The sequence below is a fragment of the Pan paniscus genome, chromosome 1, assembly GCF_029289425.2.
Source record: "Pan paniscus chromosome 1, NHGRI_mPanPan1-v2.0_pri, whole genome shotgun sequence".
Taxonomy (NCBI): Eukaryota; Metazoa; Chordata; class Mammalia; order Primates; family Hominidae; genus Pan; species Pan paniscus.
The window spans coordinates 221,749,540-222,893,721 of record NC_073249.2 but is presented as its reverse complement, the minus strand read 5'-3'; the positions used below and the strand labels follow the sequence as shown (position 1 = coordinate 222,893,721).

The 1,144,182-nt window shown below is 51.7% G+C and overlaps 15 protein-coding genes, 1 long non-coding RNA gene and 1 other non-coding gene across 72 annotated transcripts in view; 6 read left to right on the top strand and 11 right to left on the bottom strand.

Annotated features, from left to right (window-relative positions):
* Positions 1 to 81,837: 81,837 nt before the first annotated feature.
* Positions 81,838 to 121,543, bottom strand: LOC100973443 (neuroblastoma breakpoint family member 15). 12 transcript variants are annotated; one of them, XM_063602031.1, is made up of 20 exons: positions 117,189 to 117,245; positions 111,348 to 111,518; positions 103,313 to 104,055; positions 102,974 to 103,043; positions 100,555 to 100,709; positions 100,243 to 100,452; positions 98,358 to 98,463; positions 97,308 to 97,522; positions 96,194 to 96,266; positions 95,524 to 95,729; positions 94,190 to 94,241; positions 90,140 to 90,303; positions 89,046 to 89,097; positions 88,262 to 88,434; positions 87,491 to 87,542; positions 86,722 to 86,894; positions 85,961 to 86,012; positions 85,148 to 85,320; positions 84,325 to 84,433; positions 81,838 to 83,704 (listed from the first exon to the last, which is right to left on the bottom strand). In XM_063602031.1, the coding sequence occupies exons 6-20, from the start codon at positions 100,415 to 100,417 to the stop codon at positions 83,461 to 83,463; spliced, it is 2,019 nt and encodes a 672-aa protein (XP_063458101.1). In that variant the 5' UTR covers positions 100,418 to 100,452; positions 100,555 to 100,709; positions 102,974 to 103,043; positions 103,313 to 104,055; positions 111,348 to 111,518; positions 117,189 to 117,245; the 3' UTR covers positions 81,838 to 83,460. The 12 variants fall into 12 exon arrangements, with proteins under 12 accessions (XP_063458101.1, XP_054954793.2, XP_054954796.2 ...); XM_055098818.2 differs by lacking the exon at positions 102,974 to 103,043 and having other exon boundaries at positions 115,938 to 117,245; XM_055098821.2 differs by lacking the exon at positions 102,974 to 103,043 and having other exon boundaries at positions 117,189 to 117,242.
* Positions 121,544 to 220,926: 99,383 nt separating this feature from the next.
* LOC129394006 (uncharacterized) lies at positions 220,927 to 405,137 on the bottom strand. 4 transcript variants are annotated; one of them, XR_008621182.2, is made up of 6 exons: positions 404,927 to 405,137; positions 404,124 to 404,238; positions 329,941 to 330,063; positions 239,626 to 239,731; positions 222,944 to 223,129; positions 220,927 to 222,033 (listed from the first exon to the last, which is right to left on the bottom strand). It is a non-coding gene; the product is annotated as an uncharacterized LOC129394006 (long non-coding RNA). The 4 variants fall into 4 exon arrangements; XR_010111358.1 differs by having other exon boundaries at positions 239,662 to 239,731; XR_010111359.1 differs by lacking the exon at positions 329,941 to 330,063 and having other exon boundaries at positions 404,927 to 405,136.
* LOC112438509 (small nucleolar RNA SNORD66) lies at positions 341,355 to 341,429 on the top strand. Its single transcript, XR_003026929.1, has one exon. It is a non-coding gene; the product is annotated as a small nucleolar RNA SNORD66 (small nucleolar RNA).
* Positions 405,138 to 523,352: 118,215 nt separating the features above from the next.
* NPHP4 (nephrocystin 4) lies at positions 523,353 to 659,265 on the bottom strand. Of its 10 annotated transcripts, XM_055098769.2 has the most exons (31): positions 657,792 to 658,037; positions 656,402 to 656,537; positions 651,774 to 651,946; positions 643,682 to 643,825; positions 633,408 to 633,580; positions 631,619 to 631,683; positions 625,553 to 625,708; positions 616,223 to 616,359; positions 611,548 to 611,729; positions 610,583 to 610,709; positions 596,632 to 596,814; positions 587,799 to 587,937; positions 569,310 to 569,371; positions 567,271 to 567,378; positions 565,788 to 565,936; positions 565,448 to 565,639; positions 564,773 to 564,960; positions 551,024 to 551,184; positions 547,448 to 547,628; positions 540,744 to 540,869; positions 537,757 to 537,962; positions 535,543 to 535,769; positions 535,142 to 535,328; positions 533,926 to 534,009; positions 528,535 to 528,691; positions 527,825 to 527,910; positions 527,168 to 527,253; positions 525,644 to 525,815; positions 524,880 to 525,059; positions 524,432 to 524,575; positions 523,353 to 523,947 (listed from the first exon to the last, which is right to left on the bottom strand). In XM_055098769.2, exons 3-31 carry the CDS (start codon positions 651,906 to 651,908, stop codon positions 523,807 to 523,809), a joined length of 4,278 nt encoding a protein of 1,425 aa, XP_054954744.2. In that variant the 5' UTR covers positions 651,909 to 651,946; positions 656,402 to 656,537; positions 657,792 to 658,037; the 3' UTR covers positions 523,353 to 523,806. The 10 variants fall into 10 exon arrangements, 8 of the variants coding, with proteins under 8 accessions (XP_054954744.2, XP_034809933.3, XP_003822208.4 ...); XM_034954042.3 differs by lacking the exons at positions 656,402 to 656,537; positions 657,792 to 658,037 and adding an exon at positions 659,064 to 659,265 and having other exon boundaries at positions 565,788 to 565,939; XM_003822160.6 differs by lacking the exon at positions 656,402 to 656,537 and having other exon boundaries at positions 565,788 to 565,939; positions 657,792 to 657,973.
* KCNAB2 (potassium voltage-gated channel subfamily A regulatory beta subunit 2) lies at positions 658,198 to 770,111 on the top strand. Of its 8 annotated transcripts, XM_008975727.5 has the most exons (17): positions 658,198 to 658,336; positions 708,450 to 708,578; positions 709,764 to 709,805; positions 741,528 to 741,571; positions 742,483 to 742,520; positions 750,954 to 751,033; positions 753,976 to 754,020; positions 756,350 to 756,394; positions 757,872 to 757,915; positions 759,257 to 759,343; positions 760,130 to 760,174; positions 763,267 to 763,352; positions 764,190 to 764,310; positions 764,397 to 764,491; positions 765,531 to 765,651; positions 766,164 to 766,252; positions 767,380 to 770,111. In XM_008975727.5, exons 2-17 carry the CDS (start codon positions 708,502 to 708,504, stop codon positions 767,467 to 767,469), a joined length of 1,149 nt encoding a protein of 382 aa, XP_008973975.1. In that variant the 5' UTR covers positions 658,198 to 658,336; positions 708,450 to 708,501; the 3' UTR covers positions 767,470 to 770,111. The 8 variants fall into 8 exon arrangements, with proteins under 8 accessions (XP_008973975.1, XP_008973976.1, XP_063458205.1 ...); XM_008975728.5 differs by lacking the exon at positions 760,130 to 760,174; XM_063602135.1 differs by having other exon boundaries at positions 766,164 to 767,453.
* A 605-nt stretch (positions 770,112 to 770,716) lies between these two features.
* Positions 770,717 to 850,317, bottom strand: CHD5 (chromodomain helicase DNA binding protein 5). Of its 5 annotated transcripts, XM_034953986.3 has the most exons (42): positions 850,102 to 850,316; positions 838,041 to 838,168; positions 829,287 to 829,466; positions 825,215 to 825,333; positions 824,356 to 824,594; positions 822,089 to 822,213; positions 820,716 to 820,839; positions 818,978 to 819,144; positions 818,583 to 818,807; positions 816,397 to 816,603; positions 815,944 to 816,155; positions 813,756 to 813,887; positions 813,555 to 813,663; positions 812,148 to 812,339; positions 811,862 to 812,062; positions 806,482 to 806,619; positions 806,271 to 806,392; positions 804,991 to 805,164; positions 804,479 to 804,620; positions 803,889 to 804,020; positions 801,403 to 801,520; positions 799,955 to 800,079; positions 798,589 to 798,820; positions 798,250 to 798,360; positions 797,797 to 797,969; positions 796,244 to 796,418; positions 795,546 to 795,638; positions 795,304 to 795,392; positions 794,880 to 795,013; positions 794,296 to 794,440; positions 793,727 to 793,886; positions 791,276 to 791,355; positions 790,887 to 791,019; positions 782,739 to 782,828; positions 781,971 to 782,108; positions 781,606 to 781,714; positions 780,229 to 780,361; positions 779,629 to 779,824; positions 775,537 to 775,700; positions 775,316 to 775,430; positions 775,155 to 775,208; positions 770,717 to 774,349 (listed from the first exon to the last, which is right to left on the bottom strand). In XM_034953986.3, exons 1-41 carry the CDS (start codon positions 850,178 to 850,180, stop codon positions 775,201 to 775,203), a joined length of 5,868 nt encoding a protein of 1,955 aa, XP_034809877.3. In that variant the 5' UTR covers positions 850,181 to 850,316; the 3' UTR covers positions 770,717 to 774,349; positions 775,155 to 775,200. The 5 variants fall into 5 exon arrangements, with proteins under 5 accessions (XP_034809877.3, XP_034809888.3, XP_008973967.3 ...); XM_034953997.3 differs by lacking the exon at positions 775,316 to 775,430; XM_008975719.5 differs by lacking the exons at positions 825,215 to 825,333; positions 829,287 to 829,466; positions 838,041 to 838,168; positions 850,102 to 850,316 and having other exon boundaries at positions 818,609 to 818,807; positions 824,356 to 824,496.
* A 4,858-nt stretch (positions 850,318 to 855,175) lies between these two features.
* RPL22 (ribosomal protein L22) lies at positions 855,176 to 869,931 on the bottom strand. Its single transcript, XM_008975711.5, has 4 exons — positions 869,684 to 869,931; positions 867,774 to 867,878; positions 863,047 to 863,171; positions 855,176 to 856,971 (listed from the first exon to the last, which is right to left on the bottom strand). The coding sequence occupies exons 1-4, from the start codon at positions 869,693 to 869,695 to the stop codon at positions 856,827 to 856,829; spliced, it is 387 nt and encodes a 128-aa protein (XP_008973959.1). The 5' UTR covers positions 869,696 to 869,931; the 3' UTR covers positions 855,176 to 856,826.
* A 6,355-nt stretch (positions 869,932 to 876,286) lies between these two features.
* On the top strand, positions 876,287 to 890,557 carry RNF207 (ring finger protein 207). Its single transcript, XM_063602182.1, has 18 exons — positions 876,287 to 876,404; positions 876,638 to 876,828; positions 877,481 to 877,613; positions 878,987 to 879,131; positions 879,221 to 879,302; positions 879,374 to 879,449; positions 879,520 to 879,645; positions 880,030 to 880,076; positions 880,329 to 880,401; positions 880,473 to 880,541; positions 880,972 to 881,040; positions 881,123 to 881,220; positions 881,969 to 882,155; positions 882,330 to 882,515; positions 882,781 to 882,832; positions 883,169 to 883,286; positions 887,550 to 887,630; positions 888,497 to 890,557. Exons 2-18 carry the CDS (start codon positions 876,638 to 876,640, stop codon positions 888,666 to 888,668), a joined length of 1,905 nt encoding a protein of 634 aa, XP_063458252.1. The 5' UTR covers positions 876,287 to 876,404; the 3' UTR covers positions 888,669 to 890,557.
* Positions 890,558 to 892,723: 2,166 nt separating this feature from the next.
* On the bottom strand, positions 892,724 to 905,656 carry ICMT (isoprenylcysteine carboxyl methyltransferase). Its single transcript, XM_034954140.3, has 5 exons — positions 905,331 to 905,656; positions 904,499 to 904,587; positions 903,087 to 903,256; positions 901,489 to 901,706; positions 892,724 to 894,537 (listed from the first exon to the last, which is right to left on the bottom strand). Exons 1-5 carry the CDS (start codon positions 905,523 to 905,525, stop codon positions 894,355 to 894,357), a joined length of 855 nt encoding a protein of 284 aa, XP_034810031.1. The 5' UTR covers positions 905,526 to 905,656; the 3' UTR covers positions 892,724 to 894,354.
* Positions 905,657 to 911,763: 6,107 nt separating this feature from the next.
* HES3 (hes family bHLH transcription factor 3) lies at positions 911,764 to 916,248 on the top strand. 2 transcript variants are annotated; one of them, XM_008975707.6, is made up of 4 exons: positions 911,764 to 912,402; positions 913,967 to 914,062; positions 914,167 to 914,248; positions 914,784 to 916,248. In XM_008975707.6, the coding sequence occupies exons 1-4, from the start codon at positions 912,151 to 912,153 to the stop codon at positions 915,155 to 915,157; spliced, it is 804 nt and encodes a 267-aa protein (XP_008973955.2). In that variant the 5' UTR covers positions 911,764 to 912,150; the 3' UTR covers positions 915,158 to 916,248. The 2 variants fall into 2 exon arrangements, with proteins under 2 accessions (XP_008973955.2, XP_008973954.1); XM_008975706.6 differs by lacking the exon at positions 911,764 to 912,402 and adding an exon at positions 913,692 to 913,857.
* Positions 916,249 to 917,029: 781 nt separating this feature from the next.
* On the bottom strand, positions 917,030 to 930,710 carry GPR153 (G protein-coupled receptor 153). 2 transcript variants are annotated; one of them, XM_063602132.1, is made up of 6 exons: positions 930,436 to 930,710; positions 924,227 to 924,799; positions 923,395 to 923,824; positions 921,001 to 921,193; positions 920,111 to 920,295; positions 917,030 to 919,674 (listed from the first exon to the last, which is right to left on the bottom strand). In XM_063602132.1, exons 2-6 carry the CDS (start codon positions 924,580 to 924,582, stop codon positions 919,009 to 919,011), a joined length of 1,830 nt encoding a protein of 609 aa, XP_063458202.1. In that variant the 5' UTR covers positions 924,583 to 924,799; positions 930,436 to 930,710; the 3' UTR covers positions 917,030 to 919,008. The 2 variants fall into 2 exon arrangements, with proteins under 2 accessions (XP_063458202.1, XP_034810060.3); XM_034954169.4 differs by having other exon boundaries at positions 924,227 to 924,691.
* Positions 930,711 to 933,867: 3,157 nt separating this feature from the next.
* On the bottom strand, positions 933,868 to 1,059,601 carry ACOT7 (acyl-CoA thioesterase 7). Of its 3 annotated transcripts, none has more exons than XM_034954197.4 (9): positions 1,058,478 to 1,059,601; positions 1,019,065 to 1,019,182; positions 1,008,803 to 1,008,959; positions 1,002,863 to 1,002,954; positions 996,704 to 996,818; positions 988,041 to 988,127; positions 964,974 to 965,090; positions 951,202 to 951,386; positions 933,868 to 934,287 (listed from the first exon to the last, which is right to left on the bottom strand). In XM_034954197.4, exons 1-9 carry the CDS (start codon positions 1,058,606 to 1,058,608, stop codon positions 934,189 to 934,191), a joined length of 1,101 nt encoding a protein of 366 aa, XP_034810088.1. In that variant the 5' UTR covers positions 1,058,609 to 1,059,601; the 3' UTR covers positions 933,868 to 934,188. The 3 variants fall into 3 exon arrangements, with proteins under 3 accessions (XP_034810088.1, XP_003822201.1, XP_003822202.1); XM_003822153.6 differs by lacking the exon at positions 1,058,478 to 1,059,601 and adding an exon at positions 1,050,711 to 1,051,066; XM_003822154.5 differs by lacking the exon at positions 1,058,478 to 1,059,601 and adding an exon at positions 1,028,369 to 1,028,508.
* On the top strand, positions 985,031 to 985,638 carry LOC100978613 (dynein light chain 1, cytoplasmic-like). Its single transcript, XM_003822156.6, has one exon. The coding sequence runs from the start codon at positions 985,151 to 985,153 to the stop codon at positions 985,418 to 985,420; it is 270 nt and encodes an 89-aa protein (XP_003822204.3). The 5' UTR covers positions 985,031 to 985,150; the 3' UTR covers positions 985,421 to 985,638.
* Positions 1,059,602 to 1,079,216: 19,615 nt separating the features above from the next.
* HES2 (hes family bHLH transcription factor 2) lies at positions 1,079,217 to 1,084,874 on the bottom strand. Of its 2 annotated transcripts, XM_003822152.4 has the most exons (5): positions 1,084,054 to 1,084,874; positions 1,083,819 to 1,083,886; positions 1,083,650 to 1,083,745; positions 1,083,284 to 1,083,383; positions 1,079,217 to 1,083,196 (listed from the first exon to the last, which is right to left on the bottom strand). In XM_003822152.4, exons 1-5 carry the CDS (start codon positions 1,084,307 to 1,084,309, stop codon positions 1,082,916 to 1,082,918), a joined length of 801 nt encoding a protein of 266 aa, XP_003822200.4. In that variant the 5' UTR covers positions 1,084,310 to 1,084,874; the 3' UTR covers positions 1,079,217 to 1,082,915. The 2 variants fall into 2 exon arrangements, with proteins under 2 accessions (XP_003822200.4, XP_063458085.1); XM_063602015.1 differs by lacking the exon at positions 1,084,054 to 1,084,874 and having other exon boundaries at positions 1,083,819 to 1,083,962.
* A 3,962-nt stretch (positions 1,084,875 to 1,088,836) lies between these two features.
* ESPN (espin) lies at positions 1,088,837 to 1,126,769 on the top strand. Of its 9 annotated transcripts, XM_034954252.4 has the most exons (15): positions 1,088,837 to 1,089,310; positions 1,092,289 to 1,092,482; positions 1,106,071 to 1,106,257; positions 1,106,444 to 1,106,626; positions 1,106,752 to 1,106,883; positions 1,110,302 to 1,110,503; positions 1,111,487 to 1,111,758; positions 1,114,488 to 1,114,649; positions 1,114,740 to 1,114,938; positions 1,116,290 to 1,116,316; positions 1,117,438 to 1,117,583; positions 1,117,668 to 1,117,931; positions 1,123,036 to 1,123,115; positions 1,123,213 to 1,123,224; positions 1,125,823 to 1,126,769. In XM_034954252.4, the coding sequence occupies exons 1-15, from the start codon at positions 1,089,017 to 1,089,019 to the stop codon at positions 1,125,968 to 1,125,970; spliced, it is 2,502 nt and encodes an 833-aa protein (XP_034810143.1). In that variant the 5' UTR covers positions 1,088,837 to 1,089,016; the 3' UTR covers positions 1,125,971 to 1,126,769. The 9 variants fall into 9 exon arrangements, with proteins under 9 accessions (XP_034810143.1, XP_034810151.1, XP_034810135.1 ...); XM_034954260.4 differs by lacking the exon at positions 1,116,290 to 1,116,316; XM_034954244.4 differs by lacking the exon at positions 1,116,290 to 1,116,316 and having other exon boundaries at positions 1,114,488 to 1,114,938.
* Positions 1,126,770 to 1,126,975: 206 nt separating this feature from the next.
* Positions 1,126,976 to 1,132,827, bottom strand: TNFRSF25 (TNF receptor superfamily member 25). Of its 3 annotated transcripts, none has more exons than XM_003822149.5 (10): positions 1,131,906 to 1,132,827; positions 1,131,278 to 1,131,398; positions 1,130,926 to 1,131,060; positions 1,130,390 to 1,130,557; positions 1,130,213 to 1,130,291; positions 1,128,909 to 1,128,991; positions 1,128,707 to 1,128,814; positions 1,128,473 to 1,128,510; positions 1,127,838 to 1,128,018; positions 1,126,976 to 1,127,606 (listed from the first exon to the last, which is right to left on the bottom strand). In XM_003822149.5, exons 1-10 carry the CDS (start codon positions 1,131,942 to 1,131,944, stop codon positions 1,127,278 to 1,127,280), a joined length of 1,281 nt encoding a protein of 426 aa, XP_003822197.2. In that variant the 5' UTR covers positions 1,131,945 to 1,132,827; the 3' UTR covers positions 1,126,976 to 1,127,277. The 3 variants fall into 3 exon arrangements, with proteins under 3 accessions (XP_003822197.2, XP_003822196.2, XP_008973951.2); XM_003822148.5 differs by having other exon boundaries at positions 1,128,916 to 1,128,971; XM_008975703.4 differs by having other exon boundaries at positions 1,128,473 to 1,128,507; positions 1,128,916 to 1,128,971.
* A 148-nt stretch (positions 1,132,828 to 1,132,975) lies between these two features.
* Positions 1,132,976 to 1,144,182, bottom strand: part of PLEKHG5 (pleckstrin homology and RhoGEF domain containing G5) — a 53,143-nt gene continuing 41,936 nt past the window's right edge. For 5 of the 7 annotated variants that reach the window (XM_063601990.1, XM_034954304.3, XM_008975696.6 and 2 more), the window contains 20 exons: positions 1,143,332 to 1,143,461; positions 1,141,734 to 1,141,839; positions 1,141,265 to 1,141,325; positions 1,140,899 to 1,140,990; positions 1,140,303 to 1,140,439; positions 1,139,865 to 1,140,010; positions 1,139,102 to 1,139,305; positions 1,138,837 to 1,139,025; positions 1,138,376 to 1,138,471; positions 1,137,607 to 1,137,657; positions 1,137,337 to 1,137,486; positions 1,136,839 to 1,136,949; positions 1,136,586 to 1,136,735; positions 1,136,357 to 1,136,494; positions 1,136,087 to 1,136,206; positions 1,135,395 to 1,135,527; positions 1,135,186 to 1,135,301; positions 1,134,896 to 1,135,092; positions 1,133,679 to 1,134,440; positions 1,132,976 to 1,133,426 (listed from right to left, as the gene is read on the bottom strand). In XM_063601990.1, coding sequence (XP_063458060.1) covers positions 1,133,417 to 1,133,426; positions 1,133,679 to 1,134,440; positions 1,134,896 to 1,135,092; positions 1,135,186 to 1,135,301; positions 1,135,395 to 1,135,527; positions 1,136,087 to 1,136,206; positions 1,136,357 to 1,136,494; positions 1,136,586 to 1,136,735; positions 1,136,839 to 1,136,949; positions 1,137,337 to 1,137,486; positions 1,137,607 to 1,137,657; positions 1,138,376 to 1,138,471; positions 1,138,837 to 1,139,025; positions 1,139,102 to 1,139,305; positions 1,139,865 to 1,140,010; positions 1,140,303 to 1,140,439; positions 1,140,899 to 1,140,990; positions 1,141,265 to 1,141,325; positions 1,141,734 to 1,141,839; positions 1,143,332 to 1,143,461 — 3,099 coding nt within the window. In that variant the 3' untranslated portion in view covers positions 1,132,976 to 1,133,416. Of the gene's footprint in view, positions 1,133,427 to 1,133,674; positions 1,134,441 to 1,134,895; positions 1,135,093 to 1,135,185; positions 1,135,302 to 1,135,394; positions 1,135,528 to 1,136,086; positions 1,136,207 to 1,136,356; positions 1,136,495 to 1,136,585; positions 1,136,736 to 1,136,838; positions 1,136,950 to 1,137,336; positions 1,137,487 to 1,137,606; positions 1,137,658 to 1,138,375; positions 1,138,472 to 1,138,836; positions 1,139,026 to 1,139,101; positions 1,139,306 to 1,139,864; positions 1,140,011 to 1,140,302; positions 1,140,440 to 1,140,898; positions 1,140,991 to 1,141,264; positions 1,141,326 to 1,141,733; positions 1,141,840 to 1,143,331; positions 1,143,462 to 1,144,182 lie in introns of those variants that run through there. The other 2 variants (XM_063601991.1, XM_008975695.4) reach the window with 1 other exon arrangement.

Genomic DNA, 1,144,182 nt, shown 5'->3' with positions numbered 1-1,144,182 from the left:
TGAGTTTCTAAGCTGAAGAAACCAATTGAGAACCCAGAAAAAGGAGTGAAAAAGACCCACGCACACACCAGGGCACTCAGTGATAGATGTGCAGAGTGAGGGATTAAGAGATGACACTAAAAGCTCCCAGAAGGCAAGAGCGGGTTGCATCAAAACGGTGTTGCATCTCTCCTAGGATTTTGCAAGAATACCTTGAAAATTCAGAAGGAAAATCTCTAGGCTAGATCACACCCAACTAAGCTATGAATCAAGCCCGAGGGTGCAATGTGAGTATTTCAGACTTGAGCCATCTCAAACTATTCAGCTCCCATAAGGTCCTTCAAACCTGGGTGCAAATCATCAAAGAAGACAGTTTCCCAGGGCGGTGAGGACGTTCCCGGGATGCCGGTGTCTGTGCAGCAGCTCTAGAGAACAACAGGTCCGTTGTGGAGGAGGAGGAAGGAGAAGTCAGGGGGCATATGGCTCAGAAAGAGAAACGTGGGCCGGCGAGACTAGCTGAGGCTTTGCTCCATAAAGCCAGTGACATTGCAGCTCTGGCTATAATCTCAGGGGGCAGTAGTGGAAGCTGCCTACAAACCTTGCAAAGGAAAGTCCTGTGGTTATTCTTCCTAGGGAAAACGCAAAGTTGATCAGGAAAGGAAATGTAATCATAGAACTACTTTGTGGCTCAGCTGTGAATAATAATTACATAATTATGTAAATCTTGAATATTGATCTAACCACAAATTATGATACTGGGAGGAGCGGGGCAGAGAGCTGCACGTGTGTGTGTCTGTGTGTGTGTCTCTGTGTCTGTGTATCTCTGTGTGTCTGTGTGTGTCTCTGTGTCTGTCTTTCTGTGTGTGTCTATGTGTGAATCTGTGTGTGTCTCTGTGTCTACGTGTGTGTCTGTGTGTATTTCTCTATGTCTGTGTATGTGTGTCTGTGTGTGTCTATGTCTGTGTGTGCCTGTATCTGTGTGTCTCTGTGTGTGTCTATGTCTGTGTGTATGTCTCTGTGTCTTGTCCCCATGTGTCTGTGTGTGCCTGTGTGTCTCTACGTGTGTGTCTGTGTGTATGTCTCTGTGTCTTGTCTCTGTGTGTGTCTCTATGTGTGTCTGTGTGCATTTCTCTATGTCTGTGTATGTGTGTCTGTGTGTGTCTATGTCTGTGTGTGCCTGTATCTGTGTGTCTCTGTGTGTGTCTATGTCTGTGTGTATGTCTCTGTCTTGTCCCCATGTGTCTCTGTGTGCCTGTGTGTATCTGTGTGTCTCTATGTGTGTGTCTGTGTCTGTGTGTATGTCTCTGTGTCTTGTCTCCGTTGTGTCTGTGTGTGTGTCTGTGTGTGTCTCTGTGTCTGTGTGTGTCTCTATGTCTTCTCTGTGTGTATCTCTGTGTCTGTGTGTCTGTCTCTATGTGTGTGTGTCTCTTGTGTCTGTCTCTATGTGTGTCTATGTGTATCACTGCGTCTGTGTCTGTGTCTGTGTCTCTTTGTGTGTCTGTCTCTATGTCTGTGTGTGTGTCTGCCTGTGTGTCTGTCCCTGCATGTGTATGTGTATCTCTGTGTCTGTGTGTGTGTCTGTGTGTGTGTCTGTGTGTGTCTTTGTGTCTGTCTCTATGTCTGTGTGTGTGTCTCTATGTGTTTATCTTTGTGTATTTGTGTGTGTCTCTGTGTCTTGTCTCTGTTTGTATCTCTGTGTGTGTCTCTGTGTCACTTTAACTTGATTATATCTGCAATTTCCAAATAAGTTGCCATGCACCGGTACTGGCAGTTAGGACTTCAACGCACCCATAACAGACTCAAATCCGAGTGCTAGGAGTTTGGAAATAAATTCTAACACATTCTGCTCTTGGAAACTCACAAAGCTCACAGGGCTCTGGGAAGTTCTAAGTCCTGCTCAATTTCGTTTTCTCCAGAGAACCCCCAAACATGTCGGTAGTTTGGTCCTTCTTCCCGTGACACCCCTGGATCCCCGGAAGAGCTCAAGGCACCCGATGTGCTGGTGCCCTTGATTCTATGGAAGGAGAGGAGCGAGGCTTCGGAGGCCAGGAGGGTTCTTGGAACAAGGAACAGACAGGAACGTGGATATTTAGGCACAGACATGCGGAGGACTCCCCTCCCTTCCTCAGCCAGGAGCCTAACACACTTGTTCTGCTCACTCTCTCTTTGCCAGAGAAGCTCTGAAGCCAAAGGCTTTGGTCAACAACCCAGCCACGGCCACTTCGGGATTTTTGCTGATAAATCCAGCACTTCTAGGAAACCAGCAAACTCCTAAGGAAAATACAGAAGCCCAGAGCCAACTTCCCCGGCCTGGCTAAATGGTTCTCCCAAAATGGAGTCTTTTCTGACGGCACTTCCTCACAAGTTGGGCAATCCGTCATTTCTTTGCTGTGATCTCACCTGTGAATGCTCCCTGGAGCCCATTTCTGCAGATCCATAGATCAACAGATGGACCAGCACCTCCAGTGCGGCACTGGCTCCTTGGAAGATTTACTGGAGCGCCAGGAGAAGAGCCATCAAGCCAAAGAATTACCCACTGAGTTAGTAAGATGGCTTCTTAAAGAGAGGTGTCTGTTTAATGCGTCTTCCCCCAATGCATTCCATCCCGTCCTTACAGAACGGATTAGTGTTTCTCGGCGATCCTACAGGCTCCCCAGGGACAGCCTTCAAGGGAATGGAGGAAGGATCGCTCCCTTCTCCTGGTCATCAGTCTGCACCTTCAGCTGAGGAGGCTGGCGTCATCCTGCAGGCATGGGAAGGACATGTAAGGAGGGGAAATGATGATTAGGGGAGGTGGCTGCTCATTCCCTTGAATCATGCTGTAAGCCTTCTAAAGCAATTTTCTTAAGTTTGGTGTAAAATTTTGATGGAAAAATACCTGCTTCCTGGTATTTTTCTTCTCAACTCTCTCTCAAGAACTTTCTAGTTATTTCCAAAGCCAATGCCTTTCAGACATAGAGAAGATAGTCTCTCGGTAGAAGCTGTTTTTTTATTACCTGCTATTTCAGATATTTTTACCTTCTCTCTTGCTTTGCCTCAAAGACAGGAAATGGGTTTTGTTGTTGGGTGGGGTTTTTGGTTTGGTTTTTTTAAACCCATCTTTTTACAATGTAGCTTTCATCTGTGACTCATATCTTGTGGCCAAAAAGGTGGCTAAAGGAACGAAGAGTACTTCTTTTCAAAGAAAAGGAAATTAAAATGAACTACAGACTGGAAGAGCGGTGTGTACGGTCTAGAATCCCCAGCGCGGCAGGGAGAGGACGTGCTGGCATTGCCAACCAGCACACGCGTGAAGTCCTCGCTGTCCCCTGGCCCACAGGAGGTGGGGGCTGCGAACAAAATGTTTGTGAAAAGGGACCCTCCACCCTCTTCAGCATGCAGATGTGTTCACAAAGAGCTCTGTTCCTAACCGTCACCCACCAGGCACAGATCGTGTGTAACAGCTCCCGAACTTACTCTCAATTGAATAAACCACTATTTTAGGAAATGTCAGTATTTCTCCAAAAAATAAATAAAAGCCCCTTACTGTGAGCAGCTCTGATTTCAGGCAATCTGACTGGCAGACCGGTGCTTCAGGACACACACAGCTAGTTCCTTTAATGGCCCAGTCACGCGCACCCGGAATTCTGAGTTGGCTGAATGGGATCAGTCATCCCTGGACGCCATGTGGAAGTTGGGTCTGTGGAGCTCATGCTCGTTGGCTCACAAGTTCACTGCATGGATGCCTTGGTCAGGGTGAACTTGGAGGCTTGGTGGCTCTGAACTGAGGAGGGACCCTGGGTTCCTCTCTGCTGCAATTCTAGTATGGATAATGGTGATGAGAACATGGCAAGCATGGGAAAATGGTGGCTGCTCACACCTGCCAGTGTAGGGACTGCCTTGGGCTCGCTGTCCAGGGTTACAGATCCCCCCACTTCCACTGGGTCAAGCCAGTCCAGCCTGAAGACCCTACTGGAGCCCAACACTTTAACCTGAAGTTGGGACATGGTGACAACCCTGGTGGCCCCTCCTTGGGGTGGGATGAGACCTATTTCCTGCCCCGCCCCCCCCCACCGCTGGGTCAGAGGATCCCCCCCAGCCACAGCCCTGCCTCCGCACTGTGCTCTGGCTACGATGTCCTAGCGAATGTCGTGCTCAACTCCAGAAATCCCCAGGGAATGACCAAGGCTCTTGGACACAGAGGCTTTGTCTGGAGCTGTGTCACCCTTTGGGTGTGGTGGGGGCAGCCAGACATTACTAAGCATCTAGGAAAAGGCAATCATCTAAAATCAGAAAAGAACCCCTCTTTTCAGAAGTCAAAATTTTTGCAAGCCAGGACTGTATTTCCCAAAAGCACAATTCAACAAATGGTTTGATATCAACTCTTATGTATATCAGCAACTCTAGAAAATAGGTCTTGGACCCTCAGTTGCAGATCTCTGAGTGTGTGCTAATTTTGGTGGGGGTTGGTAACATGATAGATCCTGAAGTTGAAATTACTCCAGATCACTTGGGGTCCAGAGCCAGGGAGCTAGGTCTTTCACTCCCATCTCTCAGTGAAGCATTTGCAGTGGGTTCATCTGTTCATGTCTTAAATGTGCAAGAATCAGACATATGGGAGTGACTCAGCTCAGCCCAGACCCCAAGCACCTGAGGCCCAGCAGCTGCCCTGGAGGAGTGATTCTGTGATTAGCAGAAGAAAGCTGATGTGCCGCTTCTGGCTGTGGGTGACTATGCTGGGCTCAGGCAGTTGTAGACAGCTGGAAGAAAATATGTTTCCCTACCCTGGGCAGGAAAGACTCTGGAAGCCTCCTTGCAGGGACGCTGCAGCCATGTGTTGGTTCTGACTGGTACTGGGGTGGGAGAGAGACGGCTGGATCAGGGGCTTCAAGCCATTCTTCTCCTTCAAGGCAAACAGACAGACGCTTGACGGCAGGGCACCCTCTGGGCTGGGCAGCCTCAAATTTAGGGCCGGGGTGGGACTGTTTTGAGAAGCAGGATCCTGCAGAGGCATGGAGGAGGGGTATGTGATGGGATGGGGTGGGTTCCCTGCGAGGATGCGGAGGGATGCTGCTTCATCGTGCACCTGCGCGGGGCTCAGGGGAGCAGTGCTGATTGAATCTGGCCGTGGTGCTGCCTCTTTGGTAGGAAATGCATAGCTCTGAGCTTTATTTAGCAACGGACCATTGTGCAGAGATAAAGAGCATGCCAGACACGTCAGTGCAATGGTGTCTCCTTCGCTGACCACAGGGAACAAGCCCCTGATAAGCCGATCAGTCTTCTGATGGTGACTCCCTGTATCCTCAGCAACGGAGCCAGACACCTAGGTTATCATGCTTCTTCCCCTTGAGGCAGCGTGAGGGCGACATCCTCAGCCTCCGTTGAGGAGGCAAGGGGGCCAGGCATGGGTAACCAGCTTCTCTTTGTCTCCGGGGTTTAAAGGGAGTCTAAGCATCCCTGGTGTGAACCCACCATTGGCACCATCACCCTGGGCCCCTTTACCATCCTTGAGGGCTGTGGCCACAGACCTGGAGCCCATGGGGTTGGAGCCCAGAGAGGACATGGTTAAGGGGGTCTGCACCTTTCTTACTGTATGGCCAGGTTCATTCCCCTCACAAATACAGTCTGCACACAGTGTGCACAAACATATGCACTCCCACACCCACGCGCGAGTGCACAGGGGCACACGTGCATACTCACGTATACGTAGCCTGTATACACATAAATGCAAATATACACATACGTGCATACACCTACAAATGTGCACATACAGAGACACACGCATGTGCACACACTTATGTGTGTACATACATGAACACACCTGCGCACACCCACATGTGTGTGCACACAGACATGTATGCATGCACCTCTGCATCACAGCGCATGCACACACACACACACACGGCTCATGATGTCTGAGCAGTTGGGCTCCAGAGTCCAGCTCCTGAGTCTCCCCCTGGTTCTGCCCTGGTGCATCTTTCTGGCAGGTTCCTTCACGTCTGTACATCTGTGTTTTATTCTTTAAAATAGCAAAAATCATCCTAGGTACCTGAAAGGATTGCCATAAGGATAAGATGCGTAGGGGCATTTGGAGCCTTAAAACACCCCCTGGCACACAGTAGGTACTCTAGAAATGCCAGCTAGTGCCAGTTCTCATGCGGAGGGAAACGCATTCTCAGATGTGGTCTCCCAATCCCCACGCTCTCCTGTGAAGCCACACCAGATATGCCCACCTTCCCGAAGATGCAGGATGTGCCCCCTTTTCTGAAAATGTCAGATGCCCCCACCTTTCTGAAGATTCTGGCTTCCTACCTGGCGCCTCCCTCTGTTCCATTCCCGTCTTCAGCCTCAGGGACGCCAGCAAGAGAATGAATTGGAAGCTTATGGGGGTGGACGGACGCTCCTTTGACAAGCTGCAAACCCCAGGCCTGAGGGTTCTCCAGAGCCCGGCTTCACCAATTACCCAAGGGGAAGGAGCTCTCTGCCACAGACCAACACTCCTTAAAATCTTTTTGAAAACATTAATCCCTAGATAAGTGAAATACAAGTCCGCATACAAGTAGGCATACAAAAGATAACCTCCAGTTTTTATTATTGGATTCAAAGGCACTCACTGCCAAATGGCTATAAGAGTTTCTAGACGCTTCCTCGGTTTCTGTGCTCATCTCCTCAGAGGCCAGTCATACATGGCCCCAGGAGGGCTTGGACCTCCGACCTCATCATGGAGTGAGGGCATCATTCACTCTCTTCATTAGCCAAGCAAAAACTGAGCACATGTGGGGACCTGCCCAGGGCCTCACGACAGGACCAGTCATAAGGATTGAGGGGAGAGAGCCTGTCCCAGCGCTGCTGGTCATCATTTGGGGCAGGAAGGGGAAGGGCAGCCAGGTGGAGGTCAGGGTGGATCCCATGCTGGAGTTCAGGCTGTTGAAGAGAAAACACAATCGGACCCAGTAAGGAGAGATTTGATTGCAGGGGATTCTTGCAAGCCGGGCAGAAATGATCAGAGTAAGGAATGACTTGACTGGGGGGATTCTTGCAAACGGGGTGGACAGGATCGCAGTAAGGAGAAACTTGACTGGGGGGATTCTTGCAAGCGGGGTGGGGACCATCACAGTAAGGAGAGACTTGATTGGAGGGGATTCTTACAAGTGGGGCGGGGATGATAGCAGCAGGGAGAGTGGTGTAATCCCAAGGCCTCTCAGGAGCTAGGCAAGAAGGGTTTTTCTTTCACAGGGAGGAGTAAGCAAGGCTAGGAAGAAAGGGTGTGGGAGGTGAGATCATGGGTCAAGAATGCTGGACCCTGAGTCCAGCTGGTCTTCGAGGGGCTGTCTGCTGGCTCAGGCCATGGGTAGGCCTGGGGCAAGGAGAGATGCGGAGCCTTAACCAGTTCCTCATATAACCTTAACCAATGCTTAGTAACAAGTTTGGCTAATAAGCATTTGCTCCTATGGTTCTGTGGGGACAGCCTGCTCAGCTCAACAATGATGAGGCAAAAAAAAAAAATTTTTTAAGGGAATTTGGAGGAGCTGTATCTGGCCGTGTCCCAGGTACAGAAGTCATTATCTGTGAGTCTCATCTAAGGCAAATCAGGCTCGACCATCTTTGCAGAGATGCTTTCTGAGGAACACAAAGGGCTGTTCTTAACTGTCACTATTTCCGGGGATCACACGGTGCACATAACATTCCACATTGCCAGATCCACCTCCCCCTCATCCAGGTTCAAATCCCAGCACTGCTTGCTACCGGTAATATGCCCTGGAGCAGGCACGTGGCTCTCTAATTTTAGATGCCTGGTCTGTTGCTAGGTTGTCAGGAGAGTACGATGAGACGGTGTGTGTAAAGCACAGGCCACCTGGCCTGGGAGTCCTCAGTCAATACCAGCTCTGTTGTCCTACCTCCAACTAGCTGATCAGGAAGTCTGGTGGGAAAACTGTGGGAGGAAATGAAAGGTCATCTGTGAAAGGAATATTTGCCTTTGTATGTATTTCTCTTTTGCAGAGGTCTTCCAGGGTCCCCCAAAATACCTTTGCATAAGGGAGACAGTTTGGCCCAGGCCCCTTCAGCTGCAGGACGGAAAGGATGTGATCAGAGCTATGTCAGGAGGCAGGATGTCATCAGAGAGGGAGCTGGTGGGCAGGGACTCCTAGAGGAAGGAACCCGAGGCAGTCCTGGGTCGTCCCCCTCCAGCATCACCCAGAAGACCAGAGACTCTTAATACTCCATTTCAGAAGACCAAACGCAGGCACCGCTTTCTTACCCTGCAACTAGAGGGCACCACAGCCTCGCTGCCCTTGCACCAACCCTAGTACTCCAAGCAAAGGCCATTGGAACTCCCCATAGCATGAGAGTGTATTGATCCCACTGACAGAAACAGGTACCTGGAACAGGAGCATTTCAGGTGAATCCAGTCACCAGACGCTGACTGTGATCTGACTGCCCTTGCATTTTGACCATGGCAAAAGCTACTGAGCTTTCCAGTGCAAAATGGCTGTGCTGGTCCCCATGAACATTGTAGTTTTAATTATAGAGTTTGCATTCACGTGAGTTATCAGTCTCTTGGGTTTGATCAATCCATGGGCAAAGAGAGAGAGAAGAGGGAGAGGAAGAGAGAGAGGGAAAGATAGAAGGATGGAAGGAAAGAAGGAAGGAGGGAGGGAAAGAAGGGAGAGAGGAAGGAAAGGAAGGAAGGAAGGAAAGAAGGAAGGAAGGAAAGGAGGGTGGGAGGAAGGGAGGGAGGGATGGACGGAGAGAGGGAGGGAGGGAGATATAAAAGAAAGGGAGGAAGGAAGGAAGATGTGGGGAGCCTTGGCTCCAGCTCTGCAACCCCAGCACGTGGCAACCATTCCTGCCAGGTGAATGCTTCCAGAACACACAGTGACATCCTTCTTTCCCCTTAACCTACCATGTCACCATCTCACTCAGGGGCCTCCAGTGGAGAGAAAGTTTCTTGCAAATAATGAAGTAACTTTGGTACCAAATACACAAGCAATAAACTTTAAAAAGACATGACCACCCAAGCCCTATATCCTATCATTATCTAGAATGGGCCTGCCAGATTCCTATGGAAGCTTGGTGGCCATTTGACCGTGGCCAGCTCCTGCTCCTGACAGCGCTTCATCCAGCAGGAAACACCTTCTGCAGGCCCTCACAACTCTCAAATGCACCATTCTCTGTAATCATAATTATATAATAGTAATTGACATTGAGCCATTTCTTATTTCATGCTAATTGAAAATTACTGAATTTCCTCCCGCAAATCGTTCTTCATGTCAATTACAAAGTGTGGTGTGCACCATTTTTTAATGAACCACACTCCACAGCTTCCTTTAAATCTAGTTGACTAGTTTATCTTGTCACAATTACAGTAAGTAATGACCAAGATCTCTAAAAAGGATATTTCATTGTTAATTGCAAGGATTGTAGAATGGGACTTGGAGAAGGGTTTGGTTTGCATTTCTTTGCTGTCTCCAGCAAGTGCTGAGTGAGCGCCCTTGCCTTTGGCTCTCCAGGACCCACTCATACCCTTGTGGCTGAGCCTTGGCCTCTGTTTTTGCCTCGTTCTCCAGCAGGGTTGCTTCCAAATGTCATCTCGGTTCTCTGAACTAGGTCTTGACTTTCTCCTCCTAGTCTTCCCAGGGTCTATACTTCAAATACTATGCATACCCAGGCTTACTGTGTACCAGATTTAATTAGATACTCAATTGAGTCCAGTACTAGAATATATTCCACCTAAGACCAGAAGCTATGTGTTTCTTACTGATGCCAGGTTTGAGCTTTAAGCCTTTAGTATGCATTTATCCAATGGATATGTATTAGTCAGCTAAGCTGTGTAACAAACCACCTCAGAACAAACTAGCTTCAAACAAGGATTTATTTAGTTCACAAGTCTATAGGTCACCTGGGAAATTCTTTCAGTCTGGACAGGGCTAGGTTGATCTCGGTTGATCTCATCTGGTCTCATGCACACACATGTGGTAAGAGAATTGATCAACAAGAGGCTGATTAAGAATGGTCCCACCTGGATAGTTCTCTCCCAAGTGGCCTCATGTGTCTAGGCAGGATATCCCAGGCTCATTCTCATGATGGCAAGTTTCCATTTTCTCAGCCCCCTTTGCATCTTGCACTGACCAGTTTTTGGTTTCTGGGTAATCCAGGTGCCACCAGATTCACCTCATGTCCATCACTGTGGAAAGGGATGGAGTGAGGAGCAGAAAGCACAGAGCCAATGCCAATGGTGGGGAGCCCTGCTAGATGTGCATAGGCCTAGTGTCCTACATAGAGCCCATGTCATCCCTAGCTCCACTGGCCAAGACTAGACCCACCTTCATGGGCTCTGAGATCTCTATGGTGTCTGCACTCCACTGAAAGCCTTGGGTCTTATGCAGAGCACCCCCATGAAAGGGTGTGGCAAAGAGCATCTGTACTGTGTGTGCACACATGTTTGTATGGGTATGTCTGAGCCCATGGAAAAACTCCCACATACAGCCACTATGCACTGAACCAAACCAGATTTTTTAAATGTATCAGTAATCCAGTTTAAGTGTACGGTTAATTCAAAGTATGGGAGGCACCTGTGCGGTTGGGCTGCAAAGGAGACTGGATTAGATGTTAAGACACTCCAAATGTAGGACTTAATGCACCGTCAATATGCACTGTGGCTTTAGTGAAGTCCCTTAACTGTGTCTTAGTTACCATTTTTACGTGGGAATTCTCAGGCTACTCTGGCAGGGTTGCCATGGTGATCACAGAAGACCGAAAATACAAATATAAGTGAAAAGAACATGGCGTTGTATAAATATAGACCATTATTATTATTACTGTTTGTGCTATAAACCAACTGGGAATGATCTTGGTCCAAATTTTTCAGGAAGACTCAGAAATTAGCCTTCCGCCTTGCAGAGATGCATTCCACATTGCTCTAGTGCATGAGTAAAGGGGCACATTGATATTCATTCATTCAAGCCATTGTTACTAAATGCTTGCTATGTGCACAGCACTGTTATGGACACTAGGGACCAGGCCATTGGAAAAATAATTCAGAATATTTATACAAATGGAATTTGCATTTGGGTGGGGAAGATGAAAAATAAGTAATAAACAATGATTTCAGATGCTCTTAAGTATTATGAAAAAATCACAGAGAGTGATTCAATAGAGAAAAGCTGGTTGGATGCCCTTCCCTGTGTAAGTAGGATGGTTCTAGAAGCCCTATCCAAGGAGGTGACATTTAAGCTTTGTCCCAATGGATGAGAAGGGAATGGACACCAAGGCTCAGAGACACAAAACCACCTGCCCTGGGTCACATAGCTGGTTGGTAACATGTATCCATGACTCCAATGTCTCAATTTCCATTCACTCCCTCCCCTCCTTCTTATCTGAGACCAGATGATGCAAGCTCGGTTCACTCTGACATTGACCAGAGGAGTAAAGGCCTTTCGAATTCCCAATCCCTCCACCTTGGAAATAAGGCTTGATTTATTTGGTTACAATCTAGTGATTTCGGCTGTTAATCCTCTGTTCCTTGAAAGCCATCACAACAGCATTGAGACCATTTACAACACCCCCACACTTGAATCCCCTTCTTCCCAACTGGGCACAGAGCCGAAGGCCCCTGGGAAAGCAAAGACAATGCACTCTCCATCCCAATGGAGAGCCAATGGCACCCAAATTCTCTCTGAGTCACAGGCATAAGCCATGGCTTTTGAGGGACTTCATAAACCCCTCTGCTCTGGTCAGATTCAACCGGCTCAGTGAGCTGGTATTTACATGCCCAAAAAAGCTGAGACTCCCTTCCTCCTCATTCTAAGGCTTTGTTTTCTAGGGGGCTGCAGAGTGTGAATGAAAGTGGAAATAATATCCTGTTCCTAGGAGGCTGAGACAATTCAGCCAGGAGGAAAGAGGTATGACCAAGCTGGGAACAACCTAAGAGGTACTAAAATAATCTGTCTAATGAGAATATTGGGCAAAACTTTAAGGTCAATTTAGCATGATTTAAATATTTCCCACTCATTAGCAATAATTTAGAATGAATTTCCTTTTCTCACCCCAAACTAGAAGTTTTATTTTAATAGCTCTATGATTTTGGACCAGATCATTAAAATTAATGATATTCCAAATGTTCTAGTATGCCTGGTAAAGTCTGATCAGTGTTTCTTCCCTTTATAGATCATCAGTAATAGAACACTTTAATGACCCTAATAGAAGGGCACTCTCTCTCTGTGTTAATGAATAATTCCCATAGCCAGATATGGAACCCCCTAAAGAAAGGGGAAGCATATTTCATTAGGCACGTCAATGCCAGACCCTAAATAATTCAGTCCCCCAGATTAAAATACTTGATGCTCTTTCAGTGTCCTAATGGGAAATAATGAAATGTCCCCAAATGCTGCCATCTTAAAATTAACATCCTTTGAAATTCTGAAATCAATCAATGGTGATGACGAGAGCGGGGTCTAATCCTTTATTGATTTGTGCAGCCAAGAAAGAGAAAATGGAGCCTTGCTTAGCCCTGTCCTTCAGGCTGGCTGGTTGTTAGCCAGCACTATTATTCATTCCATCTTTGTCCTGGAGGACTGAAAATGCCAGCTGGTTAGTCCCCAGCTTGTGAATGAAAGGCAGCACTGCTCGGCCTCAAATGCCCAGCTCTGGGTTATCACTCGAGGGGTAGGTTGTGACTGCCCCTGTTCTCCACACCCACTTGAAGACACTGTTCACTCTTGGGTGGGAGCATGGTTTGAGTCATCTATTGGCCCAGGCTTTAGGTGGCCCTTTTATTGAAAAAAGCAATCTACTCTTCCAATCAGCACCCCTCTGTCCCATTACTCAGTTTTATTTTCCACAGAAGTTATCACCATCTAAAATTGTCTTGGTTACTTTGGAGAGGTCTCATGTCCTTTGGACTCCATCCTCTGTCCTCTTGTTAGCTAATCTTACCTGTCTTGCCCACCAAGATGAAAGCTCTATGAGAATAGAGACTGTTTATATACTACTATACTCAGAGTACCTGAAAGAATACCTAGTATAAAAGGAATCATGGATGAATGAAAGTTTGGATGGGTGAATGGGTAGATAGATGAACAAGTAGATGGATGGATGAATAGATGGATGGGTGGATGGTCAGATGGATGGATGGATGGATTGATGGATAGATGGATGGATGGATGGATGGAAGAATGGATGGGTATGGATGAATAGATGCATGGATGGATGGGTGGAAGGATGGATGAATGGGCAGATGAGAAGGTGGATGTGTGGATGGATGGATGGATGGATGGATGGATGGATGGATGGATAAATGAATGGATGGATGGGTGAATGGATGGATGAATGAGTGGAAGGATGGGGATGGATGGGTGGATGGATAGATGGATGAATGGGTGGATGGATGAATGGATGGCTACCTCAGATAGATAGATGTGTAGATGGATGGATAGATGGATGAGTGGATGTTTGGATAGATGGATGGTGGGTAGATGTGTCTCTTTCTGTGCTCTCAGCACAGAAAACAATGTCCAGCATGTATTTGCTAAGTGGATGAACCAATCTCAAAATCCAACAACACTGATCATTTTCCATCTCCAAGTGCTTGCTATTACCCGTGCTCTAGCCAGAATTACCCTTCACAGAGTCACATTGACCTGTTGGTCCATGATGTTTATATAAATGATCTTAGATCATGTGAGTGTTCTCTGGCCTCACTGACTGTGAGCTTCACACAGGGCAAAGCTATATTTCCTTCGCTTCTCCCCTCAAGGTTATCTGTACTTGACACACAGTAGGTGATCAGTTTACCATGTAAGTCACACTTCTAGTAATAAACCACCTGGACCAACACAAAGGGAATAATAAAGGAGGCCCTTGAATAATTCAACAAACAGCCTGTGGAATCCAGGTGCCTCACACAAAAGTTATACAACTCCTGTTGGCTGAAACTCAAAGGAAACACAGAAAATGGAAAACCACAAAATGTCTCTGCATGAAGATTAAAATCTCCTGGTGATAAAGCAGCCTCATGTATCAGAGTCAGAGTCAAGAGGAAATAAGAAAATCAAGCAAGTAAATTGGAATTAGGTCAGAAGGAATGGGGTGGAATCACAGTGAAAATACTAGTCCACAAGAAGAAAATAGAAAGATAGCAGCAAGTCAGAAGGAAGCTGATTGCATGTTCCCTAGGAAATGGGATCGAAGCTTTCCTGGCCTTACCTTTAGGAGTCATGCAGTATTTGTGGTAGAGAGGAAGCCTTTGGCAGGGCTCAAAGCAAGGAGACCCCCACTGAAGAGGACCAGTAGTAAAGAATGGCCTATAAGCCCCAGGACACACATTTGTGTTGGTGGTGCTCTTTGTTTATACACTCTTCAGTGGGGCCATCACTCGGCTCCCAGACCCTCTCTCTTTGAAGTCCAGACATTCCCATCCATGTGTGAAACAGAATGATATAACTGTCCCCATGTGTCTCTGGGGTCCTTGGCCCAGTGCTGTGTAAGCAGCGATATCCACCTGACCTGTCCCCAGTAGGGTGCAGCTATCCTCTCTTTGCATGCCTACTTGATCTCGGTCAATCCCAGAATCCAGGCTGCAAGGTGGTTCATGGGGTAGTTTGCTTAAGCGAGAAAGAACCCTAAGCCAAGGAGAAAGGTGCCATTTCCTTTTCTGGATACTGTAATAGTCTGTTCTCACCAGGCTAATAAAGACACACCCAAGACTGAGTAATTTATAAAGAAATAAGAGATTTAATGGACTCACAGTTCCACATGGCTGGGGAGGCCTCATAATCATGGAGGAAGGTGGAAGGCATGGCTTACATGGCAGCAGGCAAGAGAAGAAGTGCCAGCAGGAGAAATGCCAGACAATGCTTATAAAACCATCAGCTCTCATGAGAACTCATTCACTATTACTGCTCTCATGACAACAGTGTGGGGAACCACCCCCATGATTCAATGATCTGTACCTGGCCCAGACCTTGACACAGAGGATCATTGTAATTCAAGGTGAGATTTGGGTGGGCACACAGAGCCAAACCATATCAGATGCTTTGCCTAAATGTTGAAGTGCCCTCAGGTTTGACCCCAGAGGTCCTTCCTGGCTCAACCAAACCTTCTTTCTGTGAGATCCAATCCAGCCCTCTAGGCCACTAACCCCCACTGTAACCTGTGGGCTCCATACCTCTCCTGAGCCCCAGAGTTATAGTCAACTCTCTCCTCCCGCAGCCACTCGGGTACCTGCTATGAAGTTTATATTTTTATTTTATTTACCTATTTGTTTTAATTTTAACTTTTATTTTACACACAGGGGCTGCTTGTACAGATTTGCTACCTGGGAATATTGCATGAGGCTGGGGTTTGGAGTACGGAATTCCGACTAGACCAAAGCCGAGGCCCCCAGTTCCCGCCTGCCCCGTGGACTCCTTCCCCATCTCCCTCGCCATGGCTCAAGCAAGTCCACAATGGTTCAAGCAAGAACCCTGGGGGCCATCCTGGAGAAATCTCTTCTCTCTCTCCATCCCCCATACGTGATAAGGCTTTCAAAGTCCATCTAAATCTCTCTCCTCTCCCCAAGTGCAAACCCCCTTCCTGAAACCCCACCCTCTTCGGGATTCTGGCAATGGCTCCTGTCCCCTGGATGCTTATTTAGCCCTCAACTGGGCTGGGGGGCAGCAGTGAGTAAAAGAGAAGCCCCTATCCTTGGGGCCCCAACCTTACAGCAGGGAGGCCAGCCATGAACAAACATTTAAGCCCATGTGCTGTGGTGATAACAAAGACTCTCTGCTTGTGCAAATTCTAGCCAGGTCCCTAAACCCTCTCCTAGGCCCATCTGTGCACTTCCTTGTAAAATCCAGTTTCTTGTACAAGAACTAAGGTCTGTTGCTAAAAGAACCTCCCCTCATCCTCACCCCATCCTTCCCCCACTCCCCCATCTCCCCATCCTCACTCTATTCTCAACCCATCCTCACCCCAGCCCCATCCTATCTTCACCCCATCCCCTGGGCTTATTCTTTCTCAACATTCAGGTCTTGGCTCAAATGTCCCTTCTTCAGAGAGGTTCCTTGACCTCTACCACCTCCACTTCCACCATCATGAAGCCCCATTTTATTTTTTTCACAATATCTGTCACTGCCGGCCACTTTTCTTATTGACTTCTCTGTTTAGATGTTCATTTTCTGCACCTACACCCCTGCCCCCCTGCCCTGGCCCACTGCAATGAGAACAGAGCTACCAGGACACAGCTGTTCCCTCTCAGGTTTGCCCATTTGTCCAGCATCTGGAATACGGCCTAGGCAACTGACGGGCACTTGTAAATACTTGTTAAATAAGAATGCTTGAAAACGAGTAAGTGGCCATATCTCCAGAGAACACCACTGGCTCTGAGAGACTGCTTAGGCCAATTGCAGTTTCTATTTGCCAGCGTGTGATTTTCTGAAAAGCAAGAGAGTCCAGATGGCAGGTAAAGTAAAAACCAATACCTTCCTGCTGGTCAGAAATGAAGGCGCTCCACTGATCAGCAGGGCACACACACGGCATCAACAGAGATGCCAAAATCAAAATAAGTTGCCCGGGAAATGCAAGCTTGGCTGCCTGTGGCCAGAGGGGAGCTGGGGGAACCCACATAAGTCTCCTCACCTGGCACCCGTCCTCTGGTCTGCTGCTGGATCACTAGGCTGCAGCCGTTCCTTGGGACAGCTCTCCAAAGCTCTCAGGGAAAAACAATATTGGCCACAGAAGAGCAACTCATCCTGGCCTGCTCTGAGAGCCTTGATAACGTGTCTCTGTCCAGGGGCTGCCCTGGACAGCTTCTAAGACAAAGAGTCCCAAGGAAGGAGGACCAGGCTTGAGCCCTGGCATAGCTACAAAAAAAAAAAAAAGTATCTAACGAGCAGAACCAGACAGTGCCCTTGGTGGCTGCAGGACGGGGATGGTGAAAGCTCTCGACCGACCTCCGTGCACTTCTCCCACTGGGGTGGTATAATAGCTTGGGGGCCATAGCAAAAAGGCCAGACTGAGCGGCTAAATACAGGCCGGAGACCAGAAGTCCAGGTCGAAGGGATATTGGGACCAGTGTCTAGTGAGGCATCTCCCTTTGGTTTGCAGATGGCTGCTTTCTCTGTGACCTCACATGGCAGACAGAGGGGATCTCTGGTGTCTCTTTCTCTTATTAGGATCCTAGTCCCATCAGATCAAGGCCCCATCCCATGACCTCTTCTAACCTTAATTATCTAAAGGCCCTACCTCCAAAAACAGTCTCACTGGGAATTAGGGCTTCTATGGGAATTTGCAGGAGACACAGTTCAGTCCATAGCAGGTAGCTCCCTGTATCACCCATGGGCACTCTGATTCTTAGTTATTTATTTTCTAGCGAGCAGACCCTTCTCCCCAGTGTCCAAAGAAAAGTCCCCCACTCACATGAGGAAACAGAGGCCTGAGAAGAAGAGGCCAAATGAATTGAGGGCTCAAGTGATGTTGAAGGGTTGACAGTGTAGGTAGGAGGAAGGGCGCCAGACGCAGATAGTGATGTCACTCATGGATTGGTGACACTCTGTGCTGGGAGCTGTGCAAAACCCAAGGGCTGCAAATGGGACCAGGATGCTGCCGCCGCCCTGAGGCGCTTACTGCTTGAGAGGGAGGCCAATCACAAGGGCCCATCCAGACATCTCCCAGCCCAGTGTTGCCCAGAGACACAGAGGAATCTCCCAGGGTCTGGTCCAAGGCCATGAGACCCCTTAGGAGTAAGTGGGTTGGTTGTACATCTGTTCACTCGGGAAGAGAAGCCAGGAGTCCTCATGTGAATCCCTGAACATGGCAATGGGAGGCCAGCATCCTCCCGTGGGAAACGAGAGACAGAACACAGCCTGAGCAGGGGAGGCCATGGTCCTACGCGCTTTGAAGAAAACTCATGGGAGCAGCCGGAGAGCAGCAGCTCAGACACTTCAGGGCTCCCAGCACCAGCAGCAGCAGCCCTGCCTCTCAGGTTGTCCCCTCTCACCCCTCTGGACACCTTGCACACCGCCCAAAGCACAGCCCCACTCCCCAGTGCAAAGGCCAGTCTGCCCAGGTGTGCTGCCAGTCAAGGTCAGGGAGGAAGGGCAGGGCGGGGCCTCCTGAGCCAGGCTTGAAGGCTGATATCCTCAACCAGAAGCCACTTGCCAGCACGGGCACTGGGCAGCTGTAGCCCACAGTTGGCCAGGCCCGGGTTGAGAGGGTCCTCCGGGACCACGCAGATCAGGCTGGGCTGAAGGGCCCACCTGCTTCCTCTCCCCTCTGGAGTGGGCTGTCGCCTGTCCCTGCACCCATTCCCTCTCCAGGCATCAGGCTGGAGCCCCTGTAGTAACGGTGACAGACCACAACTTTCCTCGGAAAAGCTCTGTCCAAGATGCCTCCACAACTGCCAGCAAATGCTGGCCAGGGTCTCTCCAGGAGACGTCGGCTCCTCCAAATGAAGACCCCCACACTGCCTCAGGCTTTCAAGCCCCCAAACCCAATTTTATTCTACCTCCTGAGACTCCCAAGAAGCTGAGGGAACAACACACACTGTCCTACTGCATCACCCCCTAGGGACCACATTCCACCCTGGTCACCCCCCTACCAGGGACCACATTCCACCCTGGTCACCCCCCGACCAGGGACCACATTCCACCCCGGTTACTCCACGGGGACTACATTCCAACCTGGTCACACCCCCAAGGACCACATTCTAACCTGGTCACCCCCCTGGGCCACATTCTAACCTGGTCACCATCCCCCACCCAGGGACCACATTCCACCCCAGTCACCTCCATGGGACCACATTCTAACCTGGTCACCCCCCTGGGATCACATTCTAACCTGGTCACACATTCCACCCTGGTCACCCCCCTGGGCCACATTCTAACCTGGCCACCACCCCAGGGACCACATTCCAACCTGGTCACCTCCCAGGGACCACATTCCAACTCGGTCACCTCCCTGGGACCACATTCTAACCTGGTCAGCCCCCAAGGGACCACATTCCACCCTGGCCACCCCCGGGGACTATATTCTAACCTGGTCACCCTCCAAAACCTCATCCCTCCTCAATCACCACCCCCCCCCAACCAGGAGCCCACCTCACACTGGTCATCCCCATTAAAGCCCCCATCCCACCACAGTCACCCCCTCCTTAGTCCCCACCCAGACTCTGAGTTGGGTGGTCCCTCTGCCTGATCTCTGCCCACGCTCCCTTTCCTTCCTATTCCTCTAATTCTCGTTATTCCTCAACCTCACTGAGACTTCTAGGCCTGGCCCCCCATTACCTCCCAATTGCCCCCTGTCTTCAATCTCCACTCAGCCCAGCCTAAACTTCATGGAACTTCACTTCAATCTCTTTCTCACCCACACTGAACTCCTATGTGCACCTGTGATGATTTATTTACGTGTCATCTTGACTGGATTACGGGATACCTGGGTAGCTGGCGAAGCATGATTTCTGGGTGTGTCTGTGAGGGTGGTTCCAGGAGAGATTAGCATTTGCATCAGTGGCCTGAATAAGGAAGACCCACCTCCACCCATGTAAGTGGGCAGCAGTCAATGGACAAAGGTCCCAGAGAGAACAAAGTGGTAGAGGAAAGGAGAATTTGCTCTCTTTCTTATGGAGCTGGGACGGTTTTTTCTCCCTGCCTTTGGACATCAAAACACCAGGCTCTTCAGCCTTTGGACTCTGGGACTTGCACCAGCTCCCCTCAGCCCCACTGTGTTCTCAGGCGTTCTGTCTTGTACAGAGAATTACAGCATCAGCTTCCCTGGCTCTGAGGCTTGCAGACTCAGACTGAGCCACACTACAGGCTTCTGTGGCTCTCCAGCATGCAGACGACCTGTGGTGAGACTTCTCAGCCTCCATGATCACATGTGCCAATTCTCCTAGTAAACCCCTCTCATCTATCTACAGATAGGGTCGGCCCTCCATATCTGTGGGTTCTGCATCCATGGACTTAATCAACGGCAGATTGAAAATATTTTTAAAAATCGTGTCTGTACTGAAGATGTACAGACTTTTTATCTTGTCATTTTGTTCTAAACAATATAGGATACCAACTATTTACATAGTATTTACATTGCATTAGGTATTATAAGTAACCTAGAGATTATTTAAAGTATACAGGAGGATGTGCATAGGTTATACACAAATACTATGCCATTTTATATCAGTCACTTAAACATCTAGGAGTTTTTGTATCTGCAGGAGGTCCTAGAACCAATCCCCTTCAGAAACCAGGGGACAACCAGATAGATAGATAAATGGATAGATATAGATAGATAGATAGATAGATAGATAGATAGATAGATAGATAATGGGTGGATGGATCTATAGATGATAGATAGATAGATTGGATAGATAGATAGATAGATAGATAGATAGATAGATAGATAGATGATAGGTAGATTAGATAGATAGATAGATAGATAGATAGATAGATAGATAGATAGATAGACAGACAGACAGACAACAGGTAGGTAGATGATAGATAGATAGATAGATAGATAGATAGATAGATAGACAATGAATAGATAGATAATAGATGATAGATAATAGATGGGTAGATAGATAATAGATGGATAGATAGATAGGATAATAGATAATAGATGATAGATAGTTAATGGATAGATAGATAATGATAGATAACGGATGGATAGATAGAAGACAATAGATAATAGACAGATGATAGATAGATAATGGGTAGCTTGATAATGGATAGAGAGATAGAGAGAGAATAGATAGATAATGGATAGAGAGAGATAGATAATGAATAAATAGATAATGGATAGATAGATGATAACAGATAATAGACAGATAATGGTAGATAGATAGATAGATAATAGATGATAGATGATGTATAGACAGATAATAGATAAATAGATGATAGATAAAGATAGATGATAGATGGGTAATAGATCAACAGGTGACAGATAATAGGATATAATAGATGATAGATCAATAATAGATAGATACATAGATGATAAATAGATATAGATTCTATTGGTTCTGTTTCTCTAGAGGACCCTGATGAATACAGCACCATTAGACCCTCTCTGCAAAACTCCAGCTTGGGTCGGAACTGCACTTCCGCCCTCCTGATGCCTCACTGGCTGCTGAGCACTAGGCATTGGTCCAAGGACCCGCTTGAGTCCCATCTCTTGAGGCCTTCTACGTTCCCATGCCTCTGTGCTTTGGGCTGCTCTCTCTCCCATTCCAACACTGGTTCTAATCTCCAGTCCCCTAAGTTCCTTTTTGGAGTCTGAATCCAAGTTTCCAGGAACATAAAAAATAATCTCAAACTAACCAAGCATCCTAGAGGTGGCCTGCTCCCAGGAAACAAGAAGCCTCTAATGAAATAAAGGAAACTTTTCAAAGTGAAAAGAGTTGGAATGTACTTAATGTGCAGATGGTAGACATCCGATAGGAAAACAATGTCAGGGCTAATGATAAGCGGAGGAGGAAGCACTATGCAAATCCTGGTTATTAAAGCCCCTCATTAATCTCAGTGTTATGCACACCCCTTGCAAGCCGTGTGTCTGAACTCCGTCAGAAAAATGCACACACGAGCAGTATGGTTTCTGCTGGGATTCTCTTTGGAAAATCAAGGAAAGGTCAAGTTCCAAGCTGGAAGCTATTAGTTATTAGACTTTTGCTTTTCTTTTGGAGGGGATTGATCAATACTGCCTGTTTTTGCAAGGCCTTAGACACGTGGCAAAGCTTCCCATTATCACAAGCATATGGGTTGGACCTCATGTCACAGGTGTGGCATGCGGGGCTGGGTTCTTGACATTCTGATTCAGGAGATGAGCAACCTACAGAAAGGGAAGTGAGTTGTGTAAGATCAAACAGCTGGTTCACCTGAAGGCAAGCCTAGGATGGGGCAGCGTCCACTGATTCTCTAAAGTCCTCTCTCCAGATAAGAATACTGGTGACAACACCCCAAGGTGCCTGACACCTCCTCTGGGGCCTGCCAAACACTACCCAGGGTTTCTCCATCCCCACACTGTTGACAGTGTGGACCGGATGGTCCTGCATTGTGGGGCTGGCCTGTGCACTATTGGCAATCCTGGCCTCTACCTACTAAGTGCTCATATTCCTCCACTCCCTAGGTGTTGTGACAACCAAAAGTGTCTCCAGACATGGCCAAATGTCCCCTCAGGGGAGTTCTTGCCACTGAGAAATGCCACTTTACCTGTAAGCCCATTTTGATCATAACCCCTCATTACTCTTTTCATGAGAACAAAACTGCCCTGAGACACGAAGAAATATACTCAGAGAAGTATCCTTGATTTCTGTGGGCAGACTTCTCTGAATTTGATAATGAACTTGAATCAGTGGAAAAGTGGGGTAGGGAAAAGGGATAAATTCAGAACCATAGCTCAATGGTGACAATCAGAAACGGCCACGGGAACTTTCTCCACATCCCACCCAACAAGACAGACCAGCAGATGAGCAATACTGAGTGCATCACTCAGCATCACCCAGACCTGAGGGAATGGCCCAGCCCAGGGCCTCAGCTGATGGTCTTCAGTACTTCAAGCAGAACAAGGGCACCATTCCTCCTGCCCTCTCCCAGCAGCTGTGCCTGGCTGTGCCTGGAGCCAGCGGCTGGATGGGACAGAGCCCTGGCTGGGACCCAGCAGTGCCTTCCTCTAGGACACAAGCTTGTAGCAGGAGGGTGCATGGAGGGCACATGGGTGCATGGTGGGTGCTCAGTGAGGCCCCTGAAGCAGAAGCCAAAAAGAGTCCTACCACCATATTCCCTCATGGAAAGTGTGGAAGGCCAGCTGCCTTCCCTTATGGGAAAGCATGTGTGTTTGTGTGTGTGAGTACTCCCTTGATATGGTCTGCCTTTGTGTACCCACCGAAATCTCATCTTGAATTGTAATCCCACAATCCCCATGTGTCATGGGAGGGACCCAGTTGGAGGTAATTGAATCATGGGGGTGGTTTCCCCCTTGCTGTTCTCATGATAGTGAGTGAGTTCTCATGAGATCTGATGGTTTCGTAAGCGTCTGGCATTTCACCAATGAGTGGCATTGGCACTCATTCTCTCTCCTGCTGCACTGTGAAGAGGTGCCTGTTGCCAAGAGTATAAGTTTCCTGAGGCCTCCCAGGCCATCCAGAACTGTGAGTCAATTAAACCTCTTTTCTTTATAAATTACCCAGTCTGGGTATTTTTTCATAGCAGCATGAGTACAGACTAATACATCCCCCATCCAGAAGTTAGCTTTGCATTTCCAGAAACCAAAACTTCCAGGAAGCACTCACTGCTTCATTTGCCAAACTTCTGGACAGGTTGTTCTCTACATCTTGTGCTCAGGCCAGCCATGCAAAGATAAACAGCATATGGCCTCTGTTTTCCAGGATGCCATGGTCCAGTGCGAGAACACATGTCCAAAAGTTGTCTTTTCTTCTGCACGTGGGTGACGGGAGGCATGCGGGAGGTATGCATGCACACTTGGAGAACAGCGTTGTGCTGCCATTTGCTGCCACCCACCAGACCGCATCCTTGAGTCAGACCAATCTTATTGCCCTCTCAGGCCACTCTGTCTTCTCTGTTGCTAAAATGCAGAAGGAATTCTCCTGCTTCAGCTGTCACAACATTCACAACATTGCAGGCATGGCCAACCTAATCCACAGGAACCACCAGAGAATGAAATTCCATGGCCATTCAAACGGATTCCAGAGCTCAGCATCATTGCTCCTGTCAGTGTCCCTGCAAAGGGGTTTCTTACCAGGCCTTGAAAAGCAGCCACTGTGAGAAGAGGAGCACGATGTGCTGGGAGCATGTCCATCCTTCACAGACAGCAGGGGAGGGGCCTTGAGGGGTCCCCTGACCCAGCCCCACTGCTGTCCCTACCTGGGTGTCTCAGGGTACCTGCTACCCTTCACCAGATGTTTATTCCACATACAAGTCCTGGTCCCATGATGCTCCAGGGGCTATGCCAAGACTCCAAAATTAATAAGACAGAGTCCTCCTCTGACCTCACTACTGCCCTGGGTGGTGCCCCCCGGCTTCCAAGCAATCATCATGAGAGATGATCGTTTTCCCATTGCGTTGAGTATTTTCTTTCCCCCTCTTCCCACCTAAACTCCCAGCTCGGTGAGATAAGGGACCCTCCCTGTAACCCTAACTCCTATCACAGGGCATGTGGGGCTTAATCACTGTTAATCAAATGAATAAGTGATATATTGTCATCCTTCTCACTGAATTATCAAGTCAAACAAGCAGATGTCTAAAATAATTGTGTAAACGGCCTTGTAACCGGGGCTCTGCAGGGAAGAGCAGGACTCAGTGAGGATGTATAACAGGGATCTACACCTGCCTGGGTCTGGGAGAGGTTTGTCTGAGAGAGCAGCCTTCACTGGAGCCATACGGAAAGTGTAGGAGTTCACTGGAGGAAGCCACATGGGCTGGGGACAGGATGGAGAGAGCAGTCCAGGACAAGAGAATGCATGAAAGAGATTTGATTCCATCTGAAAAGTGGTGGAAAGCCATCGAGAGACTCTGAAACAAGGAGGGCCCTGGGAGACTCAGAACCATGTGTCCTCTTGCCTTGGGAGGTGGGTGTCTCTCCCTGCAGGCTACCCCAGTCCAGGCAGACGGGGCAGAACTGGAAGAATCAGCTTCACTCAGCATGCACCCCTGTGCCCCACTACCTGTGCTTCCCAGGTGTCATATCAAGCCAGCTGGTTGTGAAATGTCCTAGGTCAGGCAGAGTGACAATTTCACCCCAACTGAGTCCCCTCCAAAGCAGTCAGGACAGCCAATCTGCTTTCTCAATCACCACCCTGAGGCTCTGTAAGAAAGAGGCCAGCTTCTCAGCTTGCTGGTTCTTGCCTTTTAATTGCTTTTACTTCATCTGGCCGCCCTACCCTGAACATACCTTTAAAAGGTGTCAAAGCCTCTACTCCTAACCTGCTCATGTACACAATGCCCCGGCTCTCAACCTCCAGCTGCACAAGGTATGTGCATTATCTTCAGCACCTGTCACTTTCACAGGGACATGAGCCATTGAAGGATTGATTTGGAAACCAAAATCAGCTTGGGGCAAGGGCAATTAAACTGTGGATGACGGTTTGTTGCATGTTTTCTTGCACCTGTGGATTTGGTATAGCTTCACTCGATCCACAAATTTGAGAGTGCAAAGAGAGACTGTGCTCATTCAGACCTTAGCATTTTGATCTGAATGAAACCAACGTGATGCAGGGAAAAAACCCTCATGGGTCAAACCTAGCTAGTGAAGAAACTGCCCAGTTATGCTTTTTCAGTGGCCAACCAAAGGGACAGTAGAGAAGAGCCCACTCCAGGAACCAGCTGGGGAACTCTGTCCTCCCAGCTGTTTCCCCAGGTAGGTTTTCGCATAGCTGTCTTGAGTCTGGTGGCTACTGTTGGCTAAAAATTAAGGATAAACTTTAAAACACAGGAGTGTTACACTTTACGGTACTGATTGTGTTGGGGTGGAGCTAGAAGTGGTCCAGATACCCAAGAATTAATAGCATAGTATGAATTCTGGATTCTTATCCCAACAAGGGTCTCTTTTCACCCATGCAGAAGGTGTTGCTCTTTGAGTAGCTCTCTTCCTGCACGAGGCTCACTTATCTAAAGACATGGCTTCCTGGTGGCCACAGAAAGGACAGAAAGAGTTGAAGAGTGAAGTAGCACTTGTACTGCCTCAGCTCAGAAGTGACACACATCCCAGTCCTCTGGTTACTTGCACGGCCCCACCTAACTGTAAGGGGCTAGGAAGTTGGTCTTCCCTGTACCCAGGAAGTCAAGGAGTACGGGAGATGGTTAACACTGTGAAGGACTGCAACGGTATCGAGAGGCTGACTCACAGAGTCAACATGCTCTTAAAAATACACATCAGGTACCTACTACTGCATAACAAACCACCCACAAATTTGGTTGTTTAGAGCAACAGCCATTTCTCAAATTCACAGTTCTGCAAATTAGCAATTTAGCTCAATGAGCCGGTTCTGGTTTTGCCTGGGCTGCTTCCTGCATCTGCAGTTAGCTGCAGATCAGCTAGATGGTTCTGCTGCTGGCATTGGCTGGCTGTTGGCTATGGTGATGGGAATGACTGGGCCACTTGTCTTACCTGCTCCTGCTCTCGTAGTGAAGGCAGGGATCCCTGAGGGAGAGCAGAAACACACAAGCCTCCTTAAGGCCTAGGTTCAGAAGTAGCATGCCATCACTTCCACCATTTTCTATTGGCCAAGGCAAGTCATAAGATCAGCCCAGATTCATAGACTCCATCTGCTGATGGGAAGAGGTGCAAAGGCACATTGCAAAGTTCCTGGACACAGTGAGGCCATTAACTGGGGCTGTCAATGCAATCTACTATGGCATAGGATTCCAAAACAGTCTTCTGTGATCAGGGAACCGTGGACCGCTCAGGACAGCTGAAGCACAATTGTGAGAGGTCGTGCAGTGAAAATCAAGACTGAAGAGTGAGGCTGTGACTGACACAGGGAGGGCCTTCTGTGCTTCACCAGTTCAAGATTTTCACCTGCATTGTCCCTTCTTCCCAAGGCTCCCTGTAACACCATCGCTGATTGCCATTTGATGGTCTGCTTGAAGCCATTTCTCCTTTCATCACCCATTTGACCCAATAAGACCTAAGACCACTTCTAGTTGGCTCTGAACAGAGATGGGTCATCCTCCTAGAAACAGTCACTAGGACAATGCATTGTCACTTGTCCCTCTCATGAAATAACACTGTTTTCAGTGTTGGCCTTAAAATCCAGAAGTGGGCCAGGCACCAGAGCTCACACCTGTAATCCCAGCACTTTGAAAGGCCGAGGCCCGAGGATCACCTAAGGTCAGGAGTTCGAGACCAGCCTGGCCAACACGGTGAAACCCCATCTCTACTAAAAATACAAAAATTATCTGGGCATGGTGGCACTCCTGTAATCCCAGCTACTCGGGAGGCTGAGACAGGAGAATCATTTGAACCCAGGAGGCAGGGTTTGCAGTGAGCTAAGATTGTGCCACTGCACTCCAGCCTGGGCAATAGAGCAAGATTCTGTCTCAGAAAAAAAAAAAAAAAAGCCAGAAGTGACGCTAGAAACTCTCTTATCCAATTGCTTTCCTTCACAAGGAAGGAAACTGAGTCCTCGAGAGGGGAACTAACCCACCCAAAGTCACAAGGCCCCCTCACCTGGATCTTCTGTCTTGTTACCCACAGCCTTTTCCACACCCCTGCTTGGCCCAGAAAGAAACATTCTGCTGTCTGCCTGACATCTTGGAAGTGAATGCCCCAGCCAGCCCCATTACTCAGTGCCGGAGCATGCTCTTCAGCATGAGCTGTCTGCAAACTGTTCACCCTCTATTCCCACAGCAAACCCTGTCATTCTGCTAATGCTAGATGATCAAAACCACAGGCTCTGCTGCTCTGACTGACAGGCTGGAGACGAGCCATGAGCAATGCAGCCTGTCGGGGTCATGGCCCATACAGCCCATCGGCCAGGCAGCGGGTGTTCAGGCCAAAACTCCACAACCTTCTGTCTCCGTGCAGCCGAATCTCAGCCAGTGTTTATCCAGGCTCAAGCTAGGGAGGCCAGTCTCCAGACAAGGGGATCCTGGTTCAGGAGGCTATGGAGTCTTGCTGTACCTCCATCCAAAAGTCCCTGCTTCCTGAGTATCGATGCCTCTGAGCAGCACCCACTGTACCTGGCCATTTATGATACTGAGCAGTATCTCCAGCATCCTGGGAATCTGTGATGCTCAATGTTACTCCCCAGCATCTTGGGCATCTATGATGTTGAGTGGTACCCCCTCCAGCACCCTGAACATTTATCATGCTGAGTGGCACCCCCATTATCATGGGCATCCTGAACATTTGTAGTGCTGAATTGTAGCCCATCCAGCATCCTGGGCATCTATGATGTTGAGTGGCAAACCCACAATCCTGGGCATCTGATGCTGAGTGGTACCCCCTCCAGCATCCTGAACATTTATGATGCTGAGTAGCACCCCCACTATCCTGGGCATCTATGATGCTGAGTGGTACCACCTTCAGCATCCTGAATGTTCATAATGCTGAGTTATACCCCCTCCAGCATCCTGGGCATCTGTGATGATGAGTGGTACCTCCCTGAGCATCCTGGGCATCTATGATGCTGATTGATGTCCCCAGCATCCCGGGCATCTATGATGCTGAGTTGTACCCCCACTATCCTGGCCATTCACAATGCTGAGTGTTACCCCCAGCCTGTGGGGTACTTGTGACACTGCTGCATATCTACACATTTGTGTGTCTGTGTTCTCACTGGGCCATGAGCTCCCTGACAAAAGAAACTGTTGGACTCCTCCTCGTATCATCAGTGCCAAAACCATGCATCCCTTTGGCAGACGCACACTGAAGGCACGGCGCATGAATGAATGCATGCATGCATTATGCTTGAAGAGCTAAGCTGGAGATCACGGTGTCCTCAGGCCCAGTGTTTACATCCAGCTTCTTCCCTCATGGGAGAGAAGCATAAGGATTGGAACTAGTTCCCAAATCTGGCTCTATATCTGAGCTCGTTGGAGGGCTTTGTAAAATAGTTTTCCAGAAACTTCCCGAAACTTACAGAATCAGATCTGTAGGAGTGCAGACCCCAGAAGTTGTAGTTTGAGAAGATTCCCCAGGGAGATATTCTCAGGCAGGGCCACGGAGTGGCCTTTGGGAAGCCTGGGGACAGCATTGAGCATGCTCCTGCCGCAGCTCAAGCAAGAGAAAACTGGGCTTGGGTCAATGAGAGGCCAGCCATCCCCTGGGGCAATGGCTCCCAGCCGTGGCTCCACAGACCCTGTGGTGAGCATTATAGTATAGACAGACAGACAGACAGACAGCACCTGCACTGGGCTGCGTCTGACTCCTAAGGCAGGTCTTGTTTTCTCCATCGAGCACTCAACAACATCCAGCAGTGAGAGGAATCAGACCACAGGCCTCACAGTTGCAAACGGCACCATGACCAGTAGAAGCAGACCTCTCTTTGAGCACAGCTAAATTTGAAAATACATCTCCACGGCAGAAGGAATTCAGTCTATGATGGAGGCTTGGCCTGGGAGGTCGAGTCACACAGTAGCTGAGAGTACGGAGCTTTAGAATCAAACCTCCCTGATTCCAAGTCCCGGCACGACTGTTTACCAGCCCTGTGACCTTGAGCAAGTCACACAGCCCAGGGCAAGTCACAGGACCTCTCTCAAACTCGGTTTCCTCCTCTATAAAATGAAGCTAATGCTCAGCCCCACAGCCTGGGCTGCTGTGAGGACAGGAAGGGAAGAACCCACAGGGCACAGCAGCAGGGGGCTAACAGCATCTTCCCACACACGGAGCACTTAAAACAGGGGCATGTGCACGCGTGGAGTTTGCAAGAACACATCTGCTGTGTATACTGACACACAGTCGTGTGCACTGTGTGTGGTGGAGAGCGTGCCCCGCAGCCAGGAGCCCAGCACACACAATCGCCAAGCAGCCTCAAATTCACCAACCAGATTCCAAACCAGCCAGGAAAGAAAAGGGGTTCTGAATGGGCTCAAATGCATGGTCCATCCGCGGCATCAGACAAAGGCCCGGCGTGATCTTGGCTCTGCCAACTCTGTTTGTGCCACTGACTCGCCCTCCTCTGTCTTCTTTGGGCCAGAGTCCCTCTCCATGGTGACCAGTTCCCTGGGGGAAGTTTCAGGCCCACCTTTTGTTCTCCTCCTCCTGTTTCTGGCTCACACAATGAGCTCACCTCCAGCATGAAGGGAGTACCTCAAGCTGCCCTGACAAATCTCCCTCTGCAAGCCAGCCTGGCTCCAAACATCATCCCCACACTCCCGCTTCCTTCAAAGCCAGTGCAGTTGCTCTGCAGATGATCCCAGCTCCAAAGACAGATCTGGGCAGAACTACACAGGAAGGAGAGATGGAGAAGGTTCTGGATACCAAGGCCTGGCAAAAGCTCTGGGACAGCTTCGCAGCTCAAAAATGCCTTCCTTCCTTTCTTCCTTCCTTCCTTCCTTTCTTCCTTCCTTCCTTCCTTTCCTTTCTTTCTTTCTTTTTCTTTCTTTCTTCCTTCCTTCCTTCTTTCCTTTTCTTTTTGAGACAAGGTCTTTCTATGCTGTCCAGGCTGTTCTCAAACTCCCAGGCTCAAGCAATCCTCCTGCCCACCCTCCCAAGTAGCTGCGATTATAAGCATGCACCACTGCACCCAGCTTTCAGAAACACATTTCTAGCCAGGCACTGTGGCTGATGCCTGTAATCCCAACACTTTGGGAGGCTAAGGTGGTTGGATCACTCGAGCTCAGGAGTTTGAGACCAGCCTGAATAACGTAGGGAGTCCCCATCTCTATAAATGATTTTAAAATTGGCCAGGCATGGTGGCACATGCCTGTGGTCCCAGCTACTTGGAGACTGTGGCAGGAGGATCACCTGAGCCCATGAGATTGAGGCTGCAGTAAGACATGATCACACCAGTACACTCCAGCCTGGATGACAGAGTGAGACCCTGTCTCAAGAAAAAAATACATTTCTGGCAACCTGCACATTAGCAACACCGTGTGGTGAGCCTGAGTCTGCCCTCTTACCTCTGCCAGATTATGCACTGGTACAGGATGCTGTATGATGGCTGTGGGTACATGCTGGGCTACAGGTCACTAACCGGCTACAGAGAAGCCAGGATGTTTGTCAGGAAGCACCCTTACCTTCAGTAGCTGGTGTCAAGGAGACAGCTGCACTTCTGTTCTAGGTTGGTGCAAAAGTAATTGCAGTTATTGCCATTATTTTCAATGGCAAAAACAGCAATTACTTTTGCACCAACCTAATAGCAGACTCCAGCACAGACAGAGTCTTGGGGGCTGCCGGTTGGCCTGGCTAACCTGACGGTGCCAAGGTCTGATGGGGGCTGCTGCTCTGCTGCTCACTCATCCTTGCATTTCTGCCTCAGGAAATACCCAGGAGTAGGGAATAGAAACTTTGTCTGGAGTCCCACACCTGCCTCCTCACCCCGCCTCAGGCTTTGGTTCCTTTTTCCATGGTCCACCATCAAGCTCACTCAACAAACACAGGGTACTTAGGAAATCATTGACAATGGTGGTTTTGGTCTTGCTTTCTGGGAGTAACAGCAGCAGCCTCTACGGTGAAGTATCTCCTGCGATCATGCGAAGATCCTCCTAGGGTCATGCTAAGAGGTCACACTAAGTCCTCATTCCACCTGCAGATATTATTTATTACTGGCCAGGCATGTGGCTCATGCCTGTAATCTCAGCACTTTGGGAGGCTGAGGCAGGCAGATCACCTGAAGTCAGGAGTTCAAGACCAGCCTGACCAACATGGCGAAACCCCATCTCTACTAAAATACAAAAATTAGCCAGGCGTGATGGCATGCACCTGTAGTCCCAGCTATTTGGGAGGCTGAGGCAGGAGGATCACTTGAACCCGGGAGGCGGAGGTTGCAGTGAGCCAAAATTGCACCACTGTATTCCAGACTGGGTGGCAGAACAAGACTCTGTCTCCAAAAAAAAAAAAAAAAAAAAGATATTATTTATTACTTATTTTATCAGAAAGAAAACTGAGGCTCCAAGAGGTCACTGAAGTCAAACCACCCCAAAATTTAGAGTCTTAAACATCCATGTTTATTAGCTCATGATTCTTGGCTTGGCCCCCTTGGCTTTTCCTCAATTCACCAGGGCTGTAAATGGCTGAGCACAAACTTGAACCACGAACCCCAAAGCCCATGCCCCTCTCCCCTACCCCATCCCACTTCCTAAGTCCTCCTCTTCAAGACTGAAAGAGCCTTATCCCACCCATTCATTTTCTACCTGAGGGGCCCGTGGCCCAGTGAGATGATGCACAGGATGTCTCAAGTTTGCACCTAAATCTGGGTTTGAAATGACAACGACACCCCTTGGCCCATGTCCTTCCCCTGGTCATCGCATCTTTATTTGTCAATGTATTACCCTGATGGGCCTTTGTGCTCTGACACCGCCACCATCTTCCCCAGTGGCAGGGAGATCCAGGAGCCAACGACAGGTCCTTTAAAGACCCTGGTGTGAAGACAATTGATCCCTGGACCATCTGTTTCCTTCTGTGACTAAACTCACCACCAGTGCACCGGATTGAGTGCTGTGGATCTGTGCAGAGAAGGGTTCTCAGAGGTGAACGGGATTGGCTGGGAGGAGAGACAGAGAATCCTGGCATGTGGCACAGAGCCCGAAATGAACACCATGTCAACATCAAAGGTTCTCAATAAAACACTTCCTGGGCTCCTTGGTCACGGGGCACTTCCATGGGGTTCAGAAGTAACTCTTCCTTCTCAGTATGTGGAGCTGCCTACCACAACCCCCCACCTCCAATCGCCTCCTTCTCCCATCTCCTCTGGCAAGCCAGCCTGAAAAGTGCTGAGGAGAACCTCAGCTCCTATGTCCTCCAATTAGCCCCCTCTGCTTGGCCCGTGTCATCTGTCCAGCTCAGAGTTCGGGGGACACCTGACACAGGCCACTCTGTGCCAGCCTTCATGCACTTAGCTGCCCTCTCCACTGGCCTGGTCCACCCCACACTGTCACTCAGCTGCCTCCACAGTGACCGTTTCCTAGGGAGAATAACAGGTTCTCTTTCATTCTTGTCCTTACTTGTCTTACTATTTATGGATGCACAATGACTCTCTCCAGCAAGAAGGACCCCCCTGTGGGTGCTTCAGCTTCTTCTGAATGTTCCCTTTTTCCGTGCTTTACCTGCATATGTGTTGCACGTGCTTCTTCCAAGGAGCTATGTGTGGTCCAAAGAGGGGAACAGTTGGATCCATGTCTGTTCTGTTTGCCTTCATGCCACATTCTCCGAAGTTGACTTCTGAATCTGAAGAGTCTGCACTTTTGAAGATTCTTTTTGGGGAAGGGTTTGACACAACACCCGCTCTTTGTCCCATGCAATATAAAAAAAAGAAAGTGCGCCATGCAGAGATGACCATGTGATCCCAAATCCTAGAATTCTTGTCCATTTTATCAGCAAAAGATTGGGGAACCTGCCCTGGTTGGTCACAAGGCACTAACTGCCTGAAACTCTGAGCTGAGATGTGTTTCATGTGACTGTTTACTTCTCAAGCATGTGAGTTCAATGTTGTATCCATACGAGTGGCCAGCCTTCCCTGCGTGGTGACAGGCAGACCCAGGCTGCCTTCCTCTGTAGATTCACCATTCTCAGGACCTTGGAACTCCTCCCTCCAGCTTAGGGGAGAACAAGGAGAGTGGAAACACCCAAAGCTGTTTTGAATAGCCTTGACCTGGAAAGGAGAAACATCCTACTCAGGGTCAACTGAAAAGAATTAGTTTCCCAGGCACAAGGGACCAAGGAGGCCTAAGGAAGGTGTCTTCAGATGAGATGGCTACTTCCCAGGGCCAATTCAGCACTGGGGAAGGGAGAGAGAGGACACGCATTTTTGTGGTCTCTGCCACAGAGTTACCTGCAAATCTTGCTTACAATACAGAGTGGAAATATGGTCTGGGACCTTCCCAGTGCAAACCACAGATCTTGATTTTCATGGAGTTACAACTGGACCCTGTGCAGCCCATTGACTGGGTGCTGCCCAGTGAGGACTCACCTGCCTGACCTAGAAGCCCACTGGGGTTCATCGCCCAGGGCCTGCCTCAGTAAGGATCCTGCCCACCCTCATTTACCTGGTGCCAGGCTGGTCCAAGGCACACCCAGGCCTGGCTGGGCATATGCACTCCCTGGAGGCCTCCGCAGCCTCGTGCTCAGTGACCACAAGCTCCAGATGGCACTGCTGAAATCCAGCCTTTGATTCCCTGATTCAAGTTCATGGCCTGACCCAGGCCCAGGAAGAATCCACCTGACCCTTCCCCTTCTGCCCTTCCTCAGGGTCCCATCATCTCACCTTTCTGGTGCCTTGTCCTTTTTGTTTGTCATTTGGTCACACTCTCCTCTCACACATTCCCCCAAAATATCAAGCATCATGTGGAAAATCTGAAAGGCGTATCCTCATCGAGAACCTCCCAGCCTCGAGGTTGTGTTCTTGGCCAGAGCACCTCAGTTTCCTCCCTCCTTGGGGCAGGCTCCCGACACCTTGTCCCCACCCTCTTTGTACCCACATAACTTCATGCAGAACATTCTGGCTGTGTTGGGAATGAGAAGCAAATGGCTAAAGTAAGACAGTCGGTGGAAGACTGCACCCAAGTTCTTCCTTTGCTTAATAAAGCTTATTTTTTTCCTTGCTTGAGCAATAATTGTGTATTGACTAAAGTTTTTCACATGCAGAAAAGTAGGTTACAAAATAAAAAATATATATATTAACTCTAATCCCACCATGAACATGTTGATACACTTACTTCTTTACCTTTTGTCTTTTTGGTATGGGTGGCTTTGTTTTAATGTACTGGAAATCATAATGCTGGTAGGATTTTAAAGCATATTACACTTAATATTGTGCTGTGGGCGTGTTACATTCGGTTCTATCATCCTTGGCCACTTATTTTGAGGGATTTCATAATATTCTATGGAGTGGGATTCTATGACTTAGCTACATCTGTCCAGGTTCAGTCAAGAAAACAGAGAAGCCACTCCAGGTATTCCAGCAGGAGGGTTTTCATACAGGAAATTTGGGGCTAAAATAACTGTTGGAGGGGCTGAAGGTGGAAGGTCAGGGAGACCACCACCCCTCTTGGCTTCCTGCAGCAGGGAAGTGGATGGTTTGTGGGGGCCCTCTGGGAAGCCCCTGCAGACCTCACATTCACTGTCTGCCAGCAGCTACTGCTGAGGGCGGAGCCTCCTGCATCTCATGTGGGTGCCTCTCCTGGGCAGTTGGTAATCCAGGACCATGGAGGAGGGGGTGCCAGGAAACGCAGCTCCAGGCTATCCCCGCGAGGGTGCAGAGGAGCATGTGGACAGGATGGCAGCAGAGCCCAGTTGACCAATGCCCCTCCTTCATGTGGCCCATTCTCTACTGTTGGACTTGTTGTTTCCTAATGTTCGCTGAATTTCTCTCTCCCACAACACCATCAGGAGTATTTCTCTGGGGGGAGTCCCGGTCTCCTTGGTGAGCTTCCATCACTGGAATGCATGCCTCCTTATCATGGAGGATTCCCAGAGGAACCCCTGTTTTCTCTGGTCCTCAGGGAGCCAGCATTCTTGTTCCTGGTGTAGGTGTGCCTAGCAGGTGGGTCCTTAGAGGCAGATCCCAGGAGCACAAAAAGTGACAGGTCCAGGAACCCAAAAGTGTGAATAGCGCCCTCTCTCCCTTCCCTATTTCCCACATCCATAGAAAGCCCATCTGAGGTCAGAGAAAAGACATCCTTGCATGACAGGCAGCGTGGGAGAAGCAGCTGCAGGTTTCTTGGATGCTATTGCCTGGGACTGGCAGTCCGTTCAGCTTGGGATGTTCAGGGTCTCTGCAAACACAGAAAACTCACTGTGAATCGCTGCTCCATAGATGAATGCAGCAGCCCACAGAAGAGCATTTTCGGGGCTCTTCATTCAACTGTTTAAGTTCATTGCAAAGAAGGGAGAGAAGGTGAAGTTGCAGGAGAGGAAAAAGGCTGACCAGGGCTGGGCAGGTCTACAGTGCAGGTTGCACGGTGTCCTTCCCACAAGGTGTCTACCGTACGGCCCAATCTGACCAGTGGGCAGAAAAGTCTATGAGGGCTGAATAGTCTCAGTATTCACCAGTCTTCAAAGGCTGCACTTTGCTCTGAGAATTAAATCAAAACTCCAGACTCCAAGGCTCTGCGTGAACTGGCTCCTGCCCAGCTCACCCACCTTGTCTCCTGCCACTTTTCCTGGGATCTAGACGCTCTGGCATGTCCCCAGTTCCTCAGACCCATGGATTCATTGGCACTGTCTCCCACAGATGCTCCTCCTTCAGCCTGGACCGTCTTCTACCGGTCACTTCATCGCTGTCCTTGGCACTGTCTGCCAAGTCTCTGCAGTAAGGTGCCTTCTCTCATGGCCTTCCCCTCCAACCCTGTCTCAAGCAACCTCCACCCCCAGCAATTTCCTCTTTTGCCACCTCTGTGTTTCCTTTGTTCACAAAATGGGTAATTCCTCTGCTTTTCTAACTTCCCTTTGGGTTGTGTGTCTGTCTTCCCTGCCTGACCGTAAGCTGCAGGAGAGCTCAGGTCTTGCTTGTTCTGTTTTTTTTGGACTCTCTAGCTCTCAACCATCCCCAGCTCAGAAAACATCCTTACACACAAAGGATGGAGCTGTGTTTGCCCCCTAGGCAGCAGCCAGCACAAGATATGCCGTCTGATTCAAAACATAAGAGGTGAAGTATTTGGGGTTCTGCTTCCTGGGGTGAGCCTGGTGTGCTCAAGGTTAACAGAATGACTTAGCCACTGGTGTGGATTGAATTGTGTCCCCTCGGGGAAAAAAAATATCATATGTCAAGGTCCTAATTCCCAGCACTTCAAAACGTGACTTTATTTGGAAATAGAGTCATTGCAATGTAATTAGTTAAAACGAAGTTGTTTTGGAGTAGGGTGAGCCCTGATCCAATATGACCAGCATCTTTATAAAAAGGGGAAATTCAGACACAGACACGCAAACCTGGAGAACACCATGTGAACATCGAGGCGAGATTCGAGCAATGTGTCCACAACCGAGGAACACCAAGGACTGCCAGCGACCCCCCGAGCTGGAGAGAGGCTTAGAACGGAGCCTGCCTCACAGCCTCAGAAGGAAACGACCCCTGCCCACACCTTGATCTTGGACTTCTAGCCTCCAGAACTGTGAGCAATAAACTGTTAATTAACCACCTCCCCGCACCCCCGCTGTTTGTGTTACTTTGTAAGGCAGCCCTTGCAAACTCACATAACCCTGTTATTCCCGACATCCGGGACCACATCAGCTCTGGGCAGCTCCGCTCTGGATCCAAGGTCAGGACTCCCCGTCACAGCCCAGGCCTTATGGAGAGAGGTCAGGACTCCTGTGAGGCAGCACACCGGTGCTGCCCTGCCACCTGCCCTACCCTCTTACCCTCTCCACAAACTGGATCCTGTTGCCAGGCTGTCTCCCACCTGCCACTCCAGAAATGCAGAGAATCAAGAGTGACAGCCTCAAGGCAATCCCAGCCCTAGGTTCCAGAGTAGGGGTGAGCAGAAAGGAAAACAGGGCTGGGTCTCTGAGTGGGAGGCGGGGCTCACCAAGAGGTCCAGCCTTGGCGCTACGCCAGGTCCTCAGCCCATTTTCATCCATCTACATTATCTCTGGCATGGAGAGAGACCGGGCTGCCTCCCAGACCACGGACAGAAGCTGCTGACTCCTGTAACCTCGCCCACTTCCTGTGCAAACTGCTAACGGCAGCACATGGTGCCGGCAATCGTCCCTGCTGTGCCTGTCGAGGCTGCCCCCCAGCAGATGCTGCTTTCATTCTGGCTGGAAGTGACCGTCTGGCTTGAGTGGGGCATCTCTCCAAGCCATAACCCCATTCCAGAAATGTGATCACATCTCTAAAAGTGGGGCCTGGCAACTGGAGAAGGTGAAGTGAAAAGGAAGGGCAACATTTAGTGCCATGAGGTGTGGACGTGTGAGGAAGGCTTTCCCCAGCTGGGGTGGGAGTGGGCTGGGGGCAGCCAGGGCTGGGGTCTGCAAGTCTCTTTCCAAGTCCTGTTCAGAGGTGGAATCTGGGCAGGATGTCCAGGTGTCGTCAGCAAGGTCAGAGGCCCTGGCTCTCATTCCTTCCAATGTTATGGGAAACCAGTTTCCTACATGAGCAGGGATGGAGGTCAAGAGCCACAAGTGCCTTTAACATAAGAAGCAGTGCCGAGGGTGTAATAAGCTCTGGGAACATGACCCAGTACAGCACCCATGTCCTCCTCACCCCGGAAGCCCATGTGAGCCTCTCCCGGATGCTTGGCAGGAAGACCCTCACTCCCTGGCACTCCTGGCCCTCACCTGGGTATATCCTACGGCCCTCTCCTAATTCCACCATGATACCAGGAGCCACAGGACAATGACAGCCACAATGGTGATAACCATGATACTTAATCCATCAACAAAAATTGCCAGAGTGCCTAATAAACACCGGACTTCACTCAAAGCCCGGGGATGCAGCAATGGATGGGACAGACATGCTTCCTGTTCTCCCATAGGTAATATTCTAATAGAACTGAGGATAATATCAATAACAGTTGGCTTTCTGGAGCCCTTGCTGTGTGTGAGGCATTGTATTTATAAGTACTTTAACTGCATGATCTCTGTTAATTTTCAAAACCACCTTATGAAGTGAGGGGTACGATTATCACCCCCATTTTACAAGTGAGGAAGTTGGCACACAGAAGTTAGGAGATTGGCCCCAGGTGGTACACCAAGGATAGCTGGGAGAGAAAAAGGCTAGAATCCCAATTAATTGTTGGGTTAGCATCTCTACCAACTGGTAACATGTCATTCTCCTCGCAGCCTCTATCCCACCTTCACAGAGAGAGGTTTTGGGCATGTTTAGAGAATCAACAGCAGTCCTCACCCTGGCCGTGGGTTTCGGTGTAAGTGTCTGGGGCTGGCACAGCCCCTCCTGAGGGGAGAGTAGCCCACTGGCTTCCCACCCGAGGATCAGGGCTAAGGCCCAGCCTAGCTATAGAAGCAGAGAAGGCTGGCATTGGGGCTACAGCAGAGATCCATACTCCGTAAGCATTTTACACATTCCCTCTGAGGAGCTTCTACAGACATTTGGGCTGATAAACCTGAAATCTCTAGAAAGCATCTAATTAATGCGTCTTCCCAAGTAGAATGTTTTAGTAATTGCTGTTCAAGCAACAGAAAAGTTGAGAAAGCTTTTATTACAAGTGCTGCAGGGACAGATAGAGATCCACACGGCTGCTTCTCCCAGGCACTGGCTCTCTCTCCCGCAACCTATTGACATCCATTAACATTCTTCCAGCTATAAAAAAATGCATCTTATTCTAACACTCTCCGTAGGCAGGAAGCTGGGCATTGAATTACTGAGCCTGAGTAATTGCCCGTAGGCATTGTGATGGAAAATGGCAGAAATCGCAATGAGTCACAGGGTGTTGGAAAGGTAACTGTTTGGTGACGATAATTCTGCAAGGATAATTTCATTAATGGAAGTGGGAGACAAGGTGTGTGCCAGTGAATACTGTATATGTATATATACATATCCACGGACATACATCTAGTGTTTAAAAACGGCTGCATGTAAACGGGTATGTATGTGTCTGCCTTTTTAATGAATGCCCGAACGCTGAATGGTAAAGCACCATTCAGAAGTGATTTGTGATAATCACACGGGGGAGAAATCCTTTAAGTAAAAGGAAATGGGAACAAGGATATTTCAAGCGTAGATGTGAAAAGCTTCTATTTGATTCGGGGCCACAAAGGATTCAAAAGACATCAAAGCATTGACAGACTGAATAGCTTCCACCAAAGGAAGAAGTTCCCCGCACTGGAATTTAACACGAGATAAACCAAGTACAAATCCCCGTGCTGGAGAAGGTTATTGAGGGAAGACACTGGGTGCCGGTGGGACTGCAAGGGAATCCCAAATCCTGCTCTGCCTTGCCCAGGCTACCCTCAGGTTAGATCCTCTGCATCTGAACCAAAACAGGCTTCTGCTTTGCAAAATGAACAGAGTTGTGTGCTTTGAATGAGGCAGCTACTCTGTGTACCACATCCGATGTGTTGGGATAAAAAAAAAATCAGACTGGACATTTATTTAGGACTAAACTTTGTCCACCTGAAGAGTGTCTTCCCCTTCTCCACAGGTGCACCCCACCTTCCCCAGCGCTCTGCCCTCTCCTCCCAATCAACACAAATGACACAGGGTAGGAAATGACAGTGTCCTTTGCAACATGAGGCTTCAGAATTAGAGTCTGGGCAGTGTTTTCATTGACAACCCTGATAGATTTTTTTGTTTTTGTGGGAGCCAGTCCCAGAGCCAACCCAGCCCAGAAATAGAGAGATGGCTTTCACACTGAACTGCACCAGTTCCTATTATACTCCATGTTTTTAAATTGAGGTAAACTTCACATAACATAAAATTAACAATGAACCTACATATGTTATAAGTTCAGCTTTTATTCTAGATTTGAGGGTACATATGCAGGTTTGTTACATGGGTATATTGTGTGATGCTGAGGTTTGGGGTACCATGGATCCCATCACCCAGGCAGTGAGCTAGTTTTTCAGCACTTTCCCCTTCCTTCCCTCCCTGCTTTTGGGCGAAAGTCTAGTATCCAGAATCCATAAGGAACTTAAACAAATCAACAAGCAAAAAGCAAATAATCTCATTAAAAAGTGGGCAAAAGATATGAGCAGACACTTCTCCAATAAGATGTACAATGAACCATTTTAAAACATACAATTTGGTGGCCTTTAGTGCGTTCTTTGTGTTATGTAACCATCAACTCTGTCTTGTTCTTTTTTTCTTTTCTTCTTTTTTTTTTTTTTTTTTTTTTTTTTTGAGACGGAGTGTCACTGTGTTGCCCAGGCCGGAGTGCTATCGTGTGATCTTGGCTCACTGCGAACTCTGCCTCCTGGATTCAAGTGATTCTCCTGCCTCAGCCTGCTGAGTAACCGGGATTACAGTCATGTGCCAATAGCTGGGATTACAGTCATGTGCCAACATGCTCAACTAATTTTTGTGTTTTAAGTAGAGACAGGATCTCACTATGTTGGTCAGACTGGTCTCGAACTCCCGACCCCAGGTGATCCACCCGCCTCGGCCTCCCAAAGTGCTGGGATTACAGGTGTGAGCCACCCCACCCGGCCAACTCTGTCTTGTTCTAAGACATTAATGTCATCCCAAAAGGAAACTGTGCACCCATTAAGCAAAATCACTCCCAACTACCAGCGCCCACGACCACCAAATTGCTTTTGTCTCTGCGGATTTACGTATTCTGCATGTGCCATGTAAGTGAAATCATGCAATACGGGAACGTTTCCATTTGACTGTTGTCAGCTGGCGGCACGTTTTCAAGGTTCGCCCGTGTTATAGCAGGTATAGCACTTCATTCATTCTGTGACTGAATAACACTCTATTATACAGTGTGGATAGACTGCACTTTGCTTCTCCATCCAGCCATTTATGGACACTTGGGTTGCTTCCACCTTTTGGCTATTCTGAGTGATGCTGCTGTGAATGTGGGCAGACACGTATCTGAGTCTCTGCTGTCCATTCTTCCAGGTGCGTCCCAGAAGCAGAATTGTTGGATTGTGTGGTCACTCCATGTTCGACTTTTGAGGAACCTGAGCAGAACTTGGACCACTGCCCTCCCACTGGGTTTACTGGTGGTTTCTCTGTTCCCCTCCCCCATCCTCGTTCTGGTGTACTCCGAATGTCCCTTGCACTCACCTCCACGGCCACACACTAAATTCAGGGAACATCTCAATGGCCGCATCTGGTCACAAGACATGCACCCATTGACCCCAGCTCCAACTGTCTCTCTGGGATCTCAGGTTTGTGCAGTGTGAACATATGGCCAAGAGAGAGCAGGCAGAGGCACCAGACCCCCACTTGGTGCTGGTGAGCTGGTCCTCGCTGGATCAGCTGCCCAGCCTGCTGGGCCCAGGCATCCTTGTCCCCTTTAACAGGTGAGGACTGAGTGAGACACAGCTGAGTAAAAACCACTGACCTGCCATCTACACATTGAGGTCATTGGAATGATGGCCACATGTCAAGGTTTTTCAGGCCCTTCTGTGTCTCAACAGCTTCTGGAGGTGCTGGCTGAACTAAGGCCAAGCTTAGAAAAGACAGCCCCAGTCTCTGATTCCGATAACCCACCAACCTTTCCTAGTCCCGACCTGCAGGCTCCAGTCCCTGGGTCCTGCTGTGTTCTGAGGTTCCAACTGCCTTGTGCAGGGGCCTGGAACCCTGAGCCTTTCCCAGATTCCTCTCTAAGCCGAGGACCAGATCACCAGAGCCTTGAGTCACCTGGACCTCTCGAGCATTTTCTGTGGAAGGAATCTTTGGCTCCAGCAAGAAGCAGAACAGTTGATTAAAACGTTTATTTTCCTGCGAGGAAAGAGAAAGGAGAGTCTTCGGTTTCTCCTACCTGATACCCTGACTGTGGCTCCTGTCCCCACTGTGCCTGCTCAGGATGTGTCTCTGCTGTGTTGTTACCACGGCCCCCTGCCCATCTGCAGCAAATAAGGTTATTCCCTTGCATTTGTGCAAGGCAACCAAGGAAACTAAAACTTTAAGGGGGAAAGAAATGAGAGATGATAACAGATTAGCAATTTGCAAATTATCCTAAGGAAAAATGTCCTATTAAGAAAAAAATGATGAGCACATGCTATTGAAGGGGGGTGGGGGACCATGGCTAGGGAGAAGAATGGACTCTAGCTCGCTGAAATTACAGTATTGTCCCGTCTCCAACTAATAGGCTCTGTTCCCTGACAATACACTAAATATATCGTTTATTAAGCCCATTATCCTGCAGACCGCAGTTAGTCACATCTCAAACATTGCCACATTTATGAAAGACAGTTACAGTCATTTGCAAGATAATTACCATTTTAATCTCAAACCAGCCTGCAGGAGCAAATTGCTTTATAAGTAACCAGGTTTTCAGCATATCATGACGGAATGCTGTGCAAGCCCTCAGACACTTCGGGCTTGTTTTGCAGTTTTCTACAGTGTGGGAAAACCTGCCCTCCTGGGGCTGGGTAGAGATGGGAGACAGCCTCCTGTTCTGCGCCTGAGGGTGGATACTCATAGTGTCATGCTTCCATATGTCTGCTTCCAGCTCTCATTAACACAGATGGGCGAGAGAAAAAGGGAGGGAGGGAAAGAGTGGGGAATAAAGAGGAGAAACAAGAAGAGAGAGAGGCAGGGAGAGAGAAACAGAAATGGAAGAAGGGAAAGAGCAAGAGGGAGAGAGAGGAAAAGAGAGACAGATAGAGAGGAAGAGAGGGAGGGAGACAGAGGAAGGGAGGGAGAGAGGGGGGAGGAGGAAAGAGAGAGAGAGAGAGAGAGAGAAGCTCTCATTAACACAGGAGGAAGAGAGAGAGAAGGAAAGATGAGAACAGGGAGGGAGGGAAGGAAACAAATAACAGAATTACCCTGCTTGAAGCTGGCCTAAAACAGATTCAGGGCATAAGATAGGGACATCAACAGAAGCAATAAGACCCCTGAAAAAAGGTGAGGACATTGGCATCAAGACTAGTTGACACATCCATAACTTCAGCCCCAAATGCAGAACTTTCCTTGAAAAATGGGAGGACCTTTGTATCTGATGAAACAGCTACAGTCAGTATATTGCAAGGAACCATCCATTTGGGGAAGGAAAAACTGATCTGGAACTGAAGAGGATCAGAAGCTCCTGAGCAGGGGAAGCAACGGAGCAGGGAGGGGCTGAGCAGGGGTTACTGGGAACCACATGCAAGTTGGATGAGCAGATGAGATCAGACCGGGTGGAACCAAGGCCCCTGCTGTGGGGGTACGTCGGGCAGCCCTTTACCTCAGCAAAGCTAAGGCAGGCCACCATTACCTGGGCACCTGTCACAAGGTGCAGAAAGGACAGGTGCGGGATTGCATTATCATGAGTGGTCGTGAAGAATGTAAAGGCAAGAGCTGGCAGCCAGTCACTTCCTGATTGGGAGATAATTGAAACTACTAGAATCCAACCACCCATCCACGGTTTAATATCCTCTGAAATAATCCCACGGAATGAGCATCCAGCTTTAGTCACCTTGACCTGACGGTGCCTGAAATTATCTGAATGTGGGGAGAAAAGAGACCAGTCCCGGGATAGGAGGAGGAAAAACAAAAGGGGCAGGGGGTCTGCTGAGGCCGAGCCAGGAGGTGCATCCCAGAGCACAGGGTGGAGGCGGTCACCTGGGGACAGCGGTGATTCTGGCCAAGGCGGCTTCCCAGGAGCGGTTGGAGAGAGGTGGAAAAGCCAAACTCAAGTGAGCCAGGGGCTAAACCCTGGGTGAAGATTACAGCAAGTGTAGAGCCAGCCCTTCCCAGCTCGGGCATCTTCTCCTGGAGACGCAGAGTTGGGAACAGAGAAAAGAGAAGTGCAGGTACCGTAATTCCCCTCACTGCAGCTAGCAATTCTGTGTTTCAGAATCTGCAGATTTTCAGCTTCATTTCCCTGAAACCCATGTCTTCTCTGGAGCTTCCTATCTCTGTTCAAGGGGCCAGTCCCTCCATGTATACAACCTGCATTCCATGGTCTCCTCATTCATCTCACCTCCTACTTCATCTCCCTGAGGCCCCCTCCCCCTCAAAGCTTTTACCACACTCCCCTCCAAAGCATCTGACGCCCACTTGGCTCTCCACTCTCAGTGCTGACTGTATCCGCTCCCTGTTCTGCATAACACATCACCCCAAATTTACCTGCTGGCAAGAAGGCTGACTCAGAGGGCTGGCAGGTGGAGTTTGGCTTCCATTCCCCTCCAGGCAGCCTCTCACCCTCCCAGGTCTCTCTCCTCCAGGTGACCTCTCACCCTCCTGGGTGTCTCTCCTCCAGGTGGCCTCTCACCCTCCTGGGTCTCTCTTCTCCAGGTGGCCTCTCACCCTCCTGGGTCTCTCTTCTCCAGCAGCATGGCCTAGACTTCTTCCTGTGGCCGCTGATCTCCCAGAAGGAGAGACAACAAGAAAGCAAGTCGCCCCCAAGACGGAAGTGGCAGTTTGTACAACCTCATTTCAGAAGGGTCTGCTGTGCACTGTGGTCTCACACACCAACCTGGAGCTATAGGAGAGAGGACTGCACACACAGTGAATGCCAGGCGAGAAGCGGGTTATTGGTTCACTGGGGGGAGGACTGCACTCACAGTGAACACCAGGCGAGAAGCGGGTTGTTGGTTCATTGGGGGCCTTCTTGGAGGCCAGCCACGGCACTTCCTGATTCTCAATGTAGGTGGTATGAACTTGTACTGCAGCTCTGAAGAAGCAGGGGCTGAGGCGTCCTCATTTTGTACCTTCCAAGATTCCTAGTGTGAGGTCAGAGTGCAAGTAGATGCTCAGCAAACACTTGTTGGAATATAGAGTTTTGAATTCCATGCGAGCAAAACTCACCAGAGGTCTAATGTGCCTGGTGCAGGTCCCCACCATCCCCCCACACCTGCCGATGATCCTGTCTTAGGGCATTTTCTGCCCATTACTTCCTTCTTTCCTCTCCCCGCAGGTGTTATGAAGATGAAAGTAGGCGACAGCTGGCAGAGATTGTGTTGACACACTCAAGGTCATGGACTGTCCTCTCATTTGAGCATTATTTACCTAACACAAAGAGACAGACACAAAGATAATGCCATGATAATTTAACGGCTCACCCCTTTTGTAAAACTGCCATCGCTGGTGTTTCTGTGTGAAGGAAGACAAAAGATCCAGGGGGGGCCCACAAGGACTCTCTCTTTTCTTCTCTGATTAATTCCTGCCTCCCTACCCAGGCTGCTGTTCCCTCCCACACCCACATTTCCAATAACAGGCTGAGGTTATTGCTAGCTTTTCAGTTTTAATACAAATATGAAAGGGAATCAATGAAACTGATATTGTGAGACAATATATTTCCCATCAGACAATTACAGGGGGATTTTTCATTCAGATTTTCACTATTCAAAATGAAACTCAGAGATTATTTTTTCCGTGGCACATCCTGAAACTCCAATCTCTCTGTCAGTAATGCAGCTCCTGAGGCTGCGTTGTAAAGGGACTTGCTAAAGTAGACTTCTTGACATTAATATAGCAACATGTCAAATAAAAACTCAGACTAAAAGAGATGAACTTCCCCTTAATATACCGTGATCGCCGCCGAGAGTCTGAGGGGGACTCCCGAGTGGCTTGGAAATCCTCTGCTTGGGATTTCACTCTACTGACAGCAACATGTCAGAGTCCATTAATGCAGGACCAGGACCAGAGGCAAATATATTTTGAACGTGGAACAAAAAGAAGCTGCCAAGAAAACATGGATTTCCCTGCAACCCTGACCCTGCACCCATCTGCATCTGCGAAAAAGGGTGCACAGTTCCCTCCACCTGAGCTCCTGCTGCAACTACCTGAGCAGTCAGAAAGCTCTCAGAGGACATGGTCACTGGGTCTGGCCCCCTGGCCTGCAGAGAGGCCCTGGCACATACAGGGAAAATGCAGCTGCACCCCGACCTTGCATGCTTTCCTGTGATTTTTGTTTTACACCGTCTGTTTTCAGCCTGCTCCTGCACTCTGGGCTGAAATGACTGAATTTGGTCCCCCAAGTTCAACTGATGGCTGCAGGCTCCAGGATCCCTGAGTTGGGTCTGGAGATCCAGGAAACCCTTAATGTTGGATGGCTGTTTTGCATGTGTGGTCTTTCTACCAGGAAGGGGCGTCTCCGCTCACCCCGCTCACCCTCCAGCTCTGCTCTCTGCTTTCGCACTTGTCCCTGGAGATATAAACCCAGACACTGTCCTGCTTGACCACAGGCAGCTGACTGGTGGCCTGCACACCCTACAAGGGTCCAACAGCCAGACCTTCCTTGCTCTGGACCCACTCCTCTGTACCACCCTGGGCCAGCCAGCCTGCCCACCCCAGGGACTGAGCTAAATCCTGGTGCCTTGTGCTCATGGGACAGGAAGGAGAACAGGCATTAAGGGTCCCCCAGGGCTGTCTGTGGAGGCTGACCATTGCTGGAAAAGCAAGCAACTCTACTTCCTTGCAGGATCCCTCACTCCACCTCCTTCCCTGGCCAGCAGAGCTTACCAGGTCAGCCAAGAGTCCCATCAACACTCACGGGAGGTGGGTGGCGGTCTCAGGCAGCATCTCAGGACAGCAGCTGGGGCTCGGGCACAGGACACTCAGGTGGGATGTTCCAAATGCCCAGAGATGAGGGGGAGCCTGGGCTGCAAAGCACTTGCTCATCAGACCTGCTGAGTTGATACCATCAAGGCAGGTTCATCTCCCATGGACTTCATGCTGACCGTCCCTGTAAAGACTCTTCAAGAAACAAAAACCACTGCAGAGAACAAATGGCCCAGCCAACCATCTGCAGAGCCCCTCTTTGGACTCATCCCACCAACAACGAAAGTCCAGGAGGTAGAACCTATATCTGCCATGTTCGGTATTGCCCCTCCCCAGTCCCCAGCCTGGCTCAGGGCCTCATATAGAGGAAATGTACTACACAAGGTTATTGACAGAATGAATGAGTGAACACACCTCACATTTGCCTAGTGCTTCCTTTGTGCACTCCTCACATGGGCCACACGGAGTCAGCTCTATTATTGTTATTGTCCCCCTTTGAAAAGATGAGGAAACTGAGGCACAGAATATTTTTTAAAGCTGCACCCGCCCAAGGCCCCATGGGTATAGGGTTGGCAGATTTAACTGATAAAAATACGGGACGCCCAGTTACATTTGAATTTCAGACCAATAATGAATAACATTTAGTATAAGTATATCCCCAATATTGCATGAAATATACCAAAATATCATTCATCATTTCCCTGGAATTCTAATTTAGATGAGCATCCTGTGTATTACTGTATGATCCTCTGTGCAGCAAGGGGAGGGAACCCAGGTCTGAGTCCAGGTTGAGAGGCTCTGAGCCTGTGTTCTCCCTGGAGATGTCCAGGAGCTTCAGCGGAGGCTGCACTGCATGCAGGCATTTGCTCTGGGAGTCCCTCTGGAGGAAACAGAGGGTCCACAGGGAAAAGAACCCATCTCCTTGGCTGTGGCTAAGTCTTCTCTGCTAGGCCAGCCAAAGTAAAAGGATAAGTGGGGAAGGGGGGGTCCAGTTTATATGACCCATGGCTGTAATTAGATTCATTACAAAGCAGGAAAAAGTGACCTCAGAGGAGATCCTTCTGGGTCCAGTCATGGAGAAGAGTACCTGGCTGGGGAGTTGGACTTTTGTCTGTATTACTTAGCTGGTGCCCAGAAAGCTGTATGTGTGTGTGTGTGAATATGTCTGTATGAGTGTGCAAGGGACACTTCTTGAAAATGTTCCTGGCAGGACCATTTCCCAGGTGACAGTGCTCCCGGAGGGCAGGGTGCTGGCTCAGCAAGACCCCCAAAGCTCTGTGCTCCTGAGGCTCCAACAACTTCAGATGGAGATGAACTGAGACATCTTTCAAACCTGTCATCAGGTTCCACGACTGAACAGTAAATTCTCCCAGACCTCAACCCCACCAGCTCCTATCTCCATAACTCTGTTTATTTGATCATCTGTTCACTTTTATATAAAGTTTATTATGCTCTTCTGTATTGAAAAAAAAACAGGGCCCTTTAATAGCTGCAGTGATAAAAAATGACTTCCGCTTCTCCAGCTCTGCAGGAATGAAATTAGTCCAATTACATTTTCCTCTCCTGTTAAATTCTCAGCCTCCACTATCTGCAGATCAGCTGAGATGCAGAGTGGTTAAACATGTCCAATTAATCAAAGCAGTGTAAGAGTCATCAGAACATTCTAGAGTTCCTCATTGCTGATGACCGGGGTAATTAAAAAAAGAAGGTTTAAAAAATTGACCACTCTTTGAGAACATTCTGACCCTGAAGCAAGGTTAAGGAGGCTTTGGCCAGAAATTTGGAGCAGCTATCAGAAAAAGAACTTCTGGAACATTCTGGTATTCCTTTAATGCCGCTCACCAAGGGTTGCGTGCAGTCTTGCATTATTTGTTAGATGTTCACTCTGTTGTAGGGCATGTCGGGGAATGGCAATATGGACAGGTGGACATAGGGTTCCAGTGTACTGGGCCAAATGTGATGGCCAGCCCAGTACACAGCCAGTGACTTTGTCCTGATGTTGAATATACAACTTCCTTTCTCTTCACCCCCAGTTCAAAGCCAACCTCTTCCAGACCCTCTTTCCAGATGGCTTCAACCATTCTCCAATCTCCCAAAATAATCCTGACCACGACCACCTTTTCAGAAACAAGAAGCATTTTAAATCTGGAAACATGCAAACATAAATCACTACAGGTAGAAAACAAAGGTCTTCTATTAAATTCTCCCAGGACTTGCTTTATTTTTCTCTGGACTCCATCCTGCACCACAGACTTGGTTAAGTTATTTACTCAATGTGTTCTGTCCCTTAATGGAAGCTCCAGGAGGGCAGGGGATTTGAATTAACAAATAGTCACTAATATTTGATTCACTAAGTTATCTTCCATGCCCAGATCTTTGCCTGCCACATTACAGGTGTGCATTAGGTAATGCTCAGGTGAGGGGATTGTCAGAAGCAAAATCCTTTACTGAATTCATTCATTTACTCATGCATGCATTTGCCCCTTCATTTATTCAGCCTGAACTCACAGGGCACTCCCTGTAGCCAGACGCTGCTTTTACTGCCCTTTCTGCAGGAGGTGGCATATAATAGGATTTGCAGGCTGGGGAACCAAGAGAAGCTTCACAGAAGATTTAGCCGGATCTGGGCAGAGGGCAGGATATTCCAGGTAAAGGGTAGCCTGACCTCTAAAAGGCAGAATGACATTTAAGAAAAGAGACTCCCATGGGGATCCTAAATACAACCTATTGTGTAAAGGGGAAAGGCTGCTCGTTCTGTGCTTGCAGAAGCGAGCCAAGTACAGAAGTCTTGTAGGAGCTTCCCTCTGGAAGGACCACAGAGACCACGAATATGGCCCCAGCACACAGAGGAGAAAACAGAAGCTCAGAGTTGGTGCAGCCTTGCCCAAGCTCACAACATTGGTCAGTGGCAGGTCCAGACCCAGACTCTCTCTAGACACAGCCCTATGTTCTTCCTCTTTTCTCATCAATTACTGCATCTCGCATTGCCCCAGGGGAGCCGCTGTCAGGGTGGACATGTGGATGGATGGCTCCGATGTGTGTCAGCCCTGGGAGGAGAAAGTGGGGATTAGCTGACTTTCAAACAAGACACACACAAGGGAATATCTCATGGTGGGGAGGGGGTGGGGGGTAGCCATGCCAAAGAAGGAGGAGAAGGTGCCGGAGGAGGAGGAGGCAGGGATGGTTGTGAGTTTGTGCACAAGGATGCAGTGTCTGTGTGCCTGATGCTCAGAATCCATCTCACAGTCCTTGCCTGGAGGGGGTAACCCTACAAAATTCTTCCAACAAAAAAGCTAGAAACACATCCCTTTCCAGCCAGGACAATAGTCCCATCAGCCAGAGGTCTGGCTCAGGCCACCACAGCTCTCCCGAAGCAGAAAAGATACCAAAGGGGAGCTGCTGGAAGCTTTAGCCTCCTGCTGCAAAGAAAATCATTCTCTCCCTTCTACCATACCTCACTCATCATCAACATTAAATTCTGAAAATGTGATCCAGGATGGAACTAATGCAGACATGGGCACATCCAGCTGGAAGGCAGCCAGCTTTTCCCTGTGGCTTGTCCTGTTAGAGACTCTAACTCCAGCCCTGATCCCACCAAGAGTCTGTTACATTCATAAGCTTCTCAATCTGGGATAAAGAGAAATCGGAGACATTTGTCCACCTTAGCTTTAAGAAGAAATATCTCAAGTGCACACGCAGCATAAGAGATATTCTCAGTGACAGTCAAGGTTCCTGCAGAGTTGGCTGGGTGCAGTGGCTCACGCCTGTAATCCCAGCTTTTTGGGAGGCCAAAGCCAAAGTGGGAGGACTGCATGAATCCAGGAGTTCGAGACTAGCAGCATAGTGAAACCTCATATCTACTAAAAGAATCAAAAATAAATATTAACATAAATAAATAAAATATAATAAAATAAAATAATAAAAAATATTAAAAGATTCCTGCAGAGTTAACCATCCCACCGCTCTCCTGGCCCCCTTGCACCTGTGGAGTGTGACATCAAAGACCCGAGAACCGTGTGCCCCAATTGTGCCCATCGCAGGTGGAAGGGTCCCAGTCCCATCTGTTAGCCCAGGTCCTTCCACATCAAACTCCTGAAACTTCCTACCTGTAGATTCCACAGACATGATGAGAAGAACTCTTCCTGATCTGGACACAGGCAGGGTGCACACTCCTGAGCCATCAGCCACCTCAGTCTCTGAGGGAGTTTCTCAGCTCTCTAGCCATTGCCAAGCATTCACAAGTAGCCCTGCTCTCTGAGTGCGCCAGTCTCCAGCTGAGTGCTCCCACTCTGCCCTGCAAGTACTCCTGCTCTGCTCTCTGAGTGCTGCCACTCTGCTCTATGAAAGCTTCCTCCCTGCTCTCAGAGGGCTTTTCCCTGTTAGGAGTGCTCTTCCCTGCTCTCTAGTGCTCCTCCCTGCTAAGTGCCCCCATCCTGCTCTTAAAGTGCTCTCTACTTGCTCTGAGTGCTCTTTCCTGCTCTCTGAGTGCTCCTCCCTACTATCTGAATATTCCCCCTCTGCCCTTTGAGTGTTGCCATCCTGCACTCATGGTGCTCCCACTCTGCTGACTGAGCACTCTGCAGCTGTTGTTCTGGGAGTGAAGATCAAAACCAGCAGGAGAAAGGACTCCTGCCACTTCATCAAGCTGTGTACAGGAGCCCAGACGTTTTCTAACAGCTGAGGGAAAGCTTTCATTAGCACCCCACTCTGCTCTGAAAGAAAAGCACCTACTTTATGGTGTATTGAATGGTGTCTCCTAAAATACATCCACATCATTACCTCAAACCTGTGAATGTGACCTTATTTAGAGAAAGGGTCTTTGCAGATGTAATTAAGGACCTTGAAGAGAGCTCATACTAGATGTACTAGTCTGTTTTCACACTGCAGATGAAGACATATCTGAGACTGGGTAATTTATGCAGGACAAAGAGTTTAATGGACTTACAGTTCCACATGGCTAGGGAACCTCACAATCATGGCAGAAGGCAAGGAGGAGCAAGTCACATCTTACGTGGATGGCAGCAGGCAGAGAGAGAACTTGTGCAGGGAAACTCCCTCTTATAGAACCATCAGATCTCATGAGACTTATTCACTATCACAAGAACAGCACGGGAAAGACCTGACCCCATGATTCAATTACCTCCCACTGGGTCCCTCCCACAACACATGGGAATTCAAGATGAGATTTTGGTGGGGACACAGCCAAACCACATCATTCCACCCCTGGACCCTCCCAAATCTCATGTCCCTTTCACATTTCAAAATCAATCATGCCTTCCCAACAGTCCCCCAACGTATTAATTGATTTCAGCATTAACTCAAAAGTCTAAGACCAACATGACATCTAAGACAAGGCAAGTCCCTCTGCCTGTGAGCCTGTAAAATAAAGAAACAAGTTAGTTACTTCCTAGATAGAATGAGAGTACAGGCATTGGGTAAATACAGCCACTCCAAATGGGAGAATTTGGCCAAAACAAAGTGGCTACAGGCCCCATGTGAGTCCAAAATCCAGTAGGACACTTAAACCTCCAAAATTATCTCCTGTGACTTCATGTCTCACATCCAGGTCACACTGATACAAGGGGTGGGTTCCCATGGTCTTGGGAAACTTCACCCCATGGCTTTGCAGGGTACAGCCTCCCTCCCAGCTGCTTTCACAGGCTGGCATTGGAGGTCTCTGGCTTTTCCAGGCACACAATGCAAGCTGTCAGTGGATCTACCATTCTGGGTTCTGGAGAACAGTGGCCCTCTTCTCACAGCTCCACTGGGTTGTGGCCCAGTAGGGCTTCTGTGTGGGATCTCCAACCCCATATTTCCCTTTGACACTGTCCTAGCAGAGGTTCTCCATGAGGACTCCGCCCTCACAGCAAACTTCTGCCTAGGCATCCAGGTGTTCCCATACATATTCTGAAATCAAGGCAGAGATTCCCAAACCCCAATTCTTGGCTTCTGTGCACTGGCAAGCTCAACACCATGTGGAAGCTGCCAAGGCTTGGGGCTTGCACCCTCTGAAGGCACAGCCCAAGCCCTATGTTGGCCCCTTTCAGTCATGGCTGGAGTGACTGGGACTCAGGGCACCAAGTCCCTAGGCTGCACACAGCACAGGGACCCTGGGCCGGGCCCATGAAACCCCTTTTTCCTCCTAGGCCTCTGAGCCTGTGATAGGAGGGGCTGCTGTGAAGACCTCTGACACGCCCTGGAGACATTTTCCCCATTGTCTTGGGGATTAACATTTGGCTCCTTGTTACTTATGCAAATTTCTGCAGCTGGCTTGAATTTCTCCTCAGAAAATGGGATTTTCTTTTCTATTACATTGTCAGTTTGCAAATTTTCCAAACTTTTATGCTCTGCTTCCCTTATAAAACTGAACGCCTTTAACAGTACCCAAGTCACCTCTTGAATGCTTTGCTGCTTAGAAATTTCTTCCACCAGATACCCTAAATCATATCTCTCAAGTTTAAAGTTCCACAAATCTCTAGGGCAGGGGCAAAATGCTGCCAGTCTCTTTGCTAAAATGTTAAAAGTGTCACCTGTGCTCATCTCTCTCAAGTTCAACATTCCACAAATTTCTAGGACAGGGGCAAAATGCTGCCAGTTTCTTTGCTAAAACATAACAAGAGTCACTTTTGCTCCATTTTCTAACAAGTTCCTCATCTCCATCTGAGACCACCTCAGCCTGGATCTCATTGTCCATATCATTATCAGCACTGTGATCAAAGCCATTCAACAAGACTCTAGGAAGTTCCCAATTTTCCCACATTTTCCTGTCTGTTCCAACCTCTGCCTGTTACCCAGTTCCAAAGTCACTTCCACATTTTTGGGTATCTTTCCAGCAGTACCCCACTCTACTGGTACCAATTTTCTGTATTAGTCTGTTTTCACACTGCTGATAAAGACATACCCGAGACTGGGTAATTTATGCAGGAAAAAGGGTTTAACGAACTTACAGTTCCACATGGCTGGGGAGGCCTCACAGTCATGGCAGTAGGCAAGGAGGAGAAGTCACATCTTACATGGATGGCAGCAAGCAAAGAGAGAGAGCTTGTGAAGGGAAACTCCCCCTTATAGAACCTCAGATCTCATGAGACTTATTCACTATCATGAGAACAGCTTGGGAAAGACCTGCCCTCATGATTCAGTTACTTCCCACCAAGTCCCTCCCACAGCACATGGGAATTCAAGATGAGATTTGGATAGAGACACAACCAAACGATGTCACTGGATTATCTGGATGACCCCTAAATTTAATGACAGGTGTCCTTCTAAGAGAAGAAAGAGGAGAGACCTGGAGAGAAGAGAGAAAAGGCTACATGAAGACAGAGGTAGATATTGCAGTGATGCTGCCACAAGCCAAGGGACACATGTAGCCACCAGAAACTAGAAGGGGCAAGGAAGGGTCCTCCCCTAGAGCCTTCAGAGAGCATGGCCCTGACAACACATTGAGAATGGACTTCTGTCCTCCAGAACTGTGAGCCAATCCATTTCTATTAAGTCTCCAGTTTTTGGTCATTTGTTTTGACAGCCACAAGAAGTTCATGTGTGCTCCATGGCTGTCCATCACAACCACACAGAGGCCTTCCCAGGGTGGGGATGGCAGGTCATCTCATGCTCTGCTCCTGCCCCTCATCTTGCTAATGTGGTACGGCAAAGTGCCCTGGGCTACATCCAGTGCACTTTCACCCCCGCACCTGCCTCTGGGCAGCTCACCTGCTTGATGCCCTGCTCATTTGATCTTGTGGGTTGTCAACACTCATGTAAAGGAATGGAGCAAAGGGAGAGAGGGATTTGAGACAGGGAGGCCACCCTCTAGACCCAAGTCCCCTCACCTTGACTCAATAGGGTGAATAGTGAGAGCGGGGTTAACAGTCCCTGCAGGTGAAGAACCCATCATTTGCTGTGCAATGCTGGCCTGTGGGCCTGCTGTGAGTCCAGCTGAAATACTGTGCTCTCAGTGAGGCTGGCACAGCACTGGGGGGTCTTCTCCTTGAAACTGCTTTCTTTTCTTTTCTTTTTTAGCTTTATTGAGGTATAGCTGATATACAAAAGAATTGCACACGTTTAATTTGTGCATGCTGTTGAGTTGGACATAGGCATACACTTGTTTTACCATCACTACAACCAAGATACTAAATATCTCCAGCACGTCCACAAATGTCCTTATGTTCTTTTGTAAGCTTGTGTGGGAGAAAAAATGAGAAGGACATTTAACATGAGGTCTACCCTTTTTATGTATTTTACAGCACACAGTACCATATTGTTAACTATAGTTACCCTGTCATAGAGCAGATCTCTATAACTTTTTTATCTTGCATTATACAAACTTTGTACTCGTTGAAAAATGATTCCACACTGGGTGCACTGGCTTACGCCTGCAATCCCAACACTTTGGGAGGTTGAGGGTGACAGATTGCTTGAGTCCAGAATTTCAAGACCAGCCTGGGCAACATGGAAAAACCTCATCTCTACAAAAACATACAAACAAAATTAGCTGGGCATGGTGGCACACACCTGTGATCCTAGCTACTCTGGAGGCTGAGGTGGGAGGATCACTTGAGCCCAGGAGGTCAAGGCTGCTGTGAGCCCAGATTTCACCAATGCACTCCAGCCTGGGTGACAGAGGAAGACCCTGTCTCAAAAAAGGAAAAGAAAAAAAGAAAGAGGAAAGAAAAATGATTCCCCATTTCCCCTTCCCCCCAGCCCTGGCAAGCATCATTCTACTCTCTGCTTCTGTGAGTTTGACTATCTTGGATAACTCTCTGTAAGTGGAATAACGCAGTATCTGTCCTGTGACTGCCTTATTTCATGTAGCAGAATGTCCTCCACATTCATTCATGTTGTTGCAAATGGCAAGATTTCCCTCTTTTTTATTTTCTTTGCACCAATTCATTTAGGACAGGGGCCAGCCAGGAGCCAGGGGCTCAGGAGCTGGAACTTGCAGGAGACTCAGCAGCAGCCCTGGTGGAGCCTGCAGACCCTCAAATACCAGGTGTCTGGGGATGGAAGGCCCCGACCCAGCCCTTGAGTTGCTAAAAGAGGAGACAGAACTGAGGCCTGGGACTTCATGGGGCATCCAGCCTGCCCACGATAGGGGGTGGAGGACACCGGAAGCGTCATCTCTGCTCCTGGCCCCTCCTCCCCTCCTGCATCTCCTGCCCTTCCCCTTCCTCCAGGCCTCACATTGCAGCAGGAAGCCCCTCCCCTGTGGCCTCAGGGTGCTCTTGTTGTCCTCAGTGAAGTACTTAAGGGGCATAAAACTCATAAGCTCAGCATCCCCTGATGTCGTTCCCCACTCCCCCGTCTGGAAACTGAAGCTAAGAAAGGTGGAGCTGGGAGAGAACAGAGCCAGATTAAGACTCTTGCCCAGCCAGCCTCCAAAGCCTACTGTCCTGACACCTGCTGTGGCCACTCTCCTGCCCACCCACCCCCACTTCCCCACCATGCGGTGCCTTTTTTCTCTGGACCCCCAGAGCCCTGGAAGACCTGATGGAGGGAGGGAGGAAGACCCCACACGAGAGGGCTGCCTCTACAGGGCCCAGGGACCCCACGTGAAAACACGGAAGAACCCCATTTGAAATCATGCAGAGTAGCCATGAGGCTGTAGCATTCACGGAAAGTCCCAAGGTAAAATAAATAATCTGTCCCAGTGCCTGTGTGGGCAGAATGCCCACCCCCTATCCCCGCCAAAAAATAAAATGTCCATGTCCTGATCCCTGAATCCTAGAATATGTTACGTTACATGGCAACAGAAAATTCAGGCTGCTAATCAGCTGACCTTCACACAAGCAGATGATCCTGCATTATCCAGGTAGGTCCTAAATGGAGAAGGACCTGTGTGTAATCATGAGGGTCCCTACACGGAGAAGAGGGAGGCAGGAGAGGAGCTCAGAGCACATGATGTGAGAAGAGTTCAGTGGCCACTCCTGGCTTTAAAGATGGAGGAGGGGTCGTGGGCCAAGGAAGATCACAGATTCCCCATGAGTGCCTCCAGAAGGAGCACAGCCCTGAGACACATTTCATGAGACCCCCTGAGACCAGCATTGGACTTCTGGACTCCAGAACTGCAAAATGAAAAATTTGCATTGTTTTAAGCCACTAAGTTTGAGGTCATTTATTCCAATAGCAATAGAAACTCAGGCAGGGTCAAGCAGTGCATCACTTAAGACCAGGAGAACTTGTTTAGCTTGGAAAACACAGCCCCATAAGCACAGGGAACTCCGGATAATGGCAGCTGCAACTCCACCCAAGGATCCTGAGCATGATCTGTCTGCAAATCTGGAGTCAGATACACCCAGGTTCTAATCCTGCTTGGCCACTTCCTGGTATTGTGATACTGGGCCATTTTCTTCACTTCTCCGAGGCTCCGTGTCTGCAAAATGAGAACACTGAGAACCCAAGCAGAGCTGCTGTGCACAGTCTAAATAACGTGTGTGTGTGATTGTCAATGTTATGTGTCAACTGGACTGGGCTATGGGGTACCCAGTCATTTGGTTAAACATTATTTTGGGTGTTTTTGTAAGTGTGTTTCTGGATGAGATTAACATTTAAATCAATTGACTGAATAAAGCAGATGGCCGTTTATACTGGGGTGAGCCTCATTCCATCAGCTGGAGGAACAAGAAGTCTGACCCTCCTCAGAATAAGAGAGAATTCCTCCCGCCTGTCTGCCTTTGAACTGGGCTGTCAGCATTTTCCTGCCTTTGGACTTGAATGAAAACATCAGTGCTTCCTGGCTCTCAGGGCTGCCAGTTTTCAGGCTGGAGCCACACCGCTGGGTCTCCTGGCTCCCCAGCCTGCCCTCTGCAGATCTCCAACTCCTCAGCCTCCGGAAGCATGGAGCCAATTCCTTATAATAAATCTCTGTCTATATGCATGCATCTTGTTAATTCTATTGTCTGGAAAATCCTGACTAACATGATGTGCAGCGTGTCCAGTGCAGTGCCAGGCACAGAGACTTGCTCAGTCACTGGTGCAGGAGACACTGGGGGCTGGATTCTGTGCCCTGCCCACGACCACCGCTGATCAGAATGCCTGACCCACAGGAAGATCCCAAGGCGGCCAGCACATCAAGATGCGGGCACACTGTCCAGTTACTGCCTAGCATGAAGGCTGTTTTACTCCTTGCTCCTCTCACCAGTAAGAGAGGAGGCAACAGAAGCATGGCCGTCTGGGGTGCCCAGAGCTCTAGACAACTGAGCTGGGTGTTCGGTGACCCCACAATGCGTCCCTGATGACCATGGTGCATGAAGGTGTGCAGAGTCAGGATCAGGGCTGGACAGGCAGGACTCTTCTCACTGGTCTTTCAACCAGGCTTCCTCTGTCCCTGGACTTCTAACTTTGAGTTTCACATATGTGTCTCCCTTCAGGCTCTAGGGGAAGTTGTGCTGATTCAGCTCTAGCTGGACAAGGTCACTGGGGTTTTTTCTCTGGCACTTCCCTGCCATGACCCTACACAGCATCCACGCAGGACAGAGCCTCCCTGACTCACTAACGTCTACCCAGGCTGCAGCCTCCCTCCAGAAGCTTGTTGCACTCCCATCCTCCCCAGGAGCCTCTTGAATTTCTGCTTTTGATGGCATTTCAAAATTGCCAGGCCACTAACTAGGGGAGTAATTAAAAGGAAGAAAGAAAAAGAAAAGCAAAAAGAACAATTGTAGTTGCTCCCACAGCCATAGGGTTGTGTGCAGGGGGAACCAATCCACAGATGTGCATTAACATACTGGGAAAATAGCATAAAGTACAGCCACCCGCCTGCCCGCCCAGGGTGCTTGGAATAAACCATATTTTTCCTGCTTCCTTCCATGTCAGAAGATAAATTGGAAGGGAAATGTTGGTGCAAAAGGACAGCTCAGAATTTAGCACCAAGCAGATTGTACCCTCAAGGAGGCTGCCAGCCTTCCCCATCCTCAGCTGACAGCTCCTGGGCATCCTGCACTTTGGCAATTTTCAAGGCCACCTGCCCCAGAAAGCCTGCTTGGACTGCTCCACCATGCGACAGAGGCTGGGCATGCACCTGCTCCCGACCCAGGACTGGCTCTGGGGTACCCAGGCGTGTTTTGTTTGGCTCACTGTGGCCAGACAGCAATTGCATTTGGTTCAGATCCACTCCACATGTTTCGCTTCCTTCTGAGACCAGTGGGGCCTGGGGCACATGCTAATGACACACATAGAAATGCCACACGTAGAAATGCCACACGTAGAAATCTTGTGCCAATGCCACATGTAGAAATTCGCTCCACCAGCTTTCTCTGTCCAAACCCTTGACATGGCTCTGACTTCACTCCTGCAGAAAAGTTGCAAGGACCACGCAAGAAAGTCCCATGGGTCCTTCACCCAGATTGGCTGGTGGCTCATCTTTAGTCTCATTTGCTTTGTCATTGCCCCTACCCCGCCATTTTTTCTGAGTACAAAAATATTACCTTGCAGAGCCGTGGCCTAATTATAAAAACATGAAATCAATATCGTTACACTACAGGGATTGAATCTGTAGGACAAAATCGCATGTCATCTCTGTGTCCAGCCTCAGATCCAGGACCACACATTTCCTTGAGTTTCCCTGTCTTTCTAAGTTTCTTCAATCTAAAGTAGTTTCTTAGAATTGTTTCTCTTTTTCTTTAGACAATATCTCATTTTCATTATGGTAAGACCACAAACTGAGATAAACCCACTTAACAAATGTTTAAGTGTACAATACATTATTGTTGGCTATAGGTACAATGATGTTTTATAGAGCTTATGCAGTTTTATAGAGCTTATTCATCTTTCTTTTTTAAAAATGCATAATGAGCAGAATGTATTTCCCCATCATTCTGAAGGCTGGGAAGTTCAGTACGAAGGTGCCAGCATCTGGCGGGGGCCTTCTTGCTGTATTGTCCCTGGGCAGAAAGCAACAGGGCCAGAGAACAGAGCAAGAGGGGCCTGAACTTGCCCTTTTATAATGACACCAATCCTACCAATGAGAGTGGAGTCCTTATGGTTTAATCGCCTCCTAAAGGTCACACCTTTTAATACTGTACCAAAGGCAATAAATTTCAACATGAGTTTTGGAGGGCACAAACATTCAAACCATAGCAATGCATCATCAGCATGGGAATTAATGTCCAGCAAACTATAAGAAGCAGCCAATTGAGACCTGGAAATAATTCCTTCCTAGGAGTAAAGAAAGATCAAGAAAAAAACATACTCAGCATCTACTCCATATAGAATCAACTGAAAATCGCCCAAGATATCACGCTTGAGGGGTGGGGAGTATCCATCCCCTCAGAATTTTCTCTTTCTCGATCTTGACATTTTGGAGTGTCAAGGCCAATTACTTTTGGAGTAAGCCGCAGTGTCTGCGTGTTTGTGTTTTCCCATCACCAGGCTCCGGTTGCGCCTGTCCATCAGGGATGCCCAGGACAATGCCAGGACAATGCTGCCCACTCCCCGTTGCCTGGGATTGGGAGGCGCGCTCCATCCCACACAGACAGAGCTTTGATCTCCTGGTTAACGTTGCATCTGCCAGTCCCCTCCACTCTGAAGTTACTCTTTGTCTTTCCATCATTCATAAATAATTTGCAGAGATTTATTTTAATTCTCTATAAATACCATGTTCATGGCCAAACTTTCACCCACTGGTTTCAGCCACTATATTAGTCCATTCCCACTCTGCTATAAAGACATACCTGAGACTGGGTAATTTATAAAGAAAGAGTTTTAATTGGCTCACAGTTATACAGGCTATACAGGAAGCGTGGCTGAGGGAGGCTTTGGGAAACTTACAATCACGGTGGAAGGGAAAGAAGAAGTCAGCACATCCCACATCATTGGAGCAGGAGGAAGAGAGCAAAGGGGGAGGTGCTACACACTTTCCAAACAAGCAGATCTTGTGAGAACTCACTATTATGAGAACAGCAAGGGGAACTCCACCCCATGATCCAGTCACCTCTCACCATGTCCCTCCTCCAACACAGGGGATCACAATTCAACATGAGATTTGGGTGGGGACACAGAGCCAAACTATATCAAGTGCCCATTAATGACGTCCTGCAACCTTTCTTTTCTGTTAGGTGAGATCTTAATGTAAAGAGAGCTTCTCCTTCTCCTCAGTGTGTTTACATATTCATTCATTTATTTATATCAATGTGGATTCATTGGTTTTATTTTATTCATTGGGCTATAATCCATTCCAACTGTTACTTATTTTGATGCTCAATTTGTCCCATATTTGGCCAGTGGCAGTCCCCCACAGGCCAGTTCCTATGTCCTTATCTTTTGACAGCTGATCATTCTTCGAGCACTTCTTTACTTTCGAATGCAGTAAGAGATTTCAGTTCACTTTATGCTTGCCTGCCTCAGCCCTGGAATCAGCACACAGACGCAGCAGTGTGCACACCAACCATTGGCAGGACAGAGGGGGTCGACTGACCTTGCTGGCCCGTAGCAAGCTCCAGGTTGAGAGGGGTCCTGCTACGGTATGGGCTCTCTGGAGGGAGCGTTGCCTGGTTTAAATGCGGCTGTAAGGGGATCAATCAATGATATCCTAGGCCCTGCCAGCTCTGACATTTGAAAGAAGTTGGTCTGTCAGTACAAAAAGCCCTTTAAAGATTCATAGCTCTTTGTAGATGTCAGGGCTTATTGTGGGGCCCGGAAAGTCAGCACCCCAGTTTGCACTGCTCCTCCAGGCTGTCATTAGAAAGGGTTCTAGACACCCTGTTGTGTGTTATAAATGGATGGCCGAGGCCAGGAGGGGCGGGAAGATGCAGCGAGGCTCTTCCTCCACTTCTTCTTCATCTCCAAGATGAAGGAGAAGGTTTGAACTCACAGATCTTGGCTGTGGGTGGAGGAACCAAGAAACTGCATGAATTGCTCTTTCTTCCCACTCTCTGGTTACCATCTGCTGGCTGAGGGTCTCAGTGCAAATCCCAAGTCCCACTGAACTGGAAATGATTTGTTACATAATGCAATATTAAGGCCATAAATCTTCCCAGGAGCAGAACCCATAAACCCTGGTTTTTATTATCCAGTGACTGAACAGACCCTGACTGTTCTTTCATTGCAGCACAATTATCCTACAATTACTGTTACATTGTTAAGTAAATAGTGTGCCGGGAGCGGCAATTCCAGGGCTCATCAGTATATCAACAAACACAGGAGCGAGGGAGGCCCAGAGCTCAGGGAAGGGACAGGACAGGGGTGCAGGTGGCCAGAGCCTGGATGCTGAAATTCATCAGGATCCATGCCTGTCTGCTGTGCAGAGGAACCCCCTTGGTGGCCAGCCCCTCTCATAGCAGCAGGGTGGACGAAGCTGTGGGTGGCAGAAGGAGGGAGAATCAGGACCCAGGCCAGCTCTGCAACCAGAACAACACAGAGCATGTGGGGCTCCCCATAGACACAGGGGCACGAGGCTGTCATTCCCATGGATATGGCTGGGGCCCCTCTCATGAGCTGGTGAGCACATGCATGAGGTGCAGAGAGCCATGCAAACTCTTGTGGCTTTTTTTTTTTTAACACAAATGTTCATAGCATCTTTATTTATAACAGCCCCAACCTGGAAATAGCCCAGAAGTCCATCCACAGGAGAATGGATAAACCAACTGCAGTGTGTTCATAAAATGGAACCAACTAATGATGCCCCCACTGGCATAGGGGAATCTCAAACCCACGACGATGGCCCCAAGAAGCCAGAACAAGAGTGCAGCCTGGAGGGGTCCAGTTCAATGAAGTTCCACAACAAGCTAAATGAATCTCTAATTTTAAAAATTCAGGCCACGGGTTCCCTGGGGGATTGAGGAGACAGGAGCAGGAGGGGCTCTCTGGAGTCCTGGCAATGTCCTATGTCTTGATAGCAGTGCCAGTTGCACATTGTCAAAACTCACTAAAGGGCATCTCCTGGATTCAAGTTTCAAAAATGAAGCCGCTGGGGCAATGGAGCAGAGACTGCGTGGCCTCATCTCCAGAATGTTCCCCTCTTGGGCAGTGTCATGAGGCCAAAAGCCTGGAAATGCACCTGTGGGTCCTCGTCCACACCAAGGCACAACTGAAGAATCAGGGCAGCCTCCTACAGGGTGAAGGCCAGTTCTTCTCTAAAATGGTCACTCATCCAACATCGCCACCCGAGGGTGGGATTTGGCACGGCAGATGGGAACAGGTGTTTCCAGACCTGTTAGCTTACCCCTGCTGAGTGCAAGTTGGAAGTTGGGCTTTGGGAGCAATGCACTAAAATGACTCGATGTCAGACACACCAGGAACAAGACCATGTTTTATTTGATAGCATTTGTTCTCTGTGAAATATTTGCACATCTCCTTTCTTGTTTTGTTTTCCTCCAGGGTGGCACCGTGGGACAGCTGGGGCAAAGAACTTCATGGCTGTGGATGCAGCAGGAACCTGCAGCTCAGCAGAGCTGAGTGAGCCCAGCCCAGGGCTGACCCAGGAGGTAGCAAGAAGCTGAGACCCAACCACAGGCTCCCTGGGCTCCAGCTTCTTCCGTTCCTCTTTTCTTAAAAATGGAAAGATAGAAATGAAAAAGCAAGCTAGATAGAAGCACATTCATATGTTCAAAGGCAAAATGTGCTCTCCATCTGTGGCAGGCAGGATAATAGCCCCCACAGATGCCCACGTCCTAATCCCTAGGACCCGTGAAGGTGTCTGGTTCCATGGCAAAGGGGAATTCAGCTTCCTCATCAGCTGACCTTGAGCTGGGGAGATGATCCTGGATTATCCGGGTGGGCTTAGCACAAGGGTCCTTAAAGGTAGAAGAGGGAGGTGGGAGAGTCAGAGCCAGAGACATGGCAGTGTGAGAAGGACGCAGCTGGTGGTTGCTGGCTTTGCAGATGCAGGAAGGGGCTGCAAGCCCAGGGATGCAGGCGGCCTCTGGAAGCTGGAACAGGTGAGGAAATGGCTTCTCCCTTAGTGGCTTCAGGAGGAACACAGCCCCACCAACAGCGTGCTTACAACCCAGCCATACCCATTTTGAACTTCTGATCTCCAGAAGTATACAGTAATAAATGTGCGTAGTTTAAGTGACTATAGCTGTGATGTTCATTACAGCTGTCATTGGAAAATTTAATACTGCACACCCTCCAAAACCTCACAGAGAACCCAGAGCCCCTCTACTCCCCAATAACAGGATGCTCTGAGGTGTGATGCTTCTGGGCTCCTTCTCCATGGGATGTTCTGTCCCCTATTCAGCCAAAGACCCTGGCATCCCTGGCCTGAGTCCGGAGAGTCCCACCCCATTCCTGACAAAGTCCAGGGAGCTGCAGGGATACCTCCCAGCTCCGCCTCTAAGGAAGTCGCTCATAAGACCTCCTGCCTAAAGGACTTTCTCCTCTCTGACCCCGTGTTCTTGCAGAGAGTTGGAAGCCAGACACCCTGTGGTGTCTGCTTACAATTAATGAAATGATTTCCAAGCACAGATTGCACGAACAACAATATTGCTTCTTATAATAACATCTTCTACCAGTCTACGTTGCAATGCATCTGTTTGTGCCCACTGTTTAAATTGAACATACGCTTTTTAAAAATTCTATTTGCATTATCTTATCGAGCAATCATTCCCTGGAACATCATAAAACAAACATCAATTAGGACTCCAATTGGTGCAATCTCCTCAAAAGCTCTCAGCCATACCACAGGCCATTCCATCTTTGGGACTCTCATTTTAAGAAAGTCGGTAACTCTCAGAGCCAATATCTCCAAGGCAGATCGCAAATGCTCTTCAGTGTCTTTGGTGAACAGAGGACCGAGAGGATGGGTACCAAGGGTGCTGAGGAATGCCCAAATATATAGACAAGGCCTGGCAATGGTTAAGAACAAAACCAGCCATGTGGCAAGAGTATGGGGCGCTTGGCCATGTGACCACCTCCACACACCTGCCACCTACTTCCCAGCCTAACACACCTATGGCCTTGTGCCCAGACCTCTGTCTTGATTCAAAGAATACCCATTGTCCTGATACTCACAAGGTGATGTCTAGTCCCCTCAGCCAAGGGACACTGGAAGGAGCACAAGTTTGAGAGTCAGATAGCTGGGGACTTCTCTGACCATCTGTTTCTTCATCTGTAAGAGTAATCAGGAATTTCATGGAGCGACCACCTCAGCCTGGTTTGCCCAGCAGTTCCTGGCTCGCCTGTTTGCAGCCAGCTCTCCCAATAGGTCTCAGCCCCCATAAATGACAACACAAATCTGGGGGCTAGAGCCATCCGCCAGCTTCTCTGGGGTCTCTGGGAGTGCATCAGAGTCACTTGTTCAATGCCACTGAAGAATTCAGATAAACCCAAACGGACCATCTTCAGAGCGTGCTGCGGGGCACATTTCTTTGGCAGATGAGTTCATGTTGACCTGGGATCATTGTAAAGGATTGCTGAGGGCACAGCATGGGGGTGTTGGGGAGGGAAAATGACACCTGATCCCAACCTGCCCCGAGGGTCAGACAGCACAGCCCAGGGGCAGCATGTGCGTCCGGGCCAGAAGAAAAGCCTCAGGTTTCCAGAAGACACCAAGGACAGTTAAGAGAACAGGGGTCCAGGCCCAGCAGCTCCTTTGCCCATGGGTGATGCAATCCTACTGAGACAGCCAGGTCTAAAGGGGTCCCCGGAGAACCTCCAAACAGCCTGTGTGCTGGGCGGAGTGCATGCCGTTTGCAGTGGGGAGGAGCCTGGCCTCGCCTGTTCGGGGTTTGTCACTGGAGATTCAATCTGTGAGGCGGGAAGCCAGCTAGCAGGACCCTTGCTTTGCTGGGACTCCCTGTTTCCTTTTTTTTCCTTTTCACCCAGTACATTTCATGTTTCTCACCCTTCAAAGTGTCTGCAAGCTAATCCTTCCTGGTGTGTGACAAGGACCCTAAGGGGAAAGCCCTACAACACTAGGTGGACGGCTTTCATGGGGACTGGGGTCCGAGCTGAGAGGCCACTTTTCAGTGAATCTCCTGATATTTAAACCTAAACCTACCACTTTGGATGACCCTGGCCACACACTCCGCCCTTGCTCTCTTTACCCATGAGTCCCTACAAAACCCGAGTTCTTTAAAATGTGTATTTTTACTTGAAGGATGCTTGGCTGTTCCGTGGATGCATTTCAGATAGGAGTGGGCGGTGGGGGGCTTTCTGCTGCCCCTCAGCCCTGCCTTCCTTCCCTGCTGCCTGTGCCTGGTGTCAGAGTGAGACAGCCAGTTTAAAGGAGCCCCCGGAGAACCTGTGACCGGCCTGCACACCTGGAGGAGCGCACACTGGGGTGGAACCTCCGGAAGTTCGAGCCATTTGCGACGGGAGGAGCCAAGCCCCTCCTCTTCCTGGGTAGCACCCGGGATTCAATCTGCGAGGCGGAACCAGCTAGCAGGACTCTGGCTTTGCTGAGACTCCCTCTTTCCCTTGTTTTTACTTTTTGCACAATAAATTCCATTTTTATCACCCAGTAATGTGTCTGTGAGCCTAATATTTAACAGCTATGTGACAAGAACCTGGCTTTTACCTGAACTAAGGAGAAAGTCCTACAGCAAGAGAACTATCTATAAGTCATTCTCTCTCTCTCCCTCTCCCTTTCTCTCTCCCTCTCTCTCCCCCGCCCCCCGCCCCCCGCCATTGACGAAAAGGGTCAAACTGTAAAATATTTGAAGAGATTTATTCTGAGCCAAATATAAGTGACCACGGCCTGTGACACAGCCCTCAGGAGGTCCTGGGAACAGGTGCCCAAGGTGGTCTGGGTGCTGCTTGGTTTTATACATTTTAGGGAGACATGAGACTTCAATCAAATACATTTAAAAAAATACGTAGGTTTGGCCCAGAAAGGCGGGACAACTCAAAGCGGGGGCTTCCGGCTTATAGGTAGATTTTAAAATTTTCTGGTTGACAATTAGTTGAGCTTCTCTAGAGAAACTCAATAGAAAGTAATGTCCAGGTTAAGATAAAGGCTTGAGAGATGCAAGTTGTTATTTGCAGAGGGAACCTTCAAGTACTAGGCTTCAGAGAAAATAGGCTGTAAAGTTTCTTATCAGACTTAAAGTCTGTATCGGTGTTCACGCCAGAGAGGTATCATGAGGCATGTTCAACCTCCACTTGCTGTTATGGCCTGAAACAGTCGCTCAGGTTAAATTTTATAAGAGCCCTGGCTAAGGAGGAAGTCCATTCAGATGGAATTTTATTTTATTTTATTCCTCTCTCTCTCTCTCTCTTCCTCATAAAGAGGCCTGTGTGAGTCTGGGCTAGAGCGGCCAACCATTACGATTTGCCTGGGACTAAGGGGTTTCCTGGCATGTGGGACTGGCATTGCCAAAACCTAGATAATTCTCAGTGAACCAGCATGAAGGGTCACTGGCTTTAGGGACGGACTCCCAATAGGCCTTCAGGAAAACAGATCCAAGGGACATTAGCCCTTCATTAAACATGAGAAGAGAAATTTTGAGAGCTAGTTCTCTTGATATTTCTGGAAACAGAATAATTATAATAATATCTGTTTAATCACCTCTCAACTTGAAGGTCTAATGAAACCCCGGTGCAGAGCAGCTGAGCTCCCTCTGAAGGGCAGCTGGAAATGCCAGGAGGAAGCACAGATCACCTGGAAGCCCTCAGGGTCACAGAAGCGGAGAAGCTGCTACGTCCCCTCTCCTCAAGGAAGCTCTGTAAATAAATCCTGGGAATGGATTGCAGTCAATGTGGAGCTCTCCACGTTGTGGAGCTGGAAGGAAAACAAATCTTAAACTTTCTCCTGCTAAGTTAAACATTTCATCCTTTTGTTTCTCAATCATCACTGTACATCTCTCCCAAGTTTACAAAATAATAATAATCATCATAATGCAATCCTTCTACCAAAGTCTTCCCCAGGTGGTGGGAAAATTACAAGTAGCCCCTTCCACGTCACAACCACTTCTTAACACATCGCGCCCATCAGCTGAGTTATTTTCATTGCATTATACAGTTTTTTTTTTAAAAAAAAAGAGAAGCTGTCACCAGATGGGTAATTGTCCTTGCATGTAATCCTGTCTCGGACAGAGCCAAGCGGCCCTCACTTCATTAAGTGCAAAGCCTCTGCCTGAGAAAATCAATCGCAGCCTAAATCAGAAAGACAAAAATCAATCCCGGCTATGCATTCCAGGCCTCTGCGCACAGGAGTGCATTCAGGGGACCCCAGGGCTGACTTCAGAGGGGCCCAGCCCTGCGTCCACCAGGGGCCAAGAGTATGGGCACACGCAGGAAGCAGAGGGCCAGGACAGGGCTTTTAAAAATCAAATCAGCAAAAGCCACGCTAATGGAAGGGGAACCATGTGGTGCCCTTCAAGTAGAACGTGAAAGGCATAAAGCAACATCCATTTATTCAGACATTTATTAAGCAACTACTATAGCCTAACCCAGGAAAAGCCCAGGGATTCAAGCTAAACAATCCAGTGTCTGTCTTCTAGTTCTCTAGGGGCTTTCAGTGCAGTGGGGAATACAAGCCTGTGGGGACTAAACTTGGCCTGAGCGGGGTTGGGAAATGCAGAGGGCCTCATGGTTGGGGGTGGAGGGAAGGGGCAATTTGATTTGGGTCTTGAAAAATGAATAGGAGTTTGCTAGAAAAATATTTGCCTTAATAAGGGGCAATGTAGCAAGGAAGGACTAAATCCCTTTATTGTATGATGCCTGACAAGTTTGCATTCCCCTGAGCTGACACGGAAAACATTGTGGCCAAAACCTAGTTGTCTTTTCTAGAGAGCTCTTAAAGTCAGACTGTTTTCCTACCTCAGGAAAGTGACTGAGTCAAACCAGAAAGAAGCATGAAAGTCCCCTTTACATATTTCCCTTCATCCTTGAGTTGAATGAGCCGAGTGGCTGGCTCTGGCCTCTTCTCTTCTGGATGCTGCTTGATGAACCCCAAAAGTCCTGGGGCCCCGGTCCTAGTGGTGGTTTCATTCCCCCCTCCCCATTTCTCTACTTCCCTAAACTAAGTGCCTCTGGGAAATTCATCCCTTCACTCATTCTTATTTTGGGCAACATTCCCTGAGTGCCAGGTGCTTTGACAGACGCTAAGGATACAGACCCTCAGGAAAGACCTGCAGGAGCCCAACCATTCAGCAGGCACAGGGGAAGGAGACCCGGTGCGTCCCAGGGGCATGGGGCAGGCTTTCCCCAAAGGTGACTCCTGAGGTCTTTCCTGAGTCTGGGCTTGCCTGGGTAGGCACAGGTGGTGGGCAGGGCATAAGGTGACTCCTGAGGTCCTTCCTGAGTCTGGACTTGCCTGGGTAGGCACGGGTGGTGGGCAGGGCATAAGGTGACTCCTGAGGTCCTTCCTGAGTCTGGGCTTGCCTGGGTAGGCGCGGGTGGTGGGCAGGGCATAAGGTGACTCCTGAGGTCCTTCCTGAGTCTGGGCTCGCCTGGGTAGGTGCGGGTAGTGGGCAGGGCATTCAAGGCAGGTTTCTGACACCTGGCAAGGCTTACACCCAGGCCCGTAACGCAGTGCCCACCACATCATCTCCATTTTTCCATTTCATCCCTGAGGCGCCCCTGAGAGATGAACAGCAGGGGCATTTCACGAATAAAGACACTGGCTTAGAAAAGTCAAGTACTTTTTCCAGACCTACCCCGTGTTGGCAAAGTCAGGACGGACACCAGAGGCAGGTGCACCTCCGGGGAATGAAGAGGAGCAGTGGGAACAGGCGGGGACCAGGGATGGGAGGACCAACACTGACTGAGCCTCCGCGATCTCCACCAGGGGACAGCATCCTCATTCCCAGATGGCCAGCTCCCATCCACCCTCACACCCAGAGCCTGGATCTGCTCTGCTCGCCTCTGAAAGAGGCACTCCTGCCACTGGCTGCCAGGTTACACAGGCACGTACCCAGGCATCCCACAAACATTTTTTGGGCACCGACTCGGTGCTGGCTCTCTTCCAGGTCCCAGGGTCACAGAAAGGGAGATGCACACTGATGGCCCTGATGGATCCAGCCCCGGCCTCTCAGTGTGGGGTCCCTGAGCCAGCACAGGCATCAGCCAGGAATGCATGTTAATTAGCTTGCCTTAGTCATCCCTCAGTAGATGCATATAGCAAAGCGTCACGTTGTACGCCATAAATATATACAATGTTTATTTGTTGATTTAAAAAATAAAACAAGTAGTATTGTAAAAAGAAAATGCAGAATCCCTGTCAAACAGTTCCAGTCACTGAAAGGAAACAGCTTATAATGTGTGTTGAAGAAAGCGTGTTTACATTTGCGTTTTAAAGCTCTATATGTAAACCTGTTTAATATGAACCAATGCAGAAAGAAACATGTTGTAAAAACTCATTCTCAACATTTGTTCCCAAAGGTGTTTCTCTGTAAAATCCTTCCCACTGAAGTAAAACAGCTTCTGTGCACATTTAAGGGAAAAAGAGGGGAGCGCTCAGTGCTTCCTGCGCTGGGAACCTTTAATAACCAGTGGAGCAAACCCGGTCCTCCCAGGGTCTCACTCCTGCTGAGCAAATTCACACCCAAGAAACAGTTAAGTCAGTTAAGTCGTGGTAAAGACTGTGGGGCATTAAGGAATACAGATGACCGTAAGAAAAGGAAGCAGAAAGGGCTGTTCTGCAAGCTCCCAGGTTATGGGCTGTTCTGATTGTCAAGCTGGAGAAAGTGTAATTAGCAGCAACATACAGCTCCTCGTGCTAGATGGAGACTTGAACCTGGGTCTTTGAGTCCCCAAACCTGCACCCTTCCAGCTTCACAGCAGCAAAGGACCTGAGCACATTTCACTGGATGATGTGTGCCCATCCTCCTGCTCTGCCCCTTCCCAGGAGAACATCAGCTCTGAGGGCTGGGACTGTGTGCTCCGCTTACTGCCGTATCTCCACAGACCATAGCAGGCACTCATCAAATACATGTCAAATACACAAATAGATAAGATAGCAAAGCAGCCAGAGGTGACGTCATCACCTCAGCGAAGCTCAAGCCCCATCTACGGGCAGGTGCAGACGCCCGTGGAGGAAGCAGTGGGGGTGACCAGCAGGGTCACGTCGGGCCACTGGCTTGAACTTGATTTCTGTCTCCTGCTCTCTTTGCTAAATGGGAAAACAAAATGCCCTGCTCACTTGGCAGGGAAAGTCCTTATGGTGTGAATTGACTCACCCTATCAAGAGGCATAAATGGGTTAGGATGAATAATGAACGGTCAATACCTGGACTTGGCGTGAAAAGCACATCATCAAGTCTGCGTGGCCTGGTGACAAGGACAGCCCTGCCTCTCCCCTGGGTCCCGATCCCTAGGAAGCCAACCCCAGTGGGAAGTTATTTGCCTGTCTGGGGTAATTAGCAGCAGAGGCAGACGGAGCCACGCAGTCAGGCGTGGCCCTCTTTCCAGCTTGCTGTGTTCTCCTGTGGCAGGTGGCCACACTCCTGGGCTTCAGTTTCCCTGTTTAAGCAGTTAGACTCACCCTCCCTTCCATCACTCATTTTGTTCTTGTATAGAGGGACCCTGATGAAAGGAACGTCCCTGACCTCTGTTTTCCTTCTCAGGCTCCCCTGTCTCTCCAGGCAAAGGGGGAGTGACTCAGCTGATGGGTGAGTTTTAGTTTTAGTTTCTTTTTTTTCTTTTTATTTACTTATTTATTTATTTATTTATTTATTTATTATGCTTTAAGTTTTAGGGTACATGTGCACAATGTGCAGGTTAGTTACATATGTATACATGTGTCATGCTGGTGTGCTGCACCCACCAACTCATCTAGCGTTGGGTATATCTCCCAATGCTATCCCTCCCCCCTCCCCCCACCCCACAACAGTCCCCAGAGTGTGATGTTCCCCTTCCTGTGTCCATGTGTTCTCATTGTTCAATTCCCACCTATGAGTGAGAATATGCGGTGTTTGGTTTTTTGTTCTTGTGATAGTTTACTGAGAATGATGATTTCCAATTTCATCCATGTCCCTACAAAGGACATGAACTCATCATTTTTTATGGCTGCATTTAGTTTCTTACTGTCACTGAAACAAATGACTGCAAATGTCACAGCTTAAGACAACACCAATTGATTGATTGATTGATATTTATTTTTTGAGACAGGGTCTTGCTCTGTTGCCCAGGCTGAAGTGCAGTGGTATGATGATGGCTCACTGCAGCCTCAGCCTCCTGGGCTCAAGCAACCCTCCTGCCTCAGCCTTCCAATGTGCTGGGATTCCAGGCGTGAGCCACAACACCTGGCCATAATAATGCCATGGAGCTGGCTCCGGGCCTGGGCATGACCCAGTGTCTGGGACATTAGAAAGTCCATCTGGCAGTACCTTGGTCATCTCTCTCCCAACAGCCTTGTCTAAAATGAAGACGATTGCCTTTTATGCTTTATTTACTTGATTCTTGTGTCCATTTGCCAAACTTGGGAGGGGAGGGTGTCCTATGTCAACCCACTGAAATTCTCATGGTGACGCCTGTTGCACTTCCAGGAACATAGGAAACACTAAGAATGGGATCTGGGAACACAGAAATGATAGAGATTGAGGTTTCTGGAGTCCTCTAAGCCCGTGGCTTGAGGCCCTGGCACCACCCCACCCTTGTGGGTTTCTAACTTTGTGAAAAGTCAGTGGTGCTCTATGACCAGGGTTCCAGGGGCACCTGGGTTTTCTGGGTGCAGCCTGGGAGGGCCATGCTGGGGCTGGGACCTGAGTGCACTTGGGCTCTGCTGGATCTTGACCTTGGAGGGTCACTGCGGCTTATGGAGGCTTTAACCATAGGCTAGGGGCTATTTTGCAGCAAGGGCAGACCTTAGCAGTTCCAGGTGGAATAGCATGGTGAAGGCACAGCTTTGATGATAGCATCTGTGGGTATACAGATTTTAAGGCATTAGGGGATGAAACTTTTTTTTTTTTTTTGCTGCTTTTAACTGTGGTGCTCAGTCAGACTGGCAGGCGAGGGAGCCAGGATTTACAACTGTAAAAGTGTCTGGTTTCTGCTGGCATCAGGAGCAGGCAAGAGGCTCCAGCTTCGAGCGAGCCATCAGAGCTGAGTCCGCAAGCAGGATTGAATCTGCCGGCCACTATTATTCCCCTCCCTTCCTCCTTCTCTCCCTCCTGCCTTCCCTCTTCCCTCTCTCCTTCCTCCCTTCCCTCCTTCCCTCCCTCCTTCTTTCTTTCCTTCCTTTCTTCCTGTTCTTCCTTCCTTCCCTCTCTCCTCCCTTCCCTCCTCCCTTCTCTCCCTCCTTCTTTCTTTCTTTCCTTCTTCCTTCTTTCATTTCCTTCCTTCCTTCCCTCTCTTCTTCCTTCCCTTTCTCCTTCTTTTCTCCTTCCTTCCTCCACAGAAGACAGAACTGGCTAGAGGCCGACTGAGACACCATAAGCGACCTTCCTAGGAAGAGGGTGGGGAGGAGACCCCCCCTGCAAACCCATGGTCTGGGAAGACAGTGACTGCATGGCGGAGCCCGCACCTTCTGTTTCTGGGAACCAGGTTTGCTCAGAGGGACCCAGGAGGCAAGGGGGTGGCCTGAGAACACGTCTCAGAATTACTCTCAGAAGAGCAGCTGGGCTGTGAGGAAGGCAAAAGAAGCATGACATGGATTCCAGATGCAGAGCAGAGGCATTTCCACTCCAGGAAGGTGGAGATCTCAGAAAATGTACCAGGCAGATGCAATGGGGAAACTGAGGCTCTGGAGGCCTATCTGCTCTTAAAGAAGCAGGGAAATGGACAATGCAAGGCCCAAGCATATTAAACCAGTATTAAAGAGGAAAGTTGAATTCAGGTCAAAGAGCTCCAAGGGACAAGAGGAGGTGTCTTGGTTCCTACCGATTGGAGAAGTCGAATCACAGAGGGTGAAGGGCATGACTCCCGGCAGGAGCATGAGCCAGGACCTGTTTCAAGCTACAGGTGAGAGTTACAGCAAAGGTGACTGGGAGTCATTTCCTCTGAAGACAGTGGCAGCTGCAGGAGGCAGTCGCAGGAAATCTGGGCAGCTCACTGAGCAGAAGGCAAGGAGGTAACTTTCAGGTTGATGAAAGAAAAACTTCAGCCGAATTAAATTTAAAAGAGTCTAATCGAGCAAGGAATGAGTCCCGAATTGGGCAGCCCTCAGAATCACAGCAGACTCCAGGGGTGCCTCGTGGTCAGAACACATTTATAGACAAAAAAGGTAAAGTGATCTACAAGAATCGGAAGTGAGGTACAGAAACAGTGTGATTGGTCACAGCTTGGCAGGTGCCTTATTTGAACACAGTTTGAACGCTCAGCAGTCTATGAGTGGTTGAAGTATGGCGGCTGGGATTGGCCAACACTCAGCCATTAGTACAGGTGCATACTATTAAGTTGGGTTTTCAATTTTGTATATTAAGCTAGGTGACAGTTCATCCACAAGGACTCAAATACAGAAGTATGGAGTCCTTCTCAGGCTTTATTTGGTTTGCTTTAACAAGGTAGATATCCTCACCATAAGTATTGGTGCAGCCAGGGTCTGATAGGGAAATTTAGGGATGGGGGCCCAGGAAGAAATCCAGCAGAAGAGAAGCAGTGAGTCAGGGAGGGTCTGGGCATACCTCTGTCGCACAGCCTAGGTTCAAATCCTGGCTCTGTCACCTAGCGCTCTGCAGCCTTGGGCAAGACACTTCTGGCCTCCAGAACTATGAGATAAGAAGTCCACATTACACTCGTGCTAACTTGTTACAGCAGCAACAGGGCACTCATACAGCACCACTTACACAATATGTGCCTCATAAATACCGGAAAGATGAACAAACAAATGAACGAGTGAATGAATGGCAACGAATACCACAGAGGTCTTGAACACACAAAATCGGAGGAAATGCAGTCTTTTAGGAGCACTGGGAAGAGGCTCAGCAGCATGGCTTTCCCGGCCCCCATGGCGGCTCAGCTCAGCAACTTGCTGAGGGCAACCCTGCTGCTGAGTAACCATGGGAAGGAGACAGGAACTATCCCCAGAAGACACAGCCTCAGGCCCAAAGGATTTCATCTCAAGAGACAACAGGAACAGGAAGGATGACCTTTCCCAGAGGACACTGCAGGGGCTTTGTGGAGAGACCGAGTTGAAACTCAGCCTGTCATTGAGGCACCCAGAACCCAAGACAAAGCAGTTTTAAGCATGTGGGACAAGAAAAACTCATCTCACATGAGGCATGGTAAGTGGGGCTTCCAGCAGACTTAGCCAGACCATGGCATCCTCCCACGGACAGCTCTCTGAAAGACAAGACAGCATCCTGTGGGGAGTTCTCGCCCAATTTGACAAACATCACTAACTTCTTAGGGGGAGATTTTGCCCAGGTGAGTGCAAGTTCTCAGGTCCTGCACTTGGTGCAATGGACAAAACTGAAAGCAGCGGGATTTTCTCTGTCTTCATTCAATACCAGAGTCTGCCCTGTGTTTTGGGGGCACTAAGCACTGAGCTCTAGGAACAGAGCTTTGCCTTGGACAACTGCTTCAGGGCTGGGGATGACCTTGTTCTCTAAATACATCAGGGAAAATACCACCATATTATTGTGTATCTTGGAAACTCTTCACACTCACTCAAACCAAGGCACACGGGAGCCTAATTCAACTTCTGAGGTTCTGAAGAAGACATCCTCATCTCCCAAGACACGCCAAACAGCAACTGCTACAGAAACTCAGGTCTGGGAGCCCACAAGACCGGGGCCTGAGTAGGGTAAGACATTGTGGGAGCCAGCTTCCAAGATGCCCCCTGAGGATCCTCACTTCCTGGTATCCAGACCCACAGTGAGTAGGGCTGAGCTGGGTCAACAATAGGACATTGTGGAAATGACAGAGCATGACTTCCAAAGCCAAGTCATAAAAGTTATTGCAATTGTGGCCTTGCTCTCTCTTGAATATTTCATTCTCGGGGAAGCCATCTGCCACATCAGAAGGACATAGTGGCCCTTTAAAGAGACCCATGTGGTGAGAAACTGAGGCTGCCTGCTGAGAGCCAGCACTACCTTGGTGGCATGAATGCAGCCATCTTGGAAGCACAGCCTCCAGCCCCAGTCAAGCCTTCAGATGATGGCAGCCCCAGCAGACATCTGACCACGGCCTCAGGAGAGACCACAAGCCAGCCCTCCTAGGTAAGCCGCTGCAGAGTGTCAGACCCACAAACACTGAGAATAATCAATGTTTATGGATGTTTCCAGCTGCTTCATTTTGAGACCTTCTAATGAGCTCATTAGGATGATGTGGCTGGACATAATTTGGGATGTAGCCTAGAAGAGAGAAGATATTTTCAGCCTTGGAAACAGAGCAGTCTCAGAGTTAATTTCATTCATGTACTCTGTGCCTTCTGGAGAAAATTTTGCACTGCCCCCCTGCAGTCCCAGGAGATTCCCCAAAGGAGTAACTGTTTGTATAAGTTACCACGTGAAGGTGAGAAAGGTGGCCTTGGAAGATAGTTCTTGTCATTTAAAGAGGAAGCTACACCCCTGGCTCATTGTAAGCTTATTGATTAAGGAAACAGTCAGCTTTGGAAGGTCACTTGTGATGTTTCCACACAGAAGGACCTTCACTGGGTCACACTCCAGCCTCTCTAGCCACCTTGTCACCCCTGAGCTCAAGGAGAAAGCCCTGGGTGTGAGCAGAGCCTCTTCTGCCTGCCCTTCAGCCTCCTCCTGCCTGCTGAGCAGATGGACTCTGGCTACTTGGCTCTGTGATGTGCAAAGTGTGCTCAGGTAGGCTGTGGTCTCAAGGCATAACCAGGAGCATAGCAGGTAAGTTTCATTAGTAGGGGAGATGTACGTTATCAAGACCACCTGGACATCCTCAAGGCACATACGACAAGCAGCTTCCTTAGTGATACAGAGATATGTATTTTCACCTTCCTGTCACCTGCATCTCTTTCAGTTGGTTCCAAGCCTGTGGGGGACAAAGAAGATGTTACATAATGAGCATCCTTAAATCAGCATGGAGGGCTCAGACCACCTGGGCAATGGCAGCTCACTGGGAATCCCCAGGAAGAGAAGAGTGCTGTGGACTGTGCCCCCCACCCGCCAAATTCATATGTTGAAACCTCAATCTCCAATGCAATGGTATTTGGAGATGGGGTCTTTGGGAGGTAATTAGGTCATAAGGGTGGAGCTCCCATGATGGGATTAGCGCCCTTGTAAGAAGAGCCAGGAGGGGTCTCACTCTCCCTATTTCTTCTCTCTCTCTCTCTCTCTCTCCCCTACCACCCTACCCACATGAGGACACAGTAAGAAGGCAGTGTCTGCAATCCAGGAAACAGACTATATTAGTCTGTTTTCACACTGCTGATTAAGACATACCTGAGACTGGGAAGGAAAAACAGGTTTAATTGGACTTACAGTACCACATGGCTGGGGAAGCCTCAGAATCACGGCAGGAGGTGAAAGGCACTTCTTACATGACATCGGCAAGAGAAAATGAGGAAGATACAAAAGTGAAAACCCCTGATAAAGCCATCAGATCTAGTTCACTACAAGAACAGTATAGGGGAAACCGACCCCATGATTCAAATTATCTCGCACCAGGTGGGAATTATGGGAGTACAATTCATGATAAGATTTGGGTTTGGGGACACAGAGCTAAACCATATCACAGGCCCTCACCAGAAACCAAATCTGCCAGCACCTTGATCTTGGACTTCCAGCCTCCAGACCTGTGAGAAATAAATGTCTACATTTAAAGCACTCTGTCTATGATATTTTTGTTATAGCAGCTTGAACTAAGACAAAAAGTTAGCAGTGGACAAGTTGAGGGTCGCGGGTGTGGCCACAAGTGGAGGTCCCTGTTCTCGCCTAATAGGGGAGGCCCAGCTCAATTTCACCCTGAGTGCCTTGCTGGAACTGTGGTCTCTGCACTGATGGCGAAGCCGTCTGCTAGTTATGTAAGAAAGCCCTCGACGGGCAGTTAGTGATGTGCCTGCCTCATGAATTACTGAGGCCCATCCATTTTCTACAGAGGCTGAGCTGAACTCGGAGACCTTTCATAATTTAACATTTGATTACATTTCCGGCCTGTGGAGTTCGGTGTTTAAATATTTCAGGCAGAAGTCTAAGCTGCTGGCACGCCGCCCTCCTGCTTTGTGCAGCAAAGCTTCCCTGCCTTATTCATCAGCATGAAAGGAAGAAGGGGTCTGGGAAAAGTGGCAGGACTGCAGTTACAGGCTTGTTCAATGCCTTCCACCGCCTGCAGGGAAAGGAGCCGTCCCACCGCCACTAGTGCCATTACGATGCAGTGAAGTTGAATTCGAGGCAATTCACAGCTCCTCTGTAGGCAATGAGTTGTCCAGGTTGGAGTGTCTGGGCCTTTTGTGGTGAGAGACTCAAATTGTTCACTCCACTCCACGCTGAGAAGCATCCTTCACCCACCACTCCTGCAGGAGAGCACCCGCCTCTTTTGGGGAAAAAGCTCTCACTTAAGAAACCCTCCTCTCCCCTTAGGTGTATTGGGCTGATTCTATTTTCCATGAACACATTGAATGTTGTCAGACATGGCTCAGAGCCCCTGAAACAGCTGGGTCTGCTCTCCTGGAGTGCAGCTGCGCCTCCCTTCCAGCTTTCTGTTGGCCACCACCTCAGGAGCTCCTTTGCTCTGGGGTTGGGGTGCCCTTGCTCTGAACCCAAAAGATCGATGTGATAAATTATCACCAAAGCAGTGCCAGCTGTCAGATCAGTCCTTTGTGTTTTAAACATTCATTCAGGTACCCAGTGACTGCTACCACATGGCCCATTAGAGAGGTTCTGTGCTGGGGGCCAGAGCACATAGGCTACAAGGAACAAGTCTGTTTTGTGTTTCCCAAAAAAAATTCATGTTGAAGCTGTAACCCCCAAGGACTCAGAATGTGATTATGTTTGGAGATAAGATCTTTGCAGAGGTGATTAAGTTAAAATGAGGTCATTAGGGTGGGCCCTAATCCAAGAGGACTGATATCCTTATAGAAAGAGGGGATTAGAACACAGACATGCAGAGAGGGAAGATGATAAGACACAAGGAGAAGACGGCATCTTCAAGCCAAGGACGGGGCCTCAGGAGCCACCAACCGTGCCAACACTTTGATCTTGAACTTTCAGCCTGGAAGACTATGGGAAAATAAATCCCTCTTGTTCAAGACCCCGAGTCTGTGGGGCTTTGTTATGTCAGCCCTAGAAAATTTTAAAGCAAAGTCCTTGCTGTCAAAGTGGTTGTGATCTTGAGGGTGAGGCAGACAAGTAACCAGTTGACTTAAAAGTTGATCAGGATAAGTCAATGATGCAGGTAAGGATGGGAGCAGAGGAGGCACAGAGGAGGGGAGCCCACTCAAGACCCAGGGAGTGAGGGCAGGCCATGGGCTCCGTGGCAGACACAGGGGAGGCTCAGGATTAGGGAAAGATGAAACAATTGCTAAACAGCCCTCAAGAGGATACCATTTGTATCAATGGGAACAATACAGAAACAATATACTATAGAAAACAGGTATTGCAAAACAAAAAACTGCAGTAGTCAAAGAGGACTTCCTGGAGGAGGGGGCATGCAAACCGGATTTTGGAGAATGGGTTGCATTTAGGTCTCAGGACTCAGAAAGTGTACACATGCCCTCTGCTCAAATGTTCCATTGGGCTGACCTTTGTCACATGACCACATCCAGCTACAAGGGAGGTGGGAGATGTACTCTGAAGCCAGATAGCCAGGGGCACAGCAGGTATGTGGAGTTCTACTAATAGCAAGGAAAAAGGCAGAACTGTTATCAGATGATTGATTTTCGATTTTCCTCCATCACATACTTGGTGATTTGTTGAGGTTCATGGGGGGAAAAGAACATCTTCTGGCCTAGGCTATGGCCCCCTCCAGAGGGGAAATTGGGAAAAATCAAGAGACCAGTGGGGTGCATGCCAAACCATAGCCAGATGGATGGTTTTGCTTATCAGGGTCTCTTTATTGTCTGTGGTGCAGGATTGTCTCACCCTGTGGTGGAGGGAAGAGGAAATGAGCATCAGGTTGTGGTGTGGTTTGAATGTACGTGTCCCTCCAAAATTCATGTTGGAACTTAAACCCCAAAGTGATGGTATTCAGAGGTGGAGCTTTCAGGGAAGTTACTAAATGATGAGAACTCCCCCCTCATGAATGGCTTTCTGCTCTCATCAAAGAGGTTGTAGCAAGCACCCTAGTCCCTTTTGCCTTCCATCTTGTCTGCCATGTAAGGACACAGCGTTCATCCCCTCTGGCCCCACACACATTCTAGCTGTGTGCATGGCTCTCTGGCTTCAGACTGTATCTCCCACCCTCCCTTGCTGCTAGATGTGGTCATGTGACAAAGCTCAGCCCACTGGAACACGAGCAGAGGGGATGCATACAACTTCTGAGTTGTGTCCCTGAAGAAGCTCCCATAGAGTCTTTCAGTCCCTGCCCTTTGGGGAGAGTGACAACAAATTGGAGGAACCATGGAAATTAACAACAAATTAAGGGTGACCCAGCCATCTGCCAGCCCCATGTGAGGACACAGCAAAAATGAGCCATGTTAAAAGAGAGAGTAGCCCTGCCCAGACGCTGAATGTGCCAGCCCCATGATTGTGGACTTCCCAGCCTCCAGAGATAAATAAGAGAAGTAAGCGTCTGTTGTTTATAGGCCACTCAGTCTGTGGTATTTTGTGGTAGCCGCCCAGATAGACTCAGACTGATTGGCTCCTGGTAGATCTGGACACCGACTCCACCTCCACCTCCACATTGCTCTGTGACTTCAGGAAAGTTACTCTACACCTCTGGTGCTCAGTTTCATTGAGAATATTCAGGCAGAAATGGCAGCACGGAGCCAGGGAGATTTGGTATTGGAAGCTCAATAAAGCACCAAATATGTGATCGAGAAAAATTGAAAATCAATCTTCTGATATCAGTGATGCCTTTTTTCCTTTTCAAACTGAGTAGAACCCCATACACATTCTGGCTGTGCACGTGGTCTGGCTTCAGACTGCATAACCCACCCTCCCTTGCAGCTCCGTGTGGTCATGTAATAACAAGTTAAAGGTGACCCAGCCACCTTCCAGCCCTGGTTTTTCACCCCTGGATGGTAAAATGAGAGAGTGAAAAGATCTGCGTTATCAAAATCACTATGGTTGGGTCTCTTTATTTTAGCAGCTTAGCTTCTACCCTAACAGATACAGAAACTAGTGCCAGAAGTGGGGTGCTACCAAAACGAAGAACTAAAATGTACACCACTGGCGTAGCAGTTGGTGCGGGAGGTGAGGGTCTAGACGCTGCAGGTTTGGAAGCTGTTCACCCTTGCTGTGTTTTGCAAATTTTGGTAGACCTGTCCCCTGGGATAACTTGGAAAGCAGACCACTTTCCTATCCACCTTCTCGACTTTATCTCACCAGGAATCTGCTGGAAAAACTCAGAGTGTTGGCTGCTCTTTGTTGCTTTTAGCAAAATACAAAAGAGAGAAATTCAGGTGAGAACCCATGGCTTTGTAAACAGGTATAGAAGAAAATTGACTTCAGTTAAGAGAAGCTTACAAGCTGAGACCTGCAATCTAAATTGATTTAAAATCCAGAAGTCTGGATTCTCACAAGATTAGAAAAGCCATCTGCTCCTGTATCTCAGGCAGCAGTAGGTGCAAGGGTCTCTAGGTGCCTCCTTAGCTTCCATGAGCTGAGCAAGGGTGCTGCCTCCCTACCAAGCCTACTGTTTCGGAAGGCCTTGGGGAGACATCATGAAATAAAAAGAGAGAGGGTGCACCAAGTTAAATAGTGTAGCCTTGTAATTAATGTCCACCTGGAACTTGTGAATGTAAACTTATTTTTTAAAAAAGGGGTCTTTGCAGTTGTAATCAGGCTGTAATGAATTAGGATGGACTCTAAATCCAATAGGACTGGTGTCCTTATAAAAAGGAAGAAACTTGGACACCAAAACAAGAAAGAAAGCCATGCGAAGATGAAGGTGGAGATTTCAAGGATGCTGGCAGGAGCCAAGGAACATCAAGACTGCTAGAAACCAGCAGAGGCTGGATGAGCAAGGAGCGGATTGTCCTCTACAGCCTTTGAGGGCACATGGCCCTGCCAACACTTTGATTTCTGACTTGTAGCCTCCAGAACTATAAGAGGATCACTTCCTGTTGTTTTAAGTCACCTAGTTTGTGGCACTTTGTTACAGCAGCTCTTGAGAACTAGTGCAGAAGCGTAGACCTGGTCAACCAAGAAATCCTGGAAACAGAAAAGGAGACTTGGTCCATTTAAGATCATGACTTTAAGCAGATACAACCCTTCCTAAATGCCAAAGGCACACACAGACACACACACACACACACACACACACTCACGAAGAATACAAATGACTAGAACCAAGAAATGTAAATACATTCTGCTATGTATGGTAAACACAGCCTACAATGTGGAAGAGATTAGAAAATAAACATGGAAATGAAATGTTTTTATTAATTCGCATCAGTACCCACCAAAACCAATCAGCATAATCAAATATTATAACACTGAATGTAAAAAACAATCCAAAAGTCCAGAGTGATAGGCAAAAGGTTTTAATTGTATAGATTAAAATTAACTTCGGACAAAAATTAAAACTTAGGCAGAGAATGTTTTCTTCTTTTTGCAACAGCAGACACTAGTAAAAACAAAGGCACAGTAAAAGTTGAGACCCAAAATTTCCAGTGTAGAGATATGAATATAATAATAGACACAGGAAGGGAGGATTAATAAATGATAAAATGTTTAGAGGATGATCATTAGAATACAGGATATTGATACTCTTGAAAACCGCTTTCCCAAGTACTTCATTATAAGTAAGGTGTCTCTAAAAGGGACAGATCTCCTAGACCCCTCCTTAACCAAGTAACCAGTCCTGATATCATAATGGTGATGGACAAACTAGACCTTCTCTGCCCGCAGATGGGCTGAGGTTGGAAATTCACAGCATTGTCTCTGCAGTGTTCCTGGCAAAACGTTTAGGCTGAATTTAATCATGAAGACATTTTCAGACAACTTCAGAATGTAGATCATTGAGCCAGACAGCTGATCTGTCCTCTATAAACAAGTCCATGTCACCACCATCCATGACAACAACAAAAAGATGAGGAAATATTTGGGGTTCAAAATAACTAAAGAAATGCAGCTACATTATCTTTTTACTTTTCTTGAACCCAAAATATCTCTTCGCCTTTTTGCTGTGTGATTTGTGGTGATATGGACTATGTGAAGGAGACAGGTCGGTTGTCCTGCTCAGTGTTCTACATTCTGCAGTTGTCTGGTGATTACCTCCTATGAAACTCAGGCTAAGCGTTTTCTGCAAGAACATGGCATTGTTCATATTCTGCACCGGCCGAGTCCTGGGTGACATGCTGTCTCCTGCCAGCGGTTCCTGACTCCTGTTCTCTACAGGATGGAATTGAGAGGAGCAGGGCTAAGGCCTCCCAATGCTGTTTGTCCATCTAGCTGTGGTCTTCCTAAGTACTGACACCAATTGGAGGCTGAAGGACTGTGGCTTCTCTAACCAAAGGAGCCTAGCGGGTTAACAATTGTCAAGAGCAGTTGGTGGTTCTGAAATACAATCCTCAGCCAAGGATCCCTCCTGTGTTACAGATGGATCAGCTAAAACAAGCCAACACTGAAGACACAAAGAATGAGGTTAGGTTCATTGAAACCAGGGTAACACCTTTGGATGAGCTAAACACAAAGATGACACTGACCTTGAGCAGGTATAGAAGCTCAGAGACATGCCTGCAAAATGAAATCCCTGAGGAACTTTGTAGCTACCCAGAGATACGTGGCTCAAATTAAAATGTCTGACTGATCACTCCCAGCATGTGCTGCACAGTTATGTGAACGTGTCACACCTAACTTGGGTCCATTGTCTTCAGACTGAGCACAGGTTGCCACTGGCATGGTCTGAGAATAGGAATAGAGCCATGCCCACTGACCCATCCTATGTCTGGGCTTCCAAATGGAACTATAGTTTCATTCAAATCTTCATGTGCCTATAGGTCCTGCCTGCAGGAATGACATCTCTCTGCTTAGTAAGGGCTGCTTATTGTGGGAATATGACTCCCATCTGGAAGACCAGGTGGAGCCTTGTCACCGTCAAAGTAAAAAACCTATTGTCCACGTAAAGGGCGAAGCTGATGTGCTGTTCCTCAAATGAGTAAAACACAATTCTGTAGTGCTGGAATAAGTCAGGTAGTTCAAAGTAGATTGATGGAGTCGAATAACATCTATCCAGTGAGTCCTGTAAGACTTCAGGCTCTTCCACTTCCATCAGCATGCTGTTGAGCCTGGAAAACGAGACAAAACTAAAGAAGCAGCCAGGGAAAATGAGACACCACAGAGCCCCACTAGATTTCAGAAGTAACATAAGGAAGTGGTTAGAAAAGAAAAAGGATAGATCCACTAATGAGGTAAAAAAAAAAAAAATTATTGCCTTTATGTTGAGATAGAACAGGGCCAGGTAGAAAACAATGAAAGAGAAAGACAGAGAGAGAGAGACAGAGACAGAGACAGAGACAGAGAGAAAGTGAGCTAGTGAATTGGCCAGGTGACATACTGGTAAGGGAGTCAAAGGACACTCTGAGTTAGTGCCCTCATGACACACAGCAAACTGTGATCATGAAAAGAGTGAGCTCAATAGTTTTCCATAAAATATGCTCAAAATTCGATGCAGTGGCCATGAGAGTACAGCTTTTGAAGTATGGTCATCCTATGGTACGTTAGTAAATGATAAGGGGAGGAAGAAATGGAAACCTAAACATCTACTGCAATGAAAACCAACAGCAATGACAGTAGGAGTCATTCAGCCTTCGTTGAAATCATGAAATCAAACACACTCTGGTTTCCCTGAATCTGTTGCCTCCAGGTGTTAACACAGAATTAAGCATCCACAATTGCTGAAAGTTACCTGGGGCGTGGTGGGTTTTGATCTTCTTCCCCTTCTTTTCTTCCCCTTCTTCTTTTCTTCTTTGATCTTCTTCCCCTTCTTTTCTTCCCCTTCCCCTTCTTTTCAATTTCTGCAATAAATTCAGACATAGACAGACACATTAAGCTGATTCCCCTATACACATAACAATCCACTCTCTAATCCTCACACAGGGACCTCAGGCTCCTCACCATAAGAATAGGACACTGTGAGAGATATATTTCAGGAGGCCTGAAGGCTGGTCGTGATAGAAATTCCTCGGTTTTTCTCCCAGAAACTCTGGGTAAAATGTCCCTATTCTAGTAGATCGTTATCCCAATATCATTTGTCCCAAGTTTGTGCAAACAGTTATGCCATATTTTTTCAATCAATTTAAAGCAAATACCCTCAAATGATTTCTAGGAGAAAAACTGCGATATTTAGCCCTGTCTCATCAAATACTCAGATTGTTCATGGTTGTGAGGACTTCAGACACTGAAATTAGAGTGAAAAAGGAAATCTACAAACCCTTGAGTCAAAATCACAGTTCTCTGAATTTGTCACATCTGCCCAGGTCCAATGTCATGAGAGTAGAATCAGAGTGCCACAGGCATGGCCTGAGACTAGGAAGAGAGCCATGCTCACTGACCCATCCCATGTCTGGGCTTCCAGGTAGAACTAGAGTTTCATTCAACCTATATGTGCCTATAGATCCCCACTGCAGCAATGACATCTCTCAGCTCAGTAATGGCCACTTGGAGCAGGAATATGATCTTTATATGGAAGACTCAGTGGATCCTTATCACCTTCATGGAAACGTACTCACCTCTCACGTCAAGAGAAAAGCCAACATGTTTTTCCTCCAATGCATAAAAGGAACTTCCATAGGGCTGGCAGGAGTCAGGCTGTTCAAGACAACTGGAAGGAGTTGAATAACATCTATCCAGTGAGTCCTGCAAGACTTCAGGCTCTGCTACCTCCAGCAGCTCCCTGCTGAGCCTGGAAAAGGAGGAAAAAGTAAAGAATAAGCCAGGGGAAATCAGACACAACAGAGCCCCAACTAGGTTTCATGGGTAGCATAAGGAAGTGGTTAAAAAAGTAAAAGGATAGATCCATTAATGAGGTAACAAATTATTGCCTTCATGTTGGGACAGAACAGGGCCAAATGGAAAAGAATGAAAGAGAAAGACAGATAGACACACACACACACACACACACACACACAGAGAGAGAGAGAGAGAGACAGACAGAAAGAGCTCAGTGAATTGTCCAGGTGACACACTGATGAGGGAGTAACAGGACACTCTGAGTTAGTGCCCTCAGGACACACAGCATACAGTGATCATGAAAAGACTGTGCTCAATAATTTTCCATAAAATGTGCTCAAGTTTCCATGCAGTCACCATGAGAATACAGTTTTTGAAGTCTGGTCCACCTACAGTAGGTTAGTAAATGATAAGGGGAGGAAGAAATGGAAACCTAAATATCTACTGCAATGAAAACCAACAGCAATGTTAGTAGGAATAATTCAGGCTTGGTTGAAAAGATGTAATCGATAATGTCAGCCCGCTCTGTTTTCCCTGAACCAGGAGTCTCCAGATGTCAACACAGAAGTAGCTGTTCACAATTGCTCAGTTACCTGGGGCATGGTGGGCCTTGGTCTTCTTCCTCTTCTTGGTCCTTTTTAATTCCTGCAATACATTCAGACAGGGACAGACAAAATAAGCCAATTCACCTACACCCATAACAGTCCACTGTCTAATCCCCACACAGGGATCTCAGGCTCCTCAGCATGAGAACAGGACAATGTGAGAGATATACTTCAGGAGGCCTGAAAGCCGGTCATGATATTCTTTGGTTTGCATCTCAGAACCAAGGGTGAAATATCCCTATTCTGGTAGATCGTTATCCCAAAATCATTTATCCCAAGTTTGTGCAAACAGTTATGCCTTATTGTTCCCATCAGTTCAAAGAAAATGCCCCAGATGATTTCTAGGAGGAAAACTGCAGTATTCAGCCCTGTCTCATCAAATGCCCAGCTCGTTCACGGATGCAAGAATTTTAGACACTGAAATTAGAATGAAGGAGGAAATCTACAAACCCTTGAGTCCAAATCATAGTTCTGTGAATTTTTTATATCTGCCTGGGTCCAATGTGCTGAGAGTGGGCTCAGGTTGCCACAGGCATGGCTGGAGACTAGGAATAGAGCCTTGCTCACTGACCCATTTCATGTCTAGGCTTCCAGCTGAGACTACAGTTTCATTACAACCTATATGCGCCCATAGGTCCTGCCTGCGGCAATGACGTCTCTCGGGTCAGTAAGGGCCACTTGGAACAGGAATATCACCCCTATCTGGAAGACCAGGTGGAGGCTTATCACCTTCATAGTAAGGTACTCACTGTCCACGTCAAGAGCCAAGCCAAGGTACTGTTCCTCCAATGAGTAAACAGCACTGCTGTAGGGCTGGCCTAAGTCAGGCAGTTCAAGATAACCTGAAGGAGTTGAATAACATCTATCCAGTGAGTCCTGCCAGACTTCAGGCTCTTTCTCATCCAGCAGCTCCCTGCTGAGCCTGGAAAAGTAGGAAAAAGTAAAGAATAAGCCAGGGGGAATCAGAAACCACACAGCCCCAGCTAGATTTCATGGCTAACATAAGGAACTGTTTAAAAAGAAAAAGGACAGATCCATTAATGAGGTAATGAATTATTGCCTTTATGTTGGGATAGACCAGGGCCAGGTAGAAAAGAATGAAAGAGAAAGACAGGGAGAGGGAGAGAGAGAGAGAGGAGAAAGTGAGCTCAGCGAATTGGCCGGTTGACACACTGATGAAAGGGTCAAAGGACACTCTGAGTTAGTGCCCTCGGGACACACAGCGAACAGTGATCATGAAAAGAGTGGGCTCAATAATTTTCCATAAACTTGCTCAAGATTCCATGCAGTTGCCATACAGCCTTTGAGGTATGGTCAACCTATAGTAAGTTAGTAAATGATAAGGGGAGGAAGAAATGGAAACCTAAACATCTACTGCAATGAAAACCAACAGCAATGTCAGTAGGAGTAATTCAACCTTCGTTGAAAACATGAAATTGAACACACTCTTGTTTTCCCTGGACCTGGCATCTCCAGGTGTCAACACAGAATTAAGCATCCATAATTGCTCAAAGTTACCTGGGGCATGATGGGTCTTGGTCTTCTTCCACTTCTTGGTACTTTTCAATTTCTGCAATAAGTTCAGACATGGACAGACATATTAAGGTGGTTCTCCTACACACATAACAATCCACTGTCTAATCCTCACACAGGGACTTCAGGCTCCTCAGCATGAGAATAGGACACTGTGAGAGATATTCTTCAGGAGGCCTGAAGGCTGATCATGATAGAGATTCCTTGGTTTTTGTCCCAGAAGCTGTGGGTAAAATTCCCTATTCTGGTAGATCGTTATCCCAATATCATTTGTCCCAAGTTTGTGCAAATGGTTATGCCATATTTTTCCAATCGATTTAAAGCAAATGCCCCCAAATGGTTGCTAGGAGAAAAACTGCACTATTCAGCCCTGTCTCATCAAATACTCAGATTGTTCATGGTAGCAAGGAATTTAGACGCTGAAATTAGAGTGAAGGATGAAATCTACAAGATCTACAAAATTGAGACAAAATCAGAGTTGTGTGAATTTGTCACATCTGCCCAGATCCAACATCTTGAGAGTAGGATTAGGGCGCCACAGGCATGGCCTGAGACTAGGAAGAGAGCCTTGCTCACTGGCCCATCCCTTGTCTGGGCTTCCAAGTGGAACTAGAGTTTCATTCAACCTACATGTGCCTATAGGTCCTCCCTGTGGCAATGACATCTCTCAGCTCAGTAAGGGCCACTTGCAGTAGGAATATGACCCTAACCAGAAGACTCAGTGGATCCTTATCACCTTCATAGAAAGGTACTCACCATCCATGTCAACAGCCAAGCCAACACGCTGTTGCTCCAATACGTAAAAGGCACTTCTGTAGGGCTGGCATGAGTCAGTCAGTCCAAGATAAACTGAAGGAGTTGAATAACATCTATCCAGTGAGTCCTGCAAGACTTCAGGCTCTTTCTTATCCAGCAGCTCTCTGCTGAGCCTGGAAAAGTGGGAAAAAGTAAAGAATAAGCCAGGGGGAATCAGAAACCACACAGCCCCAGCTAGATTTCATGGCTAACATAAGGAAGAGTTTGAAAAGAAAAAGGACAGATCCATTAATGAGGTAACAAATTATTGCCTTTATGTTGGGATAGACTAGGGCCAGGTAGAAAAGGATGAAAGAGAAAGACACACACACACACACACACACACACACACAGAGTGAGCTCAGTGAATTTGTCAGGTGACACACTGATGAGGGAGTCAAATGACACTCTTTATTTGTGCTCTCAGGACACACAGTGAACAGTGATCATGAAAAGCATGTCCTCAATAATTTTGCATAAAATGTGCTCAAGTTTCCCTGCAGTTACCATGAGAATACAGCTTTTGAGGTATGGTCAACCTTCACTAGGTTAGTAAATGATAAGGGTAGGAAGAAATGGAAACCTAAACATTTACTCTAATGAGAACCAAAAAGCAATGAAGTAGGCATAATTCAGACTTGTCTGACAAGACAAAATCATTATTTTCAGCATGTACTGTTTTCCCTGGACTTGGCATCTCCAGGTGTCAACATCAAATTAACTGTCCACAATTTCTCAGACTCACCTGGGACCTGTTGCCTCTTGGTCCTCCTTTTTCACTTGATCCCACCGATGTCCTGCAAACAAATTCAGATGGGCCCTCTTACATTAAGCAGTTCTTCCTTGCACACAGAAACATTCCTCTGTCCAATCCTAACACAGGGACATCAGTCTTGTCAGTGTGAGAACAGGAGACTTTGAGAGAAATATTCCAGTAGGCCTGAGGTCAAGTCTTGAGAAAACTGGCTTGGGTTCTTTCATGAGCCTTGGGCAAAGTTCCCCTGTTTTGGAATGTTATCTTCCCTATGTGCTCTGTCCTAGGTTTATGTACACAAATGAGCAATTTTTTCCCCAATAAATTGTAGGCAAATAGTTCTAACACCTCATAGGAGAGATACTTCAATATTAAGCTTTCTCTCATTAAATACCCAGAATTTGATAGTTTATGAGATTGTGGACACAGAGATTTGATGAAGGGGTGCAATGTACCAGCTCTTGAGTCAAAATGAAACTTGGTTCTACACAGAAGCATCAGCTATTATGGCTTTTGTGGGTGAAAAGTCAGCCATTTATCTAGAAAACATACCAGGAACATGATGGACAGATGAGCTAAAACAAGCGAACTTAGAAGACACAGAAAATGGGACTAAATTCAGTGAAACCTGGGTCACATCTTTCACTGAGAGGTAAACAAGGGTGACACTGGCCTTGGGCAGGTAAAGAACCACACAGACATGCTTTGGGAACAAAACTCATAAGGAATTTTGTAGCTGGCAAGAGACATTTAATTCAGATGAGCTGATCTGACAGACAACTCCTGGGCATGTGCTGCATAGTTTGGTGTGAGTTTGCCACACCTGCCTTGAGTTCAATGTCGTGACAGTCAGTCCAGGTTGGCACGGGCATGGCCTGAGACTAGGAAGAGAGCAAAGCTCACTGACCCACCCCATGCCTGTGCTTCAGACTCGACTCCAGAGTGATTGAAATCTACATTGATATATAGGTTCAGCCCACGGTGATGGCAAATATCAGCCCAACAAGGGGCACAAGGCCCAAAGATTATGGGGTCTACCTGGGCCATGAACTGGAGCTTTATCACCTTCACAATGGAGTACTCACTGCCTATGTCAACAGCCATGCAGACTTGCTGTTCCTCTAATGAGTGAAATGTGCTGCTGTAAGACTGGTACGAGGCCAACATTTCAGGAGGAATTGAGAGAGTCGAATAACCTTCATCCCAGGACTCCTGGGGGACTTCCTCCTCTTCAGACTCCTGCAGATTCCTGATGAGCCAGGCAGGACAGGGATGATAGAAGATTTAACCAACAGACATTAGACAACAAAACCTCCCAGATGATCTGATGGGAGACAGAATGGAGTGGTCACAGAAACCAAAGGCATTTTTCCTTCAAGAGAAATAAAACTATCCTTCTAAATACAGGGTGGAGAGTGACTGCTCTGGGGACAGAGCAAAAATGGGCAGCATGTGCTCAGTACATTTGCCACAGATGAGCCAACTCAGGGCACCCAGACTCTCCCTGTAAACTACCATCATGACTTGCAGCACAGAGAACTGACACAGGGCTTCAACTACTTTGCATAAATTGGGTTGAATTTTACATGCAGCATTCAAGTGAAGAGAGTTCTTGACGCAGTGCAGACACAGATCTTGTGTATTAAGGGCCCCATTTTCCCAATATTTTGATATAATATATTTACTTTTTCAATTTCTTTTCTTGCAAAAATACTAGCCAACATACTACCAACAAATAGGAAGAAAGCATATATATACACCTCTCCCTGGATTTAAACACATGGGAGAGAATAGGCAACACCAAGAAATCCCTGTTTGAGGGTCTGGAGTGGACTTCCAGCAAACTCCAACAGACCTGAAGCTGAGAGACCTGACTGTTAGAAGGAAAACTAACACACAGAAAGGAATAGCATCAACATCAACAAAAAAGACATCCACCCCAAAACCCCATCTGTAGGTCGCCATCATCAAAGACCAAGGGTAGATAAAAGAAACCAGAGCACAAAAGCTGAAAATTCCAAAAACCTGACATCCCTTCTCCTCCAAAGGATCGCAGCTCCTCGCCAGCAATGGAACAAAGCAGGATGGAGAATGACTTTGATGAGCTGACAGAAGTAGGCTTCAGAAAGTCAGTAATAACAAACTTCTCTGAGCTAAAGGAGGATGTGCGAACTCATCTCAAGGAAGCTAAAAACCTTGAAAAAAGATTAGACGAATGGCTAACCAGAATGAACAATGTAGAGAAGACCTTAAATGACCTGATGGAGCTGAAAACCATGGCACGAGAACTACGTGATGCATGCACAAGCTTCAGTAGCCAATTCGATCAAGTGCAAGAAACGGTATCAGTGATTCAAGATCAAATTAGTGAAATGAAGCGAGAAGAGAAGTTTAGAGAAAAAAGAGTAAAAAGAAATGAACAAGCCTCCAATAAATATGGGACTATGTGGAAAGACCAAATCTACGTTTGATTGGTGTACTGAAAGTGACGGGGAGAATGGAACCAAGCTGGGAAACACTCTTCAGGATATTATCCAGGAGGACTTCCCCAACCTAGCAAGGAAGGCCAACATTCAAATTCAGGAAACACAGAGAACACCATAAAGATACTCCTCGAGAAGAGCAACCCCAAAACTCGTAATTGTCAGATTCACCAAGGTTGAAATGAAGGAAAAAATGCTAAGGGCAGCCAGAGAGAAAGGTCGGATTACCCACAAAGGGAAGCCCATCAGACTAGCAGCAGATCTCTTGGCACAAACCCTACAAGCCAGAAGAGAGTGGGAGCAATATTCAACATTCTTTTTTTTTCCATATGTATAGTTTTCCTTTATTATTTTTTGTGTGTATGTATATATATATTTTTTTTAATACTTTAAGTCTTAGGGTACATGTGCACAACGTGCAGGTTAGTTACATATGTATACATGTCCACACTGGTGTGCTTCACCCATTAACTCATCATTTAACATTAGGTATATCTCCTAATGATACCCCTCCTCCCTCCCCCCACCCTACAACAGGCCCCAGTGTATGATGTTCCCCTTTCTGTGTCCATGTGTTCTCATTGTTCAATTCCCACCTGTGAGTAAGAACATGCGGTATTTGGTTTTTTGTCCTTGTGATAGTTTGCTGAGAATGATGGTTTCCAGCTTCATCCATGCCCCTACAAAGGACATGAACTCATCATTTTTTATAGCTGCATAGTATTCCATGGTGTATATGTGCCACATTTTCTTAATCCTGTCTATCATTGCTGGATATTTGGCTTGGTTCCAAGTCTTTGCTATTGTGAATAGTGCCGCAATAAACATATGTGTGCATGTGTCTTTACAGCAGCATGATTTATAATCCTTTGGGTATACACCCAGTAAAGGGATGGCTGGGTCAAATGGTATTTCTAGTTCTAGATCCCTGAGGAATTGCCACACTGCCTTCCACAATCATTGAACTAGTTTACAGTCCCACCAACAGTGTAAAAGTGTTCCTATTTCTCCACATCCTCTCCAGCATCTTCAACATTCTTAAAGAAAAGAATTTTCAACCCAGAATTTCATATCCAGCCAAACAAAGCTTCATAAGTGAAGGAGAAATAAATCCTTTACAGAGAAGCAAATGCTGAGAGATTTTGTCACCACCAGGAGTGCCTTACAAGAGCTCCTAAAGGAAGCACTAAACATGGAAAGGAACAACCGGTACCAGCCACTGCAAAAACATGCCAAACTGTAAAGACCATTGACGCTAGGAAGAAACTGCATCAACTAACGGGCAAAATAACCAGCTAACATCATAACGACAGGATCAAATTCACACATAACAATATTAACCTTAAATGTAAATGGGCTAAATGCCCCAGTTAAAAAAACACAGAATGGCAAATTGGATAAAGAGTCAAGACCCATCAGTGTGCTGTACTCAGGAAACCCATCTCACATGCAGAGACACACATAGGCTCAAAATAAAGGGATGGAGGAAGATCTACCAAGCAAATGGAAAACAAAAAAAGGCAGGGGTTGCAATCCTAGTCTCTGATAAAACAGACTTTAAACCAACAAAGATCAAAAGAGACAAAGAAGGCCACTACATAATGGTAAAGGGATCAATTCAACAAGAAGAGTTAACTATCCTAAATATATATGCACCCTATACAGGAGCACCCAGATTCATAAAGCAAGTCCTGAGAGACCTACAAAGAGATTTAGACTCCACACAATCATAATGGGAGACTTTAACACCCCACTGTCAATATTAGACAGATCAATGAGACAGAAGCTTAACAAGGATATCCAGGACTTGAACTCAGCTCTCCACCAAGCAGACCTAAAAGACATCTACAGAACTCTCCACCCCAAATCAACAGAATATATATTCTTCTCAGCACCACATCACACTTACTCCAAAATTGACCACATAGTTGGAGGTAAAGCACTTGTCAGCAAATGTAAAAGAATGGAAATCACAACAAACTGTCAGACCACAGTGCAATCAAATTAGAACTCAGGATTAAGAAACTCACTCAAAACCGCACAACTACATGGAAACTGAACAACCTGCTCCTGAATGACTACTGGGTACAAAACGAAATGAAGGCAGAAATAAAGATGTTCTTTGAAACCAATGAGAACAAAGACACAACATACCAGAATCTCTGGGACACATTTAAAGCAATGTGTAGAGGGAAAATTATAGCACTAAATGCCCACAAGAGAAAGCAGAAAAGATCTAAAATTGACACCCTAACATCACAATTAAAATAACTAGAGAAGCAAAGCAAACAAATTCAAAAGCTAGCAGAAGACAAGAAGTAACTAAGATCAGAGCAGAACTAAAGGAGATAGAGACACAAAAAACCCTTCAAAAAATCAATGAATCCAAGGCTGGTTTTTTGAAAAGATCAACAAGAAAACCCTGTTTGGCTAGTTCACCTGGCTCATCTGATGGCAAGTTCCTATCTTGAGAGGACTATGAAATTAAAACCAATACAAGTGCCACAAATAACATACAACATTGTAAATCAGCACAATTTGTAGCTGGGTGAATGGAAGAAATAGTTCTATTCATCACTTCCTCATTTTCCCTAAATCTACAATCTCCAGATGTCACTACTGAATTAACAGCCAACAATTCCACAACATTACCTGGGAGACACTGGCCCTTTTTCTTCCTCTTCCTCATCATCACTTTCATTTTCTGTAAATAAATTCAGAGAAGCAGGTCACATTAAGCAATTCATACTTCACATATGAACAAATCACTGTCCAGTCATAGCACAAGGACATAACTATTCTCAGTGCAAGAATAAGGATTCTGACAGGAATATTCTAGGGTGTCCTAGATTAACTTTGGTGAGAATTAGATGACCCTGCTTTCCAGACCCACAGGCCAAAATCTCCCTCTACGTGTAGACCATGATGCCATATTCCCTGCCTGAGTCAAAGTTAAACAAAATTTTTTCCCCAAAAAAATCTCCAAAAATTGGTCAAACAATTTTCTAAGAGTGTTGCTGCAATACGGACTTATATCACCAGGTAACATGGACATTAAATGTTTACAGGCATCTATACATGAAACACGACTGATAGATAAATTTGAACAACTCTTGCTTTAAAAAGAATCTGTGATTTGGGAGGCCAAGACAGGTGAATCATTTGAGGTCATGAGTTCAGGACTACCCTGGCCAATATGGGGAAACCCTGTCTCTACTAAAAATACAAAAATTAGCCAGATGTGATGTTGTGCACCTGTGGTCCCAGCAACTCAGGAGGCTGAGGCAGGAGAATCACTTGAATCTAGGAGGCAGAGGTTGCACCAAGCCAAGATGGTGCCACTGCACTCCAGCCTGGGTGACAGAGCAAGACTCCATCACAAAAAAAAAAAAAAAAAACCACGATGCTACAAAGAAACATTGGATCAGCCATTGCATTGACAGGGTAGAAAACCAGGGTCCAGCCTTGCTTTATGGAAATATATCAGCAAAGTAAAGAAGAAAAGTTTCCGTCCTGATTTCAGGGTGACCGTGCAGCTAAGCAAGCTGACTTAAAGGAGATCCAGATGAAAGCTGAGAGCAGTGAAGCCTGGGGAACAATATTTCCAAATACAAAGGCAAGGCTGCCAGCTTCCTTAAACAGGCATAGAAACTCCATGGACATTGCTCAGGGACAGATGACTTAATCACAGATGACAAGAGATACTGAATCGAAGCTAGGAGGCCTGACAGATACTGCCTGTGCACCTCCTGCACTCAGGTGACTATGAGATTGTCACACTTGCCTGGGGTTGAGTAACTTGATACTGGGGACTGGCAGACAAAGGCATGACATTAGCTGAGAAGGACAAAAAAACTCCCTGATATCTGTTTAGAAACCCATCATAGTTTTTTATTCAAATGAATTTGTGTTTATAGAGCCTGTCTTCAGAGTTTATCTTCCTCAGCCTAGAGAGAGGTATGAGACACAAGGAAAACAGAGGCTACCTGGAATAATGTGTACAGCATCCTCCCATTCAACATGAGAGGATGAGCCAATGAGAGTTGAGTCAACTTTGTCTTCCTCAAATGTGATTTTGGTTTTCCTATGTGGCTGGTTAGAGTCATAAGGGCCATGGCTATTTGAACAAGTGATGGCACATTCCTCCAGTGAGTCCTCAGGGACTTCCTTTTCTTCAGCCTTCTGCATCTCCCTGATGAGCCAGGTGGGACAGAGATGACAGAAGATTAAACACAGAGGGATTGGACCCCAGGGAGTCCTAGCTGGTTTTGACAGGCGGCATTAAGAGAGTGGTCCCAGAAAGCAAAATGGAGGTTCCCATTAAGAGGGAACATGCAATCCTGTTCTCTCTGCAACAGAGCATGGCTGCCATGGGAACCAGAGAGGAAGAGAGCAGCTGGTGTTCATTGCACTGGACAGATAGGAGCTGAGGAGGATGAAGACTCAGCTATCCCTGTACGGTGCAGATATGACACTCGGCACACATAGAGAAACATGACAGCTGCTGCACCCTGTGTCTAAGCTGGGTTATATTTCACATACTGTGGCCAAGCGAATGCGGGTTTTTGGCCCATCAGAGATGCCAGAGAGGGTGTGCCTCCTAGATATTCCTCATATGTTACCATCCATTAATTGTTCCTGAGTATTCAGTGTTACCTGGGGGCAGACGATTTCTGCACTTTCTCAGCCACCTCAACTTGAACATCTTCATCGTCATCGTTGTCATTTTCTGTAAATACAGAGGTGTTCATTCAGATATTTCCCACTTCACAGTCTGCAAGCACAGTCAGCCCAATGTGCAACAGAGACATGAACATCTAGGCATGGGTCACTGTTCAACTGAAAACTCTCATGTTTTATCTTTAACAGAATGCCCTGGCATAGTTTCCTGATCCATCAGGCAATGCATTTCTTATCTGGAGGGCCACCGTCAAGATGTGGCCAAATATTGAAAAGACCTTTTGCTTCCCATATCACTGGAGGCTTGTGCAGCCTCTCTCTGGACGTTGGCAGCTGTCTCCCCAATCCTGCCAGATCTGATTCCCAGGCACAGGCTTGGTGTCCTGTCACAGTTCGCATTTCAAACCTCATTCTTTCTCTTAGAAGAGGACAAACTTGTCCCACAGTCCTCTATGCATCAGAAGATTTCAAGCCTCCAAGTGGCTTCTGCTGTGTTATTCAGGGACATTCTATCCATGGGGAGTGCTCCAGTCTGAAGCACTTCCTACCACAAAACGCCCCCACATAAAGTGCCTTCTCCAACATCACACGGCGAGGGGCTTCATCTCATTTTGGAAAGCAGTTGTAAGTGTTCCCACATTTGAATGCTTCAGACCCTTGCAAGGGACAATTTGTCTGCCATGGAGAGAGAGAAACTCAGGAAGGACAAGTCATTCACTCTCTGACAGTTACTAAGAACATTGCCGAAAAGACAGCCTGGGAACCTTCATTCTTAGTCCAGAGCTCTTTTCACTCTAACAAGCCTGCTCCCATCGCAGCCTCCTTCCTGTCCTTTAAAACTAGACAGATGCTGCCTCTTACTACAAAGACCACCTTCCATCAAGGGAGGAGGGACACTTGCAATACTGTGACCTCCAACCCCATGGGTTTCCCATCTCCGTTCTTACCCAAGAAGTCCTGGTCATGTCATGGCCACATAAGCTTAGTGGAAAAAAACCCCGCTGATACAACTGTCATTGTGAAAGTATGGAGGTCTGGAGTCTCTCATAAGCCTGGGGGTTTGGGTCATCAGGGCCTATGGCCACCTTACCTGGGCTGAGCTTTTGGACGAAGTGCTGTGCCAGTCTACACCCCTCAGCCAGCTGTTCTTGGAGGTCCTGCCCCTGGGACTTGTCCGGCTCATCCGGAGTGAGGAGGGCCTGGAGATGCTGATTCAATGAGCGGGAGGCATCTCTCCCTTCCCGTAACTTTTCCCTTAACTGGGTCAGCTCTCGTTCCTGAGAGTGAACCAGGACTTTATATTGCCTAAGGTGAGACGGTAGAGAAAATTTAAGAGTAGAAAGGGTTGAGTGATCCGTTCAAATATTGCAACAGAGACTTCTGAGACAATGTCCTCAAGGAGACCTTCAAGCAGAAGGTCAGCACATGTTGAAAGGAATGTCTGTGGCCAAGAGAAAGAATAGAAAATGGTTTACAGGCTTCCTCTGTATCAGAGAGGGCTCCTGCAAGATCCTCGATGATGTTCCATTCATCTTTCCCTTCTGTAAACAAAAGTAGGTGTCTTCCTAATTCCGTTTCAAAAAGACATCCTTTCAGTTCCTCACTCTGGCCATGGACATTTCCATGTGAAAATACACATAGTGCATCTTGCGGCCACTAGATACAAAGCCATGTACAGAAATGAGGCCAGATGCAGATGGGGCGAATTGAAAAGACGAAAGAAGAAAAGAATGACAGGGTCGAGAAGGTAACATTGATTGAGTGAAAGAATGAGAAGCCGCAGTCAGTCAGGAGGTGATTCTCACTAAAGGTAAGTGGGGTGGTGATGGCACACCATTTTGAGTATACTGAATGCTGCTGTGTGGTTCACACTCCTTTGGTTAATTTTGTGTTATGTAAATTTCACATCAACAATTACTTGTTTGAAAAAGAGAAAACAAGGCTCTGAGAAACAACTGCAACCCATACATTTTTATTATACTTCTTCTCTGCTTGATAAATACTTGTGTGTTGCGAGCCTGCCATGGCAATTCCTGCCCTTCCCCTGGCCCAGCTTCGTTCTTACTTCTCCCTGCCGAGCTGTTGTACTTCAGAGATTTACACACCTGCCCCCCTGCCTGCCCCCATGGGGTCCCCTCACCTGAGCTCCTCAGCTTGCTTGAGCTGCTCCACAAGCTTCTCCTCCTTGAACTGTCGTCGCTCATTCCTCAGCATAGATTTTATGAGGTCTTCGCACTCTTCATATTCTGAGAAAAGACAGACACGCCTGCCTCAGTGGAAGGCTGGACATGCTGCTGTGGTCATCGCCTACAGGGCAGGAGCCAGGTCCATCCCAAGGACAAAACTCTCCCCAGTACCAGGTTCTAGACAGGGATTTCCACATCTTTACTCTTCAGTCTCCTGACTTTCTGGCATCTGATCCTCCAAAATTTAGAGATGAAGAAAGAGAACCTCAAGGGCACATCAAGGAAGTTGACAAGATGATTCAACCACAACGAAGTGGAGTCGGAATTCACAGTCCCTGAGGTCTGACTCTGAATGCGGGGCCACTTTCCCAAGCCTTGCAGCCTCTCCTCTAAAACACTGCACTGGGGCATGAAGTAGTGATTTCTTGTACAGTCGGGAAGGCCCCTAGGACTATGGGACTGATGGTTTCCCTTTTACTGGGAATTTCAAGGACAAGTATGCGAAAGATTTTTAAAATCTTTGATTTTTAAATCATATCTTCAGTTATGATTTTAAGAATCATATCTGAAGCATAAAGAGTGACACATAACACCATAAGGCCATGAAGGAAATATGCCCAAATGCTAATAAAGTTTGTGTTAATTTAGAAACAGCAGAATGAAGAACTAATAGATAGTGTTTACTCTGTGCCAATAAATGTTCTAGGAGATTGACAAGAAATAGCTCATGTAATTCACTGCAGCAATTTACAGAGGTAGGTATTATTGTAGTACCCTCTGAACAGGTGAGGAAACTGAAGGACAGACAAGACAAGCAACTTGGATGGAGCCCAGGAGACAGGCCCACGGTCCCTGCTCTGTACACTGCACTGCTATCTCCACACATTCTCGGGTGCGATCTTTCTTCCTCTTTAGCAACAAGACTCTGTGCCCCAGGAAGCAGGACTTCACTCTCACCAAGCTACTCTCTGCTTTTTATTCTTATTTTTATTTATCATTATTATTATTTTTTTTTTAACAGTCTTGCCCTGTCGCCCAGGCTGGAGTGCAATGGCAAAATCTTGGCTCACTGCAACCTCAGCCTCCTGGGTTCAAAGGATTCTCCTGCCTCAGCCTCCTGAGCAGGGGTGATTACAGTCACCTGCCACCATGCCCATCTACTTTTTGTATTTTTAGTGGAGATGGGGTTTCTCCATGTTGCCCAGGCTGGTCTCAAACTCCTGACCTCATGATCTGCCCGCCTCAGCCTCCCAAAGTGCTGGGATTACAGGAGTGAGCCACCATGCACGGCCCCTACTCCCTGCTCTTGATGCTGTCACTTATAGACAGCACAGGTTCTATTAGGAGTAGACTCCTCTTGAAGCCCCTCAGAGCAGGTACTGGCTACTATCACCAAGTTTCCCTCAGAGTCACTAGAACGGAGCTTTGCCTGTTGGGCCTCAACAGAAACTTGAACTGAATAAAAGTTCACTAGTCTCAGACATTTAGAACAACAGACTAGATGTTATTTGTCTGCAGGATCTTATATGGTACAGAGAGGATTCTTGAAAACACGATTGAGCCTCTTGGAGAAAACAGGTCATTCTGTGCCTGTGTCAGAAATCAATAAATGGCAGTTTAACTCTAGTCCCACCCCCACCTGATTGCAAACATGGAAAGTTGCTAAATACTTTGGTACCTCTGTCTTCCAACTTTAACAAAATGTTAAAATACCCATTTCTGTTTTCCTAGAAGTACAGGAAGAATGAAATTATTTTTGATGGAGAGAGCATTTAGTGTCTCAGAGAGAAGACAGGACATCATTCATCACTTTCGTGATGGTGAGCCTATAGATCTTACTGTATTTCTTCTGTCCGTTGGCCAGGAAGCCGGCCAGTTGAGTTACAAAACATTTCTCTTTGAGGCTTCTGAACTGCTGTTTCTTCTCTGCCAGCTGGGGGCGCAATTTCTGGTTGATTTCTAGAATGTTCATCTCTGCCTTCTCGCTGGACAAAGGGCCGGCTGATACCACCATGCTGACGTTTGTGGCAGAAGAGGTGGAGTCAGGGACTGGGGAGAAGAAACCCAAACATATGATGGGTTAAAAACTGGTGAAATCAAATAGGTTTAATCAGGACTGAGGGATGTCAGTAACTGAAATTCTTAACTTACTGTTGTGAAAAATGTGATCACTCCCCACAGCACTTTAGGATCCTTCACCGCAAAAACAAGGTTCGAGGTGCCTGAACTCAGAGCTGAAAGCACTGCCAGTAGCTCAGACTCTGATAAGAGTGAGGTAGAATGTGGCCAGCGTGCCAGGTAACCGTCTGCAATTGCAATAACAGAATTAGAAGGTGGGGGTGTCATGGAATCTTAGGAGCCCTGCATTCCAATTGCCCAGGCTTTGCTGAAACACAGTCACCCTAGTCTCACCTGAGGGTCACCACCAATGGGGATCATTCCTTCAGCATTCACTCTCAGTATTCGTGTACCCTTGTGACAATGCCACAGACCCGTGTCTTTCCCAATACATCTAAGCATATTCCTCACTGTTTATCTCTTGTCTGTACAACATCATCAAGGCAGAAACAGTTTCCCAACAGGTTATACTTTCTTAATGGTAGTCATGAAGTCACCCCACCTGCTCTCAGTTAAAACAGAGCTTAAGGCTTTTCCACAGGTGTAAGATATCAAACTTTTAGCCTGCCCTGATATCCTCCGGGTCTTCTGCAGTTTTTTCTGTATCCACTAGAAAGTGAATGAATAATTCATTTTTTTTAAATGTTTTCTTTCCTGTCTCAGTATTCTTGCTGCTGCATCCCATTGTTAGACTGATTTCTTCTTTCTTACTGGGGCACCTTCTTGGGTTTTCATTACATTCTAGACCAGTTTGACATCCCTACGTCCAAAGCTCTTCCTCTATGTGGGTTGATTTGTTTTTTAATGTCACTGAGCACTACATTTTATACTTGTCACTTATAGATGTCATTCTAGTGCCACAAGACCTCTTTTCAAGGTATCAAGTGATCAAAGTCATTTATATAGAGGTCTCCTGAAAACATGTGTGACCATCTATCTTGGGAAGTTTTGTAAACCTGATGCTATTTTGTTGTTTCCATTTTGTTTTCCCATATACTGAAAAGAACAGGGCCACGAGCAGTTCTTATGTAATATGGTTTGATATATATTTTGTTGAGATGACCTAACACCATTGATTTTGGGTTGCATTCCACTAACAGAACATGGCAAGATCAAGGTTATGGTCAGGGTTGGTTGGCGATCCTCAGTGTTGCTGTGCAGTAGAAGGTGAGTTTGAGGTGAGAGGAACAAGTAGGAAAGAGTGATCCCCTGAACCACCTCTTCGCTTTCTCAGCTTTCATCCCCACCTAGGTTTTGTGAGCCTGGAACTTGAGAGACTGTTCTGTAGCCCAGGTCTCCTAAGATTGGCTGCTGGACTTGCCTGAGTTGAGGGTGCAGTGGGTTGACCCTGGGCTGCCCAGCATTCATGTGGAAGTGAAGGAAGGAGGACTGGTTAATCCCATTTGAAAGCATCCCTCTCTGCAGCCCGCACCATCTTCCAGTGACACTGTAAGGATACTGCTTTGAGATGTATCAAAGGCTTTAAGTCAATGTATTTTCTAGGGTCTGGGAGACCTGACATTCTGTGTCAGAATGAAAATCTGTCAAGTTTCTAAATGAAAAAACTGCAGGTTCACAAAGTGTCATGGGTTACTTGAGGTCACAAAGGGATGAGTTTTCAGCACTGCCAATAAAAGCAATCACAATAATTATTCAGTAATTATTCATAGGATCCATACAATCCAGTAAATATTCACATATTTAGTAATTATTCATTGACCAATTCGTACAAGGCATTTTGCTCAAAACTGTGTTTATATTTGGACATTGTATCTTCATCATAATCCTTAAGGTAATGCTATTATCTATAAGTAACAGATAAGAAACCTGAAGATGAGGGACAGCTAATCATGTATTTGGCCATATTTCCATTTTTTGGTTTTTGTGATGCTGGAAGAATGACCAGAATGGGTCACGGGAAGAGTATTCGTTCCTGTATTATTTTCCAGGACAGAGGTGTGCCCTTCTAGAGTACTGGGACCAAAATTCAGAAGTGTCTGAAACCTTGCTTTAACAGTATGGGAAATAACCTCTATCACCTGGAATTTCCCTGGAACTTTGGAATATACAAGAGAAGTATGAGACGTGGGTCTTCCCTTGGCTGTGTTTAATTCACTCTTCTATGGAATACCAATGATTCTCACTAAGACTTTTGCCTTTTTATAACCACAATGTATGTCTTATGGAGAAGATTTTACACTTTGCTCTATTTAGAAAGAATAAATATGAGCAATAGTTTTAGGTTTTATGCCCTGGACTTCATATTTTTCTGATTTCTGTTTTGAGATTAAATTCTCATGTAAATAGAAAAATACTTATTATTTCTCATCAGGCCAAGTTTGTTATCAGCTTGAGTTTTTGAAGATGAAGCACAAACTTTTGATTTTATCTTTGTCCCCATCAGCGCCACTCATTGTCTCTCAGTATGACCTGGACTTGCCCCTGCATTTACCCTCATCCTGCTGAGCCATCTCCATGCACTGTCCAATTCCATCAGTGATTCGGGGTCCTCCCAAGGCTCCCTGAAATGTGCACAGGGATCAGGACGTCAGACACATTCCAGACACAAAGGCAACCCATACTGTAGAGTGAGCAGCTGTGTTCCTACTTCCCTAATGTTCCAGTGATGTCCTCAAACTGAAAGGAACACTTTCCCTTTTTAAGGGTCTGTTCTTCATGTCTCAATGCCTCTGATCTAGTGAACACAACTGTCCTGAAAGTGAAAGAACCTGCTAAATTTCGGGTTTCTGGTTAGGTGGCTAGAATAGGTTTATAAGACTTCCTTACTTACCTATGACTGCTGAAGTTTGAATTCTTAGCAGTATGATTCCTTTTCTTGTAAGCTGAGCAGCTTAGGAAAGATTGGCCATGTTGCTGTGCAAAAAGAGGTAAATTTAATTTCTACTCAAAGCATGCTTGAATTTGAAACCAGGGCTTCCACTCTTCCAAAGTTGGACTGTCACTACCTCAGGTATGTGTCCCAAAGGGCTCATGTCTCTGTTGTACTCAAAGTTCAAATGGAGCCCAGCAAGCCAGATCTCCTTTACTTCTAGGTTCCCTCAACAGTTTCTCCTCTGCTTTAGAGACTGCCTTGAAAATATTCTTGTCCTGCTGTTGTGTTTTGGCTTTGGAATGATGTGATGCAGCTCAATGGGTCCTACCCCCAAGTTGATCAGAGTAAGAAACAGCTGGGAAAGTCAGTGCAAATACAAGTTCATCGTCCTCCTTGCAGGGATTCTGATTCAGAGGGCCCAGGTGAGGCCTGGAATGTGTTTGTTAACATGACTCAGATGTGCAGTCAGTTTGGGGACCCGCTGATACCACGACCTTACAGTTTATGGGATGATTCGTTCTGTTTTGCTGATGAAGAAACTGAGACATAGAGAGTCTGTAACTTGCCCAAGTTCCCCTTGCTGTAAGTCCTGGAGCCGGATCTCAGGTGGAGCAGCCTCTTCCCCATCTCCTTCCCACATTTTCCAATTCAGCTGGGTCAATTCTTTCCAAGTACGTGTTTCTCTCCCCTATAAGTCATTTCTGAAAAGAGGAGAACTGGAATTTAACTTCTTTCATCTAATACATTTCCTCACAACATGCTGCCAGCATCATATTCTGGCCTCTTACTATTAAAGTGAGATGCCTTTTTTTTTTTTTTTTTTTTTTTTTTTTTTTTTTTTGAGACAGGGTCTTGTTCTGTCACCCAGGCTGGAGTGCAGTGGTGATTATAGATCACTGCAACCTTGAACTCCTAGGCTCAAGCGATCCTCCTGCCTCAGCTTTCCAAGTAGTTGGAACTCTAGGCACACATCACCATTTCTGGCTAATTTTTTATTTCTCATGGAGACAAGGTCTTGCTATGTTGCTCAGGCTGGTTTTGAACTTCTGGCCTCAAGCGATCCTCCCACCTAGGCCTCCAAAAGTGCTGGGATTACAGGAGTAAACCACTGAGCCTGGCCCTGAAATGCTTTTTTTTTTTTTTTTTTTTAATGAAAATACAAGGCATGGAGATGTGGAAAGACACCTTGCTTTATTACTGTTATTATTATTTCTATAGTATAATTCATATATCACAAAAATCACCATTTTAAGCATATATTTCAGTGTCTTTTACCATATTCCAAAAGTTCTGCAACCATCACCACTACCTAATTCCAGAATATTTTCATAATGCCAAAAAGCATGCCTGTACCTATGGGCAGTCACTCTCCAATTCCCCCCTTCTTGCAGTCTCTGACAACCACTAATCTACTTTCTCTATATAAAAATGTAATTGTTCTGGGCACTTCCTCTATATGGGATAACAAAGTGTGGCATTTTGCATCTGCTTCTCAGCATTTTGTTCTCAAGTTTCATCCTTTTTAGCCTGCATCAATACTTCAACTTTTTTATGGCCAAATGATATTCCACCATATGAGTATACCACATTTTATTTATTCATCAACTGATGGTGGTTTAAGATGTTTCCACTTTTTAACTATTATGAATAATGCTGCTATGAACAGCTTTGTACATGTTTTTGAGTGAACATCTGTTTTTCATTTTCTTGGTTATAAACCTAGGAGTGCAATTGCTGCATCATGTCACTTTATGTTTAACTTTCTTTTATGTTTAACTTTTTGAGGAACTTACACGCTGTTTACCAACTTCAGTGGCTATGCCATTTTACATTCCCACTAGTAATATATGAGAATTCCATATTCTCCATAACTTTCCAAACATGTGTTGTCTTTATTTTTTCTTAAGTCATACTAGTGGGTGTGAAGTGGTATCTCATTTTGATTTAAATTTACATTTTCCTAATGATGAAAAACATCGAACATCTTTGCATGTGCTTCTTGGCCATTTGTGTGTTTGCTTTAGAGAAACCTCTACTCACAGATTTTTTCCCATTGTTAAATTTGGTTGTTTGTCGTTTATTGCTCAGTTATATGAATTCCTTATATACTCTAGGTACTAGACCCATGTCAAATATATAATTTGGAAATAGTTCTCCCATTATGTGGATTATCTCTTCACTTCCTTGACATTATCCTTTGAAGCATATAAGTTTTTTATTTTAGTGAAGTCCATTTATCTATTTTTGGGTTGTTTGTGCCTACTTAAAAAATGTCTAATCCAAAGTCACAAAGATTTGTACCTATGTTTTCTTCAAGACATAGTTTTTTGAATGAGAACTTTCCTGGGTTTTACTGGAGGGCGGACATTGTTTATTTATGCCTCTTGTCCATTACCGATGTTTCTCCTGATTGTTATTCATATGCTCACCACCCCTCCATGGAGCATGCCATGGCCTGTGACAGAGCTCTGGGGACTGATATCCTTCCACTGACTTTGGCGCCGGTGAGAGCCCTGGTCATATGGTTCAGCTTGGCCTTAACCCGACCCAGTTGCACATATTTCTCAGGGCCTTTAGAGTTGAAGTCGAGAGCCTCTCTGAGAACGCTTGCCAGCCCATGCTGTTCTAAGGCTGGAGCAAACTTCCTCAGTCTATTCCAGAGAGAGGGGACTGCAGGGGTGGGACTCATTCAAGACATCTCTGGTGTTAGAAAGTAGACCTGTTTCAGGGTTTGGGGACGATTGTTCAAAATGAACTAGGTTCTCTCTATTTTTACTGTATGTGTGACTTCTTTCTAGAAACAAAGGAAGAATATTTATGTTAGAACATTTTGTCTATTCTTTGTCAATTGTTGTTTGTCTACAATTTTAATGGATAAAGGAGAGCTCAGTGTAAATATATTCTTAACAATTATGGTTCATGTCCACTGCCATGCAATCATATTTAAATCTATGAACTGGCCAGACGCGGTGGCTCACGCCTGTAATCCCAGCACTTCGGGAGGCCGAGGCGGGTGGATCATGAGGTCAGGAGATCGAGACCATCCTGGCTAACACGGTGAAACCCCATCTCTACTAAAAATACAAAAAATTAGCTGGGTGTGGTGGCAGGCGCCTGTAGTCCCAGCTACTCAGGAGGCTGAGGCAGGAGAATGGCGTGAACCCAGGAGGCAGAGCTTGCAGTGAGCCGAGATTGAGCCACTGCACTCCAGCCTGGGTGACAGAGCGAGACTCCATCTCAAAAAAAAAAAAATCTATGAACTATGCTGTTACTTAGGTATTATCCTGCTCCTGATGAGAAAACAAACTCAGAAAGATTGCAAAATTTCCCTAAGTCACAAAACTAGTGAGGAGAGGAATAAGAATTAGATACCAGTTCCTTTTGGCCTTCAAAGCTAACCGTGTACCATTAGATCAAACTGATTTACATACTTTTGCTGGAATTAGTCTCAGAGTTTGTGGTTCTCACTTGATTTTCCCAAGGAAACTGTGTGCCACTTTAATATCATTTCAAACTTTGAAATTTAAAACTTTTTTATTATACTTTTTTGTCTTTGTAGAATTGATCAAGCAGAAGAAAAAATTAGAAGCCGTCATCTGAGGATAATGTGTGGTCATGACCCCTTCGGCCAGGACAGTTTTTGTGTCCTCTTTTTTTCTTTTCCTCCAGTGTCTGTTTCTCTCTGACACTAAGCTTTCCTGAAAACTGTTTAGTGTTTCTAATTCAGCCAAATTTTCACGTTGTATTTTTCTTTCTCATCTGCTGCAGTTTTCATCTTTAAACTAGCCAGATCGGTAGATGGAAGAAACAATGAGGTACCTCCAAAATTGAGTTAGATCAATGTAACCAACAGAAAATGATGAGATTAGATAAACACAAGTGACCTGAGCCAGTGGAATATAACTTAACAATTAAAAAACTCAATGATATCTATAAGGCAGACATTATGACAGGGAATGTCGTTATGATATTACAATTGTTCATCTCTCTATGATCTCTCACATCAGAAGGTCAACTTTCTCCAGTTTTTTTTTTTTTCATAATTGCTTCAGCCTAAGGCACTAAATTCTAGGACAACTCTATATTTTTCTTGAATTATAGATTACTTGTCTTCCTTTAAATATTTTTTAGAAATTTACTTATCCAATAGTCAAAGAGGATTCTTCTTTACATTTTTATTAATTCTGTTGACATAATTTTATTGTGTCTAGTCAGGTCCTATACGTATTCTGGGATGGATGAGATTCTCAGTTTTATAGATAAGTAATAGATAGGGAAAATAACAACAACTAGACAGAGAATAACCTGGAGTCTCTGGAAGGTTTCAGAGACATGAGAAGAAAACAATTAAGACCAAAAGTAAAAGAATAGCATAATTTCAAAAAATCTTTACTTAAAAATAAAAATTATTTAAAATCTGTTTTGTACTCTCAAAAAAAAGGTTAAAGAAAACATGGACTCTATAAAACAATAGATGAAACACAAGATAATAAGGTACTAGACTGAATTGTAAAAGGAGCTGGCAGAGTTAAGAAACAGTGCCACAGCAGAATTTAAGAATAAAGAGCAGAATTAGCAATACATAATACCAAATCAATTTTGTAAAGAATCAATATCAGAAATTCTCCCAAATGCCAAAAGAAAGGACAAAGAGATGAAAATTATCCAAGAAGAAATAACAGATATGGAGGAAAGACAATAAAAATCCAATACATAGATATCAATGCTCCTGAAGAAAAGTCAGGACAAGTGAACCATAAGCTCTAAAGATACAATAGAAGGAAATTTTCTTGAGCTGATAAAAGACCTGACATTGCAAATTGGAAGGGACTCATCATGCACCAGAAAAAATCTAGATAAATTTTGATTTGCAAGTATAAAGACATAATTCTATAATTTAGAAATGTAATGGAACAACCCCTGCGATGGTTTTTGTACCACTGTTTAACAACTATGTTTTCACATTCTTGTCTGCTTGTGAACAGAGAGTAGGATCATACCTCTCTCAATAGGAGGTGAGGCTTCCTTGAAGATAATAGATATTTCAAATGTCAACTGCTGAAAAGAGAAAGATTCTAAGATGAGAAAAGAGAATTTGGAAGGTGGGCCTTAAACAGGAACAAGAGGGAATTCCTTTCTCTGAGCCTCATTCTCTTGAGCCTGCAATCCAAAGAGTCATAATATGCTCACTAGTACTTCCAAAAAAAGAAGGGATAATGGCATCTGCCATATGGAGGCAAGCTAGGAACTAAGTTGGGGAGTTAATGAGTTAATACAAGTCAAGATCTTAAAACAGTACCTGGCACATAATAAGCACTCCACAAATATTAGCTATCATCACCTTCATAATTATTATTATATGTGATATGATTACCGTAATTTAGCATAGCCTTATTATTATTATTATTATAATTATTGAGACAGTCTTGCTCTGTCACCCATGCTGGAGTCCAGTGACACAATCTCAGCTCACTGCAATCTCCACCTCCCGAGTTCAAGCAATTCTCCTGCCTCAGCCTCCAGAGTAGCTGATACTACAGGCGCATGCCACCACGCCTGGCTAATTTTTGTATTTTTAGCAGAGACGGGGTTTCACTATGTTGGCCAGGCTGGTCTCAGACTCCTGACCTCGTGATCCACCCACCTCGGCTTCCCAAAGTGTTGGGGTTACAGGCAGGAGCCACCACGCCCAGCCTAGTCTTATTGGAGGAAAGACAATAAAAATGCACTTTAGACTCAGCTTTGATAGAGATTTAAGAAAAGGGTTTATATGGTCTGGAGGGTAAAGGAGAGAGATTCCTCCTCTCCCTCAGAGGCCACTGTTGGTCATAGGGATGAATAATAGCTCAAAAGGAAAAGGAAGCTGGAGTGAGCATAAGGAACCAAAAACTCTCAGTTTCAGCCAACCCTCTCAGGGTGGCGCTTGTCCTTCCAGTGCCAACTGTGGATGAAAAGAGTGTTTATCAAGTTACTTACAAAGGAAAAAAAATCAGGCTGGCATCATACTTCTGCATAACACATTAAATTTCAGAAAAGATTATCCACAGAATATTGCAGATGAAAAACTTCAGCTGAAAACTCCACAACAAGCCAAATTTCATTCATGTGTGATGCCAATTGAAAGGCACTCTCAATTATGCAAAAGCTCAAAATACCTGCAAACCCTTTTTTAAAGAAAAATTTATTTCATAACCCACTCAAGCCAAGAGAGAAATATTTTTTGTTTTTTGTTGTTGTTGTTTTGTTTTGTTTTGTTTTTTGTTTTTTGAGATGGACTTTCACTCTTGTTGCCCAGGCTAGAATGCAATGGTGCTATCTTGGCTCATTCAACCACCACCTCCCAGGTTCAACCAATTCTCATGCCTCAGCCTCACGAGTAGCTGGGATTAGAGGCGTGCGCCACCATGCCTGGCTAATTTTTGTATTATTAGTAGAGACAGGGTTTCACCATGTTGGCCAGGCTGGTCTCGAACTCCTGACCTCGGGTGAGACACCCGCCTCAGCCTCCCAAACTGCTGGGATTACAGGTATTAGCCACCGCGTCCACCCAAGAGAAATATTTTTTAAAAGAATTCAAGGCCAGGCATAGTGGCTTATACCTGTAATCTCAACATTTTGAGAGGCAAAGGTGGGAAGACCACTTGAGTCCAGGAGTTTGAGACTAGCCTGGGCACATTGTGAGACCCTGTCCCTATGAAAATTTAAAAATTAGCCAGGCATGATGGCGCACGCCTATAGTCCCAGCTACTTGAGAAGCTGAGGTGGGAGGATCACTTGAGCCCAGGAACTACAGTGAGCTGTGATCATGCCACTGCACTCCAGCCTGAACAACAAAGTGAGATGCTGTCTCAGGAAAAAAAAAAAAAAGAAGAAATCAAAAAGGCAAAGTATGAAAGAGGCTGATGATGAATACTGAAGACATTTAAGCATAAAATGAATTAAATGTAACTATTTTAAGTATAGTTACAACACAGAATACAAATATCATAAATAATCCTTAACAAAAATATATTTTTAAAGTAAGGTTTAAAATCCCAGATTACACCAACATAAACTTGGGTATTGTCTGGGATGAAGGGAGTAACAAAGAAGGAGAAATGTGAGAAAGTAGAAGTGTCCTGGTATTCTCAACGTACAAAGATACTATTTTATTCTCTATGTTAGTAATAAAAAAATATAAAGTTGTGTGTGTTATTTTAAAACAAAATGCATGCCTTCCAGATTACTAGGAAACAAAACAAGAAACAAGGACTACAAAATCCATATAGCAAAAAGAAGAAAAAACAGAAAAAAGGCAAAAATAAAGACCAAACACAGAAAATACAAGAGCAGAATCATTAAACCAAACCAAAATATTGGTCTTTATTAATATAAAATATAATATGCAACAAAGACACACTATGAATCATTTTGCACTGAAAAATAAGGCACTGGACTGTATGAAGCTCTCAGAAAAAATGGAGATATGGACAGAAAAATAGTAGCAATAAAAGACTTCAGTCCTTGACGAATTGATAGAAGACAAAAATAGAGAGGACCTAAATGTAATTTACAAGTCTGATTTAATGGATATGTAATGAAATGTTAAACAAAATACTTCCTATGTCTTGGAGTTTCAGTAAGGCTACATAACCAAGGACAATAAATGCTCAATGTCTACACTTTCTAAAAAGTGGTACAAAGCACAATCTAGAATTCCTTAAAAAAAAAAAAGTAGCCCCTAAATGGTCTTGCAACTCCTAGCTCACAATCCACCTCTGGGTTATTTAAGAGAAAGATAAGGGTTAACTGATAGGAGCAGTGTTTGAAGAGAGTTGTCAGACTAGAAGAAAGAGCTGTGGTGTTTCTCATCCCCTTCTCTCATTCCCCTCCAAGTGAGGGGCTCAAGGAAAACCTCTGAGACTTTCTGGGAAGCACTTGCTGGGAGGGAGGCCTGACCTCTTTGTCACTAGTCATTAGTGGCCTATTAGTCTGCAGAAGTTCACAGGCTCACCTCTGGCTGCCACAGTAGCCAAGCTTGCAGGAGCTTGATGTGTGTCCTCAGAATTTGCTGGGACATAGACACGGTGACCTTCCCTTGCCCAGGGAAAATTGTAGGCTTGAATAAGTGTTTCTTGTGGGCCAAATTCTTCACCATCGTATTATTTTATTATAGTAAACACCACTAAAAAAAATCCAAAAGGTAGATTGGTTAAGTTACAAATGACATAACCATATGATGGAATGTTATTGAGTCAATAAAAATGTTATAAAGTATTTGGCACAAGAAAATATTCATAATATACATTTTTTTGAGACAGGGTCTCACTCTGTTGCCCAGGCGGGAATGCGGTGGTACAATCACAGATTCTTACAGCCTCAACCTCCTAGGCTCAAGCAATCCCCACACTTCAGCCTCCAGAGTAGCTGGGATTACAGGTGCGCACCACCATGCCTGGCTAATTTTTTTTTTTTTTTTGGTAGAGACAGGATCTCCCAATGTAACCCGGGTTGGTTTCAAACTCCTGGGCTCAAGTGATCCTCTCACCTCGGACTCCCAAAATGCTGGGATTACAAGTTTTAGCCACCATGCCTGGCCTATAATACTATAAAATATTTCTTTTTTTTTTTTTTTTTGAGATGAAGTCTCACTCTGTCACCCAGGCTGGAGTGTGGTGGCACAATCTCAGCTCACTGAAACCTCCGCCTACCAGGTTCAAGTGATTCTCCTGCCTCAGCTTCCTGAGTAGGTGGGATTACAGGCATGTGCCACCATGCCCAGCTAATTTTTGTATTTTTAGTAGAGACGGGGTTTCACCATGTTGGCCAGGCTGGTCTCAAACTCCTGACCTGAAGTGATCCGCCCATCTCGGCCTCCCAAAGTGCCGGGACTATAGGCGTGAGCCACCATGCCCAGCCCCATAAAATATTTCTAAAATGAAATATAATGAAAAATATATAACAACATAGTATACTCATTGTCTTAGTTCATGCTATTATAACAAGATACCGAACATTAGGTGGCTTAAACAACAAAGTTTTTAAATTTTTTTATTCTTAAGTTTTTTGGGTGCATAGTAGGTGTATATATTTAACAGCCATTTATTTCTCACAGTTCCAGATGCCAGAAGTCCAAGATCAGGGTGCCAGCATGGTCACTTCTTGGTGAGGGCCCTCCTTCTGGTTCACAGACAGCTGCCTTCTCACCATATACTCACCTGTCAGAAAGAGAGCGTGCTGGTTCCTTCATCTCCTTGGAAGGGCACAAATCCCATCATGGGGCTTCACTCTCATGACCTCGTCTAAATCTAATCAGCTCCCAAAGGCCCTCCTCCAAATACTATCACATCGGGAACCAGGGCTTCAACATATGCATTTTGCGGGTACACAAACAGGATCCCTTTTTTCAATATTGGATCACTAGGAGTCCATAGCACTCCTCCAATTTTGGGAATCCAAAATTGTGATCCAATTTTGGGAAAATCAAAAGGTATATGTGCATTGGTGTGGGTATGCATCACGTTAACCAAGAATAAGAATGAATATCCCAGACTTTGGAAATATGCCAGTGTTGTACTCCTTTGCAACTGTCTTAACATTATGGTGGCAAATCTCAATCCAGTGGTAAAGATGGGGACTTCTTTAAAATAAGCAAATGTCCCTGCTGGTAGTTATCCCAAGAAGAGGTCAGTCCTGGAGCAAGAAGTGGTGGGGCAGTAGGGAGAGCTTTCTGCTCTGCCTGAGCACAGACAGCAGGGGACCAGAAGTTTGGAACAGTTCATACAATAAGAATATGAACATCCTTTACTTTGAACTTCAACTAATATATTCCATTTTAAATTTAATCTCTACATATTCTTCCCCTTTGTTCACAAAATATATGGATCAAATTCATTCTGCATGATAATTATATCAACAGAGAATCCCAAAATTAGTTTTAATAAATGGAAAAAGTTGGTGTTATATATTTCAAATAATGCCACTGAATCTTTCCAAATTTGAGAGCTCTACGATCATCAGTCTTTTCAGTATAATTTGAATAATTGACAACCAAAACTTTTAAATATACATTTATAAATATTAATAAATAAATATACATTGAAACTAATGATGAAGGAAAACTGAATGTAAACTCATAATAATAATAATGGGTAAAAATTGTTGCATACTTACTATAAAGTGCTTATTTTCCTGAGGGCTTTATGTATATTACTTAATGTTCATAATAACCTTATGAGATAAGATACTATTACTATCTCTATTTTTTAGACGAGGAAACTGAAGTACAGAGAGTTTAGTAACTTGCATAAAACCACACAACTATTTAATCTTCTTTCCTCAGGAACACGACCTCAAGAACAACCAAGCACTTGATACAGAGTTGACTCTAACTCATATGAACCAGTCAAGGCCCTGGACAGGGCGGTGCATACCAAGTCAGCACCAAGGTCAATATATCCAAAATGAGATTGTATAAGAGGAAAGGACTGGAATGCACCTCCAAGAAGGTCTGGAAAAGTGAGAACCAACTAGGGAAGAGGTTCAAAGTAGACTCAAGGAAGATGAAGGGGAATTCTTGAGCCAAAGCGCAAGTGATTGGAAAAGATCTTTAGGCTTCCTGAGGCTATAGAGTGAGCATATCTAGAGAAAGGGTGCGGGAGTGGAAAAAAGCAAAGAGCAAAGCTAGCACCACTCTGGCCCTCAGTCCCCTTTCTCTAGACAAATCGGAGCTGGCATTTTCCTAGTGTGAAGGCGCTAACTCACTCTAGGAAAGTTTTGAGATGGGGAGCAGAGTCTCACAACCAGTCCCCAGTCAGTATGCATAAGAATCTCCTGGGATGCCGTTACAAATGCAGATTCCTTCTTTAAAAAAAATTGAACTCACAAAAGCAGAGAGTAGAGTGGTGATTACCAGGGGCTGGGGGGGGATAGTCGGGTGGGGTTGGAGAGATGTTGGTCAAAGGATACAAAATTTCAGTTAGATAAGAGGAGTAAGTTCAAGAGATCTATTGTACAATATGGTGACTGTAACTAATAAAAATGTATTGCATTTTTGAAAATCTCTGAGAGTAGATTTTAAGTATTCTCACCACAAAAATAAATATCTGAAGTAATACATATGCTAATTACCTTGCTTTAGCCATTCCACAATGTATACATATTTCAAGATATCATTTTATGCATGATAAATATATATAATTTTTACTTATTAATTAATTGACTCCTAGATTCCTCCTGGGAGTCACTTTCAGAAATCCCAAGTCCACTGGTCTACATTAGGACTTATGAATCTACATTTTAAATAAGCTCCCCAAGTCATGAGAGAACCACACTTTGAGAAAACTGCACTTATATATTTTCTAGGTATCAAGCATAGATACTGCCCATGGGACCATTGGGAAATAAACACTTTTCCTCTGAATACTTGGGGTTTCCTGTCCAGCTTACACTGGTGACTTAGTGGGGCACACAGGGGAGTTCAGAGACTCAGTGAACCTGGCACAGTGGGCAAAACTACAAGATAGGTTGTCTATCCATGAAGGGAGACAGCTGGAGTAGGATGCCACGGAATTGGTGATACCATATGTCTCAAACGATCCCAGACTTACAACTGCATGTGAATCTACAACTATGTCACAATAAGTAAAAAGTTTCAAAAGAAAATCCCTAACAGAGATCATCCAGCCACTGGCATGGGCAGGTGCTATGTATGTGCACGGAGAAGAGGTACTAGGGTGTTTCCCAGGGATCTAATGTTAGTGTCAACTCCTGGGCCCAGTCCTTTGCATTAATTTGGAGGAAGGGGATGAAGTAGTTAGCTGTCAGTATGTGGATGGTGCTGGGAAGTGTGAGAGTACCGTAGGTATGAACACTGCAGTTGCTATGAAAAAGGACAGTAAAGTGGTGTGAGCAAACACTCATCCAAAGGACACAGACTGATCATCTTGTCAGTCGACTCTTTGTAGCACATCTATGGGACTGGCTGTCAATCTCTGGATGAGTGGCAAACAATGGCTACTAGTTATGAACATGACATATTTTGAAAAGCTCCCTTGGAAAAAGCACAAACTGGGGACTCAGAGCCCAGATGGTGTGACTGTCCATGGAGGCAGAACCAAAAGATCCCACTATTCTAAGAGGATGGCAGCAGCTAGAGTGGATCGGGAGAATATTACCAGCGGTAGAGATGGGAGGACAAGCCATTTTAGTGTCAGAGTCCACCACCAGCAGTAGAGACTTGCTTTGAAAGGAGAGTCAATTGGATACTAAATGCAGTGCAAAGGTTTCCAAAGACATTCCTCAATCAAAATCAGGGGATAAAGCAGTCGCTTGAATCACCTAGGCCTGTCCTTTACCTGGACACAAGTGGTACAGTAGGGAGAATTCTGAATAGTGTCACCCAAAGCTTTGCATAGGCCTTAGGCCAGCAGGTATTGCACACCTTTCTCTGCTATTCCTCGTTACTGCTATTCTGATCCCCACTGTGCACCCCAGTAAGCCACCAAGGTAAACTGCTTGCCTTGATAGTCTCTTTCAGCACTCTGCACTCTACACACTCTTGAATGTCAGTTAGGTGCTGTTATGTGGGAATCTACCTGCTTACCTAATAGATATAGCCTGGACACAAAGTTCTCTGGTTTATGACACTCCCATTGTACAGCTGCCTCCACAGCTCCTTGAAATTCTGGATCAGGGATTGGACATCTGACAGGCAGTTTTGACTGCTTGGTATCACAGAGTTCAATCCAACAAAAGGAAGACATGTTCCCTTGTGTGTAATGAATCTGCAGGTCACTTATTCAAACTATAGTAGTCTGAACTCAGATGCTGGATGTCAGGTCCCCTCAGGATTGTCTTCCTGCGTCTTGACTGCAGCCACTCCTACACAGGGTGATTTCCTGGGCTGGAGCCAGTTTGCAGGACTATGAGACTATATAGACTACAAAGCCTAGCTAGGCCCCAGGTCGGCGGCAGAGTAAGCCCCACAGCAATGCGTTAAGCCTTCACGAAATGAGTGTTGAATGAATGAGGTAGTGATTCAGTGTATATTTGATCCACTGCAACAGGTGGGAAGGGGGCAGAGGCAGCTACTTCCTAAAATAACCCTTCTTCAGACTCTTAAAGAACTGATCCTTGTTTTGAATTAAAATCTATCTTCATTTAACTTCCAGTCCTTTGCCCTACAGATAATTCGTAGCGCCACATCAGTTCTACCCATTCTTTCACATGAAGACAGATGTCATGTTCTGAGTCATCTTTCTTCGCCTCCTTCCAGCAGCCCTTATCTGGTGGCTCACATTTGAGCGAGCTCCAATATGTCTCTGTATAATCTCTCTCTTCTTTTTTCTTTTCTTTTTTTTTTTTTTTTTTTTTGAGATGGAGTTTCGCTCTTGTTGCCCAGGCTGGAGTGCAATGGCGCGATCTCGGCTCACCGCAACCTCCCCTCCCGGGTTCAAGCGATTCTCCTGCCTCAGCCTCCCTAGTAGTTGGGATTACAGGCATGCACCACCACGCCCGGCTAATTTTGTATTTTTAGTAGAGACAGGGTTTCTCGATGCTTGTCAGGCTGGTTTTGAACTTGCGACCTCAGGTGATCCGCCCGCCTTGGTCTCCCCAGGTGCTGGGATTACAGGCGTGAGCCGGCCCGGCCTGTAAAATCTCTTCAATGTGTGGTACATGGAGTGCAGTACTCCACCTGTGGCCTGACTGATATGCAGTACAATATTATCACTAAATTGCTACAGACAGCGTAAAAGTTATAACATTTAGGACACAGTGCCCGACTTACTATAATTACCATTATTATCTTATGATCATTACAAAACGGAATTACCACTTAGCTCTCAGGCCCTACCTCCTTCAGCCTCAGAAACGTTAACGCTACCTTGCATTGCTGCTTTTAGCACCGCCCCTAATAAGCCCCGCCCCTGGGGCCTCCGCGGCGGAAGCCTAGCGTCCGCCCCACCCACCCCGAGCCCGAGGCGGGGCTGTGGATGTAGCCGCTGATTGGCTGACTGGGGCGCAGCTTGATGGCGTCGGGCTGGAGAGCCGCAGTCCCGGCTGCAGCACCTGGGAGAAGGCAGACAGTGTGAGGGGGCCTGTGGCCCCAGCCTGCTGTGGCCTCCGGGAGTGGGAAGTGGAGGCAGGAGCCTTCCTTACACTTCGCCATGAGTTTCCTGATCGACTCCAGCATCATGATTACCTCCCAGGTGAGTCACCGCCTCCCGCCCCGACACCCGTCCTCCTCCCTTTACCTAATCGCCCTCTCCGGTCCTCCGCGGTGCGGGCTGGTCCGGGGTCTTGCTCCTCTCTTACGCGGCCTGCGCCGGTCACTCTGGCACCCAGAGAGGGTGTGCGATTTGCTGCGGCCGGTTCCCTCAGCCCCGGCTGTCAGGAGGCTGGCCTGCGGCCGTCCGCGTCCCCACCCGGCATCCATCCCCGGAATTTCGGTCCACTTTTGGAAGCGGTCCGCCGACCTCCAGGCTAAGAGCCGGCGCCGCCAGCTAAGGCGGCGGTTCTAGGAGCTCCTCGAAGCTTCCGGGCTGCGCCACTGATCCTGGACTGGGGAAGCCTGTGTGGTTCTGGGCGCGGGGTGTGCGGCGCGCCAATACTGGATACTGAGGACACGTCAGTGCAGGCTTTGCTGTTAGATGTCAAATCCTGAATCCGGGTGTGGAGAAATTTGCTGCTTCAAAGTATCAGTATAAGGTAATACCTATGCTTGAAAGTATAAGGTTTCGTTTTTGCACTGACACCTCGTCCTTTATCCTCTGCTTAGTTACCCACCTTTTCCGGATGTTTTTCTGACCCTCATGTCTTCTCCATTGGCCACCTTCATTTGTTTGTACAGTCAACAAACATTTATCGACCATTATATAAAGCTCTGAGCGTAAAAACATGTAAGACACTGTCTCTGCTCAATAGAAGTTTCGTCTAGTTAGCCTCTTGCTTTTACCATGTAATCTATTGTTAATTATTGTTTCTTCCTAGCATTCATCATAGCACTGGCATCATTTATGTGTGTGTTTCTGATTTTGTTTTTTGAGATCCTGCCTTGTTCATAGCTGTATCCCCACTTCCAAGTGCAGGCATTCAATAAATAATTGTTGGCCAATATTTGTGAAGCTCAGACTGCCTGTTGACCTTCTTCCCCTCATCTTTCCAATAAAGATTTTGTGTGTGTGTGGTTGTTTTTACTTGTTCTTTCTCTCAAACGGCAAATAACAGAAACAGTTACCTTTTGGGGCTTAAAGTGAACTAAATTTGTGTTCTTTGATTCAGTTTTTGTATTGCTTCATCCTAATACTCGTCTCCGTAGAGCGGAGCATTGTCCTTTTCTCTTCAAAAACTTGTTTACAATATTTAAGAAAATAAGAAAGAAGGAAAAGCCATCCATAATCCTACCACTCTAATGCAATAGTTTTTTCATTTTTAAAATTTACCACCTTTTCTATAGTTTTCATAAGTATTGTTTTTATTGGCTGCATAGTATTCAAATGTATTAATGTAAAAAAACCTAGACATGTAACTCTTCTGCTTAAAACCTTTCTAAGACTACCCAGTGCCCTTGGTGACAACTCAGGGTTATTTTTAGCCTTAGTACCAATTTGAGAAAAATAACAATATTTAATTAGCTTTTCTTTTCACTTAGAATAAAGATAAGAATGTTTGTAGAAAATTGGCTTTGCATTGCAGCCTCTACGATTTTTAGCATGGATATAATTGATACGTTGAACCAAGGAAGTGGCTTTCTAATTTTGTATGCCTTATAATCATAGACTTTCACTTCACACATGCATCCACATGCAGTAATTAATTGTTAAACCTGGTTTTTACAAATGTGGAAGAAAGACCCAAAGATTCCTTTGCATGGAATGTTCTCTGTTCAGATATTTATGTGGCTACTTTATCATCCTTTCGGTATTAATAAAAATGTCGCTTTAGGAAGGTTTTACCTGACACCCTGCCCACAACCAAAGTAGCTTTCCATTTCGGCTGCCTTCTTTCTCATTTCCATGTTTTATTTTCTTCTTGGCATTTATTACTATGGTTCATTTGTATATTCATGTGTTTGTTATCTGTCCGTGAAGTCCAAGATACTGTCTGTCTTGTTCTCTCCTGTATTCACCAGCATCTAGATCAGTTGCGGGCACATAGTAGAGTTGTAGTGAATATTTGTTTAATAAAAAGCACCTCTCTAGAGAGGTGTGGTTACCTTGGAAACACCACCATTGCCCCCTGCGCCCCTCCCTGCTCATTTTTTCTGTTTTGTATTAACTGAAAGGTTTATTTGAAATGAAATCTGAAATCAGAGGTCACGTATTGAATCTTGCTCACCACGGCACAGGATGAAGTTCAAACTCCTTTACATGGCTTTTCCGGTCCCTTATTGATGGGACCCTGGCTCTTCTCTCTTCAGCTGTGGCTCCAATTTATTCTTTAGACTTCCTGAACTTCTTTTAGTTCCCTAACCTGGCCATGCTATGGTGCCTCCAGATTTCCACACAGTGTGTTTTCTGTTTCCGGGCCTTTTCCTCATATCCCTCCCCTTCTTTAAGCCTTCAGATCTGAAGTTGAACATCCAAGAAGCTTCCCCTAGACTGGACTAGATGTCCCTATACCTACTGCCATAGTACCCCTCACCTACTTCCCCTGTAACAACACTACCACATTGTTTTGTAATTACTTGTTTATCTCCTCTATAGATTATAAACTCCTTGAGAGTAGCATTCATGCTCTCATTTGCCATTCTATCCCTTGGACCTGGCACATATTAGGCACTAATAAATATTTGTTAAATGATTAAAAGGGTGAATAAATGATCCAAAAAAGGTGTCTTTTATAGTTAATTCTTTAATAACTGTCCTGCTGATGGCCATCTTTTTTTTTTTTAACAGTAGCTAATTTTCAACCCAGAAGTCACTTTTTTAAAAGCAACTGTTAACTAACTCATGTTTTGAGCCCTCTATACCGTCATAAGACTTATCAGTTCCAGAGTACACTCTTAAGTCCTAAGGTCAAGACTCTGTACAATTCTGAAAGTATTAAGTCTCATTTTTAATAAGAAGCTATACGCCTTCCATTTTATTTGCAAAGCTATTTGAAATTGCATTTTGCTTCTGCTTTCTTTTTGGATCCTCTATAATCTTGCCAGAATTTGTGTTTACTTGGATGTAAATGAATTCTCCAGCTACTTGTGTGTGTGTGTGTGTAGTTTAAGTCTTTTTTTTTTTCAACTTTTATTTTATTTTAGATTTGGTACTTGTGCTGGGTATATTGTGGGAGCTGAGGTTTGGGGTACAAATGATCCGGTCACCCAGGTACTGAGCGTAGTACTCAATAATTAGTTTTTCAACCCTTCCCCCTTCTCCCCTCCCCTGCCCCCAAGTAGTCTCCAGTTTATGTTTTTGCCATCTTTATGTTGGTGAGTACCCAATATTTAGCTCCCACTTAGAAGTGAGAACATGTGGTATTTGGTTTTCTGTTCTTGCGTTAATTTGCTTAGGATGATGGCCTCTAGCTGCATCTATGTTGCTGCAAAGGACATAATTTTGTTCTGAAAGTCTTTTTAAGCTTTCGTTTTCAATGTGAAAGGAGGCCACAATGAAATATTAATGGTATATATCTGTTTCTCTTTTCTTCCATTCCCCTCCCCACCACATAAACTTAAAATTTTTGCTTGTTTTCTCTTCTTTATCTAAAGTTCCGTTTCATAGCAATCTTGGTGATTTTTTTTTTAATCATCCATTTCCACTATACATACCACCCTCAGTCCTAACTGCCCAACTTCTCTGTCTTCAGTCGTGGCTTCATAAGTCATATAAATATGGTCTCTAAACTCTGAATTTACATCTGTCTCCACCGGTAAATATTTATAATAGCCAAAGGATATCCTGGACATTTTCTCCTAATCTGTTTGACCCTTTCCTTTTCTGCTTGATCTAGATGCTTGGATCCAACTTACTTTCTTACACCCTCTTGTTCATTTACCTTCATGTATATATAAGTCCACACTTGGATCACTGCTATAGTTTGTTTACTACTAATACAGAGGCCTGAAGGCTACTATAGAAAATCACATAGCTGTGTAGTTTGCCAACGCCAGGAGTTTAACCCTCAGCTCACTGAATTATCCCTTTTCTTGACCTTAATCAGCTACTTGTTTCATTCCCCTCAAAGTTTCTCCGAATCTTTGTCACTCTCCTCAAAGCTCCCTTTTCTAACTCACCTCTCTTACTCTTAGCAGATAACCTTGCCTCGTACTTACTCAACAAAAGTGAAGCCAAAAGGTATGATCTCCTACTATGAATACTTTCTGCATTTTAATCTAAAAGGTTATCTGTGTTCACAACCATTCTTACCTCCTTTCCTCCCATTTCAGAAAACGGGGTTCCCCTACTCCGGTTTAAAGCCATTCTACCTACCTTTGATCTTAGAGTAGCGTATTTTGAAGTGGTTAAAAGCACAGATTTTCTAAACAGACAGACTCAATAAGAGCTGAAAAAATAGTATTTAAAAAAAAGCACAGATTTTGGAGTCAAACAAGCTTGAGTTCAATCTTGATTCTGACACTTACTATAAATTGATTAACTTCTCTAAACCTCATCTTTCTCTGTGAAAATAGGATAATCAAACCACTGTACTGAGTTTTTAATGATTTTTATAAGATTATAATGCTAAGTACTACTTAGAGAGCCTGGAGTATAGTAAATGCTCAATAAAAGTTACCTAATAATATTAATAATAGTATTATCAGTTCATCCTCTAGTATTCCACCATCCTTCTCATCTTCTTCTCCTTACTTGACTGCTTTCTTTCCCCCTGGCCAATAAACTTTCCCTTTATTCCACGTTCTTCTCTAGCCTATTATCTAATGTTTTCTTTTTTTCTCATTCCTGGCTCTCCCTAGAGTAATTTGCATTTACTGTCCCCACTGCTTTAGCTCCCATTCATTCTGACCTGCTACACTCTGGTTCCTGCCTCTACCTCACCATTCAAAATTGTTTTCCTTATCCTCTAGTGTTTTCTTCTTGGCACATTGCTCTCCTTACTCTAGATACTATTCCCAGGTGATCTCATGTACTTTGGTGGTTTCAACTCATAGGTATATCTTAGAGCTGCCTTCACAATCTGTCTTTTATTCCAGATACTTGCTGGATATCTTGACCCATCTTGCTGGCTGTCCCTCAGGCCCTTAGTGTGTTCAAAAATGAGCTCATCATTTTCCCCATCCTCTGCCCCCTTTCCTAAACCTCTTCTTTCTCCAGTATTCTTTATATAAATTGGGTAGCTTCACTCTTCATCCTGTATTCCAAACTAGTCATCCTTGACTTCTCCCTGTTGATTTTACCTTCTAAATAGTTCTCAAATCTGTTTTCTCCTCTTCTGTCACCAAATGTCTTAATTCAGGGCTTTATCATCTTTCATCTGAATTCCCATAACACATTTCTATAATGTTTCTCTTTCTACACTGTCGTTTCCTTCAAGTGTGTCTTCCACACAGCCACCATACCGCTCTATATAATATAAAACAAATCAGACCATGCCATTTCCCTGCTTAAATAACCCTCACCACCTACAGACTATAATCTAAGCTCCTTAGGGTGGCCTTCAAAGCTCTCAGTGATTGGACATCCACTCCTCTTGTCTAGCCTCATTTTTAACCTCTTCCTTCTTTGAATTTCATCTTCTAGCAGCACCAAACCATGTGTAGTTCCCGGCATATACCATGCTATTCACTCTGCGCCTTTACTCATGCCCTTTGCTATCTGGAAAGCCCTGTCCTCCTACCCCTACCACCTGTTTTTACCCTACCTGATTCGTTTTTTGTTTGTTTGTTTTGTTTTGAGACAGGGTTTCGCTCTGTCACCCAGGCTGGAATGCAGTGACATGCTCACAGCTCACTATAACGTCTACCTGCCAGGCTCAAGTGGCCCTTCCACTTCAGCCTCCCCATAAGCTGGAACTACAGGCACGTACCACCATACCTAGCTAATTTTTGTATTTTTTGTAGAGATGGGGTTTCACCACGTTGCCCAAGCTGGTCTCGAACTCCTGGGCTCAAGCGATCTACCCAAAGTGCTGGGATTACAGACGTGAGCCACCATGTCCAGCCTCCCTACTTGATTCTTATTCATCCTTTGAGAGGATGGTTTTTATGTTAGGGGTGGTGGAAACCTTTGACTGTGTGATGAATACCTTGAAACCACTCTAGAAAAATGCACATAACCCCAAAATGTGCATACAATATCAGGTTTTAACCCCAAATTAAAACTTCCTTCGGCTCGGGCATTATCTTCTCCAGAAAATCTGTCCTAACCCCCTACAGATTGGTTTGGTCTCCCTCTTTCATATTGTTTTACAATATCATGTATGTATTTCTATCATCGCACATCCATATTATGTTATAATTATTTATGTACTGTCTTCACTATATTGTGAGCTCCTAGAGGGTAGTAACCATCCTATTCATCTTTGTATCCTCAGCACTTAGCATAGCACATAGGAGTTATTACAGAAAATTTAAGATTGAATGCTGAAGAATAAACCATCTTTTATGTAGACCACTTAGCCATTCAGCAAGCACTTATGGAGAGCCTGCTACGTACCAGGCTTTGTGCTGGATGCCAAGGATACAAAGATTACAAGACAAACATGGTTTTTGTCCTCATAGAGCTTATAATCTAATGTCAAAAAATATTTAAATCACACATTACAAAACTGTATGGTAAGCACTTTGATGAGGGAAGTACAATGTAAAACAGGATTATATAAAAAGAGCAATTTATCTGCATTTGGGAGGGCAGAGAGGGCCTTCCAGGGGGAGTAAATAGCATAACTGGGAGAGGGCTAGAGAGAAGTTCCTTTCAGAGGACATCTACACAGGTCTCGATGTGAAAGAATATGGATCTAAAGAACCAAAGAAGTTCCAGGGGGCTGAACACATGAGTTTGCTAGGCAGCAGGGGCATGATAAGAAGCTAAAGTAGTCTGTGCTAAACTACTGAGTTTACACTTGCTCAGTAAAGTAGTCCTAGAAAGACATAAAATCATTTTATTCATAAAGGTCCTAGCCAGTTTAAGAAGTAAAGAGTAGTTGTGTCAGTGTGTATGTATAGAAAGTTCTGTTTACTACAGACCAGCTTTGTCAGCTGTCATGTGGCTACGGTCTCTGCCAGTTTGAAACAAAACTGACGAAAGAGGGATCCTGCAATCTCTCGGCTTTACACTGAGATGAAAACCACTTTTATGTAGATTAGGCAGGATGGTGGAGAAGCTAAGAAAACTCTCTGAAGGAAACAGATATAAAAAATATTAGGCTTTCTACTACTCCTCTAATTTTGGTCTCAACTCCTCTCCCCTGAAGTTTTTATTTTTAAAATTAATTTATTTTTATTTATTTTTTGAGACAGGGTCTCACTCTGTTGCCCAGGCTGGAGCGCAGTGGTGCAATCATGGCTCACTGCAGCCTCAACTTCCTAGGCTCAGGTGATCTTCCCACCTCAGCCTCCCAGGTGGCTGGGACTACAGGCACACCCCACCACCCCCAGCTAATTTTTATATGTGTGTGTTTTTTGTAGAGACGGGTTTTCACCATGTTGGCCAGGCTGGTATTATTTTTAAATACTTGCAATCAGGGATCATCCATAAGAAGCAAGTCTCACTCTGACACCTTTTCTTTTTTTTTTCGAGACCTAGTCTCACTCTATCACCCAGGCTGGAATGCAGTGGCACGATATTGGCTCTCTGCAACCTCTGCCTCCCAGATTCAAGTGATTCTCATGCCTCAGCCTTTAGAGTAGCTGGGAATACAGGTGCCCACACCCAGCTAATTTTTGTATTTTCAGTAGAGACGGGGCTTTGCCATGTTGGCCAGACTGGTCTTGAACTCCTGGCTTCAGGTGATCTGCCCACCTTGTCCTCCCAAAGTGCTGGGATTACAAGTGTGAGGCACCGTGCCTGGCCACTGACTCCTTTTCTATTTGCAAACTTCTCTGGCTCATATAATGATTATCATAAGATTATGGCAAAATATGTACTTCCATTTTTGTCTTAAAGCATACTCTGTAACATGGATAACTTCAAAACTCCAAGGGCATTTAAAAATTTATTTCCAATGTCATGAGCTTTAATAAGTAGGTCTTATAAGAGTGGATCTTATCTTTAATCCCTGAAATAAGTTAACCGTCTAGTTAGCAGACCCTTTATCATAAAAGAGTTTCTATAAAACATTTCTCAAAAGAAAATATGTATTGACATTCTATCTTCTTTCTCCTCCAGATACTATTTTTTGGATTTGGGTGGCTTTTCTTCATGCGCCAATTGTTTAAAGACTATGAGGTGAGAAGAAATCATTTTGTCATACTTACACTATATGAATTTAGATTGACAAGAAAAATGTCTCCATTAAAGAAACATTATGTTCATTTCCAAGATAGGAAGCTTTTACCAAATAAGTACTATATAACTATTAGATTGGAGAATATAAGTAGAATTAATTGATTTAAAAGGGGGGAAAAAAGGCAAATCAAATATAGGCCAGAAGTTAGGAGCAAGGATTATGTCTTAGTCATATCAGGATATGTACCAATAGCAAATAGTTATTCTGTAGGAGAGAATTTAATTCATAATGTCTCACAAATGTTCCCTTTCATTTGTCTATCTGGCCCTGAATTGCAAGCCTTATATTATAAGTTAATACCAAAATCCCAAGGCTATCAGGGGAACCAGTCCCCAATATTTCAACATAGGTTCTTTCTGTTTTCCTTAAGTGTCGGCCGGTCTGAGAAATAAAGAGAAAGAGTACAAAGAGAGAAATTTTACAGCTGGGCCTCCAGGAGTGCCATCACATATTGGTAGGACCGTGATGGTGACTCCGAGCCACAAAACCAGCAAGTTTTTATTAGGGATTTCAAAAGGGGAGGGAGTGTACGAATAGGGAGTGGGTCACAGAGATCACATGCTGCAAAGGGCAGTAAAATCACAAAGCAGAGGCAAAAATTAGAATTACTGATGAGGGTCTGTGTCCCACTGTGCACACATTGTCTTTATAAACATTTTAACAGGAAATAGGGTTCGAGAGCAGACAACCAGTCTGACTAGAATTTACCAGGCTGGAATTTCCCAATCCTAGTAAGTCTGAGGGCACTGTAGGAGACCAGGGTGTATTTCAGTCCTATCTCAACCGCATGAGACAGACACTCCCAGAGTGGCCATTCATAGACCTCCCTCCCAGAATGCATTCCTTCCCCAGGGTTATTCCTTGCTGGAAAAAGAATTCAGCAGTATTTCTCCTACTCGCTTTCTGCAAGAAGAAGAATATGACTCTATTCTGCCCAACCCCGCAAGCAGTCAGACCTTATGGTTATCTTTCCATGTTCCCTGAAAATTGCTGTTATTCTGTTCTTTTTCAGGGTGCACTAATTTCATATTGTTCAAACACACATGTTTTGCAAACAATTTGTACAGTTAACGCAATCATCACAGGGTACTGAGGTGACATACATCCTCAGTTTACAAAGATGACGGGATTAAGAGATTAAAGTAAGACAGGCATAAGAAATTTTAAAAGTATTAATTTGGGGAACTAATAAATGTCCATGAAATCTTCACAATTTATGTTCAGAGATTGCAGTCAAGACAGGCGTAAGAAATTATAAAAGTATTAATTTTGGGAACTAATAAATGTCCATGAAACAATTTATGTTCTTCTGCTGCGGCTTCAGCCAGTCCCTCCATTCGGGGTCCCTGACTTCCCGCAACACAAGACTGCTAGAAACCAGCAGAGGCTGGATGAGCAAGGAGCGGGTTGTCCCCTACAGCCTTTGAGGGCATATGGCCCTGCCAACACTTTGATTTCTGACTTGTAGCCTCCAGAACTATAAGAGGATCACTTCCTGTTGTTTTAAGTCACCTAGTTTGTGGCACTTTGTTATAGCAGCTCTTGAGAACTAGTGCAGAAGCGTAGACCTGGTCAACCAAGAAATCCTGGAAACAGAAAAGGAGACTTGGTCTGTTTAAGATCATGACTGTAAGCAGATTGAGGGGATGGTTACTTGCACATGGAACAGACAGGAAGCAAATACATTTTGAGGGGCTGTTACTGTCCAAAAATGTGCCACAAGTGGGGCCTACAAAAGCCTGTGATGGTCTTCAAAACATATCTGGAGAAGATGGCTGCAAAATCTGTGTATTGCCCAAGGAGTGTAGCATCCTACGCTTGCTTCAGATGAGCCATGAGGGGTGCTGCACAAGGAAGGGCCTTCCAGGGCACAAAGCCAGGGGACACGGGATGACAAGCCCGGGAAGTGCTTCAGAGAGCAGGGCCAGGGCTGCCTGTGGGGTCACCAAGGAGCTCACCCTGCTGCCAGGGTGGGGAGTCTTTGTGATAATTCCTGCTCGGAAGGATTTTAAAGGGAGACTTGGGGCATCATGAACTGCTCTGTTTCTCTCATTCCCTCTTGAAGTTGGGTCTTTATGCAGCACCCTCTGCCAGCCCAAGCCCTGCACAGTGGCGATGTATCTGGAGAGGTGTTCAGATGACTGTCCATTGGATGCTTGATGTGATTATTGAGTGTCAACTTGATTGAATTGAAGGATGAAAAGTATTGTTTCTGGGTGTGTCTGTGAGGGTGTTGCCAGAGGAGATAAACACTGGGGTCAGTGGACTGGGAGAGGCGGACCCATCCTCAATCTGCGTGGGCACCATCCAATGGGCTGCCAGCGCAGCTTAAAAAATGTAGGTGGAAGAAAGTGGAAGAAGCTGGCTTACTGAGTCTTCTGGCTTTCATCTTTCCTCCCACGTGGGATGCTTCCTGCCCTTGAACATCAGACTCCAGGTTCTTCAGCTTTTGCACTCTTGGACTTACACCAGTGGCTTGCTGGGGGCTCTTGGGCCTTTGGCCACAGACTGAAGGCTGCACTGTTGGCTTCCCTGCTTTTGAGGTTTTGGGACCTGGACTGATCCACCACTGGCTTCCTTGCTCCTCTGCCTGCAGACGGCCTATCGTGGGACTTCGCCTTGTGATCCTGTGAGTCAATTCTCCTTAATAAACTCCCTTTCGTATATACATAGATCCTATTAGTTCTGTTCCTCTAGAGAACCCTGACTAATACAGCCACCTACCTCTGGGCTTTTGTTATAAGAGAAAGAAATAAGCCCCAATTTTGTTTAATCCACTGCTTAATGAGATTTTTTGTGTGTGTGAATCTCAGCCAAACAGCACTTTACCTGGTGCAGACCCCCAGCAGGGAGGCCAGCAGCTGAGGGAGGCCAGCAACTGAGGGAGGCCAGCAGCTGAGGGAGGCCAGCAGCCAAGGCTGGCTCAGCACCAGGGTGCCCAGAGAGCAATGGCAGATGAGGCCAGGATCAACAACTTCCCCTGTTCACTCTTCTCAGCAAACTTTCCACTTGAGTCCCAACCCTTAGTGCACTGCCTGACTCGGGGCCACCCTCTGGGAAGCCCTGGGTGGCATGTGCTAGGGTGCTTGCCGCAGCGCTGAGCTGAAAAGTCCAGGTGTCTCTGGGGGCGGGGCACACACTTTCCCAAGACAAGACATCACTGTGGTCCTGCTGGGGCTTCAGCCAGGCTCTGGGATCTGAAGCCCTCCTAGTTCCCCTAGACTGAGAGCCCCCAGTCACGTGCATTTCCCATCACTGCTTTGGACAGGGCTCCAAGGTCCTGTATGGCATGGGACCTATGTGTCACAGTGGCCACACTACCCCTATAAGCCACCCACAGTTATAGCTTTAGAAAATGATCTGTTCCAAAGCCTCTTGCCAATGGGTTCTCCGATGGGTGCTGCTGGAGCATACTGAACCTGAACTCCACCTGAACATCAGCCGTCTGCTTCCCATGCATATACTGGGCCCTTGTTAGTGTTTTCCAGGTCTCTGTCCTCCTCTTTTTGCCCATCAGTGGCCTCTCCCTGGCTTTAGTATGTAGCAGAGGCTTTGCAAGCCTGGTTCTACAGGACACAGGTGGGGTAGTAGCTGGTAAGTCATGATGCGGAGGAATAAGGTTGGTTAATTTAATCAGCTCTCATATATTCACACCTACACTGTGCCTAGCTTCATGCCAAGCATGTTACAGGGATCATCTCATTGCACGTTCCCCACCAGCCTGGGCAGGTGGACAGCACCCTCAGCCCTACCTCACAGATGAGGGAACGAAGGCTCAGATCGGTTAAGAGGGTTGTTGTAGTCACCAGCAGACACGCGGCTGGACCAGGATTTGAGGCAAGCTGCAGCATTTCCTCCTGGTGCTGTTAGTGGTCTTCCCAGTAAGGAGTCTACAAGGGGCTGGGAAGTAATGTATTCATTACAACAATATTAATACATGTCTATTATAGACAACGCAGAAAACACATATATACAAAACACAAAGACCCAGAATAAAATGACGGTAAAATGTCAGTCAAATCCTTCCAATTACAAACATGCACGCACACACACACAAACACACACAAACACGAATTCATGCAAAGCCAAAGTAAGAACATGCTACATACAGTTTTGCCATCTGCTTTTTCTTCAAATTCATAATATTTCATGTTCATCTTGCCACATCATTAAATACTCTTTTAAGTATAATTTTTATGGTTAGATCATAAAATTTGGTTTATGGCTAGTACCATAGTTTGTATATATTTCTTTAGAAATAAATTAGGTTCTTTCCTCTTTTTTGACCATGACAAACACAGCCAAATTTCAATGTTTGTACACATCAACAATTATTTTCTTAGAACAAATTTCCATAAGTGAATATCACAAGTAAATGGTTTCGTGGGCTCTGTAAAGGTTGTGTATCTGTTGTGCCAAATTATCTTCCCCAAAAGGTTTATCAATCTGCATCCCCCACAGCAGTGTCCGAAATTGCTCTTTTATTCCCTCTGATGGAAGCTACATTTTTTCTGTTTGAATTGCAATCTCCAAACGTGAAGCAAAACTGTGTCTACTTGGGGATTTATTTTTCCTTATCCTGCTCAAGGTGTTGCTTTTCCCATCTGCCTCATGCTTTTCATCAGTTCTGGAACGTTCTCAGCCCTGGTGGCTTTAAATATTGCCTCTTCTGAGTTGCTCCAGGCTCTCCTCCAGGACCTCCTGTCTGGTAGACATTGAATGTGCTCCTCCTTTTGTCTGAGCCTTGAAGCCCCTCTGTCTGATTCCTGAATGGTTTCTTCAAATCACTAATTCCAGTTGGCGGTCACCGTGTCCGCTTCGTTTCATTTCGTTTCATTTCTGCGGTTCTACTTTCTTCCCTTTCAGACCCCCCTGCTGTATTTTTCCCATAATGTCGTGTTCTTGCTTTGTGGTGTCTTTTCTTCCCTTTATCTCTTGAAATACTTTAAACACACTTATTTTAACGTTCCTTTGAAGTTGTCCTATTTTCTGTGCTTCCCGGAGTGTAATTGATCCCTTTCATTACTTCTGCTATTTCTTCCATGGGGCCTGAGTCTCGGCTCTCCCCATGGCGTAGGCCAAGCCTGAACCCAGGCCCTGCTCATTGGCCCAGCGACCCCAGGAGCCCCCGGCTTCTAGTGCCCTCACGGCTCCGGTTTCCTCTTGCTTTCTGGGACCCTGGAATTTTGCTTTCTTGCTTTTAGCCTTGGCACATGTATGTGCACGGTGGTGTGTGTGAGCTTGCACGTGTGTATGTGTGTGTGTGCACTTTATGGTGTATGCTGTGTGGTGAAGGGGGCTCTCTGTGCCAGCTCTGCCTCCCATCTTAAAGTCTCACTCAAAAATTACTTACTCATCAACTAATAATAGTAGCAATGATAGTAATTCAATGTGTCTCTGAGGTTCCAGGAGACTTTATAGCCCTCATCACAGCCACAGCTCACACTAGTGGGTGTTTAAATAGCACATGTGATCTTATTTAATTCTTTGAATAACCTTTGTCATTATCCCCATTTTACAGATAAGTAAACTGTGGAAGGATGGGAAAAATGAATTGGCACTGCTGGAGATTATGCAGAGGGCTGGTGAGAGGGGCAGGCTTCGAAACCCGACCCTGCTCTCTGCCCGAGCGTCCACTCAAGTCCTGGAGTGGGAGGCTCTGAGGTGGGCACCTCCAGCTTCTGCAGTGCTGAGGGGAGCCTTGTTCTTCTTCCTTCTCAGGACGGGAGGCCAAGGGGCTGGGATGGCAGGTGCCGTGAACAGCGAGCGCCCAGAGTTGGCCAAAAGCACAGCGGAGGTGCAAATCCAGGTATGTCTGGTTCCACCACCCCCCAACTGCCTCCCAAATGCACAGATGCATCTGTGCTCAAACACACACATTTACAAACACACACAGGTTGCCCCACGGTGAGAGCTGCTCACCTAAGGGAACTGGAGAAAAGCTGTGCTGGTCTCACAACATTGCCGGCCTGTGGTCCTGTGCCTGTCCCAGAGCCTGGGCTGTGGGCGTGAAGACAGAAGGCATCCCGACCCTAGTACAAAGCATCCTCACACCTCAGTCCCCGGGCTAAGCAGGGCACACACTGCTCTCTAACCAGAACATCGCCAAGCAAAGGGCTGCCCCAGCTGCTCCGAGAAGCCGCACGCACAAAGCTGCAGTAAGCCCAAACCCAAGGCGGGAAAGCCCCTCACCCCACGAAGGTGTCTGCCTGGTTTCCACGGGCAATGTTGCACAAGGCCATTTTTTACTGGAGAAGTGTTGAGGCTCCATATTCTTAAGTTCTAATCATGAAAGGAACCAGGACAAGGCAGCAGGGAGCAGCAAAAGATTGGTGTGCCCTGCCCCAGGAGAAGGTGTGTGCTGTGGTCTGAATGTTCGCGCACCCCCTGCCAAAATTTATGCATTGAAATCTTTTTATTTTTGAAACAGAGTCTCACTCTTGTTGCCCAGGCTGGAGTGTAGGGGCACCGTCTCGGCTCATTGCAACCTCCGCCTCCTGATTTTAAACAATTCTCCTGCCTCAGCCTCCCAAGTAGCTGGGACTACAGGCACGTGCCACCACGCCCAGCTAATTTTGTATTTTTAGTAGAGACAGTGTTTCACCATGTTGGCCAGGCTGGTCTCGAACTCCTGACCTCATGTGATCCACCCGCCTCGGCCTCCCAAAGTGCTGGGATTACAGGCATGAGCCACTGCGCCTGGCCATACATTGAAATCTGAACCCCGAGGGAATGGTATGACGAAGTGGGCCCTTTGGGAGGTGATGAGGTCATGGGGGTGGAGCCTCATGAATGGGACAAGTGTCCATAGAAAAGAGCCCCGAGAGAGACCCCTGACCCCTTCCACCACATGAGGACACAAAGAGAAGTCACCGTCTGTGAACGAGGAAAGGGGTCCTCGCCAGACCCTGAATTTGCCCGAGCTTTGACCCTGGACTTCAGAGGCTCCAGGATTGTGAGAAAGAAATTTCTGCTGTTGGCAAGCCACCAGTCTGTGGTATTTTGTTACAGCAGCCTGACTGGGCCATAACTGTGGCTGGTGATGATGGCAGGTATGCGTCCTGCAACAGTAGAAGGTGAGAGAGGCAGGTATACCGAGGTCTTGGAGGAACACAGCCAGCTATCAACTTCAGTCCTCACTCTGTGGCTGCCAACACAGTCTTTGAGGTCAGTAGAAAGAATCTAACACACACTCCGTGGCTTTTCTTCCCAGAAACCTCCTTCTTTCAGCCCTGTCCCCCTAATGCCCAGGCATTCCTGTGGCCTCCCTCTCCCTGACTTTTGTTTAGAGATCGTGGTCCTTTGGGATCAACCCTGATGAGGCCTGGGTTGCCCTGACCAGTGCTAGATTTAGGGAATCTTTTATCATACCTCACTTTGGGGTCAGCTTGGGATTCAAAGAACCAAAAGGTAGCAGAGGGATTTGAGAAATGCTTAAGGAGTGAAACTGTCATGACTTGGTGATGATGAAAGTTGGGGAGGCACCAGTGGGAAGAAGACTTTGGCTTGGTCTTTGTCTTGGCTAACCACTGCCCCTGGGTGAATTCTGGTGACATTGAAGGCTTTACCTGCCCATGGTCATAGCCGAAGGCCACAGGGCCAAGGTCTTCCTTTGATGCCCCTCCACACCCTCTGGTTCCCTCAGAGAGAAAGTTTCTTCCTCTGGCTTCCCATGAGAACTGGGCCCTTTCTCCGGCCCCAACCGGGCAGCGGGAGCTGATTCCCACATTCCAGCCTTAGGCTAAGGTCCTTCTGATATTGCAAAGATATCCCAGAACTGTGGGATCCCGAGCTGCAAATACCCCAGATGGCTGAAGCGCTCTTAACTGTACTACATTTAACAAATTCACTGGACTGCCCCCCTGCAGACCACACCACCACCCTGTGCTCGCCCTGGCCTTCCAGTGGCCGGCTGCTTGGCAGACAGCCTGTGCCCTTCTGCTCCCACTGGAATGTGCAGCTCATCATGAAGAGTTGAATAAGACATGGGTCTCATTCAAAAGACCCCTCCAAAAAGATACAGTGAGCTCCTAACCCCTGGAACCTATAAATGGGACCGTATTTGGAAATAGGGTCTTTACAGATGCAAACAAGTTAAGAAGGGTCCTGCTGGATTAGAGCAGACCTTAATCCAATATATATGACTGGTGTCCTTGTAAGAAGAGGAGAAGACACGCAGAGACAGCTGCACGGCACTGTGCATGGTAGTGTCTGCATGACAGTGTGTGAGCTTGCGTGTGTGTGTGTGCACTTTATGGGGTATGCTGTGTTGTGAGGGGGGCTCTCTGTGGTGTGACTGGTGTCCTTATATGACTGGTGTCCTTATAAGAAGAGGGGAAGACACACAGAGACAGCCGCACACAAGGAGAAGGCCATGTGAGGGTGGAGATGGAGACCGGGGTGATGTTTTTACAGCCAAGAAACAGAAAGAATTGTGGTAGACGGACATGGAACAGATTGGAGCCTCCGGACGGAACCAACCCAGCAGTCCAGGGAACCTCTTCACTTGGACTTCTGGCATCTAGAACAAATATCTGTTGCTCTAAGCCTCCTGGTTAGTGGTACCTGTTAGGGCAGCCCCAGGAAGCTAATGCACCAACCCAGAGTCCTCTGTGTTTTGTTCCCAAACCTGCTTATACCAGTTGCCTTTGTTATTGTAATGAGGTAATTGAGTTAAACGTTCCATAAGCCCATCGCTCTAAGTATGAAAAGAGAGCTGCAGCTCTGAAAACCGCATCAACTGCTTTGGAAAGAATAGATAAAGGTAAGTTCTTAAATCTATTGCAGTTGAATTAGGTTGGGCAAGTCAACCATGAAAGATTGGAAAATAAATCATATGAATCTAAAAGGATTCTAACCTCAGATTATTTTATATGTGACTTCAAGTTCTCAGTCCACCCCAAAGAAACCTAAACTAGAAATGAAAGATTGAATATTACAAGTGTGTTTTATGAGAGGGAGAGAGAGATTGGAATTCCAATCAGGGGAACTGTGCTCAAAGAAAAGGGCTTTGCCTTATAGCAAATGACTAACAAAATGACATCGTGTTATATGTTTCATGTTAAAACGAAAATATGTATGGCACCCATGTTGCATTTTTTTATCTTTCCCCACTTTGTCCAACTTTCACTTAACCAAATAACCCAGTTATGTCAGTTTGGAGGGTTTTTCTCAACATCCAAGCTCTTTCTCCAAAGTCTGGCTGTGCTTTGAAAAAAATCCTAAGCAAATGGAAGAGGGAAAAAAGATCTTAGATTCTTGGCGTCTGTGTATTTGGCCACACTTGTGAGCACCCCATAGCTGTCCTCCAAATTCTACTTGCTATTATTATTTAATGATTCATTCACCTGTTACTGTCATTTCCTGGCTATGGAGATTTCCTCCTCAGCTGCCAGTTCCCTGAAGGCAGGGCCCTATCGCATAGCTTGTTCACATAAGAGTCCTTCCCTGCACGGTGTTTGTAAACATAAGCTGACGGTTTTAGGCACCGTCTCCATAGCTTGTTCACATAAGACTCCTTCCCTGCACGGTGTTTGTAAACATAAGCTGACGCTTTCAGGCACCGTCTCAGGTTCCATCGACCACCTTCATCTCCCCTCTCTCTTGATTAGTTTCCCCAGCCCACTAAGTTGTCCCTCCAAGATAAAACTTGGATAAAATGTCACAATACACAGTGATGGGTGGGTCTGGCTTCCCCTATAGCTGCTGGAGGAGCAATGACAGCATTCAAGCGATCATGGAAATTAGCTCCCAGTGGAAAATAGGAGGCCAGAGGGACAGATAGGTCCCCACCCCTCCTCCTCTTCACAGACATCCCCAAGGTACCATCTCCCTTTGCGAATCTTCCAGAGAAGGCCCATGTGCTGAGCAAACACACCCGTTGGCTTCTTCACGGCTCTTTCTCATGCCTGCTAGTTTCTTTGCGGCTCTTTGTGGAAGACGGAAGAGCAAGGTCACGCACCCCAGCACCAGCTCTGTACTTGCTCTTGCCTGGCCTCCATCTACCCCTCACTCACCACCTTGGGCTTGCACCTTCCAAATCCAGGATCTGCATCGAACCCTTGCTTCAGGCTCTGCTTTCCAGGTGATGCAAAGACTCATGTAAATGGTTTGATGGATGTTGCAGAGACAAATGCAAGTGCTCAGCCAGGTCTCCAGCTCAAGAAACATCTCAGGAAGGAGTGAAAAGAGGTCACTGTGAGAGCAAATCCAGCTGGTGGTTATGAGAATGTGGAATGTGGGGGTGATGGAGCTCCGCTTCTACTGACTCTTCAGAAGGTTCCCAGGAATCCACGGAGTCCCAGAGTCTTTAGGAAAAGAAGGATCTTGTGAGGTCATGTTGTCCAGTTCTCATCTGACAGAAAGAATCCATTCCACCATCCTAGAAACCCAAATACTCATCATGATCAAAAGCACTCCTGAAATCCAGGCATCTCCACCCTACGGCATCTTTCTTTCTGTTGTGATTGAAGTTCTCCCCACTGTCCTCCTGACTCAGTCCCTCCTTATACGTTAAAGCCATGGTCACCGGCCTGTCCTTGGTTTCCATTACCTGGCACACCATGGCAAAGCCACTGCTCGTGGCCACCAGACAGGTCGAGGCAGGCACTGGGGCCAATCCCATTCCTTGCTATGCCTGATGCCCTTCCGTGCCTGATGCCCCTCTGTCATCTCTTTGTTTGCACAGCTGTGACCTGCATTGTCTCCACTAACGACAGCATCCTTAACCCGGACAGTGACCCAGCAAGTGGCAGCCCACGCTCGCCGGCCGGGTCCAAGTTTTAAGTAAAGAAGCCATTTGTTCCCAGGCTCATTTTTATCAAGGCTCGTCTGTCTTTCCAAATTAGGGCTGAGTCATTTATAAAGCATGTGAGTGTTTGGATGTTAGCAGCAAACATTCATCCATTTTAGAATAAATGATTAAAAGGCACTCATTAAATTCCTCTGTTGACTGATGCCAAGGCCCCGAGAACGGATTGGCCTGTTGGCTTCTGGCTGGCCTGACTGCCATACCACCTACTGAGAACTCACGTAGACTCTGGAGAGAAAATTCCTGCTCGAGGGGCACCCTGATGGAAGATAACAGGAAGGATGGCACTCAGGCCTGTTCCCCCAATATTACAGCACAGTTATCTACCTTCAGAGTGGCCGCACCCAACAGACTCTTGGTGAGTGGGAGGACAACCCCTTCTCCCCTCCAAAGATCTAGGGACAATGTGTGCCATTCCTTCCCATGGGCATGGGGAATGTTTAACTCAAAAGTCAGGGGAATAATTCCATAATGACTGAAAACTAAGTATTTCCAGTCCTGATAAGAATGGCGCTCTGTGCCCACTCCAGGAATACAAGAATTGGCAAGACTCTCCTGTGGCCCCTGCCCTGGAAGGTAGAAGGTAAAAGATCATACACAGACAGGTAAACCAACTCCCGAACAGAACTGGGAGCCTCGGACCACAGGCTCTGACCCTTTGCTGGCCAGCAGGTGCAGAGGAAAGGAGCTTCTGCTGTCCTTGCCCCCAGCAAATGTCCATCCTCACCACAAGGGAACAAACCATGCCCAATGCCTCGTTGGGGGCACTGGCGCCCCTTGAATGTATCCTCTCTAGGATCCTCGGCCCCACCCACCTGTTTGCCATCTCCAAAGGTCCTTTCTTAATGTCTTTAATTTGGACGGCTCTGACAGCTCCCCACGGCTGGCCTGAGAAAATCGCACACTCCTCTGCATGCCATTTATCAGGTCACAGCGTGAGTTTCCCGGGCCCTCCTTCCGCTAAAAAAACATTAAAACATATATATTACAATGGCATTGGTAAACAGGAACCTATTGATTTATATACTGAAAACATTTTTCCTCAACCTAAAAGTTCATGTGTTTCGTTTTGATTTTAAAAGCAATTAAAACATTTCGTGAGTCCTGAAATCACTGTGGGCCCGAGGCACTGAGCCACCATACCCGATACTGAAGGGGGTCTAGGTCAGTCCTCTCTGCAGCCGTCCAGCCGCAGGTTCCCCCTGGGAGCTGCCCTTCCAGGCCTCCCTGCCTGTGCTGCTGCTGCTGCTGCTGCTCCTGCACCCTCAATGCTGCCTCATCCTTCTCTGCCACGAAACGTCCTACAAAGGTGTTAAGCCCTGGACCTAGTGTGATGCTCCCAGGCCCTGGAGGCAGCATCTGTGCATCTTCTTTGCCCTCTGCCACCACTCTGACCCCCTGCAAGCCCAGACAGACAACGGTGTCTTCCTGACCAGGTGACAGGATCCTGCATTCATCCCACAAACGCCTCCTGGGCACTGCCTGTGGGGATGCAGGAAGGATCTAATAAATGGCCTGGCCGATGCTTTGTACGTTCTGGAGACTGAAGTATTTTGTATATGCTGTTTCGGTTCATCCTACACTGTAAAACCCCGATGAGGTCCTTCTGATCGGACATGAGTCACCACCAGGTACCTCAGTGGGTAATGACATCGCTGAGATGCCCACACAGGCATTCTAGGTCCAGGGTGGGTGCTCTGGCCCCTGCCCCGTCCTGCCTCTCACAACTATCCTCTAAGATAGGAAGTATCACTCCCATTTTGGAAACAGGGAGATTAGGCTGATGAAGATCACACATTCACCTAGCAGTGGAGCTGGGTTCAAGCCCAGGACAGTCGGAGGCCGGGCGAGCACGGTGGGTTCTGCTCAAGCAGTGATGAGTAGGCACTGTCGCATAGCGAGATGTCCCAACGTGCGACACGACCTGGCTGCCTCTCCCACACTTTAGGCTTTGGAGGCCTCGGGTCAGAGCCAGAGATCCATGTTCTTTGTGAGCACAGATAGTGGCCGTGAGGACCAGGCTGGCCTCAGACACTAATGGGACTAGACAGTCAATTCAGCGCTGCACCCGGAGGCCCCGCCAGGAAGCTCTGCTGGGCACCTGCCTCGGGACGCTGAGCAAACATTATCTTTCCAACTGTGGTTCTGCTCACATGCTTGAGATGTCACCCTTATTGGTTCTCTGGGCGACGGCCTCCACCAAATGGGAGCTGACGGGCAGTTGGTGGGGCTGGAAGACGCCAAGAGGCCCGCTGGCCCTGGTTCCGTGCCTCCCTCGCAGCAGCTGCTCTCCTGCTAGGATTGCTCCCAGCCATTCCAATCTGATTCATTGAAATGAAACCATTTCCACAGAATTTAATTTAAAGACTCGCCTGAAAACATTAGGGTTGATGCTGATGGAAGGTTTTTAGCCGAACGCTGACATGAGATGGGAGAGGGAAACCAGAAATTCTCATTATTGGCTAATGTTCCTGGGGTCCCTGGGGTGAAGGAAGGCAGGGGGGCTTCCCCGGGGCCGTTGCAGGGTGTTCCTCTTAAAAGATGAAACCAGAGCGAGCACAGAAGTCTCGCTGCAAGTGCGGGCTCTGGTCACACGGCCATTTGCCAGCTGTGTCCTCGGCAAGGCCCTCCTGCTCGCTGAGCCTCAATTTCTTCTTCTCTGCTAAGTTAACATGTCCTTATTCCCAGGATGAGACGAGAGGGTGCTTGCCAGGCACAAAGCACAGTGCTAGCCCAGAAAGTCCTCCCTGGAGTCAGTTCTTCTTTGTATTATTATTCCAAGTCCCAACATAGTTTAAGCTCAACATCACCCTTAAAAGAATCACTGGTTTTTAGCTTAGATTTTTAACACAAACCCAGCGACTGCTCCTTGCAAGGATAAAGTGACTTATGCAAGGCAAGGCAGAGGGTAAGTGTCCCGGAGCCCGGCTCGTTATTAAGCAGGGAGCTCTCACCGTCCGGAGGTGCAGAGGGCTGTGGATGCTGCCCTGGCTGCCCTGTGCCGAGCCAACTCTGCATCAGGAGGCAGGTGCCGTTATCATCCCATTATTTACAGATGGGGAAACTGAGGCTCGGTGAAAGGTTGTAATTTTCCAAGTCCATAGCATTCGTAAAAGTTGGATCCAGAACTTAAAACTGGACAGTTTGACCCCAGTGAGCCTGCTTTTACCACCTCCATTCTCCTGCGTGGCTCCTTCACCACAGCACTGCCGGCATTTGTGGTTGGGTCATTCTTAGTCACGGGGACTGTCTTGTGCACCAGAACCATCGGACTTGGTCTGTAACCAACAGGCGTGGTCTACAGCTAGCAGACACTGTCTGTAACCAGTGGGCTTGGTTTGCAGCCATTTATACAGTTTTCCCTCACTCCAGTCATGATTCAAAGCACTGGGCAGGGAGAGCTTGATCCAGTGACTGTAGGTTCCGTGGTTGTACCTAGATGATGTGAGAGACCAGATCTTTGTATTATTATTCCAAGTGCCAACATAGTTTAAGTTTAAGTGGAAACTTCCAGGGCCCCTTTCAGCCTCCACTGCAGGAGGGCAGGGCTGCACACACACAGGGAAATAATTCCCATGGGGGGATTGTATTGTTTGCCTACAGTTTTGCCCTCCCTCCCCTCCCTGGCCACAGCTCTCCTGGGGATGGATACTCTGTCCATCCCACCCTTGTGGGCTTGGCTTTGTGACTTGCTTTGGTCCATGAAATGGTGGCAGAACTAACCAAGTGCCAGTTCTAAGCTGAGTCCTTCAGAGGCATTGCATGAGGCCACTTGTCCCTCTAACACCTCTGCCACCTGCCATGAAAGTGTCCTGCTCCAAAGTGCACTGAACCCAGAAGGACAGCCACATGGAGCCAACTCGAGCCTGACCCACACCTCCAGCCGAGCCACCTGCAGACCACGAACAAGAAAATTCCGTGTTCACTGTTGTAAGCCTTTGAGATTTGGGGGGGTTTGTTAAGCAGCTTTATTACAAAAATAGCTGACTATCCCTCCCCAGGGGAAATTTAGAAGAGGAAGAGAAGCTTCCCAGACAGAATCTCCCACACACGTCCTCTGCCCTCACAACTCACCGTCCCCAGAAGGTATTGCTGGTAACTATCATCAAAAAGAGTCACATGGTGCAAAGCTCTTCATGCCCCTTCGATTCTCCACAACGCTTCTGGCGGTGGCTTTGAGTGCTGCCGGCATTGTGACAGTGAATAAATGAAACCAAAACCTGTGCCCTTTCCTCTGCAAGCAGCTCCCTCTGTTGGCCTCAGCCACCCTGGCCCGGAGCCACTTATCTTGTTCATGCTCCCTGGACACTGCTTGATGCTGAGGGAATGCAACAGGCAAGGCTGAGTTCCACGGGAGATGAGAGGCCAGGCAGGTGCAGAGCAGAGGGCTTTGGAGCTGTGTGGCCACCGACAGTGCAGAAGGGGAGGGTGGGCCCCTGCCTGTTCACTCTCCCTGAGCAGGCATCACAGGGAGGGGTACCAAGGAGGAGGAGAAGCCGGTTCTGTCATCCCAGAGCCTCCAGGCTGCTTGAGGAAACAGCCCCACAACAGCAGAGCCCTCCAGGGTCTGCTCCTCTCAACACTCACTGCTGTAGGGTGGGCAGAATCCCCATGTGCCCTACCCCCACCTCAGGAGAGGTTCCCATGGGTGTGCCTGAATGGACAACTGGGAGCATGCGTCTCCAGGATGGGTGCAGACAGGCACCTCTGCAAGCCTCGATTCCAGGAGCAATGGAGAGGCAGAGTAGGTGCATTTACAGCATGTGATATGGTTTGGCTTTGTATCCCCAACCCAAATCTCCTCTCTAATTGTAATTCCCATGTGTTGAGGGAGGGAGGTGATTGGATCATGGGGGCAGTTTCCCCCGTGCTGTTCTCATGTTAGTGAGTGAGATCTCATGAGATCTGATAGTTTTATAAGAGGCTCTTGCCACTTTGCTTTCTCCTCTCTCTCCTGCTGCCATGTAAGGCGTGCCTGCTTCACCTTCTGCTATGATTGTAAGTTTCCTGAGGCCTCTCAGCCACACGGAACTGTGAGCTAATTAAACCTCTTTCCTTTAAATTACCCAGTCCCAGGTATTTCTTTATAGCAGTGTGAGAACAAACTAATACCCCGTGTATCCAAAGATTCTAGGGAAGAAGCCTTCCTTATCCATTCCTAGCTCCAGTGACTCTGGCAGTCCTTGGCTTGTGGCTGCATCACTCCCGTCTCTGCCTCCATCTTCCCACAGCCATCCCCCCTCTGTCTGTGCCTCTTCTTCTCTTCTCATAAGGACACTGACCCTATCTGAATGGAGCCCATCTTAATGCAGTGTGACCTCATCTTAACAAAGCACATCTGCAATGACTCTATTCTTAAATAAGGTATACTCTGAAGTTCTGGATGGACATGAATTTCAGAAGGACATGATTCAACCTAGTGCAGTGACCAACGGAACCAACAGGGGCTCCACTATTTGCAACTCAAAACAGCGTTATGGAGCCTCCAATTTAGCCCGAAATCACCTGCCAAAAGAGGCCCCAGCCACCTCGTTATTCTTCTTCCTGCATCCCTGGCCAACCGTGTTGCCCTGGGACTGCCTGGGACTTCGCTGGGTTGGGGTACAGCAGTCCCTGGAGGCGGAGGCTTGTCGACTTTGCACTTTGAGTTGGAGAAATGGGCAGAGATATTTCCTGCCATTTATTCATCACAGAGGACTTGGGCAGGGTTTGTTTATCTCCAGAAAAGATGGATTGGAGAGTCTCTGTCCTCCACAGACTGAGGCAGGCAGTTTATCGCCAAGGAAAATGTCTGAGAAGCAAGGAGCTCGGGCCTTGGGGAGTTCCCTGATGTCATTCTCATGCCGGATAAGGTGCTCCTGTGTCCACCCTCCTACCTTGGTCCTTACTTACATGAGCCCAACTGGGAATGTGCTCCGTGATTCAGGTCCACTTAATTTCTAGAATGCTCAGGTAGAAACTAATCATTAAAAACATGTAAATTAATTTACCCCAGGAGCTTAATAGATTAGCCATCGACTTTTTTCCTCCTCTTGGATTCTAACCTTTAACGGAAATTAATCACAAAGGGCTCAAAATAGCCATCAAGGATTAACATGCTCTGTTCAGTCTTGGTGAGTGGGAACTCAGGCCCAGCCCCTCAGAGAGAAGGAAGGATCCCCCATCTTCACATTCCGTTTTCCCCTCCCAGCAGTCCTCCTGTTGGATTCGATACAGCCACCCTGGGAGTGGCTGGAAGCCCCTGGCCACCTGACTCTTCCTGCACAGCAGCTACCCAGGAGAAGGGAAAAAAAGGTCTGCCACTTGTGACATTGTCAGCCCGCACCCCACTGGGTGGAAAGGTCAGCCACACACACTGCAAAGAGGAGGGCCTTCTAGGGCACACAGAGACATCCCTGCACATTCTTTCATTCATGTATTCACTCTTGGAGCACTTATTGAGCACCTACAATATACCAGGACCTGCATGGGTGCTGAGCACATCTAGATCAACGAGATCCAGTCCCTGCCCTCAGGGGACAAACACGGAATCACAGGATCTCATCAGTGTGGCTGGAGCAACCACAGAGCATCCTGGGAGCCTGAGAAGGGAGGTGTGAAAACTGCCTGGAGCAGGCCTGGAGGGCTCCATGGGGGAAGGGACACTTTGAGCTTTTTCTTAAGCACTAGCAAGCATTTGCCAAGGGGAGGAGATGCTCTCCAGGAGGAATGGAGCACAAATATCATGGCGGCTACAGGGACCCTGGGGCCAGCAGACCCGGGTTCAAAGCCAGATGCAGCCTCTGACCAGCTGTGTGATGACACTGTCATTGGGCAAGTCACTTGCCAATGTTGACGGAGGGTGGATTGTGGATTGTGCAGTAAGTGGAGCTCTTAAGGCTGCAGAAATGAACACACTGGGTGAGGAACGGTGGGCAGAGAGATAAATGAATGAATTAATTAAAAAATGGATAGAAGGATGAGTCGGCTGCCTGGTGAGGAGTTCTGCCCTAGGAGTAGTCACAGGACATGGGAGGGATGTTGGCTGTAGACCGTGCTCAGATTTGCGGCTTAGAACTGCGTCCCCAGCAGCAGCCCTGAGGGGCTGAGTTGCCGCAGGACAGAGCTGCAGAGCCCTGACCACTTTTCTTCTCTGGGTTGGTGCCTTGGTCCACGGCTCTGCTGGGTGTGGTCTTCTGTCTTTGATCTGAGGCCCTTATGGCAGTGGTCCCCAGGTCTGCCCTCACAAAACTGACATCTGCCTGTGGACACTTTGGCTCCTGGATTCGTTTCCTTTGGCTGACATAACCCATCACCACACAGCGCTCCTGCAGAGGACACGTGCTGAGCATTTCCAGAAGAGAGGAGAATCACCAGCAAGAACCATGGGTGTGCAGCACAGCCAGTAAGGGGTCACGAATGGTTTTATTTTGGAAATTAAAGGAAAGGGCAACTCTGGGACAAGTGTGATAGACAAGTTCCAGGTTCAAATCTGTTTGCAAGTTCCTTCCATGACGGGACTGCAGCTGTACTTCTTTCACACACACCTTGCAGCCAGCCCTCACCTGTCCAGCCAGCCCTCACCTGTGCAGCCAGCCCTCACCTGTCCAGCCAGCCCTCACCTGTGCATCTAGTCCTTATCTGTGCAGCCAGCCCTCACCTGTCCAGTCAGCCCTCACCTGTGCATCTAGTCCTTATCTGTGCAGCCAGCCCTCACCTGTGCAGCCAGCCCTCACCTGTCCAGCCAGCCCTCATCGGTCCAGTCAGCCCTCACCTGTGCAGCTAGTCCTTATCTGTGCAGCCAGCCCTCACCTGTCCAGCCAGCCCTCACCTGTGCAGCCAGCCTTCACCTGTCCAGTCAGCCCTCACCTGTGCAGCTAGTCCTTATCTGTGCAGTCAGACCTCATCTGTACAGTCAGCCCTCACCTGTCCAGCCAGAACTCACCTGTGCAGGTAGTCCTCACCTGTCCAGCCAGACCTCACCTGTCCAGCCAGCCCTCACCTGTCCAGTCAGCCTTCGCCTGCGCAGCTAGTCCTTATCGTGCAGTCAGACCCCATCTGTACAGTCAGCCCTCACCTGTGCAGCCAGCCCTCACCTCTCCAGCCAGCCCTCACCTGTCCAGCCAGCCCTCACCTGTGCAGCAGTCCTCACCTGTGCAGCTAGTCCTCACCTGTCCAGCCAGCCCTCACCTGTCCAGCCAGCCATCACCTGTGCAGCTAGTCCTCACCTGTCCAGCCAGCCCTCACCTGTGCAGCCAGCCCTCACCTGTCCAGCCAGCCCTCACCTGTGCAGCCAGCCCTCACCTGTCCAGCCAGCCCTCACCTGTGCAGCCAGCCCTCACCTGTCCAGCCAGCCCTCACCTGTCTAGTCAGCCCTCACCTGTGCATCTAGTCCTTATCTGTGCATCCAGCCCTCACCTGTCCAGCCAGCCCTCACCTGTCCAGCCAGCCCTCACCTGTCTAGTCAGCCCTCACCTGTGCATCTAGTCCTTATCTGTGCATCCAGCCCTCACCTGTCCAGCCAGCCCTCACCTGTCCAGCCAGCCCTCACCTGTGCAGCCAGTCCTCACCTGTCCAGTCAGCCCTCACCTGTGCAGCTAGTCCTTATCTGTGCAGTCAGACCTCATCTGTACAGTCAGCCCTCACCTGTCCAGCCAGAACCCACCTGTGCAGCTAGTCCTCACCTGTGCAGCTAGTCCTCACCTGTCCAGCCAGACCTCACCTGTCCAGTCAGTCTTCACCTGTGCAGCTAGTCCTTATCGTGCAGTCAGACCCTATCTGTACAGTCAGCCCTCACCTGTGCAGCCAGCCCTCACCTCTCCAGCCAGCCCTCACCTGTCCAGCCAGACCTCACCTGTGCAGCTAGTCCTCACCTGTCCAGTCAGCACTCACCTGTGCAGCTAGTCCTTATCTGTGCAGTCAGACCCCATCTGTACAGTCAGCCCTCACCTGTCCAGCCAGACCTCACCTGCGCAGCTAGTCCTCACCTGTGCAGCTAGTCCTCACCTGTCCAGCCAACCCACACCTGTGCAGCCAGTTCTCACCTGTGTAGCCAGCCCTCACCTGTCCAGCCAGCCCTCATCTGTCCAGTCAGCCTTCACCTGTGCAGCTAGTCCTCACCTGTGCAGCCAGTCCTCACCTGTACAGTCAGCCCTCACCATCCATCCAGACCTCACCTGTGCAGCCAGCCCTCACCTGTGTAGCCAGCCCTCACCTGTCCAGCCAGCCCTCATCTGTCCAGTCAGCCTTCACCTGTGCAGCTAGTCCTTATCTCTGCATTCAGAGCTCATCTGTCCAGCCAGCCCTCACCTGCGCAGCTAGTCCTCACCTGTCCAGTCAGCCCTCACCTGTGCAGCTAGTCCTTATCTGTGCAGTCAGACCTCATCTGTACAGTCAGCTCTCACCTGTCCAGCCAGACCTCACCTGTCCAGCCAGACCTCACCTGTGCAGCTAGTCCTCACCTGTGCAGCTAGTCCTCACCTGTCCAGCCAGACATCACCTGTCCAGCCAACCCACACCTGTGCAGGCAGTTTTCACCTGTGTAGCCAGCCCTCACCTGTCCAGTCAGCCTTCACCTGTGCAGCTAGTCCTTATCTCTGCATTCAGAGCTCATCTGTACAGTCAGCCCTCACCTGTCCAGCCAGACCTCACCTGTGCAGCTAGACCTCACCTGTGCAGCCAGCCCTTACCTGTCCAAGCAGCCCTCAGCTGTCCAGCCAACCCTCACCTGTGCGGTCAGTCCTCACCTGTCCATCCAGTTCTCACCTGTGCAGTCAGCCCTCACCTGTCCAGCCAGCCCTCACCTGTCTAGTCAGCCCCCACCTGTCCAGCCAGCACATTGTCAGTGCTGGGCTCAGACCCAGGCTTAAATTGGCAGCTGTTGACATTACAAGCCTCAAAGTTGAGAGGAGCAGGCAGAGGAACGGGGCTTCTTTCTTCTCTCTGGGCACCTAAACAGGTTACCTGCAGAGGCCTTAGACCAGGTGATGGCAAGAAGCCCACTCTCCGCAGCCTGGGGCTGTCTGCCTCCAGGCCTCTGCACCATGACTTTGCAGGAGCCGTGCAAACAGCAGCTGCGTCTGGCAAGCGCGCAGAGAGTCGGGGCAATGCCAATTTGAGGCAGACGTCTGAAGAAGCTATTTCTAAAACAGCAATTACCAGAAAGGGGAACAAATTACTACTTACTTCAGAGACTTTCACACATGGAGAATCAGGGCCCTACAAAGTAATCAGGGCAATGTGTTTGCAAAACTGCATTATTTATATTGAAATATTTCATGGAGAAAGGTCAGGAACAAAAATTGAAGGTTAGCAAGGAATAAAATACCAGGGTCACCGTATCTCCGCAAATTCTGCATGGGGCCCTGATTATGGCCGCATTAGGCACATTTGAAAACTATTACAGAAACCTAGGCTGGTGTCCAACATCAGATTTCTAGGAAAAATGAACTCGGTTGTCCAAACCCAAAGGCAGCCCCATGCCTACAACCCACGGAGGGTCAGGCCAGGCCCTGTGGGTGTCAGGCCTGGGTGCCACTAGAGAACCCGTCCATTCATCAGACACTTGGCGCCCATCTTACTTTGTTGCCAGCCAGTCAACCAGATCCTCTGGAGCTCTACCCGGGCACACCAGGACACTGATCGCTGATCAGGTACTGGGCAAGGAGGCAAGGTAGCCAGGGCCAGGGCCAGCAGAACAACCAGGCAGGACCCTGGATTTGGGATCTGTGAGAGATGTCAGTAGCTGACTTCCCCAAGAAGGGTGAGGCCATAGGAGCAGGGCCTCCTTCCTCCACTACACCCTCACCCTGCCTGCACCACCAGCCCTCCAGGGCTCAGTGCCTCAGGTTCTCCCTCCTGTCCCCCTGGGCAAAATGCGCTCCCAGGAGAAGACCACCGCTGATGACCATGTGAGTATTGCCCTAGGAATGTGTGTGCACCCCTATTATCTAAGTTGATCCTTGCAGCGCCCTGGCAAGGCTGGGAGGAAGAGGATCCTCGATCTTAGTGGGGCTGCTTTCCAGCCTTGCCTGGGAAGCTCCAGGCCTCTGTGGTGGGTGTTCAGCCTGCTGGGGCTGCAGACATTTCCCTCCGTGTCCTCACTTTAGGCACAAGCCCCAGGTCTCTGCAACACTGTCCAGCGCTCCGCTTCTGAGACTCCAAACTGTCCTCATTCATCCTGCACCCAGGCAGGCAAGTCCACCCCCAGCTCTTATTATCCTACAGCTTATCCTGGTCAAGAGCTGCCCACCCCACCCCAACCCTGCATGAAGCCTTCTTGCCCGCACAACGGCCCCCACCTCACTCCTCTTCTCCGAATGCCCATGACTCTCAGAGCTTCTCTCACACCAGGCTGTGCCCAGTAGCACACGGCCTGGTTACAAGTGTTGCTTTCATGCCTAACTTAGGTGAAATCTTCCTGGGGCAGACACCATGGAGCATTTGCTAGTTTGCTAATTCATTCATTCTCTAGGCACACTTATGCTCCTCAGGGGCAGGGGTTTTGTTTGTTCTGTTCTCTGATGCATCCTCTGCACCTTGAACAGTGTCTGCCACAGAGAAGGCACTCAATGAATATATGAGAGATTTATCCTTCCATCTGTCCACTCATCCACCACCCATTCACCATCCTTCCATCCAAACATCCACCATCTTTCCATTCATTCGTGCGTTCATCCATCCATCCATCCATCCATCCATTAATCCACCATCTGTCCTTCTACCCATTCATCTATCTACCATCCCTCTATTCATCCATCCACACATCCATCCACCCATTTACCACCTAGTCACCATTCTTCCATCCAGCCATCCATCCATCCATCTTTCCACCTATGATCCATCCATCCATCCAATCATCAATAAATCCACCATCTGTCTTTCCATCCATCTATCCAGCTATCCATCCATTCATCGACCATCCTTCAACTATCCATTCATCCATACATCCACCATGTATCTATCCAGTCATCCATCCATCATCTTTACATCCATCCCTCCACACATGCATACATACATACATACATGCACCAAGAGTTCCTGAGTAACTCTGGGGCAGATTCTGGCAGAAAGGTCTACAGAAAGGAGACCCTGGTCATCTGTCTCTTAGAAGCTTCTATGTGGTATGTGGGGCTTTGTATAGGGCTGAGAACGAGCTCAGCCTCAAAGAAACATATGAGAAAAGGCAAGAGGAAGAGGAGTTACTGAGGCCCAGCTGAGGACAACTCCCATCTGCAGCCTCAGCCCCAGAACCGCAGAACAGGAAGGTGTGACCACTGCTAGCTCCATCGTTGGCAAGGCCCAGTGCAAAAAAGTGCCATTCAAGGTCCTAGCATTGCATAGCAAATGAAAATCATCCTGACAAGTTGAGAGAAAAGCAGTGGAAGAAAGGCATTTTTACATAGCAAATAAAAATAATCTCAATAAGATGATGATATGCATTTGCTACATAATCCCATAATAAGTAAAGAAAAATTTTACTTGTAAGTCCTTAGTGTGGATTTTACCATTCACCTTTATCCTGTGCAATGCCAGCTTTAAATGCAAATGTTAAGAGCATTTATCTCATGGATGGAATCACCAAAATTGCACAATTCCTATGGTGCAGCTTGTACATGTATTCCTTTCTTACTAGAACAGTGGAGATGCTGTACTAAGCCAACTTAGCTGTTTTCATTTCCCTTCTTGATCAGGTACATTTACCCTCACTCCCTGCCTTGGGCTTCCTGATGAGCACGGAAGGATGGAAAGGAAAAGGAGCTTGGGCTGCCTCTCTCCCTTTCCTTTTATGTCATATTTTCAGCATAACTGGTTGGCTACACAGGGAGCAACATGAATTAGGACAGATACAACAGGGCTCCTTGGTTGTTTTTGTTTCTTAGGATGCCAGGGCATTCTTTCTGCTTTTGAAGCAAGTTCTAGTTCAAGTGGAGAGAGTAGCTCTCAGAGCTGTCAAGAGCCTACTTTGTTGCAGACGTAGCACGCTGACCTTGCACCCAGTTTGAGTCTTGCTGAGCTCCCACGTATTCTAGAATTCTGCATTTATGGGGCCTCATGAATGCTGCATGCCTGTAGAGTGGCAAGAAACAGTGGACACGTGTCACAGCATCTGCTCTGTCCACGGTCATCCTCCAGGGTCTCTTAGGATGCAGCCCACAAAACACAAATTCAAAAATAAAAAAAATTATTAAGAATGCGGCCAAAAATTATATGAAAAAAAATCTCAACATCACAATCATTAGAGAAATGCAAATCAAAGCCACAGTGAGATACTATCTCACACCGGTTAGAATGACTATAATTGAAAAGTCAAAAAATAACAGATGCTGGCAAGGATGTGGAGAAAAAAGAACACTTACACACTGTTGGTGGGAGTGTAAATTAGTTCAACCATTGTGGAAGACTGCATGGCAATTCCTCAAAGACCTAAAAACAGAGCTACCATTCAAACCAGCAACCCCGTCACTAGACCTATTCCCAAAGGAATATAAATCATTCTGTTATAAAGACACATACACGCCTATGTTCACTGCACCATGAATCACAATAGCAAAGACATGGAATCAACCTAAATGCCCATCAATGGTAGACTGGATTTTTTAAATGTGGTACCTATACACCGTGGAATATTATGCAGCCATAAAGAAGAAGGACATCATGACCTTTGCAGGAACATGCATGGAGCTGGAGGCCATCATCCTTAGCAAACTAACGGCAGGAACAGAAAACCAAATACCACGTGTTCTCACTGAAAGTGGGAGCTAAATGATGAGAGCACATGGAGACGTGAAGGGGAACAACACACGCTGGGGCCTATGAGAGGGTGGAGGGTGGGAGGAGGGACAGGATCAAGAAAAGTAACTAATCAGTACTCGGCTTAATACCTGGGTAATGAAATAATCTATACAACAAACCCCCATGACACAAGTTTACCCATATAACAAACCTGCACATGTACCCCTGAACTTAAAATAAAACTTAAAAAATTTTTTTTAAAAAAGTGAATTTCAAGATGGCCATAGCGAAGCATTAAACCGTGCCAGAGGCCCTTCTAGGGGCCTTGTGCAATTGCACGGCTTGTACGTCCATCACGTTAGCCAGTGTAACACCGGTGGTTTGATCACAGGTCCTGGAGGAGTCCAAGCCTTTTCTCAGCAGGAAGGACTTGCCTGAGCTTCTAGGTGGCTTGTTCCCCGTTGCCAAATCTGGCTTGGGCCACAAAGTGAAGGCAGGATCCACTTGAAAGCAAGGGAATGGGGTGCTGAGAACAAGTCCCTCAGTTGACTCAGCTCACACACACACACTCACAGACACAAACACACTCACACACACGTACACAGCACATCAGGCTGACCCGAGGCCTGCGGCCCCTTTGCTGTCTTTGTACAACAAGATAGCAAACGAAGCGACAAGTCAGTGCAACAGGAAAAGCGACTGCTGCCAGAAGCTTGCATTTCCATTTCTGAAACACCCAGCCCTGACCCCGGAGGCAGACAAGCATGCTTCAGCAGGACCAAATGTTTCCAGTACGCAGCCGGGCTGAAGGCAGCAAATTGAGTGGAACTGTCTGTTGTATCTTGCTTTCAGCTTCTCGAGCTGTTTTTAAAATCCCTTTTGGGCACAGGAATCGTTTCACTCTATGATCTGCAGAAGAAAGCTCTTTTGTCAGGACCTCGCTAGTCCCTGCACCCCCAAACACACAGGCATGAGTATACCCACACATGCCCTCACTCACACCTTGCATTAAATGCTGGTGTATGCAGAGCGATGTGACAGAATCCCGGCTGCTTTGTCCACAAAATGCCAGAACCTCTGCCTCACAGTGGATGACGTCGGGTTGAATATCTTCACAGCCATAGCAGGCTGAATGTCCTCTTTGGAAGCTGCCTTAGAGCCAGGCACATTATTCTGAAGAGCCTCAAATGTGAATCGTCTTCATCCTCTGAGGTTGGGCACAGCTGTTGGAAGCAGCCGCAGGTGTGTGTGTCCCCCAGGGCAATCGGCAGAGCCTCCTATGGTGACATGAGGTGACCTCATGTCTGCCTGGCTTTAACCCCAAGCTCCACGTGTGTGTTACCTGTGTGACCTTGGGTGCCACGCCTCTGTGCTTGGTAACCTCTGCTTGTAGAGTTTGGATTCTTAGAAGGGTGCTAACTTCAGAGACTCCTTCTGAGGATTAAATAAGATAAAGTTTGTGAAGTACAGAACTAAGACGTTTCTGGCATATGTGGTGCACAAGTAGTAAATATTCACTATTTCCATCCCCACTGCTAAAGAAAGTGATACTCTCTTGTGTGACTCACAGAAGGGCCCAGAGAGCACCAGCTCTGGGGGCTGTAGGACTCCCCACAAAGTCTAGTTGCCCAGTCTCCTGTCTTTTCACCTCCAAGATCCCTCTAGAGCAGCACTGTCCAACAGAACATTCTAGAATGATGAGAACATACTGTCCATTTCAGTAGCCACCAGCCACATGTGGGTACCGAGCACCTGAAATGTGGCTACTATGTGACCAACGAAGTGACTTTTACATTTCAGCTCATTTCACTTCACTTAAATTTACAAAGCCACGTGTAGCTAGTGTCCACCATAGTGGACAGAACGGCTCCAGACAATCATTTCCAGAGTTTCTCAGATTGAGAGAATAAAAGGCTCTTTACTCACGCCAAGAGTGAGAATCATGGATTGCTATTTCCCCCTCCTGAAGCGCTTGAATGCCAGTGAACGAAATAAAGGCTCTGAGAAGTCCTGCAGCATGAACAGACTCTGTTTATCCTCATGTTTTCTAAACTTATTTGACCACAGAACCTCCTTGATGTGCAGATATATAAAATGTCCATGGACACCCTACAGAATAGAAGGAAGGGGCTGTGTCCACTAGAGCAACGCACATCATTTTGGCTTTGAAAAAGCTCAAGAAGAGCCGGGCGCAGTGGCTCACGCCTGTAATCCCAGCACTTTGGGAGGCTGAGGCGGGCAGATCACAAGGTCAGGAGATCGAGACCATCCTGGCTATCACCGTGAAACCCCGTCTCTACTAACAACACAAAAAAATTAACCGGGCGTGGTGGCGGGCACCTGTAGTCCCAGCTACTCAGGAAGCTGAGGCAGCAGAATTGCTTGAACCTGGGTCAGAGGTTGCAGTGAACCAAGATCACACCACTGCACTCCAGCCTGGGCAACAGAGAGAGACTCCATCTCAAAAAAAAAAAAAGAAAGAAAGAAAGAAATAGAAAAGAGAATTATTTTAGATCTATTTTTTGTCAGTGCTAATGACTCAGAAACCAGGAGTCAGTACTAAGTCCCTTATGTATGCATTCAACAAACAGGTGAAGTGCGTGCTTACCACATGCCAGAGTTTGTGCCTTACCCACCCCCAAACAATCACTGTCTCCTTCTGTACCAGGCAAGAGGGCAGTGTCCTCTGACGGTCCCCAGACAGAGCAGCCTGGGATTGGCTGTGTTTGTGATGCACAGTCCTGGCTTCCCCTCTGAAGGACCCAGGTCTTTAAAGCTCCCATTGTGATGTCACTCAGGGGCAGGAGAGGAACTGGCAGCTGGGAGAAAGCAAGGGCTGGTGGACCTTCCCCACATTCCAGTTCAGGCCAGAATGGGCCTCGCTCCCCACAGCCAGTGCTGCTCTGTTTGAGCAGAGAAGCCAGCTCCAGCCCACTGAAAACAGACTGGACCCAAAGGAAGAGGAGACAAACCCTATTGTCGGCCTGCCCCAGGCCTTTTCGCAGATGGGTGAGCACCTGCCCTGAAGGCATAGGAGGAAGTGAGCGTGGGGCTCAGGGACCAGGCCTGCCCTCCCAGTTAGTGCCAAGGACACAGAAACAGAGGGGAGTGCCCATCAACCTCTGCCCAACACAGAGCCCCTTAATGACTTTTAGATTAAAAAGCCAAGACACGGCCATATCCTTAAGATGCCTAATAAAGCAATTGGCCCATCAGCCAGTCCAGCCGCCCGCATGAAGCCCCAAATGTAGAAACTCAGCCAGCCTTGCCAGACCTGCTTAACGCAAAATTGGTAATGTCATTTACAAGCCTCTCACACGCAGGCCTATGAATAAAAGAATAATGCTGAAAAGCAAGGCTCTCCAATTTCTTTGCATTGCAAACAGCTCTGAGCAGTTCCTTCTTGTGCACTTGGCACAGACCTTCCGCCCTGCCAGGGCTCGCCTTGAAGATAGAGTGCCCCAATCCTGGAGGCACAGTGGCTGGAATTGCTGCAAAGTACCAGGAGGCAGGAAGCTTTACCTCCCTGGCCCTGGAGCTCCTTCCAGCCACACAACTCCAGGGAGGCTCAGAGGCCAGCCCTCGGACCCCAAGGCCAGAAGACATGTAAACAGTAACATAAATGCACCCCAACCGCCTCTGTCAAGCATCTTGTAATGCTTCTCCACTCCTGCTGCAAAGGCTGCTGGGATTTTCTGCCTCTACTGCCCCCATTAAATCAGCTGCCCGCGGAAAACATGTCCATCCTGTGGAGGCCAGGCTCAGAGCCACCCCTGCATCCCCGGCACACTGTAGAGAACCCTTGCTCCAGGGCTGGCCCCGAGCACAGACTCTCCCCCAAGGCATTTCTGCAGCACATTAAAGAAAGAACAAAGGAGAGAAAGGAGGGAAAAGCCAGTCTCTCCGGATTCCAAATGAGAAGATGATGAAGTGTTCAGAAGGGAGAGAGCCTTTTCAAAGGACTTTTCATCCAGCGCCAGCACGGTGTGAGAGAATCAAAACAGAGGAGTTATGTGTCAATAGGACGGATCCCTCCAAGGCTGCCAGTATGTTGGAGTCCTGGAAGAGAGAGATGAGCCAGGGCAGTGCGCTCCACAAACCCTGAAAGACCAGGTTGAAAGTTCTCCCACAATGAAGGCTGCTTTTGGAGCACAGGTGGCAGCCTGCACAGGCTCGGGGGCAGGAGCAATTGCTGTGCCAGGGGTCTCTGGATCACAGCCTCTCTTGGGCCGTACTGTGTTGGGGGAAGATCCTCAAATTCCCTTATGATTAAGGGTGCTGTACTGGATGAATTCCCGGGTCTTTTTTAGTTCCAGCTCTCTGGGGTGGTAACCTTTCTTATTTGAAATGCAAAAATATGTACTAACAAATATTTATCAAGCCTCTAGCACAGCCATCCACACAAAGGAGGTTATTCATAAATATTGGACAGTTTATTAATTGATTGTTATTACTGCCGCCTTACAGCTGCTCTAAGGAGCCGTCTGCCACATTTTGTCCTAATAAAGCAATTGGAACTAAATAAAGCTAAGCCTGCCCAGTACACTCTGTTCTTGTCCTATAAAGAAGGGGCTCTCCAAAGGAGATGTGGCTTCCGCAGGTGACTTCTTAGGACAACATTTATCCAACAAAGTAATTAAATAATCCCGTGTGGCCTCCCAACCCAGAGTTGCTCCAGCTGCCTTAAGCCTGGTCGTGTTTCCTGAAACTTGACAAGTCTTCTAAGTTCTTTAAACTTTTCGTTCAAGGCCCACATTGGAGGGGAGCCGGGGGTGGAAAGTCAATATAAAAGCAAAGATCAAACTCTTTCAAAAGAGTGTTAGCAACTTTTAATGATATTCGTCTGTCACAGGGTGCCAGAGGGCAAAAGCTGCATCTGTATCTTAACTGTAATAACTACATATTGAGCAGCCTGAGACTTGATTTATTAACAATGAGATTTTACAAACAAGCCACTATTGACAAATGGCAGCAATTTTCGGCACCCCAGATCAATACCCTTTAATCGAGTCAAATCTCAGCAAATTAAATTAAAGCCAGATTCCAAAATAGCCCCAAACTAAACAAATGAATTTGTGTAAAATTCCCCCACATGGTTGGATGACATGCCAGTGGCTGTCTTGAGTTGGTGGCAGTATTTTTATTTATCTATTTGGAAGCAAGATGCCTGCCAAGGGCACTGTTGTTCATCTGTCATGCTTGCAGTCCTCCCGAGCCCCGTGGTTGGACACCAGCGAGGGAAGGGGAGGTGGGCACAGACACGTCCAGGCCCCAGTCCAGGGCCGCTTTGGGAATAAATTATTTCCCTACCTGTTCGACACCTCCTGGCGCGTTCCTTCCAGCGAGGAGACGATCGGATCTTACGGCTCATGGCAAAGATCAAACCCAGAGCCCAACTCTGCCCCAGGTGATTCAGGGGATCTTAGATAAATCAGACCTACCTGTTTTCACATGCAAAATAAGAATGATGACCATCATTGTCACCTCCAAAGTTTCCATGACATTAAACAAAATAACAAATTTCAAAGACAAGGTCCGGATCTGGCACAGAAGGAGCACTCAGAGGTTAGCTAAAGCAGGCACTTAGCTGAGGCATGAGGAATGGGGCCGCCTCCCCCTTGCAACGCCAGCACACGCGGCCACCCTATCCCCAGAGCAAACGCATTCTCCCTGGGCACTGGGGAAACAGGGTCCCCACAAGGCCGGAGGATGGCCAGGTACCTGGGATCACAGTATGTCCCCTAGCTCTACAGGAAGGCTCAGAAGCATTTCTCTCATTGGGAAGCTTTTACTTTAGAAACTCTTTGACCCCTTGGATTCTCCCTTGTCTCTGGGGAACCCTTGTTTCATAGATTTCAAGAATGAATCATGGCCCCATCTGTAGAAGCTTAAGGAAACGCTCAGGGAGCCGGCTGTTCTGGGCCAACAGTGAAGGACAGGATACATCTTCCAGGCTGCTATATCCACTCTACAAGGAGCAGGTCAGAGACTCAGGAGACAGCCCAGGGCTCGGACAGGGAGCCTGGCTTGATTTAGGTCAGTCTTAAAACATCGCTGGAATTGAATGACAACGTCCAGCTGCAGCCTCTGTTGCTGGTTAGAAGGTTATTCACCCAGGGCGGATGGGCAGCGCCACTCGGGGTGAGGCACTGGGGTACCCGTGCTCCTCTGTGTCCCCCCAGCTGGAGGTTAGCAATGACCTGGAGAGCAGCTAATGCATCACAGTGATGCTGTTTGTGGGGCTCTCTGTGCCAGACCAAGTGTGTTTTGTAAGTATCTGCTCATCCTGTGCTTGTCACTGACTCCTAACCCAGCAAAAGTTGGGGGAAGAGCAAACATTTCTTGAAGCACCCACTGAGCTCTGGTAGAGCAGATGGGAGAGGGATCTACCTTCAGCCCGGGTCTTTGTTTTTCATGCACTGTGTTTATCCACAGGCACCTGAAGTTGGAGTCCCTCTCCTTCACCCGGGCCCTACCCCAGCTAGATGAAGGGCTTCTCACTCCACTCCCAGGCACCTGCAAGTCTCCTGTGTCACTTTATTCTAACTGTATTTGAATCCTATGGTTGCCATAACAAAGGACCACAAACTCAGTGACTTAAAACAACAGACATTTATTCTCTCAGTTCTGGAGGATGGAAGTCTGGCATCAAGGGGTGGTCAGCACTGTGCTCCCGCTAAGGGCCCTAGAAGGTCCTTCTTCCCCTCTTCCAGCCTCTGGGGGCTCCAGTTGTTCTTGGCTTGTGGCTGCATCACTCCAATCTCTGCCTCTGTCTTCACACAGCATCTCCTCTCTGTCCATATCTGGTCTCTCTGCCTTTTTCTCATAAAGACACTTGGCATGGGATTGGGACCCACCAGGATTACTCAGGATGATCTCATCTCATGATCCTTAATAACAACTTCAAAAACCCTCTTTCAGGATAAGGTCACATTCACGGATTCTGGAGACTGGGATGTGGACATGTCTCTTTGAGAGGCCATTATTATAGAGTCTGCCTTCTCCCCATCACAGATGTCCAATTGATATCTGCAGACTAAATGAATGAGTGAATGAACAGGCAGCTTCTTCCACTGATGCAGGTCAGCCCCTCATCCTTCAAGGGCCACAACCCTTCAATATTCCTGGGGATTCTTGCCCACACTGGCTTCAAGACTCTCCTCTTGCTATTAGAATTATTACAACCCCTGCCAACACCTGGCCTCATCTCAGACACTTGGAGATGCGTGGAAATGCTAAGATTCTCAGACACCTCAGAATACTGTTTAGGGGCAGTCCTCCAGTAACTATGAAATAAGACCCAACCTCCGGGACTCACCACAGCAGCCCTTGCTCCTGCCTCCAAAGACCCGGTGAGGCCAGGAGGGTATCTGCCTCACCCCAGCCTCCTTGGACATCCTCAAACATCCCCTGCCTGGCAAACAGTCAGAAGGCAGGAAGCTGGACACCTTCAGCCTCAGCATGGATTCAGGGGCAGAGACAAAGGCCACGTCCTGAACAGCCTCTGCCTAGCGGTGCAGGCACCATCTACCTGCAGCTCCAGGGTCAGGCTGCAGATACTCGAGGAGCAAGCCCAGGTCCAACTCTGCCTCCTCAAACCAAGCAGCAAACTGGCACCAGGACCCCTTCCTGTTAAGCCCCTGAGCCCCTGGCCCCAAGCCAGCTGGCTGTAGTGCTGAGCTGGGGCACCAGACTCCAGCCAAACCTCAGTGCCCTTCCTCCATCACTGGAGAGAATGCTGCTTAGCAAGCATGGGCAATATGTGTGTGTGCAAGTGTGCACATGCCTGTACTTCTGTGCATGTGTGTGCATATGTGTGCATCTGTGCAGGTGTGTGCTTACCCATGCATGAGTGTGCAGATGTATGTTTGTGTGCAGGCATGTGTGAAGTATGCAGTTGTGTGCAGGCATCTGCAGGTGTGTGTTGTGCATATGGGTTTGTCTTTGCATATTTAAGTGGGTGTGTTTGTTGCTAATGGAGCCTGTATACAAGTGGACCTGTCTTGAGGATGCTGAGGGAACCTCCTTTAAGAAAAGGATTGTCGGCTCAGAGGCAAGCATCAAGGAACCTCTCCCCTGGCTTTCAGGGTGTCCCCCACATTCCCTCCCCATGCTAGGGTCTCCCAGTGTCTAAGGCGTTCGGGGAGGGGACTAGGAAGGAACTTGCAGTGTCTGAGCGTCTGTCAGGTGCCAGACAAGGTGGCACCTTCCTCCAGGGCTGTGCTCCTTTCTCCTCTGAACACATGAGAACATAAGGCTCGGCCAAGCAAAGGCATTTGTCCAAGCCACACAGCTGGTCCCCAGGAAGCCAAACCAGTATCTTCACTCAGGGCTGGGACCTCAGACCCACGTGTGTTCCAGGGCAGAGGTTCCCACCCTGTGGGATGAGAGCCACCTGGTCCAGGGGGTGAGAGGGGGAGGGTGGAGGGTGTGAAGCTTTTGTGGAGCAACTGACACCCAGGACTCCCTGAATCCTGGTGGGGCTGGATCTGGGATCTTCATCTTTAATAAGCCTCCTGGTAATTCAGGAACAGATAGTCCCCCAACAGCCCACTGAATATGCTGCTGATGGGGCTTGCAAGTGGGGCGGGCAGCCAGGGCAGCAGGTTTTTTTCCTAGCCAACCTGTCAAGACTGACCCCAGAGGGGCTGTGCTCAGAGGCAAAGGGCCCAGTACCTGCTCTCTCTCACCTATTCGAGGCCTGAGATGGGGCATCAAAGTGACCCCGGAGCCCCCAAAACAAGGAAGACTCAGACTTCCTAGCAAACAGAGGGCACCAGAGGAAACCAGGAACAGGGCGGGACCTCTGTCTTCCCCAGAAGAGCCACATGCAGAAGCTGCTGAAGCAGGAAGATAATTCGTCCTCCAGCCATGTCCAAGTGGTGACTCTCAGGGGACAGTCTGCAGAATCCATTGGGGGGAACAGGTTTCCCTAACAAGTCCTAAGGCATTAGCAGAGTGTCGGTAGCACAGATAGGATTTTGCCTTCTATTATAGAAGGCCCTAGGTTCTCTGATCAGGTAATTGTTGGGATAAAGAACATGCTTTGAATAGGGTGATACATAGATGCATAGATAAATGATGGATAGTGGATGGATGGATAGATAGACAGACAGAGAGACAGGTAGATTAAAAAATAGATGATAGATAGAAGATAGATACATAGATAATGGATAGATAGATATATAGATAGATGATGGATAGATGATAGATGAGTGATTGATAGAAGATTAGATAGATGATATAGATAGATTGATAGATAATAGATCTAGATAGATAGATAATAGATCTAGATAGATAGATAGAAGATAGATGACAGATAGATGATAGATATATAGTAGATAGAAGATAGATAAAGATAGAAGATAGATAACGATAGATGATAGATACATAGATAGATAGAAGATAGGTAGATAGATAGATAGATAGATAGATAGATAGATAGATAGATAGACAGACAGACAGACAGAATAGATAGATAATCTTCCCAGACATGAGTGTGCTGGGAAGCAAGGTTTGCAGATAAGTGTGTCAGATTGTCAAGGGCAGCGAAAGCCACACAGGGGACTTGTGATCTTACCTGTAGATTCATTCTTTTGTTTATTCATTTAACACGCATTCAGGGAGCACCCACTATGCACCAGGCACTATGTTAGGCGCTAGGATGTAGCGGTGAATAAAAAGGCATTCTCCCCACCTGTCCAAGAGCAGAGCTGGGAGGTTAAACAAGCAAGTAAGGCAGTAAGTGAAGGACCCAGGGCCTGTGGGAGCCACAGCAGGGCCTCCGCCCCAGGCAAGTGTAACAGGGGCAGCCTTTCAGGTGCAGTGACCAAAGGCATTTGGGAGTAATCCACACAGCAACCCCTGAGGTCCACATGGTGGTAGTGTGGGGAAGAGAGCTGAGCTGCAATGGCCAGTAACTTTCACCCTTAAAAATGGTGTCCCCTGGCCTGGCGTGGTGGCTCACGCCTGTAATCCCAGCACTTTGGGAGGCCAAGGCGGGCGGATCATGAGGTCAGGAGATTGAGACCATCCTGGCTAACACGGTGAAACTCTGTCTCTACTAAAAAATACAAAAAATTAGCCAGGCATGGTGGCAGATGCCTGTAGTCCCAGCTACTTGGGAGGCTGAGGCAGGAGAATGGCATGAACCCAGAGGAGGAGCTTGCAGTAAGCTGAGATCGCGCCACTGCACTCCAGCCTGGGCGACAGAGTGAGACTCCGTCTCAAAAAAAAAAAAAAAGTGGTGTCCCCTGCTGGGCTGGGCACAAGGAACATTCACACCAGCCGCCAGGTGGTAGAAAGTTCTGTTTTAGATGGAAGAGCCTTGTCCCGTCACCGTGTGTGCGCGCGTGTGTGTGTGCGTGTGTGTGCGCGTGTGTGTGCATGCATGTGCGTGTGCGTGCATGTGTGTGTGCCTGTGTGTGCGTGCATGTGTGCACGCGTGCATGTGTGTGCATGCGTGTGTGTGTGTAGCTACTTACACATCTATCTGTCTAGGCATCTATCTAGGTGTCTGTGCACCTGCCTTCCTCTATATACCCATCTGTTTATCCATTATCTATTTAGCTATGCATCTATCCAGGCATCTATGCACTCATCTATCATCTGTCTATGCAATTATCCATGCATGCAAGTATATTTATGTATGCAAGTATATGTATAATAGACATAGATATGAACATAACATATGGAAAGAGAAGCTGTGGTTAGGCTCTTGGTCACATTTGGATCCCTGTAGTTATTTCTCCAGAGCAGAAAATATTTTGCCTAATTTTATTCTGCTGAAACTGTTTTTTTTTTTTTTTTTTTTAAATCTTGCAGATGCTTCCTCCAGAATAGCATGTTTTCCCCAAAAATAACTGGGCCAGGGTTATCCTAATTAACTGAGTATTCCGGAAGTTACCTTTGGAAATGATACTATGTATAATGTCAAAATTTTCCAAAAATTGGCCCTGGAGCACAGTGTAAGCCACCCGTCCATTACAGCGCCGAGGCCCCAGCACCCCTGATGTCCAGCGGTCCCGGCTGCCGCCCAGCCTCTAGCAGAAGTCAAGCCTCCATTCCAAGCCTGCTCTTGTTTCAGAGGAGTTAACTGGGATTTACAATAAGAGGCTGACTTGGCAAGCTGCGAAAATGGGTGTTTGAGGCTTCATTTCCCCCCTTTCTTGAGCAACACCTTTTCTGAAGAATTTCTCTGTGCCTTGTCCCTCCTCCCATGGCCTCAATCTATTTTTAATGACATTTCTGTCAGCCTTATATTTCCCTTCTCCCCTGTTAATATCCAGGTTTTTCATTATTCACGGTGCCATCTGTCTTCCTCCGACCCCACCACTTCCCCCACCCTTCACGTCATTCGGCAGGTGCTGCCTTACTGTCTCTGTCTCCGAGGCTGACATCCTCATTCTCAGTCCTTTAAACAAGCCGGGACCTATTTACCCAGCCACATGAACCCTCTCCTTCCTGGAAGCCAGCCCTGCCTTCCTGAGCAGGCTGTACATGGAAGCAATTGCTCCAACACAGACAGGGACACCGTGGTGCGTCTCTCGGCCCCATCACGACGGCCTGCACCACATCCCAAATCGGAATCCAGCTCATGCGTGCGGGGTTGGCCCTAGAAAGTGCCAGGAGGCATCCAACCCTGGGCCTGGCCTCATCCTGGACATTTTCTTGTTTCAGGCATGAAATATGTGGCATGGAGGTTTAGAACATGGGCCTCGGAGTCACAATAACTACGGTTCAAATCCCTGATTCTCTCAAGCAGGGTGACCTTGGACACTTGACCGTTGCTAAACCTTGCTGTCCTCACCTCTGAAATGGAAGTGACTATCCCGATTACGGAGAGTTCCAGTGGGGATGAATGGAGATACTCCGCAGATCCCTGTTGGAGACATAGGAAGCCCACAGCCAATGGGAGATCCAGAAAGATCACAGTGTGTCCCAAAAGGGAAAGAAAAGAGCAAATGTGTTGTATGCAACTAGGAGCCTAAGTAAGACTACAGAATGCGCTGAGGCGTCTCAGACCCAAATCCATCTCCTTCAATTTAGCCGTGTTTGAAATATGAAAGTCACCATTGCCAGCAAGCCCACACTCACAGCGTTCCTGCCGCCGAGTATTTATGGAGACATCCCACCAGTCAAGGGAGACTTATGAGCTCCATAAATACAAAGGATAATCTGGCGAATTCCGAGTTGCACTAAAGGGCTACAAATCAGTGTTTGGGCTGGGCTCCAGATACAAAGAGAAAGTGTGATTAAGTGTGACTTTTTTAAAGTTTTGTTTGGATTTATTCCTAAAAGCTCCTTCACCCAAAGACGCAGATTTCTTGTTGGCACAGATGGCTGCCCTGTCGTGAATCAGAGGCAGAGAATTTGAGCAGTGCCCAAAAGAAGCCTAGAAAAAAGAAAGCACAAAAAGCAGAACGACTTGTAACTTTGGTGCAGAACTAAGATCTGTTCCCACCTGTCAGTGACACTGAGGGTGCTCTGCACTCTGGGGGGGTGGGAGCCCTGGGGTGCAATCCCTTGAATGCTTGCTGGGACCTCCTGCTCTGCAACCACCTCCACACTGGCCATAACTAGGCAGAGGCCTTCACAGGCATCTCTCCAGCCCAGGGCTGTGCAGGTGGCCGCAGGCAGGATGTCTGGCCTGAGCCAGCACAGTGGACTTGTACAGAATAAATAAAAGGACAAATGGCAAAGTGACATCAGGAGAGACACAGGACCAAGGGCTTGTTCAGCCAAGACAGCGCTGTGGTCAGAGCTGCAGTTCATCCCAGGGCAGAGGTTTGTACCTGAGAAAAGCGTTCTACCACACAGCATCCTGCCCGGGTGGACCAGGGCAGAAGCACTGAGGTCAGCTCCCCTGGGAAGATGGTGTCTCAGGGTCTTCCTGAGTTGCTCTGAGCTGGGGACCTTGGGCAGTTCCTTCCTGACCTTCCTTGTCTACAAATTGAGACTCATCGCCTTCCTCGCCGAATTAGCATGCAGGTTCAAAGAAGGGCCTGGAGGCTCCTACACGACCAGCCAACAAACTCTAATTTCAAGACAGTGGCTTCCCCCTGTTCCTCCTGATAACAGCAGCTGTAAGAGGGTTCAAACCCCAGCACACTCATGGCTTCTTCTTGCTCTGCACTCACTCTGGTAGATTAGGAAAAATTGTACTAACCGTGAAGTTTAATTTTCTGTGTTCAATTCTGACACTTTGACTTCTAGTGCCTTGCTGACCCTGGAGGGACGGCCCTTCCCAGGGCTGGCCGATTCCTACAGATAGTAAAGGACTGCGCTGGGAGCCCACCTTTAATACCAACCCACCCAGATCCCACACCCCACGACCTCCTCTACCAGATTCTCCCCCCGGGGCCACCATCCACCTGCCCTAGTCACCCCTGGCTAGGTGCCAGACACCTAGGGGCAGCCTCTCTGCCCCAGAGCCCACAGAAATTATCCACACGAGCCTATCCTTCCTGCAGAAACCACTATAAAGGCTCTGCCCACGTTGCCCCCGGCTCCCTCTGCCTCCTGATGGATGCCCTGCTTTCCCATGTGGCCCTGTGTGACGTGGCCTGCCCCCTCCTCATGGGATCTGTGAGTAACAAATCCTTAAACAGGCAGCTGCCTGCTGATCTGCTGGCCTCACCATGGCTGCATATTAATAAAACCCACGATGGAAAGCAGGAATAAAATAACCAGCCCTGCTCAGCATAGCTCCACCAATCTTTGCCATTGCCTTGTCCCAAAGGAGACTGTGGGGAGCTGCCTGGGGTCAGCCCTGGGACTGGGGCAGGTCTGGCCAGTGCTGGGTCTGGAATGAGCTGGTGCACTCAGCCAGCACACCTGAGGCACATTCCCACCTGGCCTCGCATGGAGGGGATGTCCTCCCCACTCTTAGTTATATTTCCCAGCCCTTTCAGAACTTGAGCAGCAACACGGTGTTTTCTCTTTCCTTCAGTGGAGCCCTCACCATTGGGGGGCAAAGCTTCACACTGCCCCACATTCTCTCCCAGTGACATAGAGAAGCTTCTGGCAGCAGCTCAGAAATGCTCCCAGGAATCCAGGTCTTGGCTCTCCGGTGGCTACAGCCGACCCAGCCCATCCCCTGGAGCCAACAAGGACCAACGTCCCCAGGCCCTGAGCTTGCCACTCAGCCAGCAGCTGAAGCAAGCACTCTTCTTCTGGGGCTGCTCATGCCAGGGGAGTGATCTCATCCCCCTGGGTCTGAGATTGGGGAAGGTTCTGGGTGACTAAGAGCCGCTGCATATGAAACCCTCTGAAAGGCCAAATCCCAGCTAGAGCTCCTGTTTGGAGATTAAAACTGGAACATCAGTACCCCCGAAGCTGTGAACTAACGTTCAGGGGGATTCCCAGTCCAGTCACTGTGACCTCTTTTCCTGTAGGAGGCAGCTGTCAGCAACAGGTTCGTCTCCCAGACACACACACCACAACACGCAGCTTGCACTTCCCCGGCCCCTTGAAACAAGAAATGGCCATGCAACGGTCTTTGGCCGATGAAATGAGTGCCACTTCCGGGCAGAGGCATCAAATGGCTGGAGTGAGACCATCCAGAACTTCCTTCTCCTGCCTTGGTAATTGAGAAAGTGCCTGTTTACAAGGAGGTACAACTCGTAGCCATCACGAGGCCCGCCATGCCATATTCTGAGTATTTGTATCTGTGCCCCCAACTCTGCTGTTGAAATCCTAGCCCCAACAGCGATGGTATTAGGACGTGAAGCCTTTGGGAGGCGAACAGGTCATGGGGGTGAAGACTTTGTGTGAGAACACAGTGAGAAGGGGCCATCTGTGAACCAGGAAGCTGGCACCGAACCAGAAACCAAAGCTGCCAGCACCTTGATCTTGGACTTCCCAGCCCCCGAAGTGTGAGAAGTGAACTCATCATTTTCTAAGCTACATAGTAGCCTATGGTATTTCCCTACATCAGCCTGGATGGACTAAGACACAGGGTCACCCTGAAGAGTGCTCAGCCTTGCAGTGACCCCTGCAGAAGGGAGGAACAGAATGTTGTTGGTAGCTCTGAGATGGGCGCTGTTTGTTACTGCACCATAACCCAGCCCACCCTGACTAACATGGGCAGGCAGAGGAGCCCGTCGGCACCCAGGGACTCCTGGCTGGTGGCCCCCGAGAGGACAGGGCCTTGGGTGGTACCAGACATCTGCAAACCAAGCCAAAAGTCTCCAACAGGGAAAAAAAAAAACAAAAGTGACAGAGAGCATTTCACATGGCTGTATCTGACAGAGAGAGTCAGATTCTAAATATCTGTTATCAAAATTGCCCGAGGAGAGAACGTTTATGAAGAGTTTTCCACAAGCATTCCCCAGCTCTTTAATCACAGGGTGTTTTTTTTCTTTCCCGTAACATCTTCAGCACATTTACTGCTTTTGCATAAAGGACTTTTGCTTCTAATCACATTGATTTTATTATAATTAATTTTTAATGTATTTTCCAGGGTGTTTCGTATGTACAGACTAAGATATTTTATCATATATTAACATAGCCATTTCCACTTTTAAAGTGGGTTATTAAATGAGGGTTAATTTATTATTGCTTAAGATGTTACAATGTTAACCCAATTATCATTTGGGTTTTGTCGTGTGCACTCTGGAGTGTGATAGGATATTGATAATAGACCCAGTAGGATGAAATTTACTAAATCAAATCCTTAGGACTCTTGCTGAATTCTAATAATAGCTTGATTAGCTAGCAGACACCCATGCTGTCATCCGGGCGGCTCTCATCTGAGGGCAAAGCAGCCCGCATCGCGGGGCCTGGACCTGGGGTCAGCAGGGGTCAGGCCTGTAGGCCAGGCTTCTTTCCAAGACCTGGGGCTCATGTTTACTTCCACATCCTGCGCCAGTGGACTCAGATTCCAGGCTCTGTCCTCTTGGCCAAGGATCTGGTAATGCACAGGGAAGGTTGAGGACGTGGGTCTGTCAGACTCCCCCAGGTTCAATCGGGGAGACTTTGCCCCATGGCTCGGTGTGTTTGAGAAGAACCACAGGGGATACTGGGTGTGAGCACCTCTCGTGCCCACCAGGTCCAGGATGGGAGCATCAGCCATGGGATGGATCTGGACCAGCATCCTCTATTCATTCCACAAACACTCCCCCAGCCCGAAGCTTTAGGCCCATGCCTGCCACAGAGCCAGGAGGATCAGGGCCCGGCCCTGCCCACACACAGCACCTATGCTGGCCAGAGAAATGCAGCAACCACCAGCATGAACCAAGAGAGAGGAGGGCAGGGCAGGAGGTGGCGTCCTAGGCTTGCTGACCACGTTGCTTGTGGTGCAAGAGGGAGCTCCAAGTGTCTGGCCTCCAAGGAGCCTTGGGAATGGGTGGATAGCGGAAGGTGAGATCGGTGGGGAGGAGGGAGCAAGTCTCACCTGAGAGAGACACTTCTGCTTCCAGAGCACCGAGACGGCTTGTGCTGTAAGGAATCGCCCCCACACCCAAAGCGGGGCCGAGTGCTGAAGAGAGCTGCCTCCCCCACCCTGGCTAAGGTGACCAGCTTGTCCCGCAACACCACCAAGGACAACAAGCCCCATCCCCGGGCAGAGCCCAGCCCCCGTGACACAGGGAGATGGCAAATGAGGGACTCAGACGACTTGGGTACTCGCAGGGTCCCTGTGTTGTCAGGAATCTGCTCATCATTCACTCTCCCCTCTGGAAAGAAAGAATCGCACTTTTCTCCTGACAAGCCAGGCACTGTGCCACCTAATTTAAGGGGCAGGAAGAACCACGATAGCACTCAGCACTCGGTGCTCGTCACCAGAGATGTATTGTAGCTGGGAGCATAAAAAACACCTCATTAAATCATCTCTTTCCCTTCATTAGGATAACATCACTTAAACCTGCTGTCTCCAACCTCAGCAAAAGCTGCCCCCTCCTTCTGAAAGCTCAGAGCTGGGGTGGGACGGATGCCAGGCCGAGAGGGTCTGCACACACGCCCCCAGGAGTGTGCGTCCCTCGGTGGCTAATTCACTCGCATTGACGGATGGATTGCACGGTGTGCTTATTTATAATATTTACACTTAGGGTGAGAGGAACGTTCTGGCATGGAGCCATTTATCTCATTCTTTTTGGAAGCTCTTCCTCTTTTTCGCTAATGGGAGTATCACTCACTAGATAATACCCAGCCTCGCTTGGCCGGCTCAGCAACTTTCTGCGAAGAAGGCTCACGTGCTCCACCTAAGCCCGTGCCGCACCAGCCCAGAGTGCGGGGCAGGCGTGGCATCTGTCAGGCAGAACTTGCTGCCCACACCCCACTGCAGGCTCCATGTGGGGTCTGGGTGGCCCCGGTCTCTCACCAGCTCTGGTGGGAGAGTGTTCCGAGCCTGACATTGGGCAGCCCATCCACTCTCTCCACCGTGGGCTTCCCGGGGTTCCATGCCATCATGGTAACTGGTGTTGTCAAGTATTTGTCCCTGCCGGAATCCATGTTAAAATGTAATCCCCAATGTTGGAGATGGGGCCTGGTGGGAGGTGTTTGGTCATGGAGGTGGATCCCTCCTGAATGGCTTGGTGCCGTCCTCATGGTAGTGAGATCTCCCGAGATCTGGTTGTTTGTCAGTGTGCGGTAGCCAGGTGCAGTGGCTCACTCCTGTAATCCCAGCACTTGGGAGGCCAAGACAGGTGGATCACTTGAGCCCAGGAATTTGAGAACAGCCTGGGCACCATGGCAAAACCCCGTCTCCACCAAAAAAAAAAAATACAAAAATACAAAAATTAGCCAAGCATGGTGGTGCATGCCTGTAGTCCCAGCTACTGGGGAGGCTGAGGTGGAAGGATCACTCACTTGAGCCCAGGAGGTGGAGGCTGCAGTGAGCCATGGTCATGCCACTACACTCCAGCCCAGGTGACAGAGCAGCACTCTATATCAAAAAAAAATAAGTGTCTGGCACCTCCCCAGCTGGCTCTTGTTCTCACTATGTGAGACTCCTGCTCCCCCTTCACCTTCTGCCATGAGTAAAAGCTTCCCGATGCCTCCCGAGAAGCCAAACAGATGCCGGCGTCATGCTTCCTGTGAAGCCTGCAGAACTGGGAGCCAATTTAAACCTCCCTTCTTGGTAAATTCCCCAGCCCCAGGCATTTCTTTATAACAATGCAAGAACGGCCTAACCCAGGAACAAAGGGGACCCTGAGGCCACTGGACAGAACCTGGCCAAGGTGGTGGACAAAGTCAGGGTCAACCTGGGACCACACAGTGGATCTTAGGCTCACTTGCCTCAGGCTTTGATGTCCTGCCTGAATCCTATCTGGGGAACGTGGCCTTGACCTTTGCCTTGTGTGTATTCTGAGACGGGGGCTGGGCAAGGTGCAGTTGGAGGACACAGCAGGACACTCCTTGGATGCCCCCACCTCCCCACCCCTGAGCCCTGCTCCCTGTCCGTTTAGGGTCCTGGCATGGCCATGCACACAGGTGCACCCCTGCCCAAACCACGCCCAAGGTGCCTCAGCACCAACCCAAGACCCTGCCCCAAGAGGGCTGACTCTGCCTGTGACCCAAGGGTATCTGTTTCTCTCCTGGGGCTTCAGTTTCCCCCAGATGAAAGGGGTGAGCTACTTAGTGATTCCCAACCTTGGCTGCACACTGGAATTTCCTGACAAGCTTTTAAAATTCCTGGTGCCTGACCACGCCACTGACGGCGGCATTGCCTCCCCAGGTGGGGACCCAGACCTCTGCATGTTCGTGTCTCTCCGGGTGACTCCAACCCCAGCCAGAGGTGAGATCCAGCAACCTGTATCAGCGGTTCTCGGCGTGGGATCCTGGGGCAGCAACAGCAGCCAGGTTGACAGGCCAACTCTGCAGCCTCCGCCCCACACCTGCTGAATCAGAAACTCTGGCTGTGGGTGCAGCAGTCTGGGATTTTACCGGCCCTGTGAGGGATTCAGCCTCCAGCATCCCGGTGCGCTTTCAGCTGTGACCCACCTGAGTGCCGTGCAGACAGTGCTGGGCAGATCCTGGCTCCAGGGCCCACTAAGCTTCACTTGACCCTTAGAGGCCCTGCTCTTCATCTGTGAAGCCCCTAAAGAGGCTCTTTCCCAGGCACCTTGTAAGGAAATAAACAAGGTCAAGTCCACCAAGTGCTAAGCATCCCAGGCCTTAGCAGAATCTTTCTCCATGGGTTGACCTTGGTGTTGACAATGTCATCAGGCACCGAACAGGCAGTCACAACTCAGAACCCTGCCCTCTTTTGCTTCTGGAGAAAGATGGAAGGAAAGGAAAGGGTTTTATCAAAGGGAAACAGAGACCAAGGACGAGTGTGTGGTGTCCGACAGGCAGGAGGATGAGGCCAGGAGGGGTGTCTTGGAGACTCCAGCGCATCTGGGCTGCCCCGAAGAGGGGACCTGGAGCGAAGCGACCAGGGGGATTGAGGACAGGGGGAGACAACCTGGGGATGGCAGAAGCTCCTGGAGGTGGGCACCCTGGACGGAGGAGGGAGGAGGGTCCACCTGCCTGCCGGCCTGGGGCTCCCTGGGCACGGGACTCTCCTGCACCAGCTCACTGGTGGCACAGACACGCATGGGAAGGGACCCATCCCCAATTCACTGTGATGAGTGCCCCTAAAACGACCCAGCCCGTGCGGATCTGCGGGGTCACAGGTACAGCCTCCTGGGGTCCCCCAGGACAGGGGAGCCTGCAGTGTGCAGAACCGGCCACCAGGTGGCAGCAACACCGCCTCCCCAGGGGTTACTTTGTTACAACTTGGGGAGGATGGAAGGGAGCAGGTGGTTGCAAGGAAGCAGCCCCAGAGAGCTGGAAGGAGGGTACTCTGCCCTGTGAACCACATTGGGGGACGTCCAGTGAATCCCAGCAGACCCAGAAGCCAGACCCCCAAGTATGCCTGTCCAATCTCTGCCCTACAGCCCAGCATTTTCCCCCGACCCGTTTCTCTCCCCAACCAGGTCTAAGGAAGCTTTGCAAATTCCTCAGGACCTGCAAGTTTCTGAGAACTAAATTTTGTGTTTTTATTCAACGAGTCTAAAATACGTTCTGCCAGCTCTAGAGGCAAAAACTTTCGCAGAGGTCATTTACCAGGGAAAACGATCTTCCTCAATAAAGGCCTTTGCTTAATCATTACTCCATAAACTGAACTCTGAGGGCTTCAGAGATATTCTCCAGGGTTCAAGAGGAATGGTTTCCTCCAGAGAGATCCATGCATGTACCCAGGTTTGATAAACATTGGGAAAAAGGCAATCGTCATCATAGCTACCTTTTACTCAGTGCTCACCACGTGGCAGGCTCTCTTCTCCACGGAACCCTCAGAAAGAGCCCGGGAGGTGGGTGCCGGTATCACCTCCACTCTGCAGACGAGCAGACTGAGGAAGGAGAAGCCAGCAATGGCAGGGTGGGGATTTGGGCAGGGCGGCCTGACCCATAGCTCCTTCTTAACCTTGGGACCATACTTCTTCCCTCTGGCATCCTGGGACTCCTGTTCTCACCTTTCTCATCCCCTCCTTCCTCCTCACAAGTGGAACTGGGGTGAGGAGCTCCCTCACTGCACAGATTTCCTTATGGAGAGGCAAGACCTGACTCCAGCCTTGTGCTTACGACTGACCATGGCTTAAAGGGCTCTCCCTGCTGGGGACGCGTTTCCTTTCCCTGCTTGGCAGTAGCCATGCAGGGCTGATTAGAGCCTCTGCCAAGGGACCACAGCTAACATGGACATTTGATCTCGCTTCCTCCGGAACATAGAGCAAGCCCACAGCAAGGGTCAGTCATCCTGGCTCCCGAGGAAATGTGCACAGAACAGCTCCTTGGCCAGTGTGCTGCCCAGGACTCCAGAGCACCTGGGAGGTGTCCCTGGCCCAGAGGGGATGGGAAAAGGTGGAGAGAGGGGTGGGACGGAGGGGTCCAGGAGCCTGCAAGCTGAGCACCCTAAAGCCTGGCACACCTGGCTGATGTCGAGGGCCCTGATTTTCATACGGGACTGGCTCCTCCGTGACTCAGGCAGCCTATGAGACCCCATAAATGTGCCGTGTGTGGAATCCAGGACATAATAATTGAGCGTCTTAGGCAAACAGGGAGAGCTGAGAGACAGGAAACACGGAGCTGATGGGCCACAGAAGGGAAATGAACAGAGAGAATCAACCCAGCTTGAAACAAAAACACATTCCCAAGAGCGAATCTGCAGACTGGTGTCGCAGTGCAAGGCTGGGTGTTGCCCTTGTGTGCCCACACATCACCCTCCTTCAGGAGTGGCAAAAGCACATGAGGCAGAGGCTGTGTGTGTGCGTGTGTGTGTGAGAGAGAGAGAGGGAGAGAGAGAAATGGAGGGAGGGAGAGAGAGAAAGGAAGATCATCTCTTCAAGCCAGGCTCTTAGAAAAAGAGCATCAAAAATATTTTGTGAGGAATTTCCTGAGTTCCACATCTTTAACTCTTGGAATAGAGGGAGAAGGAGATTGTAATTAAAATTGGTAGTGGGGCGGGGGAAGCATCATTATATACAGAGTTTCTAAATGCCTGGAAGTGATCTTACGAAGACAAATTGGTTTTCCAACCCCACCCCAGCTATAAAAAGTTATAACTTTGAGTCATCAGCACCCTGCTGAACTAGGAGTCTGGATCGTTTTTAGGTAGATGAATGAACTTGAGAAAATTCTTCTCTCCAGGCCTCAATTTCCCTTAGTTTTCAAACTGCATCCTAAAGAGTGCGGGGCTTCAGCTGAGAAGCCTCATGGATGGTGGTCTGTCCCCACTCCCCCACTCCCGCCATTCAGGCAGGAGGCTCCCCACACCTTCTCTGTAACCCCCAGCTTCAAGCCAAGCTGCTCTTCTTAAAAAAAAATGTCGTATATCTCCTGAAGGAGGTTTCTTTTGAAAACACTGGAACTTAATAACTTCTAAAGTCCCTTCCAGCTCTGATGCCAGGCAGAAGTGTCTGAAATCAGGTGGGGGCCATGAAAACTGCCCTGCACAGCAAAGCAGGCCCAGAAGCTTCCACCATTCAGCTGAGCCCCATAGTGAGTCCATCCTCCTGTGGTCACTCATCCTGCCTCCTCTCTGCAGGTGCCAGCTGGGCCACATGCTGGACTCAAGACTTCTGCCATTGTTCAGAGCACTTGTCATCTCCAGAGGGCCCTCCATTCTCTCTTCCACCATCCCAGTGCCCAACTATGCACCCTGTAAAGACAGGACTATGCTTTTCAGCATGGCATGAACTTGGCATGCAGTAGATGCTCAATAAATATTTGCACAATAAATAAGCAAATGCTGCCTCCAGGGTCATGCTCTACATTTGTGGTAGACATAATTCTGTCCCCCTAAGGATGTCCCCACCTTCTGAACCTGTGAATATGGTACAGCACATGGCAAAAGGGACTTGGCAGGTATAATTAAGGATACGAGCTTTAAAACAGATTATCCCAGATGAGCTGGGTGGACTCAAGTTCATCTCACAGGACCGTAAAAGCAGAGAACTTTCTCTGGCTGGAGCAGGAGAAGGGAAGCAGAAGGGAAGGTTAGAAAGATTCAAAGAGTGTCAAGGACTCAACTTGCTATTGCTGGCTGTAAGGACGGAGAAGGGGGCTGTGATCTGGGGAATGCAAGAGGCCTCTAGAAGCTGAGAACAAGCCTGTCTACAACCAACCAGGAGCCAGACCTCAGTCCTACAGCCACCAGGAATTGAATTCCACCGACAACCCTCATGAGCAAGGAAACAGAACCTCCCTCAGAGCCTCCAGATAGGAGCCCAGGCTGGCCAATGACTTGATGTTGGCCTCCTAGGACCTGGAGCAGAGAAGCCAGTCATGGCCCCAAGCCCCACCCTAGACACTTGCCCCTCCCTTTACCCTGCATGTCTCATCTCAGCTTGGTGTCAGCTTCTCAGAGGACCCAACTGACATAGAGCTTGCCCCGCCAACCCCTGAGGATGAGACACACAAGCGGTCAGGATCCAGGTGGGCTCTGGGTCCCTGCAAGGTGCAAGGACAAGGCTGAAGCTGTCCTGGGCTGTCTGGCACCAGCTGCTCCAAGAGCCCTGCTCTTATGATGTCTGGCCCCCTCTGTGAGCATCCCTGCTGATCGGCTGGAGGTGCAGGATGGTTGGGGGCTGGCCCCTGCTGGAAAGGGTCCCATCTGCCTGGGGTGGCCTTGTCCCCATTGTCGCTCTTGTCCCTGTGGCACTTCTTCTCACGGTTCATTTCCATATTGGAGCTGTAAGACCACAAAGGGCAGGGTGTGGACCTGGGGATGAGGCCAAGGAAGTACGATCTTCACTCGGGCCCCAGTGCAGGGAATGGTGCACCAAGACCAATTCAGCTCACCAACGGCAGCCTCAGGCCTCAACCACTGGCCGGTGCAGCCCATGCCATCCAGAGGCTGTTGGAGGGGGAGGCTGTGTCTGCAGCTCCATGGTGGCCATAAGGGGTATGTGACAGTGAGCAGTCTTTTCCTGCAGGTCCAGTGACCTGACTGCCCTCACAGCACCCAAGGGTCACAGTTTCAGGATACTGAGCAAACTTTTTGTCTGACAGAGAGTATGCCACCCCTTCCAAAATTTCAGTCCTCCTAAGAGGCTTCTGTTTACACACCACAAGAAAGCAGCCGCTCCTCTTAGGCCTGACACTTCTCTTTTTCAAACATTAACCAAAAGCCTGGCAGGCTTTGTGTTTAGAACATAAGGGACACACCCTCCCCCAACCCCTCCCAGTCTCCCTGCCTCCTCCGAGCACCTGCACAGCCAGTCTGCTTCTCCCCTACCCTTCCCGCATCGAATCCTGCACCTGCCATTCCACATCTAGGTTTTCTCTCCATCCACCCCTCCCTCTCCACCACAGCGGCCACCCTAGCCCAAAGCCATCTGCTGCAGCCTCCTATAGGATTCCCTCTTCCGCCTCCCCCTCTACCATCCATCCTCTGCAGAGCAGGCCATGCAGAATTCTCAAAGCAACGAGTGTCAGGTCACAACTGGGCTTAAAGCCAAAAATGACTTCCCTCTGTGGGTGGATTTAAACAGGGACTCCTCTCCTCTCAGTCCTCCTTTGCACCTCTGTTCCTCCTGCTCTTGTCCTCCCACTGCTTGGACCTCTGGCTGGTCCTTGGACAAGCCTGCTCTGTTCCCTTTATGATCCCTGGAATGTATGTTCCATGGAGAAGGGCTGTTGTCTGTTTCACCAACAGAGTTCCATCACCAAGACCCTGAAGCACGAAACCCATCCATAGTTGTTGAATGAAAGAATGAGTGAGTGAAGCGAGTAAGAAATAGTAACTGGGTTTAAAAGCTAGAGGAGAGATAGTCAAGTTACACAAATGCTAGATGAATATAAATGATCTCAGTGCAGTCCTGCAGAGCTGGTGCCTATCAGGTGCAGTGCCTGCAATTCCACTAATGGCCACCGGGGGCGCAGCGAGGCGGCAGAGCTGCCAGGCCCCCAGGCCGACCTTGCAGGAGGCTGGGCTCACAAAGCCAGATTTCAGCGTCTACTCCGGTCTCGTGTGCTTTTTCTGTAACAGTGTAACTTTTGATTAAAATAACGATATGCATTATTCATGTCATTACTATAAATATTGTCTATTATAAAGAGATTAGTAAAACCACAGGTACAAGTTACATCTGTTTCCGAAATAGACTTAACTGTTTGTCAATGAGGAAGTAAGCTCTGAGCTTACATCCAAAGCCCAGAGCCTGGCCTGAGTCCCTTCCTGGAGTCAAAAACCTCCTGGACCATTCCTGCACCAAGCACGATGTCTTAGTCCGTTTGTATTTCTATAAAGGAATACCTGAGGCTGAGTAATTTATTTAAAAAAAAAAAAAAAGTTTATTTGACTTACGATTCTGCTGGTGGCAAGATTGGGCATCTGGTGAGAGCCTCAGGCTGCTTCCACTCATGGCGGAAGGTAAAATGGAGCCAGGTGTGCAGGGGCCACAAGGGGAGAGAAGACACAAGAGAGACAGGGGAAGTTTGCCCGCTCTTTCTTACAACCGGCTCTCATGGGAACTAGTAGAGGGAGAACTCACTCATTACCTTGAGGACAACACCAAAACCTTCATGAGGGACCCGCTCCCATGACCCAAACACCTCCCACCGGGCCTCGCCTCCAACAGTGGAGATCAAATTTCAACAAGAGCTTTGGGGGACAAATACTCAGACCACAGCACAGGACTTCACTTGTTACAACAGCTCACCTGTGCTTTGCATGACCAATTTGCTTTCTCTGAAGAGAATGTCTCAATAGAGCCTCCTTGGCCCTCTAACTGGCTCTATGACAATTCTACTTGATCCCTTTGATGGCCCAAAGGGCACACCCTGAACCTTCGGGGGTGGCCACTGGCCCACCAGGCATCTCATGGCAGCTCACCCTCAAGAGCGGCTACACGCCCCAGCCTGTGTTCATGGAGCCCTGGATCCTTTGGCTCTCAGTCGTCTATCTTTAGCCCAGTTGCTGGCCTCGGTCTGCTGGCTGTGCCCTGGAAGCTGACCTCTGTTCCTTTGTGTCTTCACGTCCATAGATGCTCTTCCTGAACCAAGACCATGCCCTTCCTACAAACTCTGAATTGACCTGTCTGCTCCCTGTTATCAGGAACTCTCTACCCTATCCCAGTCTGTAAACACCCATCTAATCTCTGGCAAATTCCTGGACCAAACAGAAGCCCACCCCCACCACCTGTGTGGGACTGGGTTATACTTTCAGTAAGACAGAGAACAGCTGAAAAGATGCATACTTACTCAAAAACAAAAGCCAATCTTTCCCCTCAAGCCACCTCCCTACTCTCACCTGAGTTGTTTCGTGGCTGGGCCATTTACTAGCTGTGTGAGCTTAGCAACCTCTCCAGGCCTCAGTCCCCCAACCTGTAAAGTGGAGGGTAATTAAACCTCCCACACCATAGGGTTGTTGCAGGGATTAAAGACGGTGATTGCAGGTGCCTTAGTACTTGACAAGTAATGAGAGGCTGGGAAATGCTCACTATCTTGTCTGATCTTTGGTATAAAAGTTAGTTATTCTGCAAAAGTAAACTGGTCTTGTAAACTCTAGTGGATTAAATTTTGTTTGTTTACATATAACAGTGGTTGTTTTGTAACAAAGCACTGCATTTGTTTCTTCAAAAGATCTAGATTTATGTTCTTTTTACAAACACAGTTTATAAAAAATTATTTAATGTCTCCTCACTTAGTTGGATTAGACACGGCCTCGCCTCTCCCCCACAACACACACACACACACACACACACACACACACACACACGAATGGATACAGAAGCCTGAGTCTGTGGTCCACAGTGGTTAAAAGCCAGGAGCCAGCATCCTCCATCTGGCTCCCATTAGAATCACCCCAAGAGATGCTGCCAGGCCCCCTCTGTAAGCCACAGTCATCAGGGTCTCAGGGTGGGGGCTGGGTGTCATGGTTTTAAACCTCTCCACGCATCTCCAATGCACAGCCAGGTGAAAAATGCCACGTTAAGGTCATCGGAGTGGCAACTGAGATGAACCAATCAGGGACAAGGTTCTATGAGATTTTGCTAATGTACCAGGGCCCCTGCCCTGAAATAGGTGATCACAGCCAAGCTGGTGACATGACAAGCCAGGTTCATGATGGACGGTCATTATGCAATTTTGGATCATCAAAGATTCCTTGTCACCCATAGCATTGTAAAGGGCTCAGCACAGCGGGCAGGGGCGGGGGAGGCTGAGAAGGGGAGGGCTGTCTTCTCCTCCCTCAAGGAGGTTGCCCTTTGGTAATAATCAAACGATGTTCCTAGGGGAGGAAAGTTCACCAGTAGCTTGGGCTAAAATTCTTCAGACTAAGGAATTGTGGTTAAAATATTTGGGTTAGGATACTGATTCCCTAGCTGTTTCAAGAAACCTTCACCACCTTTAGAGATACATGCTCCAATATTGTTGGATGAAATGACACAAAGCCTGGGATTCATTTCACAATGATCCCAGGGAGGAGCCAGAAGTAGGTGGGGGTTCAGGGAAAACAGGGCTGTCCATTCATACATTGATGATGTTTGTAGCTGGTGATGAGCACATCAGGGCTTATGTTTGAAATTGTCTACAATAAAACACTTTGTATCCTAATATATATAAGATACAAAGTCTCAGTTAGACTGGAGGACTAAGTTTTAGAGATCTATTGCACCGCATGGTGACTATGGTTGATAATAACATACTGCATATTTCAGAATTACTAAAAGAATAGATTAACGTTCTCAACACAAAAAAATAAGTTGGTGAAAGTGATGACTATGTTAATTAGCTTGATTGAATCTTTCTACAACATACACACAGATTAAAACATCATAGCGTACCCCATAATATACAAATTATTTGTAACAATAAATTTTAAAAGATTTTTTAAAGAGATATAAATATAGAAAAGTATAGAGAACCTATATGCCAAACACCAGTATCCACCACCCAGAATTAACTATTGTTCACAGTAGGTCATTATGTTTCTTTGGTTTGTAATAAAGAAACATAATATTTACCCACAAAAAATGTTTTCAAGAAAAATGGGGCTAAGACCCCAGGACTGCACTCTTCTTCTGGGCGTGGTCAGAATCCCTTTCTGCACATCCTCATCTTTCATAAGGTGCCTCCTCACTCTCGAACCTCCCTTCCATTTGTGACTGCTTCCTCCACCTGCCAACCCCCAAGAATCATCAACTAAACAGATGTCACATAAGTGGATTGACAATTGCATTATTCCAGATTAGCGTATGACAGATGGGGGTTCCCAGCCACAGAGGCTCCTCTCCCAGGACCCCCTCCCTGTGGCTGTGAAAGTTTCCTCTGTGTATTCCTCAGCTTGGGCTGAATAGCAAAGTATCATAGACAGGGCAGGTTAAACAAAAGAGGTTTGTTTTCTCACAGTTCTGAACTCTGTGTGGAGTATGAATTAGGGAAAAGGCTCACGCTGGCAGAATCAAGGGAAAGCAAAAAGAGAAAGCAGATAAGCCATACATCTGCCTTTCCATGGTCCAGAACACGTAGCCCTTCTGCACAAATAACTCACAATCTTCCTGCGCCCAGCTATCACTAGACACACCTGCAAGTCAGCTCACTGCAAACTTGGTGTTATTAGTACCACGCAAAGCCCTCTTCAACAGACAGCGTGAACACTATTCTATACAATCTCCAGCAAGCCTTTGTTTCTTTGCAGTCAGCATCTGCTGACTTGCCCATTGTCTCTCTGGCAATGCATTTTCCTACTTTCTCTAAAAAATCTACCTTCCTTGACCTACAATTGTCTTGGTAAATTCTTTTACCGGCCCCTCCCCCCACAGCCCCCCCCCCAACCCCCACCCACAAACACACCAATCATCCTTCCCCCATGCCACTCTGGAAGTCCAAAATTAAAGTGTGGGCAGGGCTGGTGTATTAGTCCATTCTCGTATTCCTATGAAGAAATACCCAAGACTGGGTAATTTATAAAGAAAAAGAAGTTTAATGGACTCACAGTTCCACATGGCTGGAGAGGCCTCACAATCACGGCAGATGGCAAATTAGGAACAAAGGCACATCTTACATGGTGGCAGGCAAGAAAGCATGTGCAGGGGAACTATCCTCTATAAAACCATCAGCTCTTGTGAGACTTATTCACTATCACAAGAACAGCATGGGAAAGACCCACCCCCACGATTCAATTACCTCCTACCAAGTCTCTTCCACAACACATGGGGATTATGGAAGCCACAATTCAAGATGAGATTTGGGTGGGGACACAGTCAAATCATATCATTCTACACCTGGCCCCACCCAAATCTCATGTCTTCACATTTCAAAACCAATCATGCCTTCCCAACAGTCCCCCAAAGTCTTAACTCATTTCAGCATTAACTCAAAAGCCCACAGTCTAAAGTCTCATCTGAGACAAGGCAAGTCCCTTCTGCCTATGAGCCTGTAAAATCAAAAGCAAGTTAGTTACTTCCTAGATACAATGAGGGTACAGGCATTGGGTAAATACACTCATTATGAATGGGAGAAATTGGCCAAAACAAAGGGACTACAGGTCCTATGCAAGTCGGAAATCCAGTAGATTAGTCATATCTTAAAGCTCCAAAATGATCTCCCTTGACTCCAGGTCTCGCATCTAGGTCATGCTGATACAAGAAGTGGGCTCCCATGGCCTTGGGCAGCTCCATCCCTGTGGCTTTGCAGGGTACAGCCCCGCTCCTGGCTGCTTTCATGGGCTGGCATTGAGTGTCTGCAGCTTTTCCAGATGCACGGTGCAAGCTGTGAGTGGATCTACCATTGTGGGGTCTGGAAGACAGTGGCCCTCTTCTCACAGCTCCACTAGGCAGTGCCCCAGTGGGAAATCTGTGTGGGGGTTCTGACCCTGCATTTTCCTTCTGCACTGCTCTAGCAGAGGTTCTCTATGAGGGTTCCACCCCTGCAGCACACCTCTGCCTGGACATCCAGGCATTTCTATACTTCCTCTGAAATCTGGATAGAGGTTCTCAAAACTCAATTCTTGACTTCTGTGCACCTGTAGGCCCAACACCACATATAAGTTGCCAAGGCTTGAGGCTTGCATGCCCTGAAGCAATAGCCTGAGCTGTATGTTGGCCCCTTTTAGCCACAACTGGGATGCAAAGCACCACGTTCCAAGACTACACAAAGCAGCAAGGCCCTGGGCCTGGCTCACGAAACCATTTTTTCCCCCAGGCTTCCCAGCTTGTGATGGGAGGGGCTGCCTTGAAGACCTCTAACATGGCCTGGAGGCATTTTCCCCAGTGTCTCTGCTGCGATTTACATCGGGTTCCGCGATTTACATCGGGTTCCTCGTTACTTTTGCAAGTTTCTGCAGCTGGCTTGAATTTCTCCTCAGAAAATGGGTTTTTCTTTTCTATCACATTGTCAGGCTGTGAATGTTCTGAACTTTTATGCTATGCCTCCCTTTTAAACATACGTTACAATTCCAAACCACATCTTTGTAAATGAATAAAAATGAATGCTCTTAAGAGCAGGGTCACATTTTGAATGGCTTGCAGCTTAGAAATTTCTTCCACCAGATACCCTAAATCATCTCTCTCAAGTTCAAAGCTCCAAAGGTCTCTAGGGTAGGGACAAAATGCCGCCAGTCTCTTTGCTAAAGCATAGCAAGAATCACCTTTGCTCCAGTTCCCAGAAAGTTCCTCATCTTCATCTGAGACCACTTCAGCCTGGGCTTTTTGGTCAAAACCACTCAACAAGTCTCTAGGAAGCTTCAAACTTTCCCACATCTTCCTGTCTTCTTCTGAGCCCTCCAAACTCTTCCAACCTCTGCCTGTTACCCAGTTCCAAAGTCACTTCCACATTTTCAGGTATCTTAATAGCAGTATCCCACTCCACTGGTACCAATTTACTGTATTAGTCTGTCCTCACACTGCTAAAAAAGACCTACCCGAGACTGGGTAATTTGTAAAGAAAAAGAGGTTTAATGGACTCACAGTTCCACATGACCAAGGAGGCCTCGCAATCACGGCAGAAGGCGAAGGAGGAGCAAAGGCACGTCTTACGTGGTGGCAGGCAAGAGAGTGTGTGCAGGGGAACTACTCTTTATAAAACCATCAGATCTCATGAGACTTATTCACTATCATGAGAACAGCACAGGAAAAACCCATCCCCATGATTCAATTACCTCCCACTGGGTCCCTCCCAAGACACACGGGGATTATGGGAGCTACAATTCAAGATGAGATTTGGGTGGGGACACAGCCAATCTATATCAGATGGATCCTCCTGAGGGCTCTCTCTTTGGCTTGTAGATACTGTCTCCTCCCTGCGTCCTCATATGGTCATCCCATTGTATGTGTCTGTGTCCAAATCTCCTCTTCTTATAAGGACACCCACCCTATTGGATTAGGGTACCCCTTCAATGCCCTGTTTTAACTTTAATCACCTTTTCAAAGGCCCCATCTCCAAATATACCACATACTGTAGTACTGGAGGTTGGAACTTCAACAGATAAATTGGAGAGGAAATAATTCAGTCCCTGATGCTCTGCTATCCCCAGATGCCACACAGCACGCTTTTTATCCAGAATAATTGCCACACACATTATCCACCAGGTGAGTGACATTTCCTCTTTCAGTCACTTCTCAAGAGATCATTTTTTGCAAAGCCTTTTCTTTTTAGGAGATTTAAGGTAGAAAAAGAGAAAAACAAACCAACATAAGCCTCTGAGTTTGAATACAATAAATCTCATTAATTTGGGCTTACTGTAGGAAAACATTCTAGGATAGTAAAGGCTTTCAATTGATTACTTCAGAAGATTTCTTTTAACTGGTTGCTCTATCCTTGACGAGCTGAGGAAACCCATCTTAATAAACAGACAAGAATCACTTCCAATTAATAGTATCGTTTGGGTGCAAAGAGTGTGCTAATGATCTTGACTAATTATTCCCCTGATCAGTTAACCATTAACCCTTTCTTTTCTTTCTTTCTTTTTTTTTTTTCTTGAGACAAAATCTCACTGTGTAGCCCAGACTGCAGTGCAGTGGTGTGATCTCGGCTCACTGCAACCTTTGCCTCCTGGGTTCAAGTGATTCTCCTGCCTCAGCCTCCCGAGTAGCTGGGATTTCACATGCCTGCCACCATACTGGGCTAATTTTTTGTATTCTTAGTAGAGACGGAGTTTCACCATGTTGGTCAGGCTGGTCTTGAACTCCTGACCTCGAGATCCACCCACCTAGGCCTCCCACAGTGCTGGGATTACAGGTGTGAGCCACAGCGCCCAGCCAACTGTTTCTTTTCATATGCATTCCTTGTGGTGCTAAATTTAGTACACCTTGTGAACAAAGGTAAACCTCAAGTCTAACCTACAATCAAAAGGAAACCTTGATAGACAGAAACCCAGACACTGCAGTTTCCTTTTCTCTCTGGGACGCAGTCCTATCAGCTTCAAGGGAAACGGGAGAGCCAGGAAACACTGGCTCCAGGTAACACGTTATATGGAAGCCTAGATTAAAAAACAGATTGTGTAGTAATCAATTCATCACTTCCCTTTGAGGTAAAATAAAGGGAAGTACAATCAGGCAACAGTAACTCAGAAAATATTTTTGTCTTTAAAGTTAATGGGACCCACGGTTTTAAATGGAGCCATATTCAATTCTCCCAAGGTTTTCCTTGCTTTTAAATGAGGTTATCAACTCCCCGTGCAGCAATTAAATGTGTCAGCAAAGCTCCTACTTAGTGCTACTGAAGCACTTAATTTTCATTAAAAAGATGACATTGAGAGCAATTATCAAGGACAATCCACATTCGTGGGTATCTATATTCATAAGGACAGATTGTAACACAGAGATGCATAAATTACCTAGATCTGCTTCTGTGCTTCCTCCTAAGCTAGGCTGCAAACTGGTCGGCTCTAATCGCTTGTTCCCAGTCTCTCCACGACGGCCAGCGTGCAGGACTGTTCTCCGTGCGTTCACACCACCCCCGTCCCTGGAGGCTGAGATGAGTCCCTGGGGTCTGATACTGATGATTTTCCATCATGCACTCATTTCCTCCATCATAACCCGTTTAACACATCCCTTAATTGAAAGAGGCAGCTTGATTCTGTGCTCTGTTCCCCTTCACCCTCTCCAGTCCCATGCCTGTGAGGGTTCAAGGCTACTGACAACAACAGCTGTGGCTGTCTGGGGCCCCTAGAGCAAGTCAGGCACTCTACAGAGAGCACGGCCCAACCTCCTTGTCGTGGCACCCCTTCAGTGCAGGAGTTACCACCCTATGGACGATGGCTAAACAGAGGGTCAGAGGTGGACAAATATCATTTTCTCCAAGGTCACTTGCCTAGAAAGTGACTGAGTCAGGATTTGAACCCAAGTCCAGCCCTGCTCAAAGCTCCTTGCCATTTCTCTGCTGTGCCAGGAGAGCTTCCCAAATTGTATACTTAACGATTGGATCTCAATATTTATTTTAATCTAACACTATTGAAAAATTATTTTGCCAGATACAGTGGCCCATGCCTGTAATCCCAGCACTTTGGGAGTCCAAGGCGGGTGGATCAGGAGGTCAGGAGTTCAAGACCAGCCTGGCCAATATGATGAAACCTTGTCTGTACTAAAAGTACAAAAATAAACTGGGTGTGGTGGTGCGCACCTGTAATCCCAGCTACTCGGGAGGCTGAGGCAGAAAAATCACTTGAACCCGGGAGGTGGAGGTTGCAGTGAGCCAAGATCGCACCACTATACTCCAGCCTGGGTGACAGAGCCAGACTCTGTCCCAAAAAAAAAAAAAAAAAAAAAAAAAGGAGAGTTTTGATGGCTAGATAATATTCCCTTTTCTGGGTCTGCCATGGAGTTGATATAATTTCCATGACTTGAGCCCCTCTGTGGGTTGTCCTAGGTAAGCTGTTTCTCATTCATCCTGTGTGCATTTATGGGGCACCTACGAATGCCCCGCTGGGAGCAAGGACTCTGCAGTCTGATGAGCTCAGCCCTATCTGGTGCCCCCTCCCTCCAGCCACCCCCTGAATCTCTGGAGTTGGTCTTCAGGTCACACGGCATCCACTGGAAGCTTCCAGGTGCTTGTCCTGCCCTGCCCTGTTGGGGTGCAGAGAGGGGGCTGTCAAGGGAGAAGGTTAAATGGATTCCACATGTCCAGAGGCTTCTAGGGTTCGGGGGAAATAGGTTTTGGGGGAGGGAGGACAGTACAGTGTGACTCTCCAGTCAGACACTCCTGGGGTCGGCCCCGACCTGCCCTTCACCACCGTTCTGTATCCTTGGACAACCCTCTACCCTCCATCTTCTCATCTGTGGGGTATCCCGCAAAAATGAATGACGTTTGCACTCCATGCCAAGTCTACACAGCATCCTGAGCAGAGGAAGGTGTCACAGTGCCTGTTTCTCAGAGTTCTCAGAGTGAGAGGTGGACCCCACAAAAGATGAGGGAAGCGTGGCTTGGTACTGTCAAGACAGTCAACTTCTGATAAAAATGGAATATTCAATATGTCTCTGCCATGGACACAAATGCATTGCCTGGAGCTATGGCAGCTATCTTGGGATCACAAGGCAACAAGCCTGAGGAGAACACTAAAATCAAGGAAACATCATGCTAAGACAGGCTGAGTGGAGGCTAGACCGATCCTAGGGCTGTGCTGAAATAACTGAGCACCAGAACAGACTCCAGCCACCACCAACCTCCGGATCTCTCGTTACAGAAGAAAAATGAATGGTGGTTATTAAGCCACTGTGGCTTGTGCTCTCTGATATCTGTCGCAGGAGTGTTCCTAGCTATTTCCATGTCACTGTTTGCCCTCAGCTTGTTCTCTCCTGGGTCTCAGAGGAAGAGGAACCCCTGGGAAATTGGTGGGCTGAGTGAGGGAGTGGACTCATGCCTTTTAGGACCATCTCAATACAGCAGCCAAGCCTGTGTCATCCAGAGAAAGACCTACCCCATGCCCCACTCCACCCCCGCACGGCCACCCAAATGCTCCCAGTGCCAGAGACTGAGAAGCACAGAGGAAAACTGAAAGCTTTATCCATATTCAGCCTTGATTCCACAGCTCCGCGGTGTCAGGCTCCATGCCAAGTCATGGGATCCTCACAGCAACCATTGCACAGATGAGAAGACGGAGGGCAAAGGGTTGTCCAAGGATACAGAACGGTGGTGAAGGGCAGCTCGGGGCCGACCCCAGGAGTGTCTGACTCCAGGGTCACACTGTGCTGTCCTCCCTCCCCCAAAACCTATTTCCCCGAAACCCTAGAAGCCTCTGGGCATGTGGAATCCATTGCTCCTTCTCCCTCGAAGGCCCGCTCTCTGCACCCCAACAGGGTAGGGCAGGAAGCACCTGGAAGCTTCCAGTGGATGCCGTGTGACCTGAAGACCAACTGCAGAGATTCAGGAGGTGGCTGGAGGGAGGGGGCACCAGATAGGGCTGAGCTCATCAGACTGCAGAGTCCTTACTCCCAGCGGGGCATTCATAGGTGCCCCATAAACGCACACAGGATTGAATGAGAAACAGCTTATCACTGCCCATGTGACCTCCTAGGACAACCCACAGGGGGGCTCAAGTCATGGAAATTATATATACTCCATGGGAGACCCAGAAAAGGGTTATCTAGCCATCAAAACTCTCCTATTTTCAAAGAGCATTTTAAGATACAGGAAAAATAATTTTTCAATAGTGTTAGATTAAAATAAAAATTGAGATCCAATCGTAAGTATACAATATTATTCCAATTTTGTGCTACTTAGACTTAATATATATAGAAAAGGGTGCAAAAGATAAAAAAAGAAAATCTTAACTGCAGCCATCTTTTGAGATAGGATCAAGGACCAATTTTGATTGCATTTTTATATTCCTTTGTATTTCTCTGAATTTTCCAAACTCTCTGTCATGAGCATGGAGTACTTTAAATTAGAAAAAAATGCTTGTTGTAATATAACCGCGAGGGGAAGGGGAGCTTGGCGCGGCCGCATGGCTGGTGCCGCCTCACTTTCCTGACAATGCGTTCACTTAGGAACCCGTTCTTAACCCACCTTGCCTTTCCTTCATCCTAGGCTGCAGGACAGACAGACGGACCTGCCCAGCATGCAGTTTCCCAGGGGCAGCCGTGTGTGTGCGTTAGGACCCATTGTTTCAATACATGCCCTAGGGTGTTCTGGAATTCCATAGCTGTGCCTTAGGACCTGACGCTTCAAAGAACAATTTTAATTGAAATGGTAATGATGAAATTTCTTCTCCCTGAAGATGGCCTGTGCATTGTAAACACCGCGACCCCTTCTCTGGAAGCTGCCCCGTAGGAAACGGTTGGACACAAATCCTTGCTAATGAGAGCTGGCCCCTGCCTGGGACCCTCCGGCTCCCGTCTGCAGACACCAAGCTGCCGCCAGAACCAAAGGCCTTGCCAAGGTGCCTTTTTCTGGACACGCCGGCAAGGTATTGTCACCCTGGCTGCACCCAGAAGTGACCCTCGCATCTGAGTACCAGCGAGGAAGCCATTCTCCACGCAACCTGGCACCATCCGCTCGCCTCCAAGAAACCCAGCCAAGATATTTTTACGGTGGGGATGCGGTTGAAGGCATTTGTAGTTTTCCCACTGGGAAATCTGTGGTCGGTGCCGCCTCTTGAGGGGCCTCAGAGCCTCAGGGCCGAAAGGACAGACAGGAAAAGAAGATCCCAGGCCCAGTCCTCTGCCTCCAGGGCCTCCCGGGCAGGAGGAGTCCACAACAGAGGCTCCTTCACTGCTTCAAAGGGTAAGAATTCAGGGCAAGGAAACTAAAGCAGAGAGAGGCTAGTAGGAGGGCCATATGCCCCCAGGGGATGTCCCAACAGCGATTAGAGACCTCCCTTCGAAAAATCTCACTGCTCCTCTGAGATGTGTGAGCTCCGGGCCCTGCCTGCACTTTCCTGGGAGAGGGAGCATGGGTGCAGTGGACAAACGGCTCCGGCCTTTAGCTTCTGCTTAGAATCATCCCCTGCAGAGAGCCGCCCTCAGAGGGGACCAGGGAATATCCCTGAGTGGGCACCCAGGGTGGGAACAGGTCTGTCCTCCAGGGACATCTGAACTTAACCCAATAAGACGTCTTCCCAGGAAGCCTTCTGTGCTTCTCTACAAAATTAAACTCCCAAGTCACTCCTACACTCAACCATTCCTAGAAGAAAACTTTCACACCCCCCCATGCTGCCAGGCGTCCCAGGGCTGATGGGGCTGAGCCTGCTGCCCTGATAAGAAAGAAGACTCCAGCGATCCCTGGCAGCCTGTGGGAAAGGAGGGGGCCCATCAGGTCCCAAAGGTAGTTTTTGGCCACATTGGTACCACACAGGTAACAAGTCCTGTCCTATGACTCAGTTTCCCCACTGGGCATTTAAAGCTCCTGTAGTGGACCTGGCCTGTAGGAAGCATTCAATAGACAGAAGCCTCAAGGATGGCTGTCACCAGCCTAAGGCCACGCACCCTCCAGCACCGTGCGTCACACACCTACTCCAGGCAGTCGTCCACGCTTGCATGTATTCATTCAACAAACAAGTGGCGGACTCATTCCGTGCCTGGCTCTGTGCCAGGGGACAGTAGTGAGAAAGAGCAGATGAGGTCTGGCTTCCACAATGGGACCCTGAAGCCCCGGCTCCCATCTTCTCCAGCACCGCCGTTCCCTCTGTGGCTCCTTCCTGTCTTCCTGCATCCTAAGAACCCCACTCAGAGCCCAGGGGCAGGACGGCAGTGCAGGAAGACTCCTCTGTCTCTAGGTTCTAACCCACGGGATTCCTGAAGGGGGCCATTGGCACAGTGACAGGTCACTGAAGGAGGAACGCTCATGGGCAAGGGGATGTGTCAGTGCCCCTGAGAGAAACCATGGGAGCAGCCGCCTGGTGCGGGTCAGGAGACAGAGCTCTAGTCCTGACATCGCTGACGATTAGACTTGAGGCCCTCATCATGCCCCTTCTCTGAGCCTCAGTTTTACCACCTATAAAGTGAGAGACGGTGCTGGACAGACGGACACTCAGCCCCTTCCAGGCCAGACCCTCTGAAAGCCAGACAGGCAGGTGGGGGCAGGGGTTTCTCCCAGGAGTTCAAGGAGAAACACTCCAAAAAAGTAAGCCACCAAGAGCGGTGTCCAAGATTTATTTCTTAAGCAGAATCCCTTTTAATTCCTCTGTGAAGATGAGTGGCTCTCTGCATTCCAGGCTGTGCCAGGCTGTCCTATCCATCAGCCGGCTGTGCTGCACCAGTGCGACCCAGCACTAATTCACAGGAGGGGAGCTTAGGGCAGCCGCTCTGCAGGGTGATCCATCAAGGTTCCCTCCTGTACCAGAGCTCTTAGCAGCCGGCGGGCACCACAGCAGTGGCAGGAGGCCCAAGTGATGAATGGCCCACAGACCACACCCCACACCCCCCTACCCCACTTAGAGCTGGGCTTGACAGGACCCCATCCCACCTGTGGCTTTCCAGCTGTCCCCAACACTGAGGACTGGGCTGTGGACTCCAGGCCTGCACAGAGCCAGGTGGGAACACACCTGCACATCCACAGGGCTGTCAGGAAGCAGCTGAGGCTGGAGCCGAGAGCACAGGAAACATCAGGAGAGGAAGGAAGAGAAGACAGAGTGCATCATGGCAGGCCTGCCAGGCCCTTAGAAGGATCTGGCTTTTGGTCCTAGGGAGATGGGACACCACTGGAGGCTTCTGAGCTGAGGAATGACGTGATCTGATTGATATTTTAGAGGGTAGCTCTGAGCCCTGCACAGAACACACCCCTGCTGGGAGGCCAGGGAGGAGTCGGTGCAGAATCCACATGAGAGGTAGGATGGTGTAGACAAGGAGGCAGCACTACTTTTTGGAGGCAGCGTTGGTCAGGTGTACTGAATGACAGGCCATGGGGTACCCGAGAAATAGGGACAGGGTGGCTCCCAGGTGCTGGCCTAAGGAGAAAGGTGGCATTTGTTGTAATGGAAAAGGCATGAGAGAACGGGTATGAAAGAGAATGTCAAGTATGATTGATATGGTTTGGATCTGTGTCCTCACCAAATCTCACATCGAATTATAATCTCCAGTGTTGGAGGTGGGGCCAGGTGGGAGGTGATTGGATCATGGAGGCAGAAGTCTCATGAATGGTTTAGCACCATCCCCTTGGTGCTGTTCTCGTGATAGAGTTATCATGAGATCTGGTTGTTTAAAAGCGTGTAGCACCTACTCCCCTCTCTCTTGCTCCTCCTCTGGTCGTGTAAGATGAGCCTGCTTCCCTTTAGCCTTCCGCCATGATTGTAAGTTTCCTGAGGCCTTCCAAGAAGCTGAGCAGATGCTAGCATCATGCTTCCTGTATAGCCTGTAGAACCATCATCTAATTAAACCTCTCTTCTTTATAAATTACCAGTCTCAGGTATTTCTTTATAGCAGAATGAGAATGGACTAATATAGAAAATTGGTACCAGGAATGGGGCATTGCTATAAAGATACCCAAATATGTGGAAGCAGCTTTGGAACTGGGTAACAGACAAACAGACAGAGGTTGGAAGAATGTGGAGAGATCAGAAAAAGATAGGAAGATGAGGGAAAATTTGGAATTTTCTAGATAATTATTTAATGATTGTGACCAAAATGCTGATAGTGATATGGAAAGTGAAGTCCAGACTGAGGAGGTCTCAGATGGAAATTAGGAACTTATTGGGAACTAGAGTAAAGGTCACTTTTGCTATGCTTTAGCAAAGAGCCTGGCTGCATTATGCACCTGCTCGAGGTATCTGTAGAACTTTGAACTTGAGAGTGACTATTTAGGGTATCTGATGAAAGAAATGTCTAAGCAGCAAAGAGTTCAAGATATATCCTGGCTGCTTCTAACAGCCTATGTTCATTTGCTTGAGCAAAGAAATGACCTAACCCTGGAACATATTTTTAAAAGAGAAGCAAAGCATAAAAGTTTGGAAAATTTGCAGCCTGGCCATGTGGTAGAAAAGAAAAACTTGTTTTCAAAGGAGGAACTCCAGCAGGCTGCAGAAATTTGCCTAAGTAAAAAGAAGACAAGGGCTGATAGCCAAGACAATGGGGGAAGGGCCTCGAAGCCACTTCAGAGACCTTCATGGCTCACCCTGTGCAGCCTTGGGACACTGCTTTCTGAATTCCAGATACTCCAGCTCCAGCTATGGCTAAAAGGGGCCCAGGTACAGCTCATGTTGCTGCTTCAGATGATGCAAACTGTAGGCCCTGGCAGCTTTGACATGGTGTTAAACCTGCAGTTGCACAGAGTGCAAGAGTTGAATCTTGGGAACCTCCACCAAGATTTCAGAGATGTATGGAAAAGCCTGGATGCCCAGACAGAAGCCTGCTGCAGGGGTAGAACCCTCATAGAGAACCTCTCCTAGGGCAGTGCAGAGGGGAAGTGTACAGTTACAGGCCCCACACAGAGTCTCCACTAGGGCACAGCCTAGTGGAACTGCAGGAAGGGGAGATACCATCCTCCAGACCCCAGAATGGTAGAGCCACCAACAGCTTGCACCATGCACCTAGAAAAGCTGTAGGCACTCAACGCTAGCCCTTGAGGGCAGCTGCAGTGGCTAAATCCTGCAAAGCCACAGAGGTGAAGCTGCCCAAGGCCTTGGGAGCCCATCCCTTGCATCGATGTGGCCTGGATGTGAGACACTGAGTCAAATGAGATTATTTTGGAGCTTTAAGGTTTAATGACTGCCCTGCTGGGTTTCAGACTTGATTGGGGCCTGTAGTCCCTCTCTTTTGGCTGATTTCTTCCTTTTGGAATGAGAATATTTACCCAATGTCTGTACCCCACCCCCCTCATTGTATATTGGGAGTAACTAACTTGTTTTTTTTATTTTACAGGCTCGTAGGTGGCAGGGACTAGTCTTGTCTCAGATGAGATTTTGGACTTTGGACTTTTGAGTTAATGCTGGAATGAGTTAAGACTTTGGGGAAGGCATTATTGTATTTTGCAATGTGAGAAGGTCATGAGATTTGGAATGGGTCAGGAGTGGAATTATATGGTTTGAATCTGTGTCCCCACAAAATCTCATGTCCAACTGTAATATCCAATGTTGGGGGTGGAGCGTGGTGGGAGTGATTGGGTCATGGGGCTGCATCTTTCATGAATGGTTTAGCACCATCACCTTGGTGCTGTTCTCATGTTAGAGTTATCACACTATCTAGTTATTTAAAAGTGTGTAGCACCTGCCTTCTCTCTCTCTTGCTCCTGCTCCAGCCATATCAGACAAGCCTGCTTCCCCTTCATCTTCCTCCCTGATTGTAAGTCTCCTGAGGACTCCCTAGAAATCAAGTATATACCAGCATCATGTTTCCTGTACAGCCTGTGAAACCATAAGCCAATTAAACCTATTTTCTTTATAAATTACCGAGCCCCAGGTATTTCTTCACAGAAGCATGAGAATGGAATAATACAGTAGGTTTGTGCACACGCTGATTTGAGTATATGATTTGAAACTCTGCTGCAGGGTAATAATGAGAAGCATACCGACTCTTAGCTCACATTATTATTATTACTTAAAAATTTCTACAGACAAAACATCAATTGTGGCCTCTGCCCTAGCAAGATTATTCCCACCTCTTTTCCCCTGGGGTGTCACTGCTGTGAGGTCTCTGGTAGCCTGTGGAGCACATGGTTGGGTAGCCAAGTCAAAGTTCAAGAGAGTTCTGGGCTGGACGTTTCATTTAGGTGTCATTCCACATAGATGCTATTTGGAACCATAAATCAATATCATAACCAAGTGCTCAAGTGTAAATAGAGACCCAAGGAGTGAGCCCAGGGGTCTGGAAAATTAGGATGAACAGCATAGGGGACTGAGAAGGAGTCAATAAAGTGAGAGGAAACCCAGAAAAGCTTGACGTCTAAGCGGTATTGCGAGTGACCAAATAGCTCATATGAACCTTCATAGTCCTATGAACAGTGGAAAATAATAATTGGATACATAGCATCATGGGTGTCAGTAGTGGTCTTCAGAAGTCTGTTCTGGTGACATTGTAGGGACAAAAGTCTGATTTGAGATGACTAAAGAGAGAATAGGAAAGAAACAGGAGACATCAAGTCTGGACAACAAAGAGCAGATAATTGGAGTTGAAGTCGGAGAGGGATGCGTGGTCAGATATTTCTGTTTCTAAGGTGAGAGATACTTAGCACAATGGTTTATTACAGGGAAAAATTGATGAACAGGAGAGAGAAGATGGGACCATTGAAGCAACAGTCTTGAGTAGGCAAGAAAGGATAAGATTTGTGGATACATTGAGAGGTTGCCCTTAGTAGGCACACGAAGAAGGGAAAGAAGTGGAGTGATGAAGCACAGATGCAGGAAGATGGGGTGAGCTGGCAGCTCAGAGAGCTCCCTTCTTTTTGCTGCTGCTCATAGGCAAAGAGACTGTCTGCACAGTGATGGGGAGGTATTAAAGGTTTGCAGAGGAGACAGGATGAATCTAGGAGATGCTAGAAAGCATGGATTAAATGAGTATAGTGTGACTATGGGCAGAAGCAAGAGGCCATGGGAAGTTAGTGCTCATGAACTTCAAATAGGACTAATCAGCATACAAGTGGGTGAGTTATTCTTCAGCCATGGTCAGCTGTGCAGGTAAAGGCTTGGAGACAGGGAGAGAGGGAGAGCTGGATTTAACCAGCACTGAGGTGGAGAGGGCCAGAACAGCAAGATGAAGTGAAGAGCATTACAGAATTTGAGTACACATGCAGGGGAGCTGTTATAACAAAGGACCCTGAGTAAGGAGGCAAGAAAAAGCACAGGTAAGGGAGGTGAGTGTACAGGTGGAAGCACTAATGCACTGCAGGTCCTGGTGGGGCTGAAGATGGTTGGAGTCCAGGTATGAGAGGGGTCAGCTGGATAGACCAGAGTTTGTAGTTGGAGTGTGAGAGTGCTTGAACTCTATGTTATGGGGAGACATTGCAATTATTGGTAAGATAAGGTCCAGGGCTTCAAAATGGGAGTAACTGTTTGAGGTATCGTTCCATTTATCTATTGCTGTATAACAAGCCACTCCAAAACTTAGTAGCTTAAAAACAACAAGTCATTATTGTATTTCACAATTCTGTGAGTTGACTGGCCTGACGAGGCTGTTCTCACCTGGGGTCTCTCGGCCGATTGCAGCATATAATGATGGGGGCTGAAGTCAACCAGAGGCCAACATGTTGGCATCCAAGAGGCTCACTCCTATGGCTGGCAGTTGATGGTGGCTGGCAGTTAGGGGCTCAGCTGGAGCCACTTAGTGATGTGCCTGCACTTGACCTCTCCATGAGGCCTGGGCTTCTCAGGAAATAGCAGCAAGTTTCTGAGGAGAGTGCATTCCAGAAGACCCAAGCAGAAGTTTCTAGGCTTCTTATGGCCTATCTGTGAAGGTCTCAGAACACCACTTCCACCATTTTCTCTTAACCAAGAAAGTCACTGAGATCATTCCAGATTCAAGGGAGCAGGATTAGGCTCCAGTTCTTCATGCAAAGAGCATGCAATAGAAGGAATGAGTGGTGGTCATCGTTGAAGACCACACGGTTTTCCTCTGACCCTCCCTTCCTTGTGCTGAGAGTCAAGGTGCTGTATAACAATGCCCTTACTATTCTTAGAAGCTATCTGAGAAGGTCTATGAGGCATGCCTTTAAATATTTCTGAGGTTTTGACAAAAGGCCACACTCTTGGCTTACCTTGAAGCCATTTCTTATTTTAAGAATCTTCCTTTGAGAGTCTTGCCAGCTAGAAAGAATGTTCATCTCTCTGTACTAGTACCTTACTAGATGTGGCAAAAATAAACCAGTTTTCACTTTCAACATTCTATCTGGAGTCTCCTAAGCCATGTCAACCTAAAATAATCAAAAGGTCAGAATCTAGTTTAAACAACATTTTTTCAAAAACAAAGTATGTGGATGGCCCATACAGGAAGCACAGATTCTTAAGAATGAAAGTCAGTGTTCTGAAGTGTAGATGTTTGGGATCATTTATATACACAAAGTTTAGGGAAGCTTAACAGAATTTCAACATCTTTCTAAATAAGGCTTCATGCATGGTTGCAAAGATCTCATTTGCCAAGGTGGTCTTTTTCTTTCAGGAAAGCTATATTTATCACTCCACACTGACGATGTAACAGTCATGGGGTCTTTCACACCATCTGGTCTGAGCTAGATACAGGACAATAAAGAGGCAGTTAATCTATAACAAAGATCAGTGATTGGAATGGGAGCTGGAGGGAGGTCTGGTCTCTAGTCTCTCCTAGTCATTTACAGAACAAGAACAATGAGGAAGACAATTAAGCTATAGTCTAAGAAATAAAATTGCAAATATGCTACTCAGTCTCCAGAGCTTACCTTTCCCCTTGGCATAATAAATTTAGAGGGTCCTGAAATTTTGTTTTATTTTACAGCCAAGTCCATCAGTTCATTATGTATATTTTCTATTTTTCAGGTGACAATGTCAAACTTTTCAGCAGTACATGGCAGTGGTCTCCTTCTGCAGCCTCTGATAACAACTCCCTCACTGTTTTGCAAGCCTTTCCTCACAGTTCCTCGGGCTCTCTCCAGCTTCTACCTGCTGGAGGCATTAAAGGTTTGTGGAGACAATGGGATGAATCTAGAAGGGTACTAGAAAGACTGGACTAAAGTATAGTATGATTGTGAGCAGAAGATTCCCAAACCCGGTTCCACATGTTTTAGGGTTTTGTTCCAGCAGCACTCCATTTCCAGGTGCCAACTTCTGTTCTGATTTTCTATTGCTGAATGACAAACCAAGGAAAAATTTAGTGGCTTAAAACTACTTATTATTATCTTTCACATTTCTATGGGTTGACTAGGCTCAACTGGGTGATTCTTGCTTAGGGTTTCTCATATGCTAGTGGTCAGATAGCAACTGGGATTGGTTTCATATGAAGGCTCAACTATGTTGGATGACCCACATGGCAGCCATAGATACTGCTGGCTGGGAGCCCAGCTGGAGATGCAACAGAAGGTCCTCACTTGGTCTCTCCATGTGGCTTGAGCTTCTCCCAGAATGGAGGCTGCCTTCTGAGAAGAGTCATCCTGCTTTTTATTCATCAAGCAAATCACTGGGACTAGGATTCAAGGGGCAGGGAATTCAACTTCATCTCCTGATGTGAGGGGCAGCATGCTCATCCAGGGAGAGAAGCAATGGATGGTGGCATCTGTGGAGACTATGTCCCAGATAGGATGGAGGAAAGGTCATTAGATGAGTGGAGCCCAAGGAACTGAGAGGCTGGGGTGTTGAAAGGAATATCTACATGGATATTGAATACAAGAAAAATGAAGAGAAGCAGTGGTGTTGGTGAGAGCAGAGAGCACATCCTTAAAGGATATATGGAGTGGCCTTGGGGTTGGTAGATCTCTGCAACAAGGACTGGGAGGGCCAGATGAGTGTCAAAGCTGAAAGCTTAGGTGAGGAGGGAGAAGGATGATCAGGAGAAGAGAATGCCTGCCTCCAGGCCTGTGTCCTGTGGCAGAGGAAAGAGTTTCCATTTGTGGGAGAGACAGGGGAAGGCTAGGGCTAGGTTTTGGTTAGTAAATACAATTAGGAGAGCATTACAAGAAGTGACTGAGGACACAGGAACTTTGCCAACAATTGACCTTGGGTTCTGTCAATGGAAGGATGTCAGGCATTGGAGAAAAGTGGGAAAAGGCATCAGGGCAGGGATAGACAGGAGATTCCTGACCTTCCTGTAGTCATGGGCATGAGCAGGGATAAGGAGCAGGGTGAGATTAGTCTCTTGGTTTCAGGGAAAATGATGGTGGAGAGATGGTGAGTGTTGAGAGGGAAGGAGAGGCAGAGTTTTGTTCAGAAGACTGGGCCCTTCTTTGCTCTTTTGGAGGGTGGCATAAATCCAGGGAAGAGGCGGCCTTATGCAGGAGCTTTCTCTCCTCTTGCTCAACAATGCTATCTTGTGTTATTCCATTGTGGCCCATGCTTGCTTGTCTCAGCTGCCCAGTGAGATATTAAGCTTCCCCTGCCATCCTCATAATGACCAGATGAATATCCTGCATGGAGCAGGCACTGCAGAAAAATCAGCTGGATGGATGTGTCCCTGGGATGCCCTCAGTGAGTTCCGCTGGGGAGCAGACCTCTTTGTGAACTACAGGACGTTCCAGGGAACAGAAGCCTGTGCCAATGTTGAAAAATGGAATCCACTGAAAGAAAGACCAACCAATCTTATTAATAATCCCATTCAGAGGCAGGCATTCTGCAAGTCTCTTTGCTCTCTGGTTCCAAAGCTCATGGGCTTTGGAGAAAAGAAAACTCACTCTATGAGAATGATGGCAGCAGCTGGGCACACTGGATGTTTGGCATAGTTCAGGACAACTTCTAGACGTTTCTCCCACCCCGGGATGCTTCATAATGTTTAAAGGATTGAATCCATGGTGCCACCAAATTCTCTGTAAACTCCCATCTCTAGAGAAGGACACATGGGGGTAGAGCAACTTGTTAACCATAAAGGATGGTTTGTCCTTGTGGTCAGGAGCACAGACTCCCTGAGTCAGTCCCAGCCCAGTGCCATTTCACATGTGTGTGACTTTGGATCAGGACCTTAGCATCCGTGCCTCAGTTTATTCACCTGAAGAATGGGGATGTGATGGTAGCACCAGCCCCAAGGTTCTTGTAAGTGAATATTTGTCAAATGTTTAGCATCAGAGTGTTATAGACGGAATATTTATATCTCCCCAAAATTCACATGTTGAAGCTGCACCCCCTCAATGTGATAGTATTAGGAGGTGGAGTCTTTGGGAGGTAAATAGTTAATGAGGTAATTGGATGATGTTGTGAGGATGGAGCCCCCAAGATGAGATTAGTGCCCTTATAAGATGATAAAAAGTCTAGAGCTTGCTCTCCACCACATGAGAACACAGAAAAAAGGCAGCCGTCTGAAAGCCAGGAAGAAAGCCCTCACCAGGAACTAAATCCGCTGGCAATTTAATCTTGGACTTGCAGTCTCAAAACTGTAAGAAGGAAATATATGTTGTTTAAGCCACCCAGGGTGTGGTATTTTGTTGTTTTGGCAGCCAGAACAGACGACAGAAAGGTTTGTGACTGTAACTAGCTGAGAAACTGAGCCAAGTAAGGTCAGATTTTATAGGGGAGGGGACCCAGGATTGTTTGGGCTTGCGGCTGACCTTGAAACAGGGACACAACCTGCAGGGGGGTGTTGTGAGAGTTCTTGAGACAGTCCTCAGGCATCTGGTCTGGCGGGATCTGCACCAGCATTCCTGCATCCACCTGCTGCAGAAATTGCCAAAGGATCCCCCAAGATCTATGTTCTTGGATCTTAGCTGATGCACGTTCTTTCTTTAGGAAATAAATTCAGGAAGAATTTCTCCTTGTTTTTGGACTTGTCAAAATCAGGGATGACTCCACTCTTTGACCTAGGACTTTCTTTGGTTTATTTGTTTTAATCACACAGCAAAAGCCATCCATTCAACAGATGGTTATTGAGTGACTGCTATGCACCAGGCACTTTTGCAGGCTTGAAGATACAGCCCAAGACAGCAGGACAAGCTCCCTCCCCGCGGAAGAGAAACAGAAAATTAAGGCATAAACAAACGATTGCCTTCAGCCACTTCAGGAAAAGGTCCCCATTGGGAAGAGACAAGGCTGAGTTGGAGAAAGGAGCTGGCTGGAAGGGCCCCTTTCTATAAGAGGCTGAGACAAGTCTCTGAGAAGAGGGGGCTTCTGCAAAGGGTTGGGGGAAGAGTGTTTTAGGCAGAGGGAACTACCAGTCATTGCACCTTTACTGTGACTTTATTGACTCCCAAGATGACACTGGATAGCACTGGGATATTCCCTACTCTGCCTCCACGCTCCTCCAAAGGGAGTCTTGACATGTAAGCAAGCCTGGAGCTGCTCCCTGAAACAAAGCAACTGAAGAGTGGGTTTCCTGCCACGCAAAGTCCCACCCCCCAACCCCAAGCATGATGGGACCCCGCTTCTAGGAAGGTGGTCATCTGTGCCTGACATCTTGCTGTCACTCACTCAGATGCCAAGGGGCAATGTGGCCTCTGTCCTGGAATAGAAACAGAACCACATCAAGCAGGAGTCCCTACGGTCCAGCAATCTCATTGCTGGTTATATATCCAAAGAAAATAATATCAATCTGTCAAAGAGTTATCTCCACTTCCATGTTTATTGCAGCATTATTCATAATAGCCAAGATATAGAATCAACCTAAGTGTCCACCAATGAATGAATGAAGAAAATGTGGTATATTTACACAATGGAATAAAATTTAGCCATAAAAAAGCATAAAATCCTGTCATTTGTGGCAACATGGATGAACCTGGAGGACATCATGTTAAGTGAAATAAGCCAGGCACAGAAAGATAAACACCACGTGATCTCACTCATAGGTGAAATCTGAAAAAGTTGATTTCATAGAGAGTAAAATAGGCATTAGCAGGGGCTGGGAGGAGTAGGAGGGAGGGGTCAAAAGGTACAAAGTTACAGTGAGATAGGAGGAATAAATTCTAGTGTTCCATTGCACAGTAGGATGACAATAGCTAACAAAAATATATTATATATTTCAAAATAGATAGAACAGAAGATTTTGAATGTTTTTACTAATTCAGGGCAGGCAAGCCCCAAAGTGGGGCTTAGCCCATGAGGATTCTTGGCTTTGCCTAGGAAAGAATTCGAGGGCAAGCTGGCGGTAGAAGAAAACAACTTTACTGAAGAGGTGTTACTGCCCTGGCAGTATTACAGCTCTGTGACTGCTCCATCAGACTAAGCCTGTCCCATAGGATAGGCAGTGTGCTGAAAGTCGCAGCTAGGGCAGTTTTGCAGTCATATTTATACCTACTTTTATTTTGTTTTATTTTTATTTTTTGAGACAGTGTCTCACTCTGTCAGCCAGGCTGGAGTACAGTGGCATGATCACAGCTCACTGCAGCTTTGACTTCCCAGGCTCAAGTGACCATCCCACCTCAGCCTCTTAAGTAGCTGGGACTACAGGCGCATACCACCATGCCCAGTTCATTTTTTATATTTTTTATAGAGAAGGGGTTTCACCATGTTGCCCAGGCTGGTCTCAAACTCTTGGACTCAAGCAATCTGCCTGCCTCTGCCTCCAAAGTGCTGGGATTACAAGCATGAGCCACCACAAATGGCCCTACTTTTAACTGCTTGTAGATTAAGGGGAGGTTTAAGCAAAAATTTATAGGGAAGGAGTAGTAACTTTTGGGTCATTGGGTCATTGCCATGGAAAGGGGTGGTAACTTCCAGGGGTTGCCATGGCAATGGTAAACTGACATGGCACACTGATGGACATGGCTTATGAAAAGATGCTTCCACCTTATCCCAGTTCTGGCTAGTCCTCAGTTTGGTCCAGTACCCAAGCCTCACCTCTGGATTCAAGTTCTGCCTCCTACCTCATTACCACTAAGAAATGATAAAATTTGAAGTGATGCATATGCTAATTACCCTAATTTGATCATTGCATAATGTATACATGTATCAAAACATCATACCCTATCCCTTAAACAAGTACAATTATTGTGTGTCAATTAAAAATCAAATAAAACTGTTTTAAAAGTTTAAGACAGAAAATATGTATATATTTTTAAAATCAAGTGTCCTAACCAAAAGGGAGAAAGCAGGAGTTTGGGGGAGCATTGGCCTTTGTCTCCCTACAGGAGCTTATTGTCGAGAGAAGGCTCAAAGTACTTGCTGTGATGCATCTCAGAGCCTATCAATTCCACCCAGAACTCAACAAATGAAAAAACTGTCACATGGTGTGTATGTCAGAGTCCAAGGACCCACAGGGGATTTGATTCAGTGCTCACCAGATCAAACATTGAAGCAGGCACCTCACTAGTCTTTGGCGAAACGAGTTGGCTCAGCTCATAGATTCTTGCCCAAAGGGGTCATCTTAAATTGTTTTCTTGATATGCATGTGTTGAACCATCCTTGCATCCCTGGGATGAATCCCACTTTATCATGGTAAATGACCTTTTTAATGTACTATTGGATTCAGTTTGCTAGTATTTTGTTGAGAATTTTTGCATCTATGTTCATTACAAAGATTGGCTGGTGATTTTCTCTTTTTATTGTGACCTTGTCTGGTTTTGGTGGCAGGGTAATGCTGGCCTTAAAGAATGAGTTAGGAAGAATTCCTTCCTCTTCAAACTTTTTGGAATAGTATGAGAAAAATTGGTTTTAGTTCTTTAAAAGTTTGGCAGAATTCAGCAGTGAAGGCATCTGGTCCTGGGATTTTCTTTGTCAGGAGACTTTTTGTTATTGATTCCATCTGATTACTTGATATTGGTCTGTTCAGATTTTCTGTTTCTCCTTAGTTCAATCTTGGTAGGTTATACGTGTCCAGAAGTGGATCCATTTCCTTTATGTTTTTCAATTTGTTGGCCTATAGCTGTTCATTATACACTCTTATGATCTCCTGTACTTCTGGGATGTCAGTTGTAATGTCTCCATTTTTGTTTCTGACTTTATTTATTTGGATCCTCTTTTTTTCTTAGTCTAGCTAAAGTTTTGTTGATTTTGTTCATCTTTTCAAAGAGTCAACTTTTCATTTCGTTGATCTTTTATATTGCTTTTTAGTCTCAATTTTGTTTAGCTTGGCCATGATTTTAGTTTTTTTTCCTCTACTAATTTGGGATTTAGTTTGTTCTTGCTTTTCTGGTTTTTAAGGTGCGTCACTGTGTTGTTAATTTGAAGATTTTCTACTTTTCTGATGTAGGCACTTATTGCTATAAACTTTCTTCTCAGCACTGCTTTCACTATATCTCATAGGTTTTTGTATGTTGTGTTTCTATTTTCACTTGTTTCAAGAAATTTTTTTACTTCCTTCTTAATTTTTTCATTCACCCAATGGTTGATCAGGAGCATGTTGTTTAATTTCCATGTATTTATAGGGTTTCCAAAGTTCCATTTATTATTGTTTTCTAGTTTTATTTCATTATCATCTTAAAAGATATTTGATATGATTTTTCTTTTTTTTAGAATTTGTTGAGAATTGTGTTGTGGTGTAATATATGGTCTATTCTGGAGAATGTTCCATGTGCTAATGAGAAAAATGTATATTCTGCGGCTGTTGGATTAAATGTTCTATAAATATCTGTTAGGTCTGTTTGATCTACGGTGAAGTTTAAGTCTGATGTTTCTTTGTTGATTTTCAGTTTAGGTGATCTGCCCAATGCTGAGAGTGGGGTAAACTCCCCTAACATTATCGTATTTTGGTCTATTTCTTTCTTCAGCTCTAATCATGTTTGCTTTACATGTCTGGTTGCTCCAGTGTTGGGTGCATATATATTTACAATTGTTACATTCTCTTGCTGAGTTGATCCCTTTATCATAATGTAATGACCTTCTTTGTCTCTGTGTTTTTAGACTTATAGTCTATTTTATCTGATATAAATATAGCTATTCCTGCTTGCTTTGGCCTTCTATTTGCATGGAATATCTTTTCTTCATCCCTTCACTTTCAGTCTATGTGTATCTTTACAGGTGAAGTGAGTTTCTACAATGAAAAGTACAAAACATTGATGAAAGAAAATACCAAAAAATGGAAAGACATCTTGTTTTCATGGATTGAAAGAATTAATATTGTTAAAATGACCGTACCCAAAGTGATCTACAGACTCAATACAATTTCTATTGAAATACCAATGACACTCTTCACAGAACTAGAAAAACAGTTCTAAAATTCATACGGAGCCACAAAAGACCACAAATAGCCAAAAAAATTCTGAGCAAAAAGAACAAAGCTGGAGACATCACACTACGTGACTTCAAAATATACTACAATGCCATAGTAACTGAAACAGCATGGTACTGGTATAAAAACAGAGACATAGTCCAACTGAACAAAATAGAGAACCCAGAAACAAACCCACATATTTGTAGCCAACTGATTTTCAACAAAGTCACCAAGAACATGCACTGGAGACAGGACATCTTCTTCAATAAATGGTTCTGGTAAAACCATACATACATATGTAGAAGAATGAAACTAGACCCCTATCTCTCATCATATACAAACATTGACTCAAAATGGAATAAAGACATAAATGTAAGTATAAAATTAATAAAAGAAAACCTGAAAAACACATTGGTCTATGCAACGATTTTATAGGTAAGACTTCAAAAGTATAGGCAACAAAAGCAGAAAAAGACAAATAGGATTATATCAAACTAAAAAGCTTCTGCACAGCAAAGGAAGCAAACAACAGAGGGAAGAGACAACCTACAGAATGGGAGAACATGTTTACAAACTATTCATCCAACAAGGGATTAATATCCAAAATATATAAGGAACTCAACTCAACAGCACAAAAAGCAAATAATCAGATTTTTAAATGGGCAAAGGATCTGAATAGATATTTCTCAGAAGAAGACATACAAATGATCAACAGCATATTTTTTAAATGCTCAATATCACTGATCATCAGGGAAATGCAAATCAAAACCACAATAAAATATTATCTCACCCTAGTTAGAATGGCTATTATAGAAAGGACAAAAAATAACAAATGTTGGCAAAAATGTGGAGAAAAGGGAATTCTTATACACTGTTGGTGGAAATGCAAATTAGTACAGCCATTATGGAAAACAGTATGGAGGTTTCTCAAAAAACTAAAAATAGAATTACTGTATGATCCAACAATACCACTACTAGGTATTTCCCTAAAAGGAAGGAAACTAGTATATCAAGGACATATCTGCACCCCCATGTTTATTGCAGCACTATTCACAATAGCCAAGATATGATATCAACATAAGTATCCATCAACAAATGAATGGATAAAGAAAATGTGGTGTATACATACACAATGGATTACCATTCAGCCATAACAAAGAATGAAACCCTGCTGTTTCCAGCAACATGTATGAACCTGGAGGACGTTATGTTAAGTGAAATAAGTCAGGCACAGAAAGATAAGGACCACATGTTCTCACTCATATGTGAGAAATAAAGTTCATAGAAGCAGAGAGTAGAACTGTGGTTATTAGGGGCTAGGAAAGGTAGGGGAAAGGAGAGGATAGAAAGAGGTTTGTTAATGGATGCAAAATTACAGCTAGATGGGAGAAATAACTTCCAGCTTTCTATAGCACTGTAGGGTGACTACAGTTAACAATAATTTATTGTATATTTTTGAATAGCGAGAAGAGAGGATTTTAAATCATCCCAACACAAAGAAATAGTAAGTATTTGAGGTGATGGATGTGCTAATTACCCAATTTGATTATTTTACATTATATATATGTACCAAAATATCACTCTGTACCCCATAAATATGTACAATTATTATGCATCAATTAAAAATAAAAAAATTTAAATTGCTTTATTAATTAACATATAACTGATTTCTCTCAGCCCCTGTTGATCACCTTCAGGATTTTGCAACAAAAGCAATAGGAAAGAGACTTTGGAAATACGACAAAGTAGGAAGCACCAGGAATCTCTCTCCCCACCCAGACAACAATTGCACTGACAGAATCAGTCTGATGTAACTATTTTGGAACTCCAGCATCTATTGAAGGCTTGCAATTTTCAGGGGAAGGCTTGCAGGGTACATTGCAGTTAATTTCAGTCCATTTCAGTTTGTAGAGCAGTAGCAGCTACCCACCCTTCATCACCAGCCCGGTGGTTGCAGGTATGCATGTGTTCCTGGAACGGCTTGTACACAGCTAGTGGAAGACAGAGTGAGCAAAAAGGACTCTAAAAATATCAGGAATCTGTGCTCCGATTCCTGATTTCTGCTTCCGATCACAGAGTGCAAAGAGGCCGTGGTCATTGTTGTTGCACCTCCCCTGATTAATGTAAGTCCCTCCCGCTCTGGCTGACGTGACCTCCAGGGGATTTAAAGGACTGGCACCCTTTTCTCCCTTAGTTTTCTCTTTTTCCCCTTTTGGGAGCCAGATATTACAGATTAAGTTATTTAAAAACAACTGCATATACAGGATAATTAGAAAGTGACCATGCATTCAGGTAAAGGCGATGGCTCTGCAAAGATCTGAGAAGACCCTAAGTTTACACCTCAGGCTAATCCTTGGCACAGAGACAGCCACCAACAGTAAAAAAATAAAATAAAATAAAATAAAAAAATAATAACAACAAAACACCAAACCATGGGGAAGGGAGAGAATCTGATTTCCAGACTTGCCACATTACTATGCTCAAATGTCCAGTTTTCAACCAAAAAAAAATCAGAGGTTATATAAAGAAACAGGAAAGTATGGTCCACTCAAAGGAAAAAATAAATCGACAGATACTGCCCTTCCCTGAAAAAGAACTGAGTGCAAATCTACCAGACCATCTTTAAGAACTGTCTTAAACATACTCAAAGAATTAAAAGATGTGGAGAAAGTAAAGAAAATGATGTATGAGAGGAAATATCAATAGAGATAGGAAACCTATGCAGCCATAAAAAAGGATGAGTTCATGTCCTTTGCAGGGACATGGATGAAGCTGGAAACCATCATTCTCAACAAACTATCACAAGGACAGAAAACCAAACACCGCATGTTCTCACTCATAGGTGGGAATTGACATGTTCTCACTCATAGGTGGGCATTGAACAATGAGAACACTTGTACACAGGGCAGGGAACATCACACACTGGGGCCTGTCAGGGGGTAGGGGGCTGGGGGAGGGATAGCATTAGGAGAAATACCTAACGCAAATGACAAGTTGATGGTTGCAGCAAACCAACGTGGCACATGTATACCTATGTAACAAACACATACGCTACAACTTAAAGAACAATAATAACATAAAAAATTTAACAAGAAAAAAAAGGAAACCTAAAAAGAAGCCAAAAAGAAGTTCTGGAGCTGAAAATGCTCAAGACAGTCATGCAAAGTGAAAGGAAAATACACTAAACAGTAACTCAAAGCCACATAAAGAAATAACTACTTCAATGAAGGTAAATACATATGCAATTATAAGAGACAGTATTACTGTAACAATGTTTTGTAACTCCACTTTCTGTTTTCTATGTAACTTAAGAGACTAATACATGTTTTAAAAATTATTAGTCTAAAAGCTAGTTTATTGTAACTTTAGTTTGTAACTCTGTTTTGTTCCCTACATAAGTTAAGGGATTAAGGCATTTAAATTAATGATTAGCTTATATTTTTAGGCACACAATGTATATAGATGTAATATTGTAACATCAACAACCAAAAGGGGTGGAGATAGATCTGTAAGGGCAGAGTTTTTGTATGTTACTGAAGTTAAACAAATAAAAGTTCAAATTAGACTATGATAACTTTAGTACGTAAAATACAATCTTTACAGTATCCACAGAAAAAAACAACTGTATACACAAAGGGAAGTGAAAAAGGAATTTAAACACTTTCCTGCAAAAAAACTCAACTAAACACAAAAGAAGATAGTGATACAGAAGAAGGGACAAAACAGCTATAAGTCATATAGAAAACTAATAGCAAAATGACATAAATAAATCCTTTCTTATCAGGAATTACTTCAAGTGTAAATGAATTAAACCCTCCAATAAAAAGACCACAGAATAGTAAAATGGATAAAAATACATCATTGAACTATATGCTGTTTACAAGAGACTTGCTTTATATCTAAAGATACAAATAGGTAGAAAGTAAAAGGATGAAAAAGATATTTCATCAAATAATAACCAAGAGAAAGCAGGAGTGGCTATAATATCAGACAAAATATACTTTAAATAAAAAAAATTACAAAAGACACAGAAGGACCTCATATATTAATTAAATGTTTAATGCAGCATGTAAATATAACAATCATAAACAATGATTAACCTAATAGCAGACCACCAAAATATATAAGGCAAAAACAAATGGAATTGAAGGGAAAATAGACAGTTCTACAGTAACAGTTGGAGACTTCAATACCTTACTCACAATAATGAATAGAATAATAAGTAGGATGGAAGGTAAGTAAGGAAACTTACTTAAGGGGCTTCAACAACAAAATACCAATTAGATCTAACGGACTTATACAGAACGTACTATCCAACAACAACAGCCTACACATTCTTTTCAAGTGCATATGGGACATTTTCCAGGGCAGGCCATATATCAGGTCAACAAAGTAAGTCTCAATAGATTTTAACAGATAAATATCATACAAAGTATTTTCTCCACCACAATGAGATGAAGTTAGAAATCATAATAGAAGTAAAACTGGAAAACTCACAAATATGTGGAAAAGTAACACACCCCTCAACAACTAATGGATCAAAGAAAAAGTACAAGGTAAGTTAGAAAACACTTAGAAAAAAACATGAAAATGAAAACACAATATACCAAAACTTGTGGGACACAGCAAAAGCAGTATGAAGGGGAAAATTTGTAGTTATAAATGCTTATATTAAAAACAAGAATGATCTCAAATCAACAACCTAACTTTACAACTTAAGGAATTAGAAAAATAAAAACAAAGTAAAGTCAAAGCTAGCAGAAGGAAGGAAATAAGATTAGAACGAAGCTAAATGGAATAGAGACTAGAAAAATAGATAAAAATCAATGAAACCACAAGATCAACAAAACTGACAAAACTTTAACTAGACAGATTAAGAAAACAAAGAGAGAAGGCTCAAATTACTAAAATCAGAAATGAAAGTGGGGACATTACTACTCAATCTACAGAAATAAAAAAGATTATAAGAGAGTACTATGAACAACTGTATGCCAACAAATTGGATACTCTGGATGAAATGAACAGATTCCTAGAAATACACAACCTACAAAGACCAAATAATGAAGAAATTGAAAATCTGAATAGATCTAAAACTAGCAAGAAAATTGAGACAGTAATCAAAATTCTCCTGACAAAGAAAAGCCCTGGAGTTGATGGCTTCACTGGTGAATTCTACCAGACATTTGAAGAAGAGTGAATACCAATTCTTCTCAAACATTTTCAAAAAATTGGAGAGGAGGGAATGCCTCTTAACTCATTCTACAGCCAGCATTACTGAAACTGGAAGTTCTAGCCAGAGAAATTAGGCATGAAAAGAAATCAAAGCCATCCAAATTGGAAAGAAAAAATAAAGTTATCTTTTTGGGGGGATGATATAATCTTATATGTAGAAAACCTGCAAAGATTCCACAAAAATCTGTTAGAAGTAATAGATGAATTCAGCAAACTTTCAGGGTACAAAGTCAACACACACAAAAATATCAGTTGCATTCCTTTATTTCAGCAACGAACAACCCGAAAAGAATTTTTTAAATCCCGTTTACAATAGCATCAAAAAGAATAAAATATTTAGGAATTAAGGAGGTGAAAGACTTGTACAATAAAAACTACAAATGCATTGCTGAAAGAAATTGAAGAAGACATAAATACAGTTGAGCTTTGAACAACACAGGTTTGAACCGTACGGGGTCACTTTTATACAGGAATTTTCAAAAACAAGTACGTCAGAAAATTTGTTGAAGATTTGTGATAGTTTGAAAACACAGACAAACCACATAGCCTAGAAATATTGAAAAATACTGAAAAATTAATTAGGTATGTTATGAATGAATAAAATACATGTAGCTACTAGTCTATTTTATCATTTACTACCATAAAATATACATAAATTTATTACAAAAAGTTAAAATTTATTAAAATTTACACATACAAACAGACTTATATGGTATTTACATGGTGCTATTCACAGTTGAGAAATGTAAACAAATGTAAAGATGTAATATTCAATCATGACTGCATAAAATTAACTATAATAATACTGTACTATTGTGATAGTTTTGTAGCCACCTCCTGTTGCTTTTGCAGTGAACTCAAGAGTATCCATCCACTTAAAATGTTATGTGACATTATTCATCTCTGTATGAGCAGTTTCTCTCTCCAGTAAATTGCCCATCTCAGGAAAGTGTGATCATTTGTGGTTCTTACTTGTTTTTCATCTCATTTAGTGCAATACTGTAAACCTTGAATAACACGATGGGACCCATACAACGTGCCACTATGTTAGAAGTGTTCCCAAGAAGCAGAGAAAAGTCATGACGTTACAGGAAAATGTTGAATTGCTTGGTATGTACTGTAGATTAAGCTCTGCAGCTACCGTTGCCCTCAATTTCAAGATAAATGAATTCAGTATAAGGACCATTGTAAATAAAGAAAAAGAAATTCATGGAGCCATCACTGCAGCTAGGCTAGAAGGAATGAAAATCTTGCACTTTTTGCAAAATACCTTTTTATCCTATTTTGAAAATGTAGCTTTTATCTGGGTGCAGGATTGCTATAAGAAAGGTATATCTATACACTATCATGAGTCAAAAAAATGAAGCCATTATACGACAACTTAAAGCAAAAAGAAGGTGGAGGATCTAAACCTGCAGAATTTAATGCCAGAAAAGGATGGTTTGATAATTTTAGAAAGAGGTTTGGCTTTGAAAATGTCAAGATAACAGGAGAAGCAGTTTCTGCCAACCAAGAAGCAGCAGACAAGTTCCCAAACACCATTAAGAAAATCACTGAGGAGTAAGAATATATGCCTGAACCGATTTTTAATGCAGACAAAAGTGCCCTGTTCTGGAAAAAAAAATTGCCACAAAGGACATTCATTAATAAGGAAGAGAAGTGAGTGGGAGGATTTAAGACAGGAAGGGATAGGCCATCTCTACTGTTTTGTACAAATGAAGTTGGATTTATGACCAGGTCTGCCCTTATCTATAAAGCTGCCAATCCCCCAGCCTTGAAGGGAAACATTAAACACCAGCTGCCAGTCTTTTGGTTGTACAACAAGAAGGACTGGAAAATGAGAACATTTTTTCCTGGATTGGCTTCACTGATGCTTTGTCCCTGAAGTCAGGAAATACCTTGCCAGTAGGAGACTGCCTTATAAAGTTATTTTGATATTGAACAATGCCCCTGGCCACCCAGAATCCCAGGAGTTCAACACTGAAGGCACTGGAGTGGTGTACTGCCCCCAAACAAAGTGCCTCCCCTTCAGCCTCTAGATCAGGAGGTCATAAGGATCTGTAAGCTCATTACACACAGTACTTATGGAAAGGATTATCAATGCTACAGAAAAGAATACTAATAGAGGGAACATCATGAAGGTCTGGAAGGATTGCACCATTGAAGAGGCCAACATTGTTATACAAAAAGTTGTGAAAACTATCAAGCCTAAAACAATGAATTCTTACTGGAGACAACTGTGTCCAGATGTTGTGCCTGACATCACAAGATTCACAAGAGAGTCAATCAGGGAAATTAAGAGATTGTGGATATGGCAAAAAAAAAAAAAAGTAGGTGTAAAGGGTTTCAAGATATAGACTTGGAGAAATTCAAGAGCTAATAGACATCATGCCAGAGGAATTAACAGAAGTCAACTTGAAGGAGATGAGCGCTTCTGAACCAGTGCCAGACCATGCAGAAGATAATGTAGAAGAAGTAGTGCCAAGAAACAAATTAACATTGGACGATCTGGCAGAAGGGTTCTGATTGTTCAAGACTGCTTCTGTTTTTTGTGTGTTTTTTTTTTAAGACCTGAGCCCTTCTATGATACAGGCACTAAAACTAAAGCATACGGTGGGAAAAGGATTGGTACCATACAGAAACATTTTTAAAGACATGAAAAAGCAAAAGAGTCAGATAGAAATTACAACGTATTTCCATAAAGTTACACCAAGTGTGCCTGTCTTTCTTCTCTTGCCTCCTCTTCCATCTCTTCCATATCTGAGATAGCAAGACCACCCTATCCTCTTCCTCCAGCTCCTCAGCCTACTCAACATGAAGACAAGGATGAAGACCTTTATGATAATCCTCTTCCACTTAGTGAATAGTAAACACATTTCCTCTTCCTTATGATTTTCTTAGTAACATTTTCTTTTCTCTAACAGCTTACTTTATTGTAAGAGTGCATAATGCATACCACCTACAAAATTTGTGTTAGTTGAATGTTTATGTTATCAGTAAGGCTTCCACTCAGTAGTTGGGTATTAGTGGCTAAGTCTTTGGGGAGTAAAAAGTTATGCATGGATTTTTGACTGCATGGGAGGTCAGCACCCCAACTCTAATGTTGTTCAAGAGTCAATTGTAAATGGAACACATCTCGTATTTATGGATTTGAAGTCTTAACATTGTTAAGATGTCAGTACTACCCAAAGTGACCTACAGATTCAACATAATCCCTATCAGCGTCTAGATGATGCTTTCCACAGAAATAGAAAACCCCATCCTAAAATTAAAATGGAATCTCTAGGGACCCTGAATAGCCAAAATAATCTTGAAAAATAAGAGAAAGCTGGAGGACTTACATTTCCTGTTTTCAAAACCTATTACAAAGCTACAGTCATCAAAATAATGTGGTACTGGCATAAAGACAGACATATAGACAAATAGAATAGACAGCCCAGAAATAAACGCTCACATATATGATGAAATGATATTTTACAAGGATGCCAAGACCATCCAATGGGGAAAGGATGGTCTATTCAACAAATGGTGTTGGTAAAACTGGATATTCACATGCGAAAGAATGAAGTTGGACCCTTACCTATAACCATATACAAACAATAGCTTAAAATGGTCTAAGACCTAAATGTAAGACCTGAAAATACAAAACTCTTAGAAGGAAACAGGGGAAAAGCTTCACAACATTGGATTTGGCAGTGATTTCTTGGATATGACACCAAAGGCACAGGCAACAAAAGAAAAAAAATAGACAAATTGAACTTCATAAAAAATTTTGTACATCAAACGACAGTATCAACAAAGTAAAAAAAAACAACTCATAGAATGGGAGAAAATATTTGAAAATCATATATCTGATAAAGGATCAATATACAGAATATAGAGAGCTCCTAAAACTCAACAAAAACACAACAACAAAAACAAAAAAACCTAACTCAAAAATGAGCTAAGGACTTGAGTAAACATTTATCCAAAGAAGATATACAAATGGCCAATAAACACATAAATATGCTCAACATCCCTAATCATTAGGGAAATGCAAATTCAATGAGATACATCTCACACCCATTAGGATGGTTACCATCTAAAAAGCAGAACATGAGAAGTGTTGATGAGGATGTGGAGAAATCGGAACTCTTGTGCGCTGTTGGTGGGAATATAAAATGTTATAGCCACTATGAAAAACAGTATGATGGTTCCTCAAAAAATTAAAAATGGAAATAACATATAATCCAGAAATTCCGTTTTTTATTACTTATTCAAAAGAAGTAAAAACAGAGCCTCTAACAGATATTTGACACCCATGTTTATAACCGCATTATTCATGATAGTGGAAGCAAAACGAATGTCCATGCACAGATGAATGAATAAGCCCAATGTGGTGTGTACATGCAATGGAATATTATTCAGTCTTAAAAAGGGAAGGAAAGGCTGACACATGGTACAGCCTGGATGAACCTTCAAGACATTATGCTAAGTGAAATAAAACAGTCATAGGAGGAGAAATTCCATTTATATGATATCTCTAGAGTGCTCAAATTCATAGACATGAAAATCCAGCTACCTGTCAGCCCCAGAGGAGTGAGGGCCAACCTTAGTGCCCCAGGGCTCTGGTGTTTTCCCTAATCAGTACCTCAGGGCTTTCCAAGAGCTGTTATAGAAAATGCCTCTGGAGGTCTCAAGAACAAACCCCCTCCAGGATCAGAAAAGCCTGGGGGGGTACTCCCCACAGGGCCATTGTCTGGCTGTGCGACAGTAGGGAGGTGACTAACCCACTCTGTGCCTCAACTTCCTCAGCCGATAACAGTTTGGTAACAGCACCTGCCTCCTGCCACGCTGAGGACACTGAGATGAGCAAGTGCAGTGCTTGGTCACCGCCCCATCAGTGTGACTTTTTGTCATCATCCACCCTCATCTCCTGGCAGGCAGGGACCCCAAGGGTGGAGAATTACCTTGCTGACACAGGAACAAACATTCCCTGCATCTGTGACTTTGCAAACATATCAGGAACCACAAGGACCTGGAATTGTTCCAAGTGCTACAGTGAGCGAGTCATAAAAAGCAGACATAATTCTCCTAACACCTGCCTGCTGTGTGCTCTGCACATGCCAGGAGGGGCTGGAGGAAGAGGAGTGTCTACTCACCAAGGAAGGGCCAGTGTCTCTCTGTTTCATGAGCTGGGAGTTTTGAAGGCTGAGATTGCAGAGGAGGCGGGAAACAGTGTCAAAAAAGGAAAATGGACATTATAGTAAAGTGCTGGACAGTTTCCAAGGCTTTTCACGTGCTTGTTCTCCTTGATCCTCACCACATGCTCAAGAGAGGAACAGCATGGGTGTCCTCATTTTGCAGAAGGGGAAACTAGGGCTCAGAGACTACCAGAACAAAGCCAACTGGTGCTGGGCTCCTTCCATGCTCCATGACACTTTGATGGGCCTTCATCTTTCTATCAATAGTTGGCCTCTAACAGCGCCAACTGTTAATAGAAAGGGCTGAGCTAGATGGAAATTTGCTCTGCTCAGTGGTACACATTCAGATGGACTCTGCAGGCTCAGAGATTGGACCAAGAAATGGGGAGTGGGGGTCTGGAGGTGCTACCCCATCCATCACTGTTCCCAAAGCAGTATGTTCCAGAATCTTCTGCTTGGCCCAGCCACTTGCCAGGCACCTCTCTGAGTCCTAACTGAAAGGTACTGGGTCTTCCTGTCCCCAGAACAGGGAGGCAGGGATGGGATGTTTTCTGTTCTGAAACTCAAATCCTTGGCCCTTTACACTCAGTTGGTTACTGATACAACTGCTTCGCCAAGCCAAGCAACCAGCTGAGCCTTCACCCCATTCAGAGGTTGGGAAGCTGGCTCTGAGTCACCTGAAGGTTCAGAAATCATCTGGGAGGAGGGGATGTTGTGGGTTCATTCTCTAGAAACAGGCCCTGAGATAAAGGGTCTGTGTGCTTTCAGGAGAATGTGGTCTGGAAATAAAGGTGGAGAGGGGAAGCAGGGTAGGAAGAAGTGCTGGTCCAGCATGGTGCCATCTCAGGCACAGCCCCAATATCAGCAGATCATGCAAGGAAGTTTGGAGTGGAAGTTATACCTCAAGAGGTTGTTACAGCTCAAGATGAGGGAACTGGGCAGGTCTCCCCCTCCAGCTGTTGGCCACTGGAATAGGGCCACCCTGGGGAACATGTCCTTCCCGGTGTCTCAGGCTTCTACACCTGTGGCAAGGGGCTCCCAGGGCCCAGGTGGAGAGGAGAGCCCAGAGCAGGTACATGGAGCCAGGGACACCCACACTAGAAGAGTGAGGGTATCTGAGGGCCCTGGGATGAGCAGACTCTACCTCCCCTCCCCAGCTGCGCTGATTGGGACCTGTTCTCCAGGGGCAGGGTTGTTCTAGAGTCCCTTGATCCAGAAAAAGTAAATGACAACACCCAGTTGCAAAGAAGGAAGGGACAGCCCACGCTCACACTTGAAGACAGAGACTGAGGAAGGATTGGACCAACAACAAGTGACCAGACTTTCTCCTCCACCCCAGCTTCACAATCTTCAACAAGCCTGGTTAAGAGACCAAAATGTGAGTGAAAACCAAACCCACCCATTTAGTCTCATAATAACTCATTCCATCAATATCACCAGACACTCACTATGTGTGTAATGTCAGGGCATCATGACAGATACAATGCAGCTATCTGTAAAGGAAAAAAATAGTTTTAAAATGTTTTTAAAGTACATTTTAAAATAAGTGAAAGGGTGCCATAAGATTGTTTGTAACTCAAAAGACAAATGCTTGAGGGAAGGGATACCCCAATCTCTATGATGTGTTTATTTCACATTGCACATCTGTATCAAAATATCTCATGTACCTCATAAATATATACACCTACTACATGCTGACAAAAGTTTAAAATTAATAATTTTTTACAGAGAAAAATAAAATATCCTAAAAATAAAATCAATGTTTTAAAATGTTTGTTCTTGGTTTAAGAAGTAGCATGCTCGTATCAGTCCATTTTCATACTGCTATGAAGAAATACCTGAGATTGGGTAAGTTATAAAAAAAAAGAGGTTTAATGGACTCACAGTTCCACATGGCTGGGGAGGCCTCACAATCATGGCAGAAGGTGAAGGAGAAGCAAAGGCACATCTTACATGGCGCCAGGCAAGAGAAGTGCTGAGCAAAAGGGGGGAAAGTCCCCTATAAAACCATCAGATATTGTGAGAACTCACTATCATGAGAACAGCAGCATGGGGGTAACCACCCACATGATTCAGTTATTTCCCACTGTGTCTCTCCCACAACATGTGGGGATTATGGGAGCTATAACTCAAGATGAGATTTGGGTGGGGACACAACCAAACTATATCAATGCTAGACTGAATTTGTATCATTCTACAATTCTACTGACCCAGAGCAAAATCAGAACACCATCCTGTTATCCAAATGGAAAAAAACCTTTAGCCTTTTGGGACCCTTGGGTCAAGCCTGTGAATTCAGACTCCATCCCTGCAAAGTGCCTCTACTCGCCAGAGTCCAGCACCCAGGAGGTAATGCAGGTGGTAGGCACACACCCTCCACAGCATGGGGCCTGAGTCAGCAGCAGGAAACACGAGCTCCTACCAAGGACAGAGGTCTGGCCCTGCCCTCTGGGCACTCATTGAGAGAAAGGGCACAGAAGGAACAAGCCGGAGGAGAACCAGAATTCTGGAGCGAAGGGGTCCCTGTGGGCAGTGGAAGTCAGTGGAGGATTCCTGGGAAGACAGGCCTCAGAGGGGCTGGAGGGTTGAAGAAAACCTAAATAAAGGTCGGGATAGGGTGATGTATTGATTTCTAGTGGCTGCTGTAACCATTTACCACAAACTTGGTGATTTAGAACAACCCAAATGTATCACCTCACTGTTCTGGAAATCAGAAGTCCCAAATGGGCCCCACGGGACTAAAAACCAAGTTGTCACAGGGCTATGCTCTTTTGGGGAGAACCCATTTCCTTTGTAGTTTATTTTATTTCAGCTAGGTTTTTTTTTTTTTAACTATCTACCGACCTAGAATGACTATAAGTCCTATTTATTATTTCAGAAGTATTCTTCTTCGCTTGATTCTTTTGAGCATTCTAGCACTCTAGTTTAGCCCCTACTCCAGAATTAGGAGAACATTGACCCCCAACAGGCATTTCCCCCCTCAACCCATTTCCTTGGTTTTTCCATCTTCCAGAGACCACCACCTTCCCTGGTTCATGGCCCCTCCTCTATCTGCAAAGCCGGCAATGACCGGTCAAGTCCTTCTCACATTGCATCACTCTGACCTTCTCTCCTGCCCCACTCTTCTCCATTTAAGAACTCTAATGACTGTATTGGGCCCACCTGGATAATCCAGCATCCTCTCCCCAGCTCAGGATCAGCTGATGAACAACCTGAATTTTAACTGCAACATCAATTCTTCTTTGCTACATTAGCCAGGTTCTCCAAGAGACAGCATGAGTAGGATGTACATAGATACATAAATGATTTATTATGGGAGTTGGCCCATGCAATTATGGAGGCTGAGAAGTCTCATGTTATGCCATCTGCAAGCTGGAGCACAGGAAACCGGGTGGGGTTGTCCAATCTGAGTCTGAAGAGCTGAGAACCAGGAGGGCACTAGTGTAAGTCCCGGAGCGTGAAGGCCCAAGAACCAGGATCCCTGATTTCCAAGGGCAATGGAGGATGGACATCCTGGCCCAAAAAGCGACAACGAGAGAATTTACCCTTCCTCTGCCTTTTTGTGCTATTCAGGCCCTTGACAGATTGGATGACACCTGTTCCCATGGGTGAAGGCAGATCTTTTTTACTCATTCTACCCATTCAAATGCTTGTCTCTTCCCAAAACACCCTCAGAGACACACCCAGAAATAATGCTCTACCAGCTATCTGGGTATCCCTTAACCCAGTCAAGTGGGAGGTGATGCATAAAATTAACCGTCACACCGTGTAAGGTGATATTATTTACAGGCTCTGGGGATCAGGTCATAGACATATGATGGGCATTATTCTGCTAACCACAGGTTGCCAGTAAAGAGGAAGACATCCAGCCCAGGAAGAAGAGGAAGCTGGGCAAAGGAGTGAGGATCTGTTCCAACTATTGCTTCTGAGTTGAACTCAATATACACATTCTATAAGTGGGTCTGAGAAATTGTCCAAAGCAAAGAGAATACCATAAAAAGGAGGAAGATCATAATCTAGCATCCTAATCAAGAGTGGGCTTCAGAATATATCACTTTACATGTGTACAATTAAAGGTAACAACACTAATAATAAGGACGGACCCTGTGCCAGGCACTGTCCCCGCATTTTGCCTGGCCATGGCCAGTGAACCTTTAGGTGATATCAGAGTGGACAGCCACCAGTGGAGGCTTATGATGCCTCCAGAAAGGACAATCAAATAAAAAATTTTCCTCGCAAAACTAGACTCAGCCAGCAGACAGAAGCTTGGGAGAGATTGATGGGGATGAAACATTTGCGTTCAACTAATGCGATCGGATGAAGTTCAATCTTTCCACAAAGGGGTAACAGGGTGTTCAAACAGCCGTACTTGGGCACTGATTTACTGCATTTCATAAAAGCTGGCAAACCATAAAAGGTGCTATCTGTATTGAATTTCACTTCCATAAAGAGATATAAAACTGATACCTGTCTTTACTGGCACCCAAGATAAAATGTTGTTAATGCACTAATTTTGTTTCCTTGAGATTACGAGAGGTTGAATACCGAACAAACATCACCGCATGACCTGCCTTCCTCTCAGGATTCAGAACAAACCCACTGGTTCCTTCAGATGCTGGGAGCCATGGGGCAGGCAACTGGTGGTAGGTAGCCTCTCTGGGGTGACGGTGAATGCAACACACAGATTTTCACCCAGGTATCATCCTGCATCTAGGCAGGGGTCTACAGCCCCACCTGCAAAAGGCTCAGGTGCCCCAGGTTCATGAAAGGAAGTCAAGAGACAGTCCTCCCATTTCCCCTCCCCCAATTAACAACAGCTGGCATTTAGGAGCATCTACCTTGCGCAAGCAATTACACTATTCATTTAATCCTCTCAGTGACACGGCAACATAGGGACCCTGATGATTGCCATCTCTGTTTCATCTAAGGTGAAACCAAGACTCAAACAGATGCAGCTAAGATTTGATCTCAAATTTTTCTGTCTGCTGAATTCAAGTTCTGCTGATAATCCTGACTTGGTTGAAGGGTGCAGCTGCCTGGCGTAGCACTTCTTAATTACGATGTTTCAATGTGTTTGCTAAGTGATGTTTGCAGAGGAAATGTGTGCCCGTTCTACTCAATAAATATATGTTGCACCCCCACTATGTGTAGCCATGCATCCTTCTAGGTTCTGGGTCAGAATGGCAAATAGGACAGACATTTGCAATCATGAGCCTTTCATACAAAATTATGCCACCTAACATTTGTCTCTCAGTGGGTCCTTTTGCTGTACCCCTTTTACATGGTCGTCAGTTCAGTTCAGTATGCCACTGAATACTTATGAAGTGGCATTTGTGAAGCACTTGCCATTGGCCAGGCATTGGCTATGATTAGCATGATGACTCTTGTCTTCATTTTCTGGATCAAGGAAATAGTAAAGTGGATTTCCTAAGGTCATACAGCCAGTCATACAGCCAGTTAGTGTGGAAGCTAACAACCTCTATGGCTAGGTATCATTTCTCAAGGATGTGCTATGTACTACTATGATAGTACTTTATACCTCTGATCCTTTCAATAATCCTTAAGGTAAATGTTACTGACCCATTTTACAGGTGCAGAATTGGACTCTGTGGCATGGTGGGGCTTGCAAGGCCATACAACCAGGGAGTGGCAGAGCCTGGGATGGCATTAAAACACAGCTTGCCTAACTTCTACTTCTACCCTTGATGGAGAAACCAGGCTAGACATGGCCTACAGTCATACAACCAGGAAACACAACAAAACGTATAAAACAACGGTTATCAGACACTGGACAATAAGCAGAGCAGACTATGGTTCCCAAAAGAAAGAAAACAAATAAGGTGAGCCCTGTGGTTGCCTAACTTTCTATTTTTTTTTTTTTTGAGACAGAGTCTCACTGTTGCCCAGGCTGGAGTGCAGTGGCACAATCTCGGCTCACTGCAAGCTCTGCCTCCCGGGTTCACGCAATTCTCCTGCCTCAGCCTCCCGAGTAGCTGGGACTACAGGTGCCCGCCACCTCGCCTGGCTGATATTTTTTTTTTTTTTTGTATTTTTAGTAGAGATGGGGTTTCACTGTGTTAGCCAGGATGGTCTCGATCTCCTGACCTTGTGATCCACCCACCTCAGCCTCCCAAAGTGCTGGGATTACAGGCGTGAGCCACTGCACCCAGCTGCCTAACTTTCTTTTTAGCTTTATGGAGGTACAACTTACTTAAAGGAGGGTCCAGACAGAGCACAGTGAGTTTCCTTAGCTCAAAAAGTGGAGATTGGAGCTCAGGGAGATGGACGTGGCTGGGCTTTGCTGGGTAAAGTAGTGGAGAGTCATGAAGAGGAGGGTTCCAGAAATCTGCATAAGAACCTCCTTAAGTGTTTAAAGTTAGAACTAAATTCTGTGCATGGAATGAAATTCCACAAGGATAGGAGCTGTTAGATGAATGATTCTCAGAGCCCACACAGGGCTGAGAGACTGTAAAGCTCCAATTAGTAAGAGTATAGAGACCTTGGAGAGGACCTAGAGCACTCTGTAGAGAACCACAGAGGGCCACACCTTTGTAGTGGGGCTGAACTAGCCACATAGTAAAAGGTACTCTAGACGCCTTCTGCCCTCAACACTAACAAAACTTAAAAATAAGCCGTTCAAGGATCAAGCTGATCTGCAAACAACTATCTACCAAGCAAAATTATACATTCTTTAAATGAAGATAGCAAAATCCAGACACCCAAAAATGTAACATGCAAACAATAAAAATTATAAGATATGAAAAGAAGAATTAAAATGTGAATCATAATCAAGAGAAATATCAGCCAATAAAAACAGACACAGGAATAACAGAGATGTTGGAATTAGAAGACAAGGACATTAAAATAGCCATTGTGAATACATTAAAGAACTCAAAGCAAAACTAAAACATGATGATGAGAGAAATGAAACTCTAAAAATGTACTAAAAGGAAGTTCTAAGGATAATATATACAATGTCTGAAAAAAAGAAATTACCTGAACAGACTGAGATACTTAAAAAAACATCAGATCAGTGACTAGACATTCAGGGGTCTATGGGAAAATAGCAAGCAGTCTAATATATGTGTAACTGGAGATTACAGACTGGGGAGGATAAAATATATTTGAAGAAATATTGGCTGTAATTTTCCTAAATTTGATGAAAACTGTGAAGTCACAGACCACAATGGTCAAAACTTGAAGCAGAATAAATACCAAAAAGAAAAACAACAACAACTACAACACAAGTCATTTTATAATCAAATTTCTGGACTACAATTCAACACTGGGGACTATGGTGAAGGATAAAATCATAAAAGCAGTAAGAGAAAAAAGAAGATTAAACAAAGAACTTCTGCTGACTTCTCAGAAACAATGTAAGCCAGAAGACAATGACATGGCATTTTTCAAGCGTTCTAAATTCAAAGGTGGGGAAAAAAAGTCTCCCAAGCCAGAATGCTATATCTATTATAACAAAAACATGACAAAAGCAAAATAAAGACATTTTTATTTTCATTACATACAAAAACTTGGATCTGTACAAATTAATATAAAGCATGTGGAATAATAAATATTTGGCTAAACATAAAAACATTCTCATTTTTAATTTCTTTAGATGATAATTGATCATCTAAAGAAAACATAATATTGATGATTTGCATGGCCTACAATATATATAACCATTCATGGTATGGTAACAATTGCTCAAAGGAATTTAGCAAGATCATAAGATACAAGATCAATATACAAATATCAATATATTTCTATATACTGGCAGTGAATCATTGGGAAATGAATTTTTAAAAATATAATTTACAATAGCATCAAAAATCATTAAGTACTTTCAGATGAATTGTTTTAGTTTCTTTTTCTTAGCTTTATTGTGGTATGACTCGTATGAAATAAAACCCGTCTACAATTTGTTGAGTTTTGATGGACGTACATGGTCATGGGAGCACCATGACAATGAAGACACAGAATGCTTCCTTCACCACAGAATATTCTTTGGGCCCCTGTGTAGTCAACTCACTTGCTCCCAACTGTTGACCTGTGAATACCAGTGACTTGTTTTCTATCACAATTGTTTTGCCTTTTTACAATGCTGTATAAATAGAATCATATATTAGAAGTCTCTGGGTCTTGCATCTCCCACTTCACATGATGATGTTAAGATTCATCCGTGTTGCTGCGTGTATCACTAGTCCCTTTGTATTGATGATGAGTGGCATTCCATTATGTGAATGTAGCATAATCTGTTCATCCATTCATGTGTTGAATGATATTTGGGGTTTTTTTTCTGGTTTTGGCAACTGTAAGTAAAGCTGCTATAAATGCTTGCATACAAATCCTAGATATATGTTTTCATTTCTTGTATTAAAACCCAGGAGTACAATAGCTGGATTATATAACTATAGCCAAACAGTTATCTGGATAACTGTATTTCAATATCATTTAAAAAACTGTAAAACCATCCTTCAGGTATCTGTATCATTTTGCATTCCCACCAACAATTCCAAACCACATGGGGAAAAAAACGTATATATGAAAAAACACTTTTATCTAAAATATATAAAGAACTATTGCAACTTAATAATAAGGAAAAAATGACCCAATTTAAAAACAGGTGAATGATTTGAACAGTCACTTAGGAAAATAATATTTATAATATTATTGTATATATTCATAAAATAGAAGTGTAACTTCATAAACAAATGGACAATAAGTGCAAAAAAAGGTGTGCAACACTGTCAGTCATCAGGGAAATGCAAATTAAACCACAGAAAGATGCCACAACACATTCACTAGAAAGGTTAAAATTAAAAATACTTAGAATACTAAGTGCTGGTGAAGATGCGGAGTACATGGTACTCTCATACATTGCTAGTTGAAGTGTTAAATATTACAGCCACTTTGAAAAACACTATGGAGGTTATCATAAAGTTAAAAATACCCTTATCATTGGGCCTAGCAATTACTTTCCATGATGGTTTTCCAAGAGAAACCAACTCCACAGAAATATGTATATACAAATGTTTATAGCAGCATTGTTAAAAATATTCTAAAATTTAAAACCACTTAAAGTCTATAAAAGGAAATAGATAATCAAATTGTGGCATATTCATACAGTGAAATATTACTTAGATGAATCTCAAAAGCATGATGCTAAGCAAAAAAAAAACCCAGACACACACAGGAAGTCTATATGGTTCTCTTCATGTGAAAGTCTAGAACAGACAAAACTAACCAACAGTGAGAAATTTTTGTGTAAGTATCAATTCTTTCTAATCAGGTACTGAGGTCTCTCTCTTGAGAGTGGCTATAAAATCTAGCCCTGACCACAAAAGAAGTTAGGTTCAAGTGTGTCAGTCGAGTGACACACAGGAGGCAGCACAAAACATGAAATAACAGAAGCATTTTATAACTTACAGACTACGAAGAGAAGAGGGTAGCACACCTGGCAGGGCCAACGGGAAGGGGAAGCTGTCTGGGACACTCATGCTCAACCAGTGGATGAGGAGCAAGAGAGTTAGAGAGAGACCTGTAATCCAGAGCCTTTACTGAGATTCAGAGCATTACCTAAGCAGATTTCCCACAGAGAGCTGTAGTTGGTGGGTTTAAAGCAAGCAGATGTGAGTTTCATGGGTCATGCTGTACTGAGAGGGAGTCATTGTAGCATACCTGTAAAGTCCCTGTGGGCTTTAGGGAGCAAGAGAGGCAAATCATATGGGTTGTGTCTTAGCCCATTCTTGCACTGCTATAAAGAAACACCTGAGACTGGATAGTTTATAAGAAAAGAGGTTTAATTGGCTCACAGTTCTACAGGCTGTACAGGAAGTATAGCAGCTTCTGCATCTGGGGGTCCTCAGGAAACTTACAATCATGGTGGAAGGTGAAGGGGAAGCAAGTGCTTCTTACATGGCTGGAGTAGGAGAATGGTGGTGGTGGTGGTGGTGGTGGTGGTAGGTGGGGAGGTGCCACATACTTTTAAACAACCAGATCTTGTGAGAACTCTATCATGAGAATAGCACAGAGGAGACGGTCCTAATGCATTGATGAGAATTTCGCCCTCATGATCTAATTATCTCCCATCAGTCCCCATCTCCAACACTGGGGACTACAATTTAACATGAGATTTGGGTGAGGACACAGATCTAAACCATATTATTTCACCCCTGACCCCTCCAAATCTCATGTCCTCCTCACATTGCAAAAGTACAATCATGACTTCCCAATAATTCACAGTCTTAACTCATTACAGCATTAACTCAAAACTCCAAAGTCCAAAGTCTCATCTCAGACAAGGGAAAAGTCTCTTCACCTATGAGCCTGTAAAATCAAAAACAAGTTTGTTTCTTCCAAGATACAATGAAAGTATAGGCATTGGGTAAATACTCCTGTGCCAAAAGAAAGATACCAGCCAGAAAGGAGCTACAGGCCCCAATCAATTCTGAAACCCAGCAGGGCAGTAATTAAACCCTAAAGCTCTAATCTCATTTGACTCCATGTCTCATATCCAGGCCACACTGATGCAAAGGGTAAGCTCCCAAGGCCTTGGGCACCTCCACCTCTGTGGCTTTGCAGGATTTAGCCCCTGCAGCTGCCCTCAAGGGCTAGCATTGAGTGCCTACAGCTTTTCCAGGTGCGTGGTGCAAGCTGTTGGTGGCTCTACCATTCTGGGGTCTGGAGGATGGTGGCCCTCTTCTCCCAGTTCCACTAGGCAGTGCCCCAGTGGGGACTCCGTGTGGGGGGCTCCAACCCCACACTTCCCCTCTGCACTGCCCTAGTAGAAATTCTCTGTGAAGGCTCTGCCCCTGCAGCAGGCTTCTGCCTGGACATCCAGGTTTTCCATACATCCTCTGAAATCTAGGCAGAGGCTCCCAAGCCTCATCTCTTGCATTCTGCATGCCTGTAGGCTTAACACCGCATGGAAGCCACCAAGGCTCATGGCTTGCTCCCTCTGAAGCAGTGAACCAAGCTGTACCTGGGCCTCTGAGCCATGGCTGGTGCTGTAGTGGCTGGGACACAGGGAGCAGAGTCCTGAGGCTGCACAGGATGGCAGGGCCCTAGGCCTGACCCACGAAACCAATCTTCCCTCCTACACCTCCAGGACTGTGATGGAGGTGGCTGCTGCAAAGGTTTCTGAAATGCCTTTGAGACCTTTTCCCCATTGTCCTGGCTATTAGCACTTGGCTCCTTTTTACTTATGCAAATTTCTGCAGCCTGCTTCGATTCTTACCTTGAAAATGGGGTTTTCTTTTCCACCACATGGGTGGGCTGCAAATTTTTCAAACTTTTACACTCTGCTTCCCCTTTAAATATAAATTTCAGGTTCTGGTCATTTCTTGAACCCGGGACGCAGAGGTTGCTGTGAGCCGAGATCACGCCACTGCACTCCAGCCTGGGCAACAGAGTGAGACTCCATCTCAAAAAAAAAAAGAAAGAAAGAAAGGCATAATAGAATTTTGGGGGGATGATGGAAATGTTCTAAACTTAATTGTGGTAGTTACATAATATATACATTTATTTTAAAAACTTCGTCAAACTATACACTTAAATTTAGTGCATTTTCTTGCATATAAATGAATTCTTAATAAAGATGATTTTTAAAAAACAACTCAGTTTGCCCAGTTCCTAGGCCCCTTCTGCATCCAGTGGCCCACTGCACCAGCAGCAGGGGCTACCGGTCTAGGCTGCCACTGCCCGATAGTTTGAGCCACTGCTCTCATCACTTCCTATTCTGGGGAACACAGGTGCCCACTCATTGCTGGTGAAGACACTGGTCCCCTTTTCACTGGGTTTCTTAGCAGAAAGATCCTTTCAAGAAAAATACAGATCTGTTCTTCCAGTTCCCATTTCCCCAACATTCATCTCAGTCTCTCCTAGGAAAAATGTTCACAACGCCTCTTTCTTCCCCAGAAGGGATTCCAAGTGGAATCAGGATGCCTGGGATATGTGGCTCCAGCCCCAGGTTGAGGGGTGGGTCTCTTGGGCTTTGGGACCCAGGTGTGGCCCCTCAGTCGGGGTCAGATGCTGGGGACCCTCTCAGGCTTCTTAGTGGGATGGGGTGGGGGTAGGATCATCCACAAACACCAAGGTTTGGCAGAGCAAACGCCTCCTGTTCACAGGAAAACAACCAGGTGGGCTTCCCGGAAGGCAGAACACCCAGCCCCAGCATCCAGGGCTCACCTACCACATTTGTGACCTTCCTTCCATTCACGCAGGAGGCAGGGGCAATGCCTGTGACCACCACGCTGGACCAGGCATTACCAGACACCACACTCTTTCCTTGCTGGAGTCCCAGTATTTTCTTACCATAATACCCTTATCATGATTTTTAGATGAAAGCTGAACCATCTCTATCATGAATCAGACCCAGATGGTTACACATGGCTTTAAGATCCCCAAGAGAACGGGGCCGTCCTCCTTCAAGTTTTTCCCATTGCGCTCCTCCTGTCTGTCCCTCTCAGTGCCTCCTTGTCTGTCGAGATCCCCTTTCCAGGTTACTCAGTTACGCGTGGGGCCATCATTTCTTGTGCCCATCAGACACTGGTGCTCCCTCTGGGGCCAGGTACCTTCCCCCTTTACTTCAGGGATCCCTGATGGAATCCGAATGTGTAGGCGAGTGTGGGGGGCCTGGGGAGCTTTAGGAAAACTGGAGGGAATGACGGAGGAGGAGACAGGGAGGGAACTCCCGGGAAGGAGGTGCCGCTAGAGCTGCTCTCCACCTCCTGCTCTTGTTCTCCACCCCTCAGCCGCTGTCCTTCACCAGGGCCTCCTTCCAGCCACTGTGCTTGGGCTGCTTAAGTCAGGAGGTCAGAGGAAGCTCAGGCCTGTGTCCCCTAACCCATGTCATGAGGAGCCGTCCTTGCAGGCAAAGCATGGAAGACACTGGTTGGTACCAATTTCTCTCTTTTCCTACAGCATTGCAATCACTATTCAGAGAACACTGGGCTCAGAGAGGTTAGGAGACTGAACCAACGTCACAAAGCAAGCAACTGCTGAGCAGAGCCTCCCTACAAAGCCCATGCTGTTTGTGATGATATTGCAATAACCACAAGCCAGCTGAGTTCTCCCGGTGAGACTGAGGCCCACAGCTGGGACATCCCCAGTCCACACCCCCCATACCCCATGCATGCTCCCAATGCGAGGCCACCTGGGAGAATGACAGGGTGACTCTGGGCTGCACCGGAAGCTGCATGTGGGGTTCCTCACTACCAAGGAGAGAAAGTCAGTTTTCTGGGGACCTCTGGTGACCATCAAAAGCGTTAATGAAATTACTGGCAACAACCCCCTAAAACCATGACCGAAACATAACCACCTAAGGCACATTCAATCTGAATCGTTTCCATGACTCCATAACAAGAGGAGACAGCAAGAACATAGCTTCCACTGCCCCCAGCTCTGGGTTCCCCTCATGGTCATCCCCCCTCTTTACTGGTGACACTCACCCTGCTCTGGGGAGCCAGGAAGGAGCCTGCATGGATTTCTCTTTTAACATTTCTACCTGGCCTGTCTGTCTCAGGTCACCATCCAGCCACCATCAAGTTCCAATTAACTTTTTGCCCCAAATTAGACAGGGAGACTCAGTGAATGAGCACCGACTGCAGATGATGCACGGAGACACTCAGGGCCATTGAGGAGAGCGCTGCCCTGGTTAACTACACTTGCTGATTGCTATTTAATTGCCCAGATGCGTCAGGAAGGCACCACGCTTCCCTCATTTAGTCCTGACATCTGTGAGCAAGATGTAACGGTGTGAGATTCAATCAACAACGAGACATAGAAGCTTCTCCTTTTTCCCAACTTCACCAGCTGATCCTTGCCTGCTTCCTGCCTCTGGGTCGTCTCTGAAAGGGACTAAGGGATTAAAAAACTAAGAGGGACAAGGGGGCATTTCCATTGTCTCCCAGCTCTGTCGTCTCCCTGCATCTCCTAACCACGCATGCCAGATTAGGGAGCAACACCTGGGCACCGATGGCAGTAGCTGTTGCTACTTAAATCCACACAGATGCTGAGTTCAAGCTTCTGCATGCGGCACCTCAATTTGTTCTTACAGGAGGCTCCAGATGAGGCATTAGGAGTGTCCCTCGTTTACACCTTGGTAAACTGAGGCTCAGAGAGGGGTAGTGACCTCTCCAGGGCCACGAGCTAGAAACTGGGAGTGCCACAATTTAAACCCAGTCTCTGTGGCTCTGAAGCTCAGATTCTTCCAATAATCTCCTACCCTGACCCCATCCCATAATGAAAATAAATATTTGGGGACTTTATACTTATTAGACCTGCACACACATTATCTCATCTAACCTCATGACAGCCCTGTGACAGGGGTACCATTGCTGTGGGCACTTCACAAAGGTAGAGGTTGAGAATTAGACAGGCTACACATACCAGCCCAAAGTCACACAGCCGAGAGGGGGCAGAGCCAGGATCAGAACCAGGTAAGGGATTCTGAATTCTGCTGAATCTGCAGAGGCAGCATGTCTTAGTCACCCACCAGGCCAGCATAATGTTTAAATACACAGAAGTTTAATGCCCAGGAACTGTCTAATCAGCTTACAGAGAATATGGAACTGTACGGAGCTGATTTCAAGTCTCAGATTCCCCCTTAGATGTAGGTAATTTTAATCTCTCTGGGCCTCGGTGTCATTATTTGTAGGATGGGGACAATTGTATTCACTCGGTGTGAAGATACATTGAGAAAACATGTATGGAGAATATGTGCACAGTGCCTGGCAAGATACAAACTCAAAAAATATAGCTCATACTTTCTAAGGAAAAAAAAAAAAAACAGAAAATCTAGGTTCTATTCAGAAAAAAAAAAATGATCCCCAAATCTAAGTCCACCTGTTGCAATATTCAGCTCTCTTGCCATAAATAAAGTGAGCTTGGTTTTGAGACTGTGGTTCAGAAACCATCCTACAAGGCAGTACCCAGAGGGCACATATTTTCAGAAGCCTGGCCCAGGGCTTTGGGCAGCCGGGCCTTGGCTCAGAGGTACCAGGTTTCAGGCAGGGCCCTGTGCTGACCTACAGGACTAGGGGTCAGACCCTGCAGGGCTGAGGGCCAAGGGTTGCATGGGGATGCCAGGGTAAACCTAGACTCAGGCTGGAGACCCTCAAGGGAGGCCAAGCCAGCACCCCCTGTTAGGCCAGAAGAGACATACAGGTCCCTGCAGGCGTGGCAAATGCAGCCTCCGGAGCTTTCTGAGCCTGGATTACATCCCACCTTTGGCAGGAAAAGTCCTACTCCTCTGCCAGGCAATGGGTTTGTAGCAGTTTACCATCCGAGCAGGCTCCAGCCTGACCATCTCCAGCCTCCTGCCATACCATATCTGAACCTGAGCAGTGAGGCTGATGCCCAGGCTCCAGGCAGCTGGAAGGAGGCCCTCAAGCTTTCTTCAGGATAGAGAGAGCCCAGGATCCAAGGGAGGCAGCAAACCTAGTGTGGCATCAGCATCCCCTAGTCACCAACCTGCCCTGCAGGTCCTCATCCCAAAGCACAGATGATGGAATCTTCCAGAATGAACAAGAGGGTCAAATGGGATAATGTGCCACCCATGACCACATGCCCAACAGTGGGGATATGGTTTGATTATATTGCAATCATAAAATAAAATGCTCTCCAGCACCCAATATAAGCTTGGAGGAGAATAATGTCCATAATAAATATATTTTTATTTTTAGTATTTTTCTATTATGAGATATATCATACATGCAACTAGACTGAATTTTATGTTAATCTCTCCCTTTTTCTCTTGTGGTTTTTCCACATTAAGTGTGTAATCCTGAACAATATGTTCTTTCATTTTCTCAGCTTCCAACTTAATATAAATGGATTATATTTATGTTCTCCTGACTTGCCTTTGCAGACCAATATTGTTTCTAAGAGTCATGCATCCTTCATTAAGTATCGATATTGGATCTGTGTCTCCACCAAATCTCATGTCGAATTGTAATCCCCAGTGTTGGAGGTGGAGCCTGGTAGGAGGTGATCATGGGGGCAGATTTCTAGTGTATGGTTTAGCACAACCCTGCTTGGCACTGTCTTTGCAACAGTGAGAGAGTTCTCATGAGATCTGGTCTTTTAAATGTGTGTGGCACCTTGCTCTCTCTTGCTCCTGCTCCAACCATGTAAGAAGCCTGTTCCCACTTCACCTTCCATCATGATTGTAAGTTTACTGAGGCCTCCCCAGAAGCAGAAACCACTATGCTTCCTGTACAGCCTATAGAACCATGAGACAATTAAACCTCTTCTCTTTATAGATTACCCAGCCTCCTGTGTTTCTTTATAGCAATGTGAGAACAGACTAATACAAGTATGCAGTCTAGTTCCATCACCTCTGCACTGGGTGTCCCTGTGTGTTTATGCATCTCGATTTCTTTTGCCATGCTATTGAGGGTGGCATTTAAGTTATTTCCTTTATTTATTTTTTCTCTTAAAAATAAGACTGATGTTAAAGTACATGTATCCTGGAGTTCCTCTGGGGTGACATATGAGGACGTGGAGTTGATGGCTTGTAAAGTATGTGCATCTTCAAATGTATCAGATGGCACATTGTTTTCCAAAGGGCTTGTACCCATCTACACTCCCACCAGCAATAAATGAAGCCTGTTTGTTTCATTGCCTCCTCAATTTCTGGAGTCACTGTCAGACGTATTAGTGAGGGTTCCAGCAGGAAGCAAGTTGTTCCACAAAGAGGCCTTGATGAAGAGACTACTTCCAAAAACAGCACCAGATTACCAGACAAACCAGAGGTGGTGAGAGATTCTGGTACCATCCCTGGGGTGAAGGGAGAAGGGAGTGTGGGTATTGCCAGAGACCAGAGGAGGACTGCTCTGTAAAAGCTGCAGAAGTGGAGAGAAGCAGACACACAGGAGGGGCCAGGGGAGGACTCTGAGCTCTCTCTTCCCACCGCATAATCTGTGCTAATCAGAAACCAGCAGGCATGAGACCCAGGTAACTTAGCCCGTGGAGGGTAGTGTAAAGCACACAGAGTGGGGAAGGGAAGCTTGGGGGACAGAGAATAGCCAGTCCATCAGATGTTTATGTTTGTACCTACATGTCGGGGGTGAGATGATTTCTTGTTTTTATTTTAATTTGCATTTCCACAGTTACCAGTAAGAGTGGGCACCTTTTCATAGATTTTATTGGATATTCATAACTCTCTCTATGAAATGCCCACTTGTGTCATTTGCCCATTTATTGACTTGCAGGATATCTTTGCGTCTTCTAGATACAATTACTTATGAGTTACATGGGCAGTAAATAACTTCTCCAGTTGGTGGTGTGACTTTTGCCCTCTTTATGGTGTCTTTAGATATGTAGACATATTTAAATATTGTCAACTCTATCAATGTTTGCCTTTATGATTTATTTTATGGTATGTATGTGGGTGTCGGTTGGTTAGGGATGTGGTTTCTCCTAAGCCTTGTTTAGGAAACCATTCCCTCCCTGAAGTCATAACATTCATACCTTCTATGTGCTCTTCTAAAAGTATTAAAGTTTTGCTTTTCATTTTAAGTGCTTGATCCAACATCATCAATGAATGTGATGAGAGAGGGGAGCATGTAATTTTATTTTTCCACAAGTATAATTATTTCAACATTTTTGATTGATTGATTACCCTTCCTTGTCTTCTCTTATCCATAAATATGCAATATATCTAAATTTATTTAAGTATTTAAAGATGTCTTCAATAAAGTTTTATAATATTCAGTACAAATACCTTGCATACCTTTCATTAGATTTATTCTCAGTTTACTTTTATTGTCATTGCTCTTTGTAAATTGTATTTGTTTAAATTAACTGTTAAGTTGATCATTGCTGTTGTATAGAAGTACAATTAACTTGTATATTGTCTTATGTCTACATAAGGTCATATAAGATCAATATAACCTTTAGTAAAGCTTAATAACTTTACTCAACTCTCTACTTATTTCTATAGTTTGTCTCTAGATTCTTTTGAATTTTTCTAAGACAGGCATATTATTCTGCACATAATGACAGTTTTATTCCTTCCTTCTGATTTATGTATCTTTTATTTATTTTTCTTGTCTTATTGCACTGTTTAGTTCCTCCAATACAATGTTAAATAGCAGTGGCTTGAAGAAATGCTTTAAGTATTTCGCCATTGAGTATGACATTTGCTACAGGCTTTTAGAATCTAAATGGCTGTTTTACAGTTTGAGTAAGAAAAGTTTCTGTCATAAATGAACATTGATTTAAGTAAAGCTTTCTCTTTTTCTATTTATCTGCTCACAGCTTTTTGTTCATTAAGCTGTTAATGTGGAAGAAATAAATTTAGATATTTTCTATTTTTGCTTTCTGGAATAAAACCAACTTAGTAACAACAGGTTATCTGTTTTATACCTTGCTGCTATATTTGGCTAACATCTTTTTGAGATTTTGCTGTCCATGTTAATGTTTGAGATTAGCCCATAATTTCCCTTTCTCAAATTTGTTTTGATATTAAAATTATATACTTCTTATACATTGATTTTGTAAAACTATTCTCTGAAAAAAAATGTGCAGGAATAATATTGTCTATTCCTTGAATAGTAAAACCTGAATTTAAAACTCACTCGTACTAGTGTATTCTTTATAGGAATATTTTAAATTCAATTCAATTTCTGTAACAGTCATAGGAATATTCAGGTTTCTCTTCAGTCAGTTTTGGTACTTCATACTTTCCAAAGATTTTGTTCATTTTGTCTAAGTTTTCAAATTCACTGGTTTAAAATTGTTCACAGTGTTCTCTTATGATCCGTGCCTATGCTGTATCTAACCTTTCCATGATGTGGTATGGAAGAAAGTAAGTCAAAACGTAGCCTATAAAATACCAAGTTACACAGTAAAAGTGTAAGACTGTTTATTGCCATGTAATTATTTTTGAATTATTAATGATATTTGTTTCCTTCTTTATCCTTGTGTACATTTTTTTAATTTTCTAAAATAAGCATGTATAGCTTTTAAAACCAGGGAAGAGACATACATATCATTTGATTCCAAAAAAGATAAAAATACTTCAGAAAAATAAAGCTGAGACTATTATTAAACAGCATTTGCTCAGCCTTCCTCTCTGTTTTTAACTCTCCACCACAGACCATGCCTGTCCTCTGGACATTTTTCTTCCTTCTCCAATCCAGACTCTTCTGTTGGCTGTCCCATTCTCCTGGACTCCCTGAATGATTCACAGAAACTTCACATTGAACAAACGAACGACTTCCTTCTCCCTCCCAGCCTATGAGGCAGGCTCCTTCCCTCCCCTTCATGAAATCTCCAGGGAGCTCCAGACCTGGCCTGTTCATTCTCAGAAAACAAAAAATCTTCCAATCACATTTGGTCACAAAAAACCTGTCAATTCAGAAATTAAAATGTCCAGTGTGACTTCCTAGTCAAAACTCCAAACATCATTTATGTTAAGGACTTCCACCCTGCCATTAGACAAGCTTGAGGCTGGAGGGCGGAGCAGAGGGAGGGGCATGGCAGCCTCTTCGGGCACCGCCCCATCCCCCCGAGTCCTGGCTGTGCCTTTAGACCTAACACTCCTCTAATTGGAGCAGAGACTTGGGTGACACCAATGCCCCCAAGCCTTGATCTCCTCTGGCCGTGAATAGCCTCCAAAATGATAGAGAACAGCTGGGATCCCTGCTAAGCCCCACCCTTAAGCCTGGACCCACAGCCCTAAGTCAAAATAGCTGACTCCATTTTTCCACCCAAATGTTGCCTTTTTGGCCTGCCCTCCCACCCCCATCCTGTGCCCATAAAAGACTTCAGCTGGCAGAGCAACACCAGCAGCTGAGCTGTGAGCCAAGAAGCAACTGAGCATTGGAGACCACAGATAGACATGGCTACTTCAGACAGTGTGGCTTTGGAGAGGGGCCCAGCCGGAGACGCCAGGCTTCAGGGAAAGATCACCTTCCCATCCCCTTTCCAGCCTCCCTTTCTGCGGAGAGCCACCCACCACTCAATCAAGTCTTCCGCATGCATCAACTTCCAAACAGTTCATGTGACCTGATTCTTCCTGGACGCCAGACAAGAACTCGGGTGCCAAGAGGGCAGGGGCTGCCATCCTGATCCTCCATTGAGCTGATTGGCATTGGCCATCCCCAGACAGCAGAGCTGAAAAAGCACTGGTTGTAACATGCTTGGACACTGCTGTGGGGCCCACACAGAGCCTGCTCCAGCCAGAGAGGAGTGACTGGCCAGTTCCCGCGTTCATTTGCTCCAGTTCCCACACTCACTCGCTCGCATGCTCCCTACTGTGAGGAGAAGCCAGCGTCTGGCTGAGTGAAACAAGCCACTCCATCCCCCACCCCCTGACAAAGGGGATCAAGGGAACTATCCCATCTCAGGATCATCAGAACCAGTGCCCACTATTGGGATACACTGTGGGTCCTTCATGTGCCATCAGGGGAACAGATACTAATGTGATTCATGGAATTTACGTAGTTCAGAAAATGTATTTTCCTCTCTCTGGCCACTTCATTTTCTCCTCCATCCCTGAGAATCTGACTGTCCACCCCATCTTCAGCTTTCCCTGCATCTCCAGGAAGTTGTCTTGGGCAGTGATATGGTTTGAATCTGTGTCCCCACTCAAATCTCATGTCAAATTGTAATCTCCAATGTTGGGGGTGGGGCCTGGTGGGAGGTGATTGGATCATGGGGGTGGATTTCCCCCTTTGCTGCTGTTCTCATGATAGAGTTCTCATGAGATCTGGTTGTTTAAAAGTGTGTGACACCTCCCCTTGCCATTCCAGCCATGTAAGACATGCCTGCTTCTCCTTCCGCTTCTGCCATGATTGTAAGTTTCCTGAGGCTTCCCCAGGAGCCGAGCAGATTCCAGCATCATGCTTTCCGTACAGCCTGCAGAACTGTGAGCCAATTAGACCTTTTTCTTTATAAATTACCCAGTCTCTGGTATTTTTTTATAGCAGTGCCAAAACGGATTAATACAGGTGACATTTTCAGCATCTCCAGCCTGGCTCTCTCTGCAGTGTCTGCATGGAGTCTTGGAGAAATACTGACATGTCAATTCCCAGGTTGTGGTAGTTGGTGTTGTGGTGGCCCTCCTGCCCCTAAGGTCCAGGGCACTTGCCAAGCTCTTTAAGTGGTCTTCTTGAAGCCCTGTCACTACATGCAAACTGAGGACTAAGAGCCGTGCCACCCCCACTTCCTGGGGTTTGACAGCACCGACAATTTTGGGTATCTTTACACATTAAAAACTCAACTTGTACAAAATGAAGCCCATATCTTTGCTGACAAATACCAGCTCTATGCATAGCCTGCCCCTTCTCAATTGACCATGTGCCTTCTCACTTGGGGTAGGTTTTTTTTTTGTTTTTTGTTTTTGTTTTTTTGAGACAGTCTCACTCTGTCACCCAGGCTGGAGTGCAGTGGAGTGATCTCAGCTCACTGCAACCTCCACCTCCTGGGTTCAAGTGATTCTCCTGCCTCAGCCTCCCAAGTAGCTGGGATTACAGGCACCCAGCACCACACCTGGCTAATTTTTGTATTTTTAGTAGAGATGGGGTTTCTGCATATTGGCCAGGCTGGTCTTGAACTCCTGACCTCAAGCGACCCCCCCACCTCAGCCTCCCAAACTGCTGGTATTACAGGTGTGAGCCACCGTGCCCGGCCTTGAGTAGACTTTGGAGTTGAAGGGGTGGACTGCCCCTCCACACCTGTGGGTATATCTCATCACATGGGACGAGAGACTGAGAAAAGAAATAAGACAAAGTATAGAAAAAGAAAAGCAGGCCCAGGGGACCAGCGCTCAGCATACCAAGGACCTGCACTGGCACTGGTCTCTGAGTTCCCTCAGTTTTTATTGATTATTATTTTCACTATCTCAGCAAGAAGAATGAGGTAGGAGAGCAGGGTGATAATAGGGAGAAGGTCAGCAAGAAAACATGTGAGCAAAAGAATCTGTGTCATAATTAAGTTCAAGGGGAGGTACTATGCCTGGATATGCAGGTAGGCAAGATTTATGTTTCTCTCCGCCCAAACATCTCAGTGGAGTAAAGAATAACAAAGCAGCATTGCTGCCAACATGTCTCGCCTCCCGCCATAGGGCAGTTTTCTCCTATCTCAGAATTGAACAAATGTACAATCGAGTTTCATACTGAGACATTCAGTTCCCAGGGGCAGGCAGGAGACAGTGGCCTTCCTCTATCTCAGCTGCAAGAGGCTTTCCTCTATTACTAATCCACCTCAGCACAGACCCTTTACAGGTGTCGGGCTGGGGTACGGTCAGGTCTTTCTCATCCCATGGAGGCCATATTTCAGACTATCACATGGGGAGAAACCTTGGACAATACCCTGCTTTCAAGGGCAGAGGTCCCTGCGGCTTTCCACAGTGCATTGTGCCCCTGGTTTATTGAGACTAGAAAATGACTTTTACCAAGCATACTGCTTGTAAACATTTTGTTAACAAGGCAAGTCCTGCACAGCCCTAGATCCCTTAAACCTTGATTCCATATAACACATGTTTTTGTGAGCTCAAAGTTGGGGCAAAGTGGCTGGGGCAAAGTTACAAATTAACAGCATCTCAGCAAAGCAATTGTTCAAGGTACAGGTCAAAATGGAATTTCTTATGTCTTCCCTTTCTACATAGACACAGTAACAGTCTGATCTCTCTTTCTTTTCCCTACATGGAGTCATCCTTGACCCCTCTCTGTGCCTCACAATCTCACTTGCTAGGAAGCCAAGCCTCAGACCACGTCTGGAATCTCCCCCACACCTCTCCTATCCATGGCTGCCACCCGGCCCAGGCCACCTGGACTCTCATATGTTGACTGGGCTCCATGTTTCTGTCTTTCCTGCAACTATTCATGCACAGTGCTCGGGGTCCCCAGTGCCAGCTCTTCAGGGCTCTCTGACTCAAGCCTGATAATGGTTCCCCATTGCATTATGCAGGGGAAAAGCCAGGACCTGCAGTGGCTCCCAAGCTCTCCTTGTGTGACCCCCTCCCCAAGAGCTTTTTTGTCCTCACTTTCCTCTGCTCCACCTATGGCAGTCCCACTGACTCCTCGTCCTCCCTTGACTTTGCCAGGCCTACTCCCAGCTGGGGGCATTTGCATGTGATGCTCTCAGCCTGGAGCAGCCTTGCTCAAACAACTACAGGGCCAGTTTTCTCACTTCCTTTGTGTCTTCCTGGAATCATCACCTTCTCAGAAACTTGCATCCTTCTCCTCACCCACACACACGTGCACACACACCAGCCCTCCCTAACTCTTTTACCCCAGCCCTTCCTGCATCCTCACACACCAGGCCATCTGCCTTCTCATCATGCTCATCATTAGTTACCATCCTCTCCCCCTGTGGAATGTGGGTCCCAAGAGGCAGGGACCTTTGTCTGCTCTTCTCACAAATGAATTCCTGGTACACACAATGCCTGGCTCATGGCAGACACCCCATTCATGTTGGAATCAATGACCTCTCCCCAGAGAAGGCTTTGGAGTTCCCATCAGCCAAGGGCTGAATACAGGTCCTCAGGGCTTCCCCTGCATGTCCCACTCAGTGTCAGCTGTCACCCGCTTTGTGATGTGGCCATGTTTGGCAGCACCATTGCAGTTTGGGGCCTCCACTAAACTCAGCCAGGAAGAGTCTCTGGGATGGGAGGAGGCTGGCTGTGGATGCTGTTTCTGTACAGAAGCAAAGCCATGCACCAGCCAGGAAGCTGAGGCTGAGGAGCGGCAGCTACCACCAGGGCAGAAGTTGCAGATGAAGCCCCTCTGTTGGTCTTCCTCTTTTTTCCTCCAGGTTCCTTGTCTTCTTCCCCACCTCTGTCCCCATGCACAGGGGCATTGCCTTCCAACACAGTCTTGCAGAAAGCCACGCCAGGGCTCCAGCTTCAAAAACGCCTGTGGGCTCAGGAGATCTTAGCCCCGAGAGAGGAGGAGTTTGGAAGTTTCCCACCACTTACCTGCAGTTGTGGGGCCTCTGCCAGGCATCTCTTCCCCAGATTGGAAGAAGATGCACCATTCCCCTTCCAGGCGTAACTGTGTCATCAAACTTGTTGATAGAAAGCCGACTCCCACCCAGGCTGATTCAAGGCTTGCTTGACGAGTCGCTGCTTCTTGGAAATAAATCTCAGTGATGGATCTGCAGCAGGGCTGGGCATGCCTTCCTGAGAAACATTGGCTCAGATGTCGTTCATCCAAGTCCCCTTAATCCCCAGCCCCAAACTGCCTCTCGCACCTGCTTCTGACCAATGCAGGGTCATCAGTGCCATCACCCAGTGGTCACCCCCAAGGCTTCCTGGTGGGACAGAGCCTATGTCCAGGCAGGAGGATGAGCTCCTGGAGCACCTAGACCCTGAACAGTCAAGGATGTTCCAGGAACTGACCAATCTCTCCAGAGAGAAATCACAGCCTTTGTCTTACCTTTGCTGAGTCAATCAGGAGAAAGGATCCCACCCTAAGGCTTTCCCACCCCTTCCTGGAGCTCCTAACCCAGAGGAGGCCCTGCTAGGCTGGGGAGTGAGGAATGAGGGGGGCTTGGATCGAAGCCACTGGGGAGAAAGGAGCCGTGAAGAGCAGAGCAAGAGAGCTGTGCAAAGAAGAGCTCACAGTCCACTGCCTTGGTCTGAATCCCAGCTGCACCACTCCTGCTGGGTGACCCCCTTCCCAATCTGCAGTTTTCTCATCTATTCAATGGGATAACACAATACCTAGCTTATAAGGCTGTTGTGAGAAATAATTAAGATACTCCATCTGAACAAATTAAGGTCTACTGGTGGCAAAATATGATATCTGATTCTGGCCAACATGAGCACATATTGGGAAGACACAGAGTCACTCATCCTTATAAAATGAGAGGAAAAAGAGAAGCATGAGATTTCAGAAAGTACAGGGACCAGATGGGTTCCAGGCACCTGCACCGCAGAAACGGTCGGTCTCCTGAGGGCATCCATAAATATCTTCCATTTCTATGCAAATCACATTTCTAGGGAGTCGATTGTCTGAGCCTGGGTCACATGTGTAGCCCTGTACAGGTGAGGGAGGAGCCTCTTGATTGACAGATCCACCAGCCTGCATGCAAGTCCAGTGGAATTGTCCCCCAAAGCAAAGTTAAATTTACTGGAACTTAGGGCAATGGACGCTTGGGGGGAAATGGAGGCAGCACCTATACCTCTCAGAGGTGAAGCTCTTTCCATGGTGACCAGAGCTTTGTGAGCAGTCGACGCAGGTGAGCAAATCTTATTGCACATGCCAAGCTTTTAAGCCAGGCTTTGGCAAAACAAGACAGACTAGGGGAGAGGGAAGGGTCAGGGTATGAGCCATCTCTGTGTTCGGCAGCAAATCTACCAAGAAACTTTGAACAACTGCCCACATCACCCCTGAGAGGTGAGACCAATAGACCAGCATCCTAATTCTGTCTTCCCACTGTGCACCCCTCTGACTTCTCAGAGCTTGTTTGCATCATTGTTTCCTGTGATTCTCTTCCATTCCCTCCCTTCCACTGCTCCTGCACCCACGGAGATAACCCAGAATCTCAGTCAGTCCAGCCCAGGAGCTGTTATCCCCATCTATGTATGAGAAAGTCCAAAGCCTCATGTCTGGCACAGAGAAAATACTCAACAAATGGTTTGGGCTTTTCTTGCTGTGCAAAGTAAGGCTCTGAAGAATAAGTGGCTTGCATTAAGAAGCAAAGCAAGATTCCGGGTGGGCGCAGTGAGGGGGCGGGAGTAGACGACCTTGAATCCTGACTTGGTAAAACTGCCCATTCCCCCCAGCTGTCACTCTAGGTCTTGCCCTAGTTTTTTGAGCCAGTCAGGTGGGCTGTAGAGTTAGGAGCTGTATTAGGCCATTCTTGCATTTCTATAAAGAAATACCTGAGACTGGGTATTTAAGAAAAGAGGTTTAATTGGCTCACGGTTCTGCAGGCTGTACAGGGAGTATAGCGGCATCTGCTCCTGGGGAGGGCCCAGGAAGTTTCCAATCATGGCAGAAGATGAAGGGGGAGCAGGCAGGTCACATGGTGAGAACAGGGGCAAGAGAGAGAGCTGGGGAGAAAATCCGGGGAGAGGAGGTGCCACACACTTTTAAATGACCAGATCTTGTGGGAACTCACTATCATGAAAACAGCATCAAGCCATGAGAGGTCCGCCCCCATGACCAGACACCTCCTACCAGGCCACACCTCCAGCACTGGGGGTTACAAGTCAACATGAGATTTGGGCAGAGACAAATATTCAAACTATATCATTCCACCTCTGGCCCTTCTCAAATATCATGTCCTTCTCCCCTTGCAAAATACAATCATTCCTTCTCAACAGTTCGCCAAAGTCTTAACTCATTTCAGCATTAACTCAAAAGCCCAAAGTCCAAAGTTTCATCTGAGACAAGGCAAGTCCCTTCCACCTATGAGCCTGTAAAACCAAAAACAAGTTATTTGCTCCCAAGATACAAGGGGGGTATAGACATTGGGTAAACTTTCCTGCTCCAAAAGGGAGAAATTGGCCAAAAGAAAGAGTAGCAGGCCTCAGGCAACTCAGAAACCCAGCAGGACAGTCTTAAACCTTAAAACTCCAAAATTACCTCCTTTGACCGCATGTCCCACATCCAGGGCACACTGGTACAAGGGATGGGTTCCCAAGGCCTTGGGCAGCTCCACCTGTGTGACTTTGCAGGGTGCAGCCCCCCATCCAGCTACTTTCACAGGATGGCATTGAGTGCCCGCCGCTTTTCCAGGCACAGGGTGCAAGCTGTCGGTGGCTCTACCATTCTTGGGTCTAGAGGATGGTGGCTCCCTTCTCACAGTTCCACTAGGCAGTGCCCCATTGGGGACTCTGTGTGGGGGCTCCAATCCCACATTTCCCCTTCAGCACTGCCCTAGTAGAGGTTCTTTGTGTGGGCTCTGCCCCTGCAGCAGGCTTCTGCCTGGCTAGCCAGGCTTTCTCAGCAGGTAAGTAGAGTTGTCACCCCTGGGGCCATTTGCTGCCTGAAGCCTATTCTCTGTCTCTGTGTGTGTGTGTGTGTGTGTGTGTGTGTGTGTGTGTGTGTGTGTGTATGTATGTATGTGTGTGTGTGTCTGTCTCCCTCTCTCATCTCGCTCTCTGTCTCGCTGTCTCTCTATCTGTCTGTCTGTCTCTCTCTCTCTCTGTCTCCCTATTTAATCTCTCTCTGGCTCTTGCTCCCCACTCCTGTCTCACTCATCTCTCTCTCTGTCTGTCTTCCTTTCTAATCTCTCTCTCTGTCTCTCTCTCCCCCCTCCTGTCTCTGTCTCTCTCTGTCTGTCTCTCTGTCTCTCTCTCCCCCCTCCTGTCTCTCTGTCTATCTGTCTGTCTCTCTCTCTCTGTCTCTCTCCTTGCTTTTCTTCTCCTCTCCTCTTCTCTCCTTTCTCCCCTTTCTGGCTTTCCATCTCTCTATTTTTCTCCCACCCTCTCTCTCCCCCTCCCACTGTCTCCATTCTGTCTCTCTCTTTCTCCCCTTTTATTTATCTCTCTTTTCCTCCCTTCCTCCCACTCATCAACATTCACACCACACAGCAGCCCAAGTTTGCCCCTGGATTTAGTGAAGGGAAAACCTTTAGAAGAAGCAAAACGATGCCTGCCAGCAGAACCTAAGCCATTTAGGTGACTCTTACACTCCCATTAGCACATAATGGAAGAAACAGAACATCCCCCGGATCCAGGAGGGTCATGGCAACATCAGGTCAGATTTGCTTTCAAGGGAAGAGAAAATCTCATGGAACTCGAGGTTGGAGGCTAGGTTGTTTTTGGTAGAGTTGATGCCACGGAAGAACAAACGTCCCCTTCCTGGTGCCTGCTGAAGTATCCCTTAGGATTTTACCTCAGCGGGAGGGCTGCTTGAAATCCATTCATCTACTCTATATTAGTCTGTTCTCATGCTGTTAATAAAGACGTATCCGAGACTGAGTGATTTATAAAGGAAAGTGGTTTAATTGACTCACGGTTCTGCATGGCTGGAGAGGCCTCAGGAAACTTACAATCATGGTGGAAGGTGAAGAGGAAGTGTATTCGTCCATTTTCATGCTGCTGACTAAGACATGCCTGAGACTGAGAAGAAAAAGAGGTTTAATTGGACTTACAGTTCCACATGGCTGGGGAGGCCTCAGAAACATGGTACTTCTTACATGGCAGCAGCAAGAGAAAATGAGGAAGAAGCCAAAGTGGAAAGCCCTGATAAGCCCATCAGATCTCATGAGACTTAGTCACTATCACAAGAATAGCACGGGAAAGACCAGCCCCATAATTCAATTACCTCCCCCTGGGTCCCTCCCACGCTCCCTTGCTCATTCTGCGTTCCAGATCTAGACTTTAATTTATTCATTTATGTATTGATATCAGTTTACAAATCAAGTAGGCTTCACCGGGCAGCCCTTTGATTTTCATTCCAAGAAACTCATGATCAGTTAATAGCACCAAAGACCTCAATTAGCAAGCTGATCATGATTCTTAATGTATGGCCACTCCCTCACTTTCTCTGGCTGTTAAGAGTGGCCACCCAGTCTCTATTTCTCTGGGATTCCTTTCTGAATTCTGGGAATTCTGGGAGATACAATTTAAATTGAGATTTGGGTGGGTGCACAGCCAAACCATATCAGGAAGCAAGGCACCTTCTTCACAAGGTGGCAGGAGGAGGTGCTGAGCGAAGGGGGAAGAGCCCCTTATAAAACCATCAGATCTCATGAGAACCCACTCACTACAGGAGAACAGCATGGGGGAAACTGCCCTCATGATTCAATTACCTCCACTTGGTCTATCCCTTGATACGTGGCAATTATGGGGATTATAGGGATTACAATTCAAGGTGAGGTTTGGGTGGGGACACAAAGCCTAACCATATCATCCCCTTTTAGGAGTTAAGCATGATCTCAGGTGCTAGACTCAGACCACCTGGGCTTAAATTCCAGCCTGATTAGCTGTGGGAACTTGGGCTGTCTTTTAAATGTCCTAAGCCTCCATTTTCTCATCTGTAAAGTGGGAATGATAATAGTGCCTCCCTTGGAGACATGTTATAAGGATTAAATGAAATAATGAGTGTACAGTGTCAGCTTTCACCAAATACTGGCTCTCACAGCGATGGTGGGAGTTATGGATGGATGTGATGAGTGTCACCTTGATGGCCTCCTTCAGGTCTCTGGTTGTCATGCCCCACCCCCCACCCCCCACCCCCACCCCACCGAAGGCTTCCTAGATGCACTTGCTTTTGCCTTGCTACTTGGATGTGAAGATGAAGGCTGGGGCTCTCACACTAGTCCACCCTTGCCTTAGAGCCCAGATTCCATGGCTCTTTGTGATTCCTCTGTCAAGATGAGCCATAAGGAGATCCCATCTCTTGCTGAGGATACCAAGTGTTCACCCTGGAGCTGGGGAAATAACCAGTAAGTGGACTCAGGATTGAGCGTACAGAGGGGCTAAAAGATCTCACCAGGTCACCACACCACCACTTGACTCCATTTCAACTAGGGGACCATGGGGATGTGTGAGCCCAGAGCCAGTGCCCAAGAGTCCACATTGCAGGTACTTCCCCTTCCTCTGTGCACAGTAAAGCTATGAACAGCATGGATCCCTTGGGAAAAGCTGGGGGAAAGGTCCCTACTGTCCACCTAGGGCTCCTTCCCTCTTCCTTCCAGGACCCCAGATCCCCCTTCAGAGGGCTTTGAGTCTGAGAACTAACTCAGGTGTGGAAATTCTCAGGGCTCATGACTCTACCATGGAATTTTACAGTCATGATTCTGTTTTCGAGATCTAGATGTTAATTTATTCATTTATGTATCGATATCAGTTTACACATCAAATAGGCTTTGCCGGGCAGCCCTTTGATTTTCATTCCAAGAAACTCATGATCAATTAACAGCATTAAAGACCTCTGATTAGCAAGCTGATCGTTATTCTTAATGTATGGCCACTCCCCCTCTTTCTTTGACTGTTAAGAGTGGCCACCCAGCCTCTGTTTCTCTGGGATTCCTTTCTGACTTCCACTGTTGTCAGAATTTTACAAACACAGCGAACGTAAGTTCAGTTTCTACTGGTGCTTCCCTCTCCATCATATGTGTCAAGATCTTGGTAAAAGGAGTGTGGCATTGGCCCTCTCAGGGACATGGCGTGGGTGTGCATGCATGTGTGAATGTGTGTGTGCGTGTGCGTGCATGCATGCATGTGTGTGTGCGTGTGGTTGACTGGGTGTTAGTAACATGAAATGAGCATCATAGATCCACTCCGTATCTCTACCTCCTTTAGTCTTTAAATCCATCCTGTAACATGCCAAGAATTTTGTACCTCATGTTCATTTATGGAGGGATATTTTTGAGCCAAGGCTTGCATTAACCAGCAAGAAAATGATTTGATCCCCTTTTGGCTGTCAGGCTGCCATCTTACATTACATCTATATTGTGTTGGGCTTTACCCCCAAATAAGATGTGTCCCCGTTGTCTGTGAATGTGACCTTATTTGGAAATAAGATGTTGTGGATGTGATAAAGTTAAACTGAAGTTCTACTGGAGTGTAGAGGACCCTAACCCAGTAACTGTTGTCCTTATAAAAAGAGGAAACGTGGGGGCAGAATGCCAGGGAGAACAGGACCACACAGAGAGATTGTCATGTGACAAAGAGAAAGAGTTTGCAGCGATACGTCTGCAAGCATGGAACACTAAGCTGTGATGGCGACCACCGAGCCAGCAAGAAGAGAAGGAAGCTTCTCTAGAGCCTCTGGCATGCGTGGGCCTGCCTGCAGCTTGATGATGGACTTCTAAGCACCAAGAACTACCACCAGAAAAGTACCTGTTGTTGAAGGCACCCAGGGTCATGGCACTTTATTACAGCAGTCCCAGGAAACAAACACAACATCTAAAGCTCACGATCCCCACACCTTTGTATTCACAAATTATACCCAACACCCAACGTGAACTGTGTTCCTCCTCCCTAAACAGGCTTTCCCACACACATGCCCCCAGGTATTTTGTGATGAAAATTAGCAAAAGCCTGCAGCTCTTTCATAGCACAAAGTCTTCTGCTGCCTTTTCATTTTGCAGTTGGTGCCCTAGGATGTGCCAAGGTCCGACTCTAGTTACCAGCCTGAAGACAATGCAGGCAGGCAATGAGGGAATTCATCTTCTCTTACAAAGAAGCTTGCTTTAGCTAGGGAGGAATGTTGCCCTCAAGGAGGACTGGACTAGCTGCCTCAAACAAGGATGGAGCCTGCCTCCTCAGTTTAGTTCCAAGGCAGGAGCATTAACAAGAGGAATGCAAATTCTCCCACATATTTCTACTTTGATTTTTAGGTTTCCATTCTTTCTTGATCAGTGTCCTCTATTTTACATACAAGACTTGGTAAACCTGTAAATTCAACTGATAGTGTAATTCAGCATTGGAAAGATAAAACTTAGAGGGTTCTGTGACTACTGTATTTTTTGTTTGTTTGTTTGTTTGTTTTGCTATTTCTGCCAGCTGAACGGTAAGAGATTGTTCAGCATGGTCATAGAGCAATGTCCTTGAGCTTTATACTATGCCTCAAGCTGAGTATTTGGAGTTTTAAAGTTGGCATTCTCTTGCCTGTAGTTATTTCATATAGCAGAAATGGCCGATTCACCACTAGAGTCTAAATTGTTCATAGGTGCTATGGTTTAAATGCATCCTTCAAAGTTCATGTGTTGGAATCTTAATCCCCAGCGCAACAGTGTTGAGAATGGGATCTTTGGGATCTTTAGGAGGTGATTAGGTCATGAGGGGTCTGCCCTCGTGAATGGATTAACACAGTTATCTTGGGAGTGGACTTCGTAAAAAGGATGAGTTAGACTCCTGTCCCTCCTCTCTGTCTCTCTGTCTCTCTCTCTCTCTCTCTCTCTCTCTCTGACTTGCCTTCCCGCCTTCCACCATAGGATGATGCAGAAAGAAAGCCCTTGCCAGATTCAGGCCCCTCAACTTTGGACTTTCAGCTTCCACAATTGTAAAAAAATAAATCTCTGTTCTTTATAAATTACCCAGTCTCAAGTATGCTGTTATAGCAGCACAAAATGGACTAAATCAATATGTCACACTGCTTTATGGTGGCACCAGCATGGTTCCTCCCTCTCCACATCTTTGCTGCACTGAGTACTGGACTCCAGGTCATAATAGGCAATGATTTAGTTAGCTCCATGCTAAGGGCCACTACAATTCCATCCCAGAATATTAATTGCACCTTCCCCGCCTTTCATCCCATCCTGCAGCTGTGATCACAAATGGCCCCAGCTATTCAGTCTCTTCTTGTGATATTAGAATGCCCCCACCCCATGACAGGAAAGCACAGGGCTGACCTGCTGGAGATCGACTTCCCAGCCTCCATGGTGGCTAAACGTGGCAATGTGACTGAGCCCATGGGATGTCAGCAAACGCGATGTATGCGACTTCCCAGTCACGTGCCCCAAAGGAAAGATGACTTTCCTCTAGTTCTTCTTCCCAATGTTTTGGAAATATGTCAGTTTCTAGGTAACGGCCGCTCACAGAGAACAGCACCGTCTTCCCAATACTCAGACTATTGTGCGAGAAAGAAACAAACATTTACCTTGGTTTAGCCACTCCCACTGGGATCTCTTTGTTATAGCATCTTAGAGCCTCTCCCTTTACTGATACAAATCCCCAAATCCTCCCTCTATCCTTGAGTGTCTCTTGTCTCCACTCTGTGCCTGGCATCAATTTGTGCATTAGAATTCTTGGTTGTATGCAAAGAAACTGGCTCTAGATAAATTCAGTACATACAAACACACACACACATACCAGAAAGATATAAAGTGCTTTACCCATGTATAAAAAGGGAGGCCGGGCACGGTGGCTCATGCCTGTAATCCCAGCATTTTGGGAGGCCGAGGCAGGCAGATCACAAGGTCAGGAGATTGAGACCATCCTGGCCAACACGGTGAAACCCCGTCTCTACTAAAAATACAAAAATTAGCTGGGCATAGTGGTATGCGCCTATAATCCCAGCTACTTGGGAGGCTGAGGCAGGAGAATTGCTTGAACCGGGAGTTGGTGGTTGCAGTGAGCCAAGATCACCGTGCCACTGCACTCCAGCCCGGCGACAGAGTGAGAGTCTGTCTCAAAAAAAAAAAAAAACGGTGGGTGGGGTGGGGTGGGGAAGGACCAGGCTTTAAAATGGATGGGAACCAAAGGAATTATGGAGGAGTAGGCAAGAAAATTCATGAATCGCAGTTACTTGACCCACATGCCCACCATGGCCTCTGCTGAAATGAACACTGAATTCTCCCTGCAAGCCGCATCATTCCCTACAGATTCACAAATCTGTGGAAGAGCATCTGAGGTATTGAGTGTAGGCCACACTGCATCTGCCGGCTGACTGTGTGGGGCAGGGAGGGGACTGCTTCCCATTCAAACCACATTCAGTGGGGAACCCACAACAGAGGAAAAACAGGGTTTGTATCAGTCTGTATATCACACTGCTATAAAGAAATACCTGAGACTGGATAATTTATTTTCTAAAAGAGGTTTAATTGGCTCACAGTTGTGATGGCTATACAGGAAGCATAGCTAGGGAGGCCTCAGGAAACTTACAAGCATGGCAGAAGGTGAAGAAGAAGAAGGCACTTCTTCACATGGACAGAAGAGGAGGAAGAGAGAGAGGGGGAAGGTGCTACACACTTTTAAGCAACCAGATCTCATGAGCATTCACTCACCATCACTACAGCATACCCAAGGGAAACCCAGCCCCATGATCCAATCACCTCCCACCATGCCCCACCTCCAACACTGGGGATTACAATTCAACACAAGATTTGGATGGGGACACAGATCCAAACCATATTAGGGTCCCACGGAGAAGGTCATATCTACACACATTATTATTTATTTATTTATTTTAGATGGAGTCTCACTCTGTCACCCAGGCTGGAGTGCTGTGGTACCATCTCGGCTCACTGCAAACTCCAACTCCCAGGTTCAAGCAATTCTCCTGCCTCAGCCTCCGGAGCAGCTGGGATTAGAGACGCCTGCCACCATGTCCAGCTAATTTTTGTGTTTTTAGTAGAGACGGTTTCACCATGTTGGCCAGCTGGTCTCAAACTCCTGACCTAAGGTGATCTGCCCACCTCAGCCTCCCAAAATGCTGGGATTCCAGGCTTGAGCCACTGCACCTGGCCTTATATCTACACAGTTTAGAGATGTGTCTACTCCAGCACCCAGGACTTCATTTCATACCTGAGATCCTGGGTGACTTTGGGAAACACAAAGCCTTGCTTTAGAAAAGTAGGAAATGTTGAAACCTCACAAATTCGAACCGTTATATTAAAAATTCAGAAGAAGAAAAGTTTGAGGTCTCAGCAAAACAGCCATTCTGAGAGGAGCCTGCTGTCAGGAGCAAGCCCCGTAGCCTCTTTCCCAAGAACTTCCCTAGGAAACTGTCATCATCTCAGACAGTGCACTGGACCTGTGGTCTTCTTTCCCAGCCAGCAAGCTAAGAAACAAAGAGCATGTCCGTCTTGCCACTGTTTGCCCTCGTTTATAAAGCTGGCGAGCTTGTTGTATAGACCGTTAACACCCACGTATTGATTTGCAGGGAGAAATACACAGGCATTGGAATCAGAGGACTGGCATATGCAGAGCCGGTCCATTCTCCCCCCTGGAGGAAGACTGACAGAGGGGGCCAATTACAATCAGAATGCTGTTTGGTGAGCATGGAATCAGAACAAGGACAAATATTTAACTTGGGAGAACCTGATGTGTACATCTCATTGCAGAGATGGTCCTTCCAAGGCCCTGGAATATACAAAATCCACTGTGGCTCCCTCTCCCCTGGACAAGACAGGGCATAAGACAATTCAGTTATAGAAAATAATTTCGAGGGCCTACCATGTGCTACACTGTATTAGCCCTAGGGATCAAGTGATGTGTTCAAGAGACATAAAGGAACCTGTGTGATAGGCACACATCGAGATAGTAGCAGAACAGTCAGTGCGGTGGGTGAGACAGAGGGAGGCTAGGGCCTGCGTGGCCTTTATGCCCAAGGAAGTAGGTTTGAAATTCACTCTAAGTGAAATAGGATCCCACTGTATTTGATTTACATGTCAATAGTTTGAGGGAAGGAAAAGCAGGAAGTTCCACTGGAAACAATTGCAGTAATGCCAAAATGCTGGGTCCGCCTATAGAGGAGGCCATAAACGTGAAGAGAAAAAGGGAAGTTTGAGACAAATTTGTGGGGAGGAGCTGGCAGGACATCTGACAGATTGGATATAGGATGAAGAGAAGAAGTACTGGAGGGCGGCTGGCATTTCAGACTTGAACCACAGGTGGACGATGGTGCTGTTGCCCCAGATGAGAAACGTTGGGGTCTCTCTCACCTGAGTTTCAACTTATTGAGAACTAAGACTGAGAAAGGGCAGATGGAGGCCAAAACATCACCTCTGATGGAGGACACATCACAGAACTGTGTCCTTGAGGGCCGAGGGCTTCCGTCAGGAAGGAAGGGGGTTGCTGAGTGGGTACCATGCTGAGTTTTTTTCCAGATAAGTTACTCCCCCTGCCCTGAGATCAGATCAAGTGAAGGAGGAGAGTTAGGAAGTGTCTGGTCAGCAGAGCTTCCCCCACCTGGAGGGAAACCCCAGGACTGGAGAAGGAGCACCAACCCCAACAAGGAAGACTGAGTAAGGAAAATAGGTCTGAAGAACATGAGTCCGATGTTGGTCAGACATCCAAGCACAGCCATCAGGAAGTGGGTGGTGTTAGTTGGAGGAGACGTCTGGGAAGGAGCTACAAATCTGGACTCATGCATGCACCTGTGTTGCTCCAAGCTGTGAAACCAAACGAGATCACCAGAGGAGAGATGCCCAGGGAGAGAAGAAGATGGCCCAGGACCAAGGGGCTGGTGAGGGGCAGAGGCTGGGAGTGAGGGTCTTGCCTCGTGTTCCCTTCCATGAAGAGTATCCCCCATGGTGTGTTCTCTGCCTTTCTCGGCTTCCCTCCTGGCTCCTCCCTAAGGGAAAAAGAGTACCTTGTGTGTGAGTCTGCAAAGAAGAACAAACATGTGCTTGCTATGGTCTGAATGTGTCCTCCAATATTTGTATGTTGAAAGCTAACATGATGGTATTAAGAGGTGGGCCCTTTAGGAGGTGATTAAGTCCTAAGGGTGGAGCGCTCATGGATGGGATTAGAGTCTTATAAAAGGGTTTGAGGGAGTTCAATTCTCTTACACTATTCCACCTTGTAAGGACAGAGTGTTCATCCCTTTTGTCCGTTCTACCCCTTCTGCCATGTGAGGATGTGGCAAGAAGGCCCTCACCAGATACCAAATTCCAGTGTCTTGATCTTGGACTTCCCAGTCTCCAGAACTGTAAGAAATAAATTATTGTTTTCTTCATAAATTACCCAGTCTCAGGCATTTTGTTATAGCAGCACAAATGAGCTGAGACAGTGTTGTACAGTCCTTCTCTTTTCTACGTTTGTTCCCTCTTCTCTTGGAAGCAAGTCCCCTACTTCCAGGAACATGCATTCTCTCCTGCTCCTCTGCTCCTCCAGGTAGTCAGTCTTGCAAAGAGTCTGCCCCGCACGGGAAGACTTCAGGGGTCAAAATAGCCTGGGACACCCAGAAAAGATAATCTGTTTGATTCTGGGGCATCCAATCCAGAAAAAAATCAGGTGGCTGTGATATCAGCCACATCCTCCAGGGACTAGCTATATCCATAACAGAGACAACTTGGGATTTTCATCTGCTTTATTCAAAAAGCCTTATTTCTCAGTTGATCCATTACGAAGGCAGAGAGGAGTGCTGCTGTTTATTGGGCCAACTTAAATTCAAACACAAGCCCTGATGAAAAGCACCCTGAGACAGGTGCAGCCCCACTGACCCCTGTGAATCTCCTTTCAGTGCTTCTGTGGCTGATAAGCCCCAATACTGACCAGCTCTGTATTTTTAAAATTCAATCCATCAAACTCAGGTTAGAGGACAGTGTAGGGGCTGGGATCCATTCTGTTTCTTCAGCCACTTGCATATTTTAATCCATTGTTTAACATTAAAGATAAAGTCTTATGTCCACGTTTCTGTGGGGATGCCTCCCTTTGCCTTGAAGTATCAACTCTCACGCTTATCTGGAACTTGGATTAATTATCATAAGGACTAGGCAGGCATTTCTTCTGTCTCCAGCAAACCACAGCAAAGTAATACCATTGACAGACATGTAAGTGGATCCTGATAGGTCTTAAGGCTGGTCTATTAAATGTCACGGAAGTGAACTCTGACATCCACAGAAAGAGCCAATTACAAATAAGTATTATATCCAGTAGCACAGTTTGAGTTGCTGCACATACTTGGAAATAATAATTTTTTTAATTGGTTAATTTAAGAAAAAAGACATTCTACACTAGAATTTTATTAATGTCCCTTGCTCTGTTTCCCATCAAGTAGCCCAAATTGGTGAAGTCAGCTATGCACCCTATATATATATAACATATATTAATATGTATTGAGTGCATGGGCAAATTGTTCTCTGCTTCATGAAAGGATTCACTTTAGAACAAGCCTGGTGTAATTATGGACTTGTTTACACCCTGATAAACTTTCAGTCAAAATGTATCATAAGAGAAAAAGAGAGTCACTGTATAATGATAAAGGAGTCAATTCATCAAGAGAATATAACAATTGTAAATATATACGCACCCAAAATTGGAACACCTAAATATATTGAGCAAATATTAACAGAACTGAAAGGAGAAATAGATGAAATACAATAATAGTAAGAGACTGCAATACCTCACTTTCAACAATGGAGAATCATCAGACAGAAAATCAGTAAGGAACTAGCAGACTTGAATAACACTATAGACCAAATAAACCTCACAGACATAAACAGAACATTCCATCCAACAGCAGTAGATTGTACATTTTTCTCAAGTGCACATGGAACATTCTCCAGGATGAATGATACTTTAGGCCACGAAACAAGTCTTAACAAATTTAAGAAGATTGAAATCATATCAAGTATCTTTTCTGACCACTGAGATATGAAGCTTGAAATCAATAATAGAAGGAAAATTGGAAAATTCACAAATATGTGGAAATTAAACAACATGCTCCTGAACAACCAATGGATTATAGAAAAAAATCAAAAGAAAAATTCAAAATATCTTTAGACAAGTGAAAATGGAAACGAAGCATACCAAAACTCATGGGATTCAGCAAAAGCAGTTCTAAAAGAGAAATATAGAGAGAAAAATGTCTTGATTAAGAAAAAAGAAATATCTCAAATAACCTAACTTTATACCTCAAGGAAATAGAAAAGTAATAAACTAAGCCCAAAGTTAGCAGAAGGAAGCAAATAATAAAGATTACAGCAGAAATAAATGAAACAGAGCCTAGAAAGACAATAGAAAAGATCAAGAAAACTAAGAGTTGTTTTTTTGAAAAGATAAAGTCAACAAACCTTTAGCTGGACTAACCAAGGAAAAAGAGAGGACTCAAATAAATAAAATTATAATGGAAAAGGAGACATTACAACTGATACCACGAAGTACAAAGGATCATTAAAGAGTATTATAAATAATTATATACCAACCAACTGGATAACCTCAAAGAAATGAATAAATTCCTAGAAGCATACAATCTACAAAGACTGAATCAATGAAGAAATAGAAAATCTGAACAGACCAATAACAAGTAAGGAGATTAAATCAGTAATAAAAAAAAATCTTCCAACCAACCAAGAAAAGCCCAGGACCAGAATGTTACATGGGTCAATTCTACCAAGCTTTTAAAGAAGAATTAACATCAATCCTCAAACGGTTCCAAAAAATTGAAAAGCAAGAAACACTTCCAACTACAAAATTAGACAAGGCTACTATAAGAAAAAGAAAATTACAGGACAATATCCCTGATAAACATAGATGCAAAAATCCTCAACAAATACTGGCAAACCAAATTCAACAGTACATTGAAAGGATCATTCGCCATAATCAAGTTGGATTTATCTCTGGGATGCAAGAATGGTTCAACATACACAGATCAATAAATGTGATACACCACATTGACAGAATAAAGGTAAAAATTGTGATTAATTCAGCAGATGCAGAAAAGGCGTTAGACAAAATCCAACATCACTTCTTGATAAAAACTCTCAACAAATTAGGTATAGAGGGAATGTGCTCAACTCAATAAAGGCCATGTATGCCAAGCCCACAGCTAACATCATTCTCAACAGTGGAAAGCTGAAAACTTTTTGTATAAGATCAGAAACAAGATGAAGTTGTCACTTCTATTAACACAGTATTGGAAGTTCTATTGACTCCGAGCAATTAGACAAGAAAAATAAAAGACATCCAAATCAGAAAAGAATTTAAATTGCCTCTATTTGCAGATAATATGATCTTATATATAGAAAACCTTAAAGACTTCTCAAAAAAAATGTTAGAAATAATCAATGAATTCAGTAAAGTTGCAGGACACAAAACCAACATACAAAAATAAGTTGTATTTCTATGCACTAACAAGAAACTACCCAAAAAATTAAGAAAACAATCCAAATTACAACACATGAAAAAGAATAAATTAGAAATAAATATAACCAATGAAGTGAAAGATCTGTACACTGAAAGCTATAAAACATTGATGAAATAAATTGAAAAACACACAAATAAATAAATATATTCCATGTTTATGGAATGGAAGAATTAATATTGTTAACATGTCCACATTTCCCAAAGCAATTTATGGATTGAATGAAATCTAAATTGCAATGGCAACAGCCATTCCAATGGCACTTTTTCACAGCAATCAAAATTCCAATGGAAATTTTACAGAAATGAAAAACATTCTAAAAATTTTGTGGAACCACAAAAGACCCAGCCAAAGCAACCTTGAGAAAAAAGAACAAAGCTGTAGGCATCATACTTCCTGATTTTAAACTACATTACAAAGCTATAGTAATCAAAACAGCATGGCACTGGCATAAAAACAGACACAGAATGGAACAGAATAGAGAGCTCAGAAATTAACCTACATATACACAGTCAACTAATCTTCATCAAGGGCACTAAGAATACACAATGGGGAAAAGATCATCTCTTCAATAAATGATGTTGGGAAAACTGGATATTCATATATAGATGAATGAAACTGGACGCTTATCTTACACCACATACAAAAGTTAACTCAAGTGGACTAAAGACTTAAATGATACTTTCTGATCAGAACTTCATGCTTGTGAAGCTGTCATTCATGAGCACCTTTCCCGTAGGTAAGCATCCAATAAACTAAAACCTGTACCTCCTTCATCCTGGAACATTCTCTTACCCTCTTGTGGGCTGGCATTATCCCCTCAGCTACCTTGTAACCTTCTTGCTCAGAAGTTTTGCCTTTTATTTCTCCTGCATTTCTAGCAACACCTGAGGTTGCTGAGAGATAATTAGTATCTAGCATTGATTTCTTTTTTTCCTTTTCCTGCTTTTGAGACAGAGTCTCACTCTGTTGCCCAGGCTGGGGTGTAATGGCAAGATCTTGGCTCACTGCAACCTCCGCCTCCCAGGTTCAAGTGATTCTCCTGCCTCAGTCTCTCAAGTAGCTGGGATTACAGGCACGTGCCACCATGCCCAGCTAATTTTGTATTTTTAGTAGAGATGGGGTTTCACCATGTTGGCCAGGCTGGTCTCGAACTCCTGACCTCAGGTGATCCACCCGCCTCAGCCTCCCAAATTGCTTTAAATTACAGGTGTGAGCCACCGCATCCAGCCTGTAGCATTGATTTCTATTAGTTGCTTCCTTGGAAAAGTCCAGAGAAAATGTTTTGGAGCCTGGACTCTGGAGCCAACACCTGGGTTGAGAATCTTGGTCTCACACTTACCACCTAGATGTCCTTGGGGAAGTTGCTCTGATTGTCTATGCCACAGTTTCACCACTTATTAAAGATAAAAGAATAATGGTGTCTATTATTACAGAACATATTATTATAGATTTATAAAGATACACATACGTATCTATACAGACAGATATGCACCCCACATGTATACACACACACATATACATATATACACACACATACACACACACACACATACACACACACACATATGGTAGACAAAATCATGCTCTCTGTACCCAACCCACCCCCACCCCTGCAACAGATGTCCACATCCTAACCCTGGGAAACTGTGATTAGGTAACTTCACACAGCAAGAAGGTACTGTGCAGATGTCACTAACAAGGATCATGAGATGGGAGAGAATCCTGGATGATCTGATGGGCCCCACGTGATCACATGGGTTCTTATAAGAGGGAGACGGGAGGATCAGAGTCAGAGGAGGATACGGGAGAATGGAAGCAGAGGTCAGAGAGACTTGAAGATGCTGTGTTGCTGACTTTTGAAGATGGAGTAAGGGGCCACAAGCCAAGGAGTGTGGGCAGCCTCTAGAATCTGGAACCAGTGAGAAACAGACTCTCCCTTAGAGCCTCCAGAAGAGAGCACAGCCCTGTCAACTTCTTTTTTCTTCTTCCTTTTTTTTTTTTTTTTCTTGATGGACTTTTGCTCTTGTTGCCCAAGCTGGAGTGCAGTGGTGTGATCTCAGCTCACTGCAACCTTCGCCTCCCGGGTTCAAGCGATTCTCCTGCCTCAGCCTCCCAAGTAGCTGGAATTACAGGTGTGTGCCACCACGCCCAGCTAATTTTTGTATTTTTAGTAGATACAGGGTTTCACCATGTTGGTCAGGCTAGTCTCAAACTCCTGACCTCGGGTGATCCGCCCACCTTGGCCTCCCAAAGTGCTAGGATTACAGGCATGACCCACCATGCCCAGCCTGCCAACTTCTTAATTTTGGGAATTTTAACCTCCAGAACTGCAAGGTTGTGTTGTTAAGCCACTGCGTTTGCGGTAATGTGTCATGGCAACCATAGAAAACTAACATAGATTTTGATGCCTGCAAGCACAGCGGCAATAGGAACTGATGCAGTGTTATTATAAACGACCCAGAACAGGACCAAGAGCACCGTCAGCACCACGCAGGTCTTCATAAGTGACCAACAGAAAGTCCTTCTGAGCTGAGGGTGAAACACAGCTTCCTGAGTTGCTGGAGCATGAAGCTGGCCTGTGGCTCCCGGGGCGATGAGCATGGCAGCTGCCCAGAGCAGCTGATGAGGAGCCAGAGAGGCTGAAGTTCCCCCGAGAAAACACAGCACCAAGCAGTTAGAATGGACGCACACACATGCTGACCGAGCCGCAGTGCGTTCCTGACAGTCTCCAAATTCCCTCCCCAAAGGACACCAAGATGGCTCTACCTGTGTGGCTGAGGGAATAATTCCAGTCCAGTTCTGGGCTTCTAAGGTTCTGGATCCTCCCTTGTGCATGCCACACAGGATATTTTCCACCCAGTTTTGCGTGGGGAACCTCTCCAGCTGCCAGAGCAGAGATCTGGGATTGCTGCATAGGCACCTGCTCACGGTTTGCTCTTTAAAGAGGGATTCTCTCTCTCTCTCCCTCTCTCTCTCTCCCTCCCCCACCACCCACCCTTCCCCAACTTGTCGTGTGTCCCCCCATGACATTCCCCACCTTCGTCTCCCCTTAAGCCAGAGCATCACATGCGTGGAGAGGTGTCTCTTTACATTTCAGTCGGTTTAGACGGGCTGGTATGATGAGCATGTCTCTAGGTCTCTGGGTGGAACAGAATAAATAGGATGGTGGCAGGCACAGGCTGCAAGTGCAGCTGTTAAACATGAAGGGGTGGGGGCTGGAGCACTGTGGTTCTGGGAGAATGGGGAGAGGGACCTGGGGATCCATCTCATGAGGATGACCAGGACAAAGGAGCAACAAATGACCTTAAAATGCCAGTCTCTCCAGTCTCAGTGAACGCAAGCGGCATCCTAAAAGGGGCCAGCGTGGACGGAATATTTAGAAAACCTTAGTTTGGTAGAGAAAGGAGGAAGAACAAGAGAGAGTGGGAGGGAGGAAAAATAGAAGCAAGTGATGATCCCCTGTTACTGTTATAAATGGGTGCTGTTTGCAGTGACAGAGACAAAAGTGTCCACAATTCACTCCTGGCCTTCACAAAGTGGAATGGGGAGGAAAAGGCAGCAACCACAGCCACAGAATTCACTCCAACCAGAGCAAGCCCAGTGCACAAAGCCCAGCTCGGAGGCCCCTAAAACTGCCCTTAGGGAGTCGGCCCCCCAGAAAGAATGATCCTAAACTCTTCTTCCCAGGAGTGTGGGGTCACATGCTCAGATCCACTCCCTCCACTTCACAGCCCTCATTCTGCAATGACGGCCTCGCCTGGGGCCCAACTGTATTTACGACTTTCACATGGTGTCAGGGAGCTGCCCTCCCCCAAAGAGTAAGGTTTACTCAGCAAGAACAGGTGCCCAAAAACCCCTGTGTGCCTGAACCCATGAGCAGCCTGCAGGACCCCTGCCCTACATGCCCGTGACTCAAATCCCACCCCTGCCAGGGAACAGACCCCAATCAGAACAGAACCTGGCGTGAGAGAGGGTGATTTTCATGGAACCCCCCCACACACACACAGAAAACACTCCCCGTCCTACCACCCAGGGAGTAAACCGCCTCCCCTCAAAAAAGCATCCTCCTCTTTCTCCTCTCCTCCAGCTCCAGCTCATCAGAAAGCACCCACAGCAGACGGTGACACAAAAGCAAAGAGCAGGTCCCACGGCTCCTCGAAAGGTGCAGAAATGCGATATCGTCAAGCATGCTTGATCTCGGTGGTGGGGACAATGGCAACTGAGGCGAGGCTGAGACCGAACAGGACACCATGGGCATTTGCCAAGGGTTCACCGTGTGCCCCGCACTGTGCGTTTTCTCGTTTATCCCAGCAACAGCCCTGTGAGGTGGGATGATGGTGATCTTCAACTGACATCTGAGGAAACGGGGTTGGGGGACCCTATATGACTCCCCCAGGCCCCACCAGGGAGGGGCAGAGCTGGGATTCCAGGCTGGCTGGGGCTGCAGAGCCAGGCTCTACGCTGGCATGGCCCCGTCTCTCTCCACCATGACACCATTGGACAAGTTGGCTTAGAAAAACTAAGACAAAAGTTTTTGAGGAAGGAACGTTCAAACCAGAATGTTTGCATCCAGGACTCAAGATACTCAGACAGAAGAGTCTTGAGGACTGTTGAGAGCAACCCCTCATTTTGCAGAGAAGACACATGGCCTTGTGTGGTCAAAGCTCACTCAGCTTCATGGCAAGGCGATGATGACCACTTTGATAATGGCTGTGGGCTTTCTCATCTCAGAAACCTACAAATGTTACCTTATGATGCAAAAGGGACTTTGCAGATACAATTCAGTGAAGAATCCTCCAGCCTGGGTAACATGGCAAAACTCCAACTCTACCAAAAATACATAAATAAATAAATAAATACAAAAATTAGCCAGGCGTGGTTGCATACACCTATAGTCCCAGCTCCTTGGGAGGCTGAGATGGGAGGATTGTTTGAGACCAGGAGGTTGAGGCTGCAGTGAGCTATGATTGTGCCACTGCACTCCAGCCTGAGCAACAGGCTGAGACCCTGTCACAAAAAAAAAAAAAAAAAAAAAAAAGGGAAGAATCCTGAACTTGGGAGATTATCCTAGATTAACCAGGTGGGCTCTAAATGCAAGCACAAGCGTCCTTATAAGAGGCAGACAGAGGAATACTTGACACAGAAGCAGAGAGATCTATGTGACCACAGAGACAGAGACCGGAATGATGCAGCGATGTGGCATCAGGCCAGGAAACACCAGGAGCCACCAGAAGCTGGAAGAACCCGGGAACAGAGTCTCCCCTGGAGCCTCCAGAAGGACCCAGCCCGGCCGACACCTTGACTTTATCCCCTTCAGACTGAATGGAGATGTCTGTCCTCCACAACTGTTTTCCACCACCAGGTTTGGGATCATTTGTTACAGCAGCTAGGGAAAAGCAGCCATGACCGAACTGGGCTGGAACCCTTGTCTCCAGACCCTGTCTTCAGGGGCCAACAAAACCCACAGACACAAGAAAGCGCATTTCCAGACACAACCTTGCTCATGTAGGTAGAGAAGCGAGTCCGCATGGAACTGGATGGAGCCTGGAATGCACCAATGGGCAGCTCTCCCACCTTCACGGATGCAGCAAAGGCGATGGACGGGAGGGGTTGCCGTCCGAAGGGAGACAGCGGAAGGCCTGCGGCTTTGCAGGGAAGTTACTTGCTGATATATCATCGATTTAATTGTTTCTTTTTCCCCAGAGAGCTCCCCCAGCAGGATTTTGCACACATTTCATCCCTTAAAAAACTCACAGAGGCCAAGGGCCGTGGGTCACGCCTGTCATCCCAGCAGTTTGAGAGGCTGAGGCAGGTGGATCATGAGGTCAGGAGATTGAGACCATCCTGGCTAACATGGCGAAACCCCATCTCTGGTGAAAAAAATTACAAAAATAAGCTGGGCATGGTGGCGGACGCCTGTAGTCCCAGCTACTCCAGAGGCTGATGCAGGAGAATGGCACGAACCCGGGAGGCAGAGCTTGCAGTGAGCCGAGATAGCACCACTGCACTCCAGCCTGGGCAACAGAGTGAGACTCCCTCTCAAAAAAAAAAAAAAAAAAACTCACCGACAGGCATTTTCTTGCCCTCCCCACACGGCTTTTCCTGTTAGTTAAGGAAACAAAGAATGGACGCCCTGGGCTGACCCCACACCACATCCAGCCCAGGGGCTGGGTCTCCAAAATCAAGATCCAGAGATGATATGGAAGGGTGATCTTTCGGACAATTACTGGTTTCTCATTCGAGGTCAGCTGATTGAAATATTAGCATTTGTAAAGCAGGAAATTGGATAAGGCGACCCTCCTGCCGGCTGGGGACTCTCTAGTGGAGTCCATGTGTGGAGACCAGTGAGCAGGTGCCCCACATGCCCTGAACCCCAAACTCAAGCCGGGTCCATCACGAGGGCCTGGGCAGGGCTGGTGCCTGATGTCCCCTGGGAGCAGGTGCGGTGGAGCAGGGGCAGCCCCCTCAGTGGAAAGGAGGTTGGGCAGACAGAGCTGAGCCTGCTGCAATCCTAGACCATCCCTGCTGGAGGAAGCCCTGCGCCAGCACACTGGGCCATGAGACAGGCCCCAGGTCCCTGTTAGTCTGCTGGGCCTACCATAATGAAATACCACAGACTGGGCGGTTAAACAACCGACATTTATTTTTACCTATTTGTGATCTTAAAGTAAAAGATCAAGGCGTTCGTGGCTATGGTGTCTCCTGGGCTTGCAGGTGGTCCCCTTCCCACTGTGGCTTCACATGGCCTTTCTTCTGCATGAGAGCATCCTTGCTGTCTCTTCCTCTCCTTATAAGGATATCAGTCCAATCGGACAAGGGTCCCACCCTTATGACACTGTTTAACCTTCAATCTCCTGAAAGGTCCTGTCTCCAAATACAGTGACATTGAGGGTGAGGGCTTCAACCTATGAATTAGTGGAGAGGAGGCACAACGGAGCCTGTAACAGTGCCCCGGCCAGTTTGTCTAGGCAGCGCACCCAGCCCGGGGAGCCCTGGAAGCATTCTTTTCCCTACATCCACTTGCAAGCTTCTACTTGACATGTGTTTTCTCTCACGCTGTTATCTTTCAGAAGAAGGGAAAAGAAAACAGAAACAGACATGAAAGCAGAGTGGAAATTCAATCACCCAGGATCCAGCTAGCAACACTCTTCAATTACCTGGGAATGGTTTCCCCATCCTGCTCTGGGGAGAGAGAGGCCGCTGACAAGAAAGGCTGACTCATGCCAGAGGGCTTGTTTGAGAAATGAAAGAGTTTGAAGGGTTCATCCTGGGGCCAGAAGAGAAGCCGCGCAGCGCCCCGCACCTTGCACACCATCCCTGGAGAACCAGGTGCTGCGTGCGGAATGCAGGCTTGACAACTGCCCCCGCCGCCCCCAGGCTCCATCTTGGGCCTGCATGGGCTTCCCAAGGCAAGGAGGGGAAACCAGGACTCGGTGATTTTCCACAACAAATTCTGCAAAACAGAGATTTTTCGTCTCCCCCCATTAACCCTGAAGTGCCCAGAAAATTAATGAAGCAGAAATCCCTGCTCCCTGGACATTCCAGGGACCAGAAGCCAGACTCTAATATGGCGAGAGATAATAGGAGGGCCACGGATTAGCTGTGCCTCTTGATTTAGCTCCCCCGGGCACCCTTTGATGCTGCTCTTCAATTCTTCTCGGCACAGCTCCTGACTCAGGCCCCAGCCTCTGTCTATCTTGCTGGCATCTCTCTTCAGAGTGAAGCCAAGGATTAGCTAATATTTGCAGATAGAAAGGGCTCCCTACAGAATAAACATGAATACCATTATGGCTGGGTCTCTGGCCGGTCTCAGATCTAATTGCAAAACCTTGTTGCCCTTTCAGGCACAGCCAAGAATAACAGAGAAGGCAGAGAAGGAACTCTGGTTCCAACTCCAGAGCCAGCGCACACAGACGTCTCTGCACAGCACAGGGAATGGGCGTTCATCCTGAAACCAGTCCTCAGTGCAGAGCCTCCCACGGGTGAGAGACCAAGCCCAGCGAATGGTTTTCAAAGTTCAACCAGGCAAAGATGAAACCACCCTGGAAGGTGTCACCCTTGAGCCTCCTCCTGCCGTGTGACCCTGAGGGGAAGTTCAGGGGCAGAGGGGAGACATCTGGATTTGGGGTTGGTAGGTTCCCAAAACTGGACACTGACCTGGCTTATGCTCAGATGCACAGGGCTGCAGTTGCCAGCTGTAAGTCCCAAGTCCCAGAAAAGGAAGAGAAGGTGTCTCATGCATGTTCATTTCATTCCTTCAGTCACCTGGCAAGCATGAGGCCCGCACCTAGCATTGGCAGGCCTAGGGCAGGAGCCCCCTGGAGGCCCATATATAAATCACACTAACAAACCACTCAATAAAACACATTCTATCCTCTGACCTTGACAAATATACTTCCTGATGACCCAGAAGGCAAGTCTAAATTTAGAATTCTCCAACTCCGTAAAGTTAAGCATCAGAATACACGTGGCAGCAGGAATTGTGATGCTTAAGAGTGGGTCCACGCTCTGGCTCTGCCCCAGCTCTCCTCACCCCATCTCTATCCTGCACAAGGACACACCCTGTCCTGGCGGGAGTACCCGAGGCCATACGAGCCCAGACCCAGCACTGTCCGCATCCTCCACTAACAGCCCCTTTGCCACTGGTTTGTCCCAGGAAGGTGGATTCAAGTAGGCCCTAAAAACAGCTCAAGATTTAGATCTGGGAATCCTGGGGCTGCAGATACCGGAGCATGAGCTAAAGAGAGGGACAGTCACGGACTCTAGATTAACAGGTCCCCTGGTCATGCAGACTCCCGCTCAGATGCAGGAGGTCAGGGTGGGTCTTCAGGGCCCAGCCACTCTGAGGCTGGACACAGCGCTGGGCCCAGCACAGATGCCATCCCCCACCAGTCTCCTCTGCTGATGGCCACTAAGCCAAGAGGGACAGGGAGGCAGCCACCTCAACTCCCCACAGCAAACCCTTTGGGTACAAAGTGAGATGTAAACAAATTAATAATGAGAGTAATGGAAGTGACACCACCACATCTCCTTTGTTCTAAGACACTCATTCTCGTTTCTCCGTTTAGCTTGTCTGGAATTGGGACATATTTTATAATTATGATGAATGCTAAATATAATGGGGTTTCACTTGCTCTCCCTGGGTGCTGTTGTTAAGTCGATGTTGCCCCCTACAGGAAAAGGCATTTTAGAATTGGGGGCTCTAGGAGATCGCAGTGGGAGCCTGGTCTTTGTTCTCACTCAGCAGGGCGGAGATCTTCCGTGAGTCCGGGAACCAGAGGTGTCAAGTGGTGGCCCACTGTGGGCCGTGCAGGAGTTCGGGAGCTGAGGACTGGGGGGCATGGGCTGGAGGGTCAGGGTAGGGCTCCCTCCTTCCTCACCTGGGTGCAGAAAGCTTCTTACCTGGAGCAGGGCACCTGCAACAGATGGGGAATCCTGAATCCTGGGCTTCAACCCCAACCTTCCCTCCCACTGAGTAAGTAATGGAGCCTCAGGTCTTGCCAAAGCCACACATTTTACCCACATTTCCCTGCATTGATAGCACAGACATGGAGGGGAACGCTGAGGCCCGGGCTCTGCTAGCTCAGCTCAGCACCGCTTCTCCACCAAAGGTGACTTCTGGCAATCGCTCCTCACTCCAGCCATTAAATATTCTAGAAAGAGAAGAAGTTCATTTCCTCAGAAGCAGGCAGGAGCCGCGACTCGACCTTTCAATCAATAACTGATTATCTTGCTTGCAAATCCAATTCACTGCCTGAAACCAGTCTCTCCTGATGGATCCTGACAAGTGCAATTGTTTTAGCAGAGTCTGTCAAAGAAAGAGGCCTCCCAGGGCGGGCAGATTCCATTCTGGTCCAGGCTTTTCAGGGAGGGGGAGAGGAGTCACCTGCTCCATGTCATTCATCTTCCAGGATCCGCCAACCGTGAGCCCCCATCTCTGGAAAGCAGTGGAGCGTGGGAATTGCTTTATCTAAACTCACCCCTCTGCTCAAAAGCATGGGCTGCGGGTGGGGGAGCCCCTGGTGCCCCCAACAGAAGAGGGGATGACAAACGAACCTCTCACGTATGTGGGTTCCTCTAAGCACTTAAGCAGGAAAGGATGCATGAGGTTTGCAGGTGACAGATTATGCTGGCTGGCTTTCCAAAGCCAAGCTCCGGGCAATGTGGGTGACAGGACCAACTCCCTTCCCTGACAGGGCTGCAATGTTACAATGGCACCAGGAGACAAAGAGTCTTTTCTATTCATTCATTTATTCATTCATTCACTTATTCGCTACCATCGCCCAGGTTTCATGCTGAGTCCTCTGGACACCACGGAATGACAGTTCCTTGTCCTTGAGGGGGACCATACATTCATTCAGTTCATTCTCCACGTATTAAGCCTCAACAATGGCCCCAAACTTTTTAAGCCCTACTTAAGAACACAACTCAGTCTCTACATCCAGAATAACTCCTGACTCCTAGCCATAATACAAAGCAGAATGAGATTAGGGTCTTCAGAGACACACAGCATGAGATTTCAGACCATGTAGCCCAGAACCCCTCAGAATTTGTTCAAGGATTCCAAAAATGATTCTACAAAATTTCACTGTAATTAAATTTAAACTATTTTTAGAGGTAATGAAAAATCAACACATTCCCAAAGGTGTTAAAGGAAAAGTTTCACACGTCACAGACCAGCAGGCTGTTTCCTGACTGACAGGCCACCTCCTTCCTAGGGCGAACCTGGAACCAAGGCTCTGGCACTCTTCCTGAGGATTCGGGATTGATTAAGTGTGTCATGGATAAGGAGGGCTGAAGGTACACTCTGGCAGCACTCACACACTGGGCTCCGTTAATGCTGGGCAACAGTCAGGCTCAAGTGCATAAAGCTCATTCTCATTACAAGGGAGAAACCAGCAAGCATGGGGTGTGGAGACACAGCGTGGGGTGTGGGAGATGCAGATGTGGTGTGGAGACGCAGTATGGGGTGCAGGAACGCAGCATGGGGTGCGGGGATGCAGTATGCGGTGTGGAGACACAGCATGGGGTGTGGGAGACGCAGCATGGGGTGTGGAGACGCGGCATGGGGTGTGGAGACGCGGCATGGGGTGTGGGAGACGCGGCATGGGGTGTGGAGACGCGGCATGGGGTGTGGAGACCCGGCATGGGGTGTGGGGACGCGGCATGGGATGTGGAGATGCGGCATGGGGTGTGGGAGACACAGCAGGAGATGCAGGAGATTCTGTCACTCTGGAATCAGTTTAAATGGTTACTTAAAACCTGAAGGATTCCTATCGAACTTTCATCTTAATCATAAGGAGCATAAATCTGTCTTCCAAGCTTGGTACCAATTTAATTGGAAAGAATCTTGGGATTGCAAGGTGGACTTTTTAAAGATTGTTTTTCTTTGTAGCTACATTCCTAGGAGAATCGAGACCTTCCTGGCATGTTTCAACTGAAAAAAAGCTTTGGAAATAAGGTGGGTGCTGAAATGTCTTTCATAATCCCGAATTTTAAAATGTCACTTGCATCAAAATAGCTTCATCGTTTTGGTGTGATAAGTAGATGCTATGCATCTGAACTATTAAGACTAAATTGGATGCCAATACAATACTGATTTAATCTCCCTTAATTACTTTTTCTTATGTTTGCTGTGAAAACCTTCAAACATACAGCAGAGTACAGGGAAGAGTATAATGATCTCCCACATGCCCACAGTCCTGGGTTTAACCCCCTGTGTATGTGCTCGCAGTGAGACCAGACTGCATGGATTATGTTCACCAACATATCCCCAGCAGTTTAAGTTCACAATGAGTACTTGCTTAATGAGTGAATGCGCTTATTACCAATGTATGAGGGAAAGTTCTTGTATTGGTCTGTTCTCACACTGCAATGAAGAAATACCCGAGACTGGGTAATTTATAAAGAAAAGAGGTTTAACTGACTCACAGTTCTGCATGGCTAGGGAGGCCTCAGGAAACTTACAATCATGATGGAAGTCACCTCTTCACAGGGCGGCAGGAGAAAGAATGAGTGCCAGCAGGGGAAATGCCAGATGCTTATAAAACTATCAGATTTCATGAGAACTCACTCACTATCAGGAGAACAGCATGGGGGAAACCACCTCCATGATTCAATTACCTCCCACCGGGTCCCTCCCACAACATGTGGAGATTATGGGATTACAATTCAAGATGAGATTTGCATGGGGACACAGGCAAACTATATCAGTGCTGTCATGGCCACAAACCAGGCTGGCAGGGTTCAGATCCTGCCTCTGCTGCTTGTTGGCTGTGTGACCCAGGGCAAGCTCCCTAACTTCTCTAATGGCTCCGTCCATTGATAATCTTTGCCTGAATCCATTACTCCAGTCAGGGCTTAAAAAAATGTATTTTCTAACAATCCTTTCCCATTTATTAGCTAAGATTCTTCTCTTAAGCACTATCCCACATCAACCCGGGCTATATATTTCTGATCAGTAAAGAATAATTGGCTAATTCTTTCCCTTTGTTTTTAACAGTAAGAATTTTGTGTTTCCAAGGGCTGTCAATGGATTATTCTTTTCCTCTCTCTCTCCCTCTCTCTCTCTCATATCTATCTCTTTCTCTCATCTCTCTCCCATCTATCTCTTTCTCTCATCTCTCTCCCATCTTTCTCTCTCTCTCATCTCTATCTCTTTCTCTCTCATCTCTCTTCCATCTATACCTTTCTCTCTCTCATCTCTATCTCTTTCTCTCATCTCTCTCCCATCTCTTTTTTTCGCTCTATCTCTTTCTCTCATCTCTCTCCCATCTTTCTCTCTCTCATCTCTATCTCTTTCTCTCTCATCTCTCTCCCATCTCTGTCTCTCTCATCTCTATCTCCTTCTCTCTCATCTCTCTCTCATCTCTCACTCATCTCTATCTCTTTTTCTCTCTCATCTCTCTCCCATCTCTATCTCTCTCTCATCTCTATCTCTTTCTCTCTCTCATCTCTCTCCCATCTCTCTCTTTCTCTCTCTCATCTCTATCTCTTTCTCTCTCTCATCTCTCTCCCATCTCTATCTCTTTCTCTCATCTCTGTCTCTTTCTGTCTCTTATCTCTCTCCCATCTCTCGCTGATCTCTTTCTCTCTCTCATCTCTGTCTCTTTCTTCTCATCTCTCTCCCATCTCTATTTCTTTCTCTCTCTCATCTCTCTCCCATCTTTCTCTCTCTCGTCTCTCTTACATCTCTATCTCTTTCTCTCTCTCTCATCTCTATCTCCTTCTCTCTCTCCCTCTCTCTCTCCCTCTCTCTCATCTCTATCTCTTTCTCTCTCATCTCTATCTCTCTATCTCTCTCCCATCTTTCTCTCTCCCATCTCTCTTACATCTCTATCTCTTTTTCTCATCTCTATCTCTATCTCTCATCTCTCTTTCATCTCTCTCCCATCTCTATCTCTTTCTCTCATCTCTGTCTCTTTCTGTCTCTCTCATCTCTCTCCCATCTTTCTGTCTGTCATCTCTCTTTCTCTCTCTCTCTTCTCTCTCCCATCTCTTTCTTTCTCTCTCATCTCTTTCTTTCTCTCTGATCTCTATCTCTTTCTCTCTCTCATCTCTATCTCTTTCTCTATTATCTTTGTCTCATCTCTCTCTTTCTCTCTCATCTCTTTCTCTCTCTCATCTCTCTCCCATCTCTCTCTCTGTCTCTCTCTCTCTCTCTCATCTCTATCTCTTGCTTTCTCTCTCTCTTATCTCTGTCTCTTTCTCTCACACTCACCCCACTTTGTCCTACTCTGTTTTCCTTTTTTGGAATATCATTATGAATTTATGGGGTTTTCCAAATCCCATGTGTTGTAGTCATTATTTTTTATGCTTAAACTGTCCCGTTTGAATAATGGGTATCTTGTCACATCGGTTCCTGTTCTCTTTTGATAAAACTCCAATGGCCTTTGGTAGCTTCCTAGCTTTTGAGGAACAAGATGTTTTAGGCAAGCACACCTTGTATATTTCCTACTCAGGCCTGGAATCAGAATTTTTTTATCCCCAGAGTTCCCTGGTTCCTTTTCATGATGAATGAAATTTGGAGATGCCAATCTGGGTGCCAAGAACACTTTTTGCTTCTGGGCATTTTTAGTGAGCACCACCAGCACCTGCATTTATTCAAAACACAAAGATATCATGAGATAGTACTGACATTCCCAGTTCAAACTTACCTTTATATGGATTTTATTTTATTTCTTTGGTTTTATAATGGTATCTCTCTTTTTACACTAAAAATCTGACAGCTTAGCGATATACACATAATTAATGAACTTGCTTATTTTCTATATTAGACTTTTAAAATGTAATAAGACTTTCAAACAAAATTTAAGATTGCTTTGCATCACTATTTGTGCTTTGAATGTGTTGATGAAGGATAGTCAGTGAAATAATTCTATTCACTATGTAATCACCTCACTTTGTTTTCAACTATCATTTATCTCGGGATTTTTAAATTTTACTTTTTTATTTATAAACTTAATTTTATAATTTACATGATGCCAAAGTAAAAACTGTAGAAAGAGATAAATCAGAAAAGTGTTGCTTTCATCCTGTTTCTTGCTCTGTCTTCCTTCTAGTCCTTTAGGGTTTTTTATTCTCATCAAAAAGTAACAAACTAAATACACAAACACTCCTTCATTGGGTCCATTTAACAATATATTCTGGAGACCACTGGGTTTTTTGTTTGTTTGGTTTTTGTTTTTGTTCGTTTGTTTTTGAGACAAAGTCTTGCTCTGTCGCCCAGGCTGGAGTGCAATGGGGCCATATCGGCTCACTGCAACCTCCACCTCCTGGGTTCAAGGGATTCTCCTACCTCAGCCTCCCAAGTAGCTGGGATTACAGGCACCCACAACCACGCCTGGCTAATTTTTGTATTTTTAGTAGAGATGGGGTTTCCCCATGTTGGCCAGGCTGGTCTCGAACTCCTGACCTCAAGCGATTCACCACCTCAGCCTCCCAAAGTGCTGAGATTACAGGCCTGAGGCACTGCGCCCAGCCTACTTTCTGTTTGTGAACAGATATCCCTCTCATGCTTTTTAATTGAGGAAAACTTTGAATTCAGTAGTTTGCACAGATCTTAAGTGTAAAATTCAATAACTTCTGACAAATATACGTACAGAGTTGACTCTTGAATTATGTAGGGGTTAAAGGCACACAGCCCCTGCACAGTCAAAAATCTGCACATAAATTTTGACTCCCCAAAAACTTAACTACTAATACCCTATTGTCAACCAAAAGCACAGTGGTTTGACACATATGTAGTATGTTCTATGTATTATATACTGTATTCTTACAATAAAGTAAGCTAGAGAAAAGAAAATGTTATCAAGAACTCATGGGAAAGAGAACATATATTGACCATTCATTAAGTGGAAGTGGATCATCATAAAGGTGTTCCTCATCATCATCTTCACGTTGATTATGCTGAGGAGGAGGGAGAGGAGGGGTTGATCCTGCTGTCTCAGGGGTAGCAGAGGTGAAGGAAAATCCATGTATAAGTGGACTCATGTAGTTCAAACCCCTCAAACCCATGTTGTTTGAGGGTCAACCGTGTATATATATTTTATTGGGATATATATATATATATATATATATATATATATATATATATATCTCCCAGTGAATTTGGGAATATATATATATATATATATATATCCCAATGAAACTAACACTTCAATCAAGACATACATTTATTACAAGATATCAATCAAGATGAACATTTAGATCATCTCAGAGTATTCTCTTCTGCCTCTAAGTCAGTCTCTACAGGCAACTACAGGTATGAATTCTATCACTACAAATTATTTTTGTCAACTTTGGGACTTCATATAAAATTAAAAATCAGGGTGAGCTCTTGATCAGCATGTTTTTGAGGTTCAAAACATGTTGTTTCATGTATCACTAATTTATTCTTTTTTTATTGCTGAAAGGATTTCCAATATATGGATATACCACAATTTACTCATTTATCTATTAATGAATACTTAACCTACTTCCAATTTGGGGGTGTTATTAATGGAACTGAAATTGACATTCTTGTGCATATCTTTTGTGGACATATATTTTCATTTCTCTTTGGTAAATGCCAAGGAGTGGAATTGCTGGGTCATATAGTAAGTTTATATTTAACTTTATGATAAGCTACCAAAACGTTTTCCAAAGTGTCTGTAACATTTTGCATTCCTACCAGTAATGGATGAGAATTCCAGTGGCTCTACCTCCCTGCTAACACTTGGTATTGTCAATATTTTTTTCTTTTTACTCATTCTAAAAGATATATAGTGGTATCTCACTATAGCTTTAAATTGCAGCTCCATAGTTATTAGTGATGTTTCTCCACATGTATTTTTTAATAAAATGTCTGCCCAAATATATTGCCCATTTTTAACTGAGTTGTTTACTTTTTACTGAGTTTGAGAACTCTTTAGGTATTGTGAACGCAAGCCATTTGTCAGATATGTGATTCACAAATGTTATCTCCCAGTCTGTGGCCTGTCTTTCCATTCTTGTGAAAGAGCCTTTCACAGAGCAGAAATTTTTAATTTTGATAAAGCCCAAATTATCCATATCTTTCCTCATGCAGATCATGCTTTTAGTGTCATATTTGAGTAATATTTTCTTAACCAAGGTTACAAAATTTTTTCCTGTATTTTCTTCTCAAACTGCATTGTCTAAGATGCTAGCCACTAACTACATGTGACTATTTAAATTTAGATTAATGAAACTTAAATGAAATATAAAACTCATTTCTTCAATCACACTAGCCACATTTCAAGTGCTCAGCAGCCAGATGTGCCCAGTGTCTCCCATACTGGAAAGCACGGATCGAACATGCCTGTCATTACAGATGGGTATGTTCTGTGGAAGAGCATTTTTGTAGAAGTTTTACAATTTTAGGCTTTCCATTTAGAAATCATAAGGAGTAAGTATGGGTTGAGGTTATATATTTATTTATTGGTTTGTTTGCTTAAGTATATCAATGTTCAATTGTTCCAGCATCATTTTTAAAAAGAATCTGCTTTTTCCATTCAGTTGCTTTTGTACCTTTGTTAAGACCAATTGACCATATATTTCTTGGGCTTATTTCTAGACTCTGTATTCTACTGTATTCTTTTACCAACACCATGCTATACTAACCATGGTAGATTTATAGCAAATCTTGAAATCAAGTCATGTGAATCTAAGTTGGGAAATGTTTTCTCTGCTTTTATTTTCTGGAAAAGTTTGTACAGAACTACTGTTACTTGCGTGTTAAAATATATTGTAGAATTTACCAGTCAAGCCCACGATGGCCGGAGTTTTATAGAAAGGTTTTTAACTACAAATTCAACATCTTTAAAAGGCATAAGACTATTCAGGCTATCTATTTCCTCCTGAGTGAACTTGGGCAGTTTGTGTCTCTCAAGGAATTGATCCATTTTCCTCTAAATTGTCAAATGTATAAACACAAAGTGGTTTGAAATATGCCCTTATTATCTTTTGATGATTGTAGTATCTGTATCAATGTCCTCTTTTACATTCAAGATAATAGCTGTTTGGGTCTTTTTTGTTCTTGCTCAGTCTGACTTGAATTTTATCAATTTTATTGATCTTTTTAATAAAAAGCAGCTTTTGGTTTTACTGCTTCTTGCCATTATTTTCCTATTTTCAATTTCATTGTTTTGAGCTCTTTATTCTTTCCTTCCACCTGCTTGTTTTCCTTTTAATTTGCTCTCTTTTTCTATTTTCTTATGGAAAATAGAAAATAAGGATACAACATATTAGAATCTGTGTGATGCAGCCAAGTAGAACTTAGAGGGAAATTTCAAGCATTAAGTGTTTACATTAGAAAAAAGAAAGGCTGCACATCAACTTTTTTTCTAATATAGACATTAAAATGCTTGAAACTTGCCTCTAAGTTCTACTTGGCCGCATCACACAAATTTTGATATGTTGTTTTCGTATTTTCACTCAATTCAAAATATTTTTTAAGTTTCCTTTTGGCTTCCTCTTTGCCCCAAGGGTTATTTAGAAGTGCAACATTTAATTTTCAAGATTTTCTAGCTATCTCTCTGTTATCAATTTCTAGTTTAAATCTTATATAATCAGAGAACATACTTTTCATGATTTCAATTCTTTAAAATTTTTGAAATATTTTAATGTTTTCCATGTGTCCCAGAATTTGGATTATTTTGATGAATCCTCCTTCTGAATGTTCCATGTGAATTCTGGTTTTTAGTAGAATGTTCTATAAATGTCAATTAGGTCATATTCATTTAAAGTGTTGCTCAGGTATTCTGTATTCTTACTGATTTTCTATTTGTTCTATTGATTACTGACAGAGGAGTGTTGAAGTCTCCAAGTAGAATTGTGAGTTTGTCTGTTTCTCCTTCAATTCCCGTTTTTGCTTCACATATTTTGAGGCTCTACTGTCATGTGAACAGTGACATGGGATTGTTAGGTCTTCTTGGCTAAGTGACCACTTAAAATTACTCACTGTCTCTCTTTTTTTTCTGGAAGTGTTACTTGCTTTGAAGTTTACTTTGTCAGATTAGTATAGCCACTTCAGCTTTCTTTTTCTTGGTTTTTGCATGAAATATGTTTTTCTATCCTTTACTTTTTACACACACACACACACACATATTTAAGCAGATTTTTCATACATAGTACATACATATATTTTTATCCAATCTGACAATCTGTGCTGATTTGGTATATTTAGACCATTTACATTTAAAGTGATTACCCATATGGTTGAATATAGGTGAACTACATTTTCATTTATTTTCTATTTGTCCCCTTTATTTCTTGTTCATTTCTTCCCCATCCTTGCCTTCTTTGGTCCTAGTTAAATGCTTTTAGGACTCCATTTTAATTTTTCTTTTGGATTTTTGGCTGTATCTCTTTGTATTATTCTTTAGAACTTGCTCAAAGGACTACAGTATCATACCTAACCTATCATCACATACCTGGAGTTAATATATGCATGTAAGCCAACATGGCACATGTATACATATGTAACAAACCTGCACGTTGTGCACATGTATCCTAGAACTTAAAGTATAATAATAATTTTAAAAAAATTTTTAAATAGATATGCATGTAAGAGCTGCTCCTCCTCCTCACCAACATTTGGTATGATCAGTCCTTTACATTTTAACCAGTCTGGTAGATGTATAGTGGTATTTCATAGCAATTTTAGTTTTCCTTTTTGTGTCTTATGATGTTGAACATCTTCTCATGCATTTGTTATTGGAATAACATCTTTCAGAAAGTGCTGTTCAAATCTTTTGCCCATTTGTATTGAGTTGTTCATTACTACTGAGTTTTAATAATTCAGCCTAGTGCAATGGCACATGCATGTAATCCCAGCACTTTAGGAGGCTGAGGCAGGCAGGTCACCTGAGGTCAGCAATTTGAGACCAAACTGGCCAACATGGTGAAACCCTGTCTCTACCAAAAATACAAAAATTAGCCAGGCATGGTGGTACTTGCCTGTAATCCCAGCTACTCAGGAGGCTGAGGCTGGAGAATTGCTGGAACCCAGGAGGTGGAGGTTGCATTGAGTCAAGATTGCATCACTGCACTCCAACCTGAGCAACAGAGCAAGACTCCATCTCAAAAAAAAAAATCATTATATATTCTGGGTGTACAATCTTTAGCAGACATACTCTCATAATATCTTATTATCTATCTAATGTTTGAAATATCTGTAGAGTTGTTCCTATTCCCTTTTTCATTTCTGTTGTTGGTAATGAGTTCTTTTTTTTGTTCTTGATGAGTTTTATTAGGAGTCTGTCAATTGTATTGATCTTCTCAAATAATCTACTTTTGGGGTTCTTGTTTTTCTCTATTGCATGCTTGCTTTCTATGGCATTTGTTTTTGCATTGGTCATCATTTCTTTCCTTTTATATTTTTGAAGTTGGCTTGGTTTTCTTTTTCTTGCTTCTTGAAATGAAAGCTTAAGACATTTATTTTTAGCCTTTCTTCTTTTTTATATATAAGGCTATAAATTTCTCTCTAAGCACTACTTTAACATACTAGTATGATATGGTGTACCTTCATTATCGTTTAAAATATTTTCTAATTTCCAAGTTTCCCATGTGATTTCCTTTTTGAACCACAGGTTACTTAGAAGTGTGTGGTGTGTGGCTTAATTAATAATCAGCTGGAGATTTTCAATTATCTTTTCGTTATTGATTTCTAGCTTAATTGCACTGTGGTCAGAGAACATACTCTGAATTATTTCAATCCTTTGAAAATTGTTAAGGCTGCTCTACAGGATACTATATGGTCAATTTTGGCAAATGTCCCATGTTCAATTACTCAGGTGGAAAAAAGGTGCATTCTGTCTTTGTTGGGTGCAGTGTTTTATATGCCCATTAGGTCAATTTGATCTATTGTATTGTTCAGATCTTCTATATCCTGTATGATTATCCTGTCTGCTTGTTCTATAAACTATTGAGAAACATGTCTTGACATCTCCTAGCAAGATGGTTATGTCTTTGCAACTTTCCTATTTTTATATTTTCTGAATTTTTGTCCTGTATTTTAAGTATAAACTTATAGTGTCATCCTGACCAGGAGTCTACTTTTTGATCTGCTTTAGACATTGGAGTAGCTGACGAAATATTGAATTTGCGGGGGAAATCCCACTTCTGATAAGGAAAAATGTGTGAAAATTGGCAGAGAGGAGTTCAAGAGAGGAAACACTGTTGGGTACACCCTGATGGACACTCTGCAGCCTAATAATCAGGAAGAATAGTGTAAAGCCCTCCGTGCCTTTAACTAGCTCTCCCCTCTAACATGCCAGCCCTTGAGAAACATTCCATTGACACACCCAAGACTTTGAGCTAGAAGCCTTTCCCAAGCTGCTGAACTGGGAATTAAGATACAGATGAGTCACACACTAAGCTGACTTTCAGTTAGTTGAAATCAAGATAGAAACCTAAGCAGTCTGGAAAGACACATAGAGTTCCAAGGACCAGAGCAGGGAAGAAAAAGCTGCCAAAGGCAAAGGAGCATGACAGCGTTACATTTCCCATGAGCTTTGGAAGAACGGGGACATGCAGGGTGGAGGATCAGTGGTTCTCCTGTACTTGCAATGCTCTCCCTAGGGTTCGCCCAGACTCCTGTATGTGGTCTTCGGGTCTTCATGCAGATAGACACTCCCTCTTAAAGAGATGGACTTCTCTGTGTAAAAGCAGCCCTGACTCACGGTCATTATGGGTAAGTGACACCATGGCTCAGTGACTCACATGAGGAAACAAGTTACATGCTTTTGTATATAGCTGTCCCCAAGGGGCAGGGTGATGGCCAAGGATGTCTCCTCTTCAGTGTGACTGTGAGTCAGATTATCAAAGGTGTCCTGGGCACAAACCACATGTCCGCACCACAGGAGCTGCAGGAAAAGGGCTCCATGGCCCCTGCCCTGGAGGAACTTGCAAGCCAAGTGAAAATGTGACTGAAAACCACCTGAGAACACAGCAAGGTGACTCATGGAGACTCAAGAATCAAACTCTTGGTGACCCATGGAGACTCAAGAACCAAACTCCTGGTTGCTATAGAAGTTCAGGGAAGTAAGGGCTCAGGGAGGACTAAAATCACCCAGAAAGACTTTAAGAAAGCAGTGGGGCTTGACTAGACCTTAGGGCAATGGTCAGGACACAGGAAGTATAAGAAGGGACCATTCAGCAGCAGGAACAGTGTGATTAGGGCACCAAGGGAGATGAAAGAGGCTGTGGACCCTAGTCAAAGCAGCAGCCAGGGCAGGCTTAAGCCAGCCCTGGGGATGCCAGGCAGAAATCCACAAAGAAAACATTCCTATGCTTGGATGTTCAAGTATCATTCTTAAACAGCTTCATTGAGATATAATTTATACACCATGTAATTCACCCATTTGAATTGTACAATTCAATGTTTTTAGTGAATATACTAATATGTATTAGTATATATGACCAGTACCACCATTAATTTTACATTTTCATCCCCCCAAAAAGAAACTTCATATGCATTAGCAATCCCTCTCCTTTTCCCACCAATATCCCTAGCTCTAGGCAACCACTAATCTACTTTCTGTCTCTATAGATTTGCATATCCTGGGCATTTCATAAAAATAACATGTGTTATGGGTGGAATGCATTCCCCCCCTCATCAAATACATATGTAAAGGTCCTAATCCCCAGTATCTTAGAATGTGGCACTGTTTGGAACTAGGATCATTGCAGATGTAATTAGTTAAAATGAGGTCAGCCTGAAGTAAGATCATCCCCTAATCCTATATGACTGATGTCTTTATAAAAAGAGGACATTTGAACATAGAGATAGATGCATGCAGAGGGAAGATGATGTGAAGGCACAGGGAGAAGGCAGACACCTATGAGCCAAGGAATACCAACGGTTGCTAGCAAACCACCCTAGCCCAGGGAAGAAGCTGGGAGCAGATTCTTTCTCACAGCCCTCAGAAGGAAGCAACCCTGGACAACACCTTGATTTTGGACTTCTGGCCTCCTGAGCTATGAGAGGACAAAGTTCTGATGTTGAAGCCACCTGGCTTGTGGCACTTAGTTACAGAAGTCCTAGCAAATTAACACAGAATCATACACTTGGTGGTCTTTTGTGACTCCCCCTTCACAGAGGGCCATGCCTGATGCAGTGTATGTTGGTACTTCTTTCCTTTTGATGGCTGAATAATATTCCATTGCAGGGACAGACCATATTTTGCTCATTCACTTACCAGCTATTGGGCATTTGGGCTGTTTCCACTTCGAGGTTATTATGAATAATGCTGATATGAACATTTGTGTGCAAGTTTTTGTATGGACATGTGTTTTTATTTCTTACAGGTACATATCCAGAGGTGAAATCTCTGGGTCACAAGATGATGCTATGTTTAACATGTTGGGGAACTGCCAGGCTGTTTTCTGCAGCAGATGCACCATCTTCCATTCCCACCAGCAGCCTATGAGGATTGCAATTGCTCCATATCCTCACCAACACTTGTTATTGTCTTTTTTTATTGTAGCCATCTTTATGGGTAGGAAATAGTATTCAATAATCTGTTTTTAGTCTTTTTGTAGCCAGGCGACACATAAACAGCCATGATTTTTAAGATAAACCATGCTATTTGCAAGCATAAAAGGAATGTCCCTTCTTATCAATGCTACTTTTTTCAAACTCTAAGATCCTCTCCATCCTATCTGAAGACCAACCAACGTGACACAGCATCTTTGTCACCTTGCCTGGGAGTTCCCAGGCCTGCCCCCCAGCAATTAATTAGGGGTGTGGTGGGACAGCACAGACCTCACCAGCTGAGCCTCACATCCTTTCTCCTGTACAGTTACTATGGAGACCGTCGTGGCCACAGGCTCCCTTTTGCCTTCTCAATGTTAATAAACAGCCTCATTATTTCGCAGAAATCACTTCGGAAAATCAGCAGCTCCACAGTTTCATGCGGTCCAAATTAATGAGGAAAGAGTATGGGGATTTTTTTTATTGCCTATGAAAGGAAGAAGAGTTATGGCTCATTTGTGCACTTTTGCTGTATTTATGTTTTATGCATTAGAAAGCGATTTCCACCTCCATTACACATCACTAATGTCCTCGTTACATTAAAGGTACAGACCAGGAATCCTTTTTGCCCATCAAACCACCAAATAAATTGTGGCAAAAGATGTGACGATGGAGAATGCCTAAAAATCAGCTGGGCTGGGCTGGGCTGCAAAGGGGGAGACAGACCTGTTTCTCAGTCAAATGTCATTGAGGGCTGGGCACAGTAGCTCAAGCCTGTAATCTCAGCACTTTGGGAGGCTGAGGTGGGCAGATCACCTGAGGTCAGGAGTACAAGACCAGCTTGGCCAATATGGAGAAACCCCATCTCCCCTAAAAATGCAAAAATTAGCAGGGTGTGGTGGCACGAACCTATGGTCCCAGCTACTCAGGAGGCTGAGGCAGGAGAATCGCTTAAACCCAGGAGGCAGAGGTTGCAGTGAGCTGAGATCGCACCACTACACTCCAGCCTGGGTGACAAAGTGAGACTCCATCTCAAAAACAAAAACAAAAACAAACAAAAAAATCATTGAAAAGAGAAAGGTCTAGCAGCTTCTTTGTAAACAGGGAATCATGCAGGGGCATGGCAGCCTCACAGACTGAACTTTAAATCTGAACAAGGTCACAAAATAGCTGTGAAACACTGGCCCCAACTTACTTACCAGTGAGTTGAGACCAATACTAGAAGGTAAAAGGTAGCATGCGCTAAATATTAGTGAGCCTCTCTCTCTGCCAGGGAATAGCAGGATGAAGGTGAGAGAAAAGACCCCCGTTTTAGGGAGCTTACAATCAGCTGCCACATCATAGGGTCACTGTGGGGACTGAGTGAGGTGACAGGCTTCAAGCTTCTGCCACCCAGAAGGTGCTGAGCAAATGGTCGGTAGTTCCCTTCGGCAACCAAAACACCGCAGCCCCAGAGGGTAGAGACAGGGAGCTGGGGGCAGGACCTGACTAGCTATTACCTCTCTCTGCAAAAGGTGGGGAAGGAAGAAAGGATCAGAAGAACAGGAGAGGGTGGCCCAGTGACAGACCACACATGAAAGATACAATGGCTGCAGGCCAGGGACCCAGACCACCCGGGTCCAAGTCACAGCTCCACCACTCCAAGCAGGTTCCTAACCTCGCTCCTTCTCAGTTTCAATATCAACTCAGTGAGAAAATCAATGCACAGAGCTTGCACATGATGACTGCATGGACATCTAAAAAGGGCTAAGGAGCAGTGTTAGCAGGGGTCCACAGGTGGCTTTCAAGACAAAAGAAACGAAAGCTGAGTGTCAATCATATCTGCAGCAGTTGAGAGATTGCCACGAAAAGCTGGTGCTTCCACTGAAGGCCGGGACAACAGGTGCCACCGTATCTCTGACAGCTCCGGGAGTTGAAGATGCCTTGTGTGAGAGAGGGCATCTTTATGCTCTGTCCTCAGCTCTCATGTTCCTAATCCTGGGATCCTGACATTTGCAGGACACAGTGCTTTCCAGACCTGCTAGCCTGGAAACATTGTGTGATTAAGGCACCAAGAGAGCTGAAAGAGGCTATAGGCCCTGGCCAAAGCGGCGGCCAGGACAGGCTTGAGCCAGCCCTGGGGCTGCCAGGCAGAAATCCACAAAGAAAACATTTCTATGCTTGGATGTTCAAGAGTCATTCTTGAACAGCTTTATTGAGATATAATTTATCTCAATGTAGATACAGTGAAAGAAAAATGAGCAATCAGTATGTATATACAGTGAGAGAAAATGAAGGAACTAAGTTTCCAAAGGGGAGCAGGGAGATTGCGGGAGGATTGCTCCCACACCTGCTAAAGGTCGAGCCACAGAATGTTCCCATAGACTTGAACAACAGCTGAAGTCAGCGTCCACCAGCCTTCAGCATCTCCCATCCGGGAGTACCCTCACGAGCTGACCAATCAGAACGGGTTTGTCATTTAGGATTTCTGCCTGACCAATGACGGCCTCCGAAAACAACTTTTTGCAGATATCTCCAATGAGAAAAACTCTCCGGCACTGGCTGTTAGGACCCTCTTCGGGGCTGCCCTGATCCAGTGTACCCGAATTGCAATGATTTGTTTTCCGGATAAAAACCATTTCCTTTAACCTCCATGCGAACCTCGTCTTAGGTAACAATATCCAGCCTAAAAATGTTCCTATGTTTTCATCCAACTTCAACAAACTGCTTCCTAGATATTCCCTCCTGGCGTCGCACAACAGCCGCTGGAGGGTGGAGCTGCACAAGTGGGTGGGAGTCTGGGGGGGAAGCACTCAGAGGCTCCTTACCAAGGACTGCTGGCGTCAGCGGCCACCCTGAAGAGTCGACGATAAGGAGGTGGTGCTGGAAAAGAGGAAACCAATTCAAAGGTGAAGGCCAGCCAGAAGAACCAAGATGTTGGAAACCATTAGATGTAGCAGTAAGCAAAAGGGAAGATTCCAGAAAGATTCTAACTTCCAGCCTGGGTACTGTGGGGGTCCATTCACCAAGATCAGGGGAAATAGCAGCAGGGAGGCTGAGTCAAGCCGAGGCATCCTGAGATTGAGCGGCTTGTGGGGAATCCCAGGGAACAGGCCGACTTGGAAGTGGATTCTGTGGACTCGGCTCTCAGGGCTGGGCCCCAGGATGGTTTCAGAGGAGGAACACAGAGGCTGATGCACGGTAAGGTGAGAACGTCTGAGCCAGGCGGCCCTTGCAGGGAGCTGGGAATGAGTGGCCATCGAGAAAGGAATCGAGTCACAGCCAACAGAGTAAGCTGTGTCACGTGATCCCAGAACATCAACCGCAAACAAGAAGACAGAATTTTTCCATTGATTTTGGCAACAACGTAACAGTTATTTGTGTCTCCAGCTGAAGAGTCTCCGGGATGGGAGAGGAGCCCACAGGGAATCGTGGGGCAGCCTGAGCAGAAGGCAGGGCCAGGAGACCAAGAGGAGACACAGCCCTGTGTCTATGCTGAAGAGGAAGAACCAAGATTGTGGAAGATTGAAGAGGCCCTGAAGGACAGGTGCACAGTGGAGGGTGGGTCAGGGCCCCCAGCCATCGCCTCAGGGAGGCGCCCCTAGAAGGAGTGTGATTGGAGTCCCAGAGAGAGTTAGAAATGGGTTACAGTCCACGTCCGCCAGGGGCCTTGGGAGGCTGTCCACGTGTGGCTTGACCCACTGCAAGACAAGGACAAGATACCAGGAATGGGGCTGAGGCCGTCTGCATGGCTTGCAGCCACTCAGCACAGCTGCAGGGAACCGACCCCCAAGACATCCTCCCTGGGAAACCACAGGGGTCAGACACAGCATAGTTACAGATCAGCTAATGGAAGAGAGGGGTCCCACGGGGTGGAAAACGGCCAGACGCTGGGACAGAGTCTCTGTCCCACACCCCTGCCCACCAGCAGCGCCTTCCCCAGAGTCTCTAGCAAGCGTCCACTTGGTCTTCTCTGCCCACCCCACCTCTCCCACCCCCTGCCCCCCCGGGGGCACACTAATGAGCAGTGATACGGTCAATAAAGACCCCAGCAGGGGGGAAGCAAGCCCGAGCAGTCCACAAACCAGCCAACCATCCTGACTGTCGTGGGAAATTGCTGCGACACGCTCTCTTTCTACTCCACCGCCTTTTTGTCACAAGCAAGAGAAGGATCTAACAGCTGTTTCTACGCGTAGGCTTTTTTCCCCTTTTTTCTTTTCCTCAGTGGCTTCCTTAACCCCGCCAGGCGCCAGCCCGAATTGGTGCTGGCCTTGATGTGACGCGGTGTGCTGGGAGACGTTCCGCATAGGAGCAAACACCCTGTAAAGCTGTTCATTTGTGAAAACAGCGACAAATACAATCATAAATTTCTGTGGTGGCAGCTACCCTGGTGCCATCTAAGTAGGAAGAGAGAGACTGACAGAAGGCAGAATTAGCAGCCTCGGTGAGGTATTAAAGTGGGTAAATCCTGAGCCACCGGGCACAGAACTAACATCAGGCCCCAGGAAACCCTCAACTGTACATGTTCTCTCTGACTGGAGACTTCTAGTCTTTTAGTCTATTTTTATAAGCATATAGACATAATAGGTGTATAATGCATTAATAATCTGTGTACACAAACTCCTTCTATATATAGATATATTAAAAATGCATGCAATTGACATGCATAAATACTGCTCCTAAAATGTTTGCATGGTTATCGTGTGAGCCCCAAAGACCAGAGGCCGCCTTCCTTGAGACGGAAGCTGCACCCTGATTGCCATTAGGGTTGATCTACCTCTCGGGGCCTGGTGCGGGCCCGGGAGCATGTGGGGGTGAGCCTGTCCAGAGCAGGAGAAAGCCATCCTTTCCTTCATTCAGTGAACCTCTCCTGTGCTTCACATACACCAGGGGAGCAGCGCAGATGGCCTGCCCCAGCAGACACAGCCAACAACAGAAGAGGTCTCATGTCAGATGCTTTGGGAAATAAATTAATTATAGTAAGGAGGCCAAGAGAGAGAGAAATTTTGAATGGGGCAGTCAGGGTAGCGTGCCTGAGAAGGCACCTTCTGTGCAGAGACTGAAGCAGGATGAAGAAGTGAGCATCTCAGACATCCAGGTCATGAGGGTGCAGGCTGAGGAGCTGTCCCTCCAAAGGCCCTGATGGGGAGGGGGTCCAGAAGGCTTGAGAGGCAAGGGAGGGGTCAGTAGGGCAGAAGTTGGGCTGAGCAGGGAGGGTTATGAGAGGTGACTCCAAGAGCCGCAGGAGAAGCGGGGTGCTGTGTGGGGTCTTGAGGCCCTTGGAAGGTTTGGGCTTTTCTCTAAGTCAATTGGAGATTTATAAGTTTCCTGGGAATACTGTAACAAATTGCCACAAACCAGATGGCTTAAAATAACAGCAATGTACTGTCATTGTTGTGGAGGCCAGAGGTCCAAACTAAAGTACCAGAAGGCCATGCCCCCCAGGTGGACCTGGGGAAGAATCTTTCTCTGCCTCTGCCAGCTCTGGTGGTTCCAGCAACTCTTGGCCTTCCTGGGCTTGTAGACATCTCACTCCAGCTTCAGCCTTCCTCTTCACGTGGCCTTCTCTCTGTGTCTGTGTCTTCTAAAGACGCCAGTTATTAGATTTTGGGCCCACCCTAATCCAGTGTGTTTGTATCTCAATCATGAACTAATTGCATCTATAATGCCCTTATGTCCAAATAAAGTCATATGCTGAGGTTCTATGTAGGGTTAAAAAATTCTTCCATGACACTTGTTAAAGTACAGTAAGAAAGAGTTCATTGAGGACCATTGAGATAGGCACAGGGATCACAGCAATGGGATTTGCAGTGGGAGAAAGAGATTGGGCTCCACTCTGAACACAGCCCAGGCAGGGGAGGATTTATAGCCAAAGAGCAGGGCGGGGTCCATGGATGGAAAACTGCTAAGAGGAAACATTAGAGGTAAGGGGGATTCTGGCTAAACCCACCTAATAGGATTCTTGCTGAAGGCAGGCCAGGGTGACCAGATATTGCTGGGGCATAATGGAGAATGAGGAACTCCATCAGACATAGTCGAGGTGGTCAGATATCAAGGTGTAGGGGGCTTTCGTTAAACTGACAGAGCATGGTTCTTTGCTAAAACTGGATTTTACAAGAAAGTGCACAGAGGGGCCTAGGAGATGGTTCCGGGACCTGGCTAAAGTTTGTTCAAGCAAAGAATCTATGTCGGTGGACATGAATTTGGGAGGGACATTACATTAATCCACTACAGGGAGCCACAGGAGAGCTTTGGGGACAGGCAGGACATGAGCTGACCTGGGTTTTAGAAGGATCCCTCTGGCTGCTGCAGAACAAGCATGGAAGCAGAGAGGCAGAAGTTCAGACACTGCTGCAGTGAGCCAGACAAGGGAGGGTGCAGCCTGGGCGGGGCGCTCGCCGTGGAAGTGGGAGAAACAGTTGGATTCTAGCACAATCTTGAAGGCAGAACCAAGAAGGCTTGCTAATGTGCGGGACTCCTTCACCTGCTAGCCAGGCTCCCCCAGACCCTCCCCCAGACCCATTTCTGTGCTTTAGTTTCAAATTATCCCCCGCTGCAGCCTGGCCCTCCTCCATGCATATTGCAATGCCCTTAGCCCTGACCCATCTTCAGGCTGCTGTGGCCTGGGAGAGCTATTTCCAGCCACAACGGCCTGTGGCCCACATGGCCCCAACCCCTCACTCTCTTTGGGGTGTGTGTGGTGGTGGCGGGGTGGGGGACAGCTTCTATTGGTCAGGCCAAGGCAAAAAAATAAAAGCGGATGTGAATCTTGAGACTAGATTGAAGTGCTGGTCCCTGAGCCCAGGCCACTGTTGCCTTTTCTGGCATGGTGCAGAGAACAGTCAGTCATAGGTGCACATGGTAGCCCCCTGGTGGGGACAGTGGTCCCTCTGCATCTTCTAAGCCCCCATGGTAGCTTCATTCCTGATACTTCATGTCCCCTAAAGAGTCATGGGGCATAGGGCAGAAAATATTGCATAAAAACGCCTTCCTCTGGGCCCCTTCAAGTGTCGCAAACTGTGGAAGACGTGTTCATTAGAGGCCACTAAGGAGCCCTGAATAAGCATAGTTCCTGCCCCACTGCAGAGGGTTTTGATCAGGAGCTGCACCTGGTAAGGAACAGAACGTCCTCTTGAGAAAAACACTGGATTTATTTTAAGGAAAATCAACTTTAAAGCAATCACTGACACCATGGAGACCATCTGTGTTCCAGAGGTAGGCATAGAGTGATTAGGGGGAGACATAACAGGCAGGACCCCCTGAGAAAGGCAGCTTCCTAAATATGCAATCCCGGGGTTCAGGTGAGGACTAGGGAGAGCCTGTTTCATTCCTTCTATTTTGCATGTCTCTCCAGGGTAGACTGAGCCAGTCTACCCTCAATGCTGGGAGCTGACCAGCATGCAGTCAGTGCTGAGGCTGAATTCATTTGATCTGAGCCCAATGTCAAAGCAAGGGGAGAGGGGGCAGCCTTTGGGAGCTGCACTCCCTCTGCTGGGCCACCTAGGGAAATTCAGGAAGGGCCCTCCCACCTCCAACCAACCTCCAACAGTGAAAATTCTCTTGTGATTTTCAAGACTCTCAATTAGAACTGAATTTCCTACTTCTAGCCCAGATGTGAGGGCTGAGTGAGGGTGTCTGGAAAACGGGCATCTGAACCTCATCACTCACAGGCTGACCAGGGAGCAGCTCCAGAGACTCAAGAAGTAGCCCCAAGCCAGGCAAGGTGGCTCACGCCTGTAATCCCAGCACTTTGGGCGGCCGAGGTGGGCAGATCACCTGAGGTCAGGAGTTCAAGACCAGCCTGACCAACATGGTCAAACCTCGTCTCTACTAAAAATACAAAAATTAACCGGGCATGGTGGCACCCACCTGTAATCCCAGCTACTCAGGAGGCTGAGGCAGGAAAATCACTTGAACCCAGAAGGTGGAGGTTGCAGTGAGCCAAGATCACGTCACTGCACGTCACTGCACTCCAGCTATATGACTGGAAGAAGAAGTAGCCTTGGGAGAGGATCCTGCAGCAGGTCTCCTGCTATCTTCCACTCTAACGGGAGTGGGGCCACACTTGCTGCCAGGTGGCCTGGCCAAGAATTAGATGCCCTGGCCGAACCCGCTGGGTGTGGGGCATTATGAGCCTCTTCTCTCTGGTACAGCATCCATGGGCATCGCTGGGCAGGGGCCAGCTTCCTCTGCAGGTTCTTGGTGATGTATGTATGGGCACAGGCCCTGTTCACCACAAGAACCCAGAGTAGAGATGTCTGTGGTTTCTCATCTCAGCAGACAATGAATTTCAAACCCTGTCTTCACGTCCAGGTCTCTAGGGGAGGAAAAGGACGCCCAGAATCCTCTCATTGCTGTGGACAGTCAAGACCTCACCTAAAAGAATGATACCGCCTTTTCCCACATGCTACTTGGGAAGGAAGGGAACAATCATGGTTTTTTGTTTAGTATTTTTTCAGATGTCTGTGACTATATACATATTTGTACCATTTGTCTTAAATTCCTTTTGGAACAAGACTGGGTTTAAATAAATAGCAAAATAATAATATATGCATATAGTTAGAATCATAGGCTACTTATATTTTAATCCTCCTTTCACGTAACATTGTAGCATAAGTGTTTCCCCACATTGTTGTAGATTCCCAAGTCTCATTTTTAATAACCGTTATGTTTTTTCAAGGACGGTAATTTACCAAAGTTTTTTTCTGTAGTTGGTCACTTATTTCCAGTGTTCCTGGGTTGTAAATGTTTCAGGGAACATATGGACCAAATTAGTAATCGTCAAAGCACTCACATTTCCTGTTAGTACAGCCTTGTGCAACAGGGCTTGCAGAATGAGGAGCTGGCATCATCGCTGTCCTTGAGGAATTTGCTATTTATGGGGTGGAGAGAGAGGGTGATACATATTAAACAATGATGGGGCAATGTAACAGCACATATAAATACAGGGAAAGGCGGTGGTGCTAGAAAAGACTTTAAACATACAAATAAAAATATTTTAAATGGTAGTGCCAACCGTAAGTCAAAGCGCGCGCGTGTGTGTGTGTGTTCCAGAGAAAAAATGTGTGTGTGTATGTGTGTGTGTTTTCCAGAGAAAAATCGAGAGAAATTGACTTGTCGTAAACGTTAGTAACAATAGAGCCACTGAAAAGACATTCCTGACCACACTTTGTGGCGTTGCGAGGAACTGGATCCAAGATGTGCTGTTTGTGTTAAGCTTCTGGCAGCCAGGAAGGCCTGGAAGAGACAGAGGAAGATCAGGTGTGGTCCCATGGAGAGAGAACAGCCAGAAAAACCAAGGCTCTCTCTGCACCTGTGTCTGATCCCCTAAGAAGTTGTCTGGCCCGGTGAAGATGGTGGAGGTGTTTATCAGCAGATACAGACTCGCTCCCCTCATGGGGTCCCCACAGTGCAGGAGCTGGTCCATATCTGCAAGCAGTGCTCCTGTTCCCAGATGCCGAGCGGGTTAATGCACACGATGCGGGACAGGTTGCCCTCCTGGCTGTTAAGTTCCACAGCTGTAGATGGAACACAACAGGCTGTGAAATGCCAATAAATCTGGAGTTGCCTCTCAATTTCACCAATAAAAATTAGCAAATTAAAATGGAAATGTCACCATAAACCCATAAAAATTCTTAAGTGCAGCCTGGAAAACTCTCTCAGGAGCAGAAATGGTTTTAGCCCATGCAAGACCCAGGGCACACGTGCTGTCAGATGTTCCTCAGGACAGCCATCGCTCCCAGAGAGCCCAGCTCAGGGCTGATTAATCACAGGGCCGCTGTCTTTACATGTCAGCAAGCTAACACAACTGTGTAATCAAGCCTGCTTTATGGGGCCTGAAATATGTGGGCAGGGGACAGAAGTCATCGCTCTAACAAGGCAGAGGGGAGAGGAAAGCACGCCAGCCGCACCCCGACTTCTCCATGGCCGGCACCCTGGCTGCTGTGCAACCATTTGGCCAAACGAAGGGAGGATTGGGAAATTATGAGCAAATTGTGTAGCATCTGGCTTGCATTTCAGAGAGCTGGAACCAGGGAATGTCCACCTGGCACAGCAGACCCTAATCGTGGAAATCCACTCAACAGCCAACCAATGCTCTGCTCCTGAAGGCCAGTGATTTCCCCTCATGGTGGCCATGAGTCCCCCCACAAGAAAACCCAACCTGTGAAAACCCAAACTTCCTGAATCAATGAACGATGGAGAAATGATCTATGTTGCACAAAATGATTCTTTGTATCCATACAGATTGATATATTTGGCACTCCCTCTTCTGAGCAAGATGGAAGGACAGGGACCAGATTTATCCCCCAGCCGGAAGCAAACAAGTATCTCTATTCTTCAGAGATTTCCAGAGACACAGAACCAATATGATGCATATATCAATATATACTTATGTAGAAAGAGATTTATTATAAGGAATTGGCTCACGGGATTATGGAGGCCAAGTCCTAAGATCAGTAGAATGTGTCAACAAGGACCCAGGGGAGCCAATGTGTTGGTTCAAATTTTTTAAAGGGACCAAATAAAAATGGCCAAGACATGTTTGGACATCAGGCAATGAAGATCAGTGACCCCCCTGAGAGATGGGAAACAAAAGAAGCAAGCCCCAAGATCGCCCCATCTGACCACCTCCCATTGCCTACTGTGGCACAGACAGAGCACAGAGGATGGCCTCAGCTGAGGAGGCTTAGCTGAGTCTTGGGAGACCAAGGCAGCAAGAGTTTGCAAGACTGGGGACCACGGAAGAGAGCTGCATAGAGACAGAGAGGGCTCTGGAGATTTGCAGGTGGCCCCCTTGAGTATTCAGCTGAGAAGTGACTGGCACATGCTTGGGAGAAGATGACTCAAGTCTATAGAAAGACTCACCCCAGGATTAGAGAGAACAGAGCCCACTGGTGGGGATGCTGCCTGTTAACACCAACTAGACTGGAAAACCTCATCATCTGTGGGACTTTGAGTCGACTACCCAGAAGAGTCTTGCTTCAGTCATGGGGAATAATCAGTCCTGGACTGAGTGCCGTCAACAACTTCAGCTTCCACCTTAAGAAACTAGAAAAAGAAGAGAAATCGAAACCCAAAGTAAATAGAAGAGAGGAAATTATAAGGATCAGAGCAGAAATCAGTAACACAGGAGAAAAGTGGGGAAAAAATCAATGAAATCCAAAGTTGGTCTTTGAGAAAACCAATTAAATTGATCAACCCGATCTGAATAGCCAGACTTATCAGAATAGAAAACAGAAAGTACACAAGTTACCAAAATCAGGAATGAGACAGATTCTACAGATGAGTGAGTTTAGCAAGGCTGCATAACACAAGATCAATAGACAAAATTTAATTGTACAAACAAAAAAAATGAACAATACACAATTGTGTGTCCCAACACAATTGGAACAACAAACAATTGGAAACTGAAATTTAAAAAATAAAACCATATATAATAGCATCAAAAATAAAATATTTAAAGATAAATATTATAAAAATGAATATTTAGGGATAAATCTAATAAAAGATGTGAAATATCTGTACACCGAAAACTACAAAACATTGCTAAGAGAAATTAAAGAAGACTTCAATAAATGGAAATATATACTGTGTCCATGGATGACAAGATGAATTATAGTTAAGATGACAGGTCAGGTGTGGTGGCTCACACCTGTAATCCCAGAACTTTGGGAGGCCAAGGTGGGTGGATCACTTTAGGTCAGGAGTTCAAGACCAGCCTGGCCAACATGGTGAAACCCCGTCTCTACTAAAACAATGCAAAAATTAGTCAGGCATGGTGGCACATGCCTGTAATCCTAGCTACTTGGGAGGCCGAGGCACAGGAATCACTTGAACCCAGGAGGTGGAGGTTCCAGTGAGCCAAGATTGCACCACTGCACTCCAGCCTGGGCAACAGAGTGAGACTCTGTCTCAAAAAAAATTAAAAAGGTGACAGCTTTCCCCAGGGGTTCTATAGATTCAAGGCAATCCCATTCAAAATGACAGCAAGCTTTTTATGTAGAAATTGACAAACTGATTCTAAAATTCATATGGAAATGCGTGCTAAGGACCAAAATAGCCAAAACCGTGTTGAAAAAGAACTAGCTGATGTCAAGACTTATTGTAAAGCTATGGCAATCTTGACAGTATAGCATTGATATCAGCATCAATAAATGATCAATGGAATAAAAGAGAGTTCAGAAATAGACCCACACATATATGGATAACTGTTGTGGTTTTTTTTTTTACAAAGGTGCAAAGACAATTTAATAGATAAAGGATAATCTTTTCAACAAATGATACTGAAACGATTGCTTACCCACATGCAAGACAAAATAAACTTCAATTCATACCTTGCACAGCCTATAAAAATTAACTCAAAATAGGTCTCAGTTCTAAATATAAAACCTAAAAGCATAAAACCATAAAATTCCTAGCAAGAAGGCTTTGTGACCTTAAGGTGGGCAAATATTTTTTGATTTGACACCAAAATCACAATTCATAAAGAAACAAATTGATAAATTGGATTTCACCAAAATGTAAAGCTTCTGTTCTTTGAAAGATGCTGTGAATAAAATGAAAAGACGAGCCGCGGTCTAAGAAAATTACAGTTGCAATGTGTCAAAGACCTCGTTAGATAGGTCAGATATTAGACACAGGCCTTGTCTCCAGAATATATAAGAAGAATATACTTTCAAAAATAAATGACCCAACTTTTTAAAACTGGAACAATATTTGAAGTGATACTTCACCAAAAAAGATGTCCCAATGGCAAATAAGCACGTGAAAAGATGCTGGAGCATCATTAGTCACTAGAGAAATGCAAATTAAAACCACAAGGAGATGCTACTACACATTGATTGGAATGTCTGAAATTGAAAAGATTGATCATAGCAAGCATTTGTGCATATGTAGAGGCACTAGAACTCTCATACGGCGCTGGTAGAAATATAAAATGGCACCACTGCTTGGGAAAAAGGTTTAGAGATTCTTAAAAAGTTAACTCTACACCTACCATGCGATTTAGCCATTCCACACCCACATACGTACATTTACCCAAGAGGAAATAAGTCTTGGGTGCACATGAAGACTTGTGTACAAATATTCCTAACAGCTTTATTTATATTGGTCGCAAATTGGAAACAATCAGATCGCCCATCGTCAGGTGAAGTGATAATAAATCCTGGCATATCTGGAATACTACTCAGTAATAAAAATTGAACTACCGATACATGCCGCAACATGAATGAATGTCAGAATAATTAAGTTTAATGAAAGAAGCAAGACCTACCCCCAATAAAAGAGTGCATCCTGTATGGTTCCACTTCTATAAAATTCTACAAAATACTAACTAATCCATAGTGACTGAAAGCAGATCAGTGGTGGTGCCCAGGAAGAGTGAGGGAAGGGAACATGGGAGGGGCTACAAATGACCAGGAGGAAGTTTGCAGGGATAACAAACATGTTCATTATTATTATCATTGCAGTAGTGTATTTGTTCACAAGGGCTGCCATAACAAAGTACCTCAGACTGAATGGCTTCGACAACACAGATTTATTTTCTCAGTCTTGAAGGCTAGAAGCTCAGAATCAAAGTGTCAGCAGGGTTGGTTCCTTCCGAGGCCTCTGTTTCTGGTGTATAGGTGGTTGTCTTCTCCCATGCCTTCTCATCTTCCCTCTGTGTGTGTCTGTGCCCTAATCTCCTCTTCTATGAGGACATCAGTCATATGGGAAAAGAGTTCTACCCAATAACCTCATTTTAACTTACTTGCCTCTTTAAAGACCCTATCTCCAAATACAGTCACACTCTCAGGTACTAAGAGAGTACCTGAGACTCTCTTTTTGTCTCAACAGATGTCCAGGTGGGAGGACACAGTTCAGCCATTGTACACCTTGAATATGTGTAGTTTATTCTATGCTAATTACACCTCAATAAAGCTTTTTTTAAATTAAAAAAAGATTACTTTCTAATTGTTTTATTGTGTTTGTTTAATAAGGAACTCTTTCATTGCATGGGATTTGGTTCATCAAATTATGGTTTGAACATAGTTGTTAAGGAATGAAATTGCTTCATATAAAAGCCTGTCTGTATCTTTTCCCCATTTCTTTGTAACTTCTCATGCTTTGTTGTACTATCTTAACCCTTGGAGACTGAACGGCGTTCTGTTGCATATAGAAGACGAGGATGGTCAGAACTCTCTGTGGTCCTGAAAAAGAAGAGATGGAGGAGGAAGGAAGCTGTTTCTGCACTCAACTTGGGCTGGCAGGGCTGTCTCTTGCTAAGGCCTCAGCTTTGCTTCTCAGATGCCATGGTAGCTAAACAATCTCCCTGAGAGTCTTCACTGGCCCAAATCAAGGATGTATAACTCCCCTGCTAGTGATATATGATTCCTAGAAAGGAGAGCTAAGCTCACCATCATCCTTAATTGTCATCTAAAAATGCCCACCTTCAATCTGTCTACAAATGTCCAGAGGTGCCTGACATCACAATCATTTTCAAGAAGACTGGAAAAGGTGTTTTGCAGAGTTTGCCTCCTCTATCAGTCCTTCCCTGAAGAAGTCTCTGCTTTCTGGTTTGCCTCAGGAAACACAGGGCATTTAAGGACCTCCTTTCAGGTGGTGCTAGGTCTCAGAAAAATGAGTGGGCCTGGGGAAGAAGGGCACCATCAAATTCAGATGGGTAAGTCAACAAGGACAGCCCTTTCTGCAGCAGCCCCTACCCTGTGGCTCCATCTCATTATGTTGTTCATTTCCTACGTGACATGTAGCAAAATATGCCAGTGTCACTTGCTGGAATCTAAGCCCTATAAAAACAGGGACCTTGTTTTTCTCATCTGTTGGTGTATCCCAAATACCTAGCAAAACCTGACATATGGCAGACACTCCATAAATGTTTGTTAAATGAGTAAATTGGGCTGTAAACTCTTATGGGAAGCCCTGAACCACTGGTATGCTGCAGCCTGGACAGAGTCCATTTGTTGTTTCCCCTTTACTTACAGCAGGAGGCTTAAAATTTGCTTTAGAAGATGCCTGGGATGTCCAGGGGTGGATACATGGGCCCTTGACCCATAACTCATTTCTCCCTGTTTCATAGATGGCAGTTCCATGAAATTTTTTGTCTCAAAGAAGGTATATCACTATTTTTGAAATATCTACAACCCACCAATCTGAACTTGAGAAAGAAATCATACCCTTTTAGATTGTATTTACTTGCAAAGCTAAAGTGACGGCAACCTTCAAGATGGTATTCTCTTCAAGATACTCACAAATGCAGTCTAAAAACATTCTCAGTATTACTCCACGTTAAGGAAGTTTTACAAACCAATGGATTTCTTGACTCTAGAGTCTGAGGTAGGAGGTTGGATGAGACGGTCTCCAAGTTCTTAAATTTGTTTGTTTTTTTTCTTATTTCATGGGAACCTCACTCACCTCCTCTGCTTTCATCAAAGGCTGTGTGAGACAATTATAATGCTGCCCAGATATAAAGCTAATGAGAACAAAAGAGGTGGCAGAGGCAGCTGAAAGGAAACGTGGCTGCCTGCAGAGAATGGGATGGGTGGAAGTTGGCAGTGATGACAAGGTAGGTGCATGGTGCTACAGAGCCAGGAATCCATGAATACAGAGAACAGGGAGAGACAGCTGGCTTCATGTTCCAAATGCAAGTGGCTCCTTGTTTTCCCATGCCTCTCCTCTGTAATGAGCAATTTGAAATTTTCCCAAGAGCCCATTTCATCTCGTAACAGCTCAGATCATGTCTCCTTTCTGGTTAATAAAATCCAAGGCTACTGCACGATGTGGCATCTTTCATGGGACACACTACTCATCCAATATCTCTGTGATGATGGAGTGGAGCTGGGCTACGCTTCTCTCTCTCCCACTCAGTCCTGCTGCAGGGCGGTACATGTTTGTGGGACAAGGTGCCCCCAACACAATACACAGGACAAGATTCTAGCATTGGCTCCTGGACCCTCTAAACATTTGAAAAGTAGAATATTCGGTGCTGACAATTGGGCATGAGCAGCCCTCTGAGATGGGCCAAGTCCCCACCATAAAGGCAAGGGTTGTTGTGTCCAGATGGGAGCTTTATCTCTGCAAAGATAAGATCTAGTCTTCCAGTAGAGAATGACTGGCTGACTGCTGAGTTTTATCGCCCCACGAGCATTAATCTTTGTAGTCCCAGTAAAATGAGAGAGGCCAGTAATTACCAGCAGGCAGAGAGGCACATGCAAGATTCCTGTTGGGAAAATGCTGAAAGGCTGCCCTTGAAAACCCTCCCTGAAGAGCTATTCTGGTGCCAACCCTCCTAAGACCTCAGATCTTTCAACACAACTTGAGTACTATTTGATCTCATCCCCTCCACCCCATCCCAGACCCATCTGCATGAGTTCTGCCTAGGCTGACCCAGCCTCTACTGGGACAGGCCTTGTTGGGTGGCCTATTCCTACTTTGAACTGTTCAGACTTTGAGAAATCCCTTCCTTTTGACAGATGGAGGTCTACTTCTCTGAAACCTCTAAGGTCACACATAGAAATGGTTTATTTCCTGTCTGTAAAAATATACACCCAACATTCAAACAATCCTACTCTTCTGTTGCAAGATAAACATGTCTTGCTGCTTCATCCCTTTTTAGAACCTAATCAGCTTTATAAATGACATAGTTAAATGTGGTATTAAACACTCAACAGGTCACAAGTATGTCTGACCCATATGAAATACAGTGAGACCACACATTCCCAGGTTCTGGATGCTCCAATTCAAGTGCTTTTTGGCCTGTCATTTCCAGAATCTGTTTTTTTCTCTGATTTGAAATTGAAATATTCTCTCTCTCTCTCTCTCTCTCTCTGTTTTTTTCTAAGTTCTGGGGTACATGTGCAGGTTTGTTACATAGGTAAATGTGTGCCATGGTGGTTTGCTGCACCTATCAACCCATCACTTAGGTATAAAGCTCAGCATGCGTTAGCTATTTTTCCAAATTCTCTCCCTTCTCCAGTCCCTCAACAGGGTCCAGTGTGAGTTGTTCCCCTCCCTGCGTCCATGTGTTCTCATTGTTCAGCTCCCACTTATAAGTGAGAACAGGCAGCGTTTGGTTTTCTGTTCCTGCATTAGTTTGCTGAGGATAATGGCTTCCAGCTTCATTTGTATCCCTGCAAAAGACATGATCTCATTCATTTTTATGGCTGCATAGAATCCCATGGTGTATATGTACCACATTTTCTTTATCCAGTCTGTCATTGATGGGCATTTGGGTTGATTCCATGTCTTTGCTATTGTGAATAGTGCTGCAATGAACATATGAGTGAATGTATTTTTATAATAGAATGATTTATATTCCTTTGGGTATATACCCAGTAATAGGACTGGTAGGTCAAGTGGTATTTCTGGTTCTAGATCTTTGAGGAATTGCCACACTGTATTCCACAATGTTTGAAACCCAAAACTATAAAAACTCTGGAAGAAAATCTAGGCAATACCATTCAGGACATAGGCACAGGTAAAGATTTCATGATGAAATTGCCAAAAGCAATTGCAACAAAAGCAAAAATTGACAAACAGGATCTAATTAAACTAGAGAGCTTCTGCACAGCAAAAAAAAAAAAAAAAAAATCAGAGTGAATAGGCAACCTACAGAGTGGGAGAAAACTTTTGCAATCTATCCATCTGAAAAAGGTCTAATATCCAGAGTCTACAAGAAACATACACAAATTTACAAGAAAAAAACAAACAACCCCATTAAAAAGTGGGCAAAGGACATGAGCAGACACTTCTCAAAATAAGACATTCATGCAGCCAACAAACATATGGAAAAAAGCTCAATATCACTGATCATTAGAGAAATGCAAATGCAAATCAAAACCACAATGAGATACTATCTCATGCCAATCAGAATGGCGGTTATTTAAAAAGTCAAGAAACAACAGATGCTGGTGAGGTTGTGAAGAAACAGGAATGCTTCTACATTGTTGGTGGGAATGTAAGTTAGTTCAACCACTATGAAACATTTTCTTATCTCTATTTTTCTGGAACCTCTATTATTCCATGATTCCTCAGATCTCGAGTGCTGTCTATAATTAAACTGCAGCCTCTGTGCTCTAATGTGACTGGCTGAGAACTCAGAGGCATAAATTGACCCAAGCAAAGCACTCAGGTGTTCTTTCTCCTGCTTAAGTCAAGCATCATGCATAGGTTCTTTTTACTTTCAAATGAAATTCATCAGGACGAACTTTCTACTCACCCATTTCACTGATGATACTTTTATGTCCCCTTTCAGAATGGCTGTAAAGAAAACAAGACATAAAATGCCTCCCCTGTATAATTTGCTGGTTTATAGGTGGTTTCATCACTTTTTAAATGGCTACCCAAAGTGCTCTTTACAGTCCCCTTATGACTGGGAATGAAAGCTCCAGGAAGAGCCCAGAGAGCCCAGGAAATAAGGAGGCTCCCACTCCCTGCTGCCCTGTGGCCAGGCGGCGGTGAGGGGCTGCAGGGTTGGCCCCGTCCTCAGGGCATGCAGTTCTGCTCACCCTGCATGCTGCCTGCAGTTCTGCTCACCCTGCATGCTGCCTGCAGCTTCTAATATACGGTCCTAGGGTTCAATCCGTTCCCATCCCACAAACCCCCAAAGGAAAGACAAATGAAGCACCCTCAAAGGTGAATTTAGACCTGAAAGGCTGTACACGTGTGAAGATGCACATCTATAAATACAGCAAGGCTGATAAAGAGATGGTGGTGGAGGCGGCACACACTCCATCCTGTGTCACCTTGGCTTCCTCCTCCTTCCTGACGCTCCGTGATGTGCCTCTTAGCACCTACACGAAGCCACCATCGTTTTGCTGATTTGGTGCTTGTGTAGTTATTTTTTATATATATAAATAGGGATGGAAATCATTGAAAAATTTTACTAGTAAGTAATTTAAATATTTAGGCCACTGGCAAGGATTTGTCATTATTTTTATGTTTATATTCATTTATTACTATATTAGATTTAACTTATTTTAATAGCAATTCAATTCAATTAATACTAATGTCTTGTGTCCCCAGATATATTAAATGGTAAACTATTAAATTACTTTTACATTTGAAAAAAGGGTCGGCTCATGGGAAGTTGCCAAAATAGCAGAGAGGTTCCAAGTCCCCTTCCCCCAGCTTTTCCAGCGGTTTCACTGTTGATCATTATAATCCAAAGCTCAGCACAGGAAACTAACACAGGTGCCATCTGCAGACCCTTACGAAGATCTCACCATTTTCTCCATACACTCTTGTGTGTGCATGTGTGTCTATGTGCACATGTGCATACATGCGTATATCTGTGTGTGCAGGTGTCTGTATGTGTCTGTGTGCATGTGTGTGTCTATGTGCTTGTGCACACGTCTCTGTATCTGTAGTCATGTGTGTACATGTGTGTCTGTGTCTGTGTTTGCATGTGTATGTCTGTGTGTACTTGTGTGCAGATGTCTATGTGTATATCTGTATTCACGTGTGTACATGTGTGTCTGTATTTGTTTCTGTGTTTGCATGTGTGTGTCTGTGTGTGCTTGTGTGCAGCTGTCTATGTGTATATCTGTATTCATGTGTGTACCAGTGTGTCTCTATGTGTCTCTGTGTGCATGTGTGTGTCTGTGTGTGCATGTGTGTGCCTGTATGTGCTTGTGTGCACATGTCTATGTGTATATCTATTCATGTGTGTGGACATGTGTGTCTATGTGTGTGTACGTCTCTGTGTCTCTCTATGTACACGTGTGTATATCTGTGTCAGCATGTCTGTGTATATGTGCTTATGTGTCTATGTGTCTTTGTGTGTATGCACACACATGCATATCTCTGTGTTTGTACATGTGTGCCTCTATGTGTATCTGTGTATGTGTGTGTGTGTGCATGTTTTTATCTATGTGTGTATGTCTGAATGTGCATGTGTCCGTCTTTACATATGTGTCTCTGTGTGTCTACATGTGTCTCTGTGTGTATATGCATGTGCCTGCATGTGTCTCCATGCATGTTCACATGTGTCTGTGTGTTCATGTATGTATTTCTATACAATTTCATCACATGTGTAGACTGCTAGAACTGTCCCAGTGCAGCTACAGATGGTTTCATCACTCTAAGACTCCTCCTGAGACATCTGGCTATACTTTGTGTGTTTGTTCACTCAGATGCCCTTAAGGACCCGCTCACCTGCCTACTCATACCACATGGCCAGCACTCATGTGGCGCTTCCGCAGGGCAGGGCCCACCATGTTTGTTGAATGAATGATCCTCTACTTAGACATGGACAATCTGAAGGTAACACTGTGAATGACAAGCCAGGTTCCTCCCAAGGCTGGTGCATAGTGTGAGGCAAGGTGAGGGTGGATACTGGACTCCCTGACCTCAGAGCAGCCCCCCAAGGCCCACCCACTCCACCTCATCCCACCCCCATACAGGATACGACAAGAGGGACATTTCATGATTGGGGGACAATTTCCCAGGGCCAACTAACTCTCAGGTACAGAACATTATGATGACTTCCAAGTAACCCATCCCTCTGGGGGCCTCTGGGCTTCCGAAGAGTGATGAGGAGGAAGAAGTGCAGAGCCCTGCAGACAGCCTGTGCTCTGTTCCTAATAACCGCCCATCTCCACACTCCCAATCAAGCAGCCCCTGGGGAATGTCTTCAGAGCTGCTCTAGGTGGGGGTCCCATCAAAGCAGCACCACTTGGACCATAGTGTTGGAACCCCCAGACAAACATCACCCCTCCGGGCCTTTACCCAGATCATCTGTAAGGGGTCATAGCCCTCTTATCAGGGTCCTGGACCAGAATCCCTAGACATGGCCTGACCCTCTCAGTTCCGTTTCCCCCCTTTTCCTCCTTCTCCAGCCTGCCTACTACCCTGACTCCTGTCCCACTATGGCCTGGGCTTTCTCCAGCACCCAGAGACTGGGGTACATGGCTTTTCCCTGTGGCTCTCAAACCTGTTGATGGTTTTCAGATCTCCATGGCCATCGTGTCCATGGCAACAGCAGCTTTCAGCTCTCCCACCTCAGTGGTTCTTTCTGATAATGGTTTCCAAAAGGTGCAAAGACCACTGGCCTTTTCTGGGCCTCAAATGCCCCCTGAGATCACAGCTGGGCCAGGCAAGCAGAGGCTACCCTTAGAGACACCATCCAGCCTGGGACCCTAAAATGCACCAAAGCTTGCCAGAAAAAATGCCAGTCTCCAGGGTGGGGCAGTGCAGTGGGGGCTCCATCAGTGGGCAGGGGCTGGCTATTGGGACTTCCTCACTCCTGGTGGGAGGGAACAGATCTGGTCCTGATGGTCACTTCTAGGGTGGCCTCTTTGACTCTCGCTGCAGATGCCAGAGCTGAGAAAGAGCTAGACCCAAAGTGCCAAAAACATCAGTGAGGGTTCCAGTAAGTTCCACCCCTAGAGGAGGTCAGGGGCGATCTCTGATCTGCAGCCCACAGCTCTCTGCCCAACCCCAACAATGGCACCTGACACCTGAAGCTTCGTGAGTGCTGAGACCACGTTCTGTTTGTGTTTGCACCCTTGTCACCCAGCCCCTCGTCTGATATTCACAACATTCAGAAAACTAGTTGTTGAATGGATGAAAGCATTAATGAGTCAACCAATTAGTGAATGAATTCACAGAACATTGGGACTAAAATGACCCCTGTGGATATTAAGTGGACATTGAGGCTGTCCCCCTACCCTCCACATCTCCCCTCCCCCGGACCCTTCACAAGAATTCCCAAGAACTTGATCTTTGCTATGTGGGAATCTCCAATCTCTGCAGGAGGGATTTGCTGCCTTCCTGTGACACTCACTCCATCCTGGGGACACTAAGCATTATAAAGCTATTCTTTATGCTAAGCCCAATCTAATGCATTCAGACTCAAAGCCACTGAAGTTCAGGGAAGACATAATTGTGTCGTTTGATTTGTTCACCAAAGAGCAGGTCAGATGGAAAGGTTACAGTCCTCTTAAAAATATTCTGACAACAAATTTTTTTAAATTTTAATGTTATCATTTTGCCTTTTCGGAGAAAGGGTTTCTATTTATCAGCGATGATTAAACACTTCTGAAATCTGGGATTACTGACTTTGACCTTTTCTTTATCGGCAGGTAATAAAACAAATGGGCAGATGACAGAAATGTAATTTGAGGATTACAAAATTTATGAGGAGGCAGCACACTGGGGAGGAAAGTGACTATGATTTGAGTGCTAGCGAGGGATGTGGAGAAAGGGAAGATTTAACTAAAATTGTTTCCTTGGACTCTCAGCTTTAGAAATGAAGATGTCAGTGTTTGTGCCCCATCCACTTCCCGGCGCAGGAAAGAAGAGCTCACTGGATGTTTGTGAATAAGGAAGGGGAGAGGGGAATGACCCCACTGTAGGGCAACAATGGAGAATAAATGAGATGATCCCCATAAAACATTGAGTTCAGACCCGACATGGATCCAGCATTCAGCAAATATTGGCTATTATTATTTTTATCACATCATCTCGTGAGTCTCATCATCTCATGAAATAGTGCATGAGAACAGGAATACTGTATGTAAACCATATGCGTGGTGCTGCTTCACATTCATCCTTTTGGTTCAAAACTGCAGATCCCTGATGCGAAGCTGGGCCCCTCTCTTATTCCTAATTTTGCATCCATCAGTGTTGTGGGTTACGTTGGGTCCCCCGAATGATGCGTTCAAGTCCTGACTCCTGGTAGCTGTGAATCTAATCTTATTAAGAAATAGGGCCCTGACAAATGTAATCAAGTGAAGATGAGGTCACATTACAGCGGGGTGGGCCCTAATCCAATGACTGTGGTCCTTATAAGAAAAGAAAAATTTGGACATAGGCGTAGAGACACGGAGGGGAGAAAGCCATGCAGAGAAAGCAGCAGAGATTGGAGAGATGTGGCCATAAGCCAAGGTATGCCAGGGGCTGCCAGCAGATGGCAGAAGTGGCAGAGGCAAGAAAGGATCTTCTTCTGGAGCAGCAGTCCTCAATCTTTTGGGCACTAGGGACTGGTTTTGTGAAAGACAGTTTTTCCACAGAGAGGTGAGGAGGGGTTGATCTTGAGATGATTCAAGCACATTACATTTCTTGTGCACTTTATTTCTATTATTCTTACTTTCTAATACATAAGGAAGTAATTCTATAACTCACCATAGTGTACAATCAGTGGGAGCCTTGAGTTTGCTTTCCTGCAACTAGACAGTCCCATCTGGGGCTGATGGGAGACAGTGACAGATCATCAGGCATTACATTCTCATAAAGAGAGGTGTAACCTAGATCCCTCATATGCACACTTCACAGTAGGGTTCTTGCTCCTATGAGAATCTAATGCCGCTGCTGATCTGACAGGAGGTAGAGCTCAGGCTGGTAATGTGAGCCATGGGGAGCGGCTGTAAATAAGATGAAACTTCGCTTGCTCACCCACTACTCCCCTCCTGCTGCGCAGCCCAGTTCCTAACAGCCCATGGACTGATGATACCTGTCCATGGCCTAGGGGTTGGGGACCGCTGCCCTAGAGCCTGCAGAAGCAGCACAGCTGTGCAGACACTCTGATTTTTGACTTCTGGCCTCCAGAACTGTGAGACAATAATTTCTGCTGTTTTAAGCCCCCCCAGTTTATGGTTATTTGTTAGGACAGCCCTAAGAAATGAATACAACAGGTGCATTTGGCCCACAGGTATTGGTGTTTCCTATGTGCAGGTGCTCCGATAAGCAGGACGCATACAGTCCCTGCCCTTGTGCTCATGTGTTGCCATGTGCCAGGCATACAGGGTCTCCCGATGGACACAAGAGACAAGGCCTCAGACATCACAGACCCCACAGCAGAGGGCAGGAAACCAGCACAAAACCCACGTGATTTGGGAAAAGTCCTGCCAGTGAGAAGCACAGCTGAGCTGTGATTGTGTCAGAGGCCATGACTTAGAGGGGGATTCCATTAAGGAAACAGACCTGACTCTCAGCTGATGGAAGATGGGTGGGGCACATGGAGTTTATTCAGCTTGGTCAATAGGAAGATCTTGTGTTATGGGAAAGTCCATTTTTTTATTCCTTATAGTAAATTAGGGAAAGTAAGGCTCAACAAAGTCCCGTTAGCTTGTACAGAAATAAAAGATAGCAGGATTTTCCCCAGGGGCCTGGCACCAGGAGAGGGTCTCTCAGCAGGATGCTCCACGCAGGTAATGAGGCATTTATGTTTTCCAAAGTTGTAAACAACTTTGAGAAATACTGTTCACTTAGGGCTGCAGTTGGAGCTGCATGGAAGCAGGCTGGCAACAGGGCGAGTGCTGTCCTTGTCCATTCGTAGAGAAACCAGGAGCTCTGAGAACCTGTGTCCAGCACAAAATGACTGACAGCTGGTCTCTCCAATCAGAAGATGGCTTCCCCACCCCCAGCACCTCCTGGGTCTCAGGGCGATTTCAGAGATGAACCTTTCTACCTTCTACCAGGTGGGTGCGTCAATGTGAAAGGGGCAACAGTTTTTAATTTGTAGGGTGAAGGTCAATATTAAAAACATGTTTTGCTGGCCATGCAAGGCTCTCCAAATATTATCTAACTTCGGGACCTGATCAGAGAAATACCAGAAAGTCACCACTACTCTTGTGGAAAGCAGAAGGAGGCTACCAGAGCGGGGACTATAGGAGCACTGACTTCGGGCCACCCTCTCCCGCAGCAGCTCTTCTGGAACACAAGGCTGGGAGCCTTGGCTGCACTGTCCTTGGTGAGCCGGGAAGTCCTGCTCCACGGGCCCCATCTGCTTTCTGGGTGAGCTTCTCATCACTGTTGTCACAGGATTCATAAAGCACACAGCTCAAAGGTTTCCAATATGTAACACAATTTCTCCAGGCTCATTTAAATATTTCAAATCAGAAGGAGTTGGCTGTTACATTTCACCTCCCAAAGCTTAGTGAAACACATGGCCAGGCTCGTGACCATGCTGTCTTTGGCTACAGTGGCTCTGTTTCCAAGCAGATTTCTCTTATTCTTAGCCAGGAACCAGTGTCTCATGGGTTCAGGGCAGTAGACTCTGCTCCCAAGACCAGCCCAGGCAGGGGTCTCAGGTCATGGGGAAGTTGTGTGACCCTCAATCAGGACGGGGAGGGGAGGTAGGGACAAGATGGCATTGCTCAGGGGCGTGCATGATTGACTCTACAGAGTGTTTGAGCACCTACTATGTGCTGGGCATGCCTTTGGGTGCTGCAGATGGAACAGTGAACAAAGCGAAGCCAGCCGGGCACAGTGGCTCATGCCTGTAATCCCAACACTTTGGGAGGCCGAGGCTGGCGGATCACTTGAGGCCAGGAGTTTGAGACCAGCCTGGTCAACATGGAGAAACCTCGTCTCTACTAAAAATTAGCCGGCATGGTGGCACGCACCTGTAATCCCAGCTACTCGGGAGGCTGAGGCACAAGAATCACTTGAACCTGGGAGGCAGAGGTTGCAGTGAGCTAAGATTGTGCCACTGCATTCCAGCCTGGGAGACAGAACAAATGAGACTCTGGTTCAAAAAGGAAATGAAAAGTCCCTGTCCTCATGAAGCTTACCCTGGAGGATCAGTATCCTTGACATGGGAGCCATTTTAAATTAATGTAAAGGAAATCAATCTATATTACCCACCACAGAGCAGAAGGCATACCACATGATTTCTGCTGCTAAGACTAATGAGGGGTGAGCTTCAACCTCAAAAGCATTTCAAAATATTTGGAATGAGGGAGGGAATTATCTTTCTGTTTCTCACAAAGAAGCATGGATGGGTGGGTTGGTCTTATTGTCTACTTTGAATGGGCCATGCATGCATAAGGGACACGTGGCAATGGAACTGAAGGGAAATATGAAGAGGGAGCTCCTTGTGTGTTATTCTAGAGACAGACTGTGCCTCTGTAAGCCTGTATGCCTATGTGTGTGTCCCTCTTCAACACAAAAGGGGCCTGCCACAGGACACAGCATCTGTGAAGACTGTACTGGATTCATGTGTCTGGAGCTTCCTGTCTTTGCAGGCGGCAGAGTGAACCACCACAAGAATGGCAGGTAATGGATGGATCCAGCCCTCTTGTATTCATCCGTTCTCACACTGCTATAAAGAAATGCTTCCTGTGACCAGGCGCGGTGGCTCATGCCTGTAATCCCAGCAATTTGGGAGGCCAAGGAGGGCAGATCTCCTGAGGTCAGGAGTTCGAGACCAGCCTGGTAAACATGGGGAAACCCCGTTGTCTCTACTGAAAATACAAAAATTAGCTGGGCGTGGTGGCATATGCTTGTTGTCCCAGCTACTTAGGAGGCTGAGGCAAGAGAATCACTAGAACCCAGGAGGCGGAGGTTGCAGTGAGCCGAGATCACTCCACTGCACTCCAGCCTTGAGGACAGAGCAAGACTCCATCTCAAAATGAATAAATAAATAATAAAAGAAATGCCTCCTGAGACTGGGTCATTTATAAAGAAAAGAGGTTTAATTGGCTCACGGTTCCACAGGCTGTACAGGAAGCATGACTGGGGAGGCCTCAAGAAACTGTCAATCATGGCGGAAGGCAAAGGGGAAGCAGACAGGTCTCACATGGCTGAAGCAGGAGGAAGACGGGGCAAGGAGGTGCTGCACACTTGTAAACCACCATCTCTCATGAGAACTCTATCACAAGACGTCACTGGGGGAGATTAAACCATCAGAAACCGCCCCCATGATCCGGTCACCTCCCACCATGCCACTTATCCAACATTGGGGATTACAACTCCACATGAGATTGGGTGGGGACTCAGATGCAAACCATATCACCGCCACTGGTGGACATCTGGATCTTTCTATGTTCTGCTACCCTGAGCGATGCTCCCGCAGGTGCTCCAGCAGGTGCGCCTGTCTCTGTGCGCACGCACAAATCATCTGTATGATCAGCTCCTAGGTGCAGACTTGCTTAAACAAAGGGTGTGTGCGTTCTTACATTTGGACAGATCTCAGCAAATTGTCCTCCCCCGAAAAAAGTTATTCCAATTTACCTTCCCACCAGAAGAAGAATTATTTTCTTACTGTCTTTGTCAATCTGATGGATCGAAAAAGTGCTCATCACAGAGGCCTCAGAAATAACGCCACACATCTACAACCATCTGATCTTTGACAAACCTGACAAAAACAAGCAATGGGGGAGGATTCCCTATTTAATAAATGGTGCTGGGAAAACTGGCTAGCCATATGCAGAAAGCTGAAACTGGATCCCTTCCTTATACCTTATACAAAAATTAACTCAAGATGGATTAAAGACTTAAACATAAGACCTAAAACCATAAAAACCCTAGAAGAAAACCTAGGCATTACCATTCAGGCCGTTGGCATGAGCAAAGACTTCATGACTAAAATACCAAAAGCAATGGCAACGAAAGCCAAAATAGACAATTGGGATCTGATTAAACTAAAGAGCTTCTGTACAGCAAAAGAAACTATCATTAGAGTGAACAGGCAATCTACAAAATGGGAGAAAAATTTTGCAATCTAGCCATCTGACAAAGAGCTAATATCCAGAATCTACAAAGAACTTAAACAGATTTACAGGAAAAAAACAAACAACCCCATCAAAAACTGCGCGAAGGATATAAACAGACACTTCTCAAAGGAAGACATTTATGCAGCCAACAAACATGAAAAAAAGCTCATCATCACTGGTCATCAGAGAAATGCAAATCAAAACCACAATGAGATACCATCTCACACCAGTTAGAATGGCGATCATTAAAAAGCCAGGAAACAACAGATCCTGGAGAGGATGCGGAGAAATAGGAACATTTTTACACCGTTGGTGGGAGCGTAAATTAGTTCAACCATTGTGGGAAACAGTGTGGCGATTCCTCAAGGATCTAGAACTAGAAATACCATTTGACCCAGCCATCCCATTACTGGGTATATACCCAAAGGATTATAAATCATTCTACTATGAAGACAAATGCACATCTATGTTTATTGAGGCACTGTTCACAATAGCAAAGACTTGGAACCAACCCAAATGCCCATCAATGATAGACTCAATTAAGAAAATGTGGCACATATACACCATGGAATACCATGCAGCCATTGGAAAAAAAGGATGAGTTCATGTCCTTTGCAAGGACATGGATGATGCTAGAAACCATCATCCTCAGCAAACTAACACAAAAACGGAAAAACAAACACTGCATGTTCTCACTCATAAGTGGGAGTTGAACAATGAGAACACATGGACACAGGGAGGGGAACATCACACACCGGGGCCTGTCAAGTGTTGGGGGGCTAGGGGAGGGATAGCATTAGGATAAATACTTAATGTAGATGAGGGGTTGATGGGCACAGCAAACCACTATGACACGTGTATACTTATGTAACAAACCTACATGTTCTGCACATGTATCCCAGAACTTAAAGTATTAAAAAGAAAAAAAAAGAAAAAAAAAAGCATATTGTGTATGCCAAGATAAGCCTTTGAAAAACACTGGGCTACAACAATGAATTAGATATCGGCCCTCAAAGCACATAAACCACAAACATTTGCTGGACGCATACGATGTGCAGAGTAAGTTAATCCAAAAGAGGGAATGATCATTTGAATTTCAATATGAAAAAAAGAAAAACACTGATTGCAAAGGCGTAGTATGATAAAAAGAATGTAAAAATCTCATTACATGCTGAAATGATTAAGTTTTGGATACGTCAAGTTAAATAACATCGTTAAAATTAATTTCATCTGTTTTTTATCCTTTAAAAAATCCTAAAAAAAATAACATCATTAAAATTAAAAAAAAAAAGAAAGAGAAAGTGCTCATCATTAGGGCAAATAGCTAATGCCTGTGGGGCTTAAAATCTAAATGCAGGTTAATAGGTGCAGCAAACCAGCATTGCACACGTGTGTACCTATGTAACAAATCTGCACGTTCTGCATGTGTATCCCAGAACTTAAAGTAAAATAAAAATAAAATTTCAAAAAAGAAAAAGTGCTCATTTCAGGCAGGATTTCATATGAAGGGTGAGATCTCCCTCCCATAGGTTTAAGGGCCCTGCTATTTCCTTTTCCTTGACTTGTGGGTTTGTGACCTTGGACAAGGTGTAAGGAAGCTGAGAATACCAGTCTGATCTCCCTCCTCCGGCCGCCACCACAGTTCTCGATTCAGGTTTGTGGGCCAGCCCAGTAGCTACTGACTGCCCTCCTGTGTCCAGAAACCAAGGGGCACGTTTAAAAAGTAAATTGGAAGAGATTCTGCTGTGATGATTTTGTGCCCTCCTCAAGACAGCTGATAGCCCATTGGCATCTTTCAAGACCAGGGTTTGAACCAAAAGGTCTGGAAACCTCACAGAGCTGGAAGAGGAAGGGCGGAGGCACAGGGCACTGACCGAGGAGCAGCCCCTGCCTGCCACACTCTGATGGCTGCTCCCCCAGCCTGCCCCGCGAGCTCATGGTTGGCTCATGAGCTGCGTGTCCCTGGGCCCACAGCTGTGCATCGCTAGCAGAGTGCTGAGCCATCTGCCGTGCAGGTAGGAGCCCTGAGCCTCGGAACCAGAATGAGAACTTCTGTGGGCTGCTGGGCCTGCCACAGAGAGCCCAGACTCAGGCTGGATGGAAGCCCCAAAGGTGGCGAGTCTTCTGCACCCTGGCCCAGTCACAGACAGCACCCCACCCTACTGGGTGGATGCAGAGAAGTGTTTCCGAATGCCCCACCAGGAAGGCATTGGGGGTGGAAAATGGCTTCTCTCCCCACTGCACACAGCCCTGAGTTTGTGTTTCAGCACCAGTCCTGTCCTGCTCCTGGGGTGAAGATGAAAAGACCCAGGAAACTACAACACAAAGCAGGAACCCTAGCGTACACCCTCCTTTCAGGCTTTTGTTAGTTACAATGTATCAAAATTGGTTCCTCAGCTGTGATAAATTCACGCCCTAATGCAGGATGGTGACAGCAGAGGAAGCTGGGAAAGGGCAACTTTTCTGTAAACCTAAAACTGCACTAAAACAATAAAGTCTAAAAGGTGCTGACCCAAGACCTAAGACAGGTTTTCGGCTCCTATCTGGCATTTGTGGCATCATGGAGGCTGTGTCGGGGCACTTAGGCCCTCCTTTGGGGCACTGGAGAAATTTATTTGGGGATGGAGCAGAAGCTGGGATTCTGAAGACAAGAACTCTCAGGACCATGTGCCAAGCAGGAGCAGACTGAGCAGAATTAGCTCAGAGTGGGGTAGAAGCAAGGAGACATAGGAGTCCAGATGGAGCTCAGGAGCTCAGACCTAAACCAGCCACCTGGCGGAGAAGCAACACTAAAAAGGGCCCAGGAGGGCTATGGGGTTGACACCTGGCACCCAGAGCCCCTGTTCCCATGTCTGCTCAGTCACTCAGAAGGGACAAAGGCCAGCTCCTCTGCCAGCCACCACCTCCATCTCTCCCATCCCATCACCCATCAGGCAAGCCTGGATCCAGGACCTCACAGGCATTCGGAAGGAAGGGGCTTTGGAGCAGGGCTCAGCTGCTTCTCTGGGGCTCTGGTTACCCCTTTCCCTCATCCATTCTGCAATGGCTGTCGGGTGCCCAGGATGCACCAGGGGGCCCGGTGCTGTGTCCCTGCTTAGTGGCATTCAGAATCCATGGCTTTGAGCAAGGGATCTGTCAAAATGACCCCATCTGATGGCAAAGGTGGGTAAGAAAAGGCCTCAGCCAAAGGTGTCAGCAGCCTCCTGAGGATTCCCACTGGGATTCCCGCTGGGCAGGTGATGACAGACACTGTGTTGGGTCCTGCCCCCATGAGGCCTGAGCACCCTGCCTTCCGGGAGCCTGAGAAGTAGGCGGGAAACAGAGGAGACCTTGAAACCTGAGCCAGAGGACAGGCAAGAGGCCTCACGACCTTGTCTTGAGGATGTCCACCCAGGGATGGAGGGGAGGGCCCAAAGTGGAGACACCTTAGCATCCAGGTGGCACTCACTCTCATCCTGTGGGATCAGAGAGTCTTCATCCCAAAGGGCAGGGAGTGGGGAGGGCGCTTCACTATTCAAGGTCATCCCAATTCAGCTTTCCATTTTGAAATGGTTTGGCTTTGTCCCCACCCAAATCTCATCTCGAATTGTAGTTCCCTTAATCTCCATGTGTCGTGTGAGGGACTCGATGGGAGGTAATTGAATCATGAGGGTGGTTACCCTCATGCTGTTCTTGTGATATGAGTTCTCACAAGATCTGATGGTTTTATAAGGGGCTTCCCCCTACCCTACTTTGCTCTTATTCTTCTCCTTCCTGCTGCCATGTGAAGAAGGACAAGTTTGCTTCCCCTTCTGCCATGATTGTAAGTTTTCTGAGGCCTCCCCAACACTGCAGAACTGTGAGCCAATGAAACCTTCTTTCTTTATAAATTATCCAGTCTGAAGTATGTCTTTATTGGCAGGTGAGAACAGGCTAATACACAGCTGCCACAGGAAATGCCCCCTTCCCACCCCCACATGCCCCAAATTCTACCTGTCCCCAAGCTTTATTTGGGAACAGACAGCAAAATCTGTAGCCAAGAATGACAGCTGCCCAGAAGAGTCTCATGGGCAGCCTCAACCTCCAGTAGCGCCCACTGGGAGCCAGAGACTGGGGAGGAGGAAGGGAGTAAAGGTTTCGATGGGGAAGGGGAGACATGACTGCAAATGGAATGTCCCAGGTGGCTAGAGCCAGCACCTGTCACAGCCATGGGAGCCCACCCAGTCCCCTGTCTGTCAGCCACACTGACACTGCCTTCTGCTGCCTCCTGGAACTTGTTAACTCAGGCTCAACCACACGTGGACACTCCAGGTCTCCCTCCCCTGCCAGGGACCAGAGGCTTCTTTTAGGTAGGGAGAGAGCAGCGTCCACTTCCAGAGAGGAGTTTCAGGGGCTTCCAGCAGAAACAGCACGGCTGGGCGCCTGCTAAGACATCCAGCTGCTGCCCCCAGCTCACCTGGGCACCACTGGCCATGCCTTGCCTTTGGTTCCCACAGCATCTGGCTTAATCTCTACAGAGCTCTTCACCTTACCCCACCTTACTGGGACCCCTCAGAACCAGGACCCGGTTCTAGCCGCCTGCACCCCAACAGTGCTCAAATCCTCTGCACAATGAACTGCATCTGAAGGATTCTCCTAGTCCAAAGCCCTCCCGTAGTCAAGCTAAAGCCCCTGTTTTCGACGGCTTAGGTCATCACTTCCCCACCGAGGTAATGTCACATGTTTACGCTCTTGATGACTCATCCAGCCCTTGCTGGCCCCTACTCTGTGTTGGGATCCCTTCCAAGCCCCTGAGAAACTGAAGTGAGCAAAAGAGTGATTGCCCTGCCCTCCAGGAACATCTAGTCTCGCTCAGGGCTGCCCACCTTCCCTGGAGGACTCAATGCAGGTGCCCTTGGTCTCCAGTGCAGCTGAGATGACTTGCAAAGGCTAAATGGGCCACAGACCTGGCAGGAGAGAATGTGTGGGAAAGGAAGGGCAGCTCAGCCAAGACAGGGAGCCTGGCAGGAAGGCTGGTCAGGCAGCTGGGAAAGTGTGGTGAATGTGGCCAGGAAGGCTGGACTGGGGCCCTTGGCCCAGGGAGGGGTTGGTACAGTATTTCAGGCAATGAGATGGGATGGCCCAGTGGAACACCAGGGTTTATAAGATGGACGTGGGGAGCAGGAGGAGGATTACGCAGTCACAGGTTGAAGCAGCTATCAGGCAGGAGGAGGTGACGGCACTGGTTATCCAAATCTGGGAGAACCTCCAGGGAAAGGCTGGACCAGGAGAAGGATAAATGCAAAGGCCCTGAGACAGACGCTGTACTGGGTTTGGAAGGTAGGAAGTGTGTGTCCTCAGAGTGTAGTCTTGCCTAAGGAGAGGTCTGGCCTCTGCCCTTGGCTCCTCAGAGGTGATCTTTAAACTTTGGAATGTCCTGCCTGATAAGAGGGTCTTTGTTTATGTGGGGGCCTTGGGCCACACTCGATCAGGTCACAGTGTGATTTAGGGTGGGGGCTTTGGGTCACATAGCATCAACGCGACCTCAGAGGGGCTGGAGACTGAGGTCAGCCACATGAGCAGTCAGCCACGTCTGTGTCAAAGGGCCCAGTGAAGCCTGGACACTCAGGCCCGGTGAGCTCCCTGGTTGGCAGTGCCGTCACACACACATGCTGCGGGGAGAAGTTAGCACTCCTGCAGCTCACACAGGGAGCATGGTTGGAATTCCTGCCTGTAGAACTCCCCTGGACTCTGCCCCACACTTCTCTTCGCTCAGCTGATTTTAATGTGTGTCTTTTCATGGTAATAAACCCTAACAGTGAGCATCACAGATTTGGGGGAGTTCTGTGAGTCCTTCTTGCGAATTATCAACCCCGAGGGTGGCCTTGGGGACGGTTCTCCAACCTTACAGCATGGAAAACGAAGTGAGTTCCAAACTTGGGAAGCCAGAGGATGCTCACTGACAAAGAATAGCAAATACAGTGGCAGCGACTTCCATTTGGGACATGATGATGAGTTTGAAACACCTGTGGAACATTCTAGAAAAGATAGCTAGGAGGGGATGATGAGCCATTCATTCATTCTCTGTCGGTCCATCCAAAATCTGTGGGAAAAACAAGATGTATCTTCGAGATCCATGCCACACACAGGACTGATGTGGGAATAAAATGTACATGGCGAGTTCTCTGTAAGCATATGAACAGGCAGGCTCAAAGGTGCACTTGGAAAGAGAGGGGACGAAGGAACAGGATGGGGCTTGATAAGAGAGAACAATAAGCAGGGCTAGTACCCGCTGGGGTGGCAGATACCGATGGCATCTTAGAGAAACGGGCATTTGAACTGAGAGCAGAGCTAGCCAGGGGAGGAGCAGGCTCAGAGACCTCCAGGCCTCTGATGAAAGGGTGGCCATGAAGGTCCTGGGGCAAGGGGTGCTCATGTCTTCACAGTGTGGAAGATCAGTATTCTTGGGCCTCATAAACAAGTGTTTCCAGAAAAGGCCAGAGAGTCAGTATTTTAGGCTTTTCAAGCATGCGGTTTCTGATGCCATGAGTCAGCTCTGCAGCTGTAGCATGAAAACGGCCAAGACAACATATAAACAATGGACATGACTGTGTGCCAATAAAACTTTATTTACAAAAGCAGTCACATGGCCAGGTCTGGCCTGAGAGCCATTGTTTGCAAACCCCTGGTCTAAGTTCAAAGCTGATGAGTAGCTTTCCTGGAACCGTCCCTGTGAGTTTTACCCAGGGGTCCTGACCCTATTTCCTCCCCAGGGAGTTTTGAAACCACAGCTGGCACTACCTTGCCTTCCATTCTTTAGGCTGACACCTGCTGGTTCCTCTCTACTGGCTGGAGTGAAACTGCATTGGACAGAGGCCAGTGGTTAGCTTATACTGAGGCCTGTACCAGCCCCAAAATGCCGCATAGCCTCCATCTCATAAGTGTTGATTCAGGGACCCAAGCTCCGGACCTTACATTTTTCCCTGTTAAATTCCATCCTGCTAGAATTGATCTTATCACTTGAGAGTGCCAGGGCTGTTCTCAATCCTGACTCTGTCACCTGAAATTATTTCCCCATCTCGAGCTATCACAGGAGGCTGTGTGACAGAGGGGTGTGGAATGTGGACTCAGGCAAGACCGCCTAACTCAGTTGTGGTATATGACGAGTGTCATGACCTTACATGAGTCACAGGGCCCCTCTGGGCCTCAGTTTCCTCAGCACGCAGGTGGATGTTAACAGAACCTCCCTCACATGATTGATTGTGAGAGCATTCAATAAGGAACTACATCTAGAGGACTTACACCAGGGCTTGGCTCTTAGAAAGTGTCCTCTAAGGACTAACACTGATACTGGCATCCAAAAAGCCTGAGTCTATGCCTGCACCCAAGACACTGAAGAAAAACAACTCTCAAAACAAGGCTGAAGGTAGAGCCCCGGGGGACCTCACTAGAGACCCCCTGCCCAGGATTCCAAGCAACCTGCTCACACTCCCTGGACACCACCAGCCATGACCCTATTTCCGGCCAGTAAGGACTCCATCTGAGTAGGGCCCTCGCAAAGAAGGCAAGGAAAGGAGGGCAGGAGAAAAACAGAGGACAAACTTTGAGCAAGATTACTGGGGAAGGACCCCACCTACAACTGTGACACTGATGATGCCCCGAATCCTTGAATTCCACGGGTTAGGCCTGGCCTCTCCTTCTGGCCTCTTTAGAAGGCAAACACACGGTAAGCCTCCAGGAGCTTCACTCAGCTAACGCGAGCGCACGCTCACCGCTGACTTTACATGCCAGGCACAGGTCAAGCGCTTGGCTCACGTGAATTCACTTAACTCACTGCTCTCCAGGAGCTAGGTCCCACTCATGCCTCCACATTCAGAACCTCAGTTCCCCCATCTGTAGAGTGGGGACGATGCAATTCCTTCCTCCCAAGGGTCTCATGAGGGTAAACTGAGTAAACACAAATCAAGTACCCAGAGGATGGCATCTCACAGCACAAGTACCACCTGTTACCCCACATTGCAACTGCAGAGGCCTTGGCACCTCGGAGAGGCAAGGGGGACTTCCAAGATTTCCCCACTGGTTGGGGCGGAGCAGGGATTTGACCAGGAAGCTCAGCCCTGACCCCGCATTTCACCACTGCACCCTCCTGCCTCTCATGAGCAAGAGGGTCCCTCTGAAGACCCCCTTCCCTGATGCTGAGGTCACCACATTTCTGGTGGGCTGCAGTGCTGGGACGAGGAGCTGGTCCTGTGACCCAGACTCCATGGCCACCTCCTCACTTTGATCCAGGCTGAAGCAGCATCTCCGGTCCAAATGAATCAGATAATCAATACACTCTCTAGAGTATCCAGGCAGTAAAAAACCAAAAAACGTCTTTATGTCTAGAGAACTCAGTAATTAACCCAAGCCTGAAGGCTGGGGTTTGTTTGTCCGGGCATAATTGGCTTTCGGAAGGAGAGGTGGAAGGACTGATGGATGTCCCCAGCTCTGCCAGCCCGGGTGGGGAGAGAGGTCTGTGCGAGGCCCAAACAATCAGAGCCCCCCATCTTCTGCAGGTCTGAGGTGCCCGAAGCCTGGGAGATGGACTTCGTCCCTGCTGCAGCAGGCACCAGCTGTGCTGGATGAGTGATCCGCCTAGCGCTCTGCACACACACCATTAATCTAGCAGCTAGCAGGGCCTGGGGGAAGATGGGGAGGCTCAGGACAGCTCAGTCACCTTTCCCATCACAGAATGCTCAGCCAGCCTGGGCGGCTGCCACACACACCAGGCCACCTCTGGTTGAAGGTCAAAGAGAACACAACACGTATGAGAGCAGGATGGGCCCTGAGGGTGCAAAACTGGATCCCCGCTGGGTCTAAGAAGGAGAAAGGGCAGGAGTCGTTTCAGCTGGAGATCCGGCCTTCCTCGCCCCAAGCCCACCCTAGGCCTGAGGACAGAATGGGAGGGTGGAGAACACCAAGGGTAGGGACTCCCCCTCGGCCCCCACCGGCAGAAGGGAGGCACGACAGGGTGAGTGAGGTCAGGCTGCAGGGTGGGCCAGGAAAGCCCCCAGCTAACCTTATGAGTGGCGATGACCTTGGAGTCAAACAGACCTGAGTTCCAATCCAGACCCTGAGCTCGCTAGCTGGACAGAACAGTGGACTCCCATCCCCAGGTTCCTCTTTGATAAAGTCGGGCAAGGAGAGAGTAACAGTGACCCTGACACAGGGCAGGGCTATGGGAACGGAGTAGCACGGTGCAGTGGTCTGGTGCTTCAGCGGCCCCTACCCTTCCCCCAGTGCAGCCCCTCTGCACATTGCCCTGTTCTGGGCACACAGGGAAGGAGGAAGGAGAAGCAGGAGGGTAGTTGCCCACATGACCCAGCAAGGGAGCTTTCTAGACAGAGCGGGCACAGGCTGGGTCTTATAGGAAAATGCAGAATTCGAGTTGACATAGGGGCTTAGGTAGGGCGTGCTCAGCCAGACACCTGTGCCTGCAAGGGTGCAGAGGTGTGCACAGGCTGACATACACCCACTTGGTGGAGAAACCAGCCAGGATAACCCCAGGGGCTCCACCTGATGGGCTGGGCCACTGAGGAACCAGAGCTGGAGGAAGGAGCTGCCAGTCACAAAGAGCCATAAAAGCCGGAATGACTTCAGAGTCAGAAAGTTCCTTACAGGTGTAAGACTCAGTTTCCCCAACGGTCTCCAGAGAAAAGGACTCAGGCATCAGGTTCATGCAAGGAGGCTGGCTCTAGGAGCTGGGGAAATGTCCGTGGGAATCAGGACTGGGATTCAGATGTCAAAGTCGGGTGTGACCCCGGAACACCCACAGAGGTGGTGTGGGTGATCTCTGCAGAGGGGCGCCTTCCACGTGGGCACAGTGATGGGGCACCTTCATGAAGGTAGCCACCTTTTCTTGCGTGTTGACTGTCGGGCCCCAGGATGAGTGTTTTCTGGCCGTGACAGCAACCTTGCAGGCAGGCACAATTATCCTTGTTTTGCATGTAATAAAACAAGTTCAGAGAAGTTTAGTCACTTGTCCCAGGTCACTCAACTGTTAAGTGGCTAGGCAGAGTTTGAACCCATGGCATCTGACCCCAAATATCACAGAGGGTTTGCAGCCAGGCAGGTCCTTCTCTTCCCAGGGCATCCTGGCCCTCTGCTCTTCTCTAGGACACTGACAACAACTAGGCAGAGGCCTCGCCCCATACCTGAGACCCATGAGAGCAGTCACTTCTGGCTCCTGTGAAGAGGGCTGACTGAGAGCCAAAGATCAGTGTCGTCACCTCCCAGTATTGTATCATTTCCTTCTCATAACAGCCCTAAAACTCTAAGCATCCACAGCTAGCAGATGAGGAAACTGAGTCTACGTGTGAGGGCACCCTCCCTGCCCATGTCCCCAGGGGATGAGTCCACAAGAAGGCAGGAAAACTGAGCTCCCTCCTCCTGGAGCGCCCAAGCCTCCAGGTCCTGTACTCACAGAGGCAGGAACCAGCAAGAGCTGACACGCTGTGGGAAAATGATTAATGCATCCAAGGCTATGGAGATAAGGTGAATAATGCACTGTCTGAACACCCTGTACCCTGCTGGCTGCAGGGGCACATCCAGGCCACAGGACACCAGGGATGCGCCCCACTCCTCGGGTCCCCACAGCTCCTCACAGCTTGTCTGGGTTCTGGACAGTGCCAGCCCCGCTTCTGCCAAGATAATCACCACAGTGGGGACTTGCTCCGGAGAGGCAAGAGTGCCCTGCAGAGGGAGGCTGCTGGAAAGCGTTGCTAGGAGACAGGAGGGGGCAAGGGCATTGGGACCACGGGGCTCCCAGCGCATCGGCAGGCAGCGAGGCGGCTTCCAAGGGGCCGGAGGATAAAGGAGACGGACGCCAGTCTCTGGATACCCTGTATCCTACCTAACGTTGACAGAGGGCTCAAGGGGTAATTTGAAATCTAATTGCTGAGTGTTTTCATTTGGCATTAGGGACATTCCGCTTGGTAAATATCAAGGAGCTGGAAGCCTTCCCTGATCCTCTGGGCAAAGTTTATTGGTGCTGCCCTGGCCATGAATGAAGAACTTGCAAAAGCCAGAGGAGAAAGAGAGAGAGAGTGAGACAGAGGGCGAGAGAGAGAGAGAGAGAGAGACTGCACTCCCTGGAAGCAGGGAGGGGCAGGTGCAGGAGGGGAAGGAAGTCACTGGGCCAAGCCCCTCCAGGGTGCCTTGTCTGCAGTAGCTGCCTTCTATGTCCCATATGGGAAAGGAATATTCCAACAGCCTGGCTTTCCTGGTGATCTCTGCATCAGCCCCGCTCTCTGCTGACCCCAACTCTGCATCCTAGAGCCCACCGCCCAGACAGAAGGACAGGGAAGACCCTGCTGAGGGTGAATGTGTCACTTCATGGGCAGCTAAGAGTGTGAGGGTGGAGACGGAGCGAAAGCAGCAGTGGTGGGGTCAGCTTTATGCCCTGGTAACATGGGGGCTAGGTGGCGGGAGAGGCAATGTGTCAAGATGTGTAGTGGGAAGTAGCTCTAAATATAAATGTTCCTGAAAAAAAAAAAGAAGGGTGGAGCCTTACCTCCACCTTATACCAAAAGAAATACCCGATGGGCCAAAGATTTAAATGGAAAGAAATAAAGAGGAAAACCAAGGGAGAGAGGAAGGCAAAGAAAGCAAAACCATTCAAATATTTGATGAAATCCTGACAAAAAAAAAAAAAAGAGGGAATAATCTCAGGGTGGGGAAAGGCCCTTCTAACAAAGATACAAAATCTAGGAGCCACAAAAAGATAAATGTTAAACCACATTTATGTTTAACATTTAAAATGTTAAACCACATTTATGTTTAACATTTAAAATGTTAAAGATAAATGTTAAGAAGATGAAATTTTCTTCCGGGTAAAAGCAACCATAAACAGAACTTTCTGTTTTGTTTTGTTTTATTTTGTTTCGTTTCCCTAAGCATACACCACAAAGACATCTGCAATTTCTATCATATACATAGACTTAATTTCTCTATTAAATAAAGAGCTCCTACAAAAATCAGTAAGAAAAAAGCACAATAGCCTTAAAGAACAAGAGAGTTCACAGAAAAGGAACGGAATGGCTCAGTAGATGAAAACATGACCAACCTTGTCATAAGAAGAGAAGAAATCTGGCCATCAGAGAAATGCAAATCAAAACCAAAATGAGATACCATCTCACACCAGTTAGAATGGCGATCATTAAAAAGTCAGGAAACAACAGGTGCTGGAGAGGATGTGGAGAAATAGGAATACTTTTACAGTGTTGGTGGGACTGTAAACTAGTTCAACCATTGTGGAAGTCAGTGTGGCACTTCCTCAGGGATCTAGAACTAGAAATACCATTTGACCCAGCAATCCCATTACTGGGTATATACCAAAGGATTATAAATCATGCTGCTATAAAGACACATGCACACGTATGTTTATTGTGGCACTATTCACAATAGCAAAGACTTGGAACCAACCCAAATGTCCATCAGTGAGGATTAAGAAAATGTGGCACATATACACCATGGAATACTATGCAGCCATAAAAAATGATGAGTTCATGTCCTTTGTAGGGACATGGATGAAGCTGGAAACCATCATTCTCAGCAAACTATCGCAAGGACAAAAAACCAAACACCTCATGTTCTCACTCATAGGTGGGAATTGAACAATGAGAACACAGGGACACAGGAAGGGGAACATCACACACCGGGGCCTGTTGTGGGGTGGGGGAGGGGGGAGGGATAGCATTAGGAGATATACCTAATGTTAAATGACAAGTTAATGGGTGCAGCACACCAACATGGCACATGTATACATATGTAGCTAACCAGCACGTTGTGCACATGTACCCTAAAACTTAAAGTATAATAAAAAATAAATAAATAAAAAATAAACAAAACAAAACTACAACAACATAACATTTCCACCCACCAGATGTGCAAAGACCAAGTTTGGTAAAGCACTGCCAGTGAAGTTGTGGAGTTTGAAGTGGTATTCACATCTTGTTACTGGGATTATAAATTGGTACAAACTTTATCAATTGTGATTAAACAACATCTACCAAAATTATAAGTGGAAATACTCTCTGATTCAGCGATTTCATTTCCAGAAATTTACCAGGAATTATGTATGTATTTCATTTCCAGAAATTTCCAGGAATTATGTATGAATGGGAGAAAGTATTATACCACCTTTTTAATTAACAAAAGTATGGAAATCACTTTAATGTTTATCAATCACATTAATTATTATCACTTTACTGTTTATTGAAATTATGGTTATTCATATGATAGAATACTATGCAGCTACTTAAAAAAATAAATTTTAAAAGGATGCTCAAAAATGATGTCCAAGGTATGTTATAAAGTAAAAACCCTGGGTGCAGAGCCATGTGTCTGAGCCATGTGTCTGATATGCCTCCATTCCTATAAAATCAGGGTGTGTATAAATGCATAGAGTATCTCTATTAACTGGTAACTGTTACAAAATTCAAAGTTAATGCAGGCAAGACCTCTCTTTTTTAATGCTAAAACTCCAAGGAACTGCACAACATTTGAGGATTTCCAACACATGCCAATCTACCTTTGAGCCTACAGATTTTAGGAAATGAGGCTCATGAAAAATCAAGCATTAATATTCCTAGCTACAGTTGTTTGGGACATAATTAGAATGATCATTCTTTGAAAGTTTGTAAAATTTGCTCATGAAACCATCTAGGCCTAGTCCTTCCTTTGTGAAAGATTTTATTTTACTAGAGATTTTATTTTCTTCATGTTATATTACTTCTTAGGTTTTCTATTTCTTCTTGATTCTTGAGTCAACTTTGGTACCACTTAGTACCCCACAGGGTGCTTGGGCTCAGAACACATCAGTCAAAGAAAGAGAGAAGAAAGGAAGGCAGGAGGGCAGTGAGAAAGGAAGGAAGGAAGGAAAGAAGGAAGGAAGGGAGGGAACAAAGAAGGGAAGAGAGAGAAGGAAGAATGGAGGTAGAGAAAGATGGAAAGAGAGAGAGAAAGAAGAAGAGAAGGAAGGAAGGAGAGAGAGAGAAAGAAAGAGAAAGTAAGAAGGAAAGAAACAAGGAAGGAGGGATAGAGAGAAAGAGGAAGGGAGAGGAAGGAAGGAAGGAGAGTGGGAGGGAAGGGAGGAGAGAAGGAGGGAGAGAGGGAGGGAGGAGAGAGAGGGAAGGAAGGAAGGGAGAGAGGGAGGGAGGGAGGGAAAGAGAGAATGAGAGAAAGGTGAAAGGTGGGAACAGGAAGGGAAGAGGAGCCAGCCATAGGCTGCAGGCTGTTTGTTCACTCTTTTACTTGACCCAGGCAGTTCTGCCTTTTAAATATTCCACCTTCTGCCATGAGTTACACTGTTCAATATTCATTTCTCAGAGCATTCAAAGGTCTATGTGTGCCCTGCCATGATAGACCATGGCTTCAGCTCTCAAACACAACTCTCAGCCAAAATATTCATGACTGGTCCTTCCCATATACTCATCAATCTCCCATGCTATGATCTGCATGTGTCCCCCAGAGCTCACGTGTTGGAAACTTAATCCTCTATGTGACAGTGTTGAGAGGTGGGCCTAATAAGAGTGATTGGGTTATGAGATTCTGCCCCCATGCATGGATTAATGTCATTATCTCAGGAGTGGGTTCATTATCTTGGGGGTGGGTTAGTTATCTTGGGAGTGGGCGTGTATTAAAAGCAAGTTCAGCCCCTTTTTCTCTCTTTCTTTCTCAAACTCTTGCTCTTCTGCCTTCAGCCATGAGATGACACAGCAAGAAGGCCCTCACCAGATGCAGACCCCTCATCCTTGGACTTCCTAGCCTCCAGAACTCTAAGAAATAAATTTATTTTCTTTATAGATTCCCTAGTCTATGATATTCTGTTATAGCAGCACAAAATGGGTTAAGATGCCCCATTACATGGAGAGTGCTGACCCACAGGGTTGAGATCATTGACTTAGGGCTTGGAGTCTTATACAACATCCCTACGGGAGTTGGCCTCCATATTCCCTAACTTCCAGGAATCTCAAATGATGACCTCAGACCAAAATATAGCCCAGATATTTTGCCTTTGGCAATATTGCCCACTTTTCCACAACTTTATCATGGCAAGTTTGATGTGCTCACTTTTATGATCCCTGAAAGGATATGACTTAAAGATCCTGCAAGGTTACAATCCAAGGATAGAAGATTGACTTGGAATAGGAAGTTGGATGAATCTTTGGTAATCTTTCATTTCAGGATTTATCTTCAATCTTGGGCTATGAAGGGGGCACCTCTGGTCTTCAATTTTGTTCAGCTTGTAAGAGAAGTGCCAAGGCTGATTGGCACACACAAATGTCTTTTCAGTTTACAAAAACCGTCCTCCTTTTCAATGCGTCCCAAAGGGTGTTAAGGGAGATGCGGACCAGGCAGTGGGTTCAGCAGAAGTCACAACAGAACAGTTCCTAAGGGGACCTGTGGAGAACCTACATGTGGGACAAACCCACGTGGAGACCTAGGAAAGAGAAGGCAGAGACAGACAGTACAGACAAGAGTGGCCATGAAGGTGAATCAAAGTCCACATGGCAGAGCTGCTTTTTCATCCCCAGTAAAGGCAGTGCTGGGTTTTTTGAAACCTCAAAATGTTATGGTTGAGTAAATGACTGTAGGACCAAGTGACCTGGGTTCAATGCTGTCTGGGCCCCTGCCTAGCCAGAGAAACTTGAGCAAATCATAGGACTTCTCCATGCCTCACTCTGCTCATCTGGAAATGGGACAATAGCACACCAAGCCAGTGCTCCACAGGCATAAACTTGTGGAATCCTCACAGCACACCTGTGAGACGGGAGCCATCATTGGCACCAGCTTCCAGATGAGGAAACTGAAGAAAGAGAGGAAGTGAGTTTTACAAAGTCACAGAGCCCAGAAGAGGCAGCATGTTGGCTCACGCAATCTGGTGCCAGGGTCTCTGTTCCTCCACCAAGCTGCTTCCCCTTGGCACAAGGATTAAACAAAATAAACATTTAGGACCAGGCCTGGCACACACGGAGACCCCCAAAATGAATGGCAATCATTACCTTTTTTTATTGCAACAGAGTCTGCCCTCTGCCCTTCAGGGGAAATTCTTTTTCTTCTGTCTCCACCCCTTCAGGATCCTGAAGGGGGTATAGGAGCCTTCAATGGGCTGATGCACAGAGCAACTGCCAACTCAGAAGACCCAGAGGGCCCTAAAGAGGCCTGCTTGGTAAGAGGTGCATGCAATTACCCAAGGAGATAGCATTGATTAACACATTAATAAATAACATGGCTATTAAAGTCAGTCGCAGAGGCGGGAGATAATTGCCTTGGACAGGAATGGCGTCAGCCTCTTCTATGAGCTGCCTTCCCCACCTCCTTCTCCCAGTAAATCTTCACTGAAGGTGCTCTTTGGCCCAGTGCTGGGCCTGAGCCTGGGAGGCAGGAGCCCTGAGCCAGGCCTGTAATGACAACCACAGGACCAAGGGGCGGCTGACTCCCAGGGGATAACCTGGCAACCTGACGCCAAACCCTGCAAGAGGAGCTTCAGGCATTTCATTGGTCAGCTCTGGCTGGGTCACGTTGCAGTGACAACCACCAAACCTGGTGGCTTATGACATCAAGGTGACGTCTTGCTCTTGCTGCGTCCTTGCCAAGGTGCAGCTGGGGCCCTGGCCCACGGTGCTCTTCTCTCTGCCATCCAGGCTGCAGGTGTCTCCTCACCTGGAACACTTCCCCAACCTAGGACACACCTCCTGGAACATGTCCCCCCTTGGACACGCCCTCACCTGAAACACACCCCTCCTAGGACATGCCCCCACCTGGGACAGCCTCCAGGACACGCCCTCTCCTGCAACATAGCCTCCTGGGACTCACGCTCTGAAACATACGCCCACCTGGGATAGCCCCCAGGACACCCCCCACTCCTGGGACATGCCTCCTCCTGCATCACACCCCCTGCTTGGACACACCCTCCACCTGGAACATGCCCCCACCTGGAACATGCTGCCTCATAGGAGAAGGAGAAAAGAACAGCATGGAGCCCTGACACAGTCCTCAGAGCACCTGCTCAGACGTGGAGCGTATCTCCTGGCTTCCCCACAACCCTTCACTTGGGCCCATCTCCAGGTAAACCTTCTCACAGCTGCTCCAGATCAGTGTATTTGTGTCCTGGGGCTGCAGTAACAAAGCACCACAAACTAAGTGACTTAAAGCAGCCAAACTTTATTCTCTCTCTGCTCCGGAGGCCAGATGTCCAAGATCAAGGTGGGAGCAGGGCTGGTTCCTTCAGGGGCTGTGAGACAGAATCTCTTCCACGTCTCTCCCGGCCTCCAGTGTTTTGTTGGCAACCCTTGCCCTCCGCTGGCTTGAAGAAGCATCAGCCCCTCTGCCTTCACCTTCCCGTGGTGTCCTCCCTGTGTGGGGGTCTGGACCTTCCTTCCCCTTTTTGTAAGTATACCGGTCAAATTGCATTAGAGGACCCTACTACACCAATACAACCCCATCTTAATTCATTATAACCGCAAGCACCTTATTCCAAGTAAGGCCACATTCTGAGGTCCTGCAGGTTAAGACTTCTACATATGAATTTCAGGAGGACACAGTTTACCCCATAAAAGTCCATAACTTGGGATTTGGCTTCAGACTCACCTGGGGGTCAGCCCTGGTGGCCCAGGGCTTGCTCTTCCTATGGCTGTGACCCCTCAGCCCTGCTCCACCCACCCTGCCCCCTTCCCCTCAGGAGTCTCCCAGCAGCTGGCCTTTGGCTCAGAATCCCAGTCCCTGCCATCTGCCATCGGATCCTCCAGTCACCAGCTGCTTCCTAGTACCTGCTGTGGTCAGATGTGTCCCTGCAGGAAGTGAGTGACATAGTGTGAGAAGTTTACAGACATGAGTTCAAATCTCAGCTCCTCCACTTAGAAACTGTGCGACACTGGGCAAGAATTCTACTTCCCTGAAGGAAGTCCTGCCGGCACAGGGCAGCTGAGGCTTCGGCAGGGTAGTAAAAAGCCCCAAGGCCTAGCACTCACCTCCTCCTCTTCCTGACAGTTTGCTAACCTCCCAGGAGCGACAGCCTTGCTCCATCTAGGCTTAAGAGCCTCTGACCCTTCCCTAAACACATGGGAATATTCCTGAGCTCCTGCTGTGTGCATGGCAAAGCCCAGAGCAGGCTCTCTCTCTCCCACTTCTGACCATGTCTGGACCAGCGTCAGGGCCCTGTGGTGTTGGAAAGAAAGGAGAAGGCTTTGCCTGAGAATCTCGTATGTATTGTAGTATTCAGTGGCAGTGCATACACGTGCATAAACACATAAACACACGTGCACACATGCTCTGTCATAGCCTGTTTCCCCAACCTCTGGGGAAAATCAGTCAACACTTCCTCCTCTCCAAGCTACATTCTTTGTAGGGCAGCCTTGTCCCTGCCAGAAGCCACCTCCTGCCCAGGATGACTGAGCACTATTTAATCACCCTCAATCGAGAGTGTGACTCCCACAAAATGACGGCTCGTATATACACACACATTAAAGCACATGAACTTCCATGATTATTGTTATTACCATCATTATTAGGGAAATTAGCGATCATGAGCTGCCCGGAGCCCCATGCTGGAACCCATGTGAGGTCTGGCCTCGGCTCTGCCAGGCCCTTCTCCCCACACGGAGGCAAGAGCCAGGCCCTCAGCTCCAGCCCCCTTCACCCCTCACCCCTCTAGTCCCTAGACATTTGGGACATTGGGCATTTTGCCCTGACTTGGAACAAAACTCATCCTGGCTTCCATGTGATGAGTACTTAACACCAGCCTGGGAGGGAGGAAGGACCATCATCACTCCCGTCTTACAGAAGGGGCTACTGGCCCTGGGAGGTCAAAAAGCTGCTAGGGGCAGGACCCAAAGCTCTGTATTAACCAAAGGCATAACACTCTCATCTCACCCCAGAGGCAGGGGCAGAGGAGGCAGAGGTCGGACCCTGGTGCCAAGGAAAGGATCATCAGAGACTATTTTCCAGGGATGTGCTTCAAACCCACTGGTGTGGCCCCAGTCTGGTCCCAGGCCCCTTAACCTGAGCCCATGAATACAGTGATGCAACCTAGCCCTGCCTCCAACAACATATTAGAAGCGAATGGGCCATTCATTGGTTTTGGGGTTTGTTTCCTTTTTTGTTTTTTTTTTTTGTTTTGTTTTTTTTTGCTTTGTGTTTTCCAAAAGCCTTCAGCTTTGTTTATTGCATCCCCACCTGCAGCCTGGCACCATTCCTGGGGGACCTCCTTGAGCAGGTTCCTGGGCTCCGAGGCCAGCCGCTTAGTGGAGACGCTTCCACGCACCAGCACCTGCCACACGCCGGGCACTGTCAAGACAGCCCCGAGCAGCAGGTGTTCAACCCCCACCTTCCAAAGCAAGGGTGAGGCCGGGCAGGTGACTGACCACCCAGAGCAGATCACTGGGGGATCCAAGACTGGAACGGGGGCTGCCTCTCTCCACTGTCTGGACCTTTCCACACTCGTGCTTCTGGGACCATAAGATGCCACCACCCTGGCCGATGACCTCCACGCCTGGCCAGCCCTTCACGGAGTCCTCCCTGGCCCCAGGCCAAGGCTGCTTTGCCAATCCCTTTCCCTTTGTACTTACCGACCTCAGCCTCCGGAGGCCCGGAATCATTCAGTTATGCCCATCTTCTGGGTGCTTAGAACCACATATGAGGGCTCTTTCATCCCTGTCCAGCCCTAGAACCCCGAGGGGACTTCAAAGCTCATTTCCAATGGCCTTTGACAAGGCACAATTCCTGCCACCCAAGTGCTCGTCTCAGCTGGAGCACAGCCATTCACACGCTGGGATGGAGAAGCCCGGGTGTGGGATTTTAATCACTCACTTGCAGTTCTCCTTATGCCTGGGTGGCCAATGACCGGGCGTCCGGCCAGAGCTGGTGGCTGCCCCTCTCAGGCTCTACCCGGGACAACCTAACAGTAGGTCCTTGACCTTGGTGGGAGAAGAGCCCACGGGCGCACAGGGCTTTGGCCGACCAGGAGTGGGGCTGGTGGGAGGTGGAGGCTGAGGGCCCCAGGCCGACAGACCTCCATCCTCCCCTCACCCCACCAGAAGCTCAGTGGGGATTAGACCCCTTCACCCCACCAGGAGCTCACTGGGCATGGGACCCCCTCACCCCACCAAGACCTCGGTGGGCATGGGACCCCCTCACCCCACCAGGAGCTCGGTGGGCATGGGACCCTTCCTGGGCCCGGCAGAGCATCTTGTTTGGTTTCTTTAACTTGTTTATTTTCAGAATCTTAGGTTCCCATCTCCCATTCGAGCAAGCAGTGTCGAAGGAATGTAACCTTCTCCTTATTACCCGCCTCTCTGACAATTTGCAGAGCTGTGGCCCTCATCCCTTGAAGCCCTGTGATCAGATGAGCTGAAGACTGCACAGGGAGTGGGCAGGGCTGGCCGCACGGGGGTCACAGTGCTCCCTCTCCCACCCCAGCACAGTCCCCGCCACCCTCTCCTGGGGAAAGGAACGCGGCTTAGCCAGGACCACCAGGCAAATGCCCTGTCACGGCCCCAAGCTCCTCAGTCACTGCAGGAGAATAAACAGGGAGGCAGCTCTGAACTAAGGGACCCTCTAAGGTGTTTGTCCAGCGTGGACCTGAATTTCAAACAGATGAAGATCCCACCCTGGGCCTCCAGCAGCAGCAGAGGGTGGGGGCTTCCATCATTTCACCCCACCCAGACTCAGCACCACTGCACAGGGCAGGCTTCCCGGCAGGGGCAGGAGGCAGGGGAGGGGACCCGCAAGGAGGGGAAGGACCTGTCTCGTCAGCTCCACCTCACAGCTGTGGGGCAGAGGTTCACACTGACTGCAACGCCAGCTTCTGCTGAGATCAGCCTCTCCACTCCTTCAACAGCAAATTCCGAGACTTAGGGGGCTCCAGCCTGGTACTCTCCTGAGGGAGGCCCCAGTGTCCACATATGTGGCACCCACCCACATCCAGACATGTCCCACCCAGCACGTCACCCAAGAGTGTCCTCCCTCCACCCACACCCAGGCCAGTCCCGCCCACCATGTCACCCCCGTAAGTGTTCACCCCTCTAGCTGCTCATCCTTCAGGCTTCTCCAGAGGGAGTGGCGCTTACAAACCAGAGACAGCCCCAGGTACGATGGTATTTGGGGAGCTCACACCCTGGCAAGGGGTCAACCCTAACCAGCCTTCCGAGGCAGAGCTTGGTAGGAAGCCCCTTGTTTAAGAACTTCAGGATCCAGTACATTCAGGTTTCTGTCCCCACAGCAAATAGACTGTGAGGTCTGTGGGCTCCACATGCAGGTCTCTCCATGACAGCAGAGAGTGCACACGTGGTGTGGTTTGCAGCCCTTTCTCAGGAGACCAACCCCATCGAGAAAACCCTCCCCCAAAGGCAATCATTACACCCCAAAGGTACCATTGGCAGACCCTCTGCTGCCCTGCCCTGGCCGGGTAAGCAGATAGCTTCTGAGCAGTGCAGGGCGACAGGAGCATCTTACCACTAAGCAAACAAAGACGTGCTCAAAAGCTGGGCCTGTGCAAGGAGAAACAGGTGTGTGCACCTCCAGCACCTCCTGTCCATCAGGAAGCAGTGACTAGAAAAGAGGCTGGAAGTCCACACTGAAGGCTGATGGGAAACCAATTCTAATAACATTAGATGGAGGGACAGGGACTGGGCTCCCCTGGGAGAGCTATGACCTACAGCTGCCTCTGTGGAGCATGGTGGACTCCACGTGCACTGCCTGTTTCCAAAGTTGATGCTGAGAGTCCCCAGTGCTGTGGGGAAACCATGTTTGGGTGTCGACTGTTCTCTTGGGTGCCAACTGGCAGAAGACGCATGGACAAGATTAAGCCCACACAGGGAGCAGACTTGTACCACAATGAAATTTCAGACATGGAGATGGAGACTGAAGAGGGTTTAAAGAAATAAACACCATCCATAAAACCTTGTGATGTCACCCCACGAGGAAAAAAACCTTGCAGTTTCCAAGGTGGCCTTGCCCTGTGACTGCTTCTTGGGAAACCAGAGCCTCTGCCAATGTCAAGGGGTATGAACCGCAGACATCTTTGGAAGCCAATGCAATGGGCAGTGGGGGAGGGAGATCCTTGGCGACAGGCACCCATGAGGCCTGTCTGGGAAAGTCCTGCCTGGAAGAGCAGGACCCTTCACTAAGGGCCCAGCATGTCAGGGCTGCTCCCCACGCAGCAACTGAATGCCCTGTTGGCCCTTTCCATGAGCCAGGCACTGATCCAAATGCTCCATGTATCAGATCAATGTATCCAAGACAATGCTATTGTCCCAATTTTACAGATGAGCAAACTGCCCAAGAAGGTTAAGTATCACACCCGGGGTCTCCCAGTCAGGGCACAACAGAACACAGCAGCAGATCCCAGCGTCAGGGCCTCGCCAAGAGACCAAGTGTCCAGTCCAGGGTGCTGGAGGCATCCTTAGGGGCTGGTTATATGGTTTCCAAAAGGCCTTCCCTCCCCTCCCGGAGAACAATCCAGAGCTCACTCCTGCTTCTTCCTATAGATACTCCTTCTTAGAGCCCTTCTGTCCTGAATAAAGACTCAGTGTGCCTGGGGCAAAGCTGAGGGGCCTCCCTCCTAGGCAGGGTCCTGTCACTCACAGCAAAGGAGTATCATGGTACCCTCCTGTGGCAAGCAACTGGTGGCTCAGCAGACAACACCTTCCACCCCTCAGGGTCTCAGCTCTAATGCAGGACTCAGCTCGAATGCAGAAACCTCGTAAAGGGGTCAGCCAGATGCAGTAGTCCTCTCCTCAGGCCTCAGAAACTACGTGTGACAGCTAACTTTAAAACAGCCCAGGAAAAGGAACACCTGCCTGTAAAACAGAAACAAAAGGTTCCATAAAGCCTGGGACCATGCAAAGTGCTCTTGCCCACCTGGTGGTGGTGTGGACAGAGATAGGAAGTGGCCCAGAGGAAAAATGACTCTCAAGAGCCAGCCCTCCCTCCACCAGCCATGAGCAGGGCTGTGCATCGGTGCATGCATGTGTGCCATGGAAGCACATGCTCACATGTGCATGTGTGTTCATGGCCATGTGTTTCCACTGTGTGCAGCGTGTGCACACTTCCTGCACACATGTATGCACGCCTATGTATGTGTAAACACACCTTGGGTGCATGCACCTGTGCTCACATGTTGGGGGTGGGCCTGTGTATCATGTGCTTCCTTCTTTTCTTTCCCAAGTATCTGCTGAGCACCTGTTCACTGCAGGCGCAGGACAGCCTGGGGATCTGGAGCTGAAACCTCCCCTCTGCAGGGGAGAACCATAAGCAGCCAGTTGCAATGCAGTATGAGCCTGCCCAGAGGTCTGTGAAATCTTTCCTCTGGGGCTGGAGAGGGAAGGCTGCCTGGAGGAAGGGAAACCTCATCCTGCCTACTGAACCAGAGGCAAAGAGGGAACCCTGTTCAGCTCTGAGGCTCAGCACCACAGCCTGTGCATGTGGGCACTTGGTGGGTATTTGTTGAATGAACGTCTGCACAGCAACAGATCCAAGCATTTCTGTGCCCCACGAGCCCCCATCACAAGGCAGCCAGCACCTCAGCTGGCTGCTCAGAGGAGCCAGAGGGCAGGCCAATCACCCAATCACTGATGACAATCTCAGGTTAACCTGTGTGACCCTTTTTCCTTTTCAAGTACCTTCTCTTGCATCCTCCCGCTGGGAACTCCTGGCTGTTTTGACCAAAGGAATGTGGAGTCACCATCCTTTTCCTACCCCTGAGCCAGAAACACTTCCACAGCCATTTGATGAGCCACACATCAGTTCCCGACAGGCAAACAACAATGACAACTTATTTTCATCCCCACTTCAGTCTTTGAGGTTAGACAGACCTGGATTCAAATCCAAGCTCCACCCCTTTCTGTGTGAGCTTGTTCATGCTACTAACCTTTCTGAGACTTGAAGAGTCTCTTCATTTGTGAAATGAGGATAAAGCCCCTTCTCTCAGGGGCTGTGCCAAGGATGAAATGAGTCACGCATTAGTCAGGACAGGTGATGCTGTGTAACAAACAAGCCCACAAACCTCAGTGGCTTCAACAGCAAAGTTGACTTCTTTTCCTTTTTTTTGTGGGGCGGTGGCGGGGATGGAGTCTCGCTCTGTCACCCAGGCTGTAGTGCAGTGGCACAATCTCAGCTCACTGCAACCTTCACCTCCTGGGTTCAAGCGATTCTCCTGCCTCAGCCTCCTGAGTAGCTGGGACTACAGGTGTGTGCCACCACGCTCAGCTACTTTTTTGTATTTTTAGTAGAGACGGGGTTTCACCGTGTTAGTCAGGATGGTCTTGATCTCCTGACCTCACGATCTGCCTGCCTCAGCCTCCCAAAGTGCTGGGATTACAGGTGTGAGCCACTGCGCCCAGCCTTGACTTCTCAATTGATTTCATGTCCACCACGGGTCAACAAGGGGGCTCTGGTGGTCATAGTCATCCAGAGACTCAAACAGATGGACCCTTATCCCAGAAGATGATCCCACAGTTCCAGAAACAGAGCAAAGAAAACACAATAAGCCATGAGCCCCTTCTTAAATCCCCTGCCCAGAAGGGATACACATCTTTTCTGTCACAGCTGTCGTCCAAAATGTCTCAGGCAGCCGGGCACAGTTCACATCTGTAATCCCAGCACTTTGGGAGGCAAAGGCAGGCAGATCACCTGAGGTCAGGAGTTCAAGACCAGTCTGACCAACATGGTGAAACTCCATCTCTACTAATAATACGAAAATTAGCCAGGTGTGGTGGTGCACACCTGTAGCCCCAGCTACTTGGGAGGCTGAGGCAGGAGAATCACTTGAACCCGGGAGGTAGAGATTGCAATGAGCCAAGACCACACCACTGCACTCCAGCCTGGGTGACAGAGTGAGACTTCGTCTCAAAAAAAGAAAAAAAAAAAAAAGTCTCAGGCTATGTCTGAACTAGAAGGGTAGAAAGAATAGTCATTTTTTTTTACCACAAACCATCAAAACAAAGTTGCAGATCACTGATGTAAAATTACAGTTAGTTCCTTCCCACTCCTTTTCAGCTTCTCTTCGTTGCTATGAGCCAGTGTCTCCTGTGTCAGTGTCTCCTGTGTCTGTTGCCTCCCAGCTCCTAGTGCACCTTTCAATATGTGCACTGTGATAAACTGGGAAGCACTTTTCAATATACCTCCTGGAAGTGAACATTCTGCAGGCATCTAGGTAGAGCATGGAGAGACATTGCAGAGGGCAGGAGCTCTCTGGCTGGGCCTTGATCATGTTCAAGCCACAACCACAGACCTAGGCGTGGTCCCTCAGTCACCTTGCAGCCTTGGCCTGCAGCATCTCGACACGGAAACCAAAATGCAGCAGGGCCAATGTGATCTGAAGTTTCCTGAAAAGTTTCTCAGACCCCCTCTTGTACCCCGTGTGCAACCTGCACACAGTGACCTGTATTCCAGAGGGTCCGCACAGAGCTGCCATTCCTTCTGCCAAACCCTGCAGGACTCACGCATACTGGAGGCTTCCTGCCCTACAAAGGCAGCCAGACTCCCACCATGCATCCCTGCACCAGTGGCTCACGGCCAGCTCCCTCACCTGCACTCCAGCGGCTCACCTTCAGCTCCCTCACCAGCACTCCAGCGGCTCACAGCCAGCTCCCTCCCCTGCACCAGCGGCTCACGGCCGGCTCCCTCCCCTGCACTCCAGCATCTCACAGCCGTCTCCCTCCCCTGCACCAGCGGCTCACAGCCAGCTCCCTCACCAGCACTCCAGTGGCTCATGGCCAGCTCCCTCCCTGCACCAGCGGCTCAGGGCCGCCTCCCTCCCCTGCACTCCAGCATCTCACAGCCATCTCCCTCCCCTGCACCAGCGGCTCACAGCCAGCTCCCTCACCTGCACTCCAGCGGCTCACAGCCGTCTCCCTCCCCTGCACTCCAGCATCTCACAGCTGTCTCCCTCCCGTGCACCAGCGGCTCACAGCCAGCTCCCTCCCCTGCACTCCAGCGGCTCACGGCTAGCTCCCTCCCCTGCACTCCAGCGTCTCACAGCCGTCTCCCTCCCCTGCACCAGGGGCTCACGGCCGGCTCCCTCCCCTGCACTCCAGCGGCTCACGGCTGACTCCCTCAGCTGCACTCCAGTGGGTGGCCTAGTGCTTGCGCAAAAGCTGCTGACTAGCTCCAGCCTGGCCAAATCCGCAAACGTCTCTTATGTGATGGCTGAACCACATTTTATGACATCTGAACCCCTTTCAAATCTGTGCTTCCTTGGGTACCTCCCTCTGCACTAGGGCACCAGGCAGAGTTGCTTTATGTCTTACAGTGACTCTTTTATCATGGTTGCAATCCTTTATACTACACTTCCCCGTTAGACCCACTCTGTGGTTTCTATCTCTTGATGGGACCCAAGCTGCTACACACCCTAACCTGTGCACATTGCACTTCATTAGTTCCCCACCATTGGCCCAAGATCATGCTCCACCACCCCTCCCTGCCCCGACCTTCTTTCCTTAAGTGAGTCCCCTAAATGCGCTCTTTGTGCCCAAAGCTTACCTGCTCTTCCTTCCCTATATTCTTGGCCAAACACAAAAATCTGATGCTGTGGCAAATGCAGAAATGGGGAGAAGGCAGGGGAATCATTTCTCCTCCCTTAGGTAAGCACCGAGGTTAATGTCATTCCACTGTGTCAGGAATAAAAAAAATGAGGCCTAGAGAGGTGCCGTGATTTGCCTGGGCCCATGAAACTGTCATGGCAGAAGTGGAACAAAGGTTCAGGTCTCCCAAATGTCAGTCCAGCTCCTATGCCTTCAGAACGTGTCCTGGAGGGAGACACCAGGGGACCCCACTCATGCTGAGCGCTCAGGGGTACCCAGGTGCTGAGAGTGGGGACGTGACAGGCTGAGTTGACTCAGTCCAGTCCTCCTGCACCAAATAAGGATGGAAACCCTCACATAATAGAAGTGAAGAGAGGGAACGAAGCTAGGAACTATTAAGAGGCTGATGCCTGGAAGGCCTGGGCAGAATGACAGGGAGATTGGAGCAGAACAGAGGCCCTAGATGGGGACAAGGGGAAGGAAGTGGCCTCAGTGGCCAGATGGCACCTGTCCACCGCACAGAGGCTGGAGCCTTGAGTTCCATCTAGTCCTTGTCAACTACAATCATTCTGACCTGTGGCTCAAGGAGTCCTGGAGAAAATGTGTTTTCTACAGTCTGGGGAGGTGGGAATAAAACAATTCAGCCTCAAGAAGTTGAAAGCCCAGGAAATCATAGCACGTGGAGATGGGATTCATACTTAAACTTCCTGCCCTTGACTTCCGGTTTGGCCACGTGACTCACTTTGGCCAACGGATGTGGTAAAGTGGTAGTCTGCCCATTCTGAGCCTGGGTGGTAAGAGACCTTCACATTTCCCTTTGTTCTTTGTGCTCCTGCCATTGCCATGAGAAGAAAGCACCCTGGCAGGCCCCGACCCCAGGAGGATCAGAGACACTTGGAGCAGATCCAGCTCAGCCACCATAGTCCGAGCCAAAACCACCAAGCAACCCATGCTCATGAGTGAGAAATGGTGGCCTATGGTCCTAGGCCTCTGAGGTGTGGGGTTACTTGTTACAAAGCAAGAGTTAACTAACGGAGATTTCTACCTCACATCCCTACGAATCGAAGAACAAAAGAAATAAAATATAAAATATGAAAAGCAGATTTCCAATTTTTAGAATAAAACAGAGGACATATTTTATGACACTAAGCAGAGAAAAACTTTTTTAATATGACACAAAAAACAGACACCATAAAAGAAATTACTGATAAATTCAACCATATTAAATGTAGAAGCTTTGATCTGACAAAAGAGGCTATGAATAAAGTTAAAAGACAAAGACAGTGCACGACATGGTTTGGCTGTGTGTCCCCACCCAAATCTCATCTCGAATTGTCCTCCCATAATTATCTTGTGTTGTGGGAGGGACCTGGTGGGAGATAATTGGAATCATGGGGGTGGTTCCCCCATACTGTTCTCCTGGTAGTGAATAAGTCTCACAAGATCTGACAGTTTTATCAGGGGTTTCCACTTTTGCATCATCCTCATTTTCCTCTGGCCACTGCCATGTAAGAAGTGCCTTTCGCCTCCCACCGTGATTCTGAGGCCTCCCCAGCCATGTGGAACTGTAAGTCCAATTAAACCTCTTTTTCTTCCCAGTCTGAGGTATGTCTTTATCAGCAGTGTGAAAACGGACTAATACAGTGCACAAAGAGGGAAAACATATTTGTAAGGTATTTGGCCAAAAAAGCATTGATACCCAGATCATTTAAAAAAAAAAAATAGGCCAGACGCGGTGGCTCATGCCTGTAATGCCAGCACTTTGGGAAGCCCAGGCAGGCGGATTACCTGAGGTCGGGAGTTCAAGACCAGCCTGACCAACATGGAGAAACCCTGTCTCTACTAAAAATACAAAATTAGCTAGGCGTGGTGGCACTCACCTGTAATTCCAGCTACTCAGGAGGCTGAGGCAGGAGAATCGCTTGAACCTGGGAGGCGGAAGTAGCGGTGAGCCGAGATCGCGCCACTGCACTCCAGCCTGAGCAGCAAGCACAAAACTCCGCCTAAAAAAAAAAATAGCACTTACAAGTCAGCAAGGAGAAACCAAAGACCCAACAGACAAATGCGCCAGGAGCAATTCACAGAGGAGGAGAACTGAAGGGCTGGGAAACACAAGGCACGCGTTCAGCTGCACTGCAAAATCCAGGAACAACATTAGAAAGTACAGTAACAAATATTGATGAAGACGAGTGAAGACGGATGTGCACACTGCTGGTGAGGGGCATTGTGAGGACTCCAGCCCCAAGGTCATCTGGCTGTGCTTCCTAGGAAGGGCTGACAACGGACCTGTCCCAAGACCCCAAGCCTCACCCTGGTACGTGCAGGCCTTGGACCAGAACATCAGCATCACCTTGGAGCAGGGGGTTGGGTGGGGGGTGAGGGGGGCGCATCCTCTGCTGACCAGAAATACACAATTCTAGATTCATCTGGAAGATATTGTTGAAGGGAAAAAGCAACTTTCAGGAGAGTATGTATGGACTGCTATTTGTATAAAATTGCAAAAACAGATCAAAAAACACTATCCATTCTTCATGGACATGCACACTAGGTATTAAACATGGATGGGAAGACACACATTGACTTCAGAATAGTGGGGAGGGAGGCGGTAACTGGACTAGAAAAGGGGCATATAACTCGAGCATCAGCTTGAACATTATGGCTGAATCCATAATGTTTTCTTCCCTTAAACTCTGGAGCAAATGCATCCAAAAGCTACCACGTGTGAATTTTAACTGGGAGGTACATGAAAGTTTGATATCATTATCCTCTACACAGTCCTGTGTGTTTGTAATATTGAGCCATATTTTTTAAACACTTGATACGGCATGAAAGGAAGCTTGCCTACATGGTAACAATGGTTATCTTCAGGTAGCAGAATTCAAGACTGCTTCTTTTCTCTTTTTTTCCTACTTGTATATTATCTCTGTTTCGCTGTGTGAGGATTTATGACTGCTGTGATGAAAAGGCTTGTATTCTAACTCCCTGCATCATAAGCACACACCATGCCCTGGCTGGCAGGACGGGGAGGAGGAAGCATGTCTGTTCACCTGGCCAGCCCTAGGCAGCTCTGCAGAGAAAGATACGGGCACTTCCCCTCTGCAGCCAAAGAGTTAAGAAGGCTCGATGTGAAATGAATCATTCCAGGGGAGCTAAATCCTGGCCTTATCTAATTCTGTATCCTGAGGCTGATTAATTTAAACTCAAAAATAAAATAAACATCAGCTTTAAATAAGGATTAAATACTCAGCGGGGTCCTTAGTTGAACAAACTGACATTATACATTTTATGGTATGGATTCACGGGGCCCGGGGTGGGATGGGGGTATCTGTGGGGATGCTCTCTGAGCTAAGGGGAGAAAATCGCCAGTGCTCCTGGATTCCAGAGTGCATTCACCTTTAGCCTCTTGTCTGGATACCCACAGAAAACCCCAGAGCCACACTGTGGCAGGATCTTCACACAGAAAGGGGGCTTGTGCCCTGTGTCCCGGCTGCCCTGTGTCCCTGAGGGAGAAGGGATTACTGCAGGGAGTGGGTGAAGAGTTTGGAGGAAGCCCCTGATGTTCTTAGAAAACAGTAGGGAAGAGATTCCCCTGCCTGGGCATTGTTCCCAAATAGAAGACAAGAGCATGAACTAAAAACAGAGACCCCTGGCTCCCTCCATGGTCCCTGTGTTCAGAAGAGAACCCAGGAAAGTGGGGCAGATAAAAAATGGGGTGGGCTGTCTGACATGTGCCTGGAGGGACCCACGAACCTGAGTCAGGCATGAGAGTGGGCAGCTGGTGGATTCTTCGAGGCCTGCAGCACAAAGCCAGGCGGTCATCCCAAGAACAAGCCACGTCTGCAGAGGCCTACTGCATCCCTGGCCTCATGGCCACAATGTCACAGAGCAGAATCACATCATGTGGGAGGCCATGTGCAGTGTGAGTGTCATACTGGTGCTGGACCCTGAAGGTCCCAGACCCAGGTCCAGCTACGTCTCTGCTATAGTCAATGTTTGTGTGCCCCTAAAATCCGTGTGTTGAAACCCAACCCCTGAGAGGTTAGGTTTGAATTAGGAGGGAAAGGCTTTAGGAAGTGATTTCGTCCTGAAAGCGGAGACCCCGTGAATGGGATTAGTGGCCTTGTAAAAGGAAGCCAAGGGAGCTTGTTCTCTCCTTCCGTGATGTGAGGACACAGCTAGGAGGTGCCCTCTATAAGGAACAGGCGCTCAACAGACACCCAATCTGCCACCACCTTGACCTTCCACTTGCCAGCATCCAGACCTATGAGACATAAATTTCTGCTGCTTATAAGCTCCCTACGCTAAGGTATTTTGTTACAGCAGCCCAAATGGACTAAGACAGCCTCTGACAATCTTGAGCAACTCACTTATCTGCTGAACTCTCCACAGATTTAACTGTGATGAAATCCCTTCAACAGATGTATATTGAACACCTACTTTGTATAAGGACACACTGTGTTATTGGATAGGGTATAAAACAAGTCACAGTTCCCCAGAGGTAGGCACTGCCATAGCTGAACAGCAAACCCAAGCTGCTGTGGCCAATGGGGGAAGGGGTGGGTGTCAGAGAAGAAGAGAACATGCTAGAGTCCATGTCTGCAGCAATATTGGAACGTCTAATGGATGGTTCCCAAAGTGGTGACTTCTCATCTTCCTACAAAAACTCATAGTTGTCCCTGTGTAAAGTCTTCCCAGAAGTGCAGGGCGGCTGAGAATATGCAGATCAGAAAAGAGGAGAGGAGAGAGCACATTCTTGGCATCAGCAGCCACAGACTTCTTGCAGGAAGGAAAGCAATTCTCCTGGATCCCTGGGTAGCAGATAAACGTACAGAAATACATTTGTTGGCTATTTGGTTCATGGACTTTGAACATTTGCAGACTGAGAGGCTGAGAATCTTCTCCAACCAGATGGTGTGGGGCGTGGAAGTACAGAAAGGGATCAAAGGAGGAGGAAAACAGAGCAATGAGAAGGGAGCTCTCAGCATGACCAACACAGAGACCTGGGTCTCTGCTACCAACAATAAGAGCTAATATATAATGATTGCAGGTCTGTAAACAGCAGGCTTTCCATATCACATGTGGCAAGCTCTGATGACAACCCTGTCTGACAGGTATTGTTGTCTGAGGCAGAGAGTTGCTAAATAATCACATGCAATGGGTGGAATGCCGGAGAGTTTGGTTTTAATTGATCATCTTGCTGCTTGCTTTCTATCTGTCCCATCTGTAGTTTGTTCTCCTTTTCCTCTTTCTCTGACTTCTTTTGAATATGTTGAGTATTTTTATTTCACTTAATCTTCTTTGTTGGCCTTTTACATATAACTATTTTTGCTTGGTTTGGTTTTGAGTTTTAGTCATTGCTCTATGGTTTATGGTATATCATATGGTTTGGAACTGTGTCCCCACCCAAATCTCATGTTGACATGTAACCTCCAATACCAAACATGGGACCTAGAGGGAGGTGATTGGATCATGGAGCCCGTTTCTCATGGTTTATTTAACACCATCCCTGCTTGGTACTATATAGCGAGTGAGTTCTCACGAGATCTGGTTGTTTAATAGTGTGTGGCACCTCCCCCTCTCTCTCTTCCTCCTGCTCCAGTCACATAAGATGCGCCTGCTTCCCCTTTGCCTTCTGTCATGATTGAAAGCTCCCTGAGGCCTTCCCAGAAGCTGAGCAGATGACAGAATCATGCTTCCTGTATAGCCTGCAGAACTGTGAGCCAATTAAACCTCTTTTCTTCATAAATTACCCAGTCTCAGACTTTTTTTTTTTTTGAGATGGAGTCTCACTCTGTCACCCAGGCTGGAGTGCAGTGGTGCAATCTCAGCTCACTGCAACCTCCACCCTCCTGGTTCAAGCGATTCTGCTGCCTTAGCCTCCTGAGTAGCTGGGACTACAGGCACATGCCACCACGCCTGGCTAATTTTTTTGTATTTTTAGTACAGACAGGGTTTCACCTTGTTGGCCAGGATGATCTCAATCTCTTGACCTCGTGATCCACCTGCCTCAGCCTCCCAAAGTGCTGGGATTACAAGCGTGAGCCACTGTGCCCGGCCCCAGTCTCAGACATTTCTTTAAAGCAGTGCAAGAACAGACTAATACAGTATATGTATTTAACTTAGCATTGGCTGCCATCAACATTATACCACTTCGCACAGAGGATAAGAACCTTAAGACAGTACCCATTCATTTCCCTCCTTTTGGGTTTTGTGTTATTGTTTTCATGCATTTTGCTTCTAGATGTGCTGTAAACCCACATTAATTTGTTATCATTTTTCCCTTAAACGGTCGATTATCTTTTTAAAATGTTTTTTAATGTTGCATTGTTGCTCACACATTTGCCATCTCTGGTGCTCTACATTCTTTTATGTAGATCTGGACTTCCATCTGGTTTCACTTTCCTTCTGCCTGAAGGATTTCTTTTAATATTCCTTGTAGTGAGGACTTGCTGGTAATGAATTCTTCAAGCTTTTCAATGTCTGAAAGTCTTTATTTCACTATCATCTTTGAAAGATATTTTTGCTGGGTGTAGAATTCTAGACTGACAATTGTTTTATCCTTAAGTATTTTATAGAAGTTACGGCACTATCCTCTGCTTTGCATTGTTTTTCTTTTTTTTTTTTTTTTTTTTTTTTTTTTTTTTTTTTTTTGAGGCAGTCTCGCTCTGTCACCCAGGCTGGAGTGCAGTGGCATGATTTCAGCTCACTGAAACCTTTACTTCCTGGGCTCAAGCAATCCTCCCGCCTCAGCCTCCCAAGTAACTGGGACTACAAGCATGTGCCACCACACCCAGCTAATTTTTGCATTTTATGTAGAGGCCAGGTTTTGCCATGTTGCCCAGGCTGGTCTTGAACTCCTGGGCTCAAGTGGTCATCCTGCCTTGGCCTCCCAAAGTGCTGGGATGACAGGTGTGTGCCTTCATGCCTGGCCTTGGCCTTGCATTGTTTCTAACCAGTTGTCTGCCATCTTTTTTTTTTTTTTTTTTTTGTCACAGAGTCTCACTGTGTCGCCCAGGCTGGAGTGCAATGGCACCATCTCGGCTCACTGCAACCTCCGCCTCCCAGGTTCAAGCGATTCTCCCTGCCTCAGCCTCCTGAGTAGCTGGGGTTACAGATGCACGCCACCACGCCCTGCTAATTTTTGTATTTTTAGTAGAGAATGGGTTTTGCCATGTTGCCCAGGCTGGTCTTGAACTCCTGGGCTCAAGGGATCATCTGGCCTTAGCCTCCCAAAGTGCTGGGATTACAGGTGTGAGCCATCATGCTCAGCCCATTTTTATCTTTGTTCCTCTCTGTATAATGTCCTTTTCCCTTTGGTAACCTTTCAGATTTTCTCTTTGTCACTGGTTTGGGGCAATTTGATTATGATGTGCTTCAGTGTGTCATCCTCATGTCTCTTGTGCTAGGGGTTCATTGGAATTCTTAGATCTCTGGGTTTACAGTTTTTATCAAATTTAAAATTTTTCAACCACAGTTTTTTCAAATATTTTTTCTTCTACTCCTCCCCACCTTCTTCAGGAACTCCAATTACACATATATTAGTCCTGTTGGTGCTGATTTTCTGTTCAATTTTTTTCCATTTTTTTCTCCATGTTCCATTTTTGAGTTTCTACTGCCACATCTTCCAGTTGACTAATCCTTTTTTGTATAACATCTATTCTATTTTAAATGCCATTTAGTATATTTTTCATCTCAGACATTGTATTTTTCATCTCTGGAAGTTCAGGCTGGGTCTTCCATGTCTCTACTTCCATGTTCAAGCTTCCCTTTACCTTCTTGTTGTGGAATGTTATCATTATAATAACTGTTTTAATATTGTTGCCTACTAATTCCACCATATGTGCCATTTCTGTATGTATTGTTCAAGTTTTCTTCTCATTATTGAGAAATTTCCTTTTTCTTCACATGCCTGGTAATTTTCAGCTGGATGGCAGACAACATGAAATGTATCTTATTGTGTGTTGGATATTTTTGGGTTCCTATAAATATTATTGAGCTATGTTCTAGGATGCAGTTAAATTATCTGGAAAGATTTTGGTTCTTTGAGGGTTTTCTTTGAGGTCTTGTTAAGTAGGACCTTAGCAGCCTTGGCCTAGATCTCATCTTCCACACTACTGAGGCAATTCTTTTCTGAGTGTTCCATCCAATGGTCTGGGAAGTATAAGATTTGTCCACTGTTGCTGGTGGGAACACCAAATATGCCTGGTTCTGTGGGAGGTTCAAGCATTGTTCTTTCTGTTTCTTTCTGTTTCTTTCAGGTGTTTTTTCCCCAGACTTGGGTAGTTTACACGCATACATGTGCTGATCAGTATTTAGCTGAAGACTCTGGAGATTTTTGTTTTGTGACTTTGTCCTTTTCATGCCCTGAATACTCTGCCCTGCAGAGTTTATCTGAGCTTCTTTGGTCTCCCTGGACTCTCAGCTTCATCTCCTCAACTCAGGACCATCACCATGCTCAGCCTGGTTTCTCCCTCCCTGAGCTGTGGCCTAGAAACATGTGACCCATGCTATTCACCATTGGGCCATACTTGTCCCTCATCCTACCTTGAGGGTTTCATCAACTTTCTAGTGAGGAGTAATTGCTGACTGTTATCAGCACTATCCTATCCTATATATCATTATTAGTTGCAGGGTCCTTATGTTACTAAGTTGCCTATCATTCATTCCATAGCATGCATCCCATCATTATTAACTAATCCCAGTCCTTCATTCGAGTCCTCCAAAGGAGCTGAGCTAGATCTTCTCAAAGTATTATTAGCAACCAAGATCTCTATGTCTAGAAATTACAGTCAAGGTGTGATGCTCTGAGCCAGCACATCAGCAAGACATCCCCCATTAAAGAGGAGGTCTTAGGAAGACCACCTTGAGCAAGTGCTTCACACATTACAAGTCTGGTCTTGAGGGGCTTGTAGTATTGAATAAGGGAATTGAATGTGGTAGTTTTTCAGACCTTCTCCCTTAACAGCTATGAGTTTATAATTATCCACTTTCCCTCAGGGAAATAAAAACCATGATTCTTGATTCACTGACGAGTTTAGGAAGAGGAGGTGGAGAAGACTGGATCAGGCCTATTCCTGGAATACGCTAGACAGCTTCTGGAGATTAAAATAATGACCACTAATGGATATACATGTTTAATGTTTCAGTTACTGGTAAAATTAATCTCCTGTTTAATATTAATAGAAGCAATGTACGTCTCTAGGGTTGTTAATCTGCTACCTTTCCACTACGTCAGATGTAAAAATAGCTCCCCATGATCAGCCAGGTGGGCACAGACAGGCGGACGTTGAGGAGGGAGGAGGGAGAAACTGAGGAGCAATAATGGGATGGTGACAACAACGTACATTTTCAATGCATTACAGCTCATCAGAATTCTAAGGGAGAAGATTTTCTTCCAAGTACAGATACTTTTTCAACTTCATTCATGGGTTCATTCATATTCAACAAATATTTATTGAATGCTTTCCACACGACAGGCACTGCGCTAAGCTTCTTACCACTTACCTTATCTAACCCTCACAGCGGCCCTTTAATGAGAGCACTATTAGATTTCCATTTTAAGAATGAGAACATTGAGGCTCAAGGTCCTACAATTAGGAAGGCAGCAGAGACAATACCGGAATCCAGGTCAGTTTGACTTCAGAGCCAGCACTTCTAATCCTAACCTTTTAGGTCTTTATTCTTCTCAACCATCTTTAAGTTTATAATTGCATAAAAACTGAAAGAAATAGGTGGGAAGGTGGAACAGGAGGTGAAAGGGCCACAGTCCAGAAGGTGCTCAGGCCCTGACTCCACAACCCAGGGAAAGATTTTGGGAGAATTTTCTTCCTTGACGGTAACTTCAGATGATCATAATAATTAAGCAAATGTGTGTTAAGCACCTACTATGTGCCAGGCACTGTGCTACACAGTGAAAAAAACTGATCAAGATAGACACAGCCCCTACCTTCAAGAAGCTTATATTTTATATTCTACTAGGAGACAGAGAGACACAGAAATACGTAATGAATAAAAACCAAAGAAGTACATAGACATAAATGAAGTAAACACAAGGGATGGCACATATGTTGTCCTAAAAGCCCACAGGGTACTCATGGTACAAGGCTCCTCAGCAAATGAACACATACTGTGAACTATCTGGATGGCCCAGACATCCTGCTCCCTTCCTTCTCTTACTTTCTGCAGCTCCAAGTGTTGATTGCTACTAAGAAAACCGAAGGGAAACTGAGCTGGTGGGGGACCACCTTCAATGAGGGAATCATCAAAGTCCTCTCTGATGATGTCTATCTTGGCATCCTTTGCCAGGGAAACCATCTCTATGACCCTCATTGTAAAAGGAATTGCTAGAGGGGCAGTGAGTAATCTGGAAATGGGTGAGGTGCTGGAGCCCAGAGGAAGTCAGGATGGGGACCTCTAGGCATCTGGCAGCGGAAACCACTCCTGGTGAAGCTGCTAAAATAAACACCTTCTAACTATTTGTTCTCACTTCCTTCTCTCCCTATACTCAAAACTGAAATCTTGAGAAGTGGGGTGAGGAAAGGGAAAGTTCATTTGGCCTGGCTTAAACCACATGCCCATTTCTTGGCTGGAAATAGAGCACCTTAATTTTTGCTACCCCACTGAGGCTGTTCATAATAGGGGAGAGGAGATTCTAAAACAACAACCAAAAAGCAAGGGTACTGTTAGGAATGGAGAATAGATGCTGCATAGCCAGAAAAGTTAATCACAAGAAGAGAAACGGACTAGAATTGAGATTTAAGGAAAAAGAGAAGCAAACATTCTAGTGTGGAGGGAAACAGTCTAGGGAGTAGGGATAGCATGTGCCAAGGCCCTGAGGTGAGAATTTATGTCAGGTAAGAATAGATGAATTTCATTATCTACAGGAAAGGGAACTAATCTGTGTATAAAGATATACAGTGTAAATATATGTGTGTGAATTGATAGATGTTGGGAAGGTAGGTAAGTAGGTAGGTAGGTAATAAAATAACTAAAAATATAAGCTTCCTGAAGTTGGTAGGTGGAGGCATGGATGGATGGGTGGATGAATGGATGAATGGATGGATGGATGGATGGATGGATGGATGGATGGATGAGTGGATGGGTTAACGGGTGGATGGATTCATGGATGGATGGATGGATGGATGGATGGATGAGGGATGAATGGATGGTTGGGTGGATAAGTTAATGGATGGATGAATGGATGAGGGATGGACGGGTGGATGAATGGATGGGTGAAATGATGAATGGATGAGTGGATGGATGGATGGATGAATGGATGGATGAGAGATGGATGGGTGGATGGATGAGTGGATCAGTGGATGGATGGATAGATGGGTGAATGGATGGATGGGTGGATAGATAGGTGAATGGATGGATGAGAGATTAATGGATGGATGGATAAGGAATGTATGGATGAATATGAGTAGATGGGTGGATGAGTGGATAGCTGGATAGATGGATGGATGGATGGATGGATGGATGGATGGATGGATGGATGGATGGATGGAATAATGAATGGATGAGTGGATAGGTGGATGGATGGATGGAATGACAGATGAATAAGAGGATGGATGGATGGATGGATGGATGGATGGATGGATGGATGCAAGGATGGATGGAGAGATGGGTAGATGAATGAATGGATATATCTTCCTGAGCTGGTAAGATTTTGGCCTTATCCTCAAGTCTGTAATTCTTCAGTATCACTTTTCTAACACATTGGCTTGAATGTCATGGTTGGGACAAAGGTGAGGTGAGAGAGGCACCTTAGGCACAAACCATAAGGAGGTGTTGAATCTCAGAGTCGAGAGTGCCCTACAAGTCTACAAGTAGATGCCTCCATGAATCTCACACCCTAGGCACCTCACTCTTGCTTCCCCCAGGCTGTCCCTGTTGGGTTTTATACATGCACCTCTCCTGAGAAGGAAACAGACCCTCCAACCAGAGACAGACAGCCTTGTCAGATGCCATGCTGCAAATGACTTCAGGGCCCAGGGTGTTCCTAAGGGCTGTTCCACCTTCTGATCTTTGGCCCTTTGCTGAGACAAAGTGATGTGACAGAGCAACCATTTGCATCGTTCTTGTCCCAGATCTATCCCATCATCTTGCTATGTAAACTTGAAGAAGCCTCTTACCCTCTCAGAGCTTCAGTTATTTTCTTTGTAGAACAAGAGAGGTTGGACTCAACTCTGGAATGATTTGGTTCAAAGAAAGAGTGGAAAGAAAGGTGAGAGGCTCCCAGAAATCTTCAAGGCAACCCCTTCTTAGAAGGTTTTGCACTGACCACTTCCCACTCCCCCAATATTTTCTTCACTTATTGACCTTTCAAATATTCTTCCTACATACCCAGCTTTGGGATTGATGCTTAGCACAATGATCCACACAGACACTGTCCCTGGACAGTGTCTTGGAGCTTAGAGTCCACTGAGGAAGTCAAAGAGTAAATCAAGAAGGAGGTCAATCACAGTTGGAACAGCTGCTCTGACACAATCCAGGGGGCAATAGAAACCTGGACAGTGAGCCTAACCCAGCCTGCAGTCAGAGAGGCTTCCTGGAGGAAATGGCTCCCACAGATGAGTAGGAAGAGATCAAGCAAATAAAGAGGAAGAAATGACAGTGCCCCCAGAGTCTCACTCAAAGATCTGGGGAGGTGGGCCAGGCCCCAACACTGTGAACCCCTCATCAGGTCCCAGGGACCTTGGTCATCTGCAGTAGCAGCACTGCCTCCAGATTAGCGTACACCATCTTGGAGTCCTTAAAAGTTCTTTCCTCTGTTCTTCGAGGTTGCATCTTGCTGAGCACACAGAGGAGATTTTAAGCTGTGACTTGTTGAAAGAGAAGCAGCAGAGGGTGTCATTCTTAACACACATGCCCTGTGGCAGCCTGGCGTGAGGCCTTGGAAAGATGATTAGGGTGTTTTTTCAAAGGATGTGATTGCTACATTTTCTTTTCCATTTTTGATGTTTATGACTCTCTTTCTGTCTTCTGGCTAGATCCTGAGCCGCACAGAGCTCACTCTTCAAACCTCATCTCATTATCCATTTTCACCTCCAATTGCATATTTTAGGGGCTGGTAATAGGGCTGCCTACGGTGCTATGTATTACAGCTGAAGGATCTGCAAGACTCCAACACCCCCACACTCTCCTGCCATGCAAAAGAGACAAAATATTTTCATTTCTAAGCCTCTAAGCCTGGAGGGGAAAAAAGTTATGCAACCGTGTGACAACTGTGGCTTCTTAAAAGTCTTTGGTAGCTGGGGAAGGGATCCGGTCTCAGCTGGGGAAAGGATCCAGTCTCAGCTGGGCTTTTTTTAAGTAACAAGTGACTGGGCCACTGACATGTAAAGAGGGAAGTGAGGTGCTCCTGGAGCTTCCGCCTCTGCGTCCAAGTGCCTGCTTGGAGGCCTTGCTGGAGACAGGCAGCGTCTGGGGTGAGGTGAGGATGGGGCCAGAGCTGATTCAGCACCTGCTATGCAGAAGTGCTGAGCCCTCCATTTACACACATCTTTCAGGTTGCACAAACTGGCATGTGTACTAGCTTTCTGTGCTGTGTAACAAATTTTCACACACTTAGCAGTTTACAACAGCACAAATGTGTAATTACACAGTCTCCGTGGGACTAGGTGTGGGTTAGCTGCACATGTGCTAACCAAGGTGAAATCAAGGTGTCAGCCAAGGCTACAATCTCATCTGAAAGATTCAGGGTCCTCTTCCAAGCTCACTGGTTGTTGGAAGAACTCAGTTCCTTGCAGTTGTAGGACTGAGGCCCTTACTCCCTAGAGCACCCAAGATTGCCTTCCATATGGCCCTCTCCACAGCATGACAGCTTGCTTCTTCAAGGCCAACGGGAGAGCATTTGCTACCTCAAACCTCTCTGGCTTCCTTCTTCTCTAATTTCTAGGCTATTTTTAAAAGGGTCAGGCCCACCAAGGACAATCTCCCTGACGATGATTAGGTCAGGCCCACCAAGAACAATCTCCCTGATCATGAGCTTAAAATCAACGGATTAGAGACCTTAAACATATCTACAAAAATTCTTCACCTTTTCTTATCATGTGACTTATTCATTTGAATGTCACCCCATCATAGTCCCAGCCCCACCCACCCTCAAGGGGAAGGGATTATACCAGCCCTGTGCCTCAGGGCCCATCTTAGAAACCAGGCCACCACAGCTCATGTTTTCCATGGCACACACAGTGCCTGGCGTGAGTCAGCTTCCACTTGGCACATACATGAGTTCATTCGGGGGAGCCAGAGAACAGGCAGTGTGGGCTTCCCAGGGGCTGCAGCTCAGGCAACCTGGGTTGAATCTCTGCTCTGAGTCTCACCAGCTTGTGGGAACTTAGGGAAGCCACGTGCCTCCATTTCCTCATCCTGGAAATGAGTTCCATAACAGTACCTGCCTGGTAAGTTGTTTAGAAGCGTCAATGACAAAGGCCCATTGCGTGCTTAGCAGAGCCCTGCATGCAGGGATTGCTCAGTGATGTTATGATTCTGCCTAATTCTGCCATCCTTCCTCAGTGCAGTGCCAGCACCAGGAGACTCTTTCCCCCAAAGCACCACCCCTCCCTCTCCCCACCTCCAACATCCACCTCCATCCCAGGAGCAAACAGAGACGGAGCGATTAGCCCTCAGTAATAAAAGTACACAGGGCTGTCAGCTGGCCTGCCAAAGGAATTTATGAACTCCGCAGAAGCTTGTACTGCTACAAGATAGTTTCTCAGGGGACCACTTCCCAGGTCAGAACAAAAAATATCCCATCTGTCACTGCCAGATCCTCCCTGTGGCAGGATATTAAAGCGTTGCTCTCCCCTTCCGCATTTTCCAAACCTTCTACAGTGAACCTGCATTATTTTTATATCAGATAAAAAAAAAAGTAATAGACCTGATTTTTCACAGAAAATCTTTGCAGTTAGAAACACCAACTTCTGCCAGGTTGCGTCTGCAAGTACAGCATTACCAGAGTGCCTGAGAGCTCTGTTTTGTTCTTTTCTTTTTTTAAAACAAAGATCCATTATGCAAATCGATTGTAAAATTTTTAAAGCCTCTTGTCCTGTCTCAATTAATCACAGTCTTTGTGGGCCCGGTTTCAGCAGCAACGAAATCCTCGTCATGCATGGAGGGTGGCCAGAGAAGCAATGGTGCTGGCCTTGTCCTGCTCTGGAGACTTCTCTTGTCCCTTCCACCCAGGCCTGCCTTTCCTGCCATGATGACCTAGGCATCTCGCTGGTGGCTGGCCACCACCCTTCACCACGATCATCGCGCGCATACACACAAAAAATCCCTGGCAGTAGCCACTGTTCCATCCTCCAAAAGGGTCCTTCTCCAACAGGAGTGAAACTAATGGCCTGTAATTTACTGCTCAGCCCCTATGCTGCCGGCTAAGTGAAAGCAGCCGCTTGGCTTAGTTCCGCCCAGAGAAGAGAAGGGAATGAGGCAGGCCTCCATCAGCAGCAGCAGTGACGCCTCTGGTCTTAAGCCCGCCCTTCTTGCCCCTTCCTCCCCTTGGAAGAACTTTCAAGTTTCTCCACAAACCCCCTTCTCTGCCCCAACAGCTATACCGAAGTGGCTGAACAACTACCAACAGCCACACTTGATCAGCCGTCCCCAAATCATCGTGGCCAAGCATTCCCTGAGGACCAGCCTCCCATTTCTGCATGTCCCCACCACTCACCCCCGGGCCACTTGTTCTGCCCATCTCAAGCACCTTTTCTGAATCGTTCCATTGAATCTCACTCTCAAGAAAGGAACCCAAAACTTATACTCACTCAGGTATAAGAGGCCAATAAACCCTAAAGCTGTTGGCTAAGCATGAAGCTTTTAAGCTCAGAACCTCAGTAGGAAGTTTGGGGGAACTATCCCATCTCCTTGGTGGGAGCTGCAGCCCACATCAATGCTGAGTAACCCACAGGAAACACAGGCTTCCTGACCCATGAAACAGTAGTAGGTGCATTACATTCTGTGGCCTGTGAATCAGAGCCCAGACCTCACACCTTCACAATGCCATTAGATGGATACAACTGCCGTGGTGCTGGGGAGGGAACACTAGCTTCTCACTTTGATAAGGCACCAGGCCAGACCTGCCAGAGACCCTAGTGGCACAGACAGATGAAACAGGAAGCTGCAGCTGGTGGCAAGATGCAACCTCTAGCCCAAAGAATACAAGCCCACCGTAAGTCCTCACACTTTCTCACTAAGGCAGTTTCCACTCTGCTCATGCAATGCCCAACCTGAGCAACCTGACAGCAACCTCACCTGCCATCATGGGACTGCAGTACAAGCAAATAAGCTAGAAGGCGAAGCCACAGGCAAAGAAGGAAACTCAATTCCAAAAGCATGAATTCATCAATCGCTCCATCTCAGGCACAGAGGTTGAATGAATAAGACCTGGCTTTGCTACTGCAACATGGAGAAGGCAGGTGATTCAATCACTAAGCAAGAACTCACCATATTCTCAGGCCAGGTCCTGGGGTACCAGGATGATGGAGATACGGTCCCATCCTGAGTCTGCATGTGCAAAAGGAGGAAAGAAAGCATGCCTGATGAACCACAGACAGTGTGGTAAAGGCTCAGGCAGATGCATGAAAAGAACATTCTGGAAGCCCAGAGAACCCTGCAGATGGGACCCTGCCTGTCCCCACCTGCACTCTGCCACAACCATAATGAGCTGTGTGCATCCTACACCTTCAAAGCCTTTGGTGCCTCTTTTTGCCCCCAAGCTTGCTACCTGTCTCCAACCTTGTGCTCCTTCAGCCAGCAGCATCAGCCTCACTTGGAGGTTGTTGGGAAGGCAGAAGCTCAGGACCCACCCAGACCTGCTGAGGCAGAACCGCCCTTGACCCAGACACCAGAATGGACGCGCACATATTTAAGAAGCACAGTGTTGAGGGGGTACACCCACGTGACTCTTCTCCATGCCCCATGAGCCCTGTGCAGCCCCTCCTGAGATTCCAGAGAACTTCAGCTGGTCTATGACACCCTCCATCCCCCAGGCCCGCTTCATGGAGCCTGCTCACCCTGGTGCAGATGGGCACTGAGCCACCTCTCCCCATGGCCAGACTGTATGCCCCTCAAAAGCAAGGACTGAGGTCCCCAGAGTTAACCCCTGCCAGGCACACGCCATGTTCCATGTTCAGGTGCAGTAAAGATTTGCTGAATGAATTAATAAACCGTACTTCAACTGTTTTAGACATCACACACTTAGTACATGAACAAGAGGAAATGCGAGGATGCAGGGTATAACTATTTAAAAGCGATCTGATTCATTCACCGCCTTTGAAAACGTCCAGAGAAGCGAAGGCCATGGCCTTTTGTAAAGAGCCGATTAATGTCAGAGGCCTGGGGCTGGCTGCACGCACTGAAGCCAGGAGGGAGGCTGGCAAAAGCCTCCCTGGGTACCAAGGTCGGGACGAGGGATTCAATTTGTCATTTTTTACCTTTGTCCAGGAGATTAAAAGTTGCTCAGAGCTGGCTGCTCTGGGAACCTTGTGGGGCTGGGTTGGGAGCAGGGAGCACTTGGCAGGAAGCAACCCACCCCGACCCCCACCACCTTCCTAGGAAGACAGCCCCAACCCAAAAGGAAGCATCCTCCTTTGTTTTCATAGAGAGTCTCAGAGACCCAGACGCCTTCCCAGGTGGTTTGGGGTTTCAGCGTGAGTTCTGTGCCCCTACATCCTTCCAGTTCCAGCAGCTGACCTGAGGGCTCTCAGGCTGCAGGGAGAAGCCCGGGGGTTTGGGGAGTGGACACCAGCAGAGGAGGGATGTACAGGAGGAAGACGTGCCACAGGGATGGGCTGCAAGGCTGCAGTTACTAATTCATTTGGATGAAGCTGCTAAAGTATAATTAAGGAAGAATCTCTCCAAGTTTGGAGTACACAGAACAATAAACAGCTGCCCGCTTTGATTAATAGCCAGAACATCACTGAATCCGTGCCCAGCAGCCATTCCGGCAGGAGCCTGTGGACTCAGGAAAGCTTTCTCCTCCGGGCCCGGCCAGGCACTGGGCACTCATTCCATCGACCTGGATGGCGGGCAAGAGAGTGCTCTCTTGTCACATAGGTTGAGGGAACACCAAACTGAATGAAATCACAAAATCAAAATTCAGTTGGTGCCTCAGAGCCGGGGCCAAGCTCCTGTTAGCTGTGACTCTCCCAGAGAAGCAGGAAGGCCGCAGTGATTAATCACAGAACCCTTCCTAGGTGGGGATGGGGAGTGTTGAAAGGGAAAGGCAAGAGAAGGAACCTGGAAGGAAGTGTCCTGTCCCCTGGAGACACAGCCCTCGCTGATCCTCACACTTTCCCTTTTCCCCCTTCACCATTAGGAGGGTGGGCACAAGACATGCCCAGCCTTGTTCTTGACTTTCAACAGCACCAGGTCCCAGTTTCTGAGGCTACAGTAAATGTTGATAATAGCTCGTAAGCAGCAGGGTAGGCAACTGGAACGGATCCAGAGCAGGCTTGGGAACGAGATACAGTTGAGGAACTGTGTTTAGATGGCAGGAGGAAAGACAGAGGGGAAACCATTATTACTTAAACCCTACAAGAGACTGTCATTAGAGTTGCTCCTAACATCTAGAGTCTCTCCTTCTGAGTAGAAGATCAACTTCTCCCACCTTTCCTGGAGTTAGGTATGGTCATGTGACTTGCTTTGGCCAGTGGAACAGGTGTAGAAGTTGAGTGTGGTCATGTGACTTGCTTTGGCCATTGGAACAGATGTAGAAGTTGAGTGTGGTCATGTGACTTGCTTTGGCCATTGGAACAGATGTAGAAGTTGAATGTGGTCATGTGACTTGCTTTGGCCAATAGAACAGGAGTAGAGGTTGGGCAGGGTCATGTGACTTGCTTTGGCCAATGGCAGATGTGTGTAAGCTCCCATACTCCCTTGACTCTGCCATGGTGCCCAAGGGTCACTCTAGATGGTGAAGGCTGCAGATGGGGAAGCCTAAATCTCAGGCAAGGACAGTGTACTTCAGAGCTGTGTTTTTTAAGCCACTGAAATCAGGGTGCTAATTGTCACCTCCTCAAAACCAAGCCTGGTTTAACTAATACAGAGGCTTATCCCAGGAGTGAGTTGCTGTAGCAGAAACCCAAATATGTGGCTTTGGCTTTGAGATCAGGCAACAGGAGTTTAGAAAACTGATACCAAAGGCTGGAAAGATGGTGGTCACGCCATGCAGTGGCCAGACTTTTGTAGAACTGTTGCCTGAGGTGCCTTGAGAAGTCAATCAGCCATGTGGTGAAGAAACGAATCAAGGGAGTGGGTGCTACACCCAGAGAAAAACCAAATGGATTGGGGGCGTCTCAGGATAGCAGCTCAGACAAGGGTGTGGCATCCAGAGTAGCCCGGATAGAGGCCGGACAGAGCAGCCCAGGGAAAAGAGCCTTCCTGTGTGATGCTCTCGCTGAAGCTGGACATCTCGAGGGCCTTGAGAGTAGGTGTGACAGGTCACATGACCACACCCAACTTCTTCTTCTGTTTCATGCAGCCAAAGCAAGTCACATGACAAGGCAGTCACATGACAAGGAAAACAGAGGGAAACATAAGGATGAGACAACAAAGAAATTTAGAAATGAGGATTACACCTCCCAAGGAAGGGTGGCGTGGCAACTGGAACATGGAGCTGAAGAGATGAAGCCCTCACCACATTTTCAGAGCATTTCGAGGCCAAAAGGCCCCCCGCCCAGCATGCACAGCAGAGCACAGAAACACGTTAGGCAAAATGAGCCTTGGCCTGGCCCAATTATCTACAGCCAGGAGTGGGCTGGGAAGACTGCTCTATCCCCAGGAAGAGCTGCCCCCATGCCTACTTCACATGTGGCTAAGAGGAGAACGGAGAAAGCAAACCCCCCAGAGAATGGAGCCAAGGGCTGCAGAGGACCAAGGGAGCTGCTGCCAGGACGCAGAATCAGCACCAGATTAAAGAACATTCCCCACCCAGCAGGAGAGTCAGACCTGGAAATGTTTACCTAGCCGACTGGTGAGTGCTGTGGGCCCCTGCTCTCCCCCTTTCTAAATGGGGTGGCCACCCTGTCCCTTTCCTGTAGTTCTGGGGGCCGGGAGTGCAGGTAATTTGTCTTTTCAGCTCCTAGATACCTGAGAAGGAGGTGCCATGTCCAGACCCAATGCAGAGGCCACTGTGCCTCACTAGAGATCCCGGAGCAGACCCAGCCAGCAAGCAGGAGGCTCCTGGGTTCTTCCCCAAGTGGGCTAGTAGCTGGCACAGCCTCTTTATATTTATATTTGGAAATATAGCATTTGCTGATTAAAAATAGAACTAATGATATCTTTGTTCAACATAAGAAGACAACGGGTTAGAGAAATTATAGTTTCCCTCCCTTTCAAATTTTCTGCAATCTATGGCATTTTCAAGTATTATAGAATTTTTTAGAATATCTCTAAGAATGGCTTCTCCCAGGACCCACACAGAGGGCATGAGATTTACCCTTTTCAATAGAAGGAAAACTATTCCCAAGCCTTTAAAAGCATCTCCCTGTGTCTGAAGCCACATGAAGTCACCAGAACAATCGTTCCTGAAAAATGTCTTTTTGTCACCCTGCAGTGGGAAGAGTGTCCTTTTAGAATCCAGATCCAACAGGGAGCTCCAGATCCCCACTACCCTTCCCTCCCCTTGCCGGCCTTACCACCCCGTTGCCCCTAGCCTGTTGCGAGAGGGGGTGTCGCCACAGATGCCCTAACCTGTACAGGCCACGGCCAGCCCCCATGGTGAGGGGCGGGGGGGCTCCTGCAGGCTCCAGCAGCCAAGACACCCATGGAGGCCTGCTCTGTGTGTGTGTGTGTGTGTGTGTGTGTGTGTGTCAGAGAGAGAGAGAGAGAGCCAGCACGTTCCTCAGAAACGATTTGCAGTCACCAGTAATAGAAACACATCCAGAATAAGGCAGTGAAAAATAAAGGGAAAAAGAGAATTGTACAGTGAAAGCACATGAAACTAGAATAAAAAAAGAAACAACGGACTCGGGGAAATAACAGCATGGAACATGACAAAGAGTCAATATCCGGACGCGATAAAGATCTCGGCCTCGCCGTGTCGTCTCCCAGACGGTCATAAACCGTGGAGAGGGCCCAGCAGAGCACCTGCCTACGCGAGCGTGGGCGTCCATGTACGGGCACAAGTGTGTGCGTGAGTGTGTGTGAAGGCATGTGTGTTCCCATGAGTGTGAGAATGTGTGTGTGCACATGTGTGAGTGTGAGTGTGTGAACATGTGTGTGCACGTGCACCCAAAGGCAACTGACAGTACCGAAGCAATGACCTGAGACCAACACTGTCCCCAAAGGTGACCCAGTGTGGAGAGGCATCATGGCAGGAGGCAGAGACTGCTGAGCTCTGACCCCACCCCACACTGGCTCACCATGGGGCCTTCTGCACAGTGACGTGGCATCTCCAGCTTTGTTTCCTCGTCTAGAATGGGAAGAATCCCACTGTTGCTGCACAGTTAAAGGAGGGAATGCGTGTGGTGCCCAGCACACCTCGGGGCTCAGTGCACTTTCACTGTCATCCTTCCACGTGGAAACTCACTGTGTTGGAGAATTCACCTTCTGGAGAGAGGTGGCCAGACGGGCCCTTGGAGTGCCCAGGCTATCAGGGTTTTCTCTCTGCAGATGCAAATGCTCTAGAGATCTGCAGACCCCAACCTGCGGTGCACCAGGGAATGGCACCAGGGAAGGTCCAGGCCAGGACAGGCAGTGTCTTGGTGAGGGATGGGACCCTCCAAAGACAGATGCTCTCAGTGCCAAAAGAGCGTCCCTCCACCGCCTCCTTTATAGACACCTCCCACACACATAGGGAGGCAGGAGGGCTCCAGGGTCCAACAGCCAAGGCCCAGACCCCAGCACTGATAGGCCCTAACGCATCCTGTTGGCCAAGTTACTCCTGGCTCCAGTATGAGGTGCCAGTGAGATGGTGCCTGCACACCACGCTCTGGTACTCAGTCAGCTGTGTTCTTTGTCATCCCATGAAGAGGAGCCCTTCCAAAGGCATGGGCACCTCCACCAGGCAGGGCAGGGCCCCATCCAGTGCTGCTTTTAATTTGCCTATACTCTCCCTCTCCAATGTTGGAAGGATGGTCCCGCTTCACAGCGAACTCCCTGGGTCCTTGGGAACATCCCCGAGACCCCTGGCGGAAGGGATGATGCGGTGGAGCACTAGAGATGTGAGCCCTCCCCAATAAAGAGCTGCAAAGTCTAGGACTGATGAAGGGTCGCTTTCACTCAGCAGACAAACATTTGTATAATAATTAGGTTGAAGGAGGCCAACATTTTAGAAGACCGTGAATATTTTTACAATCATTCAAACGTCCAATCCTGGGTCAGTGGTTAAATAAATAACTATTCAAGGGAATTCCAGGTAGCAATGAGTGATTGTTGTCACATCCCTACATGACTATGAGTGATTTTTGTCTTATTAGTTCTACTTTTTGGTGTTTTCTGAATCATCTGTCTCATACAATGAGTATGCATCACTTTACTGAGAGTAAACAAATTAATTTTTTAACATATGCCTAGGGTGAAGAGGTACAACATGTTTGGAAAACAGTTGTATAAAGTTATTAAGGACATAATGGGTGCATTTGGGCCTTTGGAGAATTTCCTCTAATACTTAGGCTATCATTTTAACAACAAAGAGAAACGGTGGTTGAAACTCTTCTGAGGCTGCAGGGGAGATCATTTTCCCGGGACTCTTAAGTGGACCCCATTGGGCCCAGGGGACCCAGGCCCCACCCCAGCCAATTCCATCACCAAGTTCTTTGACCTCCACTCCTGACATCGAACCAGATCCCTGCTCTTCCTCCTGCTATCCCCATTGTCCCCTATCCCAGCCACTCTCAGCACATACCTGGGTCATTAGACAGATCCTGCCTCCCGCCTCTCCTGCCTCCCCTGCTGGCCTTGTTACAGGAGGAATTGCCTCTCCCAGAAAAAGGCATGTTAGAGTCTGAACCCCCCAGGACCTGTGAATGTGGCCTTACTTGGAGGCAGGGTCTTCACAGAGATAATGAAGCTAAACGAGGTCCCTAGGGTGGGCCCTAGTGCAAACGCTGGTGTCCTCACCAAAGGGGAACTTTGGCCACAGGGAGAGGGAAGATGCATCTGCGAGCCAGGGAACACCTGAGGCTCCCGGAGGCTGAGAGAGGGGTCTGGGCAGGTCCTCACAGCCTCAGAAGGAGCCACCAGAATTAATTTTTGTTTTTTAAGTCCCCAGTGTGTGGCACCTTGTGATGCCAGCCTCAGGAAGCTTGTGTAAACCCTTCCTCCACAAGGCAGACAAGGTGATTTAAAAAAAAAAAAAAAATCTGAGCACATCATAGCAGGGCTTAAACCCAGCTAGCCACTTCCAAATAGGCGTAGACTTTGAAATGTCAGCATAGCTGGCAGGCAGGCCGGTCCCCACCTGGCTTCTTCCTCCCTCTAACTGCAGAGCAATTCAGCGCCCTGGGCTCCTCCCGATGCTGCACCCACCTCGAAGCTCCGCCACTGTCACACACGACCCGAGACACTCCTGTCTGTCTCCCTCCTCTCTCCTCCGCACAGGCACTCACGAAGCCACGCCGCCTCCCTGCCAATTTCTCCAGCTCCCTTGTAGGGTGTCGGTTTAAATAAGACCACTTATTCTAAGTGAAGTAACTCAGGAATGGAAAAACAAACATCGCATGTTCTCACTTGTAGTTGGGAGCTAAGCTATGAGGACACAAAGGCATAAGAATGATACAATAGACTTCGGGGACTTGGGGTGGGAGAGGGGTGAGGGATGAAAAACTACACATTGGGTACAGTGTACACTGATCAGGCAATAGGTGCACCAAAATCTCAGAAATCACCACTACAGAACTTATCCATGTCACCAAACACCACCTGTTCCCAAAAACTGTTGAAATAAACAATATATCTATAATGTATCTCAGCAAACGGGGCACATCTCAGCACCCGGCTGAGAGTGGCTGGGACAGGAGACAATAGGGACAGCACCTGTTTTTTCCCAGTGCCTCCCTCCTCTTCCTCCTGCTCAGAGTGACTCCTTCCTTCAGTCCGGGGTTGATCCAGTTCAACGCTGTTGACATTTGGGGCCAGATCAGCCTTTCTTATGGGGGGCTCCCCTGGGAATTTTAGGGTGCTTAGCAGCATCCCTGGCAGAGCCCCTCCCCAACCAAAGTGATGACAACAAAGGTGACTCCAGGCATTGCCAAGCATCCCTTGGGGACAAAATTGCAAAACCGCCCTTGGTTGAGAGCTGCTGCTCTAGCGGTAAAGGCCTTGAAGGGGTGGACAGTGCCCACCTCACTCCCCACTGCACCTCCTCCACTTCAATCCCCACTGCATCTCCCCACCTCACTCCCCACCACATCATGTGATGGTCAAAAGGATGGATGGGTGAATAGGAGAACCCACAGACACATTTCAGTTGCCGGTGGCTCGGCTGCAGCCAGACCCTCGCTCTTGCCCCTGGTGTTGGAATAAGCCCTGCATGACTCACAGATGGCCTGGGGGCCGGGGGTGGGGATGGCCTCGTGAAACGCAGCCCCCATAGTGGCCGTCTCCCATCTCCTGTTCCCCTCCTTTGGCATATTTCAAATGCACCAGGGCTTTGTATAAACCTGTTATCCATCAAGGTGAAAGCCAGATAAATAAAAATGAACTGACAGAAGTGTGAATAGCATCAGATCCCTCCTGGGCAGAGAGATAATACGCTGATACTCTAATGGTTGTATTAACAATTTAATAGAGCCCGAGTGCCCAGGGCCAGGCAGGTCTCCCAGCAGCCGGCAGCATAGCAGATGTCTGCTCCCACGCCGGGAGTGAGGGCCAGGCCCCGGACTCCCAGGTGTCCCTGAACGGGTCAGGGTGGAGGTCTGGAGGTCTGACCGAGCCTTGGTTTCTTCCAGTTCCCGGCAGGTCTCCCAGCAGCTGGCAGCATAGCAGATGTCTGCTCCCACGCCGGGAGTGAGGGCCAGGCCCCGGACTCCCAGGTGTCCCTGAACGGGTCAGGGTGGAGGTCTGGAGGTCTGACCGAGCCTTGGTTTCCTCCAGTTCCCTGGGCAGAGTGAGCCTTGTGGTCGTCGCAGCTTTGGGAGTGGAGCTGGGCACTGTGCCTATTCCTGCAGTTCAGGGGTTCCCCCACCAAGAACAGCTGACATTGACTTTGACCAGGGGCACAGAGCCCAGGGCCCCTGAGGGCTGGACCACGCACAGTTGCTTCCCCTCTTTAAGACCCTGCCAGCACAGAACTTGGCATGCAGTTAGTGCTCAATAAATGTTTGTTCAATGGAGGCAACACGGGTGGGAGGGGTTGGGGAGAGCTACTATGTCTGTGGCTGGAAAAGCCCAGTGGTGGCTGCAGGAGGAGGCTTAGAGCCTGAGAACCCAGCTGCCACTCCCCAGCAGCAGCCCCGTGGCCCGCCCTGTAATCTCACTGAGCCTCACTCCTACAGAGGAGTTCACGGTGCTCCCTCATGATGTTGACCTTGAAACCAGGTGAGAGAGCGGGTCTGTGAGCACCTCAGAAAATGAAACAGTGTGTGATTCAGCCTTGTTCCTCTGCTCACTTGAGCTCCCAGATGGGGGATTTGCCATAAACTCAGCTCCAGCTTCTGAGGGGGTAGGGCTGAGCCACTGGCTGGCCCTGGCAGCGTTTCCCAGGAGCGGAGAAAGCTCCCCTGCCTTACCTTGCGTGGAGCTCGGCTGTCTTCCCTATCCAGAGCACCTGCCTCCTGAGCATAAATGGGTTGTTGGTGCCTTGCTGTTTCCTTTATCTTTCTCTTCTACAACAGGCTTTGAAGGGATCCATGATTACTTTTCTGTAAACATCCAGGACTGGGCCCAAGACTTTCCAAAATATTTTCTAAAGTTATCAAAAACTGCACACACGCGCACGCCCATACACACACACACTCACGCATACGTGCACGTACACACCCAGGGGCCTGGGATCATGTTAATAGCATTCAGCTTTTCTGCTCTTCTGGGAAATGCTTTAAGAAAAGTCAAAAGCCTCGTATCTCAAAAATCAAATCAATGGGCACTTTTGAAAAACAGACACATATAGAAAAAAGGAAGAAAGAAAAAAAGGCTTCTTTCAGATGCCTCACCCAGCGTTCGCTGCATTTCCGCTCAACTTTCTTTATGTCAGAGCTGCTGCGCATTCTGCTGCCTTCGCCTGCTGGTTAGAAATCATAGTCCGTATTTTTAAACTAAAGGAAGAAAGTCCTCATGTGATTTAGTGGTGGTTATTTGTCACCTATTCCCGAAAACAAATGCCCGTGGCAGTGAAGGCCAGCAGATTTACCGGGAGGGAAAAGATCTATATTCCCTGGAGCAAAGTGACGTTACCAGATTGGGTAATTGCTGCATAAGCAATAAATTACACGTTGATTAATTGTGCTTCTAGGGCTTTCTGGAGTATTTTTCATGGGGACAGTTGTGTACATGCTCACAGTGAATTGGAAAAGGCAAGGCCTGGCCTGGGGACCCACTCCAAATGGGAAGAAACAACGACCATCAACAAGATTTCAGAACTTCCTACCTATTTCACGAAGGCGTCCCTCAGCAATGAGGGATTCCTGTGTACATCAGATACACGTGTATTCTCCACCTATAAAAATAGACTTGAAAATAACTTCCATGAGATACCACTACACACTTTTAGAACGGCTAAAGTCTTAGAAGAATGCTGACAAGGACACAGAGCAACAGCCACCCTCCTTCATTGCTGGTGGGAATGCGGAATGGAACTGCCACTATGGAAGGCAGCTTTGCAGTTTCTTACAAAGCTAAACATAGTCTTACCATACAAACCGCAATTGCACTCCTCTGCACTTACCCAAATGAGTTGAAAACTTATGTCCACACAGAAACCTGCACAGGAATATTCCCAGCAGCTTTATTCATAATTTCTGAAAACGAAAAGCAACCAAAATATCCTTCAAAAGGTAAATGAATAAGCAAAGGGTGGCACATCCATCTAATGGAATACTATTCAATAATTTAAAAAGAAATGAGGCTGGTGTCATGGCTCACACCTGTAGTCCCAACAGTTTGGGAGGCCAAGGCAGACAGATTGCTTGAGCCCAGGAGTTTGAGACCAGCCTGGGCAACATGGCGAAACCCCTTCTCTACTAAAAACACAAAAATTAGCCAGATGTGATTGCATGTGCCTGTGCTCCCAGCTACTTGGGAGGCTGAGGCAGGAGGATCACTTGAGACAGGGAGGTTGGGGCTGAAGTGAACTAAAATCACATCACTGCACTTCAGCCTGGGCAACAGAGTGAGACTGTCTCAAATTTTAAAAAAAGAAAAATGGGCCAGGCGCAAAGGTTCACGCCTGTAATCCCAACACTTTGGGGGGCTGAGGCGAGCAGATCATTAGGTCAGTAGTTCGAGACCAGCCTGGCCAACATAGTGAAACCCCGTCTCTATTAAAAATACAAAAATTAGCCGGGCATGGTGGCACACGCCTGTAGTCCCAGCTATTTGGGAAGATAAGGCAGGAGAATCGCTTGAACCCAGGAGGCAGAGGTTGTGGTGAGCCGAGATCATGCCACTGCACTCCAGCCTGGGCAACAGAGTAAGACTCTGACTCAAAAAAAAAAAAAAGAAAAATGAAATGAGCTTCGAGCCCAGGAGTTCAAGACCACCCTGGGCAACATAATGACACCCCATCTCTACAAAAAAAAAAAAAATGTAAGAATTAGCCAGCTGTGGTGACACGTGCCTGTGGTCTCAGCTATTTGGGAGGCTGAGGCAGAAGGATCACTCGAGCCCAGGAGGTTGAGGCTGTAGTGAGCTATGCTCATACCACTGCACTCCAGCCTGGAAGACAGAGCAAGACCCTGTCAAAAAAAAAGCTATGGAGACATGGATGAAAAATGTCTTAAATGTGTATTGCTAAATGAAAGCAGTCAACCTTAAAAGGCTACTTACTGTATGATTCCAATGGAAAAGGCAAAAGAATAGAGATGGTAAACAGATCAGTGGTTGCCAGGGATTTGAGGATGGGAGAGACTGAACTGGTGACGTGAGATTTTTTAGGGCAGTGAACTAATTCTGCATGATACTGGTAGATACATGACATTATGCATTTGTCAAAACCCATAGAATTCTACAACACAAAGAGAGAACTTTATATGTGAAATATTTTCAAAAAATCAATTAGGAGGTCAGGGGATCCCAGGATGGGATGAAGATGATGATAAAAGGATCTGTACTACAAATGCATGACATCGCCTTACTGAAGGAGGTAAGAGGTAAAGGTACTGACCTCAGTAACTGTGGAAGTGAGTAGAGACTGTTAGACGAGAAATGGATCTTCACATAGCACTGGGCTCTAGTTGGTAAAGTTGCTTCCTATGGGCATTCAGGTTAACAATTCTATACTTATACACAGAGATCACATAAATAAGTAAATGGATGGAGAGTAGTGAGAAGCAGGTTACGGATAAGCAAAGGAGGAAGCTAGAGTGAACCTTGTGGAATAGGGTTAGAATTGGAGACATCAATATGAACGCATAGTTTGCTTAATTTAGATACAGATGGAGAGACAGATGATAGATAGATAGATAGGTAGATAGATAGATAGATAGATAGATAGATGATAGATAGATAATGCATATACATGGTTCACTCTACATACATATACTTCCTAGCTCTACCCACTGAGACAGCCCTGTAGCAATGAGCACACACAGCACCGGACCTTGGTTTCCAAATACCTTTCTCCAATTAAAAAGGAACCATAGAGAAATTGCTGTTTCTAGTGCTGAGACATGACATGTATGAGATGAGCCCAGAGCATCCTGCAGTGACAGAAAGTAAGGAAGTGCTCAAAAAACAAAATAATGGGGAAAATCTCAAAATTGTTCCAGCGTTGGCCATGGGAGCTCTTCCAGTTGACTGCAGTGAACTGGAGAGCACCCCAACTCCCATGGGCAGAGATGGAACAATTTAAGCAAAACAGTAAGTATAACCCAAAGTCTTTTTTTAAATCCATGATTCTACACTGATATAAATCAATGATGATTGAATAAATCAATGCATAAGTAAATAAATGCACTGCACTTCAGCCTGGGCAACAGAGTGAGACCCTGTCTCAATTTTTAAAAACAGAAAAGATATTTTATTATAGCAGCACAGGCAAACAAAGACAGTCCCCCAACATACCACAGACTAGTATATGAGAATAGACTAGTCTCCAATACAGAAAAATTCCAAATAATTTATGTAAATAACTACCCTCTCAAGGAGGTGAGGTACAACTCCCCACTCCTTCCACATGGACTGTGTTTGGTGACTTCGTTCCAAAGAGTACAGTGTGGAAAGAGAGGGAAAATCACTAACTTTCTCATGGAGAAATCTGACAGACTCAGCCAGTTGATCAAGGTCAACATCAACACTGGTAAGTCATGTCGATAGTATGTGCCCTTGAGCTGATGGGATCAAAATGGCACTTCACCTCTGTGGTCTTCTTCCCAAGAACACATACCCCAGTCTAACTATGAGAAAAACATCAAAGTTCCCACTGACAAACATTTTTAACTACCTGACAAGTAGCCCCCAAAACAAAGTCATCAAAAGCAAAGTATAAGAATCTTTCACAGCCAAAAAGATCCTAAGGAGAGATGACAAGTTAACATGATATGGTTTCCTGGGTGGGATCCTGGAAGGGAAAACAACATTAGGAAAAAGCCAGTGAAATCTAAAGAAAGTGCAGCGTCTAGTCAATAATAACGCATCAATATTGGCTCATTAATTCTAACAAATGTACCATACTAACGTAAGATGTTAAAATAGGGGAAACTGAGTAAGAGGCTTATGGGAACTCTCTGTACTATCATTGCAAATTTTCTGTAAATCTAACATGATTCTGAAATAAAGAGTTTATTTAAATATCTGTGGTGTGTGTGTCTACATTTTCACAAACAAACCTGGGCACCAATACAAAGCCCTCTTCTGTCCCTGCCATGGTTTGAGTGTAAGTGGCCCTCCGAAATTCTCATGTTGGAACTTAGACTCCAATACAACAGTATTAAGAAGTGGAGCCTTTTCAAAATGATTATGTTTTTTAGAATGGTTATTTAGAATGGGATGGGCAACCTTATGAAAGGGCTGGAGGGAACTCGCCGGGCCTCTCTGCCCTTCCGCCTTCACTCTGTGAAGATATAGCCTTGGTTCCCTCCAGAGGATGAGCAACAAGGTGCCACCTTAAAAGCAGGAATGGGACCCTCACCAGACACTCACCCTGATGCTTCCTTGATGTTGGACTTCCCAGCCTCCAGAACTGTGAGAAATAAATTTCTGTTGTTTATAGATTACCTAAGATATACTATTTTTTTTTTTGAGACGGAGTTTTGCTCTTTTTGCCCAGGCTGGAGTGCAATCACACGATCTTGGCTCACCGCAACCTCCACCTCCCAGGTTCAACTGATTCTCCTGCCTCAGCCACCCGAGTAGCTGAGATTACAGGTATGCGCCACCACACCTGGCCAATTCCATTCCATTCCTAAAGATCAGCGAAGCACTTTAATCTCCCAGGCCTCTGGCTCAGCTGTTTCTGAGCAGAGAACTCCACACATCCTGAGGAAGGCCAAGTCTGGGGAAGGAAGGAAGATCAGCAGATGGGGGGAAGCCCTGCAGTCTCCTAGTAGAGACAGGGTTTCTCCATGTTGATCAGGCTGTTCTCGAACTCCCAACCTCAGGTGATCTGCCTGCCTCAGCCTCCTAAAGTGCTGAGATCACAGGCATGAGCCACCGCGCCCGGCCACCTAAGATGTTTTATTATAGCAGCACAGGCAAACGAAGGCAGTCTACAGGGCAGAATTCTGACAACTTCCACCAAGCGGAACAGACCAAGCCTGGAGGCTCAAAAAGAGAGCCCTCAAAAACCTGAGCAGCAAAGCACTTTAATCTCCCAGGCCTCTGGCTCAGCTGTTTCTGAGCGGAGAACTCCACACATCCTGAGGAAGGCCAAGTCTGGGGCAGGAAGGAAGATCAGCAGATGGGGGGAAGCCCTGAAGACTCTGCCCTCACCACCACAGCCAGCAAGCCCACTCTTGGGACATCTCCACCCACAGTGCAGTGGGCTTTGAGGGTCGAGGCAGCAGACAAGGCCACTGTATTCATCACTCTTTGCTCCCTAAGGCTGGAGCCATCTGATGTATTTCAGAAATTTTCCGTCAACAGCTAGAAATTTTCTTAATGCTTTGTTCTTAAAGAGATAAACTTTTATTTTCTGAATGTTGTAATTATGTTAAAACAAAATTTACTTCTGCAAGAAAAGGAATTACATTTGGTTGTACCTACTGTGAGATACTTTGCATGTACTGTTTCAACTGACCCCACACCAAGGCCGTAAGTATTCTCACGGTTGCCATGCTGTAGGTGAAAAACCAGACTTGAATAGATTAGAGGCATGCCCAGTTTCCAGTGCTGATCAACAGAAAAACTCAGGAATCCAGTTCTTCTTCCACCCTTCACTGTGCTGGCAATGGGGGATAAAGCAGGATTTGCTTTCCTGTAGCCCTGGAACAGCCAGCTTGCCCTGCTGTGAGCCTTGCACAGCATGGTCCCTCTCCCTTCCATTCCTACACAAAGCACTGGAGGCTGCTCTCAGCAGAAGGGATCTGAGGCCCAGGAGCCTCCAGTCCAGCTCTAAGTGACTGAGACCAAAGCTGCAGGTTCCCACCCACAGCTCCAGACACCACACCTGGCACCCACAGCCTTGAGCACAGAGAAGCCTGTAGAGTCAGCTGCTGTACCCTCCACACCACTACATAATAGAGGGGTGGCCCCCAGGCAGGCAGAGCTGCCTCCAGCCTGGCACCCCCACCAGGTATGGCATAGCAGATGGAAGCACAACAATTAAACCGAGAGGCCCTCCAAGGGGTAAGGAGATGAGAGTGAGCGGGAAGGAAAAATGGTAGAGATTCAGTTCCACCCATCAGGAGACAGGAACATGGTGCTCTTTGGAAACACAAGTGGTTTGCCTAATCTCACTTTGGGTTTTATTTTATTTCACTTTTTAATATGTGAAAAGTCCTAGAGGTCACCCACAGAGCTTGCCAAGCCGGTTCCTCCATCTCCAAAACACATTCCACAGTGGCCTCTTATTGCCATGGCAACTGTCTGGTGCAAGCCTCCTCTCCCTCTCTCCCTGGGAAAAGTAATCCACCATATTAACAGGCTAAAGGAAAAATATCACACAATCATATTCATCAAATCAGAAAAAGCACATCTCAAAATCTATACAGTCGTCCCTTGGTACACATGGGGTATTGGTTCCAGGACCTCCCACCCACTTGCATATACCCAAATCCACACATACTCAGGTCCTGTAGTGGGCTCCATGGGATGTATACATTTAAAAAGTCAGACTGCTGTATACCTGGATGTCAAATCCCAGGAATCTTGTGTTTTCCATCAGCTGTGGATGAAAAAAGCCACATATACGTGCACCCACACAGTTCAATCCTGTGTTCTTCAAGGGTCAACTATACTCATTCATGATAAAACTCTCAGAAAAATAACAGTGGGGGAAGGATTCCCTCAATTTGATAAAGGGCACCTACAAAAAGCCCACATCCAACATTTAACTAAATGGTCTAAGACCAAATGCTTTCCCAAGAGACTGGTAACAGGGCAAGAAAACCCACTCTCACCACTTCTGCTCTGGTAGTGCTAGCAGCTCTAGCCAGTGCAATCAGGCAAGAAAAGTTTTTTAAAAGCATCCCGAACAAAAGGAAGGGAAGAACTCATCCCTATTTACAAATGACATGATTGTCTATGCAGAAAATCACAAAGAACCAACAAAAACGCCTGTAGAATTAACCAGTAAGTTCAGCAACGTCAGAGGATACAAGATTCAAAAATCAATCTTACTTCTACATTCTAGTAATGACCATGTGCATAATGAAATTAAAAACACAATCACTGGGCCAGGTGCAGTGGTTCACACCTGTAATCCCAGCACTTCAGGACCCAGAGGCGGGCGGATCACTTGAGGTCAGGAGTTCAAGACCAGCCTGTCCAACATAGTGAAACCCCATCTCTACTAAAAATATACAGAATTACCCAGGCGTGGTGGTGGGCACCTGTAATCCCAGCTACTCCGGAGGCTGAGGCAGGAGAATCACTTGAACCCAGGAGGAGGAGGTTGCAGTGAGCCAAGATTGTGCCACTGCACTCCAGCCTGGGCATCGGAGTGACAGCCTGTCTCAAAAAAAAAAAAATACAATTGCCACAACCAAGCTAATTCACATATTCGTCACTTCATAAAGTTACCTTTTTGGTGGTAAAAACACTTAAGATCTACTCTCTTAGCAAGTTTCAAGTATACAATACATTGTTGCTAACTATAGTTACCACTTTACAATGTATATGTATATCAAATCATCAGGCTGTATACCTTACATATACACAATTTTTACTTGTCAATTATACCTCAGTAAGGCTGGTTTTTAAAAATACCGTTTACAATCACTAAAACAAATTAAATCGTTATAAATCTAAAAAACGTATAGGGTTTCTATGCTAAACAGTACACCACACTGATGAAAGAAATCAATAAAGATATAAATAAATTGAGAGACATATCATGTTCATGGATTGGAAGACTCAAAATAGTAAAGATGCCATTTCTCCCTAAGTGGATTTACATACAGGCTTAACACAATTCCCATCAAAAGCCCAGTGAGACTTGTTATAGATATAGATAAGATTATTCCAAATTTAGCCGGGCATGGTTGTGTGTGCCTGTAATCCCATCTACTCAGGAGGCTTAGGCAGGAGAATCGCTTGAATCCGGGAGGCAGAAGTTGCAGTGAGCCAAGATCACGCCATTACACTTCAGCCCGGGTGACAAGGTAAGACCCAGTCTCAAAAATAAATAAATAAAATAAAATTGATGTGAAAAGACAAAGGTACTAGAGTAGCCAAAACAATTGTGAAAAAGGAAAATAAGGCCCGGTGTGGTGGCTCACACCTGTAATCCCAGCATTTTCAGAGGTCAAGGCGGGTGGATCACCTGAGGTCAGGAGTTCAAGACCAGCTTAGCCAATCTGGTGAAATCCTGTCTCTACTAAAAACACAAAAATTCGCCAGGCATGGTGGCGCATGCCTGTAATCCCAGCTACTCGGGAGGCTGAGGCAGGAGAATTGCTTGAACCTGGGAGGTGGAGGTTGCAGTGAGCCAAGATCGCACTATTCCAGCCTGGGCATCAAGGGCAAAACTCTGTCTCAAAAAAATAAAAAATGAAAGAGAGAGAGGGAAAAAAAGAAAGAAAGAAAGAGAGAGAGAGAGAAAGAAAGAAAGAAAGAAAGAAAGAAAGAAAGAAAGAAAGAAAGAGAGAAAGAGAGAGAGAAAGAGATAAAGAAAGAGAGAGGAAGGAAGGAAGGAAAGAAGGGAGGGAGGAAGGAAGGGAGGGAGGGAGGGAGGGAGGGAGGGAGGAAGGAAGGAAGGAAGGAAGGAAGGAAGGAAGGAAGGAAGGAAGGAAGGAAGGAAAGTAGGAAGAATTCATCTACCCAATTTCAAGACTTGTATAGTCACAGTCGCTAAGAGTGTGGGATTGCGGGGAGACAGACCTATAGGCCAATGGAACAAAATAGAGAACCCAGAAACAGACCCACACGAATAGGCCCAGCTGGCTTTTGACAAGGGCACCAGAGTCATCACACGGAGCAAGGAAAGCATTTTCAACAAATGCTCTAACAGAGCAATTGGATGTCCATAGGCTAAAAAAAAAAGAAGAAAAGAAACTCGTCTTTTTAATTAAAACATCAACTCAAAATGGATCAAATACATAAAATAAAACATAGAACTCTAAAACTTTTAGAAATAACTGGAGAAAAACTTCAGCATCTACAGCTAGGCAAAGGGTTCTAACACTTGATACCAAAAGCACAATCTGTAAAAGTAAGAAATTAACTGGCTTTCCTCAAAATTTAATATGTGTGCCCTGCGAAAGATCCTTCAAGAGGATTAAAAGACAAGCTACCAAGTGAGAGAAAATATTTGCAAACTATATATCTGAGAATGAACTCTGAAAACTTAGTAAACAAGCAAACGATTTCTCAATCATGTTCTGTATTTTTGGGGTGGGCTACAGTATTCACATCGTGATTCTCTCCTTTCTATCAGAAAACCCTCCTGTCAGCCTTGATTTGTATAACGTCCTTGCTTTCTGGATGAGGAAATGGAGGCTTCAAGCCTTCCCTAAGCTTACAGTTCCTAGGAGATAGACCTGGATTTTTTCTTTCTTTAATTCATTTGTTTAATTGTGTACAATATACCTAACATGCTTTTTTTTTTTTTTTTTTTTTTTTTTTTTTTTTTTTTTTGAGACGGAGTTTTGCTCTTGTTGCCCAGGCTGGAGTGCAGTGGTGCGACCTTGGCTCACTGCAACCTCTGCCTCCTGGGTTCAAGTGATTCTCCTGCCTCAGCCTCCTGAGTAGCCGGGACTACGGCGCCCGCCACCACGCCTGGCTAATTTTGTATTTTTAGTAGAGACAGGGTTTCTCCATGTTGGTCAGGCTGGTCTCGAACTCCCTACCAGAGGTGATCCACCCATCTTGGCCTCCCAAAGTGCTGGGATTACAGGCATGAGCCACCACGCCCAGCCCATTTTAACCATTTTTAAGTGCACAATTCAGTGGCATTAAGTACATTCACATTTTATGTCACTGTCATCACCACCATCCATCTTCAGAGCTCTTTTCATCTTGCAAAACAGCAACTGTACTTATAAAAAATAATTCCCATTCCTCCCTCTCCCCAGCCCCTGGCAACCACCATCCTACTTTCTGTCTCTGTGAATTTGACAACCCCCAGGACCTCCTACAAATGGAATCATCCAGTATTCGTCTTTTTGCGACTGGCTTATTTCACTTAGCACGGCATCCTCAAGGTTCAGCCACGCAGGTATGTGAGTTTCCTTCCTGTTTAAGGCTGAGTCATATTCCAGTGGCGGACCTGGGTGTGAACTGTCACCCCAAAAGGCAGTCTGGGCTGGGCAGTGGCACTAACCTCTAAGAAGCTGGCCTGTCCCTGGGCACTCCCCTGCATCCTTTGTCCTGAGCCTTCAGGCACCCATCAGTCCTGCCTCCCTCCAGGGGCAAGAAGGGGCAAAAACTTTGTTCCAAAGCTGTACATATGGGGCCTGGAGGAGGTACCCAAGATTGATAAGGAGGATAAAATTGAAGTCAGTTGGCCAAGAGCGGTGGCTCACGACTGTAACTCCAGCACTTTGGGAGGCCAAGGCAGGTGGATCACCTGAGGTCAGGAGTTCCAGACCAGCCTGGCCAATATAGTGAAACCCCGTCCCTACTAAAAATACAAAAAGTTAGCCAGGCGTGGTGGCATGTGCCTGTAATCCCAGCTACTAGGGAGGCTGAGGCAGGAGAATCGCTTGAACCCAGGAGACAGAGGTTGCCGTGAGCCGAGATTGCGCCATCGCACTCCAGCCTGGGCGACAAAGGCAAGGCTTTGTTCTCAAAAAATAAAAATAAAATAAATTGAAGTCGGTTTTAGAAAATGCACATGGAGGCTGGATGCAGTGGCTCACGCCTGTAATCCCAACACTCTGGGAGGCCGAGGTGGGTGGATCACGAGGTCAGGAGATGGAGACCATCCTGGCTAATATGGTGAAACCCCGTCTCTGCCAAAAATACAAAAAATTAGCCGGGCGTGGTGGCGGGCACCTGTAGTCCCAGCTACTCAGGAGGCTGAGGCAGGAGAATGGCGTGAACCCAAGAGGCGGAGCTTGCAGTGAGCTGAGATCGCGCCGCTGCACTGCAGCCTGGGCAACAGAGCAAGACTGTCTCAAAAAAAAAGAGAGAGAAAGGAGAAAAGAAAATGCACACGGTTATGGGATGCCATGTGCAGGCCAGGCAGAGCTAGGTCTAAGGCCCTCCGGGGACCTGCTGGAGCACAGGTGGCTGGATCCAGAGGGCAGAAAGGAGGCTGCAGAGGGAGGTGGGTGGGGAAGAGAGGACCGGACGCCCAGGCTTGCGTTCCTCTCACCGCCAGGTTTAAGGCGGTACAGCCATGCAAACACCGCTGGGATTGTCAAAGAACTAAGGAGGGGTTAAATATTTTATACAAAAACTCTTTTCATCTAATTTATGTTGTGCTTTTGAAGATGAAGAGGCGGCGGGCTTCGGTTATCAGCAAGAAGAAGGGAGAGAGGGACTACAAACATCTTAGAACAGTGGAAGACGGGAGGAGGCTCTCGCCGTCCTTGAGAATATCAATTCCAAAACGATTCTATTCCACCACATAAAGGAGCCAGGCCTTTCAAAGAAAATCAGCCTTTCATAAAATTTCTTGGAAATCTAGTCAAGAAAGTGTGCGTGTCTCTCTCAGATAACACTGCTGTATTATAGGCATTTAACTAGATCCGCGGGCTATGAAAAAATAAAACAGCCATTTAAGTGGAGTGTCTGGAAAGGCAGCCGAGACAGGCTGAGAAAGGTCTTGGGCCTGTGGGCTCCAAGAAAAACAGGATGGGGGTTGCCATGGTGACTGTGTATTGCATTCCACCCCTAAGGACAACCAAAAGTCCCTGCAGGACCCCCAGCATCAGCATCAGCTGGGGTATGGGGTCAATGCTGGTCCCCTGGCCCCATAACAAACCAGCTGAACCCAGTCTCTGGAGGTTGTCCCCAGGAATCTGCATTTTAACAAATTGCTCAGGTGATTCTTAGAACATCACAGTGGGGTTCCTGACTCAGTCTCTGCTGGAGGCCAAAGTCAAATGATGCCAGCAGCGACTCTACAGTCTGCAGCAGGTGCACCTGCACGTGCATGGCCCCCGTGTGCCAGCCCTCAGCCTCACCCACCTCGAGGGCTGAAGAAGCCAAGAGGGCAGCTGGAGATTGTCAAGCTGGTTTCTTCTTTAGAAAGAGGCTGTGAGGCCCCTGTATTCCTCCCCTCTAGGGAATGGGTGGAGGCCCTTACTCTCACCTCATGGAAGGGAGAGGAGCTTGAAGGAGCTCCCTGTGGGGGTGGGCAGAGGGACTGTTGTCTGTCCCCAGGAGTGCACAGGACACAGCCTGCAGGGACTCGCTCCCAAAGGCCAGTCTGCACCCAGGCTGTGGCTAGCCCTGGCTCCCAGCGGAAGAAGGAGAGGGCTGAAGGGAGATGCCTCCCCATCAACCACAGGGGCCAATCTGTGGGTCTCCTGGTAAGGATAATGGCCTGGGGTCCCTTTAAAGAGGACCCTCCTGGGAGGAGTAGATGGATCAGAGCCCTCAGCACCTGTGGGAAGCGCATGGCCAGGTGCCCTGGGGCCAGCCAGGAAGCCCCAGCAGTGCAAGGAGAGGGCTGGCCTCTGTCGAGACAGCAGCATTCCAGGGACTGGATAGGAATCATTCTCCAAGAAGCCCCCCAAATTCTTGGTGCCAAATTCCCCTCCCTGTCCCCTTCCTCATACCCTCCCCCTCCAACCTGGAAAGGACCATGTGCCTTGGGACCCAGCAGGAAGTAGAGGTCCAGACCTGTGGGAATAAAGACAGCAGAAGGCCCTCACCCCACTCCCCACTGCAGGCTGCCAGCCTTGACTGGGCCGGGCTGGAGGGCCAGACACACAGGCATTGAACAAAGATCTGGGTTTTGATGATTTTGCTCAACCAGACACGTTAAAGAAAAGGAAGATGACGGTGTAACTAAAAACAATAATAGGACTTTTCCTTTCCTAAGAAGGACCAGAGCTATGACAGGGCCTGGGGGAGACTTTATCCCAGGGTGATCCAGTGACCGCACAGAAGACAGATTGTCCCGCGTGCCTTCTTCATTCACCCGAAGTGCTAAGCAGCCTTGAGGTGAAGAACCATGGACTGTTGGAGTGTGGGGGTCAGAAACCGCTCTCCTGACCCCTGGAAACCTCTTGAAAGCTGAGTTGACCATTTGGGGAACTCAAGTCCCTCACATAACTAAAATAAATCCTTTAAGACAGCCCACTCCAAGGACAGCAATGTGGAACATGGTGCTGTGGTTCCGTGCCTTTTCCTGCCTGTCCCCAACACTGTGCTCCCTGAATCCACTCGGCCTGCCACCCGGAGAGGTGGTCAGACAAGACTGTTGGCAAATGTGGAGACTCCCAATTGCCTGACCAACATCCATTCTTGCTATCTTCCTTAGAACCCAATTTCTAGCTGGACAACAATGTGCTCAATTATTACCACAATTACTTTTGCACCAACCTAATACGAAACTATGTATCCCAGCCTCCTTTACACTAGATGTGATCATGTGATTCCGTTCTAACCAATGAGATATCAGCAAAGTGTTGGATGGTACTTCCAGGAAGTCTCCCTAAGAGGGGACACCTGCTTGGGACATGGATGAGATGGCTGGAGTTCCAGCACCCATCTTGGACCATGAGGATGAGGACAGACTGGAGTATTGATCCCTAACAGCTTCCTACAGCCACCCACCTCCAAACTACTGTTACACAAAAAGAGACATGAAGGACCCATCCTGTTTTGACACTGTCACTGGGAAGAGTTCTGTTAAATGCTGCTGAACCTACACTTGGCTGGTGGATGTATGCAATGATCCTCTCACACTCTTCATCCCACTAAATGTGCTGCCAGCTCAGGGTACAGTGGGCACTGCAGCAAAGGTTAGCTCTCCTTGCTGTATGCTTCAGGTGGGAAAAGCATGCTTGGGAGTTTTGACCTTGACTGTCTATACCAAGCCAAGGTGATCCATTGGGTTGACTGGAATCTCCTCCTAATGGGTCTTGGAGGCAGGTGACAGCTGGCATTTGCTGGCTGAAGTGATCAGGTTCCAGGCCAGGCATGAAGCTGGAGCTGTGACTGGACCTGACTCTCCCGGTTGCAAGTTGCTCTTCAGCACAGGCCTGGGAATGGTCCAACGTGCTCTCTGGGGGAGATGAAACACACCTGGTATTACAGGTCGAAACGTATCCCCCGAGCTCCACATGCTGCAGTCTAACCCCCAGGACCTCAGAATGTGATCTTACTTGGAAATGGTGGCATTGTAGATGTAATTAGTTAAGAAGAGTGAGCCCCTAATCCAAAATGACTAGCATCCTTATCAAAAGGGGAAATGTGAATCAGAGACACACACACAGAGGGGACACTGTGGCCATGTAATGATTGGAGTGATGCCGCCACAAACCAAGAACTACCAGCAGCAGGAGAGGGGCCTGGCACAGACACTTCCCTATCACCTTTGGAGGGAGCACAGCCCTGCCTGCACCTCAATCTCAGACTCCTGGCCTCCAGAACTGTGAGGTGATCAATTTTGGTTGTGTGACTCACTCAGTTTGCAGTCCTTTGTCACGGCAGCCCGAGCAGGCTAATACAAGCTCCACCCACACCACCCCACCCTCCAGGAGCGTACATTCTAAGCACCACAGGGAACCAGCTGCCTGGTACTCAGCAAATGGTCCTGAGGAAGAAGGACAGGTGGGTGGGTGGATGGATGGACCAATGTTAATATGAGTGCATAGACGGGTGTGTGGGTAGGCAGATGAATACATGAATGCGGGAATGAATGAATCTGGTGACACACACAGGAACCACCAGATGCCAGAAGGGTTCTGCAAAATGCATCACTCGCCACAAGGACACACATCAATCCAGCATCTGCAACCAGAAGAATGAATGTGTCACGCCCCATGGAGTCCACAGAGATCAATGCAACCTCAATACCAGGAAAAAAACAGGTCATAATTTTCTATAAAACTGGCACACACTGCCCCGATCAATGAATACAGCCATCTGTTTTACTTTTCACACTGTCTATTTTTAATCCTCATGAATAACAAAGGGGTTCCAAAGGAGCCAGAAGTAGCGGTTTGCCGCAGTGGGCAGGGGTGCCTATCTACCAGGGAGATGACGGATGGGCCCTTCCATCAAGGATGACCTCCCGCAGAATCTCTTTGCCAGCTGGGCCAGATGAACAAAGAGGTGGCAGTAACAAGAAGAGAGGCCTGCGCCTAGGTATCGGCCGCCTCCAGAGTTTCAATATGGACCTCGGAAGGAGGCACCTCCACCTCCATGCCAGTGCTGGTCTCCTGACAAGAGAGGGTTCGCCTACTAACTGGCATTAGGTGGAACTGTGGCACAGAGGACACGGCCTTCTGACAAGGTTCAAAGCTGGACGTGAGAGAGAGAGTGGCAGATACACCCTCACTGACGTGAGCCCCTGGCAGGCAAACGTTTTCCAAAGGCTCGGCTTGGGGAAGCTCCCTTCCTATTGGCCTTGGCCCTGAGTCTGAGAGAATGGATGCCCAGTGGCTCAAGAAGGGGCATGCAGAGGCAAGGCCTAGGAGGAGAGCAGCCTGCCCTCCCATTTCAGAGCGAGGCCCCTGCATCTCGCCAGCCCTCCTGAGCCCTGGGTGTGGTGGGATTGAGTGCGAGAGCTGCCAGATGAAACACATCAGCCCGGCCGGTGTCAGGTACCTCCGAGGCACCAAAAACTTAACTGTACCCGTCCCTAGTGCAGAGACCACTGGGTTTCTCCCCTCCAAAAATAATAACTACTGGAGAGAACCCTATGGGCGATGAGAAATCTCTGGAAGCGGCTGCCAGAAGAAGCCGTCAGTTAATCTTCTCTCTGAAGCTCTGGACTCATCTGGCTGTGCTTCTGGGGCGCTGGTTGCCAGCGCAGCCTCGGCTAATAAGTAATTAGAAGATAATTAACATTCGTAACATACATTGGGAAACATCTGGACCTACTGACTTATTAAAACCTAAAAACCTCATTCATCAATTGTGTAGTGAGAGAGAGAACAGGCTCAGGTTGGGGCAGGTGGGCTTGGTTCAAAGTCAGCCCCCACTCAAATGTGGATTCTGTCCACCCTGGGCAGCCGCCCCACCACACCTCTCCGTGCTTCCTGCCTGCCCCACCATCTCCAAAGAGGAGAGGAAAGCAAAGGGCCCAGCCCTCTCGCACCGGCCAATTTCTCCTGGAAGAAATAGAACAGCCGAGGATATGGATGTGGTGGCAGCTGGGTCCTCGCCCCCACCCCCTTCTCTTGCTGCTTCTTGCCCTTCCCAGGTGAGAAACCTGGAGCTCAGAGAGGGAAGGGGCACTGGATATGTCCCCCAGCTGAGATTCACTGCAGCTCAACCTGGAAGGGCCCGTGACTCCCAGCACCTCACCCATCCCACACTCACAGAGAGGGAAGGACCATAAACAAGAGCAAGATCCCTGCAGCCGCTGTCAGCTCCAGAGCTGAAGTTGTGCCTGGATGTAGCAGTGCCCAGGCTGTGTGGTCAGCCCTGGGCTTCTGTCTCTCTGCTGTTTCCCCTCCCACCTCCCATCTTCCCTGTCATCAGTGGGCACAGGATGGGTGGGAGCATGTGTTCTGCAGGAGCTGGACGTGCTCCCCAAGTGCCTTGGTTTCCAGCCAAAACATTAGGATGTGGCTCTACCAGCTAATCATCCTCCCTCAGACAGGAGGACACTGAAATAGAAAACCCGCTGCTCCTGGGAGTGTGGGAAAGCCAGTTAAGGCTGCGGCCATTCTCTCCAGGGAAGCTGGGAAGAGTGAAAATTCTGAGGTGGCCACTTGTGCAGCCATTTCCTGGGGGATGCTTTTGGAGAAATCCAGGACCAAGGCCCCCTCTGTGTCCCCTTTTCAGCCAGAAGGAGAAATACTTCAGAAGATGCAAATAGAGAGGTTCCTGGCCTCTCTGGGTTCCCCCCACTCCTCCCACTTCCTTCCTCTTTCCTTTGGGGCACCTGCTCTGCACAGGGTCCAATTACACAAGGCAGTGGTGCTGTCAGTCATGGCATCTGAACCCTCGGGCCACAATGATTGGTTCTAAGGGTGGGAAAATGATGTGAGCAGAGCCAATGAGAGGCCTGCCCTGGGATTTTTCTTCCTCGAGCCAAGGGAGGAGGTCTTTCTCGTCTCTGGCTGAGAGACTGGAAAGAAGGAGGCCAGTGGCCATTTGCAGCCCTGGAAAGGCAGCCTGCATAAAGGACAAAGCCAATGGGCAGGGAGGTGGGACTGGGAGTGGTGGACGGGGCTGCAGGAGCTGGCAGACAGCAGTCAGGCCCCTGTTCCCTGGGCCAAGCTCCACGTGGATCCTTCTCCAGGTTCAATTTAGAAAGCCAATGGATTTTTTGGTTTTTATGTAAGGCATTTTGAGCTGTGTTCCTACTATTTTGAACCACAGTATTGACTAATGCAAATATACTTGGTTGTTTCTGGGGAAGGGCAGTCACTCAGCTGGAGAGATGGAAAGAAAAGAAAAGAAAAAAGAAAAGAAGAAGGCAGGCAGGCAGGAAGGAAGGAGAAGGAAGGGGAAGGTTGGAAGGAAAGGAAGGGAAGAAAAGGGAAGGAAGGGAAGGAAGGGAAGGAGGGAAGAGGGAAGGAAGGAGGGAAGGAGAAGGAAGTGGAAGGGAGGAAGGAAGGGAGGAAGGAAGAAGGGAGGGAGGGAGGGAGGGAAAAAGATAGAAAGATAGAGAAAGGAAAGAAAGAAAAGGAAGCAGACCTGAAAAAGCCTGAAAGTTCATATGACCAACAAATTAGTAGGGAAAGTTTAGTCTATTTCTCAAAACAAGCCATTATAAGTACTTTTTAAACGCCTATGGCTGCCCTCCTTAGCATAGAGCCCATGAGTATTTTAAGCAGAAACCCTCTGGCTTGGTTGGAGTGTGTAAAGCAGAGGAAATAGACACGTCTCCAGAAAAGATGGAGACTTCAGTGGAGGAGAGAGAAGGTGCTCAGTGCAGAACCTCCAATAACACAAACGTCGGCCCCAGGACTTAGGGAGAAGGGAGAGCTCCTCCACTTTGAGGGCTGACACTGCCTCCACCCCAGGCCTAGAGTCCAGAGACCCTGGGCATGATGAGTCGTCAGACAAGGGACCCACGGTGTCCAAGCCCTGTGGCCCGCCCTTCCCCTTGTAGTTTCCACAACTGCCTGTAAGCGTGGGAATCACCAACCCTACCACAGATGGAGTCTGAAATCACTGCTGGGGAGTGGTGGACCTGGATTCGAACCCAAGCCCACCTGGCTCTCAAACCTGTGATCTTTCTGTGACCTGCTCTGGGTCACAACCCCCAGCCCTGACCTCCCTCATCAGAGTCCCATCCCCTTATTTTCAATCAAAACAGAGTAGGCTGTAGGTCCCTCTCCCAGGGCCCTCACACCATGGCAGTTCATTCAGACTGACAAGAACAATCTTGGAGGGTCTCAGCCAACCCTTTGAGGGAAACTGGCCAGGAGAGAAAACTCAGTCACTTAGGGCCACGAAACTACTAGGCAACCAATTTGCAAAGAACTTGTCCTTAACTTGTGCCACCGGCAAGGTCTGCATGGGCAATTTGGGTCTATCAGCCTTTAAATTATAGATGGCCACATCACTCGTCAGGCCTGCTGCAGAGCCAAGATGGAGAAGCCAGGGGTGACTGACAGCTTCAATAAATGCATTCCTGCCAGGAAAATAGCATTACCACACGGAGGTGCTTTGGAAAGTATTGAACTTCAGGAAGAAATAAAATAAAAGTAAAATGGCTCCGGCACTCCTGGGCGCTCCATCATTATTGCCGGACACAGTGGGGAGAAAAGGAACCCATCATCAGTTAAATACCGCACTGTCCCCCACCGGGGAAGGCACCGTCACAGCTCCCGCACAGCCGGTCACCGCACCGTCCCCCGCCGGGGAAGGGACTGTCACAGCTCCCACACAGCCGGTCACCGCACTGTCCTCCGCCGGGGAAGGCACCGTCACAGCTCCCGCACAGCCGGTCACCGCACCGTCCTCCGCCGGGGAAGGCACCGTGTCAGCTCCCACACAGCCGGTCACCGCACCGTCCTCCGCCAGGGAAGGCACCGTGTCACAGCTCCCGCACAGCTGGTCACCGCACTGTCCTCCGCCGGGGAAGGCACCGTGTCACAGCTCCCGCACAGCTGGTCACCGCACTGTCCTCCGCCGGGGAAGGCACCGTCACAGCTTCCGCACAGCCGGTCATAAAGCGGGTGTCTGGCACGAGTGGGGAATCATTGTCCAGCAAGGAGAGCCCTCGGGGGGCATGTAGGGCAGCCTTCTCCTTCACAGATGGGGAAACCAAGGCCAAGGTCATGCTGTAGATCAAGGTGATGGACCAGAAGGTGTTCAAATGGGCAAGCAGGCAGCAGCATCCCAGGCAAGTCAGGCACAAGACGGCCCCCTAGGTTCACTCTGAGTGGCGGCACTCAGCGGTGAGAACCCTCCAAGCTGCCAGGCAGCCTGTGTAGGACACTGTCTATACCCTCAAGGAGTCACAAAGGGCAGGTTAAAACCAGAGCAGTCCCTCATATCCCCAGCCTGCTTCTTACTTCCTGCTGTGGCTGATGTCCAGAAGCCTCCAGTGACGGGCTTTGACTCTGAAGGCAGTGGTCTGTCCTTCTGGTCTACCTGCTGTCCTCCCCACAGTGTGCCCTTGCCCTTCCTGGCAACTGAGAACTGTCCAGGCCCTCACCCTGCTCCTTGTCTCTGAACCAGGCTGCTGGGAAGACCACAGGGTGAGCTCAGCAAGGGCAGGACATGGTCTCACCCACAGCTCCTTCCCCAGCCCCTACAACAGCACCTGTGATGTAGCAGGTGCAGACTGGGCCAGGGATCCAAGAATAGACCAGACTCAGACAAGAATAAAGGCTGCTTCCCAAATCTTTATCTTTGTGCTGGCTGTACCTTCCCCAGGGACATCCTTGTTGCCCCCGACAAGGAAGACCTAAGATCAGGCAACCGGCCCTCCATGTGATCACCAGGCCAGCACCTGGGGGCCTGGTTCTGTCCCAGATACTGCCATCCTTCACACTCTCGTCCTACCACACTCCCAGAGGACATGGGCCGCCTGGGAACCCCTCCTATCTGTGTATTTCCTTCTTTGAAAATCAGAATGGAACCAGAGAAGGGCTAAGGCTCAGGAGGGCTGGGGTGACTCCATGCATGTCCCCAGAGTCACATGGGGTGTGACTGGGCAAGTCGCTTTGCTCCTTGAGTCCTGGCTGCAGCTGCACAGTGGAGGTTACAGCCCGACCTTGAAGGAGTCAAGTGTGGGAGGAGGAAGGAAATGTGCTTCTGCGGGGACCCGGAAATCGCCCACGGGGGGCTTAGTGCTCCGTTACCGCTGAGGGTTGGATTCTGCGGGGACCCGGAAATTGCCTGCATGGGGCTTAGCGCTCCATTATCACTGAGGGCTGGAGCTCCTCCCGGATGGTCTGACACCCCATCCAGACTCCCGGGGATGCCAATCCGAAGCTGCGAGCGTCTGTCTGGTTTAGATTTCTGAAAATGTGCTTTTTGCACTTGGCGTCTCATAACGCTCCCTCCCTTGATTTATCTCCCCACGCTTAACATGCAAGACTCCTCTCCGGCGATGTTTTACAGCTCCCTTTTAGAGTTAAACAACTGAAAGTGATACTTGAGGCCTCAAGAGTGTGGGCCCAGATCAATGCAACAAAGAATTTCTAAGATGAACTGTAGACTTCTTGGGTAGGGCATGTTTCTGAAAAAGCATTTTTAACTCACTTCCCTGACTCTGGGTAGGCCACGGTTCACACCAATCCAACTCATGGTAGCAATATCATGGCTCAATGTCACGGGAAAGCCATGTTAATTTGAGGAACAGACTTGCTCATCTGTCTTAGGTGGGAGGGTGCTGGCCAGCCAGGGGCAGGAGGTGACACAGCGGAGGTGAGAAGTAGGAGCTGGGCTCTAACAGACAAGCATCTCAGGCCTCCGAGAGCCATGTCACTAACCCCGCAGCTGCCTGAAGATGGCTGTCCCCCTTCAGTCACATGCACAGTAGCATCTAGAGGCAGCCTAGTGTCTCCAGACACCACCACCCTGGGACTTGGCGGTGGAGCTGACTGACTTTAACCTGCTGGGCTATCCTGGAAGCTCCAGCTCTGGCCTTGGCTCCCCAACTGTCACCTGAGGACTATGGACTAGATCTGCCACCTCCCTCCATCCTCCAATAAGAATTTATCCACAACATTTTCATGGAGACCCTGTGTCCCGAGCAGGGAAAAGACCAGGCCTTTGGTTCTAGGTCTCTATCTAAATGTAGATAATAGTAATATTTATATACAGACACATTTCCAAAGAAGACACACATGCAGCCAATAATTATACGGGAAAAAAAGCTCAACATCACTAATCATTAGAGAAATGCAAATCAAAACACAATGAGATACCATCTCACTCAATGAGATACCAATCAGAATGGCCATTATTTAAAAAGTTAGAAAGCAACAGATGCTGGCAAGGTTGTGGAAAAAAAGGAACACTTTTACACTGTTAGTGGGAGTGTAAATTCGTTCAACAATTGTGAACGACAGTGTGGCGATTCCTCAAAGATCTAGAACCAGAAATACCATTTGACACAGCAATCCCATTACTGGATATATACCCAAAGGAATATAAATCATTCTGTTGTAAAGATACGTGCACACATATGTTCACTGCAGCACTATTGACAATAGCAAAGTCATGGAATCAACCTAAATGCTCATCAATGATAGACTGGATAAAGAAAATGTGGCACATATACACCATGGAATACTATGCAGCCATAAAAAGGAACAAGATCACGTCCTTTGCAGGGACATGAATGGAGTTGGAAGCTGTTATCCTCAGCAAACTAATGCAGGAACAGAAAACCAAACACCACATATTCTCACTTATAAGTGGGAGCTGATGGATGAGAACACACGGACACATGGAGGGGAACAACACACACTGTTGCCTGTTGGGTTGTGAGCAGGGAAGGCATCAGGAAGAATAGCTAATAGATGTTGGGCTTAATACCTGTGTGATGGGATGATTTGTGCAATAAACCACCATGGCACACATTTACCTATGTAACAAATCAGCACATCCTGCACATGTACCCCTGAACTTAAAAGCTGAAAGAAAAGCATTCTAAACTAAGGCATTCAACAAGTTCTCCACACGTGTCAGACATAACATTAACAATGACATGAGCTGGGATGTATTCTCATCCCCACCTTACAGATGGGAAAACCAAGGCATGGATAGGTTAGGTAATATCCCCAAGGTCACACAGACCAAGACTCTCATCCAAGGCTATTGGTCCTCAGAATTAGAGCTTGTACCAGCTATTCTGCACTCAGAACAACAACCAATAGCCTGAATTAGTTTTCTGTTTCTGCTGCAACGAGTTATCATAAACCTAGTGGCTTGAGACAACACATATTTATTCTCTTACATTTCTAGAGATCAGAAGTCTGAAATCAGTGGTATGGAGCTAAAATCAAGACATCAGCAGAGTTAGAGATTCTGGGGGCTCTAGGAGTGGGGAGAATCTGTTCCTGTCTCTTCCAGCTTCTGGAGACCGCCTGCATTCCTTGGCTTGTGGCCACATCACTCCAATCTCTGCTTCCATGATCACTTAGGCAAAGGAGGTGTCTCCTCTATCTGTCCTTTCTTCATCTCTGTCACATGGATCATTGTGATGACATCTGTCCCACCTGGATAGTCCAGGATAATCCCCCATCATGGGATCACATCTGCAAATTCCCTTTTGCCTGATAACATAGCTCTCATAGGTACTAGGGATTAGGATATGGACAGTTTTGGGGGTCATCCCAATAGAAGCATGCCTTGTGCATTCATGGATTACTCCCCATGGGTCTATGGAGGAGAGTTTGTCCCCAGTTTTCCAGCTGGAAAACCAAGGGTCAGCAAGCTTCCTCGGCTGGCCCAACATCTCCCACCTGCTGAGTGCAGCCAGGATTAAAGTCCAGGTCTGGCTGAGTCCTGGGGATCCCAGGAGCCCCTGTTCGTCCCCCTCTCACTTATCCCCACCCCACTCTTCTCCGGAAGCACACGGCCCCCTGCCTCCTGTGGGATACACTTCGGCCCAGAATTGACTCATCCTCAGAACGCCCTGGCAGAGCCTGCCTTGGGCTGGCCCTGAACTGGAGGGTGGATTTGCAGAAGGTAATATCTCGGGTGCTCTTCCCCAGACAGCCTCTCTGGCCACATGTTTTAAAGGTCCCCAGGATGTGTTTTCCCCAGGTATGGTAAGACATATGTGTAAATGAGCTATTATGTTACCAGTTCCCTAGATACAGAAGGCAGGGCACCCTACACAGGGCCACACGGGGAAGCACCAGGGCTGGTCAGGAGGCAAGTGGGGAGGAAAGGTGGGCAAACCACATTGATTGTGGTTTCTGCAAGAAGGAACGGATTGGCTAGCTTGAATCATTACAGCAGACTCTGGCGTGCCTGTCCCATGCCCGGCCCTGGGATGATTAAGGCAGATACCCGGTAGCTCAGAGTGTCAGAGCCTAGTAAAGGAGATGCTTGGGGGCTCTGGATTGGTTGGTTTGCACTTGAAAGGCTCTCTCCAGAGCTGTTTGCGATCTCTAGAAGTTGGCTCACCCTGGGAAGGGCAGCTTTTCCAGGGTCAGCAAAGTGTCTGAGATATGAAAGCATCAGAATACAGAAACAAAAGACACAGTTAATAGACATTTCCTTTGAAATCAGCCCAGGCAGGTCCCAGGACCACCGCTGAACTATACAGACGCTTTTGTGCAAAGAAGAAAGTGCCCCTTCCTCAAGGCAGGCACAGGCCTGAGCCAGGCATGAGTCTGGGACAGCAGATGCAGGCTGGATTTCAGCACCTGCTCAGCTGTTAGGCCAGGTGCCCTTGAGCAGTGCACAACCCACACAACCTTTCTGAGACCCTAGGGGGCATTGCCTTCCCTCTATGCCAGGGGCCTGATCCAAGCCAGGGCCAGCCCAACCATGTCCCTTGGGGACAAATGGCTCCACAGCTCTGAGGGTGCCCACTGGACCAGAACATCCCGGACTGGCCGGTGTCTTATTGGCTCGTACTCTGTACATAAATCTGAAGCCCCCAAGCGAGGCTAAGCTCTGCTCTAAAACCCCATGGGGGTAAACATCCTGCTCACAAAATAGCAGCAGGATGGAAACCTCCAGAGAGGAGCAAACGGTCTCTCAAGAGAAGTGCGTTCCTGGCTCTGCTCAAAGTCCAGGTCTGACCCTCCCCAGCACTGCAGGGCCAGGGCTCCCATGGGGGACCCCGCTTTGAGCCTTCTTTCCCGAGTCAAGGGGGAGACTTCCTTGGAGAAACAGCAGCCCTCCTTGGACAGTAGAGAATAAACCTTCCTCCCTTCTGGAAAGAGGAGAATAAACCTTTTTCCCTTGGATTTTCCTCTGGAAAGATCAGGATGAATATTCTGTGAGCATGGCCGCTGGGTTGTGGCCGAGTCGTCAGGGTGCAGACCCTGCTATTGAGGAAGTTTGGGTTTGGTTTATTTCCCCAGCAAAGAATGAAGTGAAGCAGTGTCCTAACCTCGGGGTGTGACGTGCTCTGTGGTGGGCAATTTCAAAGCAGAAAGGTCAGCTAAAAGGAGAATCACAGAAAAGCAACGCCAGGAGGCGGCTCGGGCAGCATTCCCTGAATTCCAAGGAGGCCAGGAGCAGGAGCAGGTCATCTTCGATGGGGATGTGGAAATGTGCCTCCAGCCGTATTTTAGTTCTGGAAGTCATATTCATCAGTGCCAACCTCTTAGGGTCCAGTCAAGGGGGCCTCTCTCTACCCACCCAACGCCAGCCTTCCGAAGACCCAGGCGCAATGGCCCTGACTCCGAACCTTCTCACTTCCTGCAGCCACGATGATTCCCAATGCTGGCCCCGGGTGCCACATCTGGAGACAGGATCACAGCTGGCAAAGAGGACAGGCCCAGCCCCGGGAAGACCTGGGACCTCACCTTTCAATGTAGGAGACACTGCCGGCAGCTCTCCTTCCAGAAGGGGCGAGCACCCCCTGGCCAGAGTCCCAGCCCAGGTCCAGTGTGAATGTCTTAAAAACAGTCCCCACGCCTGTAGTCCCAGCACTTTGGGAGGCCGAGGCAGGTGGATCACAAGGTCAGGAGTTCGCGACCAGCCTGGCCAATATGGTGAAACCCTGTCTCTAATAAAAATACAGAAATTAGCCGGGTGTGGTGGCGCTCTCCTGTGCTCTCAGCTACTCGGGAGGCTGAAGCAGGAGAATCACTTGAACCCAGAAGGTGGAGGTTGCAGTGAGCCAAGATCCTGCCACTGAACTCCAGCCTGGGTGACAAAGTGAGACTCCGACTCAAAAGAAAAAAAAAAAAACACCAGTCCCCACACCAAAGCCCAGCAGTGTCTGTAATAAACTATGGTTTCAAATACACATTCAGAAGAAGTAAAGAGGTAGCGGCAGGAGCTGATTAGGAAACTCAGCTTTGAACAGAACCAGAGAAGTCCCCTAGTCCCACAGCCCGTTTCGGTGATGGGGAGAGGCACAGACAAGAAACAGTTCTCTCCATGGTCACCATGGTGACAGGGGGACGCAGGGCTGGGACCGCCACCCTGTCCTGCCCCTAGTCCTGACGTGTGACTCCCAGAAGGACCCACCACCACTGCGTGAACACACATCCATCTCCTAAACTGCTGGGTTCCCAGAGCGGGCAGAGCGGCCGGCCTTTCAAACCCTGTGTTTTAAATTGCCCAATTAGCCAACCAGAATTGCCCTGGTGACACACTCTGTCCCCAGCCTCCTTGGCCAAGAAATAATTCTGCGATCGTTAATACTGACTCTGCATCTGCCGCCCGCCTCGCCCAGAGACTGACCAATCGCTCCCAGGAGCCTGACCGGCCCCTCAAGTGGAAGGAAAACTAAGGGCAGAGTCAGAGGTCGCCTCTGTGCCGCAGCGGTCCCTGAGGAGCCGGGTGCACGGGTGGGAGTGAGCGTGTGGAGAAGCCAGGCCATTGGGAAGACAAAGGGGCCATTGGAGCCCCCGCTGCTGCCACAAGGCACCGCCTCCGCATCCATGGAATCTTTCACTGGGCACCGCTGCCGCTCCTGCCACAGTGGCTACTGCCACCACCAGGGCACAAACCAAAGCCAATACAGGTTCAAAAAAGAACAACACATAAGCACATCAGCCTCGGAGCCCCAGCTCTAGAAGGAGACAGGCACAATCGGACCCCACCTGTGGCTTCATGGTCCCCAAAGCCTGGGCTATGCTCAGGGCTGGAGGAGGAGCAAGACCTAGACCCCAAAGACAGCTCAATGCTCCGGGGATGCTCCGAACTAAGAGAGGCAGAAACATGCCTGGAAAGGCAGCTGTTTCATTTGGGGCATTAAAAACGCCTTTGGTTGGTAGGTGGAAGGCCGACTTCTTGGTCAGAGGTTTCAGGAGACTGAGAGGTAAATAGGAGACACTGAAAGAGCTTCAGGGGAAGTGTCGGCTAGGCAGTGGGCAGGAGGAAGCCCCCCTAAAAATCCACCAGGTGCTGGTCCCCGGAAAGGCATCTTTCTTGGATTATCTCACAAGGATCCTAAGAAATAGGTGCAACTCTTCCCACTTTAAAGAGATCAAACGGAGGTCCACAAAGGCTAGCAGCAGTGCCCAGGGTTGGCCAAGATGCAATCCCAGATCTGTCTCCCTCAGAAACCCAAAAAGAGGCAGCAGTGGTGTTGCTTCTGGCAATGACCTCAAGTGGTCTCACAACCTTCTCTACACTTGGCCTGGGGTCAGAGCCCAGCCCCCCGACTTGTTTGTTCCCAGACTCCCCCAGCACATCCTCTCTCTCCGTTCCCTGAGGTAGGAGCCCTCCTTCCCCTGATGCCATGGAGGTGTAGGCCCCACATCTCTGTCAGTTCACGGGCCAAACCCCTGCTCCCCAGGGACCCTACGTGACCGAGTTCCCACTGCAGGGGGACCACAAAGTCAGTAGGAGGCATGGCTGCTCCGGGAGATGGGGCCACAGCTGGAGGGTGTCCCACGCTCCTGAACCCATGATGATTTCACACAACCCGGAGATGAAACAGGCTCAGTCTGCAGCCTAAAGAGCTTCAGCCCCCGATCCCAATGGGAACAGGGGAGAGGTGGCTTCTCATGGCAGAAGAGACATTCATCAGCACCTCCTCCAGGAAGCCTCCCCTGACTTCCCTCCACCAAGAGATTCGGCCCGTCTCAGTGCTCTCACAGCACCTGGGCTCATCACAGTCCAAGCCCTTGACACAGCGGAAGGTATGTCAAGATAAAATGGACCACCTTAATCCCATTTGAAGCAAGACAGCTGCAAAAGCTAACATCACACTGAATCGTAATTGTCTATTCACTTGTCTCCCCACAGGCAGAGACAGTGTGTTTGTCTTTGCATGCACAGAACTTGGCGAGGTGCCTGCCCGTCGTTAGTACTGAAATAATAAATGTTGCAGATCTAATAATAACAATAATAATATCTAACATGGATGTGGGCACTGGGCCAGCTCTGTGCAGACAACACCTCTCCTGCCCTAGCCCAGTCCTCCCAAAGGGCCCCTGTGACTGCCAGTTCATACCCACACTGTATGTGATGATGCACCATTTAGAGGGGTGAAAACTCTTGTCCAAAGTCACCTAGCTACTCAGGGTCAGAGGCTGTTGGATCCCAACACCCAACACCACAACACTTCAGTGACAGCGCAGCCCAGGATAGGAGCATTGGAAGAAAAGGGGATTTCAGTGGTACAACATTGAAAGATGGTGGACAGAGCCTGGGGTCAGGAGGCCTGAAAACCGGCCTGACTAGAGAGAAGTCACATCCTCACTCCGCCCCAGGATCTGAGCTCACCATCCATCAAAGGGTAGAACATGAGCAGACATGATGAGAATCACAAGATTCTCTTTGGAAGCCCCGGAAACTCTCCCGAGCTTGGGAAGGAGGAGGTAGGGGCCAAGGGCTCAGCTCAGTGGCCAGAGGACATAGTGAAAATGTGGCAATGTTCCTTTCAAATCTAGGAACCCCAGAGGTGGGAGGAGGTAGAGGGTCATGAAAAATCACACACAGGGGTTCTCTGAAGGTGAGAACAAGCCCATCAGCCTTTCCCCATCCGTCCCCTCCCAATCTGCATCTGTGCCTTGCCCCGGCAGGCACCCAGAGTTGTCTGACTGCGGTGTCAACAAATTGCTCCTGGCCTGTGGCTTGTTTAGATGAACTAATTAAGTCTCATTAAGTGTTTTTAAACAATTAATACCTGCAAGACCACTGGAAATCATGATAATTAAGTCTAAATTAAATGCCGCTTTGAAATTTCACTTCCAGGACTAAATTAGCTATAGTCAATTCTACCAGATTGGACTGAACTGGTATTTAAATCTGAATTGTACCCAGGGATGGGGTCTGAAAACTCAGGTGGGTGGGGTGTGGAGAATGACCCACAGGTTCAGAAGCACAGTGGGGTGTGTCTGCCTGGGGGACTTGGGTCTTTCTTGGTTGGTGGTACTGCCTTGGGTGCTCACTGCATCTTCTGGCTGCTTTGTCCTCGCCCCTGCCTTTTGATAAGTGTTCTCTGATTTCTCCTGGGAATGCCCCTCGCCACCGCTAGACATTTAGTTTGGGTGGTGTCCTCTCCCACCGTGATCCCAGGAAGGGACATGTGATTCAAAACTGACCAATCAGAGCACTGCATTTCTCTGGCCATAGTGATTGGTCCAGCAATGGGCATGTGATCCAAGCTGAGCAAATAAATGCCATGGGACTTTTGCAGGGGCTGCTGGGAGAGAGGCTTGGAGGAAAGTGTTGCCGGAACTGAGGCAGCATATTGCCACCATGAAGGCACAGCCAATAAGAAAACCAGGCCAACACAAAGGAGCAGAGATGAAGCAGGAAAAAGAGAAAGTGGGCCTGGAGGACACTGTCTGAACCCCCGGATGAAGGGACTAGCGGCAAAGATGTGTCTCATGTATACATGTTTTTTAAATAGAGATGAGGTCTCACTATGTTGCCCAGGCTGGTCACACACTCCTGAGCTGAAGTGATCCTCCTGCCCCAGCCTCCCAGAGTGCTGTGATTTACTGATGTGAGCCACTGTGCCTAGCCTGTATCATATATATATATATATATATTTTTTTTTTTTTTTTTTTAAAGACAGAGTCTCGTTCTGTTGCCCAGGCTGGAGTGCAGTGGTCCGAGGCTAATTTTTGTAATTTTTCAATAGAGATGGAGTTTCGCCATGTTGGCCAGGCTGGTTTTGAACTCCTGACCTTAGGTGATCCGCCCGCCTCAGCCTCCCAAAGTGCTGAGATTACAGGTGTGAGCCACCACTCCTGGCCGTTCTCGCGTATTTTTAAAGGAGATTTACAGTGAGTTGCGTTGAGATTCATTTTGATGTATTTCATGATATGCGTAGACTCTAGGCAGTGCCAGCACCCCAGGCCAAGTCCTGTTTCACCAAGGGGGAATTTGGAGTGCCTGGAGGCTAACTGAGCAACCCCCAGCTTGCATCTTCCTTCACTTGCACGGACCAGAGTCGGGAATAGAGTGGGGCGAGGCAGGCCCTTGCAGGGCCCTGAGAGTAATTCCTCTTTAAATGTTACCCCCTCGGTGCCCCATCTACCTCACTGTGGTGCCAGCCCTGGTGTGGACTGTAGCCCGCCAGCTTAGAGCTGGGCAGCCAGCCATAAGCACACACTGGAAACTGTGACTCCTGAGTTGTCGTTGTTTTGACCAAAAAGATTGTATATATTTATCCTGTACAACATGTTGTTTTAAAATATGCAGACACTGTGAAATGGCTAAATCGAGCTAATTAACACATGTATCACCTCACATACTTATCATTATTTTCTGGTGAAAACACTTAACATCTGCTCTCAGCACATCTTCAAGACTGCAATACGTTGTTGTTAACTATAATCACCATGTTATGTCATAGATCTCTTGAACTCATTCCTCTCTTCTAACTGAAATTCTATGTCCTTTGACCAAATTCTCCCCAAACATCTCTCCTCCTCCCAGGCCCTGGTAACCACCATTCTACTCTGCTTCTGTGAGTTCAACTGTTTTAGATTCCACATATAAGTAAGGTCATAAGGTATTTGTCTCTCTGTGGTATTTGTCTCCTGCTTCACTTCACATAATGTCCTCCAGGTCCATCCGTGTTGTTGAAAATGACAGGATTTCCCTCTTTCTTGTTGTTTGTTTGTTTGTTTTGAGACAGGGTCTCTCACTCCCATAGCCCAGGATGGAGTGCAGTGGCATAAACTTGGCTCAACTTCTGTGATGGTTAATAGAGTGTCAACTTGATTGGATTGAAGGTTGCAAAGCATTGTTCCTGGTTTGGCTGTGTCCCCACCCAAATCTCACCTTGAATTGTAATAATCCCACGTCAAGGGCAGAGCCAGGTGGAGATAATTGAATCATGGGTGCAGTTCCCCCATACTGTTCTCGTGGTAGTGAATAAGTCTCATGAGATCTGATGTTTTATAAAGGGCAGTTCCCCCGCACACACTCTCTTGCCTGTTGCCATGTAAGATGTGCCTTTGCTTCTCCCTTGCCTTCTGCCATCGTTGCAAGGCCTCCTCAGCTCTGTGGAACTGTGAGTCCATTAAAACTCTTTCCTTTATAAATGACCCAGTCTCAGGTATGTCTTTATTAGCAGCATGAGAACCAACTAATACAACTTCCCAGGCTCAGGTAATCCTTCCCACCTCAGCCTCCCAAGTAGCTGGGACTACAGGAATGCACCACCACACCTGGCTAATTTTTGTATTTTTAGTAGAGAGGGGGTTTCACTGTGTTGCTTAGGCTGGTCTTGAACTTCTGGGCTCAAGTGATCCACCTGCCTTGGCCTCCCTCTTTTTTATGGCTGAATAATACTCCATTGTGTATCTCTACCCCATTTTCTTTATCCACTCATCTGTTGATGACACTTAGGTTGCTTCCATATCTTGTCTATTGTGGACAGTGTGGCAACGAACATGAGAGTGCACCTGTCTCTTGGACATACTGGCTTCATTTCCCTTGGATTTACATCCAGAAGCGGGGTTGCTGGATCCTGTGAATCCTGATCTCTAATCTCAAGTTTCCCACCTACTGTTGGCCCTGGGCAGCCCTTCTGCCTTCTTGGGACCTTGCTTTTCTCATCTGTGCAATGGGAGAGTTGGATCACTTTCCTTGGGCCTGATCAGCCCTAAATTGTACGATTCTTCTAGCGCTTTTGCACAAAGAAGACCCAAAGGCCCTCGCACGCCTGTGCCTGGTCAGCCCACATTAGCCCAAACCTTCCTGGCTAAGTAAAGCTGTGAGCTGTAGAAGGAGAGTGGGCCAGAAGCTGATGCTGGCTCACCTGTGACCCCAGCAAGATGGAACATGCTGTTACTCTGTGGCTCCTCGTGTTGGCTGTGCTGGGAAGAACATCCCAAATAGAGGGGAAAATCATTTCTGGCACTGAACAAAAGGAACATCCTGTACTGAGGCACCTGGGGACACAGCAGCCCCTTAGGTCTGTGGCTCCCAGTCTAAGAGAGAGCACTGTTCTTGTCCAGCCTGTTCAGATAGAGACATTTCTTCCCATCCCAACCTCTGGGTCACGTAGCTGTCCTCCTTTGTCCTCCTTTGCCCCTGGGGCTGGGCGCCACAGTTCCCAGGCCACATTAGCATGGAATCGAGCCCATCTCCCAGCCTAAGTGCTCACTGAGCAGCAGCCAATTAATCCCTGAGCAGTGTGTCCGACACACGCTGTACAACAGAGACGACTCAAAGCCCAGAATATGAGCCACGGTCAGTACATTTTGAGTTGCTCAGCCATGAGCAGCACAGATGGTGGCACAGTGGCTCAGCCCCCAGCAGGCAAGGGAGGCGTCCACCTCTGGGAGACAGAGAAACACGTGCACTCTCTGTCCCCTCCACCCTGCTGCCAACTTTGCAACGTAGAAAGTGTCCCAACATGAAGAGGAGAAAGAACAGAGACCCTTGAGAAATTCGAGCAACATTTTCCTGGACCTCGCACGATTGCCACCTGCCTGGGTCACGGGGTACCCCCTTAGCTCTGGTCATATCAGCATCATCTCACATGGCCAAGTCTTCTTTGAGTGCCCACCGCATGCCCACAGCTGTTCCCGGGATGCACGCCAGACGAGGTACCCCTTTGTACTGCACGATCGGTAGCAGTGTCTTCTCCTCACCAAGCCTCTGCTTCTCATATGGAAATCAGTCAAGATGACAGCATCGTCACTCATGAGACTGTTGTGACCACACAGGCAGAGCACTTGGCAGGGGACCTGGCGTGCAGAGCGTCCTCAACACATTATACTCACTGCACGTGTGAGTCTCTGGGAGGGGCACGTGGCTCTGCCATCCTGCAGCTTGCAGCTGGTTAAGGAGGCGGTGCTTCCAGAGAGAGGTCATCTGAAGACCGAACCCTGCAATGTGCCCCATTAGTGCCACAGGATGGCAAGGGAGATTGAGCATGGGCTGGGGGTGGGAGGGCTCTGGAGGGAGCTTGAAGCACAGATAGGACTTGGGGTGGCGTTATCTGGGAGAGGGGGGCAGAGAAGACCAGCGGTGGAGACAGTATGTGTGGTGCATCCAGGCAGTGGCTGGAGCATCCAGCGGCAGGATGGGGGGTGTTCCACCCTCCCTCCCTTCCCTGGTTCCTGCTCCACAAGGCCGTGTGGTCCTCAGAGCTGAGGGAGAGCAAGGCCTGAGAGTTGGGGAGACTTAGGGAATGCACAAACCCTGCCCTGAGTGTGGCCACCCTGGACTTGATCATCTGTGCTGGGCAACAACCAAAAGAGCGTAAGCAGAGTGGGACTTGAACGCTTTGCCCTGCAGATTACCCTGCCCTCCCCTACTCCTAGGGCCTCAGGCCAGGCTGCATCCTGGAAATGTGAGAGAAAAAGGAGCAGACTGCTTTCTGAGGCCAAGTGCTGAATTCTCAGCGCCCAGGATGGGGTCCCTAGCCAGCCAGGCATGGCGGGGCCTCCCTGCAGTCTGTCAGCATCTGGGGTGTCAGGGCTATCAGGAAAAAACCCAGCAGAGGCAGCTGCAGGAGCAAGGGGCAGGGGAACACGGAGACTGTCTGCTGGGGGCTCCTGAGCCAGGCCGTGGCTGCGTGCCAGCCTCCTGGCCTGCAGCAAGGCTCCAGGTGAGCAGAAAATTGAGATTGACTGCCACTGGGCAGCTGCCCACCACAGGTCCAGCCCAAAGCCTTTGACACCCCAAGCAGCATTGGTGCAGCTTCCTCAGCCTCGTCGCTATTGATATCTTGGGCGGGACAAATCTCTTTCGTGTCAGGTGGCCGGGGTGGTCCACCTGTGCATGGTAGAATGTTTAACAACATCTCTCACCCCTAACCCCGAAGCCTACCCCTTGTAACAACCAAAATGTCTCCAAGTATTGCCAGATGTCCCCTGGGGTGATGGGGCAAAATATGGTGCTTAGGGTGTGAGAGGCTTTGGGCTGGACCTGCGGTGGGCAGCTGCGCCGTGGCAGTCAATCTCACTTTTCTGCTCACCTGCAGCCTTGCTGCAGGCAAGGAGGCCGGCACGCAGCCATGGCCAGGCTCAGGAGCCCCCAGCAGACAGTCTCCGTGTTCCCCTGCCCCTTGCTCCTGCAGCTGCCTCTGCTGAGTTTTTTCCTGGTAGCTACGACACCCCAGATGCTGACACCGCATATTCTCACTCATAGGTGGAATTGAACAATGCGAACACATGGACACAGGAAGGGGAACATCACACTCTGGGGACTGTTGTGGGGTGGGGGGAGGGGGGAGGGATAGCTTTAGGAGATATACCTAATGCTAAATGACGAGTTAATGGGTGCAGCACACCAGCATGGCACATGTATACATATGTAACTAACCTGCACATTGTGCACATGTACCCTAAAACTTAAAGTATAATAATAATAAAATTTAAAAAAAGAACCACTGGATTCAGGAGAGGAGAGTTAAAGTCTCCTTTTCAAAGTAGAAAATAATTAATGGTCTTTCACTCATTCCACAAATATTTATTAGGCAATTGTGTTTTGCTAGGCACTGAGGACACAGTGTTCACAGTCTGGTGTTCATGTACAGCAGACAAGGTACTCACATGTACCTAGATGTTTACTTCCTTTCATTCTTGCTCCAAATATATTCATTATCTTCCTAAATAGGAAGTATGGCCCTTAGGAAGCAGCATGCCATCTCCTCCTGGAAGTCTTCCCAAGCCCCAAGGTGGGGGGCCAAATGCCTCTCTGTGTACCCCAGAAGCTGTTTCTAGCTGCCCTCTCTCTGCAAGACCCTGAATCTTCATTCTAACTCCCCCTCCCAAACTGTCTCCTCCTGCAGGGCACTTAAACCTATGCTAACTCTCCCCGCTCTCTCCTTAACTTTGCTGCCTGGATAAGCCATTAGCCTTATATGGAAATGTAACTTCTAAGAACTCAACTGCATAGGATCAGGGCTGCAGGGTGGGGAAAATAATAGCAATCTCTGTATTAGCTTCCCTCACAGCCGTGACTCCTGTCCAAACTAGATGTTGTCCAGTGTGAAGGACACTTCAGCAGGGAAGCCACAGCTGGAATACACAGAGGAATGAAAGAGGAGATCCTCAGGCCCTGCACTTCCAAGGGCCCACATCGAGATCTGGCAGCAAGTTCAGAGTGATTTCTAGTATGCAATTTTTTTTTAACCTATGTAGACCTTAGAAGCTAAACCCACCCACATCTTGCCACGAGGCTCTTCAGATCCCAGGCACTCGGCAAGGTGCCCAGCGCATCATAGGTGCTCTGCAAAGGTTCATGGAGCTGAAATGAGCTGAAGCTGATACTATTGCTTTGTTACTTCTATGTTCATTCTAATTTCATAGAGAAAGCGCAGGCACCATGATCTGCACTGAATGGCTCCCTGCCTAAGGGAAGCTATTGTTTGCACAATGTCCTCAGCCAGGAAGCACAGCTCAGGTGGCAGCAGCTTCCCAGACTGCAAGTGTGGCACCAGAAGGCTGATAAAATGCTCCTGGCATTGCCGGCCTGCAACCCCAGCCCCTAAGGACACGGACCCGATCACCAAGAACGCACAAACTCTGATGAGGACAAGTGTCTCTCCGAGTCCCTACCTGGCAGCAGCGCCTGCAAAGCAACCCCTGTCACCCTCCAGAGGAGGCTCGTGGGAGCCCATCAGCCATGTCGGGACCTTGGGACCCTCCACTCAGACACCTGTTCTAAGAGCTTCCCCCGAGAGGGGCCGAGGGAGGGTACTACACGCAAGGCCAATATGCCAATGAAGTACCCTGTGCTGTTCATTAAAACCTGAAAATGAAGCTTGGGAATTTAATTAACAATCCAAGTGCAAAGAAGAGAGGTTTTTGGGGATATTTTTAACACATCTATAATCTTTCATTAACAGCTAGAAATTTAGATTGCTGTACATAAGTGATAGACAATGAAACAGAAAAGGCATTTCTGAGAGTCTCTCGGCTGTCAGCTCTGTGAGCAGCTGGGAGGGTCACTCCGTAGTCATCTGTCACACCTCCCTGGAGAAGGCCTTGTGAGCCAGGGGCACCTCAGGAGGCCAGGGTGCAGCACCAGAAGCAGGGGCCCTGGCTCACCAGGGCTAGAAGGAGCAGCCAGCCCCAAACAAGCAGCAGGGTTTACAAAAGGACAATAAATTGACGGAATCACCCAAGTCTGCAAAGCCCTGCTCCTCCCCCCGCCTCCCCATCCCCACCCCTGGATGGGCAAGGGGGTGGGGCAGGGACTAGAGGGGGTAATGGAGGAGGTAATGGAGTGGCCTTCTGGGGTGGACACCACTATTGTGTCCCCTCCTACAGACAAAGGAAGAAGCTCAGCAGGGCTGAGTCACTTGCTCCTGAGACACAGTCTTCTGGATCCCTGGTGGTTCTGCTCATCTTGGATATAGCCATCTATAGTGTTTGCTCCGGACTATCTTTCCAGGAATGTTTGAATAGTGAACAACCTTGGAAGATAGAGGCTCTCTCCCTCCAGGGCAGAGGCAGGCTTGTTTGGACTCCAGTGTAATAAAGATAATGTCCCCCTCAAGGGCAAAGGCCAGGCAGGTGTGCTTGTAGTCCACTCAGCAAGACAGGGTTCCCTCAGATGGGGTCCTTGGCTGGGACACAGACCCCCTACATATGCAGCATCCACCTGGGCCTCTCAGTATCACAGCCATGGGGTTTAGAGGCAAAGGGGACCCATGAGGACCATGAAACTTGGGCTGCCTGCTGGGTGGCAAGTAACAACAACAGCTGTCTCTGCCCCAGGAATTTCATGTCTTCTGCCAGCATCAAGGGAAGGGTGGCAGGCTCACCTGTTAGCTTGAAAATAGGGTGAAATCACAGACAGTCCACAATTATTGGTGCTTGCCCAAGCCCACACAGTCACAATGGCAGGCTAGGATTCAATCTCAATGGACTCCAGCACCACATGTTTCCCAGGCTGTGATCAGGAGACCATCTGCATCAGAAGGAACTGCTGGGCTCCTCCACTGACCTACAGAGTCACATCTTCAGAGAGAGACATGGGGTCTACGCTCCCATCAAGTCCCCATCTCAGCCCAGAAGCATCCCCAAGTCTGAAAGGCTCACCCTCCACGGCAATGCCCCATTCTCTAGTGTGCACAAGTCACAGACATCTGGGCTTGAAGAGCTCCTGGCCAGCCTGGGGGTTGGTGAAGCATGCAGGACAGACAAAGAGAGCCAAGAAAAGATGGCAGATCAAGGCAGGCCCACACTGCTTAAAGTGTGGAGTTCCCTGGGCCCAGACTCTAGGAACTGCTACGTGGGGCCCTGGGCCGCCCAATCCCGGGCCCCTCCTGGTAGCAGGGACAGTGGGGACTTGACTGTTTTGTTTGCTGCTAAGCCACCCCTCGCCCCCATGCCTAGAATAGCACCTGGCACATAGGAGGGATTCAAAAGCTACTGAAGAAAGGGACAGGAGGAGAAGGGAGATATGGGGGCAGGGAGAGAGGGAGCAAGGACAAGAAAGGGGGTCGAGGCAAGGTGCCCTTGAGGGCTGAAACTGGGATGCTGCTTCCAAGTCCCAGAGTCCGGAAAGCTCAGCAACAAGTGTGCCGCCTGCAGCCTGCCGGCCAGAGACTCACTCAGAAGCCCCAGTGCCAGATCGGGCCTGTACCACACACCTAGCAAAAACATGTTGAAGGAATGAGTGAGTGAGTGAGTGAGTGAGTCAGTCAGTCAGTCAGTCAGTCAGTGAACACCTCACAGTGACATCCTGTACCTGGACTTGCAGGTGCAGGTGCCAGACAGTGCGGAGGCTGGAGACGGCTGCTGTCCCCAGGACTGTGGGTGTCACTGTGCAGAAAGGACACGCATATAAAAAGTGCGTAGCTCTTAACTACACCCGATGAGTGAGGAAACAGGCTCAGGACCCCAAGGAATCTCACCCCAGAGCAAACTGCTGGAAAGTAGGGGAGGCAGGAAGCTGCCAGGAGCTCTCCAGACTCCAAATCCAGTGTTCTTTTTCCCTGAGGCTGACGGCAAGGGCACAACCCACCCCACAGTGCCCCTCAAAGAGCCAGGGCCCCCAGATGCCTGCAATCTACGGCATCCCAGTGGCCCACCCCGACCAGAAGAGGCTCCGGACGGTTGGCCTGCCTGCTGCCAAACAAATGGGGTCTCCAGCAGCCACCTCGAGGTGCACCATTAAGCTACAGAGGCTGCAGCTCAGGCTGAATGTCACTTTATTAAGCTTTTCTGCTGGCATTAAAGGTTAGCCACATCCAATCTCACTCATGCCACCTGCACCCCACTCAGCACGCGTGCTGAATCATTAAAGGGAGAACAAGGTTTCTGAGAAGAACCGCTGTGGCCTTCTCCAGGAAAACAGCTTCTCAGAAGCCGGGGCTGGGGGCAAAGCCTCTGACAGAGAGGCCAATGGGACCCAAGGGTCCAGGTCCCCACCTCTCCTTGCCCAGTGGCCTTTTCTGAGCAGCCTGGGGCTGGCCGTGGGTGTGGAAGGCCACCAGCTCTGTGTCTCCCAGGCTGGCATCTGCTCTGCTGAAAACATAGCTGTTTGTCTAGGGATTGTGTTTTCCTTGGAAAGTTTTTTGACGGGTTTGCTTTGGGGTTTTGGAAAGAGAAAGACTGGGTTTTTGTTTGGATTCAGGGGGTACACATGCAGGTTTGTTACGTGAGTATATTGCATGATGCTGAGGTTTGGCCTTCTAATGATTCCACCCCCCTAGGTGGCGAACATAGAACCTGATAGGTAGTTTTTCAGCCCTTGCCCCCTTCCCTCCCCTGTCTAGAAACCCCCAGTGTCTGTACTTCCCATTTCTGTGTCTGTGCATACCCAGTGTTTAGCTCTCCCTTACGGTTGGAAACATGTGATGTTTGGTTTTCTGTTTCTGCATTAATTAGCTTAGGATAATGGATTCCAGCTGCATTCACGTTGCTGCAAAGGCCACAATTTCATTTTTATGGCAGTGTAGTATTCCATGGTGTATATGTACCCCATTTTCTTTATCCAATACACCCTGATGGGCACCTGGATTGATTCCATGTCTTTGCTATTATGAATAGTGCTTCAATAAACATTTCAGTGCAGGTGTCTTTTTGGTAGGACCATTTATTTTCTTTTGGGTATATACCCAGTGATGAGATTGCTGGGTCGAATGATAATTCTGTTTTTTGTTCTTTGAGAAATCTCCAAACTGCTTTCCACAGGGGCTGATCTCATTTGCATTCCCACTAACAATGGATAAGCATTCTCTTTTCTCCAAAGCCTCACCAACATCTGTTATTTTTTTTACTTTTTAATAATTGCCATTCTGACTGGCGTGAGATGCTGTCTCATTGTGGTTTTGATTTGCACGTCTCTAATGATTAGTGATGTTGAGAATTTTCTCATGTGTTTGTTGGCAAACTTTATGTCTCCTTTTGAGAAGTGTCTGTTCATGTCCTTTGCCCACTTTTCAATGGGATTATTTGGTGTTTTTGCTTGCTGATTTGTTTAAGTTCCTTATAGATTCTGGAAATCAGACCTTTGTCAGATGCACAGTTTGCAAATACTTTCTCCCCTTCTGTAGGCTGTCTGTTTACTCTGTTGATATTTTAATAGTTTCTTTTGCTGTGCGGAGGTCCCATTTGTCTATTTTTTATTTTGTTGCATTTGCTTTTGGGTTCTTCATCACGAATTCTGAAAGACATTCTTTTAAAAACAAACTCTCAGGCATGCCAGTGGCAACTGTGCCCCTGAAGGGGTGGTGGCCCACGCACAGCTTCCGTCCCCCGTCAGTCCACGCACAGCTTCCGTCCCCCGTCAGTCCACGCACAGCTTGCTTCCGTCCCCCGTCAGTCCACGCACAGCTTCCGTCCCCCGTCAGTCCACGCACAGCTTCCGTCCCCCGTCAGTCCACGCACAGCTTCCGTCCCCCGTCAGTCCACGCACAGCTTCCGTCCCCCGTCAGTCCACGCACAGCTTCCGTCCCCCGTCAGTCCACGCACAGCTTCCGTCCCCCGTCAGTCCACGCACAGCTTCCGTCCCCCGTCAGTCCACGCACAGCTTCCGTCCCCCGTCAGTCCACGCACAGCTTCCGTCCCCCGTCAGTCCACGCACAGCTTCCGTCCCCCGTCAGTCCACGCACAGCTTCCGTCCCCCGTCAGTCCACGCACAGCTTCCGTCCCCCGTCAGTCCACGCACAGCTTCCGTCCCCCGTCAGTCCACGCACAGCTTCCGTCCCCCGTCAGTCCACGCACAGCTTCCGTCCCCCGTCAGTCCACGCACAGCTTCCGTCCCCCGTCAGTCCACGCACAGCTTCCGTCCCCCGTCAGTCCGGTACTCCAGCAGCGGTGAAAATCTCCTCAGTTCTTGTCTGTTCCATCAGGCCAGCCCACCATCTGAGCCCCAAACTCGAGTGCTCACCCTGCAGCCCGGGTTGGGATGTCTGTGCTCCAGGCTGGAGACCATAGTGAACCTCCGCACAGATGTGCCTCCACCACCAGCTGTGTGCCAGCTGCTCTGTAGCCCCTGGGATTCACAGGTAAGCCAGGTGTAAGGTTTGGTAAAAATGAATTCCAGCACCCTCGCTTGTGCCTGTGGGGTACCCTGTGGCTTCCCCACGATTTCTGCAAGCCCTGGGGCCTCTGCCATCCTACTTCCATCTGCTCCCGGTTTGGCATCCGCTGAGCTCTCTTGACTCACTGTCTCTCACTCAGCTGTCTCTTCTCTTGTCTCTGCGATGAAGCTTCTAGCATTCTCAACCCCGACTCCCAACACCTCCCCACATACTCTGCCTGCATCAGACCTGACAAAGGTTTCTTCAGGGGGATTTTATAGTCAGAATGGCAGAGTAGAGGAAGGCAGGTGGGAATATTGGCAGCCCTTTGGCCATCCAGCCACTTCTCAAAGGCTGTGCTTTCTGGAAGGTTCTCCAATTAGAAGCACCCACCAATCGGAAAAATTAAATCAAGGAAGTTCCTGGAACAAAGAAGGACTCAGTGCTTTAGTTCTGGATGCCCGAGTAGCAGGCATTGTGGAAGGATCTTCACACCAGCTCCTGAGCCTGCATTCCTGTGTCAGCAAAACACCATCATAGTGTCAGCATCAAATCCTGTAACCGGCTGTGAGAGGCTCTGGGCCGGGCTCTGTACACACAGGACCCCTGAGACGTCACTCCACCTTTGGATGTGAAATGTCCAGGGTTCAGCCCTCTGCGAACTGGAGGGGGACCCCAGGCACCCACCCCGCCTTCTCTAATGAGTCCATGGCCCCCTATCTCCTGCACCTTAAGGGACCTGGAACCTTAACGGTCCCCACGCACCCTCCCCTATCTCTGTGAACCTGACACTGAAGGCCTCTGCCAGAGCTGCTTCCTCTCACAGGCCAGAGCAATTTACCTGAATCATTTATGGTGGCATAAAGGTGGGAGAACGTTTGGAATCCTGAGTGGCCCCTTGGGAACCACTGCCACTCTGCAGCATTCCCAGGGAGCCCCCAGCCCTTACCCAGGCTCAGGGGGCGGGGGGAACCATCTCCCTGCAGCCAAATCCCACTTCCCATGGCTCTCCAATGGATTTTATTCTAAAGCACATTTACTGCTGGAAACTAATTCAACGTGCCTCAGAATGGTTGAAATCATCACATAGGCAGCTGACCTTTAAAGACGGGGCCAGAGGTGGCAAGACACAGTTGCATCGGCTCAGGGTAAGGAGCTGCTGCAGGGGACAGGTCTGTGCCCGCTGCAGGGGCTTTGAGTAGAAACGTCAGGAGGCAGAGCCTCCAACTCACAGCACAGGCAAAGCCGGAGTGGGGCACACAGGGATCCCACCTGGCCCCCGCCACCCACCTGCAACATGGGAGACCAGCAATAGAGGTGTCAGTGAACTGAGATGCAGGATAGGACGCACACATTGATAAATCAGACTTGGCCCTATACCTGCCAGCCCGGCAGAAGCTGCTGACCAGGCTCTGGGCATCCTGAGCTCCCTTTACTCTGAGCTGCCCTTCCCTGCCTTCACTGGCCCAATCCCCTCCACCATTTGTAAATCTGCTTTTCACCCAGCAGTGAAACTCCACCCCAGCACCTTTCCATCCCATATGGGAATTTCCTTCCCAGCACTTTGCACACCTGAAACTTGAGCAGAACGCTGATTTCTTCCGGGTAGGGCTAAACTGAAGAGACTGCATCTTACTCACTGTTCGGTGTTTCCAGCACATAGTAGGCACACAGCAAAATGATAAAAATGAAGAGCAAATGTCTATCACACATACGTTCAACCTCCCTACTAATCAAAGAAATGGAAATTAAAATGAGATTCCCTTTCACCTTCAAACTGATTTTTTTTTAAATTCATAAATGAAAAGATACAATTCCAGGCAGGTAAGGTTAGAGGAAGACAGACATTCCCAAACACTGAGGACAGGGGATATAAATGGGCATAGGCATCTAGAAAACAACCTGTCACTTTATGTCTATCAGCTAGACTAGGCCAAGTTATGCTATAGAAACAACAATGGAAAATCTACCAGGGCACAGCAAAGCTCTGACCCTTCCTCACACCACATGTCGGGAGCAGTGGGTGTTAGGCTGCAGGGAGTGCTCTGGGCGTCATAGTGTTCCTCACTCTTGGACCCAAGCTGATGAAGCAGAAAACATCTAGAATGTTGTTGCAGAATATGGAGGAGGAAAAGAAATGTGCCATAACAAGAATTGGCTCTTAAACTTTTGCCCAGTGATGGCACACATCACTTCTGCTCATATTTCATTGGCCAAAACAGTCACGTGGTCATGTGCTTTGACTTCAAGCACAACTATGTGATGAAGGAAGGAAGGAAGGAAGGAAAGAGGGAAGGAAGGAAGGAAAGAAGGAAGGAAGGAAGAAAAAGAAAGAAAAGAGAGAAAGAAAGAGAAAGAGAGAGAGAGAGATGGGTGGGTGGATGGATGGGATGGATGGATGGATGATGGATGGACAGATGATAGATAGATAGATACATACATACATACATACATACATACATAGATACATACATAGATAGATAGATGAATAGGTGGATAGATGAATGGATAGATAGATAGACAAAGGCATAGCTAGGTGCATAGATAGATGGACAGGTGGATGGATCAATGGATAGGTAAATAAACAGATGATAGGTAGATGCATAGAGAGATAAATAGATAGGTAGATGAATGGATGGATAGGCAGATGGATGGATGAATTAGATAGACAGAGTAGGGGGGAAAGAATGGATAAACAAATGTATGCTCCATGAGAGCATAAATTTTTTTTTTTTTTTTGAGACAGAGTCTCGCACTGTGGCCCGGGCTGGGATGCTGAGGTGCAATGGCACAATTTCAGCTCACTGCAACCTCCTCAGCTGGGATTACAGGCTCACACTAACACACCCGGCTATTTCTATGTATTTTTAATAGAGACAGGGTTTCGCTATGTTAGTCAGATGGGTCTCAAACTCCTGACCTCATGATCCGCCTGCCTTGGCCTCCGAAAGTGCTGGGATTACAGGCGTGAGCCACTGCACCCGGCCAACTTTTGTTGTTTTTAATGGCAATGATTTTTATCTGTTTTGAACAGCACTTCACACATACTACCTTTTTGTTAGCTGGATGGAGGGTGGATAGATGGATGGATGGATGGATGGGTGATGGGTGGATGATGAATGGATGATGGATGGATGGTGGATAGAATGATGGGTGGATGATAGTTGGAAGGATAATGGATGGTTGGATGATGGATGAATGATGGATGGATGGTGGATGGATAATAGATAGATGGATGAGGGATGAATGATGGATGAATGGATGATAGAGGGATGAATGATGAATGGATGGTGGATGGATAATGAATGGATAATGGATAATGGATGACGGATGAAGGATGGATGGATGGATGAATGGTTGACAGATGGATGATGGATGGATGAATGATGGATGGATGAATGGATGATGGGTAGATAATGGATGAATGGATGGTGGATGATGAACAGATGGACAGATGGATGGATGATGAATGGATGATAGTTGGATGGATGGATGATGAATGGATGATGGGTGGATGGATGAATGAATTAAATAGATAGAGTCGGGGAAAAGAATGGATAAATAAACATGTGCTCGATGAGGGGATAGACTTTTGTTGTTTTTAATGGCAATGATTTTTATCTGTTTTGAACAGCACTTCACACATAGTACCTCTTTGTTAGCTGGATGGAGGATGGATGGATGGATGGATGGATGGATGGATGGATGGATGGATGATGGGTGGCTGATTGTTGGATGATATATGAATGGATGGTGGATGGGTGATGGATAGATGGATGGATAATGGATAATGGTTACATGGGTGATGGATGGATAATGGATGAATGGATGATGGATGAATGGATAATGGATGATGAATGGATGGACAGATAGATGAATGAGATTGGATGATAGTTGGATGGATGGATGATGGGTGGATTGATGAATGAATTAGATAGATAGAGTCAGGGGGAAGAATGGATAAACATATGCTCCATGAAGGCATACACTTTTGTTGTTTTTAATGGCAATGATTTTTATCTGTTTTGAACAGCACTTCACGCATAGCACCTTTTTGTTAGCTGGATGGATGATGGATGATGGATGGATGGATGGATGGATGGGTGGCTGATAGATGGATGATGGATGGATCATGAGTGGATGATGAATGGATGATGGATAGACAGATGGATAATGGATGAATGGATGAGAAGTGAAAGAGCACTAGCAAGAGCAAGAGTGAAGGCGGAACTAAGAGCAAGCCCATACATGGAAAAAATCAACCTACATGGCCCATAAGGAAAGGATCTAATCTCTCCATGGCTGAATGGTGTTGGAAGAGAAGTCTTATTTTTAATATAAATTCAGTTGTGTCCCAAAAATATACATTTGGGGCATTTGGGGTGTTATGATCTTTGTTTTGTTACTGTAATTTCAGAGAAATGCTCAAAGACTCTGAGGAGTTTTCTCTCTTCTCTCTCTGTCTCTTTCTCCCTCTAGCTCTCTCTCCCTCCCTTCCTCCCTCCCCCACCCTTCTCCACAGCCTTCCTTCCTCCCCTCCCGCTTCACAAGAGCACATTGAACACCACCTCTGTCATGTCCCAAGCCAGGCACCAAGGTCACAAGCATATTCCACTCCTCCCACCCTTCAAGTGCTCACAGGTTACTGGAAGAGAAACAAGTAAACAGGTCTTCAGGACACAAGAGACACAGCACAATGACAGAGGTAAATCCAGGGAATGGGGAACCAAGATAACTGGCATCTGATGATTCAGGAGGATCAGGGAAAGTAACCCAGAAAATGTGGCACCTGAACTATCTCCTGAAAGATGAGGAAGAGTTGGTCAGGTCAACGCTGGGTAGCAGCTTACAGGACAGGAACAGTGCAGACACAAATGAGACTTAGAAAGTGTATTCATCAGCTCAGACCAACTGCCATAACAAACAATCCCAACACCTTAGTGACTTCATAAAATCCAAGTTACATCTCACCACCAGGCAGCCATCCAAAACTTGTGTTCCTGGACAGATGGTGCTCCTGGCTGGCTCCCTCCCAAGCAGACCAAGGTCCTTCCATCCTCTAGGTCCTTGGAGTCACTCTCCCTCCATCCAGAGTCACACTGTGAGGGCGTCATGGGCCAGAACCAGAAGGGGTGCACTTTGCCTGTTCCTCCCACTATCCGTGGCCAGAAAGTAGTCGCCTGGCTGCCCCTAACTGCAAGGAGGTCCAGGAAATGTCATCTGGCTGAGTACCAGGAGGATAAAGGAAATGTCTATCCAGTTTGGAAATAATCGTACTGACTCCCTCCCCATCACCCCCACCCAGGCCTGTGCATTCTGGGCGATTCCCGTGGCCATCCGCACAGATCTGCAGCCACCGGTGCCCACTGCACTGTCCTCACAGGGGTACCGTGGCTCCCTCCTGAGAGCCAAGGCACAGATTCTGGAAAGGACTTTACTCCCTGCTCCTGGCTTCTAAGCAACAATAATGCAAATGAACAATCCAGAAGACTTCATTCTGGGTGTTTTCATATCAACTCGCTAGCCCACATCACAGAAGTAAAAGACATGAGGCAGAGTGAAAGGGACAGAAGATGAAACAGGAAGATGAGATGTTCTGAGGTTCCATCCTCAGCTTTCCTGGAAGTTCATCCATTTGTCCGTTCAACACACAGACAGTGTGCGCGTCCTCTGTGCCCAGCTCTGCCAGCAGCTGGGGATGTTTCGTGAAGATGGGAGGATTCAGTCCTGTTGGGGAAACAGCAGTGAAAACCCAGTGTGATGGGCAACAGTGGTGGAGCTGAGGGTGGGGAGTCCAGGGAGGCTGCTGCCTCGAGTGGGATGGGGTCTGGGATGGGAAAGGCCAGGGCCATTCGCCAGCTAATAGGAGAGGGAGAGCATCCCTGCCAGAGCCTACAGCCTGAGCCAGACCCCAGGGCAGACAGAAGCCAGGCCTGAGAGTGGCCTCCATGCAGCAAAGCAGGGGGATAAGGACGGAGAGGAGGGAGAGAGATGGCTTGGGACCAGGAGCCCCTGAGGACTAGGAGGCCCCATAGGTAGGAGCAGCTTTGAGGGGCAGGAGGCTGAGCTTCCAGTGTCTCTGAAGGAGGGGGAGAAGCATCATGAGTCTTGCACAGTGGAATGACTAGCGTTTCTTGCCCTACCAGTTAAATAGGAGGGCAAGAGAATAATTCTGTCCAAGCATAGGAATGGATGTGGTATCCTGGTGAGGAAAAGACTTGAGACAAAAAACCAAAATGATTACAGAAGCCAAGCTAAAGCAGTTAAGTCTCCCTAAATCTTTGTGTCCAGAGACAAAAGGTGTGTGGCCAAAGAATGGAAATTTAACTAGACAGAAAGCAGTTACCCTTCAAAGGCACACCAGTGACCACAAGACTTCCTTGAGGCTCAGAGGAGATGGTTTTAAAACAAACCACAGAATACTTGATGTTCCGCCCATGAGAAAGGGAATACCAATGGGAACCCAAAAAGATTCCAGAGATGCTAAGATTTCTGGATGGGGGGAAGGGAAGTCCGTGATACAGACATTTGGGTAAATCCCTAATTTTCCAGGGTCAACATCTTGGAAGACAATTTCCACAGGCTTCTCAACCAGGTTTCTCATCTGGACTGCTGACACAAAAATGATGTAAGTGACTATTTTCTCAATTGTCCCAAATAGCTAAAACCATTCTGGATGCAAAGGAGAGAAGTTGATTCATCGCAACAACAGATGCTGTCGGCCCTTCGGGCTGAATTCCCGGGACCCACATCTCATCCTGCTTGTCAAACCTCTTGATTCAGTGAATCCCTGGTTCATTCAGAAAACAAAACTCATCACTTTCAAAGCCAAAGAATCATCATGAGGAAGCTTCATGTACATTTCCAAAATGTAAAAGAAAATATTCCAAGAGCACTGGTCTTCGAAACAGACCGCGGAGGGTTAAAAGCCAAGGCCTCCTCCCACAAATAAAAGAAACCCAAAATGTTCTACCTGTTTTATCTAAACAACGACGCAATAAACAGCTTGAAAACTTATCAGGTATTGAGAAATACGTGGTTTATCAAGGAAACCCAAGATAAGAGGAAGGCAGAGAAACAACCGCGGTCAACAAGCGGGGGCTGTGGCGCCCTGGGGGCTCCGCAGTGGGTTCCTCGGGCTGAGCACTGAACATCAGCACTGCCTGGGGGAAGCTCGTTGAATACAGCATCTTAGGCCCCACCGAAGAGAGGTTGGAGATGCAGCCAAGGATGGCATAATTGTAACCAGTTCCCCAGCTGATCCTTATAAAGAGGCAGATTTGGGAACCGCCACTGCCACCCAGCACAAATTCAGTCCTGACTCCCTTCCTGGGGCTTCAGAAGGCAGGAGCTCTTCCCAAGGACGCTGCCCAGCTCCACCTGGAGCCAGGTGAGGGTCCAGAGGCACAGCGCCCAGCCCTTGTCTCACAAATGTACTACATACACATGTGCACACACAATTAATGTACATATGCATACATGTGTATTCATGTGTATGCACACATGTGCACACATACACGTATGTACACACGTGTGCGCACATGCATGTTCAAATGTACTTCCACACGCATGTGCATGTCAGCACACATGTACACATACAAATGCACAAGCACACATGCCAGCACACACCATGCATGCCCAGGCACAATCCTCCATTCCTGAGGTGAGAAGGAAGTTGAAGTTCTGGCAAAACCATCCACCTCCTCACCGGCTTCCTGCCAGGCCAGGGGAAGGGCTCTCTGGTTCTGCGCTCCTTTGGTGATGAGCAACCAGCCCCTTCCCCAGATGAGCCCATGCCTCACATAAGCCTGGGAGCTCAGGTGGGCTTGCACAGGTGCCCAGGATCAACTTCAACTGCTGCTCTGAGCTGTGCAGGGCCTGATGAGGTCATAGGAGGATTGACTGGGGACTGGGGGAAGTGGGCAGCAGGGGCAGTGGGGTCAATGCCCCTCAGAATATCTCTGGCTCTGTCCACAGCAGTGCAGGCCCCACTGATGTGCCCACCTCTTGCCTGGGCAGGGGGGTGCTTCCGGCTCATGGACACCTTGGAGAACCTCAAGAGTCACCCCGTCTCTGTCCCTTTGGTTTCCTGGATGAGGCAGACAGCACGCCCCTGCACATACCTGTCTGCCCTGAGCCCACTCCTCACCTTCCCACCTGGCCCTGATGGAGGAACAAGCTGAGCTGGAAGCTGCACCTCAGGCTTTGGAGTCCCTCAAGAGACCTCACCCCTGCTGCAGGTCCCTAGTCCAGGGAAGAGGGATGAGCCCATGGGGCCAGCCCAGGCCCCCGCCCCACCCCACCACCCACTTCCTGATGTGCCCGGTGCTGTTTGGGCCCCAGGGAGGAGGAGGAGCTCCTTGAAAACAGTGGTTACGGCTCCCGTCACCCGCGACGTGGGACTTTGGACAAGTTATGTATGCCTGGAGCCTCACCTGTCTGCTGGGCGCCTCACACCTGCCCACGGGGCCTCCATGAGGATAATGTGAGGAGCTCCATGCGCTGCCTGGCACAGGGGGAGCCTCATAATGGGTGAGGTCATTGTAAGAATTAAAGAATGGAAACACACACACAACTCTCCCTCTCAAATAAGCACAGCAAAAAAACACAGAAGCAGTCCAAGCTTCTAATAAACTCTCCCACCCTAAATCCTTAAAAACTCTTAGTCCATAAAAGAGTGCGCTCTGACCTAACTCAGCCAGCCGCCCCTCTCAGGTTTGTTTAAAATAAACCTGTCCCTGTTGACTGTACAGCCACCCTTCGTGTTTCTCACCTCTTTCTTTAATTATTACAGTCATAGTCTCTTGCCGGGCAAGACAGGCACGTGTCTTCAGGAAACAACATGTGTGCTGGGTAGTGTGACTTCCCCGAGTGCAGGAGCAGTGACCCAGTCCCCTTCTCCCCACAGCGCCACCTCAGTCCCTCAGTCACATCTAGGTGGCTTATCTTCAGCAAGGTGTAAACTGGCCACAACCACCAGCCGCTGAGGACCTCTCTCCCCTCTTGAGAGATGTCAGGGTCCCTTTCCCAGCGCCCCTGGCTGTGCAGCCCTGACGTCCCCACTCACAGCAGGATGCCCACCACGGCCCCATCAGCCAGGCTCCTGGCCTTCACCAACCACCCAGCCGGGCTGGCTCTGTGACGTCAGCAGCGAAGAAGACACAGTCCCTGAACGTGGAATCACAACTGAGAGGGAGGGACCGCTGGCCACGTGGGCTGCCTGTGGCCCCTCAGAGCCCTCAGCACCCACGGCATTTCCAAGCAAGTCTGGCTATAGCAGTTGGAAGCTATGCTCTGCCTAGCCCATCGCATGACCCCTGGAGGGGCTGCCCCCTCCTCGGCCAACTCAAGGCAGGCTGGCACCTCCCTCCAAGGCTCCTGCCCTCCAAATCCAAGGACGCTGCTTCCTGGGAAGGACAGGACCTGCTCATCCCCTCCCCATGGAGGGGGCTTGAGGAGCCAGGTGTCTAGAAGGGGCTGAGGCTTCTCAAAGCTGGCACTGACTCCTCCAGATGAGCTCCCCTCTCTTGCTGCCTCCCCTCAGTGCAGGGGTGGTGAGGAGATCACAGGCTCACAGAGAGCCCAGCCGACAACCCCTTCGTCAGCCCCTGCACACTGCGGATCACATCACGGGCGCAGAACATGAAGCTCTGTTCAGGGGGGCATTCCTCGCCTAGCAGCAAAGGCAAGCCCGTCCCCCAGGTGTGGATGCAGGGTCCTGGGGCAGCCTCCCCGTCTCCCTGCCCATGTGGTCCTAGGCACTGTACATCCATTTTTGCTACCTACCCTAGCCCTGGGGAAAGGAGACCTGGACCCAGCCAACGACCACCGTCCCCAAGCCCTGGGGTGGGCCAGGCCTGGGCGCTGGACCCCAGCAAGGCTGGTCCCACCCTTCCATGAGATCTGCTGTGTCCACACTACCAGCAAGAAGCTCTGCCCCTTTACAGAAGACATCCAGCTCCAGCCCAGCAACAGGGCTCCAAACGCTTTTCTGGAGAAAGTCGGGCCTGCCACGCTCACAGAGCCCAGATCCAGCTCTGCGTGAAGCTGGCTGGGCCTCGACCCTGGGTAACTGGGCCCCAGCGCAGAGTCTCCATGTGCACCTGGGGGGATGTTCTTTTTTTCTTTCTTTTTCTTTCTTTATTCTTCCCTCCCTCCCTCCCTTCCTCCCTCCCTCCCTTCCTCCCTCCCTTCCTTCCTTCCTCCCTCCCTCCCTTCCTTCCTTCCTCCCTCCCTTCCTTCCTTTCTCTCTTTCTTTCTTCCATGTATTTATTTAATTTTACTCACGCTACTTTGACCCTTTCAACTGAAAAAAGTCCCAGCCAATCCCCACATCCAAGAGCTGGCCCTCCTTCCAGGAGCTCCCAGTGCTGACACGGGGTAGGCCTGATGCTGACTGCATCTGGAATTCAGAGAAGCCAGAGGTCAGAGTGAGCCCCCAGCTCTGCTTCCAGCTCAGCCCCTCCCTGGACCTCAATTAACCCCAGGCCTGAGCTGAGTTTAGAATCCTGTAGCCTGTCTGAGATTCAGCTTTGATGACCAACTCAAGCCCCCAACACACACACACACACTCACAGATGCAGAGTCACCGGCACAGAGACACACACGTACACACAAAGAGACACACAGACACACACAGGAAAAGACACACACACTGAGAAAGCGACACAGATACCACAAACACACAGACACACACAGAAATACACACAGACACACACAAGCACAGACACACACACAGATACACAGAAAAAGACATACAGACACACAGACACACAGGAACACAGAGAGACACATACACGGATACACACAGAGACAACACACAGGCACACACACATCTGTGACGCTCTGAAGACTCAGGCAGGGCTGTCCGTCACCCAGCACAGCCTCATCCTGCCAACCAGGCTGGACAGGGCCCCTGAGGCCACTGCGGGGGCAGAGCAAGTTTGCACGGGGAAACCCACATTCGTTCCCTCATAACGCTGGCTGCAGCATCCCAGGCAAAGGCTTCCCAGGCTGAAGGGGGCTCCGTGCAGGAGGAGGGGCCCCCACACGCCACCCCATGCCCCACTTTCCTCCCTCTCTCTTCCCACCTGCTACCTCCGGCTCCGCGGCAGGGAGTTCTGGTAACAGCTAGACACACGGGCAGAAACCCACAAAAAGACTCACACACGTGTGTGTGTATTCCAAGGAAGAAGTGAAATCCCTGCTCCCGTTGCCATGGCAACCCCACCCGGAGCTACAGCAAGAGCTTTAATTGGCAGTACTTATTTGGCTGAAACCCCAAGAATAATCAACAGGAGATTAGAAACATTAAAAACCAGCAGGAGCATCCTGGAGAAGATGATGACAGACAGGATGATCCCCCTGAAAACTCTATTGATGACAGTAATGACAATTGTACGGTTTATTGCATGACCGCGTCACGCCAGCCTGTGCTAAGTTCTTTGCATGCGTTATTTCGTTGGATCCTTCCAACAGCCCTTTGATCATTTCTCCCATTTTGCAGATGGAAAGTTCTCTGAGGCTCAGAGAGGTAAAGGAAGTGGCCCAAGGCCACACAGGATTTAAAGACTGCTTGGAATGACTCCGAACGCCACCTTGGTCATGACGGTCATGAGCACTGAGCTTTGCCTGGGGTCCCCCAGAAGGCACCAGCGTCAGCAACCGGGACCCCTGTAGCTCTTCCAAGGCAGCTGACACCCCCTATGCCCCCAGTGGCTAAAGACCACAGCTCAGCCAGCCAGAGGGCCTGGCCAGGGTTGACCTCCAAGACACCAGCCAATGCCTGCGTCCAGGTTGCTGCCAGCTTTACCCCTCAGACCGCCCGTCCCTGCCGCTCCTCTGGCCACAGCGTCCACCCTGCAACCCGCCATGGGCCTGCTGACCCCTGGTGGCAGCCATGGGGCATGGCACCAAGACGTGGACTTAACTCCCAGACCCTAAGGAGGAGGGCACTGGCCCAGGAGCTCCCCATGCTTGGGAGAGCCCCTGCGAAGGGTTCTGGGGGGGCCAGAGCCAGGCAGGCAGGGCAGCGTGGCCAGCACCCAGCACCTTTTGCAGGCGCTCAGAAGGGAAGAGGGGGCTCCGGGAAAGGCTGCCCTGTAGTTGCTCCCTTTTCTGCTCAGGCAGCAGCTGACAGGGGAGGCCAGTTAGCACCAGGGATCCTCTGGCCATGACAGTCCTGCCACCAACGACAAGCAAGTGAATGAGGACTGTCCTGGCCAGAGCCCAGCCAATCGGCACTGCAGAAAGGGACGCTGACCTGGACTGGGTCCCTGGCCAGGTCCTAGACCTGGAAGGGCTCTGCCATCCCATTCACAGCCCCCAGGCCACTGATGGCAGCACCTGGACCCTGGACCCTGGACCCTGAGCCCTGGTCTCAATCATGACGTCTGTGCTGGTGCTGTCTGAGCGTGGCTCCCCGGGGAGCCAACATCGCACCAAGTGCCAGGACCTCCGGCTTTGTCTGTTGCATGATTTCTGGGAGCAAACAGCCTGCAGCCGCTGATCAGCAGCCATCGGACAGGCACGGAGCAGAGCCCACCATGACGGCAGCAGCAAGTGGGCTTCCCAGGCTTCCCAGGCTTCCCAAACGTGTATCCACTAAACAATTTAAATTGCTTTTTTTTTAAGCAACTGGCATTTACTCTGTTGGCATCTTATTAAACTTCCCCCTCTTGAGCTCCTCAAATATGCAAGTCACTGTCATTCCAAATAAGGGGACTAACAGTTGAAACGGCGAGGCAGCGGTGTGCACTGTGACCTGCCTTCCCGGGAAAGTCAGAGCACAGAGGTGGGATGAGGGCCACACCTGCCAAGCTGCCGGTCAGGAGCACACCAGGTGCAGCAGCCGGCTTGCTCCTCTGCCTCCCTGAGCGGCAGCCCAGACCTGAGCCAGCAGAGGAGCTCGGGGTGGATCTGTGCAGGGCTCAGCAGGACCACGCTGCCCACCTGGTGCTGGGGCTGAGTAGTTCCAGTGTGGGGCCGAGGCCCCTGCTGGAGGAAGCCATGGGCCATGATCTTCCACAGGGTTCTAAGACCACGTGGGGTAACATCAGCAGGGAACTCTGAGGAGACCAGAGACATCTGAGGAGGCCGCTCCCTTACCCAGATGTGAGGAGCCAGGGCCACCTCTGCCATGGGCCTGCCTTTAGGAAGCAGCACTCAGTGACCCAGGGAATTGGATGGGGACCAAGGGCTCCCTCTGCCCCTTCTCACATCCCTAACAGAGAAGTCAGGTAACCTGACACAGCCTGTCCCCTCTCACTGGCCTGTGTGCAATCCAGGGGGCACAGAGAAAGAAGAACCAAAGGCTCTGGGGCTCAGAAAGCTTCAAGCCCCTATGCAGGCCTGGAAGTGCCAAGGCAGAGCCTCTTCTCAAAGCAAGTGCAGAGAAGGCTGTGCAATAAACTGACAGCAGGAAGGGAGGAAGGAGGGGGAGGAGGGAGGAGGGGAGAAAGGGAGGGAGGAGGGGAGAAAGGGAGGGAGGAAGAACGGTAGGAGGGAAAGAGGACGAAAGGGAGGGAGGGAGGAGGAAAGGGAGGGAGGAGGAGAGGAAGGGAGGAGCAGAGGGAGGGAGGAAGAGAGGGAGGGAGGAGAGGGAGGGAGGAGGAGAGGGAGGAAGGAGAGGGAGAGGGAGGGAGGAAGGGAGATGGAGAAAGAGAGGAGGAAGAAGGAGATGGAGGAGGGAGAAAGGGAGGAGGGAGGGAGGGAAGGAAGGAGGGAGGGAGAGAGAAAGGAGAAGAAGGAGGAAGGGAGGGAGAAATGGAGGGAGGGAGGAGGGAGGGAGGAGGGAGGGAGGAGGGAGGGAGGAGGGAGGGAGGGAAGGAAGGAGGGAGGGAGAGAGAAAGGAGAAGAAAGAGGGAGGAAGGGAGGGAGGAATGGAGGGAGGGAAGAGGGAGGGAGGAGGGAGGGAGGAGGGAGGGAGGAGGGAGAAGGGAAAGGGGAGGGAGGCAGGAGGGAGAAAGGAAGGGAGGGAGAAAGGGAGAGGGAGGAGGGAAGCAAATGGGCGTTGGAGTCAGAAGAGCCTGGAGTAAACCTAGCCCTGCTGTCTACAAGTCGTACCACTTTGGGCAGGTTCCTTACCTCTGGCCTCCCTTTCCCCACCTGTAAAATGGGCTCGGTAGCAGCTCTTCCCTGGCAGGGCTGCTGGGGAATGAAGCGGGGCTGTGTGACGTCAAGTGCTCAGCACAGTGCCTAGCACAGCGCTCAACAGTTACTCCCTTCCTGCTCAGTGTCCATTCAGGGCCCCCCTTTCCCCTCCAGGTGATGCGTGCTCAGCGGGTGAGGCCAGCGAACCCCTGGGGACCTAGAGAGGCCAGACAGTGTTCACAGGACCCCGGAATACTGAGCGAGAGGCTACAGTGTCCTGGAGAGCCAAGGGCCAGGGCCAGAATCACTCGCGCTGGGGAGAGCTCCCTGTGCACGCTGAAGATAAGGGAGCGTGCAGATGGCCCAGGGCTCACATGCTAGTCCCCAAGTGGCAAGCCTTCCAAATGCGGCAAAGTCCCCTATGTGGCCAGAAAGTCCCCAACAGCACAGCACTAAGGAGCTCAGAACCTGAACCCCAGGACCGTTCGCCCCTCGAGGTGGATGAATGACTCCCATGGGCAGAAGACCAAGTGGGAGCCTCTGGGAGTCTGTCCGTGGAGTGCTGGGCTGATCCGCAGGGCCGTCGATTCTGTCTGATGCCTGCAGAGAGGGGCCTGGGCAAGATCCACGTTCTTGAGCAATGGACATTGTCCTCTCTGGCTCCAGCAGTGCCCTCGCCCAGCCCCAGCAAGACTCACAACTGCAGTGTGGACAGAGATAATAGCTGCGGTTCACGGAGGGCTGCAGCCACCTCGCTTCATCCTCCATGAAGCCCACGTGAGCCGGCAGCACTGGGGTTCATATTGGCCCTTTCTTACAGATGAGAACATGATCACCACTGGGAATTCAAACAACTGCCCAGCCCTGCACCTTCAGGAGCAACTGCCCCATGGTGCAAACTCAGACCCACCTCAGCCCAGCGTCTCTGGCCTTTGCCTGGGAGAAGGGCCTCGGGTACTCCCAGTCCTGCAGGCTGGGGCTGTCCTCCAGCAAAACCAATTACTGGGAGACGTCTCTGGACCTGGGATGGGCACTGCCAGGAGGGAAGGCGGGGGCCGCCAGCAGGAACACGGAGCTGCCAATGCACCAGGATTGGGACAGGGTGCCAGGGGCCAGTCCCTCCCTCCCATGGTGTCCTGGGCCCCTGCCACAGCAACCAGTGTCCATCAAGCCGAGCACAAACACCACGTGGGTGGGGACGTCACAGGCCCAAAAGCTCCCGAATCCACAGGAGGAAGGAGTAGACCCCACAGAGCCCACCAATGTGCCGGCCCCTCAGGGCACAGCCTCATGGCTCAGTCACTCAGCCCAAGGTACGGCAGCTGGGCATCTAACAACACTCCATGGGCATTTATTGGGCACCTGTGGTATGCCAGGTGCATGCGTCAGAGGGAGCCATGAATAGCACAGACTAGATCCCTGCCTTCCAGGGGCTCCTGGCCCTGGAGGAGATGCACAGTGAAGAGAAGAGGAAGAGATGAGGAGAGCAACGACCCACAGAAAGGGTAGGGCAACAACCCCAGAGAGAGGGCAGTGCCGCTCTCAGTACGTGGAGAGACAAAGAGATGGGAGACAGAGAGACAGACAGAGAGAGATGGAGAGACACAAAGAGACAGAGACAGACAGAGAGACAAGGAGACACAGAGAGACAGACACAGAAACAGAAAGACAGAGATGGGGAGACACAGAGAGACAAAAAGGCAGACAGAGAGACAGACAGAGACAGAAACAGACAGAGACACAGGGAGACACAGAGACAGAGATACACAGAGAGACACAGAGAGACAGAGAGATACAGAGAGACACAGAGAAACACAGAGATGGAGAGACTCTATCTCTCCCGCTGTGTGTATATCTCTGGAGAGACAGATACAGAGAAAAACAGACACAGAGAAACAGAGACAGAGAGATATGAGATAAACACAGAGGGAGAGACAGAGATGCAGAGACAGACAGAGGAAGAGACAGAGACAGGCAGAGATGGAGAGACACAGAGACAGAGACACAGAGAAAGAGAGAGAGATGGAAAAAGAGATAGAGACAGACATGGAGACTGTAAGGTAGAGACAGAGACATAGACAGAAACAGATAGAGACAGAGAGATACAGATACAGAAACAGAGGGAGACAGAGCTAGAGATAGAAACAGCAAGAAAGAGAGAAAGAGACATAGAGAGAGACAGAGACAGAGACACACAGGAGAGGGCCCAGTTTGGGATGGGCAGTAGGGGTCAGATGGGGCCAGCACTGGCGGCATCTCTGCACCCACCCGCAGCCTGCGGCTGACCGCTGCTCAGTCCTGGCCTCTGGAGACAGTCCTTCACCGTCTGGGGTGTGGCTACCCCCAGGTCCAGGTTAAAATTTTCCTCCAGCAGCGCATCCCAGCTATCGTGGCCTCTGCGTTCCAGGATCTCCCTCCAGTCCCCGCTCTGTGCCTACAGGACCCCAGCTCTTGTTCACCAGCTGGCCCCAGAGAGGCTCATGTATTGAGACCCGGGCCTGGCCTGCCTGGAACTCCATCTTCTGTCTGTCTGTCTGTCTCTCTGCCTGTCTGTCTCTCTGCATTGCAGACTTCCTTGCCTCCCCCTCCCCAGAGTCTCCCCTCGTCCCCATGGAGCCCTGTCCTGTGGCTAAGGCGGCACTTCTTTCCTTCCTGTGGAGGGAGGGGGCTGTGGCGGAATCCCATGCCCCCACCTGCCCCTGGAGACTGGGACTCTTCTCCTTTATGTCTTGAAGCAAACAAGAGAGACCCCCCACCCCACCAGGGCCCAACAGTGGTTGTGGCAGTCCCTGCCCCTGGTTTCTGACGTGACCCTCGCGGCTCTGCCCCCACTCTGGGCTCTGTCTCCCAGTTGGGCCTGTGACAGCTGAGGCCCCCTCAGAAAAAGGGCAGCCCAGACTGAGATCCCAAACCCCTCACTAAAGGAGTCTTGCTCCCGTGGGAGCCCAGGGTGCCATGGGGTGCAATTAGCTGGGACAGCATGGGCCGCAGGGACACTGAGGATAACGCTGAACACAACAGCCCCAGGGACCCAGTGTCTGGAGCCTGGGGAGGGTCAGGCACATGCTGGGAATTGCCTGCATCTTCCCCTGTAACCTCAGAAAGCCCTTCTTTCACAGATTGAGGGAGGGAGGGGCTCAGAGAGGTTAAGTCACTTTTCCAGAGTTACACAGCAAGTAGGCGGCAGAGCTAGGGTTTGAACCCAGGCCCTCTGGCTTTGCAACCTGAGCTCACGGCAGTGTTCTGACACCTGCTTCTGCACTCTGCGTTCTGCCTCCCAACCCTCTTCCCTCTGAGAAGGGCCCCTCCTCTGTCTGTAGGAAAGCAACAGCAGTCCATGAGAAAGCGCAGCTGGCAGAACGCCCCGCACAAGCACCACTGGGAAACAGTTCAGCCCGGAAATGCTTGCCGTCATTTTCCTGCTGGGGACAAGCGCTCCTTCTAGAAAGATGTTATGGGTGAATTGTGTCCCCCAAAAGATGTTGAAGTCCTCACCCCCAGCACCCAAATGTGACCTTATTTGGAAATAGAGTCTTTGTAGATGAACAAGTTAAGATGAGTTCATTAGCACAGGCCTTAATCCAGTAAGACTGTGTCCTTATAAAAGGGGGAATTTGGACAGAGACATGCACAGGGAGAGGCCTCGGACAGTCTTCGCCACACCTTCATCTTGGATTTCTCCAGAATGATGAGAAAATCAATTTCTGCTGTTCAAGTCTCCCAGACTGGGGCACTCGGTGATAGCAGTCCTAGCAAACCAATAGCCGACCAGACCAGGGTTTCTAGAACCAACAGAGTCCAGTAGAATAACCAGCGGCCAACCCAGATGTTCTCTGAAAACCCTGCCAGCTCCTGGCAATGCAAACCCAGTCCAGAGATGCCAACTCTGACCCCTGATCTCAACTAAAAGAATCGCTGTCCCCAGCCTGCATCCTGGGGGGGAGGAGCCCAGAAAGCATGAAAGGGCTGAAGGGGAGAATTCTGAAAATCAGCTCCGCCCTGGACCCGTAACCCTGAGACCTTCAGGCAGGAATGTCATCTCATCTCCTGCCCCCGGGGGACCGTCCCAGGGCAGCAGGGGCTGAGGGCAGGGACAGTGGGAGGCAGACATCCACCTCAACCCAAGCTGGGAAACAATTTTTCCAAAACAGAGTGAGGTTGAGATGTTTCAAGCACAGGCACTTACCGGGTCACAGAGCTGTTTATCTGGAATTATTCTAAATAAAGGCTCACGTCGGCCACGCGGATTCCGTTTGTGCCACTCCTAGAGTGAGAACAAATTTCCGTTATTAAGAGAGAAAGCTCTCAGAGCTGAAGGAGCATGAATATTTGCAAATTCCATGCAGATTCCACCTCTGTCTCCCCACAAGCCAGCTACTTAAAGAGCCACTTGGGTAGAAGGAACATTCCAATTAGAAATGCTTATTCACTTATCTCCATTCTAGGGACAAGAGCTCCCTCCTTTGTCAATGGCAGGCCACGTGCACAGAAGTGCCTGCTGTCACCTTGCAGGCCTGACCTGCAGGAGCACCCTGAGCCCAGACTCACCACTGGCCCTGGTAGGAGGCCATAAATGGGGTGGGGGCCCTTGGTTCCCCCTAGGCCCTCCAAGCACCCTCCCTGAGACAGTGTAGGTGGGACTGGGTACAGAGACAAGAAGGCACAACCCCTGCTCACAGCATGACAGGAGACTACATGGCTCAGGAGTGCCAAAGTACTGAAGACAGAGCAAACGTCCCCGGGACCCCAGAAATCAGGGTCAACACACCCGGGGGGCCCACGAACACAGGCAGAGATACCCAAAGCTGTGGGCTGAATTAAAGGGACCCGCTGAGCCCAAGAGGTTAAGTAAGGGAGGAAAATCCTGCACAGCAAAGCCCGCCCACCGGACAGTTAACTCAGAGGCAGTTGCTGATGGATCCCTGAGTCCCTCACCCAGCATCAAACATTAGCTAAATCCTGAGCCGTTCATGTCTTGGAGCCTCTGGGTCTGAATAGGGCCCCTGCAAAATGACATCCGCCTTCTAACTTGAAAGCAGTCACTGGCTGATTACAAATTGCTGTGTCCTTTGTGCCTGGAGTTGACATTTCCCATCTGCTGCCAGGACACCCTAGGCTTGGGGCCCTGAAAGACAGGCAGACAGGATGAAGAGATGCCAGGGAGGGTTTGATTAAAACTAAATATCAGACACATGGAAAAGAAAAACTAACACTTCCTGAAAAGTTTCCATTTAGATTAAATATGCTGTGGGACCACACCACACCCTAGAGCTAGGAATGATCACTAGCCCTATTTTATAGTCAAGAAAACCAAAGGGAAAGGAATTGTGTCATTTCTCCCAAGTGTGTAGCGGTCTGGCCGGGAGACAAACCCAGCACCCCCGGCTCAGAGGCTGCCCACATTCTCCTGAGTCCTGAGCCTGCTCTGATCACACCCCCAGGTCCCCCGCTGGAGCCCCTGCCCCGCAACCCCAGCTATGGCTGGGAAGTGGTTTTGTGTAGCCAGAGAACCAAGGGCACTTAGAACTCTTGTAGACAGAGACAGCCTCTGGCTCAATCCCCATTTCACAGAGGAGGAAACTGAGGCCGGCGAGGAGAAAGCATCGCTCAAACCCGCAAATGTGGACTCCTGGAAGATTCTCCACCCTTGCGTGTCTACACAGGACCAAGCAGATAATCCAAAAGGAAATCCCGCTGCTGCCCCAAATTTTAGGGGATGGGTGAGCCAATAGAACTGGCAAGCCCAGATTGCCTGGGGTCCTGGGATCTGGGCGAAATGCTGGTGGGTCACAGGCCCTTAGGCACAACCCCGGTAAGGGGACTGAGCCCTGTCCCAGAACTCAACCACAGCCCCGAGCACCCTTGCCGCTGGAGGGTGAGCCAGGGCCCCGACAGCCTGATTTCTTGGTTTCTTGAACAGGCCACTGGAACTGGGGCTGGGTGGCCGTGCAGTGACCGTCTACCTGTGACCACACAGCCCACTCCTCAAAGAAAGATCTGGGGCTACTGGAGAGTTGATTTACGGAACATAACCGTCCTCCCGGCAGGGATTCTGTTCACTGAGTTTCAGACTCAAAAAGAATCTTCCTGTGCTCACGGGGGAAATCTCTCTTCTCTCCGACACTGAATCCCCATGTGGAAACCGCCCCCGAAAGACCATGGGGCCAGGCCTAACAGACACAGAGGAGCAGGCAGGCAGGGAGAAGGGACAGGAATACCAGGAAGGCCGCCTGCCCCCGCCGAGAACTCCACTTTCCCAGGGGCTTCTGTGCCAATTCAGGGTTTGGTGTGGCCTCCAGAGAAACTCCAATCAGAGGTAAATGGCAGGACCTTAGACACTCGAGGTGCCCTCTCCCAGGCGGTCTCCGAAAATTCAGCTTGTCTTTTTTTTTTTTTTTTTTTGAGATGGAGTATCGCTCTGCCACCCAGGCTGGAGTGCAGTGGCACAATCTTGGCTCACTGCAACCTCTGCCTCCTGGGTTCAAGTAATTCTCCTGCCTCAGCCTCCCGAGTAGCTGGGATTACAAGCGCGAGCCACCATGCCTGGCTAATTTTTGTATTTTTAATAGAGACAAGGTTTTGCCATGTTGGCCAGGCTGGTCTCAAATGCCTGACCTCAGGTGATCCACCCGCCTCAGCCTCCCAAAGTGCTGGGATTACAGGCATGAGCCACCGTGCCCGGCCCACCTTGTCTTTAATGCTCCTGTTTGACGTTTAAAAACGTCAGGCTGATTTTACATTTCGCTCCTTATATGTGTACACTTTTTAACATAAAAACAATTCCATGCCCCTAAATCCTGGAGAAACATGAAAGCTGCACGAAGATGCCTCTTATTCAGCCTGATGTCACCATAGAGCAAAACTCACCCTTCCAGCCCCGGCACGTGGCCCTGGCCAGTGTGTACAGAGGCGGTGGGCGTACAGGTGCCAGAGTCCGTCTGCCGGAGCTCAAACCTTGGCTCTGCTGCCTTCTTGCCTGAGTGACTGTTAGAAATTAAGTTGACTCTCTGTGCCTCAGTTTGCTCATCTATAAAATGGGAACAATAGCAGTGCCTACTTCACTGAAAGCTGGGATCGTTGCCTTGTTTAAAGCAGGAAAGGTACTCAGAATAGTGCTGGGCCTGCTAAGAACTCAATGGTCAGTATAGGAAGGGTCAGCTTGGGACACCCAGGGAAGTGGGGATGGCTGGGAAGGGGGCCTCAGGTGGCTTCTCCACAGAGCTCACAAAGCCATCAGGGTCCTGGCAGGCCACCACGAGGATGCCCCTTGGCCCGGCTGACCCACCACATGGAGCTGGAGCAGATGGGGTGGCAGGCAGGGGAGAGGCTATGATCCCCACACTGGCTCCTTCACTGTCCTGGCTCCCAGAGGGAGCTTTCTGTCCCTGCCGCTTCCCGGCAGCACTTCTGAAGCTGGGATTTCACACCAAAACAGGAGCTTTTAATGACAATGGCTGCAAACATCTTCCCGTTCACGGCAAGAGAGCCCGCACTCATAGGAGATGTGCATCTGAGCAAGCCGTCCCTGCCGAAGGCTCTCCACCACCAGGGCTTAAGATTTCCCAGCATTCCGGAGACGGAGACTCAGCCTCCCATCAAGGGTGTAGCCTGCTCTGCACTTGGAGAAAGTGGGAGACGGGCTTCCGCCCTTTACACATTCAGGAACCCCTGGGCACTGGTGGCAGCTGGGAGAAGGCAGGGGCAACAGGGTCGGGCCCCAGAAATCAGATCCATTAGGGAAACCAGGCGGGCCCTGCCCTGACAGCAGGAGCTCCAGGGACCCCTCCTCAAAGTGTCAGATCCCACCCCCAGAACCCCATCCCAGCTGGCAGGAGAGGAGCCTGCATCTCAGGTGGGTAAGGGAGACCCACAGCTCCAACAGATTCCAGACACAGCTGCCGGAGGGGCACCGGAAGCTGCCAGCCCCCCGACCCTCAGCCCTTCTTCCACGAGAGGAGCTGAGAGCACCCCTGGATTGGCTTCCCATCGCTGCCATACAAATTATCAAAAACCTGGTAAAAACGACACACATGTTATTATCCCACAGTCCTGTGGTTCAGAAGGCCACAGCAGTCTCACTGGGCTAAAATCAGGAGGTGAGCAGAGCCACGCTTCTTCCAGAGGCTCCAGGGGAGAAGCCATCCCGGGGCCCATTCCAGCTTCTGGGGCCGCCTGTATCCCTTAGCTTAGGGGCCCTTCCTCCGCCTGCAGAACCCACGGCACAGCACCCAGATGGCTTCATGCCTTCCTCTGATTCTCTGCCTCCTTCTTCCACTCTTCAGGCCTCTGGTGATCACACTGGGGACACCCAGAGAGTCCGTGCTCACATCCCTATGTTAAGGCCGGCTGATCAGCAACCTGAATTCCTTCTGCGCCCTTAATCCCCCCTACTCATGCCTTCGTCCGCTTGTGCCTCTCTAACAGAATGCCGCAGACCAGGTAATGTGTAAAGCACAGACATGTATTCCTCACAGCCCTAGAGGCTGGAAGTCCAAGTTCAAGGCATTTGGTGTCTGGTGAGGGTTGCATCCTGGGGAGGGAAGGAACGTGGTGTTTTCACATGGCAGGAGGCAGAAGGACACAAGGGTCACGCCCTTTATCCGGGCGCCTGACCCCACTCACAAGGGAGGAGCCCCCACAGCCTGATCACCTGCTAAGGCCCCACCTACTCATACATCACATTGGCAGCACCTGAATTTGAGAAGAGACACATTCAAACCACAGCACATGTAACCTGACACAGTCACAGGTCCTGGGGGTTAAGACATGGGTATCTTTGGAGACCGTCATCTTGCCTGCCGACATGCCTGTGCACAGATCATGACAATAGTAAACACTCATTTAGCGCCTGCTTCTCGCCGGGAACTATTCCACGTGCTTTAGATGTGTCTTGCCTCGCTCGATCTCTCACCAGCCCTGTGTGGTAGACAATATTATTATCCCCTTCATGTATACATGAGGGAGCTGAAGCTCTGAAAGGCTAAGGGATCTGTCCAAGGTCTCTGGCACTCACACACATGGCCCAGGAGCCCCGTGTCATAACTGCTCCTAACCCCAGGCCCTGAGAAACAAGGGATGCACCTGAGCGCCCAGAGGCTGCAGAGCCGGAGCCGGGACCCCAAGACCACATGAGCCCCGGGTGGAAACCAGCCCAAGTTCATGCTGTAGGGCCTTGGGGAGAGTAAATGGGTTCCGTGACGAGTGCTACCGTGAAGGGCCAGCAAAACCCACGCACCCCAAAAAGACAAGACACTCCAATGCCACGGCAGTGCGAAGGTGGGAGCAAGAAGCCTTCAGGGAAGCTGCTTATTATCTCCGCTGAGCATCCCCCACCATCTCTGGGCACCCACAGAAGTGAGAACATAGCACGCCCGGGCGGCCGCTCAGAAGGCGGCTCATCTGAACGCTTGTCACAGCTCCAGGCCAACTGTTAAAATAACTTTTTGGTTGTTATTACAAAGTAATAGATGTTTATTGTAGAAATGTTAGAAAATGCAGACAAGCCAAAAGAAGGGAATAAAAATTACCCAAAATCCCATAACTGCAAATGCACCACTTGACATGTTTTTGTATATCCTTCCAGTAATTTTCCTAAGCATTCATTGCTATGTTTTTCTAAAATGAGCTCTCTAAAAATGGGCTCATACTTTTCTTCCTGTTTGGCAAAATGCCTTTTCTCCTGAATATATCTTGAATATGTGGGGAAGAAAGCGCTTTCCTCCTCATCCCTCCTCCACCTCAGTTCCTCCACAAGAAAGGGAAGCTGACGGGGGCCAGAATCCAGATCCCAATAGGGCCACATTTCCTAATGGGCAAGGTAGCTGTGTGTTAGAGGATCTCTCTCACACACACACACAAACACACATGCACACATATACACACATGCATGTACATGCACACATATAGACACATACACACATGTGCACAGTCACATACACACAGCACTCATGCACACACACACACATACACACACACAGCACAGTGTGGCTGTGTCCTCTCCTGCCCAGGGCTGCCCCTGGGACCGGTCTTGTTCTGCCTGCCCTCGTGCCCCTCACACGGGATGTGTCTCTCATACCTGGTGCTCTCATCCATGGCCTCTGCAGTCTGGCTGTGGGTGGACCTGACCCTGAGAGCGGGAACGAGCCCTGCTGCAGCCTGGAGTCCCAGCCCTGCCTTCTGGTTGCTCTTCAGAGCACCTGCCGTGGCTGGCTCAGCCCAGACCCAGCCAAGAAGACTCCGTGCACACTGCCTGGGCCTTCCTGTTCACTGGCACGCACCCTCCTGGGGCCCTGAGTGCCCGGCCCAAGCCACCTGAGAAACCTCAACCACCGTGTCTCACAGGGTTCCCCGCACACAATGTCCCTGTGGGAAACTGCACGGCACCCTGTGACGATGCAGCCACCCTCACTCATAGACAAGGGACGGCTCCCAGCTGTCCCCATTTAGTACAAACAATACTGTGAGCAACACGTGCATATCCATGGTTGTTTCCAGAAGACAAAGCCCATTCCAGCAGAAGAAGGGCCAGGCTGAGGCCTCAGAGCCAGTGTAGACTAGCAGGGCCAGGGCAGCCAGAGCCCGGGATGAGGAGAGTTGAGGAGACTGGTGCAGAGAGGCCGGGTGATGCAGTCCCCATGGCCTGGGGAAGACTAGCACGCTTCTGGAATCTTCTTCACGTGCAGGAAGAGCCTCTGAAAGTTTCTAAAATGATGAGTATGGCCATGTGGGGAGAGATTTTAGGAGGCCTTCCTGGCCTCACTCGTCCCTCCAGTTACTCCCAGTCTCCTCCTGAGACAGGCAGCTGTGCAATGCCAGCCTTGCTGGGTCAGAACCACAAACTACCCTTCCATTCTTCCCTGGGAGTTCCTGCCTCAGAGAAGCGTGCAGGCTCCCTGTGGGCAGGGCCAGATCTCCTGTGTCCACCCATGCCCAGCACAGGGCAGGGTGCAACCCTCGTAGCACCGAGCAGGTCAGGGGGTCCTTGGCTACATCTGTGTACCCAGGCCTAAGCCTCCCCCCTTCCTCCCGCCAGCCGCTCTTTGGGGGGCTTCCCAGGCTCTAAAAGGAGGAGGAGACACAGAACAGCCGGAAGCCCAACAGAGGAAATGCTGTGAGAAGAAGGGGGATGAGGCGCCAGTGCTGGAGTCTGGCAGCTGAGCGGCATCATCACCAAGAACACAGGGACAGGAAGGGGCGCCACAGCCGGGCCTCACCCCAGAACCTGAAGGGATGGTGCAGGGATGGCCCTCCCCTAGAGGACACAGAGCATGACACAACCTGCTGAGGGGCAGAAGGCAAAACGGGGAGACCAGATGGGTCCCCAGCAGGACCACTGTGCTGAGGGTCTGACTCCACTTGGTGATGTTTGCGGACAGCTTTGATTGCTCCCCGCACCTGGGCAAGCTGTAGCAGAAACCTGGCACTGGTGGGAGACTCGAACCACAGCAGCCCCTGCCCACGTGGGAACTCTCACCCCTCGTGGGGTCTGTGTCAGGCAGAGGGCGAGGGCATCACCAACCCTGACATCAGAATCACATCAGGTGAGGATCCCTCGTGCTTCTGCAGGTGACCATAGCAGCCACCCACTGACCTAGGCAAGCTGGACTCTGCCCTGCATGCCCACCTGGCAGGGAGCCCATGCTTCGGAGTCTCCTTCCTCGAAATTGTCAAAGTCCCCTATCAGTGCCCAGGACTAGGCAGGGTACCCCGAGAACAGACCAGGGTCCCAGTCCCCATTTCTCTCCTTTTGGGCATTCTCTCCCTTGATCTTCCACCTGGAGCTCAGGACCAACTTGATGCTCCAAGAAGCCCTGAGACTTGCTGTAGTGGGGTCATCCAGGGACCCCATGGCTGGGCCCTGCCCTGCTGACTCTTCCCTCTGGCCAGCATGGGACATCGGTCATGGGAGGTGCCTCCCAAGAGCTTTTTGAAGAGTCAACACATCCTTATTTAGCACTTACTATATATAAGCACTAATGCTGCACACGAAGTTATTATGTAATTACGTAAATTGCCTTCGAAACGTAACTTTCATTAAACTTTTTATTTTAAGATAATTATAGATTCAAGTGCAGTTGTAAGAAATAATATAGAGAGATCCATGGACCCTTTACTCAGTTTTCCCCAGTGGTAGCATCTTGCAGAACTGTAGTGCAATATAACAAACAGGATATTGACATGGGTACAGCCAGGATACAGAACATTCTGCCTCCACAGAGTCCCTCCCGCAACCCTTTCATAGCCACACCCACTTCTCGCCCCTGCCCACCCCTCTTTAACACCTGGCAGTCACTGATTTGTTCTCCATTTCTAGAATTTTGTTACTGATACGGTTTGGCTCTGTGTCCCCACCCAAATCTCATCTCAAATTGTAATCCTGATAATCCCCACGTGTCGAGGGAGGGACCTGGTAGGAGGTAATTGGATCATGGAGGTGGTTTCCCCCATGCTGCTCTAGTGATACTGAGTGAGTGCTCATGAGATCTGATGGTTTTGTAAGTGTTTGACAGTTCCTCCTTCACGTGCTCTCTTCTCTCTCCTGCCGACTTGTGAAGAAGGTGCTTGCTTCCCGTTCACTTTCCGCCATGATTGTAAGTTTCCTGAGGCTTCCCCAGCCAGATGGAACTGCAAGTCAATTAAACCTCTTTCCTTTACAAATTACCCAGTCTCCAGTATTTCTTTACAACAGTGTGAAAACAGACTAATACAATTACATAAATGGAATCATACAGCATGTTTCTTTTGTACAGATATTTTGTACAGATGTTTCTTTTGTGTCCTTCAACCTTGCTGAACTCATTTACTAGTTCTAGGAGACTTTTTTTAGATTCCTTGGAATATTCTACATAGATGATATCATTTGGAAACAGGAATAGCTACATTTCTTTCTTTCCAATCTGTATGTCTTTTCATTCCTTTTCTTACCTTATAGCCCTGGCTAGAATTTCCAGCACTAAGCTGAATAAAAGGGGTGAGAGTGGCCATCCTTGCTTTGTTTCCTTCGGGGCTGGCTTTCTTCATTCCATGATATTCTCTGGAAATTCATGCGGGTTGCCACGCACATCAATAGTTTTATTGCTGAGTAGTATTCCATGGTTTGGGTGTGCTACAGTTTGCTAAACCATAGACTGTTCAAGGATGTCTAGGTGTTTTCAGTTTCTATTACAAATAAAGCTGCTATAAACTTTCGTATGCAGGTTTCTGTGTGAACACAAGTATTCATTTCTCTGGGATAAATGCTCAGGAGTGCAATTGCCAGGTCCTATGGTAATTGAAAGTTTCTTTTTTTTTTTAAGAAACTACTAACATATTTTCTACAATGGCTATAATATTTTATATTCCCTCCAGCAGTGTATGAGGAATTCTGTTTGGACACCTTCTCACCAGCTTTTGTTATAGTCAATTTTTCCCTATTTTAGCCATCCTGACAGATATTTAAGAATATCTTATTATGATTTTAATTTGCATTCCCCTGATGGATAGCCAAATTGAACATCTTTTCATGTGTTTATTTGCCATCTGTATATCTTCCTTGGGGAAATGTCTGTTCATGCCTTTTCACTCATTCATGCCATGTTCTAGTTGAATGACTTGCTTTTTTACTATTGAATTTTGAGCATTCTTTATATATTCTAGATACTACTCCTTTGCCAAATATGTGGTTTGCAAATATTCTTTCCCACTCTGTAATTTGTATTTTCAGCTTCTTAACTGGGTCTTTTGCTGAGCAAAAGTTTTTATTTTGATGAAGCCCAACTAGTCCATTTTTCCTTTTATGGATTATGCTTCTTCTTGAAACAAAGTCTAAGAGCTCTTTGCCTGGCCCTATATCTCAAAGCTTTTGTCCTAGGTTTTTTCCTAAGTTTCATAGTTTACATCTAGGTTCATGATCCATTTTTAGCTAATTTTTGCATAAGGTGTGAGATTTTGTTCAAGGTTCAACTTGTTTGCCTTATGAATGGCTAATTGCCCTGGCACCATTTGCTGAAAGGCTATCTTTTCTCCACTGAATTGCTTTTGTACCTTTGCCAAATCCGTTGGGCATATTTGTGCAAGTCTGTGTCTGGGTTATCGATCTGTATGTCTTTCCTTCACCACTGCAACACAATGTTGATCATGACAGCGATATAATAAGTCTTGAAATCATATAGATTGACTCCTTCCACTTTATTCTTCTTTTTCAAATTTGTTTTAGCTATTCAAGTTCTCTTGTCTTTCCAAATAAATTTTAGAATAGTCTTGTTCATATTTCCAAAAAAAAAATCTTGCTGAGATTTTGATAGGAATTGGGTTAAACTAGTGCATCAATTTAGGGGAAAATGACATCTTTACTATGTTGAGCCTTCCAGTAAATGAACAAAATATATTTCTCCATGTATTTAGATCTTCTTTTATTTCTTTGATCAGAATTATGTACTAGTAAACATGCGATGCTGGCAGGGCTTGGTGGCTTATGCCTGTAATCCCAGCACTTTGGGAGGCTGAGGCAGAAGGATCACTTGGGGCCAAAAGTTCAAGACCAGCCTAGGCAACATAGCAAGACCCTGCCTCTATAAAAAAATTAAAAATTAGCCAGGTATAGTGTAATGGAGCTGTAGTCCCAGTTACTAGGGAAGATGAGGTACGAGGATCCCTTGAGCCCAAGTGGTCAAAGTTGCAGTGAGCCATGATCACAGCACTGCACTCCAGCCTAGGTGACAGAGAGAGACCCTGTCTCAAAAAAATAAATAAATAAAATAAATAAACATACAATCCTATACACATTTTGTTACACTTAAAATATTTCATTTTTAAGCAGTTGTAAATAGCATAGTGTTTTTAATTTTGGTGTCCATGTATTCATTGCTAGTATATTGAAGTACAATTGGTTTTTTGATGTTTCTTTTGTATCCTGCAAACTTGATGAACCCATTTACTAGTTCTAGGATATTTTTTGTAGATTCCTTGCAAGAGTCTACAGAGATGATATCATTTGCAGTCATAGCTTCATTTCTTCCTTTGCAATCTCTATGTCTTTTAATTGTGTCTGTATATCTTTTAATTATGTCTTTTAATTACTTTTCTTACCTTATAGCCCTGGCTAGAATTTCCAGTGCTCAGTTGAGTAAGTGGTGAGTGGACATCCTTGCCTTCTTCCTGATCTCACAGGGACAGCACTGTCTTTCACCATTAGGTGTAAGGTTAGCTACAGGTTTTTTGCAGATGACCTTTGTCAAATTGGGAAAATTCCACACCATTCTTATTTTTCAGAGTTTTTCTCATTAATGGGTGCAAAATTTCCTGCTCAATGTCACCGCATCAGAGGAGCTTCTCCCGCCTACCCTCTCTAAGTTAGCCCACACCGTCCCTCCCTGATACGGTTCAGCTGTGTCCCCACCCAAATCTCATCTTGAATTGTAGTTCCCATAATTCCCACGTGTTGTGGGAGGGATATGGTGGGAGGCAATTTAATCATGGGGGCAGTTATCTCCATGCTGTTCTTGTGATAGTGAGTGAGCTCTCATGAGATCCGATGGTTTTGCACGTGGCTTTTCCCCCTTTTGCCTGGCACTTCTCCTTCCTGCTGGCATGTAAAGAAGGACGTGTTTGCTTCCCCTTCCACCATGATTGTGAGTTTCCTGAGGCCTCCCCAACCATGCAGAACTGTAAGTCAATTAAACCTCTTTTCTTTGTAAATTATCCAGTCTCAGATATTTCTTCATAGCGTGAGAATGGACTAATACGCTCCCTGACTCTGCCTGATGTTTCTCACTCTGTCCAGGGACAACAGAAAGCAGCACAGGCATTCCACACTTGCAGCTGGGGCAGAAATGGACCTCACCCAGCCAAGGGGAAATGAGGCCAGCTGCATACGCACACCCTCCATCCCAGGCAAAGACTAACATACAAAACACAGGGAAGGCCAAGCCAGAAGACACGGCTCAGACTCAGACCAATCTACACTTCTTCCTCCTTCCCCCTGCTCTGAATCGTGGCCTCAGCCCCCTCACAGGAGGACTGGGCCAATGGGTAGCCAATGCCCAGCCCAAGGAGGGAAACTGGAGGCCCACTGAGCAGGAGGAGGGCCCAGATGGGGCAGCCACACTCCAGGTTATGGTGGCTGCTGGGCCACTTCTGTAGAAGAGGCTTGGAGGAGGGATAGAAAAGGTGCTTCCCCCAAGAAGAGGAGGGCAGGAGGGTCAATGTCCTTTGCTCTGTCCCCACCAGCCCCTGCAGCCCACCCTCCAGCTGCTTAAGCCCGGTGCTTGGGGAGTGGGGAGTCAAGTATTATTCTCCTGTGTTTTGCTGTGCTTTGTCTGTTTGCAGGGGAGAGAGGGTTGGGATTTACTTTTTATTAGATCCCCACTTTGCATTATAAACGTGCATATTATAAAAATCAGAAAACGCAGAAAAAGGGAAAAAACCACTGATCATTCTAAAGCCCTCATAAAAATATAAAGTAAACTGAGTAATAGAAAGTGCAGAACACAGAAGAAGGGAGAAAACTCAGAAGCTGACCTGGGCTGAAACAGACGCTTCCTGCGTTCCAGCTTGAGGCATTTCCTCGCCCGAGCAGCCACTGCAAGGCAGGGACTGGAGTTCAGCCCATTTCCTGATGCCTTTGCTGTTGACCCCTAACCCCCTCACGCCCTTACACCCACCCTCACCCCTGGGCGGCTACTAATCTCCTCCCTGTCTCTGCAGATTTGTCTCTGCTGGACATTTCCTATAGATGGACTCAGCCCATACGAGGTGCCCTGTGACTGCACGGCATCATTTCTGTGCCTCCGTGCAGGCAGATGGCACATTCTGCTCGCAACAAAAGCTGCCTCTTCAGGTCCCTCTTGCATATAAAATCTACCATCCTTCCACAGATAAACCCAATACTAGGCCGTACTCAGACTTCCGAAATTAATAAATCCAGAGACTCCTAGAGACCACAAGTGGGACTGTTGGCGCGCAGACAGGCCATCTGAGGTCAGGGCTGGTCCCACTAGGACAGGGTTCCTCCACTGTGCACCCTGGGGGTGAGAGCCCTTCGTGGTGGGGCCATCTCATGTGTTGTGGGATGGTTCCCAGCACCCTGGGCTCCACCCTCGGAGGTAGAAGTGAGAGTGCTCTGTATAGAGGAAGCAGAGCACCCTATGGGCTCAGACCGCCTGGGTGCGAATCTGGGCTCTGCCTCTGAGCTGCTGAGTCCCCTGTGCATGGTGCACAGACTCAGTTTTCCCATCTCTAAAATGGGGCTTCTGCTTCCCAGGAGTGTCGTGTGGGTCGGATGTGAAAATGAATAGGAAGCACTTGCCAATTTATATGTTTGGCGAAGGATCCAGCATGCGCTCGCTCCTCCCCAGAAGTCAGCTCTGTCATCATTCTCAGTCTTGCCTGAGGGGCTCACATTTCTAACCATGCTCCTGCCTAGGACCAGAGCAAAGTGGGCTCACTACTGGCTCAGATGCTCATTGAGACCTCTGCCAGCCCTGAGAACCCAAGACCCCTGACCATCCCCCACCCTGGAAACAGCCGTCTGCAGGCTAAACTCTGCCCCACCTCTGGCAACGGGACCTGACCCTTTCAGCACAAGTACATTCAATTAGAGGAAGAAGCTCCCACGGTGGCATGGTGGAGCAGCTGTGCCATTTAACAAGCCACACCACCCCCTGGCAGCAGCCCTCCAGGATGACTTCCAGCCAAATGTGTGCTTGTTTTTTCAAATGGCAAATAAATGGGTCAGAAGCCAATGAAGGGAGCCAGGAGCTGCCTCTGGAGGTAAGTTCCAAAGGATAAAGTTAGAGGCTCCATTAAAGAAGATTTAATGAGTTTGAAAGAGATCAGAAACAGGACAGACTCAGGGTGTAAATCAAATATTAATCATTGTAAAGGCGAGCCTCACTAAGACATAAATCAATAGCACAGGCAGACTGGCAAACATCTGCCTCTCAAAAGCACTTCCAGAAATCTGGGGCTGAAATGTCAGGGGAACAGGAAGCTGGAGGAAGCAGAGTCTACCTGGGCCAGGAGGTGACAGAGGCGTCCCTGTGGACTGCCAGGCTATCCCTGGGAGCTTATCTTCCCCAGCGTGCTGGGCTGGGAACTCAGGATGAGGCTCTGCCCTACTGCCAGCTCCCAGGAGGTTCTTCCACTTCATCTTTCATTCTGCGGATGAGCCCTCTCCCCCAGGCCGGGCCCAGTCCTAGGCAAAGACGGGCACCATCCCTGGCCCTCAGTCCCACAGCCTGTGTCACTGCAGTCGTGTGCTGCCAGGAAACTGAGGCTCAGAGATGCAAGTTACCAGGGGAGGCAGGAGTCCAGCCAGGGCCCTTGGGTTCAAACCTCCCCTCCTCCCGGGTCCCCGGCTGCCCCAACCCTCCCCAGGGCATCCCTCCCACAAGCCAGGGAGGTGTGGGCAGCATGTATGCACAGGGCAGTGGGTGGGGCACCTCCTCCCAACCAGTCAGCCCTGTCCTGGCCCCAGCTGTCAGCACCCCCCTCCTTGCCCTGTCCACTGCCCTGACCAGGACACCAAGCCCATTACCCCCTAGGAGAGGGCCTGGCCCACCTTGAGCAGGATGGGAGCAGGGGTCACAGGGCCCACTCACCTCCCCTCAGTGCTGACTGCTTCTGGGCAACCACCCAAAGGTTCTCATCTGCCCATACCTGGCCCCTCTACCCACTTGTGCCCCCCTGCCAGCACCTGCCCCCCTGCCAACACCTGCCCCCTCTGCCCATACCTGCCGCCTCTTTCCGCACCTGCCGCCTCTTCCCGCACCTGCCACCTCTGCCCAAACTTGCTATCTCTGCCCGTACCTGCCCCCTGCCAGCACCTGCCTATCGGGGGAAATTCACCCCCAATATTTCACATAGTTCCTTTTCTATTTTCCCTAAGTGTCGGCCAGTCTGAGAAATAAAGGGACAGAGTACAAAAGAGAGAAATTTTAAAGCTGGGCATCCGGGGGAGACATCACATGTCGGCAGGTTCCGTGAGCCCCACAAGCCACAAAACCAGCAAGTTTTTATTAGTGATTTTCAAAAGGGGAGGGAGTGCACGGATAGGGTGTGGGTCACAGAGATCACATGCTTCAAGGGCGACAAAAGATCACAAGGCAGAAGGTCAGGGCGAAACTAGAATCCACTAATGAACTTCCATGTCCCGCTGTGCACGCATTGTCAGGGTTCAAGAGCAGAGAACAGGTCTGACTAGAATTTGCCAGACTGGAATTTCCTAATCCTAGCAATCCCGGGGGCACTGCAGGAGACTAGGGCATGTTTCATCCCTATCTACATCTGCATAAGGCAGACACCCCCAGAGCGGCCATTTCAGAGGCCCCGCCCTGGGAATACATTCTTTTCCCAGGGCTGTTAATTATTAATATTCCTTACTGGGGAAAGAATTCAGCGATATTTCTCTTACCCGCTTTCAGTAATAAGAGAAATATGGCTCTGTCCCACCCAGCCCAAAGGCAGCCAGACTTTAAGGTTATCTCCCTTGTTCCCTGAACATCGCTCTTACCCTGTTCTTTCTTCAAGATGCCCAGATTTCATATTGTTTAAACAATTTGTGCAGTTAACGCAATCATCACAGGGTCCTAAGGTGACATACGTCCTCAGCTTATGAAAATGACGGGATTAAGAGATTAAAGCAAAGACAGGCATAGGAAATCACAAGAGCATTGACTGGGGAAGTGATAAGTGTCCATGAAATCTTCACAATTTATATTCAGAGATTGCAGTAAAGACAGGTGTAAGAAATTATAAAAGTATTAATTTAGGGAACTAATAAATGTCCATGAAATCTTCACAATTTATGTTCTTCTGCCACGGCTTCAGCCGATCCCTCCGTTCGGGGTCCCTGACTTCCCGCAACACGTGCCACCTCTGCCAGCACCTGCCACCTCTGCCCACACCTGCCACCTCTGCCCACACCTCTGCCCAGGGCTTTCTCTGGCCACTCCAGGGTCAAGCGGGATGTGCCAGCGCATTGACACCCCCAGGACCAGCACCCTCGTCCCTGGGCTGGTGTCCTGGTCTGTGGGGGCTACTGCAGCAAGTCACCACAACTGGATGGCTGAAAACAACAGAAACTGAGTATCTCGCAGCTCTGGAGGCCAGAAGTCAGAAATCAAGGTGTCGGCTGGCCAGGCTCCCTCTGCAGGCACTAGGGAAGGATGCTTCCCAGCTTCCTCTGGGCTCCTGCAGCTCCAGACATTCCTCAGCTTGTGGCAACAACACTCCAATCTCTGCCTTCTTCACACGGCCATCTTCCCTCCCTGACTATATCTCCTCTCCTGTTCTTGAAAAGACACCAGTCATTGGACTAGGGCCCACCCTAACCCAGTATGCCCTTGTCTTAACTCGATCACATCTGCAAAGACTCTATTTCCAAATGAGGTCCCATTCCCAGGCACCGAGTGTGAGGACTTCAGCATATGTTTCGGGGGACACATTTCAACCCCAACAACGCAGTACCTCTGAGGTGCGTTCCAGTCGGAGTGGACCTCGGACCAACAGCACCTGCATTGCTCCAGGGGTTGTTAGAAATGCAGGACTCAGGCCACCCCAGACCTGCAGAGCCAGAATCTTCACTGGTCCCGGGGGCTTCAGGACACTGCTCTACACCATGCCGCTGTCGTCCCCAGAGGGACTGAGCCCTGATGGCCTCAACTCATCACACCCCTCATCATCTCCTTCCAGGCCCTGTCTCATGCTCCTGTTCCCATAGATGAATGCTGGAATCAGCTGCTGCATCAGTGTTCCTATTCACAGCATTGTCTCAATGTCAGCTCTTGGGAAACCCAACCTGACATGGGGTGTAGGCCCAGGGCTGCCTGTTCAGAGCACCTGGTCCTCTCCAGAAACAATGACCCATGGTTGCCGGCTCACCCGGGACAGCAAACACTAGGGTCGTTCATTGATTTACTGCATCCAAGCAGGCTCAATGGATGGAAGAGAAGGCCGAGAGACAGGGTTTCATCTTGGGGGGGAAGCTCCCTTCAAGCCCCAGCACTGAGACTGCCTTCAGGGACAGACACACGGGGCTTGGTGCAGAAGAGACCAGGCAAAGGAACAAGCGTTTGGCATCAGCTACAAGAGAGCCATTTACCCCCCAGCCCACCGCCCTGGGCCACTGTCCAAACCAGCTCCACCTCCCCGGCCCTCCCCACAGCCTGGTTAAGAGGAGGAGGGGACCCCAGGCTAGATGGAAGCAGAGGTGAGTGGGCCCCCCAACAAAGTGGTCACCAGCCCCTCATCTGCCTCCCGCTGCCTGACGCAGCTCCATCCTTATTCTGAAGGACATTTTTGGAGACGAGATCACTTTTGCCAACCTTGGCTTTGAGCCTTTCCAGGCCAAGGAACAAATGCAGCGGCCTCTGATCTTTTCCAAGTGGCTCAGAGTTCACCACACGGAGACGAGATTTGCAACTTGGTTGCTTTCTTCAGAACATGCCTCTGGCCTTTTGTAAAACTTCCCAAAGAACAGGCTGACCTGGATGTTCCAAGCCTCTCTCTGTTTCCCTCAAACAAGAAAATCACTTCTAAAGGGGAAGGAGAAGTCTGAGGCTCTCTACAAAATATTTTCTATCTGAACTAATTTTATGGTGGCCCAGCCCATTTCCAACTTTCAAAAGCTTCATAGAAATTGTTCTGGGAATGAGTTTAAATGCCCAGAGAGGCAACATCACGGAAGCATCAGGGCTTGGCTGTGAAATGTCCAGTCCCACTACGTCATGCCACACTGAGGTGCCCAGTGCCCGCAGCCACAGGAGAACCCCACACCTCCCAGGAACCAGAGGCAAAGGCTTCAGGCACAGCCAGTGAGAGACAAAAGCTCCAAAGGGAGAGGAGTGGAGTGAGCTCCCAACAGCCAGGAGAAGTTTAACTCAACAGACACTGATTTAATGCCTGGGACACGCAGCCATGCTGGCTGGGCCTGGCAGGCAGGGTTCTGTGGTGTTCGCAGCTGTGGGCTCTGAGGGGTATTGCTAGGGCCACCTCCCAGCTCTGAGCCTTCCCAGCCACAGGAATCACCCTGAGCAGATTCTGTACCCTCTCAGTCTCCATCTTCTCATCTGAAAGCAGGAATAATAAGAATATTTCCCCCTTAAGGCTGTTATGAGAATCAGAATTCATGGAGCATAGGATGTGTTTGAACAAGAATCGAAACCTTGCCGAAAAGGGGAAGCTCTGGATCCCGGGACTGGGACACTCGACAGGTGGGACTGAGGGTGTCGGGATGTCTCCCTGGGCACCCAAAAGATCTCCAGGGTGGGCGCAGTGGCTTACACCGGTAATCCCAGCACTTTGGGAGGCTGAGGTGGGTGGATCACTTGAGGCTGAAAGTTCGAGAACAGCCTGGCCAACATGGTGAAACCCCATCTTTACTGAAAATACGAAAATTAGCCAGGCATGGTGGCATGCGCTTGTAGTCCCAGCACTTTGAGAGGCTGAGGCAGGTGGATCACTTGAACCCGGGAGGTGGAGGTCTCAGTGAGCCTAGATCGCCCCACTGCACACAGCACCTGGGTGACAGAATGAGACTCCATCTCAAAAAAAAAAAAAAAAAAGGAAGGATCTCCAGCGTATTCTGGGGACTCTTAGGCTGCAAAAGGCTCACACCCCCTGGACATTTAGTTAGAATTTCATGTCTCTGTTGAGTGTCCCTTTCTAACAGCCCCCATGGACCCCCACTCCTCCAAGTTAAGAGCCAGTCTTGTCTGGGATGATGAACTAGACACCTCTTCTACTCCCCCACTTTTCTACCTGCACACCCCGAGCCTTCATGCTTTTGCTGGGGGACACCTGACACTCCAGACCTCCTCACCTCCCCAGGAGATCGGCACAACTACCATCCCATTCAACAGATGAAGAAACCGAGGCCAGCAAGGCAAGGCCCTGGCCCAAAGCCACAGAGAAGGCTCTGGTCCAGCTCAGTTCAGCCCCTACTGCCTGTCTAACCACCGGGCCACACCTCCCCAGGCACTCAGGGACCTGGCCCAGACTCCGCTTCTTTCCAGCTGGCCTCAGGCGGAGTGACAAGAATGTGCAGGGCTATCTCTGTGCTGGCTTGGGAGGAAGGGGCCGCAGCTGAGAGGCGAGGGGCAACTTCTCCCTTTCATGTGCTGTCTCTTTGCTGCACTTCAGTGGGGAAAGCAGAAGCGCTTGCTCGCAGTGAGCAGGAATCCGGCCAGTGAAGTTGCACGCAAGCTCTGCCATCTGCCCGGCTCTCTCACCAGCCCCTCAGCCCTGGGGGGGCGGCGAGCCTCTGAAAGTAACGCGAGACTCGCACTCGACTTGCAGTACGTACCCTCAGGTTTCAAAAAGCGTGTCCGGCGTCAGATCTGTGAATTGTTTAACAGGATTAGCCCAGCTCACCAGCAGACGGCTGTCGCTTTGTTCCTGGCAAGAGGAGCTCTGATAGGAAATTGCAACAGCAGGTTGGAAATCCAAAGGATCATGCTCAGTGCATCCTGCTGGAAGTTCCCATAGACAAGAGAAATCACCTAATTGTGTTATCACTGAGGATGCTGTCAGGGGCTGGGGGGCCTGGCTGGAACAGAGGCCAGATGGCCCTGCATGGGGGCCAGTGGGAACCAGAGGCAGGGCTTCTGCAGAAGATCACAGCTACTCAGGGTCTCAGCAGGCTTCTCCAAGCATCCCCAAGCTTCTGCTGCTTTACCAGCCCCCGCACTCCACCCAGTCCCAGCTCATTCAAGATGGTCCAGAAAGACCAACATCCAAGACTCACTAAAGCTGCAAGAAGACTGGGCTTGGCTTCTCCCTGGGGACAGCATCAAGCTTTAGATCTGCAGCAAAGGTTGGCCTGGTGGCGTATTGAAGGCACACAGCTGAGTGCCAGACAGCCTGCATTCCAATCCAGCTCTGCCACTTTCTAGTGGATGACGGTCAGGCATCTCAACCTCTCTGGGCCTCAGTTTCATCATCTGCAAAATGGGGAGATGATGCCAATAATAGGCTCTGCATCAAGGGTATGTTATGAGGATTCAATGCATTGCCATGTGCCAACACTTAGAACAGTACCTGCATAGGAAATACACTACCCATGCTGGCTGTTGTTGTTGTATTATAATTATTATATGATATGCTATATTGTTATTGTGTATATAACGTTGTTATCTTTCTAATATATAGCTATATTACTATTACCATGTGACAGGCAATAGACTAACCCTGCTTCTTCACATGAATTATTATCTTGCTAATGCTCCCCATAACTCTCTAGGGTTGAAAGCATTGTAGGCATTGCACACTTGAAGACCTAGTGGCCGGCCCACAGTGCCCTGGCTGGCTGTCAGTAGAACTAGAGTCTAGACTCAGGTCACTGGACTCCAGGGTGACCAACCTTAGCCACACTCCACCACACGGGATTGAAAACTCAAATGCCCAAGGAGCCAGACAAACAGCCCAGGGCTAGTGAAAAACAGCAACAGACGTGGGCTCACTGTTGGGGGTGCTATAGGGAGCACTGGTGATTGTGGCAAACCTGAGCGAATGTCCTGTTTAAAGGGATCAGCTAGGTTGGGTGGCTCATGCCTGTAACTTCAGCACTCTGGGAGGCTAAGGCAGGAGAATGGCTTGAGACCAGAAGTTCTTGACCAGCCAGGGCAACATAGTGAGACCCTGTCTCTACAAAAAAAACAAAAATTTAATTAAAACATTAGCCAGGCGTGGTGTGCATACCTATAGTCCTAGCTACTCAAGAGGCTGAGGTGGGAGGGTGGCTTAAGCCCAGGAGTTTGAAGCTACAGTGAGCTATGATCATGCCACTGCAGTCCAACCTGGGTGACAGAGCAAGATCCTGTCCTTTAAAAAAAAAAAAAAGCAAGAGGTCAGCCACTTCTCAGATCCAGGTGACTGGAAACACGGAGGAATACAGGTCTAGTGTAGCCACACCAGCCTGTTTTTCAAAAGAAAGATAGACTTTGACTTAATTTTTTAAAGTTAGAAAGTTACTTTTAAATTTGAACACGGGCTGGGCGCGGTGGCTCACACCTTTAATCCCAGCACTTTGGGAGGCCAAGGCAGGTGGATCACCTGATGTCAGGAGTTCAAGACCAGCCCAGCCAATATGGTGAAACCCCGTCTCTACTAAAAATACAAAAATTAGCTGGGCATGGTGGCAGGCACCTATAATCCCTACACAGGAGGCTGAGGCAGGAGAATCACTTGAACCTGGGAGGCAGAAGTTGCAGAGAGCCGAGATCGCACCACTGCAGTCTACCCTGGGCAACAGGGTGAGACTCGCATCTCAAATAAATAAATAAATAAATACATTTAAACACACAATGACTCAAAACATGTTTGTTTGAAAACCCTCTAGGAGCCAGACCCAGCACACAGCCCCAGGCCCAGGACCCTTGCAGTGGGAGAGGCACTCAGAGAACCCCAGTCCCTCCACGGGCCCATGCACCTCCCTAAAGGCCTCCTCCAGGACCAAGTCTCCAATAGGAAGCCCAGTTTTTCCTGCAGAAAGAAGCAGTCTTGGAATAAAGATCCAGACTGGAGAGCAGAGGTCACAGAGCCACCTGTACCTCACCAGACCTGGGAGCCTCACCAGGAAACAGAGAAGTCTAGAGTCTGCCGGATTCCAGCACTCATGAAACCCAGGCCTCCCATTTCACAGATGTGGACTGAGGCCTAGAAAGGAAGGGCATTTGCCCAAAGTCAGGCAGAGGCACAGCCACAGAGCAGGTCTGCAGCCCAGCCGCTCTCTGTCCTGGGCCACCCCCTCATCACAATTGGCTCTGACTTGTCAAAGCAGGCCTGCTTTTTCCCTACCCCCTGGTCTGTACCCGTGGTGGCTCTCACCCTCCCCAGGGAAGCAGCCTGGACTCCACGGAGGCCCGTCTGCATGCCAGCCCCCATCACCCGATGCCAAGCCGCCCGTCGGATCGGATGAATGCACCGCCTCTCATCAAAGACCATGAAAACACTTTGAACTTGGTACACTTTGAAGCTCCATTTGACTTTCAATCCAGGCCTGCAAAATATCTTTGCAGAAAAATAACCTAGATTTGTCATGGCACATTTTGACACATTTGTATGGTCCCTTGATCTATCCCTCGGCTAACAATTGCTCCCCGGTTTCACTTTAAATAAGAACATTCACAACACAGACAAGAAGAATGGGGGTAAAACGGGCAATTACTTTAAAAAAAAATAACTTGCACAAATGCGGAGACAAATGCAGTCTGCTGAAAATGAAGCCGCATTTCCAGCCAAGTGACAGATTCATAACCAAGCAGCTCTAATGGCTGTTGACAAGGCCCAACCTTAAAGGGAGAGAAGACAGAGAGGTTGAGATGGCTATGGAGCGGATAATGGGATTTGGGGCCCTTCATTTGCAGGCCGCTGGTTTTAATTTAGCCCAAACGCCCTGTCACTAAGACTTGCCACTGTCTGGCCACCGATGAGAAACAGGCAGGCCCGGGACATTCATGGGAGACGGAGGGGGGTCCACAGGAGCTGATCCCGACAGCGCTGTGGGTAGCACAGAGCTGGAGAAGGACAGACACCAGGGGCTCTAGTTGGAGCTGGAAGTCCACCTGCAGCTGGAAATGCAACAGCGGGTCCCACTTCAGGGACCTTCCATTCTCTGCTGCCGCCACTTCCAATCAACAAAGTCCAAAATGGCCAATCCCAGCTTTCCCTCCTTTCGTGGCAAAAATAGCTCCCTTTAGTCTGCTATGCAGCCATTGTTGGATCTTCACAGTGGCCCCAGGAGGTGTACCAGCCTCTGCTCCCATTTCTCAGGTCTCAGAGAGCACCATGATTTGCCGAAAAAAAAGGAAGAGCAGAATTTGAACCTGGCAAGCTTGGTGCAAAGCCCCACCTGCTCAGAACACCCCTGAGCTCAGCGACGCCCCCACCTTCTCATCCCATTCAGACAGCTCAAACAGTGCATTTCAACCCATGACCGAATACTCCTCGGCCTCAGAGAGGAAGGGAATTCCAATACATGCTTTAGCGTGGATGAACCTTGAAGACATCCTGCTAAATGAAACAAGCCAGACACAAAAGGACAAAAGACTGTATGATTCCACTTCTACGAGGTCCCTAGCATCACCAAGTTCACAGAGACAGAAAGTAGATTCAAAGTTGCTGGGGTTGGGGGAGGGGGAAAATGGGGAGTGAGTATTTAAGGGGGACAGAGTTTCCGTTTAGGAAGTTAAGAAAAGTTCTGGAGTTGGATGGTGGATTAGGCCATGCTTGCATTGCTGTCAAGAAATACCTGAGACTGGGTAATTTATAAGAGGCTTAACTGGGTCATGGTTCTGCAGGCTGAACAGGAAGTGTAGCGGCATCTGCTTCTGGGGAAGCCTCAGGAAGCTTTGACTCATGGCGGAAGGCGAAGCAGGAGCTTGCACATCACGTGGCCAGAGCAGGAGCGAGGCAGGGAATGAGGGGGTGCCCCACACGTAATTGGGATGCCCCAGATCTCCCGAGCGCTCACTCCCTATTGCAGGGACAGCACCAAGCCATGAGGGATTGGTGTGGTGCCCCATGACCAACACACCTCCCACCAGGCCCCACCTCCACCAGAGATTACATTTACACGTGAGATTTGGGCGGGGACACATATCCAAAATTTAGCAGGTGGTGGTGATGGCTGCACACCCATGCGAGTGTCCTGAACTGTACACTGTAATGTGGCTGAAATGGTCAATTTTGCTATGTATGCTGCACCCCACACACACGTGCATTTCAGGGCCTGAATGGACAACCCCCACTGTCCCTCCTGCAGTCACCTCCTTTGTCAAACAATCATTTATTAAGAACTTACTATGTGCCAGGGTCTCTGCTGGGCACTAGGGCTGGAGATGAAATAAGTTTACTGCCCTGGAGACTTGAAGCCCAGTGGGGCTAAATGGGCCAGAAAACAGGCAGCTACTCAGGGTGCACAGGGCCGGGGATGCTCTAGAGGGAAGAGGAGCAGCTGTCAGGAGGCACCACAGTGGGCGAAGACAGCTCCAATGCACCACTGCTATGAAATTAAAGTCCATCACACAGGCCCAGAACCTGTTCTTGCCATTTCTCCCAGAAACCTCTGGGGCCCCATAGAGGAGCTAAGGGTGTGGGCAGCTCCTCTGCCTCTCCCTCGCCAGGTCACCTGTCTTCATCTGGGTCTATGTCAGAGCGAGCCAGAGCCCTGCGCTCTTGGGAAGTGAAGGATGTGATGTTTACTCATTCCCTCCCTGGCCATTTCTCATGCTCTGTCTTCAGGAACCGGGAAAGAGAGATGGATGGGCCCAAGGCCGCCTCGCGTGCTGCGCCGGGGACACGCACCCAAATTTCGCTGCGACATCATCCATCTCAGCTTTATTATATCCTGACAATGACTGTTTGAGGCCTTTGTCATTTCCCAGACCGAGGCTTATTTTTTATTTTCAGCAACTTGTCAAATGTGGTTTTCGTGGAGTTGTTTCCTTCAGCCCCTTGGTCTGGCTGTGATGGGGCAGTTCAGAGAGTTTGCTCATGTTGGGGGAAGATTTTGTGTCTGATCATGGATAGCTCTGATCTTAAAAGAATCCATTCTTGAGGCCGGTTGCACCTCGCTGGGCCGTTGCCATGTAATAGACTGGGCCACACCTCTGATCCTTTTCCAGGCAGACAAGGATTTACCCGCTAGGTGAGGTGAGTCCTCTCTCACCGACCAGCTGGGGAAAAGGGACCAGACTAGGGGATGACTAGCCCCTGGGCTAACAGCCAGGCTTCAGTGAGGAAAGTCTTAACTTTACCTTTAAAAACTGCACAATTATTATTTGTCAGGGCCAGGCGTGATGGCTCACACCTGTCATCCCAGCACTTCGGGAGGCCAAGGCAGGCAGATCACCTGAGCTCAGGAGTTCGAGACCAGCCTGGCTAACATGGCAAAACTTCATCTCTACTAAAAATACAAAAATTAGCCAGGCATGGTGGGACATGCCTGTGATCCCAGCACTAGGAAGACTGAGACAGGAGAATTGCTTGAACCCGGGAGGTGGAGGTTGCAGTGAGCCAAGATCACACCAACGCACTCCATCCAGCCTGGGCGACAGAGCAAGCCTGTATCAAAAAAAAAAAAAAGCCTGCACAATTTCTCAATTTAAAATTTTTTTATATAAGAAGTGGTTAACTTTGCAGCCTTCTGAAAGTCAAACAGAACCTAAATCTGAATCTGCTGAAGAGCCTTCTGGAAGGGGCATGAGCGGAAGTCAATCGTGGGCTGCCCCAGAACCTGCCAAAGGTCTTTGAAGCCACAAGATCCGCACATGGGAAGAGGAGGCCCTGAGGAGCCCAGAGCGCCCAGAGCTAGGACTCAGGAACACAGGTTCAACCCTTTCAGAATAAGACTTTAAAGTTTAAAAAGCAGAGAGAAGAAATTATTTAAAACCTAAACTGACTATAGCTACATACATCTAACTTCTAAATGAGACAGCATAATTTATATCACTATATTCCTTTGCTCTTGCTGCATAACAAATTAATACAAATTTAGCGGCTTCAAACAACAGAGTTTCATCCTCTCAGAGCATCCACGGGTTGGGAGTCTGGGCACGGCAAAGTTGGGTCCTCTGCTTGGGATCCCACAGGCTGAAACCAAGACAGCAGCCACTGCCTTCTCATGCAAAACTCAGAGCCCTCTTCTGACCCCGTTAAGCTTGTTGGCAGGATGTACCTGTAGGACTGAGCTCTTTAGTTCCCACAGGCCCCCACTCAGCTCCTGGGCACCTGGCTTCCTCACAATATGGAAGTTGGCTTCTTCTCAGCAGGAGAATCTCTCTCGTGCTTTGAACCTCTGATTTCAAGGAGACCCTTGTCCCTTTTTTAGGGTTGACATGGTTTGACTGTGTCCCTACCCAAATCTCATCTTGAATTGTAGCTTCCATATGTGTCGAGAGAGGACCGAGTGGGAGGCAATTGAATCATGGGGGTGGTTACCCTCGTGCTATTCTTGTGATAGTGAGTTCTCATGAAATCTGATGGTTTTATAGGGAGCTTTTCCTCCTTTTGCTCAGCCCTTTTCCTTCCTGCCGCCATGTGAAGAAGGACATGTCTGCTTCCCCTTCTGCCATGATTGTAAGTTTCCTGAGGCTTCCTCAGCCATGCTGAACTGTGAGTCAATTAAACCTCTTTCCTTTATAAATTACCCAGTCTTGGGTATGTCTGTATTAGAAGCATGAGAATGGACTAATACAAGAGTTCAGCTGATTAGGTCAGCCCCACCCAGGATGATCTCCCTTGTGGTTGACTAGAGGTCAACTGATTTGGGACTTTCATTGCATCTTTAAGATCCCTTCACCTTTGTCCTATAAGTGACATAAAATCTATCACAGGAGTGAAATTTACTTTATTCCTAGTTCTGCACATGCTCAGGCTGAGGGATGATACACCAGGGACGGGAATACTGTGGGCTCTGGAAGGTAGAACAATGGCCCCCAAAGAAATCCACATTCTAATCTCATGTGACCTTACAGAGCAAAAGGGACTTTGCAGACATAATTAGAGTCAAGAAACTCCAGGTGGAAGATGATCTCAGATTATCCACAAGGGCCCAAAGTAATCCTATGAATTCTTAAAAGCAGAGACTCTTTCCTGGCCGCGGTCTGAGGCATATGTGTCTATGGAAACAGGGTCAAAGAGATGCTGCATGGCTGGCTTTGAAGATGGAGGAAGGGGCCAGGAGCCAAGGGATGAACGTGGCCTCTTGAAGCTGCAAAAAAAAGTCAGGGAACAGATTCTCTCCTGGAGCCTCCAGAAGGAACCAGCCTGCAACACCTTGATTTTAACCCAGTGAGGCCCCTCTGAGACTTCTGACCTCCAGAACTGTAAGATAACAAATCTGTGTGGTTTTAAGCCAGTAAGGTTGTGGTGATTTGTTACAGAAGCTGTAGCAAATTAATATGGGGCTATATCAATTGCTCAGAAAATTATAATACCACTAACTTGGAAACATGTTTGAAAGCTTAAAACAGCAGAAATTTATTGTCTCACAGTTCCAAAAGCCAGAAGACTGAGATGAAGGTATCAGCAGGGTCCCACTTGCTCCGGAGTTCCTGGCCTCTCCCAGCTTCTTGTGGCCCCAGGCACTCCTTGGCTTGTGACCGCATCACTCCAGTCTCTGCCCCCATCTTCACGTGGCCTCCCCCTCTTCTCCACCTGTCTCTCCTCTGTGTGCCTCTTATGAGGACACTTGGCACCGGGTTTACAGCCCACCTGGATAATCCAGGCTCATGCTAGCTCAAGACCCTTCACCTAATTACATCTGCAAAGACTCTTTTCCCGGTTAAGATCACACTCACAGCACGTGGATATATCTTTGGAGAGGCCACCATTCAGCCTCCTACAGGGACTTCTCATAATTCTTCCTGCCACAGTTAGTAAGAAAAAAAAAAAAATCCTACATGGATATTGGTAGGAAAGAGAGAAAGGAAGTGGCCAGTGTCCCGTGGCCTCTTCCACCTTCTGGATTGTTGAAGCTGGGGCCTGGAGGGGATGGTCCTGCCACTCAGCAGGGGGCATTAATGGGACCAAGCTAACCTGTCCAGTGAGAATCCTGCCGGGAGACCTGAGGGTACCAGGAAAGTGCAGGGAAAGGCCCGGGAAATGGAGAGAGCTGGTCTGAAGGGGAGGAGCAAGCCGCGTGGGGCAGGTCATGTGCCTTTTGCCTGGGGGAGTATTACTCATTTGGAGCTGTGCGTCTGGAACGCCTGCCTCACACACAAAGGACTGGGGCAGATATATGTTCTCTGCAGCAACGAAGTGCAGCAGCTGAGAGTAACTTAGAAAGCACCCAGCTAATGCTGGCATCCCAGATCGACCCCCTCCTCGCTGAATGTTAGCATCTCTGTGCCTCAGTTTCCTCATCTGTAAATGGGGGTGATAAGAAATGTGTACACACCTCCCGGGCAGTGGGGAGGATTCAACTGTGCTCTGACACGATCCGGGCATGTTCAGGGTGGTATCTGCAGTAAACCGCGCTCGGAAAACGGCGGTGCATCAGGGCCAGCAGTGGGAGCTCTCCGTGCTTGGGTTGACGCCAGCGTGGAGGTGGAGGAGGGGCTGCAAGACTCTGAGCAGGAAGACCCCACAAAGCAGGAAAGCAGAGCCAGAGCTGGGGGCCAGCCGCAGAAACGAGAGCCCCCGTGACTTTGAGGCACCCTTTGGAGGGGACAGGAAGCAGGAGGGGTAAATTTTCTCCAAAACCCAAAAGGCAGAGTGACCCCACATGATAACTGAGTTTCTCAAGCAATTATACTGGCCTGTTTATCTAGCACTTACCACTCCCAGGAACTATGATAGCAAATTTACTTAGATATGCCTTTGCTCCCCAGAGCCCTATGGTATATTACTATCCCCATCATACAGAAAACGACACTGAGGGTCATAGTGGAGCAGTAGCTTGCTCAACACCATAGTGGGGCAGTAGCTTGCTCAACACCATAGTGGGGCAGTAGCTTGCTCAGCATGAGAATACCCTGGACTCCAAAGCCCAGGCTCTTAACCAGTGGCAACTCCCTCCTCGGGGCAACAGCAAGGACTGGAGCCTCAGGGGAGGCATGAAGTTCCCATGACTTTGGGTGGAACTCTTCCCTCAACTCCTTCCAAGGAAAATGAAAATAGAAGTTCCTGTCCTTGGCCACCCAGGGATCTTAGAGGACTCAGGTGAGAGGGCCCAGTGGGCAAGTGAAGCCACATCCCCTCGTAAAAGGCACCCTCAGTTCTGCAGAGGGGGCTGCCCCCTTGGTGAGGGCAGGGTGGGGAGCAGCACAGCTCAGGAAGGGGCCCTGTTCCATCCCCACTGCAAGCAGAGCTCTGCCTTTGATGTCCTGTCTGGGCACCTGAGTCCTATGTGTCACCAGTCCAGACCTGTGTGTGTGACAACTGTAACCTGGGCCTTTTGCAGACATCGACACGTGAGCAGGAGCAACCCATAGGAGGCGTGGTTTGTAACATGGTCAATCCCATTCTGCGCAGGTTCCCTGCTGCAGGTCTCAATTCACAGTCATTCCTGTGAATGGAGGAAGTGAGAATGGCTTCCTGGAGGAGGAGGCATGAGCAGGGCCTGGGGTCAGGAGGGTCCAGGGCACTGCTCCCAGGCAGTGCAGACCTCAAGGCATGGACCGTGTGGCCTGGGCTCTCTGGGCCCCTGGCATCCCCAAGTGCGGAGAAACAGTGACCTCCACTCTCCATTAACAAGTTTCCTGCCCATGTCCCCTCCGTCCCACCCACGCTCAAGTCCTTGAATCTTAAGAGCAGAATTGGGTGAACTTTACAGAGACTTCTCATCAATCACAACTTCAGGCACCAGCAGAAATGAATTGAACTACTTGGAATTATCTGCTCCTTGCATCCTCGCCTTTGAGGTGGGGGGCTGTGATCGGGACCCGCTGCAGCTTAAGAGTGGACCCAGTGGCTTGGCCTCCAGCCAGGAGGAAGCAGCTGAGTGACCACTCTAGCAGCCATCCCCCATCTCACCCCCCAAGGCTCGCCTTGTTTTTTTAATACATGTTTTGGTTTCATGAAGATGAGATTGAGACCAAGCTTAAAAAACTTCAAATCCTGATCAGCACCTCTGGTTTGCAACTTCCAAAGCAATCAGCAGCATCTCTCAGGAAAGTTATTTATCTCGATCTCTGCTTTTATGTAGTTAAAATATGCCTAGGTGTACGGTCTTTTGTTGTTTGTTTGTTTGTTTTTGAGGCAGAGTTTCACTCTCTCACCCAGGCTGGAGGGCAGTGGCATGATCTTGGCTCACTGCAACCTCCACAAAGGAAATAATGTATACAGTAGTCCGTTTCCAAGACAAAGTGCCTTGAATTGGTTTAGGTCAGCAAACTACAGAATTAAAGTATACTAGGCCCCTGCTTGGATAGCCAATGCCTACTTGTTGGGCTCCCCCGTCCACACCCCCCTTAGTTGCCCCCATCCAAGCCAAAGAAGTTTAGTCTAAGATTAAATTTACTAGCCTGCAAAATAGCTTGTTTTGTCTGTTCTTATCACCCTGCCCAGCTACTTAGGTCATAAGTCAAATACTTGAAGAGCCCCTGAGCTGACCAGGATTGCAATGCATTGTGGGCTGCAACAAAATGGAGCAGGACAACCCTAAAAAAAAAATACCTAAAGCCCCAACCCAACAATCAATAGGTGACGTCCAGGAAGATTGTGACCCCACAGTATTCACCCTATGAGGAACTAAGGGAGGGGCCTGTGCACTAGGGGATAAATTGCTTATTGTGGCCATTGGGTGTGCCTGCCCATCAGATACCCGATCTTGCAAAACTGTCATCGAAAGTCTCACTTTCGCTGTTCGCCGGGTCTCTGAGTCCATTCTTTGGGTTTGGATGGGTGAGTTTGTTTCTCACACTCCGCCTCTCATGCCTCAGCCTCCCAAGTAACTGGGATTACAGGTGTGTACCACCACACTCGGCTACTTTTTGTATTGTTAGTGGCAATGGAGTTTTGCCATGTTGGCCAGGCTTGTCTCGAACTCCTGACCTCAGGTGATCCTCTGGCCTTGGCCTCCCAAAATGCTAGGATTACAGGCATGAGCCACCACATCAGACTGTTTGTTTGGTTTTTGTACCAGATGATGCTGGAAATCAGGAAGCCGGAGCAGGCCCTACAGCCAGAATCCACACCCCAGCTATAACCCACAGCTGAGGGCAGGGTCCGGGGGGAGGAAGGAGGGAACATCATCAGGGAAGGGGCATTTTGAGGGACCCAGCCTGATGCCAGACATTTCACAGTAGAAATTCATTCCTTGAAACAACCTAAGACTTATGAATGGATAGACAAAGTATGGCCCATCCATATAATGGAATATTACTCAGCCATGGCCCATCCATATAATGGAATATTACTCAGCCATCACGGAAGGAAATTCTGATGTGTGCTATGGCTTGGATGAGCCTTGAAGACATTATGCTGAATGAAAGAAGCCAGTCACGAAAGGTCGCATATTTTATGATTCCATTCATGTGAAACATCTAGAATAGGCAAATCCATAGAAACAGAAATCGGATTAGTGGTTGCTAGGGGCTGGGGGAGGGGAGAAATAGAGAAGGACTGCTTAATGGTTATAAGGTTTCTTTGTAAGGTCTCTGTTACCTCTTCATCCCAAAACTGGAAGACAAATGAGGAGAGTTTGCTTGGGGTGGTGGAGCCTCATACTTGAGTGCCGTCTCCAGGCAATATGGTACCAGGCTCCGGCACTGTCCTTCCCCTGGTGTCTGTGGACTCAGGGAAGCTTACAGAAACCTTACCCCTCTGTCTCTTCATCTACAAAGTGGTGTAAATAATAGTACCTGCCTGCTGAAGAGGATGTGGAGAAATAGGAACACTTTTACACTGTTGGTGGGACTGTAAACTAGTTCAACCATTGTGGAAGTCAGTGTGGCGATTCCTCAAGGATCTAGAACTAGAAATACCATTTGACCCAGCCATCCCTTTACTGGGTATATACCCAAAGGATTATAAATCATGCTGCTATAAAGACACATGCACACATATGTTTATTGCGGCACTATTCACAATAGCAAAGACTTGGAACCAACCCAAATGTCCATTAATGATAGACTGGATTAAGAAAATGTGGCACATATACACCATGGAATACTATGCAGCCATAAAAAATGATGAGTTCGTGTCCTTTGTAGGGACATGGATGAAGCTGGAAACCATCATTCTGAGCAAACTATCACAAGGACAGAAAACCAAACACCGCATGTTCTCACTCATAGGTGGGAATTGAACAATGAGAACACATGGACACAGGAAGGGGAGCATCACACACCGGGGCCTCTCGTGAGGTGGGGGGAGGGGGGAGGGATAGCATTAGGAGATATACCTAATGTAAATGATGAGTTAATGGGTGCAGCACACCAACATGGCACATGTATACATATAGAACAAAGCTGCACTTTGTGCACATGTACCCTAGAACTTAACGTATAATAATAATAATTAATAAATAAATATAAATAAAAAAATAAATAATAGTATGTGCCTGGTAGGTGGAATGGAGGATTAAGTGAACTAACATGTACCTAGGACGCTTGGGGCAGTGCCTGCCACATGACTAGTTGTTTTTATTTTTATTCATGACTTTTAATTGAGAGGACCTGGGAAGTACCACAAGGAGACAGGCCAGTAAACTGAGTCATGAGGCCTTAAAAACCCAAATCCCAGACAAGCCTACATGTCAGACAAGTTTGCTTGTTTGTTCCCCAAAAAGAATCCCAGCCTGGCCAATACGGTGAAACCCCCTCTCTACTAAAAATACAAAAATTAGCCAGGCATGGTGGTGCACGCCTGTAGTCCCAGCTACTCAGGAGGTTGAGGCAGAAAAATCACTTGAACCCGGGAGGCGGAGGTTGAAGTGAGCCGAGATCTCACCATTGCACTCCAGCCTGGGCAACAAGAACAAAACTCCCTCTCAAAACAAAACAAAACAAAAACTAGCTGGGTGTGGTATCAGGTGCCTGTAATCCCAGCTACCCAGGAGGCTTAAGCAGGAGAATCACTTGAACCTGGGAGGCAGAGGTTGCAGAGAGCTAAGATTGTGCCACTGAACTCCAGCCTGGGTGACAGAGCAAGACTCCATCTCAAAAATAAATAAATAAACATAAAAATAAAATAAAATCCCAACCTCTGAGTTCTCTTGTACAAGCTAGAGATGTGGTGCCACCAGCCCACCCTCCCACAGGGCCATCAGCAAGAGAGACCCAACAGTTGCCCTGGTCCCCCTGGCCCCACAGTGCCACACGGGCACTCTCACCTGGCCACATCATCACCCACTTCACTGGCACAGGCACTGGCTTTGTGACCCCTGGCCGGCTTTCCAGTCCCGGGAACCCAGAAGTGTGTCTGTGTGTGTGTGTGTGTGTGTGTGTGTGTGTTTGTGGGGGCAGCGTGGTCCTCAGGAGAGCCCCAGCCACTTTCAGGGGCAGAACATGCCTGGCCAGTGTTCACCACATCCCCCTGAAATGCCTGCAGGGCCAGGAGCTCACTGTATTATTAGACAACTGTCCTTACCAGGCCAATTGTCCCATCTAAAATAAACATATGTCTGTCTAGGTCAGACCAGGCCACTCCTTTGGCTTAACCCCCAGAGGCTTCCCTTTGCACCTGCAAAAAAAAAAAAATCCCATGGCACTTACTGTGATGTTCAAGGCCTGGCCCAGTCTGGCCTCACCTAATCCCACAGCCACACTGCATCCCACCCAAGTGCCTCGTGCCCTCTCTCAGCTTCCTGAACACACTTCTCTGTCTCTTCCACCAATATGTCCTTCCCCAGATGCTCATGGGGGTGGATCCTTCTCACACTCCGGTCTCAGGCTGAAAGCCATCTGCTTGGATAAGATTCTCCAGCCATCCAGTCCAAAGTCAACCCACCACCCACCATTCTCTCTCCTTCGTAGCTCTTAGCACAAAGCGCAACTATGGCTCTCGATGACTTGCCTGGCTGCCCTCCTCCCCAACCAGGATGTCAGGACCAAGAGGGCAGGAACTGGTGTGCTTTGTCCACTGTTACGTCCTCAGCCCTTAGAACGGTGCCTGGACCATAATAGATATAACAGGTGCTTAATAAATGCTTAAATAATAGATGCTTAAATAAATGACAGAGGAACAAATGGATAAATGAACAGATAGATGATGGATGGGTGGATGGATGGACGGAGGGATGAAACATTCATTATTTATTAATTCACACTCACATTAAGTACACATTATTCATTAATTCACATTTTCATCCTATGAATATTTCTAAGTGTCTTCTGGGGACAAAATTCTAACTACACACAGAATTGGTCAGCCCTTCCCAAGACAGCCTTTCAGACATTGGAAGATTTGAAGTCACCCCAGGTGTTAACGGACCAGCTGCTACAGCAGCTGCTCATGGCCTGTCCCCAAATCATCCCTTTCACCCCCATTCCCTTGGCATCCTGTTTTAGCCACCATCTAGGGCCACAAACATGCCCTAAATGTTGTCCAGTGTAAACGATATAGTTCTTGAAAGCACCACTTATCAAGTTATCTGTGATGAAGGACACTTTTTTTTATTTTCAATTTGTCACAAACCAGTACTTTTGTAAAATACGACAAAAATGAATGACTGGAAAAATAAAAAGAAAAGAGACACAAAACACAAGCCCAAATTTTTCTATTAGATTCAACAGACATAAAATTACCCAGAAAATTGCTACAAAGATTTCTAAATGCTTCTTCTCAATTTCTGTGCTTATCTTGTCTCAAACCCGTAACCATTCAGGAACCACCCTTGGCACAGCCACACCAGAGAAGCACCGTGTGCCCGTGGGAATTTCGGAGGGGTGAGGTGGTGTTCGCACCTGTGAGCAGGTGAATCAGAGGTCCCCGGCTACAGGCAGGCTATGAGCAGCACCCCACTTCCCACGACCCCAGTAATGGCCCAGTTCCTTCCACCTGTCCGGGGTCAGAACCCAGGCGGCCCATGATGAAAGCAGTCAAAACACCTGCCTTCAGAAAGCTTATGATCTAGTTGGTAGGGGGCAGAAAATCATTAGTATTAAATACATGTGGATGTGAGCTGGTATATGTGAGCAGGGATGGGCTAGAGGGAAGACAGTTTTCCCTGTGGTGGTTAGGGAGGCAGGAGGGAGCCACACAAATCCCCAGGTGAAAAATGTCCCAGGCAGCAAGAGCAGCAGGTGCAAAGGCCCTGAGGTGGGAGGGCGAATGGAGCGTTCCAGGAACCCTCGTCCAGGAAGCCTCCTGGATGCTCTCACCTGGGGCTGAGCTCAGGGCTCCTGCTCTGTGCTTCTAGGACACCAAAGCACACATGCATGACAGTGTGGGTAGGATCTGTCTCCTGCCTTCCTCTGCACACCAGCAGCCCCTGGAGGACAGGGAAAAGTGGGGACAGGGGGGTTACTGCTAAATCCCCAACACATGGAGTGTTCGGCAAATGGAAGGAAGGAGGGTGAGAGGGAGCAGGCAGGTAGAGAAGGAAAGAGGGAAGGAGGGAGGGAGGGTTGAGTGCCGCCAGTTCACCCTGGCCAAAAGTCCTTGGCCTAGAAACTGAGGGCGAGAAGCAGCCACACCTCGCTCTACAGTCCCAGGCAGGGCTGGTGCGGAATTCAGGCGGGCAGTTTCTCCCTGGTGGGACAAATTCAGAAGAAATCACTGACCTCCCTGATCTTCGCCTGCCTGGCCTGTGAGAGTGATAGGGACACACATACATCCCCCAAGGAGGCTGTAAAAATTTAATCAGACAAGTCACAAAAGGAATCTGACATTGAGGCTGGCTCATGGAAGGACTCGGCAGACATTAAAAAGCAAGAAAAATGGAGCCTTGGAGGAGACACACAGCCTAATCATTCATTTCCACTTTAGTGAAAAGCAGTATCCTAGTCTTTCCCTGGGACCTCAGGTGGGGACTGGAGTGCTGAGGGGGCTGGGGGTGCCATGGCTAACTCTGCCAGGTACCCTCCTCCCAGGATTTTGACAGTATCTGAGGAAGCCATGCCTCCTCAGAGCAGGAAGGAATCTTAGAGGTCAGCCTGTCCAAACTACCTAGGGGGCTCCTCTGGACTGGAATGCCCCCAAGGACTGGGGACACACTCTCAGATGGAAGGAATGGCAGGTTCACATTACTGACAATCTGTTCTTTACTCCCAGAGACATTACATTAAAAATGTCTGTGCCTATTTTTGGCACACGCTACACAGAAAGAATTTGTTTCTTTTTTAACCCTAATAAATCACTGCTCTTGCAGATGGGTGAAAAGCACCCCAGCACTGAAGAGCTCTCCACAGCAGCCTGGATGCGACTCCTCTTGCCAATGATCAGCTAGTCCTTCACATAGCCTCTTACATGGACATTCATGTGTGCATGCATGCACACTCGTGCATACACACAGGCACACATGCCTATGCACTCATGTGCATATATGTACACACATGCGCCCATGCACATATGCATGTGTGTACATGCACATACATGTGCATATATAATATGCATGCAGCCACACATATATGCCATACACATATGTACACACACAGACACATAAATGCTGACTGAAAAGGAACCCAAAGGATTAACCAATGTCTGCTTAGCATCTGTGGGCAGGAGACTCTGCAGGGATATCCAGAGCCTACAGAAAACCTAACAAGAATCTCTGCCCTTGGAGCAAGAGAGAAGACAGGGAGGGAACCATTGTTCAGCCCCTGCCATGCTGGCTACACTTTGCAGGCATCGATTTGAAAAGCGCGGTGGCTTACGCGTGTAATCCCAGCAATTTGGTAGGCCAAGGTGGGTGGATCACCTGAGGTCAAGAGTTCAAGACCAGCCTGGACAAAATGGCGAAACCCTATCTCTACTAAAAGTACAAAAATTAGCCAGGCATGGTGGTGCATGCCTGTGATCCCAGCTACTTGGAAGGCTAAGGCAGGAGAATCTCTTGAATCTGGGAGGCGGAGGTTGTAGTGAGCCGAGATCGCACCACTGCACTTCAGCCTGGGCAACAAGAGTGAGACTCCATCTCAAAAAAAGAAAAAAAGAAAAGCTGCTTCTTCTGTGAAGAAGGATTAAGTCAAACATGGATGCACTGTGGCCAAGTGTTTACCCAACTTAACGGTTTCAAGGCAGCTTCATCAGAGTAGAGTTGGTGTTTAACCCCACCATGCTCCAAACCTGAAGACAGAAAATATAGATCCTATATATCCTATATACACACACAAACACACACCTCCAAAAGACAAAATTGCCAGTCTCCACCAACATGGGCTATTAGAGAGACATCCATCTCAGCCCATGAAGATCCTGCAGTGAGGTCCCAGGTCCCTGAACTGTGATCAGTATCTGAGGACCCAGAAAAGTCTCATCAGCACTTCCAGGGGAAAGCAGGGTGTGGGACAAGGCTGGAAGAAGGCAGCACTCACAGGGGGTGCTAAGCTGTCAGAAGGGGTCAGGGCCAGCTGGAAGGGGCTCTCCAGAGCCAAATCTATAACAATTGGAGCAGAAAAATAAATAACATGGATTATAGTCCATCAAAAAAAGAAAACTGTAAGTCCATACATATATAATATGAATGATAAATAAATTTAATAAATCAACATATTAGCAATGTTGTTGCAGGAAGTCAGGGACCCCAAACAGAAGGACCGGCTGAAGCCATGGCAGAAGAACGTGGATTGTGAAGATTTTATGGACATTTATTAGTTCCCCAATTAATACTTTTGTAATTTCTTATGCCTGTCTTTACTGCAATCTCTAAACATAAATTGTAAAGATTTCATGGACACTTATCACTTCCCCAATCAATACCCTTGTGATTTCCTATGCCTGTCTTTAATTTAATCTCTTAATCCTGTCAGTTGAGGAGGAGGTATATCGTCTCAGGACCCTGTAATAATTGCGTTAACTGCACAAATTGTACAGCATGTATGTTTGTGCAATATGAAATGTGGGCACCCTGAAAAAAGAACAGGATAACAGCAATTGTTCAGGGAATAAGAGAGATAACCTTAAACTCTGACTGCCAGTGAGCCGGGCAGAACAGAGCCATATTTCTCTTCTTTCAAAAGCAAATGGGAGAAATACTGCTGAATTCTTTTTCTCAGCATGGAACGTCCCTGAGAAAGAGAATGTGCACCTATGGGAAGGTCTCTGAACTGCCCCCCACCCCTCCCTGGGGCATACCTGTCTCTTATGGTCGAGATTGCAGAGGTGAAATAAACTCCAGTCTCCCACAGCACTCCCAGGCTTATTAGGAGAGGAAATTCCTGCCTAATAAATTTTGGTCAGACCAGTTGATCTCAAAACCATGTCTCCTGATAAGATGTTATCAATGACAATGGTGCCCGAAACTTCATTAGCAATTTTAATTTCACCTCGGTCCTGTGGTCCTGTGATCTCACCCTGCCTCCACTTGCCTTGTAATATTCTATTACCCTGTAAAGTACTTGATGTCTGTCACCCACACCTATTCACACACTCCCTCCCCTTTTGAAAATCCCTAATAAAAACTTGCTGGTTTTTGTGGCTTGTGGGGTATCACGGATCCTACCAATGTGTGATGTCTCCCCCAGATGCCCAGCTTTAAAATTTCTCTCTTTTGTACTCTGTCCCTTTATTTCTCAAGCCAGCCAACGCTTAGGAAAATAGAAAAGAACCTACGTGATTATCGGGGCAGGTCCCCCGATAAAATGTTAGTAATATTATTATTATTTATAAATAAATTTAATAAATATGATTTAATTGGTGGAATAAGCAAAAGTAATAAATACTAATATGATAAGTTTAATAAAGGAAAGTCCTTCCTTGGGATGGAATGCCTGCTAACTAATGCAGAAAGAATGCCAGAATCAGGAAACCAGATGTCCAGGCACAAGTTTGCTGCAGGGGCAGAGCCCTCATGGAAAACCTCTGCTAGGGCAGTGCAGAAGGGGAGCCCCTGCACAGAGTCCCCACTGGGGCACTGCCTAGTGGAGCTGTGAGAAGAGGGCCACCATCCTCCAGACCCCAGAATGGTAGATCCACTGACAGCTTGCACCATGTGCCTGGAAAAGCCACAGACACCCATCACCAGCCATGAAAACGGCTGGAAAGGAGGCTGTACCCAGCAAAGCCACAGGAGTGGAGCTGCCCAAGGCTGTGGGAGCCCACCTCTTGCATCAGCATGACCTGGATGTGAGACATGAAGTCAAAGGAGATCATTTTGGAACTTTAAGTTTTAATGATTGTCTTATTGGATTTCAGACTTACATGAGGCCTGTAGTCCCTTTGTTTTAGCCAATTTCTCCCGTTTGGAACAGCTGTATTTGCCCAATGCCTGCACCCGCATTGTATCAAGGAAGTAACTAACTTGCTTTTGATTTTTACAGGCTCATAGGTGGAAGGGACTTGCCTTGTCTCAGTTGAGACTTTGAACTTGGATTTTGGGTTAATGCTAGAATGAGTTAAGACTCTGGGGAACCATTGGAAGGGCATGATTGTGTTTTGAAATGTGAGGACATGAGATTTGGGAGGGGTCAGGAGTGGAATGATATGGTTTGGCTGTATCCCCTCACAAATCTCATCTTGAATTGTAGCTCCCATAATCTCCACATGTCATGGGAGGGACCTGGTGGGAAGTAATTTAATCACGGAGCAGTTACCCTCATGTTGTTCTCATGATAGTGAGTGAGTTCTCATGAGATCTAATGGTTTTATATGGGGCTTTTCCCCTACTTCGTTCGGCACTTCTCCTTCCTGCCACCATGTGAAGCTAAATGGGCAAGACGTGTTCGCTTCCCCTTCCTCCATGATTATAAGTTTCCTGAGGCCTCCCCAGTCCTGCAGAACTGTGAGTCAGTTAAGTCTCTTTCCTTCATAAATTACCCAGTCTCAAGCACTTCTTTATAGCAGCATGAGAATGGACTAATACAGGCAGGGAGCTGGAAGGGGTATGCACAGGGCACTTTGGCCAGGCCTGGCAAGGGGCAATGGGATCACTGAGAATGCCCAGGAGTGGTGAGATCAGCAAACCTCAAAAGAGGGGGGTCTCTGACTTTTCCTCAAAATCTAAGCATGTCCTCCCATCCAACCTTCCAGTCAATAGTTACTGAGCCTTGGGATGCACCGAGTCTAGGCACAGTGGAGCTTATGGTCTAAGGGAGAGGCAGGCAATCCATGTGGAATCAAACCAGACAAAATAACTGCACCTGGCTGTATTCTGGCTTTTCCATGTGGAAGGAGCCACTCTCCACATCTTGCAGCCTCCCCCAACCAGTTCTCAGATGGAGGAAGATTCAGGAGGGATCCATGCCCTCCCTGCCTCACACCATCACTGTGTCTTCCAGACAATACCACAAGAATTGAGTCCACTTGTCGATTCAAAACCAAGCTTTGATAGCCAGACATGAGCTAACTGCAGGGTTGGGAGGGGCTGGAGGAGGAGAGCTCTGTGCCCCCATTGGTCCACCTGACTTTGCCATCCTCTGGGGTTCACTAGTTCATCCCATCTGTGGTCTTTGTTTCCCCTGCAGGACCCTATGAACACCAGTAGAATTCCCTTCCTGTGGTGGGATTAGAAAGCACCAAGCTAGGGGTTCAGGGGACTGTCAAACTGTTCCAGAATGTTCCATCTGTAGGACGCCCACTACAGCCGCTACCCCTCCTGAGCAGCTTTAATAAACAGATGCCACTGTAGGGTCTTCCTGCTCATCCTAACCTCCATGGGGTAGAAAGAAGATACCTATTTAGCCAGGGCATCTCTAATCTTTGTACCTAATACTTGGAAACCACATATTCGTGGTATCAGCTACTGCAAATACCATGGAATGGTTTCAAAGAATCACAGCAGTCTCTGTCACCTACTGAAAATCCCCATGGATTAATTACCCAATTATTAGGATCCCCATTTTAGTGGAAGCCAACTGAAGCCCAATGATGGTGACCAGGGTGGGGTCAATGACCATGTCACCCCTTCCCCTCACAGCCGCCTTCATGCAGCTCTTTTGGAGCAGGTGTGCAACTCCTGTGAGCGCTGTTTGCAGGCCTGTCCCCTCCCCTGGACTATGAGCTTCCTGGCGGCTTGGACACCCACCAAGTGCTGCATCTGCAAGGTGCTACAGGCACTGAGGGGTAAAAGAAAGGCACTGTCCTGTCCTGTCCTGTCCTTGTTTTCAGAGGGCATTATGGTCCAGTCAGGGAGATGGTTGTGCAACAAAACACGCGAATATGTTTATCATTTCAAGTTGCAATTGCAGTTCAAGCAGCCTTGGTGTTGAGAAGGAAATAACGCAGGGTCTAGAATTCAGACTGTGGCCAGGGAGGGTTGTGCCTGGAGAAGCATCTGAGCAGCGAAGCCACACACACTGAGGACTCTGTTGGGGCTCAAGAGGGGACCAAGACATGGTATTTCCTCTCCTTGGCCAAGTCTTGACCAACTGAAAACAAGATGAAGGAGCAGGCAGGAAGGCAGAACTCTCATTGGCGTTCCTAGAAAGCCCGGGCCAAAGGAAATGGCCTCAGAGTGGAGGGTTCCCAAAGCAGACACTGGTGACCTCCCCATCAAAGGCGAAGGTGGTCCCTGGGAGAACATGAGCAGGGTCTTCCCACAGGAGGCAGGGAGAAGGAAGGCTGCTCCCTCTCTGCTTCCAAACCCCAGGGTAAGTCTCACCCCACTCTTGGGCAGGGGCCCTGTGTGAACTGCCTCCCCTGGAGAGGCCACATCCAAGCAAAAGCCGTATGCCCCAACTTCCATCTCCAACAGCCTGAGGCTGGCATCCAGGGCAGAAGGGTGAGCATAGCATCCAGGGCAGAAGGAAGGAACACCACCTCCCTCCAGGTAGCGCATGGAAGGGGTGAGGGTAGGCTGGCAAGGAACAGAGGCCAGACCCGGCGGGACCAGGCAGCCCTGGGAAGGAGCTGGACTGTCATCCCCAGAGCAATGCGAGCCCCCTGCCCCCTTTAAGGCAGAGCTGTCAGGGTCCCAGGTACATCTCGCTAATGTGTAGGGAATGGGTTGGGTGTGGGGGTGTAAACAGAAGCAGAGAGAGCGTTTGGAGACCGTTCTGTGGCCCAGGACAGTGGTGGTGGTGGCCAGATGGCAGGAGGGAAGCAGGCTGGGCGTGGACCAGCCTGGCCACTTCATTCCAAGGAGGGCAGCTGTGCATCTTCCCACTGCTATCAGCAGCAGCCCAACACAGTATTTAGAGTGGGGATTAAAGGCAAGAAAGGAAATCTTCTTAATGATGTGGAGAGCATGAGCACCCCACACCCCAGGCTGGCAGGTGCACAGTGGAAGATTCCAGCAGCTCATCTCACAGGGCTTTATGCCGCTGGCCACCTTGGGAACAGACCACAAGATTTCTGTCTCACACACAGAGGCCAGAGCCCCATACAAATCCGAACTGACACTGGAGAGAGAAATAAAAGGAAAACTGGTCTTTCTCAGTAAGTATGGCAACACCTCTCAGAGTTGCTTTGGGGAAGACTAAGGAATCTGGAGGGCATTTAGCCCTTACAGTGTAAAATATCTATTAAATTACTAAAAGGAAAGATTCAGGTTTCTTTGAACCTGAAAGATATAGTAATTACTGAACCAGAACTCACAGCAGGAGATGTTTTATGGAACCTAATTAGAGCTAAATGGAAGGAGCAAGTCATCACAACTGTGGAGAAGGATACATCACCAAGAACCAAGTGGGCAGAGCAGAAGGGGACAAGAGGTGGCCATCCAGATGCCCAACACATCCCACACAAGAGGGGCTCTGAGCAGGGCAAGACGAGGGGACAGTGCTGTTCTGGAGCCCCACGTGAGGCCAAGGCTCCCAAAAGATGCAGGGCTTATGAGTACTCTCCCCTTTGCAGCGTGTCCTCTGAGGGCAGGTCATATGCACCGGCACACGTGCACACACACACACACACCTGCACATGTGGGTCACAAACACACATGCATACATATATGCATATGCATGTGTGTGCATGCACACATGTACATACATGGGTGCAAATATGCATGCAAATACATATGCATATATGTACCTGTGCCCATACATGCATGCACATGTATGCATGCATACACATGCACATGTACCTATACATGTGTATACACAATATACATGCCATACACACATGCATGCTCACCTACAAGGGCATGCACACACACAAATAGCTCCTCTCTTTTTCAAGTGGTTACAGGGAACACAGCTCTCTGTCTTTCTGAGGCAGTAACCAGAACTCTTGGGGTCCTGCTCACCACCAGCAGAAACACAGAAATGAACAGATGGTTGCCTCTGTTCCGTGGTGCCTGGAGCCCTCTGCTGTGAGCTAGACTAGGGTTTTGTATCAGCAGATCCCAGAAGAAACCAGAACAAAGCAAAACCCCCTTCACCCCAAGCCAGACAAAAATAATAGGCCTTCACCTGCATTTTCTAGCAAACCAAGCCTGAGGCAAGGATTCAAGGGCTGAGATTTTATTCATAAGGTACAAACCACAAACCCAGGCTAGCCAGGGTGAGGGAGGGAGAGGAGGGGCAAAGGTGTGTGCTGCCCCACAGGGTGCTGCACCACAACCTGCCGCCAGCCCTGCAGGTGCCCAGCACATAGCACTGCTCTGACCAAGCTACAAGGAGAAATTCAGCTCCCAGGGATTCAGTGCTAAGGAGTGAGGAGGAGGAACTTGCCAGCCCTCAGGGCTCTGAACCCCAACATCTTGTAAAGAATGTCACATCCCGCGCCCTGAGGTGGTGGGTTTTGTCTCAGGTCAGAGTGGTGGAAGGATCCAGAACTCTCCCGCAAATATCTGGTCAGCCTGGTTGGTGACAGCAGCCAAAGGGGAGCCCCACTTCCAAGGCCAGTGACCAGCTGTCCCCAAAGATGGCAGCACCATCCAGAGCTGGTAAATATCACTGAGGGAATCCAAGATTTGTGTGCAATACAAATAGTCAACCCAAAACATGTATGAGCCCTCTCTGCACAGCATATCACCAGGGCTCAGTCACTACCAGGGTTTAATCACCATCAGGGCTCAGTCACCACCAGGGCTCAGTCACTACCAGGGTTCAGCCAGCACCAGGGCTCAGTCACTACCAGGGTTCAGCCAGCACCAGGGCTCAGTCACTACCAGGGCTCAGTCAGCACCAAGGCTCAGTCACTACCAGGGCTCAGTCACCATGAGGGCTCAGTCACCACGAGGGCTCAGTCACCACGAGGGCTCAGATGCCACCAGGGCTCAGTCACCATGAAAGCTCAGTTGCCACAAGGGCTCAGTCACCATGAGGCCTCAGTTACCACTAGGATTCAGTCAGCATCAGGTTTCAGTCAGCACCAGGGCTCAGTCACCACTAGGGTTCAGTCAGCACCAGGGCTCAGTGAACATGAAGGCTCAGTCACCACAATGGCTCAGTCACCACAAGTGCTCAGTCACCACCAGGGCTCAGTCACCACCAGTACTGTCACCACTAGGGTTCAGTCAGCACCAGGGCTCAGTCACCATGAGGGCTCAGTCACCACTAGGGTTCAGTCAGCACCAGGGCCCAGTAACCACCAGGGCTCAGTTCCACAAAGGCTCAGTCACCACAAGAGCTCAGCTGCCACCAGGGCTTAGTCACAACCAGGACTCAGCCACCACCAGGGCTCAGTCATTATTAGGGCTCAGTCACCATCAGGGCTCAGTCACCACCAGGGCTTAATCACTACCAGGACCCAGTCATCACCAGGGCTGAATCACTATGACAGCTCAGTTACCACCAGAGTTCAGTCACCACCAGGCCTCAGTTGCTACCAGGGCTCAGTCACCACAAGGGCTCAGTCAACACCAGGGCTCAGTCACCACCAGGGGTTAATCACTACCAGGACCCAGTCATCACCAGGGCTGAATCACTATGACAGCTCAGTTACCACAAGAGTTCAGTCACCACCAGGCCTCAGTTGCTACCAGGGCTCAGTCACCACGAGGGCTCAGTCACCACCAGGGCTTAGTCACCACTAGGGCTCAGTCACCACCAGGGCTCAGTTATTACCAGGGCTTAGTCACTATCAGAACTCAGTCACAACGAGGACTTAGTCACCAACAGGGCTCAGTTACCACCAGAGTTCAGTCGCCACCAGGGCTCAGTTGCCACCAGGGCTCCCAATCCACACTCAGGCACTCAGGAAGGTGGTCCATGCTCTCAGGGAGCCACTGCCAGGCTGGAAGCTCCCGACTCCATGCAGAGACAACAAGGTACACTCAGCCACATGTCACCACTATGGGACCTTTTCTGATGCCCCTCCTCTGTGGCCCCTCTGCAAGTCTCACTTAGGCCACCTGGCCCCTATCCTGGCTGCCCCTCCCCGACAGAGACTGTCTTCAAGCATCTGCCTATTCCTGGAGACCAGCACTTTGTAGACGCTCAGGAAAATAAGTGAGAGGAAGTGAGCAGAGGAATGACAGGTGGAGGAAGGAAGATTATTGGAGTGTAAATGATCACAGGTTTTCTAGAAGACACAAGGCAGGGAGCGGGAGACATAGCACAATGACAGCCCTGTTCCTGGCTGAGCCTCGGAGGTTTGCCTTGTGCTGAGGTTTCAGCTAAACTGAAGCCTTTCCTCCACTAGGGCCCCGTGAACCAAAAAAATCACTTGCATTAGAAACTGCTGGGTCAATTTGCTAAATATGCAGATTCCCAGGCCCTGCAGATTCTAAATTTACTTGGAGTGGCCCAGGAAGCTGTCTCTCCCAGGGGATCTTGAACTCGAAATTCTGAAAGCTCAGCCCCAGCCCCTTGCTCCCTACTCAGAGACCACAGAAAAAGAATCTAGAGTCCCGTTTCTTCCTTCAAGAGAAAAGGTTCATTAAGAGTCACAAAAGTGAAATCCATAAAGACTTGGATTGTTTTCAATAGAGAAATTAAATTAAACAAGAAAAGTCATAAGCTTGAAGCTCAGCCAGGGGTGAGGAGGAAATTGCCAGAACTTGCCTATGGTTCATGGGGTCAGCTCGTTTGGTGAACTTGCCCCTGCTGACCGAGGCGTGGACAGGGAGGACGCTTGCCTTGCACGCAGAACACTGTGCAGGTGTGCAGGGCCGACCCTCAGACTTCACACCCGGCACTAGGCAAGGTGGGCTCCATCCAGCGAAGTCTAGAAAGTGAGGTGCTGGGGACAGCGTCTATTATTTCCATAAAATAGAAACTGCCGCCTGGAAATGCAGGGAGGGGACCTGGGGACTAACCCAGGTGAGATCTGCAACACGGCGCCAGGACCAGGACGGCAAAGGAGAGCAGCCGTGAGAACCAGGAATATGGCCTGCTTGAACCACATTTCAAGCCCAGGAAGGTGCAACTACAGCTGGCTTCAAGAGTCGGCTTGATGTGCTTCCCTTTCCTAACAGCTGCCTCTAATGGGTATCTGACTTGGAGAGAGAGTTTCCTCCAGGCTTTCCTGCTGAACACACGTCCTCCTAGCCCACCTGAGCTGCCAGCATCAGGCAGGGGCTTCACTTTTATTGAAAAGCTCAGTTTCCACCAGCGGTGGATTTTCAAGCCACAATTAGCAGGAAATAATCCAGTGAATGCAGAAAGGTTCCTCTCTCTGTCAGAAAATGGTAAAACTCAAACGAAAGGTTTAGGAGGTCCACTGGGAGCACAGCTGATGGGGAGAGAGGAGGTGGAGGGCTGGAGATCCTGCTGAGTCTTGGACAGGCCTCCCAGGGCTCACTTTCCCCTGCAGGGCCAGCAGTGGCCTAGGAGAGCCCGATGAGGTCAGAAGGGGCCTGATCCCTTTGCAGCTGCAGAACAAACAGTGCCTGTGTTGGGTGGCTGCCAGTGAACCAAGGGCACGGGCATCCCGAGGGGCTCCGCCAAGTCCAGCTCTACACTCCTTTCCCAGCTGCCCAGAGCCAGGACTGACCTTCACATATAGAGGCCACGCCAGGCTCCCTTCCCAGGGAACTATGCGTAAGCCCTTTGTTCTCTGGGGCTTGAGGAATGCAGCCCTCTGCAGACACTGAGTGTCAGGCAGGGCCCTGCCAGGCAACACGGTAGGGAGGCCTCTTCTCTCCCTGCAGCCAGCCGTGGCCCTGGGTGGCCGTGGCCAGTTGTCCACGGACCAGGCAGCAGTTGGAAGTCCATGGAAACAAGCACCTTCGGGCTGTGTCACCTCATAGAATATTCAAATCCTGTGTCTCCAGAGCCCAGAACCACAGATCCCCAACCTCCAGCAGGTCCCAACAATCCTCAGGCCGGCTCCCCCGGAGCCTCAGAATTCAGGGAGAAGAGCCAGGCAGCGGATGCGGGCGCCTGCCACAGGGTGAGCAGTCTCTCTGCACTTGCTACCACCGCTGATGGCAACATCCCAGGGTCTGGGTTTGCCCCACACAGCTTCTCAACAAAAAGACACAACTCGGCAAGCATGGGAAAATGGGAGTCCAGGGCTTAGGGAGGCCCCCTAAGGGTAGGGTGACCACACAATGTATCACCCAATCAGGGACCATTAAAAATCAAAGGGAAGGAAAACAGGTATTCAAATAAAACCTTGTACATGGATGCTTATAGTAGCATAAGTCACAGTAGCCAAAAGAAGGAAACGACCCGACTATCCGTCAGCGGATAAGTGGATAAGGACATGTGGCAGAGCTGTGCAAGGGAATATTACTCAGCCATGAAAAGGGAAGGGAGTTCTGACATGTGCTACCACATGGTCAACCTCGAAAACCTTATGTAAGTGAAAGCAGCCAGATGCAAAAGACCGCATATTTATATTATATATTCAGAAAAGGTAAATCCAGCTGGGCGCAGTGGCTGACACCTGTAATCCCAACACTTTGGGAGGCCAAGGTGGGTGGATTATGAGGTTAGGAGATCGAGACCATCTTGGCCAACACGGTGAAACCCCGTCTCTACTAAAAATACAAAAAATTAGCCAGGCATGGTGGCGGGCGCCTGTAGTCCCAGCTACTCGGGAGGCTGAGGCAGGAGAAGGGCATGAACCCCAGAGGCAGAGCTGGCAGTGAGCCGAGATCGTGCCACTGCACTCCAGCCTGGGCGACAGAGCGAGGCTCTGTCTCAAAAAAATAAAAAATAAAAAAGAATAGGTAAATCCATAGGGTCAGAAAGCAGACGAGTGGTTCCCAGGAGCTGGGGGTGGGAGGGCATGACAAGGAGAGACTGCCTCATAGGTCCAGGGTTTCCTTTGGAGAGGATGAAAATGTTCTGGAACTAAAGAGAATCGATGGCTGCATGGCATAGTGAATGTACTCAATACCACTGAATTGTACACTAAAATGGTTCATTGTACATTAAAATGGTTAATTTTATGTTATGTGGATTCACTTCAATTAAAAAAAAAAAGGAATCGAAGTGGATATGCCAAAGTATGGCAGATGCTGACTAGGAGAGAACAGCAGGACAGCAGGTGTAACCCAGACCGTCCCAGCAGACACGGTGCGTGGTCACCTGACTATGAGGAGGGGTGGCCCAGGGACCCAAGTTTGTCTAGAAGCTGCATGCATCCTTGTCACGGCCCCAGGCCCCAGCCCAGCAGGTGAGGTGGGGAAGGCACCCGGGGCTGCCCAGAGGCTCCACCAGACAGAGAGCAACGGACCCAGACCCCCAAGATGCTGGGAGCAGCCATTTCCAGGTGGATCCACACAGCCCCCAGGAAGAAGGGGGTGGGCCCAGTGGGATCACTAGCAGGCCTGAGGCACAAGAGCCTTTGGGAGGAAGCACAGTTGGATGGAAACACGCCTATGAAATAACAAGTAGGAGAAGAATGGAAGGCTGCTGGCCAAGGTGCCTCTTCCTGGAGCTGGTGAGAACACCCAGCCACCAGCCCTCAGCCTTCCACGTTCAGCCAAAGCCAGCTCGGCTGACAGTGGTCAACTCTGACTTAGCAAATGAGGCTTTTTAAATGCACCTGTGTGAGAAGCCCCTATATCCCCAGCATCCACGGGTTAGGTGAAAGGAGGTCTTGCCTGTGAGAACAAAGCCCAACTCTCCTTCCTGCCCCTCTCCTACCAGGAATCCTATCTTTGGAAAGACCCTTCTCTCCACAAAAAAAAAAAAAAAAAAAAAAAAAAAAAAACAAAAGAAAGCAGCAATGTATCTGAGGGTACTTGGAATCTCCATTCACTCCCCCTCCCAGGGCTGCAACTCAAAAACATTTCCAAGAGACGCCAGGGCAGGAGGGACACTCTCTCCCTCTTAGGCCATCTGAGGCATGCTAATTGATGCTGAAATCAAGTTCCTAGAAGTAATTACAGCATGTGCTGGACAGAGACAACATGGGAACATTTTTAAATAGGAGACGTTCAATGCATCGGGGGAATTACAAGTCAGCACAGAGACGGGCCAGGGACAGACTTCAAAGGAATGATCCCGAGAGGCCACAGGAGTGGCATGGACTAGATGGGCAAGGTCCATGTGCCAGCAACACCCATTACTTAAAAAGCAAATGTCCCCCCCACCCCCCACCACAAGGGAAGAGGGAAAAAAATCCAACACTTCTCTCTTCTGTTCTGTATCTGCTTTCCTTGTACATTCAAGAAAACCCTAGGGGAAAAAAAATTGTATTCCTTGTATTCGCCCCATGGGAGTCAATGGGAGGCTGAACGATGACACAAAAAGATATGTTCATGTCGTAACCCCAGAACCTGTGAATGTTTAGGAAACATTCACACGTTGTTTGGGGAAACCTTATTTGGGAAAAGGTCTTTGCAGATGAAGTTCGAAATGAAGGATCTCGAGGTAAGATCATCCTGGACTCTCCGAATGAACCCTAAATCCAATGGCAAGTGTCTGTGTAAGAGACACACACATAGAGACATGGGGAGAAGAGGAAACACCACATGAAGATGGAGGCAGAGATCGGGTGATGTGGCCACAAGCCAAGAACACCTGGGGCCATCAGAAGCCAAAAGAGACAAGGAGGGGTCCTCCCCAGAGCCTCTGGAGGGAGCATAGCCCTGGTGGTTTCTTAATTTCCTACTTCTACTCTCCAGAAGCGTGAGAGAATAAGCTTCTGTTGTTTTAAGTCATGCAGATTGTGGTCATTTGTGATGACAGCCCTGGGGAACTAGTGCCCAGGGAGCCTGACTTTTCCAGATCCGACCCCGGCCCTCACCTGCTTGGGCACCTACAGACCAGATTTCTCAGGAGGTCTCCAGGGCTTCTGTGGCCTGGCCCCTGTGTGGCTGCAGTGAAGTTAGCTCTCCCCAGCCTCACTGCCCTCACCACCCTCCACAAGCCGGGGTGCCCGTAGAGGGGGCAGAGTCTGGGCCCCTTCAGGGAGGCTCCTGGATCTTGAGACTGTGAGGCAGGTCCCTCGTGCAAAAGGTGGATGCTGAGTTTGCAGGTGACTCCATACTGGATGAGCTGTGGTTTCGGCCCCCCACCCTCAAGGCGTGGTCTGGCCCCATGTCTGAATAATCTGGGGTTAGGGGAGGGAGGTGGTAGCTGACAACAGCTCTGTGGCCAGTCTCAGTGGATCACAGAGTCATCCCCCTGGAACAAAGCCACCAGGGCTATAGGGACACTACCTACCCTTGGCTGACCCCATGGGCTGCTCTACTGAGCCTGTGAGAGTTGGGTCTAGCCAGCAGCTTCCTGCCCACAGCAGCTTCCTGATGAGCCCAGCTCCCCACGAGCTCAGCCCATGCTGCTGTTCTGCAATGGCAGAGGCCCGGCCACAGTGCTGATGCATATGAGGGGCAGCCCCTCCTGAGACCCTCTCTGCCCACAGCTAGCCTCCAAGTACCAGTGGCCAGAAGATTTGGGCCTCAGCTAGGTGAGGCCATGGCCGTGGGCTGCCCCTTGTGTGCTGCCCTGGGGAACTCTCTTGTCTTGCCCAAGAAGTGGGCAGAGGGGAGAACATGGGAGGCAGCAGTCAGCAGTCGCTACTCATATGACTCTGAGCCCCACACAGCCCCAAAATGTAGCCTGCCCCCATCACTGCAGCAGAACAGTGTGACGTATCTGTAAGCAGCTCACACACCAGGTCTGAATCCTGGCTCAGCCACTTACTAGCTGTGTGACCTTGGGTAAGTTACCTGCCCTCTTTGTGCCCCAGTTTCCTCATCTATAAGTTGAGAATGAAAGTGATAATAATACCTATCTCACAGGGTTGTTGTGGCGATGAGTTAATATTTATAAAGTACATGAGTCAGTGCCAAGCACCTAGTAAGCCACATAAATGTTTGTGAAGTTAGAAATAAATAAATAAGCTCACTGTGAGCTCAGCTTCTCCATCTATAAAATCAGATAATTATCCTGAGGAGCACATGAAATGAGGTATGTCAGCTATTAAGCACAATCCCTAGAACACAACCCTCAGTAAAGAGTAGCTACAATCCATCATCATCACCATCATCATCACTGTCATCATCACCATCATCATCACCATCATCATCACTGTCATCATTACCATCATCATCACTATCACCATCATCATCACCATCATCACCATAATCACCACTGTCATCATCACCATCATCATCACCATCACCATCATCATCACTGTCATCATCATCATCATCACCATCACCATCATCATCACCATCATCACCGTCATCATCATCATCACTGTCATCATCATCATCACCATCACCATCATCATCACCATCATCACCGTCATCATCACCATCATCATCATCAATGTCATTACCATCACCATCATCATCACCATCATTACCATCATCACATCATCACTATCACTATCGTCATCATCACCATCACCATCATCATCATCATGACTATTGCCATCGTCGCCGCCACCATCATCATTAACACCATCACCATCATCATCATTATCATCACCATCATCATCATCATCATCATATCATCACTATCACCATCATCACCATCACCATCATCATCATCACCATCATCATCATCAATGTCATTACCATCACCATCATCACCATTATCATCATCAGCATCATCACCATCATAGTCATCTCATTATTTATATGCAATGGGGACAGGATGTCTTTCCTTCACCGGACTGGAGGAAGGCAACTGAAATTAAAGATGCCTCAAAAATGCATTATTATTATTGTTTCTGATCCCAAAGAAAACTGAGTTAGGCTTCTTTCAACCCAAACACATTCTATTAAAAACATATTCCAAGTTTCTGAATCATAGTTATTAGGGTATTTGCTCTTCAGATATCACTTTAAATCCAGAAATATCATACTTCCTCAATCCAATGGTTACTAATCTCTTAAGGCTTGGGGGCCTATCTTTTCCCCAGGAACCATGCAGACAGCCTCAGACCCCACCTGGCCAGAACCACGCTCCGCCAAAAGAAAACATTCATTATATGAAGTGAGCCCAACTTCTACCCTAGTCCTTAGACTTCCTTAGCCTCCAACCAACCACTGTGAATACACAAACACACACACACACACCATTTCTTTGCCAAGGAACCCAGGAATGATCCCATGAATAATTAGGGAAATGACCTAAAACCTGCTCTTTCCCAAAACATCTTAATATCTTACCCTCTCTCTTGCCTGTCTCAACCAAATGCCACTCAGGCCTCTGGCCGCTCCCTGGCAAACCTCTCATGGGTGACATGCATTTAGACATCAACTGACATCACATAATACTCCTAAAAATGCCAAACCCACTGGGTCAGACATGAACAATTTAAGAGAAGCCCAGTGAGTCTCATTCAGAAGTCTCCATTCTCTGCTGGAGCCTCCAATAAGCAGAGAGAAAAGACGTCCCTCCTGGGACAAAGGCCAGTGCTTGTCAAGGTACCAGCTGTACCTCCCCCACTCCAGCAAGCTCTTGCCATGAGCAAAAGAGAAACGAAGAATGGGGCAAAATGCAGGGGCCTACAGTTCTTTGCTGGAGCCTGGGGATGTAATATTGTTACTATAGTCTACCAAAAAAGTCATTTCTTCTTTCCATCCACCAACCTACCAACATACCCCTCTACTCACCCATCCACCTATCCATCCATGCATCCTTTCTCTTTTATCTATCCTTCCTTCCATCCATTCATTAATCCATCCAACCATCCATCTACCCATGCATCCTTTCCCTTCTCTCCACCATCCTTCCATTCATCCACTCATCCATTCATCCATCCATCCACCCATCTATCCATGCATCCTTTCCCTTCTACCCACCCATCCTTTCATTCAACCAACCATTCATCCAATCATCTACCCATTTGTTCATCCTTCCATCCATCTATCCATGCATTCCTTCTCTTCTATCCACCTTTCCTTCCTTCCATTCATTTATCCATCCAACCATCCATCTATCATTATCATTCATTCATCCATCCACCCACCCAACCATTCACTCATCCATTCATGCATTCTTTCCATTCTATCCACCTATCCTTTCATTCATTCATCCATCCATCAATCCACCCATTTACATCCATCTATCCAGTCATTCATCCACCTATTCATCCATGTATCCATCTACCCGTACATCATTTCTCTTCTATTCACCCATCCTTGCATCCATTCATTCATCCATTCATCCATCCAACCATCCATGCATTCATTCATCTATCGATGCATTCTTTCCCTTCTATCCACTCAATATTCCATCCACCTGCCCATCCATCCATCCGTCCATCCATCCACGCATTCATTCACCCTTCCATCCATCCATCCATCCATGTATTCTTTCCCTTCTATCCACCTATCCTTCCATCCATTCATTCATCTATTCACCTATCAATCCAACCATTCACTCATGCATCCCTTCCCTTCTATCCATCTATCCATCCAGTTCTTTGGTTCACTCAGAAGTGATTCCTTCCCAAATGGTTTTGACAGCAGACTGGAAGCTCCCACAGCACCCCAGTCCTTGTAAAAGAATCACCCCAAATGTAGACATATCAACCTGTTCTATGTACTTGGGAGGTCAAGCTACAAATGATTCCAGAGGGCATTTTTAAACAATGATAAAAATGTAAGACTAGGCCCTGTGGCCTAGTCTTTTTTTTTTCTTTATTTCAGAAAATCACGAAGTGTTTTTACATATCTCAGCAATAAAATGGTTGTTTGGAGTCTATGCATTTTGCTTCTATTCAGCCCAGCTCTTACAAGGTTATCACAGTATCTGGAAAAGCCAGGTCTTCCTGAGGGCAGATTATTAGGAAAATGCTAAGATCTGCTCACAAACCTCATCTTCTTTGACCTCATCTTCACTGGGATCCCACCAAGGCCTGAGCCTCAGAGGGTAACATTCCATTCCTTCAGATGGAGCCACCTCACCAGCATCCACGTGGCCTCCTCACCACTCCCAGCATAGCAGCAGACTGAATAATTCTAGGGAGTGAAGATGTTGGAGTCACAATTTTCCCCCAGGAACATAACAATAATTCAAGCAAATTAGGGAGGCAGACATCAGATGTTGCTGTGTATAGACTTTTTTTTATTATTATTCTGAGGTCAGGTAACCAAACTTTGCACATCTTTTAACAAAACATCAGCATAAGTATCTGTCAGGTTGCCACTTTAGTTTGGCCAGGCTAGACTTCGCAAGAGAATGTTAAAATAAGGTGGCCTCTGTGACACCCCGTTCCTGACATCACCCCAGAAAAAAGAGTAGTCCATTTTGAGAGATGATAATTAGTCAAACAAACCCACAACAAACCTCATTTTTCATGAGTACACTCTCTCCCAAATGTAGCAAAATCGACGGGCCCAAATATTTTGACTATCTTCATCTCTCTTTCTGCAACTTGGATTGACTTCAAGAGTCTTTCAGAATTGATTTGATATAATGCTGCTATTTCATTATCGATTTCAGTTCCAGTGTAAAACAAGAAGTTTATGTCCACATTTAGAACATAAATGCTACCAAGCTGTCTAAATATTGTGCCTCACTGTCATGGTGAGACAATGAAGCATAAACACACTTTGAATTGACCTCCAGTCACTTACAGTAAATGAAATTCACAGTTAGGTGAGGACTGGGCCCTCCTTTCATTACTAATACCATGTCCTCCAGCCAGGCAAACACCGGCAAACAACCTCTCTGCATTAAAAACCAAAGACGCCACACCAGGCATGGTGGTGTTAGCCTGTAATCCCAGCACTTTGGGAGGCTGAAGCAAGGGGATTGCTTGGGCCCAGTTCAAGGCTGCAGTGAACTATGATCACAACACTGAACTCCAGCCTGGGAGACAGAGTGAGACTCCATCTCTTAAATAAACAAACATATATATACACATATGTGTGTATACACTAAAAAAGTATATATATGTGTGTGTATTTATATGTGTATAATGCTATTATACACATGCATGTATATGTGTACCCATACACACACACACACACACACACATATATATACTTTTTTTAAGCAAAGACATATGGGATCCTCCTTCAACAGGAGCCACCTCTGCCACTTCACTCTGAGGACAGTGGAGGGACAGAGAACACAGTAGTGTCCCCTCCCACACAAAGGCCCTGCGGGTTGGTCTTCCTACACCTTGGAATCTGGGATATTTCTCTCTGGTAACAAACATGCTTTCAACGAGAGCCAGTCAAGGTTGTCTAGGCCCATGAAGAGCCCTGGCCTCACCATCCATCAAGTTTCCTACAGGGAGAAAAGTTTTAACTGTGTATCCATCCATTTTCTTCCAGAAAAAGAAAATTATAAGGAGTAAGTTAAGTCTGAATAAGACATTTTTCTCACATTCAATGTGAAACCATTCAGCTCCACCATGGTAACACAAAAGCAGCCACAGACAGTATGTAAGGAAGTGGGTGTGGCTGCGTCACGATAAAACTTAATTTTGAAAAGCAGGCCGATTTGGTCTATGGGCTGTAGTTTGCTAACCCCTGTGTTCAGGTAGTAGCAAAAGTGCTGAGAAATGGGCATTGTCAAAGAGACTCGAGTTCTAGAATATCCCTGATTTTAGAAAGACAGCGACTGGGCATCCAGGCCGTGACTCGACAGAGAACTTCTCTTCTGGCTTAAAAAGGGATAAGTTCATGTCCTTTTCAGGGACATGGATGAAGCTGGAAACCATCATCCTCAGCAAACTAACACCGGAACAGAAAACCAAACCCCGCTTGTTCTCACTCATCAGTGGGAGTTGAACGATGAGAATACATGGACACAGGGAGGGGAACATCACACACCGGGGCCTGTCAGGGGGTGGGGGAAAAGCGGAGGGAGAACATTAGGACAAATACCTAATGCACGTGGCTCCTAAAACCTACATAACAGGTTGACAGGTGCAGCAAACCGCCATGGCACATGTATACCTATGTGACAAACCCGCATGTTCAGCACATGTATCCCAGAACTTAAAGTAAAATTAAAATTTAAAAAAGAGAGAGAGATCGGCCTTGCATATCCTGATACACAATCAGGACATATCAACAAACATGTTTTAGTTTCTCCTGCAATTTTACCTCCTAACATTTTGCTTCACAATCTCGACAGTTAGAATCAAGCACTGAAACAAGGAAGATTCCATGAAAGGTCATTCCAGGAGGCCTTCTTGGGGCCAGAGATATTTTATAAATAGTTATAAATATTAACTCATCGCCGTTTCCAAGGTGAGTGGGGCAGGTTGGTGCTGCACCATCACCAGGGACACTAGTAAAGGAATCAGGGGGCTGAGTATCGACTCACCTTCTTCCCAGTGGGGAAGGAATCACTTCTGAGTGAAGCAAAGAAATAGATGGGTAGGAGGAAAAGGATGCATGGATGGATGGTTGGATGGGTAGATGAATGGACTAATGAATGGATGGAAGGATAGGTGGCCATTCTCTGAAATGGCACAGATCTAAACCCGGGCGTGAGGGAGGCAGGCTCTTTGGAGAAGACAACTGGGGTAACTAAGGGAAGAGCAGACACCTGGGCTGAGACGCTTCCCCAGGAAGTCTCTCCTTGCTGGTAGATCTGAGTTTTTCTCCCATAATTAAACACCTCAGCAGCTAATTGACTTCAGCAATTTTTAAGAAAAGCCTGGATTCAATTTCCACTCCCTTAAAATGCAATCTAGACAATTTATGAAAAGAAACCGAATATACTGCAGCAGTGAATAGATTTCCTCTTGCCATCACCTTCCTTAAAAGCACTTGGAGTAGTAAAAATATTCCTAAATCAAAGGGAATGCCATACTTAATAAAATGGAAGTTGGCATAATTAATTTAGCGGCTCCTTTAGTTATCATAAAGGACAAATAAAGAGACCTGTTCTAGCTGTCAGGGCTCTTGCTAGATGAATCCACACACAATGCTCCCTTCAAAAACGAGGAGGGTCAAGTGTCCAGAGAGACCTTCAGCCCCTGTGCAGAGCCTCCTGCTAGACAGAAAATGTACAGGGCCCGAGCAGGGAGCACAGATATCGAAAACAGGGAGGCTCAGAGCAACGGCCCCTGCCAGGACTGAGAGACAGCAAGAACGACCAGCGTTTATGGAATCAAGTGTGAGGCTGGGGCGGAAGTTTCTAGAAGAGGAATAAAGAGTGTGAGAGAAGATCTGTAAACTGAAGAAGCTGAAGGCACTGGGGGGAGGCAGTTTGGGGTGAGGGTCCCTCCTTGGGAATCCCCACATATATGAAGGCTTTCTTATGAATGCAAATGAGCATGCACACACACAGCACACATGCAGATACACAGACACGCATACACAGAGACACAAATACGGACACACACCCCACACAAACATACAACTACATACATATGTACACACACAGAGGCACAAACACACAGGCAAGAATAGACAGGCACAACACATACAAATACACACACAGACGCACAGGCAGAGACACAGACACAAATAGACACACCTCAAAAACCACATGTACACACAGAAGCACACACAGACATGGAACAGGCAGAAATACATGCATTCAAAATACACATGTGTACACACCCTTTCATGCCAACATAACACATACATGCCACTCACATGCCATCAACACACACACCACTCACTTGCCACTCACACTCATACCACTCAACACACACATGCCACTCACATGCCACTCAACACACACGCCACTTACATGCTATCAACACACATGCCACTCACTTGCCACTCAACACACATACGCCACTCACACACACGCCACTCAAACACACATGCCACTTACATACACATATGCCACTCACTTGCCACTCCACATGTGCCACTCACACATACATGCCACTCAAACACACACACGCCATGCAAACACACATGCCACTCAAACACACACACGCCATGCAAACACACACATGCCACTCACTTGCCACTCAACACACATGTGCCACTCACACACACATGCCACTCACATGCCATCAACACACACATGCCACTCACTTGCCACTCAACACATGCCACTCAACACACACATGCCATTCACATGCCACTCAACACACATATGCCACTCACATGGCAATCAACACACACGCCACTCAACACACACATGCCACTCAACATACACATGCCACTCAACACACATATGCCACTCACATGGCATTCAACACACACATGCCACTCACATGGCAATCAACACACACATGCCACTCACACATGCCACTCAACACATACACACACTCAACATACACATGCCACTCAACACACACATGCCACTCAACACACACACACTCAACATAGACATGCCACTCAACACACATATGCCACTCACATGCCATTTAACACACACATGCCACTCACACACATGCCACTAACATGTCACTCAACACGCACATGCCAGTCAACATACTCATCACTCGGCTGAAGACAAATACATATTTGCTTCCAGGCCCACATCCCTTTCATGCACTGGCTCAAAGATCTCACAGAGTCTAGCATCACCATCCTATTTTTTATAACCACTCGCCACTAATATCCCAGACTCAGCTTTTTTCCCATAGTAATAACACCTTCTGATCTATTATGTAATTCACTAATGTATTGTAAAAATATTTGTCTTTAATGTTCGCGAATGGATTCCAAGGCCTGAGAACAATGCCTGACAGATGGGAAGCAATGAGGAGCACTAGAACAGATGAATGAAGAGCAGGTGGATCGGATGCCCACTGTGTGCTGAGTGCTGTCCCAGGCCTGGGAGATCAAAAGAGCCAGAACCGCAGGGTCAGGTGCCCACCACCTCCCTTCAACCCCTCTTTCTCTGTTTCCACAACAACCTTGTGTGGTAAGAGACTCAGATACTTGATTCACCCATTCTACTGGCTGGCCCAAGACTACTCAGCTCAGTAACTGGCCGAACGAGGAGTCATAGCCAGGACTCTGACTTCGGGGCAGGGGGCTTCACACTTTAAGCCACTTTAGAAATATCGAGGGGAGGCGATCCCGCCCTGGAAACGCCCGGGCGCCGCACACACATTGCTGCAGTACTGAACACTTGTGATTCTCCATCTCCGCACGGTGGGCCTGACAAGCAGGAGCTGTTTCGGACGGAAGCAAAATCAAAGGCGAGGAGCCGAAATGAGTTTAAAAGCCTAAGTAGAAACATTTAGATGAATTATTCACCTGCTCATTCTCCTCTATTTTTCATATTCACCAGAGCAAGGTACATTGTTTAAAAATTTATTATGCGCGCAGAGAAGAATAAAATCCTAAATCTAGGAAACAGAAGACACTTGTGTTTTAGTCTAAGTATGGAGAGAGTCCTAGCCTCCAAGGGGCCACTGGGAGCCTGGGAGCGTGGGAACCCCTCCCTGCAGCACAAGGTGGGCGCTAGGAGGTGGGCTGGTGGCTCCTCCCTCCACCAAGATGGGCTGAGCTTCCCCTCTTCTTAAAGCTCTGGAGGAAATCCGCTCTATGCCCAGGAGTCTTTTACTGGAGTCTCTCCTACCTTAATGTAACCTGATGTTACCTGCATTGCTTTTGGCCCACAGAGAAGCTACCCATCCCCCATCATAACATCCCTTTCCACTGTCACCTCCATTTAAAAGCCCTGTGGCTCTGGGCAGGTCACCTAACTTCTCTGAGCCCCAGTGTATTTCCCCCGCTTTGTCCTGGGCTTCTGAAACAATCAAATGGGAACAGGTCCAGGGGGCCCTCCTCAGTCATCGCTCAACTTTCCCGGCAGGCAACCGATGCCTGTGCCCTTGGCCTCTCCGTGGAGAGCCCTGGTCCAGACCTTAGGCTGCTTTTCTGGGATGGCTGCTTGCTGTGGTTTCCCCTGCTGTGCACACACACACATGCACACACTCACACTCCCATGCACACCTATGCCCACATCCAAAACTATACACGCTCACACAGGCTCACACGTTTACACACACCCGTATGCACAATCTCTCTGACAGTATCTTGTGTGCTCTAAGGTTCAGGAGTTGCTGCAGACTACCCCTCCAGAATTTGTAGCATCTGCCAGCACAGCCAGCTGTGAAGGTTTGCTGCATCACCCCCCGCCCCCGTGCCCTCCCTCACCCCCCCCACCCCCCGCCCGTCAGCACCAGCACGCCTACCAGACGTTTCTGCCTAACAGGTCTTAAAACCACGACACCTGCTTTCTGATTGTACCACATTTGCAAAGGCTTTCCTCCCTCTGGAGGGTAGACTGACCCTAAGACTAATCAGCTGGATTCTTGCCCAGCAGGGCCAGGGGCTGGCTAGCAATCCAGAGAATCGCAGCTGCTTCATGGCCAGGCACAGGAAGGAAGGAGGAACCCAACTCCCTCTCGGCCACTGACTCCAGAAGTACTCCGAACAGGTGTTGGGGAGCAGGTGGCCAGCCCGCGTCACAGCCTCCAGCAGGATCAGTGGACAGCGGCACAGCTGGCCCGGAGGCTCCGGACCTGTGCCATTGGCCACTTCAGAACTATTGCACTTCCCAAAATGCAAGCCCTCCTTCTGTGGGAGGCAAGTACACTCTGGAATCCTCCCTGAGTTGGAAATCTCTCATAAGCAGCAGACGGGAGGCATCTGCTACAGCGGTGATGCTCCTAGACATTTTCCACATGTATTTGCCTTCGCCCAGCTGTGCAGAACTACTCAACACCCACCTCAATAAAGAAGGATCCCCAGGGCTAGGCATGATGGCTCACGCCTGTAATCCCAGCACTTTGGGAGGCTGAAGTAGGCAGATCATGAGGTCAGGAGATGGAGACCATCCTGGCTAACACAGTGAAACCCCATCTCTACTAAAAATACCAAAAAATTAGTGGGGTGTGGTGACACACACCTGTAGTCCCAGCTACTCAGGAGGCTGAGGTGGGAGAATCGCCTGAACCCGGGAGGCAGAGCTTGCAGTGAGCCGAGATTGCACCACTTTTCTCCAGCCTGGGCGACAGAGCGAGACTCCATCTCAAAAAGAAAAAAAAAAAGAAAAAAGAAGGAGCCCCAGGAGTCCTGGCAGGATCACCATGACCAGAACCAGCCCCCATGAGGGAATTCCAATTCCACTAGCCTCCACTGGGTCAAAGAGGGTGGGGACACCTTTTCGTAGGTTTGAGTTGGGGAAGTTATAGTCTTTAAGTGAAAGCAGCCCAAGAAGAGGTCAATCATTGCACAACTCTAAGCAGACACATCACACAACTGTGAGTCTAGCCTGCCTCCCCAATACACAACCCCCATGCCATAAAATGAGCTCATTCAGCTGGACATGCCCTCTGGAGCCATTTTCAGATTGAGGTGGTAAGGTGCATCAATCAGATCCACTAAAGACCTGAAACTCTGCTTCATCAACTCTGAATGTGAAATAAGATGAAAAGGAAGCAAGGAAAGAAACCAGCTCTAAAAATGAGCTAAAATCTTCCCTGGGAAAAATTACATGTGAGATTGTCCGAGAGCAAACTCAGACTTCAGAATGGTTTTGCCCACAGGGGATTGTACGTTCTTCTGGTAATACTTCAGATCACCAGAGCAGATGCCAAATTGAGGAACAGTTTACCCTGAATTCTGCAGAGCCCTCTGCTCTGATGCTTTTCTCACACCCTGGCGTGGGCACCTAGAGGATCAACCAATGGTACACATTTACTCTTTCCACCAAAATTCCTCCCTGACATGCCCATATTAAAAGGATCAATATATCTAGTGTGGTGAAGAGAAGATATGCCGTGGGGTCAGGCGGAGCTGGGTTCAAAGTCCAGCCCAGCTCTCCCTACCTGTGTAAATCTTATTGAGCCCTAGTTTCCTCATCTGTAAAACAGATACTAATGCCCACACCTAGTCCGGTTGTGATGGAAATTGAACAAAGCAATGTGAGAAAGCATGTATCACAGTGCCTGACCACCTAAGTGCCAAATAAATATTAATTACTTGAATGAAGACAGCACCCCCCACAGTTCCTCCATCTTCATTAACAATGATTATTGGAGAGGGGTGTTTTCTGGCTAATGGGACCCTCTGGCTAAGTGGACATACGTGGGTAATGAACACTGGCTGCCACAAGAAACAATGCCAGGATCTCAGTGGCTGAGCATGATCACAGTTTACACTCCTCTCATGCTATAGTCAATGTGGGCCAGGGGACCTTGTGGTTCTCCTCCAGTCAGTGACTCAGAACTCCAGGCTAGTACTATTCAGCCATAAGAAAGTATGAAATCCTGTCATTTGCAACAACATGGATGGAACTGGAGGTTATTGTGTTAAGTGAAATACACCAGGCACAGAAAGAGACAAGGAGGAGGAGGAGGAGGAGGAGGAGGAGGAGGAGGAGGACGAGGAGGAGGAGGAGGACGAGGAGGAGGACGAGGAGGAGGAGGACGAGGAGGAGGACGAGGATGAGGAGGAGGAGGGAGGAGGAGGGAGGAGGGAGGGAGGAGGACGAGGAGGAGGAGGACGAGGAGGAGGAGGAGAAGGAGGACGAGGAGGAGGAGGACGACGAGGAAGAGGAGGAGGACGAGGAGGAGGAGGAGGACGAGGAGGAGGAGGAGGAGGACGAGGAGGAGGAGGGAGGAGGGAGGGAGGGAGGAAGGAGAACAGAAAAGGGAGGAGGAGGAAGAGAAAAGGAAAAACAAACCAAAACAAAGACTGCTCTCAGGTAAGAGCCAGCATTTGCTACAGTTAAGAAAAGTCTGTTTTATCGTCATTAAGTTTTTTTTTTTTTTTTTTACAAGTTACCTTCTATTTTTGGAAAAGAAATATTTCTGGTATCTCATTTAGGACAATAATACATGTTCCTTTTGAAATAAATGTACTTAGCTAAAAAGCTGGGTCCCTTTAAATAATGATAAGAATCACATGATACAAGCAGTAAGAGGGTGAGGCTGAAACCACGGGAGGATGAGGAAGGACTAGGGTTTGGGCACAGCTGCCCTGAGGCGGGGGCTCCCTCTCCCCTCTCCTTCACCCTCAGGTGTGGGGGCGGGACCCTGGGGAGCCTCGTTCATTCACATACTTTATGCCTCTGGCCATAAACATCCCTCCGAGGAAGCCCCCGTGCTCACTCCCACTCCCAGCGACACTGGCCGGCGTGGCTTTTGTCACACTCAAGTGCTAGGATCTGAGACTCAGGGTTAGGGTTTGGGGAGAAGAGGGAGCTGTCAGCCCTGCTGACCACAGCAGCGGCTTGCAATGAAGCTTGGTTCCGCTTGTCTCTGCCTCCTCCAAGCCTCTACCCGATGGCTTTGCAGGGGGCGGGTGGCAGGCTGGGCCAAGGCAGAAGGCAGGGCCTCCGGGCTCCCTGAGCAACACGGAGTCCTAAGAGCTCCCCATCCCCCGAACCTTCCCACTGTGTGACCCGCCCGGTGTTAGACGCCTTCATGCACATCTCCATTAAACATGGCCAGATTCTCCAGAATGCGTTCAGGCAGCCTAGGCGTGCTGGGAAAGGGGCCGGTTTGGTTGGCAAGTTGACCAGGAAAGAAGAAAGTTGAATCACATACCTCCTTCCTCTGCCAAGACCTTCACTCCCCCAAGAGGTAGCCAGCACCAGCCACTCTAACCTATCAGAACCAGGGGAGTTGTTAACTCTGCCCAGGGGTGACCGATGCAGGGTACCCACCTACACAGAAGCCACCCTTTATATTCAGTTGATGCAAAAGTCATTGCAGTTGTTGCCATTACTTCTAATGGGAAAAAAACACAATTACTTTTTTTTTTTTTTTTTTTTTTTGAGACGGAGTCTCGCTCTGTCGCCCAGGCTGGAGTGCAGCGGTGCGATCTCAACTCACTGCAAACTCCACCTCCTGGGTTCCCGCCATTCTCCTGCCTCAGCCTCCTAAGTAGATGGGACTACAGGCGCCTGCCACCACGCCCAGCTAATTTTTTGTATTTTTAGTAGAGACAGGGTTTCACTGTGTTAGCCAGGATGGTCTCGATCTCCTGACCTCGTGATCTGCCTGCCTTGGCCTCCCAAAGTGCAGGGATTATAGATGTGAGCCACTGCGCCCGGCCACACAATTTCTTCTGCACTAACCTAATAGTACCTTCTCCCTTCTCTCCTGGGTAAGAGCAAATCCAGAAGCCCCAGGGCATGGGTTCCATGTGAAGGCAGCAAAATCAGCCGTCATCTCATAGGGTGTTTCCCCTATATCTTTAAGAGGAGTAGGAACTTCCTATATACACATCATTAATAACAAATGTATCCCAAGCCTGGGAAAGGGGAACAAGCTGATCTCTTGCTTCCCTGATGCCCTTGCTGCTGGAGCATTTCCTAATAAGCCTGCCTCAGCAGCTGACCATCATGGGGAGTGTAGTTTGTTTCCCTTGCCAGGGAAATGCCCAGTGGCTGAGAGCCTGGCTGTGCTGCTGCCTGGAAGGTTGAGGGTTTTAACCCACAGAAACTGGTAATGGCTAATGTTTTCATAGCCCAGTGGAAAAGATGTCCCCAAAGGTTACAGTCATATTGCCCTCTGGGCCATTAACCAGTTTTGAGTCTAACTTAGCAAGTTCGATTCCAGCATGCCTTTCCCAACTGACTTATAAACCCATGGACTTGCTCATCAAACCAGCTATTTTTAACTTCCTGCTGGTTCATTAATTCACTGGTTAGTGAATTAAACTTTAACGTGCTCTCGCTATTTATTTGCAGGAGACTTTTGTTTTAAGCAACATATTGATGTAAACCATTACTCCCAGGACAGTTCCCTTAACATTAGCTATAGGTTGGTGCAAAAGTAATTGCGGTTTTTGCCATTGAAAGTAATGGCAAAAACCGCAATTACTTTTGCACCAATCTAATACAAATGATAATTAATAATAAACAAAAATCAACATTTCTTAAATGCTTATTCTGCGCCAGATAATGTGCTAGAGGCTTTATAAGCATTACCTACTTTAATCCTCATAATAGTCCTGTAAAGTGTGTAATATAATTACAACCATTTTACAGAAGAAAAATTAGGCATAGAAATGAAGTATCTTCCCCAAGGCCATACCTTCAGGAGTGAGACTAGGACTGAAAATCAGGCAACATGCTATCCTCTGCCCCCAAAAAGACTCAGATGTACTCAACCCAATGCAAGTAGCAGAATCTCATATCCCATTGTCAAACCACAGAAGGATGCAACAGATCAGAGAAACTCCAAGAGGCAGGGGACAAATCGAGCTCCAAGCAGTAGTCACAGAGGTTGATGCCAGCCACCACTCAACCAACTCTCTCAGGATCAGGTGCAAGTTATAGAGGCCAGCATTCCCCTTCTCCAACAAGGGGGAGACTAGGGGAACATGTGGGGAGTTCATGCTGCCCTTAGGACAGTGGCAGTGTCCAGAGAATTACTGGGTGTGTGGATATGGGGGATTACTGGTGTGTGGACACAGGGCATTACTGGTGCGTGGACAGAGGGGATTCCTGGTGTGTGGATACGGGGGATTACTGGCGTGTGGAGATGGGATTACTGGTGTGTGGACACAGGATTACCGGTGTGTGGACACAGGGGATTACTGGAGTGTGGATATGGGGGATTACTCGTGTGTGGATACAGGGGATTACTGGTGTGTGTATATGGGGGATTACTGGTGTGTGGACACAGGAGATTACTGGTGTGTGGACACGGGGGATTACTGGTGTGTGGATACGGGGGATTACTGGTGTGTGGATACAGGGGATTACTGGTGTGTGGATACAGGGGATTACTGGTGTGTAGACACGGGTTACTGGCGCGTGGATACAGGGGATTACTGGTGTGTGGACACGGGATTACTGGTGGGTGTGGAAACAGGGTGTTACTGGTGTGTGGATACAGGGGACTCCTGGTGTGTGGGCATGGGGGATTACTTGTGTGTGGACACGGGGGATTACTGGTGTGTGGACACGGGATTACTGGTGGGTGTGGACACAGGGTGTTACTGGTGTGTGGACATGGGGGATTACTGGTGTGTGGATGTGGGGGATTCCTGGTGTGTGGACATGGGGTATTACTGGTGTGGATACAGGAGATTACTGGTGTGTGGACACAGGAGATTACTGGTGTGTGGATAGAGGGTATTAGTGGGTATGTGAATACAGGGGATTCCTGGTGTGTGGGCAAGGGGGATTACTGGTGTGTGGATACAGGAGATTACTGGTGTGTGGACACAGGGGATTACTGGTGTGTGGATACAGGAGATTACTGGTGTGTGGACACGGGGGATTACTGGTGTGTGGATACAGGAGATTACTGGTGTGTAGACACAGAGGATTAGTGGGTGTGTGGATACCAGGGATTACTGGGTATGTGGATACAGGGGATTACTGGTGTGTGGACACAGGATTACTGGTGTGTGGATACAGGGGATTACTGGCCCTCTCCATCTGCTCCACCATCTTCATTCGAGTGTCTTCCTGGACCAGGTAAGCTGGAAATCCTAAAAGCTACATTTCCCAGAACTTCTCGCACTGCAGTTCCGCATGGCATGGGGTGTCTGTCCTCCAGCCAAGTGAACCTATGTGGGAACTAGCCTGGGTGGCAGGTGGTGGCACTCCTGGCTCCGGGTAGCTTCCTGACCTTCACAGGTAGCAGCTCCCTCATCTGTCCAGCTCCACAGAGCTGCTTTGAAAATCTTTCCAGGAAACTCAACCTCAAGTTTGTTTCTTTGGGCCTCACAAAGACTCCTTAGGCCATGCAATACCCTATAATGAGTCCCTGTGGACTTCACTGAGAATAAATTCATTTCTAGTCCACTGAAATGTGCAGTTTCATAGAAACTGGCACCAGGACTGCTCGTGGGCAACACACTGAGGCGGTGGAGGCTGGGACCGGTTATCTGCTTGACCAGACCTGAAGGGACTACGGGCATCCAAGGATGGAACTGGGGGTTCGCTCATATACAGAGGTGAAGCAGTCACCTGGGCTTTTGTTACGGTAGGTAGCTAGCCAGACATAAGCAGGGCAGGAGATGGCTCCCCCCACCCCCCAACACCCCAGGAATATCAGGTGACCATCAGGTGATGGTCAGGCAGTTGTTAACTGTCCCTTCTAAAATAATCATTGGTCTCAGCCAACATCAGGGAAACGCAATCTCCCAGTAGACAGGAAAAACCTGAAACAGGTAGCTTCCTGATAAGATCTCAGGAGTTGGGCAAGTGGGCTCAAGCATACACACTGATACGGTTTGGCTGTGTCCTCACTCAAATCTCATCTTGAATTGTAACTCCCACAATTCCCACGTGTGGTGGGAGGGACCCAGTGGGAGTTAATTGAATCATAGGGGCAGGTCTTTCTCATGCTGTTCTCTGAAGAGTGAATAAGTCTCATGATATCTGATGGTTTAAAAAAAAAGGAGTTCCCCTGCACAAACTCTCTCTCTGCCTGCTGCCAGCCATGTAAGAGGTGACTTGCTCCTCCTTGCCTTCCGCCATGATCGTGAGGCCTCCCCAGCCATGTGGAACTGTAAGTCCAAAACTCTTTCTTTTGTACATTGCCCAGTCTCAGGTATCTCTTTTTCAACAGCGTGAAAACAGACTAATACATGCACTAAGGGGCAAAATGGTGGAGTTTAACTGGTATATGACCTTCCTCTAGGAACACTCGAGTGTAAGGAAAGAATGCCTCAAGCGAGCATGCGCACAACTCCAGTAAACACACTGTGCGTGCTCCCCTCCCGAGCACTGGCAGCCACTGCACATGTGCACAGCCCACTCCAAGGAAAGAGTCAGGGGAGAAGGGACACAAGACCCTGAACGCCTGCTGACATATAAAACCCCAAGTCAAAACGTCAAACCACGCACTTGATCTTTCAAGTCACCCACTTGGCCTTCTTCTAAGTGTACTTTCCTTCCTTTCATTCCTGCTCTAAAGCTTTTTAATGAACTCTCACTCCTGCTCTAAAACTTCCTCATTCTCTCCTTCTGCCTTATCCCCCTTCAGCTGAATTCTTTCTGCTGAGGAGGCCAGACCTGTGGTTGCTGCAGACCTATACGGATTCACCACCAGGAACAATTTCAGAGCAGCAGCACCTGCCGGAGGCCAGGGGGATGGTGGCCTGGTGAGCAGCCCAGTCCAAACGCTCATCAGAATGACCAAGCTCAGGGAACTTTAGCAGCCATCAATCAGTCATGGAGCCCCTGGGCCTGAAATAGGTGGGCAGCCCTCTATGGTCCTGCTCAATGTGTACAACTTAAAAAAAAAAAATCCTCCAGGCCTGGAGAGCAGAGGCCTGGTGTGAGACACCACCGTGAAGTCCCAGCTCCTCAGGCAATTCCGAGATGCGACTCAGTGCATGAAGCCTGGGCCCTCAGAATAAACAGGCGCCGGGTTCCCTGGGTTCCCTTGGGATCCACCCTAGGATGCCACCTGTATCTGCTTGCTACTGCATGCACGCCCACATTTAGCAGCTGGAAACAACAGTCATTTATTACTGCTCACACATCTGTAGGTCAGCAGGTAGTTCTGCTCACCGGGCCAGCTCAGCCAATCCTGGCTGGCCTCTCTCACATGCTCTGGAGCCACCGCCAGGCTGTGTCTGCCCCACATGGTCCCGTCCTCCAGCAGGGATGGCCTGGCTTGTTCTTATGGAGCAAGTGGGGATCCAGGAGAAAGAACGGGTGCAGGCAAGGCTGTTGAGATGCAGGCTCAGAACTGGCATGATGTCACTTACACTGCATTCCTTGGATCAGATGAGTCCCCAGGCAGCCCCAGATTCAAGGGAAAACAGACTCCACCTCTTGAGGGCAGAAGCTACAAGGTCACCTTACACAAGGTGTGTGGAGACAGGGAGAAGCAGTGGCCTTTTTTGCAAACAGCCTCCTGCAGCACCGCAGGTGTGGCAGTCAGCCTTGCTCCTCGCTGTCCTCCGAGGGACCCATGGCCCCTGCTAGTGAGCTGCCCCCTGCTAGTGAGCTGCCCCCAGGGGAGGGAATGCCCAGACCTTTGGAGATTGTTAGACCCTGGCTGTGCGCTGACGCTGATCCCTGAGACTCCGGATCCACCATGGGCTTGTCAGATGGAGACTGTAGAGGCCAGATGATGTTGGAATGTGAGCCTGAGTTTCTCACAGCGAAGCCCGAACTCACGTGGGGTCATCGCTGCAGTTCCTAAGCGCATGGTTGTAAGACACAGGCTCCGAGACTGACAGAATCCTACACCAGCCCAACCCATGCAAGCATCATTATGATGGAAAGGAACAAGTAGAAGTCTCTGGAACTATCCATTCCTACCACATTGGTAAATAAAAGCAACCCAGCCTCCCCCGGGGAGATCAAGGTCTCAGTGTCACTTCAGATTTGGGAGACTAGAACTTTTCTGCCACACAAATGCAAGAGGAAGATGGGTCTTGGGGAGTGTCTGGGATCGTTACAAATGGACTCAGGTGGTGGCTCCAATGGAAGCCCCTGCTGCATGTGCGGGTCTCTTGCTGGAGCACCCGGCACTCGGCGATGGAGCTGGCAGGTGCTTTTCCCCTGTCACATTTAGAGACACTTTGCTTAACCCTGACAAAGGCAGCCAGGCAATCCCATACTCGCACTCTATAGCTGTGTCAGCTCTGTCTAGGAGTCCTAATTCCACCTATAGGGACCTTCATCACCCCAGCAAACCATGTGGCAGTGTGCTGCTCCACCACATGGAAGACCCCAAAGCGAGAGGATCTCAGAGCACGAAGTCTCAGGCAGACATATGGAAACCTTGACAAGACCCAAGTGCGCCAGAGGGTGGGAGGCAAACTTGAAAATTCAGGGGCCTGCCAGGACACGCCTGTAATCCCAGCACTTTAGGAGGCCAAGGCGGGCGGATCACTTGAGGCCAGCCTGGCCAACATGGTGAAACCCCATCTCTACTAAAAATACAAAAATTAGCTGAGCATGGTGGCATGCGCCTGTAGTCCCAGCTCCTCCGGAGGCTGAGACAGGAGAATCGCTGGGACCTGGGAAGCAGAGGCTGCAGTGAGCCGAGATGGTGCCACTGCACTCTAGCCTGGGTGACAGAGTGAAACCGTGAGAAAGAAAGAAAGGAAAGAAAGAAAGAGAGAGAGAGGGAAGGAAGAAAGGAAGGAAGGAAGGAAGGAAGGAAGGAAGGAAGGAAGGAAGGAAGGAAGGAAGGAAGGAAGGAAGGAAGGAAGGGAGAGAAAGAAAGAAAGAAAGGGAGAGGGAAGGAAGGAAGGAAAGCAGGAAAGAAAATTCAGCAGCCTGATCTGGGATATGGTAGGATGTAGGATATACTCTCCAGAAAACAAAAATAAAAGTTGCTACATCTTGCAACTCGTCACTAAAAGAGAGGCACAGGCTCCCACCCCTTCATCAAGGAACCCCTAAGCCTGCCTACTCTGTGGGCACCCGAGCAGGAGGCTCACTGGCCAACCTGGGCTGCAGCAGATGCCACTTGGCTTCTGGGCACTTATCCCTGACACCCCGCAGGGCTCACAGCATCTGGACAGATGGGGAAACTGCAGACAGCCTGTGACGAGTTGCAATGCAAGAATCACCGTGCAGTTCCCTTGGGTTTTGAAGCAAAGCCACAGCCTCTTCAGCAAACAACTATTTCCTTTAAAGACACAGTTCAGGAGTTGCTTCTGGACCTGATGGAGAATGTGCCACTAGTCATAGATCCCTAAGGGATACCAAGGGGCCAGGCATAAGTGGACAGGAAATGCTCTGCCAGGCCAAGCCCGGAGCTACACCAAGCAGCAGCGCTTCCCTCCCCCAACTCCCATCTAAGATGCACGCAAGAAACCGGGTCCAAGCAGGCCCTGAAAACATAGGTAATCGCACCAGCAGGGGACTTGCACCCCAGGCACCTACTGCAGTGGCCCAGCCACCCCTCTGTCCACCCCCCGATCGTCCATCTCTTGGGGTTCCCTCTGACCCACTCACTGGGGAAGAAGGAAGTTGAGCCTGGTTTGTGGGCTGTGTACAATATGCTGGCCCCAGCCATAAGCAGCTGCTGCTGTATCACAGCCCCCACCCTGGGGAGGCCCTGATTTAGACTGGAAAAGGCAAATTCTCCCAGTAGGCAGAACTTCAAATGGCACAGCTGATTTTCCACTGGGGTCTGGAAGGAGAGATGGGGACACATATGCAAATGGGAGGCTTGTCTAAAGGTCTGGCCCAGCGGTACCGCTCGGGAAGAACAGGACTGGAGGCTGGGGATGGGCCTCCCAGGACGGGCCAAGCATGTGAGGACATCTGGTCCCCCCAACAGAGGAGGCTCTTGGTAGCTGGTGGACAAGCTGACCCACTCTGAGGAGGCTGGGGAGCCTCTTTCCTTAGCCACTCCACTGAGTGCTCAGTGAGTTCATGGACACAGTGGCATGAGGCTGAGACGGAGATCATGGTGTGAGCTCAGCAACCACTCTCCCCTCCCCAGAGCAGGTCTGGCCACCACCCTGGCCACACACAGGAGAAACAGAAGCAGATCCCCCACAAGGGTGCCTGCCTGCCCTGAGAGCCGGCCTCTTTCGATCCAGGGGAGTGAGCCGACTGGCCTCATTGGAACGCACGTTGACTTTGAGTGCGGCTCTGCCCTCCGTCCTCACCACGCCTCTGCCCGTCTGCGGAACTGCTGACTGTTTTCTTCCATGGCACCTCAAACAACATTGCTCCCGGCAAAGAAATTCACTTCCCAGACAAAAAAGGGTGGCCGCGGGGTGAGGCATGGAATTCACTGGTCTTGCCATGCACTCATCACCCAGAATGGGAGAAGGACCATGAAGACTCCACTGTGGTACTGGATGGGAGCCAGTCGCACATGGAGTGGAGAACTGTGTTATTCACGTGGTAGACCCTCTGAGCCACACACGCCACGCCATGCTCTTTCTCCCACAGGCAGAAACGCGGGTCAGGGGAACAAGGGATGCTGTCCCTAAGGACTGATTGCAAAATTTCTAATTCTTGCTTCCCATCCCCACAACTTTAGAGAGAAGACACAACCATGGCACTGTAAATCAAAAATAAAATTCTAGGCTGGGCGGGGTGGCTCACACCTGTAATCCCAGCACTTTGGGAGGCCGAGGTGGGTGAGTCACCTGAGGTCAGGAGTTCGAGACCAGCCTGGCCAACATGGTGAAACTCCTGGCTAATACAAAAATTAGCCAGGTGTTGTGGCGGGCGCCTGTGGTCCCAGCTACTTGGGAGGCTGAGACAGCAGAATCACTTGAACCCAGAAGGCAGAGGTTGCAGTGAGCCAAGATTGTGTCATTACACTCCAATCTTGGCAACAAGAGCAAAACTCCATCTCAAAAATTAACATAAAATAAAATAATTCTAAGGCCCCCAACCATCTGAATGGACCCCTCCTCTCGGCCAAGGGCACTCCAAAGTCAACTGAAAAACCAGTTTCAGGCCATGATGGGAAGGGGAGCTGGACACGCCTCATTATCACCTTCTCACTCTTGGAATTACTGAGAGAACAGACTCTAAGTCTGATAAGAAACACTTACAATCTATTCTCTGTGAAGCCTGCTACCCGGAGCTTTCATCTGCATGATAAAACCTTGGCGTTGGCCGGACGCAGTGGCTCACATCTGTAATCCTAGCACTTTGGGAGGCCGAGGTGGGTGGATCACCTAAGATCAGGAGTTCAAGACCAGCCTGGCCAACATGGTAAAACCCTGTCTCACTAAAATACAAAAATTAGCCAGGCATGATGGTGGGTGCCTATAATCCCAGCTACTCGGGAGGCTGAGATGTGAGAACCACTTGAACCCAGGAGACAGTGGTTGCAGTGAGCCAAGATCACGCCACTGCACTCCAGCCTGGGCAGCTGAGCAAGACTCTGTCTCAAAAAAAAAAAAAAAAAAAAAAATCCTTGGTGTCCAAAACCCCTTATTGTAACCCAGGACATTCATTTCTATTGATAATATAATAACTCTGTCAACCAATTGCCAATCAGAAAATCTTTGAATCTGCCTACATGGAAGCTCCCACCCCATTCCAGTTGCCCCATCTTTCTGGACTGAACCAATGTACATCTTACATGTATTGATTGATGTCTCATGTCTCCCGAAAATGTATAAAAGCAAGCAATGACTTTCTTCACAGAATTGGAAAAAAACTACTTTAAAGTTCATATGGAACCAAAAAAGAGCCCACATCTCCAAGTCAATCCTAAGCCAAAAGAACAAAGCTGGAGGCATCACGCTACCTGACTTCAAACTATACTACAAGGCTACAGTAACCAAAACAGCATGGTACTGGTACCAAAACAGAGATATAGATCAATGGAACAGAACAGAGCCCTCAGAAATAATGCCGCATATCTACAACTATCTGATCTTTGACAAACCTGACAAAAACAAGCAATGGGGAAAGGATTCCCTGTTTAATAAATGGTGCTGAGAAAACTGGCTAGCCATACGTAGAAAGCTGAAACTGGATCCCTTCCTTACACTTTATAAAAAATTAATTCAAGACGGATTAAAGACTTAAACTTTAGACCTAAAACCATAAAAACCCTAGAAGAAAACCTAGGCATTACCATTCAGGACATAGGCATGGGCAAGGACTTCATGTCTAAAACACGAAAAGCAATGGCAACAAAAGCCAAAATTGACAAATGGGATCTAATTAAACTAAAGAGCTTCTGCACAGCAAAAGAAACTACCATCAGAGTGAACAGGCAACCTAAAAAATGTGAGAAAATTTTCGCAACCTACTCATCTGACAAAGGGCTAATATCCAGAATCTACAATGAACTCAAACAAATTTACAAGAAAAAAACAACCCCATCAAAAAGTGGGTGAAGGACATGAACAGACACTTCTCAAAAGAAAGCATTTATGCAGCCAAAAAACACATGAAAAAATGCTCACCATCACTGGCCATCAGAAACATGCAAATCAAAACCACAATGAGATACCATCTCACACCAGTGAGAATGGCAATCATTAAAAAGTCAGGAAACAACAGGTGCTGGAGAGGATGTGGAGAAATAGGAACACTTTTACACTGTTGGTGGGACTGTAAACTAGTTCAACAATTGTGGAAGTCAGTGTGGCGATTCCTCAGGGATCTAGAACTAGAAATACCATTTGATCCAGCCATCCCATTACTGGGTATATACCCAAAGGACTATAAATCATGCTGCTATAAAGACACATGCACACGTATGTTTATTGTGGCACTATTCACAATAGCAAAGACTTGGAACCAACCCAAATGTCCAACAATGATAGACTGGATTAAGAAAATGTGGCACATATACACCATGGAATACTATGCAGCTATAAAAAATGATGAGTTCATGTCCTTTGTAGGGACATGGATGAAATTGGAAATAATCATTATCAGTAAACTATCGCAAGAGCAAAAAACCAAACACCACATGTTCTCACTCATAGGTGGGAATTGAACAATGGGAACACATGGACACAGGAAGGGGAACATCACACTCTGGGGACTGTTGTGGGGTCGGGGGAGGGGGGAGGGATAGCTTTAGGAGATATACCTAATGCTAAATGACGAGTTAATGGGTGCAGCACACCAGCATGGCACATGTATACATATGTAACTAACCTGCACATTGTGCACATGTACCCTAAAACTTAAAGTATAATAATAAAATAAAATAAAATAAAAATAAAAATAAATAAAAGCAAGCAATCCATGCCCCGAACACCTTGGGCACATGTCAGGCCTTCCTGAGGATGTGTCATGGGTGTGTCCTCAGCCTTGGCAAAATAAACTTTCTAAATTGATCGAGACCTGTCTCAGATACTTCTGGGTTCACAGTACCATGCTGGCTGGGTAATAGATGGTGAATATCAAGGGGAAATGGGGCTGCTGCCACTCAATGGACATGGAGGGGGTGTTCTGGGGCCCACGCAATTTTGGAGGCTGCTTCCTTTCATTGTAGTATTTTATGTCAGTTTTGATGAAAGTCTGCAGTAACCCCCCACAAGCAGGATCATGAAGAGCTCATACCCAGCAGGGGTAAAAGTGTGAGTCAATCATCTGCCAGGTTACAAACTCGGACCAGCTGAAGTGTTAACTTGAGGACAAAGACGACGGAATAATCAGTGGAAGAGAGAAAGTTCCAAACACCAGTGGATGGCCCGCTGCCAGGTAAATACATAAGGAATCTATATTGGATTTCCTTCCCGCCCCCACCTTTCCCTACTACTTTAAATCGGGTGTGCAGTAGGTGGTTGGTTTTAGAATCTGGGTCATAGTGATTGATGATATTTCGGGCCCTTCCTTTCAGGGAAGGATGAGGACAATTGTGCCTCTCTGAGGGATGGTTGTACTATATTAGGCAGGAGAGCTTGTTGCTAATGTGATTGTTTACAAGTTGAAGTCTGGGGAGGAGGGGGTGTGGGGGAAATTGACCGGCAAAGGGTGGCCTGTGAAGGGCACCCTGCCTCGGTAGGCCTGGTAACGACTTCAGCCTCCTGGGACACCATCTTACTCTGTCGAGGTTGGTGGTAAAACCGCATCTCCCAGGCGCCCCTGCAGCTCAGGCTCCAGCTGTGCTTGAGGCTTCACCGTCAACAGAATGCACCCCTGCGAGGCCTGAGGAAAGCGGGAGGAGAAGAGGGAAATCCACTTTGCTCAGAGCAGAGGCATCTGTGGTTCCAGAGCCTGCGGCTGTAGCGGGGCCTTCCCCTGTTTAACAGAAACGACTTTCTGACCATTCCTAGAAGCTCAGACTGGAGTTTGTTTCACCCTCCCAATAGTTTACAAGCCATTTAATATCCTATCATAAACTCCTTTCTGCAAAATGTCTAGAATGAAATCTGTTCTCTGCAAGCGACCCCGACCAATCTACCGAGAACTTTCTGCAGGAACTTACAGCTTGAAAATCGAAGGGTTGAGTTCCATTCAGTGATCATAGATTTAGGGATCGTGAAAGAGGAAGCAATAAAAACGGATTTAGATAATTTAACTCCCATTTCCCTACTTAGGATTCCTTTCTTTGGGTTCTCTACACATATTTCGATCGTAAATCATGGGTTTAAACGAAAAAAGTAATCTTCAGACTAAAAAAACTTAAAAACAAAATTAAGCTTGAGCTCTTGAGCTACAAGGTTCCTGGATATGGGATTCACAAGCCAAACCAACTTGAAATTGGGAACAACATGCTTTCCCTGCCCTCCTCCCAACCACCCAAACTCCCCAGCACCAACTGCAGGTGCCATGGAACCTACCTGCCCTGAACCAGGCCTCACTGACACCCTGATCTCTAGGCTCCCCCTCTAACCCTGCCTAGACGGTCACCAGGCTGGGCAGGAACGCCAGCCCCAGAGCAACAACAGAAGCTGTGGAGGCCGCTTTGGAACACGAAGGGTAATTCTCTCAACGTCCCAAGGCTCTTTCCTCCAAATGACAGTGATTTTATCCAGGCTGGCTTAAGGACTCTTCTTAGTTGGCTAGAAACACAACCCAAACTTGCTCAAGCGTGCCAGGGGACATTTTTGGCTCGTGTAACTGACAATTCCAGGACAGGCCTAAGACAGCTGGTCCCTGGCACTCAAACGATGTCACTGGGACTTAGTTTCTCCATTGTTCCACTCTGCCCTCCCCCCCACTGCTGGCTTTCTTCCCAGTCAGGCTCACCACTCTAGACCGCCCCTGATGCTGGAGGTTGTGTTCTAACAGCTTTAGGGCCAGAACAAAGAGATTTTCTCTTCCACACAGTTCTAAGCAAAACTCCAAGGACAAGACACTCCTTGGATCAACCTGGGTCACACATTTACCTCTGATTGGCCAGGCCCAGGTGCTGGAGCGGTCACGAGGCAGGGAGGGGCTGTCCAGGCCATAAGACCCACGTGAACTGAGAGTGGAGGAGGGGTTCTCCCCACCTAAAGGAGATGAGAAAACAGAGTCGTTATTACCAGAAGGGGTATCAGACACCCGACAAGCAAAACAACAGAGGAGCCCTCACTGGCTGTGGCGAGCAAGCCCTGCTTCCGAAGGGGCTGCCAGAAACCAGAGCTCCGCGAAGTCCAGGCAGAGCGACAAGGGGACGGCAGGAACCCTAAAAAACAAACGGGGCTGGGAGGCTGCTGGGAGCGGGACTGCGCCGTCCACAGCCAAGCACTCCTTGGTGCGTAGTCCCAGCTCTTTAAGCAGCTATAGAGAAATCACTCCACCATTTACAAGAACAAAGAACTCTACAGCGTTCAGCTGCTCAAAATCAGCACCACAGAGCCCGCTCAGCTGTTAAAAATCTACAGATGGGCACCATGTTCCCCCAGCAGGGAGAAGAAGAAATTGCCTCGTCCTTCTCAGGCAGAGATGATCTTCCTGACCTGCGGGGAGGAGGGCCGCCTTTTCGGCTTCTTTTGCCAGGAGTGGGGATGGCTGAGTGCTCAGTCATCCACATACACCCATCTATTCCATCCTGGTCATGCAGCTTAAGTGTGAGAGCCCAGAAGAAGCACCCAGCACAGGGCAGCCCACACCTCTGGGGGTCTTCTCCATGCTTGGTGTTGGAAGGTGGTGTCACCCGCTTCTCAGGAGTCCCTTGAGGGGTATCTCAGAAGTTCCCACAAGTCAGTCCCTGGGGTAAGAGAAATTGCAATGGAAATGCCTAGGTCAGGCTGCTTGCAGAAATCCTTTAGCAAGTTATCTTGTCCTGTGAGAAATCATCTTTTTGTTTTTTTGTTTTGTTTTGTTTTGAGATGGAGTCTCACTCTGTCGCCCAGGCTAGAGTGCAGTGGCATGATCCTGGCTCACTGCAACCTCCACCTCCCAGGTTCAAGCAGTTCTCCTACTTCAGCCTCCTGAGGAGCTGGGATTACAGGCACTCGCAACCATGCCCAGCTAATTTTGTATTTTTGGTAGAGACGGGGTTTCACCATGTTGGCCAGGCTGGTCACGAACTCCTGACCTCAGGTGATCTGCCCACTTCGGCCCCCCCAAAGTATTGGGATTACAGGCATGAGCGACCGTGCCCAGCCACACCTTATTTGTCTTTGTGGTTAGCATTTATGTTCCCAAGTGGAACCTCAGTTTATTATAAAAAACGCCATTACCAAAAAACATTGCCTTTTGTCTACTACAAAAGACTTTTATGCCATTTGAAGCTCAGAAATCCTATCAGATAGAAGGTGGCAGTGGTAGTCGTGGTGACTGATGTGTAATACGTAGGGTTGGGAGACCAGGGAGTGACTGTGCCGAGGGTGTGGTGGTGGTAATGACTGGGGAGGTAGTGATGAGGAATGGGAATTATGGTGGTGGCAACATGGTGTCAGTGGTGGATAGTCATGGCAGTGGGAGGTGATGATGGTGCTGGTAGTGATGGGTGATGATGATGGTGGTGGCTGATGTCAGAAGTGTGGTGATGGTGGTAATTATGGTGATTGTGGTGACGGTGATAGTGGTGATGGTGGTGATAGTGATGACGGTGGTGGTGGTGATGGTAGTGGTGATGATGATAGTGATGGTGGTGGTGATGATAGTGATGGTGGTGGTGATGGTGATAGTGATGATGGTGGTCATGATGGTGATGATTATGTTGGTGGTGGTGATGGTGGTGATGGTGATGGTGATGGTGGTAATGGTGATGATAGTGATGATGGTGGTGGTGATGGTGATAGTGATGGTAGTGGTGATGGTGATGATTATGTTGGTGATGGTGGTGGTGATAGTGATGATGATGGTGATGGTGATAGTGGTGATGATGGTGTTGGTGGTGATGGTGATGGTGCTGGTGATGGTGATAGTGATGGTGGTGGTGGTGATAGTGGTGATGATTATGTTAGTGATGGTGATGATGATGGTGGTGTTGACAGTGATGATGGTGGTAGTGATGGTGGTGGTGATGGTGATGGTGGTGATGGTGATGGTGGTGATGGTGATGGTGGTGATGATGCTGATGGTGATGGTGATGGTGGTGATGGTGGTGATGATGGTGATAGCGGTGATGATGGTGATGATGGTGATAGGGATGGGCTCTTAGGCCAGGAGGAATTAGGGGGATGTAAGCCATGTAGCCTGTGAGACAAAATCAGGGAATTCAACATGGAAAACATAAAGCCAAACCCAAGGCTGAAAGGAACATCTCCCAATACCAGGATGGAAAGGAATCAAAGCTTGCTCAACTATCCCATTTCCCAGATGACAAGACCAGGTCTGAAAAGAAAAGGCCACTGTTCCAAGGTCACCAGCCTGCAGCAGAGCACAGGCCCAAAGCCTCCCAGATCCTAGTGAGGAGTAAATCACCAGTCTCAGAATCCAGGGCTGGGAGAGAACTCTCCATGAGGAGCCTGGTACCAGTCCCATGCCAGGCCAGAGGAGGGCTTCCATTCCTGTGTGCCAATGCCTGTCGACTCACAGAAAACCTTCTGTGGGCATCCTAGCAGAGATCAGAAGTCTGGGAGGACAGCAAGCGTGCAGCCAGCAGAGCACCTGGCTCAGCTCTTCCTCCAGGGAAGGCTGAAGGGTCCCCAAGGCCCCGGGAAAGTTACCCTGCAGGAGGCAAGGCAACTGGAGGATTAAGCCTTCCCAGCCAACTGCAGGTACCATTTCAGGGTAGAGCAACGGAGAGGGTCGGACTCAGACTACCCAGGCCTGGGCCAGGCCAACAGCTGGACCACAGCTATGAACCCCATGCGCTGGCCTGCCCACCCATCATGACTCCCACCCCAGCCACAGAAAGGTCCTGGGCTCTCCCCCAGTGTCCGCAAAAGCAGGGCTCCAAGTGAGAAGAGAAGCCGGAGGCTGGAAGAAAAGCCAAAGCTGCTGGGTCCCCAGCCAGGCCTGCCCACTCCCTCCCCGTCCCCCAGACCTCTCCCCTGAGGGTCTCCAGGCCTCTCTAGTCCTCTTGTCATTGAGGAAGGCCAAGGCCAGGGACCTCTAGGAGACTCTGCGGCAGACTTGCCTGGCCAGCGGAGCATCTGGACAAGAGAGGTCTGCTCCCCCTCCCCTCCCTCCACCCCTCCCTCGCTGGCCCAGGAGGCGGCAGAGCCTGTGCTTGCCTGGGCCCTGGCGTGAGCCAACAGCGCCACCATCAGCTGCCAGCCAGGAAGTCCTCCCACTGCACCAAGAGCCATGCGCTGAACAGAGACTGAGACGGGACAGGTGGCCCCTGCCTCTGGGAACCACGGGCCTAACAAAAGGTACCTTCTGGCGCATGCCACAGGGCTCGGCAGGAGCCTAGAAGCTTCCATCAGGCTTCTTCCTCCACAGGAGCGCTCAGGCTGTAAAGGGGGTCTGAGGCTGATGGTGCCCAGAGCAATAATTCATTCATCTAAAATCACCAGGAACCTTCAACGTGCCAGGACACGTCCAAGCCCTGCGGATGCGCTGATGGTGAAAATAAGAAGCAGTGTCGCCAGGACTCGATGGGCTCAAAGCAGGCTCGTATGCAGTCCTCTCTGCCAGCGTCCGAGGTGGCCACTCTCTCTGTCCTTGGGTCACAGAGGAGGAAGCCAAGGCTCAGAGGTGTTCAGGATACCTGACTCCTGGAGCTGGTAAGGCCAGACCCGGGCAGAGGGGGAGCCTGTGGGCAGCCACCGAGGGCATCACTCCCCACCATCACTGCCACATCTGGGCGGTCACCGAGGGCGTCTGGGTTGACACCATCCCTCGGAGAGAGGGAAGATTTTGGCCTTTGGATTGCCCCCTTGCCATCCTCAAAGCTGATCAGGGCTCTGCACACCTGTCATGACTGAACTGATCTCCTGCCGGCCCTTTTGGGTGATAACAGCGAATGAGTCAGCTTCCAGATGGCACAGCTCTCAGCTCTACCCATGCTGGCAAGAGCCCCAGGCCCTTGCAGAGGTGCTGGTACCAGGAGAATGGCACCTGGTACGGGGCCTAACACATAGAGACACCCAATACAACACAGAGAACACGGGGCCTCTCCACCCCAAGGAGGGCTGCCTGGGAGACCCAGGGAGCCACATCCAGGTCTGCCCACTGGAAGCCCAGACAGGAATGTGAATGGAAGCTCACAAGGCCACGCAGGGATGACTGCCCCAAAGTAAGCACCACAAGGATTTCACAGCCCGGGTCCAGACCTTGGGCCTGGGGGACCTGGCCACTGAAGAGCAGAGGGGCCACCCTAACACGTGCTGTAATGAAAACTGCACCTGGTCTTGTGTCTGGTTCCAGGCACAGAGCTCCTAAAACCGTGGGCACGTCCAAGTTCAGGAGTGGCTTTTGTTATTCACAGGAGCCCCTTTCCCTCTTACCTGAGCTTATGCGAATGAGGCAATTCAGTAGCTCCCTAGATAGCTGTGGGCTGGGGGCTGGGGGCTGGAGGCTGGAGGCTGGGGGCTGGGGGGCTAGGGGGCTGGGGGCTGGGGGATGGAGGCTGGGGGCTGGGAACTGAGGGCTGTGGGCTGTGGGCTGGGGGCTATAGGCTGGGGGCTGGGGGCTGGGAACTGAGGGCTGTGGGCTGGGGGCTATGGGCTGGGAGCTGGGGGCTGGGAACTGAGGGCTGGGGCTGGGGGCTGGAAACTGGGGGCTGGGAGCTGGGGGCTGGCTGCCAGAAGCCCAACCATGTGGTTACAGGGTGGGAACTTTCAGTCCTCTCCAAACCCCTCTGCCCCCAACCCCCTTCTCCAGGGAAGGGAGAAGGACTGGAGATTGAGTCAATCACAATAGTCAATGACATAATCAATCAGGCCAACGTAATGGGACCTCCATAAAAACCCCTAAATGACAGGGCTCAAAGAGTTTCTCTCTGGTGAACTCATGGAGGTGTGGGAGGGGGCGCGTCTGGAGGAGGCATGGGCACTCCCAGACAGCCCCGTGCCTCACCCTGTGCGTCTCTTCCAATCAGCCGAGTTGCTGCCTTTATAAGAGACTGCTTGCTGTGAGTAAAGCACTTGCCCGGTTCTGTGAGTTGTTCTAGCGAATTATCAAGCCCAGACAGGGCGTTATGGGAACCCCAGATTTATATCTGGTTGGACAGAAGAGGGAATGGCCCAGGACTTGCAACTGACATCCAAAGTGGGGACTCTCCTATGGGACTGAGCCCCAGGCCTCATCGGATCTGACACTACCCCCAGGTAGATAGGTCAGAATTGAATTGCATTGCTGGACACCCAGCGGTGTCAGCAAATCCCACAGGTAATAACGAGTGCTTGATGCCAGGGTAGAGAAAGTTGTGCATGCCCCGACCTTCATTCCTGACCTGCAGATGGCTCCCTCTGGGTGGCCGGCCGAGAGCTCCTGAATTGGGGTGCGTCTCTATGAAACAAGAGGGGCTGGGGAGCAGCCAGCCGCCCACCTGCAGCCTCGTTTTGGGTGACACTCTCGCCACGGCCCGTGGGCTGCTCCAGGAGCCTGCCGAAGTAGAGCAAGGTCCACCCGGGTCCAATCCCCACCTTTCCACCCGGGTTCAATCCCTACCTCTCCACCCGGGTCCAATCCCCACCTCTCCACCCGGGAGCCCAAAACAGGCTTCAGGGCCCCCCAGGCTCAACTGCACACAGCAAATCAGCGAGGCACACAGGAGGCGCGACTCGAATTGGGGATGGGGGATGTCTGGGCTCCCTTCCCCCACACCCTCGCTTCTCACGTTGACCATCCCCGTGACTCTGAGTTCTCAGTTGGAACCCCAGGGGCACAGTCTGAACACAGACCCTGGACCAGCTGCTCCTGCAGGACGTCTGCTGAGTCCAGAAGGAATCACAGTGCACGACGCCCGCAGAGCCCCAAATGCCCGGGGAGATCAGCAGGACTTCAAAGACAAGCAGGGGCCTCGGTGTCCACCTGACCTCTCCCTAGGCAGCCTCCACTGACCTTCATCCCAGGTCCCAGCACACGCTTTCCCATGACGAGGAGGAACCACGGTGCCTGCAGCCCAGCTGGGTAAAGGCCCCAACCTGACTAGCCTGGACACCACACTCGGGAGGTGGCAGAGCTTACTGCCACCCGCGGAGAACATCGCGCAGTCCCCTAAATTTCAGGTAATGGCGTCCCGGGCAGGCACTCCTGTCACTGCAGATGGAGTCGGGATGACAGCGCTCAAAATTTAGTTTCAAATGCCTTCTGCCAACGTCACTCAGGAGCGTTCCCATGAGAGTGGGACTCGAGGTTTGAGAATTTTCCTCCTGGGCCTTCCCAACATGTCCCTGCTCCGCCACTGACCACAGCAGAGGGGACGCTGGGCAGAAGGAGGACCACATTCCTGAGCAAGAGGAGGCTGGCATCACACTCTGGGTCCACTCCGTGCAGCTCAACACAGGGCCTCGTCCAGCCTTATGGCCCAGTGCCCCCACCTAGTGCCCCCAACATCCGGCCCGTCCATGCCGAGGGAGTGAAGGCAGAGCCCGTGGGCGCCGCCCTCCAGCTTTGTGGCTCTGGAATAGAGGCACTGGGGGAGAAGCGCCTCCCGCACAGGGCAGTCAGGAGAGGCAGGCCACACACCCCAGCCTGGGCCCCCTGCCCCTCCCCAGTTCTACCCTGGGTATCATAAGTTCTGGGGTCACGTCAGAGTGAGCCCACAAACCTGCCCTTTGTCCCAAGTCTCACATTCTACCCAGAATCCCAGCAGACCCCTTAGAAACAAACGGGAGGGGTGGAGAAAGGAGGGGTGCCCCCAAGTCCACATCCAGTCAGCAACAGGGGAGCAGCTCCAGCCACCTCCGGGTACAAAGGACAGCAAGGTTTGAACAACCCTGGATGCAACCTGCAGGGAGGAGGACTCTCAGAAGGCCCACAGCCTCAACTCCTGCCTGCAAAGCCGGAGTGCAGAGCCCGGCCTGCTCCTGCCCCCGCCCCTGCTGACCAGCCGGGCCACCGTCTCAGTCCCCGAGCCCTCTGTGGGCACCATCAAAGCTGCACGGCCGGCCGTGATCCACCTCGAGGGGTGGGTGCTGAGGAGGGGGTCGCAGGCGCCCACCTGGTGGGGTGGCATGGAACCCCCCAGTGACCACCCATTCTCAAACTCCCTGGGGACAGCAACCTGCCTGGTGTGTTCCTCATTAGCAGCGCCAAGGAAGCCTTCCGCCGTTCACTTGGTCAATGAACGCAGGGCACAGGCAGTCACTCTGGGGAATGCGGCTTCCAAAACATTGAGGAGTGAAGTGGTCCAAGAAAAAACAGGACCCGGGCCCAGATGATGAGTGCACGTGGGTGCGATGCTGCTGCGGGAGCAGCGAGGGTCTGGAGCCGCCCAGGGTGACTCACCGCTAGGACAGGGCAGCTCGGCTTCACATCTTCCCAGAGGCCAAAAAGCCACTCCATGCAGGGCCGCGATGGGACGGGTGGCCATGTGAGGGAAGGAGAAGGTAGAGGGAGAGGCCCAGGGGAGTCTCATCCAGCCAGGAACCACCAGAACTTCTAGAAAATGCCACTCCAAGAGACAGATGCAGGAACCTTCCTAAAGAGAAACCCAGGGGTTTCTGCAGGTGACAGGATTCCCCAGAGAGGGAGGCAGGATCTTAGGCATTGGAGGGCGGCTGGCACTTGCTCTGCCCTAGGACTGCTCCCATGCCGTGCCCGACAGGCAGATCCCAGCCTGATGCCCTGACCCTGACTCCAGGCTGCCGGGGAGGGAGACGCTAAGGATGTCAGCCTCTCTTCCCTCGGCATCCTGAGCACGACGTCTGTCAGGCTCTCTGGATAGTCACCGTCAGACTTAGGCGCCAGAGCCTCAGGAACCTCTGGGACCTGACCCAGGCCTGTGCCCAGCCTGGGGTCAAATTCTACCCTAGGCATAGTCACTCACTCCTGTTTTTTTGTGGGGCTTTTTTGTTTTCATTTTTGTTTTAGAGTCTCACTCTGTCCCCAGGCTGGAGTGCAGTGGCACAATCACAGCTCACTGCAGCCTTGACTTCCTAGGCTCAAGCCATCCTCCTGCCTCAACCACTGGAATAGCTGGGACCACAGGCGAGTGCCACCACGTCCAGTTAAATTGTTTTCTTGTCTTATGGAGAGACAGGATCTCATTATGTTGCCCACTCCCATTCTGCTTTTTCTTTCAGGGTCTCACTCTGGAGACACACAGTGAGCTATGATTGCAACATTGTAATACTAGAGTGCAGTACTGCAGTCATAGCTCACTGTAACTTCAAACTCCTGAGTCCGAGCTATCCTCCCACCTCAGCGGGGACCACAGGTGCACACCACCATGCCCGGATATTTTTTTTCATTTTCGGTAAAGACGAGGGTCTCACCATGTTGCCCAGGCTAGTCTTGAACTTCTGGGCTCAAGCAATCCTCCCACTTCGGCCTCCCAAAAGGCTGGGATTATAGACATGAGCCACCGCACCCAGCCCACTCCTGTTTTTTCACAACACAGTTCATCTCCTCTACTCCCAAGAGTTTGATCAAGGCTTTGGCTGAGACTGGAGAAATGAGACATGGAACGAGGGAATGGAGTCATGTGGCTGACACTGCACTGAGCTCGGGGTCCCTGTGTCTCAATCACTGTAAACACCGGCTCCGGTTGGCTTCAGCATCCCCAAGTGCCTGCTTGTTCCAGCTCCCACACCTCTGACTCTTCCCGAGTGTTTTTAAGCAAAGTCTCTGCAGACTTTTTGAGACCAAGGTATCTTCCCACATGTAGCCCCAAATCCCTTTTCTGGGTTTGTACAAAGCGTCTAAGGTGTCGAAGCCCCCATGGCAGCTGCAAGGCGTGTTTTGAAGTCTCCTCCCAGGAAGCCCCTGTCCTGAAGGACGGGTTCAATTCCCTGCCTCCACCTGCTTAAGAGAGAATCTCTAAGCACCCTCTTCCCCTTCCTCCTAGGCAGCAAGAGCCCAGGAGAGTTCCTGAGACGATGCAATATTGATAAAGCCCATTGTGCTGTGAAGTTCAGACTGAGACCCCCAGCCGGCACATTTGGGGTGCTGTTCTTAGTGAAAACAGAGCTTTCAGCGCCCCACACACCCTGGCTGAGAGCGTGGCCCAGGGGTGGCGAGATTCCTCTTTGAGCTGGGCTTGATCTGACTGGTTTTTTCCAAGGGGTTGCAGCCTGCCCGGGGCCCGGAAAGCTAAGTCTAGCCCCACACCTTCCCAGCTCCAGGGCAGAAAGCCAGCTCAAACCACACAGGAAATCAATTTGCTTTCTGAACTAGAGGTGGGCGGCTCTCTGATCTTACTCCCTCCTGCAGAAGTCCTGGAAGAAACAGGGCCTCGCAGCCCCTCCCCCTTCTCCTGCCCGCCAGCAGCGGAACCGGGGCTCATCCAGGTTTTGTCTACACAGGTGCCAACCGGGCAAGGGTGTGAAGAGCTGAGGGCAGTGCCAGGGCAGTGGCAGTCTCAGAGGCCAATGCGCCTGAGGCTTTGCCACACCAGGAGCAGGAAGAGGAACCCTGATCCAGCCTCACCTCGGCCTCCATGGCTCCTACTTCTTTCCAGAGCCTTCCAGGAACTGCGTGCCCAAACCACCAGGCTGAGGCTTAGCCCAGGGGTCCCCCTACCTGGGGGGAGCACAGGGGGCCATCATGAGCAGTTGGGTTTGGAAGGAATTCTTTTAATGCCCTTACTTGGCCAATAAAAAGCTGGCAATTCAGCCGGGAGCGGTGGCTCATGCCTGTAATCCCAACACTTTGGGAGGCCGAGGCGGAGTGATCACGAGGTCAGGAGATCAAGACCATCCTGGCTAACACAGTGAAACCCCGTCTCTACTAAAAAAATACAAAAAAATTAGCCGGGCATGGTGGTGGGCGCCTGTAGTCCCAGCTATTCGGGAGGCTGAGGCAGGAGAATGGCGTGAACCCAGGAGGTGGAGCTTGTAGTGAGCCGAGATCACGCCACTGCACTCCAGCCTGGGCGACAGAGCGAGACTCTGTCTCAAAAAACAAAAAAACAAAACAAAAAAAAAACGCTGGCAATTCTACATTATCTGATTTTTTTCTTTTTTTTAAAAAAAATTGACCCATGAAATCCAAAAGTTACCAATGATGATGAAATGCATCACCCCGAGAATCATCCACCAAGGAGCCCTTGAGTCGCTGACCCTGGGTTCGCCTTGCTAACATGCTTAATCATTGGCTAATAAAATGCAAATTAGGCAAACAGCAACCAGGATCATGCAAGTCCCAAGTGGTGACACGAGAAGGTGGCTGGGAAGCCGAGGGGGACACTGATTTCCAGGAGCCAAGCCCCTCTCAGATCAATAAAACTAAACTTAGAAGAATGATCTTCAGAGGCAAACAAGAGTCAAACACACGGTTATATTGTACTTTATTAGGTCTGGGCAGCTAAAGTGCCCCGTCCATGCTCCCGCTCTCCAAGGGAGGCCAGGTCCTGCCAGGAGACATTTATCAGGGGCTCCGAGCACTACTCCCTGGCGAGGCACCGGAGGAAATTCAGCCCCCGGCCCAAGCGCTCGGCTCCATGCTTGCGTGAGCCCCGCAGACGCTCCCCTCCCACCTGTCCTGGGAGGAGGGGGCTGGATATCCCATCTGTGAATTCATTTGATCATTACCAAAACATCCTTTTCCTAGTGATATGGAGAAAATGTTAGGAGAATAAAGAGACAGGCAAGCGGGAGGCTGGGGGCAATATGAGGGTGGTGTCTTATTGGGGACAAGCTCACCAGCCCACCTGAGCAGAATAGAGATCTTGCAGCCTCCTTCCAGGGCTAGGGGGAGACTGGGTCTTTCCCAGGGAGCTGCTGACCCCCGGATTCCATAGCTGGTGCATCTTCATTATCCAGCATTAACACCAGGGAGGTGGGATGCTCCAAGACCCCAGAGCCGCTGCCCTGGAGTCTCCCTTGCAGTTTACTCTGAGGCCACAGCCAGAGGGGGCCCAGTCAGGACCCTGTTTGGCATCTTAGACCCCGAAGCTCCGAGGGTAGATGTTACAGGGCATCTACCCACACAGCTGCCCCTCGACTGAGAGCCAGAGATGGCCTCACTCCAAGCCTCCAGTAACAGATCAGAAGACACAGCCTGCAGAGTGGAGGTGAGGCAGGAGAACAGGGAATGAGGGTAACCCAGGGTTAAGGCAGAAGCAGAAGAACAGCAGGTGCAGCCAGTTCCAGGCAGGATTGGGCAGCACACAGGCCACATCCTCACCCCTGCAATCACAAGACACAGGTCTCCACTCCAGCCTCTGATTGACCTCAGGCCGAGTCTCCACACTCCAGCCTCTGACTGGCCACGGGTAAAGTCTCCACTCCAGCCTCTGATTGACCTCAGGCCGAGTCTCCACACTCCAGCCTCTGATTGGCCACGGGTCAAGTCTCCACTCCAGCCTCTGATTGACCTCGGGCCGAGTCTCCACACTCCAGCCTCTGATTGGCCACGGGTCAAGTCTCCACTCCAGCCTCTGATTGACCTCGGGCCGAGTCTCCACACTCCAGCCTCTGACTGGCCACGGGTCAAGTCTCCACTCCAGCCTCTGATTGACCTTGGGCCAATCCTTCATAGGGAGTAACCAACTGGAGGCCTCTAAAGGGCACCTAGGGTGCCACCAAATTCTTTTGGCCTAATAAAAACCCTAAAGAACAATGGGGCTCCTGAGCCACTTGCTTGAGCCTGCTCCCCCTCTGTGGAGTATACTTTTGCTTCAATAAATCTAAGCTTTCACTGCTCTGTTCTTCTGTTGCTTTTTTATTGCTTCATCCTTTTGTTGCTTTGTTTGTGCATTTTGTTTAATTCTTTGTTCAGCGCACCAAGAACACGGACAACTTGCCATCAAGACCTTCCACGTGGTAACAGAGGGTCTCCCAGATATCCTAGGAGCCCCCTGAAGTGAAGGACTGACTTAGCACTGGATTTCCTCCTTCCTGATACATGACCTCATTCCACACCCACCTGACTTGAATTCTGCCATTCAAGGTCACAGTGGAAATCCAGGAGAGGGCCCAGCTGAGCCTGAGCCGTCTCAGTGCATCCATCTTCCCAGCACAGCACTCCTGCCCTGCCTGATGCGAAGCTTTAATGATTGTTACAATATTGCAAAACCAACTTCCTCAGCTTCCAGCATTCTAAGATTAAAGTATTTGATATAAAGCATACAGGCACACACGCACACACATGCATACAGGCACATGCCGGCCAGACACCTCCCGGCTGCCTCACAGTCCATGCAATTATATACATAGAGAAAGAGAGAGAGAGAGACCCTGCTGGTTGGTTCTGTTTCTCTGGAGAACACTGACTAACGCACTGGTTAACCACCACTCTATTTTCTGTCCCTGTGGATTTGCCTATTCTGGACATTTCATATGGCTGAAATCACACAATATGCAGTCTTTTGGTCTGGTCAGACACAGAGCTGTGCTGGGCCTGGCAGGGGGCAGAGCTGCCCAGGAGGGAGGGAGACTTGCTGGCTGGACAGTGTTCTCCTGGCCCCAACATCAGTGAATTCCACCAGACCAGATTTTACAGCCCACCAGCTGGGGCAGGACTGTGAGGACCTCAGAGGCAAGGCTGCCCCCACTCCCCGGCTCCCCCCGGCTGCTGTGGCGTAGGCAGCCTCCGACGCCTACCTGGGAAGGGGACTGCACAGGGCAGATGAGGTGAAGCTGGTGCTTCCCGATATGCACACGTTAATACACTTTGTATATTCAGTCAGGGCCTGTTGGGTCTCAGGCACGGGTCCCTGTCCTGGAGGAACCCAGGACTGACAGCAGACACTGATGGTGAGCATGCAGAATCAACCTTGGGGGAACTGACCCCAAGGCCAGGGCGCCATGCATCATTGACAGAATTTCCGCAGTGGTTCCAGCCCCTCCATCCCCTCCTGCGTGAGGGACAGCCGAGGGGAGAGCTGCCGCCTCTCCTGTACACAGGGACTCACGGCCTGCGGCGGCTGTGAATCCAGCCTCCATCCTTTCTGTTCATAGCTGCCATGTGTGTTGATGAGAACAGATCTCTCTAATTAAAGCTGTCACATCGTTGCCTTAGGATCTCGCCCAAGCTCTGCACAACAGCAAGGGCCTTAACTGCCTGTTATGCCGGCCTAGACTTTCCCGGAAAGCCAGAGCACCCAGCCCCACCCAGCCCCCTCGGGTAACAACCCCTGCACCACCGGGATTCAGGGGACCCAGTCCCCGGGGCAACTGCCCTCCCTGCTCAAGGACAGCCCCCCGCCCATGGGCCCTGGGTCTCCAACCCCTTCTCTGGGCCTGGACATGGCTGGCTTGGCTGTGCTGGGCAATGGGCACCCTGTGGGTGACAGGGCCTGCCGTTTCCTTCCCATGGGACCCCTGGAGCCCCACACGGTGTCCCCAGGAAGCTTGGCTGAATGAATTTGCTGGCCTGGGCTGGCTCCTTGCCTGGAATGCACTTTCCCACCCCCAACCCATTCTCACCCCGTAAAGCTCAGCACCAGCTTCTCCTCCAGGGAGACCCCAAGAGGCCAGGCCAGCAGCCCCTGCCCCCACATGTTCATCCTGGGCACCTTGGTCTGATGCCAAGGGTGCGTGTCTGTGTGTGCGTATCTCCCACCTGCTAGTCAAAAGCAAGTTGGAGGCTGGGCACGGTGGCTCACGACTGTGATCCCAGCACTTTGGGAGGCCAAGGTAGGCAGTTCACCTGAGGTCAGGAGGTCGAGACCAGCCTGGCCAACATGGTGAAACCCCATCTCTATTAAAAACACAAAAATTAACCAGGCATGGTGGCAGGTGCCTGTAATCCCAGCTACTCAGGAGGCTGAGGCAGGAGAATCGCTTGAGCCCGGGAGGTGGAGGTTGCAGTGAGCCGAGATCGCACCACTGCACTCCAGCCTGGGCAACAGAGCGAGAATCTGTCTGGAAAAAAAAAAAAAAAAAAAAGCAAGTTGGAGCAGGGGCCTGTCTCAGTCTGTCCCCTATGCCCTAAGCACAGAGCATCCCTCAAGGACATCAGAAGATTTCCGGGAATGGCCCTGGCCAAAACCAATGTTGACCAAACCAAAGACCCTATGGTGGAGTCCTCAGCAGCCGGCAGCGGCAGCACCACACAGCCCAGAGTGCGTTCACTCACTCCCTGACCTCAGGTGTCGAGACCTTTCTAAAACATTCCAGAAACCCAAGCTTGACTCTCGTGTCGGGCTTGAAGGGGTCCACACCAAAGACCCCCTGTGACAGCTGCCCTGTCACTCCCACTCCTTCCTCCGTCTTTGTGACGGGGCTCTGCCTGCATGCCCTGCGCCCTGCGGCCTTGTAGAGCCTACATGAGGGTCCGTCTACCCCAGCAACTTCCAACTTGGCCCGAGGAGTGTGAGTGGGTGTGGTGTGAGCTGAAGGGTTCCTGTGCCTGGCAGTTTGACTTGCCTCTTGGCGCTCCGGCCATCCTTAGGAAGAGGCCCTGGGAGGCTGTGGGTCCAGGGTGAGACTCTTGCAGAGCCAGATGGACCCTGACCTGCAGCTGGAAGCCGAGCCTCCATAGCCAGCCTCAGGATCGTGGGCAAAACCCAAATGCCTGTTGTAAGCCACTGAGTTTGGGGGAATGCGTATTTTGGAACATGATTGCAGCACGGAGCTGCCTAATCTGCCCCTCTTTTACCCAGCAAGCTCTGAACCAATTGAGACAAAGTGGTTCTAATCCCATCCCATCTCCACACACCCTTGGAGCCATCAGTCCCACCCCGACCTGGATTTAAGGTCTGTATTCTCACTGGAAACATCATTTGCTCTGCAGCCTAAACAAGAAAGCGGACCCACCTTTGGACATTTTTGGCTAACAGTAGCTAAGGAAAGACCAGGGCCCATCCATAATCCTTAAGAAACATTATTATTCTATGGAAATTATTCAGTTAATCTACTTTAATAACCCTGCGCAGGACCCTTAATAGACTGTGGCCTTCACAGCATCAATTTCAGAAATATGAGCTGTGACTTCCATCGGTGGCAGCAGCACCTAGCATGTGCCCTGATGGATGCTCATTCATCAGCTTAATGTGCCGTAAGGAGCAGTGGCACTGCCCCCCTTGGGGCGTAAATCTCTCCACTCCCAGCGCAGGCTTTGGGGGTGCGGGAGGAGCCGTGCGCAGCTTCTACCCGCTCCCAGGGTAGGAAGAGACACGTGCCACCCTGTCCATGATCATGGCCTCATCAGGCCCCTCCACCTGATTCGCAGGGAAGCTGGGGCTCTCCTCCGTCAGCACACTCACCCCAGGGACCGCAACTGAGGGGTGGCACAGCTGTGCTCAAGGGCCACAGAGATGGTAGCGTGTATCTGGGACAGACAGACGTTGCCCCGCACATCAGAGATGCTGCTGATGAGTGGACGATTGAACAAAGAAATAAATGAACCAACTGACACAGCCTCCTAGTAGGGCCACAGATCCCCATGTGCTGGTCTGCAGGGCCAAATGCCAGGGGTGACTTGTTGAGTGCTGGGAGAGTTGCCCCCTCCCAAAAGCCCCTTTCACCATCCCCAGGGGCTCCCAACCTTGGGCGGCCCTCACTGTAGCACCTACCGCCATGGCCACCCAGCCGAGGACCTGGTCCTATGGAGCAGGAGGGGTCAGGGAGAGGTCCTGGGGAGGCAACTCCCCCTATGGCCTCAGGGCACCTCCTTTCAGTCTGGCCTGGCTCTTGCTCAGGGCCCCGGCTCCAGATCTTGTTCAGGCCACGCTGCTTTTACAAATAAATTGTTTCCAGCAGCCTGTTTCCAAATCTTCATTGATTTTTGTCTCTGTTTTCCCAGCTTCCTGTCACAAGGGATTATTGTGGGTGACGGATTGCACTCGCCCTGTACTAACCCGCTTCTTGAAAGCTGTCCACGGCAGAACTGTGGCTGGGTGGGCCACTGAGGGTGTTGGGAGGGCCAGGGGGTGCAGGGGGCCTCTCCCTTTGTTCCTCGAGGCAAAGCGAAGGTGCCGTGCGTGGAGCTCCACAGGTTGAGAAGTGGATCTGCCTGGCTCAGGTCCCACCACCTCCTCCCCCTTGCTCTGTGACTATGAGTAAGTCACCCAAACCTCTGGCCTCAGTCACCTCCCCTGCCCAGCTCCAGGGCACTGGAGGACTAATCAGGCTCGAGGTGTCATCTAGGGTGGCCGGGCAGCCCCTGGTGTCAGGACAGCTTCCCTGCGCCACCCTCCCCAGTGTGGCCCTCAACCTCGGGCTCCCAGATATCCTCTGCATTCATTCCAGGCTTCCAGAGGAGGAAATGGAGCATCTGGGAAATGGAGCTTATATTCTGGGTGACTAGTGACTGGCAGACCCCTCTCTCCTGCCCCCGTTCCCCCAGCAACCTGTAGCAGGGACATGCGCCCCTCACCTCCTGCCTGGCAGCCCAAGCACCTGCCATCTGCTGGCCTGAGCCCCACACCAGCACCTGCCAGGGTGCCTCAGCCCATCCCAACGGCCCCAGTGTGATGCTAATGAAATGCCAACCTCTCAGCTCTCAGCCTTTCTAGAGGTTCCCCTGTGTGCAGTGCGGTTCTCCGTAGGAGGCAGAGGGAGGGGGCCCTTCTCTTCCAAACGCCTCCAGCCTCCAACTCATCAAGGGCTGCCTCCCCTCCATCCCATGACACTGCAGTGCTGTGGTAGTCAGGGGTCTCTGGAGAAACAGAACCCGAGGATGAGGTGAGGGAGAGAGGGGAGGGGGGCAGAGAGAGAGAGAGGCGGAGCTGGTGTGTCTGAATTCTGCAGCACAGGCGAGCAGGCTGGGACCCACAGGACTGATGCTGCAGTCTCAAGCCTGGAGGCAGAATCCTCTCCTCCTCTGGGACCTCAGCCGTTCTGCTTCAGCCCATCAACTGATTGGGTGAGGCCCACCCACACCGCAGAGGCCACCTGCTTCATTCCAAGTCTCTGATTCACACGTTAACCATATTAAAGAACACACCTTCACAGCAACATCCAGACATGCTTGACCAAATACCTGAGCATCACGGCCCAGCTAAGGTGATACGTGAGATCAGCCGCCAAAGTGCTGGGGCTGGAGTTCCGCCTCCCCCTGGTCTCGCTTTGGGTTAAGCATGGCCTCCTCTTGGGTCTCTTTAAAAGCCACTATCCCACGGGTCACAGAGTGAGGGCACCCTGCCCCTTGCCATGGGCACTGCTCAGAGGCTAGGTCTCCACAAGCAGAGAGCTGGCAAGATATGGAGTTGGGACCTGTGGCAAGGTCACCAAACTCGAGAAAGGGGACCTGGGTCAGATGTGGCTTTCTGTGCCTGGTTCCAACCCAGGGGCCCAGATCCCAGGGGCCACTAGAGGGATGCGTTAAGGGGAAGCTGAGCTCAGGACCCCAGGAAGGAGACCCCACGGTCTCAGGAACTGTGGAAAATTCCCATCTCCACCCCCCCGTTCCCAGCGGGCAGCCGGATCTCAAAATGAACCTGGTGGCCAGGCCGCCAATGGTTGAGCTATGTGCCTGCAGGAGCGGGGAGGTAACTGGTGGCCACCTTTCACCGGGCACTTCCCCGTGTCCACTCGGCAGCAAACACTTGACAGGCAACCTCATGGATCCTCCCAGCGCCCCATGATGTGCAGTGCTCTTATACCCATCACACAGATGAAAAAGTCAAGGCTTCAAGAGGAGCAGAACATGCAGAGGTCACCCAGCAGCTGGGCAGCGGACCCTGAGGCAGTTGAGGCCACTTGGTGTGATGATGATGCTGTCTGGGGAGGCACCAGCATCATGTGAGCTTCCTCCCATGGCCTGTGATGTTGCTGAGCTCACCCGTGGTTACTGATGAGAAAACTAAGGCTTGGAGAGGTTGGTGAGTCACTTGGGTGGGACGTCAGTCCATTTGACAACAGCACCCAGGGCCTCCCTCCCTGCACCATGCTGGAGATGCCTGTCTCCATAGAACCTGCTGCATACAGCAGCTCTGTGGCCAGCAGGGGCAGTGGGGCCAGGTGCCCGCTGAGCTGTCACTTGCTGCCACCCAAACCATGAGCTTATGTCACCAGGCCAAAGAAGAACGGGAGATGTGCCTCTGGGAAGAGCCCAGGGGAGCCCCTCTCCTGAGATCTGATTCACAGATCCATGTTGACTAGAGAGGTCAGAGCCCTCCCCTGGCCATCAAGGGGCTCCTGGGCCACAGGTCCCAGGAAGTGGCAGTTACATTGCTCAGAGCCATCGAGCAGGGCAGAAGGGGGCTTCAAGCTGCCCCCAGCTAGAGCCTGACCACCTGCATCCGGGCCCCCAGTGAGTGTCAAATAAGGTCCTGGACCGCACGGCACCTGCCTCATGCTCGGGAAGTGACCAAACGTGATGGTAGGAGATAAAGCCAGAGACATGGGGTGACAGGTTTGAACAGGCCTGAGCTGGCGGCTGGGGGGCTGTGCTCATCTGCTGGTGAAAGAGGGGGACACACCTGCCCTCCTCATTCAGCGCCCCACTCTTCCCAGGTCCCTGGCACCACACTCTCCAGCACACCCTGCTGACAGGGAAGGGCCTAGGATACGCAGATGACCTGTCTAGGCTTCCAGCTGTGTGGCTAGGAGCCAGTCACTGAGGCTCTTTGGCCTCAGTTTCCCAACTCATTGAGCAGGGTATTAGCGGGGCTTGCCTAGTCCCAGGCTGGGTGGGAGTCCCAAAGAGAGGGTGCGGCCGGAAGCAGGGCACTGGAACCCCACCAGCTGTTCTGAGTAGAGGAGGCCTGGAGCTTGAAGAAGTGTGCTTTTGCCCACTCAGAAGGTGGCCACGAATGGAAAGGGGATTTCTAGCCAAGCCAGATGCGGGTGGAATTCGCATGCAGGCCTTGCAGTGCCAACAGGAGGCCCACCTGCAGAACAGCCCATCATGACCATGTCATCATGGCTGGCCTAAAGGGGTCCAAGGCCAGGCAGACCTTGGCTTACCCCTTCAAATGCTGAATTCCTGAGACTTTCCCTTAACTTGGGCAAAGAAAAGACACTTCCTGCATCTGCATAGATTCCTGGGACTAGAGGCTAGGAAGTCAGGGCTGCCAGGTACAGTTGTCCAGGTTGCACACCTGCTGTAAACAGCACCCCTGGAGTAGTGTGGGTGGGGAAGGTGCTAAGACCAAACTAATCCCGAGGTGGCCTGACATCATGGAGAGCTCCTGGGCTCCCAGCTCAGCACCTCTTAGCTGTGCCACCCCAATGCTACTTAACCTTAACAAGCTTCTGTCTTTCGCCTGAAAAATGAGCACCGAGGCACCTCCCCTGCACAGCCACTGAAGAAAGTAGATCCACTAATATCTGAAAAGTGCCTGGGACCATGCCTAGCACAGAGCAGGAGCTTAGCAAACAACAGATCTCATCGCTGTGGTCCCGGAATCTCCAGGCCTCATTTACACACAGAGCTGCCTCAGCCCCTGCCAGAGACCTGCAGCACGCTGGGCTTCTCTGCCAGCCTCACCCTCCACTGCTAAGCCCCAGAGTCTGGTCGAGCTGCTCCACGCCCAGCGCTGCCCACAGCACAGCCGCCACTGCCTGCATCGCCCCCTTTCCTCGTGACCCAGAATCAGCCTTGTTTAATCCAGAAACCATCTCTCCAACTCTCCGAGAACCCAGACTAGGGACAGACATGAGGACAAAGGCGACTCTCGCCTCTCACCCCCGAGCTGGTTTGCGGAGAAAGTCCTTGAGAAACAGTGCTGGGCAAGGAGCGGAGCTTCGGTGAACCGCAGAGCTCCTGATCAGCACCATGGAGAGCGTCGTCGCCTGCAGCCCGGCAGCCTCAGCGCGCACAGGAGGGTGGGTGTCTGTGTCGCCTGATGCTGCTCCTTGGGGGTCATTGGGAAATGAACTCCAAGGCCTCTCAGCCAGGTGGGGATTGCAGGGCAGAAGGGGCCTGAGGAGGCACTGGGGAGGAAACGGGTCCTCCTGTTTGGGTCCCCCCAAGATTCCTATGCTGAGACCTCATCTCCGGGGTGATGGTAGAAGGGGGAGCCTTCAGAGGTGAACAGGTCACAAGGGCTCTACCCTCGCGAATGGGATGAGTGCCCTCATAAAAGAGGCCCCAGGCCAGGCGCGGTGGCTCAGGCCTATAATCCCAGCACCTGGGGAGGCCGAGGTGGACAGCTCGCTTGAGCTCAGGAGTTCGAGATCAGCCTGGGCAACATGGTGAAACCCCGTTTTGTAAATTTTTTTTTTTTTTTTTTTGAGATGGAGGCTCGCTCTGTCGCCCAGGCTGGAGTGCAGTGGCGTGATCTCCGCTCACTGAAAGCTCCACCTCCCAGGTTCACGCCATTCTCCTGCCTCAGCCTCCCGAGTAGCTGGGACTACAGACACCTGCCACCACGCCCGGCTAATTTTTTGTATTTTTAGTAGAGACAGGGTTTCACCGTGTTAGCCAGGATGATCTCGATCTCCTGACCTCATGATCCGCCTGCCTGGGCCTCCCAAAGTGCTGGGATTACAGGCGTGAGCCACCACGCCCGGCCTGTAAATCTTATATCTCTAAAAAAGACAAAAATTAGCCAGGCACGGTGGTACATGCCTGTGGTCCCAGCTACTCAGGAGGCTGAGACAGAAGGATTGCTTGAGTCCAGGAGGCAGAAGCTGCAGTGACTTATGATTGCATCCATTGCACTCCAGCCTGGGCAACAGAGCAAGACTCTGTCTCTAAAGAAAAATAATAATTAAAAAATAAAGAGGCCCCAGAGAGTGCCTTGCCTATTCTGCCACATGAGAACATGGCGAGAAGCCACCAGCTGTGAGCCCTCTGCTGACACCAAGTCTGCTGGCACCTTGGTTTTTGACTTCCCAGCTTCCAAACTGTGAGCAATAAATGGATGTTGTTTATAAATTACCCAGTCTAAGATATTCTGTCACAGCAGCCCAACAGACTAAGACATTGAATGAAACAACAGCCATAGAAGATGGAAGGATTTGTTCCGGCAACAGTCCTTTGACAAATATCAATTGAGCATCTACCATGATCCAGGCCCTGGGTGCTCGGCCAGTAGCACTTTTGAGATTACTGAGAATTGCAGAGCTGCGTGGAGTTCTGATTCACCAACCTCGTCCAAAGGCTCAGTCTCTGCTTTAATTACTCAATGTGTTTGGGAAGGAATTGGCGTGTCTGGGAAACAGCCAAGCTCAATGACGGGGGCCCCGGACTTGCCCATCAAGCCTGCCTGGCACTGCTTCCAGTCGCACACTGCATGTCAGTGGCTTGGAGGAGCTTTTGTCACTGTCACTTGTGTGAGAGAGCCGTAGCTGAGGGTGGTCTGAGTGCCGCCTCTGCAGCCCCAGAGATGGAGCCCACTAGCACGGTGGCTTGCAGGCCATGAGACGCGCTGGAAGCTTCCTCCCTGGCATGGCTATCCAGGCCCCTGGCTCTCCTGCTGTAGTTGTAAGTTAAAAGGAAACAGAAAGATCACAGCACACTCCATCAGTCCCCTTTCCAAACCCCCGCGGCACCCACTGTTTCGGTCCAGGCCAGCATCCCGCCGGGGAAGCCTCCCCTCACCATCCAGGGTTCTCCAGCCTGCACAAAGGCCAGCAGCATCCAGGGAGCAGGAAGGCAGAGGACACCTCCAGGAGCAGCCAGTTATGGAGCGAGCTGGAGGATAAGACCCAGCCTCCCCGTACTCAGGGGCCCACTGCAGTGTCCACACTGCCCAGAGCTCCCATGGATGAGACAGACCCACTGCCCAGAGCAGCAGCAGTCTGAAGACGTGCCCTCCACGCACTCCCTTCCCTCCACCCCTGGTCTCTACTTATGCTTCCAACCCATCTTCCAAATAATCTGCTTCTGGGAAACCCAACCTGAAACAGATGGTTTCCTAACAGGGCAATCTTGCTTACAGGAAACTTCTAGAAGAGGCTGAGCTGCAGACACACAGGAATGGATCCAAGGAGAACTAGGGGGACTGAAACCCACCGAGAAAAGTGTGATGTCAACACACACACTCACACACATAAATGCACACTCATGCATTCTCACACACACACTGACACACACACAATACTCACACACTCTGACACACTGACACACTAACATACACACACGTACACATTGACACACTAACACTGTCACAAGCTCACACACTGACACACATTCACACACACACAGGCATCACATGGCAAGGGCTGAATGACGCTGAGGACAATCGTGCATGCTCACTTTCTTCACTATTTAAAAAAAATCATTCTTTAAAAATAATCTCATTTCTTCCTTTTAAAAACAAAGTTGATCTAAAATAACTGATCCTCAGGCTAACTGGTGTGATGCTCACTGACAGATGACCAACTAACTGAATTAATCAGCCAGGGTAGAGGCAAGCCTAAATATTTGTTTAAATTGTTGACCTGAACTAATCCCTCCTTGGCGTGTCTGAATAAAGCAGCAACATGCTCAGAGAGGAGGGTGTGCAGTGGCGTCCCCAGTGGGTCACACTGCCGTCGCCAACAGCGGATAACGAGGCCGGGGTGGCGGCGCAGCGCTGTCGACTCCGTGGCTCTCTGAGATCATCCACTGGTTAAAAGTAAAAGACAGCTGAACCCTCGTGGGGCCGTTCATACAAGTCCCTATTTAAGGAACAAGTGATTATGCTACCTTTGCACGGTCAGGGTACCGCGGACGTTAAACACATGTCGCTGGGCAGGCAGGGCCTCTAATACTGACAGTGCTAGAGGTGATGTTTTCGGTAAACAGGCGGGGTAAAAATTTGCCAAGTTCCTTTTTCCGTGTCTGTGGATGGCCTCGCCTCAGGAGATGAGCACCCAGCAGAGAAGTGAGCTCTGTCCCCAGCCCTGCCACAGAAGCCTGGGCTGCACAGGTCCCACCCCTTCCCGTGCATTTACTTCTGGGCCTCCCTCTTCCCAAGGCCCCCAGGTCTCTGGGCCACCAGAGGCAGGAAGCCTAGGGCCTGGAGCCAGTCATGGGCTCTGGAATCCAGCCGTGGGTGTCTGGCCCTGTGTTGACCTGCACTGACGCCACATGCCCCTCCAGAAGCCGCAAAAAAAGCACCAGCATTCCACTTCAGAGTCAGAGTCATGTACTGACTGGGGGATGATGAAAAGATCAAAACAAACGCTTAGTTTAGCAAGGAATGAACATGTAAGAATCCATATTTCTAAAATTACACGTGAGCACAACGTGGCCAGCAGGAGATGACGCTCTATGGCTGGCTTGAATGAATCTCCCTGAAGGACGCCCTTGTCGCAGGAGCAGAGCTGGCCCAGCCTGGAGCAAGGCCCTGCAGGGTTGGACTCTACCTGGCCTCAGCACCTCAGGATGACGGCAGCAGCTTCCCAGGGCTCAGCAACCCCAGGCCATCCCCACGGTCACTGCCTCCAAAGAGGCACTCAGCTAATTACGTTTTTATCTCCATAAAAAAAAATCTGATGACCTCAGAACAGAAACATTCTAATTGTGAAAACACTTTGTATTCCACATCTAATTAGGAGAACTGCAGGAGTGCCCCCCAACCAAGGTTACTGGAAGATTCTGGGATAGAACTGAGAGTAATTTTGAATGACCCCTGCTCCTGGCCCCCTTCCACCCTACAGGGAACTTCTGTGGGCTTCCTTGCTAGGGAGACAGTGAACATTTCTGCTCGGCTTAGAGGTTCAGGCCAGACGCCTCTGCGGGGGTCCCCGATTTCAGTTCTCCTGGCCAATGTCAAATGGCTCGAGCTGTTCACTAGTTGAAGTTGCTGAAAGTCCAGTTTTGCTGTGGGAAGAGCACCCTAGAGAAAAGACCAAGTGTAAGCCTCAGGCCCTTCTGCTCCAGATGGCCTGAAGATGGGAGCCTGGGGACAGAGCCCCTGCCACTCCCAAAGGGCAGCGGAACCTTCAGGAAGGCATCAGTCTAGCCAGGGAGAGGCACATTCATTCATTCATGCATGCATGCATCCATTCAACTTCACATCTAGTAAGTGCTGATATGGTTTGGATCTGTGTCCCCGCCTAACTCTCGTGTGAAATTGTAATCCCCAGTGTTGGAGGAGGGACCTGGTGGGAGGTGATGGCATCATGGGGTGGATTTTCCCCCTTGCTGTCCTTGTGATAGTGAGTTCTCAGGAGATCCGGCTGTTTCAAAGTGTGTAGCACCTCTCCCTTCACCCTCTTCCTCCTGCTGCAGCCATGTAAGACGTGCCAGCGGCTTCCCCCCATCTTCCAGCATGATTGTAAGTTTCCTGAGGCCTTCCAGCCATGCTTCCTGTACAGCCTGTGGAACCATGAGGCAATTAAACCTTTTCTTTATAAGTTACCAGTCTCCGGTAGTTCTTAATAGCAATGTGAGAACAAATGAATACAAGTACCTACTTAATAAACAGGTTGACCCATTTATTGCCACTAGAGATTAAAATATTAAATCACAAACAGAGCAAAGCCTGGTGTATTGTAAATCTTTAATAAATGTGAACTCTTATTATTTGTTTAGACGCTAGTATTGTTGAGATGCAGTGGTGACAAAGATCAAGTCCTCTTGAATCTGATATTCTAACGGGGAAGACAGATAGTAAGCAGGTAAGTGAATCAATGTAAATTGAGTTTAGAGCAATGGAAGGTAGCGTGAGCCACCTGAGGCTGGGGCAGCAGTAGCTCTTGCTGTGTCATTAACTACCCCAAACCCCAGCGGCTCACAACACTGAGACATTCATTTAGCTCATGGCTCTGTGGGTTGGCATCTGGGCTGGGCTCAGCAGGGCAGTTCTTTTGGCCCAAGACAGGATGTGGCAATGGTGGCTGGACCCCTCACGCATGTGTAATCTGCAGGGGCGCTGATACAGGCTGAGGGGATGGCCAGGTCACCTGGGACTCCAACCACATGGTCTCTCATCCCCTGGTAGGTTCTTGTGGGCTTATCCCCATGGTGCCCTCAGGGTCCTGAGAGCTCAAGAGCAGAGCAGCAGGCAGAGTGGGCCGAGCCCAGGCAGGGCACCATGCCACCCCCGCCGCATCCTAGTCATCCTAGCCCCAGGGGTAACACAGACCCCACCATGATGGGAGACGCCGTAGTACACCACGCCCACATTCAGGACTTATCCCAGGAAATGTCTCCCCTAGCCAGGTGCCCGGCAGCCCTCTCTAGGAGGCACCACCACAGAAGGAAGAGCCGGCCATGCGGGCGATTCCAGGCAGAGTGCAGAGAAGGCCCTCGCTCTGGCTAGGAGTGGCCTGCATGGGCTGGTGGGGGAGGCTGGTGGCAGCCAAGGCCGACAGGAGGGGATTCGTGGACTGTCAGGCAGCAGAGGACTCCAGGCAGGGGGGCAGCTGAATTGGCAACATTCAATTCTTCCAGGAATATTCTTGGAGAGCCTCTGGCAGGGAACAAAGACAAACTCCATGTGTGGCAGGCGGACAGACATGAAGGAGCTGAGAGGTGCTGTGGAGAACGGGAGTCCCAGGGAGGGTGATGTGGGGAGTGGGATGCAGGGGAGGCCTCTCAGATGAATGGGCAATCAAAGCTCCTTCCCCACTGAGGCCGGGGAGTGAGCCACGTGGCTACCTAGGAGAAGAGCATTCCAGGCAGAGGGAAAGGCATGTGAATGCCCCGAGGTGCAGCCTGCTGGACACATTTGACAAGCAAGGAAATGCGTGGCCAGAGCCACAGACCAGGGGAGGAGTCAGTAGAGGGGAGGTGGGAGCAGTGGCTGGGGCTTGGGGCCATCCCATGGACTCCAGCTGAACGATGTGGGAGCCACTGGAGGTCCTGCCTGGACTGGTGTGTTCACAGGGTGCTGTGTCTGCCATGGGGTGGGGGGATGGCAGGAGACAGTCAGGAGCCATGGCAAAACCTCCAAAGACAGCAGCAGGTGCAGACCACCAGGAGGCTGATCACCAAGGTGCATTTTTGCTGAGCATGGTGTGCAAATCTCCAGCAGGATCAAGAATGACCCAGATGAGCCCACATGGCCAGCTCTCCAGCCTGTCCAGCAACCGGGAGCATCTTCCTGAAACTGCACTTGCTTAGGCTGCACAAGGGCCCAGCTCTGAGCAGAGATGTCTCCTCTCGAAATCTCACCCTTTTGCAGGCCCTAAACCTTGAGAGTCTGGGGAAAGCTACGGATCCTCCCTCCATGAAAATTCCTCTGCACACAGAATTCTGCACATGATTTCACGGGTTTCAGAGACTCCTGACTGAAAGGGGAAAGGATGGGAGATACCCCTGTATTAGTCCACTTTCACACTACTGATAAAGACATACCCAAGACTGGGCAATTTACAAAAGGAAGAGATTTAATGGATTTACAGTTCCATGTGGCTGGGGAGGACTCACAAGTAGAATGGAAGGCAAGGAGGAGCAAGTCACGTCTTACATGGATGGCAGCAGGCAAAGAGAGAAAGCTTGTGCAGGGAAACTCCCATTTTTAAACCATAAGATCTCGTGAGACTCATTCCTTATCACGAGAACAGTGCAGGAAAGACCCACCCCCATAATTCAATCACCTCCCACCAGGTTCCTCCCATGACACGCAGGAATTGTGGGAGTTACAATTCAAGATGAGATTTGGGTGGGGACACAGCCAGACCATATCACCCCCTTTCCCCACAGAGGAGAGCACAGGGGAGTCTGGTGCTTCCTCAGGGCCCGTGTGCACAGGGCCCCGCATCACCCAGCTCCTGACATGGCCAGCAGCATCCGGCCAGTGTGAAGGCGATGGCTGTGTGGCGAGGCTGGGATCTCCGAGCCTGTAAGTGTCCACAGGCTGTCTTTGTTCTGCCTGCATCTCACTCCATGACAGCAGTGGCCCCTCAGGGGCAGGGATAGTAAAGGAACCAATGACAGACATGGCATCTGCTCTTCTTCTGGGGGTGGAGGCAGAGAGGTGAGTCCATGAGGAGACCTCAGCCACCCTGTAGCACACACCACCCCTTCCAAGCTCACTTCAGACCTCGGTGGGTGTGGTCTGCCCAGCATTCCCCCATTCCCCCAACCCCCTTCTTCCCTAACAGCCCCCAGGGAGCAGCCTCCCCCAGGCTCTCTAACCACTCCAACCAACCCTCCTGCTCCGGGGCTGGAAAGCCAGAGCCACAGGTTCAGGGCTGGACATATAACTTAGCCAGAGAGAGGCACAGAGAGTAAAGCCTGGGCCCTTCACTCCAGAAAAACATAACTAGGAGTTTGAAGCTGGCACTGTCCTTGCACTGAGGGGAGAGCCTGTCTGAGAGCAGAGCTGACACCGAAAAGGCAGAGCAAAACCATGGAGGGGCATGGGCTCCTGGCAACAGAATCTGAGCAACTGGATCCAGCCATGCCTGAAGACGGAGTTTCCCCAGAAGGTATGAGAAACCATCACAGCTGCCTTCTGGCTTATGCTGGTTTGAGCTGGGTGTCTGTCCCTTGCAAACAAAAGGCCCCTAATAGCATTGGTCCAGTGAAAGTCCAACAAATCCAGTGTGAAAACAGAGGACCAGTTCATGTGAGCTCCCAGCAAGCAGAATTAAGGTGGACATTTTAAATGATGAATCATTTAGGGGACCACTGTGGGGGGTCAGCAATGTGAACAGAAGCCTGACAGCTACCCTCGAAAATCCCAAACTTCATAGCACACTGCACAAAGCTGACCCCTCCCCTGTCCCGAACTCCCCACAGACACGGGCCAGGACTCGCTGCACGGGGAGCTGCCCACGCGGCACCCTGACCCTGGCACTTGCTCTTGTTCCAGAGGCAGAGGGAGAGCACTGAGAGAGGACGCCACCCACCCCGGAGCCCAGAGGATCGGGGCACCTCCATGCAGGGCCCAGCCACATGGAGCCTCCCGCAGGCTGATGGCCCAACAGAGGGAGGACAGGGTCCCCCCAGGAAGGAAGGCTGGCTTGGCTGGAGAAGAGAATGCTAATTAAAGATCCCCCATTCTCAGTTCCCTGCAGAGACAGGACCCTACGGGCAGAGGGAAAAGGCCTGCTGAGGCAAGACCGGGTCACTTCTGTCCACATCCCATCGGTCACACCCGCAAGCCGCAAGTGGACACCCCTCCCATAGCAACACTGCCATTTAGATGGCGTTGGGCAGGAGGGGCAGCAGATGACCAGGGACAGTCCTGCAGCGCACCACAGGGGACCTGCTGCACCCAGCTCTTACCTGGTCAGCTCAATGCACCTTCATGGAGGAGACCAAGGCACAGAGAGGCTTCAGAAGCAGGAAACAGCCCAGCCCTGCGCCCTGAGCAGGGCGTGAGTGGTTAGAGAGGGTGGGATGGAGCCAGGAGAGGATGGGCCTGCAGGCCCCAGAGAGGATCCTTGCCTGCGTCCTACCCTCTGAAAGGTTTACGCAAAAGAGGCGACAGGATCAGGTCTGTGTTTCCTGACAGTCGCAGCAGCTGCCATGAGCACTGGATGAGAGGGCGGCGTGAGGGCAAGTGAAGCCCGGGGTGGCCCAGGAGGGTAGTGTGGACAGCACTGACCCTGGTACCAGGGCCCCACATGCCTTGGAGACCACACTCCTTCTCTCAAGCCCCTACAAGCTGTCTCAGAACCTGGGTCCGTGTGAGTCACACACACAGGGGCTGTTGCTTCTTTCCCTTAAATGTGGGTACAGCCCCCACCTAGAGGTTCTGCCTCCAGGAGAAACTCACACTGGCGCGTGGCTATTTCAAGGTTGAATTCTTGTGATAAAGTTTACCTTGAGAACCTGGAGTCCCTACTCAATTCAGGACGGCTGACCAGCCAGGATGACGCGGCTCCTTCGTGGCCAAGGACGGCCACCCAAGGGGCTTCTCTACACGCACCAAGGGCCACCCTGTCGATGGGGTCACTCCTTAGACTTACACCAGACCTTCTCTCCCCAGCACTAGGGACCTTCATTAGCTAATTATGTGACTATTTAGGACCTCCAGGGAGCTGCAGGTCCCACGACTCCTATGTTCGCTTCCTGAGGCTGCCGTAAACAACTGCTGCAAAGTTGGTGACTCACAGCAGCAGGAAGTTATTCTCCCACAGCCCTGGGAGCCAGAAGGCTGAGATCAAGGTGAGGGCAGGGCAGGTTCCCTCTGGAGGGTCGGAGGGAGAATCTGTCCCAGGTATCTCCAGCTTCGGTGGCTCTGGTAATCCCTGGTTTGTGGCTCTCTCTAGCCTCTGCCTCTGTCGCCACGGAACCATCTCTACGTGTCCCTTTCTGTCCCATACGGACACTCTCCCTGGGCTTAGGGTCACCCCAATCAACATGACTTCATCTCAAGCCCTTGTTTCATCTGCAAAGACCCTCTTCCCAAACAGCCGGATTCTGAGGTTCTGAGTGTATGTGAGTTTTGCAGGGACAGTATTCAACCCCTGAAGTTGGGGTGACTGTTCCTCAGTCATCCATTCTCCCACCAGCAAGGGGTTTCCCAGGCCCCCCTCGGAGAGGTGAGGGGCAGTGTTGAAACCCAGAGGCCTGGCCCGAGGTGGATCTGCCCGACCTGCAGAGAAGCTCCCGGGCGCTGCACAGCCTCCTGTGGACCCGCTCAGGCGTGGTTTTGGCTTGGGGTCAGGAGAGCCAGTGGGGCCCACGTGGCATCACCAGCGGAGTGCGGCAGGTGGAGCGCCAGCGTCCTCCAGGCAGGAAGGGTCTACATTCTTCATTTCCCATCTGTAGGGTGGCATCCTGCACAGGGCCAGAGAGACCCACTGTGCTTGGGCCGTGCGAGACAGCGACCCACCTGAATACCTCCCATGGGCACGCCACTGGCTGCTCCTGAGCCCTCTGTCTCTTTCTCTGTCAAGGCCTCAGCGCACCTCCCGGTAAGTGCTACCCGAGGTTGCTGGGGTGAGAGCGGCAGCGCCTCCGTCCACAGGAGAAAAAGCGGTCATCAGGGAAGCAATAATGGCTGTTTCCCCACCCTCTTAGAACCTGAGGCAACAATTTTAAAAAGTGTCTTATTTCTAAATACAGACAAACATAGCATTAAATCATTATCAGACATGAGAAATGCAAAGCAGCTCATCTGGGTTGCATTTGATTCCATTTAGTGAAAAGTAGCTTTCAACAGGGGCAGGAGGAGGGAGGAGCAGGCGGGAGAAATGAAATCACAGCTGAGAAATGCCCGTGATGGGAATGATAACGGCCCCTTTGAAAGGCATGCGGCTTTGCACGGACAGAGCAGCAGCTCAGCATGGTGCCCTCATCGGGGGGGTCCCAGGTACCCCTGTCCCCATAGGCAAGAGCTGCAGGGCCCAGCTTCCACGTGGGCATCCCGGCTCTGCCCAGCCGGACCTGCGACTGGCAAGAGGGGAGTGGGGAGTGAGTGAACACGCCAGCCCACGCCTCAGGTTTCGGCACAGGACATTGTGGGCTCATAAAGGAAGAGACAAGGCCGGTGTTTTGCAACCCAGAGCATGCAGCAGGCTTGACCTGGGGTTTGTGGCCAGCAGAAGAGACCCCTCCCCGAGATGCCTCTTCTCGTGGAAGGCCAGGGTACACCCAGGAACACACCCAGCTGGAGGCCAGCAGCAGAAGGCATGGGGTCCTGACCGGCTGGCCGAAGCCCTCAGGCCACCCCACCCTGGGCGGAAGGAGCCCTTTGGGGTGGGCAGCTGTGGAGGGGTCCCAGGCCTCAACCCAGCCCCACAGAGCCAGCAAGAGGCACACGCGCCACAAGCACTGAGAGTGGGGTCTGCGGGATGGGGGTGAGGCAGCCACGGCATCGCCGCCCCCCCACGAGGACTGGGCTCCATGCTGACGGAGGGCCGGGATCAGGGCCGGAGAACTCACGGGACATGGCACCTGTCCACTCCAGCCCACCAGCTCCGCCCCTGGCCCACTCGACCCCCTGCCCTGGCACAGCCCTGCAGGCCCCTCGCCAGCCTCCCCTGCCCCGCTGCCCCTTTGCAGGGCCCCTGCCACTCCATTCTCTCTCAGCTGCCTCCTACGCAGAGAGGCCCGATCTCCAAACTAAAGTCCCTCTTCACACCGTCCCCCTGCTCCCCTCAGACCCTCAGCGCCGCCCGACAGACCGTGACGGGTCCCCATGTGATCATCTGGGCCCCCAAGAAAGCCAGGTACTGGGCGGGCAGCATCCATCTCCCCCGGCCAGGGGGGCCCTCTGTCTACACTCGGGTTGAATGAGGGCGTGAGGAGCACGTGGCAAATAGAGCTTCGCTGGCTGATGGCATCTCTCTTGCCAAAGGCCAGGCCGCTTTCTCCTCGTGGGCTTGAGGGATGCCCCTGTGTCCTCCAGCCCACAGGCTAGCCTGGTCCCGTCCAGGAGGGCACACGCTGCCTGCTCCTCGAGCCTGGGCGGCACCTCCTGCATCTGATGCTGTGGTTCCCTCCTGTGCCGTGGGGGTGACAACGCAGACGTGAGAGCCCGGTAGGCTGGGGTGGTGGCCATGTTACCAAAGCACCTCGAACAGGTGGGAGCCCTGGAGGCTTGGCCAGCTCTCTGCTGTCGCCTTGTGGGGCATCGGAGCAGCTGAAGGGCCTTAGTCCTTGCTTTACAGACCAGACACAGGCAGGGAGCACCGCGGGCCCCTCTGCTGTGCAAGGACCGAATGGACTCGGGGGATCCACCTCTCCAGGAAAAGCAGCTGCTTCCTGGTCTTCCAGGGGGAAAACCCACGTGACGAAGAGCAGGCCCCTCAGAGCAGGCAGCATCTCTCCGCAGGGGCCGGGGAGGCAGCCAGCTCTTGGGCGCATCTGGAAATGGAGGGGGCGGAGATGAAAGCGTCCCACACCCCTCCCCAAGGCATCTGATGAGGCCTCCAGGGCCCCCGCACCACTAGGAGGCACCCAGGGCTGCGTGAGTGCCTTCTCAGAGCTCTGCCCGTCCAGCTGGATGTTCCTGTCTAGGGTTCGCCAGCACCTCAGGTGCGGGAGCTGGGGCAAAGTCCAGGAGGCATCCTCAGCTTGGCCACAGTGGAGGAGATGAAGGCAGCCTGGGAAAGCAGAGGCGACGGCACCCTCCCTGACAGACTGAAAATCCCAAACTCCTCCTGCAGCTTCGCAGCAGAGACGCAGGAGCTGAGGGATGTGGCCCGCGCCGAAAATGGCAGACAACAAGGTGTTGCTACCTTTAGGGAGGGGCCTCCTTTATCCCACGCATGCCCACATCTGTGGGGTGTGGAGACCTTTTAGGAACACAGAAGGACCCGTTTCCTTATCCACGATCTCGAGAAGTCACCATGGTCACCTACGGCATCGACTGTCCCCACGGAGGTCTCCCTTCACTCCCACCCTACTGTCTGCCCACAGATGTGGCCGTGGGACCAATGGCTCTAAGCATATCCCTGCCTGAGGCACGTGGGGTCCCGCAATCAGAGCGCTGGGGCGGCTTCTGTAGCATGACGGGGTGCCCGGCCCAGGCCCTCGCACTGACCTGCAGCCCAATAGCCCAGAGGCCTGGGAAAGGGACCCAGCCCCAGACCCTCCTGCCTCGCCCACCTAATTCTCCAGCACCGGAGTCCTCCCTGGCTCATCTCAGGCTTGGGCCTCATGTCTGAGCAGTTGAGACCCTGCCTCCCCTGCAGTACAATGCATCTGACAGAGACTTTCTGCAAGGGAAGGATAAAATGGTCCCGGTCACCCTCCCCAGCAAGACTGTAGGAACAAATGGGACATAATAGCTTCATAATCACATCCATCAACATTACTTTAAAGGCACCTATTAGGAGAAAGTCTGAGCCTCCTGCCCGCACGACTCAGCACCCATCACAGTGGCTCATTCCCCAGACCCTTAATGAGAGTGCAGTGGCGCTGCGGAAGCAGCAGGCTAACGGGGCAGGCCTTGCCCTCGCATGGTACAACGGGGAACAGCAGGAGCAGGGCGAGAGCCAGACGGAGTGGACAGGGATGGGTGGGCTGCCCAGGTGGTGCCTGCAGTGACAAGACCCAGCAAATCACAGCTGCACCTTCTCCACACACAGCTGCCAGGGAAGTGACCAGGCACCTGGGTTACTCGGAGGCTCTGGCCAGGTGACGCTGTGACCAGAGGCCTGGACATCCGACTCGAAGAGACGGCTCCGTATCATGACTGCACACGTTTGAGCCAGCATAGGGTGTGGACAAGCTGGGATTCCTGGCTGTTCAGCGTTTGCCCTGAGGCAGGTGTGCAAATTCAGAGGCCGCCTTCAAGAAAAAGCAACATGGAGAATCCCAACCCAGATGACAACAGGGACAAGCCAGAGAGATATCATTACTCCACACAGGTACATGTTGAAAAGACACAGAAACACCTTAAGTGACTCCTTCCCCCCTGGAGTCCAGCCTCCACCTCACTCCTTCAGTCTTTCCAAGCCAGCTCTGGCGTGGACAGAGGCCAACCTAGGCAACCACAGGAAACGAACACAAGGATGCAAGCAGAGAAACGGGTCCAGCTTCCGGACAGTAACTTTTCAGAAGGAGCTATGTGCCTCACCCCAGCTTCCAGCTGACTGGAATGGAGCGGTGATGGCAGCGGCTGCAGCAGCCATCTCAGGATACAAGGTGGAAGCAACGTGGTAAGAACAGCACAATGGTAAGACAGAAAAAGACGGGAGCACAGTGATGGTGGAGCTCCACGCCAGCCCTACACCAGCTACCTGGATTTTTAAATGTGAGAGAAATTAATGGCCATCTTGTTTAAGACAGTGTTATTTTGGATTTTCAATCACTCACAGCTGAACAAAATATAGCCTCTTCTGTCCATTCTCCCATCTTCTCCCTCCCAACTACTGCAGCAGCCTCTCATTTGCCTACATCTGGGCCCACTCCAATTAATTCTCCACATTACTGCCCCCATCTTACCCAAATACACCCACCCTTGCATAAAACCTTTCAAAGGCTTCCTGACGCTTTTTGATACAGATAAAAGTCCTCCTCATGGCCTGAAAGGACCTTGTTTTGCATCAGGGATGGCTTCTCAGCCTGGTGGCCTTCCTTAGGGCTCTGGGCACACCATGCCGCTGGCCCCGGGCCTCAGCTCCCATGGCCCTCTGCCCAGGTCTCCCCTCCCCTATTCACCCACTCAGATTGACTCGTGGGAAGCCCCCGCCAACCTCCATCCTCCTGTGGTAGGCTGCACCTCTTCCTTCCCACTCCGGGCTGGCAACAGCTGAGTGTCCCAGGTACCATGGGCCTTCCCTATGTTCCTGAGCCTCTGAGAGGGTGGAGACCACAGCAGGCATGTGGTACCAGATGAAGGAGTGAGGGAGTAAACCAACGACCGCCATGGCCTCCAATGGATGTCTCCAGCAGCCCCTAGAAGGCAGACACTCTAAAGCAGGGAGACTGCAGCTTTACAAACACTGAAGGGACACATCCACAGGAGGTTTTCTAGCCCATGGATGGATCTCCTTTGCTGCTCTGGTTTCCGCTTCTGCATGGACGTCCTGCAAGCACAGGCCAGGGACTGTCTTGCAGTCTGTAGGCCCACCCAGCCTGCAGGGCCCACGAGGACTCTCCACCCCACAGGGCAGGGCTGGATGGAACCCGCACGTGGCTTCCTGGACTCCCCGGAGCCTCTTCCATGAGGACTGAAGGACTGGACATCTTACAATTGTTCCCTTGCCTAGGACTCAGCCTTGGGGCCTGTGAGAAAATCCAGCTCCCTCAAAAGAAAACTGTGTCGGCCAGTCCTGTCCGGCTGGAGAGTCCGTGGGAAGGGAGGGCAGACTGTCTCGTGAGAAGCAGCACCAGGATACAAACACACTGCCCGAGGAGGCATCTCCACTCTCTCTCTGCCCCTGGCACAGACGCAGGAAAAAGCCACAGCTCTGACCTTCAGGGTCCAACTACAGTGCCAGTGAAATTTCTCTCTGAAGGATGGGGACTGCGTCAGGATCAGAGCATGCAGACGCAGCAGAGACCACCCACCGAGACTGATCTCCGCAAACGAGGACCGCACCTCACTGCAAGGACCAATGGGGCCACGTGCTCTCTGCAACCACCGCTGGGTGCAGCCCACCCTCCGCTCAGGGGCACAGGACCCTCCGCCCCTCGCACTTCTACCCGACTGCTGCCGTCTCAGAGCCGGGGTCTCAGCCCCCACCCAGGGCAGGCTTGAGCGGCCTCTCCACGAGGACACATGGCATGGGCTGCCTGACTGGCCCCCACCATGTCTCCTCAAGGAGAAACCGGGCTTGTGCTGTAGACAGGAAGCCTCTGACACTGCACCAGCAGACACTCAAGAAAACTGCCAAGGGAAGACATGTAAAAGTTTAGTATTTTGTTCAACAATTTAAAAAACAGATATAATACCAGCATAAAATACTGCATAGCAAATAATAGATTATGTTTGTACAAAATCCAGTAAGAAAAACATAATTTTCTCATTTAGGATGATTCATAAAATACATTTTGAGCAACAGCGATAACAAGGGTCCCACATGCGTAGATGGCAGCACCAGAGCCAGACCCACCGCCACGGAGTTCGCGCTCACGGAACCCAGGCCTGCTGGGTGTCAGCAGCAGCTAAGCTGGACGCAGGTACTACAAAATGACCAGCGCTCGGTCTCTGCTTCCTCAGCCAAGTGCACAGGTCAGCCAGGTGGGCACTGAAGTGAGAGGCTGCAGAGAGGCGGGGAGGACGGCCTGCAGGGCAGGAGGGGCACAGACAGGCCCCAGCCGGGTGCCGCAGGAAGGACGTCACCCTCAAGCCCTCACTGGTAGATGACCTTCACGCAAAATGCCTCTTCGTTTTTGTCCTCATGGTCATTGATGTAGATCAGGATCTCCTCCTCACCCACTCTCTGACTAGGCGCAAACTGCAAGCCGATGGTGTAGGTCTCTCCACCCCCGACCTGGAAATAAGCATCCAAATCCCAGCATCCACCCCCGGGCTGTCCCACGCTCTCACCAGCAACCTCTCTGCATGGTCGTGTTTATTTCCAAGGGGAGCTGACAAGGCAAGGGAGCCCTGCGGGTGCATCCAAGGCCTGCCTTTGACTTCAGCGCCCGGTACAAGGATGGGAACCGGTGCTCAGCCAGTGTGACGCATTACTTGGACTCGGAGGCACACTTATTTCCGAGACTGAGCTGTCTAACATTACCATGAAAAGCCCTGGGCACATCACCCTTTCCCACACTCAGGAGAAACTTTGCTAAATCTCCAGCTACTAAAGAGACAACGGGCCCACCCAACTATGGGATGGTACCTGTCACCGCCCTGGGGCTTTTGGAAGACTGCTGGTGATTTGAGGAACTCGCTCCTAAATGCAGGCTAACTGCCCTCCATTCAGGGCCCCGGGTCTTCCCCTGGGAGTCCCAGGCACAGCCCCACCACACCTGGAAGGAGTCCTCCCTGAACCGCAGCAGCTCCGGGTGGTCGCTGTGCAGGTGGAATGTCCTCCGGGAGGGGTAGGGGTTGGTGTAGGTGATCCTCTTGTTGACACCCTTCCCTTCGCCCGCAGCCAACGTGATCTCAAAGGCCTGTGGAGGGAGGGGACAGGGAGACGCTGCGGCCACTCACGGGAACAGCCACTGGCCCTTCCTCCAAGTATTCCCTGAGTCTCCTGTGCACCGTGCACGGGGACCCCCACAGAGATAAGACAGACGCTCTCTGGAGCTTCCATCTGGGAGACACACAGCACAGGAGCAAACACTCGTGCACCCAGCCCTGCTGGGTCAGAACACTGTATCCAGTGGCCCGAGTCACAGGGCTGAGGTGGGGGTCCTGCAGTGCCCTGGTATTGAGCCCCCATCCCCTCAGCCTGTGCCTGCCACACATACAGACCTTGGAGATGAGCGGCTGGCGGCAGGAGAGGCACACGAGCCAGGAGGCCACCAGCTGGTGGCAATCCACGTCCACCAGGTTGAGATGGACAAAGCGGCTGCCGGCCCTAAGGGGCCTCACGCCAACATGCAGGTCCTGCACCCCACGAGGCGGCAGCACGAAGACACCTTTGGGGTCTGTCTTCAAGAGCAAGAGAGGCGGGTCAGAGCACAGCCTCTCAGGGTGTGCAAGCAAGGGGCTCCCGGGCGCCTGCAGCCCAATCAGCCAGGGGAGCCCAAGGTCATGGTTGGTTCCGGGGCGGCCAAATCTGAGGCCACAACCAACCCTGACATGACTGTGGCCGTGGCTCGGGTCCGCACCAGGCGAGTCCCTCCTCTCACACGGCGACTATTCCCTAAGCGCTGCCTCCGCAGACAGAACTGAAGCCATCTTGGGCTTAAAACCCCGGCCAGCTGGTGGCACCAGGGGCCGCCCTCCCACCCCGTCTAACTGTGGCTTCACTAACACCAGAGCTCCTGTCACTGTTTACCTTGCCAGGAATTCTGAACACCGGCCTTTGGGGTTGGTGTGTACGTCACTCACCCCACAATGGCACATCTAACGAAAGGCAACTGCCGAGAGGCCTCTGATAACAGCGTCTGCGCGCTGGAGGCGCTGGAAAAGCTGCTGTCAGGGCCACCCACTGTGCTCCAGCTGAATGCCCACTGCCCGTCTCCAGGCTGGGGTTGGGGAGAGGCTCAGAACAGCCCCCAGAGAGGCCGTACCTTCAGCTCCTGGGGATGAGAGGTGAAAGCTCTCACTTTCCTCACTGTCTGTGTCCCCCGAAGGACAAGGGACAGGCGGGTCAGCTGGCCTGCGACGCAGGAGACATCCACGCGCTGCAGGGAGTGGAGGTAGACCTGCCATGTCTGTGTGGGTGTCGCCAGCCAGCGATCCCTGCAGTGGGATGGGAGCCATCTGCACTTGTCCCGGAGGACTCAGCACCGGCCCGCGAGAGGCCAACAAGGGCTGCCAGGAGCGTGGGCAGACAGGAGGCTGCGCAGGGAAAGCCCCAGAGGACCAGGCCGCAGGAGGCAGAGCTGGGGCCACGCAGGGAAAGCCCCAGAGGACCAGGCCACAGGAGGCAGAGGGGGGCCGCGCAGGGAAAGCCCTGGACGACCAGGCCGCAGGAGGCAGAGCCGGGGCCGCGCAGGGAAAGCCCCGAAGGACCAGGCCGCAGGAGGCAGAGCCGGGGCCGCGCAGGGAAAGCCCCGGATGACCAGGCCGCAGGAGGCAGAGCCGGGGCCGCGCAGGGAAAGCCCCGGAGGACCAGGCCGCAGGAGGCAGAGCCGGGGCCGCGCAGGGAAAGCCCCGAAGGACCAGGCCCCAGGAGGCAGAGCTAGGGCCTGGTGGCTCCACCCCTGGCTGCCCATCTCCCACCCACAGCAGAGGCTCTCAGGGCGCAGCAGGGCTGCTTAGGAACCACATGTCAAACAAATGACAAGGCACGCTTTGGCCAAACACACATTCTGGACAAGTGTCCACCCCCAATAGGGGTTCTGAGGCAAAGCCAAGGGCAGCGCCACGCAGGAGACAGGGTGGGGCTGGAGGTCATGCCGGCCTGAGCACGGAAGCCCCTGTTAGCATTTTAGGGCCAAGAGCCTGCTGCTTCATAGTCAAATGGGGCTGGGTGAGGCATCTTCATGGGCTCACGAGGAAGCCACTCTGAGACGTGGTCACGTGGCCCCTCACTCTGTGGTGGGCACTGAGTGCAGGTTAGCCCCTGCCCCATCCTCAGAAGCACTGCAGGAAATCTCCGAGCTCACACCAGTTTGAAAGGATTCTCACAGGGCTTGGGCATCCGACTTAGGAGGGGAGGGGAAAGGGGCCGGGTCATTTAGCCTGGAGGAGAGAGGGACGGGCATTTCCACCACAGTCCTGCCTCTCCGCAGGAGGGACCACAGCTTCATTCATGCTGTTCAGCCTAGGGACTCAGCAAGAAAAAGGTAATGAGGGGCTTCTGGGTGGCCCTTGCCACTATCTGGGGACAGAGGCTGACTGGTGTCTCTCCTTGGTGGCACGAGCTGCATCCCAAGTCCCTCAGGCTGCACGTGCCCCTCCAGGGTGCGTTCCCTAGACCCCTGCGGGCCCTGAACTCGCAGCAGAATCCCGCCTCACAAAGCGAAGGCCCGACAGCTCCCCCAAGTTTAGGAAGGGGCCAAGCCCACTTTCAATCCACCAGCAGCCCCAGGCCTGCCTCCTCCTCTCCTCCGCCACCGCCTCCAGGTCCCCAAAGCCTGTGCACTTACGAGTAAATGATGACAAAGAAGTCTTTGATCTCCGGGCTTGGACCACTGGCCACCTTCAGAAATATGTCCCGTGGCTCCCCGGGGCCCTGCCAACCAGATGTGCAGCACATCAGGGCACACAGTGCTCTGCCGACCCCAGCCTGGCCCCTAAATCTGTGACTAATACACGCAGCGAGTGACGGCCAGTCCCTCCCAGAACGCATCTGTTCATGTTCTGTACCAATCGGAATTCACTATTCTGTTCACTGCCAAAGAGAAGATCATTAGCTTCCTGATTTTACATGGATCTCAACAATTAGATTCTACAGGAGATTTTATCCGGTTTCCTAACTGGTCATAACACAATTATTGCCTTATCCTTTACATAATGGTAATTAACAAGTGCCTTAATTACCATCCACTTTATTCACTTTGCTTCGTGCCTTTTTAAAATTTAAATTCAGATGATCAAGGAGCTGATCTGCTAGTAGAAAAAATAAAAACACACTCATAAAGCTCTCATAAGGATGTCAAAATAGCCCTTTAGTACCTTGGGAAAGAAACCACTTAGCAGAAAACCTAAAATGAAGAGGATCCCAGGATACCCGTGGGGAAGCCGACAGGGGCGCAGACTCACTGGGAAGGATCTGCCTGAGCTGGGGCCACAACACAACCTACCACATTCTGGGTCTCACAGATGACGTTCGGGTCGCTGCAGCGAACGTGGACTGGGGGGTCCTCACCAAGCATTCCCACCGGAGCACCTGGAGCAGGGGAAATGTCAAAAAGAGTCTTCTCCACAGCCCCGGCCTGTGTGGAGAAGGCCCCACACATTACACACTATAGGACAGGACAGGCTCGTCACAGGTGCTCAGCAAGACACCTGCTGGGGAAACGGACGCCGCCACCTTTCCCAGGACAGCATCCAAGCACTGTGTTCCCTGCATGGACACCGCCCATCCGGCCCACTGCGGCTCGGCTGCAGCCATCTCCACAGGGAATAATCGAGGGGGCCACAAAAAAGAAAGCACAGCTCCCTGGAGCAGGGAAGCCTGCACTCTGCTGTAAGGGGCACCTACCAGAAACACGCGGGCCATCAGGTGAGGAGGTAGGTGTTCCTCCAGGCACACCTGGACCTGGGCTGCGGGAGCTGGGATTTTTTAGAAGGGCAGACTCAGCCGGCAAATGCGCACCTAGTCATCTCAGAGGTGGCAAGAGGGACACCGTTTCAAACCATAAAGGCAGGAGAGAGAATTCCCCAGGCCCCACGTGCTGCTCTGACAGCACCAGGGCATGAAGCCATGAGGCCATCTGTCACCCTCAAGAGGTATCTACTTCCAACAGGTGAGCCTGCAACATGTGGGCTGCAGGGTCAGTGCAGGACCTGCCTGGAAATGTGTGCCAGGGCGGCAGGCGGATGGCCTTCTTCAGGAAGGAGAGCTCCGGGTGATAGAAGCGGAAGACCTGGTCCACCACGTGGGGCTGCAGCTCCACAGTCAGGCAGAGCACGGCGATGGGCTTGCCACCACTCGCTCGGAACAAGACCTGTGAGGAGGCCATGCTGAGTGTTGGGATGGGCACGAGGCTTTTGAGCAGCTTCTTGTCCCTCCTTAGACAGCACACGTATCTCCACTGTTGCCAAGACCCCCTCACCCTCCACTGCCATGAGTGGGGAAGGTCAGGCATCGTCAAAGGCAGGGACTGAGTCTGCAGCACCAGGTCTCCACCCGGAGGGGACCGCTAAGCAAGGTCTGGGCCGGCACCCACACAGGGCACCCAAGCAGCCACACTGCCGTTATTCCTCGCGAGTACGGCACACTTCATAAATGCCAGTGGAGAAGGTCTGCAGTCCCAAGTCAAAACTACTCCTGCCATGATCCCACCTCCCGACACCCTGTGTGCATGTGCGCAAGTCAGGCCAGGAGGTCCTGGAGTGGGTGGTGGCAGGGCCAAGTTCGCGGTCAAGCACGTCAGCACAAGCTCTTTGATTCCAGATGGCAAAAAGAGGCTGTGCCTAAACCAAAGGGGTTAGAAATAGAAACTTTCCTGGTTTCAAAAGAGCTACTCATTAAAAACCATATTGTCTGAAGAGGTATTAATTGGGACAACTGATAAAAAGGCTATATTTGTTTCAAGATACACACAACCACAGAGACATGCATACTCACACACACGCACCCACACACACACATGCACCCACATGCACCCACACATGCACCCATGCACCCACACACATACACACACATGCACACCCACATGCATGCACGCACACATGCACACACATGCAAACATGCACCCATGCATGCACACACGCATCCACCCACAAATGCATACATGCATGTACACATATACATGCACACATGCCCCCCCCACACATGCACGCCCACATGCATGCACTCACGCATGTACACACATGCATGCACCCACATGCACACACGCACACAATGCACACATACATGCACACACATCCACCCACACATGCACACACGCACCCACACACACATGCACACACATACATGCACACACATACATGCACACATGCCCCCACACGCACACACATGCACGCCCACATGCATGCACCCACACATGTACACACATGCATGCACCCACATGCACACACGCACACAATGCACACATATCCGCCCACACATGCACACACACGCACCCACATGCACACACATGCACACAATGCACACATACATGCACACATATCCACCCACATGCATACACATCCACCCACATGCACACACACACGCACCCACATGCACACACATGCATGCACACCCACATGCATGCATCCATACATGTACACACAGATGCACAAATACAAACACATGGATGCACATACACACACCACCCACACATGCGCGCACACACACACATGCATGCACACACACATGCACACACTTCACACCTGCGCACACTGAGAAGGAGAGAGTGGGGCAGGGCAAGAATGGAAACGAGATCCTTCCAAATATATCTTGCTTTATAGTTTGATTTTTGACTTACTTGTTTTTAATTTTGAAAACTAAACTAAAATAAATAGAAGTGTCAATGTATTAAAAATAAACAAATCTAAGCTTCTATCAAGTTGGTGCTGTAATTACCCAGAGAAGAATTCTTTAAGTAAATGTAAATCACAGGACACAAAGGACCTAAGGACAAATGCACCTTCAGAAATCTTGCACTGACAGATAGTGTCTAGCCCTGGTTGGTACTGATGTTTTGAAATATACACATACACAAAGATGGCCAGTGGTATTGTAGCCAAAGGGATTTGGCCAGTGTGGTCAGCAGATTGGTTACATACAGAGGAAATTAGGCAAATAAGTAAGCCAAATGCGAGCTAGGTTTCTCATGAGCAGAAATGAGAATTACAAACATGGAAAAAAACAGGAAGAAACCCGTGATGTTAAATTGGTGTTGGAAGAACTGCTGCAAATTCATGGTCTTCAGCACACTAGAAACAGTAGTCTGTGCACATACACGCACATATCTACACATCATATATGCATGATATGCACATATGTGTATGTACGTATCTGCACCCACAGGCATACACCTCTTAGGTCTCTGCTGAGAGGGACTTAGCAGGAGTGACATCCCAGTAGTACTGAGTACATCTAACGCTCAAATCTTGGTTTCTAAATATCATTCTCCAACCAAAGGAACCCGAGCTAAATAGCTGACACTCCTGAAATGCAAGCTGAGCCTGGGGCGTCTTGCTGTGCTGGGCAGTAAGGAAGGACTCAAAGGAGGACGGGGTGAATCAACAGGACGCAGGAGCTGGCCTGAAGAGGCTGCCCTGGTTAGTCAGGGCACGAATATGAGCAACAAAATAAATAATGATAGTAACAAAATGAATAAAATAGAAATTCATTGTTCATAAGGATATAAAAAGTAAATAGGTGAATGGGGTGAAGGCACAGCTCTACCTTACTTAAAATACCAGTAATCAACAGAGAAGGAATGATGGAATTGGAAAATCCGCGGCAGGCAAGCATCCCACTACCAACCAACTCGGGCCAGGTCATCAGTGCACACTGACACCTACTGCGTCAAAGTCTGATGAGGAATAGGGTATTTGAACGGCCTCAGTATCTCCCAACAAGATACTTACTCATGACTTTCTAATTACTAGACATTTCCTGATATTACAGGAAAAAAGCATGGCAGATGTCATCTTAACTGAATGAAAACAGTAACATCGCCAGTAACAGGACAAAGCAACACGGCGTCCCTCACAGTATGATGTTTGTAGAGGACACGGCAAATGTCTGTGGAGGTCCTGCCCCAACTGCATAACCTGGGTCTAACTGAAACGAACACCAGACCAGCCCCACTGGGCACGCCCTGCAGGATAACCGCCTGTGCACTTCACAACAGCCGCAGCCACGCCGGAAGGACTCCATGGGCAGCGGGCTGGTGGGGGCCACTGGACTGGCCATCTATCAAGTGCTGGGACATTTGTGAATGGGGCCTGTGATGACAGAAGAGGAGCGTCAGTTCCCTAATTTTCATGGCTCTCCTTTGACCACAGAGGACAGTGGCCTTATTTTCAAGATAACCCAGCTCGAAGTGTCATGGAGTAAAGGGCATTACCTGATAATTTATTCTCAAATTGTTCAAGAAAAATGCACAAACAGAGAGTGGCGAGGCAAACATGGCAAAGGTTAGTGACTGGGAAGTCTGGGAAAACCCTATGTGGGGACTCTGCACTCTTCCTGTAACTCTTCCCTAAGTTCTAAATTATTTCAAAATAACTACTTGTTATTTAAAAAAGGCACAGGAGTTAACTTGAAAAGGATGGCGGTGGCCTGAGAGAGGGCAGTTCCAGCATCTAAGAGCGGTGCCTCCATGGGATGAGAAATACAAATATAACGCCTCGGTGTCCATCATGAGAGGCCGCAAACATGGACTGTCTCTGGAGGCTGCTAGGACGCAGCTCATTTATTTGAAAATTGATAAATAAAGGGAATGATTCTAACATTCATCCTCACTTTCAAGTACAAAGTATATTTTAGGGTAACCAAACTGCTGATCGGGAAAGTCCTTGTTTGTAGAAAGATCACAGGAAGAATGACAGGACTGCAATTTCACCATTTTCCACCCTGGATGGAACACGCAGTGGGCCAGGAGCCTCAGCTGGATGCGAGTGAGGGAGACACGGGTGATGGCATCAGGCCATCAGCACCTGAGCACGGTGACAGCCAGCATGGCCTCTGTGGGTGGCCTTCATGGACAACATGGTCTGCCCACTGAGCAACTCCAGAGGCGGAGCACCCCAGGACAGCGGGTCCTGATCCAAACGCACCAGTGATAGAAAGGCCCGTGGTTACAGCCCCAGCAGACGATGCCGAGGTCTGCGTTGACTGGGGGCAGCGACGACAGCATGCAGTCATGATAAAAAGAAAAGTCCTTATCAGTCAGAGATACACACTGCAGTAATTATGGGTAAACTAACACAGTGTCTAGGATTTCCCTTCAAACTCCAAATTCATGTGAAGAGATCATATTTCTGACGTAAAGATTATTTTAAGGTGAAAACACCTGAAATCTTATCTGAACTTCCCTTATCTGACTAGTGCACAGCCTCCTGAAAATACAGCTGCCATTAACCCCCTATGTGAAAGTGTAAGTGAAAGCATCCTGCAAATTCCAGGAAGGTCACAGACTGGCCATGCTCACAGCATAAAGAGACAACAGAATGTCCCTGCCTTCCCACGGAGGCCCTGGCCCTCGCCCCCTTTGTGCTACATTGGCACAGAAACCTCGACCTCTGGGCATTTGGCAAGCTACTCACTTCCCAATGCTGCCACGGGCTCACAACGGTAAGGCCCGTCTTTGCTCCTGTCCCTCTGTATATGGTCATCCACCTGCAGCCCTTGCCATTCAGACCTAAGCTAGCAGACGAAAACCTTCCTCCCAACGGTTTTGGCAACAGGACGTGATGGCTGGGACTTCCCACTCATGTAAGGAAAAAGCGTTAACCTAGAGCACTCAATAAAGATCAGATACATTCCTTAGATCAAGGCAAAGCTGTGGCTGCACACTTAAATAAAGTAAAGCAAGTTTTCACTGGTGATGGGGCCCAGTGGACACAGAGGGCCAGGCTGCAACCACAGTGAGACCCGGGCCACGGGAACGCCACAGCCTCACAGGACTGCGCTGAACTCTGAATTCTGTCCTCCAGGCAATGTGTAAGAAAGACCAAAGCTTTTTAATTTTGTTTTTCACTTTCCAACTACTACAAAAGGCATGTTTCTACCGAATAAAAAACAACCTTCAGAAACTGCCATAAAGCAGCAGTGTCTCAAGCTCCTCCTGAGAATGTCTCAGCCAGCTGTTGAGAAGCAGGTGCCTTACTATACGGCCTTCGCTTAGCAAGGGACGTAACCAAGGACTACGTCTTATTTCCAGGAAGAACCACACCACACACTCACACACCAGGGAATGCTCTGCGTGAGGCTCAAGGAGTGGCCGCAGGCTGTGGCAGCCACCACGGGAACTGCGGCTTCACACCCGGAGAGCCCTGGGCTGTGAGAAGGCGGCCACCAAGGAGGCATTTCCGACCAGATACCATGCAGGCTGTGCCAGCGCCCAGACGGAGCTGCCCTGCCCAGCGAGGACACGGAAAAGGCCATTCCCAGGCCCACGCCACCCCTGCCCTGACCTGGCCCCAGCCCTCCCCTCCAGGAGGGGAGAGAAGGACACAAGGGTCAGGCCCTGGGAATACCCAGGAAGCCCCGAGATCAGTTTGTCCTCCGTTGCCCCTTTACCTTGGCGTGTTTAGTGGGCACTGCGCTGGACTTCCAAGGTGACACAGCGTCCACGCCCTTCTCGTTGCTCAACGCAGGAGAGGCCTGCAGGAACCGAACAGCACAAGCAGGTCAGGAAGCAACACCATTAGGCGACCAGCACCTGTGCTTAGAGACACCACTGCCACCCAGCTGGGAGCCACCAGCCTCCTCTCACACTGACTCTCCAGGCAGCAACCATCACCAACCGGCCTCACTGTGCCAGAGAAGGCTGAGGCTGCCAGGAACAAAGGGAACAGCAGATCCCAGGTGGAAACCCGGCTCTGCCTGAAGCCAAAGGCCTGAGGTCCCACCTGCAGTCCTCACAGCCCATCCCAAGAGCCAGCATGGCATCCTGTGAGTGAGCCTCTAGGGACATCTCAAGTCCACCTTAAGCGATGACCACCACCCTAGAGAGCTGACCCCAAAAGGTCAAAAGCTGAAACACACACTCCACACCCCATGCCAGCCTCACGCACCCGGGCATGACACACCCCCTGCAGGCACACCTCACACACCACCCCCTGCACACAAGTGCACACCTGCACACACACCTCACATACTCCCTGCACACACACAACTGCACGCCTGCACACACCTCACACACTCCCTGTACATCTCACAGACCCCTACACGCACAACTGCACGCGTGCCTCACACACACCCTGCATACATGCCTCCTGCACACACACCTCACATATCCCCCCTGCACACACACCTCACATACACCCTGCACACATACCTCTTGCACATATACCCGCTGCACGCACGCTCCCTGCACACATGCTCCCTGCACGCATGCTCCCCACACACATGCCTGCAAAGCTGCATCTTGCATAGAGCAGACAGTGCTGCAGTCGGAAGGGACCAAACAACATTAACTGGAAAGAAGATGCTAGAAAATGTCAATCCATTAGATTCACTGGGCTTTAAGAAGCCCTTCCAACCAACTTAGTAAAGAAAACTAGGAGGAGATGGTCCAGCTCGACACCCATCAGGCTGGAAAAGAGAAGGGGCTGGTTGCCACTTGCAGCGTACATGCCAGGGCTCTTGTTGAGCACCAAGGGGAGTGGGCGGCAGCCCCAAGGCTAGTCTGTCTGCACAGGTAAGGGAGGGACACTGGTGGAGACTGGAAGCATTCTCAATTTCCCACCGTCGTCAGCCAAATGCAACTTCCCCGTGTGCCTGACACCCGCACCTGCACCATGGCCAGCTGCCCTGCAGAGAAGCTCTGGAACTTGAAGGGGACGTGGGCGGTCTCGTGGGGGCGCAGGTAGAGCTGGGGGGCCAGGCTGCCACGCAGGTGGAACATGTCCTCCTCCACCGGTGTGTGCAGGCCAGCAGCACCCTTGAAGTCCCTCCACTCCTGACTGTCCACGATGACGCTGGGGGAGGCAGTGTCCAGGCGTCAGGGCAGTTCTTCCCAGGAAGACCCACAGGAGGCTGCGGTCCCACCCACCGAGAGCGGTGCTCAGAGGAGTGGGAGAGAAGTCAAATCGCCCTGGCTCTCGGGCAGAATTCGAGCCAGCTCAGCAGGGGTGCCGGCTGCACCCGACACAGATCTGGGCTGGGGCAGGACGGGCACCACTGAGACCTCACCTGAGCTCGGGGTTGTCGATCTCCACAGTCACCGTGTGCTGTGTGTTGTGGGGGTTCTTAAGCACAAACTCAAAGAACTCGGCGACCCCCAGCGTGGCGTGGAGCGTGTGCTCCGTGGTGATGGCCAGGCTCAGCAGGCTGGCGATGCTCTCGGCCTTCGTGCGTTCCCGGTAGGCGGCGATGACCTGTAGGTCCCGCAAGTGCTGTGTGCGGACGCTCTGCTGCGCCTGCAGACAAGAGGACATGGGTGGACAGGGTCCCAGGCACACTCTCCTCCACAAGGGGCTATTGCTGGCTGCCCACCACCCGCGATCTCAGAAGAGGACATTTCTCCACAAGCATCGCCACCACCACCCCCTTCCTTGACCATGTGGTCTGGGTGGAACTGGCCGGCCCCACCCAGGCATGGATCTCAGGCAGTGCTGGACAGAGATCTGCTGGCTGTGTCCCTGACACGGAGGTCCACATAGCACCCCTGCCTATTCCTGAGAGACTTCACAGACACGAGTCTGGCCCCCCGCACGGTGGAGAATTAGAAGTTTCAAACAAGAGAAAAGAATGGCCTCAAAACTATGGTGACAGGCCTCACCAGCCAGGTCCCCAACACAACTTTGGGAGCCCTGCCTGGGCCCAGCGTCCACAGGAGAGGACATGCCCCCGGCCTGCTGAGTCTCGGTCACACCAGGTCAGAGTCCAGGCAAGCAGCACGCTGCCTCAGCAAGGCTCAGCCACCCCCTTGCTCTGATGCCGCAGGGACTCAAGGGGCTTGGCCAGCACACATGGGTTCTACAGGTTGGAGACTGGCCTGTTTTTCTTGTGGGCCTTACAAGAAAAAGTGAGGCCCACTAGAGGCTGCCTTGCAAGATCTCAGGCCTGGAAGGGGCCACCCCCATGCCGGGGAGTCAGCCAGCCTGCAGCTACTCCAAGAAGCCACTGCGGCCGGGTGCTGGGAAGCTTCTGTCTAACACAGAGGAGGCTGAGGCGTCAGAGAGATGGGCTGACTTCAGTGCTTTCAGGATTTAACTCAAAAGGTGAGGACAAAATTTGATTTCTGGCTTAAATGACTTTGGACATTCACTTTCCAACATCCAAGGCTCTGGCTGTTCCTTTGCAGGGGGATTGGAGCTGGCCTTTCACACTTGGGGCCTCCATCAGAATTTCATCCTCAGAGCTTTTCAGGAGTGGAACCTCTGACAGGCTGTGCTGGACGATGGGGCCAGACATGAGTTAGGATGAGAAACAGGGCTAGGGCTGAGAGTGGCTCCTCAATTCCAAGCTTATGCTGACAGAGCTAAGCTTATCCAGGCTAGGGGCCTCCAGAGGCCACAGCTTCAAGCCCTGCCAGCTAGGAGGGAGGGAGGAAGGGAGGGAGGGAGGTGGGGTGGGTGTCCTGAGGCCTGGGAGGAGGCCCCAGTCATGCCCTGGCCCTGCCCTGGCCTCCCTCTAGTCCCTCCCTCCTCCCTGACCACTGAGCCCACCAGTCCTGTGGGGTCAGACCAGGCCTCCTCACCCCGTGTCTTCTCACCATGCCTCTTCCTCGCCCCATCAGACTGAACTGAGCCTAGGGAGGGACCGAGGCATCTGCATCCACCTTTGAGCACCAACGCCTTGCTGGCAGGGAGGCTGAGTGGCAGCCCTGCTGAGTTTACTGTCAGGAAAAGGGCCACCTCTGTTCAGACCCTGGCCTACCTACATGCAAGGGGGAATCTCAGGAGATCTTTCTCAAGGCCCCTGTGGTTCCCGACTTCTATGAACCCAGGAGGTACAACCATTCTCACCTCCCATTTCTTAGTAGCAAAATATTAAAAGTTCTATTTAGATTTTCAGCCAAAAAGGGGAATTTTTCTAGCCAGAATGATTACATTGACAACCCAGGATATGTCAGTTGTTCACAGCTCTGGTCCCCAGACCTGGGAGAGCCTCAGAATCACCTGCAAAGCTTTCTTCAAACCCAGGCTCCGGGGGTCCTGCCCACACCAATCAGTATCAGAATCTCCAGGGCTGACGCCCAAGAACTGGCTTTTATTAAAAGCTCTCCAGATAATTCTCACTTAAAGATTTCCCCCGGTGGCTGAAAAAGTCCGATTTTCTTATATTCTGTCCCCAGGATTTGGGAGGAAGGTAAGAGAATCATGTGGGAGGCAGGGAAAGACGTGCACAGTGACTCAGTCTGCATGGAGATCCCAGGACAGTGACAGCTGAACAAACCCTTACCAACACGCTCGTCCCGCGCCGGCCCAAGTCGCCCCCGGCCTCCTGCAGGCGCACAGACCTCATCCGCTCCAGCTTACGCCTGCGGGTGGCATCCGACTCACAGCTGACGTCCTGGGGCCCCTTGCCCTGCCGGGCATGGGTCAGTAGCATGGCAGCCAGCTCACTGTCCACGTCCGCCAGCTTCTGTGCTTGCACCACGTGTTTTCCTGCGAAAGGGTCAGAGCGCGAGTCAGGTAGATGTGCAGTGTCTGCCTTCCAGGAGCAGACACCAGGGCAGGCCTCCCAGGACCACCTATATAGGGAGGGAGCTCAAGAGTGCGGCTCATGCTTTTTGCAGCTCCAATCTGCAGAGTTCTGAGATCCAGATAAAGATGATAACTTTATACCCTGGTTTCCACAGCATCCCCTCCTTTCCTCAGCCTTCAAATTAAAAGCAATTCTGACTCTGGCCCTTAGATCCAACGCTGTCAACACACCACCAGGGGGTTTTCTAGGGAAGAAGGCCACGTTCTAGAAGCCCACGCTCTCGGGATCTTAAAGGGCCCACTAATGCCTTCACCCAGGGCTGCCGGCCTCAGCCCCTCGGATCAGGAATGGGGGTAAGGGGTTGTCCCTTTGGCAGGAGGCCTTCAGCGAGTGGGGGGCAGGCGATGAAGCTCAGAGCAGGCCTGGCCCCCAAGCTCCTGCTCTCAACTCCATCCCAGCTGCCCCTGGACTGCCTGGCCCCCAGGACAGCCCGCATCCTCTGGGGTGGCCCTACTCAAACCAGGGACACACAATGACTCATTTAGCAAACCAACAGAAGCTGAACAGGGTCAAGCACTGGCAGGCAAAGGCTCAGCCACTACTGGATGGGCCAGGCCCTTCCTTCCGACACAGAGCAGGGGCTTGGGGTGTCGGGTGGGGCTGTGCTGGGTGACCAGGCCACGCCAAAGGCTGACACATGAGGCTCCCAGAAAATCGCTCAGCCCGGCACAGGCAGGGCAGCTGAGAGGTGCCCCAGCTTAGGGCCTGGGTCCTTCCTCACTCTCTGGCACCAGCAGAAACTTCCCACAGGAAACCAACGCCAGCCCGAGCTCTCCCAGCCTGGTTCCACTTGTATGGGGCATGGGCACCCCCTGCAGAAGCCTCCACACGGTGGACAGCAAAGTGACCCCTGACTCCTTCTCACAAGGGAACAGTGCCACTGTCAGGTCCCTCACCACCATCCAATTTTAACGCCGGCAAACTGCTCTGCAGATGCCCCGCGTGGCTCTTACAAGTCTCCGGCACAGGCCTGGTCTGAGCTACCTGCAGCCACGGCTGTGAGTGGAGGGACCTGGGGCCTGCGCAGGTGGGGGTTTATCATGAGCTCAAGTTTTCAGATTGCATCACCCCAACAAATACCTCTCGTGGTCCCAATGAAACCAGAAAGAAAGTTACAGAGTGACCGTGAAACTGCACTTGGGGTGAGGCACGAAGCACTGAGAACCTTCTTAAAATTTCGTGCAACTTGCTAATTGCAGAGCCTTGCCTCATGGGTGAGACATGTGCTTTTAAGGGACACCTCCTGTCCTGGTCCTGAGCAAAACAGGGTCTGGAGGATCACTGACCTCAGGGCCTCTGATTGTCTCAGCAAGGCCTTCTGGGTTCCTGCTCCCTGACAGCTGAGCTCCTGACCTGCTGCGCCTGGAGGCAGGGTTTTATCAATAACCTCAACCTGGCTCCTGGAGCTCAGGGACTTCTCTCTACGGAGCTGGCTCTCCACCGTACTCTAGGTGGTCTGTGGGACCAGCTGAGGATGAAGGGCACTGACCCCAGGGCAGGGAATCCAGATTCTAAGCCAAGTTCACCCCTTAGCCACGGCACTGGCCAAGTCACCTGACCTCTCTTCGTCTCAGTTTCTTCAAAATTACAATGAGGAAGCTGGCCCAGAACAACAGACTCTATCTGCCTGGATCATGAATCCCTTTGAGCCCCTCATGTCTGCTCCCAGGGAGAACATACAAGTTCACCCAGAGTTTCAGGGGCTTTGTGGGATCCTGGAAGCCTTGCAGGAGGGAACCCAACGGCCCCTCCCACCTCTAACGGCCCCTCCCACCTCTAACAAGCCACAGCTCCAAGGCCCAGCAACACACGAAAGCGCATGGCAGCTGTGAATTCACACAGATGATCTGCAACCTCTGGGGGAAATGCTCCTTAAAGAGCACTTCCCACTTGTAATTCAAATGACAAGTACTTTATACTCAGGTCTGTGAGGCCTTACATTTTAAGGGGATAGAAAAACTTCAGAGCCTCCCTGCTGTGAAACACATTTTCACCAAACCCAGGTCTTCCTCTCAAAACCAGGTCTTTCTTTCCCAAGCTCCATAATTGGCTTCTTTCTTCTGTTCACAACATAGGGGACTTCAACTTGTTTTGAAAATCAGTCTATGTTCCTCCTGACCTTCTCTCCATTTCTCCTTCCCTTGCAGATGAGCAGCCAACCAGACACAAATGCCACTGGCAGGGTTCCCACTTCTCCAAACAGCACAGTCGCCTGCAGAGCCCAGCCTAGAGCACCAGGGTGTGATCAATGTGGTGGCTCGGTGGGGCCTGTGGGTCCACAGGGGCACCTAGCCAGGGCACCAAGCTACATATGGACAGCACAGTCATGCCCTAGACGCAGATGGGCATTAACAGCACCACGAATGGTGCACACGCACACACACACACACGCACACACAGACACGCACACACACATGCACACACAGACACGCACACACACATGCACACACAGACACACACACACGCACACATGCAGCCTTCCACCTCTCACACGCCATTCATGACCCACCCGCACATGGACAGCACAGTCCCGTCCTAGACGCAGAGGGGCACTGACAGCACCACGAATGGTGCACACACACACACACATGCACACACGCATGCACACACACACGCAGTCTTCCACCTCTCACCCACCACTCACGACCCACCCACACATGGGCCCAACAGTGTAAACTCACGCCTTGAGCTTCCAGTCGTGAGGAGGCTGCCTCCAGAGAAGCGGCTGGCTCCATCGTTTGAGATGACCCGAGATCTGGACGGTGGCAATGTGCTACAACCTCTCACTTTCTGTTCACACGGGTGACCTACATGAAAAACATCCCAACATAAGACATGAACCCCAAATGAGAATCTGATGAAACAGATCAACCCACCACATAAACGGTTGTGGCTTTCAAATGGCCCATCTACACCCTGACACGCTAAGGCCCCACCGCCTCTGTTTTGAATGTTTTGCAATTGAGAGACAGGTGGGAGCTCGTTCTGCTGCGAACTTTCAGCTAGGTCTTCATTCTCCTGCCGTGTCAGTGGCAGCCTCCGTTTCCTGGTGATGAATGAAAGCGTGTGGCACTCACAGTTAGCTGCACATGGATTCTTACTTCTGGATCTCTGGGTCGCAAGGTGGGCTGCCTCACACACTCTAACCTCGGCCTCTCGATTGCCACATTGATCAAGGATAGGCCTGTGTGCATTTACACGTGCAAATGTCTGACTCCACACACACCCAGGGTGAAAGAGCCCCCATAAACTGGAGCCTTCACCAGAGTTGTGTTCATAACAGAAGGCTTTGGCAAGCAAGTGGTGTGGCCTCAGGACACGCGTGTCTCACGGCCGGTGGGTGTGGCACCCTGCAAACTTGCAACTTGCAAACCTGAGTGTCCTGGGGGAAGCCGTGCTTGCCCACGGCACACTCTCCTGCAAGGATGGGACCCACAACCTCGGTGTGACCTTTACTTCCCCAAGGGGCGAGGCAGAGCACCGCCAACGAAGCTGTGTCCCAAAATGAACCACCCAGGGTGCGCACAAAATGCTTGTGCCATCAATTTCCTTAATTCCGATGAGGCAGTGTTGAGTGCCCTCGGGCCTGGGATGTCCTCACCATTTTCCCGGGAGCTGTTAAAAACGGGAACCCCCTCCCCTGGGCTTCCTGCCTCTCTGCATCCCTTCACTCCTGCCTACCCTCAGCCCCAGGGGAGGGAGGGACTTCCACACTGGCCAGGTCCCTCCTTGGCTGCAGCAGATCCACCTGCTGCGCCAGGTTCCTTCCCCTCTTGCCCGTCAGAAGCTGCTGTTTTCAAGGACGAGCCCAGTGCTGGGAGCACGCCCACGTGCAGGCACCTGTGGAGGTGAGCCATATCCTCCGTCCAACCCAGGTTCTCCTGGTGACAAAACCAGAGCTGGCTGACGGAGGTGTCTTTCTAGAATGGTTCTCAGCTGAGGCTGGAAAGGGAGTGCCCGTCCTACCAAGGGAGCCAGGCAGGTCTCCGAGCTGCTCTACCTGAGTTCAGCCCCTCTACATCCCAGGGAACAGCGCCTGGATTTTGGAAAGGACCTGAAAGCCAGATACTGAATCGCAGCTGGCGACACCAAAGACATTGGCGGGACAGCAGACCAGCCCCCAAAAAGGGCTGTTGAGGGCAAAGGCCCCGATGTGGTGGTAGAGAGAGGCTAGATTTAGAAATCACAGACTGCCTGGAATCAATCTCTAGAAAACTTCTAGAAGAGCTTCACTTCACAGACAGATGGAAAGCTGGTGACGCAGCAGCGAACAGTCCCTGCTGCCCTCAAAGAACTCACATTCTCCTAATTCTTAAGTTCCTTTGGTCATCTTGAGTGCTCTCTCCGGATCTCAGTCCAAGCCAGGCTGGCCTTCCTGCCACCTCCTGCAGACAAGCTGTTCTTGGTCATCTGTCCTTGCTTCAGTCTTTGTAAGCTCTTTCAAAACTGAAGCTCCAAAAGCAACTATGGCAAAGGCACTGGCACGTTGGCCGCCTCCTACTGTCTGCGCACGAGCACAAATGCAGAATTCCCTGGCTCAGCGCCATCCCTGGAGGCAGCTTGAAAGCTCACTCTGGGCAGCTGTGGGGTCAAGCCGCCTGCTCACCTGTGCTGAGAATTCGGCCCTCAAGGCCAGGTTCTGACGGCCACGCTCACAGCCGTCACTGCGAAGGATGGGAAGGCTGGCTGCCTCCTCCCACGCCCTAGGTGGCAACCAGAAAGGCCAGTGGCGCACTTACCCAGCCATCTCTCAGTGGCGCGCTTACCCAGCCATCTCTCAGTGGCGCGCTTACCCAGCCATCTCTCAGTGGCGCGCTTACCCAGCCATCTCTCAGTGACGCGCTTACCCAGCCATCTCTCAGTGACGCGCTTACCCAGCCATCTCTTTCCAGGGGAATTAATTTCGTTCTTGCCAATGTCCCAGTAGCTGACACCCCCCGCCTCTTGTTCTTTCTCCTTGACCTCGACGTCAGCACCATGCTGTGCAGCAGGACAGCCGTGCTGACTTCCCCCTCGGCCCAGGTCCCTGCTACATCCCCACAAAGATGCAGCCTCCATGTCGCCCACATGCCCTACACTGTGCTTCTGCCTTCGGGCTACCAACCGCCTCCTGGCACCTGCAGCGTCCACTCAGTCCTCACTCCAAGCCAGCTTCCTGGGAACGAGCACCTAGAACAAGGGCTATTTCGGTCCTCTCCCTGTTGCTCTCAGACCCTCCCTCCTGTCCTGCCCGCCATGGCCACCTCTGCTCCCACATGCTTCGCAGGGGTCTCCAGCTTCCCCTCAAGTTAAAGCCCGCACCCTCCCAGTGGAGGCTGCAGAGCCTCTGCCCAAACACCCTCCTCTCGCCTGCCAGGAATCCGTTTTTGGCCCTGACAACTCGTGGTCACAGGATCAAGATCCTCGTCCCTAAGAAAGGAACCCAGATCAGCGCTCCTTCACACGAACAGATGTTCATGCCCCATGATGGGCTGTATCTTCTGAAGCCCAGGAAGAACAGGACTCCAGGTGAGAAGGGCACTCAGGCTTCTTATCAACGCTTTCATCACTCTCTCCACCACGGCGCCAGGTTCAAGGGCAAACACCACTACAAAGAAGCCACGATCAGGGTCCTCAAAGACTTCCCAGATTCATGTGGGAAAATGGCAGACAAACAAGCAGGCTGGGGCGAGGAAGGGACGGCAGCCTGAACCAGCCCAGCCTGCCTGCGCCAGGGCCAGAGCTGCGGGCACCAGCACTGATGTTCACACTCCGGGCCACGCTGCCCTCCACATGACGAGGAGAAAATGCCACCGATGTTCACGCTCCGGGCCACGCTGCCCTCCACATGACGAGGAGAAAGTGCCACCGATGTTCACGCTCCAGGCCACGCTGCCCTCCACATGATGGGGAGAAAGTGCCACCAGCCCCAAAGCCTCAGTTTCCCACTCACAAGCTCAGAGTTGTCCCAGTTTCTTGCTGTGTGTTTCTTCCCACGGGAATTCGCGGCAGGGGCAGCAGCTCACGGGCTGGCAGTCCTGGCAAGCTCTCTGTCATGTCCCGAGGACCTGCTCCAAGAAGGAGGGGCCTCCCAGGCACCCAGCACCTCCATTCACTGTGGGCTGCAGTGGGTTCATCCTCCACCCGGCACCTCCATTCACTGTGGGCTACACCCGGGGCAGCCCAGAATGCTCCATAGCTTTCTCGACCACCTTCATCTGATAGCGAATGGTTCCCTGAATCGCAGACGAGGCCTCTGGTCCACCCACATCTGACTGAAGTGGGCACTGGTCTATTTTAAGCCTGTACTATGCACCACCCTGAGAAGTACTAAGAGACCAAGGAGAGTGTGGCAAGGCCAACTGGGTCCGGACAGCTCCTAGGGCAGGCGACCAGCATTCTTGGAGCTCAGCCTCTAAGGACACCTAATGATGACAATGGCTGCAGCGGGTGCGACCAGCAGGACACGGAACCCTGCTGGGCTTCATGACCGTTTCCTCTTACTATATTTATACTTAGAGCACATGAGAAAATAAACCAGGTAAGCTGAATTTACACTTGCATGCTCACTCAAGAAGGGGACAAGCGGCAAAGGCACTGCATTTCATCAGGGCACAACTTGGATGTTAAATTAGTGCAGGCTTTCTTCCCCTTCCATGAAACAGGTTACACCCGCACCAACACGTTTGCTGCAGGGGCAGGAATTCCCTCCAAACACACAGGGCTCCCGATGCAGCCCTGCAGCTGGACCAAAGCCCGCCACCGCCAACCGTGTGACCCCACAGCCTGGCCATCTGTCAGAACCCATCACCACCCAGTTCTCCTAGGATGTCCCGTGAGAACACAGACGCTTGGCCTGTGGGGCCATCTGTCCTGACGCCTGCCTCCCCCAGGAAAGGTCACAGAACACAAGTAACACACAAGCTCCCAGCCGAACCCCCATCCTACTCAACAACCAAGATCACTGCCCAAGCTCCCAGCCGAGCCCCCGTCCTACTCCACAACCAAGATCACTGCCCAAGCTCCCAGCCGAGCCCCCGTCCTACTCGACAACCAAGATCACTGCCCAAGCTCCCAGCCGAGCCCGTCCTACTCCACAACCAAGATCACTGCCCAAGCTCCCAGCCGAGTCCCCGTCCTACTCCACAACCAAGATCAGTGCCCAAGCTCCCAGCCGAGCCCATCCTACTCCACAACCAAGATCACTGCCCAAGCTCCCAGCCGAACCCCCATCCTACTCCACAACCAAGATCACTGCCCAAGCTCCCAGCCGAACCCCCATCCTACTCGACAACCAAGATCACTGTCCAAGCTCCCGGCTGAACCCCCGTCCTACTCGACAACCAAGATCACTGCCCAAGCTCCCAGCCAAACCCGTCCTACTCCGCAACCAAGATAACTGCCCAAGCTCCCAGAAAAACCCCCGTCCTACTCTATAACCAAGATCACTGCCCAAGCTCCCAGCCGAGCCCATCCTACGCTGCAACCAAGATCACTGCCCAAGCTCCCAGCCGAACCCGTCCTACTCCACAACCAAGATCACTGGGATCAAAGAAAGCAATCTGGTGCTTGCTGTCCCTGGACGACAAAAGCTGACCGAAAGACAGTGCAAAAGAGGCTGCCAAGGAAATCAGCTGTGTGAAGCAGCCACCAAGCATGAGGGCAGTCCTCTCCCCATCATCAGAGTCCCAGGGCCCTGGGCCCAGCTGGCAGACACCCATGTCCCCAGCCATGGCACAGGTTTCCTTGCGTGGCCTCAGACAGGAACATGCACTGTGAATGCAGCTGGCCAGAGCAGAATCCAGGCCGAGGCCGAGGCTCAGGCTCTGTCCCGCTCGGTAACCCTGCAGGCTTCCATGGCCAGCACCCACGCTGCTAGCAGAGAGATGCCTACTGTACCACAGAATAGCCAGTTTTATGAAGAAAGAAAAGCCATAACACCTTTTTTTCCAAAAAACGCAGAATTGACGGAGGAGAGCCAGGCTCGCTGCACTGATGTGCAGAGTGCTGCGGGTGGCATTCGACCTTTGTGAAAACCTCTCCCTCTCCCGTCAGCGCCGGAGTCTCCCAGGCTGGCTATCTCAGCCTCCCCTTCCTATGAGCTTATCTCTCTCTTGCAGGCAAAGTATGAAAATGACAATTGGAGATAACATATAATGGAGGCAATCTTTCTTCTGAAGATAAGATTTTAAAACCTGGAGTCACTGCACATTTGGTGGCTGGAGAATTAAATATAAAAACAACCAACTCGGTCTCAGAGCAGAACGCTTCTTGCAACTCCCTTAGTTGCATGAGCCTTTGAATAATGCCTGCTCCTCACATGTGGCTCATTTATTTCTCCAGAACCTAATTGAGTTTTGCTGTGTCCATATTGTCTATTTACCAGGCCGCCTCGGATGTACATTCGTAAACAGGCAGGCAGAGCCTCCAAGTCGACTTAACGAGCTGTGCACTTGAGCCCCTCCGCCAGGCCCCCCACCAACCTCTGCGCTGCCAGCGCCGGATGGATGTGGCCCATGGGGCTCTGGGGTTTACAATCAGGCTGGGTTCTAAGGAGTGGAAAATTCCCTAATAAAATAGCAGACAAGTCTGAATCTCACGCAGACAGACACAGCTTCAGAAACATCACACGGCTTAGTTTTATTGTGTTTTCAATTCTGCCCTGAAAAATTCCAAACGTTCCAGAGGACCCTCGGGAGGTTCAGTGAGCTTGTCACTGGCCCTACAGGGTCCCATGTCGGTCCTCTGCCCTGAGGCGCGCACAGGCAGGCACCCAGCCTTGTGTCCCTTGACACCCCATCAGCAGCCCCTATCCCAGCAGAGGCCTCAGTCGAAGCCCCTGGAACGTCCCAGGTGGGACCCTCCTGAGCCACCCAACCCACCTGTCCCACCCACCACAGTCCTGGACGTGGAGTGAAGTCCAGGGCTTTGCTCAGGCCCTCTAACAAGCAATCCCGGGGCACCATTTTCTACAAAGTCACGGTGCTGGGCCGAGAAGAAATGCGCCTGTCCACTCTCCTCCTCCCGGGCTGCAGGGAAGTTACGAACACTTCCCTTGTCTGTCCTCCATCATGAGGCACAGGGAAGTCTCTCCTGGAACCCAGTCACTGTATTTTAGGACTGTCCCGGAGATCCTCCAGGGATAGCAACAAACAACAACATGCAGGAGAGCCCGAGATGACTGATGACCTCTAACCCCAATCAGAAATTCAGAATGCAAACAACTGGGTCCAGGACAGACTCAGCGGCCAAGGACACAGGCTCCATGGCCAAGCTGGTGAGAATTCTCCCGGTTTCCTCCTGGGCCCGTGAAGCCCATGATGTGGCCCCTGCCCGAGGGAGCCCACACTCTACCAGAGGGGTTGGGCGGCCGCTGGAGAAATGGCACAAGGCTGGGGACTCTTACCCACGTTGGCCAAAGTCAGGTGCAGCCGGCCCTTCACCACCGAGTGGACGCCGATGGGCTTGACGCGGCCAAACCCCAGCATGTCTCCACTCACCACCATGTTGTCCTGCTCGTATTCAGTTGCCACGACCTCAAGCTCGTGGGAGGCCTGCACAGCCGGCCGGCCTTGGCGGAGGAGATGCTGCAGAAGAGAAAAGCGCGTTCAGAGGCTGGAGCCGGCCCTGGGCTGCTTCCACCAGCCCTGCAGGTGGAGGCTGCTCCCCAGCCCACCAGGAAAGCCACTGTGGGCGGGAGGGGGTGTGCACAGGATAAGACCCTGCACCACGCTGGGGGGTGAGGGGGCGGCGAGCCAGGCGCCAACGTCTTAAAGCAGGACTCCTTATTACTGGGGTCTTTTTCACAAAGTCTTAAGTAAAGTATGACTGGATTTACCCACTGAATAAATACCACTGGGCCCTGGGAAGGCATAAGTGGGTCTGGCAGCTGCCCTGGAGGATCCTCCCCTCCACAGGAAGCAAGAGCAGGAAAGAGGGCAGCCAAGCAACGCAAAGGACTCTTAGCCAAGCGTGTCTGGGACAGCGAGGAATCCAGGACGGAAACCCCAATGGGACTCCAGGAGGAAGACAGGCCATGCACAGAGAGGGCAGGGGAGGCAGAGAAGGCTGGGGAGGCAGGCCAGGCCAAGGGCACAGGGTACAGGGTACAATGCCTCCCCCGTTTCCCTGGGCCAGGAAGCATGGCTGGGGTAGGGGCCTGTGGGGCCCAGGGAGGGGCCATGGGGCACGAGGGGCCCGCCGGGAGCCCTGGGCTGGGGTTTGGCCCAGTTCTGCATGCCAGGCCGAGGCTGCTCGGGGCAGGGTGGGAGCAGGAAGCCTCAGACCCAGCAGGGCCTCAGCAGGACTTTCCTGACCACAGGCTCTTCTGCTGATCAGATTCCACGGCTCAGCACTCTGCCCGAACGCCAACGCTGTGAGGCATGTGGGGGATGACAACGGCCTCACGGCTGTGCCCCAGGCGTGGCTGGGACACTCTTCCCCATGTGCCCTCTCTGCTCTGGTGCTTCTTCTCACATAAGAAGCAGTGTGGGAGCAGATGAGGTTCCGGATTTTGTAATTCTCCAGTTTCTACAGCAACAAAAGTGCCTGTCTCTGGGAGTGAGACGCCAGACCTGACCCCTCCCTTGTGGGTCTGGGGGCTTCCGGTCGCCGCAGACCCTGCTCGCTTTGCCACACTCATCTACACTGCATACGATCACTGCATAGACATCGATGATTCCGGAACCTCAGTCACTGGGAGACTGAGAAGATATGAGAAGTCTCCTTTAGAGAACAGCCAACAAATACAAGAAACCATGTCAGCTTCTCCAAGAGGCAAGGAAATGCGAATGAAAACAAGGCACCATTTTCCTCCCAAATCATTATCAAAATGGCCAATGGCGACTGGTTTAAAGGCTGACGCACTGTGAAGCCAAGGGCATGGGACACAGTGCCCTCTGTCTTCAGGAAGTGCAGGCCTGGCTGAGCCTTCGGGCCAAACCCCCATCTGGCTCTGCACGCCTGCGGCCCTCACGGTGGCACCATCATAATTCTACTTCCGGGAACATGTCATTAGGGAGAAGAGGATGGTAAATAGCACAAGCCCCGGAGACAGAATTAGGCTAAGACTCTGCCCTGATTATCATCAGTGTGACCCTGGGCCTCTGTTTTCTCCACCAGAAACAAGGATAAAAACAGAACTGCCCCAGGGCTGGGCTAGGGGTCACACTGAAGGCAGCACAGGAGCCGTCCGTCCCTAGAGGAAACTCTTCTCATCGTCGTAGCAACGTGTTACGGCCAGCACCCCCAGGAAATCAACTAGAAGACGGGGGTAAAATTGAACTTCAAGAAGTCCACAGCAGTGATTAGCAGAAGGAAAAGCCACTGTAGTGACCCACAACAGCAAGAGCTCAAACAAGATGAAAGCTGGCCCCGCCTGCAGAAAGTAAGTCCACCAAAGGCTAACCGGAGCAACCTAACTCTCCCAGGATCTGGAGTCCAGAGGATTCTCTCTGATCATCTCAGTTTTTCATGTTTTCTACCTAAGTTTTAAAGTTACAAGATTTTATTTTAGAAAAGTGAAGCTTTAAATTTAATTTATTCAAGTCTATGTCAACAAGCGTAACAGCACTTGTTTAAGGGGCTCTTCGTGTAGGAGGAGATCAAATGGCTTCCGTCTCCAGGTGGGACAGCAAAGAGGGGGCACAAGGCTCGGCTGGGCACGACAGGGGAGCCACTGCCACCCCACACGTGCCCAGCGGGACCCGGCTCTGCCTCCCACACCGCCTGCCTCCTTTACGCCTCCCCACCATGCAGAGCCTGCTGGGGCTGGGGCCTGTGCTAGAGATGCTGTGGTGTCGACACACAGTCCTGCCCTGGGGACATCAAAGCCAGCATGGGAGACGGACAAGCAAGGGCCACGATGACCCTGTGGGGCCCATGCCATGACCCCAACAGGAACAGAGGCCCAGGGTGAGGCATGAGAAGAGCAGCCAAGCCCTGCGGGGTCCCTGCCACCTGCAGACCCCACCCTGAACGTTCTGTGCACAGCCCACCACCCTGGGGGGCATCCCCCTCCTCTAGAAGTCACAGGGAGCGGGGATGGAGCCTGGATCAGTCGGTCACACGGGGAGCCAAGAGCAGACCATGCCTCAGAGGAAGAGCAGCTGGAAAAACTCCCACACCCCATCCCCCCACCCCGAGAGCACAGCGCAGCTGAAGGAGCAGAGGAGCCGTGCTTCTCAGGGGTCAGCAGCTGCTGGAGAGGACAGGAAGCCCCGGGGGTTCAGCCGTGTCAGGAATCCAGGAGGAAAGCAGCTATGCGGCACTCAAGAAAAGTGGGGAAATCTCAGAGACTCAAGGGCTGCAATAACGACGCCACATCCTCTCCCAGCTCCATCCCGTGGCCTGAGAGAAGTCTCAGGACACCATGGTAGCGTGTGAAACTGGCCCCAGTCCTTGGCCCAAGAGTTGTCATGGGGTCCCCTTCATACAATGGAGAAGGCTTGGGAAGAATTCCAGGGAAGACGAGTGAAAGAATCCATGGATTTAGGTTTTAGTATACAAGGAGAATGGAAAAGGACAATTAGTAAAAGAGATTCTAATTTTCATCAGAATGAGAAAAGAACAACACGTCACTGACCTTAGGAATCAGGTCACACTGCACACCCCAGTCATTCGCGTATCCATTCATTCATCCTCAACCCATCTCGGATGCACCTGCCCTCACCACATTCACCACATGGGAGGAGATGAAGTGGCACTGCCTGGTAGGTCAGTTTGCAGGAGAAATAGATAACTGAGTTTGATCTTAAGAGTTTCTTGAGCAAACAACTAGCATTATAGAATTCAGACAGTGAAAAATCTTTTCCTTTCAAGAAACAGAGAATGCAGCACTATTTTTAACGAGTGAACAAAGAAGGTCAAACAAGTCCTGTGCGGGACAGCGCCCGCTCCTTCCAAGCAGACAGATGCTGGAAGCATGACTCGTCCCATGAGGGACGCAGCACCCACTGTGCCTGTCCTTCCAGAGAGCCGCTACCTTCATCTGGACGGCAGCAGATCCGATGAGCAGCAGGGAGTCTCCGTCCCAGACGTCAATCTGCAGGGTCTGCACGGCCAGGTAGCGGGCGAAGCAGCGCCGCTCACCTGGCTTCAGGAACCCAGGGCCCACCATGTACCTCAGCTGGAAGCCAGGAGACCCTGTCAAAGAGGCACCAAAGGAGGCCAAAAGTAATTGGAGTCATTCATCATCTTTACACTTGGAAGAGATTTCAGCTCTGGTCATGATTACTAATTTCTGCTTCTGTCATAGCTACAGTTAATAAACACATTAATCAAAAACATCATAAAATATTCAAATTAACAGAATGAAGAGTCATGTTCAGAAGACTACATTTCTTTCGCATAGAAACAATAAACTCCTCCCAAAATAAGATTTATGGTTTCACCAAGTCCTTGTAACAGCCTACGATGGATGGGAACAAATGTCCTTATGAGGCTGGCTGGGGAGTTTATTATTCTGGGCGTGTAGAATTTAAGAAAAAATGTAGTCTACATCTGCTGTCAAAACTGGCATGTTCACACACACAGGCAGAGCTCAAACCGAGATCAGGCTTAGAAATGATGTGTGGGACACCCAGCAGCCCCTCTCCTGGCCCTAAAGCAGGACGGCACCTGCCCCGTGGGTAACCCAGGCTCCTCCCGTGCGGTCTGCCCTGGTCATCAGGCTAAGAGATGGGAACTGGACTGCGGCCCCTGCCTTCATCTTCTTGAAGTGACATTATCATTAATTCTAAATTGACAAAAATGCCATTCAAACCATCCTTAGTTAAAATTCGAGGAACAGCAATGGTGAGAAGCATTTCAAAACAACATTATTTCTCTTTCTATCAATAATGGTGACAACATTTCCACAGCCCCCAACGAGCAGAGGAAGGAGCGAAGGTTTACTCAGCACCTCCAGTGCCAGGCCCCAAGCCAGGCTGAAATTTGGCCACAGGTCCTCTCCACCCAGGCTCCAGCCCCACAGGATGACCACAGACCACATTCCATCTGCGTTTCTCAAGACCAGAGGACAAGGAGTAAGCACAATGTGTCCGGACAGGGGACCTAGGGGGAGTGAAGAGTGCAGGGCCCAGGGTGGGCCCCAAGGGGGTGGAGCAAGGACCCACTGCTCAGGCCCGGCGCTGGCCACAGCAGGAGCTCACGGGGGCATCTTGGGGCAGAAAGGCAAATAAGGAATCTGGAGGAAGACCAAGGAGGAGCTGGTGATTAACATCATGCAAGGGCAGGCATGTCCCCAGTGTGGCACCTCAGAGGTGACCAGCCACACAGCCCCCACCCCTGCCTGGACTGTGGCATCTAGTGAGAGCTCCCAGCATGAGCGACGCAGAAGATGGGTGATTTCTGCATTTCCAACTGAGGTACCGGGATCATCCCACTGGGGCTTGTCGGACAGTGGGTGAGAGTTGGGAGGCTGGTCAGAGGAGCCTAGACCAGGATGGCCCCGCGCCTAGCATGCTCCTGCCCCCCACTTCAGGAGCTCTCAGCATGCTGTCAGCTCTGGGATCAGTGTCTCCCTGTTTTGAAACCTAGAGCTCCTTAAGGGTGGGGCCCTGCTTGTCCCAGCACTACCCTGTGCAGGGCCTCCCACATGGTGGGGGCGCGGTTATTTGTTTGCTGAGTAAGTGAATTAATGGTAGCATTGTAAGGCCCTGGCAGTGCTGGGGTATAGTGGTGACAGAATGGGGGCCGGTCCAGCGGGGCATTGGAAGGAGCTCCCCAGGAGACAAGACAGAGGGTCCCACTGGGTCGAGCTGTGTTTGGGACGCGCGTACTCTCCCTACTGCAGCCTCAGACCTCTCCCCTCCCTGTCCAGCTGAGACAAGTGGCTCCTCCGTGGCCACACCTGAGGTCCAAGCTCCCCACAGTCCACCCTGTGTCATTTCCATCCCACTCAGAAGTCCAGGAAGCTGGCCTCCAACTGAACTAAGAAGACTCCCAGGGGCAGTGGCCCTGTCCTCCCCAAGCCCACCTCCTGCACCCCCTTCACAAACACCACGCCCCAGCCCGGATGGAATCCTCACTGCTTCTGGGGTTGAGGAAACAGAAAACACAGTAATGGTAGAAACTAACCACTCTCCATTCAAAGGCAGATCCAGGCAACGATGAATGAGTGACAATCTAGAAGAGCAGAGTGGCCAACTCCCATGGTGGCAGGGGTGTGGGGTGCAGGGATGGACCTTAACGCAGCACCCCAGTGACAGAAAAAACAACTTTTCAAGTGTATTTGGAACATTAATAAAAACGAACCATGTATTAGGCCACTGTGGGGACCAGCCCCACAGGGTCGGTGGGTCTCTCCCCGTGTGCGGCAACGAGAGAGTGTAGAAATAAAGACACAAGACAAAGAGATAAAAGAAAAGACAGCTGGGCCCGGGGGACCACTACCACCAATGCGCAGAGACCGGTAGTGGCCCCGAATGTCTGGCTGCGCTGTTATTTATTGGATACAAAGCAAAAGGGGCAGGGTAAAGAGTGTGAGTCATCTCCAATGATAGGTAAGGTCACGTGGGTCACGTGTCCACTGGACAGGGGGCCCTTCCCTGCCTGGCAGCCCAGGCAGAGAGAGAGAGGAGACAAAGAGAAAGACAGCTTACACCATTATTTCTGCATATCAGAGACTTTTAGTACTTTCACTAATTTTGCTCCTGCTATCTAGAAGGCAGAGCCAGGTGTACAGGATGGAACATGAAGGCGGACTAGGAGCGTGACCACTGAAGCACAGCATCACAGGGAGACGGTTAGGCCTCCGGATAACTGTGGGCAAGCCTGACTGATGTCAGGCCCTCCACAAGAGGTGGAGGAGCAGAGTCTTCTCTAAACTCCCCCGGGGAAAGGGAGACTCCCTTTCCCGGTCTGCTAAGTAGCGGGTGTTGTTCCTTGACACTTTTCGCTACTGCTAGACCATGGTCCGCCTGGCAACGGGCGTCTTCCCAGACGCTGGCATTACCTCTAGATCAAGGAGCCCTCTGGTGGCCCTGTCTGGGCATAACAGAAGGCTCACACTCTTGTCTTCTGGTCACTTCTCACTGTGTCCCCTCAGCTCCTATCTCTGTATGGCCTGGTTTTTCCTAGGTTATGACCATAGAGCGAGGATTATTATAATATTGGAATACAGAGTAATTGCTACAAACTAATGATTAATGATATTCATATATAAACACATCTAAGATCTATATCTGGTATAACTATTCTTGTTTTATATTTTATTATACTGGAACAGCTCATGTCCTCATTCTCTTGCCTCAGCACCTGGTTGGCTTGCCACCCACAGGCCACAAAAAACTGCACTCCATAAAGTAGAGATACTACAAATAATATTCTCTTAACATAATGCAATGAACTAGAAATTAATATGCCAGCCTGAGCAACATGGTGAAACCCTATCTCTACAAAAAACACAAAAACTGCCCAGGCATAGTGGTGCATGCCTGTAGCCCCAGCTACTCATGAGACTGAGGCCCATCACTTGAACCCAGGAGGTGCAGGTTGAAGTAAGCTGAGATCACACCACCGCATTGCAGCCTGGGCTACAGAGCAAGACCCAGTCTCAAAAAAAAAAAAAAAGGTAAAATTTTTTAAGAAACAAATTTGCAACTTACTCATAAATAACTTTCTGTCAAAGGGAAAACACAATCAAAAAAGATTTTGTGGAAACAATAATAATAATGAAAATACTACTTATCAGTATCAACAATCATAAGGCAGTAATCACAGGAAAATTCATAGCCTTGAATCCTGGTATATCCACACAAACAAAAGAATTAAGATAAATGAATTAAGCAGCTCAAAAAAAAATAGGAAGATAGTAAAGAATACCAAAAATCAAGGAGAAATGAGGGGACAGTAAAGATAAACACAAAATTTAATCAATTAGAAAACAAAACAACAGCAAAACCCATATGACATAAACTTTAAAATTCTTCAGAAAGACACACAGTAGAAATGAACAGATGGAAAGGCAGCCTTGTCTTGGACCGTCATCTCCTCGCTCTTGTGGCACTATTCACAATAGAAAAGACGTGGAGCCAACCCAAATGTCCATCAATGATAGACTGGATTAAGAAGATGTGGCACATACACCCCATGGGTTACTATGCAGCCATAAAAAAGGATGAGTTCATGTCCTTTGTAGGGACATGGATGAAGCTGGAAACCATCATTCTCAGCAAACTACCGCAAGGACAGAAACCAAACACCGCATGTTCTCACTCATAGGTGGGAACTGAACAAAGAGAACACATGGACACAGGAAGGGGAACATCACACACCGGGGCCTGTCGTGGGGTGGGGGAAGGGGGGAGGGATAGCATTAGGAGATATACCTAATGTTAAATGATGAGTTAATGGGTGCAGCACACCAACATGGCACATGTATACAAATGTAACAAACCTGCACGTTGTGCACGTGTACCCTAGAATTTAAAGTATAATTTTAAAAAAAATACAAAAATTAGCTGGGCATGGTGGCAGGTGCCTGTAGTCCCAGCTACTCAGGAGGCTGAGGCAGGAGAATCACTTGAACCCGGGAGGTGGAGGCTGCAGTTTGCCAAGATCGTGCCACTGCACTCCAGCTTGGGCAACAGAGTAAGACTTCGTCTCAAACAGAAACAAAACAAAACACAACAAAAAAACTGCATTAAGATGGACTTCACATCTATGGGACTGTAAAAATACCACCCGTTAATGCCCCATTTTGACGGTGAGCAGGAGGAAACCAGCAGCCCCACGGATTGCCAGTGGCCCCAGGCGGCGGCACCCGACAGAGGGTGTGGGGCAGTGTCTGTCAACACCACCGAAGCCTGTGATTCCATAATCCCCTTTCCAGAACCAGAAAGAACCAAGGTTACTAATTGCTGAGATAGCGAAATACTAGAAATGACGCAAACGCCTATTAGGAGACCAGCTGAATAAAGAGCAGCACAACCACCCCACAGAGCATGATGCGGCTACCGTAGAAACGGGCACAGGCGACATCTATGCAGCCCACAGAGCATGACGCAGCTACCGTAGAGACGGGCACAGGTGACGTCTGCGCAGCCCACAGAGCATGACGCAGCTACCGTAGAGACGGGCACAGGTGACGTCTGCGCAGCCAAACTTGGGCTATGACGTTAACTGAAAAAAGCAGGGAGCAGAAGAGTGTATTTGGTACGTTACCACTGAATTAGAAAACAGGGAAAATAAAATGTAAATGTTTGCTTATTTTTGAAAAAACAAATCAGTAAAAACACTGGAAGGGTCAGCCAGAAACGAAAAGTCTGGTTACTGTTAGGAGGCTGGGCAGGGGGAGGAGCCCGCAGGGATGAGGGGAGCAGGGAGGCCCGAGCACACACTGGGCTACAGTGTTCAACTTTCAACCATGTAAATAGTCCAAAAAAATTAAAAAGGAAAGCAAACATAAAACTGAAAACAAATTAAAATAAATGAATCATACTGAATATCAAACTGGAGCTAAGAGTTATTCTGAGGGCTTTTGGTCACACTAAACCAATTCTGAACCCTCGGTGGGACAGAGGCCAGAAGGAGCTGCGAAGAATCTGACTTCAGCGGGACACGCACTGTTGACGTTAAGTCAACAATTAACATCAGCAGTGTCATTGTGAAAATGCATTCTATACGTTGTTAGGCAAGATAAATAAGTAAATACATGATGAGAAACCATGATTTTCTGTGTAAGACACATACAAATAACAGAAGGAAATTTATGAGAAAAATTCTAAATCTGACTTAGGAAGATCAACATGAACTCACGTTTTACATTTTCCCAGCTCTTCCCGGTGAAAGGTTTTGAAGCAAGAAGACCCAGAATCAAAGCACCCCATATCCTGATCTCTGAAATGTCATCCCCATTCAGGCAGACCAGGCTCCTCAGAGAAACGGGCCCTGGCTGGCGGCAGGGAGAGCACAAGATGAGCCTGGAACCGGCACTGCTCCAGAAAGCAGGACGCGCTCAAAGTCCAATCAGAGCCGGTGAAAGGCCGGAAGGGCTCCCGGAATAATAATGAGTGCAACCCCATGCATCGATGAAGATGCAGGAGACCACAGCCACGCTCCAAAGACAAAGCAAAACAGCCGGACACCTAACACTGGGATCCCACTACTGGGCTAACTATTCCACTGACTTCTCACTCTGAAAACTGGCAATTAAAGGGAAAGAATTAAACCTTTGTCCTGTCTTTGTGGAGCACGTATATGTAGTTCATCGCTTATCAGTAGGGAAAGTTCTTTTTTAACAAGGAATGTGAGCTAATAAAGGCAGAGCAGACCAAATGATAGAATTAGACAAATTACCATTTCAAAAACACCAATTAAATAACTGACACAAGCAAAGCTCAGCCCAGGGTGTTAAAACAAGAGGTGGAAGGTTGCTGGGGACCAGATATTTGCACGAAGCCAAAAAATGTCGCCAAGAATTCTTCAGTCAGTTCAAAGGGAAAAAACTCTCTTTCTACAGGAGAAACCTGGGGGTGGGCACCTTAACCAAGCAACCGAATCAGCGTCGTAACAATGAGATAGTCTGACATTCGCGCCTCCTGAGGTGGTGGGCTGTGAAGCACACAGCACTGACAATGAAGTGTTCATGCTGAGATCCAGAATCAAACAGCTTTCAGCCGTCGCTCCCGGCGTTCAAGAACTACGGGGGATAAAGCAACAAGTTCAACAACATGAAGAAGCAACCAGGTAAGCCCGGAACACGGGACGTTCTGCAAGACAGCTCACTTGGTCTCTCCTGAAAGCCAGTGTCACTGGAAAAGAATGCAGGCGACTACGAGATTAAAGTGATAATTACAAATACAATACAGGAAACCGGGCTGGATCCCAGATCAAAAAAATACACATGGGGGACAAATGGGGAAATGGTACTATGAAATTTGTGTTATCTTAAATGTGATACTAGAATTGCACATATATAAAAGGGTACCTTATTTTTAAGAGATGCACGTTGCTTATTTAGAGGTAGAGTGTTACCATGCATGTCTACAACTTACTTTCAAATAATTCAAGATAAACAGTTAAGCAACGTTCCAAAACATGGCACGGTTTCTGCAGGTGGGGACATATGGCATTAGGGCTCTCGCAGAAGGCCCGGGAAAGAGGAGATCCACTAAGGAAGAGACGGCGAGGCTGTGCTAGGTGGCCCGGAGCAGGACTGGAGGCTGGTCTGATGGAGATGCCTCTCGGCTGGGACAGCCCAGGGAGAGGAAATGGACCGCGTTCTTCGGAAGAACAGATGCTCTTGGCTGATCCAAAATTCAATTACTTCAGCTCTCACACTGAGGAGGGCCCCCACAAGACAAAAACACCAGGAGGAACATGTTAGGAAGAAAAGGCCAGGACAGGAGCAAAGAAAACAAAAAGGGTTAAAGGCACCAAGCCCAGGGCCAAGGAGGGAACCAACACACGCAGGGGAGACCACGCCCTCAGCAGAGCCCCCCGAAAAGTGCAGGAAGAAGAGGTGATGAGAAGAAAGGCCACTCACAGCTCCAAACACCCAAACACGGAGAAAACCACTCTCGGGAGCCCTGGGCTCCTTGGCTCCTCCAGGCTCACGGGCGTGGCTGTGGGAAGCTTCAGTTCAGGAGGACCAGCGTGCAGGGCCTTGGCACGAGCCCCCCAGCGGCTCTGCCGGGCAGACAGCCACGCCTCAGATGCCGCTGAGTGGATCTTCCTCCTGATCGGGACATGGCAAAGGCCTGGGAAGCTGGAACCAAGGCGTTCTCCCATCTACCCGCATTCACTCAGACACCTGAGTCTCTGGCAATGTCAAATTTTGGATTCTGAGAACATAATTTTCCTTAGGACAACTATTCAGGGCTGGGAATTCGCTTGTCTAAATTTGGTGGGTATGGGGCCAGTGCTTTAAAATCTTACATGTCCTATTAACTCTGGTGACGGGATACGGAAAGAATGCCTATCAATTCAAACCCACACATGCATACACACACACAAACACACACACACACACACACACACACAGACAACACACTAGAAAATGGGCAGGGGACCTGAACACATGCCTCATGAACGACGACACCCCTAAGGCCAGCAGGCCTGTGAAAGGCACTCGGTATCATCAAGGAAGCTCCAACCACGAGATGCCTCTACATCAGGATGGTTCAAAGAAACAAAGAAAACCAGCGATCACCATGTGACTGGCGAGGACACGGCGCTGTCTGGGCTGCCGGTCTCCTGCTGATGGATGTGGAAGCTGGTGCAGCACGAGGGAAACCTGCTTGGCAGATCCACTAAACCTAACAACAGGTGCTGCTCCACAACCCAGCCGTTCACTCCCAGGCATATCTCTAACACAACGGCCGTGCGCACCAAAAGCACACTCGCAGCAGCATTATGCAGAAGAGCCAAAAACTAGAACCCATTCCAATGCCTGTTTGAATGGAGAAGCATCACAGAATCACCAGACACTGGGCTTCTCTACAGCCAGGGAAACGGAAACGCTACTGCTATAGACAGAACAGGGACCCCACAGATAAGAGGCCAGCAAAAGAAGTGGGATTCAAAACAGAACATAAAACATGATCTCACCGAAGTCCAAAAAGGGGCAAAACTGATCTACGGTGGCAGAATTCAGAAGGGTGGTTCCCTTGGGGGAGGTGAAGGACTGCGGTGAGGGAGGCCTCTGCATCCTGTTCCAGAGCCCCTTCCGGGCTGGGAGGTGGTTACGCAGGTGTGTTCACTTGGTAAAATTTATACCTTTTATAAAAATTAGCTCAAAATGGATCACAGACCTAAATGTAAACCACAAAACTATACAACTCCTAGGAGACGACACAGAACAAAATCTAGGTGACATCAGAGATGGCTTTTCAGATACAACCCATGCACAATCCATGAGAGAAATAACAAATGACCTGGACTTCACTAAAATGAAAAACTTCACTCTGCCAAACATACTGGTAAGAGAATAAAAAGACAAGCCACAGATAGGGAAAAAACATTTGCAAAATACGTATCTGATAAAGGACTTGCATCCAAAATATAAAAAGACATCTGTTCAGGTATCTGAGCAGAAATCTCATGGAAGAAGATACACAGATGGCAAATAAGCACATGAGAAGATGCTCCACATCATAGGTCACTAGAGAACTGCAAATTACAACAACAAGACACCACTGCACTGCCTGCTAGAGCGGCTAAAATCCAAACCACTGACAACACCAAATGCTGGTGAGGATATGGAGCAACCAGAATCCTCATTCACTGCTGGTGGGAATGCAAAATGCCCAGCCACTTTGGAAGACAGTATGGTGACTCCTAACAAAACTAAACATACTCTTACCACGTGATCCAGCAATCACACTCCTTGGTATTTACCTGTGAGTTGAAAGATTATGTAAACACAACACCCTGTACACAAATGTTTCTGACAGCTTCATTCAAAATTGCCAAAAACTGTAAACAACCAAGATGCCCTTCAAGAGGTGAATGGAAAAACAGGCTGTGGCACATACGTGCAATGAAGTATCATTCAGCAATCCAATACGTGAGTGAGCGAGACACAAAAAGCCATGGAGGAACTAAATGCACAGTGCTGGGGGGAAGAAACCAGTTTTGAAAAGCTACATACTACATAATTCCAGCTGTATGACATTCTGGAAGAGGCAACATGGAAACAGTCAAAAGAACAGTAGTGCCAGGGGAGGAGGGGAGGGCTAAATAGGTGGAGCGCAGGGGAGGTGTAGGGCCATGAAGCTATTCTGTATGATCCATCATGGTGGATCCATGATGTCATGTATTTGTCAAAAATCACAGACTGTATAATGCAGAATGAACTTTAAACTATGAGTTTAGTTCATAATTTTTTAATACTGGTTCATCAATTGTAACAAATGTGTCACACCAGCAGGCATGGTGGCTCACGCCTGTCATCTCAGCACTTTGGGAGGCTGAGGCAGGAGGATCACTTGAGCCAAGGAGTTCAACACCAGCCTGGGCAACAAGGCAAAACCCCATCTCTACAAAAACTACAAAAAAAATATTAGTTGGGCATGGTGGTGCATGCCTGCGGTCCCAGCTATGTGGGGGCTAAGGTGGGAGGATTGTTTGGGCCCAGGAGGTCGAGGCTGCCATGAGCCGTAATTGTGCCACTGCACTCCAGCCTGGGTGACAGAGTAAGATCCTGTCTCAAATAAAACCCAAAAAAAAACAAAAAAGAACATGTCACACCAACGCAAAATGTTAGTAACAGGGGAAACTGTTGGGGTGGGGGAGGCCCTACGGGAACTCTCTGTACCAGCTACTCAATTTTTCTGTAAACCTAAAACTGATCTAAAAAAATAAAATTATTAATTTTTAAAAATAATGGAACCATGCACTGGCAATCTGTCTTTACCGTACGCATGTTACAGTTCAACAACAACAACAAATATCTTTTAAGTGAGGCTTATGAGAGGCTCAGTCCTGAACTGATGCAACTACCAAGGCCCTAGGGAACCGTGCCCGTCCAGGGAGAACCCTCCCGCAAGCTGCGGCTGCTGAAGGAAGCCCAGACCTGCCCAGGCAGAGACTCAGATATGTAAGAAATTGAAATCAGTCGGGTGGGGTTTTTTGGACTTCAACTTAAGAATTTTGGACTGTGAATTTTAATTCATAATGACAAGAAAAATTTGATTTTGGAGTTTCATTTCTTTGGACTTCAACTTGCAAGGAAATTTAATTTGGGGACTTTAATTCCTCTCTGGGAAATTCATCATGGAAAGGGGTTTATATTCAAGTCAGGAGCATCTCTAAGTGGTTGGCCTTTTTTATTGAATGGTCTCAACGCTATCATTTAACTTCGTTGCAGAGCCTCTGATGAGCTGTGCTGGATAAAATGACTGGATGGAATTTGGAATGGGAAACAGAGTGGGGAATGAGTCTTCAGCAGTGGGTACAGAGGAGCCTTGAGACAAATGCATTAATCTGATCCATTTTACAGCCTTCTGGGGACATCAGTTGGACTGTCTACCAAAGGCCTCAGGAGGACTGAAAAAGGAAAGGTGGTTGGCTTAGTTGAAGTGATTCAGGAAGGTTGGAACCGCCCTGGTGGTGACCAGCCCCCTCCCCCAAAGACAAAGGCCACACCCCTGGTTGGCCATAAATGTAATGATGAAGGCCAGTGAGTTGAGAAAACCAAACCCTGGAAATGCTGTAGGAGCACAGCCTTCCCTGGCTTCCCACCTCCATGCAAAGGAACCTCCTGTGGCTTCTCTCTGCCCAGCCCCCGTGCCTCTCAGGGCAAGAGCAGCTCAACTGACTGGGGATGGGAATAGCCTAACTGAGCTAACTAACTAACTAGGCTGCTCACTCCTCCTCCCCACTCTCTTCTTTTCAGATCTGCCCACAGGAGAGAATGCAACAGTCCGAGATGTGCTTCCAGGCATGCAGAGAGGCGAGGGCTCACCCCAGGTGCAAAGCCTGCTGCTGTCTGGCCAACCTCCACCTGCATCAAAGGCCATCCACATCAGGGGCTGGTGCCAGTGGGCACAGCTGGCTCTCAGACCAACCAAGTCCTACACCCTCTTTATCATGAATAAATGCATGATAAAGAAAGTGATATTTTCATCTCCGCCATCTGCCTCTCTTGACCGACTGTGCCCATGGACAAGAAACAAGAAGCATGCCCTGTTGTACCTGGTGACCCTGGTGCCCAACTGTTTGGTTGACCCGTTCTATTGTTTTGTCTTCTAAGCATTTACACTTATCAAATTTTTTTCCTTCTACTTTTACTGGGTTTGTTCTGTCTTTCTCCCCAAAACTTCTTAAGTTGAACAATTAAAACAATATCTTAAAGGGTACCTTTCTTCTTCACCAACATAGGCATTTAAAACTGTAAATTCCCCTGTAATTACAATTTTACTTGTATCTCCTAAGTTTTGATATGCAATATTATTTTGTCATTCAGTTTTAAATAATTAGGCGTTTCTATTTTGAGGTCTTCATTGACTCATGGAATAATTAGAAGCACATTTTAAAATTAAAAAAATAAAAGCAGTTCAGAGTGGTTGTAGGGGAGGGAGTGACTGACTTCTGATCTTGTGGCATTATGGCCAGAGAAAGTTATAAAATTAGATTTGATACCGATTCTCTCAGTATAGGGTGATGCCTGCTTGGTGAGCTAAAAAATATATATGAATGATGATCAGTTTTTCTAAGTTTCAAAGTATGCTTTAAAATAATGCATATTCTCTAAATGGGATGTACAGGTTTTCTCAGATCACCTTTGTAAACTGTATTTTATAATATCCTTATTAACTTGTTTCTGTTTGATCAATCTACTGAGAAGTATGTCTAGAACTCCCATGATTGTGGAGGTTTGCCAATTTCTCCTTATAAGTCCATCAAGTTCTCCTCTCTATCTTGAGGCTACGTATGTTAGAAGATCGCGGATTCGGAACTGTTTCTTTTCCTAGTGAATTGCTTTCTTGGTTATTGTTTAGCAGCCTCCTCGATCCCTAGCGCTGCATTTGCTTTGTGTCTCTGCTGTCAGGTGCCACTGTTAGGCTACTTCATTTGAGGTCAGCATTTTAACATCACTTTTCCCACCTGCCACTTTCTACCTCGAGAGGCGGCAGTGTTTCAGACCCCAGCTGGGTCCCTTATGAGCTGAGTCACTGACCAAGATGGGGAAACTGACCATCAATAAAAATATCAACATGTCAGGTGTGTTTCTATTCAATGTAGCTTCAATCTATTCGTTTACAATGATACCCGAAGAAAAAAAAAGTCATTAGTCCCCATCCTTGAAGGATGCCAGGGAATCATGTAATTACTTCAGAAATTGGCAAATAAAGGGAAGAATCAAGTATTATCCAGCCTTTCCTATATAAACTGCACCTCAAGGTAAGCAAAAAGTTGATGCCAGGAAGTTTCTGGTTTTGGAAGCATCCCAGCTAACAAACAAGGGAGGTGTTCTAGAAGCAGAACGTCATCTCTGCACAAATGACACAGCGGTGGGCACAATGGCTGCTGATGCAACATAAAGAGAAGCAAGCAGACGCCAAGGGCGCAGCGGAGGTGCAGGAGGTGGCGCAAACGTCACCTGCTACAAAGAATTCTTGCCAAAAACAAAAAAAACATCTAATCATGCATCTAGATCTAACTCCCAATTTACAGCTAAAGAGGGGACAGAACAACACCTTTATGTTACCACCAGGATACAAAAACAGAATCCAGACTGTGGGGTGGACGCTCTACAGTACAATGTGGCTTCTTCAATAAATACATAAAAAAGAAACAACAGAGACAGGTACGGTGGCAGCAACTGCAGACAGAGACTGAAGAGTCACACTGCTCCATGACCAGTATGGACCTTATTTCTGGACAAACTTAAAAAAATGTTATGAGGTTACTAGCAAAATTTTAACATCGGCTAGATATTTGATGATATTAGGAGTTATTATTTTAGATGGGCTATACCCCTTAAGTTTATGTTTTTCAAATGAGAATTCCTAATTTTTTAGATATACATAAGGAAATATTCATACATGAAATTATATAATGTCTGGGATTTGCTTCAAAATAACCCTGGCTTGGGGGAGGACGCTGGGTTGGGAGGCAGCTGAGAGCTGCTGGGGCTAAGTGTTTGCTGCACTGGTCACCGTATGATTCTAATGTTGTGTATGTTTTAAACTTTTCATAGTACCACTTACTTAATAACACTGACAATTTACACACACAACTCAGTACAGAATGTCTTGCCTTTGCCACGCACATGAGTACTCACCAGCATCAAAGGTGCCATCTCTGCTCACAGGCACGAGGATGTGGGTCAGGGCGCCAGAGCTGGGCTGGCCGGCCTCATCCAGCTGGACCAGCTGCAGTCGTGGCGTCGTTGCGGGTGGGAAGCGGTAGAACTGGAAGGTGAAATACACAGTCTTTGGCCATGATGTTCCTCGGCAGTCCTGGGCCACTCTGAATCCAACAACAGCTCTGGGTTAACTGAGTATCCATGGCACAGAACCTGAGGGGTCTAATGTGTGTTTGCATAGGGGATGGTCCAGGCACCTTAGTCGCTGGGGAACAGTAAAGAGGCTGCCGCGGTCACCAATGCAACCGCTTTGCTGTGCTCTCAGCAAGCCGGCCAGACAGCAGCATTCTCGAGTGTAAGGACACTCCCGGCTAGAGAAGCTGCCTTTGGAGCTACACTAAGATCTAAGACCTGGACAACCCACCGTCCACATTTTAATGAAGGACCACAAAAGATGGGGTAAAGCAGCTTTCACAGCATTTAGCATGCTGTGGGTGGGTCCTAGCCAAGAGAAGATAAAAACAGATGGCACTCCCGAATCTACTAAGACCTGAGCACAGACAGTTCTGCCAGGTCAGAACCTCAGCGAAGTTTCTCTTCAACACAGGAAATGTGAAAGCCAGATGAGTAACAGAATATTCAAGGATTTACCTGCTAAAGGCAAGAAACTGTAGCACCATCTCGTTGCTTTGCAGACAATCTGATTCTTCCTTCTGAGGGTTAAACGTCACAGGGTCTATAGGGTTGACGGCCTCGGCTGGCTGTTTATTGGCATCCAGAATCTCGGGAAAGCCGGAGGACTGCAGGAGCACCATGGAGGCTCTCGAGGGCTGCCCTGCAGAGCTGAGACACAGAGACTCCTCAGGTAGCCTCCCGGGAAACGGGGGACCCATTGATGCACCTCCCTGTGGAAACCCTGGTGTTCACAAGGTCCAACAGTCTGACGGCACAGCACGTGACAGGTTCCATCCCACCCAGACCCACACCTCACCTCCTGGTCTGGGTTCCCACAACAATAGGGGCATGCAAAGGCGTGAACGGCAGCTCCTGTAACTGTTCGGCAATGGATGTTTCCAGGACCAGGGAGGTCTGGCTCAGGTCGGCTTCCAGGTGGGAGATACCGCCCTCCAACAGGAACTCCTGCTGAACAAAACGAGGGCTTCCAAGTGAGGCCACCAAGGACCCCAACCCATAACAACCAACGGTGCTCAGATCTAAGGGGATTCATCGATTAATTGCCTCTGGAGGGTTGCCAGCTCTAGCAAATACAAAAGGTTCAATTACACTTGAATTTCAGGTAAACAACAAATGATTTTAGTATAAGTATGGTCCCTACGATATTTGGGATATACTTACACTAAAAAATTATTTGTTGTGTACCTGAGGTTCAAATTTAACTGGGCATCCTATATTTCACGCGGCAATCCAATGTGTGAGTTGAGAAGCGGTGAGGAGGGAATCCCAATTTTATGAGCAGGTCAGGACTGTGGGAGATATCTGACACCTGAGATGGTAAATTCATATCAAAACATGTTTATAGAACAGAAAGATGAAGCTTCCTCAATACTCCAAGATAAACCGTGGCACCGAGCCCCTGGCTGGCGTGTTTGGACAGTCTCTTGTCCCCACAGCCCCTGAACCTTCTTGTCATTCACTCGTATTCCACCTCCACTCCCCTCCAAGGCCGAGGCAGGCCTCTCAGAGAGGAGCTGGCTTGGGAGTTGGGAATGTGCTCTCTCAAGCTTCATTCCCAAGCTTTCTGTTTCAGCCCAGAGGAAACCAGGTCACCCTCACACCATGTCTCATGCGCCAATAATAAAAAGCTAGGCAAGCTCTTCACAAACACATGAGCCCCAGAGATGCTTTAGATAAAGCAGCAGAGACTCATGGTGCTAGGAGTGTTTTCAAACAAGGAATTAAAAGAAACTATTTTTCCTCAACATAATTCCAGTTAAGACCAGAGATGCAGTTTGCAGGTGAACCAGCCGACTTTGGAAACCAAACTCTATAGGAATTCCCCAAGGCCAGTGGCAATGCCAGTCTTAGCCAGGAGCACACCCTGAAGCCAGGATGGCGGGCTCCACTCACCTCCTTTAGCTGCTGATAGCAAGGAGGGTCCTGGGGTGCTGGGTGCCTGTCTCAGCCTGTCTATAGATATAGCCACACCTTCCTTTTACTTTCACGTAGAGACCTAGGGGTAGCTTAACTTTGTTTTCATGGGTAGAGCACAATCTGAGTCAAGCGCTGTGGTATGAAGAACTCATGGGCCACATTCTTCTTTGGTCTCCAAGACAGAATGGTGGCAACTGTCTGAGGCCTCAGAGTAAGCAATGTCCCACTCCCACCCACATCCCAGGTAACCCGCCAAGGTCTCTGCCACCTAACTAAGGACAGGCACAGTGCAAAAACCCAAAGTGAGGAGCTGTGGAGCCATTCCTTGGTGGAAGGCAAGGCGGCAGGTGGGCGGCACTTACTGCCTGGGCCGGGGAGGCCTGAGAGCCATGGGGTAGCTGTGAAGTAGGCCTGGCCAAGCAGTGCTGAGTCGGGGACCGCGGGGAGGCCGCCAGCTGGGAAATTGACAACTGGAAGGAAAGAGAGCACAGGTGAGGGGCTCAGAAGCTTGCCAGTCCGTCCACAAAGCTCCCAACATGCACTGGCCACATCGGGGAACGGGGTAGCCCTGGATCCAGCCACGGAAGGGAGTGATGCCTGCAGCCTCCTGGCCAGGGCAGCTCTGGAACCTGGGACCGCTTCTCAAGTTCCTTTATTTAATGACAGAGAGGTGATTCCATGATCTCCCCCAGATCATAATATCTGAATAAGAATATTATTAACAAGGAAAACAAGCAAGAAAGGAGAAAGCATCTCAAGCTACAGGGGCGGCCTGGCCTCTGCCTCTCTGTCCCTTGCCAGCACTGGACTGAGCACCTCCAAGGCCCTGCCAGTTCTAGCCGCCTGCGTTCCTATCGAACAAACCTCCCTGTTAAGGCAATGACCATCTTGATGGCCAGCGCGGGCTCTGGAGACAGCTGTGGATAGAGTGCCCATGCCAACATGGCATTACTGTGATGGAGTGCCCGCACCAATGTGGCATTACTGTGTAGCCTCAGGCAAGTCAGCTAACCTCTTTTTGCCTCAGTCTCCTCACCTGTAAAATGGGGGTAATAATAGTACCTAAACTGCAGGACTGTTAGGAGAATTAAATGACAATCCTGGCTAGGGTTTGGCATAGTACCTGGCACACGGTGAGCCTTCTATAAATACTGCAGATATTTGGAAATGAGTGCGGCTTAAAACACTGATGCGGAGGGCTGGGGGCCCACGCACTACTGAAGACACAGATCTCAAACCCGGACTCTAACTCCAGTACACACAGCCAGCACCTGAGACATTCACTGTCAGCAATGATGGCTGGCCCACACCAGGTGCTGGCAGAGAGGCCCCAATGTATGAAGAGGCACTGAGGAATGAATGGGGGGCGGGGTGCATGAAGCATCCCCAGGGGACCCTGGCAGCATCTTCAGGGAGCAGAGGAGATCTTTGGGGCCTACCCAGCTTCCCTCAGACCCTATAAGGTATCGTGACCACTTGGGGTCACGTGGAAACTGCTCCAGGGAAAATGCCAGGTTGGGCCATCAGGGAAGCCTGGGAGGCCGTCCACAGACTTGTGCCTTTAGGTGAATCCAGTATTCTTCACTCCTGATCCAGTTTCCCACTGCAGATGACACACTAAAGCTGCTTCCTTGGAGACAGCCATGGATACTGAATTAGTCAACTTTTTTAGAAAGTCAATTTCCAGGATGATGCTGGCAGACAAAGTCATCAGCAGGAACAAGCCACATCTGACCTCACTGCAAATCACACAGCTAAGGCCAGCCTGGAGCCACAGGTGAGCGCCACGGGTGTCTCGGGACTCCAGAACGGCAGCCAAGCAGGAGCTCAGCTCAGACTGCTGGCGGGCAACGGCCCAGCGGGAAGGAGCCTCTCCTCCCACCCAGGAAATTCCAGCGCCACGGGGATCTGTGCGGTCGGACGTGCAACTGCCAGCAGCTTGTGGTTCTCAGCAGTGCCACTGTCTCCACCAGCATCAGCTGCTTGGCCAACAGGGCCAGGGGACACCAATAGCTGCCAGGCACCGCTACTGGTGGAGTTAGTCTGGGAGAGCAAAGAGGGTGAGGACCACACCTCGATGTCTCTCAGAAAAAGCAAAGGCCGTCCAGTCCTGAGAGTTGCCACCATGAGATGCAGCTGCCAGGGAGATGTGGAGACGCCCCATACAGCAGCACAGGGGTTGCAAGCAGCAGCCCCACTAAAAGCCCGCACTGGGAGTCAGAACATCAGGGACAGGCTGCACAGACAGGGCAGGAGGGGACAGCCCCGCCGCCGCCAGCAGGCCCTCCCCAGCCACACAGAAGCACGCAGGGAGCCACTGTGCTTAAGGGGGGACAGAGGGTTTTCTTGCAAGTAATTGACTCTGGAATTCTGAAGGAGGCCATGGGGGGCCTGGACTTACCCCTGGTCCCACAGGTGAGTTCTGTGGGGCAGCGAGACCTCGAGGTACTGGCGCTGGCGGGCCTGGGAGGAAGCACAGTGGGGTAGGAGAGGGAATGTGTCAGCCTGTGTTGGGGGCAGTGGGCCCCTGAACCCCCACGCAGTCAGGTCTCCACAGGCCTCACCACCTTGTCTGTAACAGGGGCAGCCGCTGGTTACTGCTCAGGGGCAACAGCAGCAAGGGTGCCACCCAAAAGTGTCGCTGTCTATCTAGAGCCTTGGCATGCACCAGCAGCCAGGAGAGGGGGTACAGCTGGCCTCGTCCTCACTGTTCTTCCTGGGCCAGCAGGTCTCACAGCTTGGGGTGCTTGGAGCTCCCTAACAGGCTTCTCCTCACTAGTCATCTTTGCATCTTCCCTGCCCGGAAGAGCTGGGGTCTGAGGTTGCCCCAGTCTTGCAGCTCCCTGACTCCGGCTGTTTTGTTAACCGAGAAGCTCCTGAGCAGACACTGCCAACCTGGCTCGCGGCCTCACGAACACCCACTAAGCACAAGCTGTCCGCCAGGTCCTGCTGAGGATTCTCCATGCAGGCCCGGTAACACTGGGAGGCCCACCTGGGGGAGGCAAGGCCAGCCCTTCATGGGGTCCCCCTGGAGCCAGGGACTGAGAACAGCCTTGGCCCTTTATAAGGCCACAGCTGCCTCCCAAGCATCCAGGGGCTGCCTAAAGAGCCAGCAGCCTCCTCCCAGGGCCACCTGTACCTGCCCAGCCCCGCCTCAGCCCAGCTGGCATTTGTGCTGCTTCTGCAACCCCTCCCCAGGCCACATGGACACCTCATGGCCCAGCAGCCCCAGGGCTCTCAGCCCCTGCACCTCAGCAGGAGGAAGCCCCAGCATCGCTGGAGTCTCTGAAACCCACCAGGCTCCTGCCACAGCGGTGCTGGAGCGTCCATAGCCACTCGTCTCTTACGGTCACTTCACATACACTGCCATTTGCCTTTGCCCACCATGAAACCACCAAGCCAGACCCCAAGCCCATCCTGACGGGGCCACCTCTGCCCACTCAGAGGCCAGGGTGGGAGCCCTGCACACTGAGTCATCTGCCTGGCTTCCCTGAGGCCCACAGCCCAGTCTCCAGCCCATGTCCTGTCCCCACCTGGCTCATGACAGCCTCCTTCACGGTGACAGGACTCTCCACTGCAGCAGACACCACCACTCCCCATCGGACTTCCAGGATAACCCAGACCTCCGGAGAAATCAGGCTTCCCCCATGGCCCTGTCCCACCTCCCGTCACCCCCATGTGGCCCACATCTTGGGCCCAGCAGCTCGCCTCCCCTCCCTCTCCTGTGGCCTCTGCTGCCATGAAGGTTGGGCAAACGAATCTCCTATATGTCCTGGTATCCTGAATTCCTATGGCACAGAGCACAGGCCGGCACTTACGGGACCTACGGACCAAGCACACAGCACAGAGGCCTGTGACGTCAAACGCTGGGCACTCTGGATAGAGACTGCTCAGCCACTTCGTGTTCCGCTCTGAATCCCAAAAAAACAAAAACAACAAGGAAAATGCTGTCAACCAAGGAGAAACCAAATCCAAAAAGTGCCGCCCTAACACCAGAGCTGCACGACCATCGGAGCCAATCCCCGCCGTGCCTCTCCCAGCAGCTTCCAGAACCCATCCAAGGAGGTGCTTCCCCAGCTGCAGGATCTGGTGGAAACCCTGCTAAGGGCCTGTGGATGGGTGGAAGGCATTGGGGCAAGGCCAGAGGGAGCCCCCAACCCTCAGAGGATCCAACTGCCCAGCCTGGCGGGCACAGCTCCCAGTCCAACTACCTCCTGCGCAGCGCCCATTTGGCCCGCGCAGCTCCTCTGTAACCAGCCACAGTAACATGGCTCCAAGGAGCGCAAAGACTCTGGTCAGAGGAACCTGCCCTTCTATAAATGAGCTCACGTGCTCGGAGGGAGTTAGCAAATGATCTAGCAAGCTCTGCTTCCCCAGGAAAATATCATCTCACTAAAAGCAAAATGCAGATGAGGATTCCGCAGGGGCCCAGCTGTCCTCAAAGCCGATGCCTCTCCCCAGATTCCCTGAGTGCCTCTTACAGTCCATTTCAGAGCTCCGTACAGCAACCCCCTGCCCACCTCCTCCCAGAAAAAGCCTGAAAGATGACACAGCAGAGTGGCAAGTGCAGCTCCACTCCATTCCTCCGTAAATGGGAACTCGGAAAACTCCGCAGGCTGATTTTGATAATGAGGACAAATTGCCGGAAATGGCTCCATTATCTTTAGCAGAGACAGCGGGCACTCGGGGGCCAGCCCTCCGTGCCTGTGTGCGTCCTCTTGGGGAGGAAAAGCTGGATGAAAAGTTAAACCTTCCAAGCACATCTGAACTTCTCGCGTGCATTTTATTTCCCCATCGTCTCAAATTTGCATACAGTGTGGAAAGTTTTTTCAAGTAACTCTTTATATCATGACTTATGCAATTTTTTCTTCCAAGAGAGTAAACCTACCTACAAGGCCATTTAAAAAGGCCATTAAAGGTGGCCATTTAAAAAGATACCTGGTGGGAAGCCCAGACCCCCAGGGCCCAAAACTCAGATCCAACCGGTGAAGCAGAGCAGGAAGAGACACACCAAGGCCACGAAATAACTCAGTTTCGAATCTCTTTGTTTTAATGTTCGATGTGGTTATGGGTTAAGGTGCTTCCCAAACTATACTCATAGTCCTGCCCAGAGGACAGCGCAGCCACCAGGGAGCACCCGCTGTACTCCAGGCCCCAGGAGTCTTCCAAAAACCACGGTGGAGTCTGGGAAGCCTGACTTCCGCCACATAACAGGACTTGGCTGACAAGCACCTGGGCCAGCAACTGAACCGGGAGCAGCATGCGTGTGCACAGGACACAGGTAGGAGCAGCTGCGGTGAGCAGACAGACGAGCACAAGGCTGTCTGGGGCAGCACTGCGACAACAGCAAAACATTAGACACAATCCTGGTGCTCCTGCAAATGGAAGCTACCTCAGCAGAACCCGGCAGATCCTGCGTGGGGCAGGGGAGCAATGGGATGGGAGGAGACCAGCCGGTGTGTGCAGACCTGGGAAGGCAGCCGCAGCAAGTTAAAAAGTGACGATAGGCCAGGCGCGGTGGCTCACGCCTGTAATCCCAGCACTTTGGGAGGCTGAGGCGGGCGGATCACAAGGTCAGGAGATCGAGACCATCCTGGCTAACACGGTGAAACCCCATCTCTACTAAAAATACAAAAAATTAGCTGGGCATGGTGGCGGGGGCCTGTAGTCCCAGCTACTCGGGAGGCTGAGGCAGGAGAATGGCATGAACCCGGGAGGCGGAGCTTGCAGTGAGCCGAGATCGCGCCACTGCACTCCAGCCTGGGCGACACAGCGAGACTCCGTCTCAAAAAAAAAAAAAAGAAAAAAGAAAAATGAAAGAAACCCACAGTGTATACGGGTGTGCTGGCAAATTCGTGGTAACCACACCCATTAGACATGCTAGGAAACGTGTATTGTACATTGCCCATAAAACTTAAAGTAAATTAAATTTTAGTTTAACAGTCATTATAAGACACACCTGTAGGTCCCTGATGGAGCCTGAAGTAGTAACACAGTCAGCACAGAATGGAAAGCTGAGACCTCCACGGCAAGCAGCATGATCAGGTGCCTCTCCCAACACGGAGCCCCTCCGTTCTCACCCCTGCGGCAGAGGCCTGGGCTCCCTCACTGGGAGGGGGAATCAGCGTCTGGCTGAGCCACCACAGGACCCTGGTTTCAGGGAAATAACCTGGCGTTACGAAGAAGAGCACAGAGCCTGGCCAACATGGTGAAGCCCCGTCTCTACTAAAAATACAAAAATTAGCCAGACATGGTGGCACGCGCCTGTAATCCTAGCTACTCGGGAGGCTGAGGCAGAAGAATTGCTTGAACCCAGGAGGCGGAGGTTACAATGAGCAGAGATCGCGCCACTGCACTCCAACCTGGGCAAAAAGAGTGAGACTCCATCTCAAAAAAAAAAAAAAAAAAAAAGCACAGAGACTCAGCTCTTCCATGGCTGCTCCAAGAAGCTCGTGGCCAGCGGGGCCCTGAGATGGGGTTGCCAGCACACACCTCTGGCCCAGAGCCAGATCTGAGAAGAGCAGGAAGGGACTAAGTCACTGGTTTCCCAGGACACCAGAACCAACTGTGATCCAGAAATGGTCCACATGGATTGCTAGAGACAAAGAAAAACTTAGACTTCCCACCACGGCAGGTTTCTCTACCTCTCTGAAGATTCCTTTTCCCTGAGGCTCTAATCACTCTCCAATCAGTCTCCACTTGCTGAAAACCACAGTCAACAAAATCTCAAATGTCTACTTTTCTGTCAATTTAGCTTCAAGAAACTCAAAAGCCCTGCACTCAACTACAGCACAGGACTCAGGAGGCAAGGCAGGGCCTGCACTCTGATCCCAACCCCGGGAGGCCACGCATCCCACCTGGTCACTGCCAATGTCTTCACACTGCCTCTGCACTCGCCTGGAGGGGGCCCTGCAAGAGGATGCAACCCACACACATTCCACACGCAAGAGAGACAGGCACGCCCTCAAGCCCATGGCTCTCAGCACTGTGGGTGAGTTGAACAGCAGAAGTTGTACAGTGAACAAATAATGCTCAAATATACTCACAGGGACAATATTCCCCAGAATTCCTCCTTCCTCCACCCCGAGGGAGATCATTCTATACATAACGCAGAGAACAGAAAAGAACATTGTTACCCAGAGTAATAATACCACTAACATCACAGCCCAGAACAGAGGAAGGAGCTCTCCAGCCAACCCCATGGCCGCCAGGCACGCAGCTCCCCGCAAAGTAAGTACACTGGGCTTTTCTTCATCACGCACGCGGGCCAGGACATGAACAGGGATAGGGCTGGGGCAGGAGGCGGCCTCCCCACCAACAACCCTCTCTCACTTCCAGTGTCACCTCACCAGACAGATTAAAAGTACTGACTACCAGCTGGACATGGTAGCTCATGCCTATAATCCCAGCACTTTGGGAGGCCAAGGCAGGAGGACTGTTTTGAGTCCAGAAGTTCGAGATTAGCCTGGGCAACATGGCAAAATCTTATCTATACAAAAAAAAGAAAAAAAAGCCTGGTGTGGTGGCATGCACCTGTGGTCCCAGCTACATGGGAGGCAGAAGTGGGAAGATCACTTGGGCCTGGAAGGTGGAAGCCACAGTGAGCCGTGACTATGCCATTGCACTCCAGCCTGGACAACAGAGTGAGATCTTCTCTCAAAAAAATAAAAAGTACTGACTACACAAGGGAGTCCCGGCACTGCCGGGCTGCGGTGTCCATGTCCTGACCTAGGGTTTCACTGAGCAGCTATCTGTCGCCTCGAGCCACATAACTTTTCAATATGCATGCGCATTGCCAATTAAAAAGTGAAAATAGAAGGGGAAAGGAAGGACATGTTTTCACCACCTTTACTTTCCCACGTCCATAGATTCATTTTCCAACAAACATTTTATCAGATGCCTGCGCTATGACAGGACCACAGAAAGAAATGAAGATAAGGAAACAGCTCAGTGGAGGACGGGGCTGTGGTCTTCATTGAGATGTCTTCCTAGGCTGAAGGGAGCAGGGGCCTCTCGACATCAGGACACATGCATGGAGGCCAACGTGTCCTTTCTGGAAATGTGAACGGGGTCGTGAATGGGGTCCCCACAGCACCAGTCCCCTGTGGCCCGACTGCCCCAGCAGGTGCCAGGTAGACCTCCCCCCCACACCCTGAAACGCACCTGTCTTCCTGGGCCTGGCTGTGCTGCCAGCCTGCCACTGAGCAAACAGGGGTCAGCAGAGGACTGGATGAGGGGTCCTAACAGAGGAAAATGCTCATTTCGCTGAGCAACTGCCCAGCTGAGCAAAGCTGCCTGCATTTACCTATGGGGTCAGCAATTCCGTGGGAGAGAGAAGTCCTGAGGGAGGAGGGAGAGGGGGCAGCATGCAGAGGCTGTTGCTTAGCAACTCATGGCAGCTGGTGGAAGGCAGGGACGGGCCAGGCCTTGGGCCTTGGGCCTTGGGGGTAGACTGTGGCCCTGTTACGAACAGGGGTAAACAGATGGCCCCAAAAGGCAGGGGAAAGGAAGGACCATCGCTAGTAAAGATGCAGTCTCTGGGGTTTGAAGAAGGGTTGCAAAAAGTAGCTTCCTTTCATCAGGCCGTGAAAATAAAGGATGAGTCAGTATCTAGTGGTACTCTAGACACTAAGAATTCACACGGCAAACCCACTTGAAAGGCCTTTATTCCCAACTATTTGTAGGTAAAAAGTCATTCTTCCTAAGAGTTTGAAAACAGGAATGGGAAAATGAACAAAACCTAAGCAGAGATCAAGGGGCAACTGGATGATGAGTGGGCACAGGACTCTGCTGCAGGAGTCCAGATCCCAGGCAGCCCAGGACTGCAGGAGTCCAGATCGCAGGCAGCCCAGAACAGGAGCTGGTTCAGCAGGCCCAAGCCGAGTGGGGAGTTCCGTGACTTGCCAGAGCCCTGAGCTGGGGTCACCTCCAGGGTCAGTTTCAGAAGTGTCACCTCCCTTGTCAAAGCCTTGCTCTGACCCACTGTCCCACTAATTCTCCAGCAAAATGCACCCTTACCACCTGCACACGAACTTCCATTCCATGGCTGGAGGGTGGCCAAAAAGCTGCTCCATGGCCTTAGACTCTCCCCCACCAGCATGTGATTGACTGAACCACCCTCACCCAGGACAAGGGAGCTGCTGTCTGTCAGAGAGGATGTTCCAGACCAGCTGGCAGCACAGCAGGCACCATCGGGGCAGGAATCTAACTCCACGTGTCCTGGGAAACACCACAATTCCATGTTTGCAATGACCCCTTCTACATGGCTGTTTTCAAATCTATTAAGCAAACAAACCAAAATTCTGACACCACCAGAGGAACATTCAAAAGCAAAATATAGGTCAGGGAAATTCCAAGTTACAAAAAAATAAAGACTGAGTGCCCTCTAGCGGCTCAATGCACACTCTTCTGTGGTAAGTGATGAATGAACCTTTGCTCCCTTGCAATGTTACAGAGAAAATAAAAAGGATTATTCATAACCGAGAGCCAAAGTACCTCACTTAAAGTGACAGCCGCATATCGTTAAGATCTCCAAAGGAACCATATAAGTTGGTGAAATACTGAAGTATGAAAAGTTTCCATCATAAGTTAAACACTAGTGGATATTTAAAAGTCTCTTACATTGGGTTTTGAGAGACAATGTCTTCCGATGCTTGGAACCTGGGCTGAAGGTAATCATTTAATGTGACATGAATGCAGCCATAAATCCAAATTAAATAAACTCAGTGAAATCAGGGTCCATCCATGTAGATTTGCTGGTCCCCAAACAGTGACTGAGAAGTAGATTATGCTGCTACAGCTCATTTGCACCACCGTTCAACTCCTGGTCCTTCCAGTAACCAAGGCACACTCCTCTCCGCCAAGGATATGACAGTAAATCTTCTGGTGAGGAACTCAAAGCATGGTTCCCCACAGCTCTGCATCTTAAGAAGTCAAGCTAGGCTGGGTGCGGTGGCTCATGCCTGTAATCCCAGCATTCTGGGGCCAAGGTGGGCGGATCACCTGAGGTCAGGAGTTCAAGAGCAGCCTGGCCAACATGGCGAAACCCCATCTCTACTAAAAGCACAGCAGGCTTCTAGAAGGAGGACAGGCTGCTTCTTACCTGTCTTCGTCCTTCTCAAACAAAAGAAAGAGTCACAGGAACTACTCAAGTCTATGCATTCACTGACGGCAAAATGCAAGAATAGCTGGGCAAAGCTGGAATGCAAGAGTGCAGCCAAAGCGGCAGTGGCAGGGAAAGACCCTGGACTGGGATCGGGAGACCAGGAGCCCCAACCCAGAGGCAGCCACTATCTGTCAACTTCACCGACCCTGAATCCGTACTCTCTTCTGGTGGTTTTCCTTTAGGGAATCACCCTCCCAGCCCTTAACCATACAGTCAGGGGTGGCCCCAACCCCCACACCAAGAAGGGTGTGTGACCAAGGCCAACTGTCCCCACCCCCATCCCCATCAGGTGTTACACGGTAAAGACAGGAGGACTCCCACTGGAACAACTGAGTCAATCAGGGCCTTTCTGTTGGGATTCCTAAGCCCAGGATTACCTGGCAGCTCCTGGGCTCACCATGTGGAGAAACTCTACCCGGAAAGAAGCCAACACTGAAGAAAGGAGAGCTTAAAGGGGAGGGGAGGGGGTAGGGGCATGAGGGAGAGAGACGAACAGATGGAGTCTTAATGGCATCCTTTGAGTGCCGGGATCCAGCCATGCCTAACATCAGCTCTACCTCTAGGCTTTTCTGACACATGAGCCAATACATTCTCTCTTGTTGAAGCTATTTTGAGTCAGGTTTCTATCCCTTGTATACAAAAGGGTTTTGATTAATTCATTCACTCTACAAATATGTACTGAATGTTTTACTGTGGGCCAGGACTCATCAGGCAATGTACAGATGAATGAAACAGTCCCCACCGTGAGCTGCTTCAATGATAAGACTCTTCAGCGTGGAGCAAATAAATGCACCAAGTATCTGCACCTCTTTACCTTCCAGGCATACGATGAGTCAGTCCCCAGTCCCCTTGTGACTTGGGAGGCCACGTGGCTACTTCTAACCCGGGAGGGAGAGAAGTGACGTGTGCCATTTCTGGGCCAGAGCCGTAACTGATGGTACAAGATCCTCCCCAAGGCCTCCCCTTCCTGCTGGCGCAACCCAGCAATATTCAAGATGGCGGACACCCTCTGGGACCAGGATGAGCAGAGCCACCACCAACTGCAATGCGCACGCAGCAAGAGTGAGAAATAAACCTTTTTATTTTAAGCTACCGAGATCTGGAGATTATTTGTTACCATAGCAAATTCGACTAATACCCTCTAAGAACAGTAGCAGGGAAGGAAGGAATCAGACAACACACAAGGATATAAAATAAAAGGTGGTGTCTGCAAAGGGCTGTGGGATGCTGAAAACAAAGCTCTGCCATGGACAAGACCCTTAGGCAGGGCTTTACAGATAAGTACAGGTTTCCATAAGAGAGGGCAAGGAAAGTTTAATATATGCCTTTTTAAATGTGGGAATATTTAAAGACATTTTCAAGTTGTAGGTAAAAAGGAAATAAAAATGGAACTCAACAATGTAGGAAATAACACTCCAAATCAAAACCTATGAAATGGGGTAAAAGATGTACTTGGAAGAAAATTGCAGAATCTTAAATGATTTTATTATTAAACACGATGAGCAAATAAGCTAAGAATTCTGCTTTTCAAAGAGGATGAATAAAGATAAAATATAGAATTAAATTAAGATTAAAGAAAAAATTAATAACTTAAAAACAAGAGAACCAGTAAGTAAAAGTAACAGCTGATTCTTTGAAGAGACTAATGAAATATACAAACCTCTCATAAGCCTGACCGAAAAAGGAAGAGTCCTCCCAAGATAGAAAGCGAAGGAAGGAATCTAATCACAGGCGCATATTGAATGTTTAAATTAGTTACAAACTTTATCACAGCATCCTTGTAAACTAGAGGAAATTGGCCATTTTTTTTAGAGGATGTGTATCCCAAAAGTTAACACAAGATGAAGTGGAAAAAAAACATAAATAGACCAATAACCATGAAGAGAAATGTAATTGGTTGTCAAAAATCCCTTCAGTGGTTTCACAGAGAAGTTTTATCAGACCTTCAAGAAACAGGTCTTGCCTTTTGTTTAAACTATTTTACAGCCCAGAAAAAAATGGACAGCTTCCTCTGGATTATGACATAAGAGAAAGCTGCAGATCAGGGGTCTGCAAACTATGGTCCACAGGTCGATTCAGCTACCAATCTGTGTGTATCAACAAAGTTTCATTAGAACACAGCCACGTTCATTCATTAACATATCACCTATATATACCAGCAGAGATGAGTAGCTGTGACAGAGACCATCTTGCCCACAAATCCTAAAATACTTACTATTCGGCCTTTACAGAAAAAGTTTGCTGACCTCTTCTATAATTGGGCCTCAATTACAGAAACAGAAATCCCAAATACAAGTTAATCACATCAAGATGGACATAACTGTAAAACTCCCCACAAGTCATTCTCTCTTTTTTAATACTTTTTTTGAACAGTTTTTTAGGTTCTCAGCAGTACTAAGCAGAAGGTACAGGTTGTTCCCACAGTGCCCTGTCCCCACATGCAGCTACCCTCACTAACATCCCAGAGCAGATGGCACGTGATTCTTCTTGCTACCTCACGTATTTGGTAGTTTGTTTATTGTCTGTTTTTAAAGCTCCACTGGGACAGGAGCCTAACCAAGTACCTGGCACATCACAGACTCTCCGCAAGTCTTTGCTGAATGGAGGGTGGGTAGGAGAAAAGGAGGACCACCTGAACAAGCCCTATCTGAGTCAGCATGCCCTAAAGTGTTTGCAGAATGGCTAATATAAAATGGTAGAGGCATAGCCAACACTGAGCTTTCTGGGCCCACCCAGAACCTACTTTCGTGGATGCAGTCAGGGCCAGCTGTGTTTGTTTGTGGGTTTTTTTTAGAGGCAAAGTCTGGCTCTGATGCCCAGGCTAGAGTACAGTGACGTGATCATAGTTCACTGCAGCCTCGAATTCCTGGGTTCAAGCAATTCTCCTGCCTCAGCCTCCCAAGTAGCTGAGACTACAGGCACATGCTACCACACCCAGCTACTGTATGCATTTATTTACTTATCTATCTATCTACCTATCTATCTATCTAGAGACAGAGTCTCACTCTATCGTCCAGGCTGGAGTGCAGTGGTGCAATCTCGGCTCACTGCAACCTCTGCCTCCCAGGTTCAAGAGATCTCTTGCCCCAGCCTCCCGAGTAGCTGGGACTACAGGCGCGTGCCACCACGCCAGCTGATTTTTTGTATTTTTAGTAGAGATAGGGTTTCACCATGTTAGCCAGGATGGTCTCAATCTCCTGAACCTCATGATATGCCCACCTGAACCTCCCAAAGTGCTGGGATTACAGGCATGAGCCACCGCGCCTGGCCTTAAGTTTTTTGTAGAGTCAGGGCCTTGCCATGTTACCCAGGCTGATCTCGAACTCTTGGCTTCAAGCCATCCTCCCACCTCAGCCTCCCAACATGCTGGGATTATAGGCATGAGCCACTGCGCCCGGCCGGGGTTAGCTGTTTTCACCCATCAAAGACTCTGGGGTCCAGAGGAGCTCCGTAGAGATGTGCTCCAGCTGCTCCTGCCCTGGCGGCCCCGTGTTAATTGAACCAGTAGTTGAAGGGGTACGTACATGTGGTCGCTTCCCTCAATGCTGCCAACCAGAAGAACCACAATGGCAGTGGCATGGGGACAACGTTAATGATCGCCCGACAATCGCTGGGCATCTGCTCCACGCCAGGCAGCCCCGAGCACCTGGACATATCTTTACTCATTTCATCCTCCCCCCAGTCCTTGGCTCTCCTTTGCCCATTTTTCTTTTCTGTGGTTTATCTGCTTCTTAGTGATTTGGAGAAGGTCTTTCTGTAATCCTTCTTTCTAATCTTCTCATCTGACTTCCTTCATTCATTTCTAATGGTCATATGTATTGCAAATATCTTTCAGCCTGAGGTCTGTCTTCTAACTTTGTTTACAGAGTCTTTTCTCACACAGAAGTTTTATATTTTAATATAATCTTATTTCTCAATCGTCTCTTTGGTTTATGCTTTGTCTATCTTGCTTAAGAAGGCCTTCCTAACCCAAAGGCCATAAAAATATTCTCCAATGTCTTTTTCTAAGATTTCTCAAGTTTGTTTTTCATACTTTAAGTATTTAATCCATCCCATTTTACAGCTGAGGAAACAGGGACACAGACATTAAGTAACTGCTCTAATATTCAATAAGTATGCATTCATAAGCAATACATGCAATTGTTTTGAAAGTTACTTAAATGCTACCACATTGTTCATTTCCTTTCAGAACTTGTGTTCACTCAACATGCCTTTGTGAAGGTTTATCCACCTGATACGCATAGATCTATTTCATTCATTTAACCGACACACAGCATTTCACTGTCCAAGTAAGTCAGTTTATCCATTCCCTGACTGGGAAACCAGCAGCTGCTGTGATGCTGAGCCCGCCCATGTCTCCTTATACACATGAACCGGTTGTTCTCTCTAACAGGCGTCTGGAAATGGCACTTCTGAGTTGTAGGATATTAACTAAATATTACAAAATCACTCTTCAAAGCGGCTGCACACATCCCATTCTTCCCACGGTGGTAAGAGTTCTGCTTTATCCACATCCTCAGGAACTTTTGCACTATTAGACATCTGGATTTCTCCAATATGAGGGGAATAAAACTGTTTGTCATTTTATTTTCACTTCTCTGATTACCAGTAATACTGAGCACGTTTTCATTTGTTTACGGTTATTGGTTATTCTGGTTTCTTCTCTATAAATTCCCTCTTCATATGACGACAGCGTTAGCGATCGCCCCGCAACTGCTGAGCACTGTCCATTTTTCTTTCCTGCTGTCTATTTCTTATTGATTTGGAGGGCTTCTTTCTATAATCTTTCTTCTTTCTGATCTTCTAATTCTAACATTTCTGAAGTTTTGGTTTTTAGGCCATCTGGAATTTATTATTGTACATGACATGAAGCTAGGACTGAATTTTATATTTTCCATGTGGGCAAGGGATCACGCCACACCATTTACTGACTGCTACTCCTTGCGGTAAGCGGAGTAACTGCTGCCACCCCAGAGATACCCACGTCCTAACCCCAGAACCTATACATATGTTCAATGCCAAGGGACTAAGGTGCTCATCAGCTGACCCTGAGATGGGGGGATGACCCTGGATTATCCAGGTGGGCCCAATGTACTCACAATAGTCTTTGTAAGTGAAAGGCAGGGAGGCAGGAGGGTCAGAGTTCAGTGACGACTGGAAAGTGCTACATGGCTGCCTTTGAAGATGGAAGAAGGAGCCAAGGGACGCAGGTGGCCTCTAGCAGCTGGAAAAGGAGAGGAAATGGATTTTCCCCTGGAGCCTCCAGAAGGAGCACAGCCCCGCTGAGCCCTCGATTTAAGACTGTAGGACCCACTTTGGACTTCTGACCTCCAGAATTTTAGGATAATAAGCTCCTGTTGCAACGTCACTAATTTGTTGTAACAGCAACCAGAAACTAATATATTCCTTCTCTTCAAGTTGTCACATATCACACTTTATATTTTGTCCCATTATCTATTTATCTCTCTCTGTATCAATGCTATACTTGTTCTAGAAATTAGAACATTACAGTAAGTCTGAAAACTAAGAAAGGTGAAGCCTCCCTCCTTCTTCAAAATTGCCTTGGCTATTCTTGACTATGGTTTTTTTTTTAAATTAAAAAATAACCCCAGCATTTTGGGAGGCCAAGGTGGGAGGACCACTTGAGGCCAGGAGTTCAAGAGCAGCCTGTACAACATAGCAAGACCATATCTCTACAAAACAAAAAACTTAGCCAGGCACGGTGACGCTGTCTGCAGTCCTGGCTTAGCCGGGCACGGTGGCACTGCCTGCAGTCCTGGCTTAGCCGGGCACGGTGGCACTGCCTGCAGTCCTGGCTTAGCCGGGCACGGTGGCACTGCCTGCAGTCCTGGCTTAGCCGGGCACGGTGGCACTCCCTGTAGTCCTGGCTACTCAGGAGGCTGAGGCAGGTGGATTGCTTGAGCTCAGGAGTTCAAGGCTACAGTGAGCTGTGATTATGGCATGCACTCCAGCCAGAGCAACGAAGTGAGAATTTATCTCTAAAAGCAAAACAAAACAAAAACCCTGGAATATATCCTAAAAGAAAATAAATGCAGCGTATGGGAGAAAGACACACCAGGCGGAGAGCATGAGCCAAGACTCAAAAGTCCGGAAAACACGCAGCATGGTGAGTGAATCACAAGTAGCACACACAGCTAGAAAACGCTTTCAAACCCCGGGATGATCGGCCCCGGTGGGGATGATTTCAGCAGCCAAGAGACCATTAACAGGACTTCTACTTCTGGCCAAGAAGAGTAACAGTGATCAGATTGACCCTCCCATCTAAAATACATTTTCTTTTAAACACAAAATACGTAGAACAGTGGTTTTCAAGACAGTGGACTTCAGGCAACAAAGGAGAGTGATCCCAAGGGCTGGGAAACAGAAGAGGGAAGGCCTACCCTGACCCCAGCTTACTGTGTTCAGTGAGTTTGCACCAGACAGGATGAGCAGCACAGAGAGAGAATGCCAGCCATTTACAAAGGGTCCCACCCTAGCATTCAGTAGAGTGCGGATCAGGAAACTTCCTAAGGCCAAAAGAGAAAGAACCACCAGAGAGGATTACAGGGAACAGGGCCTGGTCTTCACAGGGCAGGCAGACATAGCACTGTTCCCTCCAGCCACCTGGTAATCCTCATTCTTCATGGGACACCGGGCAGAGCCCTCGGAGGGCACCTGTCATTTCAGTGAGGAATAATCAGCCCTAGATGAAATGCTGATCTGATCTCACCTAACCAATCTTAATAGCAAGACCCAAAAGGATCTAACAATTTTCAAAGCTTAAGAATATTTATCAGATACAAAAACATTCAGTATCCAATAAGAGAAAATTCTCAGTATCTGGAGCCCATCAAAAGTTATCAGACATCCAAAGAGGCAGGAAAACAGAACCCAATCAGGACAAAAATCTATCAATCAAAACTGATCCTGAACTGACAAAGATATTAGAATTAGCAAGCCAGGATATTAAAGTAGTTATAACTGTATTTCTTAAGTTCAAAAAGCCAGAGGAAACACTGAACATGTTAAGTCAAGACACGGAAGAATAAAACAAGCCCAGACGAACTTCTAGAGATGAAAACTATAATATCTGAGATGAAAAGTATACTGAAAAGGATAAATGGCAGATCAGACACTCCAGAAGAAAAGAACTTGAAGACAGAAACTATCTAAAATGAAACACACAGCAAAAGAAGGTTATGAATAAAAGTGAACAGAGTATCAACGAGCTGTGAGGCAATTTCTGGCAGCCTGATAAACACGTAACTGGGGCCTCTGAATGAGAGGATGAGAGAGAAAGACAGAAGAAATATGTGAAGAAATAATGACCACAATTTTTCCAAATGTGATGAAAACTATAAATCTAGAGATCTAAGAAGCTCAAGGAACCCTGGCAAAAAAATCGGTTAAAGAATCATTCTGGGCAAGCAGAGGCAGTGGCAGACTGGTTTTAAAATCTCCTCCAAACGCCTCATGAAAACAGGGCAACCAGGGAAGTAAAACCAAAGCCCACAGACAGCATCCACAAATTGATCCAGCCCAAAAGCCCGACAGCAGGATCAGCCCATCAGAGTTTATAGTTAATTTGATTAGAAGGTCTTCAAAACATAACTAGCTGCTCTTTTCCAGTGCCATAACTATATCTTTATTTACTTATTTATTTTTGAGACAAGGCCTCACTCTTTTGCCCAGGCTGGAGTGCACTGGCGTAATCACGGCTCACTGCAGCCTCAATCTCCCGGGCTCAACCAATCCTCTTGCCTTGGCCTCCTGAGTAGCGGGGACTAAAGGTGCACACCACCGCGCATAGCTAATTTGTTTTATTTTTAGTAGAAATGGGGTCTTGCTATGTTGCCCAGGCTGGTCTTGAACTCCTGAGCTCAAGTGATCCTCCTGCCTCAGCCTTCTAAAGTGCTAGGATTACACGCATGAGCCACCATGCCTGGCCTGTATCATAATTTAAACACATGAAAATTTCTTTCCAGAGAAGGTAGTCATATTTTTCCTGAAAGCTAGCTATACAGGTTCATTCTCTGTTCAGGCATTTCTACAGACATGGGCAAACTATGTTTATTATGTATTACTACTGTACTTCTAAGTAACTTAATCAAAAATCACAGTACAGAGTGGATCCATGGGTTCTGCATCCATGAATTCAACCAGCCTTGGATTGAAAATATTTTTTTAAAAATGGATGGTTGTATCTGCACTGAACACGTACAGACTCTTTTTTTCTTGTCATTATTCCCTAAACAGTACAATGATTTACATAGCATTTGCACTGTATTAGGTATTGTAAGTAGCCTAAAGATGATTTAAAGTACAGAGGAGGATGTGTGTAGATTACAGGCAAATACCACACCATTTTATATAAGGGACTTGAGCATGTGGAACCAGTCCCCCACGGATACCGAGGGATAACTCTAATCATGTTTGTATTTAATTACAAAATATACCCAATTTATAATCTAAGGTCCTCTGTTTTTCATAATTATGTTTCTCAAAGGTTGATAGGTATTTTATTTTTAAAATATAACTATATGTCAAAGAGTGTATGTCAAAGAAGGAAAGATACCAGATGTAAGCAGGGAATGGGTTTTTTTTGTTTGTTTTGTTTTGTTTTTTGAGACAGAGTCTTGCTCTGTCGCCCAGGCTGGAGTGCAGTGGCACAATCTCGGCTCACTGCAAGCTCTGCCTCCCGGGTTCACGCCGTTCTCCTGCCTCAGCCTCCCAAGTAACTGGGACTACAGGCGCCCGCCACCACATCCAGCTAATTTTTTGTATTTTTAGTAGAGACGGGGTTTCACCGTGTTAGCCAGAATGGTCTCGATCTCCTGACCTTGTGATCCACCTGCCTCGGCCTCCCAAAGTGCTGGGATTACAGGCGTGAGCCACCGTGCCTGGCCAGGAATGGGTTGTTTTAAATGATCCTTTATTATGACCCTTTGTTTAGTTTTTTGAAATTATGTGTCCTATGCCTTGAATGCATTCAATTTTATCAAATGAAATTGGAAATTCATTCTAAACCGACTCTGACAGGAAATGCATGCATGCCTAACACCCACCACCACAAGGGATTCTAGTACAAGGGGGACTGTACATTTCAGTGCCGTTTATAAAGATGGGATTATTAATGTACACACTGGTGGTAAACAGAAATCTTGAGAACAAGCTGTTAGGCACAAAATTCAAACACTGAAAAAACAAAACAATTAAAACCATCAAATGCATCACCTCTATGAAAAGAAGGAAAATACTTAATGATGTAGTTTGTCCCAAAGAAATCAACTATTAAGTTTTGGTACCGGAATATTCTTAGATAGCTCAGAGAATCCTGAAAGACCATGTTTATTATGTATTACTATTGTACTTTTAAGTAACTTAATCAAAAATCAGAGTACAGAGTAGGTCCATGGTTTCTGCATCCATGAATTCAACCAGACTTGGGCTGAAAATATTTTTTTTTAAATGTGTCTGCACTGAACACGTACAGACTCTTTTTTTCTTGTCATTATTCCCTAAACAGTACAATTTACATAGCATTTGCACTGTATTAGGTATCTCAGAAAATCATCAACTTCATCAAATTCATCAACTTAGAAATGCATGTGCTGCTTCCACCAACTGTAAAATCAAATTCAACAAGACCAGTTCCCATAAATTAGAATCTCAATCCATGAAGAAAACCCCTCCTGAGTGATGGAAGCACCAGCAGCTTTGTAGCAGGACTTGGGGCCATAGCCGAGCACAGAAAGCAACTCCTCCCTCGACACCCGGGCATCACCAGCTGGAGCCCAGAGGAACACAAAGCTCCCTCCCGGGCTTGCACGTTTGCTCATTCCCTATCTTGCCATCTGGAACAGGCAGAAAGAAGGAAGTCATCACCTGCGACTAGGGATCCTAGAACCTTCAGTGGTGAGAGCTCCAGACGCCTAGAGCCAAGGCCCCATACTCATTCAGGTGGACTACTCCAACACTCCCTCGTACCTTCCGCCCCTCACTTCAGTATAGGTGGAATTCTCAACCAGGACATGGGTCTAAACCAAGAGGCTCTGAGCACAGGGTACTGCCTCAGCAGAAGCAGCTAGGCTGACGGCCAATAAGAACTCTTTAACCTCCTAACCATGTGGACTCGCTGCCACCCACAGGGCCAGGACTCTACCTCTGCTGGCAGCCCTTGCTGCTTGCAGCCAATTGTGACTCCTTTTCTTAAAGCCACAGACTCAGATCACACACTCCTAACTTTCGGGCAGGGCTTCAAGGTGAGTAGACAGACGGCTACTTTAACAGTGCAAACTCAAGGTGGCGGTCCTCGGCTCTCGACCACCCTCTAACTCTCGGGTGTGCTGCTTCCACCAACTGTAAAATGGTAAACTGTAAACTGTAAACTGTAAAATGTAAACTGTAAACTAAATGTGGCACATGGGTGCCACATTTGCAGGGCACCCATGTGACGTGTCCTTTTAAATACTTAGTTGGGGAGCTGTCAAGTAACTGAGCTGACTCTGGGCTGAAGCACAAGCTTCTGGGCCACACTTCATCACTGTCCAATTCTACACCTTGGTATTAAGCAAAAACCCAACTAACAGATACCATTAATGCAATCTACGACGATTATCTTACAAATGTGGTGATTACCGTACTAGACTAAGTGCCTTTCCCCGGGAAGAGATGGAAGTGCTGCCTGCCATGTGCCTGGCCAGTCAGCTCTCTGGAAACACTTACTCGAAGGGGACGTGGGTGGTTTCCTGGAAGGCCGCCGCTCCACTTTGGGGCCACTGACAGCCTCCGTGGGTGCATCCAGGTGTTCTTCTGAGCCCAGCGAGAACTGGAACCGGAGTGTACCCGACTCCACCTGCTTCACCTGCAATGGACCAGAAGAGCAGTGATGGCCACTCCCTTCATCAGCACGCCTATCAGAATGATCCAACCAGGAACAGCAGGCTCTGCCCTAAAACAAAGTCTACGTGAAATCAGAGGCTTCTGATGCCACATGTTCTCAGATTATAATCAAGTAGTTTGAGCAAAAAGCAATTGGTGTGGCACTAAAAGCCCTGCAGACCATATGATCATGGAATGACCCTTACCCAAGCAGAAATCGCAATCTCTCTCGAGTTGTGAATGTTGTCATTGACCTATGTGAAACTGACATCTTTATTCTGGGTATGGCTCTGTGGGTTTTGGCACATGCACAGATTCACATAACCAGCACCACACTCAGGGTGCAGGCCAGCCCCATCCCCCCAGGGTGCTCCCTTGCCCTGCCCTGCCCCTCTGCAGCCACACCCAGCCCATGCCTAACCCGGGCAATCTATGACTGCTTCCCCAGCACTGTCATTTTGTCTTTTTGAGAATGTCAAAAAAAGGTCCAACACATGGAATTACATAATGTATAACTTTTGAGACCAGCTTCTTTCATTTAGCATAAGACTGAGGAGATTCATCCAAGTTGTTACATACACATCAAACTGTTTCTTTTTTTATTACTGAGTGATATTCTATTGTACGGATGTACCAGTTTATTTATCCATTCACTCACAAACATTTGGGTAGTTTCTGGTTTGGGTGATTATAAACAGACCTGCTACAAACACATATGTTTGTGTGAATACAGGTTTCATTTCTCCAAAAGTAGGACTGCTGGGTCATATGGCATATTTAATTTCATAAGGCACTTCCAAACTTTATTTCTGGACTCTCTAGTCTGTTCCATTCACCGAATTCCTTGATACTAATTATATTAATCAGTGTAGCTGTACAGTAAGTGTTTAAACTGTGTAGTATGATTCCTCCAACTTTACTGTTCTTTTTTCAAAACTATTTTGACTCTTCTAATTCCTTTAGCTTTCCATATAAATTTCAGAATCAGCTTGTCTATATCGCCAAAAAAATCCTGCTGAGATTTTGACTGAAACTGCATAAAATCTCTAGATCTATCTTGGGCAGAACTGACAGCTTTACTATGTTGAGTTTCCCAAGACATAAACATGTTACGTCTCTCCAATTATTTAGGTCTTCTTTGATTTCACCTAAGAATAACCACAATGACAACTAGCAAAAGGACAGTTTTATTGTTTTCAGCATACAGATCCCATAACTATTTTGTTAGATTTAGTTCATGGAGGGCAGGCTTTGTAAACAATACTGTTTCTGTATTTTGCTTTCAATTTTTCCGTGCTAGTATACAGAAATAGGATTGATTTTTCATGTTGACTTCCTGTGTTATCCTGCAACCTCACTAAACCCACTTACTCATTCTAAAAGGACTTTTTTGTAGACTCCTCAGAATCTTTGGCATAGACAATCACGTTTTCTGCAAATAAGGACAGTTTTGTTTCTTCCTTCTAATGTGTAGGTCTTTTGTTTTCCTGACTTACAGCACTGACTACAACTTCCAGTGCAATACTGAACATGACGTTGACTGCTAACAGTGGACATCCTTTACTTGTTCCTAATCTTAGGGGGAAAGCAATCAGTCTTTCACCATTAAGTATGATGTTAACTAAAGAGTTTTTGTAGACATCACTGATTATGCTAAGGAAGTTTTCTTTTATTGCTAGTTTGCTCAGTTTTTAATCATAAACTGATGCTGAATATCGTCAAATGTTTTTTCAGTATCAATTGCCAGGATCATATGGTTTTCCTTCTTTAGGCTGTTACTATAATGAATTACATTTATTGATTTCCAAATAGAAAACAGACTTGCATTCTCTGGATAAAGCTCCACTTGGCTATAGTGTATTATTCTTTTTGCGTATTGCTGGACTCAATCTGCTAATATTTTGTTGAGTATTTTGCACCTATGTTTATGAAGGATACGGGTCCACAGTTCTGTTTTCTTGTTATTATTAATATTATTTTTCTGGTTTTGATATCAGGGTAATGCTGGCTTCATTTCATGAGTTGGGAATTGCTCCCATCTTTTCTGTTTTCTGAAATAGATTGTATAAAAGTGGCATTATTTCTTCTTTACATGTCTAATAGAATTCATAGTGAATAGGCCTGAATATTTCTTTTTCTAAAGTTTTTAAACTATGAATTCAACTTACATATTAGTTATAGGACTACTCAGGTCATCTACTTCATCTTGGCTGAGTTTTGGCAATGTGGAGTTTCATATTCATTCATCCATTTCACCTAAATTGTCAAATTTATGTGCAGAGAATTGTTTGTAGTATTCCCTTATTATCCTTTTAATACCCGTGAGGTCTGTACTGATATTCCTTCTTTCATTCCTAATATTAGTCATTTGTGTCCTCCCTTCTTTTTCAGTCTTGCTAGAAGTTCATCAGTTTTACTGATATTTTCAAACAGGTTTTTGTTTCACTGGGTTTTTGCTATTTTTTAATTTTTAATCTATTATTTTTGTTTTCAATTTCATTGGTTTCTGCTGCTATTGACTTCTGAATAGCTTTGGGTTTATTTTACTCTTCTTTTTCTAGTTTCTGAAGACAAAGATCAGATCACTGAATTAAGATCTTTTTTCTGTTCTAATATAAGCACCTAACGCTAAGCATATTTGAGCTGCATTCCTACGAACTTTGACATGTTCTATTTCCATATCTGTTAAGTTCACAATATCTTCTATTTTCCCGTGAGGCTTACTCTTTAATTTATGGATTTTTACATATTGTTTAATTTCCAAGTGGTTGAAAATTTTTATTATCTTTGTTATTGATTTCTAGTTCAATTCCATTATAATCTGAGAATACATCCTGTATAATCTCAACTCTCTTAAAACTGAAGTTTGTTTTATGACCAAGGATATTGTCTATCTTGATGAATGTTCCATGTGCACTTGTAAACAACGTGTATCCTGCTGTTGTTGGGGAAGAGTGCTCTATAAATATCATTCCGATCCAGTTGGTCGATGGCGATGTTCAGTCCTTCTGTATCATTGCTGATGGAATAGCTAGTTGTTCTTTGTTTACTTAGAGAGGATGCTGAAGTCTCCAACTCTAATTGTGGATTTGTCCATTTCTCCTTTCAGTTCAATCAGTTTTTGCTTCATGTATTTTGAAGCTCTATGTTAGATGCAAGCAATTTTAGGATTGTTATGTCTTGGCAACTGACCCTTTTATCAAGTGTACTATCTCTCTTAATTCCTGGAAATTTCCTGTATTCTGAAGTCTAGTTTGTCTGATAGTGTCAATAGTAATATACCCACTCCAGTTTTCTTTTAGTGTTTGAAAATAATATTTTCCATTCTTTTAATTTACATTATATTTATTTAAAGTATACTTCTTATAGACAGTATATAGTTGGGCTTTGTCTTTCATTAAGCCTGACAATATCTTTTAAACTGGTGTGTTTACACTATTTACACGTAATGTAATTATAGGCATACCTCAAAGATACTACAGGTTCAGTTCCAAACCACTACAATAAAGCAAGTCACTGAATTTTTTGGTTTCCCAGTGCATTTAAAAGTTGTATTTATACTATACTGTAGTCAATAGGTGTGTAATAGCATATGTCTAAAAAAAAAAAAAAGTACTGTACCTACCTTAATTTAAAAATACTTTATTGCTGGCCGGGTGCAGTGACTCACATCTGCAATCCCAGCACTTTGAGAGGCACACAGATCACCTAAGGTCAGGAGTTCAAGACAAGCCTGGCCAACATGATGAAACCCCATCTCTACTAAAAATATAAAAATTAGCCAGGCATGGTGGTGGGCACCTATAATCCCAGCTACTTGGGAGGCTGAGCCAGAAGAATCGCTTGAACCTGGGAGAAGGAGGTTGCAGTGAGCTGAGACTGCACCACTGCACTCCAGCCTGGGTTACAGAGCAGGACTTCATCTCAAAAAAAAAAAACAAAAAAAACAAAAAAAACTTTCTTGCTAAAAAAATGCTAACCATTGTGCCATTATAGGTATGGTGACTCACGCCTATAATCCCAACACTCTGGGAGGCCAAGGTAGGAGGATCCCTTGAACCCAGGAGCTCAAGATGATCCCAGGAAACACAGCAAGACCTCAACTCTACAAAAATTAAAAAATTACCCAGGCATGGTGGCACATGCCTGTAGTCCTAGCTACTCAGGACACTGAGGTGTGAGGATTGCTGGAGCATAGGAGTTCAAGGCTGCAGTGAACTATGATCGTGCCACTGCACTCCAGCCAGGGCAACAGAGTAAGACCCTGTCTCAAAAAAAAAAAAATGCTAAGGATCATCTAAGCCTTCCAGAACATTGTAATCTTTTTGCTAGTGGAGGGTTGTGCCTTGATATTGATGGCTGCTGCCTAATCAGAGTAGTGGTTGCTGAAGGTTGGGATGCCTGCAGAGCTTTCATAAAACAAGACCACAATGCAAGTTTGCTCCATCAATTGACTTTTCATGTCATAAAAGAGTACCATGCAATGCTATTTGACAGTATTTTACCATAGGCAGAACTTTCAAAATCATAGTCAATCTTCTCAAACCTTGCCATTGCTTTATCAACTAAGTTTAGGTAATATTCTAAATATTACATCTATATACCTTTAAAATCTCACCAAACACTGTGTTTAGTTTAGTTTAGCTTTGTTTTGTTTTGTTTTGTTTTGTTTTTGAGACAAGAGTCTTGCTCTGTTGCCCAGGCTGGAGTGCAATGATGCAATCTCAGCTCACTGCAACCTCTGCCTCCCAGGTTCAGGTGATTCTCCTGCCTCAGCCTCCTGAGTAGCTGGGATTACAGGCATGCGCCACCACACCCGGCTAATTTTAGTATTTTTAGTAATAACAGGGTTTCACCATGTTGGCCAGGCTGGTCTTGAACTCCTGACCTCAGGTGATTCGCCCACCTCAGCCTCCCAAAGTGCTGGGATTACAAGCGTGAGCCACCGCACCCAGCCACACTGTTATAATTTCTGCTTCAACCATCCATCATATTTTAAAGAAGAAGAGAAGAATATTATATTTACCATTTCTGTTGTTCCTTCTTCATTCTTGATGTCCCAAATTTCTATCTGGTATCATTTCCCCTCTGTCTGAAGAAATTCTTTTAGCAATTCTTTAAGCAAATTATCTGCTACCAATGAATGCTCTTACTTTCAGTTCATCTGAGAATGTCCTCATTTCACATCTTTGTTCTGTTTTTTTAAATTTTTTTTTAACTGGACATAGAATTCTGAGTTCCAAGGTCTTTCTGTTAGCACTTTTAAAATGTCCCACTTTTCTTCTGGTCGGCATGGTTTCTGATGAGGAATCCACAGTCACTCAAATTATTATTTCTCTGTAAGTAATGCGTCATTTTTCTATAGCTGTTTTTAAGAATCTTCTTCGTCTTTAGTTTTCAACAGTTTGCGTATGATTTATCTGGGTGTAGATTTCGTCACATTTATCCCTGGGGTTCACTGAACTTGGATCTGCAGATTTATGTCTTTTGCCAAATTGGGGAAGTTTTCAGCCAATATTTTTGCAAGTACTTTTTTCTACACCATAGTCTCCTCTACCAGGACTGGGTGCTAGCCTTTTTGGTAGGGACCTACAGGTCAATGCTGAGGCTTTGCCCCTTGTCTTCCAATCATCTTCTCTGTTGCTCAGGGTGAATAAATTTCTATTGGTTTATTGTCAAGTTCACTAACTCTTTTGTCATCTCCATTCTGCTGTTAGGCCATGTAGTATTTTTTTATTTTGGTTATTTTGTTTTTCAGATCTAAAATTTTCATTTGATTGTTCTTTATATCTTCCATCTCTTTACTGAGACAGCCTACCTTCCCATTTATTTCCAGAATGTTTGCTCTTATTTACTAGAGCATCTTTATTATGGCTGCTTTAAATTTTCTGTCTGATAATTCTAACATTTGTGCCATCTCAATGTTGGTGTCTGTTAAATGTCTTTTCTCTACAAGCTGTATTTTCCAGGTTCTTGGTATAACAATTAATTTTAGAGCATATCATAGACACTTTGAACATTAAATTATAGAGTCTCATTTAAATCCTGTGAAGAATGCTGGTATTTTTATTTAGGTAGGAATTGACCCAGTTGAGTTCAGGACACAGTTTCTGACCAGCACCCTGTGGGCTGTGGTTTCAATGTCAGTTTCATTTTCAAAACCCGTGCAGTGTTCTTTGGATCCCTCCTGCATGTGGCTCCACCCAGCGGGCAGCTCTGGGACTGGGAAGTAGTCAACCCCACAGTCTCAAAGTCTTTGGTATGCCATTCGGGGTCAGACCCACACATGTGCAGCTTCAGGGTGAACCCAGGGTTTTGTAAACAACCTTATAGGGCCGCTTCCCCAGCTCCTCTCTTAGTGATCTCTCTAGTATTTTCCAGTAGAGCCCCATTTCAATCCTCCAACCAGCTCTGCTGCCCCCTGCAACAGTGCCTGAATCCAAGGCCAAGCAGTAGCAAGACAGAGTGCTTTAAAGATGGGCAGGAATGTATAAAAGAGCTAAAATTTTCATCTGTCATTATGAGAATTCAATATATAATGTCTAAAATTGTAAATTAAGAAATAGCAGTAGAAGCCTATTATTTAGAAAACAAAGGTAAAGACTATAAGTCACAGCTAAGAGTTGAAAGTGGCTGCCTTTGGAGATATCAATTAAAAAAAAAAAAAGAGGAGACAATTATTTGCTCAAGGGAAAACGGCAGGAGTTGTTTAAGAAAGTAAACAATCATGATCACACATGACTTCATTTCATAGTAAATAATGGTGAAATAATCAAAACAACATAAACTCTAAAATCTGACTACCCCAAAGTTATGGGCTTTGAATTCTATTTCTACTTTTCTTTGATTAACATCTGCCACTCCTACTCAACAGTCATGAGACCAGGGATGTTTTTTCTCAGAGTATATGTAGGTGCTCAATAAAAGTTCACTGAGTGATGAATGACTGAATGAGATAAAGAGGAGGCTGGTGCAGTGGCAGAGACAGGCACACCTAGGTTTCCAACTGACCTGACTTGAGAGGGGCTGGCACCACTATGCAGGAAATACAGGCAGAAGCACAAGAGTGCCTTCGCAGTGCAGGAAAGTGAGTCAAGTTTGTGACCAGGGTTAGTTCACTGCTTTGGTTAATTAAATCACTTTAGAGTAGTGGCCCTCAACTGGGGGCAATTTTACCCCCCCGGAAACATCTGGCACTGTCTGTGGACATTCAGGGCTCTCACAACTGGGGGGATCCTGCTGGCACCCAGTGAACAGAGGCCGGGAATGCTGCTCAACATCCTCTAGTGCACAGGATGGCCTCACACCAAGAATTCTCTGGCCCAAATGTCAACAGAGCTGAGGTCAAAAACTCCTGATTTGGAAGTGGTACTCCTTGTGGAAAATGGCAGAACTTGATACATTTGTGTCCTTAAGATAGTAAACCTTCAGAACATTTATGCCCCAATATAGTTTATGCACTTAAAAATTAAAGGCAATACAGTGGCACGATAGACCTAAAAGTAAACAGAAGAAATATTTATGTATATACCTATCCAAAGGGGAGGAGAGGGGAAGGAAGAGGAGAGAGAAGAGAAGAGACAAGGAGAGAGGGGAGGACGCAGGAGTGGCAGGCAGGGGAAGACGGTAATGGCTTCAGGATTTCTAACAGCAATTTTATAATAAGGGCTCAAACTAGACCATGTGGGAGTGCAGCAAAATACGGTCCCATCAGGAGAGACATTCCTTATAGGAAGAAAAGCTGCCCAGTCAGCTGTTCTCTTATTCAGGTCCCCCAGGCATTATCCCAATCATCAATAACAACACTGAACACATTATCTGTCACTGGAGTCAGCACAGAGGTGACAAACTGAAATAACATGCACAGTCCTTTTACCTTAGAAAAATGAGGCACCTGAGTACTAAAAAGCTCCTGCTTGGACTGCTGAAACGGACGTGTTTTAGGAACGTGAGAGAAGACCAAACAGTGCAGCCGAGCAGAAACTCTGCCACACCTCAGAGAGCCCAACGGACTCTAGCCATCTGCCAGAGCAGGGTTTCACACTGTCTGTGGTGCCCTGGCTCACCGCTAACCATCCTCCAACACCACCAATGGGGCCAAGGAGGCTGGGGATGAGACCCTCATACACACTTCAACCCACTTCGCTCTACTTGTTTTTGCTGTCTTAATTGGGGTGCAGAGAACATTTCATTTCAGAATTTTAAAAAAACCTGAGAATCTCTGCTGTGGTCCTACCCCTTGGTACACACCCAAGGTCCAACAAGCAATAGTGATAAGTCACAAAGATAAGCCAGGGCTAGAAACCAGAACCGGCTCCCACCTCAGCACTCATCCACCAAAAAACCTACTGGCAAAGGCCACATGAGGCCCAAGCTCCAATGCTCCAAACGTGCACACCACAGAGGTGAATCTTGCTGCAAAGTGTGTACACATCAGCTGGAGGTTCACCAAGTCATCCCAGGAAATCAGTATGTGAACAGCAATAAAACCCATGATAAAACTGGTCTTATCAGGTTTACATAAAAACATACTAATCTTTCTAAAGGCATACCCATGACATGAAAAAAATTCTGTAAATGAAACATCTGCAAACATATTTGTGAACTTTTGCTTTTGAAAATGAATGAACTTGGTAGAAGCTCACCAGAGATGCATAAGAAATACCTAATAATTTACCTCTTCAGAGCTCATGCTGGCTGAGGGTACCTTGTAGACCAGACAGTGCGAGGGGTTGGGCTGGATCCCACCCTGCAGAGGCAGGGTCACCCTTCCAGAATCAGCTTCCAGCAAGGGGTTCCAAACAGCCCAGCGGACCATGTGCATGCATGCCAGGTTGGACAGAGAGGTGACCGAAGCTGCCTAGAATTAAAACAAAGCACATCGGTGTATGAGTTATCACAGAAGTCACCTGGAGAGGGGAAATCAACAGTGCTTTCACGTGTAAAATTCAACGAGAGCTCAGTGTAGCAAGGGGCAGGGATCATCAGTTGCATTTTATAAAAGGAACTAGGGCAGGAGGAGGACATGGCATCCACAGTGCAGACAGTAGGGCACAGATAGTCTTCAGTTACATGACCCCACCGACCCAGTCAGGACCCCTGCCCACCCATGAGTCTCCTTTTCTGGCCCAAGGTAGTGATGGCTTCCCCCTTAGAGACCAGCACTGTTTTATGAAACCCTGTTCCCATAAGGATCTTTCCATAGGTTTGTAAACACTCTGCACCTTGCCAACACCAACTCAAATCCGTCAGGAAAATACTAGGAACAGCACTTTGAATTCCTAATCAGAAATTTGGTAAAATAACGAGGAATGCACATGTATATTCAATTCAGCATTATTAGCACACATTTTCTCCACAAAGCTCCAGCTTACAATAGCACATTTCGTATCTGTAGCTTTCATGAAATTGGGAAATCGATCGGGTCAAATTCCAGGCATTGTTCCTTCTTTCTCCTTCTCTCTGGCTGGCCAAATGGAAGGAATGAGGACACTGTGAAAACCAATCCCTTGGGTTACAACCACATTAAAGTCACTGTCACAAACACGGTTTCACGGCTTGACTGAGTAAAGAGTTTTAAAATTACCAACTTTCATCCATTTACTTAAAAAGAAGTAGGACTAAAGCTAAACCCCGGTCTTTTTTGGACCCCAAAGTCCAGCAGAGCCACCTTGTTGAAGAGGACTCCAGAGGTGATCAGCTCTGAACCAAGGCCCTGCCTGCAGATCCTGCAGGCTCCCCTGGTGGGTGGAACACACTTAAGTCACCAGGAAGCCGATTAGCCAGAGGCCCATGGGGTACAGGCAACAGCGGGTCCGACCAGGAGCTCCAGTTAGAGCTCTTTCCACTCCTAAGATCACAGCTGCACTGATCAGTAAGTGCTGCGGAGCGCTGCCTAGACCAGAGCCACCAGAACAGCCCAGAGGAAGGAGGAGCAGCTGTCCACTTCCACCTGGGACTTCCAGCCTCTGTGTCCCATGCGCAGGAGAAACAACCCCCAAGCAGGAGGTGGTGACTGGACCATGAGCACAGTGCTCCACTTCCTACAGTGCTCCACTTGCTACGGCTTCCCCCCAGCCCTGGCTAACAGAGACAGCTGCACCCTTCAGGGGTGACAAAAGTAAAATGGGGTGGCTCCCCACTGCTCCCAGTCCCGGGCTTGGCTAAGGCAGCCAAGGGCATCCCTCTTAACACTGCTGCCTGAGGGCATGAACCCAGGCAGCGTCGGAAACGCAGCCATGGTCACAGCGAGGAGGTGGCCCGGAAGGAGGACGCGTCCCACTCTTGGTGACGAATGGACGCCCATGCCCTGCCTAGGATGGGTGGAGCACAGCATCCACCAGGAACAGAGATGCCCAGAGGATCCAGGAATTTGCGATGCCTGGGAGCGAAGGAGGAGGCAAGACTCCAGTGGTGGTGGCCAGGGGTCCTAAGGGACTTTGCTTATTTGGCTGGACATGCCAGTGGGGAACAGCCACACCAGTGTCACTGCCCAGACTGCACTCAGGTCCCACACAGATCCCCGCATGTATGCGTGCACTCAAGGCCTCTAAAATCCGGACACAGATGGCCCCATGGTCTCTACTGGGCTAAACCACAGCCAACTTCATACACAAGCAGATGTGAATACAGAAAAGAAAACAGTTCTTGTTTCTTCCAAGTTAGCCTCTTCCAGACTGTTCCTGCCAGATGATATCCCATCCTGTTATATCCTAATAAAAATTTAGAATCGGCATCTTGTTTCACATTAATCTCTTTTCCCATCACAATCGGACTTCAAACCATTCACTTCTGCAGAGCCCTTTGCTGCAGCTAAATTCCAGATCATGGGCCAGGTTACTGCCACATTCACGCCCCCATCACAGGGTGAGCGGGGATTTGGGTGGTCCCTGGCAATTCAGTGAGAAAACACCCACACCATGGAAGGACATAGAATCAGAAAAGTAAGAAATGGAAGCATATGACTCTAAGCCACACTTTCAACATTTGCCAAATACAAAAACAATGTCTTCCTGTTCCCCGTCCAGTTAGCTGACAAAAGATTATAAAACAGTGCTGAGCAACTATAGCATACCAACGACATGGTGATTATAACTCCACTGCTTTTTAAAAATCAAATTACAGCCAGGCACGGTGGCTCACGCCTGTAATCCCAGCACTTTGGGAGGTCGAGGCGGGTGGATCACCTGAGGTCAGGAGTTCAAGACCACCCTGGCTGACATGGTGAAACCCCATCTTTAGTAAAAATACAAAAATCAGCTGGGCATGGTTGCAGGCACCTGTAATCCCAGCTACTCGGGAGGCTGAGGCAGGAGAATCGCTTGAACCTAGAAGGTGGAGGTTGCAGGGAGCCAAGATCACACCACTGCACTCCAGCCTGGGCAACAGAGTGAGACTCCATCTCAACAACAAAAAAATCAAATTACTATAAATGTATTAGGAAAACTTGTCACTATAAGGATTCAACAATGTCTAGACTACTTTTGTAAACAGTTATCATCATAAAATACAGAAGTGTATTATTACAGGATCAAAAACAAAATAAAGTAAAATATGTATCTACGTTTTCATGCTATCTATACAACTTCTAATTTTCCACTTAGGGGATTCCAATATCTAATTTTCCAATTTCACAGTTCTTTTTGGTTCTCCATCAGTAGATGATCTCCTCTGTGCAAAGTATCTGTCAGTTACATAAACATGCATTTTTCCTCACTTTTCTGTTTAACAGCTTTAATAACAACAACAAAAAATCTGTGTAGCCAATTATTGATCATTCTTTCTGAGACCTCAACAGGCGAATGAGGGCCTGGTGGGAAGCCAGTCGCCATGTATTTGCCCACACTTGCTCACTGCCAGCCCACAGAGGGACCGGCAGACAGGAACTGCCCGAAAACCGCCTGGCTCTGCAGAGAAGGCCAAGCACAAGCAGAGTCACAGTGAGTCTAACACGCTCCTGCAGCCAGTGGATCCTAGTGCTTGAGATGACATCCACTACTTCATCATTCCTTTTCCTGCCCAACTTGGGTTTGAATTCACACAAACTGAAAAGAAAAAAAAAAGCCCCAAATACACCAAATTGCTCCCATTTAGACTTTTTAAGTATAACAGCACCAAATACACAAGTACAAATACACAAAAGACAAAATACACAATACACAAAAGACAAATGAGGAATACACTTGGATTATGAGTCAGGTTTTGTTGTGGAACAGAAGTGCCACACTTGCATTTACCACGCAAAGCCGCTCACAGAAAACAGGCCCTTGGCCTTTGGAAATGCTACAAACCAGAGTCCCTGTGGCGGGCTCAATGTGTCCTCCAAAAAGATGCTCTCAGCCTAATCCCCGGAACCTGTGGCTGTGGCTTTGTTGGAAACAAGGGTCTCTGTGGATGTGATTAGTTACAGTGTTGTGGGATGAGATAATCCTTCATTATCTAGACTGGCCCTAACTCCAATGGCAAGCATCCCTGTAGGAGCAGGGGAGAGAGAGACAGACACAGAGGGAGACACAGAGAAGAGGCCACATGACGAGGGGGCAGAGAACGGAGTGATGTGGCCACAAGCCAAGGACAGCTAGGAGCCCCAAAACCCACAAGAGGCAGGGAGGCCCCATCCCACAGAACCTCCGGAGGAACTCAGTCCTGCCACACCTGGGGTTTCCTCGGAAGGAGCTCGGCCCGCCACACCTGAGCTTTGCCTGAGGAGGATCTCGGCTCTGTCACACCAGGGGTTTCCTGGGGAGGAGCTGGGCCCCACCACACCTGGGGTTTCCTGGGGAGAAACTTAGCCCTACCATACCTGGGGTTTGCCAGCAGAGCAGATTGTGGACCTGTGGCCTCAGAGCTGTGAGAGCACACATTTCCGCTGCTTTGAGCTGTGGAGGGTGTGACACTTTGTTACAGAAGCCACTGGAAAGTCATACAGGCCCTTGATGGCTTCTGTCCTCAGATCAACCTGAACTTACTTAGACGAAGGTGAAAACATCACATTACTTCACGAGCTTCATTTTCTTTAGATTTTCAGTAAGACCTTTTCACTCTTGCCTAGGCACCCAGCCTCTGGCCCTGGGCCCAGTTCTGCTGGGACCTCCAGCCCCAGGAACTGGGAATGCACAGTGAAGGGGATGGCGGCCGTTCTCTGGGTAATGACAGGGTGGGGTCCCCGCCAAGCAGCGCACTCACGCTCCACTGTCTCAAGGCCTTATCCAGATAGAGAGCTGGGCCCAGGGGAACTGCCACCTCGATGGAGGTGACATGTGGCACTTGGCTGAGGACAAATTTTAAAAAGACAAACTACTGCGTCAAAACATCTCTGAATGTTCCTAGTATCACACAAATCACAGAGGACATAAAGAAAAAAGAGAGAGAAATGTAGGTCTATAATTATGCAGACGAAGGAGACAGGGAGGCCTAAGATAAGTGTGAGGAAAGCAGCTCAGGCCCTGGGCTGGGAACACGCGCAGTCACACTCACGTGGTGTGAGAGCCACAGCAGGGACAGGGCTGACCCCTCGCAGGCACCATCCACCCTGTGCACCAGCTCCCACCCTGTGAAATGACCACCATACAGGCGCAGGAAACAGAGCAACCAGCCGCACACGGCGGGTGGCACAGACCCAGGAGCATCCTTGGAGGTGGAGCCTGGTGTCCCCCAGGTGTCCCCCAGCAGCATGACAGGTGGGGCACACAAGCAGCGGGTGGCTCCGGAACTCAGAGCTCAGGCCACGGGCTGAGGGCAAGTCCTTCCCGGTGGCTCGCTCCCTGGCCGGCATTCTCCCTGAAGGACACGGAGCTCTTGGCCCTTGAGGCGAACTTCACAAGGCCAGAGAGACTGAGCCCCACCAGGTGAAGAGCTGGGGGTGGCAGGCAGCCAGGCTGGCGTTGGTGCCTCTACCTCCTGGCTGAGCAGCAGGAAGAACCAGAAGCCCAGAGGTCACAACAGCGGCACAGCCACTGCCAGCAACAGCGGAGGTTCACAAGCCAGATGCCATCAACCAGAAGTTACTCAGTCCTCAAATCGGATCCAGTACATGCAGAACTGAGTCCAAACGAGACGGACAGCAAACCCGGCAGTGGCTCCCAGACATTCCTGGGGGAAAGGAACCCTAACCACAGGCAGTTAAAGTCATCTCCTCCAACCCTCTATGACACAGGCTGTGCGCTGTCATTTAAAAGCAGAGTGAAATTTAACCCTTTTCCCATTTAGAAAAACAAAGCGCAGCTGGCTGCCAGCACTCATTTAATTTTACATAAACGTGCTCTTTGAGGCTGAAGCAAATCTGACTGATTTTCAATGTGAAAATAAAATGTAAAAACTGTTCTTGGAATTATTTCTAAACAGAACATCAGAATCGTCTGAATCATCAGAATCGGCTATTTTGGAAAAATCGGATTCATCAAACGAATCTTCGGCCAACAACTGTTAGAGAACGATGTTAACACCACGCATAGGAATGTTACATTTTCTAGAATTTGACATTTTCATTGACGGAAAATTACTGTATCTTGTATATGGAAATACCACTACTAAAAACATAATGCTATAAATAGAATGATGTCTTTTGTTTCCAAAGTCAATATACTCGAGCAATGCGAAAATAATAATAAAAGTGAGATACTTCATGGCAAAGCTGCCGCAGGATAAACATTGCAGCCACAAGTGCCCCCAGTATTCTCGGGGCAAACTGGAAAAGGGCTAACAGGCAACATTTTCATGTTATTCTACTGAGTGCAGTAATTATTTTTAAAAATATACATGAATAATGAAAAAACTGTGGTATGGTTTTAAAGAAATTTCCATAACCTGGTGAAACTCTTCACACAGGGTAATAGGTTCATAAAGCCTTGGTCCTCTGCAAAACAAGCATCAACTTGACAATGACTAAAAGAAGCAACAGCAAAACTGTCACGCATTTGGAGCCATGGCCTGGGTTGGGCCGGTGTGAAGCTCTCCGCCCTCTGGAGCAAGTCTGGGCCCCAGCGGCTGGCACGTGGGCACTGCAGGGCCTGGGTTGGGCAGGTGTGCAGCTCTCCGTCATCTGAGCCTAGTCTGAGGCCTGGTGGCTGGCACGTGGGCCCTGCAGGGCCTCTACTTCTCACCCCAGCTCCACTTCCCTCCCTGCCCTCACTGGGTCTCACAGAGCCAATGAACACTGGGGTCAGATTCAGGGCCCAGCATCCACTGCAGTGGGCACTGCCCTTCCACAAGGCCTGGCTCCAGGAAGCAACCCCCACCTCAGCCACACAGTAGGGCAACAGGAAATCCCATTCCCCCATGCCAGTGACTACACCAGGGAAGGGGCTCACGTGAGGCTGGCCCCAGGCCTGCTGTGAGACCGCGTTGTCTATGAGCTCGGATTTAGGGAACTTGGGAGCAAGAAGCTTTCTTTCATTACGGGCCACCAGCAGGGAAAAAAGTTAGCCCAACGCTGTCGACAGTCACACCCCCACCAGGACCCCAGGGCACAGAAGGAGGGAAGAGGACAACAGAGGATGAGGTGGGGCCAGCAGAGGGACAGAGAAGAGCTGCCTGCCCTGGAACAGGCAGAAAGCATCCCACGTGCAAGAAAAAGTAGGCCAGCTAGACTTAAAATCAGAACTACCACTCATCAAAAGATAATGTAACATTTGGGGTGCTATAATTTTAACATGTCCCCCAAAAGGCATGTGTTGGAAATTTAATCCCCAACAAACCAGGTCTGGGAGGTGGGGCCTCATGAGAGGTGATGAGGCCATGAGGGTGGAGTGAATGGATGAATGCCATTGTCTCGGGAATGGGCCTCTTCTACAAGGACGAGTTCAGCCCCCCTTTCTCTTGCTCACCCTCTCTTTGCCCTTTCGCTAGGGAGTGACGTAACAAGAAGGCCCTCACAAGATGCTGGCACCTTGATCTTGGACTCCCCATCCTCCAGAACCATGCATGAGCCAATAAATTCTATTCACTATAAATGACCCAGTCTGTGGTATTCAGTTACAGCAGCAGAAAACAGACTCAGACAGGAGCAACCAGGGAAAGGGGACACAAATCTCCCTGCTTTACTCTTCATAATTGCAATATGAATCTACAATTACCTCAAAATACAAAGCTTAATTTTAAAGACAGCATGCGGTATATAATAAGAGCTACATAAAATGCTAGTAAAATTGCTTAAATAATAATGACTGTCTACAAAAACAAAATAAAAACACAGTGCTAATTCAGACAATATAATGAAAGAAAACATCCCATTTACAACAGCAGCACAAAAAATTAAATACCCATGAAAAAATTTAATAAGAATTGTTAAAAATCTACATTTTAAAACCATTTTTAAAATCATTCCTGAAAGACACAAAAATAGACTTGAACAAATGGAAAGACATCCTGTTCTTGGTTAGGGCAACTAAACATCCTTGAGATGTAAAATTCTCTCTAAATTCAATCATAAATTTACTGCAATCCCAATTTTTAAAATGCCAATCAGCATTTTTTGGAGCTAGACCTCTTGATACAAAAGTTAATCCAGAAAATAAACATGCAAGAAAAGCTAGAAAAGCAAGGAAAAGAAGAACCATAAAGCTGAAATTCCCTTACCAAATGCTAAAACACACAACAGAGCCTCCAAAATTAAAACAGTATGGCCATGGTACATTAACAGACAGGGCAGCCCATGAGAGTAAAAGTCCAAAAACAGATGCACTATCCATAAAGACAGAGTGTGTGATAAAGACAGCACATTAAGTCACCATGACAAAGGGGGACTTCTGAGTAAGTGGTAGTGGGACCAGATGGCCACTGGGAAAAGATAAAATCAGATCCATCCCTCACACCACAAACAAGAGATCTAGACGAAAAAAAAAAAAAAAGGCAGGAGAAACATTGCACGAGGAGAAAATATGGGTGAATTCCTCTATGACTGGGGAACGAAGAAAGGCTTTTTCCCTGACTCAAAATCCAGATACAATAAAAGAAAGAACTTATATATCTGACTACATTAAAAGATGTTTTAATGTTTACACAGCCAGAAAAAAAATAAAAAGATAAATGACAAAATGAGGAGAAAATATCTGCACTATTTATCACAGATAAAGAGCAAATATCCTTAACATACAAAGAACTTTTAATATTTGATGAAAAATGCAAAAACTCTACAGAAAAATGGGCAAAATAAGTAGAGATGAAGATGAGTCTGAAGCATCTTCTGAAGCCAGAAAGTACTCAAACACAAAACAGGACGAAGGATGCCATAGGACACAGGGGCCAGCCTCAAGGACTCCATCCGGCCAAATCTGGGACAATTTGTACCAAAATAATCAGAAGCAGTGACTTTGAAAACAGGGATCCCTGAGTCCAGACCCATGTGCGCTTGATGGACAAGTCAACCATCTACCCACCAGTGAGGAGACAGGGGGCCCTGGGGACAGGAGGTGCCATGCCAGCTGCAGGTCTGTGGGAAAGCTGGGCTGGGGCTCCTCCTCCTGCAGGAAGCATAAACGACGCCAACCCAAGGGGGACAATCGGATGAGGAGCAGATACCCACGTGGTCTCAGAGTTTCCCCACAGATCAATTATTAGCTGCATGGAGGAAAAAAGGTAACTCTACAGTGGAGATATCAGCAAAGATCACCACAACCAACCTCGCCCAGGATGAACACATGCACGTCTGGATGTGGGACCCAAGGACTGCCCCTTGCTCACACGGACCACTACCAGGAAGGCACAACCTGACTCCAACTATGAGGAAGCATCAGATGAACCCAAGCAACATACGCATTAAAAATTTTTTAAAGAAGGGAGACTAGGCCATGCACAGTGGCTCATGCCTGTAATCCCAGCACTTTGGAAGGCCAAGGCGGGTGGATCACAAGGTCAGGATATCGAGACCATCCTGGCTAACATGGTAAAACCCCATCTCTACTAAAAATACAAAAAATTAGCCGGGCGTGGTGGCAGGCACCTGTAGTCCCAGCTACTCAGGAGGCTGAGGCAGGAGAATCGCTTGAACTCAGGAGGCGGAGGTTGCAGTGAGCCGAGGTCGCGCCACTGCACTCCAGCCTGGGCGACAGAGCGAGACTCCATCTCAAAAAAAAAAAAAAAAGGGAGACTAAAATATTAAAAATAAAATCATAAATGACAAAAAAAAAAAAAAAAGCTGAGGAACTGTTCCAGAATTAAGGAGGTCAAAGAGACACAGAAACCAGACACAAGACATGATCCTGAACTGGAGATGGTACTGGAGGAAAGGCCATCAGGGACACACATGGATCAGTTCAACAGACCCTGGAACATGGGCCATTGATTTTGTTCCAAGAATATGAGTTAATACATAAACAATAAATCAGGCAAATCTTCACCCCTTAGAGATTTGGGGAGAGGGTTATTTTGTCATGTGACCCACAGAAAAGGACTGTATTCACCCCCAGAGGCCCAGGAGGATGCCCGCTTATTCAGACATGAAACACAGCCAAGACACTGGATCTGGTGATTCTTGCAGGTTTGCCCCTGTTGCATTTCATGCTCATGTTACAGGGAATTTGCTCCATCACTCATTCAGTCAGCAAACATTTCTGGAGCCCACACTTGCATGCATAAGACATTTCAAAAGAGGCAGTGCTGTGGCAGTAAAATGAGGTTGCACTGTCCCCAGGATCCTGGGAAGAAAGTGGTCTGGACAGGAGGGACTACTTCTTTAGTAGTTTCTTTCGCTTCTTCACAGCTAACCCAAACATAAATTACAGGAAAAAGGTTTTAGATGCTTTGGTTAACTAAAAAATGCAAGAAAATTAACAGCAGATTAAAGTCAGTGAGTGTGTCTTCGCAAAACTTTTGTTCCTAGTTTGTTTCCAATGACTACAAAATACTCAGGACCCAAAGAATACGTGCAGACTCCAGTGCCTGGGTGTGCCCTGAACACAGTATTTGTTCCATGTTCTCATCAGCCCAGGTAGCCTCCTCATCTGTGCATACCATTTACAGATGAATCCTTCCACAAAGGGCCCCTAGACACCATAGCTTTTGCCTCCTGATCTGATGCATAAGGCCAAGTGAAGCAGCTGCCAAAAGCCTGGTGCATTTTGGCTCTCCCAGCATTAGGAATGTGTGATGAAGGCAGCAGGGCCACAGGGAGAGCAGATCCTCCAGTCAAAGGCAACATGAGGAAGCCACTGCCAGGGAACAACAGACAGGCCGCCCAGCTCATGCAGGAAGACGGCTGTCACAAGTCACTTTCCAGGGAAAAGCACATTGCTGGGGTTTGTCCGTTTCTGATGAAGTAAAATACTTAAAAAATGTACACCCAGGCTGACTGGATGTTTGATGATACTAAGAAATGCAGTCAAGGTTAGGTGTGATGATGGTGTACACAGTGACACTCCAGAGCCCTGTCTTTTGGAGAGATATGGTGAGCCATCTGTAGATGAAAGGATGCAATGTCTAGGATGCGGTCTCCAATAGCCCTGGTGGAACGGGACGGGAGAAAGAGATGAGACACGAGCGATAAATCGGGGGTTGGAGGTGGGTGCAGGGAGCGCACCACATGCTTCTCCACTGTTAGCTTTGAAATTTCCCAAAATAAAAAAGTTTTTTAAAAAAAAGAAATGTTCATGCCAAAAGGTTTACAGATGAAATAAAATGATGCCTGGAATTTGTTTCAGAATAATTCAAAACGGGTTGTGGGAGAGGATATAGAAGAAGCAGATTGTCCAGGAAGCTGGCAGCCGGGGAAGCTCCGTGGGGCCCATTGCACCAGCCAGCCTGTTTTCAGCTGTGCTTACAGCTTCCACCACGCAGGGTCCTCACCAAAGACAAGGAGGAGGACGCTGCAGCCGGAAGGCACGACCACACCCAGCTGAAAAAATCCCCACCCAGCTGAAGAAGGCTGCTCTGGGAGACGCTGCTGCAGACGGGGTGGCTAAGGTGGGAGGGCCCTGCCACGGCCCGCCCTGGGCCTTCCAAGGAGCGCGCTGGGCTCCTCTACCATAGCCACCGTCACAGACGGCCCCGCCATTGTGCCTTTCTCCTCTCATGTCCCACTCAATTCCAGTTTCACCCGGTGGATGCTTAACCCACTTCCAATGGTTCCGCACAGGAAGCAATTTTTGTGTGGAAGGTCATTTCACACACTGCAACATTTCCATTCCAGATTTCACCCAGGAAAGCGCACTTGATGACAGTAAAGTGGAATCCAGTATTCCCAGTTACAATCGACCAGCACATCAGAAAGTACCAATGACTGGCTGGGCGCGGTGGCTCACGTCTGGAACCTGAGCACTTTGGGAGGCCAAGGAGGGCAGATCACTTGAGGTCAGAAGTCTGAGACCTGCCTGGCCAACGTGGGAAAACCCCGTCTCTATTAAAAATACAAAAATTAGCTGGGCATGGTGGCCCGTGCCTGTAGTCCCAGCTACTCAGGAGACTGAGGCAGGAGAGTCACTTGAACCCAGGAGGCGGAGGTTGCAGTGAGCTGAGATCGCGCCACTGAGGGGCGAGAGAGTGAGACTCTGTCTCGAAAAGAGAAGAGAAGAGAAATCAGTGACTCCATAGCCTCACCCGCACCCGCACCACAGACGCCCGTGAAGCGGCCACCATCGAAACCACCTGTTGTCAGGAATTTCAGATGAGGGTTAAAAAAGAATAAAGTATTGCTAAGACATCTTGGTTTCAGCATACAGATGTCATAATCACAAGTAAATTACAATTAATATTCTCTAGAAGACACTGAGAGTGAGGCGCCAGCCCCCCTGCTCCTCCCCACCTCCCCCCACAGCCCCTGGGAACCACACATCAGCCATCAGGCGCTGCCAGGACACCCTGAGGCCATTTCTCCTCCGCTCACTCCCCAGCCTGGGCAGCCCCATCCCTCCCCATGAGCCACACCCACCCCAGAAGACCCCTCCCACCCAAGGGTATTCACAAACAGCTGTATTTTAGCTGAAATTTCTGGTCATAAGTAAAGAAAAGCAGAACTGGAACAGTTTCATTAAATGACTGTGACTGCGTCAGTCCACAGAACGCTTGGCACCTCTGGATTTTTGCACCTAATTAGGACTCGGAATCATAGGGACCGGAGGCATGGACACTGGCAAGGTCAACTCGCCACTACCAGAAGAGATTAGAAACACCAAATGGCAGCTACACCCCGACACCCTGCTCTCCAGCCTGAGGCACACCCTAAGACCGTCCTCAGCACCTCATGCTCCTTCACAGGCTGTTCCTGAGAGAGCGGCCCAGTCACGATGGCAGGCCAGATCGCCACGGAAGATGTCTTGTCAACCGTTTTTTGGTTTCTGATTTACTTGTTAAAATGATACAGAAGTACCCCGATCTGCAGTTTCAGTGACCCTCAGTCAACCTTGGTCTGAAAATATTAAACAGAAAACTCCAGAAGAAAACAATCCCTAAGTGCTAAATTGCGTGCCACTCTGAGCAGTGTGATTAGATCTGGCATTGTCCCCCCACAGGGCGTGAATCATCCCTCCGTCCCGCATATCCACACTGTAGACACCACCCACCCATTGCAGTTGAGAGGTAGAGAGAGAGACTACGTTCACTTTTATTACTGTATATTATAATTGTTCTATTTTATTGTTATTGTTGTTAAATATCTTACCGTACCTAATTTATAAACTGTGTCATAGGTATGTATATGCAGGACAAAACTTAGCATGTACCGTGTAGGGGTCAGTACTACAGAGGTTTCAGGCCCCCACTGGGGTCTTGGAACAAACGCCCCGTGGAAAAGGCAGAACTGCATTATTGACTTTTTCAAACAGAAAACTAAATCTTAAGAACAGCAGGATTTGGGTTTTTCAAAGAATCTACATTAATATAAATGATGTCCACATATTTTATTTCTTTCAACTGAACCTATAAATTCTTACTCTTAGTGTTCTATAGGTATAGATAAAGTTCCCTATGAGAAGCCATCTCTCATTTGTGCAAATTCAAGCTTTACCACACTACTGTCATATAAAAATACATTAAAATGGCCTCTTTTTTCAAAATAATTAGCGATTCAATAATCATGAATTAACGCTATTATGATACATGAAACTTACTGACCTATGCATTACTCCCAGCCAGCAGAATGCACCTGTGATTTATGAAATATGTATTTGACCTTCGTCCGGTTTCCTGGTATACAACTCCTGAAACCCCCGGAATCTCCGAAGTGTTATCTTTTGTGTGCTAATGAGATGACCGTGGCTGGTAGCCCCTAGGTGGCTTCAGGATGGGGCTGCTCACAGAAAGACCAAGGCAGGGGGAGGAGAGTGACTGAAGGTTACATTGATCATCAATGGCCAATGTTTAATCAATTATGTCTACGTAATGAAGTTTTCATCAAAACCCAAAAGGACTGACTTCAGAGAGCTCTGGACAGCTGAACCCATGGAAGTGCCCAGAGGGCGGTGCCCAGGAGGGCATGGGAGCTCCAAGTCCTTCCCACATTCTTTGCCCTCTCCATCTCATCTGTATCCTTTGTAACATTCCTTACAATCAGCTGGTAAATGTCAGTAAAGTGATTTTTACTTATTATTTATAATAATCATGCCTGTTTTTAATGGAAAAAGCATTCATGCCCACTACATTTATCCTCACACACAGAGTTCATCACCAGAGGAAACCGAGTACAAAAGGGCTGTTCTTACATTGCCGTCCACTCCTGCAGGGCTGCTGAACACGTACTCCAGCTGGAAGATGACCGCAAATGCAGGGTGGCCGACCATCTCTGGGAGGCGGAGGCGGCTTCTCAAAACCAGAGCTTGGCTCCCAGAGCTGGGTCAGAAACACAAACCAGGGACGCATTAGAGCTCGGGCTCCCATCCTTCCCGCATCCACGTCGACCACTGTCAGAACAGTCAAGGGGACACCCTGGGGGACACGGGGTGCTGCTGCAACAGCAAGTCCACCATGTAACACTGCACACTCTTCCAAATGATTCAGAAATTCCCCAAAACATTGCTTTTTAAGAGATGGGGGTCTCACTAGGCTGCCATGACTGCTCTCAAACTCCTGAGCTCAAGCAATCCTCCCGCCTCAGCCTCTCATTGCTCTTTCAACGCATTTCCAAATTACCAAAGCTTGCCTGCAGGCCTGATACGGCCAAGTTACCAGGAAATGCCACAGAGGATGGAGGCTCCTTCCTCAAGGCTGGCCTACGGCAGAGGACACCTGGCCTCTGCCTGGCACCATGAGAGAGGAAAGGCATGACGCCCTGCAGTGATGTCTGTGACACCTGATTTGGGAAGCAATGGATTAAACAGAGCAGCAGGTCTTGCTGCCCCCCGACTCTCCGTCCTATGAGAAACTAATCACAGGGCACGCCTAGAAGGCAGCATCCAAGGCCTCCGTAGACCCTCAGCAGCCGCAGCTGGAAGCATCCATAATGCTAACCCCCAAATTGTCAGAGCACAAAAGGAAAAAAAAAGGGGGGGGCTTTTTCCAAACTTCCAACTCCAAAGTTTGTTCCTAATGGGCACAACTTCCAAGAGGAAAGAAACACAAGGAAGAACTCCCACGTGGGTGAGTCAACACCTGACATGCACAAATGACCTCATTTCATCGTGATCCCTTGCACATCCCCACCCATCCCTGGGGACCCAAGAGACAATACCTGGTCTTGGAAGAGGAGACCACTTTCCTGCTGAAGCTAGCTGAGCGCGTCAAGGCCACATCCATCTCAGGCACCAGTACAACGACCTGCGGCCTCTGCACGAAGCCCAGACCGTTGTGCACGCCCACACGCAGGCGCCGCTCCAGGATCTCCAGGGCACCACCGTCCAGTGGGCCACATCCCTGGAAGAGGCACAGAAGGAATGAGCCCCGGCACAGACGGAAAGAGGGAGCTCGCCAGAAGTCCCTGGGGGAGGCGAGCAGAGAGAAGAAACTGGAGCAGAAGTTGCAGATAACTGCAGATCAGATGATCCTTAGTCAAGATGAGTGCAAGCAAATGACAGATACAGCACCCAATCCCAGCCACTGGCCTTGGGGCACTGCCCGGGCAGTTCTGGCATTTCCAACACAGCATGATCCTCTCAGCAACGCACACCCTCAGATGCCTTGATCCCCAAAACCCGACACTAGCTTTCCAAGGCTGGGCTGACCATTCTCAAGATGCAGCAAACTCGTACTTGGCTCCTTCAAGACTCCTCCAAGGTCCCATAGCCCACTCCCCCAGAGCCCCCCTTTCCCAGAGGCTGCTTCCCCAGAGTCCCCTTCCCTGGGGCCCAATTCCCTGGACAACGATGGAGAGGTGCTCAGAGGCAGAGCTCATCACATTTCAACTCTGTCTACCCAGAGACCTGAGACTGGGTGTACAAAGGGAAACATGTTTAGGCACTAAGTCATAAACCAATAAAAACAGAATCGGCCCCAAAGTGGTCACTCGATATTAAAGTGTTTCATCTTAACAAAAATGTACAGGCGCTATAACAAATGAACAAGGATATTCCCCTGGCTATTAGTGTTTATTAAATTATGTAATCTTTGCAAAATGATCCTCAAATTTTCAAGTTTTCTTTACTGTCCATTAATCAAGCTGAACAGACCTAAATTCAGCCTATTAGTCTTTGGATAACGAAAATAAAACTATGCAGATAACTGAGTATCTGCCAGTTGGATTGGAACAAAAATACAAAGATAGTAAAAATACACAATAAAGTGATTTTTATGGGACTATATAAAATTCAACAATGATATTCCTAAAACAACTCTACCCTCACACAATCCGCCCTGACAAACAAGAAAACAGCAGGAACTACACCAAGGAAACGGATGTTGCTGTTTCAATCCTATTCTCTGCTTTGTGTTTACATAAGACCATATTATGTAGAACTGCATTTTCAAGAACGGGTAGGGAGCAAACAAGTCCAGCTCATTCACACACACATACACACACACACACACACACACACACAAATAACTTGCTAACTTCATAGACTACTAGGATGAGCACCTGAATCATTCATTCTCACAACTAAATAGTACAGCCCTCCTATGTGCCAAACACCGTTCATGCACATCACGTGTCATGGTAAACAAAACAAAGTCCCTGTCCTGGTGACACTCACCACAGGAGACCGACAATAACAGATAAGAAGGCCAGCTGCTCCCAGGAAGGGCTGAGCACCCGGGAGGAACGCGGGGTGACAGCTGGAGACACGGTGGCAAGGGCGGGGAACAGCACCCCCGCAGGACAGTCAGGGGACCCCGTCCAGACCTGAAGCCTGAGGGAAAACATGCAGAGATGTGCAGGAAGAACATTCAGGAAAGTCAGCTACATGCTGCAGGACCCATGCAGGGACAAGCATGAGTCCGAGGCCACCCAGGCAGAGGCATGCCTGAATCCGGGACCACAAAACAGGCCCAGGAAGCAGCACACAGCGAAGTAGGAAACCAGCAAAGACCAAACCATGCCCAGGAGGCAGTACACAGTGAGGCAGGGGAAACCGGCAAAGACCAAACCACGTGCATCTTGGAGGACCAGGAGCCTAGGTGTCAGTCCAAGGGCAATGAGAAGCCAGCAGCAGGTTTTAAACACAGAAGAAAAATGGCTGAATTTATGTGGCCTCTCCTGTGGCAGCCAGTCTGGGCTTGCTCTCATGGAGGCAGATGTTTAAGAGAGGAGTTTAAGAGAGGGTCCCTAAAAGTCCAATTACACTTCATCTTACCCAAAAGGCCAAGAAGCAATGAATTTATGTTTTTAAAAGACCTCTTTGACTACTGAGTGAAAAAAATGTTCTCTGGGACTTTCAAGTGAACATGAGGGACACTTCCTCAGAGAATTTCCTTCCCCCAATACCTAAGGAGCAAAATATGCCACCAATCAAGGACGGCAGCATAACAGACCACACCAGCCTTCAGGACCTGGCGCCAAGGCAGGACCCAAGCCTTGAAGCTCAAAGGGAGGAGGGCAGGCACCATGCCCAACTCTGCCTCCACCCCCAGGAGCTATGGCCGAGTTGGCAAAATCCTGGGAATTCCACCAAACCCTCATGGTAAAGGATTCATCTGCAGCTCCAGGCAAGGGATCTTTAAAGCCATACCCTTTGTCCTGTAACCTGGAGTCCCCTACCTCTCTGACTCTGGACTTGGCCAGTGACCTGCTTTGGCCAGTGGGAGAGTAACAAATTTAATCCAAAAAGAGGTTTGAAAATGTCTGCACATTTCCAACTCCTCTCTTAAACATCTGCCTCCACGAGAGCAAGCCCAGACTGGCTGCCACAGGAGAGGCCACAGGAGCCACGCCACCCCAACCAAAGTCATCCTAGACCAGCAGCCCCCAGCGGACCAGCCAGCTCATTGCAGGCCCATGAAGATTTTCCAAAAAAGTCCCTTTTACTTCCTGCTCGAGATTCTACTAAAAGTCAGGATATATACATGGAAGAATGCTCAGCCCCAACCTGAAAATAGCCCAAAAGTCCATCAACAGTAGAATGGATTTATAAATCCTGGTGCCCTCACACGGACGACCATCCAGCAAAAAAAGTGAGCAAATGGAGCCACAGCCACTGCAGACAGCCTCCCACGGGAGCATGGTCTTGAGCAAAAGCAGCAAAACAAAACAGAAGAAAAAAGTACGACTTCATTTAAAGATAGGTCAAAAGCAGGCAAGCCTATATTGTTTAGAGATGCATCGATAGGCGGTAGAACCAGAACAGAAAGCCAAGATGTGATTAGCACAAAGGCCCGAGGGAATGGGCGGGGAGGAAGGTGCAGCCGGAGGAGACCCGCGAGGCTCTGAGGGTGCCTCTGTGGGTGCCGGGCCCAAGGCCTCCCTCTGCCGTCCTTCCTCGTGTCGCGCAGTCACACAATTGCATTCTGTGCACTTCTGCGGGACTCATCACGAAAAGGGTGTGACATGAAGAGGACTCGACGCAATAGCAAGATGTTACCCACACCAGTTTCTTGGCTCTCTGCAATTAAAGTTTCTTTCTCTTTGTTTCTGAAGTTGAAAGTGAAGACTCTCTCTCATTCTAGGAGGGGGAACAAGGAGTGGTTTGCCCACAACCCAGGTCTGAGGGCCCCTCCTTCCAGAGCTGAGAGCAGCCAGGGCTGACCCCTCTTCTCCCCACTCCATCTGGTGATCATCAGCGAAAGCGCAGGCAAGGGGGCTGAGCCCAGGGCTCCAGCAGAACCAGGCAATCTCCGTCCCACATGCCTGTTCCCCCTGCTGCTGGCGACAGAAGAGCCAGGGCGGACAGACCTCATTCCAACACTATTTGTGACAGTTCATCAGGCCCAATTTTTCCAGACCAAGGACAGATTATTGCCTAGAAAACATAAGCAGTCCCCAAACCTGCAAAGGCTTTTCCAAGTCTTGTCTGGCATACAAACAAGCTTCTACACAGAAAATCCAAGACAACTTTTGCTGTCAGAGGTGACAGGAGCTCTAGAAACAACCTCCCTGGCCCTGGTGTTTTACAGCTTGCAAGCCAGAGCATCGCTGGGACAGAGCCGGAGAGGAAACCCCAGTGCATGCTGCGTACTAGGCAGGCTGAGCTCCACGCACCTGCACGACGCAGACATCCCTCCCGGGGGCCACAGGCAAACAGGCTCAAAAGCCTCTGCCTAACAGACGGACAAGCCCTCCAGACGCCCTGCCTGGGCACCTGGACAAACCCATACACTGAAAAGCAACAGACAGGAACAGCAGGGAGTGTGAACAGGCTCTCAGTGACCAGAACACAATGACCTGTGACACGGGCAGGCCGAGGGGACGGTGAGTCTGGGGGCGCCTTCCCAGGGGCCCAAGGTGGGTGAGATGACCGAGGTTTCCAGCCACCTCCGGAAATGAGCCCCATGTCCCCGCCGACGTCCTCTGAACATGGGAAGGGTTCTATGGGTTTCCCTATGCTCATCTGGTGACTTAGTTTACTTTAAATGAGGACTATTTCATGATCTACCAGAATTAACTTTAATTAACATCTCAGGCCAACAGCATCTTCATCACTGTTGAAGTTAAAACAACTGGAGGCTCTGTGGGGGCCTTGGCTGTGGAGGAAAGGGGTCCCTAAAGATCCAATTCAGCTCCAGAAAGAGGGGAAAAGACAGAACTACATCCTTAGGGCCACAGGGCCCTCCTCAGCAGCATCAGATGCGGGGTCTCCCCTGCCCCACCCACCCCTACCCTGCCCCACCCACCCCTACCCTGCCCCACCCACCCCTACCCTGCCCCACCCACCCCTACCCTGCCCCACCTCTACCCTGCCCCACCTCCTCCCTGCCCTACCCAGGTCCCACCCCTGCCTGGCCCCACCCTGCCCCCCATCACGCTTCTGACTCCACACCTCCTGGAAGTGGTCCTGGACGTGGAGCTCCAGCAGCTCTTCCTCAAACTTCTCCAGGGAGGGGTACAGGGTGAAGAATAAGTCATCCAGGTGCCCCGTGATGGGCTTCTGGAGGCGAGGCTTTCGGAGAGCGTCGCCTGAAACAGTGAGGGTGCGAAAAGGGTCATCCTTGGGAATAAAACACCCACTGGCAGCCACCGAGGGTCCCTACCGACCCCAGCCTCAGCCGGGGCCTGCAGCAACGAGGGGTGCTCGGGACTCCCAGACAGAGCACAAGGCCCAAGCCAAGCCTCCACAACAATTAAGCAAATACAGATTTCATTGGCAGTCCAAAATCTACCCCAAACCTCCTCCAGGAACAGTTTTTCGTGTTGTTTTGTTTTTCATTTTTTGTTTTTCTGCTTGTTTGTTTGTTTGTTTGCTTTGAGACGGAGTCTCGTTTTGTCGCCCAGGCTGGAGTGCAGTGGTGTGATCTCGGCTCACTGCAACCTCCACCTCCAGGTTCAAGCCATTCTTCTGCCTCAGCCTCCCAAGTAGCTGCAATTACAGGTGACCACCACGACGCCCAGCTAATTTTTGTATTTTTAGTAGAGGCGGGGTTTCACCATATTGGCCGGGCTGGTCTCGAACTCCTAACCTTGTGATCCGCCTACCTCGGCCTCCCAAAGTGCTGAGATTACAGGCGTGAGCCACCACACCTGGCCCAGGAACAGTTTTTATAATTCGACAACTCAAAGAACACAGATTGGAGAAGGCAAAGTGACACGTGCGGCCCTGCGGCCTGCTGCCCGGCATGGCTTCCTTCCTCTCTCCAGCAGGAACACGGCCAGCCACGCCGCTCCTTACTTTACTGTGTTACCTTGAACCATCTGCAAACACACTGAGCAGGCATGAGCCTGTCAAGGCAACCAGCAAAATACAGCCTGAACGGCACCACGAGAAAAGGGTCCCATCCAGAGGACAGTGGCCCCAGGGACCCAGCTCACGGTCTCCTGCAAAGCAGGCCCATGAAAAACCTTGGCTGAGAGAGGGAAGGACCCTGGGCTGCCTGGGGAGCCTTCTCCACTTGCTCTAGAGCAAAGGCTCATCCAGGAGGAGGAAGGATGAGCCAACCGTTTCCCAACCTACACACACCCGTGGACTCTGCCCCTTCTTTCTCCACCATCGTCATCTTCTTCTGGTCCTAGCTCCATCTCTTCCTATATTTTAATGATCTTTTACTTATGTAGATATGTAGATTTTTAAAAGCTAATTTCAAACTTGAAAAAAAAGAAAACACTGAGGTAACACTCCATGCTGATGAAACTGCCGTCAAAATAACACTCTACTATCCTGCTGAAGATTATGAGTCAGTATCGCCTTTGCCTTTGAGTATGTCAAAAGCTTTAAAATATCACTTTCTGCCCCAGTAATTCCACTTTTTGAACCTATTCAGTGAAAGTAATCAAAGACAGAAGCAAAGATTTATGTGCAAGAATATTCATTGAAACTTTATTATAATAGAGAAAAATCGAAGCAACCAAATGTTCAATAGGGGAATGTTCACTAAACTATTATTCATCCCTGCTGAATAAGAACAAAAAAAAATCATACTGTCAAAGATTTAATAAATTGAGAAATAATCGTAATATTGTAAGTGAAAAGAATAGTAACATATGAAACTATTATGATTCCATCTGATAGCGACGGTATTTAAAAGCATGTGCACTTACACGTATACATGTGGATCTGCAGGCAGGAACTGTAGATTATTTTCTTCTTTATAGTTTTCTATATTGTCCCCATCACAAACTCACATTAGGTTTGCCCAATGGAACAGAATAGAGATTCCAGAAATAAATTCATGCCACCTACAGCTGACTGATTTTTAAAGAGGTGCCAAGAACACGCACTGGGGAAAAGACAGTCTCTTCAATAAATGGTGCTGGACAAACTGGACACCCACACGCAGAAGAATGAGATGAGACGCCCTACCTCTCTCCATATATAAAAGTCAACTCAAAATAGATTGAAGACTTAAATGTAAAACCTGAAACTATGAAACTACTAGAAGAAAACGGAAGAAGTGCTTCGTAACACTGGGCTGAGTAAGGATTTTTTAAAGTAACATTGGGCCGTGAAAGGATTTTTTTTAAATAAAACCGTAAAAGCACAGGCAACAAAAGCAAAAAGAAACAAATGGATTATATCAAAATAAAAAGGTCTTACACAATAAAGGAAACAATTAACCGAGTGAAGAGATAACCTGTACAATGGGAGAAAATATTTGTAAACTATATATCTAACAAGGGGTTAATATCCAGAATACATAAGGAATTTAAGCAACTCAACAGAAAAAAAAAAAAAAAACTAGTAGCTTGATTTTAAAATGGGCAAAAGGCCTTAACAGACATTTCTCAAAAGAAGACGTTCGAATAGCTGTAGGCACAGGAAACGATGCTCAGCCTCACTAGTCATCAGGGAAGTGAAAATTAAAACCACAATGAGATACCACCTCACTTCAGTGAGAATGGCCACCATCAAAAAGATAAAAGAAAATAAGCATTGGTGAGGACGTGGAGAAAGGGGAACACCTATACAATACGGGTGGGACTGCAAATTAGAACAGCCACTATGGAAAACTAGACAGAGGTTCCTCAAAAAGTTGAAAACAGAATTCCCAGATAATTCAGCAATCCTACTACCGAGTATATAATATCCAAAGGAAATGAAATCAGTATGTCAAAGAGATATCGCCACTCCCATGTTTATTGCAGCACTATTCACAACAGTGGAGACACAGAATCAACCTAGGTGTTCATCAATGGATGAATGCATAAAGAAAAGTAGTGTATCTACACAATGGAGTACTTACGCAACCACGATCAAAGAATGAAGTCCTGTCGCTTGCGACAACACAACATGAATGGACCTAGCAGACATCAAGGTTAAGTGGAATAAGCCAAGCACAGAAAGACAAATACCACATGATCTCACTCATATGTGGGACCTCAAAAAGAAGAGTTGGTACCATAGAAGCGGAGCACAGAACAGTGGTTATCAGAGACTGAGGAGGGGAGGGAGAGGTTGTCAAGGGGTCATGGTACAAGTTACAGTCTAAATTCTGCTGTTCCTGCACAGCAGGGTAATGATGGTTACCAGTAAGTTCCCATAAAATACAAAAGAGCTAGAAGAGCAGCTAGAAGAGCGGCTTCTGAATGTCCTGACCACACAGAAATGATGAGTGTGGGAGATTACGGTCACGCTAGTACTCTCATTTGATCTACTCTACAACACATACGTGTACTGAGAGATTATGGTCACGCTAGTACTCTCATTTGATCTACTCTACAACACATACGTGTACTGAAACATCACACTGTTCCCCATAAATATATACAATTACAGTAAGCCAAGAAACATTTTAACAGAATGTTTCAAAAAGCTGGGGGGGGCGGGGCGGGGAGGGATGACATAAACTAAAATAACGGAGGACAAAGGCCATTTCCCAGACCGACTTCCTTTAGGAAAGATCACTTGTGTGCCATGGGTGCCCCATCTCAAGAGGCAGCAACTCAGTGGAGGGATCAGGGTCACCAGGCATCTGGGAGGGGGCAGAAGTCAGTGCTCCTGGAAGTGGCCCAGGCTGGGAAGGAAGGAGGTTCTGTGTGGCCACCCCATGACCAGGGTGCACACGCATCCCCAGGAGCAAAAGCCATTCCAATAGTTGTGACTCTGGTCTGCACAGAGAGCTGAAGATGCAAGTCCCACGCACAGGAAGTCATCAAGGGAGGAAAGATGGGTTCCCACCAGGACAGCCAGACTGAGGAGCTACATCTGCAGTGAGTAGAAACTTCCAGATCCTGGAGGGCCCAGGGAAGCCAGAGAAGCCTGGGTATCCTCATTCAGCCAGCTTGGCAGGCCACATCTTGCAAGCATCATGGGCTCTGGAGTAAAGCACCTGAGCCCAAGCCTGGCTCAGCCACCAAGTTACTCTGTGACCTTCGAGAGGCCAGGCCTGGACAAAAACACAGCTGGACCCGGTGCTGAGTGTTGCCTTCGCACATCTGAAGGGCTAGCTAGCAAAGGGCAAACAGATCAGACCTCCCAGGACGCTCTACTGTAGGAGGCTTGGATCTGGGCTGAATTTAAGACACAACTTTCATGATGAAGACGCTAGTGCTTTACCAATCCATCTCATTTTCTCCCCAAATACATCTTTATGAGCAGGCCCTATTATTGTCCCCATTTTATAAAGGAAAAACAAAAGCAAAGACTTGGAGAGGCTGGGAAACCTGCCCCCAGCTCACATCGTGGCTAGACGTGGAGCAGACAACCGTCACAGGTCTGTCAGCCTCCAGCATAACCCAACAAACATCCTTTTACTACCTGAAATCATTCACTCTTTCACTCACTCATTCAACTAACCAACCAACAGCAGCAACCACGACAGACACGAACCCCACCGTGGCAGAAGTGACCCCCACTGCAGTGGAGGCGTTCTGCCCTTCATGCTCTGTAGCTTGGCCTATCTTTAATTTATCTGTTGCCAAGTCTCTGGCTAGGAAAGGAATTCCCAATAACAGCATTGCTCCTATGGAAAAACACACCCCACTCTACAACAATCCATTTTATTCTGGGACCCCCATAAGCACACTACAGAGAAAACAGGGATTGCCAGCAAACCCTTCACAAGCAAGAACCCCCTTCCCACTGACATACAGTGGAGAGCCCCTGAGATTCCCCTAGGCCCTAACGGGCTCCCACAGCCCACAGCCTCCTGGGGACACAGCTCTTCTGCTAGGGATATTTAATTCAGCAGAATGCACCTCAGAAACAAGACCGCTGCAACAGTGGTATATTTAATTCAGCAAAATGCACCTCAGAAACAAGACCGCTGCAACAGTGGGATATTTAATTCAGCAGAATGCACCTCAGAAACAAGACTGCTGCAACAGTGGGATATTTAATTCAGCAGAATGCACCTCAGAAACAAGACCGCTGCAACAGTGGGATATTTAATTCAGCAGAATGCACCTCAGAAACAAGACCGCTGCAACAGTGGGATATTTAATTCAGCAGAATGCACCTCAAAAACAAGACCGCTGCAACAGTGGGATATTTAATTCAGCAGACTGCACCTCAGAAACAAGACCGCTGCAACAGTGGGACATTTAATTCACCAGACTGCACCTCAGAAACAAGAACGCTGCAACAGTGGGATATTTAATTCACCAGAATGCACCTCAAAAACAAGACCGCTGCAACAGTGAGATATTTAATTCAGCAGAATGCACCTCAAAAACAAGACCGCTGCAACAGTGGGATATTTAATTCACCAGACTGCACCTCAGAAACAAGAACGCTGCAACAGTGGCAGCAGAATGAAAACTACATTTAGGAATGATTTAAGCAGGAATGAAAATGACTTTGAGCTAGTCCAGGTTTATTCTAAAACACCTATTGCCTTTGGTGACTGTGGTTAGATTTGAGGTCTGCCCTTACCAAAATCCATTCAAGAGAGACCTATGACCTACCTCCTAAGAGTGCAATGTGACATCCTCAGCACCCAGCCCAGGGCCTGCTTCACAGTGTCTACTCAATAAATATTTGTTGAATAAATCAATGAATAAATGAATGAATTAGTGAATACGTAAAAAGTATACACCAAACTATGATCAGTGGTTTTCTCCACGGAGTTAGACTAGAAGGGAAGACTTTCAGTTTTCTCTAAATGTATTGAACACACATGAACTTCGTGGTTTTAAAACGCTCTTTAGCATATTGTATAAAAGGGGCAAACAACTGACAAGCTGCATTGGCACTGGCCAGGAACAGCCGTCAGAAAGCAGCCTCAAGGCCAGGCACAGTGGCGCATGTCTGTAATCCCAGCACTTTGGGAGGCCAAGGCAGGTGCATTCCTTGATGCTGGAGCTCAGGAGTTTGAGACCAGCCTGGGCAACACGGAGAAACCCTGTCTCTACAAAACATACAAAAATTAGCTGGAGGCCAGGCGCCATGGCTCACACCTGTAATCCCAGCATTTTGGGAGGCCGAGGTAGGTGGATCACCTGAGGTCAGGAGTTCGAGACCTGCCTGGCCAACGTGGTGAAACCCCGTCTTTACTGAAAATACAAAAATTAGCTGGGCATGGTCGTGAACACTTGTAATCCCAGCTACTCGGGAGGCTGAGGGAGGAGGATCACTTGAACCCGGAAGGCGGAGGTTGTAGTGAGCCGAGATTGTGCCACTTCACTCTTGCCTGGGCGACAGAGCAAGACTGTCTCAAAAAAAAAAAAAAAAAATTAGCCAGGCATGGTGGCACATGCCTATAGTCCTTACTACTCAGGAGGCTGAGGTGGGAGATTGACTTAAGCATGGGAGGCAGAGTTTGCAGTGAGCCAAGATTGTGCCACTACACTCCAGCCTGAAGAAGAGCCAGACCCTGTCTCAAAAAAAAAAAAAAAAAAAAAGAATTAGAGAAGAATCTGGCTGTCATTACATACATAATTTAAAAAGTTTAAAAAGTAAAATAAAAAGAAAGTAACCTCAGGGCCCACACGGCACTGGCACCCCAAACACAACAGAAAGGCTGGGCAAATTGTGTTTCTCTCCTAAAACAACTCTGAGAGTGGGGGCAGGGGGCGGGGGGGCGGCAGGTGTTGCTGAGATACCTATCCTTTCTCTCCGAAAGGCGCATACGGCCCTTACCTGGTGGAGTCAGTCAGTCCCCCTCCCTCCCTCCGGACACCATGGCGAGTGCTCGCCCTGCCCTCAGATCCCCTGCTCACTCGATTTTCAACACCAGCAGCATAAAACGTCATTAATTTTGCAATGTTCTAGGCACTGCCAGCATTCATTTGGCACCTTGGTGACGGGCCGGCTGCTCCACACCTGGAAGGCCGACTTGAGGCCAACGGGCCAGACCTCTTCCGAAGCATGGCTTTTAAGAATGAGGAGCAGGAATCATGCACCCCAGGCTCAAGCTCTTTAATCCAAAACTCTGTCTCCCATCTTGTGGTCCCCTTGGCCCCAGCTTGACACAAGACACTAGGAACAAAACCAGGCCTGTCCTCTTGGGGCACCACGGCTTCTCATTTGCAGTCCTAGTCATGAGGCTGAGCCAGCCCAGTGACCTGCAGGTAATTCTGTTGGTCTGCAGTTCTACTGACACCCACGGGCAAGTCACAAAGTGATGACTACCCCTCCGGCTCCAAGACTCCCAGGTAGTAAGACTGACACAGCTGACTTGAAAGCGGCACACAGCTAGTCCCAAGATCAGTATCCACCAGGCGACATCTCACAGCTAGTCCCAAGATCAGTATCCACCAGGCGACATCTCACAGCTAGTCCTGAAGATCAGTATCTAATAGGCAACATCTCACAGCTAGTCCCAAGATTAGTATCAACCGGGTGACATCTGAAAGCTAGTCCTGAAGATCAGTATCAACTAGGCAACAGCACACAGCTAGTTCCAAGATCAATATCAACCAGGCGGCAACTCACAGTTAGTCCTGATGATCAGTATCAAGCAGGCGACATCTCACAGCGGCGCCTACAGGGCCCTCCCTCGCCAGCAGAACAGGGGCCAGAAGGACAAGCCACGGACCAGGTCTCAGAGCAAGACACAGGTTTTCATGTTCTCTTTGCTCAACTCAACAGCAGTGACAATGAGGCCTTCCCTCTGTCTCCTTCTTCCTTTCAGAGGATTGCAGGCAGATTACAGGGTAAGACACCCCGAAGTGGGCGTGGAGAGCACTTATAGCTCAGTGAGCAGGACAGACCCAGACTGCGACCCCACGCTTGCTCTTGTTCAGAGTTCATTCCTCCCTTCTCATTTCTCACCCTCTCCTCCCTGGAATGCTGGAAAAACAGTGACTTCACAATGATGATGTCCACCATAGACCTATCCAAGAAATTAATTAACTCAGATAATAACATCTACACCCCAGCACCAACCAGAATGCCTGCGCGACGCACAGGGCTGTCATTGCCAACAACCAGGGACCTGCGCCGGAGCCGAGCTGCATCCTTTTCCTCAGGGTCCAGAATAAGCCAAACTCTCAGCACAGCACTGCTCTCGGTCCCCGCCCCTCACACACAAGGTCAAATCCTGCTCTTCCTGGAACCCAGCAGGGAGTCAGTCACCCAAGACACCCGAGGTTCTGGTGGTGCCAGGACATCTCCAGCACATGACAGGTAGAAGGAGGCTGGTGTGTCCCTTCTCCTGGAGTCCTCAAGAAAGCCACACGCAAGTCTCCAGAAGTGCCTGGAAGAAGCATGCAGCCCAGGCCATGAGGACCACCCAGAAGATTCCTACAGCAGAGCACACCCCCAACACTCCCATGGCTGCTGGGGTCGACCCAATTCCACCACCAGAGAATCAACTTCTGAAAACCACACCAAGACAGAGCCCTTGTCCTTTAACACGAATTTCAATTTCCAAAAATCCTCAGGTCACTGCACACCCAGGTTCACAGCAGCCAGAAGGTGGAAGGCTCAAGTGTTAACTGATGAAACAATCGGCAGAACATGGTCCATCCATAGACCGGAATATCATCCAGCCTTAAGATGAAAAGGAAGGAAACTGGGACACACACTATAACATGGATGAACCTCGAAAACACTCCACTCAGAACTTTGAAGACATTTCACTCTTAGGATGAACTAACAGAGCAATTCCCCTCTCTTCCTAAAGAATGCCGGCCACTGAAGGACAAGGACTGCATGATCCCAGTCCTATGAGGTCCCTAGAGTCACTGAAACCATGAAGACAGAAAGCGGAAGGGTGGCTGCCAGGGGCTGGGGGAGTAGGGAATAGGGAGTCAGTGTGGAAGGGGACGGAGCTTCAGCCAGGGAAGAGGAAAGAGCTCAGGGATGGATGGTGCTGGTGGCTGCACTACAATGTGAATGTACTATTGCCACTGAACTGTACATTTTAAAAGGGCTAAGACGGTCAATTTTATGTTATCCTTATTTTACCTTAATTTAAAAATCATCATCATGATCATCAGGTCACTGATATGATGCCACATGGTTGAGATCCAGCCAGTGGTCTTCCTAGCTATGGTCACAGAGACTTGAACTCTGTCTCTCACGAAAGCATTTTCCCAACCAAAGCAGCCAGAAATGACTCGAAGGATGTGAGACACTATTTAGGAGGGAAACGGAAACTAGACTGCCATTCCATCCTCCTCCACTGCCCCCCACAACCCCCGCCAGGCCGTGCTGCTGAGCTGCAGGGGGCGCTCGGCCCACGCTGCCCCCAGAAGAGCCCAGTGCCTTCAAGGTTTCACTGTGAACTAGGACAGACTCACCTCACCAAGTGGAGAGAATCAAAGATGCACTTACCGGATTCTCCATGAGCTGGAAGCAGGCCAGGTATCTGCTGCAGACCAGACACCAGAAGGTTCTCAGGAAGAAGGTGGAACGCAGGCTCCAGGGCCGGGTGTGGCTTCAGCGTGTACTGCAGGCTGCAGTTCTCAATGAGGGTCATGTGTCTGTTTTCTGGTGAAGAAAACACCAATGTGATCAACTGATAGCTGAAAGCAAAGGTGCTTCCAGTCAAACCAGCCAATTAACAGAGAATGTTAGAAACACCACAAACAGGAAAGGGACTTTTCTAGGGAGAGTGAAGTGGTGCTGTGTTCTGCCTCAAGTGAAAGGCACTGATCTTTAATAACCTTCTCTGGTAAAGTTACAATTTAAAAATTTTTTTAATTTTTCTTTTTTGTTTGTTTGTTTGTTTTTAGAGACAGGGTGCCACTCTGTTTGCCCAGGCTGGAGAGCAGTGGTGTAATCATAGCTTCCTGAAGCCTCAAACTCCGGGGCTCAAGTGATCCTCCCACCTTGGCCTCCCAAAGTGCTGGGATTACAGGCATGAGACACCATGCCCGGCCTGGAGGTGCAGTTTTTAATCCAACATAAAATCTCTCCCACCCACTACTTCCCTCAGTCTCCTGAGAGCACAGACAGGCACAGACTGTGCAGTTTCCCCAGGTCTCGCTGGTCCCTGCCATCAGACGGGCCTGGAGGACACCCTGGCCCGAGGCCTGCCTGCCTGCCTTTGTGTGTCAGCACTTGTATCCACCAAGCCCCAAAAGGAGGAGGGCAGCACTGGAGGGAGGCCAGCAGCATCAGAGACAGAGCCCTGTCCTCAGGGAGGAGCCACTTTCCTGGAGTGATGGCTAAGACCAAACACGTGGATACCCATAACGCACGGGAGAACTGGATCCGAACCACGGGACAGATGTGGGTAAAGCACGAGGGGAAACGTGAGGAGGAAAAAGGGCATGAAGGAAAGACTCTGGAGAAATGACACCCGGGAGGAGTGCGGCTACACCGCAGGGCGGGCAGGCCCTGAAGGTGGAAGGAACAGCATTCCCAGAAACGGGAGTGCGGGGAGAGGCACACCCCCGAAACACAGGGCCTAGGCTGCCCTCTTCACATTCCCACCGAACAGCCAATCTTGCTCGGGCCTGATTTTCTCCAGTGACAGGAAGTCCACCACATCCCGAGGCACAGGGCATGCACGTGGTCTCAGGTGGCTCAAGTCCCAGCTGTGGCCGGGCCAGGGACAGCTGCTGAGAGTCACAGCAGCTCATTCATGTTCTGATTTCATAAAGAAAGAGCTAAATATGAACTACTGTATTATCAGAAAAAGAAATTTGTGAAAAACTAGGTCCGCCATGGGGGCTCACACCCATAATTCCAGCACAGGTGGATCACCTGAGGTCAGGAGTTTGAGACCAGCCTGATCAACATGGTGAGACCCCATCTCTACTAAAAATACAAAAATTACCCAGGCGTGGTGGTGCATGCCTGTAATCCCAGTGACTTGGGACGCTGAGGCAGGAGAATCGCTTGAACCCGGGAGGCAGAGGTTGCAGTGAGCCGAGATTGCACCACTGCAATCCAGCCTGGGTGACGGAGATTCCATCTCAAAATAAAAAAAAAAGAAATTGGTGAAACACTGTATTTTTTTAGTACCTAACCACTTCAAACATGGAATCTGCTTACTTTAAAATTTAAAATACTGCTAAAGGCATTTGACCTGAGTGGCTAGTCAGGAGTCACAACCTCTCTGCGGGGGGGGCACACAGGAGAAATAGGAAAAGACTCCAAATGCCCAGACCTCAGACCCAGCCACCAGCTTCAGGATTTTGCCCTACGAATTCACGCACACGCTCAGGGGAAGGGCGGAAGCCCACTGCAACGGGGTTTCCAACCTTTTCTTTTCTTTTTTTTTTTTTTTTTTTTTTTTTGAGACAGAAGCTTGCTGTCACCCAGGCTGCAGTGCAGTGGCATGATCTCGGCTCACTGCAACCTCCGCCTCCCGAGTTCAAGCAATTCTCCTGCCTCAGCCTCCCCAGTTGCTAGGATTACAGGCACCTGCCCTCACACCTGGCTAATTTTTGTGTTTTTAGTAGAGACAGGGTTTCACCATGTTGACCAGGCTGGTCTCGAACTCCTGATCTCAGGTGATCTGCCTGCCTTGGCCTCCCAAAGTGCTGGTGCTGGGATTACAGGCGTGAGCCACCGCTCCTGGCCCAACCTCTTCTTACAGAAACCCCTAAGGGTCGGTATGCAGGTCTATTCAATCAATCATGAAACATCAATTCCACGAAACACCACAGAGCTGTAAAAAGAGTGAGTGCTTTCTGTGTACTGATAGGAAACATTCTTCTAGACAAATTGTAAGGGAAGAAAGCAAGGTGTGGAACAGTGAGTAAGAAGAGGTCAAGAATCAGATGCAATACTGGACAAGCGCATTAGCTTCTGTGTCCGTAAAACGACCCCGGAAGGGTCTGTTACCAGGGCAGCCCTGATGAAATAACAGCAAAAGTTCCTTTTTCTCACTGTTTTCCTTCAGTCCCTTTATCTATGGGTACAGCTGCTTTAAAGGAACCAGATGGCAGGGATGCCACCAGAGCTTCTTGACCCCTGACCAAATACCAGAGAGAGATAGAGCCCCACGAAACTGCTGCAAACTAGAACAGGTGAGCCCCAGTTGCCTTTAGACCATTAGCATATCATTATAATGCTAAAGACCATTCTCCAAGAGAAGACCACCGCGTGTTCTGTACAAGCCATGCCTGGAGAAGCATGTTATGATCTGCGTCAATGTGCCTGGGGTCCCACCCTCCCGGCCCGTACCCAGTCCTTCATCTCCATGCCTCCCACTGTCCAGGGAGAAGGTGCCTTTAAAGTGAGGGCTCCCTTCTCCACTCCCTGGCCAGTGAGTAAAACCTGACTACCTTTTCCAGTTGGATATTCTTTCTTTGCAGCCGACACAAAGTGGGAAAAGAACTTGGTTCTCCAGTGACAGATCCACAAGAACCCAAAGAGAGAGGTTACCTGGTAGCAGGTGAGGGGATGGGGAAAGGAGACCTCACTCTCAACTTTTTATATGTATATATTTTATATATATATAACACACATATAAATATATTATATATATAATATATAATACACATATTATATATAATATATAATACATATTATATATAATATATAATACATATATTATATATAATATATAATACATATATATTATATATTATACATATATATTATATATTATACATATATATTATATATAATACATATATCATATATAATACATAATATATAATACACATATATTATATATAATATATAATACACATATATTATATATAATATATAATACACATATATTATATATAATATATAATACACATATATTATACATAATATATAATACATATATATTATACATAATATATATAATATATAATACATATATAATATATATAATACATAATACATATATATTATATATAATATATAATACATATATATTTTATATATAATATATAATACATATATATTATATATAATATATAATACATATATTACATATAATATAATACATATATATTACGTATAATATAATACATATATTACGTATAATATAATACATATATATTACGTATAATATAATACATATATATTACGTATAATACATGTATTATATATAATATATAATACATATATATATTATATATATTTTTTTTTTTTTTTTTTTGAGGCAGGGTCTCACCGCCGCCCAGGCTGGAGTGCAGTGGTGCAATCATGGCTCACTGCAGCCTAAAACTCCTGGGCTCAGCAATCCTCCCACCTCAGCCTCCCAAGTAGCTATGACCACAGGGGCGCACCGCCATACCCAGTTAATGTTTGTATTTTTTGTAGAGATGGGGTCTCACTATGTTGCCCACGATGGTTTCAAACTCCTGGCCTTAAGCAATCTGCCCACCTCAGCCTCTCTAAGTGTTGGGATTACAGGTGTGAGCCACTGCACCCGGCACTTTTTTATACTTTTGGATTCTGAATCATGCGAGTGTATTGCCATTACCAGCAAATTTTGGGAAATGCCCGCTGCAAGGATGAGTGAAGGGCCCCGCAGCAGGTTCCTCCTCACAGCCTCCACTCAGGGCCAACAGCTTCCACACAGACGCATGGACATGTGGACTGTGGACGTGGAGCGAATGTGGTGGCTGTCTACTTTGTTCTCAGGATACTTCTGGACAGAAAATCCCAGCATATGACTAATTAGATTCAGTTGAAAAATAACCTAAAAGCCAGTCTTCAGCAACGAAATGAAGTTCCTGACTGGCTGTTCTCAGTAAACTAAAAATAAAATCCTGAGCCCCCAGTGGACTGAAGGGACCTCCTCTTGGCCTAGAGGACTCCGGAGCAGCCTTGAAAACTGAGTTCCGGGAGCGACAGGAGGGGACCACACAGGCCCCCACATGCCCCGGCCCATGCTAGCCACCGTTAGCCTTTCTTCCCTCAGGACTGGAACCAGCCCTTCTAGAGACTCCATCACTGCTGCTGGCAGCGATCACCCACCGCTCTCCCTCTTCTGGATAGTCTACGGAGGGCATGCAGGGAGGGCTTTCGTGTCCCCTGCTTCACCTTTTGACATCAGAGGCCGAGAACTTCCCCTCGGGTCCTGCTAGTGCCACCACGTTTTGAACACTGTGTCCCATAAAGCGGCATGGGACTCAGCTGCGCACGTGCACGCTTCTCTCATAAACACGCAGGACTCCTCCTGGGCTTATTAAAATAAGCAGGCTCAGCCCCCACTCGGCAGAAATTCCTCTTCCCTCTGCCCCTCTCTCGAAGGGTCTGTTTCTGGCTTCTGGCTGGAGGCTACACTTCCCAGCCTGTCAGAAAGGCCACCTGCAGGCTGCAGCCCTTTATGAGAAATGAAGCTCTCCTTTCCAGTCTCAGGAACCTCATCACTCTTCAGCTGACATCTCCTATCACGAGATTGTCACCAAGACCAGTGAGGGGCAAAGGGAGTGGGTTTGACGTTTTGTTTTGTTTTGTTTTGTTTGAGACAGGGTCTCACTGTGTCACCCAGGCTGGAGTGCAGTGGTGCAATCTCACCACACTGTAATCTCTGCCTCCTGGGGTGAAGTGATTCTCCCACCTCAGCCTCCTGAGTAGCTGGAACTACAGGCACACACCACTACACCTGGCTAAATTTTTGTGTTTTTTATAGAGACAGGTCTTACTATGTTGCCCAGGCTCGTTTCAAACTCCTGAGAGCTCAAGTGATCCACCTGCCTCAGCCACCAAAGTGCTGAGATTACAAGCCTGAGCCACCGTGTCTGGCCAGGTTTGACTTTTAACACAAGCCACGAGGCACACATGACATCCCCTTCGAGGAATCTGGGCAGCATCTCACCTCAAAGAGACAGAAAAGTCACCCTCCCCAACAGATCCACCTCCAGCCACTCTTCCCCACCCACACTCCCCCAATTGCTAGGCAAGCACAGCCTCTGTGCTCTGAGCCTCCCTGATGTCCTTCTAGCCCACTCCCACCCCTCCCACCACACGCCCTTCCTGTCATCCTCCAGGCAGGCAGCAGCAGAGCAGACCGTCATCCCCATCCTTCCCAAATGGCTCCCTCTGGCTGCCTGGGAATGGCTGGTCACTGAGGAACAGCAGGAAGCTCTCCGCCGACCCCTGCTCTGCTCTAAGGCAGCCTCTCAGCCATGGGGCCTCGCCATGCTGGAGATAACCGATGGCTGTGCGGTCAGAGGTTTGAGATAGCCGGTGGCTGGTGACAGAGAGCTACTACTTCATCTGGTGAGCAGAGCTGTTCCCCTCCCTCAGGTGGCTCTCACAGGCGCTCCCGTGCTCATCCCCACAAACCAATGCCCTCCCTCAGGGCTGGTGTGTTTCAGTTCTTTACTTTCTGCCAAAAGTCCAAGGCCACGAAACATCTGCCAAAACCTCTTAGATAAATTAGCTAAGCGGATAGCAGTTTACACTGAGAAAGATCCCATTCAGAGCTAAAGGTGGGGAACACTCAGGGAAGGCACGAGAGCAGTGAGTGCTGCCAAGGCCAGGTCTGGCTCTTACGCTCTGCAGGGTCCTGGAGAAGCGGGTGCAGGAGGGCTCTGGGGGTGCCATGGTACAGCCGCAACCTGGAAGACAGGACCCAGAGAACAGTCGTCAGCCACGTGCGCATTTCTCAGAAGGAAAGCACATGGAGGCCTCAGCCACCACCATGCCCACTAGAGCTTTCTAAACTCCACCAGTCCCACCCTCTGCGGAAGGCAGAGGCAGCTGAGGTCAGCAGCAGCTCCCCAAGCCGTTGGTGCTTGTGGCCAAGCATGTCTGGCACACACGCAGCCCCAACCAAGGCAGCCTGAGAATTGAGGAGCTTTCCTGGAAAACACCATGGAAATTTACAAAACTCTGAAATGTCTCAAGAAAGACAACATCTGAGGAATTTCCACAGCTGTATATCTGGAGCAGTGGTTCTCAACCAGCGATGATTCTGCTCCCTAAGGCACATTTGGCAATGTCTGGAGACATTTTTTTTCGTTTGTCACAACAGGGCCAGGGCGCAGGGAGGCAGTGCCCTGGCATCTAGTGGGTTGCCAGGGATGCTGCTAAACATCCTACAGCGCAGACGACAGCCCCGCGACAGCAAACAATTATCCATTCGCAAGTCAGTGGTGTCAAGCTTGAGAAACCCTGATTTGGAGTAAACATGTAGGCTTTAACCCTGGCTGAAAGGATGATGCGCCAGCCTATCCACCCGTATGCCCGGCTCCTACACAGAGCCTGGCACGCGACAGACACTCAGCCAGCATGTGCTGAATGAACACCTACTGCCTGCCAGGCACCTGTGAAAAACACATCGCTCAATATTCAAGCAGAACTTACGAGATATGCATTATCATTATTCCTCATATACAGATGAATAAATTCAGGGTCCAAGAGCTCAAATCACTTACCTGAAGTCCCACAGAGAATCAGTGCTAGAGTACAACTTTGGCCCATATCCATACTACCTCAAATCCATCGCTGGTGGTCAAAGCCAGCCCTTACTCCGGCCTAAAGAACAATTCCTTAAGTCACTTAGAAATGGCAAACCCAGCCGGACACAGCGGCTCACGTCTGTAATCCCAACACTTTGGGTGGCTGAGGCGAGCAGATCTCTTGAGCCCAGGAGTTCAAGACCAGCCTGGGCAACATAGGGAGATCCCGTCTCTACTAAAAACACAAAAATTAGCCAGGCATGGTGGCACACACCTGTAATCCCAGCTACGTGGGAGGATGACACACAGGAATCACTTGAGGCTGGAGGCGGAGGTGGCAGTGAGCCAACGTTGCACCACTGCACTACAGCCTGGGTGACAGAGCAAGACCCTGTCTCGAAGAAAAAAAAAAGGCAAACCCCCAAGCAAGACACATCCCACACTATGCTATTATGGACACACAACTTTAGATGACAAATGTACAGCCTTCTACTGCCACCGTAAGACGAGCAGTTAAACCACCATAGAAAGATGCTGGAATCTGGCCAGGCGCAAAACCCCATCTCTACTAAAAATACAAAAATTAGCCAGACATGGTAGCAGGCGCATCACTTGAGGTCAGGAGTTCGAGACTAGCCTGGCCAACATGGCAAAACCCCGTCTCTACTAAAAATACAAAAATCAGCTGGGCGTGGCACCTGTAATCCCACCTACTTGGGAGGCTGAGGCACGAGAATCGCTCGAACCCAGGAAGCGGAGGTTGCAGTGAGCCGACATTACACCACTGCACTCTAGCCTGGTTGACAGAGTGAGAATCTGTCTCAAAAAAAAAAAAAGACAGACGCTGGAAAACCCCAGGGTTGCAGAAACAAGGCAGGTACCTTTTGTCCTGGGAAGCAGAGATAGGAGAGTCCGGCTGGTTGCTGAAGATCCGAAGAATTCCAAACCCACAGGACAATGTCTGGAGGCTCCCATCCCGTTTCTTGCCCTCAGCGACCACTTCCACCACAGCCACGATATGAGGGTGGTTTAGGGATGTGTGAAAATACAAGGGCTGCAGAACAGAAGCCAGAGGATGGTCTGAGTGTTCAGGACACACACAAAGAGGACATGGGCGCTGTCCCCACCCCCGAGACCGCCTTCCTACACATGCCACAGCATCCGGAACCCTCTACCATGCCCTCATGTGGTGTACCACATCTCTGCAGGATGCCAGGGAAGCAGGCACACTGAGGTAACTCCCTCAGACTGAAATGTTGGTGTCGGAGCTCTTTATTCCAGAGCACCCAACATCCAGGGCATCAGACGTCTGCTTCCGCTCCAGGAACTTTCCATTCCCTAGGAATTCCACCACAAGAAACACCAACAGATCCCAGGCCCACTAGAGCAGAATGGGGCTAGAGCAGCTATGCACCCAACCCTGCAGGGGGACACACCAGGTAGGACTACGGTTAGATCAGCCCAAGACATAACACATCCACCACTAAAAAGACACGCACGTGCTGATCAATTCATGCTCCTAGTATCGCCTGACACTCAACACGGACAACTTCGATCACACCTTCCCAGTGCTGCTTCGTGCGTAACCATTTTGAGTTCCATCTGAACTGTATTTAAACTATTAACAAGAAGAATCCTTGAATTTCTTTAGGTGCTAAGTAATTATCCCCAGTTCAGAGCCCAAAAGACGAAAGTCTTTTTATGCCGAAAATCACCTTGAGATCATTTTATTAAAAGATTTCTCAAGATCTAAGCCAAGTAGATGATATTCAAATTGATCTTAAAAGGTTTTCCACTCACACCTTCCCATTCCCAACATGCCAATGGCCAGCCTCTGCCTCCGCCTTCCTGCCAGGCCCAGGGAGAGGAGGCCTGGGAAGACAGCACAGGAGACTCAAACCCCTCTCTGCATCTCATACGGGCGCTCCCACTTGGGAATGAAAGCACCTTCACTCTGCTGCTGCTTTTCTATTGCGTTAAATTCAATGCAGTTTTTTTATTTAAAATTAAGGGGCCTGGGGTGGTGGCTCGCACCTGTAATCCCAGCACTTTTGGGAGGTCGAGGCAGGAGGATCACTTGAGCTCAGGAGTTCAAGATCACCTGGCAACATAGCAAAACACCATCCCTATGAAAAATACAAAAATTAGCCAGGCATGGTGGTGCACACCTGTGGTCCCAGCTACTTAGGAGGCTGAGACAGGAGGATCACTTGAGCCTGGGAAGCAGAGGTTGCAGTAAGCCGAGATCACGCCACCGCACTCCAGCCTGGGCAGTAGAGTGCAACTTTGTCTAAAAAAAAGAAAGAAAGAAGGAATGCCATAGCACAGCAGACAGAGATGAAGACACTGACTGAGTTTGCTAATCAACAGGGAATGCGCATCCCCAGGCATCAGGAGTGGTGCTGAGCCCATACCCCAACACCCCAGCTGGGGGGCAAAGCACAGGTCACCAGCTGAGCACAGAGACCGCCCCCATAAGGCACAAAGAGGTAAGGAGAGCCGAGGCTGGTCTTCCGCTCTATGACTTAAACTTGGAATAATCCTCCTATTAACGAGTCATTACCATGGTGTCACCGAGAAAACGTTTACTGTAATCACAGACTGTCAGCCCAGGATAACAGAGAGATGCATTAAAACATCAGCCATGAGATATAAATCGTTATTCTATTATCTTTTATTGCAATATGATGAAATAATGACCACTTACAGCTGACAGGTGGTTGGACTAAGAGAGAATTATGTTTGTTTCCAAGACTCCAGAACCGCTTTTAAAAAGCCCCACTGCAAAGTCGAGTTGGTCATTATCTCACCTTTTCTATTTATACCTGTGCTTATCAGTCTTACAAACACTACCCACTTTTTCTATTGGCAATAAACATTTTCAACTCTGATACCCAGCAACAACAATCTGCCAGCCTAGAGGTCACCCTGAAATTACTCTACCTGAACCGGGTGGAACCTGCCGCTACGGGCATGTCCCAAATACAAGTTTATGGCTATGCCTCTCCCTTCTGTTTACCACTAAAAATAATCACTCTGAGGCCAAAAACAACAACAACAGCAACAGAGCCCCAGAGCTGCTTGTCTCAGCTGATCCAACCTTAGAATCTAAAGAATTCATCTTTAATCAGAAGAGTCAGCCGCTCCAAGTGCAGCATGTTTGAAAAGTTCAGATGGTTGTACCAGTACAATTACTGATTGATAAGGACATATGTTCTTTTCCAAAAATCATTTATTGACCCTCCAGTGTGGGAACAGCCCCAAGCTAAAGAATTTATAACGAACCTGGAAAACACAAGTCAGCTTTCAAGAAGCTCGAGCCTCGAAGGCTTCATAAACGACAGATGAGGCAGGCACAAAACTGCGAGCAACAGAGCCACATGGCTGCACCCCTCGGGTCACCCCGGCAAAGTCATATTCGACCAGGTCACCGGTGCCTGACCACCCAATTCCCGCCTTACTCAGCCAGGCAGCACCCAGCTGAGGAATACCTGTACACACATCCTTCAGTCTAGGGAAACTTAACGAACGCCACTGCCATGCATTTGGAAAGGAACATTCTCTACACCAACTGAAATTGCACGATTAAAAGGTTAAGTCAAGCCCATCAAATCGCCTACAGGGCAAGGCCACTTGAGACAGAGGGAGACGGGCTCTCTGTCACCCCTGCATCGCAGCTCACTTATCTGCACTGGTCAAGTTTCCTCCTTGACAGCATAAACAGATTAATAAATCATTTAAATGCTCCTGTCTTAATGCCTTCATCTTCAAAAACAGGGACACCATTTTGCCTCGGGGCCCAGTTTCCATTTTTCACCCGCGGTGATGGAAGTGGAATTGGGCCTCTGCCGATGTGCCTGGATGAAGAGGCTGCAGCCGGGCACCCCCCATGGCACGGCCACGTGACCTGGCACCTGCATGACATGGGCTCCTCAGACAACGCTGGGCAGCAAGGCCAGAGAGGAGCTGAGCAGGAACAGAATGAGTCCCTTCCAAAGAACTGTTTTAATAAGCCTTTAACAGGATATCTTCAGCCAGGCAAACAATGCAGAGACTTCATGCAGTTCCTACCCTCTGGCTCAGACTCACACTGCGGGTTCGGAGGGCTTCCCAGACACTACCCCTCAAAGACAGCAGGGATCGGGGGAGCCCATTGATTTCCACAGCAAAGCATCATGACACGGACAGGGACAGCCCCCTGCCCCACGAATTATCCAGCCCACAATGTCAGCAGTGCCAAGGTTGAGAAACTCTCATTTGGAGTAAAAATGTAAACTTTAATCCTGGCTGAAAGGATAATACACCATCTTATCCATCTCTGCACTTCCAGCTCCTAAACACAGCCTGGCACGCAGAAGACCCTTAACCAACGTTTCTTGAATAAAAACTACTGCCCACTGGGTCCCTGCTTATGGAAAAGCACATGACTAAATACTCCAGCAGCACTTGGGGATGCACACTCTTATCTCTCATGAGCAAATGAATGAAGTCAGGAGGAGTTAATTTTTTTCTTGCAAATTAATTTAATTTCTTTCTTTCTTTTTTTTCATAGGTTTTTGGGGAACAGGTGGTATTTGGTTACATGAGGAAGCTCTTTAGTGGTGATCTGTGAGATTACGGTGCACCCATCACCCGAGCAGTATCCACTGAACCTAATTTGTAGCGGGTTTTTTTGTTTGGTTTTTCTTTTTTGAGACAGAGTCTTGCTCTATCACCCAGGCTGGAGTGCAGTGGCGTGAATCTCAGCTCACTGCAACCTCCACCCGCCGAGCTCAGGTGATTCTCTAGCCTCAGCCTCCCAAGTAGCTGGGATTACGCGTGTGTGCCACCATGCCCAGCTAATCTTTATATTTTTAGTAGAGACAGGGTTTCACCATGTTGGCCAGGCTGGTCTCAAATTCCTGATCTCAAGTGATCCATCCACCTCGGCCTCCCAAAGTGCTGGGATTACAGGCATGAGCCACTGCACCCGGCCTCAATTTGTAGTCTTTTATCCCCCACCCTCTAGGACCAAGGAGTTTAAATCACTTGTCTGAAGTCCCACTGGGATCAGTGATGGAGTAGGACGCTAGCCCATCCTACCTCAACTCCGATGTCCATGGCGAAAGCCAGTTCTCCCTCTGGCCTAAAGAGCAACTCCTTGGCTTACTTAGAAAAGTAAGCGAGCAGACATGATTACAACCCAAAGCAAGAAATATCTAACCCCAGCTCTACCAAAATAAAAACATTTAGCTGGGTCTGGTGATGCATGCCTGTAGTCCCAGCTACTTGGGAGGCTGAGGAGGGAGGATCACTTGAGCCCAGGAGTCCAAGGCTGCAATGAGCTATGATTGCACCATTGCACTCCAGCCTGGGCAACATAGTGAGACCCCATCTCTTAGAAAAGAAAGATCCCACACTATGCTGCTGTGAACACACAACAACAAAATGGACAAACTTACAGCTTTCCATTGTCCCCAGATGACTGACAGTTCAATCACTGTACAATTAAACACTGGAAACGTCACAGAGACCAATCATTTCTCCTTCTGAAAACCATTTTCTTTCATCCTCTCATTTCAGGTTCCAAGACCACGGCAGTGGTTTCCATTGTGCCAGAGAGGAAATTAGCCCTCCCCAGCTGCAAACAGACAGGCACACAGGGCCCGAGTTGGCCTCCTAGAGCCATAGAGCCTCCCTCTGTGGAAGCAGCTCGCTGGGACACGAAGCCAGCTTCTTGCTTTTGTTGTGACGACGTTCAGGACATGCCTGCCCTCTGCCGAGCAAAAGCAAGAGCACAGGAGCAGCCGTCGGGCTCTGCAGCCAGGGCTTCCTGCAAGCTCCAGAGCCAGGCCCAAGAATCCAGGCCCTGGAAGGGCTCGCAGGAGTTTCACGTGGGTTATGCTGATACTCCTTGACAGCATCCACTTTTCAATGGGAAATTATAGCACGCTCATTGCTCTGACGAGTAAGAGCCGCTCAAGAGGGGCTTTCTCATGGCTGTGATGACGGGAAGAGGCACAACCCAATCACCTGCATCCCTCTACCAGGGCAGGTGACTGCCCCGCTGCTTTGGCGACACTGGGGCTGGTGCGCTCTGGGAGGAAAGATTCCCCTGATGGGGGTTTAAGCTGTTGCTGGAGAATCACGAGGATTCCTGCCCAGTAACTCCCCCCAAATAAATAAAGGAGGGAAAAGAAGCCAGTCACACTACACCAGCCACACACAGTCATTAAGGAAAGAATCCAAGGGAAAAGTATGTCCACCTCAAAAAGAAAACTGAGAAACTGCACAGGACCGTGGCCTCCAGCATTATTTTTTAAAAGACACTTTTTTAGAAGTTGAATGAATGATTCGCTGGCTCAGAGGAAGTGGAGGCAATTCCTCCCCACCAGGAAAGGTCTCAGAGAACACAGAATTCTGAGCTCAGAGCTGAGACGTGTCTGGGGACTGCTCTCCTGCATATGGACCCAGTGCAAATAATTCATCATTTGCAGAAAAAAAAAAAAAAAACACCCAGCTCTGGATCAAGACAAGCCTTCTGTGTTCCAAGTCTCTTTCAGGACATCGTTGTTTGCAAAATCATGCCACAGCCCCCTCTCACGGGGTCATGTGTGACATGGGCACTCCACAAAACCTGAGCATGCAGGGTCCATGCGCTACCACGTGGGGGCTGGACAGCCACGGGCGCTCCAAAGGCGGTCCCCTGCTACCGGCAGCTCACCAACCCCAAAGCAGATCCCCCCAAACCAATGATGATAGGCAAAGACCAGAAAAACACAGGCAATTAGTAAAGCCAGAGAAAGATCTTTGCCAACTCTCAGAATCACCCCGAAAAAGGGCAAAGGGTGTTTTATGAACCTCTATTTCCACAGGGGTGTAGACAGAGCAATTAGCAGACAGGGTGCGAACATGCTGCCACACCCTCACGCCTAAGAATGCCCACTCCTGGGAGCACTCTGCGCTTCATCCACACTTGGGAGCACATACATGTGTACATGGATGTGCACACGTTTGCACACACAGTTAAATAACTAGTTAACTAAGCTGGAACAAAACCTTTGCTCTGTATGAGAATGCCAAGGACATGGAGGAAACTGCCTGGTACAGAACACGCTGCTCAACAGCTTGGCAGGAGGGATTCATTCCTGGGGCACCACTGGCCTCTGCTGCCCACACAGGGCATAGCAGCTGCAGACAGCAGGCTCCATGAATAGCACGGGGGCTTCAGCATCACCCTCACAGCTGAAAGTGCCCTGGCCACACCACACTGTCCTTGCTGCATTCCCTTCTTCAGCGATTCCAAGTCCAAGGGTGCAGATTTTTCCAGAGGTTTTAAGGACTATGTTCCACTAGTCCCCCGGGCCCATCCCCAGCCTCAACAGGAGACGCACCCAGATGACAGGCCAAGGCTGAGCCACGTGGCTCCCACAGTCGGCTGCCCTTGGAGCCACCAGCACAGGTATTCCAGACTCCGAAAAGCCACCAGCTCCTAGTCTCCCTAACACATCTGAATCGTGAACTGCACAGGCAGCATGACACGCAGCTGCCAGGATGTGGTGAAATGCAAGTGCTGCCCAACTTCCGCCGCAACGGAAGCCCTCGGGGTGCATGAACATGATCCCGAGAAGGGCAGAGAGAGGCATCCATTCCGAAGATCGTCCTACCATGTGACTGGAATTCTACAGGGATCAGGATTCTACAGCCCAGAGAGTAGGGAGATGGAAGCCCCCGCTTCTGGCCTGCGCAGCACGGATCCTTAGGAAGGTCCGAAGCCTCTCTAAACGGAGAGCTGAAGTCAGAGGGGGTGAGGGAGGAGGAGGGAACTGGCCCCAGCACCTCGGTGACTGCAAGGCATCCCTGGTTTCAGAGCATACTCCATCCCTCAGCATTCTACAGAACACTTCAGAACAAAATGCAGGGCTCCTCAGAAGCAGGAGGTCACGGAGGCCACAGCAGGTGGTGCTGTCAGATGCACAGGGCCGTCGCTCCCGCCCCCACCCGCCACATGGGAATAAGCTGGTGGAGTTATTCCATCTCCATGCACCTCAGTGTCCTCCTCTTTAAAATGGGTACACAGGACACTGACCTCCACAGGAGGATGACAGGCATGAAATGACGGCATGCTTCTGAGCCGATGCCTGGCCACGGGAAGCGCCTCCCGGTGAAGGATGGCTACCTTCACCACCCGCCACACGGCTGTCACAACACCAGGTTTCGGGGGGCTCACTGTGCACATCTGAGGAAGCTAAAGCTAAACAGCTCTATCCCCAGCAGTTGGTCTGGCATTGCCAGCACCAGGAACTCATGGCGAGCCTCCTGCCACAGCGCAGGCCCGAGGGGACCCCCTGCCCGCGCTGAAACAGCACTCTAAGGGTTCATCCGCAGTCACACTCGTGATTTACAACATGAAACCTTTCCTGACACGGCTGGCCAGAGAGACCTCTGAGAGGTATTTGCATTAGCTGTTTGACAACCTTAATGTCAGACACATCCTTAGCTGTCCAGACATACACTCTAGCAAGGCTTTTTATTGAAGCTTCATGACCTCTGGGGTCATTCTCTCCCTCTACTACCCATGCAAGGAAGGGCAAGAGTCAGGACCCATCCATGTCAAGACACACATAATCCAAGCGCTGGGTGATGGTGGGGTACGGAGAGCAACGAGCTCGTGGCCCCAGGTGGGGGTGCTGACTGGCCAGAGCAGGCCCCCACGGGAAAGGCATACCTGGGCAGTGGTTACCTAGAGTAACGTCTCAAAGGACGGCCACTGTCACCGCCACTGTTACTCATCATACAAACTGTCCCAATACCAGGCCTCTTGGGGCCTCCTTCTATATACCTAAGATCAAACCAAGACAGCTGAGACCCTCTCATCACCTCTGTTGCCTCCACACTGTCCCTGCTGCACACCCGTCGTGCTCAGACACCATCCCTCTCAAACTCCCCCCACTCGAGTTCAGCTGTGAAGCAGCAGCCAGGCATGGGAAAGGCCTCCATGACATCGCCGGCTGTTAAGAGTGAAACGTCAGCGTCCCTAAGAAGACCCTGTAGAACCCAGCCAGAAGGCACGACGGGGCCACCCTGCCAACCCCACCCGTCAGCGAACCTGGGCTCTCCTCTCGCCCTAACACCCCCGGGTCTCCCTGCTCTGCTTGAAGCAGCCTCGTCCCTGCTTGTCACGGAGCCAGTTTCTTTCTCATCCTGTAAGTCCCAGCTTAATCAGCAGCTTCGCAGAGAGGCCTCCCTCGTCACCCACCTAAAGCAGGTCTCCACGTTCTCCTATTGGTCTCCACGTTCTCCTATCCGTCTCCTCCTGAGAATTTAACACAACTTGCAATTACTCTGTTACCTGCTCAGTGCGTCTCCCAAACAGTCTGCAGTTCTGTTAGGTGAGCGCCATCATCACCCTGAGCCTAGCATGACGCCCTGCAGAGAGCAGGTGCTGAATGGAATGCATGCTGTGCAGTGAACCACAGAGACAGAGCACGCCGGCCCGCAGGGTGGCCAGCCACAAGACCACCTGAGCGAAAACACGCTGCTCAACCAGTGCCCATCCACCTGCTGGTCTCAAGACAGAAGGCACAGGTGTGAGTCCAGGCTCTGATACCTGCTACCTGGGCAAGTCACTTTACTAAATCTTAGTTTGTCTATACAGGAGGGAGGGAAGAAAGGAAGGAAGGGGACAGTGAAAGGGAAAGGGAGGGGGAGGGGAGGGGGAAGGAGAAGAGAGGGGAGGGGGGAGAAGGGAACGGAGGGAAGGGGAGGGGGAGGGGAGGGGGAGGGGGGAGGGGAGGAGGGGAAGGGGAGGGGGAGGAGGGGAGGAGGGGAGGGGGAGGGGAGGAGGGGAGGGGGAGGGGAGGAGAGGAGGGGGAGGGGAGGGGAGGAGGGGAGGGAGAGGGGAGGAGGCGGGAAGGAAGAGGGGAGGAGGGGGAGGGAGGAGGGGAGGAAGGCGGAGGGAGGAAGGCGGAGGGAGGAGGGGAGGAGGGGGAGGGGAGGGGGGAGGGGGAGGGGAGGAGGGGGAGGGGAGGAGGGGGGAGGGGAGGAGGGGAGGAGGCGGAGGGAAGGAGGGGGAGGGAGGAGGGGAGGAGGGGAGGGGAGGAGGGGAGGGGAGGAGGGGAGGGGAGGAGGGGAGGGGAGGAGGGGAGGAGGGGAGGGGAGGAGGGGAGGGGAGGAGGGGAGGAGGGGAGGGGAGGAGGGGAGGAGGGGAGGGGGGGAGGGGAGGAGGGGAGGGGAGGAGGGGAGGGGAGGAGGGGAGGGGAGGAGGGGAGGGGAGGAGGGGAGGGGAGGAGGGGAGGAGGGGAGGGGAGGAGGGGAGGGGAGGAGGGGAGGAGGGGAGGAGGGGAGGAGGGGAGGAGGGGAGGAGGGGAGGAGGGGAGGAGGGGAGGAGGGGAGGAGGGGAGGAGGGGAGGAGGGGAGGGGAGGAGGGGAGGAGGGGAGGAGGGGAGGAGGGGAGGGGAGGAGGGGAGGAGGGGGGAGGGGAGGAGGGGGCGGGGAGGAGTGGGAGGGGGAGGGGAGGAGGGGAGGGGAGGAGTGGGAGGGGGAGGGGAGGAGGGGGAGGGGAGGGGAGGAGAGAGGACTGGAGAGGAGAGGAAGGGAAGGAAGGGGAGGGGAGGAGTGGAGAGGAGGATGAGGGGAGGGGAGGGGAGGAGTGGAGAGGAGGGTAAGGGAAGGAAGCAGAGGAGGGAGGAGTGGAGAGGAGGGGAAGGGAGGGGAGGGGTGCGGGAGGGGAGGGGTGCGGGAGGGGAGGGTAAGGGAAGGGAGGGGAGGGTGGGGGAGGGGAGGGAAGAGGAGTGGAGAGGAGGAGAGGGGAGGGGAGGGGAGAGGAGGGGAGGGAGCAGTAGTGGCAGCAGCCATAGATGAGGTCAATCATTTCCCAACTTATTCCCAAGAACTCCAAGATTCCTTGAAGGTGACAAGACCCCCATGCCCCTGACCCTTCAACCAGAGCAGCGCAGAGCTCTCTCATCTGTTTAAGACAACTGGCTTCCACATAAGATTTTGTTTGGTAACAATGCGCTTGCCGCTAGACTGAGCTCTGTGCTGCCTGGACCCACAAGTCTGAGACGCGCTGTGAGGTCTCAGCAAGGCCCCACTCTCTGGGCTGCCACCCAGGACCACCCGCACACCCACCCTCCGCCTTGGAGCAGCCCCTGCCACCATCACCAGGGCCCACCTCATTAAAGACGATCCTGGACGGCGGTCTCTTCGTCGGCTTCACTGTGGTTTTCCACGTCCTCCCAAAGAAGTGCCGGTAGGTGACATCAAAGAAAGACACTCGCAGATGGCATTCAACCTCTGACAGTACCTCCAGCACGCCCTAGGAGACAACGGGGAATTGACCCTCAAGAGTCTGAGCACCATTAGCCAGGAGGTCACTGGCAGGCCATGTGGGTGCATATGGGGCCACCTCGCTCAGATATCAGCACCCTGGTTTCCTTATTGGGAGGCTACCTCTCTCCCACAGCTACTGGTCTTGGTGGGGTTATAAACCAAAGCATTTGGCCCTCCCCTGGCCAACGAAAGACTGCAGTCCCTTGGAACAGACACAGGCTTCTGACTCAGCCAGAGCCCAGGACGCACAAGAGGACATGACCACAGGAGACACATGCGCCTGCCAGGATGAGGCCCAGGGCTCCCAGCAGCCAACAGGTGAGAGAGAACAAGTCCAGGGGACATCACCTGAGACCTGGCTCAAGCCACACCTGAAGCTTATGCTGGCTGTGGATTTGTTGTGAGTCAACAAATCGCCTCTCACTTAAATCATTTTGGATGGGTTTGTCAATCATTTCCAACCAAATGAGCCCTTCCTGATATAACCAGAAACTAAATCCTCAACTTCCCAGATTTTGGGGTGATATTGGCAAAGCAAAAAGCAGATCTTTGAGAATTGAGAAATCATGGCTACAAATACAGAACAAAGCAGCCAGAGTGTAGACAGGCAGGACCCTGCCCAGAGCGGCAGCCAGAGTGTAGACAGGCAGGACCCTGCCCCGGAGCTTTACCACTTACAGCAAGTATTGCTTTAGCCTTTTCTCTTCTGTGACAGGTTCTTACCTGAGACAAGAGTCCTCCACCTTTTTCACCTATTCACTTAGCAAATGTTACTTACACATCTATTCTGCGCATTGACTCTCTGCCAGGCACATTTCCAGGCACTAGGGAAACAACAAGGAACAGACAAAATCTCTGCCCTTACAGGGCTTACATGGTGAAGAACGGGGAGAGAGGTGGGTGGGGCGGGGCGGGGCAGGGCAGGGCAGGCTCTCTGAGATGATCCTTGAGCTGAGAACAAGGGGGGCATGAGAAGAACCACAGGGAGTTTGGGGAGAGGGAGCCAGGCAGGAGGAGCAGCAAACTCAAAGGTCCTGAGAGGAAGAGAGCACACGTGCTCCAGGAGCCAGCGAGAAGTGCAGGAACTATATTTAGCTATAGTACCTGTGTTTTGTTTTTGTTTTTAAGAAAAGGGTCTCGTCTGTCACCCAAGCTGGAGGTCTGGCCACTGCAGCCTCCACCTCCCAGGCTCAAGCAATCCTCCTGCCTCATCCTGTCAAGTAGCTGGGACCACAGGTGCACTCCACCACACCCGGCTAATTTTTGTACTTTTTGTAGAGAGTGGGTTTTGCCAGGCTGGTCTTGATCTCCTGTCCTCAAGTGACCCGCCCATCTCGGCCTCCCAAAGTGCTGGGGTTACAGGGGTAAGCCACCATGCCCGGCCTGTATTTTCTAATTTTCTGTATTACTGATGCTCTGGCATCTGGGGCCTCAGTGACGAGATAAGACTGTCCCCCAGAGCCGGTTAATTCCTAGGGTGGCAAATGGCAGGCCTATCAGAATGTGTCTGACATGAAAACCAACCCGTCCAGAGACCACATGCCCCACTCCCTCTGTCTGGCTCACACACCCCAGGAGTCCCACCCTCTGCCCTGATCTCTCAGGGTCAGTGACCAGATACCTCGGGCCATCCCTGCACCTCAGAGACCACGACATGACTCTCCTTGGCCAACGCAAGCCCGTCCAGCTGCCCACCCTTCCTGGCCCAGTCCTCCCACAAAACCATAATCAAGTCTCTGCCCATGCCTCCCTTCCACCCTCCTGCCTCCTGACCAACCCTGCGCTTCCCCAGGTGGCCCGTGGGACATGGCCTACCCCTCGTCTTGGGAGCCCTGAGTAACAGACAGGGTCTCAGCTGAGTTGTCTCCTGATCCGCTGGCCTCACCACCCCTAAATGGAAACCAGTCCCAGGTACATTCTAAGCAGAAAGCCCACCGGACTGCTGCAGGCTGGGCCAGGGAGGAGAGAAGGAATGAGCGCCAGGCGCAAGAGCGTTCAGGCAGGGCTCACGGTGCGAGGAGAAGCGGGTTCTCACTCCAATCATGCAGGGAGGCCAGGGAGAGATTCTAAGCAGAAATGACACAATCTGGTTCGGGATTTAAGAAAATTCCCGCAGCTGCCATGTGGGGGCGGGAGTGGAAGCAGGGGCCAATTAGGAGGCAAGACAGGGAGGGGCAGGGAGGGTGACAGGAAGCAGGCACCGCTGGGCTCTGCTGCTTTGCAGGAGTGGCTGCGTGGTCATGAAGGGAGAAAAGTGGGAAGGGCCAGCTGCCTAGGCGGCCCAGCCCTCCCAGGCCCAGTACTGAGTCTCGCATCTCAAGTGAAGCAACCTGGAGGGAGGTGGTGTTATCCATGAGGACAGGGAAGGTGGGCAGAGCAGGTCTGAAGACTCCAAGCCCAGCTCCCATCACCACGCGCCGGGGCCTGGCCCCCAGCTCCCATTACCACGCTACCTCCCTGTCCTCCTCCCTCTTCCCCTCAGTCTCTCTTCCTCCTCAGCTCCTCCCGCATCCAGACCTGCCCTCTGAGCCTGCCTCATCTCTCCCCAGAGCAACCCCCTGGCTTTTCCATGTTGACTGTCTGCTGCCCCCATCTACAACGTGAGCTCTCTGAGGACACAAGCCTGGAATAGTCTGTTCCCTGCTCTGTCCCTGGGGCCTAGGCAAAGCTTCTGCACGTGCCCCTCCTCACCCGGGACTGCCTGGGTTCCCCCAGCACCGCCACCTCCTCCTCCTCCTCTCCTGCACTCTCAGGAGGCCATTCTCAGGCAGGATCCCCTGGCTCCCAGAACCGTCGCTGGCTTGGGCTTCTTTCCAGAATGCCAGATCCTAACCACCCTCCCACCACCTCTATGCTACTTCACATCCAGTCTATTCAAATAAGAATCCACTGAGAGCTTCCTGAAGACACAGTATAGGGCAGAGTCAACTCTGTGTCATCTGCACGGTTCCTAACATATCGTGGTGCCCAATACATATCAAGCTGAATTGAAATACTCATCCCAAAATAAAGAAATATAAGCAATGATCATGGTAAAATTAAACAAAAAAAGTAAATGGGACAGTAAAAGAAATATATTAAAATCATTAATAAAGTGCCCTGAATTCAAAACAAGCATGTAATATTCTTCAGCCAACACCTTTCACAGGGAAGCAAGCTTTGGCCATTATCTAAAGCTATCAATTCTCAAAACAACTAAAATTATACAAACTTATAAGACTATCTATACCAAACCATCATCTATTTCCAAACTCTATTTATAGAATTTATATGAATTCTATTTATCTTCTTTTAAATACTGTATTTTGATTGATCTTTGTAAATAAAACAACATTGCATTCCTGCAGTAAGCCCCACTTGATCCTAATACCCCATCTTTTATACATATTGCTGGCTTTGCTGTCCTAATATTTTCAGGGCTGCTGTGTTAATATTCATGAGAGATACAAGTCTGTACTTTTTTTTGTAGTGCCCTTAACTGGGTATCAGAATTATGGTGGCCTCAAAAAATGAGCTGGGAAGTGTTCCCTCCTCCTCTATTTTCTGAGTTTGTCTAGAATTCGTCTTATTTCTTCCTTTAGTATCTGATAAAATTCAACATTGTATTTTTAACCTCTGTAGCGTACGTTATCATGATGCTTCTTTCATTTTAATACTGGTAGTCTGTGTTTTCTTTTTTTTTTTTGTCTTGATCAATTTTATCAATCTTTTCAGAGAATCAACTTCTAGCTTTGCCGATTTTCTCTATTATTTGTCCTTTATTGATTTCTGCTCATATACAGTCATGTGTAACATAATGACATTTCGATCAGCAACAGACTGTATATATGACTGGCCCCTTAAGATTGTAATACTATATTTTTACTGTTTTTTCTATGTTTGATATACCGTTGTGTTACAATTGCCAATGGTATTCAGTACAGTAATGTGCCATACAGGTTTGTAGCCTAGAAGCAACAGGCTATACCATGGAGCCTAGGTGTGAGGCAGGCTCTACCCTCTAGGTTTATGTAAGTACATCCTATGATGTTTGCACAATGACAAAATCACCTAACACCATTTCTCAGAATGTGTCGGCACTGTCAAGGAACCATGCATAACTGTATTTACCATTTCCTTCCTTCTAGTTACTTTGTATCTAATTTGTTCCTTTATTTAGGTTTGTATCTAATTTGTTCCTTTATTTAGGTTGTTAAGGAGGAAACAGACGTCACTGATTTTATATCTTCTTCTTTTCTAATACAGTCATGTAAAGCTATACATTTCCCTCAAAGAACTGTATTAGTTATATCCTATAAATCTGTATATTTTCTTCCATTACTCAGTTCAAATTATTTTCTAATTTCCCTATTAATTCTTCTTTGATCCAGTATGTTAATTTCCTATTTGAGGATTTTCTAGATCTCATATTATTTATTTCTAACTTAAAAGCACAGTAGTCGATAAACATACTCTATAATTTGGGTCCTTTGAAGCTTATTGGGACATTTTAATGGCCCAGCATACGGTCTATCTTGGTGACTGTTCCATATGAACTTGGGAAGAACGTGTTCTCTAGCTTTGTTGGGAGTGGTGTTTAAGAGATGACAGGGTGATTGGTGGTACACTTGGGAAGAATGTGTACTCTAGCTTTCTTGGAAGTAGCGTTAAGAGATGACAAGGTGATTGACGGTATTCTTCAGAGCTTCCAAATCCCTATGAGTGTTCTGATCTATCTGTTTTTTCAATAATTGAGAGAAGAAGAGTTAAAAGTCTCCAACCATGATTATGAATCTGAATATAGTTCCCTTTAGTTCTGTCCAATTTTGCTCTTTTGTACAAAAGAGTTATCAGAACAGACCTTACTGTTATGCTTTGAAAGACCAGCTTAGAAGTCTGCCCTTTTGCTGGAGTCTGGGAACTTAGATTTCAAGAGAGTTCCTACCACCTAACTGGTAAGAGGAGCTCACTGTGCCTAAACTGTTTATGTACTGTGGCTTATGCTAAACATGTGTTTCCCTTCTGAGAGTCTGGAATTTTGGACATGCTACACAACATTTCACGTGTGTTGTTACAATTCATTGCTGGAGGAATCAAACGCATCCTGTGTGACTCAACTGAGAGAGGACTCTTGGAAGCTTGTACCCTCTTCCCTCAGACATCCCCCATATGCCTCCTCCCTTTGCTGATCTTGCTCTGTATCCTTCTGCTGCCATCAACCTTAGCTGAGAGTATGACTACATGCTGAGTCATGTGAGTCCTCTTAGAGACTCTTCAAACCTGGGAGGTGGTCTTGGAGGCCCCTAACACAAGTGCATACACATTTAGGGATTGTTACGTTTCCTTGATGATCACTGTCTTTATGAGGTGCCCCTTTATTTCTGGGAATACTCTTCACCTTGAAATCTACTTTTTCTGATACTAGTATAGATGCAAAGCTTTCTTTGCTTAGTATGTACATGGTTTATATTTTTCCGCCCTTCTACCTGCAACCTGTTTACGTCTTTATGCTTAGAGTGCACTTTTTTGTAAACAACATGTAATTGGCTTTTAAATAACTTTTAACATACGACTTTGGATCAGGAATTCCACTTCTAGGAATTATTCTACAGACATATCTGTACATGAAAAAAATGAGGTTATTCACTGTAGCAGTGTCTATAATAGCAAATGACTGGGAAAAGTCCAAACGTTCATCAATCACGGCCTCACTCAATAAATGATGGCTCATTCATATAAAGAAACACCTTGCGGTCTTAAGAACAATAAAATTTTCTTCATGTAATGACATGAATGATCGATGAGACATACTGCCTGAATTTTTTTTGAAAAGCAAGGTACAGTGCCGGGCATGGTGGCTACACCTGTAATCCCAGCACTTTGGGAGGTTGAGGCGGGCAGATCACCTGAGCTCAGGAGTTTGAAACTAGCCTGGCCAACATGGTGAAACCCCGACTCTACCAAAAATACAAAAACTTAGCCGGGCATGGTGGCGCACATCTGTGGTCCCAGCTACTTGGGAGGCTGAGGAAGGAGGATCACTTGAGCTCAGGGGGAGGAGGTTTACAGTGAGCTGAGATCACACCACTGCACTACAGCCTGGGTGACAGAGTGAGACTTCATCTCAAAAAAAAAGAAAGAAAGGTACAGAACGGAATACAGGAAGCACCATCTGCATTTTAAAAAGGAAAAATAAATGTAGGTATATTTACTTGTATTTGCTTAGAATTTAAGAAAGTTGTACGAAAACACACTGTATCTAGGGTGATACACCAGGTGCCTGGGGATGCCATGGGATGATTCACTTTTCCTCCGCATCCTTGTCAACTTTGAACTACGTGCATCACCTTTTCACAAATAAAAATAAAATGAAATGGGGAAATAAAATTTCCTTTGCAAAACTCCTAGGAAAGAGGGAAGGGCTATCAACTATCCTGTGAGCTTCTGGAAGGCGGCTGAGCCAGACCAGGAGGGTGGCATCCCAGCTAAAGCCGTCGCCCTGGGCAGCTGGCTTCACTCTTAATTAGCAGGTGCTGCTGCTCGTCTATAAAACGGGAGTAAGGTGGTGGCAGCCTCACAGAGCTGCTCTGAGGATTAAGTGAATGAACACAGTGAAGTGCTGGAAGTAAAGCTACAAAAGCAGCAGCCACCACAGTACCTACCACAGTGGCAAAGACACAGCAGGTGCTCAATCCAAGGGCTTGGAATTGAACGATATAGAACATCAGTGATTTAATAATAGTAAATTAGTCACAGACCCGGGGCTCCAACAACTGAATATATGTGAATATCACTCTCCCAGCTGCAGAGGAAAACGGCCTTGCCAAGCCAAATCCTGTAAAAAGGGTTGACAATGGCAAGACTGATCCTTCTCACGCATTCCCACCGGCCACTGGGCCTCACGAGGACAATCCAATCGTGTGGGCGTCCTGTGGGCAGCAGCACGAGGACAATGCAATCGTGTGGGCGTCCTGTGGGCAGCAGCACGAGGACAATGCAATCGCGTGGGCGTCCTGTGGGCAGCAGCACGAGGACAATGCAATCGCGTGGGCGTCCTGTGGGCAGCAGCACGAGGACAATGCAATCGCGTGGGCGTCCTGTGGGCAGCAGCACGAGGACAATGCAATCGCGTGGGCGTCCTGTGGGCAGCAGCACAGAAGCACCAGCTTGTCCAGCAGGTTTCCCGCCAGCTGAAGGGCACAGATGGACGTGCCGCCATCAGGGCCTGGGCCTGAGTGTGCCCAAGGCTGTGGTACATCCAGCCACGCACAGAGCTGCCAGAATGCCCGTAGCTCAGCCCCTGCAGTCCTCACTGCCAGGCTGAAAGCGGGCCATGCTGAGCCATGCACAAGGCCACCTGGCTCACAAATAACCCAGGAAATCAGAGTACTTGGGTTTTTAAATTGCTCCACTGTGGGCAGAAAGAAACCCTACCCAGAGTCAAAAGTGCTGACCACGTCACTGAATCATAGATTCTCTTTGCTGATGGGCCACTTTACCTCCGAATACTGCCAAGGCCCAAGGTAATGGGTATGGTGGTATAAGACTCAAACGAGTAAGTGAAAATCAATACAGATGCTCTTTGACCTATGATGGGACTCTATCCTGTTTAAGTTGAAAATGTCATAAGTTCAAATGCATTTAATACCCTTAACCTACTGTACATCAGAGCTTAGCGTGGCCCAGCTTCAACATGGTCAGAACACTTGCATGTTCCTACAACTGGGCAAAGTCATCTAACACAAATCCTATTTTTAAAAAAATGTTGGGTATCTCCTGTAATATACTGAAAACGGCACTGAAAGTGAAAAACAGAATGGCTGTATGGGTACCACCATAAAGTAGCAAAATCAAAAATCAAAGCATCGTAAGCCAGGGGCCATCCATCTGTTAACTGGAAGCCTCAGGTCAGCGAAGAGCAATAACACGCATTTGCTAACAGCGCATTTTGTTACCTGCCTAATTACCGGTCCGTCCAGCCACTTGAGGACACACTGGAATGCCGTGGATTCCTTCCAAGGCTGGCGCGCTCTCTGTGGGTGGGGAGGGACAAGCACGTTTTGGGTGAAGATCCTGTGCCAGTCGTTCATCCTGCCCGCCTGAGGGTCCCGTGGGCTTCCCGGATGACCTGTGCCAGCCGTATTCAAATAAAGAGAAGAGCTGTGAGGGCTACAGGGTCACAGCAATCCTGAAGGCTTCTGCCTCCCGCTAAATCCCAGAGAAACCTCCATCCCCCAAACCCACACTCTGCAAACCCCAGAAGAGTGGACTTTGTTGCTGGCTGGCACCCATGCTGCCTCCTCTAGGAAGTACCATTTGCATTTCAAAAAGGAAAAATAAACGTAGATATATTTATTTGTTGTATTTGCTTAGAATTTATGAAAGCTGTACAATAACACACTGTATCTAGGGTGATACACCAGGTACCTGGGGTCGACATGGGATGATTCACTTTTCCTGTGTATCCTTGTCAACTCTGAACTATGCGAATTACCTTTTCAGAAATAAAAATAAAATGGAGAAATAAAATCTACCTCCAGAGAACCCTCCGCCCCACCCCTACCCCCGTGGGCCAGACTCAGGGCACGACTCTCCTGACCTCTGTGGCTGGTTCCGGATGGGGACATGAAGGGATGTTTTATTCAGCTGTGTAAGTTGGATACCACACAAGGACACCAGGGGTGGGTGGCTGCTGAAATACAGTCCTAGCATTAAGACCGTCTTGTAGGGGACCCAGGGAGCATGAGAGAGGGAATACAGCCCTTGGGCCAAGAGGTGGTCAGCCTGAAACTGCCCGGGGCCACCTTAGGACACACATAAAAACAAGCAGAGAGGAAAAGGTAGGAGTGAGGGCCACTGGGTCCCCATGTCATTATTAGAGACCTCGGTCGGTCACCCCACGACACTTCAGCTACATGGACAAAGTCTCTTGTTGCTAAAGCCATTTGGGGACAGGTTTCAGGTGTTACCAGCTTCTTGGTGGGTCTTGGCCCGTTTTGAGTGTTATCTGATCCTGTCCAGCCAGACCGGGATCTAAATCTTCTCTAGCCAACACAGAATCCAAAGATCTGAAGCTCAAGAAGAGGTTGAATTCCGTAAACTAAAATGGCGAGTACGGAGAAAAAGCAGTGGGTTTGGCCTTCTAAGACAGCAGCTCTCTAAGTACATTCCCCAAACCCAAGGTTCAACAGGATCCTGTCAGGGGCTCTACAAGGTCAAAACTATTTTCATGACACCCAGCTGTTATCTCTTTCACCATGGTGGCGTGGTGGGGCAGAGGCAGCAGCAGGGAAAGCCACTGGGGCCTCACTCAACCCAAGGCTGGTTGGGTTGAGTGAGGTCCTCCCAACCTCTCACAGAAAAGAACAAGGCAGCTTCAAGTAAGAACATCCTTGGTGAAGCCGGAAAAACTATTAATCTTATTACTTCTTGACCTTTGAGTACACACGTTCTTAATTTTGTGAGACGAAATGGAAAATACACAACAAGCATTTCTGCTGCAAACTGAAAGGCAACAGTCATCCCCAGGGAAGCCTGGCTGTGACTGGGCTGCATGCTGAACACACCGCTTTTTTTATTCAACACCATTTTCACTAAGAAGAATGACTGAGAGACATACATGGGTACTTGGCAGACATCTTCTCAAACGTGAACAAAGTTAGCATGTCACTTCCGGGAAAACAACTGCAACAAAAATGGAGTTTCCAAGCAAAAATGAGAATTAAGAACATTTGTATCCTCTACCATGAGCCTACTAGCTTCACACTTCTTCAAGACTTTCCTGATGAGAGGGGCAGTGATATAACGTGATCTTCTAAGGTTACACCATTAAATGTGTCAATAGTTGGAAGGTCTGCATGACTCCGTGAACCAATATTTTCTGAACAATGCGTAATGGTACAAAATCCTGCAAGAAGAAAACATCCACCCAAAGTGCAAGACAGACCAAAGGAGTTTAATGTCAGAGCACGAAGAGTTCATTCACATGGTGGAGACTCTGCTTTAGAACAAATCCTTAAGAAACTTCTGCTCGTGGGGTTTCAATGCAGCAGCAAAGAATATCCACAATGACCCAAGAGACTCCTCCCTAACTAGATCGGGATGGATTTCCTTCACATACTTCAACCAAGGCAACACAAGGCAACAGACTGAGTACAGAAGCAAACAGGAGCCTTCAGCTGTCCTCTCTTAAGGAGACTGTAAAGATATTTGCAAGAATGCAAAAGAATCCCACTCTTCTAAATTTTTTTTTGTTTTGGATAATATAGTTGGTTTTTGTAAAAAATGTTTTTATGTTAATATGTCACAGCCTTATTTTTAAATAAATTAATATTTTTAACATTTCTCAGTTTTAACTTCTATGGCAGTAAACATTGGTAGATATAACTCACATAAACAAAAGTTCTTTGGGGTCCTCAATAATCTTTTAAAGGGTAAAGGGATCTGAGACCAAAAAGTTTGAGAAGGGTTGTGCTAATGGTTCACCCCCTGCATGCTCCCGGCATGTGTGGGAACCGAGAGGACATGACCAGGCAGCCTGACAGGGGCCTTGGCCCAGGGTCCCACCTCCACCCACAGTGCACCCAGACGCTGCATCCTTGGCCCAGCGTCCCGCCTCCACCCACAGTGCACCCAGACGCTGCATGTGGGCCAGGTATTCCTGAGGACCAGACTCAGTCTGGTCCTGTGTGAATCCAGCAGGCACACATGCTGGTTTGTTCCTTTTTGTTCTCTGTGGGCTATTTTTGTCGCTCAACTTCCCTTGTTTTGTGGAGGACCCTGACCCAATTCCATGTATGGGGAGAGCTGCTCCCCAATTCCAGCCAGAGGCTGCAGTGATTGCCTCAAGGAGGAACACATGGCCCACAGAGAGCCATCAGTCTTCCCCGGGAGACTTGAGCCCAGGATGTCTCTCCTCCAATGCCCACAACTGCCCACACCATGCCAGCCCAGAGCCCCAGGAGCCACCACAGGGAGAGCCGACTTTGGACTTCTGACCGGCCTAACTGGTAAAGAACAAATTTGTGCTACTTTTAAGCAACCAAGTCTGTGGGACTTTCTTACAGGAGCCATAGGAAATCATACAGCTGCCCACGACTTATAAGCAGAAGACACCTGACCAATACCAGCTCAAGGGCCATCTCCCCCAGGAGGGCTTCCCAGGTGCTCCCAGGGTCCAGGCCCCAGGCTCACATGGCCCCTGTGCTTCCCTTGGTCACAGCATTCGTCACCTGTCTTGTGTTGAATTGCTCGCTGGCCAAGTCCTTGAAGAAAGAAGCCTCATTCCTCCTGTGTTCTTGGTACCGTCACAACCCAGTAAATGGTCACAGAACCAAACAGAAGCTTTAGCAAAGCTACCCTCAAGCTTTTCTTTCCCACTGATGTTTTATAACATTCAGAAGTGTATTCACACACAATGCAGGCCGTGATGGCCCCAGGTGGGGATTTCAGAGAGGAAGTCTCTCCTGACGCGGATGCCCATGCTCCTCACCTGCCCCAGATTTCTGACCCGGTGCCTCCTGCCCTCTCCCTGGGTGTCTGCAGGACTCAGTGCCACACTTGGCCCAAGGACACTGCTGAAGGACGTGCACACGCCAGTCCACCCTCACAGGGAGCATGAAGCATGCCGGCCCCCTGCTGTACTAGGAGGGCAGACACTAGGCGGAAGGGCATCCATTCCGAAAGCACCTGCCACCCACACGGAAGTCCTGAGGCTCGGGATGTGGAGGCAGGGCAGTCCTAGTCTGAGGGGCCACGGAGGCCGAGGTGACACCTGAGACTCTGCAGGTGGGAGCCCAAGCGCCCGCAGCAGCTCTCACTGCCATCCCAGCACCTCACAAACCTCTCCAGGTGCCCTTCCACCTGCTCCTTGCTCCTTTCCACCTCTGCTCTGGCCTCTAGGAGTCAAACCAAATGCTCCCTCCTCAGAGCGAGAGCCCCATCCCCCACCTCCGGCTGCTCCCACACAGGGCAGGTGACAGAAGAGCCACCACGCTTCACCAGGGCTGTGCTGTAGTCCTGTGAGACTGTGAGCTCCGTGACACCAGGCTGGGTCCTCAGCAAACGTCTTTTAAGGATGAAATACAAATGCCCTGGAGGAAGTGCAGAGGGGCCTTTGGGGCCAAATCAACAATAAAAGAGAAAATCGAGAAGGCTCCAGGTCTTGAACCCAAGAAAAGGGTACAGTGGGCTCTCCAGGGGAAAAAAAAAAAGAAGAAAATACACCCGCTTTTAATGAGCCCCTGATGCAAGACAGGAACTCACATTCTATGGTTACTATTCCAACAACTCTGCAAAATGAGAATCATCATTATCGCCATCTTACAGATGAGAACACTGAGACTCAGAGAGGATAAACAGCCAATCCGAGGTCACACAGCTAGCTATTATAACTAGCTATTATAATAGTATTATAGATATAATACTGTAAGCTATTATAACTACCTCCCACTACCTCAATCAAGGAGGCCAGGAGAGGCCAAGGGAGAAGAGAGGCCCAGAGGGAAAAAGTAAGAGCACCAAAGGAACCCAGGGCTAATGCTCTCTCCTCTTTAACTTCAGGACAGATTCGCAGCCTCCCCACCTGTTTCCAACCTCCAAAATGAGAGCTGTGAAATCTCCTTGAGATCTCTGCTTCTGCTGATCTATTCAGCAACTATTTCCCGAGCACTTGTGTTCCAGTGCATAAGAAGGCTGTCAAATGTGCTGTCTTCAAGCATCTAGAAAGCCAGTGGGGGAGAAAGACAAGAAAGTGACTGTGAGCAGCAACAGGCCCCCGGGAGGGTGCAGAGGTGAGCAGGGCTGAAGGAAGATGCAGGGGGTGGGAGGCGCTGTCAGAGTCCGGGAAGCCTCCTTCCCGGAATGGAAAATGTATAATGCCTGAGACCCAGATGCCTTGGGGAGCTTTTGGGGAAGCAGAGGTCTGATTAAGCACTGCCTGGAATTCCCTCATTCGTGAGCATTCTTCCAGCACCTACCCTGCGCCCGGGAGAAACGGTCTTGAACACAGCAGACAAGCTCGCTACCCCCATAGAATGTAAAGAAACGGGGCACAAATTAGCATACAAAAAGACACAAGTGTGACCTATGGAAACTGCACAGAGGAGGTGCAACGAACAGAGCCCCGGGTTAGGACCGGGAGGCGCTGCCCACCATCAACAGAAATACTCCTCCTTTTGCCAACTACACACGCGAGAGGCTGGGTTTCCTTCACAGACGTCCACCAAAGCCACACATCGCGACACACGGAGGCAGAAAGCAGCGGTCTCCTAAGAAGTTAGACGCGAGGAATCTCGGGCAGCGAGGTGCCTGCAAGCCCGGGGGCGGGCGGGAGCAGCCTGCACGCGTGGGGAAGGGCACGCGGGAGCGGGTGGCGCCTTCCGGGCCGGGTCGGCCGGGAGGTTCCAAGGCAGGAAAGGGGCGCAGAAGGCCGGGACGGCGCCGGGTACAAAGCCTCGCAGGGACGCCCGAAGGCCGCAGAGCCACCGCGGGGAACTGACAGCCGGAGCCGGAGCTGGAGCCGGGGGGCGGGGAGGAGGGGCGGAGGGGCGCGGCCAGGCGGGGTCCGCGGACTCCGGCCTGGGAAAGTTGCGCGCGGACTAGGGCGCGGGGAGCCAAGGCCCAGGACATCGGTACCGCGCTCCCTTCAGCCGAGGGGCTGCAGAGAGGCCAGGGGGCAGGGGGCAAAGGGCAAGGGCAGAAAGGAACCCACGTAGCCAAACGGCACCCAGCGGCCGCGACCCCACCAAGTGTTCCGACGAGGGGGGACGCCTGCGACTAACGCGGGGACAGCCCCCGCCGCGCGCCACCGCCGCACCCCAGGCACCGGGCCCCCACGCAGGGACGGCGTGGACCACGCTACCCCCGAACCCCGAGGCTCTGGCCAACACTGAGGCCCCCTGTGCCTCGAGGCCGCGTCCAACCTCCCCCGCGGCGCCGGCCCACATGGTTCCGCCCGCCGCGGGCCGCGTTACCTAGGAGACCGACCCGCCGCGGCCGCGCCGGAGGCCACGGAGCCCACGCTTTTCAGGGAGTCCCCACTCGACAGACCCAGAGGCCCGGCGGCCGGTGCTCAACGGAGCCACAAGCCTGAGGACCGAGGACTGGCCGAGGGGCGCGCCCCGTCCGCTGCCACCCGCGGGAAGAGCCTCGGAAGGCGGCGCACCGCGCCGCACACTCAGTCCAAGAACCCGCCTCGCGTCACTGTCGCCGTCAGGGCCGCGGAGCCAATCAGAGCCCAAGTCGAGGGCTACGCTTTGCGAGCGCCAGCCAATCGGTGCGGCGGCGGGCCCATCCTGATTTGCATGTCCGACGACCCCTCAACCAATGGTAGTGTGACTGGCGTGAACAATAGCCAATCAGAAGCTGGAAGAGGCGTGGCCCCGGGCGTCCCACGAGGTGAAGATGCTGCTGGCGGAACCTGCAGGAGCTAGCGGGATTCCGGGGCGCTAAAGTCGCAGGGACAGGGCGGGAAGGAAGATCCGGCGCGGGGCACAGGATCCGGAGCTGGAGCCCCCAGGTGAGTACCGGGGAGACCCCGGCGGGGCGCGCTTTCCACCAAGCTGCTCCGGGACGGCGGCGGCGGGTATCCGCGAGGCCCGCGCTGCGGCAGGGGCCGCGGTCCCGTCTCCATCTCTTCTTCCCCGGCCCTGCGTCCCTGCCTCCGCCGCTGTCTCACCTCCTCTCCAGCCTCCTCACCTCCTTCTCCATCGTCTCCCTTCCCCCATCCCTTTCTGTCTTTCCTTCCCTGTCCTCCTGCCCGCCCGACCCTTCAGCTCGCATCCCTGACCCCTGCCCCTGCCGCCGTCCCTCTTCCCGGTGCACCTCTTCCCCATCTCTGCCCGCTCCGGTCCTAGCAGCCTCGCCCTCCCCTTTCCTCCATCCTCCTCTCATCCCCTCTCCCGGCCTCTGCGCAGCCCCACCGGGGCGCTGCTGTTCCCGGTCCTCCCCATCTCTCCTCCTGATCGCTTCTCAAGGCTCATCCGTCGTTCTCGCTGCCTGTCCCTGTGTCGCTCCGGTCCCTTTCCCCACCCTCCCATTCTGCCCCCAGCCCCTCCGACCTCTCCCCGCGGGCACGCTCTCACCACCTTACCCTGCTCCCCAAGACTGTGACCCTGCTTCCTGCACCAGTTCCTCGGGCTGTTTACAGCACACACACCGCCACTTCTGACCCTGAGCCCGTACTCCTATCTTAAGCTTCTCCCTCCTGCCAGGCCTTGGCACAAAGCACTTCCGCACCTCCCTACCTGCTGCTGCTCCCAGGATGCAAAGACCCCACTGCTGCACCGCGTCCTGCGGCAGTAGCAGCAGCCGGGGTACCTGCCCACCTTACCACCCCGCCAACCAGCCGCATCCTGGTGTCCCTCCTCCTGGCATTTGTCCTGGGGGCTCTTACAGGGGCTGTGCTTTGCCCGCAGCATCCCGGGGTGCTCCAGGTGGAAAGCCCCTTAGCACCTTTCCTCCCTGGCCACCGTCTCCTTCCCTCCCCACCCCCACTTTCCTGCTCAGCCTCACTTTGTGATTCAGCATTTTTGGGGTTGGTAACTTTCTTGCTTCCTGTCGTGATAGGGACCTGGCTACGGAGCTGAAGGCAGGGGTCTTGACCCTGCGGTTAGCAGGGCCACCTTAGGAACCAGACCTGAGCTGCCTGGTTGGGAGGGGGCTGAGGAGCTGGGGACCGCCACTGGGGGTTGTCTTTTCCTCCCTTTCATTTGTCTGCCCTGTGTTGAACTGTGTCCAAGGGGAGATGACATAAGTAATAGCTCTTGGGGAAGTGGGCTATTAGCATTTATGGAAATTAATACATCCACATCCGAGGAGCAAGAACACCAAGTTCAGGCCACAGCTGTCCCACTGTCTGTCGTTTCAGGATTTTTTCTTTCTCTGCAACTTCTCCTCCCCCTCAAAAATGCCAGCCTCACCCCTCCCCTTTCCCCCAGTGCCAAGAGTAAGCTCCTGCTCTGCTAAGGAAGCCGCATTCAGGCCCCGCGTTGCAGGTTGCAGGGTTTGGGGACCTACGTGTGGAGAGTCACATCTGCCCACCTGATTCTCGCCTGGTGGCCGTGTCTGCTGCAGAGCCCTGTGCAGCTCCTGGCCCTGTGCTCTCGCAGTGTGGGGCCCTAAGAGTGCACTTGGTCCTCCAGGTCCTGTCATTCTCTCTGGGGACATCTCTCCACGGCCACACTCGGCCTCAGTGGCACTGACAGTGTTCGGGCTGCAGCACATCCCTCGAGAGCAGCATGGTAGGGGCTTCCCTGTTGACACCCAGGGCCATTTTTTTTTTTCCCTGCGCCAGTCAGCAAGTGCTTTGTAGGTGCTAATCAACACCTGGGGGCTGAGCCAGGCACTGGAGTTGGGGGGTGTCGTGAAAAAGTGTGAAACCCTTTTCGTGTGTTTCTTGGTTGAGAACCGTCTTGGGTCTGGATTTGGAGCCTGGATGGGAAGCAGTGTGCACAGAAGCCATTGCACCCGGGAGGTGGGACGTGGGCCATGGCGCCAGAGAGCTGGAAAGGCCGAGGGTGCCATGGGCTGGCCAGCTAGAGAAGGCTTGCTCGCTTTCATTTTTCAGTCATCTTCTGAGACCCAAATGGTTCAGGAGGAAGCGAGTGCCACACAGTTTTGATTTGGCAGTTTCCGGCCTGGGCTTGGAGGGAGGGGCCTCCCCTAGACCTTCCTGTGTGTTGGTGCTCTGCCGTGGTAACTGGGAACACATCGTCTGTGTGGAAGGAGAGCCTGCTCCCTCGCGAGAACCGGGGGACCGTGCTTCTGTTTCCAGGGACTCTGGCCAGGTGCGGCATGTGTCTGGTCCTCGGCTAAGTTCTCAGTGATATTCACGTCGCCAGAGGTCCCAGAGTGAATGTTTTCCTGGCGTCCCTGAATAAGGAGGCAGGACAGTGGGCAGCTGGGGGCGGCAATTCGAGAAGGATTGATGCCAGAGGTGTCTAGGGCCATAGACCCCATGTTCCCGCCAGTCCCCCTCCCAACTCCAGGAGGACTTGGGTCTTGGCACCCAGCAGCCGGTCATCCTTGCTCTCAGAGGACTAAACGGAAGGACATGCTTCTCCAGGGTCAACAGAGGCAGTGACGGAGCTGGGTTGGACCCCCTACTTCCTACTTATTTGAGCCCAGTTCATACCTTGGCTGTCCGAGCTGGGGGAAGCCAGCACCCCGAGGACATGACCGGCTGTCCCTTCAGAAGGCCACTTGGAGGCATTGCTGACATTCATGGGTGCAGCCAGTGCCTCGGGTGTGTCCAAGTCACTGGAGGGGCTTTTGGGACTGGGAGGTGCCACTACCATGGAGATTTCTCTGCGACTCAGTCCTGCCTGGCATGCAGGCCCTGGTGCAAGGGTACTGTTGTTCGTGGCCTTCAAAGAGATGGCCCCATAGTTAGAGAAGAGTGAGGGCACCAGGTCCGTGGTGGGATGAAGGAAAGGAGGGACCCTCCCCACACTGGAACTACACTCATGACCTCAGTTCGCCTCCGGCACTTGTAAACAACCCTGCGAGGGAGGCTGGATAGGGAAACTGAGGCACAGAGCAGCAGTGAAACTGATCCTGGCCTCCCAGCTAGTGAGGAAACCTTGATTCTCTTCCTGCCCTGCCAGAACTCTGTGAGAGGTGCCCCCTCCGCCATCACCTGAGCTCCATCGAATGCCTGAAATCCTTACCTCTGCAGGAGTGAGTCTCCCAAGAGGCCCTGGAGGCCCAGGCCCAGACCCTGGGGGATATGGAAGCACTCCTTTGTCGTGGCGTGGGAAGCCCCACACTGCTCTTTCCTTGGTGACGGGTGACCCGCCATGTTCAGGCCCCTCCTGGCCTATCTTCGGGTGAGTCTATTAAGGGATACACCGTCTCCGCTCAGCCAGTCCCGAGGAGGCAAAGGGAACAGGACCCTTGTTCCCCAGGAGAGAGCACACTGGGGGAGATGGGGTGGCACACCTGGGCTTCGTCCTGTCACTGCCCACTGGCTCGAGGCTTTCCTGCCTGCCTGGGCTTGGCAGATGCGTGAGACTCCCTGTCTCATGGGCCTGAGCAGATGCTGGGCCCTCTTGTCCTTTGCCACATCCTGGGGAACTCAGATGAAGGCCAGCCTCCCTCTTCCTGCACACCCACCATGGGATGAGCCCTGGGCTCAGGCCCCTCCCTGCCTGAGGGTGCCCTGCCACTGCCACACCCAGGTTTCCACTCAGAGCCCTGCTGGCCAGCGTCTCAGGAGGCTACTCCCTGCTCTGCGCAGTGACCACATGGTTAGCCCCAGAGACCCAGGTTCTGCGTGTCTTCAGTGACAGAGCAGCCCCATGCCCACCCTGCCGGCTTCCCCGGCACCTGTCTCCTTGCAGGCAGCCTCCTCCACTTCTCCAGCACACAGGTACCCACAGAGCTAACTGCTTTGATGCCATGCTGGTTGTAGATAAAATAGGATTGGGAAAAGGGGAAAAGTGGAGAAATGGTGGGGACCACCTTCCTGGCCGTCCGCCTTTACCTGGACCCAGTGAGAAGGCTTTCCTGGCTGTGATCTTGAGCCCTGACTGCCGAGCAGCCGAGATCTATCATCCAACTCCATGGCTGGGAGCTGGGCACAGGTTTCTTCTCAGACCCCGCACCAGATTCAACCCGTTCCACGTGGGCCAGTTTTCTGGAGCAACTTCCTGGGTCCTGTGGACCCCTGAGGTCTGGTCCGCAGGGGTCCTGAGTCACCAGCCTGGGCTGTTTCCCTGCCAGAGACTTAGCTCTCTGAGTCTCTGGCTCTCTGGCCTGCTAAGCCACACGGATCATTCGTGTCTCCCTCTATCTGAATGGGTGAACTGGTGCCTCAATGGTAGGAGCCTGGGGCTTCCCTGGCACACAGTGGGTGCTGGATAACTGTCAGTTCCCCCTCTTCCAGTCGGACGAGGCGCCCCAGCCACCATCCTGCCTGGAGCTCAGGTGGTTCCTGGGCAGCCCAACGGAGCCCCCAGGAAAACCGGAGCAGAGGAACCTGGCTTTCCTTCTGCGTGGTTTCCTGGGACCTCTCGGCAGTCTCTCAGCTGGAGAGCCCTGCTGAGTGATTTCACAGTGGAGAAGGATGGAGGGAAGGAAGGGGAAGAGAGGGCAGGAGGGGAGAGCCCGTTGCCCTGGTCTGCAGGGAATAGCCTCCCTCTGAGGGAGGGACACTCCTTGCCCTGTTCTCCCTGACCTTGGGCCTCGTGGAGGGCCTGCAAGCCTGCCAGACCCCCACTGCACACCTGCCCACCTGTCTGTCTGATTCCAGCAGCCCCTGGGCACCGAGTGGGTTGCAGAGCCATGCTCTGAGCATGCTCGCCCTCCTTCACCATGAATGTGTTCTCATTTTCCACCCCCTGGCAGCTTCATGATCTTTCATTGCAATCTCAGGCCCTGGTATCCACAGGCTGTCAATGCAGCCTAGGACAGAAGACTCTAGAATTCTGCCTCAGAGCCCTGTGATCCCAAACACTCAGCCGTGGCAGGGGCTCTCTGAAAGTGATATTCTTGCCACCCCTCCTAGATGCAGGAGAGTAAGGAATAACTAGAATGCATGGGCAAGGAGATTCAACTCGATCTATTCATTAGAAAACAAATTTAAATTTAAAACATTGCTTAAAACCTATACATGCCAGTGAAGGGCGAAGGTCTTAGCAGCAGACATTTGAAGGACCAAGAATGAGCAAGACCCACCTCCCTCCTCTAGGGCCGAGACCCAGGAAAGGGATGCAGTGACCACATGCCTGGAATGGTCAGAGAAAACCCTGCTGATAGGGAAGGAGAGACGGGGGCAGTGGGGACATTTGACCTGGACCTTGAAAGACAGGCAGGTTGTGATAGGCAGAGCTAGGAAAGGATGGTCTGGAAAAGGGCTCTGCATGGGCAAGGTCACAGAGGGAGGACCAGGCAGGCTGGATGATGGCCAGAGGCCCAGTGCGGTCACAGGCTAGGGCATGAATATGGGTGAATAGGATAACTAGGGGAGGGCATCAGGGCCAAGGCCACCATGGGCTGGACAGTGATGGGGAGGGAGGGAAGAGGAGAGCCCTGGAGCCCCCCAAGCTTTTCTGGCTGGGTCCACCTGGGCTGCACAGACCGAAAGAGGCAGAGCCAGAATCGGGGCCTCTGGATGGGGAGGACTGGGCTCGGTTGACCTTGAGTTTCGAGGTCTGTGTCTTGGACAGCAGTGCCCGCTGGCATTGAGAAGGTAGGGCTGGGGTTCACAGGAGAGGTGGGACCTGGAGGTGACTGCCACCTACCTACTGGTCACAGCCCTGACAGTGTCACCTGGGGGTAGTGCCAAGGGTGGCCAAGGGTACGGGTTTGAGAGGGAAGATGAAGGTCAAGACAGACAGTAGGGAACCCTGGATTCTTCCAGAGCCCGGGGAGGAGAGGAAAATAGAGGATGAGGCAGGTATCTGCTGCATCCGGTGGGCCGGCTGCTGCCAAGGAGGCAGCCTCTGTTGAGAGGGGAAGCAGAGCTGGGCTCCCAGGAGCAGCGAGGGGGCGCAGGACCCCAGATTCAGCACCACCAGCTTCCAAGCACTCGCCAACCAACTTATACCCATCTGACTGAGGCAGAAACACTGAAAGTCAAAGTGGCTTCCCTAAGGCCTCCAAGCTACTAGGCGCAGGAGCCAGGACCCCAAGCCAAAGTCCCACCCTGGTGACCTTTGGACTTTGCCGCCAATGGCTCTGGAGAGATTTGACCGTGAAAGGAGGAAAAGGAAGGTGAAGGCACAGGGTGGCTCCGGGGCTGGCGGGCGTAGACGAAGCCGCTTTGCTGCTTAACCGCAACTGCCAGCAGCACCCTCTTGCATCCGCCCCTTCAGAGACGATTTCAACGGTGCATTCTTCCATTTCCTGCCTTAATGGGGGGCATTTCTGGGGATACCCGTGAACTGCGGGCTGAGGCTTAGCCTTGTTGGTGGCCCTGCATAGGTTGGCTGCGTAGTGCTTTACGTTCTGTGTAAGAATTGTGGAGTCTTGGGGCCTGGGTGGGCCGAGGGTCCTGAGATATCGGTGTGCCCAGCAGGCTTGTAGGGTGTGGCACCTGCCCAGCCCTCAGGGGTCCTGGTGCAGCTTAGCAAGCTCCTTGGCCACCAGTCCCTGGTGACTCAGATCAGGGGTTCTAAGAACATGCTTTGAGAAACACTCCCTAGCCGTTTCAGTCTGTCAGTGAACCTGCCCGCCTCTACTTCTTAAGGAAGCACACGAGGAAGCTGTTTGTGATGGTTGAAAGCTCCGGCGAGAAGGGCTTTGCGGGGGTTTCTGTAATTCTTGGGAACATGTGAAGCCCACGTTCTACTGGAATGACCCGCTGCACTTTTGTGAGCTTCAAATCTGAGATTGTGCTGTCATCCTCCCGTGTGTGGCAGGGCGCCTTGTTAGTGTCCAGGCCTCTTGGAATGTGGTTTGGTTCACGGGTACTGATGGCCCGAGCGCTTGCCCACGGCAGAGGAGGCCAGGGGTCAGTACAGGAGCCAGTCCTCGCCACCCTGTTCCTGACCATACAGAGTCTGTCACCTGCCTGTGCCCTGATTGTGCCCCATCTGCACTGTGTCTGCACCCTGCCTGCGCCCTGTCTGTACCCTGTGTGCGCCCCATCCGCACCCTGCCTGCGCCATCTGCGCCCTCTCCACACCCTGTCTGTGTCGTCTGTGCCCTGTCTGTGCCCCGTCCGCACCCTGCCTGCACCCCATCCGTATCCTGCTCTGCTGTCTGCACCCTCTCTGCACCCTGTCTGTGCCGTCCATGCCCCGTCTGCACCTTGTCTGTGCCCCATCTGTGCCCCGTCCGCACCCTGCCTGCACTCTGTCTGTGCCCCATCTGGGCCCTCTGCACGCCCTACCTGTGCCCTGTCTGTCTAGATAGATCCTGCAGCGCCTCCCGCCTCTGCTCAGCCAGCCCCCCGCACCCCCTAGAGGGTATTGCCTTTCCATGGAAATGAGTAGCAGGTATTTTTAGTCACCCAGACCAGGAGGTATTCAGGTGTCACAGACACAAGGCCCGGAGCCATGTTGTCCCTTTGCTCCTACAAAGGAAACAGGATGCCCAAAACAGGAATTGCAAATCCCAACTCAAAACCTCCCCGTTCCGCAGGGACACAGGGTGCTTTGCTCCTTGAAGGAGTAGTGGATGCCTCCTTATTTACATCCTTCGTGCTTACAAGGCAGTGGGGGTGTCCAGGGGACATCAGCCACCCTGTGCTGGGGCACTTCAGAGGCTCCGGGGAGCTGCCATGCTCTCTCTCCATCCCAAAAGATGGGTCTGGGGAGGCCACTGGGGCAGGCGAGCCCGTTCCTGTGAGGAGTGAACCCCACCCCCCACCGCTCTGCTGGTGTGAGTGACAGTTATCAACAGACCCTGAATGGGGGCTTCCCAGAAAAGAAAAAAAAAAAAAGAAAACAGTGATATCCCTGGGAGAAAGGGGCCTGTTTACATGAAGCCTGTAGGCCGTTGGAATCTGAAGTAGCACCTGGGGGTCCTGGTGACGCCAGCACAGACAGCCCTCTCCAGGGCAGTGCTACAGTGAGGCCAGGGCCTGGGGAATGTCACTTGCTCCTCATTAACTCATGAATCGGGAGCCAGGATAAGGTCGCTGCCCTCAGGGCCAACATCAGAGCGGGAGGAGGTGTATGGTCCAGGGCACCAAGGCGTCACTCAGGCCACCACCAAAGCATCACACCAAAGCATTGACAGCGTCCATCTCACATCGTCAGGAAAGGGGGAAGCACTGGATGGCTGTGGCCTCACAGGCAGGGAGAGTGGGGTCCAAAGGCGCAGAGACAGCATGGGGTGTCAGGGCACGGCAGGGAGAGGGACAAGGGCAGGTAAGGAGGGACCCTGGAGGCCGGAACATCTTTCACGGAGGCCTCCTGCTTCCTCTGTGCTGCTGAGCTGGGCCATTCATCTGGCCTGGGTGGAGGGAAGCTGAACAGGGTCCCTCTGCGACCTGGAGGCCCCAGGGCCTACCCTGAGCCCTTGGTGCTCTCGGAGCCCTGAGCTGCTCCAGCTGCATGTGATCACCACACACACACACACACACACACACACACACACACACACACACTCTCTCCCAACACACACACAGACACACAGAGCCTGTGCCACCAGCCCTCATTCTCTGCCTCACCCAGGGCCGGAAGGTTCTGGCTAAGCCTCCAGGGGTGCCACTGGGAGGGATGCCTAGGAGAGGGTCTCCCCAACCCTCTGGCAACCTGATAATCATGATCACCGGTTGTTGGAGTGGCCTAGCCACCTGCTGGGCTGTATGGGTGCTGAGGGCCTGGCTGAGCCCCGTGATACACCCATGGGGGTGGGTCTCTGAGGAGCAGTCTGTGTGAGCAGCAGGAGAGGTGGCACCTCAGGTCAGGGGACGCTTCCCCCCAGGCTCTGGAGGAGACAGGATAACACCTGTCCCCAGGCTTGGCGGAATCCCTGGTCTCTAACGCAGCCCGGAACACACAGAGAAATGAGCCAGTGTGGGGCAGTGTTGCTCACGTGGTGGTAGGACTGGGTCCTAGGCTCCTGGAGCCAGCGGCCTCAGAAAGCCCCTCTAGGTTCTCTGAGTCTTTGACACTGTGCAGCCCAGACTCCTCATTTTATAGACAGGGAAACTGAGGCCAGAGGACTCATCCTTGACAGAGCCGGGATCATGGTGCAGCTCTCTGACTGAGCCCCCTCGATGTCCTGTAGTCTCTCCAAGCATGCCCTGCAGTGGTCATGACTGCTGACATCTGTCCCTGCCTAGACTGTGGGCCTCGTGAGGACAGAACATGCCTGCTGTCCCCATCACCTCTGTCCCCCAGCTCAGCCTGACGGGTAATGCCTCGGCCATGTCATGAGGCCTTGGAACCAAGCCTAAGCTTCCTACAGGCCAGCAAACATCGTCCCCAGCACTGGCTCCCTGATTTCATCTCCCCTGGCTGTGGCAGGCAGAGAGAAGCCTTCAGAACCAGGGAGGACCAGAGGGCTCCTGGCCCAACGGAGGCCAACTGTGACACCAAGGGATCCTCCCCAAGGGGTCTTCCCCACCAGATACAATCCTGCTCTGAGCACCCTGAACAACAGGCAGTGCCCAGGGGAGGCCAGAGATAGCCGTGGCCTCTGGGGCCTGGCACTCAGCCAGAGCTGGCAGGAGGCGGGGATGCACCTCCTGCAGCTGAGGTTGAGACAAAGCCAGGTGCCTGCCATGGCAGCTGTGGCCTGAGCTGGCATCGGTGGCTGATGGCCACAGACTCCCTGATGCCTGTCATCTGTACTGAGGGCTCTGTCCCAGCCCCTGAACCGTACGTGATGCCCACACCGCCGATGAGGACACAGCTTGTGTTTTTACAAACGAGGCACTTAATTATGTGGAGGTAAATCCTTTGAACTGCAGAAACCATCCCAGCACGTCCCCATCAGGTGTTCCCAGGTGGCAGGCAGAGAAGGCCAAGGTCCCTTGAGTGGATTTCCAGGGGAGCTGAAGGGCTACAGCCCTGCCAGGACTGGGAGGTACTGGGAGGGGCTGGACAGCTGAGAGCGGCTGCCCCCCTGCAGGAAGAGGAGGCAGGCGCGTCACCCGACTCTGGACGACGCTGACAGCAGTGTCAAGGACTCTGCCGTCACTGTTGTCCTTTGAGTTGGCAGCTGCCCTGTGTTGCAGATTTGCTCTGGCTCTGGCCCCCTGCTTCGTCCCCTCCACACATTTGTTCTTAGTCCTCAGCTCCTCCCGTCTCTGTGTCCCGGGTGAGAACAGGTCCTAGACCTTATCTCAGGTCACACAGCTACCAGAGGACAGAGCTAGAACATGACCGCAGCAGAGGCCTGATCCTGCGCCCCAGGCGACCCGTTCACGGGGCGGGCGCTCGCCCTTGGCCTCGCTCCTGAGCCACAGTCACCAGGGTGCCAGGTAAAGGGAAACCACATGGGGGCGAGGCCAGCCCACAGCCCCAGCAGCCTGGCCCCCGCTGGCTGCAGGGGCTCCAGAGCCTGTGCTAGAAGCCCGGGTGGCCGGAGCCTCCTGCGGGATTCCCCATCCCACCCCGGGAACTTGCTTTCCCTGCTTCCCACACACAGATCCCCCCCACCAGAGCAGGGTCATGGGGTCAGAGGCAGGGTCCGTGTGGTGTGGAGCAGGGGTTCCTCCCCACTCGCTCGCTCGGCTGCCTTCAGCCCCTGCAGACACGCGGGCACCGTCCACCTTCTCCACTGTTAGCGTGAGCCCTTCCCCAGCCAGGAGCACTCACTGAGTGGCCACATTATACCCTCCCGTTTGTCTATAGTTCACTTAAACATTATTTCCTGGGAGATCCGGCAGCTCTTCACTCTTCCGAATCAGGCTGTGGGAAACATTTGTGTGTATCTCGCTTTATTTCCTCTCTTGAACTATTAGGATAAAGTCACAGAGGTAGGATTCCTGGACCCCAAGCTCTGGACCTCTACTACCCAATTTCAAAAAAGGTCGTAGTATATAGCTCATGTCCCAGAACCAGCCACGTCTCCTCGTCGTCGTTTCACCGCAATCTCGCCAGCAATGAGTATTTTCATTTAAAAATGTTTTTGTCTGCTGGCTATGTGATTGCAGAGGCATGGCTGGCCCCAGCTTGCAGCGGTCGCTTCTGCATCTCTTTTTATTCAGCGGGGCCTTTAATGGATGTGGTGGAGTAAAGCTGCCTTTCAAATTGCTGCTGCAGCGCTGCCTGGCAAGATATTAATCTTTCATGCCCTGTCACGTGGTCATGGGACGGTAATCCTCTTTGAAGCCATTTGTTATTTATTCTTACAGTCCCCCGGAGAGCAGGGAGGAGCCCCCAGTGCCTGGATCACAAACGCAAATACAGAGAGGGCTGCAGACATTTCAGGCTCAAGGTTGGAGCAGAAGCAGGGCTGGGGCCCACCAGGGTCCAGACCCCTAGTAAAGAGGTCACTTCCCACAAAAGAAGGTTGTTTGTCTGCTTCTCATAGAACCTGCTCTGGTTAGAGGGTTTTTTTTTTTTTTTAAGAGACACGATGTTACTGTGTTACCAAGTCTGATCTGAAACTCCTGGGCTCAAGTGATCCTCCCGCCTTGGCCTCCCAAGTAGCTGGGACTGCAGATGGGCATTGCTGCACCCAGCTTGGTTAGAGGGTTTTTAAGCCTAGGGGGTGTATTCGTTTCCTAGTACCACAAGCAGGGTGGCTTGAAACAGCATTATTTATTCTCTCATGGATCAGGAAGCCAGAAGGCAAGCTGTGGGCAGGGTTGGTTCCCTCTGGAGACTGAGGTAGCATGTGTTCCAGGCCTCGCTCCTGGTTCCTGGTGGCTGCCCGTAGTGTTCCTTGGCTTGTAGAAACACCCCCCGAGATTCTGCCCCCATCGCCACATGGCCTTTTCTGTGTCTGTCTCCTCTTTTTATATGGACACTTGTGGTCATTGGATTTAGGGCCCATCCTAATTCAGGATGGCCTCATTGCAGGATTTCCACCTTAATTACATCTGCAAAAACCCTTTTGCCAAATAATTCCACATCGACAGGTAACTGGGATTATGACTTGGGTGGATCTTTCAGGGAACACAGTTCACCCCACACAATAGGTTTCTACCCCCGAGTCCCACCTCCAGCCCCATCTCCCTCCAGAGTCTGGCTGCTTCTTCCTCATCAGACAGTTCCTTCCCTCTGTAGGGATTGCATACAAGTGTTGCTGGCTGAGGGGTGAGGGTGGAGTGGGGGCATGTGGGAGCTGAGCTGAGGGGTGAGGATGGAGTGGGGGGATGTGGGAGCTGAGCTGAGGGATGAGGGTGCAGGCAGAGATGTGGGAGCTGAGCTAAGGGGTGAGGGTGGAGTAGGGGGATGCGGGAGCTGAGCTGAGGGGTGAGGGTAGAGTGGGGGGATGTGGGAGCTGAGCTGAGGGGAGAGGGTAGAGTGGGGGGACGTGGGAGCTAAGCTGAGGGGTGATGGTAGAGTGGGGGGATGTGGAAGCTGAGCTGAGGGGTGAGGGTGAAGTGGGGGATGTGGGAGCTGAGCTGAGGGGTGAGGGTAGAGTGGGGGGACGTGGAAGCTGAGCTGAGGGGTGAGTGTGGAGTGGGGGATGTGGGAGCTGAGCTGAGGGGTGAGGGTAGAGTGGGGGGATGTGGGAGCTGAGCTGAGGGGTGAGGGTGGAGTGGGGGGATGTGGGAGCTGAGCTGAGGGGTGAGGGTGGAGTGGGGGGATGTGGGAGCTGAGCTGAGGGGTGAGGGTAGAGTGGGGGAACGTGGGAGCTGAGCTGAGGGGTGAGGGTAGAGTGGGGGGATGTGGGAGCTGAGCTGAGGAGTGAGGGTGGAGTGCGGGATGTGGGAGCTGAGCTGAGGGGTGAGGGTAGAGTGGGGGGATTTGGGAGCTGAGCTGAGGGGTGAGGGTGGAGTGGGGGGATGTGGGAGCTGAGCTGAGGGGTGAGGGTGGAGTGGGGGGATGTGGAAGCTGAGCTGAGGGGTGAGGGTGAAGTGGGGGGTTGTGGGATCTGAGCTGAGGGGTGAGGGTAGAGTGGGGGGACATGGAAGCTGAGCTGAGGGGTGAGGGTAGAGTGGGGGGATGTGGGAGCTGAGCTGAGGGGTGAGGGTGGAGTGGGGGAAGTGGAAGCTGAGCTGAGGGGTGAGTGTGGAGTGGGGGACGTGGAAGCTGAGCTGAGGGGTGAGGGTGAAGTGGGGGATGTGGGAGCTGAGCTGAGGGGTGGGGGTGGAGTGGGGGGACGTGTGAGCTGAGCTGAGGGGTGGGGGTGGAGTTGGGGGATGTGGGATCTGAGCTGAGGGGTGAGGGTAGAGTGGGGGGATGTGGGAGCTGAGCTGAGGAGTGAGGGTAGAGTGCGGGATGTGGGAGCTGAGCTGAGGGGTGAGGGTGGAGTGGGGGGATGTGGCAGCTGAGCTGAGGGGTGAGGGTAGAGTGGGGGGATGTGGGAGCTGAGCTGAGGGGTGAGGGTGAAGTGGGGGGTTGTGGGATCTGAGCTGAGGGGTGAGGGTAGAGTGGGGGGACGTGGGAGCTGAGCTGAGGGGTGAGGGTAGAGTGGGGAGACGTGGGAGCTGAGCTGAGGGGTGAGGGTAGAGTGGGGAGACGTGGGAGCTGAGCTGAGGGGTGAGGGTAGAGTGGGGGGATGTGGGAGCTGAGCTGCGGGGTGGGGGTGGAGTTGGGGGACGTGGGATCTGAGCTGCGGGGTGAGGGTAGAGTGGGGGAATGCGGGAGCTGAGCTGAGGTGTGAGGGTGGAGTGGGGGGACGTGGGAGCTGAGCTGGGGGGTGAAGTTAGAGTGGGGAGATGTGGGAGCTGAGCTGAGGGGTGAGGGTAGAGTGGGGGGATGTGGAAGCTGAGCTGAGGGGTGAGGGTAGAGTGGGCAATGTGGGAGCTGAGCTGAGGGGTGAGGGTGGAGTGGGGGATGTGGGAGCTGGGCTGAGGGGTGAGGGTAGAGTGGGGGATGTGGGAGCTGAGCTGAGGGGTGAGGGTGGAGTGGGGGTTTGTGCGAGCTGAGCTGAGGGGTGAGGGTGGCGTAGGGGGTTGTGGGAGCTGAGCTCAGGGGTGGGAGTGGAGTGGGGCGTTGTGGGAGGTGAGCTGAGGGGTGAGGGTGGAGTGGGGGGTTGTGGGACCTGAGCTGAGGGGTGAGGGTGAAGTGGGGGGTTGTGGGAGCTGAGCTGAGGGGTGGGGGTGGAGTGGGGGGACGTGGAAGCTGAGCTGAGGGGTGAGGGTGGAGTGGGGTGATGTGGAAGCTGAGCTGAGGGGTGAGGGTAGACTGGGGGGATGTGGAAGCTGAGCTGAGGGGTGAGGGTGAAGTGGGGGATGTGGGAGCTGAGATGAGGGGTGAGCGTAGAGTGGGGGGATATGGGAGCTGAGCTGAGGGGTGAGGGTGGAGTGGGGGGACGTGGAAGCTGAGCTGAGGGGTGAGGGTGGAGTTGGGGAACGTTGAAGCTGAGGTGAGGGGTGAGGGTGGAGTGGGGGGACGTGGAAGCTGAGCTGAGGGGTGAGGGTGGAGTGAGGGGATGTGGAAGCTGAGCTGAGGAGTGATGGTGAAGTGGGGGATGTGGGAGCCGAGATGAGGCGTGAGGGTAGAGTGGGGGGTTGTGGAAGCTGAGCTCAGGAGTAAGGGTAGAGTGGGGGGACGTGGAAGCTGAGCTGAGGGGTGAGGGTAGCGTGGGGGGATGTGGGAGCTGAGCTGAGGGGTGGGGGTGGAGTGGGGGGACGTGGGAGCTGAGCTGAGGGGTGGGGGTGAAGGCAGAGATGTGTGAGCTGACCTAAGGGGTGAGGGTGGAGTGGGGGATGTGGGAGCTGAGCTGAGGGATGATGGTGGAATGGGGGGATGTGGGAGCTGAGCTGAGGGGTGAGGGTAGAGTGCGGGGACATGGGAGCTGAGCTGAGGGGTGAGGGTAGAGTGGGGGGATGTGGAAGCTGAGCTGAGGGGTGGGGGGAGGAATAGTGGGACATGAGAGCTGAGCTGAGGGGTGAGGGTGGAGGCGGGGACGTGGCAGCCCAGCTGAGGGCCTTGGAGCACACCTGGTAGGAAGCCAGCCTGTGGACCTGGAGCCGACTGTGGGTCCTCCCTACCCCCCATGAGTAGGAGTGGGATCCAACCTGGGTCCCCTCTCTCCCCTCCTGCTGGTGTATTTATAGTTGGAAGGCAGCACACCCTCCTGGCTCAGAGAGATGGGTTTAGTGGCCCGGGGAGGCATGGAAGCCCAGGTCTGTCTTTTCCCAGCGGTCACTGTGAGGATGCAGGGCCCCCACGTGGGGAGACAGGGCACAGCCTCCCATTGGGGCAGGTGGGGGTCTCCCTGCCCAGGATGCCGGCCGAAGTTTCCCCTGGCAGGGACCACAGGTGCTGTGACTGGAGGGAGGTCCCAGGGCTGGCACCCTGGGGCTCTGTTGTGATGTTCTGATCCATTCCACCCTCATCCCTCAGCTCAGCTCCCACATCCCCCCACTCCACCCTCATCCCTCAGCTCAGCTTCCACATCCCCCACTCCACCCTCACCCCTCAATTCAGCTCCTACATCTCCCACTCCACCCTCACCCCTCAGCTCAGCTCCCACATCCCCCCACTCCACCCTCATCCCTCAGCTCAGCTCCCACGTCCCCCCACTCCACCCCCACCCCTCAGCTCAGCTCCCACGTCCCCCCACTCCACCCCCACCCCTTGGCCCAGCTTCCACATTCCCCCACTCCACCCTCACCCCTCAGCTCAGCTCCCACATCACCCACTCCACCCTCACCCCTCAGCTCAGCTTCCACATTCCCCCACTCCACCCTCACCCCTCAGCTCAGGTCCCACATCCCCCACTTCACCCCCCACCCCTCAGCTCAGCTCCCACATCCCCCCACTCCACCCTCACCCCTCAGCTCAGCTTCCATATTCCCCCACTTCACCCTCACCCCTCAGCTCAGCTCCCACGTCCCCCCACTCCACCCTCACCCCTCAGCTCAGCTTCCACATTCCCCCACTCCACCCTCACCCCTCAGCTCAGCTTCCACATTCCCCCACTCCACCCCCACCCCTCAGCTCAGCTCCCACATCCCCCAACTCCACCCTCACCCCTCAATTCAGCTCCTACATCTCCCACTCCACCCCCACCCCTCAGCTCAGCTCCCACATCACCCACTCCACCCTCACCCCTCAGCTCAGCTCCCACATCACCCACTCCACCCTCACCCCTCAGCTCAGCTTCCACATTCCCCCACTCCACCCTCACCCCTCAGCTCAGGTCCCACATCCCCCACTTCACCCCCCACCCCTCAGCTCAGCTCCCACGTCCCCCCACTCCACCCTCACCCCTCAGCTCAGCTTCCACATTCCCCCACTTCACCCTCACCCCTCAGCTCAGCTCCCACGTCCCCCCACTCCACCCTCACCCCTCAGCTCAGCTTCCACATTCCCCCACTCCACCCTCACCCCTCAGCTCAGCTCCCACATCCCCCACTTCACCCCCCACCCCTCAGCTCAGCTCCCACATCCCCCACTTCACCCTCACTCCTCAGCTCAGCTCCCACATTCCCCTACTCCACCCTCACTCCTCAGTGCTCTGTCAGAAGCGCTACCTGGCCACATCCCTCCTCTGGGCTCTGAGTTCCCCTGTGCAAGTGGAACCAATCTTTCCCCTCAACTTCTTCCAAGGGCCGTGATTGAAACCCACCTAAAATACAATGATAAGAGCTGTTGTCGAGGGATCAGACAGCAGCCTGTGTAAGATGAGCACTGGGTTCTGGGGAAGGACAGTGAACAGTTCGCCTTATTCTGTGCTGGGCACTGTGCTTAAGCCCAGCAGCGGGCCCTGGCTGGACTCAGTGTCCAGAGTGTCTCTGCTCAGGGCTGGCCGAGAATCAGCGCTTTCTGTCCCTGTGGCGGACAGTCCGACCTCTCCGAGGCTGCCATAGAGACTCATATCAGCCAGGCGAGCTGGGAGCGCCACCACTCCCCAGATAGTTACTGCCCGGGCCTCCCTGCCCAGTCACTGCATGGGGGGGCTCAGCTCCTGGGTGTGAGTTTGTGCCAGGCTCCAGAGAGGTGGGGACCCCAGCCACACCCAGGGACAGGGCCAAGTGGCCAAGAGACCACTTAAATGCCAGCGTGGCCACCCCATGTAAAGCAATGATCTCTCTGAAATTGCCCATCTGTTATACACCAGGACACTGGCCTCTTCTTCCTTCTCCCATCCTGGGATTTAAGAAGTTAAAACCCACCCCCTCTGCCCAGGAAGCCGAGGCAGCAGCTTGGAGCCGGAGCCGGAGGCAGAGCCGCTCCATGCTCCATCCGTGGGGAGCCGCGCCGCCTCTGCGCCTTCTCTGCGCCGCCTCCGCGCCGCCTCTGCGCCCCCCGCCGTGCTGAGTCAGGCTCTGAAACGCAGTCATCATCGGGAAGTGGTTCTTGCTGTGGCCCCATCCCCCTGTGTGATTTTCCTACCTTGGCTCACTTAAAATTTCAATCTGGCTCTGAGAGGAGACTCAGCATTTCCTTTATCTCCTTTTACTGTGGATGCTTGGAAAGGAGTGGGAGAAGCTGGGCGCCGCAGTGTGTGCGCGTCACTGTTGCCCTTACCCCCGAAGGAGGGGATGGCCAAGAGAACCTGGAACCTCCCCTCCCGTCCCTGCGCCCGCCGCTTCCCTTGGCCCTCACTGATGAGCCCACCAGATGCAGAGGCTCCTTCTCTCCCTGGCACTGCAGCCAGGTAGAGGCAGCTGCAGCCGCAGCCCTGAGAGGGGCTGGAGACGCTGAGGCAGGGGCAGTGGTGGGGTCTGGCTCCCCTCAGTTCAAAGTGGCCTGCAGATGCTGCCTGGAGCTGTCTGGTTTGACATGGCTCCCTCTGAGGGAGCTGATGAGTGAGGGCCAGGAGCACTACTTCATCAGGCATCCCCTCACCTGCACCAATGGGGAGGCGAACCTGGAGCTGGGCCATTAAGACCCACAGATTGTTTTCTCCATGTTGCGAAGGGCAGGGCTTGGATTTCACGAGGCAGATGGTGAGCCAAGTCCGGTTCCACTGCGCTGGGTCCCCCATGGCAGAAAGGACCCGCCCCCCCATCACCCTGACAGTGGCTTGCATGCCCAAGAGCAGCCAGCACCCAGGACAGGCTTCCCTTGTTCCTCTGTTCATCCTCTTTAAGAATCACTCAGAGCCAGGCACGGTGGTTCACGCCTGTAATCCCAGCACTTTGGTAGGCCAAGGTGGGCGGATCACCTGAGGTCAGGAGTTCGAGACCAGCCTGGCCAACACGGTGAAACCCCGTCTCTACTAAAAATACAAAAATTACCCAGGCATGATGGCGTGCACCTGTAATCCCAGCTACTCGGGAGGCTGAAGCAAGAGAATTGCTTGAACCCGGGTGGCGTGGTGGAAGTTGCAATGAGCCAAGATCGCACCGCTGCACTCCAGCCTGGAGACGGAGCGAGACTGTCTCAAAAAAAAAAAAAAAGGATCACTCAGGACACCAACATGGGCTGAGAAATGCTCCTGGTATCAACAGAACTGCAGCAGATGATGAAAACAAAGCTGTGATCAGGGAAGTGGCCGAGGGAGTGAGGCCCCCGAACCACCACCCCAAAGCTCTGTCCCAGGCCCCTGGGGTCTCATGCTGTGACCTCCTGCGCCACATGGGGAGGGGTCACCTGGGGGACTTGTTTCCGTGGGAACCTCAGGCCTTGGGCCTGAGTAAGGAGATGTCTGAAGCCTCTGGCCTGGGCCGAGAGTGAGACCCCAGAGCAGCCCTGCCCATTCCTCTGGGAGCAGCCTCAGTGAAAGCTGTAAAGCAGGGAAATTGGACACGTCCAGGCCAGAAAGAGCAAAGCAAAAGTGCCCCTGGGTGCACTGCACCCCACAGTCCAACCCCTCTCCCCCAGGAGCTGCAGGCCACGCTCTGAGCCTCTGTTTGAAGTGGTCCCTGACTGGACATTCTCATCTCGGGACATGAGCCAGGGTCACCCAGCACCACTATGCAGCTCTCCAAGTCCCCCTGGCCACCCCGCCCTCTGTAGGGGTGCTGGGCCTTGCTCTGCACCTATCCCTTGGAGTATCTGCTTTCCAGAGCGGCAGGAGGCCCGCCTGGTATGCCCATGGGGGCATCCACCTGTGCAGAGTGTGGCCTCTCCCCAGCAGATCGCTGGGTACATGAGCAGGCAGCAGACCATAAACAGGCTGGCTAACGGGTGAAGGGGGCCCGGTGGTGTCCGTGTGCGTGTATGTGTGCACACGTGTGCATATGTGTATGCACACACCTGTACACACACCTTCAGATGCATGTCCCCTGTCTAGACCCCATCAAAGCCTCTTGCCAGGACTGGCCTGGAACACACTGTCCAGCCTGATTCTGTTCTCTCCCTGGCTTCTCTTGATCAACTTCCTGTAATGGGAGGAACTCTGACACACTTCACAAAAGGGTGTCAAATTAGTTTTAAAGGGAAAAAGAACTGCAGCATGATCTGGAATTCGCTTTCTGCCCTGCGGTTCCACTGTGAAGGCAACACGCCCTCGAGGAGTTGGGGGATGAGGCAGTGGGGCCCTGTGAGGCCCTGCAGTTTCTATCGGAGTGCTCTCTGACCCCCCGTGTTCCCTCTCTGTCTCTCTATGTCTTTAGCAGGTGTTTCCCACACTTTAGTCATTGGCCTTTCATCTCATGATTTGGGTCATCTGTGCTATTTCTTTTCTTTTTTTTCTTTTTTTTTTTTTTTTCCGACAGGGTCTCACTCTGCCGCCCAGGCTGGAATGCAGTGGCGCAATCTTATCTCACTGCAACCTCCAACTCCCAGGCTCAGGCGATTCTCCTGCCTCGGCCTCTGGTGTAGCTGGGATTACAGGCACACATCACCACACCCAGCTAATTTTTGTATTTTTAGTAGAGAAGGGGTTTCGGTTTCACCACGTTGGCCAGGCTGGTCTCAAACTCCTGGCCTCAAGTGATCCACCCACCTCAGCCTCCCAAAGTGCTGGCATTACAGGTGTGAGCCACCGTGTCCAGTCATATGTGCCATTTCTTAGCTTGCATTTTCTTTTTAGTTAGTTAAACTTATTTCTTAAATAAGCTTATTTTAAACTGAAACTTGATGTCCCTGCAATAAAGAACCAGCATTACTTGTCATCAATAAAAGGTAACTGGAGGCAGGCATGGTGGCTCACACCTGTAGTCCCATCTGCTTTCGAGGCTGAGGCAGGAGGATCTCTTGAACCCGAGAGTTCAAGTTCAACCTGGGCAACATAGCAAGACCTCCGGCCCTTAAAAAAATAAAAAGTAACTGGAAAAATAAGTGGATCAATATTAACGTCAAGGCCTGTCTCAAGTGTGGCCAGGGATGCACAGCACAGGCCTTGCTCTGAACAGCCCTGGATGAGCCGCAGCTGTGTCTGGGGATTGAAGAGAGTGCCCCTGGCCCCTCCCTGCTCCAGTCACCCCCAGTTCCTTTAGTTCACAGCCCTCCATGTTGTCAAGGGCTGAGGAGCCCCTCCTCGTCCCTGCTCAGGTGAACACAGGAAATGGGGAAGCCCAGGGTGGGGTGGGCCGCCCCATCTTCCCCTTAGCTGATGGGCAGGCTGGATGGGCAGGGAGGGTCTTTCCTAGGAAGGTAGTGGCCCGGGAGCTGGGCTGGCCCTCGAGTGTTGAAGATTTAACTTGAAAGCCATGAGGGCGCTCTTCCCCAGAAATCATCGTGGAAGTGGCGAATGAGTGGCAGGAGGTGCATGGAGAGTCCTGGCTCTGCAGGCGAGCGGCCTGCCCCAGCTCTTTCCTCCTTAGAATTGTGTGACTTTAGCCACATCATTTAGAAGACACAGATGATAGAGGTGGTAGAAATGGAAAGTGCAACTCTCTACCTGCTGTTGCCCACCACCAGGACGACCACTGCAAATAGTGTGGGTGACCCGTTCAGACCTGGGACTCAGCCACACATTGGCCCCTGAGGCAGGTGAAGTCCCCAGCAGATGGGGAGATGCAGCATTGCTCTGAGGGAGCAGCAGGAGTGAGGACAGGAGCTGCCACGTGCACAGGAGCAGGAGGGAAACAGGCAGGCAGCTGTGCCCAGGGCCAAGTGTGCAGGAGGTGAGGCAGGCAGCTGTGCCCAGGGCCAGGTGTGCGGGAGAGAGGCAGGCAGGTGTGCCCAGGGCCAGGTGTGCGGGAGGCGAGGCAGGCAGCTGTGCCCAGGGCCAGGTGTGTGGGAGGCGAGGCAGGCAGCTGTGCCCAGGGCCACGTGTGCGGGAGGCGAGGCAGGCAGCTGTGCCCAGGGCCAGGTGTGCGGGAGACAGGCAGGCGGCTGTGCCCAGGGCCAGGTGTGCGGGAGGCGAGGCAGGCAGCTGTGCCCAGGGCCAGGTGTGCGGGAGGCGAGGCAGGCAGGTGTGCCCAGGGCCAGGTGTGTGGGAGAGAGGCAGGCACGTGTGCCCAGGGCCAGGTGTGCAGGAGGAGAGGCAGGCAGATGTGCAGGGGCAGAGAGGGGGTTGAAGAATGGAAAGGTAGACAGGAGAGGCTGTGAATGGCTCTGGATGCCGAGCTGAGGCACTTGGACGTCATGCTGACAGCCCTGGACCTCCACGAAGGGCTTTTGAGAAAAGCATGGCATGAAAAGATCTGCTGCTGAGAAATAGAAACGGGGCTCTGGTGGCAGGTTGACAACCATGGTCCAGGCAGGAGCTTCCAAGGCAAGTGGTGGAGGTGGGCGAGAGGGAGAGTTCCAGGGATATCCGCGTGGATGGAGCCAACACCTGGAGCCCAGGGAAGGGGGGTGGGCTGAAGGGGCACCTGTGGGGCCCTTGCCTGTGGAGGTGAGAACTGCAGCTTGAAGAGCAGCAGAATTGCCCCCGGAAGGTTGCTAGGGGAAGATTCCCAGAGAAGCTGAAAGCAGTAGTGCTCAGAGGACAATGAGCTGGCCTAGGATGGTGGAGGTGGAGGTGATGAAGGCAGAGGGGGCAGAGGCCATGGTGGTGGTAGAGGTGGAGGTGATGGAGGTGAAGGTGGAGGTGGTGGGTGGAGGTGATGAAGGTGGAGGTGATGAAGGTGGAGGTGATGAAGGTAGAGATGATGGGTGGAGGTGATGAAGGTGGAGGTGACGGGTGGAGGTGATGAAGGTGGAGGTGGTGGGTGGAGGTGGAGATGGAGGTAATGGTGGAGGTGATGAAGGCGGAGGTGATGGGTGGAGGTGGAGGTGATGAAGGCGGAGGTGGTGGGTGGAGGTGGAGGTGATGAAGGCGGAGGTGGTGGGTGGAGGTGGAGATGGAGGCAGTGGTGGAGGTGATGAAGGCGGAGGTGGTGGGTGGAGGTGGAGATGGAGGTAGTGGTGGAGGTGATGAAGGCGGAGGTGGAGGTGATGAAGGCGGAGGTGGTGGATGGGGGTGGAGATGGAGGTAGTGGTGGAGGTGATGAAGGTGGAGGGGGTAGAGGTTATGGTGGAGGTGATGGGGGAGGAGGAGGTGATGGTGACAGAGATAGAGATGATTGAGATGGAGGGGCAGAGATCATGGTAGAGGTGGAGGTGACAGCAGTGGTGGTCGTGAGCCGTGTGTGTGTTTCTGTGCAGGTGCTCACCCATGCACGCATGCCCATGAGATGCCTGGCTCTGCACACACACCCTGTGAGCCAGGCATCCTCTCGGTCAGGGATATAAGCCTGGGCCTGTGCAGGCTGCCCTCTCCCACTGTGGATCCCCTTGGAGGAGACTGCTGCAGCTGCAGGGCACCCTCTGTCGCCCTAAGAGGAGCAGCAGAACATGACCTCCCATCGCTCCACTTCCCACTGCTCTGCTTGGCTTCAGCCTCATGCTGGCATCTGTGTTATCTATAAGCAGAAAGTTGCTTGTTCAGAGCGGGCTGGGACACCTTCGTGCGTTCATCAAAAGCGTGCTGGGCACCAATGAGGTGTCAGTTCCTGTTCCGGGCATGAGGGATTCAGCAGGAAACGAGACAGACCCACCCCCTGCCCTCAGTGTCCCGCTGGGGCCAGTCAGGTGAACAGTCACACAGGCTGGGGTAGGCGCTTGGCAGAAGACACACTTGTGACGCTCAGAGCTCTCTGGAGCAGCCTCTCCGAAGAGATAAAATTTGAGCAGGAACCCCAAGGAACAGCATCCCAGGTAGAGGGATCTGAGTCTGCAAAGGCCCTGGGCACGAAAGAAACAACCACCCAATCCACGGCTGGGGAGGAGCCCTGTCAGGGGACAGCACCAGCCTCCCCACGTGGATGCCCGACCAGCATCTGAGGCCAGACACAGCCGCCACTGGCTCCAGGGCTCCCCCACACCACTGCACCCACAACTCCCGTTTCAGAAACTGACCACTCACCTCTGGAAACCCAGGAGCCACCTGCACCCCTGTCTTCCCCCTACACCCCGCATCTGCCCGAAGACCCTGCGGTCTCAGCCTCTTGGATTGCCAGCCACTGGTCACCTCTGTCTCCCCGCCCTTGCCCAGGTGGCCCCAGCTCACACCTGCATTGCCTCGGAGACTCCTGACGACACCCACCCCCTGCTGCTGCCCGGGCCCCCCCAGCAGTCGGTTCTCAGTGATCTTGAGAAGCACCACTCAGCTCACCCTACGAGGAGGCCTTTGGCTGTTCCCGTGTTTGTCTCTGGACTTCTCTGCTGGCCATAGAACAAGACTGTGCTTTAGAGGGTGGACTCCCAGAACTGCCACTCACCAGGTGACCAAGGCAGGCCAGCTTTATCTCTCCAAGCCTCAGTTTTCTCAGCTGTCATTTGTGCCTAAAACATAGTACTAACCTCATAGGATTATGGGGCAAAAATTACGCTGAATGAACGCATGGGAAATCCCTTATCCCGAGGCCTCATTCAGACTGCACTGGGTCGCCAGCAGCTCTGACATCGCTGCCCACACATTAATACAGCTCAGGGCTGCTGCTCAGATGGGTGTCCTTCTCCTGCACCCACTGTACTCGGAGGGCACTTCCTGGATGTCCCTGGACCCCCACCATCCAATGTCCAGCTTCAGCGTAGGGCTTGGTGTCCGGAAGAATGAGGCCCACATCCAGGAGCAGGCCAGTTTCACGTGAAGCCCAGGGCTGAAGCCAGAGGCCACGCAGCACCACGTCGGACAGTGCTTATCTGTGCTAATCATGAAGTAACACAAGTGAGGTTTAAAAATACTACGCTTATTTCATTTCAGTGCAGGAGGGAGAAAGAACACACAGTCTGTATGAGCAACTCAAATCAAAAATAAATGAGGCAAAAGAGTCACCAAAAATAGTGTGGCATTAGAGACAGCAGCCTGCGTGGCTCGGCCAGCTGTCCTCGGCTCTCTGCCGGCAAGCAGCACCACAGAGAGGGCTGCGAGGATGCCTTGATGGTGTTTACTCCAGAGAAGATGAACCTGATGCCTGCGATCTGATGAGAAGTCACAGTTACCAGCAGGGAAGGTAGCACTGAGGGGACACACAGGGCACCCAAAAGTCTCTGGCATCCTCTCCTCCTCCCGTCACCCTCACCAGGCAGTGAGGTCAGAGGCTGGGCTCGCAGGCAGCATGGGAACCACTTGGCCAGAAAGTTTCCTCTTTGACCTGAAGGAGTTCCCCCTTCCAGACTCAGTGTCCCCACAGAAGGGCAGGGCTGTGGCTTGGGCCCATGTGGGGCTCCAGCCCCCAGAGGAGCAGAACAGCATGTTCTGTACACAGCAAGAGGATTTGCACTTTTGCCTTAATTGTATTGCAGACGGGGTCACCTTCCTTTTTTGTTGTTGTTTTTTGTTTTTTGTTTTTTGAGATGGAGTCTCACTCTGTCACCCAGGCTGGAGTGCAGTGGCGGGATCTCAGCTCACCACAACTTCCACCTCCCAGGTTCAAGTGATTCTCCTGCCTCAGCCTACCAAGTAGCCAGGACTACAGGTGCCCGCCACCATGCCCAGCTACTTTTTGTATTTTTAGTAGAGACGGTTTCATCATGTTGGCCAGGCTGATTTCGAACTCTTGACCTCCGGTGATCCACCCACCTTGGCCTCCCAAAGTGCTGAGATTACAGGCGTGAGCCCCTGTGCCTGGCTTCACCTTCCTTTTTTAATGTATCAGAGGTCTGCAAATTATGGCCCAGGGGCCAGATCAGGCCCACCGTTTGTTTTTGTAAATAAGGTTTTATTGGAACACAGCCACGCCCTTCATTTACATATTTGCTGCTTTTGCACCCAGAGTTGAGTAATCGTAATCGAGATGGACTGGCCCGAAATGCCTAAAATATTTACTGTCTGTCCCATTGCTGCAAAAGTTTGCCCTTCCCTGCCATAGCTGCGTAAGCACCCTGGGGAAGCGTCCTGTCCGCTGAAGACAGCTCCAGTGTCGATGGGGCTTGGGTCAGTGTTGGGTTTGCTATACTAATGTTGATTTGGAGCTTTAGAGATTTTTGGTTGATTGGTTGGTTGGTTGGTTTTTGGGGGGTTTTTTGAGACAGGATCTCGATCTGTCATCCAGGCTGGAGTGCAGTGTCGCAGTCATGGCCCAGTGCAGCCTCCACCGCCCCGGGCTCAAGTGATCCTCCCACTCAGCCTCCCAAGTAGCTGGGACCACAGGCATGCGCCACCACACCTGGCTAATTTTTGTATTTATTTGTAGAGACGGGGTTTTACCATGTTGCCCAGACTGGTCTGGAACTCCTGGGCTCAATCTGCCCACCTCGGCCTCCCAAAGTGTTAGGATTACAGGTGTGAGCTATCACACCCAGCCCCTAGAGATGTTTTTATTTAAAAAAGAAAGGAGATTCTGCAATAATGAGGTTTCTCTGATGCAAGGAACACCTTTGTCCAGAGACATTTAGTCACTCAATGGGCCTCAAACCCCACCGTAAAGGAAGCACTACATTCCAGCCACCAGCACCCACCTGCTGCCTGCTGCCTGCTGACAGCTTCAGCTTTCAGAGCGAAGGAGGCTTCCTACGGACTCCCAGGGGCCAAGCAGGGTCCCCCAGACCACCCTGCTGGGCCACCCTCCAACATCTCCGAGTGAGGGGTGGGTGGGACTCCACAGGCCAGGGCTCAGGGAGGACCTCGCTCCTGGCGGGTCCTTTCCTGGGATGCACTGACGTCCCTTGGCTCTTCCCCAGCTCCCATGAGTCACAGTGGAGCTATTTAAACCTGGGGCTGTGAGAACATGTCAATGTGTCCACCCCCTTGAGACCACAGGGCTTTCAAGACAGAGCATCCTTTCAATAGACCGTGGAGCCAAGTACTGAATTTTATGAGGCGTTTTCACGAGGCCTGTGTGAAACACTTAAAAATTGTGCATAACATGTGACTGGACAGGCATCTACCAGAAAACAGTGCAAGGAGCTTTTAAGCCATGAGGTTTGCCTCTGTAGGAAGGCTTTGGGGTGCTGCTCACACGCGGTGTGACTCGGGCGGGGCAGACAGTAGACAGCAGCGGTGACACTGCAGTGACGCTATGGAGCATGGACACTAATACGTCCCACTGGACTTCTGCGTGAGCCCCAGACAGGAGCTTGACCAGCGTCAACTGGACCTGCTGCATCTGATCCTCTCCCAGAGTGAGGTTTTGAACAGAGATGGGCAGAACGCCACTAATCACACCGCTGCTGAAATAGGTCTGCCTTCTGGGTACCGGTTATGAAAGCGGATTTGTGTGTCACATCCCCAGGAGAGGAGGTTATGGTCTCACAAGAGGAAAACCCAGCAGAATCCCAGAGTTGGCTGGAAAGTCAACAAACCGCCTAAAACTCACCCACAAAATAACGTGACCAGGAGTATGCATGGAGACAGTGCCGAGCTCCGTACAGGCCGTCTGACTTCAGTGAGACCCCCTCCCCACCAAGAGAGAGGAAAAGTCCTAGACTCAGGCCCACAAGGATGGGCAAATAGGGCTGGGGACGCGGGGTGCGTAGAGCAGAGGTGTGGATTCTGCAAGGGTGTGTGCAAAGCAGATAGGGGAGCACAGGTGTCTGCAGGGGAAGCATGGCCTTCTTATTGAGCTTTTTTTGAGATGAGGTCTCACACTGTCACCCAGGATGGAGTGCAGTGGCACGATCTTAGCTCACTGCAACCTGAGGCTCAGGCCATCCTCCCATCTCAGCCTCCCAGGTTGCTGGGACCACAGGTGCACATCACCATACCTGGCTTTGTGTGTGTGTGTGTGTGTGTGTGTGTGTGTGTGTGTGTGTATTTTTAGTAGAGATGGGTTTTCAGTATGTTGCTGGGCTGGTCTAGAATTCCAGGGCTCAAGAGATTTACCCACCAGGCATGGGTGGCTCACACCTGTAATCCCAGCACTTTGGGAGGCCGAGGCAGGCAGATCACTTGAGGTCAGGAGTTCGAGACCATCTTGGCCAACATAGTGAAACCCCATTGTAAAAAATACAAAAATTAGCCGGGCATGGTGGCAGGTGCCTGCAATCCCAGCTACTCGAGAGGCTGAGGCAGGAGAATTGCTTGAACCTGGGAGGCGGAGGTTGCAGTGAGCCAAGATAGCGCCTCTGCACTGCAGCCTGGGCGTCAGAGCAAGACTGTCTCAAAAAAAAAAAAAAAACTTGGCCTCCCAAAGTGCTGGGATTACAGGCATGAGCCACCACACCCAGCCAGGCGTGGCCTAAAAGGCTGTGTTCCTGGAGGAGATGTTGTCCTGGAACAGGGTTCAGCAAAAAAAAATTTTTTTTTAGACAAGATCTCACTCAGTTGCCTAGGCGGGAATGCAATAGTGTGATCATAGGCGACTGCAGCCTTGACCTGCCAGGCTCAAGCAGTCTTCCCACCTGAGCCTTGCAAGTAGTTGGTACTACAGGCACCCACCTGTAATCCCATAGCTGTAAACCACACCCAACTAATTTTTTTTGTAATTTTGTAGAAAAGGTGTCTCACTGTGTTGCCCAGGCTGGTTTTGAACTCAGCTCAAGCAATCCTCCCACCACAGCCTCCCAATCCCAAAGTGCTGGGATTACAAGCATGAGCCACTGCGCCCAGCCAGGCAAATGTTTTCATAGAGGACCAGATAGTCGATGTTTTCAGCTTGCAGGAAATTCAGTCTCTATTGCAACTACTCAGGTCTGCCATAGTAGCGTGAAAGCAGCCCCGGGCAATATGTAAATAGGTGCTGTGTACTGAATGTTTCTGTCCCCCAAGATTGATAGCCCTAATCCTCAATGTGATGGTATTAAGAGGTGGGGCTCTGGGGGTGACAAGGTTTAGATAAGCTCAGGTCTCGCTCTGTTGCCCAGGCTGGAGTGCAGCGGAGTGATCGTGGCTCACTGCAGCCTGGGCCTCCTGGGATCGCTCAAGCGATCCTCCAACCTCAGCATCCCAAGTAGCTGGGACCACAGGTATGCACCACGACGCCCAGCTAATTTTTTTTATTTTGGGATAGAGGCCTCACGACAGGACTAGTGCCTTGGTAAGAAGAGGAAAAGGCCAGAGCTCCCTCCCTACCCCGTGTGGACCCAGCAGGAAGGAATTCTGTCTGCAAGAGAGAGCCCTCACCGGGAACCAAATCAGCCAGGACCCTGATGTTGGATTTACCAGCCTCCAGCACCGTGAGACAGAAATGTCTGTTGTTTAAGCCACCCAGGTTGTGGTATTTCATTATGGCAGCCCCAAGCTCACTAAGATAACAAGATAGCTTGGCTACCTGCCAATAAAACTTTATTTATGGATGCTGAGATTGGAACTTTATATGAATTTTGTGTGTTATGAAATGTTATTCTTCTTTTGGTTTTCTTTCGTTTAAAACTGTAAAAATTGGACTGGGCACAGTGGTTCACACCTGTAATCCCAGCACTATGGGAGGCTGAGGCAAGAGGACAGTGTAAGGCCAAGAGTCTGAGACCAGCCTGGGCAACATAACAAGATTCTGTCTCTACAAAAAATTATAAAATTAGCCGGGGGAGGGGGTGGCACACACATGTAGTTCCAGCTACTTGGGAGGCTGAGGCAGACGGATCACTTGAGCCCAGGAGTTCAAGGCTGCAGTGAGCTGTGATCATGCCACTGTACTCCAGCCTGGGCAACAGAGTAAGTTCCCTTCTCCTAAAAAAAATTAAATGAAATAAATAAAACTGTAAAAACTATTCTTAGCTCGAGGGCTGCACAAACACAGGTGACAGGCTGGCGCAGCAGTTTTCCAACCCCTGTCCTACAGCAAGGAGGGAAGCCGTCACACTGCACTCTCTGCTGGCCAGCCGGTGTGCAGTGTTGCTCAGGTTCTGGGTGCCTCTGTCATTTTAGGAAGGTGTCAGAAACACCATTAAAAGAGAGTGGCAGGGTGCTGATGTCCCAGAGAGAAACTGTGCCGAATGGTGGCTAATTAAGGCTCTGGAGTCGGGCACTGGAGCACCGGACTCCCTGCTCCCCAAAGCCCAGCTTGCCAACCTCGACCTGAGCATCTTCACTGATACAGCACCACCCCGAGGCTGGCCTGTAAGGTTTGGCGAGGGTCCGGTGTCACGGCCCACGTGCGGCACGTGCTGCACAGCGTCGGCCAAAATTATATTCATGGCTTAAGTCAGAAACCTTGTGTGGAAGGAGGGAAAGAAGCAAGGTTTGCTCTCAAGAACAAAGGGCCCGGTTGTAGATGGGGTGAGCTATGGCGGGTGTCCTCAGATGCTCCAGGGATTGTCCTAGACAGAGGGACTCACTTCGTTGTCAATCTCCGGAGGGCGGAGCAGGCCCAGCAGATGAAAGTTATGAGGAATCTGGTTTCCAATCAGCATGCAAAGGACCATGTTGTCATTTCAGTTGTCCCCAGTGGGATGATCTGCCTAGAGTTTCCCACAGGTGGAGGTCTTGCGGAGGGGGTCATGCATCCCCCGGAGCCCTGCACCTGGGGTCCCGTCTCTGCATGCTCGGAGGTTTCACGACATGTAAACCTAGTTATCTTGGTAACACTTGGGGGATGTGCCCCCTCCCCACAGTCCTGGCCCAGAGGAATGAAGTTACATCAAAGCAAATTGATTCAGTCGTTGATCCTTATGTTGTAGAAATAACTAGAAGCTATAAGGAGAACCACTGTGAGGTCCCCATTAAAGGAGAAGAATTTTGGTGGTCCCCAGACAGGGCTGGCTCGGGATCTCGTTCTGTGGTCAGGACCATCTGCTGCAGTACAGCCTCCCACCTCAGCCTCTCAGACTGCCACCTCCTGCCCCCAATCCAGCCTGAGATGCCCCCAGCACCACCCCTGCTGAAAACAGAAGCAGAACCTGATACTCAGCCTCTTCCATGACAAGAACACACCAGGATCGCGTCCCTTTCCAAGCAGAATTTTCCCGAAGCCCCACCCTCCTGGACTCGGGTTATGGACCGCCACAGGCCACCCCAGCTGGAAGAAAATTCAGGAAATATAGGGGTCATGGGTGACAGGTGGGCCAGCCAGCAACCGTATCTACCACATTTTTAAAATTTCTATTTTATTATTTATTTATTTTTGAGACGGAGTCTCGCTCTGTCACCCAGGCTGGAGTGCAATAGTGCGATCTCGGCTCGCTGCAACCTCTGCCTCCTGGATTCAAGTGATTCTCTTGCTTCAGCCTCCTGAGTAGCTGGGATTACAAGTGCCCACCACCATGCCTGGCTAATTTTTGTGTAGAGATGGGGTTTCACCATGTTGGCCAGGCTGGTCTCGAACTCCTGACCTCAGGTGATCTGCCCGCCTCGGCCTCCCAAAGTGTTGGGATTACAGGCATGTAATCCCACCTGTAAACCTGTAAGGCCACCACACCCAGCCTAAAATTTTTATTTTCATATATATTTTTTGAGACAAAGTTTTGTTCTGTCACCCAGCTGAAGTACAGTGGCACAATCACAGCTCACTGCAGCCTCGACCTTCCAGGCTCAAGCCATCCTCCTGCCTCAGCCTCCCAAGTAGCCTGGACTGCAGGTGCACATCACCATGCCCAGCTAATTATTTTATTTTATTTTTTGTAGAGACAGGGTTTCTCCATGTTGCCCAGGCTGGTCTTAAATTCCTGGGCTCAAGCGATCCACCCACCACGGGCTCCCAAAGTGCTGAGATTACAGAGATTACAGGCGCGAGCCGCCATGTGCCATGTTTATTGAGCCAGCTTAAATATTTGGCTTAAACACATACACCCAAATGTGGAGCTGCTGTTGACTCCATGATGCAGAAGTTTCTTTTTCTTTTTCTTTTTTCCCAGTTTTTTCTATTGTGGTAAAGGTACATATAAAATGTGCCATCTTAACCACTTTTAAGTGTACAGTTTAGTGGTATTAAGTATACAATTCAATAGTATTAAGTGTATAGTTCAGTGGTATTAAGTGTACAGTTCAGTGGTATTGAGTATACAGTTCAGTGGTATTGAGGGTAAAGTGCAGTGGTATTGAGGGTAAAGTGCAGTGGTATTGAGGGTATGGTTCAGTGGTACTGAGTGTGTAGTTCAGTGGTATGAGTGTGTAGTTCGGTGGTATTGAGTGTACAGTTCAATGGTATTGAGTGTACAGTTCAGTGGTATTGAGTGTACAGTTCAGTGGTATTGAGGGTAAAGTGCAGTGGTATTGAGGGTAAAGTGCAGTGGTATTGAGGGTATGGTTCAGTGGTATTGAGTGTACAGTTCAGTGGTATTGAGTATACAGTTCAGTGGTATTGAGGGTAAAGTGCAGTGGCATTGAGGGTATGGTTCAGTGGTACTGAGTGTGTAGTTCAGTGGTACGAGTGTATAGTTCGGTGGTATTGAGTGTACAGTTCAGTGGTATTGAGGGCACAGTTCAGTGGTATTGAGTGTGTCATTCAGTGGCATTGAGTGTACAGTTCAGTGGTATTAGGTGTATAGTTCAGTGGTATCGAGTGTGTAGTTCAGTGGTATTGAGTGTACAGTTCAGTGGTATTGAGTGTCTAGTTCAGTGGTATTGAGTGCGTAAATTCAGTGGTATTGAGTGTACAGTTCAGTGGTATCCAGTGGATAGTTCAGTGGAATTGAGTGTATAGTTCAGTGGTATTGAGTGTACAGTTCAGTGGTACTGAGTGTATGGCTCAGTGGTATTGAGTGTACAGTTCATTGGTATTGAGTGTACAGTTCGGTGGTATTAAGGATACAGCTAGTTGGTATAGAGGGTACAGCTCAGTGGTATTGAGTGTATAATTCAGTGGTATCGAGTGTGTAATTCAGTGGCATTGAGTGTACAGTTCAGTGGCATTGAGTGTACAGTTCAGTGGTATTGAGTGTGTAGTTCAGTGGTATTGAGTGTGTAGTTCAGTGGTATTGAGTGTACAGTTCAGTGGTATTGAGTGTACAGTTCAGTGGTATTAAGTACATTCATAATATATGCACTACCATCACCACCATCCATCTCCAGAACCTTTTTATTCTCCCAAACTGAAATTCTGTCCCCATTAAACTGGAACTCCCCATTCCCCCTCCCCTGCCCCTGAGGGCCACCATTCTGCTTTCTGTCTCTATGCACGTGACTACTCTAGGGACCTCAGATCATTGGAATTGTACAGTATTTGTCATTTTGTGACTGGCTTATTTCACCTAGCAGAATGTTCTCGAGACTCATCCGTGTTGTACCATATGTCAGCATTTCCTTCCTTTGTATGACTGAGGGATGTTCCCTTGCATGTGTGTGCCACATTTTGCTTATCTTTTTTTTTTTTTTTTTTTTTGAGACAGGGTCTCGCTGTCACCCAGGCTGGAGTGCAGTGGCGCGATCTTGGCTCACTGCAACCCCTGCCTCCTGGGTTCAAGTGATTCTCATGCCTTAGCCTCCTGAGCAGCTGGGATTACAGGTGCCTGCCATGACACCCAGCTAATTTTGTATTTTTAGCAGAGACAGGGTTTCGCCATGTTGGCCAGGCTGGTCTTGAACTCCTGACCTCAAGTGATCTGCCTGCCTTGGCCTCCCAAAGTGCTGGGATTACAGACATGAGCCACCATGTTCAGCCTTTGCGTATCTTTTTATCCATCAGTGAACCTGGGTTGTTTCCATGTTTTAGCTATTGCAAATCATGCTACTGTGAACACACGGGTACAAATATCCCTTTGAGACCCTGTTTGCAATTATTTAGGGTATATCCCCAGAAGTGGAATTGCTAGATCATATAGTAATTCGACTTTTAGTTTTCAAAGAACCACCATACTGTTTTCCATCGTGGCTGTACCATTTTACATTCCCACCAACAGTGCACAGGGTCCCCATTTCTCCACATCTTGCCAACCCTTATTATTCTGGGCTTTTTTATAGCGGCCATCCTAATGGCTGCGAGGTAGTGTCTCATTGTGGTTTTGATTTGCATTTCCCTAATGGTTACTGACGTTGAGCACCTTTTAATGTGTTTATTAGCCATTTGTGTCTTGTCTTTGGAGAAGTATCTATTCAAGTCCTTTGCCATTTTTGTAATTGGGCTGTTTGGTTTTCTGCTGAATTTTAGTTCTCTATGTATTCTGGATATTAATTTCTTATCAGATATGGGATTTGCAAGTATTTTCACTCACTCTGGGTTGCCTTATTACTGTTGATAGTGCCTTCTATTTTTCTTTACCTATTTATTTATAGAGGTGGGTCTTCTTATGTTGCCCAGGCTGGAGTCCAGTGGCATGATCATAACTCACTGTAGCCTCAAACTCCTGGGCTCAAGGGATCCTCCCACCTCAGCCTCCTAAATAGCTGGGACCACTGGCATGCACCACCATGAATGACTAATTTTTTTTTTTTTCGAGATGGAAAGTTTCACTCTTGTCTCCCAGGCTGGAGTGCAATGGCACAATCTAGGCTCACTGCGACCTCCGCCTCCTGGGTTCAAGCAATTCTCCTGCCTCAGCCTTCTGAGTAGCTGGGATTACAGGCGCCCACCACCATGTCCAGCTAATTTTTGTATTTTTAGTAGAGACGGGGTTTCACCATGTTGGTCAGGCTGGTCTCGAACTCCTGACCTCAGGTGATCCACCCATCTCGGCCTCCCAAAGTTCTGGGATTACAGGCGTGAGACACCATGCCCAGCCGCCAGGCTAATTTTTAAATTTTTTGTTAGAGATTGGGTCTCACTATGTTGCCCAGACTGGTCTCGAACTCCTGGCCTCAAGCAATCCTCCCACCCTGGCCTCCAAAGTGCTGGGTTACAGGTGTGAGCCACCGCACCCAGCCAGTAGTGTCTTTTAAATGAAGTATCTCTAATTTTGCCACTCAGCATTTACCAGTCACCTGCCTTCCTGGTCCAAAGAAACTTTTTAAAAAAAGAGTTGGCAAATATCTGAAAATACAATTTATTTTTAAGAGCCAGGAATGAAGCTGAGGTTTGAGGGCTGGTTCAGTGTGTCTGAAACTGCGAAGCAGCCAGTGAGGTTACTTTCGCATCCCCCAGCTTTTACCTCTGCTCATGAGATTCAGCATCTGCAGCTGTGGTCTGTGATCGCCGTGAATACAGTCTGTGTTTGGAGACCCACAGAGTCAGGGCAACATCTCCGTGCTGGGGGCCAAGAGGATAACGGCTGTTCTCTGGCTCTGGGAGGCAGCAGAGGTCACCTGTCCAGAGCCAGAGTTCCGTGGGGGGCTCTAGGGCAGGAGGTCAAGGTATGTGTGAGGAAAGAACCCCAATTTCGAGCTGGACACACCCAGGCTCTGGTTCCAGCTTTGCCACTAATTTCACCAAGCGACCTTGGATGTTATTTAATATTCTTGGGCCTCAATTTCCCCATCTGTAAAAAGCATGTCACAGTCAGGGTTGGGAGCAAGGCCCAGAGCTGGCTCAACATGGGTTGCTGTCCCCCAGCTCTCCGTCATGGCGCCTCGCTCTTTCTTTTTCATTTTCCCATTTGTTCGCCTCCCTCCTTCTCCCTTCTCCCTCCTGTTTGTCTCTCGACACCTCTACTTTCCTACTGAGCCCCCAAACTATTTTATTTTCCCTTCCTTTTCCTCTTTCTACCTCCCCTAACCACTGTCTTTATCTTTATCCTGCCGGGAACACACAGCAGCACCCCTGGTGTAGGCTTCAGAGCTGTGTACCTATGCCAGGAGAGGGGGTGCCAGCCTCCCTCCTGGAATCACACACACGGGGGTGGCCTGGGACCAGGGACTCAGCACGGTGCAGGTGGCCGGCACCGCGGGAGATGGAATGTTCCACCCGAGTCCTCCCTTTGCCTGGTACCCCAAAGAGCTTGGGCTGTGCCCAGAGTGAGTCACCAGAGAGCCTGGCCCCAGGCTCAGCAGCTGGCATAGGAGGGAGGAGGGGCCTCCCCAAGAAGGAATGAGGGGCCTCCCCAAGAAGGAATGGCAGAGCAGGGAGAGGCCGCGGGGAGGGAGAAAAACCCCGCAGAGGGTGCTCTTACCTCTGGCCCGTCCTCCCCAGGGCCACCTGTCCCCTCAAGGCGGCTGCCCCCTCTGTGTCCTGGCACAGAGTTGGGAGATGGAGTGGCAGAGCCTGCCCTGGGCTTCTCAGCAGTGCACAGCTCAGAGCACACTTTAGAGTCAGCCAGCCCTGAGTCCAGGGCTCTCTGACCCTTCGTGTTGTCACCTGTAGCATGGGGGGGCAGCAGTACCCCTTCCCAGGGCAGCAGGGAAGATCAGATGAGGGAGCGCAGGTAAAAGGTGGGCGGCACACCCCGGCACACAGCCGATCCCGGCACACAGCCGATCCCGGCACACAGCCGATCCCGGCACACAGCCGATCCCGGCCGGCAGCAGTGAGGGGAGCTCTTCAACATCACCAGAACCCTCTGCCCTGAGAAAGGGGCTCCTGGGCCGACAGGGAAGGTCTGCCTCCTACTCTGGAGGGGCCGCTTGGGGACAGGCCCGGGCTGTCTCCTCACAGCCACCTGCTTCCTGTCCTCTGCCTGTCTCCTGCCCCATCTGGCCGCTGCTCATCCAGGAAGGTCGGAGATGTCGGGCCCTCCCACCTGGGTCACGCGCTAGGCATGCCTGAGAGCAAAGGCCACGCCCCGACACCCCACGGGGCCCTGGCGCGCCAGGCTTCTCAGCCCTGCGGCGGCAGTGCATAGCTCTGGCACGCGCTGCACCAACTTCCTGTTGGGTGCTGTGGTCCCAAGGCGCGTGCTTTGCAGCAGATGTGTGACCTGGCGTTCCCCTGAGTGCTCGGAAAATGGCCTTGTCTCCGGTCGTTCCCGTTCAGGAGCAGGTACCTGGGGTGCTCCGGGGATCCCGTTGTCTAGGATGGGTTTTCTGTCTGACGGGTGGGCAGCCTCAGCTCCCTGAGCAGGGCTTAGGTCCCCCGTAATGTCCAGGGTTAATTGTGCCAGCCTGAACCCCTGAGCCCCACATGCCCGCCTAGGGATTGGCCTCAGCCTGGGGTGAGCTGACCCCAAAGACACCCTGCCCAACGCAGCCCGGCCCTTCACTGCTTCCTGTTGCTGCTGCTGGACAGAGTGGGCCTGGCACCCAGCAGAGATGTCTGACGGCCGCACATTCTCCCCTGGCTTCTGCCTTCATCCCTGGGACGATGTTGAGGGAGACGCCGGGAGATGGAGAGCCATGTGGGGCCACCTCTGTCCCTCTGCAGGGGGCAGGGCTGGCAGCTCCTGGGGAGAGCCCTGCCCATCTTGTCTGCTGTCTCTCGGGAGGCCCTGGCCTGGGGATTCCCATCTCTGAGTGGAAGGCGCGAAGGCCCCTGCCTTGAACATGGATGGCGTGGGTCCCCAGTCCCTCCTCTCTCCCCTCATCCTTGGGGCTGAGCACAGGGCAGTGGTGGGGGATAAAGACCCCTCAGAACCCTTCCCCACCCTGCAACCCCTTGCACAGCCCTGAGTCACTGTCCCAGAGGGGAGGGCAAGGGGCTCCCTGGTGATGGCTTCCTGCGTCCCCTCTCACTTGCCTCCTCCATTTCCCCTGGGCAGGATATGGGTGCAGGGTGTGGTCTTGGAGGGAGGAGGCTGTAAGCCTCCTGGGGGACACTGTGTGTGTGTGTGTGTGTGTGTGTGTGTGTGTGTGTGTGTGTGTGTGTGTGTGTGGACGGCTGAAGGGAGGAGGCCGGGGGCCTGGGTGTGCGGCTATGGGGACTGAACTGTCGAGGGCTCCTGCTGCCTCCTCAGGGGACGGGCCCTGCCAGCTACTGAGTGAGCAGCCTGCGGCAGCCCTGACTCACTGCGGGTCGTGCCGTCTGTGCAGCGCTGGGGTACCCACCACCCAGTGCCAGGTGAGCGGCCCTGCACGGCACTGTAGTTTCCACCTGTGGTCACTGAGAGGCAGGATGGAGCTAGGGCAGGCATGGGAATTTTTTGGCTGTGGTCTATTTTTTGTTCATTGCAGCATTGATTACATGTGAATGTGGACTGTTCTTGCAAAAGTCTAGACCTGTCGTATTTGGAATCAGGGAACAGGCATTGAACGTTGCTTTGAAGAGATTGAAATTTCTAGCTTGTGATCTTCTTGAAAATTGTTAATGAGGCGTTGATGTGATGTACCATCAAATGCTCCGTTTGGCAGTCATGACCTTGGGCACCGTGGTTAGGTCCCAATGCTTCTGCTGTTGCCTGAACCATGTGACATCTGTCGCCGTGCCACTGGTCCCCTCGGCTCAGGCCTCAGGAGATTGGAGGAGAGACTGAGGTTTCTCTGTGACAAACACAGGGAACCCTGACTGGGATCTCCAATCTCTAGTAAGGTTTGCGCAGTTCTTCTCCTCGCATTTCTTTGGCTGCATCTGAGCCAAAGTCTGGATGGAGCTGTCGGGGAACTGGGTTATGTTGACCTCCCGACCCCTGCCCACCCTCTGGGGTGTCCTTCTGACAAATGGGCCTTTCTTCCAGATCCCCATCATGACCCCCCAGGCCAACGGCCCCCTAGGGTCTTGACCCCAGTGCACTCAGAGTCAGCACCTGCCTTCGTTGCAGCATTGACCCTCTGCCATCAGATCCCACCCAGGGAAGGAATGGGCTCCTGTGTGGGCGCCTGGCTTCTGGGTGAGAGGGGAAGTGTGTGTTGTGTAAGTGCCCTTCTGTGTCATGCGGTTTTGAGCAGTTTTACCTCTTCCTGTCTCCGCTGGAAGCACAGTCACTGCCATGGCTCCTCTAGGCTCTGGCACGCAGAACAAGCAGACCATGGTTTTGTGTTATACAGTAGTCACGGCAGATACTTCGGGGGCTTGGCAGGGGGGACCTCCGGGGTTCCAGAAGCAACATGCAAAATAACATCAGTTCAACAAGCAGGTGCTGGAGTCCTCGCCCCGAGGCCTTCCGGAAGACACCCAGGACGTCACACCTAGCCCAGAACAGCCCCCCTCTCTCCATCCCTTCTGCGATGTTCACTAGGCATTACCACATGCTGGTGGCCACTCTGGGTGCGGAGGTACATCCGTGAAGGAAAGGGATGAAGCTCCCTGCCCAGAGGAGCTGACCTCCCAGCAGTCTTACAGGATATGGGTACAGAGGTGAATCTGGGGGAGAGTCCATCGTTGGTGTTGCTCCACTGACCTCCAGGATGGCCTCCAGGGACCCCGCCTCCTGGTGGCCACTGTCCCCATCGTATTAGAGTTGGCCTTTTGAAAGCTGTGAGTCCAAGTTGCCTGGCAAATAGATAAGGAATACAAGGTGATCATTCTTAAGACCTCGGGGATCTGCAAACCAGTCTTCTGGAACCTTTGAGCTTCCAGGATGATTCGGAATTTGGATGCAGCCACAGAAAGCCTAAGCGCCACAAGTCCCGCCATGACGCCCTGAGGCGTGGGTTCACACTTGGGTGTGGCTGGTCACGTCTATAAAAATGAGCCTTCACTTTGGGAGGCCCAGGCGAGTGGATCACAAGGTCAGGAGATCAAGACCATCCTGGCCAACATGGTGAAACCCTGTCTCTACTAAAAAATACAAAAAAATTAGCCAGGCATGGCAGCATGTGCCTGTAGTCCCAGCTACTCAGAAGGCTGAGGCAGGAGACTTGCTTGAACCCAGGAGGCAGAGGCTGCAGTGAGCCGAGATCGCGCCATTGCACTCCAGCCCGGGCGACTGAAGAGACTCCATCTCAAAAAAAAAAAAAAAAAGATGAGCCTTTTCTGGGAAAGTGGAAAAGACAGAGAAGCCTCCTGACAGCCAAGGAGACCAGCAGCCAGTAGAGCAGGTGTTGTAACAAGGCCGAGGACCCTCAAACACCAATTTTGCTGGTAAGACTGCTGCCCAGGATGCACCGTACAAGAGCAGCTTCACCTGCCTTCATGCAGATGGCACAGATGTCCAGGAAGCAGCTGTGGTCAGTGACTCCCCAGGAGTCACACCCAGACCTGGGGCCAGAGCCTTCCCTGCACCTCTGCCTAATGTGACACCAGGGCGGGGCACAGGCTAGTCCCAGCTCCTGCAGCCCCCACTGCACACCCCTACCTGTTAGCACACTGAGTCCTCCCTCATTATCATCCCATTTTACAGATGGAGAAACTGACACAGGGAAGGCTGAGAGAATTGCCCAAGGTCATAGACCAGCACATGGCAGAGCCAGCGCCAACTCCAAAGCCCAGATCCGAACCACTGACTGGGCCTAACCTCCTTCCCAGGAACCCAGACTGATCGCCTCAGGTCACCCAAAGGGGATGGAATAGTGTCATCAACCAGCTCCCAAAGAAGATCAGAGCATGTGCAGTCAGCACTGGCAAGATTTCAGCTTAGAGAGAGATCCTCTCCAGCCTCAAAGTACTGACTTTGGATCAAGACTTCTCACTAAAGGAAGGTTCCAGCCAGCTCAAATTTTTTGTACTCCAGAATCTGCAATAAAGAGACAGATAATGTCTTTTGCAGAAACTGGAAGTAGGTTTCCAGGTACCCACTGGACTTACAATTCAATGTTTATAAGTATGACCCTGGAGATTAAATCAAAGCAGAACTTGCTCCCTGGAGCCCTGGGGTTAAGCGCTAAGATGAATTCTGTATAATGATGCCGCTGGTGGCTACAGCGAGCATTTATTTATCATGCACTCATGGAGCAGCTGGTTCCATGTCACAGAGAAGCTGGGGTTGCCTGGTCCAGGTGGGGTGGCTCTTGCATATGTAGCAGGGTGGACTGGGGCGTGCATGTCCCATGATGATGGCAGAGGTTCAGGGGCAAGTCTCCTGTGACTGAGACATCTGATCACCTTCCGGTGGCCAAAGCAAGTCACATGGTTGCACAGGAGCGCAAGGCTAGGAATTCACCCCTCCAACGTGTGTGTGTGTGTGTGTATGTGCATATGTACGTGTGTCTGTGCATTGTGTATATGTGTTATGTATGTGTGTGTACATATGTGTGTATGTGTGTATGTGTATGTGTGTAGGTATGTTTGTATGTGTATGTATCTGTGTATGTGTGTAGGTATGTGTGTATGTGTGTGTAGGTATGTGTATATGTATGTACGTGTATAGGGGTGTGTGTGTGTGTGTATGTGTGTGTATGTGTGTAGGTATGTGTATGTTTATGTGTGTATATGTGTGTATGTGTACGTGTGTGTAGATATGTGTGTGTGTAGGTGTGTAGGTGTGTAGGTGTGTGTGTATATGTGTGTATGTGTAAGTATATGTGTGTAGGTATGTGTATGTATGTGTAGGTGTGTGTATGTGTAGGTGTGTGTATGTATGTGTAGGTGTGTGTATGTGAATAGGTATGTTTGTATGTGTAGGGGTGTGTGTGTGTGTGTGTTGGGAGAGGCAGCAAAGTCACACAGCAAAGGACATGGATGCTGGGAGAAGTGAGGCATTGGGTGTCAGTAACTCCACCTCCCATACCCTTATGCCCTCCCTATGCAAATCAGGTGCCAGCTCCCTCAACCAGAACATGTGGGTAACCATAACAGTTTGTCCCCACACCAGGTCAAATCAGAAAGTGTCTTCTATTATTTTGTGTCTCTGTCCTTGACTCCTGGGCTCAGTCCTGACCTTTCCTTGTGGTTTCTTGGCTTAAGCCATTCATTTATTTCCTTCTCTCACCTGGGTGCACTGACTTCTTCCCATCTCATGCAAGCAGCTCAGGTGGCTCCGACAGGGTACAGATTCCCTTTGACGCTGAGGTTGAAGGAATCAGAGACAGTGCCCCCAAAGCTCCTACTCAGACCTCCCAGGGCACATTTGCGCTCAATATAATAGTCATTTACCATTAACTCCAACAGAGAAATTGTGGTCCCAGGCCCCCCATTCTGCAGATGAGAAAACTGAGGCTCCAAGAGAGGCCCTCGCCTTGGTTGGCTGTGCCCCCGGGAGTTTTGCTCCATTTATCCATTTAGTCTGGGGCTGCTGTTCCTTGTGTGTCCTTGCCTAGAATTATGTATGGGCCCACCTTTTCCAAAAATCTGCCAGCCCTGGCCAGGTGCAGTGGCTCACGCCTGTAATCCCAACCCTTTGGGAGACTGAGGCAGGAGGATGGCTTGAGCCCAGGAGTTTGAGACTAGCCTGGGCTGCAGAGTAAGGCCTCATCTCTATTAAAAAAAAAAAAAAAAAGCCAGGCTGGGTGGCACACATCTCTGATCCCAGCTAATTGGGAGGCTGAGGTGGAAGGATCCCTTGAGCCCCATAGGTCAGGGCTGCAGTGAGCCGTGATCATGCCACTGCACTCCAGCCTGGGGAACAAAGCAAGACCCTGTCTCAAAATAAGAAAGAAAGAGAGAGGGGCATGGGGCAGCGTGGAGAGGAAACTGCCAGCCCTAAATCTCATGACTCAGGCTTGCCCCAGGAGCCAGAGTCCCATAAAGGGGCACTATGGGCCTTCCATCAGTCCCTGAAAGAGTCTCACCAGCAATGCCTTCCTGGGGCTATGGCTTTGATGACAGTTCAAGACCCCCAGGATCCCTTTCTGTGTTTAAACAAACTCGGCTTCCTGTCCTCTCACCAACTCTTGCATTCAGAGCTCAAACTGGCAACAAACTTGGCCTTTCTAGAAAAACTGCAGTTGAGAAAACACCTCCACTGAGGGGTCATAGGGGAACCGAATATTCACACAGCCTTCGAGAACCTTCCCTGTGATTCCTGGTTAATCATGAAAAAAAGAAAGAGCAGTGGCCGGTTGCGGTGGCTCACACCTGTAATCCCAGCACTTTGGGAGGCCAAGGCAGGCAGATCACAAGGTCAAGAGATTGAGACCATCCTGGCCAACATGGTGAAACCATGTCTACTAAAAATACAAGAATTAGCTGGGCATGGTGGCACGCGCCTGTAGTCCCAGCTACTTGGGAGGCTGAGGCAGGAGAATCACTTGAACCCAGGAGGCAGAGGTTGCAGTGAGCCAAGATCATGCCACTGCAGTCCAGCCTGGCAACAGACCGAGACTCTGTCAAAAAAAAAAAGAGAGAGAGAGAGAAAGCAAGCAAGAAAGAAAGAGAAAGAAAGAAAAGGAAGGAAAGAAGGAAGGAAAAAGAAAAGAAAAGAAAGAGCTATGCCCTGGCAGACACCACCTTAACCAAATGGCCAGACCTGGTCTTGCCCTCGATGGGCAAACTTGCTTGTTCGCCCCTGCCTGGACGCATGAAAAGGAAAAGACCTCCCCAAAAAGGTTCAGCTAAATTGAATCCTGAAGCTACAATCAGACGAATCCAAAGCGAGGGACTGTCAGCAGGACAGATGACCTAAACGTTTCAAAAAAGGTCAATGTCATAAAAAACAAAAATGAAAAATATGGGGGGTTGCTTCTAGATTGAGAGAGATGAGAGACAAATAACCAATGCCATTTGTGAGCCTTGAATGGATCCCAGATTTTTGTAAAGCTGTAGGAGTTATTTTTGGAATAATTGGGAACACCTAATAGAGGATCAGGTGATACTGAACTAAGTATCTTAGGTACAATGCTGGTGCTGTGGTTAAGACAGAATTCTCAGGTGAGTGCTGAGGTATTGAGGGGTGGAGCTCAGGGGATTGCTACGCACTTTCAAACAGTTCAGAGAAAAGTGTGTGTGTGCATGTGCGTGTGTGTGCATGTGGGTGTGTGCGCATGTGTGCATGTGGGTGTGCGTGTATGTGTGTGTGCGCCTGTGTGCATGTGCGTGTGTGGGCATGTGGGTGTGTGTGCGTGTGTGCATATGTGTGTGCATTGCATGTGTGCCTGTATTGTGCATGTGTGTGTGCATGTGGGTGTGTGTGCGTATGTGTGCGTGTATGTGTGCATTGCATGTGTGCCTGTATGTGTGCATGTCTGTGCATGTGGGTGTGTGTGCGTGTGTGTGCCTGTGCATATGTAGGTGTGTGCCTGTGCATGTATGCATGTGTATGTGTGTACATATGTGTGTGGAGAGAGGAAAAGGGGAAGAGAGGAGCGGGAATGCATACAAGTGAGACAAGAGGTAAACAATTGGTGTATGATTGCGATGAAGAGTATATGGGTATTTATTGCTATTCTAATTATTTCCACTTTTATGAGGTTTGAAAGTTTTCAAAGTAGTGAGTTGGTAGGAAGAAAGAAAATGCCCAAAGAGGGAGCCTACCGACCTTCCTGGGTCCCCTGTCCTTGTCAGCCAACCACGTAAAGGGAAAGAGCTAGGATTTAATGACCGGATTCCTTCCTGGTCTCCAAGCATTTTCACATCTTGCTTCTCATTGCTCCGTGAGAAGTTGGGCAGGCCTTTCTAAATGCTCCATGCTTCAGTTTCTCCAAATCTAAATCCGGAAGATTTGCTCCAGGTCACACTCAGACCAAGTGGAAGTGGAGCTGATGGGAGGGACCTAGCCTGTGGGCTCCCTGCTTGGACCCTGGGCCCTGCACCCCGTCAGCTGCTAGGCTCCCCTCTTGGGTCTGGTGTGTTGGTTTCTGAAGCCTGTTCTCCCAAGTCCCGGAGGTGTCAGGGATCCCGGGGCCACGCAGCTTAGCTGTGCCTGCCTCCCTCTGTGCTAAAGGAGCCACTGTGCCAGCCTGGAACTCACGGCATCCCCTTTAGGATGTTGGCTCCACAGGGATTGGCTCCTTGGCAGATGCAGTCGCTCCTGATTGGACAGTGGTGTCTGCAGCTCGACAAGGTGGACTCTGGGCCAGTCGGCTCTGCCTGTGTGTCTTGCATCCTGAAATGCAAAGCAGGGGCTGTGGGGAAATCTCACCAACCCCTCCTCCCCTGGGAGGTGGCAAAGGTGGTGGACTGGGCTGCTGGGACCCTGGGGAGGAATGAAACAGAGGCTGTATTGATGGCCTGCAGTTCCTTGTAATGTGTACAGTTCCCGTCTGTGGCTGCAGGCTGGAGAGCTGACTGCTGGCACAGATACAGCCTGACCTCGGGTCAACACTTCTCGGAGTCCAGAGGGGTGGGGAGTGGGACAGGTGGCCTCCCAGGGACGCCTCCCTGAGTGGCCAGTGGTGCCGCTTGTCCCTGCACCTGTAGCTGCCCTGAGCACCCCCACTGGACACAGCGGGCATTGCACCCTCCGGAGAAAGCTGCCCTTGTTCCACGTGCGAGCCCTGTCCCCAGCGCCATGGGCTGTGCTACCTGCAGTAACGCAGACTGCGAGCCCCGGCTGCCTCTCCAGTGCTCTCTCTCCTCTGGCCTTCAGCAGGCTGGGTCACAGAGGCATCCATCCACTCATTCATTCACTCAACAAATATCTGTTCCATGTCTACTAGGTGCCAGGCACAGCTGGGAACCAGCAGACAAAACTCCCTGCTTTCCCGGAGCCGGCATCTTGGTGGGCAGACAGCATAAGCGAGATGAGTAGGTGGAGGAGAAGGCGTGTGAGCAGGTGACAGGCGCTGGGGAGAAACAGCCCAGGGGAGGGACCAGGGAGTGTGGGGGAGACGGGGACTGCGATGTAAGGGAGGCGTCCAGGGAAGACCTCCATGAGAAGGTGACCTTGGCATAAAGAGGCAAACGTGGGAGCATGCTCAGGCAGACCATGGTGGTCAGAAGTTGAATTCGGGCCGGAGGAGGAGGAGTGCATGAAGCCCTGAGGTGGGAGCGAGTCTGTCTGCTGGGTTCACAGACCCCCAGGGAGCCAGTGTGGCAGGGGCCAGTGTGTGAGGGGCTCAGCGGGGGATGTGGCTAGAAAGGTTGTGGACCCACTGTTGAGATTGGACTTTGGCTCTGAATGGAATGGAAGCCATTGGAAGGTTTGGAGTGAAGCAATGACATAATCTGACTTATGTTCTGGGAGGATCACCCTGGCCGCGTAGAGTCTGCCGGCGGGGGTGGAGGTGGGCGCAGGGAATGCTGTGAGGAGCAGCATGAGAGCCGGTGGCAGCTGGGCAGGAGAGGAGACAGGGAGAGGCACGGGGCCCCTGGCCCAGGGATGGATTGGATGTGGGAGGCGGGATGTGGGAGGAAGGGAGGAGTCGGGGTGACTCCCGGGAGTGGGACTGACACCTGGGAGGGTGGGGAGCTCGTTACTCATCTGGGGCCACCCTGGGAAGAACTGGGCTGGGGGTGAGGGCAGTCGGGAGCTCAGTGTCTGACCCAGGAATCCGAGGCACACGTTCCCCACCCTCATAGCTGAGCCACACAGGCAGGAAATAAACAGATCTGGGGTTCAGGGGAGTGGTAGAGGGGGTGGGGTCTGCAGCATGGGGACGGGGTTCAGAGCCACGAGATGGGTGGAAATCTGAGGGGCTTTGTGGGGATGGAAAAGAATATATTCAAGGGCTGAGCAAGGGCAGCCACTGGAGGACAGCGATGAGCAGGAAGAAGCCCAGGAGACTGAGAAGGAGTGGCTGGAGGGATGAGAGGGGAGCGTGGAGTCCTGGGAGCTGGGGAAGCCGCAGGCAGCACCTCTGTCACCCCGATACGATGGGCACCGCTGGACCTAGCAACGAAGAGGTCACCGCAACCTTGGCAAGTGCAGTTTCCACGGAGTGGTGAGGGCAGAGGCTGATTGGAGTTGGTTTATGAGCCGGAAGAAGAAGAGGAATCCCAGATAAGTGAAGGAAAACTTTTTGAGGAATTTTCTTGTGAATGGAAGGCGGGAAACAGTGGAGAAGAAAGTGGGTCTAAGAAACTGCTTTTTTAGGCCGAGTGAGGTGGCTCACATCTGTAATCCCAGCATTTAGGGAGGCCGAGGCGGGCGGATCACTTGAGGCTGGGAGTTGGAGACCAGCCTGGCCAACATGGTGAAACTCCGTCTCTACTAAAAATACAAAACTTAGCCAGGCATGGTGGTGCACGTCTGTAATCCCAGCTATTTGGGAGGCTGAGGCATGAGAATCGCTTGAACCCAGGAGGCGGAGGTTGCAGTGAGCTGAGATTGTGCCACTGTACTCCAGCCTGGGTGACAGAGTGAGACTCTGTCTCAAAAAAAGAAAAAAGAAACTGTGTTTTTTGTTTTCTTTGGAGATGAGAGAAATAATAACTCATTGGGTGCAGCTGGCAGTGCGTCCTGAAGAAGGAGGAATGGGCTTGGGATGCCCTTGAGTGGGTGTGGGGCTGGGGACGGCCACGTGGCCGTGGACACTGTGGGGCCAGTTCACTGGGTAGCCACAGGAGGGAAGGCAGGTGGCTTTGAGCACAGATCGTGTCGCTGTGTGTGGAAGGTGGCTTCTGATTGCTTGTGTTTTCTCAGGGGTCTGGGAAGCAGCAGTGGCAGCTGAGGGTGGGGTGGGAAGGGAGGAGCAGCGAGGTATCCCCTGAACCTGGGAGAGAGGATGGCATAGAGCAGGTGCCCATAGACTCTTTCTGTAAAGGACCAGATAGTAAATAATTTAGGCTTTGCCAGCCAGCCAGTCTCTGTTGCAGCTCCTCAGCCCTGCCCTTGGAGCCCAGAAGCAGCCTGAGAGGATTCGTAAACAAACAGGCATGGAGGTGTTCTAATGAAACTTTATTTACAAAAATAGGCAGCAGGCTGGCTCTGGCCTGCTTAGACTCCTGGCCCTCAACCTCGCCTCTAGGCCAGGGGTCTTCAAAGCATGGTCCCTGGGCCTGCAGCATCAGCGTTACCTGGAACTTGTGGGAAATGCAGATTCTTGGACCCCCACCCTATGTTCATGGAACCAGTGACTCAGTCCCTGCACTGTTTTCCAACCCAAGTTGAGTTTGTGATTCCGGAATTCTGGAAGTTAGCTCAGCACCTAGACCCAAGAGAGAGTGAAGTGTGGGGTGGGCTACACGCCCTGTTAAAGGCACAGGCATCCCAGCCCCCATCCCCTTCTGCAAGGCTGTGTGAGGACATCCTGCCTCCCGTGGGCCATGTTTGCTTATGCAGCATCCATGGGAGGGCTCCCTGGGGACGGGCTGTGGTGACGACTCTGCTCTCAGCAGAACCCTCCACTCTGCAGCCCTGGTTTCCTGTCCACGTCCCTCAGCTACTCAGGGGAGCCTGGGGGCAGGAACTCCATTGCTTGTAGGGGAGCCTCCCACAGCAGCAGGGCTCAGCCAGTGTTCCATGCAAGAAGAAATGCACTGTCCTCCGATCGAAAGCACAGCATCTTTAGGAGTTTAACGACAGTTTTTTAACGACTTTAGTGAGATGATTTGATTTCCTGCCTCTGAGTCATCTAAGAGCAAAATGCGTGAGCTGCTAATGGGCTCAAAGAGAGGCTGCCTTTGAGGCCCCTCCAGCCCCCCAGTGCTGCAGGGATTCCATCACCCCAAAGCCAGGTAACCAGCCTTGGCCTCCCAAAGTTCTGGGATTACAGGCATGATCCATCGTGCCTGACCTGAATGAGGGTATTTTTTTTTTTTTTTTTTTTGAGGCGAGGTCTCGCTCTGTCTCCCAGGCTGGAGTGCAGTGGCGCGAACTCGGCTCACTGCAAGCTCTGTCTCCCGGGTTCACGCCATTCTCCTGCCTCACCCTCCCAAGTAGCTGGGACTACAGGCGCCCGCCATCACACCCAGCTAATTTTGTTTGTATTTTTTAGTAGAGACGGGGTTTCACTGTGTTAGCCAGGATGGTCTCGATCTCCTGACCTCGTGATCCACCCACCTCAGCCTCCCAAAGTTCTGGGATTACAGGTGTGATCCACCATGCCTGGCCCAAATGAGGGTCTTTAAGAATAAAACTCCAGGGGATCGTCACCAAGCCCCACCACTTCCTCTGAGGTTAGCATAGTGCTGGATCTTCTCTGCATCTTCTGTCCTTGTTTTTGGTTTTCATTTTGGTTTACTTGAAACAGGATCTTGCTCCATCACCCAGGCTGGAGTGCAGTGACACGATCATGGCACTCTGCAGCCTCAATCTCCCAGGCTCAAGCAATCCTCCCACCTCAGCCTCCCGAGTAGCTGGGATTACAGACATGCATCACCACGCCCAGCTAATTTTTTTATTTTTTAATTTTTTTGTAGAGACTGGGTCTCTACAAAACAAATGTCTCTGTGTTGCCCAGGCTGGTCTCAAACTCCTGTGCTCAAGCAATCCTCCTGCCTCGGCCTCCCGAAGTGCTGGTATTCCAGGCTGGTCCCATTTTACCAGCAGGTCTACACATGTGCTCACATCGCTCACTCAGAGGAGACCTCCGTTATTAGGGGGACCTAGACCTGCGCTGCCTCGACCCCAGGGACAGAGGTTGTTTGGGAATCCCCTCCCTTACTTTGATTTCTTCCGAGGAAGCCAGCTTCCTGGTGACGGGAGGTCACTGTTCTGAGGAAAAAGAGTGGGAAAAACAAAGCCAATCAGCCACTTGGCTAAGTGTCAGGTTTCCCAACAACTTCATGGGTTGCTGTGGATGGGCGGGGCTGTTTTGAGCCCAGACCATCCCTTTGCCCGTGGGTGTGGGACCACGTGATTTTGGATCAGGGGTCATTTGTCCTTCCAGAAGCCAAGCCCTGTTCCAGGCATGGGGGTGCAGCAGCGAGTGAGACCCACAGAACCACTGCCCTCCTGGAACACACCCCCCCCAGAGAGGGAACTGGGGCACCACAGACCCGTGTGCAGGCAGCAAGGGCGTGGTGTCGGCCGGGGAGCAGCAGGGACCCCTGAGCCCCACAGTCGGGGCTCGTGGCGCTGAGAAGCACTGCAGCAAGGGCGTGGTGTCGGCCGGGGAGCAGCAGGGACCCCTGAGCCCCACAATCATGGCGCTGAGAAGCACTGCAGCAAGGGCGTGGTGTCGGCCGGGGAGCAGCAGGGACCCCTGAGCCCCACAGTCGGGGCTCGTGGCGCTGAGAAGCACTGCAGCAAGGGCGCAGCCAGTAGGAGAGGAGCCGCAAGCGCAAGCGTCCGCAGACAGTGTGAGCTCAGCGTGCTGGGAAGGCGGGGGCCTGGGTCGAGGGCCAGGCGGCAGAGCATAGGGACCTGGGGGGGCAGTGCCTAGGAGTGGGAGGAAAGAGCATGGGACCAGATTCACTTTGGAAATAGAAGCCCCCAACCAGCAGCCAGCCACGTGGAGGAAGTCGTGCAGAGCTGAGAGGGTTCAGGAGGCGGTGGGGGGAGCCACTGGGAGGGGCAGGGGTTCAGGTGAAAGACAGCAGTGGCTCAGCCCAAGGGTGGCAGCCAGAGATGTGGGTGGACGGCTGGATATTGGCAGCCATACTCATTATCAATGCTGCTGTAACAGCTCATCACAAACCCTGCAGCTTCCAACTGCCCAGAGTGAGATCTCCTGGTTCTTGTGGGTCAGGCATTGGGGCAGAGCAGGGCTGGGTCTGCTGTTTTGGGACCCCTGAGCTGCAGTCGAGGTGCTTGCCGGGACTGGGCTCACCTTGGAAACCTCTGGTAGGAAAGGATCCACTTCCAGGCTCCCTCGTTCGTTTGAAGGACTCCTTTCTTTGGGCTGTTGGGCTGAGGGCTCAGCTTCTCGCCAGCTGTCGGCCCGAGGCTGCCCTCAGTTCCTGCCCCAGGGGCCTCTCCAACACCACAGCTTGCTTCATCAGAGCCAGGAGGGACAGTCTCTAGCAAGACAGAAGTGACAGTCTTGCCATTACCTTTGCCATGTTCTGCTGGTTAGAAGCGACTTGCTAGGTGCAGCCCACACTCCAGGACAGGGACTGCCCAAGGGCAGGAATCCCAGGAACTGGGGACATCAGTGGCATCTGAGAAGCTGCCTGACTTAGGAGCTCAATGGCAGCACCAGGAAGCTGCACTGGGCTGGAGTCAGGGCAAGGGACAGTGTCAGCGATGACCCTGGGGGACAGCAGTGTAGTCAGGAGCTCAGAAAGTACACAGATGCCCCCTGGGCGGTCTCTTCTGCACCATGTGGGCAGCAGAAACTACACCTACGGTTTCAGAACAACAGTTGGGGTGGTGTGGAAGGACCTCCACGACATATAGGGTGGGAGTGTGGAGTGATGGAGTGTGGAAACCCTTCTCACAGTTGTCACCTGCTCTCCAGCCCCTCCTGAGCCCATGGACCTGCCTGCCTGCCGTGTGTCTGTCTGTCTGTCTCTCTGCTGAGGGGCTCCCCGATGCCCTGAACCCAGACAGCCTCCTCAGCCTTTGTGATCCCAGAGTCTCCCGGCCAAACCTGGTTGATCTTTTTTAACCACCACCCTCTTCCCCTCCCTTATTTTGCTTTTCTTCCAGAATTTTCCCACTGTAAAAAACCAAGCAGGTCTGGATAAGTGAGGCTGGCTCCATGTATCCAGAATCAACGACGGGCTCCCCGGCTCGGCTCTCGCTGCGGCAGACGGGCTCCCCTGGGATGATCTACAGGTGACCCCCTTCCCCCTCACCCAGGCCCCCTCCCAGGGTCAGTCCTGCTTCGAGGACGGGTTCCCAAGGCCACCGTCCTCCCCTCTGGAGGTCGAAGGGCCCAAGCAGGGCCCACAGGCTTCTGCCTTCCACGGGGTTTCGAGGTGCACGCTGGTGAGCGTTTTCTCCAAGAAAGGAGCAGGGGCTTTAAAAACCCAAGTGGGAAAGAAAAACCAAAACTTTTCCAGGGCGTTTGAGCCAGAGTAGACTCCTTTCTTGTCCCTGACCCTTCCGAAATGTCTCGTTTGAGGTTAACAGAGCGGCCGGACAGTGAGTGCACAGCCAACCCCGGCATCCTGTTCCTCCCACTTTATACATCGCAGCCCCTGTGGCCCTGCCAGTTTCTCCTGAGCGAGGATGACGACCTTGCAGGCCTTTGGGGAACCACGTCTGCCGGTTTCCCAACACTGGAGGGAGTGGGGGCGGCCAAATGCTCCTGGGGCATCCTGACCCCCTCCTTGTGGAACTCACTTCCGCTTGCAGCCCTGGGTGTTTCTGTCTGCACCATAAACAGCGCTGAACATCAGTGACAGCTGCGGAGGGCGTTCAGTGAGAGCTGAGCCTCTGGGGACAGAGCATAGAACCCATGAAAGACGCAGGCACAGGCAGTACCCCAGCAGCCCATCAGTCTTGGGAAGCCAGACCTTTCCGGATAATCACTGGGGCCTGAGCCAGAGCCCGTGTCTGTGACAGCCACAGGGAAAGGCAGTGTCTGTCCTAAGAAGAGCCAGGCGGGCAGGTGCGGGTTTGCCAGCACGCGGGTGCTCTGCACGTCTGGGTTGGAGGGTTTTCAGCCATTGCCCACAAGCATATTGCAAAGCAAGTCCTGAAGCACGTTCAATCCAAACCAACCCTCACTTGGAGGTTCACCACGGAAAACAGGGCCTGGCATGGAAGGAGCCCTTGGTGTCCAGGAAACTGGCTCCAGGTCTCTGCCCCGTGGCCACCGGGTGGCGCTGCTGCAGAGCACTTGGCACCGGCTGCGCATCCTCAGAGACTGCCCTGAGCAGGCGACTGGTGGGGGCCCGGGGGCATGGGACATTGGTGGTTCTTTCTGACCTGCACCTGCTGGGGTTGATGCCAACTGTGGACTCTCTCTCTTCTCTCCCTTTCTCCTTTTTCTGTTTTCTCCATTGCTGTCCGAAGTACTCGGTATGGGAGTCCCAAAAGACAGCTCCAGTTTTACAGGTAATGAGTCTTCATTCTCCCTAAAACCCAGCGAGCCGAAGGCCAGGGAGCGGGTGGGAGGACTGCACCCTTGCCGAGCAGGGTGTGCTGGTGTATTCTCTGAAGCCAAAGCCCCCGAGACCCCCAGGCTCTGCTCATCACCCTCTGTGCCTACCCACAGGATGCTGTGCAATGTCCTGATGGAAAATGTGAAGTCAGGTTAATTGTATGTGTTGGTCTGCCAGAAGTTTGCTTTGATTTGAGCAAATGGGCTTTTGATGACTGCCAAGCTCTCAGCCAAATCTACCGTTAAAGCTTCACTCATCAGGCAGTGAGGGAGATGTCTTCCTGTGGTCGCCAGCTTGCCCTGCTTCCGTTATCAGAGTACAGGACATGGCGAGCCCATCCGTTCCCCCTTTGCCTGTGGGTTTGAGCTGATCTGGAACTCACAGAGCTCCTCAGGCTCATTGAAGGTTAATGCCTGCTTGGGGGTGTGCAGTACTGATATGACGTGGATCAGTGACATCTTTCTGATATGTTTTTCTGTTGGTGAATTAACAAACCAGGCACCTGGCGAGAGACTATGCCCCAGCAGGATGTGGCATCAAGATGCCAGGCTTAGGGCCCTGCAGGGTGCTCTTGGGAAGACCCATTCCTCCCTCTGGGCTGCCTCTCCCTCACCTGTAAGGCAGGGGATGCATGTTCTTGGTGCAGCCTCCAACCCTAGGAAGTAAAATGTCAGGGCTGCCTGGAGCCCATGGGCAGCAGCCTCCCCATGCCTTGGGACTGTTTGGGGAATTGGCACAGCTTCTGGCAGCAGGTCCCTGGTATGCATTGCTGCATCTTGGCGGTCAGGCCGGGAGGTCTCTCTATTCGGACCCGGACATCTGGTGACAGTGCTTTGGGGATCGTTGCCAATGTGCCAGGCAGTGGTCGTGGAGGTGGCAATGTATTTCCATGTAGCTTTTCTCTCCCCACGCCCCCACTCCCCGCCCCCCCCCTTTGCCAGCCATAGCACCTCTGATGGGGACCGTGGACCTAGATGCTCAGAGTGATCTGTGCCACACCTTCAGTGCCTCCTCGGAGGTCCTGCTCCTTACAGGGAGCTCTGAAGACATGGCCAACTCTTAGATCCTACTGAAATTTTGGTAGATAAGATTTTGCTTAAGATAGTTAAATCTGAACTCCGGCTTGCAAATGCTTTCCCTGGATGAAACGTTTGTATTGTGATGTATGTACACATGGTATAACATATCCTAACAAACATATGCCGCTCATCCCAGGGGATTTCATCAGTGAAACAAAACATGTACCTGAACTGCATCCTCAGAGAGCCGGGAGCAGCCTCAGTCCTCAGAAGGGAAGGGGTGAGGTCTGATGAGCAGGCAGGAAAATCCCAGGTGCAGACCTGCCAGCTCAAAAGGCCTGCCCACAGGTACAGACCATCCAGCTCCAAGGGCCTGCCCCTAGGAGGGGCCAATTATCCAGTGACCAAGTGAGAGCCTTCCAGCCCACTCAAGGCCCTCAAAACCTCACAGGCTCAACATGTTGTCCCCTCCCCCCGGGATCCCTGTGCTTAAGAACCTTCATTTCCAGGTGGCCTTCCTGGCCCCAAGGGAAGCTCTGAAGCTTACCCTCTAGGCTCTCAGCCCCAATTCTGGTGCCCACAGGCTCTGGCCATCCTACCCGTTGGATCTCCAGGGGGTCACTTGGGTGTCTCTTGTGGGGGCTCTGGAGATGACCTCTAAGGGCTAGGGTCTTTGTTTGTTAACAGGCTGGGGGCCACTCCTAGTAGGGCACCCTCATCACACCGAGCATACCACTAAACATGGCTGTTGGATGGTTCTTTCAGTTACTTAGGCCTGGCCCTCTCACAGGGCAGAGGCGTTCAAGACATGTGCCCTGCCCCCATGCAGCTCCCAGGCAAGGAATCGGCATAGGACACTGTGCCAATCAGCTGTCCACCAAATGCTGCATAACAAACAGCTCCAAAACTCAGTGCCACGCAGCAATCAGCATCTCTTCCTTGCTCCCGTGTCTGCGGGTTGACCAGGCAGCTCGTCTAAGCTGGCTTGGCTGGGTTTGTCTCCAAGCTGCAAGTTGGATCCCCGTGTCCTCCATCTTCCCATGCTTAACTGGGGCCTATCCCAGGCATGTCCTTCCCATGGCAAAAGTACCAGAGGAAAAGCAGAAACATGCAGGGTCTCTTACGGCCTATGGTTGGGGTCAGAGCGCTGTCACCTCTGCTCGCGTGCTTTTGGCCAAAGTAAGTCTCAGGAACCAGCCCACAGTCAAGGGGCTGGAAATATATTGCCCCCACCAGTGGGAGGAGCTATAAAGTCACATGGCAAAGGGCATGGGTACAGAGAGAGGTGAAGGATTGGGAGCAATACTTCCATGTACCCCAGGTCTCAAATAGCCCTGATGATCTCCAGAAGGCAGAGCACGTCACAGGAGAAGCCCAAAGAGCATTTGGGGTCCAAGGAAGGAGGGGCCACAGCCAGCTGAGAGCCAAGAAGACTTCATGGAGAAGGCAGCAGGGGCTTGGATCTGGGCCTTGAAGGCTGGGCAGGATTCAACGCAGAGGCTGGGAAGCATATTCCAGTAGATACAACAGCCTGAGCCGCAGCTCAGAGGTGTGCACAGAGAACAGGAAGTGACAGTTACCCAGCCTGGGCCATCAGGGACATGATGGAGAATAAAGAGAGGCTGGCTGTAGAGGTGGATGTTGGTGGGGGGCCTCGAATGCCTAGCGACGGGGCGCAGATGCACTCAGAGGGCACTGGGGAGCCATCTATGGTGTTTGAGCAGGGCAGGGGTCACAGATCTGCTCTAGGAAGGAAGCCTGGTAGCAGGGAGTAAGACAGGGAAGAGAGAGGCTAATGCAAGGAGACCAGACAGTGCCCAGGAAAGGTGCAGGACGGCTGAGCTCCAGGAACTGCACAGAGAGAGAATGAAGGGGTGCAGGGCCTGAAAAAAGGACGTCAGAAGCCACGTCCACAGGGCTTGGCCACTGATGGGCAGGTGCTGAGACAGAAAGGGACAGAGAGGAGCAGTGGACCCAGGGAAGGAGAGGGCCTCATTCGGAGCATGTTAAGCTGCAGCTACCACCCAGTAGTGAGGCGCAGGCCCCCCCGACCAGGGCGACATGTGGGGAACTGACAGAGTGGGCTTGGGCCTTTGGGGACAAACCATTTCAATTGCCAAGGCCTTCGCAGCTAGTCACCCGCAGCCAGGCACCTCCAGACTCTACGTGCTCTCCCAGCCTCCCACTTCATTTACCTTCCACACTGCGACTGGGGCACTGATTTCCTGTCCCCCACCTTCCCCCATGGCAGCTACCACTGTTTGCTCATTCATCATGGGGGGACGGTTCCGCCTCCATTCAAAATCCCACATTCACTGGCGCGCGTTCTCAGCTGGAAGATGATGTCACGCTGGGACTTTGCTGGCATCCTGTGACACGCAGTGACCCTGGGGGTCATGATCCTGGGGTTGGGGCTCAGCACTTAGCCTCATCCCAGAGCTCAGCCTTGTTTGGCCTAGTCTCAAAGCATTTCCCAAGCCCCAGGTCAGGACATGTGCCGTGGAGAAGGGCTCCTGTGTCCCTGCCTGGAGCGAGTGGCAGTGTGGAGTCCAAATAGCAGGTTCTGGGGCCTTCCTGCCATTTATAGCTACTAGTAGTATCAGATATACCCATCTCGGGTGTATCCCCAGAGGACAGGAGGAGCATGCGCGTGTGCTGAGCAGAGGCCTCTCCAGACCCCCTTGGCTGTGGGTGGTGGCCCCATACGACGGGGCCCCCAGCTCCCCTGCTGCAGACACAGTTCAGAGTTGAGTGGTATGCGGAAGCCACAGGCTCTGTGTCCCGCACTCAGATACCAAAGAGCAAGGCCTGCCCCTTTCGACCTGTGGGTCCAAAGGTTTGTGTTTCTGGCACGCGGGGATGGTGGAGGCAGCAAGGGTAGGCCTGAGGGACGGGCAGGACCTCCCCCTCACCTTGGGCTGCACCCCAACCCCACGCACCGGGAGTCGGCCTTGCCAGGTTGCAGCACGGAACTGCACTTCCCGAGCTTTTAGGGGAAGAGGCACTCGTGAATAATTCAGCCTCTTTCACTGAGATGAAAACGCCCTAATAGAACTAATGGACTCGCTGCCTCAAAACTCGACTCTGGTGGGACTCATCTCATTCACCAATTGCTTCTGACGTCCTGCAGTGACACTCCCTAATGAAAAAGCCGCTGTGCCAGATCCTTAGAGTGTCTGGTGATCCCTAATAAACCAGACTGTGGCCTTTTTAACGAGCAGACGCCCCCACGAAGGCAGGTGAGTCCTCCCTTCAGCCGCTACCTTCCTAGGGGAGATGCCGCTTGGGGGCACGCATCCGCGGGAATGAAAATAACAGAGGAGACCATATTTTGGGGTGGTTTTGTCTGATCCGGAATTAGACCCTCCGTGTTTTTGCAAAGCAGAAGACCTTAAAAAAGAGCCAGGCTGAGGTAAACTTGGAATGACCGTGATGGATGGGGTGGTGGGCGGCAGGTTTCAGCCGGGCAGCACCTCTCGCTTGAGTCTGCTCACAGCCCAGACCTGCCCAAGGCTGACTGTTTTCCCATCTGCCGGAGACACGGGCGTCTAGCTCGTACCTCGCTGTGTTCACCATTGATTAAGATTCAGCATTTTCCGGTTTTGCCCAGAGCGCTGTCAGGGAGGTTTGGTCTTCTCTGAAATGTCTGTGCAGGAAGCACGTGCTGAGGGAACCAGGGGCTGCTTGTTTGGGCCTCAGTTTGCTGATTGTCCTTGAGCGAAAATCATTCTGTGTTTGCACTGAAGCAATGCCGTGCCTTGTAGAGCCGCACCCCGGAATGGTAGCAGCTCCCCTTCCATTTCCGCTTTGGAGAACTCTGGCTGGGCTCTCTGCTCTCTGGACAGGTGTCACCATTCAGAAGAGATGCTCAGGGTTCCTTCTCAATCGCAGGATGTATGCTTTGTTGGCTTTCAGTAAACAGAACAATTCAGAAATTCCAGGTAGAGGAGTCTGCGGGGAGGTAGTGATTCCTACTGACTTAATGAGGTTAACATCTTCCTTGCATTTTTCCATGTCACGGTGTTAATTCACGTGAATTCCCCTGGGCCCCTGATCTACAGGAATAGATTTGCACGAGGCAGGCCCAGCCCAGGAAAGAACTTGTGGGTTCCACGTAATTAGCAATGGCTATTGAGGAGGGGCTCGTTTTTCTTGGTACCAGGGTGGTGAGGGAGTGTCAGGGCTCAGAGACCCTCACTCTGGAAAGCGGCTGGGATTTGGGATATTTTGAATTGGAAGTCAGGGGTCACTGTGCTCTTGAGCACAGGAGAAGTAGGGACCCTGAGGCAGGAGCCCGGCAGTGGGGCCACTCTCTCCTCCCTGCAGTGTCTTACCGGGGGGCCCTTCGTCCAAGGACCTGACGCTGCTAGAGCCTCGGCAAAAGCCCAGAATAGAGCCCCAGTGTGAGGGAGTCCAGAGGTGTCCTCTGTCCCCAGGCACCGCTGGTAACGGGCAGAGCCTCTTTGCCTTCTGCCTGTACCTATCCTTCTTCCCCCGGGGCAGCCCTCCCAGAGTCATGACCCTTCAGAACCACAGGGAGCCCCCGCTGTACAGAGTCCTGGCATGGGAGTCCCCCCCACACAAGAGAGGGCGACCTGCAAAGAGCTGCTGGGTCTGAGGTAGGAAGCCAGCCCCGCCCCCACCAACAGCTGCCTGGCACTGCCAGGAAATGCCCAGGTATAGCCCTGGTTGGCCTTTTGGAGCCTGGGCCTTGGTTACTGTTCTACAAATATCTGAGCCCCTCCTCTGTGCACGGCACACTCCCGTGGGCACTGGTCAGGGGGCAGTGGCAGCAGGCAGAAGGGTCCTTGCCCTCCTGGACCCAACCTTCAGGGGAGTCCAGCGGCCGTGGGCTCCTCATGGCACCAGCCCTGCTCCTCACCCCCCCACCCCATGCCAAAGGCTGCCACTTCTGTGCCCGCAAGCTCCCTGGCCCAAGCCCTGCCCTGGCACCATGGGGATAAGCTCGTAGCAAGAGGCTCTGGGCTCCCTCCGTGCCGCAGGGCCCCCACCTGCAGGTCTGCTCCCAGGGCTGCGACATGAGCTCTAAGGAAAGATTGCAAGCGGGCCCCCACAGAGAGGGATGCCCTCTAAATCCTGGCCACAAAACCCATTCTGTCCTGCCCTCTCTCCCCTCTCCCACCCACATCCCCAGACTCGGCCCTCCACCATCTTGTTGTGAAGGGGGCGATTATTCACATCTGTGTTCTCTTCCCTTAAGCATTTTCTAGGGAGATTTGGTGTCTGTGTGGCTCACTCCTCTCACTCAAACCTGTGGTCACAAGTTCCTTCCCGCCCTGCCTGCTGGCCCCTGGTGGTGGATTTTTCTTTCCACAGCATTTATCATAATTGGTGTCTTATCCCACGCCCCCCAACAGACTGTCTTCCGGCTGCGTCACCAACTCCCACCCAGTTGTCCAAAGCCTCATCTCATGCAGCCCACAGCAGCCTGGTACAACAGGCCTCTGCCCAGCCTACCTCACAGATGTGGAGGCTGAGGCCGGGAGCGGTCAAGGTGCCTGCCTGGGTCACACCATGAGCAGGTGACAAGCAGAGCTGCCCCTGTCCAGAAGCTGGGCACTCAGCCACCCCGTCCTCCCGCCCCGGGGCCTTGGCTGTATTTCTAGAGCCAAACCAGACCCGGATTGCTTTTTGTGAGTAATGTCTTGAAAGCTAATGGCTATTGATCTCAGCCTGGTTGGGCCAGGCAGGGAACTTGCGTGTCTGAGGCTGGTCCTGCCTTTCAGAAAGAGCCCTGGGGCTGCAGCCTGCCCAGCTGGCCTTCTTTCTAAACACAGACCTCAGGGAAGTGAGGGTTGGCCCCCATTTGCCCCACACCGGACTGGCAGCTGGCCACATGGCCACCTCAGAAGCAGCTGCCTGCCACGCGCATGGAGGGAAGGGAGTGGCCGGCCAGTAGGCAGGGAAGGGAAGCTGGTGCTGCTGTCTGTGGGTGCCAAGGGCCTCATTTCCTAAGGTGAACCTCTCCTGGAGTCCGGGCCTCTCTGCCCTCCAGAGCGATTCTCCTGGAAGGCAGATGGCTTTCCATGCCAGGGTACCCGCCTGCTTTAGCGTCCAGAGGTCCAGCAGCCACCACCCCTCCCAGCATAGAAATGAGCAGTGGTGAATGCAACTCCTGGCATGGGAACCCCCCAGCAAGAGAGGGCGACCTGCAAAGAGCCACTGGGCCTGAGGCAGGAAGCCAGCCCCGCCCCCACCAACAGCTGCCTGGCACTGCCAGGAAATGCCCAGGTATAGCCCTGGTTGGCCTTTTGGAGCCTGGGCCTTGGTTGCTGTTCTACAAGTATCTGAGCCCCTCCTCTGTACACGAGGGGCACTCCCATGGGCACTGAGCAGGTGGCAGTGGCAGTGGCAGGAGGCAGAAGGGTCCCTGCCCTCCTGGACTCAACCTTCAGGGGAGTGAATTCAGCACACAGGACAGCTAGAAAGGAATCTGCAAGGTGGATGATGGCGAGCGCCATGGAGACAGATCACAGCAGGAAAGAGGCACATGGTGTGGTTTGTGTGGGACAGAGGGTAGGATGGGAAACGCAGCCCCCCCACCCCCAGCAGCCATGCCCATCAGACAGAGGTGCAGAGGTGCAGACAGCACAGCAGGCTCCCCAAGGACGACTGGTTGCTCGCCTTTAGGGAGGGGGCCATCCAGCCCTGACCAGGGTGGTGGGGCCAAGGCCTGTGTGGACACTGCTACCCAGCTCCCTGTAGGGGCTCCTCGGGGGCTTCTTGCCTGCTGGTCTCTCTTTAGCTCTTCTCTGAGCCCACCTTCCCTACCTCAATTGCATGTTCATGCAACAGGCATTTGTAGGCTCTGCTCTGAGCTAGGCCTCATGCTGGGCACAACAGGGCAGACATGAATGAAGGTCCCTGCAAATAAGATACAGACGAATACTTGCAGGGAAACCCCCATGAAAGAGGCAGCTGTGGGGCTCCTGGAGGTGGCCCCCCTCTCTGGGTGCACGTATAGGCAGAGCAATGAAAGGTCAGCAGGCTGGTCACCCATTCTGGAAGGACCCCAGCACATGGGGCTTATCACAAACTCCTGCCCCTTGTGGGTCCTTCCTTTGGCCCCTGGAGCTCACCCCCAGGAAAGGCCCAGCCTGGGGCAACTCCAGGACATCTCAACCCCCTTCAAGGACCGTGCTAAATCCTCTATAGCTGCCTCAGCTCCCAGGATAGCCCTCCCAGCTCCTTCCCAGGGATAATCGAACTTTTCCTCTCTTGGGGCAGAAGGTGGGGACAGTGCTGGTTCCTTTCCAGCTCCCAGGCCAGGTTCCAGGATCCCACTGTGCAGCTGACCCAGCTGAAATGGTGACTTCCCCTCTGCACCTTCTCTCTCTGGTGATGATGCAGAGCTGCAGTGCAGGCCACCTGGGCCATGGCCGAGGCTGCAGTCAGGTGGGGTGAGGGTCACTGGACTGGGGACCTCCTTTGTGTTGAGCCTGCCTCCATGTCCTCATTGCGCTGTCACAGACTCTGCAGGGTGAGGACTCAGCCCCGAGGCTGCCCTCACTGGTCCACTCACTGTTGTGCACATGAATTAACACCAGTGGTTGCGTTCTGGACACACGCTTTCTCCCTTGGCCTTTTAATTGTCCACTATCTCTCAGGGCTCACTCACTCACTATGTTGAGACGCCTCATTCTTGACAGCAGCACAAATTCCCACTATGTGGATGGACTGTCACTTAGGTAACCAGTTTCCCTACTGATGGACATTTACATTGCTTTTAGTTTCCAAGAATGTGCATTCATCATTTCAGCTATTTTTCAATGGTTCTTCACATAGAAACTTTGAAACTCCCCTGTCCCAACTAAGCCTATTTCCCCAGGCCACTCTCCTCCACAACCTGCTTAAATGCATTCTGCTCGGTTTTTCTTTTGCAAAAAGCATGAAGCCCAAAGATCTCTGCGGTGCAATGATGCGTTCAACAAGCAGGGAATGTGTTGTATAGATAGCATTTCCCTTTACAAGGCTAGGAGCAAATAGGACCTTCCCAGGTTGGGGCCACCTGGCATGCGGGGGTGAGGTGCCTCCCTGGCATAATTAGAGGAGAGTTTACTTCAGCAACAGGTGTGCCCTGCGCTGCTTTCCCAGGGACAGCTTTTGACCCAGTTTTACCCTGGGAACCACCTCAAGAGACCACCATGACATGGTACCGCAGTCACGACGGAACAGCAACCCTGGTCTTCAGCATTTGGGGGGCTCAGGCTCTGCATGCTCTCTGTGCTCCCGTTTTCATTTGGACACTTGGGGTGCAGCTGTCCTGCCTGGAATGCAGCTTTGCCTGTGCTTGTCTCACAGATGCAGGGGACAGAAAAGGGCAGCTTAGCCAGAGTTCCTGGCAAGCACTGCTTTGCGGACTGAGAATCTCATGCCAAGAGGTGTTTACATCCAGGGGCCGGGTCCCACTCCTAGACACCAAGACCTGGTGGTGGCACTAGTTAAAGGATGTTTCGCTGCAGCTGCCCCCTGCCCCAGGGCCAGCCATCCAGCCTGGGGCACGTGGGGCATTGGCACACTGTCTAACTCATCACCGTCTGGACAGTGGCGGCTCCCAGGCCAGGCGGCACCATGCTGTCTATGACGTACAGCGAGAGTCTGCGGAGCGTGAGCAGCAGGTGCCACTCTGAATGGGCCCTGCACCCCGTCCGCCAGACGGACACGCTGGAACTGCAGCGGCTGCGGGAGGTGCGGGCGGCTGCCCAGGCCAGGAACATGGAGAGCTTCCTCCGCATGCACGGCCTTTCCCTGGACGGCTGCACCGCCCAGCGCACAGGCATGAAGTATCGGTAAGGGCCGGGCAGGGGGGTGGTGGGGTGGGAAGTCTGATTTCAGCCATATAAATATGTATAAAAGGGCTGGGCATGGTGGTTCACACCTGTAATCCCAGCACTTGGGGAGGCAGAGACGGGTGGATCACCTGAGATCAGGAGCTCGAGACCAGCCTGGCCAACCTGGTGAAACACCACCTACTAAAAATACAAAAAATAGCCAGGCATAGTGGGGCGCACCTGTAGTCCCAACTACTCAGGAGGCTGAGGCAGAAGAATTGCTTGAACTCAGGAGGCAGAGATTGCAGTGATCTGAGATCATACCACTGTACTCCAGCCTGGGCGACAAGAGTGAGACACTGTCTCAACAACAACAACAAAAAAAATGTATAAAGGAAGAAAATGAGGCCAGGCACGGTGGCTCATGCCTGTAATACCAGCACTTTGGGAGGCCGAGGTGGGTGGATTGCTTGAGCCCAGAAGTCTGAGACCAGCCTAGGCAACATGGCAAAACCCCATCTCTACCCCAAAATACAAAGAAATTAGGTAGGCATGGTGCCATGCACCTGTAGTCCCAGCTACTTGGGAGGCTGAGGTGGGAGGATTACCTGAGCCCAAAGAGTCTGATGCTGCAGTGAGCCGTGATCGCACCACTGCACTCCAGGCTGGGTGACAGAGCGAGACTCCATTGCGCAAAAAAAAAAAAAAAAAAAGTTTAGTAAATTCTCCATGGGGTAAAAATGTGTGGGTGTGTTTCTCCATGGGGAAAAATGTGTTTCTGGGTGTTGGAGACCCCTGCTCTTAATGATAGGCACGTAGGTCTGAATTTTCTTGGAACCTCCAAAGGACATTCTTTTTAGTGCGCCTGTCTTTGAATTCAGCACCTCGGACAGCGCTCTGCTAGCCACCGTTCTCTGGCTGGTGTAAATCCCTCTCAATTGCAAATTGACAGCTTTATCTTCTGTGCCTCTCAGGAACATGCCCTTGTGAGAGCCAGTCAGCCAAAGAGGACCCTCCCCACCCAGTCCTTGTAGAGTTGCCAGTTAAATTTGAAGTTCAGATAAACGCGTAACTTTTTAGCATAAATATGTTCCATGCAATATTTGGGACATACTTATACTAAAAAGTTCCTCATTGTTTATCTGAACTTCAAATTTAACTGGGCGTCCTGTGTTTTATCTGGCAACACTAAATATCTGGCTTCCGTCTGAGACAGACCCTAGGGATCATCTGCGTGCTCTGTGCAGAGTGGAGTGCAGGCCAGGACCGCTCCTTTAACGTTTTCTCCTGTGGACGGCGTGTTTGGTCCTTCAGCCCATTGTTTGAATATGTGGTTGTAATTTAGAAACAAAACACTTCTCCTGTGAGTCCATTAGATGGCAGTGTTTTTCAGGCTTTGTATCCTAAATCCAGCTGTAAAGGAAGGACAAAGGGTCTGCTAGTTTGGCCACAGCTGACCTCCTTGTTCTGCTGGAAATTTCTCAAGAAGGAGACGCTGGGCATTCATGAGGGACTGGTCATTGATTCCTTTTGTTTATTCAGTAAATGTTTATTGAGAGTCTGCTTGGCACCAGGCGCTGAGCTAGATCCTGGAGCTGCTGCATGAACAAGAGCAACCAGGTCCCCAACCTCACGGCAGCCACGGCCTGGGGGTGTGGGGGGCAGAGAAGCAGCGAGCTTGCACGGAGACAAGTTCCAACAGCGGCCACTGGCCGAGGCAGCAAAGCAGGACAATGCAATGAAGAAAGACCAGGGAGGCCGAGGGGGAACCCTCTGAGAGAGGGATCATCTGAAGATGTGGAGAACATTCCAGCCCAAGAGGAGAGGGGTCTGGAATGGATGCCTCTCTCAGCTGGAGGAGCGAAGAGAAGGCCCAGGCGGCTAGGCTGGAGGGAGGAAGGTGGAGGACACGAGGCGATGATGCAGGAGGGGCCAGACCCCATCCTCCAAACTCAGGGAAACCTCAGCTCTTTCCTATGTGGACAGGATTTGTGATGGAGGAGAGTTTAGTGGGTTAAATCAAGACCCCCCAAAATTCACATTCATCCTAAACCTCAGAATATGACATTAGGCTGGGTGTGGTGGCTCATGCCTGTAGTCTCAGCACTTTAGGAGGCAGCCTGGGTAACATGGCGAAACCCCATCTCTAAAAACAATCAAAAAATTAGCCAGGCATGGTGACACATGCCTGTGGTCCCAGCTACACAGGCGGCTGATGCAGGAGGATCACTTGAACCCAGGACTTCAACGCTGCAGTGAGCCCTGTTTGTGCCACTGCACTCCAGCCTGGGCGGCAGAGTGAGACCCTGTCTTAAAAAAAAAAAAAGAAGAAGAAGAAGAATGTGACATTATTTGGAAATAGGGTCATTGCAGATAACGTTAAGATGGGGCAATGGAGCCATACAAGACTAGAATGGACCCTAGTTCCTACGACTGGTGTCCTTATAAGAAGGCCATGTGGTGATAGAGAGTGGAGTGACGGGGCCCACAACCCAAGGAACTCCGAGGAGTCTCGGTGTTACCAGTGGAGGGTGTGCAGCCAGGTTCCTGGCATCTTGAACAAAGAATTGGACAAAACGCACATACAAAGCAAGGAAAGAATGAAGCAACAAAAGCAGCCGGGTGAGGTGGCTCACGCCCGTAATCCCAACAGTTTGGGAGGCCAAGACGGGTGGGTTACATGAGGCCAGGAGTTCGAGAGCAGCCTGGGCAACATGGCAAAAGCCTGTCTCTACTAAAAATACAAAAATTAACCAGTCGTGGTGGCGGGCACCTGTAGTCCCAGCTATTCAGGAGGCTGAGGCAGGAGAATCACTTGAACCTGGGAGGCAGAGGTTGCAGTGAGCCAAGATGGAACAAAAGTACACTCCACAGGATGGGAGTGGGCAAGCGGCTCAAGAACCTGGATACAGAATTTTCTGGGGTTTAAATACCTTCTAGAGGTTTCCCATTGGTTACCTGGTGTACATCTTATGTAAATGAAGTAGTGGCCTGTGATCATTCTGATTGGTTGCAGAAAGTGACCAATTAGAGGCTGAAATGAAGTTACAAAGTTACACTTCTATGCAAATGAAGACTTGGCCCACAGCCAGCCTGATTGGTTGCGGGAGGGGACAAATCAGAGGTATTTTCCATTTTTCGTCTGCCACACAGAAAAGGGGGCGCCATGCAAAGAGAGTAGCCTCTGGTTCTTTTGTTACTTGGGCGTGGAAAGTTGGGGTTTTCCTTTTGACTTAGTTATAGGAAATCAGCGGGAATTGGCCTTCAGTTCCCTGCCTCCAGACCCTGGTCTCCTGCCCCAACAGGAGCCACGAGATGCTGGAAGGGGCAGGAAAGGACACCTCATGAGGGTGTTTGGAGGGAACACTGCCCACACCTGGACTTCAGACTCCAGAAGTAGGATAGAAGACATTCCTGTTGTTGTAAGCCCTCTAATTTGGGGATCTTTGTAATGGCAGCCGCAGGGAACTAACACAGGTAGAGAGAACATATCTTTTATTTGCCTGAAGCCCCAAGGAAAATGCCTGAGCAGCCTCGGAGACACTGCAGGTCCCACTGTGGGGCTGAAACACCCTTGGGGATCTCGCTTCTCAGGGAGTGGAGACCAGAAGACAAACACTCTTTTTTTTTTTTTTGAGTTGGAGTTTCGCTGTGGCTCACTGCAACCTCTGCCTCCCAGGTTCAAGCGATTCTCCTGCCTCAGCCTCCCAAGTAGCTGGGACTACAGGGATGCACCACCATGCCTGACTAATTTTTGTATTTTTGGTAGAGACAGAGTTTTGTCATGTTGACCACGCTGGTCTCAAACTCCTGACCTCAGGTGATCTGCCCACCTTGGCATCCCAAACTGCTGGGATTACAGGCATGAGCCATCTCACCCCACCAACAAAGTCCCTTTAGCAGTTGATGGGCCAAAGTTTGTTGTTACACCCAGGTCGGGGTGAAGGTGGGGCGGGGAGGGTGGTGGCCTCACTCTATCTGGTGAATTTCATTTTGCTGCACCAGGGCTGACAGGGGGTGGGTGGGATGCTCCGTGATTCAGACCACCAGTTATTAAAGATCCCAGATAAATTTATTCTGTGGTTACCTCTTCTCCGTCAGCGACTGGGCTGGGTCACCATTAAACTTGGTCTTAAATATGAATATAGAAAAGATGATGCCTGGGGATAGGCACTGCCCGGTGCTGCAAGAAACCAGCTGTGCCCTGGCCTGGGCATTTCATCAGCTGAACTGAGCTGCAGCTGATGGAGATGGCCGGCAGCATTCCTGTTACACTTCCCCAGTTTTTTTTGAGACAGAGTCTCGCTCTGTCACCCAGGCTGGAGTGCAGTGGTGCAATCTCAGCTCACTGCAACCTCTGCCTCCCGGGTTCAAGCGATTCTCCTGCCTCAGCCTCCCGAGTAGCTGGGACTACAGGTGCGAGCCACCATGCCCGGCTATTTTTTGTATTTTTAGTAGAAACAGGGTTTCACCATGTTGGCCATGCTGATCTCAAACTCCTGACCTCAAGTGACCCACTCGCCTCGGCCTCCCAAAGTGCTGGGATTACAGGCGTGAGCCACTGCACCCGGCCTACACTTCCCCATTGTTTAAACTGTCCTCAATTCTTGCTGTTAAAAAGAATTTTAAGGTGAATTTTTAAATCCACACAGCCCTTCTGTAAGCGTGAGGGAGCAGGGTGAGGGCAGCTGGCCTAGCACACACTTCCCCTCCCCTGTGGACGGTAGGGTTCAGAGATGTGGCCTCAGAATGGCAGGCCAGAAGCTGTGGCCGGGCCCACACTGTGCTGACTGGACACCAGCCCTCAGTTCAGCTGTGTTTTCCTCTGCTCCCCATGGTGCTGGGAGTGAACCCAAACTCCCCGCAAGGCTCTATGTGGCCCTAGCCTGCCTCCTTGGTTTCAACTCGGACCCCTCTCCCTCCCGCTCAGGAGGCCCTGGACGCCACCCCTTCCTTCTGTATCCCCAAAGGGGAACTCATTCCATCCACAGGGTCATCGCACTTTCTGTTCCCTCTTCCTGGAGGCTGCCTCCCCAGACGTGGCCTGGTTCCTTCCCATTGTCACATCTAAGCTTGGTCCCCAAAGAGACTGTCCCAAGCACCCACTCTAAACAAGCACCTATGAAGTCATCAGAAGCCCCTCTCCTGAGTGAGTGTCTTCCTCACCCCTCCTCCATCTCGGTTGCCTTGCTCTTTGCCCATCTGCACTGCTTTGAGATCAGAGCTTTGTCTGTCCCTGGCACCCGGAACACCCCCAGCCTCTGTGAGTTTAGGTTGGAAGGCGCTGCGTGGTCTTGGTCTTAATCTACTTTCCAAAGCACATGTCTCGTTCGGGCTGCGTCCTAGATGGTGGGAAGACAGGACTGACTGGAAGCTGGTCTGAGGCTCTCTCTGCAGTCCAGATGTGGATGGCAGGGAGCCTCTGCAGTCCTTGGGCACTGACCCTTGGTCATGAACTCCTGGCAGGGCAGGAGTCCTGATTTCCTGTGCTTTCTGACTCTAGATCCCAGGCTCTTACCACAAGCTCAGGTTCACCAGGAAGTACTTGGTTGGTTGCCAGGTTCATTGAGCAGACTGTAGTTGCTCAGTTAACCATAGGCCATCACTTCCAGCTGGGAAGAGCTGGGAATCCAGGTGTGTCTTAAAGGACAGGCGGGAAGGAGGGCACTGAGGGCAGGAGGAGGGGAAGGAGAAAAACAGCAGAGACCAGGGGGGATGGCAAGTTAACCTGTCTACAAGGCCAAGTGCATCCTGGGAAAGAGGGGTCCCCAAGGAACAGGGTCCGTCTTGGGAAAGATCCTGTTTTACTTTCCTGAGGCTGCTGTAACAAGCTGGGTGGTTTACAACAGAAGCTTTTTCTTTCCCAGTTCTGGGAGGTGAAAGTCCAACGGCCAGGTGCAGCCGGGCCACACTTCCTCCGAAGGCCCCAGGGAGGGTCCTTTTTGCCTCCCCCAGTTTCTGGTGGTGCCAGCAGGCCTGGGCATTCCTCCGCTTGTGGCCACATTGCTCCAACCTCTGCCTCTGCCGTCCCATGGCCATTTTCTCTCTGTGGGCCTCTGTCTCCAAATCTCTCTCTCCTTATAAGAACACCAGTCATGGCCAGGCACAGTGGCTCATGCTTATAATCCCAGCATCTTGGGAGGCTGAGGCAAGTGGATCACTTGAGTCCAGGGGTTCAAGACCAGCCTGAGCAATGTGGCAAAACTCTGTCTCTACAAAAAATGCAAAAAATGGCCAGGCATGGTGGCAAGTGCCTATGATCCCAGCTATTCATGAGGCTGAAGTGAGGATCACTGAGCCCAGGAGGCAGAGTCTGCAGTGAGCCAAGATCGCACCACTGGCACTCCAGCCTGGGTGACAGAACAAGACCCTGCCTCAAAAACAAAAAGCAAAAAACAAAAACCCAGTCACTGGATTGAAGGCTGACCCTAATCCAGGACCATCGCATCTTAACTTGATTACATTTGCAAAGACCTTGTTTCCAAATAAAGTCACACTCGCAGGTATCAGGAATTAGGATCTCAACTGTCTTTTGGGGACACATTTCGACCTGCCACAGGCCCCAAGGATTGACTCAACACCTTGAGCCTGCGGGGACATCCCTGAGTGTCCTGGGAGGAACCCGGGCTCCCACCAGCTACCTGTGTGACCTCAGACAAGTCCCCTGGCCTCTCCATGACTCGATTTCCTTACCTGGAAAGTGGAGACCAGGGTCACTACATCAGAATTGTCCTGAGGACTAAATAAGCTCCAGGTGACATAACTCAAAGCTCCAGGCTTGGCTCGTTGTGGGAGAGAAATGCAGGCCCTTCCCGTCCCTGGAAAAGGGACCTTCCCACACAGCAGTCGCTGTCCAGGCACCTGGACTGTCCCCTGTCTATCCATCTTGGGGTCTCACTCGTGCACCTAGTTGCACTTAGAGATGTAGTTCAGTGCCACGCAGACAAGGGGAGGAGGCATCAGGAAGGGGCAGGAGGAGGGAGGGAGGCGAGCAGCCAGTCATTCCGGAAGAGCTGCCGGGCCAGACGCAGGGGCTGGGAGAAAGCCAGCTGGCAGGCCCAGTGCTCTCCTTGAGGGCCTGCCCAGGACCACGGCTGGCAGCTGTGTGGGGCCTGGGTCGGGGCTGGGAGGGCTTCTGCTGGCAGCGGGCACCGCATTGGAGCCTTGGTGGTCATGGTCATCCCAGGCCTGGAAACGGCATCTGTCTGTAGCCCCAGCCTCTCCAGCCCCAGCTTCCCTAAAGGGACAGAACAGCCCTTCCCTCCCCCACAGGGCTGTTGCAGGAGAGGTGGGAGGAAAGGCAGAGACCCAGACTCCTGCATTGGGTGGTTGCCTTGTAACTGACTGATGATGTGCTAGGTGTTTCTGGAGCTGACCTGGCCACAGGAATCACGGGCCATACCTGTTTTTCCTGTTTTTTGTTGTTTTTTGTGTTGAGACAGCGCCTTGCTCTATCGCCCAGGCTGGAGTGCAGTGGTGCAATCATAGCTCACTGCAGCCTCAACCTCCTGGGCTCAAGTAATCCTCCGGCCTCAGTCTCCCTAGTAGCTGGGACCACAGGCGCGCGCCACCACACCTGGCTAATTTTTGTACTTTTTGTAGAGATGAGTCTCACTAGGTTCCCCAGGCTAGCTGGGAACCCCTGGGCTCAAGTGATCCACCCACCTTGGCCTCCCAAAGTGCTGAGATTATAGGCGTGAGCCACTGTGCCCAGTCACACCTGTTACACTACAGATCCCCAGGCCCCTTCCTGGAGGTTTGGGGCATCTGCCCCTAGAGGCTCTTCGGACAAGCAAGGAGAGGGAGCACCACCCATGTGCTGGCGCCGTGATCATTGTTGTTGGTCTTGTTACGTCTCAAAGGGTGCTTCTGAGGACAGAAGGAGGAAGGGAAAGAGAGGTGCTCGCTTGGGGCTGGACAGTTGCATGGGAAACAGCAGTAACTCAGAGCAGAGCCGGCCATCTCACAGCCGCGGGCCTCTTTCCCCTTTCTGGGCTCCTAGAGTTGGAAGTGAGTGGGGCCATGAGGTCCTGATGAGCAAGAGGAAGGAGGAGGAACTGGCTTTGCAGACCGTGCAAAGCCGGTTCCCGGGAAGCACACACATGGCCTGCAGGAGGCCTTGTCCTAGCATCACCTGCAGCTTCAAGCACAGTCCACTCAGCCCAACCACAGAATGGGCCCCGCCAGTGGGATGTGTGCTCTGGGCAAGGCTCACATGTCCTGTCATCGGTCCTGTGGCCTCCTCCTTCCCTCGGCCTCCCACTGTCCCTCCGTGTCAAGTCTCCCACCATCTGATGCGCCCTCTGGCAAGGCCAGCGAGTCACCCTACTCCAGACACAGAACCTGCTGCTGCCTCACAGGCTCCCGCCATCTGCCCTCCTGCCCCTGCTCTCAGGAGAAGGACACTCCTGGAATTCCACATGAAGCCCACCTTCTCCCTGGAGCCCTGCCATACTCCCGGGCACTGCTGACACGCTCTCCTGCTGGCCGACTTGGCCTTGAACACGGGTGGCTCAGGCCTTTCCCAGGGACCCTTGCTTCATGCCCCAGCTGGAGGAAGCCACACTCACAGCACTTAGCCCCTGTGGGGTCTTCAGCTGTTACTCTCCTGGTGGACTCCTCCTCCAGGAAGGCCACCGGCCCTGCCTCCCTTTGTTCTTAGAAACTGCTCCTTTGGGGCAGCCCCTCAACTGTTCAACATCCTCTGCCCTTCCTTGGGCAAGAAGCCACCTTTGGGTGTAAACCACACTCCGTTCAGCACGGACAAGGCGGTCTCTGCAGGATGCAGACCCTCAGTCTCACTCTCGGAGGAACTGCTGGAGGCTGTGCTTTTAAAAGCCATGTCAGGCCAAGCGCGGTGGCTCACGCCTGCAATCCCATTACTTTGGGAGGCCAAGGCAGGTGGCGGATCACAAGGTCAAGAGATCAAGACCATCCTAGCCAACATGCTGAAACCCCGTCTCTACTAAAAATACAAAAATTAGCTGGGCATGGTGGCACATGCCTGTAGTCTCAGCTACTCAGGTGGCTGAGGCAGGAGAATTGCTTGAACCCAGGAGGTGGAGGTTGCAGTGAGCCAAGGTCGCACCACTGCACTCCAGCCTGGCAACAGAGCAAGACTCCGTCTCAAAAAAAAAAAAAAAAAAGCCATATCTAAAACCTTCTCCAGGCCTTGAGCCCTTCACGGGCCTCGTTCTGTGCATGAGAGGGCATCCGCCCCCTTCCACTGCGAGCCTGTTGCCATTGTGGGGGAGGAGCTGGCCGGCCCCAGCTTTCCAGCCTCTCCAGGCCCAAGGGGGAGGAGTGGACCCCAGGCACTGAGCCGGAAGCCTCCGCTACAGCAGGGATGCTGTCTGTGGTGCACTCCAGGGACACAGAGCAGAGCTTTTAATGGGGGTGGCTGCCCTCCAGTGAATCACAGCAAGAGCTAGCTGCTTCATCTTATCAACAGCAGGTACCGGAGAGACAGAAAAAGAACCAGAAATGGGTTGTAGGTTGAAGTCAACCAGCCACGCTCCATGCCTCTGACCAAAGCCTACCAGCACCGGGCCGGGCGGGGGCTCACGCCTGTAACCCCAGCACCGGGGCGGGCGGGGGCTCACGCCTGTAACCCCAGCACCGGGCCGGGCGGGGGCTCACGCCTGTAACCCCAGCACCGGGCCGGGCGGGGGCTCACGCCTGTAACCCCAGCACCGGGCCGGGCGGGGGCTCACGCCTGTAACCCCAGCACCGGGCCGGGCGTGTCCCCACACATGAATGTTCCAGGCTTCCCTTGTCTGGACGATGTGATCAGGGAGACACCATCCCAGATTCTGGCTGGTAACAGAGCAGGCCTCCTCAACCCTGGCACCATTGACACTTGGGCTGGACAATTCTCTGTCATGGGGCAGCATCCGTGGCCTCTGCCTACTGCCAGTAGCACCTCCTGCCCAGTTGGGACAACCAAAAATGCCTCCCTATGCTGCCCAGTGTTCCCTGGGGAACAAAACCCCTCCCAGGTAACACCCACTGATGCAGAGTAATCATCTCTGCCACCAATTTTCACAGATTATAATGGAATATAATGTGCATAATGCAAAAATTATATTGAATTCTTTTTAAAATTACTTTCCACCCCACCTTATTCCAAAAAGGATTGTAGGTGACATTGTTAAATTAATCTGCTACCATGAAATTTTTAAAATAAATAATAGCAAATATGGGGAAAATGGAAAATAAGGGTAGGTTAGTAAAATAAGTCAGTGGTAAAAATAAAATACCAAATTCACCCACTAGATGACCAGGCAGTGACTGGTGAGGGCTGTGTGTTTTATACAGACTTTCCAGCAAAGAATAAACCCACTGATTGCTTAGAAGTCCAGTGTCAGCCAAGCGCGGTGGCTCACGCCTGTAATCCCAGCATTTTAGAAGCCCAAGTGGATCACCTGAGGTCGGGAGTTCAAGACCAGCCTGACCAACATGGAGAAACTCTGTCTCTACTAAAAATACAAAAAATTAGCCGAGCGCGGTGGCACATGCCTGTAATCCCAGCTACTCGGGAGGCTGAGGTAGGAGAATCACTTGAACACGGGAGGTGGAGGTTGCAGTGAGCCAATATTGCACCATTGCTCTCCAGCCTGGGCAACAAGAAAAAAAAAAAGAAGTCCAAAAAAAAAAAGTCCAGTGTCTCTAAAATTTCTACCTTGGGTTCTCAAAAAAGAACACAATGTGAGCTAGGAAACGCCATTCCCCCAGTAAGTGGGCATTTGTCTAGCAGCTGTTTGTGTCCCTTAGTATCATATCATAAGGAACATAAGTTAGTCTTTCCTGGGTCCATTGATCCAATATTTATTGAAGGCTTTTGGGCACGTGACATGGTGCTGGACGGTGGAGACACCAAGATGACCACATGCAAACTGCTCCCCACCCCCTGGTGTCCCTGGGAAGAACATGGTCAGTGGCGCTCGGAGAAGGGAGGGGTTACTTGTGCTGGGGGCCTAGCTTCATAGTGCACACACACTGTCTGAGCTGATGTCACAAGTGACTCCGAGTTCAAAGGCAGAGAAACAGGAAAGGCACTTCCACAGGGAACAGCAGGAATAGAAGCCCAGAGGGTTTTCAGCCAGGTGACTTTTTTGGGGAGATGGGAACAGCTTTATTGAAATATAATTCATGTGCCATACAATTCATTTAATGCAATTATATGGAATTAAGTGCAATTCAGCAGTTTTCATGTATTCAGAGCTGTGCAAACATTGCCACAATTTTAGGATATGTTCATCAACCCCAGAAAGAAGCCCCATACCCTTCAACTCTCACTCCCCATTCCCACCCCCTGCAACCACCAAGCTTTCTGTCTCTACGGATTCGCCTATTTGGATTTTTTTTTTTGAGACGGAATCTCACTGTCGCCCAGGCTAGAGTGCAGTAGCGCAACCTCGGCTTACTGCAGCCTCCAGGTGCAAGCGATTCTCCTGCCTCAGCCTCCCGAGTAGCTGGGATTACAGGTGCCCACCACCACACCTGGCTAATTTTTTATTTTTATTTTTAATAGAGACGGGGTTTCGCCATGTTGGCCAGGCTGGTCTCAAACTCCTGACCTCACGATCCACCCGCCTCAGCCTCCCAAAGTTCTGGGATTACAAGTGTGAGCCACCGTGGATATTTCATATGAATGGAATCATACATGTTCTTTCATGACCGTGTTTAACTTAGCATCATGTTTTCAAGGTTCATCCGTGCCTGTGCCAGTAAATTTTTTTTTTTTTTTTTTTTTTTTGAGACAGAGTCTTGCCCTGTCACCCAGGCTGGAGTGCAGTGGCATAATCTCAGCTCACTGCAACCTCCACCTCCCGAGTTCAAGCAATTCTCCTGCCTCAGCCTCCCGAGTAGCTGGCATTACAGGTGTGTGCCACCACACCCAGCTAATTTTTTGTATTTTTAGTAGAAATGGGGTTTCACCATGTTAGCCAGGCTGGTCTCAAATTCCTGACCTCAGGTGATCCACCCACCTCAGCCTCCCACAGTGCTGGGATTACAGGCATGAGCCACCACACTGGACACTTCCTTCTTTTTATGGCTGAATAACACTTCATTGTCTGGAGAGGGCTACATCCTGTTTCTCCATTTGTCGGTTGATGGGTGTTTGGGTTGTTTCCAGTTTGGGGCTATTGTGAATAAGGCTGCTGTGGACATTTGTGTTGAAGTTTTTGTGTGGGCGTATGTTTTCAGTTCTTTGAGGACATAGCTAGCAGGGGGATTGCCTGGTCATGTGGTGAGGCCGATGACATTTTACACATGGTGACTGAAAGTCTCGTGAGTCTCCCTGAACTCTGTGCTGCTTAACGTGCACCACTGGGGTAAGAACACCCCTGGGGAAGAGTAAGATGCCAGCCGTTGTGGGATCCGATGGTGCCAGCCTTTGTGGGATCCGACGGTTTGCCAGAGTGCAGAGAATGTGTAAGGAAGAGGTAGAGGATTTCGCATGCGTAGCACCACTTGAAGCTCTTGGTAGAAACGCCGCCTTCCGGGCTGAACACCGCCTTCTGGGCTGGGCCTCAGAGCCACTGATTCCGTAGGTCAGGGGGACGCCCAGGACCCTGCCTTTGTAATAAGTTCCCCTGACATGATCAGATGTTGAACAGCCCTGTCCTAGACGGTGAGCGCCATGAGAGCAGGTGCCTTGTGATACACAGTAGGCACCCAGAGGCTCTTTGAACAAATCAATGTGATCCTTCTTATAAATAGGGAAGGGGGCTGTTGAAAAATTCTGTGAGATAGTCTGAGCAAATTCCATCTTGGCCCTGGCTTTGCACATTTAGGGGAAGTAGGGATGCTAAGATTTGCTGCTATAAAGAGCCTCCAAGTAGGGAGAAGGGTAAGGGGCAAAAGACTTAACCTGAGCCCTAGGTAGGGGCCAAAGGTGGAATGGTTGCCATCTGTGCCTCTTCAGCAGCCCATGAGCTCCCGGGAGGCCAGGGCTGTGGCCTTTGAATCCTGGAGTCTAGCCTCAAGGAGGGTGGGCTGTGCATAGGGTTGCCTATCCCCCATCACCCCACCACCTTCCAGTGCCCTTAGTACCTCCTGGCAGGACAAGAGGGGGCCCAGAAGGCAGCTCTGACCAGGGTCCACCTGCAGGGTGTGAGGGGGACACTTGGGGTCAGAGGGCAGAGCCAGCCCCTCCGGATGCTGAAGAGGATGAAGTAAAGTAGGGCAGGGGCTTGCTTCATTCAGCCATTCACTCACTGATTGCAGAGTATGTATTGAGCGTCTGCTGTAACCTAAGTTTTACTGGGAGTGTTGGAACCTCTCTGTCCCTTTGACCCCCGCGTTTCCTTCCTTGGGCCATCTGTGTCATAACCATCAAGACGCAGTGGCTTCTTCACATTTCTGGTGATGTTGCTTCTCCGTGTGCCAATCCCCCAGCGGATACCCCACTCTCCGGAGGGAGAACCCCAAGCAGGTGCCGCTGGGCATGCACCAGGGAGGCTGTGACCAGAGCAGGCATTGCCTTGCTTGGAGCTGGCTGCCTACAAGCTCAGACATCCAGCCCGCAGAGTCCACCCTGGCTGCAGCGCCTGCCCAGGCCTCAGGCCAGTCCTGGCTCAGCAGCTGTCAGCCCGGAGCAGCCAGCGATGGCCTCGGGGGACCAGCCAAGGCAGGCGGCTTGTGCATCCTGCTTCATTAATAATGAATGGCCAGACGCTGCCCGCGCCTCTCCCTGGTCGCCTCATTGACATGGTGGGAGCCTCAGCCGCCCACAGCGCGCAGAGCCAGGAGCTGGATCCCAGGCCCCCTCGGAAAGACTCAAGAAGCCCCGAGAAGCAGCTGCTCCCTAAGACCCCCTGAGCTGCTGCCCCAGAAGAGCAGTCACAGCGGCCCTGCGCAGCCCCCCAGGCCATCACCTCCGGCTCTACAAGTGACACCAGAGAGAGCTCTCCCTTCTCCGGTCCAAGGAAGGAGGGTGTGCTCATCACCTGTCACTCATCATCAGGAGTAACTCACAGCCCAGCCCTGCCCAACACTTTTGGAGACTGTTGGGCTGAGGACTTGGGCAGCCAGGGCTGGTTGAGGGTGGGGACAGAGGAAGGACCTGCAGAGAGGAGAGATGTGAGGGGAGGAGAAAATGCGCACCCCCCAACCTCCAGCCGCGCTTCCAGCAGGTCTTCTGTAGCTCGGTCCTGGAAATGTGACTCCCTCCCTCGGAGCCGTGCAGCCTTCTTCCCCACCGTTGCCTTCGGAAATCCTCGCTCCTCAAGGAATGCCTGCAGCTTCCTTGGCTTCTGGATAAAGTCTCGTCCTGGTCGGGGGAGAAGAGTTTCTTGGGGACAGATGGCTCCTGAGCCCAAGGGGACAGGGGACGCAGCCAGGATCTGAGCACCCGGCTTCAGCATGCAGGTGTCCTTCGTTTGCTCCGAGCACAGCCTCAAGGGCCGGGGCCCTGAGGATCGGCTGGGCCGACCGGCGGCCAGCAGCCCCAGCCTGGGCTCCCGAGGCCGCTTCCGCGCCGTGGCCATGGTGGCCCGGAGCCTGGGACAGCTGTCGGTGCAGAGCCTACCGTGTGCCGGTGACACCAGCGTGAAGCAGCACGGGATGAAATATAGGTACGGGGGCACACAGCTTTGCAGGGTGGGGGCTGACCTCCCGGCCTCCCCAACTCCCCACCTCCTCACTTTCGAGAGCGCATAAAATCTGCAAATCCCCATTTGTCAGACTTGGGCAGTTTGTGCTGAGGGCCGGGAGGGGCTGTGCTTAGTGCTTGGTAGATGGTGAGAAACAGCGTGGAGAATCTGGTCAGTGCTAAGTTTCTTTCTTCCCAGTTTCAGGGGGAGATGGTGAGGGCGCCGTCTTCCTTCCTTCTGCCTCTGTTTTCTTTCTGAGGGTCGTTTACAATAGCCAAGCCACCAATGCTCCTTTTACCTGGGGAACCCTGAGGCATGGGCCACAGGGCCCCCCAACATCCTCCTGCCCTCCCCTGGGCACACAGGCTCCACAAGATGCCCTGGGGGTGGTCTGATATCTTTCCAGCCAGGCTACCATGACAAACATCCGTGTGATAGTGAGGGACTGTGGGGCGAACCCTGTGATGGAATGAATCTTCCCTCCTCCACCTGAGCCAGGCCCAGGGCCCAATTCCTCTAGCAGGCGGGACTCTTGCTCCAGCAGGCACAGGCAGCCAGGACGCATCTGGAGTTTCCCGATGGTCAGCCCAGGCACCTTGCTTCCCTCCACCTGGGCTCAGCCCCCATCTGGCTCCCGGTGCTGTGACTTGTATGTGGGGAGGATGCTGAGCACTCGTCAGGAGCAAGGCCTCCCTCCTCTTCCCTGCCGGGGCCTTTCTCAAAGGCTGGGTGAATGTGCCCAGGATGGAAAAGGGAGGGTCCCAGCTTTGTACAAAGGGTCCCGGGAGCAGGGTTCTGGGGCACCCTTCTGGGGGCCAGCCTTCCTCACTCCCCATGTAAGTCTCTGAGTCCAGAGCCTTGATTGCGTCCAGAACCATCCTCCAGGCATAAAGGAAGTCTCCACAACATGTGGTCTACAGAAGCTGGAAAAGCTAAATTACTAAATTAGGTCTCTGGTTCCCAGGTTTCCTGGGAAAGTTTTCCCAAAACAGGAACCGAACTGGGGACAACTCTGCTTTTCAGTGACCTGAAACTGGAGTGCAGGCCACCAGCCTCAGAAACAGCCACAAACTGTTCTCATTGCATTTGGGAATCTTCTGGGTTTATAGCTGGTATGGGTGCCAACCTGAAAAGCATTGTGAGTCCATCCTGATGCCTGAGCTGTGTGGCTTAAACCTCTGCAAAACCGATGCCTGAGAGTTGGGCCTCGTGTGAAAACCGCGTCATCTAAGCCAACCCTTGCTGGAGGTGAATTCTGGGATGACTCTGGGGCCCTGCATCCACATCCGTGTCTCTTCCTTCCCTGTGTCCTGGGAGGGTGAGACATGCTTTAATGAACCTCTGGGCTGAAAGTGTCCAATCCTCTAAGCTTAATGACAGTCCAGAATGGAATTCTCTGTTCTAGAAGCTCTGGAGTTTACATCTTTTGTTAAGTAGGGATCAAAAGCTAGAATTAGAGCCAGGCGAGGTGGCTCATGCCTGTGATCCCAGCACTTTGGGAGACTGAGGAGGGTGGATCACTTGAGGTCAGGAGATCGAGACCAGCCTGGCCAACATAGTGAAACCCTGTCTCTACCAAAAAATACAAAAATTAGCTGGGCATGGTGGTGCGCACCTGTAGTCCCAACTACTCGGGAGGCTGAGGTGGGAGAATTACTTGAACTCAGGAGGCAGAGGTTGCAGTGAACCAAGATCACGCCACGGCACTCCAGCCTGGGTGACAGAATGAGAGCCTGTTTCAAAAAAAAATAAAGCTAGGAGTAAACCGAACATGTATATGTATATTGTTTGGTTTAGATACCTATTCCCTTCTGTAACTTTTATGTCAGTCCTAGGATCTCAAAGGGGTTAAAAGCGGGACTATTTCTAAACATAAGGCACTACATAATTGGAAAGTGTGGCTGTTAACACTGTTTTCCTCCTAAAACTCATTGAGGAGTGGCTCTCAGAGGGTGAATGCTCACCACGCCCATGTGTGTGCTTATGTGTGCATGCACACACGTGCGTGCTGGAGGCAGGGAGGGCAAGACAGGGCAGTGAAGGGGGGTGTTCATCAGACTGGCAGGTTTGCAGTTAGCGGACCAGAGTTCAAATCCCAGCCCTGGCACTCTCTGACCGAGGGCGGGTTAGCAGTCTGCGGACCAGAGTTCAAATCCCAGCCCTGGCACTCTCTGACCGAGGGTGCGTTTGCAGTCTGTGGACCAGAGTTCAAATCCCAGCCCTGGCACTGTCTGACCGAGGGTGCGTTTGCAGTCTGCGGACCAGAGTTCAAATCCCAGCCCTGGCACTCTCTGACCGAGGGCGGGTTTGCAGTCTGCGGACCAGAGTTCAAATCCCAGCCCTGGCACTCTCTGACCGAGGGCGGGTTAGCAGTCTGCGGACCAGAGTTCAAATCCCAGCCCTGGCACTCTCTGACCGAGGGTGCGTTTGCAGTCTGTGGACCAGAGTTCAAATCCCAGCCCTGGCACTCTCTGACCGAGGGTGCGTTTGCAGTCTGCGGACCAGAGTTCAAATCCCAGCCCTGGCACTCTCTGACCGAGGGCGGGTTTGCAGTCTGCGGACCAGAGTTCAAATCCCAGCCCTGGCACTCTCTGACCGAGGGCGGGTTTGCAGTCTGCGGACCAGAGTTCAAATCCCAGCCCTGGCACTCTCTGACCGAGGGCGGGTTTGCAGTCTGCGGACCAGAGTTCAAATCCCAACCCTAGCACTCTCTGACTGAGGGACCCCCATCTCTCCAATGGAGTTGCAAACACCGCCTTATACCTGGCCAGGCCTGGGACCTTTCCTTGCTGCTGTCACGGCGGGAGGTAGGTTCATAGCCCTGTAGGATGAGGTGCAGTTTCACAGGGGCTGAGATGGGCCTTAGAATCCAAAGCCTGTGCCGTCGGGCACCACCGCCCCGGGCCTCTCCCATCCCACTCATGCAGTACCTGTGTCATGAGTTGCTGCACAGGGACTGTCCCAGGGCCACAGCCAGGGTGCAAGAGGGGGGCAGCAGGGACTGAGGGGGAGCCTGATCCCAGCCTCCCTGTGACTCTGACCTCCTCCCTGGGAAGCTGGCCCTTCCCAGTGGTGTGCTCCAGGCACAGCTGTCCAGTGACACGCACAGTCCACAGGTACTAGGAAACTAAAGGTGCATGGCCAGTACCAGGCGCCACATTCTTGCCCAAGGGCCTAAGGCGTGCTCAGTGTAGGATGGCGGGAGGTCAAGCCTGATAAGTAAGGGAGGGGCCAGCACTTGGTCCCGAGAGTCTGATCCCAGGGCCTGGGCTTCTCACCCCTGAGTTACTCCCCAACATCATCCCAAACAAGCACTCCCTGGGACCCTGCCACTGCCAGCTCCGATTAGAAGACAAAGACTGGAAGCCCAGCCTGTCCTTAGGGAGCCTGGAATCTGGGAGCAGGGCAGGCGTGCAAACAGACCGTCGCTGCATGGAGCAGACAGGCGAGCAGGGCACTAACAGGAGCCACCCTATGTGCCTTCCTCCGCGACCAGCTAGCCAAGGCCACGGTGCTTGCCCTTCACCTGATCACAGTTTTGTCCTCTGCCCAGGTGGCTCCAATGAAAGACCCCAAACTCCTCTTTGTAAAATGACCTGTCATTTCCCGGAGCCTTCCAGCTCCGGCCCTTCCCAAGTCTGAAGTGCAGTTTTTAGGGGTGTGCAGCAGCCGGGGGCTCCACGATGGGCATCAGTGCTCCCCTCCGGCAGAGGTTATGTCTGTGAGTCCTCACTGGGTGTTTTCCAGACCCCAGGAGAGACATGAGGCAAATTAATGAAGACCGACAGTATTTGGGTTTCGAGATGTTGACCACCTGCTTCATTAGGATGTCAGGTTTCAACGATGGGGAAGAAATCGGTAGGAAATGATCGCTGTGTCTGGGAAGTTTCAAGTACAGCAGGGAGCAGCCCCGTCCAGACCCGGCTGAGACGTGTGCTCCCCACCCCACACGCAGCAGCCCCGTCCAGACCCGCACGCAGCAGCCCCGTCCAGACCCGGCTGAGACGTGTGCTCCCCACCCGCACACAGCAGCCCCGTCCAGACCCGCACGCAGCAGCCCTGTCCAGACCCGCACGCAGCAGCCCCATCCAGACCCGGCTGAGACGTGTGCTCCCCACCCGCATGCAGCAGCCCCATCCAGACCCGGCTGAGACGTGTGCTCCCCACCCGCACGCAGCAGCCCCGTCCAGACCCGGCTGAGACGTGTGCTCCCCACCCCACACGCAGCAGCCATGCTTACAAAGCGTTCGGCCTGGAGGCACCCTGTCCCTTCGCATCCCTTCTCCCGAGGCCTGGCAGCGGATGGCAGAACCAATACCATCATTTTCACAGGGAAACAAGTTGAGCAGGGTAATTGCGGCATCACGTGGTGCCCTAGTTTTGTTAAATTAGTCCTGTGGGTGGTGGGTGGAAGAGCGGCTGAACCCAGAGCCCACTCGGGGAAGTGGGCCCATTTCCCAACACTCAGACCAGGAACAGATATGGAATCAGGGGCAGGGGCACCTTTTGCCAGCCCTCCCCAAACTGGTGACCAAGGGGTGCCTCTTCTCTTCAGCCCTGACCTGGCCTTCAGCAGAGCCTTTTCAAGCAACTGTTCCCCACAGTCACTCGTGGAGGTGGTTTTGCAGAGGTGGGGGCTGGGCCTCCCTTCTCGATGCCCAGACATATCTAGACCAGTGGGGTCCAGGGCTCTGTGAACACCCAGACGTTGCAAGCAAGGTTCGTTCTGAGGGCATTCGTATCTGGGCATATTTCCAGGCTTTATCTGTTTTTGCAAAGGGGTTATGACCCCAAAGCAGCTGAAAGGGACTGATCAGAACCTCCAGCCCTTTGCTTCATTATTGGACTCCTACTAAGCATTTATAATTTCTTACCACAGTTACTTTCTAGCCAGCATGGGGGAAATTACCTAAACTTCTAAACTGACCAGGCTTATGCAGAATGTATTAGTGGTACAGTTGGGCTGTTCTCCCCAGCAGCCACAGACACGAGTTATTCTGGGTTGGAACATGCCAGCAATTCAGAGGGTACTATCAGAGTATTTCATTGATGTATAAGGAGGAAAAAGGAAACTTCAGTTCCTTTTTAACATGGTAATAGTTAAAGCTTATTTGATTTGTCCGTTGTTTTTGAATAAAGAAAAGGTTACCCTCCTGCTCTCTTTGGGAAATGAGACACATGTGAGTCAGTGTCCTGTGGCCTTCTATCCTCATGGATCTTCTTCTGTCCTCATGGCAGCCACCGTGAGAAAGGCAGCCTCATGAGCCCATTCTGCAGATGAGAACACTGAGGCATCGGGCCACTCCATAAAATGCCCGGTGTCCTCCAGCCAGGAAAGTTGTACCAGGATTTGGGCTCTGGCTTCAGAGCCTCAGCCCATAGCCGCCACCCGGTGCGCCCCTTTCCTGAAAGAAAACTCAGCTTTTCTTATCTTCTCCTTTAGGGAAAATCCCAGCTCTGCCTACAGGAGCAATAGGCTGGCAGCTGGAGTGGTTTTAATAGGAAATTGAAAAATAAACTTAGGCAATTTTAAAGTACCTTCAATTTGGTGACACGTTCAACTGTTTTCAAGCTGCTTACAAGTATTATATCCACTCATGAGTTAGGAGTCCAGGAGCCTTATAACCAGGGAAACCGAGGCTGAGAGGGACAGAGTGGGCTCGTGTCAGAAGTCGGGGGTTCAGAATGAGGCTTGAGCCCCACGCCGTCTTCCCAGGGGCCAGGCTTGGACAGGAAAGAGGATAAACTGAGGACATCGCATCCTCCAAAGTTAGAAGTGTCGTGGCCCCAGGGAAATGCAGGGCCCTTGGGCCAGGAGGCTGGGCCTCACCCGCTGGTAACTCATGGCTCTCACTCCCCACCGCCTAGAACCAGCTGCCCCTTGACCAGATGCTGGCAGCTGGATTCCACAAGGGAAGTGGAATCTGACCCCAGATGGGTCAAGGCCTGGCTGCAGCTGTGAGATCCACCCGGCCACTTGTCAACCTCACCATCTGGGCAGATCACGCCCTGCTTAACAGGCTGGGGGGTGGGATGCATGCCACCATGGTGGGGAACGTGAGCTGGCAGCCAACTGCCTGGGTGGGATCCAGCTCCTCCGTGTGCTGGGCAGGTATCGTAACGTGGGAATCGATGTCACGACAAGCAAGGTGCCCGCTGCATAGGGCACCTGCCGCTTAGGACTCCTGCCGCCGCGTAGGGCTCCGCCGCGTAGGACTCCTGCCGCGAGGGCTCCCTCCTGCCACGAGGGCTCCCTCCTGCCGCGTGGGCTCCTCCTGCCGCGTGGGCTCCCTCCTGCCACGAGGGCTCCCTCCTGCCGCGTGGGCTCCTCCTGCCGCGTGGGCTCCTCCTGCCGCGTAGGGCACCTCCTGCCGCGTGGGCTCCTCCTGCCGCGTAGGGCTCCTCCTGCCACGTAGGGCTCCCGGGAGGATCCAGGGACAGGATGCCTGGGGACCGCCTGGCCTGCTGCGACCCTGCAGGCTCCTAGGCAACCTGTGCCAGGACATACGGGCATGCCGGTCCTCAGCAGAGGGCTGCCACCCTCCTTCACCTCCTAAGGACAGTCATGATGGCCCAAGGCCTGTTCCTGTGGACCCTGGGATGCACCACAGTGGGCAGGTGCCTCAGTGGCCCCGGGAAGGAGCCCGGGCAGCTGTGCCTGGTTAGGAGGCCTGCGCTGCCAGGCTCTGCCGCTGCTGTTGGGGCTGGCTGTGGCTGTAACAAAGGAAGGGCGCTGGCCTTGCTTGAGAACTGGCAGCCCCACCATGGAGCTCCCCGCACCCCGAGGGACAGATGCACAGGCCATGTGGTCCAGTGAAGTGGGACGATCTCCTGCCCTAGTCGCTGGAGACAGGAAGAAGAGACACAAAATCACAAATGCGGCCTTAGAGAGGAGGGAAGAAGGGGCTTCTCTGCAAGGGGCGCCGCATGGATGGTGCCATGGGGGTGAGACCAGTCCAGTTTCGCCATAAAACAGACAGCGTCCCTGTGCATTTCCATCTGTCCTTGAGACCACTCTGCAGACCCCCACTGGGCACCAGCAGGGCCCATGCCAGCAGCATGGTGTGGGCCAGGGGCAGTTGGCACTTTACCCCCAGGGTGGGTGAGCAGAGGCACCTCTCTGAAGGTCCCCGGTGCCTTTCGGAGCCTCCAAACACACATTGACTGTTGGGGGAGTGGGTGGGGGGCTGGCCTGGCGGGACCTGAGCCTGGCTGGCAGGGTCCTGCCTGGGTGCTGAGAACTGACGTGGCGTTCGTTTTTCAGGAACCTGGGCAAGTCTGGCCTGCGGGTCTCCTGCCTGGGACTTGGTGAGTGTGGGGGTCCCCTCCGTCCCACCAGGGAAACAGGCTGTGGGGAGGCCGGGCATGGACTGAACTGGACACCCCTTGGGAGGCAGGGTGGCCCAACCCTTGGCACTCCCCAGGAAGTAGCTGCACCCAGAGCCCAGGATTCAGGGGGGCTCGGTTGCCATGGCAACAAACAGGCAGGTGGGAGGGGGGCTGGGATAGAGGGAGAGAGACACAGTCTCAGCAGAGGAGGTGAGGCGGATACTAGGGGCCCCTCCACACATGGTCCCCACCCCACACCACAAAATCAGAGGTCCTTCGGGCCCCGGGAGTGCAACGAAGACACCTTACCTTCCAAGGCAGGCTCAGCTCGTGAGTCCCTCCTGGAGCGCCATTGGATTTGGCCCTTTTTCCTCTCCTGTCAGATGCAAGGCCTGTTTCCAGAATGTGCAGTCCCCACCTCCCCTGTGCATGCAGTACACACACCCCCACACACACCCCGCCCCCCACCAGCACCCACTGCCCTGACACTGCCCTCCCCGCCCCGTCCCAGCAGGAGCATGCAGATGCGGCTGTCAGACCTGGTGTGTTTTCAGAGAGGTGTCCCTTGTGCCATTTCTTGCGGCATGTCCTTGGAACTAGAGCTGCCTCAGTACAGCTCTGACCAGCATTTCAAAAGCCCCAGACCTCCTGGACCCATAGCCAGCAGCCCGCTCTAGAGACTTTTGTCCCCTCAGTTTATTGACCCCAGGAGAGCAGGACTTTCTCTGAAGGCCAGCTGTCCACACACACTAAGGACACCCTGGCCACAGAGCAGCACAGAGGGACACCTGTGGCTGCCCCCTGTGCCCTACAGCCTGAGGTCTGAGCACCGACGGGATAATCTGGCTTCCTGCCAGTTTCCTAACTTGAGCCCCTGTGTCTCCTTCCAGGAACATGGGTGACCTTCGGAGGCCAGATCACCGATGAGGTAAGATGGGGCTCTCCCAGTATCCCAGAACCCAGCACGGGCTCGCCAGAGCACATGGTTAAGTCTGCCGCGTGGACCAGTGAGCACATGCTCCCAGGAGCCAGCGCAGCAGCCTCCCTCCCTCTTTCTGTTTTGTGAGGGCGCCCTGCCCCAGGGGAGAGTAGAAAGGTGAGCCAGGTGGCCATGGCCAGAGGGGATGCCGAGTCTGGTGCCATCACCCAGCAGTGGACGCCTCGGGCCTCAGCATGTCCCTTAAGCTCCCCAGGACTCAGATTTCCCACACGCGTGACCCCCATTCCACAGTTAACGAGGAGAATTCAGGGTGCACACGCTTCCCAAATTCTGAAGCCGGATGCAGGTCCTAGCTGCCCCCATGGAGGCTCCAGTAACTGTCTGTCCAGGTCATTGGGAGTGCAGCCCCTGCAGTGCCACAAGCTGAAGAACCTGAGATCTGCATTTCACCCAACATCCACTGTCCATTTCCCAGCTGCCGCGAACCGTGCGGATCGCAGTCAGATGTATTTGCTGGGGCTCATGTCCCCGCAATTGGAACAAGAAAGTGAACACTAACAAAAAGCCAGCTTGTGTGCCGCCAGCGCCTCTGGGTCTTTCGGAAGGACAGGGATGGCACACGCCCAGACATGTGTGCTTCTGGACAGTGAGGCAGCATCTCAGAAATGAGAGCAGTGGCATTTGCTCAGACAGCTCTGGGCATCTGCACAAGAAGCAGTTTTCGCGTTTATCCTACTTAGCACTAGAAAGGTTGCGTTTAAAAATTGATCAGCGAATTGATGTGAGACCTTGTTAGCTGCGATTGCTCAGTTTCCAAGGGAAAGCTTTGCTTCTATCAAAATTTAAATGCGTACAGTTTGTGTTTGAGGTCACTTTTATCTTTAAGACACTAGCTGGCCGGGTGCGGTGACTCACACCTGTAATCCCAGCACTTTGGAAGGCTGGGGCGGGCGGATCACCTGAGGTCAGGAGTTCCAGCCTGGCCAACATGGTGAAACCCCATGTCTACTAAAAATACAAAAATTAGCTGGGCGTGGTGGGGGCGCCTGTAATCCCAGCTACTCAGGAGGCTGAGGCAGGAGAATTGCTTGAACCCAGAAGGGGGAGGTTGCAGTGAGCCGAGATCATATCACTGCACTCCAGCCTAGGCCATAGAGTAAGACTCTGTCTCAAAAAAAAAAAAAAAGACAATAGCTGGTTATAGAATGATTTGCCCCTTGCTTTGAAGTTGCTGGATAGGCGCTATCTCAGGGTGAAGTCTGGAGTTATTAAGGCAAAAGGAATTGCCTTACCTCAGCCCACCAGATTGGTTCAGTTGGAGCCCTGGGGCCCATATGGTTCAATCTGAATCAGCCTTGCCTGACTCGGCCTCGTTTCCCTTTCGATGTGGTTTCTAAACCAAGATGGGAGACTTCTGTAGAACGGCATAACTTCATTTCCAAACAATATTAGCTGGGTGGCCTGTATGTCCTTGTGGGAAAGATAAAAACAAGCAGACAGACTAGACCCATCCAACGAGATGACGTTTTCACCAGCAAACCAGGCACACCCTTAGAGCATTAATGAATGGCCCAGTGGCAGCCCCGCTGGCCCAGGCCTCTGCAGTGTCTCCATCAGGAACACAATGATGGACATGTGTGAAGATATTGGAGGTCATTTCTAGATGACACCAAGCTGGAAGGACAGAGAATAAGATAGATGGCACTGTCAGGGTTCTGAATGGTTGTGGCAGGTGAAAATGGCTTAGCAAAGGAGCAAGACAAAAGTTTTGTATTAGTCCTACAGTTAGTGTCAAAAAAGAAATCAATACGTCTAGAAGGGGGGCCCGCCTGGTTGCGGTTCAGATGAAGAAGGTTTGTGCACTTCAGGTGCTGCGGCTCAGTCCGAGCCAGCAGGGAAGCAAGGACCGTCCTGGACTGCTTTTTTGTTTTTCAGTTTTTTATTACATATATGAAACATAAAATTTGCCATTTTAACCATGTTTAAGTCTACAGTTCAGTGGCATTAAGTACATTCACATACTGTGCCACCCTTACCAATATCTGTTTCCAAAATATTTCATCACCCCAAACAGGAGCTCTGCACCCTTAAACAACAACTCCCCATCCCCTGGTCACCTCTAGTCTACTTCCTGTCTCTATGAACTCTGCACACTATTTGTATAAATAAAGTTTTATTAGGACATAGCCACGCCCATCATTTACACACAGTGGCTGCTTTCACTCCACAAGGGCAGAGCTGAGTAATTGCAACAGAGACTCTCTGGCCCACAGTGCCTGAAGCATTTACTATGTGGCCCTTTACAGAAAAGACTTGACGTCCCCTGTTCTTTGGGCCGCAGCAGCTGTACCCTGCACTATCTGCAGGGCTGCTGTGTGAACTGCTCAGCCCAGTTCTATGCCATGCCAGGGACAAAATGAAAGCTTGCCCAGGGGTGGAACAAACCACCTGGTGAGGCAGGAATGACAGCCACCCTCACATGGCACAGGGCAGAGTCCACAGTTTGTAGAACACCATCACACTCTCAGCCAGTGCTCACAGGAGCCCATGAAGGGATCAAACCACACTAGGAACCCTAAAATGACGTAATGCCTGTCAGAGCCACCATGGTGGTTTCAGGTCTCCAGCCCTCCCATTGTTAGGTGCCCTTTCTGTGGCCTCACACTCCCCGTTAGAAGCATGTGTTCAAGACAAGCTGGACAATAAAAATTTAATAGATGTAATGGTTGAGAACCTTACACTTATTATCTCACCTAATCCTCTATCAACCCAGGGAGGCAGGTGCTATTCCCAGTTCAAGGAAGCTGAGCCTCTGGCTATAAACAGGTGCAGGGGTCTCACCTGGCCACTGGCCACAGGGGGTTCCACCTGGTGCTCTTTGCCTCAACACTTGCGGCCAGTGCTCAGCTGTGGGGTAACCGTACTGGGGTAGGGACAGATTCCTTGTCCCCCCAGATGAGGGTGACAGGGAGGTGGCCTGTATGTCTCCTGAGCTTCCTTCTGACTTCAGTGTCTGGGACCCAGATACTGGAAGGAACCAAAAAGTCACAACATAAAGGCTGCGTAAACTGAACCAGGATGCAGCCACAGAGCGGAGGGCTTTAGAAGTCATGTTTTAGGTCTAGGGGCGGTGGCTCATGCCCGTAATCCCAGCACTTTGGGAGATTGAGGCGGGTGGATCACAAGGATAGGAGTTCGAGACCAGCCTGGCCAATATGGTGAAACCCCATCTCTACTAAAAATACAAAAAAATTAGCGGGGCATGGTGGCAGGCACCTGTAATCCCAGCTACTCAGGAGGCTGAGGCAGGAGAATTGCTTGAATCTGGGAGGCGGAGGTTGCAGTGAGCTATGATCACACCACTGCACTCCAGCCTGGATGACAGAGCGAGACTCCATCTCAAAAAAAAAAAAAAAAAAAGAAAAGCATGTTTTGAAGAACAGCATGGGAAAGGCCCGTGACAGCAAATGGAGAACGCAGCCAGCATAGACAGCAGTCTGTGGAGTAGAGCTGCAGTTTTCTAGGGAAAGGGCAGAAAAACCTGGAAGAGAAAGTACAGCAAAATCATAGCCGTCAAAACATAAATAAATAAAATAGTGAGAAAGCAGAGCCCCACAGTGCCGTGAGTCGCTCCCTCTCTTTCCTGCCTCTGGTCCTGCCAATCCCAGGCGCCACCCTGGATGTAGCTGGAATTGTATGGTGGCTTCGTTTTTGCTGAGGGACAGGTGAGGTTAGGGTTGGTGTCTGCAGTGCCGGACCCTGCTGATCCGGCTGTCTGCACGCCTTCGGGGGTCTGTGATGACCACAGGTTTCTGTGATTGGCCGGGCTTTCCTCCCAGGAGGGAGCCAGGTGTGTTCAGGGCCACCGTGCTCCGGAGTGGAGAGCGCCGAGCCCTTTGTTCTTAGTCTATGAGCAGGAGTGGGAGGCCTCCCAGTGGGCAGAGCAGAGCCAGGAGCATCCGGGGCCCCGCCTCAGGCTTGCGGAGCCCCTGCCTAGCGCCAGCTCCCTGCCTGCTTCCAGCCTCTTCCCAGTCACTGTCTTTCTAGAGAGGGCGACAGGGTAAAGAGGCAGGCAAGACACCGTCTCCAGTGGTCGAACAGCATGCTGTGGAGAGGGTGCGAGCTGCCTGTGGCTGCTGTAACAAATAGCCACCAATGCGCGGCTGAAAACAGCAGCAACGTATTCTCTCACAGCTCTGGGGTCCAGAGATCCAAACTCGGTGCCCCTGAGCCTAAGTCCAGGAGTCAGCCGGGCCGGGCTTCCTTCTCCCGGCCAGGACCTTTCCCGGCCTAAGTCCAGGAGTCAGCCGGGCCGGGCTCCCTTCTCCAGGCCAGGACCCTTCCCGGCCTCTTCAGCGTCCGGCGCTGCTGGCCTTCCTTGGCTTGTGCCCGCATCCCCCAGTCTCTGCCCCTGTGGATACTCTCCGTCCTCCTCTTCTGTCAGTCCAGTCTCCGTCTGTCTCATCCTCATAAGGTCACCTGTGATGGCACTGAGGGCCCACTTAGCTAAGCCAGGACATTCTCCCCACTGCAGAGTACTCACGTTAATCCCATCTGCAAAGTCCCTCTTTCTACCTAAGGTCACATTCCCAGGTTCCAGGGACCTGATACCTTTGGAGAACCATTATTTAGTTGACTGCAGAGAAGAAAGTAGAAAAAGGAGGGCAGGGGGGCGGGGGTCCTGACGACAGGGTGGTCAGGAAGCAGAAGTGAGCAAGGAAGCCACGTGGTGGTCCAGAGAAAGAGCCTTCGGGGGCCAAGGGGACAGCCAAGGCACAGCCCTAAGGTCGAGTGTTGGGGAGAAGGGGATGCAGGGGATAGAGTCGGGGGTCAGGGTGCAGATCTGGTGGAGACTTTGGCTTTGACCCTCTGCGAGATGGAAGCCCCTGGAGGGCTTTTGCATGGAGGAAATTTGACCTGATTTAAAAGGTCTGCCAAGGCTCGCCCTGGCTGCTGCACTGGGAATGGCGAGTCATGAGGGTGTCTCAGAGTTCAGCGTGTGCACGATCCCATGTACTCGGAAGGCACATCCTGATGTGGCAGGGCTGTCGTGGAGTCTGGGAGGCCGCATTTCTGATCTCATGCTGATGCTGGCCCATGGACCACGCTTTGCCTGGGGAAGGTGCAGGGAGAGAGGATGGAAGCAGAGAGCTAGGAGGCTATTGTGAGAAACCACCCAAGAGCCGCTGGAGGCTCAGAGCAGGGTGGGCACAGTGGAGGTGGGGAGACGGGTCAGATTCTGGACTAATTTGCAGGGGAAGCCGCGGCAGGGGCTGAACTTCAGGCTCCAGTGATGGGAGGATTAGTCAAGGAGGGCTCCCCAGGGTTTGACCTGAGCACAGGTGAGCGAGACCTCCCAGGAGCTGATGCTGCCGCAGGCTGCCCTCCCTGGCCCACACCAGCCCCAGGGCCTAGAGTGCCCCTCCCCCACCCACTCTCTCCTTGCCTGCCTGACAAACTCCTAAACACCCTTCAAAACCCAGTCTTTGTCGGCCGCACTTTGGGAGGCTGAGGCGGGCAGATCACTTGAGGTCAGGAGTTCGAGACCAGCCTGGCCAACATGGTGAAACCTCATCTCCACTAAAAATAGAAAAATCAGCTGGGCTTGGTGGCATGCACCTGTAGTCCCAGCTACTCAGGAGACTGAGGCAGGAGAATCTCCTGAAGCCAGGAGGCAAAGGTTGCAGCAAGCCAAGATCGTGCCACTGCACTCCCGCCTGGGCAACAGAATGAGACTCCATCTCCAAAAAAAAAAAAAAATAACCCCAGTCTTGGATATTCTGGACATGTGATACCCCTTGGATGAACCTTGAACCTTGAGGACATTACACTCACTGAAACAAGCCACAAAAAGGACACACGGTGTGACTGCATTTGTCTAAGGTGCCTAGAGTAGTTAAATTCATAAATACCAGAGAATGGTGGGTGCTGGGACTGGAGGCAGGGAGCGGGGAAGGGGAGTTACTGTTCAATGGGTACAGTTTCAGTTTAGGAATATGACAGGGAGATGGATGGTGGTGATGGTTACACAACTATGCGAATGTACTTACTGCCATTGAACTATGCTTGAAAAAGGTTAGAATAGTAAATTTCATCATATGTATTTTACCACAACTTAAAGTCTCTTTGATAAATGCAGTAATGTTTTAATTAAACAAAAAGAATGAAAGGGATCTTCATGAGCAGGTGTGGATTGGTTTCTAGGATGTATTGTGAGTGAAAAAATCAAAGTGCAGAAACATATGGGTAGTGTGCCACCCCTCCTGGAAGAAAGATGGGGGATAAGAAAATACATGTGTCTGAAATACAAAAACAGAAAACGGAGCCCTGGGTCCCCTCCTCTGAGAAGCCCTTGCAGGAGCGTGAGTGCCCTAACCACAGACTTAGCCCCTTCGGGGCCCGGCGCACCGGGCCCTCCTGGGCTCTCTCCTCCTGGGCCTGGATGTGGGAGGCATCTGGGAAAAGTCAGGAGGAAGACGAGGAGGAAGCAGTGAGCAGGTGAACAAGCCACCCGTCTGTCCGTGCTGGAGCCCTCGTGCTGGGAAGGAAAGTGCTAGAGGTGGGGAGAGATTCCTGGGCTCTCCCTGGGTGGACACACCCGGGAGGAGGAGGCTGGGGGGGCAGCAGCAGGTCCCTCGGGCAGCGGATGCATTTGATGCATGGATGCATTTGATACCTCAGGGCAGTTGAGCTGCAGCAGGAAGACAGCAACGGAGCCCCAGCAGGTGGATCCTGAAAACCGACGGCCTCACCCCCGGGCTTCCTGACTCAAATCACAGCCGCTCACTAACCGGGGCTCAGCTTCAGCTGTGCTGTATTTCAGTGTCTGAGATGTTTGGGGATGAGTGCCAGCGTCGCCAGGCTGCCGGCCAGATTTCCATACACCCCCCACCCACAAACATGCTGCCTTTCTGGCTTCTCTTGAGAAGTTGGCAGATCTCTAGCACCAGGCCCGCCTTCCCACGTGCAGCATTTGGGCATGGGCCTTCTCCCATGGGTGCCCCCCAGTGGTGGCTACTCCGTCCTCACTCTCCGTACCTCCTGACCACAAGGGCTTCTGAGTTCAGAAAGGAGAGACGCAGCCCTGTGAAGCCACCCCTGGCTGGTTTTCTGTCCTATGGTTTTTGAGGGTTATTAAGAATTATTCACCCCACGCTGGGCTTGTTGCTGGTGAGGCCCAGTGCTCTGAGCCGCACCTGGGGAAGCGTGACACTCAGAGGGAAGCAGCCGTGTCCGAGAGCCAGAAGCTCAGGGGCACCTTTCTCTCCGGCCTCTTGGAGGGAGCTGTCACTTGCAGAGGGGCTCCCCTCACTCCATGAGTCCCACCCCACGACCAGTTCTTTGCTCATGGAGCACAATCGCTTCCTGACAGCAGCCATGGAGCAAAGTCTGATGCACAGCGCATTTAGCTCGGGCAGTCATTCATCGATCTTGCCCATGAGGCAGCCACCACCACAGCAGTGCCGCTCAGGGCCGGGAGTATGTGCCGTTGGAGAAACACTGGACAAGAGGCCAGAATGGATGTCACCCACCATGCACCAGCTGTGGGATGTCAGTTGCTCCATCTACAAAAATAACAATTCAGTCCTCATGTGCAGGTGCTGGGAAAGATTCAATGAGATATAACTGAATACACTGCCCTGGCTTTAAGGACATAGACTCATCCCAGCAACGTCCACAGAGCCCCTGCTGGGGACTGCCTTGGTTTCCTAGGACTGCTGTAACAAAGTAACATAACCTGGGGGCCTGAAACAACAGACACCGTTCTGTCACCTTCTGGAGGCCAGAGGTCTGATACCAAGGTGTTGGCAGGGCCAGGTTCCCTGTAAAGGCTCGGGAGAGGGTCCCCCCCATGCCTCTTTCAGCTCCTGGGGGTTGCCAACAGTCCTTGGCTTGTAGACGTGTCACTCTGGTCTCTGCCTTCATAGTCTCATGGACTTCTGTGTCTGCATTTTCTCTCCTTGTAAATCACCAGTCACATAGGGTGTAGGACCCATCCTAACACAGTACAACCTCATCTTCGCTAATTACATTCAAGAAGGCCCTATTCCCAAATGAGGTCACCTCTAAGCCTCTAAGTAGACATGAATTCTGTGGGGATACTGTTCGACCCAGTACAGGTGCTAAGCCCTGTGATGACCCCAACTGATGGGGTCCCTGCTCTCAAGAAATTCACAGTCCTTGGCTGTTTCTTCATTCCTTTTGCCTTCTTTATTCTTCTCAATGGGTTTGTTACTGAGAGCTGCCTCCATCCCTGTCCTGTGGCAGGAGAGGGCAAGGAGACAGCCCACAGGGGAGCCTGTCGGGCCCGGGAGGGCAGGGCCTGGACACGGGGAGGCCTCCCAGGCCGAGAGGGTGGTGCTCCAGAGCCTCTGGGCCCCACCCCCGGCTGGCAGGACAGTGTCGGTTTTCTCATTTCAGATGGCAGAGCAGCTCATGACCTTGGCCTATGATAATGGCATCAACCTCTTCGATACAGCAGAAGTCTACGCAGCGGGCAAGTACGTGTCTTTTCACATGGGAAAAAGTGGTTCAGAATGCCTGGGCAGAGCTGGAGCTACAGGGATTCCTGCCACTCGCGTTCCCAAGAGTGCTCACAAATGCACCTTGCACCCTGCTTTCATTTTTAAACTCTGAATGGCTTTAGGAGGTGCTATTTTCATGGGGCTGGAATTGCAGAACACTTGGACACTGGTCACTTGCTAAACTCCCCGTGGAGTCACCAGGGGGACCACAGTCCCTCTGGTGCCAAAGATGCTGTGCTGGGTGAGAGGCGCGATGAAGCTGCTGTCCTGGGCTCTCCTGATGTGCCTGACATTTTGACATTTCATGTCTCACTTGTGCAACTAGGGCTGCAGGGCCTCAGAGCTGGGGAGGGCAGGCTCCGGCCGAGTGCTGTGGGGAGCACTTCCCATCTTGGCGGTGAACTTTCCTGCTCAATTATGTAAAAGCTCAGCCTTCCTCAGCCAGGCTGTTGGCTTCAATTTTAAAGACTGGCTGTAATCAAATCATCCACTCTCCTGCATCGGGTTTCCAGAAGTCAGCTTTTGTTTGTGAAATCATTTGTTGGCCCTTCTTCATCCTCCTTCTGCCCCCCTCCTGCCTGGGGCCAGCCAAGTTCCCATCAGCCGGGCAGGCTGCAGGCCTGGGCTGCTGTGCACCGTAGCTGCTTGGCCCGCAGCTGCTTCGTGGGCCCTGGGTGGTTACCCGCAACTGCAGCGGGGCCCAGAGCACCCGGCGGCAGGGAACCCAGCTGGGCCCTGCTCAAGTTCCCAGCCAGAGCCTGGGGAGCGCACAGCCCTGGGGGCTGCCTCTGGGACCCTCAAACCGCCTCCAGCCCCCATCTGCAGCCCTTTTGGCCCTCCGGATGGCACAGCCCCCTCCCACTCCCTCCATACTGGCAGCAGCTTCCCATCAAAGTGAACCGCTTTCCAGACAGATGAGCCCAGCGGAGGGGTCTGAGGTCAAAAAGCCCAGTGCAGATGCCAAGCCGAGAGGCACCTCCCGTCCCGAGCCCCCCACCTCTTCGCTGCCTGCTTTGGCCTGGGTTATGCTGCCCTGAAGAATGTGTGGGAGGCAGCTCCGTGCAGCCTCCGTGGATGAGGCCGGGCACACCCCATGTCACAGCAGCCACACTCCGTCCTCTGTCACTCGCAGTTTCCATGTTCCCCTGTTTAACTGGACACCCAGAGCTGGTGAGCTGGGCAAGTTCCCTGGGTCTCCGGCAGCCTCGGGCCTCTCGGAAGCCGCTTGCCAGAAGACCGGGGAGTCAGGGAGCAGCTTCCCCTCAGGTCGCTGTTTCTGTGGAATCCCCTGCCCTCTGCTCCTGGGCCGGCCACTGCGGTCCCTCTGTCCAGCTCAGAGCTGAGCCCCCGGTGGACGCCCATCAGTGCCCTCACAGGGGAGCTGGGAGCTGCGTGCCGGGGATAGGCAGGGAGAAACTGCTTTGGGGAGTTTGGGGGAGGCTGAGAGGCAGCTTGCAGGGGGCCAAACCCATATCTTCCCGAGGCCCCTTGCTTCTCCTGCTGACACTAATTTGCACGCTTCTCAGAGAGCTGCAGGATTTCTGTGTCCCGCGAACAGATGTGAGTCCTACCAAATCACAGCCAGAGCCACAAGCCACAGGCTTAGATAACTCACTGTCTGCTGCTCCTCTGCCCCAGAGATCACTGCTAGCTTTTCTCTCTTCCTCCTCCTTTCCTGATCCCCAAATCAGGGACCAAGGAATAAAAGGAAGAGGCCTAGGGCTGAGTGAATTTTCTGTGTGTCTTGACCATAAATGAGGAGCATTCAGAGCGCATGCTAAACAGCTTGCAAATCAGAGCCCATTATTTCTGAGTGGATGACTCAGGCGCTTTTATAATTGGAATGTAGCACAGAGTATGGATCATTCTCCGTCTGTTGTTTTGCTCAGAAACATTTTGCTACAAGCAGAAAGTTCTTCAAAGTTAATCCAGTGCTGCAGTGCCAGGCAAGGCTGGGATGGCCGCCCATGCCCCCAGCTGGCCTGAGTTTGGTGCAGGACCCAGTGATGCCAAACAGGACAGACAGTGGTCCGCCTAGCATCTGACTCTGCCGTTCAGTGCAGGAAATGAGAGGGACACGTGCACCCACACACATGCACACATGTATACACACACATATACACAAGCATGCACATCTGCTGGAAATCCAGCCCTTGACCCTGAGTACATGTTGATTGTCTCTCAAAACAGAGCGTGACTTGATGAATAATTTACCTTTGAAAAAAGATACTTGTCCCAGCGCGGTGGCTCACGCCTGGAATCCCAGCACTTTGGGAGGCCACAGTGGGCGGATCACTCGAGATCAGGAGTTCAAGACCAGTCTGGCCAACATAGTGAAACCCTGTCTCTACTAAAAATACAAAAATTAGCCGGACGTGGTGGCATGTGCCTGTAGTCCCATCTACTTGGGAGGCTGAGGCAGGAGAACTGCTTGAACCCAGGAGGCAGAGGTTGCAGAGAGCCGAGATCTCGCCACTACATTCCAGCTTGGGTGATAGAGCGAGACTCCATTTCAAAAAAAAAAAAAAAAAAAAAAACAAGATACTTCTCTGGAAATTTTGCCCACCTAATGTTGCCAGGCATTTTCCCTGGTGAACTTTCAGCTGACTAGGAAATGGGATGCTCGACAGCAGCTCCTTCCTTCTCTGTGAGAGCTGGGGCCGCCACTGCTTAGACACGTGTCTGCAGGGGAACTTGCCACAGCCATCCTAGTGGGGGGCAATAACACAGCTGCTCCCACTCCCTCGGGCCAACCCTGTCTGTGGAATGAGCTACTGAGCCAAGGCGGGTGTTAACAGCCTGGCTCTCTGGCCCCAGTGACATTTTCACAGAGGGAACCAAGTGGCCAGTGGCCACAGTGGGTCTGGGTTTGATTTTTCTGTTTGGCTGTGATGAGAGCTCGGTGTCTTGTTTTGCAGGGCTGAAGTGGTACTGGGAAACATCATTAAGAAGAAAGGATGGAGGTAACGGCCCTGCTCTCTGCGGTCTGTCCCTGGGGTGGGTGCGGGCGAACTATCCCAGGGTCAGCCTCGTCGGCCTGTCGTGCAGTGTCGTAAGGCCCGCAAGTCCCCACATCTTTCTTGCTGGGAAGTGGAGAGGAAAATTCAGTTCTCCAAGAGGAGGAGGTGACTCTGCTTGAGAAAGAAGTTGAAGGGAGGCCGAATACACTGTCCACCCCCACCCTAGCCTGCCCACTCCGCCTCTGTCCCAACTCATCCACAGAGACCCAGAGCACCAGGGTCCCTGCTTGCAAAGTGTCAGGCCAAAAAGAGCTTGGCGTGAGAACGGGCCTGGGTACAGCAAAGGCGTGCTGCTACAGAAGATGTGGGTGCAAAGCCCTTCCACTTCTTTGGCTGGAGCACTTAGGGTCAGGGGAGCCAGGGGGCCAGAGAGGGGAGTGGCTCAGAGAGCTTGGGGGCCTGGGGTTGGATCCCACCCTGCACCTTGTCCACAGGACCTTCGCGGCGTCTCAGCCTCTCTGGAGCTCACTGTTCCCATCTGTAAGAGGGTGTGTGTGGGACCGTTCCGGCAGGGCTATCCTGAGGGTCAGTGGCCCCAAGTCTGTAAATCACCCACCCAGCTCAGGGCGGGACGTGTCACACTCCTCTGGGAAGTGGTCCCCTCCAGCACAGACCGGGGAGCGGTCCCCGGGTGTGATGGAGCCCAAAGGTCGCAGATCGGGGGCCATCCACCCTTCTCTCCCAGGAGCCTATGGGCCCTTCCCAGGCCAAGGTCCTCACCCACCTTGGGACCAACTGGGCTGAGCACTTGCCTACATTTTGAGGCTCCCCAGACCCCTGGACACAGCTTTATCTGAAGGTGCTGACAAGCCCCAGGGCCCTGTTCCTTAATAAATGCATCTTTATTTTCAGAAACATCAGAAGCAGTTATAAAGTTGGGCCTCCCTCCTCCCTCCCCTCGAAATGCCACTCAGAATCCCAGTGCCAGGGGGAGCCCCCGCCCCCTCCCCCATGGATTCCTGACACCCCTTCCTCTTGTCCCATCAAGTTTGTTTTTTGGCAACTCTGATCCCAAAACAAATTCCTCCTCACCCCGTAATTAAAGGAAATTGCACGTATTAGCAAATCCCCTGATCACGTCTTTGGCGAATGTGCATGGAGGTGGTGTGGGGTGATCCCTCTTCCTGGAGGTGACGCTGCCCCTGCCAGAGCTCTGTGGCCGATGCTTCGGGGGCAGAGGAGGCCTCCTACTCCAGCCTCGTGAGCTGCTTCCCTGAGCAGCCCGGGACCCAGGTGGGAAAGAAGCTCAGCCATGGGGCACCAGGAGGTCATTGTCACCCCCTGGGTGGGAAGTACTCCCTCCTCTGGGAGGGGTCAAGGTCAAACGTGGCTGGGAGGGGCCATCATTATCCCCCATCCCACCAGGACAAAGCCACTGGTATGGGCATTTGTCCTGTGTGGACTTAGAGCAGAAGAACGAATTACTTCCCTTCGCGCTGCTCAAGCCCAAATCCTCAGAATTCTCTGCCTCAGCTACTCAAACCCAGAACCCCACTGGCCTGGCCACACTTGGGCTCCCTATGCCTCCCCTCCCTCCTTTGGTGCCCCCCAAGTTACCCCGACCAGGCCGTCCTTATGCCTCCCCTCCCTCCCTTGGTGCCCCTCAAGTTACCCCGACCAGGCCGTCCTTATGCCTCCCCTCCCTCCCTTGGTGCCCCTCAAGTTACCCCGACCAGGCCGTCCTTATGCCTCCCCTCCCTCCCTTGGTGCCCCTCAAGTTACCCCGACCAGGCCGTCCCACACAGATTTTCTGCAACACGTGTCACATTCTGTAGGGAACGTTGCAGAGAGCTTCCCTGCCTGCCTCCCACCTACATCTTTCCATCCTCAACTCCTGCCAGATCCCCCCAGAGCCCGCCCCTGCCCCCTGGCCCACACCCGGCCTCCTCCAGCCTTGGCTCTTGCCACTTCCTCTACCTGGATCAAATCCATGCGCCCCTCATATTCCCTGAGCCAGGCCCCCCTCCCACATCCTGGGCGGAAGGCATCTCCTCCGGGCTCCGGTCACACTAGGCCCCCCACTGTCCAACTCCCACTGCCTGACTCACAGTTACTGCCTCGGTGGCTGCCTCCTGGCTCCATGAGGAGCCCACGCACCCCGGCTGGGCACGTGGTACACATCCTATGATGGAGAAGTGCCCATTTCATGCCCCAGGCTCCTGGGTGGGAGGGCTTTCAGGACCTCTGTGTGAGAGATGAGGATGTCGGGGATGAAGGAGGACCCCCCAGGGGCCGGGCTTATCACACCCCTTCTTTCTCTTCTGTTCCGCAGGCGGTCCAGCCTCGTCATCACCACCAAGATCTTCTGGGGCGGAAAGTAGGTGCAACAGCTGGCGATGCTTCCAGCCCCGGCCCAGCAGCCACGGCCCCGTGCTCCCCAGAGACCCCTGACCTAGAAGGCTCCTGGGGTGGCGGGAGGACAGTCCTCCTTGAGAAGGGAGAGTGGTCGGGGTCTGTCCTGGACAGGCCCCGGCCCAGTGCCATTTCCTGTCCCCAGCAGGGGCAGAGCTGGTGTTTCTGCAGCCATCAGCTATGCCTGGTGCCTGTCCCTGTTAAGGGACGTCAAATCCAGAAAAGAAGCTGTGGCTGAGTTTGCCACAAAAACCTCGCTTAACTTTTCTTTTTACTCACATGGATTATTTTTTCCTGGTCACTATGGTAACATCATAAAAATTATAGAAAACACAGAAAATTTGTGAACTGCCCAAACCCCCAAAGCACTCCAAATTCCCTGGGCCGCCTGTCACCCCTGCAGGTCTCCAAGTGTCTAGCTCCGTAGTTTCTGGGCTGGACACACTTGGGCTCATAGGAATTATAACTACGATTCATTCATTCATTCTTTTTTTTTATTTTTATTTTGTTTTTATTGTTTATTTTTTTGAGACAGGGTCTTGCTTTGTAATCCAGGTTGGAGCGCAGTGCCACAATCACAGCTCACTGTAGCTTCAAACTCCTGGGCTCGAGCGAGCCTCCCACCTCAGCCTACAGGGATGTGCCACCATGCCTGACTAATTTGTCCTTTTTCTCTCTCTTTTTTTTTTTTTTTTTGAGACAGGGTCTCACTTTGTCACCCAGGCTGGAGTACAGTGGCATAGTAGCCCAGCTCACTGCAGCCTCAACCTCCTGGGTTCAAGTGACCTTCCTGCCTCAAGTAGCTGGTTCTACAGGCACATGCCACCATGCCCAGCTAATTTTTTTATTTTTATTTTTATTTTTATTTTTGTATTTTGTAGAGATGGGGTTTCATCATGTTGTCCAGCCTGGTCTCAAACTCCTGAGCTCAAGTAATCTGCCCACCTCAGCTTCCCAAAGCACTAGGATTGCAGGCGTGAGCCACCATGCCTGGCCTTAATTTGTCCTTTTTTAAGATATGGGGTCTCACTATGTTGCCCAGGCTGGTCTTGAACTCCTGGGCTCAAGTGATCCTCCTGCCTTAGCCTCCCAAAGTGCTGGGATTACAGGCGTGAGCCACTGTGCCCAGCCTGATGTGTTCTTAATTAAATAATAATAATAATAATAAGTCCAAATCAAACAGATGGGTTAGGTTGAAAATCAAAGCCCCCCACCCCCTGCTGCTGCCCCCTCCCCTCTGAGCCCTGTGACCAGGCCTCTCCCTGGGCCTCTGGGAGTTCAGCCCTGTAGCCTCGGGTCCCTACCCCCAAAGTGGAATCCGACTCCACACGGCATTTGCTGACCCTGTTTTTGCGTCTAACATTGCATCATAAACGTTTTTTGGGAGGGGCCAGGGTGCCAAAACTGCTGGCGACATCACACGCGGTCGGCCTGTTTTCCAGGGCGGAGACAGAGCGAGGCCTGTCCAGGAAGCACATAATCGAAGGTGAGGACACGCTTGGGCACCTCAGGGCCCCCACACCTGTGGGATCATCCTCGGAGGCCAAAGTGACGGCAGCACAGGGCCCGACCCCCCCAGTTAACCCACTGAGGGCCCAATCCCGGGGCACCTGGTGCTCTGGCCTGACCTTCTCCTTCCACCCAGGTAGCACAGCGGGACCCTGCAGGGAACGAGGGCAGCCCGTTGGCTGAGCACAGACCACAGACCAGCCTGGGTTTCAATCCAGGTTTGGCCCCACACTGGCCGAGTGGGTCTTCAGCAGGGGGCACCCTGCCCCATGCCTCTGCCACAGTATCTGTGCAATAGGGACAGTAAGAGCGCACCCGGCGAGGGTGGCTGGGATGCCCGCAGCGCCCAGGAGAAGGTGCACGCCACACAGCCCGGGGCTCAGCATTCGCAGGCACCGGAGCAAGGCACCGGGGTGTCTGGCTCTTGCTGTATCTTTATTGTCTTCATGCCTTTCCTGTCCGTGTTCATTTTCTTCGAGGTAATAGATCATTCCATTGAAAATCACCTGGCGGGGCAAGCCACCCACTCCCATCCTCCCCACCCCAACCCAGCGTTTCACTCTGCCGGCTGTGTGTCCTGAGCTGCTCTAAGCACCAGCGGGTGGCTTGGGTGTTTTAGACACTATTGCCATTGTTTTTGTTTTTGAGATGGAGTTTTGCTCTTGTTGCCCAGGCTGGAGTGCAGCGGCACGATCTTGGCTCACTGCAACCTCCACCTCCTGGGTTCAAGCAATTCTCCTGCCTCAGCCTCCTGAGTAGCTGGGATTACAGGTGCCCACCACCACATCTGGTTAATTTTTTTTGTATTTTTAGTAGACACAGGGTTTCACTATGTTGGCCAGGCTGGTCTCAAACTCCTGCCCTCAAGTGATGCGCCTGCCTTGGCCCCCCAGAGTGCTGGGATTACAGGCATGGGCCACCACGCCCAACCATAGACACTATTGCCTTTGATGGGACGGGCAGCAGGTGTAGCCCTCCCTCCACATGTGATAGATAAAGTCATCTCCCTGTTGTAATACACAGTGGCCTCAGAGGAGGGTATATTGTCTGAGGGAGGAGGGGCTTCCCCTTCATTTAGTCAAGGACACGTGGCCTGTGGTCCCCCGACGTCCTCCTGAAGGGAAGATCCCCCCACTCCCTGTGGGATGTGCCCCCACCTCTGCCGTGGCATTTCACGACCTCCATCAGCTTCCGGAAGCTTCCAGATGCCAGAGGCCTCTTCTCCATCTCTTGTTCCCTGAGCCGGGCATGGATGGGCCCAGGTGCCTGTGGAGATGGAGCCACAGCAGTGACGCCCCCCCACCCGGTCCTCCCCCAGGTCTGAAAGCTTCCCTGGAGCGACTGCAGCTGGAGTACGTGGATGTGGTGTTTGCCAACCGCCCGGACCCCAACACCCCGATGGAAGGTAGGTGGTCTGCGGCGGCGCCACCGGTTAGACCTGGGCGGGGTCTGAAGGGTCTGAACCTGGGGTTGTAGAGGCCACCAGCATGGGCCCTGCTGGGCACCCGGGTGAGCCGTGAGAGGAGGCCGGGTCCAGGGTGGGGGGCGAGGGGGCAGGCCTCCCCTCAGTAGGGGGTGAGCCCAGCCTCTGGCTGCAGACCCCTCGCCAGGTGCACCCGGCACCTCCAGGCTGAGTCCCTGTCCTGGCTTTGGACCCAGCCGATCCGCCCTCCGAGTCAGAGCCGCAGTGGAACTGTCCCCTCCCCTCTGCGGCTGCTATTTTGCAGCTAAGTGAAGTCGCAGTGTGGGGACTCCGACTGCAGTGTTCTCTCCAATCACCATCCATTGGGAAGCTTGGGGGGACTTTTTTGCTCTGGGGGATAAATTACTACATAGAGGAGAAGAAGCATTCAGCGCTTTGAAAATCGGTTTTGGTTACTTTGGCGTTATTTATTCTTTCTACTCCTGCGATCCCAGCCCCCTCCGCTCCCCCATCCTCCTGCTACAGGCGTCTTTCCATGTGTGCTTTGCTGCTGCAGGGACTTGAAAGTTAAGTTGTGTTCCAGTTATTGTTTTTTATTTGTTCATATACAGCACGCACGTGCGTGTGTTGATATATTTTTTTCCTTTTTAACTAAACGCGTGTTCTGCACGGTGATTTGTGCCTCCCCGCTGTGCCTTCGTCGTGCCACGCCTCTCAGTGCTCCCAGCTATCAACTCTGGTCTCTTTAAATCTTTCTTCTATCACCAGGGGACCCATTTAGTTCCTCCAAGTCAAGGACATTCATCATAGAAGGTACACAGTGCCCCCAGCCTGACTATTGACTTCTGTGTCCAAGCTGCATTTTATGAGACAGTATTTTTATTTACATGATTCTTTTACCCCATGAGAAACTTCTCCATAAAATGCATAAAGAGGGGAAAGAGCACCCTATGAGAACACCTTGCAAGTGAAGGAAAAGCAAAGTGGTGTTGGAGCCCCTCGCCCCCAGCCCCCCATCCCCTCGTTCCTCCTTCCTCCCGTGCATGGCCCCCACCCCTGGGCTTGCACTGCTGAGCTCCGCGGCGGCCGGGGGTCCTCTTGATCTGAGGATGCTGTGATCCCCACCTGGAGCCTTGACCCTGGATGGTGCCATGGGAAGGGTTGGGGAAGACCAGGTTTCCACAAGGAGCAAAGCCATCAGGGACCCCAGAACACACGGCCCCCCACCGAGTCTTAGCTCCTCCATGGTTTATGTTTGCTAAGCTCCTGTCTCTCCTGGAGGCAGAGATCACCTGGCTTGTCACGCTGCCTGGTCCACAGCACGCTGCTCCTCGGACGGCATGCTGGCTGCGTGTCCCCTCTCACCAGGTTGCCAAAGCGCTCCATCAACGTGGAATCATTTTCCTCCTGAAAGAATAACCACAGGAGCCGGCAGCCTTCTGAAACCAGGGGGTGCCCTCTGGCCACGCACAGTCTCTCTGCCCTCCCCACAGCTAACGGCCCCAGGACCCCACCCCAAGGGCAGGTGTCGGTCTCCCTGGGCCTGGGCCCCTGTCTGCCAACTGGTGCTGCCACCTGAACCCCCATGTATTATTTGTGATGCGGCAGGAGATGCTGTGGGTTTTGGCAGCAGCTAGAAGGATTCAGTCCTCCTACTTCCGTTCAACCCCATTAAATATTGAGGTGAAGGACAGTTGTCCCTAATTGTCCCTGGGTCTGGGGCCACTGATATCACACTTGGGCACAAGTGCAGGGTGCTCCCTCATGTGGGCTCCCTGTCCAGTCTGCTTCTGCCCAGATCCTCCAGGGAGCCCAGGGGCCTTTGCCTAAGACTCCCCACCTCAGGACAGCCAGAGGCTCCTGCCCCGTCAGCCCCGTCTCTCCATCACTGCATGGAAGGGGCGCCGCAGGGCAGCGTGCGGTTTCACTGGCTGGGACCTTGGAGACCTGAGACAGCTGCCGGGGAGGGAGAGTGAGGGAACGGGGCTGGCCTTGGGGGCCTTGGCTTCCCTCTGTCTGGCATGTGGACCTAAGCCTTGGCTGAGAAGAATCGGGAACTGATGCTGCATGCTCACAGGTGCCCCGAGAGTGTTTCTAAAAAACCACAAGGCCGGCCAGGCCAGGAGCCCGGACCTGGGTAGGATGTAGTAAGAGATTCTCCTGGGACCCTCTAGGTTCTCCTCAAACTTTCCCAACCAGGCATTTCCCGAGGGTCTATCGGTGTTGGCAGTTAAAGCAGGTGGCCCAGGGAGGTGGCCCAGAGAGTTCAGACTCCCTCCCAGATCTCCACCCCCAGGAGGGGACAGAGAGGATTCCCAGGAGCTACAACCTCTGACCTTGGAAGTAAGCAGAGAGCAGGGCTGGGCCTGCAAGCGTGGAAGCCAAGGGTGGTTTGCCAGGGGTCCTGGGTGAGTCTGCCGAAACCACCACTCCAGAAACCCCAGTGGCCTCAGCTCTAGCCTTTAGGAGGCCCCAGGTTCTGCTCAGGGTGGACCTCAGTAAAGGGGCACTCAGGGAGCGACCCCCAAAACAGAAGTGGACGGGAAGCCAGCACTGCCACTTTGTGGCCTCGTTGCCATTCCAAGGGGGAGCCTGCAGAACAAACCCAGCATCTTCCATCCTTCCTTCCTTCCCATCAGCCCCACTCCCAGCATTTTCAGGACCTCAGCTTCCACGCAGCATGGGCAAAGGACAAGCAGGCACTGAGGGAGAGCCAGGGCTTTTCCAGGGTCAACGTTGTTGCTGTTTTTAGAAACACTTGCACTCCCACTCACTCCCACACTGCCTTTGGCGGTCGAACTTGCAAGCACTGTATCCGACCCGTGAGAAGCCTAGCGCCATAGTCCCTTGCCCTGCAAAGCTAAGAGGCTTCTGAAATTTGAAATTTCGACGCCAAGTTCTGTTTTTAAAATCACAATATCCCCATGAGGCTGAGAGGGAGCTATAACGAGCAGATTGCTATGTCTCAAAAACATTTTTGAATACTGGGAAGAATCCACTGTGTCGCTGGGGCGAGGGTCCCTCCTCTCTTCTTTAAAAGGCCAGCGTGGAGTCTCCGCGATTTCATCCTCAGGGCCTTAGGAGTCTCTGCCGTCCACGATTCAGGTTGTTCCCAGGGCTCATGGAGCCTCGAAACTGTCCTACTCCAGGCCCTGGCCCCTCACAGGAGGAGCACCCAGAACCCTGTGGCCCTGGGACCACCCCTTGCCAGGGGACAGGCGGGTTGGGACTCTGGCCTGGTGCTGGGCTGGTTTGAGAACCTGGGCCATGGTCTTACAAGGCTTTCCACGCCCACTTCTCAGTCTCCTGGACATGACAGGAAACATGAGCTCAGCCCCGAAGCCCTATTCTCCGGGACCATATGGCGCCCCAGGTCCTGCCACATCTCCTTATCCAGCCCACTCTCTGTTCCAATTAGACTTTGGAATAGCCCGAAGTAGGAGACCAGAAACGCAAAAACACATGTCCCTCCTGCCGCCAATCTGACTGTAACGTTCATGCATTCACCTGGTCCTTCCTGAGTGATCGGGGCCCTCGAATCTTCCCCAGACCAGAGAACCTCCAGTTCTAGAGTCCAGAGCCACATTCTTTGATTGTCCCCTCTAATCTACCATAGAAACATCACGGTCCATCCATAACCCATTTTTCAACATTTCCATAGGCCTGTAACCAGTCGGGGAAATTGTTTTCACGACCAACTTCTAGGATTGTGGTTCACTTTTCTCTTTCATCCCAAAAAACCCCTCCCACACCCAACTTCAGAGCCAGGAAGTACACTGCTTGCAAGACATCTTCGCAGCCCCTGTCCCTCCTCCCAGCATCCTGCCTGTATTTGCAGAATGTCCCGAGGCTGGCCCTGAGCCCTGGCTGCCCCCCACCTGCGGTTTCCCTTTCTCTCACGACAGAGACCGTCCGCGCCATGACCCACGTCATCAACCAGGGGATGGCCATGTACTGGGGCACGTCACGCTGGAGCTCCATGGAGATCATGGTACGGTGGCCGCGCAGCATGTGTGTGTCCAGGCACAGACTCCCGGCACCGGCTGCGTATGGAGACCCCAAAGCTCTGGCGGGGTCTGTGCCTTTGGTCCCAACTGCACCGATGCCTGGGTGCTAAGGGAGGGACAGGATGGTGGAGTGTGGTGGTTATGTCTGTAGGCCTTGCAGACGGGGATTCTGCATGGATCCCAGCGCTGTGTGGCCCTGGACAAATGGCTTAACATCTCTGAGCTTGTTTACCCACCTGTAGAACACATCTGCTAGGCAAGCCCCCATGGGGCCATTCTAAGGAGTCCCTGAGAGAGCCAGTGTGAAGCTCTTAGCAGATGCCCTGGAGCTCAGCAAGCACTCTGGGGTGACAACACCGTCAGCTGTTTCCACTGGGCTCCTGAGACGTGCCCGGTGCTGTTAGGGTCAAGGGTTTCACAGGGACCCTCTCACATGCAATCCTCACCGGTGCCTTTACCAGGTGAGTGCCGCAGGCAGCCCATTTTTCAGATGTGGACACTGTGGCACAGAGCGGTTCAGTAACATGCCAAGGTCACACAGCTTGGGCCAAGATTAACATCCAGGCTGTGTGGTTCAGAGCCTGGGCTGCTCATAACTGGACCCTCCGGCCTGGGGGTCCCACCACCCACCTCCTTTTCCCAGCTCACCAGGGCCTCCCTGGCTCCCAGGGAAGCTATGAGTGTGAGCAGTGGGGAGCCCGGGCTGCAGCTGCTGGGCCAGCCTGCTCCGGGGACACCTTGGTGCCCTCTCCCTGGCTGCCCCGGCAGCCCCCCGCCTGCTCACAGGCAAGGGCCCTCGGGGTCCCTTTCTGCCTTCACAGGAGGCCTACTCCGTGGCCCGGCAGTTCAACCTGACCCCGCCCATCTGCGAGCAGGCTGAGTACCACATGTTCCAGCGTGAGAAAGTGGAGGTGCAGCTGCCGGAGCTGTTCCACAAGATAGGTGGGCACCCTCGGGCCCCTCGCCCCGCCCCACCCCACCCCTGCTCTCAGGCCCAGGGCTTGACTCCACCTGCTTTTCCTCTTCAGGAGTGGGCGCCATGACCTGGTCCCCTCTGGCCTGTGGCATTGTTTCTGGCAAGTACGACAGTGGCATCCCACCCTACTCAAGAGCCTCCTTGAAGGTGAAGGAACAGCCTGGTGGGGAGGGACGGGCAGGGGATAGGCATTTTGGACGGGTAGGACCTTTGGGCCGACTGCTTTGGTGCTGGGCAGGGATTCCGGGAGCTGCAGCTGCTCCCACCTCGGTCTGCTGGGGGCGGGCTCCTTGGCGTGAGAACATGGAGCCCCTTCTGGCCTGATCCCATGTGTAGAGGGGCTGCCCAGCCTGTGGCACAGGTCCAAGTGGAGAGGCCCTTTCACATCCCCCCACCTCTGCCCCCACCACATCCCCCCACCTCTGCCCCCACCACATCCCCCCATCTCTACCCCCTACCACATCCCCCCACCTCTGCCCCCCACCACAGCCCAGCATTCAGAACTTTGAGACCCCTGGGCCTGGGCTCCGAGATGGGGGCTGCAAAGCCACATGGAGGTGACCCTGGGAGAGGCGCCCCTCCCCACCACACAACCTCCGAATGGGGACTCAGGAGGGTCCCCAGACTGCAGGATCTGGAGAACAAGGAGCAGGCCAAGAAAGTCTGTCCAGCCAGCAGTCTCAGCACTGGGGCCCACAGCCCTGGGTTCCAGGGCAACATGGCCTGGCCCCCGACTCCTCCCATCCCATGGCAAGGTCAGGGCCCCCCTCCAGGAGGCCCTGCAATCCTCTGGGGGGGATGGCCAGGGGAGAGAGCACTCCCCTAGGGCCAGGAGGTTCTTCTGGGCCACCGGTGGCAGCCGAGACCCCAGGCTGCCAAATTTCCTAAGAGAAGGAAGGCCAGCACCTCGCCTCCTTGTCCTGACTTGGGGTTGGGCCAGCACCACAGTCTTTGCACTTCAGAGCCTGGACAGGCCCCGCTCATCCACCAGCCCATGCCCGGCCCACTGCCCACTCTCCCCTACTTGAGAGGCCTGGGGCAGGGGCACTGCCCTGGCTTCAAGATGAGAAGAGCCCCTATGAGGGAGAAGGGTCCAGAAGGAATGAGCCCATCGGCCCCCTGCACGTGGGGGTCCAGGTGACCTGCTCTCATCTGTAGCTGTGCTGCTCCCCTCCCCCGCAACCAGGGCTACCAGTGGCTGAAGGACAAGATCCTTAGTGAGGAGGGCCGGCGCCAGCAAGCCAAGCTGAAGGAACTGCAGGCCATCGCCGAGCGCCTGGGCTGCACCCTGCCTCAGCTGGCCATAGGTAACGGTGGGGTCGCCATGGGGCCAGTGCCCCTGGGGAGAACCTGCCCCAGCTGGCCGTAGGTAACAGGGTGGGGTTGCCATGGGGCCAGTGTCTCTGGGGAGAGAGGGAAGGGATCCCTGGACATCATCCCCCAGCCAGCCTCGGGTAATCGGGCTCTAAGGGGCATGGTTGGGACCCCATGCCTCTAGGGGGATGTCAGGAGTCCCTGAGGACCTGGGCCACCCCCTCCATCTGCCAGCCATGGGTAATGGGGCTCCCGCTTTCATGGGAAGAGGATGGGGAGCGCTAAGCACTTGGGCCACCTCTCCATCAGGGAGCAGCGGGCTCCCCCATGCTGCCTCCAGCCACCTCTTAGACAAAGCCCGTGCCCAGCACTGCAGGGCTTCCTAGACCCCCTCAGCCCCCCAGACCAAGATGCTGGGTCTCTCGGCCCAGTCAGAGGCAAGGCAGACCCATCAGGGGCCCCTGTCGTGGGTGTTTCTCCCTCACCTTGGGTCTCACCGCCACAGCCTGGTGCCTGAGGAATGAGGGGGTCAGCTCCGTGCTCCTGGGGGCCTCCAATGCGGACCAGCTCATGGAGAACATTGGGGCAATACAGGTAAGAGTGAGAGGCCTTGCTGGGCAGAGGGCCCATCCCAGCCCGAGCCCCATCCAGTGCATCCTCCCAGGCTCGTCCTGCGTGCCAGGCTCTGTTCTAGGCACTCAGGATGCGCCCGTGAACCATCAGAGTTGTGCTCCTGGAGAGCTTGCTTTCCAGCAGGAACAGACATGAACACTAACTGCACGAAACAAGGAGGTTAGAATGTGTGTCAGGGTGGACGAGCACTGTAGGAGAGAAGCCAGAGATAAAGGGAGGGAGCTGGGGCCAGGGACGGTGGCGCTGCAGACTCAGGTTCAAGGGGGCCTGTCAGGTGGGCTTGTTGAGAAGGTGGTGCTTGAGCAGTCTTGAGAGATGCGGAGTAAGTCACGCAAATGCCTGCGGGAAGAACCTTCCACCAGCAGGAAGAGTTGATGCAAAGGCCCAAAAAGGCCTGGAGCAGAGGGGCAGATCCCGAGAGGCACGAAACACCTCCAGGGACTTCTGAGTGAGACGGGAGCCGTGGCAAAATTGTGGGCAGAGGAGGGCGAGCTGCAGCTCAGCCTGGAAAGGGAGGCTGCTCTCCGGCTGCTCCGTCGGGGAGGCTTTGGGAAGCAAAAGTCGAAGCAGAGAGCCCTGGTGGGAAGTGGCAGCTGCAGGTCCGAGACGGGAGTGGTGGTTGGATCCTGGATGTTTGGGAAGGTGGGGCCCCCGGGACTGGCTGACAAACTGGATGTGGGGGTGAGAAGGCGAGGTGGAAGTCGGTCCCCGGGTGTGTCACCCGGAAGGGTGGCGGTGCTGTTAGCTGAGGCAGGCGCAGCTGGAAAAAGCAGTCACAGACATGGAAGTACAGCATTTGGCCTGGAGTTTCCATTTTATGTCACTGCTGCCACCACCCTTCAGGAAGGTTCTAGGGCACCTTGACATTTGAGAGGGAGTGCACAGACCCAGGCATGCTTCCTCTCTGCCCCAAACCTTCTGAAACACAAAAGCAGCGTGGCCTCCATCTGCCTCAGATGGAGCCCAGATGTGATGGGGTAACCCGGGCCTGGCCAGCCGACCATCTGGAAGAGCCTGGCCCCACCTCCTCCCCAGGCCAGGCCCGTCTTGTTGGTGGGATTCTGATTTGTTGTTGTTCTTGCACGCAGGTCCTTCCGAAACTGTCGTCTTCCATTATCCACGAGATTGATAGTATTTTGGGCAATAAACCCTACAGCAAAAAGGACTACAGATCCTAAGCCGCCCCCGCCCGCCTGCTCGGACAGTTTCCGTTCCCTCCTAGTCTCTGTTCGCTCGCTTAAGCTGTTTTGAAGCCAAGTGAAGAGTGTGGTTTGCATCCAAGAGAAAACACCACACTGTGATGTCATCGGGAAATGATCTCCCAAGTCGCTGCCAGACACCACCCACTGCTTCGCCGGACAATGTCGAAGTCCAGTCTGTGCCGGGGAAGGCACTGGTTAGGAAGGATGTTCAAACGGTCCCACCCAAGCCTGTCACCTCTGCTCATCCTCCAAGACCACCCAGCTTTCTCCCAGCCACAGCCAAGATTCCCAAAGTCAAGGCCCAAAGATTTCCAAGGTTCCCAAAGTCAAGGCCCAAAGATTTCCAAGGTTCCCAAAGTCAAGGCCAGGCCAAGGCCTGGTTGGGTCCTTGGGGCGGGCAGGGCCGGCCTCTCCTCTGCTGAGAATCCCTACTTGGTGTAGGGGGAGAGGGGAAAGGGGTCTGGCCCATCGAGGGGCCCCTTCTGCCAGGGCCTTGGTTGCTGGGGCAGGGCCTCCCCACTGGGGGTCTTCCTCCACCTCCCACTTTCCAAGGGCTCCAGGAATCTGGGGCCTGACCCCAGATTCCTCCCCCATCCTTTTCTGCTCCAACCTGCCCCACTGGGTCCCGGCAGGGGCCATGCCTACCAAGCTCGAGCTGGCCCTTGACCCCCACCCACCCCCACCCTTGCTGGCAGGGGCAGGGACCCCAGGGGGATTGACTCTGCAGTCTGGGAGCCACAAAAAGCGTAGCGGTGTGATTTCTAGCTCAGCCTCCCACCGTCTTCCTCCTACACACCAATGATGAGCCTCATGCCAGTGAGGCCCGGAGCGCTTGGGAGGGGTCCCAGTGGGGCAGGCCCCTCTGTCTGGCCACCCCTCTGTCCTGGCCCCGGAAGGCCCTGTGGTCATGTGCTCCTAGCTGCACGGTGGCTGCTGGCCACACCGCGGCAAATGGCAGCAGGGGCTGGCCCTGTGCACAAGGATGCACTCCTCTCGGCCCCTGGAGACTTTCTCTAAAGCCGCCCTCCAGCCCAGGCCGCTGCTCTGCACCGAGGTGGTGGGCTTGGGTTTTGTAGCGCGCATGCTTGGACCCTTTCAGTAAGGAAGGGTCCTTGGGGTTTTCTGTGCCCATGACTTGGGGGCTGCACCCCCACAGCACCCCCACAATGTAGGAAAAGACCTCAGGGAACCTCTCCCTGGAAAGATGGCCAGGGCTGGTTAGCCCCTCCCACTGCCTGACACCTGGGACAGGCTGGGCAGAGGGGAGAGAGGGCAGGACAGGCCAGAGTGACGCCCCCGTGCAGCTTGGGCCGGAGGGCAAGGGATGCCAGTAAGTCTGCAGGTGCAGGGTGCCACCTACAGGCCCAGGCCTGTGTCCCGAGCAGTACCCAGGCTTTGCAGACCACGCAGGGCAGGGCTCCACTGAAGCCACCCCCACCCCTCGCCAGCTAGCTCCATAGGGAAGCCTGTGTCTCCTGCCCCCAGGGCGCACCCTTAGTGCAGGCACCTCTGTTCCCGCTTTGCCCCTGGAGGAGCCACTATTCCAGAAGGCTCCACCCTGCCGTCCTGCAGGAGCCTGCTGTCCAGTCCTGGCCGGGCCAAGGCCTGGGAAACTGTGAAAGTCAGAAAGGCCAGCGGGGAGAGGCTGGGGCGAGGGGAGGAGAGGGATCAGCTTCTGCTATTACCGACCCACCTTCATGCTGCCCCTGGCGCCTAGAACCCTTGCCCCTCCTCACAGACCAAGTCCCGGGGGTCTCCACTCAGTCCTGCTGCCTGCTTCACCAGAAGCAGCCCTGTGAGTGTGGGGTGGGGAAGTCCTTTCCCAACGGAGGTCCCAGCCTATGGCCCTGGGCCCAGGTGGGGGTCGCCTGCTTCCTTCCCGGACAGGGTCCTGCAGTGGCCAATGGTGCCAGAGGGCAGGTGGCCCACCCTCGCCGTCAGGGAGGGTGGCTGGCCCCATCCCCACTGCCACCCAGCCCCACCCACTGTTGGAAGAGGGACCAGCGCGAGGTGGTGCCCAGGGTGGGCACTGCTGCTTAACGCGAGGCACACCTGGGGCAGCTGAGCCCCCAAAGGCTGCGGGTTTGCCAAACACAGAGAGGCCAGGCCCCGTTGTCAGGATGCAGGCAGCCTCCGGCGCAGCTCTTTCCACGACCTGGTTCCTGGATGTCCTGTTTGTTCCACACCCATCTACAGGGAGGATGTGAGGGGCTCTGCCTCCCAGGGCCAGGTCCCCCCTCTCGGGAGGGGGTATTGGGTAGGACCATCCAAGAAAGGACAGAAGACCAAGGGCAGTCGGGTTCTAGAAAGGAGGGCGCTGGCCCTGCTGGGCGCTGCGGAGCCCCCACTGTTTCCCACTCAGCTTTGTGCTCAGATCCCAGGTCCCAAGGAGTGACAGGGGCTTCCTCCCACCTTCTGTCCTTGTCCAGTCATGTAAATAATGTGCTTTTTCTCTCCCCGAGTCTTTTTTTTTTTTAAACCTACCGTGGTTCCTCAGCTAACTGCATTCCCTACCCAGGCAGAGACTGTCCTATGCCTCGAGCTTCCAAACAAGACTCAGACCGCGACACAGCCACCGTATTTATGGAATGACAAAATAAAGCCCAAACCCATCGGTCTCTGTGACTTTTTGCTCCTCTCATTTCCTCGGGGTCAGGGCTGGGCCAGGGTGACACGGGAGGGGAGGAAAAGGCTGCCAGCAGCAGGGCCTGGGGCAGCCCCCAAACCGGAGCCTGCAGCCAAGGGCAGGTGGGTTGGAAAGGGCCCGTGGAGAGAGAGCGGGGACAGAGAATGGGGACAGGGTGGTCGTAAGACCTGTCCCTCATCTCTCCCAAGCGATTCAGCCAAGGGAGGGTGCGTGCCTCCCCTGCCGCCCCCAACACACACATTCTCTTTCACCAACTCTGAGGGCCCAAAGCTGCTTGCTGGGAGGCTGCTGTCCCTCTGGGGACCTGGCTGGCTGCTGTTCTCATAAGGACAGAGGTCCAGGCCTGGGGAAGCTCTCATGGTATGTGTTTGGGGTACAGGTGAGAGGGGCCTCACCCCAGCACACCCCTGTTTCGGGCTCCCCTCCTTCCCAGTGAGCCCCTGCACCTGTGAAATGACCATCCCAGGCAAGAGAAGGCTTCTGGACACGCCCCCACCCCCCACCACTCCTCCCTGGCCCCAGCCCCCACCCCCATTCTAAATCTTGAATCTTAAAAAGAAAAAACCTCTGATTAAATCCTTTCCCAAAGGATTTATTAAAACACAGAAAACCAAAACATACACACAGAGTACAAAGTAAAGGTGATTGTGTTGGCTACAGCCTCTGTCCAGCTCCCGTGGGCGAAGACCAGACAAGCCACGGCTCACAGGGGAGCCTGGCTTCCAAAGCTGGACCCGCCCCCGCCGGGGCCACCCTGGCTGGGACTCCTGGCGCGCCCTGCACCCAGCCCAGGGCCCTCCCTTTGCCAGCCTGGGGCTGTGCCTGGGGAAGGGGGTCGGCCCCCTCTTAGCTGGGCCTGGGCCGGTGGAGTCTGCTCCCTCCACACCCCTGAACTCAGACCCCACGGGCCAGTGGGACCCTCCCTTCCTCTCCAGGGGTGCTTGGGCTCCAATCTCTGCTTGAGGAGTTCAGGACACACACACACACCCAACGGGCCCTTTCTGGGTTATCGCACCTAAAAAAATACTTTGTTTAAAAAAAAAAATCTGAAAATTAAAGAAAAAAATACACAACGCCAGTGAGTTTGGGCTGATGCACCACAACCTGTAAACTTTCAGACACAGAAAACGGGACAGGAACCAGCTGCCGAGGCTGAGGCGGGCCTTGCACAGAAGAGACTTGGGGGAGGGGCCGAGGCCAGGTCACCAAGACAGTGAGGGCAGAGGGGCGTGCCAGCCTCGGCCCCCACCCACACCCTGTCCCCTGCCCACAGACCCCGACGCACACTGGAGGCTCCAAGTGACCAACACTTGACCAAGTCCACCTGGCTTCTGGCTCCCATGCACCCGAGCCCACTCTCCACTCCACCTCCTTGGGCCTCAAGTGTCCTGGGATGACAGGAGTGAGGGCTGCAGGTGTCACCGGGCCAAGGCTTGGTCAGCTCCTGACCTCGGCAGGGGAGCACCCGGGGGACTCTGGGAAGGCAGCCCCCAAAAGCAGGAGGACTTCAATCATAGGGGGCAGGGAAAGTCCGGCCTGCCCCTGGGGGAAGCCAAGTTTGCAAAAAAACGCAGGAGCTTCGGAAGGTGGCTTTCACGGGGACGCTGCTTCTGCCTCAGGCGTGTATGAGAGGGCCCTGCAGACGTGCTCACTCCACCCCGAGTCACCTGAGCCCATGGGGCAATGCCTTCCAAGACCTTGGCTCAAACATGGCTCTGCAGAAGCCCTACTCAGCACTGGCTTAAAGTGGCTGGAAATTTCCAATCGCAGACTGGCACTTTGGGCTCACGTTCATGCCCAAGGACCCTGATTCTACCAGCAGCAAAAACCAAACCCAGCCCAAAGACGCCAAACATACGGACACCACCATCACCACTTTTGGCAGAGATGACTGACAAACCAAGAAGGACATTCTCAGATCTTTTCTCCTCTCCCAAACTGGTCAGCCCCAAACCCGCTCTGACTCTAGTAGCCCACCCCTCCCGGGCCCTGGGGTGCTGGCCACGGACAGCACCACCCCTTCTGCACCAGGCAGTGCAGGGGGCCCAGGCCCAAAGGAGCCCTGGCCAGGCTTTCCTGGGTGCCCGAGTCTAACCAGGCAGAGGAGAAGGGAGCCCTGGCGAGGCCTGGGAGTGAAGCAGAGAGGAAGGGACAGAGCAAGGCTGCCTGAGAGGAAGGGCCCACAGGGGAGGGACCATCAGCCCTTGGGGTGGAGACACAGACCCCTGTCCTGACCGCCACAGGCCTCCAGTCCTGCTGCTCGGGAACTATCTGCTGTGGGCCAAGGAAGGTGGGCACTGCTCCCAACGAGGGCCAACCCCAGTGCTTGCCACTGCTTGTTTGGGGACGAGGGCATGGGAGTGAGCTTCTGACCCGAGCCAGGACCCTTTGCCAGGAGGCACCGCAGAGCACACAACACGCATGTGGATAAACCATAACATGTGAGCCTGCTGACAATCATCTCCACTCCAGGGTGCTCCCCACTACGCCCACGTGCAGTGTCAGGGTCGGGCTGGCCTTGCAGACCTGGATCCAGACTGGAGTGTGGGAATGCGCCAAGAGGAAGGACTTGTAGGTCCCGCCCTCCGGGGTTCAGAGACAGCCTTATTATGAGTGAGGCATATAGGGCTTAGGGAGGGCCAGGCAATTGCTCCAGTGTCTGCAACACAAGCTGGTGAATCCTGACCCAGCCCTGGCCCCCTCAGTCCCAGGCAGGCCCTCTCCAAGGAGCTGAACCCCAGCCCGTGTGCACCTCCACCCCAGGCCCAGCTGGGTTTTTCACGCAGCCCTTTCCTAACATTCCCAGGATTCTGCACCCCAAGGCACCTTCCCTGGGAAGGTCCCAGTACAAGACTCAGAAATGCCTTCCAGGTCGACCTGGGGCCAGGAGAAGGATCACACACAAACAGGCCTAGGGAGGGCCTGACCTGCTCCCCATCTCCGTCCCCAACTTGGAGGGGCAGGGTCCAGGGGAGTGGGTGGGATTCCAACAACCCACATGTGGGAAGATGGTTTTGGGATTTCAGGGCGCTCCTGGCAGGAAACAAGGCAGCAAGCCCTTGGTGCTGCGGCTGGGAGGGGTCTGCAGAGGGCACTGGGTCCAGTCCCCCTCCAGGCAGAACTCTCCCCACGCCTTCCAAGAGTGCAGCCTCAGGCAAAAAGCCCCTGGGAAGGCCTTTCCAGGGACAGGGGAATGGGACAAGTCCAGGCCCCCAGGGGCAGCCCGGTTCCACCTCCGGAGGTGGGCAGGGTAGGCATCCCAGGGCACAGGGCAGGGCCAGGGTCTCCTGGGCCAGCTCAGGGCCCATGACCCTCCTTGCTGGGGCGCAGCTATCACTGCCCTTAACCACACCTCTGGCAGAAGGCAAACCCAACGCAGCAGTGGCTCCGAGGCAAGTGCTGGCCCCCCAAGTCCACCCTCCCTGGGATCATACGCTTCTGCCTGCTGTGAAGAGCTGGGGCCACAGGCCCCCAACTGGTAACAGAGTCCAGGGCCTTCAAGATGCGCTGGGCCAGGGACAGACACCTGCTGGCAGAGGATCCACCTCCCCACAAGGAGAGAGCAAACACCTGGCGGCCTCCAGCCTTGGCAGGAAGAAGGGGAAATGTCAGCCAGGGTCTCACCATAGGGCTGGACAGCGGCTCCCCAAACCTGCCCTGTCTGTTGCTGGGAGGCTCCAAGTGGGCAGGGGGCCAAATCAGAAGGGGCAGTCACACAGGTGCAGACAGGTCAGGTAGGGGACACTGAGGGCTCCTAGGGCACCAGGCGCCATGTCCTCCCCAGCTGGGCTGAGTCCACAGGGCAGTGCCAGGACTACCTTGGGTCTGGAACCCATCGGTAAAGAGACATCAGTGCTGCAGGTTCGAATCTTCCATACGTCATCCAACTTTTATCAAGACAAACGTGTTCAAGTCTTCAATAGGAAAGTGCAAAAGATGTACAAATAAATGAAATCTCTTCTAAGAAGTCGTCTGGAAAAGGTGGCGAGGGGGCACGTCCGGCGTGGTTGTGGGGGCAACGCTGTGTGGAAGAACACTTGAATTATGATGAGGTGGCACTTCTGGGCTCTGGCCCAGCTGAGCTGGGCCTCATCCTCCATGTGATGGCATTACTAGGTTTCCCTTTTTGTCCCAAGGTGGCGCTGGCTCCTAAAAAGGTGGCAGCTTTTCTCTCCCATGTGGGTCGGGCAGGTGGCCCGGCAGGCGTGGCTGCAAAACGCAAATCAGTGGGTTAAGCAGGTGGGCAGTTATAGGGGGCATCAGGGTGGCACCCAACAGCCTGTAGCTGCTTCTCCACCTATCACAACCAACTATGATCGGGGTGCCCCCCAGCCACGACCTCCCAGCCACAGGCTGCCGGGCCAGGCCATGAGCTACACCCAGAGTGCCGAAAGCACCCAGGAAGCAGCAGCGGGCAGGGGCAGCCAGCCAGGAAGCCCCTCTGGAGCCTCCTCCAGCAAGACACGGTTCCCACAGGGACAGACACAGCGTAGTGGAGGCTGGTGGCCCCAGAGAAGACCAGAATGAACTGGCAGTTTCTCTGAAATAAGCCCCCTCTCCTGGCCAATAGCCCCCACAAAACCCTCAGCCACCCTCCTGGTCCTGGGCAGGAAGTGAGGGTGTAAGACAAGATGTGATGTCCTGCCACCAGCAGGACAGCAGGGGCAGGACAGGGCTCCAGGCGGGGGCAGCAGTCTCTGACTTCCGCTGGGAACGTGTGCAAATGAGAACACATGTGCACACACAGGAGCTCACCCAAGTCCACCGACCCCTTCATGTCCTGCCACCCCAGCCTCCCAGTGGACAGACACGCTGGCCACAAGGTGGTCCCAGGGCCAAGGGGGCAAGGTAGAGGGGCTCCAGGCAGGTGGGTGGCTCTCAAAGCCGCCGGAGGCAGTAAAAGCTCCAGGACTTAGGGACGGGAGTCAAGTGCAGGGGCAGGGCTGACTGTGGCCAGGCCTGGTTTGCCAGCAATGGGGTGGCGGGGAGGAACACAGCACCCAGCAGCCCTCACCTCAGCTGGAAATGAGCGCTGCAACACAGGGAAGTCTCGAGGACGGCTAGATATCTGTCAAAAAAAGAGGAGAGCCGGGCTTGCCTGACGTTGGCAGCAGCAGGCAGGCCGGGCCTGGCGGGCACCCGTGTGCATGCTGCCCGGAGCGGACGGGCACCTACCGGTCACATAGGGCCCCAGGGGCATCTGGTTGTAGTTGACAATCCCTCCCGGTCCAGGGCCCCGGAAGTTGGGCCCAAAGTTGTTGCTGTACATCTGGGAGGAGCCGAAAGCGCCCTGGAGGCAAGGACTCAGCTTCACAGGTGGTCTCAGGCCCCCCACCCAGCCTCCACCCAGGGGCACGCCAGGGGGCTCGGGCCGGGGCACACAGGCCGAGCCTGACCTGCTGGATGGTGGGGTCCCCAGCGCGGTTGGTCAGGCGGCTCAGGATGCTGCGCTCCGACATCTGCAGCCGGGCGGCCACCGGGGGGATGCGGGACAGCATGGATGGCAGCCGGGTCACGTCGGCCTTCATGTCGCTCAGCAGCTCCTCCAGCTGGTTCAGGACTGTGGTGGGAGGCGGAGGGATGGTAGGATGGAGGGATGGAGGGGTGGAGGGATGGAGGAGTGGAAGGATGGAGGGATGGAGGGGTGGAGGGGTGGAGGGGTGGAGCAGTGGAAGGATGGAGGGATGGAGGGGTGGAGGGGTGGAAGGATGGAGGGATGATGGAGGGATAATGGAGGGAAGATGGAGGAATGGAAAGAAGATGGAGGGATGGAGGAATGATGGAGAGATAGAAGGATGATGGAGGGATGGAGGGGTGGAAGGACGGATGAATGGAGGGGTGGAAGGACGGAGGGATGGAGGGATAATGTAGGGATAATGGAGCGAAGATGGAGGGATGGAGGGAAGATGGAGGGATGGGGGAAGATGGAGGGATGGAGGGATGATGGAGGGATGGAGGGATGATGGAGGGATGGAGGGATGGAAGGATGGAGGGGTGGAAGGATGAGGGATGGAGGGATCATGTAGGGATAATGGAGGGAAGATGGAGGAATGGAAAGAAGATGGAGGGATGGAGGAATGATGGAGAGATAGAAGGATGATGGAGGGATGGAGGAGTGGAAGGATGGACGAATGGAGGGGTGGAAGGATGGAGAGATGGAGGGATAATGTAGGGATAATGGAGTGAAGATGGAGGGATGGAGGGAAGATGGAGGGATGGGGGAAGATGGAGGGATGGACGGATGATGGAGGGATGGAGGGATGATGGAGGGATGGAGGGATGGAAGGATGGAGGGGTGGAAGGATGAGGGATGGAGGGATCATGTAGGGATAATGGAGGGAAGATGGAGGGATGGAGGGATGATGGAGGGATGGAGGGATAATGAAGGGATGATGGAGAGATGGAGGGATGATGGTGGGATGGAGGAGTGGAGAGATGGAGGGATGATGAAAGGATGATGGTTGGATGTTGGAGGGATGGAGGGATAATGAAGGAATGATGGAGAGATGGAGGGATGATGGAGGAATGGAGGGGTGGAGAAATGGAGGGATGGAGGGATGATGGAGGAATGAAGGGATGAGGCAGGGATAATGGAGGGATGGAGGGATGATGAAGGGATGATGGATAGATGGAGGGATGATGGAGGGATGGAGGGGTGGAGAGATGGAGGGATGGAGGGATGATGAAGGGATGATGGAGAGATAAAGGGATGTAGGGATGATGAAGGGATGATGGAGAGATAAAGGGATGTAGGGATGATGAAGGGATGATGGAGAGATAAAGGGATATAGGGATGAAGCGATGATGGAGGGATGAAGGGATGATGGAAAAATGAAGGGATGATGGAGGGATAATATAGGGATGGAGGGATGATGGAGAGATGGAGGAATAATAGAGGGATGGAGGGATGATGGATGATGGAGAGATGGAGGGATGATGGAGGGATGATGGAAGAATGAAGGGATGATGGAGGAATAATGGAGGGATGGAGGGATAATGGAAGATGGAAGGATGGAAGGAAGGTGGAGGGATGGGATGATGGAGGGATGGAAGGATGGAGGGATGATGGAGAGATGGGGGATGGAGGGATGAAGGGATGGTGGAGGGATGGGTGATGGAGGGGTGAAGGGATGGAGGGATGGAGGGATGATGGAGAGATGGAGGGATGATGGAGGGATGGTGGAGACATGGAGGCATAGAGGGATGATGGAGGGATGGAGGGATGATGGAAGAATGAAGGGATGATGGAGGAATAATGGAGGGATGGAGGGATGATGAAGGATAATGGAGAGATGGAGGCATGGAGGAATAATAGAGGGATGGAGGGATGATGGAGAGATGGAGGGATGATGGAGGGATGGAGGGATGATGGAAGAATGAAGGGATGATGGAGGAATAATGGAGGGATGGAGGGATGATGAAGAATAATGGAGGGATGGAGGGATGATGAAGGATAATGGAGAGATGGAGGGATGGAGGGATGATGGAGGGATGGAAGGATGGAGGGATGATGGAGAGATGGGGGATGGAGGGATGAAGGGATGGTGGAGGGATGGGTGATGGAGGGGTGAAGGGATGGAGGGATGGAGGGATGATGGAGAGATGGAGGGATGATGGAGGGATAGTGGAGACATGGAGGCATAGAGGGATGATGGAGGGATGGAGGGATGATGGAAGAATGAAGGGATGATGGAGGAATGATGGAGGGATGGAGGGATGATGAAGGATAATGGAGAGATGGAGGCATGGAGGGATGATGGAGGGATGGAGGGGTGGAAGGATGGAGAGATGGAGGGATAATGGAAGATGGAAGGATGGAAGGAAGGTGGAGGGATGGGATGATGGAGGGATGGAAGGATGGAGGGATGATGGAGAGATGGGGGATGGAGGGATGAAGGGATGGTGGAGGGATGGGTGATGGAGGGGTGAAGGGATGGAGGGATAGAGGGATGATGGAGAGATGGAGGGATGATGGAGGGATGGTGGAGACATGGAGGCATAGAGGGATGATGGAGGGATGGAGGAATGATGGAGGGGTGGAAAGATGGAGGGATGATGGAGGGTTGGAGGGGTGGAGAGATGGAGGGATGATGGAGAGATGGAGGGGTGGAAGGATGGAGGGATGGAGAGATGACGGAATGATGATAGAGGGATGGAGTGATGATGGAGAGATGATAGAGGGAAGATGGAGAGACGGAGGGATGAAGGCATGAAGGTATGATGAAGGGATAATGGAGGGATGGAGGAATGGAAGGACGAAGGGATGATGGAGGGATAGAGGGATGGAGGGGTAGAGAGATGAAGAGATGGAAGGATGGAGAGATGATGGAGAGATGGGGGATGGGGGTGGAAGGATGGAGGGATAATGGAAGGATGATGGAGGGATGGAGCAATGATGGAGATGATGAAGGGATGACGGAGAGATGGAGGGATGAAGGGATGGAGGTATGATGAAGGGATAATGGAGGGATGGAGGGGTGGAAGGATGGAGGTGTGGAAGGATGGAGGGATAAGGGATGAGGGATTGAGGGGTGAAAGAATAGAGGGATGGAGGGGTGGAAGGACGGAGGCATGGAGGGATGATGGAGGGGTGGAAGAATGGAGGCATGGAGGGATGGAGGGATGAAGGGCTGTGCCGGGGAGGTAGCCCGAGAGCTGGGGCTTATTTGCAAGGGTGTATGACTGCACCTGCCCAGAACCGGGCACCAGGGGGTGCCCTACACCAGGCCCTCCCAAGCTGCAGGCAGCACTGCCAAGTGGGGACACAGCAGGAGCTTCCAAAGAACTCCTCCCAGGAGCCCCTCTGGGCTGGGCAGGGGCCCACGGGCTGCAGACGAGCCAGCCAGAAGCGCTGCCTGACGCTGGGCTTCCCTCCTAAGAGTTCTCAGGGAGACCTGCAGCCCCAGGCCCTGCTGGGCACAGGATCAGAGTACACCAGGGAGGGCTGCAGGGCACGGGGATGGGTCCAGCAACTCTCACCACAGGGCCACCCCCTCCCACAACCAGCCGGGAGCCCCGAGGGCAGAAGTGTGCCCTGTGACCACAGGCAGAGATGTGCAGCCAGCACCAAAGATCTGAATCCTGGGAGATCTTGGGCAAACTACTTCCCTTCCCGCACGGGGCCAAGGAGAAGGCTCCAGGCTGATGGGTATTGCCCGGGCTAAAGACACAGTGCATTTAAGTCACGCTATCAGGACTCAGAAGCCTTTACAGTTTCGTGGTTTTCTGTGTCACTAGCCCGGGCCGGGGCCTGCACAGAGCAGGCTTGAGAAACAGGCTGGAGAAGCAAGCAGCCTCAGTTTCCCTGCAGGGGAGATAAGGGGTCTGATGACAGGACTGTTCCATCTTGGCCCAGAAGTCCACCGCCCTCTGGGCTGACATCTGTCCCCAGCCCCTACCCCATCAGTGCCCTCATCTACAGCCAAGAGCGCTCGCTGGGCAGGAGGAAGGTGGGGGGAGCTGCACCGTGGGGGGCAGGGCTTGCTCACCCTTGTGCAGGACGGCATTGGCAGGCTTGTTCCCAGCAAGGGACTCCTTGGACAGGTGCTGGTGGCTCTCGGCGAGGCACTCCACTTCAGCCAGGCGGGCGTTGAGGGCCATGGCGGGGTGGTTGGGGTCCTGCGTCATGTTCAGGTACGCGGCCCTCCGGAGCTGCTCCTCAATGACCAACGCCTGCTCCAGCAGCTGGGGGCGGGGCGCAGCGTCGGCCCGGCCCCTCCCCCTGAATGGCTACCCTCCGTGCTCCACCAGCGCCCACCCCAGGCCAAGGCTCCCGGCAGAAAGGAGGGAAAGAGGACGTACTGCCATCTGCTGCCCACCCTGGCCTGGTGGTGGCCAACTCTTGGAGCTGTCACCAAGCTGGGTTCTCTGTACCCCAACACCCCAAGGCAGCAGATACTTCCCGGTGGGGCCAGGGCCAGAGCAAGGATCCACCACTGTTAGTTGATGGACATACTGATGCTTCGTGGCAGCGTGACCCAGGTACATGGGGAGGGGTTGCTGCTCTCTAATTCCTTTGCCTTTGCGAGGGTCCTCCTGACACCCGTCCCTCCCTGCCCCCTGCAGCCTTGGCCCTTCAGAAGACAGACCTTAAACCTGCGGGCCAGGAACTTGTTCTTCATCTCCAGGTAGTTGCCCTTGTGGACCTCAGACTTGAAGGGCTCGTTGAGGATCATGTACCGTGGGTCATTCTGGATGTCCTGCCAGCGGGCGTAGCCGTGCCTGGGTGGGGCACCATTAAGGGCAAACCTGGCCATTAGAAGTGGTGGGGCCGTAGGGGGAGGCAGCTCAGGGAGGGGGAGGGGCCAGCCCGGGGGTCGGCATTCTGGCTGTACGCTCTCAGGCAAGTCCTTAAGCCCAGCTGCACGAGGAACATATTGATGACACAACAGTGACAGTATCAGCAGACACTGACAGGTGCCCTGGGTGCACCAGACACAGCCCCGGGGCTTCAGAGGGTTAACTCTTCACCCCAACAACCTGGGGTGCATACGTTTAAGTCTTGCCCCCAGTGCCTGTGAATGGGAACCTTTTTCGGAAATAGGGTATTTGCAGATGTAATGAAGTTAAGAAAGGGTCATGCTGGACTAGGGTGGGCCCTAAACTCAATGACTGAGATGCTCATAAGAAGAGGAAAATTTGGGGCCAGGCATGGTGGCTCACGCCTGTAATCCCAGCATTTTGGGAGGCCAAGGCGGGCAGATCACTTGAGGCCAGGAGCTCGAGACCAGCCTGGCCAACAAGGTGAAACCCCGTCTCTACTAAAATTACAAAAACTAGCTGGGAGTGGTGGTGCATGCCTGTAGTCCCAGCTACTCAGGAGGCTGAGGCAGAAGAATCACTTGAACCCAGGAGGCAGAGGTTGCAGTGAGCTGAGATCGCACCACTGCACTTCAGCCTAGGCCACAGAGCGAGACTCCACCTCAAAAAAAAAAAAAAAGAAAAAGGCCGGGTGTGGTGGCTGACGCCTGTAATCTCAGCACTTTGGGAGGCCAAGGTGGGTGGATCACTTGAGGTCAGGAGTTCGAGACCAGCCTGGCCAACATGGTGAAACCCCGTCTCTACTAAAAATACAAAAATTAGCCAGGTGTGGTGGGGCACACCTGTAATCCCAGCTACTCAGGAGGCTGAGGCAGGAGAATCGCTTGAACCCGGGAGGCAGCAGTTGCAGTGAGCCGAGATCAAGCTGCTACACTCCAGCCTGGGTAACAGAGTGAAACTCTATCTCAAAAAAAAAAAAAAAAGAGAGCAATGTGGACCCAGACAGAGACACACAAGGAAGAAGCCGTGATGACAGCGGCGGGGAGCGGGCGACACAGCAATGCCGAGGATTTCTAGCCACCGCCAGAAGTGAGGAAGATTGAGGAAGAACGAGGAAGGCTTCCCCCAGAGCTCTCGGAGGGCTCTCCCCGAGGTCCACGGAGGAACGGGCAAGTGCCTGCCCAGCCCGGCCTGGCCAAGGATACGTCACGATGCCCGCCAGCAGCCAGTAGTCATGGCGCCGGTGCCAGATGTCGTAGATTTTCCCAGAGGATACAGCAGCCCGCTCCTCGTTCTGCCACAGCGTGTGCAACTCTGGGAAACAAGCCAAGGTGAGCAGGGTGAGAAGTGCCCCAGCTCTCACGCACAGGCAGGCTTGGAGAGCCGCTCCCTCCCTACTTGCCACTGCCTCCACCCCCAGAGGTCCAGTGTTCCAGCGTGGCTAAGAAAGGTTATACGATGGACTTCCATCAACCAGTCACACTCTAGTATAAAGTTAACCACTGGTCTAGACTCCTGGGACCCACAGTCAGGAAGCCTCAGCTCTCTGCCCAACCCCCAACCCCAATACCCGTGAAGCCCCCGTCCGCGATGTTGAACATGAACTTGAATTTCCCCTTCTTGTCCTCCTTCTTCCCCTCGTCATCTTCCTCTTTGTCACCGTTTTGCTGTGTTTCAATGGGCTCCTTCTCCTCAGCCTTGGTGTCATCTGCCGGGGACAGATCACATTCATTCATCCATCCATCCAAAAAGCAGTGCCCAGCGGCCTCTCTCTGCCAAGCACGGGGGACCCAGGAGGCAAGTAGAAAACATCCCCTTGTCCTCAGGGGGCTCACTGCCCAGAAGGGTCTTAAACAAGCCAACGGCCTCTCTCTCTGTCCTTGGCAGGGAGGCTTAGCTCCAGGCCCTAGTGCTCCTCCCCCACCACATCAGGACCACCCAGGAGTAGGACAGGAGAGCACTGTGAAAAGTACAGTTCAAGTTCAAAGACAGAGCTGCCTGAGGGGCTGATCTGAGGACAACTGTTCCAGAACATTCCAGGGCCTAGAGATATGCAAAGCTTCCAGCTGAACCCCAAATCCCCCAGGCCAGGCTCTATGACCAGCTCTCCTTTCTCTTAGCGGCAAGGGCACAGCAGGGCTCAGGAGAGAGGAGGGGAGAGGCTGTCCCCGGAATTGGCTGTGAGGGGCTGGTGAATCCAGGCTCCCACCTGCCAGCTCCAATCAGGCCTGGGGCCAAGGGGACAGCGCCTGGGAGACTGTGGGAGGCTGAACAGGGTCCAGAGGGCACCCTCAAGGGACCATGGGGCACAGGTAGAGAACACAGAAGAGCCCCAGACCTGGCCTGAGTTCGGAACTGTCCCCTCTGCTGTGGATCAAGCTCAGCTCCAGCTTGTCCAGGATCTTCTCCTTCTCAGGAAGCACCTCCTCTGCAAGAAAAAGAGGGTTCGCGGCATGGGGTGGGGTCCCAGAAAACACAGAGGACTCTGGGCTGGTGGCTTTCCACACACGGAACCCTATCCATCAATATGTTCCGCAGAGTCCAACAGGTGCCACCAAAAAGAGCTCTCCTCGGCCAGGTGCAGTGGCCCATGCTGTAATCCCAGTATTTTGGGAGGCCGAGGCAGGAGGATCACTTCAGACCAGAAGTTCAAGACCAGCCTGGCAACATAGTGAAATCTCATCTCTACAAAAAATACAACAAATTAGCTGGGCTTGGCGCCATGCGCCTGTGGTCCCAGCTGTTCAGGAAGCTGAGGTGGGAGGGTCGCTTGAGCCTAGGAGATCAAAGCTCCCATGAGCCGAGATGGCGCCACTGCACTCCAGCCTGAGTGACAGAGCAAGACGCTGTTTCAAAAAAAAACAGCACACAGAAGATGAGTTCCCAAGAAGAGAAGGAAATCACCGGGTGCCAGGAAGGAAGGGGAAACTGAAGGTGAGGAAGCAGGAGCTGGTGTCCAGGGGCCCCAGGTTGGGGTGATGAGACACCAGGAAGAAGCCTGGAGAGCTTGGAACTTGGGGCTGTGTCTCAGCACCCAGGCAGGACAGGGGAGGCCTCAAGCCCAAAAGATGCAGAGAACTGGAATGATGCCAACACGGTCCAACACCGTGGTCTCTGAAGGAAAGTTCTCACCACTGGCCACGGGAGTGAGATGGCCTGTCTCCACCACAGGATCAAGGAAAAGAAGGTCTCCAGTGAGGAACCCACACCCAATGCCTTGTCCTCGTGGGTGTGGGATATGAACTGGACCACCCAAGGCAGAGACAGCATCATAAAGCTGCTCCCAGAGGGACACCGCCCATGAAACCTCCCGGCCTGAGCCTCCAGAAACAAAAGGGGAGGGATGCTCCCACTCCCCAGAGGACACGGAGCTCCTGCAGATAAAAACCACAATCCAGGCCGGGCGCAGTGGCTCACGCCTGTAATCCTAGCACTTTGGGAGGCCGAGGCCGGAGGATCACAAGGTCAGGAGTTCGAGACCAGCCTGACCAATATGGTGAAACCCTGTCTCTACCAAAAATATTTTTTAAAAATTAGCCAGGTGTGGTGGCACATGCCTGTAATCCTAGCTACTTGGGAGGTTGAGGCAGGAGAATCGCTTGAACCCGGGAGGCAGAGGTTGCAGTGAGCCGAGATCACGCCACTGCATTCCAGCCTGGGTGACAGAGTGAGACTCCATCTCAAAAAAAAAAAAAAAAATCACAATCCCTGATGAGGATGCACCCAATCTAAACCCAGAAAACAATGATCCCCCACCAGCCGACGCACAGGAAGCAGACAAGCGCCTGGGGCTAATAGGACAATGTCGGAGACTCTCAAACAGAGGTGTCCAATCTTTTGGCTTCCCTGGGCCACACTGGAAGAAGAACCGTCTTGGGCCGCACATAAAATACACTAAACACTGATGACAGCTGATGAGCTTATATATATATACACATAAACACACACACACACATTTTTTTTGTGATATATATCTCACAAAAAAAAATCTCATAATGTTTTAAGAAAGTTTATGAATTCGTGTTGGGCCACATTCAAAGCCATCCTGGGCCACATTTGTCCCACGGACCACACAGGTTGAAAAAGCTTGCTCTAAAATAAATATGTCTAGGGTGACCAAAGACAGAGAAAAAAGAAAAAGAAGGAAGCGAATCCACAGGGAAAGAATAAGACTCCCTCAAAACTAGAAAAAAAACAGATAAAATTTCTAGAAATGTGGGCGGATCACTTGAGGTCAGGAGTTTGAGACCAGCCTGACCAACATGGTGAAATCCTGTCTCTACTAAAAACACAAAAATTAGGCAGGTGTGGTGGCAGGTGCCTGTAATCCCAGCTACTCAGGAGGCTGAGGTAGGAGAATCACTTGAACCCGGGAAGCAGAGGCTACAGTGAACCGAGATTGCACCACTGCACTCCAGCCTGGGCGACAGAGCGAAACTCCATCTCAAAAAAAAAAAAAAAAAAAGGCGGGGGGGGCAGGCGCGGTGGCTCACGCCTGTAATCCCAGCACTTTGGGAGGCCGAGGCGGGCAGATCACGAGGTCAGGAAATCGAGACCATCCTGGCTAACACAGTGAAACCCTGTCTCTACTAAAAATACAAAAAATTAGCCGGACTTCGTTAGCCGGGCATGGTGGCGGGCGCCTGTAGTCCCAGCTACTTGGGAGGCTGAGGTGGGAGAGAGACTCTGTCTCAAAAAAAAAAATAAAGAAAGGAAACACACAATCATTAACATTTTAATTGCAGAATTTAATTGCAGAATTCCAACATGGGCTCCAAGACTTCCGGCCCTTGGTGTCCACACCCTGCAAGATCCCCTGGAAGGTGAAGAGGACAAACTCGACTCCCCAGAGCAGGTTCCGTTTTGCGGCACAGGTGACCTTAAAACAGGGAGATGACCTGAGTAGGCCTAACCTGACCACACGAGCCCTTTTCTCTGGCTGGTCACAGAAAAGGAAGTCAAGGATGCGAAGCACGGGAGGGTTTCTGTTCACCACTGCTGGCTTGAAGACAGACGAGGCTACATGGCAGGAATGTGGTGGCTTCCAGGTGCTGAAAATGGACCCAGCTGACAGCCAGCAAGGAAATGGGACCTCAGTCCTCCAGCCTCAAGGAACTGAATTCTGCCAACAACAAGGAGTGAGCATGGATGTGGACTTTTCCCCAGGGCCTCCAGATGAGAACTCAACCTACTCAATACTTTGATGTCCTGAACCTTGTGATATCCTGAGCAGAACACCCAGCTACACCACGCCAGGCATCAGACCCACACAACTGTGAGCTCATGGTGAGTGCTGTTTTAAGCCACTAAGTTTGCAGTAATTTGTGACACAGCCATGCAAAATAACACAACTGGGAAGGTTTTAAAAAACAGCTGTGCAAAGAAAATATACATGGAAGCTGGATCTGAAGATTACTCAAAAAGCCTGGCAGAGAAATAGATAACAAAAAAGAAGCAAAAGATATGAAAACTTATCAGCCCCCATCTTTTGCTAACCTTGTACTCTGCTTTCTTCTTTAGAGCATTTGGAGTCTGTGGTTGAACAACACGTATTTCTGTTTATTGTGGATTGCCTGTGTTCCCCAGTGGAATACAAACTCCACGGAATGAAGCTTTCAGCTGTTTTGGTTCATTGCTTGTGTCCTCAGTGCCTGGGACAGCATCTGACACTCAGCAGGCTCAAAATATATATATATATGCATGTGTATATATATATGTTTGTTGGATGAATGAACCAATCAATGAGTAATAGGAATTCCAGAAGGACAAAATAAACATAATGAGGGCAAAGAAAATATTCAAAGAGAGAATGACTGAGAATTTTCCCACAATTGATGCAGGACATAAATATTCAGCTTTAAGAATCACAGTGAGTCACACACAAAATAAACAAAAACTCCACTCTAAAAACAAAACAAAAAATACCCTCCATTGTAGTGAAGCTACATATCACCAAAGACAAAGAGAATGTCTTCAAAGCAGTCTTTCAATGTGAGAAAAGATAGAAATGACAAACTTCCTAGACAGGAGCAGCAATTACACCAACAGCAGCCTTCTCAGCTTCTCAGCAGCCTTCTCAGCATAATGAATGCCAAATAAAAAAGGAAGAATATCTGCAAAGTGCTGAGGGAAGATCCCTATCCCATCTTCAATTGTACTAACTATTCAAGAGTAAAAGAAAAATAACAATGAGAGAATTTACCATTCCCAAAAAAATTGCTGAAAGCACCATTAAAGGTGTACTTTAGGAAGGACTTTGAATGAAGCAATGATGAACAAATAGGCAAACACAAACTGGTAAGAATGTGAGAAGATCTAAAAAAGGATTTAAAATTTAGAAATAAGCATAACAACAAATTTGGGAAAGTAAAAACAAACTGAAACTAAAATACTGGGCAACAGCATCGTGGCAGATGAAAGGGAAGTGAGTTAGAGCTAAAGCTATCTAAAGTCCTCATATTACTCAGGGGGATACATGTTAAAAATGTTAAGAGTACAGAATGAAATTGACTATAAACCTTCCAAATGAGTTGAGGGGGAAAAGAGGAGATATAAAGAAAATTTGAACAATCCAAGAGATGGCAGGAAAAGAGGAAAAAGGAGAAAAGAGAAGGGTAATATATAAAGTACAAAATAAGATAGCAGAATTCCATCCACATATCTAGTTATTACAATAAATGTAAAGAGATTAAACTTGCCAGCTAAAAGATAGGGACCCTATAATTAGATTTTAAATGATGAATCCCCTATACACCATCTACAAAAGATAGACCTAAAACATTACAAAGAGATTAAAAGTGAAGAAATGAAAGAAAATATTTGTAAATCATATATCTGATGAGGAACATGCATCTATATAAAGAACTCATACAAGCCAGGCACAGTGGTACACGCCTGTGATCCTAGCTACTCAAAAGTCTAATACTAGAGAATTACTTGGGCCCAGGACTTCAAAGCCCTCCTGGACAACATAGTAAGACCCTGTCTCTAAAAGTATTGATTAATTAATTTAAAAAGAACTCTTACAATTCAATAATTTTTTAAAATCCAATTTTAAAATAGACAAAGGATCTGAAAGGACATTTCTTCAACAAATTATACACAAATGAGCCATAATCACATGAAAAAATATTCAACATCTTTATGCACAAAGTAAACTCAAATCAAAATGACAATGAGATACCACTTCTCACCCACTAGGGTGACTATAATCAAAAAGACAGATAATAACAGGTATTGGCAAGTATGTGAAGAAACTGAAATCCTCACACATGCTGGTAGGAATGTGAACTGATGCAATACACATGGAAAACAATTCAGCAGTTTCTCAAAATGGTACAGAGAATTACCATATGATCCAGCAGTTCTACTCCTAGATATATACCCAAAAGAACTGAAAACCTACACCCACACCAAAAAATGTGTACACAAATGTGTACAGTAGCCAAAAAGTGGAAACAACTCAAATGTGTATCACTATGAATGGATAAACAAAACAAAACATAGTAGATCCATACAATGGAATATTATTTGGGCATAAAAAGAAACGAAGTACTGCCTGTAATCCCAGCACTTTGGGAGGTCAAGGTGGGAGGATTGCTTGAGTCCAGGGGTTCAAGACCAGCCTGGGCAACATGGCAAAACCCCGTCTCTACAAAAAAAATACAAAAATTAGCCGGGCGTGTTAGCATGTGCACCTGTAGTCCCAGCTACTTGGGAGGCTGAGGTGGAAAGATCGCTTGCACCCAGGGGGTCAAGGCTGTAGTAAGCCAAGATCATGCCACTGCACTCCAGCCTGGGTGATAGAGCAAGACCCTGTCTCAAAAAAAAGGAATGAAGTACTAATATATTCCACAACATAGATGAACTTTAAAAACACTATGCTAAGTGAAAGAAGACACACAAAGGACCAAAGTACTGCATTATTCCATTGGTATGAAATGTTCAGAATAGGCCAGTCCATAGGACAGAAGTGATTGCCAGGGGCTGGGAGGAAGAGGAAGAAATGGGGAGTGATTACCAATGGGTAAGAAGAATTTATTTTTGAAGTGATAAAATGTTCTGGAATTAGATAATGGTGATGGTTGCACAACTCTGGATGTACTAAAAATAACAAACGGTATACTTCATTACTTTTTTTTTTTGAGACAGAATTTCGATCTTGTTGCCCAGGCTGGAGTGCAGTGGTGCCATCTCGGCTCACTGCGACCTCTGCCTCCTGGGTTCAAGTGATTCTCCTGCCTCAGCCTCCTGAGTAGCTGGGATTACTGGTGCCCACCACCACGCCCAGCTGATTTTTGTATTTTTAGTAGAGACAGGGTTTCACCATGTTGGCCAGGCTGGTCTCAAACTCCTGACCTCAGGTGATCCACCCACCTCAGCCTCCCAAAGTTCTGGGATTACAGGTGTGAGCTACCATGCCCGACCTGAATGGTATACTTTAAATGGCTCAACTGTATGATATGTTAACTATATCACCATAAAGCTGTTATCTTAAAAAAAAAAAAAAAGGAATAGAAAAATGCGTAACAAATATATACTAAACAAAAGAAAGAGCAACCCAAATCAGCAAAAATAAACTTTTTTTTTCTTTTTTGAGACGGAATCTCGCTCTGTCACCCAGGCTGGAGTGCAGTGGTGCGACCTCAGCCTCTCAAGTAGCTGGGACTACTGGCGCTCGCCACCATGCCCGGCTAATTTTTTTGTATTTTTAGTAGAGACGGGTTTCACCATGTTCAACAGGATAGTCTTGAACTCCTGACCTTGTGCTCTGCCCACCTCGGCCTCCCAAAGTGCTGGGATTACTGGCATGAGCCACCGGGCCTGGCCCAAAAATAAACTTTTAAGCAAAAACTTTAAAGAGGGATAAGAGGGTTATTACACAATAATTAGAAGCACACTTCACAAGAAAAATATTAAAAGCCTGAACAAATATGCACCTGACAACCCAGTCTCAAATGATATGAAGCAAAATCTGGCATTATAAGAAGAAAGAGATTCATCCATAATCATAATGAGAGATTTTAACACAAGTCTCTCAGAAACTGACTGATCAAAGCAAACCAAATACTAGTAAAGATATTAAAAACTTGAACAATATAATTAGCATGCATTATCTACTGACCTAATGCGCATATATATATACATGTGTGTGTGTATATATATACGTGTATCTATATATACATATATATAGATACGTGTATCTATATATACGTGTGTGTGTGTGTGTATATATATATATATATTTTTTTTTTTTTTTTTTTTTCTGAGATTGAGTCCCTCTCTGTCGCCCAGGCTGGAGTGCAGTGACACGATCTCCACTCACCGCAACCTCTGCCTCCCAGGTTCAAGCAATTCTCCTGCCTCAGTCTCCTGAGTAGCTGGGACTACAGGTGCATGCCACCACACCCAACTAATTTTTGTATTTTTAATAGAGACTGGGTTTCGCCATGTTGGCCAGGCTAGCCTCGAACTCCTGACCTCAGGTAATTCACCTGCCTCAGCCTCCCAAAGTGCTGGGATTACAGGTGTGAGCCACCATGCCCAGCCCTAATGCATATAGTTAGAACCTTAAACCCAGCAATTAGGGAACAGACATTTTCTTCAAGCACACATACATCATTTACAAAATCTGACCGTATCAGGCCAGAGAGCAGGTTTCAACAACCTCATATAGACTCATGTTTTCAGACCACAATGCAATTGAGTCAGAAATCACTAATGAAAAAGTAGCCCAATCACCCCCAATCTCTGTATGGTAAGAAAAGTTAAAGACCAACGGGCAAGGTGGCTCATGCCTGCAATCCCAACACTGTGGGAGGCCAAGGTGGGTGGATCACTTGAGGTCAGGAGGTCGAGACCAGCCCAGCCAACAGTCTCTACTAAAAATTAAAAAAAAAAAAAAAAAATGGCCGGGCGCAGTGGCTCACACCTGTAATCCCAGCACTTTGGGAGGCCGAGGCAGGTGGATCACGAGGTCAAGAGATCGAGACCAGCCTGGCTAACATGGCAAAACCCAGTCTCTATTAAAAATACAAAAATTAGTTGGGTGTGGTGGTATGCACCTGTAGTCCCAGCTACAAGAGATCGAGACCATCCTGACCAACATGATGAAATCTCGTCTCTACTAAAAATACAGCTGGGTGTGGTGGTACACGCCTGTAGTCCCAGCTACTAGGGAGACTGAGGCACAAGAATCACTTGAACCCGGGAGGCGGATGTTGCAGTGATCCGAGATGGTACCACTGCATTCCAGCCTGGGTGACAGAGCGAAACCCTTTCTCCAAAAAAAACAAAAAGTCCATTAAGTCCATGTATAGAGGCCTGAGCTCCTGGCCTCCCCTCACCAGGGGGCCTGCAGAGGGTTGGAGTCTACCTCTCTGCCAGGGAGAAATGAGCGGAAGTACAGCCACCTGCCCTTCTCTGAACCCAGGCCTGCTGAGGCCAGACATGGCACTGAGGTGGGTGGCCTGCAAGAAGCCCCAACCTCTCGGCAGCTGCTCCGGGGAGGGCGGGGCCTTCTCCGTCTCCTCTGGCCGCTCCTCTCGGGCTCTCTCCTTGCTGGCTGGGCTCTCGTGCTTGTCCTCACTCTCCACTCTATCCAAGGCGGCTGGAAGGGCCTGCAGAGGAAAAGCCAGGAGAACTGCAAGGCCTGGGGCCTCACCAGGAACGGAGGGCGGGGAACATGCGCTGGGCTGGGAACCCAGTCTCCTGGCTCCCGTCGCTTGCTCCCAGCCTGCTCCCCGCCGATTCAGAGCCCCGAAAAGGGAGCCAGGAGGCCTGGGTTCCACCTCGCTGTACAGGGCCTGAGAAGGTCCCCAGACCCAACCTCCACCCCACACACACCACAGGCCCAGACGCCAGCAAGTTCCACACCTGGACTTCCAGGGGCTGCCTTGGCTTCTGTGCCCCGGGGTCTTTCTCATCCATGTAGCCCAGCTGGGCTTCCATTTTGTCTGAAAGATCAAGGGAAAGAGCTGAGACAGGTGGGCTCAGACAGGAAGGAGTAGGGCAGGGAGTGGGGTGGCAGAGAGAAGAGGTGGGGGCTTGGCCTTCAGGAGGCTCCACTGCAGCCAAGCACCTCCAGGAGAGACAAGCAGGATCCCCGGCTAAGTCAGAGAGGCCAGGCCAGGCCTTTGACTCAGGAGTGCTTGGAGGACCTTGAACCCAGTAAGACCAAAGTGAGGCGCTGTCAGGACGGGGCCGCACACAGCCGTGGCTGCTCATCTGGAGGCAGGGAAGTGAGGCAGATGGAGGCCCAGATTGGGAGCCACGACACCCACTCTGGTCCCAGCTTTCGGGCAGGCTGGCTGGTGTGTGCCTCTGGACAGGGGGTGAATTTCCTCCCTGCCAAGCCAGCCGCCAACACACTGCAAAGTGCTGGTCACTTACACGGCTCTGAGAAGCCCTGGGAGGTGGGCACAGCCGGGAAAGCGGAGGCCCACGGAGGTTAGGTGACTTGCCCAAGGTTAGACAGAGTTCAGGCCAAAGCCAAGAAGCAAACCAAGATGTGTCCACTTCCAAGGGCTCCCTTGTGCTTGGAGGTGCAGCTTCTCAGGGCCTGGCCTCACCCATCACCACGGGATAGCTATGTCCGCCCCAGGCCTGTGAGGCCCAACCGACGGACCAAGTACTTAACAGGTATTTGCTTCACCCAAATAAATACCTAGATCACCAAAGTGACACGGGCACAAATGACCCAATTAAGTGTGCAAAGAATCTGAAAAGACATTTCTACAAGTCTACAAACAGCCAATACACACACGGAACAACATTCAGCATCCCTGGCATCAGAGAAATGCCAATCAGAACCACAGTGAGACACCACCTCACGCTCCCAGGACAGCTAGAACCATGAAGGCAGAGAACAATTACTCTGAAGACGTGGAGAACCTGGGACTCCCACACAACACTAGCAGGAATGTAAAATGGTACAGCTGCTTTGGAAAACAGTCTAGTAGTTTCTCAAAACGGAAAACAGGGTTATCACACGGCCCAGCAATTCCATTCCTAGATATCTGCCCAAAAGAACTCAAAACGTATGTCCACGCAAAAACATAAAACACAGCAGCATCATTCACAGCAGCCAAAAAGTAGAAACAATCCAAAATCTATCGACAGCGCAATGGATAAGCAAAATGCAGTAAATTCATACGAGAAAACGTTATCGGCCAGGCGCGGTGGCTCACGCCTATAATCCCAGCACGTTGGGAGGCCGAGGAGGGTGGATCACCTGAGGTCAGGAATTCAAGACCAGCCTGGCCAACATGGCGAAACCCCGTCTCTACTAAAAATACAAAAATCAGCCGGGTGTGGTGGCAGGCACCTGTAATCCCAGCTACTCGGGAAGCTGAGGCAGGATCGCTTGAACCTGGGAGGCGGAGGTTGCAGTGAGCCGAGATCACGCCATCGCACTCCAGCCTGGGCAACAAGAGCGAAACTCCATCTCAAAAAAAAAAAAAAAAAGGAAGAAAGAAAGAAAAAGAAAACATTATCAGCCATAAGGCAGAATGACAGAATGACTGAAGCACTGATGCACGCTGCAATGTGGATGAACCTGGAACCCCCAGGCTGAGTGACAGAAGCCAGACACAAAGGCCCACGCACTGTGCGATGCCATATACACGAAACATCCAGCATTGCAAAATCCAGAGACAGGAAGCAGGTTAGTGGCTGCCCAGGCCTGGGGTGGGGGGATAAGGAGTGGCTGCTAATGGGTACAGGGTTTCTTTTTCAGGGAGAATGAAAATATTCCGGCCTTAGGCAGTGGCGATGGTTGTACATCCTACAAATATACTAGAAATCACTGAATAGTACTTTTTTTTTTTTTTTGAGATGGAGTCTTGCTCTGTCCCCCCAGGCTGGAGTGCAGTGGTGTGATCTTGGCTCACTGCAACCTCCGCTTCCCGGGTTCAAGCGATTCTCCTGCCTCAGCCTCCCGAGCAGCTGGGATTACAGGCACGTGCCAGCATGCCCAGCTAATCTTTTGTATTTTTAGTAGAGACGGGGTTTCACCATGTTGGCCAGGTGGGTCTCAAACTCCTGAGCTCAGGTGATCCTCCCGCCTCAGCCTCCTAAAGTGCTGGGATTACAGGTGTGAGCCACCGCGCCCAGCCAGTTTTTTAAAAGAGTGAATTTTGCAGTATGTATATAAATTATATCTCGTAACTGTCATTAAAATGGAAAACTCTCTGTAGAGTGACATTTCAGCAAACAGAGACTTTGGGGGAAGGAGAGGCCGTGGATTGTGGGTTAGACTAGGGGTTTCTGTGACCTTGCCACTTTCCATGACCCCAGTGCCCTCCCCGGCCCGCCCAGCCCACAGACCTGGCAGGCCCAGCGGGGCTGGCAAGAGGTGGGCAGGGCTGGCGGGCACTGGTGTGTTGGGGTCCGAGGAGATCACCTCGCCCGGCTTCTTCCCCTCGGGCCCCTCAGGGATCAAGTCTGGGGTGCTGTACTTCCCGTTGACATGCTCAAACTCCTGAACCTGGGGTGGTGGGAGGGAAGGTGGGAGGGAAAGAGGGAGGGCAGTGGTGGCAACTCAGCCCTAAGGGCCTCAGGGCAGCCAGGGGGGCTGAAAGTGTCACAGGCTTGGGGTAGCTGCTGCCTCCGCCCAAGGCTGGCCAAGCCAGGCCCCTCCTGACCACAAGCTCCCCTGCCCACCCTCCCACCCTCTGTGTGTCCTCCAACTGTATGTAACCCACCATCCTGGCCTCCACCCCACAGGCCCCTCACCCAGAAAGGCTTTCCAGGTCAGCCCCTCTGGCCTGACTCGGACCCTGGGCAGCTGTGTGGCCTGAACCAGGCACTTGTTCTCTGACCACTGACCCACAAGGGACAGCACCAGGAGCCCAGGCAGCCACCAGGAAGGGCCCTACAGAGAGTTACTCACCCACCTTCTTCCTAACTAGTGACATGACCCCGATGCGGGTCAGCACGTGCTGCCTGGAGAGGCCCTCCCGGGGCACGCCGTCTGCGAAGGTCTCTGCACCATCCGCCCCCGGCTCACACAGGTGCCGCATGAAGAGGGACACATAGGCTCTGGGGTGGGGGGGGGGGGACTGGGGCTCAGGGAGTCGGGGGCCGGCAAGAACCCTCTGAGAGGGCTGGCAGGACCCCAGGGGAACTCCTGGCTGATCTTCAACCATCGCCCACCTCCTAGTCAGGCCTGGGCCAGGCCCGGGAAAGGACAGAGAGGGCCTCCCTGGCGAGGGGACCTCCTAGGACAGCCCTGGGTGACCGGGATCTTCCTTGCTGCCATAACAGCAGCTGGTTTGGGCAGGGGCGGATGGTCAGTGTTTGCAAATCAGCCCTGCCCGGCACCAGGACTCTAGCCACCCAAAGTCCAAGTGGCAGTGAACTTTCCAGACGGCCTCATCCTGGCGGAAGCAGATGCTGCCCTCTGTGGGGCTCACCCGCAGTACCCTGCCCTACTCAGGGGCAGGTGGTCACACCCTGGGCCACCACCTAGCCCCTTTACCTAAACTCCTTCTCGCTCTTCCCTCGAAGGTCCCGCACCAGCCAGTGGGAGTTGAAGGCGTCCTGCGGGGGCATGCCCCAGCGCATGATGGCGTTCAGAAAGGCCTTCCGCTGTCGGGCGTTGAAGCCCAGCACCTGGGAGAGTGGAGCGTGGGAGTATGAGCCCAGGGCAGAGAGAGGTGGGGGTGGAGGATTCTGGGATGGGGGAAGAAAAGCATGGGAGGAGGAGAAGGTAGGAAGTGGGCACAGAGAAGGCAGGGGCCTCCACCTGGGGCAGGACCCTGACGGCGAAGACCAGACCAAGTTCTTTCCCAGCTCCACCTCTACCTGGCATGAGACCTGGGGCAGTCCCCCAGCCCTCCTCCATACCCCAGGGGCAGCAGGAAGCAGGGGCAGAAAGAGATGCAGGAACAGACAGGCCCCACCTCGATGTTGCCACCAACTCGGGCGAGAAGTGGGGGCAGGGGCTTGTCCCTGTCACTCTTCAGCTGCCTCCGGGATTGTCGTCGTCCACCTGGGGAGCAGCCCGCCACAGTTCCTCAGGTGGGAGCCCAGAGATTCCTGACCCCCAAGGACAGCGGGACCCCAGACCAGCCCCGCTCCTGCTGCCATCAGCTCCCCTGACATGGCCTCAGCAGTAGCCCAGACCACTAACACTGAGACTCACTCTGCCCTTCCGGCCTCTCTTCAAAGTCCTCATCCTCATCCTCAGAGCCAATGGAATATTCTGACTGGTTATCAGAGAGCTCATCCTGCCACTCTGCAGGGGGCCAGACAGAGGGGCACGGAGTGAGCTGTACAAGCAAAGCCCACCCTCAAGTTCAAGCATGCCCAGGGCCACGCCGAGCCCCTGCACCCCAGCTCCATAAAAAAGCAGTGACAATGGCCCACATACTTCCTGTGGGCTCATTTAGTAATCCCAACACCACCACGTTATACACTAAGGGTACCACGTGTACCCACACATTACACATACTGTTCTGTGTGCAAGGGACGTGTCCAAGGCCACATCACGAGCAGTGGTGAAGTCACTGAACTGAGCCACACCTTGTTCCCCCAAACACCCAGCACCTCTGCACCTGCCCCCAGTCCCCTTTCCTCCAAAAACCTGCCTCCCAGCTCCAACCAGCGCCGCCCAGCGTTCCTGGCCCCTACCTCCCGGGGGGGTCCTGCACAGGGATGCCCCAACAGAATCCTGCCCCACCCTCCACCTCTGGGTATGGGACACCCATCCCTCCTGGCACACTCGCCCAGCTCTCCCGGCCCGCACCTCCCGGGGGTTCTGCACAGGGATGCCCTGACAGAATCCTGCCCCACCCTCCGCCTCTGGGTGAGGGGCACCAGTCCCTCCCTCCCGGCACGCACCCTGGTCCTCCTGGGAGGCGTCGTTGTAGTTGACCTGCTTGCGGATGCGCTTGCCCTTGCCCAGGTTGCGGGCCAGGTCCTCCTGCTGCTGCTCATAGTGGTGCCGCAGCAGCTTCTCCCAGTAGTCGGGGTCCACGTTCTCCTCCTGCTTGATGATTTCCCGCTCCACCTCCTCCTGGGGACGCAGCACCACGGGTTCCATGGATGGAGCCATCTCTGCCCTCCCGGAAGCCTCAGGCTGCCTCCACCTGACCTGCCCTTTGCCCCCTCAGGGCTCGAGGATTAATGGGATGGCCTGCCTAGTCCAGGAAGCCTTCTCTGATCACCCCGGCCCTAGCTAGCTTTTCTCTCCCTGCCCCTATCCAGTCAATCATTTACTTATTCATCCATCCATTCACAAAGCAAGTATTTCCTCGCCTCCTGCCAAGCACTGAGGTACTGAGTTGAATAAGCTCCCCCTTGCCTGCCCTCAGGAGGCTCCTGGTTTCAAAGGAAAAGGTCATGGGCTCACCAGGTCTGCACGGAGGGTGGGGAGCAGAGGAGGAAACGGAAAGGCCTCCAGGAGAGACCCACAAGGAGCTCTTCGGGGACAGCTGGGGTTTGCCCGGTAGAGAAGGGAGAAAAGTGTGGGGTGGACCAGGCGTGGTGGCTCATTCCTTAACCCCAGAACTTTGGGAGGCCGAAGCAGGTAGATCACCTGAGGTCAGGAGTTCAAAACCAGCCTGGCCAACATGGCAAAGTCCCATCTCTACTAAAAATAACAAAGATTAGACAGGCGTGGTGGTGCACGCCAGTAATCCCAGCTACTTGGGAGCTGAGGCACGAGAATCACTTAAACCTGGGAGGCGTTGGTTGCAGTGAGCTGATACTGCGCCACTGCACTCCAGCCGGGGCGACAGAGCGAGACTCCATTTCAAGAAAAAAAAAAAAAAGAAAATTGTGGGGCGTCCTGGAACGTTGGCAGTCCAGGTGCAGGGCCGAGATGCAGGCCCTGAGGAAGGGGCGGGAGGGCGCAGCTGGGTAGGTACTGAAACCAGACCCCGGGGACAGGGCTCTGTGCAACGGGGTGGCAGATCAGCTTGCACTTCAGAGAGTGGGGAAGCTGGACTGGAGCCGGGATGACGCCACGGAGCAGGCGGCTGATGTGTGCAAGGGCAGTGGCCGGCCCATGTGGCTGTACTGCCCTCAGTACTGCCTCCATCCCTTCCCTCACTGTTGTGTCTCTAGTCCTGAGCCCGCGGGTGGAGCGACAGGGCCGCCCTGCAGAGGCCGGAGCACGTGGTTGGAGGGCGGAGCACACGCTGGAGTGCGGAGTCACAGCAGGGAGGGCGGGGCTGCGGCTGGAGGGCGGGGTCACAGCTTGGAGGGCTGGCTGCGGCGGGAGGGCGGGGTCACAGTGGAAGGCGTGGACACAGTGGGGGGCGGGGCTGCGGATGGAGGGCGGGGCTGCGGATGGAGGGCGGGGCTGCGGATGGAGGGCGGGGCTGCGGATGGAGGGCGGGGCTGCGGATGGAGGGCGGGGCTGCGGATGGAGGGCGGGCCGGGGACCTTACCACGCCGTCCTCCTCGCGCACCACGTACTGCGCCACCTTGAAGGAGCTCAGGTACTCGTTCATGTTCTGTAGCTCCGTGTCATCTGTAGCGTCCTGGTTCCGGTCCAGCAGCTTGGAGATGGCCGCATCGTCATAGTGGATCACACTGCTGTCCTCCACGTCCTTGTTGTCACCTGGGGAGCAGGCAAATGCAGTGTGAGGACAAAGACTGCCCTGGTCCAGCCCCGGGGTCCCAGGAACAGACTCCCAACGATGGCCCTTCCCATCCCCACCAGGGGCTGCAGCTGAGAGGCATGGTGACCAGACAGAGGAAACTGCGCTGTAACAACCCCACTCGCCGCCCACCTGGCAGTCCCAGGACGCCCAAGTGAGGGCAGGTCAGGGAACCCCTCCTCTGCAGGAGCAGCCACCTGGTCGGAGGAGGAGCTGAGGCTGGGCTGGGTTGGCCCCTACCTGGCGGGGTGCTACCGTGCTTCTTCTTTGCACTGGCGGCCAAGTTCCCCCCTTTGGAGGACTGGACATCAGGGATGGGTGTGACCGGCCTCTGGCCCTGAGACATCATGCCTGTCAGACAGAGAAGGAGAGCACTGGTGCAGGACCACAGAGGGCTGCAGGGTTGGCGGGCAGTGCCCAGAGACACCACCCTGGGCTGTCCTAGCCAGGAGATACAGGTGGGGGGTGCAGAAGAGAGGCTGTGTGTTGGAGCGGGCAGGGACCCAAGCAAGCCCTGGATGGGTGTCTCAGCGGGGCCGCCCCAGTCCCCTGCCACGCTCCCTCGGAACAGAGGCCCACCCTCCACGTCGTCCTTGAAGAGTTCCTCCGTGCCGAACTTGAGGATGTCGTCCAGCTCCTGCTTGGTCATGGACCCCGACTTGGAGCCGAGGCCGGGCCGCACCACCAGGTGGGTGAGCATCATCTTGCGCTTGGCCACCTGCGTGATGCGCTCCTCCACCGAGGCCCGAGTCACGAAGCGGTAGATCATCACCTTCTTGTTCTGGCCGATGCGGTGGGCGCGGCTGAAGGCCTGGGAAGACCTGCACCTCAGCACCCGTGGCTCACCCAGGGCTCCAGGCAATGGAGGAGATCACACCCATGAGCTCAAGAGCATGGAATGGGCTGCATGACTGTGTAGGGAAAGGCGTGTGGTGCGTCCAGGTGTGTGGAGCCCACCACTGCAGCTGGGCTCCCTCCCTGACTGCGGAGCCTCCCACAAGCCTGGGTGCCAGGCTGGGTTTGGAGTGGAAAAGCTTCTAGCCATTGGAAGCAGGCAGGACTGCAGGTGTGCAAGAGTGTGTGAGGGATGACACGGCCAGTGTGCTGGGTGTAACTGAAGCCACACAGAGCTTCATGGGGGCCATGGGGAGGTAGGAGGCTGCATTTCCCTGTGAGCGAACCACTAATGGGACCACAAGACCATGTGCTGGAGATGCGCAGCCACCTTCTGAGGGCAGCAAGGAGCTGAATCTGCCCAGTATAATACAAGGAAGTGCCTGAGACTCTGTGCAGCTCTACATGAGGTGACCTGGGTGTGGCCGTGTATATCTGTGTATGTGCATGGGCGCACACACGTGAATGAGACATCAATTTGTATGTGTTCCCCTACATTTGTAAGCATTCAATGTGTGTGTCCCAGAGCCCGAGAGGGGTGGCCAGGTACACTAGGGTGGCTCTATTCCCATAGCCCCTCCCCCCACAGCCCTTCCATCCTTCCTTATCAGCCCCATCTGCCCCTTGCACTATCTTATCCTCCCCCCCACCTCCAACAGGCCTCACTCTCTGCTCCCCACCCCCTTCAAAATGGGTGCCCCTCTGGGTCCCAGGACTCCCTCTTCCTGCCTCCCTCCACGGCCTTGGTCCTGAGGATGATGGGAAAGACCAGATCACTGGCCACTACGAACTGCTGTGCGCCCTGGGACACCTCCCCTGCCCTCTCCAAGCCTGTTTCCTCCTCTGGACAAGGACGGAGCTGGAGGGATGAGGGCCAAGCTTCCACTCACTCCCAGGGCCCCTCTTGGGGCCGAGACTCCACAGGGGAGGGAGGCCCACAGCACCAGGGTAGGTGAGGGGGTGATGGCAAGAAGAGCATGAAGGACAGAACCTGCCTGAGGCCCGGGATGAGAGGCCCCCTGGGAGGGTGGTGGGCAGCAGCAGCACAGACCTGGATGTCATTGTGCGGGTTCCAGTCCGAGTCGTAGATGATGACAGTGTCCGCCGTGGCCAGGTTGATGCCCAGACCGCCTGCCCGGGTTGAGAGGAGGAAGCAGAACTGCTGGGCCCCGGGGGCTGAAAAAGGCCAGCAGATGGGGGTGTTTGGGGGGGTACACCTTGGGTCGGGAGAGGGGCGTGGCAGAAAGGATGGGGGAGAGAAGGAACTGCAGTAACAGATCCCTGGCAGAGAAGGACAAAGCCGGAGACCCCATCAGAGACGGGTGGCCACAGCTGCACTCAGGGGAGCCAGAGGAGGCCTGCCCAAGCCCACTTAGCCCCCAGCGAGCTCTGAGCCCTGCTGCAGTGGGAGGGCACTGGAACGAGGAGGTCAATTTTCAAACCCCAGATGAGCAAAAAACAAAGTGCAAGCCGCCAGCAAGTACAAGCAGAGCCCTAGAGAGCTCAGAGTCCTTCATGTCCCCGCAGCTTCCCACCCCTGGCTTCCCTTAGCCCACCGATGCTGCCAGGGCAGCCTGGGAAAACTCAGGGGCGCAGCTCCGGGACCTGGGGTCCCACCCCACTGGGCAACCCTGTCACAGGATGGCTGGTTCTCAGCCTCTCAGGGCCCTTCAGTGACCTGGGACTGACCACAGCCCCCACTGGAGCTGCAAACAGGCCCCTGGCACACCCAGGGCTTCAGCCACTCCTGCTTCCGCATGTGGCTGGGCCACGTCTAGACCCTGAAACTCTGAACTTGCTATTCCTCCTGGCTCTCTGGCACAAGTGTTTGAGAGGAATCACTGCTGTGGGCGTTTGGAGAGCGTGGCCCCAGCCCCTAAGGGCTGATGCCCCAGGGAAACAAAGCTTGTTACTATTTGCTGCAAACTTGTACTGAAGCTTGCAGCCGACTGCTTCCCACTCCAGAAGTTTCTTTTGCTACAGGAGGAACTCCACCGGCAAGACCCTCCTGACCTCCACCCTCGCCTCTCCTTCCCAGGCAGGGAAGACCAAGCATGGGTGACTCTGGGGAAAGAACCTGATCATGTGTGGCCCAGCCCTTTCACTCTCTCCTGCCTCTGGAAGTGGCCCCAGGTAGCACGTGCATCTCTGTACCTTCTGCCACCATTCACCATACGGCAGGCTCTGTCCAACACCACTTGTAACTGGGGCTTACCTGGCGTCAATATTAGAGGCCCCCGTCTGCGTTTCTCATTGTCTAACTCCATTCCCAACAGGTGTTATCTACTGGGCCCCTCAGAACTCCGATTCCGTGGGAGGAATCCTTTTAACATTGGAAACTCGGGGGAAGCTGCCGCGACCTCGGACTGGCCTGCTGTCTTTAGCTGTTTGTGGGGCTGCTCATCACAACACCAGCTGGGTGACCTGGCTAAGAACCAGGCCTGGGAGAAGAGGCCAAAAAGGAGTCTCAATCAGAACCCTTGGGCAGGATGGGGGTACCATTGAATCTGTCGATCGCCTCCTGCCGGAGGCCCCCGGTGATGCCACCATCAATCCGCTCATACTTGTAGCCTTCGTACTCCAGGAAGTCCTCCAGGAGGTCCAGCATCTTGGTCATCTGCAGGGGAGACGGGCACGTGAGGAACTGCCAAGGAGCAAGGGGCCCCACGGGCCATGGGCGGGGACCCCGCCACAGGCAGGGGAGGAGAGAGCTGCCTGCTAGGTGGGGAGACAGCTGGGACCCAGGCAGGCCCAATGCAGGACTCTGGGGAAGAACAAAGCTTCCAACCTCACCCCTTGGAGCCAATCCATCCTCCTGCCTAGCCCCACAGCCACTTGCCTAAATCAGGGCTCTGACATGAGCCTCCCCTGCTCCCACCACACAGAATTAAGTTCCATCTCACTGCCCTGTATTCAAGGCGCTGCAGGACGAGTGCTCCTTCACAGCCCCCAGCCATTCCAAACTACCTGACTCTCTTCCTGGAATACCCACCCCCTTACTGCCTAGGGAACATAAACATCACCTCTGTGATGTCTTCCCTGATTTCACTCCTCCCCATAAGAAAAGAAAGGCAGTCCCTTTTGAGCTCCCATGACCCTGTATAATTCCCTTTATTCTCGAGAGAGAGTTTAGCTGGATATAAAACTATCAGCACACATTTTCCCTCAGTGCACTGGAGATTTTGCCATGGTCTCTGCCACCTGTTGTTGTTAAGAAGTCTGAGAACGATCTGGCTGCCCTTATTTTGTAGGTACTAGGTCTAAAGTACCTAGAGGTTCTAACGTGTCTACGGGTTCATTTATTTATATTTATCTTGCTTGCTATTCCAGAATGCACTCCAGATCTGAGACCTCACATTTCTCTCCAGGTCTGCAAACTCTCAACAAATCCAACTTCTTCACCATTTTTTCTATTTCTTCTGCAACTCCAATTGGATGATTGTTGGAGCATCTCAAGGTGTCTTCCATGTTCTCCCTGTTTTATCTTTGTCTCTGTACACTGCATTCTGGGAAAATGCCTCAGCACCAGGTTCCAATTTATCAATGTTCTCTTCAACAGTGTTCAGAGTCTGTCCAGTCTGTTGAAATGTTTTATCTCAATTTCATGCATGTTTCTATCCAATTGTTCCTATTTCAGTTCTTCCTGCTTTTGCTTAATTTCTTCTTTATTTTAGGGTGTCAATTACTCCATCATTTTTGAGGATCCTAAACACATCTATGTAAAGTCTTTTCAGGCTATCCTATTCTTTTCTCTCTCTCTCTCTCTCTCAAGAGACAGTCTTGCTCTGTCACTCAGACTGGAGTGAAGTGACAAGATCACAGCTCACTGCAACCCTGAACTCCTGGGCTCAAGCAATCCTCCTGCCTCAACCTCCCAAGTCGCTGAGATTACAGGGTGAGCCACTGTGCCCAGCCCCTATTTTCTTATTTGGATTCTATTTATTGTTTTGGGGGATGTCTCAGCATTCACTTTTGTATGGGTTTGGAATTGGGGTTCATAGGCTCATTTTGGGCAGGAGGGCCCCGTCTCTGTCGCTTGCCCTGTGTGCACATTTCTGGAAGCTGTGTGGTTCCCATTACTTGGTATCTCAAGGCCTCTGATCAGACTTGCGTCTCGTGTTGGTACCGAGGTACTGGGGGGATGTGGGTCCATCTCCACTCCAGCCCACTCCTTGGCTCAGCCCCTGGTCTCAAACTTGCCCTGCTTTCCAGTATTCTTCGGGCTGAAGCAGCCCAGCAGGGTGACCTGGGGCTGCAGGCGGCAGACGCTGCTTTCAGTTGATGTTTGTGCACAAGGAGCCATAGCCCAGACTCTGGGTTTGAGCAAGGGGCCTGGCTCAGTGGGCCCACGAGAGGAGCATTTTTAGCCCCATGACCCTGTAGGATCATCACTGTGGCCTCCAACACAGAGCTGACCACAGGGTCGGGTACCTGTCCCTTGAGCTGTCTCCCACAGTAGACTGAGCAGCTTGAGGACAGGGACTAGATCACTGGTCCCTGCACCCATGTGCCAGCACAGAGCCTGACTATGACAGACGCAAACAAAGGGATGGAGGAAGAAATGAACACACCTGAGCCGGCGGCCCTGCCTCCAAGCCAAAAAGCCAGGTGCCAGTGGCCCCTCAGGGCCTATTGGAGAGAGGGGCTCCTCCCAACCACACCCCAGGGCCCTACCTTAATGAGAAGCCAGGCTGCGGGGGAGAGGGCCAGGGCAGGGGAGGAGGGGCTGTCCTACCAGCCTGGACATGCAGACCAGAAGGGCAGGTGTGGGGAGATGTTGCTCTTTATGGCAAATGTGTTCTGAGCTCCTCAGCTGCATTATGCCAGGGCACGGGGGAGTGACCCCTGACACACAGTCACATGACCCACATGGGAACGGCACTGGGCCCTGAGGGGTGCCAGCAAGTTTGCGCCCCCAAGCATCAGGGCAGGATGCTCTCTGTGGGGTGTGGAGCCGGGGCGGGGGTGGGCCTGGGGCAGCGCACCTGGGAGAAGATGAGCACGCGGTGCCCCTCATCCCGCAGTTTCTTCAGCATCTTCTGTAGCAGCATGAGCTTCCCTGAAGACTTGACCAGGGAGCTTCCATCGTAGGAGCCATTGGGCAAGACAGGGGCCTCCTGCAGACACAGCAGGAGGTGGGGCATTGGTGGGCTCCCCTCTCCTCCCTGACTCTGCACCAGAGGGGCCGCAGGGAACAGACAAGTGCTGAGCAATGGGGTGATGGCCTGTCTGCCCACTGAACATGAGACCCACACCCGAGCCAGGCCAGGCCCCACAGTGCAGGGTGGACCGTGGGTCCCACGGCCCTGGCTCCAGGCCCCCCGTTCCCAGGCAGGGCTCACAGCCGCACCAGCCCTACCACAGCAGCGGGTTCCACAGTAAGTTCCCCAGCACCTACCAGAGTGGCCACAGGCAACCTTCCATGATGGCCAGGGAAACCTACCATGGCAGCCACAGAAATCGCCACAATGGCCAGGAGAACCTATCACAGCGGCCACAGGGACCTACCATGGCGGCCACAGGCACCTACCACGGCGGTCATGGAGAAGCTGCCATGATGGCCGGGGAAACCTACCACGGCAGCCACAGGGAAGAGGTAGGGGTGGTTGCAGCACTTTTTCAGGTCCATCATGATGTTGAGCAGCGATACTTGGTTCCCGCCCCCCTTGGAGTTCAGTGCCTCAAAGTTCCGTGTGAGGATGAACTTGTAGTACTTCCTGCAGCAGGGCACGAGGAAAGGCAGGCTGGGTCAGACCCGCCTCCGTGAGGGCTCTCTCTGCTCTGCAGCGGGGCTGGAAGCTGGTGGCCAAGCACCCATTTACAGAGAGACCCAAGGGACCCCCAAGAGGTGAAGCCACCGGCCTGGAGTCCCCCTGCAAGTGACTGGGGGACACTGCCAGCACTCAAGCGACCCAAACTCTGGTCACTAAAACCTGACAAGAGGCCCCACGAAGAAAGTGTATGCAAAGCATTAGCCGAGACCTCAGTGAGGTTGAAGAGCCCTCCACCCACCTGGGAATCGACCCAGGAGACCAGCCCAGGGGAAAGGGCGAGCACAGGCTGCTCCGGGGTCAGCCCACCACTCACTTCTGCATCTGGCTCAGCTCCACCCGGACAATGAGCTCGGTCTTGGCCGGCATGTTCTTGAACACGTCAGCCTTGAGCCGCCTGAGCATGTGCGGCCCCAGCAGGTCATGCAGCTTCTTGATCTGGTCTTCCTTGGAGATGTCAGCAAACTCCTCCAGGAAGCCCTCCAGGTTGCTGCAACAAAAAGCTGGGATAACAGCCAGGAGCAGAGGACCGGGGCAGGGGAGGCAGGGTGCAGAGCGCCTAGCCCATGTAGGCCGGCTAGCTGGTGAACCAGGGAGCCCTGGCACTGCCCTGGATATCGTCTCAATTTCTGTCTAAGCCTGTGTCACCTCCACACATCACAGCCCTCTTTTCCTCAGCCACACTGGACACCTTTCCATCCTCAAAACCGTCCTGGACAGGAGCTCTCTATTACCCAGATAACAGATGAGGAAACTGCGTCTGATGAGTGCCCGAGTTGATACAGTCCAGCTGTGCCAAAACCGGCCCTCAAATCTACATCTCCTGGTGGCTCATGCCTGTAATCCCAACACTTTGGGAGGCCGAGACGGGCAGATCACCCGTCGGGAGTTCAAGACCAGCCTGGCCAATATGATGAAACCCCAACTCTACTAAAGATATACAAAAATTAGCCGGGCGTGGTGACACATGCCTGTAATCCCAGCTACTCAGGAGGCTGAGGCAGGAGAATCACTTGAACCCAGGAGGCAGAGGTTGCAGTGAACTGAGATCAAGCCGCTGCACTCTGGCCTGGGTGACAGAGTGAGACTCTTTCTTTTAATAAAAACAAACAAAAAAAAAACTGCATCTCCTGATTCCAAAATCGACACTGTGCACCCTGAACCCCCCATTCTGAGCAGGCAAGTGGAGGTAGGTGAAGATGAGGGGGATGGGGCAGTGGGTTCCGGCCACCTGGGAGCTTGCCTCTGCCTCCACCACGGTTGCCCACGTGAGTCACTTGGGTCTCAGTGGAGGGAAAGGAACCTGCCAGGGGAGGCAGTCCAGGAGGAACCCCGGGTGGTCTAGGGCAGAGCTAAGGAAAAGTCGTGGTATTAGCAGCAGTTGATATTTACCAAACATTCCCATGTGCCCACGCCACCCACCCCAACACCCTGCTCCTGCAGGAGGTCAAAGCGGGGACATTGCTAATGCTCCCATTTTACTGATGAGGAAGCAACGGCCGAGCAGGTCTCACAGCCAGGATGGGCTATTGATCCGTCTTCACTGGGGCCACCCAGCCCCACCACCACCTCCCTAGCCAGATCCAGGTGACTCACTTGAACCTCTCTGGAGTCAGGAAGTTGAGGAGATGGAAAAGCTCCTCCAGGTTGTTCTGAAGGGGGGTCCCTGTCAGCAGCAGCTTGTAATCAATCTTGTAGCTGTTTAAGACCCTAAAAAACTGAGGGGAGGAGAGTGGGGCCCGTCAGGGGGCTCTGGGCGGCCCCTCGCCCCGGGCAGCTCTGGGGTCTGGCGGCCAGCGCCACCTACCTTGGACTGGTTGTTCTTGAGGCGGTGGGCCTCGTCTACCACCAGGCAGGCCCACTCGATGGAGCCCAGGATGGCCTGGTCGATGGTGATGAGCTCATAGGAGGTGAGCAGCACGTGGAACTTGATCTGCACTTCTTTCTGGAGAAAAGAGGGGCATTGGGGAGGAGACGGCTGGGAGCAGAGCGGATCACAGTCCCAGGAGACAAAGAGCCAAGAAGGAGGTGTGCACAGGAACCCACAAAGGCTCCACAGAGCCCTGGGCCGGCCAGCCTAGGACCAGAGGGGCAGATGCTGACCACCAAGCAGAGGGGCATCCACTGAGGCTCAGAACACAGCCCTGAGAGAGGGTGGTGTGGAGGAGAAGAAACGGCCTCCGCTTGTAACAGCTCCAGTGAGACAGTGTCTTACTCCCACCCCCCAGCGTGGAGTACAGTGGCACGATCACCGCTCACTTGCAGCCTCCACCTCCCAGGCTCAAGCAATCCTCCCATCTCAGCCTCCCGAGTAGCTGGGACTACAGGCATGCCTTACCACACCCAGCTAATTTTTGTATTTTTGTAGAGACAGGGTTTCACCATGTTGCTGAAGCTGGTCTCAAACTTCTGAACTCAAGTGAACTGCCCGCCTCGACCTCCCATAGTGTTGGGATTACAGGCGTGAGCCACCACGACCAGCCCTGGCTCTGGGCTTATTACTTTGTTTCCACTCTCACCTCATCCTAACAAAACATACAAGCTCAATTGTGTCCTTTATCCCCCACTCCCCCCAGGGTTATGTTTGTCTTTTGGAGAGAGATCTCTCTATGTTAACTAGGCTGGCTTCAAACTCCCGGCCTCAAGCAATCCTCCTGCCTCAGTCTCCCAATGTACTGGGAATACAGGCGTGAGCTACCGCACCTGGCCTTTTATCCCCATTTAAAGCTCAGGGGGCCTCAGGCTGGAGCACTCTCCCAGGTACCCATAGCTAACAAATGGCATAGCCAGGATATGAACAGAGAAAGGGACCCTGCACTTGGGGTTTAATGCCCTGAGGTTGCTGATGTGAAATTATTAATCATTTTATTGTTTATTGTTGAATTTGTGTTTTGTAACAAATATCCCAGGGGACAGTGGAGTGTGTGCTGGGGGCGTGGAGCCTCCCTGGGACAGGTTCTCATTCCCTGCTCCCCTGCCCCTGCCTGGTGACCACTGTCCTCCTACTCCCCCTGGTGGGGGCCTGGACCTGGGTGCTGGTGGGGAGAGGGAGCCAGGCACCCGGTCTATGCACCAAGTTCCAGGACAGGGCCTGGTGCCTGTGAGGGTCTGCACTCTCCCGGTGAGGATCCCCACACCTGAAGGAACACGACTTTAAAAAGCAAATTTAGGCCAGGCACAGTGGCTCCCGCCTATAATCCCTGCACTTTGGGAGGCTAAGGTGGAAGGATCCCTTGAGGCTAGGAGTTGGAGACCAGCCTGGCCAACATAGCGAAACCCCATCTCTACTAAAAAATACAAAAATCAGCCAGGCGTGTTGGTGGACATCTGTAGTCCCAGCTACTCAGGAGGCTGAGGTGGGAGAATCACTTGAACCCAGAAGGCAGAGGTTGCAGTGAGCCGAGATCACACCATTGCACTCCAGCCTGGGTGACAGAGTGAGTCTCTGTCTCCAAAAAAAAAGCAAGCAAATTTAAAACACCTTGGCATGTTGACAGAGACCACAGAAGAAAGGAAAAAGCTGTTTTCCTGCGAGCCCTGCATTTTCATTTTGCACCGGTCTCCCCCAGTGATGTAGGCCTGTCCTGTGCTGCACCAAGCCTGCCTCTCCCAGCAGCCCACATGCCCGTGAGAGAGCAGAGAGGGCCGAGGATGCTGTGCAGCACAGGCTTTGCCTGCACATGACACCTGGGTTTGCACACAATCTTTTAGCCGAGCATCGGTCTCCTCGCCTATCTAGGTGAAGAATGCTATGAGAACTCAAAGAGCTAAGTCTGTTTCTCAAAAAATCAGAAATAGAATTACCATATGATCCGGCAGTTCCACTTCTGGGTGTATACCCAAAAGACATGAAAGCAGGGACACAAAGGGATATTTGCACACCCATACTCCTTCCCATCCGTTAGTTACTGACGACCACTAAAAGCCAGAAGCAGCCCAAGTGCTCAACAACAGATGAACAGATAAACAAAATGTGGTCTATCCCTGTGATGGGGGTTCTCCAGCCTTGGAAGGAAATTCTGACCCGTGCCACAACATGCATGAACCTCAAGGACATTCTGCTCAATGAAATGAGCCAGTGACAAAAAGACAGATGTTTCCCGATTCTACTCATATGAAGTACCCAGAGTAGTCAACCTCGTGGAGACAGACAGTAGACGGGTGGCTGCCAGGGGCTCGAGGTGGTGGGGATGTTCATGTTTAATGGGGACAGTTTCCACTTTGCAAGATGAAAAGAGTTCTGCAGACTGGTTGCATACCAATGTGAATGTACTTAACACTACTAAACTGTTTTGTTGTTGTTGTTGTTTTGGTTTTTCTGAGACAGAGTTTAGCTCTTGTTGCCCAGGCTGGAGTGCAATGGTGCTCACTGCAGCCTCTGCCTCCCAGGTTCAAGCGATTCTCCTGCCTCAGCCTCCTGAATAGCTGGGATTACAGGCACCCACCACCACGCCTGGCTAATTTTTGTATTTTTAGCAGAGATAGGGTTTCACCGTGTTGGCCAGGCTGGTCTCAAACTCCTGACCTCAGGTGACCCACCCGCCTCGGCCTCCCAAAGTGCTGGGATCACAGGGGTGAGCCACCGTGCCCGGCTGTTTTTTTTTTTTTTTTAAAGAGACAGAGTCTCACTATGTTGCCCAGGCAAGAGTACAACAGCTATTCACAGACACAATCATGGCGCACTACAGCCTCGAACTCCTGGGCTCAGGCAATCCTCCTGCCTCAGCCTCCCTAAGTAGCTAGGACTACAGGTGCACACCACCGTGCCCAGCTGAACTGTACTCTTAAAAACGGTTAAGATGGTAAGTTTTACATTATGTGTATTTTACCACAACTTTTAACAATAAAATAGAAGAGCCAAATCAGCAAAGTGCTTGGCACACGGCAGGGTCCCAGTGTGGCTCAGGGGAGGTTCTTTTGCGTCTGATGATCCAGGGGCTCATCCATCTACAAAGTCACCTGTGGGATCATCGATTCATTCACTCATTCAACAGTTTCCGAGCATCTCTAAGAGCCACAGCTGCTAGGAGGCAGTGGAGGAGGCCGCCCTGAGGGACTCGGAGGACCTGTGGGAGGATCCACCAGCCCCCAAGGCTGTAGCACTGACATCTCCTAGGGGCCAGTGGCTACAAGTCCTCATTCCTCAATGTGGAGAGGGTTTAGAAATGCAGAGGCTCAGGCCAGGTGCGGTGGCTCAAGCCTGTAATCCCAGCACTTTAAGAGGCCGAGGTGGGCGGATCATGAGGTCAAGAGATCGAGACCATCCTGGCCAACATGTGAAACCCAGTCTCTGCTAAACATACAAAAAGCGGCTGAGTGTGGTAGCACGCGCCTGTAGTCCCAGCTACCTGGGAGGCTGAGGCAGGAGAATCGCTTGAACCTGGGAGGCAGAGGTTGCAGTGAGCCCAGATCGCACCACTGCACTCCAGCCTGGCGACAGAGTGAGACTCCGTCTCAAAAAAAAAAAAAAAGAAAAGAAAAAGAAAAAGAAATGCAGAGGCTCGGGCCCCACCCCAGCACTGCTGGGTCAGAGACTGCGCTTTAACAAGACCTTGCAGGGTTCACAGCACCATGAGACCTCATGCTTATTAACTCACTTGACTCTGTGGGGTGTGTCTGTTAATTCCATTTTGCTGAGAAAACACTGAGACCCAGAGAGGCCACGTGACTTGCCAGAAGTCACACAGCTGGTGCACTGCATTGAATAGTGTCCCCCCAACATTCATGTCCACCCAGAAGCTCTTTTGGAAATAGGGTCTTTGCAGACATAATTAGTTGTCTGGGCATGGTGGCTCAATGCCTATAATCCCCATGCTTTGGGAGGCTGAGGCAGGAGGATCACTTGAGCCCAGAAGTACAAGACCAGCCTGAGCAACATACGGAGACTCCATCTCTACAAAAAATTTAGAACTTAGCTGAGTGTGGTGGTGTGTACCTGTAGTCCCAGCTCCCGGGAGGTCAAGGCTGCAGTGAGCTATGATCAATCACTGTACTCCAGCCTGGGTGACAGAGCGAGACCCTGTCTCAAAATAATAATAATAATAATAATAATAATAATAATAATAGGCTGAGCGTGGTGGCTCACACCTGGAATCCCAACACTTTGGGAGGCCAAGGCAGGCAGATCGCCTGAACTTAGGAGTTCGAGACCAGCCTGGGCAACATGGTAAAACCCTGTCTCTACCAAAATACAAAAAATTCGCTGGGCATTGCGGCATGTGCCTGTAATCCCGGCGACTCTGGAGGCTGAGGCATGGGAATTGCTTGAACCGGGAGGCAGAGGTTGCAGTGAGCTGAGATCGTGCCATACGGCACTCCAGCCTGGGCGACAGAGTGAGACTCCGTCTCAAAAAAAGAATAATAATAATTAATAATAATAATAATTATTAGTTGGGGCCAGGCACAGTGGCTCACTCCTGCAATCCCAGCACTTTGGGAGGCTGAGAAGGGCAGATCACTTGAGGTCACGAGCTCAAGACCAGCCTGGCCAACATGGTGAAACCTGTCTCTACCAAAAAATACAAAATTACCCGGCCATGATGGCGCACTCCTGGAGTCCCAGCTACTCACGAGGCTGAGGTGGGAGAACCACTTGAGCCCAGGACGGGGAGGTTGCAGTGAGTCGAGATCGCCCCACTGCACTCCAGCCTGGGCGATACAGTGTCTCAAAAAATAAATAAATAAATAAATAAAATAAGTAGCTAAGATGAGATGATATTGGATCAGGGTAGGCCCTACATCCAGTATGAATGATGTGTTTATAGGATGAGAAACAGACACAAACGGGAAAACCCCATGTGCTAACAGAGGCAGAAACTGACGCGACAGCTGTAGGCCAGTGAACCCCTGCCGCCACCAGGAGGCTGGAAGGAGGAAGGAAGGGTTCTCCCCTGGGGCTTTCAGAGGCACGTGGCCCTGCCCTCACCTTGATTTCCAACCTCCAGCCTCCAGAACTGTGACCGAATACATTTCTGCTGTTTGAAGCCACTCCATTTGTGACACTTTGTTACAGGAGCCCCAGAAAACTGACATGGTTGTAACTCAGCCTCTAGGACAAGCCCCTCAGAGCCTGCCGGCCTCGGTAGCCCTCCCAGGCTGAGGGACCCCAAAGGAGTGCACGGCACCCGTGGTCCCTGAACTAGACCGGGGGCCTTCCTACCGTCCTTCCAAGGATAGCGAGCCCTCACCTTCATACGGAATACCTTCTTCCCACTCCGAATGGCGTTGTCCTCAAAGGAAAACTCGTTCTCCCGAATCACCGAGCGGCTCTCCTTGTCCCCCGTGTAGGTGACCACATAGAAGTCGGGCGCCCACATCTCAAACTCGCGTTCCCAGTTGATGATGGTGGAGAGGGGCGCGCTAACCAGGTAGGGCCCTTTGGAGTGGCCCTGGAGAGAGAGGCCAATGCCGTGAGACCACCTGCCCTTGGCCAGGACCAGCCACCCCTCCTGGCCGCCTGCCCCGCCTGCCCACCTCCTTGTAGAGGGAGTAAAGGAACACGATGGTCTGCACCGTCTTGCCCAGACCCATCTCATCGGCCAGGATGGTGTCAGTGCCCTGGGCCCAAGAGAAGCGCAGCCAGTTGAGGCCCTCCAGCTGGTACGGGTGCAGTGTGCCGCCTGTGGAGTCGATGTACCATGGCTGCTTGTCGAACTTGACCGTGGGCTGCAGGGGAGGCAGCGGTTCAGACACGCCCCTGATCCTGGGCCACCAGAGTCCACACTACAGGCCTTTGCACATGCAATTCCTTCTGCCTGGAACACTCTTCCCACTCCTGTCTGTCTTCCTAACTCTTCTCCAGTTCTTGGATGGAACACCTCTTCCTCTAGGAAGCCCTCCCTGACTCCCAGCCTGGCTGAAGTGCTCCCACAGTGTCCTCCCATGGCAGCCCTGTACTTCTCCTATCAGGGAAATTTCCCGACTGTTGAATTCTCTGACTCTGAGCCCAGGTTGTCATCACCACCTTGGTCCTGTTCACTGCCTCCTCTTGAGTACCACACAGTGCCTGGGACATGTGGTCACTTACTCACCATTTTTTGGATGAACAACAAAACGAACATCCATCTGGGGCATTCGCAACGCCCCCAGTAACAGGCTCCTCCACTGCATCCAGACATTTACTTTTTTTTTTTTTGAGACAGAGTCTTTGTTGCCCAGGCTGGAGTGCAGTGGCACAATCATGGCTCACTGCAGCCTCAATTTCCTGGGCTCAAGGGATTCTCCTACCTCAGCCTCCCTAGTAGCTGGGACCACAGGCACACCACCGTGCCTGGCTAATTTTTTGTAGAGGTGGGATCTCACTACGTTGCCTCAAACTTCTGGGTTCAAGCGGTCCTCCCACCCCGGCCTCCCACAGTGCTGGGATTACAGGCATGAGCCACCATGCCCGGCCCATTTGCCTCTTGATCCTGCTCCAGGTCACTGGCCCCATGCAGTCCTCCCAATGGACCAGGCCCATCTGCCTTTCCCCAGCATCTGACAGGCGCCTGATAGTCCCAGGCCAGGCCCTCCGTGTTCTGTGGATACCCACCAAGGGCCCCTAGAAGACAGTGTGTCTTCTGAAACAGCTACCCAGGGCTCACTGGCCCTCGTCTCCTCAGGGCCAACCCAGGGCCAGGCGCTAGTGGACACCCAGGGAGCTCTGCTGAATGAGTCATCCTGGGTCTCCTCCCAGGTGAGTGGTGTGTAAGTAGCATGTCAGCTGCAGTGTTATGAGGGGCCTTCCAGCTGTCCTAGCCTACATGGGCATGACACTGTCTGCATAAGCCATGAGGGCCCAAGGAAACATCCTTTTGAGAACACACACCCCTTGCACATTCAAGTCTGAGGTGGGCAGGCCCTGGCAACCCCACCCACTGCTGCCCCACCCTCCCCACTCACGTCCACAATGGGCGTGTCCGGCGGCTTCTCCTGCTTGTCATCCCTCAGCTTCTTGCCCTTCTTGAGCAGCCTCTTGGGCAGCCTGGTGTCTTCTCCCAGCATCAGCTCCCTGGGAAACGGCATTGGAGGCAGGTGAGCAAGGCTCAGCCCAGGAGCAGGTCCCGGCAGCCTGTGCCTAGCAGCCGGATCCCTGCGACCCACCTGTGGCCCCAGTAGGCCTGCTTGAGGTTGTCGTAGTAGGGGATGTCGATGTCATCGATCTCCCAGGTGCACTGGTCGTAGGGCAGGTCTTTCCACTTGATCAGGTAGTGCACATCCCCCTTCTTGTCAAAGCTGCAACACAGTGAACAGATGTGGGTCGCTCAGAGCAGTGGCCACAGCACGGGTTTGATGAAGGGCACCTCCCAGGATGCAGAGCCATTCACACCCAGGGTCCCCTCGGATGCTGAGTCCAGCCAGGAGGAGGAGACGAGGGCAGAAGCTCCAGGGAGGTGCAGCGGCTTGCCTGGGGCCACACAGCGAATGAGAGGGGGATGTGGCAGAGCTGGAGAGGGACACGGAGGCCAGCTAACAGAGGAGCAATGAGCCAGCCTCCCGCATCCTTTGCAGCCTCTGTGGCAGGGATGAATCCCATTTGTCACAGGGTCTGGATTTTCACAGGAGTTCTGGATTTCTAAGTTGGAAAGTTCTCCTTCCTGCCAATGGACTCAGTTTTCTAACTTAAAATACGCAAAGGACTTGTGCAGTGCCCACGTAGGGTGAGGAGTCATCTCTGCAAAGTAGATAAGGATGCAATTCCTGCGTGTGAGGTGGTCTCTTCTGGGGACACAAAGACCCAGTGACCAAGCCCAGCAGCACACAGCTTGATTCTGGCCACCGGGAGGCTCCTTAGGGCCTCCCACCCACCCAGGCTAAGGCAACCAGGCCAGAGGAGTGCTGGAGGGCCGGGCCGGGGCTTGGCTACCCCACACAGCAGTGCCGAGGCGGCACACAGACCCGGTGAGCAGCGGCTACTGCGGGCCTGAGGCCGTTAAGAGAAAGACCGATCCCCAATTACCACGGCAACCGATGTTTGTTTGTTTTCCCATACATAATTAATTGTTTTGCAGATTGGGGGAACAAATCTGGGGGAGATTCACCTACCCCACTCTGGGGCAGAGAGAAAAACTACCATGTATATTTTTAGCATGTAATTTAGTAAAGGTAGAAAACCATGGGCCAATTCATTGCCGGGCTCAGGTTCCCACAGGAACTGACCCTTGAAGGTCATTCTCAGGGAGGCCTGGGGAGGAAAAGGGGGGTGTCCCATAGTTGAAGGGGGCAGTTTTTCAAATTCCGCGACCCTCCTACTGAAGACCACCCACAGCCAGCCTCTGGCAAGCTCCTGTCACCCGTGCAGCAGCCTGTTCCCTAAAAGGGCCTCAAAGCTCAGCAGATGGGAACCGGGATTGAAATCTGAACATCTGGCTCAGGCTTTTAACCTCTGCTCTACCCAACAGCTGCCTGAAGCCAGAAGCACTGAGTGTCAGAGGCCACCGATCCTAAGCCCCTCAAAAACAGAGGCCACGGGGTAGCTGGGATGGGGAGCACAAGCTCCAAGCTGCCACCAGGCAGCAGGTACTCTGGGCCCCACCCCAAGGCCCATCTGTCAGCCACCACCAGTTCTCAAGCACCTCAACTCAAGAATCAGCAGGCATTCCCACCACCCACCAAATCAAAACCAAAGCCCACGGGCCTCCTGCCTCTGGCTCTTTGTGCCAGCCTCCTGCAGCCTCTGATTGCTAAGGCATCCCAGGGAACTGCCAGACTGCTCCAGGAAGAGCTGTTGCTGGGGCACTGGGGGGTACAACAGTAGCTAAGAAAGCAGGTCCTGCAGTCAGAAAGCATGGGGTTCAAATCTCAGCTCCACCCCATGGCTGTGTGATTCTAGCGACTTAACCTTGCTGTGCCTATTCTCACATCAGTAAAACAGAGGTGAAAGTAAGACGCCTCCCTCCCGGGGTAGGCAGTGCTCAGTACAGCCAGCTGCTGTTACAAACGCAGGGAAATGTGGACATACTCCCACACCTCGGGCGTCCCTCATCCTCAGAACCCTCTTGCTGGTATCAAGCACTAACCCAGCATGAGGGTCCCGACGCCCCAGGGGTGTGAACACGTATGCATGAGTGTGCCGGCATGCATGGGACGGCCCCTCTAGCAGGTCAGGCAGATCTCCAGCACTGGGAACCCTGGGCCCTTCCTTGTGCCCCTGCTGTGCCCACATGTGGTTCTGCACGGCAGCCCCAAAGCAAGGGCCCTGGCACCCTGCGCTGCACCCATTTTACAGGGCAAAGAAGCTGACGTGGCCCGGCCCCAGCGATGGGCAGGGTGGCCGCCTGCAGGCACACACCTATGGTTCAGGATTCGGTGAATCATCATCCACTCTGGCTTGATGCCATAGCGGTAGAAGCGCTCCTCCATCTTGGCATAGAGGGGGTCCTTGTTCTTCCTCTTCTCGCTCTTGCCGTCTTCATCCCCAGAGCCGTAGTCAAAGGGGGGCGGCTCATCCATGTCGTTCTTTCTTTGGTAGTTGCGATACATCACCGTGTGGTACAGCTCCAGCTGCTCATGGAGCGGCACAAAGTCACAGAAGGGAGATGGGCCATGGTCCCCTGCCTCTCCCTACCCAGCTCCTCTAGCCCCAGCCCAGGTCCCAGGCAGGACAATCCTCCCGCTCAGCACCACCCCAACTCCCAACAGCACCCCTCAGTCAGAGGCGCTTCAGCCCCTTCCCGCCAGCCCAGGAGGGTCCAGGGCTCACCAGGTCCCGGGCCTTAGCACAGCCACCCTCCCGGGCACTCACCTGTAGCTCCTTCACCCAGGAGCAGTGCCAGTAGGACAGCCCTGCCCACTTGACAAAGAACTCTCTCTCAGGGATGCCCTCCAGGGGCTTGGGTGGAGGGAGGCTGGGCTCCACGTCAGGCCCCGGCAGCCCCACCATGAAGGGGGCAGGGGGCTCCGTCCACCTCCAGTGTAGAATCCGCTGGACTTTGCCCTTCAGTGGGGGGCACTGTGGACAGAGAAGGGTCCCCAAGGTGGGGCTCAGCTGCAGGGCCCCACCCTGAGGCTCCCATGACAGCAGGCTGCCATGCAGGCTCCTCCCATCAGTGCCACTGCCCCCAAGTCAGAACAGTACCACGGTGACGCCATGACATCCACCCCGTCCCCAGGAGCCGCATGGGTCATGCACACAGGAGATGGGCAGTGGGGGTCTGTGAGACCACGTGGCCCTTTCACTCAATGGTGAACTTATCGGCACCCAGAATATCTGAGCCAGTGTAGGTGAGACTGCCACGTGCATAGGACAGAGGGGGAAACTGAGGCCCACTCGGCAAGGGACAGCAGAGCAGGGAGCAGAACATGAGATTCTGGACTTCCCCTACCTTAGGTCTTCCCATTGCCCCCTGAAAAGAGGTCACATCACTGTGTGATCCCCAATACTCAGGGAGCATGAGCCCCGTGCTGGAGCCCAGGGACATGGCAGCCCCATCCACCATCCCTCACCCGGGGCAGGACTGCACCCAGGCACCGTGCGTCTAGGCTGGGACAATGAGGCCCCATCTCTGGCAGCCCACAGACACACTGCAGGGGCCCTGACAGATGCTAGGGTGACAGGGAGCTGCTGGCTGGCAAAGGCAAGAAATACAACAGCCACAAACCACACCACTCGGGCCCTGAGATGGGTGGGAGCAGCCTTGGCCCTCCAAGGAGGCGGTGCTGTCTGACTGGACAGGGCCGGGGGTGACTGATTCAGGGAGACAGCTCTGGTGGGGATAGCAGGTCCCAGCTTTGCTACTACCTGTCCTCAGAAACTCGTCCAAGCCTCCAGAGCCTGCTTTCCCATCTGTAAAATGGCCCACCCCTTCCTCCATCTACCAGATTTGTGGTGCCACATCACACCTGAAGGCATTCTGGAGGTGCAAGGTACACCACACAGCCAGCCTTCCTTTGGCCTTGGTGACAGCAAAGGCCGAGAGGCAGAGGAGGAGGAGGAGGACATGGGAGGCAGGAGAGGCTCCTCCACTGGCTCTTGGGGGAGTGGAAGAGGGGACCCTTCCTACCCAGGCTATGGACCCTCCTACCCCCATCCCAACCCCTCAGGGAAGAAGCTGAGAGGAACCCCACTCCTGCCCCCCTCGCATCCCCAGGGCCTTCCATCAATCCTAGGAAAGTAAAGAAGGCTGCACCCCTCAAAAGGGTCCTCCCCTGGCCCCTACACAGACACAGACAAGTATGCGCACGGATGCACGCACACACATACACACACACAATGCACACAGGACAGCCCAGGGCTAAAGGCGGCACAGCCCAGGACCTGAGGGGTGGGGGATCTGGCACCACGGGGGGCAGGACAGACGCTCAGAGCAAGGGGCCTTCCGATGTCTACTGTGATTGGGGGGTGACGGATGGCGGATGCCCCTCTTCCTGTAGAAACTGACGCTCCCGCCCTAGGAGCCTCCTGCCCTAGAAACCTCCTGCCCTCTCCCTATCCCCAGCCTTGGAACAGGAGCCAGGTCTGGGGTGGCTCCAGGAACCTGAATTTGAGTGGATAGTTCTGCCCTTGTGTGGCCTTAGGCAGGTCACTCTGCTTCCCTGAGCATCAGTTTTCTCATCTAAAAAGGGAGTAACATGCCTGGTGCCAGAATACTCAGTAATGTTAAAGGACACTATGATGGATGTGGAGCCCTTGCAGAGCACGTGGTCACTGAACAGTGGTCGCGGTGTTGGCATGATCACCACACCTGTCTGCCTTTCCCTAACACTCATGCCTCCCGTCTCTAGGGGAGTCAGACGCGGAGAAGGGCGCGAGGAAGCTATTGTGGACGGGGCCTCGAGCAGCGCGGGCGAAGCTTTGCGGGATCGGCTACCGAGGCGGGGCAGGAGCCGGCAGGGGCGGGGCCTTTTGAGGAGGGCAGGCCTTCCCCTGGGGGCGGGGCCTGTTCCTGGGGTGGGGCGGGGCGTCCGGCGCGGGGCGGGCGGAACACTCACAGTACAGCGCGGGCAGAGCCATTCACCGTTTGGGATCTCGGGCAGCGGCGGGTTGAGGCAATGCAGGTGGTAGGAGGAGGGGCAGGCGTCGCAGCAGAGCAGCTCGCCCCCGTCCTTGCACACGCGGCAGAACTCCATGTGGTCGTCCTCCTCCTCCTCCTCGCAGCCGCCCTCCTCCTCTTCATCGTCGTCGTCCTTCGGCTCCCACTGGATCCCCTCCTTCTCCTGGGGGAGGAGGCCAGGTGGAGGCACCCTGGGCGGGGTCCCCGCTCCACCAGGCCCGACTCCTTCCCTCCCCTACAGCATCTCCCCGCATTCTGCCCCCAAATGAGGGCACAGGGGTGGGGGAGCCAGGCGTGGCCCCGCCCCCAGCCCGGGGCTCTGCCAAGGCTTACACAGTGGGGGCAGCTCCACTTGCCCTCGGGAGCCTTCTCCAGCTCTGGGTCCAGGCACACGAGATGGTAGGCCCTCGGGCAGGTGTCGCACAGGATGATCTCCCCACCCTGCTGGCACACCTCACAGTAATCCTGGTGGTCTGTCTCATAGCCGTCACCATCATCAACTAGGGTAGGGGAGAGGCAGTCATGGAAGGCCTCATCCACACTCCCAGCACACAACCAACTGCATCACCCCAGGCCAGACAGGCACAGAGTAGATGTCTAATAGAGGGCGGATGGAAAGGTGGGTGGGTGAATAGACTGATGGTTGAGGTGGTAAAAGGGTGAGGAGATAGAAGACGGATAAAAGGAAAGAAGGAAGGAAGGAAGGAAGGGTAGGAGAGTGGGTGGATGGGTAGAAAGATGAATGGATAAATGGATGATGGATGGATAGACAAATGGATGAATAGATGAATGGATGGACAAATGGATGGATGGATGGATGGATGATGAATGGACAAATGGATGGACAAATGGAAATGGGTGGACTGATGGATGGATGGATGGACAAATGGATGGATGGATAGGTGGATGGAAGGATGGATGGATGATGAATGGACAAATGGATGGATGGATGATGAATGGACAAATGGACGGATGATGGATGGATGGATGGATAGACAAGTGGATGGATGGATGTATAGATGGATGAATGGACAAAAGAATGGATGGATATATGGATAAACCAAATGGATGGATGAATGGATGGACAAATGAATGGATGATGGATGGATGGACAAATGGATGGATGGATGGATGGATGGGCAAATGGATGAGTAATGGATGGACAAATGGAAGGATGGATGCATAGATGGACAAATGGATGGATAGATGGACAAAAGGATGGATAGATGAATGAACAAATGGATGGATGGGTGGACAAATGGATGATGGATGGACAAATGGATGACGGATGGACAGAGTGGTAGATGGATGGATGGATGAACCAATGAATGGATAATGGATGGACAAATGAATGGATAACGGATGGACAATGGATGGATGGATGATGGACGGATGGACAAATGGATGATGGATGAATGGACAAGTGGATGGATGGATGGGATGGATGGACGGATGAATGGATGGACAGATGGATGGATGGACAAAAGGATGGATGGATGAATGGATGGATGGATGGATGGATGGATGGACAAGTGGATGGATGGATGATGGGATGGATGGATGGATAGACGGACGGATGAATGGATGGATGGATGGTGGATGGACAGCTGACAGATGGATGGACAAATGGATGGATGATGGATGAATGGCTGGATGGATGAAGGATGGATGGATAAAAAGAAGGGACTGAGGGAAGAAGGGAGAAGGAGGGATGGGAAGGAAGGTGAGGGGACAGATGGGTGTTAAGTGGGTGGGGGGTGACTGAAGGGAGGATGGCGATGGGATGAAGCACTTCCCTCTCCAGTCACTGCTAATGCAAATGCCCTGGGGTAGCTCCCACCATAGGTTCCTTGTTCTTTCCTTACTGGGACAGGATGCCCCTCCCCAGACAGTAGAAACCAGGGCCCCACCTGGCTGAGACATGAGGATGCCCTCCCCCTGCTTCCCACGGGGAGGTTCCATGCCCCGCACATCCACCCGGCAGGCCGAGAACCGTCCATATGGGGAGTCCTACTCGTGCCCCACTACATCCACCCAGCAGGCCAAGAACTCTCTGGAAGGGGAGTCATACTCCTCTTCTTCTTGCGCCTCCTCTTGCTCTTCTTGCCCAGGGCTGCAGAGCATTCGGAGCGCACGGAGGCACTGTGGATGCTGGCGCTGTCGAAGTCCGACTCCTCCCTCTCATCTTCTTCACTCTGCAGGGGAAGACAGGGTCCTGTGATCCCAGGGCTTCACCCAGAAGGCTTCGCTGGCCCAGGCAGTGGGGTGGGACAAAGCACAGAAGAGGCTCTGGAGACACAGTGCTCTCTGTGATTCACCTCAGCCCTCCACACAGCTGAAAACCTCACATTACAGCCTACCTGTCCAGCCTGATGTCCCATCGCCTACCCAGAGCCCTGCTCTCCAGCCTCAGACACTTCCCACAATTTCCACCTCTGAACAGCTTCCCAGGCCTTGCCCTCCATCCTGCCAAACTCCTAAACATCCTTCAAGGGGCAGCCCTAGGGACACCTCCTCCAAGAAGTCTTCCCAGATCTCTCCTTTACTGGACCTACTGTGGCTGCCTGTGTGCCAGGTCTGGCCTGTCCTGTCTGACTGGTACATCATGGGCTCTCCACCAGCAAACATGCCTGCCAGGTGACGAGTGCTACAGGACCACGGCCCACTGTGGCTGAGCAGCGGGCCTGGTACACAGTATGTGCTCAACAAATATCTGCTAAGCTGAACTGGACTGTCAGCTCCAGGGCGGGCCACACCTTCTCTCCATGCTCCCATCCAGACCTAACACTGGCTCCTGCCATGGTGCAGGGAAAGAGCTTCCAACTCCACCCCACTGCAGGGCTGGGGTGAGGTGAGGGAGGCAGCTACCTGTGGGGGTGAGGAGGGCGAATGTTCCTCACACTCACAGAGAAAGGGGGGCCCCAAGGCTGAGTAAGACCTGGGCTTAGCGTCTGAGCCTGGGCCCAGAGCTGGCCCTGAGGACAGGAGGAGGTAACTGGGGCTCCAGCCAGCCTGATCCTGCCCACATACCACTTCTCTAGGGTCCAGCCCCCACCCAACTACTCCCCCCGAGAGCAGACCTGGGTGCTGGGCAGCCAGGCCCCACCAGGACAGATCCCTCCACCTCCTGCCCAAATGGAGTTGCAGCTGTGGACAGCAGGAGCCAGGACTGAGCTCCCACTCAGGAGGGTGAGCCAGGGGAGCACTCCCTGCCCAGAGTCCAGGCTAGAAGGGCCCTTGGAAGGATTCAATCTAAACTCCTCATCACACAAATAGAGAAACTGAGGCCCAGCACACCTGCATGTAGGATGGAAGGAGAATAGTGGAGGGGTGCGACCTGCCCCAGCTAGTTTGTAATGAACTGAAGGCCCTCGCCTGGCCCCTGCGTGCTCATGTGCAGACACACACGCATGCAAACGCACACGCACACACGCACACACTCACCGAGGAGCCTTTCTTCCTCTTGTTGCTGATCCCTCCGAAGCGGAACTTGAGCCTGGCCGTCTTTTTCCCTTTGCCCTTTTTCTTCCCATCTTTGGAGCCTTTGATCTTCTTCCTCACTCCAGGCCCTGAAAAACAGCAGTGATGATAGCCAACCACTGCCACCACTGACGGCCTGCTTCCTGCCATCATCTCACTGAGCTCTCGGTTACCCAATAAGGAAAGGGTCATTTCTACCATCACCCCGTTTCAGATGAGATGCCTGAGGCTTGGAGAGGTAAACCCCTTGCTTAAAATCACACAGCAAGTGAGGCAAAAACCAGACGACGGCTCTGACTGGAGGCTGCCCTGACCGCCTTGCTGCCCCTTGTCCACGACCCACAGAAATGTGGCCCTTTTGGGAGGATCCCCTATACCATCTCCAACCACTGAAAGGAGGCACTAGCCATCCCCCACAGCCAGCAGGGCCACTGAAGGCACAGCCGCCCACCTGTGGTCCATGCCTGAGCCCCCAAAGGATGTCCTGGAGCCAAAAGGCCTTTTCCCACCTGCCAGCCAGGCAATGCTGGTCCCACCCAAGACTGCTCCACCTCTGCCAGTCAACCCCAGCAAGGGCCAGCAGGGCTGAGGCTGTTTTTATGGAGCTGGCCACAGGGCAATTAGCTACCTGGGGAGTAATGACCCAGGAAGGAAGGGGGGCCTGGAGGCAGGGATGCACACCCCACAGAGGCAGCCTCTCCCCAGGCCGTCCTCTGGCCACACCACACACACGGACATGGAGCTAGGAGCCCAGCTGCACCCTCCACGGCGCCGCGGAAAATCTATTTCAATTTTCCAAGCTCTGAATAAGCAGCTCATGGAATCGATAGCTCAGCAGCTGCAGCGCGAGAGGAAACGAGAAAACAAGGCAGGCTGGGCAGACAGGGGCGGGCCAGGAGCCCCTCCCGAGATCCTGATGGCCCAGACAGATGGAGCAGGACAGGGAACAGACTCTGACCCTTGTCACTTCACCCACCAGGCTCCCTTCAGAGACTTGGCATGGTGATGCCAGACACAGAACCCCAGAAACTAAAGCTCCTTGGGGCTGAAAGAAGGGATCCCCGGAGCCCCCTCAGCCCCTTCCATCAAAACCCAAATCAGCCAGACACGGTGGCTCACACCTGCAATCCCAGCACTTTGGGAGGCCGAGGTGGGCAGATCACCTGAGGTCAGGAGTTCTGAGACCAGCCTGCCCAACACGGCGAAACCCTGTCTCTACTAAAAATACAAAAAATTAGCCAGGTGTGGTGGTGCACTCCTGTAATCCCAGCTACTCAGGAGGCTGAGGCAGGAGAATTGCTTGAACCCAGGAGGCGGAGGTTGCAGTGAGCAGAGATTGTGTCATGGCACTCCAGCCTGGGAGACAGAGTGAGAGTCTGTCAAAACAAAACAAAACAAAACAAAACAAAACAAAACAAATCAGGGCACCCAGGAAAGCTGAGCTGCAGGTGACTGACAGCCCTGGGGAGATCAACGTCCCCAGCCTCCAAAAGGCCAGAAACCTGCACCCAGAAAGCTCCCTCCCCAGGGCCTTCAAGTCACAGGGGGCCTCTGCTGCCTGCATCCTCCCCACCCAGACGCCCTGCCACCGAGGCAGAATTTGGATCTCGATCTCCTTCCAGGCCTGTCCCAGAACAGCCTCCCTGGGAAGTGAGACCTGGCCGTGCCCAGTCCCTCCAACTCCTGCCTGCTTCCCGGATCCTAAAGCTGGAGGGGCAGGGCCTCCATGCTCCACACTGGCCGAGGGCCTGGAGAACAACCGTGCACACAGTGGGTATGCAGACAAGAAGAAGAGACGGGCTCGACTGGGGCCTCCTCTTCCTCCCCAGAAACGGCACAGGCTCAAACCCAAGAGCCTGCCAACTCCCAGAAACCCAGGCTGGAGCCAGGCTGGAGCCTGGAGTCTGCGTACCTCTGGTCCCGCCCTCCCTCCAGGCCCACGTCGGGGGCACCTCCTGGCTGGCCAGGCTCAAACCTCCCAGACCTCTGCCCACATCATCGCCTCTGCTTCTCCACCAACCCCAAAAGGGAGTCAGGCACAAAAGAGGCGACGATGCTGCCTCACTGCTGAGAAAGGACCGGGCAATCCAAGGTCACACAGGCACAGAGCCCTCGATTAGGAGCGCCCCAGCTGCCCCTCCCTGCCCACGTCTGCCCCGTGGCTTCTCCTGTAGGGTCTGAAAGGGACCTCTTCCCAGCGGGACCAGGTGCCCACCCAACCCCAGCCTTACCTTTGCCCTCCTTGGTCTTGGCCTTGCGGATAGGCACAGGCTGGGGCACCTGCGGGGGGCTGACGGCCAGCGGAGGGGAGATGGTGACCGTCTCTACAGCCGCAGCCACCGCTGCCGCCGCTGCTGCCGCGGAGCTGCCCTTGAAGGGGTTGTTGGCGCTGAACTCCCGCCACTTGGCACCCAGGACGGTCATCATTTTGGACATGGGGATCTTCGGGTTCTTCTTGGCAATGAGTGGCCTGTAGGGGGGGAGGCGGGAGGGTCAGGGCAAGGCCAGGTGAGATGAGAGGCCCACCCGACCCCCGGCAGGGCCCACCCCTCTGCCACGCGTGCGATCTATGGCAGCAGCCCCAGGTTCTTGATTAGAGAGATTAGGCGGGAAACCCACTGACCACAGCCCACCCCCAAAACGCCCCAGCTTCCTGTCCACACCCACAGGCCACCCCCAAAACACCCCAGCTTCCTGTCCACACAGTTGGTGATTTTCTCATTGGGTTTTCAGGCCCTGCAAGACTTGTGGGGCCACAGGTGGGCTAGAGTGGGCCTCGGGGTCTCCGTCCCACCTCTACCAGAGCTGAGAGGCCATGGTGGTGAAAGACCCCCCAGGAAAGACTGGAACCACCTTCCCCAAGGGGAAGAGACTCAAGGGCTGAGAGGCAGGGCCCACAAGGGAAGGCCTGGCGGTCTGTTAACATGAAGGGGTCCTGCCCCCTCCCTCCAGCTCCCCCAGGTTGCTCAGTCGGTCTGACAGAGCCCACCCCTACCCCAGGTGCCGGGGCTTCACTCCTCTGCCTCCCTCCCGACTTGGTACCACCAGAGGATGTGCGGGCCTGGAGAACAGCCCTAGTGCCCCGCCCACCTGAGGAACTGGCTGAAGGCCTTGTAGTTGGTCAGCGTGTGGTAATCCTCCTCCGAGAACAGGTAGTCCACGTCGTCCAGGCCCCACTCGGCCATGAGCTGCCCCGAGGACTTGGGCTCCTACAGAGACCCAGGCCAGAGGTAGAGTTGTTGAGGGGCCTTCTGACCTGCACCCCCATCCCCAGGGTCTCTGCCTAGGAGGCTTTGGCACAGGGGAAAGAGGAGGGGTTGTGTCTGCAATGTAATCAGACCATTCTCACCCACCCTAGGAAACATTCAAGCCCCGCAGCCCCCAATCTATGCCACGTCTCAGATGCCAGCCCACGAAGTGCAGGCCAAGTGTTCGACGTCAGGGTTTGGGGAGAGGCCATGTGTGTGCCCTGAACTTCCAGAAAGGGAAATCAGCCAGGTGTGGGCAAGGAGACTGGATGCCTGAGACCAGGCCCCCATCCTGAGATAGGGCTGCCCGACCAGCCTCGGGACACCAGGGCAGGACAACAGAACTTGCCCTCTGGGGGGCCTGCATTCTGGGGATTTGGACAGCAGGACAGCACAGTGGCCTGAAGATGGGAAGATGTCCCTGATGAGGGTGCAGGGCTCCAGGGCTGCCTAAGCCACTTTAGAAAGACATGAGGCCTCCAGGCCAGGGGTGGTGGCTCACGCCCGTAATCCCAACACTTTGGGAGGCCAAGGCAGACAGATCATTTGAGGTCAGGAGTTAGAGACCAGCCTGGCCAACATGCTGAAACCCTGTCTCTACTAAAATACAAAAATTAGTTAGGTGTGTTGGTGTGTGCCTGTAATCTCAGCTATTTGTGAGCCTGAGGCAGGAGAATCACTTGAACTCGGGAGACGGAGGTTGCAGTGAGCCGAGATGGCGCCACTGCACTCCAGCCTGGGTGACAGAGCAAGATTCTGTCTCAAAAAAAAAAAAAAAAAGACATGAGGCCTCCCCAGGGTGCCAGGTATAGCTACGTCAGCCCTTGTGAAGGACAGGCCACTACCAGTTTCCAGTGAAAGGAAAGTGCACTCTGCTGGGGCAGGGGCATGGGACAATGGGCCAGCTGGGGGCACAGCCCAGAGAGGATCCAACTACTGCTGAGGCCTGGGGTGGAGGGATATCCCGGGGGCACAGCCCTGAGAGGATCCAACTACTGCTGAGGCCTGGGGTGGGGGGACATCCCAGGGGCACAGTGAGTTCTCAAGAGAGCTAGCCCAGGGGTCAGGTGACCAGATGACCAGGCCCGGGCTGGCGGGGCTCAGAAAGGGAGGGGCCGGATGTGGCATGGGCTGGTTCTGATCCTGGCTCTGCCACATACCGGTGGTAAGAGGTGGATAAGTTACTTAACTTTCCTGCCTCAGTTTCCACATCTGTAAAATGGAGATAATGGCACACTGCCTTGCAGAACAGAATGACTTAGTGCAGGTGCTTGGAACAGGGTGTGTCAAAATGTGTTAGCAATTGTTAGCACCCAACCCACCCTTTTTCCTCCTTCCCTGACACCCCACTTCTTCCAAGCAGCCCTGAGCTGCCCCCACCCAACCTGATACATTAAGCCAATCAGTACACACCACTCCTAGGCCAAAGTCTGGTCAGGCCAGTCATGTCTTAAGCCAGTCCAGTCAGGGGGAATGCTGGTCTCCTGCCTGCATACCTGGACATGGGAGGCCTGCTCTCCCTCCTGCTGGAGGGGCCAAGAAGCCCCGAGCTGCTGCTGCCCTCATTCTCAGCCACAAGAATGCTCAGCCATGAGGGTGCCTGGCCTGAGCCCAACACTGCCACAGCAGAGGCAGAGTGAATGATGCAAAGAGACAGCCTCTGATAATACCACTGGGTCCCACAACCCCGAAGCCCCTTGCCTCTTAGTTCTCAGGGCCCTGATCCCACACGTCCCTCTACTGCCTAGGCCCCGGAGCTGGGCTTCTGCTCCTGCAACAGGAGGCTGCCCTGAGCGTCTCCCAGCACTGAGAACCAGTCTGCCCATCCAGGCTGCGGGAGGCCTCCAGAGCCCATTCTTGCCTCCTGTTCTGTGACAGTTCAGAGAATTCCTCACACGGGGCCCCCTCTGTGGCTGACCTGCCCCCGTGGACACACATGGCCATTCCTGATGGCACACGGACCCCTTGGTCCCCACCCAGGACAGCAGAGCAGCAGGTGAGCGAGGGGATGATACTGTTACGGGGTGATCCTGAATCACTCTCTTAAGTGAAGCTTTCAGAACTGTCAGCCCCGCAGCGACGATCCGTCTCCGGTGACTCACAACACTCCACTGACTCACGAAATCACCCCAGGTGTCAGGACACCGTCAGGAAGAATCGCTCCTCCTCCCGCACCTCCCAACTTCAGTTATTCACATTCATGATTTCTGCCTCACCCAACAGCAACTGTACTAATATTTACAGAGCGTTTATCTTTAAATCCGTGACCAGCCCAAACCGAGCCTTGGTGTCTCATAAAAGAACAAAGGGAGCACAGTGTTCCTGAGTGGCACTGTCACTCACCCACTGCCTGTCCACCAGCCTCACCCCTGGCCTCTCCACCTTCCCAAGGAGCCCCAGGGTGCAGCCTCTGAGACTCCGGAGCACCTCAGCATGACCATAAAGGCCTGGCTTCCTTCACATCATTTCCCATGTTCCTGGGGATGCTGGGCCCAGGGGAGAGCTGGCCCATCTCTGTAGCTGCTCTGCCCCAAGTGCAGTAGGAGACTCCGGGAATGCCTGCTTGGGCAGGATTTCAGGACACAAGTTCCCTTTCTACCATAAACAAAGCTGTCCAGCACTTCTTGTGGCAAAGACTCCATTTGTTGTTTTATTTTCCCGAATTGCTCCAAGCAAGAGGTTCCTGACACTAAACTTGAGCTCACACTATCTATCACTCTCCCCTAGAAATAGCTGCTCACTCGTGCGGGCAAGCTGTTGGCAGAGCAGCCAGGACATTAGCAAGATGCTGCACGATCTCTGCCACTGAGCCCTAAATTTCATCCATCCTTACTGTGCATGCACACACGCACACACGAGAGCACACGCACTCACGGCCCCATCTGCAGGTCAGGTGGGAAAGGACACTCTGGCCCTTCGGACTCAGGCTCTCGGGTCAGAAGGCTGAGAACAGGCCGGGCGCAGTGGCTCACGCATGTAATCCCAATACTTTGGGAGGCCGAAGCGGACAGATCACCTGAGGCCAGGAGTTCAAGACCAGCCTGGCCAACATGGCTAAACCCCATCTCTACTAAAACTACAAAAATTAGCTGTGTGTGGTGATGCGTGCCTGTAGTACCAGCTACTCAGAAGGCTAAGGCAGGAGCCACTGCACTCCAGCCTGGACAACAGAGCAAAACTCCTTCTAAAAAAAAAAAAAGAACAGGCTGGGCGCGGTGGCTCACGCCTGTAATCCCAGCACTTTGGGAGGCCAAGGCAGGCAGATCCCGAGGTCAAGAGATGGAGGCCGGGCGCAGTGGCTCACACCTGTAATCCCAGCACTTTGGGAGGCCGAGGTGGGTGGATCACAAGGTCAAGAAATCGAGACCATCCTGGCCAACATGGTGAAACCCCGTCTCTATTAAAAGTATAAAAATTAGCCAGGTGTGGTGGCGGGCGCCTGTAGTCCCAGCTACTCGGGAGGCTGAGGCAGGAGAATCGCTTGAACCCGGGAGGTGGACGTTGCAGTGAGCCGAGATCATGCCATTACACTCCAGCCTGGGCGACAGAGCGAGATGCCGTCTCAAAAAAAAAAAAAAAGAGATGGGGACCATCCTGGCCAACGTGGTAAAATCCTGTCTCTACTAAAAATACAAAAATTAGCCATGTGTGGTGGCGTGCACCTGTAGTCCCAGCTACTCGGGAGGCTGAGGCAGGAGAATTGCTTGAACCTGGGAGGCGGTTGCAGTGAGCCGAGGTCAGGCCACTGCACTCCAGCCTGGCAACAGAGTGAGACTCCATCACACACACACACACACACACACACACACACACACACACACACACACACACACAGAGAGAACATACAGGCAAGAGGCTCAGCCCCCTTAAAGGGGGATGTCGCTCTGTCCCCCCAGCCAGGCCTCCACAGTTACCTTTAAGCATCCGTCATCATTATCATCCTCATCCTCATCCTTCTTTTTTCGCTTGGCTTTTTTCTCCTTCTTGTCCTTGAGTTTCTTCTTCTTCTTTTTATTCGGGGAGTAGTCACTGCCTTCACTCTCCGACTTCTCTTCCAGATCCTCTTCATTCTCTGATAGCTCATCATTGCTCCCCTGGAAAAGAAGGGGGACAGTGAGGGCAACAGAGGCCCCAGGAACATCCAGAGTCCTGGGCAGCAGGACGGCCCTGAGAGCTACCTCCTGGCCCATGCTGGGGATCGACCGATCCCCATCACTCCACTCATCATCAGAAGCCACTGCTCACAGCTCAGCCCCAAAGCCCAGCCAAAGGGGCAACCCCAAGCCAGCCTGAGCCAAGTCTTGTCCCCAGTGTCTACACCACAGGAAGCAGTAGAACCTGCAGGTGAGGCGAGGTGAGGCTCTCGTGAGAGCAGGCTTCTCCATCTGCAAGCTCGGCTCAGCCCACTCCAGCAGCCCTGCGGGTGAACTCAGGCCCCGCTTCAGTCATCATCGGGCTTCTATGGACTTTGGGGGCTGAATTAGTTTTACATGACGAGGCATGGACCCAGGAGCTGGCGGTGGAGGATGTGGTCCCAGAGTCAAAAAACAAAGTGCACAGGGAGAGCCCCAGCCAGGGAAGGGCCCCAGCCAGAGAAGAAGAGCCACAGCCAGGGAAGGGCCTCAGCCAGAGAAGAAGAACCCCAGCCAGGGAAGGGCCCTAGCCAGAGAAGGAGAGCCCCAGCCAGGGAAGGGCCCCAGCCAGGGAAGAGCCCCAGTCAGGGAAGGGCCCCAGCCAGAGAAGAAGAGCCCCAGCCAGGGAAGGGCCCCAGCCAGAGAAGGAGAGCCCCAGCCAGGGAAGGGCCCCAGCCAGGGAAGAGCCCCAGCCAGGGAAGGGCCCCAGCCAGAGAAGAAGAGCCCTAGCCAGGGAAGAAGAGCCCTAGCCAGGGAAGGGCCCCAGCCAGAGAAGGAGAGCCCCAGCCAGGGAAGGGCCCCAGCCAGGGAAGGGCCCCAGCCAGAGAAGAAGAGCCCTAGCCAGGGAAGGGCCCCAGCCAGAGAAGAAGAGCCCTAGCCAGGGAAGGGCCCCAGCCAGGGAAGGGCCCCAGCCAGGGAAGGGCCGCTGCATCTCAGGCCCCAGCGCCACAGCTCTCTGCTTAAGTTCACATCCCATGGAACTGCGTTCGTCAGGTGAAACCTGTAATTAATGCAGCAGGCACATCACAGTTTTCTCCATGTGCGGACTCTGCAGACACTGCTATGGACGGCACAAGCCCACCTTCCCCCTCTCCCACCCCATCCTGGCCGCTTCCTCTCCATATGAGACAAGGTAATTTAGGCAGCTCTTAAGCTTGGCTTCCTTGATTTAGTTTCCTGTCTGTACAGGCAGAAAATGGCCCATTTATATGGAGATAAGGGCGTTTACAACCAGAGCACCCCACCAGAGAGGTGCTGCCCCTCGGAGAAAGCGGTTTACTTGTGGCCTTTAGAGACGCAAGTCAACTGGCGAAGCCCTCCACAGCCCCTTCCCAGGGAGGGGCCGGGCAGCACTGCCATGATCCCCGGTGCATGCGGGGCTTGCCATGCGCAGGACTGCTGTTAACTGTTTTCGGGGTGAGCAAGAAGAGGCATGGGATGAGATTAAGACAGAACCGGAGAGATAAAAAATGAGCTCAGGAAACAGCAGTGGCCAGGAGGGAGGATGGAAGGAAAGAGGGAGGGAGGGAGAAGGAAAGGAAAGGGTGGCAGAAGGAAAGAGAATGAGGAGGCAGCAAAGGCGGGGGGCCTCCCTGGATAGTCTTGGGAGGCCCCCAGCCCAACTCTGCCCTTTCAGGCCACACTGTCAAGAGGGGATGACCTGCCTTTTCCCAGGAGAGTGGCTCCAAACAGGCACATCCAACAGTTAGTGGAGGGGGAGACGGTCACTGACAGGGGAGGTGGGGGCCCCCTCTGACATCCAGCTGGGAAGCACCCCTTCCAACAGGCTGCCTGCACTTCCCTCCTCTCCTGGAAGCCCCGCTCCCTCTCCCCTGCCCACCAGCCTCCCTGCTCCCAAACCTCTTAGCCCATTAAGCCTCCAGAGTCAGCGGCGCTGCCAGCTGCCAGGCAGCAGGGCCTCTGTGCTCTTTGCTTTAACGGAACCCGGGTGTTTCCGGGAATACTGATGCAGCCACTGGCTGGGAGCCTGCTCTCAAGGCTGGAGGAGATGCTGGGGCCTGGAGCCACGGCTCCCAGGCTCGGCCTCGGTCCTTTGGGGAGGTGGAGATGAGACAGTGATGTCCATGTCCCGTTGAGGGTGTCAGAGTTTGGCCAGCTTCAAGAGACCGCCCTTCAGGAGATCTGAGAGACACGCTCTCCCCGAGCCCTCACCCCAGCAAAGGTAAGGACAAGAGAGGCCGCCATGAACTTCAGCACCACGGACAGAGGCTGGGGCTGGCCGGAGGAAGGGGCCCTGGGTGGCCTTCAGCTGCTAGAGAGCAAACCCCACAAACCTACCGAGGATGAAGTCGAGGGACCCACGGTTAATCCTACGTGGCCTGCCAGTGAGTCCCGGGCTCCCCAGGGAGGCTCTGCCCCTTGCAAGCCTGAGACTTGGCCAAGTCACTGTGGCGAGCTAAACCTCAGCTTCATCGTCTGTGAACTGGGAATGCCAGAAAGGATAGAACCAGGGAGACTGTAAGAAAATGCCTTGAGGCTGGGCGCGGTGACTCACGCTTGAAATCCCAGCACTTTGGGAGGCCGAGGCGGGCAGATCACCTAAGGTTGGGAGCTCAAGACTAGCCTGACCAACTTGGAGAAACACTTTCTCTACTGAAAAAAAATACAAAATTAGCTGGGCATGGTGGTACATGCCTGCAATCCCAGCTACTCAGGAGGCTGAGGCAGGAGAATCGCTTGAACCTGGGAGGCGGAGGTTGCAGTGAGCCGAGATCGCACCATTGTACTCCAGCCTGGGTAATAAGAGCCAAACTCCATCTCAAAAAAAAAAAGAAAAGAAAAGAAAGAAAAGAAAATGCCTTGAACATCTGTGACACGGGAGAAACCTAAGCACAGAGAAGCAGGGCTCTGAGCCAGGGTGGAGGGGAGGGATGGGACATGCACCCAGGTCTCCAGGGCTGGGCCGCCTTGCTGTGTCCTGGGCAGGGGACTCGGCCAAGCCAGAGCAGGCTGCAGTCAGAATGACCCTTCCCCCCTGACACCACCATGACCACATGTAGACACCAGAGGCCGCTGGGATTCTGATAATGCCCAGAAAATGCCCAAACAACCCACGATGACCCCAGTTCTGCATGGAAGCCAAAGATACAGCCAGGACAACAAGCTGGAGGGGACACACCAAGCTCACCCCCACATTTCTGCTGTCGGGATTGGGCTCCAGCCAACTGCACAGAGGCTGCCAGCAGCTGGGGGGAGACGCGGTACAGAGGGAGCAGGACCTGGACAAGAAGGGGCTGCTGTGGCAACATCTACGGGGAGCCAACCCAGCATCTGATGGCAAGCAGTCCCCTCGGCGACCTGCAGGGGAGACCAGGAGTGGCGGCCCAGGGAGAGCCGGAGGGAGGGAGGGATAGGGAGGGGAAGGCACCTCCAGCAGCCTCCACTGTCTGGCAGGAGCAGCAGCGCATGCCAACTTGGAAGAGTAGGGCTGGCAGAAGGCCATGAGCCCAGCACTGACAGGGCTCGCCCAGCGTCCGCTCAGGGTTAAGTGGCAGAGCAGGAGGGCACAGACCCTCAGCACAGAACGGGCTCAGACAACGTCAGGCATGTCTGTTGCCCATCTGTGGCCCCTTCCCTGCTGTCACCCACTGGGGCTCAGGCAAGCCAGCAAAGCCCTCATTTCTTGGAAGCAGGTGCACTTCTCTCCCTCCTCCATCCACCTGCACTGGGGAAAGCCCAGTCGATGAGAAGGGTCTGACGCCCAAGTCCCCACCTGCCTCCCCTGCCCTGAGCCTCTGCCCTGCCTCCACCACATGGAGCCCGCACAGCTGGGCCTCCCACCTGCACCAGATATCACCTGAACCCTCCTCCCCTACCAGGGGCTGGCCGAGGGTGGGGGTGCAGGGCAGAACCCTGCATCCAGCTGTTTTGACATTCTAGAACTAGGCCTCCTTTTTGTGGTGTTTTTCCAAAATCTCTTCTTGCAGAGAAAGCTGCAAATAGTTCTGAAAACACCTAGCAGAGCAGTGGCCCATGAGCAGGACCTGGAGGGACGGAGCATCATCCAGCGGCAAGAAGGAAAGAAATGATCAAGAACCAGAGGCAGATTCGCAGTTCAGTATCTCAAAACATACTGAGAGGCTCGTAGACCAAGCCACGTGCAGGGGAGGAGACAGAGACACAGACCAATAAGTCCCTAACTAAGCCCCCGAACCAACCCAACCCTAAGGTTTGAGGGCCATCAAACCACACTGCAGGCATGAAGATACAGATGACAGTTGGCCTTCGACCTTGGCACTGACCTTTCGGCTGCAGCAGCCTTAGGCGTGACTACAGGGGACGCCCTACCAGCTAGCAGAAGAATCTTAGTGGATGTGGAGTCCCCACATGAACTCCACCTGCAAAGCTGCCTTGAATGTTATGCCCAGCCTATGTGTGCCAGGAGGCAGGGGCAGGCAGGAGGGGTCTCTGCTCTGAGCCCCCACCCTGCTGAGGGCACAGCATGCGGTCGCAGCCCTGGGGATCCCAATGGACAGTCCCGCCACCCTTCCTCCTTCCCAGCTCCGCAGATGTTTCCTGGCAGAGGCCTCCCACCTCCATCTCCCTTCCCTCTAGGCCCGATGCTCCGCACACACACCGCATCTCCTAAAAACGGAGACATTTAAACTCATAAGGAAGGGTGCGGAGAGTGGGTCATTCTCCATTTGGGGTCCTTCAAGATTGAGAGGGAAAAGGGAAGAATGAAATAGGAGCCTTCCCATTCACGAGTGTTATAAACAGTTATAATTTAGCACTGAATAATTGGTTGCTATGGTAACCGCTGCAGTACAGGTTGAAATCATTTCTCCCTCCTGCGCTCGCTAGGGTCTGACAGGGAGCTTCATCTACATATGCTCAGGTTCCGGCTGCAGCCCGGTTATTTTATGTAAATCAGAATCCACGACTTGCTGCCGGCCTCCCCCCACCAACAAACTGCTGCTTGCGGCCCACCTGCCCTGGCCCCTTCACCCCGTCATCTTGGAGCCACCTGGTTGGAGGCAGAGAGGGGCAGAGGGGTGAAATTCCCTTGTCTTTATCCTGGGGCTCCTAGTCTGCCAGGCAGGTGGGCAAAGGGGCACCCGGCAGCTGGGCCACAGTGTGCTCCAGACCCCCTAAGATCTGACAGCTGGCCCGAGCCAGGCTCTCAAATGCAGGGAAGGGGGCACCTCTGGAGGCCTCTTGTCCATCCCAGCCCCCTTCCCCTTCCAAGAACCAGAGCTGCATCTCAGTAGAGAGAAGGAGAGAGGGTGAGGAAGGGGTGGAGCAAATCAAAGAGAGGGAGAGAAATGAGGGTACAGGGGGAAGAGAGAAAAGATGGCAAAGGAGAGAGAGGAGATGCTGAGAGGTTACCAAGGGGGACACCAAGCACAGGCCAGAGGGAATGACCAAGTCTGAGACCCAGAGAGAGACAGACAGACAAGAGCCAGAGACAGATAAGGACCTGGACAAAAACAAAAACATATTGTCAGAGAAAGAAGCGGGAGGGAAGGCCTGGGCCAGTTGGAAAAGGGAAGGCTCAGCGTGATCATGGCCCCGGGAATGAGAGAGTCGGAGAACCAGCCCTCCCAGGTCTCAAAGACCCCCTGGCCCCCAGCCCCCAGGCCTCGCCACTGTCCAGGCGCTGCCCACCTCCCAAGCCTCCTTCCTAGCCAGGGCTGGTGCTGTACCCTGAGCCCAGGAGACGGGAGGGGAGCCAGCCCTATCTGGGGAGGATGGGGGCTCCCACAGGGCTCCCACAGGTCTCTGCTGCACCCCACTGGGTCCTTCTTCTGCATTTGGAAGTCAGGCCCACCCAGCCCAGTGGCCTGAGACCCAGGCCCAGGTGACACTGCCCCTCTTGGCCTAGACTCCCACCCAGCTTCTAAGTCAGAGGAGGTGGGCAGTGGGTGCACAGGTAGGAGTCCCTGCCATGGACCACGAGGCCTCGGGGTCCTAAAATCCACATCACCCCGAGCCCATGGAGCCCAGGTCTGAGGAGTGAGGGCGGGGATGGCAGCAGAGCAAGATTTTACAGCCTCCACCAGACAGTCTCGGTGTCTTCATCCCAGGGCCTTGCAGCTCCAGAGCCATCTACCCCCTGCCCAGCACAAAGACCGACCTCTGGGGCCAGGGGACAGCGGCCACGGCAGCAGAAGAGGAGGGCGGGGCTGCAGCAGGGAATTCAGGGAGCCCCTCCCAAAGGAGCTGGCTCACAGCCTCTCCTTCCCTGTGGGAGCCTCCAGGCACGCACTCCCCGCTTCCCCTGTCCTATCTCCACTTCCCCATCAAATAACAGGGACAGGGAGCTTCACCCTCTTTGAGACCCCGGGGAAGATGCAAGAGCTGCAGAGTGCAGGCCTGGGAGTCTCTGGGGCATGATGGGCCAGGCAGGAGCCTCCACACCCAGCTCCACAGACCCGGGTTCCCCCTTCACCTCACAAATCCTCCCCATGCAGCCCCCATGCTGGCCCAGTGGTAAGGGGGGGTTGCCGGGAAGGGACAGACACACATCCATCCCCGACACTGTGCCAGACAGGGCACAGAGCTGAGGGGCAACAGAGAAGGCAAGCAGAATTGGGCAGAGGGGCCAGGGTCTCTCTAGGGGAAGACAGGGTGGTACACACACAGTCACATGCACACACGTGTGTGCACGGAGGACCAGAAGGGCCTGGATTGGCTGCAAAGCAGGTGGGGGTGGGGGCAGGGGCTTGGAGTGGCAGCAGTGGGGGTGCTGCACAGGCTCTGGACCAGGGGGCCGTGGGGCACAGTCAGAGCACACTCAGGAAGCTCTCCCAGGAGAGCCCAGGGCTGCAGAAGCCCCGCAAGGCAGGGGCCAGGAGAGAAGGGCCGGTGAGAGGTGCTGACTGCCACCCCCAGCAAAGAGCACAGGGGCGGTACACACCTGGGGCAACTCTGGCCAGAGGGTTGGGGCTAACACCTCCCAGCCCCATCCTTTCCCCAGCAGTCCCTGAACTCCGTCGGGACCAAGGACACAGTCCAGGGCGGGCTCTGCCCTCCCAACATCCCCAGGCTGACACCCAGACCAGAAAAGGAACCACAGGCTGCAGGTAGAGTTCAGAGCCCCCCAAAATGCCTCCAAGTACCCGAACAAGCCGGGGAAGTGGAAATGGGGCACAGACCCGAGGCCCAGAGGCGAAGGCAGGGACCCTCGCCCCCCGCCACCACCATCTCTCCCTCCCCAGGGCTGCCAGGGGAGCCTGCCAGGACGTCATGTCATAGCAGTCCCTCCTCTGCTCGAAGCCTTCCAGTGATCTCACCTTGTTCACGGGACAAGAGGCCCATGGTGCACCCCCCGCAACAGGCCCTCCCGAAACCCTCACAGCACGGAGCGTCTCCAGCCTGGGACAAGCTCCCCAAACCCACCCCTAAGCTCTTCTGGCAGCCACCTCCCCACCTCACTCTGCAGGGAGGCCTAGATCCGGGCCCAGCGCTGCCAAGGGCACCCCCTTAGCATTAGCACCTCACCCCACCACCACTCCGCCTCACCAGCTACCTCCCTGGGCCTCTCACTTGCAAGGTGGGGCCAGGCCAGTCCCCTCTAGGTGGGGGAAAGAAAGGTGGAGAGCTGGCCTCAGGTCCCCCCGGGGCAGGTGGGAGGGGAGAAACACTCCTGGCAGGGGCGGCTGGTGGAGCTGACAGCCCTGGATTCAGATCTCAGCACCACCACTGTGTCACTGTGTGACCTTGGGCCAGGGCACCTCTGAGCCCCCGCTCTCATCTGTGAAGTGAGGTGCTTGCCATTGCTCTCAACATAGGGTGGCTTGGAGGATCAGAGGAGACGCCCAGAAGGAAGCAGACAGCATATGGTGAGGAAATGGCAGACCTCAGTGTCCTAGACCAAGTAGGAAGGACTTTAAGCTGCAAACCCGCCTCAGTTTCCCCATCTGCCAACCAGCGATCATCCCTCCCATGCCACCAATTTCCAGGGTTGATCATGAGGATCAAGTGAGCCCGCGTGAAGCACAGAGAAGCACACTCGGAATGTGTCAGCAGCGTGGGAAGACAAGGGACGTGTTCGCACCGTCACACCCTGCCAACCCGAGGCAGCGGAGCATGCGGCAGCCTCGCCCATCCAGAACCAGCTGAGAACCAGGGACAAAGTGACGGGAATCCAGAGGTCACCTGCAGGTGACTGTCCCTAAATGGGGCCTTGCTTCTCTTCTCCAACTCACTTCATCAGGTTTCAGTTTAGAGGGACGGAGTCAGCTACGGAGCAGGGAGTGGGGCAGGGAGGTAGGGAGGCACCGTGGCGACGGAATCCAGCCCTGTCCCTCGCACAGGACAGGACAACGGGAGGAAGGAAAAATGACGCTCCGACATCCTGCTCCGGAAACAGGACAGCTCAGCAACGTCTTAAAAAGGCTTCCGTGCACAACGCTTCATACGAGAAACTGGTTATGGTGTTTTTCATCAAACTCAGCTCTCAGAAACCCTCAAACTCCAAGGTCCAGGGACCCCAGCCCTCCTCTGCGGCCGGGCAGACGCAGCCACAACCCCACCCGCCCCCAGCTCGCCGGCGCAGGTGCTGCCCCTCACCTCTTTCTTCTTCCGCTTCCCTTTACACTTGTTTTCCTTGAGCTTCTTGGGTTTCTTCTTCTTAGGAAGGCTCACGGGCTCCACAGGGAAAAAGTCATCGAAGGCTTCAAGACCACCATCTTCTTCTTCTGGAAAAATCAGAAGGTGGCAGCAGTTACTCCTGAGCTTCCTCCAGGAGAGCCCTGGAGACACAGAGCCAGCCCTGGGGAAGCTGGGACCCCCAGACACCCAACTGTGCCAGGTCACAGCTGCCCTGCCCTCCCCAAACCCAGTGAAGTGAGAGAACACAGGACAGGAGCCCCAGCTCTAGGGACTGTGTGACATCACCTCACCTCCAGGCCTTTCCTTCCCTCCTCTGTAAATGGGACAATAACCACCTGCCCCTGATAAGACAGTGTTCAGAAAACTGAACCTCCATGAACAACAAACAGAATTGCCTTGTTGCCATCACTGCCGGAGAAACGGAGCATCTCTACCAGGAAGGAGTCGGGGCTGATAGAGCAGAGTACAGACCTCAGTGAGGCCCATCTCTCCCTCCAGAGAGAGGACCACAGTGTGGCCAGGAGGTGGCTCGAGAATGCTGGACCTGCCAGGCACAGTGGCTCACGCCTGTAATCCCAACACTTTGGGAGGCTGAGGCGAGCAGATAACCAGAGGCCAGGAGTCTGAGACCAGCCTGGCCAACACGATGAAACCTCGTCTCTACTAAAAATACAAAAATTAGCTGGGCGTGGTGGTGGGCGCCTGTAATTCCAACTATTCGGGAGGCTGAGGCTGGAGAATCGCTCAAACCCAGGAGGTGGAGGTTGCAGTGAGCTGGGATCGCACAACTGCCCTCCAGCCTGGGCAACAGAGTGAGACTCCGTCAAAAAAAAAAAAAAAAAAAGAGAGAGAGAGAGAATTGTGGAACACAGGGACACTCAAGCCCCAAACCTGAGGACCCCAGCGGTTTGCAGGACAAACTCAGCAAGGAAGATGCCAGGATACCCCATGGGTTTGACAGGATGCCACCTTAATGGAGAATCCAAGATCATATCGTATCTCCTCCTGGATCCCGCACCTGTGCACACACATGCACACAGGTCCGCACTCCCCCACCTCCAACACACTCACAACGGGAAGCCAAGCGCATTCCAGCTGGGCACTAGAAAGCTGTGACAGTCCACAGAGAGACGCCGTGCCCAGCACACGTGGGTGTTCAGGACTCACCTCACCTGCACTGACTCGAAAGGCCGAGGGGGCCCTGGCCGGGCAGGCTCTGGTAGGGAGTATGTTTGACGACACTGGCCACAGTCCCAGGTCTGCCTCCCTCAACCTCCAACCCAGAGGAAGGGCTGCCACATGTCCTGGGGGGTGTGACGTGAGACCCCTGCTGTGGCGGCAGTAGCCTGGGGTCTGACGCTCATCTGGGAAATCAGGATAGAGAAAAGGAGTTCCCACGCACCAGATATGAGCTGTGGAGGGGCTGTGGGGAGGATCCTCTTGGCAGGCACAGCAGCAAGAATCAAACCATCCAAAGTAGAGACACTTCTGCCCGTGGGGGCAAAGGAGGCTTCCAGAAGGGAAGAACCTCCAAGAGTCCTCTAGAAGGGCCCACGAGAGAGCCGGCCCTTCATGCCAGCCTGCGGCCCCAGCGCCCCAGCCAGCTTGTCCTACTCGCTCTCCACCATCCCCTGTGCACTCAGGAGCACTCAGGGGAAGCTGAGGGGCAAAGAGAGGCCCCTCAGCCTCAGACCCTCTGCCATGGACACCCCAGGCCTGACCCTCTGTGACAGCGGAGACACAACAGGGAGTGTCACTCAGAGCCTGAGGGTTGCCTCCAGTGGGACCCCGAGGAGGACGAGAGGTCCTGGGGCCACCAGGAGGCTTTCACCCAGGAAGGGGGCAGAGTGTCCCTGCTGGATCAAGTTTAGAGACAGAGAGCCCCTTCCCCCGAGGAAGTTTTTGATCATAACCACCTACAGCTGGCAGTGTTGGAGCCAGGTTCGAACCCAGGCAGTCTGGTGAAACTGGTGACCCCTGGGTCACCAAAAGGGCTTCGAGGCGACCCCCAGTGTGGCCCACACGCTCAGACACACTCGCCACATGCAGACGCACAGACATGCATGTGCACCCAACACTCACCTGCCACCCTCCACACAGGCCCCCACCGCCCGGCCTGGGACCCCCAGAGAGTCCTAAGCGGGGAAAGGGGGACAGGAGGGCTCCTACCCTGGGTCTCTGGGGCTCCCATGGCCCACACTATGGGTGCAGCTTTAGTCCCACTGTCCCCACTCCTCGGGTGCACCGGTGGCTCTGGTGGCTGAGCGGACGCCCCTCCCACCCCTGCATCCCACGGGGCCAATGTGCACCAGTGGAAGGTGTTTGCACCAGTGGAAGGTGTTTGCACCAGTGGAAGGTGGGGGCTGCACCACTGTCTTGGTGCCTCTCTGCACCAGGGCCTCCCTCAAGGGTGGCCAGGTGCTTGGGGCTCCCACACAGGGAGGGCACCCTGTGGAGGGCTAGGGCACACAGGGGAGCCAGCAGCAAGGGCCGCCCCAGGTGGGTTTATGTGGGTGAGGCCCCAAGCAGCCAGGGGCAGGGGCTGGGCTGCTCAGGCTGACCCCGCCCCATTCCTCTGATCACTAGTGTGGAAAGGCGGGGATTTTTCAAACCAGCTGAAAACGTGCACGGGGACCCCCTCAGAGTCGTCCTGCAGAGCAGGTGTCGGTGGGGCAGTGGCAGGGCTGGCGGGGAGCTGTCTGTGGTGGGGCAGCCGATGGGATGCCAGTCCACAACTGCCCGCTCCGCCACCGGGCCTCCGCCTCCCCCGCCACCGCAGGAGACCGCCTGGGCAGAGCCACCCCCACACCCTGGCGGTGCCCAGCACTGCTTATGTAACGGGCTCTGGCTGATGCAATCTCAAGGGGGGGCCTCTCCCTCCTGCTTCCTCCCAGCTGTCCCCTTCCGGCAGGGTGGTCCCAGACTTAGGAAACCCAGCCCAGCACATGGTCACTGACTGGTGGCCTGACCAACAGAACGGATGAGGGTATGCACAGGTGGCTGCCAGAAGTTCTGGAAGGAAGTCTGGGATCTGCCCGTGGGTAAGGGGAGGACAAAGGGGGACCCCTGCTCTGGCCCTAACCCACGCCCAGAACAGGCCTTCAAGGACAAGGCCCTAGACCCTCTGCCCATGGACAGACCCCAGCTCCGTTCCCAGAAGACCTCACAGCCGAGGGCCTCTGCCTGGTGAAACTCACCTCTGAGAAGGCTCTGGAACTGGCACACGGAGACGGGGACTCAGCCCTGCCTAACCCTGTCTCTGATGGGCCCTTCCTCTCCCCAAATGGCTTCTGGTGGGTGGCCCTGAGGTCACCACACGCCTGATTCTCTGTGACACTGCCCCCCCCAACACCCCACACGCTCCCATCTTCAGCCAAGCCCCAGCCCCTTTCTGCCCTTGGACACTCTCTGCTCCCGCAGCAGGTCCTGAGCTTTCTAAAACCAGATCTGGGGGTCACCATACAAGCAACTGCACGGTCAGCCTTTCCCCAAGCCCAGTCTGTGCCCTTGAGCCCACCAGTCCCTCCTCCCTATGGCTCCATCTGGTGGGGACAGAGCAGAGGCCCAGAGGGTTCCAAGACGCAGAGCATGCAGCCAGTGTTAAGGTGGCATCCTGCCCGTCCCGGGTGAGGGGCACCAGGGAGGAGCAACCTCACCTCAGAACTCCTTGTCCTGCCAGCTCCTGGACCCTCGTGGCTGCCCCACCACCCTCCTGGCCCACCTGGCAGTGCCCTCATGCACCAGCCCTAACCCTCCAGGGCCTGAGGCTCCACGGATCCAAGCCTGCTCTAATTAAGACCCATTACCCTGTGATCACCCACCTCCTGGGGGTGGAGGCGGGGTGGGGCTCAAGTCGACCAGAGGAAGGAGAGGCACCTTCTGCTGCTTTCTCCAGAGCTCCCTCAGCCCCTCTCTAGCTCCCAGTATGCGCCAGCTCAGCCCTGTGGGACCCCCAGGCTGGCCTAGGCTGAGCCACTGCAGGCTGCGGCCAGGCCGATGAGGTGGGCCCTTCTCAGGGTAGCGCATTGCAATAGCAGCAGTCGTGATAACTGCATACCACCTGCCAGGCTCGTGCCAGGCCCAAAGTACCTAGGACTGATTAATTTGTATCAGTTCAACACAGCAACTCAGAGAGGGGTACTATTCTTTCTGGTTTTGGGCTTTATTTATTTATTTATTTATTTTAGAGACAGAGTCGCTGGCTGGAGTGCAGTGTTATGATCATGGCTCACTGCAGGCCTCAACCTCCTGGGCTTGAGCGACCCTCCCACCTCAGCCTCCTGAGCAGCTGGGACAACACGCACAACCACCACACCTGGCTCAGGGTTCTATTCTTATCCCCATCTGCAGATTGGGAAACTGAGGCTCAAAGGACCTCATTATTTACCTACATCTCAGTCCTACAGCTGGCAGTGGTGAAGCCAGGTTTGAACACAGGCAGTGGGCGCCCACCCCCTTGCGAAGTCTCTCCCCCAGCACCCTCCCATTGAAACAGCCCACGCTGTGTAAACCGGCTCGGTGGATGCCCTGGGGACACTGAGGTGACTCAGGCTGGTCTGTGGTCTGGCAGGTCACAGGTCCCTCAAGGGGGTCAAGGCTGGTTCACCACACTAGTCCCCCTGCACACAGCCCCACAGCTCTGCCAGACCCAGGCTCCAGCCCCTCACTCCTCTGGGGAGGGGCAGCAGCAGAGCAAGGACACAGCTGCCAGGGCACTTGGCAAACACAAGGTGATCAAAACAAGGGGAAGGCACGTGACTGTGGAGCGAAAGTTAGGTCATCTGATTCTGGGTGGTTGAAGGATTTGCAGGGGGCCAAGCCAGGAGCTGGGACGAGAACACCATCACCAGGTTGCAAAGGCCGGCAAACCTGCCAAGGACAGGGACCCCACTCAATGTCCACCACTCTCTCCAGGACCTGGGGAGAGGTGCTATTTCTTTTTTTTTTTTTTTTTTAAGACGGACTCTCGCTCTGTCGCCCAGGCTGGAGTGCCGTGGCGCGATCTCGGCTCACTGCAAGCTCCGCCTCCCAGGTTCACGCCATTCTCCTGCCTCAGCCTCCCAAGTAGCTGGGACTACAGGTGTCCGCCACCACACCCGGCTAATTTTTTGTATTTTTAGTAGAGCCAGGGTTTCACCGTGTTAGCCAGGATGGTCTCGATCTCCTGACCTCGTGATCCACCCACCTCGGCCTCCCAAAGTGCTGGGATTACAGGCATGAGCCACCGCGCCCGGCCAAGAGGGGCTATTTCTGTTCCCCACCTGGACTCCCCAACCAGCAACAAGCACAGAACAAGGCCACCAGGAGGTCAGGAGGAGGGAGCAACAGGGGCAGCAGACGCTTCACGCTACCCTTCCTGGAGGTGATACCAGCAAGTCCCCTCCCCACTGAGCCTCTCTCTTCATCTGTGAAATGGGCCTAATGTGGCAGCCTTTCCCCCAGGGCTATGGGGAGAAGTAAAAACTGTGAATGCGGCCGGGCGCGGTGGCTCATGCCTGTAATCCCAGCACTTTGGGAGGCCGAGGCGGGCGGATCACGAGGTCAGGAGATCGAGACCATCCTGGCTAACACGGTGAAACCCCGTCTCTACTAAAAATACAAAAAATTAGCCGGGCGTGGTAGCAGGCGCCTGTAGTCCCAGCTACTCGGGAGGCTGAGGCAGGAGAATGGCGTGAACCCAGGAGGCGGAGCTTGCAGTGAGCCGAGATCGCGCCACTGCACTCCAGCCTGGGCGACAGAGCGAGACTCCGTCTCAAAAAAAAAAAAAAAAAAAAAAAAAAAAACTGTGAATGCAAAGGACCCACACGATGCCTGCAGGGGCTCAGCAATGGCAGGCAGAGCCCAGCGAGACCCAGGAGGGTCAGGACGGCAGTGGTGAAGGGCAGAGGGCAGCGGTCTCTAGTTTGGCCACTGCTGGGCCAGAGGTTCTCAGGGCCACCCTAGACGCTGGCCAAGGAGCGCTCAGGCTGCCGTTAGTCCTCGAACCTCCCCCCATGAGACAGGGCTTATGCTGGCAAAGGGGGGCAGTACACCGCCCAAGAGAGGATTCATAATTTATTTATGACATTTAACAAAACCCAGACATCACCTCATTGGTGTCACATCAAAAGAAAGCATCAGTCCTGAGTGGGGAGTGGAGGGAAGAGACGGGGATAGATGAGGCATTTACCCCAAGTGACTGGGGCCTGGGGGGAGTCACCCTGGGGGTGCAGGGAAAGCAGGGAGAGGCCCCAGGGCATGGGTGGGGAGGAGGAGGACAGAGTGGTGAGAGGGGAAGTCAACCTGGGGGGACAGGGAGGGACAAAAGAGAGAAAAACGGCCAGACAGAAAGGGAGAGGCAGGGGCATGACCTCAGGGGAGACGAAAACTGACAGATATGGGGACAGAGGGAGAGAGAGAGACAGGGAAGGAGAGTGAAATAAGGACAGAGCCACAGAGATAAGCAAAAGCCCAGAAAGTTAGACAACACACATTGTGTTCAGTACCCAGCTCAGAGAAGATATTCCAGAAGTCTCTGATGGGTGGACAGATAATTGTATAGTGAATGGATGGATGGTGGATGGGTGGATGGATGAATGCATGGTGGATGGATGGTGAATAGATTGATGGATGATGAATTGATGGATAGATGGTGGGTAGATGGATGGATAGATGGATGGATGGTGGGTGGGTGGATGGATGGATGGATGGCAGATGGATGGACAGTGGATGGATGGTGGATGGGTGGATAGTGGATGGATGGTGGATGGGTGGATGGACGAATGGATGGTGGATAGATGGTGAATAGATGGATGGATGATGAATTGATGGATAGATGGTGGGTGGAAGGATGGATGGTGGATGGATGGTGGATGGGTGGATGGATGAATGGATGGTGGATGGATGGTGAATAAGTGGATGGATGGTGAATTGATGGATGATGAATTGATGGATAGATGGTGGGTGGATGGATGAATGGTGGATGGAAGATGGAGGATGGATGGATGGATAAATGGATGAATGGATGAATGACGGATGGATGGATGAAAGATGAATGGATAGATGGATGGATAGATGGTGGGTGGGTGGACGGATGGATGGTGGATGAAGGATGGATGGTGGGTGGGTGGATGGATGGTGGATGAAGGATGGATAGATGGATGGATGGTGGATGGATGGATGGATGGCAGATGGATGGATGAATGGATAATGGATGGATGATGGATGGATGGTGGGTGGATGAATGGTGGATGAATGGATGAGTGGATGGTGGATGATGCATGGATGGATGGTGGATTGATGAATAGATGGACAATAGGTGGATGGATGGATGGCGGATGGATGGATGGTGGGTGGATGGTGGGTGGATGAATGAGTGGTGGATGAATGGATGAGTGGATGGTGGTTGGATGCGTGGTTGGATTGTGGATTGATGGATGGTGGGTGGATGGATGGATGCATGGATGGATGGTGGATGGATGAATGAATGGATGGTGGGTGGATGAATGGATGGTGGATGAATGGATGAGTGGATGGTGGATGGATGCATGGATGGATGGTGGATAGATGAATGGATGGATGACGGGTGGATAGATGGATGAATGGTGGGTACAGAAATGGATGGATGGTGGGTGGTGGATGAATGGATGGAAGCATGAATGGTGGATGGGCAGATGGATGGATGGTGGATGGGTGGATTGGAGGATGGATGAATGAATGGTGGGAAGCATGGACAGATAGTGCATGGATGAATAGTGGATAAGAAGAACAAGAACAAATGGATGGATGGATGGATGGATGGATGGATGGACGGATGGATATACATATGGATAGATAGGTGGATGGTGAATGGTTACTTGGTTGGTTTTGTGGGTCAACGGGTAGATGTGGGAGAGCAGGTAGATACATGGATACATGGATGCATGGATGGATGGATGGATGGTGGGAAGCATGGACGAATAGTGCATGGATGAATAGTGGACAGGAAGAACAGATGGATGGATGGATATGGTATGGATATGGATTGATAGGCGGATGGTGAACGGTTACTTGGTTGGTTTTGTAGGTGGATGGGTAGATGTGGGTGGGTAGGTAGATGGATGGATGGATGGATGGATGATGGGTGAGCGACTGAATGAACTGATAAAATGATAGATGGATCCTATTACCTGATCAACTTGGAATGACAATGAATAACCCACTGGCCAAGCCACTGGGCAAAGTGTGCTGGTCATTTTGTCTCCCTCCTCCCAGAAAAGAATGTTAAATACAATCAGGCTCCCTGGGACCCCCCCTACCAAACCATGCTTCCACAGGGGTAGGGGTGCAGGCTAAAATGTCATGGCCTTTTGAGAATCATGACTGTCACTCTCTCCTGGCCCCTGGACCTGAGGAAGCAAGCCTAAGATACTTACACATCTAGGGCCAATTGTCACTGGGGCCAGAGTGGTAATGGTGCCTAGTCCAGACATTGCCCATTCTGGGCTCACTAGCTTTGTCTGTGATTGAGGAAAAGCTGGGCCAATGAGGCAGGGAATTTGCCAGCCCAGCAGTGGCCCTAAGAGGGCTGAGAGCCACATTTTCTGAAGCCCTCTCCTGCTTCCTGCCACCCCTACCTTGGGCTTCACAGCCCTCCTCCCACCCAGGCTCCCACTCCCCTGAGCTTACTGGCTAAGGATGCAAGTATCAGAAGCATTTCCTTGGAGAAGGCAGGACAGCTGCCCTCCTTGGCTGGTGCTAACTACACCAGCCACAGTTTATTGAGCACCTATCCTGTGCTGGGCACTGTGGCCTAATGTTCCACATGCACTGTCTCACTGTTCCTCATAATAACCCTCTATGAGGTAGCCAGTGCTATGTCCCCATACTACAAGTGGGCACACCGAGGAGAGGGCTGCCTGGCTTGTCCAAGACCACTCAGCTAATGCTCAGAGCTAGAATCCAAGGCCTCATCCCACCAGCTCTTGACCCCTGGCTTCAACCAGCCACCCCAACTCCCAGGAGAATCTGGCAACTGCTGGTCCCCCAACCAGAAGAGGCACCCGCCCTGCCTTCCTCCTAGAAGCTGGCTCAGACACCTGCCTCAATGCCAGAGCTGGCCAGGGCAAACCTCCCCCTCCCCACCATCACTGCATGGGAAACAATAATTCACTGCTGAGAGTGAGCAACTCCCAGGGGGAGGTGGGAGATGAGCAGAGTCAAAGAAAAAAGATCGGACAAGTCATGAGTTTAATAGCCGTGGATTGAAAAATCATCATGACAGCTTCCAAAACACTAGCTCCTCCAGCCACAAACTTCCATCTTTTGGAACCAGCTGGCTCTGGTCTTTGGGGGTCACCGCCACTGAGCTTGGACTCAGGGCTGCATAGGGGCTATGAGGAAGAGCTCAGGGTGAGTGGGGGGCCAGCAGTGCGACTTGACAGGAGGCCTGGCTAGGGCTGTCTTCACAGCCAGAAGCTGGGGTGACCTAGACAGTCCCAGCCCTCAGACACTGAAACCACAACCATCTCTCAGGAACGCATGGTTTCAGGTGCTGGGCATGGCAGGTTATCGAGAGTTACATTCAAAGGGGAACCCACAGATCCAGGAGGAAACTGATGACAACGTTTCGAGTATGTGGGGTGTGGTGACACAAGCATGTAGTCCCAGCTACTAGGGAGGTTGAGGCAGGAGGATCGCTTGAGCACAGGAGTTCAAATCCAGCTTGGGCAACACAGCAAGACCCCATCTCTTCCAAAGAAAGCATGACAATGTGTCTCAGAGTGACTGGAAGGCCCTTGGCAAGGGTGTCCCTCCCCATCATAACATTCGAGCTGGGACCTAAATGACCAGGAGGCAGCGGTGAGCAGAGGAAAGAGCAGGTCAGGCAGAGGTCACAGCCAGGGCCCCATGGCAGGATGGAGCGTGGAGTGTTCCAGAAGCAGCAAGGAGGCCAGCGTGGCTGCTGTGAACAAAGGGGTACAGGAGTGGACCCGGGACAAGGGTTTCAGAGGCGACTGGAGCCATGCGGGTCGGGGTCTGACTTGGGTTCACGAGGTGACCCCAGCTGCTGTGCAGTGGGTGGTCATAAGGACTGGGTAGAAGGCCCTGGAGGGGACCGGCAGGAGGGGACAGAGGCTTGGACCCAGAACATGGAGAGAAGCCAGGAGCCTGGGAAGGCTCTGGAGGTGGAGCAGCTGGCCTTGCTGATGGATGGGGACAGAATCCCCAGGCCAGAGGTGCCAGAGCAGGGCGTCTCTTCTGCAGGGCTCTGGGGGCACTCCTGGAGGCTCTGGGGCCAACCCACCGAGGGGGAGCACGGGTGGTGGGCAGGATGACCAGAGCCCCGCCTCTCTGGCCCAAGCAGTGAGTCGGGTGCCTACTAGACTGGGGGCACCTTCCCTGGCCTCTTCCCCTCCCCAACCTCTAAGTCCCCACATAGTCAGAGACAGCCGGAGTGTAAGATGGGAAAGACAGCCAGGGGACTCCACCAGCGGGTCGGTGCAACCCCAGAAATGCCACTGATCCCACAAAAGGGCCACACCCCAAACACCACAACAAACAACTTACTGAGAAAACCAGTAAACTGGCTTACTGGGGAGCCAGCCTCCTAGGTGGAAAATGGCCACTGATTTTTTTTTGTGCCTGTGCGGGGCCTCAGAGTTCCCCTCCGGAGAATGAGTCTAATTCCAAGGACCCAGGATATGACAGTCAATTATTGTCCAGGCAACTCCACCCCAAGAGAGGACTCCCCTATTCCCCGTCCCCAGCACGCTCGCTGCCAACTTGGCCTGTCTAACAGGCGAGGTGAGTGCCGGGCTCCTGTAGGAGCTCAGTGACAGCATTAAAGCCACCAACTAACCAAGCAAGCAAACAGAAGCGGGCAGGGGGTGTGGCCACCTGGTGGGAATACCCTCCCCAGAAGACGCTGGCTGCTTCCTCCAACAGGAGCTGGAGGTGTCCATTTGTGGAGTCTTCTCACCCCTGGAAGTCAGAAGGGGCCAGATGCACGTTCCTGGGCCCGGGAGGGCCTCCAGCCTCCCACAAGTCTCTCCGAAGTCCAGAGAGGCCACAGACTTGGTGCAGGGAAGCCGAGAAGTAAGAGTCTCCCAGAAAGGAGGGAGGATGGCTGACAGGGTGGGGCCCTACCCAGCTGTGCCAGGAGGGAAAACGTCCCAAACAAATGGTGAGCAGTTAACTAAAGAACTGTCCCGCAAGGCAACCCCTGGCGCACAGCCCTGTGTATACTAAATTCTGAGAGAGATAAAAGGAGAGAGATGGTAGGGGCAGGGGCGGTGGCCCTGGGGCGTCAGGCCCGTAGCCAAGGCAGGGTGGGCTGGGAACGGCCACCACCCTGGGCGATGGTGGGGCTGGAGACAGCGGCGGGCGCTAGGTCGCGCCAGAAGGACGCCGGCGGCCCGGGTAAAGTGTTTGGGAGCGGCGGTCACAGCGCACAGAGGCCAGGAAAGAGGAGCAGGGGTCCGAGCCCGTGCGCCCCAGAGCGGAGCCCTCCTGGGCCGGGAGGGAAGCCGCCCCATCCTGGGCGCTCAACGCGTCCCCAAGCACCGCCGGTCCTCGCCCCTCTCTGGGCCCCACCCAGCCCGCCCCGCGGCCGACATGGGCCAGGGGCCGGGTCCCGCCTGCCCGCAGCGAGGCCAGAGGCGCACGGCGGCGGGACGCGAGCGCGGGGTGCGCCGCTCCGGGAGCTAGCGCGATTCCCGCCCCCTTCAAGGGCACGCGGGCTGACCCTGACAGCGCCGCGCCCCCCAGCGCAGGCCCCGGCCCGCGGTCCTCTGGCCCGCCTGGCCCGCGTCGCCGCCCGGGGGGCCCGGATCGCACCCCGCCCTTAGCCGCCCTCACGCCGCGCCCGGGCGCTCACCCAGCCTTCGCCCTTGGCCGCGCGGCGCCAGCAGGGCGGGAGCGCAGCCCCGCAACCCGGGCGCCCCTCCTGCGCGGCGCCAGCCCGGCCGCGCCGCCCCCGCCGCCCGCGCTCCGGCCCTGGGCCCGGCCCGTCTCGGCGCCCCGGCCGCTCTGGCCCCAGGGGCACCCGCGCCCCGCTCACCTGACATCTCGTCCTCATTCTCCATCTCCTCGGCGAACAGCCGCGGCAGCTCCTCCTCGGTGCCCACTGGGCCCCGCATGCCCGGCGCGGGGAGGAGGGGAGGTGGGCGCCCCCCCTCCCGCCGGGCGCGGTGCCAGCCTTAACCCGTGCGCTGCCGGACCGGCGCGCGCGGCGGGCGAGGCGGCCTCGGCGAGAAGATGGCGGCCGCCTGCCCCCCCACCCCCCCAAACCTCCACCCCCCCGTCTCGACCCCCGTTTCTCTCGGCCGCCTTAGCCTGCTCCCCGCAAAGCCCGGGCGCTCCTCCCACCGCGCCCCGCAGCCCGAGTCCCGCAGCCGGCCGAGGGTGGCGGCGGCAGCGCCGGAGGCACGGCGGCACGGCGGGGGGGCGGCACACATGCCCGGATTGTGACGTCCAGTCTGGTTGCTGTGGCAACCCCATCCCATCGTTCCGGCAGCGCGACTAGTTAACAGCAGAGAACAAGTTGGGGGACTAGTCCTGAGCCGCCGGGTGAGGGTGGGGACCGGGGGGCGCCCCGGCAGGGGGAGCCGTCGAGGCGTCCGCGCGCCCGCGGACCCGACGGCCGAGCGGGCAGCCGGGGCTTGGCGAGCCCGGGCGCAGGGGGAGGCGAGGAAACACGCCCCCGCGCACCCCAGGCAGAGCCAGCCGCCGCCGCTCGCCTGCGAAGGCGCTGGGCCCCGAGCCCCCCAAGGGCGCGGAGGCAGGGTCTTCAGGGCAGCGCGCGGCCCGCTCCCCCACTCGGTTCACAGGCGCCGGGACCCACCCCGCTCCCGGCTCCGGCCTCGGCACGTTCCTAACCCCCTCTCCAAAGAGGATTAGAAGAAAAATGTGTTCCACCCTTGGGGAAAAGACGCTCTGGAGACTGTGGGTCTGATTTACTGCAGAAAAATCCGCGCAGGCGGGCTCCCCTCACCTGCTTCCCCGCTCCCACCGCCCACGTGCCCCCTTCCAAAAAGCCCCTCCAGGCTGGGTGCAGCTGAAACCCATGCAGACCCCTAGGGGTGGTGCGGATCTGCGATGTCTGTGCCCAAAACTCCCGCTCAGAAGCGACACCTGTCGCAGAGCAGGAAGGAGCCGCCGCCACCAGCCCTCGGTCGTTAAAGGTGAAGATGGAGGCCAAAGCCCTCGGGAGCAAGACTGGAATTTTAAATGAGCGCCTCCAGTCTCCGCGGCGGCAAGTCTTAAAGCTACCTTAAGAACGCAAAAGTTCCAGGGGCTGGCCGACCGCCAGCTCTCTAACCCCAGAAGGCCCGTGAAGGGAGGGCCCCCTCTCACTGCCTCGCAGGGGCACTGGGGGAACCCACCTGAGACACGCAGGATCGGCAGCAGTTTCCCTTCTTCCCGTTCAATTTTATTGCCAGCAAACCCCAAACAAAAGACCCTCTGCATTCATCCCTGGGCAAGGAGAGGTCGGTCCAGCCTTCTGGAACCAAAGACTGGGGTGTTGGGAACCCCTCCATCTCCCAGATCCGCTTTAACTACGCTGTAGATAGAGAAGCCGGGTCAGCCCAGTGCTGGCCGCCTGCAAGGGGAAAGGAACCCTCTTCAGGGAAGCAGGCCAGGAAACCAAAGGGCCTCCCCTCCCAAGGCCGTGTTTCCCCACAGAGCAGCTAGCCAGGGGGAGCCCCAGATCACCGAGGCTTGAACCAAACCTGCCTCTTCCTCGTTCTTTCCAGAGCAACTGCCTCCATGAATGGTGACCAACAAGGGAAGAAAGCCCTAAGCTGACACGCCCACCCCTCAGTTACCAGCCCCCCAACACCTCTCTAATCCCTTTCAAAGGTCCCCTGCCCTTTGGTAGAAAAACTCTGATTTACAATACTTCTCATCACCAGAAAGCCGCCCCCATCATTAACCCTGGCTCCAATTCCCAAGGCGAGGCTGAAAGTCAAGATATCGTTCAAGAAAGAACAGTTCTAACTGCTTAATCTGGCAACAAATTAGAGCCGAGATGCTCATCAGTCATAATCCTCTCCCCATCCTGTTCTTCCCGATGACTGCAACTAGGTGATATTATTTAATGTCCAAAGGCAAAATGAAACAAAAACTGGAATGCTAGAAACAAATGGATTTTTTACTACAAATCTCCAGGTTTTTTGGGGTTTTTTTTTTCAAAGGGGGGAGTTGAGATGGTGTCTGTCGTCAGGCTGGAGTGCAGCGGCGCAATCTCAGCTCACTGCAAATCTCCGCCTCCCGGGTTCAAGCGATTCCCCTGCCTCAGCCTCCCCAGTAGCAGCTGGGACTACAGGCGCGCACCACCACACCTGGCTAATTTTTTGTATTTTGGTAGAGACAGAGTTTCACCCTGTTGGCCATGATGATCTCGATCTCCTGACCTCGTGATCCGCCTGCCTCGGCCTCCCAAAGTGCTGGGATTACAGGCGTGAGCCACCATGCCCGGCTCTCCAGTCATTTTTAAAGGTGAGCCCTTATTATTGTTAAACTATTAAATGGGTATTTTAATGACAACGGACCAAAAATGCATGACGTTAAAAGCAATCCCTGAAACAGTGAACATTCGGTCAACTCTGCATTGCAAGAACAAGCCTATCATTAAGGTTACTGTTTTAGGAGACAAGATTCTCATGTTTGCTGATCATAGAGCTCATAATTACACCTCAGTGACAATTCCAAAATCAAAATATTTTTTAATATACCGGTTACAAAAGCATCAAGGAAAAAACTTTTTTTCGGCTGGGTGCAGTGGCTCACACTTGTAATCCCAGAACTTTGGGATGCCGAGGCGGGCAGATCACGGATCACCTGAGGTCAGGAGTTCGAGACCAGCCTGGCCAACATGGAGAAACCCCATCTCTACTAAAAATACAAAAATTAGCCGGGCGTGGTGGTGGGCGCCTGTAATCCCAGCTACTCGGGCGAGTGAGGCAGGAGATTCGCTTCAACCCAGGAGGCAGAGGTTGCAGTGAGCCAAGATTGCGCCACTGCACTCCAGCCTGGGTGACAGAGCGAGACTGTCTCAAAAATAGAAAAAAAAAAACTTTTTCCAAGAACAGAGTGGAAAAAGCTCATCGTCTTCTGCACATACCATACTCAATTTCCATTCCAGGACTACATGAACTCCTCATCCAGGAACCCCCAAGGCCTGCCTGAGGCCATTTTGTTCAACAATGCATATCCACGCTGTGGCCACCTGGCACCACCAGCTTCTCAAGGGCAATGAAGTGCTTGTACATACACCACCTCACAGCCAGTCACATAGATCAAAACTCCTCCTCGGCAGGGGTGAAACGGCGTCACTCAGGACCGCAGTGTCCTCTGCAATGAAGGCTCAGTGCCCACCTGCTGCACCAAGACTTTCGTTGCACTTGAAGGCTTTTTCCGAAAGTGTGGACCCTGCACCACCTGAATTCAAATCAGTTGGGGTTGCAGGGGAGGAAGGAGCTTCTCAAAAAGGCAGCCCTGGGCCATGGCCCTGAACCTGAGAAAATCCTTGTGTAAGCCTGAGAACGTTTTATGGGTGTTCTCTGGGTTCTAGCTATGGTGGCAGCTAACTCACTCCGCTGGTCAGCACAGCCTTTACAGACTGTTTTAGCTGGGCCCAAAATAGCCTGGGGGAAAAAAAAGAATGTGTATTCTCAAATCCATCCCAAAGACAAGAAAATGGCTGGATTAGAAATTCAGTTTCCTGTTCCTAGAGATAAGCACTATGATTGCACCGTTTAACAGGCAGTCCCCACCTCCTTCCTGTAGGTGGAGGGCTACCTCCTTGCAGGGATGGCAAATCCCCACACCAAGCCTCTCTTCTACCCTCTTCTCCCTCAAAGAGAATCAACCCCACAGTTTATTCCACTAAATATAGGCCCATCACCACGACTCAGCGAACAACCTGGGCAGGTGCCAACCCAGGCTCTCCTTCAGGGACCTGGCCCATCTCTCACCGCCGTGGTGCCCCTATCCTGCAGCTTCTGACTCGTCACCCCAGTATTCTGTCCAAGGGTTACTGGGGAGATGGTCTGTCCCCTGGAACTGCCAGATCTGTAACTGTCCCACATCCTAGGTCCCCCTCCCCTGTGGGAGGTCTTGGTTTACAATACTTGACAAGTTTAAGGGTCTGAGTCCCATGTACAAATGGAAAGTGAAATCAGGTGTCAACACCAAATTCCAGGCTCCCCTGACATCAATGACTTCAACAGCCGGACCATTATTCCCCATCACCAGGGTCCTTATCACCCTCCAGGAAATCAAGTGTCCCCTAAAAAGGCTGAGCTCTAGATAGCCCCAGATATCAACTGTCTTAAGACACTTGGTATTATCCAACTTCCTCACTTTCCCCGTGTTTCTGACCACCTCTGTGCTACACACCATTCATGAGCAAAGTTAGGACCCACGTATTTCAACACCTGGCTGCTCCTGAAAATGTATGAGGACAACAGTACTCAAAACCCAAACACTTCACCACTGAAAGTGCCATGGGAAAAGGGGGATCAGAGGCTTTTTGGAGGGAAAACATGAAGCCTTTAGAAGTGACTAGTTCGTAGCACTTAGTGACATCAACAAACCTCATTTCCTCAGCTGTCCCAGCACACTCGAGGGAAGGGCGTGAAGGTGTTGTGTAACTGGCATTGGCTGAGACGAGACCGACCTCCTGTTTCCGGACTCTTATGAACTTAAATCACGGCTTGAAACTCTCCACGACCCCAGTCAGCCCCTGTGCCTCAACTATTTTCGATCAGGCAAGTGAGGTGTGAGTCAAAACAAAGGAAACTGGTCTACAGTGTGCTTTGGGCGCAGCTGGTGTCATGGTTGTGATGGAATTCAAGTTCACACTACCTATTCCCCATCAGAAAACGGCATTTGCTGGCAAAGTTGTTCCCCAGGCTCTGGATCTGGAGAAATTCTACACAGAGTTCAGTGACAGCCAACCCCTGAATCTCACTGCGGCAAAACAGCACAACTAAGGGAAGAAAAGTGGAAATAAAGGACATCTTTTATTCTAAGCCTAATAAAGACCAACGTAACTGTTGGTACAGCAGCTAATTCGTGAGGACAAAGCTTTTCTTCACATGCCAGTCCTTAAAAAAAACAAAGCCTCGTACAGTAAGAGTAGCCAGGTGTTAGCCACTTTAATAGAAAATATGATCAAAACTCGATTACAAGAGTTCAAAAAGACATAGAAAACCAGTGAGTTTCAATTTTATTACAAGTTTTCAAATCTGGGACTAGTTTCTTTTTTTCTTTTAACTGAAATGCCAACTTCAGCCCAGGGTTTTTTCACAACCAAACTAAAAATGACTTACTACATGGGAACATCAATGCAACAAGTAAAATTTGTAAACTCAAGCCACAAACTTAGTTAATAATCATGGTTAAGGGACATTGCCAAAGAGCAACTGATGCCTCAGTGAAGTTTGAAAGAAACTCTGCTTTCTGTGACGGCAGAGAAGAAATATGCAAGCAATTCTGCTTCAAAGAAATTTGCATAGAAATGGAAAAATGCCAGAGCCTTTAACACAAGTGAAATTGCAAAGCCTCAACACGTTCAACTCAATCCACAGAGCACCAAATGTTTAATGGGAGCCAAGGTAGGACTGAGCATTGAACTTCCAGCTATGCAACTCGCAGGGCACAATTTCAAGTGTGGAAACCATCTGTAGGCAAGCTCTTTTAAAAACATGAATTTTAGACACCGTAAATTCTAAAGCAGACACTTTTGCATTACTGTTTGAATTTCGCAAGGGCACCACAAGGCACCAGAGTCTTTCAAAGTCACTCACAGCAACAATTGCATTTTTTTCCCAGCCTTGGTAGCCCCTTTCAGTTGTCTAGCCTCTGCACTGTGGCACACCACTGACATTAAATCCAGTCATGGCCTAAGTGGCATGAGGCAGCTATTTCCAGGGCACCTCCCACCTCCTTGGCATGGGAGGCTTCCCAGTCACTCCTCCTTCGTGTCCCCTCTTTCCAGAGCCTCCAGAGCTCTTGGCATCAGGGGCCCCCATTGCTGGGCCCCGCACGGGAGACCACATCTGGAAGCACTATTCCTACAGCTCCCTCTGCTGGAGACGAAAGTGACAGTTTGTTGCAAAGACCTGTAGAAACATTACTTACACGTTCATTTCTGTACACATTTAGTTAATTTAGAACCTGGGACTTTTACAATCGATTCCCCAAACCCCTTTATGGCAGCAACACTGAAGGAGCACAGTTTCTCTCTCTAGGAAGAAGAGGATTAGCAGACATAATTGTGTGCGTCAAGAGAAATTTGTAATCAAAAAATGAAAGTAAGACGAATGGCCCAGAAACCCGCATTTTATTGACAGTCATTTTCCCACAGAGAATCTTAGAAAGATGACGCGTTTTCTTTTAATGAATGAGAGAAGCCACTTGTATCCCTGAATCATTGAGAAAAGCAACAGATACAACTGACAGTCACACTTTTTAAAATCAAACAGTCACTCCCTTCAGCCCACACCTCCACACCCGCATCTGCCTCCCCAATGGCTGTCAGTTCGGTAAAGTCACCCTCTCCTTCTACTCCGGTATTACCACGAGAATTGAAATTTTTAAGCAGAAAAAAAAAGAAGTCAAGTTACAAATAAATGAGTGGCGAACCAAGGGAAGCCCTTTGACTATGATTTCCAATTTTCTGTTCAATCCACACTGCAGAGATACAAGGATAAACCACCATTTTGGTTCCCAAGTTTTATTCAAGAACTCATACAAAATTTTCCAGATAAATGAAATTTAATCCTCGTCTTCCTCCTCTTCTTCGTCCTGGTTAATCTGGAAGTAACGTAATTCGTAACTCTCTTTGCTGTTAGCAACTACGCGCAACCAGTCACGTAGATTATTCTTCTTCAAATATTTTTTGGTGAGATATTTCAAATACCTGCAGAGAAAGGACACAAGAACTCCACTAGACAGTTGGTGCTTGCATTCTAAAACATTTTAACATTTATAAAACCCAGCACTCAAAATCATTACAATTCAAGGTGTTTTCCCAAGCCTCAAAAATGGCAAAGGTAAGGCAAATACACCCAGCCAAGGCTCTGAGTTATCAGCCACGTACCATCGACATTGGCAGTAACAATTAGAATAGCCTCGGCATGGTGGCTCAGGCCTGTAATCCCAGCGCTTTGGGAGGCCAAGGCAGGCAGATCACTTGAGGTCAGGAGTTCGAGACCAGCCTGAACAACATGGTGAAACCCCATCTCTACTAAAAATAAAAAAATTAGCTGGGCGTGGTGGTGCACGCCTGTAATCCCAGCTACTCGGGAGGCTGAGGCATGAGGATCCCTTGAATCCAGGAGGCGGAGGGTGCAGTGAGCTGAGATTGTACCACTGCATTCCAGCCTGGGTGACAGAGCAAGACTGCCTCCAAAAAAAGAAAAAAGAAAAAAAACCAGGCCAGGGGCACTGGCTCACGCCTGTAATCCCAGCATTTTGGAGGGCTGAGGCAGGCGGATCATGAGGTCAGGAAATGGAGACCATCCTGGCTAACACAATGCAACCCTATCTCTACTAAAAATACAAAAAATTAGCCAGACATGGTGGTGGGCGCCTGTAGTCCCAGCTAGTCAGGAGGCTGAGGTAAGAGAATCGCTTGAACCCGGGAGGCAGAGGCTGCAGTGAGCCGAGATGGCGCCATTGCACTCCAGCCTGGGTGACAGAGCAAGACTCCATCTCAAAAAAAAAAAAAAAAAAAAAAAACCAAGAGCAGATAAGTAGATAAGTAGATGTACCAGTTGTCCATGAAAATGCAGCAAACACCTATAACATGGTTTTTAGTGACCACTGGAGAAAGATAACAGGATAGAAATTTACAGTTAAGTACGCAACCTCAATACCTTTTATGCAGAAAATAGTGCGTTTCCAAAGAGCTGTAAGCGCTGCGCACACATCACCTCACGGAGTCAAACCCCCTTTTGAGGTTGTCTGGATGATGAGGACTGCTTCTTAGGGGTGTGCACACACTCGCTCCTGCTCACCACCCAACACACAGGGACAGAATGCCACCCTGCCACTGCGCTCACGCCCAGAGAGCACAAAGCCTTTCAATCAGCCTGCCCAATTGCTGCTTTAGCCAGGTGAGAGCTAAACACTCACCACAACAGGGTGATCATTTAAAAACTCTTTTATTTATTTTTTTAGACAGAATCTCCTTCTGTGGCCCAGGCTCACTGCAACCTCTGCCTCCAGGATTCAAGCAATTCTCATGCCTCAGTCTCGCACGTAGCTGGGATTACAGGTGTATAACACCATGTCCAGCTAATTTTTGTAATTTCAGTGGAGATGGGGGTTTTGCCATATTGGCCAGTCTGGTCTCGAACTCCTGGCCTCAAGTGTCTGCCCGCCTCAGCCTCCCGAAGTGCTGGGATTATAGGTGTGAGCCACTGCGACCAGCCAAAACACTCATTCTTTATGGAAAGGCAAAAACTGGCTTTTGTGCCCAACACCCTAACTACATAAAGATGACCTAAGGGCTGGGCACGGTGGCTCACGCCTGTATTCCCAACACTTCGTGAGGCCAAGGTGAGAGGATCCCTTGAATCTAGGAGTTCGAGACCAGCCTGGGCAACATAGCAAGACCCTGTCTCTACACAACATTTTTTTTTTTTAATTTAAAAAAAAAAAGATGAAGTGCACCACAGTCTTGGCAGCTCTCTCACCGGCTTGCTTCCGTGGCCCTGAGGCTATTCCAAATCTTCCCAAGCCATAAAGAGGGAATTTCACAACACACAAACCCACAGCAGAGCCAATTCATCTACCCAAGCTGTTTCTCCCACAGTGAAAGGGGACCCCTGCTACTAACCATCTCTTCAGACTATAGCAAGGATTACATGAGATGCTCAGAGAGATCCCTGGCATTTTTTTTTTTTTTTTTGAGACGGAGTTTCACTCTTGTTGCCCAGGCTGGAGTGCAATGGCACGATCTCCGGCTCACCTCAACCTCCGTCTCCCGGGTTCAAGCAATTCTCCTGCCTCAGCCTCCCGAGTAGCTGGGATTACAGGCATGTGCCACCACGCCCAGCTAATTTTGTATTTTTAGTAGAGACGGGGTTTCTCCATGTTGGTCAGGCTGGCCTGGAACTCCCGACCTCAGGTCATCCACCCGTCTGGGCCTCCCAAAGTGCTGGGATCACAGGCGTGAGCCACCGCGCTCAGCCTGGATCCCTGGCATATTCACAGGACCCAAATGTCATGAACCAACAGACTCACCATCTCCAAAAAAGGAGCACTGTGACAGTGCTCCACACCAACAAAGCAATCTCCACACCAACAAAGCAATCGCCACAAAGTGTGAAGATCTCAATTCAACTGTCCACTTTTTGCTAAGCAAAGATAAATCAATTTGGTCATTCCATCTAAAAAGTATACTTTTGTCAATTATTTCCACCAGATTGTATTCAGATGAGGTTAATTCAAAATTTCAGGTGGTTGAAATGTTCCCTGACATAGCCGGGCATGGTGGGGCACTCGTGTAGTCCCAGCTACTTGGGAGGCTGAGGTAGGACTGTTTGAGCCAGGAGATGGAGGCTAGAGTGAGCTATGATCACCCCACTGCTCTCCAGCCTTGGTGACAGAGTAAGACCCTATCTAAAAAAAAAGGAAAAAAAAAATCCCTAATAGTAGACTGGGGAAAAAAATCAGGTTAAAAAAAAAACACACAAAAAAAAACCCTGTACAGGCCAGGCAGGGTGCCTCATGCCTGTAATCCCAGCACTTTGGGAGGCCGAGGCGGGTGGATCACCTGAGGTCAGGAGTTCCAGACCAGCCTGGCCAACATGACGAAACCCCCTCTCTACTAAAAATACAAAAAATTAACCGGGCATGGTGGCAGGCGCCTGTAATCCCAGCTACTCAGGAGGCTGAGGCAGGAGAATTGCTTGAACCTGGGAGGCGGAGGTTTCAGTGAGCTGAAATCACGCCATTGCACTCCAGCCTAGACAACAAGATCAAAACTCGTTTTCAAAAAAATAAATAAATAAAAATCCTGTACAAATTCAGAGACAGAAAAAGTTCTAAATTCAGGACACCTTGAACCTTTCAGGAAAATTAACTATTATCATCAAGAAAGGAAAGCTGTAATAGATGATTAAGGCACCTTCCCTACTCCACTGGATAAAGAACAGAAAGTTTGTGAAAACGCAAGTGACGCATGTCAGGAGATACCCTCACCCTGGTAAACAGGTCACAGAAAGGTAGCAGAATCTTCCCCAAGGGCTCTGCTACAGCCCAGCAGGCCGGACGCTTTGTACCCCCACCAGAAGCCCCATTCTCACTGCTTCCCAGGCAGACTGTGAGGACTTCACTTAAGCTTCAAAGTCTCTTCTTCACGGACATAGCTAAACATAAAAGCATTAACTACAACCAATTTGTACTAACATACCTTAAAATTTCCCACCACTTGATTTAGTATGTTGGTTTTCTTTTGTTTGTTTTTTTTGAGACAGAGTTTCGCTCTTGTTGCCCAGGCTGGAGTGCAATGGTGCTATCTTGGCTCACCGCAACCTCCGCCTCCCTGGTTCAAGCAATTCTCCTGCCTCAGCCTCCCCAGTAGCTGGGATTACAGGCATGCACCACCACACCCAGCTAATTTTGTATTTTTAGTAGAGACGGAGTTTCTCCATGTTGGTCAGCTGGTCTCGAACTCCTGACCTCAGGTGATCCTCTGACCTCGGCCTCCCAAAGTGCTGGGATTTAGTATGATTAAAAGCTCCTAACAGGCCACAGCCCCAGGCTAGGAGCTGAGTATATGCAGATCCAATTCTTCAGCAACTGGTAAAGTATTTTAACCTCATCCTCAAAAACCAACACATAACATAGGAGGGAACTAGCAAATTAATGTCTCCATTTTTAAATGAAAGAAAATGGGCCCCCAGGAATTAACTAGAGTGGACTCTGTCTAAACTGAGGTCTTCAGATTCCTTGTTCAGTGCCAAAGTAGCACTTACAAGGGAAACAACTGGAATTCAAAAGGAAAGCTCTTGGTCAGACACAGTGGTTCATGCCTGTAATCCCAGCACTTTTGGGAGGCCAAGGCAGGTGGATCACCTGAGGTCAGGAGTTCAAGACCAGTCTGGCCAACACGGCGAAACCCCGTATCTACTAAAAATACAATAATTAGGCCGGGCGCGGTGGCTCACGCCTGTAATCCCAGCACTTTGGGAGGCCAAAGCGGGTGGATTACAAGGTCAGGAGATCGAGACCAGCCTGGCCAACATGGTGAAACCCTGTCGCTACTAAAAAACAAAAAAAATTAGCCAGGAGTGGTGGCAGGCACCTGTAATCCCAGCTACTCAGGAGGCTGAGGCAGGAGAATAGCTTGAACCCAGAAGCCGGAGGTTGCAGTGAGCCAAGATCACGCCACTGCACTCCAGCCTGGGTGACAGAGTGAGACTCCGTCTCAAAAAAAAAAAAAAAAAAGAGGCCGGGCGCAGTGGCTCACGCCTGTAATCCCAGCACTTTGGGAGGCCAAGGCGGGCGGATCACAAGGTCAGGAGATCGAGACCATCCTGGCTAACACGGTGAAACCCCGTCTCTACTAAAAATACAAAAAAAAAAAAATTAGCCGGGCGCAGTGGCAGGCGCCTGTAGTCCCAGCTACTCGGGAGGCTGAGGCAGGAGAATGGCGTGAACCCGGGAGGCAGAGCTTGCAGTGAGCCGAGATCTCGCCACTGCACTCCAGCCTGGGCAACAAAGCGAGACTCTGTCTCCAAAAAAAAAAAAAAGAAATACAAGAATTAGCTGGGTGAGGGCCAGGCGCGGTGGCTCATGCCTATAATCCTTGTACTTTGGGAGGCTGAGGCAGACGAATCACCTGAAGTTAAGAGTTCGAGACCAGCCTGGCCAACATGGCAAAACTCTGTCTCTACTAAAAATACGAAAAATTAGCCAGGCGTGGTGGCACACGCCTGCAATTCCAAAAACTCGGGAAGCTGAGGCAGAAGAATCGCTTGAACCTGGGAGGCAGAGGTTGCAGTGAGCCAAGATGGCGCCATTGCACTCCAGCCTGGGCAACAGAGCAAGACTCGGTTTCAAAAAAAAAAAAAAGTAAGCTCTTACTGTGATCTAGAGACAGGAGGCAATTTTTTTTTTTAATTGAGATAGGGTCTCACTGTGTCACCCAGGCTGGCCTGCAGTGGCACAATCACAGCTCATTAGAACCCTAACCTGCTGGGCTCAAGCCATCCTCCCACTTCAGCTCCCCAAGTGGCTGGACTACAGGCACATGTCACCATGCCCAGCTAATTTTAACTCTTGTAGAGATGGGGGTCTCACTATGTTGCCCAGGCTGGTCTCAAACTCCTGGGCTCAAGCAATACTCCTGTATCACCCTCCCAAAGTGCTGGGATTACAAGCATAAGCCACTGTGCCCAGCCAAGAATATTTTTGAGAAAACAGTCTTGAAAGCAAGTCTGAGTACCTTACTGTTTAAAATACTTTAGCCTGGCTGGGCATGGTGGCTCAGGCCTATAATCCCAGCACTTTGGGAAGCCAAGGCGGGTGGATCACTTGAGGGGAGGAATTTGAGAGCAGCCTGGCCAACATGGTGAAACCCCCGTTTCTACTAAAAATACAAAAATTATCCGGGCATGGTGGCAGGTGCCTGTAGTCTCAGCTACTCAGGAGGCTGAGGCAGGACAACTGCTTGAACCCAGGAGGCGGAGGCTGCAGTGAGCCGAGATCGCGCCATTGCACAACAGCCTGGGCGATGGAGTGAGACTCCAGCTCAAAAAAAAATAAAACACTTTAGCCTGTGAAAGACAAAATTTTAAAACTACCAAAAGTTGACTATTGTTAACAACCATAATAGCATTCATCCACTGCCTCCTGCACTGAGCATAGTTCCAGAAATTAACAGATGCAAACCAATCACTCTGCGGGTGCCCCCACTCCCATGCAGGGAAAAGGCGGGCTGAGCACTGGGTGCACGCAGGCCACACACACTTCCCTCCTGTACCTTTTGGAGAAAGGCACCTCGGATGTCACGGTGATCTTGCTCTTGCTCCTTTCGATGGTCACCACCCCTCCACCAAGGTTCCCAGCTTTTCCGTTCACTTTGATCCTTTCTTGCAAAAACTGCTCCTGTAGAAATCATTAAATTGACCAATGAAGTGACAGGTTCATCTGTCTCAACAGAATATTTTATCTGTCTCCCAACACTGAACTAATATCATTTTTTGTTTTGGTTTTGGAGACAGAGTCTCACCAGCGCAATCACAGCTCACTGCAGTCTCAACCTCCCAAGCTCAAGTCTCAACCTCCCAGACTCAAGTGATCCTCCCACCTCAGCCTCTCAAAGTGCTAGGATTACGGGCATGAGCCATCCCACCTGGCCCCAGCTGACTTTACAATTTTTTTTTTTTTTTTTTTGCGATGGAGTTTAGCTCTTGTTGCCCAGGCTGGAGTGCAATGGCGCGATCTCGGCTCACTGCAACCTCCGCCTCCCAGGTTCAAGTGATTCTCCTGCTCCACCTCCCAAGTAGCTGGGATTACAGGCATTCGCCACCAGGCCCAGCTAATTTTGTATTTTTAGTAGAGACGGGGTTTCTCCACGTTGGTCATGCTGGTCTCCAACTACCGACTTCAGGTGATTCGTCCACCTCTGCCTCCCAAAGTGCTGGGATTACAGGCGTGAGCCACTGCGCCTGGCTTAACATTTTTAAGAGAAGGGGTCTCTCTATGTTGTCCAGATTGGTCTCAAATTCCTGGGCTCAAGTGATCCTCCCACCTCAGCCTCCCAAAGCGCGGGGATTACAGGTGTGAGCCACCATACCTGGCCCTAATATCGGTTTCTTAAATGTTCAGTCTTTTTTAAAAATGGTAACAAATCCCATTTACATACATACTATGAGACAACATCCCAGTGTAAACGTACTTGACTACTTCCACACAAGGCCGACTGGGCCTCGCCACGAAAAGCTTAGTGGACAACACTAGACAGGAAACCCAAGGCCAGACTTTTACAAGATACGCCTGTAATCCCAGCACTTTGAGAGGCTGAGGTGGGTGGATCTCCTGAGCTCAGGAATTTGAGACCAGGCTAGGCAACATGGTGAAACCCTCTCTCTACAAAAAATACAAATATTAGCCGGGTGTGGTGGCATGTGCCTGTAGTCCCAGCTACTCAGGAGGCTGAGACAGGAGAATCGCTTGAGCCCAGGAGGTGGAGGTTGCAGTGAGCCGAGATCACGCCACTGCACTCCAGCCTGGGGGACAGTGAGACCCTGTCTCAAAAAATAAATAAATAAAACAAACTTTTACAAGGTACATGCAACCAAAGCTAAAAGCAACTTCTGAATCTAAGGAATATAAAACACTGTTCACAGCACTATCAGAAAATAAGCCTTCAACCTAGTAGAAAGAGCAAAGACATAGGGACTGAAACAATTCTAGACCTGGTCCAGGGCCATGTGTGGTACAGCAGAAGCAGCAGCCACTCAGGAGGCTGAGATATTCTCTGCAAACTACTGTGTGGGCCTCAGCAAGACATTCACCTCCTTGTGCTTCAGAAAGCTTTGCCCAAAAAGGACCTTTTTAGTTGTTTTCTTGCTATGGCAATGACATGAAGTCCCTTTCAGCTCAAAATTCCTGTAATTTTCTGTTTAAAAACTCCAATACAAAATATGTTAACTGGCTGGGTGCAGTAGCTCACACCTGTAATCCCGGCACTTTGGGAAGCCAAGGCAGGAAGATTGCTCAAGCCCAGGAGTTCAAGACAAGCCTGGGCAACTTAGGAAGACCCTTCCTCTACAAAAAAATTTAAAAATTAGCTAGGTATGGTGGTGCATGCCTGTGGTGCCAGCTATTCCAGAGGCTGAGGTGGGAGGATCACTTGGGCCTATGAGGTTGAGGCTGCAGTGAGCCAGGATCATGCTACTGCCCTCCAGCCTGGACAACAGACCCTTTCTCAAAAAATAAAAATTTGGGAGACTGAGGTGGGCAGATCACGAGGTCAGGAGATCGAGACCATCCTGGCTAACATGGTGAAACTCTGTTTCTACTAAAAATACAGAAAATTAGCCAGGCGTGGTGGCGGGCGCCTGTAATCCCAGCTACTTGGGAGGCTGAGGCAGGAGAATGGCATGAACATGGTAGGCGGAGCTTACAGTGAGCCAAGATCGTGCCACTGCATTCCAGCCTGGGCAACAGAGCAAGACTCCGTCTCAAAATAAATAAATAAATAAAAATTTGGGGCCAGGCGCGGTGGCTCACGCCTGTAATCCCAACACTTTGGGAGCCCGAGGCAGGCGGATCACAAAGGCAGGAGATTGAGACCATCCTGGCTAACACGGTGAAACTCTGTCTCTACTAAAAATACAAAAAATTAGCCGGGCATAGTGACAGACACCTGTAGTCCCAGCTATTCGGGAGGCTGAGGCAGGAGAATGGCATGAACATGGGAGGCAGAGCTTGCAGTGAGCCGAGATCACACCACTGCACTCCAGCCTGGGTGACAAAGAGCAAGACTCCGTCTCAAAAAAAAAAAAAAAAAAAAAAATTTGGCTGGGCACGGCGGTTCATGCTTGTAATCCCGATACTTTGGGAGGCCGAGGCTGGCAAATCACCTGAGGTCAGGAGTTCAAGACCAACCTGGCCAACATGGCGAAGCGCCGTCTCTACCACAAAAATACACAAATTAGGTGGGCATGGTGGCACACGCCTGTAATCCCAGCTACTCGGGAGGCTGAGAAAGAGAATCACTTAAACCTGGAAGGTGGAGGTTGCAGTGAGCCAAGATCACACCATTGCACTCCAGTCTGGGTGACAGAGTGAGATTCCACCTCAAAAATAAATAAATAAAAATAAAATGGCCAGGCGCAGTGGCTCATGCCTGTAATCCCAGCACTTTGGGAGGCCAAGGTGGGTGGATCACCTAAAGTCAGGGGTTCGAGACCAGCCTGACCAACATGGAGGAACCCCACCCCATCTCTACTAATAATACAAAAATTAGCCAGGCGTGGTGGCAGGCGCCTATAATCCCAGCTACTCGGGAGGCTGAGACACCAGAATGGCTTGAACCAGGGAAACGGAGATTGTGGTGAGCCGGGATTGCACCATTGCACTCCAGCCTGGGCAACAAGAGCAAAACTTGGTCTCAAAAAACAAAGTAAATAAAATAAAATAAACAAAAAGTATACATTAACCATAGATGGGGCACAGAGTGATTAAGTCAGAAATCTTGAATTCTGCATCTCAAGATTCATAAATGACTTAAGTTTTCTATCCTAAGGAGGCTTCCAGAAGGAAAGACAATCACACAAACAGATGAGTGGGCTGAGGGAATGGCTCAGAGGGAGGGAGGCAGGAATAACGCCAGAACAGGGCCACCATGTGAATACCAAACTGGAAGACACCAAAGTTGAAAAAGAGGAGGCCACAGAAAAGCCAGAAGTCACTGGATAGAGAAAGAACTAAGGAAATAGGGGATTTCTTGAAGGACATAGATGCAAACAGCATCTACATAAAGGCAATAAACTATAAGAGGTTACCTAAATTCCATTCTGGATAATTCGTGACCATAATTATTTTGTGTTTAAAAATTATTTTTGTTGTAATGATACTGATCCTGGCAATAGTTCAACCTTCTGGAGAATTTAGAGCAAATGCAAATTTAGGAGACTTCTGCACACAAATACGAAGTCTGAATCCCCCAAACATGGCTATTAGAGGAAAAAGAATAAAATGTCAAAACCAAACTGCTGAGTCAAAATGTGGCGGAAGGATTATTTAATATTTCTAGATTGCAATAGGATAGAGGAATATTGGGGAATGGGCCAAATACAGGGGCAAAAAATCAGCACAGAGCAAGATCTGAAGAAAAAAAAAAAAGCTCCAATTACAATTCAGCAAGCAGGGTACTTTAAACACTGAAGCTCAGATGCTTCATAATATAGAAAAGCTTCGGGAACTGCTGCCACCTGTCCAAAGCTCCACATCAAAGCAGTGAGACCCAGGACAGAGGCAGCCCATAGTCAGCATCAGGGTCCCTCACTTATGCTTAAACATACCAAACAGCAAGGGGGATGCCATGGACCCAGTGAAATTTGTCTGTTTCTCAGTAACTTTTTTTGTTTTGTTTTTGAGACGGAGTCTCACACTATCTCCCAGGATGGAGTGCAATGGTGCGATCTCTGCTCACTGCCACCTCCGCCTCCCGTGTTCACGCGATTCTTCTACTGCAGCCTCCCGAATAGCTGGGATTACAGGTGCACACCACCACACCCAGCTAATTTTTTGTATTTTTAGTGGAGACGGGGTTTCACTATGTTGGCCAGACTGGTCTCGAACTCCTGACCTCATGATCTGCCCACCTCAGCCTCCCAAAGTGTTGGGATTACGGGAATGAGCCACCGCGCCTGGCTTGTTTCTGGGTAACTTTTAAGTAAAATCATTTGTGGAAACTAAAGGAGAAAAACAAGATAGTCCTCTAACACCTCTGTGCTAGAGCCCTTCTTGCTTATTCTAAGCCCATCTCCTTTTACTCCTCACAACTGTTGCACACACAAGAAGAAACAAGACTTGGAAACAAACAAGTAATCTGCCCACATTCCCAGGCTAAAATGATACAGCCAGACCTGTGAAGCTGCCTATAAGCCTGAAAACAGAAATGTACCCCAGTAGGTTTTCTCAACAGTATCTCAAAATGTTCGTGACCACCCGAGTGGCAATAAGGATGTAACTTACAAAATTGGCAGCATCCATGATTCCATCTTCTACAGGGTGGGTGCAATCAAGAGTGAACTTCAGAACTTGCTTCTTTTTTTTGCCCCCCTTCACCACAAGCTTTTTCTAAGAAAATACACAAATGATAACAGAGATGAAGATTCAATCAGTCGGAAAAACAAGATTAACAGAACCAGAAACGTCATAGGTATAAAAGTCCATACAAATACAAAACTAATGGAAGTGTGCTCCCTTTGCCAGAGGGCCAAGAGGCATCATTGCCTGAGTGCCAGAGGTATAATGGGGCAGATGCTGCTGTACAAGCTTGGGGCCTGGGGTCATGCCCTTTTGATGGGGAAATCATTCTAGCACTCTTGACTCACTCAAACTTTCCAGTCTCCCCAATCTCTACAGGCATGAAGGTCTCTTAGTTTATGAACCACAATAAAATGAACATTTCCTTTTATTTGCCCTAACATTCCCAATTTCAAAAAAATACTATTTTTCCAAAATTAGAGTGCAGGCATACAAAATGCCTTGCATACCCACAATTTTCATATGAAATCAATCCTTGTCCTACATGTTCAGAGTAGGGTCCTGATCCGTCTTAGCTCATCTCCCTTAATCCTGTCTCATCCACCTTCTCATGAAGGGAGTTGCAAAGTATTCTAGGTGCCTGTACACTCCAGCTTGGGCAAGGTTAAGGCTAAAACCTAGAATCTTATTACAACACTACCGTCAAGAACTTCTGACATTTTGATTCGCTTCATCTATGCATTAGTACTTCCAAACCACCCGGCAAAGCACATCCTACAAGGTTCCAGTTTCTTCACTCTTACGAAGAAGCTTCTGTTAATCTTATCTCTCTACAAACTTGACACCATTAATGCACTTGTGCATCGTACCAACCTGTACTTTCACGTTTAAAAGCTCTGCAGAACTAAATAGACTTTTCCAAAAACACATCTTACCTCCCTTCATGTTTAAAAGAACTTCATCTAAAACTTGTGTTAACTGGATCAACTTTTCAAACATTTGGCCACTACAAAAATCACTGATTTATTTTTTACAACGTCTCTTCGCAGTAATAATCTAAGAGGGATGCTTTAAGATCTATTCCGAACACACACAATCAATCAAGAGACCTACCCACAATGGGCTTGATACTTCTCCATCAAGGTTTTAAACCAAAAGGCATTCAAAAGCTCAACCAGACAGAAAGAGCAGAAGAACCGGAAATGTTAACCAGGGAGTCCCAACAAAAGAGGAAAAGTAGGATCTTGGGACGAAGAACACGGAAAAACAACTTTCTCAAATAACCTAGGAGGAGGGCGCCGCACAGCCCAGTCCCAGCATAGCTAAAGGAGAATGCAACGAGAGCCTTCTCCCTACACCACTGTAACACCCGTTTGGGTCTGTACAGTGCGCCCTGATAAACTAATTTCCTCTGGGGACGCTAAAAAGCTCCTCAAACCCAGGCCTCCTCTCCGAAAGCACGCCGACCAAGCCGCCCTTCCGCGGATTCGTCCCCGAGTCTTGGCCGTGGACTTCCGAATGCGCGGCTCCCCAGGGTAGCAGGTCTCGTTCTTCTTCCCCGCCCTCCACCCAGGTAATCAGGCCCCCGGCCGGGGTCCGAGGACCAGTGGCCGGCCCAGACCGCAGTCTCCAGGCTCCAGCTCCCCGCTAGCCCCTAGCTGGGGCCCCGGGCCTCCGAGACCTCCCGGATCTCCCTCACGAGCCTCGGGCCGCGGCCTCCTCCGCCTACAACGTGCTGGGATCGGCAGGGGCTCTGGCCCGCTCCGGCCGACCTGCCAGCCCACCCCAGCAGGACGCTGCAGGGCGCCGTCCCCAGCGAGCCTGGGTAGATGCCGGGCTCGGCGAGGCCCACGTGCCTCCCCTGGAGCCGAGGCCTCACGCGGAGCCATACTAACCACAGGAGCCATGGCGGCAGCGGAGTTAGAAAGGGAGGTGAGCGAACTACGCAGACGCAAAGAGCCCGCAGCGCGCAAGGCACGCAGGGTCCAGGCCGCACTAATCACTTTGCCACGCCCCTCGTCCGCCACCTTTTCTCTTGGTTATGTACGATAGGGGAGCGATTGGTTTTTCCTGAATGCAAAACGCGTCCTCTCTCAGGCCTGGAGGGTTTCTGGGGAAGGAAGGAGGCCCGGCGGACTGTCCCACTGCGAACGATCGGAGGGGGGAAGCCAGACTGGACGAGCCCAAAGATAAATAAAGGGGTTGGCTTTACTTTTTGAAAGTCTTGGGAAGAAAAAAGAAATAAGGAAATTCACTATACTGTAAATTACCAGCTAGTGGGATGGAAATCGAATCTACTAATTTGGGGAAGTGGGGAAATTCCTTGTAGCCACCGGGAAATTTCGTTCAGAGGTCCCAATGCCAGACCACTATGGCTTCCTCAAAAAGCCCCAGCTTGGAAGCTCATGCCCAGGGGCTGTCTCCCAGTGCCTGTCCTTTTTGCTGTAGCCAGGCCGCCCCCTCGCTGATCACCACTCCCTAGTTTCCCAGCCCAAGCCTTCTAGTTTCCCATCCCAAACCAGTAAGTAGTTGAGGACCACCAGGAGATCTGGAAAATGCAGATTCCAATTCCAGCGGTCTCAGTGGCCTGAAATTCTGCATTTCTCACAAGCTCTCAGACGATGCTGATGCTGCGAGTCCATGGACCGCATGTGGAGAAGCAAAGGTCCTCATCCCCAGGCCCACAGGTCCCTTGAACTGGGCTACTTTGCACCCACTCACCCGCTGCGTCCTCACGGAATTATATTCCAGGATCCTGAATTGTAAATCACTCAGTGGCACACACACTCTCCACTCCCTTTACCTGGCTTGGGTGTACTCACCTAGCAAAAGTGCAATCACTGGAAGAGACTGTGCTGATGGGTCTAGCTTTCAACTCAGGCCTCAAGCCGGTTGACCAAGCTCCAAAGCCAGCTGCTGTTCTTGGCTCTATAATGCTCAGGCTGGGCCTCTGCAAACACTTCTGCTTTCCAGCTGATCCCGGTTTGGCTCTATCAATAGGGGGCTTTGCTTCCTGCTTGCTCCTGTCCTGTCTGGTGTCATCCACTCTTGCTTCTTTATCCTGGAGGTGGCAGTTGGAACATTCTGGAAGCAGCGGTGGAATCCAGTCTGCACTTATTCCAACATTTGCAGAACCAGCCTCGTTTTCTCCTCAGAGACACCAGCCCTAGCAGAGCAGCACCCTCTCCTCAGATGTCTGAGTTTCACCTCCCTGTGCCCCTCCTCAAGCATCTACATTTTAATAATACCACCCTACCAGTGGTAGCTACTTCCTGCAGTTGCTACTGTTAGTATTATACCCCGACAGTTACCTAAACACATCTTTATACCTAGTTAACAATCCTTTATATTAAATTCTCTCAGTTAAAAACTATAATGTGTTGTCTTTTGACTGGACCCTGGCTGATAACGGACCCTAAGCGAGCCCTCAGGGCTACTGACAATCCTAAATCTCTCCCCCAAGGGACTATTTCCCTTTCTTGTTGTTTTTAATAGAGACAGGGTCTTGCTCTGTCACCAAGGCTGGAGTGCAGTGGCGTGATCATAGCTTACTGCAGCCTCAAACTCCTGGGCTCAAGTGATCCTCCCACCTTGGCCTCCCAAATTGCTGGGATTACAGGCATAAGGCACTGCACCTGGCCCAAGACTATTTCACACCTCAGTCATAATGCCAGCCCCTTCTTCCTAAACCTCCCTCTCAGCAGTTGACTTTTATTGTTCTTTCCTTTTTCTTTCTTTCTTTTTTTTTTTTCTGAGACAGGCTCTCGCTCTGTTGCCCAGGCTGGAGTGCAGTGGTGCGAATACGGCTCACTGAAGCCTTGACATCCTAGGCTCCAGCAATCCTCCCACCTCAGCCTCCTGAGTAGCTAGGACCACAGGTGTGCACCACCATGCCCAGCTGCATGTTTTTTTGTTTTGTTTTGTTTTGCTGTTGTAGAGAGTTGGTGTCTCACTATGGCTATGTTGCCCAGGCTGATCTAGAACTCCTGGGCTAAAGCAATCTTCCTGCCTCAGCCTCCCAAAGTGCTAGGATTACAGGCGGGAGCCATCGCACCCAGCCTCCTCCCGTCCTTATCTACACTTGATCTTTAGACAAGACCCACATGCTCTTCCCTTTAAATATGACTCCCCAGGCCAATGTGTGCAGCCTCTACCCCTCCCTGGACTCCCCACAGGTACAGCCAGTGGCATCCTTGGCATCTCTAGACTAGTGTCCCGTAGATCACCCTGACCCTCATGAGCCCATTCTCACCTCTTCACCCTCACCCCCACCTCCCCACACTCAAACCCTCATCCCTCACCCCACACCCCCTGCCCCGCCCCCACCTCTCCAGCCTCACCCCCATCCTCCATCCTCACTCCCATGCCATGTTCAGCCCTACTCCCCACCCTGAGCTCCTTCATCTCCAGCCACATTGATCTGCTAGTCTCTAAATGTCTTCCCATTTCTGGGGCTTTGCACTTGCTCTTGCCTCTGCTTGGAACTTTTCCCAGCTTTTCTTTTTTTGTTTTTCTTTCGAGACAGGGTCTTACTCTATCACCCAGGTGGGACTGCAGAGTTGCAGTCACAGCTCACTGCAGCCTCAACCTCCTGGCTCAAGCAATCCTTCCACCTCAGCCTCTCAAGTAGCTGGGACTACAAGCACGAGCCACCATGCCCAGCTAAGTTTTAGTATTTTTTATAGAGGGGGGAGTCTTGCTATGTTGCCCAAGCTGGTCTTGAACTCCTGGGCTCAAGAGATTCACGCACGCTGGCCTCCCAAAGTGCTGGGATTACGGGTGTGGGCCACTGCGCCCAGCCTTCCTGGCTTTTCTTAATTTCTTATCCTCTGGGGGTCTCAAGCTCAGTTCCCCCTCTCTGCTCATGGTTACCTAGTGTGGTCCTCAGCTCGAGCCCCTCCCAACTGCCCTCCATCTCATCATCCTTATTTATTTATTTAATTTTTTAGGCGGAATCTCACTCTGTCACCCAAGCAGGAGTGCAGTGGCGCCATCTCTATTCTCCTGCCTCAGCCTCGCAAGAGTAGCTGGGATTACAGGCATGCACCACTACACCCAGCTAATTTTTCCTTTTTTTCCTTTTTTTTTTTTTTTTTTTTTTTTTTTTTGAGACAGAGGTCTCACTCTGTCACTCAGGCTGGAGTGCAATGGCGCAATCTCGGCTCACTGCAACCTCCACCTGCCAGGTTCAAGCAATTTTCCTGCCTCAGCCTCCCAAGTAGCTGGGACTCCAGGTGTGTGCCACCATGCCTGGCTAATTTTTTGTACTTTTAGTAGAGACAGGGTTTCACCATGCTGGCCAGGCTGGTCTCGAACTCCTGACCTCGTGATCCACCCGCCTCGGCCTCCCAAAGTGCTGGGATAACAGGCATGATCCATCGTGCCCAGCTAATTTTTGTATTTTTAGTAGAGACGGGTTTTCACTATGTTGGCCAGGTTGGTCTCGAACTCCTGACTTCAGGTGATCCGCCCACCTCAGCCTCCCAAAGTGCTGAGATTACAGGTGTGAGCCACGGCACCCGGCCTATCATCCTTATGATTTTCTTCCAAGCAGTTAATGCAGCCTGTCATTATTTGTTAATCTGTGTACTTGACTAACCTCGGCTGGTGTGTTCCCTTCTATGTGCCCATGGTAGATGCTCCGTAAATACTAGTTGAACAGATGCAGACATGAATGAATGGATGAACGAAGCACTCACCTCCTACCGGGAAACTAATGCATCATTCCTTAACAAAGCACCTACGCGGTTTTGTATATCAGCTCCACCACTTTCTGGGGTAATATTTTCTACTTTTTAAGAGTGTTCTCCAGATTAAATGAGTTAATATAAGTTAAACAGCTTAGAATAAAATATTGGCCCATATCTCCCCACCCTCCCTCCCCTTGTACAAAAAAAAAAAAAAAAAGGCCCAGTGTGGTGGCTCACGCCTGTAATCCCAGCACTTTGGGAGGCAGAGGCAGGCAGGTCACCTGAGGTCGGGAGTTCGAGACCAGCCTGACCAACATGGAGAAACCCCGTCTCTACTAAAAATACAAAATCAGCCAGGCGCGGTGGCACATGCCTGTAATCCCAGCTACTCGGGAGGCTGAGGCAGGAGAATCGCTTGAACCCGGGAGCTGAGATGGCGCCATTGCACTCCAGCCTGGGCAACAAGAGCAAAACTCCATCTCAAAAAAAAAAAAAAAAAAAAAAAAGAATCTTGGCCCATAAAAGAATCTTGGCCTATAAACACATAAACATTAGCCATTGCTACTACTGTCATTATGATTTGGTCCACAAATAGAACCAGGGCTAGGGACCGGGCATGGTGGCTCACGCCTGTAATCCCAGCACTTTGGGAGGCCAAGGTGGGGCGGATCACGAGGTCAGGAGATCGAGACCATCCTGTGAATGGTGAAACCCTGTCTCTACTAAAAATACAAAAAATTAGCCGGCCGTGGTGGCGGGCACCTGTAGTCCCAGCTACTCGGGAGGCTGAGGCAGGAGAATGGCGTGAACCCAGGAGGCGGAGCTTGCAGTGAGCCGAGATTGCGCCACTGCACTCCAGCCTGGGTGACAGAATGAGACTCAGTCTCAAAAAAAAAAAAAAAGAACCAGGGCTAGGGACAGTCCTCAAAAGAACAGCTAGTTTCTCTCTAGAATTCACTTCCTTCTCCTAGCAAACTCCTACTCCTACGCATCCTTCAAAACCCAGCTCAAGGCCAGGCAAGGCGGCTCACGTCTGTAATCCCAGCAACTTTGGAAGGCGAAGGCAGGCAGAATGCTTGAGCCCAGGAGTTGGAGACCAGCCTGGGCAACACGGCAAAACCCCCAATGTGTGCAGCACATTGTGCTTTTTATTTTTCTACTAAAAATACAAAAAAAAAAAAAAGGCTGGGTTCAGTGGCTCACACCTGTAATCCCAGCACTTTGGGAGGCCAAGGTGGGTGGATCACCTGAGGTCAGGAGTTCGAGACCAGCCTGGTCAACATGGCGAAACCCCGTCTCTACTAAAAATACAAAAAATTAGCCGGGCATGGTGGTGCGCGGCTGTAGTCCCAGCTACTTGGGAGGCTGAGGTGGAAGGAAGCCAAGGCTGCAGTTAGATATGATCACGCGGCGACAGAGTGAGATCCTGTCTTAAACAAAACAAAACGAAAACAGCTCAAATATCTCCGAGCTTTTTCTAAGCCTTTATTGAGCACTACTGTGGGTCAGGCTCTGGGCTTGACTTTGTAATCGCAAGAGGGGCAGAAACGGGCTGCTCTCAGGACACTCAGGATAACACGGGCGGAGAAAGCTCACTGATCACGTCGACCTAGCAAGCGAGCGCACGCTGGAGAAAACGCTGGGATCAACACGCATCTGCCAGGCCCAGACGGCAGAGGGGGCACTGCTGGAAAGGCCGGGAACCTCCCCTCTCAACCTCCCACCCAAACCCATCCCTCTTTTGGGAACTTGGCAGGCAATGAGGATAGGGCCTTAATTAAGTGGACGCCCAGTATGTGTATTTCACGTGCGTTATTCCACTGGGGCCTCACCCATTATCAGGACACCAGTTCTATTTTAACTCAGCGCTGAGGCTCTGAGAGGTCAGTAACATGGCCAAGAGCTCACAACCAGCGAAAGGCAGGGCTGGGATTCCAGGGCGTCTCACTCCGCCTCCCAAGCGCTGGAAAGTCGGTGGAGGGGCGTCCGCTGCTCTCTGGCGCCCCCAATTGGCCGCCGAGGAAATGAGGCGCCGATGACCTGTTCAGACCCAAATGGGATGGAAGAGTGGGGATTAGCGGGGGTAGGGGGTGGGGTTTGGACTCTTTTTTTTTAAGACAGTCTGGCTCTGTAGCCCAGGCTGGAGTGCAGTGGCGCGATCTCGGCTCACTGCAACCTCCGCCTCCCGGGTTCAAGCAGTTCTGCCTCAGCCTCCCGAAGGGCGCCACCATGCCTGGCTAATTTTTGCATTTTTAGTAGAGACAGGGTTTCGCCATGTTGGCCAGGCTGGTCTCGAACTCCTGACCTCAAGCTATCTGCCCGCCTCGGCCTCCCAGAGTGCCGAGATTACAGGCGTGAGCCACCGCGCCCGGCCTACCCTTGAAGACCTCGCAGCCAAGGTCCTCCGGCCCCGCTCTGCGCGGCGCTCTGGTCTTGGGGCTCTGGACTCTGTCATGCCGGGCAGGGGCCAGTCCGATCCTTGCACCCTTGCCTGGCACCGTCCCTGGAGCCTTGGCGTCCTGGCCTCTCCTCCCCGCGGGCTGGAGGTGGAGTGCCCGGGCCGGAACCAGCGCGCAAAGCAGATGGCGAGCGCCGAGGTCGGTTCGGCCCCGCCGCGCCTCAAGGCAGCAGCCACCCTGGGGAAGGTGGATGCCGGAAGGGGCGTCGCCTGCGGGTCACCCAGAGGACACCCGGCGGGGAATTCCGAGGGTGGGAGTGAGGAGAGGTAGGAGAGGCCACGGCAGAGAGAGGCCCCGCGCAGAGTGGGAACCATCGCCCGGTGCGGGCCTGACCTTCCAGGGCCGGCGACTCCTCGGCAGAGCGACCGCGCGGTGTCTCAGAGCGCGGCCCGGAGCCGCACTAAGAGCGCTGGACGGCGGGAGAGAGGCTCGGAGGACCGGTAGCTCCCAGCAAAGCGGTCTAGCGGGTAGGTACAAGGCCCCGCCCCTCGCCAGTCCTCACTGCCTGTTCTCCCTGCGCCGGGGCGCTCCAGGCCCCAGCCCTAACCTGGGCCCTAGCGGCTCCCCACTCCATGACCTCTGGACGCCCAGTCGGGTCCAGGCGCGATAGGGAGGGCGCGGGCGCCCGGGCAGAGGGGCCGCGGGAGCTCAAGCGGGGCTCCGTGCGTGCCCCAGCCGCCCGCTTGCGCTGTCGCTGCAGATGTCGGGAGCTATCTTCGGGCCCCTGGAGGGCCCGAGCTCCCTGGATGCCCCGAGCATCCACCCGCTGGTGTGCCCGCTGTGCCACGTGCAGTACGAGCGCCCGTGTCTTCTGGACTGTTTCCACGACTTCTGTGCCGGCTGCCTGCGTGGCCGCGCGACCGACGGCCGCCTCACCTGCCCGCTGTGCCAGTAAGTGTCCCAAAGTTCCCAAAAACCCCCCAGACCCCATCCCCCGGGCCCAAGGTTGGCTCTGCCCGAGCTGGGACCCAGGTGCCAGGAGAGTAAGGCTCCAACTTCAGGCAGAACGACTGGGAGATACTGCACCCGGTCCTTAGCTCTCCCCGCCAGAAGTTGCAGGCTTCGGTCCATTTTATAGATCAGCTTAACTGAAGCCTGGAGATTGCAGTTACTGGCCCAAGACCTCCCATCAAAAGTCAGAGGGTAAGGGCGGGGCTCCAGCACTGGTCAGGACGCTCCCGGTTACTTGCTTGGGGGTCCTAGAAGTCTTAGGTCCACAAAACCACAGTTACAGTTATGTGGGCTCAAGGAACCCAGGAGTGGCTCTGATTTGCCCAATGCCGTGAGAAGATGTCGAGGAGCAGCTTCTGCTTTTGATACTAGGGGACCAACCCCACTGTCTGCAGAGGTGCCCAGGACTGGGCAAGGGTAGGGACCAGGGCAGGGTGAGTGTTGGCTGTGATATTTATAGCAGACCCCAGAGCTGTGGTGCACCCCACCTCCCAACACAGCTATTTTTAGCTCCAGCCTGGAATGTGAGGGGTGGGGGTGGGGAGCCCTGGGGAAGGGGTATCAGAATCTCGGGGCCTGGGCTTCTCTGTAGACACCAGACGGTGCTGAAGGGTCCCAGCGGGCTCCCGCCGGTGGACCGGCTGCTGCAGTTCCTGGTGGACAGCTCAGGGGATGGCGTGGAGGCGGTGCGCTGTGCCAACTGTGACCTGGAGTGCAGCGAGCAGGCAGGGGCGGCAGGGCGGGTGGGTGAGGAGCAGAGGGTACCCGGTTGCACAGTCCCCAATGCTTGCACATGCACTCAGCATGTCTTCAGAGGACGACCTGGCAGTGGATTCTCCAGCACCTCCCTAGGGCACCTTGGCCCCGAATGTGAACCCCATTATACCGGTGGGGAGACTGAGGTCCAGAACAAGGGACTTGAGCCAGTGTCCAGACAGTGGCAGAGGCTAAGGCCATTCGATATGGGGAGAGCTCACTGGTCCCCAATTCAGGGTGGAGTTGTGGACCTGCACAGGAGGGGCAGTCCAGTTTGCAGGCCTGGGCCGACCCTGAAGGGCCTCTGCTACCCAAGTGGCATAGAAGCAGCTACAGCCCAGGGGAGGTGGGGACAGCATGCTATTCCCTCTGGGCTGTAAAAGGCACAGGGGACTCTGGCCTGCGGAGGCCAGAAAATGTATCGGGAATCCCAGGAGGACGGCCCGACTGGGGCAAAAGCTCCAGCGTTCTGGACAAGTGCTGAGCAATGTGTGACCCAGACGTACAGAGAGGATTAGCAGGAGGTAGGGACTGCAGGTAGGGCCTGTTATGTCCATCATTGCATGCGTCCATACCAGGGCTGCAGGCCAAGCCCTGGAATCCCAGCCCTGGGTCTGGCTTGGGAAGGAGAACCTTAAAGCCCTCACTGCTCTTCCCCTCCCCCCGCCCCCAAGTGTGACTCCAGATGGCCAGGGTGTACACCACCTTTTGGCCACTATTGAGTGTGCCAAGGGGGCCGTGAGAGGCCCTCACACCCTTTTGTTGCAGGTAAAAAAAAAAAAAAAAAAATTTTTTTTTGAGACGGATTCTTGCTTTATCGCCCAGGCTGGAGTGCAGTGGCGCCAACTTGACTCACAGCAACCTCTGCCTCCCGGGTTCAAGTGATTCTTCTGCCTCAGCCTCCCGAGGAGCTGGGACTCCAGGCGCCCGCCACCATGCCCAGCTAATTTTTGTATTTTTATTAGAGACAGCGTTTCGCCATGTTGGCCAGCTCCTGACCTCAGGTGATCCGCCCGCCTCGGCCTCCCAAATTGTTGGGATTACAGGCGTGAGCCACCGCGCCCGGCCTCGGTAAAATGTTTTATAAAGGCAGTTTCTGCCCTCTCCCCCCGTCCCCCACCCCCCTCCACGGACCTACTTACCCAGCCTCTGAGCCGCAGTGCCCTCCTCTGTAAAGTGGGTATATCAGAGCGCCAAGTGCCTGGATTACAGGAAAGGGCTGCGTTTAGCTGCGCACCCGGCCACGGCTGGGACAAACACGCGCAGTGACACGCGGCGGCTGCGGTTCCCGCGCTGGCCGCGGTCGGGCTCTGGCGCTCCTGAGCCCGCGCTCGGCCCGCAGGACGTGGAGACCACGTACTTCTGCAACACGTGCGGACAGCCCCTGTGCGCGCGCTGCCGCGACGAGACGCACCGAGCACGCATGTTCGCGCGCCACGACATCGTGGCCCTGGGTCAGCGAAGCCGCGACGTGCCCCAGAAGTGCAGTGAGTGAGGCTTGCGGGGCCGGGGACTTGGGGGTGGGGGCGGGGCGGGCACTGCCCGGAGCCCTCACCACCGCCCGCCGCCCCCGCAGCGCTGCACGCAGAGCCCTACCTCTTGTTCTCCACCGACAAGAAGTTGCTGTTGTGCATCCGCTGCTTCCGCGACATGCAGAGGTGCGTAGAGGGGACGCGAGGGGAGGGGGCTGGGGGCCGCTGAAGCGGGCCTCACCCGCCGCCTTCTGCAGGGAGAGCCGGGCGCACTGCGTGGACCTGGAATCGGCTTACGTACAGGGCTGCGAGCGGCTGGAGCAGGCGGTGCTGGTGAGCGCAGGGGCCTGGCGCGCGGGGCCGCGCGGTGGCGATCACGAGCCTGACCACGCCCTGTCCCCAGGCCGTGAAGGCCCTGCAGACGGCCACGCGGGAGGCCATCGCGCTGCTGCAGGCCATGGTGGAGGAGGTGCGGCACAGCGCCGCCGAGGAGGAGGACGCTATCCACGCCCTCTTCGGCAGCATGCAGGTGAGGGGTGGGGGTTGGGGGATAAACGACCCAGCTGGGAACTGGTGACACAGGGCTGGTCCCTTGCCCTTGTGGATTTCCAGTGTAGTAGGGCAGCAGGCCTTGCACCAAGCACTTTCCTGGAGTTGCTAGGAGAGCTGGGAGGGGAAACCAGGGCCTGCCCCAGACTGGTGGTGGGGATGTGAGGTGGTCAGGAAAGACTTCCCTGGGGAGGTGACATTTAAGGTGAGGGGACCCAAGCCCTCACCAGGCAGCAGATGCAGGGCTGGTAGGTTGGAGAGATACCTAGTGTAACCAGCAGGTGGCTGGGGTCCGGGGGGTAGGCATGGTGGGAGGTGGCAGGGCTGGGGAGCAAATCAAGAGCATGCTCGCCATCTCTCCTAGGACAGGCTGGCAGAGAGGAAAGCGCTGCTGCTGCAGGCTGTGCAGAGGTGAGTTGGGGGGAGCGGGGCTTGCTTCCCTTACCCCTTGGCCTCCATGGCCTCAGCTCAGAGCCCGGGCAGGCCCTGCCCCACCCTGAGGAGCAAGACATCCGAATGTCCTCCCAGCTAAGGAGGGCAGCATGGCTCAGGGTGCAGAGAAGGGGTTCAGGGACGGACATGCGAAGCTGGCGGCGGGTGGGGGATGGAACTGCCCGGCCCTGCTCCTGGCCCCCTGGAAACCAGGCAGCCCCCCTCCCCCAGCCAATACGAAGAGAAGGACAAGGCCTTCAAGGAGCAGCTCTCTCACTTGGCCACCTTGCTGCCCACCCTGCAGGTACAGGGAGCTCGGGGTGCGGGTGGGTCCCTCCTCCCTGGCCAGGCACTGAGCAGCATCCCCTCCCCCAGGTCCACCTGGTCATCTGCTCCTCCTTCCTCAGCTTGGCCAACAAGGCTGAGTTCCTGGACCTGGGCTATGTGAGTCTCCTCTGCTCCTGCAGATGCCCCCTCCCCACCAGGAGCCCACCCTGCAGACCAAAGCCACCAACTCAGGGGTGGGCAGCCTGTCACCTGGAGCCTGGACCAGGGGTCTCGGGGCTGACCCCCTCCCAACTCCATCATCTGCAAACCTGTTAGGGCCACTGTTACGAGGACAGTGAAGCCAGGAAGGGGGCGTGAGCCTACAGTCCCCCATGGGGCGGAGTGACCACTGGAGTCCAGCCGCCCCCTCTCCTGTGGATTTGGGGATGGGATGGGGTTTGTCCGGGTGAGTCCCAGAAGAGGGCTGGCGCTGCTAAGGGACACCAAGTCAAGTGCCAAAGACAGACGTGCTCCGCCTCCATCTCCCCTCTTCCTGCCCCCTGGCTGCCACACCTCCACCGGCCTGAGGCCCTCCTCGCTGCCACAGGAGCTGATGGAGAGGCTGCAGGGCATCGTCACGCGGCCGCACCACCTAAGGCCTGTTCAGAGCAGCAAGGTGTGCAGTGGCCTGGGTGGGCCAGGGTCGGGGGCCCTGCAGGGCAGTGGAGGCCACCTCATGACCCCATCCCGCTGCCCAGATTGCCAGTGACCACCGAGCTGAATTCGCGCGCTGTCTGGAGCCGCTGCTGCTGCTGGGGCCACGTCGGGTGGCAGCTGCTGCAAGTGGTGCTAACACGTGAGCAGCAACCGGGGAGGTCAGGCACAAGGTCCCCAACACTGGGGTGTGGGGGAGGGTGGGCACTGAGGGGCCAGATCGCCAGCAAGAAGCCAGGTGCCACCATTCCTTCCTCTGTCCTTAGCTCGCCACCCTCCCAGCACAGTGTCTGGGCACAGGGGATGGCCAGGGCGAGTCCACTAAGTAGGGAAGCAGGAAGCCCTGGACCTGAAGTCCATGGCAGACCTGGCTCGGAGCTTGGCTAAAGGAGGAGGGGAGGACTCAGGCCCCCAACTACCACTGCAGCCTCCCCTGGGGTGGGGCGCCTGGGGCTTGGCTGACCGCCACCTAGGTGGCCTGAAGTCATAGGGGGCCTGATTCCTGGACTCATCTCGGGAGGAGTTAGAAGAGATGCTGAAATGGCATGTGTGTGTCCAGGGGCCCCAAGACCAAGAGAGACTGGGCCCACACTTCCTCTGTCCAGCATAGAAGTGAACACACCACTCACTCGGTCCTAGCCCCGGCAGCGTTCCGAAGGACTTGCTCTTGGCTCCACACCCTGGAACCCACTCCAGGGACTTTAAAAAATAGATGTGGATGTCCGGGTGAGGCCTTGCCTCAGCCTTTTCAAAGCTGCTGGTGGCTCTGCTGTGCTGCAGGTCGTGGAGAGGGCTGTGAGATCCCGGAGCAGTCCAGGGGGCTGCCCTGGGAGGCTGGGGGAGGGGCGGACTTCCCCACCCCCCTGCATCCACACTGGCTCTCTCCCCAGGCTGGCAGGGGGCTTAGGCCCCAAGGCGCTGACGGGGCCCCACTGCCCCTCCCCAGTAGGAAAGATGTCGGGGTCACCCGTCCAAAAGCCCACGCTGCACCGGTCCATCAGCACCAAGGTGCTGCTGGCGGAGGGCGAGAACACGCCCTTCACAGAGCACTGCCGCCACTATGAGGACTCCTACCGGGTGAGGGGGCAGGGATCTGCCGGGGGGAGATGTCCTAACCCACTCCTCACCAAGGTACGCTCGGGGAAATCGAGTTCTTCCAGCTGCTGAAGCTGGGAGCCATTCCTCCACCAAGTCCCTGGCAGTAAAAACAGCCTAGGGTGACCCACGCTCTCACACAGCCTCTCTGTGCAGCACCTGCAGGCAGAGATGCAGAGCCTAAAGGACCAGGTACAGGAGCTGCACCGAGACCTCACCAAGCACCACTCGCTCATCAAGGCGGAGATCATGGGAGACGTCCTGCGCAAGTCCCTGCAACTGGACGTGCAGATCGCCTCGGAGCACGCCTCCTTAGAGGGCATGAGGGTCGCCTTCCAGGAGGTAGCCCTCCCAAGGACTCTAACTCCAGCCCCACCTGTCAGGGGATACCTGGGCTACCCTAAGACAGTAAGGGGGGAAAGAGGACCTGGCCTGTGCCCCACGGGACCCTCATGTGGCAGGGTCTGGAAACTGGGAGTCTTTGCTGCTCGGAACCACGTGGACCTGGCTGGGGGGTGCTTTGTAGATCTGAGTAGCTAGAGATAGCAATGCCGCCACCGTAAATTCAGCTCACTGCCACATCCAATGTCCAGCTTTTCTCTTTCAGATTTGGGAGGAAGCCTATCAGCGAGTGGCTAATGAGCAGGAGATTTATGAAGGTTCCAGACAGTTGGCTGCTGAGTGAACCCTCTGTCCCTGAGCTAACTAACCCACATACTAGCAGAGGAGGAAGTCAGAGTCGGCCACTAACCAGATGCAAATCCCCACGCTCTTCCCCTTAGCGCTTGACCGTGCCTCCCAGCTGCTAACTGGCCTCCAATGATGCATGTGAGGTCAGGATTCATTGAGTAGAATGCCCTCACCAAGTGCCTCCCTCTTTCATTAGAGGTCATCATGGAAATGGTCGGGATATTTACGTGGTGCCTGGCTTGAGTAAAAATCTGAAGCCAGGTGCTTCAGGATTAAGACCCCATGCTCTGGCCTTGGCCCCACAGCCCAGCTCCATGACCTTCTCCAGCTGAGGCAGGAGAATGCCTACCTGACCACCATCACCAAGCAGATCACGCCCTATGTCCGCTCCATTGCCAAGGTGAAGGAGCGGCTGGAGCCCAGGTGAGGCCAAGGGGGTGTTCCCAGGGCCACTGAGACTCTTCAGAATGTGCATGGGGGCTGGGTGCGGTGGCTCACGCCTGTAATCCTAACACTTCGGGAGGCTGAGGTGGGCGGATCACCTGAGGTCAGCAGTTCGAGACCAGCCTGGCCAACATGGTGGAACCCCATCTCTACTAAAAATACAAAAATCAGCCATGCATGGTGGCTCATGCCTGTAATCCCAGCTACTGGGGAGGCTGAGGCACGACAATCTACAGCCTGGGCGACACAGTGAGACCTTGTCTTAAAAAAAAAAACTGCATGGGAAAGGTGCCACACCCACAGGACCCTGTTCAGGGAAGTCAGCTGGCCAGGTCATTAGGGTTCCTTTGGGGTATCTGGGCCGACAAGGTGCCGGACATTTGCAAGAGCATGGTCACAGTGAGTGGGCTGCTCTGAGTTTCTGCTTTTAGGCTCAGAGTTGGTCCGTCCAACCCTCAGGAGTAGGTCAAAGCAGAAGGCACTTTCTAAGGGTGTCACGAGGGTCCTGCTGGGCTGATCCAGGCAGCAGGACGTGGAGGAGAGGGCAGGAACTTCATCAATGTAAGACAAGCCAAGTCTGTGCAGAGTCCTGACCAGGCTGTCTCAGCACTGTGCTCAGGTTCCAGTGGCAGAGGGATCTTGGTGGCAAGTCTTCGCTGTTCCTGTCTCTGAGTCACTGGGCCCCAGGATAGACTGGTTGCCCTGTAGGTCTAGGGAATGGCTGGAGCCTGGGCTCTCCCTTCACCACCCTTGTGGTGAAGTGCCTGTCAGGTTTTAGGGGGGCCCACCTCCTGGCAACTTCTTGAGAAAGAGTGTGAAGGAGGTGCATGTTTGGGATGGCAGGGTCTGACAATGTCTCCATTCTAGCTTCATACTTGACAGTTTCACTGGGTATCAAATTCTAGATGGGAAATTCTAGATTGGGAAGGATTCTCCTTCAAAGGCATCACTCTCTCGCTTTCTTATTTCCTAGCTTCCGTGGTTGTTGTTCATGAAGTCTGAAGGCACTCAGACTCCTAACCCTTGTAATGCGACCTACTAATTCTCTGTGGAAGCTTGTAGAATCTTCTCTTTGCTCCCAGTGTTCTGAGATTTCACTTTGGTGAGAGTCTATTTCCATCCATTAGGTTGGATACTGGCAGGCTCTTTCAATCTGAAAATTCATGGTCTTCAGTTTTGGCATATTTCTTTTTTTTTTTTTTCTTTTTGAGATGGAGTCTTGCTCTGTCGCCGAGGCTGGAGTGCAGTGGCGTGATCTTGGCTCACTGCAGCCTCCGCCTCCTGGGTTCAACTGATTCTCCTGCCTCAGCCTCCCAAGTAGCTGGGATTACAGGTGCGTGCCAACACGCCTGGCTAATTTTTGTATTTTTAGTAGAGATGGAGTTTTGCCAAGTTGGCCAGGCTGGAATATTTCTTTCTTTTTTTTTTTTTTTTTTTTTTTTGAGACAGAGTTTCACTCTGTTACCAGGCTGGAGTGCAGTGGCATGATCTCAGCTCACTGCGACTTCCGCCCCCTGGGTTCAAGCCATTCTCCTGCCTCAGCCTCCCAAGTAGCTGGGACTACAGATGTGCACCACCACGCCTGGCTAATTTTTTGTATTTTTAGTAGAGATGGGGGTTTCACCATGTTGGCCAGGATCGTCTTGATCACCTGACCTCGTGATCTACCTGCCTCGCCCTCCCAAAGTGCTGGGATTATAGGCATGAGCCACCACGCCCAGCCTCTTTTTCAATTTGTTGATTTCTTCACTTTTTCTTTTTGGAATTCCTATTGTTGGATATTGGCTCCCCTGGGCTGGCCCTCTAATGTACCTTTTCTGTCCTATTTCCCTTTTTTTTTTTTTTGGATGGAGTTTCACTCTTGTTGCCCAGGCTGGAGTGCAATGATGTGATCTTGGCTAACCACAACCTCCGCCTACTTGGTTCAAGCCATTCTCCAGCCTCAGCCTCCCGAGTAGCTGGGATTACAGGCATGCGCCACCACGCCCGGCTAATTTTGTATTTTTAGTAGAGACGGGGTTTCTCCATGTTGGTCAGGCTGGTCTTGAACTCCCGACCTCAGGTGATCTGCCTGCCTCAGCTTCCCAAAGTGCTGGGATTACAGGCGTGAGCCACTGTACCTGGTCCCCTTTTTTTTTTTTTTTTTTTTTGAGATGGGGTCTTGCCATGTTGCCCAAGCTGGTTTTGAAATTCCCGGGCTCAAGTGATCCTCCCGCCTCATCCTCCCAAAATGCTGGGATTACAGGTGTTAGCCACCGTGCCAAGCCTCTTTATCTTCCATTAAGTAGTTCATTTCTGCTATCTTGTTTTGCATGTCCAACAGCTCTTTCTGTACCCCGTTTCTTTTGATGGCATCCTGTTGTTTCATGGACACAATATCTTACACCTCTGAGGCCAATACTTTATTTTTTCCTTTTGGAATTTTCTCCCTGAAGTGTTTCCTCCCAATTGCTTTTTGCTTGTGAAGGTCTTTGTTTGTTTGAGACAGTCTCGCTCTGCCGCCCAGGCTGGAGTGCAATGGCGCCATCTCAGCTCTCACTGCAGCCTCCACCTCCCAGGTTCAATCGATTCTCCTGCCTCAGCCTCCAGAGTAGCTGGGATTACAGGTGTGTGCCACCACGCCCTCTAAGCTTGTGTAGGTTTCTATCTTCCAGGCTGAAGGTTTTTCTCAGATGTCAGGTCACCCTTGAGTATCTGCTCATATTAGGAGTGGGGCAGGGCTGGAGCCATGAGGCAGATCGGAAGCTCTGAGCACAAGGGTGGTACTTCCTTGGAGGAGATCAGGGTGGGTGGGCTCTTGCTTTTATGGAATGCCCCAAGGTCAGTTTTAGATCCCTTTCCAGTCCTTCCTGGGAAGTCTGTCTGTGGAGCATCTGTATGCACACTGGGTTTTCTGGTTTCAGTACAGTTCTTGTCTGTGTGTGGTGACCTCTCAGAACTAACCCCTCAGACTTCAGCTGCAGTGGGAGAGGACCAGTTGCTGAGTGGCAGGGATCTTGGCAGTCACCTGGAAGACTGGAAGGGGACATGAAGGGGGCTTCTGGGTGGGGACAATGTCCTGGGTGCTACCCACACAGGCTTGTTCACACCATGAATGTATCAAGCCATACTCTGCCTCTGCAGAAATAAATTGAGGCTGGAGCCCAGCTCCTGGAGGTTTGCTCCCATGCTCCTGCCAGCCTCTCCAGCCGTTCCTTCCTGGTCTCTGGCTGGCTCTGCCTCCTCAGCTCAGTGCCCAGATATGTTTTTCCCCAGGGCTCAGCCTTAGGCATTCTCCACAGCCTACGCTCACTCCTTGGGCGACCTCATTCAGTCCCTGGCTTTAAGACCCCATCATGACGCAGACCCCCAGCTCCCGCTCCAGCACAGTGCTTGCCAGAGCTCCAGACTCATCTCCCACTGCCCCCTTCCTGGGCAGCCCTACCTGGATGTCTACAGGCACCGCGAGTTCAGCAGTGGCCAGAATGCTTGACGTCCTCCCGCAGACACGCTATTCCCATCTCCCCATCTCAGTGAATAGCACCACATTCACTCAGGTGAAAAGCCTGGGAGAAAGCCTGGATTCCTTTCACCCACTTCATTTCCAACCCACCCCCAAGTCCTGCTGGCTCTACTGTTCCTGCCTCAATCCACCCGCTTTGGTCTCTATTGCTCCCCTGAATCCAGATCATCATGGCCAACCCTCCTACCCCTCCAGCCGCCATGAAGCCGGGAGTCCTTTAGAAGCCTACGATTCCCATCACCGCGGGGCTGGACAGCTCTCTTGGGGACCTTCCCTGTGCACCTGTGACCGTGTCTGCCCCTCATAACACCCTAGTCACAATGCCCTTTCAGTTCCCCAAAAAAGCTAGACTGGTCCCACTTCTGGGCCTCTGCCTGGAGTATTCACAGACCCTCAGTCGGGCCCCAGCTTGGATGAGTGTCAGCAGAGGCCTTCCCCACTCCACCTGGATTAAAGCAGGTCTGCCTGGCGCCCTGCACCACACACCCTTCCCTCCCTCAGCGTGTCTGGCCCGACCAGCACGCAGCTTCCATGATGGCAGGGCCTGGCCTCTCCTGCACACCATGCAGGCCTGGCCCTTGCCAACCACTGGACCTTAGTAAATATTTGAGGAGCAAAAGAATGAAACGCTAGGTGGGTGCATGAGTGGTGGCAGAGTTTGGTTCTGAGGTTTCTGAGCTTAAGGCCGTGCAGCAGCTGGCTCTGCTCCCTTGAGATTCTGGTGCCCACTCTCTTGCCAGGTTTCAGGCACCCGTGGATGAGCAGTCAGAGAGTCTACAGAACACGCACGACAACAGCAGGAACAGCACGGCCTCAGCCAGGTAAAGCAAGTCTCTCCACTGGAGAGTGTGCACACGATGTGGCTTCTGAGGCCAACAGGACGACAAAGGAAACTCCAGGCTTTTCCCCTTTGGCGCCAGCTCTGGGGCCCTGGCTGGGCCTCTTTGTAAAACAAGGGATCAGAGAGGCTCTCAGCCCAGATGAGTAACTTATAAGTGACCTCATAGATAAAACAGGTGTTACTTTGATAGACGGAACCCCATTTTACCATTATAAACAGCCATGGCTGCTGCCTGCATCCACTTTCACCACTGGGAGCTGCACGTGCTTATGCTAGGGGACTCGGGTCACTGAAATGAGAAAGTGACCAAGGACTGTTCCCCAGAGCCAGCGCGTGCGCCCCAGTACCTGCCAGAGGAAGACGGCTGTGCATTAACACCTACGACACAGTCACAGGCTGATCTTTGTGTATTTTGCTTTCAGGAAAACATAGTCACAGGGCAGAGGACAGCACTGTAGAATGAGAACCAGAAGAGCCTAGGGGTGTGCAGAGGGTTGCTGAAGTGGCCAGAGTCACAGCGCGGCTGGTGACAGAGCAGAGTCTGGCCCCAGCCTCCCCTGCACAGCCGCCATTTATTAGCTCAGATGCTTCCAAATTCAAAATGCAGTGTCACCAGAAACCGCTGACACAGGCTGATGGTTCAGCAACTCACAGCCATCCCCTGGGGACGGGCTCCTACTCAGAAGTAGACAAGGTCCTTTCGGAGACAGAGCCTTCCTGGTTCTCACTCACTGAGGCCTTCCAGGAAGACGTTCCATTCTGAGTGCTTTGGCCCGAGTGGATTTTAGTGCAGGGATATGGTGAAATGGGGGAGCGGGCTGGGCTTACATGAGGCTGTCCCTTTAGGAATAATCCAGGAAGTGTCCCGGAAAAGAGAGAGAAGACATCAGAGCCTAAAGGAAACAGCTGGGCTCCGAACGGCCTCTCAGAAGAGCCTCTACTGAAAAATATGGATCATCACAGATCCAAACAGAAAAATGGGGGCGATGTCCCCACATGGAGGGAACACCCGACTTAGCAAATGGGACCGGTCCCCAGGGTCAGGCTCTTAGAGCAGGCACAAGACTGGGACACTGGACAGAAGGTTGTTCCCATGATGTTTTTTTTTATTTTTTACTTTTGAGATGGAGTTTCGCTCTGTTGCCCAGGCTGGAGTGTAATGGTGCGATCTCGGCTCACTGCAACCTCTGCCTCCTGGGTTCAAGCAATTCTCCTGCCTCAGCCTCCCGAGTAGCTGGGATTACAGGCGCCTGACACCACGCCCCGCTAATTTTTTGTATTTTTAGTAGAGATGGGGTTTCACCATGTTGGCCAGGCTGGTCTCAAACTCCAGACCTCAGGTGATCCACCTGCCTCAGCCTCCCAAAGTGCTGAGATTACAGGGGTGAGTCACCGCGCCTGGCCAATGTTGTTGTTGTTTTTAAGACAGAATTTCACTCTTTGTTGCCCAGGCTGGAGTGCAATGGCGCAATCTCTGGCTCACCGCAACCTCCACCTCCCAGGTTCAAGCGATTCTCCTACCTCAGCCCCCAGAGTAGCTGGGATTACAGGCATGTACCATCACACCCGGCTAATTTTTTGTATTTTTAGTAGAGAGGGGGTTTCTCCATGTTGGTCAGGCTGGTCTCGAACTCCCAACCTCAGGTGATCCGCCCACCTCGGCCTCCCAAAATGCTGGGATTAGAGGGGTAAGCCACTGTGCCCGGCCGGTTATTTCTTTAAAAGGTAATCATCTGTCAAGAGTAAAACCCAGAAGCTCTGACAGGCCGTAATTTCAGATCCTTTGGCTTGGGCAGTTTTGATTTTCCCCGTGTTTGCATGGCACGAAGTCTTCGTCCTTGTCACAGTAGCTTGGGATGACTCCCACTCCACATGGAAAACATCAGGGAGTGACAATCCAGCAAGAAATCCCTCGCTAGTTCCACACCTACACACCGAGCGTCTGTGTGCCAGGCCCTGTGCTGGGCAGAGTGTGGTATGTCAGGGTGTGCCGGTTTTAGGTAACAAGACTCCACCACTGAGTGGCACCTGCCCTATCGCAAAGGAATCCAGTTCCTCCGGAATAACAGTCCCACTGTTAACCTGGTGCTACTGGGAAGTTCCACCCAGTAATCTGAGCAGTGACTCATGGAAGGATGAGGAACGTTTGCTCCAGCTTCTCTCCCTTTCCAGCAAGGGCAGAGCTCCTAAAGCCAGGGGTTAGCACCTGGCCAGCTTATGTGGCAGATGGTCTCAGTTACAACTTCGCTGCTTTCCCAAACTCCTGCAGCCCTCCTGAGTCCGCCTTCCATTGACAGCAAGGCACTGGGCGGCAGCGACCTATTTTCTAGTAGTTTTTTCCCAGCAGTTTTCCATTTCTCCACAGTACCCTTTTCATTTAGAGGAGCTTAATAAATGCTTTTTAAAAAGTAACCCACGTGACCTAAAATTTTACAAGTTTTTGTGGCAAAATGATGCCCAGATAGTCACATTTAAGCAAATATTCAGCTTGATTCAGTGATTAACAGCAAATGGGTCTACGTGCTAACATGGCAGCACATTCAACACATAACACATCACTCACATCGACGTCCACTGTCCCTGCACCTGCCACTTCAGGGGCACTGAGGCTCCTGTTCCAAGGCCTTACAAACCTATGTGGTGGCCTGCAGGGCAAAAGGAATTATCATTACAACTGGTTAGAGGTAGGAATTCAGAAAGAAATTGAGGAGGCAAAACACACGTGGTTTGAGGCTAAAGGCTTAAGACACTTCTTACCCAGGAGTGACCTCAGAGTTTCACATCCCAGACAATCACACTGTGGTTGAATGAAATCAAGTGCAGTTTTATTTAAGAACTGGAAAGAATAATCAGTATCTGTGAAAGAAAATCCAAGTTAGAATATTTAAATAAACATTTATGTAAAAAGAAGAGTAGAATAATTACTCCGTTAAGTTCCTCTCCTTGCAATGGGATAGGCCGCCTCTACTGCAGATGGCTGGGTCTTCCAGACCCATGACAAGTGCCACGGCTTCTGCAGCAGTGGCCCAGAGAGTAGGCACTTCCCAGCACGACAGAGAGGCCGAGGTCTTCTAACCTTGCCAAACCACTACAAAAGCAAACTATGGTGGGCAAGCCCGACTACCTAAGGCAGGAAGAAAGTGCAGTGAAGGGACAGTGGTGTGCTGTGCCTATCGTGGGGGTACTCCTAGCAGCCAGCTGTGGGCGAGATCTTACCAAGCCTGATCGGCTAATGCAGCTTCCTGGTTTAGGAACGTTTTCCCCGGTCGTATCAATCCCCCACGTTGGTAAATGAACAGAAGGGATGAATAAAGCCTACTTTTTAGGCTCAAGGAGCAGCTCGTGAAGGGGTGGCAAGTGCGCTGCTGCCTTGTTTTCTGTCCTGCTAAGAGGCTCACCCCGCAACCTCTTCTGTAAACTGCCACTCAGCAGCGGCCTGCAAGCCCTCACGAAAGGCTTCACTCTATGCTGTTTCCAGGTAGCTTTGTTCTGACAGTACCTATTTTCCACTTCAGAATCTCCACTTTAAAACCTGCAATGGAAAAATAAATCTCTTGACAGTTTTTTAAATCCAGAAAATTGGTGATGTGGCCTTGGCAGCAAATACCCAGAAAGCCTTTACCTCATTAACCTGATTCTCCACGGGCCCTGCCACTGCTAAATTTATAAAGCTAAAAATAATCTCAAGATCACGGAACTAAAAAGAAGTCAATCACTTACCAAATCCTGCCCTTAAGGAGTTCATCTTGGCTGGGCGTGGTGGCTCACGCCTGTAATCCCAGCACTTTGGGAGGCTGAGGCGCGTGGATCACTTGAGGTCAGGAGTTCGAGACCAGCCTGGCCATCATGGTGAAACCCCGTCTCTACTAAAAATACAAAAAAATTAGCTGGGCATGGTGGCCCAAGCCTGTAATCCCAGCTACTCAGGAGGCTGAGGCAGGAGAATCGCTTGAACCCGGGAGGCAGAGGTTGCGGTGAACCGAAATGGTGCCACTGCACTCCAGCCTCCAGCCTGGGCCACAGAGCAAGACTGTCTTAAGAAAATAAAAAAAATGGAGTTCATCTTTTATCCCTAAGTAATTGCTGACTTCTGCTCTGGGATTATAAACAGGGTGGGAATGTTCTCCCACCATCCTTACCCCTGGAATTCCTCTCCAAAGCAGAGTACGTCAAGTTTTCCCTGGTGTCAGACAGCATTTCACCATGAAACCCTAAGACCTGCCTCCTGGGCTCCTTCCAGCTGGTGGGCCTGGTGTGAAGGTGGGCTTCCTGGGCCTCTGGCAGATGGAGGATGGCATTAAATGCCAACACCGTCAGCTTACCATCCACAAGGCCAGCAGCTGCCAACAGCTGCCCTAGACCTATCAACAAGACAACTTCATGGCTCCCAATGGGAATGGAGGCTGGGCCCGCCCTACTTAGAGCAGGGGAAAGAACTCTTCCCTCAAAGAGCCGGGGCAGGATGCCAGAATCTAACTACATCCTCTCCCGGTTTGCAGTTCTAGGAAGTGGAATTTGCTGCCCTAGGCGTGGTCTAAAGGACAAGTTTAGAAATGATTCAACTCAAGTTCCTAAACAGAGTAAGTGCCAGTTGATGTCCCACCGTGGATCATTTACTCCAGAAAAATTGTAATGATGGCTCGGCCACCGCCTTGGCTAGAGTCCCACTGCACGCATGTCGTGAGGGCCGATGGGCAAGTCCGTCTGGTTTTTTTTGTTGTTGTTGTTTTTTGAGATGGAGTCTCGCCCTGTTGCCCAGACTGAAGTGCAAAGGCCCGATCTCAACTCACTGCAACCTCCGCCTCCTGGGTTCAAAGGATTCTCCTGTCTCAGCCTCCTGAGTAGCTGGGATTACAGGCACCCGCCAGCATGCCCAGCTATTTTTTTGTATTTTTAGTAGAGACGGGGTTTTATCATGTTGGCCAGGCTGGTCTCGAACGCCTGACCTCATGATCCACCCGCCCTGGCCTCCCAAATTGCTGGGATTACAGGCGTGAGCCACCGCGCCCGGCCGTCTGTCTGGTTTTCAAACCAGCAGCTGTCATGCTATTAATCAATGAACCCGTAAGCCTCTTTGGTATATATAACAATGAAAAAATTCATTAAGCCATGAAATCTAGAAATAAGTCATATTTCTGAGTTGATAAAATGCTTTTCTGAACATACATTTTAGGTATCTGGCACAATCAACCAAATGTCTGCCTGTTTTTGTGTAGCTTTCATACAGTACAGATTTCATTGATGTCGCTCCCACATCTGAGTATTAAAAACATTTGACATTGTTCTTCTCAGTCCTCACAACACCCCTGTGAGGTAGGTGGTATTGACCCCATTCCACAGATGGGGAGGTCTAGGCACGGAAAGGTTTAGTGGCTCCTCACAGGCCGCGTGGTGGGGCAGCAGAGTGGTGCTCTGGCCCCGCGCCGACGCCGCCTTCACATTCACACTTCATCAGTGCCACCGCAACACTGCATGGCAGGATCTCACGCTGAGGCCAAGTTCCTGTCTAGTCCAGAATGAAGCCAGCGTCTCACCTCTTAAAGCTTCGATGTGTGACTCAAAGCCAACTTACTCTCCCAAACTTGCAAAACAAACATACTGACTGAATCTTAGTTGGGACTATTTGCAGTATTTAAGATTATTTTTGAGAGTCAATCTGCTTGGATTTGTAGTTGTATATGCTCAAATCCCTTTGGAAAACAGTTTGAAATGACATGAGGGACAATGTAATTTTGAGAATAGAACACAGAAAACAAGAGTTCTGAGACTGGCATTGAAATTGAGAATATAAGCTATGGTAAAATGAGAATCAAATCCCAAATAAACGGAGAGCAGCACTTCTCAATGTTTAAGGCCACGCACAGGGCAGGCATTCAGTAAGCACTTCTTGGATCAAAAGAAACTGACACCCCTTTGAGCCGCCTATCACTGACAACAGGAGCTGAGACCCCCGGGAAAGCCAGCCAGGGCCATGATCCCCTTGGCCTGGGGCCACGGTCACACAAAGCCACTCAGCCAAATCGTGTGGAGTTATCTAGGCTTACTTGCTGCAGGATAAAAGTTGAGCTAGAACACCAAGCATTGAGCTAGGAATACCCCTTTGAATGTGTACTGCTACTTATAAAAAATAGGTATGTAGCTATGATTAAATAGATGAAGGGCCAAAGCATCCTATGAGGAAGTATTTTTAAAATTGTATAGATGTTCATGCAGTGGGGGACAGAAATAAAGAGGTTAAAGCGGTTTGTGTTTTTCGGTTAAATGAAAGGTTGTAAATGCATTTTTACCGCTGATAAGAAGGGGTACCTGCTACCCCTTTCTGCTGTGGAGTGTTGCTGAGGACAGAGTCCATCTCTCCCAGCGAGTCCTGGTTATCCTTTACTTACACTCTGGCCTTGGGGGCAGTGGCGTGTGGCCTCGGTCCTCCCCAGGTAACTCTGGAGGGCGCTGTGGAATATTGCTGTGATTTGCCCCTTACTCGTCTTTCACCCATGTTCCGCCTTGATTCGGCATAAGGACAGACTGCTCCAGTGGGGCCTTGGGTCCTCAGGCCTTCTGACCGCTTGGTCTTGAGTGACATTCCAGAAGAGTGACTAATGACATAAAACGATTAAGAAAATCCATGTTGCAGCGGCCAACCGGAAACAGTTTTGTCCCAGGCTGCACAGGGTCGGAGGCCCCAAGGTCACCGGGGCCACTGCCCGTCACAGGTCCACCTTGACCCCCTTTATGAAAGGCAGGCCTGTGGGCACCCTCTTCTTATACTCCAGGTACTCCTCTCCAAAAAAGTGAATTAGTGAGATTTCTTCTTCTTCTGTTCGATCGCGGAAGAATCGCCACACTGTCAGGGCATAGCTGACGCCGCAGATGGGGTTACACAGCATCACCTAACAGAGGGAGACACCAGGCTCATCAGGGTGACCGTGGGATGACGCCCTGTGCTTTGGTAGGCGTTTGTCTCTAATACCCAGAGGATTTCTGTGCCTATGCCCTGCTGAGACCGTCAGGGTCTCTGGGAGCAGTACTGTCACCTTAGCCCTGAGCACTCAGTGCTGCAGGCCTTTCTCACGTGCTTTCCTGTTGCTCCTCTTACATGAGAGAGATCTGTAAATCACAAGATCAACCTCTTGGATTTCAACCCTCAGCTTGGGGTGATAGCAATGCCCCCCACCTCCGGGTGTGAGCTCCCCAACATGAGGTCCCATGCACGCTGCCTTCCTGCCCAGGACCCTCCCACCACAAATGCATTCGCTTACACCACAGCTGCCTGGGCCTCTGCCTCCTAAACCCACAGCCTCTGCTTCAGCACGAGATACAGGGCCACAAAACTGAGCTTCCGAAATGCCCCTTCCAGCAGATTACCTCCACACTCAGAGAGCTCCAGAGCCTGAACCCCACCCCCTGAGTCTGGGTTTCCAACCCCAGAAGAGCAGCACTTCGCCCACTTCCCCAGTCTCCTGCCCTCCCCACGCTGTGCCCACCTTGCCTCTTTTCTTTTTTTTCCCCCGAGACAGATTGTCACTCTGTCACGTGGAGTGCAGTGGCGTGATCATGGCTCACTGCAGCCTTAACCGCTTTGGCTCAAGTGATTCTCCCACCTCAGCCTCCCAAGTAGCTGGGACTAAGGGCACATGCCACCACGCCCAGCTAATTTTTGTATTTTTTGTAGAGATGGAGTTTCACAATGTTGCCCAAGCTGGTCTCGAACTCCTGGCCCTTTCTTCCACCTTTAAGAACATCCTGGCCAGGTACGGTGGCTCATGTCTGTTAATTGCAGTACTCTGGGAGGCCGAGGAGGGCAGATCACCTGAGGTCAGGAGCTTGAGACAAGCTTGGCCAACATGGCGAATCCCCGTCTCTACCAAAAATAGAAAAATTAGCTGGGCGTAGTGGTGGGAGCCTGTAATCCCAGCTACTTGGGAGGCTGAGGCAGGAGAATTGCTTGAACCCAGGAGGCAGAGGTTGCAGTGAGCTGAGATCGCCACTGCATTCCAGCCTGGGCGACAGAGCGAAACTCCCTCTCAAAAAAAACAAAGAACATCCTTCCCACTGATCTCCAGCCAAACAGTCCTTCAAGGCCAAAAGCATTCCCCAGCTCCTCAGGGAACCACTCACCTACACCTGCCCACTGGTCCCCTGTGGATGTGCATCTTCCCCAGCATACATTTTCTGTATGTTTTCTGAATATACATTTTAGGCTCCAATACAGCCACCCGGAGAGCCAGGCTCATGTCCTGACCTCTCACACCTTCTCTTATTGAGCACTTACTATGTTCCCAGCGCCATGCTAAGCCCTTTACAATCATTACCCTGTTCAACTCTCATGGCAAACCTTTGAGAGCACGCTACTATCCCCACTTTGTTTTTTTTAAAATTTTATTATTTTTTAAAGACAGGGTCTCACTATATTGCCCAGGCTGGACTTGAACTCTTGGCCTCAAGCCATCCTCCTGCCTCAGCTTCCCGAGTAGTGGGGACTACAGGCATGTGCCACTATGTCTAGCTGCCCCCACTTTAACGTGAGAGGAGAAGGAGGCCAAGCAGTGAATGTCAGAATCAGGACTGGCCCAGTCAGTGACTCCGGGGCCCATACCCTCACATCTGGCATAGCTTGCTGGGGATACCCTACAGTGGGAGTTCTCTATAGCAGGCTGCAGCCTGTTACTAAGCCATGAAATCATTTAGTACATTATGAACAGTATTGAAATAGTAAGATAGAAAACAGGATTTTGTAAACAGTAAGTGTAAGTATTATATCAGGAAAGACATGTTCCTTTCATACACACACAAGTGCTGGAGCACAATGTAAAAAAAATCTATGGGCAAAAAGGTATGGAAAACCCTTTGGTTCTAGTGCACACACATATACAGGAAGCAAGCATTTATGGCAAATTACATTATTCAGTCATAACCAATTTGTTCCCAGGGAAGGTGATTGTTAATGTGGGGGTTTTACATGTTTCAGAAACAAAAATTGTACAGTAAATGCTATGTGATCATTTGCCCCACCTATACCGTTAGGGGTCACCAGAGTCACCAAGGACCATGCATTGCTGATGGGATGCCTGAGAGATCTCTGGATTTGCCCAAAGACTTGGAGACTTTTCCCAAACACTTGGTGAATTTTCCAAGATCTATTCACATTCTTTGGCCAAGTTTTTCTAGGACCAAGAGTAAAGAATCAAGAAACAGTTTCAAGAAATAAGGCGGCCAGGCACGATGGCTCACGCCTGTAATCCCAGCACTTTGGGAGACTGAGGCAAGTGGATCATGAGGTCAGGAGATTGAGATCATCCTGGCTAACACAGTGAAACCCCGTCTCTACTAAAAATACAAAAAATTTAGCCAGGCATGGTGGCGGGCGCCTGTAGTCCCAGCTACTCAGGAGGCTGAGGCAGGAGAATGGCATGAACCCAGGAGGCGGAGCTTGCAGTGAGCCGAGATCGCGCCACTGCACTCCAGCCTGGGCGACAGAGCGAGACTCTGTCTCAAAAAGAAAAAAAAAAGAAATAAGGCTTTGGGTTGGGCATGGTGGATCATGCCTGTAATCCCAGCATTTTGAGAGGCTGCAGTGAGAGGACTGCTTGAGCCCAGGAGTTCAAAATCTGCCTGGGCAACACTAAGACCCCATCTCTACAAAAAACAAAAAGTTAGCTGGGCATGGTGGTGCACACTTATAGTCCCAGCTACTCAGGAGACAAAAGCAGAAGGTCTGCTGGAACCCAGGAGTTTGAGACTAGCTTGGGCAACACAGCGAGATCTCATCTTTAATACACAAATAAATAATTTTGTTTTCTGTTTTTAAGACAGGGTCTCACTCTGTTGCCCAGACTGGAGTACAGCAGCAATCAAAGCAATCCTCCTGCCTCAGCCTCCTGCCTCAGCCTCCTGAGTAGCTGGGACTACAGGTGCACACTACAACTTCCAGATGTATTTTTAGTTTTTTCCTCTGGAGAGAAGGGTTCTCACTATGTTGGCCAAGCTGGTTTCTTTTTTTTTTTTTTTTTTTTTTTTGAGACGGAGTCTCGCTCTGTCGCCCAGGCTGGAGTACGGTGGCGCGATCTCGGCTCACTGCAAGCTCCGCCTCCCGGGTTCACGCCATTCTCCTGCCTCAGCCTCCCAAGTAGCTGGGACTACAGATGCGTGCCACCACACCAGGCTAATTGTATTTTTAGTAGAGATGAGGTTTCACTGTGTTAGCCAGGATGGTCTTGATCTCCTGACCTCATGATCTGCCTGCCTCAGCCTCCCAAAGTGCTGGGATTACAGGCATGAGCCACCATGCCCGGCCAGCCAAGCTGGTTTCTAATTCCTGGCCTCAAGCAATCCTCCTGCTCTGGTCTCCCAAAGCCACTGTGCCTAGCCAAATAGTAATTTTAAAAAAGAAATATACGGGTTGGATGCAGTGGCTCACGCCTGTAATCCCAGCACTTTGGGAGGCTGAAGCGGGTGGATCATCTGAGGTCAGGAGTTTGAGAACAGCCTGGCCAACATAGTGAAACCCCTACTAAACCTACTAAAAATACAAGACATTAGCTGGGCGAGGTAGCGCACACCTGTAATCCCAGCTACTCGCGGGGGCTGAGGCAGCAGACTCACTTGAACCCGGGAGGTGGAGGTTGCAGTGAGCCAAGATCGCACCACTGCACTCCAGCCTGGGCGACAAAGTGAGACTCTGTCTCAAAAAAAAAAAGAAAGAAAAAGAAATACATGTGGTGGCTCACGCCTGTAATCCCAGCACTTTGGGAGGCTGAAGCGGGTGGATCATCTGAGGTCAGGAGTTTGAGAACAGCCTGGCCAACATAGTGAAACCCCTACTAAACCTACTAAAAATACAAGACATTAGCTGGGCGAGGTAGCGCACACCTGTAATCCCAGCTACTCGCGGGGGCTGAGGCAGCAGACTCACTTGAACCCGGGAGGTGGAGGTTGCAGTGAGCCAAGATCGCACCACTGCACTCCAGCCTGGGCGACAAAGTGAGACTCTGTCTCAAAAAAAAAAAGAAAGAAAAAGAAATACATGTGGTGGCTCACGCCTGTAATCCCAGCACTTTGAGAGGCCGAGGCGGGTAGATCACTCAACCGCAGGAGTTCGAGGCCAGCCTAGGCAACATGGAAAAACCCCGTCTCTACAAAAATACAAAAATTAGCCAGGGGCTGGGCATGGTGGCTCATGTCTGTAATCCCAACGCTTTGGGAGGCCAAGGCAGGCAGATCACCTGAGGTTGGGAGTTTGAGAACAGCCTGACCAACATGGAGAAACCCCGTCTCTACTAAAAATACAAAATTAGCCGGGTATGGTGGCGCATGCCTGTAATCCCAGCTACTCAGGAGGCTGAGGCAGGAGAATCGCTTGAACCCGGGAGGCAGAGGTTGCAGTGAGCTGAGATCACATGATTGCACTCCAGCCTGGGCAACAAGAGTGAAACTCCATCTCAAAAAAATAAATTAATTAAAAAATACAAAAATTAGCCAGGTGTGATGACACACATCTGTAGTTTCAGCTACTTAGAAGGCTGAGGCAGGAGAATCACTCAAACCCGGGAGGCGGAGGTTGTAATGAGCCGAGATTGTGACACCGCACTCCAGCCTGGGCAGATACTTAGGAGACTAAGGTGGGAGGATCACTTGAGCCCAAGAGGTAGAGGCTGCAGTAAACCATGATCATGCCAATGCACTATAGCCTGGGTGAGAGACCCTGCCTCAAAACAAAACAAAAAACCATACATAAATAAAAAATATATATATACACACACACACACATATATAGAGCAGGTGCAGTGGCTCACACCTATAATCCTTACACTTCTTTTTCTTTTTTTCTTTTTTTTTTTTTGAGACAGAGTCTTGCTGTGTCACCCTGGCTGGAGTGCAGTGGCGTGATCTTGGCTCACTGCAACCTCTGCCTCCCAGGTTCAAGCAAATATTGTGCCTCAGTCTCTCAACTAGCTGGAATTATAAGCAAGAACCACCATGCCTGGCCTAATCCCAGCACTTTAGAAGGCCAAGGTGGGAAGATGGCTTGAGCCCAGGAGTTCAAGACCAGCATGGGCAACAAAGGAGGAACCATCTCTTTTTTTTTGAGACAGAGTCTCACTCCATCACCCAGGCTGGAGTGCAGTGGCACGATCTCAGCTCACTGCAACCTCCACCTCCCAGGTTCAAGCGGTTCTCAGGTCTCAGCCTCCCGAGTAGCTGAGACTATAGGCATGTGCCACCAGGCCCAACTAATTTTTGTATTTTTAGTAGAGATGGGGTTTTGCCATGTTGGCTAGGCTTGTCTCAAACTCCTGACGTCAAGTGATCCACCCACTTCAGCCTCTCAAAGTGCTGGGATTACAGGCAACCGGCCGGGAGAACCACCTCTACAAAAAATTTAAAAATTAGCCGGACGTGGTGGCACACACCTGTAATGTGTTCCAGCTACTTGGGAGGCTGAGGTAGGAGGATCACTTGAGCTCAGGAGGTCAAGGCTGCAGTGAGCCATGATCAGAACACTGCACTCCAGCCTGGGCAACACAGCAAGATCCTGTCTTTAAAAAAAAAAAAAAAAAAAAAAAAAGCTGGGCACGGTGGCTCATGCCTATAATCCCGGCACTTTGGGAGGCCGAGGTGGGCAGATCATGAGGTCAGGAGATCAAGACCATCCTGGCTAACACAGTCAAACCCCATCTCTACTAAAAATACAAAAAATTAGCCGGGTGTGGTGGCGGGCGCCTGTAGTCCCAGCTACTCAGGAGGCTGAAGCAAGAGAATCGCTTGAACCTGGGAGGCAGAGGTTGCAGTGACCTGAGATCATGCCACTGCACTCCAGCCTGGGCAACAGGGCAACAGAGTGAGACTCCATCTCAAAAAGGAAAAAAAAAAAAAAAAAAGGCCAGGCACCGTAGCTCAAGCCTGTAATCCCAGCACTTTGAGAGGCCCAGGAAGGCAGACTGCTTGAGCTCAGTAGTTCAAGATGGCTCTGGGCAACTCGAGAAACCCTGTCTCTACAAAAAAAATACGAAAAGTAGTCAGGCATGGTGGTTCGTGCCTACAGTTCCAGCTACTTGGGAGGCAGAGGTTGCAGTGAACCAAGATCGCACCACTGCACTCTGGCCTGGTCAACAGAGCAAGACTAGGTCTCAAAAAAAAAAAAGAAAAGAAAAGAAACAAGGCCTTTTCTTCAGCCTGAGACAGAACAAACCTCCATGGCTCACACAGCTCACTAACACATGGCCTCGGCCCCATTAATACCTATTTCTGATGAAAACCAGCCAAGCTGCCACATGAGTGACAGAGGGCACTCCCTTCCCTAAGCCCCATCTCTGTCCTCACCCCCTCTGGGGTGCTTCAGATCTATTAATAGGTTGAAGGGGCAGAGAAAGGGAGAGGCACAATGGCTCATGCCTATAATGCTAGCACTTTGCGAGGCTGAGGTGGGAGGATCACTTAAGGCCAAGAGTTTGAGACCTGCCCGGGCAACACAGTAAGACCGTCTCTACCAAAAAAAAGAAAAAAGAAAGCAAACAAACAGAGGCAGAAACAGGATGAAGGGATACAGCAGGTAGCTAACAGCACCAAGAATCACCAAGGACTTACACACCCAGGTTCTGGGCACATAGTGAAAAGCATTACGGACTACATTAGTTCTCTTGACTTTTATTAAATTATCACTTGAAACGCGCCAAGAAGAACATGTACCTATTATTTAAAGGAGACCAACAACCTCATGAATACACTGAAAACCACTAATTGTATACTTTGAAATGGTGACTTTTATGCTACGTGAATTATATCACGTTTAAAATGTTACTAAAAAAAAAAAAGGGAAAGCAGTGTCATATTTAATATTATACCTGAGTTCCAATACTCCAGTAAAACCACCCGACGTAAGAAGGATGCCGAAACCAAGCGTACACTCCACTGGTCACCAGAGTATGTGTATCTGATTTTTCATTCTGTACCACGTGGTTGAAATTGGAGCCAGCTGTAAACATGGCCGCCTTCCTCAGACATTCTCCGAAGACCACCATCAGCAGCCCTGTGACACTGAGCCAGGTGATCTGCTTCAGTTCTGTGGGAGAGAGACATCAACGACACACGGGGAGTGAAAACACTGGCCTGCTGAGCTCCCCTTCGCACTGCTTAAAATTAACCTATTTTCCCGAAGACAGAAACAGAAAATGTGCTCCTGGGCAATCAGCATTTGTCATCACATTAAAATTTCATAAGAAAACACATTCCCCTAAGTTATGCTGTTCATCAATTTACTTTAAAACACCAATAAGCACAATGAAAGCATCATGGTAAAGAGATGCTCTCCTGCTACAGCTGATGGGCTCTCTGGTTCACGACCCCCGGCCACATGCTCAGTCCTTCATCTGGGGACAAGTATAGCTAAGAGAAGCAAAAAAGGGTCCAAGGTTTCCACCCTGAATCCCAGGAGCCACATGTATTTCATTTCATTGGCTGTGAGACATTCAATTTCAGAGTGCATTCCACATACGGAGGCTTTTGTTAGTAAATTTTTTTTTTTTTTTTTTTTTGAGACGGAGTTTCACTCTCATTGCCCAGGCTGGAGTGCAATGGCACAATCTCAGCTCACTGCAACCTCCATCTCCTGGGTTCAAGCAATTCTCCTGCCTCAGCCTCCCAAGTAGCTAGAATTACAGGCATGCGCTACCAGGCCCGGCTAATTTTGTATTTTTCGTACAGATGGGGTTTTACCATGCTGGTCAGGCTGGTTTCAAACTCCTGACCTCATGTGATCCACCCACCTCGGCCTCCCAAAGTGCTGGGATTAAAGGCGTGAGCCACTGCACCCGACCTTGTTAGTAAACTCTTTTTTTTTTTTTGAGATGGGAGTCTCGCTCTGTCACCCAGGCTGGAGTGCAGTGGCGCGATCACGGCTCACTGCAACCTCCGCCTCCCGGATTCAAGCAATTCTCCTGCCTCAGCCTCCCGAGTAGCTGGGATTACAGGCATGTGCCACTACTCCTGGCTTTTTTGTATTTTTAGTAGAGACGGGGTTTCACCATATTGGCCAGGCCGGTCTCGAACTCTTGACCTTGTGATCCACCCGCCTTGACCTCCCAAAGTGCTGGGATTACAGGCATGCGCCACCGTGCCCGGCCAGTAAACTCTTACATGAAACGTCTAAATATCATCTGATTATAAAATTAGAATCACAACTACTCAAGGTTGGGGCTTCAAATTAGATGGTGCACTATGTGATGCAAACTTTAAAGCAAAAGGTCAGCACGTCCTCGAGTCAACATCCAGAGGCAGAATTCATGAGCGGAGCTCATCCTTTATAAATAGCTTAGTGAGGATAGAGGTCTGCGGAAAATCGCTTGGGGGAGATTAGACCTGAAAGGTGAATCAATGTCACTGTCCTCAGCCTGAATGGGAACCACCCTTTTCCCCTCCAGAGGGGGACATAAGGCACACTAACCTGGCCAAAAGATATTTTCAAGTGTGAACTCTAACCAAGAAGAAAGAGCAGCTACTGTATACTCCAGGCTGTGATTCAGGAGAAAGGAATCCAAGGACAGACTTTTGGGATTATTGACTGCTGTCACCAAGTATTCAGAATAGTGGAACAATGACAGGGAGCACATGTACCTATTTAAAGACAAAAAGAGAGTTAAGTTGGGACAAGAGAACCAAGTTAACCATAAGTGCACATCTGGGTCTCCTGAGCTGTCCCTAGGTCTATGAGGCCCTGTTCTCACCTGTCTGAGAGTGGACACAGGTACCCAGCTGCAGCATCTACTACCTCAGGTTTGCAAAAAGTGGAGTTTTTAAGGGGCTGTTTTTGTTTCTGGTGTTTTGTTTTGTTTTGTTTGAGACAGAGTCTCGCTGTGTCGCCCAGGCTGGAATGCAACGGCGCGATCTCAGCTCACTGCAACCTCCGCCTCCCAGGTTCAAGCGATTCTCCTGCCTCAGCCTCTCAAGTAGCTCAGACTACAGGTGCCCACCACCACGCCCAGCTAATTTTTGTATTTTTAGTAGAGACGGGGTTTCGCTATGTTGGCAAGGCTGGTCTCGAACTCCTGGCTTGGCCAGGCTGGTCTTGAACTCCTGACCTCGTGATCTGCCCACCTCGGCCTCCTAAAGTGCTGGGATTACAGGCGTGAGCCACCGCGCCCGGCAAGGGACTGTTTTTGAATGTCACAGGCAAAACAAACCCATAGGTCACAGACGCATTATGGGCCCTTCTGTCCGTTAAAAATGACACTACACACAATAAAACATGAAAGAGGGAGATAACAACATAAAGGAGTGATGTATGTCGGATACAAAATTTAACAAAACTGAAATAATTCCGGCAAAGAAGGATTAGATGGCTCAAAATATTGATAAGAGGAGATAAAACTTTTTACCTTGAAGCCACTGGTTCATATCCAGGTCAGACTAGAAGGCTCAAGGGACTGAAATCATAGTGTAGGGAAAAATCCTACAGTGGCTGTGGGGATGCACTAGATGTGACCTAATAGAAATTAGAGATGAAAAAGGCCCATGAAGACAAGCCAGAGCCCTGCCCCTGCCCGCCACCGAGGACCTGCACCCCTTCCGGGAAGGGCTGCTCAAGTTACCGAATGCTGTCACCACAGCTGCGGATGACAGCACCTTTGGGGGTGCCAGGGAGATCTGTTTCTGCCTGATTCACAATCAACCCACAGGCACGAAATCACAAGGGCTGAAATGTGAGCAACTAGGGGGAAGCCAGGAGACTTCGTTTCCAGAGAACCCTGAACAGCCTTCTGCCGGTCACAGATGAGACAGGGATGAGGAAATGCCGCTACTGACCCTCTGAGCTGTCCACCCTCGCCTGAAAACCAGTATTTCCGAAGGAATTCTTACCAGCCAAAGTGACTCCAAGAAGACTGGCTAAAACTCAGCAGCATGCCGCAGCCGAACACAAACCCCAGGAAACAAGCTCGGATGGCTATCTGAAAGGAACCCAAGAGAAGCTCAGTCATTCACAGTCCTCAGAGTACAGATCTGGGCTGCTGACCTTCCCGGAATAGGCAACCCACAGGCAAGCAGATGGAGCCGATTTGCTGAGGTTGAAAGGGAGAAGTGGGCGACCTGGGTTCAAATTCTGCACCCACCCCTCTCTGGCTGTGTGGCCTCCCAAATTATTTAACCTCTCTGAGCTTGCTTCCCCATCTACACCCAGGGAATAACAGTACCTACCTTTTAGGACTGCAGTAAGGATTACCCACGTAAAGCACTTAAGACTAACTGCTACCTAAATTTTAGCTGTCATTATTATCATTATTCGTGATTACTATTCAGGGCTGTAGGAAAACTGCTTAAGCCTAGTTTATGAGGTCAGGGCACCCGGGCCTGTGCGCCCAGCCCCACCCACGTCACTGCGGGGCCTTTGACCTGAGACAGGGCAGCAGGTAGGTCTCTGCACCTTAAGTTACATAAAAGCACTCGCGGGCTCGCTCACTCCACCCCACGCGCACCTGCTGAGCTGCACAAGCTGCAATTTAACAACCCACTCCTCGGGTGCAGGGCGCCCGAGCCCGGAGAGAGAGGGTCCCCTCCTGCGACCTGAACTCGCTGATGAAGAGCGCGCGCGTGGGAGGCCCCTGCGCGCCCGGGGAGAAAGGTGCCCACGCGCCGCGCCAAGCGGACCCCCCGCCCGCCCCGCCGGCCCCCGCCGGCCCCCGCCGGCCTGCACCTGGTAGCGAGGCGGCCGATAGAGCAGCAGCAGCAGCGCGTTGAGCCCGGCCACGTAGAGCGCCAGCCCGGTGCGGCCCTGCAGGCCGGCGCGCGTGAGCAGCGGCAGCGCGAGCACCGAGGCGCCCAGCAGGAAGGTGGCGAGGCTGAGACGCGCCTCAGAGCCCGGCGGAGCCCGCGCCGCGCAGCCCGCCATGGCGCCGGGCGGCGGATTAGCGGGTGGCGGCGCCGGCTGTAGCCCGGGGAAACGCGCCGGCTGCGCCTGCGCACTGTGCCGCCGACGCCGGCCCGGGAAGGGCAGCTGCCCGCAGCTGCGCGCCGCCTGCCAGTTCTCGCGAGAACTCCGGCCCGCCCTGTTGCTGTCCGGAATTTGGCGGGAGCGCCCCGCCCGCCCCTCGGGGACATCCGGGCTCTGAGCCCGACTCTGTGCCGGGCGGGGGCCGGGAAGGGGTGGGAGAAGTCGCTGCCCGCGTCTGTCCAAACTTAGTCCCAAACTCAGGAGGTTCCTGTCCCAAGAAGCAATGTAAAGTTTGAAACGAGCCGAGTGCGGTGGCTCACGCCTGTAATCCCAGCACTTTGGGAGGCCGAGGCTGGCGAATCATTTGAGGTCAGGAGTTCGAGACCAACCTGGGCAACATGGGGAAACGCCGTCTATACTAAAAATACAAAAATTAGCTGGGCGTGGTGGCGCATGCCTTTAACCCCAGCTACTTGGTGAGGCTGAGGCAGGAGAATCGCTTGATGCGGGGAGACGGAGGTTGCAGTGAGCCGAGATTGTGTCACTGCACTCCAGCCTGGGTGACAGAGTGACACTCCATCTCAAAAAAAAAAAAGTTTGAAACGGCCGCACCCTCGCCGGCCCTGCGTGGTCCCCGAAAACCAGACGCCCTGGGGCGCGGGTTCGGCCGAGTGCGGCGACGTCCTGCCCTCCCTCTGCGGCTCCCTGGAAACCGGCCTGGACAACGGCACCTGGGCACCCATGCAACGGGACCACCGCCCGCTTAAATTCCTGTTGTGGAACAAGGCTGGACGGTGATGGGAATGCTCAGGATATGTTAGGTTTTCTTTTTTTTTTTGAGACGGAGTCTCGCTCTGTCGCCCAGGCTGGAGTGCAGTGGTGCGATCTCGGCTCACTGCAAGCTCCGCCTCCCGGGTTCATGCCATTCTCCTGTCTCAGCCTCCCGAGTAGCTGGGACTACAGGCGCCCGCCACTGCGCCCGGCTTATTTTTTTGTATTTTTAGTAGAGACGAGGTTTCACCGTGTTAGCCGGGATGGTCTCCATCTCCTGACTTCGTGATCCGCCCGCTTCGGCCTCCCAAAGTGCTGAGATTACAGACGTGAGCCACCGCGCCCTGCCTATATTAGGTTTTTAAATAGCAGGAGGCAAAGCTTTTCGGTGTGATCCTGACTTCACTTGGGGAAAAAGGGCAGGTATCTGAGTCTGGGAAAATGATCAAGCTGTCAGCCAAAATGGTATAACGCCGACTATATATGTACCTTTTTTTTTCTTTTTTTCTTTTTTAGACACAGGGTCTCACTGTGTTGGCCAGGCTGGAGTGCGGCAGTCTGGAACTCCTGGGCCCAAGTGATCCTCCAATCAGCCTCCCAAAGCACTGGAATTACAGGTATGAGCCACCACCCCTGGCCTATCTTTAGGTAGTGGCACTCTTGGTGATTTTTATTGTCTTTATCTGTTTTTGCAGTTTCCATACCGCCTACAATGAACATAGATTACTTTTTTTTTTTCAGACGGAGTTTTGCTCTTGTTGCCCAGGCTGGAGTACAATGGCGCAATCTCGGCTCACTGCAACCTCTGCCTCCGGGGTTCAAGTGATTCTCCTGCCTCAGCCTCCTGAGTAGCTGGGATTACAGGAGCCTACTACCACGGCCAGCTAATTTTTTTGTATTTTTAGTAGAGACGGGGTTTTACCATGTTGGCCAGGCTGGTTTCAAACTCCTGACCTCAGGTGATCCACCCACCTCGGCCTCCCAAACCGCTGGGATTATAGGCATGAGCCACTGTGCCCGGCCCATAGATTACTTTTATAATCAGAAGTTTTTACTTTTTAAAGAGTAAATTCTCTCACCTCAGGTAGCTCAGAGAGCTGCGCTGGAGGAGAAGAGCCAGTAAGTGAACAACTGGAATAAACTCTGCAGGGGTGGGAGTGGGGGCAGAAGGAGAGCAAGGATGGGGAGCAAAGAGGGACCCCAGGGGAGGCCCTCAGCTTGGAGGGCGGCAGGGCGAGGAGGCTGCGAGGAACAGACGCCAGAGCTAGGCCTTGGGGCCCTCGGGGATGGACAGCCTGCCCTCCATTGGAAATGAGATCAAGGAGGGAGTGAGGGCTTGGCGTTTGAAAGGCACAGAGGTGGGAGGGAGAAAGGCTGAGAAGGGATGGGGACAGGCCCTCGGGGAGGCTGGCACCAAGTGGTGGGTCAGCGAGAGAGGCAGGCGGTCTGTGAGCCCTGCATCTGAGCCCCTCACCCCTCCATTCTTGTCCCTGCAGGTCCTGGCAGGAGCTCTGGTACCTGGGAAGCTGGATGGAGAGCCTGGGCCAGAATCCCGGACCCCTCACCTCTGCGGCCTAGCTTTGTGACCTTGGCAAATCCATTCTATGCGCCTCCATTTCCTGTACAGTGGGGATCCTTATTTCTCTGGCACAGATTGGTATTTGTTCTGTAAAGCCCAGTACCACTTTATTTTATTTTAGTTATTGATTTTTTTGAGACAGGGCCTCACTCTGTTGCCAAGGCTGGAATGCAGTGGCGAGGTCATAGCTCACTGCAGCCTCAAACTCCTGGGCTCAGGCCATCCTCCTGCCTCGGCCTCCTGAGTAGCTGGGACGACAGGCATGCACCAGTGCGCCTAGCTCCAGTACCATGTTTAAACGGTGCTCAGAAAACTTGCTAAACTTGGTGGATGGGAATTGAAAAGAGATTTAATGTTTTAAAAATCAAAGTCACTGAGCTGCAGTGCCACATGGGAAGGAGGCCTGGATGTGAATGTTCCTGGGAGCTGAGAGCTCCTGTGACTGTCGCCAGTTTCCTGTGGTCTCCCACAGACTCAGGACATCTCCCTCTGCTCCAGGACACCTCAGGACCACCAGGGGGCACTCATCGCACCTTCACCCCTGGAAGGGAGCTGGTCCTGGGGCCAAAACCCACTGTGCCTGGGAAGCCCTTCCTGGCTTCTGCTCTCCTCAATGTATGACAGCCCTGATTTACCCCCAGGGACTGTTGCCACTCGGGGTTGTAGAGTAATATGTAACCAGACTGGAGAACCACAGCAATGCTCTCTCCTCTGCCCATCACCTCCCCTTGGCCCCTCCCTCTTCATCAGCCCCATTTTGGAGAAGGGAGAAAGAAAGGAGAGGCAGCAGTCTCCTCCCAGGTGGGGCCGGACTCCAGGGAAGGAGAATTTTCAGAAGTTGCTGGAGTTGCCGAATCTGTCAGGGCCCAGGGTTCACAGAGCAGTGATGGAGGAGAAAGGAGAGGAAGCAGATCTAAGCACACATGGGCATCAAACCAGAGGAACAAAGTCACATGCAGAGGGCTGCACATAGACACAGGGAAACACACACACGGAGATGCACAGAAACACGCAGACCCCACGCAGGGACCTGCTTTCCCGCCACAGAGGAAAGCAATCTGATCAAACAGACCCACTGTGCACCCAGCCCTCCATGCTTGGGGACAACACACCTACAAAAATATAAGAAAAAAAAGGAAAACTGCTCTGCCTGGGATGCCTTGCTTGACTTTTCTTGTAAATAAGCATTTGAATGTGTTTTGTTCTAGGAGCTTTCGAGGCAGGCACAAAGGGAGCCCTTTCTCATGCAGGAAGGTCCCTCTGCAGCCTCCCCCTTCCCTCCCCCTCCTGCCATCCGCCCACAGGCTGAGGTGGCTTTATTTCCGGGACCCGAGTGTGGATACCTCCTGTTTTAGAGAACCCTGAGAACCACTGTGCTATTTCCAAGTTAAACTCCAGGCCGAGATGAAATTAGGCTTCTTTTTCTTTCTTTCTTTTTTTTTTTTTTTTGAGATGGAGTCTCACTCTGTTGCCCAGGCTGGAGTGCAGTGGCACGATCCCAGCTCACTGCAACCTCTGCCTCCTGGGTTCAAGCGATTCTCCTGCCTCACCCTCCCGAGTAGTTGGGATTACAGGCACCTGCCACCACACCCAGCTAATTTTTGTATTTTTAGTAGAGACGGGGTTTCACCATGTTGGCCAGGTTGGTCTCGAACACCTGACCGCGTGATCCGCTGGCCTCGGCCTCCCAAAGTGCTGAGATTACAGGAGTGAGCCACCATGCCTGGCCAGGTTGGTGATTTTTTTAATCACCTGCAGCTCCCTGCAGCTCCCAGTCATTCACAGGCCTCTGCCCCATCCCCTGTCCATATGGAGGCTGGGAAGGCCGCAGGGAGGGGCCTGTCCAGTGTGGCCACAGCTCTTCCCAGGAGGGAATCCCTGTCATCCAAAAGTTTTCTTTCCCCTCCTCTGGCCATTCCAGGCTAAAGGAATGAAAGCTCCCTCTCTCTAGGCTGGAAAACAGGTAAACGATATGTAATTTATGAGCACCATCAGCCCAAAGTGCACAAGTCATATATGCACAAAGGGGCCGGGTAAATATTTAAAGATTAGAGCCAGCTGGGGAGAAACACAAAAGGCCAGGGCGATGGGCGTCTTTCTGAATTCACTCTCCCCGAGCTGGGCCAGGTCGGCGTCGATGCACTCACTGGAGTCCCGGCCTTTGTCCTCTGAAGGGCCCTTGTCTGCTGGGCTATTGGGAGCCCCAGCACAGCTAAAGACAGTTAAACAATCGCAGCCTCTCCAACCGCATCTGGAGACAATTGGCTGAGTCATTTCAGAGCTTTTGCTGTGTGTCCCAATAGTTAATTACATGGAGCAATCACTTCATTTCACTTTGAAATGCATCTGCAGAGGGGGACAACAGATTTCTCCCTCGTCACCTGCCTCCACAGTAGCCTGTGCGGCACTCACCAGTTAGCACTGGTTGAAACCTCTGGAAGTACAGAAGGGAAGGGGCTGCCACACGGAGCCACACGGCTGTCCTCTGGGATGGGCCGCAGGTAGGGCTCTTGTCCTGGGGCCCGAAAACCTCTCCCTACTTGGTTCCAGACCTGACATAATGTTCTTTTTTTTTTTTTTTTTTTGTCAAACTCAAGAAAACCAAATGAGAGGGGGAAGGGGTGGCACAGACACTTGTCACTTTCTGCATTAAATTCCCCAACATGAGACAGGAGGGGGCCCTGAGCAGCCTTGGAGGCTCTAAGAGCCCTCAGAAGTTAGAGAAGGAAGTTTTTTTCCTTGAATGAGCAGAGGGGGGCCTGGGTCTCCCCACTTCTCCTCCTGGACCTGTGCTCCTTTCCAGGCTGCCTTGGGGACCCCAGATGCTAAAGATGGAAAGGGAATTGGTGGCCTACATCCCAGCTTGCGTAAGCCCCGCTTCTAAGTTGGTCCATGCCCTTCCTGGCAGCCCGAGAGCGCTTTGTCCTGCTTGCCCTCAGAGGATAGGGTGAACCCACTGCCACTCCCCCTCCAGCTCTGAAAATACCTCCTGGTCTCTGTGAGCCCCTTTGGAGCCAGGCCTGCCTGAGGCTGTGCGAGGATGCCCAGACTCAGGGCTTGTAATCGGCGTGACAGGCGGGGGTGGAGGGTGGACCCCGAGTCTTCAGCCTGGGTTTCCGGGAAGGGTCCCTATGGAGACTAGTCTGCTGTCTTTCCCAATGACCTTGTCAGATGCAAAGCACAATGACTTTAACTTAGTAGGGGAAGTGGCTGCCCAGAGATAGGAGCAAGAAGTGAGGGTAAAGTGGCGATGGTGGGGAGAAACTCGGCTCAGAGCTCGGGAAAGGGGAGGGTGGAAATCGCACCAAGATCTCTCCCCACCTTGATCCTGCGCGACCCTCGGCCAGTGTAAGGCGAGTAGCGGGCCAAGGAGGCTGTTTGTGATGGAGGAGCCACGGGTGGGGGCGTCAGAAAGTAGGGGGATCATTCCAGGTGGGGAGACCACTGACCGAAAACGGGCCACAGGACACGGGGCGCGGCGGGCAGTGTCGGGGTTGGGGTCGGGGGGCAACGGAGGCGGAAGTCCATTCAGTGGACCAGGGCGGAGCGACGCCTGAGAATTCCGCCCAGGCCTTAAGGCGGGCCTCGCCTCCCGCAGCCAAAGCAGAACATTGCGAATTAGCGCATTTTGCGGTCAATTTTCCACTGCTTAAGAAACACTAAGCTATCCACGTGAGCGCCCCCCTCCCGCGCCCGGTGCGACTGGAATCCCAGGGGACGGGCTTGGGAGGGGTGGTGGCCCTGGGAACGGCGGGTGTCGGGGTTCGGGCGGGGGCAGCCTCGGGGCCCCTTTATGGCGGCCCGGACTCAGGGGAGGGGGCGGGCCCGGCACCCAGCGGCGGGCCGCGAGAGCTACGCGGAGGGCCATTGGTTTGCTAATGCCCTCGAGTTGAAAGGCGCGGGCGGCGGTTTATAGGGAAGGATTGTAATTAGAGGACAAATTGCCCCGCTGCCCCGCTGCCCCGCAGCTCGAGAACGCGGGGAGGGGGAGGCCCGCCGGGGCGCGGCGCGCGCCAGGCCTCTGTGCAGATGTGCAGCAGCTGGAAGTCCGCGCCTGGCGGGGCGCCCGGAGTTTGGCCCCGAGGGGGCGGGGGCGGGCGCGGGCGCCGCTTTGTGGGGCCCGCACAATGCCCTTAACACTCGGCTGCCCCCTTTGTGCCCGGCCGCGCCGCCCGCCCGCCCCGCGGTGCCTTTATACCGCGCCGCCACCGCCCCAAGCTCGGAGCGAGTCGCATGGAGGACGCCCCGGCCCGGCCGGTCCTGGAGCTTCAAAGCTGCCCGGCGCGTGCCAGCGCCCGCCGCCTGGTCTCGGCCCCCGCCGCCCTCCCAGGCCCGGGTCGGCCCGGATCTGGCCCGCGGGCCCTGCGGCCCGGGCTGGAGAGAGCCCCAGAGCTGCTGTTGCCGCTGCCTCGGCCTGAAAGGGGGAGGGCGTGGCGCGATTCTCCACGCTGCTTGGCGCCTGGGAACGCCGCTATCCTGGGAAGGGTAGGCGGGGGCGAGCTGGGGGGAGATGCCCCGGCTTGATAGAGCTGGGGGGCGCACCCCACCCTGAGTCCCTACACAGAAGCCGGTTTGTTCATTCCTCTGCCACAGGGCTCAGCTGCAGAATTTTTGCGACTTCCCTGTCACCCTCAGAAGCAATGGGGGCTGCATTGTTCAGAATATAATTTTACAAGCCCCAAAAACTAAAGCCATGAGGGCCCATGGGAGGTGTCTAGGTTTGAACCCAGGGACTTCCTGGAGGTCAGCCTTCCTGTCCATCACAGCAGCTACAGTTCAGCCTCCTGGAGTCCAACCAGGGGGATGGCCCCAGAGCCTTGCTGTAGGCCTAGCCCATCCTGGGGCAAGTGCTCCAGGCGCCTCCTCCACTGGGTCCGCCATAGTCTGAATCATAGATTGGGGTGCGGGCTCTGGATCTCTCGAAGTGTGGCCTGGAGCTCTTCCCAGAATGTCAGTGGTCTCCTGCCACCACCACCTGTGCGTGGAGCTGAGAGCAGGCTCATGGGAGTAGACTTCTAGTGCTTCTCCATGGGGACAGGGTCTGCCACCAAAGCCACCCAGCCTGGAAGCCCAGGGCTGTAAGGAAGGGAGAGGCAGCCGTGTTCACCCCACCTGCCTCCTGTGGGAAGTCCGCGTTGGATCCTAGCAGTGTCAGAGAACATAGGACCCAGGCTGCACCCTCACCAGGACCCCTCCCAATCCCAAGGCTCCAGCAAGGATGAGGCTGGCTGTGGCCCCGCGGGTGGGCTGCATGCTTTAATGGGACACATGCTGCTGCATGGCCCCCGCGGGCTCAGCTTGTGCCCGGCTTTGAGCAGCCACAGGCAGAAAATTGCTGCATTGTCCCGACATTAGGGCAACTAATGCGGCGTTGCGGGTATAACCAGAGCATGAAGTGCATAAAGAGGCGTCGCCTTGGCATCTTCATCAGTCCCGAGGGAGCCCAGAGCCCTGTCATAGTCAGTGAGGCAGCCTGTGGCCAGCTGGCCCATGTACCTCCCCAGTAGGTGACCCCTGGAATGCTTGCACTCCAGGGTATCAAGGACTTGGCAAGTGGGACTGGAGAACTTATGGGGATTGGGACAGGATGGGCATGGAGGGGGTGGGCATGGCAGGGGTCCTCAGACTTGGGAAGTGGTGGAGGCCAGAGAGATAAGGAAAAGACAGATAAAGGGGGGGGGTGCCTCGGGAGACGGGGGGGGCTCCTGAAGGTGAGAGGAAGCCTAGGCTATGGGAGGGGGCTGAGGGAAGGAGGTGGGGAGCTTCCCAGTGCGTCCTCCCTCGGTCCCCTCCTCCTCAAGGTTTCTAGAGTCCAGAGGGCCTCATTGACATGTAAACGAGGGTCCCTATAAAGGCGGCGCTGCCTCGCACTGGTGCATGGACTGCAACATGGGCACGGAGCCTGCTGCCCGGGGCAGCCTCCCCGGCAACTTCCGAAAGGTCTGGGGTCTTGAGGGACTAGGGGCAGGCACCCTTCCCCGGGAGGTGTGGGGGGGTGCCGAGGGCAGGAGGGTGGCAGTCCTGCACTCTAAAGGCTGTTCATCTGCAGATTTCCAAGCCGCTGATGGAGAAAAAGCGCCGGGCACGCATCAATTTGTCACTGGAGCAGCTCAAGTCGCTGCTGGAGAAACACTACTCACACCAGGTGAGACTCAGGCGGGGTGGGGGGGGGGCGTGGGTGATACGATCCCAACCTCCCTCTCTCCACCTCGGGAGGCCGGCCTAATAGACCTTTCCATGGTCGGGTAGATCCGGAAGCGCAAGTTGGAGAAGGCCGACATCCTGGAGTTGAGCGTGAAGTACATGAGAAGCCTTCAGAACTCCTTGCAAGGTATAGGGGAGGGCTGGAGGGAGGAGGGGGAGGCTTGTGGGATCAGAGCCAGGGATGCACAAGGCCAAATAAAGAGGGATGCCTCAAGGACCGCTTGACCCAGGGCTTTTGAGACCAGCCTGGGCAACATAGCAAGACAGCAAATATAAAGAGGACAACTCGGAGGCAGGTGGGCAGTTGGTGAGGAGGGGGCCCCAGCTCGCTAGGGGGCGAGGGAGGAGCAGTAAAGCCCGGGCTGGCTGTGCGATTGCAATCTGGGTGGTAGGTCTGGACCCCGGGGGAGACGTTCGGGTCGTCTGACCTCCGCCCTCCTCTTCCCTTCCTCAACACGCTTCCTCCCTCCTTTCCCCTCCACCTCCACTCCCCTCTCCTCCCTCCCTTCCTCCCCTCCCTCCCCCTTCCTCTCCCCTCCCTCCCCCTCCCCTCCCTCCCCCTTCCCCTCCCCTCCCTCCCCCTTCCCCTCCTCTCCCTCCCCCTCCCCCTTCCCCTTCCCTCTTCTCCCCTCCCTGTTTCTCGCGTCCGCTCTTCCCCACAGGGCTCTGGCCTGTGCCCAGGGGAGCCGAGCACCCGTCGGGCTTCCGCAGCTGCCTGCCCGGCGTGAGCCAGCTCCTTCGGCGCGGAGATGAGGTCGGCAGCGGCCTGCGCTGCCCCCTGGTGCCCGAGAGCGCCGCCGGCAGCACCATGGACAGCGCCGGGTTGGGCCAGGAGGCGCCCGCGCTGTTCCGCCCTTGCACCCCCGCCGTCTGGGCTCCTGCTCCGGCCGCCGGCGGCCCGCGGTCCCCACCACCCCTGCTCCTCCTCCCCGAAAGTCTCCCTGGCTCGTCCGCCAGCGTCCTCCCGCCGCAGCCAGCGTCGAGTCGCTGCGCCGAGAGTCCCGGGCTGGGCCTGCGCGTGTGGCGGCCCTGGTGAAGCCCCGGGGATGGCCTGAACTGAAGGCGCTCCCTATTTGGTCTCGCGACACAGGGACTATTTTCAGCACGCCCACAGTGACTGCCAGGACCCCCCAGTCGTCCGTTCTGGTCGTGGGGCGGGGGTGGCTTGTAGAGGGCCGCGCACCCCGCAAGCGCAGGGAAATACCCCCAGCCCTGCCGGACTGGGTCTGCGCGTCTGGGCATAATCCACCCCCACTCTAGCTCCACCTACACACGCCGGACCGCTTGCTCTCCGCCCATCCTCCGGAGGGGCTGGGAGGGGGTGTCCTGGGCTGCGCCCCTTTCCCAGGGACCCCTGGCGGGCAACCCGCCCGCCCCCACCCCCGCCCGGTTGCCGCGCAGCGGTGGGAATGTCGCAGTTGGCAACAGCGCAGAGCTGACCCCTCGCAGCGAGGAGAATCGCTGCCCCGCCCCGGACCATTCAGCGGACCGCGGGCGCCCGGTTCCCACCGGCACAAAGCGCGCCTGGCCCCGCCCCGCCGGCAAGGGGCCCCCAGCCTCCCCCAGCCCGGGATCCTCTTGGCTTCCAACGACCTCCTTCGCAAGCGGTGCTGCCCACCGGGCTGGCGCATTCCCCGAGGCCCACCCTTCTCAGAAGCCCCGCCCCTAAGATGCAACGCCCCACCCGGACGCCCCGCCCACGCGGTTCCTGGAAGGGACCCATTGCTTGGTGGCACCAGCTTGAAGCCTGCAAAAGTGAACCCGGTGCCTCTCGTGGGAGAAGGGAACGCCTTCCGCTCGACAAAGACCCTGGCCCACATTCCAAGCCCGGAACCCGTAGACCCCGCAGCTCCAGATCCCTAGGGCTGCCGGAGAATTCAATCCCTGGACGGCTCTCGGGAGCGCGCTGCGCCATTTTATTGGTCCATAATGAGGTCACTGCTGCGCACGGACTTCGGTGGTGGGAGGCTCTCAAGTCAGATTTTCTTCCCCTGGGCTTCTGGCCCAGGAGTCCGGGCCAGCGAGGGGCAGCTTGGGTTGTGGGGTCAGAGATCCTGGCACCTTCTCCCGACACCTTGTAATTCAGAATAAAGCCAGCGCGAATCCGTGAAGTCGGTATCAAGAGGACACCAGAGGTCTAATGTCTCCCACCCCTGCGATGCCTAGTTAGGTGCATCTTTTGTAACCACAAATATCAACTTTCTACAGAAGCTCTTCTCTTTTTGGGCGGCCCTGACCTGCAGGGCACTAAACCCGTCCTGGTCCAAATGCGTGGAGAAGGACCCACGGTCCTTCAAAAACCCAGCTCCACTGTCGCACCTAATGGGCTCGCTGGAGCTGGGGCGAGGGTGGGAGTCCCGGCTGTCGCCGTCCAGGTTGGCCTCTCCGGTCTGTGCTTCCCGCGGTGTGGGGTGGGGTAGAAGCCAGGACAAATCCCTCTGCAGTCCACCAGGTGGCGGTGTTGCACTGCAGACCCAAAGGTCCTTCCTCCAAATTCCAGGGCGGGCGCGCGGGGGGACAGGGGCTCGACAAGTCCCAAGCAGCTTAGGCCCAGCTCCTATTGCCCTGCCCTGTTCTCTCTCTTCAGTTAAGCTCACAGTGACTAGCAGCCCCAGGTGCCAACCTTGGGGCAGGGGTTGCCACCTGGGCTAATAGGGCCTTTCCTCCACTGGTGGGCTGTGGAGCCCACCCCACTGTTTCATCCTGTTGCTACTCCAGGACCATCTCACTCCTCACTCGCTGGTGGGACCCGAGCATTTGTCTGAAGACAGAGAGCAAGTCCAACCCCCCAAAAATGGCACACTACCAGAAGAACTCAGGTTCCAGAGGAAGACATTAAGGGCAGCTGGCCAGCCCTGCTGTGGAGTTGTAGAAGGGTTTTCCATGAAACCAGTCTTGGAATGCCAGGTGCAAATCATAAGGAAGTTTTTATTGGGTCCTGTACAGAAGAGAAATGCTCAGTTGTCAAAAAACTACAAAGGGATCCCTGGCTCTGGGTGTGCTATGAAGACAACTCCCTCCCCAGTGAGCCCAGGGAACAGGCCTGGATGCTGGACAAAGTTTGGGAGGGAGCTCCAGGCCCAGGGTCCTCCACTTGGGGTCTCCCCCTTTATGTTTGTAAAAACCGCAGGACTGGAGTATTGAGGACTCTGTCCCCCTGCAAGTATTGCCGTTGGATATGAAACACACAGAGCAAAACCCCAAGGTGACAAATGAGTGAAAACCTAAGGTGACAAGTGGACAGACGCCCCCCAGATGGAGGAGACGCTGGCTAGCTGGCGACCTCTGCCCCTACGTAACTTGTCAGTCCTTGAAGGCACAGCAGCATTGGCCAGAGATGGCCCCTCCCGTGGCCAGGGCTGGATTGCAGTTCCCTGCCTTGCTCACCTGTGGCCACAGCTCATAACCCCAGTTACCCCACAGCCAGGGACTGGAGGGGCCTCTGAAGCACAGACAGGCTTAGGCAGCCTCCCACCCCCACCCCAGCAGCTTCTTCTGGGAGTGGGACCCTATCTGAAGGATGAAGAGATGGGCTTGGCCACCTGAGGGCCAGAAGGAACTGGGCACAGGCAGGCTCTATGCTCACCTTGGAATTACCCCAGGTCTTCATATTGTGGGGCCACTGTGTAGGGGTAGGGGTCTGGAGGAGACAGCCTTCTCATCTGCCCTATTTCACCAGCTCAAGGTTATAGCTGTTCCTGGTTCTCCTTAGCCTGGGAAGACCCAGGGCCCATGGCAATGCCCAGGCCTGTAAGGGGTCTGCCCAGGAAGGCAGGCAAAGAAATGCATTGCTCCCAGGGGTTGGACGCCTGCCCGGGACCAGGCCTTGAGCTGAGAACCTGGAAGCCCCTGCCAGGATCCCTTCCTGGCCAGGCCTGCACGGGCAGGGAGTGAGGCTGGGGATGACGCAGGGACACGGAAGCCCAGGCCCTGCTGCCCTCGTGCTCTCCGCTTGCACCTGCCAGCGTCATGGTGGGAGCCATGGAGGGAGATGATGTGGTGGGGACAGGCAACGACGGCAGAGTAATGAGGGTGGGGACACTAATGGTGGTCAAGGTGGCTCAGGTGCCATTGGTGGTGGTGCAGAGTGTTGTGCTTAGTTGGGGTGGAGTGTGGGTTCCCAAGGGGGCAGGGGGCACTGAGAGTGGGAGGCCTCAGGCCTAGGGAGCCACACCAGGCCACATGCTGAAAACGGACCTCCACAAAGGCCGCAGAGGGCTCTAGACTACTTCTCACACCTGGGCCACTCAGTGGCCAGGGCCTACAACCAAGAGACTTCAAACAGCCCTGAGAGTTAACGTGGTCACCTGCTCATCACAGATGGGGAAACTGAGGCAGGACAGGTCGGAAGCAGGGAGACCTGATCAGAGCTTGTTCGGGCTCTGAACACCCCTGTGCTTAGAGACCCTCTGTACCCTCCCCCCCTCCCACGGGTGTGGCGGTTATGGTGCAGTGTGGGTGGAAAGCCCCTGGGGAGGCCAGTGGCTCCAGCTCAGCCTCTCCAAAGTGGGCCTTTGTCCGATCCCGCAGTGGCCCTGTCTCAGGTTCCCTGCTCCCGACTTCCTGTTGCGCAGGGCTGGTGATGGCGCAGCTGGACGTGTGCACATGTCACTCACTACCCAAGCCCAAGCTTGGGATGTCACTCAGCTCCCCAGGCCCGACCTCACTCGGCCCGGGACATGTGGTGCCCAGCGCAGTCGTCCGGGGCAGCCGTCGCCCTTGGGACAAGGCCAGCTGGGAGGAGCCGGAAGACAAACGCTGAAGCCAACGCCCCCTCACCCCTGGGAGGGGTGGCGCATGTCTGCGCGCGGGGCGGAGGCGGGCGTCTTTGGTGCTGTGGCCCCGGAGAGCGGCCTGCCTGGCGTCCGTGGGGAGGCGCCGGCGGTCCTAGGACGCGGAGCCCAGCGAGTCCGAGTGCAGCGTGGCGTAGCCCGAGGACTCGGAGGGGGAACTCAGGAAGCTGCTGGTGCTGCCGCCGCCGCCCGCCGCGCGCAGCCCCCCGGGCTCGCCCCACGGCGCGCTCAGGCCGGGGCGCAGAGAGCCGGCGTGCGAGTGCGCAGCGGGGCGTAGCCCTGGGCTCCGCTGGGCGCTGCTTGGGGGCGTCGGGGCCTCTCCGGGTTCTGCGCCGTCGGGGGCGGCCGGCGCAGCGGGGAAGGGCCCGGGCGGGCGGCGCAGGGCCTGTGGCTCGCACTCGAAGGCGGTCAGGGCGAAGGCGTCGGGCAGCAGCGAGGCCGAGGCGGAGCGGGGGCCGGGCCCGGGGCGGCGGCGCGGGCTGCCGGGGGGCGAGTCGCGGGCTCGCCGCGGGCCGCTATCCAGGGCCGAGGGCCGCAGCGACAGCAGGCTCTCGGCCGAGCGGCGGCGCGCGCGGGACGGGGGTGCGTCCTCCGCGAAGGCCAGGAGGCTGGCGCGGCGCCGCTCTGGCCCGGCAGGCAGCACCAGGTGCGCCAGGGCGGCCAGGTCCTCGCCGGAGCCCCAGCGCGGCAGGAAGGCGGGCAGCGGGACGGCGGCCCACACGTCTGCATCGTCGTGGGAGAAGCGCCGCGTGGGCGGGACCTGTCAGGACGCGGCTGGCTTTTACCCCGAGCTGCCCTCCTGGAAAACGGGGACAAACCCTTCTCCACCCCAGGGAAAGGCCTTCCGTGGGTCAGGGACCAGGCTGCGCGCTGGGGCAGCCTGGCTGGGAGCTGTGAGGTTTGGTGCAGTCTCTTCGAGCCGCAGGGCTGTGGCAGACAGCTGGGGTCGGTTGGGGAGGGCGCTCCTTGAGGATACTGAGCCAGCAGGAGATAACTCATGTGACAGGGACCATGGGGGTGGCGGTTGGGGCCCACCCACACAAGCGGTGTGACCTTTGGACAGCCCGTCCTCGGATGGTGACAGCCACCCCTGCGACTGCAGAAGGCGTGAGATGGGCTCCGAGTGGAGAGGCCTCGGGGAGCTCAGGACACCCTGTCACCCGCAAGTGCGGCCTCTCCCCCAGCCCTGTGCTCACCTGCAGGTATTGCATCTTGTCCTCCTGCAAGGGCCGCAGTGGGTAGAGCTGGGGCAGGCCCCCCTCCAGGGCGGAGATCTCATACTTGGCCATCCTATCTAGGGCCACAAAATCACCTCCATAGCCATAGTCCAGGGAGCGCTCCAACACCAGGTCCTGGGAGATGCCACCTTCCAGGCTGGTCTCTGTAGGGTGGGGGGGGGCGGGCAGAGCCTTAGGGTCATGGAAACTTGGGGGCATCTGGGAGGGAATCTCAGGGATCCCCCTGAGATCCCCCAACAGACATATACAAGGTAGGGGGCTGGTTAGCTGAAAAGGGAATGGGAGGGGTTCTGGGTTCAAATCCCAAATATGCCACCCTTTAGCTGTGAGACTGGGCAGGGAGGTCACTCACTCAGACAATTTCCTTATCTAGGACATGGGGTGGGACCAGAGGTGACCTCGGGAGGACTAAGTAACACACGCAAGGGGCTGGCAGTGCCTGGACAGAGCACGGGCTGGACTGAGGGTAATGGGATTGCTGGTAACGGTATCCAGACAGGACCTCGGTCTGCAGGAGCCCCCAGGGCAGCTTGCTGGGGATCCCTGAGGTTGGGGGGTGAGCCCAGGAGCTCCGCTGGAGCACTTGCAGACATGTCTACCCTGCTGTCTGTTAACCAGAACATCCCATTACTTGGAACCTGGGGCAGCCAAGCCAGACAGGAGAGTGCCCTGTGGGAACCTGGCTTAGGTCCCTTGGACATTCAGGTACGTTTGGGGGTGACACGGGGTGTCTGGTGGTTGAGAATGAAGTCACCTTAGTGGGGTTGCCTGACAGCCGTTTTCCTGCCAACCCCAATGACCTCACCCAGACGCCACTCTCCCTGGGGCCACTCTCAGGCCATCCTCACCGCCGTCTGACTCCTCGTCGTTGGCCATGAGGGCCATGCACTTCTCCCGGACAGCTTTGAGGTCGGCCCGGTAGCGGTCGCAGGCCCAGAGGAACACAGGCAGCAGCAGGCCCTGGGCCACGGAGCACCACAGCACGCAGAGTGCCATCCAGGGCGCTGAGGCGTCGGCCCGCAGGCTGCTGAAGCTCACCACCTGTGGGCACAGGGCTTGGCCTGGCACCTGCAGGACCCCCCACCATCACACAAGCTCCCCCTGAGTCTCGGTCTCCCCATGTGTACGGCAGGTCTGACAGGTGGGTATCTGCCAAGGAGAAGGGGCCCTTGGGGAGGAAAGAGCTGGAGCGTGGCAGTGGAAGGCCCCGCCTTCCGGGAGCTACCTGGCTACTGGGCAGCACTGGGTGGCCTTGCTCTGTCTCCCTCCTGGCTGCCCATGGAGAGAAGTGGGGCATGGATTACCACCTCCTCCCCGCTTTGTTTTGAGACAGTCTCACTCTGTCACCCAGGCTGGAGTGCAGTGGCTCAATCATGGCTCACTGCAGCCTCCATCTCCTGGGCTTAAGAAATCCTCCTGCATCGGCCTCCCAAAGTGCTGGGATTACGGGTATGAATCACTGTGCCCAGCTGCCATCCCCTTTTTGAGATGAGGAAACTGAGGCTTAGAGAACCAGGTCTCAAGCCTGTTCAAGATTCTACCACCCCCTTCCCGGCCAGTGGCCTCCTCGGCCCTACCCCTGCCTTTGGGTCCCTGCATTCTTCCTCTCCCAGAATAGCCCTCGTTGCTCTGTCCCAAAGAGTGATGCTTAAGTGACTGCCACAAAAGAGTGAAAGTGTGCAGGATGTGGGTGTGTTGATTCTGCCGTTTGTGGGCCACGTGACCCTCAGAAAGCTGCTAAACCCCTTTGGGGCTCAGTTTCTTCATCTGGAAAATGGGCTAAGAACAGGCCATGCTCTAGAGGGTGAAGACTCTGGACGCTTTATAACAGCAGCGTGGAGTGGCCCCACAAGCTGTACCCTCTTCCCCGTCCGTAAGAGAAGCAGGGGTGGCTCTGACTTCCTCCCAGCCCCGCCTCTCCCCCCCACTGCCCCCACTCTGCTCCCAAGGTGCCTTGTGGGTCTCTGCTGTTTCATGAAGCCCCTGCCCTCCGTCTGCACAGGGACCGGGCTGCCAGCCCCCACTGTACACATGAGGACCCTTAGCTGGGGAGAACCAGGCCTGCTGGGGGTGGGGCAGTGGGGGCTGCCTCCTGAGCAAGGCCCCGACTCTGAAGCTCCCACCCCCCGAGTCACCATTCTGGAGCTCACGTCCTCATGTCCTGCAGTGACTCAGGGAAGGCAGCCTTGCCTGCTGCTTGGATGAGACCCCTCAGGCTGGTCTTTGCCCCAGTCCTCTCCCTGTCTCACTGCAGACCTTTCGGGGATGGGCGTAGAGTCCTGCAGGGGGCAGGGGTTGGCTACTGAGTCCAGACTTCATTCTTGGGCCAAGCTGGTCCCAGCTTCACCAAGAGGACCCCAGGCAGCCCCTCTGGACCTCAGACCTTTGTTGGCAAGGCCTTTCTCACAGCAGCCCTCACCTTGGCCTTCCCCAGCCGTTAGTATCAAGTGCAACTCCCCAACAGACATTTGAGGCCCGCCCTGGCCTTGCTCTGTCTCCTGATCCTGCGCCCCTACCTACCTACCTACGGCACCAAAGCTCCCTCTGTCCATCCTGGGACCTGGACCCACCAGGAAACCCATGGGCATGCTATCCTACCTCTGCATCAAACGGCCCTTGAGGCCAGATGCAGTGGTTCATGCTTGTAATCCTAGCAGTTTGGGAGGCTGAGATGGGCAGATCACCTGAGGTCAGGAGTTCGAGACCAGCCTGACTAACATGGTGAAAACCTGTCTGTACTAAAAATACAAAAAAAAAAAAAAAAAATTAGCCAGGCGTGGCGGCGGGCACCTGTAATCCCAGTGACTTGGGAGGCTGAGGCAGGAGACTCGCCTGAACCCAGGAGGCAGAGGTTGCAGTGAGCTGAGATTGTGCCATTGCACATCCAGCCTGGGCAACAAGAGCAAAACTCTGTCTCAAAAATAAATAAATAAATAAATAAAATAAAACAAAAACAAAAAAAATGGGCCTTGGGCAAGGGGAGCAAACTCTTCTGCACTGTAGCAGGAAGGCCCTGGGCCCTGCAGTTGCCGGATGTGGGTTCAAGTCCCACCAGGCTGCCCTGACTCTAGGCAGGTCTTTGCACCTCTCTGAACCTCGGTTTCCAAATCTGGAAAATGGGGACGATGATCAAGCCCATCTCAAAGGATTGGGTCTGAGGACTCAACCACCTGATGCCTGGAGTATGAGCAGCCCCAGGGCTGTCCCAGAGACAGGCCCCTCTACCCGACGCTGTCACCCACCAGCACAGGGAAGCCCATGAGGCAGTCGTAGATGAAGACTATGGTGGTCACGAGGCCCGTGGTCTGCAGAGAGGTTTTGGCGGGCTCCGAGCCATCGATGGAGGAGCGCCGCTTGCCCTGCGCGTCCTCCACCACGATGGTGGGCACGGTGAAGGCGCGACGGTTGGCCTGGCGCCCCACCTGCACGGCCAGTGTCTGGAAGAGGGCGATGGCTGTGCAGATCACGCCCATGGCCACGCTGCCGCCCACCAGCAGCAGGAAGCAGACGCCGAAGCCCAGGCCGATCTCAGCCACGATGAAGCGGCAGCCATGGGTGTAGAAGCGCTCGCTGGTGTCGTGCCAGCCAACGGCAGGCAGGGCCGACAGGATGAAGGACACCATCCAGATACCCATGACTGTGTGCACCGCCTGCTTCTTGGCATTGCTCAGCCTGGCATGAGGCAGGGTGGAACAGAGGGATCTGGCGTCACCCACAGGGCCTCCCCAGGCCTCTGGGGACCTGTAGGGGATCCTCACCACCCAGGCACCCCACACCCCCAGTATATCATAGTCATGGCACACCCAGTGTGGCGGGGCCTTGTTCCTTGCATAGGAGATACTGTGAACATTGTCACACGTCCCTCTTCCAAGCATTCTGTATTGGCTGCTTGTGTCTACCCATGCAAAGCTACGTGTGTGCCCCCAGCAGCTTACAGCAGCCCCTCCTGAGCCTGCCTGCCCTCCCAGCATACCACAGGTGTGGCCACTCCTGTGTGCGCATGGGCACACCAGATATGTCTTTGTTTTCACGCCTGCTTAGAACCCCAAGAACCCCAGAACTTCACGTGCTCACCGGTAGTTGACAGGCCAGCAGACCATCCACATGCGGTGGTAGGAGAGGGAGGTGACAGAGAAACAGGTGGCCAGGGTGAGGGTGTAGAAGGTGGACACGAAGACCTTGCAGAGACCCTCATTCCACTCGAAGTCGGGGCGCTGCTGCCGCAGCTGCACCACGGAGTAGGTGGCGATGGGCACGGCCACATTTAGCATGTGGGTGGCCGCGAGTGTACACAGCAGGAACTCCAAGGGCTTCCACTTCTTCTGCTTGGCGCCAACGCTGAGGATGCCCCAGGCATTGGCCAGCAGGGAGAGGCCCCCACATGCCAGCCAGCCCACTGCACTGCCAGGCAGCCGCCGCTCATCACTCATGGTGCAGACCGGAGCTGGCAGGCGGCTGTGGCATCCTCCTTGGAGCCAGGTCTCAGGGAGCAGCAGCCCTCACTCCTGGTGGCTCAGGGATGCTGGGGACCACGAGCATCTGTGGGGGGGTGGCAGTGGGCACTCAGTGACTTCCTCTCTGGCGACAGCGTTGTAGCCCTTGGGTACTTGGGATGGGAGATGGCGAGCGCTACACTTTGAATGTCCCCTGCAAAACTCATGTTGAAACTTAATTAAAACGTGTTGAGATTTAATTGCCATTCTAATGCTATTAAGAGGTAAGACTATTTTTTTTTTTGGAGACGGAGTCTCGCTCTGTAGCCCAGGCTGGAGTGCAGTGGCGCAATCTCGGCTCACTGCAAGCTCCGCTTCCCGGGTTCATGCCATTCTCCCACCTCAGCCTCCTGAGTAGCTGGGACTACAGGCGCCTGCCACCACGCCCGGCTAATTTTTGTATTTTTAGTAGAGACGGGGTTTCACCATGTTGGCCAGGCTGGTCTCGATCTCCTGACCTCGTAATCTGCCCGCCTCGGCCTCCCAAAGTGCTGGGATTACAAGGTAACACTATTTTTTTAGAAATGGGGTCTTGATCTATCACCCAGGCTGGAGTGCAGTGGTGAGATCATAGCTCACTGTGGCATGGAACTCCAGGCCTCAAGGGATCCTCCCCACTCAGCCTTCCAAGTAGCTGGGACTACAGGCCTGCACCACTATGCCTGGCTACGGTTTTTTTTTTTGAGATAGAATCTTGCTCTGTCACCCAGGCTGGAGTGCAATGGCATGATCTTGGCTCACTACAACCTTCACCTCCTGGGTTCAAGCAATTCTCCGGCCTCAGCCTCCTGAGTAGCTAGGATTACAGGCACGCACCACCACGCCTGGCTAATTTTTGTATTTTTAGTAGAGATGGGGTTTCACCATGTTGGTCAGGCTGGTCTTGAACTCCTGACCTCGTGATCCACCCGCCTCGGCCTCCCAAAGTGCTGGGATTATAGGTGTGAGCCCCATGCCCTGCCCTGCCTGGCTAATTTTAATTTTATTATAGAGAAGGGGTCTCGCAGTGTTGCCCAGGTTGGTCTCAAACTCCTGGCCTCAAGCAGTCTTCCCGCCTTGGTCTCCCAAAGTGTTGGGATTACAGGCGTGAGCCATAGTGCCTGGCCATGAAACATTTAAGAGGTGATTAGGCCATGGGTGGGTTTAATGTCTTTACAAAAGGGCTTCCGGGAGTGAGTTCTCTCTCAAGGAGCTTTCCCTCTTCTGCCATGTGAGCAACAGTGCTGTTCCCCTCCAGAGGACGCAGCATTCAAGGCACCATCTTTGAAGCACAGACCAGGCCTTGCCAGACACCAAACCTGCCAGCACCTTGATTTTGGATTTCTCAGTTTTTCTTTTTTGAAAAAAAATTTATATATATGTGTATTTTTAAAATCTTTCTTTCTTTTCTTTTTTTTTTTTTAGACAGAGTCTTGCTCTGTCGCCCAGGCTGGAGTGCAGTGGCACCACCTCAGCTCCTGCAACATCCACCTCCTGGGTTCAAGCCATTCTTGTGCCTCAGCCCCCTGAGTGGCTGGGACTACATGCATACACCACCATGCTCGGCTAATTTTTTTGTATTTTTAGTAGTAACAGGGTTTAACCATGTTGGCCAGGCTGGTCCTAAACTCCTGACCTCAAGTGACCTGCCCACTTCAGCCTCCCAAAGTGCTGGGATTACAGGCATGAGCCACCGTGCCCGGCCTTATTTTTATATTTTAGAGACAGAGTCTCACTATGTTGCCTGGGCTGGTCTCGAACTCCTGAGCTCAAGTGATCCTCCCATCTAAACCTCCTGAGTAGCTGGGATTACAGGGCAAGTGCTCCCATACCCAGCGAGACATAAATCTGTTCTTCATGAGTTACTGCGTCTTAAGTACTGTGTTACAACAGCACAAATGCCCTAAGGCAGGGAAGGCCCTGGCGCACCATGACCTATCTGGCCCTGGCTTACATCAGGCTGCACTCTCCTCTCCACTCCCCGGGAGGACCCTCCTGCCCATGTCCCTGACACCCAGGGGCTGTATACGGGGTGCCCAATAAGTGCGTATTCCCTCACTTCCGTCCACTCCTGGTCAAAGCTCAATATCTGGGCTTCCTTCCAGGTTACCTGCATCCTCAGGGAACCATCCAAGGTGGGCCCAGATGGGCATTCTTGCCCCGTGCATGACCTGGCACCATCCCAGAACAAGTCCTCTTGCCATCAAATGTTCCAGAATCCTCACACAGCCCATGCCAGAGCCCCCCACAGTGGACATCTCTGACGTACTTGCCTTAATTTATTCTACTTCATCAGGCCACGTAAGGACATGTCCCGGAAGACCACACCCCCTGAACCTCCATTTCCCTCTCCTGTTCCCCAAGTGACCTGTTGGGGAACGGAGATGGTCACCACTTTCCTGACCACCCTGAGAGGGGGCAGGCAGTCTGCTATGTCAGCCCCCAGCTGGTCTTCCAGAGCCAGGACCCCGCGCTGAGGTTAAAGCCCCCACACAGAAGCGGTGTGGCTGGGGCAAGGTCCCTGCACCTTCTCCTCTAAAAGACTGCCATGCTTCTTCCGCGGGGAGGCTGAGGTGGACAGGAGCCACATCTCTATAGCCCTGGGCCCAGGTCTGGCACACACTGGGTGCTCTGGGGTAGTGGCCAGTCTCATGCTCTGGTTGGCTTGGGCAGCAAGGGCCTGGAGACGGCCAGTAGACCAGACCAGAGCTTGACTCTGATGTCAGAGGAAGTGCCGATGGCCTTTCCATGTGAGTCAGGGACATAGGATGCTGGGCAGCAGGCATGTGGCGGGGAGCGGGGAAGCACCCATCCTGCCAGAGGGCTGGGCAGCGAGTCCTTCCCTCACCCTTCCCAGCCTGGCAGCCCTCTGGCTGCAGCCCAGGCAGGCAGTGTGGGAGAAGCCCAGTACCAAGTGAAGGCCTACTTGTGCTCTGCTCACACTTAACTGGCCCTTCTCACCCAGGGGCCATTTAGCCTCATTTGCTCTCTTTCTCATGCCCCGGTCCTTATGGGCATCTATAGTACCAGACATGCCCCATGTCCCCCAGAGAGGAAGTATCTCCAGCTCAAGGTGGGGGGCCACTGCCGCCTTAGCCAAGGCCCCTGGCTCTCGGGCAGGGAAGGCAGCGATGCCCCAGCCACCAGCTGGCAGGCCTCCTGCTTGTCTTGTCCAGAGTTCTTTCTTTTTTTTTGAGATGGAGTTTTACTCTTATTACCCAGGGTGGATCTCGGCTCACTGCAACCTCCGCCTCCTGGGTTCAAACAATTCTCCTGCCTCAGCCTCCCAAGTAGCTGGGATTACAGGTGCCCGCCACCACGCCCTGCTATTTTTTTGTATTTTTAGTAGAGACGAGGTTTCATCATGTTGGCCAGGCTGGTCTCGAACTCCTGACCTCAGGTGATCCACCCGCTTCGGCCTCCCGAAGTGCTGGGATTACAGGCATAAGCCACCGCGCCCAGCCTTGTGCTGTCTCTTATGGGCCAAGACACTGAGCTTGGAGGTGCCGGGAGCCTCAGACCTGTGGGCAGATACGTATTCACTGGGACCAGGACCTGGGGCAGACTAGCCTCAGGAGTGAGGGGAGCACTGGGCCACCTCCAGCCTTTGGGGTGCCTGGCAGACAGAGTGTGAGTAAGCGCTGTGAGCAAGAGGGCTGCAGACACCAGTGGTCTTTACGCTCTCAAATAGGAAAGTGGACTCAGCATGCACCTAGCAGGTCAGCATCTATTTCTACCTGCCCAAGGCAGCCTCGGCTGTGAGACTGGGAGGCCTTCCCTCAGATGCCCAACAAGCTCTGTCTAGCCCCGTGACCTTGGCCCCGCCCACCCTGTCCACGTGTTGATTACTGGTGCAGGGTGGTAAGGAAGGAGCCACAGGCTGCAACCAGCCCAGCCCTTCGCGGTGCCAGTTCTTCCTCTCGTCTAGCCTAATGCTGCATTACTGCTGGGAAAGGCTTTAGGTCTGAAGGCAGGGTGCAGTGGCTCATGCCTGTAATCCTAGCACTCTGGGAGGCCAAGGTGAGTGGATGGCTTGAGCCTGGGAGTTCGAGACCAGCCTGAGCAACATGGTGAAAACCCATCTGTACAACAAATAAAAAAATTGGCCAGGCGTAGTGGTGTGAGCCTATAGTCCCAGTTACTTGGAAGGCTGAGGTTTGAGGATCACCTGAGCCTGGGGAGGTCAAGGATACAGTGAGCCATGATTGTGCCACTGCACTCTAGCCTGAGCAACAGAGTGAGACCCTGTCTTAAAAAGAAAAAGGCTCTAGGTCTGTGGGCAGGGGCACGTGCATCCTCTTGCACACGGGCATGCTCCTCCAGTGAGTGCCCCCACAATTCATCCCCATTGTGAAGCTTGTCCAGCAGAAGCAGGGAGGGGTAAAGCTGTTTGCCCGGCCAGCACTTGCCTGAGCCAGGATCCAAACTCCACTTGCCTGACACCAAAGTCCTGGCCTCTCAAACCCTAAAATGTTGGGGAAAAGGGCATTTTTTTTTTTGTCCCTAGAGCTGAGGTCTTTCTGAGCCTCAGGTCTGTAGGGCAGGTCTCACTGTCCCCACACTGCAGATGGGAACACTTCAGGAAGAAGCTCAGGGCAACACGGAGAGAATAGTGTCAGGGCTGGGTTTGGGGCCAGGCACTCCTGGGCACTGTAGTCTTGGCATGGGAGAGGAACGTCCTGGGGGGCAGGGCGTGGACACCGGGTTCCAAGTGCAGAGTGACAGAGGACTGGTTGTGTGGGAACAAAGTGTCCCTCTGGCTCTGGGTCAGTGACCACAGACCCACGGATTGCACCCTTTCTGTTCATTCTTCGTAGAATGGAGCGGCCACTAGGGCCAGACCCCAGGCTGGGCTCCCCACAGTGCCGACGGGACCCAGTCTCCTGCTGGGAAGTGTCTCCTGCAGGGCACTTAAAGCCCTGTCTTCTGCTGGGAAGTTTCTCCTGCAGGGCACTTAAAGCATTCCGCAGCATCTCAGGACCGGGCTTCCCACTTCCCCGCCCACTGCAGGGCCAACTGCAGGTGCAACTAGCCTGGGACCCACCCGGGCCATGAGGCCTCCCTCCGCAAGACACGCGGGCGGGGCCGGGGCGTGACGTCACAGCTCCGGGCCAATGAGGCCGCGCGGCCCCGAGGCCCCATTGCGCAACAAAGAGAACCCAGAACTTGAAAGGATTCCCCGGGCTCTGGCTGCGCCCCGGCTTCCGCCCCCACGCCGGTCTCCGCCCGCGCTTCGATCTGTTCCACGGGGCCCGGCCTGGCCGTCGCCCAGGGAGGGACGCGCAGCGCGAGGCCTGGACATCTCCGGCACGCCCCCCCCAGCCCCCGCCCCTACAGTCAGTCCCAACCCCCTGGGGCTCCGATCCCCCGCCCCGCCCCGCAATTCCCGCTCCGACTCGCGTGCTCTCGCCTGCTGGTCCCCAGTGGGTGCCCCGAGTCCTGCCCCACCCCGAGGGCGCGTCCGAGCGACAGGCTGGGAAACCTGGCGGGACTGCGGCCCCCGGACCCCTCCGGGTTGCGCTGAGCAGGGGCGGGCTCAGGATCCCCAGGCCGCCCCGCCCCCGTCCCCTGAGAACCCTAGGGGGCGGCGTTGCTAGGCCCCGATGCAGGGGGACGGAGGGAGGGGCTGACCCCGGGGAAGTTACCCCGAAGGTCCCCAAGTTGGGGGGGTGCCAGCGCTAAGCGCCGCTCCTGGGCCCTCGGACGGACCCCGCGACCGATAGGGCGCGGAAAGCCCCCTCCCTTCCCGCCGAGTCCTCCCGCCGGGGTCCTCCCGTCCGTCCGCCCCCGGGCCAGGGCGGCGACGCTCACCCTGCATTCGAGCGCCCGGGGCTCCGGCTCGCTGCTCCCGCCTCCGGCTCCGGCTGCGGTTCCCGCGCCCCCGGGCCGAGCGCAGGCCGCCGAGGGCCGCGGGGGTGGCTGGCGGCGGAGCGGCCCGCGGGCCGGGGCATGCTGGCGGCGGCCACCGGCTGCCGGCGCGCTCCGCTAGGTGGGCTCGGCCCCGCCGCCCCTCCCTCCCCTAGGCGCCGCCGCCGCCGCCGCGCTTCGCTCAGCTCCCGCCGCTCCGCTGCTGCGCCGGGCGGCCGGGGGCGGGGGGCGGAGCAGGGCGCATGTCTCCGCCGGGGCCTCCGCGCCGCCCCTCGGCCCGCCCCGCCCCCGCCCGCTCAGAGGCGCGGCCGTCTGTCGGTCTGTCAGCCCGTCCGCCCGTCCGTCAGTCCGTCCGTACGCAGCCCACCCGTGCCCCCGCATCCGCCCGCGGCCGGCCCGAGCCTCCCTGGGCTGGTGGCGCCTCCTGACAGCGCCGCGCCCCTGGCTCCCAGCTCGGCTCGGTGCACACTCCGGACGCCGCCTTCGGACGCCGGGGCAAGACCCAGGCCCGGAGCTCTGGGGGCCCGCGGGCCAGAGGAGCTGGGGCAGGAATGGACACTGAGAACCTGGGGCCAGGGCTGGGGCTCAGGGAGGCCTTCCTGGAGGAAGCCGCATCTAAGATGAACAATCGGGGCGGGGCGTGGAGAGGACAAGGGACGCATGGCCAGCGGCTTCTAGGAACCGGGAATCCAGTCTGAAGCAGGGGCAGCGAGGGGCAAGGTTGGGCCAGTTACGGATTCACGCTGCTCCCTGGGCCTGGGGGGGTCCACTGAGGGAATAAAGTGCACGGGCCGCCGGGCTGTCGAGTGGTCCCCGCCACCCCCACAGGCTCAGAAATTGTTCTCTCTGAAACTCTGAGCACCACCGCCCAGCCGGGAGAGGCCAGGGTCTGCAGCCCAGCGCCTGAAGCCTTCTCCTCCTCCCCTCCTCCCATTCTTCCCGCCCCTCCGCCCCTCCCTCCCAAGCCCTCATGCCATCACCACTCCTCATAGAGCACAGGCTGTCACCCACAGATTGACAGCCTCAGCTGGCCCCATGCAGGCGGAAAGCCTCCTGCTTCTTGATGGGGGCCCTGGAGAGGACGTCTCCTGAGGATCGTGCCTGTCTTTTCTAGAAAGCACCTGACCACACACACAATGGGCACAAGGCCTCCGGGGCTGCCTGGCATAGTGTCCTTCCGTGCCTCTGGGACACATCCATGACTAGGCACCCCTGTGTCTGGAGGAAAGTAGGTACCAGGAGGAGACCCAAACCAATTGCAGCCAAAACGGATGCTTGGAGCTTGCCCAGTCCGGGCAGGGCTGCTCCACAGCCTGCACCTGCCTAAACTGTCCCCACACCCCAGGTCCCTGAGCAGCTTTTAGGGGGCCCAGGATGGGTCTTAGGGTCCGTCCCATGAGACAAAAAGAGGAGTGTCTGTAGAGAAAGGCCCCGCAATAACGTGTGGGGCTGAGCAAGGGGGAACCTGGGGCCATGCACACCTATACTCCCTGTGGTTTCTCGGGCAGCCAGGGCCCTCAGTGTCCCCAGTGAGCCCTCTGTGGACAGGTTGGCTCCCCCTCCAGGTGGTCCTGGTTATAAATAGGCCACCAGCAGTGGGAGGCTGGCACAGGGCAGCTGTAATCAAGGGTGGTGTTTCTAAGTGTCTCGCCTGTGACTCGGTGAAACGGTAGAAATGCAACACTTAATTACATGGCCACCGAGAGCCATGCCGCTTAGAAACACCACAGTTAAGATTGCACACACGGCCATGGAGAGCCATGCCTCTGTCTGGGCCTGGCTCCCCTCTGCCAGCCCAGCTGACCCACTGCCTGGACCAGTGCCTCTGCCCGGCCTCAGCTGGCTCTAGGGCAGGTGGGAGATGGCCTCTGATGGCCGCCCCGGGGCCCTGGCTTATTTCGTGCTGTGCTGGGTTCTGCTGCAAAGTGCCCGGTGCCCCTGGGAGGCGGTTTTCAGGTGCCTGGTTTGCCCAAAGCCACACGGATGAGTGGCTGAGCCAGGACTGAACTAGGGAGTCTGATGCGGGGCCCACCTTCAAGTGAAGGGTGTGGGTGCTTTGGGGAACTGGTCCCCTCAGTGAGCCCCTGGGCTCAGGCACTGCTGTGGCCAGCCCTGGGCCTTCTGCTAGCTGGGAAGGGTGGCCTCCTCATTGCTCTGAACCCAGGGCACCATTCTGGCATGGGTCATGGGTGGAGCTGGGGGCCGAGGCTGGCTGAAGCCAGCCCCGGGGGGCCAAGGGGCATGGTGGCGTGGCAGAAGCTTCATGTGGCTGAGCTTGTCCCTCCCACCTCCAGCCCCTTCCCAGACAGGAAATAACCCCGTCAGCCATGACTGGGGCCCGGGACAGATTCCCAAGCTCTTGGCTGGTGTTTCTGCACATCTGGAGCTGAGCCCTCGCTCTCCAGGGGCCAGAGGGAGCCTTGTGCGAGGCCGCAGCTGTTGACGGGCCAGTCTTCTCCAGGCGGCAGGACAGATGTTGGGGCTTCAGGGACAGACTGAGTTGGGAACATTCTCCCAGATGCCACTTCTGGGTGTGCTTGATTGGAAGGCCTCCTTTTCAGCCATGGATGCAGGTGGGGTCCTGGCCCCTGTAGTGGTCTTGGCTGGGCCAGATGCACAGATCAACCCTGCTACACCGATACCCTCACCACACACGTGCTCACAGATATGCAGACAGACGCACACGCACATGCACAGATATGTCAGTGACACATATGCCCACAGCTTCACGCCAACCGCACTGACACATATTCGTGCTGTCCCTCAGACCCCTGCCCTATAAGCCATCCCAGCAGCCTCCTGCCTGAGTGGCTGGGGGAGTTTCCACGTCAGGCACAGAGTCCTGGCGCCAGCTGGGGGACTCCTTCAGACAGGATTTTGGGGTGTCTAGGCAGTTTCTAGCAAGAGGCTGGGTCAGGGTGGGGCTCCCACATGCTGAGCCAGGCCACATTTGGCTCTTCCCACACCATCACCTCGCTGAGTCTTTCCCAGCAGCCCCACCCTGTTCATAGGAAAGCCACACAGGCTCAGAGCCGGCATCCTCTGCAAGCCAGACAGGGGGGTTGTGGGGTGCTGGCACTCCCACCAGGCAGTGTGGCCCTGAGCCCACATCCTCCCAGCATCAGGGCTGCCTATGAGGTCCAGGGAGCCAGGGTGTCTGGGGCCAGGACACCAAACCAGGGACCCACGGGAAATGGGCATTCATAGCCAGCAAGTCACCAGCCGGACACCAATCGGTGTGGCTGTGCCTGAGGTTCTAGGGTACACGCAGGTGCTGGTGCTGGGAGGGCTGAGACTGTCCACGGGAGCCCCAACATCCTACACCCCCTGGGAAAGCAGCCCCCCCAAGACAAATGACCACCCAGGACACGTGGGTCCAGCCAAGCAGCAGCTTTATTAGTGGTGCTGGGTTCTTCCCATACCCTACAGCGTGCTCGGAAGCATTCCCGAGGGTTTCTGCCCAACGCCTCCCGGCGCTCGGGACAACACTGTGTAGCATTGATACTGGAATGATATAAATAAAGCTTTGGTGTGTAGGTTTGCAGGAGTACAGGTTAACACTGTGATACGAAAACTTCAGACAACACCAGCTCTCAATGTGAATTGGGTTTTTGGCCAAGGGGGGAACTTCTAAGTGACTGGACACTGGGCCCGTTGCCATGGCTACTCGAGGCACCAGTGGCAGGAGGAGGGAGTCTAGGGCTGAGGCTCCGCGTGGCCCTGTCGCTTCGCCTTCATCTGCAGGTACCGCCCTTTGCCTTCCTCAAAGCGCTTCTTCTCATCCTCGGTCTCGGGCTGTGGACCACATACAGAGACAGGCAGGTTAGGGTCACTGCAGAACCAGTGCCATGGCCTTGTGACCTGGCCTGGGGCCCTGCCCCCCACCCGTGGGATCTGCCCCACCCCTGGTGCATGCTGAGTACCACGCCTCGGCCCCGCTGGCCTCCTGGGACTGCCGGGTAGCAGGCATGGGGCTCATGTCCCACCTCGCTGATGGGCCCGTTGACTGGGCTGAGTATGTTCAGCCAAGATGCTTTGAGGGGCCGCAGGAGCCACAGGTGGCACAGCTCCATAGAGGGGACACTAAGGGCATGGCGGGTCAGAAGCAGTCAGTGAAGTGCTGAGCCCTGTGACACCCTCTCACCACCTTTCACAGCAGGTGACCTCCAAGCCCAGGGCCTGTTTGCTACTGGACTTCGGTGGAAAATGCACTTGATAATGAAACATGGGAGCTGAACGGAAGTGGAAAGGAAGAGGGACCCTGCATTCGCTGCACTCCCAGGAAAGCTGCACACAGTCACCGCCCCGCAGAGAAGTGGGGAAAGCCAGCTGCACACAGTCACCGCCCCGGAGAGAAGTGGGGAAAGCCAGCTGCACACGGTCACCGCCCCGGAGAGAAGTGGGGAAAGCCAGCTGCACACGGTCACCGCCCCGGAGAGAAGTGGGGAAAGCCAGCTGCACACGGTCACCGCCCCGGAGAGAAATGGGGAAAGCCAGCTGCACACAGCCATTGCCCCAGCGAGAAGTGGGGAAAGCCAGCTGCACACGGTCACCGCCCCGGAGAGAAGTGGGGAAAGCCAGCTGCACACGGTCACCGCCCCGGAGAGAAGTGGGGAAAGCCAGCTGCACACGGTCACCGCCCCGGAGAGAAGTGGGGAAAGCCAGCTGCACACGGTCACCGCCCCGGAGAGAAGTGGGGAAAGCCAGCTGCACACGGTCACCGCCCCGGAGAGAAGTGGGGAAAGCCAGCTGCACATGGCCACTGCCCCGGAGAGAAGTGGGGAAAGCCAGCTGCACACGGTCACTGCCCCGGAGAGAAGTGGGGAAAGCCAGCTGCACACGGCCATTGCCCCAGCGAGAAGTGGGGAAAGCCAGCTGCACACGGCCATTGCCCCAGCGAGAAGTGGGGAAAGCCAGCTGCACACGGTCACTGCCCCAGAGAGAAGTGGGGAAAGCCAGCTGCACACGGTCACCGCCCCAGAGAGAAGTGGGCAGATGCTGTGCTGCCTATGGCCTTGAGAAGGCCCCGCCCCGTACTAGGAGCAATAGGCCTGCTTTGTTGGGAGGCAGCCCTGTCACCACGCTCTGGACCATACACTCAGGAGGCGGCACCTTGGACCCCAGGGACCCCATATCATTGGTCTGGGGGCAGAGCCAACTGAACAGGTGGGATTTGGCCCAAGACGGGGTTCTGCCCAGGACGGTCCTGGTTCATGCCTGTTGACGGGCTGCGATTATGAACGGCACCCCCTTTCACTCTAAGTCTTGTGGCCCCTGGGCAGGTGCCACCCCTGGAGTATTAGGTGGTCACTTCTGAGGTCCCATCTGTCCCAATGCCATGTTCTGACTGGCCCCACCCTGGCTGGGAATTCAGGTTTAATGAGCTGTGCTAATTCCTCTGGGACATTTCATCGCAACATTTTGAGGGTGTCTGAAAGCCAAAGAGATGGGGCAGTTGCCCTTCATTTCATCCACAATGACACCAAACTGTACAGCTATTTTTGGGCCTAAGTGTTTTATAGACAAATGGTATATTGGCAAGAGAGAGCGCAGTCAGCCAGAGGATGTAATGTCAAGTTATACCAAATGCCTCCTCCCCTCAGCTCTCTCCAGAATCGGTCTCTAAATGTCACCAGGTGTAAACTGTCAAAACCTCGCCGGCCTGGAGCCAATGGAATCTTCGGGTATTTAAAGGAATAGGTGGCGCTCCTTGCAGCGGTCCTGGTCCCCCTTTGAAGAGTCTTCGGTGTACACAGGAAAACTGCTTTTCCAAGACACTTTATTGAAGAAGTCCCTCCCACTGCTACGGTTTGATCTCTGGCTGACTTTTAAAAATAAAATTTGAGGCTATGCAATTTGACCTGAAACAGTCCAGGGAAAATGAAATGTTCTTTCTCAGTTCCAGCAGCACTTCTCAGTGGGCAAGACCCCTGAGCTTCCTGGGCTTGGAGGGCACAGAGCGCAGCCCCTGCAGATGACAAGCTCCCCTGAAGACATACATGGCTACATCCTGCTGGGCACAGCAGAAGACCTCTGTGCACACTGAGGCAGAATGTGCTAGATCAGGGCTTCTTGAACTTTTAAGTGCATCTGAGTCATCTGCCAGTCTTGTAAATGCAGATTCTGATCCAGTGGGTCTGGGAGCTGAGACTCACTTCTAACAGGATCCCAGGTGACACAACGCTGTGGCCTGCGGACCACACCTGTGTAGCAGGGCCCTGCCCTCTTTCCATCTGCCGCTGCCCCAAATGGGGCACATCTGAAGTGGCCAAGAATGCAAGGTCAAAGCCACCAGGATGGGATATAGGGGCCTTGTCCTCCCCTTCCCCTGTGGAATTGCTTGGTGATGTGGAGGAAAGCTGCAGCTTCTTGTCCGCCTGCAGCGGCAAGGCTGAGGCTCAGCAGAGGAGCGGCCGCCCACAGCCTGGCTTCCTGCCTACCTTGAAGACCCTGTAGCAGGCAGAGCAAGAGCTGTAGGGTGGGCGTGGGGTCCCAGAGCTGGGCGACGAGGCAACAGGGCCTGGTGGGGTTGGTACTGGGTTCTGCTGGCTTTGGAGTGGCTGTGGCAGCCCTGGGAGACATCGGGGTTGGGAGCAGGAGAGCTGGGGATGGGCAGGCTGGATCGCACTCAGGCGCCTCCCAGTCTGAAAGCCTGGCCCCTCGGCTCGGGTCCTCCCTCTAGCTGGTGGAGTATTTGCCCTCCACAGAGAGGAAAGATGGCAAGGAGCTTGGAAAGAAAAAGAATCCTTGAAAGCAGGAGAGAGTGAGCCTGACCCAGGAAAGGCAGCTGGAGTGAGAAGGGACACAGCTGAAGCCCCCACCCAGCCCACAGGAGCCAGGTCCGGCCTGAGGAGAGGCAACTTCCTGGGAACGTGCGGATGTGGGAGACTGGCGAGAAACTTGGTCCCCAAGTGCCTGAGTCCCCAGCCACATGCTCTCAGGTACCAGAGGACCAGGAGGGGCCAAGAGAGGTGGCAAATGGCTCTGCGGAGCCAATGCCACCAGCTTAGGAGCTGTTACCATGGGTGTCCTGGGGGGCTGGTGGGAATGGCCCGTCCAAGGCCAGGGCCCTGGAGAGGGGCTGAGGAAGGGCTGCTAGGTCAGGAGATGCCTGCCTGCCTGCCTGTCTGTGTCTGCAGATCCTCTGGGCTCCCTCCCCAACTCCACTGGGAGATGAAGCCTCTCTGATGGTCTGTGCCAGGCAGGTTTGGGGATCTGTGCACTAAATGGCCTCTTACAATAAACAATGCACACTGGGATGAAGGTTCTGAAACGTCTCAAATCTGTTTAACTTTCGCCTTTCTCAAACTGAGCTGGCCAGGGATCCCTTTCATAAGGAACCAAGCTCTGCCCCGCCTCGGGGATGGGCTGCTTCGGGCAGAGGCTTGCCCACCTTGGGACCCGACCATGCTGTGCGCCCTTCCTGGGATGGTCTCTTCATTCCGCCTGGAAACCAGCCCAGCATCTTCAACCCTGGAGCCGGGTGTGAATCCTGATTCACCACTGACTCACATCGACTCCTCTTTTGTAAAATGGGCCAATGTCCACCTCACAGCAGAGTTGTGGGGACCAAATTTCTCCCTGCAGCCCATGTTCAACGAGGCATTAAAAACAACACAGTGAAAGAAGCCGGTCACAGGGTCTGCCTATCACCCATTTACACGAGATGTCCAGGAGAGACATATACACAGAGGCAGAAAGTGGATTTGCGGTTGCCTGGGGCTGGGGGACCAGTGGTGGCTAAGGGGTGGTGCTTCTTTTTGGTGAGATAAAAGGTTTTGAAATAGACTGTGGCGGGGGATGTCCACCTCTGTGAATAGAAGAAAACCTGCTGAATCGTATCCTGGAAGTGGGTGAACAGAACGGCATGTAATTACATCTCAGTAAAGCTGTTAAAAGAGAAAACCTCCACAGGTGAGAGCTCTCTGTGGTGGGGGAGTAGTCAGGGCTGTCAACGCATAAGACTGGCCCTGAGCTAATAATTACACAGGAATTCTTTCTTCTCTTTACTTTTGCGTATATTTGACCTTTTCTAAAATTAAAAAGCTAGAAAAGCAGAAAACTAACTAGACCTAGATCTAGGAAAACCAGCCCCTCCTTTCTTCCCTAGGCACCAATGATCTCCAGGCCCCAAAGAGACGGGGACTTGGCTTTACAAGCGGTGGGCTGCGGGCAGAGCTGAGGGAGCCGTCTGGGCTGTGCACAGGCGCGATTTTCCCCAGTCCCCGCCAAGAGGCGCTAAGAGCTAACTCAGGACCATGCTCCTTCTGGTCCAGTTCATAGGTGTGTGATGGGCCCCAGGCCCCACGCATGCGGCACGGCCCAAACGGCAGGGAGATCTCCGCCCAAGAGCGAGAAAACCTCCAGGGCTTCATACAGCCCGGTCCTCACCTCTGCCAGCCACACGCAGCAGTGGAGTGGAGCCCTCGAGTCCCCTAACGATCTGGCCTCCATGACCACCTGGGAGTGGAATAGGAGTAACTTTCCACAGCTCTCGGCATCTTTACCAGAGATGTGACCACAGCCCTCCAGCCGCCGAGGGCATGGGAGGACCACCCAACTCTGGGTCTGCAGAAGGCACTGCAGACGAGAGCCCTCCCACCCCTTTGCCCCCACATGGGCTGTGCACGTGGGGCAGGGACTACAGCGATAAGGGGATATTCCCTGCACAACCCATGCTTAGGGCACGGCAGGCTGTGCACATCAGGGTCTTCCCAACAACCCCACCAAGCAGCACAGAAATGATTGTCCACTTTTACCAGTGAGGAAGTGAAGCACAGACAGGCTGAGTAACTTGCCCAAAGTGACACAGCGGGTAAGGGGAGAGCCTCCATTTAAACCTGGGCATGGGGGCTGCCCTCCAGGTCGTCCTATGCCGAGGGGCTTTTAGGGGTGGGACTCGTCCATGGGAAGTGAGGAAGGCGATGGACCTGCAGCGTGTCCATGATGAACCAGGGTCAGGGGCTTCCCTGCCTCCCCTCACCTCACCCCGGCCCTCGGCACAGCCTAGGAGCACTTGCTGAGCTTGGCCTCCCCCAGGCGGGGGCCCTGCCCTGCCCTCAGCCATATTATCCCAAACCACTGCAGCTGCTCCCACCCCAGCGGCCACCAGGCCACCGAGCATTCCCAATGCCACAGGCCGAGGGCTGTGACTGCTTCTCTCGAGGACAGTTAATACGCAGCCTGAGGCGGGCACGAGCCCAGATGCAGGTCATTCTCAGGGTCGGCTCCAGGCTGAGGGAGAATCCGGTGCCCAGCAACGGGCCCCAAGGCGGCTCTGATGTGGCCCTGCTCTTTAATATTTGCAGCAAACTCATCAGCCAGGCTCTGCCCTCAGACGAAGCAAATGCTGTCTGATGATGGATGGATGTGTGGGAGCCTGAGAGCCTGTGAGGGCCCCACTGCTCTTCCCGTCTCCCGGGATGGTGGTATCTGCTGGATGTTCCAGGCTCTGAGACAGAGTCCAGACCAGCCCAGGAGCCTCAACGTCACTGCGTGGAGTGCCCGCCCATAAGCGCTGCCCTCCCAAGGTGCGGGCGGCCTTCCTCCCTGAGTGCCCAGGGGCGTCCTTCCAGGGTGAAAGTTTATGAAGATGGCAGTCAAGGGCAGGGATGTCCCAGGTGCCTGAGGACCCAGGCTCACCACCCAGGGGGAGGTGGAACAAAGGGCCGCAGGGCGGTGTCTGTGCCATGGTAGGTTACTGGCTCACTGCTGGTGGGCAGCCAGCCTCCCCAGGCCATGGCTCTGCTAAATAGTTCTCCTACCCAAGTGACAAAGGGGCCACCTTGTCCCGCTGGGTGAGAAGCTGACAGAGCAAGACAGATGTCTCCAGCACAAGGCCCCACCCACGGCCCGGCTGCTGCCTCCTCGCAGCCATCTCCCTCCACCCAGCAAAGTAAATAAATGCATACGCTGTTGGCTGTTGCTGTTTTTAATGGAGGGTTGGGGGTGGGTGGAGGACGAGAGAACGCTCTGCGGGAAGACAGATGTCTCTCTCAAGTCCCCGAGGCTGCTGGTGGGGGAAGGACTGGAGCCTCTGGGGCACTGGCCAGTGGTGCCAGCTGCCGGGCACCCACTTGTGGCCTCAGGCAGGCTCCTCCGAGCCTCTGGGGCTCCCCAAGAATATGCCAGAAAGAAAGGATGAGGTGGCAAAGGGCAGCTCAGGGCACATGACCCCCATGTATCCCGGGCACCTGCCTGATGGAAGGGATGGGGCAGCATGGCCAGGAGCAGGACTCTGAGTCCCACGGGCCCAGCTGTGTGGCCCAGGGCCAGGTTTGTTCACCTGGAAACAGGAACTCAACAAAGTGACATGGCAAAGTGCTTCCTGTGGTGCCGGTGCACGTGAGCTCCTACATGTGTGTGCACATGTGTCTGCGGTCCCTGGTGCATGTGTGTGTGTCTGTGTGGTGGTCCCGCTGTCCTCAGAAATACCTGAGGCCAAGTGCAGCCTGGGAACTGCTCCAAGGACTGTCCTGCTGGTGTGTGGCCGCCCCAAAGGAGGGCCAGATGGCCCGGGGTCACCTTAACGCAGCGGGCCCTTTAGGGTGTCACGCCCACCCACGGGGACGCAGGGGTGGGGAGGGTCCCAGGGTAGCAGGTTGACAGTACGCTCCCTCCCTGGTGCTCAGGGAGCACCGCCTGGCACTCAGCACCAAGCCCCTGGCTCCCCTGCAGCCTGGTGGCTGCCTGGGCCTGGGGTCTGCATCTTTTTCCTCCCTCCACTTAGTGCTTCCTGCCGACTGCTGTCTTCTGGGCTCTCTTCCACTGGAGGGGAAGCCTGTGGCTTTCAGAGCCGAGTGCTGCAAACCAAATGTTTTCCACTTTGCATTTTCTGTGCTTGGAGAACACACATTTGGAACATGGTATGGAGGACGAGTGACTAAGTTCCACCCTCGGTAAAATCAATAGCTTGTCCTATTTGTAATTAATGAATGGTGTAAAAAGGGTTTCCAGTGGTGATATAACAACTTCCTGTAAGCCTGAGGGACACAGACCTTCTTAATTAGGAAGCCACGTAGCATGCCCTCTCCCTGTTATAACAGGAGACAAGAGGGGTCTTGGGATAATCACAAAAGCAATGAAAACATCTCATTATTGAGGACACTCAGCACGGCCGGGCGAGGGGCCTTGTGCATGGAGAAGCCAGCAATGATGGGCTTAGCACCAGGACCACCAGCCTCACAAGCACCTGTGCCCCCAGGGTCTTGCTCCACCTGAGGACCTTGCCTTAGCGGAGCCTGTCCGCCATCCGCTGTGGCCTCTCCCAGCAGCTGCAGGCCTGGGTTAATTACCTCCTCCTCCACACCCACCCAGGACTGCACCAGCCTCCAGCAGAAAGCAGCCGGAAGTCTCAAATAATGAGATCATTGTGGAGAGTCATAAACACCCTCACCAGGGGCTCCCCTCACCCAGCAGCACCGGCTCAGACTCCGAAAGAACTGCCCCCAAGTGGGGCCAAGAAAGGAGGCGTAAAGGCCAACGGGAGGCTGCTGGCGGAGGCAGGGAGATCGTCACCACAAAGGGGAGAAGAGGCATTGGGACTTGGGCCTGGGTGGTGGCCTCTCAGGAGCCCCTCCTGCAGGCACGGAGTGCCGTGGTCCCGGCACGCTCGGCTCACAGCTCTTGTGCCGGAGTGTGGACATGGCGGTCCCCACCCTACAACACCAATAATGATCATAGCTGTCACCTGCTGAGTGCCCACTGTGGGCTAGGCCTGGGCCAGAAGCCGCGTGCTCATGGCACACCTCTGCTCTGCGTGTGCCCACTCTGTGCTATGCCCTGTGGAGCCCTTCCTGTCCTGCTGGAGGCCAGCACCGTGCCTGGACATAGCAGGGGCACAGGAGGTGTTTGCTGGATGGATGGATGAATGAATGAATGAATGAATGATCAAACAAATGAAGATCAAAAAGCCTTAATTCTAAATAGGGATGGTCTTTATGTTAACAATTCAAAACCAGTACTTCTGCTCAATGAACACTGGCATCATCTGTCCCCAATCAATTCCAGGGGGCTCAGACCATGGAGGGTCTGAACAGGAGCCTGCAACAGTGACAAAGATGAGATGAGACTGTCCAGCACACCTAGGCTTGGCCATCTCCCTGGAGATGGGCCAGCTCTGTGGCCATGCTGGGGACTTGCTTCTGATCCTGCACACACAGGTGGGGAGGCCTCTGCATCCTTTCTACCACCGTGTGGGGCACAGGGCCTGTTTCTTCCTGCACCTTTGCTCGCAGGGCTCAAGATGTGTGTCTGGCCGCAAAGGGCCTTTGCCAGGACACTCCACACCCCTTGCTGAGAGTGCCGAGCCAAGTGGGCGGCCTGCAGCCCCAGGATACTCCAGGCATGAACTCGCCCTGCTGAAAAACTCCAAGTCCCATGGCCAGGACCTCACGTGGGCCCAACAACCTTTCCAGGCCTCCCTGACAGGCCTCTCGCTCACCTTCCGCAGCGCCCTGGGTCTAGCCGGGATGCTCCCTCGGTTCACTGAACCCTCTGGAAATCCCACCCACGGGCCTCTCCTGGTACAGCCCCCCTCCTGGCAGTGCTCACTCTGTCCGTGTCACAAATCTGACAGCAGTGGGGACAGAGAGGCCCCAAGGCTCCATCCCACACTCTGTTGTATGCCCCCCAGGCCTGGCTCTGAGCAGAGCCTTCTGTAAACCTCCAGGGGGAGAACATGAGCAGCTCACTGTGCCCAGGTGGGTTTTTAACCCCCCGCAGCCGGTTAGGCCACAGTGGCATCAGAAGAGCTACCTACCAGTGCCGCTCAGAAGGGCCAGTGTGTGGCTGTCTGGACACAGTGGATCTTTCAGAGATATATGCAGAGCAGAAACATGAAAGGTGGCTGGAGAAAGAGTCTGGGCTCAGGCAGAGGGAAGGCGAGAGCCAGGCTGGAGGGGAGGGCTACATGCTCTCATCTGCGCCAACCTCCTTCTCAGCACCCATGCTCGGGTTCTAGGCACATGGGACTCACTGGCCACCGGATGTTCCTAAGCGCTAACCAATGAGGTGACAGGGGCAGCTTCAGGATGCAGGTGTTTTCCCATCACAAGACTGACTCCCGCTAAATGCAGGCAAAAGGAACAGAGAGCACGACACTGGATTCTGAGCCTCATGAATATTCCAGTCCATGACTCACGCCCGTGGGCTGGCAGCAAGGTGGGGGCGGGAGGGGGGCAGGGCTTCCCTCACTAATGGCCAAACGCGGCAGGCGGCTCACCAAGCCCTTCCAGGAACACACCGTCAACCTTCTGCACTCCAGTAACAGCGGAATTTCCTAAATTAGTCAACAATTAAAAAATTATTCCAAAAGTCCAATCTTGGCCAAACAAACAAAGGAAGCCAGTGTAAGAGCCCGCACACGGGCGCGGCGGTGCCCATCCCAGGGCGAGTGCAGAGGCTGCACACGGCCACCACACAGTGCTTCCGCCCACTCTTTTGCTAGTGAAATTCTCTGGGAGTAGGTGCGGCCCCTCCCTGCCGGCAGGAGCCTGTGGCAACAGGGTGTCTAGGATGTCGAGGCAGCAGAGACCCTAGGGCCCTGCCCCGTGACAAAGGCCCCACGTGGGGACCTCTCTCTCTGTCCTACATCCTGGGACCAGACCTCTCTTCTTGTCCTGGCCCGGCCTGGACACGGTCAGGAATGGCCACCTCTGCTCCTGAGGCTTCTTCGAGAGGAACGGGGCCCATGCGAGGACCCCAGGCCCTTCTGCACACTGTGCCTGGGGGTCAGGCAGGTCCTGGGGGTGGGGAGCAGCAGCCACCATCATGGAAAGCTTGCCCCATGCTTCCTCCTAAGTGCAAAGGGGCGAGGGACCTTCCAATTACAGCATCACTGAGAAGGCACGGAGAGGGAACTTGGGGCAACAGCCTGGCGACGGCTCAAGACAGCCACAGCCAAGAGGCATCTCCAGCCTGCTCTGTCTACAGCCCCCACATCAGTGCGTCACAAAGCTGTGGCCCTCAGCACTGCATGGCAGACAACTTCCAGAAGGCTGCAGAGGGCCTTTCAGCTGACTTCAGCCCTGGGGCCCATCCCGCTCCTCCAGCTGAACAGCAGGTCAAACAGTGCCCTCCTTCCGGACGCTCCAGCCCATGCCACGCTGTCCTCTCGGCTGGCGCGGGGCTTACCCGGCCCCTGCACTCATGCAGGTGAATCAGCTGAGGCCAGGAGAAGGAGGTCATAGGGCAGCAGCAGAAGCGAGGTGGGCACCATGTTCCAGAGCCTTCTGAAAGTTGTGTGGGTCTGTGCTGAGGCCACGCCTCACATAAGGCCCCAGCAGAGGCAAAAGAATCAAACTGGAGCGGAAAACTTTCCACTAAAATGTGCCCCAACCCCCACACTCCACAGTGGCCTGCGGAGGTTCAGTCACCTGCCCAGCACTGGTCCTGAGATCATCTGGGGCTGAAGCAAAGGCCCTGGGCTGAGCGCGGTGTGGGTGGGCGGCGCAGTGCAGGTGGGCAGCGCGTTGGGACTCCCAGAGTTTAGGTTCTTGCACAGAAGGGTTCTCAGGCAGGGCTCCTCCCAGGACCCCACAGTAGGGCCTGGCTGGGAGAAAGCACAGTGGCATCGATGACAGCAGTGAGCGGCCCCCTTTCCCAGTCAGTGAAGTCACAGATGGGCCTGCTGGCCGTGCGACCCCTGGCGAGTGACTCCCTGCCTGGTGCCCGCCTCCTGTCTGGGGATGGGAAGCATCTGTGAGCAGACACACAAGCTCGCAGAGGGGTTGGCGTTCCCTGAAGGCTCCGGCTTCAATGACCTGTACCCAGGCACCACCCAAGAGGAAGCCTCCCCTGCCCCTCCAGTCCCTTGCCCACCCAGGAGACAGGCAGCAGCCTCCCCATCCAGCTGCCCTGGCTTCCTAACCGGAAAACAACCCTGCTGAGAATGGCCCCCGGCCTGGTAGGGCTCCCTCAACCTGAAGGAGCCCAAGGGTCTCAGGGCCTCTTCTAGGTTGGGGCACGTCAGAGTGGACAAAGCTCCACAGGGTGCGTTTTCCCTGAGTTCTTGGAACTCCCCTGGCTATGCATGAGGCAGCTCTGAAAGGCAAGGTAAAGACGGCCACAGCTAGGCCAGGCGCGATAGCTCACGCCTGTAATCCCAGCACTTTGGGAGGCCGAGGCAGGTGGATCACGAGACCAGCCTGGCCAACATGGTGAAACCCCATTTCTACTAAAAATACAAAAATTAATAAGGAATGGTGGCATGCGCCTGTAATCCCAGCTACTCAGGAGGCTGAGGCAGGAGAATCGTTTGAACCCGGGAGGCAGCGGTTGCAGTGAGCCGAGATCGAGCCACTGCACTCCAGGTTGGGCGACAGAGTGAGGCTCCGTCTCAAAAAAAAAAAAAAAAAAAAAAAAAAAAGATGGCCGCACCTGCCTTCGTTACTGCCTCCCACTTCCATCCAGAAAACATTTCGGTGGCTAAAGACTGAAGCTTGGAGTCCTGGGCTGGCCACCTCGGGAGATGTGTGTTCATGAGCACCAGAGAGACCCTCTGGGATGGGCTCCCTCCAGTTTGGAAGCCTGCTTTGCAAAGACCCTGCCCTGCATAACGTGGCTGCACAGTTGGAGCCTCGGCTAATCTGGGGACACATCCCCTCCCCAGTGTGCCCAGGCAGCAGTGGGGTCACGGCGCTCACTCAGCCCTGACAGCCATGGAACAGGCTACAGGCTTCTCCTTGGTCAGGGGCCTGGGCGAGCCCCTCACCCCGCCCTGTCTACACCTCCTCCTCAGGCCCAGGCTGGGACCCACAAGTTCTCAGCCCCAACTCCCTGGGCCTGTGGAGGCTACAATGCCCACACGCCTGCAAGAATCAGAGGCAAGTACAGCCCCCACCTGAGGTGCCAGGGATGTCCTCTGCTTCAGCAGACATACGGCTCTGACCCTCCTGCAGGCTGAAAAGCCTTCCCACATCTGTCTGCTGCCGCCTGCGTCCTGCTGTCCCTCCCCACAAGCCACTTCTCCAGCCCCCTTCGGCCCAAGGTCAGAGGGCACTGCCAGGGGGAGGCCTGCCTCTACGCGCTGAGTTCGCCTCTTCTAATACGAGACCGGGAAGTGCTGGCAGCTGCCCGGAGCAGGTGCAGCAGCCCCCAGCATAAAATATTCATGGAGATGCAACTCCAAGCAGAGAGGCTGCATCCGTGTCAGCCAGGCCCTGGGGAAGGGAGCTAAAAATAGACAGGAGGCTGAAGAAAGCTGACGTGGGGATGAGGGAGGCGACTGGGAGTAGGAGGAGGGGCCGCCAGGGCACTTCTGGAGGGACGGAACGCACATGCAGGTTCACCACACGGAGCACACACGTGCTCCCAGCCCAGAACTCGTGCTCATGTGGGCAGTCCCCAAGTGGGAGCTGAAAATCCCTCTCCGGGCAGCCTGCCCCGCCAGTGGCTATTTCTATCAACATCAACATTGACATCCATGGGCCCAGGACACCTCAGTGAAGAATCAAAGACCATCTTTAATGAGTGAGAAATAACAGCGTGGATCAACATGACGCGGCCACACCCAGGGGATGTGCTGCCATTCCCTCCATTCAAGCTGGCGCCCTTCCCTGCCCCTCTGCAGCCCCTTCCCCCAGGGCTGGCCCTCCTCCTGCACTCTGACCCCCCCCCAGGGTATGAAGTTCTGGAAGGGGCGGCCCCAGGACTGCTCCCCAGCTGGCTCTGGGAAGGTCACAGGCCCGGCCCCAAAAGCCTCCGTGACCGCAGGCTGCTATCCACACGAGGGTGGACCCCCTCGGGTTGGACTCTATAGGGAGTGGGGAACATGAGGCACAGAGGTCCCCTCCCTGAGAGCCCACGGATCGCTGGCCCCTCGTGGTCACTGCACTGGTCTCCCTGAACCAGCTGAGTGCTGGGGTAGGTGCAGTGGTCCTGACCCCACAACCAGTGTGCACAACCCAGCTGGGGGCAGCCGGGAGAGGGAACCATCATTGGTGGGCAAACACCAACCACGCCTGCAGCCGCTGCCAACCTGGGAGGATCTCCCCCACTATCAGCTTTGAGGGGCTGCTATTGGGAGACGCCCCAGGGCACCCCTATCAACCTGTACTGAAGCCTGTTCAAAGCACAGGTCACCCAGATCCTCCTCTACTTTACGCCCATATGCGTGAGCCCCATAGACTCCCACCAGCCCTCTCTCCCCAGCCCTGCCCCGTCCTAGCCGGATGGCCTCGGGTGTGTCACTGTCCCCAAACTCCCCCGTTACAGACAGTGGCTCTGCGCCTTTGGCCCTCGCCGTTCCCTTCACCTGAACGGTCCCCACAAGACAGCTCCTGCCCTTCCTCCCTGACTCCAGGCCTCTGCTGAAGCTTTCCTTGGGAAGGAACATATTTAAAATTGTACCTGTCCCCCTGGCACACTCCGATCCCCTCATTCCCTGCTGTCTTCTTCGTGACCCTGGACACCATTCAACTTGCTCTATCTTCATTGTTTGTTTACTCCTCCCTCTGAGAGGGTGTGAGGCCCCAGGGAGAGCAGGTGAACAGCAGCAGATGACGAAGGCCCCCCATCTTCACCCACCCCACGTGGTGGGCACTGTGTCCATCACCACCGTACAGATGAGGAAACCGAGGCACATAGAAAGTGTGTGCCTAAGGCCACACAGCTAGTAAGTTTAGAGCTCTGGCTGACCCGGGCAGCCAGGCGCCCGCTCCTGGATATGTGAGCCTGACAGTCCACGCAGCGTCTGCAGTGGGGGGGGTTGGGAGGGGGTCTGGGGTGGCGGAGGCGACGCTTCTCTAGAGTGGTCGTGGGTGCCCTTCTAAGGAGAAAACGTCTGAGAAGTGCTGTAGCTCCAGGAGGCTCTGGGGAGGGTGGTCCAGATCGGAGCAGCAGGTGCACAGGCGCCGGGCGGGAGTGAGCTTGCTGCACCCACACCCAGGGCACGGAGGAGCCACCGTGCATTTCGGTGGAAGAGGGAGCAACTCGGATTTTGATGACCAGTTTCCTGGGCTGCAGGGAAGGGTCACATTGAGAGCACCAGGAACAGAGGAAGGAGCAGCTGAGGACTGAGCAGGGGTCCCATGGGGACGGGGCAGTAAGAGCTGTTCGGGAGAGGAGTGGAGCGGCACTGGGTGGGCATGGGCATGGGGGGAGTAGGGAGGAGCCAGCTGGGTTCCCAGACTTCCAGAGCAGCACAGAGGCGGAGAGGGATTTTTTTGCAGGGGGGATAATGAGTTCCATTCGGGACAAACTGTATTTGAGATGCTTTTGGGAACCCTGTTGAGGGGCAGCACTGGCCAAGTTAATTTGGGAGTCAATATGACACACAGGCGATGCTCGAGGCACAGACCATGGATCTGACCACCCCAGGAGAGAAGGGCCACAGGTTAGGACGTGTCAAAGCCAAGGGTTAGGGGACCGTGTGGTGGCCGGGGAGGCTGGAGTATCCCTACAGACACTACGGGGCCCCCCGTCCAGGGAGTGCAGGCTTCACTGAGGGCCTGGTCAGCTGTGCTACAGACAGGGAGCAGACAGCAGACAGGGCGTGTCCTTGTGTCTGTCCATGCTGCCCGCAGAGGGAAGACAGAACTGGGAAAGTCTGTCCAGGAGGCAGGAAGAGGTAGGGGGCGGGGAAGGAGAGAGCTTCGGAAATGTGCCTGGGTCAGGTGGGGGATTCAGCATCAGGACAGACAGCAGCCACGCTGAAAAGCATCATGGGAGGGGCGTCGGGTCCATGGGGAGAGACCAGAGCGGGCCCAGGTGGGAGTGGAGCCCATACTTCATGGCCGAGAAAAGCAGGCAAGTTTGGAGAAGGCGTGTCCAAGGTGAAAGGAGAACCAGACACAGGGCTGAAGGTCAAGGACAGAGGAGGCTGGAGCCTCATAGCAGGGTCAGGGGCTGAGGAATGACTGCGGACCAGCCCAGGCAACGTGGAGGGAGGACACCATCCTGCCAAGGGCCGATGGGTGGCAAGGTGGGCCAGGGCAAGGCGGGTAGGCTTACAAGTAAATGGGGAGGGGTGGGGGCAGATGAGGGAGGAAGGAGCAGAGCCAGCCCTGATGGGGCAGGAGGGTGGCAGCCTAGGGTACTTTGCCACAGAAGAGGCTGTGGGGCTGGCGGCATGGAGCAGTCCTTGCACCAGAAGGGGAGCATGCCTCGTAAGCCCCAAGTCAAAGAGGGGCCTGGTCATGAGAGTCATGCAAGGGTGGGTCACAGGCACTGTGTTAGTGCCGTGCTGGGGGCACCCACCACTCACTTTCCTTCATTTCAGCCTGGCCGAGTCCTCCTCATCCATCAAGTCCAGGTTCACCATCAGCTCCTCTACTCAGCCCACCCGACCTGGGAGAGGCCGGCACCCAACTCCAGCAAAGAGCTGGCCTGGAGTTGGCAGCGGAGGGTACTCGCTGGGCCTGACAGCTCACACACCACACCTGGCGCTGCCACCACGGGCCCTGGTGAGGCATGAGCTCCTCCACTCCAGGAAGGGGCAGGGCTGGGAGAGGGGCTTGGAGGGGCCTCAGCCTCGATTGGGAAACAAAGCAGCTGGGGCGACTGGGCGGCCCTCCTCAGTCATGTGGGGAAGCGACAGGCCGTGCTCCAGGCTCTGAGAGGAATGGGTTTTCAATGCATGTTCGCCCCAGAGATTTCAGTGCACGCTCCTGCCGGGAGGCTGAGCAGCAAATGCTTGCGGATCTGCGTGGGGAGCAGACGCCGCGGGGGCAGGGGCCTCGAGAACCTCTGGAATCAGGGGTCAGCCTCGCAGGGCCGTGGTGCCTGCCTGGCCACTTCCATCAGAGCGCCAGCTCCCAAGAGGCCTGCGGGCACCCGCCTGCTCCCAGCTGCTCTGTTCCCGCATCCTCGCTCCCCGGAGGGGCAGGAAGCTCCTACAGCTCTGCTTTCCTCTTGCTCCCCTCAGTGACAGACACAAGAGCTGGTTCAAAGAGAAATCAGGACCAGCCCAAAGGCTGCAGAGCCCCTGGGGTCAGCCAGGATGGGGAACCTCTGTTCTTATGACAGAGACAGGGAAGCTGCCTCTTTGGGCCGCGCGAACCCTGTCGATGTCTGTGACCCTACAGAGTCCATGCCAGGCGGAGAACTACCAGCTCTCAAACATGGCAGAGCTCAGGGAATGTGGACACCTGTGGGCAGCAGCCCCCGTGAATGAGTGCGTGTGGCCTGCACACGCCCACCCCACCTGCCCCGCATGAGGAGGAGAAAGGCCAAGGGGCTGCGACCCTTAGCCCAGAGCCCACCAGCCTGGCTTGGTCTCATCAGGCAGGACCTGCAGGCCAGGGCCACCTGGAGGGAGCCCACCCCTCCGGCTTCCCAGCAGGCCCTTCAGCAGGGGATGGGGGACCCAGGGCGCGGTCCTCATCCCCCTCCAGCATTCTTACACAATGCCAGGGAACACCAAGGCGCCACACTCAGAGGCGACCTAGACGCCCAGGCAGCAGCCATGCTAAGGCGCTCTTAAAGGGGTCTGTCTCTCTTGTCCTGTCTGCCCAGCCCCACCCCACGGGCCCTGGGAGTACAGCCCAAAGGCCTACCCGCTGGTTATGAAGCGTTCCTTCTCAAGGCCTCACCGGATCAGCCCCGCAGCCCAAAGTCACCGGTCAAGGCAGTGGCCAGGCCCAGCCCTACTCTGACCCCTACTGACAGGACAGGACTCATGCAGGCACAGATTCCCCCTGGAGGCCCAAGCACAGGGACCCTAGGGCTGCCTGGCAGGGAGGGGCCGCCGTTCCAAGGATGCGCACTCACCACCAGCTGGGGCACAGGCAGCGACCTGCCTTCCTGGCTCAGCGACACGTAGGTGAAGAAGGCACTGGCGGCCCGGTAGCGCTTCTGAGAGCTGTCCACAACAGGGTCGGCGTCCACCAACACCTCGATCTCCATGGACTTATTGCTCGTGAAGGTCATGCGTCCCGAGATGGTGATGACGCAGCCTGTGGAGAAGGGAGGGCGGGGGTCAGGGCGGCCTCCACCCCACGGCTGGGCGGGGGACACTGGCGTTTCTGTGGTCAGCAGGCAGACACTTGGTTAGGGGAAGCAGTGGCTTGGCTGACTACCAGATGTTCAAATAACAGAATATTAGAATGTGTCGTTAGTTGCCCATGAATGTTTATCTTTCTAGTGAGCAGGTTTGTCTACGCTAAAATTCGGCACTGAAGGATTTTGGTGGCCATGAGTTCGAGCCCCCGCCCAGGCGGGCTCTCTCCTGGCCGGGAGTGGCAGCACCTGCTGAAAGGCTTCAGAGCCACTGTGCCCCCACGGGGGAGGCCGCAGACTGCCTTCCAGGAGCTGTGGGTGTCGGCTGGCTCTGCCCTTCCTTAGGTCAGGGCCAAATCTGCAAACTGCACTGTCCATTCATTGGCCTTGCTGGTGCCCACCGGAGCCACAGCTGCCCCACTACACTGCTCCAAGCACCAAGACAGAACCTTGTATCACCTTCCACAGCCACTCCCACCCTCAGGGGCTCCAGTGACACAGGGCAGCTGCCCGTGCCCCTTGGTGGGATTGAATCATATGTGACTGCATGCCAAGCCTCCCTTCTGGCCCCACTGGTCTCGCCCACGGGACCACAGCTTCCTCCTCTGGGTTGCTGGATGCCACACCCCTTGGCCAGAGTCCTCCATGCTCAAAGCACCAGCCCCATTTCTCTGTGAATCATGACAAAGTCCAAAGTCACCAGTTCCCATATATTGTTCCTATGTCCCTCTCTCCCCCTCAACCCTAACCAACCTCTCTGTACGCCCCACGCTCCCCAGGGCCCAACAGTCCATCCTGGCAGAAGCTTCCTGACCCAGAGCTGCTCTTCTGCCCCCGCCACCCTCCCCGGCATGGGCTCCATCCTCCCACCTGGCCTCAACATAATCCCTTAATCTCAGGGAGCTCAGCTCTTCCCTATAGGCAGGCACGAGACACCCTGCCTGGGGGATAGCTACGGGATGGAAGGACTCAAGCCAAGAGCTGACCTGGGGCCCCGGGAAGCTGTCACCATTGATGTCACTGGCCACCGGGCTGCAGAAACCCCCGGGGACTTCCGGAGCAAGTGCTGCCCTGCGGTCAGAATGCCCTCCCAGGCGGCCCAGCATGGCCTCTATTCTGGGCCAGGCTCAAGGAAATCCCTGCCCAACTCTGGCTGCTGGGACTTGCTCCCCAGGAAATATATCTGGCTTTGGGGACCTTTTAACGTGGCCTCTGGAACCCTCAGTGTCCTAGCTGCACCGAGACCAGCCTCACAAGGCAGGGGAAATTAGAGACCCAGAGTGAGAAAGCGGTCAGGTGGTGGCTGTTGGAGGGCAGTTAGCAGGCCAGAGGCAAGAGCGGTTATTCCATGTTAAAAAGTATCAGAACGATCCATGCTGCATTCAACTTCATACTTACAGGGAGCGCTTCGTGCCAGTGCTGGGAGAGGAGGAAGGAGCTGTGTGGTCAGCGCCAGCAGGCATTACGTGAGCTGTAAGGTACAGAGTCCCATGCAAAGCGCCCGCAGTCACAAGACGCACCCCGGGAGGAGGGCAGGCCATGGGTCAGGCCCCAGCTAAGGAGCTAGAAGTTTCAACGGGTCAGACCTGCGGGTATCCCAGCATCTCTGCCTCCTTCCTCACATGCCCAGCCCACATCCCTCACCAACAATTGTGTTTAACACTTGGGAGTCACAGGCCAAAAAGCAGGAACAAGCCCTTTCCATGAGCAGAAACCAACAAGAACTTCCCTGTGGCCACAGTGTCACACACGGGGGCCACCCATGAGCGTGGTGCCTGGAGGAGGGCAGGTTCCAGGGGTCTTTGAACACTGGCTCTTAGTTTTGAGGAGCAAGAGAAAACGTGTTTTTGTTTTTGAGATGGAGTCTCGCTCTATTGCCCAGGCTGGAGGGCAGTGGTGCCATCATGGCTCACTGCAACCTCTGTCTCCCAGGTTTAAGCGACTGTCACACCTGTCACTTAAATAGCTGGGATTACAGGCGTGCACCACCATGCACGGCTGATTTTTGTATCTTTTGTAGAGATGAGGTTTTGTCTTGTTGACCAGGCTGGTCTAGAACTCCTGGCCTCAAGTGATCCAACTGCCTCGGCCTCCCAAATTGCTGGGATTATAATTAGGTGTGAGCCACTCTGCCCAGGCTCCAAAAACATGCTCTTGGTGTTGCCCATGAAGGCCCCCCTTGGCCACCGCTGCCACGGCCAGATCCTGGCTGCTCATGGCTTAATTGCTGTGTTAGAAATCTGAAGAAACTCCTAACAGCAATCAACAATGACTTTAAACAACTAAGTAGGTTGATTATAAAAGCATTAGACGTAACAACAAAAAGAAGAGAATGCTGTCTGGGAGAGCCTCTTGTGGTCCATAATACAATTAACACTTCATAAATGTCAGGAAAATTTTCAATTACAACCAAAATCTGAGACTTTTCACCCTTCAGAGAGCAACATCATTATTCTAAACAAGACACAGGCTATAAGATTGGCTAGCAGGACAAAGTAAGATACTTTAAAACTGGAAACCTAACTGGATATAGTGGCACACGCCTGTGGTCCCAGCTACTTGGGAGGCTCAGGCGGGAGCATCGTTTGAGCCCAGGAGGTCGAGGTTGCAGTCAGCTGAGATCGCACCACTGCACTCTAGCCTGGGTGACAGAGCAAGACCCTGTCTCAGGAAAAAAGAAAAAAACTGGAAACCTGATGTGGTCACTGGCTGGGACTTAATTTGAAACCTAGGGTTGACAGACGAATCACAAGTCCCAGTCACCGAGAGAGCCCAGTTTCCAGGGGCCCTGGCTTAGGGCATCCCATCTCCTAGACCCTGGGCTCAGAAGGCACATCCCACACATGACACCAAGGTCTCACAGGCAGCCTCTGGGAAGGGACTGTCCCAGGGGACCTCGGGGGGACCAGCTCCCACCCCCAGGGCTCTGTTCCTGCTCTAGCCCTTCCTGAAGAATTCCAGCTACAGACCGGGCACAGTGGCTCATACCTGTAATCCCAGCACTCTGGGAGGCCGAGGCGGGCTCATCACTTGAGGTCAGGAATTTGAGACCAGCCTGACCAACATGATGAAACCCTGTCTCTATTAAAAATACAAAATTAGCTGGGCATGGTGGCACATGCCTGTAATCCCAGCTACTTGGGAGGCTGAGGCAACAGAATCGCCTGAACCCGGGAGGTGCAGGTTGCAGTGAGCTGAGATCATGCCATTGCACTCCAGCCTGGGCGACAAGAGCGAAACTCCATCTCAAAAAAAAAAAAAAAAAAAAAAAAGAATTCCAGCATTCCAGCTACAGGCACTTTGTCAACCCCAGGATGGCGGCTGAGGCGCACACCAAATCCTCTTCGCCTCCTCCAGGTCACATAGAGGCCCCCCTGCAGCATCGAGGCCTCCCTGGGGATGGAGGTCCATCCAGGTGGGGTTGGGGTGATGAGCGACTGGCCTCAGCCTCTACAAGGGCCCCTAGCCTGCCCCCTGCTTTCCACACCCCACCAGAGTGGCCTTCTGTGAGCTCCCTGAAGCTCCTGGCCCCCGTGGTCCCTCCCTAGAAAAGCCCTCCTCCTACCCCCATCTGGTTCATCTTCTGAACCTCGGCTCAAGCATCCCTTCTCCAGAGAGCTGCCCAGGGCGGCTCAGCCCCCTCCACCACACCCCCTCTAGAACTGTCCTCCGCTCCTGCAGAGCCAACGACCCCATTTGCATTGGCACACTTGTTGGCTTGTCTATTTCACTGTTGTCTGTCGGTCTCCATCTAGCCTGGAAGTCCCACGAGGGCAGGGCTGGGCCCAGGGGGCCCAAAGCAGGTATCCAGTTGACAGGCTGGACCCCTCTGGGGACCCACGAGGGCTGGGGTGTGGGTCACATGTGGACACCAGGTCACCACAGACTCAAGCTGGCCAGAGCCCCATTAGAGCCCCAGGTTTGCATCCTCCTGAAGTGGATGCTGAGCAGCCCAGGATCAGGAGTGCCCAGGAGCATGGCCAGCAGCCCCTTCCAAGCCCTGCTGGCCGGTACTTCCTTCCAGTCTCAACTTCAGTGCCACTCCTGGAAGCAGCCTGCCCTGGAGCCCCACACCTGTCCACCTCCCTTCCTCCCTGCAAAAGGGTGGAGAGCCTGGGGGCAGTCACGTGCTGGCCGTCACCTGCCCACGGGGCAGCCCAGACTGATTCCGCCCTTCCTGCTAATTCCTCCACGGCACAGCCACGTGCTGTCATTCCTCCCACTGGGTCAGAGCCTGGACCGTCCAGGCTGCCGGCCAAATCATGACCATGCCCACAGGTCCCTCCACCAAACGTGGAGGCGGGTGAGGCTGGTCAGGCATCAGAGAGCTGAAGACAGCATGTCCAGGTGGCTCTCGGGAGCACTGAACCTGACAGGAAAGGCAGAGGCAGGGCCCGACAAGCACTGCCTGCAGACCTGGTGTGTCACACGGAGGTCAGGATGCTTCAGGATCTCCCAGCAATGAGGGGAGCTCAGGCCTCCTTCCCACAAAGTCTGCCTTGATTCAGCCCTCCCGCCAGGCATGAGAAGGGCAGGAAGGGGGGTCCACACCTGCCTTGTATACCAGTAGTGTCTGTCTGTATCCTGTGGTGAACCTGGCACTAGGCAAAGTTGGGACATTGCGGGGCCCATCCGAGGAAGGGGAGAGAACCTCAAATCCACTTCCACGCACCTGTCTCAGAAACCAGCAAAGCAAACACAACCCCAAGCAGTGCCAGTCCCTGCCATAACAAGGCAGCCAAGACTCGGAGGGCTCTGTGGGGGCAAAAAGACCTCTTGGTCCTGACAATCAGCCCACGAGCGGAGGCGCTGCCTTGGGATGGCTCCACCACATCACCCGTCCAAATGCACCTGCAGTCAAGGTGGCTGGGGTTTATTGAAAAGATGGGTGGGACCAGCTTGAGGTGAAAAATGGATTAACCAAGAACAGCATCTCCCACTGAGTGGGCGGATCAGTGCCCACCTAGGACAGGTGTGGATGCTTGTTTAGTTCTGGGGAAGGCGGCCAGAAGGGGAACGCCTGGTCCTCTCTGAGCCTCTGTAGCAGGAACAGCAACCAGGGCCCTGATGAAGCCAGACATTCATGACAAAGTGTCTCATCAGGAAAGGCAGGGCTCTTCGAGGCCCTGGAGCAAATACCTGTCAAGGCCAGTCTCCGGAGGCTACGAAGCCATGTAGGAGGAGCCCTGAGTTCCATGGCTTTGGAGTCAGATGGGCCTGGATTTAAATCCAGGCTTGGCCACTGAGCAGGGACAAGCCAGGAGACTGCACTGTGCCTCAGTTTCCTCATCTGCAAATGCTTTCCCCATGCACCCAGCTTCAGAGAATGCAGGGGAGCAGCAGACCCAGCCACGACCCACTCACAGTGGCTCTCCTTCATCAGGGGCTCCACAGGCCACCTGGGCATTTTGGGGGTAACTTCCTCCACATTTTTAAAGGAGACACAGTCAACCCATGTGGTTCTATCCTTGCTCTGAGGCTATACTGATGTCAACTGCCCGCATTCATTATGTCACATGACAGGCCCAGGACAATAATTTGGGGTGGGGCCTGAGTGTGCCCCACGGGCACCACTGGAGAGGCTTGCAGGGGGTAAAAGGAATCATACCACAAAGTAACAAGAAGCTAATTTTTTGTATTTTTAGTAGAGACGGGGTTTCAGCATGTTAGCCAGGATGGTCTCGATCTCCTGACCTCATGATCTGCCTGCCTCGGCCTCCCAAAGTGCTGGGATTACAGGTGTGAGCCACCGCGTCCAGCTTAACGATGCATTTTCAAGCTGCCTGAGAGCCAGGAGTTCCGGCACAAGTGCACGGGGACCAGCTGCAGTCACTCCGCAGTCCAGGGCAGGCCTCAAAGGTGGCTGTAGCCGCGTGTGATCAATGAGGGTCGAGCTTCATCACTCACACTCGAGGCCCTGACGGGGCGGATGCCAGGTGGTGTTTAGGCCAGGTCGTTGGAGACACCAAAGCATGGGCTCAGAGCTCTGGTCCCAGAGACCAGCTGCTGGGCCTGCCCTCCCAGTCCCACCTGGAACCAGCTCCATGGCTGTGAACAGCTTCCTTAACCCCTCGGAATTGCAGCTTCCAAATGGGAAAAACAAACAGAGATAGCGACAGTCCCTGTCTCACTGGGCTGTGTGAGAAGTAAATGGTATGAAGCAGGTGGCACAATGCCTGGCATCAAGTGTGTCATATTAGGTACAGTTAAACGTATCAGTGCCCGTAGTGGGCTGAATTGTGAATTACAGCCGCTTTCTGTTTTGAAGTAGTTGTTGAGCCTGCCTGGAGTGGCACAGCCCGTGAGCGCTGGCAGGTACCCCAGCCTGACTCCCCCAGCAGACGGGCGTCTCTCCAGGGGCGGCAGCAGCCAGATTTCAGCAGTATGCCAGGGATTTGGAAAAGAAAACAAAATTAAAAAAAAATAGCTGTTAGCAAGACTGAGAGGTTGCCAAGTGTTTCAGAGTTTAGGAAAAGCTCAGCGTTTATGCTCCAAAAAGAGCTGTGGCTGTTAACTTTCGTAAGAAAAGCCTGGAAACAGTGAACTGACTTCGTATTTCTTACATAACACACCCCAAGGCCTTTTCTAGAAGACTCCTTATTTTTCACCCTAATAGTGGAGATCGTTTCTCCCCAAGAAAACGTCAACTTTAGGTTTTCTCACCAAGTGCTTCCAAAACTATTACACTGAAGGCAACGATATAACTTTTTCACACCAGCTACCTCTGGACATTTTAATGTCTCAACTGAAAAAAAAAAAAATCCACACAGCAAGTGACCCCACAGCTCCCATTAGGGGCTCCACTGCTTGCCTGGGGGGCGGAGGCTCTCCCACTCTGTGGGTGCTAGCGGGCTCCACCTGCCTTCCCCTATGCTGGTCCCCTGGGTGCGGGCTCCGGCCTGTCATGGCCCTCGTGTCCCCAGCGCCAACTCCGTTGCTGGCCTGGGAACTCCACGCCCCTTTGGTGGGTGGGCACTTCCCATTTCCCATGAGATCCAGTCGCACAGATGAAGCGGTCCTTCCTTCACCCCAGCTGCCTGGTGAGAGTTTAACTTGCCACACACCTGCTAAGGACCCCGTAGGTGCTTGGCCGGGCTAGTTGGCGCAAAGGTGTAAGGGGACAGCTATGACAAGTGGCAGCCTGTCCTAGCAGACCTGAAGTGCCAGCTGGAGGGGCTCGAGCTGAATGTGGCATGTCACGGGCAGCCATGGAGGCTATGAGGAGAGGAACAGCAGGTCCTGGCGTCAAAAGGCTGTGACAATGGAGGTGGCACTGGGTTGGGCTGGTGAGGGGTGAGGGTAACAGAGGTGGCCCTCTGTGGTCTAGGCAAGTGTGGGGCATCCTGGAAGAGTCTGGTTTGTAAATGCCGAATTTGCAGCCAACAGAGCTGGGCCCACGGCAGGGTGGCAGTGGCCTCCGTGGCCACGGGTGAGGCCTCTCCCAGCCACGACAAGTGCCCCAAGTTCGTAAGTTTCTCCTAGGCACACACCCTTCGTGGCTGAAACTCAAAGTTATCTTCTGAACCCCTGGGCCAATGTCTGGATGAAGCAAAGCTGTCCGTGTAACTTCCTGACAGACACCCCACCCAAGCGAGGGCAAGCCACAGCCACAGGGCCTGGCACTTGGCCAATATCGCATAAAAGGTCACTCTCCCAAGGAGGCAGTTTTACGGGAGGCTGAGGGAGAGAAAGCAAAGCACTTCCTGCCTTAAACCTGGAGAAGCCACCCCACAGGTCTGGCGTCTCCATTCCGCATTCCCACTGTTTTCTGGTTATTTTATTTTATTTTTTTTGAGACGGAGTCTCGCTCTGTCGCCCCGGCTGGAGTGCAGTGACACGATCTCGGCTCACTGCAACATCTGCCTCTCAGGTTCAAGCGATTCTCCTACCTCAGCCCCCCGAGTAGCTGGGATTACAGGCGCCTGCCCCCACGCCCGGCTAATTTTTGTATTTTTAGTAGAGACGGGGTTTCACCATGTTGGCCAGGCTGGTCTCAAACTCCTGACCTCAGGTGATCAGACTGCTTCGGCCTCCCAAAGTGCTGGGATTACAGGAGTGAGCCACCACGCCCAGCCTGTTTTTGTTTTTTAAATTGAGACAAGGTCTCACTCTGTCACCCAGGCTGAGTGCGGCGGCACAATCACGGCTCACACTGCAGTCTCTGCCTCCTGGGCTCATGTGATCCTCCTCCCTTAGCTTCCTGAGTAGCCCAGATAATTTTTAAATTTTTGTAGAGATGGGGTCTCACCATGTTGCCCAGGCTGGTCTCAAACTCCAGGGTTCAAGTGATCTTCCTGCCTCAGCCTCACAAAGTGTTGGAATTACAAGCGTGAGCCACTGTGACCAGCCTGCTTTTTGTTTTTTGTTTTGTTTTGTTTTTAAAGAAACAGGGGTCTCACTGTGTTGCCTAGGCTGGTCTCGAACTCCTGGCTTAAACAATCCTCCTACTTTAGCATCCTAAGTAGCCAAAACTACAGGCTTGAGCCATCGTGCCCAGGCCCAGCTATTTTTCTAATAAAATATGCTGAAATGGGCACATCAGAAAACCCCCTTCCACCTGCTAAGACAGAATAATGTGCTCCCAAAAGATGCCCACACCCGAATCCACTGAACCTGTGACCTCACGTGGCAAAGGGGACTCTGCAGACATCGACTAAGTGACAGCCCTGGAGATGGGAAGATTGTTCTGGGGTACCTGGGTGGGCCTGATAGAATCACAGGGTTCCTGTGAGAGGGAGGCAGGAGTGTCAGCACGAGGAGGGGAGTGGGATGATGTTAGGAGAGGCTGGAGGATGGCCGGGACCATGAGCCGAGGAATGTGGGTGGCCTCAGAAGCTGGGAAAGGCGAGACATGGATTCTTCCCTCCAGCTCCTGGTAGGATGCAGCCTGCAGACCTGCCTTAGACTTCTGACCTCCAAAATTACAGGAGATTGAGTGCAGGCTATTTTAAGCTACTGTGTATGGAAATGTTACAGCAGCCCCAGGAAACTCACGGAGGCCACATGACTGGCAACGGGTCTCAACTCCTGGGCTTTTCCCCACTGTGGCAGATCAGCCTGTGGGAGGTAGGGGGTTTCCTCCCAGGGGGACCAGTGGCCTCTCAGGGCTGCTCACATGAGGGGCACGGGCTGTGACCGGCTGCCATGGCCCTGCCGTGCCCTCAGGCTCCAACCGCCTGGATGTGCCCAGTCTACCTGCAGGCACCTTTTCCATAAACGTATGATTTTAAAAGTAATCCTTATGTGGATTAAATTTATACTTGACTTAAGGTTAATACTAATACAACGCCCCAACACAAAGAACTGCAACCCTCGGTCTATGCGACTATTTCTTGTTATTACAAAACCGCTGCCTTCTGGGGCTTATGGAGGAGACGTCACATCCGTTCTCACTTCTGACACTGACCCCGACTCCCTGCCATTTAGAGGAAAGGCCCTGGTTCTTCATTAGTAGCCCCTAGGCCTGCTAACTGTAGAGACTCTCATTTGGCTCTAGTGGGGCTGCTCTCTGGAGTCAGGGTCCGGAGCTAGCCCCCTGCCCAGCTGTATGACTGCTCTTCTCAAAAGTGGGGGGCCCCTGGGGGCCAGCTGGGGTCACTCTCCCTGCATTCCTTAGAGTGGCCCCTTCTCCAGGCTGACATCAATTTCACTGCTGGCTCTCACAAGGGCAGGTCCCACATCCACAGAGACAGAGGCAGCTTGGGGCTGGTGAATCCCAGAGGGGATTTTATCAAGTTCATGATTTTATAAAAGTGGAAGTGAGCTAGTATCTACATGAGTTGAGCTTTAAGGAGACAAAGCATTTCTAGTGGGTTCCCAAATGATATATCTACTCACAACTTCAGAGTGGGCCTTATTGGAATAAAGGTCTTAGCAGATATAATTAAGCAAAAGGTCTTGAGATGAGATCACCCCGGATTCTCCAGGTGTGTCCTAAATCCTATGACAAGTGTCCTTATAAGAGACAGAAGAGGAGAGACACACAGAGGAAGAGGCCTTGTGACCACAGAGACAGACCAGAGTGACGCAGCCACAAGCCAAGAAACGTCAAGGAACAGCTGCTGCTCCCAGAAGCTGGAAGGGGCAGGGACGGATCCTCCCCTGACTTCAGAGGGACCTTGGCCCTGCTGACGCCTTGATTTCAGAATTCTGGCCTCTAGAACTGGGGGCGAACAGACGTCTGTTGTTCTGAGCCCACCAGAAAGCAACGCCCATTCTCTACAGTACAAAGCTCTGCCAGGCGCCACGTGCAACCCAAGGTGAGGTTTCTGTGCCTGCCAGTAGCTCCCTGGGCTCTTGACACCGACTGGGATAGTCCACAATAATGTGTGCCCCCGCCCGGCAGGGCAGCAGGGTCTGGCCCTCGAGACCTCCTTCATGGTATGGTCGAAGTGAGAGGCAGGTGTGGGGCTCGAGGGTGTACAGCGGCCCCAGCAGAGTCCATGAGAAAGTCACGCCGGAACTGTGAGGCCAGCCCCCCACGGTTTCTCACACATCCACCCAGTGTCACCCAGAACCCAGAGCCAGCAGGGGCCGTGCCTCCCCGCACGGCTTCGCTCTGTTTCCCTACCAAGGGGCAAGCGTGGGAGGCAGCGAGCTGATCTAAGGTGCAGTATCCTAGGGGCAAGCATGATGACCCTGCTCTGACAACCCTGGCCCCACTCGGCCAGCACAGCCCTCGCCTTCCTGCAAAGGACCTGGCAGGTGTGACAATCCTCTGGAAAACAACACACGAGTGTGACAGCATTCAACGGCCCCTGGATGTGACAGAGTCTAGTGGGTCCTGGAGGATGCTGGCATAGAAACAGGCCAGACTCCATGGCTGCTATTTCAGTTTGGTCCAAATTCCTCTATACACAAAACAAGATGTCATCTAAGAAAACAACAGTCTTTCTGTTTCTGGTAAGGGGCCCAGTGTTTTACCCAGGAGGCCCCGGCCACAGCCGAGACGAGGTGGGGGCCTGGGCGGCCCACTGTCAGGCCCTGGGTGTGGCTCGGGACAGCGGGAATCAGGCGAGCCCACCCAGCCTGCCCTCACTGCGTGAAGGAAGCCAATCCAAGTGAATGTCCTGCCAGAAATTGTGGCTTCTGAAAATTAAGTCCCCCCGTTAGCCTTGTGGAAAGCCTTTGGCAAAGCAGCTCCTCGTCCGAGTTGCCCCAGATGTCTTCTAGGTTGCTAAGTTAATTCCTGGAAAAAGCATTCGACCCAGACTGCAGTTCCTGGTTTTCCCTCAAAATTAATGATTCCTATTGACCAAGAACCACAACACACCTCCTAGCACTCTCCCTTAAAAGTTAATTCTGGTTGTACAAGGAGTTAAGGGTGGGGACTTGGTTTTTTTGTTGTTTTTTTGTTTTTTTTTTGTTTTTGCGACAGATTCTTGCTCTGTTGCCCAGGCTGGAGTGTGGTGGTATAATCTTGGCTCGCTGCAACCTCCACCTCCTGGCTTCAAGTGATTCTCATGCCTCATCCTCCCAAGTAGCTGGGCTTACAGGTGCCTGCCACCAGCCTGGCTAATTTTTGTGTTTTGTGCTTCGCTGGAAAGTCTATTTCTTTTTCTTTTTTTTTTTTTTTTTTGAGACGGAGCCTCGCTCTGTCGCCCAGCCTGGAGTACAGTGGCGCGATCTCGGCTCACTGCAAGCTCCACCTCCCAGGTTCACGCCATTCTCCTACCTCAGCCTCCCGAGTAGCTGGGACTACAGGCGCCCACCACCACGCCTGGCTAATTTTTTGTATTTTTAGTAGAGACAGGTTTTCACCATGTTAACCAGGATGATCTCGCTCTCCTGACCTCACGATCCGCCCGCCTCGGCCTCTCAAAGTGCTGGGATTACAGGCGTGAGCCACAGCGCCCAGCCAGAAAGTCTATTTCTTTCCTGATGGTTCTCCAAGGACACTCAGGGACAACTGAGCACGGCAAGTCCTATGGAATGCACGTTTCCCACTATGGGCTGTGCATCCGTCTTTCACAAGGTCACCGTAATCGTGATTTACCCAGGCAGGAGTCCTAGAAAAAATAGCATGGAATACGATGCCACAGATTCTCCTGCAGAGTCACGCACCACCACACACCGCGCAGGCCTGTGGGGGACGAGCTAAAACACACAGGACCCACTTGTTTTGGGCAGATTCTAAAATGACATTGTGGTCTATGTTTGTGGCAAACATCTATTGGTCAAGAAAAGATTCTGAGTGAGCCGCTGTCTCTACAAAAAATACAAAATACAAAAATTAGCTGGTTGTGGTGGTGCATGTCTGTAGTCCCGGCTACCTGGGAGGCTGAGGTGAGAGGATTGCTTGAGCACGGAAGTGCAAGGCTACAGTGAGCAGGGATTGCAGCACTGTACTCCGGCCTGGGTGACAGAATAAGATCGTGTTGTGGAAAAAAGAAAAGGATTCTGCAAAGTGGAAGAAAGCAACGCCAGAGACCTTCCTTCTCCTTACCACAAAGCATCCAAAATCCAGCATGTGTGAGCCTAGCCTTCTCTCAGCAATTCCAGGGAGGGAGGCAGCCCTCCACCATTCCAATCTTAGGTGCTTCTGCCCCAGTCCAGGGTCTCCCATTGCCAGGTGTGTTCTGCAGTAGCAGCTGCCGGAGATAGCACCAAGGCTGGGCTACCCGGGGCCTGGGAGTCTGCCCCTGCTCAGGCTCTGGTGGGCAGGAGCTGTGGCAAGGAGAGCCAAGCTTGCACTTCTTCCACTCTCGCTTCCCACGACAAGGGGCTGGTCTCAGCCAACAGCTCCTCCAACGAGCCGCTTTAATGAGGTGGTGTCCTCAGAATCAGCACCAGGCCCTGACGATGCTGACACCACCCTCGGCCTGTGAGGCAGTGCTGCTGCAGGGGGTGCACGGCCTCATCTCAGCAGACGTCACACTGACAAAAATCACCACGTGTCGGGTGCACTTCACTGTACTTCTGCAGAGAGCAGTCACGTAAGACAAGCATGGTGACCTCTGCTCATACAAACTGCAGAGGCCTGGCCTGTCAAGCTGGCACACATACCTCAGGGACAGCTGACACCATTTGCAGGCAGGGGCCAGGTGGCTGGGGTTGGATTTTTGTGGTGGAGAAAAACCACCCAATGCCAGTGCTGCCCTGGGTGGCGTGGGCAGGGCTGGCCGAGGAGGGGCTCCTGCGGGCTTTTCTGTACTGACCCTGCCACTGCCTAAATCATGAATCATTAATTCCGCTCCCAAAATGAAATGTGCTGCCGTGAGGTTTGGTGTCCAGGGTCGTGGCAGCTGCAGGCACAGGACCTTCCCAGAGCTCTGTCTGTGGAGCGTTTTCAGAGGGTGAGTTTAGGCAGGTCTTTAGGAGGATAATGGCCCCGTCATATCTGAGTCAAGGATTTTACCAGATTGAAACATCAAGTCAATAAACAGCAAGGACAAAGAAAGAAACCTCAGCTTCCTGTTCCCTGTGGCAGATGGGCACACACCAAGGCCCACGTGACCCTGGGTGTGAACAGAAAACAAACTGGTGCAGGGACCCAAGCAGCCGAGGGCCACTGCCTCCCTCGTCTTTGCCAGAAGAGTGGTTACCTTTTCTGATCTTGTCATGAAAATTAATGGCGTCCACGGAAGCTGTGACGATGTTGGTCTTGCAGTGGCGTGCAGCCACGATCCCGGCGACCTCATCCATGAGCTTCATGGTCACACCTGCGGAGAAAGGGACATGTGGCAGATGAGACACGGAGGCAGAGGAGATTATTTCACATCCCGGAAATAAGTTACAACTCAAGCCCTCCCCTCCCACTAGCCACCAGCAAGGGCCGCAGCCAGCAGGGGTGCAGGGTGCTCGGCCGCACGTGCTGTGGCTCACGCGCTACATGGGGCTTCCTCAGGAGATTTTTAAAAAATGACCATGGCTGATATGCCAAGCCACTAATAAAACAGCCCTTATCCTGTCCTCTACCGATATCTCACCCTGCTGGGCAAGTTTTGTTACAATATCAACTGGGATGGCTGCAATCCTAAAGTCACAGAACAGCACGTGCTGGCGAGGATGTGGGGGAAACTGGAACCCTCCTCCACTGCCAGTGGGAGCCAAAGGTGCAGGTACTTTGGAAACAGTTTGAAGTTTCGCAAGAGGATAAACACAGAGGGACCGTATAACCTAGCAATTCCACTCCTAGGCAGATACCCAGAAGAAATACATGTTCAACAGAAACTTGTACAGAGCTTTCACAGCAGCATGTACGCATAGCAGCCAAAAAGTGGAAACAACTCAAAGGTCCACACATGATGAATGGAGAAACAAAATGTGGCCTGTCCGTACAACGGAACAATAGACGCTGCACTAGGAATGAAGCTTGAAAACGCTACGCAAAGCAAAAGGAGCCAGACACCAAAGACCACACACTGTATGCTGCCATTGACAGGAAAAACCCAGAATAGGCAAGTCCATGGGGACAGAGGGTAGATTAGGGGTTCCCTAGGGATAAGGGATTAGGGGGATATGGGAATGACCACTAATGGGTACAGGGTCTCTTTGTAGGAGTAATGATAATGGTCTCAAATTGACGGCAATAGTAGTTGCACAACTCTGTGAAAATACAAAAAAAAAATCAACAACTTGTACACTTTATTTTTGTTTTTGAGACAGGGTCTCACTTTGTCACCCAGGCTGGAGTACAGTGATGTGATCTCAGCTCATCGCAGCCTCAACCTCCCCAGGCTCAGGTGATCCTCCTACTTCAGCCTCCAAAGTAGCTGGGATGACAGGCACATGTTACCACACCTGGCTAATATTGTTGTAGATGGGGTCTCACTATGTTGTTTTTTTTGTAGATGGGGTCTCGCTATGTTGCCCAGGCTGGCCTCGAACTCCTGGACTGAAACGATCTGCCCACCTCACCTCCCAAAGTGCTGGGATTACAGTCGTGCTACTGAGCCAGGCCAGTACACTTTACATAGGTGAAATGTGTGGTATGTGGATCATCTTCAGTACAGCTGTTATATCAAACAAACAAAGACTCACTGAAGGAATACTGGAGAATACTCGGGCTGCAGATGTCTGCTTTTACTCAGTCTCTCTTATTTGATGGACCACCACTGTGCACGTGCTGGTCCCCCACCCCCAGTTCTCATCCCCGGTACAACACATATATTACAATTATTTCAATTTTTAAATTTTTTTTTTTTTTTTTTGAGACGGAGTCTTGCACTGTCGCCCAGGCTGGAGTGCACTGGTGCGATCTCCGCTCACCACAACCTCCGCCTCCCAGGTTCAAGCAATTCTCCTGCCTCAGCCTCCCGAGTAGCTGGAACTACAGGCACGTGCCACTATGCCCAGCTAATTTTTTGTATTTTTAGTAGAGACGGGGTTTCACTATGTTGTCCAGACTGGTCTTGAACTCCTGACCTCATGATCCGCCCACTTCAGCCTCCCAAAATGCTGGGATTACAGGCATGAGCCACCGCACCTGGCCATAACTTTTTAATTTATTTTTTATTTTCTTGCAGAGATGGGGTCTTGCTATATTGCCCAGGCTGGTATCAAACTCCTGAGCTCAAGTGATCCTCCTGCTTCAGCCTCCCAAAGTGCGGGGATTACAGGAGTAAAGTAGGCCACCGCTCCTGGCTCTTATTTCACTTAAAAATTTAAAATGTACCTTTACTTAGGTTGAACTACATGAAATTGCCAATAGTCAACAATATTTGACTTACAAAAGCAGCAAAGTGATATTAACCAACTTAATACCTATTAGAAATTTTACAAAGTTATGTACATTCACCCTAGGACACAGAATGATTTTTTTTTTTTTGACACGGAGTCTCGCTCTGTCACCAAGATTGGAGTGCAGTGGCACAATCTCAGCTCCCTGCAACCTCCGCCTCCCAGGTTCAAGCTATTCTCCTGCCTCCGCCTCCTAGTAGCTGGGATTACAGATGCGTACCACCACACCCAACTAATTTTTGTATTTTTAGTAGAGACGGGGTTTTGCCATGTTGTCCAGGCTGGTCCCAAACTCCTGACCTCAGCTTATCTGCCTACCTCGGCCTCCCAAAGTGCTGGGATTACAGGTGTGAGCCACTGCACCCGGCCAAGGACACAGAATGATTCCTAATAAACCCAGAGAGAGGCAGAAAACCAGACTCCATCCCACAAGCGAAAACCAGACTTGTACAGTCACGTTTAGGGTGGGAATCAAATGCCCATAGCATCCAGCAGGTAAAGCTGGAAAGAGCAGAATTAGTGGGGGCCCCGAGCAGAGGCCAGCCAGGGCCCCCTGCTGCTCAGCTCCTACCTAGTGCCCCCCATGGGGACCCCATTCTTCAAGAAACACATCCACCTAATGAGAGGCATGCATCTTGTGGGCATCCGGACTCTACCAACTGGAGAAAAAGATGAGCACCTGGGGAGATGTGAACACTGATTGGGTATCTGACGACACAAAGGACTTATAAGTGTGTTTGGGAGGATGTGATAGCGCTATTGTGGGTGTTCAAGGTAGGAAGTTATCTTTTAGATACAATATCTGGGATCTGCTTCAAAATACCGCAGTGGGAAAGAGGTGAGGCAGGAACGGGCAGGTGTTGCCCATTGCTGGTGCTGGGAGACGAATACCCAGGGACTTGGGATGCTCTACACTCTGCTTTTGTGTATATCTGAGCATTCCCAAAATAAAAAGCTAAAACAGAGACATGGGTGTTATTGATTAAAGCATTATGTTTTTATTACCATGACTTTTCCCACAGGAGCTAAAAGAAGATGCTGCTAAATGAGGTAGGACAAGTGAGGGGAGGAGGGACCAGGTTCACATTCACTGCACTTTCGCCTGTCCTTTCAAACACTTGGGGCATCTGTTCGGCTCAACCTGTGCTGGGGGCATCAGCATCCCCGTCTTTCTTTTTCTTTTTGAGAAAGAGTCTCTCTCTGTCACCCAGGCTGGAGTGCAGTGGTGCAACCTTGGCTCACTGCAACCTCTGCCTCCCGGGTTCAAGCGATTCTCCTGTGTCAGCCTCCTAAGTAGCTGGGATTACAGGAGCCCGTCACCATGCCCAGCTAATTTTTGTATTGTTAGTGGAGTCGGGGTTTCGCCATGTTGACCAGGCTGGTCTCAAACTCCTGACTTCAAGTGATCCACCTGCCTTGGTCTCCCAAAGTGCTGGGATTACAGGTGTGAGCTACTGCGCCCAGCTGCATCTCCATTTTTCAATCAGCATCCCCATTTTCAAATGAACAACGGAGGCCCTAAGTCACATGGAGGTCCGATTCTGAAGAAAGAGTGCAGGTGAAATACTGGGAAAACAGCTGTTTGGCAAGGGAAAGAATCCTAGGCACCGGATTTTCTCCCCCAGGCAAACAAGATGCCACTCCAGGTGCCAGGCAGGGCAGGGCACCTCTGGGCTTCAGGCGGCTTGGCTCTCACAGTTCTGCAAGGTGGTTTTATGTTGTTATTGGAAATAGAAGGTGCAGCTTGGCTAAGCCACCACCAGGCTCTCCTGGTCTCTCTCCCATGGCAAGGGGCCTCCATAAAGGCCCAGCAAGCCAAGCCCTCACAGGGTAGAGGACGGTTGGGCCAGGTCCCTAGCCCAGGATGGCAAGGAAGTGAAAACACAAAACAGAATAGGATCATCCGTGTGTCAATATCGAGGGCTTCCTTGGAGGGGGCAGCCTCAGCTTCTGAATTAACCACACCCACCTGTGAGTGTGCCCCTACCACAGTGTGGTTCAGGAGCAGAGTCTGGAATGAGGCCTGGTGCGAATCCCCCTGCCCCATCGCCCATGCCTGGAGGGGCTTGAGTCCCTCTGTCCCCGTCTAGAGTGTGAGAGTCACTGCCACAGCCTGGCTGGGAGTGAGTCCCCATCACCTCCGCCACTGCCAGCTGGGTGACCTTGGGCAGGCAGGTTGCCCTCCCTGAGCCGTGGGCTCGGTGTCTGTCAGGCAGAGGAGGTGACAGCGCCCACAGGCAAGGTGACTGAGGAGCAAATGGGATGGCCATGTGGCTGCCAGCAATGGCAGCTGCTATCATGGGATGTGGGGATTTGGTGGACATCTGTTGAGCTGAACACTAATTTAATTTAGGGCTTTGGGGACAGATCTGAGGTTTGGAGGCTGAACAGAAAAGGAAAGAAAAATGAAATAACTCAGAACACCAGGTAACATGCTGGCTGAGAGCCCCACACACTTGGCTCAGGTGGGCAAAGGAGGGATCCAGAGGACAGTTGGCCTCCCCTTACCAGGCACCACACACAGAGGGCACAGAGGACAGTCGGCCTCCCCTTACTGGACGCCACACACAGAGGGCAGAGAGGCCCATGCGGCCACCTCCTGACTAGGTACTAGGTCATGGCTTCAGAGAGAGAGAGAGAGAGAGCAAGTGTGTGTGTGTGTGTGGCACGTGTGTGTGTGTGTTTAAGGGGCTTAGTAGCGGCAGAGCTGGAGCCCACAGACTGAGTTCTTCTAGGTTGATCTGCCTCATAAAGAAACTGACTTGTGACCACAACAGCTGGACTAGTGGCCCACTCACACACACAGCCAGCACAGGTGTGCCACGGAATTCCACGGCATTTCCCACAGACCAACTCTAAATACTGCCCTGGGCAGCCAACAGAAGCTCTGTCAGCCTCCAATGGAGGCCAGGACCAGCTGCATTTGCCATGAAACGCTGACCATTTATATTCAGAAAATGGCAACCTGGTGATGAAGTGACAACAGCTGAGCACAGGAATGACGATGAGCCAGCAGGATTCCAGCAGGACCGTGTGTGCTGGGGAGACACATTGTTAACTGGAGTATGTGAGAAGTTTATCACCAAATGTGCACTATATGTGGCCTTCCTCAGGGGGAGATACGTCGCCATCCAGCAGCTAGTCAGGGTCCTCCTAGGAACAAATGAGCCAGGGACAAGCAGGAGTTTTAAGGAAGGGACACCAAAGACTAGCATCAGGAGCCAGGACAGCACATGGACACAGGGTCCTGATGCTGCTGGGGGCCGTGAGCTGGATGCTGAGGGCAGCGGCTGGCATTGTCGGGGAAGCTGGTGCCAGGCATGGCCCAGCATGTCACATAGAGGAACTCGGCTGCAAGGTCAGTGCCATGAGCCGTGAACTTTGTCTGTTCACTGAGGCAGCCCGAGTCCATGACTCACAGCTGGCCCCTCCCCTCTCCACAAACACGGAATCTCACCGGACCCCACCCGATCCGTGATGCACAAGGCCGGCCCTCTCCGCAAACACGGAATCTCACCGGACCCCACCCGATCCTGACGCGTGGCCGGCCCCTCTCCACAAACACGGAATCTCACCGGACCCCACCCGATCCTGATGTGCAGCCAGCCCCTCCCCTCTCCACAAACACGGAATCTCACCAGACAGCACCCTATCCTGATGCGCGGCTGGCCCCTCCCCTCTCCACAAACATGGAATCTCACCAGACAGCACCCTATCCTGATGCACGGCCGGCCCCTCTCCACAAACATGGAATCTCACCAGACAGCACCCTATCCTGATGCGTGGCCGGCCCCTCCCCTCTCCACAAACACGGAATCTCACCGGACCCCACCCGATCCTGATGCGCAGCCAGCCCCTCCCCTCTCCACAAACACGGAATCTCACCAGACAGCACCCTATCCTGATGCATGGCCGGCCCCTCTCCACAAACATGGAATCTCACCAGACAGCACCCTATCCTGATGTGCGGCCGGCCCCTCCCCTCTCCACAAACACGGAATCTCACCAGACAGCACCCTATCCTGATGTGCGGCCGGCCCCTCCCCTCTCCACAAACACGGAATCTCACCGGACAGCACCCTATCCTGATGCGCGGCCGGCCCCTCTCCACAAACACAGAATGACCAACACCTGGTCTCACTGGACAACACCCGATGAGGCAGCAGCCTCCCTGTCTCCATTCTACAAGTCAGGAACCAGACACATGGAGATTCACGCTTCCAAAGTCACACCACTAGGGGTAGGATGGGACCGGACCTGACCTTGGGCCACCAGAGGCAATGCCATGTTGCCTAACCATCCTGTCCTGTGACATCGAGTCCAGAGTGGAATTCTTCCCAAGATGATTGCAGGAAGGAGCGTTCAAAGTCACAGACCCAGAGTGCCCAGTGCTGGCCACCAGCTGGTGTCATCAACTCAGGGTGGTTTAGCTGTGGGGGAAGGAGGAGGGAAAGGAAGGGTTCGTGTTGGATTTAATGTTCAGAACTTAGGAAGTGCCTACAATTAACCCCTTGTTCGTCCATCCTGAAAAGCAGAATGAGAGAATAAATGGAAGGAGTTGTAATCAGCTCCTTCAAACCGGGGTTTGCCCCATTTATCCAAAAGGCTACCTTGTTGGTGTGAGACTCCACAAGGGACCTCATGTTACTGAAAACCTCGCAGGATCCAAAGCACATGACAGTCAACCCCAAGGGGAAGATGTGAGCGGCTGTTGAGTGCCTGGTGTGCGAATACCCCCTTCACCACCCCCATGCTCCTGCAGACTCCACACGGCACCCCCAGACCACACTGTATGGTGTGACGTGGACGCCTGCACTGGGTGAGGACCTGCCTCGTTGTCCCTGTGTCCCTGACCCAACACGGAGCTGGCATCTGGTGCTCAGGAAATGGTTGCTGAATGAATGAATAAATCAATGAATGAATGCAGGTTGACTAACAGGTCACAACCAGCCCAAGCAAGCTGCCCCAGCCACAAAGTATGTGGCTCCTTCAGGCAACAATTTGCGTCAAGAATTAGTCACAGATGAGGGCAGGAAAAGCTCGTCCGGTCCCAGAAACCCCAAAGCCAGGTGAGCTTGATGACCGGCCAAAAAACCAAGCCCATACTCAAAATATCTTGCTGTGTGAGCTGGACGGTGACATTTACAGGGACAGCCTCCTCCAGCCCCAGCAGCCAGCACACACGCACCGGCCTGGGAAACCATGCAGAGTTTAGAATAGCGGCAGACCTGCTATGAAACAACAACTTTATACCAACGATGGAAAAGGCCAAGACTGGTGGATGGAGTCAATGCTATTCTGGGGCCCAGGCCAGGGGGGCTGTCGTAATCCCACCATGTGTGTCTATTATCAGATTATACCCCACACCTGGAGTTTTATTCTAAGGACCCGGAACAGTGACTCACGAGCGGTGGGAAATCAGGATGGTGTAGCATCCTGACTCTGGCAGACAAGGAGGTCTTTCAAGACCTGGGCTGGCCTCATGGACACTGGCCAGGGCAGCAGGCAGGAGGGCTCTGAGCTCCCAAAGGATCTCATCTGGAAGGATCTTTGTCCACTTCAGGTCATCTGCACCTCCCAGAGAAGTCATAGTAGGATACTGGGCCAACTCAAGGCCAACTTTACGACTCAGGAGATAACCTTTCTCGGGGAAACACTTAGAACGGTCCAAAAACCAAGCGTTTGGCCTTGCGACAGCGAAGGCTCCCAGTCCCTGCAGGTGTTGAGGTAGCAGGATCAGAGGCGGGAGCAGAAACCCACCCGAGAAGACGGACCTGGCAAAAAACCAGTGCCTCAGCCTCCACCCACCCCAGTCTGTGTTTTCACAAACACACTTTTTAGTGTCGATCCAGTGGGCTTGAGAAAAACATAGAAAAACCATGGTCTGTGTGTCAGCTGAACTCTGCTGGCTACTTAGAGGGAAGGAAAGTGATCTCATAAAAACTGAGATTTTAATCAACCACTGTTGATCACAGGCCCTCTCCTACCGGCGAGACACAACCCTGGGCATCCTGTTGTAGGGCCTGGTGCCAAGCCTGCTGGTTACCTGCCACCGAGAGAGAGCAATGAGGTCAGATGGTCCCTGCAGAAGTGAGATCATTAGAAAGCCACGTGCCCATCGTGGCCTGCGTGTAAAGACCGCTACCACACAATGCCTGTGTCTATGACAGCACACACAAGATACTACAATCAATGTGTTAACTGAGAAAACTAAATTTTAAGAAAACAACCCAGAAAAACATAGTGCCTTCCTCACAACTGCCTTTCTTGCCACCACTGCCCACCTGGGCCCCTGCCTTGCCAGAGGGAGCCACCCCCCTTCTGACGCTGGAAGTCACTGTCTCCCTTTCACTTTCTTCCACTGTATTTAAAATATCGAGTGCCTAAGTTTTTTCCAAGATGCTTCTTTCCAGGTTCCTACTGAAAAGCCTCATCAATTTCCCCCAACGCAGGCACAACGGGTGCTGCCAACGTTGGAAAATAACTTTGGCACATTACAGTCCACCACAGGCAGTCCTCATCTCCCAAGATCTGTAATTTAAAAGATGACAACAAAATTGTAGGACCCGCCGTCCTTGGAGCTGCATTTATTTCAAGAATTACGGGGGGAAAAAAAAGACTTTCTTGGCCACTAATGTATACACGTTAGGTACCAAAGGTATTTTTAATTGTAACATTTAACTGCTTACAGGTTTTTGTTTTGTGTTTTTTTGTTTTTAAGTATTGATCTGTCAACTGGCTTAAAAATAAGGCTTCATTTTCTTCTCCCAAGGCCTGGCTCGTGACTGGGTCAGGCTTGCCTGAAAACCCAAGGCGGCAGTTCACAGCTCGGAGCCCGTGTGCCGCTGTCTGTTCTGTGGGCGGCAATCTGAGATGCCCCCATTTCTATATTTAATCCCAACTGACGGAGCGTGGGCGCCAGCCTCCTATATTAAGAAAATGATAGTAACTTCATCTTGTTTTAAATACCCCACCCGTTAGTAATTACAAGAGTTCTGAAAAGATCCAGTTGAGTGAGAGCCTGCGAGACAGCCCTGGCCTCTCCCTCCCAGGGTCTGTGGCTGGGACCATGGACAGAGGAATATTCACTAAGTGGTTCCCGGACGTCTGGGAGCATCATAGACCCAGGGAGAAGGGCCAAGAGCTGCCCACGCCCATTGATTCCTTACCTTCTATAGAGTCTGAAGCAGGGAAGTGGGGAGGTCTTGACTGCTTCCTGATGTTTGAGTATCCATGCTTCACTTTCAAAATAAGGAAGCAGAGAAAGGGTAGATGGATTTTGCATCCCAACTGCCATGGAGGCCCAAGCAAGAGGAGGCTGCAGCTACACAGGAGCCCCCAGGCCCACCCCTAAGAAGGACAGGCCAGTGAGAGGCTGCGGCCTCAGCCTGGAGGCTACCAAAGCAAGGTCGCTTCCTGGAAGGCCCAGAAATTTTGGTGGGGTGTCAGTTTCCTTCCAAGAGTCCAGGGGACGCTCCTTTTGAAGAGTTTGTGTTCATCACTTGGAACAGGGAAATGTTGTCAGTGGGTATCTGCCATGCATGCCCCTGGCGACCACAGCTAAAGAGAGAAGCACAGGCTGGACAATGTGGCACCAAAAAAAAAAAAAAAAGAAAAGAAAAGAAAAGAAAAACACCCCCACCCGACCCGTACACAGGTAGAAAAGTACGTTCTTACGGTTCATGGCAAGACCTCAACCAAATACTCCATATTTCTGGAAAGGGGTCAGTGCCCCATGATTTGAGAGGGATGACGTGCTGGCCACCAGGGACCCGGCTGAGAGGAGGACCCAGTGTGGGCAGGACAAAGTGAGTTCCTGGGACAGGTGCCTGTAGGACGCCTGGACTGGAGCGATATGAACCCCACGCCCAGGCTTTCAGGGTTGACACCATCTCGGGGTTCAAGGTTCAAGTTCACCAGTCCCCACGTCCCGCTCCCCCGCTGAAGCATCAGGATGGACGTGAAGCTGTTCTTCAGAACAGAAGAACCTGGAGAACGATGTTTTCAAACACCAAGATCCTAGAAGGCGAGTACTAGAAGGAATTTAACTGCAGCCTGTGCCACTCAGCTTCACGAGGAAGAAAGTGGCGTCCCAAAGTGTTTGTTTGTTCACCTCTTGACCCCCCTAGACCAGAAGTTCCTCAAGAGTAGGGAACAGCTCTTCATCCACCTTTTTCCTTCCTTGCCCCAACGCTGAGGGTCTGGTGTGTTGTGTCCCACGCAGCAGTGGGGGCTCCAGCCAAACAAGGTCACGGAATTGGAAAAGAGCAACTGTGCCCTCTTTTGCATTTTTCAGTGAAAGTCAACTCCTCCTGCAGGTGCAAAAGATTGTTTTTTCACAACTGCCCCAAGAAGACCAAGTGAACAACAGCGTCTTGGTGGAGGCCTCACTTGCGTCCCCTCCCATGTTTTCTCTGCCTTCCCTTTCCTCTGCCTCCTCCTATAGTCTCAGGCTAAGCTGTGCTGTCCCCTGGCCTCAAGACCCCCAGCAGCGTTGTTCGGCTCCCCAGCAGCTAGACACCTGCATGGATGTTTGTCGCAGAAGGTTTGACTCCCAACCGACCAGCAGGGCTGTGTCTTCTTCACAGTGTCCCTGGTGGAGCACGGAGGGGCTCGGCACACAGGAGGTGCCTGGTCACTGGTTCTCGAGTTAGAGAGCGGTCATTACGTGTTTCTCACATGCAGCGCACGTGCAGCCTGGCACAATCCTCTGGGTGGGGCTGACTGTGCGGCACCAGCACAGTCTGCAGTCCTTTCCACGCAGGACCTTCATTTTTCCCAGTCCAGTCATTCAGCTACTGAGTGCTGACTCCATGCCAGGCCCTGCGCTAAGTGGGAACGCAGGAGTGAACAGATAGACAGAGGTCATAGGAAAGTGTGTCAGGAGTGATGGTGCCTTGGAATAAAAAGTAAGCAGAGGCAGTCTAATTTATACAGAGTGCTCATGAGAGGTCTCTTTCCTTTTCTTCAGAGACCTGGAGAAAAACACAGGCAGCCTTACAGTTGTCTGGGTAACCCAGGTAGAGAGAAAGAACCAAGACCCTGGCAGAGGGAACAGCAACAGGCGGAGGGAAGAGCAACCAGGCAGAGGGAACAGTAACAGGAGGAGGGGACAGCAACAGACAGAGGGAACCACAACAGGCGGAGGGAACCACGACCAGGCGGGGGAACTGCAACAGGCGGAGGGAACTACAACCAGGCAGAGCGAACCGCAGCAGGCAGAAGGAACAGCCACAGGTGGAGGGAACTGTGACCGGGCAGAGGGAACTACAACTGGGCAGAGGGAACCACAAACAGGCAGAGGGAACCACAACCAGACAGAGGGAACTACAACTGGGCAGAGGGAACCACAACAGGCAGAAGGAACAGCAACAGGCGGAGGAAACTGCAACCAGGCAGAGGGAACCACAACCAGGCAGAGGGAACTACAACCAGGCAGAGGGAACCGCAACAGGCAGAAGGAACAGCCACAGGCAGGGGGAACAGCGACCAGAGATAACTACAACTGGGCAGAGGGAACCACAACAGGCAGAAGGAACAGCAACAGGCAGAGGGAACCACGACCAGGTGGAGAGAACTGCAACAGGCAGAGGGAACCACAACCAGGCAGAGGGAACTACAACCGGGCAGAGGGAACCACAACAGGCAGAAGGAACAGCCACAGGCGGAGGGAACAGCGACCAGAGGGAACTACAACTGGGCAGAGGGAACTACAACCGGGCAGAGGGAACCACAACAGGCAGAAGGAACAGCAACAGGCAGAGGGAACCACGACCAGGCAGAGGGAACAGCCACAGGCAGAGGGAACCGCAACCAGGCAGAGAGAACCATGACCAGGTGGAGAGAACTGCAACCAGGTGAAGGGAACAGCGACTGGATGGAAGGAAAAGCGACTGGGCGGAGGGAAAAGCGACTGGGCGGAGGGAAAAGCGACTGGGTGGAGGGAAAAGCGACTGGGCGGAGGGAACAGCGACCGGACAGAGGGCTCCCAGCACAGCCAGTACATCTCCCCAGACCCTCCTAGACTGTCATAGCTGGCGCAGTCAGTGGCTCTTTACTGATAAACTTATTTGTAGACTGAAGATAGCACAGAATAGAAAACCACTAAGTCCTGGCCACTATTTTCTGCCATGACAGCACTCACCGCCAAGGCCGATCAACAGTCATGTTCGCCCTGTCAGCTTTCATTTACTCCCTTGACCCAGGTGTGCACACTGTGACTTGGGGCTGGCAGAGCAGGCAAAACAGACGTGGTCTCCAGCCTCAGTCATGACCTCACACCCACATTCTGCAAACCAGGTGCCAGGGCAGTGCCCAGTAGGCTGCAACTAGAGGGTGCTTGGACTTGGACGGGACAGCGGAACAAGCTCTGATGGCCCAAACTTTACAGGTTCTGTGTTGGTAAAGACTTGGATTTGGGGGATTGCAGTAGGGGGCTGGGAGGACAGCTCCAAGATATGGGGAGAGGAGGGACCCAGAGTCCCAGACAGAGACATAAAGTTGGCCTGCTCCTGCCCTGAGTCTTTCCGCCTCCTTCCTGTGGGTGGATTTTGTTATTTTTTTTTCCAGTTCCAACACTTAGGTATTTTTTATTTTTCCTTTTAAGTAATAAGCTCAAAGTTTGTCACTTTTACTCCGAAAACATCTTTAGCTATCTCCCCGATTTTGATAGGAAGTATTCAGTTTTCATTATCTTCTACATAATCATAAGTCCAGATGTTACTTTTTCTTTGGCCAGCAGTTATTTGCAGGAGTGTTCCATTTCCAGGGGCTATGTTCTCGTTAAGGAGGCTTAGGCTTAATGGGTCTCACTTTAGAGAACTTATAATTAAAACGCTCTTTGTGGTCAAGTGCATGATCCTATTTTGTAAACGCTCCCCTGGATATGAGAAAAAAGCTTGAGTTCTCCATGGAGCAGAACATTCTCTATGTCTGTAATAATAAAACTAATAAAGTAAATGTAATAAAAGTTATGAAAGTAACTGATCTTTCTTAAATGCGTCCCATGTGCTGCCTTCCCTGTGTTATCTCGTTTATTTGTAATCCCTGCATTATCTCACTGGTGGGGAGGAGAGAAAGGCCCGGAGAGTTTAGGTTAGGTGAGGGCTGCCACAGGTCGCAGCCTCAGGGCACTGTTCACACGTCACCTTCAGAAGTTAGGACAAGGACAGCAAGTGGGGAATCCAGAGGAAGAGCAGGTCCAAGGTGAAGCTGCCACAGGCTGCCAGAGCTTGGGAGTAACAACTGAGCTGGATATTAGAAAATCTGTCAGTTGCCACTTGGAGGCGGGAGCTGAGGCCGTGGGGTCAGGTGAGCTCACGGGAGAAAAGGTGGGAAGAGGGTGAGGGCAGACCTCAGGGGCACACCCACACTCAGGGGCAGGTGAAAGAGGAGGAGGCAGAGCCTCCGGAGAGCCCCAGGGTCCTCACCCTGATGTGCGCAGAACCACTCGGGGTGCAATCAACATCAGACACCCAGGCCCATTCCCCAGCCACCCTGGTGCCCACCAGTGTGGGAGGATGAAGGTCTTGGAAAGCATAATGGCCTGAAATCCTGTGAGGGGACCTCAGGGTGGCCAGGTCAGTGGTGTCCAATGCTCTGGAGAGGTCCAGGGACATGGGTGGGAGATTGCTGGACATGGGGACACGGTTGCTGGATTCATTGAGACAAACCTACACTCTAGCTGTGGGTTTCTGAGGCCCCTGAATCATCAGAGCCACCCAGGGCACTTGTTGCTAAAAATACAGGTTTCTGGGCCCCAGCCCAGCCCTGCTGCAGCAAAACTTCCAGGAGAAGGGCTGGGGAATCTGTTTGTTTGTTTTGTTGTTGTTGTTGTTGCTTTTTGAGACAGAGTCTTGTTCTGTCGCCCAGGCTGGATGGAGTGCAGTGGTGTGATCTTGGCTCACCGTAACCTCCACCTCCCAGGTTCAAGTGATTATCCTGCCTCAGCCTCCCAAGTAGCTGGGATTACAGGTACCTGCCACTACACCTGGCTAATTTTTGTATTTTTAGTAGAGACGAGATTTCATCATGATGGCCAGGCTGGTCTTGAACTCCTGACCTCAAGTTATCCACCTGCCTTGGCCTCCCAAAGTGCTGGGATTACAGGTGTGAGCCACCACGTCCAGCCGGAATCTGCATTTTTAACGAGCACAAAGATGGTTTCTAAGGCTCAGATGAGTTTAGGAAACTCTATTGTGGCCCCTCTTCCCTGCCACATGCTCCATCCTGTGCTTCCCAGTACCATGGGAGCTGAGCAAGCCCTCCCGATGAGGATACCCACCTTGACTTCTGTTTCAGAGCAGAGTTAGTTTTTACTCAGAGCCGATGTGATCAATAAATGTTGAGGTTCTTTTCTAAGTCAGAGAACAACCCATGCCCTCCCTCCATTCCCCTCACGCTCTAAAGACCCTGATACAGGAACCGGAGAAGCAACCAGAACAACCCGGATCATCCCATGGAAAAGGGCCCCATGAGGGCCACATCTAGGCTGAAATGAGAGAGACAGGCTGATGTACCACAAAGGTGCGGTGTTGGGGGTGCCAGCCGGGCCAGTTCCCCCAACAAAACTGGTCCAGGGCAGGGCTGGAGCTGCCGCTGTCCGCAAGGTTCAATCTGCCCCTCAAGGTATCTCAACTCCCTCCGTTCCCAGCTATTGGGGTCTCTTGTGGTATAATTCAGGGAGGATCACAGTAACTAACTGTAGGAATGAGGTTCTTCTTCCGGCTTCTCAAAATAGCTCAAAATGGGTACTAGGCTGCTCACTTAAGGGTACCCAGGAAGATGACAAGAAGGATTTCAGAACTGGGAAACTTGCTGAGAAGAAGGGAAACACACTCGTGGACACACAAGTCCAGGAGCGCCCCTTTCTCACAGCCGTTTCTCTTTCCCAGGGTAGGACGTTTACCGCGGCAGTGCTGCCCCAGCCTGTCCCCGAGAATTCCCTGGGGAGCTTGGGACACTACAGCTCCTGGACACCCCTCGCCCCCACTCCCAGGGTCTGGGTCACCTGTCGGGTGGGGTCTGCGTGTCTGTGGTTTTAAGAGTTCCCCAAGTGACCTTAATAGGCAGCAGAGACGAGGCCACAGATCCAAGCTCTCAGGGGAGGCGCCAACATCACCTCAAGTGGAGAAGACATACAGACCGGATCTGACGGAGAAGCGAGAAGAGGGCAGGATGGAGAGGAAGGGCTGGCTCTAAGCAAAAGGAGGCTGCGTCTCCCTCGGTAGAGCTGGTGGCCCGGGAAGGAGCCTGAGACAGAGGGGAAGGCTCCAAAGCTAACCACAGGATGGGCGGTTAGCAGGGGCCAGGGGAGATGGTTAAGGGGTATTACAAAATTGAAAGAATGAATAAGCCCTACTATTCGACAGCACAACAGGGTGACCACAGTCAATAATAACGTTAATTGTACATTTCAAAATAACTAAAAGAGTGTAAGTGGATTGTTTGTAACACAAAAGATAAATGCTTGAGGAAATGGATACCCCATTCCCCATGATGTGCTTTCTTTCTTTCCCTCCCTCCCTCCCTCCTCCTCTCTCTATCTCTCCTTTTCTTTCTTTATTTCTTTATTTCGAGGCAGAGTCTCGCTCTGTCACCCAGGCTGGCTGGATTGGAGTGGCATGATCTTGGCTCACTGTAACCCCTCCCTCCTGGGCACAAGTGATTCTCCTGCCTCTGCCTCCCAAGCAGCTGGGATTACAGGCACCCGCCATCACACCCAACTAATTTTTGTATTTTTAGTAGAGACAGGGTTTTACCATGTTGGCCAGGCTGGTCTCAAACTCCTGACCTCAAGTGATCCACCCACCTTGGCCTCCCAAAGTGCTGGGATTACAGGCGTGAGCCACCGCACCTGGCCGATGTACTAATTTCATATTGTGTGCCTGTATCAAACCATCTCATGTACCCCATAAATATATATACCTACTATGTACCCAAAAAATTTTTTAAAAAGCTGTCCACAGATGAAATTAAAACTTTTTAATTACATGAGGTGAGCCCACCTGCCAAAACTGCCTGGGAAGGGTGGCCTAGAGCGCAGAGATTGAGAGAGACGTGACACGGCCCGGTGGGGACTCCAGACCAGTAGCCTCAGCATCGCAAGGAGCAAGGGGGCAGTGCAAGTTCTTGGGCCCCTTCCTACCTACCAAACACCTGGGGTGACCCCAGTGAGCCAGAACCATGGCTCTCAATGTGAGTGCACAGCACAATCACCTGCAGCTGCTAAGCTGGTGGTGTCTGGGGGACAGGGGTGGAGAAGGATGTCACTTCACTTGGAAGAAACACCCAGAAACTGCAAACCACGTGATTTGCTATCCAGATAAATGGGTTAGTAATAAAAAGTCCCTGGAAGATCAAGGATAGGCCAAGGGCTGAAGGCTAGAATGGAGAGGGAAGATCAGGCCAGCAGACAGGCAGAGGTTGCGGCCAGAAAGTGGAGGGAAAATCTACAGTCCCTGAATTTCCCAGCAAAAACCTCAGAAGCCAGAAGACATGGAACAAACGCTTCCAAGCCCTGTAAGGAACACTTCCCCACACCCTGCTCAGCCACAAGTCATTTCAGACGCGCAAAGCTTGGGAAGATGACCCTCTAGGCCCCATGACAGAGACTATCTCTTCCTTCATCAGTCACTCCAATGTCTAACAGACGTGTCTGACCAGCGGCACTCACCCACCCACAGATGTGGCCACATGAGGACATTGTGGCCAAAAGGGGAGGGTGCAATTTCCAATATGCCCTCCACCCCTTTGGGGCTGGACGCTGATAAAGAGATAGGCAACATGTGGCTCACCAAGAGGGCACCCCCAGGCTGGCGGAGCCACAGGGCAGCAGAAGCCTGGGTCCCCAGCACCACGGGGCTGCCTATCGGCTGTGGATCGCTCAACAGCTGCATTGTTAGTTCAAAAAAAAAAAAAGAAAAAGTCCTCTCTCTTGTTGAAGCCAAGCTGTCTGGGTGGCAGCTGAGCCTTTATTCCAGTTAATATACTGCCTTTCTTGGGGAGCCACTGGGGGACATGTTCCACCTAAACCAGCAAAGAGAAAAATTGAAGATCCACGAATCCTGGCATCCAACCCAGGCGAGTGCAAAGGCCGTCCCAGGAGAGCAGTTTAGAGCAGGCACAGAATGAGCAACGTGGAAGGCGGACCCCTCTAGGGAACATGGCAGGGAACAGCTCCGTGGCAGGCAGACTGTACTGAGAGCATCTTACAGAGCTACTGGAGGGCACAGAGCAACCGTTGGCTTTCGCAGTAACACCGTTTCGAGGGAAAGTAATCACAGTACCCCACCTGATGAACAGTGATGGGGCTCATGCATCTGAAACTTACGCATCAAGGGACAGCAACAGAGCGTCATGCTTTAGGAAGCAGAGTCCTGAATCAGAAACAGCAGCTACCCCTGCAGGAGCGATGGGAGGAAGAGAGACCCACAAGCCCTCTGGATCGTTTCCACATAATACTTAAGTATAAAATAATTAATTTAAAAATAAAAAAAAAGTACAAGGAAAAAGCTAAGATGGCCAAAAGTTGAGAAGTGAAGAATGCATGCTCAAGACTCCTCTAAGGTCTGCCTTGAACAGGGCTACCGGCTGACCCCCAAGAACTTCCCTCTCCCAAGGTCTGGACCCCCATAGGTATCTGCTAGGTCACCCCTTCAGTCTGTACAAGCAAACGTGGGGGTAGTGGAGGGGAGAACAGGGGGTAACTGGTCTTTTCTGGGCCGATCCTGAGCACTCTATGCAGGAGGGTGGGGGACCATGCAGTGACTCACTCAGGACTCAAGGGAAGACAGAAACCAAAAGCCCAGTTTGCCCTCTTCACATGCCCTTCAACCCAGAACTGCACGCACACCACCAACCCTCCTCCCGCACGGGACGATGACGGTCCTCCACACCCTCCACGAGCCCTTCAACCCACAACTGCACACACACCACCAACCCTCCTCCCGCACGGGACGATGATGGTCCTCCACACCCTCCACGAGCCCTTCAACCCACAACTGCACACACACCACCAACCCTCCTCCCGCACGGGACGATGACGGTCCTCCACACCCTCCACGAGCCCTTCAACCCACAACTGCACACACTCCACCAACCCTCCTCCCGCACGGGACGATGACGGTCCTCCACACCCTCCACGAGCCCTTCAACCCACAACTGCACGCACACCACCAACCCTCCTCCCGCACGGGACGATGACGGTCCTCCACACCCTCCACGAGCCCTTCAACCCACAACTGCACGCACACCACCAACCCTCCTCCCGCACGGGACGATGACCCTCCACACCCTCCACGAGCCCTTCAACCCACAACTGCACACACACCATCAACCCTCCTACTGCACGGGACGATGACGGTCCTCCACACCCTCCACGAGCCCTTCAACCCACAACTGCACACACACCATCAACCCTCCTACTGCACGGGACGATGACGGTCCTCCACACCCTCCACGAGCCCTTCAACCCACAACTGCACACACACCACCAACCCTCCTACTGCACGGGACGATGACGGTCCTCCACACCCTCCACGAGCCCTTCAACCCAGAACTGCACACACACCATCAACCCTCCTCCCGCACGGGACGATGACGGTCCTCCACACCCTCCACGAGCCCTTCAACCCACAACTGCACACACACCACCAACCCTCCTCCCACACGGGACGATGACCCTCCACACCCTCCACGAGCCCTTCAACCCACAACTGCACACACACCACCAACCCTCCTCCCGCACGGGACGATGACCCTCCACACCCTCGGGCTCACTCCCCAGATCTCTTCTATTCCCCTAACTGAAGACAGGAGGTTCTGTCCGTGCAACCAGGAAAGCAGCAGTGAGCTAGTGTCTGGTGGGAGCACTGCGTTCTCCCTGTGATTCCAGGCAGAAGAGCTCCTCCCTTTCCAAGACACCCTTCATGAGTTTATCACCACCCAGACCTTGTGGAAAGTCCTCAAGACCAAGGCTAGCCAGTGTGTGGAACTCACAGAAAACGGGACTCGGGTGCAGCTTTGCGCAGTCTAGAATTACAGAATAAAGGCTAAATTGGCATCCACTTCACCATTTTCTTCTGCAACTGGCATCTAGTGAATTACAGTTTAGTGAAGATTTTGATTCAAATGATTTTAGATGCCATTCTTGCCAACAGTACTTTACAGGAAAATACGATAAAATCACAGTTCGTGTTTTCAATGTGGTGTTTATTTTATTCATTCACTCGTGGTGAGTTACCAGGCCCTATAAGAGAAGGTTAAGGCTGGGCACAGTGGCTCACGCCTCTAATCCCAGCACTTTGGGAGGCCGAGGTGGGCAGATCACGGGGTCAGGAGATCGAGACCATCCTGGCTAACATGCTGAAAACCCGTCTCTACTAAAAATACAAAAAATTATCTGGGCATGGTGGCGGGCACCTATAGTCCCAGCTACTTGGGAGGCTGAGGCAGGAGAATGGCGTGAACCCGGGAGGCAGAGCTTGCAGTGAGCCGAGATCATGCCACTACACTCCAGCCTGGGTGGGCGACAGAGTGAGACTCTGTCTCAAAAAAAAAAAAAAAAAAAAAAAGAGAGAAGGGTAGGCTTGGTAAAATTATTAGACAGATTTTTTTACAAATTGTGGGCAGAAAATCCCTACTAAAATAGGCATTATTGTAAAGCCATTGTTCCTAATACACATCTTAACATGTGCCTGTATCAGTGAAGCAGCTTAGACACCGTAAATGAACATGACATGCTGCAGACTTCCAAGGGGCTTCTCCAGTGACTTCTCCCACTCCTGGCATCTCACTGATGCCTTTCAGCACATAAAGAAAGAAAGACTGGGCTTAAGGGTGTGGACTTTTCAGCAAGTAGACAGCGACAACGGAAATGCCCCATTTAGTGAAGAACGTCTAACATGTCAACAAAGTAGATGCGCCACGGCTTCGGTAGCGACGGTAGCTCTAGCCAGGCCTGAGCTGTGCTAGCACCTCCCCCAGGAGACCGTTGCAGTCGGCCAGCCCCCTTCTCCACGGCCTTGCCCACTAGGTAACCATGTGCGACCGAAAGGCCGTGATCAAAAATGCGGACATGTCGGAAGAGATGCAACAGGACTCGGTGGAGTGCGCTACTCAGGCGCTGCAGAAATACAACATAGAGAAGGACATTGCGGCTCATATCAAGAAGGAATTTGACAAGAAGTACAATCCCACCTGGCATTGCATCGTGGGGAGGAACTTCGGTAGTTATGTGACACATGAAACCAAACACTTCATCTACTTCTACCTGGGCCAAGTGGCCATTCTTCTGTTCAAATCTGGTTAAAAGCATGGACTGTGCCACACACCCAGTGATCCATCCAAAAACAAGGACTGCAGCCTAAATTCCAAATACCAGAGACTGAAATTTTCAGCCTTGCTAAGGGAACATCTCGATGTTTGAACCTTTGTTGTGTTTTGTACAGGGCATTCTCTGTACTAGTTTGTCGTGGTTATAAAACAATTAGCAGAATAAAAAAAAATAATAAAAATAAAAATAAACAAAAAACAAAAAACAAACATGTCGACAAAGTAAGCAGAACTCATAGCCCAGAGTTTCACAAATTCCAGGCAGAATGGAGCTGTATGAGTCTCAAACACAATACTCGGAAGTGGCAGAAGCCTGGGCTTGGGATGGCCAGGCTCGGAAGAGGGAGCTGAGCCCACCCTGGAATTCGAGGGAGGACAGAGACATGGGGGCAGTAAGGAAGGGGAAACAGGGAATGCCTCTGAGGCAACAGCTGTTCTGCGGGCAGCAAGACACTCAGATTGTCATAGTGCTCGTGGGCTTGGAAGTGCTGTTATAAAGCACAGCTTCCCTTGGCAAGACCATAGTTAATCAGATTTACGAGCAGTGCAGCCACCACTGAGTGGGAAGACAAAAACAATCATGAAGTAGGAAAAAGAAAAAGAAACAAACTTTGGAAACATATCTCACATCAGGGCCGGGCGCGGTGGCTCACGCCTGTGATCCCAGCACTTTGGGAGGCCAAGGTGGGCAGATCACTTGAGGTCAGGAGTTTGAGACCAGCCTGGCCAACATAGTAAAACCCCGTCTCTACTTAAAATGCAAAAATTAGCCGAGTGTGGTGGCACGTGCCTGTAATCCCAGCTACTTGGGAAGCTGAAGCGGGAGAATCTCTTGAACCCAGGAGGCGGAGGATACAGTGAGACAAGATCAGATCATGCCACTGCACTCTAGCCTGGGCAACAGAGTGAGACTCCATCTCATAGGCCCAGAGCCAATGTCCCAAACCTGAAAGTGATTGGTGCCTCTCACTCATGGAGTAAGTATCTGCAAGGTGCCCTTTTGACTCTCTGTGGGTGCTGGAGCCAACACAAAGAATATGATCCAATCCCTGCTCCTGAGGTGTCCCTGGTAGAAATATAAATGTAAGCCAGCACAGAGTGGTGTCGTTTGAGCTGGGTTTTGAAGGATAAATAGGAGTTTTCTGAGTGGAGAAGAAAACAGAACTTGGTGTTCCAGGCAGTTAGAAATGACAGCATTGTGCAAAAGTGCCTGTTATGCCTGGGACAGATGAATAGCTCAGTACAGCAAGAACAGCTGTGCCCAGCCTTCATTAACCACACAGCACCTTCACAACTTCTGCTCTCACTGATACCACTTCACTATGATCTTATCTCCTTGACGCTTTTCTTCAACCAACTTGTTTTTAAAAGCTTACTTTGGTCTTCTTCAAAATTACAGTAGCCATGAAATTACAGGTTTGATATGCTATCTACATTTTCTTTAAATCATGAAAAATAATTACACATTATTAAAGTAAAAAGTGTCCATCTGTGAACCTAGAGCTAAATCCTCTTGCGTTCCAGCTATGTTTCCCAAACTCTGGGAAGCCAAGCTACGAACTTTAAGGCCTGTGTTGTTTGAGAAGAGATCTGTACTTACTGGGAAAAAATAAATGCAAACATTAGAGGAAAAACATTATTAACGAGTCACTGCCGGTGAGTCACGATGCTAGTCTTTGGGGCCATCGGTGCCCTGCAAGGCCCTGCCCTGACCCTCGGCAGGCATTAAACATCTCACAGCTATCAGATCCCGGGGCTGCATGTGAGCCTCCCCAGGGACGCAGTCATCCGTTTAATTTTTATCACCAATTTGAAAAATGGGTGCCAGAGTCTTTCTTTCTTTTTTTTTTTTTCTTGAGACGGAGTCTCACTCTGTCACCCAGGCTGGAGTGCAGTGGCACGATCTCAGCTCACTGCAACCTCCGCCTCCCAGGTTCAAGTGATTCTCTTGCCTCAGCCTCCCGAGTAGCTGGGACTACAGGCGCCCGCCACCACACCTGGCTAATTTTTGTATTTCTAGTAAAGATGGGTTTTGCCATGTTGGCCAGGCCGGTGTTGAACTCCTGACCTCAGGTGATCCACCCACCTCAGCCTCCCAAAGTGCTGGGATTACAGGCGTGACCTATGGCGCCCAGCCCGCCAGCATATTTCTGTGATTTATTGTTCAACCTTTTTTTTTGAGATAGGGTCTCGTTCTGTTGCCCAGGCTGAAGTGTAGTGGCACGATCATGGCTCACTGCAACTTCGACCTCCTGGGCTCAAGCGATCCTCCCACCTCAGCCTCCCAGTAGCTGGGATCACAGGTGCAGGCCACCATGCCCGGCTTATTATTTATTTTTTTGTAGAGACAGGGGTCTCCCCATGTCGCCCAGGCTGGTCTTGAACTCCTAAGCTCAGGCAATCCTCCCGCCTCCATCTCCCAAAGTGCTGGGATTACAGGCATGTGCCACTGCGCCTGGCCTATTGTACAACTTCTTGGAAGTTTATACTTCACCAAACACAAGAGCCTCAAGTGTGTCAGACAGCAGCACGGCTGCCAGAGAAGCAACAATGAGCCAAGGGACAGGAATGGAGTGGCCAGGGCGCTTCCTTCTTACCTCCGTGCACAAAGCCGTGCAGGGTGCAGTCTGAAGGCCCCACCAGGTGGATCAAGCTGGACTGGCTGTAGCTGACAGTGTTCGGCTCTGGAATTGCAAAAGAGAGAGATTAGTTATGGGGTAGGCTGATTCCCACAGCTGAATGGTCTGGCAATGCCAAAACCACCCTCAGGTCTACACAGTCAACGAAGGCGTCCAAAGCCAGGTTCAGCTATGATTTCTCTAAGGAAAACTATGGTCTCCAAACAGGCTACAGTTGGTGAAGGAGAAGTTTTCAAGGATTCATGACCCATTCTGTTAGTGGGCCATGACGAGACTCTCTGGGGCCATCAGTGCCCTGCAAGGCCCTGCCCAGGGGTAGCCATGAAACACCTCAAAGCTGTGAGTCCCGGGGCTGCGTGTGACCCTCCACCAGGCTCTAGTTAACCATCTGACTTGCATTTCCAATTTTACAAGAAGTGCCACAGTGTTTCTGTAATTTACTCCACAGCCTGAGAACGTACAGCTCCACAGGGAGCAAGCTGTTCCCTCTGGCCAGCCCCCGACCCCATTCACTGCTCTATCACCTCACTCTTGCAAGAGCCCCAAATATCTTGGGGGAGCGTCAGTCACCCAACACTGCACTGCTCCTGAAATATCTTTAAGAGGCCGCACTTAAGAAAAAAAGCCGATGACATATAACGTCCAGTCTCTAGAAGGTAGACCTTTCTTTTTTTCTTGAGACAAAGCCTCGCTCTATTGCCCAGGCTGAAGTGCAGTGGCACAATCTCAGCTCACTGTAGCCTCCGCCTCCTGGGTCCAAGCAATTCTTGTGCCTCAGCCTCCCGAGTAGCTGGGATTACAGGCATCTGCCACCACACCTGGCTAATTTTTGTGTTTTTAGTAGAGACAGGGTTTCACCATATTGGCCAGGCTGGTCTTGAACTCCTGACCTCAAGTGATCCACCCGCCTCAGCCTCCCAAAGTGTTAGGATTACAGGCGTGAACCACCTTGCCCAGCCCAATATATAATTTTTGAAAAGTCAGTTATCCTTATTGTTTTCTCTGTCTGACAAGAGAAAATGGAATTACCGTGAGCTCTTCGGATTCATAGCTGTCAGCTGTCCAGCTTTGACCATGTAGGGACTATGTGGCCATATGGCTGTCCATTTTTAGGGTTTATGACAAAATTAGCCCTGCCTCAGACAAGTTCGAGTGCCTGCCTCATCCCTGGCCCTTGCATTGAAAACAGTGTTCACTTCCAAGCCTGGTCCAGCCCTTCCAGTGCAGATGGGGTCCTGGCAGGTCACCTAGCCCCGGCTCCTGGGTTGGGATCCGCCTTTCTGGGGTCAGGCAGTGCTCTGGCCAAGCCCCAGGAAGATCCGCCCTGAGCCATCCACGAGGGTGCGAGGGCTGGTGAACATGGCCAGGCCAGGGGCTTGGCCCTGGGTCTGAAGCGCCTCCCACTCGATGTCTCTGGCCCTCTGGCCAGGCCCATAGTCCTGCTCCCGTAAGCAGTAGTTTGGAGGCTGAGGGCATGGGGGAAGCAAGAGAGAATAGGGGAGGAAGGGAGGTTCTGGAGTTGGAGTGCCTGGGTTTGAATCCCAGCTCTGCTGCCTTCATGGGAACTTAACTTCCCTTTGCCTCAGTTTCCTCAGCTGGAACCAGAGATGGTGAAAGCGAAAGTATCAGGTTATGAAGATGACGTAAACACCTAGCACACACGAAGCCCTGTAAATAGCTTGTCACATAGGACGGGATCCGAAAAGGAGAGTTTTCTGTTTATGGCTGTGTAAACCTCGCCCACTGCTATCCTGGGGGCCTGGTTCAGGCTCCTCACATTATTTTGAAACTGCAGGTTCACAGATTAGGCACTGTGTCAGTCAAGATCGTAGTCACTGCTGCAGCAGATAAACCCTGAAACCCTAGTGGGTCACACAGTGAGGTTGATTTCCTGCTTAGGTAAAGTCCAAATCAGGCTTTCCTAGTGGGGTAGATTTCCTCCAAATGGTGGAGATGTGGGGATTCAGGCCCCTTTGGTCCTGTAGCTCCATTACTTTTAATGGGTAGCTTTGAAGGTTACCTTGGAAAGGGACAGAGTGGGGGGAGGCTCACACACCTGAGGTTTTGATGGGTCAGGCCTGGAAGCAGCATTTCACTCTGCTCACACTCTAGACATGGTATTTTCACATCCGCTGCAGGGGAGGCAGGGCAGCGTGGCCCTGCTATGTGTGGAGACAGGCTTGGTCATCTCTGTCTGGTTCTACCCCTCCAGTCACCAGATCCCTGTTGTATTCTTTGCACACGTGGAGCACCTCACCCTCAAGGACGACCACCTGAAACCCTATCCGGCCTCTGCGCTGACCTCAGAGCGCAGCAGCTGGTCACATGCATGCAGTCTTCTCCATCGTGTTTACACGCAATTCTTCATGTTCCTGCAGCCAAGGAACTAAGAAGATGAGTTACCTACACTTGCACCCTTTATACAGCAGCGGAAGAGGGAACAGAAGAGCACACTCATTCAGGAAAGGAAAGAACACAGGAGCTACCCAGGAGCCCCTGGCCCAAGCAGAGATGACTCCCGCCAGGGTCTGAGCTATGGCCATGGGGAAGGGTCTTTAGTTAGACTCTGATTCCACTCTTGGGGAGGAACTACATGGTCCTTGGCTCAGCCTCCTGGAAGGTTCTTCCCTGTTGGTTATCCACCATGGCCTCATCCAAGCGGGCACTGGGAAATAGGGGCCCACGGCCCACCTCCTGCTTATCTAGGTTTGGGGAGGTTACTTTAAAGTTTGAACAGTCAAAAGCTTTTTTTCAGTCCAGGCAAATTCAGTTTCCTCGTAAACTTAGTAGGCATCTGATCTGTCTGCCTCCAGTCACTTCCATGTGACAGGAACCACACCCAACGTTCTTTCCAAGTGTCACGCTCAAGCCTGGTGTATTTTTTTTACTTTTCCATCCCACTCCACTCCACTCCCTTTCTCACTCTCTCAAGACACATGTGGGTGCGTAAACCACACTTTAATCTGATTTTTGACACAAGGCTGAGTCTTTTTCTTTTTTGAGACGGAGTCTCGCTCTGTCACCCAGGATGGAGGGCAGTGATGTGATCTCGGCTCACTGCAAGCTCTGCGTCCCGGGTGCACGCCATTCTCCTGCCTCAGCCTCCCGAGTAGCTGCGACTACAGGCGCCCGCCACTGCGCCCGGCTAATTTTTTGTATTTTTAGTAGAGACGGGGTTTCACCGTGGTCTGAATCTCCTGACCTCGTGATCCACCCACCTCAGCCTCCCAAAGTGCTGGGATGACAGGCGTAAGCCACCGGGCCCAGCCAAGGCTGAGTCTTAATGGGCTTTTGATTTCAGTCTCCTTCCGTTCCCAGGTCAATAAACAATAGGCTTTTCCAATCTTTTCATGCCGCCAATTTCTGGCCTTCTCTCAGAGCCCCACTCCTCGTGGTATTGTGGGTTTCAGGGTGTCCTAAATTCCCCTGAGGCCCAAGGTGCCCTCGGCAATTGCAGGCTGATTCCGGACACCCCTAGACCCTGGCAGGCCCACGCTGAAGCAGCAGGTGGGAGAGCAGGCATCCCCTCCCTTGGGCCAAGCCACAGGTCGTGCGAACTGGCTGCGATGCAGGATGTCGGGGCCCCCAGGGGCTCCTTCCCAAAAGCCTTGGCGCCTGGAGGGGTCTGTTGGTTGGCTTTGAGATCGCGACCCTGCACGCCAGCTCCCAGAGGGGCCCAGATGCAAGGACCTCTTGACGCATAATCAGGAGGGTGGGCTGGGTGGGGTCTGCTGCTGACTCCATGACATGCTACTTCTCCCACACACCCTGGCATGAGGGCAAGCCCGGGGCAGGAATGAGGAAACTCACATGGCAGCTAACAGTGACCAGGAGAGAAGGGAGGGGAGGCGGTTTGAAATTCTGTGTGTGGAGTGTACCCGTGTGCTGGGGCCGCTGTAACAAGAGTGCCCACCAAAGGCTGGCGCCTTAAGCGGCAGAAATTCGTCTCACAGCCCTGGAGGCTGAAAGTCCCAGGTCAAGGTATCAGCAGCTGGCTCTTCCTGAGGCCTCTCTGCTGGGCTTGTAGATGCCGCCTTCCCCCGTGTCCTCACAGGGTTGTTCCTCTGTGTGTGTCTGTCCTAACCTCCTCTTCTTGTAAAGACACCAGCCCACCCTAATGACCTCATTTTAACTTAATTACCTCTTTAAAGACTCTTTCTTTACATTCAGTGACATTCTGAGGGACTCAGGGTCAGGACCTCAACATATGATTTGTGGTGACACAATTTAGCAACCATGACCCAGAGGCACATCAAAGCCTCGGAAATGACACTGGGGCCGGGCGCAGTGGCTCACGCCTGTAATCCTAGCACTTTGGGAGGCTGAGGCAGGTGGATCACCTGAGGTCAGGAGTTCGAGACCAACCTGGCCAACATGGTGAAACCCCTCTCTACTAAAAATACAAAAATTAGCCAGGCATGGTGGCGGGTGCCTGTAATCTCAGCTACTTGGGAGGCTAAGGCAGGAGAATCACTTGAACCAGGGAGGCGAAGTTTGCAGTGAGCTGAGATCGTGCTGTTGCACTCCAACCTGGGCAACAAGAGCAAAACGCCATCTCAAAAAAAAAGAAAAACAAAGCAATGAAATCGGACACTTAGGAGGCCCCAGGTATCAACTTCTGGGTCAGGACCACCCTTCATCCCACCAGCTTTTTCGGCTACTGAGAAACATTACTTGCCTAAGGCCAGACCTAGAAAGGACCTGTCTTCACCTGAAATGAGTCCCAGTCATTTCGTGGCCCAGTGGGCTGGCGTGTTCAACAGCTTGGGGCTTGTCAGTTAGGAATGAGCTACCCTTTCTGAGTGCCAGCTGTCCTGGGCAGGGAACAGATGAGGTCTAGTCCCTGACCAGGTCTGCCTTCTGGCCAGGTATGGTGGCTCACGCCTGTAATCCCAACACTTTGGGAGGCTGAGGCGGGCAGATCGCCTCAGGTCAGGAGTTCGAGACCAGCTTGGCCAACATGGCGAAACCCTGTCTCTACAAAAAATACAAAAATTAGCTGGGTGTGGTGGCACATGCCTGTAATCCCAGCTACTCAGGAGGTTGAGGCACCAGAATCGCTTGAACCCAGGAGGTGGAGGTTGCAGTGAGCCGAGATCGCACCATTGCACTCCAGCCTGGTCAACAGAGTGAGACTTGTCTCAAAAAAAAAAAAAAAAAAAAAAAAATTATAGCTGTATATATTGGACAAAGGACTTTTAAGGAACTCTCAGACTCTGAGGTACCTGAAAGACGAGGCCACCCCTGTGGAGGTTGCTAGGCAACAGTCTGAACTCTTGCTCTAGGATGAGGTCTGGGATGTGGGATGGACAGGGGCTGGGAGCAGGCAAGTCAAAGGCCAAGATGGCCTCTCCAGGGCAGAGACGGAGGGTCCTCCCACGGGATGGGATAGCATGTGTCACACCTGTTAGAAAGACGCCAGTGCCAAGCACATACGCACACTCTTCTCCCAGAGCTGCTGTTCCCCATTGACCCAGACGCCCCTGCCAAACCCAACTCAGGCTAAGCCACCATACAGGAGACCAGGCTGGTCTCAGATGAGCCCACCCCTGGGCTCCCGAGGGCACCGGGAAGCCCTGCCACTGAGATACCGGCTCTACCAGGAAACTGGAGTCAAAGATGCAGATGTTCAGAAATGCTCAAGAAAGAATGGACACGGGACTTCCTAAGAAATATTTAAAAGCCGAGTCTCTAATCCAATCATCTGAGGAAGATACATTTTTATAAAACAAAAAAGTAAAAATAAAAACACATACAATCAGGAAATTGAGATTTAGGAGGCCAACTCTGACTGACAGTGAATAACACATTCTGAAAAATATCGCGTGTAGATTTAGTCAATCGGAGGCTGGCAAACAGAAGAAAATCCCACGAGTAAAGGAATTTAAACTGATTGAAAACCTTGAGTAATTTTAGTGTCCCTGAGGATCAGTTAAAGGCAGAAGCTAGGATCTAATCCATGCTTCTCAAAGCCAGAGTCAGCCCAGCACTGCTGCCCACTCCCTCCGGGGTCTGGCACCTACCCCAAGCTCTCTCCAGAAACCGCTCATGAAAAGGTAGGTCCAGGCAGCCCCCATGTTCCATCCAACCCTCTCCTCCAGGACCCCTTTGTGTTAGGCTAGACATAGCCTCTTCTAGTCTCTTGCAAGGGCACTGATCACTGGATTTGGGGCCCACCTGCATAACCCAGATGATCTCAAGATCCTTAATTTAACCACATCTGCAAAGACCCATTTTCCATATAAGGTCCCATTCACAGGCTCTAGGGATTTGAATGTGGACATATTGTCTGGCCCTGAGCGCTGTGTTGGTGCCTTTCCTAAGACGCCTCCCCTTGCTCCCATCCCATCCCATTCCTTAGGGCCTGTGTCTGACCTGACTGCTGGGCTGCCCTCCCAAAAGCACAGCCTGGGCACTGCCTGCCCCAGCACGTGCCTCCAGGCCTGTCTGGTGTATTGCTGTGTTGATAAACTGGCTGTTTAAATTTTATTTTTAAAAGATATCTCAGCCGGGCGCGGTGGCTCACATCTGTAATCCCAGCTCTTTGGGAGGCCGAGGTGGGCGGATCACGAGGTCAGGAGATCGAGACCATCCTGGCTAATACGGTGAAACCCCATCTCTACTAAAAATACAAAAAATAAGTGGGGCATGGTGGCGGGCGCCTGTAGTCCCAGCTACTGGGGAGGCTGAGGCAGGAGAATGGCGTGAACCCGGGAGGCAGAGCTTGCAGTGAGCCGAGATCGCGCCACTGCACTCCAGCCAGGAGGATACAGCGAGACTCTGCCTCAAATTAAAAAAAAAAAAAAAGATATCTCTTTACTGGGGTTTCATCAAAGCAGCACCATTCTTTCTATTAATACTGACACATTAATTTTCTTTCTTTCTTTTTTTGGTGTTTGTTAAAAAGCAGACATGAAAAGAGAGGAAACCTACAGTGGTTTCCCCAACAGTAAAGAAACCGACCTACCCAGTCCCACTGGCCTAAGGTGACAACCAGTCCGCTTTTGGCAAGTTGAGGCTGGAGCACAGACCGAGTCAGAGACACACATGTGAGACCAAATACACACAAACTCCTGTTCAAGCCTCAAGTTGACCCGCCCAGAAAACAAGCACACTCCTGCTGCACGCCAGCAGCCAAGCCCAGAAAGCCATGCTCTCATCTGTGCGCCCACTGGGTTTTCACCAGTCCCCTTTGGTGCTTATGTGGACTAAGCAAGGGAGGTGAGTGGCCATAACAATGACCCGAGTCCAGGTTAGCAGGGGCCAGGGCGCCTCTCAGCAGGGCTAGGAGCAGGTGGACCCCAGAGTGGAGCCCACATCACAGGCACATTCAAGGGGGAAGGGATTACTTGAGGCAGGTCCTCCACCACTGCTGAGGGTGGAGGCAAAACAGAGAAAGCTGAGTAAGAAACTCAAACACCTACCATGGCCAGGGTCTCCCAAGGCACGGTGGGGGCAGCAAACCCTCCTCAGGCTGCCGTCCCGCATGAGGTACCCTGTGGAACCCAGCACAGAGCACGAATGTGCCACGAGCCCAGGCCATCGCAGGGAGGCAGAGAAGCACACAGTGCGTCCTGGAGGGAGTTCTCCTGCCACTACGACAACATGACCACCATGTGTGCAGTAGGGAGAGGGGTAATGCTCGTTGCCTGCCCCCGAGGGCTCACCCTTTTCCTAGGGGGACAGATGCTCCCCAGCATCTCATCGTGCCTTCGTTTAGATTTTGAGTGAACATTTTGTGAAAGCCAGAGCACCCTGACATGAGAGCAAGAGGATGGACGGCAGAAGGGACCAACACCACAGGGAAACTGGGCATGCCACAGAGTCCAGTGCCTGCTGGCAGAGCCCCTCCTCCAATCAATGTCTGAACAGTGGGGCCAGGAAGAAGTGGCGCTTGAACAGCTGCTGCCGTTTTTTTCTTTTTTGGATGAGTTGGAAATCCCATCAAGAACAAGCCACTTGGCCAGGTGTGGTGGTTCACACCTGTAATCTCAGCACTTTGGGAGGCCAAGGCAGGCTCATCACTTGAGGTCAGGAGTTAGAGACCAGCCTGGCCAATATGGTGAAACCCCATCTCTACTAAAAATACAAAAATTAGCCGGGCATGGTGGCACATGCCTGTAATTGTAATACCAGCTACTCGGGAGGCTGAGGCAGGAGAATCACTTGAACCCAGGAGGCAGAGGCTGCAGTGAGCCAAGATTGTGCCAGTGCACTCCAGCTTGTGTGACATAGCAAGACTCCAACTCAAAAAAAAAAAAAAAGAAAAGAAAAGAACAAGCCACTGAGCGAACACAAGGAAAAGATACAACAAAAACAAATTCCTTGTGAACAAGTGCACACCACCTGCCTGGCAATGGAGGCCCCACGCACAGTGCCCTCCTGGGACTCCCTGAGTCACGCAGGTCGCCTTCCAGGTGTGTGACTGGAGGGGTCTACACGGCTCAGGGCGGGGCTGGGGGACAGCCCTCCCTGGGGACCCCAGAGAAACTGGTTCCCGGAGAGCATGCTCAGCACCTGGGGAACCTCAAGCATGAGGCTCACGTAGGCCCGGCCTGCTCCTGCCTCCTATGCGTCCCTGGTGAGGAGCGGCACCTGCTGCTGGTGTCCGCGGCTCTTACCTGGGTTGAGGACTGGCTGGACGATGTCCCCGTTCCTCCACTTGGTCTCCATGCGCTCCAGCTTCTGGGCTTCATACCGCTTCCGGCCCTCCTCCTCCTGCTCCTGCCGGGAATACTGTGGGAAACCAAAGACAGGTCAGGCCCAGGCAGGACACAGCCTCCTCCCCTCGCTGGGCGGCCATGACCCCAGGCCCTTATAGCCTTGTGTAACTGGGACTATTTTTTCTTCTGTTCATGTGTGTTTAATATAAGTAATAAGAATACAGAAACAGTGAAATCCCATGTGGCTCCACTCCCGAGAGAGACAACCTGGGTCAAGTGTTTGGTTTAGATCCTTCCTGGAATTGCTTTAATGCCTACAAATATATAAAAAGCTCTATGGTGCTGTATGTGGAGCTTAAAAGCAACCGTGTATCTATTTAACGTAATTTTTGTAACTATGTGGGCACTTAGCTTGTTCCCAATTTTTCTTTACTTTTCTTTTCTTTTTTTTTGAGATGGAGTCTCGCTCTGTCCCAGGCTGAAGTGCAGTGGCGTGATCTCGGCTCACTGCAACCTCTGCCTCCCGGGTTCAAGTGATTCTCCTGCCTCAGCCTCCCCGGTAGCTGGGACGACAGGTGCCCGCCACCATGCCCGGCTAATTTTTGTATTTTTAGTAGAGATGGGGTTTCACGATGTTGGCCAGGTTCATCTTGATCTCTTGACCTTGCGATCTGCCCGCCTCAGGCTCCCAAAGTGCTGGGATTACAGGCGTGAGCCACCGTGCCCGGCCCCCGCTTTTTCACTATTAAAACCATACTGATCCTAGGTTACTTAAAATCATTTTGCACTGTCCCATTCCTTGCTAGGATTCATTACAGAATAAAGGGATCCTCAAAAAGGCCCCACCCACTCTCCCAAGTCCATGACAGAGCAGGAACCCTGTGTGTCCCTGCTGACCCTTGGCCAATCAAACAGGTTATATATTGGTAGAGAATGGGCAGTCAAAGATGGAACCGTCCTCCCGCGGCTCTCCGAATGAATCACAGGGGTTTTGACTCCAGAAGTTAAAAATAAATGTGACTGTAAGACTCAGCACAGGCCGGGCATGGTGGCTCGTGCCTGTAATCCCAGCAATTTGGGAGGCTGAGGCGGGTGGATCACTTGAGGTCAGGAGTTCGAGACTAGCCTGGCCAACATGGTGAAACCCCTGGCCAACATGGTGAAACCCCGCCTCTACTAAAAATACCAAAATTAGCCAGGGGTGGTGGTGGGCACCTGTAGTCTTAGCCACTCGGGAGGCTGAGGCAAGGGAATCGCTTGAATCCGGGAGATGGAGGTTGCAGTGAGCCCAGATTGCGCCACTGCACTCCAGCCTGGGCGACAGAGTGAGACTCTGTCTAAAAAAATAAATAAATAAATAAAAAACACCAACAACTCAGCACAAAAGCCAAAGCTCCTGAGTCCCGGGACACAGCAGGGGGATACTGCATTTCTTGGACGTAACAGATGGTTCACTCACTGCCCTGCTGTGCACACTGGAGGGGATGCACCACACTCGGATGGGACCCTCGGAGGGGCCCTCGGGGCCTGTGTGCTGGCTGCAGGCTGGTTCCAGACCCTCTGCCTGCTCCATCCCCCACGACCTTCTCCCTCCCCCTTGGCCTGGCCAGGGGCCGACTACCACCTGGCTGTTCTGATTAGCCTCCACTTCTGCTCTCACATTCACTCAACCAACCATTCCAGCTGAGCTTCTGGGGAAGCCACGGAACTCAGGGCCCCTCTGGGCCCCTCGGCCGCCTGTTGAAGCCCCTCTGACCTAAGCAAGTTCACTTCAGACGGCTGTGTTAGGCCTTCTTTCAAAAGCCAGTTTTAAACATCTCGATAATTCCTGCTCATGGCTCAGCTCCAAAATTGTGCAGGGTCTCAGCACCATTCACCGTTCCTCGGCGTAACTACCCATCATCTTCAGTTGAGAACCCATCTTCAAAAGAGGCTGAGGAGGGAACTGAAGCGTTTGTTCAAAAGAAGCAAACTGTGGGGAGTGTTTTAAGTTGCAGTGGATAATTCAACCTTTTCCTCCATAAATAAACCACGTCCTAACGTTCCACCGGCCAAGTAACGGCTGTGAGAAGAGAGTCTGTGCTGTGTATCTACCTAGGAACATTGGTGGGTGAACTTCAGCATCCTCAAGAGATGCCTTTTAAAGGGACTTTTTTTTTTTTAAAGGAGCCAGCCCCCGGTCTAATAAATCCTCGTGGTATCCAGTACATTTGTCTGGGCTTGGCGGGCGCACAGGGAAATGATGGGGCCCGGTCCGGGACACAAGCCATGAGGAGAAGCCCAGCCTCCTCCCCGATGCTGCCTTTCCATCTGGGAACAAAACCGCTGGAACATTTTAATGATGGCTGGCACCTAACTCTCACCCCCGAGAGCTCATCAAACCCAACTGATCTGAAGCAGCAGACAGCGTGGCCCAAATATCTGAGAGACAGGCTGCGAACCTCTTCGCTTGAGCACATATTCAGACATTTGAAAAAAACCAAAGCCCCACCCCCGACGGCCACTCAGCCTGTCCAGGGCTGCGGCTGCCCCTCCGGTCATCCTGGGGCCCCTCGGGCCCGTCACAGGCCCACCGAGGTTCCCTGCTCACGGGGAAAGCTGCAGGCAGGCTGGGGAGGAAGGTGGAGCAAAGAAAAGACGTTCTGCGCTAGACGACTGTGCACATGGCCGGCAGCTGGGTTCCTCCAGGGAGACGCACACATCCAGGAAACCGGTGTGTGCGTGTGTGTGCGTGTTCAAGATATCTACATGCATACGTATGTGACATCTCTATTTGTATGTGTATATATAATATATATCTGTATATCTATACATACAGGGATATACATTTTCCTAAATCGGGGATGGCTGTCTGTAGAAAGGTCAGCGGGAGCATGCTCATGGAATATAAGACAGCCCTGCGGCCAGGCCACCAGCAGATGGGCATAAATGCCCACCGGAGCCAGGGAAGGAAGCTGTACTTTCTGGGATTCCTAAGCAGGCCTCTGGCCGGGCCCACCAGTGAAAAACAGGAGACCTAGATTCCAAATCAGCAGGAGGTTTATACTACGTGGGCCTAGCGTGTGTTGGGGGAAGATGGTGCAAAGAGCTCTGAACAACAGCTGCAGCTGAGAACCGTGCAGCCTCTCCCATCTGCGGCTCCGGCTGCCTCGGCGCCATGGAATGGTTTCAACAACTCCTCGACAAGGCCGAGTTGGTATTTATGTCTCATCAAACCCACTCTACAAAGGAAATGAAAAAGCAACCGGGAGTTCCTCCAGGATGTGGGAGGGAGGGAGCTAATTACTGGGCAAGGAGAGGCGAGGCTAAGAGGGGCCACGCTGAAAGCACCCTGTCCCTGCAGCGAGGGGATGGGAGCCAGGGGAGTCAGAAGCTACCCGTCCCCTCCACTGGCCAAAAACCCAACAGCTCTTGGCGCATCGATCCTAAGCGACAAGGCAGCAAAAGTGACTGTGTTCAGGTCCAGACCCGCCCCTCGGTATCACCCGCCTGAGATGCACCATCAGACGCTGAAGCCAGGCATGGGGCCTGGGAGAGATTTCAGAACTGGGTAGCATCTGAAAATTAAATCCGTTAAATGCTGTGTCTCAATATTTACATGTGATGTGGCTCACTGAACGCCAAGGGCTTAGAGAAAAGAATGAACGTGGGGTGGGTGCGCTTGCAATTCTGCGGAGAACAGCCAGGAGCCCCCACCTGACCCCTGCTCCTTAGGTCTTCAATCACCCCCAAGTTAGCACTGCTGAAAATGACCGCAACTTCCATCTCAGCCAAGAAGCAGGGAGAGAACAGCCCCACAAAGAACAAGAGACGGGAGAGGGTGTTGAACCGACAGCTGGTGCAGTGGGTTGAACAGCATCCCTCAAAATGTATATCCACCTGAAACCTCAAAATGCAAACGCTTCCAAAAACCGGGTCTTTGTAGTTGTAAATAGTTAGAATGAGGTCACAGCGGAATGGGACGGGCCCTGAGCCCAGTGACCCGTGCTCCTGTAAGCAGGCCGTGCGAAGATGGAGGCAGAAGCTTCAGTGACGCAGCCTCAGCCAAGGGACGCCTGGAGCCACCCGGCACTGGAGACGCCAGGAGGGATCCTCGCCTGGGGCCAGTGGAGGGCGCGGGGCCTTGCCCATACCTTTGCACTTCTGGCCTCCAGAACTGTGACAGAATCAACTTCTATTGTTTGAGAGCTACCCAGTCAGTGGCACTTTGTCACAGCAGCCCCGGGACACTGTCAGGTGGGAATGTGAGACCTCGGACTCCACACCCCGACCCTGAGCCCCCGCCCACTGGCCAGATTCTGGCATGCTGCCATCCTGCTCTCATAAAACCAAAGCTGCAGCCACCAGCCTGCCCTTCCCATTAAATATGGACAGGGCTCCCCTGTCACCAAGATTAAAAAAAAACAAAACCTAGGCCAAACAGCAGCTGGACCCGGCAGCCAGCCACACCCACCTGGGGAGACACCCCACCCAGACCTTCACTGCCCTCTGAGGAGACCCTGGCAGGGTGCCTGGTCAGACACGGAGCTGGGGACAGAAGAGACGGCAGGAAGCAGGTCTCAAGGAGCACCTCCCCAGTCTCACATGGGCAGTGGCAGCAGGGACCGAGGCCCCGTCAGCCCTGGTGACAGGGGGGCCACGGGAAGACGGAGAGCCAGGCCTCCTACAGGCGGGAAGTGGCCTGCGCCCGGCAAACGCTGGGGAGGGAACCAGGGCTTCCGGCAGCGGCAAGAGCACCCAGCGTCTCTATTGGGTCTGGAAGCAAAAAGAGCAGGCACCAATTCCTGACAATCTGGTTCTCAGTTTTATTATTTCTAAAAATGTATTCTATATATATATCTCAGCCGGAGGAAAAGCTCCCTGCCGGGGCCCACACTGCAGAGACTCAGAATCCTGGTTCCTTTCCTCTAAGAAGAGCTCTTCCTGGGGGCTGAGGCCTGTGGACCGCAGGGTCAGGCTGCGGGAGGAGCTGGTACATCTGTCCTTGGACTTGCCAATGAACTTGGGGCACAGGAGAAGGAGGCGAGGGAGTACTTTTAGGGAACGAATTAAATTTCTTTATTCCCAACGTCTCCCCTCCAGGAGTCTGTATGTGTGGCTTCCACAGGCTTCGCCCACAGGCCCGCCCATGGCAGGACCCCTCTGACAACATAATGAACTGGTATTATGAAAGGTGCTTCCGCCGGGCGCAGTGGTTCACACCTGTAATCCCAGCACTTTGGGAGGCCGAGGTGGGTGGATCATGAGGTCAGGAGATCAAGACCATCCTGGCTAACATGGAGAAATCCCGTCTCTACTAAGAAATATATATAAAATAATTAGCTGGGCGTGGTGGCGGGCGCCTGTAGTCCCAGCTACTCAGGAGGCTGAGGCAGGAGAATGGCGTGAACGTGGGAGGCGGAGCTTGCAGTGAGCCGAGATCGCACCACTGCACTCCAGCCTGGGCGACAGAGCAAGATTCCGTCTCAAAAAAACAAAAAAACAAAAAAAACAAAAAGAAAGAAAGAAAGATGCTTCCAACCACAGCGAAGCCAGAAATGAGAGAAACACAGAGAAGGAGACAGACCCCAGCAGGGGACAAGAAGGGAGAAAGACAAAAGCTCATATGACAGCTGTCTCCACAGCCAGTGCGTCAGAAGCAGAGATCAGAACCAGCTTGCAGGGGCCACGGGGGAGCAGCCGGCCTGGCCCGGGCAGCCTGGTGGTCCTGGCTCCCGAAAGGACATGTCACTATCACGATCCTGTCACCGTCTTTTCTCTGGTTAGGGAGTGTGACAAAAAGGTCCCTAGGTTGGAGGGATGTTTATGTCCACGGGTTCTGGGCCAGCTTGAGCTCACATTCCCAGCATGAATTAAACATACATTAGAAGATCCCACACAGACATGTCTCCTTCCCACCTGTGTTTCCTCGGAGGCAGGACAGAAACTCCTGTGGAGCCAGGGATGCCCTGCCCAGCCCAGAGGGGACACTGCCTGCTGGCGGACCTGGCCCCCTGTGCCCTAGCTCTGGCCTGTTGCTCCATTGGGACCCTTAGCTGAACGAGCCTCCCAACATCAGGTGAGGTGACCTGATCTCTGCCATCTGCCCCCAAGAGAGAAGTAGAAAGGGCACCTTACCACAACAGGAGGCACCTCGAGGACCTTGTCCACGTTCTTCAGCGACAGGGGCACATACCACAGGGTGGCCTTATTGGTCAGCTTTTTGGCACCTTAAGAGAAGAAAATCACATTAAGTGACGCCCGGGAGACGGGGTGGGAATGTGAGCGGCCAGGCACGTGGCAGGTGCTGCTCCAGCGCCTGGTCCCAGTACCTGAAACACACCACACTGTGCACCACCTCTCTGGCCCCCAACCCCCAAGCCCCCAAGCCCCCAAGGCCTTTTCAGCATCCTGGCCGGGGAGTGCTGCCATCATGTGAGTGTGGACAAACAGAACAAGAGACCCCAGAGCCCATGGAGAGAGGCTGCGTGGGGCCCACCCCCATCACAAGGCATGCCCCCCCAAAACTGGCTTGAGCTCAGGACCCCAGCCCCTCCCAACGCACCCACTCTGGGGCAGCTCTCCCTTTCCAGGGGCTGCTGAAAAGACTTCAGACCACGTGGTTTAAGCCTGGATGGTCCGGAGCTGGTCAGCCACAACACCCAACAGGGATCACCCTGGAGGGCACCGACTGCAGGCAACCTCCTCTTCCTGGTGTTTTGACAGAAAGGGAGCTTGATTATGAAAACACATCAGAGGCTCCCAACGAGCCTCCCAGACAGAGGGGAAGGACTGATTGGCTGCAGGCAGACGCCCTTCGTTCTGCCCGGGGACACGAGGCTGAGCCCGCTTCACCTGCTGGCTCAAGTCTCCACCAACTGATCGCTGCTGACATCGAACGTCAAAATCAAAAGTGCCTTGCGGGGGAACTTGACGTCCTGATGCTCAGACAAGCAACGTCTTCTGCAGATCCCATCCACCTGTCTAAGCACTGCCAAGAACTCCCACCAAACGGAGAAGCCCAGAAAGACACTTGGCCCATACAGACGTGCAGGCTGCAGAGGCTCAGGAGGATGTAGAGGCTGTGCCCAGGCAGAGCAGCCCAGGGGAGGGGCAGGGGGGACGGCCAGGGCACCCACAGCCCAAAGCACAGAGCAGCGGAGCCAGCTCATCAAGCTCCATTTTTGCCACCCCAGGAACTTCCTTTCCTTCACACCAGACACTCGGGTGTGCTGCCAGCCCATCCAAAGCTCCACCAGAAGCTTCCAGGTGCCAAGAGACGGGCTATAGGCTGCTGACTCCTTGGGGCACTGAGCCCACCCACAGAGCCAAGTGGGGCTGCAGGACAGGGAGGGCTGTCCGTGCTGAGAAACAGAGGCTCGTGGCCTGCTGGGGCTAAAGGAGCCTAGAGATCCCTGGTGTACACCCCTCACTTGTACAGAAGGAGCCTGAGGCCCAGAGACGTCTAGGGGTTTACCCAGGGTCACACAGCAACTTGGTGCCATACTCCCATGTCCCAGTCATTTCAGAGAAGTATCTGCAAGGATGCCTTTAAAAAGTGGCTTTGTCAGGCACGGTGGCTCACACCTGTAATCCCAGCACTCTGGGAGGCTGAGGTGGGTGGATCACTTGAGCTCAGGAGTTCCAGACCAGCCTGGGCAACATGGCGAAACCCCGTCTCTACCAAAAATACAAAAAATTAGCTGGGTTGGCTGGGCACGGTGGCTCACGCCTGTAATCCCAGCACTTTGGGAGGCCGAGGCAGGTGGATCACCTGAGGTTGGGAGTTTGAGACCAGCCTGACCAACATGGAGAAACCCTGTCTCTACTAAAAATACAAAAATTAGCTGGGCGTGGTGGTGCCTGTAATCCCAGCTACTCGGGAGGCTGAGGGAGGAGAATAGCTTGAACCCAGGAGGCAGAGGTTGCGGTGAGCCGAGATGGCGCCATTGCACTCTAGGCTGGGCAACAAGAGCAAAACTCTGTCTCAAAAAAAAAAAAAAAAAATTAGCTGGGCATGGCAGTGCACACCTGTGGTCCCAAAGGCTGAGATAGGAGGATCGCTTGAGCCCGGAAGGCAGAGATTACAGTGAACCTAGATTGCACCACTGCACTCCAGCCTGGGCGACAGAGCAAGGCCCTGTCTTAAAAAAATAAATACAAGTGGCTTCTTCAATGTGGAAGATCCTCACTATAAAGCAGAAGAGCAAACTGCAGGAAGTAACGGAGGAAAGGGAGACAGGAGCAGCCCCAGGGCCCTGCCCAAAACCCCCAGAGGAGCTCACTTCCCACCAGTTACCTGAACCTGCCTTCCCAAGGCAAAGCGCTTTTCCTCCTCAATAAACACAGCCCCAGGCTCCAAATCAAGCCCCAGGGGGCCCATTAAGAAAAGGCCTGTGCCTGCCCCTCCTCCCCGTACCGAACACACCTTGAGAACGTGGGGCTCCCAGTGCTTGGGAACCACAGGCAAATAATATGGGAAAATATTTCCACCGCACTTTGACTGAGAGTGAATCTGACAACCTGCTTTTGGGAATAAAGATTTCCTGTTGGATTCAGCTAGAGCCAGCCTGACAAGCCGGTTTCCATGACAACTCGAGTGGCCCTCTGGACCTAAATGAACACCATGGAGCAAATGAGGCAAACATGCTAATTGTATTTTCTCCATCATTTAATGAAACCATCAAAAGACAACGGCAGTATTAGAAAATTATCTCTCGGCCAGCTGTGGTGGCTTACGCCTGTAATCCCAGCACTTTGGCAGGCCGAGGCAGGCGGATCACGAGTTCAGAATCGAGACCATCCTGGCTAACAGGTCTCTACTAAAAATAAAAAAATTAGCCAGTCATGGTGACACGTGCCTGTAATCCCAGCTACTTGGGAGGCTGAGGCAGGAGAATCACTTGAACCTGAGAGGCGGAGGTTGTAGTGAGCCGAGATCGCGCCACTGCACTCTAGCCTGCACGACAGAGCAAGACTCGGTCTCAAAAAAAAAAAAAAAAAAAAAAAAAAAATCTCTTAAAATCTTAAGAGCTCCCAGCTATTTTTCTGGAGCAATTCACAGCAATCACATCCCAGTTAGCTTAATATTTTGACAGTTGCTGGAGATAAATGAGCTGCCTCAAAGGCAAGGTTTGTGGGTCGTCTGCCTGGGCCTGTGCTCGCTCAGCGGCCTTGTGACAGGCAGCACAGCCCAGGTAAAGGGGACACACAGAACAGGGGACCCCTGTCTCCTGGGGTGGAGACAGCACACAGATGTCACGCACACAGCTTATGACTCAGCCTGCTCCGGGCCAGGGTCCCCGCGTGCATCCTCTGCCCCCACCTGCAATACCCCTATCTTTCAGAGGTCACCACCCATTCAGCCAGTGCTCCCCGTGTGCCCACAGTGTGCCAGGCGCTGTTCTTGGTGTTGGGGCCTTCATGAGTTCAATTTCCAGGGGACACATGGGCAGAGACAGAGAAGGGCCTCAAGAGAACAATAGAGACTGCAGAGAGAGATGGCAGAGAAGCAGAAGCACAGACGAGATGAGCGAGACAGAGGGGGAGATGAGACTCGCAGTCACAGAGTGAGACAACAGCGGGCTCTGGGGCCTGACCAAGATATGGAGAAAAGCCACAGCCTTGGGGCTCCGAGGCCTCCCTGCCCAGCCCCTGCTACAGGGAAAAGGCTGAAGCTGGGAGGAAGAACCTGGGGCACCGCCCAGCCCCACTGGGAAAAGCCTTCATGTGCTGGCAAGCATATCCTGCCTTCTCCAAGCCTCACACGCACGACAGGGCAATGCCAGCCCTGATGTCCCCAGGGAGGAGGGGTGGGCATCTCTGTCCCTCTCTGAGCCCATCCTTCGGAGGAGGAGGAGAAGGCCGAGGGCTGTGGTGGCCAGGACACAGCTGGGAGGCCGAGAAGCTCCCAGCACCTGGGTGAGCTGGTGGGGGCTGCTCTCTCATGCTCGCGCCTGCCTTGGCTCTGCACAGGAGCCTCTCCCCCTCTCAGCCCCTAAAGAGCAAGGGATCCTCACGAATATGTCAGATCGTGTCGTCCTCATCAAAACCCCATCAGCCAGCATGTCTCAGCACTGATGCCCAGTTCTTCCTGGTCGCCTCTGCTCATTCACTTATTCATTCATTCATCTGCTCATCCACTATCGCTTCCATATCTATTATGGGCCAGCAGAAGCGGCCAGGAAAGGGAAGTTCATGATCTAGGGAGTTCCTCAAGCTCAGTACACCTGACCTTTGGCCTGCATCACTCTCTGCTGTGAGGACAGCGGGTCCCAGCCATGCTGAAAGCCTGAGAACGCCTTTCTGTCTCCCTGCCTCTCTCCCCATCATCCCAAACTGCTCGGCTGGGCTCGATGGCTCATGCCTGTAATCCCAGCACTTTGGGAGGCTGAGGCAGCTGGATCACCTGAGGTCAGGAGTTTCAGACCACCCTGGCCATCATGGTGAAACCCTGTCTCTACTAAAAATACAAAAATTAGCCAGGTATGGTGGCTCATGCCTGTAATCCCAGCTACTCAGGAGGCTGAAGCAGGAGAATAGCTTGAACCTGGGAGGCAGGAGAATAGCTCGAACCTGGGAGGCAGAGGTTGCGGTGAGCCAAGATCACACCACTGCACTCCAGACTGGGCAACAGAGTGAGACACCATCTCAAAAAAAAAAAAAAAAAAAGAAACCTGCTCTTCAGGGCTTCCTCTGAGGCTGTGGCCTCTGATGGACCACAAAGGGGGCTTTCATGGCAGAAAATCTGCAAAGCAGATCCCTTCCTGGCATTTTTGAAGCCACCAACTCCTGCAATGACAAAGGGCACTGCTGACTGGGCCCTCACAAGCAGGAAGGTCCTAGGAAGCAGGAGAGCGCGGCAGGCCCCCCCTCCTCTCCAGGAAGGGGCCAAGGCTCCACCCCCAGCACAGTCGGAGAAGAACTGCGACCTCACAGGAGATGGCAGGGAACCCCCAAGGCCCCTAAAGTGGGGAACCCACCCAGCCCTGAGCCTCTCCCGAGTCGTGGGCGCTGCTCCTGTTGTGGGAGGTGCCCATACACCCCTTCCTGGGCCACATCCTGAGACCAGCATCCAGGGTCCCTCTGATGTCAAAGGTGCCTGCTGAGGGAGCAGCAGGCAATGGGAACGCAGACCACCTTCCACCCCAGGCCCTTGCTCAGCTCCATCTGCCCACCTGCCGGAGCTGGGCTGACACAGCCATTCTAATCAACCCTGCTGAGGTCCTCAGAATGTTCTAGATGCATAATTGTGCTTGCTACCGGCCCGTCATGAGGAAGAGGACTCAAGCGCCTTAAATGGCTGTGAGCTGGCACTCCACGGGGCAGCCACTGCTGAGGAACAGGCATGGGGAAGAGGAGGAAACCGGCCCAGCCTCTCTGCATGGGAGGACTGGTGACCTGGGAGGTGGCAGGGAGAGGACCAGGGGCAGGGGAAGAGGCCCACCTTCCCCCTCACCTCCCGTCCCCAGCCTGGGTATAAAAAGAAGCGTGAGCTGGTGAACACTGGAGCCGCCCCCTCCTGCAGCGCCCAGTGGGAAGGGGAAGGGGGTTTCCATGGTTACTATGGCCAAGGAGGAGAATATTCAGATGAAAGCAGAGGCAAAGGTTCACCCAGTGAGCTTCCATCTGAGCCTGGTTTCTGGGGCTCCCAGGAGCGGGCAGTGTCCCCGGAGCCAACACCTCCCTATGCTTGAGGAGGGCAAGCAGGGCAGGGAGACCTGCAGAGGGGTGGATGGTGCGTACCGGCCTCACAGCCCGCGCCCAGCCCCTGCCATGGATGAGCTGGCCACGGGCAGCAGGACAGGCAGCGGTGATGTGCTCAGGCCAGACCCAGACAGCAGGGTTGAGTCCTGCTCTGGGTAACTGAACTCGTTTCTTAACCCCTCTGTGCCCCTTTCCTGTCTGCAAAATCAGGGCAATGGACATAGCTGCTCCCAGGGCCATGGTGGGAGGTGAGAGAGGTCTCATTGGTGGAAAAGGGGCCAGGCCCTGGAGCGTCCTCTGCCCTCAGGAGGGAAGCAGCTGTGTAGCCACGGCCCTTACTGCTCCAGTCAACACTGTCGCTCCCAGAAGTACCTGTGAGGATGTTTTCGGACATCACGTTGACCTGCACCTCCACAGAGTGCTTGGAGGTGTAGGTGATCTCCGCGCTGACATGCGCCACCTCACCGATGCACATGGGAGACAGGAAGTCGGTGCGCTCGACACGAGCCAGGGCGGCCACACAGCGCTCCTGTGGAGACAGAGGCAGTGGTCAGCCCAGGTCAGCCAGCCCAGCCCCGAGAGCCCCACCCGGGACATGCCCCCTGGAAACTGTCTTTGCCTTTGCTTTCATTCCCCACTGTGAAAGCAACCAATGTATCGCCATTTATTGGCACCGTGGTTTTTTTTTTTTTTTTTGAGATGGAGTCTCACTCTGTCACCCAGGCTGGAGTGCAGTGGCAAGATCTCGGCTCACTGCAAGCTCTGCCTCCCGGGTTCATGCCATTCTCCTGCCTCAGCCTCCCGAGTAGCTGGGACTACAGCCACCACGCCCAGCTAATTTTTTGTTTTTTTTGTTTTGTTTTGTTTTTTGTTTTTGAGATGGAGTCTCGCTCTGTCGCCCAGGCTGGAGTGCAGTGGTGCGATCTCCCCTCACTGCAAGCACCGCCTCCCAGATTCACGCCATTCTCCTGCCTCAGCCTCCCGAGTAGCTGGGACTACAGGCGCCCGCCACCATGCCCGGCTAATTTTTTTGTATTTTTAGTAGAGACAGGGTTTCTCCATGTTAGCCAGAATGGTCTCAATTTCCTGACCTCGTGATCCGCCAGCCTCGGCCTCCCAAAGTGCTGGGATTACAGGCGTGAGCCACCGCGCCCGGCCTAGCACCGTGCATTCCTAAACACAAAAGCACAGGGATGTAGAGGAGCCCTGCAGAGTCCAGCCCAAAGCAACTGCTGCAGGCGATTCCCCAGGTGATGGGATCACCAGCTGCTTCTTCCTTTCTTCTGATTTTCTCACAACAGGCATGCATTATTTGCATAATATAAAGTGAACAAATGCATACATACTCATTATGGAAAATTTGGGAAATATAGAAAAGTAGAAAGAAGGGGAACGTCACTCCTCCCATTCAAAGATAACCATGGTTACTATTTTGGGATCTGTCTTTCCAGGCTTTTTTCCCAAGAATCGGGGTGGGTTTTGTTGTCTCACTTGTTCGTCTGCCTGGCTCATTTCACAGTTTTAGTCTAATATAGCTGTGCAAAAACTAAATATACACCCTCACCTTCTGATTCTTTTTCATTCAACGTAGGAAAAATAATCTGCCTGTGTTGTGACACATTCTTTGCAATCACTATTCTTCTTTAGGCCGGGCGCGGTGGCTCATGACTATAATTTCAGAACTTTGGGAGGCCGAGGTGGGCGGATCACATGAGGCCAGGAGTTTGAGACCAGCCTGGCCAACATGGTGAAACTCCATCTCTACTAAAAATACAAAAGTTACCCGGGCGTGGTGGTGCACATCTGTAATCCCAGCTACTCAGGAGGCTGAGGAATGAGAATCGGTTGAACTCGGGATGGGGAGGTTGCAGTGAGCTGAGATTGCGCCACTGCACTCCAGCCTGGGTGACAGAGCAAGACTCCATCTCAAAAACAACAACAACAACAAAACACTAAATACACTCTCACCTTGATTCTTTTTCATTCAGTATGGGAAAAATAATCTGCCCGTGTTGTGACATGGCTCTTTGCAATCACTATTCTTTTTTTTTTGAGATGGAGTCTCGCTCTGTTGCCCAGACTGGAATGCAGTGGTGCACTCTCGGTTCACTGCAACCTCCGCCTCCAGGATTCAGGCAATTCTCCTGCCTCAGCCTCCTGAGTAGCTGGGATTACAGATGTGCACCACCACGCCTGGCTAATTTGTGTATTTTTAGTAAAGACGGGGTTTTACCATGTTGGCCTCAAACTCTTGACTTCAGATGATCCACCTGCCTCATCCTCCCAAAGTGCTGGGATTACAGGCGTGAGCCACCGTGCCCGGCCCAACTATTCTTTTTAAAAATTTAAAAGTGGCCGGGCGCGGTGGCGCACGCCTGTAATCCCAGCACTTTGGGAGGCCAAGGCGGGTGGATCACAAGGTCAGGAGATCGAGACCATCCTGGCTAACATGGTGAAACCCCGTCTCTACTAAAAATACAAAAAATTAGCCGGGTGTGGTGGTGGGCGCCTATAGTCCCAGTTACTCGGGAGGCTGAGGCACTAGAATGGCGTAAACCCGGGAGGCGGAGCTTGCAGTGAGCCAAGATCACACCACTGTGCTCCAGCCTGGGCGACACAGCGAGACTCCATCTCAAAAAAAAAAAATTTTTTTCAATGTTATTTATCCTTCAAATAGGCGACACATTCTCATGATTCAAAATGTAAAAGGAACAAAAAAGCCTATGGTGCTGGGTCTACCTCTGGCCACCTCGTTCCCTGTCACACAGGACCCCTTGGCAGCTGGGTCCCATGTGTCAAATCGGACTCCGCATCTACAGCCACATGGTGGGGCTCCCAGATGGTGGACATGGACAGGTGGCGCTGCACCCTGCTTTTCTCTCTTCATCTACCCTGGGGATCATCCTCTCTAGCTTTGGGTCTTAGTTTGTTGGGCTGCCAGAACAAAATGCCATAGCCTGGGCAGCTTAGACACAACAGAAATTTATTTCTCACAGTCCTGGAGCAGGGAAGTCTCCAGGGACTTGGGTCATTCCAAGATCAGGGACGGGCAGATTCCATGCCTGGTAAGGGCTGGCTTCCTGGTTCACAGATAGTGCTTCTCGTGTGTCCTCACGTGGTGGCCGGGGCAAATGAGCTCCCTGGGGCCCCTTTCATGAAGACATTGATCCCATTCATGAAGCTCCACCCCCATGCCCTTGTCACCTCCCAAAGGCCCCACCCCCTAATACCATCACCCTGGGGGTGAGAATTTCAACACATGAGAGACACGAACACTCAGACGGTGGCTGTGTCTGAAAGACTTCCTTATCCTTTCCAGTGACTTCCTTTTCATAGCACTCCAATGTAAAATTATTATCATTTATAGAGACAGGACCTCGCTGTGTTGCCCAGGCAGGAATGCAATGGCTATTCACAGGCACAATCATGCTCACTGCAGCCTCAAACTCCTCCTGGGCTCAAGCGATCCTCCAGCCTCAGCCTCCTGAGTAGCTGCGACTACAGGCACATGCAACCACACCTAACTTTTTTTTAGAAAATTACTTTCAATTGCTAGCCAGGTGGAATTGAACATTCTTCTGTTAGAGATGTAGGGCACCCCCAATTGATTCTCATTATAAACAATGCTGTGATGGGCACCCTTTCACTTAAACCGTTTTCTGCATTTGGGATTATTTTCTGGGCCCAAGGACAAATACTTTTATATATGGTCCTAAGTGTTTCTCGGGACAGCAGTGTCTGGCCTGGCCTTTGCCACCTCACGGCATCCTGACCAACACTCAGAATTGACTTATTTCTCATCTTTGCTGAATAAACGACACAAAAGATGACCTTGTGTTTGAGCCATGGGGAATGTGAGTCTCCATTTCCCAGAGGACTGCCATGACTTTCTACTGCAACAATCACTTCCTTAGGACATTGACAGCATGACACTGAGGAGCCCTCAGGCTTCCCAGGGCGGGCAGGGAGCAGGTGAGGGAGGGGCCTGGGCCAGCTCCGACATCACTGGCCCAGGTGATCTTCACAGCACCCCGACAAGGGGTGCCACATTAGGCAAGCGTCCCAGAGCACACAGAGTATGTGGCAGTCACTTCAAGCCCTGGTGTGTGCGTCTGTGCTCTCCCACCTACCGCCTGCCGCCCCCAAAGCACCGACATGCAGCTCACCCACCTACACGAGGACTCACCGAGGTGGGGTTAACATGCAAGCTCCGGGGCCCACCCCAAACCCAGCACCTGCTTCTTTGGAGGTAGGCTGGGAGCCTCTGTCTGAGCCCTTTCCCAGGTGACTCTCCTGCACACAGGCGCAGGGACTCTGTGACTGCATCTGGGGCTGGGCAAGAAAAGTTCTAGAGCTGGCGAGGGTGGCCCGATGCTTCCCCATTCTGGTTTGCACGGGCTTGTCCCCCAGCAAACCCTGCCCTACTCACAACAGGTCACAGTAAAGCGATGCCTGGAACTGTCTCTTTTACCCCTAAGTCAATGTATGTGGCTATGGCGCCACCCATTGGCCAAAGGCTGTTAGGGCAGGGTTGCACAGAGCCAGGCAAGAATTAGGCACCGCCTCTGGGCAGGGCAATGCCCATCTTGGAAGGAGCCAAGCACTGTCTGCAAGACCTAAAAGTGGAATGAAGCCAAGTGTGTGTTGTTTGAGGGTGATTAAGTACATTACGGTATGCTATGCTGACACAGATCAAACAGACCTATGGGCGCGTGCTTTTCCGGGGCAGACGCCTTCCACCTCCCTGCTCTGCAGCTGGTTTCTGGCAGCATCTGTGGGGCCTCTCAGTGCTGGGTGTACAGAGGGGTGTGGGTCACAGAAGCCTGGGTTCTGGCTGGGGGGGACGGACGAGAAGTAAATGGGGCCACGCCACATGGCATCACGTGCTCTCAAGACAGCCCAACGATGTTAAGGCGGGGTGTGACTTCAGATGAGAGGCATCTGAGCTGAGGCCTAAAAGACCAGGTGTTAGGCAGGAGGAGGTAGGGGGAGCGTTGGTACCACAGGGAGAGGAAAGAGCAGCAGGAGGGGGGAGGTGGTGGGGAGCCACCAGAACACAGGGACGCGGTGGGAGACACGGACAAAGGTCCAAAGAGGCAGGCTGCCAGGCCTTGCAGGCCAGGATGTGAGGGGCAGGTCCAAGGGTCGCTCAGAGGAGGCACAAAAGCAGGTTCACTCAAAGAGTGACTTGAGGCACCTCTCTGTGCTGTCCCTCGGGACACCCCTCACACAGAACCATCCAGTAGCCTTCCCCACAGTGCCACGGGGACACCTGGTGATGGCTTCAAGCCTGTCCTTCATAGGGCAGAAGGCCACTGATGACCCTTGAGCTTGGTTCTCTCCCAGCTTAACATACTAAAGAAAAAAGTAGGGCCGGGCGCAGTGGCTCACGCCTGTAATCCCAGCACTTTAGGAGGCCGAGGCAGGTGGATCACAAGGTCAGGAGTTCGAGGCCAGCGTGGCCAACAGAGTGAAACCCTGTCTCTACTAAAAATACAAAAATTAGCCGGGTGTGGTGGCACATGCCTGTAGTCACAGCTACTCGGGAGGCTGAGGCAGGAGAATCACTTGAACCCAGGAGGCAGAGGTTGCAGTGAGGTGAGACCGCACCATTGCACCCCAGCCTGGGCGACAGAGCAAGACTCTGTCTCAAAAAAAAAAAAAAGAAAAGAAAAGAAAAGAAGAAGAAAAGTAATGTCTCCCAGGCATCCACACAGGAGTCTTGCCACGGTCCCATTTCACTATCAGGAGACCCTGTGGGAGGATTTCGTTTTACTATCTGGCAGCCTGGGAGGCTGCAGAGGTGGCTCTGTGTGTCTGATGGGTACAGATGGCAGGAGCCGGGACCCAGGACGGCTCTGATTTGCTGGTGGGCGGCTGCTTCCCAGGAGCTGGCAGGGCTCTGGACCAGGCCCAGGGAGTCCCTGAAGGCCAGTGTGATCTAAAACTTCAATACATGGACGGACAAGTATTTGCGTTCCATGGGAAGATCTCCCAGCAGCCAGTGCCTCGGATGAGCCCCACACCTCCTGCTTCCAGGACTGCAGGAGCAGGAAAAGCCCCACCCTGCCCTGGGACAGAGACATGAGCTCCTGATCAGCACCTGCCGGGAAGTGCCCTCTGCCATGCTCTCAAAAGCAATCGGCATCACACGGCCCGTGAGGCACAGGCGTCCCAGCAAACCACAGGCACTGGGTTCCTCATGGCCACAGGGCTTCCAGCCAGGACAGCAGCTGCAGAGGCAGAGCCTAAAAGAACAGCTCTGGGCCCTGGGTTCAAATCCTAGCTCTACTGCTTACTAACTCTGTGACCTTGTGCAGCGACACAACCTCTCCATGTCTCAGTCTCTGTAAACACAGATAATAAATGGTCCCAACAGGCTGCTGCAGAGATTTGAGGGGATAACGAATGGGAAGAACTCGGTGCTTAGGAAACGCCCAGGAGAGGCAGGGATAGCTGTCTCTCTCTGACATGCGGGGATAAGGCAACTGACAAACGTCAAGTGCGTGGACCATGCCCAGCATCCAGTGAGGGCCCAGAGAGGGTGCGGTCTCATCACCATGCCCAGCCCCAGCCGTCTCCTGGCTGACGGCAGCTCTGAGGATGCAGCTGTCTGGAAAGCCACCTAACTGTTCTAGGCCTCAGTTTCCCCACTTGTAAAACAGGGTTAAGAACAGTGCCTGTCTCAGCAGGTGGCTGGGAAGACTACACAGGGAGAGGAAGGGTGAGCCCCAGCGTGGCCGCGGGCTCATCGTAAGCGCTTACTCGGTAGACGCTCTCCATGACGGTTGACGGTGCCAGGCCCGAGTTCCCAGCATTCATCAGATGATGCCTAAGCACGCTCTATGCTCAGTCTGGAGAAACCAAGGGCAGAAGTCCTGCCTGCCCTCGTGGGGCTACCACTCTGTACAAGCACAGCAGGTCAGGAGTGGAGCAGCAGCTGGAAGCAGAGAGGCAGCCAGGCCATCAGGGGCATGGCTGGACGCTGTGTTTTGTTTTTGTAGAAACAGGGTCTCACTCTGTCATCCAGGCTGGAGAGCAGTGATGTGATCTCAACTCACTGCAGCCTCAACCTTCCTGGGCTCAGGTGATCCTGCTGCCTCAGCCTCCCAAGAAGCTGAGACTACAGGCACAGGCCACCACGCCTGGCTAATTTTTGTAGTTTTTGTAGAGACAAAGTTTCATCATGTTGCCCAGGCTGGCCTCAAACTCCTGAGCTCAAGTGACCTGTCCATCTTAGCTTCCCAAAGTGCTGGGATTCCAACATTTTTATGTAGAGCCTAGAAGAGGAGAGGGCAGGGCCCTGTGGATATCTGGGGAAAGCCAGTGCAAAGGCCCAAGGCAGGAATGCACCCAGCAAGTCCGAGAAGCAGCAGAAAAGCCAATGTGGCCAGAGGGAGAGTTGAGAAAGAGACGTAGGAGGTGAGGTCCCCGAGCCGCGCTAGGCAGAGACAGGGACTCGTGCGGACGTGCCTTTGGCTCTGGGCGAAACAGGAGATCTGGAGGGCTCTGAGCAGGCAGTACTGTGCCCTGACTCCACATCTCCCTGGCTACTGCTGGAGAACAAACCAGGCAGCAGGGACCAGCAGGGTGACCTGCCAGGAGGGTGCTGCAGTGATCAGGTGATCGGGTGATCGGGAGAGCAGCACCATTGGACCCAAAGTGGGGGTGGGCCTGGGGGTTGTGCTCAGATCTGGACTTCCTGGAAGGTAGAGCAGTGGGATCTGCTCCCAGAGCCTCATGAGTGTGGGAGGGAGAGAGGCCGACAGAGGCTCCAGGCTTTGAGCCTGAGCACCGGGGGGGCTGCAGAGACCATTTACTGAGGGGAGGGAGGCTGGGAGAAGCAAGCCTGGGGCAAGGACAGGAGTGTCGTTTTTCTGCACATCAAGGCCAAGCAGGCCAAGTAGGCATCCAGATGGGCTGGCCAAGAGGCCCCAGCCAGAGACAGAACCTTGGGACTTCCAGCCACAGACTGGAAGGCACCACCAGGGGAGTGTGGATGCGGGGGTCCCCTGCCCCACCTAGGGCCCCAGCAAAGCCCTTCTAGGCACTGGGACTGTTCTCACCCCCACGCCCTGGGGCTGCCTGGAACTCAGAGACCCCCTCCTAAGCCTAGAATTTCTGGATCACCATCCTGGGGACCAGCCTCCCAGAGGCTTCTCCAAGCCAATGTGTCAAAACTGTCCCTCCAGCAGCCCCAGATCCGGAGAAGGAGCAAGGAGGGGCAAGTGTTCAAAGCACAGGTTCAAGGCATAGTCACAGCCCAGACCTACCATCTGCCTCCCCAGGTGGCCTCAAGCAAGTGTTCAATCTTTCTGTACCTCAGTTTCCTTATCTATGCAACTGGGATAATAAAAATAACAACAGCAGCTGGGCGCAGTGGCTCACGTCTGTAATCCCAGCACTTTGTGAGGCCGACGTGGGCAGATCACTTGAAGTCAGGAGTTCGAGATCAGACTGGCCAACACGGTGAAACCCCATCTCTACTAAAACTACAAAAAAATTAGCCAGGTGTGGTTGTACACGCCTGTAATCCCAGCTGCTCGGGAAGCTGAGGCAGGAGAATCGCTTGAACCTGGGAGGCAGACGTTGCAGTGAGCCGGGATCGCACCATTGTACTCTAGCCTGGGTGACAGAGTGAGACTCTGTCTCAGAAAAAAAAAAACAAGACAAGAACAGCTACCTCTCCGGGGTGTTGTGAGGATTCCATGAGCTAAACTTTAGCTCCTGAAGCATTCTGGAGCTTTGCAGAATGCCAAGTGCTGACCAAATGGCAGCAAAATAATTCCACGATTCTGAGTGACAGCATCACCCTCTGGCCTCCCAAGCCCCTCCTTCATCTTTCCTCCCCATCTTGGGGACTTTTCCTTCCCTGTGTCCATGCTCTCCTGCCAGGGACCCTCACTGTCTCTCTCTGGAAGGGTGCAACAGGAACTTGGGACTTGGCCCTCACCCCTGCCCCAGGCTCTCAGGCTCAGGCCCACCCTCCCCACAGCCACCAGAGGGTGCTCTCTGAACGTGACTGAGCTGCACCGGAGCCTCGGGTCCAAAGAATCCATCTACCCCTAGCCCAGCCAGCGAGCCCCTCCTAAACCAGGCGCTGCCAGCAAACCCACTCCTGAACCTGTACCACACGACATCCCCCACATCCACGTCCAACCATCCGCACTTACTGTGGCTTGGTTCATTCTACATATGCACACACACACATGCATACGCAGATACACACACACACACGCACACACACACAGCTTCCACTCCTCCACTGAAACACACCCTGCCCACTGTTCCAGGCTGAATGCATGTGCCATGCTCTGCATGGCTGTCCCCCCCTCCCAAAATCCCTGTGTTGAAATCCTAACCCCCAAGGGAATGGTAGTAGAAGGTAGGGTCTTTGGGAGGTGACGAGAGAATGGGGACAGAGCCCTCACAAATGGGATTAGTGTCCTTATAAAAGGGCCTGAGAGAGCCACTCCTACCAAGCGAGGACACACAGGAAGTGATGTGACATCTATGAACCAGGAAACAAACGGGCCCTCAACAGACACGAAATCTGCCGGCGCCCTGATCCTGGACTTCCAGCCTCCAGGACTGTGAGAAATGCATTTCCATTGTTCACAAGCCAGCAGGCTGTGGTCTTAGTTCCGGCAGCCCAGGCTGACAGAGCCGGCAGCCACTTCCTGCATCTCAACAGTGTGGCTCAGAGCTCACAGCGCCTCCGCTGGTCCCTGGTCTCTGACGTGGCTTCCACTTGGCCTCTTGATAGAGTGGCATTATGCCCATGCCCATGGTGGGGACCTGCACCTCACACTCCCACTCTCCAAGCTGGGGCTGAGTCTTCCTCTTCTCTGCCTCCCTGGAGGCCACAGAAGGTATGCTGACTGAGCCCCATAGGGCAGAGGCTGCAGCTGCGGCACCAAGGCAGATGTCCTGTCCTCAGCACCCAAGGGCTGGCTTCCCCTCAACAGCCGACCTTCAGAGAAAATGTCCCCTCCCCAGGGCTGGGGATGGCTGAATGTCCTACAGCAGCTCTGAGGTTGACACTAGACACCGTGCCCCTTGTCCCCAGCTTTAGGGTCACAGGGCCCTCCCGAGCTGCACAATTTTGGGGCAGGTGGAGAGCTGCTCCCATTGTGGGCACAGTGGTACCAGGCCTGTGAGCTTCAAAGCCAGGAAGTGGCCAAGTCACAGAGAGCCACGGCACTTGCCATGGTGCCATGGCCACCAGGGTTGGTCAGGGCAGAGGTGGGACCTCCCCTCCATCTGCTGTCTGGCCTCTTATGTCTCAGCTGTTGGCCATCACAATAAACTCCACCCCACGGAGGCGGGGCATGCTTCTGATCAGGGCCAGGTTGGCGGGGGACTCGGCATGGCGGGGAGTGGTGGAGGGAGGGCCTGTCAGCTTGCTTGACGCTTCATCTCTGGTGGGTTCCTACACCTCCTGGCTGAGGCCAAAACCAAGCATAGCTCTGAGGGTCCGGTGCAGAACTACTTGGGCCACTTCTCCCACAGTTCCCAAGGCCCAGTGCACAAGGGGAGGGAAGGCTGCAGGCCTGGCTCCCCGGGGAACTCCTGTCCTGAACTCACACTGGTGCGGCTTCCAGGGCCCAGAGGTATGGGGCCCAGACCCTTACCCCGTTCTGGCTGTTGCAATGCCGGGTGCTGATGATGGCGCCTGCCTCCTCGATCATCTTCAGGATGGTCCCCCCGTGGACATTGCCGGCCACATTGGCATCATCTGGCCGCATGATCCTAGGGCAGAGGAGAAGTAGGATGAGGCCTCTGGAGAGGATGCCATTTGTGCAACAGTGACAATCCAAGGAGGGGAGAAGGTCCCCAAAGGGCTCAATGGCTCCTGGAGGAAAGAGAACCTTCCCCATGTTTGGGCTCTTCCTAGGTGGTGTGTTCGTCAGGGTGGGGCACCACCTGCCAGGCCACGGAAGGGGCCCTGAGATGCTGTTTCCATGAGAGAGAAGGAGGGCAGAGGGGCACTTTCTCCCCCTGAAGCCACATGTCCCTGGACTGCCCTGGCAGGGAAGGGCTGATGGTGAAGACCTTTAAGCAAAGCCACAGGGCAGGGAGGTGGTGATCAGCCCTTGGGGTTCCCAGTGACCAACACACAGACTGTGACCCTAGGAGCAAATTCCTGGGACCACCACCACCCCCGTCAGGAGTCCCAGAGAAGCCAGGTAGCCACGGCTGTTCTGAGAACTAAACATGAGTCGCAGCTTCAAGACCCCAGGCCCTGTCAGCAGGTGAGCGCCTGCCCACTGCGCGCTAAGCTCCTCTGTGGGTCCCGGGGGCAGTGTGGAATCAGGCCCTGGATTGAAGGCAAGGAGCTCTCCCAGGTCAGAAGGAATGGAAACGCCACCTCACTTCCCCAAAGAGGAACAACTTCATCCTTGCCGTGAGCAGCCGGCAGTGTGGGAGCTCCACGAAATCTCTGGAATCCCAACAAGCCAGCTTGGCAGTCCTACCAGGGCAAGTTGCCTGGCACCTTCCCAGACAGCACCCAGCTGATGAAAGCCGCCTTCACAGGCCAAGGCCTGGAGACGAGTGACAGGCAGCGGGCACAGGTCCAGGGTCCAGCATCCACCTGCAGCTTGTGTAGCCTGCCCAGCCTTGCTGGCCAGTGTGGGGGCCCCAGGAGCAGCGTCTCCCCAGGTCTGCATCTCCTCTCTGCTTCTCTAGCAGCTCCAAGGCTGAGCAAGTCACTCTCCAAGAGCGTTCCTGGCTCTGGCTCTTACTTGCTAGGTAACCTGGGCAAGCTGTCAGAACCCTCACTCCTCCATGTGCTCATCTGTACAATGGGTAGAATGACAGCACTGCCTCGCCTAACTGTGAGAGATCACGCAGATCGCACACTCCACAACAGCGCTGGCAGACACATGGTACACAGTAGATAGTCCACACGTTAACTAGGAGAATTTTTCCCTCTTCGGTAAGTATTTAGCCAACTTGGTTGGAAGCTCCAAGAAACCCACCATCTGGCCACAGGATGCCACTTCTAGAGCAAATGACCACAGATGTCCCCCAGCGACCCATAGCTGCCCATCCCCAGTGTCACCCCTCCACCCTGGGTGAGAGTCTATTATGCAAACCAGGGCCCACTTAGGCCAACTGGCTTCTGGCTCTGAGGTCAGGCAGGGCCCAAGGTTCCGCGGGAGGCTCAGGGACGGTTGCCTGTGGAGCGGCCGGCACGGCGTGACACAGTGGCCGGGGGATCCCCAGAGCACACAAGAAACCTCATTTGGCTTCTCAAGTGTTCATTTTTAAATACCTTTGTTTTTAAAAATGGAACTTACTCTATGAAAGGTTTTTGGGCTTTTTTCGTCTGAGTTATGAGGTAGCCAATTATAAGTCACAAAATGATTCTATCAGCCTCTTCCCTTTGTTTTCCACTTAGTAGGAAGGGCCTTCCCCGCACCAGCTGCAGCGGGCAGAGGGTCACTTTCCACACAGGCCTGTCCTGGGGGCACTAGCCAAGGCTGTGGGTGGGTGCGGAGAGCAGGGCCCAGCTCCTGGTTCTAGAGCAGTGAGGAAACATCAGCCCAGCATTTCCCAGGAGCAGCAGAGCCAGCCTCCAGAGCAGCCTGAATGACTGCTGCAGGCCTCACTTTGCCTGTCTGTGAAGTGGAGCCACACACAGCAGGCTGGCCCCCAGGAATGACACAAGGCCAGGGAGAGAAGACGCGGGCCAAGGGCTGCAGAGCAGAAGAGGAAGTGCTTTCATGCGGTGGGCACTGAAGACAGGACAGATAAGTGGGTAGCCTTTAAGACAGAAGACCAGGGACAGTGCCTGAGGCCCCGAGGAAGAGCCTGGAGCCACCTGGCAACAAAGTGAGGACTCGGCACTTGGCGCTGTGCCATCAGGAGTACATGCCAGGAACTGCAGACCGCACGCCAGCTGGCTTCCACGGGCCTGGCCGCCTTTCTTCGGCACCTTGGGTCCTGCACCAAGGACAATCCTAACTCCCCAACTGACCACCCAGGAAGCCAGCCCCTGCCCTCAAGGTCAGACACAACCCTCTCCCCTACAGGACCTTACTCCTGACTGGGGACTGTGCTGTCACCTCCAATGCACAAGGCTCAAAGCCCAACTCACTTACCCCTTCTCCCTTTCCCCAAATCAGACACCTTCCCTCCAAGCCGGGGCAGCCAGTGAGTCCCAGCCTCAGCTGGGATTCCTTCCCATCCTGCATACCACCACCAGCTGCTCCACACCTGGCCCCTCCCTCTTCCCCTCCCCACCTCCCTCATTCCTTCCAAACAGCTCAGGAACCGCTGGACCCAGCCAGCCTCCAGGACCCATAAACAGCTCTGTCACTCTCTCAGGCCCCGCCCCATGGCCTGGCCAAGGCCAACCGTGTCCATCCCAGGACAGGGTCATGACTGCCTCCATCTAAAGGCAGGCAGGGGTGAGAGCCAGGGAGCCAGGGGAGCCAGGGAAGCTGCTGCCTCTCACTGGAGACTTCGTTTTCCCATTTCTTTTTTTTTTTTTTTGAGATGGAGTCTCGCTCTGTCTCCCAGGCTGGAGTGCAGTGGCACGATCTTGGCTCACTGCAAGCTCCGCCTCCTGGGTTCACGCCTCCTGGGTTCTCCTGCCTCAGCCTCCCGAGTAGCTGGGACTACAGGCGCCCGCCACCACGCCTGGCTAATTTTTTGTATTTTTTAGTAGAGAAGGGGTTTCACCGTATTAGCCAGGATGGTCTTGATCTCCTGACCTCGTTCGTGATCCCATTTCTAATAAAGACACGGGTACCAAAAGCACTTCATGTTCCTCTTTACTATTTTGTTTGTTTGTTTTTTGAGACAGGGTCTCATTCTGTCACCCAGGCTGGAGTACAGTGGCATGATCTTGGCTCACTGCAAACTCCGTCTCCTGGGTTCAAGCGATTCCCCTGCCTCAGCCTTCCGAGTAAGTGGGATTACAGGCATGCACCACCACGCCTGGCTAAATTTTGTATTTTTACTAGAGACAGGGTTTTGCCATGTTGTCCAGGCTGTCTCAAATTCCTGACCTCAGGTGATCCTAAAGTGCTGGGATTACAGGTGTGAGCCACCACACCCGTCCCCTCTTTACTATTAAAAAACTGAAATACAGGCTGGGCGCAGTGGCTACTAGGGAGGCTGAGGTAGGAGGATCACTTGAGCCTGGGAAGAGTACATTGCAGTGAGCCACAATTGCACCACTGCACTCAAGCCTGGGCAACAGAGTGAGATGCTGTCTCAAAAGAAAAAAAAAAAAATTGAAATATATTTGGCTGCTGGGCACGGTGGCTCAACCTGTAATCCCAGCACTTACAGAGGCTGAGGCGGGGGCGGATCACTTGAGGTCAGGAGTTCAGGACTTGCCTGGCCAAAATGGCAAAACCCCATCTCTACTAAAAATACAAAAATTAGCAGGGCGTGGTAGTACACACCTGTAATCCTAGCTAGTCAGGAGGCTGAGGCAGGAGAATTGCTCGAACCTGAAAGGCAGAGGTTGCAGTGGGCTGAGATCATGCCACTGCACTCCAGCCTGGGTGACAGAGTGAGACTTCGTCTCAAAAGAAAAAATAAAAGAAAGAAATACATTTGTCTATCTCTAGGATTCCTGGGTTAAAAATTATCTAAAAATAAAGAAAGACACAGGCCAGCTTGGGCAACGGCACAGGCCTGGCCCAGTTCTGGAGGACTGTTTACTGCTGAGTCTGACATGTTATTCCTCCCCCAGCCCCCAACACGCTAATCCTGCACTTCTTCCCCCTCCTCTGACCCCAGAAACTTCAAGGAAAGAAAGAAAGCTGCCCAGGGTGGGGCCTTTCCTACGTCGCTGCCTTCTTTCTCTGGGCCTGGCCCCAAACATCCCCGGCTCTATCTTCTGCCTGCCAGGTCCTGGCAGCCAGTGGCCCGGGCTGACTGCAGGTCTGGAATGTCACCCGGGCCCACAGCCCCGCCCTTTTTCTGTTCCAGCTGCTCCTGTCCCAGATCAGAACCATGTCTGTCCAGTCCTTGTAGCACGAGTGGCAGGTGCTGGGGCCCAAGGCTAATGGACGCAGATGCTGCCAACCCACTCTCAGCCACCCCACTCCCGGCCGGTGTCCCCTCTGGAGGTGGCATCCAGCTGATGACAAGGGCTCTGAGGAAGCTGAGCACACATGGGTCAAGGAGCCACTCCCAGAAGGGCGCCACCCCACCTAATCTCTGGGAAAGCTTCCCAGAGGAAGTGACACCTTGGCCAAGTCCTGAAGGGTGAGCCAGGAGCAGAGGTCCGAGAAGGCTACGAGGAGAGGGAATGTTCGGGGCCCAAGGCCAGGAGTGCCCAGCGAGCTCCAGAAACAGAAAGCAACCCCACAAAGCTGGCGCATGGCCCAAAAGGGGGTGAAGAAGCGATGTCCTGAGACAGGGACGCAGCTGTCATGCAGGGCCTCAGGGCTGAGACAAAGTCTGGATCCATCCTGAAAGGAGGGGAGGCTGGGGAGGCTGAAGTTCAGGAACCACACAATCAGACACTGTTTGGGGAGGTCACCTCCCATGGCCTCTGCACTGGCCTCTCACTCCCCATGGCCTCTGCACTGGCCTCTCACCCCCCATGGCCGCTGCACTGGCCTCTAGCCCCCCCACGGCCTCTACACTGGCCTCTAGCCCCCCCCATGGCCTCAGCACTGGCCTCTCACCCCCTATGGCCTCTGCACTGGCCTCTTGTCCCCCCCATGGCCTCTGCACTGCCCCTCTTCCCCCCATGGCCTCTGCACTGGCCTCTCACCCCCCGTGGCCGCTGCACTGGCCTCTAGCCCCCCCATGGCCTCTACACTGGCCTCTAGCCCCCCCCATGGCCTCAGCACTGGCCTCTAGCCCCCCCATGGCCTCAGCACTGGCCTCTCACCCCCTATGGCCTCTGCACTGGCCTCTTGTCCCCCCCATGGCCTCTGCACTGCCCCTCTTCCCCCCATGGCCTCTGCACTTGCCTCTTGCCTTGGCTGAGATCCTAACTGGCCCTGACTGCACAGCTCCAGGAGTGACTCTTCCTAAGCAGGAGTCTAGCCAAGTCACTCCCTTATCCATACCTTCCAGGGCCTTTCCCATCTACAGAATAAAGACTCAATCTCCTAGTAAGGCATCTGGAGCTCTCAGGGATTGGGAACTTTTCCGCCTCAACTCTCACTGCCCTGCGGGGCTCCGAGCTGCACCTGCCAGAGCACTGCTGCTTAGCAGGCACGCCTGGCCCTTCCCACCGTTCTACCTGTCCCAGCAACGCCTGACCCACCCTTTGTGAAGGACAGGGAACCATTCACAAATAGGGGAGTGTAAGCGAATACCCACTCACAGAGGGCACCTGGCACCACCCACCCAAACCCCAGATGCACAGGGACACCCTGACCCAGGATTCCACTCGCAGAAATTTACCCCACAGCTGTTTCCACACACGGTTAAACGAAGCACGTGCAAGGGTACTCACTGCACAGCCGTGTATAACGCAGGACATGGGCCAGCGCCGAGATGTCCACATAAGGACATAAAAGCAACAGCCACACATTGGAATATTGCTCAGCCTTGCACGAGGAGTAGGAACCTTCTCAGAGACCAGCTGTCAGGTGAAAAACAGCAAGACACAGAGCCAAGGGAGCAAGGTGACCACCTGGGGCGCAGGGACGACCATTCCAGGAAGGAGGTGTGAGAAACCAGAGGCCTCCATGGCCCCCAGAGGAAGAAACTAGCTACTGGGCAGGGACCTCGGTGAGATGCCTGTGTCTTTTGGATGCCTTTAAACCATCTCAACCCTTTCAAATTAATAAGTGTTCTTTGAAAATGCTTCAAGGCACAGCTCAAAACTCAGATCTCATCACACCAGAGGCCGGCGAGCACTCATCCCAAGAGCACCTACAGCAGCGGCCCTGGGGTCCAGCCCACGTCCTCGCAGGACAGCCTGAGCCTGTTCCGCGGTGGGAGTGAGGCGCCTGGAACAATTGAGGGGAGCCTGGCAGGGAGGGGAGCCGCTCCTGTCCCCTGGCCTCACCTTGAGGGCTGGCCATGCCTCCTGTGCCCCGGGGCCCTCTCAAGGTGGAGTCCCACCTAAGCCACATGGAGCCCGAGTACTGGGTTGAATTGTGTCCCCCAAAAGATGTGTTTGAGAACGAACCCCCAGAAACTATGAATGTCACCTTACTTGGAAAGAGTTCTTTGCATCCAGATACAATCAAGATGAGGTCGCCGTGCCTTAGGGAGGGCCCTAACCCAATGACTGGTGTCCTTATAGGAACAGGGAAGTCTCGACATGAGACACAGGAGGTCCAGGTGAAGATGAAGGCAGAGCCGGGAGCAGCCTCCCGTCAAAACTTCGGGAGCGTGGCCCTGCCCACCGCTGGTCTCCAGCCTGAGGAAACTGCTTCCGGTTGTCAGCTGCCACCTGGTTTGTGGCCATGCCCGGAGGTCTCTGATGCTCCCAAAGAAAGCAGCACTGAGTGGCACAGGGGAGCCCCGAGGCAGCAGCGGCAGCACCCTCAGCACCCTCAGCCCTGCCCAGCACCCTCAGCCCAGCTCAGCACCCTCAGCCCCGCTCAGCACCCTCAGCCTCACTCAGCACCCTCAGCCCAGCTCAGCACCTGCCACCCACACCTGGCCAGCCCTGGACAGGCCCCTGTGTGGTGACCTTGGCAGCAGCCCTGCAGGGCACTGAACCCTGCCTGCCCCTTCCACAGCCCAGCACACAACCAGCTGGGAGTGTCACCAGTGTCTCTGACTCTGACACAAAAATGTCAGTGCTGGCCGAGCGCAGTGGCTCACACCTGTAATCCCAGCACTTCGGGAGGCTGAGGCGGGCGGATCATGAGGTCAGGAGTTTGAGACCAGGCTGGCCAACATGGTGAAACCCCGTCTCTACTAAAAATACAAAAAAAATAGCTGGGTGTGGTGGCAGGCTCCTATAATCCCAGCTACTTGGGAGGCTGAGGCAGGAGAATTGTTTGAACCCAGGAGGCGGAGGTTGCAGTGAGCCGAGATCATGCCATTGCACTCCAGCCTGGGCCACAGGGTGAGACTGTGTCTCAAAAAAAAAAAAAAAAGACGACGACGACGACTACACTTTTGTGGCTGGACGCAGTGGCTCACGCCTGTAATCCCAGCACTTTAGGAGCTGAGGCAGGTGGATCACCTGAGGTCAGGAGTTTGAGACCAACCTGACCAACATGGAGAAACCCCGTCTCTACTAAAAATACAAAATTAGCCAACCATGGTGGCCCATGCCTGTAATCCCAGCTACCTGGGAGGCTGAGGCAGGAGAATCGCTTAAACCCAAGAAGCGAAGGTTGTGGTGAGCCAAGATCGCGCCATTGCACTCCAGCCTGGGCAACAAGAGCGAAACTCCGCCTCAAAAAAAAAAAAAGTCAGTGCTAAAATGAAAACATTACTACGTGAAACCCAGGGTAACCAGGGGTAGGTGAGCCTTGCTTCCTTTACTCCACGGTGGAAGCTAAAGTGCCCACCTGAAGGTGCACAGCCAGGTAAGGGTCTGGGGTATAGGCGGGTCAGGCCCACACGGGGCCTGCAGGGCAGGCGGCTTATTACTGCCCCCTTCTGACAAAGGCCTCAAACCAGAGGTCAAGCACCAGGTGCGTGTGCTCCACCCTCACCTCAGCTGGAAAGCTGGGTGGGACAGAGGTGTCTGGGCAGACTGTCCCCAGTCATAGGGCTGCAGCTGCCACTCATGGCTGGGGGCCACCACCTGGGGCCTGCAGACACTCGGAGCTTCCTTCAGGAGCTCAGCAGAGGCTGCCTTGGCCAGGAGTAGACAAGGGACAGGGGTTGCCCTTCCCGGAAGGAAAGGAGAAGCGGGTCTCCTTATGGCATGGGGGGCGGGGGCCTCACACCAGGCAGCCTTGAGGGACAAAACAGGCACGTGGATGAGCGTGGGGCCTCAAAGTCCAGGCACAAGCACACATAAATGCCTCCTCTTTCCATGGGGGACTCTGCCAAACGGAAGCTCAAGCAGCCCTGCTTCTCCTCTTTTTTTTTTTTGAGAGGGAGTCTCGCTCTGTCACCCAGGCTGGAATGCAGTGGCGTGATCTTGGCTCTCTGCAACCTCCACCTCCCGGGTTCAAGCCATTCTCCTACCTCAGCCTCCCAAGTAGCTGGGATTACAGGTGCGTGCCACCATGCCCGGCTAATTTTTGTATTTTTTAGTAGAGATGGGGGTTTCACCATGTTGGCCAGGCTGGTCTCAAACTCCTGACCTCAGCTGATCCACCTGCCTCGGCCTCCCAAAGTGCTGAGATTACAGGCGTGAGTCACCGAGTCTGGCCCCTGCTTCTCCTCTTTGACTTGCTGCCTAAGGCAGTTCCGGCGAAGTCCCTTCAACCCACAGACACGCCACTGCATCTCCAGAAGAGGGAAGGGTGGGAGGAAGGGCTGTGCCAAGGAAAGTTCCAGCAGCACTTGCAGGCCCCCAAGCAGGACGGGGGAAGAGGCCAACAATGGCCCTGAGCTCCCAGCCTCCATTTTGGCCAGGGGCAGGGGACTGACCCAGGAGGCTCCTTGTGCAGCCCACAGACCCCCCCCTCCACCGCAGGTAGGAAGCTCAGCAGCGCTGGGAAACTGCAGCGAACCCAGCCCAGCTGGAGGGAGCAGAGGGAAGCCACAGGAGCAAGGCTGGAAAGAAAACCAGGTGCCTTCCTCCCTGGGGACTAGAGCAGGCAGGGGAGTGCCCTGGTCTGTCAGGGGACCCCAGCTCACGCAGGCCTGCACTTCCTATCCCGGCTTCGGCTGACCACCTAATCTTGGGGGTCAGTAAGAGCCAGGCCAGGTGGGTGCCCTACTGCCCTTCCTGGCTGCATGACACCAGCCAGCCTGCTGGGCACAGGGGCCGAGTCCCCTCTACCCACCCTTCCCTTCCAAATGTCCCTCAACAATCCACCCACAGTGGCCCCTGCACGGCCTAGACATGCCCATGACTGGCAGTACCTGCTCAGCTGGAAAGCCATGGTGGCTAGGACATCCCAGGATCAGATGCAGAGAAAGGCGAGGGAGCAGGGAAGCATCACAGAGTCCTTGCCTGACCCAGGACTGTCCCAGCTCCCTGCCACACCAGGCTTGGTGGGGAGCACCCCCCACCCCCAGCTTCCTGAGCTGCCCAATCTGGCCAGGAAGAGGCTGCCTCGCCAATCCAGAGCGTCTACCAGAAACCAGTCGTCATGGAAACCTTGCTTTATAAATAATTACAGAAGAAGTAATTCTGTGAGCTCTTCCGGCTGCCATGCCAGGAGATCAGGAAGGCAGAGGGGCCGCTGCTGAGCGGCCTCAGGGAAGCGGCTGTGAGGCTCTGCCTTCTCTGACAGGGCACAAGGCCCCCTAGTCTTTCTCCAGGGTCTCAGCCAAAGCCAGGTCTGGCCCCACTGCCGCCTTCTAGAGCTCCCTGAAATGTAGACAGGGGAGGAAGGTCACAGGCCAGCAAGGACTCCAGCAGGTCCAAGCCTGCATCCTGCTGATGGAGCTGGCATCTAAAGCCTGTCCCAAGGACCAGCTCCCTGGCTGAAGCAAAGTGGACAGGCGGTCCAGCCTCCCCTCTCCTCAGGCCACACCCCTGTCCTTCCCCACTCCCCCTCTTCCTTCCCCCAACCCCCGCTTCAGAGGATGCCATGCCTGTCTTGGGGCTCAGCAACTCCACTACCCTTCCTCCACTCCCGCGGGCTCTTAGGCTGCCGGCTGCCACCTGTGGGCCCTGTGCCCCCCAACCCGTACTCTCTTCACTCCGCCTCCCCTTCTACTGGGTGTCAGGAAGAAAGAAAGAGGCCAAACAATCACAGCGGCCAGGGTGCAGGCTACAGGAGGCCCAGTGCAGGAGGCGGGATGTGTTATCACCACAACCTCCCCCAGTGCTGCCCCCACCAGGGCTGCTTTCCCAGGAATCCTGTGACCAGCAAGGGAAATGGAAAGTCCCCAGCCAGAGTGCAGGCCGCACAGCCTCAACCAGGCTGCACCCGCTGGCCTCTCAGGCTGGCCCCCAGCCTCTGGGCAAGTTTCGCATGTTTAGTTGTGAAAGAGAAAGTTAGGGCAGAGAGGGCTAATTAGGCCACTCCCACTGGAACAGCCGGCCCTTATCAAGGCCCTTATCAAACTGCCAGAGCCTGGGCTTATTCTATCTAACCAGCTGGCAGGCACTGAGCCTGGGAAGTCACTCTGGTAAAAGTTAAATGGGTAAATTATTACTAAAAGGATGTCCTTTCACCTATGTGCAAAAATAACAAGTCCTAAAAGGACAAGTCCTCTCACCTATGTGCAAAAAGAAGGAAAAAGACATTTTCAGCTTACAAACCCCACACGCACTGGGTCCCACAGGGAGGCTGGTGCTGCCCCCGCCCAGGGATGCTTAATGTCTAGAAGCCAGCAGAGGAGAGGATTCTAAAGGGATCCCACCGACCCAAAATGTCTGCCCAGAGGGGAGGTCAGAGGGCTGAGTCTGGCCCAAGCCTGGCAGCTAACCCTGGCTGAAAATGCCCCCGAGCCCTCCCCACCCAGGCCCGGGCCGTCAGCCTCCTCAGCCCCCTGGCTGCCCATCTCGGCCCATCATCCTGAGTAGCCGGCATCCCAGGGCCAGGGTCTTGAAGCCACAGCGCCTCCCACCCTGGCACACAGGACAGGTCCTCCCAAACACACTTCCCTCCCCTGACCCCAAATAGCCCATAGTTCCTCTCAGCTCCCAACTCACTGTTTGGCCTTCTCCCCAAAACAGGCCCTGTCGACTTCCTTTCTGAGGACGTTTAGTGACAAGCTTCTCCGAAGCAGGAGCATTGTCTCCCCACGTCTCCTGTCGGCTCCCTCCAGAAGCTGCAGCCAAATGGAACTCAAGGAATGAGCCTGGGCCCCAATACTGTGCCCTTTGGACTTGGCCTCATCCCTCCAGGTGGGCATTGCTGCCTCCCTAAGCAACCCTTCCAGCTGGTCCCAGTCCAGGTGTGCTAGGCCCACCACCCACCCCAAATCAGTGAGGACCTACCAGGCTTCCACAGCAACACAGGTTCAAGCCACAACCAGATGGTCCCGCAAAGAGGAAGCACTTCTCAGATAGCTTAGCCTTATGAGTAAATAATCTCAAAGTTAAACAACTACAAGTTGCTATTTCCCATCTAGTAAATTAAAAATCATTTTAATTGACAAAACGAGATGTCTAGAAATGTTCATAGCAGCATTATTCACAACCACCCAAGGATGGAAACAACCCGGTGTCCACCACGGATGGGTAGGTAAACAAAATACGATAAATCCATACAATGAGATATTATCTGACCATAAAAAATGAAGACCTACAGATCCACAGTAATGCACGGACCAGCCTTGAAACCACGCTGGGTGAAAGAAGTCAATCGCAAAAGGTCACACGCCATCTGATTCCATGTATATTAAATGTCCACAACAGGCAGATCTACAGAAACAGAAAGTCGGCTGGTGGGGGACAGGGGCTGGAGGAGGGGAAATGGGAGTGACTGCTAAAGCGTGCAGGTTAATTCCGGGGGTGATGAAAATGTTCTGGAATTAAATCGTGCTGGTGGCTGCACAGCCTTGTGAATCCATTAAGGTTCACGCAGAATTGTACAATCAAAAAGGGTAGACTCAATAGTTATAGCTCAGGAAAGCTGTTATAAACTACAAACAAGGCAGGGTGGAGTAGTTCACGCCTGTAATCCCAGCCCCTTGGGAGGCCGAGGCAGGCGGATCACCTGAGGTGAGGAGTTTTGACACCAGCCTGGCCAACACGGTGGAACCCCACCACTACTGAAAAGAAAGTTAACCAGGCATGGTGGTGTGCTCCTGCAATCCCAGCTACCAGGGAAGGTGAGGCAGGAGAATCACCTGAACCCAGGAGGCGGAGGTTGCAGTGAGCCAAGATCACGTCACTGCGTTACTGCATTCCAGCCTGGGCAACAGAGCGGGACTCTGTAAAAATAAATAAATAAATAAACTACTAACAACTGGATGCCAGAAGCTGTGGCCCCTCCCTACATAAGCACTGGCCATGTGGGTGACACATGGCAGGAGCCCTCGAAACGCTCTTACCTTTGCCACAGAAAGGCACTCCCAAAATCTAAAGAAAAACACACACAGCTTGGCAGAGATCTGCAGATGTGGCATCCATCTCTAACCCAAAACAAAGTAGAACTGGCTCAGTAGGCTGTGAACATCCCTAAAAACATGCTCGAGGTTGTGTCTGGTTTCTACTTTTCTGGGGAAAAGACCCAGTTTTCTGCAGCTTTCAAAGGCATCTGGAAGCTAAAAAGTCAAGAGGTGGGCTGGGCACGGTGGCTCACGCCTGTAATCCCAGCACTTTGGGAGGCCAAGGCGGGCGGATCACCTGAGGTCAGGAGTTTGAGACCAGCCTGGCCAACATGGCAAAACTCTGTCTCTACTAAAACTACAAAAATTAGCCGGGCGTGGTGGTGGGCGCCTGTAATGCCAGCTACTTGGGAGGCTAAGGCAAGAGAATCGCTTGAACCCAGGAGGCAGAGGTTGCAGTGGGCCGAGATTGTGCCATTGCACTCCAGCCTGTGTGACAGAGTGAAACTCCGTCTCAAAAAAAAAAAAAAAAGAAAAAAAGTCAAGAGATGGCAGCACCTCTTCCCCCATCCCTCCCATACCTGCCCAGGCAGCCAAGCATATAGAAAGAAGGTAGGAAATGAGACAGGCACCTAGAACTCAAAAGCACACTGAGCCCAGCTCATCAGAGGGCACTCGGAAGAGAGAATTCAAGGAGAACTCTGCAACGACATGCCCTAGAATGGGAGGCCACATCCCTCTCCCCAACCGAAACTCACTGCCTCATGCTAGAGGAAGCTGGTAGGGTCAGAAACTTACATCCGGGCTCCAGAAAGATCTCTCAGAGCTCAATGTGAAAAAAACAAATGACCTTTGGCTAGGCGCGGTCGTGCACACCTGTAATCCCAGCACTTCGGGAGGCTGAGGTGGGTAGATGGCTAGAGCTCAGGAGCTGGAGACTCTTCTAGGCAACATGGTGAGACCCCATCTCCACCAAAAATCCAAAAAAATTAGCCGAGCATGGTGGTGCGCACTGCGGGTGGCAAGCTATCCAGGTGCCGAGGCAAGAGACCAAGGGCATGAGCTTTTCCAGTATAATAAAATATATAAAACAATAAGAATTATACTAGATCTAGATCATAGACATGATTATATATGAATATCATTAATCATTAATTTGTAGCAATTACTCTTTATTCCAATATTATAATAATCCTCGCTCTATAATCATAACCTAGGAAAAACCAGGCTATACAGAGATGGGAGCTGAGGGGACATGGTGAGAAGTGACCAGAAGAAAAGTGCGAGCCTTCTGTTATGCCCGGACAGGGCCACCAGAGGGCTCCTTGGTCTAGCGGTAACGTCAGCGTCTGGGAAGACGCCCGTTGCCAGGCAGACCGTGGTTCCAGCAGTAGCGTCAGTGCCAAGGAAAAACACCCGCCACTTAGCAGACCAGGAAAGAGAGTCTCCCTTTCCCCGGGGGAGTTTAGAGAAGACTACTCCTCCATCTCTTGTGGAGGGCCTGACATCAGTCAGGCCTGCCCGCAGTTACCCGGAGGCCTGTCTCCCTGTGATGCTGTGCTTCAGTGGTCACGCTCCTAGTCCGCTTTCATGTTCCATCCTGCACACCTGGCTCTGCCTTTTAGATAACAGTAGCAAATTAGTGAAAGTACTAAAAGTCTCTGATATGCAGAAATAATGGCATAAGCTGTCTTTCTCTCTCTCCCTCTCTCTCAGCCTCCGCTGCCAGGCAGGGAAGAGCCCCCTGTCCAGTGCACATGTGACCCACGTGACCTTACCTATCATTGGAGATGATTCACACTCTTTACCCCTCCCCTTTTGCCTTGTATCCAATAAATAACAGCACAGCCAGGCATTCGGGGACACTACCAGTCTCTGCATCTTGGTGGTAGTTGTCCCCCGGGCCCAGCTGTCTTTTATCTCTTTGTCTTGTGTTCTACAATCTCTCGTCTCCCCACATGGGGAGAAAAGCCACCGACCCTGTGGGTTTTCTGTGGTCCCAGCTACTCAGGGGGTCCCAGCTACTCAGGGGGCTGAGGTGGTAGGATCACTTGAGCTGGGAGGTCAAGGCTGCAGTGGGCCAAGATTGAATTCCAGCCTGGATGACAGAGCGAGACCTTGTCTCAAAAAAGGCCAGATGCAGTGACTCACACCTGTAATCCCACCACTTTGGGAGGCTGAGGCAGGAGGATCACTTGAGCCCAGGAGTTCCAAGCCGGCCTGGGCAACAAGACGAGACTCCACCTCTAGAAAAAAAGAAAAGATGTTCAACATCATTAGACATTAGGAAAATACAAAAGTAACATCTAAAAGCAATTATCGGCCAGGTGTGGTGGCTCACACCTGTAATCCCAGCACTTTGGGAGGCCAAGGCAGGTGGATCACCTGAGGTCGGGCATTCAAGACCAGCCTGACCAACATGGAAAAACCCCATCTCTACTAAAAATACAAAATTAGCTGGGCGTGATGGTGCACGCATGTAATCCCAGCTACTCGGGAGGCTGAGGCAGGAGCATCCCTTGAAGCCGGGAGGCAGAAGTTGCAGTGAGCCAAGATCATGCCATTGTACTCCAGCCAGGGTGACAGAGCAAGAGACTCTGTCTCAAAAAAAAAAAAAGCCCAGCATTTGGCCTGGCGCAGTGGCTCACGCCTGTAATCCCAGCACTTTGGGAGGCCGAGGTGGGCAGATCACGAGGTCAAGAAATCGAGACTATCCTGGCCAACATGGTGAAACCTCATCCCTACTAAAAATACAAAAATTAGTTGGGCGTGGTTGCGCTCGCCTGTAGTCCCAGCTACTCGGGAGGCTGAGGCAGGAGAATCACTTGAACCCGGGAGGCGGAGGTTGCAGTGAGCCAAGATCACGCCACTGCACTCCGGCCTGGGGACAGAGCAAGACTCCATCTCAAAAAAAAAAAAAAAAAAAAAATTAGCCAGGCATGGTGGTGGGAGCCTGTAATCCCAGCTACTCAGGAGGCTGAGGAAGCAGAATCGCTTAAACCCGCGAGGCAGAGGTTGCAGTGAGCTGAGATCACCCCACTGCACTTCAGCCTGAGCAACAAGAGTGAGACTCCGTCTCAAAAAAAAAAGGAAAGGAATGAATGACTGATACATGCAACCATGTGGATGAATCTCCAAGTAATCGTGCTGAGCAAGGGAGGCTGGACAAAAAGAGAACTGTGTAAGTCCATGTTTATAAACTTGGAGGAAACACAAACTATAGTGACAGAAAGCAGATCAGAGGTTGCCTGGGGGCAGGGAGGGACCAGAGAAGCAGAGGGCCTCAGCAGGGTGACAGGTCTGTTCACAGTCTCGGTCTTGATTGTGGTGAAGGCTTCACAGGCTCACACAGGCATACCTCAGAGATATTACGGGTTTGGTTCCAGATCACCGCAACAAAGCACACATTGCACCTTATAATAAGTCACATGATTTTTTTGGTTTCCCAGTGCACATGAAAGTTACACTGTACTGTAGTCTATTAAGTGTATAATAGCATTATGCCTTAAAAAAAAGTATATACCTTCATTTAAAAACACTTTATTGCAATCGGGCACGGTGGCTCACACCTGTAATCCCAGTACTTTGGGAGGCCAAGGTGGGTGGATCACAAGGTCAGGAGATCGAGACCATCCTGGCTAACACGGTGAAACCCCATCTCTACTAAAAAACAAAAAATTAGCCCGGCATGGTAGTGGGCGCCTGTAGTCCCAGCTACTCGGGAGGCTGAGGCAGAAGAATGGCGTAAACCCGGGAGGCGGAGCTTGCAGTGAGCCGAGATCGCGCCACTGCACTCCAGCCTGGGCGACAGAGCAAGACCCCGTCTCAAAAAAAAAAAAAAAAATTTATTGCTAAAAAATGCTAACAATCATCTGAGCCTTCAGTGAGTGGTATTCTTTTTGCTGGCAGAGAGTCTTGCCTCGATGTTGATGGCTGCAGACTGATTCATATTGTTTTGGGGTTTTTTTTTTTGAGACAGAGTCTCATTCTATAGCCCAGGCTGGAATGCAGTGGCACGATCTTGGCTCACTGCAACCTCTGCCTCCCGGGTTCAAGTGGTTCTCCTACCTCAGCCTCCCAAGTAGCTAGGATTACAGGCACGCGTCACCATGCCCAGCTAATTTTTTGTATTTTTAGTAGAGACGGGGTCTCACTATGTTGGCCATGGTGGTCTTGAACTCCTGACCTCAGGTGATCCGCCCACCTCAGCCTCCCAAAGTGCTGGGATTACCGCCCGGGCTGCAGACTGATTAGGATGGCGACTGCTGAAGGCTGGGATGGCTGTGGCAGTTCCTTAAAATAAGACAACAATGACTGACCACAGCAATTGACCCTTCTTTCCACAAAATATTTCTCTGGGCCAGGCACGGTGGCTCATGTCTGTAATCCCAGCACTTGGGGACCCCGAGGTGGGAGAATTGCTTGTGCCCAGGAGTTCCAGACCAGCCTGGGCAATATAAGGAGATGCTGTCTCTACAAAAAATAAAAATTAAAAAATTAGCTACTCATGGTGGCACTTGCCTGTGGTCCCAGTTACTTGAGAGGCTAAGGGTGGGAGGATCCCTTCAGCTCAAGAGGTCAAAGCTGCAGTGAGCTGTGATTGCACCACTGCACTCCAGCCCGGGTGACAGAGTGGGAGCCTGTCTCAAATAAAAAAAAAAAAAAAGATTTCTCTGTAGCATGCAATGTTTGATAGCATTTTACCCACAGTAGAACTTACTTTTTTTTTTTTTTTTTGAGACAGAGTCTCACTCTGTCAGCCAGGCTGGAGTGCAGTGGCATGATCTCGGCTCACTGCAACCTCCGTCTCCCGAGTTCAAGTGATTCCCCTGGCTCAGCCTCCTGAGTAGCTGGGACTACAGGTGTGCACCACCACACCAGGCTAATTTTTTGTATTTTAGTAGAGATGGGGAGAACATGTCAGCCAAGATGGTCTCGATCTCCTAGACCAGCCCAGCAGAACTTTCAAAAGTGGAGTCAGGCTGGGCGCGGTGGCTCACGCCTGTAATCCCAGCACTTTGGGAGGCCGAGGCAGGCGGATCACGAGGTCAGGAGATGGAGACCATGATGGCTAACATGGTGAAACCCCTTCTCTACTAAAAATATAAAAAAATTAGCTGGGCGTGGTGGCAGGCACCTGTAGTCCCAGCTACTCGGGAGGCTGAGGCAAGAGAATCGCGTGAACCCAGGAGGCAGAGCTTGCAGTGAGCTGAGATCGCACCACTGCACTCCAGCCTGGGCGACAGAGCGAGACTCCATTTCAAAAAAAAAAAAAAAAAAAGTGGAGTCAGTCCTCTTAAAACCTATGTTGTTTTATCAACTAAGTTTATGGAATATTCTAAATCCTTTTGTTACGGGATCTTTGGGGTGTCCCTTTTCTGGCCAGAAACCTCTGTGTCTTGTGGCACCTTTGCCCAAGTTTTGCTGGGGCCCACTGGGCTTGTTCCACCCACTCAGCCTGGCAGGCTGCGCTTGGCTCATGCTACCAGCCTGGAGCTCCCATGCCTGCCAAGGACAAGCCTGGTGTGGAGCAGCGAGCAGTGTGTGAGTGAGCATGGAGTACGGCCACTGCACAGTCAGACATGCCAGCTGCTGCTGCAGGGCAGACAGCTCCAGATGCTGGCACAGGTGCTGGTTCTCTGCAAGGCTGCACCTGGACCAAGTGCACCTCAAGCAGCTTGCCTGGTTGGCACACGGGAATGCAGTGGTGCCTGGAAGCTTGGTGACGCCAGGAACTGCAGGGCCCCAAAGAGGGAGTCACAACCCTGACTCAGGGAGTTCCCAGGTCTGGACTCCCCAAAGGGCCACAGCTCTTCTTTCCTTCCCTTCACTGGCAACGTGGCAAGAAGGGGCATGTTTCAGCCCTGTTTGTGTTACAGTTCTTTCAGCCTCGCCATTTGGCAGGTCCCGAGTTCTTGCCCTGTGACCAGGAAGAATGAGGTACGCAGAAAAATGGAGAGTGAGCAAGACAAAGAGGAGCTTTATTGAGTCACAGCCAGGTCGTCCCAGTGAGTGTTCAGCTCTCAGCAGAGAGGGTAGCTCTTCTTTGCAGCTGGTCATCCTGTCATCTTTCTGTCCTCTGCTCTAGTCTGGCTGAGTCCGGGGTTTTTATGGGCCTCAGAGTGCAGGAAGTGTGTGTTGACTGGTCCATGGGTGGGCCAGCAAAAAGCACCACAAGCTTCCCCTCTGGTCCTCGGGACTGGCCGGCCGGCCCCCAGGCTTCAGGCCCTCCCCAATTTGAAGGTGAGGCTTCACCGGGGACCAGACCCCTTCTACCCAGGAGCCTGTCTGTCTCTCGCCACTGTTCATGGCATCCAGGCTGTTTGTGCCAGCCTATCCTCAGCCCCCACTTGGCCTCCCTCCCATGCCTGTTGGTGCCCAAAGTCTGAATGGCACCATCAGCAGGGTGGGTGCGGTGGCTGCACCGCAGTCCAGGTCCCCAAAGTGAATGCCGCTCCCACTTCCCGCCCCAGGGCCCTGAGGCATAACCCAAGCTCTGCATCCCAGGCCCAGCCCCCACACTCCATATGCAGGTGCAGCATCACCCCAGGCCCAGCTCCACCTTGGGGCCCCTCTCTGCCCACACCTCCATGCCCAATCATGCTGCTTCCCCACCAGCAGGCAACTCAGCCTGGCCCCGTTGTGGTGGCTCCCAGGGCAGTGGGCTCTGGGAGACTCCCAGGGGTAGGCTCCAGGGACTGACTATCTCCTCTGCACACCCCTCCCCACAGTGAGAGCGGGTAAGAGCTCTGACACTGAGCCAGGGTCTGGAGCGGCAAGGCTCCAGGCCTGGGAGCGGGTCCTGCTTGGCTGTGCAAGGATGGGGGCAGTGCAGTCAGCTGCCCGGGGAATGCAGGGCACAGGGGACCCACTGCTGCCACTGCTGCTGCCACTGCTGCTCCCACAGCTGCTCCTGCCACCACTGCTTGCACCACCCCACTGCACCTGGCGTGAGGGCAGGAGTTGCTCCAGATGGCCCACCACTGCCATTACTTTCTTGTCATTTCAGCAACGTTCATGGCATCTTCCCCAAGACTAGATTCCATCTTAAGAAACCACTTTCTTTTTTTTTCTTTTTTGCTCTGTTGCCCAGGCTGGAGTGCAATGGCACAATCTTGGCTCACTGCAACCTCTCCACTTCCTAGGTTAAAGCGATTCTTGTGACTCAGCCTCCTGAGTAGCTGGGATTACACACACATGCCACCACACCTAGCTACGTTTTGTATTAGTAGAGACGAGGTTTCACCATGTTGGCCAGGCTGGTCTCGAACACCTGACCTCAGGTGATCCACCCACCTCGACTTCCCAAAGTGTTGGGATTACAGGCGTGAGCCACCTCGCCTGGTCTATAAATATTCTTAATGGCATCTAGAATAGTGAATGCTTTCCAATGTAAATTTTTCAATTTACATTGCCCAGATCAGAAGAATCACTATGGCAGCCAGAGCCCCACAAAATGCATTTCTTTTTTTTTTTTTTGTAGAGAAGGAGGCTCACTCTGTCACCCAGGCTGGAGTGCAATGGCACAATCTCAGCTCACTGCAACCTCCACCTCCTGGGTTCAAGCAATTCTCCTGCCTCAGCCTCCTGAGTAGCTGGGACTACATGCACATGTTGCCATGTCCAGCTAATTTCTTTTTTTTTTTTTTTTGGAGATGGAGTCTCGCTGTATCGCCCAGGCTGGAGTGCAGTGGCACGATCTCAGCTCACTGCAAGCTCCGCCTTCCAGGTTCATGCCATTCTCCTGCCTCAGCCTCCCAAGTATCTTGGACTACAGGCGCCCGCCACCACGCCTGGCCAATTTTTTGTATTTTTTGTAGAGACAGGATTTCAACATGTTGCCCAGGCTAGTCTCAAACTCCTGAACAAAGGCAATCCACCTGCCTCAGCCTCCCAAAGTGTTAGGATTACAGGCCCAAAATGCATTTCTTAAACAATAAGACTTGAAAGTCAAGACTACTCCTTGATCCATCGGTTGCAGAATGGATGTTGAGTTAATAGGTGCTATTATCCACTATGGTTTGGATATGAGGATCCCTAACCTCATGTTGAAATTCAATCCCAATGTTGGAGGCAGGACCTAATAGGAAGTGTTTGGGTCACAGGATGGATCCCTCTGGAAGGGCCTGGTGCCATCCTCGTGGTCATGAGTGAGTTCTCACTTTATTAGCCTCTGGGAGAACTAATAGTTAAAAGGAGCCTGGCACCTCCCTTCTCTCTCACTTCTCTGGCCATGTGACCTGCACACACCAGCTTCCCTTCCCCTTCTGCCGTAAGTAGAAGTGGCCTGAGTCCCTCGCCAGAAGAAGATGCTGGTGCCATGCTTCCTGTACAGCTTGCAGAACCATGAGCCAAATAAAGCTCTTTCCTTCATAAATTACCCAGCTTCGGGCATTCCTTTACAGCCACACAAATGGACTAAAGACAGCAGGCACGAAAACAAAATTAATCTCCTTGTGCATCTCCATCAGAGCTCTTGGTTTATCAGGTCTATTGTCAATGAGCAGTGTTATTGTTATTATTATTATTATTATTATTATTATTATTTGAAATGGAGTCTCATTCTGTCACCTGGCCTAGAGTGCAGTGGTGTGATCTCAGCTCACTGCAGCCTCCGCCTCCCTGGTTCAAGTGATTCTCCTGCCTCAGCCTCCCAAGTAGCTGGGATTACAGGCATGCACCACCACGCCCGACTAATTTTTGTATATTTTTTAGTAGAGATGGGGTTTCACCATGTTGGCCAGGCTGGTCTCGAGCTCCTGACCTCAGGTAATCCAACCACCTTGGCCTCCCACAGTGCTGGGATTACAGGCATGAGTCACCACGCACAGCCAATGATTAGTATTATTTTGATTTTTTTTTTTTTCTTTTGAGACAGAGTCTCACTCTATTGCCCAGGCTGGAGTGCAGTGGTGCGATCTCGGCTCACTGCAACCTCTGCCACCTGAGTTCAAGTGATTCTCCTACCTCAGCCTCCTGAGTAGCTGGGATTATAGGCGCCTGCCACTGCGCCTGGCTAATTTTTGTATTTTTAGTAGAGACGGGGTTTCACCATCTTGGCCAGGCTGGTCTTGAACTCCGTACCTCGTGATCCACTTGCCTCAGCCTCCCAAAGTGCTGGGATTACAGGCGTGAGCCACCGCACCCGGCCTGATCAGTATTATTTTGAAAGAAATCTTTTTTCTGAGCAGTAGGTCTCAACGGCAGGCTTAAAAATATTCAGAAAACTATGCTATAAACAGATGTGCTGACATCCAGGATTTGTTGTTCCATTTATAGAACACAGGCAGAGTAAATTTAGCATAATTCGTAAGGGCCCTAGGATTTTCAGAATAGTAAACGAGCATTGGCTTCAACTTAAAGTCACCAGCTGTATAAGCCCCTAACAAGAGAGTCAGCCTGTCCTTTTTTTTTTTTTTTTTTTTTTTTGAGACAGAATCTCACTCTGTCACCCAGGCTGGAGTGCTGTGGCAGGTGCAATCTTGGCTCACTGCAACCTCTACTTCCTGGGCTCAAGCGATTCTCCTGCCTCAGCCTCCTGAGTAGCTGGGACTACAGGCAAGTGCCACCACACTCAGCTAATTTTTGTATTTTTAGTAGAGACAGGGTTTTGCCATGTTGGCCAGGCTGGTCTCAAACTCCTGACCTCAAGTGATCCACCCGCCTCAGCCTCCCAAAGTGCTGGGATTACAGCGTGAGTCACCAGACCTAGCCTGTCCTTGGAAGCCAGGCATTGACTTTTCCTCCCTAGCTATGAAAGTCCTAGATGGTATCTTCTTTCAACAGAAAGCTGTTTCACCCACACTGAAAACCTAGGCAGGGCACAGTGGCTCACGCCTGTAATCTCAGCATTTTGGGAGGCTGAGACAGGTAGATCATTTGAGGACAGGAGTTCGAGACCAGCCTGGCCAACATAGTGAAATCCTGTCTCTACTAAAAATAAAAAAATTAGCCAGGTGTGGTAACGTGCACCTGTAGACCCAGCTACTCGGGAGGCTGTGGCAGAAGAATCTCTTGAACCTGAGAGGTGGAGGTTGCAGTGAGCCAAGATTGCACCACTGCACTCCACCCTGGGCGACAGAGCAAGACTCTGTGTCAAAAATAAAAGAAAAAACCTATTGTGTAGCCACCCTCACTGGTGATCTCAGCCAGATTCGGATAACCTGCTGCAGTTTCTCCAGCAGCACCTGCTGCTCTACCTTGTACTTTCATGTTACGGAGGTGGCTTCTTTTCCTTCAACCTCATGAACCAGCCTCTGTTAGCTTCACGCTTTTCCTCTGCAGCTTCCTCACCTCTCTCAGCCTTCATAGAATTGAAGAGAGTTACGGCCTTGCTCTGGATTAGGCTTTGGCTTAAGGGAATGTTGTGGCTGATTTGATCTTCTCTCCAAATCACTAAAATTCTTCTTCTCCGTTATCAGCAAGAAGGCTGTTTTGCTTTCTTATCATTCATGTGTTCACTGGAGCAGCACTTGTAATTTCCTTCGAAGGACTTTTCCTTTGCATTCACAACTTGGCTAACTGTTTGGCACAGGAGGCCTAGCTTTCAGCCTATCTCAGCTTTCAACATGCCTTCCTAAGTTTAATCATGTCTAACTTTTGGCTTTTTTTTTTTTTTTTGAGAGTCTCGCTCTGTCGCCCAGGTTGGAGTGCAGTGGCACGATCTTGACTCACTGCAATCTCCACCTCTGGGTTCAAGAGGTTCTTCTGCCTCATCCTCTGAGTAGCTGAGACTACAGGCGTATGTCAACACACCTGGCTAGTTTTTTGTATTTTTAGTAGAGATGGGTCACTATGTTGGCCAGGCTGGTCTCGAACTCCTGGCCTCAAGTGATCCAACCGCCTCAGCCTCCCAAAGTGCTGGAATTATAGGCATGAGCCACCGTGCCTGGCCTCCAGCTTTTGGCTTAAAGTGAGAGATGTGTGACTCTCTCCTTCACTGGAACACTAGAGGTAGGGTATTAATTGGTCTAATTTCAAAATTGTTGTGTCTCAGGGAATGAGGGAGCTCACGAAAAGGGAGAGAGATGGGGAAACAGCCGGTCAGTGGGGCAGTCAGAACACATACAACATTTATCAATTTCATTTGCTGTCTTACATGGACGTGGTTCATGATGTCTCAAAACAATTACATTAGTAACACCAAAAATTACTGGTCATAGATCACCATAACAAAAATGATAACGAAAAAGTTTGAAATATTGCAAGAATTACCAAAATATGATATAGACACACCACATGAGCACAGGCTGGCCGAAAAATGGTGCCAATAGACTTGCTCAATGCAGGGTTGCCACAAACTTTTTTTTTTTTTGAGATGGAGTCTCGCTCTGTTGCCCAGGCTAGAGTGTAGTGGCGTGATCCCAGCTTACTGCAACCTCTGCCTCCCAGGTTCAAGTGATTCTCCTGCCTCAGCTTCCCATGTAGCTGTGACTACAGGCACATGCCACCATGCCCAGCTAATTTTTTATAGTTTTAGAAGAGATGGGGTTTCGCCATGTTGGCCAGGCTGGTCTCGAACTCCTGACCTCAGGTGATCCGCCTGCCTTGGCCTCCCAAAGTGCTGAGATTACAGGCCTGAGCCACCACGCCTGCCCCAAACTTTCAATTTGTAAAGAAGGCAGGACCTGGCTGGGAGCAGTGGCTCACGCCTATAATCCCAGCACTTTGAGAGGCCGAGGTGGGTGGATCACCTGAGGCCAGGAGTTTGAGACCAGCCTGACCAACATGGTGAAACCCCGTCTCTACTAAAAATACAAAAATTAGCTGGGCACAGTGGCAGGCGCCTGTAATCCCAGCCCTTCAGGAGGCTGAGGCAGGAGAATCACTTGAATCCAGGAGGGAGAGGTTGCAGTGAGCCAAGATCGTGCCATTGCACTCCAGCCTGGGCAACAAAAGCGAAACTCCATCTTAAAAAAAAAAAAAAAATGCAGGACCTGCACAGTGCAATGAAAGGAAGTCTGTCTGTGCCTAGGTCAAAACTGATCAAACTGAAGACCTTCCATATGTGCAGTTATAGAAATTATTCCTGTATAATTCTGTTTAAATAAGTATCTCTTTCACCTCCCACCTCTGCCTTTTAGAGAATTAAATATCCATGGCAAATGCATTGGGCTTGTTTCTACTTGAGGCACTTACTCTGGGCAAGTTTCCTGGAATTCTGCCAATTTCTGCAAGGGAAGGTGGCAGCAAGTGCGATGAAGTCACCTGAGGACAGAGGCCTGGTCCCCATGCTGGCAGCTGCGCCCACGTCCCTCAGCCCAAACAGAGGCAGGAGGGAGGTGGCCAAATGGCCCTGGGAGCTCCAGTTAGGGAGTCACTAAGACTAAGAGCCCTGCCCAACCAGGCACTGGTTAAAGCCCTCCCACAGGCCCATGGGGACTGAAGGCATGTCCTTCAGTGGGCAGACCAGCAGGCCCTAAGTACTTCCAGAGTATGGGGCCAGTGGGTCAGTACGGCCACCCTGAGTCTCACTCTCCAAATGTCAAGGAGGATGCCCTGAACACACAGGCGTGGGGCCTGTGGGGAGAAGCTGAGCTCCACAGCGCGGGGGCCAAGGACTCTGCCTTGCCCAACATCCTGGTGATCAAGCACCACAACCTGCCACGCACCACCTGCAGGCCACATGGTGGATGAGGGGCAGGTGGAAATGGCCAAGGAGGTGAGGTCTGCACTCTACTGGGGTCCCTGCCCCACGTGCCACACACCCCTAGGTCACTGCGCCTGGAGGGCCTCAGTGTCTTCACCTGTAAATGGAGGGTAAACTGCCAAGCTGAGAGTTCTCCGTGGCCGGGACACCCTACACTATTCCACAGACTCCCCGTCTAACCTAGGACAAACCCCGGCATCAGTGAGCCCCTAGGTCTTGGCCAGTTGAAGGGAACAACCACGTCAAGAGTCAGAGGAGAAAAACCAAGTTTGGCATCTGCTGAAAACGATGGCTTCCCTTGTTCATCCTGATCAGTTACATGGCTGAAGTTCCCACTTTATTGATTTAAAGATTTGAGCTCTGAGAAAGACACTGTTAAGATAATGGAGACAGACCAGGCACGGTGGCTCACACCTGTAATCCCAGCACTTTGGGAGGCCAAGGCGGGCGGATCACAAGATCAGGAGATAGAGACCATCCTGGCTAACACTGTGAAGCCCCATCTCTACTAAAAATACAAAAAATTAGCCAGGCGTGGTGGCTGGCGCCTGTAGTCCCAGCTACTCCGGAGGCTGAGGCAGGAGAATGGCGGGAACCCAGGAGGCGGAGCTTGCAGTAAGCCAAGATCGCGCCAGTGCACTCCAGCCTGGGCAACAGAGCGAGACTCCTCTCAAAAAAAAAAAAAAAAGATAATGGAGACAAGCCACAGACTGAGGAAAATGTTTACAAAACATATATCCGATAAACAACTTGTATCTAAAATATACAAATAAATCTTAAAACTCAACAATAAGAGGCCAGGCGCGGTGACTCATGCCTATAATCCCAGCACTTTGGGAGGTAGACGCGGGCGGATCACTTGAGGCCAGGAGTTCGAGACCAGTCTGGCCAACGTAGAGAAACCCCAAAAATTAGCTGGGTGTGGTGGCACATGCCTGCAATCCCTGCTTGGAGATTAATTCCAGCCCTTTGGGAGGCTAAGCCAGAAGGATTGCTTGAACCCAGGAGTTCAAGATCAGCTTGGGCAACATAGGGAGACCCTGTCTCTACAAAAAAACTTTTTAGGCCGGGCGCAGTGGCTCACGCCTGTAATCCCAGCACTTTGGGAGGCCAAGGCGGGTGGATCACGAGGTCAGGAGATCAAGACCATCCTGGTTAACACGGTGAAACCCCGTCTCTACTAAAAATACAAAACAAATTAGCCGGGCGTGGTGGCGGGCGCCTGTAGTCCCAGCTACTCGGGAGGCCGAGACAGAAGAATGGCATGAACCCGGGAGGTGGAGCTTGCAGTGAGCCGAGATTGTGCCACTGCACTCCAGCATGGGCAACAGAGCGAGACTCCACCTCAAAAAAAAAGAAATTTTTTTTTTAAATTAGCCAGGTGCTGGGCGCAGTGGCTCACGCCTGTAATCCCAGCATTTTGGGAGGCCAAGGCAGGCGGATCACTTGAGGTCAAGAGTTCAAGACCAGCCTGGCCAACATGGTGAAACCCTGTCTCTATTAAAAGTACAAAAATTAGCCAGGCGTGGTGGCAGGTGCCTTTAATCCCAGGTACTCAGGAGGCTGAGGCAGGAGAATCACTTGAACCTGGGAGTCAGGAGGTTGCAGTGAGCTGAGATGGCGCCAGTGCACTCCAGCCTGAGGAAAGACAGCAAGAAACTTGGTCTAAAAAAAAAACAAAAACAAACCAACAAAAAAATTAGCCAGGCACAGTAGGGTGCACCTGTAGTCATGGCTACTTGGGAGGCTGAGGTAGGAAGATCACCTGAGCCCAGGAGGTTGAAGCTACAGTGAGCCGTGATTGTACCACCGCTTTCCAGCCTCGGTGACAGAGCAAGACTCTTTAAAAATAAGGTGGGAAGGGCCAGGCGCGGTGGCTCATGCATGTAATCCCAGCACTTTGGGAGGCTGAGGCGGGTGGATCACGAGGTCAGGAGATCGAGACCAGCCTAGCCAACATGGCGAAACCCCATCTCTACAAAAAATACAAAAATTAGCAGGGCGTGGTGCCATGTGCCTATAATCCCAGCTACTTGGGAGGCTGAGGCAGGAGAATAGCCTGGGAGGTGGAGGTTGCAGTGAACCGAGATGGCACTATTGCACTCCAGCCTGGGCAACAAGAGCAAAACTCCATCCCAAAAAAAAAAAAAAAAATTAGCTGGGCGTGGTGGTGGGCACCTGTAGTCCCAGCTACTCAGGAGGCTGAGGCAGGAGAATGGCGTGAACCTGGGAGGCAGAGCGAACATGGCGACAGAGTGAGACTCTGTCTAAAAAATAAAAAATAAAAATAAATAATAATAATAATAAGGTGGGAGGGTGGCGGCAGAGGGCCAAAGACCCGAACAGATGCCTGATATAAGAGGATATACAGACAGCAAATACGCACATGAAAAGATGCTCAACACCTTATGTCATTTGGAAACTGCAAATTAAAACAACACTGAGACACCACTACATACCTGTCAGAATGGCCTAAACCCAAAGTACTGACAACATCAAATGCTGGTGAGGATGTGGAGCACAGGAGCCCTCATTCACTGCTGGTGAGAATGCAAAATGGCACAGCCACTTTGGAAGACAGTTTGGCAGTTTTCTACAAAGCTAAATGTACTCTTCAATTAAATCAATCCTATATTCCATTAAAGACATTTAAAAAATACATGTAAAGGCCAAGTGTGGTAGCTCACGCTTATAATCCTAGCACTTTGGGAGGCTGAGGCGGGAAGATCACTTGAGCCCAAGAGTTCGAGACCAGCCTGGACAACATAGCAAGACTCCATCTCTATTTAAATAATAAAAAAATACATTATGTAAAAACTTAGTAGATACATGGAAGCAATTAAATGCAAAATCAAGTAAAAATTCAAGCTGGATATGGGTGAATTAAGAATCTTACTAGAATCTTAATAGGTGTCAGATAACATGGGTCAATTCAGCAACTTCAGGCTGGTTTATGAGTGTCACCACTTCTAAGAGCCTGGCTTTTATAAGGTACAAGACAAGGTGAGATTTGCCTGTCATTAAAGGAACACAGAGTATCAATCATGCAGGATGTAGTTTCCTGAGACACCAAAGAGTAGTATCAAAAGCAATTCCATTGTAAAAGCTGAGTTCTAAATACAAGCGACACCTGAGTGAACACAGCAACAAAACAGCAAAGAAACACACAAACATCAAAGTTTGGCACTTACTGTAAACAATGGCCAGGCGCGGTGGCTCACGCCTGTAATCCCAGCATTTTGGTAAGCCTAGGCGGACGGATCACAAGGTCAGGAGATCAAGACAATCCTGGCTAAAATGGTGAAACCCCGTCTCTACTAAAAATACAAAAAATTAGCCAGGTGTGGTGGCGGGCACCTGTAGTCCCAGCTACTCGGGAGGCTGAGGCAGGTGAATGGTGTGAACCTGGGAGGTGGAGCTTGCAGTGAGCCCAGATCGCACCACTGCACTCCAGCCTGGGCGACAGAGCAAGACTCGTCAAAACAAACAAACAAACAAACAACGGCACCAGTTACAAGGCCAAAGCATCCACTCGCTACAATGCCACCACTGTTCAAATTAATTCCACCAGAGCAGCCCTGGGTGCCCGAGATGTAGTGGCTCAAGGTAAGACTGGAACTGGTGGCCTGGAGATTGTCGGGAGGGGAGGGAGGGAGGGGCAGTGTCTATGATCAGCATGCCCTCTGCTGGTGGCCGGGGTGCTCCCCGACAGCGCCAGACTGGGGCAGATGGTCCAGTCCCCCAGTGATACATTTTACAGCAAAGCACACAGACCACGGGCCTTCCCAGGTCCCAGCCAACAAGTCCCATGGGGGCATGTACCGTTGGGCCTTCTCCCAGTCCCGGGCTCATGGGCACACAGCCAGCAAGAGGAACGCTCTGGCCCTCCTGAATCAGGGACTTGGTTTCCTTTACTCTCCCAAGGCTCAGAGAAGCTCCCAGCCTCACACAGCTCAGCTGCCAGCCCCTGACCTGCCATAGCTGAACCTCCAGCCCTGAGGCCAAAGGATTCAAGGCAGGGCACAGAGACATCTGAGCTGTCTGGCATGGCCCTAGTAAGGTCTCCTGTGGGGACCTACCCCCAGGGAGGCCCAGACAGCGAGAGCCTATCATGTGCCATGGGACAGGCTAAAGCCACAGAAGAACATTTAGGGGGAGGAGGAGGGAAGGAGGACAGAAAGGCTGGCGAGGGCAGGGGCTGGTGTTCAGCAAGGGGAGGGGAAACAGATGTGGACAGGTGCACGGCGTGGCCTGCCCCTGAGAAGTAATGTCCCTAGAGTCCTAGTTTTATTATTGCTCAAGGACTTTTTTTTTTCTTTGAGACGGAGTCTTGCTCTGTTGCCCAGGCTGGAGTGTAGTGGCGCAATCTCGGCTCACTGCAAGCTCCGCCTCCCGGGTTCATGCCATTCTCCTGCCTCAGCCTCCCAAGTAGCTGAGACTACAGGCGCCCGCCACGACGCCTGGCTAATTTTTTGTATTTTTAGTAGAGACGGGGTTTCACCTTGTTAGCCAGGATGGTCTCGATCTCCTGACCTCGTGATCCATCCGCCTCAGCCTCCCAAAGTTCTGGGATTACAGGCATGAGTCACCGCGCCCGGCCTGATGGCAGATTTTTTGTAAATTATATATTATGTGTATTTTAACACAGTTTTTTTTTTTTTTTTTTTTTTGAGAGACAGTCTTGATCTGTTGTCCAGGCTGGATTGCAGTGGTGCAATAAGCTCACTACAGCCTCAACTTCCTGGGTTCAAGCAATCTTCCTGCCTCAATCTCCTGAGTGGCTGAGACTACAGGCACACCCCACCTACCCTGCATCTGGCTAATTTTTTTTTCTTTTGAGATGGAGTCTTGCTCTGTGGCCCAGGCTGGAGTGCAGTGGCGCGATCTTGGCTCACTGTAAGCTCCGCCTCCCGGGTTCAAGCCATTCTCCTGCCTCAGCATCCCAAGTAGCTGGGACTACAGGTGCCCGCCACCGCACTCGGCTAATTTTTTGTATTTTTAATAAAGATGGGGTTTCCCTGTGTTAGCTAGGATGGTCTCGATCCCCTGACCTCGTGATCCGCCCGCCTCGGCCTCCCAAAGTGCTGGGATTACAGGTGTGAGCCACCACGCCCAGCCAACATCTGGCTAATTTTTTAATCTTTAATAGAGATCAGATCTTGCTATGTTGCCCAGGCTGACAACTTTTTTGAATTGGAAAATTTTCTTCATTAAAAAATTTTATCTGAGAAGGGACTTGCATCTAGAATATATAAAGAGCTCTCATCACTCAACAACAAAAAGACAATTACACCAATTGGAAAATACAGGAAAGACCTGACTAGACAGCTCTCTAAAAATACACAGTGGTCAATAAGCACATGAGAAGATGCTCAGTATCATCTTCTCTCATTAGGGAAATGTACATCAAAGCCACAGTGAGATACCACTGCACATCTACTAGCATGGCTAGAATTCAAAAGATGGATAATAACAAGCGCTGGCAAGGATATGGGGAAATTGAATCCTTTTTACACTGCTGGTGGGAATGTGAAATGGTGCAGCCACTTTGGAAACAGTCTGGTAATTCCTCAAGAGAATAACCACAAAATTACCATATGACCCAAAAATTATATTCCTAGGCGAGCTGTTTTTACTCATGCTTTTAATAACAAACATGGGTGTCTCTTTCAACCCCACTTCTCCAACTCTCCGACACTAGGTGGGTGTCCTACAATTCAAGTAAAGTCTGGCACTACCTTCTGCGGTGTAGGAAGGTAAGGTTGAAAGCGCTAACCCGCTAATCCTCCCTTGGTCTTTCTGGAGACCAGCTCCCATCCTGAAGCTATATCTAGGGCCCCCAGCCACCAGTTCTCTCATTAGCATACTAGACACTCTTAGGACTACAAAGGTCCCAAGGGCTTGGGGAGCTCCATGTCAGGAGAACAAAAAATCCTCCTACCACCCCTTTCAAAATTGATGGAGGTCATGATCCCACAGCTCTGTGAACATAAAACTGAAATCTACTAGCTTGTACACGTTAGTGAATGAATTGTATGGCATGCGAACTATAACCCAATAAAGCTGGCACAAAGGGGGAGGTATGTATGCCCACTCAACAGTTTCTGTAAAGTTTAGGAGAAATAAAGTATGCAAAAGCCATCTGTAAGCAGCTCAACACTGCACTGTTAGGATCAGCCAATCATGCAGGAACAGCTCCCTCTGGCCCCGCACCAACCTTCTGGTCTAAAATCACAGCTCAACATCCAGCCTAGGGACAAAGCAGGGCACGGATGCCAGCTGCCAGCTGTGAGCCAGCACAGCTGCTGGCTCGCAGGAGCCTTGATCTGCAGAGGCCCAGATTCCCACAGCCCAGAGTTGCCAGGTCACCTCCTCCAACAAAGCCCGGGTGTTCCGCTGGTCCCTAGGGGAAGCACATGCCAGGTCTCCACTGAGGGTGGCCACTTAAGTGGGCACTTCCAATCCAGCAAAACACACAGCTCATCCAACACCCGGCCCTACTACCCTCCCCAAAACTCCTCCAAGTTATGCGGCCCAAGGCCCTGGCTGCCCAGTCGGCGTCGCAAGTGAGACACCATGGGCACAAAATATTCCCAGTCATCCTACCTTCCAGTAATGCAGGCTCCACAGGGTGGGAGATCAGCCCTGGGTCCAACCACCTGGACGGGAGCCCAGCACCCTCGCCGGGGCCCCACACATCCCTGGCCAGCCACCAGCCTCCTGGAAGATGCCTGCCTCCCAAACTCACAGAGCCGGAGAGCCCTGGCAAGCAGCTTCATCCTGCGGTAAGTGGGCAAACTGTTTACCCAGTGACAAGTATGATGCCCAGCAGAGCCCAAGCCTGTGTCTGCCTGGCCGGCTCAGCAGTGAGCAGGTGTGATCCCTCCCTGATAGAAAGCACCAGGCTCCTGCTCCTCCTAGGACCGCCCCTCCCCCACCAGCCCCCGGCAAGCCGCCTCCTCGGCTTCCGGAACTGGATCACAGGATGTTCTCTACAAAAGACCAGTGATGCAAGGAATCCATGACTCGGCCTGAACTCACAGACAGGGAAACAGGACAGGGCCACCACCCCTCTGCGGGAGAGGATGAACTGGGTGGGGCCACAAGCAACACTCATAAGGGTTCCCACCTCCAGGACCTTAAACCTCGCACCACTCAGGCTGGCCCTCAGGCAAGTAGAAGAATGAGTTCCACCTGGGCGGAGTTCCACCTGGGCAGAGAGGTCTTGGCTCACAGGCACCGGGAGAGCTGGAAGGCTGCGGGGAAGCCGAGGAAGGCCAACACACCGCACAACACGGCAGGTGCCTGGCCCTCCTCTGACAGTGGCCCTCAAGCTCCAGGAGGGCCGAGGAAAATGCAGATTCCTGGGCCTACCCCTCCCTGACCTTCCCCGCCCCTGGAGTTAGAGGCAGTAGCTCTGGGGTGGAGGCTCAGGAGCCTGGTTTTCTTTTTATTCTTCATTGTGGTAAACATCAAATGCTTACAAGAGTAGAGGGAGGAAGGAGCGAACCCCTATGTCCCCATCAAGCAGCCCCAAAACAGTCAGCTCAGGGCACCTCTGGTCTCTGCTCCCACCTCCTCCCCATGCCAGGTTATTCTGCAGCAAATCCCGGACTTCCCAGTACGACATCGTAAATATGTCTGCATTTCCTCTCAAAGATAAAAGCTCCTTGTGAAAAACCTAAAGGAGGGGTATGGTGACTCATGCCCACAATTCCAGCACTTTGGGAGGCCGAGGTGGGAAGATCACTTGAGCCCAGGAGTTCAAGACCCACCTGGGCAACAAAGTGAGATCATGTCTCTACAAAAAATCTTTTTAACATTAGCCAGGCACAGAGGCGTGCACTCGTAGTCCCAGCTACTCGAGAGGCTGAGGTGGGAGAATCCCTTGAGCCCAGAAGGTCGGGGCTGCAGAGAACCATGATTGCACCACTGCACCACTTAGTTGCCTGGCCAACTAAGCGAGACCCTGTCTCAAATAAAAATAAAAACCACAAAACAAAGATCTCATCTAAAATATCATCCAAATTCCTAATATCATTAAATAGCAAGTGACTTCACGTTTCTGTCCTAAATGAATTGAAATCTGCATTTGTGAACTTCATTCACAAGATCCCAAGTCTTTGTGGCCTGGTGAAGAGAAACTGCAGTGTGCAGGGAACAGGGTAATACAGGGCTACGGGGACACAGGAGCGAGGCCCAGCACTGAGCTCGATCCGGTTCCATCGACATGAAATTCTAGAAGAGGCACAGCGAGTGAGTGAAAGCAGATCTTTTTGCCAGGGGCCAACAGTAGGGGAATTTTGGGAGTTTGGAAATATTCGACATCACAACTGGGCCCGCCACTACTCAGTGTGCACACTCATCAAAACTCAGCAAACTGTACATTTCAAATATTCTTGTGTATGCATTCTAAATCTATCTCAATAAAGCTGGTTTAAAAAAGCAAACTACAAAACAATTATCCTACCTTAAAAAAAAAGCAGTGATTCCTTAAAATCATTATCAAGGGACTATTCAAGTTTCCCCATTGTCTCCTCAATCTTCATCTTGTTGACTCTCTGCTGAAGTACTGTTCACATGCAGAAAACCCGTATTTGTAACAGACTTCCCCAGTTATTCCCACGCAGGGGTCCAAGGATGGGGAGGCACATCCTTGATCCCCCTCCCCAGGAGGGCTCTGAGAGTGAGAGGCCAAGGGGTGGGATGGCAAGACAGCCTATGGGGTCACCCCCTGGTGCAGGCTACATAGGCCAGGTGGGTCACACAGGAGAAAGCCACTTCTGGTCTGACCAGAACTGGGGAGCCAGCTAGCTGCAGGTGCCAATTCCAGGGCAATGCCAGGCTAAGTGGCCCACTTACAGCGTGAGGTTGGACAGCGGGTAGACAAAGGCCTCCCCACGCACAGGCTCTCTGGGTTACAAAGACTGCATCTTCACCCAGGGTCCACACATCCCAGCAGCAAGAGAGCCAGCACTGTAAATCATTTTGCGGAATGCTCCAGAATACAAGCTCTGAGTGTGGCTTCTGTAAATCAGGTTCTTTGTTGTTGTTTTTTTTCTTTTTTTTGAGACGGAGCTTTGCTCTTGTTGCTCAGGCTGGAGTGCAATGGCGCAATCTCGGCTCACTGCAACCTCCACCTCCCAGGTTCAAGCGATTCTCCTGCCTCAGCTTCCCAAGTAACTGGGATTACAGGCACCCGCCACTTCGCCCAGCTAACTTTTTTTTCTTTTTTTTTTGAGACCAAGTCTCGCTCTGTCGCCCAGGCTGGAGTGCAGTGGCGGGATCTCAGCTCACTGCAAGCTCCGCTTCCCGGGTTCATGCCACTCTCCTGCCTACAGCCTCCCCAGCAGCTGGGACTACAGGTGCACACCACCACGCCCGCCTAATTTTTTCTATTTTTAGTAGAGATGGGGTTTCACTGTGTTAGCCAGAATGGTCTCCATCTCCTGACCTCGTGATCCGCCCACCTGGGCCTCCCAAAGTGCTGGGATTACAGGCGTGAGCCACAGCGCCTGGCCAGGTTCTTTCTTTTCATTAATTCCATTATAAAACCAAAGACGGAGCCCGGCCTGGTGCAGTGGCTCACACCTGTAATTCCAGCACTTTGGGAGGCCGAGGCGGGCAGATCACTTAAGGTCAGGAGTTCGAGACCAGCCTGGCCAACACAGTGAAACCCCGTCTCTACTAAAAATACAAAAATTAGCCGAGTGTGGTGGTGGGTGCCTGTAGTCCCAGCTACTCGGGAAGCTGAGGAGAGGAGAATTGCTTGAACTGGGGAGGCAGAGGCTGCAGTGAGCCAAGATCCTGTCACTGCACTCCAGCCTGGGTGACAGAGTGAGACTCTCTTAAAAAAAAAAAAAAAAAAAAAAAAGGCCGGGTACGGTGGCTCACGCCTGTAATCACAGCACTTTGGGAGGCCAACGTGGGAGGACCACAAGGTCAGGAGATCGAGACCATCCTGGCTAACACAGTGAAACCCCATCTCTAATAAAAATACAAAAAAAAGTTAGCCGGGTGCGGTGGCAGATGCCTGTAGTCCCAGCTACTCAGGAGGCTGAGGCAGGAGAATGGCGTGAACCCGGGAGGCGGAGCTTGCAGTGAGCCGAGATCGCGCCACTGCACTCCAGCCTGGGCAACAGAGTGAGACTCCGTCTCAAGAAAAAAAAAAAAAAAAAAAGACAAAGGTAGAGCCCCTCTTTGTCTTTTCCCTTGGGGGAAATAATTCTAACCCCATAACATACTGAAACTCATAGCCACTCAGCTGCTGTTTATTGACCTGTCAACTAGACCTCAGACACTATTCTAGGCATTCATGGTACCACATGGTACAACACAATTCCTGATCTCAGGAAACTTCCTGGTAGATCTGCATCTAAGAGCATGGCAAGCAAAGAAAACACAAAAAAACCTTGTAGATTTCACACATCTACCTATAAATAAAGCATGCCAAGTTATCTGCCTGCTGGGTGGTGTCCATGCCAAGGTCCCCCTCCATCAGCATGGTTATTCCAGAGCTGGCTACAGTCCCCAGAAAGCCTTGGAGCTTCCTTTAGGAACACCCTGCCCCCCACAGACCTACTAGTAAATTGATGTTTAAATTTCTCTACATATTGCACTCCCCAAAAGATAGCCACCAGCCACAGGTGGCTACCCACCTGAATTTAAATTGATGCAATTAAAAATTCTGTTCCCTTCGTGACCAGCCTGACCAACATGGTGAAACTCCATCTCTACTAAAAAAATACAAAAAAATTAGCTGGGCGTGGTGGCGGGCGTGTGTAATCCCAACTACTCAGGAGGCTGAGGCAGGAGAATCACTAGAACCTCGAAGGCAGAGGTTGCAGTGAGCCGAGATGGCATCTAGCCTGGGGGACAGGGCAAGACTCCATCTCAAAAAAAAAAAAAAAAAGAAAAAAAAGCCCCTATCCCTTCAACAATGTCTGAACTGAGAACATGTGACCATTGTGTCTAAGATGGTGGGAATTTGGACGTTCTCACCCCTGCTAGACTGTGACCCCTTAAGGCAGGGGCCACATTTTCCACACGTTTCCCTCCTGGTGCTATGCTTCTTGGCAGTGTCCAGTAAAGCATTGTTAAATTCATGGGCTTGGCTGTGCTAGGCCAGGAGGCTCCTCTTTCAACTTGGGGTGTCAGCTCAGATGTCCTTAAAGGGCTCCCCATCCTAGTACAGTCACTCTCCAGTGTCCTGCGGTTTCTCTGAGTCAAGCCGATGGGACCACAGCCTTCTCTTCACAGGCCTACCCCTACCACCACTCCCGCCTACTCCTTTGGCAGTCACACTCTGCACCTGAGGCTCACCTGCTCACTCATGAGCAGGGGCAGCCAAGCATCCTCCTCACCAGTCGTCTGGCCAAGGCAGCCACTTAGAAACAATATGCAATTGGCCAGGCACGGTGGCTCATGCCTGTAATTCTCAGCACTTTGGGAGGCCAAGGCGGGCAGATCATCTAAGGTCAGGAGTTCGAGACTAGCCTGGCCAACATGGTGAAACCCCATCTCTACTAAAAATACAAAAATTAGCTGGGCACGGTGGTGCACGCCTGTAGTCCCAGCTACTCAGGAGGCTGAGGCAGGAGAATCACTTGAACTAAGGAGGCAGAGGTTGCAGTTAGCCGAGAGTGTGTCACCGCACTCCAGCCTGGGTGACAGAGTGAGACTCCATCTCCAAAAAAAAAAAGAAACAATATGCAATTGTGAAGCTGAGATAGCCGACTTGGTTTACAGTGGGTAAGAAAAAGCACACACACGGGCCAGGCACAGTGGCTCACGCCTGTAATCCCAGCACTTTGGGAGGCCGAGGCGGGCAGATCACCTGAGGTCAGGAGTTCAAGACCAGCCTGGCCAACATGGTGAAACCCCGTCTCTACTAAAAATACAAAAATTAGCCAGACATGATGGCGGGTACCTATAATCCCAGCAACTCAGGAGGCTGAGGTGGAAGAATCGCTTGAACCCAGGAGGCAGAGGTTGCAGTGAGCTGAGATTGTGCCATTGCATTCCAGTCTGGGTGACAGAGCGAGACTGTCTCAAAAACAAACAAACAAAAAAGCACACACTTACTGTATGGAAGTGTCTAAAGCTATACAAAAATCTAGTAACTAGGCTAGGAGCAGTGGCTCACGCCTGTAATCCCAGCACTTTGAGAGGCTGAGGCGGGAGGATCACCTGAGGTCAGGAGTTCAAGACCAGCCTGGCCAACATCATGAAACCCCATCTCTACTAAAAATACAAAAATTAGCTGGGCGTGGTGGCGCATGCCTGTAGTCCCAGCTACTCAGGAGGCTGAGGCACAAGAACTTTTTCCAGCTGGGTGCGGTGGTTCACGCCTGTAATCCCAGCACTTTGGGAGGCCGAGGCGGGCAGATTACAGATCACCTGAGGTCAGGAGTTCGAGACCAGCCTGGCCAACATGGAGAAACCCCATCTCTACTAAAAACACAAAAATTAGCCAGGCGTGGTGGTGCACTCTTGTAGTCCCAGCTACTCAGGAGGCTGAGGCCCAAGAATCACTTGAGCCCAGGAGGCAGGGGTTGCAGTGAGCTGAGATCGGGCCACTGCACTCCAGCCCGGGTGACAGAGTGAGACTCTGTCTCAAAAAACAAAAAATCTAGTAACTGTTAGAAGCTGGGTGAAAAAAGACAACATGTATAAATTGGCTATTCACCACCCTGAAGAAGTAAATAAAAGGCCAGCCTTCCACGGGAAGATTTAAATCAAGGTTTCCTTTATTCAGGAGAGGGGTGGGAAGAATACTGGATCTGGAGTCAGAAGACTTGGGCAGGGGCTGTCCCTGGATCTCCTGGAGCAGGATGACCTTACACAGTTACTCAACTCCCAAAACTGCCATTTCCTTCTCCACACAGGTAAGGGTGGCACTACCGACCATCAACCTCCCAGGGAAGTTGGGCAAACCAAGTGGGATGGGACAGGTATAAGCTCTTTGCAAACCATGGAGCCCAAGTTTCCCAGCCAATACTCAGCAGAGCTGATTCAGGAACCTGATGCAGGCTGTCTGTCTCCAGTTATTTCCATTTTTTTTTTGCCCCCCTTTCCCCACCTCCAGAGTCGATGGGACCAGAACAGCCACAGAGCCAAAGTCAAAGGGGCAGGGCTCCCCCAAAGACGTTCCCCCTCTGGAAAAGTCAAAACCGACCTTGAGGTAAGGAGAGGCCCTCGACCAGGCCAGAAGATGAGACTGAGAGTCAAGAATCGCCATAGACCCAGGACTTGCTATATGCCCAGCCTTCCTGGAGATGTCAACATCTACAGGAAAGTAACTTGCTTCTATTGGACTTGGCTTGAGCCCAAGGTCAGTCTGTGATGCCCAACCCCCAAATGTGAGGAACCCACTACCAAAACAGAAAGCAGCTCTCACTCCTGGTAGTTCATCAAGCAGGATAGGACCGGTCGCAGGCCACAGAGCCTGTGTGCAGTGGCTGAAAACCTAGACTCCTTGTCCTCACTTAGCTCATGCACAAATGCCAGCCTGCTGCTTCCGATTCTGCCGAAGAGAACTGCAGAGTAACCTTCAGGCTGCCCTCCCCACCTCTTATGGGAAACGAGCTTGTTCATGATCTCCAGCCTCCAGCTTCCTCTGGGGGCCTGCATCTATCTACTCAGTACCTGGTGGAAGAAGAGGGGGTGCTCTAGAAGGACAATTCTTTGCCTCTATTGTGTAAGATGCTTTCAGGCCCAACAGACCACTGATTCCCTTTTCTTGATAGTAAACTGTTAGAGGTAGACAGTATTATCTGTTTTTCCTTTCAACACCTGCCCTCCCCCAAACCGAAGCAGTGCACTGAAAACGGTAGCTCTGCAACCTCCTCCCACAGGGGCACCCACCGAGGGGCTCGCGAGGCTCTGGGCACCTCCCCTCCACCTCTGGGGGCTTTGGTTAGCGCAGCACAACCGCCGAGGTAATGATCCCGAATCCTCGAGGAGGCTAAGCAGGACCACGGGGCTGAGGCTCCGGGATGCTCGGGCGAGGCCCGAGGCGGGGCGGCCCACGGGCGCCGGGCGCCGGGCTCTGAAGCTGTGCATTGACCTCCGCCCGCCCCGTCCCTGCCTGGCTTTCTCGCCCAAACGGCCCGTGGCGCGGCCGCCGCCCTGGAGATGCGGCCAGGAGGAGCCGGCGGGAGGCGGGCGGGGCCGCCCGGCTTGTGCGGCATCGCGAGTCGCATCCCGGCCGCAGGCGGGCGGGCGTCCGGGGCGGCGGCGCGGAAGGCCGTGCGGGGAATCGGCGGGCGGGGGCGGCCTCGGCGGGTGGGGACCACAGAGCCAAGCGGGGCAGGCCGGGGGCGGTGACCGGCGCGCCTGGCCGCTGCAGGCTGCGCGCGGGCCCTCTCTTACCGGCAGATCTGGATAGCGGACGGCGTCTCGACGTCTGGGCCCGACATGCTGGGGGATGCGGCGGGCGGCTGCAGAAGGGCGCAGGTGTCTGGCAGGCCCGGCGCTGAATGAATGAGCCCGGGCCGCGCCATAAAGGGGGAGGGCAGAGGTGGAGCGATGGGGCTGGTGAGGCGGGGCCTGCGCGCCGGGGGCGAATCGAACGCGGCCTCCCCGCGCCGACCCCGCCCCCGCGCCGGCCCCACCCCGAGCCCCGCCTCCCAGGCCGCCAAGGCTGCAGAGAGCTCGCGCGGGCGTACGATTCTGGCGGCGTGAGGGCCCAGGCAGCCGCCGCTTCCAGAAGGTTCGGTGGTGGTTGGGCCGCGCCGGTGCGGGGAAGGCCCGCGAGCCGCGGCAGCCGCGCCCGACCCGGTGGCAGCCCCGAGGGAAGCGTCTGGGGCGGCCTAAGTGGCGGAGCAGGGCGGACTTGGGCCCTCACTCTCCGCGCGGCGGTAAATATTTGTGCTGGGCGTTCCCGGCCGCCCGCGCCGCCGATTCGCTGCCGCGCCCAGTGCCTGGGCGGCCGGATGAGGTCAGAGCGGAAGGCGCGGCCCGGGCGCCTGGCAGTGGGGCCTGATTCCCACCCCCGCCCCCAACCCACCCCGGCACCAGTCGCCCGCATCGCGGCTCTGGCTAAGATCGGCCCTAAGAGAGAATGGAAGGCTGTTTCCTAGAAAGGAGCATTGGTGGCGGCTGCTGGGAAGACACGGGGAATGGAACGGGCCTTTGCTTCCGCAGCACAAAGCGTCACGAGGTGGGGAGGAGGAAAGGCCCGCGACTATCTACACCGCCGGCTGCAGCTTTTACTGGGAGCGCTGAGCGCCAGCCTGGAGGTGCACGTGTTGCAGTGAGGAGCCCTGAAACATGCGTGTTTTACTGCACAAGATGTGCCCTTGAATGGAGTCCAGGCCAGTCGGGGTCACCAAAAAAAATCCACCAAAAAACACCCAAGAAGGGAGAAGCGGTCACCCCCCACGTGCTGGAATGACAGCTTTTTACTTGCTAGGCAGTTGGACCTTTTCCGAATTTTCTACAATGCACATAGATTTGTACTTACATCTTTAAATTAAAACCCACGCAACTCCGGCTCCCTAGTGCAATTTGAACAACCCATTTACACTCAGCTAGGTAGCTCTGAAGGAACTGTGCCTCACCCCGGTCACCCTTGAGTTACCAGACCGTGGAGGCAGCCCACAGCATGATCTGTAGCTCCCAGAAGCAGGGGCAGTCCAAGTCAGAACTCTGTGATTTCAAGACTTTTATACTAAGAATTTTGTTTTTCTGTTTTTTTTTTGTTTTTTGTTTTTTTTTTTTGAGACGGAGTCTCGCTCTGTTGCCCAGGCTGGAGTGCAGTGGTGCAATCTCAGCTCACTGCAAGCTCCGCCTCCCAGGCTCACGCCATTCTCCTGCCTCAGCCTCCCAAGTAGTTGGGACTACAGGCGCCCGCCACCACACCCGGCTAATTTTTTGTATTTTTAGTAGAGACGGGGTTTCACTGTGTTAGCCAGGATGGTCTTGATCTCCTGACCTCGTGATCTGCCCGCCTCTGCCTCCCAAAGTGCTGGGATTACAGGCGTGAGCCACCACGCCCGGCCTTCTGTTTTCTTTTTTTGATATAGAGTCTCGGTCTGTCGCCCAGGCTGGAATGCAGTGGTGTGATAGCTCGCTGTAACCTCTGCCATCCAGTTTCAAGCGATTCTCCTGCCTCAACCACACTGAGTAGCTGGGACCATAGGCATGCACCACCACGTTTGGCTTATTTTTGTATTTTTAGTACAGATGTGTCCAGAATTGGTGGGTTCTTGGTCTCACCGACTTCCCAAGAATGAAGCCGCGGACCCTCGTGGTGAGTGTTACAGCTCTTAAGGTGGCGCATCTGGAGTTTCTTCCTTCTGGTGGGTTCGTGGTCTCGCTGGCTCAGGAGTGAAGCTGCAGACCTTCACGGTGAATGTTAACGGCTCATAAAGGCAGTGTGGACCTAAAGAGCGAAAGAACAACACTCCTACAGTGTGGAAGGGGACCAGAGTGGGTTGCCACTGCTGGCTCGGGCAGCCTGCTTTTATTCTCTCATCTAGCCCTACCCACATCCTGCTGATTGGTAGAGCAGAGTGGTCTGTTTTGACAGGGCGCTGATTGGTGCGTTTATAATCCCTGAGCTAGACACAAAGGTTCTCCATGTCCCCACCAGATTAGCTAGATAGAGTGTCGACACAAAGGTTCTCCAAGTCCCCACCAGCATAGTTAGATACAGAGTGTTGATTGGTGCATTCACAAACCCTGAGCTAGACACAGGGTGCTGATTGGTGTGTTTACAAACCTTGAGCTAGATACAGAGTGCCGATTGGTGTATTTACAATCCCTTAGCTAGACATAAAGTTTCTCCATGTCCCCACCAGACTCAGGATCCCAGCTGGCTTCACCCAGTGGGTCCCGCACTGGGGCTGCAGGTGGAGCTGCCTGCTAGTCCCACGCTGTGTGCCCACACTCCTCAGCCCTTGGGTGGTCGATGGCACTGGGTGCTGTGGAGCAGGGGGTGGTGCTCGTTGGGGAGGCTCGGGCCGCACAGGAGCCCATGGAGTTGGGGGAGGCTCAGGCATGGCGGGCTGCGGGTCCCGAGCCCTGCCCCGCGGGAAGGCAGCTAAGGCCCTGCGAGAAATTGAGCACAGCAGCTGCTGACCCAGGTGCTAAGCCCCTCACTGCCCGGGGCCGGCGGGGACGGCCGCGGCTCCGAGTGCGAGGCCCGCCGAGCCCACGCCCACCTGGAACTCGCCCTGGCCCGCAAGCACCGCTCGCAGCTCCGGTTCCCGCCCACGACTCTCCCTCCACACCTCACCGCAAGCTGAGGGAGCCGGGTCCGGCCTTGGCCAGCCCAGAAAGGGGCTCCCACAGTGCAGCGGCAGGCTGAAGGGCTCCTCAAGTGCCGCCAAAGTGGGAGCCCAGGCAGAGGAGGCGCTGAGAGCGAGCGAGAGCTATGAGGACTGCCAGCATGCTGTCACCTCTCACAGATAGGGTTTCACCATGTTGGCCAAGCTGGTCTTGAACTCCTGACCTCAGGTGATCCACCCACCCCAGCCTCCCAAAGTGCTGGGATTACAGGCCTGAGCCACCTCGTCCGGACGCAGACTTTTGTGTTCTAGTGAGAATTAAGTTGATGCAAGCATCAAGGGCCCCCAAGCCTGTTCAGACACCACCTCTTCCCAATTGAATCCTGAAATGGTTGGAAGCAGTAACTAGATTTAGAGCCTCAGGCAAGGTAGTTTCCTTTTTTTTTTTTTTTTTTTTTTTTTTAAATCTTTTGAGACAGAGTCTTGGCTCTGTCACCCAGGCTGGAGTACAGTGGCACAATCCCTGCTCACTGCAGCTTCTGCCTCCAGAGCTCAAGCAGCCCTCCCACCTCAGCCTCCTGAGTAGCTGGAACCACAGGCATGTGCCACCATGCTCAGCTAATTTTTGTACTTTATAGAAGGAGCCTCACCACATTGCCCAAGCTGGTCTTGAACTCCTGGGCTCAAGTGATCCACCTGCCTTAGCCTCTCAAAGTGCTATGATTACAGGTGTGCATCACTGTTCCCAGCCTGGCAGTTTCTTTACCTGTGATATGGGGGTGATAAATACTTTCCTGACCGTTGTGAGGACTACTTGGCAGGCTGAGTTAGGGCCTTTCTTCCTCTTCCCTCCTCAAACCTTCTGTTTCTCTATACTGCTCTTCCCCCAGCTATGAGTGCAGCAAGAATTTACTGAGACCCCATGTTCCCTGTATAGGTGTGCTTGCTCCTCTGAGCATTACAGACATTCCATTGTTCAAAATCTTCTAAATCTGCCTGGCATGGGGGCTTGCACCCATAATCCCAGGAGGCCGAGGCAAGAGGATCCCCTGAACCTAGGAGTTTGAGGCTGCAGTGCCCTCTGATGGCTCCTGTAAACAGCCACTGCACTCCAGCCTGGGCAACATAGACTCTGTCTCTTAAAAAAAAAACAAAAAGTTCAAATGCTGCTTGGGACACAAATCAGGGACACAAAAAGCCGGATTCCAGCCACACACTGAACCAGAGGGAATCTTAGACAAGGATGGGCCAAGTGGTTTAGAATGAAATAGCCTGGGCCCTCCAGAGTGAGGCCAAAAAGTGATCTGGAACAGTTCCTATACTTTTGGGAAAGGGTGTGGCTACCCTTCCGCCTGAGACGGCATCTGTCCCTCCTGCTCACATCACAACCCTGAAGGTGGTAGAGGGACCCAGAAAAGATAACAGCTCAGCCCAGAGATTATCATGTACCCATTCTGCACTGTAGAAAGAAAATAGTGCTCCAGATTACTACTTATCCATAGTGCTAATGGATTTACACTGATTTTGCACCTTCCACAGTCTCACCTTCTCATGTTAGGCTATTTTCTACTTGCTCCTCAAGCTGTGGGCCATTTCTATCCCTGCTTTCAGCAAAACATCTCAAAAGAGCTGCTTACACACACACCCTCTCCCCTCACCTCCCATCCTCCTTTGAACCTGTTCCAGTTTGGTTTTTGATTCTACCAGTCAATCTATCAAGGTCACTAATTCCTTCCAAGTTGCTAAATCCGATAATCTGTTGTCAGAAGTCATTTTCCTTGACCTCTCAACGGCATTGAGCAGATGTGACCTCCCTATCCTGGAAGCGCTCCTCCCTCACGTCCGTCTACCTCCCTCGCTGGCCACTGCTCAGCCTGCTCTGCTGGCACTGCCTCCCTGCCTCCTGTCAGAACTTTAGACAAGCCCCCAGCAGTGCTTGAACTCTCGAGGTCTCATTCTGTCTCATCACTTTTTTTTTTTTTCCTTCAGACAGGGTTTCATTCTGTCACCCAGGCTGGAGCACAGTGGTGCAATCACAACTCACTGCAGCCTCGACCTCCTGGGCTCACATGATCCTCCCACATCAGCCTCCTGAGTAGCTGAGACCACAGGCACACACCACCATGCCCGGCTATTTTTTGTATTTCTTTATAGAGTCTGGTCAGGCTGGTCTCGAACTCCTGGGCTCAAGCGATCCACCCATCCTGGCCTCCCAAACCAAAGTGCTGGGATTACAGGCATGAGCCACCATGCCTGGCTGTCTCATCACTCTAAATTTATTGTTATTTTTATTTTTTTGAGACAAAGTCTCGCTCTGCTGCCCAGGCTGGAGTGCAGTGGCGCGATCTCGGCTCACTGCAACCTCTGCCACCCAGGTTCAAGAGACTGTCGTGCTCCAGCCTCCAGAGTAGCTGGAATTACAGGCGCCCACCACCACACTCAGCTAATTTTTGTATTTTTAGTAGAGACAGGGTTTCACCATGTTGGCCAGGCTGGTCTTGAACTCGCGATCTCAGGTGATCTGTCCGCCTTGGCCTCCCAAAGTGCTGGGATTACAGGCGTGAGCCACCGCACCCAGCCTGTCTCATCACTTTAAGTCCCATCTGTATAATACATATCTCTGGCCAGCTCAGAGCTCTCCCCTAAATTCCAGATCCATGTATCCCTTGTCTGCACCAAATCTCACTTTGGTTGCATGGCAGGTACCCGACACTCACCTTGTCCTGATGCCCCTCAGAAATGGCCATCCCAGGAAATTGCAGTCCCGTCCCTCCAGTTGGTCAAGCCAAGACCCAAGGAGTCACCCGTGACTCTCTCCCTCACACCCCTCATCCAAACCATCAGCACATCCTGCAAGCTCTGCCTTCAAAATGAATCTGGGATCCGACCAGTCCTCACTGTGGCATTCAGGGGTCTGCCCCACAGCCACATCCACGCTTCTGACCTCATGAGCTCTCTCCCCTGGCTCACTTAGCTCCAGCCACCCTGAGCTCCCGGACAGTCTTCGAATGTGCCGGACGTATCTCAGAGGCTTCACGCTTGCTCCTTCCTCTGCCTGGGCCACCCTTTACTCAGGCAAACATCACCTTCTAAATAAGGCCCTCCCCAGCCATTCTCTATTAGGCCCATTGCAGTCCCCCCACTCTTCTCCAGTACTCCCAGTTTTCCTCCCTGGTTTATTTTTCTCGTTAGCACCTAACACCGTTTAATACGTATTGCACCCATATGTTTATTGCCTCTCCCCCAACTAGAAGGTATAGAGCAGGAATTTTTTACTGTTTTATTCACTGCTGTATCCCAAGCTCCAAGAAGAGTGCCTAGCACATAGTAGGTACTCAATAAATATTTTATGAATGACTTCATAGAGATAATTATTATATCAACAGCAGATATTAATTCATTATATTTAGCTTATACTCTTTAAAAATATTGACAAACTGTCACTTTAAACAATCTTTAAATATTTTAAACTATCTTTAAATATATGGTTTAGGCCGGGCGCAGTGGCTCATGCCTGTAATCCCAGCACTTTGGGAGGCCGAGGTGGGCAGATCACGAGGTCAGGAGATCAACACCATACTGGCTAACACGGTGAAACCCCATCTCTACTAAAAATACAAAAAATTAGCCGGGCGTGATGGCGGGCGCCTGTAGTCCCAGCTACTCAGGAGGCTGAGGCAGGAGAATGGCTTGAACCTGGGAGGCGGAGCTTACAGTAAGCCGAGATCCCACCACTGCACTCCAGCCTGGGCCGCAGAGCAAGACTTTGTCTCAAAAAAAAAAAAAGAAAAAATATGTATATATCTATATATGGTCTAAATAGGGCTGGGCGCGGTGGCTCACGCCTGTAATCCCAGTACTTTAAGAGGCCGAGGCAGGCAGATCACGAGGTCAGGAGTTCAAGATCATCCTGGCCAAGATGGTGAAACCCCATCTCTACTAAAAATACAAAAATTAGCTGGGCACGGCAGCGCGCACCTGTAGTCCCAGCCACTCGGGAGGCTGAGGCAGGAGAATCACTTGAACCCAGGGGGCGGAGGCTGCAGTGAGTCAAGGCCGCGCCACTGCACTCCAGCCTGGGCATGAAGTGAGACCCCATCTCAAAAAAAAGACTCACTGCAGCCTCTACCTCACTGGCTCCAGCGGTCCTCCCACCTCGGCATCTCAAGTAGCTGAAACCCCAGGCACACGCCACTGGCTGTTTTTCTATTTTTTGTAGAAATGGGGTTCTCACCATGTTGCCCAGGCTGGTCTTGAACTCCTGGGCTCAAGCAGTCTCTCCACTTTGGCCTCCCAGAACGCTGGGATTTCAGGTGTGAGCCACCATGCCTGGCCAGGAATCATAATATTGAGGAAAAGAAGGAAGATATAAAAGAATCCCTGGCCGGGCACGGTGGCTCACGCCTGTAATCCCAGCACTTTGGCGGGCCAAGGTGGGCAGATCACAAGGTCAGGAATTCAAGACCAGTCTGGCTAACACGGTGAAACCCCGTCTCTACTAAAAATACAAAAAATTAGCTGGGCGTGGTGGTGGGCACCTGTAGTCCCAGCTACTCGGGAGGCTGAGGCAGGAGAATGGCATGAACCTGGGAGGCGGAGCTTGCAGTGAGCCGAGATCCCGCCATTGCACTCCAGCCTGGGCAACAGAGCGAGACTCCGTCTCAGAAAAAAAAAAAAAAAAAAAAGACCGGTCTGGCCAACAAGATGAAACCCCTTCTCGGCCGGGCGCGGTGGCTCATGCCTGTGAGCTTGCAGTGAGCCAAGATCGTGCCACTGTACTCCAGCCTGGGCGACTGAGTGAGACTCCATCTCAAAAAAAAAAAAAAAAAACCCTTCTCTACTCGGGAGACTGAGGCAGGAGAATCGCTTGAAGCCAGGAGGCAGAGGTTGCAGTGAGCCAAGATCACGCCTTTGCACTCCAGCCCAGTTGACGATGCAAGACTCCGTCTCAAAAACAACAACAACAACAACAACAACAAAAAAGAAAAAAACCAACGAATACCTATAGTATCATGCCACACACACAATGATCTAAAACTCTGTTAGGAGAACATAAGTAGGTGGTAAAGCTATAAAGAACAAGGAAATTATTATCACAAAACTCAGGATAGCGGGTACCTCTCAACGGAAGCGAGAGGATTGCGCTGGGGGATCACCTGGGGGTCGAGAGTGTTCATGTTTTCTTGACCTGGGGAATAGTGTACATGCTTACAATAAATGTTTTACATTGTGCATATGTTTTATGCATTTTTATGTTTATGTTCCAATTTTTTTAAATTAATGGGAATATCTGGGATGTGAGGTTGTGGGCAATTTTCTTTCTTTAATTTTTTTTTTTTTTTTTGAAACAGAGTCTCACTCTGTTGCCCAGGCTGTCGCTGGCACAATCTCAGCTCACTGCAAACCTCCGCCTCCTGGGTTCAAGGGATTCTCCTGCCTCAGCCTCCCGAGTAGCTGGAACTACAGGCACGTGCCACCACACCCGGCTAATTTTTTGTATTTTTAGTAAAGACAGCATTTCACCGTGTGAGCCAGGATGGTCTCCATCTCCTGACCTCGTGTTCCGCCTGCCTTGACCTCCCAAAGTGCTGGGATTACATGCGTAAGCCACCGAGGCTGGCCTCTTTCTTTATATTTTTAAGGAAGTAGTGAGCCTGCCTCGTGGTTAAGAGTGTGGACCATCCAGTCAAAATTCTGTATCATAGCTTTACTTCCTACCCAGGCAGGTCACCTACCCACTCACTGGGCAGGTTGCTTCATCAGTAATGTGATCATAGTGCTGTGAGAACTGAACAAGTAAGGGAAGACATGCAATTAAGCATTCTAAAATATTAACTATTAGTGTATTTGACTCCATTAAACATAATAAATGTCAGTTTTTGAACTGAAGATTTATATAACTCAGAGCTCTAAAATAGAAGAGGACCAGGCTCAGTGGCTGACTCCTGGAATCCCAGCACTTTAGGAGGCCAAGGCAGGAGGATCACTTGAGGCCAGGGGTTCAAGACCAGCCTGGGCAACATACAGAGACCCCCATCTCCACAAAAAATTAAAAAATTAGCCGGGTGTGCAGTGACTCACGCCTGTAATCCCAGTACTTTGGGAGGCTGAGGCAGGCGGATCACGAGGTCAGGAGATTGAGACCATCCTGGCTAACACAGTGAAACCCCGTCTCTACTAAAAATACAAAAAAAAAATTAGCGTGGTGGCGGGCACCTGTAGTCCTAGCTACTCGGGAAGCTGAGGCTAGAGAATGGCACGAACCAGGGAGGCAGAGCTTGCAGTGAGCCGAGATCACACCACTGCACTCCAGCCTGGGCGACAGAGCAAGACTCCGTCTCAAAAAAAAAAAAAAAAAAAATTAGCCGGTTGTGGTGGCACACACCTGTAGTCCCAGCTACTCTGGAGGCTGAGGTGGGAGGATTGATTGAACCCAGGAGGCAGAAATTGCAGTGAGCCAAGATCACACCAATGCACTCCAGCCTGGGTAACAGAGCAAGACTCCGTCTCAAAAAAAAGAAAAAAAGAAAGGTGTGTGGAACAGGGCCTGGCATAGAGGAAGGGCTGTGTACAGCTTTGTGAACCAGCTTGAGAAGCCAAGTAGCCCTGGGGTCCTGGGGGCTGCAGGAATGGATGCGCTTGACCAGATGGGATTCAGATCACCTTGGCCCAAGGAGAAGACCCTAACTGGTTCAAGCTGGGATTCACACAAGAGGAGGACACTGCAGGATTCTCCAGGGTCTGCCATCACAGCCTCCCAGGAATCATATAGGATGCAGCCGGAGAGCCGCTCTGTTCACACAGCCACTGTGTTTCTTTCATGTTAATGTATTTAGCTCTTGTGTTTATCCTCTGCAGAGATGATAGACACTTCATGATTATTCCTCTTGTCCATGGAATTGAATAGACAAGACCCTAAGTCTGTTGCCAGCAGGAAATGTGAGTAAATGCTGAAGCATACACATAGTCTTCCGTTCCCAAAGGGCCGACACATCTAAAAGACAAACAGAAGAGGCTACTTAGAGGGGCACGATGGCTCTCCTCTGTAATCCCAGCACTTGGGGAGGCTGAGGCAGGTGGATCACTTGAGCCTAGGAGTTCCAGACCAGCCTGGACAACATGGCAAAACCCCATCTCAAAAAAAAAAAAAAAAAATTAGCCGGGCGCGGTGGCTCACGCCTGTAATCACAGCACTTTGGGAGGCCGAGGCAGGTGGATCACGACGTCAGGAGATCGAGACCATCTTGGCTAACACGGTGAAACCCCGTCTCTACTAATAATACAAAAAAATTAGCCGGGCGTGGTGGCGGGCCCCTGTAGTCCCAGCTACTGGGGAGGCTGAGGCAGGAGAATGGCGTGAACCCGGGAGGCGGAGCTTGCAGTGAGCCGAGATCGCGCCACTGCACTCCAGCCTGGGCGACAGAGCGAGACTCCGTCTCAAATAAATAAATAAATACATACATACATAAATAAACACATAAATAAATAAATAAATGTGACATGACCTGTGAAATTCTCCGCGTTGCTTCCCGTAAGCCGCAAGGCGCTCCGTCTCTCGGTCTGTGGCCCTCTGGCTCCACCTAGGGGCCGAGCAAATTCCCAAGCGCTGGGTCCCGCGCCCCACCCGGGATCCCACCTGGGCGTCATCTCTTGGGGCGGTCTTGCTACAAATCACAATAAACGTTCCCCTACTCAAATTTTTAACAAGAACTCCGTGATTATGACAAAAAACACACAGTCAAGGGTAATTCTATTTTTCCTCATGATAATAAAAAGCTGAGGTATAATTGTATGTTTCTCAAGGGCCTTAAAAATGATGTTGGTTTTATGCGTCAAGTAATTGCTGTGTGAAGAGCTAAAGGGCCCTCATGTGCAGGAGATAATCAGCGGGAGCTCTGCACCAGTGTGACTGTGGCCAACACACTGGAGGCGACTGCTCCCAGCCCGCAGCCCCACCCAGCAGAGGCCGGAGCCCAAGACGGTGCCCGAGTCGCTTCCTCACCGTTGGTGAGCAGGCTCCCAGAGAAAGAACTGCCTTCCAACCAAACGCCCACCAGATGAGGGAGATTTGGGCGAAACGGCCACACATTCATCTTGACACCTAGGATCACTCAGAGAGCAGAATTACCTTCTGTCCTCAGCAGGACAATAACTCAAGTTAGATTCAGTATCAGCGGGAATGACCTGGAGGGGCTTCCTAACTGGTGATGAGGCGGCTAAGTAGTTGAGTAAAAATGTTATAAACCAAAGGGTCCGGAGTCCTACAGTCCAAACCCACCTCCATGCACCTCCTAGCTGTGTGGCCTTAGGTAAGTTCCTTGGCCCCTCTGCACTTCAGTTTTCTCATCTGAAAATGGGGCAATAATAGTATCTACCTTGTCAAGTTTGTATAAAGATTAGGTGAGTTACCAGGCACACATCAGAGCAGGGCCTGGTGCAGAGGGAGAGCCTGGTAGATAGCACCATTATACCTAATTCATAATGAGCATTCTCAAGGGCCAAACAGGCATTTATTGAGCATCTTATATATACCAGGCCCTGTGCTGGGCGCTAGTATCTTACCTATGATACCACATGGTACAGAAACCATCTGGGTATTCATAAAGGGCACTTGCAGAAAAAATGCACAAATCGTAATTGTACGGCTTAATGCATGATCATAAAGGAATGCACCCATTAACCCGTCCCCAGATCAAGGAAGACATCACCAGCACCCCAGAAGTGCTTCTCTTGCTTTCTGCCAAATATGGGGACCTCTTCTCCCTAAAGGGAATAACCATCCACAACATCAGTGCTGTAGCGGGTAGCAGGAATTTGTGCATGCTTGTTGCTGTATAATGTTGCATTGCATGAATAATGAATATAAGGATCTTTGCATTTCTTTTTTTTTTTTTTTTTTGAGATGGAGTCTCGCTATGTCGCCCAGGCTGGAATGCAGTGGCGCAATCTCAGCTCACTGCAAGCTCCGCCTCCCGAGTTCACGTCATTCTTCTGCCTTAGCCTCCTGAGGAGCTGGGACTACAGGCACCCGCCATCATGCCCAGCTAATTTTTTGTACTTTTTGTAGAGATGGGGTTTCACCATGTTAGCTATGATGGTCTCGATCTCCTGACCTCGTGATCCACCCTCAGCCTCCCAAAGTGCTGGGCTTACAGGCATGAGCCACTGCACCTGGCCTGCACTTCTTTCTTTTTTTTTTTTTTGGAGACAGAGTCTCACTCAGTGGCCCAGGCTGGAGTGCAGTGGCACAATCTTGGCTCACTGCAACCTCCACCTCCCAGGTTCAAATGATTCTCCTGCCTCAGCCTCCCGAGTAGCTGGGATTACAGGCACCCCCAATCATGCCTGGCTAATTTTTGTATTTTTTGTATTTTTTTGTTGAACATGGGGTTTCACCATGTTGGCCAGGGTGGTCTCAAACCCCTGACCTCAAGTGATCTGCTTGCCTCAACCTCCCAAAGTGCTGGGATTACAGGCATGAGCCACCATACCCTGCCAAATTATGATTCATTTAATGTCTGTGGCATCTATAGTGACTCCCCTCTTTCATCCCCAATATTAATAACTTGCAACATTTCTTTTTTCTTTAGTAGTCAAGCTTAGTTTATCAATTTTATTGATGATTTAAATAAATCAGCTTTTGGTTTCAAGTATTTCATCTATTTTCTGTTTTCTAGATTTCTGTTCTTTTTATTTCCTTCCTTTGACACATTTTGGATTTAATTGGCTCATCTTTTTCTAGCTTCTTAAGCTGGAAGTTTAGATAATTGCTTTTTTTATTTTTATTTTTTTGAGACAGAGTCTCACTCTGTCACCCAGGCTGGAGTGCAGTGGGGCAATCTCAGCTCACCGCAACCTCTGCTTCCTGGGTTCAAGTGATTCTCCTGCCTCAGCCTCCTGAGTAACTTGGATTACAGGGGTTTCGTCATGTTGTCCAAGTTGGTCTCGAACTCCTGACCTCAAGTGATCTGCCCACCTTGCCCTCCCAAAGTGCTGGGATTACAGACATGAGCCACCATGCCTGGCCAGATAATTGCTTTTCTTTTCTTTTGTTTTATTTGTTTGTTTGTTTGTTTTGAGACAGTCTCGCTCTGTCACCCAGGCTGGAGTGCATTGGTGCAATCACCTGGCCAATAATCGCTTTTAGATGTTACTTTTCTCTTTTCTTTTTTTTTTTTTTTGAGACGGAGTTTCGCTCTTGTTGCCCAGGCTGGAGTGCAATGACACGATCTTGGCTCACCACAACCTCTGCCTCCTGGGTTCAAGTAAGTCTCCTGCCTCAGCCTCCCAAGTAGCTGGGATTAGAGGCATGTGCCACCACGCCTGGCTAATTTCGTATTTTTAGTAGAGACGGGTTTCTCCATGTTGGTCAGGCTGGTCTGGAATTCCCAACCTCAGGTGATCCGCCCGCCTTGGCCTCCCAAAGTGCTAGGATTACAGGCGTGAGCCAATGCACCCTAGGTGTTACTTTTCTAGCATAATCCTTTAAAACTCTGAATATACCCGCAGGCCAGCATGTTGGCTTACGCCTGTAATCCTAGCATTTTGGGAGGCCGAGACGGGCGGATTGCCTGAGCTCAAGAGTCCGAGACCAGCCTGGGCAACATGGTGAAACCCTGTCTCTACTAAAATGCAAAAAATTAGCCGGGCGTAGCGGCATGCACCTGTAGTCCCAGCTACTCTGGAGGCTGAGGCAGGACAATCACTTGAACCTGGGAGGCGGAAGTTGCAGTGAGCCGAGATTGCGCCACTGCACTCCAGCCTGGGTAACAGAGTGAGACTCTATCTCCAAAAAAAAAAAAAAAAAAAAAAAAACTCTAAATGTACCCGCAAGCATTGCTTTAGCTATATCCCATAAATCTTGCTATGTTGTTGTATTTTCATTTCCATTTAGTTCTTAACATTCTCGAGTTTACCTTGTGATTTCATCTTTGACTCATTAGTTATTTATAAGTCATTGTTTAATTTGTTTAATTTCGGGCCAGGCAGGGTGGCTCATGCCTGTAATCCCAGCACTCTGGGAGGCCGAGGAGGGCAGATTGCTTGAGGTCATGAGTTCGAGACCAGCCAGACCAACATGGCGAAACCCCCATCTCTACTAAAATTACAAAATTAGCCAAGTGTGGTGGTGCACACCTGTAATCCCAGATACTCTGGAGGCTGAGGCAGGAGAATCGCTTGAACCCAGGAGGCAGACGTTGCAGTGAGCCAAGATGGTGCCATTGCACTCCAGCCTGGGCAACAAGAGCGAAACTCTGTCTCAAAAAAAAAAAAAATTGTTTAATTTCCAAGAATCTGAGGAGTTTCTGGCTCTCTCTTTTTTCTCTCTTTCTTTTCTTTTTTTTTTTTTTTTTTTTTTTTGATGGAGTTTTGTTCTTGTTGCCCAGGCTGGAGTGCAGTGGTGCGATCTCGGCTCACTGCAACCTCCACCTCCTGGGTTAAAGCAATTCTTTTGCCTCAGCCTCCAGAGTAGCTGGGATAGCAGGCATGTGCCATCACACCCAGCTAATTTTTTTTATGTATTTATTTTTAAATGTATTTATTTATTATTTTTTATTTTTTTGAGACAGAGTTTCACTCTTGTCACCCAGGCTGGAGTGCAAAGGCATGATCTTGGCTCACTGCAACCTCTGCCTACTGGGTTCAAGCAATTCTCCTGCCTCAACCTCCCGTGTAGCTGGGATTCCAGGCACCTGCTACCATGCCCGGCTAATTTCTGTATTTTTTAGTAGAAACCCAGTTTCACCATGTTGAAATTTTTGTATTTTTAGTAGAAACCCAGTTTCGCCAGACTGGTCTCAAATTCCTGACCTCAAGTGATCCACCCGCTGAGGCTTCTCAAAGTGTTGGGATTACGGCCATGCCCCGCCAGTTTCTGGCTTTCTGTTGTTGATTTTTAATTTAATATTGCGTGGTCAAAGAACATACACTGTATAATTTCAGTTCCTGTAAGTCTATTGAGACTTCTTTTATGGCCCAGCAGATGGCCTACCTTTGGTGACTGTTCTACAAGCCCTTCAGAATGTGAATAGAATAGCTGATGTTGGGTGTAAGATTCAAGAATGGTCAATTAGACTGAGTTTATTGATAAGGTTGTTCAAGTCTTCTATACCTTTACTGGCTTTCTCTATACCTGTTTTATCAATTACTCTGAGAAGAGTGTTGAAATCCCCAACTATAATTGTGAATTTGAGTATTTCTTTCAGTTACCAGTTTTTACTTCTTATATTTTGAAGCCCTGTTACTAAGTGCATACACAGTTGGATTTTTTTTTTTTTTTTTGAGAAGGGACCTTGCCCAGGCTGGAGGGCAGTGGCTTGATCGTGGCTCACTGCAGCCCCAACTTCCTGGGCTCAAGCCATCCTGTCACCTTAGCCTTCTGAGTAGCTGGGACCATAGGTGTGTGCCACCACGCCCAGTTAACTTTTTTATTTTTTGTAGAAATAGGGTTTTGCCATGTTGCCCAGGCTGGTCTCAAACTCTTGGGCTGAAGCGATCCTCTTGGCTCAGCCTCTCAAAGTGCTGGGATTACAGGCAACTGCCACCTGCCTGGCCCACATTTGGAATTTTAAAAATTGTAATGTATCCAACACAAAGAAAGGACAGGTGTCAAAATATCAATAAAAAATATATTCATTCCTATAATCCCAACACTTTGGGAGGCTGAGGATTGTTTGAGGCCAGATGTTCAAGGCCAGCCTGGCCAGCATAGTGAGACCCTGTCTCCACAAAATTTTTTTTTTTTCTTTTTTTTTGTGATGGAGTCTCGCTCTGTCGCCCGGGCTGGAGTGCAGTGGTGCGATCTCAGTTCACTGCAAGCTCTGCTTCCCGAGTCCACGCCATTCTCCTGCCTCAGCCTCCTGAGTAGCTGGGACTACAGGCGCCTGCCACCATGCCCGGCTAATTTTTTGTATTTTTAGTAGAGACGGGGTTTCACCGTGTTAGCCAGGATGGTCTCCATCTCCTGACCTCGTGATCCACCCGCCTCGGCTACCCAAAGTACTGGGATTACAGGCGCGAGCCACTGCGCCCGGCCATAATTTTTTTAAAAAGTTTTCCCAGCATGGTGGCACGTACCTGTAGTCCTAGCTATTTGGGAGGGAGAGGCAGGAGAGTCCCTTGAGCCCAGGAGCTGGAGATTACAGTGAGCTGTGATTGCATCACTGCACTCCAGCCTGGCTGACACAACCAGACCCTGTTTCTAAAATAAGTAAATAAACACACAGACACACACACACACACACATTTCCAAATAGCCAGAAGAGAAGAATTGTAATGTTCCCGACACAAAGAAACGGCAGGTATCAAAATATCCATAAAAATATATTTCAAAATAGAAATGTCTTTATCTTCTTGATGAAATGACCCTTCTATCATTATGCTTGTTTGTTTTTTGTTTTTGAGATGGAGTCTCGCTCTGTCACCCAGGCTGGAATGTAGTGGCGCAATCTTGCCTCACTGCAACCTGTGCCTCATGGGTACAAGCGATTCTGCGGCCTCAGTGTCCCAAGTAACTGGGATTACAGGCGCAAGTCACTATACCCAGCCAATTTTTTTTTTGTACTTTTAGTAGAGACAGGTTTCACCTTGTTGGCCGGGCTGGTCTCAAACTCCTGACCTCAAGTGATCCGCCTGCCTCGGCTTCCCAAAGTTCTGGGATTACAGGCACGAGCCACCACGCATGGCCCCCTGCAGCTTTGAAGTCCCGGGCTGGAGTGGCCAGCAAGGGCACTCTATGGACTGGACAATTAAAGTGGACAAAGGATGGTCAGGAGACTGTGGCAATGGCCCAAATAAAAAGTAAGGATCCTCCCATACCTGAAACAGTTTTCAGACCGGGAAGGAAGGCTGGGTCCCCAGGAGAAGGACCCAGCAAAATACACAGGAATGACTTACCTGGCTATCCCCAAAGAAGCCTACAGCATTTATCGGGTTATTGTACCATAGGGAGGGTGGAATACATACCCATTTCTAGGACCATTGGACATAGTGTTGAAGCTCACATTGATCCTGAGATCCAAGGTCATCATCTGTCCCTCTCAGAGTGGTGACATGGTGGTGGCCAGATTGAAAGGAATCCTGGCCTTGTCTGGCTTGCAATGGGTCCACTGGGCGAGTGGCCACTGTGGCCATTTCTCTGGTCCTCGAATGGGTAATTGGAATATAGAGACTTGACACTCGGCACAGCCCCCACATTAACTCTTTGGCCTGTGGTGAGAGCTATCACAGAGGGGAAGGTCACGTATAGATTCAACACTGCTCCCTGCCCCCGAGACAGTAAATCAGAGCAATCTGGAATCCCAGAGGATGCCAAAAATGGATGTCACTCCTAAAGACGTAAAGGTTCCATCACATCTTCATTGCGTTAGTTAGTTTAGATCCTACAAAAACCAGATGGACCCTAAAGGACTAGAGCAAACTCAGCCAAGTAGTAGCCCCCATTGCAGATATAGTGTCTTTTGGGGTTTGGTTTTTTATTTTGATAGTAAAATACACGTAACATAAAATTAACCATCTTGGTCGGGCATGGTACCTCAGACCTGTAATCCCAGCACTTTGGGAGGCTGAGGTGGGTGGATCACCTGAGGTCAGGAGTTTGAGACCAGCCTGGCCAATATGGTGAAACCCCAACTCTAATAAAAATACAAAAATTAGCCGGGTGTGATAGTGGGTGCCTGTAATCCCAGCTACTCAGGAGGCTGAGGCAGGAGAATCTCTTGAACCCAGGAGGTGGAGGTTGCAGTGAGTGGAGATCATGCCATTGTACTCCAGCCTGGGTGACAAGAGCGAAATTCCATCTCAAAAGATAAAAAATAAAATTAACCATCTTAACCTTTATTTTTTTGAGATAGGGTCTTGCTCTGTGGTCCAGGCTGGAGTGCAGTGGTGTCATTATGGCTCACTGCAGCCTTGATTTACCAGGCTCAAGCAATCCTCCCACCTCAGCCACCTGAGTAGCTGGGACTATAGGCACACGCCACCATGCCTGGCTAATTTTTTTGATTTTTAGTAAAGATGAGGTCTCACTGTGTTGCATAGGCTAGTCTCAAACTCCTGGGCTCAAGCAATCCTCCTGTCTTGCCCTCCCAAAGTGCTGGGATTACAGGCGTGAGCTACCACGTCTGGCCATCTTAACGTTTTTTTTTTTTTTTTTTGAGACGGAGTCTCGCTCTGTTGCCCAGCCTGGAGTGCAGTGGCGTGATCTCGGCTCACTGCAAGCTCCGCCTCCCAGGTTCATGCCATTCTCCTGCCTCAGCCTCCCGAGTAGCTGGGACCACAGGTGCCCGCCCCCACGCCCGGCTAATTTTTTGTATTTATAGTAGAGACGGGGTTTCACCGTGTTAGCCAAGATGGTCTCGATCTCCTGACCTCGTGATCTGCCCGCCTCGGCCTCCCAAAGTGCTGGGATTACAGGCGTGAGCCACCGCGCCCGGCCCATCTTAACCATATTTAAGCATCATGCACATTCACATTGCGGTGTAGCCATCAGCAGCATCCATCTCCAGAGCTCTTTTCCTCTTGCAAAACTGAATCTCTGTACCCATGAAGCACCAACTCCCCATTCTTCCCACCCCCCAGCCCCTGCCAACCACCATTCTTAGATGTGATATCTTTGTTAGAGCAGATTAACTTGCTCTCAGGTGTATGGTCTGCGGCCATTGACTCAAGCACAGGGAATGAGAACTTCTGGAAGTGGGCCTGGACATCTGAATTGCACAGGCTTCCCAGATAGGTACGAAGGAACAAGAAACAAAACAAACATTACCGCAAATGAAACACCGTGTAAATATGTGGATTACATCCTGTAAGTACGAAGAGAATGGAAGGCATTTATCTTGTTATTGTCACTGGGGCAGATCCGGAGTCAGCTCTGGGCGGAGATGGATTTACCCTGGAGCTGCTGAAGCTTAAGCTGGGGGCTGCTCAGGAGCCTGGATGTAGAGTAGGAGGCAGTTCTGAGCATGGAGGGGAGGCCAGGTGTGCCAGCCAGAAGCATCCTATGAAAAGAGAAGCCAAAAGGATGAGATGTGAATCTCCAAGCACCACTAGTTAATATGACTTATTTTCATTCTGAATAAATATTCATTTTCATACTTAGAAGTCTATATTCGTAATTTTAGATTAGTTCTCCTACAAAGGGCCTCAAAATTTAGTTCCTACAAAACCTGGATCTGCCTCTGATTTTTTTTTGTGTGTGAGACAGAGTCTCACTCTGTTGCCCAGGCGGGAGTGTAGTGGCGTGATCTTGGCTCACCGCAACCTCTACCTCTGGGTTCAAGCAATTCTCCTGCCTCAGCCTCCCAAATAGCTGGGACTACAGACACCCACCACCATGTCCAGCTAATTTTTGTATTTTTGGTACAGCTGGGATTTCGCCATGTTGACCAGGCTGGCCTCAAACTCCTGGCCTCAAGTGATCTGGCTGTCTCGACCTCCCAAAGTGCTGGGATTACAGGTGTGAGCCACCATGCGCCACCACCCACCCCCCACATTGCCCAGCTAATTTTTGTATTTTTAGTAGAGATGGGATTTCACCATGTTGACCAGGCTGGTCTCAAATTCCTGACCTCAAGTGATCCACCTCTCTCGGCCTCCCAAAGTTCTGGGATTACAGGCATGAGCCACCGCACCCAGAATGCCTCTGATTTTTGAGGTCTACAAAGGTTCGTGTTTTGTTTTGTTTTGTTTTGAGACGGAGTCTTGCTCTGTCGCCCAGGCTGGAGTGCAGTGGCATAATCTCAGCTCACTGCAACCTCTGACTCCCGGGTTCAAGCGATTCTCCTGTCTCAGCCTCCCGAGCAGCTGAGACTACAGGCGCGCACCACCACGCCCAGCTAATTTTTGTATTTTTAGTAGAGATGGGGTTTCACCATATTGGCCAGGCTGGGCTCAAACTCCTGACCTCGTGATCCACCCACGTCAGTCTCCCGAAGTGCTGGGATTACAGGCGTGAGCTGCCACGCCCAGCCTGGTTCATTCTTCTTTAAGATTGTCCTGTGCTGCCTGAGGTTCGTGAAAAATCCTAACATAACGAACACCAAGATGTGAGGCTCTCTGGTTCCCCCTCCACGACAGAACCAGCGGTGGACACGTATTCGGCCTGGAATCGTCTTCCTTCAGGCCTCACCCCCAGGACAGGGAACCCCTCATTCCTGCGCCTGGTCCTGGACCAGCTGCCGGGCCCCTGCTCCCTGCTGCCCCCCAATGGACCTCGGGTAACAAGACACCACGTGTGTGGGGCGTGTTCTCTAGACCCGTTCTCACGCTCCTGAAACCATTATTGAGCCTTACAGCTGCTTTAAGCGCCCGGGGCTTCATCAGAGCCTTTGAAAACCCCAGGTGAAACTAGTTACTCACTGGGAAGCCTCGGTGTGTGGCTGCCTTCTCCCTGATACTGCATGCCCGGGCAGCTCTCTGAAGGGCAGCCACAGCCACACGGTTACACAGGGACACACAAACACACGCACATGCACACCTACACACACGCAGGCACTCCCACTCAGCCCCCAGAGATCCATCCACACTCGAAGGAGGCTCAGACAAGAAGTAAAGCTAGCAGAAACAACATCATTGGCTGGGTTAGCTCCTCTCTACAATGGCTTTAGAAACCTGGAATTTTTTTTTAAAGTACAGGCAGGCTGGGCGAGGTGGCTCATACCTGTAATTCCAGCATTTTAGGAGGCTGAAGTGGGGGAGGATCGCTTGAGCCCAGGAGTTCAAGACCAGCATGGGCAATGTAGCAAGACCTCATCTCTACAAAAAATCAAAAAATTAGCCGGGTGTGGCAGCGTGTGCCCGTAGTCCCAGCTAGTCAGGAGGCTGAGGTGGGAGGACGGCTTGAGCCCAGGAACTCAAGGCTGTAGTGAGCCATTATTGCACCACTACACTCCAGACAGAGCAAGACCCTGTCTCAAAACAAGTACAGGCACACCCCATTTTATTGCAGTTCACTTTATTGCACGTCAAGATATTGCCTTTTTTTTTTTTTAAACAAATTGAAGGTTCGGGGTAACTCCAGAGTCAAGCAAGTCTATTGGCAACATTTTCCCACAAGCATGTGCCCACTTTGTATCTGTGTGTCACACTTTCGCAATTCTTGCCATATTTCAAACTTCTTCCTTATTATATCTGTTGTGAAGCTGGTTCTCCCAGACGTTCCCTGCAGGCTGTTTATGCAGCGCCCATCCGAGATGAACCCGCAGGACACTCAGGATCCCAGACTGCAGGAGGAGTCTGGGATCACAGGCGGGGCAGAGCAATTTGTCAATGTTTATGAGGAGTCCTCCTTGGCAGCCCAGTCTTTATCCTCACTCTCGTGGAAATGAGATTCGACCTCTCCTAATCACCTGGTGCCCGAGGAGCAGGTAGGAGCCTGTCCCAAGCCTGAGTTTCCTGGGAAATCTACATTTCAGCACAGATGGGTTCCCAGCAGCTTAGTGCTCTGGCTGTCCTTAGGTCACTGAATCATTTCACCCGCTAGTTTTTTGTTTGTTTGTTTTTGAGATGGAGTCTTGCTCTGTCACCCAGGCTGGAGTGCAGTGGTGCGATCTCGGCTCACTGCAACCTCCACCTCCTGGGTTCAACTGATTATCCCTCCTCAGCCTCCCAAGTAGCTGGGGTTACAGGCACCCGCCGTCATGCCCAGCTAATTTCCACATTTTTGTAGAGACGGGGTTTCACCATGTTGGTCAGGCTGGTCTTGAACTCCTGACCTCAGGTGATCCGCCCACCTTGGTCTCCCAAAGTGCTGGCATTACAGGCGTGAGCCACTGCGCCCGGCCTTGCCCACTGGTTTTATGAGAAAGAGACATGGGAGCCTTTTCCCCAGCTGGGGCAATCATCAGACAGTCACATGGAGTCACAGAACCATCTTGCAACAGCATCCCAAGACCTGGCCATTGGGCAGGATGTGGGACTTGTGAAGGGTCATAAATGACCCTTTGAATCAGTCTCCCTCTGCACAGGAAAAGCCCACCGCCCTGCGTTCACCTTTGCCCATCAGATAGGGCTTGGGGGGCACCTGAGGAGGAGGTGCCTGCCACTGCCTGTGGAGGAGGATGTTGGCGTTCCTATTTCACAAGTCCGGCTTGGAGAGCCAGCGGAGACCTTCTGCGCAGCTAGCTCTTGCACACACCCCTGCGGAGAAACTCTGCCTTCTTGCCTGGGGCCCAGAACCTTACCCACCCAGGCTTGCCCCCTCCCTTCCAGGGCCCACTGACCTCCTGACTCAGGCTCCCCCGAGCGCCTGACCCTGTGAGTCACTGGCCCATCTACAATCCTCCTCCCCGTGACTGCTTGAGTTGTAGCTTGATTGGAGCCAGGTCAATGCAAGTCACAGAACTGCGAACTGAGATGGACTCTCAGAAGCAAGAGGTGGCAAGCATGGCGGAGAGGAAGCGAGGGTCCTCCTGGCTGGTTAGATCTTACAGAGTTTAAGCTGTACTGAGAGTTTTTATGAGGACAAGGGGCCAGTCCTGTGCCTGCCTGATGTGGAGTCCTAGGCGGGCTTGGGCCGCAGGTTACCTGCTCCTGGAGGCTCACAAAGGCAGTGCCAACAGGCGCTCATTCTCAGCAATGGGTGAAAGTAAGAGGAACCTGCCCTCCCTCCTCTCCACACCTCCCCAGTATTTGTCCTCATGGAGTAAATATCCAACAGTGATCCCAGGGCATGGGAGTGGGAGTTAAGGCAAATGCCAGACTGTCCAAGGTTCATTACAGGGTAGTCCTCTCATCCTCTGCTCACTAGTCCACTATGTTCAGTGAGCACCCACTGTGCACCCTGTGCCTTGGGGACATGGAGGCGCGCTCAGCCCCAGCCTCGCCCTCCGGGAGCTTACAGTCTAACCCTCTGGGCTCAGGGAGATGGGAAGATGGCACGGCCTTGCTGGGAGCCTCACCCTGTTGGCTGAACAATGATTTTTTCAATAATGCCTACAGCTTCCTTCATATCCTGCCACCCAAACCAGTGCCAAGGTCATCATGGGCTTGTGTGGCACGGTCAGATTTAGTGACCATCCCCACTCCCACATTGGTTCTGTCTTCTTGCCCCCGGTGCTCTGGTCCCTAGCACAGGCTGCTGATTTGGGGACTCGGGGGAGAATCCTCCACCTTCTGCAAATGCTTAGCCATGAAATGACAGGTGTTTGCCTGACTATGATTTCATGAATCCCCCATGAAATGATGGGTGTTTGCCTGATTATGGGCCAACAGTGCCCCCCACTCCTCGTGGGCACTCCTGGGATCAGCAGCCCCTTCCTAGCCTTCACAGGGACTCTAGGCCTCCATGGAAAAGAAAGAAAAAAAAATTTTTTTTGAGACGGAGTCTTGCTGTGTCACCCAGGCTGGAGAGCAATGGCTCAATCTTGGCTCACTGCAACTTCAGCCTCCAAGGTTCAAGTGATTCTCTTGCTTCAGCCACCCGAGTAGCTGGCACATGCCACCACACCCGGCTAATTTTTGTATTTTTAGTAGAGACGGGGTTTCACCATATTGGCCAAGCTGGTCTCGAACTCCTGACCTCAGGTGATCCACCCGCCTTGGCCTCCCAAAGTGCTGGGATTACAGGCGTGAGCCACCGCACCCACCCAGAAAGAAAAATCTTAACAAGTTGCTTCCAGTAACCAGTCTCAATGAGTAGCAGGGAGTAGTTTGCAAGAAAAAAAAAACAAGTGAAGATGTTTCCCATTCTTTAACCTGCTCCATCCCTCAAATTCCTGCTGCTCCATGGCAGGGGCCCTGCTCACCCCACATTGGCACAGACTCTGCTGGAGTCAGATCCTCCAAAGCCACAAGCTTCCTTGAGGCCACAGGGCCGCCTCATTCTTGTTCTGCCCCTTCCTCACACTGAAAGACTGCATAGCCTGGGGTGCAATGCCCAGGTGTGAAATTGATGCTCGGGAAAACAAATCCTTCCCAAAGTCACTTAAGGAATCCCCCAGCCCCACCGCACAGACCCCCGGATGTATACTGCCCCTATAATTCTGCTCTAGGCAGAAAAGCCTAGGAGTGGAGGTGACAGCTCCCAGCCTATGCACCCTTTTGCTCTGCTCTGCTGCCCTGTAGAGCCCTGGAAGTGACCAGAGCCCTTAGGCCACTGCTGCTGCATGCCCAGAGGGTCCCAAGCAGAGCTGGGCAGGAGGTAGGCCCAGGCAGGGCTGGGAGAGCAGTGACCAGGCAGGGTGCACGGCTGCACTTTGCCCAGGTCCTGGCTCTGGCTCTGGTCTGGTGCCAGTGCTGGGGTGGGTGTGTCGGCTGCCCACGCAGCTGCGGGGTCCAGTTCCAGAACTATCTCCACCAGCTGGGATGGGGGGCTTCTTCTTCACCCTGCTGCCTCTTGTCCTTTCCTCTCCGGCCAAGTTGGGGGTGAAGCAGGGACGCTCCTTTTATTCCCTGAGCCGAGCCCCAGCCCCAGGGCTTTCAGTCTGCCACGCCAGTCACAAACATCCGGCTTCCGGCCTGGGTGTGGGTACTGGGCTGGCCCCTAATGATGGGAACAGCAGCCGCCACCAAGAGCTTCAACCTGTCCAGTGCCCCAAGGTCCCAAGCAGTCGGCAGGGTCTGTGGATCGGCCGAGGGGCTACCACGGCCGCCAGAGGCCAGGGCCGCAGGGAGGCGAGGGCGGCGAGGGCACCGGAGCGGATGCGGGCTCTGGGGCAGACGCGGGCGCTGGGGCGGGGGCAGACGGGCCACTGGAATCCCCAGCGCGCCCGCCTTCCAGGGTGGCGCTGGCCGCTCTCCGCCACAGGTGCTCCAGCAGGCGCGCGCTCACGGCGGGCTCCAGGACACGGCAGGCGGGCAGCACGCGGGCCAGGCGCGCCACACAGGCGCTGTAGCCCTCGCGGTAGCTGTCGCAAGGCACTGCGGGCGGAGAGCCGCGTGAGGCGCGGGGTAGGGTGCCGGGTGCGGGGTGCAGAGCGCGCGGCAGGGCAGGGAGGGCTCACTCACGGGAGGCTGCCGTGGGCCATGAGGACGCAGGCAGCTCCTGCAGGAAGCGCACGGTCATTTCCAGGACGTCTGCCTTCTCTAGCTTCGAGCAGTTGGAGTTCTGCGCCCGGCCACGAGGAAGAGCGACAGAGAACCACCAAGACAGAACTTTGGCCGGCTACCGTGCGCACCCTCGCTCTAGTCGGGAGCTGGGTGTGGGGCGCGCCGTGGCCTGCTGGGGGTCCGCTCCGACGCGCCCACCCCACCCAGGCTCCACCTCGGGCGCCGCGCGGAACCCCCTGGTGGGTTCCTCCCGCAGGAGCACCCCGTCCCCCTGCCCCCGCTCCGCGCCCCAGGACCCTCTGCCCTCCGCCCGGGCGCGCTCACCTCCCGGCCCAGCAGCGGCAGGATGAGCCCCTTAAGCTGGCTCAGGCTCTGGTTGATGCGCGCGCGCCGGCGCTTCTCCAGCAGCGGCTTCAGGCTCTGCGGACGGGCGGCGCGGTGGTTAGACAGGTCCCCGGAGTCCCCAGCCCCGCCCCCAGTCCCCGGTACCCACCTTGCGCAGCTCCGCCGCGTCCCCTGCCCGGCGAGGCAGCCCCATGCTCCGCGGGAAAGCGGTGGCAGCTGCGAGCCCCACGCAAAGGAAAACCGAGGTCCGGAATGAGGTCCCGGGCGCGGCCCGGGCTGGTGCCAGACGAGTACGTGCCCCGCCCGCGGCCGAGCTTTAAGGGAGCGGCTCGCCCGCCCCGCCCCGCCCCGCCCCGCGGAGTCCGGCCGCCCGCTGGTCCCACCTCCTGCCTTTGTTCCTGCGCAGGGTGGAGCCGGGAGGGGAGACCGCGACGCCCCCGGGGATCCCGCTCCCCGCCTTTGCGTCCTATCTACCGCGGGGTGGCGGCCCCCAGTTTTCCCCGAGCACCTGCGGGAGAGTGGTAAAGGCGCCATCGGGGGCCTTCGCTGCGTGACCCCGAGGGCAGGAGGGCCAGGTGGGGCCAGGCCTTGCCTGACTGGAGCTACGGTCCCTCCTCTCCAATGCTGCCCTTCATTCATTCCCCAGGCTCGGGTTCAGCGTCTCCTCTGAGCCCCGCCCTGGGCCGCAGCAGGGGACCCAGCGGTTACGGGAGCTCCCATGAGGGACAGCAGCGGGAGGGACTTGCACCCCCAGCTGCTTTATCGGGTGAAGGGCTGAGCTGGACGGGACATCCGAGTTCCGGAGAAAGGTCGTGACTTGCTCCAGCCCTCGACGCTGGGAACAGGCCGAGCCTGGACAAGGGCCCCAGTCGCTGGACGCCCGGCTCTAAGGAGCCCGTAGAACCCTTCGGCGGCTTGCCTAGTTAAGAGTCTTTTGGTTACCCCACTCCAGGCTTTGGGTGGGGAAACGGAATCCTAGAGAAGCAGAGGCAGCCCTGGAGCCCTCGGAGCTCGTTTTCATTCCCACCGGCTAGGGGTCTGGGTTCTCGCCCGCAAGACAGTCAGGGCTCATGTGACGCGCGGGCAGGACAGTTTTGGGTGCGGGCCCCAGGCTGCCCGCCTGGGCCCCAGTGGCCCGCCCAGGACCGCCTTCGCGCCGCGTGGCCGTTGCTGCGGCAAACTGGCTGGCGTCCCCCGCCCATCTGCTCCGGGCTCCCCTCCCCCGACCGGCTGGCGGGGCAACGGCCACGCCCGCGAACCACACTGCGAACTGCCGGGCAGAGAGATGACTGGAGGGATCCACAGAGCCAGTCAGGAGGAGTTCCCCTATGGGGCGGGGCCAAGGAGGGCTCTGTCCAGGGTGTTGGATGAACCCCCTGTCCCCCGAACCCCACTTCCGAGCTCCACCCCTGCCGCTAGCCCCACGTCTCCCTCCTTCAGGGTTCTCGCCGCAGGGTGGAAGAAGGCCAGCGAACACACTGAGGGGCCCGGAGAAGCCTGGGCCAGGGGAGCCCAGGCCACCCATACCTATCTGTGGCATGGGAAGGAATGTAGGCCACCTTTCATGGACACTTACTGTGTGCCAAGCTCAGGGCTTAACGCTTTAAGGCTCGCGAACCTGCATTAACCCTCTAAAAGACCTAACAAGTGAGAATAAATCATTCAACAGATTTGGCCCAGCAGGGCTTGGAGGAACCTGAGACCTTGTTCTCCGTGGTTGAGGCCAGTTTGACTCCATAGGCCTCCCCTAAGACAATTAATTGTTCTTTAAGAGCTCAAAAAACTCTGTGGATCTTTTCCCTCTCATCCCCAGGCCAAGCCACTTAGCTTGGCTGACTCAGGTCTGCACCCACAAGTCCGCCTGCAGCATCTGCATCTTGGGGAGGGACTGACCCTAGCTCCTGGGAGAAAAAGGCTGAAGGAGGAGGCTCCCCTTAGAACATCCCCCTCCAGGCTTGCGGACCACCATTTGAAGACTGAATGGCAGGGGAGCAAACACCATTTCCATTGCCAGTTACCCCCAGTTAAAAATATTTCTTCCTCTACTCTCCCATTGGGTAAAGGACTTTAACCAAGTAACCCACAGTTCTCTTCAACTCAAGGATTTTCAGGTTTTGCTGGTTACTTGGAAGGAGTGGTCTGGAATCAGAGGAACGTTAAAGACAGCTAGGTGGGCAAGTGTCAGGTGCAGGCTTTAGGGGAACTGGGGCCACCTAGGATACAGTAAGGATACACTCCACCCCTGGTCCCTACTCTTGGGAAGTGCCCTGGCCCTTGGGTTGAGGAGAAACCTGGGGTGGGCTGGGGTGAGCCCAGCAGAGGGGTGAGAGAAGCCCTCCTGGGGAGAGAATCCCTAAGCTGATAGCTGGAGGGTGGGAGACTCTAGGGGTGCTGTGGGCAGAAGGAACCTTGGGTGGAGAGGAAAGAAGAGCCCAGCAGGCTCAGCCAGGGAGTGAAAGCTTTGCCACTTCCCATCTGTGTCATCTCAGGCAAAATGCTTTAAAAAACAAAACAAGGTGGGGCGTGGTGGCTCATGCCTGTAATCTCAGCACTTTGAGAGGCCAGGGTGGGCAGATTACTTGAGGTCAGGAGTTCGAGACCAGCCTGGCCAACATGATGAAACCCCATGTCTACTAAAAATACAAAAAATAAAAAAATTAGCTAGGCATGGTGGCGGCGGACACCTGTAATCTCAGCTACTTGGGAGGCTGAGGCAAGAGAATCACTTGAACCTGGGAGGCAGAAGTTGCAGTGAGCCTAGATTGTGCCATTGCAATCCAGCCTGGGTGACAAGAGTGAAACTCCATCTCAAAAAACAAACAAACAGGCCAGGCACAGTGGCTCACACCTGTAATCCTAGCACTTTGGGAGGCCAAGGTGGGCAGATCACGAGGTCAGGAGATCGAGACCATCCTGGCTAACACAATGAAACCCTGTCTCTACTAAAAATACAAAAAATTAGCTGGGCGTGGTGGCAGGCACCGGTAGTCCCAGCTACTCGGGAGGCTGAGGCAGAAAAATGGCGTGAGCCTGGGAGGCGGAGCTTGCAGTGAGCTGAGATTGTGCCACTGCACTCCAGCCTGGGCGACAGAGCAAGACTTGTCTCAAAAAAAAAAAAAAGAAAAAAAAGAAAAAAGAAAAAAACCCCTCCCCATCTCTCCATGCCTCATTATCCCCGACTGTGAACTGGGAACAATAGTTGTACCTCTCTCATAGCACCTCTGGATTAAATATCCATGTGAAGCATGGTGAGCACTTGGTGGGTGGTACAGATTTCATAAAAGCGCTACTGCTGCCGTGAGCTCCCTAGGGCTGCTGGGGAGGACCCAATTGGCCCGGTGGACATGGGAGAGCCCGCAGAGGACAGAAGCCTGGCAGGAAGGGCCTGGCTCACAGCCTGAGTTTGAGTCATGTCCTGAAAGGAGTCTGAGAGGTTGGTCAGCAGGGGTGGGTGCTCACGTGTGGCACTAATGGAGATGTCATTAACAACAGTGGCAGGGGCTCAGGGGCATCTGCTCAGCCCACTGGAATAGCAACAAAGCATCACCTAGCCCTCGCCCACAAAATCACAAAACCATGTGCTAGATGAGCTTGTCCATGACCAAGGTGGCCACCTTAGGAGTGGAGAACACAAATTGCAGGGCCTTTTGGAATGGAGGAGGCCCAGGGGAGGGGTGCCCAAGACAAACCATTTTAGCACCTCCTCCCAACAGTACCCCTGCCACTTGCTGGCCTCACGGCACACCTGCCTCTGGGCACCCAGAGGAGGGCAGCGCCAGCCGCAGTGAGCCTGTTGCTTTGGCCACCAGCTCCAGCAGCGAGGCTGCCAGGAAATGACTCCTCCTTCCTTTTGTCTGCAAACCACTGGGCAAGCGTCCCAGATTCCAGCGGCCACAGGTCCCATGGAGAGAGTGAGGGCGATCTGGCCGGGTGGAAGTCGTTGGAAACCCACCTGGCTAGGCACAGCCCAGCAGCTCCAGTTACCTGGGCACCTGGGAGCGCGGGAGGCCATCACGCAGGTCGCCACTAGGTGGCAGGCCCAGGGAAGGGACCGGAGGCAGCTGCCGAGTTTAGCACTATGAGTTTAGCACTATGACTCCCACTGTTCCTGGAAGGGGCTTCCTTCATTCTACAGCATTTCCAGTGCTGACTGTGCCAGGCTGGGGCTGGGGCGGAGTGAAACCTTCAGCCCGGGGTGGGGCCAAGCCCCCACGGGATTCCAGAGTGGGTGGGTGTTGGGACAGGAAGGGCACAGGGTGCTTCAAGATCGCTGATAGGCCGCCTGCACTCCCACAGCCATGTAGCTCCCACCTTCTGTCAGCTTTTCCTCGCGTCCTTTGGGCACTAGCCGCTCCCACGGCTGGTGTTCAGTGGAGCCCGCAGGGTGGCTTGGCACACATTCGCTCTCCTGCCCGCGCCCTCTGGCACTTTCCTGAGCCCCTGCAGGGGTCTCAGCCCCCTCTCTCTGGATGCCGGCGCTCCCGCGTCTCCCCACAAGCCCTAACCTCCCACCCATCCCTGCCTTCTGTGTGGCTGGAAGCCCCTCCACCCCGACAGCGGCTGCGGGCGGCCTGAGGCCATGGCGTTCCCAGCACTAGTGGTTCCCGTCCTGCCTTCCTGCCCTCCCCGCTGGAACCTCTGGGGGCAGTTCTCGGATCTGGCGGGACCCTGGAAGGCAGGGCTCTTTGCAATCTCCGGAGATTTCGACCCAGAGCCCTTCAGGGACGTGGCAGGGCTGCTCCTGCCTCAGGGCCGTTGTCCTCGTGCTCCTCACCCCGCCTGGAATACCCTTCTCGCCGCTCAAACCCAGCCCCACGGCACCTCCTCAGAGACCTTTCCCTGTCCGCCCACGCGGTCCCGACAATCACTCCCCATCACCTCTGGAATTGCGTCGCCGGCGCCTGGAACCGCAGTTAGCGGGCACTGGGCAGATGAATGAATTTGTCTGTGCCTGGACGGCTCTCCAATTCGAACCCAGTTTTGCTGCCCTCTGGGGTCTCAACTGTTACGTGAGGCAAATTAGGAGAGAAGCCCCTGGGCACCTTGCCCCAGTCGCACGAGTGTCCCCGCGTCGCGGCGGGGGCGGGCGGGGAACTCGGGCGGAAGCTGCGGGGCGGGGCGGGGGCGGGCCCGAGTCTTAAGCCGGCGTCCGCGGGCTCCGGCCCCAGAGCGCGGCGGAGCGGAGCGCCAGGCAGCGCGGAGCAGAGGCCGGGCCCACAGCCGCTCCGCCTCCCGGCCCGCAGATCCCCGACGGCCGCACCGCGGGCTCCTCTGGCCCGCAAGAACACGGGCATGGCGTCCTGGGGAAGGCGCTGAGTGCGGAGTCGCGGCGCCGCACGCGGCACCATGGCCCTGGAGCAGGCGCTGCAGGCGGCGCGGCAGGGCGAGCTGGACGTGCTGAGGTCGCTGCACGCCGCAGGCCTCCTGGGGCCCTCGCTGCGCGACCCGCTGGACGCGCTGCCCGTGCACCACGCGGCCCGCGCTGGGAAGCTGCACTGTCTGCGCTTCCTGGTGGAGGAAGCCGCCCTCCCCGCCGCGGCCCGCGCCCGCAACGGCGCCACACCGGCCCACGACGCCTCCGCCACCGGCCACCTCGCCTGCCTGCAGTGGCTGCTGTCGCAGGGCGGCTGCAGAGTGCAGGTGGGTCCGCGCGGTTCGCCAGGGGCACTGAGGCTTCCTCCTCAGGACAGAGTCCTGGCCCAGAGTCCCCCGGGGCTCAAGGATGGGTGGGGTTTGGCACCTCCTGGCCCAGCTGAACCCTGCACGGAGCTCCTTCCAGAGGCCCTCAGGTGAATGGGCTCCCTGGCTTGCCAGTACTGGGGCAGATGCCCTGGCGAGCCTGGGTGCTCCTTGGAAGCGCACCTGGGTGATGGGAGCCAGAAGGGAGGGGCCTCCGTGGGGCTTGTGGTTACTAGTGTGTACCGGGAGAAGCAAAACACTGATCCTGTAGTCCTGGAAGTGGGTGGGACGTGAGGCCTGGGCAGCAGAGTCAGACGCCCGTGTCCTCCAGGACCGGATCTGAAAGGAGGATGGGCAAAGTCCCGCAGCCCACCCGAGGCTGAGATTCAGGTGTCCCAGCCAGGGTGTGGGGGAAGGGTGATGAGCCGTGGTAAATGGGGGTCTCCCCATAACCCAGGCTGACCCCAGGACATCAGTGCTGTCAAGCTGTCAGCTGCTTCTCCAACCCAGGCTGATTCTTGCTGCCTCCAGACCCCACCTGGTCACTCTGAGCAGTGACCTCCAAGGGGAGTCCTGGCTGCTGAGAAGCAGGTAGCCAGGCAGCGGTGGGACAGTTCCAGGCACAAGGAACAAGAAGTGCAGAGCCCTGAGGCATGCACGCTCCTGTCCTGTCGGAGGGCCAGCCTCAGGCAGCATGTTCAGAGTGGGTGAGGAAGGGAGAAACTGCCAGGGCCAGGCCAGAGAGTATCATAGGCCGAGATTAGGGATTTGGATGAAATTCTGGGTGTGGGGGCCGCCATGGGAGGGAGGAACCACAACCGATTTCCACTTAGACCACTGGGTGACCTGGAGATGGAAGGGGAGGAGTCAGGGTAACTCTAAACTGGCTTACTATGCCCCAAAGATGGTCAGGCCAACCCCACCTTCTGCCTTCAGATAGCAAGCCCCTCTTCCCACCCTTCCTGGGAGATGGCCCACCTGCTATCTCTCAGTGGGCCCTGTTACCAGGGCTTCCTGGCCAAGTGGCCCATGCCCACTCTTTTGGGCGGTGGCATGCCTCCCCGATCCAGTGTCCAGCCCTGGCCAGAAGCCTCTCTGGCCAGTGCAGAGGAGCTGGGAGAAGCAGGTGGCCTTGGGCCCAGCTTATCAAGTCTCCTGCCCTCTGGGCTGGGCAGGCTTGGGTGTGGGGGGAGAAAGTGTGGGGGGGATGACCTGGATCCTTGGGCTTGCCCAGCCCAGAGAGATAAGCTGCTTTAGGGTGTGGTCCACCACGCATGAGGCTCCTGGGGCCTGGACACCTGGACAGCCTGGACAGGCACAGGCCAGAGCCCACAGGCCTGTGGCACTCTCCTTACAGTTTCCACCACTTAGAGGCCCAGAGCCAGTGGGACCCCTGGAGCTTCAGACCCACAGTCCCCAAGGCCAATAGGAAGGGAGCGCCTTTCTCAGGAGCTGGGGCTTAGGTCACATTTCACCATGGTTCTGCCTGGGTGCCCGCTAGCCAGCCCCGACCTTTGGGCTCGGAGGGGACAGACTGAACCAGTCTCTGGTCCCCCCACTCCCAGCTTTCTAGCACACAGGAGGGGCCTCGGTGTTGTCCTCAGCTTCCTATGGGCCATCACATTCTCTGCCCCATCTTCCTCCCTGCCTCCTTAGCAGGACAGCCAGACAATTGCCCCCACCCTGCAGGCTGCCTGAAGACCCTACTAGTGGCCCCGGCGCCCCCAGCTCCCTCCGTGCCCTCTTTTCCTTGCATTTCTCACGGGAGCCTCAGAGGTTCTCTTCCCACCATGATTTGACTTCCTGAGGCCTGGGGTCTCTTGCCAGCTCCTGCTGCCTCTGCCAGTCTGTAACCACAGTGCCCTCTCTCTGGGCAAGGCGGGGCAGAGAGGCTTTACTCCCTGATCCTAGTGAAGTGTGTCCACTGCCTCCTGCACCCACGACCCTGCCCACCCCTCTGTCATCCTATGTGCTTGGTGCTGGGAGGTGGTTCTGTTCCCGAACCAGTACCCACTCTGCCAAGTGCAGCAGCCTCTGTGTCTAGATGTTCCCGGGAATTCTCCTCCCAGCACAGGTCCTGTAAGCACTCCCCTCCAGCCCCTTTCTCAGCAGACACACACAATGGGGTGTGCACTGATGACACATTCAGCAGTTCTGGGCCCAGACCTCTGGCCCCACCTGCTCTGAGGTCCCCGGGGGGAGTTTTGTCCAAGCCCTCCCAGAGGCCACCACTAGCCTGCACCTAGCACCCCTGGCTGACTGCCCCGGACCCGCCCACCAGTACCCAGCAACTTCCACCTCCACAGGGGCGAGAACACAGGCTGCTCCTGTGGCTGGGCACTGGCGAGTCTGCTGGGGGAGGGGCCGGTTTTCTGCACTGAGGTTGGTTTCCTGGAGGCGTACCAAGGTGGAGGTCTCTGTTCCCACGTGACACCGAGGAAGGGTGGAGAGATCGGGGGCAAGTGTTGGATGCAGGGGGTGACCCCCAATCCTGATGCTAGCTTGGTATAGCCCCACAGCCCCCCTTCCTGGCCCTGCTCAGCCCAGTAACCCTGTGTCACTCCTTCAGGCATTCCCTGAGCCCCTGGGAGTCAGGGCTATGGCCCTGGGCCTGGTGCCAGTCTCCTGCCGTGACAACCAGGTGCCTGTCGTATAGGCAGCTCGCAGTCAGGACCTGCAGCCTCTGAAAACCCTGCACGGTGCTGCCTATTGGCTACGGTTCAGAGAGGGCCAGTTAGTTGCCCAAGGACAGAAGCAGGACTCAAACCCAGGATCCGCTTGACCCAAAAAAAACATTGCTGAATGAGGCCTGGCCAATCCCTCCAGGGAAGACAGAGAGCACAGAGCTACCTTCCAGGCCTGTGGGAGTCTGGGAGTGGCCCAAGCCAGGGGCGGGGCAGCAACAGGCTTTAGGACTTGAACCAGCTCTCCTCCCACAGGACAAAGACAATTCTGGTGCCACAGTCTTGCATCTGGCTGCCCGCTTCGGCCACCCCGAGGTGGTGAACTGGCTCTTGCATCATGGCGGTGGGGACCCCACCGCGGCCACAGACATGGGCGCCCTGCCTATCCACTACGCTGCCGCCAAAGGAGACTTCCCCTCCCTGAGGCTTCTCGTCAGGCACTACCCTGAGTAAGATCACCCCTCTTAAGGGGTCCTCTGGGTGGGCTGGGCCAGGGCTTTGGGGGATGCCTGGGATTTTCCATGCCTCTCTGGCACTCCAGGGCAATGATCCCTCCAGTGGCCATCCTGGAGCCAGAGGGCCAGGCCAGAGAAATGGCTCCCACTCAACATGAAATTTTCCCCTCCTGGAAAACCCATTCTGGGGCTGCCCCCGGAGCCCTGCAAGCAGGTGCTCCCAGCATCCTCAGCTGCCCGGCTGCACACAGCTGGACCTGGGAGGCCGGGCACACAGGCCAAGGTCACCTGTTCCCCTTGGGCTGCTTCTGCCGCAGGGGCTCTCTCTGGCTCAGGCTGTGCTCATTTGCAAGACTGTTCAGGATGGAGTCGGGGGCAGCAAGGGCAGGAGCGCCTCCTAGGCCCTAGTCAAACGGCAGAAAGGGAACCCCATCAGTTACCAAGCAGTTAAGGGAGAAAGGCCCCTCCCAGACCCCCACCCCACCTCCTGGCCCCAGAGCCCCTGGCTGGAGGCCATCCAGAGAGCATCTTGTTATCTCCTGTGGCCCCTCAGCCCATTCCTACTATCAAGGGAAGCATGGGGATCCCAAACCTCCTGGGGAGTGGGCTGGGAGCTCCCCTGGGTGGGGTGGGGGGTCACACAGAGCAGGGGGCATGTGTGAGTCTTGGGGAGGGAGGGAGGGAGGGACTCAGGTGTTAGGTGCGCCTGGGGAGGCAGGGATCCTGGGGAAAGCTGCCCAGGACCTGTCTGAGAGGGTAGGGTGCCAGATGCCACAGGGGTCTGAGCGGGGAGTGGGGTGCTCTGATGGGTGACCCTCATTAGTCTAAGTGGGAGCCTGAGATGTAAATGTGAATGTGGACCCAGCCTCAGGACGAGAGCAGCTTTGGTATGAATTCACTGCTTCCAAACAAACTAGGATTTGGATCATGTCAAAGTCAGTGGGATTTAGACTAGGAGGGCCCCAGGGACCCTTGAGTAGAGGGTTCCAACTGGCTCCTGTCAGCACCTCTTGGAGGCTGTCCCAGATTCCTGAGTTAGACTCTCCAGGTTGGGGCCTGGGAGCCACACCTGGGACATGTCCCCATCCTCACGGCGGTGATTCTGATGCACCTGTCCCACCCCCTCACTTCAAGCAGAGGAGAAGGACAGGTCTTGAGAGGGGCAGGTGCCCCTGATGGCGGGACCAATATGGCCCAAGTGTGAACTGGAGGACGCTGAGCCCACCTTCTGCAAGTGCTGGTGGGGACCGCCAGCCCCTGAGCCTTCCTCACTGAGAAGCCGTGATCCCTCCGTGGGCTGGATCCCAGGTGTTAGGAAGACTGGCTGTGCTGTGGAACGCCCTCCAGGGCTCCGGGGCTGGGGGACCCTGACCCCCTCCCAGGCCATGCCAGGTGCTGTGTGTGATTGGGCACTGGTGCCGACCCAGCGGCCAGATGGCCTGGACTGATGAGCTGCCAGCCCCCCAGGAGTCACCATGAATCTCAGGGAGGTGGACAGAGGGCTTGGGCTCCGTTCCCCACAGCAGCGTGTGACTCGACTGATAAGAAGGTGTCTTTGTGTGGTTGCCAGGCTGGGCTCATGCAGGAGGGGCAGCTGGGAATTGGGGTTGGGGGCTGGGGTACCCACTTAACCTCCTACCTTGGGGGTAGGGATTCCTGCTCACCGAGGCTGTGGATATGAGGGCTGGGAGCTGCGGAGGGCAGAGGCTTGAGCTGCCCCAGGACACAGGGCCCAATCAGGGGACCCAGGTGGCCCAGCTTCATGCTCTTGTGAGCCTCTGGGGCCTGCTGGGAATCGCTGTGAATTATTCACAAGGCTCAGCTCTCTCGCTGGCGCGTGGGTGAGTGCTGAGGGAGGAAGGGCTCCCGGGCCTGCAGGTGGGAAACTCGATCCTGCCCAGGGAGGCTGTGGGTGGCCACGGGACATGGAAGTGACACGCCGCAGAGGAGCTGGGAGGCTGTGGGTGGCCACGGGACATGGAAGTGACACGCCGCAGAGGAGCTGGGAGGCTGTGGGTGGCCACGGGACATGGAAGTGACACGCCGCAGAGGAGCTGGGAGGCTGTGGGTGGCCACGGGACATGGAAGTGACACGCCGCAGAGGAGCTGGGAGGCTGTGGGTGGCCACGGGACATGGAAGTGACACGCCGCAGAGGAGCTGGGAGGCTGTGGGTGGCCACGGGACATGGAAGTGACACGCCGCAGAGGAGCTGGGAGGCTGTGGGTGGCCACGGGACATGGAAGTGACACGCCGCAGAGGAGCTGGGAGGCTGTGGGTGGCCACGGGACATGGAAGTGACACGCCGCAGAGGAGCTGGGAGGCTGTGGGTGGCCACGGGACATGGAAGTGACACGCCGCAGAGGAGCTGGGAGGCTGTGGGTGGCCACGGGACAAGGAAGTGACACGCCGCAGAGGAGCTGGGAGGCTGTGGGTGGCCACGGGACATGGAAGTGACACGCCGCAGAGGAGCTGGGAGGCTGTGGGTGGCCACGGGACATGGAAGTGACACGCCGCAGAGGAGCTGGGAGGCTGTGGGTGGCCACGGGACATGGAAGTGACACGCCGCAGAGGAGCTGGGAGGCTGTGGGTGGCCACGGGACAAGGAAGTGACACGCCGCAGAGGAGCTGGGAGGCTGTGGGTGGCCACGGGACATGGAAGTGACACGCCGCAGAGGAGCTGGGAGGCTGTGGGTGGCCACGGGACATGGAAGTGACACGCCGCAGAGGAGCTGGGAGGCTGTGGGTGGCCACGGGACATGGAAGTGACACGCCGCAGAGGAGCTGGGAGGCTGTGGGTGGCCACGGGACATGGAAGTGACACGCCGCAGAGGAGCTGGGAGGCTGTGGGTGGCCACGGGACATGGAAGTGACACGCCGCAGAGGAGCTGGGAGGCTGTGGGTGGCCACGGGACATGGAAGTGACACGCCGCAGAGGAGCTGGGAGGCTGTGGGTGGCCACGGGACATGGAAGTGACACGCCGCAGAGGAGCTGGGAGGCTGTGGGTGGCCACGGGACATGGAAGTGACACGCCGCAGAGGAGCTGGGAGGCTGTGGGTGGCCACGGGACATGGAAGTGACACGCCGCAGAGGAGCTGGGAGGCTGTGGGTGGCCACGGGACAAGGAAGTGACACGCCGCAGAGGAGCTGGGAGGCTGTGGGTGGCCACGGGACATGGAAGTGACACGCCGCAGAGGAGCTGGGAGGCTGTGGGTGGCCACGGGACATGGAAGTGACACGCCGCAGAGGAGCTGGGAGGCTGTGGGTGGCCACGGGACATGGAAGTGACACGCCGCAGAGGAGCTGGGAGGCTGTGGGTGGCCACGGGACAAGGAAGTGACACGCCGCAGAGGAGCTGGGAGGCTGTGGGTGGCCACGGGACATGGAAGTGACACGCCGCAGAGGAGCTGGGAGGCTGTGGGTGGCCACGGGACATGGAAGTGACACGCCGCAGAGGAGCTGGGAGGCTGTGGGTGGCCACGGGACATGGAAGTGACACGCCGCAGAGGAGCTGGGAGGCTGTGGGTGGCCACGGGACATGGAAGTGACACGCCGCAGAGGAGCTGGGAGGCTGTGGGTGGCCACGGGACATGGAAGTGACACGCCGCAGAGGAGCTGGGAGGCTGTGGGTGGCCACGGGACATGGAAGTGACACGCCGCAGAGGAGCTGGGAGGCTGTGGGTGGCCACGGGACAAGGAAGTGACACGCCGCAGAGGAGCTGGGAGGCTGTGGGTGGCCATGGGACATGGAAGTGACACGCTGCAGAGGAGCTGGAAGGCTGGACAGCCTCGGGGAGGCTCAGCTAATTCCAGGTCTACACCTTGGGGTGTTATAACAGGAAGCGCTTGAGATTGCAGGAATGTCCTGCACGTCCCCCACACCTCCCCGTCTGTCCCGTTCATGGGGCCAAGTCTTCCCAGAAGCAGAGGACTTGTCACAGTGACCTCGGGGCTGCTACCACGCGGGACCCTCCCTCTGAGCCCTTGTAGAAAAGAGATCTCTCATACAAAAATAGCCGGGCGTGGTGGCGCGTGCCTGTAATCCCAGCCACTCAGGAGGCTGAGGCAGGAGAATCGCTTGAACCCGGCAGACGGAGGTTGCCGTGAGCCAAGATTGAGCCATTGCACTCCAGCCTGGGCAACAAGAGTGAAACTCTGTCTCAAGGGGGAAAAAAAAAGAAAAAGAAAAAGAAAAGGCATCTCTCAGTTGGGAGGCATGGGGCTGGCAGGAGCCGGGCTGGGCAAGTCCCAGGCTCTGGGTCTCAGGGAGATTGAGTTGGGAGGATTGGCCCTCCCGGCAGGAGCTCCAGTGGCTGATGGAGGGGAACAAGGGGTCCAGACCCCTAATCAGGGCAGAGTGAGGAGGGGCAAAGAGCAGGTGGCCCCAAGGCCGGTGGCCATCCTCCCAGGAGGGTCCTGGAGCCCAGGAGCTCACTCTGCCCCCCTCACACCTGCTTCTGGCTGCCCCAGGGCCTGAGCAGCTGGGCAGGGCTGTGGGGCTCGGGGAGCTGGGGATCAGCTGGGACCCTGAGGCTTAAGCTTCCAGGCTGGGGAGTGAGGAGGCTCCAGGCTCTTCCCCTGGGCTCGTGGGTGCTGCCAGTCACAGCAAGCTGGAAAACCAGTTAGTCCAGAGATTTTATCAACTTCAGCAGGTGCCTCCTTCCCCGAAAGCCTCCCCTACCCCCGACCAGACTAGACTGGAATGGGATTGGAAAGTACCTGGGGCTGGGTACGGTGGCTCATGCCTGTAATCCCAGCACTTTGGGAGGCCGAGGCAGGTGGATCACCTGAGGTCAAGAGTTCAAAACCAGCCTGACCAACATGGTGAAACCCCGTCTCTACCAAAAATACAAAAATTAGCTGGGCATGTGGCTGGGCTATGCCTGTACAGGTGGCCCATGCCTATAATCCCAGCTACTTGGGAGGCTGAGGCAGGAGAATCACTTGAACCAGGGAGGCGGAGGTTGCAGTGAGCCCAGATCATGCTATTGCATTCCAGCCTGAGCAACAGAGCAAGATTCTGTCAAAAAAAAAAAAAAAAAAAAAAGAGGAACGAACGAAAGAAAGGAAGAAAGGAAGGAAAGAAAAGAAAGAAAAGAAAAAGAACCTGGTGCTGAGTATCTTCTAGGGGTCTGGCACCACCCAGTGTCATCTGAGCCACACAGCCACCCCGAGCAGTAGCTATGTAATCAGCCCATTTTACAGATGGACTCATTCAACTAATGTTTATTGAGCATCTTCTATGTGCCAGGCAATATTCTAAATGCCAGTGATACGCTGGTGAACCAGACAAGCTTCCCTGCCTTGTGGAGCTGACAGGTACAGAAATGGTGTTTTAGAGAGGCTGATTCACCAGCTGTGGTCACCACTGGCTTGCTGTGTGGCCTTGAGCAGGCTGTACCTCCTCTCTGGGTCTCTCTCCCACTCCTGGTCCAGGTCCTAATCACTCAGGGCCTTTCAAGTCCACCAGAGACTTCCCCTTTTCCCTTCCTTTGTGCAAGGCTTCATGGAGCCTGGCTGCTCCCACGGCCCAGGGGTTCAGGCAGCCCCCACCTGGGACAGAAAGGGAGTTTCTTGGGAAGCACCAGCAGCTCTCAGCTTAGAGAGCCCCAGGGCCCAGGGCTCAACTCTCCCCCTTAGAAGGCTGGAGGCTGTGCCTGGGGTGGTCCCTTTCCCCACTAGGCCCCTGATTCTCTGCCACAGGCCGTGGGGGCTCATTCCTTTTTAATCACCAGCCCCAGGTCTACCCTTGGTGTCTGTCAGTTCACCTGGCAGCAGGGCGTGGGGGCAGGGCCTGTGTCCGCACTGAGGAGGTGGCTGCCGTCCTTGACCCCCTGACCTACGTGGAGGCTCTGGGAAAGGAAGGGCCTGGTGGAGTCCGGAGAAGCCCCTCACAGCAGGAGACCATCTCGTGTCACCACCAGCAGCTCCTGGTCCCAGCTGTCGTCTAACCGGGGCTAGTGCCCCTGCCCTACCCTTCTAAGGGGGAGAGCTGAGCCTCGGGCCCTGGGGCTCTGTAAGCAGCACGCTGCTGGGGCATCCTAGGGCTTCTGAGAAACCCCCTTTCTGCCTCACGTGGGGGCTACCTGAACCCCTTGGGCTCAGCTGGGCCATGGGAGCAGCCAGGCTCTGTGAGGCTGTGCACTACAGAACGGAAAAGGGGAAGTCCCCAGTAAGCCTGAAAGGCCCTGGCCTTCACCCGCAGCCTTTGAAAACACAAGTCCTGCTGGGTGCGATGGCTCACACCTGTAATCCCAGCACTTTGGGAGGCTGAGGCGGGCGGAACACGAGGTCAGGAGTTCAAGACCAGCCTGGCCAACATGAAGAAACCCCGTCTCTACTAAAAAATACAGAAATTAGCCGGGCGTGGTGGCACGTGCCTGTAGTCCCAGCTACTCGGGAGGCTGAGGCAGGAGAATTGCTGGAACCAGGGAAGCGGAGGTTGCAGTGAGCCAAGATCGCGCCACTGCACTCCAGCCTGGGCAACAGAGTGAGACTCCATCTCAAAAAAAAAAGAAAAAAGAAAAAGAAAAGAAAAGACAATGCAAGTCCTGGTCTGGTGCAGTGGCTCATGCCTGTAATCCCAGCACTTTGGGAAGCTGAGGCGGGCGGATCACGAGGTCAGGAATTTGAGGCCAGCCCGGCCGATACGGTGAAACCCCATCTCTACTAAAAAATACAAAAATTAGCCGGGCATGGTGGTGGGTGTCTGTAATCCCAGCTACTTAGGAGGCTGAGGCAGGATAATTGCTTGAACCCGGAAGGCGGAGGTTGCAGTGAACTAAGATCGCGCCGCTGCACTCCAGCCTGGGCGACAGAGCAAGACTCCATCTCAGGAGGAAAAAAAGTTAGCCGGGTGTGGTTGTTCCTGCCTGTAGTCCCAGCTACTTGGGAGGCTGAGGCATGAGAATCACTTGAACCCAGGAGGCAGCGGTTGCAGTGAGCTAAGATTGTGCCACTGCATTCCAGCCTGGGCAACAGAGCAAGACTCCATTTCAAAAAAAAAAAAAAAAAGAACAAGTCCCATCACAGGCTTCTGACCACTGACAGGGAAGGCTGCTCACTTCCTTACAATGGCCCAGAGGCCATCCCTCCTCCAGGCTGTGGTCCCGTCCAACAGGCCAGCGCCCCTGCCTTCACAGAGGCTGATCGCTCTGCAGGGATCAGAGATCCCCGCCTGCACCCTGCCTTCCTCCAAGTCTTTGCCCAGACCTCACCTCAGCAAGGCCAACCCTGAGCCTTGCTGAAATTGTCAACCGCACCCATGATGCCCACTCACTCTCCCACTGGCCTTGTTCCCTGCTGCCCTTTTTCTTTGAGACTTGAGTCTCGCTCTATCGCCCAGGCTGGAGTGCAGTGGCGCGGCTCACTGCAACCTCCACCTCCCAGGTTCAGGTGATTCTCCTGCCTTAGCCTACCGAGTAGCTGGGATTATAGGTGCATATGGCACCACACCCGGCTAATTTTTGTATTATTAGTAGAAATGGGGTTTCACCATGTTGGCCAGGCTGGTCTCCAACTCCTGAACTCAGGTGATCCGCCCGCCTCGGCCTCCCAAAGTGCTGGGATTACAGGCATGAGCCACTGCACCCGGCCTCCCAGCCGCCCTATGGTTGCCTGGCTTTGCGTTCTGTGTGCATCCTGCGTGACAACCAAAAGCTAACCCCTAGGAGAAACCCCTGAGACACGTTCCATCTCTTCACTCCCTGCATGCCCGGATTTCCAGCCAGGCCCTTCATCACACAGACAGATGTGTGTTTACATCCCGTCTGTCCCTGACTAATGAGGCCAGGGGCTTTGTCTTCCCGGCTCTGTATGCCCAGAGCCTGACTCCAGTAAACGTCTGCCGAATGAGTAGGGTATGGAATCCCAGGGACTTGTCCACTCTGCCTACAGCTCATTGCATGTGACCCTAGACAAAACTCCCCTCTGAGCATTCCCAAGCCTGTCTGGCAAGTGGACCTAACCTGCCCTACCAGGCTGAGGCCATGAGTGAAGAGAGATCCCCTACTCCTGGCCTGGATGTCCCTTCTCATATTTATTCATTCAACAAAAAGCAACTGGGTGCACCCAACTGCCCGGCCCCTCATCACGTCAGCCATACATTCTTCTATCCACGTGTGTATGGGTCTGAGGAATAGGAGAACAAGATCATTCAGGAGTGACAAGTGCTGTGTAGTGAAATGAGCAGTTTGGTAGGAAGCGATGGGGATGGTTCTTGAAATTGAGGGGTCAGGGAAGCCAGGTGTCTTTGAGGAGAGGAGAGCTGAGACCCTAATGAAAAGAGGGTGGGCCTCGCAGCCCTGCCTTGATGGAACTGGCAGTGATGCGGGGAGGTGTAGAGGCCTCAGGTGGGGTCAAATGTGGCCTAATTAGGGGCCAGGAGGAAGACCTGGGAGGCTGGGAGAGTTGCAGGCAACTGTAGGCTTCTGGAACTATTCCATGCTAGCTGACGGGCTGGGGTGTAGAACCTTTCTCAAATCAGGGCTGCATTTCTTCCCTGGGCCAGGCCTACTCGGGAATCTTTTAACATAGGCCGGGAAGTTTGACTGGAGGACACCGAGAGCCATAGAGCCACCATAGGCTCGGTGAATTTCAATTCAAAGCAGTCACAGGCCGCAGCTGGACTGATCCTCGGATGGAGAGCCTCTTCCTGGCCTCCCTCTGGGGAGGCATGACTGGCAGTGGGGAGGGCCGCGGGAATCATTCTTCAGCCCGGGTCTGGCCCCATGGGCAGCTCACTCCCTGCAGCGGCGCTGGCAGTCAGCTGGCACCAGTCTCCGCCGGAGATTCCCACAGCCCACACGGGCAACCCATGTTTCTTTTGTGTAATCAGAGGTGACTTGATGAATAGTTACAGTTCATCCATAGCATCTTTGTTCCCAGGAGAAAGAAAACAAATCATGATTTATATGATCATCGCCAGGGCGCCTCTGACCTACAAAGAGGGTTTGGGTCAAAGCCAGGGCAAAGGGCAAGGGCTTGGTCTGGGAGCACTTTTCTGCAGCTGTCACGGTGGTCGGGGCTAGAGCTGGCAGGGGTCTGGGAGTCAGAGGTCTCCCCCAAGACCCATCCTCTCCCCTCTAGGTAGTGTTCCCCACAACAGAAATGGTGCCCAGCCTGGCTCATACTTGGCAGGACCTGGACACTCCAGGCCAGCCATAGACCCTCCTGGTGGCTGGTCCTCCCAGGCACAGGGAAGGATCCTAAAGTTCAGCAATGGCTGTGCGCCAGGCACCAGGCCTGTGCTCAGGGCTCTGCCAGCACTTCTCAGGCACTCCGCATGAGGTCAGGATGACAACTGTTGCCCCCATTTCATGGATGGGTTTGGGAAGACAAAGAGACAAGAAGCAAGACTGTGGCACAGCTCAAAGGCATGGGACTTGAGCCAGGTCCTCCTTATAGCGAAGCCGGGGCCCTCCCTGCAGGTCCTCCTGCGGGGCTGTGCCCCAGCAGCTGGCAAAGAGTGTTCCTGAGTTCCCAGCAGTGAGGTCTGCGGGAGAAGGGCGGTGGTCTGTGCGGTGGGAGGGAGGGAGGCAGAGGGACAGACCAACCAAGAGCAGAAGGGGTGTAGACGTGGCACATTTGGAGTCAGAAGCAGGCTCTGCATGAGACGCAGGCTCTGCATGAGATGCAGCCTCAAATCGGGGCTCTGCCTCTTTCTCGCAGAGTGATCTTAGCTCTCTGTGCCTCAGTTTCCTCATCTGTACCAGGAGAACAATGCTAACACCTGTCCTGTGGGGTTGTTACAAGGACCAGCTGAGAGAACGTGTGTGTTGTACTCATCACAGTGCTTGAGACAGAGTAATCATTCAGTAAATGGTGGCTGCTATCACTATTATTATTTACTATTATTACTTTTATTAATTCCTCTCTCCAGTGATGGGAATTTTATTTTCTTATTTATTTACTTATTTATTTATTTTAGAGGCAGGATCTTGCTCTGACACCCGGGCTGGAGTGCAGTGGTATGATCATAGTTCCCGGCAGCCTCAACTTCCTGGACTGAAGTGATCCTCCCTCCTCAGCCTCCTGAGCGGCTGGGACTACAGGTGTGCACCAACACACCTGGCTCATTTTTGTATTGTTTGTAGAGAATGGCGGTCTCTCTATGTTGCCCAGGCTGGTCTCGAACTCCTAGGCTCAGGCAGTCCTCCTGCTTTGGCCTCCGAAGGTGCTTGGATTCCAGGTGTGTGATGAGAATTTCATTTTGGTCCTTATGCTCATCCATATATTTGTAATACTCCCCAGTGACTGTGAGAGTGCCCATTGTTCTTCTTGTCCTCAGGCCAAGGTGGAGGGGGATGTTGAGCCAGGATCCCTTCCCCCCCAGCCCAACAGCATATCTGCCCCATGTTCTGGGGTATTCCAAGGGGATGTTGAGCCAGGATCCCCTCCCCCCCAGCCCATCAGCGTATCTGTCCCATGTTCTGGGGTATTCCAAGCTGGAGGCTCTCACTCCATAATGGGGCGCGTGAGTGCAGATGGTGAAATACTAACAAGAATGGTGATGAGCTCCAGCACTTACTGAGGGCTCATTCCGTGCCAGGAACTTGGGCTGGGAGTGCCAGCCAGCGGCCCTGCAGGAGGCTGTGGGTACCACTGCCCCCTGCTGCTCAGATCCTGCTTGGTGCCAGCTTCTCAGACCTTCTCCGGCTGGCTGGGCACCCCTGGGTCATGGATCTCTGCCAAGTGGGGGGTGCTGGGAGAGCAGAGCTCACCGCAGGTCTGGCCCCCCACCAGCTGTGCAGACCGCCGTGGGCCTCTACAGAAAGAACCCAGTGGGCCCCCACCAGCCCCCGATCCCCAAGACCCCGGCACTCACTGTGCCTTGGTTACGGGGTGAATAATTTAGACCGCTGAGTGTCAGTCATGAAATATTCAACAGCCTGTTCCTGACGCAGCAGCATGTGAGTGTGCGTGGGGGGTGACGCTGGTGCTGGGGTGTGGAGGCTGGCAGCCACGAGCCAGCATGTTTCTGAAGATAGATACGTAGCTGTGTCTTCTGTCTCCCTCATCTGTGTTGACGGGACCCCCTCTGGATCACCAGGCATGGTGCCTGCTCCCCGCACCATCATGAAGTGCCGGGCTCAGCATCAGCCCCAGCAAATGGCAGCCCTGTGTCTAGCGAGTGGGGAGGGAGGAGAAATCAGTGAGTAGAGGTCCATGGGGGCTGCAGACAGCCTTGGGGTCTCAGGAGTCAAGGAAGTAGACAGAGAACCAGGGCTTTAGGGACAGGGAGATGCCAGCTGGGAGGGTCTCAGGATGCGTGTGAGAGGGAGGAAGAGGGCACACGTGACAGGGGTTAGAAGAGGGGCTAAGTTGTGTTGGGAACAAGAGGGTGGATGGGCAAAGGGGGGTAGCCTGGTGCACGTTGATGGGCAGGCAACAAGTGGATGGGCAGTTGGATGGGTGAGCGAGGGATGAATGTGGGGTGGAGCATGTGGTTGATCTGGGGGGTGAAACACTGGGGGAGGTAGATGGGCAGGATGTGAAGTCCTGTGAAGAACTGGCCTCCTAAGCACAAAAGGTGAATTGGAACCCAATAGGTCGCGGCCCCCCACCTGGAGCTTCTCCTGGGTCTGGGGATAGGTTGTGGCTCCACCTAGTGTCCTTCGGTGGTAACTGCACCCTGACTGTTCACCTGGACACACCAGGCCAGCCATAGACCCTCCTGGTGGCTGGTCCTCCCAGGCACAAGGAAGGATCCTAAAGTTCAGCAATGGCTGTGCGCCAGGCACCAGGCCTGTGCTCAGGGCTCTGCAAGCACTTCTCAGGCACTCTGCACAAGGTCAGGATGACAACTGTTGTCCTCATTTCATGGATGGGTTTGGGAGGACAAAGAGACAAGAAGCAAGACTGTGGCACAGCTCAAAGGCCCCCCTCTGGGCTGGGAGAGCAAGGATAAGGGACAGTGACAGCCGAAAGCTAGGCCCTAGGAGAAGCCCCTGAGACACATTCCAGCTCTTCACTCCCTGCATGCCCATATTGCCGGCCAGGCCCTGCATGCACAGACAGATGGGTGTTCAAATGCCACTTACCAGCTGTGTGACCATTGATTGTCCATTGATTGAATTCTGATTCTGGCAGGTCCCCTGCTAGGTGCCTTACCGGTGTAATCTCAGTTGATGGTCACAGTAATAGTTGATGGCCGGGCGCGGTGGCTCACACCTGTAATCCCAGCACTTTGGGAAGCTGAAACAGGTGGATCACTTGAGCTCAGGAGTTCGAGACTAGCCTGGCCAAGATGGCAAAACTGGGTTTCTACTAAAAATACAAAAATTAGCCAGGCGTGGTGGCACATGCCTGTAGTCCCAGCTGCTTGGGAGGCTGAGGCAGGAGAATGGCTTGAACCCAGGAGGCAGAGGTTGCAGTGACCTGAGATTGCGCCATTGCATTCCAGCCTGGATGACAGAGCAAGACTCCGTCTCAAAAATAAAAATAAAAAAGAAGAACCTGCTTGCTAGTGCCGTAGCCCAGAGCTAGCACAGCAGAAGCATTCAGTACATAGTGGACATCCCGAGGGCTGCCAGATTAACAAAAACAGCAACAACCAAACCCAGGACGTTTGACTAGCTTTGAATCTCAGATAAACAAGCTGTACTTTAGTATAAGTATGTCCCATGCAATATTTGGGATATAGAATACTAAAGCATTATCTGTTTATCCGAAATTCAGATTGAATTGTGTGAACTGCATTTTGTCTGGCAACCCTTACCACCCTGCCCTCTGGGAACTCAAGTCTTCTGGGGGAGGCAAAGGTCAAAATCAGTTATGGTCAACCAAGCATGACAGGTCATGCTCAAGTGGCCCTGGGCAGTGTGGGGTAGAGGCCAGCAAGGGGGAAATAAATCAGGGTGGCCCTCATGGAGGAGGGATGGGTACTGAGTCTTCAAGAGGGAGGAGGATAGAAGGACATTCCAGATGGAGGGGGCACACAATGAAAGGGATAGAGGTCAGACACAGCAGGTGTGGGGATTCATGGTGACAGTGGGTGAGAGGGGAGGAGAGGCCAGCTCACCACATCTTTGTAGACCTCGGTTAAAAAGTGGGACTGAGCCTGGGTGTGGTGGCTCTGTAATCCCAGCACTTTGGGAGGCTGAGATGGGCGGATCACGAGGTCAGGAGTTCGAGACCAGCCTGGTCAACATGGTGAAACCCTGTCCCTACTAAAAATACAAAAAATAAGCGGGGCGTGGTGGCACATGCCTGTAATCCCAGCTACTCAGGAGGCTGAGGCAGAAGAATCGCTTGAACCCGGGAGGCAGAGGTTGCAGTGAGCCAAGATCGAGCCACTGCACTCCAGCCTGGGCGACAGAGCTAGACTTCTTCTCAAAAAAAAAAAAAAGTAGGACTGAGGGCAGGGCGGTGCTGGGTGGGACGCCCTCAGGGACCTCTGAGGGAGGGTGGCTCAGGACTCAGTCCAGGGGGAGCCCCCCGGGCAGCAGCGGGCCGGTGACAGGGCCCTTTCCCACCCACTCTCCCTGCCGTCCAGGGCTCCCCGGGACGGGATGGGGGCGGGTAAGAAGGCCTCGGAGGGGGTGAGGCGCTGAAAGCCCACGGTGGGCGCTGTGTCTCCGCAGGGGAGTGAATGCCCAAACCAAGAACGGTGCCACGCCCCTGTACCTGGCGTGCCAGGAGGGCCACCTGGAGGTGACGCAGTACCTGGTGCAGGAATGCGGCGCAGACCCGCACGCGCGCGCCCACGACGGCATGACCCCGCTGCACGCCGCGGCGCAGATGGGCCACAGCCCCGTCATCGTGTGGTTGGTGAGCTCCAGGCCCGGGCGGGGAGGAGGGGAGGCGGGGCGGAGCCGGCAGGGCGGGGAGTGGAGGGAGCGGGGCCATCAGGGGTGGGGCGGGGGGCCGGGGGCGGGGCCAGGAGGTACAGGGGGCGGGGCCTACAGGGGCCTGGCGCCCAGCCCCCGCCCCTCTCTCCCCGCCCGTCCCGCCCAGGTGAGCTGCACCGACGTGAGCCTGTCCGAGCAGGACAAAGACGGCGCCACCGCCATGCACTTCGCGGCGAGCCGCGGCCACACCAAGGTGCTCAGCTGGCTGCTGCTGCACGGCGGGGAGATCTCGGCTGACCTGTGGGGCGGGACCCCGCTGCACGACGCCGCCGAGAACGGGGAGCTAGAGGTCAGCGCGGGCCCGGGGTGGGGGCGCGCGCCCTCTGCTGGCACCGCGCTCTCAGCACGGCCCTGCCCGGGCGCGGGGGTCCCAGCTCGCGGCCGCGGCCGGGTCCTCACTGCGTGCCCCCGCAGTGCTGCCAGATCCTGGTAGTGAACGGCGCGGAGCTGGACGTCCGCGACCGCGACGGGTACACGGCCGCCGACCTGTCGGACTTCAACGGCCACAGCCACTGCACCCGCTACCTGCGCACGGTGGAGAACCTGGTACGATCCCTGAGCTGCTCCTGTCGCATTCTTTCTTCTCGCCCCTCCACCCCAGTGGTGGGTGTCGTCACCCCTTTTACCAAGGAGGAAGCTGAGGTTCAGGGACGTGAAGCCCGCTACCCCACACGACCTCTCAGCCCAGAACCACTGCCTACTGGGGACTGAGGGAGTAGAGGCACAAAGGTCAACGGAAAGAGGACAGGGAAGACCAGAGTCGCCCCAAGGGGTAAGGCTGGAGAAATCACAAGACAGGACCCACTGGGAATAGGCAGGCTCATTCACCTACCCATAGACATTAGCTTGGATATAACTCACAGCCACCCTCTGCAGAAAAGAGTGTAAGTGTCCCGTTCCACATATGGATAAAGTGAGTCTGCGGGGCACCAAGATGGCATCACCAGTAAGTGTTAGAGTGGAGAACCTACCTTGATGGCCTGGCCAGGAGGCACCTCTCAGCCCCTGCACCATACATTTGCTGACTTCATGGCTGGGTCATAACTGGAAACCCACGCTACTCTTTTTAAATTATGTTATTATGGTGAGACAGCCATGAAGTGACCCAGTGGGACTTGAACTCAGCTGTGGATGTCTCCAAGTGCAGGGCTCTGCACCGTCTGGTACAATGCCTGCTATGAGGCAATAGGCAGGGAAGAGAGTGGGCCTCGCAGCCAACCCGAAAAGGATGCGGACCAACTCCATGGGGCAGCCTGGCCATGGAGGGGCTGTGCAATGAGGCCCGGAGGGAAGAAGGCAGATGGTCTGTGCCCTGAGCACCGTCTGTCCATCTGCCCTCCCCCCGCCCCCCAGCACAGGGGGATGGTCCTGGCTCTGGGGGCTGCAGAACACAGCAAGGCCCAGAGGCCAGAGGCTGCAGGTGGGCCTGAGGATGAACTTCCCCCCGCGAAAGAGTCTCTGGAAGAGAATGAATGGCCCAGCAGGTAGTGAGCACTCTGTCACTGGGTATATAAGCTGGGATGGACACTGGGAAGGGCATTTCTGCATCAATGGTGGGTCCCCTTCAGTTAAGAGTGTCTGTGACTCTGTTGAGGGACCGTGGGGGGTGGCACCAGAGCCCAGGGCACCTGAGGGCCTCTCTGGATGCAGCTGCTAGCAGTCATAGGACAGCAAACACTATTCATTGGATTCTGACATAGGCAGGCACCCTGCCGAGTGCCTTAAAGGTGTAATCTCCGTTACTCTTCACAGTACATTAAAAAAATAGTTGGCCGGGTGCAGTGGCTCATGCCTGTAATCCCAGCACTTTGGGAGGCAAAGGCAGGCAAATCACGAGGTCAGTAGATCGAGACCATCCTGGCCAACATGGTGAAATCCCGTCTCTACTAAAAATACAAAAAAAAATTTAGCCAGGTATGGTAGCACACGCCTGTAGTCCCAGCTACTCGGGAGGCTGAGGCAGGAAAATCGCTTGAACCCAGGAGACGGAGGTTGCAGTAAGCCAAGATTGCGCCACTGCACTCCAGCCTGGTGACAGAGCAAGACTCCGTCTAAAAAAAAAAAAAAGGCCGGGCACGGTGGCTCACGCCTGTAATCCTAGCACTTTGGGAGGCTGAGGCGGGCAGATCACAAGGTCAAGAGATCGAGACCATTCTGGCCAACATGGTGAAACCCCGTTTCTATTAAAAATATAAAAATTAGCTGGGCATGGTGGTGGGTGCCTGTTGTCCCAGCTACTTGGGAGGCTGAGGCAGGAGAATCGCTTGAACCCGGGAGGCGGAGGTTGCAGTGAGCCGAGATCACGCCACTGCACTCCAGCCTGGGTGACAGAGCAAGATGCTGTCTCAAAAAAAAAAAAAAAAAAAAAGGTTGAGAGGCCATGTGGGGTGGCTCATGCCTGCACTTTGGGAAGCTGAGGCGGCGGGTGGATCACCTGAAGTCAGGGTTCGAGACCAGCCTGGTCAACATGATGAAACCCCATCTCTACTAAAAATACAAAAATTAGCTGAGTGTGGTGGCGGGCGCCTGTAATTCCAACTACTTGGGAGGCTGAGGCAGGAGAATTGCTCGAACCCGGGAGATGGAGGCTGCAGTGAGCCGAGACCGCGCCACTGCACTCCAGCCTGGGCGACAAGAATGAAACTCTGTCTAAAAAAAAAAAAAAAAAAAGTTGACAATATGGCATTTACTGGGCGCCATGTCCTGGAGCTCAGCAGAGCAAGTAGTGCTGTTATCCCCATTTGCAGATAAAGAAAGTTAGGCACAAAAAGCATAGGTGACTCTCCCGAAATAGCTAGTAAGTCAGGGAGGGGAAGTCTGAAGCCACTGTCCCAGACTGCAGAGCTGGGTGGCTCAGGCCAGGCGCAGTACACCTGCTGTGGCCCAGCCTCTTATCTGCTGCCTACAGGGGTCAGGGCTTGGTGCCCTCAGCACCCACTGCTGTTGGCCAGCTAAAGAGCACCTTCAGGTGCTGCCCACGCCACCTCCTATGGCTCCCCTGATTCCTGCGGTAGGCAGCAGGGCCTGGTCCCCTGGAATGGGTGGGGTATGTGTGCCCTGGTCCCCTCACCCAAGCAGGCCCAGCTGCGGCAGGGACAGATCCAAGCCACAGAAGACGCTGGCCCAGAAAAGGCAAACACTCCCACAGAGCCCCTAATTACGGGGCCAATGAGCGCAGCCGCTGAGCCGTTACCTGGTGCCAGGCCTGCCTCTCTCTCCCAGAGGGCCTGTGACACTTCTTAGGCAGGGAGGGGGCATGGGGCAAGGAGGAGCAGGCCTGGGCAGGAGGCAGCGGAGCAAGCGGGCTTGCCGGCAGCAGGGGCAGCATGGCAATGTAAGCAGGGCCCCCACCACAGCCCCCTCTGCACCGGGAGGGGACAGGCCTGTGGTCAGACGCACAGACTGGGCAGGGCGGGGGGATGGCAGGCCAGGCAGCCTGAGTTCTGGCTGCCCATCACTGCTCAGCTGGCCATCCAGGCCCCACCCTTACCCCGAGGGCCCCATCAGGAGACAGGCCGGGCTGGTGTTGGGAGTCTGCCCCAGGCCCCAGGTCCGGCAAGGAGAGCCGGCTTGCCAGCCAGGTAACTAGGGATGGGCCTGTGCTGTGCCCCTCCCCATGGAGCCTCTGCTGATCTGTGAGGGAGAAGGCTGATCTCCTGGCAGTTCTCCCCTTGGGGTGCAGCTCAAGGGCCCCCTCCTTGTCGATCTCTCCACCCTCCTAATCAGGGAGGAGGCAGGGGAGGGAGTTTCCCAGGAACCTGGGTCCTGCTGCCTGGTGGGGCTAGGCTTGAATCTTAACCTGGAGGAACCTGAGAGACCCTCTAGTGATGGGGAAGAGACCCCAGAGAGCGGCGTGGCTTGGCCAAGATCCCACAGCGAAGGCATGGCTGAGTAGGACCGTGGCCTGGAAAGCAGCGCATCTTGGGGTATGGTTGTCTTCATGGCCTCCCTGCCTCCCCTTCAGAGCGTGGAGCACCGCGTGCTTTCCCGGGATCCATCCGCAGAGCTGGAGGCGAAGCAGCCGGATTCAGGCATGTCCTCACCCAATACCACGGTGTCGGTCCAGCCGCTGAACTTTGACCTCAGCTCGCCTACCAGCACCCTCTCCAACTACGACTCCTGCTCCTCCAGCCACTCCAGCATCAAGGGCCAGCACCCTCCATGTGGTGAGTGTGCCCAGGAGGAAGACGGGGAGGGAGAGCAGACTGAAGCCAGACTGCTGGGCTGTGAGGGTTGGCCTTGGGCCGCCCTGCCACAGCCAATATCGGACACTACCCTCATCACTTGCTTTTAAACATGGGGAGGCGACACCCTTTCTGGTGAGAGACAGATGTCACTCATATTTGTGTGTGCTCATCACAAACATACATGTACATCCACATGTACTCTCCCCACCCACAAAATCCACGTGTGCCGCCCACCATTCATTATTCTTAGCTACTCACATACAAAAGCACACACTTGTACATGTGTACATACAGCATACAGATATGAACACACATACAGAGCCATGCGAATATCTGCACACACCCACCCTACACAAGCAAGCACACGATGCTCTATTTCCATACTACAGATATGCACACACACACACACACACACACACCATGTCCACAGAGCAATGCACACACATTCATCAGTACAAAGAAGCATGTGCACAAATGCGTACCCCCTCAAACATACACAAATGCACGATCGCCTCGGCAGACTGCAGCCTTGTGTGTACACACACCCTGACCATGCCCTGAGCATGGGCGTCCGTCCACTTGCAATGCCTGCTTCACGCCGCCAGATGGTGGCCTCCAGACCTGGCAGGGGTGCCCTGCAAAGATTGGATGTGGCCATCCATACTCCCAAGGAGTAGACCCTCCCCTTCCAGGTGACCCTGCCCTCTAGACACACCAAAGCCTCCAGTGCTTCCCCTCCAAACCGGAGTGCCTGGTCTTCCCCCAATAAGTGCTGGGCTGGGGCAGGGCAGGGCCAGGGAGGGGAAGCCCAGCAACGCCAGGGGCCACCGCAGGTGTACCAAGTGGTGCCCGGAGCCCACCTTGGCCCTCAGCAAGTTGTTTCCAGGTGGTGGAGAGTCTCAGTCTTGGGGGACAGCCTGTCTGTATGCTCCCAAACCTGGCCCTTCCTTCTGCCTCCCCAGGGCTTTCCAGCGCTAGAGCTGCAGACATACAGAGCTACATGGACATGCTGAACCCGGAGCTGGGCCTGCCTCGGGGCACGATTGGGAAGCCCACACCCCCACCACCCCCACCCAGCTTCCCCCCGCCACCCCCGCCCCCAGGCACCCAACTGCCCCCACCCCCACCTGGCTACCCAGCTCCCAAGCCTCCTGTAGGACCACAGGCAGCTGACATCTACATGCAGACCAAGAACAAACTCCGCCACGTGGAGACAGAGGCCCTCAAGAAGGAGGTAGTGAGCCCTCACCCCCTGCCTGCCTCCCAGCAGGGGGACTGGGCTGATGGGGGCCAGTGAGGCCAAAGGCCTGGCCTCACTAGTGGGCATAGGGTGGGGATCCCTGGGTCCACGGCATGTTCAAGAGTCAAAGCTCCTGGCGAGTCCCACAAGGGGTCAGGGCTGGACACTGGACTGGGAGGAGAGTAAGAGCAGGTCATTGCCCTCCATGGGAGCTGGGGGGTGAAGGACACAGGTCCAGACAGCTGTGCCTCACCAGGAACTGGGCCTGTGCCACCTCTTGCACAGAGCAGCTGGGTTGTCATGGAGTTGACAGAGAATGCATGGAGACTGCTCCTCCCCAAGCATGCCCCCCCACCCCCACAGCCCCAGGCTCAGTCGGAGAGTGTAACCCAAGGGAGGTGGCTGCCAGGTGGAAGGTGCCAGTGGCATGGCTGTGGAGGTGAGGGCTGGAAGGAGGGTGGGGGGAAGGTGAGCAGGCACTAGCAGGACTGGGTGGAAGTGAAGCTGTGTGGCTGGTTCCAGTTTAGGGCTTGAGCTCCTGGGGGAAAGGGCCAGGCCTGAGCTGGGAGCCCTGGAGGGAAGCGAGCCTGTGTGGAGAGGAGGAGGCCAGGGTGGGCAGGTGGAGTGTGAGGTGCCTAGGGATGTCTGGGGCCTGCAGGCCCCTGGCTGAGGCTCTGGAGCAGGGGTTGGGGCAGAGGTCTGGTCTGAGCAATTCCGGGTATCCCGGGCAGGGTGCCCTGGGGAACACTGGCGTTCTGGCCACAGGAACAGAGCAAGGATGGTCTAAGAGGTGAGGGGACAGCCTGAGGTCACAGGTGGCCAGATGTGGTGTGGCAGCCCCCTGGGGTCCTGCTGGAGCCTGGGACCTTGCAGTTCTCTCTTAAGCCCAAGGCAAAGCCACCCCAGGGCCAATTCATAAAAGGTGACTCAGGTCACAAGGCCACTGGGCAAGGGAGGCATGGGAGGGACACCGAACCTGCAGGCCAGCTCCAGTAGCTGCCCTCTTCATGCCACCTTAGACCAAGCTCCCACAGTGGCTTCCCCTTTCATCTCTGGGAGGCAGAGGGGGCCCTGGAATCGCTGAGTTCCCAGCGCAGACTGTTGGCCCCGCCCAAATCCACAGGACAGGTGGCCCAGCCAGTGCCCCGTCTCCACCGTTGAGCCCAAGTGCCAGGTCTGTGTGGTCCCCTCCCGGCTGTGTGAGCCCCCTCCCGGCTGTGTGTGTCCCTCCCGGCTGTGTGCGTCCCTCCCGGCTGTGTACGCCCCTCCCCACTGTGTGCGCCCCTCCCCACTGTGTGCGCCCCCCCGGCTATGTGCGTCCATCTCGGCCGTGTGCGTGCTGGGCCGCAGGCGCCAGGGCCGGGGCCCGGACGCTCCACAAAGGGCTCTTTGTGTCGCCGCGGCGCCCCTCGCGCGGGTGCCTGACCGGGGGTGGGAGCAGGGTCGTGGCGTCCGAGCCTCCGGGCTGCAGGGGGCGCGGAGCGGGCGGGCTGGCCCAGAAAACAAATCCTGCGGTGTCGCATTTCCTGCAATGTGAGCCAGGTCGGGCGGGGTGAAGGGTCTGAGGCCACCGCAGGGACGCATGGGCTGGAGAGTGGGGCAGAGGACAGCCCCCACCCGGTCACTCAGTCTTTGGCCCGGCCGCCTCACTCTCCCTCACTGAGCTGGGCCTAGTTGGGGGCAGCTGCGACAGGGTGGGAAGCCACGCTGTCACCCGACCCCGCCTTACGGCCCCTGAAATCCGAGGCTTCAGCGCGGGTGTCGGTGTCGCTTTCGTGGATGGTGATGGTTTCCAGATGCAGGAGGGGAAGGGTGGGGACGCGACCCGGAGCCGGGGGCCAAATATGAGAGGCCCCCTCTGCCCACTGTCAGCCCTCTCCCCTCTCGGGCGGGGATGAAGGTGGGGGCTCAGCTCCCAGCTTAGGGAGAGGCGCAGGGGGTGGGGTCACATCTGGCCGGGGACGGGTGCAGAGCCGCGGCCAGGTGTGGCAAAGTAGTTGGCGCCCCCTGTGGCATCCGCGACGGCTGGGGGGGTTCAGCCTGGGATTGGCGGGCCCCGGGTGATGTCAGGCCGTCGGAGCCCATAGGCTGGCTGTGCGCGGGTGGCTGTAACCTGAGAGGAAGTATCAGGTAACGCAGGTGTCGGGTCCTGCCGCCCCCACAGCCAGGTGCACAGCGGGGGCCACCAGCACCGTGGCAGGTAGGAGCAGCCCCCGGACGGGCAACCGGGGTCCGTGGCAAGCCGGAGCCTCCGAGAGCACAGGCTCTGGAGGGGGCTCCCTCCGGCCCCGGACCCCCGAAAGACAGGGCTCCGCGGAGCCCTGGGGACCCACAGTCCTTCTGACAGCCGAGAGCGGAGTGCGGCCGAGGGCCTAGTGAGGGCTAAGCTGGGAGGTGCCCCTTCGCCAGCTCCCCCTGGCGTCGGGGCTGGGCCACCCCGCCCCTGGGCCCGCCCCTTCTGGCCTTAGTGGGGGCCCCTGTGCCCCTTGGCCGGTGCCCAGAACCCCTCCCTGTAAGGCAGGCGGAGCCTGCCCTTCCACCGAGGCCCCCATGACCCTCGCCCGCTGCCCACTGTGAGAACCAGGGGGTCTAGGAAGTCAGCTGCTGCACCCCTCGACGGCCGCTGGCCGCGAGTCCCCAGGAGGTGAAGAGCTGGGTGGGGAGGCGTGGGGGGCGCCTACCGGGCAGGTGCCCGAGCCCCACCGGTCACTGTCTTCCCGCAGCTGAGCTCCTGCGACGGCCACGACGGGCTGCGGAGGCAGGACTCCAGCCGCAAGCCCCGCGCCTTCAGCAAGCAGCCCAGCACGGGGGACTACTACCGGCAGCTGGGCCGCTGCCCCGGCGAGACGCTGGCCGCACGCCCGGGCATGGCGCACAGCGAGGAGGTGCGTGCCCGCCAGCCCGCGCCTGCCGGCTGCCCGCGCCTCGGCCCTGCCGCCCGCGGCTCACTCGAAGGCCCCTCCGCTCCCCCGCAGGCGGCGCTGCTTCCTGGGAACCATGTTCCTAACGGCTGCGCCGCGGACCCCAAGGCGTCCAGGGAGCTGCCACCGCCGCCCCCACCGCCGCCGCCGCCCCTGCCGGAGGCCGCGAGTTCGCCACCGCCGGCCCCGCCTCTGCCCCTCGAGAGCGCTGGCCCTGGCTGCGGGCAGCGCCGCTCCTCCTCGTCCACCGGCAGTGAGTAGGGGCAGGTTGAGGGGCGTGGGGCGGCGCTAGCCCTGAAAGGGGAGGGAAATCTAGACACCGCCCCCTCCCCAGCTGTCACTGCCCGGGTCCTTCCTCTTCTACATGGTCTTCCGGCCACCCCTACCCCATTGAGTACTTGACCCTAAGAGAGGGCTCTGGGTTGCTTGAGGTCCTGCCAAAGCACGACCGGGCTGCACGGCCTGGGGCAAGTCCCTTCCCCAATCTGGGCCTGCCTCCCACCCCCTAGCTGTGTGGCCTGGGCAAGTCCCCTCCCCTCTCTGGGCCTCCTCCCACCAGCTAGAAAGGGCCTCCCAGCTCTGGCACTGGTGTTTCCCATGAGCTGGTGCTGGTGTTTCTGATGAGCTGGTACTGGAGGGACACTCGAAGTAGAACCAGCTTCAGAGAGGCCCCGCAGCTAGCCACCCTTCCCCCTGCCCGTCTATCCTGAGCCTCTCTTCCTCTCTCCACGTCTTTCTCTTGTCCTTCCAAGCAGCACAGACCTGAAGCCTTCTTAGATATGCCAGGAACTCTTCCTAGCCAGTTTCTGCCAGGGGCCCTGGGCCAGCCAAGGCGTGGCTATGGGGGCAAAGCTGTGACCCACCGTGTTTCCCCCTCCCTCCCCGGTGACTTCCCTAGGCAACCTTTTTAAAGAGCTAGACTGGTGCAGGATTCCTGGGCTTCTTTTCTGTAGGGTGGGACAGTGTCCCCCTGCCAGGACACCTAGAAGGCCCAGGACAGAGTGCCTAGATGTGGTGCTCCCATCCCAGCCTGGCTGGGGTGTCTTCCTCACCCAGCCACTCAGGGCAGAGATCATGCTTAATGGCACCCCTCAAAGCTTCATCTCCCTGACTAGAAGTGCAGAGCAGAGCTTGTCCCCCTACAGTTCCTATGGAGCCCCAGCCCCTGCAGACCAGAGCCCATGGAAGCATGTCCAGCACCTGCCAAGCCTCCTTCTTCCCTCCACAGCCTGCAGCAGCGCTGAAGCTAAGGGCAGAGAAAAATATACTCTGGGCTTCCCAAGACACCCCCACCCAGCACAGCCAGGGCTGGGTGCCCTACCCCAACCCAGTGCCAAGGTGGAGGCCCTTGCTAGGGGCTAGAGCCAGTGGTGGCCCTGCCCAGCCCTCAGGGGCACCAGCCAAGCCAGGAACTCGATGGACCACCCTCATGGGGCCCCAGAGCAGCCTGAGCCAGGGTCAGATGAGCAGAAAAGCTCCTCCTCTCTTCTCCACTTCCCCCCTCCTGCTCTCCCTGGCCCGCTCCCTGTCCCCTGCTGTCCCAGTCTCATCCTGGCCCCCCTCCCTCCTAACTCCGCTGTCACTTCTCTCCTCTTGGTCCCTAGAAGTGAGAGTCCTGAGGCACAGGAAGAGTGAGTAGCTGCGTGCGTGGCTCCTGGCTGAGGCTGAGGCGCGGGGTGGGGGGAAGAGGCAGGAAAAGCAAGGGAGGAGGGGCCCAGACTTGAGGAAAGGGCAGGGGCAGGGGCTGGCAGGCGAGAGAACCTCGATGCATGGGTGGGGCCTTGCACCTCATACCTACCCTCATACCCACATATGCACCCAAGCATTCTGCACCTGGCTGATGGTTTTGCCTAAATAAATGAGCCAGCCACACCGATTTTCCCTTTCTCCTACTCTTCTCCCCCGAGCCGTGACTGCATTCTGGGATCCCCAGCCTGGGAATCCAAGAGCTGTCGGCCCATTTTATTCCTCCCTCCCAGACCTGACCCCTTCATCGGGGCTCAAGAGACCTCTCTCTCCAAATCTCCATTTGCCTCCTCCGGCTAAGCTGGAAAATGCACACTCTGCCCTGGGTGTTTCCATATTACCCGCCTGCCCTTCCTCCTGGGTGCCTCCCGTAGCCTTAGTAAGGGCTCTGCTTTCCTGGGCCCCTAGAGCTGAGCCATGCTTTGCCGTAAAGGTGCTCCCGGCTTGCAACCAATGTGTCTGCTTGTGCGTCTGTCTGTGGGTGTGGTGGGGAGGGAGGGGACCAGGTGGGTACTGGCACTCTGGGGTCCGGACTTTATGTCCATGGAGGCCCCAATTGACTCAGTTCAAGGGTCACTGAGGCTTTGCTGATGTAGGGAGAGGGCCAGAGGGAGGCTCCACCCCAGCTGGGCTGAGCCAGGGAACCTGGGACAAAGGTCAGGTGGCTGATTCCAGGTAGTGTTTTGGAGCTGGGCAGTCAGTGGCTGGGCGGGGACATATGCCCAAGAGCCACCATGAACTCCCAGGGGCTTCCAGGCAGGGGCCCTCCATCCCGTGAGTAGGGTGGGGAGGATGGTGGGGTTGCCACAGTCAGGGAACCAAGGGCCCGCCTCTGGGGGCCCTGAAACCTGCCTGCAGGACCTGGGATCTGGAGAGCTGCCTGCTGGCCCGGAGGATGGGCACCCATCCAATCTTGGCTTAGGAAGGGGGCTGCAGAGGGGCGGGTGAGGGGTGGCGGGGATGCAGCCCCACCCTGGCCAGTGCCTCATCTCCTGCCTCCGCATAGGCACCAAGTCTTTCAACATGATGTCCCCGACGGGCGACAACTCGGAGCTACTGGCTGAGATTAAGGCAGGCAAGAGCCTGAAGCCAACGCCGCAGAGCAAGGGGCTGACCACAGTGTTCTCAGGCAGCGGGCAGCCGGCCTTCCAGGTAGGCGGGCCCAGCAGGAGCCTGCGACCCGGCTTCCCTGGCCCTAGGCCACCGGGCGCTCAGCCCCACCGCTTCTCCCTGCAGCCCGATTCGCCGCTGCCGTCTGTGTCACCTGCACTGTCACCAGTCCGGAGCCCCACACCGCCAGCTGCGGGGTTTCAGCCGCTGCTCAATGGAAGCTTGGTTCCCGTGCCGCCCACTACTCCTGCGCCGGGAGTGCAGCTGGACGTGGAGGCTCTCATCCCCACGCACGATGAGCAGGGCCGGCCCATCCCCGAGTGGAAGCGCCAGGTGATGGTGCGCAAGATGCAGCTGAAGATGCAGGAGGAGGAGGAGCAGAGGCGGAAGGTGGGTGGGGCGGGGTGCCCAGGGAGCCCTGGGGTCTGCATCTGGATGCACAGCCCATCCCCCACGCCACCCCCAACCCCAACCTTGGGACCTCCCATTTTCTTTCTTTCTTTCTTTTTTTTTTTTCTTTTCTTGAGACAGAGTCTTGCTCTGTCGCCCAGGCTGGAGTGCAGTGGTGCGATCTCGACTCACTGCAACCTTCGCCTCCCAGGTTCAAATGATTCTCCTGCCTCAGCCTCCCAGGTAGCTGGGATTACAGGCGCCTGCCACCACGCCCAGCTAATTTTTTTGTATTTTTATTAGAGACGGGGTTTCACCATGTTGGCCAGGGCTGGGATTACAGGCATGAACCACCGTGCCCGGCCATTTTCTTTAGGGAAAGCAGGGTGGTACAACCCTGTTTGGGGCTTGTCCCAGTCTCCACACACACCCCCACCAGCTTGCCCTTGGAAGTGAGACAGCAGCCTTTCTCAGACTCTCCTTCACCTGCCCAGCACCTGGGATCTGGTTAAAAGGCCTGTTCGGATTTAGGAGGTCTGAGCAGGGCTGAGGCTCTGCATTTCTAGCCAGCTCCTGGGTGAGGCTGCTGATGCTGCTGGTCCAAGGACCACACTGAGTAGCCAAGAGGGCTTTGGTCTCAGTCTTAGGGACCTGGGCTCCATTGCTGTGCTGCCGCCTTCCAGCTGCTGATACTGAGCCTCATCCAGCCTCAGTTTCCTTTTCTGTAAGGTGGGCTGATCAGCACCAGCTGGCAGGATGAGTTGCCTTTTATTCATCCAACAACTATTCCCCAAATGCCATTTATTTTTATTTTTTATTTATTTTTTTGAGACAGGGTCTCACTCTGTTACTGAGGCTGGAGTACGGTGGTGCGATCTCGACTCACTGCAACCTCCACCTCCTGGGTTCAAGCGATTCTCCCGCCTCAGCCTCCCGAGTAGCTGGGACTACAGATGCCCGCCAACAATGCCCGGCTAATTTTTGTATTCTTAGTAGAGATGGGGTTTCACCATGTTGGCCAGGCCGGTCTCGAACTCCTGGCCTCAAGTGATCCGCCTGCCTCGGCCTCCCAAAGTGCTGGGATTACAGGCGTGAGCCACCACGCCTGGCCCCCGAGTGCCATTTATGTGCCCCACACACTGTTGTAGCCTCTGGAGATTCATGGTGAACATATCAAGGCCTGCTCTAAGGTGGCTGCGGACATGTGTGCGAGTCACCAAGCACACAAAATGGGGCAGTGTGAGAGAGTGGGTGGCAGTGGAGAGAAGTACTTGGGCTGATGCAACACAGCCAGCTGCAATGGGGAACGCAGGGGACTGGGGCAGCCCTAACTGGCCACCTTATATGTGGGCTGGGGGGGTGTGTTAGGGAAGGAGGAGGTGATGTCTAAGGTGACACTTGGAAGATGAGTGAGGGGTGGCCAGGAGGAGAGTGGGCTGAAGAGCCGCAGGTGGGACAGAGCAGTCTGGAAGTGAGAGTGGATGTGGCCCTGACTGTCCTGGAGGAAGGGGGTAGCTGAGCTGGAGAGACCTCAGTGGGGGCCAGGTTACCAAGACCTGGCCAGAGGCCCAGAAGAGAACGGACTTTCTCCTGGAGCACTGGGGAGCCGGGTGCGGGGAGTGTTAAGCAGGGAAGAGGCTGCTTCCTATTTGTATGTGGGGAGTGGATCGCATAAGGTCAAGATGAATCAGGGACCTCTGTGGAGGCGATGGCAGGCCCAGGGGGAAAACTGGACATCAGAGGTGGAGAAAAGTGAGCAAATGAGAATATTACGGTGCCCAGCTGTCCAGCAGGATGAAGGGAGGGGAAGGGTGGGCAGCTCAGTGGAAGCTGCAGCTGCAGCCTCTTTAAGAGCGGAGTGGCCTCTGATTCTGCACAGAAAACATTGAGCACAGGGAGCGGGAAGGCTTGGGCCACAGGGGAGCTGGAGAAGGGGTCATGAGTCTGGGAGGAGAGGCCTCAATAGCCGCCCTCGGATGGGTTGGGGAGGGCCACCGCGCCTCTCAGCTTCAACGCCTTTCGCAAGTTCCTTGGGTGGTGTAATGAGCGAACAAGCCAGGCATGGAGACCCTGTCTGCTGGCCTGTTCTTGCCGCCGCAGCAGCGACCAGCGACCGGCCGTGCCCCACGCCACCGACCAAAGTGGACACTGCCCAGAGCCTGGAGCGGCGGCTCAGGCCGAAGCCTCACCCCAGCGTCACCCCCCGCCGGCCAGACGCGGTCCCTCCCTGCAGACGCAGCCCCGCGGAGCCATTACACCACCCGGGACATGCAAAAGGCTCCCGGCGCCACGGCGGGAGCTAGGCCAGAGGGAGACGCGCCTCCCTCCCCTCTCTTGTCTTCCCCGCCTTAGCTGACGGCCGCCAGCTCGTGCTGCTACCCCCGCGAGGGCTGGAGGTACTCCCGCGAGCACAACGCCATCCTCGGGCCCTTTGGCGAGCTCATGACCGAAGCCGACATCCTCCGCATCGAGCAGCAAATCGAGAACCTGCAGGTGCTGCACAAGGCGCAGAAGCTGGAGGCGCGCCTCGAGCAACTGGAGCTGGAGCTGGAGCAGCTGCTGCCCATCTCGGCCGCCCTGTCGGCGCCGCGCTTCACCGTCGATCCGCGCCGAATGCATGGCCGCGCCGCCAGCCTGCCCGCCTGGTGCAGCAAGATCTCCACGTTGCTCAAGAACATGGCCACGCTGCTGGCTGCGCTGGGCGGCCGGCCTGCGCACCTGGCGGAGCTGCTGACCGCTGACACGGGCCAGCCGCTGGCGCCGCTGCCCGACGCGCCCTGGCTGCCCGGGCCGCTCTGCCTGGGTCGCTCGCACTCGCTCAGCTGGTGTCGCGAGGCTGTGGCGCGCGAGATCCTCGAGTGCGGCGTCTCCGTGCAGCATCTCCGCGCCACCTACGAGCTGCGCGCACGGGGCGCGGCGCCCGCGCGCTGTCCGCGCCGCAAGCCCCCGCAGTCCGCTGGCGCCCCGGGCCGGGAGCCCATCTTGGAGGAGGACTACGTGGCGGCCCGCTCTGGCCAGCCCAGCGCCGCCGCTGCCCACGGCCCGCTGGTCGACTGGGAGCCCCTGGGCACCCTGGGCCCGCCCGAGGTACAGGATCGCCAGGCGGCGCTGCCTGAGCCCGAGCAGCTGGCGCGCCGGCCGCCCCTCTGCACGAAGCTGCGCGGCGTCCAGGACTACCTCGACCTGCGCAAGGAGCGCATCGTTTACCTCTTCCTGGAGCACTGGCGCCGCTGGGCCTTCCGCGGACCAGGCCGCCGCGCCCAGGCGCGCCTACGCGGACTGCTGCCCCGCGTGGCGGCTGCCGGTGCTGGCCCGGGGCTGGAGGCCACGGACGCCCCCCGGCTGCCGGCGAGCAACAGCGCGGCCCACAGCCCCGACGAACGGCTGCGGCAGCTGCTGAGGCAGCGGCAGGCGGTGGGCAAGCTGCTGGGCCACTGGCGGAGCCTGCTGCGTCGCGTGCCGGCAAGCCCGGGCCTGGCGCACGGCCTGTACTGGCCCCAGCACTTCCTGCCGCCCCTGGACGGCGGCGCACCCCCGCACTACGACAGCCTCACGCTCGACCTCTTCATGCTCGGCTACTTCCAGCTACTCGAGATGGGCCTGAGCCGCGAGGAGCGCAAGTTCCGCCACCTACTGTGCTACGAGATGTTCGACCGACTGGGCAGCCACCCGTGGGAGCGCATCCGCCTCTTCCACCGCGTGGTGCTGGAGGAGGTGGAGGCCGGCCGGCGCGGCTGGAGCGACGGCTTCGAGGACCTCAGGCACCGGTTCTTCGGAAACGGCCTGGAGGCTGAGCCGGCCCCCGAAGAACAGGCGAAGAAAAAGGAAGAGGAGGGGAAAGAACAGGAGCTGACCGAAGAGGCTGCTCCAGTTCAGACGGGGGACCCGCCTGAGGGGCAGCCCGAGGCCCTGGCCCCTGCGCCGCAGCCGCCGCCGCCGCCGCCCCCGCCCGCCGCGCCTCCCCCGACCTCAGACTCTCCTGGTTCCGAAGCCCCCGCCGAAGACCCCTTGGAACTGGTGTCTGAGATGGGCGAGTTCAGCAACGAGGACATCTGCCGCTACATCGACCGCAGCTTCTCCTTCTGGAAAGAGAAGGAGGCAGAGCTGTTTGACATCTGAGCAGCGGAATTCGGAATTCTCAGTTCACCCTCGAGCGTCTTAACGTGGGCCTGGACGCCTGTCTGACGCCCTCCAGAGGCTGGAAGCAGCAGGAAGAGCCCAGGACTGTGGCCTTGAGCAGCCCGGAGGGCCCAGGACCAGGCTGCCTCAGCCTCTGAGGTCCCATCGTGGCGGGCTGTGGGGCGTTGGTCGGATAGGCAGGGCAGGCACAGAACAGACCAGGTGTCCGCCTCTGGCCCCGTGGCCTTGCTGAGCTCTGTGTGGAGCCAGGCAGTAGAAGAAGCCCCTCTGAGTGAGGGGCTGCGGCTCCTCCTTGCGGCAGTGTGGCCTGCTCTTTGGTTTTCCACTGGAGTTCACAGCTACCTCCTTGGCTGAGGTCAAGGGAGCCACGTGTGCAGTGTTCTGTGTGAAGTGTGCCGTGTACAGACCCGTTCTCCTCTGTAACATTCAGGAAATAAAACTCTTTGCTGTAAACTGCCTGCGTTGGACACCACACCTGCCCCTGATGTCATTGTAGCCCCATGATTGTAGCGCCCGTATCCACTCTATTGGGAAGATGGCAACCATGGGGTGAAGGTCCTTCACAGGGGAGCCAGGGTCAGCCTGAGTCTCCCTGAGCCAAGAGGCTGGGTGGGGGCTGGCTGGCATCTGCGTCTGCCCAGAGGTCTTGGGCCTGTGGCCATTGGCCACCTGCCTCTGTGGGGAATCAGGCTCAGGACCTCTGGGTCCCGGCTACTTGTTCTCTGCTTCTGTCCCACTCAGCTCTGATCTCTCTGGTGCCTCCTGTAGGACACAAGGGTCTGGGTTACTAGGGGAAAGGAGGCCAGCTCTGAGGGGGTGTGACCAGGCACCTCCATCCACTTGTCCCACAGAAGTGCATCAAAAGGATGTCTTCCTGTGACCCTGACTCCTTCAGGTCCCGAGGTTGAGGGTGCCCCTATCTCCCAGCCCCCGCAGGCCCTGAAGCTTTGTGGTTGTGTTTCAGGAGGAGGAGGAGGAGGCCCGGCTGGCCAGCATGCCCGCCTGGAGGCGGGAGCTCCTGCAGAAGAAGCTGGAAGAAGAGAGGTGAGCTGGGGGTCAGGCAGAGGCTGGCCTGGCAGGGTGTCTTGACTGCGTCCCCGAGGTGGAGGTACCAAGTGACACTGTCTCTTTTTCCTTCCAGGGAGCAGAAGCGGTGAGTGCAGGGCTGGCCCCAACCTGCCACCCTTATCCCCACCCAAGTCGCAGAGGGTCGTCCCTCCATCCAGGCCAATTTGAGTGCATCCTCCTGTCTCTTGGCCCTTGTAGCACAGCCTCCTTCCTCCCTATAATATCCCAGACGGCTGACCCCCAGAATCTCTCTCTCATGCTCTAATAACTTTGTTCCCGGTTACTCAGTCCCTGCCTCCTATTAACCTGGCCTTTTCTACCCTTCAGTTAACCTAACCCCACTATCAATCACCTTGATTGTCTGGCCCTCAGAACGTACTTTCTGCCCCTAGTCAGATAGAAATGTAATGAGAAATGTAATGAGAGCCACAGATGTAATTTAAAATTTTCTAGTAGCCACAGTGAAAATGTAGAAGGATATAGGTGAGCTTCATTTTAGTACTGTTTTATTTGGCACAAAATATCAAAAATATTATTTCAACACATAATCAATTATGAAAATTATTAATGAGATGTTTTATACTCCTCTTGTAAAAGTAAGTCTTTGGCCAGGCATGGTGGCTTACACATGTAATCCCAGCACTTTGAGAGGCCAAGGCAGGGGGACCACTTGAGCCCAGAAGTCTGAGACCAGCCTGGGCAATGCAGTGAGACCTCATTCTGCGAAAAAAAAAAAAAAAAAAAAAAAAAAATTTTTTTTGAGATGGGGTTTCACTCTTGTCACCCAATCTGGAGTGCAGTGGCGATCTGGGCTCATGCAACCTCTGCCTCCTGGGTTCAAGTGATTCTCCTGCCTCAGCCTCCCAAGTAGCTGGGATTACAAGCGTGTGCCACCACACCCAGCTAATTTTGTATTTTTAGTAGAGATGGGGTTTCACCATGTTGGCCAAGCTGGTCTCAAACTCCTGACCTGAAGTGATCCACCCGCCTCGGCCTCCCAAAGTGCTGGGATTATAGGCATGAGCCACCAAGTCTGGCTTTTTTCTTTTTTTTTGAGACAGAGTTTTGCTCTTGTTGTCCAGGCTGGAGTGCAGTGGCACAATCTTGGCTCACTGCAACCTCTACCTCCTGGGTTCAAGTGATTCTCCTGCCTCAGCCTCCCCGGTAGTTGGGATTACAGGCGCCTGCCACCACGCCCGGCTAATTTTTGTATTTTTAGTAGAGGCCGGGTTTTGCCATGTTGGTCAGGCTGGTCTCGAACTCCTGACCTCAGGTGATCCACCCGCCTCAGCCTCCCAAAGTGCTGGGATTACAGGCGTAAGCCTTCGCACCAGGCCTGCAAAAAAATTTTTTTTTTAATTAGCTGCACGGGGCTGGGCGCAGTGGCTCATACCTGTAATCCCAGCACTTTGGGAGGCTGAAGCGGGTGGATCACCTGAGGTCAGGAGTTCAAGACCAGCCTGGCCAACATGGTGAAACCCTGTCTCTACTAAAAATATAAAAATTAGGTGGTCGTGATGGCGCATGCCTGTAATCCCAGCTACTCGGGAGGCTGAGGCAGGAGAATCACTTGAATCTGGAAGGCGGAGGTTGCAGTGAGCCAGGATCACGCCGTTTTGTACTCTAGCCTGGGCAACAGAGTGAGACTCCATTTCAAAAAAAAAAAAAATTAGCTGGGCGGGCCGGGCTCGGTGGCTCACGCCTGTAATCCCAGCACTTTGGGAGGCGGAGGCAGAATGATCACCTGAGGTCAGGAGTTCGAGACCAGCCTGACCAACATGGTGAAACCCCGTCTCTACTAAAAATACAAAAATTAGCTGGGCATGGTGGCGCGCTCCTGTAATCCCAGCTACTCAGAAGGCTGAGGCAGGAAAATCACTTGAAACTGGGAGGTGGAGGTTGCAGTGAGCCGAGATCGTGCCACTGCACTCCAGCCTAGGTGACAGAGCGAGACTCTGTCTCAATAAAAAAAAAAAAAATTAGCTGGGCGTAGTAGCACACATCTGTGGTTCCAGCTACTTGGGAGGCTGAGGTGGGAGGATTACGTGAGCCCAGGAGGTTGAGGCTACAGTGAGCCATGATCTCACCACCGCACTCCACCCTGGCAACAGAGCGAGACCCTGTCTCAAATAATAATAAAACTTAGTCTTAGAAATATCATGCACATTTTACACCTGCAATCCATCACAATTTAGACCAGCCGCATTTCAAATGCTCAGCAGCCACATGTGCTTAGTGACTGCTCTGTCAACAGGCAGATCTACCCTCTATGTTCTAATAACCTGTCTCTAATTCTCAGTCCCTCTCTCAATTATATGGTCTCTCTGCTCCCCAGCAGCCCCACAACTCAAGTCCTGGTCCCAGTAATCTTGCTGCTGCACCCAGCAATACCACCTCCTCACATGGTGCCACACAGTGGCCCAGCACCTCTGTTTCCAGTAAAACCCCAGCCCACTATAATCCAGCCTTAAGCTCCCACTCACCCAGCTCCCCTGTGCTCCAGTAACCCCATTCTGCCCCCAATCTAGCCCCTCTGTCTTCAGCAACCCAGCCCCTGCCCTCAGTAACCCACCCCTTGCATGGGTGACCTGGCCTCTGCCTGGTGCCTGGCCCCACCCTTTCTGCCAGCCTGGGTATCTGGCCTCAGACTTCACCGGGTCTGCCCCCCTCCCCACTGCCTCAGGAAAGAGGAGGAGCGACAGAAGCAGGAGGAGCTGCGGCGGGAGAAGGAACAGTCAGAGAAGCTGCGGACGCTGGGCTACGATGAGAGCAAGCTGGCGCCCTGGCAGCGACAGGTCATCCTGAAGAAGGGGGACATCGCTAAGTACTAGAGGCCGTAGACTCCTGTCCGCAGCCTCGCAGCTCCGTGGGGCCCTCTGCCCCAGCCCCAGCCAGCCAGGCCCTGGTGGAAGGGCTGGGAGCCGCACAGCCCTCCCCTCCTGCGCTGGAAACCCTCCCTGACCCCCCAACCTGGCCCCCCGTATCCCCAGCCCTTGGCAACACTGGAGTGCACACGCCGCCACGGTTGCCCAGAAAAAGTGCCCAAGCTGCTGACGCAAACAACAACAAATGCTGCTTATTTGCATGCCGACTTACATATATTTGCATGTTCGTTGACTATCAAAGAGTGCAGAGCTCTCCCCAGCCCCGTGGGTGGTGACTTTGTTTTCCTGCGGGGCTCAGCCCCCTCCAGGATGCAGCCCCCTCCCCCGCACCCCGGAACCGGCGTCGCTGGCGCATCCTGGGTGGAGGCAGGCCCCGAGCTCGGGGAAGGGGTTTTCCCTTCCTCTCTGACCCAGATCTGCGCGCGGCCTAGCCCGGGCCTCATTTCTTATCCCCGCCAAGGGTTTCCTCTCAGTCATTTGTTTACCAGAAACATGAAAACTGCCTGTCTGGCCGGGCTGCACTTGTGGCCCCCGGGACCCCACCTCTGGCCCCACCTCCCTCAAGTCTGCGCCCCGTCCCCAGCCAGACCCACTCGCTGCCGGGACCCTTTCACTGCCCCGGTGGAGTGAATAGAGGATGAGGGGCCCTGACCCTGTGTCTCCAACTGCTGCACCCCATCCCGACCCTGTCCCCGCCACCTCGCAGCCCCATTAAAGCGCTCTCATCTGGGCTCCGGTTCACTCACTCGCTGTGGCCGCGACTTGCTCTCTCCTTCTCGGGGTAATTGAGCCAGAGTGGACTCGGGAGGGGCAGGCTTGGGAGCTAAGGCCACACTGGACTCCACCATGGGTGCCAGATCCCGGGGTGACAAGATTCCCGTCCCCTTCGACTCCCTCGAGAAAAGTCCAGTCCACTTAACACCCCAGCCCCGCAGAAACGCCAAGAAGCCGTTTTTGTTTTGTTTTGTTTTGTTTTGTTTTGTTTTTTTTCTTTCACAGATTTAATACCGCGATCTCAGCCAAACTCCGGCCGAGAAATTGAGAAATGTCTTCACCCCCTCTCGACATTCGTTCGTGCTTCTTCGCCTTGGCTGGAGCGATAGGGGCGAGCAGGGGTGGGGCCGGCTGGTGCTGCTACGCAGGGCCGTGCCAGCGGCTTAATAAGTGACATAAAATGTCTACACGCATAAGTAACCGTACTTAGGGCTTCTGCAAGGGCCACCAGAGCGCCTAGGTGGCAAGTGGGCGCCGTGTCACGGGCCGCGCTGCAGGCGGCTGCGCAAGTCTTCCACGCAGCCGTCCAGCCCCATGCGCTCCAGGGCCGCGTAAACGGCTCCCAGGCCCGCGGGCTGCTGCTGGCGCCAGCGCTTGAGCATCTCGTACTGCTGGTCTCGGAAGCGGCCGATCTCCACCTCCACGGCTTCGATCTCTGCCTCGCGCAGCCCCAGCGTGCGCACGAACTCCTTCCAGCGCCGCGCTGGGACCGCGTCCATCACGTCGTAGAGCTGCGGGCCCGGCTGCAGCATCATGGCTGGCGAGCCGGCTGGGGACTCTGGCGAGAGTGTGGGCGCAGCAGCGGGGCCTGGGGCAGGGCCAGAGAGAGCCAATTGGGGTACGTGGGCCGCGGTCGGGAGGCAGAGTCAGGGGCGTTCGTGCGGGTACCCCAGGGCTGAAGCCCGCTGGATCCGGTGGGTCAGGGCATAGGGCGGACTCGGTCAGTTAGGGGGCAGAAAGGGAACACGTTGTGAAACCACAACTTCCCACCGCAGACAGGAGAATGGGGTCAAGGCCTCAGGCCACTGATGTCCCTTACCAAGAGCTCTGCTGGGCAACTGGTCCCAGGACCATGTCACCTGCGGGCAGAGCGCCTCCTGGGTCTCGGGGTAGCCAGGGGTCCAGCTGTTACCCACCAACTGGACGGTGCAGATCTTCTCACTGCTGTCAGGAGGTGCTAGAAGGGTGTGGGCGCTGTCCAAGGGTGACAGATGGGTGGCCTGGAAGCCAAGAGGGGCCCCAGGTCAGCCCTGCTTGCCAAGTAAGGCCCCTTACCCGCAGTGCCTCTCCAGGAGGGGACAGTCCCTGGTTCAGTCAGCAGACACCCCCGCAATGACACCTCCCACAGTTGGCCCTGCTCTCACTGTAGCCCAGCAGAACTCTTGCTTCTGCCTTGAGTCCCCTGCCCCCGCCTCCTTCCTCTTGTCCCCCAGCACCATGGGGCTCTCCTTCCATTGAACTGTTAGCTCCTGTGTACGAATCTGAACTCCAGCTGACTGAGCACCCCTTGAGGGCAGGCACTGTGCTGGTCTCATCCACTGATGACTCTGCTCCCAACACCTCTGTCCACTAGGGCTACCCGGTGCTGGCCGCGTGCCAAGCTCCAGGGATCATAGTAAGGCTTGATCTTCCAGCTCCAGAAGGCAGCCCAGAATCACACAGTGAGGTTCTTACCGGTGGTGGGGTCAGAGCCTCCATCCCAGCTTCATCTGCTGACAGACACAGAGAGATTGCGGTTAGCCACCAGGCAAGCCTCCTGGACCTGGGTGCTGGTACAGCTCCTCTAGGGTTCCTCTGCACCCCACACTCCCTGCCTCAGTTTCCCCTTCCGTATCAGGGTTGAGTAGACTCTGGGCTACCCATCCTGACCCCAGGCTTCTGGGTGCGTGTGTGGGTGTGTGTACTTACCAGTAACCAGGGGCTTGTGAGGCCAGCAGTGGCGGTATGTGTAGGTCAGGGTGGCCCCAAGCAGGAGGGGGACCACAAGGCCAGCCAGGAGCACCTGGACCCAGAACACTGAAAGCAGCTGGTGGGTGTTGGGTGGTTGCCCCCCTCCTCACCCGCCTCCCCTCGGCCCATCCCAGTTCTCCCACTCGCATTCCCAGCACACCACCTACTCTGCCTCCAGCCACAGACAGCGGCACAGCGCTCTGGACAGCTCCCCAGGGTGCTCCTGCAAGGGACGGGGGTGGCCTGAGGGATGAGGGGGTGCATGCCAGGAGGGGCTCCCTAAGACTGCCCAGCATCTGCTCCATCTTAGAGACCCTTCCCTCCCCAGGCCTCTCACTCTACCCAAGAATGTTCCTGTCATTGTGTCCCTGGTAACAACCACAGACACTATTCACTGAGCTTCTTCTAGACTACATGAAGAGTCACTAGAATGTCAACCCCAAAAGGACAGGGATTTTGCCTATTTTGTCCTCTGTTGCATCCCCAGCACCTAGAACAGTGTGTAGAACATAGCAGATATTCAATAAAGACTTGAATGGAGGCCGGGCGCGGTGGCTCATGCCTGTAATCCCAGCACTTTGGGAGGCCAAGGCGGGTGGATCACGAGGTCAGGAGATCAAGACCATCTTGGCTAACATGGTGAAACCCCGTCTCTACTAAAAATACAAAAAATTAGCCGGGGGTGGTGGTGGGCTCCTGTAGTCCCAGCTACTTGGGAGGCTGAGGCAGGAGAATCACTTGAACCCAGGCGGCAGAGGTTGTAGTGAGCCAAGATCGTGCCACTGCACTCCAGCCTGGGTGACAGAGCAAGTCTCCATCTCAAAAAAAAAAAAAAAAAAGACTTGAATAGCTACAGAAAGTCCCTTACCTCTGATCAAAGGCCTGTGAATTAGCTGCTAACATCCCTTGTTGAGAAAGGGACACCACACATCAGAGACGCGAATTCTCTGCACTTGCCCAAGATCCCCTAGAGAACTAGCAGCACAGTCCTGACTCTCAGCCCTTTGTAGTTATTTATTTAATAGATTTAATATTTATTTAATATTTAATAGATTTAATATTTATTTATTTATTTAATAGGTCTCGCTCTGTTGCCCAGGCTGACGTGCAGTGGCACGATCATAGCTCACTGCAGCCTCAACCTCCTTCAGCCCAAGTTTTAAAGCTATATCAATGTGACTCTCTGTATAAGTGACAAATCATCTGTAATATCTGGCTAGGATCGCTGGGGGGAATGCTGGCTGAAAGTGAAGGCAAATACCCTTATGTATCTGGCTAAGGCGGATCCAGATTGCTCTTTTGCCATCTAAGTTTGCCTGAAGTGGGGCCCACCCATCACAGGGCCAAGGCTCCCTCCTCCCTATCCCCTCTTCCTATTCCTGAACCAGCAGCACCTGCCCCACCCCAGGTCCCTGCCCTGCTCCCAGCCGCCCTTCCCTCCATCCCACGACAGCTAGGAATTACGTGGGGCAGGACACGCAGCCATCGCCATGTTCATAGAAGCCAGGCAGGCAGGTCCCACAGTCAGTATCTCTGCGGGAACCTGCAATCCAGGAGAGGCATGCGTCACCATGGGACAGGAGTGGGTCAGGCAGGGAGAAGGGGGTCTGGGAGTAGAGAGCCCTGGGTGGGGGTACTCACAGAGTAGCCGTGTGTGGCGGTGCAGGGCCCCGCAGTCTAGGCATGGTTGGCAGTAGAAGGGTGAACTGCTGACACATTGGCTGACCTGGCACTCCACAAACCAGCCTGGCTTACAGCCACAGCGGGTGTCGGCCACTGCTGAACAGTTCTCCAGCGCCACCTGGGAGGCTGGTGGGGGTGCAGGGAGATGGGGAGTGGAGAGTTAGTCAGGGCCAAAGGCTCCCATGGAGAGGCAGAGGCATTATCCCAAGATAATGGAGACAGAAATAGGCGAAAGACAGACAGGTACAGGGCTACCCTAAAAAAGAGAGAAGCTCAGAGATTAAGGCCGACCAGAGGCCAAGGCACATGGAGAGATGGGAAGGTCACCAGGAAGAGAGAAGGGGCAAGGGCACCCTGAAGGAGGATCAGGGTGGAGGGTTCTGGCAAGGGTGGGTGCAGGACCCTCACACCCCAAGTTTGGGCCCGAGCCAGCCACTTCCTTCAGAAAGGCCTGTCCTTAGGAACTCCCTGCCAAGCACTGAGAAGCCCCTCACCCTGCTCATCACAGGCCTGGCAGCGGGCACATTCAGAATTATGGTGGTTCTCCCAGGCCAAGAAGGTGTCTTGGGGACACAGAAGGCAGGTGGAGTTGCCGCAGGGCTCCGTGCAAGGGGCCTTCAGGTAGTGCCCTGTGGAACCAGGCAGGGGTCAGGCAGGCAGAGGGGCTGCCCAGCAACCCCCGACCTGCTTCCCACCCTGCCCTCCCTCCCTCTTTCTCTCCAGCTCCCTACTTCTCTGTCAGCCTACCCCTACCTCCCCTGCCAGCCTCCTCTTACCTCCCGGGCCTGCCCGCCACCTCTCCAGCCCTGCCTGCCCCATGCCTCTCCCACCCCTGTGGCCACTTACCCGCTGGGCAGCCTCTGCAACAAAACAGACCAATCTTCTTGTGGAAGTCACCGGCACAGTCACACCTGGGGCTACGAGTGCCGCCCTGGGCCCGGGCCCCCAGCAGCACCAGGAGGAGCGCCTGGGGGACAGGTGCTGCTGACTCTCAGCGCAGCTGCCCACGTGGGGCCTCTCCCTGCTGCGTCTCCTCCATTTCAGAGGCCCCAGCATTTGCCCACAGAGCAGCCCACTTCCCAGGCCCCGGGCAGAAGGGGTGCCCATGGGTGGAGAGGAAACTAACTTCCTTCCCCCGCGCACACACCAGGCTTCGGAGGGGGCGCTTACCAGCCCCTCACAAGTTTCCCATCCACCAGAGCAGGGATCCGGCAGCGCCCCCACCCCCACCCATGCTTTCTGTTGGGGGAGGGACACTGATAATGCTCTGCCTGGGGCCCCCAGACCCTCCTGGGAGGGGTTTCCTCTCAGTGGAAGGGCTACGCCCTGGAGGAGCCTCTAACGAGATCGGAAGGGGCGGCCAACCCAGCCCCCAGTGAGGCTTGGAGTGGAGACGCGCCCGGGGCCCCTTCCTTCACCGAGGCTCTTGGGACAGGGCTCAAAGCTGCCCCTCGCCTCCTGCGTCTCAACTCACCGCCGCCACCGCCGCGCAGCCCCGCGGCCGCTGCTCCATAGCCCTCCGCGCCGCGCTGGGCCCTCCGACGGGCGCCCAGGGGCTTCCCGGCTCCGTGCTCTCTGCCCGTCGTGGTTCCGCCTTCAGCCCCGCGCCCGCAGGGCCCGCCCCGCGCCGTCGAGAAGGGCCCGCCTGGCGGGCGGGGGGAGGCGGGGCCGCCCGAGCCCAACCGAGTCCGACCGGGTGCCCCCTCTGCTCGGCCTAGACCTGAGCTCATCAGGCGGCAGCGGACAGGCCAAGTAGAACACGCGAAGCGCTGGGCTGCCTGCTGTGACCAGGGGCACAGGATAGAGCTGCATCTCGGTCCCCACCCCGAGTCTCGCCCCAACCCTGAGAACCACTTCAAGGTAGAGCCAGGGCAAGTGACTTCTCTCTCGGCCTCCGCGTCCCCAGCCATGGAGGAGGTTGGGCCAAAAGTACCGCAAGGGGCCAAGCGCAGTAGCTCAGGCCTGTAATTGTAGCACTATGGGAGGCAGAGGCGGGCGGAACACTTGGGGTCAGGAGTTCGAGACCAGCCTGACCAATATGGTGAAATGCCGTCTCTACTTAAAATACAAAAACTAGCCCGGCGTGGTGGTGCACACCTGCAGTTCCAGCTACTAGAGTGGCTGGGGCAGGAGAATCGTTTGAACCCGGGAGGCAGAGGTTGCAGTGAGCCGACATCACACCACTGCACTCCAACCTAGGTGACAGAGTGAGACTCTGTATTTAAAAAAAAAAAAGTTCCTGAAGGGACCCCCATGGAGGACCCACCTTCCCAAGAGGGCTGGCCTGAGTGTGGGAACTGGGCAGATTCAGCCCTGAATCCCCGGGGGGCAGCTGGGGAGAGGCTCTGATGGTGGCTGAAGGTGGGGAAGTCTGGGGGTGTTGGTCTGGTGGCACCCCACACCCCATTACTTCCCAGTGCTTCCCATGGCAAGCTCCATCCGTGGCCCATCCGTGGCAAGTGGAGGAGCACAGGAACACAAGGAGGCCGCCCTGAACTCAAGTGCCCCGAGTCACTGGGCCCCAAAGCAAAGGACTCTTCCCAGTGGAGTCTAGACAAGTCTTTATAAAAGAACCAAAAGCTCAATAAATACGTAACTTTACAGAACCCAGCCCAAACCAGGGGTGGCCTCTGGGACTGGGAAGGTGGGGGCAGGGCAGGAGTGAATCCCACTGGAGGCCAGTGAGGGTAGAAGTGGGATGGGCAGCCTAGGAGCCCAGCCCTGAAGACTCGAGCTGAGCTGGTAACTTCGGGGAGTAGGTGACGAGGGGCTGCCTGGGCAGGTGGGGTGGTACTGTGGCCTGGGCCTCCTCCACTCCATCCAGTCCGGCAAAGCGCAAATTGGGCCCGGGCGTAGGCAGGGATCCTGCCCAGCATCCGGCTCATGCATACAGGAGGCAGTAGCTGAAGCAGGTGCCGGCACGCCCCAGGAGGCAGGCTGTCTGCTGTCTCTTGGTCAATGGCACTCTTGGGGGCCTCCCTCTGCTCAAACCTCCCTACAGGGTGGGGAGGGGACAGAGTCCTTCTTTGGCTGACGCCATTCAGAGTGGCTCTGGTCACCCTCTCTTCCCCACGGCACTCCTCAGGCCCCTTCACTGCTGCCCACCACAGCCCCCTGCACCCAGACACTGGGCAGGGTTCAGGCTCCCTCCGCCATGACCCTCCCCAAATGCGATGCTCCCAGGCATGAGTGGGCCCCCATGCCAGTGCCCTGAGCCACCTGCCCTACCCCAGTCCAGGCCACTCACGAGGCAGTGAGCGTGGAGTTAAGCAGCAGGGTGGTCCTGATTCGGTAGAGCTGGGCCAGGGTCAGCTTCCTGTGCTGGGCAGAGACCCCTGGTGGGGGCTCAGGCTGGACCCTGGGAGAGGCCCCCGAGGGCAGGTCTCCACACCTCTTCCTGTGGGAGCCTGCAGGTTCCCCGGCCAGGCAGCTGACTAGCCCAGGACCACTGCCAGGGCTAGGGGCCCCTCGGCAATCCCAGCTGGGTCCAGCTTCCTGAGGGGAGCCCTGAGTCCTAATACCTGGGGCTGGAACAGCCAGGCAGAGCTCTGACAGGCTGCGGCTGGGGGCAGAGGGTGTCCCATGGGTGCCAGCCCCTGCCAGCAGCTGGAGGAGGCTGGCCTCAGACTTAGACTTGAGCAGGTGGGGCGGGCAGGTCAACAGCTGGACAGGGGTGCGGCGGCGGAGACGGGGCGAGGGTGGAGGGGAAGGAACTCGTGGGGACTCTGGGGCCCGAGGCACTAGCTCTGCCATTGGGCCTGGGGCCACAAAGTCTTGTAAGGAGGTTGGGGAGAGGGTGCCGTAGGCAGAGTCCATGGAGCAGGAGCGGCCGTCCACCGGACCCAGGGGCAGCAGCTCACTGGTGGGCGTGGCAGATGAGGCAGTGGTGCTGAGAGAGGTCTCATCAGACTGGGAGCTGAAAGGACCGCTGTCGAACTCGGGGGAGGACAGCGTGTCCCCAGGCTCTACCACAACCATGGCCAGCGTCTCCGTGGAGCCATCTGAGGCACTGTGGGGCCAGGAGCAGAGTCAGCCCAGGCCATGAAACCTAGATGGCCTGAGGCAGCCCCAGGCTGGGCAATGCACAGTGGTTTATACCCTCTGCCCTCCTGGGGCTGGAGGCTCAGAGATGGCAGCATGTGGCAGGTGTGGCAGATCTTCCAGCTCCAGTGCCCACAACAGACCTCAGTAGTGAGCCCAGCACTCTTCCCTGCCAAGGCTGGATCTGCCCTAAGGATCCTCAGCACAACACCCCAGGCAGCTACCATGAATGGATCAGGGCTGGCAGCACATGGAAAGGTGTCTGCCCTCCCCACCCGGACTCTGGGGGAGACAGAGCCCTGCTCCCACAGTGTTCATGACAAGAGGCCATTGGGAGGAAGGGAGCGTGGCTGGGCCTTCAGGAGTCCTGGGCTAGAGTACTTGTCCTGGTTTGACCTGCTGGGTGGTCATGAGCAGACGTACCAGTGCTGAGAGTCGGGGCTGCTGCTGCTTTTCCGCATGATGGTAGGGGAGCTGGCAGCTGAAGTGCCACTGTCCTCGCCTTCCTCCTCCTCCTCCTCCTCCTCTTCCTCCTCCTGCTCATCCTCCTCCTCTTCCAGGCTCTGCAGGGGCTGCTGACTGCCTGGGGGCTCCTGTGCACGCAGCTGTTGCAGCTGGTTCTGCAGGCAAGGTTGGGGTACATGGGACAGAATGGGTTGTGACCAGCATCTCCCTAATCTGCCTTGCCCACCCACTCACTACTCTGCACTCACCTGGGCATTGTAAATGGTGTCCACCCAGCCACGGCACAAGGCCTGGCCGCTGGCCTGGAACGTGTAGGCCCCTACAGCACTGTGAAACTCATTCAGGTAGATAAGGAGGAAGGACCCTGGTTAGGGAAGGCCCAAGTCAGTGTCAGCAGAGACGATGGCCCCCACCCATCACAGCCCCTGACCAGGAACAGGGGACCAGGGCTCCTTACCAGGGTCCCGTAGCTCCCGGCACACAATCTTGTCCACGAGCAGGGGTGGCCTGATGACCCTGGTCCTCTCTGCCTTCTTCACTGCTTTGGTCACCAACAGCAGATCCGTGAAGAGGAAGCAGTACACATCCATCTGCAGTGGCAGGAGGGGGGGTGGCCAGAGAGGCCAGCAGGGTCAGGGCCGGGGACTGTGGCACCAGCCTCCCCTGGGAGCACTCGGTTTTTGTCAAACACTCCTCCCACCATGAACCTTCAAGTAAAATTAAAATGAAGAGGAAGATGATTCTCTTTCACTGAGATGTACGTTGATGACTTATCTCAATACAAGTTTACATTAAAAAGAAGACTGGTGACTTTGAAGTCACCGTGTGCAAGCTCTCAGCCTGCCCCATGCCTGAAGGGGCCATGGCACGGTAGCAAGGCTCTGGGGTTCCTGGCCCACTTGTGGAATATGGCTGCCCTCCCACCAGGAACCCATGTGGCACCAACAAATGGGCACAACTGGTGCCTTCAAGGGCTAGGACCCTACTGCTGGATTTGTGAATGGCAGGCAGAGAACTGTCATTCACTATGACAAGGTCACTGGTTCTTGAGTAACCACCCAAGGGACTGCAGAGCTGAGAACCAGTGACTGGGGCCCAGGAGGTCCCTAGGAAGGGCAGGGCACAGGGGTGGGGTGGCCCTGGAATCACCTTGCTGTCCTTCCCCTCCTTCATCCTCAGGCTCCCCTCCAGCAGCAGCTGCCGCGTCTCCTCCGGGGAGGCGCCAGGGATGGGCGCTGTCAAGTCCAGGTGCAGAAATTCCTTCAGGAGCTGGGGACGGATGGCGTGAGCGTAGGGGAGGCCAGAGACTGACTCCCATCTCAGCTAGGCATCCTCAGTGAGATGCCCAGCACAACCCCTGCCTGCCAGCTGGGCCTTCCTCTCTCCCAGCCGGCAACCCCCGCAGACACACACGCCCACCTTGTCCACTTCGTCGCTGCTGCTTTCCACCACCTCGTAGGCGTCGATGCGGCTCACCACGGCCGCCAGCCGCTGCCGCTCCTGCCGCTGCCGCATGCACGCGTTCACGTGGTGGATGAAGCGCTCCACGGAGCCGATCTAGGGGCAGGCGAGGGAGCTTCAGGTCCAGGGTCATGACGGACCAGAGAGCCGCGCAGGGGGGACGGCTCCCGCTGGCCATCAGGGTTACCATGGCGACGACGGCCTCCTTGGCGCGCGGCTCCTCGGTCTTCCTCAGCACCGACTTGAGCAGCAGCGGGTACTTGGTGAGCCGCTGGTGGGGTTTGGCCAGCATGTCGCTCAGCTTCAGCCTCTGGCACTGTGGGTGCTTCTCCGCCCACTGCGGTGGGGGAGTGGGGGCGGGGCTCAGGGCAGGCCCCGCCCCACCCGGCCCAGTCCAGGGTCCCGTCCTGCGCCCCCGCCCACAGCACGCGCGCCCTCACCGTGATGTAGGCCCGGAAGAGGTCGTTGTCGCGCAGCAGGCCGCGCATGTACTCCATGCAGCCCTCCTCCTCCATGCAGTAGCGGATGTAGGGCTTGAAGAGCGAGCCGAACTGGCCCGGGGCAGAACAACCACGGCGCCGGTTACCGCGCGCTCCCTGCGGGCCGGCCCGCGCCAGGCGCTGCGCAAGCGCTTCCTTACTGCACTTGGGCGACCACCCCAAGGGGGCAGCAAGCTTATGATCCCTGTTTCCTGATGAGGAAACTGAGCCTCAGCCAAAGTGACCACCCGTGGCCAGGGATCAGGGGTAGATGGTCAGGTGGAGGCTCAAACCCGGGCGACCGCCTCGTAATTCCTCACCCTTGGCCACAAGCGGTCAAGTGCGGTTACGGGCCTGGGGGAGGTTGGGGATGCTGGGCAGACCGGATCGGGCCGTGGAGGCTTTTCGGCGCCCCAGCCCTGCCTCAGTGCCCCCGCCTGCGCCCGGCCCCGCCCGTACCATCTTGAAGCCTTTGAGGAAGTCCCCGGGCTGCAGCAGCGCTCGCGTGCGCCGCGCCTTCTCCAGCACCGGCGCCATCACGCTAGCCCACAGCCTGCGGTGCAGCTGCGCGATCTCCGGGATGTTGCTGAACAGGCGCTCCGCCTCCACCTGGGCGCGGCGGGAGGTGCGGTTGGCCACGCCCCTCCGCCAGGTTAGCCCCGCCCCAGGTCCAGGTCCCGCCCTCCTTCCTGGTACCTCACCCGCCGCCGCCCCCGAATCCCAGCGCACCTCACACAGCAGCCCTGACTCTTGCAGGTTCAGGAGGCAGCACAGGAACAGCTGTGGGATCAGGGGATGGTGTGACTGGGGTCGGGAGGCTGTCTCAGCCCTAGGGCCCCACCCAGCCTCAGGCTCCCCTGCCACTCCTTCCCCTTCCCCGTTCCAGGAGGCCCCACAGCAGCCACGGATAAGAAGGCTGTACCCTTTGGCCTTCGCACCTGGGTAGTCCAGACCCTGAGGAAAGACCCAGTCCTCATAGCCCTCCCGAGGTCACATTGCCCTGGTCCCTCCTGGAGGGAAGCTCGGGGGAGACTGGCTTTGAAGCCATGCCTGGAATTCCCTTCTCCACCTCTGCCCTGGCTTAGCCTCCAGATTTCACCTCTGAGGGTGCTTCCTCCCTCCAGGAAGCTCCAAGCCCAGGGTAGGTGCTCCCCTCCCTGAGCCAAAATCCCTACACTGCCAGCTCACTCTGTCCCATCCAGGGCGTGGCCTGCTGGGCACCCAGCACACAGCAAGTGTTGGGAAACAGCCACTGAACGAAAGTGAAAGAATGAGGCCTCACCTGTGCTAATTCAGCTGAACCTGACAAACCTGCCCGAAGCCCCCTCCCAGGTTCCTCTAGGAGGCACCTCCTCCCTGGGCGCAGCCGTTGTCTGACTTTCCTGTCCCCACCTCATTGCCAGGCACCTGCTCCTTCTGCAAAGGCTCAGCCTCATCTGAGGGCTGTCAGAAAGAGGGGGGCAGGGTGGCCACGGGGACCAGAGCAGCCCCTACTCACGTTGATGATCACCCGCAGTTTCCTGATGTAGGAGGCCTCCGTGTGCAGCAGCTCCCACACCGCCTCCTGCTGGTGGCACTGCCTCCGGGTCAGCTTCTAGAGGGAGGGCAGGATGGGTCATTCACGAGGCCTGGAGCACCTTAGGGTGGCCGGGGAGGATAAGCAACCTGCATGCAACTCTCTCATTTTCCCAATGGGGACATGGAGGTCCCAAGAGGAGCAGGGTCACCCTTGACACCACATGAGTAATCACAGTTAAGACACCCAAGATCTGGGCCCTCCTCTGCCATTAAAACAGCCAAGCGGCACACCATTTTCATCTAGCCTCAGTGTCTCCAAAGTGGGCTAATGGTAACGGTGGCCTCTTTGGGGCGTCCCATGGAACATCTGATCACTGGGTCCTCCCGAGGGCTGTCCTCCTTTCGGGACAAGGAGGGAGCAGCACTGTGGCCCACACTCACCTCATGCCCATCAATGAGCTCCCGCCAGCTGTCCTCCAGCCTCAGGCAGGCATTGTCCTCAGCCTCGTCTTCATCGTACTCCTCCTCCCAGGAGTCATGGTCGAAGCGCAGCCCCCGGGGCAGCCTGGGCAGCCCGAAGAGGCTGTAGGTGTGCAGCTTGCCCTCCAGCTGCTCCATCTTGTCTACCTCCTGGAAAGATACCCTGGTCAGGGTCAGGGGTCACGGCCAGCCAGCTGCCTGACCCTGGGCAGATGGGGCCACATACCCGGCCAAAGGCGCTGGTGCTGGGGCCGGAGCTGAAAAAGCCGCTGAAGCGACTGGCCGCCCGGTTCTTCCAGCTGTCGCCGCTATTGGTGCTGCCACTGCTGCCGCTGGGCAGAGAGCAGCTGGAGGGCATGGGGGGCTCCTGCCCGGGGATGCTCGCCTCCCCCAGGAACTCCGACATGTTCTTGCGGCGGCGGCCAGGGGCCTGGCCAGGGAAGGGTGGTCAGGGCCGGGACCCTCTGCCAGCCCCCATGGCCCCACCCCAGGGCGGGTTTCCAGGGCCTCAGGCCAGCCTGGGATGGAGGAGGGTCTCTGCATCTCTACCCTGAGGTGTCCCCTCTCCTGGGACCCAGACATATCTGGAGACTGGAAGGTCCAGACTATCATATACGCCCAGACTATCATCCCCCAGTCCCCCAGCTTCAAGCATGAAGCACAGAGTTACACACTGAGATGCACTCTGGAACACAGCTCTGGGTGGTCTGTAGCCCCAGGTACAAGTGCTCTCACGCACACATGCACACACAGGTTCCCTGACCCCTGGCACTAGAAGAGTCTCAGATACAAGCCCTCACCTTGGGCTATGGCTAGATCCAGAGAGAGAGGGTCCCCTACTCTCCCAGCCAACCCCATTTTCCAGAAGGGGCAATTAAAACCCCAAGAGGGGGCAGTGAGAGACCAGGGTGACTGCCTCTGAGGAGGGGCTGTGGGCCCAGCCTGGGCCCCTTCCCACCCCCTCCCCTGACACACCCCCTCCTCCTCACCAAGATGTCCAGGCTCTCCCGGCGGCTCTGGGGGTCCACACGCTCCAGGGCGGGGGGCCCGGTCCCAGCTGGCCGCAGAATCGGCAAACTCAGGGACTTGGAGTCCTTCACGCCCTGCTCCACCTTGCCCTCATCTCCAGGCTTGGCTGGGGCCGCATGTGGGGGCCACGAGAGATCCTCAGTACCCAGGTCTGGTGGAGGAGGGGGTCCCCGGTCCTCTCTCCCCGGAGGATCCACACCAAGGCCTGCCTGCCCTCCCCCGACAGCCCCGCCCTGCCAGCACCCTCCCCTCCCCCAGCAGCACCCAGCAGAGACACCTGTATGGTAATGAGGCTGCTCAGGCCCACGACCAATGGGAACCTGAGGCTGGGAAGGGCGCCCATCTCCAGGAGGCTCCGCCAGTCCCAGCGGCCCCATTTGGCCCAGGCTGCTTCTCACCTTTGACACGAAGGTAGTGTCCCCCGAACCTGTAGGCCTCGAAGGTGAGGGACAGGGGTGTGTTGGACTGGTCCAGGTAGATGTCCACTTTGCCCAGCGCAATGCCCTTCCTTTCAAATACAGGCAGCAGCACCTCCCTGCCCCCAGGACAGGAGGCATGTGTGTTAGAACCAGGCGGCCAGTCGCTTCAGCTTGGGCCCCGCCCCCATGAGCCCCCGCCCCACCCACAGCCCCAGCTGCCCCCACCTTCCCAACGGAAAAGGGAAGCCCGCATGGGATCACACGCAGGTCCACAGACACCTGCCCGCAGAGGTGCTCACACAGGCGCATCTGCATACCACGGCAGACCTGTCACACGCCTGCCCACACCCAGGCCTGGCTCTTGCATACATGATTAAAACGCACAAGTACACAGACCCCGCCGCACTCCCTCACACTGGCGTGCACACCAGCACGGGTCTGCCCACGCAGGGATGCGCTCGCTCACGGGCCACCACACAGACACACACGTCACACCTGCAGAGACCCGGAGCCTGCGACATGGGGCCACCCCTACTCCCAGTCCCACTTCCACCCTGAGCCCCATCAAGCCCTACCCCAGTGACTTCTTCTTCATGGCTGGGACGATCTCTGTCTCAATGTCCACATTCAGGTCAAATTTCAGAGTGAAGCATTCCTTGCTTGGGTCCTGAGAGGATGGTGGGGGTGGGGGCTGTGAGCTTCTCCTTCCCGCCCTCCTCCCCACCCTCCTTCCCACCCTCCTTCCCAACCCTCCTCCCCACCCTCCCCACCCTCCGATCTCGGATGGGAACCCCAGCAAGAAAGGGAACCCCAGCGATCTCCCAGGCCTCTGCACCCTGGGATGCAGACCTCCCCACCCCCAACCCGGAGGAAGGCCCAGGCTCGGGGAAGGGCGCAGGCTGTCGGGAGCCCGCATCTGCCGGCTCTGGGGGGCTCCTCACATCCGTGTGTCTCCTCCTTGCTTTCTTCTTGGAGAGTTTCAGGCCTGTGCTCTTCCGGTCCCTGCAGGGAAGCGAGGAGGGCAGAGGTTGGAGGTGTGGGTGGCCCTCGCCAGCGTGGGCGGCGAGTGGGCCTGTAGCCTCCCCGCCCTTGGCTCACCCCAGGTGACAGGTAACCCGCGTGGATTCAACCCGGCCGGGCCCGCATGGGGCTGTGCGCCCTCTGGTGGCCAACACGGGAGTCACACCGAACGGTACCTGGTCTGGTGTGGGCTAGGATCCCAAGCACCCTGGAGGCTGGCCCAGGCTGGGTGGCTTCTTCCCGGAGTCAGGACAGCCACAGGCGTGGGAAGAGGTCTGCCCATCAGCCTTACTCGAGGAAGGCGCCAGAGCATCTGGTCCTGAATGTCTGATCTGAGACCCAGCCGTGGGGCCCTCCAGGTATCTCTCTGCCCACTCATCCCTCACCTACCCTTTGCCATCCACAGAGCTCTCCTCCTCCTCCTCCTCCAAGTCCACTGCGGGGCTGGTGCGCGGCGGGCATGACCGGGTGGACACGTTCCGGGCCAGGACAGAGCCTTGGGAGAAAGCAGGAGAGGGTTGTGCCTCCCCCGCCCCTCCTTAGCCTGCAGCATGGCTGCCTCCAGAGGGACCACAGCCTGTTACCCTGGAACCCCCAGATTAAAGGTAGCAAGGGCCCTTCAGTTCTGTGAGGAGAGGGGCTCAGTCATTGTTTTTTGTTTTTGTTTTGAGACAGGGTCTCACTCTGTCACCCAGGCTGGAGTGCAGTGGCATGATCTCGGCTCACTGCAACCTCCACCTCCTGGGTTCAAGCAATTCTCATGCTTCAGCCTCTTGAGTAGCTGGGATTGCAGGCGTGCGCCACCACACCCGGCTCATTTTTTTGTATTTTTAGTAGTGACAGGGTTTCGACATGTTGGCCAGGCTGTTCTCAAACTCCTGACCTCAAGTGATCCACCCACCTCAGCCTCCCAAAGTGCTGGGATTACAGGTGTGAGCCACCTTGCCTGGCCTCAGTCATTGCTGTCTATCCCCACAGACCCAAAAGGACACAAAGGCCCTGGGATGACACCCATGGTGAAGCTCCACCCAAAAAACAAACTCACCTGTGGCCTCAGTTTACCCTTCTATAAAATAAGGATAAGGAAGCCCTGCCTCTGAGGTTGTTACAGGAAGGGACCAAAGTCCATGGCTCTTTCTTCCAGGCCTCCCCTCCCCCATGCTGTGACCACACCTGAATTCCCAAGGGGCCCTGGCAGTGGGAGAGAGTCTTTAGTTTGTTTATTGTTTTTTAAGACAGGGCCTTGCTCTGTCGCTCAGGCTGGAGTGCAGTGGCACGATCAGGGCTCACTGGAGCCTCCATTGTCCGGGTTCAAGCGATCCTTCCACCTCAGCCTCCAAGCAGCTGGGACCACAAGTGTGTGCCACCACACCTGGCTAATTTTTGTATTTTTTGTATTCCAGACATGAGCCACCGTGCCCAACCAGAAGAATCCTTTTGTTCCTCTGATCAGCTGGGAAAGGACTCAGGGGTTGGCATTTCTCACCAGGCCTGGATGCCTGCGAGCCACTCCTCCATAGGCAGTTGATGGTGGGCCTGAGCTGGGTCCCTGCTCAGCAAGAGGAATTTCTTATTTCCTGCTACAAGTGCCTCCTGACCTGGCCACCCCCACTCCACACTGCCTCTGCTAGGCCCACAGCCTGGCTTGCAGGACTTGTCCAGAAGTCCCCTGCCCTGAGGATAGGCAGAACTAGAAAGAAAGGGGCCTTCTCTGTGTGGGCCACAGGCCAGGGGCAAAAGCAGCTGGGGGAGGTGAGAACCAGTGAGAGCACAGCACCAGATAGAGAAAGGCCTGCCTCTGGAAGGGGCACGCTCATGGACTTTCTCTCTTGCTAAAAAACATTTGGAACAAAAGGAACCGTAACATACTCGGGTTTCATTATTTACAGTCGACTTGTCCTTATGACGCCCTAGCACGTTTCCGACAGTTACTGAAACACTGACACACGAGCTCTGGGGGCCGGGCTGCGGCTCCCGCCTGTGCTCACCTTGTGGGGGAAGGTCGAAGCGGACATGCCCATCATAATGCATGGTGCTGTGGAACTTGCTGTCACAGGCCTCGCAGAGGTTGAGGGGCCCCCGGCGGTGCAGCTGCTGGCAGTCGGCGTGGTGACATACCTGGGGTGGGGACAGAAGCCTTCAGGAGGCCCACGAGATCCGCCACATCCCTCGACCCCGGCCCAGCGCTGCAGGGACTTAGAATGAACTGCCCTGCTCCAACCTGGGCCAGCTCTCCCTAATGGATCCATCCCTCCATCCAGGGTGAGGAGACGCCCCCCAGCAGTCCCCCCTCTCCCACATCATCAAGTTTCCCCTCTGCTGGATCACTTCCCCCACTGCCACACCAACACGTGGTTATTTCTCCATCTTTTTCTTTTTTTTCTTTTTCTGAGACAGAGTCTCATTCTGTCACCCAGACTGGAGTGCAATGGCTTGATCTCGGCTCACTGCAACCTCCGCTTCCTGGTTTCACGCAATTCTCCTGCCTCAGCCTCCCCAGTAGCTGGGATTACAGGCGCACACCACCATGCCCAGCTAATTTTTTTTTTTGTATTTTTAGTAGAGACAGGGTTTCACTATGTTGGCCAGACTGGTCTCGAATTCCTGACTCGTGAACAGCCCGCCTGAGCCTCCCAAAGTGCTGGGATTACAGGCGTGAGCCACCACGCCCGGCTTCTCCATCTTTTTTTTTTCTTTCTTTCTTTGAGACGGGGAGTGCAGTGGCACAATCATGGCTCACTGCAGCCTTGACCTCCCAGACTCACGTGATCCTCTAGCCTCAGCCTCCCGAATAGCTTGGACTAGAAGCACACACCACCATAGGCGAGTTTTTGTATTT

Coding starts and splice junctions, on each gene's coding strand:
- LOC100973443 (XM_055098853.2), bottom strand. CDS start 100,417: ATGGTGGTATCAGCCGGCCCTTTGTCCAGCGAGAAGGCAGAGATGAAC. Junction 90,304..92,133: donor CCGCATGTTCTTACTCACAG/GTGGGAATTGAA, acceptor CTGGCTCATCAG/GAATCTGCAGGAGTCTGAAG. Junction 83,705..84,324: donor CAAAACCCACCACGCCCCAG/GTAACTTTCAGC, acceptor CTCGTTTTCCAG/GCTCAACAGCATGCTGATGG.
- NPHP4 (XM_034954042.3), bottom strand. CDS start 651,908: ATGAACGACTGGCACAGGATCTTCACCCAAAACGTGCTTGTCCCTCCC. Junction 551,185..564,772: donor AGATGGCACCTTTGATGCTG/GTGAGTACTCAT, acceptor CCTCTTTGACAG/GGTCTCCTGGCTTCCAGCTG. Junction 534,010..535,141: donor GGCAGCTGGCCATGGTGCAG/GTGCGGGTGTCA, acceptor CGGTTCCTGCAG/GCCTCTCCTGCGTTGAGCAA.
- KCNAB2 (XM_063602135.1), top strand. CDS start 708,502: ATGTATCCAGAATCAACGACGGGCTCCCCGGCTCGGCTCTCGCTGCGG. Junction 741,572..742,482: donor GGTCTCCTGCCTGGGACTTG/GTGAGTGTGGGG, acceptor GTCTCCTTCCAG/GAACATGGGTGACCTTCGGA. Junction 759,344..760,129: donor CCCCAACACCCCGATGGAAG/GTAGGTGGTCTG, acceptor TTCTATCACCAG/GGGACCCATTTAGTTCCTCC.
- CHD5 (XM_034953986.3), bottom strand. CDS start 850,180: ATGCGGGGCCCAGTGGGCACCGAGGAGGAGCTGCCGCGGCTGTTCGCC. Junction 822,214..824,355: donor CAAGACCAAGGAGGGCAAAG/GTAAGGCTGGGG, acceptor GCTGTTTTTCAG/GGCCTGGAGTGAGGAAGAAG. Junction 794,441..794,879: donor AAGAGCGAGAAGGAGTTTAG/GTAAAGGGGCTA, acceptor CCCCCACCCCAG/AGCCTATGTGTCCCTCTTCA.
- RPL22 (XM_008975711.5), bottom strand. Junction 863,172..867,773: donor TCATGGATGCTGCCAATTTT/GTAAGTTACATC, acceptor TGATTTCTACAG/GAGCAGTTTTTGCAAGAAAG. Junction 856,972..863,046: donor GAGGTGCCTTTCTCCAAAAG/GTACAGGAGGGA, acceptor CTTTCTCTGCAG/GTATTTGAAATATCTCACCA.
- RNF207 (XM_063602182.1), top strand. CDS start 876,638: ATGTCGGGAGCTATCTTCGGGCCCCTGGAGGGCCCGAGCTCCCTGGAT. Junction 881,221..881,968: donor GCTGCAAGTGGTGCTAACAC/GTGAGCAGCAAC, acceptor CTCTCTCCCCAG/GCTGGCAGGGGGCTTAGGCC. Junction 882,516..882,780: donor TGAGGGTCGCCTTCCAGGAG/GTAGCCCTCCCA, acceptor TTTCTCTTTCAG/ATTTGGGAGGAAGCCTATCA.
- ICMT (XM_034954140.3), bottom strand. CDS start 905,525: ATGGCGGGCTGCGCGGCGCGGGCTCCGCCGGGCTCTGAGGCGCGTCTC. Junction 903,257..904,498: donor TCTTGGAGTCACTTTGGCTG/GTAAGAATTCCT, acceptor GTCTTTAAATAG/GTACATGTGCTCCCTGTCAT. Junction 901,707..903,086: donor TGAAAATATCTTTTGGCCAG/GTTAGTGTGCCT, acceptor TCTCTCCCACAG/AACTGAAGCAGATCACCTGG.
- HES3 (XM_008975707.6), top strand. CDS start 912,151: ATGGAGGACGCCCCGGCCCGGCCGGTCCTGGAGCTTCAAAGCTGCCCG. Junction 914,063..914,166: donor AGAAACACTACTCACACCAG/GTGAGACTCAGG, acceptor ATGGTCGGGTAG/ATCCGGAAGCGCAAGTTGGA. Junction 914,249..914,783: donor CCTTCAGAACTCCTTGCAAG/GTATAGGGGAGG, acceptor TCTTCCCCACAG/GGCTCTGGCCTGTGCCCAGG.
- GPR153 (XM_063602132.1), bottom strand. CDS start 924,582: ATGAGTGATGAGCGGCGGCTGCCTGGCAGTGCAGTGGGCTGGCTGGCA. Junction 923,825..924,226: donor TGCTGGCCTGTCAACTACCG/GTGAGCACGTGA, acceptor GCCTCATGCCAG/GCTGAGCAATGCCAAGAAGC. Junction 920,296..921,000: donor CGACGAGGAGTCAGACGGCG/GTGAGGATGGCC, acceptor CCCACCCTACAG/AGACCAGCCTGGAAGGTGGC.
- LOC100978613 (XM_003822156.6), top strand. CDS start 985,151: ATGTGCGACCGAAAGGCCGTGATCAAAAATGCGGACATGTCGGAAGAG.
- ACOT7 (XM_003822153.6), bottom strand. CDS start 1,050,883: ATGAAGCTGCTTGCCAGGGCTCTCCGGCTCTGTGAGTTTGGGAGGCAG. Junction 1,002,955..1,008,802: donor GTCCGAAAACATCCTCACAG/GTACTTCTGGGA, acceptor TCTTCTCTTAAG/GTGCCAAAAAGCTGACCAAT. Junction 988,128..996,703: donor CCAGCCAGTCCTCAACCCAG/GTAAGAGCCGCG, acceptor TTGCAATTCCAG/AGCCGAACACTGTCAGCTAC.
- HES2 (XM_003822152.4), bottom strand. CDS start 1,084,309: ATGAATGAAGGGCAGCATTGGAGAGGAGGGACCGTAGCTCCAGTCAGG. Junction 1,083,746..1,083,818: donor ACGCGGCGGAGCTGCGCAAG/GTGGGTACCGGG, acceptor GCCCGTCCGCAG/AGCCTGAAGCCGCTGCTGGA. Junction 1,083,384..1,083,649: donor TGCCGCTGCTGGGCCGGGAG/GTGAGCGCGCCC, acceptor GGCCGGGCGCAG/AACTCCAACTGCTCGAAGCT.
- ESPN (XM_034954221.3), top strand. CDS start 1,089,017: ATGGCCCTGGAGCAGGCGCTGCAGGCGGCGCGGCAGGGCGAGCTGGAC. Junction 1,089,311..1,092,288: donor AGGGCGGCTGCAGAGTGCAG/GTGGGTCCGCGC, acceptor CTCCTCCCACAG/GACAAAGACAATTCTGGTGC. Junction 1,114,650..1,114,739: donor GCATGGCGCACAGCGAGGAG/GTGCGTGCCCGC, acceptor GCTCCCCCGCAG/GCGGCGCTGCTTCCTGGGAA.
- TNFRSF25 (XM_003822149.5), bottom strand. CDS start 1,131,944: ATGGAGCAGCGGCCGCGGGGCTGCGCGGCGGTGGCGGCG. Junction 1,128,992..1,130,212: donor GGCTGCGTGTCCTGCCCCAC/GTAATTCCTAGC, acceptor CTCATCCCTCAG/GCCACCCCCGTCCCTTGCAG. Junction 1,127,607..1,127,837: donor GTTGCCCAGCAGAGCTCTTG/GTAAGGGACATC, acceptor GCCCTGCCCCAG/GCCCCGCTGCTGCGCCCACA.